The sequence below is a fragment of the Tamandua tetradactyla genome, chromosome 7 (genome assembly GCF_023851605.1).
Source record: "Tamandua tetradactyla isolate mTamTet1 chromosome 7, mTamTet1.pri, whole genome shotgun sequence".
NCBI lineage: Eukaryota > Metazoa > Chordata > Mammalia > Pilosa > Myrmecophagidae > Tamandua > Tamandua tetradactyla.
In genome coordinates, this window is record NC_135333.1 from 33052023 (window position 1) to 34205455 (window position 1153433).

At 38.9% G+C, this 1153433-nt stretch overlaps 9 protein-coding genes, 2 long non-coding RNA genes and 15 pseudogenes across 42 annotated transcripts in view; 12 read left to right on the plus strand and 14 right to left on the minus strand.

The window, feature by feature from the left end:
- Positions 1-9793: 9793 nt before the first annotated feature.
- Positions 9794-13071, minus strand: LOC143691014 (uncharacterized). The gene is made up of 2 exons (XR_013179309.1): positions 12727-13071; positions 9794-10043 (listed from the first exon to the last, which is right to left on the minus strand). It is a non-coding gene; the product is annotated as an uncharacterized LOC143691014 (long non-coding RNA).
- On the plus strand, positions 12800-57206 carry ADSL (adenylosuccinate lyase). 3 transcript variants are annotated; one of them, XM_077168917.1, is made up of 13 exons: positions 12800-13050; positions 15934-16137; positions 17805-17849; positions 18753-18832; positions 49635-49767; positions 50003-50049; positions 50617-50707; positions 51206-51275; positions 51411-51558; positions 52960-53050; positions 54770-54859; positions 55389-55565; positions 57000-57206. In XM_077168917.1, the coding sequence occupies exons 1-13, from the start codon at positions 12880-12882 to the stop codon at positions 57084-57086; spliced, it is 1434 nt and encodes a 477-aa protein (XP_077025032.1). In that variant the 5' UTR covers positions 12800-12879; the 3' UTR covers positions 57087-57206. The 3 variants fall into 3 exon arrangements, with proteins under 3 accessions (XP_077025032.1, XP_077025034.1, XP_077025031.1); XM_077168916.1 differs by having other exon boundaries at positions 12802-13050; positions 49635-49806; XM_077168919.1 differs by lacking the exons at positions 50003-50049; positions 50617-50707 and having other exon boundaries at positions 12801-13050; positions 49635-49806.
- On the minus strand, positions 20602-21096 carry LOC143689573 (polyadenylate-binding protein 2 pseudogene; annotated as a pseudogene).
- Positions 57207-66686: 9480 nt separating the features above from the next.
- Positions 66687-133915, plus strand: SGSM3 (small G protein signaling modulator 3). 4 transcript variants are annotated; one of them, XM_077168939.1, is made up of 22 exons: positions 66687-66826; positions 123335-123447; positions 123992-124077; positions 124841-124907; positions 126747-126967; positions 127051-127158; positions 127706-127849; positions 128087-128282; positions 128641-128786; positions 129175-129399; positions 129754-129808; positions 129963-130090; positions 130193-130348; positions 130612-130666; positions 131007-131056; positions 131230-131382; positions 131503-131573; positions 131686-131734; positions 131834-131919; positions 132830-132964; positions 133135-133195; positions 133416-133915. In XM_077168939.1, exons 2-22 carry the CDS (start codon positions 123441-123443, stop codon positions 133494-133496), a joined length of 2280 nt encoding a protein of 759 aa, XP_077025054.1. In that variant the 5' UTR covers positions 66687-66826; positions 123335-123440; the 3' UTR covers positions 133497-133915. The 4 variants fall into 4 exon arrangements, with proteins under 4 accessions (XP_077025054.1, XP_077025056.1, XP_077025055.1 ...); XM_077168941.1 differs by having other exon boundaries at positions 132842-132964; XM_077168940.1 differs by having other exon boundaries at positions 129969-130090.
- Positions 133916-134188: 273 nt separating this feature from the next.
- MRTFA (myocardin related transcription factor A) lies at positions 134189-482176 on the minus strand. 17 transcript variants are annotated; one of them, XM_077168927.1, is made up of 19 exons: positions 480338-480694; positions 401524-401707; positions 385304-385365; positions 336552-336612; positions 334796-334841; positions 332915-333176; positions 189504-189569; positions 166208-166263; positions 161654-161729; positions 160543-160704; positions 154418-154593; positions 153681-153830; positions 143516-143769; positions 143095-143266; positions 140862-141884; positions 140307-140402; positions 139738-139890; positions 139368-139428; positions 134189-135860 (listed from the first exon to the last, which is right to left on the minus strand). In XM_077168927.1, the coding sequence occupies exons 5-19, from the start codon at positions 334823-334825 to the stop codon at positions 135349-135351; spliced, it is 3249 nt and encodes a 1082-aa protein (XP_077025042.1). In that variant the 5' UTR covers positions 334826-334841; positions 336552-336612; positions 385304-385365; positions 401524-401707; positions 480338-480694; the 3' UTR covers positions 134189-135348. The 17 variants fall into 17 exon arrangements, with proteins under 17 accessions (XP_077025042.1, XP_077025041.1, XP_077025045.1 ...); XM_077168926.1 differs by lacking the exon at positions 480338-480694 and adding an exon at positions 477038-480141; XM_077168930.1 differs by lacking the exons at positions 401524-401707; positions 480338-480694 and adding an exon at positions 480991-481184.
- Positions 179126-179672, plus strand: LOC143691019 (calcium load-activated calcium channel pseudogene; annotated as a pseudogene).
- LOC143691018 (intraflagellar transport protein 52 homolog pseudogene) lies at positions 190362-191626 on the minus strand (annotated as a pseudogene).
- Positions 194289-195061, minus strand: LOC143691017 (large ribosomal subunit protein uL10 pseudogene; annotated as a pseudogene).
- On the minus strand, positions 195129-195524 carry LOC143689537 (small ribosomal subunit protein eS12 pseudogene; annotated as a pseudogene).
- Positions 317695-318356, plus strand: LOC143689541 (nuclear transcription factor Y subunit beta pseudogene; annotated as a pseudogene).
- Positions 342936-345722, minus strand: LOC143689574 (ubiquitin-conjugating enzyme E2 D3-like; annotated as a pseudogene).
- Positions 480157-486381, plus strand: LOC143691020 (small ubiquitin-related modifier 2 pseudogene; annotated as a pseudogene). The gene is made up of 2 exons (XR_013179310.1): positions 480157-481559; positions 485747-486381. The product of XR_013179310.1 is annotated as a small ubiquitin-related modifier 2 pseudogene (transcript).
- Positions 486382-547991: 61610 nt separating this feature from the next.
- Positions 547992-550510, plus strand: MCHR1 (melanin concentrating hormone receptor 1). The gene is made up of 2 exons (XM_077167846.1): positions 547992-548082; positions 549297-550510. The coding sequence occupies exons 1-2, from the start codon at positions 548007-548009 to the stop codon at positions 550274-550276; spliced, it is 1056 nt and encodes a 351-aa protein (XP_077023961.1). The 5' UTR covers positions 547992-548006; the 3' UTR covers positions 550277-550510.
- A 22303-nt stretch (positions 550511-572813) lies between these two features.
- Positions 572814-573587, plus strand: LOC143689576 (glyceraldehyde-3-phosphate dehydrogenase pseudogene; annotated as a pseudogene).
- A 23581-nt stretch (positions 573588-597168) lies between these two features.
- On the plus strand, positions 597169-611047 carry LOC143690410 (eukaryotic peptide chain release factor subunit 1 pseudogene; annotated as a pseudogene).
- Positions 611048-611787: 740 nt separating this feature from the next.
- On the minus strand, positions 611788-612981 carry LOC143690411 (actin-related protein 2/3 complex subunit 1A-like; annotated as a pseudogene).
- A 22180-nt stretch (positions 612982-635161) lies between these two features.
- On the minus strand, positions 635162-742214 carry SLC25A17 (solute carrier family 25 member 17). The gene is made up of 9 exons (XM_077168956.1): positions 741992-742214; positions 693397-693457; positions 691362-691428; positions 687659-687810; positions 660861-660977; positions 659025-659170; positions 658835-658930; positions 652873-652955; positions 635162-637539 (listed from the first exon to the last, which is right to left on the minus strand). Exons 1-9 carry the CDS (start codon positions 742043-742045, stop codon positions 637392-637394), a joined length of 924 nt encoding a protein of 307 aa, XP_077025071.1. The 5' UTR covers positions 742046-742214; the 3' UTR covers positions 635162-637391.
- Positions 733438-740937, minus strand: LOC143689545 (PSME3-interacting protein pseudogene; annotated as a pseudogene).
- A 3316-nt stretch (positions 742215-745530) lies between the features above and the next one.
- ST13 (ST13 Hsp70 interacting protein) lies at positions 745531-775283 on the minus strand. Of its 3 annotated transcripts, none has more exons than XM_077168953.1 (12): positions 774778-775283; positions 767221-767278; positions 765317-765392; positions 762312-762382; positions 758371-758437; positions 753406-753490; positions 753159-753269; positions 751439-751541; positions 750101-750217; positions 749120-749168; positions 747034-747146; positions 745531-746393 (listed from the first exon to the last, which is right to left on the minus strand). In XM_077168953.1, exons 2-12 carry the CDS (start codon positions 767275-767277, stop codon positions 746265-746267), a joined length of 978 nt encoding a protein of 325 aa, XP_077025068.1. In that variant the 5' UTR covers position 767278; positions 774778-775283; the 3' UTR covers positions 745531-746264. The 3 variants fall into 3 exon arrangements, with proteins under 3 accessions (XP_077025068.1, XP_077025067.1, XP_077025069.1); XM_077168952.1 differs by having other exon boundaries at positions 774714-775282; XM_077168954.1 differs by lacking the exons at positions 767221-767278; positions 774778-775283 and adding an exon at positions 766095-766116.
- A 15-nt stretch (positions 775284-775298) lies between these two features.
- XPNPEP3 (X-prolyl aminopeptidase 3) lies at positions 775299-945997 on the plus strand. 8 transcript variants are annotated; one of them, XM_077168950.1, is made up of 13 exons: positions 775300-775520; positions 775906-775980; positions 795371-795487; positions 796340-796485; positions 803043-803253; positions 846914-847321; positions 849584-849786; positions 885845-885907; positions 886744-886857; positions 908929-909014; positions 931448-931628; positions 932732-932852; positions 934277-945997. In XM_077168950.1, exons 6-13 carry the CDS (start codon positions 846970-846972, stop codon positions 934441-934443), a joined length of 1287 nt encoding a protein of 428 aa, XP_077025065.1. In that variant the 5' UTR covers positions 775300-775520; positions 775906-775980; positions 795371-795487; positions 796340-796485; positions 803043-803253; positions 846914-846969; the 3' UTR covers positions 934444-945997. The 8 variants fall into 8 exon arrangements, with proteins under 8 accessions (XP_077025060.1, XP_077025065.1, XP_077025064.1 ...); XM_077168949.1 differs by lacking the exon at positions 803043-803253; XM_077168951.1 differs by lacking the exon at positions 803043-803253 and having other exon boundaries at positions 796396-796485.
- Positions 780931-782508, minus strand: DNAJB7 (DnaJ heat shock protein family (Hsp40) member B7). The gene is given in 4 exon segments (XM_077168955.1): positions 780931-781392; positions 781394-781441; positions 781443-782106; positions 782108-782508. Coding segments are annotated over 4 exon segments (924 nt in total). The 5' UTR covers positions 782266-782508; the 3' UTR covers positions 780931-781338.
- Positions 863518-864022, plus strand: LOC143691022 (mitochondrial import inner membrane translocase subunit TIM14 pseudogene; annotated as a pseudogene).
- A 29383-nt stretch (positions 945998-975380) lies between the features above and the next one.
- On the plus strand, positions 975381-977746 carry LOC143689577 (immunoglobulin-binding protein 1 pseudogene; annotated as a pseudogene).
- A 13366-nt stretch (positions 977747-991112) lies between these two features.
- On the minus strand, positions 991113-992798 carry LOC143690412 (interferon alpha/beta receptor 1 pseudogene; annotated as a pseudogene).
- A 19775-nt stretch (positions 992799-1012573) lies between these two features.
- RBX1 (ring-box 1) lies at positions 1012574-1025552 on the plus strand. Its single transcript, XM_077168957.1, has 5 exons — positions 1012574-1012707; positions 1014556-1014634; positions 1019752-1019822; positions 1022496-1022581; positions 1025357-1025552. Exons 1-5 carry the CDS (start codon positions 1012630-1012632, stop codon positions 1025367-1025369), a joined length of 327 nt encoding a protein of 108 aa, XP_077025072.1. The 5' UTR covers positions 1012574-1012629; the 3' UTR covers positions 1025370-1025552.
- Positions 1025553-1146211: 120659 nt separating this feature from the next.
- The window catches only part of LOC143689578 (uncharacterized), a 13971-nt gene continuing 6749 nt past the window's right edge, over positions 1146212-1153433 (minus strand). The window contains exons 2-4 of the long non-coding RNA XR_013178838.1: positions 1152017-1152101; positions 1150485-1150569; positions 1146212-1146410 (exon numbers count right to left, since the gene is read on the minus strand). This is a non-coding gene — a long non-coding RNA (uncharacterized LOC143689578). The remainder of the gene's footprint in view (positions 1146411-1150484; positions 1150570-1152016; positions 1152102-1153433) is intronic.

The following is a 1153433-nucleotide window of genomic DNA, read 5'->3' on the forward strand; positions in this document are numbered from 1 at the left end:
TCTATGTCAAATTTGAACATCTTCCTGCTCTCTCCTTTTTAATTTTTCTTCTCTTTTAATTTTTTCTTTTTAAGAATTGAAGTGAACTTACTTTTAATTATAAGGAAGTTGTCTTGCTCTCTAGTGAAGAGGCCTGTTATCTGGCAGACAAGAAAGGATTTTCTTCCCTGTACTCTAGCCCTCAGCCGAATTTAACCTCTGGCTCCCCTTACGTTTGTTAAGCTGTACATAGCTAGGGAGCCGTGAGGTGGTTGACATGGGAAAGCCGACACCCTCCTCTTTACCCTGACAAGTCCTTTGTTGATCTGGCCTGTGGAAAATCACAGCGCCTGCATTGCTGTGGTCTAGGCATTATTTACAACCCACAGTATCAGAAGCCAGTGATTGTTCTGCCTATATTCAGTGTTTTCCACACAGCAATTTCTGTTGTTGGTGTTCACAGTACTGTAAAGAGTAATAAACTTGATCATAGTCTCCTCATGCTGGTGCAAGGCTGCACAGGCACAGTCTTATCAGGGTTCCAATCTGTTAGATTGCCTTTAAACAAACAAACAAAAATGAAATCCTGGCGTTAAACTGTCTAACACAAAACAATACCTCCAGGTACATTTTCCCCCCTACAGTATAAACCCTTAACTCTTCTCTTCCTTTTCGGACATCAGTGAGTTACCCATTTTAAAAATATGAACATGTAAATGGCAGGATAACTTTAAAAAAAAAATTTTTTTTTGCTGTGAAAGTAACCCTAAAATATGATGTTTTCCATTTTTTAAGCCATCAGAAGTTTCAGACCTTAAAGAAGAAAAAGCAGAGTAGGTAAGGGAGTAGATTTGTAATTGTGGAATATTTTTCTCTGTTCTCTCCCATACTCAGTGACAGCACACTGCTATATAAACCCTGTCTAGAATAGATGCCATCTGTTCCAGCTTTTAGTTCCACAGAGAGGCAAATGTCTGAATACATCTTTGACAGAAGATCCATCCCCTCCTGGGTCGAGAATTTTTCTACACAAAGCGTTGAGCTCTCAACCTCAAAAAATGACACATACCTTGAGTGATTGAGTAGTATCTAGTATAGAAAAAGTGTTTCAATTTGGTGTTTCAGTTTGGAGCTATAGAATTCATAGCCTTGCCACTTTGTCATGTTCTGAAAGGGAACCTGTCTAAGACATGCAAACAACCACCCTGAAAAGCATATGTATACTCAGGCCTTCCTCATATCCACAAGTCTTAAAGTTGACAGGAAGTAGGGGGAAATATGTTTAACAAATGCTGCTTGTCAGGATCCATCAGCTACTACTATCCTGGATTGGAGCTCACATAAGACAGGGTTGGGATGGATATTGAACAGCTGCTTCTTCACAAACAGTCCCCTCTCCTCCATCTTAAAAATAAACCCTGTATCTGTTAAGAAGCCTTTTTTAGTTTGAGCTCACTCATCTTGGTATAGTGACATCTTCCTTTGAGGGGAAGAAGCTTGTTTATAAGTGCATGCATATTATCTATCCAACTTCTGATTTATGTGCTGTCCTCTGAGGGATTTTATTCTGTTGTTCATTTGGAGGCCTCTTTTCTATCAGTCTCCTTCCTCTGATCCCCTCACGGGTTCTTCCTGTCCTTATATCCCTTCTGTGATGCTCCCAAAGGGCTTTGCTAATCTTTGCACTTCTTTCCTGGAACATGCCCCTACCACCATCTTTTGCACACACCAGTGACCAAAGTGTATGCAGTGATCTCACAGAAGACATCAAAAATGGTGCATGCGCCATGAATGTGCTCACATAGATAAATGCACAAGATTCTGCACCCTTGGCCTTAATCTCAGAATGACTTAGGTGCAGGAATACTTCTAACAGGTTTTAAAAAGACAAAACCCTTCTGGGAGGCAAAAAGAAAAAAGAAAAGCGGATACAGGAGTATAGCAGCTCAGCTGTGCCACTATTTGCTCATAACTTTGCATTCTATGCCCATCCTGCCCCACCCCTGCCTTGAGTAACCAAAAACAGCCAACATAAACAACCTGAGGAGAGGTTTCTGGACTATTTTATCTTTCTCCATTTAGATGGAGATATGAAATGCTGCTTTGGGTTCCATAAGCCTAGGGTATTATGTTTACATAGTAAAATACATCCTACCAAATCAGGAACAGTGAATAATGGGAATCACTTCAGTAGGAGTTGGTCACTGAGGTCCAACAAGAAAAGTGAGGTGACTTGAGGGTAAGGGTAGAGGAGGAGAGATCGAGAAGAACTGTTATAATTATTTGAGACACGTTGCCCTCCCTCCTTTCCTCCTCTGTTTGTTTCTCTTCTTGCCTCCCTGCCCTGCCTCCCACATCACCAACCCCTTTAAAACAGAAGGTGCAGAGACGGGCATCAAAAAGAGGCTGGAATTTTAAAAGGCAGCTTTCCAACTTTGCACACAAACAGATAACAGGAAGGTACAGCAAAAATCTTCTCATTGAAACACTGTCAGCAGAAACAAAACCTGTAAAAATGACTAAGTAGCTGCACATATTGATGTTCTCTGCGAGTTACCTATAAGTGTTTTGTTTTTCTTATACTTGAAATAGCTTTTACAATATTATTTTGGTGGCTTTCTTTTCTCTCTTCTGGTGAGCAGTGGAAATAGTTGATGAGATTTGAGGAAGCTTGGTGGGGGAGAAAAGGGAAGATACAGCATTGTCTCTTTTTTTTGGTTTTCTTTTTTTTTTTTTAATGTATAGATTTAATTGAACTCCCATATGTTGAAATTGCTCCTCATATTACTGGTTTTACATGGACACAGAAACTAGGCACTTTAGAGGTGCACTTGCATGGCAGGCTGGGCCCCCCTTTTCTATATTTTATTTTACTTTTTTAGTATAGTGGTACTTAAAATCACTGGTTCACTTAAAAAACAAACAAAATGTTAAACTCTACTAATGTACAAATAAGCTGAAAAGTTGCATTTTATGTGTATTTTTTTGCCATAGCAGGTACTGTATTTCTCATGCTGGATTTAAAAAAATGGAAAATCAAAAACAAACAAACAAAAAACCTAAAGGGTGGTGTTTTATTGGATTGTGACAGGTTGAGTTATAAGGAATTAAGTCGTCGTCATTTCATAAAAACTGAGAGATGATGTAATGCGTATATAAGAGTTTTCTGAAGGGTTTTTTTTTTTTTGGGCTTTTAAACAGCTTATTTTTGTTTTTGTTTAGTTTTTTATTTTATTTTATTTTGGAAAGATATGATTGTATTATGTGCAACTCAGTTGCTTACATTATAACTACAAAATATTTTTGGGTTCCTGGAAAAAAAAAAAGAAAAAAGACTAATAAATGTGTTTGGCTGCTAAGCATTTACTGTGTGGTTTCCTGCTTTATTCTGCCAATTTAATTTGCTTGGTTGTTGAAAGTTTATTTTCTTTATTACACTTCTCTCTGTTCCTACTCCACACATAAAAACTATCAGATTCAGCATCTGAATGTGGGCCTCAACTTCGTCTGCCTTGTCCTGTTATGTTTTTGTGGTTAGGGGTCAGGTTGGTGGGTTGGCTTGTGTCACTTGCTGCTTCCCACAGTGCTGACTATGGCCTTCCATAGGGAAGGGTTCAAGTTCTCTAAAAGAAATTGATGTTATCCTTTTATCTTTTGTGGTTATCCTTTTTAATCCTGACGTGCATTTGGAGTAAAAAGAGGAGAGAAGATGCATGCCCAGTGTGCAGCTGCTGAGTAAAGGGAAGGTAACCCCAGCAGCCATCTTTGTCTGGAAATCTCTCCAGCAGAACACTCTCCACCATGCTTGGTGCTGTGTTACTGCCAGAAGCATTGTAACCTTAACCTTCAGAGTATCCCCATCTAAACAGTTTCTTATTCATTGTTAAATGAATAAGATTTAACAGCATTGAGCATTTAAATAAACGCTAAAATAAGGACTTGGTAGACAGTCATGTGATCATGAAATGCCTCTAGAATGGCAAAGGTGAGGAATGGAATGAAACATTGTCTTATTTTCTAGATACAAACATTTTCTATCTTCTAAATACTTTGCATCTGACTTAATTCTAAGTGTTTTATAAAAGTGTTAAGCCTTAGGCACAAGGAAACAGATTCAGAATAATTTAATTAGGTAATAATAACTGACATTGATTGAATGCCTACTATAAGCTGGGCATTTCACTAAACATACCACATAATACTCACTCATTTGATTGAAACTTGTCTCAGTCACTGGTGAAACAATGTTAGTAACCCATATTGGATTCAAAAGCCTGTTCTGTTTTCATCATGTCAAAAGGCCCCTTCTGAAAAAACACCTGGATTTCTGAGAAAATCTAGGAAATGGTCTTAAGCAAGTATGTTGTACAGAGTGGTAGGCCGTATGCCATCCAAATCTTTTATCATAAAAGAAACAAACTGGAAAATGTTGGGTTAAGGAGAGAGTTTTAAATGTTCACTAACACCCTGAGTCCTAGCACAAGTGGGTGCTATTCTGAAGCATAGAGATCTTTCAAAGACTAGGAAGACCTTCACCAACGACTATTTTAAATGTTGGATATTTTAAAGATTCATAAATGGCAAAGGGGGAAGGCATTGTCCAATTAAAAGTAGTAATTGCCAAGGCTTTAGCATCTGACTCAGTCTTCACCTCTGTGTATCCTACTATCTAAGGGAACTTCAGTGTCCATGTGGGAAATCCATCCTAACACTCAGGCTTCTCACCTCATTCCTTTAGTCTACCTCAGCCACCCACCCCTTCGCTACAAATTGCTCCCTTCCAGAATCTCTAATTTCAGCATCCTTGACCATGCCCTCCTGTCCTCCCAAGTGGTTCACACTCCTCTTTAACTCTGCTTTGACCTCATCCATAGGAGGCTGACCTATTTACTTTCTTCCTCACTTCCCTCCTAATCCAGTTAGATTCTATGGCCCATAATTTAAACAGACTTGATCATACACATAAATTCCCTTGCCCCTTTGTTTTCTTGACACTATATGACAAAAGCTCCACTTTGGAAAAACCCCTGTTTTATATTTCCCACTAGCACCCAAAAGCAACTGTTCACTGCTGAAAGAATAGTCACCATAAGGCAAATATGGCAAATCCCATAAATTTACTCTATCCAACTACCAATTTGACCTTGACCCTGCCTACCAAGCTTACTTTGTTCCTCTAATGGGCTCATTCTCCCACTCTTCTTCAACAATTAGTTTTAAGTCCTTTCCCAATCTCAAACCTTCACCTGTCCCTCATTCTTAACTGTAGACTTTGCCCACTACTACACAGAAAAAAGTATAGAGGTATCAGAAAAGTTCCCTCAAATACCTGCTTCCATAAGCTTTATGTCTAAGCACACATATCCCTTTCATAGAGAAGTGTCCCACCTTCTAAAGCGGTTCCTCCTCCAGCACTTGGGGACTTATCCCTTCTTGCCACTTTAGATAACTTAAATTTTCCATTATCCGTTCTCACTTCACTTGTTCGTCTTGCCAATCAACATGCTTAAGTCCATCTCATGGCAAAACCATTCTGTGGTTCACATTCCACACATCCTAGCCCCTTCCTCTCCGGGTGCTACCCATTCTCTCCTCCCCATCCTCAGCCTCTTCCAATCTGGTTTCTGCCCTCCTCATCCTACCAAAAGCACCCTCAAAGTTCACTAATGATCTCCCTAATGCTCAGTGGACATAACATCATTTGTGTCTTGATACCACAAATCCTGGATTTCCTTCTATACTCTAACATACTCATCTATTTTCTTAGTCTCCTTTTTCCTCGGATTGATCTCTAAATTTTGGGAGTAGCCCTAGACTCGGTCCCGAATCTTCTATTTTTCTAGTTATGTTACTCCGCCTGGATGAATTCAACTAGCCCCATGTTTTTAAATACAATTGGTTCTCGTTATTTGTGGTAGTTAGGTTCTATAAAGTCACCAAGGACACTGAATGAGTGAATATTGAACTGCCGCTTCTAGGAAAAATACAGGGTTAGGTTCTGCAAGCTTCTGGTCACATTTTCATCAACCCATCAATATATAACTATGTTTTATGTGTGTTTCTGTTTAAAGACATCTTATTTAATATATGATATTGTTTCATTAACATTGAATTCATGAGAAAGAGCACCATAACTCCTGCCTGAACAAAGCTTATCTAACACACCAATTTTTCTCATAGGACATGTCACAGCCTTCTTGTGCTCAGGGACACTGAACAACAAGCACTATGCAAAATCACCAACAAAAGCACAAAAATGCAAAAGACGTGGTACTAAATATATTACGAAAAGAATACTTGTTCACAGTGTGGAAGCTGAAACATCCATTGTTTTGTTCAACCTCAGCTGGGAATGTGCACGTCAGGCAACTCAAATTTTTCACTGCGTTGCACTTGGCTGTGCATGACCACAAAAGCACCCCGAGTATTAACTTGCGGATTACAAAAAAATCTTAGCAAGTAAATGAATTTGCAAATACGGAATCCCCAGAGAATGATAATCAACTGTACAAAATGTATCCCCATCCTATCCAAATTATCTCTCCAATCCCAACCTCTCTTTAATCTCCTTATGTGTCTACTGCCCAGTTGCCTGTCTACTTGAAAAAATCTAATGGAAAAATCCCTCCACCCTCCTTGTCAAATCTCAGTTAATGGCACCACCATTCACCTAAATGTGTCAGTTTGAAACTATTATGTACCCCAGAAAAGCCATGTTCTTTAATCCTGAGTCAATATTATTGGGTGGGATCTTTTTTATTAAGTTGTTGTTTCCATGGAGATGTGACCCACCCAATTGTGGGTGGGATCTTTTGATTACATGGTTTCCCTGGAGACATGTCTCCACCCATTCAAGGTGGGTCTCTTACTGGAGTCTTTTAAGAGGGAACCATTTTGGAAAAAGCTTCAGAGCTGACACAGTGACATTTGGAGATGTGGAAAGAAAATGCCACCATGGGAGGCGTTTGGAATGAGAAGCCAGGAAAGAAAGACATCAGATATGTGCCTTCCCAGCTGATAGAGAAACCGCAAATGTAATGGGTCCTTTCCTGAGGCAAGGTGTCTTTATCTGGATGCCTTAGTTTGGGCATTTTTATCACCTTAGAACTGTAAATTTGTAACAATAAATTCCCTTTATAAAAGCCAACCCATTTCTGATATACTGTATTTCTGGCAGCGTTAACAAACTAAAACACTATTCAAACATAAAGCTTCCTCAGGTCGATTTTTTAGTCCATCAGGAAATCCTATCAGCTCTATACTATCCAGAAATAGTCTGCATCTCTTATATTTTACCAGCAACCCACATTAACTCAATTGCCTGAGGCTCCCACCTGCCAGAGCTTCCTGGTAACCAACAATCTTCCCCTTAACCCCAGACTATTCTCTACACAGAAGCCATGATTTGTTCACACCACTCCCCTCAAAGGTTTCTCCTTACACTTAAAATCCAAACCCCTTATTGTAGTCTGACTCCTGTGAGCTCAATTTTAAGCTAGCCCTGTTGGCTTTTCTGTTTCTTAATTACACCAAGCTCAAGTCCACCTCAGGGTAGTTAAACTTGTTTTGTCCCTGCCTGGAATGCTCTTTCTTAGCATTGTTATATGGTTTCTGATCGAATGTGAGGCTTTACTTGATTAGGCCACCAAAAATAGCTGTGAGCATTCCCATTCCCACCCAAAGCTGCACTCTATACTCTTGTTCTACTATATTTTCTTTGTAAAACTTGCTCTCTAAAATTCTTGTTAGTTTATTTCTTCATTATCTATCTCTGTCACCAGAATAAAAGACCAAAAAGGACAGAATGCTTTTCTGTGTTGTTCACCAATTCTAGGACCTAAAACCCCTATAGGTTTAATTACCTTCTATATGCTAATGAATCCTAATTTTACATTTCCAACTCCTTCTAATGAGCTTCAAACCTTATATATACTTGCCTACTGAACAGTTTTGAAACACTCAGATATCTTAGCATGGCAAACTCAATAAATCCCAAACAGAATTGAGTCCTACCTGCTTATGCCATCCCTTACCCCATGGTAAATGGCTTCCATCCAACAGTGGTCTAGAACCTAGAAGCATCTTTGACTCTGTCCCTTCCTTTAATACCTCCCATAGCTAGTCCATCACCAAGTTGGGCTGATTTTACCTCTTAAATTAATCCCTTGAGCCCATACCTTTTCTTCACCTCTACCATGTCCCCGTCCAAACTAAACCACTAGGTCTTAACCTAGAACACTGCATTAGTCCATCTGATTTCTCACTTGACATTCACTCTGGTTCCTCTGCCCCCAATCCATCCTACAGGTTATAGCCACAATGATGTTTTTCAAAACACAAATCTGATCAAATCATCCTCCAACCTAAAGCCCTTACTGACTTTCCATTGCCTAAGAAAAAAGCCCCAAATATCCTTATCACTTACAAGAAAATTCTTATGGTCGGCTTCCAACTACTTCTCCAAACTTAACTCTCTCCTCTCAGGTTTGTTCTTTCCACACCAATCTCATCAACCTCTTTAGTTCTTCAGTGGGCCTTCCTGTTCCCACTCAAATTCATTTCCCTGCCAACCACCCTGCTCCCCAGTTTAGATTGAATTTCATAGAGCCTTATTTCTTGCTTCAGGTAAGTTATCAAGTAGTTGATTTGATGATTTGGATTACCCGCCTTACTGTGCTAAAATCCAAGAGCACCAACCATTGAATTCCAGGGCCTAGTACAGTGCCAGGCACATAACAGGGACTGTTGTGGGATAAATGATCCTTACGGGTGCTGATGTTATGTGAAGAATTTGTTTAATAAAAGCAACCAGGTTAAAGAATGTGTGGTAGTTAGATTCAGGTGTCAACTTGGCCAGGTGAAGGTACCTAGTTCTGTTGCTGCAGATATAAGTCAATGGCATGTGAACTTCATCTGTTGCTGATTACATCTGCAGTCAGCTAGGAGTCGTGCCTGCTGCAATAAATGATGTTTTATTTAATTGGCTGGTGCTTAAATGAGAGCGCTTGATGTAGCACAGCCCAAGCAGCTCAGCATACCCCATCTCAGCACTCACAGCTCAGCCCAGGTCTTTGGAGATGCAGAAAGGAATCACCCCAAGGAAAGTTGTTGGAAACCAGAGGCTTGGAGAGAAGGCCAGCAGAGGTCACCCTGTGTCTTCCCACTAAGAAAGAACCTCAGTTGAAAGTTAGTTGCCTTTCCTCTGAAGAACTATATATTAACTAAATAAATCCCCTTTTATTGTAAGCCAATCCATCTCTGGTGTTTTGCATTCCGGCAGCTAGCAACCTAGAACAGAAAGTCTGAAATTAAAACAGGATAGCTATAAAAGAGAAAATAAAACTATCAGAAAACTCATTCATCAAATCAGAACACCAGAGAGATATAAAAGTAAGACTCCAGTTTAGAGATGTTGCTTTAGGTAACAAGAAGAGCCAGATGGAAGCATCCAGGTGGTCTTGGAAAACCAAGAACCAAGACTTTGGAGATCCCGCCTACTTGGAACGTCAACCTACAGATATAAAAGCAATTTCCAAGGACAAGAGAGGTAGGTTAAACTGTGGAAACTACCATCACTTACTCTTAAGGAGTCAGAAGAGAAAGGGTCATCAAAAGAAGACACAGAAAGAGCAGTCAGAAACAGTTAAGTTTTCAAAGCAGGAGGGAGGGAGATTTATTAAAAAAAAAAAAAAAAAGCTAAATATTTAAATAAGCCAGGAGAGATGAATGAAAAGAGAAAAGACCTTTTAAAAATTATTTCAAATAAGTAATTGTCTTATTTGCCGGGCCGCTATCACAAATACCACACAATGGGTTGTTTTAACGAGAATTTATTGTCCCATGCTTTTGAGGCTGAGAAGTCCAAAACCAAGGCTTCAGCTAGGTGATGCTTTCTCCCCAGTCTGAAGTGTTCTTTTGCTGACAGAGAGCACTCCTTGGCTTATATTTCTGCCTCCAGCCACATAGTGATGGTCTCTCTTTTCTTGCTTCTGTGATGTCCAGGTTCTCTTTATAAAGCCTCCTGTAATCTGGATTAAGGCACACCCTAGTTCAGTTGGCCAAACCTTAATTAAAAATAATAATTTCAAAGGTCTTATTTAAAATAGGTTCACACCCAAAGAGACAAAAGTTAAGATTAAGAGCGTGTGTTTTGGGGGGTACATAATTCAACCTACCTCAGTAATAAGTAAACACTCAGCATAGTGTTTTTAAATTATTTGGTTCAAAAATCAAAATGATAGAAAAATGTACATTGGAAAGCTTTGCTCCAGATCTGTCCTTTCTTCCTGCTTCCCCACGCCCAATTTATTAGCTTCTTGTGGGCCCTTTCAATATTTCCTTGTGCAAATACAGTCAAACAATAATATAGTATAATGAGAAAGGATCTTTTGATTTGTCTTTTAGAGGAGGTTAACGGTACTCAATGAGAGTGTGGTTTGGAGGAAGTGGAGAGGGCAGAAGTTGCTTCACAATGCTAGGGAGTGAAGTGGACATTTATTGAATCCTGAGCATTGGGTTAAGGAGACTGCATTTATTCTTGCTTTTGCTTCCACTGCACCCCTGGGGATCAGCAGCCATTTTACAGGTGAGAATACCCAAGTGCTGCACAATTAAGTAACTTGTCCAAGTCTCACAATGCACCTAATAAGTGGTAATGCCAAGGATGGTTGGTGAACAGGTAGCCAAAAAAAAAAAAAAAAAAAAAAAAGGACTCCATATTATGGAGATATCAGGGTAAATGAAAATGTTTCTATAGTAGAAGAGACCTATGCATTTAAAAATAAGGGAGGGAGAACTGGAGAGATTAAAGGTACAAGAAAAAAATAATTGAAGAACAAGGAAAAGATTAAGGACTAGGAATAGAAACTCCTGTTTTGAGAAGGAAAAGCAAAGTGAAGGAGAGACAGGATTGAGAACTAGAAGACTGAGGACACGGTTGAAGTTGCAGTAGTCACTCAGTATAAACCGAGAATAGTAAACATATCACAGTACATCAAAACAGAGACAGCCCTGATGCACTCTGCAAAGAGTGAGAAGTTGCAGTGAACAAATTCTTCATCTTTCCAGAATTTTGTCTGTCATCAATCCCAGAAACAATCCTCTGCAGCCCAAGAGAGGAGGTGGAAGTATACCTCAGTCAGGAGCCCAGATGGGCTTCTCTGATGGCAAAAGCATTCTGGAATTGTGGCTGCACTAAACTCTGCTAATTCTGGAGTCCAGGGGGAGATATGAAGATTCCATGGAATGATGACACTGAAGAGGTTTGAGAGAGATTTGGGGCAAGAGGAAATGCAGTGTCAGGATCTAACTTGTATTGTGGCGATTATAGGTCTTACTTCTTGTTAGACTAGACTCCTTTTGGCCAGAAATCCTTATTCACTCACTCATTCATGCATTCATTCAGTGAACATTTAACTGAGCATGCATACTATGGCAGATCCTGTGCTATGTGCAAGGGCAAGGGGTGAATAAGATAGGCATGGTCCCCATCACCACCTAGTTTGCTATCGGTGGGAAAGGCAAACAACATTGAACTCTGCTGACAGTTTTAAGAGAGGTCTAAGATACTAGCGGTCACATGGCACCTAAGAAGACCTAAGTTTGGGAGCCAGAAAACTACAGGGGTGTTCCACAGGTTTTTGAGTGAATCCATAAAGAAATGAAAAGGGTGGGGTGGGGTGGAAAGGTAACAGGAAAATAAGTTATAGTCAAAGAAGAGATTTTGAAGAGTTAAGCTCCAATCAGCAACTTCTCATGCCCCTAGAATATTATGATGAGCATAATACCTGTACTGTACCACAAAGGAGAGGGTGAGTTTGGCACTGTTCAGGAATACTTGTCTGGAGCCTACTGGCAGACATTTAAATCCTAGATCTCCTACACAGGCGATCTCAAGAAATTACTCGACCTGCCCAGGCCTGTATTTCATCATCTGCAAAATGAGGATGTGATGATAAAAAAACACTTTGTGCATTGTGCCAAGGGCTTTACTTGTATTACTTCATTTAATAATATCTGAACTCATAAATTTGTTACAATAATAAAATGAGATCACCTGGAACGTGTGTAAGTAACTCAGGACAATGACTGTTGGCGGTTTTATTATTGGCCAAACAGAGTTGAGAGTTGGGACTATCAGGGAGCATTTACTAGACTAGGAGGAAGGGAGAAACCAGAGAGGTATGCCAGGCTGGAGGAATGTCTTTACCGAGCCGCAGAAGCGTGACTCTGCACGGCGTGTGCTGAGAACTATATAGCATAATGACTAAGTGCAGATTTTGGAGTCGGGCTCCACAAACTAGCTGGGTGAGCTTCAGCGAGGCTCAGTTCCCCAGTCTGTCAGCGCTTGTTGGAATTCATTTTTACTGCAGTTTCGCGCAGGGGTACACTTGATGCTCAATGAGTGCAGTTTCCCTTGGGCGTCTACATTTCTTCCTAGAGCCGCTCTTGGTGCCAAGCAGACAGAAGTAGTAGTGGGCAACAATAACAATAAAATAACACATTTAAATAAATTTAAATTAATAAATGATTATTAAATAATTTCAAACACATGGAGGGCCTTCTACATGCACGAGGCATCCACCGCGTTTTAACTCGCTGAATCTTTAAAACAGCCTTGAGAGACAAGTACTGCTGGACCTTTTATCCGATTTAGCAGAACGGCTAAATGGTTTATTAAGCGCTAATCATTTTCTTGTAAAAGAAACGCATTAAAGCCTAGCAACTAGCCGCCGAAATTGCCCTCACCTTGTGTGCACCATAAGCGCGGAACTCTAGGGGGCGGGGCAAACGGGAGGAAGTCCCGCCCCAAATGGAGGAAGTGATACTCCTTCCCGACACCCAGGCTTCCGCTTCTGCAGTTGCTTCCTCTTGTCGGCCCCGCGGGGTGGTGCGTTCGTGATGGCGGCAGTAGGCGACTGTGGCGGACAGCAGGCAGCGGACGGATCCGACACCTACCGCTCGCCGCTTGCCTCTCGCTATGCCAGCCCAGAGATGTGCTTCCTGTTTAGCGACAGCTGCAAATTCCGGACTTGGCGGCAGCTCTGGCTGTGGCTGGCGGAAGCCGAGCAGGTAATGTAATGGGTCCCGGGGCCAAGGGGCGGGCCGGGGGAGGATCGCTGGGCGGGCCGGCACTAGCACGTGCCGGCCGTAGTCCGAGTGATGGCTTAGCCTCCCGAGAAGCAGCTGCCCCGCTATTTTCGGCCGGGTGTCCCCTTTCCCTAGGAACTGCAGCCCCGGGATGGCGAGAGCAGGATGGGCGGGAACCACCGCCTCTTGCCTTATGTTTTTAGTCAGGGAGTTAGCGACGCCTTGGCTGCAGCAGAAATGCCACCTGTCATTTCAGGGAATTCACCTTGGCCATTCGTGCAAAAGTATACTGCTAGCCACGGACATTGAGTGCTCTATAGTGTTATTGTGCTGATATCTTTACACGTCTTTTTATTTTTAATCCCTATGACGGCTTTGCAAACTGGTTGGTGTTTTCCCACGTTTTAGGGGGAAAAAACAAGCACGTTATTTGCCCAGGAACACACTACATGGAACTAGGATTTGAAACCTGCTTCAGTCCAGAGCCTGAGCGTTTAGACATTTCGTTAGTGACAGGACTGCAATCCGGATTTTCCAGACCATTGTTTCTGCCTCACTAAGCTGCACTTTGCCCCCGGAGGGGGAGTCAGGTTAAGGGTTAATTAGACAGGATGTGTTTTTCCTATAAGGGCTGTATATAAAGTGGTTTCAGAATAGCTTCCCAGAGATCTTCAGTGTGGTGAAAGAAACTGAACTTCGTGATCCAGACAGCTGTAATATTTCAGAGGAAAGTGCCATAATGGACAAGATGGAACCTTTCTCACAAATGACATGATAAAAGCTGAAGGAATCTGAGTACATGCTTAGGATCTTGGCATAGTGGGACTCACCAAACAGGAATATCCTAGATAACCCCCCTCCCTATCACTGTGCTTAAGAAAATCAAACGATAGAATAGTAGCAGGCGTTTATATACTGCCTTGTATGTACTGGGCACCATTTTAAGACTTTACGTGTATTAGCTCATTAATCCTCAGAACACCCCTGTATGGTGGATACTATTATCACTTGTATTTTACCTATTAGGGAATTGATGCAGAGAGAGATCTAGTAAATACTTGGCTCAGTTAAGAAAAGTAGTAGTAGAAGATGACATAATATAGTGAGTTGTGGATTATGAAATGTTTGCAGTTACCCTGGTTTGATACTCTCATTTCCATTCTGTAGATGAGCATAGTATTCTCAAAAAGACTTGGCCAAGATCACCATAGTTAGTAAATGGAATGTCGGGTCTCTGAATATGTTTTCTTTGTTCAGTCCAGTCTCCACATTGCCTGAAATGCATAAGTTGTGGTAACCTCGCCTGGGTTTGGATTTTCTAATTAATAAGGTTATCAAAATTGGAAGTTACATAATAATTTAGTAGTTAAAAGGAGAATGAGAGGTTAGAAGGAGTATAGAATATTAGGAGTGGGGAAAGTATACATTTTGAGAAGAGACATTACAGTGGAGGAGGAAGTAGTGTGGCCTGATTCTTTGCTTTGGGAGGAACTCCCTAAGCTGTCACCGGCTGACTGTACATGTCCAGGGCAGATCTGCCACATGAGGCTGCTGAGCACTTGAAATGTGGCTAGTGTGACTGAGAAAGTGAATTTTTACTTTTATTTAATTTTAATTAATCAACTTGAATTTAAATATCTGCATGTGGTTCATAGCTACCATATTAGAACTTTCAAGTCTAAGGAGCAAGATCCCCCTTTGGGAGTTTAAGTGAGACTTGAGCAAATTATCATTTACTGACATATTTATTCAATACTTTGGATCTTGGGTTCAGAGTTGTTTAGGCTGCCAGTTTTTTTATTTTTGTTTTCTTTTTTTGCCAGCCTAATTTTTCCAAAAAGGGTGAATGTAAGATCTGGATGTTTTTATTTTATCATTAGTGTATTCTGGAATTGCTTTTAGTTTTACACTGAGTTTGCCTTACATAATTTGTCCACAAAACTACATACAAACTTCCTGGTTACTCTTAGTAAATCCGTGTGGGTCAAATGTAAAACTATGGTGCGTGTCTCACACTTGGGCGCTCATGTGTCAAGCACTAATGAGTAAGCAATAAATAAAACAAAACTCTCCTGTCATGGAGTTTATATTCTAGAGGAAAATACCAGGCAGTAAACATGCAAAAATGTCATGTGATAAGTGCTGTAAATGAAGCCAGGCTAAAGAGATGCAGCATGACACAGAAGGGTGTTATTTTACATTGAAGTTGAGGACTTCTCTGATGAGATGACTTTTGAACTGAGAGACGAGTGTGTGGAGAGGTAAGCCAAGCAGGGATATAAGGGCAAATGGAACAGTGAAGATCAGGATTACATTGTATAAATTGGAGTTACTTGTATTAAAATGATTCATTAAAATACTAGTGGTCAGTGAGAGGGAGGGGTAAGGGGTATGGGATATATGAGTTTTTTGTTTTTATTTCTTTTTCTGGAGTGATGTAATTATTCTAAAAAATGATCATAGTGATAAATACACAACTTTGTGTTGACGTTGTGAGCCATTGATTGTACACCATGTGTGGACCGTGTGAAGATTTGCCAATAAAAATATTTTTAAAAAAAAGAACCGTGTTAGTGACAGTGTACATATCAGTGAGTATATTGAAACCATTGAATTATGAACTTTAAGTGGGTGTCTGATGTGCTATGTGAATTATTTCTCAATAAAGCTTTATATTTATTTTTTCTTAAAAAAAAAAAGAAAAGGATTCGTTAAGAAAGTCCTACCCCATTTACTCTTAGCTTTTTGGTAGCCTTAGATTTAAGGGTATAATTGTCAACATGAACCAATTTTTTATCACTGTCACTTTGATTCAAATAATTGTGATGCCTAAGCTTATTTGATTTTATTTTGCCTGTTCTGCAGACATTGGGTTTGCCTATTACAGATGAACAAATACAGGAGATGAAATCAAACCTGGACAACATCGACTTCAAGATGGCAGCTGATGAAGAGAAGCGGTTACGGCATGATGTGATGGCTCATGTGCACACATTTGGTCACTGCTGTCCAAAAGCTGCAGGCATTATTCATCTTGGTGCTACTTCCTGCTATGTTGGAGACAATACAGTATGAGCCCATATTATTTTGTTTCCGCTTAGGACTCAATCTTTTAAATTCATTTTTTATTTCTTTTTGCCCAGTTTTAGGAAGTGACTCCTTACATCTTTATTTTTCAGGGTTTCTTGGCTGACATACTCAGAAATTTTCTTCTTTCCAATCCAAACCAAAAGCACTTGGTGACCTCCATAATATAAGACCAGAAAATACTGCTTATGCATTGGTATACTGGACATTAACCAAGATCTTAAGCATTTTAGGAACTAAAGTAATTTTCCAAAGAGCTTTTTTTCCCAAAGTGCATTATAATTCTTTGCTGTGACTTTGGAAAAGATGGATTGCATTATAATAGTTAAATGAAGTTTTTAATTAGCAAAGGTGTCTTATAATCCAACATGTAAGGGTATCAGCAGGCATTTTCCTGAGGGTTTATTATGTGCCAGGCAGCATACGTATCTTATTTCATGTCTTCAAGACAACTGTAAGAGGTAGATGATATAATCTCCATTTTTAAACAGCTTTATTGAAGGATGATTTCCATATACTAAAACATACCCATTTTAAATGTACATGTCAATGAGTTTTAGTAAATTATGCAGAGTTATTCAGCATTCATCACACTCCAGTTTTAGAACTTTCGTGACTCCAAGAAGTTCTCTTTTACACAATTGCAGTCAGTCCCTGCTCCTGCCTCCAGCCTCAGACCTGCTTTCTGTCTCTGTAGTTGTGTCTTTTCTAGAAATTTCATATAAATGGAATCATAGACTATGAGGTCTTTTGTGTCTGGCTTTTTTTCCATTTCTGCAGATATGGAGACTTATGGAAAGGTTGAAGAACTTGCTTGAGGTCACACATCTGGGGAAAATACAAGCCTAGATCAAACAGCTCCACAGTTGGTGCTCTTAATTATAATGTATCTTTGGCGCCAGAATGCAGATTCCAGATAGATAACAAATTCAAGAAGGAGTCAGTATTTTCTAACCTGCCCCAAGTGCTTTTCAGTAGACATGGTACATATATAAAGGAATCACTGTGTAACTGGCAGGTCAGATAATGGAAAAAGTAACACCGTTTCACTTGGTGTATCCTTTTTTAAAAGTATTTAGCAGTTGGGGCTTGAAGTTACTGTCTCAAGTGTTGTAGTTACTGAAATGCTTATGACTCTTATCTCCCTTGGGCAGTTCAGTTTTCTCACTTTGATGTTTTGTGGCATGTCTTTCTTTGTTAACACTTATATATATGAATACGGAGGTAGAAAACTAACGGAATGTGCCAAATGGAAGGTTCCCAAAGGCTGTTCAACATTCCCCTCTGGGAATATATAAACCTTGTTGACCTGGACATCTGTGTAGTATTCAGGATGGGGGTTTCCCTTACCATTTTGAGTCATTTGAGATACCACGTAAATGGGTTTTTGAGTATAAAGATTTTTGTTCCATTATAGATGCCAGTAGTATTGCTGGGATCCCAGCAATATTTAGTTTTGTAGTTGGTGTGTTTTTAAAACAATAATGAGAAAAAAACAACTTCTATTAGTGTCTTCTGGCTTGCACAGGGGCTTACTAATGGTGAGAGACAGATAACTGGGAACCTGGTATGATGGTGGAAGAGAAGTTTGTGATTACATTGTTTGAACAAAGCTGTTTAATGAAAGACCATTCCTTTTTCTTCTGCAGGACCTGATTATTCTTAGAAATGCATGTGACCTGCTTTTGCCAAAGGTAAGAAGTAAGCAGAGCTTTCCTACCAGCCTTAGATTCCCTATAATGGAAGCTAGACATCAGTTAACACTCAGTGCAGTGTGATCCTGGACTGGATCTGATAATGGAGGAGAAAATGCCCAAAAGGACATTATTGGGACAATTGAAAAAAATGGAATATAGTCTACATGCTTCATATCAGTATTAAATTTCTTGATGACTGTTCTTAATGTGTTTACATAGTGAATAACCTTGTTCTTAGGAAATATGCATAGAGGTTTAGAGTATGATATATACAACCTGCTTTCAACTGTTTAGAAAATAAGTAAATAGATACATAGAATGATATAACAAATGTGGCAAAATGTTAAAAGTTGATAAATCTGGAAATCCAGGAAGGACAAATCGGAGTCCTCTGGTTTGTTTTATTTTTGCAACTCCCCTGTAAATTTGAAATTATTTCAAAATAAAAAGTTAAAGAAAAGTTAGTGCCTTGTAAATGTAAATGTATATCATCTTCTTAGGTGAATGAATCCTATATCTAATTTATAGAAATACTTGTCTCTTCTTGAGTTAAAACACTATATGTGAATGCTTTCTAAAGTATGGTCTTTTAAATGTGAAGCAAGTGTAACCAGAATCATATCTGTACTGTATGGGTAAGGATTATGATATAGTGTTGGCTTTCTGCATGAATTTGCCAGTAATCTTACAATCCTGCAGTAATAGTGACTTAATTTTCAATCATTGGTTGCTATAAACTCTTCAAGCACTTGAGGATAGAAAGAAGATGAAGAGATGTGGCCTCTGCCTCAATAAACTGGAAGTCTAAAATTATGTAAAATTGTCTAAATGTTTAGTTACTAGTTATATAATAAACTCAACCTGAATTCACCTCTTTCTACCACGTGTTTTTTTTTGTAGCTTGCCAGAGTGATCTCCCGGCTTGCCAACTTTGCCAAGGAACAAGCCGATCTTCCCACGTTAGGTTTCACACACTTCCAGTAAGTGATACGATTACTTCTTGGGAGTTGGAATTAATTATGTGCGCCTGGATTTTAGTATTCCTTCAGTTCTTTTCTCCTCTTCAGTAACCTTTGGAAGATGTGTTCCAAAATATAACTTAAGATGTTTTGGAAATATTCGTGAGGAATGAGCCCAATACATACCTTAAAAGCATTAGTAGTGGGAGAGTAAATCTAATAGTTCATTTGGGAAGTTTTGGGAAATAGATATCAAGAGCTTGAGAAGGCTTCATCCTTCTTGATTTGAGTAATTACATTCTTGAGAAAAGCCCATGGAAGTAATCCAGATGACAAGAAAAGCCTTGTGTGTAAAGAGCTTTGTTGTACTATATATGATAGTAAGTATCAGAAAGCTAAATGTCCAGCAAGAAGAGAATAATGTTCAGTATACCCACAGGTGGGAATGCTATGCAGCCATTAACATGATTCTTGTAAGACTCATAACTTGGAAATGTGCTTGTGTTAATATTATGAGGTTAAAGACAACATATAAATTGCATAAAAGATGGAAGAAGGTATGCCAGGGTGTGAAATATTGATGGCTCTGGTTTATGAGGGAATGGGGTCATTAAGGTTTTTTCCTACTTTCTGTATTTTTGATTTTTAAAATGTGTAAATATTTTTTATGATTCTCAAATAAACCCCACTTTTTTTTAAATTTTCAAAGTCAACTTTATTCATGACATATATTAAAACAAACAAACAAACCTCCCACCCTTTGGAAATGAGCTAAAAAAAAAAAAGAAACAAAATCTGCTTCCCACCTTACTGCTCCCACTTCCTCCCATTCCCTCCAATTAAAAGAGAGAAAAAGGCACAGGAAAAAAGCAAAACAAACAAAAAAACACCCAGACCCCCCAAAACAAGATAATACATTTCCCCAGGGGGGAGGGAAATTTACACTTGAGCCACTGGGAGCTAAACGGAGAACTTCTGGCTACAGAAACCTGTAAAGAAAGATACTCAAAACAGAAGAAGAAACACAAAAGGAAACAAAATAGACCACCAGACAATCTGGAGGGGCAGGGAGGCCAAAAAGAAAGGTAGGGTGGGTGGTAGACCTGACAGGACAGGAAGCTGGCAGAAGGAGACTGAGAAAGGGAGGGAGAAGGTAGAGGGAAGGTAACAAGCAGAACAGTTTGGTGTCCTTCCAGTGCCCTGGGTAAAAAAAAAAAAAAAAACCCTCCTACCTCCAATGCCCACATAGCCTTGAGCAGTCCCCAAGGGGGTGAAGTGGGACAGGAAAACATGGGGAGCAGCTTGTGCAGTTGAGACGTGTCCATGGAAAATCCCCAGAGTGAATGAGCAGCCCCTGCCCCACTCCCCAGGCCTTCCCCTATTCATCAAAGCAGGTCCCTCCTCAGCAGTTAGTTATGGGATTCTCCCCACTTCCGCAGTTTATCTTTTTTTTTTCTTAATATTTTTTTTTCCATCAAGGTCATCAGTTTTTCTTTTTTTTTAATTCTTTTTTTCCCCTTCATTCCTCTTTTTTTCCTCTCTTCTTTTTTTTTTAATTAGAAAAAAAAAGAAATTAACCCAACATTTAGAAATCATTCCATTCTACATATGCAATCAGTAATTCTTAATATCATCACATAGATGCATGATCATCATTTCTTAGTCTCTCTCTTCTAATACATGCTTTTTTTAGTAAGGGGAATACCATGATGTGGCTCTACCCCAGCCCCTGGGTACCCCAGACAGTCTGGGGTAGAGCCACATCATGGTATTCCCCTTACTAAAAAAAATTTGCCATAGACACGACCTCAGGGCCTGCTGTTGAAACCACTGTAGAACTGAGAATGGGAATAGTTGGTGATCCAGTCACTGTGGCAGGTTCTTGGGAAGGCCTGGTCTGTTGTGCTGATGGCTGGTGTGTTGCTTTGTTTTGGGATCACCTTGATTTGTCTTCCTCTAAAAATGGACTCATCTAAGGCCAGGGAGGTCCTCACTGACTCTTTATCCAAGAATTCTATATATACAAACCCTTTGGGATAGCCGCTGAATTTGTCACAAAGTACAGTAACACGGTTGACAGAACCACAGCCATGAAAGTGTGCTTCCAGCTCTTCTGCTGTTGCACCGTAGTCCACATTGCCAACATAAATGGAATGAGCATTAGCCTCCATTTTCTCCTCAATGGATGTGATCACTGGGCCAACATTGCCTGGAGGTAGACTCATATTCATCTACTTCTCTGCCTCGTTCTGCAGCTCCTTCAGCTTCTCAGCTTCTTTCTCCATCTCTTAGACATGAGCTTTGATCACTTCCAGCTCCGGGTCCTCAATGGCACCATCCCCTCGGACACCCTCTACCAATCCCAGCTCCTCCTCCTCCTGGCTGCTAGGTTCTCCTAAGGTAGGCCCAGGGCCTGTGGCAGCTCTTCGTCAGGCTTGGGCTCCAGGTTAACTTCCCAGGCTCCAGTTCCTCCGACTCCAGGCCATTCCCATAGTCCCCTGAGCCCCCCGGGGTCCCCTCCCTGGTCTCCCCAATGGCCCCAGGCACAAAACGTCACCGTGCCCTGGCCTGGAACCCCAACCACCTGCAGCCAGTGGTGCTGCTGCTGCCCATAAAACCCTTTTTTAAAGGCTGATGGTTTTCTTTTTCTTTTTTTTTAATTTTTATTAATAAAATCAATCAACATACAAACACGAGCATTCTTAACATATAAACCTTCCATACTTGGTGTGCAATCAATGGCTCAAAATATCATCACATAGTTGTATATTCATCACCATGATCATTTCCCAGAACACTTATATCACTCCAGAAAAAGAAATAAAAAGAAAAAACTCATACATCATTCCATACCCCTTACTCCTCTCTCTCATTGACCACTAACATTTCCCTCTACCCAATTTAACATTTGTTCCCCCTATTATTTATTTATTTTTAATCCACATTTTTTACTCATCTGTCCATACTGTAGATAAAAGGAGCCTCACAACAAGGTTTTCTCAATCACACAGTCACTTTGCAAAAGCTATTATCATTATATAATTAAAGAAATATGGCTACTGGAACACAGCTCTACAGTTTCAGGCACTTCCCTCTAGCCTCTCTAACACCTTAAACTAAAAAGGGGATATCTATATAATACGTAAGAATAACCTCCAGGATAATGTTTTGATGCTATTTGAAATCTCTCAGGCACTGACACTTTATTTTGTCTCATTTCTCTCTTCCCCCTTTCAGTCGAGAAGGTTTTCTCAATCCGTTGATGCTGAGTCCCAGCTCATTCTAGGATTTCTGTCCCACATTGTCAGGAAGGTTTACCCCCCTGGGAGTCATGTCCCATGTAGAGGGGGAGGACAGTGAGTTTGCTTGCCCTGTTGCCTGAGAGATAGGTCACATCTGAACAACAAAAGAGTTTCTCTTGGCGGTGTCTTGTAGGCCTAATTTTAAATAGAATAGGCTAAGCCTAACTTGCGGGGATGAATTTCATATGAACAAACCCCAAGATTGAGGAGTCACCCTATTAATTTTGTTGTCCTCACTGCTTGCGAGAATGTCAGACCCTTCTCCAAATGGGGACGTTGAATTTTCCCCTTTCTCGCCATTCCCCCAAGGGGACTTTGCAAGTACTTTTTTATTCACTGTTCAGATCACTCTGGGATTTATCAGGACATCACTCTGGACAAGCCTGTAATATCTAATGCCCTACTCAAGGTTCCGTGTACTTAAATGGTGTTCAGTAAATTGTCCATATAGTAGATACCACCTTTTTAGTTAAGGTGTATTGAAGAGGTTGGAGGGAAGTGTCTGAAAATGTAGAGCTGTGTACCAGTAGCCATGTTTCTTGAATATGATTGTATAATGATAAAGATTTCATAATGTAACTGTGTGATTGTGAAAACCTTGTGTTTGATGCTCCTTTTATCTATGGTATAGACAGATGAGTAAAACATATGGATTAAAAATAGATAAATAATAGGGAGGGACAAATGTTAAAATAAATTTAGTAGATGGAAATTCTAGTGATCATTGAACGGCAGGGGTAAGGGGTATAGTATGTATGAATTTTTTTCTTTTTTCTTTTAATTTCTTTTTCTGAATTGATGCAAATGTTCTAAGAAATGATCATGATGATGAATATGCAACTATGTGATGATATTGTGAGTTATTGATTATATACCAAGAATGTTATGATCATATGGTAAGAATGTTCATGTTTATATGTTGTTATGTTTAAAAAAGATTAAAAAATAAAAAAAAACATTGAAAAAGTGATCAGACTTCAATTAGAGGTATGAACGAAGCTGATCAGAGTAGGACTAAAGTAAATCAAACTAAATGGTAAAATATAATATTGACTGTATTTTAAAATTTTAATTTCGGTATGAGACCAAAGGAAGAGATGTTATTTAGTGCAAAATTTATATTTTCAGTAGCACACTATCTAATTTAACATGGATGATAAGTTTTTTCAAATACCATAATAACGTGGAACCATGAATAGGAAGTGAGAGCTTGTTGATTTATAAAGGTTGATGTGATAACCCAGTACATCCCAGAGTAAGCTGGGCAGAAGATTAAGAAGTATTTGCCAGGTCCCCTTGAGGGACTGGGAAAGAAAGTAGAAATATTAAATTTCCCCACCTGGAGAAAACCTGATATTCTCCCAAGCATTGGAGACTGCCAATTTGATGGGACAGGCCCTCAAACTTAGGGCTGCCCTTATGAAACTTATTCCTGCAAAGTAAAATCCAAAACAACTTATGATAATAACTGAGAGTCACCCCCAGGGAACCTCTTTTATTGCTTAGATATGGCCTCTCTCTCTAAGCCAACTCTGCAGGTAAACTGCCTCCCCCCTTATGTGGTACATGACTCCCAGGGGTGTATATCTCCCTGACAATGTGGGACATGACTCTGGGGGTGAGCTTGGCTCTGTCATCGTGGGAATGAGAAAGACTTCTTGACCAAAAATGGAAAGATAAATGAACAAAATAAAGTTTCAGTGGCTGAGAGATTTCAAAGAGAGTCAAGAGTCTTTCTGGATGTTATTTTTATGCACTATAGATGCTCGTTTTCAATTTTGGTGTACTCGAGTAGCTAGAGGGAAATACCTGACACTACTGAAGTGTAATCCAATAGCCTTGATTCTTCAAGATGATTGAAAAACTGTAGAACTTTTAAGGTGTGAACATGTGAATGTAAAAACCTTGTGACTGACACTTCCTATATCCAGTATATAAAAAGTCAAAAAAAAGAAAAATTGGTGGGGTTATGGAATGTTTGGGGTGTTCTTTTTTACTTTTATTTTTATTCTTATTTTTATTATTTTTGGAATAATGAAAATGTTCAAATATCTATTGTAATGATGAATGCACAGCTTTATGATGATACTGTGAACTGCTAATTATACTCTTTAATATTATATCTCAATTAAAAAATCATTGAAAGAAAAAATATCAATTTTGTATCAAATAAACATTTTTTGCTTTAGTCTCACACAGAAAATATGAATTACTGTCTATTTTCAACACCTGCAATATTGACATTCTTTTGTTCTTCCTCATGCAAAAACATTTTTTAGTTTGTACATTTAGTCACTATCATTGTACACTCTAGGCATTCCTAGATGATACCATCTCAGTCTTTATCATCTGTCTTTCCTTCTGGTTTCATTTGTGCCCCCAGCTCTCCTCCCTCTATCATTCTCACATTCAGCTTCACTGAGTGTATTAACATTATTGTGCTACAGTTAGGTAGTATTGTGCTCTCCATTTCTGAATCTTTACAATCAGTCCTGTTGCACAATCTATATCCCTTCAGCTCTAATTACCCGATATCTACCCTGTTTCTATCTCTGGTGGTCTCTTTTCTTAACTGAATTTCTCCAAGTTCATTCATTAATGTTAGTTCATATCAATGAGATCATACAGTATTTGTCATTTTCTTTCTCGCTAACCTCTCTCAGCATAGTGTCCTCAAGGTCCATTCATGTTGTTACATGCTTCATAACTTTATTCTGTCTTCCAGCTTCATAATCTCCCATCCACCACAGCTTGTTTAGCCACTGGTCTTTTGATGGACATTTGGGCTGTTTCCATCCCTAGGCAATTGTAAATAATGCTAGAAACATTGGTGTGCAAATGTCCGTTTGTGTCCTTGCCCTCATGTCCTCTGAGTAGATACCTAGCAATGGTATTGCCAGGTCATATGGCAATTCTATACTTAGCTTCCTGAGGAACCACCAAACTGCCTTCCACAGTGGTTGTACCATTTTACATTCCCACCAACAGTGGATAAGCATGACTCTTTCTCCATATCCTCTCCAGCACTTGTTATTTTCTGTTTTATTGGTAATGGCCATTCTGGTGGGGGTGAGGTGATATCTCATTGTGATTTTGATTTGCATTTCCCCAATAGCCAGTGTGGTAGTTAGATTCAGTTGTCAATGTGACCAGGTGAAGGCACCTAGTTTTGTTGCTACGGACATGAGCCAATGGTACATGAACCTCATCTGTTGCTCATTACATCTTCAGTCGGCTAGGAGGTGCGCCCGCTGCAATGAATGACATTTGACTTAATTGGCTGGTGGTTAAATAAGAGAGCGCAATGTAGCAAAGCCCAAGCAGCTCAGCATACCTCATCTCAGCACTCGCAGCACTCGCGGCCTTTGGAGATGCAGAAAGGAATCACCCCGGGGAAAGTTGTTGGAACCCAGAGGCCTGGAGAGAAGGCCAGCAGAGACCATCCTGTGCCTTCCTACATAAGAAAGAACCTCAGTTGAAAGTTAGCTACCTTTCCTCCGTAGAACTAACAAAATAAATCCCCTTTTATTAAAAGCCAATCTGTCTCTGGTGTGTTGCATTCCGGCAGCTGGCAAACTAGAACAGCCAGTGAAATTGAGATTCTTTTCATGTGCCTTTTAGCTATTTGTATTTCCTCTTCTGAGAAGTATCTTTTGCCCATTTTGTAATTGGGTCATTTGTCTTTTTGTTGTTGAGTTCAGCAATCTCTTTATATATTCTGGGTATGAGACCCTTATCTGATATGGCATTTCCAAATATTGTCTCTCATTGTGTAGGCTGTCTTTTTACTTTCTTGACAAAGTTCTTTGGTACACAAAAGTGCTTAATTTTGAGGAGTTCACAATTACATATTTCTCTCTTCAGTGCTCATGCTTTGGGTATAAGATCTAGGAAACCACCTCCTTTTACAAATTTTGTAAGTTATTTCCCTACATTTTCTTCTAAAAGTTTTATGGTCATAGATCTGGTGTTTAGGTCTTTGATCCATTTTGAGTTAGTTTTTGTTTCAGGTGTGAGATATGGATCCTTTTCATTCTTTTCCATGTAGATATCCAGTTCTCCAAGGACCATTTATTGAAGAGACTGTTCTGTCCAAGGTGAGTTGGCTTGACTGCCTTATCAAAGATCAGTTGTCCATAGATGAGAGAGTCTGAACATTCTGCTTGATTTCATTGGTCAGTATATCTATCTTTATCCCACTACCATGCTGTTTTGACCACTGTAGCTTTGTAATATCCTTAAAGTCAGGTACTGTGAGACTTCCAACTTCATTTTTCTTTCTCAGGATATTTTTAGCTATTCAGGGCACCCTGCCCTTCCAAATAAATTTGGTTGTTGGTTTTTCTGCTTCTGCAAAGTAAGTTTTGGGGTTTTTAATTGATTTTGCATTGAATCTATAAATCAGTTTAGGTAGAATTGACATTTTAACTGTATTTAGTCTTCCAATCCATGAACACAGTATGCCCTTCCATTTATTTAGGTCTTCTGTGATTTCTTTTAGCAATTTCTTGTAGTTTTCTTTTTATAGGTCTTTTGTATCCTTAGCTGTATTTATTCCTAAATATTTTATTCTTTTGGTTGCAATTGTAAATGGAATTATTTTTCTTGATTTCCCCCTCAGATTGCTCATTACTAGTGTATAGAAATGCTACAGATTTTTGAGTGTCGCTCTTGTAACCTGCCACTTTGCTATAGTCATTTACTAGCTTTAGTAGTTTTCCTGTGGATTTTTCGAGGTTTTTGACATATAACATCATATTATCTGCAAACAGTGAGAGTTTACTTCTTTCTTTCCAATTTTGATGCCTTGTATTTCTTTTTCTTGTCTAACTGCTTTGGCTAGAACGTCCAACACAATATTGAATAACTGGTGAGAGTGGACATCTTGTCTTGTTCCTGTTCTTAGGGGGAAAGTTTTCAGTTTTTCCCCATTGAGGATGATACTAGCTCTGGTATCATATATTCCCTTCATATATTTTCATATATTCCCTTCATCATGTTGAGGTCCTTTGAAGTGTTTGCAACAAGAAAGGATGTTGAATTTTGTCAGATGCCTTTTCTGCATCAGTCGAGTTGATCATGTGGTTATTCTGTTTTGATTTGTTGATGTGGTGTATTACATTTATTGATTTTCTTATGTTGAACCATCCTTGCAAACATGGGATGAATCCTACTTAGTCATGGTGTATAATTCTTTTAATGTGCTGCTGGATTCGATTTGCAGGAATTTTGTAGGGGATTTTTGCATCTATATTCATTAGAGAGATTGGCCCATAATTTTCTTTTCTTGCAGTATCTTTGTCTTGCTTTGGTATAAGGGTGATGTTGGCTTTATAGAATGAGTCAGGTAGCCTTCCCTCCTCTTCAAGGTTTTTGAAGAGTTTGAACAGGATTGCTACTAATTCTTCTTATGAGCAGGATTGCTACTAATTCTTCTTAGTACCAATGTTTGGGAGAATTCACATGTGAAGCCATCTGGTCCTGGACTTTTCTTTTTTGGAGCTTCTTAATGATTGATTCATTTCCTTTACTTGTGATTGGTTTGTTAAGGTCGTCTATTTCGTCTTGAGTCAATGTTGGTTGTTTATACCTTTCTAGGAGGTTCTCTTTCATCTATGTTGTCTTGTTTATTAGCATAAAGTTGTTCATAGTATCCTCTCATTACCTCCTTTATTTCTGGGGGGTTATTGGTTATGTCTCCTCTTCCATTTCTGATTTTATTTATTTGCATCCTCTCTCTTCTTTTTGTCAACCTTGCTAAGGATCCATCAATCTTACTGATTTTCTCATAGAACCAACTTACTTTGTGAGCCAGCATATGGTCTACCTTTGAGAATGATTTATGAGCACTTGAGAAAAAAGTGTAGCCTGCTGTTGTGGAGTGTAATGTTCTATAAATGTCTGTTAAGTCTAGTTCATTTATTGTATTATTCAGAGTCTCAGTTTCTTTATTGATCCTCTGTCCAGATGTTCTGTCCGTTGAGGAGAGTGGGGAATTGAAGTCTCCAACTATTTTAGTAGATGTGTCTATTTCTCTTTTCAGTGTTTTCGGTGTTTTCCTCCTGTAGTTTGGAGCACTCTGGCTCCATGCATAAATATTTATGATTGTTATGTCTTCTTGTTGAATTATTCCTTTTATTAATACATACTGTCCTTCTTTGTCTCTTTAATGGTTTTACATTTGAAGTCTAATTTGTTGGCTATTAGTATAGCTATGCCTGCTATTTTCTGATTGTTGTTTGCATGAAATATCTTTTCCTAACCTTTCACTTTCAACCTGTGTTTGTCCTTGGGTCTCAAATACGTTTCCTGTAGACGGCATGTATATGGGTTCTGTTTTTAATCCATTCTGCCAGTCTTGTCTTATGATTGGAGAATTTGATCCATTAACATTTAGTGTTATTACTGTAAGCACAGTACTTTCTTCTACCATTTTGTCTTTTGGATTTTATGTGTAATATCCAGCTTTTCTTCTTTTTGCCTTTACTGATAGTCTTCATTTCTACAATCTTTTCCACACTTCTCTCTCCTGTCTTTTCCTGTCTGCCTCTAGTGCTTCCTTTAATATTTCTTGCAGAGATGATCTCTTGCAAATTCTCTCAGTGATTTTTTTGTCTGAAAATGTTTTAATATCCCTTCATTTTTTAAGGACAGTTTTGCTGGATATAGAATTCTTGGTTGGCAGTTTTTCTCTTTTAATATCTTAAATATATTATACCACTGTCTTCATACCTCCATGGTTTCTGCTGCTAAATCTAGGCATAGTCTTTTTGGACCTCCCTTGTATGTGATGGATTGCTTTTCTCTTGCTACTTTCAAAATTCTCTCTTTCTCTTTGACATCTGACATTCAGATTAATAAGTGTCTTGGAGTACATCTAATTGGTTCTCTTCTGTTCGGGGTATGCTGTACTTCTTGGATCTGTAATTTTAAGTCTTTCATAAGAGTTGGGAAATTTTCAGATAAATTCCTCCATTACTTTTTCTCCTCCTTTTCCCTTCTCTTTTCTCCTTCTGGGACACCCACAACACCTTTATTTGTGCGCTTCATGTTTTTATTTAGTTCCCTGAGTCCCTGCTCATATTTTACCATTGTTTTCCCTGTATTTTCTTTTGCTTGTTGGATTTCAGATGTCCTGCTCTCCAGTTCACTAATCCATTCTTCTGCTTCTTGAAATCTAACATGGTAGGTTTCCGTTGTTTTTTTTCATCTCTTCTACTTTGCCTTTCATGCCCATAAGGTCTGTGATTTGTTTTTTCAGACTTCCAATTTTTCTTTTTGTTCATCCCTTGCCTTCTTTATATCCTCCCTCAATTCATTGATTTGATTTTTGATGAGGTTTTCCATATCTGTTCAAACATCCTGAATTAGTTGTTTCAATTCCTGTATATCATTTGAATTGTTGGTTTGTTCTTTTGACTGGGCCATATGTTCAGTTTTCCTAGTATGATTCGTTATTTTTTGCTGGGATCTAGACATTTAATATCCTTAATTAATTTATTCTGGAGATCGTTTTCACTTTTTTTTACCTAGGATTTCCTTGCTGGATGACTTTGTTGTCCAGCTGTTCTTAACTCAGTTCAACTTATTTTAGACTTCTAGCTTAGGGTTTGTTTAACAGATCAGAATTTTTCAGTTCTTGTTTTGTTGTTTCTTGCCCTGCCTTTATGGTGCCTTTTCTTCCCCCTTAGGAGGTTCTACTTGGGTATTATAGACCGCTGTCAGATTTTCCCAAACCATACTGATGTTCTCTTAGGAGGAAAGAGTCGCCTGTGTCAGTTTTCCTTGAGGGTGAGACCCAGCAGGTTCATAGAATTTTCTGTGAAGCCTCTAGACTCTGTTTTTTTCTTATCCTGCCCAGTATGTGACGCTCCCCTGCCTGCAGGTCCCACCAGCCTAAAGTGATGTGGTGCCTTTAACTCCAGCTGACTCCCTGCTGGGGGCATGGTTGAGACCGTGGGGAGGTTGTATACCGGCTTTGATTGCTTCAGTTTTCTAGACCCTGGGGTCTGAATTCCTTGGCGGAGGGATTCCACGTGAGCTGGGCCCCACCCCTCTCCTGGGAAAGGCACAGCCTCCAGACAAGCTCTCAGACAAAGCTTAATTCTACCCTTGTCTGGGGCGTTTGGAGCCTGGAGAAGGGGTTCTGGGTGTGATTGTAGCTGGTTCAGCTTGTCCAGGCTGGTGTACACTGTGTGTCTGGCTACTGATGTGGCCCCAGCAGCTGTTCTGTACTGTTTCCTGCTATTTACAAGCTGCTCTGGAGGACGAACTAAATACCATACTTCACAAAGCCTCCATCTTGGCTCCCCACTGGTTCTGTTTGTTGGCTGCTAGTGAAACGTTTTCATGTGATGTTGTTTGATTAGTGGTGTGCTATTATCTTCCTTATGGTTATATATTTTTAACTTTTTATTATGAAATAATTTCTAACCTGCAGGATAATTGCAGAAATAATTCAAACCCCATACAGAAAACTCCAGCATACCCATATCCCTCAGGTATACCAATTTTTTTTAGTACATGGGCCAAGAATCAAACCCTGGTCTCCTGCATGGCAGGCAAGAATTCTACCACTGAGCTACCCATGTACCCCTCAGATATACCAATTTTAACATTTTACCACATATGTAATATCACTATTTCTGTCTATATGTCCATTCATCTATCCATTGAACTGTTTATCAGCCTATTTTCTGAACATTTGAGTATATTGCATACAGCATGCTCCTTGAATACCTAATACTGCCATGTGCATTTCCTAAGAACAAGGATATTCACTTATGTAACCACCTAAAGTGCAATTATCAAGATCAAGAGAGTTCACATTGATATAAAGTTTATAGTCTGTATCCTATTTTTTCTTTTGTCTTTATAATGTTCTTTTGAGTCTTTTGTCCTCCCTTATCAAATCCTGTCCAGGATCATGTATTGCATTTAATTGCCATTGTCTTTATTGTGAGACATAACATATATACAAAGAAAAGAAAGAGAAAGCAATTTCCAAAGTACACGTCAATAAGTAATTACAGAACAGATTTCAGAGTTTATTATGGGTTACCGTTCTGCTGTTTTAGATCTTTTCTTTCTAGCTGCTCTAAAACACTAGAGACTAGAAGAAATATCAATATAGTGATTTAGCAGTTATATTCATTTTGTTAATCCTGTTTTCTCCTCCTTTGATCCTTCTCCAAATCTATAGGTTCTTTAGGCCATGCTCGTCTGACTTTTTTTTATGTTGAGAAGGGGTATTGACACTAAATAGGGAAATGTAACTAGTTGATAATCTTGGAGAGACTGTCCCCTATGTGTTTTGGGATTTATCTGGCCTAGGAAGCCTTTGGGAATTGTAGGTTCCAGGAGAGCAAACTTAGTACATGAAACTTTTAGAGAGTCTCAGATGTTCTTAAGAATCAACAGGATGTTGATTAGGGTTTATCAAACCATAGCAATCAGCATTATCTAACTGAAGCTTACGTAATAGTAGCCTCTAGAAGAGCCTTTTGACTATTTGATCTCTCTTAGCCACTGATGCCTGATTTTATTATACTTCTTTAACCCCTTTTGGTCAGGAAGGAGTTGGCAATCCCATGGTGCCAAGGCAGACTCATCCCCAGAAGTCACACCCCACGTTGTGAGGGAAGCTTTCATCCCTGACGTTGTGTCCTACCTGGTGGAAGTGGGTACTGATTTTCCTTGCAGAGTTTGGCTTAGAGAAAAATCACATCTGAGCAACAGAGAGGTTTCCTGGAAGGAACACGTAGGCCTTGTTTATAGGTAATCTTAGCTTCTCCCCTACAGAAATCAGTTTCTTAAAGTAAGCCTCAAAGGCTTGGCCTATTTTCTTGGGAGTCCCCAGTGTTTGAGAGAGAACTCGGCGTTTCCCAGATGGGAAAGTTTAATAGTTCCTTCCCTCCCCGCCCCTTCTGATCTCAAGAATCTCTGAATACTTTTTTGGGGGGCAGTTGGGAGGGTTGGTGCATGGTCTGGGAATTGAACCCAGGTCTGCTGCATGGAAGGTGAGCATTGTACCACTGAACCACCTCTGCACCCTCTACCAATTCTTTTTAATTATCAGCCTAGCAGAGTCTTAAATGTATCCCAGTGTTATATTAAGCTGTACAGAATTATAAACCCTCATTCCCATTCTGGAATCCAGGAGTTTGGGATGTTTAAATGAGCTATTCAGACAGGTTAATTTAGATTCTGTGTTACAGAAAATTTTAGGTTCCAGACTTAATAAACCTCTCTGCTTTAGTCTCATACAGTAAGTGAATGTCTAGAGTACATACACTCATCTTTTACCCTGTATTCTGATTCACAGAATATTATTATTCTGGCTTTGTTTTTATCTCTAATTGAGGCCTATCTCTTTTTCAGTTACTTTAACAATTATTGTAAGTAGCAGGGCTGACTTTCAAAGCTGCAGAACTTCAGCACTGAATTTTTTTTTTATTAATTAAAAAAATTAACAAAACATTTAGAAATCATTCCATTCTACATATATAATCAGTAATTCTTAATATCATCACATAGTTGCATATTCATCATTTCTTAGTACATTTGCATCGATTTAGAAAAAGAAATAAAAAGACAACGGAAAAAGAAATAAAATGATAATAGAGAAAAAAACTGTATGTACCATACTCCTTACCCCTTGCTTTCATTTACCACTATTTCAAATTGAATTTATTTTAACATTTGTTCCCCCTATTATTTATTTTTATTCCATATGTTCTACTCTTCTGTTGATATAGTAGCTAAAAGAAGCATCAGACATAAGGTTTTCACATTCACAGAGTCTCATTGTAAAAGCTATATCATTGTTCAATCATCATCAAGAAACATGGCTACTGGAACACAGCATTACGTTTTCAGGCAATTCTCTCCAGCCTCTCCACTACATCTTGAACAACAAGGTGATATCTACTTAATGCGTAAGAATAACCTCCAGGATAACCTCTCGACTCTGCCTGGAATCTCTCAGCCATTGACACTTTGCTTCATTTTACTCTTCCCCCTTTTGGTTGAGAAGGTTCTCTCAGTCTCTTGATGTTAATTCTCAGCTCATTCTAGGGTTTTTCTCAGTCCTTTGATGCTGAGTCTCAGCTCATTCCAGGATCTTTGTTCAGCACTGAATTTTAGGTATCACACAGTTACTCACAGTTCCAGGGAAATACCAGCTCATGCACATATAATCTCAGAACCTATAAATACATTTACAATTTCAGAATAAGTGTGGCTACTATAAGCACTTAACAATCTAGACTCCAATTTTCTGTTATGTATTTTCGGAAAGAGACTTTAGCATAGTCTTCTTTTGTCTCTGCCTTATTTTGCACAACACATTGTTCCCAAGGTTTGTTCAGTACATCGCATGCCTCTCAACATCCTTCCTTTTTATAGCTGCACCATATTCCTACATATAAACATATCACAATTTGCCATTCTACTTCTCAGTTACTGTACCCTTCAGCTCACTCCATCTTTGGGCATCATGGCTATTGTCCAAAATAAACAAACCATGTCTTACAGTATCCTCACTTAGTTGTATAGTCAGCAGTCCTCAGTTTTCATTAGTCCATAGAGACAAAGAACCAACAGAGACACTCTCACTAAATATCAAATCAAAACTACTCCTTATCACTATAATGAAAGTTCCTAGATTGTAAACTCTTCTAGCAGTCACATTTGTTTTGAAGTTGTAACTTATATCTCTAAATTCTGAGATACTGAGCTTTTTGTGTATAACCTGGTGGTTCTCTGAAACTTCATTGTTTATGTGGCACCTGAGACTCAGAGTTAGAGCACTAAAGCTATGAAAGTCAGCATTACCCCATTCAACAACTGTTTAAAAAGCTGAAAAAGGGATCAGATTTTGTCTAGAGATATGAATGAAACTGATTGGTTAGAACTAAGGTAAATCAGAATACTGGGTAAAGAATGATGTGGCCTATATTTTCAGACTTCAACCTCTGTGTGATATCAAAGGGAGAAATGTTTATTTGGTGAAAAATTTATATTTTGAGTAACTCATTATCTAATTTAACTGGTATGGCCAGTTTACTTGAACGTCATAATTACATGGAATCTGGAATAAGGTGTGAGATCAGTTTGTACAGGTTGGTGTGATGCCCCAATATATTCCAGAGTAATTTGGGTAGAGAATAAAAAAGTATTTCCAAAATCCCCTTGGGGGACTGGGGAGAAAGGAGGAAATATTCAACTTCCCCATCTGGGGAATTCCTGATATTCTCACAAGCAGCGGGGACAACAAATTCAATAGACTGTGCCCTCAATCTTGGGGCTTGCCCCAATGAAGCTTGTTCCCTCAAAGCAGGTAAGACTACTGATAATTATGCCTAAGAGTTACCTGCAGAGGACCTCTTTTGTTGCTCAGATGTACCCTCTCTCTCTCTAAACCAACTTGGCATGTGAACTCATTGCCCTCCCTTCTAAGTGGGGCATGACTCTTAGGGGTGTAAATCTCCCTGGCAGCTTGGGGCCTTACTCCCAGGCATGAGCTAGATGGGACCCAGCATCATGGGACTGCGAAGGCCTACTAGACCAAAAGGGGGAAGAGATAAATGAGACAAAATAAAGTTTCAGTGGCTGAGAGATTTTAAACAATCAGAAAGTTATCCTGGAGATTAGTCTTACGCATCATATAGGTATCCCTTTTTAGTTTATGGTGTGTCAGAGTGGCTAAAGGGAAGTACCTGAAACTGTTGAACTGTGTTCCAGTAAGCTTGATTCATGAAGAAGACTATAACTATACAGCTTTTACAATGCAACTGTGTGATTGTGAAAACTTTGTGTCTAATGCTCCTTTGATCCAGGGTATGGACAGATGAGTTAAAAAAAAAAATAAAACAGGGTAAGAAATAAATAATAGGGGGAGATAAAGGGTAAAAATTGAGTAGATTGAAGTACTATGGGTCATCTCCATCCATTGTGAATTGTGAACCCTGCTGCCATAAACACCAGTGTTCAAATGTCCGTTCGTGTCCCCACATTCAGTTCCTTGGGGTATATACTGAGCAACAGGGTTGCAGGATCATATGGCATCCCCACCCGTAGACTCTGGTGGAACCACCACACTGCCCTCCAAGGGGCTGCACCTCTCAGTTTCTGTACCAACAATGAATAGGAACATCTCTTTCTCTGCATTTTCTCTAGCACTTTTTTTTTTAATCTGTTCATTTTTAAACAGTTTTATTTGCACATCATATAATCCAACCTAAATAAATAGACATGCCTTCACCACCATAATCTATATGAAGACATTTCCTTTTCTTCCGTGAAGAATCTATACCCCTCTCCCATGCATCCGCAACCTGATGACATTTAGTTTGGTGTAATACCTTTGTTACATTCAGTGGAATCATATTAGAATGTTATTGTTGACTATAGACCCTAAATTGCATTGATTGTACTTATTCCTGTATAGAATCCATTTTCAGCACCTTGCACTGTTGACATTCATTTATTCTCCCTCATGCAAAAATATTTTTATATTTCTACATCTAATCACCATCATTGTCCACTGTAGGCATTCCTAAGTTATACTGTTTCAGTTGTATCCTCTTTCTTTCCTTCTGGTTTCATATGTGCCCCCAGCCCTTCTTCCTCAATCATACAAGTTCTAAAAATGATCATAGTGAAGAATGCACAACTATGTGATGATATTATAGCTGTTGATTGTATAATATGGTTGGACTATATGTGTGTGGATATTTCTCAGTGAAAATATTTAAAAATAAATAAATAGGAAGTTAAGAAAAAGAACTATCCCTTATCACTTGCCCCACCTCCATTTAGTTTCCCCTGCTAGTGCTATGGTACTATTGATGTCTTCCTGTTAGCTGTTGGCCATAGCATGCATTTTTAGTTTACCCCATATACCCCACTACAGTTGACTCTTTGTCCAATCTCAAACCTTTGAAATAGCTCATGCGACAACTTATTTATAATTGTAACTTTAATTAGTGGGTTGGGTTACATGGCACTATACACCCCCTTTCAATCATATTCACCTTCAACATGGTAATGATACTTATAACTCCACTGATTAGTTACCATCACTTATATCCGTTCTCTTGCATTTAGGGTAAACCTCACTGGGTAACCTTTCCCCCGTCTCAAACTTTTGTGTACCTCTAGGTCTGCTGTATTCTATAGTGTAACCTCTGATATTACCTTTACCAGAGTCATAATAGCAAAATCATGCAGTATCTGTCCTTTTGTGTCTGAATTACTTTACTCAGCTTTATATCCTCAAGGTTCATACACGTTGTCATATGCTTCAGGACCTCATTTTGTCTTACTGCTGCATAATATTCCATCCTGTGTATATGCCAAATTTTGTTTATCCATTCATCTGTTGATGGGCACTTGGATTGTTTCTACTTTTTGCGATTGTGAGTAAGACTGCTATGAACATCAGTGTGGAATTGTCTGTCCATGTCACTACACTCAACTCTTCTGGGTACATCCTAATATTGGTATTGCTAGGTTGTTTTGATTTGAAAGTGTTGTATACCCCAGAAAAGCAGTGTCCTTTAATCTGGAGTCAATAGCATAGAAACCCCTGTGATTAGATTATCTCCGCTGAGATGTGCTCGTGGGTGGTTGTGATCTTGTGATTAGATTAGCTCAAGGAGATGTGTGCCCACGTATAGGTGTGGCCTTTTGGTTAATGGAGATGTGACTACCTATTCAGGGTGGGTCTTGATTAGTTTACTGGAGTCCTTTAAAGGGGCAAACATTTTTAACAATCCTTAGATGCGGGCTCTTGGAAAACATTTGCTTCAGAGCTGTCAGAGCCAATATGAGACCCAGACATAGGAGATGCATGGCCCAGCACACATTGCCACTTGCCTTCTCATGAGATGCTAAGCAAGCCAGAACACAGAGTTGTGTCCCAAAGGAGCTAAGTAAAGGCCCACAGACACCAAGTGAGGAACCCCCATAGGAAACAGGCTGAAAGCAGCAGAACTCAGGAACAAGGGGTCAGCAGATTCCAACCACATGCCTTCCCAGCTGACAGGTGTTTCAGTTGGCATCAGCCTTTCTTGAGTTAAGGTAACTTCTTATTAGTGCCTTAGTTTGGACATTTTCTCTGCACTAGAACTGTAAACTTCTAACTTACTAAATTACCTTTTTAAAAGCCATTCCATTTCTGGTATATTGCTTTCCAGCAGCATTAGCAAACTAATACATGGGTCATAGGGAAACTCAATATTTAGCTTTCTGAGGAGTTGCCAAACTGTTTTCCATAGCAGCTGCAACATTATGTATTCCCACCTGTGCTGGTTTGAAAGGAAGTATGCCCCCTAGAAAGGCCATGTTTAATCAAAATATCATTTCATAAAGGTAGAATAATCTCTATTCAATACTGTATGTTTGAAACTGTAATCAGATCATCTCCTTGGATGATGTGATTTAGTCAAGAGTGGTTGTTAAACTGGATTAAGGGATGACATCTCTCCACCCATTTGGGTGGGTCTTGATTGGTTTGTTGGAGTCCTATGGAAGAGGAAATATTTTGTAGAATGAGAGATTCAGAGAGAGCAACACTACGAAGCAGAGAGTCCACCAGCCAGAGACCTTTGGAGATGAAGAAGGAAAATGCCTCCCGGGGAACTTCATGAAACCAGAAGCCAGGAGAGAAAGCTAGCAGATGACGCCATATTCGCCATGTGCCCTTCCAGCCAAGAGAGAAGCCCTGACTGTGTTCGCCATGTGCCTTTTCACTTGAGAGAGAAACCCTGAACTTCATTGGCCTTCTTGAACCAAGGTATCTTTCCCTGGATGCCTCAGATTGGACATTTCTATAGACTTGTTTTAATTGGGACATTTTCTTGGCCTTAGAACTGTAAACTAGCAGCTCATTAAATTCCCCTTTTTAAAAGCCATTCTGTTTTTGGTATATTGCATTCCGGAAGCTAGAAACTAGAACACCACCCAACAGTGAAAAAGTTTTCCAACTTCTCCACATCCTATCTAACATTTGTAGTTTTCTATTTCTTTAATAGCAGCCATTCTTATAGGTATGAGGTGCTATCTCATTGTGGTCTTGATTGCATTTCCTTTATAACTAATGAAAATTAGCTTCTCTTCATGTGCTTTTTTTTTTTTTTTTTTTTTTTTTTTTTTTATTTTTATTTTTTTTTTAAATTTTTTTATTAATCAAAAAAAAGAAAAGAAATTAACACAACATTTAGAAATCATTCCATTCTACAAATGCACTCAGTAATTCTTAGTATCATCACATAGATGTATGATCATCATTTCTTAGTACATTTGCATCGATTTAGGAAAAGAACTAGCAAAACAGCAGAAAAAAATATAGAATGTTAATATAGAGAAGAGAATTAAAATAATAATACTAATTATATATATATATATATATAAAGGAAAAAGAAAAAAAACAAAAACAAAAGATACAAACACACAAACAAACAAACAAAAAACCATATTTCAGGTGCAGCTTCATTCAGTGTTCCAACATAGTTACATTACACTTAGGTATTATTGTGCTGTCCATTTTTGAGTTTTTGTATCTAGTCCTGTTGCACAGTCTGTATCCCTTCAGCTCCAATTACCCATTATCTTACCCTGTTTCTAACTCCTGCTGGTCTCTGTTACCAATGATATATTCCAAGCTGATTCTCAAATGTCGGTTCACATCAGTGGGACCTTACAGTATTTGTCCTTTAGTTTTGGGCTAGACTCACTCAGCATAATGTTCTCTAGGTCCATCCATGTTATTACATGCTTCATAAGTTTAGTCTGTCTTAAAGCTGCATAATATTCCATCGTAGGTATACACCACAGTTTGTTTAGCCACTCATCTGTTGATGAACATTTTGGCTGTTTCCATCTCTTTGCAATTGTAGATAATGCTGCTATAAACACTGGTGTGCAAATGTCCGTCTGTGTCTTTGCCCTTAAGTCCCTTGAGTAGATACCTAGCAGTGGTATTGCTGGGTCGTAATCCATTCTGCCATTCTATGTCTTTTGATTGGGAAATTCAGTCCATTAACTTTTAGTATTATTACTGTTTGGATAATATTTTCCTCTACCATTTTGGCTTTTGTATTATATATATCATATCTGATTTTCCTTCTTTCTACACTTTACTCCATACCTCTCTTCTGTCTTTTCGTATCTGACTCTAGTGCTCCCTTTAGTATTTCTTGCAGAGCTGGTCTCTTGGTTACAAATTCTCTCAGTGACTTTTTGTCTATAAATGTTTTAATTTCTCCTTCATTTTTGAAGGACAATTTTGCTGGATATAGGAGTCTTGGTTGGCAGTTTTTCTCTTTTAGTAATTTAAATATATCATCCCACTGTCTTCTAGCTTCCATGGTTTCTGCTGAGAAATCTACACATAGTCTTATTGGGTTTCCCTTGTATGTGACAGATTGTTTTTCTCTTGCTGCTTTCAAGATCCTCTCTTTCTCTTTGACCTCTGACATTCTAACTAGTAAGTGTCTTGGAGAACGCCTATTTGGGTCTATTCTCTTTGGGGTGCGCTGCACTTCTTGGATCTGTAAATTTAGGTCTTTCATAAGAGTTGGGAAATTTTCAGTGATAATTTCTTCCATTAGTTGTTCTCCTCCTTTTCCCTTCTCTTCTCCTTCTGGGACACCCACAACACGTATATTTGTGCGCTTCATATTGTCATTCAGTTCCCTGATCCCCTGCTCAAGTTTTTCCATTCTTTTCCCTATAGTTTCTGTTTCTTTTTGGAATTCAGATGTTCCATCCTCCAGTTCACTAATTGTAGCTTCTGTCTCTTTAGATCTACCATTGTAGGTATCCATTGTTTTTTCCATTTTTTCTTCTTTGTCCTTCACTCCCATAAGTTCTGTGATTTGTTTTCTCAGATTTTCTATTTCTTCTTTTTGTTCAGCCCATGTCTTCTTCATGTCCTCCCTCAATTTATTGATTTGGTTTTTGAAGAATTTTTCCATTTCTGTTCGTATATTCAGCATTAGTTGTCTCAGCTCCTGTATCTCATTTGAACTATTGGTTTGTTCCTTTGACTGGGCCATATCTTCAATTTTCCGAGCGTCATCCATTATTTTCTGCTGGTGTCTGGGCATTTGATCAGATTTCCCTGGGTGTGGGACGTGGCTGGTTGAAAGGTTTTTCTGGGAAATCTCTGGGCTCTGTTTTTCTTTTCCTGCCCAGTAGGTGGCGCTCGTGGCACTCGTCTGTCTGCACGGCAGTCAGCCCGGGAAACCGCGCGTGGAGGCGGGGTCGCTGGCCGCCGTGGCTTGGGAGAGTGCCAGTCCTAATTGCCCAGCTGGCCCGAAACGCCAAGCGTGACGGGAGGGCCCCGCTATCCAACGTTCCCAGTCAGACCGGGGAGCCACGTGCGTGGAGGGGACCCCAGTCGCCAGCCGCCCCGGCCGGGAAAACGCGCGCCCCTCGGGTAGCTCACCGCAGCAGATTCTCCCTGCCCGTTCAGCTGTTCCAGAATGGGGTACGCTGTCTTTTTGGTCTCTGTCGTGACTCCGGGAGCTGTTTTGTATTGTTTCTGTTTCTTTAGTTGCTTTTCTGGAGGAGGAACTAAGACCCGCGCGTCTTACTAAGCCGCCATCTTCTCCGCTCTTCATGTGCTTTTTAGCCATTTGTATTTGCTCATGTATTTTTTCTTCAGAAAAGTGTCTATTCATATCCCACTTCTGTGGATTTGGGGTCCTTATTGAAGGTCAATTGTCCATAGATTTGGTGTACTATCTCTGCATGTTCAATCAATGCCATTGGTTTATACATCTATCTTTGTGCCAGTGCCATGCTTTTCTTACTACTGTGGCTTTATAGTAAGCTTTTCAGTTAGGGAGTGTTAGTCCTCCCACTTCACTCTTCTTTTTAGGAAATCTTTAGATACTGTTTCCCTTCCAATAAATGTGAAAACTAGGTTTTCCAGGTCTTCAAAGTAAGTTGTTGGAATTTTGATTGGTATTGCATTGAATCTGTAGATCAATTTGGGTAGAATTGACATCTTAACTACATTTAGCCTTCCTCTCCATGGTCAGGGGATGTGTTTCCACTGATTTAGGTCTTCTTTGGTTTCTTTTTGCAGCGTTATGTAGTTTTCTATGTACCTTTCCTTTACGTCCCTAGTTAAGTTTATCCCTAGATACTTGATTCTTTTAATCGCTATTTTGAATGGAACTTTTTTCCTGAATTGTCTCATTAGTTAGGCCAGTGCTTGTATATAGAAACATTACTGATTTTTGTATATCAATCTTACATTCCGCCACCTTACTGAATGTTTATTAACTTATGAAGCTTTGTTGTCGTTTTCTCAGGATTTTCCAAGTATAGTATCATGTCATCTGCAAATAATAAAAGTTTTGCTCCTTCCTTTCTGGTTTAGATGCCTTTTATTTCTTTCTCCTGCCTGATCGCTCTAGGTAGAACTTCTTGTACAATGTTGAACAATAGTGGTAGCAGAGGACATTAGTGGTGTAACAGGATGTTGAATTTTCTCGAATGCTTTTTCAACGTCAATCAAGATGATCCTGTGATTTTTCCCTTTCCATTTGTTATTACATTGATTGTATTACATTGATTGAGTTTATTGTTTTGAACCACTCTAGCATGACTGTCATAAACTCCATTATTTCTTTGAATATTTTTTCTGCCCCTTTGTTGTTCTCTTCTCCTTCTGGGACTCCTGTAGTGAGTATGTTGGTACACTTGATAGTGTTCTACAGGTTCCTCACATTCTGTTCACTTTTCTTCATTCTTTCTTCCTTCTCCTCAGACTGGATGATTTCAGTTGTCTTATGTTCAAGTTCACTGAATCTTTCTTCTGCCAGCTCCAGTCTGCTATTGAACCCCTCTTTGGAATTTGTAATTTACATTACAGTAGTCGTCAGCTCTTTTTGGTTCCTTTTCATAATTTCCATCTCTCCATTGATATTCTCTTTATGTTCATCTCTTGTTTTCCTGATTTCCTTTAGTTCTTCCTCCATGTTTTCCTTTAGTGCTGCGAAATGTTTAGATATTTTGTCTGATGTGTCTGTTTCAATATTTGGGGGCTGCTCAAAGCAGGTGCCATAAAATAGGTTGGCCTAAATGGGAATTTGTTCAAAGCTTAGAGTTTGAGGCCAGGAAATGTTCAAATTAAGGAATCAACAAGGTGATGCTTTCTCCCTGAAACTGGCTGCTGGCCATCCTTGTTTCCTCTGCCTCATGGCAAGGCACATTGCAGTGTCTTTCCGGATTTCATTGATTTCGGCTTCTTACTTCCTTGACTTTCTCTCTATATTCATTCCATGTATAAAAGACTCTAGAACCATAATTAAGACCCTTCTGATTGGTACAGTCACCTTTAGAAAATGCTTATGAGCAAACGGGCCTAGATTGTAAGCTTTTAGAGCAGACACATTAAATACAGAGTGCTGATTACTATTTCTGGATTTTGAGAGGCTGTTTTGTATATATAACCTGATATTTAGAGATAAGAATGAAGCCAAACAGGTTAGGGTTAAAGTAATTCAAAACATAGGGGTAAGGAACACAGTATCTATATTTTAGAACCACACAACTCTATGAAACCAATGGAAAAGAGGTTTATTTGATCTGGAACAGAAATTTTTTGTCGTGCGTAGTCTAATTCAACCTATCTGTATAGTTCATTTGAACAGCTGAAACACAGAAAACAAGAATGAGAAAGAGATCCTTTAATCCAGAGGTCCTTTAATCCTGTACAGAGTATCGTAATGCCTGGAAATATCTTAGAGTATATTAACCAGATAATAAAAAAGTATTGGCAAAATCCCCTGAGGGAGGAGAGAAAGACTATGGAATTATTAAACCTTACCATCAGGGAATCCCTTGATAATGTGTCAGACTTTAAGGGTACCCAAATCAATAGGCCATACCTCAATCATGAGGCTTACTCTTGTGAAGCTTATGTAGGTAGCATAGACGTGTAGACTACCTATAGGCATGCCTAAGACTTACTTCTGGAAGAACTCTATTGTTGCTCAGATGTGGCCTCTCTAAGCCAACTCTGCAAGTGAAATCATTGCCCTTCCCCTATGTGGGACGTGACAGGGGTGAAAGTCTCCCTGGTGACATGGGAGAGGACTCCCAGGGATGAATCCAGACCTGGCACCATGGGATCAACAATTACATCCTGACCAGATGGGGGAAAAGAAGTATAATTAATGAAGTATCAGTGGCAGAGAGAGTTCAAATAGAGTTGAGAGGCCACTCTGGAGGTTGCTCTTATGCAAGCTTCAGTTAGACCTTGATACCTATCATAACCTGCCAACCCCCATCCAGAACAATTCCAGCCAATCATAAAGAACACCTTGGGCAACTTAACAATTGTTTAAAAGCAAGGGTTCCAGGCACTAGAGAAACTTTCCAGAAACCTACAACCTCCAGATGGGTACCTGGTCCAGCTAAGTCCTGAAACCTAGCCCAGCCTCTCCAGAACATCATATAGTTCCATCTCCCTATCCCATATTAGTAACAGACCCTTCCAATATCAAAAATTTAGAATTGCCATAGCCCAAATACCTCTAAAGAGAGGGATGGAAAGATCAAAGGTGATGGTGGAGTTATACAGAGAAGATAGGACTTAATAAATGAATATGAATGCTGAATCATTAAATTGATAGCTCTTTTAGTCTCTCGTATTTTAGATAGAAGTAAAAACCTTTAAATTGTAACCCATGTTAAAGTTTGAAGTATATTCTTCAACTAATTGTGGTGCTCTGCTTGGAAATTTATAGCTTTTTTGTATATATGTTATTGTTTACAAAAAAAAAAAAGAAGGAAAAAAAGTCGATTGTGATGGTAAAAAAGATTTAAGTCCTCTAGCCTCCTATATTCTGGAGCAGCTAGAAGGAAAAATATGAGAGGATTGTATGGTAACCCATGACAAACTCTGGGATCTATCCTGTAACCACTTTTTGAAGAGTGCTTTGAAAAGTATTGCTTTTTTATTTCTTTGCTTTGTATATATGTTATACTATATAATAAAAAAAAGTTTACAAAAGAAAAAGACCTTTTGGATTGAGGTGAGTCATACCTTAACTGAAGTAGTTTCATCAAAAAATCCTACTTACAGTAGGTTCAGACAGGAGTAGACTAACTTTATAAACATGTTTTTGGGGAACATAAATTCCAAACTATCACAGTATCCCAGGTCTGAACCTCATTGTTGGTTTCTAATGTTTTGTCTCCTTCTGGGCCATCGCTTCCTCTTTCTATGTATTTTCTAATCTTTTCCTGAAACCTGGGCATTTAGATATTTTAATGTGTCATCACTGGACTTATGACTCCGAGGTTTCTGTTCCCTAAGCTTGTATCCAGCTAGTGTTATGACAGAGCTTTCCTTGAATGCCAAGAGCTAACAAAACAGGAAAAAAAAGAAAATACCTTTCACAGTTGCTGCAGATTTTTTAAAAATTATTTTTTATTGATATGTATTATATATTCACATACCATGTAGTCATCCAAAGTGTACAATCAGTGGTTCACAGTATCTTCATATAGCTGTGCATTTCATCACAAAGTCATTGCAGATTGCTCTACCTCAGAGTTTATCCATACCATGAGTTCAGGGAATAGCTCAAGGCCAAAGTATAGGAGCTACTGAGGTCCTTAACTGTGAATGTGCCTTGTTTTGGACATGTTCATGTGGCCCTAGGAATTTCCCTGTTTGCAAGAATATGAATGCCCCCATTTTCCTAGGAACACTTTTCTCACGGTTCTGGGCTCAACCAACAATCCCTTGCACGCCAAACAGATTGTGCCAGATATATATGCTCCCAGTGTGTACACAAGGTTTACTCTTTTCCCTCTAGAACCAGGCGTAGAGAAGCACACTGGGAGCACGTGCTAGCTCCACACCAAGTCAGTGAGAGGCCAACCTGAATACCAGGAGAACCTATTGCTCTCAAGTTGCCTGTTCTTGATTCCACACTTGCCCTGTTACTGCCATCCTTAAACTCTTTTCTGTATCATTAAGAAAGATGTTACTTCCATTTATTGATGATTATTCAAAACTGTGGGTGGCCTGCAATCCTGAAGCTTCTCATTCTATCATCTTGAACAGGGTCTTTGTCTCCTATAACTTCTGAAAGCCTATTTAGCTTAGTGTTCCTTTAAGTTAGGCCCTCCATTGAATGAAAATTGTTTATGTGAATCAACACTGTCATCATTCTTGATCATTGCAAATGTTTATTTCTTGCTGGCTTCCCTGCACACCTAATGTTGCTTATGTTGAGCTCCTCTTCCACTCCTGTATCTCCTGGAGAGAGTGCATGGAATGCAGCCATTCCAGTATTTGTTTGGGGGAAAGCCTGTTTAGTTGTGGTAACTGGCTGTCATAGTTAGTAGGCATTAGGAATTCAGGAGAAGATATTGGAGCTTAGGCATCACTTCAGTATGTCAGTCCATGCAGTTTTGTTCTAAAGAACAACTCTTTTGAGATAATACTTCATATGCTATATAAGGCAACCTTTACCATATATGATCTGGTGGTTTTTAGGATATTCAGAATTGTGTAGTCATTAGTCTAATTTCAGAACATTTCATCACCCTGAAAAGAAGCCCTATTACCCATTAGCAGTCACTCCCCATTTCCCCCAGTCCTCCCAGCCTATTACAACCTCTAATCTACTTTCTGCCTCCATGGATTTGATTGTTCTGGACATTTCTTATGAATTGTTTTGTAGAATGTATGATCATTTGTGACAGTCTTTCACTTGGCATAATGTTTATAAGCGTCATCCATGTTGTACTTCATCCCTTTTTGTGACTGAATAAATAATAAATAAACAATGAATATTCCATTGTAATGATTATTCCACATTGTATTTATCCTTTCATTGTTTGGGGGACATTTGGCATTTTCCACTTTGTGACTATTGATAATAACTTCTGTGACCAAGTCCATGCAAGTTTATTTCATTTCTTTGTACCAGTAATCTGCAGCAGTTAACTAAGAAAACTGTACTGTGAGTAATTTGCAGATATATTACCTTGTAATGTGCCTGCCAGACATTTGTAGTCTTGTTGCCAGTGTTGGGTTCCTAGGTTCTTGGCCATGCCACCAGAAAGAATTCAGAGGCACAGCTCGGATTGAGTAGGCAGAGAGAATGTTTATGAAGTATGTATGTGAGAAGGCATACAGGCACTCTCACAAGAAAAGAGAGGGGAGAGGCCACAGCACTGTGGGGTAGTCTGCTTTCATAGATTTCTGTTCCTTTTTTAATTTTTATTAACTATTGTACTACCCTCCTGTTCTAGTTTGCTAGCTGCCGGAATGCAACACACCAGAAATGGATTGGCTTTTAATAAAAGGGGATTTATTTTGTTGGTTCTTCAGAGGAAAGGCAGCTAACTTTCCACTGAGGTTCTTTCTTATGTGGAGGGCACAGAATGGTCTCTGCTGGTCTTCTTTCCAGGCCCCTGGGTTCCAACAACTTTCCCCGGGGTGACTTCTTTCTGCATCTCCAAAGGCCTGGGCTGATCTGCAAGTGCTGAGATGAGGAATGCCGAGCTGCTTAGCTGTGCTATGTTGCGATCTCTCATTTAAGCACCAGCCAATTAAGTCAAATGTCACTCATTGCAGCAGACAGACCTCCTAGCCGACAGCAGATGTAATTAGCAACAAATGAGGTTCACGTACCAATTGGCTTATGTCCGCAGCAACAAGATTAGGTATGCTCACCTGGCCAAGTTGACAACTGAATCTAACTAACACATGTCCACCTCATGTCAACTTGGCAAGTTCAGGCATCACCTTAAACAGGTGCAAAAACTTCTCTTCTTGCTGTGGGCCTGTGAATCTCAAAATAAGTTGTCTGATGCCAATATGCAAAGAAGGATAAACACTGGATCCATAGGGAGAAACTGGAAGGAAAACCTGCAGGCAAACACCATTGGATTTCAAAGTCTGAAAGTCATTTATTCTTCAGCTGTAGAAAGTGGCAATCCCACCCTTTCCGAGGGCCTATGCAGTGGCCCGCCTCTTTCCAAATCAACCTCGGGGAACATCGAGGAGACCACCTCTGGGTTCCACTCTCTCCAGGCATCAGGGCCACCCCTGGGCTCTGTGCCATTTCTGGCGCACACGCTCAACCTCTCCACATGGTGGCAGTCAGGCTCTCCCAGTCCCCCAAGGAGCGTTTTCCAAGGCCTGAGGCTGCACAACTCTTCCTCTGCAATGAGAGGGGAGACTGATCTTCGCCCTTCAGGGTAAACTCACTCTCTCCCTGTATATGGGTGGGTCCACTCTCCTGGCCGAGGTTTCTTGGCTTCAGACCCGAGCTTCCATGGTTCTCACTCTGCAAACTCCAATTTTTTCCCTTTTGTGTCCTCCTTTGTCAAGATTGGTAGTAGTTCCATTTACACCAACAGTCTCTTCAAACCCTCCAGGACTTCTCCATCATTCTCTTCACAGTTCCTCCAAAATCTTCCCTTTAGCCATCCAAAAACTGTTCCAACATATCTGGTATTTGCAAACCGCAGCAGCACCCCACTCTCCGGTACCAAATCTGTTCTAGTTTGCTAGCTGCCAGAATGCAACACACCAGAGACGGATTGGCTTTTAATAAAAGGGGATTTGTTTTGTTGGTTCTTCAGAGGAAAGACAGCTAACTTTCCACTGAGGTTCTTCCTTACGTGGAAGACACAGAATGGTCTCTGCTGGTCTTCTTTCCAGGCCCCTGGGTTCCAACAACTTTCCCAGGGGTGACTTCTTCCTGCATCTCCAAAGGCCTGGGCTGAGCTGCAAGTGCTGAGATGAGGAATGCCGAGCTGCTTAGCTGTGCTATGTTGCGATCTCTCATTTAAGCACCAGCCATTTAAGTCAAACGTCACTCATTACAGCAGACACGGCTCCTAGCCGACTGCAGATGTAATTAGCAACAGATGAGGTTCATGTACCATTGGTTTATGGCAAAGCAACAAGATTAGGTATGCTCACTTGGCCAAGTTGACAACTGAATCTAACTAACACACCTCCCCCTTTTCCTCCTTCCTTGATGATACTCATCCAGGTGGGATTGGTGGGCTCCAGGTACTGCTTATTGCTGTTCTCTAAGATATTTTCTTCTTGGGACCTTACCACTTCTTCGAATTTGCCCTTTGCTCATTTGCCAGCCACTGCCCTAATTCTGACCCTGCCTCAGTTGGGTGCCTTGTGTCACCGACTGTTAGTATTCATTACCCTAACTGGAAAAATTCTTTTGGGATTGGAATAGGTAATCTCTTAGAACTCAGAAATTATTGCAGTTTATACATAAGTATCTTTTACATTGAGAAACAAACCTGCAATGGATTTAGATTTTAGACTAAAAACTGGTGCTGCCTTGATCTCTGATAATGATTGTAAAGCCTTTATCGTGTGCCTTTGTGATTGTGAAAACCTCGTATTCCCTTTATCTGTTTTTTTTGTTTATTTTGCACGGGCAGGCACTGGGAATCATACCAGGGTCTCCAGCACAGCAGGCAGAGAACCATGGCCCACCCGCCCTTTTTCTGTTTTTACTTTAGAATTTTGTAATTACAAGGGCAAACCCCGTTAATGCTAATGGAGAAATTTGAGTCAGCTCAGAACTATTGATTTAGTTCTAGCACAGTTCCAGTAATTGTTTCTGTCTGTACTTGCTATTGAAATAACAATAACCCATCTCCCCTTCTTTCTGCTTATACTTGCTGTTGAAATGGTAGTGACTCAATTTCCCCTTGTTTGAATCCATAAAAACTTTGAATTCCTTAAACTCTAGGAGACAGATTTTTAAGGCAGATAGACCATCTGCTCTCAACAATAAATTCCTGGCAATAAACTCTTTCTCTCTTTGAAAAAACAAAAACCAACAGACAAAAGCTATTTGCTATCTTGTTAGAAAAGTGTGTCCTTTGGTTCTGTGTCTTTGGGGTTGTTCTCTACCACAAGCTGGTTTCTCACAAAGGCCTTTCTTAACTGTCAGTCTAAAGTAGCCACCTTCAGTCTTGTCATCCTTGTTATATTCTTTCATAGCTTTTATAATGTCAAGTTACTTTTAAAAAATTTTATTTGTTTACATTATAAGCTCCATTGAACAGAGGTAGCAACCTTGTTTGTTCACTGTTGTATTTACAATATTGAGAACTTACTAATTATTTGATAAATATTTATTATATGAATGTATAATGTATTTCTTGAATATATAATTAGTTCTTGCCGCAGTTTAGGGATATAGCTTTGAATACAATTATTGTCTATTAAATTATATTGCCTCCTGACAATGAAGAAACTACTGTGCCAGTAGTCTATCAGTTTTATAACCTTTAATTATCCATAAATAAAATTGAATCCCTTAACTGTCATTTGGCCAAACTTGTTTGTCTTCATTAGTTTTTCCAACCTTATTTTAATTGTTCCTCATCCCAGGGGAAATAGGTTATTATTAGAAGAAGCTATGAAGTTTTTATGAAGTCAGCCTTTGGCTTAAGACTTCTTTGTGTTTTTTGTGGGGGTTTGTTTTCAGGCCTGCTCAACTGACTACAGTTGGAAAGCGTTGCTGTCTTTGGATTCAAGATCTGTGCATGGATCTCCAGAATTTGAAGCGAGTCCGAGACAATCTGCGCTTCCGAGGAGTGAAAGGCACCACCGGCACTCAGGCGAGCTTCCTGCAGCTATTTGAGGGAGATGAGCAAAAGGTATTCTGAAAGCCACCTGTGTTACACACAGACTTCTGGCTTGGCTGGCCTCCAGGATAATAGGAGAGTTTGAGGGATGGGTGGGGTCTTCAGATTGAAAGGACAGAGGGCAGAGACCTGGGGAGGACAGTATGTTGAGATATTCTGCTATTAGATACAACTGGATTTCTATAGGGATATGTCTTTTCCTTCTAAGGTAGAGCATCTTGACAAGATGGTGACAGAAAAGGCAGGATTTAAGAGGTAGGTAAGTGGGAAAAGTGTTCGCCTCATCATTAAGTCAATGAGAATCCTGTGCTTGGTACACTTCTAGGTTTGACCTTAACTTTTTCTTCCATGGTTCATTCACCCATTTCCTTCCATCTCTGGCTTAGATTTTATTTTCTTTTGGTCTGTATTCTATTTTCTCATGATCTATAAGAACAAAAGAAAACTATTTCTGAGTTTTAAAACAGCCTTATCCATGTTGTTGCTATTTTGTGTCCTTTATTGAGGTTCCTCCAAAGGGTTAATCTTTAATTTGACCATTTTCATCGAGAGCCACAAGGGTCCACCATGTCTCTTTCCAGGCACAACCATTGAGCTGTACCAGACATGGGCACATTAGACCATGTTTTCTCCTCAGGTCACAATAGCTTTCTGGTTATTAGTGAAAAGGATGTTTGTCCCAAAATCAGTTTGTCAGTCAGGCCTCTGGGCTTAGTGTGACATAGCATACCAGTAAGACCAGGCGTTTTCTTAGGATCTGTTTTGGCCTGTTTCACAAAATAACATTTTAACATATCTTAACTTGTTCTTTTCTATTTCTAGGGCTTTCATCATCACAGGGCAGACCTATACACGAAAAGTGGATATTGAGGTGCTGTCTGTGCTGGCTAGCTTGGGGGCATCAGTACATAAGGTGAATGGTGGTAGCTTGGAATGGAGTGAGAGCTTTGGGTACCACAGAGAGACAAACAGATTAAAGTAGCCTCAGACTTTTACTTAATTGTGTTTCTTGGGACGTTTCAAATGTCTATTTTAATAATTTGTGGCCTATAGATGGAGCCTCTGTAATTAAGGTATGTTAAAGAGAAAGACTGGTATTAACATTCTTATTAAGGTTTCTCCAAGGGCTGCAATATGTCTGCCTTGTTCAGAGGTATATTAAAGTTAGTCTTGCCCTTGTCTTTCCGTGATGTCTTAAGTAGTGTTTCACTAAAACATTTCCACACTCCTTGAATTTGTCATCCTAGCTTTCCAGGAGCAGAGAGAGTCTGAGCTCCTGGGAAGAAATGCTGATCTTCAGCTCAGCAACCACACACTGAAGACTTCATGTCCTTCATCAGTATAGTCCCTGCTCCCAGATTCCTGCTTTCATAGACTGTAGGATCATTACTGTTTCCCTGCTTTCCCCCAGATTTGTACTGACATACGTCTCCTGGCAAATCTCAAGGAGATGGAGGAACCCTTTGAAAAACAACAGATTGGTGAGTGTGAGGTAGCAGTCTGGGAGCACCACAGAGATGCTGGGGAGACTTACAGATGAGTGTTAATAGCCTCCCCAGCAGCATGCTGTCCTCTGAAGTCTTTCTGCCTTTCTTCTTGTCCTTTTATATACGTAGGCTCAAGTGCAATGCCATATAAACGAAATCCCATGCGCTCAGAGCGCTGTTGCAGCCTCTCCCGTCACCTGATGACCCTTATCATGGACCCACTGCAGACAGCATCTCTGCAGTGGTTTGAACGCACACTGGATGATAGTGCCAACCGGTCAGTGGAACAGAGACATTACGTACAGCCAGTTGGAGAGAGGATAGGTCAAGAGCTTAGAAGTACAAGGATGTATTTAAGTATCTCTAAATTCCCGTCTTGTCCCAGGAGCCTGGAGTCTAGTGGGGAGGAAAGAACATGAAAGGGCAGTATGGTGTGATAAGTATGTACATGTACAGTTGAGCACAGGAGCATTTAGTGTTGGAAAAATAGGGGAAAGCTTTACACAAAGAAGGTGGTGCTTTAAGACTCAAGAAGTCAGACATTTCTTAAAACAATATCAGGAGCATGTATAAAAGCACAAAGGTGGGAGAGTGCCAAGTTTACGGAGTAAATAATAGTTGGTATATGCTGAGAAATGAAGTCAATATAAGGCAAGAGATGAGGCAGGATACCATCATGGGTAGAAGCCAATTTTTGAAGCGCTATGTTGGCTCTGGAAATGACTTTAGATATTATTCCTAAGACAGGTAGATGTCAGGTGTGGTCGTGTCTTGGTACAGTGACATCTTGATGAGTTATGAGATGGGTCAGAGGTTGTTTGTAACAACAAGGTGCCAACAGTTGCGTATGTGTTCCTACTTTGTATATATACTTATGAATCAAAGCAGAATCACATGACTCACATTTGCTTTCTTTGTACTGGACTTTCTTTCATGGAGAAGGAAGTATAAAGTTAGCTCTGTGTATAAGCCAGGGCTTAACTGTGAAAGTAAGTCAGGAAACCCCTTCAAAAGTCAGCCATTCGAATCTTTTTCAGCAAGGTGTGACCTTATCACATTTGCCTGGTAAAACATCCTAGCAACACTTAAAGAATTAATTGCAAGGGACATGGATCCAGTCAGACCAGGTTAGAGGCTAATTTTTTTTTTAACATTTTTATTGTGTAATATAACATATGTACAAAACAAAGAAAGAAAATAGCAATAGTTTTCAAAGCACTCTTCAATAAGTAGTTATGACAGATACCAGAGTTTGTCATGGGCTACCATAGCATCATCTTAGATTTTCCCTTCTAGCTGCTCTAGAACATTGGAGGCTAGAAGGAATTAGGTGATAGTGCTAGTGCCATTTAGTGAAGCTGGTTCTACTGAGAGAGTAAGAGCCAGTTTAAGGTGATAAGCAAGAGACAGGAAGAAAGTGGCTGAATTCGGTTTGGGTTTGATGTACCTATAGGTCAGCCAGGGAGAGCTCTCCATTGGTTATACAAGACTTAGTTAGGTAAGTGGGTCTGGGCTGGAGGTGATAAATTTGAGAGTCATCATGTTATTGATTTAGTTTATAGTCATAAGGTTGAAGAAAATTGTCTGAGGAGTATATATGGCCTGAGAAGTCAGAAGGACTCAGGACAACATGTCAGAACATACCTTATATAAACTGAATTGGCTGTTTGTTTTCTAGCCGTATTTGTTTGGCTGAGGCATTTCTCACTGCGGATACTATCTTGAATACGCTGCAGAACATTTCTGAAGGATTGGTGGTATACCCAAAAGTAAGACTTCAATAAAAGGAATACTAGGGAGGGTGTGGAATGTGGGAAGGAGTGTAATCTTTTCCTGCTGTATGTGAATATGTTGGGGGAGATGTGTTTTGTCTGATAAAAGTTCTGCTAACTAGAGCTTTTTCTTCAGGTCATAACGTAAGCTATAGGAAATTATCTCCAATGGAATTCATGGACATCTTAATAGAAAAGAGAAAAAGAAGTACTTCAAATTGGCCTAAACTATCCACTGGCATGAGTCAAGCTGTGTATGCCTAGGCAAAGTAGAAGGTTCCATTTGCCTGTTTCTATGTGGCAAATGGGTACATTTCCATTATACTTGGCTCTTGAGGTTGGACACTGAAATTGAAAAAACTTGAGGTTCTAGGAATCATTCTTATGAAGTAACTTTTTTAAAAGTTTTTTTTTTTTTAATCAAAATAATACTCTGGAATAACCCTGCCTTAGACCACAAGGGAAATCTCAGCAAATTTCTTACATTTTATATTATTAAAACTGTAGGTATTAAAAAGAAACAAACAAAAACTGTAGTTATTGACCATAGTTCAATGAAATTAGAAAGTTACAAAAGAATTGGAATGCCAGAAAAAACCTATATGCCCAGAAGTTAAAAAACCTATTTCTGAGCAATTGAGATAAGGGGAAGAAAGCAAACTAAAACCTCTGAAATAATTTGAATTAAATAAAAACAAAGTGCAAATAAAGATAAAGCAATATTTATAAATGTATTATATCATTAAATTCATTCGTTATAAAATATAAAAGTTAGAAAAAATGAATGAACTTAACCTTTTCACCTCAGGAAGCTAGACAAAACAAGAGAAACATGAAGTCAGTCATAAAAAGAAACAAATAATATATTTTCTAGAAATTACAAATTATTGACCACTTAGCAACAAATTGGTACTGATTAGCAACACCTAAAATGTCTCATTACAAAGCCAGATGAATTAGGAAATATTAGCAAGTATAATAAAAAATAAGAGAGGAATAGGAAACAACTTAAGGGGCATGAAAGAGAAGCACAGATGCAAACATGATTTTACAGTGGGCAGGCTGCTCTAATACTACAAGAATTAGCCAAATTGCACAGGGACCCAGGGGAGACCCGCTTCTTCCCAGTTCACAGATTCTTCCAGACACTGATGCTAAACCTGTAGAAAGGATGACAAAGTAAATATCCAACTACTTAGTTTAACTGTACTGATAACGGACGAAATTCAGTAAAGGGAACAACAGATTAGTGTATGCATATCCAAAAACATACTCAAACCTCTTGAGCACTCAGTCTCTAAATGTCTCTTATACCCTGATTATTATTCTGTAAAACAAACAACAAAAAACTTACCAAGCGTCTCCCTTGAATGTTGTCACACTGAAGTACCATCTTAAATGCAGTTTATTGTGTTTGGGACTAATCTTCTCATTATAGTGTGATTTCCATTACCAAAAGGCATGCCATTGCCAAGGGTGTGTGCATTTACGCCTTTGATAAAAGCTTGACTCTGCTTGGCTAAAAAAAAACAACTCTGGATTAATAAGAAAATTGAAATATATAATCTAGAATGAAATAACCCCATTATTCTACTTTTCTTTCCTCTTCATCTATTTTAGTATATTTCCCTCTTGTATGTTTAGTTTGACATAGTTCATATCCTGTTATTTGTTTGTCTTTTAACCTTGAAGCATCATTTTTGGTTTTTCTTTTAGGTAATTGAACGGCGCATCCAGCAAGAACTACCCTTCATGGCCACTGAGAACATCATCATGGCCATGGTAAAAGCTGGGGGTAGCCGCCAGGTTCGTAACCCCTCGTGCTTCTGGATAAATTGAGGGTATACCTTTAGCCCTTCTCTTTCCTCCTTCAAGAAGAATGGATGAAAGCAGGTGTTTATCACCTTTGGTCATGTTATTAGTATGCAGGTCCATAACCATATTGTGCCAGAGAACAGGCTTCTTTCTGGAGGCTGATTGTGGTGAACTTGGTTTATTGAAAGAGAATTACTTGTAGAGAAGGCCTGCTTACTGAGGGAATTAGGTTTGAACTTCTGTAAGTAGTGATGTGAAGTGAGCAGGAAACTGGAGTAGATGGGTCGTGAGGCTCTAGAGAGAGAAGGAGCCAGGGAGAAATTTCAGGTTTTGCCCTGAGATACGGTCAGAGAGCTGAGATCCAAATGGGATCAGACTTTGAGGGGAACCACCGCAACCTAGAGGGCTTTGTATACCAGCTATGTAGACAATACAGATGTGAAGTGTCTCATGACTTTTTAAAAACTTTTAAATGCCCTCTTTTGGTTATAAACTGACACACTTCACTGTCTCTTTCCAGGACTGCCATGAGAAAATTAGAGTACTTTCCCAGCAGGCAGCTGCTGTAGTCAAGCAGGAAGGGGGTGACAATGACCTTATAGCGCGTATCCAGGCTGATACCTACTTTAGTCCCATTCACTCCCAGTTGGACCAGCTACTGGATCCTTGTTCTTTCACCGGTCGTGCATTCCAGCAGGTAAGCATCTGTTAGAACACTTCTGTGGTGCTGAAATCTACCCCAAATGCCTTTATTTACACTGCTGAGCTGCAGAACCTGGAATATTTTGATGTTTCTACTTTATGGGAAGATATGGTGGAGTGGTGCTAGTTAGAGCTCAGGGCAGGTTGCTGGCTGAAATGTAAAGATGTGGCTGTTGAGTTGCCTTAAATATATTTCTCATTCTTGGACTTCTCTGAAATTTCTTTTGTTCTGAAGAGAACCTATGCAGTAAGATGGACAAAGATTGGGTTTTATTTTTAGATAGATCTGGGTTCAGTCCTGACTTTGGAACTTACTGGCTGACAGATGAAAAGCATCTCTCTCATTGTGTCCTTATGAGGGTCAAATGAAAGGCTAAGCTTAGTGGCTGTGGTGACAGGTGCTTGATGTGTGGTAGGTACTCAGTAAATGTTATTATTCTTCCTCTAGGCCTTTAGGAGAAGACCAGACAGGTTAACCAAGAAACTGATTACTGAGTACATACTGGGGGCTCAGTATGTCAGTATATGCTTGGGTACTGTGTTTATTTCTAGGGATTTAAAGATGAACACATAATTCTTGTCTTTTAAGAGCTCACACTTATGTGGTGAATAGATAAGGACAGTACCAAGCAGTAAATACATGTGGGAATTGAGGGAAGCACAACTTTTTTGGGAATCACAAAGGAGGAGACTTAACCCATTCAAGGCAGAGAGTAGTAGAATTTATGAAAGATTTCTTAGAATAGATGAAAACTGAGCTGAATTGTAAGGGTCAAGTAGGAGTTATTGTGGGAAGCTCAGGCTGAAGGGAAATGGCAAAGACATAGAAAGGAGAAACTACAATCAGGTGTGTGTTGTTCAAGTATAAATTGTCCCAGAAGTAGTTATATGATGCTAAAGAGAGACAGGAGTTTATCATGGATGGCCATTTGTATTCATATCATTGGTATTATGTAAAATGTGGATTTGAAAGATTTAAGACTGTAGCTAGGGAGACAAGTAAGGAGGTTACTGCATTTGTCCAAGTAAGATGATAGGACTTTGAGCTAAGGGAGTGATGGTAGATCTAGAAGAAGAGAGAGATTTAAGGAATATTTAGAAGGTTAATCATGTATGTTTTGGTCGAATGGAGATAGAAGGGGAAAAGAAAAAAGCTTGGATAATAAGGTGAAGAAGTTTAAACCAACTGAGAGACCACAGGCTACACTAGTTTGTGGGGAAGGTTGATGTATGTCTGTAGGCATGGCTGGTGGAGGTGCCAGTGTCTAGGGAAAGATTTCTGACAGGCATTGAGAAAAACTAAAGCTCAGTGGTGGGATAAAAGCTTTATCAAATTTTAAGTTTGCTATGATATAAACTGACATTGAAAAAAAATCAACTTATATATTGATATTTTATTTTGTCTTACATTTCCTCTCATCTTTGTCAGGTACAGAGATTCTTAGAAGAGGAAGTATATCCCCTGATAAAACCATATGAAAGTGTGATGAAGTTGAAAGCAGAGCTGTGTCTGTAGAGCCAGAAGACAATTAAACAAAAAATCGTGGTTGGTTTTATTAACTTTTATTGTATTTTAATAAAAAAATACTGTTGTTATAGTGTTTTCTTTTACTTCAAGATAAAGTCTTAACCTTAAGTTAATGTAGCATTTTTTCCTTTCCATGGTGCTCATATATATCTCAAGCTTTATAATAAAGTGCATTTTAGTTGTGCTCTGATTCTTAGAACAATACCTGCTTGCATAATAAATGTAGCTCATGGCTTGTTCTCTGTTATTTAAAGGCCCTTCTTCCCACTGCCCTTTAGAACTGGTCTGCACCCTGTTCATGAGTCACTGGCCCTGTTTTGATCAGGTAAACAAAGGCAGTTCTAGAGCTAGAATAAATTGAACCAGTTGTCAAAGAAGAGCCTTAACAGTCAGTCAACAATAAAAGAGAGAGAAACAGACCATCAGAGTAAACATATCAAGGTAATCAGATGTCTAGACAACAGCAAAAATTTATAAGTCATACTAACAAACAGGAAGATATGGCCCAGTCAAAAGAACAAACAAGTTGGAGGAGACACAGAATTTGAAACAATCAAAGATGTTCAAATGAATTATAAATCAATTCAAGGAGATGAAGGGAAATATGGCTGAAGAGATAAAGGATATTAAGAAGACACTGGGTAAACATAAAGAAGAATTTGAAAGTATGCAAAGCAAAATAGCTTATGGGAATGAAAGACATAGCGGATGAGATTAAAAATACACTAGAGGCATACAACAGCAGGTTTGAACAGGCAGATAGAGGATCACCAAATTAGAAGACAGGACATTCAAAATCTTACAAAGAGAGAAAAGAACGGAAAGATCTCAGAGAATTGAATGTACAAAGGGCAGGAATTCACATGTCATTGTTATCACAGAATGAGAAGAGAAAAGAAAGGGTTCAGAAAGAATATTTGAGGAAATAATGGCTGAAAATTTCCCAACTCTTATGAAAAATGTGAATGTACATGTCCAAGAAATACAACATGCTCCCAACAGAATGAATCCTTACATACCTAGTCAAAGACCCATACTAAATCAGAACATCCTATGTCAAAGATGAAGAGAGAATTCTGAAAGCAGCCAGAGAAAAGCAATTTATCATATACCAGGGAACTAATAAAACTGTGTCAATTTCTTATCAGAAACCATGGAGGCAAGAAGGAAGTGTTATGATATATTTTAAGATAGTGAAAGAGAAAAACTACCAGCCAAGAATTCTTGGCAAAACTGTCCTTCAGAAACGAGGGAGAGTTTAAAACATTCACCGATAAACAGAAACAGAGAGTTCGTGAATAGAAGACCTGCCCTACAAGAAATACAAAGAGATATCTGCTGGCTGAAAGGAAAAGACAGGAGAGCAAGTCTTGGAAGAGCGTGTAGAAATGAGATTATCATTAAGGGTAACTAAAAGGGTAAAAAGAGAGACAAAAATAAGATATGACATATAAAAACCAAAGTGTAAAATGGTTGAAGTAAATACTGCCTGTGTAGTTATAGCATTAAATGTTAATGAATTGAACTCAAAAGATACATTGGCAGAATGGATAAAAAGAGTGATCCATCTATATGTTGCCTATGAAAGACTTGACCTTAAACCCAAAGACACAAATAGATTGAAAGTAACAGTCTGGAAAAAGATATTCCATGCAAACAAGAACTGAAAAGGAACTGGGGTAGCTATACTAACATCAGAGAAAATAGACCTTAAATGCAGAGACCTTAAATAAGAGACAAAAAGACAAAAAACCTGAGGACATTATGTTGTGTGAAATCAGCCGGACACAAAAGAGCAAAAATGGTCTGATCTCACTAATATGAACTGATTATAATGAAAAAACTCATGGAGTTAATATCTAGAATATAAGTTATAAGAAGATAGAATGAAGGTAGTGAATGGGGAGCTAATGCTTAATTTGGGGAGAATTTTTAATAAGATGGATTGTAGATGTCTGGAAGTGGATATAGGTGATGATAGCACATTGTGAGTGTCATTACCAGCACTGAATTGTGCATGTGACTGTGGTAGAAAGAGGAAATGTAGGGTTGTGTTCACTAGAACAAAAGCTAGAGCATGAAACATGGGACTGTATAACATAATACCTGTTGTGGATGATGAATGTGGTTAATAGTACAAATATAAGAATGTTCTTCCATGAAATAGAATCAATGTATGTCACCATTACAAGATATTAATAATAGGCTGGTATATGGGGGGGAATCACCTAATGCATAGTACTGACTGTAGTTAACAGTAATTTTTCATTATTCTCTCATCAGTTGTTAACAGGTACCACATCAAGGCTAAGTGTCAATAATGGAGTTTAAGGGGCATCTGGTTTTTCTTTTTGGAGCAATGAAAATATTCTAAAATTGAATTAAAAAAAAAGAGAGAGTTCCTTCCAACCCTCTCCAAGCTAGTGTTTTGGATCTGCACTTTATTTTTTATTTTTTAATTTATTTATTAATTTAAAAAAAATTAAGAACAAACAAAAACATTAACGTATCATTCCATTCTGCATATATAATCAGTAATTCTCAATATCATCACATAGTTGCATATTCATCGTTTCTTAGAACATTTGCATCAATTCAGAAAAAGAAATAAAAAGACAACCGAGAAAGAAATAAAATGATAACAGAAAAAAAAAGATTATACATACCATACCCCTTACCCCTCGCTTTCATTTATCATTAGCATTTCAAGCTAAATTTATTTTAACATTTGTTCTCCCTATTTCTTATTTTTATTCCATATGTTCTATTCGTCTGTTGACATGGTAGATAAAAGCATCAGACCCAAGGTTTTCACAATCACAGTCACATTGTGAAAGCTATATCATTATTCAATCATCATCAAGAAACATGGCTACTGGAACACAGCTCTACATTTTCAGGCAGTTCACTCCAGCCTCTCCACTACATCTTGAATAACAAGGTGATATCTACTTAATGCGTAAGAGTAACCTCCAGGATAACCTCTCAACTCTGTTTGGAATCTCTCAGCCATTGACACTTTGTCTCATTTCACTCTTCCCCCTTTTGGTTGAGGTTTCCTCAATCCCTTGATGCTGAGTCTCAGCTCATTCTAGGGTTTTTCTCAATCCCTTGATGCTGAGTCTCAGCTCATTCCAGGATTTCTGTCCCACGTTGCCAGGAAGGTCCACACCCGTGGGAGTCATGTCCCATGTAGACAGGGGGAGGGTGGTGAGTTTGCTTGTTGTGTTGGCTAGAGAAAGAGGCCACATCTGAGCAACAAAAGAGGCTCTCTTGGGAGTGACTCTTAGGCCTAAATTTTAAGTAGAATTGGTCTATCCTTTGCAGGGTTAAGTTTCATATGAACAAACCCCAAGGCTCAGCCTATAGCTTTGGTTGTCCACACTGCTTGTGAGAATGTCAAGAATTCAACTTGGGGAAGTTGAATTTCTCCCCATTCTCACCATTCCCCGAAGGGGACTTTGCAAATACTTTTTTATTCAGTGTTCAAATCACTCTGGGATTCATCGGGGCATCACTCTGGACAAGCCAACAAAATCTCATGTCCTACCCAAGATTCCAAGTACTTATGGTATTCAATCAAGCTATCAGCATAAGTTACATTAGGAGATGCACTAGTCAAAATATAAATTTTGTACCAAATATTTTTTGCTTTAGTCTCACACATAAATTGAAATTTTAAAATATTAATTACCATCTATTTTCAGCACCCTGCAGTAATGACATTCCTTTGTTCTTCCTCATGGATCTGCACTTTATTTTGAAGATAGTTCAAAGAAATGACTATTCTTTATTCATCCTTGGGTCCTGACTCACCTTGCAACTTTGCACAGTGAGGTATCTGGCATTAATTGCCTCATCTGTAAAATGAAGGATGCAGACTTGACATTTATACCCTCATTCCAAAATGATATCCTTTGAGTTTGAAAATGAAAAGAGCAATTGGTTTACGGCTTCAAAAGGGAGAAAATGATAAATCCATAAGGAGGAATTCAGAGACAAAACAGATTAAGAACAGGTATTTTAGTCAATCGTGCCTTATAATATGGCTCCTCTTGAGCTGGGAACACCTGGAATTTTTATGGAAATGAAGAACTGACATCAGGACAACTCAGAAAACAAAACTTCTGATAGCCATGTTGGACAAGAAGGGCAGTCGTAGCTTAACTGAACACCCTAAGTATATGGAACCTTGAGTAGGGTATGAGATTTTGTTGGTTTGTCCAGAGTGATGCCCTGATAAATCCCAGAGTGATTTAAACAGTGAATAAAAAAGTATTTACAAGGCCCCTTTGGGGAATGGTGAGAAAAAGGGGAAAATTCAACTTCCCCAAGTGGAGAATTCTTGATATTCTCACAAGCAGTGCAGACAACCAGAGCTATAGGCTGAGCCCCCAATCTTGGGGTTTGTTCATATGAAACTTAACCCCACAAAGGATAGGTCAAGCCTACTTAAAATTAGGTGTAAGAGTCACCCCCAAGAGAACCTCTTTTGTTGCTCAGATGTGGCCTCTCTCTCTCTCCAGCCAACACAACAGGCAAATTCATGCCCTCCCTCTGTCTATGTGGGACATGACTCCCAGGGGTGTAAACCTCCCTGGCAACGTGGGACAGAAATCCTACAATGAGCTGGGACTCAGCATCAAGGGATTGAGAAAACCTTCTCTACCAAAAGGGGGAAGAATGAAATGAGACAAAATAAAGTGTCAATGGCTGAGAGATTCCCAACAGAGTCAAGAAGTTATCCTGGAGGTTATTCTTATGCATTAAATAAATATCACCTTGTTAGTCAAGATGTAATGGAGAGGCTGGGGGAAATGCCTGAAAATGTAGAGCTGTGTTCCAGTAGCCATGTTTCTTGAAGATTATTGTTTAATGACACAGCTTTCACAATGTGACTGTGTGATTGTGAAAACCTTGTGTCTGATGCTCCTTTTATCTACCTTATCAACAGACAAGTAAAACATATGGAATAAAAATAAATAATAGGGGGAACATGTTAAAATAAATTTAGACTGAAATGCTAGTGATCAATGAAAGGGAGGGGTAAGGGGTATGATATGTGTGAATTGTTTTCTGTTGTCTTTGGTTTCTTTTTCTGAATTGATTCAGGTGTTCTGGGAAATGATCACGATGAATGTGCAACTATGTGATGATGTGAATTACTGATTATGTAGAACGGAATGATCATAAGTTAGGAATGTTTGCATTTGTTACATTTTTTTAAAAAAAATTTTAATTAAAAAAAAGTAGGGCAGCCATTGAAAATGTACAGGAATTGATACATTGAAAGCATATTGTTTACCTAAAATATTGCAGGAAATGTAAAGACAAGTTTTGTTTATTAACATTCACTTATCTATTCTATGAAGAGAGTTCACTACTTAGAAAAATTTCTATGCCTGGAATATAATTTGTTCTCATATATTTTCAAGACAAACAGATCCTTTCGAGACCACAACCACCATTTAATAATCATTTGATGACTAAGATTTCTTTAGGAGAAAACAAAAACTTGGAAACAGGGGTAAAAGTTATCCTGTTTGCTTTTTGCAGGCCTAAAGAACTGACTGTGCTGGGGAGGGGAGTAAGAGGGAAAAGAATCTTATAATCTTAAAATTGTGTGGTTTTTCTTTTTTTAGTCGTCAATGTTTGGTTAGTTTACTTTCTTAAAAATTGTAATTGAGCATAGAATTTGAATAATTACATAAAGTAAGAGCGACTAGATATGAAGCAAACAAATTATAATTAAACATTTTTTAAATCTTAGGGTGAGTGGACTTTATTTGGGGCAAATATATAATTAATTACCTATGCCCATTTTAAGTATGAAAGTACCTAACAGTTTTTTCAACTAATTGTCACAACCAGACCAAGAAATGGACCTATTCATATATGGTTATCAAGATAGAAAATAGTGCATCAAGGCGTAAGTACCCTAAATGAAACTAACTAATATATAATTTGGTTCAGAATTAAAAAACAAACAAACAAAAACCTGGAAGGCTATATATCAAAATATTAAATGTCATTTGTTTTGGATAATGGATTTAAGGTAATTTTAATTTTCTTTATGCTTTTACATATGTTTTTAGTATTTACATAACTTTTTTCTTCAAATAAATTATTTCAGAATAGTTTTAGATTTACAGAAAAATTGCAAAGATGACAGAGTTCTCATATATACCATTTCCCCATTATTAACATCTTAAATTAGTATGGTATTTTTGTCACAAACCAATATTGCAGACTATTAACCAAAATCCATATTAGATTACTTAAGTTTTCGCCTAATGTCCTTTTCCTGTTCCAGGATCCCATCATGAACAAAAATTACATTTAGTATTTATAACATGCATAATTTTTTAAATATTGGAATTCATACTTATTACGAGATATGGTCTTTATCAGGTTTATAGTCTAATGGATGTAAATTTTAATTTATATATTTAACTAATTCTGAATGCACCTGGAAATCCAAGCAGAATGCCATTTCCTCCACTCTGGATCCAGTGTGACTTTATCCTGACCTCAGTTAGTGCTGTGTACAGAGCAACTGTTGGGTAGAAGCCAAGTTTCTGGAAAAGTGGTTTAAATGGGAATATGGATAATAATTTGCCATCACGGAAAGTTCAGACTGAAGAAATTGAGCTGGGATTCTGGCTAAAATCTCAAGATCAAAGCCCTACAGGTGACCAGATGATTTGTGGGTAATTTCATTTGATTGATTACTTCAACTAAAGGTCAAATGAGAAAAATATTATGGGTAAAAATAAATATGAGGCCCTCTTAACATTTCTCTTATAAAAAGGCCCTTTGAAAGCCTTAGAGAAGCCACATGTGATTCTGACCTTCTTACCTGACTCTCTACATCTGTGGCAGCCTTCCGGTTCAAGAACAAGGCAGAGATTGGTTCCTTAACATCCCCAGACCAAGAGAGAGTGCAAGGGGGGTCGGAAGCGGTCCTTAGGTGGACTGTGGACCCCTTGACAGTGTATTACTGGGAAACACCAGGCTCATTCATTGTGTTACTGGGTGGAGGGAGACTAGCCATGAAGGCTGTGTCAGGTCCATCCACTAATGGTACTTTCAAGGCTGTGGCTCTAGGGCACTGAGAAACAATCTATTAAAATTTAAAGCCATGGGAAAGTGTATTACTTCTCTCCTGGCTTTAAACGTTAATAGGGCACTGTCTTAAATTAAAAGGTAAATTAGAATAATGCCAGTTGTAAGAGTATAGGCCAAACATATTTAAATGTATAATGCAAACAAAAGATCTCAGAAGGATTCATTCCACTGTACCTTACATGGCTGAATTGCTTATTTCTTTTGAAAAAAAAAAAAAGACATGTTTTTAGAATTTACATTCAGAAAGCTTCATTTCTCTTATGACATCCTAAAGGAAACAAGTATTTACAAAATGTTTTTTTTTTTTTATTTCTGATCTAGGTTTCATGGTTTCACAAATATTTTTTAAGCACCATACTGTGTACTAGAAATATAGTGGTGAGCAAGACAGTGTTTGCCCTCCTGCTGCTTATGATGCCATGCAGGAAGCATACTATACAAAATGGTCAAAGTGTGGCTTCTTAATAGGTATGGCATATATTACTTAACATCTGGACACATGTAAAGTTCTTTAAACTGCATTGAGAAATGTAATTCTAAGAAATATATATGGCTTCCCTAGGCCTTTGGCTGGTGTAGCATCTGGTATTCATACGCCATCCTGATGCAGGTGCTACTCCTGCCTGCCTGGTGAATGGGTGAGTCACTTCTGTACACCTGGCTCTAGCCACCTCCAGTTGGTATGGATAGATTAAGAAGGGCCTTGAGTGCTGTCCTGGGAAGCTTTTAGGAATTGGACATCTCTCTCTCCCTTTCTTTTTCTGACTCATGGAGGTTGAACATGTATATATGTAAAACACAGAGCACTTGTGAATAAGCAAAGTTCATATAATGGTTGGTCAGTACACCATTCCTGTAAGCAGAAGTCCTTACTTTGTCTCCTGTGTGCCTGGTATTGATCTTTGACAAGTGTTCCAGGGGAGTGCCAGAGGAGGGCTGGAAGCTTTATTTGACAATAGCATTGACAAGCACTTAGTTCCCTATTATAAAATCTAGGAAAAAATGAAATTCTGATGGTTTATTGCAAATATATAAGGGGACTGCTTGTGATGAAATTAGCATTATTCAGCCTTTGGATTTTGACGACTCAGCTTACCTTACACCCTTCTCAAGAACGTGTATTTCCCATAAAGATGAATCTAAGAATAAGAGCCCCTTGCAAGTTTGAAGATGAGAGAAAAGGGTTATCACCACACTGAAAAGACTGAAATTCATTGCCCAAAGGAAGTTTTTGAAAGAATTAGAAAGAGGCAATATGGTGATTGGAAAGAAAACGTACTTGACCACATAAAATGTGCTCAAATTTCAGTTCTGCAGCTTACTAGCTCCTCTTGCATTGGCCAGGTCCTCTGTAAAATGGGAATTATAAAATTCACCAGGCTTTCAGCACAGGATTGTTGTGAATAACATGAAGGTGCTTTGTAAACTGCATCATACTGTGAAGTCCTTCCTGACTGAGACTTTTTTATGGTATTTTGTAGGATTTTTCTGTTGCTCCCTCTTCACTCACCCCTGGTCACCACCTTCTCTGAGCACAATTAAGAACCTATGTTTAGGTTAATAAGCAGCTCTAAAACTAAATTTACATCTATTCAGAGGGAAATGATATTTCTAGGAAAAAGATTCCTGTGATAATGTAACTGTAGGTGACCTTTCTAAAACATGACAAGCACGGTCTTTTTTTTTCAACATAATATATAAACACAAACATTCTTACCATATGATCATTCCATTCTTGATAAATAATAACTCACAATATCATTGTTTTATATTCATCATGATCATTTCTTAGGGCATTTACAAGCACGGTTTTTCAAGCTACTAGGATCTGGTTATGAAATTGTAGTGGGCTGGCTGCTTTCTACACCATTCATTTCTGTTATGTATAAACTTTTTCACAAATAGCAACCATTTTTCACAAAATTAATATGGTTAAGTGACAGGTGCAAGCTCTCGGACAACACCCACTGTTTAATGCTGTGCCCCTAGAAGACTGTCAATTTTTTGAGCATGGCCTCAAGCAATTTGTTGTCATTTGTGACTCCTTCCAAGGCTTGTGGATTGTATGCTGAAGATAAAAGGGCATCCCGTAAGCGCCCCAGATTGGTCTAGGACTGGCTCTTTATGCCCGTAAAGAATACACTTAAATATTTAGATAATGAAGATCCAGTAAGGGCAGCTCCATCTCATCCCGACCGTGCAGTGCACTCTACCGCGTTGTCATCCTGTCGCCCATATTGCCCAGAATTCCTCAGGATGCAGTGCATGCGGCAGACCGGGAGGCATGGTTAGGCTTGGAATGAGCTTGGCGGATCGCTTATGCTCCCTGGAAGACCCCAAACTAGCTCAGAAAGGGAGCGCCTGCGCCAGGTCTGAGGGCTCGCAGACCCCCGCCCAGGTCCTGACGCGTCGGAGCCGACTACAACCCCCGGAGTGCCTCGCGGCCGCCCCAGCCAAACCACGCCTGCGCAGGGACGCTGCTGTGCTCTGACGGCGCGAGCCGCGGAGCTGCGAGCCGGGTCGTGATGTGGTAGCCCGGCTTTGGCTCCGGTCGCGTGGCAGTGGGACTTCTCCTCCCGGCCATTCAGTCCGAGGGGCAGGTGAGTGCGAAGCGACAGATAGGTGGAGACTCGCTGGGGTCTGCGGGGCCCTGGCGCCCACACAGTTTCGTCCGCGGGGACAGTGCGGGCAGCTGTGAACAGACTGATTGACCCACGGCCGGCGGGCCGAAGGGGCCGCGGAGAAAAGGCGCACCCTCTCGGGCCGGGTTGGTCGGCCGTGGCGGACTTGCCTCAGACCACCTATAGGCTAGTGGCCCTGGTGTCGAGGTCCTCTGGGCGTCTGCCCAGAACCGGGGCCTGGGGCGGCTGCCTGCACCTAAGATCCCGGACATGACCTGTGGAGGGGCCAAGGAAGTCGGAAATGGCATTCCTTTGGCGCGGCGCCGCCAGGTGGTGGGCGCAATTGGCCGTAGGTGCCCGAGCCGGACGCCTTCCCCCCTCAGGCAGCTTGGGGCGATTTTACAGAAGCTGCGCCTAATGCTGGGGATTTTGAGGTGGGGATGGGGGTTGCGTCTGGGAAATATGATTTGTTAGGCACATTTACAACAGCATATTCTCAAGTTTTATTTGTGGCTTTACTTTTAGGATTGAGATTCAGATTCAGAACACAGTCTCAGATTTAGAGTGAGACTTGAAATACTCTGAACCAAATCTGTAACTAGAGATGGCTACCTGACATACCTGTGTTGGAGAGAAAAACTGATTCTATTTGACTTTTTTATTGAACTATATTATGTTGTTTCAACATCATTGGAGGAATTGAGGTATATATTAGCCAGCATCACCCAGTGTGGTTAGGGTTAGAATTTTTAAGTTACTCTCATACTTAACTCGCTGTTGCAGGCTGCTAAAAAGCATATAAAATTTGAAAAAAGAAAAAGTTTTTAAGTTACTTTTCAGTGATTGGATGACTAGCTTTTTTAAATATGAAAACCACATATGCTTTTTCAAAAATTATTGTGGTAATAGGTATGCAATCTAAAATTTCCCATTTTAAATACTTTCAAGTATATAATTCAGCATTAATTATATTGACAATGTTGTGTTGCCATCACCGCCATCTATTACCAAAACTTTTCCATCACCCCAAACAGAAACTCTGTACCCACTATGCATTAACTCCACATTTTCCATCCCTACCCTCACTTCTCTTACCTTGTAATCTTTCTTTCTATGAATTTACATATTCTGATTATTTCTTGTCTTTTTGTTTCTGACTTATTTTGCTCAACATGGTGTCTTGAAGGTTCATCTATGTTGTAGCATGTGTCAGAACTCCATTCTTTTTTTTTGGCTGAGTAATCTTCCATTGTATATATAAAACATGTTTTGTTTATCCACTCATCTGTTGATGGACACTTGTGTTGCTTACATCTTCTGGCTGTTGTGTGTAATGCTTAGATAAATACTGGTGTACAGATATTTAGTCCAAGTCCCTGTTTTCAGTTCTTTGAGGTGTATACCTAGAAGTGGAATTGCTGGGGTCATATAGTAATTCTGTGTTTTTCTTTCTGAGGAACTGCCAAATTGGCTGCACCATTGTACCTTCCTACCCCTACACTTACCTGCTTTTTTTTTTTTTTTAATTTCCCCCTTATTTATTTATTTTTTACATGGCAGGCACCGGGAAACGAACCCGGGTCCTCTGGCATGGCAGGCAAGCATTCTTGCCTGCTGAGCCCCCGTGGCCCTGTTTTTGTTTTTTTAATATATATATAGTCATTCTAGTGGCTGTGAGGTATCTTGTGGTGGTTTTGATTTGCATTTCCCTAATGGCTCTTGATTTTGAGCATCTTTTCTTGTATTTATTGACTCTTTATCATCTTTGGAGAAATACCAGTTCAGAGCTTTTGCTGATTTTAATTGAGCCGTTTGTCTTTATGTTGTTGAGTCAATATATGCTTTTATAAGGAAGAAAAGATGTTTTAAAGTTTCTTTTCATTGTCTAGATCACAATTTTCTAGTCTTGTGCTGCCAATGAAATTTGTTGTGGGTTCCTGGTTCTTTTTGTTATTTCTTTGTAGGATATTTACATGTGTCTTGGAATATTCTTTACTGTCCTTTCTTATTCTTTCTTGCTTAAGTTCAAGTTCCTAATAGAACTTTGAGTCACAAAAACTGAATTTTCAACTTTGACTTATTTACTTGTAGTGTTTGTGATTAAGTTTGTAGGCACTTATATTTCCTACTTGTTTCCTTTCTTGTCTTTCTGTATCTTCCACTTCTTCCTGAACTCTTAACACTCGAGTTTTATCTTCTTTCCTTTACATATTCATTTCCGTTCTCCAAGATTAATTTGTAATTGATGCTAAATAAAAGTTGATATGTTTCCTGTCTGTTTTTCCATAATCCTAAGTGAAGTAGCTTTTCTTCACTAATTACGGCATCAGTCTGGGCTTTATTCCTGTTCTTTGTACCCCTTTATAAGTATGGAGGTGTGTGATTTGGGGGAGAGGGATGAGGGACAGGAGATGTGTGCCAGTTTGAAAAGATTATGTACCCTAGTAAAGCCATGTTTTAATCCTTATTCCATCTCATGGAGGCAGCCTTTTCTTTTAATCCCTAGTCAGCACTACAGGTTGGAAACTTGGTTAGATTATCTACACAGAGATGTGGCTTGCCCAGTTGTGGTATTAACCTTGGGTTAGAGGGAGATGTGACTCCATCCATTCCAGGTGGGTCTTGATTAGTTTTACTGGACTCCTTTAAAAAAGGAAACAGTTTTGGAGAAAAGTTTGAGCGTGACAAGAGAGCCATGGGAGCCCAATGAGCTAGAGACCTTTGGAGATGAAGAAGGAAAATGCCCCCGAGGAGCTTCATGAAACAAGAAGCCTGGAGAGAACGCTAGTAGAGTTGTCATGTTCGCCATGTGCCTTTCAGTTGAGAGAGAAACTCTGAACTTTATCTGCTTTCTTGAGTGAAAGTAACCTCTTGTTGGTGCCTTAATTTGGACGTTTTTATAGGCTTGCTTTAATTGGGACGTTTTCATGGCCTTAGAACTATAAACTTGCAGCTTAATAAATTCCCCCTTTTACAAGTCATTCCCACTGTTTCTGGTATATTGCATTCCAGCAGCTAGCAAATTAGAACAAGGTCTTTCTGTTGAACAGATATGGGTAACAAGTGACTATAACCCATGACTAGAACATTAACTTTAAAAGGCTGTGAACAGGGCGAGTGATGGTGGCTCAGTGGCAGAGTTCTCACCTGCCATGCCGGAGACCCAGGTTCGATTCCTGGTGCCTGCCCATGCAAAAAATTAAAAAATAAATACGGCTGTGAGCAAAATCTGTTTAAAGTTAAATATAAAAGAGCATACTAATCTTGTGAATTGGGAAACTTGGAAGGTTGACAGAAAAGTAGGTGAACTGGGGTAGTAGTAGTAGCTCACAGAAATAAACCTGACAGTAGGATTAAATATTGAGAAAGGAACTCAGGAGATAATTGTCTCTTTTATTACATGGTCATTTTTGTGTGCCTGGAATGGAAGGCAAAAACACCTTTCTGGTTTAAAACTTAAAAAACATTCAGTGTATTTGTGTTTTTAGTTTTCTTTTATTAGCTCTCAATGAGGGTTTTGGCAGGAGCCCCAAATCTTTTACATTTGATGGCTTAACATCAGTTTTCATCTGCTTATTCTCCAGATTGGCTGTTACTCAGCTGGTGACATCAGTAATTTTCCACAGCAGCTTTTCCATGAGTTCGTGCAGACTGTCACAAGGAAATGGGAAAAGCACAAAGGGTGGTACACACACATGAACTAAAGATCCTGTTTCCGTTGCCATCATATATTAAGCATAGACTTAGACAGGGAATCTGGGCTGGAGCACAAGATTGATAGAAGCGGTTACCAGGCTTCTATATGCAGTAATAATCACTGATATAATTTTTGAGGATCTGCTCTTTGCCAAGTGCTACAGTTGTCACGACAATTTGGCAAGGTCTGTGTATTCTCATTCTTATTTTATATATGTGCAAATTGAGGCACAGAAGTTAAGTGATTTGCCTATGGACATAGCAACAGGCCAGAATTCAAAGTCAAGATTATCTGACTAAAATCGCTGCTCTTTTTACTGTGCTGTACTGCCATACCTATAGATATGTTCAAATCTTTCTCATTCTTAAAAAATATATAAAGCTTTCCTGTGATCATATATCCCCTTCAAATTAGCACTATTCCCCCCTTTTCCTTCCTATACTTGTCCTTAAAAAGCAGACTCTGCCCTTCTCTTCCATTTACTCCTCAGTTCTTTGCAGTTTCTACCCTCACTCTCTTGAAACTGCTCTCCTGAGCCCCCACTCAATTATTTATTAAATGCCTACTGTGTATACTATCTTCTAGACTTAGAAAGATAGGTAAGACATAGTTCTTGCCCTAAGGAACCTGGGGACTAATGAGGGAGAAATGGGTGTGTTTACCTGTCAGTGATATGCTAACTGCTGATACAACAATCTTTAGTTTTGAAAGTTGGAAGAGGACCATATCACTGTGAAGGTGACCCTGCACTGCAAACAGAGAAATCATAAATGGTTCCAGAGAGGGTTGTCAGGGCTGCACGATTAGCTGTCCACTTTGGAGGGAGAAACTATACCTCCCCGGTTAATGGCTGAAAGATGTAGTGCAAGCTTTAGAGTCTGATAGACCTGAGAAACTGATATTCAGTTTCTTCTTTATAAAATGGAGATCTTTATAATTCCTGAATGGAATGTAAATTCTAAGAAGGTACAGCCATTGTCTTGTTTGCCAGCTATATTTATTAGAGTTCTCTAGAGAAACAGAACCAGCAGGAGATAGCTGTAAATATGAGATTTCATAAAAGTGTTTCACGCAACTATGGGGATGCGCAAGTCCAAATTCCATAGGGCAGGCTGCTAGCTAGCAACTACAATGAAGGTAATTGATGAACTCTGCAGGAGAGGCAGGCTAGCTGAAGAAGAAATGAAAGTTCTCTCTTCTCCCTTAAAAGTCTTCAACTGATAAGATTCTCTCATTGCAAAAAACTGTTGATAATAGATATAATCAGCTATAGATGAAATCATTTGATGATTTAATAAACCAGCCTTCTGGTCTATTAACCAACCATGAAATGTCCTTGCAGTAATCATTAGGCCAGTGCTTGCTTGACCAGACAACTGGACCCCACCAGCTGGTCAAATTGACAGGAGAACCTAACCATCACATCATTCATCCCTGTCTCCTGGAACAATAAATATTTGCTGGATGAATACCTGACAGGATTGTTGTGTTCAAAACATGGTAAGTATTGTACCATCAGGTAGTAGCATACAACTGAAATAATGAGGCTGTTTTTTTTCACATGGCTTATGAACTGATTTTCAATACAGCACCATTGTTTAAATTATATGCATAATCGCTTTCCTTCTTGAAAATTTAGGCTCATTGCTTTATGGTTACAGTTCATAGAGACGAGAGAGACATTTACCCCTTTCCAGTAGACACTTCTAACACTGTGCGTCTCTTCTAGTTACATGCACATTTCTGCTTTTTCTAAATGTTTGTGTTGTAGATGTTGTGTTTGAGGTTTTCTCTTAGCCATGATGTGAGTTGTTTTGTGAAGTGAACTTCTTTGGAATGATTAATAGCTTTGTAAATAAGATTAACATCAGAAATGAGATGGAAAGCACCAATCCTACTATCAACAGTCTTATTCTTGGAAAGGGACTAATATCCAGTTAGGGCTCAGAGAATAAATTTTTTTCCTTAACAAAATTATGTAACTGGGCACAATGAACAGGAAGGTTCCAAGGCTTAGTGAGGTATAGAATTTAATTCGTCCTTCAGAGTAGCTAATAAATAGCCAGGAACAGTATAGAACAACTGCTGGGGCCACTTCATTGACCAGACACACAGCGTACACCAGTCTGGACAAGCTGGGCCAGCTGCAATTCTGCACAGAACTGTAAGTCCCCCAAACCACAGAGGCCGGTGCCCCTCTCCCATGGGCATGGCAGCCTGGTTCCCCAAGGAGAAAGGAAACAGACTTTACTAGCAGCAGGGGCTTAGCTCAACCACGCTGCACTTGAGGAGTTAATTAACAAATTCTGACTACTGAAAATAGGCCCCCAGCTCAGATAAACCTTGAATAAAACCTAAAGGTTACTCAGAGATTTTGCCCCAGCACAGAGGGGGCAGGGCTGATGGGGGGAAAAAAAAACAGAAGTTATTTTGATCAGTCAGTACAAAACACTTGAAAAGGGCTGGCCCCTAAAAAAAAGTGAGGCACAATGAACTTGGAGATACACAGAGCAGTGTACCAACTTAAGCTCTTAATTAACAAGCCTGATGAATGGACATCCTGCTCTGAAAAGGATTTTTTATTTTTATTTTTGCTTTGTTTGTACTATTTAACTGCTCATTACGTAGAAATGCAAGCCTTCTCAGGCTCCAACTGTCCCAGGCACAGGTGGAATTAAGCATGTCTGAGAGACAATGAGGCTGGTCTGGTGAAAGGAATTAATTCTCTAGAGGCTGTGCATTTCCCAGGATAGGGGTGGAGCGCAGCTCAGGTAGAATCCTTTCCTTAAGGAATTCAGACGCCAGAGACCAGAAAACTGAAGCAATTAAAGCCAGCCTACAGCCTTACCTCTGTCTGAGCCACACCCCCAGCTGGGAGAAACTGCTGAAGTTAAAGGCACCACAACACTTTATACTGACGGGAAACCTCAGGCAGACAAGCACCACATACTGGGGAGGATAGGAAAAGCACAGAGTCTAGAGGCTTCATAGGAAAGTCTGTTAATCTGCTGGGTCTCACCGTCAGGGAAAACTGGTGCAGATGACTCTTTCCTCCTGAGAAGAGGCTAGTCTGGTCTGGGAAAATCTGACTGGCATCTATTAAATCTAAGTAGACCCTCCTAAGGAAAATAATAATAATAATAAAGCTCCATATAGGCAGGGCAAAAAACAAGAAAACAAGAACTGAATAATTCTGATCCATTAAACAAAATCTATACTAGAGGTCTAGAATAAGCTGAATGGACTGTCAAAGAATAGATAGAGAATAAAGCCATCCAGCAAGAAAATCCTCGGTAAAAGAGTGAAAACAATCTCCAGAATAAACTAATTTAGGAAATCAAATGCCTCAATGCCAGCAAAAAAAATGAGTCATACTAGGAAAACTGAAGATATGGCCCAGTCAAAGGAACAAATCAACAACTCAAATGAGATACAGAAGTTGAAACAACTAATTCAGGATTTTCGAACGGACTTGGAAAATCTCATCAAAAATCAAATCACTGAGTTGAGAGAGGATATAAAGAAGGCAATGGGCAAACAAAAAGAAGAAATTGGAACAGAACCTATGGGAATGAAAGCACAGTAGAAGAGATGAAAAAACAATGGAAACCTACAATATTAGATTTGGAGAGGCAAAAGAAAGGATTGAGGAACTGGAGGATGGCACATCTGAAATCTGACAAGCAAAAGAAACTATAAGGAAAAGAATGGAGAAATATGAGCAGGGACTCAGGGAATTGGACAACAGTATGAAACACATGAATATGTGTGCCCTGGGTGTCCCAGAAGGAGAAGAGAAAGGAAAAGGAGGAGAAAAACTACTGGAGGAAATTATCACTGAAAATTTCCCAATTCTTATGAAAAACTTAAAATTACAGATCCAAGAAGTTCAGCGTACACCAAACACAATAGATCCAAATAGACATACTCCAAGACATTTACTGATCAGAATGTCAGACGTCAAAGAGAAAGAGAATTTTGAAAGCGGTAAGAGAAAAGCAATCCATCACATACAAGGGAAGCCCCAATAAGACTATGTGTAGATTTCTCAGCACAAACCATGGAGGCAAGAAGACAGTGGTATGAAATATTTAAGATCCTAAAAGAGAAAAACTGCCAACCAAGAATTCTATATCCAGCAAAATTTTTCCTTCAAAAAAATGAGGGGGAAATTAAAACATTTTCAGGCAAAAAATCACTGGGGGAATTAGTGACTAAGAGACTGCTCTGCAAGAAATACTAAAGGGAGCATTAGAGGCATATAGGAAAAGACAGGAGAGAGAAGTTTGGGGAAGAGTGTAGAAATGAAGACTATCATAAAGGTAAAAAGAAAAAAATTAATATGACATGTAAAATCCAAAAGGCAAAGTGGTAGAAGAAAGTACTGCCCTTCCAGTAATAACACTAAATGTTAATGGATTAAACTTCCCAATCAAAAGACATAGACTGGCAGAATGGATTTAAAAACCAGACCCATCTATATGTTGCCTATAGGAGATGCATTTTGGACCCAAGGATAAACATAGGTTGGAAATGAAAGGCTGGGAAAAGATATTCCATGCAAACAACAATTAGAAAAGAGCAGGAGTACCTATACTAATATCTGACAAATTAGGCTTCAAATGCAAAACAATTAAAAGAGACAAAGAAGGACACTATATATTAATAAAAGGAACAATTCAACAGGAAGACATAACAATCAAAAATATTTATTCACTGAGCCAGAATGCTCCAAAACAGATGAGGCAAACACTAAAAAGAGAAATAGACACATCTATGATAGTAGTTGGAGGCTTTAATTCCCTGCTGTCATCAGTGGATAGAACATCTAGACAGGGGATCAATGTAGAAACAGAGAATTTGAATAATACAATAAATGAAACAGATTTAACAGACATGTATAGAACATTACACCCACAACAGCAGGATACACCTTTTTCTCAAGTGCTCATAAGGATAGACCATATGCTGACTCACAAAGCAAGTCTCAATAAATTTAAAAAGACTGAAATCATACAAAACACTTGCTCAGCTCATAGAGGAATGATGTTGAACTCAATAACAGGCAAAGGCCAGAAAATTCACAAATATATGGAGGCTAAACAACATGCTCTTAAACAACCAGTGGGTCAAGGAATAAATTGCAAGAGAAATCAGTAAATATCTTGAGGCAAATGAAAATGAGAACATATCAAAATTTATGGGATGCTGCAAAGGTAGTCCTAACCTAAGAGGGAAGTTTATTGCCTTAAATGCCTATATCAAAAAAGAAGGAGCAAAAATTGAGGAATTAACTATTCACTTGGAAGAACTAGAGAAAGAGCAGGAAACTAACCCCAAAGCAAGAAAAAGGAAAGAAATAATGAAGATTAGAGCAGAAATAAATGAAATTGAAAACAGTCGAGAAAATCAACAAAACCAGAAGTTGGTTCTTTGAGAAAATCAATAAAATTGATGGACCCTTAGCAAGGTTGACAAAAAGAAAAAGGGAGAGGATGCAAAAAAATAAAATCAGAAATGGAAGAGGAGACGTAACCACTGCCCCTGCCAGAAATAAAGGAGGTAATGAGAGGATACTATGAACTACTTTAAGCTAATAAACTAGACAGCGTAGATGAAATGGACAACTTCCTGGAAAGGCATGAACAACCAATATTGATTCAAGAAGAAATAGACTACCTCGACAAACCAGTCACAAGCAAATAAATTGAATCAGTCATCAAGAAGCTCCCAAAAAAGATAAGTCCAGGACCAGATGGCTTCACATGTGAATTCTACCAATCATCCAAGAAAGAATTAGTACCAATCCTGCTCAAACTCTTCAAAAAAATTGAAGAGGAGGGAAGGTTACCTAACTCATTCTATGAAGCCAACATCTCCATCATACCAAAGCCAGACAAAGATACTATAAGAAAAGAAAATTATAGACCAATCTCTCTAATCAATATAGATGTAAAATCCTCAACAAAATTCTTTCAAATCGAATCCAGCAGGACATTATACACCATGACCAAGATGGATTCATCTCAGCTATGCAAGTATGGTTCAGCATAAGAAAATCAATTAATGTAATACACGATATCAACAAATCAAAGCAGAAAAACTACACTATCACCTTGATTGATGCAGAAAAGGCATTTGACAAAATTCAACATCCTTTCTTGATGAAAACACTTCAAAGGATAGGAATAGAAGGGAACTTCCTCAACATGATAAAGAGAATATATGAAGAACCCACAGGGAACATCATCCTCAATGGGGAAAGAGTGAAAGCTTTACCCCTGTGATCAGGAACAAGAAAAGGATGTCCACTGTTACCACTGTTATTCACCATTGTGTTGGAAGTTCTAGCCAGAGCAGTTAGAAAAGAAAAAGAAATACTAAAGGCCTCAAAATTGGAAAGGAAGAAGTAAAACTCTCACTGTTTGCAGATGATAGGATACTGTATGTTGAAAAACCTGAAAAATCCACAGCAAAACTACTGGAGCTAATAAGTGTGTACAGCAAAGTGGCAGGTTACAAGATCAACACTCAAAAATCTGTAATGTTTCTCTACGCTAGTAATGAACAATCTGAGAGGGAAATCAAGAAAAAAAAAATCCATTTGCAATTGCAGCCAAAAGAATAAAATATTTAAGAATAAATTTATTTAGGGATACAAAAGTCCTATACAAAGAAAACTGCAAGAAATTGCTCAAAGAAATCACAGAAGACCTAAATAAGTAGAAGGCCATACTGTGTTCATGGATTAGAAGACTAAGCATAGTTAAGATGTCAGTTCTACCTAAATTGATTTATAGATTCAATGCAATACCAATTAAAATCCCAAAAATTACTTTGCAGAAATAGAAAAAACAATAATCAAATTTATCTGGAAAGGCAGTGTGCTCTGAATAGCTAAAAATATCTTGAGAAAGAAAATGAAGTCAGACGTCTCACGCTACCTGACTTTAAGGCATATTGCGAAGCTACAGTGGTCAAAACAGCATAGTACTGGCATAAAGATAGATATACTGACCAATGGAATCAAATAGAGTTTTCAGATGTAGACTTTCTCGTCTGTAGACAATTGATCCTTGATAAGGCAATCAAGCCAACTCACCTGGGACAAAACAGTCTGTTCAGTAAATGGGTGCTTGGAGAACTGAATATCCACATGCAAAAGAATGAAAGAGGATCCACCTTGTACAAAAATAAACCCAAAATGAATCAAAGACCTAAACATTAGACCTAAACATAAGTTTTAGAAGAAAATGTAGAAAGTGTCTTCTAAAACTTGTAATATGAGGTGGTTTCCTGGATCTTATACCCACACCATGATCATTGAAGAAGAAAATAGATAAATTGGAACTCCTCAAAATTAAACACTTTTGTGCATCAAAGAACTTTGTCAAGAAAATAAAAAGCCTACAAAACTGGAGGCAATATTTGGAAACGCAATATCAGATAAGGGTTTAGTATCCAGAATATATAAAGAGATTGTTCAACTCAATAACAAAAAAACAGACAATCCAATTCAAAGTGGGCAAAAGTTGTGAACAAACACTTCTCAAAAGAGGAAATGCAGATGGCTAAAAGGCACATGAGAAGATGCTCAACTTCACTGGCTATTAGGGAAATGCAAATCAAAACCACAGTGAGATATCATCTCACACACCAGAATGGACTTTATCAATAAAACAGAAATTGACAAGTGCTGGAGAGGTTGTGGAGAAAGAGGCACACTTATCTACTGTTGGTGGGAATGTAAAACGGTACAACCTCTGTGGAAGGCAGTTTCGCAGTTCCTCAGGCAAAGCTAAGTATGGAATTGCCATATGATCCATCAGTACCGTTGCTAGGTATTCAGAGGACATGAGGGCAAGGACACAAACAGACATTTGTAGACCAGTGTTTATAGGAGTATCATTTACAATTCCCAAGAGATGAAAACAGCCCAAATGTCCGTCAACAGATAACTAGCTAAACAAACTGATATATACATACAATGAGCTATTACGCAGCTGTAGAACAATAAAGTCATAAAGCATGTAACAACGTGGATGGACCTTAGGGACATTATGCTGAGTGAAATTAGCCAGAAACAAAAGGACAAATACTGTATGGTCTCACTGATATGAATAAACATTAATGAGTGAACTAGGAGAATTTATTCTTATGCATTATATAGATATCCCCTTTTTTGTTTATGGTGTATTAGAGTGGCTAGAGGAAAGTACCTGAGACTGTAGAACTGTGTTCCAGTAGCCATTTTTCTTGAAGATTGTATAATGATATAACTTTCGCCATGGGACTGGTGGTTGTGAACACCTGTGCCTGATGCTCCTTTTATCTATGATATGGACAGATGAGTAAAAAATATGGATAAGAAATAAACAAATAATAGGCAGAACAAAGTTAAAATAAATTGATTAGATTGAAATACTAGTGGTCAGTGAAAGGGAGTGGTAAGGGGTATGGCATTTGGTATGAGTTTTCTCTTTTCTTTTTTTTGCTGGAGAGATGTAAATGTTCAAAAAAATGATCATGGTAATGAATACACAAAATATGTGATGATATTGTGAGCCATTGACTGTAATCATGACAAGAGTATATGTCAAGAATGTATGTTTTTTGTTGTTTATAATAAAAATATTAAAAAATTAAAAATTATATGACTATTCCCAGCCTTCTCTAGAGAACTCATTAACCTTCTAGCTAACATTCTGTGGGTGCATGAAGGAAAAATAAGAACTGGGGCAAAAGACTGCATGATCATTGAAAAAGGAGGAAACAGCTGTGCTTTAGGAGATATTAATCAAATGTTAACATAAATGGAAATAGAGAGGTTTGGAAGCATGAAAATCTATTAGGAGACTTTTACAGTGGTCTAGAAAACTGGCAGTGAGACTCTAGATTCAGGCAATGGAAATTAAAATGCTAGAGATATTTTAGAGATGAAATCAGTAGATTTTGCAACTTGTTAAATGTAGAAATGAGAGAAGTAGGAGCCAAAAATTGCTCTAAATCTGCATATCTTGGAAGATGAAATAGGAAAACACAAAAGAATAATCTTATACAGAATAAAAATTTATTCATTTGAGAAATGTAGATTTTGAAGTGTTATGGAATAGTCAAATGAAGCTATCCAACAAGGAGTTGGAAATATCAGGAGTGTTGTCATGATCAGAGGTTTAAAGATTTGTAGCTTATTCGTAGAGAATTGATGGCTAGATCAGCATTAGGGGTGGATTGATAGAAGACTGGTATAGGGAATGCCTTCTTTTGCAGGTCTGGAGAAAAAAGGGAGTCAGCAAATAGTAGTTAAATAGGAAAGTAAAACCGATTTGGTCAGAGTCCTCAAAGTCATAGAACAGTTTCAGAAATGGGGGTAAGTCAGCAGAGTCAAATGCTGCAGGTTAAGAGGATTCCATATGGTGATTAGGAAATCACTGGAGACATTAGAAAGATCAGTCTAGGTGCGAGAGAAGAAGCTGGGTGGAAACAGCTTACGAAGTGAATTGATTGATGAGGCATGAGTTCAGAATATCTCTACGTTTGAAAATTGTGGCAATTAGGCAAAGGAAAAAGAAAGAAAGGTGGCTTGAGTGGGTTCGGTGATAGTTGCTTTGTTATGGTTTGTTTTAATTAAGGACATGATCAATCTTAGTATATGTATTGGACATGAGCCAGGAGAGAGGAAAAGACTATGATGTACAAAGGAAGATGCTGTAACAATAAAGGAAATGGACTGAAGGTGCTTGAGGAGTTAACCTTGAACAAGAGGAAGTCCATTTCTTCCTTTCTGATACAGGCTAGAAAGAACGAGTGACAAGACTGGGAAATTTTGAAATGGAGAAAAAGGAGGTTGAAGGAGCTTAAGCCTATGACCCCAGCTTCATTAAGACTAGAGGCCAGATCATCAGCTGAGTGTGAGTGGCAGCAGAGAGCATTTGAGGGTCTGAAGAAATGTAGGAACGTTTTGAAATGTGTGACGGTTGATGAATGATGCAGATAAATAGCTTGTGACTTGTTTTCTGACATTTTCGAGGATGAAAATGGGCAGAGAAAGCAGCGGAGGAACTTAATGGGACTAGACAACACAAGAGGTTCAGTTTGTTCCTGGTTCATACAAAATAGTAATGTAATTCCTATATGTAGGAGTTAAGTTTATGGATCTGGTTATTTACATCAGCAGTATTGATTATGAAATATAGAACACTACAAAAGAATTTTAGGTTCTCTAATGGAAAGCAGGCATAACAAAAACAAAACAAAAAAACAGTGTGGTAAGCTGAACCCTTGAGTTTTGTACCAGTGAGAGGATAACCTCCTGGGACATTTCTCCTGGGATTTCTATTGGTTATGATTCTGATCTGAATATAATACAATTTTGCCTGTTCCTTTGTTTTTTCCCCCCAAGTTTTTGATTGTTTCATGTTGAAATAGAGAGAGTAGGAGACTTAGCTTTTCATCTTTCTCTACCACCTACTCCCTGTATGACTTGTAGTCTTTTAACCTCTTTGGGCCTGAGTATGTTTGCTTAAAAAAATTGAGAAGGAGAGGAACTCATACGATCCTTCTAACTCTGTTCTTCGTGATTTTCTGTTCTAACTGCTTTTTCCCTTGCATTCCAGTACTGTAGAAGTTTAATGATCTCTGAATAAACATGCAGATTCATTAGAGAGATTTGCTTGCTCTTGTGTTATGGGAATTCTTTCCTAATATATCAATTTAATTTTGAATTTTCACAAAAACTGGCATTTTAAAATAGCTTTTTAATATTATGCTTTTTATATTTTTTGTTTTTAAATTTGTCTTTAATTTTAAAATATACATAACATAAAAATCATTTTAAGGGGCTAATTTTTCTCCATTAAGTACATTGATAATACTGTGTAACTTGCACCACTATCTCTTTCCAGAGTATTTTCATCATCCTAAACCAAAATTTGTGCTAAGTTAGCAATAACTCCCCATTCCCCACTTCTGCCACCCCTGGTAACCACTATTCTGCTTTCTCTGTCTATGGATTTGCTTATTCTAAGTATTTCACCTAAGAGAAATTGTACATTATTTGTCCTTTGTGTCTGGCTTATTTCGTTCAACATATCTTCAAGGTTCATCCATGTTATGTCATATACCAGCACTTCAGTTTATGGCTAAATAATATTCCATTGTATGAATATATCATATTTTGTTTATCCATTCATCTATCATTGGATCCTTGGATTGCTTCCATCTTTCGACTGTTGAAAATGATGCTGTGATGATCATCACTGTACAAATATCTGTCCAAGCCCCTACTTTCTGTTCTCTGGGGTATATACTTAGGAGTGGAGTTGCCTGGTATTATGGTAATTATCTGTTTAATTTTCTGAAAATCACCGAACTGTTTTCCACAGTGCCTTCATCATTTTATATTCCCACTAACAAGGTACAAGGATTGCTATTTCTGTGCTGTATTATTTTTAACCCTGGTGGCCTCTCACTAGTTTTCATATCCCAAGCTGAGATATTTTGTTCCTTCACATGCACAATCAACTTTGTGATCTTGATCTTTCCTAGAAATTGTGCTGCAAAATTTATTAGTTGCACTAGTCAGTGTGGTATAGTAGAATTGCTTAGGAATCAGTCCTGACTCTGATATAAGCAAGATTCTTAATCTCTGTGAGCCCTTCTGAGATGTAAAAGATGCATGTGAGTGTACTTAGTGGTATGATTATTGCTCAGGAAATATTTTTTTTTCCTTTCATTCGTACCTTCCTTCTAATACCTTCATCTACTAACTGTCACAAAGTAAAATAGGATTGGCTTACCATACTTTAGGGTTATTGTGTAGGTATTTTCATTTCTTCCAATGAATAATTGCTTGTAATTATATAAATGATATGGCCAAATAAATGATTCAAAAGAATACAGTAATTTGTTGACCTCTGTTGTTTGATTATACAAAGAATAGGGACTTTCCTAGTTGTATTTATCATCTATTCTTTTTAAGTGTCCTAAGCTCCTGTATTTATATAAAACTTACTAAATTTCTGAGTGACCTTTTTTTGCCAGTCAGTTCTCAAGTAGTTTTATTTTACTCAAAAACTTTCTCCTGCTCTTTTTTTTAGAACTACCCTGAATGTTAAGTTGGAGTAAGCTAATCATTATGTTTCACTTTAACCCCCAAGGAGATTGTTGTTCCCACCCTTGGCGGTGGAAATGACAGAAGGTTCATGCAGTTCACTTGCTTTTGCTTTCCTTATCACTATCCAAGTACTGCCAGGCTGTAAATATTAGGGAAATGACCCTGGGAGGGACTCAGGTAAGCAAACAAACTACCACATGGATGATTAATTATTTTACATGCAGACCTAGAGTTGACTGAACATGTTTTAGAAGTCTGTATAGGAGAGCTTGAGTTTACTGGGGCAACTACCTAGGAAAGAAAAAACTGTACCTTGGCCTCCTGATTTCTAGGGTGAGGTTCCTGTTTTACTGATCTGTGGTTCCACAGTCTGTATTCCACCTTGCACCATTATGCCTAAATCTTGCCTAAAGGAACACTTTATCTTTGGTCACAAAGAAAATATTGACCCAGGAAGGGAAAGCAGTCCCAGCTATAAATTTGTGGTTGTAGGAGTGGAACTCCAGGTGGAGTATGATTATTGGAGAGTTATTTTGTCCTGTGATGCCAGTTTGGGGGAATCAGGCAATTGAGAAATTTGGATGATATAGTGGGTCTTTACCATATCTGGTGTCTTTGACACTAAGGAAAGTACATAGTACTGTGAATAGTAAGCATACTTCTAACAAAAACATCTAGGGCTACTGGAGTGGGGAGCCGCTTGTAAAAGTTTAATGGTATTAGCTGTCTTATCGCAGAGTTTGGTGGGGCCCAAGTTTTGAGAATTTCTTTATATGCTGCTAAATAATTGTGTCATTTAGCAGCATGCGCAGAGAGAAAGCAAGGAGTGCTCTAAGATCTGGAAAAAAAAGTTTGCTGTGGCTGGAACAGTGTGTTGAGATGTAAGTGAGGAAGGTGTTGAGATGAGGCTAGAATAGTTAGCAGGAGTTACTCTATTATGCAGGATCTGATAAACCATGTTATTAAGTTTGGACTTTTTCCTGAAGAAAAGAAGAGAGTTTTAAAGACAGGATGGAAAAGACCACTTATATTTTTAAGGACCTCTAGGGCTACAGGGTAGAGTATAGATTGTAGAGAGATGAGAGGAGCAGGACTGAAGGCAGAGATCCCAATTGACAGACTTATTATATCATGATGGTGAGAAATAATGGCAGCCCCATCTGAAAAGTAGCAACAGATTGAAGAGAAAAAGGAAGTTTTAAAAAGCATTTAGAAAAGGCCTGATTGTGGAGGGAATGGAAGTAGAGAGATGGAGAATCTGTTAAACATGATGTCCAAGTTCTGACTAGGAAGATTGGGTGGGTGACTGTAATGCCAGTTTTTTGAGATAGGCGTCATTAGAGGAGGGCCAGGTTTGTGAGGGAAGATGATGAGGTAACTTTGGGGTCGTGGTAAATTTGAAGTATCTGCAGGAGCTGCCTAGTGGGCAACTGGGTGGAACAGAGTAGTAGCGAGCATGCTCTTAAGAGTTCACAGACCTCAGTTTAAGTTCCAACTCCATCAGTTGACATATGGCTCAAGCCATATGTCAACTTTCTGATACATAGTTTTCTCAAACCTTATACATTCTACTACTTACACCGCTCTCATGCCCTTCCAAATAAGCATCTCCACTTGCCTGCTGAGCCAATTTCTACAAGCATGTACATTTCTTCTGAGATCTCAAATCAACATCACCAAAGGTAATGCTTCTTTTGCCTCATCCAAACCTATCTGCCAAGGTAGAAATCCCAGAGCATTCTTTGTTTCTTCCTTCTCTATCCCCTAAACCCATCTCTAAATCTGTTGTTTCTCCACCTATGGCATCTCTCCTAGTTGTCCTTCTATGTGAGACCAGTCAGAGGTTCGAAAGGGAAATACATCCTGAAGTTAGAAGTATGAGTCATCTGGCTATGGATGCTAATTGGAGCCATGAGAAAAATGAGAAGCTGAGGGAGAATACATAGAATTACAAAAGGGTCTGGAACAGAACTTTAAGACGTTTTAAGAACAAGCAGAGGAGGAACCTGGAAAGGTGACTTAGAAGGAGCAGCCAAAAAAGTAGGAGGAAAACCAAAGGATCATGATGCTTTAGAAACCACAGGAAGAGAGTGCTTCAAGGCGGAGGAAGTGGTTACAGCAGGAATTCCTATTAAGGGTTAAATATACTAAGAACTAAAATGTATTCATTGGATCAGATGCACATCAGCTGTGCTGAATTGACCCACTAGACAGACTAAGCATGTGGTAAGGGCACTAATAAAGCAGAGATTAAAAATATGTAAAGAGGGCGGGCCGCGGTGGCTCAGCGGGCAAAGTGCTTGCCTGCTATGCCGGAGGACCTCGGTTCGATTCCCGGCCCCAGCCCATGTAACAAAAAACGGAAAAACAAAATACAATAAAACAAGAAAATGTTTAAAAAAAAAAAAAAAAAAAATATGTAAAGAGAGAAAATCAAAAGAACTTAACATGGAGTATTTCGTAGAAACATTGCAATTAAAAAGGAGGGAGGATGCCCTCATCATTTTTGGTTGTTTTTGTTATTTTTAACTTTTTTCTTTGAAATACTTTCAACCTTACAAGGCAGATCGAAAAATACTACACACCCCATACGGAAAACTCCACCATACCCCTACCCACTCCTACCAGACACCCAGAACAACCAGTTTTATTATTTTGCCGTATCCTTCTATCTATAAATCCATCTATTTATCAATCCATTTTCTGTTAACTTGAGTATAGATTGTATGCATCTGTTCCTTGAATACTTAATACTGCCATGTACATTTCCTAAGACCAATGATATTCACTTATGTAACCACCATGTAGTTATCCTGTTCAAGACATTTAACACTGATATAAAACTCAGCTCTATATTCTTATTCTTTCATATGTCTCAATATGAACCATTTCTCCTCCTTTGTTAGAGCCCATCCAGCATCACATATTACACTTGTCATGTCTCTTTACTCTTTTCTTACTGTAGGAATATATATACAACATAATCTTTCCCATCTTGTCCACTCCCAAACTCATCATTCATTAATACATCATTCAGGTATTAATCACATTCACAGTGTTGCCTTACCTTCAGCATGTTCCATTTCTAAAATTTTCCGATCTCCCCAAACACAAATCCTATACTCATCATGCATTGACTACCCATTCTCCCTTTCAGAATTCTATCTTTATCTTTGGTGTTCCACAGTGTGATTACAATATGACACAGCATTGGGTCTATTTAGGTCTATCCTGTTTGGAGTTCATTGAGCTTAGGTATGTGTATTCATGCCTTTTGTTAAATTTGGAAAGTTTTCAGCCATTATTTCTTTGAATATTCTCTCTGCCCCTTTCTTTGTTTTCCTTCTGGGACACTCACAGTGCAGATACCAGTATGCTTGATGGTACCCTGCAGGTTCCTTGAGCTCTGTTCACTTTTCTTCATTCTTTTTTCTTTCTGCTCCTCAGACTGGATGATTTCAGTTGTCTTATCTTCATGTTCAATGATTCTTTCTTCTGCCAGCTCCAATCTGCTGAACCCTTCTAGGGAATTTTTAATCTCTGTTATTTTGGTCTTCAGCTCTATTTGGTTCCTATTCATAATTTCCACCTCTCTGTTGATATTCTCTTAGTGTTCATCTGTCTGTTAGGCACAGAGTCATTAAAGGATTCCATATGAGACAACGAGTTAAAGCTTAACAGGTTTATTGCTAGAGAGAAAGCAACAGAAAGGGGAGAGCAGGCAGGTGGGAGCCAGCGAAACCTGCCAGCAAAAGGAAAGGAAAAATGGCTCCAGCTCCCTTTCTGACAGCTTGTGGTTTTAAAGGAAAAAACACACCAAGTGGGGTGAGGGGTGATGTGCAGCTGCAGGCATTGCAGGGAGATATCAGGCTGGTGCAGATCATGATTTCATGCTCATGGTTATCTGGTCTGGCCTCTGGTGGGTGGGGCGTTAGCACGTTTGTGCTCATCTACTTTGCCAGCATGAGGAGCTGCTGAGGGAGAGAAACTGAAGGGTCCCCATGCCAGAGATTCCATTTTGTATGTCAAGTTTTATTTTCTGAGACCTGACACTCTCGTTTTCTTAATATCCTGTAGTTCTTTGTCCATGTTTTCCTTTAGCTTTTTGAGTGCACCATTTTTAAAAAGTCTTTGTTATGTCCCAAGTATGATTATCCTCAGTGCTGGCTTCTGATACTTTAAATATTTGCCTTCACCTCGGCCATCACTTCACCTTTCTTTGTATGTATACATACAAAAGATAATAATCTTTTGTTGAAACTTAGGAATTTGGATATTTTAATGTATTTTTTGCTGGAATTAAGATTCTTGAATCCAGCTAGAGTTATGAGAGAACTTTCCTTGATTGTCAAGTTCTAACATAAAAAAAGGGGGGAAAGAAAACATCTGTATTAGTTAGAGTTCTCTAGAGAAACAGAATCAACAGGGAACACTTGCAAATATAAAATTTATAAAAGTGTCTCATGTGACCACAGGAACGCAGAGTCCAAAATCCACAGGGCAAGCTGTGAAGCCGATGACTCCGATGGAGGGTCTGGATGAACTCTGCAGGAGAGGCTCACCAGCCGAAGCAGAAATGGGGCCTGTCTCCTCTGAGTCCTCCTTAAAAGGCTTCCCATGATTAGATTTAGCATCAGTATTGTAGAAGACACTCCCCTTTGGCTGATTACAAATGGAATCAGCTGTGGATGCAGCTGACGTGATCATGACCTAATCCTATGAAATGTCCTCATTGCAACAGACAGGCCAGTACTTGCCCAATCAGATAAACAGCTACCACAACTTGGCCAAGTCGACATGTGTCCCTAAACATGACAACATCTTTCCAAGTATTTGCAGATTTATTTGTGCAGTTGCTCTAGAACTTCAGGGTTGATCTATACAGTGATTTTAGAGAGTAGCTCCCGGTCACATGTCTTGTCTTGAGTTTATCTTGGGCTCTTGAATTCTCCCATTTACACAGATACAAATATCCCCTCTTCCCTAGGGACAGTTGCCTCACAGCCTTCTGTTGTATTGTCCTGGGCACTGTATTATATATATGTCTTACAGCAGTCCCTTGTCCCAGGCACACACAATTTGACTACTCTCCCACAGCATTCTGTAGAACTCTGAGCTGCCTTTTCCACAAAAAGCAAATTCTGGGATGGTGAGCCTGTGATGAGTATCCTGGTTCAGTGTTTCTCTTTTTGTTCCTTTTTAAAAACTCTATTTCCTTTTCAGGCTTCTCATATTGTTCATTCATTGTTTTCTTGATATTTAATTCTTACCATATTTTTATTTCCTTAAGGATAGTGAGGATTGTTTTCTAAAGTCTTTATCCCATATGTCCAAAATTTGGTCTTTTTTGCTGATGATTCCTGGATTTTTATCTTGTGCCTTTGGATGGACCATCATTTCCTTGTTTGTTTGTTTGTTTGTTTGTTTGTTTATCTTGAAATCTTTCATCACATATGGTGCATTTTAATATTTTAAAGGTTAACTCTGGGATTTAGTCCCTGAGCTGTCTGTTCTTTAAGTTTGTATCCTGCTAGTGTTATACAGAGATATTCTTGAGTGCCAGGAGCTAACAAAACAAACAAACAAATGCAAAAAAAAAAAACCCAAAAAGAAACCCACCTTTCATACTCTTTACAAATTTATTCTACATTGGTTGGTGTTCTCCTTTAGAATTTTGCCCGCCTATCAAGATCAGCCTGAGGTGAATGTGAGCTGCAGGGTCCTGTCTTGTCTTTTCTGAGCCTACATCTTGTCCTAAGCTTGTGCTTACTGTTGGCTTTAGGAATTCTTCCATTTATAGGAATTCAATACCTGCTCTAATCTCTATGAAATAGAGATTTCTCCCCCTCCCTCATGCTCTGTTGTATGATTTAAAGCAGGTAATCCTTTGCTTTGACTTAATTGTTTCTGCTATTGCTGTCTATAAGCTACTTCTGCCTGCAGGGCAACTTCTGGGAGGGTGAGCCAGAGATGAGTTTCCTTGGTGTCCATAGACTGCCACCTGATTGATTGGCATCAACATAGAGGTGCCGAAGTATGCACATAGGGATTACTGTGCTCACTCTGGAACAGGGCCAGGGGCCTACAAGAAGAACAAAGATTGGCTCCACCCATGCCGGGAAGGGGTTGTAGGAGGGGCCCATTTTTTTAAAGTTGTGTTTTCTTGATTAGGCTCTCACCCAGTTACTCCAACCCTTTAACTATTTTTCTGGGTTCTCAAGAAGATAACTCTGCTAGTTGTTGCTAGTTGTTCAGAGATTCTGTGGGGGAATGGCACCCCATTTTCCCTGTTTCAGCAAGCCTTTAAATGCTTTCTAGAGCTTTTAGAAAGATATTCCTGCCAGTTCTTCTGGTTGTTCAAAGCTTCTTTTGGGGTGAGGGGTAGAGGAAGGAGCCCTGAAGCTTCTCACTCCACCATCTTGAATAGGGCTCAAAATAATACACTATGATTATTTTGTGTTCTGTGACTCTCTAAAGGTCTTTAAATTTTTTAATGTCTCATTTTATTTGTTTGAATAAATAATACATTACCATGGTTCATAATTGAAAGGAACAGAGGGATTTTCAAAAAAATTTCCATGCCACCAGTTCCCCTCCCAAGTCGCATTCTGTATTTTATACGAAAAATTTTTTACTTTTCTGCACAAATGTTTACACATTCTACTCACCATTTTGTCCCTTGCAATAAATGGATATTTAGTTTTTCTACAATTTTGCTATCATAAACAGTGCTGTAGGAAATTACCTTGTATATGAATAATTTTGCTGATGTGTAGGATAAATTTCCAGAAATGGGAATTGCTGGGTTAAAGGATCTCTGAAGATTTATTTTGGTTTGTTTTCTTTTCTTTTTTCTTTTTTATTTATTTATTTTTTTACATGGGCTAGCACTGGGAATCAAACCCAGGTCTCTGGCATGGCAGGTGAGAACTCTGGCCCGCCCTAACTTTTTTTTTTTTTTAATTTTTCTAAATAAAAAATGACAAGAAAGAAACAAACATTCTTAATATATGATTATTCCGTTCTACATATATAATCAGTAATTCACATCATCACATAGTTGCATATTCATCATCATGATCATTTCTTAGAACATTTGCATCAGTTCAGAGAAAGAAATAAGAAGACAACAGAAAAAGAAAGAAAATGAAAACAAAAATAAAATAAAATAAAAAAATTATGCATACCATACCCCTTACCCCTCCCTTTCATTGATCACTAGTATGTCAAACTAAATTTATTTTAACATTTGTTCCCCCTATTATTTATTTTTATTCCATATATTCTACTCATCTGTTGACAAGGTAGATAAAAGGAGCATCAGACACAAGGTTTTCACAATCGCCCTAACTTTTTTTATTGTATAGTATAACAGATACACAAAGCAAAGAAATTAAAAAACAATAGTTTTCAAAGCACTCTTCAAAAAGTGGTTACAGGACAGATCCCAGTGTTTGTCCTCGGCTACCATATGATCCTCTTATATTTTTCCTTCTAGCTGTTCCAGAATACAGGAGGCTAGAGGGCTTAAATATTTTTTTATCATCACAGTCGACTTTTTCTCCTTCTTTTGTGTGGAAAAGTATCATATATACAAAAAAAACAATTTCAAAACACAGCACCACAATTAGTTGTAGAACATATTTCAGAGTTTGACATGGGTTACAATTTCACGATTTTAGGTTTTTACTTCTAGCTGCTCTAAAATACTGTAGACTAAAAGAGATAACAATTTAATGATTCAGCATTCATATTCATTTGTTAAATCCTATCTTCTCTGTATAACTCCAGCATCACCTTTGATCTTTCCATTCCTCTCTTTAGGGCTATAGCAATTCTAAATTTTTCATATTGGAAGAGTCTATCACTAATATGGGGTAGGGAGATGAAACTATCTGATGTTCTAGAGAGGCTGGGCTAGGTTTCAGGACTTATATGAATCAGAGACCTGTAGATTTCTGAAAAGTTACTCTAGTGCATGGAATCTTCTGTATTGCCTTAGGTGTTCTTTAGGATTGGCTGGAATGGTCCTGGTTGGGGTTTGGCCCCTTATGTTAGGTAGCAAGTTCTAACTGAACCTTGCATAATAACAACCTCCAGAGTAGCCTCTTGACTCTATTTGTACTCTCTCTGCCACTGATACTTTATTAATTATACTTCTTTACCCCCTTTTGGGGTATGCTTTTTGATTATTTGCTTAATATACTCTAGGATGTATCCAGGCATTACAATAATCTATTGTATTATTTCCAAATTATTACAAATTATTATTCTGTGCTCCATGTGTTTCAATTGTTCAAGTAAGCTATACAGATAGGTTGAATTAGATTTTGCACTACAGAAAATTTCAGTTCCAGACCAAATAAACCTTTCTTCCATTGGTCTCAAAGAGTATCTTTGGTTCTAAAATATAGGCACTGTCTTCTTTACCCTATGCTCTGAATTACTTTAACCCCATCCTGTTCGGCTTCATTCTTATCTCCAAATATCAGGTTATATATATAAAACAGTCTCTCAAAATCCAGAAATAATCCCCATTCCAGACTTAACATGTCTGCTCTAAGAGCTTACAGTCTAGGCCCCTGTTTTCTTTTCTTTTCTTTTTTTTTTTTTTAATTTAATTTTATTTTTTTACATGGGCAGGCATCAGGAATCGAACCCGGGTCCTCTGGCATGGCAGGCAAGCATTCTTGCATGCTGAGCCACCGTGGCCCGCCCCGTTTTCTTATAAGCATTTTCTAAAGGTGACCAAACAATTCTTGTTTTTTTGTTTCTGGCTTATTTTGTCTCATCAGATGTCCCACATATTCATTCACATTGTTGCATGCCTCATGACTTTGTTCCTTTTTGTGGCAGCACAACCTTCATTCGTAAGTATACTTATGAACCAGGGTACTTCTCCGTCAGTGCATCCTTCAGCCACCTGCATTCATCGGGCATCATGTAGAGAACCCAAAGTCCACAGTCCATCGTCATTCTCAATTTTAGATAATTTCATTGTTCCCAAGAGACAGAAAACCAATAAACACACCCTCACCAAATAGGAAATCTAAACCTCCTCTGAACTCTTGTCCCTCACCCTATTATTTACCTCTGCTGTTGCTGTGGTAGTGCTGAAGATTTCCTTTTGAACATAGCTCATAGCATGCAATGGCAGTTTTCCCTCTGTACCCTGGACTTAAACACTCTTTGTACAAGAATCATATCTTTGAAGTAATTCTTGTGAGAACTAATTCATATTTCTAGTGTTAATCAGTAGGACATGTAGGTCTCTACAACCTCTTTCAATCTTGTTCATCTTCAATATAGTAATATTGCTTATAGACCCACTAGAGAACCACTTTCACTCCTGTGTATTCCCTTACATTGGAATTCAACCTCATTAGCTAATGGTTCACCCATCTCTAGCTTCTATGTATCTCTAAGTCCCCTATATTCTGTATTATAAGCCTCTGATTATACCTTTATGCTGGTCATAAAAGTGGAATCATACAGTATCTATCCTTTTGGGTCTGGCTAATTTCACTCAGCATTATGTCCTCAAGGCTCATCCATCTTGTCATTACTTCAGGACATTTTGTTGAACTGCTGCTTAATATTCCATCATATGTATATAGCACATTTTGTTGATCCATTCATCTGTTGATGGGCACTTGGTTCGTTTCCATCTTTTGACGATTGTGAATAATGCTGCTATGAACATCTGTGTGCAAATGTCTGTTTGTGTCATTGCTTTCAGCCCTTCTGGGTATATGCCAAGTGGTGCTATTGCTGAGTCCTAGGGCAATCGATATTTATTTTCCTAAGGCACTTCCAAACAGTCTTCCATAGTGGCTGCAACATTATACATTCCCACCAGCAGTGCATAAGTATTCCAATTTCTCCAAATCCTCTCCAACATTTATAATTTCCTGTTTGTTTAATAGCAGCCGTTCTTATAGGTGTGAGGTGGTATCTCGTAGTCTTGATCTGCATGTCCCTTATAGCCAGTGAAAATCATGAAGCATCTCTCATATGTTTTTGAGCCACCTGTATTTGCTCTTCAGAAAAATGCCTATTCATATCTTTAGCCCATTTTATGACTGGGTTATTTGTTCTTTTGTTGTTGAGTTCTATGATTTCTCTGTATATACAGAAAATCAAACGTTTGTCTGATGTGGGATTTCCAAATATTTTCTTCCATTGGGTTGGCTTCCTCTTCACCTTTTTGACAAAGTCTTTTGAGATGCAGAAGCATTTGATTTTGAGGAGTTCCCATTTATCTATTTTTTCTTTTGTTGCTTGTGCTTTGGGTGTAAAGTTTAGGAAGCTATCTGATATTACTAGGTCTTGAAGATGTTTCCTTACAGTTTCTTTTAGAAGCTTTATGGTACTAGTTCTTATATTTAGGTGTTTGATCCACTTTGAGTTAATTTTTGTGTAGGGTGTAAAATAGGGGTCCTTTTTCATTGTCTTGATTATTGATATCCAGTTCTTCCATGCCCAATTATTGAAAAGATTATTTTGTCCCATTTCACAGGATTTGGGGCCCTTGTCAAAAATCAGATGACCATAGATTTGGTGGTCTATTTCTGCACTCATGATTTAATTCCATTGGTCGATGCTTCTATCTTTCTGCCAGTACTGTGCTGTTTTGACCCCTGTGGCTGTATAATAGGTTTTAAAGTCAAGGATTGTTAATCCTCCCACTTTGTTCTTCTTTTTTTAGGATGCTTTTAGCTATTCAGGGTCTCTTTTCCTTCCAGATGAATTTGATAGTTAGCTTTTCCATATCTTCAAAGTAGGTTGTTCAAATTTTGATTAGTACTATGTTGAATCTGTAGGTCAATTTAGGTAGAATTGACATCTTAACTATATTTAGCTTTCCTATCCATGAGCAGGGATTGTCTTTCCACCTATTAAGATCTCCTTTGATTTCTTTTAGCAATGTTATGTAGTTTTCTGTGTACAGTCTTTTATGTCCATAGTTAAGTTTGTTCCTAAATACCTGATTCTTTTAGTTGCTATTTTTTTAAACATAACAAATACAACCACAAACATTCTTACCATATGATCATTCCATTCTTGATATATAATCAGTAACTCACAATATCATCACATAGTTGTATATTCATTACCATGATCATTTCTTAGAACATTTGCATCAATTTAGATAAAGAAATAAAAAGAAAAAAAACTTGTACATACCATACCCCTTACCCCTTCCTCTCACTGACAGCTAGTGTTTCCATCTAACCGATATATTTTAGCCTTTGTTTCCCCTATTTTTTTCTATACGCCTTCCACTTCCTTTCATTGATCAGTAGCATTTCAATCTACTAAATTTATTTTAACATTTGTTCCCCCTATTATTTATTTTTAATCCATACGTTTTACTCATCTGTCCATACTGTAGATAAAAGGAGCATCAGACACAAGGTTTTCACAGTCACGCAGTCACATTGCAAAAGCTATATCATAATACAATCATCTTCAAGAAACATGGCTACTGGAACACAGTGATATGGTTTATTACATTAATTGATTTTCTTATGTTGAACATCCTTGCATACCTGGGATGAATCCTACTTTGTCATGGTGTATAATTCTTTTAATGTGGTGCTGGATTCTATTTGCAAGAGTTTTTTTGATTATTTTTGCATCTATATTCATTAGAGAGATTTGTCTTTAAAATTTTTTATTAATTTTTAAAAAAATATAATAAAAACATTCTTAACATGTGATCATTCCATTCTACATATATAATCAGTAATTCACAGTGTCATCACATAGTTACATATTCGTCATCATGATCATTTCTTAGAACATTTGCATCAATTCAGAAAAAAGAAATAAAAAGACAACAGAAAAAATTCATACATGCCATACCCCTTACCCCTCCTTTTCATTGACCACTAGCATTTCAGTCTACTAAAATTTATGTTAACATTTGTTTACCCTATTATTTATTTTTATTCTGCATGTTTTACTCGTTTGTTGATAAGGTAGATAAAAGGAGCATCAGACACAAGGTTTTCACAATTACACAGTCACTTTGTGAAAGCCATATCATTATACAATCAGCTTCAAGAAACATGGCTACTGGAACACAGCTCTACATTTTCAGGCAGTTCCCTCCAGCCTCTCCATTACATCTTGACTAACAAGGTGATATCTGTTTAATGTGTAAGAATAACCTCCAGGATAACCTCTTGACTCGGTTTGGAATCTCTCAGCCATTGACACTTATTTTGTCTCATTTCACTCTTCCCCCTTTTGGTTGAGTGATGCCGAGTCTCAGTTCATTCTAGGATTACTGTCCCACTTTGCCAGAAAAGTCTATAACCCTGGGAGTCATGTCCCACGTAGACAGGGGGAGGGCAGTGAGTTTGCTTGTTGTGTTGGCCAGAGAGAGAGGCCATATCTGAACAACAAAAGAGGTTCTCTTGGGGGTGACTCTTAGGCCTAATTTTAAGTAGCTTGCCCTATCTTTGTGGGGTTAAGTTTCATATGAACAAACCCCAAGATTGGGGGCTCAGCCTGTTGCTTTGGTTGTCCCCACTGCTTGTGAGAATATCAAGAATTTCCACTTGGGAAAGTTAAATTATCCCCCTTTCTCACCATTCCCCTAAGGGAACTTTGCAAATACTTTTTTACTCACTGTTCAAATCACTGTGGGATTTATTGGGGGCCTCAGTGTATTCATTAGAGAGATTTTTTAATTGCTATTTTGAATGGAATTTTTTCCTTAACTGACTCCTCAGCTAGATTATTGCTTGTGTATAGAAATGTAACTGATTTTTGCACATTAATTTTATATCCCGCCTCCTTGCTGATTTTGTTTATTAGCTCAAATAACTTTGCTGTGGATTTCTCAGGATCTTCCAAGTATAGTATCATATCATCTGCAAATCATGAGAGTTTTACTTCTTCCTTTCCAATTTGGATGACTTTTATTTCTAGCTAGAGCCTGATTGCTCTAGCTAGAACTTCTAGCACAATGTTGGATAGTAGTGGTGACAGTGGGTTTCCTTGTCTTTTACCTGATCTTAGGGGGAAAGCTTTCAGTCTCTCTCCATTGAGTATGACGATGCTGGCTATCGGTTTTTCATATGTTCCTTTTATCATATTGAAATAGTTACCTTTGATTCCTGTCTTTGGAATGTTTTGATCAGAAAAGAATGCTGAATTTTGTCAAGTGCTTTTTCAGCATCAATTGAGATGATCATGTGATTTTTCCCTTTCGATTTGTTAATGTGCTGTATTACAGTAATTGATTTTCTTGTGTTGAACCATCCTTGCATTCCTGGTATAAACCCCACTTGATCATGGTGTATAATTCTTTTTAATGTGTTGTTGGATTTAATTTGCTAATATTTTGATGAGAATTTTTACATCTGTGTTCATTAGGGAGATTGGCCTGTAGTTTTCCTTTCTTATAGCATCTTTACCTAGTTTTGGTATTAAAATTGTATTAGCTTCATAAAATGAGTTAGCTAGAGTTCCTTTTTCCTCAATTTTTTGGAAAAGTTTGAGCAGAATTGGTGTTAGTTCCTTTTGGAATGTTTGATAAAATTTCCCTGTGAAGCCACCTGGCCCTGGGCTTTTCTTTGTAGGAAGATTTTGATGACTGATTGAATCTCTTTACTTGTGATTGGTTTGTTGAGATCTTCTATTTCTTCCTGAGTCAGTGTAGCTTGTTTGTGTGTTTCCAGGAATTTGTCCATTTCATCTGAGTTGTCTTGTTTGTTGGCATATGCTTGTTCATAGTATACTCTTATGATTTCTTTTATTTCTTCAGGGTCTGTGATACACCCCTTCTCATTTCTGATTTTGTTTATTTGCATCCTCTCTCTGTTTTTCTTTGTTAGTCTTGCTAGGGGCTCATCGATTTTATTGATTTTTGTCAAAGAACCAACTTTTGGTTTTATTGACTCTTTTTATTTGTCTTTTGTTCTCCCACTCATTTATCTCTGCTTTAATCTTTGTTATTTTCTTCTGTTTGCTTTGGGGTTAGTTTGCTGTTCTTCTTCAAGTTCTTCCAGGTGAGCTGTTAAGTCCTCAATATTTACTCTTTCTTATTTTTTAATATAGGCATTTAGGGCCTTTGTCACATCCCATAAGTTCTGATAAGTTGTATTCTCATTTTTATTCATCTCCAGATAGCTACTGATTTCTCTAGCATTTTCTTCTTTGACCCACTGGTTGTTTAAGAGTGTGTTATTTAATCCCCATATATTTGTGAATGTTCTCGTTCTTTGGTGGTTTTTGAGATCCAGCTTTATCTTTTTATTGTGATCAGAGAAAGTGCTTTGAATAATTTCAGTGTTTTTAAATTTATAAGACCTGTTTTGTGTCCCAGCATATGCTGTATCCTGGAGACTGTTCCATGAACACTAGAGAAGAATTTATATCCTTGTGCTTTGGAGTGCAGTGACCTATATATGTCTGTCAAGTCCAATTCATTTATCAAGTTATCTAATGCCTGTATTTCCTTGTTGGTCTTCTGTTTGGTTGTTCTATCTGTAGAGGAGAGTAGTGTATTGACGTCTTATACTATTATTGTTGAAATACCTACCACTCCATTCAGTTTTGCCAATGTCTGTCTCATGTACTTTGGAGCTCCTTGATTGGGACCATAAACATTTATGATTGTTATAACCTCTTGGTGAATTGGCCCTTTAATTGGTATATAGAGTCCTTCTTTGTCTCTTTTGATGTCTTTACATTTAAAGTCCTTTTTGACCAATATTAATAGAACTTCTCCTGCTTTCTTTTGGTTACAACTTGTGTGGAAAATCTTTTTCCATCCTTTCCCTTTCAATCTATTTGTATCCTTTTATCTAAGATGAGTCTCTTGTAAGCAGCATATAGCTGAATTATATTTCTTAATCCATTCTGCCAGTCTGCATCTTTTAATTGGTAAATTTAGTCCATTAACATTCAGAGTCATTACTGAGAAGGCATTTCTTGAATCCGCCATCTTATCTTTTTTATTTGTCACATCTACATATTCTTTTCCCTCTTACTCTTTTTATCCTTTAAGTTACCCTAGTTGGTATTCTTTGATTCTGTGTCCTTCTCCAGACCTCCTTCTCCTGTCTTTTTTTTTTTTCAACCAGCAGAACTCCCTTTAATATTTCTTGTAGGGCCAGTCTCTTGTTGACAGATTCTTTCAGCACTTGTTTGTCTGTGAAAACTTTAATCTCTCCCTCAGTTTTGAAGGACAACGTGGCTGGGTACAGAGTTCTTGGCTGTCAGTCTTTCTCTTTCAGAATCTTAAACATATCATACCACTGCCTTCTCACCTCCATGGTGCTAGTTGAGTAGTCTGAACTCAGTCTTATGTGTGGTTTCCTTTGTATGTAGTAGATTGTTTTTCTTTTTCCACTTTCAGGATTTTCTGCTTCCCTTCAACATTTGACAGACTGATTAGTACGTGTCTTGGGGAAGAACTATTTGGATTTATTCTGTTTGGAGTTCGTTGGGATTCTTTGTCTTGTGTATTTATGTCCTTTGTAAGGGTTGAGAAGTTTTCCCCTATTATATCCTCAACTACTCTTCCTAGCCCTTTATTCCTCTCTTCCTCTGGGACACCAATGATTCTTATATTTGCGTGCTTTGTTTTGTCTATCATTTCCCTGAGATCCAATTAAAATTTTTCTATCTTTTTTGCCATGTGCTGTTTTGAGTGTTTGAAGTCAGTTATCCTGCCCTCTGTGTTGCTTATTCTTTCTTCTGTCTCTTCAAATTTGGTGTTGGGTCCCTCTGGTATGTTTTTTATTTGGTCTGCAGAATCTTTAATCTCTGTGATATCTGCTGTTTTTCTGTTTATTCTTTCAAATTCCTCTTTATGCTCTTCTGCTGTTTTCTTGATACCCTTTATGTCATTTGCCATCCCACTTATTTTATTAAATAGAGTTTTATGCACATCTTTGAGTAGTTGGTCCAATGTCTGTATCTCCTCTGGTGTTTTAATTTGGTTGTTAGGCAGAGTTGTATCTGTCTGCATTGTGATATGCTTAATGATCTTCTGTTGTTGTCATCACATGTAAATATTTTGATTGATTTACTTTGGAAGTTGATTTCTTTCAGTCATCTAAGCCTTTGTGTTTGTGGGATGGATGAGCAGCAGGGAGCAGGGTACGGGGCGAGGCACAGCAGTGCAGTGATTCATTTCAGGGCAGGTATAAGCACAGTTTGGGGATGTTATGCTAGTGCTTGTGAACGTGGGTGTCCAGAGGCCAGGGAGGATGTAGCTGTGCAAGTGCACTAGTCCGGGGGGCGTAACCCTGTTGGGCAGTGGGTACCTTTGTGCGCATGTGTAGAGCTATGGCAGCAGGTCAGTGTTATGCCTTTGTGTGTTGTGGGCAGATGTGACCTGGCAGCACAGATCCAGCGCTTTCTCAGAGCTGATATTCTAGTTTGCTAGCTGCTGGAATGCAAAATACCAGAAACAGAATGGCTTTTAAAAGGAGGAATTTAATAACTTGCTAGTTTACAGTTCCAAGGCCGAGAAAATGTCCCAATTAAAACAAGTCTATAGAAATGTCCAATCAAAGGCATCCATCCAGGGAAGGATACCTTGGTTCAAGAAGACCAATGAAGTTCAGGGTTTCTCTCTCAAATGAGAAGGCACATGGCAAACACAGTCAGGGCTTCTCTCTCAGCTGGAAGGGCACATGGTGAACACGACATCATCTGCTAGCTTTCTCTTCTGGCTTCCGGTTTCATGAAGCTCCCCAGGAGGCGTTTTCCTTCTTCATCTCCAAAGGTCACTGGCTTGTGGACTTCTTTGTAGTGCTGCAGCATTCTCTACTCTCTCCGAATCTCCCATTCTCCAAAATGTTTCTTCTTTTATAGGGCTCCAGAAATTTCTCGAGACCCACCTGAATGGGTGGAAACATGTCACCTAATCCAGTTTAACAACCACTCTCAATTACATCACATCTTCAGGGAGATGATCTGATTACAGTTTCAAACATACAATACTGAATAGGGATTAGAAGAAGCGGCTGCCTTTACAAAATGGCATTAGGATTAAAACATGGCTTTGCTAAGGTCATACATCATTTAAAACCAGCGCAGGTGGGAAGCATGACTGAGGGCCATGTGCATGCACAGGTTTAGGACTGCTATAAACTGAAGTTCCCAGAGCTGAAGGATGGGGGCCCGTGCATATACGCAGGTCTAGGAGTGCTGTAAACTGATATGTAGAGCTCATTGAGGGCAGGGTGAGGCTGTGGAACACTATGGGCCAGGGGTGGTGTGTGGAGGTTAGCGCCCGTAGCCTTTATGCGCTGGCAACAGCATACAGGGAACAGGGAGGGGGAGGTAGTACTTGGGAGGGGTACAGGAGAGGTGGGTCAAGCTGCAGTTGGGGCGGGGTCTGGGGCAGGTATGGGGCCGGGGTGCTTGAAATTTGGGGAATGGGAGCAGGTGACGGGGTTTGGATTCGTGGGGTGTGGGGTGAGTCGCGGGTCACGGGGCTATACTGGTGAGGATAGCGTGTTCAAGGAACATGGCCTAGCTTACTTCTTAGTCCCCAGCTTCCAGTCCGTGTACTCCCATGGGCTCCATGCCTCCACGCCAGGGTCCAGCTTTCTGCTTCTCATTTCCTTGGCCTCTGCAACAGGGGCCGCCCTATGTCATGCAAAAGGCTCTCCCAAGTCAGTTGTACTTTTTTTTTTAACTTTTTTTATTGTGTAGTATAACATATATACAAAGCGAAGAAATAAAAAAGTAACAGTTTTCTAAGCACTCTTCAACAAGTAGTTGCAACAAGTAGTTATTCTTCAACAGGTAGCCCAGAGTTTGTCATGGGTTACCATGCGATCCTCTCATATTTTTTCTTCTAGCTGCTCCAGAATAAAAGAGGCTAGAGGGCTTAAATTTTTTTTTAGCATCACAATCGACTTTTTTTCCTTCTTTTTTTATTGTGAAAAGTAACATATATACATAAAAGTTATAAATTTCAAAGCACAGCACTGCAATTAGTTGTTGAACATATTTCAGGGTTTGACATGGGTTACAATTTTACAATTTTAGGTTTTTACTTCTAGGTGCTCTAAAATATTGGAGACTGAAAGAGATATCAGTTTAATGATTCAGCATTCATATTCATTTGTTAAATCTCTCTGTATAACACCACCATCACCTTTGATTTTTCCATTCCTCTCTTTAGGGGTGTTTGGTCTATGGCAATTCTAAATTTTTCATATTAGAAGGGTCTGTCACTAATATGGGGTAGGGAAATGGAACTATCTGATGTTCTGTAGAGGCTGGACTAGGTTTCAGAACTTACCTGGATCAGGGACCCATCTGGAGGTTGTGGATTTCTGGGAAGTTATTCTAGTGCATGGAACCTTTGTGGAATCTTATATATTGCCCTAAGTGTTCTTTAGGATTGGCTGGAATGGTCCTGGTTGGGGGTTGGCAGGTTATGATAGGTAGCAAAATCTAACTGAAGCTTGCATAAGAGCAACCTTGAGAGCAGCCTCTTGACTCTATTTGAACTCTCTCTGCTGCTGATACTTTATTAATTACACTTCTTTTCCCCGCTTTAGTCAGGATGGAATTGTTGATTCCATGGTGCCAGGTCTGGATTCATCCCTGGGGGTCATCTCCCACGTCACCAGGGAGGTTTTCACCCCTGGATGTCTTGTCCCATGTAGGGGGGAAGGCAATGATTTCACTTGCAGAGCTGAGCTTGGAGAGACTGAGGCCACATCTGAGCAAAAAAAGAGGTCCTCCAGAAGTATCTCTTAGGTACTGTAGGTACCTACCCTGTAGGTAGTCTAAACTTCTCTGCTACCTACATAAGCTTCACAAGAGTAAGCCTCATGATTGAGGGCATAGCCTATTGATTTGGCTGTCCCTAAAGTTTGACAGAGTATCAGGGGATTCCCTGATGGTAAGGTTTAACAGTTCCATATTCTTTCTCCCATCCCTCAGGGGACTTTGCCAATACAGTTGCACTCTTGAATCGCGGTCTGAGTCACTCTCCTATCCCTTCTCTAACTTTTCTGTGGAGCAGGACTGAACTCAATCTTCTCAATTTGGCCATCTTCCCAGAAGTCCAAATCTAAATGCCTTTTATTTCTTTCTCTTGCCTGATCATACTGAATGGGACCTGCAGTTCAATGTTGAATAGTAGTGGTGAGAGCAGACATCCTTGACTTGTTCCTGATCTTAGGGGAACAGCATTTGTTCTTTCATTAGTAAGTCTGATGTTAACTCTAAGTTTTTTGGTAAATGCCATTTGTTAGGTTAAGGAAGTTTCCTTCTAGTTCTAGTTTGCTGAGATACTTTATGAATGGATGTTGAATTTTGTCAAATACTTTTTCAGCATCTATTGAGATAATTATATGGTTTTTCTTCTTCTGTCTGTTGATATGCTGAATTATATTAATTGCTTTTTTTTTTTTTTTTTACATGGGCAGGCACCTGGAAACAAACCAGGGTCTCTGGCATGGCAGGTGAGAACTCTGCCACTGAGCCAATGTGGCCCGCCCCATTAATTGATTTTTGAATATTGAACAGTCCTGCATTCCCAGGATAAATCTCAGTTGCTTGTGATGTATTATCCTTTTTATGTATTATGGAATTTACTGGCATTTCATTGTTATATTCTCTCATTTTTCTTTTAATGTCTCTAGGGTCTCTAGTGATGTCTCACCTCTTTCATTCCTGATATTGATAATTTGTGTTTCTCTTTTTTTCCTCATCAGTTTGATCAGAGGTTTTTTTATTTTATTGATCTCAGAGACCCAGATTTTTATTTCATTGATTGTTCCCTATTGTTTTTCTGTTTTCCATATCATTGGTTTATGTTGATAGCTTTATTGTTTATTGTTTCCTTTCTTCTGCATCCTTTGGGTTAAATTCAGCAATACATTCAACAACTTAGATAATGGATAAATTCCTTGAAAGCACACAAACTACCAGAGGTCACTCAAGAAAACATAGCCTGAATAGTTCATATATATATTTAAACATTTATGTGTATATATGCATGCTTCCCTCACCAAAGAGGACTGACCTTGGTTCTCTGGGTCTCAAATTTAAAACCCTCAATAAAGGATTCATTAGTCTATTTTGGATTAAGTGATCATCCCTTTCTGATCAGATATGATAGTGGCTGTGGAGTAGTGTGATTGGCTCAGCTTAAGTCCATCCTCACTCAGAATCAATCAACAAGGCTCAGGGAGAGAAAGTCATATAAACAGCTACTCCAGAGCCATGTAGTTGGAAAGAGTGGGTAGAGGAAGCAGTTTCCAAAAGTATGTGGTGTGGTGGGGAGATTGCTTTTTTTTTTGAATCTCAGAAGAAGGGAAGATACGGGGTAGACAAAGTTATTTATTACTGTGATAGGAAATATGAATTTTATTAGTTACTTTATTTTTATCAGTTTCTGTTCGTTCATTGATCTAATTTATCTAACAAGTGTTTATTGAGAGACCTGTAAATACCAGGCATGCAGAGGTGAACAAGAGACAGTATAGCAGAATTGATTAAGAAAACAAAAAAAACTGGGGATAAAAATGCTATGATGAAATTGTTCATAGGCTATTATAGTAGCATAGAGATATACCTACCTCATCCAAGGGCAGAGAAGAATTACAAAGATGTATTCTTTATCTATGGGAGAGTGGTGGAACAAACCACTCCAAAACTTACTAGCTTAAAATAAGAATCATTTATTATCTCTCATGGTTTCTTTCGGTCCAAAGTTCAGTAGCAGATTCATTGGGAGATTTTGGCTCATGGAGAGGAGGTTCTCTCTCATGATGTTTCAGTCAGATGTTGCCTGGCTGTAATCATCTGGAAGATTGATCAGGGAAAGAGAATCTACGCCTAACATGGCTAATTCATGTGGCTTGCAAGTTGGTACTGGCAAGTTGGTTCCTTTCTGTGGGATTCCTTGAGTGTCCTTGTGACCTGGCAACTGACTTAACCCCAGAGCAAGTGATACAGGAGACCAAGGTCAAAGCTACAATGCTGTTTATGACCTATTATTGGAAGTTACACACTGTCACTCCAGCTCAATAGTATTGGTCACACAGGTTAGCCATGATTCAGTGTCAGAGTCTGTATTGCAGTTAAGGAGAAGGCCATTAGAAATAAAAGAATGGAGATACAGAATACAATGCATTAGGATAATATATGTAGGACAGTGTGAGTTTGAAGTAGATGTGGGGGTGGAGAGAAAGGAGTCCAAAGGGATGGGCAGGGGCTAGATCAGTTCGAACCTCATATTAGAAAATGTGGCCCTTATTCTAAAGATAATGGCAAGTCATTGGAAAGAGTCCAGTGGGAGATGCTGTGGTCAGATTTGCATTTAAGAAAGCAGGAAGCAGCTGGAAGTGGGAGTCTGGAGCTTAGAAGAAAAGTGTCACTAGAGTGAGGAGTCAAAAACATGTTGCTGTGGAAACTTTGGCAATGTATGAGATTGCCCAGGAAGAGCTCAGGATTAGAGGAGCAAGGGCAGAGGATGGAGCCCACGTACATTTCAGAGGTATGCAAAGGAAGAGAAGCCAAAGAGAAAAGCTGGGAAGAAAACCTGTATTTTTGTATCCTTATTTTGAAAAAAATTAGCCATATATTTTCCATAAAAATGGTTCATATTGAATTGAACATCATCTGCTTTTACTTTTTTAGCATCTATAGTATGAGCAGCTATAGTCTTATTCTAGACTTTCTTTGATTCTCCTCCTTTGCACTTCTTTCTCCCAGTTAGTTATCAGTAGCTTTCAGTGTGCTGTCATCTCACAAAGAAAAATATAGTCTTCAGTATCGAGGCCTCTCAGAATCTCAGAATACAGGTAGTGTCTCTTGTGTTGCTTACAGCTTTTATGTTCCCTAGCACAAAAAAAAAAAGAAAAGTAGAAAACCACCCATATCAGAAAACCTACTGTCTTAGTCAGGGTTCTCTAGAGAAACAGAACCAACTGGAGAGATCTGTAAATATGAGATTTATAAAGGTGTCTCAGGCAACTGTTCGGAATGGAAGTCCAAAATCCATAGGGCAGGCTTGTGAAGCTGGCGGCTCCAATGAAGGGTCTGGACAAACTCCACAGGAGAGGCTTGCTGGCTGAAGAAGCAGTGAAAGTCTGCCTTCTTCCCTACAAACCTTCAGCTTCCACTGATTGGATTATCTCATTGTGGGAGATAATCTGTCATTGATAGTTTCCTTGCTTCAGAATCACAAAAGGGGAGGGTGTTCTTATAGCTGCTATAATGTTATATCTGTGACTAATTAGAATAAAGTAATTTTTTTCCAAAAACAAAACAAAACAAAAAATTCCTTTTCAAAGTACCTCTACAAATCCTGTTTTTCTTAAGTATCTGCTTCTCGATATCCCTGTGACAAGGCAGGGCAGCCTCAGTGACATGGCTAACTCCTTGAGCTTCTGCCAACTCCCAGGTGGTGCCAGTTCCCAGATGTCTGCTTGCAGGAAGGTTTCCATAGTGACCAGAGGCAAGAAAAACCTGCCCATCCAGCCTAGCAATATCATATCCGGCTCCCATTAGGACTCAAGGGAGATGTGGCACATATATATATAATTTCAGAGCTGAATTTTGTAGTCTCTTTAAAATATATCCAGAATCTGAGAGGGGGCCAAGATGGCGGTTTAGCAATGTGTGCGTTTTAGTTCGTCCTCCAGAACAACTACTAAATAACCAGAAACAGTACACAACAGCTCCCAGAGCCACGACAGTGACTGGACACACAGCGTACCCCAGTCTGGACCAGCTGGACTGGCTGCGAGTCTCCAGAACCATGAGTTCCCCAGGCCACGGCGGCCGGTGCCCGGCGCCCCTCCCCCAGGGCGGCATCCTAGAGGGAAAGGAGGGACACTGTAACAGTAGCAGGGACTGAGTCCAACCAAACACCAATTGTGGCATTAATAAACAAATTCTGACTATTAAAAATAGGCCCCCAGCTCAGGCAAAACTGGTCAAGGCGGAGGTCGCTTATTGGGCTAACCAAAAAAGAGAAAAGGGGACGAAACGGAGGTTTTTGTGGCTGTTTCTACGGAGGCTTGGCTGCTTCTGGATTCAGCGGTGGGACTACTTGGGCTGCAACTGCCACAGGCATAGGCAGAAACAGACTGCTTTCAGGGCTGTCTCCTGCCTGTGCCTTCCCCAGGGGAGGGGTGAAGCCCAACTTAGGTGGAATCCCTCTCTCAAGGAATTCAGACCCCAGGGCTTGGCAATTTAAAGCCGTTAAACCCAGCCTACAACCTCTCCTCTGTCTCCACCACACTCTCAGCAGGGAGAGCCTTCCAAAGTTAAAGGAGCCACAACATCTTTTGCTGGTGAGACCCGCAGACAGACAAGTGCCACATACTGGGCAGGATAAGAAAAACAGAGCCCAGAGACTTCACAGGAAAGTCTTTCAACCTGCTGGGTCTCACCCTCAGGGAAAATTGACGCAGGTGACTCCTTTCCCCTGAGAGGAGGCCAGTTTAGTCCGGGAAAACCCGGCTGGAGTCTGTAATACCTATATAGACCCTCGTAAGGGTGGGGAGGGAAAAAGCACCTTGCAAGCAGGACAAGAAGCAAGAAAACAGGAACTGAAAACTTACCCTCTGTTAAACAAAACTTAAGTTAGAGGCCCAGAAAAAGTTGAACTGAAGGTCAAAGAACAGATAGACAACAAACTCATCTAGCAAGAAAACCCTAGGTAAGAGAAGTGAAAGCAATCTCCAGAATAAACTAATTAAAGTAATTAAATGTCTAGATGCCAGCAAAAAATAACAAATCACACCAGGAAAATTGAAGATATGGCCCATCTCAAAGGAACAAACCAATAGTTCAAATGAGATACAGGAGCTGAAACCATTAATTCAGAATATATGAACAGAAATGGAAAACCTCATCAAAAACCAAATCAATGAATTGAGGGAGGATATGAAGAAGGCAAGGAATGAACAAAAAGAAGAAATGGAAAGCCTGAAAAAACAAATCACAGAACTTATGGGAATGAAAGATACAGTAGAAGAGATGAAAAAAACAATGGAAACCTACAATGGTAGATCTCAAGAGACAGAGGTTAGAATTAGCCAACCCAAAGATGGAACATCTGAAATCCAAAAAGAAGCAGAAACTATAGGGAAAAGAATGGAAAAATATGAGCAGGGACTCAGGGAATTGAATGATAATATGAAGCGCACAAATATACATGTTGTGGGTGTCCTGGAAGGAGAAGAGAAGGGAAAAGAAGGAGAAAAACAAATGGAAGAAATTATCACTGAAAATTTCCCAACTCTTATGAAAGACCTAAAATTACAAATCCAAGAAATGCAGCACACCCCAAAGAGAACAGATCCATTTAGACGTTCTCCAAGAGATTTACTAGTCAGAATGTCAGAGGTCAAAGAGAAAGAGAGGATCTTGAAAGCAGTAAGAGAAAAGCAATCCATCACATACAAGGGAAACCCAATAAGACTGTGTGTAGATTTCTCAGCAGAAACCATGGAGGCGAGAAGACAGTGGGATGATATATTTAAATTACTAAAAGAGAAAAACTGCCTACCAAGAATTCTATACCCAGCAAAATTGTCCTTCAGAAATGAGGGAGAAATTAAAACATTTTCAGACAAAAAGTCACTGAGAATTTGTGACCAAGAGACCAACTCTGCAAGAAATACTAAAGGGAGCACTAGAGACAGATGCGAAAAGACAGAAGAGAGAGGTGTGGAGAAGAGTGTAGAAAGAAGGAAAATTAGATATGACATATAAAATACAAAAGGCAAAATGGTAGAGGAAAGTACTACCCAAACAGTAATAACACTAAATGTTAATGGATTGAACTCCCCAATCAAAAGACATAGACTGGCAGAATGGATTAAAAAACAGGATCTTTCTATATGCTGTCTACAGGAAACACATCTTAGACCCAAAGATAAACATAGGTTGAAAGTGAAAGGTTGGGAAAAGATGTTTCATGCAAATAACAACCAGAAAAGAGCAGGAGTAGTTATACTAATATCCAACAAATTGGACTTCAAATGTAAAACAGTTAAAAGAGACAAAGAAGGACACTATCTACTAATAAAAGGAACAATTCAACAAGAAGACATAACAATCATAAATATTTATGCACTGAACCAGAATGCCCCAAAATACGTGAGGCAAACACTGCAAACACTGAAAAAGGAAATAGACACATCTACCATAATAGTTGGAGACTTCAATTTCCCATTCTCATCAATGGACAGAACATCTAGACAGAAGATCAATAAAGAAACAGAGAATTTGAATATTACAATAAATGAGCTAGACTTAACAGACATTTATAGGACATTACACCCCACAACAGCAGGATACACCTTTTTCTCAAGTGCTCATGGATCATTCTCAAAGATAGACCATATGCTGGGTCACAAACCAAGTCTCAACAAATTTAAAAAGATTGAAATCATACACAACACTTTCTCAGATCATAAAGGAATGAAGTTGGAAATCAGTAATAGGCAGAGCGCCAGAAAATTCACAAATACGTGGAGGCTCAACAACACATTCTTAAACAACCAGTGGGTCAAGGAAGAAATTACAAGAGAAATCAGTAAATATCTTGAGGCAAATGAAAATGAAAACACAACATATCAAAACTTATGGGATGCAGCAAAGGCAGTGCTAAGAGGGGAATTTATTGCCCTAAATGCCTATATCAAAAAAGAAGAAAGGGCAAAAATTCGGGAATTTACTGTCCACTTGGAAGAACTGGAGAAAGAACAGCAAACTAACCCCAAAGCAAGCAACAGGAAAGAAATAACAAAGATTAGAGCAGAAATAAGTGAAATTGAGAACATGAAAGCAATTGAGAAAATCAATAAAACCAGAAGTTGGTTCTATGAGAAAATCAATAAGCTTGATGGCCCCTTAGCAAGATTGACAAAAAGAAGAAGAGAGAGGGCACAAATAAATAGGATCAGAAATGGAAGAGGAAACATAACCACTGACCTCACAGAAATAAAGGAGGTAATAACAGGATACTATGAACAACTTTATGCTAATAAATACAACAATGTAGATGAAATGGACAAGTTCCTAGAAAGGCATGAACAACCAACTTTGATTCAAGAAGAAATAGATGACCTCAACAAACCAATCAAAAGTAAAGAAATTGAATGTCATTCAAAAGCTTCCCAAAAAGAAAAGTCTAGGACCAGATGGCTTCACATATGAATTCTACCAAACATTCCAGAAAGAATTAGTACCAACCCTGCTCAAACTCTTCAAAAAAATTGAAGTGGAGGGAAAGCTACCTAATTCATTCTATGAAACCAACATCACCGTCATACCAAAACCAGGCAAAGATATTACAAAAAAAGAAAACTGCAGACCAATCTCTCTAATGAATATAGATGCAAAAATCCTCAACAAAATTCTAGCAAATCGAATCCAGCAACACATTGAAAGAATTATACATCATGACCAAGTAGGATTCATCCCAGGTATGCAAGGATGGTTCAACATAAGAAAATCAATTAATGTAATACACCATATCAACAAATCAAAGCAGAAAAATCACATGATCATCTGAATTGATGCAGAGAAGGCATTTGACAAGATTCAACATCCTTTCCTGTTGAAAGCACTTCAAAGGATAGGAATACAAGGGAACTTCCTTAAAATGATAAAGGGAATATATGAAAAACCCACAGCTAATATCATCCTCAATGGGGAAAATCTGAAAACTTTCCCCCTAAGATCAGGAACAAGACAAGGATGTCCACTATCACCACTGCTATTCAACATCGTGTTGGAAGTTCTAGCCAGAGCAATTAGGCAAAAAAAAGAAATACAAGGCATCAAAATTGGAAAGGAAGAAGTAAAACTATCACTGTTTGCAGATGATATGATACTATATGTCGAAAACCCTGAAAAATCCACAGCAAAATTACTAGAGCTAATAAACAAGTACAGCAAAGTGGCAGGTTACAAGATCAACGTTCAAAAATCTGTAGTGTTTCTATACACTAGTAATGAACAGTCTGAGGGGGAAATCAAGAAACGAATTCCATTTACAATTGCAACTAAAAGAATAACATACTTAGGAATAAATTTAAAGAGACAAAAGACCTATACAAAGAAAACTACAAGAAACTGTTAAAAGAAATCACAGAAGACCTAAATAGATGGAAGGGCATACCATGTTCATGGATTGGAAGACTAAATATAGTTAAGATGTCAATTCTACCTAAACTGATTTACAGATTCAGTGCAATACCAATCAAAATCCCAACAACTTATTTTTCAGAAATAGAAAAACCAATAAGCATATTTATCTGGAAGGGCAGGGTGCCCCGAATTGCTAAAAGTATTTTGAGGAAAATAAACGAAGCTGGAGGTCTCACACTGCCTACTTTAAGGCATATTATGAAGCCACAGTGGTCAAAACAGCATGGTACTAGCATAAAGATAGATATATTGACCAATGGAATCGAATAGAGTGTTCAGATATAGACCCTCTCATCTATGGACATTTGATCTTTGATAAGGCAGTCAAACCAACTCATCTGGGACAGAACAGTCTCTTCAATAAATGGTGCCTAGAGAACTGGATATCCATATGCAAAAGAATGAAAGAGGGCGCGCATTTCACACCCTATGCAAAAGTTAACTCAAAATGGATCAAAGATCTAAACATTAGGTCTAAGACCATAAAACAGTTAGAGGAAAATGTAGGGAGATATCTTATAAATCTTATAATTGGAGGAGGTTTTATGGATCTTACACCTAAAGCAAGAGCACTGAAGAAAGAAATAAATAAATGGGAGCTCCTCAAAATTAAACACTTTCGTGCATCAAAGAACGTCATCGAGTAAGTAAAAAGACAGCCTACACAGTGGGAAATAATATTTGGAAACAACATATCAGATAAAGGTCTAGTATCCAGAATTTATAAAGAGATTGTTCAACTCAACAACAAAAAGACAGCCAATCCAATTACAAAATGGGAAAAAGACTTGAACAGACACTTCTCAGAAGAGGAAATACAAGTGGCCAAAAGGCACATGAAGAGATGCTCAACATCCCTGGCCATTAGAGAAATACAAATCAAAACCACAATGAGATAATGAGATATCACCTCAAACCCACCAGAATGGCCATTATCAACAAAACAGAAAATGACAAGTGCTGGAGAGGATGTGGAGAAAGAGGCACACTTATTCACTGTTGGTGGGAATGTCAAATGGTGCAACCACTGTGGAAGGCAGTTTGGTGGTTCCTTAAAAAGCTAAATATAGAATTGCCATATGATCCAGCAATACCATTGCTAGGTATCTACTCAGAGGACTTAACGGCAAAGACACAAATGGACACTTGCACCCCAATATTTATAGCAGCATTATTTATAATTGCAAAGAGGTGAAAACAGCCAAAATGTCCATCAACAGACGAGTGGCTGAAGAAACTGTGGTATATACATACGATGGAATATTATGCAGCTTTAAGACAGAATAAACTTTTGAAGTATGTAACAACATGGATGGACCTTGAGAACATTATGCTGAGTGAGACTAGCCAAAAACTAAAGGACAAATACTGTATGGTCTCAATGATATGAACTGACATCAGTGAATAAACATGGAATATGTCGTTGGTAACAGAGACCATCAGGAGATAGAAATAGGGTAAGATATTGGGTAATTGGAGCTGAAGCGATACAGACTGTGCAACAAGACTGGATACAAAAACTCAGAAATGGACAGCACAATACTACCTAACTGTAATGTAGTTATGTTAAAACACTGAATGAAGCTGCATGTGAGAATGATAGAGGGAGGAGGGCTGGGGACATAAATGAAATCAGAAAGAAAGATGTTAAAGATCGAGATGGTACAATCTAGGAATGCCTAGAGTGTATAATAATAGTGTAATGTATAATGTACAAATTTTAAAAATGTTTTTGCATGAGGAAGAACAAAGGAATGTCATTGTTGCAGGGTGCTGAAAATAGATGATAATTAATACTTTAAAATGTCACCTTATGTGTGAGACTAAAGCAAAAAATGTTTGTTACCAAATTTATATTTTGACTAGAGCATTTCCTAATATAACTCATGTAGATAGTTTGATTGAATGTCATAAGTATTTGGAATCTCAGGTAGGACATGAGATTTTGTTGGTTTGTCCAGAGTGATGCCCCAATGAATCCCAGAGTGATTTGATCAGTGACTGGAAAAGTATTTGCAAGCCCCGTTCAGGGAATGGTGAGAGCGGTGAGAAATTCAACTTCCCCAAGTTGAATTCTTGATATTCTCACAAGCAATGTGGACAACCAAAGCTATAGGCTGAGCCCCCAGTCTTGGGGTTTGTTCACATGAAACTTAACCCCACAAAGGATAGGTCAAGTCTACTTAAAATTTAGGCCTAAGAGTCACCCCCAAGAGAGCCTCTTTTGTTGCTCAGATGTGGCCTCTCTCTCTAGCCAACATGACTAGCAGTCTCACCACCCTCCCCCTCTCTGCATGGGACATGACTCCCAGGGGTGTGGACCTTCCTGGCAACGTGGGACAGAGATCCTGGAATGAGCTGAGACTCAGCATCAAGGGACTGAGAAAAACCCTAGAATGAGCTGAGAATTAACATCAAGGGACTGAGAGAACCTTCTCGACCAAAGAGGGAAGAGTGAAATGAGACTAAATGTCAATGGCTGAGAGATTCCAGGCAGAGTCTAGAGGTTATCCTGGAGGTTATTCTTATGCATTAAGTAGATATCACCTTGTTGTTCAAGATGTAGTGGAGAGCCTGGAGGGAACTGCCTGAAAATGTAGAGCTGTGTTCCAGTAGCCGTGTTTCTTAATGATGATTGAACAATGATATAGCTTTCACAATGAGATTCTGTGAATGTGAAAACCTTGTGTCTGATGCTACTGTTATCTACTATATCAGCAGAAGAGTAGAACATATGGAATAAAAATAAATAATAGGGGGAACAAATATTAAATTTAGTTTGAAATTCTAGTGGTAAATGAAAGCGAGGGGTAAGGGGTATGGTATGTATAATCTTTTTTTTCTCTATTATCGTTTTATGTCTTTTTCTGTTGTCTTTTTATTTCTTTTTCTAAATCGATGCAAATGTTCTAAGAAATGATGAATATGCAACTATGTGATGATATTAAGAATTACTGATTGTATATGTAGAATGGAATGATATCTTAATGTTTTGTTTGTTAATTTTTTTAATTCATAAAAAAGTTTTAAAAAAAAACAAAAAATATATCCAGAATCTACCATTTCTCACTTTTACCACTGTACACCACTGTAGTGAAGCTAACATTATTTCTCACCTTGACTAATGCAAAAGCCTTTTGCCTACTTCCCTTCTTGGTCCCCTTCTGCCAGGCATTCTTTTCCAGACAGCAGCCAGAGAGATCTTTAAAACCTTATCAGATTAGCTTTCATCTCTGCTTAGAACCTTATGGTAATTTCCCAACTCAGGATAAAATCCATAGTCCCTACTGTGTAATAAGGCTCTCCATTACCTGGCCCCCAGCTGCTTTTCCAGTTTTATTTCCTTCCAATCATTGCCCATTAGCCCCCACCCTGACTCTGCCCCAGCCATACTGGCCTCCTTGCTGCTTCTTGAACCTGTAAAGAATATTCCTGACTTAAAAACTTCACACTTTTTGAACCTTCTTTCTAGAGTACTTTTCCCTCAGAAGCCATGTGATCTGATCCCTCACTTCCCTTTGGCCCTTGCTCACATGTCACCTTTTCCCCAAAGAGGTTTTCCTGACCCTTTAACAGAGTCTCTCTCTTCTGATACTCTCTATACCTTTACCTTGTTTTATTTTTCTCATAGTACTATACTTACTACATCTTGACATACACCTTGTTTTTTGGTAAAGTTTTTTTTGCCTTTTTTTAATTTACTTTTTATTGTGAAAAATAGCATATATACAAAAAAGCAATAAATTTCAATGCACACCAGAACAGTTAGTTGTAGAACAGATTTCACAATTTGGTTTGGGCTACAGTTCCACAATTTTAGGTTTTTCCTTCTAGCTGCTCCAAGACACAGGAGAACAAAAGAAATATCAATATAATGATTCATTCGTTAATGAGTATGATTATCTTCTCTGTTATAACTCCACCTTCTCCTTTGATCTTTCTCCCAATCTTTAGGGTATTTGGGCTATGCCTGTTTTAACTTTTTCATTTAGAAAGGACTTTGATAATATTGGATGGGGGATGGAAGTATTTGATGTTTTGAAGAAGCTGGCCTCTTTCGTAGAAGTTATCTGGCCTAAGAAGCCATCTGGAGGTTGTGGGTCTCTGGGAAGTACTCATAGTGCATGGCTCCTTTGTAGAATCTCAAATAAAGCCCTAGGTGTTCTTTAGGGTTGTCAGGAATGGTTTTGTTTGAGGTTTGACAAACCATAATAAATAGCAGTATCTAGCTGAAGCTTGCGTAAGAGTAACCTTCAGAGTAGCCTCTCAACTCTATTTGAACTCTCTCAGCCATTGATGCATTATTTGTTTCAATTCTTTTCCCCCTTTTCGTCAGGAAGGTATTGTCAATCCCAGGGTGCCAGGACCAGGCTCATGCCTGGCAGTCATATCCCATGTTGCCAGAGACTTTCACCCCTGGATGTCATGTCCTATGTAGGGGAGAGGGTAATGATTTAATTTGTAAAGTTGGCCTTAGAGAGAGAAAGGTCACATCTGAGCAACAAAAGAAGCCCTCTGGAAGTAACTCTTAGGCATAACTATAGGTAGGCTTAGCTTCTCCACTACATAAATAAACTTCACAAGAGCAAGCTTCAGGATCAAGGGCTTAACATGAGATTTTGTTGGTTTGTACAGAGTGATCTCCCGATGAATCCCAGAGTGATTTGATCAGTGACTGGAAAAGTATTTGCAAGCCCCCTTCGGGGAATGGTGAGAGTGGGGAGAAATTCAACTTCCCCAAGTTGAATTCTTGATATTCTCACAAGCAGTGTGGACAACCAAAGCTATAGGCTGAGCCCCCAGTCTTGGGGTTTGTTCACATGAAACTTAACCCCACAAAGGATAGGTCAAGTCTACTTAAAATTTAGGCCTAAGAGTCACCCCCAAGAGAGCCTCTTTTGTTGCTCAGATGTGGCCTCTCTCTCCAGCCAATAGATGAGCAGTCTCACCACCCTCCCCCTCTCTGCGTGGGACATGACTCCCAGGGGTGTGGACCTTCCTGGCAATGTGGGACAGAGATCCTGGAATGAGCTGAGACTCAGCATCAAAGGACTGAGAAAAACCCTAGAATGAGCTGAGAATTAACATCAAGAGACTGAGAGAATCTTCTCGACCAAAAGGGGGAAGAGTAAAATGAAGCAAAGTGTCAATGGCTGAGAGATTCCAGGCAGAGTCGAGAGGTTATCCTGGAGGTTATTCTTATGCATTAAGTAGATATCACCTTGTTGTTCAAGATGTAGTGGAGAGGCTGGAGGGAATTGCCTGAAAATGTAGTGCTGTGTTCCAGTAGCCATGTTTCTTGATGATGATTGAACAATGATATAGCTTTCACAATGAGACTCTGTGAATGTGAAAACCTTGTGTCTGATGCTTCTTTTAGCTACTATATCAACAGAAGAGTAGAACATATGGAATAAAAATAAATAATAGGGGAAACAAATGTTAAAATAAATTCAGTTTGAAATAGTGGTAAATGAAAGCGAGGGGTAAGGCGTATGGTACATATAGTTTTTTTTTTCTCTATTATCATTTTATTTCTTTTTCCGTTGTCTTTTTATTTCTTCTTCTAAACTGATGCAAATGTACTAAGAAATGATGAATATGCAACTATGTGATGATATTAAGAATTACTGATTATATATGTAGAATGGAATGATTTCTAAATGTTTTGTTTGTTAATTTTTTTTAATTAATAAAAAAAAAGATCAAGGACTTAGTCTATTGACTTGGACTTCTTATTGTTTAAGGCAGTATCAGGGGTTTCTCTGGTGGTGAAGTTTAATAATTCCATATTTTTTCTCCCATCCCTCAAGAGACTTTGCCAATACTTTTTTTTTTTAAACATGGGCAGGCACTGGGAACCAAACCCGGGTCTCTAGCATGGCAGGTGAAAACTCTGCCATTGAGCCACAATGGCCTGCTGCCAATCCTTTTTAATTGTCTGCTCAACATACTCTGGGATGTATCTGGGTGTTACATTAAGCCAACTAGAATTGCAAGCCCTCAGTTCCATTCTGGGCTCCATGTGTTTGGGTTGTTTAAATGATCTATCCAGACAGGTGGTTTTAGTTTGTAAAAGCTGCTGGAATGCAGTACACCTGAAATAGAATGGCTTTTAAAGGGGGGAGTTTATTAAGTTTAAGTTTACAGTTCTAAGGCCATGGAAATGTCCAAATTACAGCAAGGCTATAGAAACATCCAAAGTAAGGCATCAGGGAAAGATACCTTGGTTCAAGAAGACCAATAATGTTCAGGGTTTCTCTCTCAGCTGGTAAGGCACATGGAGACATCTGCTAGCTTTCTCTCCAGGCTTTTTCAATGGCTTCCCTGGGACTATGTCCATTCTGTTGGCTCTATCAGTTCTGATAGCTCTAAAGGTCTTCCCAAAATGGTTCTCTTTTTTATTTTTTTGACAGAATTTTTTTTCATTTATTTAGGTAACTGGAAACATGTTTATATTTAATAAATCCATATCAAGAGATCAAAGAATGATCCTTGATCTTTCCTTTTCATTTTTAAAAACAGCTTTATTGAGATCAATTTTCATAACATAATGTTCACCAACTTAAAAGGGACATTTCTATTCTTATCAGTTTATTTGTGGATTTTTGCAACTTTCATATTTTCAGAACTTTTTTTTAATTTTGTATTATCAAACCAAAACAACATACAAACATGAACATTGTTTACATATAAACAGTCTGTGTATGGTGTACAATTAGTGGCTCACAATATCATCACATAGTAGTATAGTCATCACCATGACCATAGTGAAAATGAGTAGTATATTCATTTTTTCTAACGTTTGCATCACTCCAGAAAAAGAAAAAAACTCACACATATGGTTCTCTCTTAAAAGGCCCAGTAAGCAGTCTACCTTGTAAGGGTGGAGACACATCTCCGTGGAAACCATCCAATCAGAGGTTATCACCCGCAATTGGGTGGGTCACATTTCCATGAAACAATAAAAAAGATCCTACCCAGTAGTACTGGATGAGGATTAAAGAACATGGCTTTTCTGGAGTACATAATCACTTCAAACTGGCACACAGGTTAAGTTAGACTATATGCTGCAGGGAATTTAGGTTTGGACAAAATAAACCTCTCTTTCTTTGGTCTTATACAGAGACAGGCTCCACCCTGTATTCTGATTTACCTTCGGCCCAACCCAATCTACTTCATTCTTATTTCTCATTGAAGCCTGGCTTGCTCTCTTTTTCAGTTTCTTTAATAGTTGTATGTGGCAATGCTGACTTTCAGACCTGTAGAACTCCTACGCTGAGTCCTAGGTATCGTACACATTCCCTGAGTTCCAGGGAAATAGAAGGTTAGACATATATAGTACAGCCTCTCAAAATCTAGAAATAACAATTACAGCTCCAGACCAAATGTAACTGCTGTAAGTGCTAGGCTCCAATTTGACCATACAATATTTGCTCTTTTGTTTGTGATTTATTTTGTGTCACAGATGTCCCACAGGTTCATTCACAATATTGCATGCATCATGACTTCATTCCTGTTCATACACCTATTTTTGTATTTATTGTCTGATTCCTGTTATAATGTAACAGCCAGGATTTTTTTTTTCTGTTTCACTGTTGCATCCCTGGCAGTTTGAACTGTGCCTGGCTCCCAGTGTTCAGTAATTATGTTGAATGAATGAATGAATGGGAAGTAGTAGCCTGAGGTCAAGGAAAGAAGTACTCCTTGACTGTTTTCTTACCAGGCTCCTTGAGTCCTCCCCCACCAGTCACAGCTCATTTATTCCACTACAAGCAATTCCTGCTTTCTTCACTCTCACTCTGCCAGTTCAGAAGAAACAACCAAATCACTAACTCTAGGGTCCTTGGCGATGAGAAGAAATCTTTTCTCATGATCTCAACTGGTATGAATTAAGTTGAATCATGGAATTGTTGTTGTAGGTTGTAATGGATGAATATTAGCAATTTCATATGGTTCAACATAACAGCTTTTAGTATATCTCAATGTAGGGGGTCCAGATATTAACAGTAACTTTCTAGAAATTAGTAGAACTGCTACTAAAGTTCGGATAATTATACTGAGTTCTTCCTTTATTGTCAGATAGTATGCATTATTTCATTTAATCCTCATAACCATTGACGATGTAGGTATTGTTTTTCATATTTTATGGATAAGAAACTGAGGTTCAAAGAAGTTAAGTAAAATTGTCCAATGTTATGACAAGCGGGGACTGACATAGCTGAGATTTGAATCCAGAACTGTCTACCTTGAGATGTCTTCACATCTAACCACTGTGTTGTCCCCCATTTTCCTTAAGGATGAGCCCTGAAGTCTGGTCTCTCCTGAGGCTGATGGGGATGACACACAGTCATTCAGCTGCAGTGATATGCCCTCCCAGGAGTCCAGGCCAGTGGCTGGCAAAGCAGAGCACTGGGTTATTACAGTTAGTCCGTATGATTGAGGCATGATAATATTTGTCTTTTTGTTCCTAACATTTCATTCAACATACAGTCCTTAAGGTTCATTCATTTACAGTGTGACTGTGTGATTTTGAAAACATTGTGTCTGATGCTCCTTTTATCCAGGGTATGGACTGATGGGTAAAAAAATAAATAATGGTGGTGGGGGGGACAAAGGGTAAAATAAATTGGGTAGATGGAAATACTAGTGGTCAGTGAGAGGGAGGGGTAAAGTGTATGGTGTATTGTATGAATTTTTTTTTTCTTTTTATATCTTTTTCTGGAGTGATGCAAATGTTCTAAAAAATGATCATGATGATGACTACGCAACTATGTGATGATATTGTGAGCAATTGATTGTACACCATGGATGGAATGTATGTTTGCCAAGATTTCTCAATAAAAATATTTAGAAAAGAAAAATAACCTATTCATATCTTTAGCCCACTTTATAATTGGGTTGTTTGTTCTTTTGTTGTTGTGTTTTATGATTTCTTTATGTATACAAGATATCAAACTTTTATCCGACATGTGATTCCCAAATATTTTCTCCCTTTGAATTGGCTGCCTCTTCCCCTTTTTGCTAAAGTCTTTTGAGGCATAGAAGCATTTGATTTTGAGGGGTTCCCATTTATCTATTTTTTCTTTTGTTGCTTGTGCTTTGGGTGTAAAGTTTAGGAAGCTACTTACTGTTACTAGGTCTTAAAGATATTTCCTTACATTTTCTTCTAGGATTATGTACTGGTTCTTATATTTCCGTGTTTGATCTGCTTTGAGTTAATTTTTGCATAGGGTATAAGGTAAGGGTCCTCTTTCATTCTTTTGAGTATTGATATCCAGTTCTCCCATGCCCATTCATTGGAAAGACTATTTTGTCTCAGTTCAAGTGGATTTGGGGAGCCTTGTTGAAGATCAGTTGACCATAGAGTTAGGGGTCTAACCGTAGATTTGGTGGCCTCCAATTGTTTTTTTAATCTCTTCTGTTGTGCCTTTCTTCCCATAAGTTCTGCGATTTGATTTATCAAACTTTTGAGTTCTTCTTTATGCTTGCCCAGTGTCCTCTCTATATCCTTCCTCACCTTATTGATTTGATTTTTGATGAGATGTTGCATGTCTGTTCAAATATCCTGAATTGGTTGTTTCAACTCCTGCATCTCCTTTGAAATATGCATTTGTTCCTTTGACTGGGCCATATCTTCAATTTTCCTAATATGACTTCTTATTTTCTACTGGTCTCTAGGCATTTGATTTCCTTAATTAGTTTATTCTGGAGATTTTTTTTCACTTTTTTTTACCTAGGATTTTCTTGCTGGATAGCTTTTTTTTTTAACCTAAGTTTTTCTTGCTGGACAGCTTTATTCCCTATCTGTTCTTTGACATTAGTTCAACTTATTCTAGACCTTCTGAATAGGTTCTGTTTAACTGATCAGAATTTTTCAGTTCTTGTTTTTTGTTTCTTGTCCTGCCTATGTGGAGCCTTTTTTTTTTTTTTGATGAGGGTATCTTCAGATTTTATAGACCACAGTCAGATTTTCCAGACCAGACAGGCCTACGTCTCAGGAGGAGAGAGTAGCCAGCATCAGTTTTCCCTGAGTATGAGACCCAGCAGGTTGTCAGACTATCCTATGAAGCCTCTAGACTCTGTGCTTTTCCTGTCCTGCCCAGCATGTGGCTCTTGTCCACCCCTGGCTTCACATCAGTGTAAAGTGATGTGGTGTCTTTAATTTCAGCAGACTCTCCCTGCTGGGGGTGTGGTTGAGACAGAGGCTGCAGTAGCAGGCAGGCTTTAATTGCTTCTATTTTCTAGCCCCTGGGGCCTGAATTCCCTGAAGGAGGACCTCCTCTTGAGCTGGGGCCCACCACCCCCCTTTCTTTTGGGGGGAAAGATGTACCATATAGGGGATTACCCCTTTCATTTGGCTAGTTACTTTGTCTCTTAGACATACCTTAGTTCTGCCCTTGCCTGGGCCAATGCTGGAGCCTAAGGGTGTTTGCAGTTCTATGTAATGCACTGTTAAGAGATTTTTTTTTTAATGTTGAGATTAAAAAAAAAAAAGCTAAAAAGCCTTTTCAAAGCGGACCCCTGCTCCCAAGGTCCACCAATCAAGACCTTGAGTTGGTATGTGGCTCTATGTAAATCCAGGCTACATGTGCCCCCACTTCTTGTGGTCTAGCCCTTTTCCAGTATTTTAAGCTGTCCAACTCAAAAAGCCTCTGGTTTTTTTTTGTTTTGTTTTCCATCAGCCCCGCCCAATCTCTGCATGGCAAAATCTCCTGGTTCCTTTAGTTCTTATCCTGGGTTTACTGTGCTTGGGGCCTGTTTTCAGTAGTTAGAATTTGATAATTAATTCCACAATTGGAGCTTGGTTGAGCTAAGCCCTTGCTACTAGTAAAGTCTGTTTCCTTTCCTCTCGAGCAACCAGCCTGCTATGCCTGTGGGGGTGGGACGCCAGCCTCCATAGCTTGGGGAACTTACAGTTCTGTGTGGGGTCTCAGCCGTTCCACCTATTCCAGACTAGTATATGCTGTGTGTCCAAATGTTCCTCCAGCATTTGTTCCATACAGTTCCTGGGTATATTTACTATTTGCTCTGGAGGATATACCTCACTACGCTGCCCCCCCTTTTTTTTTTAAAGCTGTTTACTTGTTTAATATTTAATTTTAAATCATATTAAACATTCACATACTTTCAAGTACTAAATCATTCTAGAATTCCTTGTCCCATTTCTTTTTCCCAAGGAAAACACTTTTCATCATTTCCTCCTCCTTTTTAATTTAATTTTTTTCCCAGAGAACTGCCACACATATTTCAGCTCCTGTAGTCTTGCCCTCTTTGCTTGAGTCCTGGGATCTCCACATTTGTTTCGTATTTGTATGGGTGAAGACTTCCTTAAGTTTAGGAATTTGATGCCAAATATTGGTCATAGTTTTCATTCCTTTTGTATTATTTTCTCATGAGTGTTCCTAGTTAACCTTTGTTTTTTTCTTTGCCTTAACTTTTGTTTCTCATAGTTTCTTATTTTAGATCTTGTATTGTCTCTTTTAAAAAATATTTTATTCCTGTAAAATATATATAAGATTTTCCATTTTAACCAATTTTGAGTATACAGTTAAGTGGCATTAATAGCTTGTGCAATTATCACCATCTATTTCCAAACCTTATGTCCATTTAGCAATAACTATGCACCTCCTCACCCCCTGTTCCCCAACCCACCTTGTTACCTCTAATCTGCATTTGGTTACTATGAATTTGCCTATTCTAGTTATTTCTTATGAACGGAATTATACAGTATTTGTCCTTTTGTGTCTGGGTTATTTCACTCAGCCTAATGATTTCCAGGCTCATCAATACTGAAGCATATATGAGAACTTTATTTCTTTTTAGGACTGAATAATATTCCATTACACATATGTACGACACTTTGTTTATCCGTTCATCTGTTGAGGGACGCTTGAGTTGTTTCCACCTTTTGGCTATTGTGAGTACTATTCCTGTGAGCATCTGTGTACAAATTTTTGTGTGAACATGTGTTTTCCCATCACTTCACTTTCACTTTCACATATGTGTGTGTGTGTGTGTGTGTGTATGTGTGAGTAAAATTGCTGAGTCATATGGTGACTCTATGTTTATATTTTTGAGGACCTGCCATATTGTTTTCCACAGTGATTATACCATTTTATATACCCACTAGCAATGTATAAGGGCTCCTGTTTCAGTTTGCTTATGCTGCTGGAATGTAATATTCCAGAAATGGATTGGCTTTTACAAAGGGGATTATTTATTTGGTCACAGATTTACAGTTCTAAGGCCATGAAAATGTCCAAATTAAGGCATCAACAAGAGGATACCTTCACTCAAGAAAGGCTGATCACGTCCAGAGTTTCTCTGTCACATGGGAAGGCACGTGGTGACATCTACTGTCCTCCTGCCTTGGCTTGTGGTTTTAAGCGGCTCTCTCGCATTCTGGCATCTCCTGGGGCATTTCGTTCTGCATCTTCAAATGTCTGTGTGTGTGTCAGCTCTGAGTTCTCTCATAAAGGGCTCTAGGAAAGGATTACGACCCACCTTGAATGGGTGGGGTCACAACTCATGGAAAACAACCTAAACAAGAGGTCCCACCCAGCTGTGGGTCTATCCTCACAAGATGGGATTAAAATACCTGGCTTTTCTGGGGTACATTACAGCTTCAAACCAGTATAGCTCCAATTTCTCAACTTCCTCACCAATACTCGTTATTGTCTGTGTTTTTTTTTTTTTTTAATATATATCATTCTAATGGATGTGAAGTAATATCTCTTGGTGGTTTTGATTTGCATATCCCTGGTGGCTAATGATGTTGAACATCTTTTCATGGGCTTATTGGCCATTTTTCTCTCTTCTTTGGAGAAATGTCTATTTAAATCTTTCGCCCATTTTTTAACTGAGTTTTTTGTGTATTGTTGTTTTTATTGTTGTCTTTCTTTTTTAAGAGGACAAAAAGGGGGAAAGCAAAGGTTTAAACAGTAACAGGAGAGATGTAAGTTAGATTGTAGTTTCTAACTTAGGTTCCCAGGTGGTAGAGCAGTCTGCTTGAGTGGCATTATTGAAGGAGTAAGTGGGAAATGTCAGTGGCAGTGTAAAGGAAGGTATTACTCAAGAAGCTGAGCCATGTTCTGAAGGCTTCCTGAAAGATTCTGGCTCAGGGAAATGAGATTTGGGGGATGACTTTTTGTTTATTTTTTAAAGAAACATTTTCCTGAGCCTGGGTCATCAGGAATTCTCTCTTTCCTTAATAAAATTGGACTGTGCAGGGCATTCCCCTTTGATTCACAAATCTGTAGAAAACATTAGTTTTGTAGTTTCTTCAGAATGTATCCTCTCTGAGAAATGTTCATTGTGACTGAACATTCTTTTAAGTGTGACTTTTCTCTGCCTTTGTGGAACAGTGGCCAGGGCTTCCCTCAGCACTGTTTCTGAGTCAGAAATCCAAATGCCTGGGGGGTAAGAGTCACAGTGGAGTTGGTAGAACGACTTCCAGGAGAGAGATGTTTTAGAATGACTTATCCCTTTGCTCTCCTAACAGGACAGATGTTTCCGGACCTGATGAAGCCCGAGGAGCCTTCCAGCTTTAAATACTAGGATAGTAAAGCTTCCAAGTCTGCAGACCACTTGCATTGTCTCTCAGCACAATGTCAGGTAGAGATAGGGGCTGGGATTCTTTGAAAGTAGGGTGTGAAGCTCTCCAGAGGCTGTGGGTGAGGAGGGGGACAGGGTGGTGCTTACCCAGGAGACCAGCCAGGTTGGATGGAGCCTGGCTTATTTGCTTGTCACATACCTCTGTTAGTCATATAGATTATCCAGATAAGAAAGGAGGAGAAAGGGGAAGAAACCTAACTTGGCTGCTTGGGAAACATTACTAAAACTTCCTTCTCAGCTCTCCAGTTCTCCTGAATCTCTGTCCTCTTCCCTCCTTCCAGCCTACAAATCCTCACTCTTAGGTAGAAGAAAAAGCATGAAGATGAAATTTGGTTATGTTTTATAACATGCTATTTTTTTCTTTTCCTTTCCCTAGAAATGTGTGCATTTCTAGGTGGTCCCTTCCATTCTCCCCTTCTGCCCACCCAGCCCGCTTTGGATGGCCCAGTCCCTTTAATGCTGAAACTCTTGGTGGGGAGAGTTTTGAATTTTACCTCTTTGTGCTGTTGATTGTTCTCTAGTTCCTGGTCCTCTTTGATTTTAGGAAACCACATTCCTTCTGCTGGAGGCCCCTTCTCAGCCCTGACTCCGAGCATATGGCCCCGGGAGATCCTGGCCAAGTGCACACAGGTATAGCAGAAGGCCCAGCCAGCGCCATCCTGCTGTGCTCCCCCCCCTGTAGTGATGAAGGGAACCCAGCCCAAAGCTGCAGGTTTCCTGGGAGCAGGTAGCATAGTCCAGAGATAGTGTCTTAGATCTGACTCCATGAACTAGAGCTGTTAGGCTGAAGGGAAAATATTATGGTGGTCCGAAATCCCTCTCAGAGGTACTTCTTTCTTGACAGTAGTGCCATCCCAACCACCCAGAGATGGCAAAGGTGGCTGGCCTTACTGTCCCAGGACTCTACCACTGCAACCTTTATTAACCCCCTGATTTATATTTAAAAAATCAGTTGAAGGGGACTTTAGCCTTATTTTCATTTTTAAAAGGAGAATGTAATCACATCAGATCCTTATAATTAAAATTTATTTTAGAATTTTATTGAGAAAAATAAATTATTCTAAAAACTATTTGATATAATCACTGCTCAGCTCCTCTCATCTATTTAACGCCTATTTTTATGTGTTCCCCACATTCAAGCACTGTGCCATGCTCAGCATCATGACATATTTATCTTGATTTTATTATCTTTGACTTGAGAAGAATGAGGAAAGTAATAGGAGAGTTCAGAGGAGAAAGTGATCCCATAGTGTTGAGAAGGCTTTGTGGAAGGGTACCCTTTGGTTCAGCAGGTAGAAATGTGGGTAGTGTGTTCCAGACCTATGCTGGGTGCAGCCTCACCATGGGCCCAGATGGGGAATAGACGATTCTGTTTTCCTAATCCTGGTTCTAGAGGGAAGAAGCAGAGATGCAGCTGGAATTCTGCTACGATGAGTTTGGTTTCCGCGTGGATAGGGAAGGTAAGATTGGAGCCTCTTACGTGTGAGCCTGCCCATCCCCTTTGGAGAGAGCTCCGGCTCCAGTGTGTGGTGCCTGATGCCTGCGTAACACAGTTTGTGGCCTCCGAGCTCTGAGGTTTCAACTGTTCCAGAATTCAGGACAGGGAACGTCTAAAGGCAAGACTATTACAAGTATATGAAGATCTTTGTTTTGTTTTTTGAGTTACATTTTATTGATGTTCACCTGATGATAAAATAATGATGTTCATTGTAGAGTTGTTGAAACATACAGAAAAGTATAACGATCAAAACAAAATTGGCCCATAATCCCATAGCCTGGAGATAACTGCTGACTTTTTAGTATATCCTTTCGTGGCTTTGTATGTGTTTATATACTTTTAATAACTAAGATTATATTGTCTGCATGTTTTTATTCTGCTCTTGTATCATTTAGCATTATACTATGAGCATTTTCTCATGTCAGTTAAGACTTCTTTAAAAGCATAATTTTCAATAGCTGCATAATACCCCATTAAAATAGATGTATCATGTTTTTATAACAGTTCTTCCGTAAGTGTAACTTTTTTGGCCATTTCCATTGCTTTCTACTATAAATAGAGGTATTGGCTCCCAGGTGGACTATTGGGAAAGCCATCTGCCCAGAACCCAGGATAATCTGTCCAAGGATATAACCATGCTTAGAACATTTTCATTGGCTGAAATTGGCATCTTCAGGTCACTCATATTTCTAGTTCTGACATAAAATTTCCTTGTTTTTCTTGCTTGCAGGCAAATACTTGGAGGTTAAAATCTGTGGCTGAGAGAGATACAGGAAATTTCTAATGTGGTAGAAATATTCTATATCTTGATGGGACAGTGGTTATGCATTTGTATACTTATTGATTCTCATTGAAGTGTACCCTTAAAGTTTGTGCATTTACTATATGCTAGTTCATTGAAGTTGGTATATTAAACACGAGGGCTGAAGACTTGGCTTTAGAATGAGTGAGGATGAGTTTCTGGGACTTCTGCACCCCGGGATTGCCGTGGGGCCACAAGAATATCTTGTCCTCGTTCACTCAACGTCAATCAAGAGGGCCACGTGGAGCTCCTCTTCCAGTGGGGAGGGGGCAGGCAGGAAATGGACAAGCAATATATGCTGTTAGGGGCAAGAAGAGTTACGAGAAAAATTAAGGGGAAATTAAGCGGGGAGGTGGAATTTTATATAAGGTAGTCAAGGAAGGCTTCTCTGAGGAGATGTTTGAACTGATACTGAGAAGGAAGCGAGGGAAGGAACATGTCTGTGGGATACGGGGAAGAGCAAGGACAGTGTCATTGGAGTGGAGGAGTCAAGAGAAAAAAGTAATAGAGATGGGCCAGGGAGAACAGCCTTTAAGGAGACAGGGGTGAAAAGAGGGAGGCCCAGGAGAAGGCCATTGCAGTCTTTCAGATGAGAGATAGTTTCTCAGTCTAGAGTAGAAATGAGAGATGGTAAGAGGTGACCACATTCTATCAGCCAGCAGCATCTGCTGATGGATTAGATGTGGGATGTATAAGGTAAAGAGGAGTCAAAGATGATTCCACAATTTAGGCCTCAGCATTTGGAGAAAGGAGATGTGCTGTTTCTGGAAAGCGGAACACTGCAATAGGAACCAGGTTTGGGGAGAAAATGAAGAGTTGAGTTTTACACTGTTAGATGGGCCACTGCAGCTCTCAAGTAAGCTGTTGGGAATTGAGTCTGATTTTAGGAAAAAGATCTGGGCTGTAGATATAAGTTTTAAGTCCCTTTTTAGAACAGACACGTTGCTGTTATAAAAAAAATAACAAATGAGAACATTTTCCTTCCTCTTCTGTTCCTAGCTTTCCCAGCAGGTGGGGCTGAGCCCAGTTCCAGTAAGCTGCCGAGCCTGGCTCTAGTGGATGATCCTCAGCAGAGACTGAAGTGGCAAGCCCACCTAGAGTTCACCCATAACCACGATGTGGGTGACCTCACCTGGGACAAGATTGCCGTCTCCCTGCCCCGTTCAGAAAAGCTCCGCTCCCTGGTGCTGGCTGGTATCCCACATAGCATGAGGCCACAGGTGAGGCGGCCAGTGGGACCCTGGGAGGGCAGACGGGATGTCATGGCGAGAGAGCAAGTGTCCCTGCTGGCTCCCTCCCACAGCTGTGGATGCGGCTCTCTGGGGCCCTGCAGAAGAAGAGGAATTCTGAGCTGTCCTACCGAGAAATTGTGAAGAACAGCTCCAATGATGAGACCATTACTGCCAAGCAGGTGAGGTTGGGGGTGCCCAGGCGGGAAGCCAGTGTGGGCCTGCTCTTGGGCTCCTGCCTCTCTTCGGCAGAGGTGGCCCTGAGCAACCCTTTCACCCCCACATCTCAGTCCCTCCTGGGTGCTCTGGAAGAATTGTGTAAAAGGCCACAGTGCTGTGAAAAGATGTGGAAGAGACAGGTGTTCTCAAACCTTGGGAGGCATTGGGGTCATTGGAGAGGATTTAAAATAGAAAAATCTTCCAGGCCTCATTCTCAAGATTCTCATTCAGTTGGTCTGGCGTGAGGTCCAGAAGTCTGTATTTTTTTCACAAGTTCCCCAGGTAAATCTGTTATCACCAGCTATACCCTAGCTGGGGGCTAATCCCAAAGGAGGATTTCTATAAGAAATCTCCATTTCTGGGAACGAAGCCTGCCTGAGGTGTGCCCACAGCAGTCTTCCAGCCTGCCTTTAGAGTGACTCAGGGTGTCAGCCGGGTCCAGAGGGGTGAGTATCTGTTCCTCAGACTCTTCAGCCGGGGATCACAGGGTCTTGTGGTGCTGGCTGGCAGATTGAGAAAGACCTGCTCCGCACCCTGCCCGGCAACGCCTGCTTTGCCAGTGCGGGCAGTATTGGAGTGCCCCGCCTGCGCAGGACTCTCCGCGCCCTGGCCTGGCTCTACCCGGAGATTGGCTACTGCCAGGGCACAGGCATGGTGAGTGCAGCCCCAGAGAGGACGGGGTCAGGGGTGGAAGTCCCCAAGGAAAGAAAGCCTGGGCCGAATGGGACTGGAAATCCAGCCAGGGCCCCTCTCACCCCTCCTGGAGGCAGGCCTGCTTTGACAATTTGTTCTCTTAGGCTGTCTTTTCTGAGTGGTCTTCCGAGGGGGGGGTGCTTTTTCTAGTTCACATGAAGACATGGTTAGAGGCCCCCTGTTTCCTGCCTTGGCCAGGTGGCCGCCTGCCTCCTGCTGTTCTTGGAGGAGGAGGATGCCTTCTGGATGATGTGTGCCATTGTTGAGGACCTGCTGCCTGCCTCCTACTTCAGCACCACCCTGCTGGGTGTCCAGACAGACCAGCGGGTCCTGCGCCACCTTATCGTCCAGTACCTGCCTCGGTTGGACAAGCTGCTCCAGGAGCATGACATCGGTAGGGGCCTGGCCCCCACTTTCTTCTCTGGAGTTATAGAGGCTTGAGACTCTGGTTGGATTCTAAAGACCTGGGGCCTCGGAACACATCCAGCAGTGAAAGGGGCAACTTGCTATCTTAGGAGGAAGAGAGGACATTCATTTGACTAAGGGCCACGTCATAGGCCCATGTGCATGCCCATGCAGAATGCACAATTTCTTTGTTGCATTTGGTTCTCTGATGTTCCCTGATGCCCTTATCTCTTCTGCTTGTTCCACTTGAGCAGACAAGGCCACTGGCTGCCTTTCAGGTGATATACCTGGGGGATGCCAGGCCGTCCCTGGCCCCAGCCACAGTAGCACCATCTGTATGTCTACAGAGCTGTCCCTGATCACACTGCATTGGTTCCTTACGGCTTTCGCCAGTGTGGTGCACATCAGGCTCCTGCTGCGCATCTGGGACCTGTTTTTCTACGAGGGCTCTCTGGTGCTGTTCCAGACCACGTTGGGCATGCTGCGCCTCAAGGTGCACACGGCAGCCTCCCACTGCTCCATCCCTGCAGCTTCCAAGGCTGTGGAACAGGAGCTCTGTGTGTCCAAGACACTGTCCCGGTGTGTCCCCTCTGGGCATGGAACCCTGGCGGCTAGGGGGTGGGGTGGGGGTGGTTTGCAGAGGACATTCTCCCTCCTCCTTCCACCTCTGCGTTAGTCCAGGCCTCCTCCCCAGGGTCCCCTGCATGGCGGGGGTGGGGGGATCCCCCTGGACCAGGGACTCCTTGTGCTCGGCTTGATTACCCGGGGAAGTAAGTTGCACTGTCCCTGTGCCCTCAGTGGCAGTGCTCAAGTGTCCAAGGATGGTGAAGGGGTCAACAAGTCACAGTCTCTCTCCCCCATCCTTGCCTTGCCTGGCTTAGGAGGAGGAGCTGATCCAGTCAGAGAACTCAGCCTCCATCTTCAACACACTGTCAGATATACCATCGCAGATGGAGGACGCGGAGCTGCTATTGGGGGAGGCTGTGCGGCTGGCCGGCTCCCTCACTGATGTGGCTGTGGAGACCCAGCGCCGCAAGCACCTAGCCTACCTCCTTGCAGACCAAGGCCAGCTCCTGGGGCCCAGCACCACCAGCGGCCTCTCTCAGGTGGATGCATGAGGGGGGCTTGAGAAGGCCCAAAGTGAGAGGCTGCAGGGGACAGATGGGCTTTTTCCTGTGCCACCAGCCCTCTGCCTCAAACAGATCACAGCTAAGGAGTCAGCCTACCCTCCATGGGCTAGGCACACTTCACGGCTCTTCAGGCCTCAGCTGGGGAGTGGGACAGATCCAGTTTTGAACCAACCCAACTTTCTGACCCTCAGGCCCTACCTCACAGGCTGAGTCACATGAGGCAGCATGAGTGCGGAGCCGACCTGGGGCTTGCAGACTCCAACTCAGCTTCCTCCTGTGGTTGCTGGGATCAGGCACCTGGGGCTCCTGCTGACCTCTTCCTGCCCGTAGGTTGTTCGACGCAGGACCCAGAGGAGGAAGTCCGGCCTCAGCTCCCTGCTCTTTGGTGAGGATTTGGTTGCAGGGCACTGGGGGCACAGATGTCCTTCCTTCTCACAGGATCCAACATCAACCTCTTAGTTCTGTTGGGGAGTGTGGGTGAGCAGAGGAGGGAGGGGCTTCAGGCAAGAGTGGTTGCTACAGCTCTGCTGGCCTCGTAGGGGTAGATGACCTGGAGGTGCTCAAGGCCAAGAACATCAAGCAGACAGAACTGGTGGCCGACCTCCGGGAAGCCATCTTGCGTGTGGCACACCACTTCCAGTGCACTGACCCCAAAAACTGTGGTGTGGTGAGTCACAGGTGTCCTGGGGTCCCTGTACTTTGTACATGCCAGGCTTCCCCATCCCAGCCCCACTCAACGGTGCTGAGGCTCCTCTGACCACTCTGGTAGGAGCTGACCCCAGACTACAGCATGGAGAGCCACCAGCGAGACCACGAGAACTATGTGGCATGCTCACGCAGCCACCGGCGCCGGGCCAAGGCATTGCTGGACTTTGAGCGACATGATGACGATGAGCTGGGCTTCCGCAAGAATGACATCATCACGGTTTGTGGGGATGACGCACAGTCACAGCTCCAGGGCTGTGGTCACTCAGAGGCAGACACAGAGCCTGGCAGCTCGGCTTAGCCTCCTGCTTCCCTGAGGCAGGAGAGGATACTTAATTCCCAGCCCCTGCCCAGAGCATCTGCTTCTGAAAAATGGGGGGATCTCAGCCTGGCTCAGTTGCTGAGGACAAAGGTGTATGAGAAGTGTTGGTCCAGGGAAACCATGGCAGCAGCCTTGTTACTGCCCTCTGCCCTTTTCTGCAGGTCATTTCTCAGAAGGATGAGCACTGCTGGGTGGGAGAGCTCAATGGCCTGAGAGGTGAGGCCTTCTCCTGGTCTGCATGGTAGGGTAGGGGACCTGAGCAGAAAAGACTTGGGTGCCTTGAGGATGGAGAGAGATGCAGCCTTGGCATCAATCCTGGCCTTTCTGCCTCTTCCCTTGCCTTGGCTAGTGGCCCCAGGCCCCTCACCCTCAGGACCTTTCCTACTAATCTGCCCAGAGAAGGAGCCTGTCCCACCACAGCCCACCAGCCTGTGACCTGCACAAAGCCCAAGCAAGTCCTCTGCTCCTCACCCCTGAAGCTGCAGGCAGGGCTGGGGGGAGCATCAGACAGGACTGTTGCACCAGCCACCCTCACAGGACCCTGCTTCTCCCACAGGCTGGTTTCCAGCCAAGTTTGTGGAAGTCTTGGATGAGCGGAGTAAAGAGGTAAGGGAGTGGGCAAGGCAGGCTGTTCTGGAGAATTTGCCCTATGCCCTCCTCATCAGGGCCTGTGTCCTGAGTGGATCCTGGCTTGTGGTAGTAGCTACAAGGTCGTGGGAAGGTGAGCTGGCTGCACGGGTCTGGTTGGAGCTTCTCAGACCATTCCCTGTCACCACCAGTACTCCATTGCGGGGGATGACTCTGTGACTGAGGGTGTCACGGACCTCGTGCGTGGGACCCTCTGCCCAGCCCTTAAGGCCCTGTTTGAACACGGACTGAAGAAGCCATCCTTGCTGGGGGGTGCCTGCCACCCCTGGCTGTTTATTGAGGAGGTAGGTCAGGGCTGGGACCCTTGTCCTCCATTGTCCCTTCTTCCCGGGCCTTGCAGACCTGCCCAAATCATGTGGCTCTGACTCAGTACCCACCCTGTCCCCAACACCGTCTCCCTACAGGCCGCCAGCCGGGAGGTTGAAAGAGACTTTGACTCAGTATATTCCCGCCTGGTCCTCTGTAAGACTTACAGGTAACCCGGGTGCCCTGGTGTTCCCTTGGCAGAGTTTGCTTGCCTTGGGGAGGGAACGGGCAGAGTCCAACCCAGGAAAGCAGCTGAAGCTTTGGTTTCCCCTGACCCCCAGATTGGATGAAGATGGTAAAGTCCTGACCCCAGAAGAACTGCTGTACCGGGTAAGTGGAGGCAATGGGCAGGACCTGCTTGGCCAGACCCTAGAGGCTTCTGGATTGGCAGGTGGAGGCACCTGAGTGATAGTCTCTGCCCCTCCCCAGGCTGTGCAGTCCGTGAATGTGACCCATGATGCAGCGCACGCACAGATGGATGTCAAGCTCCGCTCCCTTATCTGCGTGGGGCTCAAGTGAGTGTCTGCACCCTGGGTGCCAAGCCCAGTTGGTGGGGGCAGAAGGCACAGAGGATGCCCCTCAGGCTGGAAGGAAGGCTGCCTTCTGGGGGTCGTCCAATCTTCAGGGCTTAAGATTTCAATGGACAAAGCCCAAGAGGTGGCCAGAGCATTCCAACTGATGCCCAAAGAGGCACCCGCATAGCCTTTCCTCCAGGGCAAGACCAGGCCAGGTTTGGAGCCAGGGGAAGGTGCTCACGGGCAACTGTGAAGGGCATTTTAACAAGAGGACCAATGAAGGTGCTAAAAAGATAGGTGGCTGTGGCTGGCAACACTGAGGGAGCAGTGGGGACCTGCTGGGGTGGTGACAGGGTATGCAGGGGGACAGAGGATCCCAATGAGAACAGCTCGGGATACAGCAAGTAGGCCATCGGGGCAAGTGTGAGTGTCCATCCTGACTGAGAGGCACCCTGGGGAAGAGGCTGGCAGAGACAGGTACACAGACCAGGGAGGCCAGGACAGACCTAGGCCAGGACAGGGTGGAGGGCCCTGCGTCTCTAGGAGGCAGCAGTGGCCTTGGAAAGCATCATGTTTGGGAAGCAAAGAGGATAGAGCTCTAACAGGACTGAGACCCTCGGGCAACCAAGAGGACAGTGGGGAGGTTCAAAAGATCCAGGAGGGGTGTGGGAGCCATGGGAGATGGGGACCCTGGTGAGGTTGAGGGCGGGCATGTGGGTGGACACCCACCTGTGTGGTCCTCAGGCCCAAAGGAACAGTGGAGGGTCTTAAGAACCCTGGTCCTGCTCGAGCCAGGCCTTGTCTCTCGCGTGGAGGATGGTCAGGGAGTGGCTGAGGGGTGGGTTAGAGGTGTCAGCTGTGGACAGGTGGAGTAGGGCCCAGAGCCGTCCCTGCACCCTGCTCCTCCCAGCCCTGTCCTCAGTGAGCAGGTCCTGCACCTGTGGCTGGAGGTGCTGTGCTCCAGCCTGCCGACTGTGGAGAAGTGGTACCAGCCCTGGTCCTTCCTGCGCAGCCCTGGTTGGGTTCAGATCAAGTGTGAGCTCCGGTGAGAGCCTTTACACTGGGAGCAGTGGCCCATTCCCTGTGTCTTTAGCAACCCCATCCCACCCTACCCCACCTCCCCCTCCAGCCCTAGGGTCAGGGAAGTAGAGGGCGGGCAGGCAAGCCCCCCTGAAGGATGAGTGAAAACTTCACCTCCACCTTCCTCACTTCCAGAGTCCTCTGCTGCTTTGCCTTCAGCCTCTCCCAAGATTGGGAACTTCCTGCCAAGAGAGAGGTGAGTGTTTCTGTCACCTGCCTCCCCAAGGGAGTGGCAGTTGCCAGGCTGGGCTGGGTGTCTGTGCTGGCCAACCACCCAGGACAGTTTCCAGAGTTGGCCAAGACGGCCCAGGTAAGAACTGCTCTGGCCCTTGCTACCTTGGGCTCCCTTGCCATGCTTGCCCCTGGCTCCCTCCTTGGCCAAGGCCCGTGATAGTGAGGAGCTGTCCTATGCACAGGAGCAGAAGCAGCCCCTGAAGGAGGGTGTTCAGGACATGCTGGTGAAGCACCACCTTTTCAGCTGGGACATAGACGGGTGATAAGCTTCTTCCAGTGGCCCCCCGTGGTACCCAGGCCTCCCCCACCCCATCGGCTACCAAGGCAGGTCCCTGCAAGCAACAAGAGACACACTGTTCCAGCTGGTCACAGGCTTGTTCACCTCAAACTGTGGGGTCAAGGGAAGGAGACCCTGGGGAGCCCTGGACAGTGTTTGATTGGGAGATGCTCCCCTTTCCCCTGGGCACTGGAGAATAGTTGATGGGGGGCCATGGAGAGAAACAGAAGTTGGGGGTACCCAACTGACCTGTTCTCCTGAGTGCCTGGAGCCCCAACTACACTGTACCAACCAAAAACCTTGTGAAGAGCTACGTTGATTTTTGCTCAGGAATGGGGTGGGAAGTTAATGGAGGATATAGGCTCCTTGGCTTCTTTGGTTTGTAAATAAACTTTCAGAAAGCTGCTCCTGTCTTCTGTTAGCTCCAAGGCTGCGGAGCTTCTTGAATTGTCTAGAACTCATAGGCTCACCCTGAGCCTCAAGTTCTGCACCACTGTCCCCTCCCTTCCCCAGGGATGCCTGCCTGGATGTTTTCTGTGAACAGCATCAGTGGGGAGCTTGTAAGGGCAAGAGGAAGTGGAGTGCATGCCATGTCGGCCAGGTGCTAAGACTGATGAAAGGGCCCACCCACACTGCCCACTTCCTCTCATGGATTGACCAAGAAGGACTGAAACTAGCTGGTGTTTTTTTTTTATTTTAAAAACTTCACACAGCTTCCCCACCTCTGTCCCAGCCCTTGTTTGGCTGACTATCCTTAATCCCATCACTAAATCTCCTAGGTGTGACTGTGACAAGCCAGAGGGTGAGGCTGGCAGCCCCAGGACAGGAGGCAGCTAGAGCCTTTGTCTATCTCTCAGATCCCCAACCCCACAGCTCAGGGCCACTGGCCTATTGCTGGCTGCAGTGAGGCGACAGGATGGGAGGGGTGGTGAGCTTGTGGCAGGAACAGGGTCAGGAAGCACCTCTGCCCTTGTGGCACTGATAAGGAGCCAGGAAGCAGGACAGATGGGGTACAGGTCAAGGGAGTCTCCATGTCACGCACACGTGATGGGTGGGGCTGGAGAGCTGCGCAATGACTGGGCCCGGGCCCCATGGCTGGGACACCTGAATGCACTCCTCTGCGTCAAGGTGTGTCCAGGCCCTTCTGTGTGTGCAGAGTAGGGTGGGAAGGCGCTGGCATCTACCTTCCACCCTTCAAATACTATGTGTGTGTGTTTGTGTGTGTGTATATATATATATATGTATGTTGATACATAATATAGAAGTATGTACACCTGTACAGAAACTTTTTGCCATCAACCACTAAATGGTTATTACACTACACCAAGACAATAAAATGCCAGGAAGTCTGTGACCTTGGGGTTGACATGCCTTTTCTACAGAGACAGGGGAAAGGGAAAGGTACAAGTCCAGGTGAGTTTCTTCTCAAGGAAGGGGAGGAAGAGAAGGAAGGAAATAAACCCCTCTACCCACCTCAGCCCTGGGCCTCCTCTTCCTTAGCCAAACTGCAGCCAGAAGGTGGCATCTCAGACCTCACAAAAGGAGATCAGATTGAAATGTCTCCGTCCAGGGCCTTCCAACCCCGGGGGCAGGGCCCAGAACTGCTCCTTGAGGCGTCTCTCTACCTGTGTGACCTGAGCCAGGTGTAGGGACCCATCTGTTCCAGCCACCACTACCACCCCTATCACCCCGGGAAAAGGAAAAAGCAAGGACTGTGATTGTCAAGATTCACAGCCCCGTGGAGAGGCTGAATGAGGCAGAAGCCAGGCCAGCTACAGTTCCACAGCACCCCAACTTCTGGGCCTCCATTCACATCCCCCAGCTCTGAAGCTAGAGAGCTACAAGCAGGAGTCCCAGTGGAGCTGCAAGTCGTGGCCATCAAGGAAGTCTGTGGAGAAGAGGCTGGTGGCTGTGGCACTGAGAGGGGCCAGACTCAGCACCAGGCCACCTGACGATAGCTCCAGCCAGTCCATATTGTCCAGGTGGCCGTCAGCCAGGTCCAGTCCCATGCTGTTGCTGGGCTCCGGAGCAAAGTGCAATTCCGAGGTGTCCATGGGCGATGGGGGGTGGTCCAAGATGGCAGAGCTGCTCAGCATCTGGCTATGGAGGTCGTCGATGAGGGAAAGAGGCTCCGGACCCTCGTGCCCGCTGGTCAGCAGAGGCAGCCCCGTGCTGCTCTCCAGGAAGTCCTCCAGGCGCCCGGGTAGGGAAGGCGAGCCTGATGGAGGGGGGACAACCTGGGGGAGCTCTGTGGAGGATGAGGGCTGTGCAGCCAGGGGGGACCTGCAGGCTGCTGTAGGGGAGGTCTTCTCTTTCCCTGGCGAGGACTCCTTGAAGTCTGCTGAGATTTCTGCCCATCAGGAAAGTGAATGGGTGTCAGAAACTGGGCCCAGAGCTACCTGGCTTCCTGCCCCTCTAGGTCCTGGCCTCCCTTCTCTATCTACTCCCACCTCGGCTGGACATGCCTTTTCTACGGAGACCGCTGTCATCCAGGTGGCTGGCCAGGGAAGCCAGCCCGCCTGCCTGCCCTGGTGACAACCACATCCCTGCCAGCTCTCTGGGGCAAGCAGCAACGTAATTCCCTTTCTTTGCCATCCTTCCTTTAAATGCTGCAGCCTAAAGGTCCTCGCTCCCCCTTCTCACGACAAGCTTTGTTGCTCCCACAGTTCCAAGTACCATTTGGACACTAACTCCCAAAGCTCTAGTCCGCCTGAGACCCCCTGCCTTGTAGAAGCGCCCCACTCAGGGACAGGCCCAGCCATTCAGGTCCTACAAGTCATTGGATAAGAATTACTGACCTTAACAGTAACAAGTTAGAGTTTTGTTTTGTTTTTTCTATTAAGATAAAATCCACAAATTTAAGCTCTTCAAGGTGCCTCACATGCACTATCTTATTAAACCCTTAGGAGAGCCCCTGAGGGTCACACTGCTAATGAGCCCTTAACTGTCTCATCCTCACTGGCACCACAGGTGGGGCCAGCCCAAACGAGAATATGGTTTCCCTCTGACCTGCTCTTCCTGCTGTTCCCCAGAGGCCTCTGGCTCCCATCTGGCTGCAGAAGCAGGAGACCAGCTGTCTTTCCCAACTCCTTTATGACAACTGATCAGCAGGCCTCGCTGATCTCTCCCTGAAGCCTCAAGTCCGTCCATGTTTTTCCCCCATCATCTCCCCTGAGTTTAAGCTGCCACTTGGCTACAGTATCACAACAGCCACCCAATTTTCCACCTCACATCATGCTGCCTTCTCCCCCAATCTCTTCCCCCCAGCAGGCTCTGATCATTAATAAAGGCTGCCCACTGCTGTCCTCTTGCGAGCGAGTCCAGCCGCCACTCAGGCACAGTAAGGCTGCCAACTCATGCCAGCACTGGGGCTTCTTTTGATTCCTCAAATGTCCTGTCCATCTATCTGCCCCACGCCTCACCAGAATGTTGCTTCTGCCCAGACAGAACATTCCGAATCCCTTTCTTGACTGAATGCATTCACTGCTCGAGAACTTTCTTTCCTCCTACAGACCTGTCCTTAACACCCAAATCCAGAAGAGGTCCCATCCTATGAGAACCTGTGGCCCATTTTATTTCCTTTATCATAATAACTAATGCATCAAAAATATTTATTAAATGCCTACTATATGTCAGGTAGATCCTGGCCCAGAGATACAGTTAGGAACAAGAGTAGGAACAAGAGCTTTTGGGTTTTTAGAATAGCATGAGACAATGAAACCATCACAATGCATGTTACCCTGCAGCTGAGTCAAGTGCTACCATGGATAAGCCAGAGGCAGGAAATGGGGTGTGGTGCACAAAGGGCCTTTGAGGCAGTGTTAGAATTTTGCTTTTTTATCCTGAGAACAATGAAAACCCACTGGAAAGTTTTAAATAAGGAGGTGATATGGCAAGTGTTTTTAGGAAATCCCTAGAGCCTCAATGTGGAAAATGGTTGAAAGGACAAGAGAAATAGGGATGATAAGCGAGGAAGTCACTGCAGGCCCAGGAAGACAAGGAAGTTGACTGCTTCATCCAGAAGCTGCCCCCTGAGGACTCTTGCCCAGCCACCCTTGACAACCACAGCATCCAAGGGCTCTTGGGCCACGCATGCATGCTCATCCTGACCTGGGCTTCTGGGCTTCTTGTAACTACCTCACACTTTCTCTTCTCTTCCCCCACTCCCAACTCTGCCCGCCTCCAAATCACTCTTCCTACTGGGTTAGGCAATCAGTAGAGAACTCCCTCAGCTTCTCCCTACATCTGGCCAGTCTAGAACTGCACCCATACACTGCATCACCATGAGCCTACTGCACTGCTACCTGAAGCTGACCCCTCCATTCAGGCCTCTCAACTTACTCAGGGATCCATTTCCCCTATACCATTGATCTTTCACTCTTCTCCCATCAGCATGCAAACATACTGTTACTCTCCCCTTCTAGCAACAGCCCTCTTTGTTTGCTCCCCTTGGCAAGAAAAGCTCCCCAGAGAGGTCTCTACCTGCTGCCTCACTCGAGGCAATTCTCGAACAGGTTCTACCAGGTGCTCACCCCACACTCCACTGCAATATGCTGGTTAAGGTTGCCTTGGAGAGGTCCTTGTCCTCAGTTTACATGACAGCCTAACAGCAACCTCTGGCTTCCAACCGCCCGCTGACCACTCAGTCTCAGCTGCTTGGTTCTACCCCTCACCCCGTAGAACCTGTGAGGCCAGAGACTATCACCCTGTTCTGCTGCCCCTGCCTCACTCCCAGGACGACCTCCAGATGCCCATGACTCCCAAATTCACTTACACAACAACCACCCATGGGAATTATCTATTTGAAAGTCTCACCAACTTGTCTACAACAGTACTCACCACACCATGCTCCCACTCGCCTGTGAGTTAACCTTCACCCTGCTCACTCAGTTATCCCTGAGTGAGATAACTCACTCTGCCTCTTGCTCTATACCTAATCCACAAAGAAATTAAATTTGTGCTCTCTTCAAAATACTTGCTTGGCACCACTTCTACCATTACCTTCCTGGCCCAGTCCCCCTCACCTCCCTTCTGGATCACGATATTCACCTCCCAACTGGCCTCCCTGCATCCGCCCAGGCTCAGCTACAGTCTAGTCTTACGGCAGCCAGAACCATCCTTCTTGGAAAGACCAGGGCACATCTCTACTTGAGCTGTGCAGTGGTTCCTAAGTTACCCAGAATCAAGGCTCTCTCTTTACTAGAATCCACGAGGCCCTCATAGTCTGGCCCAGCTAGACTTTTTCCCTTCCCACTCTCCTCCCTCACTTGCTCCATTCCTCCGGCACACCAGACACATGCCTTCCCTGAGCTCTCTGCACTGGGCTTCCTGGGTACATACGGAGTTCAAACTCCCCTTTCCTTCATATCTCTGCTCAGTGAGGCTGACTAAGACGACTCCCCACCCTGGCCCCAGCCCCCACATGCCCAAAACACCCTTTCACTGCTTCATTTCTTTTAAGAACACTTACTACTTTCTAATACTATGTGATTTATTTATTTGTTATGGTTATTATCTCCCCACCCATGCTAGTCCACAAAGGCAAGGGACTCTATTTTTTTCTCCAGTACACCTCAAGAACCTAGAACAGTGCCTACCGCACAGTAGGTACTTGACCAAATGTCTGTTAAAGGAACACATCCTTCCTCTCCATGGCTCTTCTCACCCCTACCTTGGAGGTGGGGAATATTCCTTACGCATTTCTATATCCAAAGTGCTTAGCGCAAGGCCTGTCACTAATAAAGTGTCCGAATATAAATGGAACAAAAAAGACAAAAACAAATCAACCAACCCAGGGCTAGAGACAACCTATGAAAATAAGAGGTTGGGGAGGCAGCTGGGGGAATCTAAGGTTTACCTCCACTCTGAATAAGAATATCAAACAGGTCATCCATCTGCTGGCTTGACGAACCATTTTCCTGTGGGACAAAAGTAGACAAGATGAAAATCTGGGATGAGGTCCCCAGACCCAACTAGGGCCCAGACTCCGCTGCCCTGAGCTGGCAGCCAGACCACAGGGGCCAACTGGACCGTGTGCTCAATCTGCCACTGCACAGACTATGGGACTCCTGCTCCTCTAACAGCCCATTTCCCAAGGCCTTTTGACCCTAAAAGATTAGCTTCTGCCTGCCCCTACTCTTACAGCTGGGCTCTGGAGAGAGTATGGGGAGTGACAGCCCAGCAGCTGGGAGCAGTCATCTTTCCTGGCCAGCCCAATCCCTTATTACCTGCTGTTTGGGCTGCTGGTTCACGGCTTCCTCATAGCCAGGTGGCTCCTTCTTCAGCAGAGAAGTGGGGTTCCTAAAGAGGGGCTGCGGTGGGTGCTCTAGGTCCATCTGGGCTGGCGGGCCAGGCCATGGAGAGCCAGGCTGGGACAAGGACTGGATGGAGAGCAATGAGATGAGAGAAACAGTGGTGGGGGGCAAGGGAGAGAAGCAGGACAGGACCCACTCACACCCCCAAAACACTCCAGGAGAACAAGGAGGGAGGTGCCTACCTCTAGGTCAGGCCAGCTTTCCTAGCTACACTAGCTTTGGGGAGCTTTCATGGAAACCACTGGGAAAGAAGGGACACATACGGGGGAGGCTCTGACCTCTGCTATACATGGGGTGACTGGGATTTGGTACAAGCAGCACAGGGAAAAGGAAAGGTTTGGGTTGAGTAGCTCCTGCCCCAGCTGAGCTTTTACCTCTTGTCTCTGCCTGAGGCTCTCAGGTCCCTTGTCTCCCATACCAAGGTGTCTGGTTCCTGTCACTGTCCCCCCAACTCCCAAGCTTTAAAGGCCTGAGAGGCTCACCTTTGAACTGGGCTGAGTGGAAGATTTGGGTTGTGAGGGTGGCAACATCAGGGAGGCAGCTGTCGATGACACCTTGGTGGGAGACAGCTGGCCTCTCTGAGGAAAGGGAGAAGAAGAGAGCTGGCAGCATGCTCAGCCCAGCAGCCTCTCCCCAGCAGCCTGGGCTGAGTGCTGGGCCGTGGGCAGGGGCTGCCCAGGCCCTCACACAGGCCCTCCCCACTCCCATGGAGCAGAGGGAGTTGTGGCCCAGCCTGGGTACTACCCAGATGCAACAATGTTCTGAGAGCAATAGCTCCAGAGAGGTGGGCAAGTCCCTGGAGGCTCCACCTCATGGCTGTAGGGTCTTGGGGAGGTCTTTTAACTTTCCTACGTCTTTGTGTCCTCATTGGTAAAATATGCAATCCCCTCATTTCAGAAGGTTGAAGGCAAGACTGAATGAAGCAAACTTAAAATGCCTAGCACACAGGAACACTTGGTCAACAGGGGCTTTCATTAGTGGACATATCTTCATCCCTTCCTCCCATCCCTTGTGATCCCCACCCATACTCCATGTACCTGCTGTGGGCTCCTACTGGGCAGGCCAGAGCTGTCTGCATTATGATTGGTCACGGTGAGGATGAGGTGGGTCCCTGAGGAGTCAGTGATGAGGGTGGGAGGTATGACCCCCTTGATGAGGCCGGGGCCCTGTTGGCCCAGAAGCAGCGGGGGGGCAGGGGTGGGCTCAGGCTCAGGCAGCACAACTTCCTGCTTCACTACCACAGCCTGGGGCACTAGAGTTGGGGCAAGAGCTTCTGCATGGTTGGCAGCAGGGGCCGCTGGGCTGGGGCTGAAAGGGTGAGCAGAGCTCAGGGGCTGCTGGCTCAGCTGGCAACTGGAGAAGCTGTTCTCCTGCTTCACTGGGGTGCCAAGAGTGACTGGGGCTGGGCCTGGGCCAGGAGCCGACTGCTGGGCCCGCTTTTCCTGCTCCAGCTGCAGCCTGAGTCGTTCCACCAGCTGCTGCTTCTGCCGGAGCATTCGGGTCAGCTCTTCAATCTGCTTGTCCTTTTCCTGCAGCATCTGGTCCTTATCACACCCTTCCAGCTCTGCCCGCGCCCCAGGGCTTAGGCAACAGGACCCGACCTGGGCACCCTCCTCTTTTACAAGAATCTGCAGTGGCGAGGCCTGCAGGGTGAGCTGGGTCAGTGGTGATGTCACCATCTCACCAAAAGTGTCCCCAGGTGTTGAGTTCTCATCACCTGTGCTGAGCAGTGAGCGCTCTGAGGGGGTGGGAGATACAGGGGGGGTAGAGCCTGTGCTGCCAAATTTCACCATTCCATGGCTGGTTACTGTGGCTACCACCACCTCAGCTGGGGCCAGGCCTGCTGCTACCAGGGCTGGTCCCGTGTTTAGCCGAGCTGCTGGGAAGGCTACCACTACCTCACCAGCCTTAGGCAGGATGGAAGTAGCAGGAGGGGCCTTGGGGGTTGCTGGAGCAGGGCTGATTTGATCCTGGTAGGCACGTAGGCGCTCAATCAGGTCTGTCTTGGTGCCTGAGACGGGCAACGATCGTAACTTCAGCTCCTGCTTCAGCTCTGCCACCTGTAAGGGGGTCCAGAGTCAGGGCAGCAGGGAAACCTAGGGACAGCTGGACAAAGGGAACTGGGAACAAACAGGACAGTCTGGGGAGGACAGGAGGAGTCAGCATTTTGCATGTTAGGCTTCATCTGTACCAGGGTCACTGAGCACTTTAAATGTACCAACTCAGGTGGGCCACAGTGGCTCAGCAGGCAGAGTTCTCGCCTGCCATGCCGGAAGACCCAGCATTTCCCGGTGCCTGCCCAAGCAAAAAATAATAAATAAATAAATTCACCTGACCATCTCATGGGCTGGGGAGAAGCCCTGGCCACACAGGCCCAGCCTCCTTCTGTTCAAGCCTTATCATACTCAGACTCCTGGTTAAAATGGCTACTCCCAGCAACCAGCCAGCCCATCAGCTCCTCTCCCCTCCCAACAGCAGGGTCCATACCACAGTGGTCTCTCCCACCCCAGGCACAGCATCTAGTTGAGGTTCTGGAGCTGGAGGAAGAGCTGCTGCTCTTTTATAGATGAGAAACCTGAGCTTATGAGAGCTTCTAGTGAGCAGCAGAAGCTGGGATGTGAATCCAGGGCTGAAGGACTATGAAGCCTGGGCTCAGCTCCCCATGAGGGTCCATATTTCTGCTGGGACCGAGTTCATCACTCAGGCCATGGCCAGACCGGCTCAAGGAAAAACTCTCTATGGAGAATTTGGTCTGTTCCATTTTCTGATGAGGCAAGCCAAGTTAGCTGCCTCCGAGCCTCACCCCACTCATGGCCATAGCAAGTATGGCAGGCATGGAATGCCCAGGTGGGCATGAATTGGTAAAATAGAAACAGTGAGGTGTTGGAATGGGCCATACCAGGGTTTAAATCCTGGCTTGGCCATTGGTTAGGTCTGTGACCTCAAGCAAGCTACTCTACTTCTCAAGGCCTCAAGGAAGCTGGGGGTATGCACTGTCTGGCAAGCCGCAGGCCTGTACAGACTCTGGCTGATGGAGTTTGCGGTAATGCCTGCAACATCATGGCTCTTGTGGCTAAGCACACACCATGTGGGCTCAGAGCGCTTCCAAGGGAGTCCGTCTGATGGAGCCCTGCTCTTCATTATGGGCTATAGGTCCTGGGGTTTGTGACTTTCCCGGCTGAAAAATAAGGCTCCAAAAAAAGCCCCTGTGGAAGAAGCCAGATTGGTAGTAGCTCAAGCCTTCCAGTGGAAAGGGGGGTGGTTGCTGACCTTCATTTCATCCAGGTTGGCAGGCAGGGCTCCTGGCTTGCCAGTCATCAAGGCGCTATTCTGACGTGCCAGCCCACTGGGCCCAGGGGTGCCCGAGCTGGAGCTGCCATTGGTGGTGGAGAGGTTACGCGTCAGAGGAGCCCCGTTGCTTCCCAGAGCCTCACCTGTTGGTCTGAGAGGAAGAAAAGGCAGAGGAGAACTCCTCAAACATCCCCCTTGGCCTCTGCAGGCAACAGCCTGGGGCTACAGCACTGGGTACAGAGATGGGTGAGTGAGGGGCACCTAGGGACCACTCTTGTAGGACCAGACCAATGGGTCCTTAAAGGTCTAGGGTTCACCCACACCAGGCCTGGCATCTGCTTGCCAGAGGGAAGCTATGAGTGGGGCAGGGGATGGGCAATGCTGAGGTGAGAGCTCCTACTTTGGCGGAGCAGGCAGGATGGTCTGGTAGTTATAGTGCTGCTGCTGTTGCTGGTTGAGAATCTGGAGCTGGAGGAAGAGTTGCTGCTGCTGCAGGATCTTGGCATAGGATGAGTCCATGGGGGGCACCCCTTTGTCCTGCTTTTGGTCCGGTGGGATGTACTGATGATATTTGAGCTTCTTCACCTTTGGCTTTAGTTCCTTGGCTTTCTTGCTGCGCTGCGACTTCTCACTGGCAGATTTCGGTTGGCTTTGCTGAGGGCCCAGGGAGACAGAGCGCACCATCAAGGGCGGGGGCTCAGGTGCCTCTGCATAGGAGCAGGAGCCCTCCCACCATGCCCCAGGGGCCCTGAGAAAGCACCCATTGCCCACCTTGTCCACTGGACCATTCCCTGCTCAAAAAGCAGAGGCTCTTCAGTGCCCAGAAGTGTGCAGGGAGGGGTTAATGGTGACAGAGGAGGGCTGGGAATGGCTCTTATCTTAAAAGATCTTTCAGCTTGGAGGGAAAAAAATCACCTAAATGCACAGGCATCATTACGACCTTAGGCACAGTGTGAACACAATGAGGAGGTAAACACAGTTGGTTTATGAAGCACACACCATGCCAGACCAGGTGCTTTACCGAGAGTCATGCAAACATCTCCAGAATCCTGGCCAGGCAGGAGTCGTCATATCCTCGTGAAAAGGAGGGAACAAGCCCAGAGAAGTCACCTGCCCAAGGTCACACAGTGATCTGGAGTTAACCAGGTGAAGGAGCTGAGATTCAAACACAGGACTCCAAAAGCTCAGGTTCATGCACCACATGTGGCTTCAAAGACCCACTAGCTGGCACAACAGGGAAGGCTTCCTACTGGGCCTTGAAGGACAAAGAGGACTTGGACAGACTGGTAGGGCCCAAGAGGCCATGCCTGTGAGGCTGGTCCTTGGATCAGAGGAAGGGAGAGTTGAACAAGAAGAGAAGAGTTAGCCAAGGAGAGCCAGGGAAGGACCATGGAGAGCCTAGAAATTTCTGAGCAAGGAATGGTAAAGAAAAGGGTAGAGACTTGATGCAGGGTCTCAGTTTAGGTCTCAACCAGGAGGCACTGGGGACCAGGGAAGTTTTGGGCAGAGGTAACCAACTAGAAGAAGAATTAACAACATGAATATGTGGCAGGTGAGAAGTCTGGGGCTAATGGCTTCAAACTTTGGTAACTGTGAAGAGGGTGGCCCATTCATGGAAAGCAGGCAAGGTACTGGTTTTGCCAGGGAGTATGAGAACAGGGAGGAGAAAGGGCAGTTCTGTTGAGACTGTGGGGACAGAGAGTACAGACTGAGGGAGCAGATGGAACTGTAAAGGAAAGAGGAGGACAAGGCAGGACCTGAATAGGTAGGAGCCTGTCCCTTCCTCATTTAGAAAGAAGAAAAAGGGCTAGGGAAGAGTGGCTACAAAGTAGAGAGGGAACAGACAGGAGCTGAGAGAGGAGAGACCCCTGAGGGGAGGGAAAGGACCAAGGAATCAAACCCTGGGGGTGGAATCAGGGAGATTTAAGGAGTTGTTTCCATTCTCATACACACACTGCAAAGAAGCAGAGGCAGAAACAGGTGAAGAGGAAATGCAGACAACATGTATATGAACCATTCTTCTAAATGTGTGATGTACATAAGAAGGAAACAGTAGTGTGATGAAAGAATTTTGGGGGGCAATATTTGGCATCTATCTGTGGACAGTAAGAGACTACAGATGCAAGATGGTGACAACTAATGAGGCAACATCCAGGAGGAAGCAGAGCGCATGCAGAACACAGAAGAACCTGGGAAAGGAGGCAGCTGCTCACTGTTCCTTAGGGATGGGGGAGTGATAGAGTAAGGGGAGATGCAACGAAAAGATCCTGACCCAGAGCAGGAGGTGTTGATGGCCTTGGAGAGATGATGCAAGGTCATGGGCAGAAGAGAGACAATGGAGGGTGAGGGGTGATGGGGTGTGATGCCAAGATAAGGGGGCAGGTCACAGCCATTGCCATAGGAGAATATCAGGAAGTCCCACAAAATGAACAGGAGTGAAGACTGTGGGAAGATGGTGGATCTCCAGGAATCAATCCCTCACCAAAACATCTACTGAACTGGCAGCAACTGTCTGAATCAACCGTTTTCAAACTCTGGAGTCCAGTGAAACATGGTGCAGCATCGAGGGGAGAGCTGAAGGAAGAGGCTGGTAAATTGAGGTAAATACTGATGAGTTTCTTGGTGCAGTAGCTACCACCCTTTAATCCCCGGCCACCTGACAGTGCAGTGGGGTCTGCAGCTGAGCTCCTGGTACAGTTTGCTGGGGCCAAAGTGGGCTATAAGAACCTAGTCCTCCAAAAATCTGGGAGGGGAGTGTGATCTGATCACTGATCGCTGCTTTGAATCGGCTACTTCAGATCACTGGTGGGCTAGCAATGAGGGTGATCACTGTTCCAATTCCCCTCAGAGGAAAGCAGCAGAACAGTCTTAAAGAAGGCATATCTTCTTCCCCTTTCTCCCTTTTTTTCTTTACATTTCCATCTAATCAAAAATAGTTCTGAAAAGTCACATGTTGATGGCTCCAGCCCTCAACAACAATCACCACCACCAAAGCTTAGCAATCCCAGAGGAGTGACAGAACTTATTTCCAGAGTTTTAACAACATAAAACTCAGCATGTCCAGTTCTCAACAAAAAATTACAAAGCGCACAAAGAAGCGGGGAAGTATGGGTCCATTCACTGGAAAAAAGAATCTGTCAGACACCATACCTGAGGAAGTTCATACATTGGAATTACGAATCAAAGACTTTAACTGTCTTAAATATGTTCAAGGAGCTAAAGGAATCCATATACAAAGAACTAAAGGGAACTAGGACTATACTGTGAGGACAAAATAAAGAGAAGGAAATTATAAAAAAGAGACAAACACAAATTCTGGAGCTACAAAATATGGTAATTAAAATTAAGAACTCATCAGATGGATTCTGCAGCAGATTTGAACCAGGGGAAGAAAAGATCAGCAAACACGAAGACAACACAATTGATATTATGCAGTGCGAGGAGCAAAAGGAAAAAAAAAATGAAGAAAAATAAGCAGAGTCTGAAGGACTTGAAGGGCACCACCAAGGATATCAATATACACATCACTGGTCCCCAAAGGACAAGAGAGATAGAAAGGGGCAGATAAAGTAACTGAAGAAATAATGGCCCAAACCTTCCCAAATCTGATGAGACATGAATATAAATATCCAGGAAGCCCCACAAAAATCCAAGAAGGATAACTATAACATTATAACACCACAACACATTACAGTGAAACTCTCAAAAATCCAAACACAAAGAGGATTTTGAAAGCAGCAACAGAGAAGGACTCAATCATACAAAGAATTCCCCAAGAAAATTAACCGCAAATTTCTCATAAGAAACCATGTAGGCCAGAAGACAGTGGGATGGCATATTTAAAATCCTTAAAGAAAAAAATGGTCAACCAAGAATTCCATATCCAGCAAAATTATCTTTCAAAAATGAAGGAGAGGCAGGTTCCAGCAGCTCCAGCACCGGGAGGAGCGGCAGAGGCCAGCAGCCCAGCTTCGCAAAGGCTCTTGGTGCCCCACAGCTCACAGCACCCAGCACACTCCCGCTCTGCTGCCAAGATGCCCAAGAGGAAGGTTAGCTTGGCCAAAGGCATGGGGAAGGAGGAGCCCAAGAGGAGGTCAGTGAGACTGTCAGCTAATCCTGCTCCTGTGAAAGTGGAAACAAAGCCAAAAAAAGGCGGTGGGAAAGGATAAGTCTTCAGACAAAAAAATGCAAACTAAAGGGAAAGGGGAGCAAAGAGAAAACAAGCTGAAGTAGCTAACCAAGAAACTAAAGATTACCTGTAGAAAATGGAGAAACTAAAAATGAGGAGAGTCCAGTGTCTGATGAAGCAGGAAAGAAAGAAGCCAAGTCTGATTAATATCATATACCATGTCTTATCAGTGGTCCTTGTTTGTCCCTTCTTATACTATCCAGAGAAACATTTTTATCAACTATTTTGTAAATGCAAGCTTTTTAGTAGCTCTAGAAGAAAAATTTTTAGGGAGGAGATTGAAATCTCACCTCATCCCTTTTTTTAAAAGTGTACATGCTTTTTTTTTTAAGAGGGGAAATCATTTGCTGGTTGTTTATTTTTTTATACAACCAGAAAACAGTAGGATATTGACTTATGAGAGCCTTTGACTGTCTTGGATGTCAGCATAACACTCCATGGCGGGGGTGGGGGGATGGACATTTTTACACTCTATAATACAACATATACTAAATGAAGATTTGGAGTCACAGTCATGCATATAGTACATGTTGAACATTTTAAATTACTTCTGTTTCTGTGTTTTTTAGTAGAATTGTTTCTTAAAAGTGTTCCCTAATCTTGGCTCTCCCTGTCAGAACTGTGTGCACCTTATAACATCCTTGGTCATGGTAGTCCAGTTTGCCTAATAACTTCTTTATATGCTGGGAAAGATTGGCAATGCATGTGGTGTGTATGATATTAAATTGTGAACTAATGGGACTTAATGATGTAACAGCTTATCAACATTTGAAGATAGTGGTATACTTGATATCTTCATAGGGTAAACTTGCCTCCAAATTTTAAGCTGGAAAGTCACTGGAATAATTTTAGAAAAGAATTACAACTATATGGCTTTTTAGATTTTCGGTACATACACTAAGAATTGTGTACAAATGGTTTGTAGTGTCCATATGCTCATCCTCAGAACAACCAATAAAATCTCAATATGGAAGAAAAAAATGAAGGTGAAATTAAGACATTTACCAATAAATAAAAGCTGAAAGAGTTTATTACCAGAATACTTGCCCTACAAGAAATGCTAAAGGGAGCCCACCAAGAGAAAATTAGACAGTGTGTAACTCAAAGCTATATAAGAAGAAATAACACTGGCAAAGGTTAACTACATAGGTAAATATAAAATCATGTATTATTTTATTTTTGATTTGTAACTAGCCCCCTCCCACATCACTTAACAGACAAATATGTAAAATAACATTTAAAATCTATGTGAATGGGCATACAATATATAAAGATGCAATCTGAAATAATAACAATATAAAGGAGGAGCGACAGAGAAATATAGCAGTAGAGCATTTATATACTACCAAAACTAGGTTGGTACTAGCTGAACTATGTTGTTATTAGTTTAAGATGTTAATTGTAATTTAAAAAGTAACACTAAGAAATAACAAAAAAGTAGCAAAAAGGAAAGAAGAAGGGAATCAAGATGAGACAAAATACAAAACAAACTAAATAGAAAAGAAAGGCAGTAATAGAGTAAATAAGAAACAAAAAACATACAAGATATACAGAAAACAAATAGCTGAATGGCAGAAGTAAATCTTTTCTTCTCGGTCATAGGTTAATGTCAATGGAATAAACATCCCTATTTAAAGGCACAGATTGTAGGTTGGATGAAAAACCATGATCCTATATCTGCTGTCTGACACAAACACAATGAAAGTAAAAGAGTGAAAAAGATACTCCACACAAACGTTAATCAAAAGAGAGCTGTACACATTAAAAAAAGAAGTTAAAACAAACACAAAAAACAGTAAGAGGGCAATGAAATCTTCATACTCAAGCCTAAATAAATAAATAAATAAATAAGAGTTATAGTGGCTACATTTTTGTCAGATTAAAATAGAGTTTAAGTCAGAAAAGATTTGAGTCAAAGAAGGATATTATATATTGATAAAAGGTTCAATCCATGGAGAAGATATAATGATTGTAAACACATATGTACCTCAGAACCCCAAAATATATGAATCAAAAACAGAACTGAAGGTCAGGCCACAGTGGCTCAGCAGGCAAGAATGCTCACCTGCCATGCCAGAGGACCCGGGTTCAATTCCCGGTGCCTGCCCAAGTAAAAAAAAAAAACAGAACTGAAGGGAGAAATATATGTTTTACAATAATAGTTGGAGAATTAAATACTCCACTTTTCGATTACTGACAGAGCATCTAAATAGCTAGGAGAAAACTGGAAAATTTATAAACATGTGGGCATTCAACAATACACTATCAAACAACAAATGGGCCAAAGAAGAAATCACAAAAGAAATAAGGAAATATCTTGAAACAAAAGAAATTAAAAACACAACATACTAAAATTTATGGGATGCAGCGAAGGCATGCTCAGAGGGAAATTTATAGCTCTAAATGCCTACATTAAAAAAGAAGAAGGATCACAAATCAATAACCTAACTTCACATCTAAAGAAATGAGAACAAGAAGAGCAAACTAAACTAAAAATTAAAAGAAAGGAAATAAAAGATAAAAGCAGAGATAAATAAAATAGAGACTAGAAAAACAATAGAAAGAATCAACAAAACCAAAGTTGCTTTTTTCAAAAGAGCAATAAAACTGAAATTGCTAGCCAGACTGCGGGAGGGAGGGAGGGAAGAAAGGAAAGGAAAGGAAGGACGGAAGGAAGGAAGGGAGGGGGGGGGAGGGAGGGAGGGAGGGAGCGAGGGAGGGAAAGGGAGAGAGACAGAGACAGAGAGAGAAAGAGAGACAGAGAGAGAAAGAGAGATAGAGAGGGAAGGAAGGAGGGAGGGAGGGAGGGAGGGAGGGAGGGAGGAAGGAAGGAAGGAAGGAAGGAAAGAAAGAGAAAGAGGGCACCCAATCTAAAATCAGGAATGAAAGTGGGGACATTACTACTGAGTTTACAGAAATAAGAAGGATTATAAGAGGGTACTATGAACAATTAGATGCCAACAAATTAGAAAACTAGATGAAAGAGACAAATCCCTAGAAACATACCAATTACCTAGGCAGATTTAAGATGAAATAGAAAACTATCAACAGAATTATAACAATTAAAGAGAACAAAACAGTAATTAAACTCCAGACAAAGAAAAGTCCAGGATCAGATTAACATTTAACACTAACCCTTCTCAAACTCTTATAAAAAATAGAAGAGGAGAGATTACTTCCTAATTCATTTTATGAGTTTATAACAGCATAGCATTACCTTGATACCAAAGCCATATAAAGACAGCACAAGAAAAGACAATCATAGATCAATATCACTTATGAATACTGATGCAAGATTCCACAACAAAATACCAGCAAACCAAATTAACAGTATATTTAAAGGAGTACATACTATGACAAAGTCAGATTCATTTCAGGAATGCAAGCATAGGTCAACATAAGAAACTCAGTGAAATATACCACAGAGAGTGAAGAGGGAAAAACACACCTGATCATCTCAATTTATGAAAAATAAAAAAAAGGATTTAACAAAATCCAACATTCTTTCAAGAGAAAAACACTCCAAAAACAAGGAATAGAAGAGAATTTTCTCAACATAATAAAGGGCATTTATGAAAAACTAACAGCAAATATCATGCTCAGTGGCTAAAGACTGCAAACTCTCCCCCTAAGATGAGGAACAAGACAAGAATTGACACCCAGTGTCACCACTATTATTCAAGATTGCACTTCAAGTTCTAGTCAGAGCCACCAGGTGAGAAAAAGAAATAGAACACATCCAAATTGGAAAGGAAATAGTCAAATTATCCCTATTCACAGGTGATATGATCCCATACATAGAAAAACCCAAATAATCTACAAGAAAGCTACTAGAACTAATAGACAAGTTTAGCTCAAAGTTACAAATGTACAGAAGTTAGTTGGGCTTTCTATATGGCAGTAAAGAACAATCTGAAAAGGAAATTAAGAAAACAGGTCCATTTATAAGAGTACCTAAAAGAATAAAATACCTAGGAATAAATTTAACCAAGGAGGTGAAAAACTTTTACGCTAAATACTACAAAAAAAAACAGTGCTGAAAGGAATTAAAGACCTGAACATAAGGAAAGACATCCCTTGTTCATGGATTAGAAGACTTAATAATCTTAAAATGTCAATACTGCCTAAAACAACCTACAAATTTAATGCAACTCCTATAAAAATTCAGCAGCCTTTTTTAAAGAAATGGAAAAGCTGATCCTCAAATTCACATGGAATTGTGAGAGTCCCTGAATAGCCAAAACAACCTTGACAAAGAACAAAATTGGATGATTCACACTTCTTGATTTCAAAACTTACTACACAGTGACAGTAATTAAAACAGTGTGGTACTGGTATAGAGATGGGCATACAGAAGAATGGAATAGAACTGAGAATCCTGAGATAAATCCACACATCTATTGCTGGCTAATTTTTGACAAGGGTGCCAAGCCCATTCAATGGGGAAAGTCTCTTCAACAAATGTGCTGGGAAAAATGGAAATCCACATGGCAAAAGAATGTAGACCCCTAGCTCTCATGAAACACAAAAATCAAGACCTAAATAAAAGAACTGAAACTATAAAACTCTTACCAGAAAACATCTTCAGAAAATATCTTCCAGCCCATGAATTTTTAGATTTTACACCAAAAGTACGAGCAACAAAAGAAAAAATAAAATGGGTTTTATCAAATTAAAAATTTGTGTATCAAAAGACATCATCCCAAAAAAAAGACATCATCCAGAAAAGTAAAAAGACAACCTATAGAATGGGAAAAAATATTTGGAAACCATATATCATGTATCTGATAAGGATTTAATATCCAGTATATATAAAGAACTCCTACTAGTCAACTACAAAAAGACAACAATTCAATTTAAAAAATGGGCCAAGGATATGAACAGCCATTTGTTCAAAGAAAATATTCAAATGGCCAATAAGTATGTGAAAAGGTGCTCAACATCATCAGCCATTAGGGAAATGCAAATTAAAGCCACAATCAAATACCAATTCACACCCATTGGAATGGCTATTATTTTTTAAAAATAACTGAAAATAAGTATGGTGAGTGTGTTGAGAAATGGGAACCCTTGTAAATTGTTGGTGAGAATGTAAACTGTTGCAGCCATTGTGGAAAATACTTTGGTGGTTCCTCAGAAAGTTAAATATAGAATTACCAAATGACCCAGCAATTTCACCCCTAGTATATACCCCGAAGAATCAATAGCAGGGACTTGGACAGATATTTGAACACCAATGTTCATGGTAGCGTTATTCACAATTGCCAAAAGATGGAAGCAACCCATCGACAGAAGAGTGGATAAGCAAAATGTGCTATATCCATACAATGGAATATTCAGCTATAAAAAGAAATGAAGTACTGGTATATGCTACAATATGGATGAAGCTGGAAGACATTATGTTGAGTGAAATACGCCAAGGACAAATACTGTTTGATTTCTCTTATATGAAGTACTCAGAATAAGCAAATTCACGGAGAAAGAAAGCAGAATAGAGGTTGGCAGGGATGGGGGGGTGGGGAGAATGGGGAGTTACAGCTTAATGAGTATAATGAAAATAGTCTATAAAGAGATAATGGTGAGTCACCCAGGACTGTCAATGTACTTAATGTCAAAGAATTTTAACCAAAATGGTTAAAATTATTTTTATGTTATGAATATCTTACCACAACTAAAAATAAATGTTATTAAAATAAGGAAAAATGAATAGGTAGCCCCTGAGCCATAGCAAGGGCTCAGTGGAAGTGAGAATGTGCATCTGAAGGGCTCCAGGCTGTGAGCTGTCAATCTCTCCTGAAACTCAAGGCAAGAGGAGAGGAACCCTGAATGGCCAGAAATTGCCAAGTCAGGCACAAAGTCTGGGTGGGGAAAAAGCCCAAGAAATAAGAAAGAACCCAGAGTAAAGGACAAGGAAGAAGCCCAGTGGGAGAGGGAGATGAACCTGATCAGCAGGGTCAGGAACACAGGCACGGGAGAGGCAGAAGCCCTGGGACTGAGGTCACAAAGCTCAGGACAGGTGGTTCCGTAGGGAAGGAAGGACCAAGGCATTAGCTCTTGGTGCTGCTGAGATGAACATCTGACATCTCTTTGCATGCTGGCAGCTGGCATGCCCAGTACAGTGTCCCCCATGCAGAGGCCCTGGTATTTTGTGGGATCAGAAAATGGTGGCTACAATGTCACTGCTTGTATTCCCTGGAGAAAAGGTGAACACAGGAAGAAATCCCCAGATCACCTTAGTGACTTCTGTTGGTCCCTGACCAGTGCAAGAAGATATGTCCCTCACCCCCTGCAGATGTCCCATCAATTAGAATGAATCACAGCAGGGCTTAGAGAGGCAAATGGAAGGAGAAAACCCAATCCCCTAGAAGAATAGTACCTTAATGAGCGTTGGGGTGGGTTTGGCGGTGGGGACAGTGGTTCCATTAGTGAGGCTGGGAGGCAGCAGATGTGGGGCAGGCAGAGGTGGCTGCTCAGTCAGAAACAGTGTTTCTCTGGAATCCGGGCCCATCGGGAGTTGAGATACAACCTGAGAGGGGAGAGGGGGAAGTAAAGACACCCTCCCTTTCCTGGTTGCTCTCACCTTGCCCTCCAAGGAAACAGGGATTCTGTATAGGACTTAGGGTGGCAGTCACCCCCTGGGATATTGTCTGTCAGAAAGGATAAATGATGGGCAGAGACCAGAGGGATGTAAGGGCACCCCAGGAAGGGAGAGGGAATGGAAAAGGAAGAGATAGAGGGGTGGGGAAAATATCGCTGAACTGAATGCATTCAAGCAAAGTAGGCTATTCTGAACGAATGGAAATGGGGCATTCAGAAAGATTGGTGAATCCAATTTCAAGGCAGCCTTAGCCAGCATCCCCTGTCCAGGATAGCCCAGGCTGGCTCCAACCTTCTGAAATGAAATAGGGGCCCAGTATCAGCATTCCCTCTCCCCACCCCACCAGGAATTCATGCCACCAGCTTCTGCACTCCTGGGGCAACACCTGCCCTGGCCTCCTTGTGCCAGGTAAGAGTCATCCACCAGGCCCAGAGAGACACCTTACTTCTAGGCAGACCCAGCAAGTCTAGGGACCTTGGGGAACAAAGGAAGCATCTGGAAGTGGGAAAGCTCACCTGAGTAGGGGACACAGAGGTGGCACTGGGCAGTGATTCACTGACTCGGACTTCCAGGGGTGATGGCACCGAGCCCTGGGATTCATGGCTGGCCGGCTGCTCTGGGGATAAGGCATCGCTGCTGTCCTCATCGAAGGAAGAGCTGTCCACTACTTTCGGATAATTCACCTGGCCCACTGAAACCCAAAGCCAGCATAAGACTCAACCTCTGGCTCCAAGGCATGGTGTAAGTGGGGAAGAAAGGCCTTGCTCACCAGCCAGAGGCTGTCCAAGCAAATTGCTTGCCCTGTAATTCCTGCACTCCAGGAAGGCAGAAAGGAAAGAGAGACCAGCAGCCAATGGGCTTTGTCTGTCAAAAGAGCTCTTAGAAAACTCATCATCAGGACCCAGAAACAAAAGCAAGAAAGTCCAATTGGGCCCTCCAAGTGCTCCCTTGGGCTTAAGGCAAAGCCTAATTTTAACCTGTTGCTTTCAACTCTTTACTGTGTTTAGTCTTCAAAGTCAACTTCCTCTTTCTCTCTATTCTGTTGTCTTGCTGGGAGATCCTGAGCTTCTTCCTCCATCTCATCTATTTCTCTGCTATTAAAGGTATTTTATTTTACTTCCATCCCATGGCTGCACAAAACTCTCCTCTTCTCACTGATGCTTATGGAGGCTGAGATGGGTCTCGGGGCTCTGATCCTGCTGAGACAGGAATTCTGAAGCTCAGACTAGTGGAACTCCTTCCCTTGCTGACTGCTGGAAATTCCCAAAGGCCAGAATTAGGCTAAGGATCCTGGGTCTGAAGCCCAAGATGAAGGGCATCCCAGAAAAGGGGGACTTGCCTGCATAGGTGAAATGTTTAAGTATGGCAACCTCCTTTTAAAGGTGAATAACTCCCAGAGCCCCAATATCTCAGCAGCAGAGGCCACAGGAAGAAAACACATCCTGTCAGCTGTAACTGCTCAGATCTAACCCACAGCCAAGCCCTGGGTGTGCATGGAAGTGCATGTTCTTCTGAGGCCAGATGGGGCCAGGCAGAGCTGGGAGGGAGAAGCAAGGAGAGGAGGGATGCTCTCTGGGATCCCAGTGAGGAAATCCCAGAAACCAGGAGGAAGGAAAGATGGGAATAGGGAGCATGGGGGAGGTCTGAAGAGGTAAGCAAGTAGGATATTTCAAAAGATTCATGTCACAACCACAGCTTCAGCACTGGCAGGGTAGCAGGTGGGGAAGGAAGGTTCTGAAGTGGCCTGCTTTCTTCAATAGGAGGAACTGATATAGTGGCGAAGGCAACAGAGGTGACCTGCTGGCCAAGACTGAGGAAATCTGCTCTGGTGGGAAGACCACAGATAAAGAACAAGAACCAGCCCATGGGAGCACAATCTGGATTTGTCCAGGCAGTAAATCTCCCAGCCCAGAAAGTTCTCTGCTGGGCCATGACCTGAGACTCTATACCCTTGGAACATGGAAAGATGCACTGGCTGGCTGCAGAGATGGAGCCAGGTGGCCCATCATTAGGCCTGCTCCTCTGTCTCTACAGCAAGGCTGTCAGCACACTCTCTCATCTGCACAGCAGGAGGCACACATGCAAGTGCACATATGGGGAAGGAGCTCACTGCTTCTCTCGATCTTTTACTCCCAGTGAGGGGATCTGTGATAGGAAAGCAATGCCCAGCACTTTACAAAGGCCACCCAGGATGTAGTAGCTGTAACTTCCATCCCACCTGGGATCATTCCAATCTGAGGGAGGTGCCGGCAATTCTGGAGAAGAACAAAGACCAGTACAGCTGGGTCACTACAGATTCTAGTTCTCTCTCTACTCTGTGCCAGGCTCATGCTGGGTGCATGCAGGGTATGAAGAAAAAAAGTCAGGGTGCCTGCCTTCCAGGAGTTAATGGCCCAATCACCTTAAGACATAGCCAATGTACTACTAGAGGGAAACACAGATGCTCAGGGAATACTTGGGAGAGGTGCAGAGAAGACTTCCTGGAGGAGAGGGGCTTGACATGGGTCTTAAAGATCAATCAGAGGTGGCCTGGAGAAAAAGGTGTGAGTGTGTATGTGTGTGTGTGTTTAAGTGGGTATGAGTGTGTGCTCTCTGTGTGGTATACAGGCATGCCAAGACTGTCCATTAGAGGAATGTGTTGGGAGGGCTGTGGGAGATAAGGCCTTCCCTAAAGCTCCATCTAATGCCTCTTCCCTTCGCAGCAGGCCTCAGAACTGACTCACCTTCTCTTTCCTCCCACTGTGCCATTTCCCTCTGTCTATACCCAGCTTTGTCTCTTTTTCTCCTGTGGAAGCTGAGACCTCCACCTTAGCCTCGTTTGATTTCCTACTCCTCCTTTGGTGCTGTCCTGTCATTGTCCCCATCTCCTCCCTTTACCTCTCCTCCCCCTCTCCCCTGACTCCCTCCTCTCAGCCCATAAACCAGCCACATTTCTCACAGTCTAAAAATCTTTCTTCAATCCAGCATCTCCCTCATTTCTTTCACCACTGAACTTGAACAAGTAAACATTTGCTGTTGCCACTTCTATACCTTCTACTTGTTCTTCAGAATACATGATCTGGCTTTTGCTGACAAGTGCCCCTTTCTCTCAAGTTCCCAGTGATTAGCTCACTGTCAAACTAAAGTACTTCCCATTCCTCAGGCAGGCTATACTCTGACAGCTTCCAGGCTGCTGCACATGCTCTTCCCTCTGTACCTTTTTCACTTGGAAAACTGTGATTCAACCTCCAGTTGACCCCAAACAAGTTACATCACCTGTGGTTTCTTCCTCACCCACCACTCCCATCACCATCCCTGAGAGAAATCCCTCTCTCTGCTGGGTTCCTATCACATTTTAAGTACATATCCATTATAGTCACTATCAAGTGGTCTGTAATTAACGCTACTGCTAACAGTAACAGAAGGCATTCCGTGAGAATCTCCCCAAGCACTAAGCATCATAATAGGCACTTTACACCCAATTCACTATTGCGTGTGATCCTAAAAACAGTTACATGAGGCAGATGACTCAGTCCCAAGCCTCAGGGCCCTGGCTCTCCTATTCCACAGCACTGTTTATATGCCAGTTTTCTCATATTAGACTGAAGTCTTTGAGAGCAGGAGTAGTATTTTATTAATCTTTGTAACTTCAGGACCTCAAATAGGGCCTGGCACACTGTCAACTCTTGGCAAATGCTCTTCAAATCACTGGCTGGCTGGAGAGTTAGTTCATAACTAATCTGGGCCCAAACATGGCCTGCAGCTACAGGCTGATGGGAATCTGATGAAGATCTGGGAAACACTGAGATGAAGAAGGGCAAGTGCCAGAGCAAATCAGCAAATGAGGATATCAGGATGTCCATGTGGGTTATAAGACCTTCTGTGCCAAAATGGGAAAAGGTTGTCAGGGCATGTCAGGCTCCAACACAGGGGCTGACCCCAGTGTTAACAATATAGAAGAGGCCCTTAGAAACCTCCAGTCTCCTCTGATCCAGGACTCAGGGCAGAACTCGGCATGCTTTGGAGGCCTGTTCCAGTGGTTCTTCTCTTATGCCCTGCCCAAAGATATAATTCATTATTACAAGAGGGAAAAGTGAAGTCTTCTCTTCTCTTCTCTAAAGGCACAGCCTCCTCCCTGAGAGCAGGAATGCATCTTCACGCCTGAAATAAGGTTTTAGACCCAATGCAGTGAAGGAGACATGTCTGTACCAAATTAATATCCAAATCTGAGTGAAGCATGTCCAAAAGCCTTAACAAGGCAAGCAATCTTGAGGCCTCCAACTAGGTGAATGAACCTTGACGATAGTAAGTTGAGTGAAATAAGACAGAAACGAAAAGATAAATATTATAATGCCTCACTAATATGGACTAACTATAACGTGCAAACTCTGAGAAGTGAATTCAAGAGCAAAGGTTATCAGGTGGAGGCCTACCATGAAAAGTCCTAGATTGTAAGCTCTTACACCAGTCAGATCTATTCCAGAGCTGTAACTGTTATTTCTAAATTCTGAGATGCTAAGATCTTTATGTATAACCTGGTCATTCCATGGAGCTTTGGGTTTTTGTGTCACACCTGAGACACAGAGCCAGAGCTCTACAGCTATGAAAGTCAGCATTACCTCATACAGCAACTATTAAAAACACTGAAACAGTGATTAGACTTCAATTAGAGATATGAATGAAGTTGATCTGGGTAGGACTAAAGGGTAAAGGATGATACTGACTGTATTTTAAATCTCCACCTTCTGTGTGAGACCAAAAGAAGGGATGTTTATTTGATAGAAAGTTTATATTTTCAGGAGCACACTATCTAATTTAACTTGTATGGTCAGCTTATTCAAACACCATAATTACATGGAACTATGAACATGGAGTAAGATCTTGTTGGTGTGATGCCCCAACACATCCCAGAGTAAGCTGGGCAGAAGATTAAAAAGTATTTGCAAAATCCCCTTGAGAAACTGGGGGAAAAGGTGGAAATATTCCCACCTGGGGAATACCTGATATTCTCGCACACATTGGGGACTGCCAATTTGATGGGCTAGGCCCTCGATCTTGGGGCTTGCCCTCTTGAAACTTATTTCTGCAAAGGAGAAGCTAAATCTATTTATGATTATGCCTAAGAGTCACCACCCTAGAGAACATCTTTTGTTGCTCAAATGTGGCCTCTCTTTCTAAGCCAACTCTGCAGGTGAACTGATTGCCCTTCCCCCTTTTGGGACATGACTCCCAGAGGTGTAAATCTCCCTGGCAATTTGGGACCTGACTCCCAGGGATGAGCTTGGCCCAGGCATCGTGGGAGTGAGAAAGCCTTCCTGAGCAAAAGGGAGAAGAGAAATGAAATTAAAGAAAGTTTCAATGCTGAGAGATTTCAAATAGAGTTGAGAGGTCTTTCTGGAAATTCTCCTTTGAGTATTTAGATATTTCTTTTCAGTTTTTGGTGTACTGAAGTAGATAGAGGGAAGTACTTGAAACTTTTGAACTGTAATCCAGTAGCCTTAATTCCTGAAGATGACTAACTAGAGCTTTTGAGGTGTGAATGTGTGAGTGTGAAAACCTTATGACTGACACTCCCTTTATCCAGTGTATGGACAGACGAATTAAAAAAAAAAAGGAAAAAAGAAACAAAAAGGGGTACGGGAGGGGTGGGGTGTTTTGGGTGTTCTTTTTTACTTCTATTTTTATCATTTTGGGTGTAATGAAAATATTCAAAATCTAATGATGAATGCACAACTTTAAGATGATATTGTGAACCACCGATTGTACATTTTGGGTGATTTTATCTCAAAAAAAAAAAAAACCACTGAAAAGCAACAACAAAAAAACAAACAAGGCAACTGAGGCCCTGGATCCTGGGCTCTGCCCAAGTCACACCTTGATGCTCCTCTCTTCTAGCTCCATATGGAGGCCCTTGAACTTCCTCAGAGGGAGTTTATTGCCTCACTCCACACACATAGCTAGCTCTCCTTACCCAGAAACTCTCTCCTCCTTCCCACCACATACACTTTAGCTAATTACTTCTTCTAAGGTCACGATGTGGTTGGGTTACCTTTCCTCCATGTACCTGGAGCACCCTGAGCTCCCTTCAGCCCAGCTTCTGCCTCTGCCATGCCATTGCCTGTGTACCCTCCTGTACCCCTCCTAGACAGGAGCTCCATAAGGACAAAGGATCTTGGTCTGTCCTGTGGGGCTGTGGTATTGGTATCTGCCACACTGTTTGGATCAATAAATGTTTGCTGAATGAAGTATCTGGTGAAAGTATCAAGCTCCAAGAAGGGATTTCATTGATAAAAAACACTGAGGTACAGAGTCTTAATTCCTGGCATCACCATCCCGACTCTGATATCTACCTACCCTGTGAGAGAGAAATAAGCCCTTGAATTTACAGAGGTGGACAGAGACCTCTCTATTATTTATTTAGTTCATTTTTTTGGTTTATTTTTGTACGGTGCTGATCCCCAAGGTAAGTGATACTATTTCAAGCTAATATTATGCGTCTATCAGGCCCTCCTTTTCTCTACCTTGTTCCCTTAAGGCTAAAAGCAGGGAGTCAAACAGCAAGAAGCCAAGAGCCCTGGCCAAATTTTACTTTGCTCACAGCTCTCCCTTCCCTCAGTGTTCCAGACTACAAGTCCACACAGGGTGGCCAGAGCCTGCTTACCAATGATGGCTTCCTTCAGGCTGGACTCCACAGGCAGGATATTCTTCTCTACCAGCTCCATGGGGCCAGGCCTCTGTGCGATCTTCTCATTGAGGTCATCAGCCAGCCTGGCTCTCTTCAGCTTCAGTTGCTTGGCCTGGAGGGAAGGCTCAGCCGAAGTTTCTGCTCATGAGAGAGAATGAGGTACAGGAGAGTGTATGAGTAATCCTGGTTCTGCCCTGGGAACTCCAGAATAACTCTCCTTTCTTTCTGAGAAGGAGCAGAGATCATCAGAATGGAAAGTACATCCTAAGTGGTGAAGGGTGGCCTGGCCTTAAGTTTCACAAGGACAAAAGAAGGGACCCCTACCTTGGGCAATATGTGGTCATTCATACCAGTGGTTATGAGGCCCAAACCAGCCAGAGGACTTCCTGGGGTGGAGCTACAGAGCTGAAAGAGCACCAGACGACAGACTGTTTCTGCTCTACCTTTAACTTGCTGTGTCACTGGGAGCAATTTCCCTCCTTGCTCAGGGTCTTAGTGTATGTATCTGCAAAGTGTGGGATTCAAACTAGGAAAGCTCTCTTACAGTCCCAACAGACTTCAAAATTAAACAGGCAAACAAAAATATATGGATTTATCCTGCTCTCAGGAGCCAAATGTGCAAAGAACTGTGTAGCTGGGACCAGAATTGTTATGTCTAGGGATGATCTTATTTATATAAACAGAGGTGATCAAAAATGCTGAGGCAATCACTGACTGATGACTGAATGAATGAATGTAAAAAGTAAGCAAGCAAATTTTCAAAACAGATTTTGGAGGAGAGGGAGGATCTACCCTGCAGAGAGAAAAGATTCCACCCACTCTGGATGTTGAGATCCAGAGTCACTGAATGGCACAGGAGAAGTTAAGACAACCCCTCAATGGAATGTGATTGGGCATCTTTGGGAATTCCCCAAAACCAGTGGAGACTACCACAGCACTGCTGCTTTACTGAGTTAAGACTCTGGCTATTCCCACTACCAATAGGAAAACAAGTGATAAGAAAGAGGAAGAAATGTGTGTGGTGCAGTAACAATAAAAACAGTAAGAATATGTGTTTAGATGAAGGAGCATTTCTAATCTAACTCACCTTCCAAAATGTGCATTCTGACCAGCTCTGATCTTTCTGGCCGGGAACGAATCTTTCGTTTAAGATAGTCCTCTGTCTATGGAAAAAACAAACCAAGAACCTCTCAAAACCAGGTTATAAGATTATTGCATGGATAGAACCACAAAAGCAGCCACAGCAGTAATGGCTGCTGTTGGTTACCTCTGCATGCCCCACTCCTATGATCTCAACTTGGTTACTGCAAGCTTTTGAAGGAAGAAGAATACTGGGGAGGCACAGCCTTGGAAGTATACATCAACTTTCAAGACCATTTGTCTCTCTCAGGCTGGATTAGTTATACCTATAAATCTATTACTCTTATTAACATGAAAGTAATATATGTTCATCAAAGACAATTTTTTTAATTAAAAAAAAAATTTTAATACCAAAAAACACCAAACGCAAACATTCTTAACTTTTGATCATTCCGTTCTACATATATAATCAGTAATTCACAATAACATGACATAGTTGCATATTCATCATCATGATCATTTCTTGGAACATTTGCATCTATTCAGAAAAAGAAATAAAAAGAAAACAGAAAAAAATTCATACATTCCATACCCCTTACCCCTCCCTTTCATTGATCACTAGCATTTCAAACTAAATTTATTTTAACAGTTGTTCCCCCTATTATTTATTTTTAAGCATTTTTAAATAATTAATTTATTCATTAATCCAAAAAAAATTTAACAAAAACATTCTTAAAATATGATCATTCCGTTCTACTATATAATCAGTAATTCACAATATCATCACATAGTTGCATATTCATCATCATGATCATTTCTTAGAACATTTGAATCAATTCAGAAAAAGAAATAAAAAGACAACTGAAAAAGAAATAAAATGAAAACAGAAAAAAAAAAGATTATACATACCATATCCCTTCTCCTTCCCTTTCATTAATCACTAGCATTTCAAACTAAATTTATTTGAACATATGTTCCCTCTATTAATTATTTTTATTCCATATGTTTTACTCGTCTGTTGATAAGATAGATAAAAGGAGCATAGACACAAGATTTTCACAATCACACAGTCACTTTGTGAAAGCTATATCATTATACAGTCATCTTTAAGAAACATGGCTACTGGAACACAGCTCTACATTTTCAGGCAGTTCCCTCCAGCCTCTCCATTACATCTTGACTAACAAGGTGATATCTATTTAATGCATAAGAATAACCTCCAGGATAACCTCTCGACTCTGTTTGGAATCTCTCAGCCATTGACACTTTATTTTGTTTCATTTTGCTCTTCCCCCTTTTGGTTGAGGTTTTCTCAATCCCTTGATGCTGAGTCTCAGCTCATTCTAGGGGTTTTCTCAATCCCTTGAGGCTGAGTCTCAGCTCATTCTAGGATTTCTGTACCATGTTGCCAGGAAGGTCCATACCCCTGGGAGTCATGTCCCACATAGACAGGGGGAGTATGGTGAGTTTGCTTGTTGTGTTGGCTGGAGAGAGAGGCCACATCTGAGCAACAAAAGAGGTTCTCTTGGGGGTGACTCTTTTTAGGCCTAATTTTAAGTAGGCTTGACCTATCCTTTGTGGGGTTAAGTTTCATATGAATAAACCCCAAGATTGGGGGCTCAGCCTATAGCTTTGGTTGTCCACACTGCTTGTGAGAATATCAAGAACTCAACTTGGGGAAGTTGAATTCTCCCCCTTTCTCACCATTTCCCGAAGGGGTCTTTGCAAATACTTTTTTTTTTTTTTTCCAAATACTTTTTTATTCAGTGTTCAAATCACTATGGGATTTATCAGGGCATCACTCTGGACAAACCAACAAAATCTCATGTCCTACTTAAGGTTCCATGTACTTACGGTGTTCATTTAAGCTGTCTACATAAGTTATAATAGGAAATGCACTAGTCAAAATATAAATTTTGTACCAAATAAATATTTTTTGCTTTAGTCTCACACATAAGTTAAAAATTTAAAATATTAATTACCATCTATTTTCAGCACCCTGCAGTAATGACATTCCTTTGTTCTTCCCCATGCAAAAACATTTTTTTAATTTTTACATTTAGTCACTATCATTATACACTCAAGGCATTCCTAGATTATACCCTCTCAGTCTTTATTGTCTTTCTGTCTGATTTCATTCATCAAAGACAATTTTGAAAAGTAGAAAGTAAAAAACAAAAAAATAGTTTTAATCATCATCCATTTACTATCTTGGGATATTTATTTCCAGTAATTTCTTCACGTGGATGATAAGTTTAACTTTGTAGAGTTATCACAGGGAATATAATTTTATATTACATTTTAAAAAATTACCATTGTATGATCTCATGAGCATTTTCGATTCATTTTGAATGGAAGCCAAATGTAATACTAATTTTGATACATGGTGTCATAACTTTAGTTCCTCAAAAATCTAATTTTTTTATTTCTCAAAATGAGATCTCATTTCTACATTTATTAGACTCCAGAACTAAACCCATCCCCACTGACCAAGGCTAAGGTTATACTGTATATCTGATGCCATATATCTGTCTAACTCCAGAACCTGTGCTCTTAATTTGAAAAATGCATTAATTTGAAAGTTCATTAGCATTTTTCAAACCACATGTCAAAGACCATTACTGTGTCAAGACGGAACAGGACAGAAGAGAAAAGAAAATATCAAAGCACAGTGTATATAATAAAGGTAAAGACTTGCAGTAGGAGAGCTCTCCAGTAGAAGGTTTAAAGCAGCTGTGGGCTCTGCGTCTAACACCCTAATCTGCCTGGTAATTGGCAAAACAGATGATGGGTACTGCATGTCTTCACAGACACCAGCAGGAGGCATATTTTTAAAGCCATCTGAAGGTCTAACTATCAGCTAACGCTATAGTAGTGATTAAGAAAACATCTGAAGTCCACAGATCAAGGTCTGAGTCCCAGCTCTGCCATTTACTAGCTAAAGATATTAGTTAACCTAGTTAATCAATCTTAGCTGCATCTATAAATGAGGACAAGAGGACCTAATTCATAAGAGCAGATGTGAAGATAAATAAGAAATGGATATAACAGCACATAGAAGTACTCAATAAAATAGTAGTTGTTCTGATTAGTTACAATTTACTCCCTGCCTACTTGAAAAGCAGTCAAGTAAATGGTTGAGGATCCACACAGGCAATGCTACTCCACCCCTCCCTCCAACCCTGTTGAATTTTCTAATACCCCCAGCAAACAAAAAAAGAGCAGTTTGTTACTGCTTTAGTTCCCAGTATCCATTACCTCATTCTTCCAACTCCTAAGAATTCAAGATTTTCTAAGGAATTTTTGTTTTTGTTTTTAAATAGAAGAAACAAAAGTCTTAGAGGCAAATATACTGAAGTCACTATAAGAGTTGTAGATCTTCAGGGAGCCACACCTACAGTCTTCCATTGGGTAGTTCTCTTCTCCTTGTCTTTTATGTAAAAGAAGTGAAGAAGGTGGGTGGGGGAAGCATATTCTGGTGACTTCCTCATCTCCTCCCATACCCACAGGAGAATATTCCCCAGCGACCCCTGGGAGAAATGAAACTGAGAGGAGGGAAAAGGCAGTAAGTAAGGTGCTGCAGCACAAAAACTGGGGTCTGAGTGTGAGGCTCAGGTTCTGCCTTCCAAAGAGCTCAAGTAAACGCTGAACTGCTCGGAGGTAAATGGAGACCAGTAAAGGGTTTTGCCCCTTGGAATGCTCTTACTGCAGAGGTATGGGCGGTGTAGATCTGGGTACAAAGGGACCTGTGGTAGGTAGATTCAGCTGTCAACTTGGCCAGGTGAAGGTGCCCAGTTACGTTTCTGTGGACATGAGCCAATGATACATGAACCTCATCTATTGCTCATTACATCTGCGGTCAGCTAGGAGGTGTGCCTGCTGGAATGAATGATGTTTGATTTAACTGGCTGGTGCTTAAATGAGAGAGATCAACGTAGCACAGCCCAAGCAGCTCAGCATACCTCATCTCAGCACTCGCAGCTCAGCCCAGGCCTTTGGAGATGCAGAAGAACACACCCCAGGGAAAGTTGTTGGATCCCAGATGCCTGGAGAGAAGGCCAGCACAGATCGCCTTCCCATGTAAGAAAGAAGCTCAGATGAAAGTTAGCTGTCTTTCCTCTGAAGAACTAATGAAATAAATTCCCTTTTATTAAAATCCAATCCGTCTCTGGTGTGTTGCATTCTGGTAGCTAGCAAACTAGAACAGGACCATTACGTAGCAACTCTCCCACAGCTGGTGCTTAATACCCAACATCTAAAAAAGGTCAAGTGGAATTAAAGATGGGAAATATTAGTGGTTTCCAAAGCAAGATTCAGGGAAAGAGGATCAAGTGATCATTCCATTCTCTAAAGGTCATCCTAAAGGAGAAAACTCATTCTGATCATATTCCATATGATCACCTGAGAGAGACCAAGGTAGGAATAGAAGCAGGAAAAGCAGAGCTTCCTATTTAGAATTGTGAGGTGAGAACTGACCCTAAGGTATGCTAGAATGAAAAGCAATAGAACCAACAATCCAATCAGCTCTGAAAATGCTCCCTGAAGAAGAAAGGTGTCTTACCCTGGCCCGCTCCAAGCTCCTTCTCTGCTCATGAAATGCAGCTGGACTTTTCAAAGCTGTTGAGAGAAAACCATAAAAGAATTACTTTTAGGTAAGTATCATGCTAGACATGTAGACATGCTACAATTTACAGTGGAGAAGACATCTTAAATTCAAGTTAATTTTAGAGTGCTATTAATATCAGCTGAAGTAAAGAAGGAAATGGCACCTGAGTATGTATCTTTATGGTTTAGTTGCCCTGTTGAAGCAGCTTGGGTTGCTTTATGATTCCTCAGTGGAAAAGTCACTGCCTAAGCTTAGGTTCAACAAAGTGCACCCATGAAATATAACTTGATTAAATACTCTGGACTTATTACTGGACTGTTAGCTGCACAATCCTCATCAGGCAACCCTCTGAATGTCTGCTGGGCCTCAAGTTACTCTCTGGGAGACTTAGACTTGAGGAGCAGCAGAGCACGTCAGAGGCACCAGAACACTTAAACTTCATTAGGAATCAAAAAGTGACCAAAATTGTCTTACTGGGGCAGCTAAACCAAAAAGATATAGATCCACTCAGGTGCCACTTCCTTCTTAATACTTCAACTGATATTGACAGTACTGAGTTTCATCTCCAAAGAATTTCTCAGCAATTCTATATTTGACCCTGGTGAACATCCACAAGCAGTAGCTGACAAGAAGGGCTCAATGAGCCCTGGTCAAAGGCTTGGCTCATTCCTGGGATACCACCACACAGACTACAGCTCTCAACAACAAACAATTCTGAGGTGGAGACCAAACCAAGATCCTCTACAAATGCTGCAGTATGAATAGAGGGTCTGTCTCCTTTTGTAAAAACTTGGCTACAGGGACAAATGACAATTTAGGCCACTCTGAGTATGAGAGGGGGTAAAGGCCTGACTCATTTCAAGTAGGAAACCATAGCAATAAGAGAAATTTACAAGACTGTGGTCAGTTTCACTTCTGCTGCCCTAGAATTTCAGAACAGCTGTGAAACTGTGTGCAGAGATAATTTTTGCTAGGCTGATGGCTGTGGTATGAGTGCAGGGGTAAAAGTAGCAAGATGCTAAAAGTAGTAGGAGCATAGATATGAACCTATCCTGCCTGGGCGTTTGTGCTTCCTCTTGCCCCTCGATGGAATGGGCCTCAACAACAGCAGTCCCAGAGGAAAACTCCAAATGTCCCATCAGTACTTTTTTTTTTTGAATAGATTATCTTATTATAAAAAAGAAACTTGAAGTTTTCAAAGCTCGGTTGAGAACCCATCCCATATTCTAACAGCAGGGGGAGTGCTATATTTAACAAAAATGAATAAAGGTCCCTCCCCCAACTGACCAGCTTCATGTTAGGGTAGTACTCAAGCTAATTTGGGGACATCTGGAGCATTTCTCATGGTTAAGCAGACATCCCCTGCATCTGCTTCTACTGTATAAGTTGGTTTCCAAAATTTTGGTTTCCAAATACCCTGAGATGCAGGAATCTATACTAGGTGTGATGAACATACAACCTTGGCTCTTGAAGAGCTCATCACATGGATGAGACTGTAAGTACAAAGAATAAAAGAGGAAATTTATAATGCCCACCCCATCCCAACTTTCTTTTCTGTTTTTTCTACACAGCACTCATCACCATCTGACATTCTTTACAGTTATACTTTATATTTTTCTTATTTATTTATTTATTGTCTGTAGTTATTTAAACTCCATCAGGGCACAAAATGGGTTTTTGTCTATTTCTTTCGCTTCTGACGATATTCCAAGTGTCCTGAGTGCCTACCACACAGCAGACTCTCAATAATAATTCATCAAATGAATTAACGAACATTCTGTAAGCAAAGGAGATACAAAATGTACATTAGTGACAGGAGAGCTAGAAAATTCTGTTGGAGAGTACTAAACTCTCATCTGAACAGCCAGAATTCTTGCTCTCATCTGAGTTCAAGACTTCATGAACGTTCTGGGTAGATAGCCAAGGGATTCGTGTTCTAGTATCAGAATAACTGATTATTACTGCAGTGACACAGGTGAGACTGATTTCTGGTTGTCATTTTCTTCTCTGCAGAGTGAGCCCACCTTCAAGGGCTCTTGTAAGAACCAAATGAGAGTGAAAGTGCTCTGAACCAGGAGGTACACTCACAGAGGCACTGAACTTATTGCCTATTGCCATCAAACACAATGACTGGATGGATCATGGGTTCCATTCCCAGCAGACCAGCTAGCCAATTCTGCACGCACAGCCACAAATTATCTGATCAATCCCTGGCTGGCTTGCTGCCTCAACAACTTACCTTGACTTCCCTAAGGGGTAAAGCACAAATTCAACTTCTGGAAAAGCAACTCAAAAGCACAGAATTTCTCGATGAAAGAGAAGTCCTCATATACAAAGGACGGTATGGTATTAATGGGGGTAAAGGATAGGTGAAATGGCTATAGCTCTAATTTATATGAATTCCTATTTGGTTCTACTGAATTAAGGAAATTTTCATGTAATAGGAAGGATGGAGCAATTAACATTTGTTGAGTGCCTACTCATGTGGCACTGTTCTAGACATTTTTAACATGTTAGCTAATTTATATTCCTAACTATTCTATGTGGTAGATAACATTCCATTTTACAGAGGACTGGCTCAGAAAGGTTATGCAAGTCTAATAAATGGCAGAATTAGGATTACAACCAAATTGTTTCACCCTCAAGTTAGAGGGCATTTCCCATGGATAAGCAGACATCCCCTGCACCTACTTCTACTGTATAAGCTGGTCTCTAAAATTTTGGTCTCCAACTTCCCCGAAATGCAGGAATCTGTACTCCTCTGGGTTGGTTTCTTAACTTAATAAAAAAAAAAAAAAGAGAGAGAGAGAAGTAGGGATCTATTGGGTAGGGAGGCAAAGTGGCTTCAATCACATATTGCTTAGATGCAGATTTGAGTCTAGGCAACAAGAAAAGATCAGCTTGAGCACAGTACTTAGTACAAACAGATATGAGGGACTAGCTCAAAAGAGGAGCTAAAATTTACTGCAGGCATCAACACGGAGCAACAGGAGCAGCAGCCTTTAGCACTGGTACCAGGAGATAAGCAGAAAGGGGAGGAGGCAGCCACAGGAATTCATTAGTTGGTCAGGGCCTGGTCAAGAGAACCAGAAATGAGGCCTACGAAAAGATCACAAGACTATAATTACCAATCCCAAAAGACTTTCATTTTATAACTCATAACAAGAACCTTTTAACTACCCATAAAGTAGGACTATTAATTCCTATTTTAAACACAGTGAAACAAACACAGGGTGAGATATAGTTTCTATCAGGTCAGTCATTGGGTGGGGAAATGGACTCAACCCAGGGGTTGAGTCCATTTAGTCATTTTAGTTCTGTCTTCCTTTCTCTTCCTTTGTCTAAGACTTTGACAACTGTGTCCATTTCTCCAAAGCCCTGAATGGCCCAACTCAGTGTGTGCTGCTCTTTCCCTGTTTTTAATCGTGTTCTCAGATAGCAGGTTCACTAATTTCAATTAATTGCAGATATCTAAGAGGAGGAGGAGTAACCACAGTCCCTCTTCCTTCAGGGTTCTGTCAGGACTTTTTGTTAGGCATTTCTCAGGTTCATGTGGGGAGAGTCTGAAACTGGGAAGCAAATGCTCTCAGAATACTTGGGATTTGAGAAGGGAGGGTATTCCTGTTGCATGTCTGGCTCAGCTAGGTTAAAACCACGACTGGGAATGGTAACCTAGAGAAGGATATGTGAGGGCATGGAAAGTAAGCCCCAGGCTTTCTGGATGTAGAAGCAAATGACAGTGTCGAATCAAAATTACCTCAGGTTTTCATGCTAAGAGGATAAGGTACAAGGAAACAGAACAAAGCAGAAAATAAGGTTAAAGTTTAGGTGTCTGCTAGTTGTACGGAAAAAAAAACCCCAAAGACTCAGAGTTAACTCATATATGTGTATCCTACTAGGAGCGCTGCATTTGCCTTGGCCCTCCCTTCTCCCTCAGTCTAGCCCTTGTTGCCTCTCTGGCTTGGCCAGAAGGAGCCAGGAATTACTCACTTGGAAATTTCATTTTTCCAGAAGTTCCTAAAAGGCAGTCTCTAGAAAGAAAAGCCCCCAAAGACAAATGCAAACACAAGAGCTGTGCATGTTATTTATGAGAATGTGCATTTTCAGTGTCAGAGGGCAGTTCTTAATTGTTTACTACTATCCTCTGGGAGTTGATTTTGTTGGAACACTTGTACTGCCTTGTGTGAACAAAGGAAGTGTTCAGCACATGTTGAAAAGGAAAAATAACCAAGCTCTCTACGGAAATCAAATGAACAGAAGTGGCTAAGAGGTGTGGCATTCCTCATTATAGTTTCAGTTTGAGATGTGAGCCCCACCCCTGGCTGCTTATAACCACTGTTTAATAATCTGTTCCCCTTCTCCATCACCCACTTTCCTTCTCCCTTTAGATGTTTGCTGCCTTAATTAAATGAGATTATTTGTGAATTGGAGAAATTTTTTCAAAAACCTGTTTCCATTTCCTTTTTTAAATTATACTGACATCTTGATCAGTGTGTGTCTGCAAGGTTTTATAGCTTACAGTGTAGGAGCCCCAGAATCAGAATGTCTTGCTTTAATCTTGCACTAAACAGCAAGTATGAGAACCCTTAGGCCATCATACCAGGGCTTTTCCCCACTAGCACTAGATTTGTTTAAACATGTGGGCATGTGAAAGTCTGCTTCTAGAATCCACAAAGCAGTTCTGGAAATGCATCTCGGTGGGAGAATGACAGCAGTTAACCATCAAGTTTTATTTCCTCATCATTATCATTAGGGAACATTTATTAGGTGTCTGGGTCAGAATATCACGTTATTAGATGCTGACCTAATCAAAAGATGGCTCCTATCCTTAAGAATATAATATGTCAGAAGAAACTCACCAACAATTCTACATTCAGAAAAATTCAGAGGAACAAAGTATAGTTAACAGAGCCAATGGAGTGTTACAGTCCAAGTAGCCCTGTGGCTACTTTTTCCACTATAGAAGCCCTGTGCCTTCTTTTTCCACTAGAGAAATAGGAGGCATACACATTGTGCATCAATGGGGTCACATTAATAAACTCATAAAACTAGAATATATCATCCATCCATCTATCCAGCTATTCAATATACAATGGTGAAATTCTATGCTAGTTACTGAGGGTTCGAGGAATACAGCCCTCAAAAAGGTCTGATAGGGGAAAAATACAAACAATTACAATATAAGACTGCAATACAACAGCAGAGATAATTTAAGGTGCTACAAAGGACAGAGGAAGTGAAATTCAGCCTGGGGGAAGTGTATGAATAGTCCAGGAAGATTTTCAAGAGGAAAAACCCAAATGGCCAAGACAAGGGTTTGGGGAAGTCATGCAAGGCTGAGCCAGAGCAAAAGCATGGGGCATGAAAGTGCAAGGCCAGTGAAAGGAACTCCAAGCAGCTTCATACGGTCAGACCAAAGAGTTCACATGAGGACTATGCAGCTGGAAAGGGAGGTAGGGCTCGGCCCACACAAAAAAACTGTAATGTGATATGAGAGAGACTTTTGCTTTCAAAAGGAAGTACAACTAAAAGACCTTGGGCATTATATATAAAACAAATGTATATGAACAGATTCTGAAAAGTGGTACAAAGAAGGTAGACTGGCAAGGGACCTCAGAACCCAAGAAACGACACGATGATGTGAGTTCCCTGGGTTTTCTTTTTGACTTATATATCCCAACCTTGATGCTAAAGAAGCTGGAAATCCAGAACCATCAAACGATAGAAATAATATTAGTAATAATAGTAACAATAACAAAGGGACCTAGAAAGACAAAACTTTTAGACAATAGCTGTTCTAACTCCAGACCAACACTACAGAACAAAATTCTGGCCCTGCCCCAGCCAGCAAAGGCCAAGTGAGGAACCTGGACTCCCACCTTCACAAGGCAGCAATGAGGCATCCCGATAGCCTAGTAGGGTGGGGTCAGAGGGCCAGGTAGGGAGCTGGGATTTTTATCCCCTCTAGTCAGTAACAAACCTCCACCCTCATGGTATCATTTGGAGACCTAGTAGGGAGCCATAACTCCCAGGCCTGTCCAGCAAGTGGGGAACCTGGACTTCTACTCCTACCTGGCAGTAACAAGGTGGTGTCCCTTTTCCTCTCCCAGAGGAATGTCAGAGAAGGCTATCCATAACAGAAGGCTTAAACATCCAGACCCTCAATCTATCCTGAGATCAATGTTAAGCCACCAAAGGATTTTAATCAGGGAGTGACATAATCAGAACTGCATAGAAGGCGTGAAAAGAATTATTTCTACCTTAATGTTTTATATTAAAAAAATAAAATGAGCAGAAGCATAACTAGTAATTGGCATGCATTCATTTTCATCCCCCTGTGCCTGTTCTCACATATCCCCCTTTTATGTCCTACTTAAAAAAAAAAAAAAACTTTAAACCTACAAAAACACTGAAAGAACAAGTGATGAACAGTCCTATATCAGTGATTCACCAGTTTTTTTAGCCATATTGGGTTTTTATCTCTCATAGTACACTTTTATTTTTTATTAATCACTTCAAAGTATCAAATATCATTCATGACAGTTCATGCCTAAATTTTCAGTATGCTTTCCTAAAAATAAGCCCATTCTCCTTCATAACTAATACATTTTTATCATACTTGAGAAAATTAACATTTATTCAGTAATATATGTAGTTTATAGCCCATATTTAAATGTCCTCAATTGTTCCCCCAAATGTTTTTATAGCTGTTTGGATTTTTATCCCCAATCCAGGATTCAGTCAACAGTCATGCACAGCACTTGCTTACTGCATTTGGTTGTTTCTTAAGTCTCTTTGTAAAAGTCCCCCTGCCTTGTTTCTTTTCTTTCTTTCTTTTTTTTTTTTTAACATGGGCAGGCACCGGGAATCGAACCCAGGTCTCCTGTACAGCAGGTGAGAACTCTGCATGCTGAGCTACCGTGGCCCGCCTCCTCTGCTTTGTTTCAAGTATCCACGCCATTTATCTTGCAGAATGTCCTATACTGTAATTGTCTATTGACTCATGATCACATTAAGGTTAAATATTTTTGGCAAGAAGGTGATGTACAAGTCTTAATACCAGAAGGCACAAAATAGGTTGTCCAACAGGTGAAAAGGTGACAGACACCAAATCTCTTCATTTCCGCCTTAAAGGTAACATTTCCACCTTTATCATTAATAAATTATCTGTGGGTTAACACTTTGAGGCCACGTGGCAACCTTGTTCCCCAACAACCATTAATCTAATGGTTTTAGCATGTACTTATGAGGCTTACATTAGGGACTACAAAATAGCAAGAACCACATTTTTACAAGATCACCCTAGAAGTGGTCAGTAGGTCATCGGTAAGAATAAAATGGAGTGGGGTGACTGTGTAAAATGGTCGTCCCATACAGGAAGAGTAAGTTTGGGACAGGGTGGGAGAGACTGTACAGTTTAGGGCATGCTGAATAGGAGTAGACAGTGAGACATCCAATCAAGAGATGGTCAGGTATGTATAACAGTGTGTGTGTGTCAATGTATACACACACACATCCTGAAGCCTCCTAATATGAAACATATGTGTACATAAGTATGTGTATATAATCAGGAGATAGGTCCTGTTAAAAATGACATCATTTAAGGATAATGCAATTTGATATGCACAGACAGAAGAAAATAATTCCAAGCCTGAATCTTAGAGAACTTTTACTGTCTAAAAGCTTTGTCTTTCTAGGTCCCTTTGTTATTGTTACTATTATTACTAATATTATTTCTATCGTTTGATGGTTCTGGATTTCCAGCTTCTTTAGCATCAAGGTTGGGATATATAAGTCAAAAAGAAAACCCAGGGAACTCACATCATCGTGTCGTTTCTTGGGTTCTGAGGTCCCTTGCCAGTCTACCTTCTTTGTACCACTTTTCAGAATCTGTTCATGTACATTCATTTTATATATAATGCCCAAGGTCTTTTAGTTGTACTTCCTTCTGAAAAATCTAGAGAGCACCCAGAGAAGGAAACTGAGGAGTGTCTCAGGGGCAGGAGGAGGACTGAAAAAGTATCAAGAAAAAAGGAGTAAGGAGAAACTTAAGTTAACTGGTGAGATTAGGCAAAATCAGCTTTCAAAGTTTCCAAAGGATTTCTTATACTTAGAACATTTATCATACTCAGCACTATTCCAGTGGAATGGCAGGGACAAAACCTAACTGTAATAGGTCAAGGTATAAATACAGGTGAGGAAATAGAATCAGATGTATGTGTCCCCTAAGAGATTAGATGTACTAACACTTTATTACTCATTCATTCTTAAATATTGAGACCTCATTCTAGGAGCTGGGATATCCAAGCTCTCCTGGGCTTACACTCTAGTCAAAGAAGACACTCACCACAACAAATAAACAGATAACATAACAGGGGGTAACAAATGCTAGGAAGAAACATGGGGCAATAGCGATTAATTGGGGTTGGAGCATTTGATACGGAGTGATTAGGGAAAGACTTTCTGATAAGGTGACCTGTGAGCAGAGACCTGAAGGAAGGGAGAGAGTGAGCCCTGCAGAAATCTAGAGAAGAGACTTTTGGCATGGAAAACAGCAAGTGCAAAGGCCCTGAGTAGGAACACACCTGAATGACTGAGAGACATCAAGGAGGCTAGTGTGGCAGAGAAAAGTAAACAAAGTGGGAGCAAATGTGGTGAGAAAGATAGCCACGCAGAGCCTAGCAAGACTTTGAATTTTACTCTTTTCTGAAGTGGTACTATAGGAAATGAAATGGGTGACAAAATAAAATAGGATGGTTTGATCCCAGGTTTCAGCACACACACCAAAAAAAAGGTAAGATTGTGCTAGTCAATCTTGCCATTGACAAAAAGGATTCAGAAAGTGACTTAAAAAGCTCTGCTTTTTCCTTGATGTTCCCTATCATTTGCACAGTGTGCTAAGAATCAGTACCTCTTATTTCTAAGATTTTACAGTTGATAACTTGCATGAGAACACATCCTAACCAACTGCAGAACAAAGAATGGATTCATTTATCTGATTCTAAAATTCCAATCTTTTTATTTATGGATATCCAGCATGCTCAAAAGAGGGAGGAGGAGAGTAAATAGCTCTCTGATCAGGTATCTTTTTTATTTTCTCTCAAAATGTGACAACTACAAAAAAGTAACAAACAGCAATTTTAATCTGATCTTTCACATCTTGCCTTCTCCTCCTGGCTATTTGTTAGAAATAAATGCTGCTTTGTCATTTTCTCTAATATTGGCAATGGGATAGAAGGGAGGACTTCAGATCCAACCTTAGCAAATGACAAGGGAGCACACATTCTCTTAATCCTTTTTCCTCTAGCCCTCTCTTGAAAAGGCTAACACAACAGGAAAGGGAGTTGTTATATAATCAAACTCCATCCAAAGTGGCCCCTTTTGCCACATCCCTTGGCCCTAGCACAAAAGTCTATCAGATAGTTCATTAACTCTAACAAAACCAACCACTGACACAGTACAAGGCCACAGCTGAGTCGGGCAAAGCAGGCTTTTCCTACCATTGAAGACAGAAGTCATAAGCTGCCTATACCCAATCACTTTATATACAGTATGTCTCTTAGAAATTTGCTATCAACTCCTGACAGCAACCTTTGTCGTGTAGACAAGGAGGTACTCTACTTCAGACCTCCTGGGGAGATGAGAATAACAATTTCTATGCCATCACTAAAAATGAAAAGGGCAAAGATGCCACCAGCCTTTGGCCCAGTGTTTCTCCAAATGTGGTTCAAGAACCATTTGCAAATCTCTCTGGAATGCAAGACTATAATACAAATTCCTGGACCTCAAGAAGTGTAATCTTTCATAAGCTCCTCAAGCAATTCTGGTGTCCCTAAAATTTGAAAACCACTGCTTCCCTAGTCCAAAACGCAGAAGAAAGGTGAGACTGTAGATAAGAAAGGATTTCATTTGTTCATTCTCTACTACCAGGGGCTAACTGTTTGAAAAGTATACTTAATAAGGACTTGATAAATTTTCCCAAACAGCCAAACTTAAACTTTCAACTCTGCTGGCTGTGAGAGTACCCATGAATTGCTGTGTTCTAATTTCCTAAGTATTTCTCAGGATCATTACTTCATACATGCAATGCATGTATTTCTGGAAGTCAAATCACTAGGGCTTTTGCCAATTTCTTACACAGTGGCTGGGTCTAATTCAGCTATGATGGAATCCATATCCCTCATGTTTGTATATGAGGCCTGGAAATCAAGCCCAACGAAACACAGCTATAGAAACATTGTCCTTGGTCTGAGCACACAGTGGGTGAGGAGCACAGAGGTTTACTGACTTCAGTAAAGGAAATGGGGAAGGTCCCTTACACACTGAGAGACAAGAGTAGAGGTTGGCTGTGTCACTGGTGTGGTAAGGTTGACCCTAGCACTAGGGAAATGAGTTTTATTAGGATTCCATACACAGGCAGAATTGAGGTTCCTAACCTAGCTCCTTTAGCAACTGGCAGCAATTTTGCTAAAGGGCTTAAAAAAATGGTGGGGTAACTCTCATCCCTAAGTTTCACCTCACCTAATCAGGAATGGGTCCTGGTCTGACACCATTTTCAATTCTCAAGTTTTTTCTAAGTTGACATTTTGGTGAAAGCACTGTAGGCTACCATTACAAAATTCCTGTAACCTTCAGGTATAAACATGAGATCTGGAGCCAGAAGATTGAGATTGGATTTACCTCTGTGTTTTACTGGCAGAAAGACCATAGGCAAGTGACATGAACACTCTGAGCCTCAGTAAAGGAAGCACAAAATGCAATGATACCAACTTCTGCTCTAAGTAACTGTCAGAACTAAAAAAAAATGAAAATGCTCTGCACATGATAGACACTAAGTTAAAATTGAGGCATTATTGTTTTAAATTTTTTGTGTGTACTACCCTCCTTCTGAGGGCAACAGCAGGTATGTTTTTAGCTGACATGCTAAATGCCTCAAAAAATCTTGCACCAAAGACGATCAACCAAAGACTTGTCTCAATAGCTCATGGTCAGGGACTGACCATGAAAATGAGAACCAGGCTAAGTTCATGTGAATCAAATAAAGAGCTTAGGTGGTAGGGTGTGGGGAAGGGATTACACATTCTGGGGCAAGCAAGTATCCAAAATAATAGTCATAAAACGTTCTTTATACACATCCTGTTTTGATATTCAGGGTTGTCACCACCCATTTCAGCACCTGGGCTGTCACCTCCACCCAAACCAGCAGGAAAGCCAACTACCATTATGCATGCAAAAACTGGAGACTCAAGGATGTTAAATATTTTCCTTCCCAGAAGTGCAAGCTGTTCAAGGGTCACCCACTCTTTACCCACTGATGGTGAAAGAGGTTCAAGGCTGGGAGAACATCTCAGAACACAATCTTGTAAAACATAAGCACCAATCAGTACAGTGAATTCCAAAAGGTTAAGATATTAGGGATCAAATGTGAACCTGGCTCGAAAAGCAATCCAGGCTTCTGTTTGACATCTATGGTAGCCATGGTTTATGCCTGGCTTTCACACTACAACCCAGTCCAAACCTCCAGACTGGTCAATTTTCATTCTGGTATACAATCATAGGTAAAGCATAAAATAATAATAAAAGAAAATCTGTGGTTTTGAAGCCCCATAATAAACACCCCACTAGGCTGTAGAATTTTAAATCACCACTCATTATCAGATGTCTATCGGGTTTTCTCTTGGATGTGCCATTCTTCAAGATTTCTATCATTTAGGTAAAATGTGCATCAAGAAAAGTGACTTTATAACTACTTCATTTTATTATTTTGAAAAGAAGTTGGCCTTGCATACCTCAGATACTCAATAACTAATTATTAAACAAAACTAACATCTCTTGATAACCTCCAATATACATTCTGTTTCTACACATGTGCTATTTCTAGATACTTCATATAAGTGAAATCATACAGTATTTGTCCTTTAAGTGTCTTGATTATTTCACTCAGCATAATGTTCTCAAGGCGCATCCATGGTGTAGCATGTCTCAAAACTTTACTCCTTCTTATGGCTAAATAGTATTCCACTGTATGGATATATCACATTTTATTTACCTATTCATCTTTCGATGAATACACGTTGTCTCCACCTTTTGGCTACTGCAAATAATGCTACTATGGATGTTGGTGTACAATTATCTGTCAGAGTCACTGTTTTCAATTCCTTTGGAAGGGAATGGCTGGGTCATATGGTAATTCCATATTTAACTTTCTGAAGACCCACTCTATTTCTTTCCAGATTGGCTGCACCATTTTACATTCCCACTGCTATTCTTTTTAAATACCAAATTATATCAAGAACTCCTATCAGAAAGATTGCTTTTTATGGTCTGTTAATAGAGTTCACTGTTGGATTTCTCTTAGGATTCAACAATAAAGAAACTCTGAACATGAACACACAACTCACTCTAGAGTACTATTTTAGGGTTTGTTAGAAACTGGCCAAGGAGGAGCTTTTGTAAGCAACAATACCAACACTGGTAACTGACCACCAGGGTAAAACACACCACTATGGCAAGAAGAGAGTTAAAAACCATTGACACATAATGCAATGTGACCATACATACAATGCCCGGGAGTGATGTGCCCAGCTAAGATAAAGAGAAGATTTCTGAGGCCATATGCCTAAACCAATTTTCTCTCAGCTTCAAATCTAGCGATCTGGCTAGCTGCATTTCTGGAACACATTTTATTATGGTGCTTACAAATGCCATTTAAACTGGGGATTCAACTGTAGTTAAAGTCACATTCTGAGTCTGTCAGAGTCAGGTTATTATTCAGAGGTCACTGAATCTAGGGAAGTCTTTTTTGCTTTCATTTCTATGACTCTAAGGTGCTTCCCCTCCTGGCAGGTGGAAGTGCAGGGAATAAGGTGCAAGATGAGTGCCATGTTCATGGACACTCTGCTCACTGTTCTAATCTCTATGTACAGAGTTCTGCTCACCAAGGGCATAACTGGGTCCTCATTTACATGACAGACAAGAGACTAAAAGAGGAAAAACAGAGTAAAAATCCGGAAAAGAAGAAATAAATAATAACAGAGTCAGCTGGTCTGCTGCATAAAAAGAAAATAGAAAGGCAAGAAGAGAACCTGAAGAATAACAAAAGAGATCTGTCAATGGTTCAAATGAAATCCATGTTTGCAACTGGTTTTTTGTTTTACTGTCCAAATGGGAATGTTCAAAACTATATTCGATGATAGAGTAGTGGCAAAGCTGCCCTTCACCTACATCCAAGGACTGTTCTCATCAGAACCTTCTGGGGGATGATACTACAGACTGTTCCTTCATCTTCCTGTATATTCTTTGTACTATGTCAATTAGAGAATATATCTACAAGATTCTTGGCCTTGCCCCTTCACAAGCTGCCACCAAGCAGGCAGGCAGATTTCTTGGCCCTCCACCTCCTCCTGGGAAGTTCTCCTGAAATCAAGCAGAACTCTTTAATCCTTGTCATTCTCTTCAGACACTCAAATCAGACTGGCAACTATTTTGTAGCAAGAGCCATAAGTAGCCTTAGCACTAGGGCCTCTGAAGCCAGAAGCCAGGAGAGTAAGCTAGCAGATGACGCCGTGTCTGCCACGTGCCCTTCCAGCTGAGAGAGAAGCCCTGACTGCATTCGCCATGTGCCTTTCCAGATGAGAGAGAAACCCTGAACTTCATCGGCCTTCTTGAACCAAGATATCTTTCCCCGGATGCCTTTGATTAGACATTTCTATAGACTTGTTTTGATTGGGACATTTTCTCGGCCTTAGATCTGTAAACTAGCAACTCATTAAATTTCCCTTTTGAGAAGCCATTCCGTTTCTGGTATATTGCATTCCAGCAGCTAGCAAACTAGAACAGATTTTGGTACCGAGAGTGGGGTGCTGCTGCTGCAGTTTGCAAATACCAAAGATGTTGGAAAGGCTTTTTAAATGGATAAGGGGAAGATTCTGGAAGAGTTGTGAGAAAGTTGATAGAGAAGGCCTAGAATGCTTTGGAGAGACTACTGGTAGGAATGTAAACTCTAAAGATACCTCTGATGAGGCATGTGTTATTGAAAACTGGAAGGAAAGTGAGCCTTGTTTTAAAATGGCAGATAATCTGGAAAAATTGACTAGTGGCTTTGGCTGGAAGGTAGATTTTAAAAGCCATGAACTTGGATATTTAGCAGAAGAGATTTCCAAATTAAGTGTTGAAAGAGCAGCCTGGTTTCTCCTCACAGCTTATAGTGAAATGCGAAAGGAAAGAGATAAGCTGAGAACTGAACTCTTGAGTAAAAAGAAACCAGAAATTGAGGTCCTGGAAAATTCTGGGCCTACAAAAAGGGAGACTCCAGAGTATAGTGCCCTGTGTGTGGATTAAACCAAATGTGGAGCCAACCAGTCATTTCAGAGAAAGTCAGGATCGGACATGGAGTTATCCAGGAAAGATTTGTGGAAACTCCTTATGTCTAATGGGCATGATCCAAGGCTACTGCATAGAAAGCCAACAAGAGTGCTGTGGGACCTGTATAAACAGAGCCGCTGCCAGTCTGGACTGAGGGGTTCAGAGAAGGGACACATTGGAGGAAAAATAACTTCAGAGGCAAAACCGTGGAGGCTGAGGTCTGAAGTCAAGAAGCCTCGGGCCAGGAGAGTGGACCCACCCAAGCCCGTGGAGAGGGTGAGTTTGCCCCAAAGGCAGAGAATGGGACTTCCACCTCGTTGCAGTGGAAGAGTCATGCCGCCTCAGGCCTTGGAGAAGGTGAAGCACATTCCTTGGGGTTTGGAGGGAGCCTGGCTGCCACCACATGGAGGGGTTGAGCGTGTGCCCCGGAGATGGCAGAGAGCCCGGGTGTGGTCCCAATGCTTGGAGAGGGTGGAGCCGAGAGAAAGGTGGTCTCCCCAATATTCCTCAAGGTTGCATTCAGAGAGAGGCAGGCGTAGGCATTTGGAAAGGGTGGGACTGTCACTTTCTAAAGCCCTAAGGATAAATGACTCTCAGACTTTGAAATTTAATGGACTTTGCCCTGCAGGTTTTTGAAACTGTACGGGTCCAGTGACCCCTGTGTTCCTTCCTCCTTATGGAAATGTGTATATGTATCCTACGAATGTTCCTCCTTTATATGTTGGTAGCAAATAACTTGTTAGGAGTTTTCAAAGGTCCAGAGCAAATGGAGAGAATTTTGCCTTAGGACAGACAATGCCTGTAACTGACTTGATGAGATTTTATACTGTCTCTAATTTTGTACTTCATTGTATTGCTGCTGAAAGGTTTAAGGTTTCTGATATTGTTATGAAATTAATGTATTTTTGCATATGGGAAAAACATGTCTTTTTTAGGGGTCAGAGGGTGGAATGTGCTGGTTTGAAAGGAAGCATGCCCCCTAAGAAAAGCCATGTTTTAATATAAATCCCATTTCATAAAGGTAGAATAATCTCTATTCAGTACTGTATGTTTGAAACTGTAATGAGATCATCTCCCTGATTGATGAGATTTAGTTAAGAATGGTTGTTAAACTGGATTAGGGGATGACATGTCTCCACCCGTTTGAGTGGGTCTTGATTAGTTTCTGAAGTCCTATAAAAGAGGAAACATTTTGGAGAATGAAAGACTCAGAGAGAGCAGAGAATGCTGTAGCACCACAAAGCAGAGAGTCCATGAGCCGGCAACCTTTGGAGATGAAGAGGGGAAACGCCTCCCGGGGAACTTCATGAAGCCGCAAGCCAGGAGAGTAAGCTAGCAGATGACGCCGTGTCTGCCATGTGCCCTTCCAGCTGAGAGAGAAGCCCTGACTGCATTTGCCATGTGCCTTTCCAGATGAGAAAGAAACCCTGAACTTCATCGGCCTTCTTGAACCAAGGTATCTTTCCCCGGATGCCTTTGATTGGACATTTCTATAGACTTGTTTTGATTGGGACATTTTCTCGGCCTTAGATCTGTAAACTAGCAACTCATTAAATTTCCCTTTTGAGAAGCCATTCCGTTTCTGGTATATTGCATTCCAGCAGCTAGCAAACTAGAACAGCCTCTTTATAGTTTTTTGAGTTATTTCTAAGCTTCTGGATATGATTATAATGAAAATGATACCCAAAAAACATAATAAGTTGGTTGATTAGATGAGTACAAGTGATGTTTATGTAATGAAAAAATGGCATCTTTCTTGTTTTGCTTACACAAATATTTTCTGTGGAACTGACTCTCAAAACAGTGCTATATGCCATGTATCATGAAAGCTGGCTATCCATGAGCATTTAGAGAAAATCTGGGGAAAAAATTAGTGTCTTGTAACTCTTAATCTGAGCTATTTGTTGTGTGTGTGTGTGTTTTACTGCCACACCAAAAATATGATTAGAGATTAATAAAGAGGCCAAACTTCAGCTACATCCTCTACAAGGAGAGATTTTATTTAGTTTTGCTTTATCATATTCATAGACACATTTTTAATAATCTGAACAAAGGGAAAACATTGGCCAGGAAAGGCTAAAATAAAGTTTTAATGCACTATACTTGCCTTATGCTCAAAATATGGAGGTATCTTAGAACAGGAATTAGAAGCCAAGAGTGGAAAGGAAAACAGTGACTCAGAAGAATACAAAAATGAGAGTCCTTAGCACTTTTCTTCAGCTCCTGTAATAGACGACTGCTTTTTTTTTTTTAACTATTGCATTTGTATAGGGCACTAGATCTCTCCTCGAGCCAAACTTTTACTTATATGTGGTTTAACTTGTGGAGCTTCCTTTAGACACAATGGCCTTCAGTTCCTCCCATGCTCCTTTATAAGGAAGACACACTTATGGAATTAGAAGTCCTATGTGACACAGTAACTCTAATAAATGTATACATAAAAAAAAAAAAGCATCACATTCCTGTGGTGAGTATATATCATCTCTTTAAGTGGGGGTGTCTGCTTCTTTAAAAAAAAAGGAAACTAGCTCTTTCACTTAAAGATATCTAACATAATATGAGAGTATCTGAAAGAAATGCAAGCCTGAGGTCACTGCAATCAGACTGGAGGAGTGGGCAAACTGCAAAGCTTAGAGGGAGAAGTCTTTTCTGAGATCCTACTGGAAAGGGTACATTTTTGACTGGATTTGACCAAACTTCTTTGCCTCACAGGGATAGCAGTTTGGAGCCTAGAACACAGAGCTTCTAGCAACTCCCTAATGGTAATGGAGTAAACAAGAGATGACCAAAGCTTAGAGAGCCAGCTTCTACCCCAGTCATTGCCCCCACTCAAACTCACTGATCTATGAAGCACCAATTGATATATAAGGTCCCTGACAATGTAGCAATACACTTAAAAACAAAATAAATGACACTTCCTAGAAACCTGCAAATTGTTATCTTAAATCCTAAAAGAAAGATTTAAAGATAGAAAGAAAGAGAGAAAGAGAGACAGGAAGAGAGAGAGAAAGAGGAAGGGGAAGCAGAAGGGAAAGGGGAAAGGAAAACAGAACGGGAAAGGGAAACGAAAAGGGGAAGATTCTCAAACCAGACACTCACCTGCTCTCTTATTTCCTGGGCAAGCTGCCCAGGAAAAAAAAAAGAAAGAAAGAAATGCACAGGTATTTCCAGTCCAGCCACTTGTTTTCTTTTAAGAGAGAGGTTAAAAAGGATGTTTCTTTTTAACATCCACTACCAAGGAGAAGGCAAGCTAATTAAATGATCACCCTGTTAACATCCAGTTAAAAGGGAAATGATATTAACACAGAGTACCAAGATGACTAGTGGTTATTTGATTTTAAAAATTTACAGTAATTGTTTTTATAATACATGGGTAAGGAGGAAAGTGAAAAACAGTTCCTGTTCCCAAACACCTGTTCTGACAGAACTCAACGATAAATGTATTAAAAGCTGCTTTCAGATACACAAGACAGTAGGTCCATGTTAATGTTCCCCTCATTATCTATATAAGAATTTATTCTTTATCTGTGAAATGAGAATACTACTGCCTACATTTCATAAGTACAAACAATACATCATTCCAGTGTGATCCCCACACTGACTCTGTGGGGTAAGTAAGACAGATTATTATCCTCATTTTATAGGAGTGAAAGTTGAGTTCGCAAGAGTTAACTGACTTGTCCAAAGCCCCTATTTTCTACCTGGCATAATAAGATCTAAAACAGTTTAATACAATAGTCACTAGCCACATGACTATTTAAATAAATTAAAAATTCAGTTCTTTACTCAAACTAGTCGTATCTCCAGTGCTCTTATACACATATGAGCATTTGAAGTGTTCACTAGCACAAATAGTTAGTGACTAGTGTTCTAGAACATTTCCATCATTGCAGAAAGGGCTATTGGACAGAGCTAGTATAGAAGCTCGTTCTTTTGAATTCATGGTAATTGGGGTGAAAAGATCCCATGCCATACCAGTATTTAATAAAGATGTCCAGATAGTGGCGATTTTAAATCAACTGCCCCTTCTCATTGCAAGAAACTCTGAGGTTTTAGAAAGTTGATTTATCATTTCAAGGGTTACCAAAACCAAAAATTAGTTTTAAAAGAGCTTTATCAAAATGGATTTGGTCCATATGTATCCAAGAAATAGAATCTTGAAGCCCAGTTTGTGCATTAGTTGTAGAGTAGTGTAAGTAATAATTCCTAAGTTACAGATAACAAAAACATTATTAAGAAGAATTTTACTTTCAGAGGAAAAGGGACCATATATAAATTCTGAGACTTACGGACATTAAATGACCTTTTGTCAGAATTAAGAAAGACCTTCTTTACGATACACAGGAGATTTTCAGTTAACATTGGGGACCATTAAAATGGGTTCTTAAATTAGCTCTGAATGCTGTAACTGCACCACACTTTCCCTGTGTATACCACTTAGTTAACCCCGACAGCTGAAGAATGACAAAGGGAGAATCAAACTGTAGAAATGAAGGGGTTGAGAATCAAGACATGGTAAGATTTATTAAATTAAAAATACAAGCTGCAGAAACCCATCAGATGAAGCTATTCTTTCCAGTTTCAATGTAAGATGCACAGAGCCTTCTATGAAGCAGTGAAAACTAGCAGGTAGATTTATTTGCTTTTCATTTAGCAACATGTGTAAGCACCTTTCAAGGGCCAGGTGGTCTGAGAGGCTTCTTAGAGCAACATTAAGCGGCAGCTCTCTGAGTTGTGCTGCCCTCATACCCTTGCACTCTCTTAACCATCCAACGGTACTGCACTGGCTGGATGCAGAGAAATGACACTTAAAACGAAAAAATAAGCTCATCTGAGAAAGCTGAGAATATGTAGGGCAATACTCATTATTTCATAACCTGTTTGCAAAGGTTCTAAGGGTTTTCTACTACTACACAGGAGAAAATAATGAATTGAGGCAGGATTAGGCACATGCTTTTACTCAGGAATTCTCCATGGCATAACAAAAGGCTGAGAAGGAGAAGGCTAACCAGGTCTTCTCTCACATCCAGAAATTTTACAAGACACTTTTTTTTCTCATTTGTCTGAAAAAGGAAGACTTCTATGGATTCCTCTAAAAGTCATTCTTTGCCACAGATCTCATTGCCAGAACATTTTTTAGATTTCCACCTTAACCTTAGGACCTTGCATACCTTTAAATATTAAAGAGAAAGGCTGTGAGGGAAGCTCTGAGAACAAAGTGTACCACACATGACCCATCTCTTCTGAGTCTTTGTCCTCAATACAGCAGTATTCCTGTTCTTAATCTTTGGATTTGAAGACCAGCTCCCTAGCTGTGCTATCTTCCCTTTCCCACTTTAATTTTCCCAAGATCTATGCAGAAATTCAGGCACAGTTAAAGAAAGCTCAGGGTCTGAAATATGCAATGCTTTGCTGTCTGGTACTTTGTATCTGGAAGACTTGAAGTGCTGCTAAATTTGATACATATGTTTACATGATGAGACTAAAGGATACTGGGAAATGATCCTGAACAATAGCACATCAGAAACCAATTTATATACTCCACAGTTCAGATGCCATGGACAGAGACTATCAAGAAGCAGGGAAAGAGGGATATAGGAAGTGAGGATGCCTTTAATCTCCTAACCTTTACAGAAAGGTCAGACCCCAACCTTGAGTGATATATAGAAACAGAATAATCCTGAAGGCAAGGGAGTCAATGAAATACATCAGGTCCTACAGATATGATATCAGAACTAAAAGCTGGTTCCTACATGGGACTTGTGTAAATGTTCTTAGAAATGAGGTGGGTGAGCTTTTTTTGTTCCGAAATCCAGAAAGATAAAAAAAAAAGTTGGGATGAGAAGAATTTGATAAAAGCTATAAACATAAAAGTGGTGAGGAAGAACACAGCCATGACCAGACTGTTGCTTTACCTGAGATTGATGAGCCCCTATCTCCTGAGTTGTACACTAAACTTAAATAAAAGGGTTCTTTATAGGAAATCCTCAGGCCAACAGGTGGCACTTCAAATCAGACGTTACATTTTCAAGTCTCCAAAACTCCAATAGTCAAACAACAATTTGGCGACCATTAATGATTCACCCAGCACTCTCATATTTTCTTTGAAAGACACAGAGTGAAGGACAAAGACTGGGGTTGGTAGAAGATGACAGGGTAAAATAGGATGTCAAAGAGGCAGAAGATGTTGGAGATTACATCAGGAGTTAGTGGATGCAGGGTGGTATGGGAAGGCAGATTTCTCACAGAGGAAGGGCTGACAAACAGAAAATGAGTCTTATCCTTGGGAACACAGGACCCAATCCATGTAACACCAGTATGAAAATGAGCAAGGAATTTCACACCTCAAACTAACCCGAGGCCTCAAAATTCTCTCTCATAATCTAAGAGTTTTCTACCTGATTCCTTCACCAGCTTAACAACAAGACTGAGCCTATAGGTGAACGTGGCTCTTGGGAGGTGGGAAGATGCAGTATTCACATAGCAGCAAGTCGTTCTATTCCTGTGGGAAAGTTAATTATTCTCACTAAAGATACAACCAAAAGTACATAATTAGCTATTCAGGAGGATTCAAGAATCTGGGTTCCTGACAGAATGGGGACTTTGTTTCAAATTCCACACCCAGAACTCCAATAGGCTTGCAACAGAGTGGTGTGCGTGTGTGTGTGCGCGCACACATGCACATCTCTCTCTCGTGTGCACACAAGTGTGCATACACATACAAGCACTCACATATCACAACTGGCTGTCTTCTTTCATTCATTCAGTGCCAGAAACTAGAACAGAAATATAAATAAGATACTTTCTCAAGGAGATCAAGGTCTACCTGGAAAGTCAAACATGTAAGCAGATAACTGCAAAAACTTAAGTATTTGTCTTAACAAGAGAGAGGGAGAAGAATGCAGGGCATTCACCCTCTGTATAGTTCTTAGACCCTAAACATATTCCAAATCCTTAGAATTAGCATTATGCTCCCGGAACCTGGGATCCACACTAATTGCTCTTTAGTTTTTATGTGGTAATTTTGGCTACTCACATAAGACCTATGTATCTTGAGGGCAGGTACTCTCTTACAGCATTTAGGTCTATTCTGGGCACAAAGTAGATGCTAAATACCTGATGTCCTTGGGTGAAAGGGATAAGAAGATGAGACACAGGGAAACTTGTTCCTCTAAAGAGATGTGTAGATCAGCAGATCTGGAGAATGCTCTATAAAGCACAGTTTGATCACATTACTGAGTCACTGCACAACCTATCTGTTATTTTAGGGATGGGGTGGGGTCCCTCATAGGAAGGCCACAGAAGGTGACAGTATAATGTAGATATATACTTCGATAGTGAATTATAGTAAACAAAAAGATGAATCTGAGACTTAAGCTCCAGGCATGATGCTCAGGACAGAGACAGACCTAAGACTCCTATTCTTCGCTCTGAAGTCCAAATTCTTGGAAATGGACCCACACTACCATGCCATAAATCCAATCCTATCCTCACTTGCTTAAAAGGCTTCAATGACTTCCCACTGTGCCTGAAATAAAGCCTATCTCCTCACCATGTGGCTGATAAGGCCCTCCTTCTGGTCCCTGTCCACTTTGCCAATCTTAACCTTCCCATCTCCCCGCAATCCCACGTCCCAGTCACAATGACCTCCTGATGTTTTTCAACCATGCCAAGCTCTTGTCTGCACTTAAGCCCTTTTACACTTGCTTTTCCCTCTTCCTGGACCCTTCTCCTGCCTTCTGAGTGGTTGACTCCTTTTTATCCTTTAGATTTCAGCTCAAATATTTTCCTCCTCAAAGAGGCTTTTCTTCACTATCTTATCCAAAGTGACTCCCATCCCATTTCTATAATATGTTAACAAACCAAACAGGTAATATACTTCATAGCACTTACTATCCTCTGAAATGTTCGCTTGCTTGTTTCCTTGTTTATTATCAGTTTTCTCTTCTACAATACAAACCTGAGAACAGGAACCAAATTTATCTTGCTATATCAACTGGCATATATTGGGCACTCAAATATTTTCAATGAATGAATGGAAATTAAGAAAGTATGATGGCAATAGGTCAGCAGGCATGAGTGAAGGTAAGAAGCATTAGTTCTCTCACTATGAAGCCAAACAGTTATCGTGTGGCCTATTGTTTTTAATTCATTAGGGTGTATCCAGGTGGTGATAATATACAGACAGAAAAGAATAAGGAAGGAGAGTCTATGCTCTCTGTTGATGACTGAAAAAAAGAAAGAAAGAAAGAAATGTCAAACGGAGCAAAACCTTGTCGGCTCTACTTCCACTTAGTTTAAATGCTGTTGGCTTTAAAAGCAAAATTTCTTACTTTCAACAGATTCTATGATTTGATCTCATATCTCCTTAAGTGATAGTTCTTCATATATTGAACCCAGATCTGGAATAACACCATAACAGACTCCATCCAAGCACACTTAAACATGTGCCAGTCTTATGGTATCTGAGGATCTGCCTCTATAATAAAATTATGATTGAGTTGTCAAGAACCTGAACATTAAGGGAAAATATATGCAAAAAGTGGGTTCTTCCTCATAATACACCACTTCAATATCTGCCTCTCCTATAAAGGGAAGTGTAAGAGGCATGGAAACCCTTTTAGAAGTATAATTCAAAAGGTGAGGCTGATTCAATGGCACCTTTAAAACTAATGCTGTTTGCCTTACTGGATTTGATCAACGAGGGCAGTTATTTTAACTATTTAGAGATTCAGAGTCCCTGAACTTAAAATAGCATGAGAAAGAAAAGTAGAAAATAAAATTTGTCATCTTTGTTTTATGTTTGATGCTTCCCAAGGCATACTGGGCACACACAATCATATCCTAAAAACAATTCTATAAATTGCTGGGAGAGATTGTCACTTACGCGGCATGATCCCTTGGCTGACCAGTTCTTCCCGAGTCCGGCGCTGCTGGAGCTTCAACTGCAGCACTGCACGGCATCAAAAAGAGAGGAGAGATCAAAAGTAAATCGACCATCCCACCACAAAAGACACATTTTCAAATGCAAAGAAGATCTCCACAAAGAATGGTGCGGTGTGAAAGAAGGGTCCCCTAAAGTTGTGACCGCCTGTAATTGCAGAAGTGGCCTGATAGAGCAGGGTTTCCGTATTCTGCTGTGGGCGGCGAGAGGAAGTTGCGAAGGTCTTGCACAGCGATAACAATCCACAAAGTACCAAAGTCTTGCTTCTTGCTCAAAGCCTCCTACAACACTGTGTCCTCTCCCTAAGACTTGAAAAAAAAAATCTTAACTCAAAGAAAATCAAAATGTGGGCCACGATCCAAGAGAAAAGGCTTTCTAGATGTTCTACACTTCCTTCCTGATAGCAAATGTTTACTACCTTAAGTAGAGTGAATGATAGAGCTAGTCATACAGATCAGGAAGTATTGGCTATTTGTAAAATCTTTTCTGTTGTACCTAAAAATTAAACCTGTTTTCACCAAGCAATGCAAGTCTCTAGATAAATAGTTTGCCATTAATATACCTCTTTTCATTCTCTTACTCCTTCACTTCGAGCCTTTTCATGTTGAGGTGAAACAACCAACCTAGATGAGTCAAAGCACATCCGGACAAGGGGAGGGTAAGGGGTGTTTCTCCTGTTTCCACTCCAGCAGCCCTACTTGATGAAACAACTTTATAGGGATTTTTTTTTAATTAAAAATCAATGATCTCAATACAAATGCCAACAAAACCTAAAGGGTGTTACAACTACACATCATGCAGAATGACAATGGCATGGTCTGCATTCAGGAGCTGAGAAAAATGTTTAAAGGACGTTTAAGAGGCTCCAACAGGCCAAGGAAAGTCCCCTATATAGTAAATCTTCAATTGTAGGGGCCTTGCTAACCACATCTGAGGGGAACTGGCATCTACTGGGAATTACACTATCCTAATACTTGCCTATTTTATGCACACGACAGTTTTTTTCTTTTTGAAGTTGAAAGAAAATAGTTCAATGAAAGACTGTTACATAAATTATAAAAATACAGATTTAGGGTAGTGTGACAGTGGCTCAGTAGCAGAATTCTCCCCTGCCATGATGGAAACCTGGGTTCGATTCCCAGTGCCTGCCCATGTTTTAAAAAAAAAAAAACGGATTTAATTTAAAAATGGAATTTATCTTACATTAAGGTTTTGAAAGTTAGAAATCTTATAACTAGGGACTACAGAAGATACAAAGACCTTCCACAGCTGATAAAGTAAACACTGTATAGACAATTTTGATAAAGAGCTGAGAAGTAATTAAAAAAACAGTTTACAAAAGAATCAGGAGGCAAAAAAATGCTTCAAGAGTCATAATATTCAGAAATTGCCCTGGAATGATATTTGACTTATGTCAACATCATGTTCCTGGTTCAATTTCTTGAACCCCACTACTTGGAAGAAGATGTGCTCAAGCATGTTTTGGCATCTTGTTGGTCCTTTGGTAGTTCACTGATCACTCCAAGAATGTTACCACTCTTCCTGACAGAGTCCTTTTCAGTATACTTATTGGTAATCTGAGCAAGTCATGCCTTCTCAGAGGAAAATGTCTCATCCAAGTCAAACAGCTCCAAAGGGGGAAATGGTAATTCCCTAAAACTAGAAGGAAAAACTATGGCTGAAATACTGGCAGTGGTGCCTCAAACTGAGGTTGAATGAGCTGAAGGGGTTCATGTTTCATGTTTACTTGTTCATGAGCCTTGATGGCCTTAGGGAGGGACGTATCCAGCTGGTAAAGGAACAGGTGAAGAGGGTAGTAAAGACACAGGGTCTCACTGCTTTCCTGGAGACACACGCGAAGCCACTGTGATAGGGTGGCTGTGTTGGTCAGAATCATGTAGTCAGAAATCTTGGGATCCTTAGCATGAATCTGGTTTAAATGGATATCTCCTGTTGTGAGCCACTGGAAAACAACATCCATGGCTTTGCTATTTTCTTCTTTATCCAAATATTGGTCACAGAACATGTGACAGAAGCCAAGCACTGCCAGCTTCCCACCTTTGGTTCCTAGAGTAATAGAAAACCAGAATGGCCAGTTAAGTGGAAAGCAGACAGAGCAGCCACTGCTGGTTTCATGACACTCAGTGTGGCACTGTTCAAAGAGGAAGGTTTATGTGGTAATCTTTTTCCATCTTTAAAATGAAATGAAATGAAAGTTCAATTATCTGAAAATTCCATCTTGTCCCTCCCAGCTGTTATTATCTCTCTGCTTATTGGAAATGTAACCAAGTTTCCCCAATCAAATAATAAAATTTACCCTGTTATTAGTATTATTTTGGGTATTGCTATAACTTGATTATAGGTATGTATTGTTTTATACATTGCATATTCCTCTCCTGCTACCTGCAATAATGTTCATAAGGAGGAAAAAAATAGATAGAAGCTGTAAACTCAGAATTATGGCAGTCGACCTATGCTTTTTTTTTTTTTGGTATGCTGTATGGCAGGGTCACATTTTGTTCTTTTTCCATATGAGTATCCCATTATTGTAGCACCAGTTGCTGAATTTTTTTATTAATTTTTGAAAAAAAATATTACAAGAAAGAAACACAAACATTTCCAACATATGCTCATTCCGTTCTACATATATAATCAGTAATTCACAATATCATCACATAGTTGCATATTCATCATCATGATCATTTCTTAGAACATTTCAATTGCTGAATTTTTTATCTGTTTTTGTTGGTTTGTTTGTTTGTTTGGGAACTTCACGGGTCGGGAATCGAACCTGGGTCTCCTACATGGCAGGTGAGAATTTTACCATTGAACCACCCTTGCACCCTGCTATATTTCATTTTATTTTGTAATTTATATGCTTGGCTGTGTGTGTATATATACATATACATAGATAGATAGTGATCCTTCTTTCAAGACTTCCAACTATAAAGAAATGGTTGTTTATATGAGTTTTCCCTTTCCTTGGTCTATCTTAACACCTTTTAATTCTAAGCACTTTCAGATCACAGGGATTATTCCTCTTAAACTAATTTAATAATCAGTAGACCATTAGAATCACCAGATCATTAGAATTATTTAATAACTAACTTTCCATAAATGCAAAAGTGCCCTATATTTTGTATTCACTGTGAAGGTACATAAGTCAGGAATATACTTCAGATGCCATTAATTTAATGCACATCCATTCTCACCAAGAAATATCTAAAATCAGCTCAAATGATTATTTTCATGGACAGATATAGACCAGGGAGACTCAAGAGAACAGGAATCTGACATAATCCCTCTATTGTATTGTATATCATAATTAGATTATCTCTCTACTCTGCAAGACAATAAAAACTAAACAAAAACAGCAATTTGTGCATAAACACCAGTCTTTATACTCACTGTGAATGAATTCCACACATTTTAACATATCATCTGCCTCTAAATTAGTCTGTGCAAGCAGCCTATATATAGATGAATGGACATCTCCCACTTGACTATAACAGAGGCGATCAATTAGCACAACTAGCTTATTGGGAAATGAAAGCCAGTAGTAAGTTTAATATATTTCTGCTCTGTAAGACCATGAAGCATGATGATGACATTCACAGTGTTAATGCCCAAGAACAGAACACATCAAACAACTGGGTCAATCCGGACTAAAAAAGGAAGAAAAAAAAAAGACATGAGGTATTCTCAAGCCCACTTCTGTGGTTCCCACTGGTTCTCAGTGTTGGATTTCACTGGAAAGGGAAAAGTACAGGTAAGTTGTTCCTACCTATCCGTTCACTGATTCCACCAAGGTTTCTAAAATACAGAGATAAAATATAAGAGTTCAGGGAAGTAGAAAAGAATAGGAAGAAAGTTCATGTAGAAATGACAGTATAGAGAAAGAGCAGAAATACTGCTTCTGCATCATCTTCCTCTGCTCACTAAGTACTCTCAAGGAAGATTCTCAGACTGCAGGAACATTCCATTATCTTAGCCCTAACTCAAAAAGACTGACAAGTATTTTTCTTAGTTCCTTAAATTTGGATATGTAAGTTTAAATCAAAACTAATCAATTTTCAAAATATTTACATTTTTAGAAAAGGGTCTAAAACACATTTAGTGACAATTAAGTGAAATAATCCTTGATGAGAACATATATGCTAAACAAAAAGTAAAATGCAATATTAGAAAAGTTCATGAGATTCTTATGCTTGAGGAGATCAAAAAGCATACAAGTCTCAAAAATGTTTCTTCTTTCCCCACTAATACATGTGGTTATAAGCGATGGAAGCTCTCATACTTTGAAGGAAGAAAGTGCTACTTGGAAACAATCAACTGAAACACTTGTCTGGTTGGAGTCAAGTTTGAAATAATCAGTTTTCATGAGAAATAAAACTGACCCTCACACTAAAATATTATATCAAAGGCCCAATGTTGATTTTAAAAAATGTTCATAATGTATGTTGGTTTTATTAATAATTTTTTTTAAAGGCCCAATGTACTAGAAAAGAAGTGATGTCATTTCTGGCATTCCTAACATAAAAGTAACACTGGAGGATATCCATGTTTTATTTTAATTAAACCTCATGGTGTTTTTGGTTGTTTTAAGAGAAGCTTTTATTTCTTTGTTTCACAAATAAAGCTGGCGAGTTGGCTGCTTTTTGGTGACCAGTAAGAGACCAAGTCCCATATCTTCATCCAACTCCTCCGACTTGTCCTTTTATTCAAACTTCAGTGGAGTTGTAGGAGCAGCAGCAACACTGCAGATGGATCAGCCAAGAAGACCTTTTCAGCAAGTGTACAGATGTAATCAGTCTCCATAGACAAAGCCCAGACTCACTTGTTTCCAATGATGATTGAATGAGGTACTTATGCAACTGTTGGGTAACCAATCTGCAGACATATGCTGCGGACAACGTCCAGGAAGCAAGAGTGCAGAGTTTCCTATGTGATGTAAAGTACTTCAGAGTTGCAGATATTGCCATTGTCTAACACCTTTTGGATAATCAACCCAATGGAGAAGGGGAAGATGTTCAGCAGTATGACTTCACTGGCTCCCACTTTATGCCCAGTCTTAATCAGCACCATGCCACTCAGGATCTTGATGGTGCCCCTGGAAATCTTTTGGGCCCCGGAGCAGTGTTCTGGGTGGGCATAGTGCCTTTGCATGGGATAATGGCACCAGCGACAGGAGTTGGCACCTTGTTGGCCAGCAGCATATCCCTGATCTCAGTGAATCCTCTGTGATGAGCACAAAGCCCAAATTACCCCAGATATGAGGCAAAAGTTTCTCTAGAACCAGGCTGTTTTCCAGATAGCCTAGTGCATCATGGTATTCTTGCCCATCAGTACCACAGCCATCCCCTGGAAGAAAATGTGGATCTGTGCATCTGCGTGGAACCCACAGTCCGCTCTCACAATGAAGCATTTGGATAATCATCCAAAATTTGGATGATTTTAAGGAAGAAGTTGGACTTTCAGGTCACTCTGTCTTCCCTGGGCATCACAGTGGTGTGTCAGGGCTCACCATGCAGGCTTTTTTTTCTTTTAAGAGTCAAGTTTTTTCTTTGTTCATTTCTTGTATTTGAAATATTGTTCAATGACATCTTTGGCCCGAAATTCTTTACCATAGTCCTTAACAACAATACAACTGCAGTCAACCACTTTATAGGGTTTCTATTCTCTATCAATTTTACAAAGGCCTACCCATTCCCCTAGCTTCTTATTGTCATCAACCTGAATTGGGTTGATCTGGTATTCAGTGCAAAGGGCCTCTACCAACTTGACATACATAGGTCCAGCACAGTGGATGTAAGCAAAGATGAGCTTGACACTTGTCTAAGGCTTTGGCAGCTTCGTGGATTCCACATGTTAGACCATTGTGGGTGAGGGCAGTCTTCAGCATCTCTCTTGTAAAGCAGTGTTAACATCCATTACACCTCCAGCAACAGTGCCTTTCGCTGCAACAGTGGTGGGTTATGGGTGGAGCCGAATCATGAGAGCACCCGAGCCTCAGCCTCTGCCTCTGCCTCCACACAACCCTGCAGCAGCAGGGAAAGACCGTGCAGGCTTTAATGATGATATTAGGACAACTGGCAAAAGGGAGCTAGCTGCATCGCAGTTTTTAAATAGTATAGAATAATGAGATTTTGAATTTATCTCCTTAAGAATCAACTGATCTTACTCTCAATAATGAGTAGATCAAAGCAGAAAATCAAGGATACAGAAAACCTGAACATTAGCCCTAGAAGACATTTATAAAACACTGCAGACTACTAGAGAAGAATACAGATTCTTCTCAAGTGTACAAACATTTTCCAGGACAGATCATATGGCAGGCCAAAATAAGTCTCAATAAATGTAAAGAATAATACAAAGTATGTTCTCTGACTACAATGGAAATAAATTAGAAATTATTAATAGAAGTAAATTTTGGAAATTCACCAACAGTAGAATTTTTTATTAATTTATTAAGCAGTTGTAAGTTTATAGAGAAATCATACAGAGTTCAAACACAGTTTTCCCTATTATCAACATTTTGCATTAGTATGGTAACTGTTACAATTCATGAACCAATATCATATTATTAACTATAATTCCTAGTTCATAGTAGAGTTCACTTTTTGCGTTACACAGTTCTACAGTAGATTTTTTACAATTTTTTTCCTGATAGCATATAAAACATAGTTTCCCATTTTAATCATTTCCAAGTATATATTTTATTGGCATTCATTATGTTCATAATATTGTGCTACCATCACCACTGTCCATTACCAAAACTTTTCTATCTCTCCAAAAACACAGAAACACTGTGCTAATCAAGCATTACATCCCATTTACCCAAGTCCACCACTGATAACCTATAATCTGATTTCTGACTCCATGAATATGCATATTCTAACTGTTTCCTATAATTGAGTTCATACAATATTTGACCTTTTGTGTCTGGTTTATTTCACCCTACATGATGTCTTCAAGGGTCATCCGTGTTGAAGCATGCATTAGACCTTCATTCTTTTTTTACAGGTGAATAATATTCCACTGTATGAACATACCACATTTTGTTTATTCATTCATCTGCTGATGGACTCTTAGGTTGCTTCCACCTTTAGGCAATTGTAAATAATGCTGATCTGAATTTCAGTGTGCAAATATCTATTCAAGTACCAGCTTTCAATTATTTTGGGTATAGACCTAGATGTGGAATTGCCAATCATATGATAGCTCTATGTTAAACTTTTTGAGGAACCATCAAACCTTTCCACATCTCATCTACATTTGCTAATAATATCATTTCTAATAATATCATTATTTTCTAATAATAGGGAAGTGGTATCTCATTATGGATTTAATTTGCTTTTCCCTAATGATTAATGATGTTGAGCATCTTTTCATGTGCTTATTAGCTATTTGTATACTTTCTTAAGTAAATGCCATTTCAAATACTTTACCCATTTTTTAAATTGAGTTTTTTGTCTTTATCTTGTTGAGTTGTAGAAGTTCTTTATATATTCTGCATATTAAACCTGTATCAGATATACGGTTTCTAACTCTTTTTCCCATCCTATAGGTTGTCTTCTTCCTTGTAAAGTCCTTTGATGCGCCACTGTTTTTTATTTTGATAGTCAAACTTATCTATTTTTCTTTTGTTGCTCTGTGCCTTTAGTGTAAAGTCTATGAATCCATTGCTTAACAGAAAGTTCTGAAGATATCCCTCGAGATTCTCTTCTAGGAATTTTATAGTACTAGCTCTTATATTTACGTCTTTGGTCCTTTTTTTTTTTTTTAATGCAAAGCTGTCCTCCTTTCCAGGTCTATCCAGTCAGAACGAGCCCAAGTTACTGTAAAATCCCAAATCAGGAGAGAATTGAGGGCAGGTTGGACAGGGTGGCGCTGTGTGGATGACACCAGCTCATTAGGTTTGCTTTAGGAAAACCCCCTGGTGCTTACGATGTGCCAGACCTTGTACAGAGTGCTTAGGATATAGGGATGGACACTGTGTAATGGGCCCCTGACCTCAGGGAGCCAACTCTCTGGTTGTGGGCAGGCAACCAGAACAGGGCACTAGTTCAATATCACACCATGTAAATCCCAGCACGCAGTTTTGCATCAGATACAGAAGTGGTCCAAAGGAGGGAGGATAAATGTCATTTTGGGGTGTTGGGAAGGGGTTGCAATTTCTGTGAGGAGAAACTGAGAGGTGGGATGGAGTTTTTCAGAAACTAATCCTATTATTATTTAGGATTAGTTTATTATCTTCTGTCAAATCTATACCCCCCAAAAAAGATGGGGGGGGAGAACACATGTATTATAATCTATAGGAACTTTTTGTCATGGAGGGTACAGTTGTGTTTTTTGGTTGTTGTTTTACTTATTAAATATTTTTATTGAGATATCTTTACGCACATACAGTCCATACATGGTGTACAATAGATGGCTCACATCATCATCACAGAGTTATATATTCATCACCATAATCATTTTTAGAACATTTGCATCACTTCAGAAAAAGGAATACTAAGAAAAACCCTATACGTCCCATATGCCCTACCCCTCCCTCTCAGTGACCACTAGTATTGCAATCTACTTAATATTTTCTTACTCCTTATCTATCACCCCCACTAATATTTATTTGTTTATGTCCTTAATTTTTTACTAATCTGTTTATACCTTAGATAAAGGGAGCACCAGCCACTAGGTTTTCAAAATCACAAAATCACACTGTAAAAGCTAAATAGTTATACAATCATCTTCAAGAGTCAAGGCTACTGGAATACAGTTCAACAGTTTCAGACACTTTTCTCTAGCTACTCCAATACACCACAAACTAAAAAGGGATATCTATATAATACATAAGAATAACCTCCAGGATTAACTCTCAACTCTGATTGAAATCTCTAAGCCACTGAAACTTTATTTTGTCTCATTTCTTCGCTTCCCCCTTTTGGTCAAGAAGGCTTTCTCAATCCCATGATGCCAGGTCCCAGCTCATCATGGGAGTCATGTCCCACACTGCCAGAGAGATTTACACCTCTGGGAATCATGTCCCATGGAGTAGGGGAGGGCAGTGAGCTCACCTGCCAGTTGGTTTAGAGAGAGAGGACACATCTGAATAACAAAAGAGGTTCTCTGGGGGTGACTCTCGAAGGCGTGCTTATTCTTGGCAGGAGTAAGTTTCATAGGGGCGAACCCCAAGATTGAGGGCTCAGCTTATTGATTTGGTTATCCCCATTGTTTGTGAGAATAACAGGAATTCTCCAAATGGGGAAGTTGAATATGTATTCCTTTCTTCTCATTCCCCGAAGGGGACATTGCAAATACTTTTCTATTCACTGCCAAAATTACTCTGGGACATGTCACGGCATTACACTAACCTGTACAAACCAACAGGATCTCATTCCCTTTTCAAGATTCCATGTAATTATAGTGTTCGAATAAACTGCTGAAGTCCATTTTGAGTTAACCCTTCCTTTTTTTTTTTAAAGAGTAAGCAGGCAGAAAATTTATTGAGGACACATATGAAAGGACATGCAGGCACTCTCACACAGATAGAGGTGAGAAAGATAAGAGGTAATAATCAACGTGGGGCTATATGCTTTTTTTTTTTAATTGTGTAATATAACATATATACAAAGCAAAGAAAGAAAAAAGCTATAGTTTTCAAAGTACTCTTCAACAAGTAATTACAGGACAGAACCCAGAGTCTGTCATGGGCTACCATACAATCATCTCAGATTTTTCCTTCTAGCTGCTCCAGAACATAGGAAGTAGAAGGAATATTTTTTTACCATCACAATTGACTTTTTAAAAATTTGTGTGAAAAATTATAAATTTCAAGGCACAGCACAACAATTAGTTGTAGAATGGATTTAAGAGTTTGGTATAAGTTACAATTCCACAATTTCAGGCCCTTATCTCTAGCTGCTCTAAGACAATGGAGACCAAAAGAAATAACAACTTAATGATTCAGCAATCATATTCATCTGTTAAACCCTACTTTCTCTGTATAAATATTCACCATCACCCTTGATTCCTCTATCCCACTCTTCATGGGTATCTGAGACATGACCATTTTGGAAGGGGCTGTCAATAATATGAGGTAGGGAGATGCAACCAGCCAATGCCCTGGAGAGGCTGGGCCCTCTAGGCTTCAGGATGATCTGGTCCAGAGACCCATCTGGAGGTTGTAGGTTTCTGGAAAGTTCCCTAGTACATGGAACCTTTGTAGAATCTTATATATTGCCCTAAGTGTTCTTTAAGATTAGCTGGAATGACTTTGGTTGGGGTTTGGAAAGACATGACAGGCAGCAATGTCTAGCTGAAGCTTGCTCAAGAGTGACCTCTAGAGTAGCCCCCCTATCCCCCACAACTCTCTAAGCCACTGACACTCTATTAGTTACACTTCTTTCCCCCCTTTTGGTCATTACAGTGCCAGGGCTGGACTCATCCCCAGGAGCCATCCCCCACACCACCAGGGAGACTTTCATCCCTGGATGTCATGTCCCATGTAGGGGTAGGAGGGGCAATGATATCAGCTGCAGAGCTGGGCTCAGAGAGAGTACAGCCATATATGAGCAACAAAAGAGGTCCTCCAAAAGCAACCCTCAGGCATACCCATAGGTTGGTTAAGCTTCTCTGCCACATACAGAAGCCTCACAAGAGCAAGTCTCAAGATCAAGGGCTTGGCCTATTGATTTGCGTGCCCCTAATGTCTGAAACAGCATCAGAGGAATCCTTCATGATAAAGTTTAAGAGCTCCATGTTTTTCCTCTCGTCCCTCAAGTGACCTTGCCAACAAGTTTCAATTAACTGTTTTATATATTCTAGGATGTATCCAGGCATTACATTTAAGCTATACAGGATTAAAGGCCTTCACTCTTATTCTGGGCTCCCTGTGTTTCAAATGAGCTATCCAGACAAGCTGAGTTAGATTATGTGCTACAGAAAATTAAGATTCCAGACAAACCTTTCTTCCTTTGGTCTCAAAGAGTAGGTACAGTTCTTAAATATGGACATCTTCCTTACCCCTGTGTTCTGAATTACCTTAGCCCTGACCTGATCGGCTTTGTTCTTATCACTAAATACCAGGGTTATACATATATAAAACAGTCTCCCAAAATCCAGAAATAATAATTACCACTCCAAACTAAATGTGTCTGCTATTAGAGCATAAAATCTAGGCCCCTGTTTTCTTAAAGCATTTTCTAAAGGATACCATACACTAATCATTCTTTCATTTCTGGCTTATTTTGCCTCACGAAATGTCCCACAGGATCAATCACATCATTGCACGCCTCACAACTTCGTTCCCATTTCATAGCAGTGTAATACTTGATCATATGTATACACCACTGTTCCCCAGTATACTTCTCAGTCAGTGCATCCTTCAGTCACCTGTATTCATTAGACATCATGTATGATGCCCAAAGTCCACAGTCCATCAACACTCTGAATTTTAGATAATTTTATTGTTCCCAAGAGAAAGATAACCACACCCTCACCAAATAGGAAATCTAAATCTCCCCCTTAACTCTTGTCCCTCCCCCATTATTTACCCCTGCAGTTGCTATGGTACTGCTGATGTTTTCCTGTTAAACACAGACCACAGCATGTAATAACAGTTTTCCCCCATACCCTGAACTTCAATACTCTTTGTATACCAATCATACCTTTGAAGTAGTTCTTCCAAGAACTTACTATTTCTAGTGTTAGTTAGTGGGACACAGAGGTCTATACAATTCCTTTCATCATGGTCACCTTCAACATGGTAATATTACTTATAATCCCACTAGAGAACTGCCTTCACTTCTATCTGTTCCCTTACATTTGACTTCAACCTCATTACCTCATTCTACTTCTTTGTATCTCTAAGTCCCCTATATTCTGTATTCTAAGCCTCTGATTTTACCTTTACCAAGGTCATAACAGTGGAGTCATACAGTATCTATCTTTTTATGTCTTGCTTATTTCACTCAGCATTATGTCAAGTCTCATTCATCTTGTCGTGGCCTTCAGGACGTCTTACTGCTATATAATATTCCATCTATGTAATACCACATTTTGTTGATCCACTTGTCTGTTGATGGGCATTTGGATTGTTGCCATCTTTTGGCGACTGAATAATGCTGCTATGAACATCAGTGTGCAAATGTCTGTTTGTTTCACTGCTTTCAGCTCTTCTGAGTATATACCAAGTATTGCTATTACTGAGTCATAGGGTACCTCAATATTTAGTTTCCTAACGACCCGCCAAATTGCCTTCCATCGTGGCTGCACCTTTATACATTCCCACCAGCAGTGCATAAGTATCTCAATTTCTCCACATCCTCTCCAACATTTATAGTTTCCTGTTTAATAGCAGCCATTCTTATAGATGTGAGGTGGTATCTCATTGTACTCTTGATCTGCATGTCCCTTATAGCCAATGAAAATAAGCATCTCTTCATGTGCTTTTGAGCCATCTGTATTTGCTCTTCAGAAAAGGTGCCTATTCACATCTTTAGCCCATTTTATAATCGGATTGTTTGTTCTTTTGTTGTTGAGTTCTATGATTTCATGTATACAGGATATCAAACCTTTGTCTGATGTGTGATTTCCAAATATTTTCTCCCATTGAGTTGGCTGCCTCTTCACCTTTTTGTCAGAGTCTTTTGAGGTGTAGAAGCATTTGATCTTGAAGAGTTCCCACTTATCTATTTTTTCTTCTGTTGCTTGTGCTTTGGGTGTTAAATTTAGGAAGCTACCTCCTATTACTAGGTCTTGAAGATGTTCCCCTACATTTTCATCTAGAAGCTTTATGGTACTAGTTCTTATATTTAGATGTTTGATCCACACTGAGTTAATTTTTGTACAGGGTGTAAGGTTAAGGGTGCCATTTCATTCCTTTGGCTACTGATAACCAGTTCTTCCATGCCCATTTATCGAAAAGACTATTTCAGTGGATTTGGGAGCCTTATCAAAAATCAGTTGACCATAGATTTGGTGGTCTATTTCTGCACTCTCAATTCGATTCCATTGGTCAATGCTTCTATCTTTGTGCCAGTACCATGCTGTTTAGACCACTGTGGCTTTACAATAAGTTTTAAAATCAGGAGGTGTTAACCCTTCCACTTTGTTCTTCTTTTTTTAGGATGCTTTTAGCTATTCGGGGTCTCTTTCCTTTACAGATGAATTTGGTAATTAGCTTTTCCAAGTTTTCAAAGTAGGTTGTTGGAATCTTGATTGGTACTGCATTGACTCTGTTGATCAATTTGGGTAGAACTGACATCTTAACTATATTTAGCCTTACTATCCATGAGCAGGGAATGTCTTTTCACCTATTTAGATCTTCTTTGATTTCTTTTAGCAATGTTATGTAGTTTTCTGTGTACAAGTCCTTTTTGTCCCTAGTTCAGTTCATTTCTAGGCATCTAATTCTATTATAGTTGCTATTTTGAATGGAATTTTTTCCTTAACTGACTCCTCAGTTAGGTCACTGCTTGTGCACAGAAATGACTGATTTTTGCGCATTAATTTTATATCCTACCACCTTGCTGATATTGTTTATTAGTTCAAGTAACTTTGCTGTACATTTCTCAGGATTTTTCAAGTATTGTATCATGTCATCTGTAAACAATGAAAATTTTACTTCTTCCTTTCCAATTTGAATGCCTTTTATTTCTTTGTCCTGCCTTACTGCTCTTCTCATTTCTGATGTAGTTTATTTGCATCCTCTCTCTCTCTTTTCTTCTTTGTCAGTCTTACTAGTGGACCATTAATTTTATTTATTTTCTCAAAAAACCAACTTTTGGTTTTATCGATTCTATTGTTCTGCCATTCATTTAGTTCTGCTTTAATCTTTGTTATTTCTCTTCTGTTTGGTTTGGAGTTAGTTTGCTGTTTTTTCTCAAGTTCCTCTAGGTGAACAATTAAGTCCATGAATTTTGCTCTTTCTTGTTTTTTAATATAGGCATTTAGGGCAATAAATTTCCATCTCATCACAGCTTTTGCCACATCCCATAAGTTCTGATGAACTGTGTTCTCATTTTCATTCATCTTCAGATAGCTACTAATTTTCTAGTAATTTCTTCCTTGACCCACTGGTTGCATTGTAAGTTAACTTTCGTATATGGTGTTGAGATAGGGGTCTACTTTCATTCTTTTGAATGTGGATATCAAGTTTCCCAAGCACCAGTTGCTGAAGATAATATTTTCTCCCCATTGAGTAGACTTGGTGCCCTTGTAAAAAATCATTTGGCTTAGATGTGATGAAATAGTAGAAATTGAACAACACACTAAAATAATCAATGATCGAAAAAAATAAGTATTTTGAACTTAATGTATCAGAATTCATGGAAAGCAGCTAAAGCAGTGCTTGGACAATCACAGATTTAAATGCTTATATAAGAATGATTTCCAGTCAACATTCTATGTCTTCAGCTTAAAAAGTTAGAAAAAGAGCAAACTAAACCCTTAACAAATACAAGAAAGGAAATAACAATGATTGAAGTGAAAAGCAATGATTTTGAAAACAAACAAAAAAGAAATCCAAACAGAGAAAAATCAATTGGACCCAAAGTTTATCATGAAAATTGATAAACTTTTAGCTAGACTGAAGAAGAAAAAGAGAAAACACAGATCACAAGGGTAAGAAATGTAAGAAAAGATATCAATGCCAACTCTATAGAAGTTACAAAGAACTGTAAGAGAATACTATAATCTATATGCCAACACGTTAAATATCTTAGATGAAACGGACTAACTACTATAAAGGCACAAATTTAAAAAACTGACTGAAGGAGAAATGGAAAATCTTATTAGACCAATAACAAGTAAAGAGGTTGAAACAGTAACTTAAAATCTTCCTACAAAGAAAAGCCCATGCCCAGATGACTTTATTGATGAATTTTACCAAATATTTAAGAGAATAATTAATTCCAATCCTTCTCAAACTCTTCCAGAAAATAGAGGAAGAGAGAAAATGTCAAACTTATTCTGTGAGGCAAGTATCACTATGTGATACCAAAAGCAAACAAAGACGTCACAAGAAAACTACAGACCAATATTTCTTATGAATACAGACTAAAAAGCCTCAACAAAATACTAGCAAACAGAAGCCAAGATGGGAACCATATCTTCTGAGTCCTTATCCTTGTACTCTTTTCCTCATTTCAGTCATTCTTAACCCTTGCTTCACAATAAAATCATCTGGGAAGCTTTTAATTGGTCTGGAATTGGGTGAAGGCATCAGTACTTTTTAAAAGCTTTGCCAGATCATTCTAATATAGCACCATATCAAGGACCATTGCCCCATTCAGTGCCACTTCAGCATAATTTAAACTCACTTTATATTGGGAAATCAAACATGCTCCATTCAGGGGTTTGATGCTAAATACAGATCATGTCAACTAAATGTAAAACAGATTTAATTTACCAATAAATAATAAGTAGTCCTCCTGATTATCCCAATTAACTGCATTGTCATCTCTTGATATTTATTAAACAAGAGTCAAAACTTTTGTTTTAGAGTTAAAAGGTTTATAACAGGAGAGAACTTTTATTTTCTAACGTACTTCTCTAAAAATTGTTATATACACTGAAGGTTTTTTAAGGGAAAAATGGCTTAAAAGATAAGCCAACAGAAAAATAAAATCTGGTATCTTCAAACAACTTCTGACAGTTTTCTATCTAAATCCTAATAATGCATATTTCGTTATTTCTTTCACAATTCAATAAGTTTCTCTCCATCTATGCATATAGTACATTAATATGTATTAACTTACTCTTTCAATCTGTTGAGAAATCAGAAATACAGAAAAAATTATAAACGTCATCTGTTTAATCCAAATATTGTCAAGGGTGAAGATAGAGAGATGAAACATCTTCTTGGTTTGGTAATCCTGGGCTATTTATATATCTAACCCGGGATTTTACAAAGGATAAACTTACGATGCTCTGTAACTAAGATCTTAAAATATGCAAAAAAAAAAAAAAAAAAAGTCTGTATTCTTTAATACTGATAAAATAGTAAAAAAAAAATATTCTGTGGTAGAAGCTTTGGATACATCATCTAATTCTAATGACAAGACTATGATGAAGGCACTACTATACTATTTTGTAAATGAGGAAACTGAGGTTTAGACAGATTAAACTACTTGTTCAAGGTCAAAAAATAAGTAAAAGATAGAACAGAAATCAAAATTCAGCTCTTTCTGAATCTAGAGCCTGAGCCCTTAACTACTATTATACATTGGTCTCTCTTTAATAAAATAAATAAAATAAAACAACACCAGCCCTCCATATTTTAAAATGACATATACTAATAGCACTATCAGTGTGGTGTGGCTGGAAATAAATGATTAGAACTCTATATACTTATTAATCAGGGGAAAACCCAAGAGATTTCTGTGAATAGTATTTGACATGCATAATATTCTAGACTCTGAAAAGGCTCCTGTAGAGATCCAGGGCCCAGGTTCCCTTCCATATTAAGCCACCTACAATGACTGGGACAGATATTAAAGGTCATCAGATCTCCTGGGGGTGGGGGTAGAGGAAGGTACAGATGTTATCATAAACAAAGCATTAAAACTCCCCTCCCTTGATCACTGTTGATTACAAACCTCCAAATCCCTGGGTCACAAGACCCTGATGAAACTGTTCTCACACCCTCATCCTAAACCCTTACAAGCCCTCGCATTTCCCCTGCCTTCTTTGCAGAGCATTAATTTCCATTTCCCAACCAGCTGCCATTGGGAAGAATCTTCTCCTTATTTGAAAGTCCCAACAGAATTCATGTCTAAATAGAATTCATATCTAACTCCGTGCCTGACATGTGCTTTGGTTTTCAGGCCCTCCAAGAGCAGGGTTGGAACAGCTCCTTATATTCAAACTCTAAAAAGAATACTCCTAACAGGATAACAGAGGTCAAATCCATGGGTCATTCAAAGGGGCTCCTCTGGGAGACAGGAGGAAATCTAGAAGAATGCAAAAGAACTTCACAGTCTTACTTTCCATCTGCCTCTCTATGCAGGAACTTCCACTCTGCAAACACAGAAAGTACCTGCTTCCTGGTACAATTTCTTTCCTGCATTGTGCCTGAGGTTCTCCCCTGGTACTAGGGAGATTCTTCATTCATCCATCCATCCATCCATCCATCCAATTAATAATACACCAGGACCATGCTAAGTAATAAAACAGTAAAATGAATAGGTTAAGGTCCCTGCCCTCATAGAGAATATGTTCTAATAGGGGATGTACAATAAATAAGTTGTATATATTTTAATTTCGAGCTGTATGTTATGTAGGGAAAAAAATGCAGTGGAATAAGAGGATAGAGAGAGCAAATGAATGGTAAATTTAGACAGAGTAGACAGGGAAGAAGAGACAGATGACACCTATTCATGGAAAGCCATGAAAAAAATCTGGAGGAAGTGTTTCAGGCAGCAGGAATAGCAAGTGCAAAGAAAGGACCAGAGGTGAGAAAAAAGGCTATGTCTTCGGTAGAAGGAAATTACGATATAAGAAATAAGGAATAAAATATTCTGAACTCATACTTTATGAAGTCCCTGGGCTATTAGATGTGCTACCTACAGTAACCTAATCTCAATAACTATTTGAGGTACATATTACCTCTATTTTAAAAATGAAGAAACTGAAGTTCAAAGAGATTCATGTCACCAAAGTCTTTTTCCTGAGTATCTGTAAGGCATTGCTCAAACAACTTCATCATATAAGATCTGAGTATAATGTGCACTCGCACCAGCACTTGAATGAGGTAAATTGGGAACAAGGTGGCATGAAAAATCCTTTCCAAAGTTAAAGGTACTAGGAACAGCATTTTCCTTGCCGCTTTAGTTCTGCACATTCATCCAGAAACTGTGGGCAGCCTAGAATCTCATTTACTAGTCCCTGCTAGTATTAATGGTGCTGACAATTTGCACTGAGCTTTGTTGAGGGGTGACAGGTGAGCAGTTTCAAACTTCAGAACAGGGTAGTCAATTCACAGAAAGGTGGAAGAAACAAAATAATTTTTTTCCTTAAAACTTAGAAATGGGTAAAAGGATAGTTCAGTGGTATAATTTTCGCCAGCCATATGGTTTGATTCCCAGCCCATGCACTCCACCCTCCCCACCCCCCACACACCCAAACCAAAAATCAACAAATGGTGCTGCAATAACGGGACAGTCACATTGATTAGAGTATTTTTTCCTTCTATTCGTTTTAATATGGACATAAATACTGGGATAAAATTTTCTATTAAAACTTTATTGCAAGTCCTCCTCATAGACTCTTTCTATTTAGCCTATTGATATTCTTGAAATTTTTAGTGTCTGTTAAAGACATTTCACTTGAGTAACATTAAAAAAATAATAATACAAATAAAATTCTGATTAAAATACAGTATTGTTGTTTTGGGTTTTTTTGTTTTTTGCTTTGTTTTCTTTTTGTTTGTTCTTTTAGGAGAAGGATTAGGACTAGAGAGGTGATCAGTGATTAGAATTTGGCCAAATAGGTTTTAAAAAAACATACACAATTAGAAAATTCTTCAAATGTCCATTAAAATCTAGTGTCCCTTTTAACTATAGTAGGATTCTCCCATTCCTCAACACTCAGGGTTAGTAAAGAACATCTCAATATTCAATGAATGTATAATTGTAGGGAGTTCATGTTATTATAAGAACTGCAACTTAGTATTTCCTGAAGTTTCTGTGGTTGAATTTGCAGGGGAACCATTTCATTACTACAGGCTTTGCATGAAATTTTACAAAACAAACCTGCATTAAGTCAAAGCAGAAATGAAATCAATGCTTCTCCTGGCCACTTCAGGTATGATTTCCATACATTTGTCCATCATAGAATCCTTTTTATTTAGCAATTTGGCTGTTTCAACACATAACATGGGTGGAGGGTACTCTCCAGCTCCAAAGCTAAAATGGAAATAGAATACAAAGTGATTGAATAGACAATACCAAAATTTTTAGAATAATTTTGAGTGATGCAGAGGTTATCACACCTATCAGCAAATGTTAATTTTAAAAATTTCCCTGATACTGGCTTGTACTTTTCCTTCTCTAGCATTTTCAAATTGTCCTAGTATTAATGTCCCTTCCTAAGAGGTCTCATCCTAGTTGTTGTAGAAAAATAAATTAGACTTGTTAGACAAACTGTGTGATACACAACAAGCAAGACCCCTTCTCTTCTAGCTCTTCTGCCTCTCCTGGGCACGAAAATAGCCAGAACTACAGGAACAGCTGGGGATCAGTAACCTGACAGAAATAGCTTAGGAGACTCCAATGATGTGTGAGTGTGGGCAGGAGAGCTTTAGTATCAGATTAAAAAGTTTAAAAGGGTGACCGAAAGGGGTGTGTGGGAGTAGGGGTGGTCAGTGAAATCTGTATGGATCTCAGCCAAACTTCCTTTATACAGTCAAGGGGATGCACTCAAGCAAACAAAAGGATAGGTGACTGCAGCTAACTAACCTAGCGCCATTCCAGCCCCCACCCCACCCCCGCCCCATTCTAGGATGCATGGCTTAACCAAATGTAAAACAGTGGGTCTGAATGAAGACAAGCTGGGAGTGGGAAGGGGAATTGTGGCACCTCAAAGGCTAATCCTGGGTCTTCCCAGTCTGGAGGGAGGAACTACTTAAAGGAGGTAAGTCAGTTCTGGGGCTGTGCTGACAGAAAAATGAACTCCAAAATAGGTCGGAGGTACAATGAATGAGAATACATGCCAATCTCTAAGTGGACTCAGGGACCAACTCAGTCCCAAGGGATCCTTTCAACTGGGGAAGACCAAATGCCAGATGAAATGCAAGTTCACAGGGCTGTTCTTGCCAGAGCACAACCATTCCTCCAATCCTCTGTAATCTGGCAAGCCTGTCAAAGTCAGTGCAGGAATGTGCCATCCGACTGGCCCACTGCCCAAGTACGTTCAGAAAATATCTGAAAGCCCCAGAGGAGTTTTATTCAAATCACTCCAGGGACTAGGCTTATATATCCTGATCTCTGCCTTTCAGTCTGGTTAGTCTGGTTACTACCAGAATCCTGGGGTACCCTCTCCAATCCCACACTTGTTACGTTGTCATTTAATATCATCAAGATCTCTCCCACAAAGACATTTTCTTTATAACATTCTTCAGGACTGAAGTTTCAGATCGTTCCCCACCTGCAAGCTTGAACAGGAAATTATTCGATTGAGATATGACTGCAACTCTCTCTGGCAATAGTGTTTTGTAACTGTGAGGTTGCATAAACTTTAGCTGAACTTTTTATTCAATACATCTAATGATTTACTAGAGAAGCTCCAGAACAATGGTTGAGCTCAACAAAAAGCAACCACTACACTACCCTTATATAGAATAGCTTCTTCTTTTCTAACCTATAAACCTGCAGGAAATACACTCACACATATTTTCAAACTATGCCAGTTTTGACTAGGTCATTGCATTTGAACCAGGTTTTCTATGAGTCCCAAAACCTCAAAATAATTGGCTCGTTCTGAATATTTTAAGTTAGTATTAAGAAGAGTAGAGGATATACAAAAATAAAACCACTTAGAGAAGAGACTAAAAAGAGTTTAAAAATTTTAGATTTGTCACATAGATTTCATTCTAAGGCTGTGTAACATCAAAGGACAGGTAAATGTTAACCAAATTATTGTGGCTATAATTACCTCGCAGTGGGTCTAGCCTAGAGGGGTGCAATTGTATCAACATATCACTCAAACCTTCAATGGAGTACAACCTTTATACAAAATTTAAAAATTAATGCCATCAATACTCATAATTAATCACTACATGCATGCCTTGGTACTAGGTAAAAAGGTGGGAATTTAGAAGGAAAATAACACTACACACTTACGTAAGATTTACAAACCTATTTCATTTGACCCTATGAGTTAGGATGGCAGAGGTTAAACCCACTAAACAATGAGGGAAACTGGTTTATCAAGCTAACAGCAACTTAGCCAATTTCATCACAGGCAAGATCAAACCGAGAACTTCAGTTTCTTGACTACCAGCTCAGCACTGGAGCACTAGCTGCAGACCACAAAAAGGCTTCCACCCTCAAGGAGTTTATCTGATACCTGATACAATGGTTCATGTTTCTCAGACGCATCAGGTTTCTTCCTAGTAAGAATCTCACCAATCTCCTGGTCCAATATCATATTCTGAATCTTATTCAAGACCATAGTGGGAAAAAGCTATTAATATCACTCAAAATTAACAGATATGAGTTTCTTTAATATGAGACTCTGAATAAACATGAATTTTATTTAGGATAAATAAAATTTATTTAGGATAGAGTGCTCAAAATTCATATACCACTTTGGGATAAACACCACATTTTATTTATGGGCATAATGCTGCCCTCTAGTGCCAGGAAGTACAGTAACCATCAACAATCTCAGAAGATGAACTTAAGCTAATGCCTTTTAGACACCTACTGTGAATAAAAACACTTTTATGGGCAGACTGGAGAAAAAAAAAAGGAAAGGTTAAACATATTACACACATACAATCATAAAAACTACATAAGCTCCTCAAGAAATTTATAAATATAATGGAGAAGATAAAGAAATGTAAAACAAATTATTGTACTCAAAGACAATGTTATAAGTGGTATAAGAATTTACAGACAATAAATTAAAAGAGGACCAAAAAATAAAAGGTTTAGATAAGCAGTATATAAGCCATCTTAAAAGGAAAGATAAGACTTCATAAGATGGATATGAACACCATGAGCCAAGGCCTGGAGGAAGGAAATGCTATAAGGTTAAAAATATAATGAGAGAGACTTCCAGGGAAGATGGCGAAGTATGGAGCGCCAGGACTCAGACCTTCCACCAAAAAAACTATTAAACAGGCAGGAACGATCTGAAATAACTATTTTGAAACCCCAGAGGCCAAAGAATCCTGTATAGCAACCAGGGGAGAGTAGAAGAAATAGGCAGATAAATTATGGTAAAGAACTATAAATTGCTCTCTTTCCACAGCAGCTACCAGCACGCATCCCCCACTCTTGTGGCTGGCTGGCACAGGGTTCAGTCTCTGGCTAGAGAATGGTGACAGAAAGGAACATAAAAATCTTCTTTCCCAAAAAGAGGGGTGGGCACAGCCAATCACTGACTGAGGCTTTTGATTTGCAAATTCAGATCTCTGGGTCCCAGCTCTGAGGGCAGCTAATGTTTCAACCCTACCAGGACAGAGGAAATTTAATGATGCTTCCTTAGGGCTGCAGGCGACAGTTAACTGAAGGGCTGCATTTGCTGGGCAGGCCAGGAAGCTCAGCTTTGGGAAACCACTAGAGAAGTTTAGGGTACCCTTTCAAATCCCTTCTGTGGGGCACTTTGGAGCCAGCCTGCATCCTCTTCATGGGTCCCTGACCCTGATTTGGCTGGGAAAGACTGACTTGGGAAAGTCCTTTCTAAGGTGAAGCTCCTCCAAGAATTTGCCCTCCAGGAAATGCAACATGAGACAATGAAAGGAGTGTTAAAAACTAAATAGACAGACAGCCTGGGACAAAGGCCTATCAAGATCAAATACCGAGGAGAGGGAAATCTGTCACTGGGAAACAGAGGGCACAACCAACTTCTGTAAACAGGGGGACTCCAAAACAACTAACACAGAAAACCCCAGAACAAGACAGAGGCCCAGAAAGACAGAGAAAACCCTGAACACTGCACTCACCTAGGGAAGACTTTCTTGATAGGAGGGCTGATGCCCACAATAAAAACTATCTTATCACTAACTGGATACAAAACCAAGAAACAGACATCCTGGGAGTAAATCCCAAAGTTAATACTTTAAAACATTAAAATGTATTCCATGCAACAAAGTACCGCAAGACAAAGAAAAAGGAAATAATGCCCATTCAAAGGAGATGAAAAAAATACAGAAAATACCAACAAAGAAGACAAGAATGTAAACATACTGTACAAAACCTTGAAAAACTACCTGAAAAATGCTTACGAAGAAGACTGAATGTAAAAACTCAGAAATGGACAGCACAATACTACCTAACTGTAATACAATTATGTTAAAACGCTGAATGTGAGAATGAAAGAGGGAGGAGGGCTGGGGGCACAAATGAAATCAGAAATAAAGATAGACGATAAAGATTGAGATGGCATAATCTAGGATTGCCTAGAGTGTATAATGATAGTGACTAAATGTACAATTTTTAAAAATGCTTTTGCATGAGGAAGAACAAAGGAATGTCATTACTGCAGGGTGCTGAAAATAGATGGTAATTAATATTTTAAAATTTCAACTTATGTGTGAGACTAAAGCAAAAATGTTTATTTGGTACAAAATTTATATTTTGACTAGTGCATTTCCTAGTATAACTTATGTAGATAGCTTGACTGAACAACATAAGTACATGGAACCTTAGGTAGGACATGAGATTTTGTTGGTTTGTCCAGAGTGATGCCCCAATGAATCCCAGAGTGATTTCATCAGTGAGTGGAAAAGTATTTGCAAAGTCCCCTTTGGGGAATGGTGAGAACAGGGGAAAATTCAACTTTCCCAAGTTGAATTCTTGATATTCTCACAAGCAGTGTGGACAACCAAAGCTATAGGCTGAGCCCCCAGTCTTGGGGTTTGTTCATATGAAACTTAACCCCACAAAGGATAGATCAAACCTACTTAAAATTAGGCCTAAGAGTCACCCCCAAGAGAGCCTCTTTTGTTGCTCAGATGTGGCCTCTCTCTCCAGCCAACACAACAAGCAAACTCACCATACTCCCCCTGTCTACGCGGGACATGACTCCCAGGGGTGTGGACCTTCCTGGCAACGTGAGACAGAAATCCTAGAATGAGCTGAGACTCAGCTTCAAGGGATTGAGAAAACCTTCTCAACCAAAAGGGGGAAGAGTGAAATGAGACAAAGTGTCAATGGCTGAGAGATTCCAAACAGAGCCCAGAGGTTATCCTGGAGGTTATTCTTATGCATTAAATAGATATCACCTTGTTAGTCAAGATGTAATGGAGAGGCTGGAGGGAACTGCCTGAAAATGTAGAGCTGTGTTCCAGTAGTCATGTTTCTTGAAGATGATTGTATAATGATATAGCTTTCACAACTTGACTATGTGATTGTGAAAACCTTGTGTCTGACGATCCTTTTATCCATCTTATCAACAGACAAGTAAAACATATGGAATAAAAATAAATAAGGGGTACAAATGTTCAAATAAATTTAGTTTGAAATGTTAGTGATCAATGAAAGGGAGGGATAAGGGGTATGGTATGTATAACCTTTTTTTTCTGTTTTCATTTTGTTTCTTTTTCTCTTGTCTTTTTATTTCTTTTTCTGAATTGATTCAAATGTTCTAAGAAATGATCATGATGATGAATATGCAACTATGTGAAGATATTGTGAATTACTGATTATATAGTAGAACGGAATGATCATATTTTAAGAATGTTTTTGCTTGTTGTTAAATTTTTTTAGATTAATAAATAAATTAATTAAAAATGCTTAAAAAATAAATAATGGGGGAACAAATCTGTTCTAGTTTGCTAGCTGCCAGAATGTAACACACCAGAGACAGACTGGCTTTTAATAAAAGGGGATTTATTTTGTTGGTTCTTCAGAGGAAAGGCAGCTAACTTTCCACTGAGGTTCTTTCTTACGAGGAAGGCACAGGATGGTCTCTGCTGGTCTTCTCTCCAGGCCCCTGGGTTCCAACAACTTTCCCCGGGTTGCATCTCCAAAGGCTTGGGCTGAACTGCAAGTGCTGAGATGAGGAATGCCGAGCTGCTTAGGCTGTGCTACATTGCATTCTCTCATTTAAGCACCAGCCAATTAAGTCAAACGTCACTCATTGCAGCAGACACGCCTCCTAGCTGACTGCAGATGTAATTGACAACAGATGAGGTTCACATACCATTGGCTCATGTACGCAGCAACAAGACTAGGTATGCTCACCTGGCCAAGTTGACAACTGAATCTAATTAACACAAAATGTTAAAATAAATTTAGTTTGAAATGCTAGTGATCAATGAAAGGGAGGGGTAAGGGGTATGGAATATATGAATTTTTTGTTTTCTTTTTATTTCTTTTTCTGAATAGATGCAAATATTCCAAGAAATGATCATGATGATGAATGTGCAACTATATCATGTTATTGTGAATTACTGAATATATATGTAGAACGGAATGATTAAAAGTTAAGAATGTTTGTGTTTCTTTCCTGTAATTTTTTTTTTAATTTTAAAATTAATTTAAAAAATTAAAAAAAAATGCTTACGGAGGTGAAGGAAAATGAAGAGAAAGAACTAAAAGATATCAGGAAAACAATGAACAAACAATAACAAGATCAGAGTCTAAATAAGGAGATAGAAATTTTTAAATGGAACCAAACCCAACTAGTAGAGTTGAAAACCACAATAATGCTGAAATGAAAAAAGGGGGATTCAAGAACAGATGAGAACTGAGAGAAGAAAGAATCAGTGAATTTGAAAACAAGACACGTGAAATGAGTCAGGCTAAGGAGCTGAAAGAAAAAAGAAACATTAAAAGAAATATGTTTCTTAGACACTTAGACACTTGCTCTTTTGAAACTTATGTATGTAGCGGAGAAGCTTAGCCTACCTATAGGCATGCCTAAGAGCTACTTCTGGAGGACCTCTTTTATTGCTCAGATGCAGCCTCACTCTTTCTAAGCCCAACTCTGCAAGTGAAATCACTGCCCTCTCCCCTACATGGGACATGACATCCAGGGATGAAAGTCTCCCTGGCAGCATGGGAGATAGATGACTCTCAGGGATCAGTCTGGTCCCAGCACCTTGGGATCAACAATGCCATCCTGACCAAAAGTGGGGAAGGAAGTGTAACAAATAAGAAATCAGTGGCTGAGAGAGTTCAAATAGAGTTGAAAGCCTACTCTGGAGGTCACTCTTAAAGTGACCTTTAAGAGTCTTAAAGTTCGGTTAGACATTGCTACCTATCATAACTTGCCAAATCCGAACCAAAACCACTCCTGTCAATCCTAAAGAACACCTAGGGCAATATATAAGATTCTACAAAGTTTCCATTTTGTAGAGGGGCCAGCCTCTCCAAAACATCAGCTAATCTATTCCCCTATCCCACATTATCAACAGCCCCTTTCAACATGAAAAAGTTAGAGTGGGCACAGATCAAATACCCCAGAAAGATCAAAGATGATGGCGGAATTATAGAGAAGGTAGGGTTTAACAAATGAGTATGATTGCTGAATCATTTTATTGCTATTTCTTTTAGTATCCATTACCTTGGAGCAGCTAGAAGTAAAAACCTAAAATAGTGAAATTGTAACCCATATCAAGCTCTGAAATAGGTTCTACAACTAATTGCTGTGCCGTGCTTTGAAATTTATTGTTTTGTATATATGGTTTTTTTTCACCAAAAAAGAAAAAAAAGTCAATTGTGATGATAAAAAATATATTTCTTCTAGCCTCCAATGTTCTGGAGCATCTAGAAGGAAAAATCTGACATGGAGGAATGGTAGCCCATGACAAACTCCAGGATCTGTTCTGTAACTACTTGCTGAAGAGTGCTTTGAAAATTATTGCTTCTTTTCTTTCTTTGCTTTGTATATATGTTACATAATTTTAAAAAAGTTAATAATGAGGAACAAAAAAACACAACAACCTAAGACAGCTATGGAACACCATCAAGCACACCGATATGCACATTATGGGGAGTTCGAGAAAGAGGGAAAAGGGCAGAAGGAATAGCCAAAGAAACAATGACTGAGAATGTCCTCATGAAGAAAAATATACCCTGTCATATATTCATTATACTATCAAATGCAAAGGACAAGGAGAAAGTTCTGAAAGCTGCAAGAGAAAAGCAGCATGTATATATAAGGGAGTCCAGTTAGACTGAGTTCCAATTCCTTGCCTGGAGGCAAGAAGGCGGTAGGCTGAAACACTTAAAGTGTTAAAGGAAAACTGCCAGCCAATTTTATACCTGGCAAGACTCTCTTTCAAAAATAAGGGAGAGAGAAAGATATTTTCAGATAAAAGCTGAGGGAGTTCAATACCACTACACTGACCCTACAAGCAATGCTAAAGAGGGTATTTTAGACTAAAAGGAAAGGACAGTAGATAGTGGTTCAAAGCAGCAAAAATAAAGGCCTGCAGTAAAAGTAACCATTTAAGTAATTATGAATGCCAAGTATTATTGTATCGTATTGTTTGGTATATAACATGACTTCTTTTTTCCAACAGATGCTAAATGGAAATGTATAAAAAGTAATGATAAATCTAGGCATTTGGACATAAAATATACAAAAATATAAGTGGTAACATGTGCAAAAAAAATGGTGGGGGTAGTGAGGGGTACAGGAAAAGTATGTGTTCATGCTATTGAAGTTAATATAAAACCAAATATGACTGTTATATATTTAGGTTGTTAAGTTTTAACCCCATGGTGACCACTAGGAAAATAGATTAAAAAAATTTTTTTTCAGAGAACAATGAGAAAGCATTCAATATGGTTTTAAAAAAAATCAAAATATACAAATATGAATTAATGGAAGTGAGGAACAAAAAGGATGTAAGACTTATAGAGGGTAAATAGCAAAATGGCAGAAGGAGTCCTATTTCTCCATAGTGACTTTAAATGTAAATGGATTAAACTCTCCAGTCTAAAGAAAGGGCTTGGCAGAATGGATAAAAAAGCATGACCCAACAGGCTATCTGTAAGAGACTAACCTTAAAGTCAAAGACACAAGTAGGTTGAGGGTGAAAGGATGGGAAAAAGTATACCATGCAAGTAGCAACAAAAGAGAGCTGGGATAGCTATACTTAGATAAGTAAAAAACAGTTATGAGGAACAAAGATGGTCATTATATACTGATAAAGGGGACAATTCATTAGGAAGTTGTAAGAACTATAAATAAATATGCAGCTAACTACAGAGTGCCAAGATACATGAAACAAATACTGACAAATTTGAAGGAAGAAAATGACTGTTCTACATCAATAGGAAACTTTAACACATCATTCTCAATAATGGATAGAACAGTTAGTCAAAAGACCAATAAGGAAGTACAGGACGTGAACGATACACTAAACCAACTAGAACTAACAGGCAAATATAGAACACTGCCTCTAGCCAAAATAGAATGCACATTCTTCCTGAGGGTACAATGATCATTCTCCATGAAAGACCAAATGTTGGGTCACAAAACAAGTATCAACAGATTCAAAAATATTGAAATCCTCAATGTATCTTCTCTGACCACAATGGAATGAAGCTAGAAATAAACAACAGGAGAAAAGGAAAATTCAGGAATATGTGGAAATTAACTAACTTTTAAACAACCAATAGGTTAAAGAGAAATGGAATTAAGAATTTCTTGAGGTGAATTAAAATGAAAATACAACATATCAAAACTGAACAGGACGCGGTGAAAGCAATGCTGAAAGCAAAATTTATAGCTCTAAATGCTGACATTAAAAAAGAAGAAAGATTTCAAATCAGAGACCTAAAAAAACCAGAAGAACCAGAAAAGGAAGAGCAAACTAAATCCAAAGTGAAAAGAAGGAAGGAAATAAAGACCGAAGCAGAGATAAATGAAAAAGAGAACAACAGAGAATCAACAAAACCAGAAGCTGGTTCTTTGAAAAGATCAATAAAACTGACAAACCTTTAGCTAGACCGACAAAGCAAAAAGCAGATACAAATAACGAAAGGGAGACATTACAGGAAATAAAAAGGACTATAAGAAGATACTCTGAACTATATGCCAATAGATAACTTAGACAAAACAGACAAATTTTTAGAAATACTTCTACCTACCTTGACTCAAAAAGAAATAGATTTCAACAAACCAATTGCTAGCGTTCTAGTTTGCAATACACCATATCTGGAACAGGGGGAATATAATAAGTTAAAAGTTTACAATTCTAAGCCTATAAAAATGTCTAACTAAGGCAGCTAGGGAAAGATATCTTAATTCAAGGAAGGCCTATAGGTCAGGAACACCTCTGTCGGTTGGGTGATCACATGGCTGGCATTTGCTGGTTCCTTGCTCCTGGGCTCCAATGCCTTAAGCCACTGTTCCTGCCGGGTTTCACTTTGTTTCTCCAGGGCTGGCTTGCATTCCTGGCTTCCCTTGTCTCTCTCCAGGTTCTGGCTTGCTTAACATTTCACGGCAACATCTGCTGGGCTCCAAGCATCTCCAAACATCCATGTCTCTGTTCTCCAAATGTTGGTATCTTCGTCAGCTCTGGGCTCTGTCAGCTCTGAGGAATGTGTCGTTTCTGCCTCTCTCTAAAATATTTCTTCTATTAAAGGATTCCAGCAAACTAATCAAGACCTACCTGGAATGGGTGGAGTCACATATCCATCTATTCAAAGGCCACACCCACAACTGGGAGCGTCGCATCTGTGGAGATAATCTAATCAGGTTTCCAACCTATGGTACTGAATCAGGATTAAAAGAAATGATTGCTCCCCCAAGACTGGATCAGGATTAAACTATGGTTTTCTGGACTAAATGATAGCTCCAAACAAGCACAACTAGTAAAGAGAGCTTGAACCAGTAATTAAAACCTCCCAACAAAGAAACGCCCAGGACCAGATGGTTTCACAAGGAAATTCTACCAAACATTCCAAGAAGACAACTTCAACCCTGTTCAAACTCTTCCAAAAAACTGCAGAGGAGAGAGTATGACCTAATCTCATTCTATGAGGCCAATCCTTCATACCAAAGCTGGATAAAAATATCACAAGAAAGGAAAATTATAGATCAATATCTCTTATGAATATAGATGCAGAAGTCCTCAACAAAATACTCACAAACCAAAACCACACAGCATATTAAAAGAATGATATACCATGATCAAGTAGTATTTATCCCTGATACGCAAGACTGGTTTAACATAACATAGTCAATTAATATAATACAACATATTAATAAAATAAAGGGGAAAATACCATATGATCATCTCCATTGGTGCAGAAAAAACATTTGACAAAATATACACACTTTGATAAAACACTAGGAATAGAAGGAAATTTCCTCAACATAATAAAGGGCATATATGAGAAGCCCAGAGTAAACATACTACTTAATGGTGAAATACTGAAAGTTTTTCCTCTGAGATCAGGAAAAGACAAGGATGCCCACTGTCACCACTGCTATTCAACACAGCACTAGAAATTCTTCACAGAGCAACTAGGCAAGAAAAAGAAACAAAAAATAACCAAATTGGAAAGGAAGAAGTAAAACTTTCCCTATTTGCAGGTGATATGATCCTAAATATAGAAAATCCTGAAAATCTACAACAAAGCTCTTAGAGCTAATAAATGAATTAGGCAAAGTGGTGGGAAACAAGATCAACACTAAAAAAATGAGGAATGTTTCTATACATAAGCAATGAACAATCAGAAGAAGAAATCAAGAAAAAAATTTCACTCACAATAGCAACTAAAAGAATCAAATGTCTAAGGACCAAATTTAACCAAGAATGAAAAGGATTTGTACATAAACAGCTACAAAACACTGCTAAAAGGAATAAAACAAGACCTAAATAAATGGAAAGACATTTACATGGATTAGATAACTAGATATTATTAAGAAATCAATTCTACCCTAAGTGACTGACAGATTCAGTATACTCCCAACCAAAATTCCAACAGCCTTCTCTGCAGACATGGAAAAGTCAATCACCAAATTTATATGGAAAGCAAAGGGATCCTGAATAGCCAAAACAATCTTGAGAAAGAAGAACAAAGTTGGAGGATTCACACATTCCAATTTTAAAACTTATTACAAAGCCACAGTAACCAAAACAGCACAGTTCTGGCAGAAAGATAGACATACAGACTAATGGAATCAAACTGAGAATTGAGAAATAACCCATCTCATCTCCGGTCAATTGAGAACTCAGCAATCAGCACTTACATTTATGGCCAACTGACTTCTTTTTTTTTTGGACAAAACAACATACAAACATTCCATACATGGTGTACAATCAATGGCTCACAATATCATCACATAGTAGTATATTCATCACCATGATAATTTTATAGAACACTTACATCATTCCAGAAAAAGAAAAAGAAAAAAGAAAAAACACATACATACCATACCCCTTACGGCGCCCACTCATTGACCACTAGTATTGCCATCTACCCAATATAGTTTAATCTTTGTTCCCCCTATTATTTATTTTTTATTCATATTTTTTACTCATCTGTCTATACCCTAGATAAAGGGAATATCAGACACAAGGTTTTCACAATTACAGTCACATTGTAAACGTTACATCTTTATACAATTATCTTCAAGAAACAAGGCTACTGGAGAATAGCTCTACAGTTTCAGGTACTTTGCTTTAGCCACTTAAATACACCACAAACTGAAAAGGGATGTCTATACAATGCATAAGAATAACCTCCAGCACCTCCTTTAAGAACCAATCTTTTGGACTTCCTGGAAGATGGCGGCTTAGTAAGACGTGCGGATCTTAGTTTCTTCTCCAGGACACCTACTAGGGGAGTAGAAATGATACAGGAAGCGCCCAAAGCCACAACAGAGATAAAAAAGACAGCGTACCCCATCCTGGAATGGCTGGCTGGCTGAGAGAAGCAGCTCGGGTGAGATCGCCGAGGCGCGCGGGCCTTACCGGGCGGGGCGGGAAGCGGCCGGAGTTACTCCCTTCCCCCTTCCCGGGCCGGCTGGGAGAATTGGAGAGGTGGTCCCCTGAAACAAAGACGGCTGGCGCCCACACCACGCGCAGCCCCCGGACCAACTGAGAGAATTGGATCGGAAACCCCCAGGCCGCGGAGAACGGTGACGGGTGGGGGAGGCCCCTTCCAAACCTGTGACTCCCGGGGAACGTGCACTCTCTCGGGCGGGCCGCTGCCGCTGGCGCCCTCCCGCCACGCTTGTTGCCCAGGGCCGACTAGGAAATTCGGACGGGCTCTTTCCCTGGCTGCGGCGACCAGCAACCCTCCCTGTGTTCGGACCGCGGGCCGGCTCAAGCCGCTTCGGCTAGCGAACCCCCAGGACGGCGAGAGTTTTCCAAAGTTTAAGGTCCCACAGCACCTTTTACTGGTGGGACCCGCAGACAAACGTGTGCCACGAGCGCCACCTACTGGGCAGGATAAGAAAAAACAGAACCCAGAGATTTCACACAAAAATCTTCCAAACTTTTGGATCCAATACCCAGGGAAATCTGTCTAAATGCGCAGACGCCAACAGAAGATAACGGATCACGCTCAAATAATTGAAAATATGGCCCAGTCAAAGCAACAAACCAATAGTTCAAATGAGATACAGGAGCTGAGACAACTAATGCTAAATATACGAACAGAAATGGAAAACCTCTTCAAAAACGAAATCGATAAATTGAGGGAGGACATGAAGAAGACATGGGCTGAACATAAAGAAGAAATAGAAAAACTGAAAAAGCAAATCACAGAACTTATGGAAGTGAAGGACAAAGTAGAAAAGATAGAAAAAACAATGGATACCTACAATGATAGATTCAAAGAGACAGAAGATAGAATTAGTGATTTGGAGGATGGAACATCTGAATTCCAAAAAGAAACAGAAACTATCGGGAAAAGAATGGAAAAATTTGAACAGGGTATCAGGGAAATCAAGGACAATATGAACCGCACAAATATACGTGTTGTGGGTGTCCCAGAAGGAGAAGAGAAGGGAAAAGGAGGAGAAAAACTAATGGAAGAAATTTTCACTGAAAATTTCCCAACTCTTATGAAAGACCTAAAATTACAGATCCAAGAAGTGCAGCGCACCCCAAAGAGATTAGACCCAAATAGGCGTTCTCCAAGACACTTACTAGTTAGAATGTCAGAGGTCAAAGAGAAAGAGAGGATCTTGAAAGCAGCAAGAGAAAAACAATCCATCACATACAAGGGAAACCCAATAAGACTATGTGTAGATTTCTCAGCAGAAACCATGGAGGCTAGAAGACAGTGGGATGATATATTTAAATTACTAAAAGAGAAAAACTGCCAACCAAGACTCCTATATCCAGCAAAATTGTCCTTCAAAAATGAGGGAGAAATTAGAACATTCTCAGACAAAAAGTCACTGAGAGAATTTGTGACCAAGAGACCAGCTCTGCAAGAAATACTAAAGGGAGCACTAGAGTCAGAACCAAAAAGACAGAAGAGAGAGGTATGGAGAAGAGTGTAGAAAGAAGGAAAGTCAGATATGATATATATATAATACAAAAGGCAAAATGGCAGAGGAAAATATTATCCAAACAGTAATAACTCTAAATGTTAATGGACTGAATTCCCCAATCAAAAGACATAGATTAGCAGAATGGATTAAAAAACAGGATCCTTCTATATGCTGTCTACAGGAAACACATCTTAGACCCAAAGATAAACATAGGTTGAAAGTGAAAGGTTGGGAAAAGATATTTCATGCAAATAACAACCAGAAAATAGCAGAAGTGGCTATACTAATATCCAACAAGTTAGACTTCAAATGTAAAACAGTTAAAAGAGACAAAGAAGGACACTATATACTAATAAAAGGAACAATTAAACAAGAAGACATAACAATCATAAATATTTATGCACCGAACCAGAATGCCCCAAAATACGTGAGGAATACACTGCAAACACTGAAAAAGAAAATAGACACAAATACCATAATAGTTGGAGACTTCAATTCCCCACTCTCATCAATGGACAGAACATCTAGACAGAGGATCAATAAAGAAATAGAGAATCTGAATATTACTATAAATGAGCTAGACTTAACAGACATTTATAGGACATTACATCCCACAAGAGCAGGATACACCTTTTTCTCAAGTGCTCATGGATCATTCTCAAAGATAGACCATATGCTGGGTCACAAAGCAAGTCTTAACAAATTTAAAAAGATTGAAATCATACACAACACTTTCTCGGATCATAAAGGAATGAAGTTGGAAATCAATAATAGGCAGAATGCCAGAAAATTCACAAATACCTGGAGGCTCAACAACACACTCTTAAACAACGAGTGGGTCAAGGAAGAAATTGCAAGAGAAATTAGTAAATACCTCGAGGCAAATGAAAATGAAAACACAACATATCAAAACTTATGGGATGCAGCAAAGGCAGTGCTAAGAGGGAAATTTATTGCCCTAAATGCCTATATCAGAAAAGAAGAAAAGGCAAAAATGCAGGAATTAACTGTTCAATTGGAAGAACTGGAGAAAGAACAGCAAACTAATCCCAAAGCAAGCAAAAGGAAAGAAATAACAAAGATCAGAGCAGAAATAAATGAAATTGAAAATATGAAAACAGTAGAGAAAATCAATAAGACCAGAAGTTGGTTCTATGAGAAAATCAATAAGATTGATGGGCCCTTAGCAAGATTGACAAAAAGAAGAAGAGAGAGGATGCAAATAAATAAGATCAGAAATGGAAGAGGAGACATAACTACTGACCTCACAGAAATAAAGGAGGTAATAACAGGATACTATGAACAACTTTACGCTAATAAATACAACAATTTAGAGGAAATGGACGGGTTCCTGGAAAGACATGAACAACCAACTTTGACTCAAGAAGACATAGATGACCTCAACAAACCAATCACAAGTAAAGAAATTGAATTAGTCATTCAAAAGCTTCCTAAAAAGAAAAGTCCAGGACCAGATGGCTTCACATGTGAATTCTACCAAACGTTCCAGAAAGAATTAGTACCAATTCTCTTCAAACTCTTCAAAAAAATCGAAGTGGAGGGAAAACTACCTAATTCATTCTATGAAGCCAACATCACCCTCATACCAAAACCAGGCAAAGATATTACAAAAAAAGAAAACTACAGACCAATCTCTCTAATGAATACAGATGCAAAAATCCTCAATAAAATTCTAGCAAATCGTATCCAACAACACATTAAAAGAATTATACATCATGACCAAGTAGGATTCATCCCAGGTATGCAAGGATGGTTCAACATAAGAAAATCAATTAATGTAATACACCATATCAACAAATCAAAGCAGAAGAATCACATGATCATCTCAATTGATGCAGAGAAGGCATTCGACAAGATTCAACATACTTTCCTGTTGAAAACACTTCAAAAGATAGGAATACAAGGGAACTTCCTTAAAATGATAGAGGGAATATATGAAAAACCCACAGCTAATATCATCCTCAATGGGGAAAAATTGAAAACTTTCCCCCTAAGATCAGGAACAAGACAAGGATGTCCACTATCACCACTATTATTCAACATTGTGTTGGAGGTTTTAGCCAGAGCAATTAGACAAGAAAAAGAAATACAAGGCATCAAAATTGGAAAGGAAGAAGTAAAACTATCACTGTTTGCAGACGATATGATACTATACGTCGAAAACCCGGAAAAATCCACAACAAAACTACTAGAGCGAATAAATGAGTACAGCAAAGTAGCAGGTTACAAGATCAACATTCAAAAATCTGTAGCATTTCTATACACTAGTAATGAACAAGCTGAGGGGGAAATCAAGAAACGAATCCCATTTACAATTGCAACTAAAAGAATAAAATACCTAGGAATAAATTTAACTAAAGAGACAAAAAACCTATATAAAGAAAACTACAAAAAACTGCTAAAAGAAATCACAGAAGACCTAAATAGATGGAAGGGCATACCGTGTTCATGGATTGGAAGACTAAATATAGTTAAGATGTCAATCCTACCTAAATTGATTTACAGATTCAATGCAATACCAATCAAAATCCCAACAACTTATTTTTCAGAAATAGAAAAACCAATAAGCAAATTTATCTGGAAGGGCAGGGTGCCCCGAATTGCTAAAAACATCTTGAGGAAAAAAAACGAAGCTGGAGGTCTCGCGCTGCCTGACTTTAAGGCATATTATGAAGCCACAGTGGTCAAAACAGCATGGTATTGGCATAAAGATAGATATATCGACCAATGGAATCGAATAGAGTGCTCAGATATAGACCCTCTCATCTATGGACATTTGATCTTTGATAAGGCAGTCAAGCCAACTCACCTGGGACAGAGCAGTCTCTTCAATAAATGGTGCCTAGAGAACTGGATATCTATATGCAAAAGAATGAAAGAAGACCCATCTCTCACACCCTATACAAAAGTTAACTCAAAATGGATCAAAGATCTAAACATTAGGTCTAAGACCATAAAACAGTTAGAGGAAAATGTTGGGAGATATCTTATGGATCTTACAACTGGAGGCGGTTTTATGGATCTTAAACCTAAAGCAAGAGCACTGAAGAAGGAAATAAATAAATGGGAACTCCTCAAAATTAAACACTTTTGTGCATCAAAGAACTTCATCAAGAAAGTAGAAAGACAGCCTACACAATGGGAGACAATATTTGGAAATGATATATCAGATAAAGGTCTAGTATCCAGAATTTATAAAGAGATTGTTCATCTCAACAACAAAAAGACAGCCAACCCAATTACAAAATGGGAAAAAGACTTGAACAGACACCTCTCAGAAGAGGAAATACGATGGCCAAGAGGCACATGAAGAGATGCTCAATGTCCCTGGCCATTAGAGAAATGCAAATCAAAACCACAATGAGATATCATCTCACACCCACCAGAATGGCCATTATCAACAAAACAGATAATGACAAGTGCTGGAGAGGATGCGGAGAAAGAGGCACACTTATCCACTGTTGGTGGGAATGTCAAACGGTGCAACCACTGTGGAAGGCAGTTTGGCGGTTCCTCAAAAAGCTGAATATAGAACTGCCATACGACCCAGCAATACCATTGCTAGGTATCTACTCAAAGGACTTAAGGGCAAAGACACAAACGGACATTTGCACACCAATGTTTATAGCAGCATTATTTACAATTGCAAAGAGATGGAAACAGCCAAAATCTCCATCAACAGAAGAGTGGCTAAACAAACTGTGGTATATACATACGATGGAATATTATGCAGCTTTAAGACAAGATAAACTTATGAACCATGTAATAACATGGATGGACCTAGAGAATATTATGCTGAGTGAATCCAGCCAAAAACTAAAGGACAAATACTGTATGGTCCCACTGATGTGAACGGACATTCGAGAATAAACTTGAAATATGTCATTGGTAACAGAGTTCAGCAGGAGTTAGAAACAGGGTAAGACAATGGGTAATTGAAGCTGAAGGGATACAGACTGTGCAACAGGACTAGATACAAAAACTCAAAAATGGACAGCACAATAATACCTAATTGTAAAGTAATCATGTTAAAACACTGAATGAAGCTGCATCTGAAAAAAAAAAAAAAAAAAAAAAAGAATAACCTCCAGGATAACCTCTTGACTCTGTTTGAAATCTCTCAGTCACTGACAATTATTTTGTTTCATTGTTCTCTTCCCCCTTTCGGTCAGGAAGGTTTTCTCAATCCCTTGATGCTGAGTCCCAGCTCATTCCAGGATTTCTGTTCCATGTTGCAGGGAGGTTAACACTCTTGGGAGTCATGTCCCACGTAGAGATGGGGAGGGCAGTGAGTTCATTTGCCATATTGGCTGAGAGAGAGGCCACATTTGAGCAACAAAAGAAGTTCTCTGGGGGGGGGGGGGTGATTCTTAGGCCTAATTTTAAGTAGGCTTAGTCTATCCTTTGTGGGGAGAAGTTTCATATGAACAAACCCCAAGATCGAGGGCCAAACAACCCAATTAAAAATGGACAAAAGATGTGAACAGCATCTCTCCAAAGAAGATATACAAATGGCCAAAAAGCATATTAAAAGATGCTCAAAGAAGATGTGTAACATCATTTGCCATCAGGGAAATGCAAATCAAAACCACAATGAGATAACATTTCATACTCATTAGAACAGCTGATACTAAAAATATAAAAACAGAAAATAACAAATGTTGGAGAGTATGAAGAAAAATAAAGACACTCAATCATTGGTAGTGGTGATATAAAAATGATGTAGCTGCTATGGAGAAAATCTGGCAGTTCCTCAGAAAGCTAACTATAGAACTACCATGATCCAGCAATCCCACTACTAGGTATATACCCCTAAGAACTGAAAGCAGTTACTCAAACAGATAATTGCACACCCATGCTCACAGTGGCATTATTCACAATTGCCAAAAGATGGAAGCAACCCAAGTGTTCATCAACCAATGAATGGATAAATAAAATATGGTATATACACACACTGCATATTATTCAGCCATAAAAAGGAATGAAGTCCTGATACATGCAACAACATGGAGGAACCCTGAAGATATTAGGTTGAGTGAAATAAGTTACACATAAAAGGACCAATATTGTATGATCTCACAATAGAACAAGCAAACTCATAGAGTCAGAATTTAGAATATAGGTTATCAGGAAATGAGGGGGCCATTGTGTGCATGTGGGGGGTATGCAGATAGAGAATAGGAAGTTAAGGCTTAAAATGTACAGGGTTCCTATTTGGAACCATGGAAATGTTTTGGTGATGATGCATGATGGTCATGGTAGCGCAACATTGTTGTGGTAGTTAGATTCAGTTGTCAACTTGGCCAGGTGATGGTACCTAGTTCTGTTGCTGTGGACATGAGCCAGTGGTACGTGGACCTCATCTGTTGCTCATTACATCTGCAGTCATCTAAGAGGTGGGCCTGCTGTAATGAATGATGCTTTATTTAACTGGCTGGTGCTTAAATGAGAGAGTTCAACGTAACATAGCCCAAGCAGCTCAGCATACCTCATCTCAGCACTCATAGCTCAGCCCAGGTCTTTGGACATACAGAAAGAAATCACCCGAGGGAAAGTTGTTGGAACCCAGAGGCCTGGAGAGAAGGCCAGCAGAGATCACCCTGTGCCTTCCACGTAAGAAAGAACCTCAGTTGAAAGTTAGCTGCTTTTCCTCTGAGGAACTAACGAAATAGATCCCCTTTTATTAAAAGCCAATCCATCTCTGGTGTGTTACATTCTGGCAGCTAGCAAACTAGAACAATTGTGAACGCAATTAACAGCACTGAAATATATGTCTGAATATAATTAAAAGGGAGACATGTTCATATATATATGCTAACAGAATAAAAAATTTTTTGAAAAATCTACAGAACTATACTATACAAACAGTGAACCCTAAGTTAAACCTTGGACTTTAATTAATAGTACAATTATAAAAGTATGCTATCATCAATTGTAAGAAATGTTACATACAAATATAAGGTGCTGGTGGTGGGATGGTATAAAGGAATTTGTATTTTATATGATTGTTCTATAAAACCACAACTTCTCTAATAAAAAGAAATCAATTGGCAAAAAAGGAAAGAAATGAAAATGTAATCAATATTTTCCAATTTTTTAAAGTTTGTGAAAGGGAGTATAAGGGAGCTGGAGAGGTTAGTTAAGGTCAGACTGTGAAGGGACTAGAACTGTGTGCAATACAGCAGCCATTAGCCACACATGTTACTTAAATTTAAATTCATTAAAGTTAAATAAAACCAAAAATTCACTTAGTCACTCTAACCACATTTAAAGTCTCGGTAGCCACATGTGGCTAGCAGCTACCATACTGAACAATGAAGATCAAGAACATTATCATCACAAAGAGTTCTACGGACAGCACTGTACTTTATGGTTGTATAAAACCATAAAACACCAATCTCCCCTCTTACAAAATGAAGATCTTATCCTTGCCAAAGTCTTTTAATACAGAAAACTGCAGGTCCTAATACCATAAGAGATAAATTTAAAAACTGGTCCTTATTGATACTCTGAGACATTTCCAACTGTCAACTAAAATAATGATAAAAAAGTATCATACGTGGCCTCCTATAATCCTAAACAATTAGCTCCAAAAAAATGTGTACCAGCTTTTAGAATCTTTTTCTTTTCTTTATTAGGAAAAAGACAGCAATAAGAAAGCAATGAAAGAAGGAAAAGATTATAACAATAAGACATAAAACTAAGAAGAGTTATTTCCACTGGGTATCTTTGGTTGGGTACTTCAAAGAACAACTATACTTGTCCCTTAAACACCCACTTCAGCCCAAAAGGTGTAACATTAGACATTCTTCATATTTAAACATATAATGCACAATCTATTTTTTTGTTGCAGTTTACAAAATGATGGCACTTTAAAAAAAAAAGCATGTATATATATTTATAGAAAAAGGAATTTGAGTCCTCTCAAGACCCAAGCAGACCAAAAAAAAAAAAAAAAAAAAAAAATCTAAATACAAGGTTCTAAAGAGCCAGGAAAATGTACAATCAACCGCCTGGAAGTAGCTGACTAAAATTACAATCCTGATCCTACTTATAAGAAGTTCATATTTCCATTTCCTACAGGCTTCTGTACTTAAAGCAAAGATATTCTTAAATAATCACACTGGGAATCTGAAACATTCAACCTTGGTATTACAAAAAAGTCAAAAGTAACAGCCCAGAGCTTTAAATCATGTGCCATATTATCTCCTCCTCTCAGATCATCTTTTCCCTAAAGCTGCCATATTTTTTCTTTCACAGTAGTCAGAATATTTCTAGAAAGTCAAAGAAAAATCAACTGTCTCTCAACCAGTTTTTAAAACTTCTTTTTTGCAAACTGGATACTGATAACCATTCATCTACTCTTCAGAGGATTCATTCATTACCTGCTCCAAATGCTATGACTGTCCTGTCAAATGATAGTAAACTCTTAAAAAAACTCAAAAATTCAAGAAATATCTTTAAAGTTTTAGAAAAGGAATATTTACATAATATCAAAGATCACATTTTAATTTTGATCATGGATAATGTGAAGATTCATTCACATTTGATAGAATTTGGTCCTAACCCCATTTTTCCTCATAACCCAAAAATCTTCTGAAAGAATCTTCTTCAAATTTAAAACTGACCTTTCCTGCAGAATTCAAATCCACATCCAAAGAATAATTTTTTTTTCAGCATTTCAAAATACAAACAAGGGCTGTTCCACGAAGGAAAACTCCTTTATGGGTATTAACCTAACAGTTTCTGATATCTTTCATACATACCTGCATGTAATTCTAATGTAATTCTATAATTCCTAAAACATTGGTAAGGCTAGTCCAAAGTGTTCACCTTAACCAAAACTAACATGCAATATAATTAAAAGGAATTCAAATGTTATTTTATTTTTAGTTATGGTATCTTAATGTTATGAGACCTTAAAGGTATCTATCTACTTTCATTATTTCACAGATAGAAGAAACTGAGGTCACTAATAGCTCCCTATCTATCTGCAAAGTACCTATGGCCAGAATATGTCTTATTGATAAAATACTGCATTTGATCTCAATGAAGAGGAAGAATCTCACCTTATTAAAATGAAAGTTGTTTCTTCCTTCACAAACTAGGCTTGGCTATATGAGCTCCACATGGGAGGAGAGGAAAAAAGAGAAACAAACTGGCCACTGTCCTGTCAAGTAATGAAATACACACTACATTAGTATGCTTGCTTATCTATCTGTTGTGCACTTAACAAGCTTTACTATAAACCCTGGGAAAGGAAATAAGCCACCCAAAGTCAAAGCTTGGATGGCTACAGAGACATAGGAAGGCAATAAAAGACAGCAGCAAGTTTAAGAGGAAACAAAATCATGCAAATCCCAAAGGGATAAATATGCCAACCTTCCCACAAACTGTGATAAGGGGTCAGGCATACTGCGGAGGAGCTGTCCTTTCCTAGCTTCAGGACAATCCATGAGAGTGGCAGAATCCTGCAGGTGGGCTGATGAATCTTGGTCTCCTTCAGCATGCTGAAGGAGAATGTGAGACTTGCAAAGCCAATGTTACAATAAACCAATCTTCCTTCCCTCACTCCTAAAAGAAGCCATTTATTACCTGCTGATGATCTACTTAGCACTGCTCTTTAGGTTAAAGTGGGCACTTCATTTCCGAGGTGCAAAGGGTTGTGAGAACAGCTAGATCCCAAATGTATTTGGGAAATGGGGCATTAAAAAAAGTGACAGCAGAAGGTCAGAATCGTATCTCCTGGCAAAACATTTCTTCCTGTCAGCACTGGGCCTCGACTCAGACACCTCCCTTTTCTACCCAATGCCAAAAAGCAGGACTGGGATGATTTCAATGTGTAGAGCTGGAAGAGAACAGGGTTCCCTTAGAGAAAATACGCATAACAACCAACAAACCTCATTCACTCAAAATAGTAAACAGCTGGTTTGTCAGGTCAGAACCAAAAGGCTTCTGCCTGACAAGTAGTACCACATGACTAGGTTCCCTCTTCTCTTCTTTCCTCCCTTCTTGTGCAAAACCTGCACCAAAGTGGAATGAGAAGTTATCTCACAGTTCTATTTTATTTTATTTGACACTTACTGATGAAAGATACTAAATGGAGGGAGGGACCAACTGAAAAACTCAGGAAGAATTTACTTTGAAATGAGCCATATCAGAGTCCCTAAAGGGGTAACCTAAACTTAATAATTGACAAATTTGCTCAATAAATAAACAATGAGTGACAGAAACTTCTTAGAGATTTGCAAGCACCTGCTGATAAAATCTCTAAAAAAAGATATAGCTCAGTAGATATCTGACCTCTCAGAAAGAAAACAAAGGCTCTTAAAATGCTAGCCAATGTCAAAGACAATGTACTGCACAACAGTGGCAGCCCACCAAAATTTTTAGATTCATATCGTTATGCCAACCTCAATTCACTTTACCATTTGATGTACTAATGAGATATCATAGCCCAGTCACTCAAATCACAGGGTATACAATCAAGACAGCTACACCAACAGACTGAACTGAAAAACCTACTCAGGTGATTACGTAAATAGCTGCCACCAACAGCACTCACTGGCATTTCCATCTAAAGGTACGGGTTGGAAAGGAACCCTGCTTAGCAGTGCAGTCAAAAGCTAGAATATGTCACCATATTATTCTCTCCACAAGGTTCCTCAGCATTTGAAAGTTGAGCAAGATATACAGAATAGAGGCATGAAGGTGAGCAAAACTAGGTGAGCAAACCGTTTCAGTAGAAAAATAAATGAAGTGTAACAAATAGGTAAAGTTTAAGGATTAAAAGTGCATCACTATCATCTGACATGGCCTTTCCTCACAGGGCTAACCAAGAGACTTTGAGAGTAGAGCTGCTCATTCTTGTCCATTTACCTTATAGTGTAAAATGGAAAGGAAGGAAAAGAAAAATTTTAAAGACAAAAAAAGTCTTTAGCCAGAAATTTAAACTTAAGCACTACCTTTCTAACAAAAGCCCACATAGAGAAAATTATTTGGCCAGTATCAGAATACAAATACCACCAATAAATTTGCTGGCAAGAATGAGGAGCAATTAGAAGTATTTTATTTTACTGGGGAGAACTCAAATTGCTACTACTACTTTGGAAAACAGTTCGGCAGTTTCTTATAAAGTTAAACTTACTCTACAACCTAACAATTTCACTCCTGAGTATTTACCGAACAGAAGTGAAAACATATGTCCGTATAAAGCTCTGTGCATGGCCTAGTCACAGCAGCATTATTTGTAATTGTCAAATACTAGGGTGTTTTGAAGGACATTTTTATTCCGTGTGAATGGCATAAAAATTATAACATATCCATACAATGGAATACTATTCAACAATAAAAAAAATACTATTACAGGCAACCACATGGATGAACCTCAAAAATATTATGCTAAGTGAAAGAAGTCAGATATAAAAGGTTAAACACTGTATGACTGTATTTATATGAGAATCAGAAAAAAAGGCAAAATTATAGGAGTAGAAATCAGATCAGTGGTTACCAGGCTAAGAGTGGGGGGGGGGGGGGGTCCTAACTACAAAGACCAGCAAGGGAACTTTTGGGGATGAGAGAAACTATCCTACATATCTTTTACTATTTTTTTAACTTTTAAAATTGTATAATGTAACATATATACAAAGAAAAGAAAGAAAAAAGTAATAGTTTCAAAGCATTCTTCAACAATTGTTACAGGACAGATCCCAGACTTTGTCATCATCTCAGATTTTTCCTTCTAGCTGCTCCAGAACATAGGAGGCTAGAAGGACTATATATATATTTTTTAATCACTTCTCTTTTTTATGTAAAATAACATATATACAAAAAAAAAACAATACATTTCAAAGCATATTGCAGCAATTAGTTGTAGAACAGATTTCAAAGTTTGGTATGGGTTCCAATTCCAGTTTTACCTTTTTACTTTTAGCTGCTCTAAGATACTGGAGACTAAAAGAAATATCAAAATAATGGTTCAGCAATCATTTTTTAACCCTACTTCATCTGTTTAACTTCACCATCACCTTTGATCTTTCTTCCACTCTTTAGGGGTATTTGGGCTATACCCATTCTAACTTTTTCATGTTGGAAGGGCTGTCAATAATACGAGATAGGGAGATGGAACTAGCTGATGTTCTTCTGTAGCCCCTCTAGGTTTCAGGACTTATCTGGTCTAGAGACCTATTTGGAGGTTGCAGGAGAGAAAACATCCTATATATCTTTATTGTGGTAGTTTACTACTTAACAAACTCATCAAATTATACCTCCCAAAAGGGTGAATGTTACTATATGTAAATCATTCCTCTATGTTTTAATAAAGCAGATTATAAATTATAATTCATAATAGAATTAGATTGCCTGGGTTTAAATCTTGGCTCTCCCTCTATCTGTGTGACCTCAAGATACTTAACCTCTTTCTACCTCCACTCCTCATCTGTGAAGTACAGATAATAATAGCATTTACCTCATAGGGTTGCTGCAAGTAATAAATAAGTTAATGCATGTAAAAATACAGTGAGTGTTTTATAAGCATTCAATAAATGTGAGCTGTTATCATTACACAATTATGTAACCCACATATGTATATGTCTCATGTGCACAGGAAAGAGTAGAATGATGGACACTATCTGAGTGGTGGAACAGGTATCTTATTTTCTCCCTTTCATGTGTATTTTCTATATTAAACAATACCATTATAATAAGTAAAACTTTTTCTCATAAAAACAATGAAAGAAAGGACGCTGGACGGGGAGTCAGGAGTCCTGAGTTTTAGCTTTGCTGCTAACTACTCAGCTGTATAATCTCAGAGGAGTCACCTTCATCTCTAAAAAGCAGGGGGTAGAACAGATAGGGTTTCCTCCATCTCTAAAATGGAACGCTTGCTAAGATTTATGGTCTGACCAGGCAATCTACAACCTTTACTTTGTTTCAGTTTTCTTTCAATATTTATTCTGCCTACCATGTGCCAGATATTGCACACACTGACAGATGAAACAAATTTGCCCTCATGGAGTTAACAATATAGGCTATTCAAAGAAACAGAAACAAACACTTATCCAATTATAAATATCCTCCAATAGGAATGCAGAGGAGGGGTATCTAATGGGTTTGGCAGAGTAAGAAAGGACCCCAGGAAAAGATGACACTCGATAGTCCTAAATGATGATTAAAATAATAATAATAATAATAAAGTCAAACCAGAAAAGAAAGGAAACAAAAGGAGAGGAATATAAAAAAGCAAAAGTAAGGACAAAGAGAAAGAGAAATAGAGAAAAGCCATTTTGAAAGCAGTGTGGAAATAAAGAGGGACAAGACCAGCACAGGGAAGCTGGGGAGGAAGAAGGATGATGAGCATTTAGACTGTTGATAAACTCTAGATATCATAAAGGGCAGTAAATGTTTTATTCTTACTCAAGTCTATATATGCCATTAATAAACCAGATAAGTATAAGTTAAAGATGTATTTTACTTTATTTACAAATATACCATACATTTAAAAAAATTTTACCAACAGAAATGTCAGTTCACTTGCATTTTCCATGGCTAATTGCAGACATTGTTGATTCAAAAAATATTTATTCTAGGAGCTGGAAATAGAGCAATAGTATGGTCTCTCCAAAGAACTTCTTAATATTCAAGACTGAGGGAGAAGGGAGACCAACATTAAACAAATGAACAACCAAAACAACCAAGAATACCAGATCGCTTTTTCTTCTGCCCAAGATCTATCAAACTCTTCCACCCCTTCAAAAGCAGTACATGAGGCAGTATGGTACAGCCACTGAGAGCCTAGGACCTGGGAGTCAAACAGACCTTTATTCAAATTCTGGCTCTACCACATACCACTTTGGGCCAGTTCCTTCTCTCTCTTAGCTTTCATTTCCTCAATTGAAAAATGGGGATAATATCATCAGATCCATGTAGCTGTAGGGTGAATTTGCTAAGACTGATAATCAGTGGGTTAGGTATAGAGAAAATGCTCAGCAAATTGTTTTATTATTAATTTCTACCTTTATGACAGCCCAAGATCTCCCACTATAGAGACAAAAATATTTTACAGATAGAAAATAGAGCAAGGCATAAAAAAAAAACATGTTTAATTTTACAAAATTCACACTTTAATGAATTCACAACAGTTTTCTTGTAAAGTTGTCACGCTTGGAACTAACATTCCTTTAGGATTTCTCAAACTGTTAGCCTCTGCCTATATTACATGACCTAGTAAATTAAATAGAAACCTTCAACCAAAATAGGGAGCCAAGCAATCTCTCCCAGGATTCCTTGTTCTGGCTTTCTGACGAGCAATGAGTCATTTAAAGAGCAGAAACAACGCAGAGTACTGATAAGGAGTCTGAACACAAATTGGGGAGCAGAGTTGCCAGAGCATACTATGGACCAATGAGTTACTAAAAGCAGAACTTTTTGAAATAGAAAAACCAAAATGGAAAGAGAGCTTTCTAATTGGCTGTGCCTTTGAGTTACCACATCTTCTAGGAGAAAGTAAGTTATAGCCATTGGTATGTTTCTCAAGTAAAAAATGAAAAGACCTTGCCTCCCTATAATCACACACTCAAAAGGTTTTTAACTATCCTTTTAAAATATACATTTCTGGGGGATACAAGGGTAGTTCAGTGGTAGAATTCTTGCCTGCCATGCAGGAGACCTAGATTTGATTTCCAGCCCATGCACTTCCCAAACAAAGAAACCAACAAAAACAAACAAAAAATTCAACAAATGGTACTGCAATAACAGGATACTCACATGGAAAAAGAATGAAATGTGACCCCACCATAGAGCATAAAATATATAAATATATCTATATCTACCTATCTATCTATCTATCTATATATATACATATTTCTTATAAATAGCTTCAAAAACAATAGTGGGTAAAGATTTTGAAGCCCATCTATAAACACAAAAACAAATGTCTTCTTTGTGACCTTAGACCTTAAAGACCAAACTGATTTTACTTACTTTCTCCCATAAATTGCCCTATGTACACAGGTGTGTTTACACTTCAGCCCAAACAGAAGAATGTAAGAAGCAGAGGAGAAACTGGACAGGATTTTCAAGTGCAGTCTATACTTTTTTTATACTGGAGTAAAGTAAAAGCCTAGGTCTATAAACAAAAAAATATACCATACTTTTATATTACTTTCTCTTATTGTGGTATACAATCTCCTTTACAAAGATGGTCCTCTATAGATTAATGATCATGCTTCCAGGGAACCCCAAGATCTTCTGTTGTTTTCTCCAGAACCATAAAGGACAACTTTTATCATCCTTTTCCACTACTCGCCATCTCCCACACACTCTCATCAATGCACAGGGAAGCCAGCAGCTGGTGAAGATTCTGAACAACTTGAGTGGCCCTGCTCTGCTCAGATCTACTTAAAGATCTCCAAGCTTTGTACTGTCAATTAGTAAGTAAAGCCCAAAGAAACCACAAAGGCTGGTTCTTCCTTTCAGGTGCAGTAGAGCTGAGCTAACAAATCTAGAAATGTGTTCAATTCTGCTTTACCATAAGTGTTTGTGACAGCGCCATAATTCTACCATTTGTTTCTTTTCAGTGGGTTAGATCATCACAAGCCAATCAAGCTTTCCACATTATGAATTGGCAACACAGAATTGCGTTGTCCAGGGGAAAACTATCAGATGATGTCAAACTACATTTTCTATAGACTCTCTCATTACTTTATTGTCTTTAATTCTTGAAATGCTATTCCTTACAACTTTCAAATTTGAAAGCAGACAGAGGATCTCCTTCACAAGACCATCCATCTCCTTTCATTTAACTCCTGGGAAGCAAGGGCACTGCCTGTTAATTCTTCTGCAAACCCATACATTGTCTCTAAAAATCAGGGTCTTCCATAACTTTTCATGGTTATATGTGTTGCTTCACAGACATCAAGCCACTAGTTCACTCTCCTCCAATCTGAGGAGAGTACAGATGGGAGAGCCATTTAACTAAACAGTATCTGCAATCTGAGAATGTGAAAGAACCTTTAGGCCTTAAAAAAGGTGAGTTTACTAAGTCCCCCAAATGGTAGCATACTCAGAGTCCATGCCAGTTTGGAACATTTCATAATTTTAAAGAGTACAATGTCTTTCATTACACATCTTAATCTGAGATTCTGGTATATTTCAACAGCAAAATTCTTTACCGCTACTGTACTGCAAAGTAGGCATCAGCATTTCCTAGGATACTTAAAAGATAATTATCTAAAGCTGCATGAGCCAATGGAGAAGGTGAAAATAAATCAACTCACAAGCTTTAAATGTAAATGGTGAAGTTTAAAAAGTTCAAAATTGGATTGAGGTGATGGGCTTTCTCTATAAAGGTTTATTATTTGAAGAAAACAAATATGTTACTTTTTGAAAATTAAATTTTAAAATTCAAAACTGACCACTTAATTTGTAGTTGAAAAAATTTTCATAGCTCTTAAATTCTCAGATAATCTCAATGTAAATGTTGCATTTGGTAAGAATGTAGGCCATGGCTAGTTCTAAACATGTCAATACATCAAACTTTCCATTATTTCCTAACTTTTCTAATTAATAAAACCAGGTAAATGGTGAGGAAAAATTTATAATTCCACTAACCCTTCTATTTTAATGAAAAAACAATAGAGAACTGAAAATTATTTTGCTAAATCCAGATTATATTTAAACCCTCAAATTCAAACAATCAAAATGAAAAGGGGAGGTGCCACATGCTAGGAGAGACTTTCTGAGCCAGGCCTGGGCTTCTGAAATAGCTTTCGCGGTGGATATTTATAGATTTTGCCTCTCTGGTATCCATTCTTCTTTGTTCTGTTCACAATATGTTAGATTTCCTTTGGGAAACCACCCTACCTCCAATCTCAGATCATGTGGTTTTGTGATGGTTCATGTGACCCACACTTAGGTGAACAAAGCCCTGAATTTCCCTAGCCACACTGCTTAGTGGGCACATGAATCAGACCTCCCCTAGCACTTAGCAAGATGCTGTCTCTACGGGCACAGTGATTAGCTTAGAGATGAGCATTCAAGCTCAAATTAATTCTGGGATTTGGAAAGGTACATCCAAGACATATTTTCTGCTAGAATTATGAGTACTACGCACGCGAAAGAAAGCCTATCTCCCTTTTGATTTGGCACTCTTCTGCTAAGGTACATTTAATAATGTATCTTCATTACCTAGCCTAACAGGCACTGCTTTAACTTGGCTGGCTCAAGCATATGGCTTAGCAACACGAGGTCAGTTGGGTGTGAAAACAAATAGAACTTGGATGGGATGGGCTCGGTGTTCATGGCCTGCTTGGGAAAAGGCAATTGTGCTGTCTGGAAATACTGCCCTGTTATTAATTTTAAAATTTGGAGTAAGATAAATATGGAGGTTGGAGACATAAAAGTATTCCAGAGACATCATTCTGGGAGATCTGGGTATACTATAAAAGAGAAGAGACACTGCAGTGAAGGGTCAGGCGAGTTTCCCTTGGTCCACTCTTTCCTGGACATTCTTGAAGGTAAGTCAGGCAGGCAAAAGCCATGCAGCTGGGCCACCAGAGTCCACTCTGAAGAACAAAAATGCTAAGCCCCATCCTGTACATATTCACTCATGAAGTAAGACAGTTCTGAGCCTGTCCAATGAGCCTATTTGTAGATTCAGCTAGAGAAAAAAGAAGGAATCAAGACAGAGACCAAAGGTGCAGTATACTCTCTAGAGCTGAGGCAGGGTTGCATGCATTGGCTTGGAAACCAACCTACACCTGTATTTAAGTCCCAGCTCTATCACCAACTGGTTGCACGACCTTAAGTAAGAATTTTAAATTGCGTATGCCTAAGTCTTTTGAATCTTCTCACTCTGCCTGAGTCCTCTCCACAAAATATTTTTTTTTCCTCAAAAGTTAATTAGGAGGATCAAATGAGGAAATAGTGTAAAATGCTTAGCACAGTGTCAGGCACAGAATAAATACTCAGTAAGTGCTACCTTTTATCCTAAATAAGCTGGATGCACCATTTCCTATACAGAGCTAGTGCTCCCCATCTTTGGGCCTTTATTTATTCCATTATCTCCTCTAATCCTTCCCTACTGAATTTCTACCCATCCATTAAGGTCTAATTCAAAACTTACCATTTTCCTGAAGACTTCCTCTCACCTAGATGGAATCTTTCCTTTAGCTATAGTAAGAGAAAGAAACCACATATAGGGCAGTAGTTCTCAAGTCTGACTGCATATTAGGACCACTTGGAAATCTATTTAAAATATTGTTGCCTGGAAATTAAAAAAAGTAATAAAAAATCACAAGGGGAGCTAGAGCAAAGCACTCAAATAAGTGAGAACCTAGATTTGATCAAACAGAATCCTTAACTTAAGAATCTCAAAGACAGTCATCTCTTTTTAAAATTATGAAACATTCCAAATTGAAATAGACTCTCTGAGTATAATGTATCTTTTAAGAAACTCAGTCCTGCCACCTATTCATTTCATCATCTTGAAAACCTGGTTTGAAATTTACCTATTCTAAGGATCTATCCTGATTAACCTCAAAAAACTCTGGTCATTCCACCTGCTATGTTTTCAACATAAAACTTCCACTCATTTTGTAGCATATCGACTACTGCTATCTCCAACTAAATGCTAAAATCTTTGAAGAAAGAATTAGCATCTTGTTTCTTATTTATTCTGCCACATCATCTAAGCAGGGCTCTACCCAACAGATACTAAACAGACATCATTAGATTCTTACAGAACTAGCCCACTGTCTTCAAACAGCAGACAATTACGAAACACTGAACCCTTGGTAATGTTATTTATGGTCATAGCCAGATTCTAGACAAAGGGAAATGGCAAGAGATTAAACTCAGTCACTAGAACTGATAACGCCTAGACTGTGATGGCCTATGTTTATGTCAAAATAAAAAATTATCTGTGAGTTTTATCCATGCTATTTCACAGTGCATCTAATCAAGAGATTGAATGGTTTCATAACCAAAGGTTTTGTATCCTAACTTCAGTACCCAGCAGTTAGGAGCTAGGCTTCCAGACCAAATTTTACTTAACTCCCATTAGAGTTAAATGAGATTAATTTAATTACAGTGCCTAATATTAGGGAGGCAGTTGATACATTGTAGCCATTATTACTGTTAAAATTATCCAAAATATAAATTACACTAATACTTTAATCCTCACAGTAACGCAGTAGTTCTCAAATCAGCAATTTTGATCCTCCAGAAGGCATCTGTCAATATCTAGAGATACTTTTTGCTTATTACAATTCTCGGATTGCTATTGGTATCTAGAGGGTAGAGGCTAGGGATACTGCTAAACACCATTTAATGCACAGGACAGTACCCTCACAACAAAGAATTACCCGGACCAAAATGTCAAACTATTTTCTTAAGAAACCATGTATTACTCCCAGTTTGCTGTCATAGTATTTCAACTGATTTTTTTAAAGCAATTTTTTTTTATTAGAGACTTTACAAGTTTACAGAGAATTATACACAAAATAGAGGACTGTCATATACCAACCTATTATTAACACCATGCTGTTAACTGTTGTGGAATATTTGTAACAACTGATGGGACCACATGTTTATAATTATAGTATTATATATAGTTCACGATTTAACTTAGACTATGTAGTGCAATTCCATGTTTTTGGAATTTTTTATTCCATTACCATATCTACATTCTATCATTTCTCCTTTTCTTTTAATTGTGAAAAATAACATATATACAAAAAAGCAATAAATTTCAAAGCACAGTGCAACAATTAGTTGTAGAACAGATTTCAAAGTTTCGTTGGGTTACAATTCCACAATTTTAGGTTTTTACTTCTAGCTGCTCCAAGACACTAGAGATTAAAAGAAATATCAGTATAATAATTCACAATCATACTCATTTGTTAAATCCTATCTTCTCTGTATAAACTCCACCTTCTCCCTTGATTTTTCTCACAATCTTCAGGGTGATTTCGGCTATGCCCATTCTAACTTTTTAATTTTGGAAAGAAGGGGCTGTCAATAATATGGGATAGGGAGATGGAACTAGCTGACGTTCTTGAGAGGCTGGCCACTCTGGTTTCAGAACTTATTCTGAACCTAAGAACCCATCCAGAGGTTGTAGGTTCTGGAAAGTAATCATAATGCATGGAACCTGTTTTAATTTGCTAAAGCTGCCAGAATGCAACACACCAGAGATGGCTTTTAATAAGGTGATTTATTTAGTTAAAAAAAATTTATAGTTCTTTAGAGGCAAGGTAGCTAGCTTTCATCTGAGTTTCTCTTTCAATGGGAAGACACAGGTAACGTCTGCTGCATCTCCAAACGGTTGGGATGAGCTGCAAGTGGTGAGATGAGGCAGGCTGAGCTGCTTGGGCTATGCTGTGTTGCACTCCCTTCTGACCTCTCTTTTAAGCCTCCAGCTAATTAAATTAAACACCACTCCTGGAAGGCACTCCCCTTAGCTTACCACAAATGTAATCAGCCATAAATGAATTTCACATGCTGGTGATTTACATCCACAGCACCAAAACAATGGGGCATTATCATCTGGCCAAGGTGACACCTAAACCTAACTATCAGAGAGCCTTTGTAAAATTTGAGATAAAGCCCTAGGTGCTCTTTAGGTTTGGAATGAACCATTTTGATTGGGTTTGCCAAACCATGATAGCAGAGCAATGTTTAACTGAAGATTGTGTAAAAGTGACCTTCAGAGTAACCTGTGGAGTCTATCTGAATTCTCTCAGCCACTGATACCATATTTGCTACACTTCTTTTCCCCCTTTTGCTTAGAACGGCATCACTAATTCCACAGTGCCAGGGTGAGACATATCCATAGGAGTAAGATCCCATGGTGGCAGAGAGACTTTCACCCCTGGATGTCACGTTCCACGTAGCGGGGAGGGTAATGATTTCGCTGGTAGAGTTGGGCTTAGAGAGAGAGGGGCCACATCCGAGCAACAAAAGAGGTCCTCTGTAGCTCTTAGGCATAACTATAGGTAGGCTAAGCTTCTCAGCTACATAAACAAGCTTCACAAGAGCAAGTCTCAAGATAAAGGGTGTTCTGGTTTGCTAGCTGCTGGAATACAATATACCTGAAACTGAATGGCTTTTTAAAAAGGGAATTTAATAAGTTACAAGTTTATAGTACTAAGGCCATGAAAATCCCCAAATTAAAGCAAGTCTACAAAAATGTCCAAACCAAGGCACCATTCAAGTGGTTACCTTCACTCAAGAAAGGTTGATGAGTTTAGCATCTCTCTCAACTGCAAAGGCATGTGGCGAACCTAGCAACAGTCTGCTAGCTTTCTCTCCTGGCTTCTTGCTTCATGAAGCTCCCCCAGGGGCGTTTTCCTTCTTCATCTCCAAAGGTCTCTGGCTGGTGGACTTTTGGCCTCATGGTTCTGCAGTTCTCTCCTCGTTCTCAAAAGAACTCTCTCCAAAATGTCTCCTCTTTTATAGGCTTCCAGTAAACGAATGAAGACCCATGTAGAATGGGTGGGGACATGTCTCCAACTAATCAAGTTTAATACCCACAACTGATTGAGTCATATCTCCATGGAGATAACCTAAACAAGTTTCCAATCTATAGGACTGAATAGGGATTAGAAGAAACCTTTGCTCCCACAAGATTAGGATTAAAAAACATGGCTTTTCTAGGGTACAAAAATCCTTTCAAACCAGCACAAAGCACTTAGCGTATCAACTTGGAAGTCCCTAATGTTTGAGACAATATCAGGGGTTCCCCCAGTGCTAAAGTTTAATAGTTACATATTTTTTCTCCCATCCCTCAAGGGGCTTTGCCAATACTTTTTGATTATCTGCTTAACATACTCTGGGATGTATCCGGGCATTACATTAAGTTATACAGAATTACAGGCCCTCATTCTCATTCTGGGTTCCCTGTGTTTAGGTTGTCTAAATGAGCTATCTAGACAGGTTGAGTCAGATTATGTGCTACAGAAAATTTAGGCTCTGGACAAAATAAACCTTTCTTCCTCTGGTCTTATAGAGTAGGTGAAGTTCTAAAATACAGACGATGTCTTCCTTACCCCTGTATTCTGAATTACCTTAATCTCGACCTGACTGGCTTTGTTCTTATATCTAATTGAAGCTTGATCTGTTTTTCAATTTCTTTAACCTGTGTTGTATGTGACAATGCTGATCTTTAGAACTGCAGAACTCCTACTCTGAGTCACACAGATACCAAAATTTCCAGGGAAATATCAGGGTATACATAGGATACAAGGGATTTTTTATTTTCTTTTGAAACTTTTTCCCCCCATCTTTCAAATATTCTGTAGCATATATGAATGTCTCTGATTATCAGGTTAAAAAAAAGGCATAAAATAAATTCAAATTTAAAAGTGAAACCACATTTAAATATATATCAACAGTGCTGAGGTTGAGCCACTCTGCAATAACACAATAGGGTAGGTACTATTTCTTCAGAAGAAACTGAGGTTCAGAGAAGTAACTGGCCTAAGGTTGTACATCCAGCAGATGGCAGAGTTAGGATGTGAACTATGCAGGCCTGAAAGGATTATATACCCTAGAAAAGCCATGTTTTAATCCTGACCCATCTTGTGGAGGCAGCTGTTTCTTTTAATTCCTATTCAGCACTGTAGGTTGGAAACTTGATTAGATTATCTCCACAGAGATGATTAGAGGGAGATGTGACTTCACCCATCCCAGATGAGTCTTGATTAGTTTGTGGGAATCCTTTTAAAAAGGAAACATTTTGGAAAAAGCTTTGAAGTCTCAAGAGCCACAAGACCCCATGCAGCCAGAGACCTTTGGAGATGAAGAAGGAAAATGCGCGCCACCCCCCACCAGGGCCGAGGAGTTTCATGAAACAAGAAGCCTGTAGAGAAAGCTAGGAGATGTTGCCATGATGGCTCTCTCAGTTGAGGGAGAAACCATGAACTTTACTGGCCTTTCTTGAGTGAAGGTAACCTCTTGCTGGTGCCTTAATCTGGACATTGTCATAGCCTTGCCTTAATTTGGACAATTTCACAGCATGAGAACTGTAAACGTGCAGCTTAGCAAAATCACGTTTTTAAAAGTTGTTCCATTTCTGGTATATTGCATTCCTGCAGCTTGCAAACTAGAACATGGACCTAGCAGTCTAGCTCCAGAGATAATCTTAATGTCACAAGTAAAAAAAGACAAAATTTAACCATAATTTTCTCTGTACAGTCTTTTCATTCTCTCCCTCTCTTCCTACATTCCAGGCTTATTTGGGAAAATGGATCATCTGTTCATTCATTCATTTGAAACTCCATCATGCATGTACCCACATGCTTCTACTTTTTTCTTCTATTGAGAAATCTTCACACGCATATATTTTATACATGGTGTACAATCGATGGCTCACAATATCATCACATAGTTGTATATTCATTACCATGATTGTTTTTTAGAACATTTGAATCACTCTAGCAAACGTAATAAAAAGAAAAAAATGTATACATACCATACCCCTTATCCCGCCCTTTCAAGGACCACTAGTGTTTCCATCTACCCAATTTATTTTACCTTTGTCTTCCCTATCATTTATTTATTTATTTATTTATTATCCTTTTTTTTTTTTTTTTAAAGAGGGAGGAAGGGAAGGAAAGACAGAGAGAAGGAAGGAAGGATGGAAGGAAGGAAGGGAGGAAGAAAGGGAAACATCTTTAAACATTTTCTTGTTTTATTGTATTTTGTTTTGTTTGTTACATGGGCTGGGGCCGGGAATCGAACCGAGGTCCTCCGGCATAGCAGGCAAGCACTTTGCCCGCTGAGCCACCGCGGCCCGCCCAATTATCCATATTTTTTTTTTACTCTTCTGTCCATACTCTGGATAAGGAGCATCAGACAAAAGGTTTTCATAATCACCCAGTCACACTGTACATGTTATACCTTTATACAACTGTCTTCAAGAATCTAGGCTACTGGAACACAGCTCAACAGTTTCAGGTACTTCCCTCTAGCCACTCCAATACACCAGAAACTAAAAAGGGATATCTATATAATGCATAAGAATAACCTCCAGGATAACTTCTCAACTCTGAAACTCTCAGCCACTGGAACTTAATTTTGTCTCATTTCTTTCCTCCCCTTTTTGGTCAAGAAGGTTTTCTCAATGTCTTGATGCTGGGTCCCAGCTTACCCTGGGCTTTCTGTCCCACATTGCCAGGGACATTTACACCCCTGGGAGTCATGTTACATGTAGAAGGAAGGCAGTGAGTTTACCTGCCATGTTGGCTTAGAGAGAGAAGCCACATTTGAGCAACAAAAAAGATTCTCTAGGGGTGACTCTTAGGCCTAATTTTAAGTAGGCTTAGCCTATCCTTTGTAGGAATAAGTTTCATAGAGACAAACCCCAAGATTGGGAGCTCAGCCTATTAATTTGGTCGTCCCCACTGCTTGCAAGAATATCAGAAATTCTCCAAATAGGGAAATTGAATATTTCCTCTTTTCTCCCCATTCCTCCAAGAGGACTTTACAAATAATTTTTTTTTCACTACCCAAATCACTCTGGGATTATTGGGGCATCACACTAACCCAGACAAACCAATAAAATCTCACGCCCTATAAAAGATTCCACATACTACGGTTTTCAACTAAACTGACCAAACAAGTTAAAATAGGGAATGCATTACCCAAAATATAGTTTGCACCAAACAAACACCTCTCCCTTTAACATCTCTATGTTTTTACTGAGCATCTATTCAATGAAGAATCATTCAAGGTAAAAACAACATGGGCCTGATTTCTAAATTTGTGGTATATATATTCCTCATAATACTCCACCATCACCAGTCCTTGAATAGGTGATCATGCTCCCACTTCTACCTGGAAAGCTTTTCCCCTAGAACTTAGCTCAGCTCACTCCTTCCTGTCATTCAGGTCTCTGCTCAAATGTTACCTTCTCAGAAAGGCCGTCCCATCATCCTTTCTAAATTAGCTACAGGCTCTACTTATAACCCTTCAATGATTTTCCTTTGCTTTCAGGATAAAAGACCAAACTCCTAACATGGAAATGCACTGAGAAACCAAAGAATTCATATGTCTCACCTCATTGCAATATCATGAACCAAATCCACAATATCTCTGAAGTATGCCTGTGTTCAGTTGAGAAAACTGAGGCACAGAGAAGTTAAGTAACTGTTGAAGGGCAACTAATTAATGGCAAAGACAGAATGTAAATCCAAGCAGTCTGGCTCCAGACCCCTCAACTCAATTCCATCATTCATGTTTATATCTCTCTTTCTTAGGACCTTGCAATCCTCTGTAGCCTCTACCTCCTACAAGAATATAAATTTCTTGAGTTTCAGAATAATGCCTTCTATTTCTTAGGAATTCCCAGAGTACCTACCATAGTGTTAAGTATTTAATCAGTACATAACAAATACAAGTTAATTAAAGAAGTATCGCATCAGCCATACATATTATCAACCTTCATTTTTGATGCTAACAATAGAGTCATTACACAGAAAGAAAACAAGGGTGGATGAGTCCAACTATCTTTCAGAGTGGGCAAAAATGCTTGTATTTGTATAAGTACTGGGTAATGTTTCCAATTTTCTAGGAAGTCACAAAATTTCCACAAATGGTCTAACTGCAAAATTCCTCCCATATTAAGGTCCAGTGCTTTCTCAGTTTATCATCCTATACTGGCAAACAAGTATACAATTCGTCCTCCTCAGTTACACAAAGATAAAAAAAATTATGAGAGGTAGTTATACTCTAAACATATACTGACTCACACCTTTCCCTAATAAGGTAATCACTATTTGGGCACAAAAGATCATCTCTTAAAACTCTCATGGGCAAATATCTTGTTCATGCCAACTAAAACGCTTTTGTAAATAGATTATAATGACAATATCAATAAGAACTTGAAAGGCTGATTTGCCAAAGAAAATCGCTGTGATGACCTACCCTTAGGATAATACAGATTTGATGAAATGCCAGATTCTTTCCATGGCCCACAGAGATATGCCTCACTTATGGCTATTTTCCCTAAAAGATAGTTTCTAAACTCCTAAAACTCTTTCTGGTTAGCTTCCCTTTCTTATCCAGCTAGCCAAGATCTCTCATAACATACCACAAAATGGAAAAGCTACATTTCTCAGCCTGAAACCTGGTTGTTTATACCTGGTAGAAGTTATAGCTGTCTCCCAGACAGAATTCAATATGCCTAAGCAGATTTATCTCAGAAAACTCATACTTTTAGTAACCTACTAGGTAACAGTTTTACTACTAAAAAATTTCCCAACATCTTCCTGTTTTTTGCAGGTCTTGCTGAATCCCCCCCCCCCCACCTCCATAAAGCGGAATTTGAGTAAAAACACTGCCAGCTTCAAATTCCCTTAGGCAAATTTCCAGCTCTAGTGCAAGGCCATGAGGTTAAACATTTCTCAATGACGCAGGCTCCCCTAGAGGGAGGAACAAGGCAAAAAAAAAAAAAAAAACACACAACTTAATCCTCCCGGTGCCGTAAATCAAGACAGTGGCCAAGACCTAAAAAAAAAAAAACCAGTGAAATTAAACCATATACTGTTTGCTCTGCCAAGGCCCCCTGTGGGAGTATAGAACCAGGAAGAGAGCTGTAAGATGGGAAAACAGGAAAAAACAGGCAAACCAGAAGTTTTATCAGACTGAAAGATAAATGTCTAGATCATTAAAACGTTGTCTGCTTCCAGATACTGTATAAGTTATTATAGCTAGAGCAACTAAAGTAAAGTGACTAAATTGGTGGTTATGGGATAAAGAAATGAAATCACACATGAAACATCAATATTTAATATTAAAACAGTGGAAGGCTAGTAAAATTAAAGCAAAGTACATTTAATCAACTTCTTGGGGAAAGAGCAGAAGACAGAGAGAATGCAGACTCATCTGAGAGGTTGGTAGGGTTCTTTGGGTACCTGCAGATAGACAGCAGTGGAAGATCCTGAATAGGATAAATGCAACAGAAGAAAATGAAATAAAATTGGAATTGTTCCCAAGGAACTGACTTACAAATCATAAAACCTTAGAGTTAGAAAGGACCTAATGCTTACAAGATAATGCTAATGATGAAAAATATTTTTATCCTTATACAATGCTTCACTTCTTAAAATGCTTTTATTCATTTAGTCCCTTTTGGGTGGGCAACAGTGGCTCAGTGGCAGAATTCTTTCTTATTTCTTTTCTTTTCTTTTTTTAATTAATTTTTAAATACCAAAAAACACCAAACAAACACAAACATTCTTAACTTTTGATCATTCTCTTCTGCATATATAATCAGTAATTCACAATATCATCACATGGTTACATATTCATCATCATGATCATTTCTTAGAACATTTGCATCTATTCAGAAAAAGAAATGAAAAGAAAACAGAAAAAAAATTCATACATACCATACCCCTTACAGCTCCCTTTCACTGATCACTAGCATTTCAATCTAAATTTATTTTAACACTTGTTCCCCCTATTATTTATTTTTTAATTAATTTAAAAAAATTTTTTTTAATACCAAAAATCACCAAATGCAAATATTCTAACTTTTGATCATTCCGTTCTACACATATAATCAGTAATTAAAAATATCATCACATAGCTGCATATTCATCATCATGTTCCTTTCTTGGAACATTTGTATCTATTCTGAAAAAGAAATAAAAAGAAAACAGAAAAAAATTCATACATACATACCCCCCACCCCTCCCCCTCACCGATCACCAGCATTTCGATCTAAATTTATTTTAACATTTGTTCCCCCTATTATTCATCTTTATTCAGTATGTTTTACTCGTCTGTTGATAAGATAGATAAAAGGAGCATCAGACACAAGGTTTTCACAATCACACAGTCACACTGTGAAAGCTGTATCATTATACAATCATCTTCAAGAAACACAGCTCCTGGTACACAGCTCTACATTTTCAGGCAATTCCCTCCAGCCTCTCTATCACATCTTGACTAACAAGGTGATATCTATTTAATGCATAAGAATAACCTCCAGATAACTCTCAGCCATTGACACTTTATTTTGTCTCATTTTACTCTTCCCCCTTTTGGTCAAGAAGGTTTTCTCAATCTCTTGATGCCGAGTCTCTGCTCATTCTAGGATTTTTGTCCCACGTTGCCAGGAAGGTCCACACCCCTGGGAGTCATGTAGACAGGGGGAGGGTGGTGAGTTTGCCTGTTGTGTTGGCTGGAGAGAGAGGCCACATCTGAGCAACAAAAGAGGCTCTCTTGGGGGTGACTCTTAGGCCTAATTTTAAGTAGGCTTGATCTATCCTTTGTGGGATTAAGTTTCATATGAACAAACCGAAAGATTGGGGGCTGAGCCTACAGCTTTGGTTGTCCACACTGCTTGTGAGAACATCAAGAACTCAACTTGGGGAAGGTGAATTTTCCCCCTTTCTCACCATTCCCCAAGAGGGACTTTGCAAATACTTTTTTATTCTCAGCGGCAAAGTTCTTTCCTGCTGTGCTGGAGATCCCTGTGCCTGCACCCACACACGCAAATAAACCTAAGTAATCATTTAGTCCTTTTAAAACAATTATGACATACCTGCTGTGTGCCAGGAACTGGAGATTCAGAAATAAGACACCACCCCTACTTTTCAAGGAACTTACTGTCTAATTATGAGGCCTGCTAAGAGCAGTATTACAATTACAATCACTCTATGGAGGCAAGTACCAAGTTTAAGGAGACTATAAGAGAAGGAATACCTAAGTTTGTCTAGAAAATGCAAAGGTAGTATGCATCTACAAGGAGGAAGCCCTTGAACTGAGACTTGAAGAAGAAGTACAATTTACCCAGCTGCCAAGCAAAGAGAGGAATGGTCAAGGCAGGGGAAAGATTATATGCAAAGGAAGAACATATGCAAAGAACAGAGTCTTCTGGAAACAAAAAGCTGTTCAGCATTGCTGGAGGGTGTAAGGTTGAAAGTAACAGAGCAGTTAGAAGCCAGAAGACATTTTAAGTTTTATTTCATAGGAAAGTGGGTGTCACTGAAGAACTCCAAGCAGGAGAATGAAATTAGAACCAAATGTTGGAAAAATTATCTTGGTAGCTGTATGAAGGACAGATTAGAAGAGGCTCAGGCAGGCCTAGTGAAGGCACAATGAGAAATAACGAGTCTGATACAGGGCAGTTAGACAAACGATCAGATGTCAGAGGCAAGGAAGAATCTACAGAACTTAGAGATCACATAAATGGGGGAGTAAAGGAAAGAAGGAATTGAAAGTGACTTCTAATTTTCTGGTTTGGGTAATTGGTACCAACTGAGATAATGCAAGCTTGAGGGTAGTTGTGGTAAATAGTGATGTCAGCTTTAAATACGTAAGAGTCTGAAGTACATGTGAGTCATGTAGAAAGAAGTCCAGAAGGGAAGAATCTGGAGAAATTTAATCTAGAGATCAGGAAATAAGTTGTGGCTAGAGATTTACACATCGAAATCATTGAATAAGTGGTAGTTGAAGTTACAGTTGGGATGAGATTATTAGGGGAAGTGTGTAAACTGAGAAGAAAAGAGGGTCAAGGACTAACTTTGGGAAATACTGGCAATTGAAGGACAGGCAGAGGAAAAGAATGCTGCAAAGGATAATGAATAGCGGTCAGAGAGGTAAGATGCTGGAGAAAGAATGGTGCTTACAGCATATGTCTATAATTTAGCTGTCTAGCATCTGAATACCTTTTCTATTTGGGGGAAATTTCAAGATGGGTGGCAGGCCCCTTTTCTACTACAGAAGCTGAATTAGAATACACTGGCCCTCTCTCAGCCCTGGCTTCTAGCTTACAGAGATATATAATCTAAATTTCAGCTGAACATTTTCTCCCAACTTGGACTTTGAATATTGAAAAAAATGGATACTATAATCAGAAATTATTCGTGACTTCATGGCAAGTTTCTACTGGGGGCAGTGCCAACAACAGCAACTATTAACTGGAGGACAGGCCAGCAACAGTACCTCCAGTGAGTTACGAGCCCTAAGCAGACAGCTCCCATGACATGGTATTCACTATGTCATGCCTTGCTCAGTTTCTGTTAATTTCCTGAACTTCATTATTCAACTTTCTTATTAAGGCTGTGTGCTATCCAATATTTTTTAAACAAGTTTATTTTATGCTTGGGTTAGCCAGAGTTGGTTTACATAAAGAACCCTGAGTGGTAGAGAATGAGGAGAAAGCATCAAACATAGTCAATGGCAAGAAAAATATATTAAGATTAGGATGAAAATGGGCCCACTGAATAGGGTGACTAGTAGGTCACTGGTGATCTTGGTAAACATGTCCATATGTGTTATCTTGGTCCATTTGTTTAACAAATGTTCTTGTTAACAATTCATGGTAGATATGGATCAGTTAATGTTTACAAATTACATTGAAGATGCACATTCCTAAGTGATGGTGTTATGGGTATGAGTTTCTTGGCTTTTCAGGATGTCATCCTGAAAAGGAAGATAAAGCAGGTGCTATTTATTTTAAGGTTGAGAAACTGAGGCAAAAAGAGAAATTAAGAGGTTTGCTTAAGGTCACACAGTTTTTTGCTTTTTTTTATCCAAGGTTGCTATCAAGATGGAGTTAATTTACAGATTCTCATTAAAAGAGACAGATGTAAGTCGTTTATACTAATTCTTATATCACATGTCAACTGACTTTGATGATGACCACATGTGGTTCCCAATCCTGGTTTTCCAGCTGCTACAATCTTGGTAATATAAAGTGGATTTGAACAAAATCCTTGTAGTCAACCATCAAGAAACATATCTTAAGAGGTTCCTTGCATCACATTTCCATCATTAATTCAGGATGCCTTTGTCACTACTTAAAGAACACATCATCAAGTACAAGAGACTCCTCAAGTGGAAGAAGGAAGAACCACTGTGGGAATGAAAGAAGATGATTATTTCTCATCATCATTCCTTTGGGATATGTCACAGCCAGGAAGGGAGAAATTGGAAAAAGCAGCTTTCATAAACTGCCAAATCCATGCCCTAATCCCAAGGGATAATTAGCCAATGAGGTTTTGTGGAGTTGATGTAATGTTGGTAGAAGCTAATGTTTTATGGTTAAACATGTTGTCTCTTAATATTTAGCTACAGGGCTAAAAAGGATGACATCCTGAAAAGCCAAGAAACTCATACCCATAACACCACCACTTAGGAATGTGCATCTTCAATGTAATTTGTAAACATTAACTGATCCATATCTACCATGAATTGTTAACAAGAACATTTGTTAAACAAATTTTCTAGTTCTTATTTTATATAACTTTCACCAGGAAAGGAAATTTCTAAGCATCTCTAAAGAACAGAGACAATTTAGAAAATTTAAAGTAAAAAAGAAAGAAATTAGGAAAAAGGAACTTTTCCAAGGAATAATTTCTTTGTGGCATTTTAATTCCACTACACACACCAAGTTTAAAGCTGTCGGATACCCTTCTAAAAACAAATTTTGAAGCTTAGTATACTAAGCCAAAGGATTTCAGGAGTATCACACATTGCACAAAAAGTGTCAACCTTAACCTTAGAAATATTCTAAGATGTAGGACTTAAGAATCAGTGGGCAGGGAGAAGAATAAAGACACTAACACTCTTGGTTTGAGCTTAAATTATTAACTTCAAAATGAACACAATGTTTCAATAAAAACTGATAAGACCTTTGACAGATATGCCACAATGATCACCGAAAGCCTGACACAAAACTAAAACATCAAAAAGAAAAAAATCCTTACTCAATAAGCTAAAATATATAGTGCTTCCAAATATGTGCCAGCTCCTTACTTAGAAAAAGAGACAATTTTGGTTCAACCCTAGGCACTATGTATACATATATTTGGGGGGGGGCGGTGCATGGGCAGGCCCTGGGAATTTAACATGGGTCTCCGGCATGGCAGGCTAGAACTCTGATACTGAGCCACCGTGGCCTACGCTCTCTATATTTTTTTAAAACATTTTAATACACATTTATACCAGCATGCTAAATTTTGCTTAGTTTCAAATATGCAGTGCTGATTTTGGCCATGAGTGGTAGAGTTATGCTGTGATTCAAAATAGTATCCTTTCTAATCCTCATGACCAGATATGAAAACCCACTGTTAAAAAAAAACAGGGACACTTCTAGGTAAAGGTGACAGCTTGTATAAAGGCTTTCCAAAAAGGGTGAAATATGGACTAGAGGTCATTCCTATGCAAAAAGAGGTCTAGGACAAGAGAGTTTAATATAGGTGTTCTGAAAGAACAAAAAGTTAAAGGATTTCTCCCTCTTTGTTTTTAACAATTATGCCATAGTTTCTGCAGTGGAAAGCTAGTCAGGAAGGAAAGGGGGCAAAAAAAGACAGGTAGGTAGGCTATGTTCTGGAAGAATGGAACAAAGAAATCTAGACATGTTGGGAAAGTTTGTCAAGACTACCATATAATCATATTGGGATAAAAGGATTTGAAGCATGCATGGAAGACAATATAGTATAGTGGTCAAGAATATGGATGCTAAAGTCAGAAAACCTGGGTTAATCTTAGTTCTACGACTTACCAGGTGTGTGGCACCAGAAATATTCCTTATCCACTTTGTCCCTCAATTTCCTCATGTGTAAAATGGGATAAAAAGAGTATTTATCTTGATCAGTTGATGTAAGGATTAAATGAGTTAATATTTGTAAAGAACTTGGAATACTGTTTGGTGCATGGTAAATACTAGTTAACTGTTAGGTACTTTTTGTTTTTAACATTTCTTATTTATTTTTATATTTTTGCTGGAATTCTTACCAAATTCATACTTATTCTAAAGCCATTCTCTTATGTTTTGAGGGTATTTTTTTTCTTATTTTCCTATTTTGTTTCTACCAGATTTTAATAAAATTTGTTTTAAATATATAAGGCTTTCTCAGCTATGTTTAAGGGAAATAAATTACAGAGATTTATCCACTTTGGGGCAGAATTTTTAGGCATATTAAGGTCAAAAAATAAGGGAAGGGTTAAAAAACCTAAGGAGAAAACTGAGGGGCCACCTACAGAGCTGGTCCTCTCACCTAGACATTACCTTTTAGAACTTTAGCCCCATTTCCTGACAAAGAGATCAGGGTTTGGGAGACAGGTGATGGGGATGGGAAAGTCATTCACATATTGATTTTGTTTTTTAGCATTAGCATTAGCTAAAAAACAGCCTACTTTCTTCCAGAGTCATTTTGACGCCAACCTCCTGGTGCCCAAATTAGGTCAGGGTATTATAAAGTGAAAGTGAAAGGCAAATACCCTGATTTGTTACACCCAATGGCACACTTTTCTGTTGTACATAAAGAAAAAAGGCAATAAAAGCTAAGAGAATGTTCCATAAATTTTTTTAAAACTTAGAACATCACACCCACTCAGAGGTTTTGGAAAGCACAGCAAACAAAACTATACTAGCTCAAAGGCATAAGAGCATAAACTGACTGAAATTCATCAATCCAGTTTCTACTTTGTAAAAACAGAAGGAAAAGTAAAACAGAAAATAGTAATTAATGTAAGTCAGAGTCCCTACATTAAGTTTTGAAATAGTTTTGAACCTTATATTAATAATAGATACAGTTTTAATCTAAAGGTCATTTATGTTGAAAACAATTAGAGATAATTCTATGGGTTTTTTGTTTGTTTGTTTAATTTATATACAATAAACTTCACCTGTTCTAACTGTATAGTTCTATAAGCTTTAACAAAATATATAGCTGAGTGGTAATTTTTATTTCTGGATTTTGAGAGGATATTTTATATATGTATATAAAAAACCCTGGTATTTACAGGTTTTCAGAGGTTATTTAGAGGTTATGTATGTATAACCTGGTATTTAGAGGTCATCGGAGCTGATCAGGTTGGGACTAAGGTAATTCAGAACACAGGGGTAAGGAAGACATTGTCTGTAGTTTAGAACCGTACCTATTCTTTGAGACCAAAGGAAGAAGGTTTATTTTGTCCACAACCTAAGTTTTCTATAGCATATAATCTAACTCAACCTGTCTGGATAGCTCATTTGAACAACAGAAACACAGGGAGCCCAGAATAAGAATGAGGGCCTTTAATCCTGTATAGCTTAATGTAATGCCTGGATACATCCAAGATTATATTAAACAGATAATCAAAAAGTGTTGACGAAGTCCCTTGAAGGATGGGAGAAACAATATGGAACTCTTAAACTTTACCATCAGGGAATCTCCTGATTCTGTGTCAAACAGTAGGGACACCCTAATCAATAGGCCAAGCCTTTGATCTTAAGGCTTGCTCTTGTAAAGCTTATGTATATAGCAGAGAAGCTTAGCCTACCTAAGAGTTACTTCTGGAGGACCTCTTCTGTTGCTCAGATATGGCTTCACTCTCTCTAAGCTCAACTCTGCAAGTGAAATCATTACCCTCCCCTCTATGTGGGACATGACATCCAGGGTTGAAAGTCTCCCTGGCACCACGGGAGATGACTTCCAGGGAGGAGTCCAGCCCTGGCACCATGGGATCAACAATGCCAACCTGAATAAAAGGGAGGAAAGAAGTGTAACTAATAAAGTATCAGTGATGAGAGAGTTCAAATAGAGTCGAGAGGCTACTCTGGAGGTCACTCTAATGCAAGCTTCACTTAGACATTGCTACCTATCATAACTTGCCAAACCCCAATCAAAACCATTCCAGCCAATCCTAAAGAACATCTAGGGCAAAATACAAGATTCTACGCACTAGGGTAACTTTCCAGAAACCTAAAACCTCCTGATGGATCCCTGGACCAGATAAGTCCTCAAACCTAAAGGACCCAGCCTCTTCAAAGCATCATCTGGTTCCATCTCCCTACCCCATATTATCGACAGCCCTTTCCAACATGAAAAAGTTAGAATGCCATAGCCCAAATACCCCTAAACAATGGGACAGAGAGACCAAAGGTGATGGTGGAGTTTTACAGAGAAGGTAGGGTAATGAATATGATTACTGAGTCATTAAATTGATATTTCTTTTAGTCTCCAGCATTTTAGAGCAGGTAGAAGTAAAAACCTGAAATTGTGGCATTACAACCCATACCAAACTCTGAGATCTGTTCTACAATTAATTGTGGTGTGCTTTGAAATGTATTGCTTTTTTGTATATATGTTATTTTTCAGGAAAAAAAAGTCTATTATGTTGATAAAAAAATATTTATTCCTTCCAGCCTCCTATATTCTGGAGCAGCTAGAAGGAAAAATCTGAGAGGGTGGTATGGTATGGTAGCCCATGATAAATTCTAGGATCTGTCCTGTAACTACCTGTTGAAGAGTTCTGTGAAAACTATTGCTTTTCTCTTTCTTTGTTTTGTATATGTTATATTACACAATAAAAAAAAATTTAAAGGATAATCAAGACACACATTTTCATGGGCTAAAATCTCTAACGCCTCTTTGTGGCCAAATTTCTCCTTCCACTCCTGTCCCCAGGCAATGACTGATTTGGTGCCACTCTAGAGCCTGTATTTTTTTCTCACAATTTTTTTAATTGAAAAATAACTCACATACCATACAATTCTCCCTTTCAAAGTGTAAAATTCAGTTGTGCAGCTACCACCACTATCTAATACCAGGACATTTTCATCAACCTTAAGTGAAATATAGCATTGGCATTTTTCCCTCCCTTCAGCCCTTGGCAACCACTAAACTACTTTTGTCTCTATGAACTTGGCTAGTTCGATAGTTCCATAAATGGAATCATATGATATGTAACTTTTTCTGTCTGCTTCTTTCACTTAGAGTAATGTTTTCAGGGTTCAACCATATTGGAACATGTATCATTTCTTCATTCCTTTTAATGGCTAAATAATATCCCATGGAATGGATATACTACATTTTGCTTATATATTCATCAAATGATGGACATTTGGGTTGTTTCTACTTTTGACTATTAATGAATAATGCTGCCATGAACAAGTTTTGGGGTGGATATAAGTTTTCAATTTTCTTAGATATATACTTAGGAGTACATCCTGCTGGGTCATCTTATAACTATATTTTACTTTTTAAAAACTGCCAAATTGTCTGCCTTTTTAAAAAAATTAAGCTTTTTAATTTGAGAATTATAAATTCACATGCACTTTAAAAAACAATTCAGTTTCTCCAAATCACATCTTGCAAAACTATAGTACAATATTACAACTAGGATATTGACATTGATACAGTAAAGACACAGAACATTTCCATCACCACAACGAGCCCACATGTTCATTTTTTTTTAACACGGGCAGGCACTAGGAATCAAACCTGGGTCGCCTGCATGGCAGGCAAGAACTCTGCCAGTGAGCCATCGTGGCCTGCCCTCACATGTTCATCTTTTATATTATAATTACTTCCCTTTGGCCCCATTCTTAATCCATAACCCCCACTAATCTGTGAATTTCTATAATTTTCTCATTTTAAGAATGTTATATAAATGAAATCATACAGAATATAAGCTTTGGGGAATGGCTTTGTTCAGGCAGTATAACAATCTGGAGACTCATCCAGGTTATAATGTGTATCAACAGTTTCTTCTTTTTGAATGGTAAGTAGTTTCCAAAGCCTGAATTTTTAAAAATAGCATATAAATGGTACTATTCAGTATACCATTCAGGTTTCTTGCATTCAGCATGTTTTTGAAATTCTACCATTTTGTTGAGCACATCAGTAATATTTTCCTTTTTTATTGCTACCACTTTATGGAAGTATCACCATTTATCCATTTACCTGTTGCTAGACATTGGGGTTGTTTTCAGATTGGGGTCTGTCAGTGTCAGATTCATGTGTCAACTTGGCCAAGTGGTGGTGCCCGTCTGTCTAGTTGGGCAAGTGCTGGCCTATCTGTTGCTACAGGGACATTTCATGGACTTAAATCATGATTACGTTGACTGCATCCACAGCTGATTGCATTTGTAATCAGGGAAGGGAAATGCCTTCTGCAATGAGTGATGCTTAATCTCATCACTGGAAGGCTTTTAAGGAGGATTCAGAAGAGAGAGTCTCTCTTCCTGTTTCACCCAGTGAGCCTCTCCTGTGGAGTTCATCCAGACCCTTCATCAGTGTCATCAGCTTCACAGCCTGCCCTATGGATTTTGGACTCTTCCATTCCTATGGTTATCCAGCCAGCCTCTCCTGAGAGTTCGTTGAGGAACTTCATTGGAGTTACCAGCTTGCAGCCTGCCCTACAGGCCTTGGACTCTATGTTCCCGTGGTTACGTGAGACACCTATAAATTTTATATCTACAGATATTTCCTGCTGATTCTGTTTCTCTACAGAACACTAATACAGGGCCCTTGCCCAACCAGACAAACAGGCACCACCACCTGGCCAAAATGACACATGAATCTGACAATGACAGACCCCAATCTGAAAACAACCCCAATGTCTTTACTCCTTAAGAATAAAGAATCACATTGGATTTGACATCAACTTAACTTTACCAACATACATGAACTACTTTCCTAAAACTCCCCCACCTTTTTGTTGTACTTGCACAAATTATATCTTTATATATACAGCATGTCACAACCATAGATTTATTATTACTTTTTATGCACTTGCATTTTAGAAGCTATAAGAGGTAAGAAGTGAGTTATGTACCAAAAAGTACAATAGCACTGGCATCTATATTTTGCTGCTTTGATCCACAGTCCAGTGTCCTTTGTATGACTTAAACAGGTATTCCTTTGCCCTAGGCCACAGTGACTCAACTGTTTCTTACACTACCTTAAGCTTTTCACAAGCTGCTTCTGCCTGTAGGGCAAGTTCTGGGAGGACTAGTCAAAGATGAATTTCCTGGTTCATTCTTTCAGGATGTCACCCAGTTGACTAGTACCAATATACATGCACCCCTACAAGAGTTACCCTTCTCCCTCTGGATCAGGGCCAGGGACCCAGAATGGGCACACAGGCTAGCTTCATGCCATGCCAGGGAAAACTGGGGTGGGACCACCATGGGCGCCAGAAGCTTCACCTACCATTTTTAAAGCTGTATTTTTTTTTTTTTTTTTTTTGGCACTCATTTGGTTGCTGTAACCTTTTAACTGTTTTCTGGAGTTTGAGGAAGATAAATCTGCTGGTTTGGGCTGGCTGCGAAAAGATTCTATAGGGAGGCGGGGCCAAGATGGCGGCTTAGTAAGGTACGTGCATCTTAGTTCCTCCTCCAGAGCAACTACTAGGTGAACAGAAACAGTGCAGAACAGCTCCCGGGGCCACGGCAGGGAATAGACACACAGCGTACCCCAGTCTGGACTGGCTAGTCTGACTGCGAGACTCGGCTGTGGTGAGATCCCCGAGCGGCACGCGATTTCCCGAGCAGCGGCAGCTGTGGCGGCCGGAGCTCCTCCCTCCCTCCTTCCCGGGCCGGCTGAGAGTCTCGGAGAGGCAAGTTTCCCAAGCGGCAGCGGTTGGTGCCCCTCTTTTGCGGGCGACTTCCTGGACCGGCCAAAAGTCTCAGATCAGAGGGCTACCCAAGCCGCGGTAGCCCTCCCCCGCAGGCGGCTTCCTTGTCCAGTGGCGAATTCCCCAGGCGGCAGCGGCCGGTGACCGACGCCCATCCCCAACGGGCGACTTCCTGATCCGGTGGCGAATTCCCCGGGCCCGCTGTGCCCGGCGACTGACACCCCTCCAGGGAGAGGAGGGAATTTCCGACAGTGGCAGGGGCTGGGTCCAACCAAACACCAACAGGGGAATTAATACAGGAGCCACAGGATCCCCTCAAGCCGCGGTGGCTGGCGCCCCCACCACACGCGGCCTCCCGAACCAACGGAGAGAATTGGATCGGAAATCCCCAGGCTACGGAGATCGGTGACCAGGGGGATCCCTTCCAAACACATGAGACAAACGTGTGCCACGAGCGCCACCTACTGGGCAGGATAAGAAAAACAGAACCCAGAGATTTCACAGAAAAATCTTACAACCTTGTTGGGTCCGACACCCAGGGAAATCTGACTAAATCGCCAACCGCCAGCAGCAGAAGATAACGGTCCACGCTCAGAAGATTGAGAATATGGCCCAGTCAAAGGAACAAACCAATAGTTCAAATGAGATACAAGAGCTGAGACAACTAATGCTGAATATACGAACAGAAATGGAAAACCTCTTCAAAAATGAAATCGATAAATTGAGGGAGGACATGAAGAAGACATGGGCTGAACAAAAAGAAGAAAATAGAAAAACTGAAAAAACAAATCACAAAACTTATGGAAGTGAAGGATAAAGTAGAAAAGATGGAAAAAACAATGGATACCTACAATGATAGATTTAAAGAGACAGAAGATAGAATTAGTGATTTGGAGGATGGAACATCTGAATTCCAAAAAGAAACAGAAACTATCGGGAAAAGAATGGAAAAATTTGAACAGGGTATCAGGGAACTCAAGGACAATATGAACCGCACAAATACACGTGTTGTGGGTGTCCCAGAAGAAGAAGAGAAGGGAAAAGGAGGAGAAAAACTAATGGAAGAAATTATCACTGAAAATTTCCCAACTCTTATGAAAGACCTAAAATTACAGATCCAAGAAGTGCAGCACACCCCAAAGAGATTAGACCCAAATAGGCGTTCTCCAAGACACTTACTAGTTAGAATGTCAGAGGTCAAAGAGAAAGAGAGGCTCTTGAAATTAGCGAGAGAGAAGCAATCCATCACATACAAGGGAAACCCAATAAGACTATGTGTAGATTTCTCAGCAGAAACCATGGAAGCTAGAAGACAGTGGGATGATATATTTAAGTTACTAAAAGAGAAAAACTGCCAGCCAAGACTCCTATATCCAGCAAAATTGTCCTTCAAAAATGAGGGAGAAATTAAAACATTCTCAGACAAAAAGTCACTGAGTGAATTTGTGACCAAGAGACTAGCTCTGCAAGAAATACTAAAGGAAGCACTAGAGTCAGATACAAAAAGACAGAAGAGAGAGGCATGGAGAAAAGTGTAGAAAGAAGGAAAGTCAGATATGATATATATAATACAAAAGGCAAAATGATAGAGGAAAATATTATCCAAACAGTAATAACTCTAAATGTTAATGGACTGAATTCCCCAATCAAAAGACATAGACTGGCAGAATGGATTAAAAAACAGGATCCTTCTATATGCTGTCTACAGGAAACACATCTTAGACCCAAAGATAAACATAGGTTGAAAGTGAAAGGTTGGGAAAAGATATTTCATGCAAATAACAACCAGAAAAGAGCAGGAGTGGCTATACTAATATCCAACAAATTAGATTTCAAATGTAAAACAGTTAAAAGAGACAAAGAAGGACACTATATACTATTAGAAGGAACAATTAAGCAAGAAGACATAACAATCATAAATATTTACGCACCGAACCAGAATGCCCCAAAATACGTGAGGAATACACTGCAAACACTGAAAAGGGAAATAGACTCATATACCATAATAGTTGGAGACGTCAATTCACCACTCTCATCAATGGACAGAACATCTAGACAGAGGATCAATAAAGAAATAGAGAACCTGAATATTACTATAAATGAGCTAGACTTAACAGACATTTATAGGACATTACATCCCACAACAGCAGGATACACCTTTTTCTCAAGTGCTCATGGATCATTCTCAAAGATAGACCATATGCTGGGTCACAAAGCAAGTCTTAACAAATTTAAAAAGATTGGAATCATACACAACACTTTCTCAGATCATAAAGGAATAAAGCTGGAAATCAATAATAGGCGGAGTGCCAGAAAATTCACAAATACGTGGAGGCTCAACAACACACTCTTAAACAACAAGTGGGTCAAAGAAGAAATTGCTAGAGAAATTAGCAAATACCTCGAGGCGAATGAAAATGAAAACACAACATATCAAAACTTATGGGATGCAGCAAAGGCAGTGCTAAGAGGGAAATTTATTGCCCTAAATGCCTATATCAGAAAAGAAGAAAAGGCAAAAATGCAGGAACTAACTGTCCACTTGGAAGAACTGGAGAAAGAACAGCAAACAAATCCCAAAGCAAGAAAAAGGAAAGAAATCACAAAGATTAGAGCAGAAATAAATGAAATTGAAAACATGAAAACAATAGAGAAAATCAATAAGGCCAGAAGTTGGTTCTATGAGAAAATCAATAAGATTGATGGGCCCTTAGCAAGACTGACAAAAAGAAGAAGAGAGAGGATGCAAATAAATAAGATCAGAAATGGAAGAGGAGACATAACTACTGACCTCACAGAAATAAAGGAGGTAATAACAGGATACTATGAACAACTTTACGCTAATAAATACAACAATTTAGAGGAAATGGACAGGTTCCTGGAAAGACATGAACAACCAACTTTGACGCAAGAAGACATAGATGACCTCAACAAACCAATCACAAGTAAAGAAACTGAATTAGTCATTCAAAAGCTTCCTAAAAAGAAAAGTCCAGGACCAGACGGCTTCACATGTGAATTCTATCAAACATTCCAGAAAGAATTAGTACCAACTCTCCTCAAACTCTTCAAAAAAATCGAAGTGGAGGGAAAACTACCTAATTCATTCTATGAAGCCAACATCACCCTCATACCAAAACCAGGCAAAGATATTACAAAAAAAGAAAACTACAGGCCAATCTCTCTAATGAATATAGACGAAAAATCCTCAGTAAAATTCTAGCAAATCGTATCCAACAACACATTAAAAGAATTATACATCATGACCAAGGAGGATTCATCCCAGGTATACAAGGATGGTTCAACATAAGAAAATCAATTAATGTAATACAGCATATCAACAAATCAAAGCAGAAAAATCACATGATCATCTCAATTGATGCAGAGAAGGCATTCGACAAGATTCAACATCCTTTCCTGTTGAAAACACTTCAAAAGATAGGAATACAAGGGAACTTCCTTAAAATGATAGAGGGAATATATGAAAAACCCACAGTTAATATCATCCTCAATGGGGAAAAATTGAAAACTTTCCCCCTAAGATCAGGAACAAGGCAAGGATGTCCACTATCACCACTATTATTCACCATTGTGTTGGGAGGTTCTAGCCAGAGCAATTAGACAAGAAAAAGAAATACAAGGCATCAAAATTGGAAAGGAAGAAGTAAAACTATCACTGTTTGCAGACGATATGATACTATATGTCGAAAACCCAGAAAAATCCACAACAAAACTACTAGAGCTAATAAATGAGTACAGCAAAGTAGCAGGTTACAAGATCAACATTCAAAAATCTGTAGCATTTCTATACACTAGTAATGAACAAGCGGAGGGGGAAATCAAGAAACGAATCCCATTTACAATTGCAACTAAAAGAATAAAATACCTAGGAATAAATTTAACTAAAGAGACAAAAAACCTATATAAAGAAAACTACAAAAAACTGTTAAAAGAAATCACAGAAGACCTAAATAGATGGAAGGGCATACCGTGTTCACGGATTGGAAGACTAAATATAGTTAAGATGTCAATCCTACCTAAATTGATTTACAGATTCAATGCAATACCAATCAAAATCCCAACAACTTATTTTTCAGAAACAGAAAAACCAATAAGCAAATGTATCTGGAAGGGCAGGGTGCCCCGAATTGCTAAAAACATCTTGAGGAAAAAAAACGAAGCTGGAGGTCTTGCACTGCCTGACTTTAAGGCATATTATGAAGCCACAGTGGTCAAAACAGCATGGTATTGGCATAAAGATAGATGTATCGACCAATGGAATCGAATAGAGTGCTCAGATATAGACCCTCTCATCTATGGACATTTGATCTTTGATAAGGCAGTCAAGCCAACTCACCTGGGACAGAACAGTCTCTTCAATAAATGGTGCCTAGAGAACTGGATATCCATATGCAAAAGAATGAAAGAAGACCCATATCTCACACCCTACACAAAAGTTAACTCAAAATGGATCAAAGATCTAAACATTAGGTCTAAGACCATAAAACAGTTAGAGGAAAATGTAGGGAGATATCTTATGAATCTTACAATTGGAGGCAGTTTTATGGACCTTAAACCTAAAGCAAGAGCACTGAAGAAGGAAATAAATAAATGGAAACTCCTCAAAATTAAACACTTTTGCACATCAAAGAACTTCATCAAGAAAGTAGAAAGACAGCCTACACAATGGGAGACAATATTTGGAAACAACATATCAGATAAAGGTCTAGTATCCAGAATTTATAAAGAGATTGTTCAACTCAACAACAAAAAGACAGCCAACCCAATTAGAAAATGGGAAAAAGACTTGAACAGACACCTCTCAGAAGAGGAAATACAAATGGCCAAAAGGCACATGAAGAGATGCTCAATGTCCCTGGCCATTAGAGAAATGCAAATCAAAACCACAATGAGATATCATCTCACACCCACCAGAATGGCCATTATCAACAAGACAGAAAATGACAAGTGCTGGAGAGGATGCAGAGAAAGAGGCACACTTATCCACTGTTGGTGGGAATGTCAAATGGTGCAACCACTGTGGAAGGCAGTTTGGCAGTTCCTCAAAAAGCTGAATATAGAATTGCCATACGACCCAGCAATACCATTGCTGGGAATCTACTCAAAGGAATTAAGGGCAAAAACTCAAACGGACATTTGCACACCAATGTTTATAGCAGCGTTATTTACAATTGTAAAGAGATGGAAACAGCCAAAATGTCCATCAACAGACGAGTGGCTAAACAAACTGTGGTATATACATACGATGGAATATTATGCAGCTTTAAGACAGGATAAACTTATGAAGCATGTAATAGCATGGATGAACCTAGAGAATATTATGCTGAGTGAGTCCAGCCAAAAACTAAAGGACAAATACTGTATGGTCCCAATGATGTGAATCGACATTCGAGAATAAACTTGGAATATGTCATTGGTAACAGAGTTCACCAGGAGTTAGAAACAGGGTAAGATAATGGGTAATTGGAGCTGATGGGATACAGACTGTGCAACAGGACTAGATACAAAAACTCAAAAATGGACAGCACAATAATACCTAATTGTAAAGTAATCATGTTAAAACACTGAATGAAGCTGCATCCGAGCTATAGGTTTTTGTTTTGTTTTGTTTTGTTTTTACTATTATTACTTTTATTTTTTTTCTCTGTATTAACATTCTATATCTTTTTCGGTTGTGTTGCTAGTTCTTCTAAACCGATGCAAATGTACTAAGAAACGATGATCATGCATCTATGTGATGATGTTAAGAATTACTGATTGCATATGAGAATGGTATGATTTCTAAATGTTGGGTTAATTTCTTTTTTTCCGTTAATTAATAAAAAAAAAAAAAAGATTCTATAGGGGAATGTCACCCTGGAGCATCTAACACTGCCATCTTGGCTGACTGTAAGCTTACACATACTCTGTTAGCTTTTACATAATTAATTTCTAGTGAATGTGGGGTATAGTGTGAGGTAAGGGTTAATGTTCATGTATCTGCATACAGCCAGCCATTTCTTCCAAGCATTCTTAATTGAAAAGACTTTCCTTTCCTGATTTATAAACTTTTATTTAAGCCAGGAATAGAAAGGAAAAAATAAATAAACAAAACACCATACTACTAAAATCTCATAAACACTGTCAAGAGACAATCCTGCTATTTCATAAATATTTTCAGAAAAAAAAATCCCCATACCTTTCTTCCGACTCCTGTCCCCTTCCATTTTAGTGAACACTGGACTTTAACAAGTTCCACTGGCTCATGGAAGAAACGGTTTTATTTCCAGTCTATAGGTAAATATCTTTTTTTCTGAAGCTAAAATATGAATTCACACAGGAGGGAAAGAAGAGAGTGGGTCCCACCATTTTCTCAAGATGTTTTGTGTTGGTGTATATACATTTACACATGTATATACACGTAATGTATACACACTTACAGGTGTATATACACATATACATGTTGCACATATATATGTAAATGTTATATATACACTTTTAATTGTTCATTATGGTTTCAACTCAACATCAACAGAAGCAATTAACAATAAATGGCCTTCAGTAACACGAGAAGGGTGTAGCACAGGGGTTAGAAATAGCAGCGCTTTGATAATCAGGATACGGGGAATCCAAGCTTTGTGATCCTCCGTAAGATCACTTAACATTGTTTGTTCTCACTTTGTTCTTTGTAAAATGAAGGCTTTCCATCAGATTCTTTCTAAGATCTCTTTCCATTTAAACCCTCTAGAAAGCAAAAAAAAGGGAGGGACCTATTTATTCTTTCATCTAAAAGTCAAGAAAACAGCCAGTTACATACATGTAAATGTCAAATTGTAAACACATCAAATGCAGAGCACTGTACTAGGAAGCAGGTTTTTCTTTGTTTCCTAATTTTATCCAATGTTTCCACACACTAATTAGATCTAATACTTACAACCACTGTATTCTTATCCCGACTCTAATTTTGGAGCAGTGCCACTACAACCCCACCAACAAATGATCTTTATTTCACCTTTTACCTAAAAAATAAGTCAATAAACATAAAATCAGTTGAGCAGTACTTCTCAACTCTAATAAACATATGAACCACCTGAGGATCTTCTGGATCTGCAGGCTTGGGGTAGAGTCTGAGATTCTACATTCCTAAAATGCTCTCAGATAATATAGATGCTACTGATCCTTGGAATATACTTAAAGTATTTAAGGTGCTAAAATACTGAGGTCATAATATCCCTTTGGGTAGTTAACTAATGTTAACACCTTGGTATCAATATCCTACACAATTGAATATTTTATAAACTAGTCTTAAGGCACTGATTTAAGAAATACACTCTAATTCTCAAGAGAAAATACTAAGATGCTCATTCAGAAAATTAAGGTTAATTTAATTAACACTCTAATTCTTCAAAATAATTGTTCAAGGTCCTATGAACAAGGAAAGATGAAGCAATATGTTAGCTTTTTGATAGAGAAGATGGATGGTTAAGATTTTCACACATCCTAGAATAAAAATAAATATTATGAAATGTGCTTTCAAATAATTATAACACTTTATACTAACGCCACCATTTAATGCATAAGATAACTCACATTATTCTTACTCGTTAAAACCAAAAAATAACAGTGCCTAAAAAGTTTTTAGCATAAAAACTCCTAAAAGGTTCAGCAAATTGAGTAAGTTAGTATGCACAAGATGGATCTCAGTTCTGCCAAGAACGTGGCCTAAAACAAACACTACAAAGATACATTTCAATAAATCTTAGAAAATAGAAACAAAAGCAAAAATGTGAAAAGGATTTAACTAGATTGGCCAAATGGAACCGCTTAATGGGATAGAGTGCCTTCATATGATGCACTGTTAGGTAGTAGAGTACATTGATTGCAGAAGTTCAAATCGACAGTTCTAGCTCCTAATCCATGACACTACAAATCCAGCTATTTTATCCCTGTTTTATCCATGCCTACATACACATGAACTATTTATTATGGATTTTATTTTAATACAAAAGAAATACATGTTTGCCATTTAAACTCATAAAGATACGGGACAACCCAAAGGAAGAAAAAAATATTCCCTATAAAATTCCACTACCCAAAGCCAACCATCAATATTCTAGTGCATATAGTAACAGCCATTTTCTAGGATTACATGGATGAATGGTAAACATTTTTCCACATCTTTAAATAATCTTATGACATTACAATTTAATCATATAAATGTACCATGAGTTATTTAACCAATCTCCTACTGAGACACTTAGTTTGTTCCCAGTTTTTTTTTACTATTATAAATAACGCTTTATGAACGTATGTGTGTGTGTTATCTTTTATAGCTTCCTTAGAACAAATTCCCAGAAATATTTCAAGGCTCAAGAAGAAATATGTCTCAAATATTTTATCATGGTTGCCAAGTGTCAAGAGGGTTGTGGCAAGTTGTCAGAATAACCAGAAAGAAATGAAAACTATCCACATGTAACAATATACAAAATCACAACAATAATCATAAGATTATTTAAAGATGTGGAAAAATGTTTACCATTCATCCATGTAATCCTAGAAAATGGCTGTTACTATATGCACTAGAATATTGATGGGTGGCTTTGGGTAGTGGAATTTTATAGGGAATATTTTTTTCTTCCTTTGGGTTGTCCCGTATCTTTATGAGTTACAACTACAACGTATCTTTATGAGTTACAAAAACAACTACAATGTTAAAAAAGAAAACATAAAGCATTTACTATGTGCCAGGAACTGTTACAAGCATTTTACATAAACTCATGTAATATAACAACTTCATGAGATTGTATTACTCTTAATTTACATTACAAGTAATAGGTATAGAGAGGTTAAGTAACTTGTCTAAAGCCATGCAGGTAGCTCCTAGCAGAACTAGGAAACCTGAGTTCCAAAGGCCATGCTCTTATTCACCACACCTGAGTTCTCAAACCTGTTGGTGTCAGGACTCTATAACCTCTTATAGTTACAGTTATCTTTTCCACACCATGGGAGTTGGGGACATGGTGCCCCCGCGATCTGGAAAATCTCTGTAAAAATTTTTGACCCTCCCTTCTACCATGGAAATCTTTGTCAGGGGTTTTCTTCCATAGTCTCTATGATCCTCTCCATTGAGTAGCGTGTGTAATGTGCCTTAAATGTCTGTATTGCCCCCGGCAAGAGGCTGAATGAGAGGCATTGTGTTAGGCAGTAAGGAGATGACCTTTAACACCTTCAGTATGGAAATCATGGGATTCTGGGTGGCTGCAGGCATTGTCCAGAAGCAATAACACCTTAAAGGGAAATCCCTTGCTGGCACGGTATTTTCTAACCTCCAGTACAAAACACTGATGGTAACAGTCAAGGAACAGTCCTTTGGTCATCCATGCTTTCTTACTGAACATCCAGAAGACAGGCATCTGGTACTTCTTCTTTCCTTTCAAATCTCGAGGGTTAGCAGCTTTATATATCAGGGCTATCCTTATTATGAACCCTACGACATTGGCACAAAAGAGCAGGGTTACCCTATCCCTTGCAGCTTTAAAATCTGGGATCTGTTTCTCTTCTTGGCTGATGCATGTCCTCTGAGGAATTTTTTTTTTTTCCAGTATAGGGGAGTTTCATCAGCACTAAGTATCTGTTCCATTTTTCAGCCGTTCTCTCCAAACAGTTTTTCTTCAGGGTTTCGGGAAAACTCCCTAGTTGCCTCTTGATAGTCAGACACTGTCTCTCCTGTTACTTTACAATGAGCAAGCTAAACCTCTTTTAAATTTTTCAAACCAGCCTTTGCAGGCCTGAAAATCTATAGGGAGAGAACCTTCACCTTCATTTTCCTTTAGGGAATCATATAAGTACTTTTTCTCGCATGATGCCAGAATCTTCTGGAATGCCTTTAAAAAAAAAAAAATAAGCAGGCACCGCGAATTGAACCTAGGTCGCCAGCATGGCAGCAAGAACTCTGCCACTGAGCCACCATGGCCTACCCTGGAATGTGTTTTTTATAACAATCCTGCACCCAAAAGAATGCTGTACTTTCTATGCAAGACAGATGCAGATCTCATGGTTTATACAAATGTTTTGCAGTTGTTGGTGTAGCTTCAGCCTTCATGGGTCACCTGTGGCTTCCGCAAAACTCCCCCCAAATTCCCATTTAATTTCTTATGCCAACCCACGATATATTGAAACTGCAATGGGGGTAGTTGCAATGCGGAAGAGATAACTGTACTGTGGATTTCAAACAGCTTCAATTTATGTGTTTTATCATCAAAATTTATCATGAGAAATTAAAACAAAATTGTAAATATTTATTGATTCTTTAAATAATAGTGATAAATCCATTAACATAAATAGCATATTTTTATGAAAAATAACTATTCTCCAAAACAAAAACAATAGTAAAAGGTATGGAACAGTTTTACCTGTTTTGCAAATGTCTCTAATGTATGATTTAATAATAAAAGCTGAATTTTCCTAATGTATGATTTAATAATAAAAGCTAAATTTTCCTATCTGATTCTATATCCAATCTGTTGCATTATGACACAGCCTATAGCCTCTAGAAAACTTAACTATATAGTCATGAGAGAACAAAAGTAAATAAGGTAAATAACATCTTAGTATAATTATAAAAAGTTTTGATCTCTCACCCACTGAAAGAGTGTCAGTATGCCCAGACCATACTTTGAAAATCACTGCACTATACGATACTGTCTCTCCAGTTAATGCCTGCTACACAAAATAATTAAAAGGCATGTTTCTAAGGAAACATGTTTGCTTAAAATATTTTTTGGTAAATCATTTACTCTAGAATTATTATTATGTGTTTACTACATGTCAGGTCCCATCACTGGCACTGGGATATAGCAGAAATTAAAAGAGAAAAAAAAATCCTCCACTTTGAGTCGCTTATATTCTAGTAGGGACAGATAGTAATAAATCAATCACTTATTATGCCAGATGAGTAGTAAAGAGAAATCTAAAAGCAGGGGACAGGCTAGGGAATGATGGGTAGTTGTGGTTTTTAAAAATAGGGTAGCCAGATAAGGTCTGAGTGGCATTTAAACAAAGATTTGAAAGGTATGAGGGAGCAAGCCATGAGGCTATACAGAGAAGAGGATTCTAGGTAGCTGGAATAACAAATGCAAAAGCCCTGAAATACGAGTTCCTAAAGTGTTCAGAGACAGCAAGGAAGCCAATATGACTGGAGTAGAATAAGGCAGGGGAGGAAGGAGTAAGAGATGAGATCAGAGTTATGGGGCTGAGGATGGGGTCATATCATGTAGAATGTAGGGTCTTGTCAGGGCACTGTACTAGGCTGAATTATGTATCCTGGAAAAAGACATGATCTTAAGATAATCTTAAGACATTCTTGTGGGTAGGAACCCACTGTAAACAGGACCTTTTGAAGATGTTAACTTTAAAGTGTGGCCCAACTGAATGAAAATGGACCTTCATCCTACCATTGGAGGTTTATGAAGAGAAAGCCACATGAAGGAACAGAAGTTGGAAGTCAAGGGAACACAGAAGAGAACAGAAAAGACACCTCCTTGTGCACTGTCATGTAATGGAAAGGCCAAGGACCCAAAGATTCTTGAATCCAAGGAGCCTAGAATTGCTGGCAGCCAGCCAATAAATTCTCATTGTTTAAGGCAACTCATTTTGTGGTATTTGTCATCACAGCCAGTAAACTAACTAAGACAGGCATTTAAGAATTTTGGCTTTTTTAAAATTGAGAACCACTGGCAGGTTCTGAGTGAGGAGGAATATGATATGAATTTCATTTTAAATGGATCAACTATCAACAACAGACTTTACGGTGGCAAGAGCAAAAGCAGGAAGACCAATTATTTTGACTGCAGTAATTTCCAGGTAGAAGATAATGGTAGCATACATCAGGGTGATAGCAAAGAGGTGGCGATGAGATATAAAATAAATATGTATAAACATGTCTATACACACACACACATGTGGGATGAGGCAGGAGTGAGACCATAATTGGGGGATATTCTGTAAGTTTATTCACTGTAAGTGCTGATGTTTTATAGTAATCTCTCCTACTTTTGTTCCTTGATCTATCCTTTTGGTTAGGTCAACAATAGAAGATGAACTAAATAATGGTTTTGGTAATAGGCTATGCAATGAAGAAGAAACCTCTTTGTATATTTTGTATAGGCAGTAACTACTAGTTGCACATTAGTATTCTAGAATATAGCTACAGTCCAGTTATTTAAGCCCAACTAACTACACTAACTTGACTCCAAAGACCCATGCAGGCATGGTCTCTCTATGTGAACTGTTATTTTGATACTATTTCAAGGCTGGAGATGATATCTCTAACCCTAGCCAGTAATCCTGCAAATACCACTGCTCACAAGACGGAATAGGTAAGCATGGTGACTGGGCTAAACTCAATTTCCACTACTGGACGATCACTTCAAAGTTCATGCCCTGCTGATAGTGAGTCAGCACTTAATCTTTGTACCAATTTTTAAATGGTAAGTATATTAAATATATGCAAAATTAGAAAAGCCCTACCTTTTTCAGGCTCATGTATAGAGCCATTAAAGGCCCATGTGTAAATTCAAAGAGAAGCTAGATTTAATGATTAAACATGCTAATTTATTAAACTGAAAAAGTGAATTCAAAAATTGAACACACACATGGCCCCTCCCCCTTATACTCAGTTATACAATAGAAAATATTTAAGATATTTTCATGAAGCGCAAAAAAAAAAAAAAAAATCCAAGTATGGGTTTACTATATTCCAGGGAAAGCCCTAAATATGAGTTACAAAACTTGCATTTTAGCTTTGCAGTCCTCATTTATAAATTCAGTTTCACATGAATAAAATGGTGCAAATATCTTTTCTAAATCCTTTTTAAGAGTTTCTATAGGGACATGAGTGAGATAAGAGTATTTTACAAATGATGTGCCACTATACATGACTTATCCTTACAAAACTACTTGGGAATAAGATATGGTAACTAAGCTTAGTGAGATCAATGTATATTGCTCAAAACACTGAGTGAACTGATTATGAAAACTAAAATCTTAAAGTTGAAGCCACATTACTTACTGCATTGAGTCTTTTCTTAGAGTTGTTCCACGAATTAACAAGATGCCATGAGACTATTCCAAGAGGCCCCACCCCAATCAAGATAGAGTGAGACGGTACAGCTTATGGTCTCCCCAGAGAATCTTTGAACAACCAGCAAGAACCGGCAGAAACATCCTTCTCAAAGGTCCAGAAGAAAGTTAAATAGGTAAGTGTGAAGTCAAGAAAAAGGCTATATAAAAGTAGTGGGTTCTAGAGGTACCCTGGCTGGTCTCTCCTGCACCTCTCAACAGATTATGTGCAGCCAGCCCACACACCAAGTGTGAGCTCCTGGTCCCAATCCTGGAAGGAGCAGAGTAACCTTTATGCACATACTGGGAACATGGCTGCCTGGCCCAATCTATTGGATGGTGGCCTGGGGTACTCACTGTCCCAGAACTTGCTTGGCATGTAGAAGGCAATTCACAGAGCTCTCCTACAGAATATTATGGGAAAGCAGTTAGTGCCTGCCTGGGACAGTGAAGAAACTGTTTCTTAGGAAAGAGGGGACATTTGTGTCCATGTAAATAGGGAAGTCCTAGGGCCACAGGTGCATGCACAGGAAGCATAAGTGAGGTCTGCAACTTTGGCCTGGAGCTATTCTCTAACCACACTGTATGAATGAGCTCAGAGAGAGAGTGCTCCTACAGACCAATCTGCAAAGGTGGAAAAAGGTGTTTTCTTTTTTCCTCCTTTTTTTTTCCTTGGTAAGTTCCTGGCAATCAAGAAAAGCTCTGTTATAACATGAGCTGGATAGAAACTTAAGGAACATACATGCCTGAGTTTAAATTCCAACAATAATGTATCAAAGTATTCAAATCTCCAGGTTTTAAGAGAAGACTACAAAACATACAAAGAAGAAGGAAATGAAGGCCCAGAGAAGAATATTAAAGCATTACAAACCATCAACAAGAAGAACCAGCCCTGGAACATATTAGACAAAGACTTCTCTTTAAATGATCATAAATTATGCCCAAGGAGCTAAAGGAAAACATGGACAAATAACTAAAGGAAATGAAGAAAATGACTGATACACACAAACAGAGTATCAAATAGAAATTATGAAAAGGAAGGAAACAGAGCTGAAGACACACTAACAGAAATTTAAAATTCCTAGAAGAATTTGACAGCAGATTGGAGCTGGCAGAAGAATTAGTGAACCTGAAATAAAGACAAATGGAATCATCCAGTTTGAGAAGCAGAAAGAAGAAGAATAAAAGGAAGCAGAGTGAACAGAGGTCAAGAAACCTGTGGGACACTGTCAAGCATACCACTATACACATCATGGGAATCCCAGAAAAAGAAGAGATAAAGGGGTAGAGAGAATATTAAAAGAAGCAATGGCGGCAAATTTCCAAATTTAACAAAAGACATAAACGTACATATCCAAGATGCTCCACAAACTCCAAAAAGGATAAATCCAAACAGACCCAGGCCATTCCATGTTATAACCAAACTGTTAAATGCCAAAAATAAAGAAAGAATTCTGAAACCCATAAAAGAGAAGCAGTATGTCATATACAAGGAGCCTCAATAAGAACAAGGGCCAATTTCTCAATAGAATCCATGAAAGCAAGATGGCAATTGGATGACATACTTATTAAGTGCTGAATGCAAAGCACTGTCAACTAAGAATTCTATATCTGCAAAACTGTCTTTCAAAAGACGACTGCTTCATGATACAGCTTTTACAATGTAACTGTGATTGTGAAAACCTTGTGTCTGATGTTCCCATTATCTAGGGTATGGACAGGTAAGCTAAAAATATGGATTAAAAAATTAAACAAATACTAAGGGGAACAAAGATTAAAATAAATTGGTAAATGGAAATACTGATGGTCAATGAAAGGAGGGGTAAAGGGTACAGTATGTAAGAGGTTTCTCTTTTTTCTTTTTATTTCTTTTTCTGGAGTGATACAAATGTTCTAAAAACCAATCTTGGTGATAAATATGCAATTATGTGATGATATTGTGGGCCATTGATTGTATACCATGTATGGAATGTTTATACGTTAAGGATATTTGTGTTCATATGTTGTTTTATCAAATAAAAATATATTTTTTTAAATCTGTCTTTCAAAAATGAGGGAGGGGGCAGGCAATGGTGGCTCAGTGGCAGAGTTTTAGCCTGCCATGCCAGAGACCCAGGTTCAATGTCCAGTGCCTGCCCATTCAGAAAAAAAAGAGGAAGGAATTAAGACATTGTGAGCGAAGCAAAAGCTGAGGGAGTCAACCACCAGTAGACAGGCCCTACAAGAGATGCTAAAGGGAGTTGAAAGGGAAGGACACTAGACAATAGATCACAGATTAAAGCTGCATGAAGAAATAAGGGTCTTCACTAAGGGTACCTAAACAGTACTATTGTATTTTTGTTTTGTAACTTTACTTTTTACTTCCTACAGGATCTTAAAGGCAAAGGCAAATGTATAAAATATAATGATAAATCAGTGATTTGGGACTCATACCATATAAGCATGTAATTTGGAATGAATACTGCATACAGGCAGGGAGATGGAAGAGTATAAGAACATAGTTTGCATTTACCTTTGTAGTTAAGTTGACAAATGAGGGTGTTATAGACTTAGGATGTTAAATTTAAGCCCCACGGCAACTACAAAGAAAATATCAGAGAATACATAAGGTCACAAAGACAGAAATCAGAGTACAGGTAGCCAGGGGCAGAGGAGGAGGGGGAATGGGCAAGATACAGGGCTCCTGTTCGGGGAGATGGGAAAGTCTGAGTAACAGAAGGTGGTGACAGTATTGCAACCATGTAAACATGAGTAATTTCACTGAATGGTATGCTTCATAATGGTTGAGAAAGGAAAGTTAATGCTGTACATACGTACCCATAATTTAACAAAATAAGCAACAAAAAAGAGACAATAACAATTAAATGCAACACATGATCCTGGAAAGGATCGAATAAGAAAGAAGAAAATGCCCAAATAGGTGTAGGGAACATACAGAACTGCTGGAACATACACTATAAGGTTCATATGAATGTTAAAATTCTTGAACCTGATCATTGCACTTGAGACGGTTACATAAGTGAATATCCTTATTCTTAGGAAATGTATATGCCCATATTAAGTGTTCAAGAAGCACAATGTAGAGTCCAAGATGGCGGCTTAGTGAGGTATGGACTGTAGTTTGTCCTCTAGAGCAGCTAGTAAATACCCAGAAACAGTATAGGACAACTGCTGGATCCACAACAGTGAAAGGACACAGAGCATACACCAGTCTGGACATGCTGGATCAGCTGCAATCCCACTCAGAACTGTGAGTTCCCCAAGCCATGGAAGCCATCAACCCTCCTCAACTGGCTGGTCCCCAGAGGGGAAAGAAAAGAGACTTTACTAACAACAAGGGGCTAAGCTCAACCAAGCTCCAACTGTAGAATTGATTAACAAATTCTGATTACTAAAAATAGGCCTCCAGCTCAGCTAAATCTTGAATAAAAGCTAAAGTTACTAGTTTCTGCCCCTGTGCAGAGGGTGCAGGGCTGACCAGGGGGCATGGGACAGACAAAAACAAAGCAAAACAAAACAGGTTTTTTGGATTGGACAGCACAAAATACTTGAAAAACTCTGGAACCTAAAAAAAAAAAAAAAAAAAAGAGGAACACATAGGACCAGTAGATACATAGAGCAACATACCAAATTAAGCTCTTGATTAACAAACCTGAGGAACGGGGGTCCTGCTCTGAAATTTATTATTTTTTTATTTTTTATTTTTTTAATTTTATTAATTAAAAAACATTACAAGAAACAAACATTCCATACACTCAGCAATTCGCAATATCATCACATAGTTGCATATTCATCATCATGATCATTTCCCAGAACATTAGCATCAATTCAGAAAAAAAAATAAAAAGACAACAGAAAAATATAACAAACAGGAAAAAAAAAATTTTACAGCCCATACCCCTTACTGATCCCTTTCATTGATCACTAGCATTTCAAACTAAATCTATTTTAACAATTGTTCCCCCTATTATTTATTTTTATTCCATATGTTCCTCTCATCTGCTGACAAGGTAGATAAAAGGAGCATCAGACACAAGGTTTTCAGAATCACACAGTCACATTGTGAAAGCTATATCATTATTCAATCATCATCAAGAAACATGGCTACTGGAACACAACTCTACATTTTCAGGCAGTTCCCTCCAGCCTCTCCATTACATCTTCGATAACAAGGTGATATCTACTTAATGCATAAGAATAACCTCCAGAATAACCTCTTGACTCTGTTTAGAATCTCTCAGCCATTGACACTTTGTCTGATTTCACTCTTCCCCCTTTTAGTCGAGAAGGTTTTCTCAATCCCTTAATGCTGGGTCTCAGCTCATTCTAAAGTTTTTCTCAATACCTTGATGCTGAATCTCAGCTCATTCTGGAATTTCTGTCCCACGCTGCCAGGAAGATCCACACCCCTGGTAGTTATGTCCCACGTAGACAGGGGGAGGGTGGTGAGTTTGCTTGTTGTGTTGGCTGAAGAGAGAGGCCACATCTGAGCAACAAAAGAGGTTCTCTTGGGGGTGACTCTTAGGCTTAATTTTAAGTAGGCTTAACCCCTGTGGGGTTAAGTTTCATATGAACAAACCCCAAGACTGGGGGCTCAGCCTATAGCTTTGGTTGCCCACACTGCTTGTGAGAATATCAAGAATTCAACTTGGGGAAGTTGAGTTTTCCCCCGTTCTCACCATTCCCCAAAGGGGACTTTGCAAATACTTTTCCACTCACTGATCAAATCACTCTGGGATTCATCAGGGCATCACCTGGACAAACCAACAAAATCTCATGTCCTATACAAAGTTCCATGTACTTAAGGTGTTTAATCAACTATCTACACGAGTTATATTAGGAGATGCACTAGTCAAAGTATAGATTTGTATCAAATAAAGATTTTTTGCTTTAGTCTCACACATTAGTTGAAATTTTAAAATATTAAGTACCATCTATTTTCAGCACACTGCAGTAATGGCATTCTTTTGTTCATCCTCATGCAAAAACATTTTTTAAATGTGTACATTTAGTCACTATCATTATACACTCTAAGCATTCCTAGATTACACCATCTCAATCTTTATTGTCTATCTTTCTTTGTGATTTCATTTATGTCCCAGTCCTCCTCCCTCTATCATTCTCATATGCAGTTTCATTCAGTGTTTTAACATAATTGTATTTCAGTTAGGTAGTATTGTGCTGTCCATTTCTGAGTTTTTATATTCAATCCTGTTGCACAATCTGTATCCCTTCAGCTCCAATTACCCAATATCTTACCCTATTTCTATCTCCTGACGGTCTCTGTTACCAAGGAAATATTCCAAGTTTATTCACTAATGTCAGTTCATATCAGTGAGACCATACAGTATTTGTCCTTTTGTTTCTGGCTAATTACACTCAGCATAATGTCCTTAAGGTCCATTCATGTTGTTACATACTTCATAACTTTATTCTGTCTTACAGCTGCATAATATTCCATCTTATGTAAATGTCACAGTTTGTTTAGCCAACTGTCTGTTGATGGACATTTTGGCTGTTTCCATCTCTTGGTAATTGTTAATAATGCTGCTATAAACATTGGTGTGTAAATGTCCATTTGTGTCCTTGGCCTCGTGTCCTTTGAGGAGAGACAGCATATAGATGGGTCCTGTTTTTTAATCCATTCTGCCAGACTATGTCTTTTGATTGGGGAATTTAATCCATTAACATTCAGTGTTATTACTGCATGGGTAGTACTTTCTTATACTATTTTGCCTTTTGGATTTTATATGTCATATCTAATTTTCCTTCTTTTCACCTTTACTCATAGTCTTCCTTTCTACACTCTTCTCCACACCTCTCTCTTCTGTCTTCATATCTGTCTCTAGTGTTCCCTTTAGTATTTCTTGCAGAGCTGGTCTCTTGGTCACAAATTTCTCAGTGATTTTTTGTCTGAAAATGTTTTAATTTCTCCCTCATTTTTGAAGGACAATTTTGCTGGATACAGAATTCTCGGTTGGCAGTTTTTCTCTTTTAATAATTTAAATATATTATCCCACTGTCTTCTCGCCTCCATGGTTTCTGCTGAGAGATCTGCACATAGTCTTATTGGGCTTCCCTTGTATGTGATGGATTGCTTTTCTCTTGCTGCTTTCAAGATCCTCTCTTTCTCTTTGACCTCTGACATTCTGATTATTAAATGTCTTGGAGTATGCCTATTTGGATCTATTCTCTTTGGGGTACGCTGCACTTCTTGGATCTGTAATTTTAAGTCTTTCATAAGAGTTGGGAAATTTTCAGTGATAATTTCCCCCATTAGTTTTTCTCCTCCTTTTCCCTTCTCTTCTACTTCTGGGACACCCACAACATGTATATTCATGCGCTTCATATTGTCTTTCAATTCCCTGAGTCCCTGCTTACATTTTTCCATTTTTTTCCCTATAGTTTCTGTTTCTTGTCGGATTTCAGATGTTCCGCCCTCCAGTTCAGAAATCCTATGTTCTGTCTCTTGAAAACTACCATTGTAGGTTTCCATTGTTTTTTTCATCTCTTCTACTGTGTCTTTCATTCTCATAAGTTCTGTGATTTGTTTTTTCAGACTTTCAGTTTCTTCTTTTTGTTCTTTTCTTGCTTGCCTTTTTTATATCCTCCCTCAATTCATTGATTTGGTTTTTGATCAGGTTTTCCATGTCTGTTCGTACATTCTGAATTAATTGTTTCAGCTCCTGTATGTCATTTGAATTGTTGGTTTGTTCCTTTGACTGGGCCATATCTTCAATTTTCCTAGTGTGATTTGTTATTTTTTCCAGGTGTCTAGGCATTTAATTACCTTAATTAGTTTATTCTGGAGATTGCTTTCACTTCTTTTATCCAGGGTTTTCTTGCTGGATGAATTTGTTGTCTATCTGTTCTTTGACATTCAATTCAGCTTTATCTGGACCTTTAGCTTAAGTTCTGTTTAACAGAGGAGAATTTTTCAGTTCTTGTTTTCTTGTTTCTTGCCCTGCTTGTGTTGTGCCTTTCCCCGACACACACTTAGGAGGGTCTACTTAGATATTATAGACCCCAGCCAGATTTTCCCAGACCAAACTGGCCTCCTATCAGGAGGAAAGAGTCACCTGTGTCGGTTTTCCCTGAGGGTGAGACCCAGAAGGTTGAAAGACTTTCCTGTGAAGTCTCTGGACTCTGTTTTTCTTATCCTGCACAGTATATGGCGTTTGTCTGACTGCAGATCCCACCAGCATAAGATGATGCGGTACCTTTAACTTTGGCAGACTCTCCCTGCTGGGGGCGGAGTCAGAGGAGAGGTTGTAGGCTGGTTTTAATGGCTTCAAATTACCAAGTCCTGGTTTCTGAATTCCTTGATGGAGGGATTCCACCTGGGTGGGGCTTCACCCCTCCCCTGGGGAAGGCACAGGCTCCAGATAAGCCCCCAAAAGAGCTCACTTCTGCCTATGGCTGGGGCAGTTGCAGCCTGAAAATCCTGCCACTGTATCCAGAGGCAGTCAAGCCTTTGTAGATACACAGCCACAAAAACCTCTGTTTCCTTCTCCCCCCCCCCCCCTTTTACTGTCAGTCCTGCCCCCTTGGCGCAGGGGCAAAAATGAACAACCTCTGCTTTGATCAGGTTCACCTAAGCTGGGGGCCTATTTTTAGTAGTCAGAATTTGTTAATTAGTTCCACAATTGGCGTTTGATTGTGCCCAATTCCTGATGCTGGTAAAGTCCTTTCCTTTCCCCTCTGGGAAGCGGCCTGTGGGGGAGGGGCACTGCAGCTTTGGGAACTCACGGTTCTGAGGGGTGCTCGCAGCCAGTCCAGCTGGTCCAGACTGGGGTACACTGTGTGTCCGGTCACTATCGTGGCTCCGGGAGCTGTTCTGTACTGTTTCTGGTTATTTAGTAGTTGTTCTGGAGGACGAACTAAAGTGCACTCATTGTTAAGCCGCCATCTTGACCCGGAAGTCCCTTTATTATTTTTTTTTTAACAACTGCCCCAAGCAAGGGCAGAATTAAGTTTGTGTGAGAGGCAAAGAGGGTGCCAGGTGAAGCGAGTTAATCCCCTGGAGGCTGTGCCTTCCCCAGGAGAGGTGTGGGGCCCAACTCAGGTGGAATCCCTCCCTCAAGGAATTCTGACCCCAGAGGCTGTAAAACTAAAGCAATTAAAGCCAGCCTACAACCTCTCCTCTGTTTCAACCACACCCCCAGCAGGGACAGTCTGCTGAAGTTAAAGACACCGCATCACTTTAACCTGGTGGGAACCCCAGGCAGAAGAGAGCCACATACTGGGAAGGAAAGGGAAAACAGAGTCTAGAGGCTTCATAGGAAAGTCTGTCAACCTGCTGGGTCTCAACCTCAGGGAAATCTGATACAGATGACTCTTTTCTCTTGAGAGGAGGTCAGTATGTTCTGGGAAAATCTGACTGGAGTCTATAATACCTAAGTAGACGCTCCTAAAGGAGGGAAGAAAAAAGGCACCATACAGGCACAGCAAGAAACAAGAAAACAACAACTGAAAAATTCTGATCCATTAAAACAAAACAAAACCTATGCCAGAGGTCTAGAATAAGCTGAAGTGAATGTCAAAGAACAGATAGAAAACAAAGCCATCCAGCAAGAAAATCCTAGGTAAAAGAGTGAAAACAATCTCCAGAATAAACTAATTAAGGAAACTAAACGCCTAGACACCAGCAAAAAATAACTAATCATACTACAAAAATTGAAGATATGGCCTAGTCAAAGGAACAAATCAGCAATTCAAATGAGATACAGGAGTTGAAACAATTAATTCAGGATGTTCAAACAGACATGGAAAATCTCATCAAAAATCAAATCAATGAATTGAGGGAGGATATAAAGAAGGCAAGGGATGAACAAAAAGAAGAAATTAAATGCTGAAAAAACAAATCACAGAACTTATGGGAATGAAAGGCATGGTAGAAGAGACAAAAAAACAATGGAAAACTACAATTAGATTTCATGAGGCAGAAGAAAGGATTAATGAACGGGAGGATGGGACATATGAAATCCAACAAGCAAAACAAAAGATAGGGAAAAGAATGGAAAAATATGAGCAGGGACTCAAGGAATTGAATGACAACATGAAGCACATGAATATATATGTTTATATCACTGTAAATTTCCCAACTCTTATGAAAACCTTAAAATTACAGTTCCAAGAAGTGCAGTGTACCCCAAACAAAGAAGATCCAAACAGACATACTCCAAGACACTTACTAGTAAGAATGTCAGACATCAAAGAGAAAGAGAGAATTTTGAAAGCAGCAGGAGAAAGCCAATCCATCATATACAAGGGAAGCCCAATAAGACTATGCATAGATTTCTCAACAGAAACCATGGAGGCGAGAAGACAGTGGAATGATATATTTAAGATTCTAAAAGAGAAGAGCTGCCAACCAAGAATTCTATATCCGGCAAAATTGTCCTTCAAAAATAACGGGGATGAGAACTTCCAGGAAGATGGCCAAATAGACTAGCTCAAGCTTAGCCCTGCTCCTCAGAAAAGTTAGAGAAGGGACAGAAGGGTGACTGAGGTGGTGATTTGGGTGTGTAGCTGACCTGGGAGAGCCTTCTGTATCACATGTGGCAAGCCCTGGTTGCTGAGGCTGAGGAACTGAGAGGCAGAAAGCTGGAGCCTGGGGCAGAGGTGTGGAGCCATGAAGCCTGCCGGAGTACACAGAGGGAGCCCAGGACTAGGAAGTAAGCCAGGCCATGTCCCTCGGGTGTGCTACACTCACCAGCGCAGCCCTGTGAACAGGGACTCACCCCACACAGAACGCAACTGAGTCCTAGGCGCCCCCACCCCACCAGCCCCAGTGCACATACCTGCCTCACTCCCCCACCCCAAGTGCAGTCCAACCCACCTCTCCTGTACCCCTTCTGAGCACTACTTCCCAGTCCCTCTTCCCTGCAGACTATGGCCAACGTATAAAGGCTGCAGGCACTAACCTCCATACCTAGGCTACCACTGTCCACCCCCCACCCCCATCCCAGCCCCTGCCCATACTGTTGCACAGCCTCACTCTGCCCAGCCTGAGCATGGGCCCACAATTACGTCATTCAGCTCCGTAATTACGTTACACTTTACAGCAGTCCTAGAACCACACATGTACATGGCCCTCAGCTACCCTTCCCAGCTCTGAGAAAGGGCTGACCTGCACAGCCGGGTCACATCTGCCCCCAATCCAGAAAGGCATAATGCCGACCAGCTGCCACAGCTCTGCCCGCATGTGCACACAGGGCCCCATACCTTAGACTAGCACACAACAGAGTTACACCCCCTAGACTTGTACACCTGAACAGCTATATCCTCCCTGGCTGATGGGCGCCCATGTTCACAAGCATCAGCATAACATACCATACCTGAGCCTATACCTGCCCTGAAACAAATCACTGCACTGAATGCCCACCCCGTGCCCTGCTCCCTGCTATACAACCATCCCATAAGTGCAAGGACCACAAGGACTTAGACTACTGAAAGGAATCAACTCCCAAAGTAAATCAATCAAGATATTTACATGCCACAAAGACAGCAGATCACTAAGTATATCACAATGCAGACAGATGTAGCCCTGCCTAATGACCAAATTAAAAAACCAGAGGAGAAACAGATGCTGGACCAAGTAATCAAAGATGTTCATACAACTCTACTTAATAAAATAAGTGGGATACTGTCATGGTCAGGTTCATGTGTCAACTTGGCCAGGTGGTTACCTGTTTGTCTGGTTGGGCAAATGCTGGCCTGTCTTTTGCTATAAGGACATTTCATAGAATTAAATAAAGAGCACATTGGCTACATTCACAGCTGATTTCATTTGTAATCAGCCAAGGGGAGTGTCTTCTTTAATGAGTGATGCTTAATCTAATCACTGGAAGCCTTTTAAGGAGGATTCAGAAGAGACAGGTTCTCTTCCTGCTTCAACCCACAAGTTTCTCCTGTGGAGTTAATCCAGACCCTGCATCAGAACTGTCAGCTTCACAGCCTGCCCTACAGATTTTGGACTCTACATTCCCATGGTTATGTGAGACACTTTTATACATTTTATAATTACGAATATTTCCTGTTGATTCCGTTTCTCTAGAGAACCCTAACTAATACAGATAGCAAATGACATAAAGGAGATCAATAAGCGAGCAGAAAAGTATAAAGAGGAATTTGAAAGAATGAACAGAAAAAGAGCGGATATCAAAGAGATTAAAGACTCTGTTGACCAAATAAAAAACCATACGAGAGGTATACAACACCAGATTTGAAGAGACAGAAGAAAGAATAAGTGATAACAGAGGACAGGATAATTGAAGTCGAAGACTCAGAAAAGCAAATGGCAAAAAAAGATGGAAAACATTGAATGGGAATTCAGGGAAATGACAGCCAAAACAAAGTGCAAAAATGTAAGACTCACTGGTATCCCAGAAGGAAGAGAGGAGTAAAGGGCTAGGAAGAGTAGTTGAGGGAAAACTTTCCAACTCTCATGAACTACATAAATATGAAATGCAAAGAAGCCAAAAAAAACTCCAAACAGAATAAATTCAAATAGGCCTTCCCCAAGGTACATACTAATCACTCTGTCAAATGTTGAAGAAAAGCACAAAATCCTGAAAGTGGCAAGAGAAAAACAATCTACTACATGCAAGGGAAATCAAATAAGATTGAATCCAGACTACTCAAATGTCACCTGGGAGGAGGGAAGGCAGTGGTATGATATATTCAAGATCCAGAAAGACAAAGACTTCCAGTCAAGAATTCTGTACCCAGCCAAATTGTTCTTCAAAACTGAGGGAGAGACTGAAGTTTTCACAGACAAACAAGTTCTGAAAGATTTGTCAACAAGAGATCGGCCCTTCAAGAAATACTAAAAGGAATTCTGCCAGCTGTAAGAAAGACAAGAGATGGAGGTCTGGAGGAGGGTACAGAATTGAAGATTACCACTAAGGGTAATGTAAAGAATACAAAGAGAAAGAGGGAAAAGAATATATAGATCTGACAAATAAAAAAGATAAGATGGTGGAATCAAGAAACACATTTTCAGTAATAACTTTGAATGTTAAAGGACTAAACATATGAATTAAAAGATACAGATTTGGGGCGGGCCGCGGTGGCTTAGCGGGCAAGAGTGCTTGCCTGCTATGCCGGAGGACCTCGGTTCGATTCCCGGCCCCAGCCCATGTAAAAAACAAACAAACAAACAAAATATAATAAAACAAGAAAATGTTTAGAGATGTTTCCCTTTCTTCCTCCCTTCCTTCCTTCTATCCTTCCTTCCTTCTCTGTCTTTCCTTCCCTTCCTCCCTCTCTTTAAAAAAAAAAAAGATACAGATTGGCACAATGGATGAAGAAACATAATCCAGCTATAAACTGCTTAAAAGAGACTCTTCATAGACAAAAGGATACAAATCGATTGAAAGTGAAAGGATGGAAAAAGATTTCCCATGCAAACTGCAACCAAAAGAAAGCAGGAGCACCCATACTAATATCGGACAAAATAGACTTTAAATGTAAAGACATTATAAGAGACAAAGAAGGACACTATAATACTAATTTAAAGGACCAATACAACAAGAAGATATAACAATCATAAATGTATATGCTCCCAATCAATGAGATCCAAAGTACATGAGAGAGACATTGGCAAAACTGAAGGGAATGACAGATGTTTCAACAATAATACTAGGAGACTTCAATACACCACTCTTCTCTATAGATTGAACAACAAGACAGAAGATCAACAAGGAAACAGAGAAGTTAAATAACTTGATAAATGAATTAGACCTATCAGACATATATAGGTCACTGCACCCCAAAGAACAAGGTTATACATTCTTCTCTAGTGCTCATGGAACATTCTCCAGGATAGATCATATGCTGGGACACAAAACAGGTCTTTATCGATACACAAATACTGAAATTATATAAAGTACTTTCTCTGATCACAATGGGATGAAGCTGGATCTCAATAACCACCAAAGCACAAGAACATTCACAAATACATGGAGATTAAATAACACACTCTTAAACAACAAGTGGGTCAAAGAAGAAATTGCTAGAGAAATCAATAGCTACCTGGAGATGAATAAAAATGAGAATACAACTTTTCAGAACTTATGGGATGGGGCAAAGGCTTTGCTGAGAGAGAAATTTATTGCCCTAAATGCCTATATTAAAAAACAAGAAAGAGCAAAAACTGAGGACTTAACAGCAAACCTGGAGGAATTTGAGAAAGTACAGCAAACTAACTCCAAGGCAAATAGGAGAAGAGAAATAACAAAGATTAAAGCAGAGATAATGAATGGGAAAACAAAAGAACAAGAGAAAGAATCTATAAAACCAGAAGTTGGTTCTTTGAGAAGATCAATAAAATTGATGAGCCACTAGCAAGACTGACAAAGAAAAAAAAGAGAAAGGATGCAAAAAAACAAAATCAGAAATGAGAAGGGGTGCATTACTACATACCCTGAAGAAATAAAATAAATCATAAGAGGTTGCTGTGAACAACTATACGCCAACAAACTAGACTAAACTTAGATGACATGAACAAATTCCTGGAGATATACAAACAAGTTACACTGACTCAGGAAGAAATAGAAGATCTCAACAAACCAATCACAAGTAAAGGGATTTGGTCAGTCATCTAAAATCTTCCTACACAGAAAAGCCCAGGAACAGATGGCTTCACAAGGGAATTTTATCAAACATTCCACAAAGAACACCAATCCTGCTCAAACTTCTCCCAAAAATTGAAGAAAAAGGAATCCTACCTAACTGATTCTATGAAGCTAACATCATTTTAATACCAAAACAGGTAAAGATGCTATAAGAAAGGAAAACTACAGGCCAATCTCTCTAATGAATATAAATGCAAAAATTCTCACTAAAACATTGGCAAATAGAATCTGTTCTAGTTTGTTAGCTGCTGGAATGCAATGTACCAGAAACAGAATGGCTTCTAAAGGGGGAATTTAATAAGTTGCTAATTTACAGTTCTAAGGCCAAGAAAATGTCCCAGTTAAAGCAAGTCTATAGAAATGTCCAATCTAAGGCATCCAGGGAAGGATACAATGGGCCAAGAAGGCTGATGAAGTTCAGGGTTTCTTTCTCAAGTGGAAGGGCAATGGCGAACACAGTAAGAGTTTCTCTCTCATCTGGAAAGGCACATGGTGAATATGGTCAGGGTTACTCTCTCATCTGGAAGGGCACACGGTAAGCATGGCATCATCTGCTAGCTTCTTCTCCTGGCTTCCTGTTTCATGAAGCTCTCCAGGAGGCATTTTCCTTCTTCATCTCCAAAGGCCACTGGCTGGTGGAATCTGCTTTTCATGGCTATGTCATTCTGCTCTGCTCTCTCTGAACTCTTTCATTCTCCAAAATGTTTTCTCTTTTTTAGGACTCCAGAAACTTACCAAGACCCACCCAAATGGATGGAGGCATGTCATCACCTAATCCAGCTTAACAACCACTCTTGATTAAATCACATCTCCAGGGAAATGCTCTGATTACAGTTTCAAACATACAGCATTGAATAGGGATTATTCTGCCTTTACGAAATGGGATTTAGATTAAAACATGGCTTTTCTAAGGGACATACATCCCTTCAAACCCACAACACACTAAAAGAACTATACTCCATGACCAAGTGGGGTTTATATCAGGAATGCAAGCATGGCTCAACACAAGACAAATAATTAACATAATACACCACACTGACAAATTGAAAGGGAAAAATCACATGACCATCTGATTGATGGTGAAAAAGCATTCGACAAAATTCAGCATCCTTTTCTGATAAAAACACTACAAAAGATAGGAATCAAAGGTAACTACTTCAATATGATAAAGAGAATATATGACAAACCAATAGCCATCATCATACTCAATGGAATGAGGCTGAAAGCTTTTCCCTTAAAATCACGTACAAGACAATGCTGCCCACTGTCACCACTATTATTCAACATTGTACCAGATGTACCAGCTACAGTACAATCAGACAGTACAAAGAAATAAAAGGCATTCAAATTGGAAAGGAAGAAGCAAAACTATCATTATTTGCAGATGATATAATCCTATATTTGGAAGACCCTGAGAAATCTATAGCAAAGTTACTTGAGCTGATAAATTCAGCAAGGTGGCAGGATATACAAATAATGTGCAAAAAATGTTAACATTTCTACATACAAGCAATGACCTACCTGAGGAGTCAGTTAAGGAAAAAATTCCATTCAAAATGGCAACTAAAAGAATCAAATACTAAGGAATGAACTTAACTAGGGATGTAAAGGACTTGTACACAGGAAACCACATAACATAGCTAAAAGAAATTAAAGGAGATCTAAATAGGTGGAAAGACATTCCCTGCTCATGGACTGGAAGGCTAAATAGAGTTAAGATGTCAATTCTCCCCAAATTGATCTACAGATTCAACATAGTACCAATCAAAATTCCAACAACCTACTTTGAAGATTTTGAAAGGCTAATTACAAACTCACCTGGAAGGGAAAGAGACTCCAAACAGCTAAAAGTATCCTTAAAAAGAAGAACAAAGTGGGAGGATTACCACTCACTGACTTTAAAACCTATTATAAAGCCACAGTGGTCAAAACAGCATGGTACTAGCACAAACACAGAAGCACTGACCTATGAAATCAAATAAGGAGTGCAGAAATAGACCACAAATCCATGGTCACATGATGTTTGACAAGGCCCCCAAATCCTCTGAACTGGGACAAAATAGTCTATTCAATAATGGGGCATGGAAGAACTGAATATTACAGCCAAGAGAGAGGACCTTTATCTTACACCCTACACAAAAATCAACTCAAAGTGGATCAAGCATCCAAATGTAAGAACTAGCACCATAAAGCTTCTAGAAGAAAATGTAGGAAAACATCTTCAAGACCTAGTAATAGCAGGGAGCTTCCTAAATTTTACACATAAAGCACAAGCAACAAAAGAAATAATAGATAAATGGGAACTCCTCAAAATCAAATGCTTCTGCACCTCAAAAGACTTTCTCAAAACAGTGAAGAGGCAGCCAACTCAATGGTAGAAAATATTTGGAAATCCCACATCAGATAAAGATTTCATTTTCTGTATATACAAAGAAATCATACAACTCAACAACAAAAGAACAAACAACCCAGTTATAAAATGGGCTAAAGATAAGAATAGGCATTTTTCTGAAAAGCAAATACAGATGGCTCAAAAGCACATGAAGAAATGCTCATTTCCACTGACTATAAGGGAAATGCAGATCAAGACTACAATTAGATACCACCTCACATCTGTAAGAATGGCTGCTAATAAATAAACAGGAAACTGTAAATGTTGGAAAGGATGTGAAGAAACTGGAAAACTTACACACTGCTGGTGGGAATGTACAATGGTGCAGCCACTATTGAGTACTGAGACTTTTGGCGGTGCCTTATGAAACTAAATATTGAGTTGCTCTGTAACCTAGTAATAGCACTACTTGGTATATACCAGAAGAGCTGAAAGCAACGACACAAACAGACATTTGCACACCGATGTTCATAGCAGCACTATTCATAATCGCCAAAAGATGGAAAAAACCAAATGCACATCGACAGACGAGTGGATCAACAAAATGTGGTATATATATATATGATGAGATATTATGCAGCAGTAAGAAAAACAATGTACTGAAGCACATAACAAGATGGATGAGCCTTAAGGACATAATGCTGAGCGAAATTAGCCAGACATAAAAAGATAGATACTGTATGATTCCACTTTTATGACCAGCATAAAGGTATAATCAGAGTATTATAATACAGAATATAGGGGACTTAGAGATACACAGAAACTAGAGATGGGTGAACCGTTAGCTAATGAGGTTGAACTCCAATGAAGGGGAATGGATAGAAGTGAAGGTGATTCTCCAGTGGGTCTATAAGTAATATTACCATATGGAAGATTCATCATATTGAAGATGAACAAGATTGAAAGGGGTTGCATTGACCAACGTGTCCCACTGATTCATACTAGAAATATGAATTAGTTCTCCTAAGAATTACTTCAAAAATATGACTCCTGTATAAAGAGTGTTTAAGTCCAGGGTACAAGGCGGAAACTGCTATTGCATGCTATAAGCTATGTTCAAAAGGAAACCATCAGCACTATCACAGCAATAACAGAGGTAAATAATGGGGCAAGGGACTCCTCTTTAAGAGGAGTTTTGATTTCCTATTTGGCCAGGGTGATTTTATTGGTTTTCTTTCTGTAGATAACAATGAAATCATCTAAAATTGAGAATGTTGTTGGATTGTGGACCTTTGGGCCCTCTACATGATGCCCAATGAATGCAGGTGGCTGAAGGATGCACTGACAGAGAATTAGATTGGCGAACAATGGTGTATACTTATGAATGAAGGTTATGCTACCACAAAAAGGAACAAAGTCGTGAGGCATACAACAATGTGAATGAACATATGGGACATTTGGTGAGACAAAATAAGCCAGAAACAAAAGACAAAGAATGGTATAGTCACCTTCAGAAAATGCTTATAAGAAAACAGGGGCCTAGACTGTAAGCTTTTAGAGCAGACACAGTAAGTCCAGAGTGGTGATTAATATCTCTGGATTTTGAAAGGCTGATATTTAGAGAGAAGAACAAAGCCAAACAGGTTGGGGTTAAAGTAATTCAGAACAGAGGGGTAAAGAAGACAGTGCCTACATTTTAGAACAACACATAATCTTTGAGACCAATGGAAGAAAGGTTATTTAATGTGGAACTGAAATTTTCTGTAGGGCATAATCTAATTCAACATATCTGTATAACTCATTAGAACAACTGAAACACAGGGAGCACAGAATAGGAAAGAGACCTTTTAATTCTGCATGGATTATTGTAATGCCTGGAACATCCTAGAGTATATCAAGCAGAAAATCAAAAAAGTATTGGCAAAGTTCCCTGAGGGAGTGGAGAAAGAACATGGAACTATTAGACCTAACCATGAGAGATGCTATTTCAGTGGCTAGAATGCCTGCCTTCCATGCAGGAGACCCAGGTTTGATTCTTGGACCATGCATGCACAAAAAAAATAATAATAATAAAGAAAGAAAGAAAGAAAACCTTACCATCAGGGAATCCCTTACCATCAGGGAATCCCCTGATACTGTGTTAAAAATATGAACTGACATTAGTGAATAAACTTGGAATATTTTGTTGGTAACAGAAACCATCAGGAGATAGAAAGAAGGAAAGATACTGGGTAACTGGAGTTGAAGGGATACAGATTATGCAATAGGACTGAATATAAAAACTCAGAAATGGACAGTACAACACTACCTAACTGAAATACAATTATGTTAAAACACTGAATGAAGCTGCATATGAGAATGACAGAGGGAGAAGGGCTGGGGGCATAAATGAAATCAGAAAGAAAGATAGATGATAAAGATTGAGATGTTATTATCTAGGAATACCTAGACTGTATAATGATAGTGACTAAATGTACAAATTTTAAAAATGTTTGTGCATGAGGAAGAACAAAGGAATGTCATTACTGCAGGGTGCTGAAAATAGATGGTAATTAATATTTTAAAATTTCAACTTACGTGTGAGACTAAAGCAAAAAATATTTATTTGGTACAAAATTTATATTTTGACTAATGCATCTCCTAATATAACTTATGTTGATAGCTTGATTGAACACCATAAGTACTTGGAATCTTGGGTAGGACATGAGATTTTGTTGGTTTGTCCAGAGTAATGCCCCGATGAATCCCAGAGTGATTTGATCAGTGAGTGGAAAAGTATTTCCAAAGTCCCCTTTGGGGAATGGTGAGAACAGGGAGAAATTCAACTTCTCCAAGTTGAATTCTTGATATTCTCACAAGCAGTGTGGACAACCAAAGCTATAGGCTAAGCCCCCAGTCTTGGGGGTTTTTCATATGAAACTTAACCCCACAAACAATAGGTCAAGCCTACTTAAAATTTAGGCCTAAGAGTCACCCTCAAGAGAACCTCTTTTGTTGCTCAGATGTGGTCTCTCTCTCCAGCCAACACAAAAAGCAAACTCATCCCCCTCCCCCTGTCTACGTGGGACATGACGCCCAGGGGTGTGGACCTTCCTGGCAATGTGGGACAGAAATTCCAGAATGAGTTGAGACTTAGCATCAAGGGATTGAGAAAACCTTCTCAACCAAAAGCGGGGAGAGTGAAATGAGACAAAGTGTCAATGGCTGAGAGATTCCAAACAGAGTCGAGAGGTTATCCTGGAGGTTGCTCTTACACATTAAGTAGATATCACCTTGTTATTCAAGATGTAGTGGAGAGGCTAGAGGGAACTGCCTGAAAATGCAGAGCTGTGTTCCAGTAGTCATGTTTCTTGATGATGACTGAATAATGATATAGCTTTCACAATGTGACTGTGTGATTGTGAAAACCTTGTGTCTGATGCTCCTTTTATCTACCATGTCAACAGATGAGTAGAACATATGGAATAAAAATAAGTAATAGGGAGAACAAATGTTAAAATAAATTTAGTTTGAAATGCTAGTGATAAATGAAAGCGAGGGGTAAGGGGTATGACATGTACACTCTTAATTTCTGTTATCATTTTATTTCTTTTTCTGTTGTCTTTTTATTTCTTTTTCTGAATTGATGCAAATGTTCTAGAAATGATGAATATGTAACTATGTGATGATATTGAGAATTACTGAATATATATGTAGAACGGAATTATATGTTAATGTTTTTGTTTGTTCTTACTTTTTTTAAATTAATAAATAAATTTAAAAAAAAAAAAGAAAGAAAACCTTACCATCAGGGAATCCCCTGATACTGTGTCAAACTTTAGGGACACCCAAATCAGTAGGCCATGCCCTCAATTATGAGGTTTACTCTTGTGAAGCATATGTAGGCAGCAGAGAAACTTAGACTACCTATAATAAGCATGCCAAAGAGTTACTTCTGGAGAACCTCTGTGGTTACTCACATGTGGCCTCAGTCTCTCTAAGCCCAACCCTGCAAGTGAAATCATTGCCCTCCCCTCTACATGGCACATGACATCCAGGGGTGAAAGTTTCCCTGGCAACATAGGAGATAACTCCCAGGGATGAATCCAGACCTGGTACCATGGGATCAACAATTCTGTCTGGACCAAAAGGGGGAAAAGATGTGTAATTAATAAAATATTAGTGGCAAAGGGAAGTCAAATAGAGTTGAGAGGCTACTCTAGAGGTTGATCTTACACAACATACAGTTAGGTCTTGCAACCTATCATAACCTGCCAACTCCCAACCAGGACCATTCCAGCCAATCCTAAAGAACACCTAGGGCAATATAGAAGACTCCACAAGGGTTCCACACACTAGAGTAATTTTCCAGAAACTTACAGCCTCCAGATGGGTCCCTGGTCCAGATAAGTCCTGAAATCTATCCCAGCCTCTCTAGAACATCAGATAGCTCCATCTCCCTACCTCATATTAGTGACAGACCTTTACAATATGAAAAAGTTAGAATGGCCATAGCCCAAACAACCCTAACGAGAGATATGAAAAGATCAAAGGTGATGGTGTAGTTACACATGGAAGAATGGATTTAACAAATGAATATGAATGCTGAATCATTAAATTGATATCTCTTTTAGTCTCCAGAATTTTAGAGCAGCTAGAAGTAAAAACCTGAAATTGTGAAACAGTATCCAATGTCAAAGTCTGAAATATGTTCTGCAATTAATTGTGGTGCTGTGCTTTGAAATTTATAACTTTATTGTATATATGTTATTTTTCACAAAAAAAGAAGAAGAAAAGTCGATTGTGATGACAAAAAAATATTTAAGCCCTCTAGGCTCCTATATCCTGGAGTAGCTAAAAGGAAAAATCTGAGAGGATCATATAGGAGCCCATGACAAACTCTAGGGTCTTTCCTTTATCTACTTGTTGAAGAGTGCTTTGAAAACTATGGCTTTTTTATTTCTTTTGCTTTGTATATATGCTATACTATACAATAAAAAAAGTAAAAAAAAAAAAAAAAATGAGGGAGAAATTAAAATATTTTCAGACAAAAAAAAATGCTGAGAGAATTTCTAACCACAAGACCGACTCTGCAAGAAATACTAAAGGGAGCAACAGAAGAGACAGGAAAAGACAGCAGAGAGAGGTGTGGAGAAGAGTGTAGAAATGAAGACTATCAGTAAAGGTAAAAAGAGGAAAAATTAGATATGACATATAAAATCCAAAATGCAAAATGGTACAAGTACTGCTCTACTAAATAACACTAAATGTAAATGGATTAAACTCCCCAATCAAAAGACAAAGACAGGCAGAATGGATTAAAAAACAGGACCCATCTATATGCTGTCTACAGGAGATGCATTTGAGACCCAAGGACAAAGATAGGTTAAAAGTGAAAGGTTGGGAAAAGATATTTCAGGCAAACAACAATCAGAAAATAACAGGAGTAGTTATACTAATATTCAAAAGTTAGACTTAAAATGTAAAACAATTAAACAAGACAAAGAAGGACACTATGTATTAATAAAAGGAACAATTCAACAAGAAGACATAACACTCATAAATATTTAAGCACGGATTCAGAGTGCTCCAAAATACAGGAGACAAACACTGAAAAGAGACATAGACACATCTACCATAATAGTTGGAGACTTAAATTCCCCGCTTTCATCAAAGGGCAACACATCTAGACAGAGAATCAATAAAGAAACGAGAATTTGAATAATATAATAAATGAACTAGACTTAAGAGATATTTATAGAACATTACATTCCACAATAGCAAGATACAAATTTTTCTCAAGTGCTCATAGACCATTCTCAAGGATACCCATATGTTGGGTCACAAAGCAAGTCTCAATAAATTAGAAAGATTAAAATCATACAAAACACTTTCTCAGATCATAAAGGAATGAAATTGGAAATCAAAAACAGGGAGAGGGCTAGAATATTCACAAATATATGGAGGCTCAACAACACACTCTAAAACAACCAGTGGGTAAAGGAGGAAATTACAAAAGAAATCAGAAAAATATCTTGAGGCAAATGAAAATGAGAACACAACATATCAAAATTGATGAGATGCAGCAAATGGAGTGCTAAGAGGGAAATTTATTGCCCTAAATGCCTATATCTAAAAAGAAGAAAGAGCAAAAATAAAGGAATTAACTGTTCACTTGGAAGAACTAGAGAAAGAACAGAAAACTAACTCCAAAGCAAGCAAAACGAAAGAAAAAACGAAGATTAGAGCAGAAATAAATGAAACTGAGAACATGAAAACAATTAAGAAAACCAACAAAACTAGAAGTAGGTTCTATGAGAAAATCAATAAAATTGATGGACCCTTATTAAGGAAGCTTTAGTTAGACATTGCTACCCATCATAATCTGCCAACCCCCAACCAGGACCATTCTAGCCAATCCTAAAAACACTTGGGGCAATATATACAATTTCATAAGGGTTCCAGGCACTAGAGTAAATCTCCAGAAACCTACAACCTCCTATGGGTCCCTGGTCCAGATAAGTCCTGAAACCTATCCCAGCCTCTCCAGAACATCAGATAGTTCCATCTCTCTACATCATATTAGTGACAGACCCTTCCAATATGAAAATTTTAGAATGGCCATTGTCCAAACATCCATAAAGTGAGGTATGGAAAGATCAAAGGTGATGGTGGAGTTATACAGAGAAAATAGAATTTAACAAATGAATATGAATGCTGAATCATTAAATTGATACCTCTTTTAGTCTCCAGTATTTTAGAGCAGCTAGAAATAAAACCTAAAATTTTGGAATTGTAACCATGTCAAATTCTGAAATATGTTCCGCAACTAAGTGTGATGCTGTGCTTACAAATTCATTGCTTTTTTGTATATATGTTATTTTTCACAAAAAAAGAAGGGAAAAAAGGTGATTGTGATGATAAAAAAAAAAAAACTGATGGACCCTTAGCAAGGTTGACAAAAAAGAAGAGGATGCAAATAAATAAAATCAGAAATAGAAGATGAGACATAACCAATGACCCCACAGAAATAAAGGAGGTAATAAGAGGATACTAGGAACAACTTTATGCTAATGAACTAGATAATATAGATGAAATGGACAACTTCCTAGAAAGGCATAAACAACCAACATTCACTTGAGAAGAAATAGATGACCTCAACAAACTAATCACAAGTAATGAAACTGAATCAGTCATTAAGAAGCTCCCAAAAAAGAGAAGTCCAGGACCAGATAGCTTCCCATGCAAATTCTACCAAACATTCAAGAAAGAATGAGCACCAATCCTGCTCAAACTCTTCAAAAAAAATTGAAGAGGAGGGAAGATTACCTAACTCATTCTATGAAGCCAACATCACCCTCATACCAAAGCCAGACAAATAAACTAGAAGAAAAGAAAATTACAGGCCAATCTCTCCAATGAATATAGATGCAAAAATTCTCAACGAAATTCTTGCAAATTGAATCCAGAAGCACATTAAAAGAATTATAATCCATGACCAATATGGATCCATCCAAGAATCCAAGATATGCAAGGATGATTCAACATAAAAAAAATCAATTAATGTAATACATCAACCATATCAACAAATCAAGGCAGAAAAACCACAATCACCTTGATTGAGGCAGAAAAGGCATCTGACAAAATTCAACATCATTTCTTGTTGAAAACACTTCAAAGGATAGGAATAGAACAGAACTTCCTCAATATGATAAATGGAATATATGAAAAATCCACAGTTAACATCATCTTCAATGGAGAAAGACTGAAAGCTTTCCCTCTAAGATTAGGAATAAGCCAAGGTTGTCCACTTCACCATTGTTATTCAAGAATGTGTTGGAAGTTCTAGCCAGAGCAACTAGACAAGAAAAAGAAACACAAGGCATCAAGATTGGAAAGGAAGAAATAAAACTCTCACTGTCTGCAGATGATAGACTATATGTTGAGAACACCAAAAAATCCACAGCAAAACTACTAGAGCTAAAAAATGAGTGCACAAAGTGGCAGGTTACAAGATCAACACTCAAAAATCTGTAGTGCTTCTATACACTAGTAATGAGCAATCTGAGGAGAAATCAAGAAAAAAATCCACTGCAACCAACAGAATAAAATATTTAGGAATAAATTTAACTAAGGATACAAAAGACCCATACAAAGAAAACTACAAGAAACTGCTAAAAGCAATCACAGAAGACCTAAATAAATGGAAGGGCATACCGTCTTCATGGATTGGAAGAGTAAATACAGTCAAGATGTCAATTCTACCTAAACTGATTTATATATTCAATGCAATACCAATTAAAATCCCCAAAACTTACTTGGCAGAAATAGAAAAACCAATAATTAAATTCACCTGGAAGTGCACAGTGCCCCAAATAGTGAAAAAAATTCTGACAAAGAGAAATGCAGTCAGAGCTGTCACACTACCTGACTTAAAAGCATATTATGAAGTTATAGCAGTCAAAACAGCATGGTAATGGCATAAAAATAGATATATTGACCAATGGAATCGAATAGAATAATCAAATACAGACCTTCTCATCTATGGACAATTGATCTTTCAAGCCAACTCACCTGGAACATAACAGTCTCTTCAATAGATGGTGTTTGGAAAACTGGATATCCACATGCAAAAGAATGAAAGAGGATTCATATCTCACACCTCATACAAAAATTAACGCAACATGGATCAGTGACCTAAACATTAGATCTAAGACCATAAAAATTTTACAAGGAAATGTAGGGAAATATCTTATAAAATTTGTAATAGGAGGCAATTATCTAGATATTTCACCAAAAGCACAAGCATTGAAGAAAGAAATAGATAAATGGGAACTCCTCAAAATGAAACACTTTGTGTACCAAAGAACTTTGTCAAGAATGTAAAAAGGCAGCCTATAGAAGGGAGGCAATATTTGGAAATGACATATCAGATAAGGGTCTAATATCCAGAATATATAAAGAGATTGTTCAGCTCAACAACAAAAAGACAAACAATCCAATTACAAAATGGGCAAAAGACATGAACAGACACTTCTCAGAAGAGGAAATATAAATGGCTAAAAGGCACATGAAAAGATGCTCAACTTCCCTAGCTATTAGGGAAATGCAAATCAAAACCAAAATGAGATAACATTTTACACCCACAAGAATGCACATTATCAATAAAATAGAAAATACAAATGCTGGAGAGGATGTGGAAAAACAGGCACTTATACCACTGTTGGTGGGAATGTAAAATGGTACAACCACTGTGGAAGGCAGTTTGGCGGTTTCTCAGGAAGCTAAGTATAGAATTGCCATATGATCCAGCAATACCATTGCTAGGTATCTATTCAGAGGACATGAGGGCAAGTACACAAATGGACATTTGCACACCAATATTTATAGCAGCACTATTTACCATTACCATTAGACGGAAACAGCTCAAATGTCCATCAGCAGACAAGTGGCTAAACGAGCTGTGGAATATACATAACAATGGAAAATTATGCAGCTTTAAGATGGAATAAAGTCATGAAACAAGTAACAATGTGGATGGACCTTGAGGACATTATGCTGAGTGAAATTATCCAGTGGAAACAAAAGGACAAATACTGTATGGTCTCACTAATATGAACTAATGTTAATAAATGAACTTGGAGAATTTCAGTTAAGAACAGAGGCCATCGGGAGATAGAAATAGGGTAGATTTTGGGTAACTGGAGCTGAAGGGATACAGAGTGTAACACAATAATGTAAGTACACGGAATGAAGCTGAACATGAAAGGGATAGATGGAGGAGGGCTGGGGGCACATATGAAACCAGAAGGAAAGACAGCCAATAAAAGACTGAGATAGTATAATCTAGGAATGCCTAGAATGTACAATGATAGTGACTAAATGTACAAATAAAAAAGTATTTTTGCATGCAGAAGAACAAAGTAATGCCAATATTTCAGGGTGTTAAAAACAGATGGTCATTCATATTTTAAAACTTCAAATTCTGTGAGACTAAAGCAATAAATGTTTATTTGGTACAAAATTTATATTGTAACTAGTGCATTTCCTAATATAACTTATATAGACAGGTTAAATGAACACCATAAGTACATGGAATCTTGAATAGGGCGTGAGATTTTTGTAGGTTTGTCCAGAGAGATGCCCCGATAAATACAAGAGTGATCTCAACAGTGAATAAAGAAGTATTTGCAAAGTTCCCTTGGGGGAATGGCAAGAAAGGGGGAAAATTCAACTTTCCCATTTGGAGAATTCCTGATATTCTCGCAAGCAGTGAGGACAACCAAATCAACAGGCCAAACCTTCAGTCTTGGGGGTCTGTTCATATGAAATGTATCCCCACAAAGGATAGGCTAAGCTTACTTAAAATTAGGCTTAAGAGTCACCCCAGAGACCATCTTTTGTTACTCAGATGTGGCCTATCTCTCTCTCAGCCAACATGGCAAGTAAACTCACTGCCCTCCCCTTCTCTACTGGGGACATGACTCCCAGGGGTGTAAACCTCCCTGGCAACGTGGGACAGAAATCCTACAATGAGCTGGGACTCAGCATCAAGGGATTGAGAAAAACTTCTCGACTGAAAGGGGGAAGAAAGAAATGAGACAAAATGAAGCGTCAGTGGCTGAGAGACTTCAGAGTTGAGAGGTTTTCCTGGAGATTATTCTTATGCATTATATAGATATCCCCTTCTTAGTTTAAGGTGTATTAGAGAGACTAGAGAGAAGTACCTGAAACTGTAGAGTTGTGTTTCAGTAGCCATATTTCTTGAAGATGATGTATAATGATACAGCTTTCGCAATGTGCTTGTGTGATTGTGAAAACCGTGTGTCTCATGCTCCTTTTATGGTATGGGCAGATGAGTAAAACATATGGGTTAAAAATAAATAAATAATAGGGGGAACAAATGTTAAAATAAATTGAGTCGACTGAAATACCAGTGATCAATGAAAGGGAGCGGTAAAGGGTATAGGAAGAAAAAAATAGGAGGAACAAAGGTTAAAATAAATTGGGTAGATGGAAATACTAGTGGTCAATGAGGGAGGGGTAAGAACTATGATGTGTACGTGTTTTTTCTTTTTTGTTTTTATTTCTTTTTCTGGAGTGATGCAAATGTTCTAAGAAATGATGCTGATGATGAATATATAACTATGTGATGATACTGTGATATTATGAGTACTGATTATATACCAAGAATGGAATATTCATATAAGAATGTTCGTGTTTGTATGTTGTTATGTTTTGTCAATAAAAATTTTTAAAAAAAGCATAATGTATTTAAGCTACATTCCAATGTTCAGAAAATGATTGACAGATGGGTGGAGAGACTCTAAGATTAATGGATAGATAGAATGATATGACAAATGTGGGCAAATGTTAAAGTTTGTGGACCTAAATATATGGTGAGATAGGGATATGTTGGAGATCTCTACATGAGATTTGTATTATTTTTGTAACTGTCCTGTAAGTTTGAAAGTATTTCCAAAACAACAACAACAACAAAAAAAAACATATTCTGAGAGGTAGTGAGGAGGTGACAACTTGGATCCCAATATTTTCTGGCCTATTCATGCCCCTCCACTTCTTTTGACATGATCTAAGCCATAAAGGACAGACAAATGCAAAGCCGGTTAAAAAAAAAAATCTAAATACTGACAGGATTCCCTATCAGTAAATTCTTATGAATGTTTAGAATCAAGCTCTCATTTTTTACCAAATACAGTTTTCTGTTTCCAATAATGCAAAGCTATGGTACACGCATATAACAGTCGTTTATGGAGCATACATTCTTCCACTGTTTGAGGATGTCACTTTCAGCTGCTGGGAACACAATCAGTCTTCTACTGAGCCAACATTCCAGCTTGGTATGTCTTAAAACAATGGTCTCTAAACTTTCGCCCCTATGTACCATTTGTTTTGTTTTGTTTTCCTTCCTATAGGCCCTATATTATATAGAGAGATTCTTTATGTATCATTTAAGTATTAATTACTTCATTTCCCATCTCAAAGAAAAAAATAATCCTATATATATATTATTTTTAATCAGGGTTTTTGCTCAGCATGATGATCATGATTGTTAAAATGTAAAGAAATACTGGCATTCAAATTTGGTCTGTTATAATTTCTCTGAAGCATTTTAAAAACTGAAAATATCCTAAGGCCTCTGGGTTAAAAACTAGCATTGAGAGAAGACAATGTCTAAAAACTCAGCCCCTAAGACATTTAATAAATGTGTTCTAATGAAGAGGACGATTAAAATATAAATGATAACTCAATATCATTTTCAAAATGTACTTTAAAGTCCTAGAAACAAGTTAATGCAACCATTATACTTAGATTTTTTTGAGCAACAGAATTATTAAGTATGAGGAACTTGCAGGGCTGAACTAAGGCCCTGAGATTGTGATCTAATACAAAGAACTTCGAAACAGAAAAATCTGTATTCAAATCCCAGTTCCACCAATTCATTACTTACTGTGTGACCCTGGGTACAGTTATTCAATTTCTCCATTTGTAAAACAGGAATAATATGTAAACAGAACTGCTGTTAGGATCAAATGAGAAAACGTATGGGGAAGTGCCTAGCACACACTAATGCTAAAGAGACCTTTTAGGGAGCATTTACCTTGTTAAATACCATGCCATATGTTTTACATATGTTTTTGTTTGAATAGGATTCAAAACATTTTAGTTGCTTTTACCAATGACAAAACAGCATCTCTCTCTATATATATATACATATATATGTAAAATATAGACCAACTATAAAGTGATATATGTATCAGGCATGTAAAAAGTCACCACAGAGCATGGTTCCCCCCCCCATACTACTCTTTGCTTCTAGAAGAGCAATTCTCTCTCTGTGTTGTGAAGTTTAATATAATATGGTTGAAAAAGTAGTGCTTAAAGAAAGAAATCTGAATTGAAACATACGTTCCATTTCTTACTGTGCAACCTAAGCCTCTCCAAGCCTGTTTCGTCTTTTATAAAACGTAAAGATAAAGATACCGCAGAGTTGCTGTGAAAATTAAATGAGATAATATACATAAAAACACTTAAACATTACGCCCCATTTAAACTTTTCACTGAATATATTTGTTCTATGTATTGCCATGTATTCCTTTCTTCTAGACCTCTGTACTTAGCCTGCCGCTGCCACCCCCTTTACTTTGTTTGCTGTGATGCCCCTGAGTCCTTACACATGAGCTCCAGCCTGATGCTGCACTTTAGCTTGATGAGGGCAAGGCAGAGAAAGCTGTTTGTTGTTGTTATGGTAAAGTGGGTATTTTTTGTCCTTGTTATTTTAAAAAATATATATTTTTTAGAATGCATGCAGTAACATGATCTAACTCAACTGTCTGGATAGCTCATTTGAACAACTGAAACACAGGGAGCCAAGAATAAGAATCAGGGCCTTTAATCCTAGAATATATTAAGCAGATAATCAAAAAGTATTGGCAAAGTCCCTTGAGGGATGGGGAAAAAATATGGAACTATTAAACTTTACCATCAGGGAATTCCCTGATACTATGTCAAACATTATGGACACCCAAATCAATAGGTCAAGTCCTTGATCTTGAGGCTTACTCTTGTGAAGCTTACGTAGGTATCGGAGAAGCTTAGCCTACCTATAGGTATGCCTAAGAGTTACTAAGACAGTTAATCATGTTCTTCCGTTGCTCAGATGTGGCCTCTCTCTCTCTCTCTAAGCCCAACTCTTCAAGTTAAATCACTGTCCTCCCCCCTACATGGGACATGACATCCAGGGGTGAAAGTCTCCCTTGCGCCGTGGAAGATGACTCCCAGGGATAAATCCGGCCCTGGAACCATAGGATCAACAATTCCATCCTGACCAAAAGGGGAAAAAGAAGTGTAACTCATGAAGTATCAGCGGCTGAGAGAGCTCAAATAGAGTCAAGAGGCTACTGTGGAGGTCAATCTTATGCAAGCTTCTGTTAGACATCGCTACCTATCATAACTTGCCAAACACCAACCAAAACCATCCCAGCCAATCCTAAAGCAACATGTAAGATCCTACAAAGGTTCTATACACTAGGGAAACATTCCAGAAACTTACAACCTCCAGGTGGGTCCCTGGACCAGATAAGTCCTCAAACCTAGAGGGCCCAGCCTCTCCAGAGCATCAGCTAGTTCCATCTCCCTACCCCATATTATCAACAGCGACATGAGAGAGTTCAACATGAGAGAGTTAGAATGGCCATAGTCCAAATAACTCTCAAGAGTGGGACAGAAAGATCAAAGGTGATGGTAGAGTTATACAGAGAACATAGGGTTTAACAAACGAATATGACAGGTGAATCATGTTAAACTGATATTTCTTTTAATCTCCAGTATTTTAGAGCAGCTAGAAGTAAAACCCTAAAACTGCGGAAATGTAACCCAGACAAAATCTGAAATCTGTTCTATGACTAATTGTTGTGCTGTGCTTTGAAATGTATTGCTTTTTTGTATATATGCTATGTTTTCACAAAAAAAGTCAATTGTAATGATAAAAAAATTTACACAGTAAGCATAAAAATGAAATTCTAAAAAATATAAGACTGTATGAGACTCATCTTTATTTAGTTTGGCACTGTTTTAATAAAGTTAAAACTGTGGTTCTTGGACTTGACAGCTTGCCTCATGTGAAAGGAAACAAAAGGAGGGGAAAAGATGGAGACAAATGAATCCAAAATTTCTTTGATCTGGGTCCTAACTCTAAGGGGACCCCAGATAAATCTATGAGTCAGAGAAAGGGCAGTAAGAGGTAATCCAGAATATGGATGACAACAGCTGTCTGCCTGCCTACCTGTCTTCTGAGATCATCATGACAGTATGAGCTATCACCTAAGCCAGAGAAAACAGAGCAAGATGGAGATACACCAGAGAATTACAGGGCTCTAGTGTTCTGACCACACTTGCCAAGAGGCAGGATATGGATACTCAGGAGTTTTTAATCTCCATTTCTTGAGATGTGAGTCAGTCTGAATAGTGACAAAAAACCTGCAGTGGAAAAAAAACAAGGAAAACCAAGATCTCTGGGGAAAATTATAAATACTCTTCTATCAGAGTTCTCTGATGGTTTCTTTGTAAGTATAGCATAGCAGAAACAGCACTGGAATGGGAGCAAGGAAATGAGTTCTATCTCTGCCATTAATTAATTATGTGATTTCAGGAAATGCTCTCAATAGGCTAATTTTCTTATTTTAAAAAATGGAATCAGGACAAGACAATACCTAAGGTTTCCATCAAGCTCTAAAATCCTTTTCATGTAAATTCATAATATTTTTTTTTCAATACCCACATTAATATTTAGGAAATCTTAGAGATAAAAAGTAGATAATGCTAAAGGTTCTGGAGTCTTTTACCAGCTACACAGACCTCTGAACTAAACAACGTAAACCCAAACAGGTAGTCTTCCATTTAAAACTTAACATACTGGGAAGGCCATGGTGGCTCCCGCAGGAAGAGTTCTCGTCTGCCATGCCCGAGACCCGGGTTCGATTCCCAGTGCCTGCCCATGCAAAAATAAATTAAATTTAAATTTAAAAAAAGTTAACATACTACCTAAAAGAGGCAAAATTTATCTGTCCACAGTCTGCCCCTTAGCCCTGCCATCCTTCCTTCAACCTGATTTTTATTGACTTATCACTGCCCTCTCTATAACTCATACTATTCCAAAATATTCAGTTTCAAGGCAAACTGTAATGAACAGGGAACTAGAAGTTACAGAAATATAGAGGAATTAAGCATATAAACATCAAGGATGAAAGAGTAAATGGATTGAGAAGAAATTTTAAAATTACTTTTTAAATACGTAAAATGTATGTGATACAAAACATTAAAGATTCAAAAGGTATACAACTGAAAACAAACAAAAGTTTCCTGGGGGGTAAATAAAAAAAGAACCCTTAGAGGAATTCACTGTTTGGATTATGCTCTATTTCTTAGATTGGATAGCTTGTCCATGGGTTTGTATTACATCTTACACATACTAAGAAACGTTAAAGAGAACTCAGTTGTTCTGCAGAACAAAAAGTTTTCCACCCCAGTCCCCCAATTCTCTATCTCCATTCTCAGAGGCAGCCCCTGCTTCTTATGGTCCTTTCAGAGACACCTATACATAGACAGGTATGTCTGTTGTAAGCATATGCGTGCACACACACACACAACACAGAGAAAGCAAACAAACAGTACCTCATCAAGATCAGGTGCATGTCATAAAACCAAAAGATACCTAGTGAACTGCCTCAATCCTTTCCTTAGAGGTGAACTCAGCCCCACTGTTGTATGTAGAGTTACAATGGCTGGAAGCAGGGACAGTCCTGACTGGTCAAAGCCTTACATACTGAAACATATTAGCTATAAAGAGCTAGCATTCTTCAGTTCTACAATAGAGTCAATGCTGTGGACATATGTTTTCTTTAGTCTCAGCTTCAGAAATCCCATAATGCCCATCTTAGATTATTCATTTTCTAATCATAATGATCCAAATTGGTTTCTATAATAGGGACTGCAGCTTTAATTCTCTAATAATAGCTTGATCAGAACACTTAGATTTAGCAATACACCATTCAGGCAAACAGACAGGACTACGGCACAGCCTGGGATTTGGAAGAATTTCAGCTTTGAAAATCATGCTTTCAACTGAACCTGCTTTGGACAAGGACTAGCTAAAACAGAGGATGGTAATTAGAAGATTTGTTTCTTAATGTGAAGTGTTCCCAAAATGCTTCAATAAAACCTTGATTCCAAAGCCTGTGTATTTGTAGAAGAAGGCCAAATTAAATTTCTTCATTTGTTCAAAAAATACTGAATGTCTACCATGTGCCAAGTACAATGTCAGGAGCCAATATACAGATGAATATATTGCCCATGAGAAACCAATAATCTAATCAAAACGATAATGTACAGAGTAAAGGTGATGCTTAGAGGAATAGAAAAGAAGAAGGGTTGATTCTACCTAGAGAGACTTCACAGAACGGCAGTATCTGAACTGGACCTCAGTTAGGAGGACAAAGGTCTTCATGTACAAGTTTACATCACTATGATCTTCAAACACTAAATGAAAACTGTTAAATAATAAATACATACTGTCTCTGGTACTCTGCTATAGTATTTAGTATCCCAAAGTCCAATTTAGGATAAAGACTGCATCCTGAATTTTGTCTAGAGAAGTTTAGTTACTTTAAATTCTAAGTGATAGTTTCACCTCTCAAGTTTATATTCATGGGTAGTATCACAGGAAGGCTCAAATATTTTATTGCTAGAAAATCTATGGCTCCTATAGATAAAGTCTAGATGTCTGGACTTCTCAGAAAGATTGACTGGTTTTTGGTTTACTGAGGGTTTCATAACATGCTTTTTCATTTCCTTTCATATACGATTGCATTATATTACTATATAGCTGTCAAATTATGGCTATAGACCACAGTAACGACACAGTAATTTTAAAGTAACTAAACTTCTCTAGTAACAATTTTATAAACGACACATTATTATAAAAGTTTTTAATATTTAGAAATAACAGACACTGGAGGAATCAGTTTGCTATTAACCCTTCCTACACCCAATTTCTTTTATTTTATGTAAATAAGTAAAAGAAAAAAAGAAATCCACATATGTGCTATTCTGTGCAAGCAATTCATTCATATCCCATATCCAACACCCCTGTTCAAGCTCATCTATATTTGTCTTATGTACTAGTATCTTTTAAAAGTTTTATGAAGTAGCTTGCCCAACAGATGGGTAACTAGCCCTGCCCAACAACATATGTCATAGCAAAAAGGGCTTCCAAGCAAGACTAGAAAAAAATTAAATGAATCCCTTTCCCTTTAAAGAGCTGGGAACACAAGACACTGCCCCCACTCCCACCCCCTTAGGGGGGAACAAACAACATTTTAACTTTTATTACTGAACTAGATGTTACTATAAGTAACAAGGTGATCAAAAAAGGGAGTAAGATTCAAATGCCAAAGTGTACCCCTCAAGAAAAAATAAGCATTTGTCCACATACAGTAAAGAACTAGAACACAGACAGGAAAAAAAAGATTTCAGTTAATTTAACTGGGAGCTACTTTATCCAAAGATATATGGGAAACTCTTAGATAAGAACACTATATTGGTGGGAGACCCCGGTTTGATTCCTAGACCATGCACTGCACCCCACCATCCCACCTCATACCATATCAAAAAACAAAAAGACAAAACACAATCTTGTTTAGAACATAAAGCTCAACAATCTCTGGGAGGAAAAGAAAAGGAAACTTGGAACACAAAGGATATATGAACAGAAAAATTCAACTAATAAATGCCTCATTATAGGTATATTTGTAAAACCAGAAAGAGCAGAGTGGTAGTGGTATCTTTCCTCCTTGACCCTTCCCTGTCCATAAGGGTTAACCTGATACCATCTGAGCCTGCCTTCAACTGAGGATATCTGTGTCTTTCAACATACTATCTAAGAGCTCCCCAAGAAGAACAGTGAGACCAATGCTGCCAGAGACAGTATCTTTCAGAATCAAGGAATCTTACTCTCCTTTTAGTGAAAACGAGTAGATGGGAAGGGGTCCCCAAATACCACTTGTCTGAATCTTCAGATATGCTCTGGAACAAGAAACACTACAGATTACATTTTAGCAGAAGTCTAAAAATAACAAAAGAACATTCTCTATTTTTAGATATCTGATTTATAAGTTTAAAACACTAGAAGTAAAAGAATCCATTAAAAATATATAATAGGCATAAAAGATGCTTTAAAAGACATTCTGAATTAAGAAAACTGTTTTTAGAGATAGAATTTCAAAAATCCTGTATTCTTTCTGTTTATTACCTCCTTGCTCAAACTTCTCATTCTCTAAAGTTTAGGGTACTAGTCCTATATGTTATCAAGTACATTTCCACAAACCAAAAGATGCTACATAAAGGTTATACACAAAAGGGAAAAAACTAAAGAAAAAATTTTATGTTTAATCCCTATCTATCTTCTTCCCCATCACTGTCCAATCCTAGCACACATATGCCCAACTTTTTTTAAAAGCCTCGAGCAAATAGGATTTGTAGGAAATACGGGAATTACCTGACTGTATAGCCATCATTAACATCTCAGGTTCCAGCAGAGTCATGACAAATTGTTCTCAGAAACAACAGACACAAACGTAATGAAGAAATTCAGTCACAGAAAAAAGATGTCTTCAGAAGCTACCAAAATCCTTCATAATTTTAATCTCATATGCCTTATGTTCAAATCAACCTGTGAGAACTCACTCCCCTCCTCAGTGCCGTTACCAATTTATCCACCTTTCAGGCAAGTTGAGATGGCACAGAGCTGAATTACTGTGGACAGGAATCCAAAAAGTGCTCAAGTCAAGACAGATGAAGTGTGGTTAGAACAGAGTGAGCTCCTCCCCTTGCTTTTCCTCTCTAGGAGGAGGGGAGAGACCTAAAGCAAGAGACTTTCAGTGAACAGATCAACTGCTTTTTTCTATTTCTTTTTTGAAAAGAAGAGGTTTTGTTCAAAACTTTACTATAAGGGACTCTGCTGCCAATGCCAATGTACAAGGCAATGCAGCATAATTAAATTAAACACTCTCCAAGCAACTCATGAAAGAAACAGCCTGATAACTGACTCATTAATGAGAGGTGGGGATGGATACACACATATGTAAATATATATATTTACTTGTATGTACACAAGTAAATATGTATGCTAAGTTTTCTGAAAAAAGCTTCAATAGCTTTTTCACTTGTGATATTTAAAGATAATTGGCAAAGGAAATTGAATATTTAACAACAGAAGATAACTATTTCTCCACCCCCTCTCCAATTAAAATATCTATTTCGAAAGGTCATCTGAATACATTCTAGAGCTGTAATCTATCTTTCAGATCTGCCAGTCCCCTAAAGCAGCCTCTTATTTAAGCCTATGTTTAACATGTGATCCATGAATAGTCAGTTTATCACTATTATTTGACTTTTCTAAAATGCTTTATGATCATGCTGGATGTATGTAACACAGAGGAAGACTATGCCAATTGATAAGAATTTTCCTTTCCTGATAAAGGGATTTCAATTCTTTTTCCACGAATACAGAACAGGATCTTCTAAATAAGAATGAACATGGGCATTTTATCTTCCACTGCAAAAACAAAACAAAAACAAAAACAACTTAAGTCCTTTCAAATTATAGCAATTTTTCATTTATCTAGAATCGAAAGCTCATTCATTTTCTTCACAGTAATTTATCATAATACACTCATAATAATGATATTAAGATGTCTTTTTGCATATTTGACTGACTTTTAAGTAACTGAATCCATGCATGGTATGTCTGACTAAAATTTCTCAATCTTTCTGATTATGTAGCAGCCTATATATATATATATTTTTTTTTTGCATGGGCAGGTACCGGGAATTGAATCTGGACTCTCCGGCATGGCAGGCAAGAAGCAGCCTGTATCCTGAAAGCCTACTGCTGCAAACTCAGTCCAGCAAATGCCTTACTGCTTACATATTCAAACAAATGATAAATGAAAGCATTAAGAGACCTTAAAAGAGAAAACGGTCTCAGAATGATTGAGGGCAATATTCTGTTATTAGAAAAGAGAAAGCAATGCAGGTATGGGGTGGGGAAGATTCTGTAGAATCTTAGAGGGAAGAAAATTTTCCTTTCTTTCTTACTCCAAGAACATGATGTTTAAGAGGAAAGCAAGAAAAAAGCTCTATATAGAACTGTGGGAATGACTCAACAGCCAAACAGAGTGGCAGCCAGTGTGTGCTAAATGCTGCTCTGGGAAGACATGACTGTATCCAATAGCATTCTCACAGGCTCTTTCTGGTCACCAAGCTGACAAGCAGTCTTACGAAAAATGGGTAAACTTAAATTTTCAGTCAACAGGATAGTCTGGCAGAAGTTAGCAACAGAAAAGCATCCCTAAAAAGTTGAATCATTCCTTTGTTTCTATGTGGGCTGTACAATTTGCTGTGTTTTTACAAATGAAACAAGTTCTCACATTTCTGGTCTAACAGGGAAATAATACAAATTTTAAGATTCCTGCACAGAAGACTAGAGGAAGGGCAAAGGGCTATTTCCCTCTTGCTAAAACTCCTCTCTTTACTGTAGAACAGTGTTTAAAAATCCACGAGTCAGTATTCCAGCCCCTCAACAGATACAGGCATATGGTAATAGCTACAATAATATATTACATTTCAACTGCTTTAACTTTTTCAGCACAATCTTATTTCTACCATCTCATTTACATTTTAGGACAAAAAGAGCTAAAGAAAAGAAAAACAGTTTTACAACAAATCTAAAAAAGTAATCTTTACCAAAAAACAAAAAAGGTAACAACAAGCAACATAACCTTTGTCTACTGTTGAGATTTTGCACTTTTTTTAAAGAGTACCAACACAGCCTTAGTTTTGAAAGTTTGAATTCCTATGATAGCTTCAGTTCTACTCCCACCCACCCACAAATACTCCAAAGGCATTTAATGTTCATAATCAAGAGCAACCAGACAAGTTTTATCCTAGCTGGCCTTTCTACTAGACTTATTGTAGTTGTCATAATCTTCAACCTGACTACTTCCTAGATTTTCTAAACTGCTCTTTTCTATCTCTCTGACCATTCCGTTCAGAATTCTCAGTGGCTCCTTTTTCTTTGCCCTTCTCAGGGGCACTCAAACTCTTCCAGGGCAATCTCATCTTTTAACTATCACCTAAATACTAACCCATATCTAGTTCTGACCAGCAGATGCCAGCCACGTGCCTTCCCAGCTGAGAGAGGTGTCCCAGATGCCAACAGCCTTTCTTCAAAGTCAAGATATCTTTTTCTGGGTGCCTTAATTTGGACATATTCATGGCCTTAGAACTGTGCATTTACTAATAAATCCCCTTTGTAAAATCCAATTCATTTCTGGTATACTGCATTCCTGCTGCATTAGCAAACCAAAACACTTCTTAACTGTGCATCCTGTCACATCCTTTGATAAAAATCAAAACCATCCTTATGACCAATTGACTCTGACTTATCCTTCAAAACTGAGTTTAGACACTGTCTTCCCCAGAAAGCCTTTCCTGTGATCCTGTCACTCTTCATACCCTCCACAGATATGCTAAATACCTGCCATTTAGGCTCCCCCAGCACACCTGTGCCTGTCTCTACTCTTGCTCTTTGTTACACAGTTTAATGTCTCTGCATTCCCAGATCTAGAACAGTGGTAAAATAAATGTATGCCAAACAGAATGAAAAGCCCAACTTACCACAGAAAATTCATAGAGTATGGGAAAGTTTATAACAACAAAAGAATCACTACCTTCCTAGAAAGGACAGGTCCTGTTAAAATATTCATTACAATACATGAAAGATGTTATTATTTCAAAAACGACACAAGGAAGACTAAAATATCTACAACACTGAGAGACAGGGTTAACATAAATAAGGACATCCACAATAACATTCTCAGGAATATTAAGTATTAATGAAAAGAAAATTCATTTCATTTTCCTGGGGAATTAATAAAAGAAACCAGAGAAACAGAGACCCTAGCTAACCTAGAAAATACTCACTTCTTTGACAATCTAAAACTGTGAACCTCGGTGGCTCAGCAGGCAGAGTTCTTGCCTGCCATGTCAGAGACTCGAGTTCGATTCCTGATGCCTGCCCATGAGAAAAAAAAAAAGAAAGGAAAAAACAAAACTTTGAACCTCACTAAAAATTGATATTAATTTGTATGAAGGTACTATATAGACAGTTATACACAGAACTAATAAACGCCTTTCTACAATTTCTGTGGGATTCAGAACAAGGCAATGTGTCCATTTCTGATTTGGGTTCTCATAAGTATATTCATGATTTTACTGAGGTTCAGTTCTACAAAATCTACAAAAATCTAATAATCATCTCAAAATTTCACAGGCTCCCCCAGATGCCCAGTTTTAGGGCAAATGAAAGCTACTCAAAAGATAACCCAGCACCCAAGCAAATCACTACAGGCCCTGGGCAGCCTCCATTTCCTGTGACCCCAATCTTCTACTGACAAAGAACTGAGTCAAGACCTACAAACCTGGAACAAGCACATATTTCTATAGGTATGCTATTCCTTGGCCTCAGGAAAGATAAAAGCTACATTTTCAGCTAGCTTTCCAAGGTAGAATAAGTGTTAAGGGCTATCATGACCATAAATGTGAACAGCCAACTCATTCATTGGTATGTATAAAATATTGTTATTATGCAGAGTAATACCAATGGGGGCAAAAAGAGACAAAGATGAATCAGACAATGTACCTGCCCTCCAGAACCTTATACTGAAGTAGAGCAGAAAATCTGTAATCAACAATTGAAGAACTTTTAAAAAGACAAAATGAAGTTCTAAAGGCGCATACAAACAATGAGCTAAACAAATGTAAGGAAGAAGCAATTCACTTAGTTATAATGCTTAACAAGGCCTACAAGGGCCTGGTGATCTAGCCTCCACCTACCTATTTATTTCATAACAATTTCACCCCCTCCACTGACATTCTACTATTCTTTAAGCTCTTCTGTGCTGGGTTTTTCCCACTAATCTTAACCTTTGTTCCTTCCCCCAAGCCTTCACATGCACTCTTCCCTCTTTCCTTCCTTTGGCCAACTACTCCTTAGGCTTTAGCCTTAACGCTGAGCTTAAATGTCACTTCCTCAGAGGTCTTTCCCGATTAATTCAGCCACCTCAATTAGCACCCTCTCTATTAGATCTGTTGTTGTTATAACATGTTGAGATTTCTTTTTCCAAAGCACTCACTACTGAATTGGCTTGAATAACTATTTGTTTAATGCTTCTCTTTCACTAACTATAAGGTTCCCTGACAACCAGAATCTTACCTGTCTTGTTCATCACTGTCTCTCCAATACTTAGCACAGAACTGGTGCTGAATAGTCACTGAATAAATTTTTCAATGTTAAAAAGGTCAAATCCTTTAAGCCAATATTTCCTTTCCTAAGGAAATAATCCAAAAATGCAGAAAAAGATTTTTAAATGTTCATAAAAGTATTAGAATAAGGATAAAAAACTGAAAGGGATTCAAATGTCCAGCCAGGGGAATTTAAATAATTGATGGCACAAATGAACTGTTACATACACATTAAAAATGCTACTTATGAAAATGTTTCAAAGACATGGGAAAAATCTATAACTACAATGCTAAATGAGAAATGCAGGAAACAAAATCGGGCCTATAATATTATCTTGTTACTTTAAATACATACATTTGTGAAAATATTGCCAAGAAAATACACCATACACTAACAACGATTCTCTCTGGAAGATAGGATCACTGGGAGTTTTCTTGGAGCTGGGATTCAGCAGTTAAAAGTCCAGCCCCACAAGAGATACAAGCATACGGTAATAGCAACAATAATATATCACATTTCAATTGTGATATGTTCAAGTCTGATATGTTTGTTCTCCAGAAACTTAGCTCAATTTTTGATGAATAAGTGTGAATGGGAAATTGATTACTCTACTGAGATGAAGTAAACTATGAAATCCTCTAAGTCACATTATAAAAAGAGTTATTTTTACATACTTAAGACAGGCATTTTCACATTGGTTGGAACACCTAATCTAGAAAATTCTTGACAAACAGGCTTCCTGAGGAACATAAGTAACAACTCTCATTCCTTTTCCCAAGAAAACATTGTATTGCCCACTCAAAATTTTACTTCTCCCAGCAATTAGTACCTCCTGTTCAACACTAAGCATGAAAGAATATAGTGCGTTCCCTTACAGGAAAAAAAAAATGCATTATCTGCCTGTACTTTCACAGACTGCACATATGGAAAACAAATGAGTACTTCTTACGTCTTACACAGAGGAGGAGAATGAACGGTGAACAAGTATGTTCTTTTCATTCTATCCTCTTCTGCTGACATCTATTTTCATAATTCTTCCCATCCCAACCAGGATCCCAAATAAGAGATAAAAACTGTATCTATTGCTTCTTTCAGAAAAATATTGGGCATCAGCCTAGCAAAGTTAGAAAATGAAAATTTTGGAAAAGATAACATTTGTAAGACATTAAAATACATGAGGTCTCTAAAAACAAAACTAACTATAAGGTTCCCTGACAACCAGAATCTTATCTGGTTTAAAATGTTTAAGACCACAGCCTAGAAAAGTATAAAACCTCACTGCAAAAAGATCTAAATAAATGGACAGACAAACCATGTTTATAGCACAATATTCTAAAGAGATCTATTTTCTCCATACTGGTTTATAAATTTAATACGGTAATAGCATATTAAATCCCAACCAAAACTCTATAGTGATTTAAAAATTCAAATGGAAATGCAAAGGACCAAAAATAGGCAACATAAACATTCTTAAAAAAAGAACAGGGTGGGTGGACTTATTTCTCACATATAACAGGGCTTATTATAGTTATTGTAATTAAGACTGTGAGACACTGGTACAGGCATAGACAAATAGACAAATGGAACTGAAGAATGAACTCAGAAACACACCCACATGTAGATAAGCCCTTGATATTTGAAAGACGTAGCTCTGCTGATCAGTGGGGAAAGATTCTTTTAAATATATGGGAATCTATTTGGACAAAAAAATAAAATTGGATCCTACCTTACCTAGCACACAAAAAAGTTTCAGAAATGTAAGACACACAGCATATTATTTTTTTGTTTTGTTTTGTTTTTTTTGTTTTGTTTTTTATTAATTAAAAAAAGAATTAACAAAACAATTAGAAATCATTCCAATCTACATGTACAATCAGTAATTCTTAATAACATCACATAGTTGCATATTCATCATTTCTTAGCACATTTGCATCGATTTAGAAAAAGAAATAAAAAGACAACAGAATAAGAATTAAAACAATAATAGAAAGAAAAAAAAAACAAAAAACAAAAACAAAAAACCTATACCTCACAACAGCATATTATTTTAAGATTCATAAGCCAATAAAATTAAATTTAGAAATTATTAATCAAAAAATACCATAAAGAGAACGAGGGGAAAAAAAAACAGAGTGGAAAAACATACCTGCAACATGTTTAAGCAACCATAAAGTAGTATTCAGAATGTATAAAGAACACCTATTATTCAACCAAAAAAAGTAACATTATAACAGCAAAGTAGGCAAAAGGCATGATTAGGCATTTCACTAAAGAAGAAAGCCAAATGGTCAATAAATAATAAGAACAGTAAAATGAAATCAAGAAGATAAAACACATTTATATAACGAGCAGAGTGGGGGACATTTTAAAAAGTCTGAACAGTTCCATGTGTTGGAAAGGATATGGAGCAGTGGGAACTTTCATACACTGTTGGAGGAAGTATAAACAGGTACAACCACTTTGGAAAACAGCTTAGCATTACTTAATAATTTTATGAAAGTTGAAGATATACATATCCTATGACCCAACACATCTATTCCTAGGTATATACTCATATACACATGCACCAAGAAACTTGAGGAATATTTATGGCAACACTGAAATGCCCCAAACCTGGATACAACCCAAATACGCATCAACAAAATGGATTTTTTAAAATTACAGAATAACTTATCCATGGAACCATCCTCTATACAGCAATGAAAACAGATGAACTAAAGGTATATACAATAAGAATATCACATACCATTGAGCAAAAGAAGACAAAAAATACAGAATCATTCTAGTTATATAAACTCCAACTAAATTATATATTTTTAGGAATGAATGTAGATAATTGGTAAAACTACACTGAAATGATTTGATTTCAAAAAGTCAAAGAATAGTGATTATTCCTGAGAAGATGATTTGATCAGGGAGAGCAAATGGAAGGCTGTCTAAGGACTGGCAGTGAGTGATTCTTGAGCTGGATGGCAGTTATACAATTCTTTGCTTTATGGGTATTCTATAAACTGTGATATGATTCATGCTTTCTTGGGTATGTTTGTCATTATGCCCCACCCCAAAGAAAGGACCTGAATGGTAAAATATACTTCACCAATCTACTTACTATCAAGGGGGCAGTGAATAGTATAAGACCAGTCTCAGATTTACAGAGCTAATTTCAAATATTTTGTCCCATTGACCTTAAGTACATTCACATTTATTGGATCATGATCAATCCGCAGTATAGAGATAAGAGTTCCTACAGGTGTAGATATAAGCAACCTTTTTTGTGTGATGCTCCAAGTCTTTATTTATTCAGTCAGTGGGTTGGGAAAGGCATTTTCTCAGTAAGACCCCCTTCTAAAATGCACAAATTCAACTCATACAAAGTTCTCATCAACTTTAATACCCAAGTAAGAATTTTTACACTAGAAAAAAAGAAGTGCAGGATAGCTACCTTGGAGATGCCTGGGAAGGAGGCCTAGGCAGGAAAAGGAAAGGTATATTTCACCACTTTCAAAACTTCTGCATGGTATTCAGTATCTATCTATGATCTCCTCCTCCCCCAAATCATCTCTCATTAACAGTACACTAGTTTCAAATTTAGTTCGTAGGACCTAAAACAGAAAAAAAAAAAAAAAGAATTTACTATTGATTGCCTCTGGTAAATATTTGCTGAATCCTAATTTCCATAGTAGTCACAGTAGTGAAAAGTAGAAGAATCGTAGGAAGGTACAAATGACTATTTGAAAATAAATTTTCAAATTTCAAAGTACAAAATAAAGTCAAGGATATAATCCCCACAATGCAAGCTTCCTCTTAGAAACTTTATGAAACTGTCATTCATTAATTCATTTAACTTTAATCTGGAATGCCTTCTTAGTAATGCACTTCATGTAATTACTACCCACCATGTCTGAAATCTGCAATTCCCAAACTTCAAAGCATTATATCTCTTAGAATATAAGCAAGTACCTCACTTACAAACAGACTGTATTTCAAAAGTTCATTTGTAATTTGATCTTTCGGAACCGGGAATGTATTTTCCCATAGAAGCCATCATGAATTATGGCAAAATTCCAAGGCTTGCCCACAAAAGTCTATGAGAAAACTGACACGCAATATATTTGCAATGAGAAATAGAAGCATATGTTATTTCCCAGGAGCTCCAGAAAATCAGCCTGAAGCATCCTCAGCCAGTTTTGAAACACATTCACATTTAAAATTGCTATCATATTAGTAGGAAGAAGGAGTAGATACGCAAGTAAAAGACTGTCAAAGAACTCTGTGCCATTATAGGAAGAGGAGGCAAGAATGAAACAAATTCTCCATCACAGTACTTTCGTATGTGTGCCAGAATTCCTTTGAGCTGGAAACAATGGGGATTGGGGATAGATTATTAGAGAGAAGGCTTTTCCAGCTTCTCCAAGATCAAGCTAGAGGTCAATTTTATCATCTGGAATTCAGTGCTCAGTCTAGAAAACGACAGAAGAGTAATACTTTTTAAAATACACCAGCATCTTCTGTCCAATCTAACAGCTGATTGGAGACAGAAACCAACCAGGGCTGCAAAGGAAGTTGAAATTTAGCAAACACCAGACATCTGTTTAGAGAGGGGTTCCTAAGCACCAATGACAACATGTTCTGACTGTATTTCATGATCATGAAATCAGTTCAATAACAGATGCTTCTCAACTAGGAATTTTCGTAGACTATATTGGAGGAAGCTTATGATAATACTGAAGACAGCATGAATGATCATGAAGAAACAAATGGTTCAAGAGAAAGTTTCAGAGAACAAGACATATATTTTCCAATTGCAAATACAGTAAAGATAATGAAAAAATGCCATATCCCAAGGAGGAAAAATTGCAAAAGATGCCAAAGAATGTGTTCCTTAACACTTTCCAAGTGGTTGGTTAATCAGCTACAAAACATATGAATCAAGTGAAAGATGCCATCAAGAGAAACAGAAGACAATCACTGGAGAGGATATTCTCTTTGTCAAGTCTACCTTAAACTTTGACAGTGATATATAACCTATGAAATTATACCATCAGAAATTCAAGGAGGCTATGAAAGGAGAGAAAGGAAGTGGTAGAATGGTCACAGCCAAAGATAAGTTTACAGAGGAGACATTCACTAACCAGTAACCAACTAGTTTAATAATTGAAGATGGTCACCAACAAAATGTTATAGTTTATACAACATTATAACAACAAATTACTGGCGTTCAACAAATTCTGTTTTCAAAATCTGAAGAAATGACGGAATGGGGCATGCAGAGAAGCAAGAGAGGCAATAATGGAACAGAGACATTAGAAGAAAATGACTGGTAGAAAGATGTCTCTCTACAAATTAAATAGCTATAATTTAGCTTCCAGATGGCTTGACTAATTGAGGTGTTAATTCTGGTGTGAAAATCTTTTTTATGAATGATTTTAAAGAAAAATTTGGATTTTAAAGGTATTAAAATATTTTTGGGGTGGGCCACAGTGGCTCAGCAGGCAGAGTGCTCGCCTGCCATGCCAGAGGACCTGGGTTTGATTCCCGGTGCCTGCCCGTGCAAAAAAAAAAAAAAAATTTGTTTTGATTAAGTTTGTTGCTCTAATAATGCCATGCAATGTATATTACATGGCATGTGTATTAACTCCTGTAATGCCATGCATTGTGTATTATTAATTATTATTGTTAGAGATTTGTACACAGTTTCTTATTTTCATATTGAATCATATTACTTTTGTAATCCAAGGAAACACTGGATTAATTCATGATGCTTGCCCCTTTAATAAAATATAAGGGTAGAGTTCATTTTGAAAAAAAATGTATACCTTTTAACTTCTTTACCAACTTTTTCTAATTAAATAATAAATAATTCTTATTTTTCCTAAGACTTAGGTTAACCAAAGTCACCTCCTCCTCTTTAGGGCTCCAATTTGTTCTGTTTGGGAAACAAAGATGTCAAGACTTTGACTACCTACTGCCTCAATAAGGATCCTTGCCAACCCACTGAATTTCTATACAATATATTCTTATAAATGAAACAGATTTGAGAAGTAAATTTTTCCCTCGACTCTCTTAACCCACAGTATATCTGCCTATAAAAAAAGCATCTCCTCTAGCTCCAGAATTTATTGTCTTTCTGAATTCCATACTTTCTAATTATAAATGAGAACTTGAAATTAGCAAACAATTATGACTATTGAATCAAACAGATGTTTTTTTTTTACTTTCTAGAATATTGTAGAACAGCCAAAAATTAATACCTAAATTTAATGAAACTCCCAGAAATAGGCCCAGCCCTTGTTCTTGCTATTGTAATGGTAACCACTCCACCTTTCCTTGTTTGAATCCTTTAAAAAACCCTGAACTCCTTAGAGTAGGAGAGACAGAATTTTTAGGCTGAAAGTCCACCCTATTTCCTGCTTCACCCTTAGCAACAGACTCTCCCTTTGAAACCCTAATTTGAGCACATCAGGCAGAGAAACCCCCCAATTTTGTTCTGTAACATAATTTCACAACCTTCTCAGAATTTTCCACTTTTACTCCTGCAAATGACTAAAGACGACCTCATGTAAAATGTAAAATGTAAAAATGATTTTACCAGTACAATCAGCTCAGCTTCTTTCCCCTTTTGGCAAGGCAAAACACCATTAAGATATTCAAATAGATGATCCAGTTATGTCCAGGTTAAGCCCTGCATCTAGTCACTAACAACAATACCTCTGGCCAGATACTCAGCTGATGCCTTCTGGATGGAATAAAAAAGAAAACAAGCAAAACAGTTCACTACGAAAAAAGGTATTCTGCAAGTTTCTAGTTTTCTTAACAATTTACCCCCTGTAATAAAATAGAAACTGACTTATTTACTTTACTGATTTTTGCTAAGCAATTAGTGTGTCCTGTCACTGGCATACAATCCACCATGTAAGGTATTTTCTGCAGTCAAGAAATTTCTTATAGATTATTTCCTTATTCAGTCCTTTTACCCTTCAATACCATTCAGATAGATACTGATCTTTTATCATTGCTTTCCTTTCTCATTTTGAACACAATTTCATTTCCCTTGGTTTCTTTTCACCTGTGAAAAGATAGTTATGTTGTACATATCATCATTTCAGTCCATATTCCCTTAAAAGTGTGATCACAATTACGGAACTATTTTAGCAAGTTAAGAGGTTAGCTGAGAGACAAGGCAACCTAAAGGAGATGGTCTAGACGAGAAGTTTTCAACTTATGCTCCTTCAAGAGCTGCCCGTAAGATGCCAGATAAGTGGGGCTCTGGGGCACTAGCTTACCCTACCCATTTCAGTTTAATTCAACCAGAACAGCGACTTTAAACACTCAGCTTGTATATAAAATTCCAAATTTATAAAGAGTTCTTCAACTTAACTAGCTAAAACTACAGTAGTTCTCATTGACTGAACCACTCCATAAATCTTTTTATCTATAAAGGGAAGGACTCAGAAAGTCTTTCTTAAAAATAATCTAAACCCTGAATTAAATAAATGGTTTCTTCCTGTCCAATGACTGAATCAACAATCATTTTCTTCTCTCACTGTTTAAATCTAAGGAATCAATGTCTCAGTGACTTACTTGTTCTAGTTTCATCATTCACTTAACAAATATTTCTCAAATATTTTTAAGATCTTTCCACACAGTTTCCTAGATCTTACACCCAAAGCACGAGCAGTGAAGAAAGAAATAGATAAATGGAAACTCCTCAAAATTAAACATTTTTGTGCATCAGAGAACTTTGTCAAGAAAGTAAAAAGGCAGCCTACACAATGGGAGACAATATTTGGAAATGACATATCAGATAAGGGTTAGTAGCCACAATATATAAAGAGATTGTACAACTCATCAACAAAAAGACAAACAACCCAACTACAAAATGGGCAAAAGACATTAACAGACACTTCTTAAAAGAGGAAATACAAATGGCTAAAAGGCACATGAAAAGATGTTCAACTTCCCTGGCTATTAGGGAAATGCAAATCAAAACCACAATGTGATATAATCTCACACCCACCAGAATGGCCATTATCAATAAAATAGAAAACAACAAGTCCTGGAGAGGATGTGGAGAAAGAGGCACACTTATTCGTTGTTGGTGGGAATGTAAAATGGTACAACCACTGTGGAAAGCAGTCTGGCGGTTCCTCAGAAAGCTAAGTATAGAACTGCCATATGATACAGCAACATCACTGCTAGGTATCTATTCAGAAGACATGAGGACAAGGACACAAATGTATATTTGCACAATGTTTACAGCAGCATCCAATGTTTATAGCAGCATTATTTACAACTGCCAAGAGATGGAAAAAGCTGAAATGTCCATCAACAGGTGAGTGGCTAAACAAGATGTAGTATATACATACGATGGAATATTACACAGCTGTAAGACAGAATAAAGTCACGAAGCATGTAACAATGTGGATGGACCTTGAGGATATTATGCTGAGTGACATCAGATAGAAACAAAAGGACAAAAACTGTATGGTCTCACTGATATGAGCTAACATTAATAACAGTACTTAGAGAATTTCAGTTAAGAACAGAGATCATCAGGAGATTGAAACAGGATAGAGACTGAATAATTGGAGCTGAAGGGATGCAGATTGTACAACAGGACTGATTGTAAATACTCAGAAATGGATAGTACCATACTACCTGACTGTAGCACAATAAGGTAAGTACACTGAATGAAGGTGAATGTGAAAATGATAGAGGGAGAAGAGCTGGGGGCACATATGAAACCAGAAGGAAAGATAGACAATAAAGATTGAGATGGTATAATCTAAGAATGCCTAGAATATACAATGATAGTGACTAAATATAAAAATTTAATGATGTTTTTGCATGAGGAAGAACAAAAGAATGTCAATATTGCGGGGTGTTGAAAATAGATGGTCAATCATATTTTAAAACTTCGAGTTCTCTGTGAAACTAAAGCAAGAAATGTTAATTTGGTACAAAATTTATATTTTCACTAGGGCATCTCCTAATTTAACTTATATGGAGAGTTTAATTGAACACCATAAGTACATGGAACCTTGAATAGGGCATGAGATTTTGTAGGTTTGTCCAGGTTAGTGTGATGCCCTGAAAAATCCCAGAGTAATTTGAACAGTGAATAAAGAAGTATTTGCAAAGTTCCCCTGGGGGAATGGCGAGAAGGGGAAAATTCAATCTCCCCATTTAGAGAATTCTTGATATTCTCACAAGCAGTGGGGACAACCAAACCAACAGGCTGAGCCCTCAATCTTCGGGTTGTTCATATGAAAATTATCCCCACAAAGGATAGGTTAAGCCTACTTAAAATTAGGCCTAAGAGTCACCTCCCAGAGAACCTCTTTTGTTGCTCAAATGTGTTCTCTCTCTCTCAGCCAAAATGGCAAGCAAACTCACTGCCCTCCCCCTCACTACATGGTAAGGGGTGTAGAAAGAAAAAAAATAGGGGGAACAAAGATTAAAATATATTGGGTAGATGGAAATGCTAGTGGTCAATGAGAGAGGGATAAGCGTTATAGTATGTATGAGTTTTCTCTTTTTATTTCTTTTTCTGGAGTGATGCAAATGTTCTAAGAAATGATCATGGTGATGAATATACAACTATGTGATGATATTGTGAGCCACTGATGGTACAACAAGTATGGAATGTCAATGTTAAAAATGTTTGTGTTTGTAGGTTGTTTTGTCAATAAAAATATTAAAAAAAAAAAAGTTTCACATCAGCATTATTCATAACAGCCCGAAATTAAAAACAAACCAAACATTCATCATCAGTAAAATGGACAAATAAACTACAATATATTCATCCAATGGACTTATTATATAGTAATTAAGATAAACTGCAGCCACACACAACTCAACATCAATAAATTGCACAAATACCACAAAGGAAGCCAGAAATAGAAAATATAGAGTATGTATTAGTTAGGGTTCTCCAGAGAAACAGAAAATATTCATAAATATGCAATTTATAAAAGTGTCTCACGTAACTGTGGGAACACAGAGTCCAAAATCTGTAGGGAAGGCTTTGAAGCTGACGATTCCGAGGGAAGGTCTGGACCAACTCCACAGGACAGGCTCGCTGGCCAAAGCAGGAAGAGAGCCTGTCTCTTCTGAATCCTCCTTAAGAGGCTTCCAGTGATTAGATTAAGCATCACTCATTAAAGAAGATATTCCCCTTGGCTAATTACAAATGGAATCAGCTGTGGATGTAGCCAATATGATCATGACTTAATTCTACGAAATGTCCTTATAGGAAAAGATAGGCCAGCACTTGTCCAACCAGACAAACAGGTACCGTACCATCACTTGGCCAAGTTGACACATGAACCTGACCATGACATACAGTATAATTCCATTTACATAAACTTTAAAATCAAGCAAATCCAACCCATGATGTTAGAAGCCAGAATGGTAGTTTCCTTTGGGTGGGAAAGAGAAAATACTGATTAGAAAGAAGCACAACAGGGGCTTCAGGATGTTGGACATGTTTTATTTCTTCACTAAGCGGTAGTTACACACAGGTGTATTCACTTTGGGATAATTCACTATTTCTTCACTAAGCGGTAGTTACACACAGGTGTATTCACTTTGGGATATTCACTTAAAATCTGTTTCTTTTTCTGTATATATGTTATACTTTTAATAAAAGGAACTGCACTGGTATCTGTAATTTAATTTCAAACGCATCCAAAAAGTAAAATGGATTGATGGATAGACAGATGAATAGAGGAACAGGTATATTACAAAGCAAGTATTATAGGAGGTTAATGGTTCACTGTAATTTTACATTTTCTGAATAAGTGTGAAAAAAAAATACCAACAGGTTTTTATGCAGAACTTGACAACTTGATTTTAAAACCACAGAAAATTCAAAGAGCGAAATGGCCAAGACAGCTCTGAAGAGTGAAAAGGCAAGTAGGGACATGACCCAACAAAGAGTAAGATGAGGTAGTGTAAGCACAGAGATGGACAGGAACCAGTGAAAAAGAATAGAGAGTTTAACAACTAACTTATGAACACACACAAACAGAAGAGGGTTGGCATGTGCAGTAGAGAAAAGTAGGACTATTCAATGAATGGTGATGAGACAATTGACCACCAGGGGAAAAAAAAGTAAGATTATCCCTACCTTATAACATACAAAAAATTAACTTGAAGTAGATTTAATATCAACAAGAAAGGCAAAATGTAAAAACTCTAAAAAGAAAATATAGGTTAGCTCTTTATTAAAAATGGTTTTTATTGTGAAATATATATACCAAAAAAAGCAATAATTTTTAAAGTATGTTTTAACAAGTAGTTACAGAACAGATTTCAAAGTTTGGTATAAATTATGATGCCACAATTTTAGGTTTTTCCTTCTAGCTGCTCAAAAAGACTTACAGATAAAAAAATAATAATACCATTATAATAAGTGATTCAGCAGTCATACGCATTTCTTAATCCTATTTTCTTGGTTATAACTCCTTCTCCTTTGAACCTACTCCCAATCTATAGGGGTCCTTGGGCTTTGCCCATACTTATTTTTTCATGTTGAAAATGGGTGTCAAAATGTAGTACAGGAGGTGGGGGACTGGTGCAATAGTGGCTCAGTAGCAGAATTCTCGCCTGCCATGCCAGAAACCTGGGTTCAATTCCCGGTGCCTATCCATGCAAAAAAAAAGTAGTACAGGGGGACGGAATTAGTTGATATTCTTAGAGAAATGGCTCCTCTGGGTTTCAGAACTTATCTGGCCTAGGAATACTCTAGATGTTATAGGTTTCAGGAAAGTAAACAGTACATGAAACTTCTGTAGTATCTCAGTTCAAGGCCTAGGTTTTCTTTGGAGTTAACAGGAATGATGTTAGTTGGGGAATGGCCATCCATGGCAATCAGCAACATCTAGCTGAAGCTTATATAAGAGCAGCCTCCAAAGTAGCCTCTCGACTTCATTTGGAATCTCCTAGCCACTGATACCTTACTTTGCTATATTTCTTCTCCATTTTTTAGTCTGAAAGGCATTGTCAATCTCACAGTGCCAGGGCCAGGTTCAACCCTGAAAGTCATGTGAGCTGTTATCAGGGAGACTTTCACCCCTGAACATCATGTCCCATGCAGGAGGTAGGGTAATGATTTTCCTTGCAGAGTTGGGCTTAGAGAGAGAGAGGCCACATCTGAGCAATCAAAGAGGTTTCCTGGAAGCAACTTTTAAACATAATTATAGGTAGTCTTAACTTCTCTACTACAGAAATAAGTTTTGTAAGGTCAAGTTTCAAAATCAAGGGCTTGGCCTATTTTCTTGGGAGTCCCTAATGCTTGAGAGAGTACAAGGGGTTTCCCAGATGGGAAAATTTAATATTTCCATATTTGTTCTCCAGGCCTCAACAGACTCTACCAGTACTTAACTGTGAGCCCACTGTGTTCTGGGATGTCTTTGGGTATTACATTAAGCTTTACAGAATCACAAGGCCTCATTTCCCATTCTGGGATCCATGTGTTTAGGCTGTTTAAATGAGCTATCCAGACAGGCTGATTTAAATTGTGTGTTACAAAAAAATTTGGGTTCTAGACACAATAAACCTTTCTACATTTGGTCTCATACAGTAGGTAAAGCTCTAGAGTACATACACAATCATTTCCCTTGTATTCTGATTTGCCTTACTTCTAAGCAAATAAGCTTCATTTTTATCTCTAACTGAAGCCTGATCTCTCCTTTGGTTACTTTACCATCTTACTGTGTATACACCAATGCTGACTCCTAGAGCTGCAGAATTCTAGCTCAGAATCTTAGGTGTCACATAAGTACTCAAAGTTTCAGGGAAACACCAGCTTATACACATATTGCTCAGTGTCTCAGAATCTTAGAAATACACTTTGGATTAAGTATAGCTGCTATAAAAGATTTATAGTCTAGGCTTCAATATTTTTATAACTATTTTCTAAAAGAGATCATAGCATATTAGCTTTTTTTTGTTTCTGGCTTATTTTGCACAATACATTGTTCCCAAGGTTGTTTTGCTGCCATACATATATATATACATGTATGTATGTATGTGTGTATCACAGTTCGCCTCTTGGATTCTCAATCATTGTACCCTTCAACCCCCTCCATTCACTGGGCATCATGGATAATATTCAAAATAAACAAACAATGTCATCTGGTTGTATAATCAGCAGCACTCTCACTGTTAGGCAATTTTCAATGGTCCAAAGAAACAAAGAACTGATAAACACAGCCTCACCAAATATCAAATCAAAACCTGCCCTAATCTCTTGTTCTTTCCCCTCAATTATATACCCCTGATATTGCTGTGATACTGTTGCTGTCTTCCCGTTAACTACAGGCCATAGCATACAATATTAGTTTTCCCCCATACCACTCTATTATTGACTCTTGTAGAAGACCAAACCTTTGAAGGAGTTCATATGAGAACTTATCTATAATTGCAGAGTTAATCGATGGGATATGTGGCATTATATATTCCCTTTCAATCATATTCACCATCAATATGGTAACGTTACTTATAACCCCACTAATTAGCTACCATCACTACTACCTGTTCACTTACAAGTAAGTTTAATCTCATTGGGTAACCTTTCCTACGTCTCTAGCTTCTGTGTACCTCTAGGTCCCCTGTATTTCACAGTGTAAAGCACTGAGATTACTTTCACCAGAGTCATAACACCGAAATCTTACAGTGTCTATCCTTTTGTGTCTGGCTTCCTTTGTTTAAGAAGCTTCCTCCTTTTTACTAGGTCTTGAAGATGCTGCCCTGCATTTTTTTCTAGGAGTTTTATGGTACTGGCTCTTTTATTTAGGTCTTTGATCCATGTTGAATTAATTTTTATATAGCATGTAAGTGAGAAGTCCTCTTTCATTCTTTTGGCTACTGATACCCAGTTCTTCTAGGCCCATTTACTGAAAATTCTATTCTGTCTCCATTCGGTGGATTTGGGTGCTTTGTTGAAGATCAACTGACCATTTGGTGGTCTATCTCCATACTCTCGATTTCATACCATTGGTCAATACTTCTATCTTTATGCCAGTACTATGCTGTTTTGATCACTGTGGCTATATAGTAACTTTTAAAAATCAGGAAGTGCTAGTCTCCCACTTCACTCTTCCTTTTTAGGATATCTTTAGCTATTTGGGGTCTTTCCTTCCAAATAAATTTGATAACTATCTTTTCCAAGTCTTCAAAGTTGGACATTGGCATTCTGATTAGTATTACACTGAATCTGTAGATCAATTTGGGTAGAATGACATCATAATGACATTCAAACTTCCTTTTCATGAGCATGGAATGTCTTTCCATCTATGGAAAATCTTTGATTTCGTTTAGAATATTTTGTAGTCTTCTATGTATGAGTCCTTGACATCCTTGGTTAAGCTTATTCCTAGATTCTTGATTCTTTGGGTTGTTATTTTGAATGGAACTTTTTCCTTAATTGTCTCCTCAGTTAGGTCATTTCTTGTGTATAGAAACATTACTGATTTTTGTACACAAATCTTGTATTCCGCCACATTGCTGAATTTGTTTATTAGCTCAAGTAGCTTTGTCATAGATTTCTCAGGGTTTCCAAGTTTAGCATCAGGCCATCTGTAAATAATGTAAGTTTTATTTTTTCCTTTCTTATATTTCTTTTATTTCTTTCTCCTGCCTAATTGCTCTAGCTAGGACTTCTAGCACAATGTTGAGTAATAGTGGTGATAATGGGCATCCTTGTTTCATTCCCAATCTTAGGGGGAATGCTTTCAATCTCTCACCAGTAAGTATGATGCTGGATATGGGTTTTTCAAATATGCCCTTTACAATACCCAGGAAGTTACCTTCGATTCCTATTTTTTCAAGTATTTTTATCAGAAAAGAATGTTTAATTTTGTCAAATGCTTTTTCAGCACCAATCGAGATTATCATGTGATTTTCCTTTTCAATCTTTATTGTGCTATATTACACATTTTCTTATCTTGAAACATCTTTGCATTTCTAGTATAAACACTTGGTCATGATGTATACTTCTTTTATTGTTTTTTTTTAAACTTTTTTTTTTTTACATGGGCAGGCACCGGAAATCAAACCCAGGTCACCAGCATGGCAGGCAAGAACTCTGCCTGCTGAGCCACCGTGGCCTGCTCTGTATACTTCTTTTATTGTGTCGTTGGGTTCAATTTGCTAGTATTCTGTTGAGAATTTTTGTATCTATGGTCATTAGGACGACTGGCTTATAGTTTTCTTTTCTTGTAGCGTCTTCATCCAGTTTGGACATACAGTGATGTTAGCTTCATAAAATGAGTTAGGTAGAGTTCCTTTTTCCTCAATTTTTTGGAAAAGTTTGAGCTGATTGGTTTTGGGAAAGTTTGATAAAATTCCCTGTGAAGCCGTTTGGCCCTGGCCTTTTCTTTATAGGAAGTTTTTTTGATGACTGAATCTCCTTACTTGTAATTGGTTTACTGAGATCTTGTATTTCTACTTGAGTCAGTATAGGTGGTTCATGTGTTTTTGGCATATAGTAGTTATTCATAGAATTCTCTCATCATTTTTTAAATATTTCTTTAGGATCCGTGGTAATGACCCTCCTCTCATTTCTGATTTTGTTTGTTTGCATCCTCTATCTTTTTTACTTTGTCAGCCAAGCTAGGAATCCATTGATTTTTTAATTGATTTTCTCAAATAACCACCTTTTGATTTGTTGATTCTTTCTATTGTTTCTTTTTCCTCCAGCTCATTTATTTCTGCTTAATCATTGTTATTTCTCTTTATTCTATCTGCTTTGGGGTTAGTTTGCTATATACTGTCTCTAATTTCTCCAGATGAGCAGTGAAGCCCTCAATTTTTGCTCCTTCTTATAAGCATTCGGGGCAATAAATTTCCCTCTCAGCACTACCTTTGCTGAATTTCATAATATTTGATATGTTTTATTCTCATATTCATTTATCTCCAGATATTTACCGATTTCCCTAGCAGTTTCTCCTCTGACCCACTTAAATAAGAGTGTGTTGTTTAATTTCCATGTATCTGTGAAAGTTCTGATTCTTTGGTGATTACTAATTTCCAGCTTCATTCAGTTGTGGTCAGAGAAAGTACCTCAGATCATTTCAAACTCATGAAACATATAAAGACCTGTTTTGTGCCCCAGCACATGATCTATCCTGGAGAATGCTACATCAGCAATGGAGAAAAATGTACATCCTATTGTTTGGGGATATAACTATCTATATATGTCTATTAGGTCTAATTCATTTATCACATTAAGTTTTCTATTTCCTTGGTTATCCTCTGTCTGGTTGTTCTATCTATAAAGGAGAGAGGTATATTGAAGTCTCCCACTATTACTGCTGAAATGTCTATTGCTCCCTTCAGATTTTCTCTTCTATTTTATTTTATTCTTCTCAGGTTTTCCGGTGTTTGCCTCATGTGCTTTGGAGCAACTTGATTAGAAGCATAGACATTTATGATGGTTATTTCTTTCGTTGAACTGGCCCTTTAATTAAAATGTGGTGCTCTTCTTTGTCTCTTATGACATCTATACATTTAAAGTCTATTTTATCTGATATTAGTATAGCTACTCCTGCTTTCTTTTGGTTACAGCTTGCCTAGAAAATTTCTCCATCCTTTCATTTTCAATCTGTTTGTGTCCTTGGGCCAGAGATGTAAACAGTATATAGATGAACTATATTTTTTAATCTATTCTGCCAATTTGTATCTTTTAATTGGTCAATTTAGACCATTGACATTCAAAGTTATTACTGTAAACTACCATCTTATCCTTTAATTTTTATTTCTCAGATCTATATACTTTTTTTTCTCTCTCTCTTTTTATCCTTTGAATTACCATTACTGGTACTTTTCAATTCTGTACCCTCCTCCAGACCTCCCTCCTCTGTCTTTTTATTTTTACCAACCAACATAACTTCTTTTAGTATTTCTTGTAGGGCAGATCTCTTGTTGGCTAATTCTCTCAGTCTTTGTTCATCTTGAAGATTTTAATCTCTCCCTCAATCTTAAAGGACAACTTAGCTGGCAAAGAATTCTTAGAGGAAGGCTTTCTTATTCAGGATAGTAAATATATCATACCTCCTGTTGAGGTATGATATATTCTTTCTTGCCTACATGGTGCCTGTTGAGTAGTCTGAACTCAGTCTTATGTGGTTTCCCCTGTATCCAGTAGATCACTTCTCCCATGCAGCTTTCAGGACTTTGTGCTTCTCTTCAATATTTGACAGTCTAATTAGTATGTGTATTGGAGTAGGCCAATTTGAATTCTATTTGAAGTTCATTGTGCCTCTTTGATTTACATATTTATATCATTTACAAGTGTTGGAAATTTTCTCCAACTATCTCTTCAACTAACTTTCCTAGTCCTTTACATTCTCTTTTCATTCTGGGAAACTGATGATTTTTATACTTGTGTGCCTTTTGTTATCCATCATTTCCCTGAGATCCAGTTTCATTTCTTCCATCTTTCTTGCCATCTGTTCTTCTGTGTGCTTTAGTTCAGGTATTCTGTCTTCTAGTTTGCTTATTCTTTCTGCCACCTCTTCAAATCTGTTGTTGTATGTCTCTAGTATATTTTTTATTAGGTATACTATATCTTTCATCTCTGTGAGATCTGCTATATTTCTATTTAATATTTCAAATTCTTCTTTATGCTCTTATAGCATCTTCTTGACATTCTTTACTTCTTTATAAATATCCTTGAGTAGTTGTTCCATATTCTGTGTTTCCTCAGGTTTTTTCATTTGGTCATTTAGCTGGGCCATACCTGCCTCAATCTTCTCTTGTTTTGGATCTTCTGTTGAGTCTGGGGCATTTGACTATCTTGATAAGGTTGTTTTGAAAGTTGCCTTCCTTTCTTCCTTTACTTATCTTAAATTTTGTATTTACTTGAGTTTGCATTGAAGGTTCCTGTTCTAGTTTGCTAGCTGCCAGAATGCAACATAACAGAAACGCAATGGCTTTTAATAAGGGGAATTTAATAAGTCGCAAGTTAACAGTTTTTAGATTAAGCAGCAGGACAACCAACTGTCACACAGGAGACCTGGTTTCAACTTCTGGCCAATGCACCAAAGAAATAAAAAAAAGAGAGAGAGAAAGAAAAAAATTACTTGAGGATCTATTAAAAACTAGAGAAAAGAGTGCACAAATTGCACTGTGGTAGAAAGCTCACCTGTCACATGGGAGACCTGGGTTCAACTCCTGGCCCATGTACCAGAGGGGAAAAAAAGAGATGGTAGCATGCAGCTTAGCCAGCTTCCTCAGCTCCATCTGTACATGCCCAAAATTCCTGGGGCTCCATGGGTAAAGGGGAATAGGACTGGAAACCCACGAGCCTCCCTTGCTAGCTGCTGTCAGGTGAACTCTGCTCTGCATACTCCCCTCCTTCAGGGGAGGGGAGGTACCCCCAGTCTCCTCCAAAACCAAGCATCCATGGCAACGCACCTTAGGGTTGGGGAGCAGCACCATGCACCAACCCAACAGTCCACGTACACAGGAGAAGTAACATCTGCCACCCTCCAGGCTCCCCATGGGAAACCCTGGTCATGGGCTGCAAGGGAAGACCTCTCAAGCATACTGCAAGAGCTGGCCAGAGTGGAGGAACAAACTGCTCCCTCGGGACCTGCACCCCCACTGTGTGCCTCCTGCCTCCACTGGGCTCATGGTTGAGGACACACACCCTTCCCTCTCCATTCCAGTCTTTCCATTTCAACTGCAGTCCCAGGCGTTTATTTTTTTATTATTATTATTTTTAACCCTATTCTTGCTGTTCCATGGAGCTTCAGTGAAGTCAGCACACCATACTTGGCCATCTTCCTGTTCTCTACAACATGATTTTATCTACATATACAGAAGACCTAAAAATTCAGACTAGAACTCTAGCAAACACACTGTATGGCCTTGGACCAGGTGTGTAGCCATTTTGAGCCTCAGTTTTCTCTTTGTTTGGGGATGCTCATCTATGTAGCTGTCCTGCTGGCAGCTACCACCCAAAATCAACTAAGCCCCTCACCAAGTGGTAGAAGTCACAGGTTATCTTTTTTATAATCCACAGGGAAAATAAAAATTTAGCAATAAACACAAGTTGCAGAAGAACACAAAAGAATATAATTCTCTCTCTCTCTGTGTTCTCCATACACATACATGCACAAGATTAAAACACAAGAAATGATATTATATATTGCTTAGGAGTATATACATATGCAGTAAAACATGCAGAAATATTTGCCAATGAGATAACCAAATTTAAGGTAGTAGCTAACTCTGATGAAAAAGATGGGAAGGCATTCGTGCCTGGAGAGTACACGAGCTAAGTGGTACTTAAGTACATGGGTATTTGTTACATTATTCTTTGTACCTTTTTAATCTTAAATATTTCATAACAAATTTCTTTTATTTAAAAACTTTTGAGGTAAGAGTGCACAGTTTGTAAATGGTACTAAAAGTAGCTTAATAAACTAGATCAAAGACAAGGAATGGGGGAATGATAAGTGAAAAAGTTAAAAAAAAAAATCAGAAACAGATCAGTTTCTGTAAAACCTTATGAAACACATCAAGAAATTTATTAATTTTTAATGTTTCTGCTTTTATCCCATAGGGCAGTCACTGAAAAATATTAAGCTAAAGGGTTCTGAAAGATTACTTTGACAAAATAAGATGGAGTAAGTTCCCCGATGGCAGAGACTTGACTGTCATTTAATCCCTAATTTTAACACAATTTATAATACACTGATGCTCAATAAACATTTGTTGAATTTATGAATTCATGGAAGAGGTAGGGAGGGGAAAGGACACAGATACAGGAAGATAAATTAGAGACACGAAATAAAGTGGGGCTCTACTACATTATAAATGTAAACACCCTGTACAAATCAGGCGATGCAATAATTCCATACCCACTCACCATTCTTCCGTTCACTGAGTGGAGGCAAATTGGGACTCCTGCCGGGATGTAGGCCTATGGTCAGCTCGGGCTGCAGGGAGAGCTCCTGCAACTCATTGGCAACGGCTTCACTCTGGGGGCTGGGGGCTGCAGACAAGGATACCAACACTGGCTCATCATCATTTTCGCCAGCCCCTCCTCCGTCCAGCCCATTCACAGCAATGACGGAAGGGGGCAGGCACACCACACTGGAGAAATCCACTTTGGCTTTCGTGACAGCAACCTGAAAATGGAAGGAGAAACAAAAGTTCAGATTTCACCAAAAAGAAACTATTCCACTGAGTATGTGTTGAATACTGATATTATAAAAATTAAAAGCAAACTACCATTACCCATAAAAGCTCTTTGTAAAGTAAGCCACCATCATTATTACATTAATAAAAGCTCCAGAATGCATGAGACTTCAAGTTAGGTACCAACCTCAACTAGATCACACAAGGAAGATAACATACCACTGAAATAAAAGCAGACATATATAATGGGATAAAAGGATATGGCAGTCAAGAGAAACAGGTATGAAATAAATGTTCCCTTTCAACATTGAAAAATAACATTAACAGTTAATGAGCATCCACAAAGTACTAAAATACACTATACCAACATAATCCAGGAGAGTAAAGTTCTTTAAGAAAACAATCCCCAAACAATTCATAAAGAAATAAGATGTCTGTCTGATGATGGCTAGTAGTCTAAATATTTTAATCCACATGAATATTTAATTATAGTACCCAGGAATGGGATATAAAAACAAAACATCTGAAAATGAGAAACTTTAAGGTCTTCTAAGACATCAAAGAATACATATAACATGAAGGTCTCTTTAACAACATGGGAATTAACAGTTAAGCGAATTAAGAACTTATTCATTCACGATGAATGATTTTTATGAAGCCTTTAAAATGTGGAAAATGTTTATTCTAAAGTTAAGTTTAAAAAAAAGTAAGATTTTTAAACTGCATACTCATATGTAGAAATATTATACAGAGAAAAAAGACTATAAGGAAGTATAGGCCTATGAAAATTTCTTCATATTTTCTCGTAGCTCCCAAATTTCCTCTACCAAAAATAAAATAAAATAGAAATACCACTTGCATTGCTTTTATAAAAAAGTTTCATTTTTGATCTAGAAAAGGGACCTGGGAGTTTCCTGCAGAGTTCAGGGAAGATTTTAGTTTAATGTGCTTCATATGAAGAAGACAACAAAATATTTGAAAGCCATGAGAAAAGTCAATGAAAACTAAAAAGATCATCACAATCTACCTTCATGTAAAGCTACAATATACTCAAACCTGACTGAAGTTCTGGTTGACATACTTATAAAACATAAACTAGATTGGAAAAGATCTGGATAAGAGCAATTAAGAAAATGGGAGGTGACATTAAGAATTAAAAATAATACAGATATTAACAAGGATTCTCTATTCCAAAAAGACTGGAAGAAGACTTAAGTGAAGTAAATTTAAAAGAAAAAAAAAAAAGGAAATTTTAGGAATTCAGCAATTTAGGAGGCAGTATGGACACACATTAAGAAAAAGATTTCTTTTAAGGGTTTGAACAATTTTAGGAATTATAATTCAGCAAACAGCTAAAAAAAAAAAAAAAAAACACCCAAAACATAACTAGCCTTCAAATATCGTTTTCTGTCTTGCCTACGATTTACGATCATGTAAGTCATGTGCGTGTATTTGGGAACACATCAATTGACCTATTGTATTAATCCATCTAGCTCAGTATTCTTTTGCCATCAACCTCAGAAAGCTCTACTTGGCTTTCCTTACCAGCAGACTTTTCAAACTAAAAATACTTGAATTTCATGAAATTCAAGGGCCCCTGGTGACTCACCCTTCTCAGGACAGCAGTCCTCAGTGCCATTCTTCTACCCAAATCCCTACAGGGATAATGGTAAAGGGATATGCATTTAAAAAAATAAAGCAAACAAACAAACAAACAAAAACTCTTTCCTAAATGAAAGGAGAAGAAAGATGGTATCAAAAGTTCAGTTCTAGGACCCAGGAAAAGTATTTTCACATACAGTAACAGGTTTTCAATACAGTTAAGTCATTATGAATTATATGAGTTCACACCTCTAGAAACAATTTTAACTGTGACAACCATGTATGAATTAGCTAGAACCTGCAAACAGTATTTGCACATAATATGTACTCATATATGTGTTGACTGAACAAAGAGAAAAACAAATGAAAAATACATAAATATAACCTGGGGACTACAATAAGCAAGTCTTAAGGAAAATATGATATCAAGGAGGGTTCCAGGAAAGTCAAAGACAAGAATCAGCAAACCTCACTTCATTTAAGTACTACATATAAAAAGTTTCATGTAAAAAGTTCTTAAACAGCAAAACCCCATTACTTCAGATTAATTAATCGATACAATTTACAGTGGGATTAAGTAGAATTTTATACTACTTGGGGTGGGAGTCAAGGATGAATAAAAGCCTGCCAAGCAATTTTACAGTGTTTACGTGATTAAGAAAAAAAATTAAAATACTGCCTCATAACATACAACTCTTTACATGATTAAAAAGGAGACCAAAAATTGAATGTTACTACATAACTGAATATTTCACACTTAATTTTTTTCATTAAAAATGGTCTGGAGCAAAACCTCTGCTTAAAAAATAATTTACTAGGTTATCCCTTTCACTGAACTTGAAAAAAATAACATGATATATATCTTTTAAACTGTTCTTTAATTTACTTTTTACTAATTCAGAACAACCTTCCTCTTATTACTTCAAGTTAGTTAATTACACTGGGATTCAGAGATTTGCTATTCACATTTTTCCAGTTCCCAAGAGATACCAAAGATCCAAAACATAATATTCTGATTTTTCTAATGAGGCATGAATTTAAACTTCAGGCATCTGTGTGGAGGAGTGAATTGTATAAACCAAATTTGGACATATTATTATTAGTCTTGTTCCACATTCAAGGGATGTAGAACCACTACAATTAAGATCTCTCCAAGATGTTAGGTCAGTTAAGGTGTGGCCCAACTCAATCAGGTTGGACTTTAATCCAGATGACTGGAATCCTTTATAGACAAAGTGAGAGAGAGAGAGAGAGAGAGAGAGAGAGAGTGTGTGAGAGAGAGAGAGAGAGTGTGAGAGAGAGAGAGAGAGAGAGAGTGTGTGTGTGTGTGTGTGTGTGTGAGAGAGAGAGAGAGAGAGAGAGAGAGAGCACAGCCAGAAACGGTAAGTCAGGGGACCTGAAAGAGATCGAAGAAGACAAAAACCAAGGAATGAGCATTATCGGCAGTCAGCCCCAGAATGCCATTCTTTGGGGGGAAAAGCACTGTCTTGCTGACGCCTCAATTGTGGACTTCTCTTAGGCTCAAAACAGTGAGCCAATAAATTCTTATCGTTTCAGCCTGCTCACTATCTGGTATTTGTTTTAGCAGCTGGGAAACTAAAATAGTCTGTGATTCTATTATGCATTTAGTGCACATAAGCAGTACTTCTGGAAAATAGTTATTGTAAAAAATGGCTCCCAAAATAAAGCCAACCCATCTCTAGCAGTAGGTATGAAGATAAAATGAAGAAGTTTAAGAAAGTGATATTTCTTATAATACTTACCTTTTTTAAAAGAATAAAGAAGATATATCAAATTCTGTAGTGATTTAGGTCATGACTGCACCTGCCAGTGTTCAGAATGCAAGGACAAAATTTGAAGAGAATTTGAAAAATTATTTTAGTGAGTGTTTCATTTAGAATTTAAATACTTTAGTAGTTGATCAAAGTCTGAATTTATAGGATTATTAAGGGCTTGAAGAAATTACATAAAGTTTCATTATTATTATATCTGCTATGGTGATACATAATCAGTGATCTTTGATGTTACTATTGCAATTATTTTGGGGCATCATGAACCTTGCAATAGAAGTTGACAAACTAAATTGACAAATAAATGTGTGTGTTCTGACTGCTCCACCAACTGGACGTTCCCCATGACTCTCCCTCTACCTGGGCCTCCCTATTCCCTGACACTCAACAATATTAAAATTAGGCCATTAATAACCCTACAATGGATTCTAAGTGTTCAGTGAAAGAAAGAGTCACACATCTCTCACTTGAAATCAAAAGCTAGAAATGATTAAGCTTAGTGAGGAAGGCATGTCAACATGCTTATTGGCATCTTACACACCAACAGTTAGCCAAGTTGTGAATGCAAAGGAAAACTTCTTGAAGGAAATTAAAAGCACTACTCCAGTGAAAATGAAATAGCCTTATTGCTGATACAGAAAAAGTTTTAGTGATCTGGATAGAAAATCAAACTAGCCACAACATTCCCTTAAGCCAAAGTCTAATCCAGAGCAAGGACCTAACTCTCTTCAGTTCTCTGAGGCTAAAAGAGGTAAGGAAGCTGAAGAAAAAAGGTTGAAGCTAGCAGACATTGGTTCAAGAGGGTTAAGGAAAAGATGCCATCTCTGTAACATAAAAGTGCTGATGTAGAAGCTGCTCCAAGATATTCAGAAGATCTAGCTAAGATAATTGATGAAGGTGGCTACACTAAACAACAGATTTTCAGTGTAAACAAAACAGCTTTATATTGGAAGAAGACACCATCTAGCACTTTCAAAGCTAGAGAGGAGAAGTTAATGCCTGACTTCCAAGTTTCAAAGGACAGGCTGAATCTCTTATTAGGAGGTAATGCAGCTGATGACTTTAAGGTGAAGACAATGCTCATTTACCATTCTGAAAACCCTAGGGCTCTTAAGAATTACTCTAAATCCATACTACCTGTGTTCTATAAACAGAACAACAAGGCCTGGATGAAAGTACATCTGCTTACAACAAATTTACTGAATATCTTAAGCCCACTGTTGAGATTTACTGCTCAGAAAAAAAGATTCCTCTCAAAATACTACTGCTCTTTGACAACGCACCTGTTCATCTACAAGCTCTGACAGGGATGTACAAGATTAATGTTGTTTTCGTGCCTGCTAACACAACAGCCATTCTGCAGCCCATGGATCAAGAAGTAATTTCAACTTTCAAGTCTCATTATTTGAGGACACGCATTTCATAAGACTAATAGCTACCACAGATAGTGATTCCTATAATGATCTGGGGAAAGTAAATTGAAAACTCTCTGGAAAGAATTCACCATTCTAGATACCATGAAGAACATTCATGATTCATGGAAGAAGGACAAAATATCAACAATAACAAGAGTTTGGAAGAAGTTGATTCTAACTCTCACAGATGATTTTTAGGGGTTCAAAACTATAGTAGAGGAACTAACTGCAGACATGCTGGAATTAGAAGAGAACTGGAATTAGAAGTGAAACCTGAAGATGGGACTGAATTGCTGTAATCTCATGATAAAACTTTAACAGATGAGGAGTTGCTTCTTATGGATGAGCAAAGAAGAGTGGTTTCTTGAGATGAAATCTACTTCTGGTGAAGATGCTGTGAACATTATTGTAATGGCATCAAAGGATTTACCATATTACATAAACTTAGTTGATAAAGCAACAATAGGGTTTTAAAGGACTGACTCTAATTTTGAAAGAAGTTCTGCTGTGGGTAATATACCATCAGAGAACATCGAAAAGAACAGTCATTCAATGCAGTAAACTTCCTTGTTGTTGTTTTAAGAAATTGTCACAGCTGACCCAATCTTCAGCAACCACCACCCAGATCAGTTAGCAACCATCAGAATGGAGGCAAGAACCTTCACCAGCAAAAATATCACAACTTGCTGAAGGATCAGATGATGGTCAGCATTTTTGGCAATAAAGTGCTGTTAATTAAAGTATGTGCATTTTTTAAAGACATAAGCTTATTACATACTTAATAGCTACAGTACAATGTAAATATAACCTTTAAATGCACTGAAAAACAAAAAAATTTGTGTGACTCACTTTATTGCAATATTTGCTTCATTGCAGTGATCTGAAATTGAACCCACATGTGACCAAAGTATGCCATACTCTGTATTAATTTTGAAACAGCCCATAGGAGAAAGTCTCAGTAAACTATGACAATCCAGAGAATAACATCAAAAAATGATGAGCTATAGCCATAATGGATTAAATCCTCTCTACTAATTCCTGAACACCCCTAATATATTACTTTCTGTTAAATTTGCATGAAAAAATTCTTATAGATAATATTGTTTATCTCAGATTATGTCATATAATTTGGCAAAATTAAAATGTTTCCAGGGAGTGCAAGGGTAGCTCAGTGGTAGAAATCTTGTTTGTCTGTCATGCAGGAGACCCCAGTTTGATTCTTGGCCTGTGCACATCCCCACTCCAAAAAAAAAATTTTTTTTAAATCAACAAATGGTACTGTAATAACAGGATAGTCATATGGAAAAAGAATAAAATATGACCCCCACAATACAGCACAAACACACAAAATGTTTCCTTATATCTTTCCTTATATCTGAAACAATAAACTTTCAGAAATGTTCTAATGGTAAAAGTAATTTTTAAAACCAAAAGAAAAAAAACTCATATTTTAGTGTTGTGAATTCACAATTCTACAGTCCATGATCAAACATTCTTTTTCATCAAAGGATTACCAACTCCGATTTCTTAACTGCTGATTCACATATGATAGGTTAGCCAGGATAAAAACATCATGGGGGCAGGGTCATCACCCACGATTCATCTGCATCCTTTCTCTTGCTAGCCTAATTCTACCTCATCTTTTCTCCAACCCACTACCCTTCCGACAAGCCTTCTGCTGGTATAGAGCAAGATATTTAACTAGAAGCAACAGTACAAAATGTGTTAGAGAAAAGGAAAAGCTCAGACAGCTGATAACTCTAATAAGTACACATTAGCAGGATTCTTTTTTATGCTCCATGACAAAAAGTTGGTTTCACACAAACAGTATGGTTCTTCTGAAAATGGTATGATTCCTGTGAATCTTTGTTTTTCCCGCTTCAATTAATGAGTTTTCTTTTAGCTGTTTTCTTTTAGCTGAAGACCGATTTTCACTTTTCTTTCCTTCCTTCTTTTATTTATTAAGTCAGAGAAGCTGTGGGTTTACACAGAATAATTATGCATAAAATACAAGATCCCTATATACCACCCTATTATTAACACCTTGCATTGTGGGGAACATCTGTTACAACTGATGAAAGCCCTTTTTCCTAACTGTAATATTAAACTACAGTCCATGGTTTGCAGTAGGGTACATTGTCTGTATTGTATAGTCCTATGACTTTAAGAATTTTTTCTAGTAACATGTAAACAACCTAAAATTTCCCCTTTTAACCACATTCAAATACATTATTCAGTGCTGTTAAATTACGTTCACAATGTTGTACTACCATCACCACCATCCATTACCAGAACCTTTCTATCATTCCAAATTGAAACTCAATATTTAAGCTTTATTTCCCTAATCCCTACCCCAAACATGGCCCCTGAATCTAGAACTTTTATTCGAGATTCTGGCTCTATTAAGTTGGCTTATTCTCATTATTTCATATCAGAGAGATCATACTATATTTGTCTTTTTGTGTCTAGCTTATTTCACTCAATGTAACATCTTCAAGGTTCATCCATATTGTCTCATGTATCAGACTTCTTTCCTTTTTACAGCTGAATAATAGTGCATTGTATATTTATACCACATTCTGTTTATCCATTTATCAGTTGATAGAAATTGAGCTGCTACCATCTCTCGACAATTGTGAATAAAAGCAATTGACATGAGTGTGCAAATATCTGTCCAGAGCTAGACTTTTAGAAGACTGTAAAGCTTCTGTCGAGAAAGAAGTCCAACTACCATGCTAGAGAAAACATAAGAAGAGGTCCCAACCAAGTTTATACAGAAAGGACAAGAGATCCAGCTGAATCCAAACTTCCACATATCCTCACCAAGGTGCAGGGCATATAAGCAAAGCCCTCTTTGACCTTTCAGACAAGTTCAGGAACTTGCTGAATACTACCAGTTAACACTATGTGGACCTAAGTTAATACCATGTGGAGTAGAAAAACTGCCAAGCTGGGCCCTGCCCAAATTCCTCATCCACAAAATTGTGAGATATATAAATGGCATCACACTTCTCAACAACAACATTGGAAACTAAAAGGCAGTGAGTCCAGATTTCAGCAAGAGGACAAGGGGTTCCAGGGGGGAAAAGAACATAACAAATTACATTTATAAAGAAATTTTAAAAGTTTTAAGTGAGGCAATTATCAGCTCTAGGAAAAAAAAACGTACAAGATATGAAAAAGAGGAAAAATAATATATTTGTCTAAGCAGTGAATAATATTTTCATATTCATAATAATGTTAACACTGAATATGGAGTATGAAATTGTAATTTGAACTCAATGGGAGAATGACAGAAAAGGAGTAATAACAGAATGGAAAACTTTTCTACTACAATAGGCAGTCAACAGAAAACATCTAAAATTGTTGAATCAAGAAACTATAGTATACAAACATTTAGAAACATGGAGGTGAATACCAAAATAAACTTTCTCTACTTGTGACTGCTTAGAATTGTCTCCCTTTCTTAACCTTACCCCTTCTTCCTATTATCCATTCTCTCCCAAGAGTCTTGGATTCCACAAAATCTCAGACTTGCTTCTATCATTGCTTACTTTTATTACTATTATAATGTATGAATCCCTCCACTAGAACGTAAGTTCACTGAGGAAAAGGAATGTCCTCCACTCTCTTTTCATCTCAAATACCTATTTATAGAATTTGACACAGAATAGAAATTCAATAAATACTTGTTGATTTATTTATTATCAACTTCACAGCAACTACATCATAAATATAATCAAAGTCAGTACAGATACAGAAAAAAGAGGGCAAAGGGTTCTCACAGGTAGCTCTCTATGTTTAAATAGAAATACACAGAAGTATCACAAAGGGCTTCCTGAGAGAAGTTACATTAATCTTTGAGAATAGCTTTTAAAAATGAATAGAACTCACTCATATTTTATTCTTTCTTTTTTCATTCATTCTTTTGATAAATATTGAATGCCTAGTTTATGCCAAGCACTATTATAGGTTTTGGGGTATTACAGTGAACAAAACAAAATTCCTGCTCTTCGACAGCTTAAATCCTGTCAGGAGACAGAACAGCATGAACAAAACCATGGATGTCAGAAAGTACAGGGTATGCTCCAAAAGGGAAATACCATTCGGCACATCACATGGTTCAAGTACAGAAGTTACATGAAATATACCTGGAATAGCAAGCTGAGTCTAGCTTGCAGGGAACCTTAAACTCTAGGAAGTAGGGAGTGGCATGATCAAATAATGCTTTGGAGAACTTAAGCTGGTAGTGGAGTATATGCTGGATTGGAAAGGAAGAACATCACATGGGGAAGAAAGTTACAAAACTACATCATTAGGCAAAGTATAAAGTGTTGAGATCCTGAACTAGGGTAATTAAGGTAGAAAGAATTTAACTGCCCCATAACCTAGAAATAGTATCTGGCATACACCAGGAACTCAACTTTGCTGAGTTAATGCTGAATGAATGAGACAGGATTTACATGAGATGGGATATGTTTGTGTTTGGTTGTGGGGGATGGGGAGGTGGTTAGAAATGACTCCAATGTTTAAGTCAAAGTGACTACAAAAATGATGATTCCACCAAAAGAAACAGGGATAAAACAGGAGAAGGAATTTTATGTGTAGAGATGATAAATCTGATTTTGGATGTCAGGACCAAGCCAAAAGCCACCCAATCCCATTTCAGTCTCTGTTAAGTACATTACACAAATTAAATTAAATTAGGTAATTAGGCAAATTAAGGTAGAATGACAAAAAGAGAATACAAGAATATGAAGAAAATGACAGAAAAAAGTAGAATATGAGAAAGAAGTAGAGGAATAGATATAAGGGAATGATAAATTGCTATCAAACCTGACTCAGTTGATAATGCAGGAATTCCTAGTCTCAGATTGCCTGCTTTGGATCTTAGAACAACCCTCTGACTCCTAAAATAATCATATACAGCTCAGTATCCAGTTACATATCAGCACTTTCTACTAACTATTTTAGAAGAAGCTCAATAAAGCTGTAACTTTATAATGCTGAGGGGCAACCAGCTGTCTCCAAAGTTAAAAGACATAAGTAAGCCCAATGGCTTATGTAAAGGGATATGAACTCACCAGCTGGAACCAGCCACAAATAAAATCAGAATAAAAAGTAAAATATGTATTTTATCCCCAGGCCCAACCCGTTTTCACATGACTATCTCTCTACACCACTACTCTCACAAGCCCTGTCAGTTATTCATAGCTTATAGCATTATCAAATGGTGTAGGGTACACATGGGAACATTCCCCTTAACTGAGCAACACAAACTGCTCAGTCTTTCAGTCTTAAGTCACCTAAGATTACCTCTGGTGTGGATATGATTTTCATTAATTCAATCAACATGTGTATCAGGCACTGGGAATGCAACAGAATATATCCCTGTTTTCATGAAGCTTACATTATAGTGGCAAAGACATATAAAAATAGAAGTTTAAAAACATATATAACAAAATAATTTCAGGTAATTTTAAGTGTTATGTGCCTAGGGGCAGGGTGGTCAATTTAGAATAAGATAGGTCTCAATGAAGAGGTGATGACTGAGCTAAAATTTCAATAATAGGCAACATCTGAGCAGTTATTATGTATAAGGCACTTTATGTGTATGTATGCAATCTTCACAACGTTAAGAGGTATTTATATATATACATATATACTTTTTTTCTAAGTTGGGGAAACTGTAGCACCAAGAAGTTAAATAACTTGTCCACAGTCACATGATCTGTTAGTGGCAGAGCTGGGATTTTACCCTGGACAAGTGGGCTTCAGAGCCCATGCCCTTACCCACTACAAAATCTAAATGCCTTAATGTGACAAGCAGCAGCCAGCACGTAGAAGAAACAACGTGTGCAAGTTCAAACACCATGAGGTAGGAATGAGCTTGGCAAATTCAAGGAACTGAAAGATCAGCGTGGCCAGAGAGCAGAGAGGAAGGTAGAGAAGAATACTCAAAGAACAACTGGATGCCACTGGGAAGTTTTAAGTAGTAGAATATTATGACCTGAGATTTGTTGTTAAACTATCACTTTGGCAGCTGTTAAGGGATCAGATTGTAAAGGGGCTTGTTCACTTTAGCCTGCTGCCTGACTTTGAATTTGGTATAATTTACTATTCTGCATGGACCTAAAGTAACAATACTGCTGTTTTGGAAAAAAGTTGTATGTGCCCTGTATCTTAATACATAATATCACTAAGGTTAGTGACATGACTGTGAGCAAGTCACTCTATACAATAAAAACTACTACTATCCATCCTATTATCTTGAAGGGTCTTATGGTAAATTATTCTGAACAGTATAGACAATTTAAGTACAAAATAGTATTTTGTTGTAAACATTGCAAACAGAACTTTGACAATTGTCCTTAAATCCCTCCCTTAGGAAGAAAAGGCTCCTTGAAATTTAGAGCATATATGTATATATATATATATTGTTTTTTTTTGTTTATGCAACTTTATTGAAGAAAAATAAATCAATTACTAGCAGAGCTATTAATTGGTCACTCAGCCATTGACAACTTGCATCATTTATTCAGTGCTATATCAAAAAGTGTATTGGAAGATGGATTAACTAATAGTGCCAAGCTTCCTAACAATTTAAATGAAAATTACAAACTGTTTGAGAGGCTACTTTAGAATACAAAGGGTATTTGACTTCCAATTTTCATTCTCTGTAGAACAAGAATAGGTAATTTCTTTATTGACATGCATAAAATACATCACATTTTCTGTTCTGCTGATGCTATAAATTCAATACCAATTCTCCAGTCACTTTATACTCTCCAATCATGAGTATAAAGTATGTCATGTATCCTCAAATTTCTAACAGTGGAAGGCTTAAAAAGAATGGATGCTGCTATAAAGTAATGCTGTTTCCTTTGATGTGGCAATTGAACATCCATCTCCCTCCCCTTCAGATGACTCCTTCAGCATGTTAGAGAAGTGTGGAATGGTTATAGTCTCATAACCAAGTTATAGTGAAGACATTGGCCACATAATACACATGCTCCACATTTTTAAAATCTCTGGGTCTTGTCAATTGTTCTCTTGTGACTACTTTACAGTTTCCAAAAGCAGTTATTGTCCAAAGCTAGAAGAACTTAATTTGTCTTCTCAGATGAGCATGTGAATGAACAGAGGGAGGTAAACAAAAAATCAAATTTAAAAAGATGACATTTGACAGGGGAGCAACCAGATAAGAAAATCAAAACAGGAACAGTAATTTAAAGTTTATTCCAGCTACAATGTAGGTTATTCTGACTTTAAGGTAGCATCACATGGCATACTTCTGAGTCCATTCCTGAGATATTCTGTTGTACTTATCTCTGTCTGTTTTATAGATCCATGCAATCTCTGGCACTAGGGGGTCATTTAGGTTCAGATCACAGAGCAGTGATCAAATGGACAAAAAAACTTTAGAAACAGTTAAAGCAGGAGACCACTATGATCTTAGAATATCAAGACAAATGCTGCCATTACTGTTAATATTTGGATGAAAATTCTTATTGTAAATGCAACTTAGATGGTTTGAAGGGGTAGTCTGCAGGAAAATCAATTGTCAAAAAGAATACACTGCCTTGATATGAGTTGTCATTATGTCACATAATTGTGGCTTACCAATGAAACATATCATCACCAACTGGGCCTGAAAACATTGTACTGGGGGGGGGGGGGGGTCATGGGCCAAATCACTAAGTTCCTTATTAATCTATTTCAGTGCCATAGTCTGTGCTTTTTGTCTGGCTCTGCACTATCTTGGTGTGTACTCAAATATCTGGCCAAAGCTCTTGATTATCAGGGCAGCAGGGAAGGAGTATATCTTCATCTCACATCAGTTCTGCCAGACACCGACACAGATGAGCCAGGGCCTCCTTCCTGCATGGCAGCTGGTGCCTCCCTGGCCTTACAAGGCTCGTGCACATAACAGAGCCACAAGATGTCCACTTTCATAGGTTCCCTTTTAAAAAAGACTTTTCATTTCTGGTATATCACATACTAAAACAGGCTCTGACAGGAGAACTTGCCATCAGTGAGGAAGACACTCCTATTTTCTAGAGAAGAAAATGAGGGACTTTCTCAAGTCATGCAGCTAGAGGGGCAGCACTGGGACTCAAACACCACATCCTCTTTCTAGAATTTGAGCTGCTAATAACCACCCCCATTGACACTAAGCAAACAAATCAGGAAATGCAGTGGGCCCAGCCTCACTCTGCTGGGAGGAGCCCCCATCTGGGCTGCTGAGCACATCATCTTTTTTTTTTTAATATAACAACAAATAAACACAAATATTCTTAACATATGATCATTCCGTTCTACATATGTAATCAGTTATTCACAATATCATCACATAGTTGCATATTCATCATCATGATCATTTCTTAGAACATTTGCCTAAATCAGAAAAAAGAAATAAAAAGACAACAGAAAAAAATTCATATATTCCATACCCCTTACCCCTCCCTTTCATTGATCACTAGCATTTCAATCTACTAAATTTATTTTAACATTTGTTCTCCCTATTATTTACTTTTATTCCATATGTTTTACCCATCTGTTGATAAGGTAGATAAAAGGAGCCTCAGACACAAGGTTTTCACAATCACATAGTTACATTGTGAAAGCTATATCATTATACAATCATCTTCAAGAAACATGGCTACTGGAACACATTTTCAGGCAGTTCCCTCCAGCCTCTCCATTACATCTTGACTAACAAGGTGATATCTATTTAATGCATAAGAATAACCTCCAGGATAACCTCTCAACATGGTTTGGAATCTCTCAGCCACTGACACTTTATTTTGTTTCATTTTGCTCTTCCTCCTTTTGGTCAAGAAGGTTTTCTCAATCCCACGATGTTGAGTTCCAGCTCAATCTAAGATTTCTGTCCCACATTGTCAGGAAGGTCCGTACCCCTGGGAGTCATGTCCCATGTAGACAGGGGGAGGGTGGTGAGTTTGCTTGTTATGTTGGCTGGAGAGAGAGAGGCCACATCTGAGCAACAAAAGAGGTTCTCTTGGGGGTGACTCTGAGGCCTAATTTTAAGTAGGCTTGACCTATCGTTTGTGGGGTTAAGTTTCATATGAGCAACCCCCAAGATTGGGGACTCAGCCAATTGCTTTGATTTTCCCCACTGCTTGTGAGAATATCAAGAATTCTCCACTTAGGGGAAGTTGAATTTTCCCCCTTTCTCACCATTCTCACATTTCTCACCATTCAATACTTTTTTACCCACTGTTCAAATCACTCTGGGATTTACTAAGGCATCACTCTGGACAAACCTTACAAAATCTTATGCCCTACTCAAGGTTCCATGTATTTATGGTGTTCACTTAAGCTGTCCACATAAGTTATATTAGGAACTGCACTAGTCAAAATATAAATTTTGTACCAAATAAACATTTTTTGCTTTAGTCTCACACATAAGTTAAAATTTTAAAATATTAATTACCATCTATTTTCAACACTGTGCAGTAATGACATTCCTTCGTTTTTCCTCATGCAAAAACATTTTTTAATTTGTACATTTAGTCACTATCATTATACACTCCAGACATTCCTAGATAATACCATCTCAGTCTTTATTGTCTATCTTTCTTTCTGATTTCATTTGGAGCACTATTTTTGGCAAGATGACTTTAATACATTCCTTGAATTATATTCATGTTTCCAAACACTACAGGTATGCTTTTCTTATGATTCCCAAACCCTCTGTAATGGTGTTCGAATGTGTTATAATTTTTAAATGTGAAAATCTTTTTGTCTCTTAGAGATTTCTTCTTCGGATATTTAGAGATCCACAGGTCACACATAAAAGACCTAAATTTAAATATCATCTGAATACATTTTGTGTACTTACCTACACAAATTACGTAATTCACTGAGACAATTTCCAAGGTAAGAATTCTTCAGAAATTTTCCATTCTTACACTGAAACCCTATATTCCAACACACGCAGATGAGGCGGAGGACAGAACTAAGGAAACACTGAAGAAAGATGGGGCCTAGGCAACCTGAAATGCTGTCTGGCCATGGTACAGAAAATCTGCCATCATGGTCCTGCCCAGATATGAATAATATGAGAAAGACAAGTTATTTTTTAACATATTAACTATGGAATGAAAAACTTGTTGAGACAAACCTCACCCTGGATGAAGACAGGCAGCAGTTGGGGGGAAAGGAAAACATTTACAATATTGTGCTTTGTTTCCACACTACAAAGGAGCATTTAAAGAGAAGCCCAAATTCCCAGCACCAGAAGCCTCATATCATCAGGATTCCCAATGAGCTCACTCTCCACATCTCAAGAAAATGCTCCCACTTTGCAAAAGAAACCATGAGTATTTTTTAAATTTCTTGATCAAATATTTTTAAATAATGTGAATGAAGTATCTTGTCATCAAAAAAAAGAAAAGAAAAAAGAGAAACTGTCACCATTTTTGGGGAACATTAGAATACAGCAACACACACTCAGAGAAAAGTGTTTATTCAAAACTGTAGAGCTCCTGTGGGTCAACAAGAACAGGTTAGGCCTATAGCTCCTAAGTACCTATTAGGATTCTGAGGACAATGCCAACAGTGATGACAGCACTGCAGCATTCAGAGCTAAAACACTGAGGTAATGACTAACATGTTCATGAATTACTCTTCTGATTACACTTTAACTGTAAAAGCTAGCTCGTTAATTAAACTAATCCACTCTGGTGAGATCAGTTCCCATATAAAAGCATAGGCTCTTCCAGTTACCCTCATGGAATACTGAGCAGAGCTTGTGCTTAAAAATGCAGTTTAAGTTTCTCAAGGTCATTAAACCCTTCAATCAAGCTAGAACTTCTGGAACACAATGAACTTTGACAATTTATATAAAAACAGCTACTAAAGTCATGGCTTATTATTTTTTTCCTTCTGAGAGTCCTGTGCTTCAAATAGTATTTTTCTGAGCTAATTAATATTTCTGAAAAGGTGCTGAGAATTTCTGATGAAGTAAGATGTAATGAACATAGTAAATACAATTTCAACTATATTTAAAACTTTAAAATAGAGTGATATGGGAGCAGAGGCAAAGGCATCCATTTCCCAAACAAGGCAAATAACAACAAATTGTTCTCCAAAGCACTGCAGGAGTTTCCACATTTAATTACATCCAAGAGCAATTACCACAGCATTTATAAAATGCTAGAACACAGCGGCAGCAGTCAGGGGTTGGTGCTTTGCATTTTGAAGGTATTTGTGAAGGCAATAAGTATGGTGTGGACAGCAAGGAAACAAAAGGTAAAAAGCATACCAGCATGAAAATCTTCAAATATCTTATTTGATACTGAAGATATTAAAATGGAATGCATATATTAAAATGGAAAAATACTAAATGAATCAAGGAGAAAAGACACTGATGATCCATATCTAAAAGAACAGAACCACATAAATCTAAGAACTCAAAAACCTTAGTTGTCATGAAGAAAACAATACAATAGGAAAAGATTATGAACATTTTTAAAGACCAGAAATCAACAATTAGCAGGAAATAAAAGAACTGTATGAGGCTGCTACCCAATATCTATTCTCCCTTCTTCCATAGTATTCTAGTTTGCAAGTTGCTGTAACACAACATACCAGAAACGGAACAGCTTTTAGGAAGGGAAATTTATTAAGTTGCTAGTTTACAGCTGTAAGGCTGTAAAAATGTCCAGATTAAAGCAAAGCTATACAGATATGTCCATGCTACAGCATCTAGGGAAAGATACCTTGGTTCAAGAAAACCAATGACATTCAGGGTTTCTATCTCAACTGGAAAGACACATGGGGACCACAGCAACGTCTGCTACCTTTCTCTCCAAGCTTCTTATTTCATGAAGCTCCCCTGGGGGCATTTTCTTTTGATCTCCAAAGTGCTCTGGCTCTGTGGGCTCTCAAGCTTTTCCCAAAATGGTTCCCTCTTCAAGAGCTCCAGTAAGCAACCGCACCTTCAATGAATGGAGACACATCTCCATGGAACCCATCTAATGAAAAGTTACCACTCATAATTTGGTGGGTCACATCTCCATGGATAATCAAAAAGCTCCCACCCAGCAATATTGAATGAGGATTAAAAGAGAAGGCTTTTCTGGGGTACACCACAGATTCAAACTGGCACACACAGAAACAGAATATCTTAGTTAGCTAAGGGCATGCCAGAATAGAGATTATAATTCCCTGCCTCCCTTATAGCTAGGTGCACTCTTATGATTGAATTCAGGCCAATGTGCTACAAGTAAAATTATTAGGTGTGATTTCCAGGAAATATTCTTAAAGGAATTGGGCACATTCCTGTTTGGACCCTCCTCCTTCCTGCTGGCTGAAGGTAGATAAGATTGGCTGTACTATAAGGGGTCATCAGAGACTATGAATAATAAATCACATGTTGAGAATGGCAGGGCAACAAAATAGAAAGAAACTGATTCCCTAACACTATGGAACACCACCAGCCCTATGTTACCTATCTCTGGACTTCTTTTACATGAGTAAGGAAAAAATTATTATGTTTGACGCATCATGATAGTTTAATTTTACCTTTGTTTGGTCACAAATGGTGGCACTTAATCCAAATACACAATTTGGTACCAAAATGTTGAGTTCAATCTCTTCATGAGAAAGCACTGGCTTAAAGGTAAAGTGGTAGGTGAAGACTGAAAAGCTGGTTGTCTTTGTTATGCAACTGGTTAAACCACTGCCTTACCATCTTGAAAGGCTATATAGCTTAAAGGGAAATAGCAGAAAAGATTCAGGTTGTTTATATGTTGAGTGCTTCTTGCAACTTTCAGCAACATTATACTAGTGAAGTAAACTCAGACTAGAGCTAGCCAATCAATAAGCAGAAATATAAGGAAATACATCTCTACCATAGAAGATACTCTGTCTGTGGCTTATAACCTAAATTGACTTAGAAGTCTCTTACTTTGGAGACATATAAAGCTGAAAGAGTAAACTCCTTAGACAAAAGCAGCAGAAGAGTTTTTAAAAGGCAGTACATTTTTTTCCCTTTTGCATCTCATTTTTCACATTTATATGTCCATTTTCCATTTGGGAGCCAAAAATAGTTTGTAAAAGTCATAAATAGACAGCTCCAACCTCAACAAGTAAAACATAAAAACTAAAGCAATCCCAAAGAGTGGGAGAACTATATTTCCAAAGTTATAACAACTTAATGCTAAGAACGTCAAGTTCTCAACAAAACATTACAAAACACACAAAGAAACAGGCAAGTATGACTCATTCATAAGAAAGGAAAAAAAACATTTTTAAGAAATCATCCTTGAGAGAGCTTATACATTGAAACAATTACAGACTTCAAATCAACTGTCTTAAATAAGATCAACAAGCTAAAGGAATCTACATACTAAGAATTAAATGAAATTAAGAAAAAAAACTGTACGAACAAAATACAGAGACAAAAAAAGTAACCAAACAGAATTTTTACAGCTGTAAAGTACAGTAGTTTAAATGAAAAACTCACTAATGGGAATTAACAGCAGGCTTGAGCAGGTAGAAGAAAGGATCAGCAACACTGAAGACAAAACAATAGAAACTATTCACTGTGAGGAACATAAGGGGGAAAAATGAAGAACAAGGAACAAAGTCTGAGGGACCTGTTGGAACACCATCAAGCATACCAACATACACATTATTACAGTCCCAGAAGGACAAGAGAGAAAGGGGTAAAGAGAGTATTTGAAGAAATAAGAGCTGAAAACTTCTGAAATCTGGTGAAATAGAGACATATAGGAAGCTCAACAAACTCCAAGAAAGACAGACTCTATGAAAAATAAACCAAGACACAATATAACAAAATTGCCAAAATCAAAAATCTAACACAGACTTTCAAAAACAACAGCAAAGAGCAACCTGTCGCATAAAAATCCCTAATATGACTAACAGAAGATTTCTCATCAAAAAACACGTGAGGCCAGAAGACGTGGGATAATATATTCCAAGTTCTTAAAGAAACAAATTCTCAACCAAGGATTCCATACCCAGCAAAATTATCCTTAAAAAACATGGAGTGATTTCCCCACAGAAGCTTCAAACAATGAGCAAGAATTGACAGAAACATCTTCCTCAAAAATCCAGAAAAGATACAGGACTGCAAGAAGAGGGTGACCACCAAATCCAGAGAAAGGCTATTAAATGAGGCAGCAGCTCATGCTGCTCTGGCTGGAGATGGTGCTGGACCCCTCCCCAACCTCTTACCTGTTTGGCACAGAAACAGCACACACTCTCAGTATGGATATCCCTGGTCCTTGTTCCATAAAACACAGAGAAACTTTTGTGCACATACCAGGATAGGAGAATGTATGTGTGGCCCAATCTGTCTGGTTTTGGCTTGAGAGACCAGCTGACCCAGAACTTGCTCTGCATGTAAGAGAGCTCATGGAACTCTCTTATAGAACACTGAGGGACAGTAGTCAAATCGTGCTGCCTGGGGAAAGGGATTGCCAGCTGTACAGTACAGGGCCCAGGAATGAAATCAATTTGTTTCCTAGGGAAGAGGAGACATTTGTATTCATATAAATGGCTATATTTGTAGCCACACATTTAAATAGTTATATGTTACATATGTGAACATCTGGCTATAAATGCACAATATCTTCAACAAAAAGTTGTGTGATATTGTGTGTTTATAGGTTCAAGTTCACATCGAAGCCAAGATCACGTGAAGAAAGGATCAGGTAGGCCCTTCTGCTTTGGTCTGGAGCTTTTTTTCTAAACTCCTTATATGGACCACCTGAAAGACAGCACTCATACAGATCTGCAAAGAACACAAAAGGTGTTCTCTCTCTCTCTCTCTTCCCCCCCCCCCCGCTTTTTTTTAATTGTTTTTGGCTACCTACTGGTATTGAAGGAAAGCTCTCTCATAACTGTAGCTGGATACAAACTTATGAAACAGACATGTAAAAGTCTAAATTCCACCTATAACTTATTAAAATAACAACATATCCAGGTTTCAACAAAAGATTGCAAAACATATAAAGAAATAGGAAGCAATGTACCAAGCAAATGAGAAAATTGAAGCAACAGAAACTATCAATGAGGAAGACAAGAAGACCTGGGACCTAACAGAGACTTAAAAAAAAAAAGTTCCTAATTATTCTTGGAGATGAAAGAAAACAGGACAACAGTAAAATGATAAATGAACACAAACAAAATATTAATAAAGAGATGGAAATCATGACAAGGAAATAAACAGAGCTGAAGACCACAGTATCAGAAATTTTTAAATTCCCTACAGGGTTTAACATCAGATGTGAGTTGGGAGAAGAACCAATCAGTGAACTTGAAGATAAGACAACCGACATCATTCAGTATGAGGGGCAGAAGAAAGAAAAAGTAAAGAAAAGTGAACAGAGCCTGAGGAACCTATGAGACACAATCAAGTGTACCAAAATACATGCATTATGTGAGTCCCAGAAGAAGAATAAAGAGAAAAAAGGGTCAGAGAGAATATTCAAAGAAATAATGACTGATACTTCTCAAATTTAATGGAAGACACATACATACACACCCAAGATGCTCAACAAACGCCAAATAAGATAAACCCAAACAGACCCATGCTGCATATATAGTCAAAGATATCATCTAAAGACAGGGAATTCTGAAAGCTGCAGCAACATGTCACATAGAAGGGAGCCTCAAAAGGATTAAGTTTCATCATCAAAACCATGGAGTCAAGAAACACATGGAAAGACATATTTAAAATGCTGAAAACAAAAAACTGCTAACCAAGAGTTCTGTATTGTAACAAAACGGTCTTCCTAAACAAAATGAGGGAGAGATTAATATACACGTAGATAAACAAAAGCTGGGGGATGGGGGGTGGGCAGGGAAGGCAGTGAGTAGGACGGAAGATGAGGAGGTCACTGAGAGCTGGGAGGAGGTGGCAGACAGCAGGGAAATCCAAATCTCCCCCCAAAATGTCCATTGTGATTCAGGACAATAGCTTTCCCACAAGGGCTCCCTCCACAGAGCCACATTATTAAAAGGACCACCAGCAACAGTGTGGTCAGCAGCCCCAACTCCACCAGCAGGCCAGCCCTTCCAGTCAAATCCCTAGCCAGCAGGAGGCAGAGTATACTGAAGCCCAGAAGTAGATCCTCGGCAGTGCCAACCTCAAGGGGGAACAGGAGAAACCCATCCTCAAGAGGCCAACCAGGATCTCCCAACCCAAGGACAGCAGACAACCCAATAATATGATCAGACAGCCCCCGCATCCTGATGGGTCACAAGACTTCAAACAGCTCAAATAAATATAGAAAAGAAAAGATGCTGCCGCTGCTGCCATCAATTCCTTTTGGGTCTTCTGCCATGGCTCACACTACCATGGCAGACAGCTGGACTTGAGCAGAGGGAACAATCCAACTTACTTGCACTGTGATCCCCCTTGCTCTGACCACCATGCTTGAACCCCATGCACTGTGACCTCACCCTTTCCCCCTCTTCCCACTGTGATTGGCATGTCAACAAGGGTTGTCGCAAGTCAATGGAAAAGGAAAAGGTAGAGGTTGGGGGGATCCACAAAGGACTGAGTAGAGAGTCAAACAGTGCCACTTGAGGTAAAGACAATATCAGCAATAAAAGCTTATCATGCTCATTAATTTGGGATTTCAAAACACAAATGAGAACCCCACCCCCAAGTGCACGCCTTCATCACTTAAAAAGCAAGCTCCATTTGAAAATATTCCTCTTTTTTTTTCCGATTTTTGTTTGTTTATTCAAATATTTGATTTGCAATAAAAAGTACATGGGAGGGGGTTTAACAGTTTAATGAATTTTTAATTGAGAAACAAGAGCTTGGTAGTCTACTTAAAAATATTTCTAGGAAATATACTAGAAACATTAACCAATAAGATTTGGGCGAGCTTAGATTCTTCTGTATTCCTACTGCCACCCAAAAAAGGGGCAGGGCTCTGCAGTGCCCAGAACAGGTAAACACCCCATGCCTATACCTCTCGCAGCCCCCAGCTAAGTTCCAGTGCATCTTGGCCCTGCCTAGAGACTGAGCTAGCTCTATAGGTTCTGAGAGCCTGAGGAGAGCATCAGCTCCAGTTCTGGTATTTTGGAAGATAGAGAAAGTGAGCAGTCATTTCCCTCTTGTACACTCAGGAGTTCTCTAGCAATCAGGCTTGCTACTTCTAGAAGGCAGCATAGTGTCAGAGCATGAAACACCTGGGCTAAGAAGTAAAAGTTGCAAGACTTGTTCAGTACTTTGCTGTCAGGATAAGGAAAACCAGAAGTCAGTCTGACTCCAGAACTCTTTAAGCCTTCTGCCTAGTGTGGTCAGAAGTTGGAAGGATCTTCATAGTCCAGCAAGGCTTAAACTCTCACAGGTCTGTAGTGTTTCATCCCTGTTGATGGTACCAGCTTGGTAACTGTACCTGGTACATTTCTTTTTTGAAATCAAACCTTGGGAGCAAACCATTACGAGTAATAAAGTTGGGGATAGAAAAAAAAAGTTGAGGGAGTTTATCACCACCACATGGGCACTACAAGAGATGCTAAAAGGAGTTCTGCAGGTTGAAAGGAAAGGACAATATAGACTAGATCAAAGCCCCATGAAGAAATTAAGATCTTTGGTAAGGGTAATGAATAGAATAAACATAAATGCAGCCTCAGCACATACTGGCTCCTTCGGCTACAGGTCAGCTCCTCAATGCACTCTCCTCGGAAATGCTCACAGCATGGTAGAGCCTGGTGCCACTGCTGCTACCTGCTCTGCCACCACTCCACAACAACCACTGCTGCCCCTTGTTCTGCAGCCACCGCCACCACCCATTTTGCCGCTGCCTTGTGACCAGCTATATGATTAGGACACAATCTTCAATTCCTCAGTTCTGTGGTGTTCTTGGTCACACATTTATGGAGTTTCTGAAGGACAGGGGAGATTTCTGCCAAACACAGTACAACCTCTATGCATACAAGTGAACTGTAGAAACTCATTACTACTCCAAGACACCCTCATAAGAGTGGTTAACCTGGACACAGAAGTGTTGAATTGAAATCTGCAGAGCATTTTACAAGAGTTCTGACCTGGATGGGGTAAATCTCAGTGCACTACTTTATAATGCCTCAGTATTACTGGTTGAAGAATCACTACTTCTTGTTAGAAGGTTCATTTCATTTCCTATTACTCTCAACTCAAAGCACTGAGAATTTCAAGTGCATTATATTGAAGTTGACTTCAGTTTCTTTACAACATTCCTGTATTCAATTTTTTAAATTCTTTCATAACCCTATTGAGTGTTTTTTAACTAAATTAATAACATGGCTCAAATGAACTGCCTAGCTCCTGTGGAAATCACATACAAGAATATGAGAGTTCTTATTACACACAATCCAATCAACGTAGCCTTAGGCAAATCTGTAGAGAAACTAAGTAGTATGGAGTTAGCACAACAGCGAGAGTACGTGAAATGACTTATGATGTGGCTCTTGGGGAGAAAGAAGGCATCCATGTTCTTGATTATCCTTTCTATGATGGTGTACCACCATCCAATCAGATTGTTTACGACTGGTTAAAAATTAAGTTTCATGAAGAACCTGGTGGCTGCATTACTGTGTTTGCAGGTCTTGGGAGAGCTCTAGTGCTTGTTGCCCTAGCACTAATTGAAGATGGAATGAAATATGAAGATGCAGTACAGTTCTTATGATAAAAGCTGCATGGAGCTTTTAGAAGCAAGTAACTTTTGTATTTGGAGAAGTACCATCCTAAGAAGTGGCGGCACTTAAAAGACGTCAATGGTCAGAGAAACAACTGTTGCATTCAATAAAACTGGATTCCCTGATGCTATTGCCTAGGAAGTTGAACTTGAGAGAGGAAGGACTTAAATTGAATAAGTCCAACACAGCTTCCACGGGAGCAAGGAAAAGCAATTTTACCATGCTACAAATTTGACAGAATTGCAACCTCTATATTTGGGTTACAATCAGCCTGTTTGGATACTAAGCAAAAGATTTCTTGCTGGTGAGCATTTAAAATGGGCTTACCATTTCTAACAGTTGACCTTTCCAGAACTCATGCAGTATTGAGTAATAAGTCCTCTTTTAAATCTCTTCTCATGCCAGAACATCATAAATATATTATATTATAATAAAATATATTATAATTTAGAAAGATTATAAGATATAAATATCTTATAATCTGGAAAGACTAGGTGCCAAAATACTCAGCACAGTACTTGCATATTTTTAGTATCATACAGAACTTAAAATCCCAAGAACTATGAACACTCTAGATCTTACGTGGTTTATTCCTTCAGTCATTTCAAATATTGAAAGTAGGGCCTATGTGGTTATTTGCTGTTTACTTTATGTTTATATTTCCCACATTGATACCAGTATATATCAGGTTTGCAAAGCCAGGGAATTTTGTTAGATTTTTTCCCAAGTCTTCTTATGGTGATAATTTAATGTCTATAACTCATTTTGTGATGTTAGAGAAAATCTCCATTTTGAAAATCAACACTGTACAGAAGCACATGTCTTTAATGTTTCCAGACAATAAAACCTTACAGCTAATTTAACGTTTGTTGTTTGGGGTACAACTTAATTGGGAAGGCCTGACAAATGAATAGTAGGGGTCTATTATATATTTTTAGTGAAATATTGTTTTGTCTTGTACAGAACATGTAGAATATGCTTTTTAATTTAGTAAAAATTTTTTAAAGTAGAAATGCTTTGTTAGGGTAGCTACAATAATTCTTAATCAAAATTTCTGAAATTCTTGTAATTTTTTTCCATATCTATTGGAAGTTGTTTACCAACTATTATTTTTGTTCAAAGTGTGATTTTTTTTTGCCTTTTTTCCCCAACCAATCTTGCAAAAAAAAAAAAGTAGGTTTCTGCTGATTCAGCAGACATTTGATATTTTATATGCCTTTTGAGCTGTGTAACTTAATATTTGGATACTTGATCATTTGTTTATTATGTAATTGAGAAATGGTGATGTGTATTAATCTTAGTTCAACCATATATTTATACTGTCTTGGAATGTGCCCCTATAGTTAGGTGGGAGAAATAATTTGTCAGTGTTCACCAGCTTGTAAAAACTTAGTACAGGGTAATGCAACAGAGGCTCAGTGGCAGAATTTCAACTTGCTATGCCAGAGACCCAGGTTCAATTCCTGGTGCCTGCCCATGTTAAAAAAAAACCGTGCAAAAGCTTAAACATCCAAATAAATAATGAAATGCAAAAAAAAAAAATATATATATATATATACACACACACACATATATATAATATATATATGCAAGCACTGTTGTATTTTTTATTTATAACCCTACTTTTTACTTCCTGTAAGATTTAAAAAGGAAATCCATAAAATATAATGACAAATGACTGGTTTTGGACTCATAATCTATAAGCATGTAATCTGTGAAAGGAACTACATAAAGCAGGGGATGATAGAGGGTTATAGGAACACAGTTTTTGTAAACTACTGAACTTAAACTAGTATCAAAACAAATGAGACTATTACAAAAGTTAGGGTGTTAAATTTAAGGCCCACTGTTACTGCAAAGTAAATATTGAAGCATATGCAAGCTCACAGAGACAGAAATTAGATTACAGGAGTGGAGTGGAGGGGGAATGGGGGAGTTATTACAAAAAGGATGTAGGGTTTCTGTTTGGGAAGATGGAAAGTATTAGTTATGATAGGTGGTGAGGGTACTGCAACAAGTAAATATTATTAAACCCACTGAATGGTATGCCTAAGAATGGATAAGGTATGAAACTATACGGTGTATATGTTCCCAAAGGAAATAAATGAAAGTAAAATTAAGACATTTACAGAAAAATAAAAGCTCAAATGGTTCATTAACAGAAGACCTGCCCTATAAGAAATGCTAAAGGGAATCCTTTACTATGAAATAAAAGAACACTAGAGAATAACTCAAAAGCAAAACAAGAAATAAACAACACTGGTAAAGGGAACTACATTAAGTAAATATAAATACTGTGCATTTGGTTCATAACTGCCCCTCCCATATGACTTAAAAGGCAACTGTGTAAAATAATTATATTAACGGGCATATTAAGTATAAAGACATCATCTGAGATAATATAAAGGAGGAGGGACAGAGATATATACCCATAGAGAGTTTGTGTACTACTAAAACTAGCTTGGTACTAGTTGGATGAGATTATTAGTTTAAGATATTAACTGAATATAACAAAGGTAACCACTAAGAAAATAGCTTAAAAAGAAAAGAGAAAAGGAAAGAAGAAGGAAATTAAATAGTATACTACAAAAAAGCAACAAAATACAAACATAGAAAAAGGCCACAACGGAGTAATTGAGAGGGAAAAACCACACAAGACATACAGAAAATAGCTACATGGCAAAAATAAATCATTCCCTCTCAGTTGTTATTTTAATCGTCAGTGAATGAAATTGCCCTGTTAAAAGAGATTGGCCAACAGAACAAAAAGCATGATTCATCTATACAGTCTACAAAAGACTCATTTTACATTCAAACAGAGAAGTTGAAAGTAAAAGTTGGAAAAAGATATTTCATGGAAACAGTAACCAAAACAGTGTAAGAGTAGCTATATTATTGTCATGCAAACTAGATTTGAGTACAATAAGATTATAAAAGGCAAAGAAGGATATTATATATTGATAAAAGTTTCAATCCAACAAGAAGACATGACTATAAACATATGCATCTCACAACAGAGTTCCAAAACATATAAAGCAAAAATTGAGAGAACCAAAGGAAGAAATAGCTCTACAATAATAGTTTGTAATAGCTTACAATCACCAAGATGGCACTTTCATTAACTGCTAGAATACCAAGACAGAAGATCAAAAAGGAAATAGAGAACTTGAACAAAATTATTAATGAATTATACTTTATGGACATGTATAGAACACTCCATCCAACAATAACAGAATACACATTATTTTCAAGTGTACATGGAACATCTTCTAGGATAGACCGTATGTTAGACCACAAATCAAATCTTAGTAAATTTTAAAGTATTGAAATTATACAAAGTACCTTCTTGAACAAGAAGAGAATAAAGCTAGAAATCAATAGCAGAAGGAAAATTTACAAATTTGTAGAAATCGAAAAATACTCATAAATAAGCAATGGGTCAAAGAAGAAATCACAAGGAAAATTAAGAAATACTTAAGACAAAAGAAAAGAAAACACAACATATCAAAATTTATGGACGACAGCAAAGGGAGTACTCAGAAGGAAATTTATCACTTTAAATACATACATTAAAAAAGAAGATCACAAATCAATAACTTAACTTCATACTTAAAGAAACTAGAATAAGAGGAACAAACTAAACCCAAAGTCCTTAGAAAGAAGGAAACAAGATTAAAACAGAGATAAATAAAATACAGACCAGAAAAACAGAGACAATCAACAAAACAAAATGCTGGGTTTTTTTAAAGATCAATAAAATTGACAAACTCTTAGACAGACTGACAAGAAAAAGAGAGAGGACTTAAATAACTAAAATCAGGAACAAAAGTGGGGATATTACTACTGACCCTACTGAAATAAAAAGAATTATATGAGAGTACTATGAGCAATTACATGTCAACAAATTCAAAATGGTAATTGAAACAGACAAGTTCCTATGAACATACAAATTAGCTAATCGGATGCAAGAAGAAATAGAAAATCTCAACAGGTCCAAAACAAGGAAGGAGGTGGGAGTAATAAAAGCCCTTCCAATAAGAAAAGTCCAGGTATGGATACTTTCATGACTAACTTTTATCCAACATTAAATAAGATTTAACACCAAACTTCTCAAACTCTTCCAAAAAGGAAGAGGAAGAACACTTCCTAACTCATTCTATACGAAGAGAAAATTATAGAACAATATAAATGTTAAAATTCTTAACAAAGTATAAACCAAATCCAAAAATGTATTTAAAAGGTCATACACCGGCGGGCCGCGGTGGCTCAGCGGGCAAAGTGCTTGCCTGCTATGCCGGAGGACCTCGGTTCGATTCCCGGCCCCAGCCCATGTAACAAAAACGGAGAAACAGAATACAATAAAACAAGAAAATGTTTAAAAATGTTTCCCTTTCTTCCTTCCTTCCTTCCTTCTCTCTGTCTTTCCTTTAAAAAAAAAAAAAAAAAAAAAAAAAAAAAGGTCATACACCATTACAAGTGAGACTTATTCCAGAATGTATGAATTGTTCAACATAAGAAAATCAATGTAATACACCAGATTAATAGAAGGGGGTAAACAAACAAATGATCATCTCAATTGATACAGAAAAGGCATTTGACAAAATCCAACATTCTTTCATGATAAAAACACTAAGAAAATAAGGTATAAAACAGAACTTTCTCAACATGACAAAGAGCACTTATGAAAAACTCATAGCAAATATCATAGTCAATGAAGAAAGTAAGAAAGCTTACCTCCTAAGTACCAGAAATAGACAAGGAAACCTCCTCACACCACTATTATACAACATGTACTGAAAGTTCTAGCCAGAGAAATAATGCTAGAGAAAGAACTAAGCTATCCAAATTGGTAAGAAAGAACTCAAATATCCCTATTCATGGATGACATGATCAATTATAAAGAAAATCCCAAAGAATCCACAAAAAAATACTAGAACTAATAAACAAATTCAGCAAAGTTGCAGGGTATGAGATAAACATGCAAAAAGTTCAACTGGGTTTCTATACACCAGTAATAAACAATCTGAAAAGGAAATCAAGACTACAATTCCATTTATAATAGTAACTAAAAGGGTAAAATATCTATGAATACATTTGTTTTTTAGTTTTTTGTTTTTGCACTGGACAGGCACTGGGTATCAAACCCTGGTCTCTAACATGGCAGGAAAGAACTCTTGCCTGCTGAGTCACCGTGGCCCACCTAGGAATAAATTTTAATGAAGGAGATCAAAGCCTCATAAACTGAACATTTCAAAACAATTCTGAAAGATATCAAAGAAGACCTAAATAAAAAGAAAGCCATTCTGTGTTATGGAGTGGAAGGCCTAATATTAAGATGTCAATACTGCTTAAAGCAATCTACAAATTCAATGCAATCACCATAAAAAAACGCAGTACCTCTTTTTACATAATGGAAAAGCTGATCTTCAAATTCGTAGGGAATTATAAGGGGTCCCAAACAGCCAAAATAATCTTGAAGAACAACAACAAAGTTAGAAAACTCACAGTTCCTGACTTCAAAGCTTACTACAAAGCTACAGTAATTAGGACAGTATAAAATCTGGCATAAGAACCAACACACAGAATAAGGGAATAAAATTTAGAATCCAGAGATAAATTCACAAATCTGTGGACAGGTGATTGTCAACAAGATCAACAAATCTATTCAATGGAGAAAGAATAGTCTCTTATACAAATGGTGCTAGGACAACAGGTACTAACATTCAAAAGCTGGATACCCAAAGAGACTCAAGAGGCTATTCTGGAAGACACTCTTACACAAGTTTCAGTTAGACACTGCTACCTATCATAGCTTGCCAAACCCAAACAAAATCATTCTTGCCAATCCTAAAGAACACCGAGGGCATTATATAAGATTCTACAAAGGTTCCCTACACTAGGGTAACTTCCCAGAAACCTACAACCTCCAGATAGATTTCTGGACCAGGTAAATTTTGAAATGCAGAGCAGCCAGCCTCTCCAGAACATCAACTAGTTCCATCCCCCATACTCTATATTATCACTAACACCTTGCAACATGAAAAAGTTACAGTGGGCCTAGCCCAAATAACCCTAATGAGTGAAAGACCAAAGGTGATGCTGGAGTTATACAAAGATGGTAGGGTTTAACAAATGAGTATGATTGCTGAATCACCATATTCAATATTTCTTTTAGTCTCCAGTATCTTAGAGCAGCTAGAAGTAAAAACCTGAAATTGTGGAATTGTAACCCATACCAAACTCTGAAATCTGTTCTACAACTAATTGTTGCAATGTGCTTCAAAATTGCTTTTTTGTATGTTATTTTCCACACAAAAAAGAAAAAAGTCAACTTTGATAATGCACTGCTATATGATGTTACTGTAAACCACTGATTCTACCCTTTGGATGATTACATGGTATATGAATATATAATATATATCAATAAAAAACAAAACCTCTGGAAAAGAAAAACTAGATACCTACCTCACATCATATACAAAAATTAACTCGAAATGTATCAAAGGTATAAATAGAGGCGCTAAAAGTATAAAGCTCTTAGAAGAAAATATACTGTACATCTTCATAACCTTTGATTAGGCATCCGTTTGTTAGCTATGACACGTATATCACAAGAAACCAAAGAAAAAAAATAAATCCAATGTCAATGAAATTGAAAATGTTTGTGTAAAGAATACTATGAATGGAAGGAAATGCGTAAAAATTACATACATGATACGGGTCTAATATATCCAGAATATATAAAGAATTCTTACAACTGAACAATAAAAAGACAAATAACCAATGTGAAAAACAGGCCAAGGATTTCAATATATACTTCTCCAAAGAAAATAATTAAGTGACCAATAAATACATGAAAAGATGCTCAAACCCCCAACCAGGACCATTCCTGCCAATCCTAAAAAACACCTAGGGCAATATATAAGACTCCACAAGGGTTCCATGCACTAGAGTAACTTTCCAGAAACCTACAACCCCCACATGGGACCCTGGTTCAGATAAGTCCTGAAACCTAGCCCAGCCTCTCCAGAACATCAGATAGTTACATTTCCCTACCCCATATTAGTGACAGACCCTTCCAATATCAAAAATTTAGAATGTCCATGGCCCAAACACCCCTAAAGAGAGTGATGGAAAGATCAAAGGTGATGGTGGAGTTATGCAGAGAAGACAGGATTTATCAAATGAATATGAATGCTGAATCATTAAATTGATATCTCTATTAGTCACCAGTATTTTAGAACAACTAAGTAAAAACCTAAAATTGTGGAATTGTAAGCCATGTCAAACTCTTACATATGTTCTACAACTGATTGTGGTACAGCCCTTTGAAATGTATAGCTTTTTTTGTATATATGTTATTTTTCACAAAGAAAGAAGGAAAAAAGTCGATTGTGATGATAAAAAAATATTTAAGCCTACTAGCCTCCTATATCCAGGGGCAGCTAGAAGGAAAAATATGAGAGGATCATATGGCAGCCCATGACCAAGTCTGGGATCTGTTCTATAACTACTTGCTGAAAAGTGCTTTAAAAACTATTGCTTTTTTATTTTTTGCTTTGTATATATGTTATACTACACAACAAAAAATGTTAAACATTAAAAAAAAAGATGCTCAACATTATTATCACAAGGGAATACAAATCAAAACCACAGTGAGATACCACTTCAAACTCAGAGTATAGGAATAATAAAAATAAATAAACAAACAAACAGAAAATTACAGGTGTTGACAAGAAGTTGGTGGCAAAGTAAATTGGTGCAGCAGCTGTGGAAAACACATTGGTACTTCCACAAAAGTCAATCATAGAATTATCATATGATGAAGCAATTCCAATTCGAGGTATATGACTCAGAGAATTGGAAACACATCCACATGAAACCTGCCACACAAACGCATTGTTCTTTATAGTCAAAAACTAGAAATAATTTGAATGTTAAATGTGGCATATCGAGAATCAAGATGGCGGCTTAGCAATGTGCACGATTTCGTTCATCCTTCAGAACAACTACTAAATGATCAGAAACAGTACAGAACAGCTCCTGGGGTCACATCAGTAACAGGACACACAGCATACCCCAGCCTGGACCAGCTGTGAGCCCACCCAGAACCGTGAGTTGCCGAAGCCGTGGCAACCGGCGCCCCTCCCACACAGGCTGCTTCGCAGAGTGGAAAGGAAAGGGATTTTACCAGCAACAGGGACTGAGCCAATGAAACGCCAACTGTGGAATTAATTAACAAATTTTGACTACTAAAAACAGGTGCCCAGATCAGGTTAACCTGGTCAAAGCAAAGGTCGCTCATTTCTTGCGAGGCGCCAAGGGGGCAGTACTGACAGAAAAAGTGAAATAAAAAAAAAAATGAAAAAAAGAAAACAAGTTTTTGTGGCTGTGTTTCTACAAAGGCTTGACTGCCTTTGGATAAAGCGGCAGGGCTTGTCAGCCTGCAACTGCCCCAGGCATAGGTAGAAACAAGCTCGTGTGAGGGCTTGTCCAGATCCTGTGCCTTTCCCAGGAGAGGGGTGAAGCCCAAATAAACTGTAATCCCTTCCTCAAGGAATTCAGACACCAGGGCTTGGTAATTTGAAGCCATTAAAACCAGCCTACAACCTCTCCTCTGTCTCCACCACGCCCCCAGCAGGGAGAGTCTGCCAAAGTTAAAGGTACAGCATCATCTTATGCTGGTGGGATCTGCAGGCAGACAAACATCACATACTGGGCAGGATAAGAAAAAAAGAGAACAGAGACTTCACAGGCAAGTCTTTCAACCTGCTGGGTCTCACCCTCAAGGAAAACTGATGCAGGTGACTCTTTCCTCCTGATAAAAGGCCAGTTTGTCTGGGAAAATCTGGCTGGGGTCTATAATACCTAAGTAGACCCTCCTAAGAGTGGGGGAGAAAGGGCACCATACATGCAGGGAAACAAGAAAACACGAACTAAAAAATTCTCCTCTGTTAAACAAAACCTAAGCAAGATGTCCAGAAAAGAGCTGAACTGAATGTCAAAGAACAGAGAGACAACAAATTCATCCAGCCAGAAAACCCTAGGTAAAAGAAGTAAAAGCAATCTCCAGAAAAAACTAATTAAGGTAATTAAATGCCTAGATGCCAGCAAAAAATAACAGATCACACTAGGAAAACTGAAGATACGGCCCAGTCAAAGGGACAAACACACAATTCAAATGAGATACAGGAGGTGAAACAATTAATTCAGAATATACAGACATGGAAAACCTCATCAAGAGCCAAATCAATGAATTAACGGAAGATATAAATAAGGTAAGGAATGAACAAAGAGAAGAAATCGAAAGCCTGAAAAACAAATCACAGAACTTATGGGAATGAAAGGCACAGTAGAAAGATGAAAAAAACAACAGAAACCTAAAATGGTAGATTTTGAGAGGCAGAAGATAGGATTAGAGAACTGGAGGACAGAACACCTGAAATCTGACAAGAAAAAGAAAATATAGGGAAAATATGGAAAAATATGAGCAGGGACTCAGGGAATCGAATGACAAAATGAAGCACACGAATATACGTGTTGTGGGTGTCCCAGAAGGAGAAGAGAAGGGAAAAGGAGGAGAAAAACTAATGGAGGAAATTATCACTGAAAATTTCCCAACTCTTATGAAAGATTTAAAATTACAGATCCAAGAAGTGCAGCATACCCCAAAGAGAATAGATCCAAATAGACATATTCCAAGACATTTACTAATCAGAATGTCAGAGGTCAAAGAGAAAGAGAGAATTTTGAAAGCAGCATGAGAAAAGCAATCCATCACATACAAGGGAAGCCCAAAAAGACTATGCATAGATTTCTCAGCAGAAACCATGGAGGTGAGAAGACAGGGGATGATATATTTAAATTATTAAAAGAGAAAACCTGCCAACCAAGAATTCTATATCCAGCAAAATTGTCCATCAAAAATGAGATAGAGGGCGGGCCGCGGTGGCTCAGCGGGCAAGAGTGCTTGCCTGCCATGCCGGAGGACCTCGGTTCGATTCCCGGCCCCAGCCCATGTAAAAAACAAACAAACAAACAAAATATAATAAAACAAGAAAATGTTTAAAGATGTTTCCCTTTCTTCCTCCCTTCCTTCCTTCCATCCTTCCTTCCTTCTCTCTGTCTTTCCTTCCCTTCCTCCCTCTCTTTAAAAAAAAAAAAAAAATGAGATAGAGACTTCCAGGTCAAGATGGCGGCTTAACAACGTGGGCATTTTAGTTTGTCCTCCAGAACAACTACTAAATAAACAGAAACACTAAAGAACAGCGCCTGGGACCACATCAGTGACCAGACACACAGTGTACCCCATTCTGGACCAGCTGGACCAGCTGCGAGCACCCCCCAGAACCGTGAGTTCCCAAAGCTGCGGCGGCCAGTGCCCCTCCCCCACAGGCCGCTTCCCAGAGGGGAAAGGAAAGGACTTTACCAGTAGCAGGGATTGGGCACAATAAAACGCCAATTGTGGAACTAATTAACAAATTCTGACTACTAAAAATAGGCCCCCAGCTTAGGTGAACCTGATCAAAGCGGAGGTTGCTCATTTTTGTCCCTGCATCAAGGGGGCAGGACTGACAGAAAAAGGGGGGGGAAAAAGAAGGAAACAGAGGTTTTTGTGGCTGTGTATCTACAAAGGCTTGAATGCCTCTGGATAGAGTGGCAGGACTTTTCAGGCTGTAACTGCCCAGCCATAGGCAGAAGTGAGCTCTTTTGGGGCTTGTCTGGAGCCTGTGCCTTCCCCAGGGGAGGGGTGAAGCCCAACTCAGGTGGAATCCCTCCATCAAGGAATTCAGACCCCAGGGTTTGGTAATTTGAAGCCATTAAAACAAGCCCACAACCTTTCCTCTGTCTCCACCACGCCCCCAGCAGGGAGAGTCTGCCAAAGTTAAAGGTACCGCATCATCTTATGCTGGTGGGACCTGCAGTCAGACAAGTGCCACACACAGGGCAGGATAAGAGAAACAGAGTCCAGAGACTTCACAGGAAAGTCTTTCAACCTTCTTGGTCTCACCCTCAGGGAAAACCGATGTAGGTGACTCTTTCCTCCTGATAGGAGACGAGTTCGGTCTGGGAAAATCTGGCTGGGGTCTATAATATCTAAGTAGACCCTTCTAAGTGTGTGTGGGGGGGGAAGGCACCACACAAGCAGGGCAAGAAACAAGAAAACAAGAACTGAAATTTTCTCCTCTGTTAAACAGAACTTAAGCTAAAGGTCCAGATAAAGCTGAACTGAATGTCAAAGAACAGAGAGACAACAAATTCATCCAGCAAGAAAACCTTAGATAAAAGAAGTGAAAGCAATCTCCAGAATAAACTAATTAAAGTAATTAAATGCCTAGATGCCTGGAAAAAATAACAAATCACACTAGGAAAATTGAAGATATGGCCCAGTCAAAGGAACAAACCAACAATTCAAATGACATACAGGAGCTGAAACAATTAATTCAGAATGTATGAACAGGCATGGAAAACCTCATCAAAAACCAAATCAATGAATTGAGGGAGGATATAAAGAAGGCAAGGAAAGAACAAAAAGAAGAAACTGAAAGTCTAAAAAGCAAATCACAGAACTTATGGGAATGAAAGACACAGTAGAAGAGATGAAAAAAAAACAATGGCACCTTCAATGGTAGTTTTCGAGAGACAGAACATAGGATTTCTGAACTGGAGGACGGAACATCTGAAATCCGACAAGAAACAGAAACTATAGGGAAAAAAATGGAAAAATATGAGCAGGGACTCGGGGAATTGAAAGACAATATGAAGCACATGAATATACGTGTTGTGGGTGTCCCAGAAGGAGAAGAGAAGGGAAATGGAGGAGAAAAACTAATGGAGGAAATTATCACTGAAAATTTCCCAACTCTTATGAAAGATTTAAAATTACAGATCCAAGAAGTGCAGCATACCCCACAGAGAATAGATCCAAATAGATATACTCCAAGACATTTAATAATCAGAATGTCAGAGGTCGAAGGGAAAGAGAGGATCTTGAAAGCAGGAAGAGAAAAGCAATCCATCACATAGAAGAGAAGCCCAATAAGTCTATGCACAGATCTCTCAGCAGAAACTATGGAGGCAAGAAGACAGTGGGATAATATATTTAAATTATTAAAAGAGAAAAACTGCCAACCAAGAATTCTATATCCAGCAAAATTGTCCTTCAAAAATGAGGGAGAAATTAAAACATTTTCAGACAAAAAATCACTGAGAGAATTTGTGACCAAGAGACCAGCTCTGCAAGAAATACTAAAGGGAACACTAGAGACAGATATGAAGACAGAAGAGAGAGGTGTGAAGAAGAGTGTAGAAAGGAAGACTATGAGTAAAGGTAAAAAGAAGGAAAATTAGATATGACATATAAAATCCAGAAGGCAAAATAGTAGAAGAAAGTACTTCCCATGCAGTAATAACACTGAGTGTTAATGGATTAAACTCTCCAATCAAAAGACACAGTGTGGTAGAATGGATTAAAAAACAGGACCCATCTATATGCTGTCTCTCCTCAAAGGACACGAGGCCAAGGACACAAATGGACATTTACACACCAATGTTTATAGCAGCATTATTAACAATTACCAAGAGATGGAAACAGCCAAAATGTCCATCAACAGACAGTTGACTAAACAAACTGTGACATTTACATAAGATGGAATATTATGCAGCTGTAAGACAGAATAAAGTTATGAAGTATGTAACAACATGAATGGACCTTAAGGACATTATGCTGAGTGTAATTAGCCAGAAACAAAAGGACAAATACTGTATGGTCTCACTGATATGAACTGACATTAGTGAATAAACTTGGAATATTTCCTTGGTAACAGAGACCATCAGGAGATAGAAATAGGGTGAGATATTGGGTAACTGGAGCTGAAGGGATACAGATTGTGCAACAGGACTGAATATAAAAACTCAGGAATGGACAGCACAATACTACCTAACTGTAATGTAATTATGATAAAACACTGAATGAAGCTGCATGTGAGCATGATAGAGGGAGGGGGCTTGGGGCATAAATGAAATCACAAAGAAAGACAGACGATAAAGACTGAGATGGTATAATCAAGGAATGCCTAGAGTGTATAATGATAGTGACTAAACGTACAAATTTAAAAAATCTTTTTGCATGAGGAAGAACAAGCAAATGTCATTACTGTAGGGTGCTGAAAATAGATGGTAGTTAATATTTTAAAATTTCAACTTATGTGCAAGACTAAAGCAAAAAATGTTTATTTGGTACAAAATTTATATTTTGACTAGTACATTTCCTAATATCACGCACGTAGATAGCTTGGTTGAACACCATAAGTACATGGAACCTTGGGTAGGACATGAGATCTTGTTGGTTTGTCCAGAGTGATGCCTCAATGAATCACAGAGTGATTTGATCAGTGAGTGGAAAAGTATTCACAAAGCCCCCTTTGGGGAATGGTGACAATGGGGGAAAATTCAACCTCCCCAAGTTGAATTCTTGATATTCTCACAAGCAGCGTGGACAACCAAAGCTACAGGCTGAGCCCTCAGTCTTGGGGTTTGTTCATATGAAACTTAACCTCACAAAGGATGGGTCAAGTCTACTTAAAATTTAGGCCTAAGGGTCACCCACCTCTCTATGTGGGACATGACTCCCAGAGGTGTGGACCTTCCTGGCAACGGGGGACAGAGATCCTGGAATGAGCTGAGACTCAGCATCAAGGGACTGAGAAAAACCCTAGAATGAGCTGAGAATTAACATCAAGGGATTGAGAGAACCTTCTCAACCAAAAGGGGAAGAGTGAAATGAGACTGTCAATGGCTGACAGATTCCAAACAGAGTCGAGCGGTTATCTTTGAGGTTATTCTTACGCATTAAGTAGATATCACCTTGTTGTTCAAGATGTAGTAGAGAGTGTTGTTCCCACTAGAGGGAACCGCCTGAAAATGTAGAGCTGTGTTCCAGTGCCATGTTTCTTGATGATGATTGAACAATGATATAGCTTTCACAATGAGACTCTGTGAATGTGAAAACCTTGTGATTGATGCTCCTTTTATCTACTATATCAACAGAAGAGGAGAAAATATGGAATAAAAATAAATAATAGGGGGAACAAATGTTAAAATAAATTTAGTTTGAAATGCTAGTGGTAAATGAAAGCGAGGGGTAAGGAGTATGGTATGTATAATCTTTTTTTTCTCTGCTATCGTTTTCTTTTTCTGTTATCTTTTTATTTCTTTTTCTAAATCGATGCAAATTTTCTAAGAAATGATGAATATGCAACTATGTGATGATATTAAGAATTACTGATTATATATATAGAATGGAATGATATGTTAATGTTTTGTTTGTTAATTTTAATTAATAAAAAAAAATTCTGTGCCGTTAATACAGGTCTCAACTCCTAGCGAATTTCAAGAGAAATGAATATATACATTAATTTCAAGAGAAATGAAAATATACATCCACTCAAAAACTTGTACATGAATGTTCACAGCAGCATTATTCAATTAATGAATGGATAAACAAAGTACGTTATGTCAGTGTAATAAACCAGTAACAAAAGAGCACATAACATATGATTCCATTTACATGACATGTCCAGAGCAGGCAAATTTCCAAGTTTCAACAAGAGATTACAAACATACAAAGCACAAGCGAGTGATGGTCCAGGCAGAGAATACTGAAGCATTAGAAACCATCATAGAGGAGGAAAAGACATGTAGTAAACCAGATAAACTTTTAAAAAATGATCCTAAATATGCGCAAAAAGCTAAAGGTAAACATGGACAAAGAACTAAAGGAGAGGCGGGGCAAGATGACGGCACAGTGAGGTGTGGAATTTCCCCAAGGGAAGCTAGTTAATAGCCAGGAACAGCTATTGGGGAGACATCAGTAACCAGAAACACCTCATACACCAGTCTGCTGGTAAGGTCAGAAATATACTTTCACTGTCCTACCTCAGGGGTATATCAACTCTCCAGCCCTATGTCATAATCTTGTCCTCAGGAAACTTGATCAATTCTCCCTCCCACAAGACATCATGCTGGTCCATTATATTGATGATATCATGTTGATTGGACCTAGTGAGCAAGAAGTAGCAACTACTCTAGACTTACTGGTAAGGCATTTGCATGTCAGAGGACGGGAGATAAATCCAACAAAAATACAGGGGCCTTCCACCTCAGTAAAATTTCTAGGCGTCCAGTGGTGTGGGGCATGTCAAGATATCCCTTCTAAGGTGAAGGATAAGTTGCTTCATCTGGACCTTCCTATGACCAAGAAATGGCACAATGCTTAGTTGGTCTTCTTGGATTTTGACAACAATATATTCCTCATTTGGGTGTGCTACTCCGGCCCATTTATCGAGTGACCAAAAAAGGTGCTAATTTTGAGTGGGGACCTGAACAAGAGGAGGCTCTGCGACAGGTCCAAGCTGCTGTAGAAGCTGCTCTGCCACTTGGGCCGTATGATCCAGCAGATCTAATGGTGCTGGAAATGTTAGTGGCAAATAGAGATGCTGTCTGGAGCCTTTGGCAGGCCCCTATAGGAGAATCACAACGCAGACCCTTAGGATTTTGGAGCAAAGCCTTACCATCTGCTGCAGACAACTACTCTCCTTTTGCGAAACAACTTTTGGCCTGCTACTGGGCCTTAGTAGAGACTGAACGCTTAACCATGAGCCACCAAGTTACCATGAGACCTGAGTTGCCTATCATGAGCTTGGTGTTATCTGAACCACCAAGCCATAAAGTTGGGAATGTGCAGCAGCACTCTTTTGTAAAATGGAAATGGTATATACGAGATAGAGCCAGAGCAGGTTATGAAAGCATAAGTAAGTTACATGAAGAAGTGGCCCAAATGCCCATGGTCTCCATTCCTGCCACATTACCTTCCCTTTCCCAGACCAGAGCTATGGCCTCTTCAAGAATTCCTTACAGTGAATTCACTGAGGAAGAGAAAACTTGGGCCTTGTTTACAGATGGTTCAGCACAATATGCAGGTACCACTCGAAAGTGGACAGCTGCGGCACTACAACCCTTTCTGGGGTGTCCTTGAAGGACAGTGATGAGGTGAAATCCTCCCACTGGGCAGAACTTCGAGGAGTGCACCTGGTTGTTCATTTTGCTTGGAAGGAAAACTGGCCAGAGGTGTGTTTGTATACTGACTCATGGGCTGTTGCTAATGGTTTGGCTGGATGGTCAGGGACTTGGAAACACCATAATTGGAAAATTGGTGACAGAGAGGTCTGGGAAGAAGTATATGGATAGACCTTTCTGAGTGGGCTAAAAACACGAAGATATCTGTGTCCCATGTGAATGCACACCAGAGGGTGACTTCAGCAGAGGAAAATTTTAATAATCAAGTGCATAAGATGACCCGTTCTTTGGATACCAGTCAGCCCCTTTCCCCAGCAACTCCTGTCCTTGCCCAATGGGCTCATGAACAAAGTAAAGTGGTCAAGTGGTAGGGATGGAGGTTATGCACAGGCTTAGCGACATGGACTTCCACTCACCAAGGCTGACTTGGCTGCAGCCACTGCTGAGTGCCCAATCTGCCAGTAGTAGAGACCCACACTCAGACCCCAATATGGCACTATTCCCCAAGGTGACCAGCCAGCTACGTGGTGGCAGGTTGATTACACTGGACCCCTCCCTTCATGGAAGGGGCAATGATTTGTTCTGACTGGAACAGACACATACTCTGGATATGGGTTTGCTTTCCCTGCATGCAATGCTTCTGCCAAAACTACCATCCGTGGGCTTACAGAATGCCTTAGCCACCGTCATGGTATTCCACATAGCACTGCTTCGGATCAAGGAACACACTTCACAGCAAATGAAATGCGGGAATGGGCACATGCTCATGGAATTCTCTGGTCTTATCGTGCTCCCCATCATCCAGAAGCAGCTGGATTGATAGAACGGTGGAATGGCCTTTTGAAAACTCAATTATGGTGCCAACTAGGTGACAATACCTTGAAAGGCTGGGGTAATATGCTCCAGGAAGCTGTATATGCTCTGAATCAACGTCCACTGTATGGTGCTATTTCTCCCACAGCCAGGATCCATCGGTCCAGGAACCAAGGGGTGGTGTTCTAGTTTGCTAGCTACCAGAATGCAATATACCAGAAACGGAACAGCTTTTAAAAGGGAGAATTTAATGAGTTGCTAGTTTACAGTTCTAAGGCCAAGAAACTGTCCCAATTAAAATAAGTCTCTAGAAATGTCCAATCAAAGGCATCCAGGGAAAGATACCTTGGTTCAAGAAGGCCGATGAAGTTCAGGGTCTCTCTCTGAAGTGAGAAGGCACGTGGTGACCACAGTCAGGGCTTCTCTCTCAGCTGGAAGGGCACATGGTGAACACGGCGTCATCATCTGCTAGTTTTCCCTCCTGGCTTCTGATTTCATGAAGCTCCCAGGGAGGCGTTTTCTTTCTTCATCTCCAAAGGACTGGCTGATAGACTCTCTGCTTCGTGGTTCTGCAGTATTCTCTGCTCTCTTTGAATCTCTCATTCTCCAAAATATTTCCTCTTTTATAGGACTCCAGTACACCAATCAAGACCCACCCAAATGGGTGCAGACATTATCGTCCCTTAATCCAGTTTAACAACCACTCTTGACTAAATCACATCTCCACGGAGATGATCTCATTACAGTTTCAAACATACAGTATTGAATAGAGATTATTCTACCTTTATGAAATCAATTTATATTAAAACATGGCTTTTCTTAGGGGGCACACTTCCTTTCAAACCAGCACAGGTGGAAATGGGAGTGGTACCACTCACTATGACCCCTAGTGATCCACTAGGAAAATTTTTGCTACCTGTCCCTACAACCCTGAGCTCTGCTGTTCTATAGGTTTTAGTTCCAAAACGGGGAGTGCTTCCTCCAGGAGAAACAACAATGATTCCACTGAACTAGAAGTTAAGACTGCCACCTAGTCACTCTGCGCTGCTTATGCCACTGGATCAACAAGCCAAGAAGGGGATTACTTTATTGTCTGGTGTGACTGACCCTAACTATCAGGAGGAAGTAAGACTACAATTACATAATGGAGGTAAAGAAGAGTTTTCTTGGAATATAGGTAGTTTTAGTACTACCATACCCTGTGATTAAAATCAATGGAAAATTGCAACAACCCAATCCAGGCAGGACTACCAATGGCTCTGAAATTTCAGGAATGACGGTTTGGGTCACCCCACCAGGCAAAGAACCACGGCCAGCTGAACTGCTTGCTGAGGGTAAAAGGAACATGGAATGGGTAGTGGAAGAAGGTAGTGATAAAATGAACTTCGACCATGTGATCAGTTAGAGAAACGAGGACTGTAATGCTGTTTTGTTCATGTTATACTATTTAAGTGGTAAGATATCAAGTTTAAGAATGAATGTTGCCCGAGGATTTGCAACCTATTTTGGAGAGATTTAATGTGTTTCCAGTTATATGCAGGACAGTCGAGTATTGTTAGGCAAAAGAAAAAATGAGTGTTTTATTGTTTTTATTTGGAAATTAGGTATGGTTTAAAGTAATATATATATAGCTGCCAAGTTGACAAGGGGTAGACTGTCATCGTCAGGTTCATGTGTCAACTTGGCAAAGTTGTTGTACCTGTTTGTCAGGTTGGGCAAGTGCTGGCCTGTCTGTTGCAATGAGGACATTTCATAGAATTAGATCATGATAATGTCAGTTGCATCCACAGCTGATTCCACTGGTAACCAGTCAGAGGGGAGTGTCTTCTGCAATGAGTGATGCTTAATCTAATCACGGGAAGCCTTTTAAGGAGGATTCAGAAGAGGCAGGCTCTATTCCTGCTTTGGCTGGCAGGCCTCTCCTGTGGAGTTCATCCAGACCCTCCACTGGAGTCGTCGGCTTCACAGCCTCACCTGTGGATTTTGTACTCTGCATTACCGCGGTCACGTGAGACACTTTTATAAATTTTATATTTGCGAGTGTTCTCTGTTGATTCTGTTTCTCTAGGGAATCCTAATACAGCATCTCTTATGAAGGACAAAAAATTTCAGATCCAAGAATCACAGCATATCCCAAACAGAACAGATCCAAATAGACCAACTCCAAAACACTTACTAACCAGACTGTCAGATGTCAGAGACAAAGAATTCTGAAAGAAGCAAGAGAAAAGGAATCCATCACATACAAGAGAGGCTCAATAAGATATGTACAGATTTCTCAGCAGAAACCACGGAGGTGAGAAGGCAGTGGTATGATATATTTAAGATTCTGAAAGAGAAAAACTGCCATCCAGTAATTCTGTACCCAGCAAAACTATCCTTTCAAAACAAGAGAGAGTTTAACATATTTTTAGACAGTCACCATGAGAGTTTGTGACTAAGAGATTGGCTCTACAAGAAATACTAAAGGTAACACTACAGGCAGATAGGAAAAGAATTAAAGGAAAATGACCAATTCAGTAGAGAGGTGGAAATTAAGAAAAGGAATGAAACAGAGCTGAAGACCATCGTAACAGAAATTTTTAAATTCCCTAGAGGGGTTCAACAGCAAACTGAAGCCGGCAGAAGGACAAATCAGTGACCTTGAAGATAAAACAACTGAAATCATCCAGTCTGAGGAACAGAAACATGAATGAAGTGAACAGAGCCTGAGGGACCGATGGGACACCATGAAGCATACCAATATACACATTGTGATAGGCCTAGAAGGAGAAAGATAAATGGGCAGAAAGAATATTTAAGAAATAATGGCTGACAGCTTTCCAAGCTTTGAAGATGTAAATATATGCAACCAAGATCCTCAATGAACTCCAAACAGCACAAACCGAAATAGACCCACACCATGCCATGTTATAATCAAACTGTCAAATGCCAAAAATAGAGAATTCTGAGAGCCACATGAGCGAAGCAACACATCACATACAAAAGAGCTTCAATAAGATTAAATGCCCATTTCTCACTGGAAACCACTGAAGCAAGAAGGAAGTGGGAATACACATTTAAAGTATTGAAAGCAACAACTGTCAACCAAGAATTCTGAATCGCTTCAAAACTGTTTTTCAAAAATGGGATGGGGGCTTAAGAAATTCCCAGATAAAAAAAAGCTGAGGGACTTCATCACCACTAGACCAGCCCTACAAAATATGCTAAAGGGAGTTCTGAAGTTCAAAGGAATTGAATGAATGACAGAAGTCATTTAAAGACATAAAGATCTCGCAAAAAGGTAATAGCATGGTGTTATGTTCAGGTTCATTTCAACTTGGCCAGGTGATCGTGCCTGGTCATCTGGCTGGGCAAGCACTGATCTGTCTGTTGCTATGAGGACATTTCATGATCACGTTGACTGCATCCACAGCTGACTGCATTTATAATCAGCTAAGGGGAGTGTCTTCCACAATGAGTGACACTTAACCTAATCACTGGAAGGCTTTTAAGGAGGACTCAGAAGAAACAGTCTCTCTTCCTGCTTCAGCTGGTGAACCTCTCTAGAGTTCATCCTGGCTCTTCATGAGAGTCATCAGCTTCAGAGCCTGCCCTACAGATTTTGGACTCTTCCATTCCTACAGTTGTCCAGCCAACTTCTCCTGCGAGTTCACTTAGGAACTTCATTGGAGCTACCAGCTTGCAGCCTGCCCTACAGACCTTAGATCCTTACATTCCCATGGTTGCCCAGCCAGCCTCTCCTGAGAGTTCACTGTGGACCTTCATCAGTTACCAGCTTGCAGCCTGGCCTACAGACCTTGGCTCTACATTCCCAAGGTTATGTGAGACACTTTTAAAATTCTGTATCTACAGATATCTCCTACTGATTCTATTTCTCTAGAGAACCCTAGCTAATACACACAGGTAAATATAAACACCAATGCTACTATACCTTCATTTGTAACTCCACTTTTTTTACTTGCTACAGGATCAAAAAGGTAAATACATATGATATAATGATAAATCAATGGTTTGGGACTCATTATGTATAAATATGCAATCTGTGGTAAGAACTATATAAAGGTGAGTTGTCGGAGGAGAACAGGACACTGTTTATGTACGGAACTGAAGTTAAGTTGGTATCCAAGCAAACAAGGTTATTATAGGTTCTGAAATGTATAAGTTAAGCCCCATGGTAACCACAAAGAAAATATCAGAAAAAAACGCATAGAGACAGAACATAAAGTACAGCTTCCCATGGGCAGGGGATAGCGGCAATTGGAAGTTAATGCAAAGTAGGCATAGTGTTTTGGTTTGGGATGAATGAAGTGTTACAGTAATGGATGGTGGTGAGGATAATGCAACACTATGAATGTGATTAATTTCACAGTATGCTTGTGGCGAAGGGTAGGGGAATGGATCAGTAGAATTATGTTATATACGTGTGTTTTAGTTTGTTAAAGTTACAAGAATGCAATATGCCAGAAATTCCTTCTAAAAAGGGAATTTATTAAGTTGCAAATTTACAGTTCTAAGGTTATAGAAATGTCCAAACTAAGGCATCCAGAGAAAGATACCTTAACTCCAAAGAAAGGGTCAATGACATTTGGGGTGTCTCTCTCAGCTGGGAAAGCACATGGTGACATCTGCTAGATTTCTCGACTGGCTTCTCCTCCAAAGATGTTCCTGGGGGGGCGTTTTCCTTCCGCCATCTCCAAAGGTCTCTGGCTGTGTGGTCTCACAAGCTTTTACCGAAATGGTTCCCTCTTAAAGGGCTCCACCTTGAATGGGCAGAGATGCACCTCCATGGAAACCACCTAACCAAAAAGTACCACATACAGTTGGGTGGGTCACTCTCCATGGAAACAATCAAAAAGATCCCATCCAGCAACATCGATAAAGGGTTAAAGAACATGGCTTTTCTGAAGTACACAACCGTTTTAAAGCAGCACAATATGTTTCTACAATTAAAAACAAGAGAATTAAAAAAACAAACTGTAAGAAGAATGACAATTAAATGCAATATATGATATCTAAAAATGGAGCCAAAGGGGCTCATTACTGGGAAATAAAATATTAAATATAGACTGTAAGCTTTATATCAATGTTTAATTTCTTGAACTTAATAACTGTATTTAAGGTTACTGCACAAGTGAACATCTTTGTAGAAAATGTACATGGAAGTATTATGTGTTTAAGGAGTATGTTGTATGTAACCTACTCTTAAATGTTCAGAAAATATAAAGAATGATACAGCAAAGGTGGCAAAATATTAAAACTGGGGGATCTGGGTATCTGGGGAGGTGAGTTGATATTGGAGTTATCTATGTGGGGTTTGTTTTATATTGCAATTGTTCTGTAAATGTGAAATTATTTGAAAACAAAAAGCTAAAAAAAAAGGCAAATAACTATGTGACAACAGCAAGTATACAGACTGCTCTTTCATAACCTGTCTGAGAAGAGAAACAGAACATTTTGGTGCCAGGAAGAGACTTCTCCAATTCTAAACTCCACCAACTGACTAACCCATACCCTCTCATCATTGAAATGGCTTGTGAATTTGGGGAGAAAGTTAATCCTGGCTTTAGAGATTACATACTATTCATAACCTATTTAGTAGTTCTAACTAAAATGTTAAAGCTTACATTACGGAAAGAAATTAAGAGCCTAGATATATACATAAACAATTAAAATAACAAGTTAAATTCTACTATAAATAAAGAACAAAGTCAGCAGCTACATAACTCTCACAGGCAGGAACAAAGTTATTCAAATACCAATTGTGATGGATTTAAAACATATTCACAAATTCTCTGATACTCTTCTCTTCAAAAGGTGGAGACTAATTCCTCTCCCCTTCAGTGTGTGCTCTACTTGGTGATTCTCTTTTGAAAACTATTAGAATGCAGAAGTGACAATATGTGACTTAAGAGACAAAAGGCACTGTGACTTTTTCCATATTCTCTCAGGTAAGTTGCTCTGAGGGAAACTAGCTGCCATGTCATGACAACACTCAAGATATCCTATGGAGAAGTCTACGTCATAAAGGACTGAGGCCACCAGCTGACAGCCTGGGTGGAACAGAGGACCCCTACAAACACCCATGTTAATGCACCATCTTGGAAGTGGATTCTCTAGCCCCAGTTAAGCCTTGAGATGACTGCAGCCCCAGGTAACATCATGAGTGGAACCACATGAAAGACACTAAGTCAGAATCACTCAGCTAAGCTGCTCCCAAATTCCTGACCCACAAAAACTGTACGAGATAATAAGTGTCTATTGTTGTGTTAAGCTAAGTTTTAGGACAATGTACTATGCAGAAATAAATAAACCGATAAAAGCTCAGATGTACTAGAATATTCATTTATCTTATTTACAACACATCTAAATACTTATATACTGATGCACTTCTACCTCTCTGCCTCAGGAACCCTCCTGGTGCTGCTCCTTGTGGCCTAATGTAAGCATGCTGAGCCCTGTCAAAGGAACTGAGATACTATACTGGCCTTAATCCTATCACAAAACTGAAGCTGGTGCTGTGGATACAGCAGCACAGAAGGAAAAACCTACAGTCAGAAAGCACTACATTAGAAACATTAAGAGAGGTGCAAAAATGCTTAAGTTCATGGAAGGGGAAGAAGCGCATGACACCTGAGTAAGGTGTACTAATAAGAAGAATTCACTGCAATTTGTAGTGTGTGGAGCAGCAGTATGAAGCCATGAGAGCATCCAATTCAGCCCCCATTCTCAACCACTCAACTCTGCAGTTAAAGAGATGCAAATCAGCCCAAGTAAACAGGCAAATAAAGGAGCATGACAGTTCAATAAAACTTTATTTATGTATGTATCATTTGAATATCTATCAATAAAAGTATCTGTTCTAGTTTGCTAGCTGCCGGAATGCAACACAACAGAAATGGATTGGCTTTTAATAAAAGGGGATTTATTCTGTTAGTTCTTCAGAGGAAAGGCAGCTAACTTTCATCTGAAGTTCTTTCTTACATGGGAAGGCTCGGGGTAATCTCTGCTGGCTTTCTCTCCAGGCCTCTGAGTTCCAACAACTTTCCCCAGGGTGATTCCTTTCTGCATCTCAAAGGCCTGGGCTGAGCTGCGAGACCTGAGATGAGGTATGCTGAGCTGCTTGCACTGTGCTACTTGGCGCTCTCTCATTTAAGCACCAGCTAATTAAGTCAAACATCATTCATTGCAGCAGGCATGCCTCCTAGCCGACTGCAGATGTAATGAGCAACAGATGAGGTTCACGTACCATTGGCTCATGTCCACAGCAACAAAACTAGGTGTCTTCACCTGGCCAAGTTGACAACTGAATCTAACTACCACAATATTTAAAAAAAAAAAAGAAGAAGAAGAAGAACTCAGAAGTGGGTAAGGGTCATCTGGTATGGTTGTAAAAATTGCACCTTGCACACAGGCTTGAAATCTAATCCAAGCTTTGCTCCCCAAGCCAAATACCTAAATTTTCACACATCAAAAAATGGGCTAGTAAAGCAAGGGAGGGACTGGGGGAGAGAGAAGAAAGGCTCTGCCCTCTGCCCGGTGGGGTGGGTTTGCTGTCAGGACTTTTGTTTTAAAAGCTACTGATCCTATGAAAGAACAAGCCATGGCAGCTCAGGATCACTGTGTCGGGATCTGTGTTTAATCCTTTCAAACTACATTCTTCTCTGGAAGAAAAGATTGGAATAACTGGTTCATTTTTCAACTTCTCTTTACTGGTCTCTGTTTCCAAATATCAATGGCATCATGCCAAAAAAAATTCCACAATTTCTCTCAGTTAAATGCTGCCTTCTCGCCAACTCAGCAGGTGAACTTGCTGCCCTTCCCCCTACATGGGACATGATTTCCAGGGGTGTAAATCTTCCTGGCAACATAGAACAGAACTCCCAGTGTGAACCAGGATCCAGTATCAAGGAATTCAGAAAGCCTTCTTGACCAAAAGGGGGAAGAGAGAAATGAGCCTATAAAATAAAGTTTCAAAGTCTGAGAGATTTCAAACAGAGTCAAGAGACTATCCTGGAGGTTATTCTCATGCATTATATAGATAACTCTTTTTAGTTTGTGGTATATTGGAGTGGCTAGAGGGAAATCCCTGAAACTGTTGAGCTGTGTTCCAGTAGCCTTGATTCTTGAAGAAGACTGCATAACTATATAGCTTTTCCAATGTGACTGTGTGATTGTGAAAACTTTGTCACTGACGCTTCCTTTATGGACAGATGAGTAAAAAATAAGGACAATAATAAATAGATAATAGAGGGGGATAAGGGGTAAAAAAAATGTTGGGTAGATTGCAATACCAGTGGTCAATGAGAGGAAGGGGTAAGGAGTATTGGATGTATGGGTTTTTTTTGTTTGCTTTTTTTTTTTCTTTTTCCGGAGTGATGCAAATGTTCTATATGATCTCGGTGATGAATAAACAACTATGTGATGATATTGTGAGCCACTGATTGTATACCATGTATGGCCCGTATATGGGTAAAGATTTGTCAATAAACACATTTTCTTAAGAAACTTTATTTACTGACACTGAAAAGAAAAATATGTATGTACAGAGCAGAATTTCCCAAGCTAGCAAATATCTAATCTGTATGCATGAAGAGAAATAACTAGAGAATTGATTCCCTCTATAAATAAATAATTAAATAACAAATTATGTGAACAGGAAAGCCAAGAATAAGAGTTTTTATTAAAAAGCCTAAAATAGAGTCTTTCAAGGAGAAAAAAATAACTTTGAATCACAAACTAAATACTTTCTTTTTGAAAAGTCAAATTTTAAAAAGTGACAAGAGAATGGCACAAAAATGACAAAACAGAGATGTATCTGACCAGGCAATAGATAGTAAAACAGAAACAAGAGGGGGAAAGAATAAAGTGGAGTAGGTAGAGTGGTGCAAAACTTTATAGAAGAGAGAAGATTAAGTTTGATGCAGAAGTTAACTAGATTTGTAGATGACTTTAAAGGAGGCTGAAAAGTGGTGCTTACAAGGGATCTTTTTGGATGTTGGAAATGTAATGCTGGATTGCAGTGACAGCTGCAAAATTTTGCAAATTTAAGAATCACTGACATATATTTCAATCAGGTGAAATTTACAGTATGTAAATTACACTCCAATAAAGCTGTTTTTAAAAGTGGCACCTGTTCACAGAAGCAAGAAGGAAAAGTTGTAAGGTTTCTCTGCTATACTACGGAAAGAAGGTAGCCAAAAGGAAAAGTACAAAAAAATTCATTCAAAGACAGGAAAATAACATGGAAAATTCTCACAGATTAAGAAATAATGTGTCCATTTCAGCTCTTGAAAGGACAGGATTGTGTCTCCAAGTAACTCTCTTTAAGACTTTCACTAAGACCACAATGAAATCTTACTATTTAAGTGCAGAAAGACAATTGACTTAGAAACCTTAAATGTGAAATAAGGAAAAGGAACATTTCACCTTAATCTCTTATCACTTAAGAGACAGTTTAATAATTTATTCTGATACCACAATTACTGCATATGCCTGAGAGGTGTAGAAATGTTGCCAGCAACAAGGCAAGAATCTCAAGAGACATTTAAAAGCAGAATATCAACTCTATGATTTTGTTTTAAAAGAATTTATGGTAATTTCTTTACAAGTATGATGACAAAAGTCATTTCGCCTAGACAGTCAAAACATCAGAATGGGGAAATTTGGGGTATTTTTGGAGATTAATTTGCACTGGTTCAGGGACTTTTGTAGGAGTTTTCACAAACAGCAGTACTATATTTTACATACCCTAGTTGCAACTACAATCAGAGATCAAGCAAAATCATTCCTATGAACAACCAAACAACCACAATTCATATTTGTTTTGAGCTCTGAAAATATTAACCTACTCTGACCACCCCTGCAACAAACTTCAGCAAACCCTGAGTCAAGAGTCTCAACTTCCCAAATCAGCTTAGGTGTCTCTAATTTCAGAGCTGCTAGTCTCCTCCTTGCCTTTGGCTAAATCAGTAGAAAGCCCAGAAAACAAAAACAAAAACAAAAACAAAATACTAACTCATGTAGGCACTTTCTCCTTCCTATTCCTACTTCTAAAATACAGAAGAATATTTTAGTAGACACAAGTGAAATAACATATCAATATATAATTCTATTTCCTCCGAATGTCCACAATAAAGGACAAAACAGTTTAAGATAGTGATATTCATAACACTATACACCTAGACTTGAAAAACGGCAATCAGTAAGTTTTGTATATCTGATAAAAGAACAAATGTGAAAGTTCTCAGTACTATGCCTAACTCTTAGTAGACATTCACTAAATGTTACTTCCTTTCTTTTCTTTTCTTTAATTCTTTTACTATTTCTATGAAGTAGTTCCTGTTATTATTACCCCAATATCAAATCAAGACAATAGAAAAAAGATCTGACCAACCAGATCAGACCCTGAAAATTCAGGTGACCAGATGATGACGAAGACATTCATTTGCAGAAGTTAAACTTTAGTTTACCCTTTCCTTCTCCCTTCCTAGGCAGCGCTGTTAATTCTAAGGACCATACTTCATCTGTTACGGAAGTGGGTTAACTGTTTTCCCTTGTGAAAATGTATTAAAAGTTCCTGTTCTTTGTGACTAAGAAAGCAAGACCCATGCTCAAGGACCCATGCTGCACCTGCACTCCTAGGTGCAGGTGCAGCAGAAACACAAATACTGACATCAACCCATTAGCCCCTTGTACAACTTCACAGCATTCCTGAGGGTGGGGGAAAAGCATGTTGTCATTGTTGCTTGGCTATCATGTTCACTCTCCAAGTAATCCAACTCTTCTGTACCAGTGAGAAATGGGGTCTCCACAAACCTAAGATCATGGAAAACTAAAACTACATGAACTAGCACTAGCTCTTGCTTTGACAGGATATGCTCTGAAAGAAATAGCTTTGCAGACTTGAGTGAAGTCTGTAGCCCTACTTCTGGGGGATCTGATACAAAAAGCATACATGAGCCAAAGCCATATCTGGTTTACTTATATTCAGGCTCCAGAGCTTAAGATAGGAGCACCAAGCATGCTGTGTCAAACCAAACTCTAGTGGTTACGGAGTGACAAATCCTGTCATCATAGCAAAATTTATAATTGTCAGTGACAGCCTGACTACTGTCAGGACGGTCCTTTGTTGTATTTAGTCTTCCAGCTATTCTGTCTAGATTCACACAGCCTTCTGAATTTAGAGTGGATCAGAATGAGGTGCTCTTTCATTATCCCCAGTTCAACTTATATGATACTTCTAACACAAGAACTTGGTTTCTCTAAGGATGAATTCAGATACTGAATCAGGTATATACATACATATGTGTATATATATTTTCATGGTTCTATTCCATGACCACCAGAATTTAAACAATCATTTTTCACCACTATTTGACCACTATTACCTGCTAAATTGGTTGTGCTATTTCTTGGCACTCAATATATTCTAATAAGGTATTAGATCTAGTCCTAAACATTGGATAAACAAACCTTGGTGACAGACTCATCATGGACAATGATGAGTAAGACCCCAAAAGATAATGTTTTATAATCAAATCTGATCCATTCTAGTTCAACAGAACTGAAAATACTAAAAGGAGGCAGGATGGGCCACAGTGGTTCAGCAGGCAGAGCTCTTACTTGCCATGCCGGAGACCCGGGTTCAATTGTCTGTGCCTGCCCATGCAAAAAAAAAAAAAAAAAAAAAGGAGGCAGAAAAGAGTAAATGAACCTGCGACCTACCTTGTTTACAATTCCCACAGTGAGATGAAATTCAATTCCATGCCAACCATACCCTCTGATCACTAAAACACAAACAGAAAAATAAAAGTTCATGCAATATAAGAAAAATATATAAGCAGTTTTTCCATTCCAATTACTAAAAGACATTAGATTTCAAAGGTAAGAGGCTGTTTCTTATCCCCTTTCTATCCTATTCACACCCACAACAGTGGCTGAACTGTCACTGGCCAAAGGACCATATAGATGGAGTTAAATAATAGCTAACACTAACTGGGCACTTCCTATGTACTAGGCATAAGTGCTTAAATGTGTTTATTAATTTAATCCTCAACAATTCTAAGAGATAGGTACTCATATTAATTTATTTTACATCAAAATAACTGAAAAGTGTACCTCTGAAAATTTTCTTATTGCTGTTAAAATACCTTTTAAATAAATCAGGCAATCTCAATCATACATATGGGCTGTCTCAATGGTTTATACCTATAAATATTCCCTATTCATCCATCACTATATATTTCTTGAGTCAACACAATGTGCTGAGTACTATATCAAGTCCTGGAGGGGACTCAGTCTGCTCTTTCAGAGTCGGGAAGATCAGATAAAACTACAGTAAATGGTTCAAGTAATGAAGTGCCATTTTTGGAAGTACAGCCACTATGTACAATCATTGAGTAAAAAATCACTATGATGAGTTTCCCGTCAACAAAGATGGCAGCATAAGATGCTCCAGGATGTCAGTCTCCCACAGAACAAACAGAAAAAGCGAACGAACAGACCACTCTCCTCAAAACCCTGTAAAACAGTTAAAGCACTGCAGTAACTGGGTAAGGATCAAATCAAGAAAAGGCAGCTTAAAAACAGAAGAAGCTTGTGTTTCTTGCTAACCCTTCTCCATCCATGCCACAGCACAGTAGGGAGTTGGCCTGAGTTCCCACTGTGACTCCCTAATCCTATTCCAGCAGAAACAGAATAACCCCTATTTATATGTGGGGGTGACTGTATGGCCCTGGTGGCAGTCTGAAGGGGTGAACTACGAAACTACTCAAGCTCATTCTTCCAGAACATGCCCAACAGGCAGATACAGCTCCTGGACAGCTAAAGCTGCATAAGAAGCAATTAAGCTTACCCTGTCCTTTGCAAGAATAAGTTTCACAGGGGCAAACCTCAAGATCCAGGGCTTTGCCTACTGATTTGGTCGTTCCCCTACTTGCGACAATATCAGGAATTGCCCAGAGGGGGAAGTTTAATATTTCCTCCTTTCTCCCCAGTCCAGGAAGGGAATTATGCAAATACATTTACTTAAAATTAGGCGTAAAAGTCACATCATTTGTTGCTCAGATGTGGCCTCTCTCTCTCTCTAAGCCAACCCAGCAGGTAAACTCACTGCCCTCCCCCCGAGCATGGGATATAATTCCCAGGCATGTAACTCTTCCTGGCAACATGAGACAGAAATTCCAAGATGAGGCAGGACTCAGCATCAAGGGACTGAGAAAGTCTCTTGACCAAAAGGGGGAGGAACAAAATGAGACAAAATAAAGTTTCAGTGGCTGAGAGATTTCAAACAGAGTTGAGAGGTTATCCTGGAGGTAATTCTTATGCATTATATAGAAATCTCTTTTTAGTTTATGGTGTATTAGAGTGGGTAGAAGGAAGTACCTGAAACCACTGAGCTGTGTTCCAGTAGCCTTGATTCTTGAAGATGGATGTACAGAGATACAACTTTTACAGTGTGATTGTGAGACTGTGAAAACTTTGTGTCTGATGCTCCTTTTTATCCAGGATATGGTCAGATGAGTAAAAAATATGGATAAAAAAATAAATAATGGGGGATAAAGGGTAAAACAAATTGGGTAGATGGAAATACTAGTGATCAATGAGAGGGAGGGGTAAGGGGTATGGTATGTATGACTTTTTCCTTTTATTTCTTTTTCTGGAGTGATGCAGAGGTTCTAAAAATGAACATGATGATGAATACACAACTATGTGATGATACTATGAGCCACTGATTGTACACCACATATGGAATGTATGTGTGTGAAGATTTTGCAATAAAAATATTTTTTAAAATAATAACAAAGAAGCAATTAAGGCCAAAGGGGCTGGGGCAAAGGATTACTTGCTTTAAATCATACAAAAGAGCATCCAGGAGGGGGAGAAACCCATTTCATAGAGAGTAGAGGTGACATTCAAATTTGTGTAAACATGGAAATCCATAAGGCCACAACCAAGCGCAAGCCCAAGACAAAACTCAGGCTCATAAAAGACACTGAGTACCCTGCACTTCACTCTCATTTCAGGCTGATCTTCTTAAAAGGAGATCTAAACTCTGAAGGAAAGCACCAGCCAAGACATAAAGCTAATTTGCCAAAAACGTGAAAGGTGTTTTTTAGATTGCTTTGTCTATTTTTGTTAGCCCCTGACACTAAGAGAACTCTGTGTCATAACACTAGCTAGATACAAACTTAAGGAACAGAAGGAAAAGACAGTTCAGGGACTAAATTCCAGAATTCACATTTTAAAATTTTACAATGTACCGTGTGCAACAAAAGATTACTAGACAAAGAAATAAGAAACAATGGCCCATCCAAAACAAGATAAAAATTCATCAACAAGGACAACCAGACTTTGGAAATACCAGACACAGACTTTAAAGAAATGATTCCCAATATGCTCAAGGAGAAAAAGGAAAAGGCACAGAAAGAACTGAAGAAAACAATGAGTGAATGTATTAGTTAGGGTTCTCTAGAGAAATAGAATGAACAGGGAACATTTGCAAATATAAAATTTATAAAAATGTCTCACGTGACCGCAGGAACGCAAAGTCCAAAATCCACAGGGCAGGCTGTGAAGCCAACGACTCTGATGGATGGTCTGGATGAACTCCATAGGAGAGGCTCACCAGCCAAAGCAGGAATGGAACCTGTCTCCTCTGAGTCCTCCTTAAAAGGCTTCCCATGATTAGATTAAGCATCACTTATTGTAGAAGACACTCCCCTTTGGCTGATTACAAATGGAATCAGCTGTGGATGCAGCTGACATGATCATGATCTAATCCTATGAAATGTCCTCATTGCAACAGACAGGCCAGTACTTGCCCAATCAGATAAACAGGTACCACAACTTGGCCAAGTTGGCACATGTCCCTAACCATGACAGTGAACAATGTAAGAATGTCAATAAAGAGAAAATTTAAAAAGGAATCAAACAGAAACACAGGAGTTGAAAACCACAATACCTGAAATGAAAAATTCCCTATAGGTTTTCAACAGCAGGTTGAAGCTGGCAGATAAAGAATTAGTAAACCTGAAGACAAGAAAACTGAAATGATTCAGATGGGGTAAAAGAAAGAAAAAATAAGTTTTAAAAAACAAAGACTAAGAGATCTGTGGGACACTATCAAACATACCAACATATGAATTATGGTAAAATCAGAAGGAAGAGAAAGAAAGGAACAGAAGGAATATTAAAAGAAATAACGGGAAAAAATTCTCATTTAATGCAAGACATGAATATGCTCATTGAAAAAGCCCAACAAACTCCAAACAGGATAAGGTAGGAGAAAACCATGCCTAGAGAAACAGTCTGTTATGGTCAGATTCATGTGTCAACTTGGCCAGGTGGTAGTGCCCGTTTGTATGGTTGAGCAAGTGCTGGCCTGTCGGTCACTATGAAGACATTTCATGGACTTAAATCATGATTACATCGATTGCATTCCACAACTGACTACATTTGTAATCAGTCAAGGACAGTGTCTTCTGAAATGAGTGGTGCTTAATCTAATCACTGGAAGGCTTTGAAGGAAGATTCAGAAGAGAGTTTCTCTTCCTGCTTCACCCAGTGAGCCTCTCCTGTGGAGTTCATACGGACCCTTCATCAGGGTCATCAGCTTCACAGCCTGCCCTACAGATTTTGGACTCCTCCATTCCTCTTATTGTCCTGCCAGCGTCTCCTGAGAGTTTGTTGAGGAACTTCATTGGAGTTAGCAGCTTATGGTCTGCCCTACAGACCTTGGACTCTATATTCCCATGGTTAGGTAAGACACTTTTATAAATTTAATATCTACAGATATTTCCTGCTGATTCTAGAGAATCCTAGCTAATACACTGTCGAATGCCAAGGACAAGGAGAGAGTTCTGAAAGCTGCAAGAGAAAAGTAATATGTTATATACAAGAGAGTCCCAACAGAATTAATTATGAATTTTTCATCAGAAACCACAGAGACAAGAATGCAAAGGGGTGAAATATTTAAAGGCTAAAAGGAAACAACTGCCATCCAAAAATTTTACATCCAGCCACTCTTTTTCAAAAATGAGGGAGAGATTAAGGCATTCCCTCATTTGTTATGCTTATTAAGATAAATAAAAACTGAGGGAGTTGGTCACCACTAGACCTGTCCTACAATCAATGCTACAGGGAGTTCTACAAAGTGAAAGAAAAGGATACTAGACAGTGGGTCAAAGCAGGATAAAGAAAAAAGACCTCTGATAAAGGTAACCATATGGACAATTATAAATACCAATACTACTATATTACATTTGGTATGCAACCCCACTTTTTAATTCTTATAGGTTCTAAAATGCAAATGCAAAAAAAAAAACAAGATAAATGTATGGTATTGAACATTCAATGTACAAAGATATAATCTGCAGCAAGTATAATGAAAAGGTGGAGGAGCTAAAAGGTATAGAAACGGCTTATATGTATACTATTGATGTTAAGCTGACATCAAAGCAAACATAACTGTTACAGATTTACAATGCTAAAGTTTAGACCCATGGTAGCCACAAAAGAAAACACATGAAAAACACATGCAGAAAGAAATGGGAAGGACTCATAAAGAAATCAAATAAGTAAAAAACTAGGTATTAATGGAAGAAATGATGAGCAAAAAAGTATAAGACTGAATAGCAAAATGGTAGAAGAAAGGCCTATATTATCAGGATTTACTTTAATATTAAATTTCCCAATCAAAATCAAGAGATTGGTAGAATGGATAAAAAAGCATGACCCTACTATTTTATACTGCAGTATAAAGGAGACTTATCTAAACTCAGAATCACAACTAAAATTAAAGCAAAGGGATGGAAAAAAATACATACCATACAAATAGTAACCAAAAGAGAGATGGGGTAGTTATATTAATATCAGATAAAACAATTATAAATCAAAAACTGTTATAAGGGACAAAGAAAGCCACTATATCCTTATAAAGGGGTCAATTCAACAAGAAGCCATAACAACTATAAATATACCTAACTACAGAACATATGAACCTAACATTGACAGATATGAAGCTACAAATAGATGATTCTACATTAATAGCAGACTTCAATATGCCACTTTCAATAATGGATACGACATCTAGAGAGGAGATCAATAAGGAAATAGAAGACCTGAACAATATTATACATCCAACAGACCTAACCCACATATATAGAACACGTCAACCAACAGCAGCAGAATACGCAAATTAGTCTCTAGTGCACGTGGATCATTCTCCAGATAGTTCATATGCTACATTTCAAAACAATTTTCAATAAATTAAAAATATTGAAACCATATCATGTATCTTTCCAACCACAAAGGAATAAAGCTAAAAATCAAACCAGAGGGAGAACTGGAAAATTTATAAATATATGGAAATTAAGCACACATTCTTAAACAACCAATGGGTCACCAAAGAAATTACAACAGAAACTAGGAAATATCTTGAGGCAGATTAACAATGAAAACACAACATACCATAACTTATTGGATATGTAGCAGAGGCAGTACTGAGAGGGAAATTTATACCTCTAAACTGTTTATATTAAAAAAAGAAAAATCTCAAATCAGAGATCTAGCCTCACAACTGTAGGATCTAGGAAAAGAAAAGCAAACTTAAACCCAAAGACAGCAAAAAGAAGAAAATATCAAAGTTTAGAGAGGAAGTAAATAGAATAAAGAATAAAAAAACAATACAGGGAATCAACAAAACCAAAACCTGGGTCCCTGAAACAATCAATAAAATCAATCTGAAAAAGAAAACAGAGAGAGGATGCAAATTATTAAAATCAGAAAGTAAAAGGGGAACATTACCACTGACCCCATACAAATAAAAAGGATTATTAGAGCATACTTGGAACAACCATAGGACAATTAGATAATCTAGATGAAAAGGACAAATTCCTAGAAATAAACTACCTACACTCACTCAAGAAGAAAGAGACTATCTCAAAAGATCATTAACAAATAAAGAGATTGAATCAATCATCAAAAGCCTCCCAACAAAGAAAACCCAAGGATCAGATGGCTTCAGAGATGAATCTTACCAAACATTCCAAGAATTAACACCAAATTGATGAAACTCTTCCAAAAAAATAAATAAATAAAATTTAAAAACTGAAGAGGAGAGAACACTCCCTAACTTATTCTATGAGGCCAACATCACTCTCATGCCGAAGCCAGATAAAGATATCACAAGAAAATAAACCTACCAACATCCCTTATGAATACAGATGCAAAAATATACAGTTAGATACTCGTAAACCAAATGCAACATGCATTAAAAGAATTATACATCATGATCAAGTGGGATTTATTCCAGGTATGCAAAGATGCTTCAAACATAAGAAAATCAATTATGTAAAATATAATACATTAAATAGAAGAAAGGGGGGAAAAAACATGATCATTTCAACTGACAAAGAAAAGAAATTTGGCAAAATCGAGAATCCTTCCGTAATTAAAAAAAACCATAGCACAGCCATTTCTCCATGCATAAGAAGGACATTCATGTTAAAGAGAATAACTATCATGCCTTCCGGTGCTTTGGCGAAACCTTAGATGTGAGGCCTTTTGGCCAAACACTGTGATTTCATATTGTTGGAATATGTGTTGTGTCCCTGGAGGTTGCAGTTCTCTAAAAGTTTGCTGTGGCTGAACCAAGAAAGAAAGCATATGCAGATTTCTACAGAAACTATGATTCCATGAAAGATTTTAAGGAGATCAGGAAGGCTGTTTTTTCAGAGTGCAAACTGATTTTGGAATGTAAACACCTTCTTTGGATCTATGCCCCTGAATAATGAAACTTGACTGTGGGTTATGGAAATTTCTCTTCATAAATAACAAGTATTTTTAAAACACCTAGAAAACACGGAACAGCAGAAAATTTCCTCAACATTACAAAGAGAAATTCACAGTTAACATCATACTCAAAGGTGAAAGGCTGAAAGCTTTCCCTCTAAGATCTGGAACAAGAAACGGTTGCCCACTGTCACCAATGCTATTCAACCTTGTACTGGAAATTCTAGCTAGAGCAATTGGGGAAAAAAAAAAAAAAGAATTAAAAGGTATCCAAAAAGGAAAGTAAGAAGTAAAACTTTTCCCAGCTGCAGATGATTTGATCTTATATCCAGAAAATCCTTTTTTTGCTTTTTTTTTAACTTTTTTAACAGTAGTACAGTATAACATATATACAAAGCAAAGAAATAAAAAAGCAATAGTTTTCAAAGCACTCTTCAAAAAGTGGTTACAGGATAGATCCCAGAGTTTGTCATGGGCTACCTACCATACGATCTTCTCATATTTTTCCTTCTAGCTGCTCCAGAATATAGGAGGCTAGAGGGCTTAAACACTTCATCATCACAATCGACTTCTTTTTTCCTTCTTTTCTTGTGAACAATAACATATATGAAAAAAAGCTATAAATTTCCAAGCACAGCACCACAATTAGTTGTAGAACATATTTCAGACTTTGACACAGGTCACAATTCCACAATTTTAGGTTTTTACTTTTAGCTGCTCTAAAATACTGGAGACTAAAAGACATATCAATTTAATGATTCAGCAGTCATATTCGTTTGTTAAACCCTATTTTCCATGTATAACTCCACCATCACCTTTTATCTTTCCATCCCTCTCTTTGGGGTTGTCTGAACTATGGCAATTCTAAATTTTTGATATTGGAAGGGCCTGTCACTAATATGGTGTAAGGAGATGGAACTATCTGATGTTCTGGAGAGGCTGGGCTAGGTTTCAGGGCTTATCTGGAACAGGGAACCATCTGGATGTTGTAGGTTTCTGGAAAGGTACTGGAAACTTCTGGAATCTTATATATTGCCCTAGGTGTTCTTTAGGATTGGCTGGAATGGTCCTGGTTGGGGGCTGGCAGGTTATGATAGGCAACAAGGTCTACCTGAAGCTTGCATAAGAGCAACTTCCAGAGTAGACTGTCAACTGTATTTTAACTCTCTCTGACATGGATACTTTATTAATTACACTTCTTTTCCCCCTTTTGGTTAGGATGGAACTGTTGATTCTACAGTGCCAGGTCTGGATTCATCCCTGGGAGTCCTCTCCCATGTTACAAGGGAGACTTTCACCCCTGGATGTTATGTCCCACATAGGGGGAGGGCAATGATTTCATGTGCAGAGTTGGGCTTAGAGAGACTGAGGACACATCTGAGCAACAAAAGAGGTCCTCAAGAAGTAACTCTTAGGCATGGCCTATAGGTAGTCTAAACTTCTATGCTACCTACATAAGCTTTACAAGAGTAAGCCTCATGATTGAGGGCATGGCCTATTGATTTGGTTATCCTTAGAGTTTGACACAGTATCAAGGGATTCCCTGGTGCTAAGGTTTAATATTTCCATATTCTTTCTCCCTCCCTCAGGGGACTCTGCCAATACTTTTTGATTATCTGGTTAATATACTCTAGGATGTTTCCAAACCTTACAAAAATCTATTAGGATTAAAGGACCTCTTTCTTATTTTTTGCTTCCTGTGTTTCAGTGGTTCAAATAAACTATACAGATAGGTTGAATTAGATTGTGCACTACAGAAAATTTCAGTTCTAGATCAAATAAACTTTTCTTTCATTGGCCTCAAAGAGTATGTGTGGTTCTAAAATATAGATACCGTCTTCCTTACCCCTATGTTCTGCATTACTTTAACCCCAACCTATTTGGCTTCATTCTTATCTCTAAATATTAGGTTATATATGTAAAACAGCCTCTCAAAATCCAGAAATAATAATCACCACTCTGCACTTAATGTGTCTGCTCTGAAAACTTACAACCTAGGCCCCTGTTTTCTTATAAGTATTTTATAAGATGCCCATTTTGTTTCAGGTTTAGTTTGTCTCATCAAATGTCCCACATGTTCATTCACATCATTGCCTGCCTCACGACTTTGTTCCTTTGTATAGCAGTAAAACCATCATTCATAAATATACACCATCGTTGGCCACTCTACTTCTTTGACAGTGCATCCTTCAGCCACCTGCATTCATCAGGCATCATGTAGAGGGCCCAACATCCACAGTCCACCAACATCCTCAATTTTAGATATTTTCATTGTTTCCAAGAGAAAGAAAACCAATAAACACATCCTCACCAAACAGGAAATCTAAACCTTCTCTTAACTCTTGTCCCTCACCCCATTATTTACCTCTGCTGTTGCTGTGGTAGTGCTGATGATTTCCTTTCGAATATAGCTCATAGCATGCAATAGCAGTTTCCCCCATACCCTGGATTTAAATACTCTTTATACAAGAATCACATCTTTTATTGTGAATTACTGATTATATATGTAGAATGGAATGATCAAAAGTCACGAATGTTTGTGTTTGCTTGCTGTTTTTTGGTATTCTTAAAAAAATAAATTGCTACAAAAAATCATATATTTGTAGTAATTCTTATGAGAACTCATTCATATTTCTAGTGTGAGTCAGTGGGACAAGTCGATCTATACAACCCCTTTTAATCTTGTTCAACTTCAATATGGTAATATTACTTATAGACCCTCTAGAGAATCATCTTCGCTCCTATCTGTTCCCTTACATTGGAGTTCAACTTCATTAGCTAATGGTTCACCAATCTTTAGCTTCTATGTATCTCTACTTCTATGTATCTCTAAGTCTCCTATATTCTGTATTGTAAGTCTCTGATTATGCCTTCATGCTGGTCATAAAAGTAGAATTATACAGTTATCTGTCCTTTTGTATCTGGCTCATTTCGCTCAGCATCATGTCCTCAAGGCTCATCCATCTTGTCATGTGCTTCAAGACATCACTTTGTCTTACTGCTGCATAATGTTTCATCATAAGCATATACCACATTTTGTTGATCCACTCGTCTGTTGATGGGCATTTGGTTTGTTTCCATCTCTTGGCAACTGAGAATAATGCTGAATATCAGTGTGCAAATGTTTGTTTGTGTCATTGCTTTCAGCTTTTCTGGGTATATATTAAATAGTGCTATTGTTGGGTCATAGGGCAACTCGATATTTAGTTTCCTACGGCACTACCAAACAGCCCTCCATAGTGGCTACACCATTATATATTCCCACCAACAATGCGTAAGTGTTTCAGTTTCTCCACATCCACTCCAACATTTATAGTTTCCTGTTTGTTTAATAGCAGCCATCCTTATAGGTGTGAGGTGGTATCTCACTGTAGTCTTCATCTGCATTTCCTTTATAGCCAATGAAAATGAGCATCTCTTGATGCTTTTGGACCATCTGTATTTGCTCTTCAGAAAAATGCCTATTCATATCTTTGGTCCATTTTATAACTGGGTTGTCTGTTCTTTTGTTCTTGAGTTGTATGATTTCTTTGTATATACAGGAAATCAAACCTTTGATATGTGATTTCCAAATATTTTCTCCCATTGAGTTGGCTGCCTCTTCACCTTTATTGACAAAGTCTTTTGAGGCACAGAAGTATTTGATTTTGAAGAGTTCCCATTTATCTATTTTTTCTTTTGTTGCTTGTGCTTTGGGTGTAAAGTTTAGGAAGCTACTTGCTATTACTAGGTCTCGAAGATGTTTCCCTACATTTTCTTCTAGAAGCTTTATGGTGCTAATTCTTGTAGTTATGTGTTTGATCCACTTAGAGTTATTTTTTGTGTAGGGTCCACTTTCATTCTCCTGGCTATTGATATCCAGTTCTTCCATGCCCAATTATTGCAAAGACTATTTTGTCCCAGTTCAGAGGATTTGGGGGTCTTGTCAAAAATCAGTTGACCAGAGATTTGGTGGTCTATTTCTGTATTCTCGATTCGATTCCATTGGTCAATACTTCTGCCTTTGTGCCAGTACCATGCTGTTTTGACCACTGTGGCTTTATAATGGGTTTTAAAGTCAGGGAGTGTTACCCCTCCCACTTTGTTCTTCTTTTTTAGGATGCTTTTAGCTATTCAGGGTCTCTTTCTCACCCAGATGAATTTGGCAGTTAGTTTTTTCAAATCTTCAAAGTAGGTTGTTGGAATTTTGATTGGGACTGTGTTGAATCTGTAGATCAATTCGGGGAGAACTGACATCTTAACCATATTTAGCCTTCCTATCCATTAGCAAGGAATATCTTTCCACCTATTTAAATCTCCTTTGATTTCTTCTAGCAATGCTATATAGTGTTATGTGCACAAAAGTCCTTTATGTTCCTAGTTAAGCTCGTTTCTAAGTATTTGATTCTTTCAGTTGCTATTTTGAATGGAATTTTTTCTTAACTGACTCCTCAGCTACGTCATTGCTTGTTTATAGAAATGGTACCAATTTTTACACATTTTTATATCCCACCACCTTGCTGAATTTGTTTATTAGCTCAAGTAACTTTAATGTAGATTTCTCATGATCTTCCTAGTATCACATCATCTGCAAATAATAAGAGTTTTACTTCTTCCTTTCCAATTTGGATGCCTTTTATTTCTCTGTCCTGGCTGATTGCTCTAGCTAGAACTCCTAGCACAATGTTGATAGTGGTGACAGTGGGCATCCTTTTCTTGTACCTGATCTTAGGGGGAAGGCTTTCAGTCTCTCTCCATTGAGTATAATGCTGGCTATCAGCTTTTCATATATTCCCTTTATCATACTGAGGTGGTTACCTTTGATTCCTATCTTTGGAGCGTTTTCATCAGAAAAGGACGCTGAATTTTGTCATATGCTTTTTCAGCATGAATCAAGATAATCACACATTTTTCCCTTTGGATTTGTTAATATTCTGTATTACATTAATTGATTTTCTTGTGTTGAACCATCCTTGCATTCCTGGTAAAAAAAAAAAACCCCACTTGGTCACAGCGTAAAATTCTTTTAATGTGCTGTTGGATTCAATTTGCTAATATTTCATTGAGAATTTTTGAATCTATGTTCATTAGGGAGACTGGCTTGTAGTTTTCCTTTCTTAAGGCATTTTTACCCAGCTTTGATATTAAAATGATATTAGCTTCATAAAATAAGTTAGGTAGAGTTCCTTTTTCCTCAATTTTTGGGAAAAGTTTGAACAGGATTAGTGTTAGTTATTTCTAGAATGCTTGATAAAATTCCCCTGTAAAGACAACAGGTCCTGGGTTTTCTTTGTAGGAAGATTTTTGATGACTGATTGAATCTCTTTACTTGTGACTGTTTTTTTGAGGTCTTCTATTTTTTCCTAAGTCAGTATAGCTTGTTTGTGTGTCTCCAGGAATTTGCCCATTTCATCTAAGTTGTCTAGTTTGTTGGCGTATAGTTATTCATAGCATCCTCTAATGATTTCTTTTATAAACACATGAATAGATGCTCAACATCATTAGCCATTAGGGATATGCAAATCAAAATCATAGGGAGATATTATTTCACACTTACCAGAATGGTTACTAGAAAATAAAATAAATAGATAATAGGTATTGGAGAGAACGTAGAGATTTCCCACCACTATTGGTGGATATGTAAAATGGTACTGATGTTGTGGAAGATAATTTAATGGCTTCTCAAAAAGTTATGTATAGACTTACCAGATGATCCAGCCATCTCACTTCTAGCTACATACCCAAAAAAAATGAAAGCAGGGACTCAAACAATATTTGCACACTATTATTCATAAAAGCATTATTCACAATTTGTAAAACATGGAAGCAACCCATGTATCCATCAACCAATAAATGGATAAAGAAAATGTGCTGTATACATAAATGGAATATTAATCAGCCATAAAAGGGAAAGAAGTTTTGATATAAGCAACAACATGGATGAACCTTGAAGACATCCTATTGAGTAAAATAAGCCAGATACAAAAGGATGTAATATGGTCTCACTGATATAAAATAATTCGGAATAAACAAATTCATGGAGTCAGAAACTAGAATACAGGTTACCTGGGGCCCAGGCGGAGGTAGGAAAGGGGGAATTAATGCTTAATTGGGACAGAATTTCTTTTTGGGGTGATGAAAATTTTGGTAATGAATGGTGGTGATGAAACCACATAACATTCGGGAATGTAAGTGACACCACTGAATCGTTTCATTGAATGTGATTAAAAATCGAAATTTTAGGTTGCATATATGTTACTAAAAGTAAAATTAAATATATATATAGAATTGTAAAACACAGTGAACTCTAATGTAAACTATGGACTATAATTAATAGCACAATGATAATAATATTCTTTCATCAACTGTAACAAGGTTCCACACTAAAGCAAAGAGTTCCCAGAGTTAATAAGATGGGGGTTATATGAGAACTCTGTATTTTCTGCATTATTTTCTTTAAACCTACAACTTCTCTTACCAAAAAAAACATGTATTTAAGAAATCAATAAGCTTTGAAAAAAGGGGAGAAGGTCTTCACATATGAGGTGCCCTAAAACCAGACCTTTAAAAACAGGTTAGGTGCAGTGCAATGTGGCTCAGTGGCAGAATTCTTGCCAGCCACACCAGAGACCCAGGTTCAATTCCTGGAGCCTGCTCATAACAAAAAAAAAAAAAAAAAAAAAAAAACAGTTAGATTGACAAAAGCAGAAGAAAGACTCTCCAGACAAGGAAAACAGTACAAAAGTATGGTGGCAGGAATGGACACAAGTTATCTGCGCTCCTTCATAATGCAGTCCTATGCAGTCTCACTAGTCTTTGCTCCAGCCACTGATTCCCATTTTCACCCTGTTAGTTACATCAACCTTCCTACTTCCCAGACATACAATCTTTGATGGCTGCGTGTGTTTACACATATTTCTCCCATTGCCTGGAATGTTCGTCCCTCCGTTCCACAGGTAAGTAATGCTAACAAGTTTTGGCACAGTAGGCATTTAATAAAATGCAGCAATTTTTGTAATGATTTTTATTATTACTTAAGGCCCAACTGAAATATCCTTTCTCTAAAACCTTTTAAAATTCCCCAGTGTTAATCTACCCATTTCTCCTGTATTCTCCCATAGCATTTTGTCCATTTCTCCATAAACAGCACTTAAAACATTTTATTGTATCCAGGTGTTCTTCTCTTTCTCTCTTACTTCTCTGAGCAGGAACCATCTTTCATTCAACTCTGTATCCCCTAGAACCTAGCACAGTGTCTGGCACCTAGCACATTATATACTTACTTGCTGATACAAGGTCAACGCTAGACTAATACTAGAATTATTTTTAAAAGCCAGCTCCTATAATACATTTAGTTTAGTCACTTTGTCAAAATCTGACTTACATTTTCATGAATATCTGTTCTATAATAACACCAAGAGCTCATTTACAAAAAGTCTAAATTTCTTGTGGAGTCACTAAAAACTTCCAATGGACTAAAAGCCACAGTAGTTTTTGTCTGACAACAGAACTAGGCCCTCATCCATACAACTGAGACATGATAAATTAATTTAACTGATAATTTAGGTATTTTAGCTAATGGCCTTTCTCACTTACATGATGCCACAGCTTTGTTTTAGATTACCTAAATGTATTTATATTGGTTTAGTCATGGATAGCAGAGGTTACAATAATAAAGTCCAATAATAAATCCTAGATTATTTATAGAAACTTTCCATACGGCAGGAGTTTAAGAAGTAAAACAGCAGCCTTTTTCCCTGCTGAAAGCAAAGGATAGCAGAATGCCAAAGGAGCAAACCTTCTCCTGACTCTTCTCTTGGCACTTCTTAAGGCAGAAGAAGAAATATGCAGGTTGCAAGTAAGATCCTAAACTGAAAATTTCAGTCATCCAGGGCAACAGGCATTTTGAATGTCTCTCCTATTAAAGATTGAAGTTTTAATTTTATACATGTCCATCTTCATTTAAAACACAATTTGCAGCTTGGAACTTAAAAAAAAAAAAAAAGTCCTAATGAGCTATTTCATCCACGTATTGAGTCAGCCAGGTTTGAACATGCTGTGCTTAAAATACTCTCTAGATTGCTATGCAAAGGTATGAGCTCAATCCTTTATTCTTTAGAAAAGGAATTTAGGGGAAAGTGACTAAAATAATACTATTTCAACAGAAACCATAGCAGAAGTCAACTCCTAAATAGTTATGAGTTACTTTTAAAAATAACTGAATAGAAGTAATAAGATACAATGGCATATTTCTTGCATTAATTTCAAGATGAAATCCTGACATTTAGTTCAAAGCTGTTCAAGGACATATTTTGAAAGTGGTTTCTACATGAGATCACATTATACAAAGGTTGTTTTAGTCATCCATTGACTAAGGCTCTTTAGAATCCAAGTCTAACTCACTTTATATTGAAAGAATCTATTTTTATATGAATGGTATTACAAGAAAAGTTATTTCATTCTTCTATCAGCTTTAGGAAAAAAATGCTATTAGAACTTGGAATCACTAAATTTTTATAGCTAGAACCTTAGAAGCTAACGTATCCAATCCCTTTATTTCAGCTGGGGAACCTGAACACAATCACTTGATAACAGAAAAACTAGACCAGAATCTGATTACTAGTCCAATGTACTTATTCTTCTACATACCATTAAACATACCACTCCATTAAGACAGAAAATCGTTCGGAAACTACAACAGAAGCAAAGTTTAAATGCCTATACCTACTTCCTAACTGGTAAGAATTTGAAAAGTAGATGTGTGTACCCTCAAAATTTAGAAATGTAATCCCTTAAACACTTGGGCAGTAGAAAATTACAGCAGTTATTTTCAATGCTTTTGGCTCAAAACATGCTAAAATAGAATCTCTGCTTGTAAGAAAATTAAGTTTAGCTTTCACACAAAATGGCGCAAGAAAGGGCTGCAGAATAACTCAGTCTGCAGGCAGGGAAGGGGCGCGCCTCTGACTAAGCCTAGAACTGGAGCCAGACAAGTAGAAACAAGTTTAAATAAAAAAAAAAGTCTGGGTCACTGAAATGTAAAACGTAATTGAAAGCAGGAAACTTCCTCAGGAAATCTGAATTAGACTATTCAGATAGGCTGTAACTTCTGGAGTATTCAATCAGCGGAGAAACAGGAGAGGGTCTATGTGCTAAACTTAAGATATAAATACCTGTGGCATTCTATTGTTTGGCGCGTCCAACCACCATTTTTCAGATGGGTGCCCATTCTTGCAGGATCGTGAATAAATTCTTTTCTTCCCCACAATCGGGTGAGTGTTTATTCTCTTTCAAGCACAGTGTTCTTTCTAACAATTTGGGGGCTCGTCTGGTATCCAAGACTTCAGAGGAGAACCCCTGGGGAGGACAAAGGGAAGGCACGCCCCGCTGATTAAGTGGTCTCAGACACCACCATTGGGGGCCCACCTCCAGCAGCCAAAAGGACCCAAGACTGGATGCTTAAATCTACTGGCTGTGAAGAAGAAACTGAGGATATCTGCTTCACATGACCAGGCAACTCTGTGCACAGACCAAGGTAAGAAAAAGGCTATTAAGTATCACCTTCGTGGTCGGGATGAACTCTGATGAGGCTGTTGGTAAGCAAGTGTGGAGCTCCAATCAGCAGTTCCCTTTTCCCACGAGGGAAAGGGCTAGAGTCAGACGAAGTGAAGCCATTTTCCTTAAATGCGTCCCTTCCCTGTCCCTCCCAGTCCCGAATGGCAATGACTTTTTTTTATACAGATGCTGCAACACTCTCACTGTCCTTCTATGTAGTAGTTTCAGGTTGTGCCCATTAGCCAGTCCCATGGGTTTTATTAGGTCCTTGCCCAGCAAATTACTCCTAGCTTCTGGAATGTATAGCAGGTGGCTTATAATTTGGTTATCTTTCCAATAGAGATCAGCAGGTTTGAAAATGAGGGCTTTATACCTTTTCCCTTTTACCCCTGCCTCTCTCCAAATACAACCTTGGGGCATACTGGGGAGACCACCTTTATCTCAGCTCCACCCTCTCCAAGCAATGGGGCTGCACCCAGGTTCTCTGCCTTCGGGGCACATGCTCAACCCATCCATGTGGTGGCAGCCACACCCCAAGGAATGTGCTTCACCCTCTCCAAGGCCTGAGGTGGCATGACTCTTCCCCTGCAACGGGGTGGAAGGCCCATCCTCTGCCTTCGGGGCAAACTCACCCTCTCCACGGGCTTGAGTGGGTCCACTCTCCTAGCCTGAGACTTCTTAACTTCAGACCTCAGCCTCCATGGTTCTGCCTCTGAGGTTATTTTTCCTCCAATGCGTCCCTTCTCTGTCCCTCTCAGTCTTGACTGGCAGTGGTTCTCTTTATACAGATCCCGCAACACTCTCGTTGGCTTTCTATGCAGTAGCCTTGGATTATGCCCATCACGACATAAGGAGTTTCCACAAATCCTTTTGCGATAACTCCATTCCCAATCCTGGCTTTCTCTGAAAGGGCTGACTGGTTCCACATTTGGTCAAGTCCTCATGTGGAACACTATTCTCTGGGGCTCCCTTCTAGGAAGCCCAGAATTCTCCAGAACATCAACTTCTGGTTTCTTTGTACCCAAGAGTTCAGTTCTCAGCTCATCTCTTTCCTTTCACATTTCACTATAAACTGCAAGGGGAAACCAGGCTGCACTTTCCACATTTAATTTGGAGATCTCTTCTTCTAAATATCCAAGTTCATGGCTTTTAAAATCTGCCTCCAGCCAAAGCCACTAGTCAATTTTGCCAGATTATGTGCTATTTTAAAACAAGGATTGCCTTCCTTCCAGTCTGCAATAGCACATGCCTCATTTCTGTCTACAGTCTGATCAGAGGTATCCTTAGAGTCCATGTTTCTACCACCAGTCTCTTCAAAGTATTCTAGGCCTTCTCTATCGGGCGTCTCACAACTCCTCCAGATTCTTCCCCTTATCCATCTAAAAAGCCATTCCAACATGTTTGGTATTTGCAAACCGCAGCAGCACCCCACTCTCCAGTACCAAAATCTGTTCTAGTTTGCTAGATGTCAGAATGCAATATACCAGGAACAGAATGGCTTTTAAAAATGGGAATTTAATAAGTTGCTAGTTTACAGTTCTAAGGCCGAGAAAATGTCCCAATTAAAACAAGTCTACAGAAATGTCCAATCTAAGACATTCAGGGAAAGATACCTTGGTTCAATAAGGCCGATGAAGTTCAGGGTTTCTCTCTCTCTTCTGGACAGGCATGTGGCAAACATGGCATCATCTGCTAGCTTTCTCTCCTGGCTTCCTTTCATAAAGCTCCCCGGGAGGCATTTTCCATCTTCATTTCAAAGGTCACTGGCTGGTGGACTCTCTGCTTCTCATGCCTTCATCATTCTCTGCTCTCTCAGAATCTCTCTCATTCTCCAAAATGTTTCCTCTTTTATAGGACTCCATTAAACTAATCAATACTCACTCAAATGGGTGGAGACACGTCTCCACCTAATTCACTTTAACAACCACTCTTGATTGAGTCACATCTCCAGGGAGATGATCTAATTACAAGATTTAAACATACAGTACTGAATAGGGATTAGAACAAACGGCTTGCCTTTACAAAATGGGATTAGGATTAAAACATGCCTTTTCTAGGGTACATAACTCTTTTCAAACCAGCTCACCCTCATTTGTGTGACTTAACTGAAACACATTACCTGAATGAGCAGGTGAAATCCATGCAAGTCAGGTGACTATGTAACCAACTTGCACAAGATAGGGGTCACAGATTCTGGCTTGGCAGAATCTCTCTTTGACAAACACATTCTGGGAAACAGCAATGATGAGAGCTAAGCTTTATGCTGTCTTCCCCAGAGTCATGAGGTGACTTCTGTGGTCACCATGGCAGTGCATGCATGTTGGATTTACCCTCTACCTTTTCTATAAGTTGTATCAACACCCACTAGGTTCTTTCATTTGTACCATTCCTTCAAATAAAGTAATTTAGTATCCCCCCCCCAAAAAAAAGAGTTCCCAATTAAATTAATGAACTATGGTTTTTAAGTGATAAATGTCAACAGAATATGGTTATACACATCCTCAAACAAAATACCTATGGAAAAAATCTTAATCTCACTCTGAATTCTGTTTACTCTTTCTTCCACATCCAAAGAGAGAACATTAAATGGACCCCTTGGAGCAATACAGGAGTTTTAAATGCCAGTCCACGTAGCCCACTCAAAATACTAATGCTGGGTGGAAAAGAGACATATCACAGGGTCTCAAAAGGTAAGTCAAGAGAAACCAGTGTATTCTAGAGGTCTACAACCTCCTATAGAAGAAACTAGAAATTTGTAAGGAACAAAACACTCTGTAGAGTGGGTATTTGCAAAGGATGGGCAATAAACTTCAGCAAAGCTTCCATAACTGGAATCCTAGGAGAAGGAATCCAAATATCTATCAGTATTCTAAAGAAAGGGGACCTTTAGACCTCAAACCTGATTTAAACACATCTGTAATTAGTCTTTAGTAAATAGATACATTCCAGTTTTCTCAAGCAGAATAAAATGAGCATTTTATTATTCCTGGCTTTTTCCTATACTTTTTCTTATTTTTCAAAACAGTTAATATATAACTATGATTTTTAAAAAATCAAACAGTACAACAAAGTATATAGTATAAAACAGATCTCTTTTCCATCCTAGTCACTAAGTACCTCTCCCCAGAAACTATTTCAAGCATCTTGATATAAACATTTTCTTGATAACTCGCTCACCCTGTTAACAGGTGTGCTGCAGGAGTTGAATAACTAAGCTGCCCTTCCAGAGACAGTACATCTGTTCTATCACCAGAGTCTAAGAACCTGTGCAAGAGGCCTGATTTCACTGCCGTTTACTCATCCCCTCCCTAATTATATTCCCACTCACACACATACATAGCAACATCTAAAGGAGATGTCTATGGCTTCCAAGCCACATTTAAAGGTGTTCTTGTGACAATGGTCCATTTCCATCTCATACAGAACATCTTCATCTTTTGGCTGTTTTCCATTATTGTCTTCACTGAGTGCACCACTGCCACTTCAAATCTTGTCCAAAACAGCTACCACTGTACTCCACCCAGGTTTCTCTGCTTTTCCTACATATCCTTTCACTTATGCTTTTTTGTCTTCTCAAAATATGCTAGTCTATTTATTACTCAGACTTCACTGGTTTAATTAACACCCCTTCAACTTCTGGTGTAGGAACCAACTACACACAACATTTTTTGGCATTTTAACCCTACTCAGGAATTATCAACAGTGCTTACAAGTTCTTTCTTGACTAGCTAAAGCATTTTCATTTCTTTTTCTTTGTTTTGAATTCAGTGCTCTTTTGGATACTTGAAGATGACAAAAAGTTGGCCTCTGGATAACCAAAGTTTTACTACAGGCGTTTTCATGGCTACGTTCACCTGAATTTAAAGAGAGCTTACAGGTAAATAAGTACATCAAGCTTCTTACTTTCCAAGAAGAGCACTACAAAGATGACAGAATTAAAATCACTCTTATTTGTAACCCACAATCAATTGTTATGCAATTGTCAGTGAAGACATAATATGGCTACAAAGAAAAAGTGTGGGCTCTGGAGTCAAATCTGAATTTTAATCTCAATTCCTATGCTTATTAGATATATGACCTTGAATTAAATTACTTAGCTTCTCTGAATCTCAATGTCTTTATCTACAACTTGAGGATAATATGACCTGTCTTGTTGAGTGACCATGAAGAGATATTATCAGTGATATACTCAAATACACAAACTGCTTTGTTTAATACTGGCTCTAGGTACTTCAAAAACATTAATTTAAGCAAAACAATGTTCAACAGCTCACAATTCATTCATTCATTAATTCAACAATTATTTAGTGAGGGCCTACCATGTACCAGGCACTGTGGTTAAGACATATCAGTGATCCAGAAACATATAGATACCTGCTTTCAAGGAGCTCCTAGTGGGAGAAGACAGATAATAAAGTTATAAGCATAATAATTAAATTATATAGACAGCAAGAAAGTTGGGATGATTGAATCAGAGTGAGCAAGGAGAATGTAGTAGAAGATGAGCTTAGAAAGCTACAATACGGCTTTATGGGTTTTTACTCAGAGTGGAAAGGAAAGACACTGCAGGGTGACATGATCTGACTTATACACTGAAGGAGTGACATGATCTGATTTACATACTGAAATAATTGTTTGGGCTACAGTGCTGAAAATAAAGGAAAAGGTAGAAGATGGAAGACCAATTAGGATGTGCTATAACAATCCAGGCAAGCGAGAATCATGGCTCAAACCAGGGTAGCAGCTGAAGAAATTGTGAGAAATGGTTAATTTGGATATATTCTGAAGGCAGGTCCAATACATTTTCCTGTTGGGGTGGATGTGAGATATGAGAAAAAGGGAAGATTCGAAAGTTGTTGGCCAAAGAAAGTGGAAGAGCAGAACTGCCATCAAGTAAGATAGGGAAAACTGCTGGTGGAAAAAGGGTTAGAGCAAGCAAATGAGTAGTATACTTTTGATTTTACACATGTTAAATTTTGAGACAGTTGGCTATTTCCTAGGTAGACAGAATCAGGTAGATGAAATAATGTTTTCACACTTCAATTCTATACTTGTAACAGATGATAAACTACAGATTTAATTTGGACTAAACACTACAGTTTCATAACAAATTAATGTTTAATTTCAGCAATTACCATAAAAATGATCAAAAAAATTACTCAGAACACAGTCTGAACACCCAGTGACTGGCCACATCTTTTAAATCTTGAAGATCAAGATTGAAATCCAGTCCACCCCACAGTGTTGATTTCAAGCCCCAAAGCAGCAGATAAAATAAATAGGGATCAAATCTCAGTTAAATAAGAAAGAACAATAAAACAGAATGAATTCCTGGCATCTGTCACCAACACTGAATTCTTCATCCTGACAGCAACTGGAGGATCCCAGTGATCTTAACAACAATCAACTTCACTTGACATACTCCTTTTGTTGCAAGCACAAATTTTTCTTTCTGTTCCTTGGAAGATGCCAAAAGAAAATGACATACAGAGCCTAAGAATAAACAAACAGAGCATTTAGGAAGAGGAACAATACTGAGAAAGAGCCCATACAGGACTACCACTATTCCCGCATTCTGGGCCAAGGCCACCAGAGAAATGGCAAAATCACACCATCTCAAGGTTGGAAAAGGATCATTATGTGTCAACAAATATTTACTAAGATGCTAAGGATACACAGATGATTATGACAAAATTCCTATTCAAGGCAATGTGAGCTAAGTATTTTGATAGAGGAATTAAGTGCTACAGTTATATAGAGGAGGTAACAGAAGAGAGGCTTTTCAAAATATTGCTGAGAATTAGCTTGCAATCACCACATCCATCATTCCCTACCAATCCTACCTACAGAAGACTCATGTAGCAATTCAGGCTCAGGAGAAAGCAGGGTTCCAGTTCCAGCAGAGCTGGGACTTATTGCCTCTTAGGATCAGAGTCCTGTTCTCATATGTGGTTAGTTAAAAGAAGTTAAAGGTGGTTTTGAAGACATGTCTACACCCCCATGTCTTCTCCACACACACACACAAAAAAACTGGTATCACGAGAAAGCACTGTATTCAACCATTTACTAGTATTATTCTCCAAAATTTTTAAGTACCTAATCCTTTATAATATTTGCCTAAAGAAAATAGTGCCCTCTCTTCCCATCTTAAAGGAAATTTTACTTAACCAATAGGCTATTTACTGAGAGATCAAGGTTACAATTTAACTTCCAAAATAATACTAACCATAAACCCTTCTAATGCCATGTGACTTTTCCTCTGGTCCCAATTCTAAACCTTCTACCTCCCAAGGCTTACTGTCTTTCTAATTTTAACATTTTCGGCACCATTATTTCTCATCTTGCTGCTAACTATGACTCTCAGAAATTCACCCACAAGTAACTACGAAAATTTACTCTATCAATCCACACACGATATTTCATTTTCATTTTCCAGACAAATCTTAAAAAAGGTCTGCAATGCAAAACATCAAAAAGTGTCATTTGTCTTTACGTATTTCCAAAGGGAAAAATTTCTCTGACATAAGAGATTTTACTTATCAGTCACCCCTCTCTATCAAATAGAAACACAACTGACCATGAAAATATATTATAGCAAACTGTTGCTATTTCAATAATTACAAAAGATTATTTACTTTCACCTCCCCCCCTATGTGGGACATGACATCCAGGGGTAAAAGTCTCCCTGGTGCCATAGGAGATGACTCCCAGGGATGAGCCTGGCCCTTTCACTGTGGGATCAACAATGCCATCCTGACCAAAAGGGAGAGAAAAAGTGTAACAAATAAGGTATCAGAGGCCTTAGCTCTCTCAAGAGTTCAATAGAATCTAGAAGCTACTCTGGAGGTCACTCTTATGTAAGCTTCAGTTAGATACTGCTATCTGCTATAGCTTGCCAAACCCCAACCAAAACAATTCCTGCCAATCCTAAAAAATACCTAGTGTGTTATAAAAGATTCTATAAAGGTTCCATGAATTAGGGTAACTTTAGAAACCTACAACCTCTAGATGGGTCCCTGGACCACATAAGTCCTGAAATGCAGAGGGGCCAGCCTCTCCAGAACATCAACTAGTTCCATCCCCCAACCCATATTACAGACAGCCCCTTCCAACATGAAAAGGTTAGAGAGAGCATAACCCAAATACCCCTAGAGTGGAGAAAAGGTCAAAGGTGTTGGTGGAGTTATACAGAGAATAGGATTTAACAAACAAGTATGAATGCAGAATTATTATACTGATATTTCTTTTAGTCTCCGGTTTGTTAGTGCACCTAGAAGTAAAAACTAAAATTGTAGAATTGTAACCCATACCAAACTCTGAAATCCACTCTATAACTAATTGTGATATGTTTTGAAATTTATTGCTTTTTTGAATGTTATTTTTTAAAAAAGAAAAAATAGTAATATTTATAAAAAAAAAAAAAAGAAAAGAACAGTGAGATACCAGTTCACACATACCTGAATTGCTAGAATCCCAAAGTCAGATAATAACAAATGTTAGTGAGTATGGAGAGAAATCAGAACCCTCATACACTGCTGGTAGGAAGTTAAAATAGCAGCTGCCATGGAAAAATCTGGCAGTTCCTCACAAGGTTAAACATATGACACAGCAAAGCTACTCTTAGGTATCGACCCAAGATAAATGAAAATATATGCTCTAACAAAAAACTTATACATGAATATTCATAGCAGCATATTCATAATAGCTAGAAGGTGGAAACAATCTAAATGTGCCTCAACTGATTAATGGATAAAGAAAACGTGGGATAACCATTCAAAGGGATATTATTTGGCCATAAAAGGGAATGAAATACTGATACACGCAACAGCATGGATGAACCTTCAAAAGATTATGCTAAATAGAAGCCAGTCACAAAACACTACATATTATATGATTCCATTTCTATGAAATATTCAGAGTCGGCAAATAGAGAGAGAAAAAAAAAATACAGAGCTACCCAAAGGTTGCTTAGAACTGAGAGGGTAGGATAATGACCAGGGTGATGACTAAAAGTGCAGGTTGTTTGTTTTGTTTTGTTTGTTTTATTTTGCTACATCCTTTTATTTCTAAGAAAACATAATAGAAGTCTTAGAAAACATAATTTTAATGTCTTTATCACATTCCACTACATGGACGTATTATTTATCATTTAACAACCTCTACTGTCAACTTTGTATTTTTCTCCTATTTTATAACATTGTAATAAATAGTTTGTTACAAATGTCTTCACCTTCCTGATTATTTTTAGAAGAGAAATCTGGAGGATGTAAGGTATAAACAGCCTGACGCTTTTGATACACAGTGCCAAATTGTTTTTTAGAAAGGCCATGTCAAAATTTACACCCGTAGCAAGTAGGAGAATTCTACAACAGCATACCATCACAAGCATTAAAATTTATACGTACATATACATATTCACACACATATATACATACATATGCACATTTAGTAGACAAAAAACAGTATCTCATTGTTTTAATTTGCATTTCTTTCTCACCAATTAGACAATGTTTTTCATGCTGATTAACATTTTTTATGTCCTTAACCAATTTCTATGGGGTCTTATACTAATTTCTAATGAGTTTTTTAAATATGTATTTCCTATTCTTTCTTACAAAGTTTTTCTCATTTTTTGTTTCCCCTCTTAATTTTGCTTATCATATTTTTAATGTACCAAAGCACTTAAAAATGTTTATAAAGTCCAAATCTGTTTATCCTTTTCTGTATTTCTTCCACTACATTAATCTTCAGAAAGTTCAACAATCAAATAATTATACAGCTAAATTTTGCTTTTGTTGTACTTTTTCAACATGTTATTATTTTTCTACTTTTTTTATTGTATAATATAACATATATACAAAGCAAAGAAAGAAAAAAGCCACTTTTCAAAGCACTCTTCAACAAGTAGTTATAGGACAGATCCTAGAGTTTGTCATGGACTACCAAATCATCTCAAGATTTTTCCTTCTAGCTGCTCTAGAACACTGGAGGTGTTATTCTTCTAGAAAGAATAAATATTTTTCATCACTGCAGTCAAATTTTTTTCTGTTTCTGAAAAATAAAACACACACAGAAAAGCAATATATTTCAAAGCACAGTACAACAATTAGTTGTAGAACATATTTCAGAGTTTGGTATGGGTTACAATTCCACAATTTTAGGTTTTTACTTCTAGCTACTCTAAGATACTGGAGACTAACAGAAATACCAATGTAATGATTCAGCAATCATACTCATTTGTTAAACCCTACCTTCTCTGTATAACTCCACCACTTTGATCTTTCTATCCCACTCTTGAGGGGTATTTGGTTTATGCTCATTCTAATTTTTTCATGTTGGAAGGAGCTGTCAAATAACATGGGGTAGGGATATGGAACTAGCTGATGTTCTGGCGAAGCTGGCCCCTCTAGGTTTCAGAACTTATGTGGTCCAGGGACCCATCTGGAGGCTGTAGGTTTCTGGAAAGTTACCTGAGCGCATGGTGCAGGGTTTCTTTTTGAGGTGAGGAAAATGTTTTAAAATCAATTGTGGTGATGTTTGCACAACTCTACGAGTATACTACAAATAACTGAATTGTACATTTTAAATGAATGAATTGTATCATAAGTGAAGTATATCTCCAAAAACTTGTTAGAAAATAAAATAACTTTTTGAATGGCAAAAAAAAAAAAGATTAAATGCTTTCAATAGTGAGTAAAGCCCTAGGAGTGGCATAGCATGTGGAAATTTACCAGTTGGCATCAACAATTAGATTCAAGAATACAAACGGAATTTTTAAATCAGTTTTTTCCAAGAGTTAACTAGTTCTTAAATTGATTATGCCTCCCTGAAGTATTTACAGATGAAATATTATAATGTCTGGGATTTGTTTCTTAAAAATGGGAGGGGGAGTGAGTAAGATTACACAAGACTGGCTCTATATTGGTAATTACTGAAGCAGGGTGATATGCTGTTAGTAGTTGTGCTGGTTTGAAAGGAAGCATGTCCCCTAAGAAAAGCCATGTTTTAATATAAATCCCATTTCATAAAGGTAGAATAATCCCTATTCAATACTGTATATTTGAAACTGTAATGAGATCATCTCCCTGGTTGATGTGATTTAGTCAAGAGTGGTTGTTAAACTGGATTAGGGGATGACATGTCTCCACCCATTTGAGTGGGTCTTGATTGGTTTACTGGAGTCCTATAAAAGAGGAAACATTTTGGAGAAAGAGATTCAGAGAGAGCAGAGAATGCTGCAGCACCACGAAGCAGAGAGTCTACCAGCCAGTGACCTTTGGAGATGAAGAAGGAAAACACCTCCCGGGGAGCTTCATAAAATAGGAAGCCAGGAGAGAAAGCTAGCAGATGACGCCATATTCTCCATGTGCCCTTCCAGCCGAGAGAGAAGCCCTGACTGTGTTCGCCATGTGCCATCTCACTTGAGAGAGAAACCCTGAACTTCATCGGCCTTCTTGAACCAAGGTATCTTTTCCTGGATGCCTTTGATTTGACATTTCTATAGACTTGTTTTAATTGGGACATTTTCTCGGCCTTAGAACTGTAAACTAGCAACTCATTAAATTCCCCTTGTTAAAAGCCGTTCTGTTTCTGGTATATTGCATTCCAGCAGCTAGCAAACTAGAACAGTAGTGGTTCATTATATTAGTCTATTTTTATATATATTTGAAATTTTCCATAATAAAGATGTTGAAATTCTTTTCTAACATCATTATTTGGTGAACCTGAAAAACAGAACAAGGTGATCCTAAGGACCAATGAGCTCCATAATCTACCAGGGTAAAAATTGTAATTTCTTAGGCTATATCTAAATTCTAACATTATTCTTCACTGAACAAATATTTATTAAGGGGCTACCACAGACCAGACATCAAGCTAGGCATTGAAGATACAATGATAAACTAAATTTTCTCTCCCTGAGGTGATCAAATGGGGGATCTGGTGTCATGGTGTCATAGTTGTAGAAACAACAGAGAAGGCTTTGACCAAATACAACTTTGACCAACAAGAAAAGCTTCCCAAAGGAGGCAGCATCTCAAATTCTTGAAGATCCAATTCAAAGAATTAATCATTTCCATTTTGGCCTATATTGATCTTTTTCATTTTACAGATTGTCAGCTCAGCAATACCTGTCTCTTTATGAATTAAAGTGCCCTCTTCTTTAAAAGCAAAAATTAGCAAATTGTTATTCACTCAATAAATATCCATTAAATAGTTACCATGTGCCAGCATGTACTAGATAAAAAGGATAGCTAAAACACTGACTCTGCCCTTATGGGCTTTGTAAATTACAGATATAGGAAGACAAAAACAAAAACAAAAAAAAATAGTAAGCAAACCATCAAGCAGACAAACTAACTGCAAATTTCTCTACGTTATAAAGGAAACAAAAATGGGACTCTGTGGATGAGAAGTATCTACTTTTCAGATACAGTGATGAGGAAAGTTAAAAGAATTGAAGAAAGACCACTGAATGATACCGTAACTGACTTAAAGGGAAAACAATGCTAGAGGAGGTGGCATGTAAGCACCTTGCAGGTCACTGAAAGAAATGTAGATTTTATTCTAAGTATAATGGGAAACCATTGGAGGTGAACGTTTTCAGCAGAGAAGTAACATGATTCAGTTCATGTTTTTTAAATCATTCTTGCCATTTGAGAGAGAATGGTTTGAAAGAGAATAATAACTTCTACAAAGAGGAATTTTAGCTGACTAAAACCAAAACCAAAATACAAAATTTACTTTGGCCACTGAAAATCATTTCTGCATTCCATTATCAATACAGCATCTTAGACTGCCCTAATTCTTAGTTCAAGCTTCACCTGCAGTTTCGGGGGGGGGTTGTTTGTTTATTTGTTTGTTTTAAATGCTTGCAACCATGACCTGTGAGAAGGTCTCTAGGAACTGAAACAAGCCCAGATGCCCAGGGGTTAGCATTCCTTTCATTCTCCATCTGCCAAAGTCAGATTAATTTTCATTTACTAATCTCCTATTCCACAATCAACTTCTTGACTAAAAGGAAGGGAGATGGGGACTTCCTTGAGTGTTTCAGTCAAGAATAAACTTTACTGAACATCTGATAAGGAATTTGATTACATAGCTTCTCTTCCCACTGCCAACTATGCTCCAGGTGGAACTCCATTACGGAGTTAATTCTAATTTTCCTGTCCAAATTTGCCAGATCTCAGAAAGCTGCCTAAAGCAAACTCATTTACTTCAGTCAAAAGAAAATTTCCTCATTCCAAAGTCTAAACAAGAATAAATTTCTAGAGCATAAGTAACTGATAAGGAAAGAAAAATAAATTTCATTGTCAATCTCTAAGGTATGTAGCAAAACAAATTTTATATTGGCACTAACAAACTAAATCATGGTCAAAGAGATTTTATTCAGTTATTTGAAAAACAGAATGGAAGAACTGGAAGCAGTACCAACATCAGCTGAACATCCATGAGCTTCACACACAGTAATTCACTTAATCTTGTCAGCATCCCTATAAGACTATCCCTATTTACTGATGAGGACACTAAGGCTCAGAGGGTTTTATACCAGCTCAAAATCACATAACTATTAAGCAGCTCCCATTATCTATACTCTTTCCATTAAACAGATGTTGAAACAGAGCTAAATTACAGAAACCCTTCCACACAAGGGAATAATAAAGTTATATAACTTTTTTCCATCTGGAAGGCCTAACCATCAGTTACAATATTTTTCAATGAGGGAAGGTGTTTATGATTCCTACTTGGTCAAGGGAGACACCTATACCACCAGAAAGCAGCTCTGGGGAGATAAGGAAGTTTGGTAGCAAAAGCTATTAAGGTTAAGTTATTTGCTCTCAATAAACCAAAGGAGCTCACTCCTCTTTGAAGGCAGCATCTATCTCCTTGAGGCTAGCAGAAATGACTCCCTAACAAAAGCTGTAGAGACTTACGCAAAGACAATTCCCAAGTTCATGAGTGTCTGAAGTGAGCAACAGGTAAAAACAGCTATATGTCAACAAATATTATCGAATAAGATAGGATACATGAAAGCACCAAACAGTGCTTACTATAAATAGGCACTCAAGAAAAACTAGTTTCTTCCATGATGCCCCAAGTTATTTGTACAAAAATAAATAAATAAATGAACTGAGTGCAGCCATAATATCTTACTTATTTGGGCAAAGAGGTAAAAGGCTCCTTCTCCCAAGCCCAGACAGATTGAGCTTGCACACCTTATCCCACATTTGCTAAGAAAAACAGTGACACAACCAGCCACACCTCAAAAGTCACAAGTCTTTTTGGAGGTCATTTTATTTCCTCCATCCATTTGCATCACAGCAAATAGATAGTAAAGTATCTTGAAAGCATGATTCCCCAAAAGCTAAACACTGAACAATTGAACAAAATCACCAAGGTATCACTGCAATCTGACAATCTGCATTACAGTCTACATACCACCATCTCTATGATCACTTAGACAATCTGCATTACAGTCTACATACCACCATCTCTATGATCACTTCCAGTTCTTCCATTCTGTTTTTCAATTTAATATGCTAAATTGTGAATGAGATGAGTTCACAATTTAGCATATTAAATCAACTATCTCAATGACTTAACTTTTGAAATGGAATGATCTTTTTAAAAAAAAAAAATTACATTAATTCTATTGTTTAGATGCTTCTGAGATTTAGACTTCTGGGATTAACAATTCCTACTGTAATGCAAGATGCAATAGTATGAAGTGGTAATGATTGCTAGAGTTAATATGCTGACAACCATAAGGATCAAAAGAAAATCACAGATGGACCCCTGGTGTCACTTAATGTTCTCATTTTACAGACGAAGAAACTCAGACCCAGAGAGGTTAGGCAACTTGCTTGATGTTATATTACATACTACTGTTAAAATTGGGATTTTAAAACCCCAAGCCTACTAATGCTCCATTGGTCAGTAGATTTCTCTCTAATAATAACCGCCATTTATCGCAATTACACTGTGCCATGTCCTTTACTGATGATTTTACATATATGATCTCAATTTAATCCTCATCACAACTCTATGGAGGAGGCATTATCAAACCCATTTTACAAATGAAGGAACCAAAACTTAGAGAATTCAAATAATTTCCTACAACTACTGGGTAACAACATCAGGATTCAAAACTAGGTCTGAGAGACTTCTGGTATTAACAATTCCTACTGTAATTTAAGATGCAATAGTATGAAATGGTAATGATTGCTGCAGTGAATACGCCAAAACCCTTGGTCTTAAACACTACAATACGCTTCATTACTTTCCATTAATTCACTCATTAATCAAATACTTGCTAAGCAAGTACAACATGTCAGGTACTATCCAAGCCCTGGGGATAGTAGTGGTAAAGAAAATAGATAAAGACCCTGCTCTCACAAAGTTTATACTAACAACTATAATCACTTCATTGGAAATCATTAACAGGCAGAGGGCCAGAAAATTCACAAATACATGCAGGCTCAATACCACACTCTATTTTTTTAATTTATTAATTAAAAAATAATTAACAAATGAACTAAAACATCAACATATATAATCAGCAATTCACAATATCATCACTTAGTTGCATCATTTCTTAGAACATTCGTATCAATTCAGAAAAAGAAATAAAAAGACAACAGAAAAAGAAATAAAATGAAAACAGAAAAAAAAAGATTATATATACCATACCCCTTTCATTAGCATTTCATACTAAGTTTATTTTAACATTTGTTCCCCCTATTATTTATTTTCATTCCATGTGTTCTACTCATCTGTTGACAAGGTAGATAAAAGAAGCATCAGACACAAGGTTTTCACAATGGCACAGTCACATTGTGAAAGCTATATCATTATTCAATCATCATCAAGAAACATGGCTACTGGAACACAGCTCTGCATTCTCAGGCAGTTCCCTCCAGCCTCTCCATTACATCTTGAATAACAAGATGATATCTACTTGATGCCTAAGAATAACCTCCAGGATAACCTCTGGACTCTGTTTGGAATCTCTCAGCCATTGACACTTTGTCTCATTTCACTCTTCCCCCTTTTGGTCGAGAAGGTTTTCTCTATCCCTTGATGCTGAATCTCAGCTCATTCTAGGGTTTTTCTCAATCCACTGATGCTGAGTCTCAGCTCATTCTAGGATTTCTGTCCCACATAGCCAGGAAGGTCCACACCCCTGGGAGTGATGTCCCACAAAGACAGGGGAGGGTGGTGAGATTGCTTGCTGTGTTGGCTGGAGAGAGAGGCCACATCTGAGCAACAAAAGAGGCTCTCTTGGGGTTGACTCTTAGGCCTAAATTTTAAGTAGACTTGACCTATCCTTTGTGGGGTTAAGTTTCATATGAACGAATCCCAAGACTGGGGACCCAGCCTATAGCTTTGGTTGTCCATACTGCTTGTGAGAATATCAAGAATTCAACTTGGGGAAGCTGAATTTCTCCCCGTTCTCACCATTCCCTGAAGGGAGCTTTGCAAACACTTTTCCACTCACTGATCGAATCACTCTGGGATTCATCGGGGCATCACTCTGGACAAACCAACAAAATCTCATGTCCTACCTGAGATTCCAAGTACTAAGGTGTTCAATCAAACTATCTACATAAGTTATATTAGGAAATGCACTAGTCAAAATATAAATTTTGTACCAAATAAACATTTTTTGCTTTAGTCTCACACATAAGGTGAGATTTTAAAATATTAATTACCATCTATTTTCAGCACCCTGCACTAATGACATTCCTTTGTTCTTCCTCATGCAAAAACATTTTTTAAACGTGTACATTTAGTCACTATTATTATACACCCTAGTCATTCCTAGATTATACCACCTCAATCTTTAACATCTATCTTTTTTTCTGATTTCATTTATGCCCCCAGCCCTCCTCCCTCTATCATTCTCACATGCAGCTTCATTCAGTGTTTTAACATAATTGAGTTACAGTTAGGTAGTATCATGCTGTCCATTTCTGAGTTTTTATATTGAGTTCTGTTGCGCAATATATATCCCTTCAGCTCCAATTACAAAATATCTTACCCTATTTCTATCTCCTGGTGGTCTCTGATACCAACGAAATGTTCCAAGTATATTCACTAATATCAGTTCATATCAGTGAGACCATACAGTATTTGTCCTTCTGTTTTTGGCTAATCTCACTCAGCATAATGTCTTCAAGGTCCATCCATGTTGTTACATACTTCAAAACTTTATTCTGTCTTACAGCTGCATAATATTGCATTGTATGTATATACCATAGTTTGTTTAGCCACTCATCTGTTGATGGACATTTTGGCTGTTTGTATCTCTTTGCAGTTGTAAATAATGCTGCTATAAACATTGGTGCAAATGACTGTTTGTGTCTTTGCCCTTATGTCCTTTGAGTAGATACCTAGCAATGGTATTGCCAGGTCATATGGCAATTCTATATTCAGTTTTTTGAGGAACTGCCAAACTGTCTTCCACAGCGGTTGTACCATTTGACATTCCCACCAACAGTGGATAAGTATGCCTCTTTCTTCACTTCCTCTCCAGCACTTGTCATTTTCTGTTTTGTTGATAATGGCCATTCTGGTGGGTGTGAGATGATATCTCATTGCAGTTTTGATTTGCATTTCTCTAATGGCCAGGGAAGTTGAGCATCTCTTCATGTGCCTTTTGGCCATCTGTATTTCCTCTTCTGAGAAGTGTCTGTTCAAGTCTTTTTCCCATTTTGTAATTGGATTGGCTGTCTTTTTGTTGTTGAGGAGAACAATCTCTTTATAAATTCTGGATACTAGACCTTTATCTGATATGTCATTTCCAAATATTGTCTCCGATTGTGTAGGCTGTCTTTTTACTTTCTTGATGAAGTTCTTTGATGTGCAAAAGTGTTTAATTTTGAGGAGTTCCCATCTCTTTCTTTCTTCAGTACTCTTGCTTTAGGTGTAAGGTCTATAAAACCACCTCCAAGAATAAGATTTATAAGATATTTCCCTACATTTTCTTCTAAATGTTTTATGGTCTTAGACCTAATGTTTAGGTCTTTGATCCATTTTGAGTTAAGTTTTCTATAGGGTGTGAGATATGGGTCCTCTTTCATTCTTTTGCATATGGATATCCAGTTCTCTAGGTACCATTTATTGAAGAGACCCAGGTAAGTTGGCTTGACTGCCTTGATTGCCTTATCAAAGATCAATTGTCGATAGATGAGAGGGTCTATATCTGAACACTCTATTCAATTCCATTGGTCAATATATCTATCTTTATGCCAGTACCATGCTGTTTTGACCACGGTAGTTTCATAATATTCCTTAAAGTCAGGCAGCGTGAGACCTCCGATACTTTTATTTTTTTTTCCTCAGGATACTTTTAGCTATTCGGGAAACCTTGCCATTCCAGATAAACTTGCTTATTGATCTTTCTATTTCTGAAAAGTAAGTTGTTGGGATTTTGATTGGTATTGCATTGAATCTGTAAATCAATTTAGGTAGGATTGACATCTTAACTATATTTTAGTCTTTCAATCCATGAACATGGTATACCCTTCCATCTATTTAGGTCTTCTGTGATTTCTTTTAACAATTTCATGTAGTTTTCTTTGTATAGGTCTTTTTTCTCTTTAGTTAAATTTATTCCTAAATATTTTATTCTTTTGGTTGCAATTGTAAATGGAATTCGTTTCTTGATTTCCCCCTCAGATTGTTCATTACTAGTGTATAGAAACACTACAGATTTTTGAGTGTTGATCTTCTACCCTGACACTTTGCTGTACTCGTTTATTAGCTCTAGTAGTTTTGCTGTGGGTTTTTCAGGGTTTTCGACATACAGTATCATACCATCTGCAAACAGTGACAGTTTTACTTCTTCCTTTCCAGTTTTGATGCCTTGTATTTCTTTTTCTTGCCGAACTACTCTGGCTAGAACTTCCAACACAATGTTGAATAACAGTGGGGATAGTGGACATCCTTGTCTTGTTCCTGATCTTAGGGGGAAAGTTTTTGGTTTTTCCCCATTGAGGATGATATTAGCTGTGCGTTTTTCATATGTTCCCTTTATCATTTAAGGAAGTTCCCTTGTATTCCTGTCCTTTGAAGTGTTTTCAACAGGAAAGGATGTTGAATCTTGTCAAATGCCTTTTCTGTAGCAACTGAGATGATCATGTGGTTTTTCTGCTTTGATTTGTTGATATGGTGTATTACACTAATTGATTTTCTTATGTTGAACCATGCTTGCATACCTGGGATGAATCCTACTTGGTCGTGATGTATAATTCTTTTAGTGTATTCCTGGATTCAATTTCCTAGAATTTTGTTGAGGATTTTTGCATCTATATTCATTAGAGAGATTGTCTGTAGTTTTCTTTTTTGTAATATCTTTGTCTGGCTTTGGTATGAGGGTGATCTTGGTTTCGTACAATGAATTAGGTAGCTTTCCCTCCTGTTCAATTTTTTTGAAGAGTTTGAGCAGGAATGGTACTAATTCTTTCTGGAATGTTTGGTAGAATTCATATGTGAAGCCATCTGGTCCTGGACTTTTCTTTTTGGGGGGCTTCTTAATGACTGATTCAATTTCTTTATTTATGATTGGTTTGTTGAGGTGGTCTATTTCATCTCGAGTCAGAGTTGGTTGTTCATGCCTTTCTAGGAAGTTGTCCCTTTCATCTACATTATTGTATTTATTAGCATAAAGTTGTTCGTAGTATCCTGTCATTACTTCCTTTATTTCTGTGGGGTCAGTGGTTATATCTTCTCTTCCATTTCTGATCTTATTTATTTGCATCCTCTCTCTTCTTTTTGTCAGTCTTGCTAAGGGTCCATCACCCTTATTGATTTTCTCATAGAACCAGCTTCTGATTTTATTGATTTTCTCAGTTGTTTTCATGTTCTCAATTTCATTTATTTCTGCTCTAATCATTGTTATTTCTTTCCTTTTGCTTGCTTTGGGGTTAGTTTGCTGTTCTTTCTCTAGTTATTCCAAGTGGACAGTTAATTCCTTGATTTTTGCCCTTCCTTCTATTTTGATATAGGCATTTAGGGCAATAAATTTCCCTCTTAGCACTGCCTTTGCTGCGTCCCATAAGTTTTGATATATTGTGTTTTCATTTTCACTTGCCTTGAGATATTTACTGATTTCTCTTGTAATTTCTTCCTTGACCCACTGGTTGTTTAAGAATGTGTTGTTGAGCCTCCACATATTTGTGAATTTTCTGGCACTCTGCCTATTATTGATTTCCAACTTCATTCCTTTATGATCTGAGAAAGTGTTTTGTATGATTTCAACCTTTTTAAATTTACTGAGACTTGCTTTGTGACCCAGCATATTGTCTATCCTCACAAATGATCCATGAGCACTTGAGAAAAGGTGTATCCTGCTGTTGTGGGTGTAATGTTCTATAAATGTCTGTTAAGTCTAGATCATTTATCGTATTACTCAACTTCTCTGTTTCTCTATTGATCCTCTCTCTAGATGTTGTCCATTGATGAGAATGGAGAATTGAAGTCTCCAACTATTATGGTAGATGTGTATATTCCTCTTTTCAGTGTTTTCAGTGTTTGCCACATGCATTTTGGAGCATTCTGGTTCAGTGCATAAATATTTATGATTGTTATGTCTTCATGCTGAATTGTTCCTTTTATTAATACATAGTGTCCTTCTTTGCCTCTTTTAACTGTTTTACATTTGAAGTCTAATTTGTTGGACATTAGTATAGCTACTCCTACTCTTTTCTGATTGTTATTTGCATGAAATATCTTTTCCCAACCTTTCACTTTCAACCTTTGTTTATCCTTGGGTCTAAGATGTGTTTCCTGTAGACAGCATATAGATGGGTCCTGTTTTTTAATCCATTCTGCCAGTCTATGTCTTTTGATTGGGGTAACACTAAATCCATCGACATTTAGTGTTATTACTGTACAGGTAGAACTTCTTCTACCATTTTGCTTTTGGGATTTTATATGTCATATCTAATTTTTCTTCTTTTTACCTTTACTTTTATAGTCTTCCTTTCTACACTCTTCTCCATACCTGTCTCTTTTGTCTTTTCGTATCTGTCTCTAGTGCTCCCTTTAGTATTTCTTGCAGAGCTGGTATCTTGGTCACAAATTGTCTCAGTCATTTTTTGTCTGAGAATGTTTTAAATTCTCCCTCATTTTTGAAGGACAATTTTGCTGGGTATAGAATTCTTGGTTGGCAGTTTTTCTTTTTTAGTAATTTAAATATATCATCCCACTGTCTTCTCGCCTCCATGATTTCTGCTGAGAAATCTACGCATAGTCTTATTGGGTTTCCTTGTATGTGATGGATTGCTTTTCTGTTGCTCCTTTCAAGATTCTCTATTTCTCACCTTGCGTCTGATGCTCCTTTTATCTACCTTGTCAACAGACGAGTAGAACATATGGAATAAAAGTAAATAATGGGGGGGGGGGAAGATTCTCTCTTTCTCTTTGACCTCTGACATTCTGATTAGTAAGTGTCTTGGAGTATGTCTATTTGGATCTATTCTCTTTGGGGTACGCTGCACTTCTTGGATCTGTAATTTTAAGTCTTTCATAAGAGTTGGGAAATTTTCAGGATAATTTCCTCCATTAGTTTTTCTCCTCCTTTTCCCTTCTCTTCTCCTTTGGGACACACACAAGTATATTTGTACGCTTCACATTCTCATTCAATTCCCTGAGTCCCTGCTCATATTTTTGCATTTTTTTCCCTATAGTTTCTGTTTCTTGTCAGATTTCAGATATTCCATCCTCTAGTTCACAAATCCTACTTTCTGCCTCTCGAAATAAAATTTTAGGTTTCCATTGTTTTTTTCATCTCTTCTATTGTGCCTTTCATGCCCATAAGTTCTGTGATTTGTTTTTTCAGACTTTCCATTTCTTCTTTTTGTTCATTCTTTGCCTTATTTATATCTTCCGTTAATTCATTGATTTGGTTTTTGATGAGATTCTCCATGTCTGTTTGTATATTCTGAATTAATTGTTTCAGCTCTTGTATCTCATTTGAATTGTTGGTTTGTTCCTTTGATTGGGTCATATCTTCAATTTTCCTGGTATAATTTGTGGTTTCTTGCAGGTTTCTAGACATTTAATTACCTTAACTAGTTTATTCTGGAGATTGCTTTCACTTCTTTTATCTAGGGTTTTCTTGCTGGATGGATTTGCTGTCTATTTGTTCTTTGACATTCAGTTCAGCTTATTCAGGACCTCTAGCTTAGGTTTTGTTTAACAAAGGAAAATTTTTCAGTTCTTGTTTTCTTGTTTCTTGCCCTGCTTGTATGGTGCCTTTTTCCCTCCACCCTTAGGAGGATCTACTTAGGAATTATAGACCATAGCCGGATTTTCCCAGGCCAAACTGGCCTCCTATCAGGAGGAAAGAGTCACCTACATCAGTTTTCCCTGAGGGTAAGACCCAGCAGGTTGAAAGACTTTCCTGCGAAGTCTCTGGACTCTGTTTTTCTTATCCTGCCCAGTATGTGGCGCTTGTCTGACTGCAGGTCCCACCAGCATAAGATGATGCGGTACCTTTAACTTTGGCAGACTCTTCCTGCTGGGGGCGTGGTGGAGACAGAGGAGAGGTTGTAGACTGGTTTTAATGGCTTCAAATTACCAAGCCCTGGTGTCTGAATTCCTTGAGGGAGGGATTTCACTTGAGTTGGGCTTCACCCATCCCCCGGGGAAGGCACAGGTTCCAGACAAGCCCTCAAACGAGCTTCTTTCTGCCTATGCCTGGGGCAGCTGCAGCCTGAGAAATCCTGCTGCTGAATCCAAAGGCAGTCAAGACTTTGTAGAAACACAGCCACAAAAACCTGTTTCCTTTTTTTTTCTTTTTTTTTACAGCCCTGCCCCCTTGGCTCCAGGGCAAACATGAGCAACCTCTGCTTTGACCAGGTTCACCTGAGCTGGGGGCCTATGTTTAGTATTCAGAATTTGTTAATTAATGCCACAATTGGTGTTTGGGTGGGCTCAGCCCCTGCAGCTGGTAAAGTCTCTTTCCTTTCCCTCTGGGAAGCACCTGTCGGGGAGGGGCACCAGCCGCCGCAGCTTGGAGAACTCATGGATCTGGGGAGGCTTGCAGCCGGTCCAGCTGGTCCAGTGTATACACACTGGTAAACGCTGTGTGTCCAGCCACTGACATGGCCCCCGGAGCTGTTCTGTACTGTTTCTGGTTATTTAGTAGTTGTTCTGGAAGATGAACTAAAACGCACACATTGCTAAGCCACCATCTTGGCCTGGAACCAATAACACACTCTTAAACAACCAGTGGGTAAAGGAAGAAATTACAAGAGAAATCACTAAATATCTTGAGGCAAATGAAAATGAAAACACAACATTTCAGAACTTATGGGATGAAGCACAGGCAATGCTAAGAGGGAAATTTATTGTCTTAAATGACTATCAAAAAAGAAGAAAGAGCAAAAACTGAGGAGTTAACAGCTTCCTTAGAATTAAGAGAAAGAACAGCAAACTAACCCCAAAGCAAGCAAAAGGAAAGAAATAATGAACATAAGAGCAAAAATGACTGAAATTGAGAACATGAAAAGAATCAAGAAAATCAACAAAACCAGAAGTTGGTTCATCGAGAAAATTTAAAAAACTGATGTGGACCCTTAGCAAGGTTGACAAAAAGGAGAGAGGATGCAAATAAAATGAGAAAGAGAAGAGGAGACATAATCACTGACCCCACAGAAATAAAGGGGGTACTGAGAGGGTACTATGACCAACTTTATGTAATAAACTAGAAAACGTAGATGAAAGGGACAACTTCCTAGAAAGGCATGAACAACCAACATTGACTACAGAATAGAAGACATCAACAAACAAATCAGAAGTAAAGAAACTGAATCACTCATTGAGAGGTTCCCAAAACAGAAAAGTCCAAGACCAGATGGCTTCACATGTGAATTCTACCAGTCAAGTAAGAATTTATACCAATCCTGCACAAACTCTCTAAAAAAACTTAAGAGTAGGGAAGGCTACCTAACTCATTCTATGAACTCAGCATCACTCTCATACCAAAGCCAGTATGGTTTTACAAGATATTACAAGAAAAGAAAATAACAGACTAATCTCTCTAATGAATATAGATGCAAAAATTCTCATCAAAATTCTTACAAATTGGGAGGCTAGAGTGGTTCAGTGGCAGAGTTCTCACCTGCCATGACAGAGACCTGGGTTCGATTCCGGATGCCTGCCCATGAAAACAAAAGAAAACAAACAAAATTCTTGCAAATCAAATCCAGCAACATATTAAAAGAATTATACCTGATGACCAAGATGGATTCATCCCAGGTATGCAAGGATAGCTAAACATAAGAAAATCAATTAATGCAATACACATATCAAGAAATCAAAGCAGAAAAAACACATGATCATCTCGACTGATGCAGAAAAGGCATTTGACAAAATTCAACATTCTTTCTTGTTGAAAATACTTCAAAGGATAGGAATAGAAGGAAACTTCCTTGACATGATAAAGGGAATATATGAAAAACGCACAGCTAACATCATCCTCAAGGGGAAAAGACTGAAAGCTTTCCCCTAAGATCAGGAACAAGACAAGGAAGTTCACTGTCACCACTGTTACTCAACATTGTGTTGGAAGTTCTAGCCAGAGTAATTAGACAAAAAAAAAGAATCACAAGGCATCAAAATTGGAAAGGAAGAAATAAAACTCTCACTGTTTGCAGATGATATGATACTATATGTCAAAAACTCTGAAAAATCCACAGCAAAACTACTACAGCTAAAAAATGAGTACAGTAAAGTGGCAGGTTAGAACATCAACACTCAAAATCTGTAATGTTTCTATACACTAGTAATGAGCAAACTGAGGGGGAAATAAAAAAAAAAATCCATTTACAATTGTAACCAACAGAATAAAATCTTTAGGAATAAATTTAATAGGATACAAAAGACCTAAACAAAGAAAACTACAAGAAATTGCTAAAAGAAACCACAGTAGACCTAAATTAACAGAAGGGCACACTGTGTTCACAGATTGGAAGGCTAAATAAAGTTGTCAATTCTACCTAAATTGATTTATAAATTCAATGCAATACCAATTAAAATCTCAAAAACTTACTTGCAGAAATGGAAATACCAATAAACAAATTCACCTGGAAGGGCAGGGTGCCCCGAATAGCTAAAAATATCTTGAGAAAGAAAAATTAAGGCAGAGGTCTCACAGTACCTGACATTAAGGCATATTACAAAGCTACAGTGGTCAAAACAGCATGGTACTGGTACACAGATAGATATACTGACCAACAGAATTGAATGAAGTATTCAAGATACAGATGCGCCTCTTATCTATGGACAATTGATCTTTCAAGCCAATTCACCTGGGACAGAACAGTTTCTTCACTAAATGGAAAACTGGATATCCACATGCAAAAGAATGAAAGAGGATCCATATAGCACACCCTATACAAAAATTACCTCAAAATGGATCAAAAGACATTAAAGTTAAGACCATAAAACTTTTAGAAGAAAATGTAGGGAAATATCTTATGAAACTTGTTATACAAATGGCCAAAAGGCACATGAAAAGATGCTCAACTTCCCAGGCTATTAGGGAAATTCAAATCAAAACCAAAATGAGATAACATCTCACACCCACCAGACTGGCCATTATCAATAAAACAGAAAACGACAAGTGCTGGAAATTATGGAGAAAAAGAGGCACACTTACTCACTCTTGATGGGAAAGTAAAATGTTACAATCACTGTGGAAGGTACTCTGGCAGTTCCTCAGAAAGCTAAGAATATAATTCTGATATGATCCAGCAATACTATAGCTAGCTAGCTATTCAGAGAACATGAGGGCAAGGACACAAATGGACGTTTGCACACCAATGTTTATAGCAGCATTATTAACACTTGCCAAGTGATGGTGTATTAGTTAGGGTTCTCTAGAGAAACAGAATCAACAGGAAACACTCGCAAATATAAAATTTATAAAAGTGTCTCACATAACCATGGGAATGCAGAGTCCAAAATGCACAGTGTAGGCTGTGAAGCTGATGGTTCCAACGGAGGGTGTGGACAAACTCCACAGGACAGGCTCGCCGGCCAAAGGAAGAAGAGAGCCTGTCTCTTCTCAATCCTTCTTAAAAGGCTTCCAGTGATTATGAGCACCACTCATTGTGGAAAACACTCCCCTTGACTGATTACAAATGGAATCAGCTGTGGATGCAGCTGACATGATCATGATTTAATTCTATGAAATGTCCTCATAGCAACAGACAGACCAGCACAGGCTCAACCAAACAAACAGGTACCACCACTTCACCAAGTTGACACATGAACCTGACCTTGACAGTCCACCCCTTATCAACTTGGCAGCTATACATATCACCTTAAACCATACGTAATTTCTAAATAAAACACATATTTTTCTTTCACCTAACAAAACTCAACTGTCCTGCATATAACTAGAAACACGGTAACTCCAGAAAAGGGTGCAAGTCCTTCGTTAAAATTCATTCTGAAACATGATGTCTTACAACTTAAATAGTATAACAGGAACACAACAGCATGACACTCCTCATTTCTGAAACTGATCACATGGTCGTAGTTCATATTTATCACTGCCTTCTTCCACTACCCATTCCATATTCCCTTTCCCCTCAGCAAGCACTTCAGCTGGCCATGGTTCTTTGCCTAGTGGGGTGACCCAACCTTCATTCCTGAAATTTCAGAGCCATTGGTAGTCCTGCCTGGATTGGGTTGTTGCAATTTTCCATTGATTTTAATCACAGGGCATGGGAGTACTAAAATATGCCCTAGGGGAACTCCTATATTCCAAGAAAACACTTCTTTACCTCCATTGTGTAGTTGCAGTCCTACTTCCCCCTGGTAGTCAGGGTAAATCACCCCAGAAAGTAATGTAATCCCCTTCTTGGCCTGTTGATCCAGAGGCATAAGTAGCCCAAAGTGACCAGGTGGCAGTCTTAACTTCCAGTTCAGTGGAATCATTGTTGTTTCTCCTGGAGGAAGCACTCCCCGTTTTGGCACTAAAACCTGTAGACCAGCAGAGCTCAGGGTCGCAGGGACAGGAAGCAAAAATTTTGGGGATGACTAGGGATAATAGTGAGTGGTACCACTCCCATTTCCACCGCTTGCTTCCTGGACCCATGGATCCTGGCTACGGGAGAAACAGCACCACACACCGGACGCTGATTCAGAGCATATACAGCTTCCTGGAGAACATTACTTCAGCCTTTCAAGGTATTGCCACCTAGTTGGCACCATAATTGAGTTATTAAAAGGCCATTCCACCGTTCTATCAATCCAACTGCTTCTGGATGATGGAGAACATGGAAAGACCAGAGAATTTCATGAGCATGTGCCCATCCCACACTTCATTTGCTGTGAAATGTGTTCCTTGATCAGAAGCAATGCTGTGTGGAATACCACGACAATGGATAAGGCATTCTGTAAGCCCACAGATGGTAGTTTTGGCAGAAGCATTGTGTGCAGGGAAAGCAAACCCATATCCAGAGTATGTGTCTATTCCAGTCAGAACAAATCATTGCCCCTTCCATGAAGGGAGGGGTCCAATGTAATCAACCTGCCACCATGCAACTGGCTGGTCACCTTGGGGAATGGTGCCATACTGGGGTCTGAGTGTGGGTCTCTACTGCTGGCAGATTGGGCACTCAGGAGTGGCTGCAGCCAAGTCACCCTTGGTGAGGGGAAGTCCATGTTGATGAGCCCATGCATAACTTCCATCCCTACCACCATGACCACTTTGTCCATGAGCCCATTGGGCAAGGACAGGAGTTGCTGGGGAAAGGGGCTGACTGGTATCCAAAGAACGGGTCATCTTATCCACTTGATTATTAAAACCTTCCTCTGCTGATGCCACCCTCTGCTGTGCATTCACATGGGACACAAATTCTTCATGTTTTTAGCCCACTCAGAAAGTTCTATCCACATACCTCTTCCCCAGACCTCTCTGTCACCAATTTTCCAATTATGGTGTTTCCAAGTCCCTGACCATCCAGCCAAACCATCAGCAACAGCCCACGAGTCAGTATACAAACACACCTCTGGCCAGTTCTCCTTCCAAGCAAAATGAACAACCAGGTCCACTGCTCGAAGTTCTGCCCACTGGGAGGATTTCCCCTCATCACTGTCCTTCAAGGACACCCCAGAAAGGGGTTGTAGTGCTACAGCTGTGCACTTTCGGGTGGTACCTGCATATCATGCTGAATGATCTGTAAACCAAGCCCAAGTGTTCTCTTCCTCAGTCAATTCACTGTAAGGAACTCCCCAAGAGGCCATAGCTCTAGTCTGAGAAAGAGAAGGTAATGTAGCAGGAATGGACACCATGGGCATTTGGGCCACTTTCTCATGTAACTTACTTGTGCCTTCAGGACCTGCTCTGGCCCTATCATATATACCATTTCCATTTTACAATACAGTCCTGCTGCACACACCCAACTTTATGACTTATGGGTCAGACAACACCCAGCTTATGATAGGCAACTCAGGTCTAATGGTTAACTTGCTGGCCCATGGTTAAGCGTTCATTCTCTACTAAGGCCCAGTAGCAGGCCAAAAGCTGTTTCTCAAAAGGAGAGTAGTTATCTGTAGCAGATGGTAAGGCTTTGCTCCAAACTCCTAAGGGTCTGCGTTGTGATTCTCCTACAGGGGCCTGCCAAAGGCTCCAGACAGCATCTCTGTTTGCCATTGACACTTCCAACACCACTGGATCTGCTGGATCATACGGCCCAAGTGGCAGAGCAGCTTGTACAGCAACCTGGACCTGTCGCAGAGCCTCCTCTTGTTCAGGTCCCCACTCAAAATTAGCACCTTTTCTGGTCACTTGATAAATGGGCCAGAGTAGCACACCCAAATGAGGAATATGTTGTTGCCAAAATCCAAAGAGACCAACTAGGTGTTGTGCCTCTTTTTTGGTCATAGGAGGGGCCAGATGAAGCAACGTATCCTTTACCTTAGAAGGGATATCTCGACATGCCCCATACCACTGGACACCTAGAAATTTCACTGAGGTGGAAGGCCCCTGTATTTTTGCTGGATTTGTCTCCCATCCTCTGACACGCAAATGCCTTACCAATAAGTCTAGAGTCATTGCTACTTCTTGCTCACTAGGTCCAATCAACATGATATCATCAATATAATGGACCAGTGTGATGTCCTGTGGGAGGGAGAAAAGATCAAGGTCCCTGTGGACAACATTATGACATAGGGCTGAAGAGTTGATATATCCCTAAGGTAGGACAGTGAAAGTATATTGCTGATCTTGCCAACAGAAAGCAAACTGTTTCTGGTGGTCCTTCCTAAGAGCTATTGAGAAAAAAGCATTTGCCAGATCTATAGCTGCATACCAGATACAGGAGATGTACCGAGTTGCTCAAGCAACGATACATCTGGAACAGCAGCTGCAATTGGAGTTACCACCTGGTTGAGCTTATGATAACCCAAGACCCACCTGTTTTCTGCACAGGCCAAAAAGGAGAGCTGAATGGGGATGTGATTGGAATCATCACCCCTGCATCCTTCAAGTCCTTAAGAGTGGCAGTCATCTCTGCAATCCTTCCAAGAATCCAGTATTGCTTCTGATTTACTATTCTGCCAGGTAAGGCCAGTTCCAGCGGCTTCCACTTGGCCTTTCCCACCATAATAGCCCTCACTGCATGAGTTTGACAGCCAGTGTGGGGATTCTGCCAGTTGCTCAGTATGTCTATTCCAATTATACATTCTGGAACTGGGGAAATAACTATGGAATGGGTCCGCGGGCCCACGGGACCCACTGTGAGACGGACCTGAGCTAAAATTCCACTGATCACCTGGTCTCCATAAGCCCCTACTCTGACTGGTGGACCAGAGTGATGTTTTGAGTACCCTGCAATTAATGTCACTTCTGAACCAGTGTCTAATAATCCCCGAAATATGTGATCATTTCCTTTTCCCCAATGCACAGTTACCCTGGTAAAAGGCCTTCGGTCTCTTTGGGGAAGGCTTGGAGGAAGATTAAGAGTATAAATTTGTAGCAGTGTAATAGGGTTCTCCCCAAAGGGACGTGGCCTCCCCTTCAATCAAGGGGCTCTGGGTCTGTAAACTGTCTCAAGTCTGGAAATCAATTAAGGGGCTGTGACTCTGTGTTTCTGTAATTCAGGTTAGACTTATGTTCACTTGACCTAGAACTCTTTTGTCTATACAGATCAAACAAGAATTTAGCAGATTGCCCTTCTACTGTATTTCTAGGTACCCCATGATTTACTAGCCAATGCCATAAATCTCTGCAAGTCAGATTATTTTGACTCCTGCTTTGAGTTTGCTGTCTTTTATAATAGCCACCTCTACTCTGCCTTTGGTGATTAAGTGCTGCCACCTGGCTTCTGCCAACTCGGGATCCTGTCATTCCCATAGTGTTTAAGGATTCCAGCTCAGTGACAGCAGTTCCCACAGTAATATCTGACTTACAGAGAAGTGCAACGACAAAGCTCTTCAGGGATGAATGACGGTGCTAGTCTCACAAATTTATTTCTGTGTTCTGGTAAAAGGTACATCGTCCGGACATTCCTGGGGTGTAACAGCAGGCCTTGCATGATAAATCCACTCTAAGCCTCTAGATCCCCTCATCCGCATTATACCAGGGCAGTTCTGGCATTTCAACCTCAGGTAATGTCGGCTACCTTTTGATCCATGTTTCAACCAACCATCCAAACAAACTGTTAATACCTTTTCTAACCCCTTGAGCTATAACATTGAATGCAGAATCTCTGCTTAGTCGACCTATATCAATAAATTCAGCCTGATCCAGCCTTACATTCCTCCCACCATTATCCCACACCCTTAAAATCCATTGCCACACATATTCCCCTGATTTCTGTCTATATAAACTGAAAAACTCACACAGTTCTTTTGGAGTATAACGTACCTCCTCATGTGTGATACTTTGTACCTCACCTTTAGGGGCCTGTTGGGACTTTAGTTATAGGTCTGGAAGAAATGAGAGGTGGTGTGGGTGGGTCATGAAAAGAATTAGAAATATTTTCTAAGTCATTTGCTTCAGGGCCTTCATTTGCAGTTTCATCTGGTGAAACAGGATTAATCACTCTAGGGCTAATCCCTTCAGGAGGAGGTTGGGTGGCCAACTCCTCAAGGCAGGCTGGAGGTGGGGTGGCTGTCCTCAAGGAAGACTATTACAGGGTTATCTACAGAAGACTCAGCATGACCTAGGATTTCAACCTCACCCCCAACATCATTATCAATCCATATTCAGGGTCCCACTCCATTCCAATCAATGCTCTCCCTTTAACGGCAGACAACATTCAACACTGAGATTTCAGTTTACTCTAACAATAAGATTCTGAGTCTGATTTTCAGAGATCTCAAGTCTACAGCTACAGGAAATAAGATTTTTCTTCAGGATACTCACAGAAACTTCTACATCTGTCAGACGGCACTTAAGCTTCTCATTTGAAGCCTTAAGTCCATCCCTTTCACTCCTTAATGTAGCCAGTGTATCTACCAACAACCAGCCAACATCTCTATACCTCTTATTTCCACAAAACTCCATAAAGGTGTCAAAAACATTATCCCCCAGAGCCTGGCTTCGTACAAGCAAAGCATTAGAAGAATCGAATGGTGATATTTTGACTATCCCTTTTGCCAACTCACTCCACGGATTGGAAGTGTCATTCTGATCATGGGAATCAGAGTCCTTACAGCCTTTGAGTCCAGTCAGAGTAGAAAACCATTCCTAAAAACCCATTTTTAAGATTCTGTTTCTTAAGAACCACTCCTGGTACCAAATTGTATTAGTTAGGGCTCTCGAGAGAAACAGAATCAACAGGAAACACTTGCAAATATAAAATTTATAAAAGTATCTCACATAACCACGGGAATGCAGAGTCCAAAATGTGCAGGGTAGGCTGTGAAGCTGACGATGCCAATGGAGGGTAATGGAGGGTCTGGATGAACCAGAGGAGAGGCTCACTGGCCAAAGGAAGAACAGAGTCTGTCTCTCCTCAATCCTCCTTAAAAGGCTTCTAATGATTACACTGAGCATCACTCACTGCAGAAGACACTCCCCTTGGCTGATTACAAATGGAATCAGCTGTGGATATAGCTGAAGTGATCATGATTTAATTCTATGAAATGTTCTCATTACAACAGACAGGCCAGTACTTTCCCAACCAAACAGGTACCATCACATGGCCAAGTTGACACATGAACTTCACCATGACAGATGGAAACAGCCCAAATGTCCATCAACAGATAAATGGCTAAACAAGTTGTGGTTTATACATATGATGGAATATTACACAGCTGTAAGACAGAATAAAGTTATGAAGCATGGGGTGGGCCACGGTGGCTCAGCAGGTAAGAATGTTTGCCTGCCATGCCCAAGGACCCAGGTTCAATTCCCGGTGCCTGCCCATGTTAAAAAAAGAAAAAAAAAAGTTATGAAGCATGTAAAAATGTGGATGGACCTTGAGGACATTATGCTGAGTGACATTAGACAGAAACTAAAGGAAAAATACTGTATGGTCTCACTGATATGAACTAACATTAATGAGTGAACTTCGAGAATCTCAGTTAAGAACACGGGTGATCAGGAGATAGAAATAGGGTAGAGATTGGGTAATTGGAGCTGAAGGGATACAGGGTGTGGAACAGAACTGATCATAAAAATTCAGAAATGGATAGCATAATACTACCTGACTGTAGCACAATAACATAAGTATACTGAATGAAGCTGAATGTGAGAATGACAGAGGGAGGAGGGCTAGGGGCACATATGAAACCAGAAGGAAAGACAGATGATAAAGACTGAGATGTTATAATCTAGGAACGCCTAGAGTGTACAACAACAGTGACTAAATGTAAAAATTTTTAAATGTTTTTGCATGAGGAAGAACAAAGGAATGTCAATATTGCAGAGCATTGAACATTGATGGTTATTCATTTTTTAAAACTTCAAGTTCTGTGTGAGACTAAAGCAAGAAATGTTTATTTGGTACAAAATTTACATTTTGACTAGCGTATTTCCTATGGAGAGTTTAATTATACACCGTAAGTAAATGGAACCTTGAATACAGCATGAGATTTTGTAGGTTTGTCCACGTTAGTGTGATGCTCTGATAAATCCCAGAGTGATTGGAACAGTGAATAAAGAAGTATTTGTAAAGTCCCCTTGGGGGAATGGCAAGAAAGGGGGAAAATTCAACTTCCCCATTTGGGGAATAATTTCTGATATTCTTGCAAGCAGTGGGGACAACCAAATCAACAAGCCCTCTATCATGGAGTTTCTTCATATGAAACTTATTCCCGCAAAGGACAGGCTAAGCCCACCTAAAATTAGGACTAAGAGTCATCCCCAGAGAACCTCTTTTGTTGCTCAGATGTGGCCTCTCTCTCTCTCTCTCTCAGCCAACCTGGCAAGCAAACTCACCCCCCGACCCCTCTCTACATGGGACATGAATCCCAGGGGTGTAAACCTTCCTAGCAATGTGGGACAGAAATCCTAGAATGAGCTGGGATTTAGCATCAAGGGATGGAGAAAATCTTCTCGACCGAAAGGGAGAAGAGAAAAATGAAACAAAATAAAGTGTCTGTGGATGAGAGATTTCAAACAGAGTCAAGAAGTTATCCTGGAGGTTATTCTTATGCATTATATAAATATCCCCTTTATAGTTTAAGGTGTATTAGAGAGGCTAGAGGCAAGTGCCTGAAACTGTAGAGCTGTGTTCCAGTACCCACATTTCTTGAAGATGATTGTATAATGATACACCTTTCACAATGTGAGTGTGTGATTGTGAAAACCTTGTGTCTGATGCTCCTTTTATCTTGATATGGCCAGATGAGTAAAAATATAGGTAAAAAAAATAAATAATAGGAGAACAAATGTTAAAATAAATTGAGTAGACTGAAATACTAATGATCAATGAAAGGAAGAGGTAAAGGATATACAATAAAAATAAGGGAAACAAAGGTTAAAATATATTGGCTAGATGGAAATACTAGTGGTCAACAAGAGGGGAGGAGAAGGGGTACGGAATGCACCTTTTTTCTTTTTATTTCTTTTTCTGGAGTGATGCAAATGTTCTAAGAAATGATCATGGTCATGAATATACAACCATGTGATGATACTGTGAGCCACTGAATGTACACCAAGTATGGAATGTTAATATGTTAAGAATGTTTGTGTTTGTATGTTGGCTTGTCAATTAAAATATTAAAAAACATAATAAAGACTTCAGATATGACGGATAAATGTTACAAAAAAATAGTTACATGATAACTATACAGAAAATACGTTACTACGCTATCAATCATATTTGAAAACACTTTAAAAAGTACAGGAGTGAGAAAGCTGGAGCCTGGTGCAGAGGCTTGGAACCTGCGGGAGAGCACGGACAGGAGCTGGGGACTAGGAAGTAAGCCAGGCCACGTTCCTTTTGCATGCTACCCTCACCAACGCAGCCCGGAGACCAACAACTCACCCCACATTCCACTCACCCAAATGCCGTCACCCATTCCCATTCCCCACCCTCAAGACGCCCCCAACCCCACCAGCTCCCAGTGCATGTACCTGCCCCTCACCCCCACCCCAAGTGCAGCCCAACCCACCTCTCCTGCACACCTCCCGAGCACTACCTCCCCCTCCCTGTTCCCTGCAGGCTGCTGCCAGAGCATAAATGTTGCAAGGACTAACCTCCATACACAGGCTATCTGCCCCCAGCCCATAGTGTCACACAGCCTTCCCCCTTCCCCCTCCACGAGCTCTGCCCATCAGTTTACAGCACTCCTAGGCCCACACATGCACACAGGTCCCCAATCACGTCATTCAGCTCTGGGACCCACACTTTACAGCAATCCTAGAACCACGCATGCACACGGCCCTCAGCCATACTTTCCATCTGAAAAAGTGCTTACCTGCACAACCAGGTCACATTTGCACCGAATCCACAAAGGCATAACGCCAACCTGCTGCCACAGCTCTACACACGTGCACAAAGGGCCCCATGCCTTAGACCAGCACACACCAGGGTTACACAGCCCAGTCTGCACAGCTATGTCCTCCCTGGCCACTGAGCGCCTACGTTCACAAGCATCAGCATAACATCCCCAAACTACACCTATACCTGCCCTGAAACAAATCACCTCAGTGAGTGCCCCACCCCATACCCTGCTCCTGCTGTACAACCATCCCACAAACACAAGGTCTAAGACTACTAAAAGAAATCAACGGTCAAAGTAAATCAATCAAGATATTTACAATGCAAGAAGCCAGCAGAAGATTACTATGCATATCACAATGCAGACAGATATAGCCCAGTCTAATGACCAAATTAAAACACCAGAAGAGACACAGACGTTGGACCAACTAATCAAAGATTTGCATACAACTCTACTTAATAAAATAAGTGGGATAGCAAATGACATAGAGGAGATCGAGAGGACAGGAGATGAGCATAAAGAGGAATTTGAAAGAACAGAAAAATAACAGATATAACGAGATTAAACAATCTGATGACCAAATAAAAAACATACTAGAGGCACACAACACCAGATTTGAGGAGACAGAAGAAAGAATAAGTGATATAGAGGACAGGATAACCGACTTCGAAGACTCAAAACAGCAAATGGCAAAAAAGATGGAAAAAAATTGAATTGGACCTCAGGGAAATGATAGACAAAACAAAGCACACAAATATAAGAATCACTGGTGTCCCAGAAGGAGAACAGAGGAGTAAAGGGCTAAGAGGAGTACTTGAGGATATAATAAGGGAAAATTTCCCAACCCTCATGAAGGACATAAATCTGCAAGTCAAAGACCCAATGAACTCCAAACAGAATAAATTTTAGGTCTTCCCCAAGGCACATACTAAACAGTTTCTCAAATGTTGAAGAAAAGCAGAAAATCCTGAAAGCGGCAAGAGAAAAACAATCTACCACATACAAGGGAAACTACCTAAGACTGAGTTCAGACTACTCAATTAGCACCCTAGAGGAGAGAAGGCAGTGGTGTGATATATTCAAGATCCTGAAAGAGAAAGATTTCCAGCCAAGAATTCTGAACCCAGCCAAACTGTCCTCCAAAACTGACAGAGATTAAAGTTTTCACAGATGAACAATTCCTGAAAGAATCTGTCAACAAGGGACCGGCCCTACAAAAAATACTACAAGGAGTTCTGCCAGCTGAAAAAAAAAAAAAGACAGGAGAGGGAGGTCTGGAGGACAGCACAGAACTGAAGAGTAACACTAAGAGTAATTTAAAGAATACAAAGAGAAAGAGGGAAAAGAATGTATAGATCTGACAAATAAAAAAAGATAAGACGGTTGAATCAAGAAACACTTTTTCAGTAATAATGTTGAATGTTAATGGACAAAACTTACCAATTAAAAGATACAGATTGGCATAATGATTAAGAGCATAATCCAGCTCTATGCTGCTTACAAGAGACTCACCTTGGACACAAGGATACAAATAGGCTGAAAGTGAAAGGATGGAAAAAGATTTTTCACACAAGCTGTAACCAAAAGAAAGCAAAAACAGCTATACTAATATCGAGCAAAATATACTTTAAATGTAAAGACATAATAAGAGACAAAGATGGACAATATATGCTAATTAAAGGGTCAATTCACCAAGAAGATATAACAATCATAAATGCTTATGCTCCCAATCAAGAAGCTCCAAAGTACATGAGACAGACATTGGCAAAACTGAAAGGAGCGACAGATGTTTCAACAATAAAGTAGGAGGCTTCAATACACCACTCTTCTCTATAGAGAGAACAACCAGAGAGAAGATCAACAAGGAAATAGAGATGTTAAATAACTAGATACATGAATTAGACCTGACAGACATATACAGAACATTGCACCCCAAAGCACAAGGATATACAACCTTCTCTAGTGCTCATGGCTGGGCCACAAAACAGGTCTTTATAAATTTAAAAACACTGAAATTATTCAAAGCAGTTTTCTTCAAAGTTGGTTCTTTGAGAAAATCAATACAATTGATGGGCCACTAACAAGACTGACAATGAAACAGACAGGATGTAAATAAAGAAAATCAGAAATGAAAAGGGGTGTGTTACCACAGACCTTAAAGAAATAAATCACAAGAGGATACTATGAACAACTACACGTCAACAAACTAGACAACTTAGATGAAATTGACAAAATCCTGGAGACAAACAAGCTAGCAACACTGACTCAGAAGAAACAGAAGACCTCAAGAAACCAGTCACAAGTAAAGAGATTCAATCAGCCATCAAAAATCTTCCTACAAAGAAAAGCCCAGGAACAGATGGCTACACAGGGGAATTTTATCAAACATTCCAAAAAGAACTAACACCAATCCTGCTCAAACTTTCCCCAAAAAATGAGGAAAAAGGAACTCTAGCTAACTCATTTTATGAAGCTAATATCATTTTAATACCAAAACTGGGTAAAGATGCTATAGGAAAGGAAAACTATAGGACAATCTCCCTAATGAACATAGATGCAAAATTTTCAATAAAATATTAGCAAATCAAATCCAACAACACACTAAAAGAATTATACACCATGAACAAGTTGGGTTTATACCAGATTGCAAGCATGGTTCAACGCAAGAAAATCTATTAATATAATCCAGCACATTAACAAATCAAAAGGGAAAAATCACATGATCATCTCAACTGATGCTGAAAAAAACATTCAACAAAATTCAGCATCCTTTTCTGGTAAAAATGCTCCAAAAGATAGGAATCAAAGGTAACTACCTCAATATGATAAAGGGCATATATGAAAAACTAATACCAAGCATCATACTCAATGGAGAGAGACTGAAAGCTTTCCCCCTAAGATCAGGAACAATACAAGGATGCCCATTGTCACCACTATTATTCAACATTGTGCTAGAAGTTCCAGCTAGAGCAATCAGGAAGAACAAAAAAGTAGAAGCCATCCAAATAAGAAAGGAAGAAGTAAAACTCTCATTATTTGCAGATGATATGATACTTGGAAGAGCCTGAGAAATCTACACCAAAGTTACTTAAGCTAATAATAAACAAATTCATCAAGGTGGCATGTGCCAGTTTGAAAGGATGTATGTACCCTAGGAAAAGCCATGTTTTCATCGTAATTCCATTTTGTAAAGGCAGCTCTTTCTTCTAATCCCTATTCAGTACTGTATGTTAGAAACTGTAATTAGATCATCTCTCTGGAGATGTGAATCAATCAAGAGTGGTGGTTAAGCGTGTCTCCACTCATTTGAGTGGGTCTTGATTAGTTTACTGGAATCCTATAAAAGAGGAAACATTTTGGAGAATGAGAGAGTTCTGAGAGAGGAGAGAAGGACGTAGCCATGAGAAGCAGAGAGTCCACCAGCCAGTGACCTCTGGAGATGAAGAAGGAAAATACCTCCCAGGGAGCTTCATGAAACAGGAAGCTAGGAGAGAAAGCTAGCAGATGATGCTGTGTTTGCCTCATGCCTTTCCACTTGAGAGAGAAACCCTGACTGTGCTCACCATGTGCCTTCTCACTTGAGAGAGAAACCCTGAACTTCATCGGCCTTCCTGAACCAAGGTAACTTTCCCTGGATGCCTTTGACTGGATATTTCTATACATTTGTTTAATTGGGACATTTTCTCAGCCTTAGAACTGTAAACTAGCAATTTATTAAATTCCCCTTTTTAAAGGCCATTCCATTTCTGGTATATTGCATTTCGGCAGACAGCAAACTAGAACAGATTTTGGTACCTGAAGAGTGGAGTGCTGCAGTTTGCAAATACTAAACACGCTGGAATGGATTTTTAAATGGATAAGGGGAAAGTTTGGAGTAGTTGTGAGGAGCTTGATAGAGAAGGCCTAGAATGCTATGAAGAGACTGTTGGCAGAAATGTGGACTCTAAAGATACTGCTGATAAGGCCTTCGACAAAAATGAGACACATGTTAATGCAGCTGTAAGGAAGGCGATCCTGTAAAGGCATATACATACGATGGCCTTTAAAAAGGGGAATTTAATAAATTGCTAGTTTACAGTTCTAAGGCTGAGAAAATGTCCCAATTAAACAAATGTATAGAAATATCCAGTCAAAGGCATCCAGGGAAAGATACCTTGGTTCAGGAAGGCTGATGAAGATATTTTAAAATTATCTGTTTTAAAATAACAGATAATTTGGTAACATTGACTAGTGGCTTGGGCTGGAAGGCAGATTTTAAAAGCCATGAACTTGGATATTTAGCAGAAGAGATTTCCAAATTAAATGTGGAAAGTGTAGCCTAGTTTCTCCTAACAGCTTATAGTGAAATGTGACAAAGAGATAAACTGAAAACTGAACTCTTGGGTACAAAGAAACCAGAAACTGAAGTTCTGGAGAATTCTGGGCTTCCAGAAAGGAGCCCCCAGAGACAGTGTGCCACATGAGGACTTGGCCAAATGTGGAATCACTCAGCCATTTCAGAGAAAGCCGAGATTGGACCTGGAGTTATCCAGAAAGGATTTGTGGAAACTCCTTATGTCTGATGGCCACGATCTGAGGCTACTGTATAGAAAGCCAAAGAGAATGTTACAGGATCTGTATAAAGAGAACCACTGCCAGTTGGGACTGAGAGGGACAGAGAAGGGACATGCTGGAGAAAAAATGACTTAAGAGGCAAAACCATGGAGACCAGGTCTAAAGTCAAGAAGCCTCGGGCCAGGAGAGTGGATCCAACCAAGCCCGTGGAGAGGGTAAGTTTGCCCCAAAGGCAGAGGATGGGCCTTCTACCCCATTGCAGGGGAAGAATCATGCCCCCTCAGGCCTTAGAGAGGGTGAAGCACATTCCTTAGGGTTTGGGGAGAGCCTGACTGCCACCACATGGATGGGTTGAGCGTATGCCCCAGAGATGGCAGAGAGCCTGGGTGCAGCCCTGATGCTTGGAGAGGTGGAGCTGAGAAAATGATGGTCTCCTCAAAGTCCCCCAAGGTTGCATTCGGAGAAAAGCAGGACTCTGCATAGGCCCTTGAAAATGGTGGGACTGCCACTTTCTAAAGCCCCGAAGATAAGTGACTCCCAGACTTTGAAATCTAATGGACTTTGCCCTGCAGGTTTTCAAAACTGTATAGGTCCGGTGACCCTATGTTCCTTCCCCCCTATGGAAATGGGTATATGTATCCTATGGCTGTTGCTCCTTTGTATGTTGGCAGCAAATAACTTGTTCTGAGTTTCAAAGGTCCAGAGCCAGAAGATAATTTTGCCTTAGAACACATCACACCTGTAACTAACTCTGATAGGAGTTTGTACTGTTTCTAACTTTGTATTTCATTCATATTGCTACTGAAATGGTTTAAGGATTTCTGAAATTGTGATAGAATGAATGTATTTTGTATATGGGAAAAACACGTTTTTTTTGGGGGGGGGGGGGGTCCAGAGAGTAGAATGTGCCAGTTTGAAAGAATGTATATACTCTAGAAAAGCCACATTTTAATCCTAATCCCATTTTGTAAAGGCAGTTGTTTCTTCTAATCCCTATTTAGTACTGTATGCTTGAAACTGTAATTAGATCATCTCCCTGGAGATGTGAATCAATCAAGAGTGGTTGCTAAACTGGATTAGGTGAGACGTGTCTCCACCCACTCAAGTGGGTTACGGGAATCCTATAAACAAGGAAACATTCTGGAGAATGAGAGAGATTCTGAGATGGCAGAGAATGACGTAGCCATGAGAAGCAGAGAGTCCAACAGTCAGTAACCTTTGGAGATGAAGAAGAAAAATGCCACGTGGGGAGCTTCATGAAACAGGAAGCCAGGAAAGAAAGCTAGCAGATGATGCTGTGTTTGCCTCATGCCTTTCCACTTGAGAGAGAAACCCTGACTGTGTTCACCATGTGCCTTCTCACTTGAGAGAGAAACCCTGAACATCATCGGCCTTCTTGAACCAAGGTATCTTTCCCTGGATGCCTCTGATTGGTCATTTCTATAGCCTTGTTTAATTGGGGACATTTTCTCGGCCATAGAACTGTAAATTAGCAATTTATTAAATTCCCCTTTTTAAAAGCCATTCCATTTCTGATGTACTGCATTCCGGCAGCTAGCAAACTAGAACAGGCAGGATATAAAATTAATGTGCAAAAATCAGTAACATTTCTATACACAACCAATGACCTAGCTGAGGAGTCAGTTAAGGAAAAAATTCCATTCAAAATAGCAACTAAAAGAATCAAATGGACTTCCTGGAAGATGGCGGCTTAGTAAGACGCGCGGATCTTAGTTTCTTCTCCAGGACACCTACTAGGGGAGTAGAAACGATACAGAAAGCGCCCAAAGCCACAACAGAGATAAAAAAGACAGCGTACCCCATCCTGGAACGGCTGGCTGGCTGAGAGAAGCAGCTCGGGTGAGATCGCCGAGGCGCGCGGGCCTTACCGGGCGGGGTGGCAAGCGGCCGGAGTTACTCCCTTCCCCCTTCCCGGGCCGGCTGGGAGAATTGGAGAGGTGGTCCCCTGAAACCAAGGCGACTGGCGCCCACACCACGCGCAGCCCCCGGACCAACTGAGAGAATTGGATCGGAAACCCCCAGGCCGCGGAGAACGGTGACCCCGTGACTCCCGGGGAACGTGCACTCTCTCAGGCGGGCCGCTGCCGCTGGCGCCCTCCCGCCACGCTTGTTGCCCAGGGCCAACTAGGAAATTCGGACGGGCTCTTTCCCTGGCTGCGGCGACCAGCAACCCTCCCTGCGTTCGGACACCCTCCCTGCGTTCGGACCGCGGGCCGGCTCAAGCCGCTTCGGCTAGCGAACCCCCAGGACGGCGAGAGTTTTCCAAAGTTTAAGGTCCCACAGCACCTTTTACTGGTGGGACCCGCAGACAAACGTGTGCCACGAGCGCCACCTACTGGGCAGGATAAGAAAAACAGAACCCAGAGATTTCACAGAAAAATATTACAACCTTGCTGGGTCCAACACCAAGAGAAATCTGAATAAATGCCCAGACGCCAGCAGCAGAAGATAACTGTCCACGCTCAAAAGATTGAGAATATGGCTCAGTCAAAGGAACAAACCAATAGCTCAAATGAGACACAAGAGCTGAGACAATTAATGCTGAATATACGAACAGAAATGGAAAACCTCTTCAAAAATGAAATCGATAAATTGAGGGAGGACATGAAGAGGACATGGGCTGAACATAAAGAAGAAATAGAAAAACTGAAAAAACAAATCGCAGAACTTATGGAAGTGAAGGATAAAGTAGCAAACATAGAAAAAATAATGGATAGCTACAATGATAGATTTAAAGAGACAGAAGATAGAATTAGTGATTTGGAGGATGGAACATCTGAATTCCAAAAAGAAACAGAAACTATAGGGAAAAGAATGGAAAAATTTGAACAGGGTATCAGGGAACTCAAGGACAATATGAACCGCACAAATATACGTGTTGTGGGTGTCCCAGAAGGAGAAGAGAAGGGAAAAGGAGGAGAAAAACTAATGGAAGAAATTATCACTGAAAATTTCCCAACTCTTATGAAAGACCTAAAATTACAGATCCAAGAACTGCAGCACACCCCAAAGAGATTAGACCCAAATAGGCATTCTCCAAGACACTTACTAGTTAGAATGTCAGAGGTCAAAGAGAAAGAGAAGCTCTTGAAAGCAGCAAGAGAAAAACAATCCATTACATACAAGGGAAACCCAATAAGACTTTGTGTAGATTTCTCAGCAGAAACCATGGAAGCTAGAAGACAGTGGGATGATATATTTAAAATACTAAAAGAGAAAAACTGCCAACCAAGACTCCTATATCCAGCAAAATTATCCTTCAAAACTGAGGGAGAAATTAAAACATTCTCAGACAAAAAGTCACTGAAAGAATTTGTGACCAAGAGACCAGCTCTGCAAGAAATACTAAAGGGACCACTAGAGTCAGAACCAAAAAGACAGAAGAGAGAAGTATGGAGAAGAGTGTAGAAAGAAGGAAAATCAGATATGATATATATAATACAAAAGGCAAAATGTTAGAGGAAAATATTATCCAAACAGTAATAACACTAAATGTCAATGGACTGAATTCCCCAATCAAAAGACATAGATTGGCAGAATGGATTAAAAAACAGGATCCTTCTATATGCTGTCTACAGGAAACACATCTTAGACCCAAAGATAAACATAGGTTGAAAGTGAAAGGTTGGGAAAAGATATTTCATGCAAATAACAACCAGAAAAGAGCAGGAGTGGCTATACTAATATCCAACAAATTAGACTTCAAATGTAAAACAGTTAAAAGAGACAAAGAAGGACACTATATATTAATAAAAGGAACAATTAAACAAGAAGACATAACAATCATAAATATTTACGCACCGAATCAGAATGCCCCAAAATACGTGAGGAATATACTGCAAACACTGAAAAGGGAAATAGACTCATATACCATAATAGTTGGAGACTTCAACTCACCACTCTCATCAAGGGACAGAACATCTAGACAGAGGATCAACAAAGAAATAGAGAATCTGAATATTACTATAAATGAACTAGACTTAATAGACATTTATAGGACATTACATCCCACAACAGCAGGATACACCTTTTTCTCAAGTGCTCATGGATCATTCTCAAAGATAGACCATATGCTGGGTCACAAAGCAAGTCTTAACAAATTTAAAAAGATTGAAATCTTACACAACACTTTCTCGGACCATAAAGGAATGATGTTGGAAATCAATAATAGGCAGAGTGCCAGAAAATTCACAAATACGTGGAGGCTCAACAACACACTCCTAAACAACGACTGGGTCAAAGAAGAAATTGCAAGAGAAATTAGCAAATACCTCGAGGCGAATGAAAATGAAAACACAACATATCAAAACTTATGGGACGCAGCAAAGGCAGTGCTAAGAGGGAAATTTATTGCTCTAAATGCCTATATCAGAAAAGAAGAAAAGGCAAAAATTCAGGAATTAACTATCCATTTGGAAGAACTGGAGAAAGAACAGCAAGCTAACCCCAAAGCAAGCAAAAGGAAAGAAATAACAAAGATTAGAGCACAAATAAATGAAATTGAAAACATGAAAACAATAGAGAAAATCAATAAGGCCAGAAGTTGGTTCTATGAGAAAATCAATAAGATTGATGGGCCCTTAGCAAGATTGACAAAAAGAAGAAGAGAGAGGATGCAAATAAATAAGATCAGAAATGGGAGAGGAGACATAACTACTGACCTCACAGAAATAAAGGAGGTAATAACAGGATACTATGAACAACTTTACGCTAATAAATACAACAATTTAGAGGAAATGGACGGGTTCCTGGAAAGACATGAACAACCAACTTTGACTCAAGAAGACATAGATGACCTCAACAAACCAATCACAAGTAAAGAAATTGAATTAGTCATTCAAAAGCTTCCTAAAAAGAAAAGTCCAGGACCAGATGGCTTCACATGTGAATTCTACCAAACGTTCCAGAAAGAATTAGTACCAATTCTCTTCAAACTCTTCAAAAAAATCGAAGTGGAGGGAAAACTACCTAATTCATTCTATGAAGCCAACATCACCCTCATACCAAAACCAGGCAAAGATATTACAAAAAAAGAAAACTACAGACCAATCTCTCTAATGAATACAGATGCAAAAATCCTCAATAAAATTCTAGCAAATCGTATCCAACAACACATTAAAAGAATTATACATCATGACCAAGTAGGATTCATCCCAGGTATGCAAGGATGGTTCAACATAAGAAAATCAATTAATGTAATACACCATATCAACAAATCAAAGCAGAAAAATCACATGATCATCTCAATTGATGCAGAGAAGGCATTTGACAAGATTCAACATCCTTTCCTGCTGAAAACACTTCAAAAGATAGGAATACAAGGGAACTTCCTTAAAATGATAGAGGGAATATATGAAAAACCCACAGCTAATATCATCCTCAATGGGGAAAAATTGAAAACTTTCCCCCTAAGATCAGGAACAAGACAAGGATGTCCACTATCACCACTATTATTCAACATTGTGTTGGAGGTTCTAGCCAGAGCAATTAGACAAGAAAAAGAAATACAAGGCATCAAAATTGGAAAGGAAGAAGTAAAACTATCATTGTTTGCAGACGATATGATACTATACGTCGAAACCCCAGAAAAATCCACAACAAAACTACTAGAGCTAATAAATGAGTACAGCAAAGTAGCAGGTTACAAGATCAACATTCAAAAATCTGTAGCATTTCTATACACTAGTAATGAACAAGCTGAGGGGGGAATCAAGAAACGAATCCCATTTACAATTGCAACTAAAAGAATAAAATACCTAGGAATAAATTTAACTAAAGAGACAAAAAACCTATATAAAGAAAACTACAAAAAACTGCTAAAAGAAATCACAGAAGACCTAAATAGATGGAAGCGCATACCGTGTTCATGGATTGGAAGACTAAATATAGTTAAGATGTCAATCCTACCTAAATTGATTTACAGATTCAATGCAATACCAATCAAAATCCCAACAACTTATTTTTCAGAAATAGAAAAACCAATAAGCAAATTTATCTGGAAGGGCAGGGTGCCCCGAATTACTAAAAACATCTTGAGGAAAAAAAACGAAGCTGGAGGTCTCGCGCTGCCTGACTTTAAGGCATATTATGAAGCCACAGTGGTCAAAACAGCATGGTATTGGCATAAAGATAGATATATCGACCAATGGAATCGAATAGAGTGCTCAGATATAGACCCTCTCATCTATGGACATTTGATCTTTGATAAGGCAGTCAAGCCAACTCACCTGGGACAGAGCAGTCTCTTCAATAAATGGTGCCTAGAGAACTGGATATCCATATGCAAAAGAATGAAAGAAGACCCATCTCTCACACCCTATACAAAAGTTAACTCAAAATGGATCAAAGATCTAAACATTAGGTCTAAGACCATAAAACAGTTAGAGGAAAATGTTGGGAGATATCTTATGGATCTTACGTCCAGATGGGTCCCTGGCCCAGATAAGTCCCGAAACCTAGCCCAACCTCTAGAAAACATCAGATAGTTCCATCTCCCATATTATTGATAGACCCTTCCAATATGAAAAATTTAGAACTGCCATAGCCCAAACACCCTAAAGAGAGGGATGGAAAGATAAAATGTGTTGGTGGCATTATACAGAGAAGATAAGATTTAATAAATGTATATGAATGCTCAATCATTAAATTGGTATCTCTTTTAGTCTCCAGTATCTTAGAGCAGCTAGAAGTAAAAACCTAAAATTGTGAATTGTAACCCATATCAAACTTTGAAATATGTTCTACAACTAATTGTGGTGCTGTGCTTTGAAATTTTTAGCTTTTTTGTATACATGTTATTTTTCAAAAAAAAAAAAAAAGAAGTCAATTGTGATGATAAAAAATTATTTAAGCCCTCTAGTCTCATATATTCTGGAGCAGCTAGAAGGAAAAATATGAGAGGATTGTTTGGTAGCCCATGGAAAACTCTGAGATCTGTCCTGAAACTACTTGTTGAAGAGTGCTTTGAAAGCTATTGCTTTTTTATTTATTCGCTTTGTATATATATTATACTATACAATAAAAAATGTTAAAAAAAAAAGTACAGGACTATATAAAAGTATTATTATTGTTATTCACAAAAACTAGCTACAATTAGGACTATAAAGACTGCAGGTAAAGGTCAGTTTCAAAAGAAAGGAGGAGCCAGGATTGGTAGAGAGATGTGTAGGGTGAGCAATGTGCCTTCACAAGTCAAGTATTCTCTCTAAATTGTCAGGTCCTGTCTAGCTTTGGCAACAAAATCTATAAAGGGAAAAATGACTTTCAGATCCCATGGTTTTAGGATGGGAGTCTCACACATTTATACTAAGCATTTCCATAAATCTTCCATATAGTAATACTAAATCACAAAGTATAACCCTCCCTGTAGGCAGGAATAGAAGAAATTAATGCATTTTCTAGAACAGTTTCCAAACACCAATTATTCATACTTGTACATGCGTGCATCACACACACACACACACACACACACACACACACATACACGATTATCGACGAGATGATGAACAGGGCAAACATTTGCGCAAGTAAAATTTAATCTTTGATACTAAAAATTACTAAACAATTCTGAACCCATTCAAAGACAACAAGTATTTGAAAATTTGCCATATTCTGAAAAGCAGATAAACTCTTGTCTCTTCCTTTAATATGATATTAATTCTAGCTTGGGTATAAGTAGAAAATGTTCTAATCAGAGAAACCTGTCAATGAAGATAAACAGATCATTCCAACTTAAGATAGACTATCAAGATTACACACAGGCAATTTAAACATCAGCTTTTTGCCTTGTTCCCAAATCCCTGCTAAATTTCTCAAAGTCACAGAGGCAAATGCTACTGTACAGGCCATTAAGCTCTCTTACTGGACTCAGATTGCTGCTGTGGAACTGTCTCCTCTTAAATTTCTGAGCTATTATCAGTTAGAAGCAACTCTTAATGTCCTTGGCTCCTTTTTCAGGGGAATATGCCAAGAAAAGGTAGGAGAAAAAAGTCCTAGGTGCACACAGTTATCTAAAGCACTGTACTTTTTATCTTTATGGACTCTGAACTTACATGTTATTCAGGTTCACAATAGGATGTACTGTCAATCTTCTTCATTTTTATTATTAAGCACTTGGTACAGCTCTTACGCTGGATACATAGGAGAGAAAATAATATCAGTCAGGTACAACTTACTACCTCAATAAATTATGAGACTGATAAGAAGAGAAGGTCTTGTGGAAAAAAAGAAAATGGAGGCAAAAAAAGAAATTACATGGGAGTGGTAAAGAGAGGGAAGAGTTTGAAAACAAGAATAAGTAGGAATAACTCATTTGCATTAAGGAGAATTGCTTTCTAAAAGAGATAAGTCTCAGGCTAACTTTAAAAATGGGAAAAGAGATACTTTGGGGAATGGGAGGAAGAAGGCTGTTCTAAGTCAGGGCAGCCTGACCAAAGTCAGGAAAGTAACAACTAACAGCACAAAATGATAAGCAGTGCTTTATAGAAATTGATTGAAAAATCAGTTGCTTGGTGACCTACAGAAATCTGCATTAGCCATAATCAAATTTAATAACAACAACATACAGCTACAGACTAAATATAAGATCAAGAAGTAGTTGCAGCAACCAAATTAAATCAGTTCACTCATCCTCATATACTCCAACTAGAAAGCAAGAAAAAGAACCTGCCATTTCTATAGTGGTACAGAATGATACTCTGAAATGTTTTGCTTCCTCCCATCTGAGAAGTTATTATGCACAGTGTCTCGTAAGTCTAAATTATTTTTCCCAGACCCAGAGTGTAAACACACACACACACACACAAAAAAAACAGCTGAAATAGATTTTAAGCAACAAGAACTTACCTAGCAATTCCTTTCATAAGTCAAATATAAAGTTCATTCATAGAATCAACTTATGTTTGTGTTAATTCCTCATCTTATGTAGCCTGGATTTTGCACATGGTAAATGTGCAATAACTATATGAATGAATGAATGAATGAATGATCTCATTTCTACTCAAGAGACTACTGCCAAGAGAAGTCAAACAAAACTTAATTGACTGGAGCTACAAAACTGCAAGAGGACGAAAGATGGGATATTTTCTTCCTATTAAGCTACAAGAAGGCACATTATTCATCCAGTCAACAAAAATTTGAGGACCTATTATGGGTCAGGCTCTCCTATAGTAAATGCATGTGTCGGGGGAGGCAAGATCAGCTGTTAGAACTAGAACCTGTCTGATCTCAACCAAATTTAGCAAGCATAAATCCTTCTAGTCAGTCTACAGAGTGTTAACCTGCACAGTATTTTTTACAATCAACTTTGAGATATAATTTATATTTTTAAAAACTGTACACATTTTAAGAATACAGTTCAATGCATTTTGACAAATGGACACATTCACTTAACCACCACCTACAATCAAGATATAAAAAATTTCCATCAACTCTCATGTTCTTATATAATTTTCCATTCCCAGCCTCAGGCAACCAGTGATCTAATGTCTATTACTAAAGATTGGTTTTGCCTATTTAGAACTTCATATAAATGGAATTATACATTACATTCTCCTTAGTGTTTCACTTCTTTCACTCAACATGTTTTTGAGATTCATTCATGTGTTGCATGTATCAATACTTCATTCCTTGAATGGAAGTGGCCTAAGGGTACATCAACTGAGGAATAGAAGGGGGAACTGTGGTATATTTGTACAAAGGACTACTGAGTGGCTGCAAGAATGAACGAAGTGGTGAGGCGTTCTAGTTTGCTAACTGCTGGAATGCAATATACCAAAAAAGGAATGGTTTTTAAAAAGGCTTTTTAAATGGCATTTAAAGTTGCAAGTTAACAGTTTTTAGGCCATGGAAATGTCCCAATTAAAGCAAGTCTATAGAAATGTCCAATCTAAGGCATCCAGGGAAAGATATTTTGATTCAAGAAGGCCCATGAAGTTCAGGCTTTCTTTCTCAAGTGGAAAGGCACATGGCAAACATGGTCAGAGCTTCTCTCTCATGTGGAAAGGCACATGGCAAACAGAGTCAGGGTTTCTCTCTTGGCTGAGAGGGCGCATGGCGAACATGGCGTCATCTCCTAGCTTCTTCTTCAGCTCCCCGGGAGGCATTTTCCTTCTTCATCTCCATCAAGTCGCTCGCTGGTGGACTCTCTGCTTTGAGGTGCTGTGGCGTTCTCTCCTCTCTCAGATTCTCTACCATTCTCCAAAATGTTTTCCTCTTTTATAGGATTCCAGTAAACTAATTAAGACCCACTCAAATGGGTGGAGACACGTCTCAACCTAATCCAGCTTAACAACCACTCTTGATTGAGTCACATCTCCAGGGAGATGATCTAATTACAGATTCAAACATACAGTACCGAACAGGGATTGGAAGAAACAGTTTCTTTTACAAAATGGAATTAGTATTAAAACACAGCTTTCAAACCAGCACATGAGGCATGCAACTCACCACTTAAGGAGAGTATGTTGAATCAAATGTCAGAAACAAAAGACAAATATCATCATGCCTCACTCATGGACTAACTATAATATAACCAACTCAGAGAATTGAAGTCAAGAGCATGGGTTATGAGGTTGAGGTCTAAATTGTCAAGGTTCCTAAATTGTAAGCTCTTACAGCAGTCACATCTATTCTGGAGTTGTAACTGTTATTTCTAAATTCTGAGATGCTGAGTTATTTGTATATAACCTGGTTGTTCCCTGGAACTTTGGGTATTTGTGTGACACCTGAGACTCAGAGCTAGACCTCTGAAGCTATGAATGTCAGCATTACTCCATTATAGCAACTGGTAAAAAAGTTGAAAAAGTGTTCAGACTTAAACTAGAGATAAGAATGATACTGATCTGGATAGGACTAAGGTAACTCAGAATACAAGGTAAAGGATGATATCATCTATATTTTAAAATTTCAACTCACGATGATATTGTGACCCATTGATCATACACCATGTATGGCCTGTATGTGTGTGAAGATTTGTCCTTAAAATTATTTTTTAAAAAAAAGACTTCAACTCTTGCGTGAGAGCAAAAGAAGAGATGTATATTTGGTGCAAAATTTATATTTTGGTAGTGCATTATCTAATTTAATTTGTACGATCACAGTTTATTCAAGCACCATAATTACATGGAAACTTGAATGGGGAGTGAAATCTTGTTGGATTGTGGTACCCCAATATATCCCAGAATAATTTAGGCAGAGAATAAAAAGTATTTCCAAAGTCCCCTTGGGGGCCTGGGGAGAAAGGAGGAAATACCAGACTTCCCTACCTGGGGAATTCCTGATATTCTCGCAAGCAGTGGGGACAACCAATTCAATAGGCTGAGCCCCTGATCTTGGGGCTTGCCCTATGAAACTTATTCCTGCAAAGGAGAAGCTAAGCCTACTTATAATTGGGCCTACGAGTAATCCCTCAGAGAACCTCTTTTGTTGCTCGGATGTGCCCTCTCTCTCTCTCTAAGTCAATTCAGTAAGTGAACTCACTGCCCTCCCCACCACGTACAACTTGACTCCAGGGGTGTAAATCTCCCAGCAATGTGGGACAGGATTCCCAGGGATGTGCAAGACCCAGCATCATGGAATTTAGAAAGCCTTCTTGACCAAAAGAGGGAAGAGAGAAATGAGACAAAGTTTCAGTGGCTGAGAGATTTCAAACAGAGTCGAGAGGTTATCCGAGAGGTTATTCTTATGCATTATGTAGATATCCCTTTTAGTTTATAGTGTATAGGAATAGCTAGAGGGAAGTACCTGAAACTGTGGAACTGTATTCCAATAGCCTTGATTCCTGCAGACGATTGTGTAAAGTAGTCTTTACAATGTGACTGTGTGATTGTGAAAAACTTGTGGCTGAAACTCCTTTTATCCAGGGTATGGACAGATGAGTAAAAAAGGAAGGACAAAAAAATAAATAAATAATAGTGGGTGTCATAGGGGTAAAAAAAATAAATTGGGTAGACAGCTATACTAGTGGTCAATGAGAGGGAGGGTTATGGTGTATGTTATGTCAGAGTTTCTTCTTTTACATTTTTATTTCTTTTTCTGGAGTGATGCAAACATTCTAAAAAACGAACATGATAATGAATACACAACTATGTGATGATACTGTGAGTCATCAACTGTACACCATGTATAGAAGGTATGTGTGCAAAGATGTCTCAACAAAAAAAATTAACTGCAAAAAAAATGATCATGGTGATGAATATACAAATATGTAACAATACTGTGAGCCTCTGATTACATTCTTTGGATGGGCTGTACGGTGTGTGAAGACGTCTCAATAAAAATATTTTTTAAACAAACCTAAAATAAATAATTTCTTTTCCCCCTCTACATAGTAACCTATTGTTTGTTTATCTACATTTTGTCTACCCTTACTAGCTGATGATGGGAATCTTGGTTGTTTCTTCCTTCTGGGCTATTATGAATAAAGCTACTATAAACATTCATATAGTCCATCTACGAATATATGGTTTCATTTTTCTTGATTAAAAATTACCTAGGAGTAATCACTAGGTTGCATGGAAAGTGTATGCTCAACTTCATAAGAAACTGTCAAATTGTTTTCTAAGCAGTTGTACCATTTTATAAACCCATCAGCAACATAGGCAAGTCCCAGTTTTTCCATAGATTCATCAATTCTTGGAATTGTCCACCTTTTTAATCTGAGCGATTCTAGTTGGTATGTAGTTAGTATCTCATTCTGGATTTAATCTGCATTTCCCTGATGGCTAGTCATGTCAAACATTTTTTTTTTATATGCTTTTGGACAGTCATATATTTTCTTTGTGAAATGTCTACTCGAGTCTTTTGCTCATTTTTTAAATGAGTCATTTGTCATATTATTGAATTTTAAAGGTTTTTACATATTTTGTATATAAGTCTTTTCTCAGATGTTATGAATAATTTCTCCCAGTGTGTGATTTATCTTTTCATTTACATACAATGTCTTTTGGTGAGCAGAAAGTTTTAATTTTGATAAGGTTCAATTTATCAATTTTTCATTCATGATTAGTACTTTTTGTTTCCTAAAAGATCTTTGCCTACCTAACCTAAGGTCATAAAGATTTTCTAAAGCTTTTATAGTTTTAGTTTATGTTTAAGTTTATCACCCATTTCAAATTAATTTTGGTGTACAGTATGAGACAGGAATTGAGAATCATTACTCTGCATACAAATATCCAGGTGTCCCAGCAATATTTGTCAAAAAAAAAAAATTTCCTTTCCCTCGCTGAATTACATTTGAGCCTTTGCTGAAAATCAATTGGTCATATATGTATGAGTCTATTTTTGGACTTTCTATTCTCTTCCAATTATCTATATGCCTTTTTACACCAATCCCAAACTATCTTCATTATTATAGCTTTATAATAAGTCTTGAAATCAGGTAATATAATTCCTCCATCCTTTTCTAACTTTCATTGGCTATTCTAGGTCCTCTGCTTTTCCACATAAATTTTAGATACTACAAAAACAGTATGCTGGCATTTTGATTGAGAATGCACTGAATTAGATTATTTGGGAGAGATGAGACAGCTTAACAATATTGGATCTTACAATCCATGAAAATGGTATATCTCACCATTTATTTAGGTCTTCTTTAATTTCTCTCAGCAAACTTTTATGGTTTGCAATATAAAGGTCTTATGCATCTTTCATTAAAATTACTCCTAAGTATATTTTCTTTATTACATTAGTTGCAAATATTTTAAAATCAAGAAATATCACATATTTTAAAAATCCAGATTTCTGGCCTCTCTTGGAAAATAAAACAGAAGATCAGGATTCTGGGCCTGTATTTCCACATGCCAACAATATGCTAGAACTAAAAAAAGGCTATCCCCTTTAGGCAGGGCACATACTCTCCAATTTTGCCAAAGTGCCCTACCACTCCCTTATTAAAATCCCTTATCTACCCAGTTTCATTCAAGTTACCTGTTTGGACCCTATGGGCAGTAAAAGATTTGGGGAAAGAAGGAGTGTGGTATGATTAGATGTAAATTTTAAAACTCTGGCTTCAGTGTGGAACACTGATTGGTATTGGAGGGAATAATGTAAACAGGGAAATCAGTTACAATTCTCTTGAAGTGATCTTTGAAAAAGCATGGCTGGGTTACTCAGTGATTTTATGGAAGAACGGTAAGTTCACAAATGAGGCGATATTTACAGAGTGATAGCAACAGAAATTGATGATGAGATGGATATGAAGAGGGAGAGGAAGATGGCAAGGATGACACTTCAAATTTCTGGCTTATGCAACCAAGTAGACAGAAGAAGAACTTAGAGAAATGGGAAACACTGGAGTGGGAACAAATCTGGCAATAGGAAATGAGGATTAAGAGTTCTGTTTGGAATGTAAATTTGAGATGTCTGTAAGCCATCCAAGTGGAAATGGCAAAGTGGCTAGAGTTCACATAAGATCCAGGGTGGTGACACATATTTGGGAATCAGTGGCAAATAAGTGATATTTAAAGCTATGGGACCAAATGAGGTCTCCTTCAAAGAGAGACAAAAAGGTTTGAGGCTGAACCCTGAGAAAATCTCACACTCAGAGGCCAAGATGAAGAACAGCCAGTAAAAGAGACTGAGAGGGAAAAGAGGGAGAGGGAGACAGACAGACAAACAGAATGTGTGTCTGACAGACTGACAAATAGAGCTGGAAAAAATGGGCATGATATTAGAAGGAGAACCAGAAGAACAGTGTCATGGAAACCAAGAGTATAAAAAGATTCAAGAAAAAATTGATCAACTATATCAAATGCCACTTGCAAGGTAAAATAAGAAGAAAAATGCTCATTCCTTCATTCATTAATTCATTCAACAAATATTTATTAAGCACTACTATATGCCAAGTACTATACATGCTGAGGATTGAGCAATTAATAAAGTACCTACTCTTATATATTCTATCATCTAGTAGGAGGAAACAGAAAACAAATAAATATATGCCAAACATTGAGAAACCCCATGGAGAAAAGCAAAGTAACATAAGGGAAATAAGGAATGCCAGCAACTGGGTTTAAGGTTAGTCTTTTTTATATGGTGGTCAAGAAACGTTTTCTTATAAGGAAAATGCCTAAGCAAAAATCTAGAAAAAAGTGAGGAAATAAACTATGGGGAAAGGGTATTTCAGGTAGAGGGAATAGCAAACACGAAAAACTGGCATGACCCAGGAACAACAAAGAAGCCAGTGGAATTAGAGCAAAGTAAGCAAGGAGGATAGTGGTAGATCAGGAAATTGACTCTGGCTATTATGTAGAAAAGAGACCATAGGAAGTCAAGGGAGGAAGTGGGGAGTCCAGTTCAGAGAAAGCTACTGCAATAATCCAGGCATAAAGATGGTATGCCATTAAGTTTTATGTACTATCTTAACTAGGCTATAGTCACCAGTTAGGTGTGATTTAACATTCATAAACTGTTGACTTTACATAAAAGAGATTATCCTAGATAATCTGGGTAAGTCTGGAGCAATCAGTTGCAAGGCCTGAACAGCAAAACTGAAATTTCCCAGAAGAAATTCCATTTGTGGCCAGCAGTTCAGTTCACACAGAGTTACTGCCTGCCATTCTTGATGTCCTATTCTACAAATTTCAGGTTTTCCTAGTCAGCCCCATGATCACATGAGCCAATTCCTTTTAATAAATCCCCTTATAACTCCTACATATTCTGTTACTTAGGTCAAACTCTGTCTGATACAGATTTTGGTACCATATAAGCAAGGGGAGCCTGTAACAAACATGTGAAAACGGTTTTGAAATTGGATAATGGATGGAGGCTGGAATAACTTTTGAGACGCATGATAGAAAAGCCTAGATTGCCTTTACAAGACTGTCGGTATATGAGGAGATTTGAAGCTGCCAGAAAAGTATGTTCTTAAAGATAATTCATCCCTGGGGGTTTAAACCCACTGTAAGTAGGACCTTTTCTTTTTTTTAATTTTGTATCGATTCATATTATATATTTACATATGACGTAATCATCCAAAGTGTACAATCAACGGATCACAATATCATATAGCTGTGCATTTATTATCACAATCACCTTTATTTTCTGTGAAAAATAACATATATAAAAAAACAACAGTAAGCTTCAAAGCACATCACAACAATTAGTGTATTAGTTAGGGTTCTCTAGAGAAACAGAATCAACAGGGAACACTTGCAAATATAAAATTTATAAAAGTGTCTCACGTGACCGCAGGAACGCAGAGTCCAAAATCCACAGGGCAGGCTGCAAAGCCGACGACTCCGATGGATGGCCTGGATGAACTCCACAGGAGAGGCTCACCAGCCAAAGCAGGAATGGAACCTGTCTCCTCTGAGTCCTCCTTAAAAGGCTTCCCATGATTAGATTTAGCATCACTAATTGCAGAAGACACTCCCCTTTGGCTGATTACAAATGGAATCAGCTGTGGATGCAGCTGACGTGATCATGACCTAATCCTATGAAATGTCCTCATTGCAACAGACAGGCCAGCGCTTGCCCAATCAGATAAACAGGTACCAGAACTTGGCCAAGTTGACACATGTCCCTAACCATGACAGTCCACCCCTTGTCAACTTGGCACCTATATATATATATCACCTTAAACCATACTTAATTTCCAAATGAAAACAAATAAGCACACGTTTTTTGTTTTTTTTTTTACCTGACAATACTCAACTGTCCTGCATATAACTGGAAACACATTAAATCTCTCCAGAATAGGGTGCAAATCCTTGGGCAACATTCATTCTTAAACTTGGTATCTTACAACTTAAATAGTATAACATGAACAAAACAGCATTACAGTCCTCGTTTCTGTAACTGATCACGTGGTCGAAGTTCATATTCATCACTACCTTCTTCCACTACCCATTCCATGTTCCCTTTAACCTCAGCAAGCACTTCAGCTGGCTATGGTTCTTTGCCTGGTGGGGTGACCCAAACCTTCATTCCTGAAGTTTCAGAGCCATTAGTAGTCCTGCCTGGATTGCGTTGTTGCAGTTTTCCATTGATTTTAATCACACGGCATGGTAGTACTAATAGACGCCCTAGGGGATCTCCTATATTCCAAGAAAACTCTTCTTTACCTCCATTATGTAGTTGCAGTCCTACTTCCTTCTGATAGTCAGGGTCAATTACCCCAGACAATAATGTAATCCCCTTCTTGGCTTGTTGATCCAGAGGCTTAAGTAGCCCAAAGTGACCAGGTGGCAATCTTAAAACTTCCAGTTCAGTGGTATCACTGTTGTTTCTCCTGAAGGAAGTACACCCCGTTTTGGAATTAAAACCTGTAGACCAACAGAACTCAGGGTAGTAGGGACAGGAAGCAAAAATTTTCCTAGCGGATCACTAGGGGTAATAGTGAGTGGTACCACACCCATTTCCACCCCTTGGTTCCTGGACCCATGGATCCTGGCTATGGGAGAAACAGCACCATACACCAGACGCTGATTCAGAGCATACACAACTTCCTGGAGAACATTACCTCAGCCTTTCAAGTTTTTGCCACCTAGTTGGCATCGTAATAGAGTTTTCAAAAGGCCATTCCACCGTTCTATCAATCCAGCTGCTTCTGGATGATGGGGAATATGGTAAGACCAGAGAATTCCATGAGCATGTGCCCATTCCCACACTTCATTTGCTGTGAACTGTGTTCCTTGATCCGAAGCAATGCTATGTGGAATACCATGACGATGGATAAGGCATTCTGTAAGCCCACGGATGGTAGTTTTGGCAGAAGCATTGTGTGCAGGGAAACCAAACCCATATCCAGAGTATGTGTCTATTCCAGTTAGAACAAATCACTGCCTCTTCCACGAAGCGAGTGGTCCAATGTAATCAACCTGCCACCATGTAGCTGGCTGGTCACCTCGGGGAATGGTGCCATATCGGGGGCTGAGTATGGGTCTCTGCTGCTGGCAGCTTGGACACTCAGCAGTGGCTGTAGCCAGGTCAGCCTTGGTGAATGGAAGTTCATGTTGCTGAGCCCATGCATAACCTCCAACCCTACCACCATGACCACTTTGTTCATGAGCCCATTGGGCAATGACAGGAGTTGCTGGGGAAAGAGGCTGACTGGTATCCAAAGAACGGGTCATCTTATCCACTTGATTATTAAAATCTTCCTCTGCTGAAGTCACCCTCTGGTGTGCATTCACAAGGGACACAAATATCTTCATGTTTTTAGCCCACTCAGAAAGGTCTATCCACATACTTCTTCCCCAGACCTCTCTGTCACCAATTTTCCAATTATGGTGTTTCCAAGTCCCTGACCATCCAGCCAAACCATTAGCAACAGCCCATGAGTCAGTATACAAACACACCTCTGGCCAGTTTTCCTTCCAAGCAAAATGAACAACCAGGTGCACTGCTCGAAGTTCTGCCCGCTGGGAGGATTTCCCCTCATCACTGTCCTTCAAGAACACCCCAGAAAGGGGTTGTAATGCTGCAGCTGTCCACTTTCAGGTGGTACCTGCATATTGTGCTGAACCTTCTGTAAACAAGGCCCGAGTGTTCTCTTCCTCAGTCAATTCACTGTAAGGAACTCCCCAAGAGGCCACAGCTCTAGTCTGGGAAAGAGAAGGTAATGTGGCAGCAGGAGTGGAAACTATGGGCATTTGTGCCACTTCTCCATGTAACTTACTTGTGCCTTCAGGACCTGCTCTGGCTCTATCTCGTATGTACCATTTCCATTTTACAATAGAGGGCTGCTATGCACGCCCAACTTTATGGCTTGGTGGGTCAGACAACACCCAACTCATGATAGGCAACTCAGGTCTCATGGTTAACTTGGTGGCCCGTGGTTAAGCGGTCAGTCTCTACTAAGGGCCAGTAGCAGGCCAAAAGCTGTTTCTCAAAAGGAGAGTAGTTATCTGCAGCAGATGGTAAGGCTTTGCTCCAAAATCCTAAGGGTCTGCGTTGTGATTCTCCTACAGGGGCCTGCCAAAGGCTCCAGACAGCATCTCTATTTGCCACCGAAACTTCCAGCACCATTGGATCTGCTGGATCATATGGCCCAAGTGGCAGAGCAGCTTGTACAGCAGCCTGGACCTGTCGCAGAGCCTCCTCTTGTTCAGGTCCCCACTCAAAAGTAGCAGCTTTTCTGGTCACTCGATAAGTGGGCCAGAGCAGCACACCCAAATAAGGAATATGTTGTCGCCAAAATCCAAAAAGACCAACTAGGTGTTGTGCCTCTTTTTTGGTTGCGGGAGGGGCCAGATGCAGCAACTTATCCTTCACCTTAGAAGGGATATCTCGACATGCCCCACACCACTGGACACCTAGAAATTTTACTGAGGTGGAAGGCCCCTGTATTTTTGTTGGATTTATCTCTCATCCTCTGACATGCAAATGCCTTAGCAGTAAATCTAGAGTAGTTGCTACTTCTTGCTCACTAGGTCCAATCAACATGATATCATCAATATAATGGACCAGTGTGATGTCTTGTGGGAGGCAGAAACGATCAAGGTCTCTGTGAACAAGATTATGACATAGGGCTAGAGAGTTGATATACCCTTGAGGTAGGACAGTGAAAGTATATTGCTGACCTTGCCAGCTGAAAGCAAACTGTTTCTGGTGGTACTCACTAATAGCTACTGAGAAAAAAGCATTTGCCAGATCAATAGCTGCATACCAGGTACCAGGGGATGTACTGATTTGCTCAAGCAATGATACTACATCTGGAACAGCAGCTGCAATTGGAGTTACCACCTGGTTGAGTTTACTATAATCCACTGTCATTCTCCAAGACCCATCTGTTTTCTGCACAGGCCATATAGGAGAGTTGAACGGGGATGTGGTGGGAATCACCACCCCTGCATCTTTCAAGTCCTTAAGAATGGCAGTAATCTCTGCAATCCCTCCAGGAATACGGTATTGCTTCTGATTTACTATTTTGCTTGGTAGGGGCAGTTCTAGTGGCTTTCACTTGGCCTTTCCCACCATAATAGCCCTCACTGCACGAGTTAGAGAACCAGCGTGGGGATTATGCCAGTTGCTCAGTATGTCTATGCCAATTATACATTCCCGAACTGGGGAAATAACTACAGAATGGGTCCGGGGGCCCACTGGACCCACTGTGAGATGGACCTGAGCTAAAACTCCATTGATCACCTGACCTCCATAAGCCCCCACACTGACTGGTGGTCCAGAGTGACGTTTTGGGTCCCCTGGAATTAATGTCACTTCTGAACCAGTGTCTAATAATCCCCGAAATACGTGATCATTTCTTTCTCCCCACTGCACAGTTACCCTGGTAAAAGGCCGTCAGTCTCCTTGGGGAAGACTTAGAGGAAGATCAACAGTATAAATTTGTGGCAGTGTAATAGGTTTCTCACCCAAAGGGACCTGGCCTCCCCTTCATTCAAGGGGCTCAGGGTCTGTAAACTGTTTCAAGTCTGGAAATTGATTAAGAGGCCATGATTCTGTGTTTTTGTAATTCAGGTTAGACTTCTGTTCCCTTGCCCTGGGACTCTTTCGTTTACACAGCTCCAACAAGAATTCAGTAGACTGCCCTTCTATTGTATTTCTAGGTACCCCATGATTTACTAGCCAATGCCACAAATCTCTGCGTGTAATATAATTTTGATGCCTCCTTTGAGTTTGCTGTCTATTATAATAGCCGCGCCTACCCTGTCTTTGGTGATTAAGTGCTGCCACCTGGCTTCTGCCAACTAGGGATCCTGTCATCCCCATTGTGTTTAAGGATTCCAGCTCAGTGACAGCAGTTCCCACAGTAATATTTGACCTACAGAGAAGTGCAACCACAGAGCTCTTTAGGGATGATGGTGCTAGTCTCACAAATTTATTTCTCACTGTTCTGCTAAAAGGTGCATCCTTTGGACATTCCTGCTGTGTAAGAGCAGGCTTTGCATGATAAATCCACTCTAACATTCCAATCTCTCTAAGCCTCTGGATCCCCTCATCTACATTATACCAGGGCAGTTCTGGCATTTCAACCTCAGGTAATGTTGGCCACCTTTTGATCCATGTTTCAACCAACCACCCAAACAAGCTGTTAACACCTTTTCTAACTGCTCTAGCTATAACATTGAATGCAGAATCTCTGCTTAGTGGGCCCATATCAATAAATTCAGCCTGATCCAGCCTTATATTCCTCCCACCATTATCCCACACCCTTAAAATCCATTGCCACACATATTCCCCTGATTTCTGTCTATATAAATTGGAAAACTCACACAGTTCTTTTGGAGTATAACGTACCTCCTCATGTGTGATACTTTGTACCTCACCTTTAGGGGCCTGTTGGGACTTTAGTCTAGTTATAGGTCTAGAAGAAATGAGGGGTGGTGGGGGTGGGTCATGAAAAGAATTAGAAATATCTTTCAAGTCATTTGCTTCAAGGCCTTCATTTGCAGTTTCATCTGGTGAAACAGGATTAATCACTCTAGGGCTAATCCCTTCAGGAGGAGGTTGGGTGGCCAATTCCTCAAGGCAGGCTGGAGGTGGGGCGGCTATGTCCTCAGGGAAGACTATTACAGGGTTATCTAGAAAAGACTCAGCATGGCCTAGGGTTTCAACCTTGCCTCCAACATCATTATCAATCCATATGTCACCATCCCATTTTTCAGGGTCCCACTCCTTTCCAATCAATGCCCTCACTTTAACAGCAGACACCATGCAAGACTGAGATTTCAGTTTACATTATAAAGTTGCTACTCTAACAATAAGATTCTGAGTCTGATTTTCACAGATCTCAAGTCTACATCTACAGGAAATAAGATTTTCCTTCAGGATACTCATAGAAACGTCTACACCTTTCAGACGGCGCTTAAGCTTCTCATTTGAAGTCTTAAGCCCAACCCTTTCACCCCTTAATGTAGACAGTGTATCTAACAACAACCAACCAACATTTCTATAACTCTTGTTTCTACAAAACTCTGTAAAAGTGTCAAAAACATTATCCCCCAGAGTCTGGCTTCGTACAAGCGAAGCATTAGGAGAACCGAATGATGATATTTTGACTATCTCCTTTGCCAACTCACTCCATGGATTGGCAGTGTCATTCTGATTACAGGAGTCAGAGTCCTTAGTGTCTCTGAGTCCAGTCAGAGTAGAAAACCATTCATAAAAACCCATTTTTAAGATTCTGTTTCTTAAGGACCACTCCTGGTACCAAGATGTATTAGTTAGGGTTCTCTAGAGAAACAGAATCAACAGGGAACACTTGCAAATATAAAATTTATAAAAGTGTCTCACGTGACCGCAGGAACGCAGAGTCCAAAATCCACAGGGCAGGCTGCAAAGCCGACAACTCCGATGGATGGCCTGGATGAACTCCACAGGAGAGGCTCACCAGCCAAAGCAGGAATGGAACCTGTCTCCTCTGAGTCCTCCTTAAAAGGCCTTCGGTGATTAGATTTAGCATCACTAATTGCAGAAGACACTCCCCATTGGCTGATTACAAATGGAATCAGCTGTGGATGCAGCTGACGTGATCATGACCTAATCCTATGAAATGTCCTCATTGCAACAAACAGGCCAGCACCTGCCCAATCAGATAAACAGGTATCACAACTTGGCCAAGTAGACACGGGTCCCTAACCATGACAATTAGTTATAGAAAAGATTTCAGAGTTTGGTATGGGTTACAATTTCACAATTTTATGTTTCTACTTTTAGCTGCTCTAAGATACTGGAGACCAAAAGAAGTATTGATAAGATATTTCAGCAGTCATACTCATTTGTTCAACCCTACCTTCTCTGTATAACTCCACCATCATCTTTGATCTTTTTCCCACTCTTCAGGGGTATTTGGGCTATGCCCATTCTAGCTTTTTCATGTTGGAAGGGGCTATCGATAATATGGGATAGGGGGATGGAACCAGTTGATGTTCTGGAGAGGCTGGCCCCTCTGCATTTCAGGACTTATCTGGTCCAGAGACACCTGGAGGTTCTAGGTTTCTGGGAAGCTACTCTAGTGTATTGAACCTTTGTAGAATCTTACATAATGCCCTAAGTGTTCTTTAGGATTGGCAGGAATGGTTTTGGTTGGAGTTTGGCAAGTTATGGTAGGCTGCAATGTCTAACTGAAGCGTGTGTAAGAGTGACCTCCAGAGTAGCCTCCTGACTCTACTTGAACTCTCTGAGCTACCAATACCTTATTTGGTACACTTCTTTTCCCCCTTTTGGTCTGGATGTAAGTAGGACCTTTTGATGAAGCTACTTCAATTAAGGTGTGGCCCACCTCATTCAGGTTGATCTTAATCCTTTTACAGGAGTCCTTTACAAACAGAATAAATACATATATAGAGGGAAAAAAAAAAAAAAAGCCAGGGAAGCAAGAAGCTGAAATCAAGGAAACCCAGAACAGAAGAGAGAGAACAGCAGAAGCTACCACGTGCCTTTCCATGGGATAGAGGAGCCAAGGTTCACCAGCAGCTAGTCTTTGGGAGAAAAGCATAATTCATTTGACATTTTCTCAGCCTAAAACCGTAAGCTAATAAATTATCATTGTTCAAGCCAAACCATTTCATGGCATTTGCTTTAGCAGCCTAATACACTAAGAAAGTAGAAATATGGATATTAAACACTCTTCTGGGGCGAGCTAAGAAGGAAGTGAGGAACATGGTAAAGAAAGCCTGCACCATCTTAGAAAAATCTGTATAATCATCAACAGAAAGTTGGTAAAAATGTGAGCATTCAAGGCCCTTCTGGTGAAGTCTCAGAAGGAAATGGGAAGCATGTTACTGGAAACTGGAGGAGAGGTAATCCTTGTCATATAGCAACAGAAAACTTAGATGAATTGTGTCCTTTGGTTGTGTGGGAAGCAAACCTTAAAACCATTAATTTGGATATTTAGATAAGGCACTTCCAAGCTAAGTGTTGAACGTACGTACAGCCTGGTTTCTTCATGCTGTTTACGGCAAAATGTAAGCAGAAAGAGATAACTTGAGGGAAGAACTAATATACAAAAGAAACTAGAACTTGAGGATTTAGAAAATTCTCAGCCAATTTAGATTGTAAAAGATACTAAAATTATGAGATTCACTAAACTCAAACTACAAAGAGAAAGTCAAGGGTGTAACTGGACAATCTTTTGCTAGTGCTGAAGAGATTAGGAATGTAACCCACAGATTCATGGATCCCTTCAACTATCTAAAGCAGATGCCAGAAGTAAAGATGGGATTATCCAATAAAGCTCTGCAGAGGACCCTCTTGTCTACTCTAATGGCATGAATCCCCACACCCTACAGAAGAGATCCAAAAGATTTCTGAGAATCTTTTACCAGATAAAACACTGCCAGCTTGGACTGATAGGGACAGAAAGACAGTGAAACAAAGAAAAGTGGTCAGACTATCGTAATTCTATAGGCAGGGAATAGGCTAATAAAACTACTCAGCTGTAAACATGTACTTTCCTTCAAAAAAAAGGAAGGATAATTCCAAAGGCACAGCCTCAGGCCCATATGCTAGAGAGGATGGAGTCTCAAGCCACAGAGGATTACTTCCAGGTCTTGAAATCTAATGGCATTTTCCCTGCTGTATTTTTAAATTGCTTGGGACCAATGATGTCTTTTTTCCTTTCATTTTGTTCCTTTTAAAATGAGAATGTCTTTAAGTGCTATGCTATATCTGCCCTATCATCATGTTTTCGGAACAGATAACTTGTTTTATAGTTTCACAGATCCACAGAGAGGAATTTTGCCCCTGAATGGATGCCCCTGACTATATTAAGCTGAAAAGTGGCCTCCCAGATAACACCACCTATGTTAATTATGTAAATGAATATCCTTGTTTATAGCAAACGTACATGGAGGTATTATGTGTTCAAGGAGTATGATGTGTGCAAACTGCTCTCAAATTTTCATAACACAGAAAGACAGAAAGGAAGATGGTAAAGGTAACAAAATAGTAAAATTGATGGATCTGTGTATCTGGGAGGGTAGGATTGGAATTCTATGTATAGGGTTTGTATAATTTTTGCAACTGTCCTGTAAATTTGAAATTATTTCAAAATAAAAAGCTTTTAAAAATGACCGTTTAGACCTCCATTTGTTGCTCAGATATGGCCTCACTCTAAGTCCAACTCCGCATGTGAAATCATTGCCCCCCCCCACGTGGGACATGACATTCAGGGGTGAAAGTCTCCCTGGCGTTGTGAGAGGTAATTTCCAGGAATGAACCCAGCCCTGTCTCCATGGGATCAATAAGTTCCATCCTCATCAAAAGGGGGAAAAGAAGTGTAACTAATAAAGTATCAGTGGCAGAGAGAGTTCAAATAGTCAAGAGGCTACTCTGGAGGTTGCTCTTATGTAAGATTCAGTTAGACATTGCTACTTATCAAAACTCACCAAACCCCAACCAGGACCATTCAGACAATCCTAAAGAACACCCTGGGCGATATATAAGATTCCACAAGGGTTCCATTCACTAGTCTAACTTTCCAGAAACCTACAACCTTCAGATGGGTCCCTGGACCAGATAAATCCTGAAACCTAGAGTGCCCACGCTCTCCAGAACATCAGATAGTTCCATCTTCCTACCCCATATTAGTGACAGACCCCTCCAACATGAAAAAGTTAGAATGGCCATAGCCCAAACACCCCTAAAGAGAGGGACAGAAAGATCAAAGGTGATGGTGGAGTTATACAGAGAACAAAGGACTTAGCAAGTGAATATGATTGCCGAATCATTAAATTGATATCTCTTTTAGTCTCCAGTATCTTAGAGCAGCTAGAAGTCAACAACCTAAAATTATGGAATTGTAACTCATGTCAAACTCTGAAATATGTTCTACAACTAATTGTGATGCTGTGCTTTGAAATTTATTGCTTTTTTTTTGTATATATGCTATTTTTCACAAAAAAAGAAAAAAATCGATTGTGGAGATAAAAAATATGTAAACCTTCTAGCCTCCTATATTCTGGAGCAGCCAGAAGGAAAAATCTGAGATGATGGTATCGCAGCCCATGACAAACTCTGGGATCTGTCCTATAAGTACTTGCTGAAGAGCGCTTTGAAAGCTATTGTTTTTTATTTCTTTGCTTTGTATGTATGTTATACTATTCAATAAAAGTTTCACAAAAAAAAAAAATGACCCCTCAGTTGCACATGAACTCCTTTAAAGGTTTGCTTTTGTATAAAGAGTCAATAATAGAGGAGTATGGGGAAAACTAATATCGCATGCTATGGTCTAGAGTTAACAGGAAGACAGCAACAGTGCCACAGTAATACCAGGGGTAAATAACTGGAGGGGAGGGACGTGAGATAGGGGAGATTTTAATTTGATAATTTGTGAGGCTATTTTTATCACCTCTTTGCCTCTTTGGACCAATGAAAATTGTCTATAATTGAGAGTACTGCTAATTGTACAACCAAGTGAGGATCCAAGAAGGCATGGTTTCTGTATTTTGGGCATTATCCATGATGCCCAATGGACACAGGGGGCTGAAAGGTACAATAACTAAGAAGTCAAAAGGCAAACTGATATATATATGTATATATGAAGGAATACTGTGCAGCTACACGTGCCTGACATCATGAGGCACACAATGAACTGCATTAATCTTGGGGACAATGTGTTGTGCAAAATAAGCCAGAAACAAAAGAACAAATATGCTATGGTCTCTTTCAGAAAATTCTCATAAGAAAATTGGAGCCTAGGCTGTGAACTCTTATAGCAGCCATACTTAATCCAAAATTGTATTTCTAGATTCTAAGATGCTATGCTATATGTGTATGAGCTGGTATTTTCCTGGAACTTTGAATACCTCTGTGACACCTAAGATTAAGAGCAGGAGCTCTGCAGTTCTGAGAGTCACCACTGCTACATGCAATAACAGTTAAAGTAACTGAAAAAGAGATCAAGCTTCAATTAGAGATAAAAACGAAGCCAATCTGATTGAGGCTAAGGTAAATCAGAATACAGGGCAAAAGATGATAACAAATGTACTCTAAAGCTTCACCTACTGTATGAGATCAAAGGCAGAGAGGCTTACTGTGTCTAGAATCTAAATTTTCCATAATACAATCTAAATCAACCTGTCAACCCAACACATGGAGACCAGACCAAGAATGAGGCCTTATAATCCTGTATAGCTTAATGTAATATCCAGAGACATCCCAGACTATAGTGAGCTGATAATTAAAAAGTATTGCTACAGTCCCTTGAGGAGCTGGAGTAAAAATATGGAGTCGTTAAACTTTCCCAAATGGGAAACCCCTGGTGGCTCTCTCAAACCTCAGGGACTCCCAAGAAAACAGGCCACGCCCTTGATTTTGAAGCTTGCCCTTATGAAATTCATTTCTGCACTGGAGAAACCAGGACTACCTATAATTATGCCTAAGAGGTGCTTCCAGGAAGCCTCATTAGTTGCTCTCTAAGCCCAACTCTGGAAAGAATATAATGACACTCTCTCCAAGGGGAAACATGATATTAAGGGGTGAAAAGTCTCCCTGACAATATGGAACATGATATCCCCAGGGATGAGCCTGGCCCTAGCACCACGGGATCAATAAAGCCTTTGGACCAAAAGCGAGAAAAGAAAGGGAAGAAAAAAATAAACAAGATAGCAGTGGCTAGGAGAGTTCAAATGGAATCTAAAGACTATTCTGGAGGCTACTGTTATGCAAGCTTCAGCTAGAAGTGCTAATTGCTATGGTTTGTCAAACCCCAACCAACATCATGTCTGTCAACCTTAAAGAACACTTAGGGCTCTAACTGAGATTCTGTAAAGTTTTATGTACTAAGCTTACTTTCCTGAAACCCATTACCTCCAGAGGGTTCCTAGGCTAGATAAGCCCTGAAACCCATAGCGGCCAGCCTCTCCAAAAATATCAACTAATTTCATCCCCCTATCCTATATTATTGACACCCCTTTTCCATATGAAAAAATTAGAAAGGACATAGTCCAAACACCCTTATAGCACGGGAGAAGAATCAAAGGAGAAGGAGGATTTATAACTGAGAAAATAGGACTTAACAAATGAGTATGACTGCTGAATCACTATATTGATATTTCTTTTAGCCTCCAGTGTTTCAGAGAAGCTAGAAGGAAAATCTGAAACTGTGGAACGGTAACCCATTTCTCCGGTGCAGAAATGGATTTCATAAGGGCAAGCTTCAAAATCAAGGGCATGGCCTGTTTCCTTGGGAGTCCCTCTTTTTCAGTGTATGGTAACCCATACCAGATTACGAAATCTGTTCTGTAGCTGCTTGTTGGAGTGCACTTTGAAAATTATTTTTTTTTCTTTTGTATCTATCTTATATTTCACAATAAAAAAAACATTAAAAAATGACACACATACACCCCAAAAAATACTCACATCCTAATCCCTGGCACCTACAAATCTTTTCTTATATGGCAAAAAAAGGAGAGGGAAGATCTTTGCAGTTGTAAAATAAATTAAGGATCTTGAGATGGAAATATTATCCTAGATTAGCTAAATGTTTTGTACTCCAGAAAAGCCTGTGTTCTTTTAATCCATCCCTGTGGGTGCAGATCTACAACAGGTGGGACATTTTGCTTAGGGTATTTCCAGCCCATTCAAGATGGGGATTTCTTAATTTCCTTGCTGGAGTCTTTTCTGAGAGGATAAAATGCAGAAATATTTTGGAGAGCTCAGAAAACCTAACAGAGAAACTCCCAGCAACATTTTGAAGAGAAGAATCAGCAGGCATCGTCATATGACTTTCCACATGACAGAGGAACCCCAGATGCCAGCAGTCTTTCCTCCAAAAAGGTAACCTCTTGTTGATGCCGTAATCTGGGCATTTCCACAGTCTTAGAATTGTACTTCTAAATTAATAAACCCCCATTTCTGATATATTGAATTCCAGCAGCTTTAGCAAACCAAAACAGGCTCTAAACACATACCCTTATAAAAGAAAGAGAGATTTGACATAGAGAAGAAGAGGACATAGCGGAGAAGACGATGTGAAGATGGAGCAAAGAGAGATTTGAAGATGCTGACCCTGAAGACTGAAGTGATGTGGCCACAAGCCAGGGAAGGCCTCAGCCACAAGAGGCTGGAAGAGGCAAGAAAAAGTGTCTTCCTCTAGAGCCTCTGGAAGGAATGCAGCTGTCCTAACACCTTATAAATTTGACCCAGTAAAATTGACTGAGGACTTCTGACTTCCAAAACTCGAAGGGAATAATTATGTGTTGTTTAAAGCTACCAAATTTGTGGTACTTTGTTACAGCAGTCACAGGAAACTAAGAAAGATATCTTTGGCAAAGGTTATTATGGTGGAGGTGGAGAGAAGTGATTAGATTATGGCTGTATTTTTAAGGTAGAACCAACAGGATTTGCTTAGAGACTGTATATGAAGTGGGGGAAAAAGAGAAGATGACTCCAAGCTTCTTATGTGATTAACTACAAGAGTTATCATTTACTAACCTAGGGAAAATTCAATGACTCAGCAACATATAAGCCAGTGGTGACCTCACTAAAAACTGTTTTAGTGGAATTTGACCCTGGATACCAGATTATAGTAGTCCACAAGTACCACCTTCTTACAATTTATTTTGAACACTGCTTTCTTTCTGGTTGTTATTTATCTGACCATTTCCTTCCCCTTTACCTAACTCCAATCTTTACTAGATCAAAGTTCAATTAATAAGTTGATTTATTCTCAAAAGGACTGAGGGAAATATGTTCAGGACACTGTCCTCTAAGATAAGGACAACAGGGTCAAGAGACGGGATAGGTCACTCCTATTCATTCAACAAGTATTTATGCCATGCCAGGCACTGTGCTAGATACCGGGAATACAGCAGTGAAAAGACATACATGGTTCCTGGCCTCATGAAGCTTATGAGAAAACAAACAAAATAATTACACAATTATTTAGCTGTAATTTTCTCTAGTGCTATGAAAAAGAAACTTTGGGTACTATAAAAATTAACATGGGAACACGGCGCTACCTTTCGGGGCTTTTCTTTTACGGGCCAGGCTTCCGATAAGCAACCATGTCGAAAGGACCTGCGATTGGCATTGATCTTGGCACCACCTACTCCTGTGTGGGTGTCTTCCAGCATGGAAAAGTGGAGATCATTGCCAATGATCAGGGGGACCGAACAACTCCGAGCTATGTCGCTTTTACTGATACCGAACGATTGATCAGTGACGCCGCGAAGAATCAAGTTGCAATGAACCCCACAAACACGGTTTTTGATGCCAAACGTCTGATTGGACGTAGATTTGACGATGCTGTTGTGCAGTCTGATATGAAGCATTGGCCTTTTGTGGTGGTGAATGATGCAGGAAGGCCTAAGGTCCAAGTAGAATACAAGGGCGAGACCAAAAGTTTCTATCCAGAGGAAGTATCGTCTATGGTTCTCACAAAAATGAAGGAAGTTGCAGAAGCTTATCTTGGGAAGACTGTGACCAATGTTGTTGTCACGGTGCCAGCTTATTTTAATGACTCTCAGCGTCAGGCCACCAAAGATGCCGGTACCATTGCCGGCCTCTATGTACTCAGAATCATCAACGAACCAACTGCTGCTGCTATGGCTTATGGCTTAGACAAAAAGGTTGGTGCTGAAAGAAACGTGCTGATCTTTGATTTAGGAGGTGGCACTTTTGATGTGTCAATTCTCACCATTGAAGATGGAATTTTCGAGGTCAAATCAACAGCTGGAGACACCCACTTAGGTGGAGAAGACTTTGACAACCGAATGGTCAATCATTTTATTGCAGAGTTTAAGCGCAAACATAAGAAAGACATCAGTGAGAATAAAAGAGCTGTCCGCCGCCTCCGTACTGCCTGTGAAAGAGCTAAGTGTACCCTCTCTTCCAGCACCCAGGCCAGTATTGAGATTGATTCTCTGTATGAAGGAATCGACTTCTATACCTCTATAACCCGTGCCCGGTTTGAATGCTGACCTGTTCCGTGGCACTTTGGACCCTGTGGAGAAGGCCCTCAGGGATGCCAAGTTCGACAAGTCACAGATCCATGATATTGTCCTTGTGGGCAGTTCTACTCGCATTCCTAAAATTCAGAAACTTCTCCAGGATTTCTTCAATGGGAAAGAGCTAAACAAGAGCATAAACCCTGATGAGGCTGTTGCTTATGGTGCAGCTGTCCAGGCAGCCATCTTACCTGGAGACAAATCTGAAAATGTTAAAGATTTGCTGCTGTTGGATGTCACTCCTCTTTCCCTTGGCATTGAAACTGCTGGTGGAGTCATGACTGTCCTCATCAAGCGCAATACCACCATTCCCACGAAGCAGACACAGACCTTCACTACCTATTCTGACAACCAGCCTAGGTGTGCTCATTCAGGTTTATGAAGGTGAGCGTGCCATGACCAAGGATAACAATCTGCTTGGCAAGTTTGAACTCACTGGAATACCTCCTGCCCCCCGTGGTGTACCTCAGATTGAAGTCACTTTTGACATTGATGCCAATGGCATCCTCAATGTGTCTGCTGTAGATAAGAGCACAGGAAAAGAGAACAAGATAACCATCACAAATGACAAGGGTCGTTTGAGCAAAGAAGACATTGAACGCATGGTCCAGGAAGCTGAGAAGTACAAGGCTGAAGATGAGAAGCAGAGGGACAAGGTGTCTTCCAAGAATTCACTTGAATCTTATGCATTTAACATGAAGGCAACAGTTGAGGATGAGAAACTTCAAGGCAAGATCAATGATGAAGACAAACAGAAGATTCTTGACAAATGTAATGAAATCATCATTTGGCTTGATAAAAATCAGACTGCAGAGAAGGAAGAATTTGAACATCAGCAGAAGGAGCTGGAGAAGGTCTGCAACCCCATAATTACCAAGCTGTACCAAAGTGCAGGAGGCATGCCAGGAGGAATGCCTGGGGGCTTCCCTGGTGGTGGAGCACCTCCTTCTGGTGGTGCATCTTCTGGACTCACCATTGAAGAGGTCGATTAAATTCAATCGGCACACATACTTCAGCACTCTTCCACGATAAAAAATTGAAGGACCTAAATTTGCAGCACATTCTGTAGCAGTTCAGCTGCTATACAAAATTCCTGGGCATTCTTAATACTTGACTACGGAATATGTGCACAGGGAAAGGATGTAACATTGCACTTTATTAGTACTGTATTGTAAGTGGAAAATGCAATGTCTTAAATAAAACTATTTAAAATTGGCAAAAAAAAATTAACATGTATTTAATACATATTACATGCTAAATTATTTACACGTAACTTTATTTACTTAACACTATCCTATGAGGAAACAGACACTGAGAAAGATTAATTCCCTTGCCCAAGATCACAGAGCCAGTGAGTGACAGAGCCATGATTAAAAACAGGTACACTAGCCTTTCAGTAGGAACCACCACCTTGCATTAATTCGCCAAAATGTCAAACACAAAGGGGAAAGAAGAGAGGCACCTGCTATCTGTTTTCTAGATCTTTTAGAAAACATGTTCCTTTGGTCACATACATGCAAATCTACAAGAAAGGTGATATCACAGACATCAAGGGAATGGGCATATTTAAAAAGGAATGCACAACTGTAACCATGGCAAAACAAAAAGAGTCTGCAATGTTTGGGTGCACAGGTGGTTCAGTGGTAGAATGCTCACCTTCTATGAGGGAGACCCAGGTTCAATTCCTGGACCATGCACACACACACAAAAAAGTAAAAGAGTCTACAATATTAACCAGAATGTTGTTGGTATCGTAAAGAAACAAGTGAAGGGCAAGATTCTCGCCAAGAAAAATTATGTGCATATCTAGCACATTAAGCACTCTCAGAGCAATGCTTCCTGAAGGATGGAAAGGAAAATGATCAGAAAAACAAAAAGGAAGCCAAGGAGAAAGGTTCAACTGAAGTGCCTGCCTGCTCCACTCAGAGAAGCACACTTTGAGAGAACCAATGGAAAGGAGCTTGAGCTAGTGGAGCCTATTCTCTATGAATTCATGGCATAAGAGATGTAAGAAATAAAACTAAAATACTTATGGGCTGTAAAAAAAAAAAAGAAAGAAAGAAAGAAAAATTACCATAAGGATACTGTAAAAATGTGAAAGCCTCACAAGAGTTAGGGAGGGTCATCCAGGTAAAGTTTTGAGAATCCTTACTCTAGAAAGAACTTTCTAAGCTTTCTAAGCTCACTTGATGAAGGTGAATTTTGGGCAATGTTCAAAAATCCCTTAACACTCTCCAAATAGAACAAAAGGTTACACTATAATTAACTCAGTTTTATTTAGGCACCCAACAGGTTACTAGACATGTTGAAAATGAAATGTCATGAATAGCTTGTCCAAACAGTTCAGGTCATGTCCAGTTTTCATATATTCTGATTCTGCCAGGTTTACTTTCAAAATCAGGTTTCAGGTAAAAGTCAAAGAAGGGAGGAGAAATCATGCTATAGAGTGAACAATTTTAGGAAAATAATTAATAATTGTTTAACTCAGTGCATACAAAGACTAATGACAGAGATCACACAAATGAACCAACACAGCCTATAAACTTTTACTGGGTGGTAAAGGAAATTCTTAAAGGTATTTAATGTCAAATCACTAGCCTATGATCCGCCAGACTCTTTGTTCCCAGGTTCCATTCCAGGACAAAAACAAAAAATCTGTGCAGAAAGGCAATCTCAACAAGATGTGAAACGCTTCAGTTAAATCAATAAAATAGAACATAATACCAGAACATCATTGCCTTCAACGCCACCAACTTGAGGATATTCCCTGGAGTATTAGAATTAAAAAAGGTAGTCCTGAAAGGAAGCTTTAGTTCAAGTGATTCTTTTTCATGAAAAGTGATTATTCCATGTCCCAAGATGAAAAAGAAACCAACACTTACTCTTTTTTAATTTCTAAATTCTTGTTCCCCATCTCTGCCTCTTAAAGGAAAGGTAAGGCAACATATACATGGCAAACTCAAAACGACTACTCTAAATATATCATACCAACAAAATGTAAAATCAACAATAAAGCTGAAGCTTCAACCCGATAATACCACTATAATACCAAAATGCAACTTGATGTCCTAAAGTACAAAGAGAAGACAGCTTTCCAAATTTCTGTAAATTATGTGGTAGTGAAAATATGTACAAATTAACCACGATTAAGAGACCCTGGTGTCATTTACACCATTGAGTTAAAAAGACACTGAAACCCTAACAAAAAGTCTAAAAACTGGGGCATTATAGTATGTCCTTATTTAGTATTCATTGAATAATTTAAGATGTGAGGTCATCAATATTGTTTTCCATCTGAGAATAGCAACAAGATACATATAAGGAATTTTGAAAGAATACTGTGAGAACTCCAACACTTTATCACCACAAAAAATTCTTACCACAAGTAACATTTTCATCAACCTATGCAAATTAAACAGTAACAGACATTTACTGGAGACAAGTTAGGTATTCCATAAACATTATCAGAGAGAGCATGCACCTTTTAGTTCAAAGACAAACATGATTCAAATCTTTACTGTGATCTTCCTTAGTTCAGCTCTCCAAGCTTCTCTTTCCTCATATGTAAAGTGGTGCAACCCTACTTACCTTATGTAGTCTGGGTGGGGATTAATGAGGTAGCATGACTACCATAGGCATAGATGCCACTGTTACTTCTCTTTCCATTTCTCCACGATCTTAGAACAACCTCAGGCTGTATTAACTCCATAGTACAGATGAGAAAACAGCACAAGAATGTTAAGTAATGAGCCTACCATAACAGAGCTAGTAATTGTCAGTACCCAGATCTGCTGATGCCCTTAAACTTGACAGGTTACTTCACAGATTATTTTATTCTCTTATAGTATGGAATTTTTTCAATTTATACCTGTTATACTTTACATTTTAATACCAGAACAAAGATTTTTCAAAAAATCAAACGTGACATAATTTCTACTCACAAATTTTAGAGGTCAAAAACCTATAATTACTCCACCTATCTTCAACATAACATATAGAGGATACGCTCAGATTTCAGAATGAACCATCCAAATTACTCATAACAAGCTATCATTTACAAACAGAATGAGTTCTAAATGCATATTAGAGTGAGTGCGAAAACAAATGAATAAGACATTCAAAAGTAAAAATATGGTATCTGGAAAAAAGGAAAATAAATTTTCACAATATTCTTTATTCCAGGAGTCCACAGATCTTCTATTACTGCTACATGAGCCAATCTTAAATACAGGGAGAGAAGCTGGCCTGACCTCAGCCACTAAAGAGCCATGGAATCTCAAACCATTTAATTTGTCAGTGCCTCCCTTCAACTAAACAATAAGGGAGTAGTATGTGAGTCACTGAACCACAGAAGTTAAGGCAACTTAAACAATTAATTTCACACAATGCACCCTGGCAGATCACACAATTTCTAATTTAACGCCTACAGTGATATGGAATTCAATTATCTTCCTTCTTAATAGAAGTAACATTTAATATTTTTAAGAATCTGTACATTTTTAAGTAAATACATGTTTTTCTAATATACAAAGATCAGATTTGAGGTTTTAAAATGGCAGAAAGCTTAATCCAATTTTCTTTCATCCTAAGGTAAACCTCTTTACCAGGAAAATACATGATCAATGCCTCTGAAGAGTTTGTCCATCCCAAAGGGGTTTCAAACAATTTGTACTTTCAGTTTCTAAACTTACATATTCCAGATGTAGAAGCGTCTCATAATTTCACTTTCTGTGCCTAAGGCTTCCTTTGAATTCCAGCCAGGTTAAGATTAACCTTGTTCTTACATTCAGCCACAAAGTTTCTCATTCATACACTTTTACTATATATCCTAGGGTCCAAGTTCCACCTCTCAGCTCTTTTGGAGCACATGGACCTTTAAGAATTGCTTTTGGTTAAACCCTACAGATAGAGGACCCAGTATTTTAAAAAGAAGGATGACAAAAGGGCATGACTGATGCTTAATAGGCAGTTGTGCTTCTCCTAGGGTCTTGTTTTCATTGTTCAAAAGGTCAGAGTTCAGCTAAATAGAGCCACAGGTTCACTCTGCTTTGGGAAATAAAAATTATATATACCTAACTACTTAAACTGGAAAAACTGATATGGGAGCAGCAATATTTGACATTTAAATGTCTCTTTCTGATATTCATATCATTCTAATACTTCATTCATCAGACTCCAATCTTATTCAACCACATTAAATAACAACATTTATAATTTAAACAATAAATGTAAAGTTGTTCCAGAAAAGCTTTACATATTTTTGGAATAGGATCTGCCAGCCTCAAGGCAATATTATAAAGTGGGTACCACTATTATCCCCACTTTATAGTTAGGAAACTGAGTCACAAAGAAACTAAACAGTGGCAAGAATATCAAAGTCACACAAGTTAGCAAGCAGCAGAGCTAGGATTAAAACTACCTGAGTATTTATGATTTTAACTACTTATGACTCTACAGCTGCTCAACTATCAATCTGATAAGAAAACGTTCTCTTCAATATCAGAAAAATGAATCCACCCTCACTTTACACATAGGGATCAAATTTTTTTCCTTGGTGTCAATGCTGGCCAAGGCTACTTCAATCATGTAGCCCTAATTCAGTATCCACTTCCACACAGTAGCCTACCATGTGGGAGGCACACTGTAAATAAATGTGTGTAAATATCTGTTAAAAGAACTAAATCTTTACCAGTTTCCTCATCCTTCCAAAGGTAATCTTTCCCACCTGTCCTCCCCCACCCAACTTCCCTAGCACTCCCTATCTTCTTCCAACATTTATTTTCTACTTTACCACTGTGGTATATAGCCTCCAAGATGAATCCCGATGATCCTGACTTCCTGGTATTCACATCCTTATATAGTCCTTTTCCACAATGTATGACCAATAGAATACTGAAGTGATGGTATGTGACTTCTGTGGCTAGGTCATAAAGGACAATGCAGCTTGGTCCCTTCGATTACCTGCTCTGGGGGAAGCCATGTCATGAGGTCATCTGAATAGTCTTGTAGAGATGTCCACTTGGAGAGGAACTGAGGATCCCACCAAAAGCCTGTACCAACATGCCAGCCATGAGCGAGCCATTTTGTAAGAGGATCTGCCAGCCTCAATCAAGCCTTCAGGTGACTACAACCTCAGCTGACATATGAATGCTATCTCATGAGAGACCCTGAGCTGGAACTATGCAGCCAAGACACTCCCAAACTCCTAAGTCACAGAAACTCTCAGAGATAATAATAATGTTTATTGTTTTAAACACTAAGTTTTGGGGTAATTTGTTACACAGCAATAGAAAGCTAATGTATTTACACCTCAAATCTATAAGCTTGAGAGAAAGACTTTCCTTGTTTCTCAAAACTCCATTAAGACCTTAGACATAAACAGTACCGATATTTGTTGAATTGTATCAGTGGGCTATTAGCTTTATTCAATTCTCCTCTTCTCCGAAACATACCCATGTATAACCTACTTCCTATGCCTAGACTACCCACAATCCATCAATGTCCTCCCCTATTCTCTAAAAGACCTTCTGAAATATAACCTCCTGGCCAGTTTTTTCTCAATAGGAGATGATAATGTTCCTTATGTCAGTTGATTCCTATTACCAACCCTAGCATTTACACACATACACACACACACACACTCTCTCACTGTAAATATATATTTGCTCATGTTTCTCTTATATTCAAACACATTTACCGGGTATGTACTATGTCCCAAGAACTGTTCTTGAAACAAAAGAAACAAATATCCCTGCCCTTGCAGAGTATATGCTCTTGCCGTAGACTTCTTTCCAAATGTAATACACAAATCTTTGTTTAATATGAATTCAAATTTCTAATTTCTTCTTTGTAAAATTTAGTTATTCAAAATTACTTTTACTCTGTTCATCGTGTTTAACTGGCCATATGTTTCACAGCATGTCTTTGTACATTTAAATAAATATTTAAGCTGCAGACTCAAGAGAAGTTCATAACTTCTTAACAAACTGTAAAATATCTGTGTCAATGTCCTCAATTCTTGCTGAGCACTCCCACAGACCACACTTTTTAGCAAATACTATCACATTTATAAATAAACATAAAATAAATAAGCTCAGCTACTTCTGTTTGGAATGATCTTCCTCTCCTTCATCTAGCGAGTTAAGATTCAGCTCAAATACCATCTTCTCTTTGAAGCCCTCCCATGTTTTCAAAGGAAAAGCTCCCTTAACTCTCCCATACATTTCTGGGTTTGAACTGGAATTTATTTTACTTGTCTGCCCCTCCAACTAGATTGTGAGCTCCTCCTGAGAAACGGACATATCTCACCTTCATAAGCCAAGCTCTTCGAAAAACACCTGGCACATTTCAGAAATGGAACAACTTTGCTGAATAACTGAATGACTGAATGAATGAAATCATTACTTAAGTGGTACCTGTAATTACTACCAGGTGACCCAAACTTTATGGGTTTGCCCTTAATGAGCAGAGATCCTCTTTTATACTTCTTCTGAAACCCTCCCTCACAGCATTTGGCAGAGCACTGAAGATGTGGAAAGTTTTTATTATGGGATACATATTCCTCTTCCATCTCTCATGCTTTAACCCTAAATAAAAATGTATCCTAATAGATGTGAGGTATGGAAGCCTTTTTAAACAGGGGCTCTTCCAAACAGCTAGCAGCAAAAAACTGAAACAGACACTAGCGCTATACTACACAGTTTTTCTTCACATGTGTAGTTGAAGAAGGCAGTAATGGTTTGCTTCTTTCTAAATCACTTAATTAAACTGAATATCATAAAGCCCTTTGATTGCTAGTAAAAACGCAATGACATTAAGCAAAACTTAGCTTAATAACTTTCAGTCAAAGATTCCACACCCTGCAGTCATGGGGCTGTGAGCCAGCTGGCTTCGCACCTCACCCTGGGAGTTGGTTGCTTTTCATAAGTAAAATCTGGAGTTTTTAGGGGTCTTCTAGAATGAAAACACCTAAGTTTAACCTCTTATTGTGAATAAAGCTTGTAACAGGCTTTGACTTCATACAGAGTAATGATCTTTCAGTCCTTGAAAAGATCTCAAAAACTGGCAACTACAAAGACTTAAAAAAAACTGGTAACTATGTATTCCAAGCATCTTATGGGTTTGAAACTATGAAATAACATATAAAGCGTAGGCATAATTTTACTTAATGACGTATTTCACATTCGTGTATGCACACACTTCATGCCAAGCATAAGCTGGCAACCAGTCAACTGTCCACCAAACTGCCCTTTACTTATGCTACATTTAAAAAAAAAAGGGAGAAAACAGAAATCTAGACAAAGTCAAGCTGGGTCAGTGTTTAAATATACACTAAACAAACCAGCCATTCTCCACAACAAACATTTCTTGAGCCCTTACTTTGTGCTAGGTACTGTGCCAAATATTTTATGTGAATTATTTCATTTAATACCCACAAAAGCCCAAAGGGATATGTATTATTTTCCTCATCTAAATCAGACGAGGAAACCAAAGCTCAAATGACCTCCCCAAAAGACAGCTCTGGGAGCCTTATTCCAAAGCCTCAGCCTTGGCCACTATTGAGTTAGCAATGCTTTCTTAAGATAGAAGGGGGGAAGCAATCAAAAGCGTCCTGACAGGCACTTTCTTAAAGGGTAAAGCTCTTGGCAGCCAACTTTCAGATCTACACAGAGCCCTCTACGCTGGAGGACACTCAGGTTTCTTCACAAGCATCAACAAGTCCAGGTGCGCTTCCCTTGCCTGGGAATCCTGGGAATTGCACATGGATCCTGAGGGCTTGCACAAGATCCGGAGAAAATGCCCAGACACCCGGGGCCCACAGTCAAAACACACCCCGGGTGCATCGAGGGCGGGAACCCCGGCGCCTCGCGCACCAGGCGGCGCGCAGGTGCAAGCCCGGGTCCGGTGGGCCTGACTCAAGCGACCTCGGCCCGGAGGGGCGGGGCGTCGGCGGAAAGGAGGCTGGGGGCGCGAGGCCCTGCTCGCCCGATACCCCTAGGGGGATGCGCGGAGGGGTAGTGAAAAGAAAGGATGCTCGGGCGGGGCTGGGGCCGCGGTGGGGGAGGGGTCCCCTGCCCGGACTCTCACTCACCGCCTAGCTCTCTTCCCCCGCCGGGCTCCGCGGCTTTCCCAGCTCCCACTCTCACCGCTCACGTCTGCCCCACCGAGGCTTAAGGTCGAGCCAGGACACGCGGAGCCAGGAAGGAGTCGGCGCGAGCGGACGGCGTGTGGCGAGAGAGGCCGAGGAGGTGAGGAGGATGGAACGGTCGATCTCGCCACCGGGGCCGCCACAGACACGGCCACCACCGGCTCCTCTCAGCCTCGGAAGTTGCGGGCCCTCCCACCACACCCGACTCCCGCCTCCCGACTCCCCACTCCGCCTGTTGGAAGAGCGACAGCTTGCTCTGGCCAATCAGAGGCCTCGTCGGGGCCCAGAGCTGCCAGACTAAGGGTGGGCGGGGAGGGGAGAGGAACCCAGGAGGCTAGGAAGGAGGCGGGACTTCCTGTGACTGACGGCACGGCGCAGCCAATGGGCAGCGGGAAGATGACCTCATCGCCGAGAGAAATCTGAAAGTGGCTGAGCAGTGGCGTGGAGGTGGGAGGAGGTCGGCGACGAGTGGGAGGCGGGGCGCTGGGGCCTTAAAGAGGTCGCAGTTCATTGGTCACTGTCAAGAAAAGGGCGGCGGACCCGGCTGGACTTCACCAAGTTGCCAAGGGTCAATGCCGAGCCGCGAGGTCTCTTACCCCATTTATCCTTCCGACCCCATCCCGATCCTTCTCGGGAGTAGAAAGACTCTCGCCTGGGGCTCTTAAGTCGATTATTTCATAGTGACGCTTCCCAAAAAGAGAAACAATAAATTCCGCACTGGCCTGGAGCCCTGAATTCCCGTTATATCCCCCGCCCCACCGAGGCCTGCTGCCTTGTTTCTCTAAGTCAGTTTACCTGATGGTAAAAGGGAGGACATTGTCATCTGCCTACCCCTCCCTACCTGTCAAGATTGTCGTCATTTGCAGTGAAAGTGCCTGCGGTTGTGAGAAGAAACAGGACTGAATGAACCCAAAAGCTTGTGTGGCGACACTCCTGGAAGAGCCTCTGTAAAAGGGAGAACCGAATTAGATGACTCCCAACGACCTCAGATTTCTGAAATGCTGATGTCTTACTCTTTCTGGCATCCATTCGCAAAGCGAACGTGTGTGTGTCCTGCATTAAGCCCAGGGCCCACAAAATCAGCAAGACCTGGTCCATGTCTTCAACATGGAGAAAGAAAGCAGGCTAAATGGAGAGAGAAACAAAAAAAGTGAGGTCCATTGTGGTAAGGTTCCGTGGTAGAAGCAGGTTCTTTGCCTCATCTCCACCCGGGTCCCCAGCAATAGGGAAAGAACTCTAAATTGGTGGGGTGGAAAAGAAGAGGAAATGCAATCCCAAAGGCTATCTGGGGATGGGCTCACCTGGCAAGGTTGGAGGGAAGTGTAACAGTAACTAGAGGAAGAATGGAGCAGGTTCCAGAGGAGCAGTGCAAAGACACAAAGATTGACAATTCACTTTACATTCTAGAATACGCTGTTACTTTAATCTCCCGTTCTCCCTCACTGTTCTCCTCCAAGGGCCACAGATGACTTCCCATTGATGTAACTCATGGAGGAAGCGTGGAAGAGGATGCCTCACTCTCCAATAGCTGCAAGAACTGAAGTGACCCTGGGTGTTCTCAATTACTTGCCTTTAAGTCAGCCTCAAATTCACTAGCAGGGGCTAATCATAGAATCTTGGCGTTAGACAAGATCCATGGGATCCTTTAGTCACACACCTTCCTCCAAGGCAAGACTCCTTCCACAAAATCCCAGATAAAGTTCTTAATTCAACAAATGTTTCTTGGGTCCCCACCATGAGTAAGACACTGATGGGGTAAAAGAAACGAGATACAGTCACTGTCCTGGGGACACTTAAAACAGACTGGGGGAAGTAAAGGCTTCTATGAGGTAACAGGGATGAAGTATGATGACTAACACACAGGGTGCACAAGTGAGCCTCAGAGGAGAAAGCATTGCTTGTTGGAATTATTGGGGTGAGCTAGATACCCCCAAGACCAGACCGGGGTGGGACATTCCAGGTAGGGCCCACCTAGAGGCAGTGTTAGTGAAAAATCCAAGTAGATGAGAAGAAAGCACAGTGTATTTTCTTAGCATAGAAGGTGCAACATACACATTTACAGCAGGGGCACCACCTCAAGTCTCTCACACATGGCAAGCTCACCACCTTATAAAGACGGCTGTTCTTTTTTGTAAAATTTAAATTATATATATATATTCACACACACACCCCCCACACATGGGCAGGCTCCAAGATTCAAACCTGGGTCTCCAGCATGGCAGGCGGAAATTCTGCCACTGAGCCACTGTTGCACCACTCTGAATTGTTTATATATATTTTTTATGGATGATCTAATTTTTGATGCTAGATCCTAATGTTGTCCTCCAAAGTTTCCCAGAACATGTCTGATCCCACTTTGTTATGGCCAACGTTCCAAATATTTTAACATGGCAATCTTAAACTCTTTCCCACACACTCCTTCCATCCCCCCAAACCACAGGGAGAAAGTTCCTCTTTCTTGTGATCATTCTTCAGATGATAGTGCTCCCATATGCCTCACCATCCTAATTACTTTCTTGTGGACCTCCTTCCATTTATAGGGATCTATGGAAGACATCTGTTATTTTGATCTTCCTAATTTCCTCTGGAAAATCACTCCTCATTATTTTCTGGCCATATGGTTGCCATGGGGATGACTTCACCACTGAACTTTCCAAAGTTGAGCACATGGCCCAAGTTGAATACAAAGCTGTGATTGGTAGCAATCAGAGCTCTGCACTCCACCCCCATTTGTAATGACTGATTTAGGGAAAGCCATGTGATGTAAGACAGCCCAATCAGAATGAGTCCTGGGACTTTTGTTGGACTACTGAGAAGGAGAAGTTCTCTTTGAACTGGGGCTGCTGAACTGTACAGCTATACCACTGGAGTTAACATGGAGGTCCTTGGAGAGAGAATTTGCTCAAGAATAAAGCAAATTAAAAATATATATCAGAGCCCATATACAATTAAAGTCTTCATCAGGTGATGGCTCTGTCTGAGAACCTGAATCCGGCTATTTTCTGGTTTTTCAGTTTTATACATGTCAGGTCAGGTTCTGGAAAAACAGAGTCTGTCAGATCATGTGAACAGTAATTATTGAAGGGGGTCTCTTCAGGAAAAACCTGTAAAGGAGGGAATTAGGACAGGAAAAGGGGAAAAGTAGAGCAAGGCTATGGTCTTAGCACGGTCTCCTCTTGGCCTGATCCACAAGGGGAGAGCTCTTGGGCACAAACCACACCACAGAATTATCCCTTGAGGCAATGGGACAGCTTTTTGTACTCCACTATTAGTCAGCCAGTAGCCTTGGGCCATACTGGAGGTAAGGTACCCAAGGCCACTCCTGTCAGCTGAGGAAAATTATCTGGAATTGCAGGCAGCTGGGAGGCCTTAGCAGCCAACACTCGCAGCAGCTGGGGAACATGTGCACTGACCTATGAAGGGGATTTGGGAGGGGCACCATTGGAGACTACTGCTGCGGGTGGATGCATTCCCTTCTGACTTGGATTTCTGTTGCTTGCAAGCCAAATGTGACTTAATAAATACTGAGGTGTGATCTGACCACTGCAGAATATAGTGAGACAATGACCTTCCTTGACCTTGATCCTCATATCTCTTAGTACACTGTATGATTACATTAGCGAATTTACTGGCTGTGCTGACCCTGTCTCAAATTGACTTTTTTTTTTTTTATTAACGGAAAGAAAAAAAAAAAAGAAATTAACACAACATTTAGAAATCATACCGTTCTACATATGCACTCAGTAATTCTTAACATCATCACATAGATGCATGATCATTGTTTCTTAGTACATTTGCATCGGTTTAGAGGAACTAGCAACACAACAGAAAAAGATATAAAATGTTAATATAAAGAAAAGAAATAAAAGTAGTAATAATAGTAAAAAACAACAACAACAAACAAACCAACAAGCAAACAAAAACAAAAAAAACCCTATAGCTCAGATGCAGCTTCATTCAGTGTTTTAACATGATTACTTTACAAATTGACTTTTTAATAATCAGTCTTTTCTACTGCCTCCTCCTAGAACTTTTACTCCATAAACTGATTTGCTAAGGCAAATTCCTTCTTTATTGAACTTTAATTATTGTATTACTTTTAATATAAAAGTAAGTCTTAATTAGCAGCTAACTGGCATTTTCCCCATTTCTACCCTTTGCTACAACTTGCTGAAAACACTTGATTTGATTGTGTCACCTTCCAAACTGGCTACCACTTCCAGTTTAGTTGCTATTGCTAAAAGGGTCAAACCTAATAGCAGAAACCTTCAGAAAATTATTAGAAACTGATTTCCTTTCCTTCCAACCTGCTAACCCATACTGCAGAAAATCTTCTCTTCTGTTGTTCTCCTATCCCAGTCTCTTCTCCTGGGGAACTTTCTAAAAGTATTACCCAGGACTTACAATCAGCCCTGTCTTCAGCACACCCTACTCTTTCTTGATTCTTCTTTATTTTTTCGTTCAGGTTGGTTCCTCTGCCTAGAATGTGTTCTCTCTTCATCTATTTATATCCCAGCTCACATCCGAGTTCCTCCAGGAAGCACTCTGCCATTGTCCCATCCTACATAGATCTTTTCCTTCCCTGACAATCCATAGCTCCTATGTTGCCAAGCACAGGGCTAAGCTCTCTAAGTGCATCATTATTTTATCTTTGTGGTAATCCTACAAAGTATATGCTGTTATCCCGCTTTTTCAAATGAAGAAGCAGGCTTAGAGAAATTGATTAAATAATTTATCCATACTCATACAGCTAAAAATTAGGAAATCCAGGATACAGAGATTAAAATTAGAATTCTGAATTCAATTCAATAAACATTTGTCGGCTAAATGCAAGGAACCAGAAGAAATCTAAAAACATGATACATACAATCCTTTCCCATAATTAAGAACAGGGTCTGTAAGTGATTCTAATATGAACAGTGCTGTAAGAATGGTAGCAATTAAATAAGAGAAGGAAGAGCTCTCCTATAACAGGTGGGAAACCCAATAAGGCCTCTTTGGCAGGCAGGAATGAGGTGGGGCACTCCAATTTAAGAAACAGCATGAGTAATAACATGGAGGAAGGAAAATATATGATGTGTTTAAGCAAGGGAGTCGTCTGGTTTGTTTATGAGATAAGGCTTGAAAGTTTGCTTGAGGCCCCATTGTAAAAAAAAGCTCAACAAACTTCAAATATGATAAGTCCAGATCAATCCACACTCAGACATATAATTATATGATTATTTGATTATAATTTGATAATCAAATTATCAAATGCCAAAGATAAAGAATGAATTCTGAAAGTTTCTAGAGAGAAACAATGCATTCTGTACAAAGAACTCTCAGTAATACTAAATGCAAATTTCTCATCAGAAACCAGGGAAGGCAAGAAGGATATGGGATAACATATTTAAAGCGTTGAAAGAAATAATTGCCAGTCAAGAATGCTCTGTTGGGCTTCTTCTGCCACTTCTGCTGCTGTTTGTGTGCTCGTACGGTGTGGGCCTGGTACCTCTTTTGTGAAGCCGTAGCTGAGGAGACTCTGACTCGCACCATGGCTGACAAAAAACCCAAGGAAGGAGTCAAGACTGAGAATAATGATCATATTAATCTGAAGGTGGAGGGGCAGGATGGTTCTGTGGTGCAGTTTAAGATTAAGAGGCATACACCACTTAGTAAGCTAATGAAAGCCAATTGTGAACAACAGGTTTGTCAATGAGGCAGATCAGATTCCAATTTGCTGGGCAGCCAATCAATGAAATGGACACACCTTGCCAGTTGGACCTTGAAGATACAATTGACGTGTTCCAGCAGCAGACAGGAGGTGTCTGTTAAAAAGGGAGCCTGCTACTTTACTCCAGAACTCTGTTCCTACAGACCAAGAATACATTCTCAATTAGAAAAACTGCAATTTGGGTCCACCACATCCTGTCTACTACAGTATAGTTTTCTCTGATCTTTCATTTTACCCTTCTCTGTTCCTTTATTGTACATAAAGTAACTGGTGTATGTGCACAAACATATTGTTTTTTTTTTGTATTTACTAAATGTCCAATAGTATGTTTTAATCGCCATCAAATGGAGATGGATGGGGGAAAATATTAGTTCTGTGAAAATACCCCCTTTCTCCATTAGTGGCATGCTCATTCAACTCTTATCTTTATATTCCAGTAAGTTATTTGCTCTAACTGTTTTACAAAAACCAACAACGTAAAAAAATCCTGCACACCTTGTTCGATTGGAGAATTTTAATGTTTTTTATTTGTCATTGTAACACCAAGGACAACTGTATAACATTTTCGTACACAGCTATTACATGTAGGGCAATCTCTCTTTAAGAAGGGATAAATTACTCTAAAAGAAATGAATCCTAGATAGTCTTCCCTTCAAGTCAAGTGTCTTGTTGTTTAAATAAAATTCTAAAAAAAAAAAAAAAGAATGCTTTATCAGGTAAGATGGTTTTGCAAAGATGAAAGAGAAAAAAAATGAAGGAGAGATTAAACAGTTCCAGATAAACAAAAAGTGAGGGAATTCAATACCACTAGACCACCCTACAAGAAATGCTAAAGGGAATTCCTCAGGTTTAAAAGGGACACTAATGATAGATTGAAGCTGCATGAAGAAATAAATATCCTCAGTACAGGTAACAAGATGGGTAAATATAAATGTACTTTTGGTTTGTAACTCCACTTTTTAGTTCTTACAGGATGTAAAATGCATTATAAAGAAATAATAGGGCTGACCTCAGTGGGTCAGCAGGCAGAGTTCTCGCCTGCTGTGCTGGGGACCCGGGTTGGATTCTCAGTGTCTGCCCATGTGAAAAAAAAAAAAAAAGAAAAGAAAAAAATGATAAATCAATGGTTTTAGACTCACTATGTACTTTTGACAAGAACTAAATGAAGATGGGGTGCAGAGAGCTATAGGAACATAATTTGTATATATTATTGAAGGTAGATTGATATTGAACCAAATGAGATTATTTTAGATTTAGGCTGTTAAATTTAGGCAAAAAAATATTGGAAAAATCTACACAGAAGGAAATGAGAAGGGATTCTAAGGGCTCAGTACAAAAGATCAACTAATACAGGGTGGACAATGGTGGCTCAGTGGCAGAGTTCTTGCCTACTGTGCTGGTGCCTGCCCATGGGGGAAGGAAAAAAAAAGATCAACTAATAAGCAGTAAAGGAAGAATTAGAATTGAAAGACAAAAAGGAATAAACCTTTTTTTAAAAAGGAGCAAAATGGCAGAAGAAAGTTTTGCATTATTGATAGTTACTTTAAATGTAAATAGGTTAAACTCTCCCATCAAAAGGCAGAGGTTGGCAAAATGAATAAAAAAGCATGATTCAACTACATGTTGTTTTAGAAAAGACTCAGTTAAATTCAAAGAAATAAGTAGGTTGAAAGTGAAAGGATGGGGGGAAATATTTCATGTGTAGTAGATCATTATGTACCCCAGCTAAAACATGTTCTTAATTTTAATCTGCATTCCTGTGGGTGTGAACCCATTGTAAATAGGACTTCTTGAAGATGTTATTTTTAGTTAAGTACCTGAACCAGTACTGGCCTTTGTCTTTATTATTTAATTATAAGGGAATAGACAGAAGGGATGGCAGTTCACTAGTGGGTTTATAAGTAAGATTACCATATTAAAGGTGAACATGATTAAAAGGAGTTGTATAGACCTATATGTTCCACCAATTAACACTTCAAATATAAATAAGTTCTTCCATGAAAAAGAAATATAGCAGGGGTGACTATACTAATATTAGATAAAATAGACTCTAAGTCAAAAAAATTTTTAAAAGACGAAGAAGGGCACTAAATATTGATAAAAGGGTCAATTCTTCAAGAAGATGTAATGCCACAGCAATACCAAGGGCACCCAACTGTAGGGGAGGGGAGTGACAAGTGATAAGGGGTAGTTTTGATTTGGATAGTTGGTGACTGTGGGTTCTTTGTCATTAGGGGCCAATAAAAATTGTCTAAAATTGAGAGTGCTGCTGATTGTACAACCAAGTGAGGATACTATAAGACGTGGTTTGTTTATTTTGGACATTATCTGTGATGCCAAATAGATGGAGGGGGCCAAAGAGTACATTAACTGAGAAGCAGAAAACTGAATTGTGATACATTTATCATAAAAAGGAAGAGTGAAATCAGAAAGAAAGATAGACGACAAAGATTGAGATGGTATAATCTAGGATTGCCTCGAATGTATAATGACAGAGACTAAATGTACAAATTTAAAAAATCTTTTTGCATCAGGAAGAACAAAGGAATGTCATTACTGCAGGGTGCTGAAAATAGATGGTAATTAATGTTTTAAATTTTTAACTTATGTGTGAGACTAAAGCAAAAAATGTTGATTTGGTACAAAATTTATATTTTGACTAGTGCATTTCCTAATATAACTTATGTAGATAGCTTGGTTGAACAACGTAAGTACATGGAACCTTGGGTAAGATATGAGATTTTGTTGGTTTGTCCAGAGTGATGCCCCAATGAATCCCAGAGTGATTCATCAGTGAGCGGAAAAGTATTTGCAAAGTCCCCTTTGGGGAATGGTGAGAACGAGGGAAAATTCAACCTCCCCAAGTTGAATTCTTGATATTCTCACAAGCAGTGTGGACAACCAAAGCTATAGGCTGAGCCCCAAGTCTTGGGGTTTGTTCATATGAAACTTAACCCCACAAAGGATAGGTCAAGCCTACTTAAAATTAGGCCTAAGAGTCACCCCCAAGAGAACCTCTTTTGTTGCTCAGATGTGGCCTCTCTCCCAGCCAACACTACAAGCAAACTCACCACCCTCCCCCTGTCTACGTGGGACATGACTCCCAGGGATGTGGACCTTCCTGGCAACATGAGACAGAAATCCGAGAATGAACTCGGACTCAGCATCAAGGGATTGAGAAAAACCCTAGAATGAGCTGAGACCCAGCATCAAGGGATTGAGAAAATCCTCTTGACCAAGAAAGGGGGAAGAGTGAAATGAGACAAAGTATCAATGGCTGAGAGATTCCAAACAGAGTTGAGAGGTTATCCTGGAGGTTATTCTTATGCATTAAATAGATATCACCTTGTTAGTCAAGATGTGATAGAGAGGCTGGAGGGAACTGCCTGAAAATGTAGAGCATTGCAGTAGCCATGTTTCTTGATAATGATTGTATAATGGTGTAGCTTTCACAGTGTGACTGTGTGATTGTGAAAACCTTGTGTCTTATGCTCCTTTTATCTATCTTGTCAACAGATGAGTAGAACATATGGAATAAAAATAAATAATAGGGGGAGCAAATGTTCAAATAAATTTAGTTTGAAATGCTAGCAATCAATGAAAGGGAGGAGTAAGGGGTATGGTGTGTATGGTTTTTTTTTTCTGTTTTCGTTTTATTTTTCTGTTGTCTTTTTGTTTCTTTTTCTGAATTGATGCAAATATTCTAAGAAATAATCAGGATGATGAATCTGCAGCTATGTGATGATATTGTGAATTACTGGTTGTATATGTAGAGTGGAATGATCACATATTGGGAATGTTTGTGTTTCTTTCTGTAATTTTTTTTAACTAATAAAAAAATTTAAAAAAAGAGAAGGGCATCAAGAGGCACGCAGTGAACTGAATAAACCTTGGAGACAATATGTTGTGCAAAATAAGCCAGAAACGAAAGAACAGATACGCTAAGGTCTCTTTCAGAAAATACTTATAAGAAAATTGGAGTCTAGATTGTAAGCTCTTATAGCAGCCACACTTAGTGTGAAGTTATAAATGTATTTCTAGATGCTGAGAAGCTGAGCTATATGTGCATCAGCTGGTATTTCCTTGGAACTTTGAATAACTCTGTAACACCTAAGATCCAGAAATGGAGTGCTGCAGCCCTGAAAGTTAGCATAGCTATATATTATAACAGTTAAAGTAACCAAAAAAGAGATCACGCCTCAATTAGAGTTAAAAACGAAACCAATCTGGCTGGGACTAAGGTCAATCAGAACACCGGTAAAAGATGATAGTGTATATACTCCAGACATTCACCTACCATATGAGGCCAAAGTCAGAGAGGTTTATTACGTCTAGACCTAAATCTTTAGTAACACATAATCCAAATCAATCTGTCTGCATAGATCATTTAAACAACCCAAACTCCTGGAGTCCAGACTGGGAATGAGGCCTTGTAATTCTGTATAGTTTAATGTAATACAAAGATACATCTCAGACTATGGTGGGCTGATAATTAAAAAGTATTGGTAGAGTCCCTTGAAGGGACTCATTCTAATGTTTTGACAGAGCTTTCCTTGAATGCCAGGAGCTAACAACAACAACAGCAAAAATACAACCTTTCCCAGTCTTTGCAGATTGTCCTGTGCAAGTTCTCTCCTTCAGAGTTTATCTATACAGTGAGTTTAGAGACTAGCTCCAGGCCAAAGCCCAGGGGCCTTCCTGATGCTTTCTGCCTATGCATCTTGTCTTGAGCATAAATGTGTGGCTCTATGAATCCCCCCTTTCATCAAATATACTCTCTTCCCTAAGAAACAGTGCCCTCATGGTCCTAAGTACTGTACTGCATGTCCTACAGCCATCAAATCCCTTGCTCCAGGCAACCACAACTGGAGATTGCTGTCCCGCAGCATTTTGTAAGAGAGCTCTAACTACCTTCTATAGGCAGGGCAAATTCTGAGATGGTGAGCCTGCTGCAAGAATCCTGGTTCATTCCCTCAGGCTGCTGTCAGTCAGATTGTGCCAGATGTAATGCTCCCAGTATGTAAGTGATGGTTACTCTGCTCCCTCCCCACCCAGGACCAGGGACCCTCACTGGCAGCGAAGGCTGGCTCAGCCAATGATGGGGGTGGGAGGCTGTCCAGGGCACCACATGATCCTACTGCTTTTTTTTTTGGTCCAGGAATCGAACCCAGGTTTCCCACATGGAAGGCGAGCATTCTACCACTGAACCACCCATGCACCCTAGATCCTCCTGCTTTTAAGAGGCCTTTTTTTTCTTGATTTGTTGCTCATCTTGTTTCTGTAAGCTTTAAACTGCTTTCTGGAGCTTTGAGAAAGATGTTTCTGGCAGAGATGGTGCCCTGAAGCATCTCACCCTGCCATGTGGACCAGGGAAGGCCCCCTTTACACTTACTTATTGTAGACACCAAAGAGCTTTTGTAAATGTACGTCATAACCATCGATGTTTGTCATCTTAGAAATTAAAGCTGAGAAATCATTAAGATATTCATTAAATCATTTAAGATAATGTTAAACCTGTCCCATGCTAACACATTCTGAACTGTATTTTCCACACAAAAGAGTGATGAGTGGCATTGTTCGGTATTTTTGCAAACTTCTTTAATATGTGATTTAATAGAAGATCCTTATATCTGCTTCTGCTTTTGATCTATTATAATGTCACATATCATTTAGCCTCTGGGAAAGTTCACTGCACTCTGTATGAGAATAAGAGTAAAAATTCAAGTAGTTGTCTTAGTATTCTTATGAAAACAATTGGACTTTGCAGACCCCTGAAAAGATTCTTGGGGACTTCAGTCTTCCCCAGATGACACTTTGAGAATCCACAGGCTATAGTCATTCCCTTGCTTTCTATTATGGTTTTTGAAAGTCCTTGCTTTTTGCCACTTCAACACTAAAACTAATACATGCTTACTGTAAAAAAATATGTAGTGATACATAATCTTGAGAATGAAATTTCCTTCCTTTAATTCCCTCCCTCCCCATATAAACATTGTTAATAGTTTATTGATTTTCCCAGATACTATTTTCTATGTATTGTGCACAGTTTGTTTGTTTGTTTGGGGGGGGGAAGTGCATGTCTAGGAATCGAACCCGGGTCTCCTTCATGAAAGGCGAGCATTCTACCACTGAACCACCTGTGCACGCCTGCACAGTTTTATGAGTAGATGAAAAGAATAATGTTAAAAGTCATGTCTGTATTGTTTGAAAAAGATAAAGTTAAAAGTCCTGTTTGTTTTATTTGAAAAAGTTTGAGAATTGAGGTAGGAGAATGAACAATAGAACTAGTTGTGAGATCTTGGTTCTAACCCAGCCTCTGCCACTCTGGCCTTGGGCAAGGCTCTTACCTATTCTGCCTCAGTTTCCAAATTTTTGAGGTGAAGGGACTCTACTCTTAGGTGATCTCTAAAGGCTGTCCAGCTCCAAGTGCCAGTGCTGTACAGGAATTAGTTACCAATAGCAGATGATGTTTCTTTGGAAATGGATTCTTTTAAATTCTAAGTTGTGGTCAGCAATAGAACTCCTACACTGATTGTTAGAATTCAGTGGGGTTCAATATAATGAATTTATTTTTATGCTCTCTAGCAATATTATCGCACATTATGGTTATATTCTGGGTATTTTGTGTCTTCTAATTTTTAAAACAATTTTACTGTGAAAAAAGGCATAAATTTCAAAGTACATTTTAACAAATAGTTACAGAACAGATTTCAAAATTTTATATGGGTTACAGTTCCGCAGTTTCAGGTTTTTCCTTCTAGCTGCTCTAGGACACTGGAGACAAAAAAAAAATCAGTATAATGATTCAGTAGTCATACTCATTTGTTAAATCCTAACTTCTCTAACTCCTCCCTCTCCTTTTGAGCTTTCTCACAAGTTTACAGACATTTAGGTTATGCCCATTCTAACTTTTTCATTTTGAAAAGGGGTGTCAACAATATGGGAGATGAAACTGGTTGACACATCTTGGCATTTCAGGATTTATCTGGCCTAGGAACCATCTGAAAGTTTTAGGTTTCTGAAAAGTAAACTTAGCACGTGCAAATTTGTAGGATCTCAAATAGAGCCTGAGTGATCTATAGGGTTAACAGGAATGCTGTTGCTTGGGGTTTGGCAAACCATGTCAATTAGCAATATCTACTGAAGCTTGCAAAAGATAGTGTCCAAAATAGCCTATCGACTCTATCTGAACTCTCTTATCCACTGATACCTTATTTTGTTATATTTCTTTCCCCCCTTTTGGTCAGGAAGGCATTGTTGATCCCATGGTGCCAGGGCCAGGCTCATGTCTCACATTGCCAGGGAAACTCACACCCCTGGAGTTGTGTCCTTTGTAGGGGGGAGGGTAATGATTTTACTTGCAGAGTTGGGCTTAGAAAGCGAGAGGACATATCTGAGCAACAAAAGCTGTTCTCTGTTCTACAAAGGTCCCAGGCACTAGGGTAACTTTCCAGTAACCTACAACGTCCATATGGGTCCCTGGACCAGATTTTAAATCCTGAAACATGGAGGCGCCAGCCTCTCCAGAACATCAACTAGTTCCATCCCCCATCCCATATTATTGACAGCTCTTTCCGACATGAGAAAGTTAGAATGGACATAAATAACCCTGAAGAGTAAGGAGAAAGACCAAAGGAGATAGTGGAGTTATACAGGGTAGGTAGGGCTTGACAAATGAGTATGATTGCTGAATTATTACATTGATGTTTCTTTTAGTTTCCAGTGTCTTATAGCAGCTAGTAGTAAAAACCTAAAATTATGGAATTGTAACCCATATCAAACTCTGAAAAGAAAAACATGATCAGGGGTGCAAGGGTAGTTCAGTGGTAGAGTTCTTGCCTGTCCGTGCACTTCCCAAAAAACAAACCAACAAACAAAAAATTCAACAACTGGTGCTGCATAATAGGATACCCACATGGAAAAATAATGAAATGTGACCCAACCAGACAGCATACAAAAAATAAATTAATAAAAATTGTGATACCACCTCACATCCATTAGTATGGCTACAATTTTAAAAAGGGGGAAATAACAAGTGCTAGGAGAAATAGGAACCTTAGTTCCTTATTTGGTTGGAAGGTAAAATGATGCAGCTGCTTTGGAAAGCAGTTTGGCAGTTCTTCAGAAAGTTAAACATAGAAATATCATATTGCTTGGCAATTCCACTCCTAGGTAATTACCCCAAAGAATTGAAAACAGAGACTCAGACAGATATTTGTATACCAATGTTCATAGCAGCATTATTCACAATAGCCAAAAGGTGGAAACAACCCAGGGTCCATCAACAGATAAGTGGATAAACAAACTGTGGTATGTACACACAACAGGAAATTACTCATCCTTAAAAGGGAATGAAGGGCTGATACAAGCCACTACATGGATGACCCTAAAAGACATCATGTTGAGTGTAATAAGTCAGGCACAAAGGGACAGATACTGTATAATTCCACTTATATGAAATAGAATAAACAAATTCATAGCAATAGAAAGTAGAGTACAGCTTACACAGTGCAGAGAGGGGAAATGGGGAGTTAATGTGGAATATTATATGTTGTATATATATTCTCACATTTTAAAATCATATGTGTGTGTATATATATATATATATATATATATATATATAGAGAGAGAGAGAGAGAGAGAGAGAGAGAGAGAGAAATGAGAAAGAGAGTTGAATAGGTAAAAAAACACTATATAAAGCACAAAACAAAACAAAATAAAGTATCAAAAATCTGGGGGAAAAAAAGTCAACGCAAGGGAGGCATTGGGCTTTTGAACACTCAGTCCAAACCCTGTCTTAAGAAGATTTGCCTGATGGTTTGTCAGTTGTATTGGAAAAGGGAGACTGAATTGCAAAGATTAATTAGATTATTACTGCTGTTCACCCAGGAGGAAATAAGGATCTCTGAAGGTTGAGGACAGTGAGCTTGGATTATTTTATCCTGTATTCTGTAAATTCTTTCTCTGCTATTTCCTAAAGATCATAACATCTTTAAGAAGTGTCTATCATTTAAATATATATATATATATATATATATCCTCATAGCCTCTAAACCGCTAAGCACCCAGCAAATATTTTTGGAATTGACTCAAATGCATAAGCAGGATGATGAAAAACGCAGGTACTTCTTTTAAGTGGTTTTATAGAAACTCAGACCATACCTGGAATTGCCACCATCTGCAACGTTACTTGTTAATAAAACTAAGCTAGTTCTTATTCAGCATCTCCTATATATATCATCATCTCATTCAATTCTCCTAACAACGCTGTAAGGCAAGTGCTACTAGCATTTTCTCAATTTTACAGATAGGAAAAAAAAGAAAGCCATGCTAGGGACGGAGGGGTTTCCCAAGGCTTGTAGTGCTAAAACTGAGACAGTCCCAGGTAGACTCAGAAGGTCACAGTAATGAGATGTCTTGCACTGCATCGCACAAGCCAGGGTTCAAACACAAGTCTGATCGACTCGATTTTTATTTTGGCTTTTTGATCATTGCAACCAATATAAATGTCCTTCTTTGTGTCATTTTGAAGTAGAATCCAAACATACTCTTATACTGAATTTGGCTCATGTATTTGGAGCCGGAACTGGAGCGTATGTAGAGGTAGAGAACCGCAAAACAGGTAGGTTTTTGTCAGAGAGAAAAGTTCAGAGGAAGGGCCTTGCCGAAGGTCTGCCTTATGGGAGGGCTCCGCTTTATAAGCTGTTCTTTGGCGCCGCCTATTGGTAGGTAGCTGTAACTCCTCCTGGACTAGAGAACAGGCAATCCTGGGTACATGGTGAGAGGTGGAAGTGATCTAAAACTTCTTGTTGGAGAGCATAAGTATTTGTTTTAAAAATAATAACTGTCTCTCTCCAGCCAACACAACAAGCAAACTCACCACCCTCCCCCTGTCTACGTAGGACATGACTCCCAGGGGTGTGGACATTCCTGGCAACGTAGAACAGAAATCCTAGAATGAGCTGAGACTCAGCATCAAGGGATTGAGAAAACCTTCTCGACCAAAGGGGGAAGAGTGAAATGAGACAAAAAGTGTCAATGGCTGAGAGATTCCAAACAGAGTGAAGAGGTTATCCTGGAGGTTATTCTTATGCATTAAATAGATATCACCTTGTTAGTTAAGGTATAGTGGAGAGGCTGGAGAGAACTGCCTGAAAATGTAGAGCTTTGTTCCAGTAGCCATGTTTCTTGAAAATGATTGTAAAATGATATAGTTTTCACAATGTGATTATGTGATAGTGAAAACCTTGTGTCTGATGCTCCTTTTATCTACCTTCTCAACAGACAAGTACAATATATGGAATAAAAATGAGTAATGGGGGAACAGATGTTAAAATAAATTTAGATTGAAATGCTAGTGATCAATGAAAGGGAGGGGTAAGGGGTATGGTATGTATGAATTTTTTTCTGTTTTCTTTTTATTTCTTTTTCTGAATTGATGCAAATGTTCCAAGAAATGATCATGATGATGAATATGCAACTATGTGATGATATTGTGAATTACTGATTATATATGTCGAATAGAATGATCATAAGTTAAGAATGTTTGCGTTTGGTGTTTTTTGGTACTTTAAAAAACAATTTAAAATTAAAAAAAAAACTAGCAGAGATTTTTTTTTTTTTTAATTAAAGGTTACCAGGCTGACACAGTCTAGGGTGAGGCACATCGGGCACAAATTTAAGTGGATACCAAAAAAAAAACCTACGCTAATAAAGATAAATAACACTTTAATTCAATCTTTTAAAAAATCAAAATTAATGCAAAAATCCCTGGAAAGCAAAGTATCAAAACTTTAAATACAGATAAGACCTGATCTTGCATTAGCCCATCCCTGCCTCTCACATCACCTTAATCCAAGCCCTGCTGGGAGTCAGCCCTGGGCCTAGAGGCAAGAAATCAAGTCAAGGCTCATGAAGGCAGCGCCTCAAAAACTCGCTGTAGGAAAATGGAAGAGGCACTTCTCAGACTTCTCCATCCAAGAATCTTCATAGAAGATAGAATAATCTCATTGTTCTGCCAGTAGCCAGAAGGCCTGCAGCAACAGGAAATATCTTTACAGGTCTTGATGATGCACATTTTGTGCTTGACTTCATAATATATTCATTTTTTGTTTTATTCTGCTACTTTTTACTGGAAAGGCACATAAATCATAACTGTACAGCTCCAAGAACTTTCACAACCGAACACACACATTTAACCAACACCCAGATAAAAAATGGGAACCCCAGGACCCCAGAAGTCCTTCTCATGCCACCTTCCCATCGCTACCATCCAGGTCCCTCTATCTTTTTTTTAATGCAATTTTATTGATATATATTCACATACCCTATGATCATCCAAAGCGTATAATCAATGGTTCATAGTAACACAATATAGCTGTGCATTCATCACCACAATCAATTTTTTGAACATCTTCATTATTCAAAAAAAAATACATACAAGAATAAAAATAAAAATAAAAAAGAACACCCAATACATTGCATACTCCTTATCCTCCCTATTATTTATTTATTTTTCCCCTTATTCTTTCATTCATCTGTCCATACATTGGTTATTGGGAGTGTCAGCCACAAGGTCTTTCACAATCACACTGTAAAAGCTACATAATTATCCAAATGTCTTCAAGAATCAAGGCTACTAGAATATAATTCAATATTTTCAGGTATTTTCTTTTGGCTATTCTAATAAAGTAAAAAGAGATATCTATATAATACATAAGAATAACCTCCAGAATGACTTCTTGACTCTACCTGAAATCTCTCAGCCACTGAAACTTTATTTTGTTTCATTTCTCTTCCCTCTTTTGGTCAAGAAGGCTTTTTCACTCTCATGATGCCAGGGCCAGGCTCATCCCAGGAATCCTGTCCCACATTGCCAGGGAAACTTACACCCTTGGATGTCATGTCCCACATAGGGGGTGTTCATAGTTTGCTAGCTGCTGAAATGCAATATACCAGAAACAGAATGGCTTTTAAAAAGGGGAATTTAATAAGTGGCTAGTTTACACTTCTAAGGCTGAGAAGATGTCCCAATTAAAACAAGTCTATAGAAATGTCCAATCTAAGGTATCCAGGGAAAGATACCTAGATTCAAGAAGGCCGATGAAGTTCAGAGTTTCTCTCTCATCTGGAAGGGCATGTGACGAACACAGCATCATCTGCTAGCTTCCTCTCTTGCCTTCCTATTTCATGAAGCTCCCCAGGAGGCATTTTTCTTCTTCATCTCCAAAGAAGAAGTCCACACTGGCTCGTGGACTCTGCTTCTCGTGGCTGTGCTGTTCTTGACCTCCTTCTCTATGCAGAGAAGCATAGAACTCAGAGATTCTCTGTGAATCTCTCATCCTCCAAAATGTTTCCTCTTTTATAGGACTTCACAAACTAATCAAGACCCACCCAAATGGGTAACGACACACCTCTACCTAATCCAGTTTAACAACCACTCCTGATTAAATCACATCTCCAGGGAGATGATCTAATTATAGTATCAAACATACAGTACTGAATAGCGATTAGAAGAAACGGCTTCCTTTACAAAATGGGATTAGGATTAAAACATGGCTTTTCTAGGGTACATACATCATTTCAAACCATCACGGGGGGAAGGCCGCTCTCTCATCTAATGGCATAGATTATTTTAGTACTTCTGTTCTTTCTATAAATGGAATAAGGTAGTCTGAGGTTTTTTTTTTTTTTTTTTTTTGCTGGGTAGGCTTTTTTTATTGTTTCCATGGAGATGTGACCCACACAATTGTGGGTAGTAACTTTTTTTTTAAGAGGGGGAATTTATTAAGTTGCTAGTTTATAGTTCTAAGGCCATGAAAATGTCCCAATTAAAACAAGTCTATAAAAATGTCCAAATTAAGGCAGCAATGAGGTTACCTTCATTCAAGAAAAGCCAGTGAAGTTCAGGGTTTCTCTCTCAACCGGAAAGGCACATGGTGAACATGGCAGTGTCTGCTAGTTTTCTCTCCAGGCTTCTTTGTTTCATGAAGCTCCCCCAAGACGTTTTTCTTCATCTCTAAACATCTCTGGCTGTGTGAGCTCTCAGGGTTCTTGTTGCTCTCGTGGCTTTCTCATTGTTCTTTCTCTCTCCAAAATGCTTCCACTATTTTTTTAATTAAAAAAAAAATTTTAAATACCAAAAAACATGAAACAAACACAAACATTCTTAACTTTTGATCATTCCATTCTACATATATAATCAGTAATTCACAATATCATCACATAGTTGCATATTCATCATCATGATCATTTCTTGGAACATTTGCATCTATTCAGAAAAAAATAAAAAGAAAACAGAAAAATTTTCATACATACCATACCCCTTACCCCTCCCCTTCATTGATCAATAGCATTTCAATCTAAATTTATTTTAACATTTGTTCCCCCATTACTTATTTTTATTCCATATGTTTTACTCATCTGTTGAGAAGGTAGATAAAAGGAGCATCAGACACAAGGTTTTCACACAGTCACATTGTGAAAGCTATATCATTATACAATCGTCTTCAAGAAACATGGCTACTGGAACACAGCTCTACATTTTCAGGCAGTTCTCTCCAGCCTCTCCATTACATCTTGACTAACAAACTGATATCTGTTTAATACATAAGAATAACCTCCAGGATAACCTCTCCAGTCTGTTTGGAATCTCTCAGCCATTGACACTTTGTCTCATTTCACTCTTCCCCCTTTTGGTCGAGAAGGTTTTCTCAATCCCTTGATGCTGGGTCTCAGCTCATTCTAGGGGTTTTCTCAATCCCTTGAAGCTGAGTCTCAGCTCATTCTAGGATTTCTGTCCCACGTTGCCAGGAAGGTCCACACCCCTGGGAGTCACGTCTCACGTAGACAGGGGAAGGGTGGTGAGTTTGCTTGTTGTGTTGACTGGAGAGAGAGAGGCCATATCTGAGCAAAAAAAGAGGTTCTCCTGGGGGTGACTCTTAGGCCTAATTTTAAGTAGGCTTGACCTAACCTTTGTGGGGTTAAGTTTCATAGGAACAAACCCCAAGATTGTGGGCTCAGCCTATATAGCTTTGGTTGTCCTCACTGCTTGTGAGAATATCAAGAATTCAACTTGAGGAAGTTGAATTTTCCCCCTTTCTTACCATTCCCCAAAGGGGACGTTGCAAATACTTTTTTATTCACTGTTCAAATCACTCTGGGATTTATTGGGGCATCACTCTGGACAAACCAACAAAATCTCATGTCCTATTCTGAGTTCCATGTACTTATGGTGTTCACTTAGGCTGTCTACATAAGTTATATTAGAAAATGCACTAGTCAAAATATAAATTTTGTACCAAATCAACATTTTTTGCTTTAGTCTCACACATAAGTTAAAATTTTTAAATATTAATTACCATCTATTTTCAGCACCCTGCAGTAATGACATTCCTTTGTTCTTCCTCATGCAAAAAGATTTTTTAGATTTGTACATTTAGTCACTATTATTATACACTCTAGTCTGAGGTATTTTGAGTCTAGTCTGTTACTCAACACTATGTTTACTAGATTCATTCATATCTTTGTGTGTGGGGTATAATTTGTTTATTCTCATTGCATGAAATGAATATATCAAAATTAATTTATTCTGTTGAGGTATATTTGTGTGATTTTTAGTGTGGGGCTATTAAAAATACTGCTGGTATGAACATTCTTGTGCATGTCTTTTGGTTAACATATAAGCACCCATTTCTTTTGGATATAAAACTTGGAGTGGATTTGCTGGGTCATAGGGGAGACAAATTTTTAGCTCAGTGACTACTGCCAGTCAGTTTTCCAAAATAGTTGTACCAATTTATACTCCAGTGAGAGTTTCTGTTGCTTCATGTCCTTTTCCAGACTTGGTATTTTCTGCCCTTTTGCTTTTTATTCTGTCAAGTGAGCGTGAAAGGGTATTGCATTGCAGTTTAACTTGAAATTCCCTTGATGACTAATGAAGTTAAGAACTTTTTCATAATGTTTATTTGACATTTGGGTATCTTCTTCTTGACATGTCAGTTAAAGTCTTTTGTCATTTTTCTGTTGGGTTGACTATCTCTTCTTGCTTATTGATTTGTAGGAGTTTTTTTTAATTCCAGACTTGAGACTTTTTCAGATATATGTAGTGAGAATGTCTCATTCTACTCTGTGGATTATCTTTTTGCTTTTTAATAGTGTCTTTTGATTAATAGTGGCTCTTAATTTTTAATATAATTCATTCAATAATTTTTTCATGTATGATTAACATTTTTTGTTTTCTGTTTGTGAAACCTTTGCCTGTTCCAAGGTCATGGAAATGTTTTTCTACGTTTCATTCTAAAAGTTTTATTGTCTTCCTTTTAGTTTCAGATCTGTGATCCTTCTGGAAATGATTTTTGGTATAGTGTGAGGTAGGGGTCAGGATACGTTTTTTTCCATATGGAATCAAATTGACCCTACACTTTCACTTAAAATACCTTTATTTCCACTGTTCTGCAGTGTCACCTTCATCACAAGTCAGGGAGCCATGTATATGTGGTATCTACTTTTGTTTTCTTATGAAAATAATATTTTCAATTAATTCCTAGTTAAATTATGTGACTTTCCCTGAACTCTTTAAGCAAAAGTGATACTCCAGAAATGGTTATTTTTGAATGCTAATTGAGGTACATTATCTACATTACCTTATTCAATTTTCACTATATTTTGCATGAGGTAGGTATCAATATTTCAATTTTACAGATGAAAAAGTGAGGTTCACAGAAGTTATATTGAGACCATGCAGCTAATAAGCTCAGAACCCTTTATGCAGTGCTCTAGAAAACCATATAAATGTTTCCATTTTTGAGACAATCATAAGCCAATGTAACATGTTTATCTGTTTATAATCGATGAACATTTGGATTATTTCTAGCTTGAGGCTGTTATCTATAATACTATCATGAACATTTGGTTGGATACCTCAGAAGTGAGCTGTCTGTGTCATGTGGTAAGTATACCTTTAACTTTTAGAGAAACAGTTTTCCAACACTTAGTATCATCAGTCTTGTTGATTATAACCATTCTAGAGTGTGTAGTGATATCTTATTGTGGTTTTAATTTGCATTTCTGATGACTAACGATATGAGATCTTTTTATGTGCTTATTTGCCATTGACAAATCTTTCTTTAGTGTAAAGTGTCTGTTCAAACCTTTCATCCATTTTTAAAACTGGGTTGTCTTCTTATTGAATTATAAGAGCTATTTATATATTCTAGACGTAAGTCCTTTACTGGATATACAATTTGTAAATATCCCCCCCACCCTGTTCGTGCTTTGTCTTTCATCTTCTTAGTGGTGCTGTTTAGTTTGTAAAAGCTGCCAGAATGCAATATACCAGAAACAGAACGGCTTTTAAAAAGGGGAATTTGTTAAGTTGCAAGTTTACAGTTCTAAGATCATGAAAATATCCAAATTAAGAGATCGAGGGAAAGATAACCTTAACTCCAATGAAGTTCGGGGTTTCTCTCTCAGCTGGGAGGGCACATGACATCAGTTAGCCTTCTCTCCAGGCTTCTTCAACAGCTTCCCTGTGGTGTTTTTCTTCTTCATCTCCAGTGGTCTCTGGCTGGGTGGGCTCTGTTGGCTCTGTTGGCCCTGAAGTTTTTTCCAAAATGGCTCCCTTTTTAAGGGTCCCAGTAAGCAAACCCACCTAGAATGGATGGAGACACATCTAATCAAAAACTATTACCCACAGTTGGGTGGTTTACATCTCTATGGGAACAACAGAAAAGATTCCACCTGCAATATTGAATGATGCGTAAAGGACATGGCTTTTCTGGGGTGCACAATAGCTTCAAACTGGCACAGGTACCTTTTGAAGAACAAAGTTTTTAATTTTGGTGAAGTCCAATTTATCAATATTTTCTTTTATGGATAGTGCTTTTGATATAATATCTAAGAAATCATTGCCTAACACAAAGTCACAAAGATTTTCTCTTAGGTTTTCTTCTAGAAGCTTTATGGCTTTGGCTCCTACATTTAGATCTATGTTCATTTTGAGTTAATTTAGTGTTAATTTTTTGTGCATGGTGCGAGGTAAGGATCTAAGTCCATTTTCTTTTAATATCCAGTTGTTCCAGTCCATTTGTTGAAAAAAAAACATCCTTCCTCCATTGAGTTACCCTGAAACTTTGTACTAATCAATTGACCACAAATATGTGTGTTTATTTCTGGATTCTTTATTCTCTTCCTTTGATCTATATGTCTATTTTTATGCCAATACCACACTGTATTGATTACTGCAGCCTTATAATAAATTTTAAAGTCAGATAGTAAAAGTCCTCCAAATTCGTTCTTCTAAAAAAGAATATTTTTAAAAATGTATTTATATTCTGTCTTTTCTTAACTTTCTATAATAAAATGTAAGACATTAAAATGTTTTTATTGAAATAAATCGAGGACAATATTCTAGAGAAGAGCACACATTTAAATATGCAAAATTACTTTTGTAATGAGAGAAAAATGAGGTCATTATTTTAAAAGTAGATAATTTATGTATAGCTTTTTTTTTTTTTGGTTTGCTTCTTTGTTTGTTTTGTTTTGGGAAATGCATGGGCCAGTAATCAAACCCGGGTCTCCCATATGGCAGGTGAGAATTCTACCACTGAACTACCCTTGCATGCCCTATATAATCTTTTTATATAACCTTGGTCCACAGAGCATTATAAGCTTCTTAAAAGACTAAGTACAATAACATGGAAAAATAAGAACAGATGAAAAATAACATTCAGGGAAAATATAGTGCACATCAACGTCCAAGAGCCAGTCTAAAAGAGAATGAACTCAATGTTGAGGGGTTAGGCTGGTGCAGTTGTGCTCTGGACAGGTTGTGCCCCCTCCTCTTGCCGACACTACAGTACCAGGAAGTGGAGAAGAGAGGAGCTTCTCTGATGCTGAACATCAGGCCACTGGTTCCTTTGGCCCTGCAAACCCAGGCCTGGCTGTCTCAGTTTCAGAGCCTCCTCCCTTGACTTCCCTGACCCCATCCTTCTTCCCAGAGCCCCTTCCCTCCCAGCCTGACCTGCTTTCTGCATTCTGTCCCCCTCCTTATTTAGGGGCCTGAAGTGACTGCAGATTGGATTAGGCAGAGTTTGTGAGTATTGAGTAAGAGCTTGGACTTTATCTTGGGGCAATGGGGAGCCACTTTTGGATTTTAAGCAAAGTAGGTAACCTGAGAAGATGTGTGGTTTTTATATGTTCCTTTTTAAAAATTTTTCATTGTAAAACACGACACAAATACAGAAAAGCCCACAAACAATCATTGAATGTAATGAATTACTATTATATAGCAAAAACCCTTGAAACCACCTCTGAAGTGAAGAAATGGGGCTTTGTCACCTTCCCTGGTAGCCCTTCCATGCTTCCATCCCAGTTACAGCCCCTCTTCCCCAAAAATAATCACCAGGCTCATTTTTATTAGTATCATTTTCTTATGGTTTTTAAAAAATAGTTTAAACATGCAAAAATGCACATCTAGACAATATAGGTTAGTCTTGTTCATTTTTAAAAATGCATCTTTTAAAAAGTAGTTTGGAATAGTTGCAAAGTTATAGGACAGTTGCAAAAATAATACAAAAACCAACACAGAAGACTTCAATACGCCCCCTACTCACATACTCAGATTTGCCAACATTTAGTATTTTGCCATTAAATGTGTCTTTTAAATCTCTTACTCTATAAGTTCTCCCTCCACAGAGGAGGGTAAAATGGTTTACATGGTTGACTCCAAGTCTTTCATTTCCCCCCTGAAATATTTGTTCTAAGCCAATTTCAATAAGCCCCAAGGTCTCTTGCAGGGTTAAGGAATGTGTAAGTCACCCAGGCATCCCCTGGGGGGCTTTTGGGAAAGGTTTTCTTGTTCCTAAGAAAGAGAAAGAGGACCTTATTTGGATGTGATACCTGGAACTGCTGCAGCCATCTTATGACCATGAAGAAAACTAAACCTAAGATGACACTTATAATGAGAAATGCAGAGGGGAGCAATGGAAAAAAACCTGGCACCTCAGTGGCGTTATTGAATCCCCTGCTGCTGAATTTCCCATCATGTGGGATATTGCATTTCCTCACTGTTTGAGCCCCTTTGAATTTGTTGTTGTTGTTCTTGTTACTTGCAGCCAGAAGCATTCTTTCTTTTTAAATGAAATTTTAGTGAGATATACTTACATTACATATAATCATCTGAAGTATACAATCAGTGGCTCACAGTATCATCATATAGCTGTGCATTCATCACCACAATCAATTTTTGAACATTTTCATTACTCCAAAAAAAAAAAAAAACTGAAAAAGATCACCCAAAACATCCCATACCCCTTTCCCCCCATTATTTATTTATTTATTTTGTCCTTATTTTTTTTTTTAAATCATCTGTCCATACACTGATTAAAGGGAATGTCAGCCATGAGGTTTTCACAATCACATAGTCACACTGTAAAAGCAGCCAGAAGCATTCTAACTAATCTGGGCTGGAGAGCAGTGTCCCTACTGCCGTATGGACACATATCATGGTAAAGATGTATTTTGTCAGCCCAGTAAACCCTCTGAGGGAATAACTCATTCGTACTCCTTAGAAATCCTTCTCAGTCCAAGTGATGTGAGTGGGCTTGAGCCCTCCCCCGTGCCTCAGGGAAACCAGACAATCAAGTTCTGATCAGCCACAAACCCCACCCCTCTGGGGTACAATGAGAGTGCCCCCTGGGGATTTTTGCAGAGTCACTGGGAAAGATGCTGCCTCTTCGCCTCTAACTCAAAAAGTTATGAGAACAGCATAGGCTTGGCGCGCCCAGTGACTATTTTGCTGTCAAGGTGGCAAGAGAAATCTTGAGAATGAAGCTCATCAGTGACCAGCAGGACAAAGACTGGAGAGAGAAAGCGAAAGAGAACCAGACTCCTCGTGGCATTATTAAAATCTCCAGATGGAATATTTAGTCTGAAGTTGTAAGTGTATTTCTAGATTCAGAGACACTGAGCTATATGGGCATCAACTGGTATTTCCCTGGAACTGTGAGTAACTCTGTGACACCTGTAACCAAGAAATGGCGTTTTGCAGCCCTGAAAGTCAGCAACCTATATATAATAACAGTTAAAGTAATTGAAAAAGAGACTAGGCCTCAATTAGAGTTTAAAACAAAGCCAGTCTGGCTGGGTCTAAGGTAAATTAGAATGCGGGGTAAAAGCTGATAGTGTGTGTACTCTAGACCTTCAGCTACTGTATGAGACCAAAGGCAGAGAGATTTATTATGTCTAAATTTTCTGTAACATGCAATCAACTTGTCTGGATAGCTCATTAAACAGCCCAACTCCTGGACCCAGAATGGGAATGAGGCCTTCTAACTCTGTACTGCTTAATGTAATACCTGTATGCATCCCTGACTATGGTGGGCTGATAATTAGAAAATATTGGTAGAGACTCTTGAGGGCCCAAAATATTTATATATGTATATATTTAATAGTTTAACTATTAAACTTTCCCATCTGGCAACCCCCAGTTACCTTCTTTAATCATTGGGGATTCCCAAGAAAACAGGCCAAGCCGTTGTTTTGTTTTTTGGCATGGGCAAGTACAAGGAATCAAACCCGGGTCTCCAGCATGGGTTTTTTTTTTTTCTTTTCGCATAGGCAGGTGCTAGGAATCGAACCTGGGTCTCTGGCACGGCAGGCGAGAGCTCTGCCTGCTGAGCCACTGTGGCCTGCCCCAAGCTATTGATTTTGATGCTTGCCCTCATGAAACTTATTTTGTAGGGGAAAAGCTAAGACTACCTATAACGAGTCCTAAGAGTTGCTTCCAGGAAACTTCTTTTGTTACTCAGATGTGGGCTCTCCCTTTCTAAGCCCAACTCTGCATGGAAAATCGTTTTCCCCACCCCCACTCCACGTGGAACATGATATCCAGAGGTGAAAATCTCCCTGACAATGGGATATAACTCCCCGGGATGAGTCTGGCCTCGGCACTGTGCAACTGACAACACCTTCTGGACCAAAAGCTGGGAAAGAAGTAATAAAATAAGGCATCAGTGGCCAAGAGAGATCAAATGGAGTCAAGAGGCTATTCTGGAGACTGCTCTTATGCAAGCTTCAGTTAGATAATGCTAATTTGCCATGGCTGCTAAATCCCAACCAACATCACTCCTGTTGACTCTTAAGGACACCTAGGGCTCGAACTGGACTCTATAAAGGTTTCATGCACTAGGTTTGGCTTCCTGGAACATATAAATCTTGGAGGGTTTCTAGGTCTAATAAATTCTGAAACTCAGAGAGACCAGATTAATTGCATCCCTCTATCCTTTAGTGTGGACACCCCTTCTCAACATGAGAAGTCAGAATGGGCATTGCCCAGCCCTATAGATTAGGAAAGGGATCAGAAGAGAAGGAGGTGTAACAGAGAAAACAGGGTTTAACAAATGAGTATGACTGCTGAATCACCATGCTGATATTCTTTCTAGCCACCAGAGCAGTTAGAAGGAAAAACCTGAGATGGTGGAATGGTAGCCCGTGACAAACTCTGGGGTCCGTTCTGTAACTAGTTATTGAAGTATGCTTTGTAAATTACTACATTTTTCTTTCTTTGCTTTGTATATTTGCTATATTTTAAAACAACAACAAAAATGTTTTTTAAAAAAATCCCTGGATGGAGTCAGCCCTGAAGCCCTCAGCACTTTGGGGCAAGTTACAAAGTGGGTGGAAGGTAAGGCCTCCAGCAATTAGATGGAACTCTATTTGTACTCTTCCTGGTGGAACAGGTTATGTTGGTTTCTGTTCTAATCAAATTTCCACCTGACTAGAATACTATTCTGAAGTTATTATTTTTTTATTTGCCTGCATGAGGTGATCATTCTATGGGCTAGCTGGTTCTAAAGTGATTATTTTTTCTTGCCTGAATGGACAGAGATAATCCAATGCCCCCCTGAAGCTGAGTCTTAGAAAACCAGAGTGCAGAAAAAGCCAACCACAAAAATGCTGACTAGAGTTGTGCTACAGTGATTATATTATATTGTGTACCAACTCCCCATAGATGAACAAAATGTGCCTTGTGTAGGTGGTAATAAAACAGACACTTCATGAGAAACTCATACCAGCTAGAAGCAAGGTTACTGGGTGGAAAGACAGGCCTGGTTTCAAAGTCTGCCTCTGTCCTACTGGCCAGGTGATCTTAAGTAGTTTAGTGAGTGTTCCTGAGTTTCAGTCTTCTCATCTGTAAATTGGGGTTAAACCAGCCCATTGTAACTAAACCTCAGCCCCTTCCCCATCCCCAATGGGGCTCAGCTTTCTCCGAATTATGATGGGGAAATGGAAGTTCCCTCTCAGGTTACCTCCTGTGTCTTCCCTATCTTTGTATGTCCCCTCACTCCCAGCTCTGTGGGACCACCTGTACTTTGGCTGGGTCAGTACCTGAATCCTGGCTATATTTCCTTTCCACAAGCCAGAGGTTCCTTCTATCCTTTATTGCCTTGTATCTTTATTTCTCCTCATCCTTTACAGAAAGGTTGGCTGATTAGGAAAAAATTACAACAAAGAACTTAAAACTGTGGCCTAAACCTGATGGAAATGAGATGGAGAAACACTGTATTCAGTGGAATTCTTTTCAGGGAAAGCACTGTTTATTTGTTTAGAAAAGAATTCCTTGACAAACCCACATGGGTGAAGAAGTAGAGCCCCTGAGTGCCTGAGTACTTTAGGAATTCTCTTATTTGAGGAGGAGAAAAAAATTTCTGGAACACAGGGGAAGAAGATTCAGGGTCCTGGGTTCTGATCCTTTTGAATCTCCAATGATATGGCCACACAAGTGAGAAGATGAAGTGAGTGGATGCTTTGTGGAGCCAGGGGAAGGGGCTGGCTTTGCTTCCTGCATGTTTACCTCAACCTCCCAGGCACAGAGACCCCACGTGATGCCTGGGTTGATGGCTTTTGTTCCAAAGTACAAGGGGAAAGTGCCTCAGCAACAGAGTCTTCCTAAGAGGGCCCCCATCGAGTGCACCTCCGGGTCCTAATCTGCCTCCCATTCTCAGAGGCTGGTCCCCTCTCAAAAGGCCTGCTTTTCCACCTGCCCTGCAGCAAATTTCTACCCACCTTTTAGGAAACCCCATTCTCAGGAGATCCATGCCCCTTTCCTCCAGCAGCCTATTTTTCCAAGTCTGAGTTGGTACACAGAAGGTACTTGGTATTAGTTTGCTAAACTGCTGGAATGCAATATATCATACATTAACTCCATTACAATATGACTTAGCCTTAAAACATTTCAGTAACACTATGAATACAATATAAAGTAAAACAGGATAAAATACCATCAAAGTACCATCAAAAGTTACAGGCATGGTCTATCCTAAGGCAAAAATTCTCCTCTGCCTCTTGAGCTGTGAGACTCAGAACAAGTTATCTGCTGTCAATATGCAAAGAAGAGACAGTCATAGGATACATGTTTCGATTGCCATAGGGATGAATCGAAAAGTAAACCAGGGACACCGGACCAAAACACTTCCAAAAGTCTGAAGGGCAAATTCCATTGGATTTCAAAGTCTGGGAGTCATTTAACCTTAGGGCTTTAGAAAGCAGCAGTTCTATCCTTTCCAAGGGCCTATCGGTATAGGCCTTTATCTCTTTGCAAATGCTGAGGTGAATTGCAACACTGAGGTTCCTTGGGAGAACCGTGTTTTTCTCAGCTCCATGCTCTCCATACATTGGGGCAGCACCCTGGGATTTCTGCCATCTCCAGAGCACATGCTCAATCCCTCCAGAACAATGGGGTGGCAGTCAGGCTTCCCTCCAGCCCCCAGACCCCAGTTTATGTGTTCCACCCTCTCTGAGGCCTGAGGTGGCACAACTCTTCCTGAAAAATGAAGCAGAAAGTCTGCCTTATGCTTCTGAGGCAAACTAACCCCCTCCATGTATGTAGGTTGGTCTGCTCTCCTGGCCCCAGTTTTCCTGGCTCCAGACCTTAGCTTTCATTGTTCTGCTTCTGAAGTTATTTTTCCTTCGATTTGTCCATTTTCTGTCCCTTTTAGTCCAGATTGGCACTGGTTCCATTTATACAGATCCTGCAACACTCTTGTTAATTTTCTATGTAGTATGCAGTGATCATAACCATTGGACAATAGAACTTTCCACAAATCCTTTCTGGATAACTCCATTTCTAATCATGGCTTTTCCTGAAATGGCTGACTGTTTCTATGTTTGGTTAAATCCTCATGTGGGGCCCTATTCACTGGGATCCTACTTTCAGGAAACCCAGAATTTTCCAGACAATCAATTTCTATTTTCTCTGTACCCAAGAGTTCAGTTCCCCACTTACCTCTTTTCCTCTCACATTTTACTGAAGCTGCAAGGAGCAGCCACACTGCATTTTCCACATTTAGTTTGGAAATTTCTTCAGCTAAATATCCAAGTTCATCATTCTCAAATTCTACCTTCCTTCCACAAAGAATGCCTTCCTTCCAGTTGCAACAATGTATTCATCATTTCTGTCTAAAGCTTTATCATAAGTATCCTTAGAGTCCACATTTCTACCAATGGGCTTTTCAAAACATTTTAGACCTTCTCTATTAAGCTCCTCACAACTCTTCCAGAATTCACCTCTTATCCACTTAAAAAGCTGTTCCAACATGTTTGGTATTTGCAAACTGCAGCTGCACCCCGCTTCTCTGGTACCAAAATCTGTATTAGTTTGCTAAGCTGCTGGAATACATCATACCAAAAATGGAATGGCTTTTAAAAAGGGAATTTAATAAGTTGCCAGTATACAGTTCTTATGAAGTGAAAGTGTACAAACTAAGGCACCCATAGGAGGTTACCTTCACTCAAGAAAAGCTGATGCCATCTGGAACATTCTGTCAGCTCGGAAGGCACATGGCTGGTGTCCGCTGGTCCTTGTTTCCAGTTCATTGCTTCTACTTTCTGATGCCAGCAGTTTCCTCTCTAAGTATCTGTGGGCCTTCATTCAGTTCATGTGGGACACAACTCTGGGTTCAGGCTTGTTTAGCATCTCATGGGAAGGCACATGATGTCTGCAGGGCTCTGCTGGTATCTAGGTATCTTTCCTCTCTCTGTGGGCACTCCACGCATCTCCAAATATCCATGTCTCTGAAATAACTATTCTCCAAGTGTCTGCATCAGCTCTGAGGTTTCTTCAAAATGCTTCCCCTTTTTAAGGACTCCAGTAAATTAATTAAGACCCACTTTGAATGGATGGAGCCACATCTCCATCTGATCAAAAGGCCACATGCACAGTTGACTGTATCACATCTCCAAGGAGATGATCTAATAAAAAGTTCCTGCCCTACAGTATTGAATCAGGATTAAAAGAAATGGCTGACCCAATAGGATTGGATCAGGATTAACATATGGCTTTTGTAGGGTATAGAATAGCTTCAAACTGGCACAGTACTCAGTAAATATTTATTGACTATCTGAATGAGCCTTTGTAGTTGTCACCCTGTGGTATAGTCTAGGGGAGAAAAGGGGATTGGGACTCTTAAGTAAGAGCAGGAACCCTGCAAGGTCTTCCTGTGGCTTTCAGCTTTGGTTGTGAATTGCAGGTGTACTTTGTTTAGGGAATATCTGGAGCAAACACAGACATGCACATGCTGCTCCCATGAACAAAAGTTCTGTCTCAGCCCATAAGGAAGAAAAGGAATATATACTCTTAGCCTTAAAATTAGCAAGATGACCCTCTCTCCAAAAGACTTAGAATAAGTTCCCCTGCTTCATCTCTCCTCATCCCATGTAGTGCCTTTTAGGCCTTCAGAAAAAATAAAAAGGATCCAAGGTTGTGCCATAAACCCACAAAAAGCTTTGAGATCAGCTCCTATGAGGAAGATGGGAAGGGAACAGTGTTAGAACCTTCCAGGTAGACTGCTTTACAGGTTTGTTGAGAGAATTAACTGAGATTAGATAAAGCACCAGGGATAGTTCCCTGCCAGTAGCAGGGAAGGGCAGTAGCAGGGACCACTTGAGATCATAGTGGACTAGGAAATGCATACCAAGATGGCCCACTGAAGATGGCTTACATAGCCAGGCAAAATATTCAAAATGTCTTCTTAAAAGCATAAAAAGACCTAATAAGGAAGTGAGGAATTGCTGAGCCATGTCTGGATGGCACATAGTAACTGCTAGGTAAGTTTTTTTGTTTTTGTATTTTAATAAACTAGACTTCTAGGAAGATGGTGGAATAAGACAGACTGAGTTCACCACTGCTCTGTGGAACTAGAGAAGTGATGAAAAACTACCAGGACAGTAGTTCCAGGATATGAATGACCAGAGAGGACTTTGTACTGGTTTAAAAGGATGTATGTACCCTAGAAAGGCCATGTTTTAATCCTAATCCCATTTTGTAAAGGCAGCCGTTTCTTTTAACCTTATTCATACTGTATGTTTGAAACTGTAATTAGATCATCTCCCTGGAGATGTGACTTAATCAACAGTGGTTGTTAAGTTGGATTGGGTGGGTCTTGATTAGTTTATGGGAATCTTATAAAAGAGGAAACATTTTGGAGAAAGCAAGAGATTTGGAGAGAGCAGAGAATGCTGCAGCACTACGAAGCAGAGAGTCCACCACCCAGTGACCTTTGGAGATGAAGAAGGAAATTACCTCCTGGGGAGCTTCATGAAACAGGAAGCCAGGAAAGAAAGCTAGCAGATGATGCTGTGTTCGCCATGTGCCTCTCCAGATGATCTAGAAGCCCTGACTATGTTCGCCTTGTGCCTTCTTACTTGAGAAAAACCCTGAACTTCATCAGCCTTCTTGAACCAAAGTATCTTCCTCTGGATGCCTTTGATTGGACATTTCTATAGACTTATTTTAATTGTGACATTTTCTCAGCCTTAGAACTGTAAACTAGCAACTCGTTAAATTCCCCTTTTAAAAAGCCATTGCATTCCAGCAGCTAGCAAACTTGAACAGACTTCTACATTATGTAAGGAGGATTTGCATGAAGAAGCCAAAAAATTATGATTGAGAGGACAGGGTGACTTTGCTCAGTCATGACTGTACCTTGGGCATGCTGCAACATACAGACTGGAGTGGGTGCTGAAGGAACAATGTGCTCCCACACTCCCACCTCCATTATTAGCTTGAGAAGTCTTCCCTTTCAATACCACAGCTGGGAGCTCATGTGGGGACCTGGAAGACAGCAGACTTGGTATACTTATGAACAGAGACTTTGTAGAGCACAATGCCTACCTCCCACTGAGGTAGGCTACTGTGGGCACCTGGTTTTGGCAGAGACTTGGGGTGAGGAAGTGGGACATGAAAGCAAGCCATGCCATACTGCCAGGCACTCCTGGGCTGGCTGTGTGCAGGGATACTTGAAATATTCAGTCCCACAACCCATGGCAGCTTTCGGTGCACATAGAGACCTGCAGCCTTGACTGGTTTTGCACCTGGTTGGGTCCCAGCCAAGCTGGCTGACTTAGTTGGGGAAAGTTGAGCTGAGTGGAAGAGGTGGCCCAAGAGCACCATATGCTGAGAAACAAGGAAAGTGCAGTCTGACAAACTGCCATTCAGCCTAGCTTTGAATAGATCTTCAATTGGAGTTCCATCTCCTGCATGAGGTCCCAGCCTTGTTTTGGTGGAGAATTATTGACAAACCAAGTGCAAAAGAAGACCTTCAATGCAAACTCAAGCAACTAAAAATCTTAGATGAGTGAGGGAAATCAACTTTCAAAATAACGTTATTAAAATAGTCAAATGCCTTGAAGTCAGCTGAAAATCACAAAGCATATGAAGATGCAAGAAAATATGGCCAAGCCAAGTGACCAAACTAAAACACTAGACAAAGAATTTGGAACAACTTATCAAAGAAGTTCATAGAAATCTCCTAAATAAGTTCAGTGGGTTGAATAAAGATATAAAGGATATCGAGGAAGACAATAAAAGAGCTTAAAGAAGACTTTAGGTGCCTGCCCATGCAGAAGGAAAAAAAAGAAGACTTTAAATGCATAGGTATCATAAGTGACAAGGAAGCACACTACAGATCAATAAAAGGTACAATTCACCAAGAAGAAACAATGATCATAAATGTTTATGCACCTAATCAAGGAGCTCCAAATTACGTAAGGTAAACATTGACAAAGCTGAAGGAAGCAATAGATGCTTCAACAATAATAGTGGGAGACTTCAATATACCACTGTGTTCTACAGATAGAATAAACAGACAAAAGAGCAATAAGGAAATAGAGAACCTAAGCAATGTGATAAATGAATTAAATCTAACAGACATGTATAGATTTTTACACCCCAAAACACCAGGATATACATTCTTCTCCAGTGCTCATGGAACGTTTTCCAGGATAGATCATATGCTGGGGCACAAAACAGGTCTTAATAAATTTAATAGGATTTAAATTATCCAAAGCATTTTCTCCGACCATAATTGAATGAATCTGGAAATCAATAACCCCCAAAGACCCAGAACTTTCACAAATATATGGAGATTACATAACACACTTTAAACATTCAGTGAGTCAAAGAAGAAACCGCAAGAAAAATCAGCAAATATCTGGAAATGAATAAAAATGAGAATACAACATATCAGAACTTATGGAATATAGCAAAGAAAACAGTGTGAGAGGGAAATTTATTGTCCTAAATGCCTATATTAAAAAAGAAGAATGGGTAAAAAATTGAGGATTTAACTGCTCACTCATCTGGAGGAACTTAAGAAAGAACAGCAAACTAACCCCAAAGCAAATAGAATAAGAGAAATAACAAAGATTAAAGCAGAAATAAATGAACTGGAAAACAACAACAACAACAACAAAATTATAGAAAGAATAAATAAAACCAAAAGTTAGTTCTTTGAGAAATTCAATAAAATCGATGGACCCTTACCTAGGCTGAAAAAGAGAGGTGTCATTACCACAGACCCTGAAGAAATAAAAGAAAAAATCCTAAGAGGATATAATGAATAACTATAGGCCAACAAACTAGACAATTTATATGAAATGGAAAAATTTCTATAAACACACAAACAACCTACACTGACTTGAGAAGAAATAGAAGTTTGGTTACCTCAACAAACCAATTACAAGTAAAGAAATGCAACCAGCCATTTAACACTGTCCTAAAAGCCCAGGGGCAGACAGCTTCAAGGGGAATTTTTTTCCAAGTTTTTTTTTTTTAATTGACAAAACATAACAACATACAAACACGAACATTCTTAACATATTAACATTCTATTCTGGGTATATAATCAATGACTCACAATATCATCACATAGGTGTATTACCATCACATGGTAATCGTTACCATGATTATTTCTTAGAATATTTGCATCACTCCAGAAAAAGAAATAAAAAGAAAAAAGAAAAAGCTCAAACATACCATACCCCTTACCCCTCCCTCTCATTGACTGCTAGTATTTCCATCTATTTAATATATTTTAACCTTTGTTCCCCCTATTTTTTTCTATACCTCTTACCACTCTTTTTCATCGGTCACTGGTATTTCAAACTACTCAATTTATTTTAACATTTATTCCCCCTATTATTTATTTATTTTTAATCCATATGTTTTACTTATCTGTCCATACTGTAGATAAAAGTAGCATCAGACACAAAATTCTGACAATCACATAGTCACATTGCGAAAGCTGCATCATTATACAATCATCTTCAAGAAACATGGCTACTGGAACACAACTCTACAGTTTCAGGCACTTCCCTCTAGCCTCTCTAATACACTTTAAACTGAAAAGGGGATATCTGTATAATGCATAAGAATAACCTCCAGGATAACCTCTTAACTCTGAAATCTCTCTGCCACTGACACTTTATTTTGTCTCATTTCTCTCTTCCCCTTTTCAGTTGAGAAGGTTTTCTCAGTCACTTGAATCTGAGTCCCAGCTCATTTTAGGATTTCTGTCCCACATTGCCAGGGAGGTTTACACCCCTGGGAGTTATGCCTCATGTAGAGAGGGGGATGGCAGTGAGTTTGCTTGCCATGTTGGCTGAGAGAGAGAAAGAGAGGCCACATCTGAGCAACAAAAGAGGTTCTCTGGGGGTAACTCTTAGGCCTCATTTTAATTAGGCTTAGCCTACCCTTTGCAGGGATAAGTTTCATATGAACAAACCCCAAGATTGAGGGCTCTGCCTATTGATTTGGTTGCCCCCACTGCTTGTGAGAATATCAGGAATTCTCCAAGTGCAGAAGTTGAACTTTTCCTTTCCTTTCAATGTTTTACCAAACATTCCCCAAAAGTCAATGTTTTCCTGCTAAAACTCTTCCCAAAAATTGAGGGAAAAAGAACACTACTTAATGCATTTTATGAAGCTAACATCACTCTAATACTAAAATTGGACAAAAATACTACAAGAAAGGAAAACTAAAGGTCAATATCCCTAATGAATACAGATGAAAAATTCTCAATAAAATACTTGCAAATTGAATCCAACAGCACATTAAAAGAATTACACACCGTGATCAAGTGGGGTGTATTTCAGGCACACAAGGGTGGTTCAACACAAAAAAATCAGTCAATGTAATACAGCATATTTACAAGTCAGAAGGGAAAAAAAATCACATGATTATCTTAATTGATGCTGAAAAAGAATTCAATAAAATTCAGCATCCTTTTCTGATAAAAACACTTCAAAATGTAGGAATCAAAGGAAACTTCCTTAATATGATAAACAGCAGACAGCATCATACTCATTGGTGGAAGACTGAAAGCCTTTCTCCTGAGATTGGGAATGAGACAAGAAGGCCTTCTGTCACCACTATTACTCAGCATTGTGCTAGAAGTTCTAGCTAGAGCAATCAGGCATGAAAAAGAAATAAAACGCATCAAAATTGGAAAGGAAGAAATAAAATTTTCATTATTTGCAGATGGCATGATACCACACTTGGAAAATCCTGAGAAATCTATGCCAAAGTTACTTGAGCTCATAAACAAATTCAGTAAGGTGGCAGATTATAAAATTAATGTGCAAAAATCAGTAATATTTCTATACACAAGTAATGACCTAACTGCAGAGATAATTAAGAAAAAAATTCCATTCATAAGAACAACTAAAAGAATTAAGTATCTAGAAATAAACTTAACTGGGGAGGTAAAGGACCTATAGCCAGAAAACTACAAAACATTGCTAAAAGAAATCAAAACAGCCTAAATAGGTGAAAAGACATTCTGTGTCTATGGATAGGAAGGTTAAATGTCATTAAGATATCAATTTTACCCAAATTAATTTACAGATTCAATGCAATACCAGTCAAAATTCCAACAACCTATTTCGAAGATTTGGAAAAGCTAGTCATAAAATTTATTTGGGAGGGAAAGAGACCTTGAATAATAAAAAATATTCTAAAATAGAAGAATGAAGTGGGAAGACTCACCCTTCCTGATTTTAAAGTTTATTATAAAGCCACAATGGTCAAAACATCATGGTACTGGCACAAAGATAGACATATTGATTGATGGAATCAAATTGAGAGTTTGGAAATAGACCACCATTCTATGGTCAATTAATCTTTGATGAAGCCCCAAATCTACTGAACTGTGACAGCAGAATCTTTTCAATAAATGGGCCTGAGAGAATTGGACATCCACAGCCAAAGGAATGAAAGAAAATCCCTACCTCACATCCTATACAAAAATTAACTCAAAGTGGATCAAAGACTTAAATACAAGAGCCAGTACCATAAAGCTCCTAGAAGAAAATATAGGGAAACATCTTCAAGACCTAGAAATAGAAGGTAGCTTCTTAGACCTTACACTTAAAGCACAAGCAATGAAAGAAAAAAATTGATAAATGGGAACTCCTCAAACTCAAATGCTTCTGTGGCTCAATGTCTCTGTCAAAGAAGTGAAGAGGCAGCAAACTCAATGGGGAAAAATATTTGGAAATCATATATCTGATAAGGGTTTGATATCCAGTTTATCTGAAGAAATAATACAACTCTAAAACAAAAGAACAAACAACCCAATTATAAAACGGGCAAAAAGATATGAATAGACATTTTTCCAAAAAGCAAATTACAAATGGTTAAAAAGCAAATGAAAAGATGTTCTTCCTCATTAGCTATAAGGAAATGCAAATCAAAGCTACAGTGAGATATCACCTCATCTCTACAAGAATGACTGCCATTAAACAAAAAGAAAACTACAAATCTTGGGAAGGATGTGGAAAAATTGGGACGCTTGTTCATTTCTAGCAGGAATGTGTAATGGTGTAGCCATTGTGGAAGACACCTTGTTGATTCCCCAGAAAACTAAATATCAAGTGGTCCAATGACTCAATAATACCACCCACTACTCAGTATATACCCAGAAGATCTGAAAGCAATGTCACAAACAGACATTTGCACACTAATCTTGATAGCAGCATTATTCACAATTGCCAAAAGATGGAAACAGTCTAAATGTCCATCAACAGAAAAGTGAATATACAAAATGTGGTATATACATATAATAGAATATTATGTAGTAGTAAGATGAAATGAGGTCCTGAAGTATATGACAGCATGGATGGCTCTTGAGAACATAATGCTGCATGAAATAAGCCAGACACAAAATGATAGATACTGTATAATTTCACTAATATGAACCCCCTGGAAAATGTAAGTCAGAGTCTTTAAATATAGAATAAAGGGAGCCTAGAGACAGAGAGAAACTAGAGAAGGAGGAACGGTTACCTAACATGTATAGACTAGTTAACGAAATTGAACTTAAAAGTATGGGAATGGATAGAGGTGATGGTAGTTCATTAGTGGTTTATAAGTAGTACCATACTGAAGGTGAATATGATTGAAAGGGGTTGTTTAGAGCCATGTACCTCACCAAGTAGCACTACAAATATAAATAAGTTCTTGCATGAACTAATTCAAAGGTGTGACACTTGTACAAAGAGATAATAGTAGAGAGGTATATGGGAAAAACTATTTATTGTACGCTACAATCTATATTCAATAGGAATACATCACTAGTACCACAACAATACTAGGGGTAAATAATTGGGGAGGGGCAAGTGTTAAGGGGAGTTTTGGATTTTCTCTTTGGTGTGGTTATTTTTCTCTTTGGAGCAGTAAAAACTGTCTAAAATGGAGAGCGATGATGATTGGTACAACTAAATGAGGATACTGTGAAACATTGTTTATTTTGGATAGAATGTATTCTCTGTGAATACATCTGAACGAAATTTGCAGATTCAAAATAAATAAGTAGGGGACTTCCGGAGAAGATGGCGGCTTAGTAAGACGCGCGGGTCTTAGATCCTCCTCCAGAAAAGCAACTAAAGAAACAGAAACAATACGAAACAGCTCCCGGAGTCACGACAGAGACCAAAAAAGACAGCGTACCCCATTCTGGAACGGCTATACGGGTAGGGAGAATCCACTGCTGTGAGATACCCGAGGGGTGCACGTTTTCCCGGCTGGGGTGGCTGGCATCTGGGGTCCCCTCCACGCACGTGGCTCCCCGGTCTGACTGGGAACATTGGATAGCGGGGCCCTCCCGTCACGCTTGGCGTCTCGGGCCATCTGGGCAATTTGGACCAGCACTCCCCCAAGCCACGGCCAGCGACCCCCGCCTCCACGCGCGGTTTCCCGGGCCGACTGCCCCGCAGACAAACGACCGCCATGAGCGCCACCTACTGGACAGGAAAAGAAAAACAGAGCCCAGAGATTCCACAGAAAAACCTTTCAACCAGCTGGGTCCCACACCCAGGGAGATCTGATCAAATGCCCAGACACCAGCAGAAAATAATGGATGACGCTCGGAAAATTGAAGATATGGCCCAGTCAAAGGAACAAACCAATAGTTCAAATGAGATACAGGAGCTGAGACAACTAATGCTGAATATACGAACAGAAATGGAAAAACTCTTCAAAAACCAAATCAATAAATTGAGGGAGGACATGAAGAAGACATGGGCTGAACAAAAAGAAGAAATAGAAAATCTGGAAAAACAAATCACAGAACTTGTGGGAGTGAAGGACAAAGAAGAAAAAATGGAAAAAACAATGGATACCTACAATGGTAGATCTAAAGAGACAGAAGCTACAATTAGTGAACTGGAGGATGGAACAACTGAATTCCAAAAAGAAACAGAAACTATAGGGAAAAGAATGGAAAAACTGGAGCAGGGAATCAGGGAACTGAATGACAATATGAAGCGCACAAATATACGTGTTGTGGGTGTCCCAAAAGGAGAAGAGAAGGGAAAAGGAGGAGAAAAACTAATGGAAGAAATTATCACTGAAAATTTCCCAACTCTTATGAAAGACCTAAATATACAGATCCAAGAAGTGCAGCGCACCCCAAAGAGAATAGACCCAAATAGGCGTTCTCCAAGACATTTACTAGTTAGAATGTCAGAGGTCAAAGAGAAAGAGAGGATCTTGAAAGCAGCAAGAGAAAAACAATCTGTCACATACAAGGGAAACCCAATAAGACTATGTGTAGATTTCTCAGCAGAAACCATGGAAGCTAGAAGACAGTGGGATGATATATTTAAATCACTAAAAGAGAAAAACTGCCAACCAAGACTCCTATATCCAGCAAAATTGTCCTTCAAAAATGAAGGAGAAATTAAAACATTTATAGACAAAAAGTCACTGAGAGAATTTGTGACCAAGAGACCAGCTCTGCAAGAAATACTAAAGGGAGCACTAGAGTCAGATACGAAAAGACAGAAGAGAGAGGTATGGAGTAAAGTGTAGAAAGAAGGAAAATCAGATATGATATATATAATACAAAAGCCAAAATGGTAGAGGAAAATATTATCCAAACAGTAATAACACTAAAAGTTAATGGACTGAATTTCCCAATCAAAAGACATAGAATGGCAGAATGGATTACGACCCAGCAATACCACTGCTAGGTATCTACTCAAAGGACTTAAGGGCAAAGACACAGACGGACATTTGCACACCAGTGTTTATAGCAGCATTATCTACAACTTCAAAGAGATGGAAATAGCCAAAATGCCCATCAACAGACGAGTGGCTAAACAAACTGTGGCGTATACCTACGATGGAATATTATGCAGCTTTAAGACAGACTAAACTTATGAAGCATGTAATAACATAGATGGACCTAGAGAACATTATGCTGAGTGAGTCTAGCCAAAAACTAAAGGACAAATACTGTATGGTCCCACTGATGTGAACCGACATTCGAGAATCAGCTTGGACTATATCATTGGTAACAGAGACCAGCAGGAGTTAGAAACAGGGTAAGATAATGGGTAATTGGAGCTGAAGGGATACAGACTGTGCAACAGGACTAGATACAAAAACTCAAAAATGGACAGCACAATAATACCTAAGTGTAATGTAACTAGGTTGGAACACTGAATGAAGCTGCACCTGAAATATGGTTTTTTGTTTGTTTGTTTGTGTGTTTGTATCTTTTGTTTTTGTTTTTTTCTTTTTCCTTTTTATATATATATATTATTAGTATTATTATTTTAATTCTCTTCTCTATATTAACATTCTATATCTTTTTCTGCTGTTTTGCTAGTTCTTTTCCTAAATCGATGCAAATGTACTAAGAAATGATGATCATACATCTATGTGATGATACTAAGAATTATTGAGTGCATGTGTAGAATGGAATGATTTCTAAATGTTGTGTTAATTTCTTTTCTTTTTTTTGATTAATAAAAAAATTTTAAAAAAAATAAATAAGTAAACAGAAAGATTCAATGCTAGAGAATCATTATACTGATATTTCTTTTTAGTCTCCAGTGTCTTAGAGCAACTAGAAGAACATACTTGAAACTGTGGAACTGTAACCCATACCATACTTTGAAATTTGTTTTATAACTACTTGTGAAAATGTACTTTGAAATTTATTGCTTTTTTTGTAAATATGCTATACTTCACAATAAAAAACATTTAAATAAATAAATTAGTATGCCAGGCTCTGGGACTTTACTTATACTACCCCATTTGATCCTCAGAACATCTCTCCAAAGTTGATACTAAAGTTATCCTAATTTTACAGAGGAGTTTAAGTGATTTGCCCAGGGCCACACAGCCAGTAAATGGAAGAGGTAGGCTTTGAACCAAACAGCCCGACTCTGGAGTCTATGCGCTAAACCGCCATCCATGCTACCTCTTTATAAACTGCAGCTGTTGCTTTTACTATTAAGACAACTAGTGGGAAATTGTCTGTTGCCTTTTTTTTTTGAGAAGAGAAGAATTTATTTAGGATCTTGCAAGAGTGGGGGCGCAACTGAAATGTGGTTGGCTGGCACCTTGCATTACTTTTTTTTTTTGACTTTTTTTATTGTATAATATAACATGTATACAAAGCAAAGAAAAAAAGCAATAATTTTCAGAGCACTCTTCAAAAAGTAGTTACAGGACAGTTTGTCATGGGCTACTATATCATCATCTCAGATTTTTCCTTCTAGCTACTCCAGAACATAGGAGGCTAGAAGGAATAAATATTTTTTCATCATCACAATCGACTTTTTAAAAAAATTTTTGTGAAAAATAACATATATACAAAAAAGCAATACATTTCAAAGCATAGCACAACAATTAGTTGTAGAACAGATTTCAGAGTTTGGTATGGGTTACAGTTCCACAATTTTAGGTTTTTACTTCTAGCTGCTCTAAGGTACTGGAAACTAAAAGAAATAGCAACTTAATGATTCAGCAATCATATTCGTTTTTGAAACCCTATCTTCTCTGTATAACTCCACCATCACTTTTTTTTTATTTTGCGTGGGCAGGCGCCGGGAATCGAACCCAGGTCTCCGGCATGGCAGGCAGTAACTCTGACTGCTGAGCCACCGTGGCCTGCCCCTACTACCACTTTTGACCATTGCTTTTTCTTTTTTCCTTTCATGCTGTATGGTGGGGGTCACATTTCATTCTTTTCCCATGTGAGTATCCTTTTTTTTTGCAGCACCATTTGTTGAAGTTTTTGCTTGGTTTTCATTTGTTTGTTTGCTTGTTTGCTTGTTTTGGGGAAATGCATGGGGTCAGGAATTGAATCCTGGTCTCCCACATGGCAGGTGGGAATTCTACCACTGAACTACCCTCCCACCCCCGACCGTTGCTTTTTGTGTTAAAACATAACTATATAATCTCTACTGAGTCTCTACTGAAACCTGTTTTATTCAAAGATGCTTTAAAATGCTTAGAGGAGGAAAAACCTATAATCCAAGGCACAATCAACTGGTGCTAAACTATAGATGCACAGGTTTGGGAGAGGTGGGGATCCCTCTCTTGGACTGAGCTAGTGAAGTCAAACAGTTAGTGTGACAGCGAATATTACTGAAAGCCAGGAAGCCAGCGCAGTGTGACCACCTGCTTCTACCGCAGCTCAGCCAGCCTAGGCCAGTGTGCTAAGGAAGCAGGGCAGGGCAGGGCAGAGGTATCCCCAGTTCTCCACTCCCCAGTAAGAACCTGGACCCTCCCAGTGTGGGGACTGGCTATGATGTGATGGTTCAGTCTATGGTGTCCACTCACTCAGCCTGTGACCTTGAGCAAGGGACTTCCAAACACATTTGCACAATGGCAATGAGAATATATCCCAACGGTCATATGAGAAAGAAAACACACAGGACCATTGCTCTGTGACACAGTCTGAAATGGTCCTGGTTAAGTCACAAACCAGTCGGGGCAACTCTCATTGCTCTGAAATTCCTCTCATCTCTTTTGTGAGATTTCTCCATCTCTCCTGCCTTCAGTTGCGTGGCTTGGTGTTCAACAACTAGTTAATCTTTTTACCCGTATCTCAGGTACAAAACGTAACACAGCTTGTTCTACCTGTGAGTTATCTTCCCATCTTAGGCTCTTTGCAGACAATTTTGTTTCATTATGATACTGATCAAATGCAGGGTTCTCTGCCTGATGTATAGAACAGTCAATCTATGACACTGGGGTCTTAAAGAGAGAAAGGGCTGACTCAAGTTTCTTCATTAGTAAACATTAGGGGCTGTCTTTGTGATCATAAGACTCTAAAGTTGTAAAATAGGATAATGGGGTATAAATTGGGCCAGTCAGGGGGTTTTGGCAATCATAAGATAAAGGTTACATAGTTGCACAATTTTACTAAAGATCAAGGCAGCTGCGTTAGAGTCCAGTAATTTAACATATTTCCTTTTGGCTATTTTACCGTACATAAGAAAGTGAGGAAAGCATTTATAGAACGATTCAGTATCATAATTATTTGTTAGTTCTTAACTCTTAGTTACACTAATATCAAATTCACTGTTACTCAAGGTCTCTGCTTTTCTCTCTCTACAGTCCTTCTATCTGAATGCTGAATCACAACATGATCTTTTAAAATTCAATACATACAGTTCCAACAGTGGACTTGGCTGAAGTGAAGAGAATATGAACAGCGTATGTTCAAGTTCTCAAATTTGCAAACAGAGTGGTGGCTCTGTCAGGATGTTGCCATTGATCGTAAGACACACTCCAATATCAGAGATGCTAAAATGCAGGATAAAAGCTCTGTCTTAGAATTTATTAAATTCGGTAGTGAATACCTGTACTGATTAGTATTCTTTCTAATGAAGTGTCAGAAAACTCAACCCAGGCTGATTTAAGCAAAAAGGTTATATTGAGCCACAGAAGTCCAAAACTCCTGCAATTTCCAGCTTTGGGTATGGCTGCATTCAGGACTCCAGGATATAACCAGGACTCAGTTTCTGGACATTTCCCTCTCTCTGTCTCTCTCTCTGTCTCTGTCTCTCTCCTGCAAGGTTAGTTTCAGACTGGGTTTCACGTTGTAGCAAGCTGGAGCCAGCAGCTCTAGCCCCTATATCCTTTCAGGTTTCAAATCTACAAAAAAGTGTGAATATCTTTGAGGCAGTATGTTTAGCCTGAGTTCTGATGCCTGTTTTTGGCTCTGGTGGTAGCATTACTCAGTGACCACACCCCAGGGCTGACCCAGCCTGCTGGACGCTCAGGGCCTTCTGGTCCCCCGGAGGGAAAGGAGAATGTACAGCAGCAGTGATAGATGTGCCTCTCAAGGGGGGCTGTGGGAATCAGGTGAGCCTGGGAAGGCTGGCCCGCTGTGGGAATCAGGTGAGCCTCTCTCGGTGGTACTTTAAAAACTATTTTTATTGTGGCAATATATATGGAACATAACCTTTCCTGTGTTAACCCTTTCGGGAATACAGTTCGGTGGTGTTAATCACATTCACCTCGGGTACGTTTTATCCCCGTTGTTCCGGCTGCTGGAGAAGACCGCTCCTAAGAAGCGTCAGCTCCTTCTGAGTCAGCCGTGTGTGCGCAGCCTCCCTCCTGGGTGGGACGCCTTAGCCCTGACTGAGCCCCTACGTGAGCTGCATGCTGCCGGGGAAGTTAATAACCCTTTGAGGCCAGACCTTCCTCTGGTGATGGGGACAGGGGTGTTGCACCGTGCGTGGGCGGGAATGAATGAAAAAGAGTGGGACCGCCGGGGTCCCTAGAACGTCGATGAAGTTCAGATGTACTGGGAGAAAGAGTGAGGGCAAAGTTGGGAGCAGCGATTGGAAACGGCCGCCTGCTGAGGCGTCTGCAAACAGACTTATGCTGCTCGGTCCGGGGGGTGTGCTCACACCCTCACCCAGGGGTCCCGTCAGCCCCTGCCAGTGCTAGCCAGCCCGTTCCTTTAAGGCTCTCTTTACGCTCAGCCGATCTGTTTCTTTCAAACGGAAGGTTCAAGAAGCAGGGGGGTGGTGTGTGTGTGTGTGTGTGTGTGTGTGTGTGTGTGTGTGTGTGTAAGACTGGCCGGCTCCTCTTCCTGCCCTCCACACCCCTGGAAACACCTATCTCTTTGTTCTTTGGGGAGTTGGGGAGATACAGAGGAGGGAGACAGGGTTCGGAGAGGGAGTGCGGGGAGGGGAAAATAGGGGCAGAAAGGAAGGGGGCGGGACAGCGCAGAATCTTCTGCAGAGCTTCTGACAACCATTCAGGAACTGGAGGGACTGAATCCAACATTGAGCTTCTGCTGTGCCAGGCTGGGAACTAGGAGATGTGGACACAAAACTAAATTAAACCAGTCTCTGCCTTCAGGGAGCTCAGCGAATGAGACACTAACTACAATGGAATATAATAGTGCCTGAGGGGAAGGCTTCCAGCAGCACTGCCTGAGGCAGGGAGGGGTGCTGGGGAGAGATATACCTGTAATGGAGGCAGTGAAGCAGGCCAGTGAAGGAGAGCTGAGCCGGTGGTCTCTGGTCAAGTTCAGCCATGGCTTGACTCACTAGGGTGCGGGTACTGGGGTGTGGAGCATAAACCCCTCAGTAGGGTGGCTCTCCTGAGGCAAGAGGGCCGTCCCTTTCCATGTCCGTGTCAGTCTGAGTGTAAGCTGATGAGGGGTCATAACCTGCCTGCCAAGGAGACTTCTGTCAGCCAAGGGCAATTTTTCACCTAGAGGAGATAGCTGGGATGGGGGGGGGGGGAGGGACAAGGGCGGGATGGGGAGCGGGGGGGGGGGGGGGGGGGGGGCAGGCAGCTGTGAATCTGCAGGGCTAACATTCACAGCAGCTAGAGGATGAGTGTAGCAATCTGGGTGGGCACCAACAGCATCTGCTGCAATAAGTGCTAAGGTGGATGTTTGATGGAGGATAAGGTAAGGAACAGAAGGGAGGGAAGGGAGGGCAGGGAGGGCTTCCTGGAGGAGAAGGTCGTTCTGCTGCATCTTGAGGAATAGCTAAGAGGTGGCTAGCAAAAAAAAACAGTTTAAGGGATCAGTACATGCAAAAACCACTGAGTTGAAGGAGCCCACAGCCCCTTCTGGAAATGCTAGGATATTTGAATAAGGCACTGAACTTGAGGGGAAAATAAGGGAGTGGGAGTAGAAGCCTGGCAGGTGGGCCAACGCCAGATTACTAGGGGTCCCATATGCCATACTAAAGGATTTGGGATTAAAGTTCTTCTAAAAAGAACTGGATTATCATTCCACCCTACAGTACTTCCTGCAAACATTTATCTAATGTTATGGGACAAACCAGTTGGGTGAAATCAGGACCCAGATGTGGCAGAACTGAAGTCAAGGGGCCACCAGCAAGCAAATGGCCAAAGGGATGGCCTGGGAGTGGCTGGCTCTGAGGGCTGAAAACACAAAGATTGAGACCAACTGAAAGTTAAGTGGCTTTCTTCTATATATTTTGGAAGTTAGAAGAAAGTCTCATCACAAGGGAGCCCTGTGGGGAAGAGGCAGTAGAGAACTTGAAGCCAGAAAGCCGAAGCCCTGGGCTTGAGGACTGTTTCCACCGTACCAGCTGGATGGCCCTGTGGAAGTTCCCCAATGATGGAGAAGCCATAAAATATTGCCAACATGGCTGCCGTGGCTGATGCAAGGCAACACAAAATGGCCTAGCCCGCGACCAGCTTTCTTCCCGGAACTGGCGGTGGTTCGCACCAAAAGCGCTAACCTTAAATCTGCCTTCTGCCCTAGCAACAACGGTGACCAATCCCAGAAATCTGCCCTCCACGCTAGCAACAACGGTGACCAATCCCAGAAATCTGCCCTCCACCCTAGCAACAACGGCCACCAATCCCAGCCCAACACGTGTCCCTGCATGCTCCCAGCCTATATAAGCCTGTGCACTTCCTCAATAAAGCAGACGCCTTCCACTCACCCCTGAGGGTTGTCTCCTGAGTCGTGTGCTGTGTGTCTGTGTGACTGTGTGACTGACTCAGTACGGCCAATTACCCCGAGCCATCAGTTACCCAACACCCAATGCTAATCAAATCTGCCCTATGGGGTCAGCTGAGATAAGGCCTGTGTGCAAAAAGGTTGTACAAATGTTAGTTACTATAATTTTGCTTCAGAAAACAAAACTCACAGCAAGGAGAATCCCTGAGGTTGGCTCATTTTACTCTAGTTACCATTTGGCACTGAGCAGATTGCAGACTTACTGGATGACACAGCAAGTCAGCAACCGAGCCAAGGTGCAAACACTTCCAAGGTACTAATTCCAACACTGTCAGTGGAACCAGCCGGAACCCAACTTCACACTGCAGTCAGATGGTAGGGTGTTTTCAGGAAGTCCCTTTCAGAGAAGAGTCCTCAAAGTGGTTCCCAACGGACAGTCTCATGGTTGGTCCTCCAAGTGATTGGCAAGATGTAGTTGATAAGGTTCCCAGGAGGCAGGGCAAAAGGAGAGCAAGGAGTAGGAAGCAAATGTCTAGAGTTGGCCATTTGCCCTGAAGAGCAGAGAAAAGGACGTGCAGTTATTTCTATGTGCTTCCTATGTCCAAATGTCCCCACCCCATCCACTTTTTAAAAGTACAGATTTATTGAGAAATGGTTCTCATACCATACAAGTACACTATTTGAGGATCCAATATGGCATATTAGGGAGAGGCTTGGCTCATTTTTCTTCCAGATAAACAACTAGAGAACAGGCAGAATCTGTCTGGAGTAACAGTTCTGGAACTCTGACGATCAGGGGAAGTGCTGTGCAATGCCCAGGAAAGTGTGGGACAAAGAGACAGAGAAGCTGTAACCTTATTTGTTATACTTCTTTTTCCCCTTTTGGTCAGGTTGGCATTGTTGATTCCATGGTGTCAGGGCCAGACTCATCCCTGGAAGTCATCTCCCTTGGAAACACCATTTTACCTTCCCACCAACAATGTATAAAAGTTTCAATTTCTCCACATCTTTGCCAACACTTATATTTCCTTTCTTTTCCAATTAAAAAAAAAAGTTTTCTTTGTGTATATTTTTGTAAGCTACTTTCCTTTTTTTTTTTTTTTTACTTTTTATTTTGAAATACTTTCACACCTACATGGTAGTTGAAAATAATACAAACTCCTTACAGAGAACTCCACATACCACAATTCACCCTCAATACCCATATCTACCAATTTTAATATTTTGCCACCTTTGCCATTTCTTTCTTTTTCTTCCTTCCTTCCTTCCTTTCTTTCTCTCTTACTTTCTTTCTTTTTCTTTGTTTTTCTCTTCTTTCCTTCCTTCCTTTCTTTCTTTTTCTTATTAACCCCAAGAAAAAGATACTTATTTTTCTATTTTTATTATGATGCGTTCCTTATTAAAAACACAGAACTCAATTTTGTAATTAAAATAAAAACAAAACAACAATTAATTCTCTAGGATGAATGTGATGAAATAAAGATGACCATGTACAAATGAAAAAAGATGCCCCAGGGGCTAGGGACTGATTGGCAATGCAAAGCATGCAAGCATTCACTTCAGGGTGTCCCAGAAGGAAAAGAGAAGGGAAAAGGGGTAGAAGGAATATTTGAGGAAATAATGGCTGAGAACTTCCCAACTCTTAAGAAAGGCATTGATATCCATGTCCAAGAAATACAATGTACTCCAAACTGAATAAATCCAAATAGACTTACTCCAAGACACATAATAATAAGAATGTTAGTTAAAGGGAGAATTCTGAAAGCAGCAAGAGAAAAGAAATTCATTATACACAAGGGACACCCAATAAGAGTGCGGATTTCTCATCAGAAACCATGGAGGGGAGAAAGCATCAAGATACCGAAAGAGAAAAACTGCCAACCAAGAATTCTCTATCAAAACCGACTGCAAAAATGTCGGTTTTTTAAAAAGAAAGAACTGAAGAAGAAGCTGAAGGAGTTTGTGAACAAAAAAACTTGCCCTGCAAGAAATGCTAAAGGGAGCTGCAGGTTGAAAGGAAAGGACAGGAGAGAGAGTTTGGAGGAGAATGTAGAAATGAAGAGTAAAGAGTACCAGTAAAGGTAACCAGAAGGGTATAGACAGAAATAAAAATAATATACAACATATAAACCCAAAGGATAAAATGGTTGAAGTAAGTACTGTCATTACAGTAATAATACTGAATGTTAATGGATTAAACTCCTCAATCAAAAGATACACACTGGCAGAATGGATAAAAATATATGAGCCAACTATATGCTGTGTATAAGAGACTCACCTTAGATCCAAGGATACAGATAGGTTGAAAGTGAAAGGCTGGAGGCGTGGGCCCTGGAACCCAGAACTTAAACGTTCCCAGATGCCCACTGAGTTTGCAGCTTTGCACTGACATTTGATCAGCTGACAAACCAGAGTGTTCTCAAAATATCAAGTACAAAGTTCTTAAAAATATCTGCATTGCTATAGTAATGACTATGTTACTAAATATTTTCCTGATTTCAGGAAAATATGAAGATACAAATATTTTTACAATTAACATATGGAAATCTTAACCACCTAAAATGGATATCGAAGTTAGCTTATCCATAGGCAAATTAAATAAATATCTAAGTAATCATCGTAAAGCCTGTATGTACGATATGTTTCCTAAACCAATTTAAAATTAAAGCAAGGAAGGAAAAAAAATCTATAAATACAGATATCAGAGTTACTTGAATTCTAAATAGTAAACAGTACCTTAAATACCATTTGATTAACTATCAAAACAGTGTGTGTTCTCAAAATATCAAGTAAAAATTTATTACAAATATCAACTTTGCTATAGTAATGAGCTATATTACTAAATATTTTCAGATTTTTGATTTCAGGAATTTATTTTATCTAACATTGCTGTAACTGCCTATAGTTTTTTTTTTAACCATTTTTTATTTGCAAAATATAACATATATATACAAATGAAAGAAAGAGAAAAAGCAATAATTTTCAAAGCACACTTCAACAAGCAGCTACAGACCAGTTTCCAGAGTTTGTCATGGGATACCATACCCTCAACTCAGATTTTTCCTTCTAACTGCTCCAAAAACACTGGTGACTTTATCAGAGTCATAATAATGGAATTATACAGTATCTGTCCTTTTTTGTCTGACTTATTTCATTCAGCATTATGTCCTCAAGGTTCATCCATGTTTTTCATATGTTTTGGGGCATCATTTTATCTAAACCCTGCATAATATTCCATCTTATGTATATACCACATTTTGTTTATCCAGTCATTTGTTGATGGGCACCTGGATTGTTTCCATCTCTTGGCAATTATGAATAGTGCTGCTATGAATACCGGTGTGTAAATATCTGTTTGTGTCACTGCCCTTAACTCTTCTGGGTATATACCGAGTATTGGTATTATTGGGTCATAGGGCAACACAATATTTAATTTTCTGAGGAATCACCAAACTGATTTCCACAGTGGCTGAACCATTTTACATTCCCACCAACAGTGAATAAGTGTTCCAATTTCTCCGCATCCTCTCCAACATGTATAGTTTCCTATTTGTTTAATAGCAGCCATTCTTATAAGTGTGAGGTGATATCTCATTGTCGTCTTAATCTGCATTTCTCTTATAGCCGATGAAGATGAGCAGCTCTTCATGTGCTTTTTAGCCAGCAGTATTTGCTCTTCAGAAAAAAGCTTATTAATTTCTTTTGCCCATTTTATAAATGGGTTGTTTGTTCTTTTGTTGCTGAGCTGTATAATTTCCTTATGTACACAAGATATCAAGACCTTATCTGATATGTAGTTTCGAAATATTTTCTCCCATTGAGTTGGTTACCTCTTCACCTTTTAAACAAAGTCCTTTAAGGCACAGAAGCTCTTGATCTTAAGGAGTTCCCATTTGTCTATTTTTTCTTTCACACCTAATGCTTAGGTGTAAAGTTTAAGAAGTTATCTCCTAGTACTAGATCTTGAAGATGTTTCCTTATCTTTTTTTCAAGTAGTTTTATGGTACTGGCTCTTACACTTAGGCCTTTAATCCATTTTGAATTAATTTTTGTATAGGGTGTAAGGTAGGGGTTCTCTTTCATTCTTTTGGCTATTGAAATCCAGTTCTCCTGTGCCCATTTATTGAAAAGATTATTCAGTCCCAATTCAGTGGATTTGGGGGCCTTATCAAAGATCAAATGGCCATAAATTTGGTGGTCAATCTCTGCACTCTCAATTCCATTCCACTGGTCAGTCCTTCTGTCTTTGTGCCAGTACCATGCTGTTTTGACCACTGTGGCTTTACAGTAAGCTTTGAAGTCAGGAAATGATAGATCTTCCAGTTTGCTCTTCTTTTTTAGGATATCTTTAGCTATTCGAGGTCTCTTCCCCTTCCATACAAATTTGATAACCAGTTTTTCCAAGTCTTCAAAGTAGGTTTTTGAGATATTTATTGGTATTGCTTTGAATCTGTAGATAAGTTTGGGTAGAATTGACATCTTGATGATACTCTGCCTTCCTATCCATGGGTATGGAATATCTTTCCCTCTATTTAGGTCACCTTTTATTTCTATTAGCAATTTTTTTTGTAATTTTCTGTATTTAAGTTCTTGACATCCCTGGTTAGACTTATTCCTAGATACCTAATTCTTCTGGTTACTATTCTGAGTGGAATTTTTTACTTAGTTCTCACCTCAGATAGGTCATTGCTTGTGTATAGAAACATTACTGATTTTTGTACATTAATCTTGTATGTGCCACTTTGCTGAATTTGTTTATTAATTCAAGTAGTTTTACTGTACATTTCTTAGGATTTTCTAAGTATAAGATCATGCCATCTGCAAATAATGAAAGTTTTACTTCTCCCCTTCCTATTTGGATGGCTTTCATTTCTCTCTCTTGTCTAATTACTCCAGCTAGTACTTCTAATACAGTTTTGAATAATAGTGGTGACAATGGGCATCCTTGTCTCATCCCCAATCTCAAGGGAAATGCTTTCAATTTCTCACCATTAAGTATGATGCTGGCTATGGGTTTTTCATATATGCCCTTTATAATATTGAGAAAGTTTCCTTCAATGCCTAACTTTTGAAGTGCTTTTATCAGAAAAGATGCTGGATTTTGTCAAACGCTTTTTCAGCATCAATCGATATGATCATGTGATTTTTCCCTTTTGATTTGTTAATGTGCAGTATTATGTTGATTGATTTTCTTATGTTGAACCACCCTTGCATTCCTGGTATGAATCCCACTTGATCATGATGTATAATTCTTCTAATGTGGTGCTGGATACGACTTGCTGGTATTTTGTTAAGAATTTTCACATCTATGTGCATTAGGGAGATTGTTCTGTAGTTTTCTTGTATTGTCTTTACCAAATTTTGGTATTAGAGTGATGTTAGCTTCATAAAATGAGTTAGGTAGCTTTCTTTTCCTTCAATTATTTTGGAAGAGTTTGAGCAGGATTGGTGTCAGTTCTTTTTGAAAAGTTTGATAAAAGTCTTCTGTGAAGCCATCAGGGCCTGTGCTTTCTTTTGTGGGAAGATTTTTTTTTCTTTTTTTTTTTTTTACATGGGCAGGCACCGGGAATCAAACCCGGGTCCTCGGGCATAGCAGGCAAGCATTCTTACCTGCTGAGCCACCATGGCCCACCCTTTGTGGGAAGATTTTTGATGACTGATTGGGTCTCTTTACTTGTAATTGGTTTGTTGAGATTGTCTGTTTCTTCTTGAGTCAATATAGGAAATTCATGCATTTCTAGGAATTTGTCCATTTCATCTAAGTTATCTAGTTTATTGGCATATAGTTGTTCATAACAGTCTCTTAGGATTTTTTAAAATTTCTTTGTGATCTGGTAACAACCCGCCTCTCATTTCTGATTTTATTTATTTGTGTCCTCTCTCTTTTCTTCTCTGTTAGTCTAACTAGGGTACTATCAATTTTATTAATTTTCTTAAAGAACCAACTTTTAGTTGTGTTGATTCTTTCTATTGTTTTATTACCCTCCAGTTTGTTTATTTCTGCTTTAGTCTTTATTATTTCTATTCTTTTATTTGCTTTGGGGTTAGTTTGCTGTTCTTCTCTAAATTCTCCAGATGAGCAGTTAAATCCTCAAGTTTGTCTCATTCTTGTTTTTTTTTTTTTTTAAAGGAAAGACAGAGAGAAGGAAGGAAGGATAGAAGGAAGGAAGGAAGGAAGAAAGGGAAACATCTTTAAACATTTTCTTGTTTTTATTGTATTCTGTTTCTCCGTTTTTGTTACATGGGCTGGGGCCGGGAATCGAACCGAGGTCCTCCGGCATAGCAGGCAAGCACTTTGCCCGCTGAGCCACCGCGGCCCGCCCTCATTCTTGTTTTTTAATATAGGCATTTAAGGCAATAAATTTTCCTCTCAGCGTTGCCTTTGCCACATCCCATAAGTTTCAATATGTTGTATTCTCGTTATCATTCACCCCCAGATATTTACTGATTTCTCTAGCAATTTCTTCCTTTACCCACCGATTATTTAAGAGTGTGTTGTTTAATCTCCATATATTTGTAAAAACTCTGGTTCTTTGGTGATTATTAATTGCCAACTTTATTCCACTGTGATCAGAGAAAGTGCTTTGGATAATTTCAATCATATTACATTTATAGAGACTCAGTTTCTGTCCCAGTATATGATCTATCCTGGAGAACATTCCATGTGCCCTAGAAAAGAATGTGTATCCTGGTGTTTGGGGATGTAGTGATCTATATATGTCTGTTAAATCTAGTTCATTTGTCTTATTGTTTAGGTTCTCTATTTTCTTGTTGACCTTCTGTGTGATTGTTCTATCTATAGCACAGAGTGGTGTAATGAAATTTCCCACTATTACTGTTAATATGTCTATAGCTCCCTTCAGTTTTTCCAGTATGTGCCTCATGTACTTTGGAGCTCCTTGATTGGGAACATACACATTTATGATTGTTATTTCTTCCTGGTGAATTGTCCCTTTTATTAATATGCAGTGTCCTTCTTTGTCTCTTATGATGTCTTTACATTTAAGGTCTATTTTGTCTGATGTTAGTATAGTTACTCTTGTTTTCTTTCGGCTATAGCTTGCATAGAAGATCTTTTTCCATCCTTTCACTTTCAATCTAACTGTGTCCTTGAGTCTAAAATGTGTCTCTTGTAAACAGCATATAGGTGGATTATGTTTTTTGATCCATTCTGTCAGTCTGTGTATCTTCTAATTAGTGAGTTTTGTCCATTAACATTCAAAGTAATTACTGTAAAAGCAGTTCTTGATTCTACCATCTTGTCTTTTAGTTTTTATTTGTCAGATCTGTATATTATTTTCCTCCTCTCTCTCTTTTCCTTTAAATTACCTTTACTCATATTCTTCAATTCTATGCCCATCTCCATACCTCCAGCTGACAGGGCTCCCTTTAGTATTTCTTGTAGGACTGGTCTCTTGTTGACCAGTTCTCTCAATCTTTCTTTATCTTTGAAGATTTTAGTCTCTCCCTCAATTTTGAAGGATAACTTGGCTGGATAAAGAATTTTTGGTTGAAAGCCTTTCTCATCAGGATCTTAAAAATATTGTTCCACTGCCTTTGTGCTTCCATGGTGCCTGTTACGTAGTCTGAAGTCAGTCTTATATATTTTCCCTTGTATGTAGTAGATTGCTTTTCTTGTGCTGCTTTCAGGACTTCTGTTTCTCTTCAACTTCTGACAGAATGATTAGTGTGTGTCTTGGAGTGGCTTGTTTGGATTTATTCTATTTAGAGTTTGCTGGGCCTCTTTGATGTGCATATTCGTGTCTTTTATAAGGTTTGGGAAGTTTTCTCCAAGAATATCCTCAAATAACTTTCCCAACACTTTGCTCTTCACTTTTCCTCTGGGACATCGATAATTCTTACATTTTTGCACCTTTGTTGTCCATCATTTCCCTAAGATCCAGTTGTATTTTTTCCATCTTTCTTTCCACTTGTTTTTTGTGCACTCTAGTTCTTTTGTTCTATCTTCTAGCTCACTTGTTTTTCCTTCTGCTTCTTCGAATCTGCTATCATGTATCTTCAGTATATTTTTTATTTGATCTACAATATCTTTCATTTTTCTAAGATCTGCCATTTTTTATTTAACCTGCTGAATTCTTCTTTATGCTCTTCTAGTGTCTTCCTGATATCCTTTATTTCTTTATAAATATCCTTGAATAGTTGTTCCATATTCTGTATCCCCTCTGGAATTTTGATTTGGTTGTTTGGCTGGGCCATTTCTGCTTGGATATTCATGTGCTTTGTGACTTTCAGTTGAGTTCTGAGCATTTGATTATCTTGATATGGTTATTATGCAAGTTGATTTCCTTCATTCTTCTAAAGTTTTGTATTTCCTTAGTTTTTTGATGAATGTTTCTTTTTACACTTTGTCATTTATTCTCTGCCAAATCAAGGTCCAGATCTCATGTAGGGGATTCAATTCAACTTAATAATTCTTAATAGTGGAAGAATGGCTTACTACCATGCAGGAGACCTAAGATGAACTCCTAACACCCTGGGACCTGTAGCCCTGGACAATTTTTCCTCATCTTCTATCTTGTTTTGTGGAGCAGGAGTGAACTCACTTCACTCCGGTATGCTATCTTTGCCCTGTCAGCACTAAACATAATTTTCATATGTGTTGGAAAACCAAAACATTCATGTGATTCACTTTATTGTGATATTCACTTTATTACAGTGGTCTGGAACTGAACCTGCAATATCTCTAAAGTAGGTCTGTATTTTTACATTATGAGTCCAAAACCATTTATTTATCATTACATTTTATGCATTTGCTTTTCAGACCCTGTAGGAAGTAAAAAGTGAAATTAGAAAAAAAATTACAGTATTACTGGCATTTATATCTACCCATATCATTACCTTTACCTGAGATCCTTATTTTTTCCTGTGACTTTGAGCTGTTGTCTAGTGTCCTGTCCTTTCAATCTGAAGAATTCCTTGTAGCATCTCTTATAAGTCTGGTGTAGTGGTGACAAACTCCCTCAGCTTTTGTTTATCTGAGAATGTCTTAATATTCTCAATTCTGAAAGATGGTTTTGCAAAATATAGAATCATTGGTTGGCAAGGTTTTGCTTTTAACCCTTTAAATATTCCTTCCCACTGCCTTCTTGCCTCCATGGTTTCTGATAAGAAATTTTATTGAGGATTCCTAGTATGAGACATATTGCTTATTTGCTTGTGGCTTTCAGAATCCTCTCATTATTTGTGTCATTCAATACTTTGATTATAATATGGCATGGTGTGTCAGTTTGAAACTGTTGTGTACCCCAGAAAAGCCATGTTTTGTAATCCTGATTCAATATTGTTGGGTGGGATCTTTTTTATTAAGTTGTTTTCATGGAGCTGTGACCCATGCAATTATGGGTGGGACCTTTTGATTAGGTGGTTTCCATGAGATGTGTCTCCACCTATTCAAGGTGGGTTCCTTACTGGAGTCCTTTAATAAGGAACTATTTTTGGAAAAAGCTTCAGAGTCCACAGAGCCAGAGACCTTTGGAAATGCAGAAAGAAAAGCTGTTTGAAAGGAGGAAGCTTGTAGGGAAAGCTAGCAGATGTCACTATGTGTCTTCCCAACTGACAGAGAAACCCTGAACGTTATTGGCCCTTTCTTGAGTCAAGGTATCTTTATCTGGATGCTTTAGTTTGGACATTTTTATGCCTTAGAGCTGTAAATTTGTAACTTAATAAATTCCCTTTATAAAAGCCGATCTATTTCTCGTATATTGCATTCTGGCAGCTTTAGCAAACTAAAACACATGGTATGGGTCTATTAGGATTTATTCTATTTGGAGTTCATTGAGTATCTTGGATGTGAATATTCATGTCTTCTATTAATTTGAAAAGTTTTTGATCATTACTTCTTTGAATATGCCTTCTGCCCCTTCCTTCTCTTTTCTCCTTCTGGGACTCCCACAACACATATATTGATATGCTTGATGGTCTGTCACAGGTTCTTCAGGCTCTGTTCACTTTTCTCCATTTCTTTTTCTTTCTGCTCCTCAGATTGGATGATTTCAATTGTCTCATATTCAGGTTCACTGATTTCTTTTTTTCTGCCAGCTCCAATCCAATCTGCTGTTGGAACTGCCAAGGGAATTTTAATTTCTGTGGTCTTTATCTCTGTTGTGTTCCTTTCCAGTTCTATCACTCTATTGATATTCTCTTTGTATTCATTGATTGTTTTCCTTTAGTTATTTGTTCATATTTTCCTTTAGCTCTTTGAGCATATTTAGAACCATTAATAAAATCTTTGGTATGTCCTAGGTCTGAACCTCCTCACTTATGGTTTCTAATGCTTTATCATCTCCTTTGCCTGAGCCATCGTTTCCTATGTCTTTGTATGCCTTGTAACCTTTCTTGAAACCTGGACATTTTGATATTTTATTGTGTTATCACTGGCAGTTAGACTCTGAGGCATCTTTTCCTTAAGTTTATATTCAGCTAGTGTTATTGCAGAGCTCCCTTGAATGCCAGGAGCTAACATAGAAGGAAAAGGAGGAGAAGGAGCAGTAGTTGTAGTAGTAGTAGGAGGAGACAGAGGAGGAAGAATAAGGGAAAAAGAAAACACCTTCCCCAGTCTTTGTAAATTGGCCTGTGGGGAGTGTTTTCTTTCGGAGTTTATCCATACAATGAATTTAGAGGATAGCTCTGGGCTAAAGCATTGGTACCTCCCTGGTCCTTTCTGAGCATGTATTTTCTCTTGGGCAAGCACAGGAGACCATAGGAATTCCCCCATTTACACAGAATCAAATGCACCCTCTTCCCTACCAGAGTTTCCTCACTGCCTGGGCACTGCACTATATGGCCTAAAGCCAGCAATCCTTTGCCTCAAGTGACAGGACTTGATTGCTCTCCCATTGTTTCCACAGGAGATCTCTGTGAAATGCTTTCTACCCACAGGGCAAGTTCTGGGACAGTTCTGTCAGGCTACCATCCAGACAGATTGGGCCAGCTATACATGCTCCCAATATGCACACAAGGGTTATATTGTGTCCCTTCTGGAACTGGGAGTGTGGGCTAGCTGCACCCTGGGCCAGTTAGGAGTTGGGGGTGGGAGGCAGCCAGGACTCTACAAGATCCTACAACTTCTATGCAGCCTTTTTCTTGATTGGCATTCACCTTGTTACTGAAGTCCTTTAACTGTTTTTTGTTTTGTTTTGTTTCGTTTTTTAAAGTGTGTGTGTGGGGTTTATTTCTGCGCTCCCGGGCAGAACTCACCAAACCCAAGATGGAGGGAGGTGAGTGCACGCATGGACTTTGGCACAGGCAGCTTTTAAGGATGGAGGTCAGGTGACGTCCGGAAGGGGCAGTTCATTAGTTCCTGAAGTCAGGTTGGGAGGGGCGACACAGCCTCCGCAGCTCCAGTTGCAGTGCCCTTCCCTGTTCCCCTGAGCTAACATTCCAGCCTTTTTGTGATAATAGGGCGCCGAGATCTTTTTGGCTACTTCTTGTTGTAATGGGGCAGTGTGGGGTTATAGGGTGGAACCGTCATGGCCAGGGGAGTGGGGAGGCTGGCTGTAGGAATCTGGTGAGGAAGGCAGGTGATGATAATGATGCAGGAGGATTTGGTTGACTGCTACCCGGGATAGTTCCTTCATGCATCCCTGAAGGAAGTTGAGAAGGCAGGGAGCTGACTCGTTGATGTAATAGCAGCATTCCTCTTGGAGGAATATACAAGTTCCTCCATTTTTGGCTGTCAGCAGGTCCAAGGCCCATCGATTTTGAAGAGTTACCTGGGCTAGTGAGGTGAGTTGGTGTTGTAGAGAGGAGAGAGATTCTGATGTCGATTCCAGGGCTACCTGTAGTCGAGTCTCAAAGTTTTGAGAGGTTAAAATACCATGTCCCAGTGCCCCTCCTGCTGTGGCTGAGGCTGCGACTGAAGCAGTTAGGCTGATGCCTACTAGGATAGGAAGAAAGGCAGCCCTTTTTGAGCGAGGAGAGGGCAGTAGCCAGGTTAGTTCGGACTCCCCATAGAGGGTCAATTGAGGAACAATAGTTACCTGGAAGCATGGTCCTGGGGCAGTGGAGTTAAGGCACTTGGTGAGAGTTCCATTACACCAGAAATATTGTCCTTTGGGGGCATGGGTGGTGTTGTGGATAGTGACGTTAGTCTGGCACTTGCTATGAAGTTCTGTTTGAGGGTTTTTTATCCAATGTAGTGAGGCTCTTAATTTGGCAAGAAGATCTTGCCCCATTAGCAGGCTGGGGCAAGAAGGCATTACTAAGAAACAGTGTGTAATGGGGTACCCTTCTATTAAACATGTAAGCGGTCCAGTAGTTAAGGGGTATGAAGGACGACCGTCTATGCCCATAACGGAGTTGGGAAGGAAGGAGTTGACCTGAGGGGAGGACAGAAAAGGTAGCCCCTGTGTCCACTAAAAAGGAGGTGGACTTACCCGCTACCTCGATTGTTACCCTGGGCTTGACAAGGGTGACTGGGGTCGCTGAGGCCGGGCGTCGTCAGTCGTCGGTGGCCAGGCCCAGGACTGCTAGCCGTGGGTTAGGGGTTGGAAGGACGGCCCCTCCACAGCTGGGCACCGAGGGGCAGTCACTTTTCCAGTGTCCCTTTGTACCACAGAGAGGGCTTGGTCCCTTGGGTGGTCAAGGATTGGGGCACTGGCAGGACCGATGTCCTTCGAGGCCACATTTGAAGCACTTTCCTGGTGGTGGATTAGTTGTAGCCGGCTTCTTCTCGGTTGAAGTGAGCAGCAGAGCCGCAATCAGGGATTGGGTTTGTAAATTCGCCTTTCAGGGGTTCCAGGATTCCTTTTCTGCCCTCTCCAGTTCATCACGAGTATTAAAAATTTTAAAGGCCGTGTTTACCACTTTAACTGTTTTCTGGAGCTTTGAGAAAGATGTTTCTGCCAGTTCTTGCTGGTTGTTCAAAGCTTCTGTGGGGGATGTGTCCTGAAGCTTCCCACTCCATCATTCCAATGAGCTGGCAGTAAGTTTTTATTCTTTTTAAGAAGAATATATAAAGTTGCGTAAACAACCAAACAAACCAACAAATAAATAAATCTTCTAGAAGGAAGAGTAAGGCTCTTTGTTCCTGCCCACCTTCTCCTGGGAGATTGATTTATTGAGAAGGCGAGAGGGGATAAGACTGCCAGTGGCTAAATGGGAACAATCTCCTCATCCCTCTAACATTTATTCCATCAGCATGTAAGTATAATTTTATAATCCTTTCATTTCACTTTCCTCTTCATATAGCTCTTTACCTCTCCTTCAGAGACAAACCTTTTAAAAAATGTGTCTTCATTTCCTCTTTCTACTTCTTACAACCCACTCACTCCCCAACCCACTGCAGTCTGGCTCCCACTTGAACTTATCCAATTCACTGCTTTTGCCAGGTCACCAATAATAGCTGTGTTACTAAATTTAAAGAATATTTTTAGTTTTATGGTCATTCAGCTCTCAGCCTCCTTTAATATAGTGGACCCTGCCTTCTTGAGACTCTCCTCATTAGGCTTCAAACATCTCCATTGGTTTTCCTCCTACCCCAATAGTTCTTCCTTCTCCAACTACTTTGCTGATGTCTCCTCCTCCACCCAACCTTTAAATATCAGGCTTGCTCTTTCTCTCCAGCCTCCCTCTCTGTGTTCTAGATAAGCTACTCTCCAGCTGACACCATATCTTTAAAAAAGAACTCTGAATCCATCTCTTAAAGCCTATTCCTTCCCTAGACTTTCCAACTCAGTAAAGAGTCCTCTCATTCACCCAGTAATTAAAGCCAGAAAACTGCCTGATTCCTGCCTTTCCATTAGTACTGGACAAAGGTGGTGGATTCTCGGCCCAATGCACTCAGGTCTCAATTCCTGAAACCCTGGGGTTTCAAAGAGGGAAAAAATTTATTGCTAAGCATGAAATAGGAGATGAGATGACCTAATGGGCAAGAAATCTGTCTCCCAAACTGCAGTAATTCTGATAATTTTCAGTATTTAAAGATGGGCAGGTTTTAGGATAATGATCATAATGTTTCCAGTTGATGTGATTAGAGATGATCTAATTATTGAGCATGCACAGATTGATTACATGCTTAGCCATAGAACATATGTAAGAAAATGGGAGCCTTAATATGATGATGGGCATGATTTTTAGTATTATAATAAGGTCACTTAGAGGTTAAAGTCTAAGCTACAGCACATATCAGGCAAGCCTATTTTTGTTAGAGCCAGCTTCGGTTATCAAGATAATTTTGGAATTGGGGTGGTTAGTTCTGGGTTGACCCAAGACCCTTCATTAATAAACATCTTTAGTGATCACAAGATTCCAAAGTCACAAAATCAGATAAAACGGATACAAATGAGGGTCAGCACAAGGTTTTTACAAATCACAAGGGCACAAGATAAAGGTTATTCATCATCAAAGATAAAGGCAACTAGATGTCAATTTGACAATTTCAGGTGTTTCCTTCTTGCTATTTACATTTAGAAAATAAAGAAATATCTATATAATGATTTAATAATCATTATCATTTGTTAATGCCTAATTTCTCAGTTACACCATCATATATAGAATCCATCAGCATCTTGTTGGTTCTGCTCCAAACCATATTTTGATCTCTCCATGCACCAGCCACACTGGTCTCTTTCCCTCTTCCTTGAGTGTATACTAAAACCTTACATGCCTCAGGACCTTTGCACTTGCTATTCCCTCTCCCTGGAAATCTCTGCTCTCCTCCAACCCCTCATGACTGGCTCTTCCACATAACTTCCAGTCTCAACTCAAATGCTTCCTCTTATATTAGTCATTTGCCCCTTCAGATGAGGTTTCCACCCTTATCCCCTGCTCTGGGCCCCAGGAGGCTGACCTTTAAATTCTGTATCAACAGGCAGAAGATCAGAAAGTGAGGTCAGGTTATTTCTTCCTCTGGCTCTCTCCCTGCCAGGTGGCTGCTGATTGGCTGCATTCTTAAGAGAAGGTCAAAGCTCCTAAGACAGCCCCATGTTTAATACAACTACTCTTTCTGGGTTCTATAACTGGTCCCTTCCTCTTAAGAGTAGCAGTGGCCCCCTGACATTGCTCGCCCCAGGATACTGCTTGTTTTTACTTACCTGTGTCCAAACTTTGGTAAGTAGTTCCTTTTAATAAAGAATTTAATAATTCTCATTCTTTCTCAATAAGAGTTTGCTCTTTCTTTCTGAAAACATAACTGAGTCAATCAATAAGGAGACTTTCCGCTGATAGCAAATACCAAAACCCTCTGTCTTTAATCTGTGTCATCAGTTAAGGGAACATATCTCAGTGTATCAGGGTTCTGGCTTACCTCTCAGTTATTTCTCTTGGTCCTGCCTCCCCCAGGATGCTGGCTTCTTCCTCAGGCAGTAGCAAATTGGCTGCAACTGTTTCAGGCATCACATCCCGGCACAACATTGTCCAGAAGATATAAGGGAGATAACTTCTTCCTGTATGTTCCCTGAAAGAACAAGGACATCTTGCCAAACCTTCCCCACCCTAATAGTTCTTCCTTCTACAATCACTGGCTGAAATGGGTCACACACTGCCTTAGTCTGGGATTCCCAGAAAAAAAGTCAGAGACAAAGGGTATGTGTGGATATTTTGCTGGGAAATGTGATCCTAAGGATCAGGAATGAAGATAAGAGGAATAAAACATGAAAGCAGGAAGCAATGATATAAGGATTTTGAGTTGGCCATCACTACTAGTGAATGTTCTAGCCTATGGGACCACTGAAAAGCCATATGAAATGTGTCTCAAGGACCACACATTCTGGGGGACAAAGGTGAAATCATTTATCCATTGGCTTCTGTACTGCCTGTTCCCTTTCCCCTCCATTGATCAAAGGTTTACCTTAAGGGTTGTAAACTCTTCCTGCTCTTTTGAGTTGCTCATGCTTGGGTATTTGATGGGTTCCCAAGTTCTAAGTTGAGATAACATCAGAGAAGGCCCAGGGCAGGGGGTAAAAGGCACACAGTGCAGGTGCAAGAAACAGCACCTTCTGGTCACACCTGGCTAGTGACTGTGCAGGGCTGATTGCTGCAACAATGGATGGAATAAGAGATAGATGCACCAGGAGGTGCACATGGAGTGTCCAGTAAAAAAAAATGCTCATCCCTAAAACAATTACTGTTGAGGGGAATGAGAATACTGTGATACATTTAAATCACTCTTTCGTAGTGGAATGGATATTGAGAATACCACCTGAACATCTCTTCAAAGAGCGCATCCTTAACTCCCCTGTCTAGAGGACTCCTCTAACCCCAGTGACTCACTTCACCCTATTCATTTCCATCGTGACATGTACCACAATCGACAATCAGCTTGTGGCTGGATTTATGGATTGACTTGGTCAAGATTTATTCTTCCCCACAGAAAAGACTAGAAAGCTAAAATCTGCCCTTCCCAGTTTTTATTGCTGCTAGGTCATGATTTAAATTCCTCCAATTAGGTGTGGTCATTTTGCTAGTACAGATGACGAAAGGGGTGGCGTAGTCCTGGAACCACGATTTTTCGAGCACTTAAAATCTCTTCATAATTAAGCCACCTGCACTTTTCTGGACTGAACCCTGAACAGGACACTCTGTTTTACTTACTGACTTGCTTGTTCTTATTTGTTTCTCCCCACTTCAGTTAAGCTCCTTGATACCAAGCACGTGTTTGTTTTTCTTTACTGCACCCACAGTGCTTGTTACATAGTAGGTATAATAAGGATTGGATGGATGGATTGATGGATGGATGGATGAAGGGAGGAAGACTAGGGCAAGAGAAAAGGAGGAAATAGTGGGCAATAAGGCTCATTTTCCCATCCTGTAAACACTGGAGTGTCCTAGGGCACAGTCTTCACAGTGACTCTCTTCTCTATTCACACTCACTCCCTAGGTGACCTCATCCAGTCTCACCTGTTAAAATCAGTATCCCCAGGTGTGATGTCTTCACTGAAGCTCTGACTCTTTTATCCAACTACCACTGAATATCTCCACTTGGATGTTAGCAGGCATCATAAATGTAACACATCCAAAAAGGAATTCCTAATTTCTTCTCCAAGAGAAATGGCAGTAAATGGCAACTCCATTCTTGCAGTTGCTTCAGCCAAAAACGTTGGAGTCATCCCTGACACCTCTATCTCTCACACATTCTTCCTCCAATTCTTCAGCAAATCCTCTGGACTCTACATTATATATAGAAACCCACCATTTGTCTCTGCCTCCACCTTCTTGATATAATACACCACCATCTTTCATCTGGATTATGCAATATGCTTCCACATCAATGTCTTCAGTGCCCCTTGGCCTGCCTCTGGCTTCAGCTCCAACAGCAGACAGTTGTGCATGAATTCAAGAGTGTGCTTCCTGTCTGTCTGCTTTCTGTACTAGATTTCCCCAATGCTGTGGGCACCCTCTTGGCACGAGCACAGTCCAGAACCAGAATGTAGGCTTATGCCCCAGGGGGGAAATCCTCAACCACAGGCGAAAGGAGCCAGCAGATAAGTGCTCTACCTCCTATCCCTCTGGTGGATAATTCCGAGAGACTCTCTGATGCTTCCCAAGAGATCTCAGAAAAAATTAGCCCCTTTGCCCATAGCTGCAAGTAAGCAATGTCTCCTTATACCAGCTAACCCTTCGTCCCTGTACTGGTTTAAAACTGTCATGTACCCCAGAAAAGCCATGTTCTTTAATCTTGATTCAATATATTTTGGTGGCATCTTTTTGATTAAGTTGTTTCCATGGAGATACAACCCATCCAATTGTGGGTGAGGCCTTTTGATTAGGCAGTTTCCATGGACATATGTCTCTACCCAAGGTGGTTTGCTTACTGGAGTCCTTTAAGAGGGAGCCATTTTTAGTAAAACTTCAGAGCTGACACAGACAGAGACATTTGAAAATGCAGAAAGAAGACATCCCCGGGGAAGCTGTTTGAAATCAGGAGCCAAAGGACCAGCAGAAGCAAGCCACATGCCTTCTCCAATTGGCCTTGCTTGAGTCAAGGTATTGTTTTCTGGATGACTTACTTTGGGCATTTTATGGCCTTAGAACTGTAAATTTGTAACTTAATAAATTCCCTTTATAAAAGCCAACCCAGGGTGGGCCACAGTGGCTCAGTGGCAGAGTTCTCGCTTGCTATGCCAGAGGACCCAAGTTTGATTCTTGGTGCCTGTCCATGTGAAAAAAAAAAAAAAAAGCCAACCCAGGTGGGCTACAGTGGCTCAGTGGCAGAGTTCTCACTTGCCATGCCAGAGACCCAGATTCGATACCTGGTGCATGCCCACATAGAAAAAAAAAAAAAAGAAAGAAAGAATTAAAAAAAAAGCCAAAAAATAATAATAATAATTAAAAAGAAGTCAATCCATTTCTGGTATATTGCATTTCTGGCAGCATTAATACACTAAAACAATCCTTGACTCACTAACTCTGTTCATCACTCCTGCCCCTTAGAATAACATCCCATACAAACTACCATACACACAAATCCTTGTCTCAGACTGCTTCCAGGGGAACCCAAACTAAGAACATCAATTCCAGGAGTGGTTCTAGAAACAGACCTTCAAGTAGAGAATCTGGAATGTATCAAATACCAGCCAGAAGTCAACAAGGACCCTCTGTTAGTGGTAAATAGGATGCTGAACTCCATTGGCCTGACATGCTGTATCATAATAATAGCTAAGACCCTTACCTTTGGTTGACTGAGATGAGGCTCAAGTGGAAGTTGAAGCAATGAACTATGCAACAGTTCTTAGCATGGGAGCTATGGTAATTATAAGGACTGTGGAATTGCTGGCTTTTGTTAACCTGTTTGGAAACCCTGAAGAAATAAAATGGCAGGCTCAGGTGGCCACTTATCAATTCAGGATACATAATGAAAACCAGAAGTCCTCCAAAGCAGCAATTAAAGAGACCTTTTTTTTCTGCAGCCACAGAAAAGAATTGTGCTGAAAATAAGACCCAGCATTTAATTGTAAGGGTGGCAGAGTTGTAAAGGAGCCTGGATGTGCAGCCTTAACAGGTCACTGATGCTGAAGTGAAGGCTCTGATAGAAAAGTATGGGATTGCCTGCAATGCTCTTCTTTAAGATATTTTGCAAAATATCCTTTGTCTTCTTGCCTGTTCTTGCCACCCCAGTGTCTATTCAATGGACCCATGTTAAATTTTTCATTGCATTTATTAACAATATTATAAATTGTCTTTTTTTTTCATATACATTCTGTCTCCCTTCCCAACTTGAATGTAAGCTCCGTGAGAAGAGGGACAGACTTTATTGTTTTATTTACTTGCAGAACTTAGAACAGAGTTTGGCAAGTAGTAAGTGCTCAATAAATATTTGTTAGATGAAACAAGCAAATGAATAAGATGAAGCACATAGGGATCAGACTGCGGATACACTGAATGCTGGCAGGGATGTGGGGGCAGCTTTTGACTATGAGGGGCAGTGGAGGCCTGCAGCAGGAGGTTAGGGCAGAGAATTTTCCACAATGCTTCTGCCCTCTAAGGCTGTACCTGGTTGCCGATCTCTTTGGGGGGTTATAACCTAGATATTTGTTGCAAAGAGTTCCAGCCAAATCTCAAGGGCTTCCAAGCATTAAAAAAATAAACTTCTGTAAGCATAGTCCATGCTTATCCTGTGCAGAAGGGAGTTTGTTTCTTTCTGACCCCCGAAGCCCTGACCATTGCCAGAATGGAGTGACCTGAGTCACTGCTGAGTGTTATTTGAGGGCTTAGTGGCCAGCTACTCCTCAGTGTCTGAAGGACACTGACAGCTAGCAAGGAGATGAGAGTCCATCTGGGCACTAGAAGGGCTAAGGGTGGCCTTGACCATGCACAAGGAGCAGGCATGCTGCAGGCCAAGCCATTGCTTTCAGTTCTCTGTGAATGTCACTCCTGACCTGCCCCATGGCCCAGCCCCGGTACCTGGGTTAGAGGCTAGACCAAGCTTGTTCCCTCCTCCAAAAGGAAGCATACCCTTTTGCCTTCCCAGAGACAGTGATCTGCACGTAAAGGAAATAGCTGCCCTTGTGAGCACATAAGACAGCCCCAAGAACCAGTGGACAGAAAGGCCCCACCCTGATGGAGTTCCCTGAGCTTGTCCCCTCCCCACTTCCCCCGTCCCTGGGCTCTGCAGGCAGTCAGAAGTGGGAGCTGCAGCTTGGTACTGAAGAGGTTAATGAGCATCTGCCTCCGAATGTTAATATGTCTAGGTGATGTCAGTGTGAGCCGCCGAGGAGGGAGTGGGGAGCAGTGGGGCTTGGAGGCGGCAGAGGCTGCGAGGCTGCCAGGCTGCGAGGAAGACCCCTTTCCGGACTGCGGGGCTTGCGCTCCAGGACAAGGCAGGCGGGCGCTGGAGGCTGCCGCAGCCTGCGTGGGTGGACGGGAGCTCAACTCCTGCGAGCAGGCGACGGCCGCCGGCAGGATGGACCTGGAAGCCTCGCTACTGCCCGCTGGCCCCAATGCCAGCAACACCTCTGCCGATAATCTCACCTCCGGTGGTGAGTTAGAGGATTGTCCTCCCTCCTCTGGGTGGGGGTAGGGAAACTTTATTACAGTTCTTGGAGGCAAGATCTGCAGTCTGCCTTGCTGGGAGGGGAAGGGGAGAAGGGACCTGGGACAGGCAGGTGCAGAGGGTGCACCAGAAGAGAAAGGGGCAAAGACACGTTCCTGAGTGGCAAGGGAGGCACGGGAAGACTCGCTGATGAGTTCCAAATATGCACTGCAGGAAAAAAAAAAATCCAGGCTGTAAAAGCAAGCAAGAAAAGCTGGATGATATGTGGAGAGACAGCTGGAGGCTCATTCATTCGCTGTTAACCTGGTGTTTTCACTCATACTATGGCAATGGGGTCTAAAACATCCTTACTGCTGCCAGGAGAGGTGATGGGAAGGGAAGTCTTCAGAGCTGTGAGTGGATTAACTTTTCTGGTGAATTAACCTACCTGACATTTCCAGAACTGAGATGCTCTGGGATTCTAGCTTTGCAGGAGAAGGGGAAGAAAGGAAGAAAATAGGAAAGGATTGTGTGGAGAAAATTCTCTGTTGGCTGGGCTGGCACACACATCTTCAGTCTCTGCTCCCAGACTCGGGAAGCCCAAGCACAGAAGATAGCAACCAAGGAAATCCCTGATAGGAAGCCGAGATCTGGGAGGGCTGTGGGCCTGATTGGACACAGGTGGGCAAAAGCCTTTACATCACAGTCACCCACAGAGATGCCCAGGAATCAGTATACAGCCTCTAACCAGCAATTTCTAAAATGAGATGATCAGGTATGCAAATAGGAAAAACAACAACAACAAAAAAACCCACCTTCATATCCTTTTGGTTATTTTGATGAGGTTTCCTGGAGCAGCCCAGGGGCTCACAGAGTCATTTTCTGCAAATAACTGTGGTTCTTGACTCTGATTTCTAAGAAAATGTAGGAAGCAAAGGACTCGGTCTTTTAACAAACAGGTGGTGAGGGAATCGGGTAGGATCAACCACAGAAACGAAGGAGGGTATAGGGACAAGATCAGCAACAGTGTATGGGGAATGGGGGTGGGGGTGGGGCAGAATACGAGGAGAGAAGGATTCCAGATGAATAGTGGGCCTTGTGCTGAAACAGAAGGGAAGATGCAGAAGTAAATGTGAGCATAGCTGGAGGCCAAGCCAGTGTGTATCTACCTTTAGAGCTGAGTCCATGTCAAATGTCCGACACTTGCTCCCTCTGTCCCAGGGTCACCGTCTCGCAGAGGGAGTGTTTCCTACATCAACATCATCATGCCTTCAGTATTCGGCACCATCTGCCTCCTGGGCATCATCGGGAACTCCACGGTCATCTTTGCAGTGGTGAAGAAGTCAAAGCTCCATTGGTGCAGCAATGTCCCTGACATCTTCATCATCAACCTCTCGGTGGTAGACCTCCTCTTCCTCCTAGGCATGCCCTTCATGATCCACCAGCTGATGGGCAATGGCGTCTGGCACTTTGGAGAGACGATGTGTACTCTCATCACTGCCATGGATGCCAACAGTCAGTTCACCAGCACCTACATACTGACCGCGATGGCCATCGACCGCTACCTGGCCACTGTTCATCCCATATCTTCCACCAAGTTCCGGAAGCCTTCTGTTGCCACTTTGGTGATCTGCCTCCTCTGGGCCCTCTCTTTCATCAGCATCACCCCCGTGTGGCTCTATGCCAGGCTCATCCCCTTCCCGGGGGGCACAGTGGGATGTGGCATCCGCCTGCCCAACCCGGACACTGACCTCTACTGGTTCACCCTGTATCAGTTCTTCCTAGCCTTTGCCCTGCCCTTTGTGGTCATCACAGCTGCATACGTTAGGATCCTGCAGCGCATGACATCCTCAGTAGCCCCTGCCTCTCAACGCAGCATCCGGCTGCGGACAAAGAGGGTGACCCGCACGGCCATCGCCATCTGCCTGGTCTTCTTTGTGTGCTGGGCGCCCTATTATGTGCTACAGCTGACCCAGCTGTCCATCAGCCGCCCGACCCTCACCTTTGTCTATCTGTACAATGCGGCCATCAGTTTGGGCTATGCCAACAGCTGCCTCAACCCCTTTGTGTACATTGTGCTCTGTGAGACCTTCCGCAAGCGCCTGGTCCTGTCAGTAAAGCCTGCAGCCCAGGGGCAACTTCGTGCCGTCAGCAATGCTCAGACAGCTGAGGAGGAGAGGACAGAAAGCAAAGGCACCTGACACTTCTCTTGCCACCTTGGGTACTTCTGATTCAGGACACCACGGCCAACCATGGGGAGAGATGATGAGAAAAACCCAAGACCCCTCTGGGAGGCTGCAGGGAGACTGGGTGATGAGGGGTTGTTGCATTCCTAAATACATTCCACAGATCCCACAAATTACTGGGGAGGTGAGGAGCCAGGTTTGGGGGCTTCCAACATCAGAAATCCCCTTGGGGGAGCAGAATGAGACCTTTCAATGGAATGGAAACTGAGCAAGGAGAAAATGTTGGTTTGAAAGTTGAGACCTACATCTGTTCATTTCCAATTGCCTTTTTTCCAAGAGAAATATTGGAACGCTCCTGTCTGGGTTTATTTAAAATCAGGCAAGGTAGGGTATAAGCTGCTAGGGCCATCCTGCACAGGGCCCAGGAAGGGATGTCCTGAATGCTCTTTCCCATCTCTCTTTGTATGATGGAAGGCAGCCTTTCTCCCAAGCTGGTGGGATGAAGAAAAATGAAGCATGCAATCTTTCTGTGTTCCAGCGTCCTGTGTTGATTTTCTTTTATCTTTAGGGGGATGCATGTTTATTTTGGGGGGTAGGGCTCTGAGCCCACAGGAATAAAAGCCCAATTTACTAGAAGATCCCCTTAATGAGAATGACAAGCATACCTGGGGTTGGTGGTCTTGAAACTAAGAAAAATGGGAGTAAGGGGGAGGGCAGCTTTTGCAGCTGCAGGAACCATCTCTTTATGGGGCACATTCATTCCCTTCCAGGTCCACAGTGGGCGCCATCAATGTTTGGCACGTTCAGGCATCCTCTTTTCGCTCTAACCTTTCCTCTCCAAAATAAAAATCAAAACGAATAAAGGAAAATCTCTACCTACATCAGTCTGGATGCCCCTGTATAATTGCTTGCATTTGGGGATGTGGCTGGGGATGGCAGAAAAGGATAAGAGGGGTCACTTGGTTGTGGAATTTAGACTTTGGTTCAGGCTGGTTTTAGGAAGCAAGAAGCAGGGGATCTGTTTGTTCAACCCCACAGGGAGGATTCAGTGACACAAACAGAATTATTGTGAATTCATTGTGATTTATTGTGATTTCAGTTCTGCTGCTGGGCTTGTTCTCAGGACTCAGCTTTTTGTCTTCTCCTGCTCATTGTCACCAGTGCTGACCCCTCGAGCCCCAAGTCCCACCCCCACCTCCTCTCTGAGTCACCAGCCATAGGACTGGCTTTCCAGGCGGCCTGAGCCTCTCTGCTTGCTGCTGCCAAGATCTGGTGTGGGCCCTTTTGAGCAGGAAGATACAAACAGGGCCGCTGGGAGGCAGCCAGGACTGCTGCTTCTCGGCTCCTTCACTGAGCTGCAAAGTCCTGTGTGTACCGCTCAGAAGACGTTAATGAGATTGTGGGAGCAAATGTGAGCCGCATTTGCTTGTCAAACCAGGGAAATGCCCTTAACAAGGGCGCTTCAACACAGCCTGTTCCCCTTCTTGCTGCAGAGATGCAGCAGGTAGCCGGTTTAGCTTTTGGTCCTGGGGAGCTCTTTTTATCATTATCAGTAGCATTACTTCATGGTCCACATTCTACTCAACCCAGTACGAGCTGTTTAAAGAAGCCGATAGTTACTTTCTTTACTCCCTTTCAGTAGGGTCTCTAGCTGCTGTAGATAAGCTCAAAACCTATTTTAGATGCACATCCAACAAATGATTCTTGGGGGAGCCTTGAGAGAAATTCAAAAAGTAGCTCCAACCTCTAATCCTCTAGTTCAGTGAAAGGAGGTTCCCTGCATCTGGTGTGCCTACTGAAAAGCTTCCCTGAGTGTCTACTGCCCCCATCCCCACTCCTTATACCCAGCCCCTAAGGAGGAATCTTGGAGAGGAAATGCAAGTGACTTAGTCCTAACAGCTTTCATGAGTGGCCACACACCCAGCCGAAGGGCCCAGCAGCTCCTGGGAAAGGGACATCCCTTACCCTGGATGTCAATGCCATATTGAAGCGACTGATATTGAAGCAAAGTAAGTTGAGACAGGAAAGTGAATGGGTGATAATGTAAACAGAACAAGAGAGGACTAGGGGAGAGATGGAGAATTCAGGGAGAATGACCGATGGAGAGGAGAAAGGGGCTAGGGAGGGATAAAAAGGGAAGATTACTGTAGAGGTGGGGGGCACTTAGCCAACATATCTTCCCCCAGCCTGATCCAGCAGCAACCTGGACACACTTGAATTGCCATTGGATATGAATACGCACATATAGAGGTGAGTGTGGGCTGCTGGGGGGACCATCTTTCTGCCACTGTTACTGGGAAAGGTGGCTTGGGGGTAGGACTGGCTGGTGGGTCTGAGAAACCACAGAAGTCAAGAATGCAATTTTCCTTTCCTTCTCATTCATCCCAGGAGTGTGCAAAGCCAGAACTGTAGCCAACGGCAAGGGGCCACTGTGAGATGCAATGGCAAGGGGCCACTGAGTTCAAGAAAGGGGTGAAGACCGTGCAATTCCCCAACTGAGGGATTTAGGGCCTCAGGGATTAGATAAACCAAAGTTGCAAGTGAACTTTAAACATATTTACACTCTGTAAATAAATGATAAGAGCACAAAATAAAGGGACTGCCATTGATATTTTACTCAATTCAAATTAGAAATAATTGGTTCCATAAGCCTTGTTACTATGGAAAAAAGAAACACCTAGGCTTTCCCTCACCTGCAATTTCACTGAGATACTTGTCATTTTTTTCACTGTGCTGAGTGCCCCAGCTCAGGTCTAACTCACAGAGGAAACTTGAGGAAGAACTTACCAGATGGTCAGAAATGGATGGACAAGCCACTCAATTATTCACAATGATGTCTCCTCCATTAGTGGCATATGGTGGCAATCTTAGGCTATATGGAAGGGCAATGCCCTTTATTAAATAAAAAAACAAACAACAACAAAAAATCAGTGAAAGAGCAACTTCTATCTTGGGAAAGGCATTGTTGTGCCAGACACTGCTAATAAGTACTATATTTATTAACACTTTGTTGGTTGATAACTCTTTATCCTCATTTTACAGATGAGTAAATTGTGTCTTAGAGATGTTAAATGACTCACCCAAGGTCACAGAGGTAGTGGACAAGGTCACCTGGCATTGCTTCCAAGTGCACCTGCTGTATCAGCTCCCCTCAGATCACATCCTTACCTTCAAATAGGCCCCAGCCTCACCCCAACAGCCCTTCTCTTGGTCACACCCTAAGTCTCATATTTCCCTGCCTTTGTCTCACATCCGGGCCTGAAGTCCCCTTTCTCCTCTTCTCTCCATGGTAGAAATCTCACTTGCCCTCCAATGCCCACCTCAGTTTTCTTTCTCATCTGTGGAGGACGTGGGCCTTCCCAGAGAGAATTAATCACCGCCTCTTCTGGGTTCCCAGAGCTCCTGTCCAAACTCCAGTAGCTCACTGACCACCTTACCCTCTGCTGTTATGCTTCTGCCCCTTCCACTGGAGTCTGAGCCATTCCTGGCGGGAATCAAGCTTAGTCATGCTTGATTTCTCTGTCACTTGAGCGCTAAGCTCAAGCAATATGTCCCAAATAAATGCACCACCCACAGCAGACATCACTGCCTCATGGGATTGGAAGGCACTGTAGTGGTTTTCTAGTCCTGCCTAAGGTGAACAAAATTGTCCAGGAGGTTCTGGACAAGGACCACTCATGAACTGCCCAGAGGAAATCAGGTTTTTGTCCCTCCGCTATTTCTTTCTCCAGGGTTTCTCCTTCTGGATCTCTCTGTTCTTTGAAACACTGTCCCCATCTGTCACTGGCAGTGCAAAACAGGTAAATCCTGGACTTGTGGCTATAACACTTATTGCCCTATGGCCTTGGCAAATGACTTCCTCTTTCTCTGAGCCTATTTCCTCATCTGTAATATGGGCATAAGAATATCTACATCATGGGGTTGTTGGGAGGATTAAATGAGATGTTGTAAGTGCACCCTGAGTGCTCCCCAGGGTCACCTTTACCTCTAATACTCATATAAACCAACTTAAGCCTTCACCCTGGGTGCCTACAGAGGGCCAGTGCCTTTTCAAGTTTTGCTCTGGGTGGTTGAAGGCAGGTTCTATGTGTCATCTGTTGCCTCTGGCTCAGATCACCACTGTCCTGCTTGTCACTGCCTGTCCAAGTTGCTCCAACTTCTGCAGTTGGCTTTATCCCAAGGCTGTGCTAGCTTAAGGCTGATGGTTGGGTGCAGGGATTCTCAGAACAGGCAAGGGGAGGAGGTGTGAGCCAAGAATGGGCAAGGACAGGAGTTGGCTAGCAGGCCTCATGGTTCCTGCAGTCCATTTGTCCTACCTGGTCACAGGGAGGCCATTCCTGGCCTCCCGTTGCAGCCTTGGACACAGGACCAGAATCCCCTTTCCCTTATTCTTTCTCCCCAGTTCTAGGGCCTTCAAATCTCCTTTCTTCTGGCCAGCTTACAGAAAACCCACAATTCAATGTAAAAGGCAAATTTGTACATGCAAGGAAAACCCCCTCTTACTCTATTATGCACAACAATAAATTCCTCCTGTTTTAATCTCCATCATTGGGGAAAGAGGCGAAGAGACATTTTATCTTTGTAACTCCTCTCCAAAACCACAAAACACTCCTCAAACAAAAGTGTTAGTACTTTTTCTAAATGAAATTCTGTCTACTATCCCTAGGAACAGAGGTCAAACTTTGGCTACATCTGACCCACAGAAATATTTTCTTTTCGGCTTGCATATTATAAAAAAATTTGTGAATCCGTTGCCAATTTTTAAATTAGTAGATTACTTAAAAATCTGCATGCTCAGTTTTCTTGAAATATCAGATGTGGCTACCAGAATTGCTACCCTATATACTAACAATCTGGTGGGCTCATGAGACTGCCCCTTAGACAGGTGTGTGAGTCCTAATTGGCCACAGTTCCCACTCTTTCTTCTTGATTCTCTGACTCAGCTTTACTTATTTTAGTCATTTGCCTGGACTCTACAAGGATTTGATTTTGTAGCCTTCAATGATCTAGGATTTTATCCCAAATCCAGGAGAAACCATTAAAAGGTTTTAAGCATGTGATATGATTATATTTGATTTTAAAATTGTAACTCTGGATCTTATATAGGGAATAGATTGGAAAGGGGTAGAAAATAAAAGCAAGGAGACAAGATGACAGTCTACAACAGTTGTCTGGGCAAGAAGTGCTATTGGTCTGGATTAGGATGATGGTAGAGGAAATGGAAAGAGGTGGGCATAAGTGAAATGAGCTGATGACATGACAACTGGGAGATGGAGACTGTGTTAATGGAAATGGGGAGCCTGAAGGAGAAACAGATTTGTAGAAGATCAAAAGTTTAGTTTGGGGCTTGTTTAAATTTGAGATGCTGAAGTATACCATTTGTTTTAATTTGTAAGCTGCCAGAATGCAATATACTAGAATGGAACAGTTTTTAAAAAGGGAATTTATTAACTTGCAAGTTTGCAGTTCTAAGGCTATGAAAATGTCCAAATTAAGGTGCCAACCAGAGGTTATCTTTCACTCAAGAAAAGCTGATGGTGTCTGGAACACATCTGTCAGCTGGGAAGTCAAATGGCTGGTGTCTGCTGGGGTCTTTGGGTTCTGGACCCCTCTCTCAGATGGGAAGGCACTTGGTGACGTCTGCTAGCTTTCTATCCTCATTTCATAAGGCTTCCCCGAGAATGCCTTCCTTCCACACCTCCAAAGGTCTCTGGCTGCGTGGGCTCTGTTGGTTCCACCCAGCAATATTGAATGAGGATTAAAGAACATGGCTTTTCTGGGGCACAGAATAGCTTCAGACCAGTACACCACTGATTCCAGAAGAGCCAGGTTGGAGATATAAATTTGGGAGTCGGTGGACTATGGATGTTTGAGGTGGCCTAGGAAGAGAATGAGTGCAGAGGCACATGAGAAGACGGCCTGGGCCTTGGGAAACACCATCATGCAGAGATTGAGCAGAGGAGAAACTGCCAGCAAAGGAAAGGCCAGAGAGTAAGAAGGAAAACTTCAAAGTGTGGTGCCGCAGAAGTAAGGAAGGAAAATGGCTCGAGGAAGAGAAAGTGTTTGACTGGACCAAAGCTGCTTAGAAGGTCAGGTTGATGAAGCATGGAATACAGAAGGGTCCACTGGGTTTAGGATCATGACAGTCACTGGAAACCACAGTTGGTTGGGGCTGAGGAGTGGTTGCTCCTTTCAGGGGAAACAAATGCTTCCTATTTTGCCACAATCTTCCCAGCATTCCCTACTGTTACATTTGGCCCATGTCATTCATTTACTGCCTGTCTGGCTCCTGTAGGCATGTATACTTGTGATCCCTGTCCTAGAGCAACAAGTACTATTTTGCTGCATGATTTTAAAAGGGTGATATTTCTTCCTGCTGAACATGGAAAGTACTTAATGCTATACATAGCACTTGATAAATGTTAGTTGTTAATTTTATTCCTTTTCTGTGTCTTACCCTCTGTTAACCTCAATGGGATGCTCTGGAATCTTTTCCTTTTCTAATTGATTGAAAATGACTTAACAGCACTCTCCTTGCCCTGAGGTTTCCTCCACCTGCTTTAACCTCTCCTTCCCTGTGCCTACTTGCATCCTACATACCCTTGTATTCCACTCAGTTCCCTGCGTCTCCATGAAGTCTTCTGCCTTAGTTTGCCAGGTTGTATGACAAATATCACACGATAAGTTGGCTTAACAACAGGAATTTATTGGCTCATGGTTTTGAGGTTAGGAGACGTTCAAAAGCAAGATACTAGGAAGGCTTGCTTTCTGTCTGAAGACTGCAGCATTCTGATGCTGGCTGCCGGCAATCCTTGGGGTTCTATGGCTTGTATCTCTGTCTCCTGGGTTCGTGGCAATATCTTCTATGTTCTCTTCTGGGTTCTGGCTGACTTTCAGCTTCTGGCTTCTTCCTGTGGCTTTCTCTGACTTCTGGCTTCCAAATTTTTTCCTTTATAAAGCCTCTAACAGTATGGATTAAGATCCACCCTCATTCAGTTGGGCTGCTCCTTACTTAAAAATAATATCTTCAAGAGGTCCTATGTTCAATGGGTTCACACCCACAAGAATGCAGATTAAGATTAAGAACATGTTGAAATTCAATTCAATTTATCACACCCTAGCCTAAAATGAATTCACCATTATCTGAACCCTATAGTACTTTCTACTATGCCATTATTAAATGATTATAGTTTTAATCTTGTACTCTCACGCAACTTTTATTTATTTTATTTTTCATGTATTTGTTCTTATTTCTCTTCAACTAGATCAGAAACTTATGATTAGGGAGATATATTTATTCATATCACAATAGCTTTTACATATTGCCTTGCATGAAGTAGATCTTTTTTTTATTGTGATATATTATATATTCACATACCATATAATCATCCAAAGTGTACAATCAGTGGTTCACAGTATCTTCATCTAGCTGTCTGTTCATCATCACAATAGATTTTTTAACATTTTCATTACTCCAAAAATAAATAAATAAAAATAAGAATAAAAATTAAAATAAAAGTAAAAAAAGAACACCCAAAACATACCAATACTCCATCCCCCTCATTGTTTATTTATTTGTTGTATTTTTTTTTCCACACTGTATGGTGTGGTTCATATTTCATTCTTTTTCCCTGTGTCTATCCTGTTATTGTAGCATCATTTGTTGAATTTTTTTTGTTTTGGAGGGGGAAGTGCAGGAGCCAGGAATCAAACCTGGGTCGTCTTCCGCATGGCAAGTGAGAATTTTACTAATGAACTACCCTTGCATCCTGTTTTTTGTCTTTTTAAAAAATTTACTCATCTGTCCATATATTGGATAAAGGTAGTGTCAGTCACAAGGTTTTCACACCTTAAAATTTCTATAGTTATTCAATCATCTTCAAGAATCAAGGCTATTGGATTACAGTTCAACAGTTTCAGGTATTTCCCTCTAGCTACTCCAATACACAAAAAACCAAAAAGGGATATCTATATATTATATACAAGAATAACCTCCAAATCACCTTTTGACTCTATCTGGAATCTCTCAGCCACTGAAACTTTATTTTGTTTCATATCTCTCCCCTCTTTTGGTCAAGAAGGCTTTCTTACTCCCATGTTGCCAGGACCAGGCTCATCCCTGAGAGTCATGTCCCATGTTGCCAGGGAGATTTACACCCCCGAGTTGTGTCCCATGTAGTGGGAAGGGCAGAGGGCTCACTTGCCAAGTTGACTGAGAGAGAGAGGCCACATCTGAGCAACAGAAGAAGTTCTCTGGGGGTGACTCTTAGGCACAATCATAAGTAGGCTTAGCTTCTCCTTTGTAGGAATAAGTTACATAAGGGCAAGCCCAAAGATCGAGGACCTGGCCCATCAAATTGACAGTCCCCAATGTTTGCGAGAATATCAGGTCTTTCCCAGGTGGAGAAATTTAATATTTCCACCTTTTCCACCTGTCCCTCAAGGGGACTTTGCAAATATTCTTTTAATCTTCCGCCCAGAGTACTCTGAGATGTATCGGAGCATCACAACAACCTGTACAAACCAACAATAGCTCACTTCTTATTCAATGTTCCTTGCAGTTATGGCATTCAAATAAGCTGACCATACAAGTTAAATTAGATAGTGTGCTACTGAAAATATAAATTTTGCACCAAATAAACATCTCTTCCATTGGTCTCACAGAGAAGATGAAGTTTTAAAATACAGTCAATAACATCCTTTACCCTTTAGTCTGATTTAACTTAGTCCTACCCAGATCAGCTTCATTCCTACCTCTAATTGAAGCCTGATATCTTTTTCAGTGTTTTTTAACAGTTGCTGTATGGGATGATGCTGCAGAACTCTCGAGCTCTGAGTCTCAGGTGTCACACAAATACCCGAAGTTCCAGGGAACAACCAGGTATGTACAAAGAATGTAAATTCTCCGCCTCTCAGAATTTAGAAACAACACCTACAACTCCAGAATAGATGTGACTGCTATAAGAGTTTATAATCTAGGTACCTTTACAGTAGACCTCCAGCTGGTAACCTATGCTCTTGAATTCAATTCTCAGTTTACACATTATAGTTAGTCTATATTAGTGAGGTGCTTTAATATTTGTCTTTTTGTTACTGGCTTATTTCATTCGACACACTGTCCTCAAGGTTCATTCGCCTAGTTGCATGCCTCACAACTACATTCCTTCTTGCAGCCACTCAATAATCCATTGTATGTATACACCACAGTTCTCCCTTCCATTCCTCAGTCAATGTACCCTTAGGCCACCTCCATCCATTACAAATCATAAATGCTGCTGGCATAAACACCAGTGTGCAAATGTCCATTCCTATCTCAGTTCCTGCAAGTATACATCTAACTATGGGGTTGCAGGATCATATGGCAACCCTAACCCTAGCCTCCTGTGGAGTCACCACACTGCCCTCCAAAGGAATGGCACCACTCTACTTCCCTAGCAACAGTGAATAGATACATCTCTTTCTTCACATTTTCTCCAGTACTTGTATCTCTGTCCATTTTTAAACAGTTTTATTCATACATCATACAATCCAACCTAGGTAAAAAAAAAAATCAGTGGTTCCCAGTATAATCACATAGCCATGCCTTCACCACCACAATATATATGAGGACATTTCCATTTCTTCCCCCAAAGAATTCCTTAACTGCCCCCCTGTGTCCCCTCCCCCTCACCCCTTACTGACATTTAGCTTTGGCATATTGCCTTTGTTACATTCCATAGAAGCATTTAAAAATATATTGTTAACCCAGTTTGCATTAATTGTATTCCATCCCCCATACCATCCCATTTTCAATACCTTTCAATTATGTTTTTCCTCATGCAGAAACATTCTTATATTTGCACATTTAAGTACCATCATTGTTCTCTCTAGGCATTGTTAAGTTATACCTTCTCAGTCTTTCTTCTCTATCTTTTCTTCTGGTGTCATACATGCACCCCAGCCATTCTCCCTCAACCATACTCACAATCAGCTTCATTCAGTGTACTTACAATATTGTTCTACCATCAGATAGTATTGTGCTATCCATTTCTGAATCTTTACAATCGGTCCTGTTGAACATTCTATACTCCTTCAACATCAAATACCCAATCTCTACCCTCTTTCTATCTCTTGATAACCTCAATAGTAGAGCTTAATAAATAATGGTTGAATCATAACTTGATCACTTATTGTTTTATTTGCTAAGTCCATCTCTTTGTTCTAGAAACTTCAAACTCCCTCCAACCTGCCCTTCTCCATCTGTGTGGTTCAATGGGAGCATTTATGTCTCTACCAAGGATATCTCCAGCCCCCACATCCATTTACTTCTCTCTAACATCCAGAGAGGAACATACAGAGGGTGTCTTGCCAAGTTCGTGGCAGAGAGCTGCAGCTGTGGCCAATATTCATCAAGCCCTTGCCATGTGTTAGTGATGATTCAAAACACTGTACAAATAGTTTTGTATGAACTCATTAAACCCCCAACATGATCCCTACAAGGATGGCAATATCATCCCATTTTACATATGAGGAAACCGAGGCAGACCTCTCTTTTGTTCTGAAATCTAGACTGCTCACACTCAAAGCTCTCTATTCTTCCCTTGCCATTGAATCCCCACATACCCTCCTCCTGGTCACCTCTACAGCACATGCTGTTTCCTACCTTTATGCCTGTCATCATTCTGTTCCCCTTACCTAGGAACACTTTTTTCCCTTTTATGCCCAAATAACTCTTACTTAATTTTTAAGACTCAGTTCAGGCAGCACCTGTGTTAATTTGGAGACTGTATATATCCCAGAAAGGACCATCTTCTTTTAATCCACTCCTGAGGGTTTAGACCTATTTGGGTGGGACATTTTGATTGGGTTATTTCTTTTAATTTGTATTAATAAAACAAATCAATATACAATATGAACATTCTTTTTTCATCATACAGTTGTATATTCATCATCATGATCATTTCTTAGAACATTTGCATCAATTCAGAAAAAGAAATGAAAAGAAAACAGAGAAAAAAATCATACATACCATACCCTTTACCCCTCCCTTTCATTGATCACTTTCATTTAGCAGATTATTCAATCTGCTAAATTTATTTTAACATTTATTCCCCCTATTATTTATTTATTTTTAAGCTATATGTTTTACTCATCTGTCCATAAAATAGATAAAAGAATCATTCGACACAGGGTTTTCACAATCACACAGTCACGTCGCGAAAGCTACATCATTATACTTGATTGGGTTCTTTCCGTTGAGATGTGACTTACTTTGTAGCAGTGGAAAACTCCGAACGACACCCAAGAAAGCACTGCAGCTTCTGAGAAGTGGACAAAACTTTCATTGCCAGCAGTCTCAGAGGACACTCATCCAAAGTCTGAGCCCCCAATATTCTTTGTTTCCAGATTATTTAGGCTAATAAGCAAGGCAGGAGTTACTATGGGAACAGGTGGTAAACAGTGGAAAGGTACGGAATTTCTTTTTTTTTGAGATGGGACATGCGCAGAGGTCCCCTGTCCTGCCAACGTGACCAAAAGCAGGGTCTGCAGACGTGACAAGGGGCAAGCAGATGCCACCGACTTTTGTTTTACTTCCTGCTTTCTACATACTGTAGGAGTACATAATTTCATACATAAGTTCATAAAGTGATATGTACAAATGCACAAAATAACACACATAATTCGTAGAGTTATACAGTAATAATACTGAGGTTAAACTTATGAACTACCTCAACTTCATTCACTTCATTCAACGTGGGTCTTGATCTTCCTACTAGAGTCCTTTATTAAGAGGATAAAGGACACACAGAAAACGCAAGAGAAAGACAAGGAGACATTCACAGAAGCTGAGAGGGAGGCCACTGAAGCCAGAAGCTGGAAGCAATTAAACCCAGGAGAGAAGAACCAACAGATGTTGCCACGTGCCTTGCTATCTGACATAGGAGCCCAAGCTCTCACCAGTAACCAGTCTTCAGAGAAGGTATCATTCTGTTGATGCCTTAATTTGGACATTTTCACAGTCTTAGAATTGTAAACTTGCAAGTTAATAAATCTGCATTGTTAAAAGCCAGTCCATTTTTGGTATATTGCATTTCATCAGCTTTAGCAAACCACAACTTCACCTCTTCCAGGAAGCCCTCCTTGAACAGCCACCTCCCTTCAAAGTGGGGGTAACAGATATCATCTCTCCACTGTACTACAGTAATAATGCCTTGAGTTTTCCTCTAAAATGGTACTCACAATATTTTGTTGGATTATTTGTACTCCCCATAGCCTCTGTGCTCTGGAAAGTCATGGAACCTACAGCCCAACATTGGCCTGATACATATAAGTACAGAGTACAGGTGGAAATAGCAGTTATTATTGAATCCATATTGTCACAGTTAATGCCATGAGTGGATAATGATTCCTCCTATGCCAGACTCATGGAAACTTGGGGAAGTCAGAGCCCCATAGAACTTCAATTAAAGAAGCTAAACAACATGCAATTACTGGGCTAAAAGTGGTAGGGTAAGATGGCCAGTAACAAATGTTGAGGATGTGAAGAAACTGCAACCCACATACATTGCTGGTGGGAATGTAAATGGTGTAGATACTATGGAAAACAGTCTGGTAGTTCCTCAAAAATGTTAAACATACAGTTAGCATAATAGCCAGCAATGGGTCATATGGCCCTAGGTATATACCTAAGAGAATTGAAAACATATGTCCACACAAAAACTTGTACACAAATGTTCATAGCAGCATTTTCCATAATCTAAAAAAGTGGAAACAACCCAAATATCCATCAAGTGATGAGTGGATAAACAATATGTGGTAAAGCCATACAGGGAATATTATTCAGCTGTAGAAAGAGTGATGTTCTGATACATGCCATCGCACAGATGAACTTTGAAAACATTCTGCCAAGTGAAAGGGGACAGTCACAAAAGATCACGTATTGTATAATTCCATTTCCATGACATGTCCAGAATAGGCAAATTCATAGAAAGAGAAAGCAATTTAGTGGTTGCCAGGAGCTGGGGGGAGGGAAGAATGAGGAGTGACTACTAATGAATATGGAGTTTCTATTTGAGGTGATAAAAATATTCTAGAATTAGATAGTGCTGATGGCTGTACAACTTCTGTGAATATGCAAACCACTGAATTGTACACATTTTTAAAAATTTGCCATTGTGGCAACATATATAATGAAAAAGTTACCATTTTAACTATTTTTAAGTGTACAATTCAGTGGTATTAATTACCTTCACAATGTTGTGCTATTATCACCATCATCCATTATGAAAACTTTTTCATCACCCAAAACAGAAATTCTGTACCCATTAAGCAATATCTACCAATTCCTCCCTCCATCCAACCCCTGATAACCTCAAACCTACTTTCCATATACATGAATTTGCTTATTCTAGAATCTAAGGGTAGCCATATCTTCCAGTTTTGGCCAACATGACCTAAGCAGAAGACTGCTACAGGGACTTCTGGAAAAGGTTTTGCTTTCCTGATAAAGGAGAATAGATGACGTTGGGTGCGACTCTTTAGGCTCTTCCTCCTTTCTCCTTGCCTTTGAACAGAGATGCATTGCTTAGAACTGCAGCCACTACTTTGGGACCATGAAGGGACAAGTAAGAGAATGCAAACCAATGTACTAAGGTTGGTGGGTAGGAAGACAGAAAGAATATGGGTTCCCTAGGCATCCTTGATTTCCTGAAACAACACCACCCTCCAGGCTTCTGGTTATGCAAGAAAAATAAATCCTTATTTGTTTAAACAATTGTTCTGTTCTTTGCAACCCTGTGATACAAAATTAGTAAGTATGCTAATTTGTTTGGCTGGTGTACAGTTAAGTTATCTTTTTCTTCCTTTGTTCCATGAGATAAACTCTCAGAAATTAAATTAAATCAAATGAAATCAATTTGTTTGATGGGCATTTGTTTTCATCTTCCTATCATCCATTACTCCCATCTCCCTTCCTGACAATATCCTGAACTTCCAACATTGTGTTTTAGGAGGTATTGACTTCATCCTCAGTTCCAGGGATGGGTCCCAACTGGCTTTAACCAAATACTGTATTCCATCTCCCTAGCCACAATAATTTATTCAGGATGTGAGAGTAAATACTGGGATGTAAGAAGTATTAGCCAGAACTTCTGGGAAGGAAAGTCTTTATTCTTCTTTGTTAGGAGCTACTGTAGATTCTCTCATTTCCCCTAGACTTGTCCAAGGAAACATACAGCAATATGAGCTTTGGCAGCCACTTTGGGATTACTAAACTAAGCCTTCCTGAAAATGAAGTCAGATCAGAAGAATCAGAGCTAAAAGAGAGAGTGTGAAAATCAGGTGGCATTATTTGTGTCTTGATCAAGCTACATCTGAAGTTACAGCTACTCCCTGAATGTTTACTTATATGACCCAATAATCCCATATATTTTAAAAACCGTTTGAGTCATTGCTTTTTTTTTTTTTTAACTTGAGACCTAGGAAGCTCTAACTGATAACAAAGATATGGACATTTTTAAGATTAGGTTGGTATTTGGATGAGAGGATTTTTTTTTTTTCTATGAATAACAGAAACCCAATTGCAACTGATTTGAGCAAAAAGGGAAATGTACAGGGCTAGATCTGGATTTAGACACATCTGGACCCAAGGACTCAAACTATGCCATCAGGACAAATTCTCCCTTTCTCTCAGTCTCACACCCTCTCTCTCTCCTCCCTCCTCTCCAACAGAGAGGAAGAGTGTGTGGCTCACTCTTTCTTTCTGCTGGCTTCCTTCCCATGGGGATGTGCTCCACATGGCAGCAAAGATGGCTACCTGTACATGTAAGCTTACCTGGTCCTTATGGGTAGCAGCTCTAGGATTGATGGTTTAATCTTGCCATTTTCCCCCAATATCTTTCTCAAACCATAAAAAATCCTTTGTTTGATCCTGCGTGAGTTACATTCTTCCCACTTCCACCCAACCAAGTACCAGGACCAGGGAAATGGGACATACTTAGTGGTTAGCATAAATCACATTTTCACTCTTGTGGGGCCATTTGATCGGCAACTCCATCAGGTTTGAGGGTTGGGTGGGGCATGGGGTGTATTCCTATGAGGGAAAGACAATTTACATTACCTGAAGTATAGGGAGGGAAGATGGGCAGACAAAAACAATAGATGACCTACCAAGTAGGATCTAAAAAATTAGAGATGGTAGTATAGGAAGAGGGTGGTAAGGATCATGGAATGGGCAAAGCAGCAAGTGAAGGATCAAGGTAGATTTAAGGGACAACAATGATAGCAACTGGTTGCTGTTGAGGATTCTGCACAGAAAAAAAAAAACTTTAACCTTTCTTGGCTTGAGAATCTGACAAAAACTCTGGACTCTCCCCTCCTCCCAAATGTTCATTTGCTTATGCACATCAAATATTGCAAAATCCTTTGGAGGATTTATAAACTCCTCCTAGAAGACAGAAGAATCCCATGGGGATGTGGACATAGCTAAATATGGAAAAACAGCAAATTCAGGTATAAGATTGGAAATATATAGATTGCAGAGTGAATGCTTGTGTGTGCCAGGCACTCTGCCAGTGTCAGAGCAGAAAGAGGCAGAGCCCCTGCCCTTGTGGAGCTTCCAACCCTAGAGGAAAGCAAAATATTCATCAGATAATCATATACATCAATGTCAAATTACAACTGTGATGGATGTTACAAAGAAGAAAGAGAGAAAAATGCCATGAGAGAGAGTTAGATCTGCTCAGGTAGATCAGAGAAGGCTTTGCTAAAGAAGTGACATTTTACCAAGATCTGAAGATGAGGAGTTAATGGGCAAGGTAGGGGGAGAACTTTCTGGCAGAGGAAATTTCCCATGCAAGAACCTGTAAGAGGGATGGGGCATGGGGAGAGCACATAAGTTCAAGGGAATGCTGCTGGATGCCTTGATAAAGATGAATCAGCTTGATAGAGTATATATTGTGGTCTTCCTGGGGTCTGTTTTGCAATGTGTAAGAAGAAAGTCATCTGGTTGCAACTATGTGGCTGTAACTAATGCATGCACAAGGGGAAAACTGGACACTTTGGTTCCTGGACATTCTGCTCTCTACATCTTGGTCTCTCCTGGATTTTGCTAGGGAAAAAAAAAAGTTGAAAACCCAATGTAGGCTCCATCATCAAACAAAACTCTGACTTGTCAGACAAATGGTTTGTAACACAAACCAACCTGCCATCACTCAATTGCCTGGTGCTTCCTTAGGCCAGTTCACCCTTCCCTGCTACTAATCGCCTCTGTTGATTGTCTCAGTCTCATCTGATAAGCTGCTGCAAGCTCACTAGGAACCTAGAATATAGCTGGTCTGTGGTGCTGGTGTTCCCCTCTCAAATGCAGTTTCTGCCCAGGCTCAGTCTGGCTGCTTGCCAATGAATGTCGCAAGCAAGCTTCATTTTTCCTGGGGGCCTCCACAACTCTCTTTCCTTCCTTGGGAAATGGAGTTAAGGGGGCAAACTCATAAATTAGGAAAATATCTTTCAAAAGGACATAGAGAAGAGAATGCTAAATGCTGAGGCACCTTTAAGGTCAAGTACGTGAGACAGATGAACCTAGGACAAGATCTCCTCATTCCCAGGGTAGCTCAGCTCACACAAAAGCACCTTGACTTCCAGGTCTGATGTCCTGATTGCTCGGGCTGTAAGTCTAGTTAACTGTGAGGTTGGCACTAAGGGACCTTGCTTCTCTGTCTCTCTTCTCCAGTATTTTCCATCTGTACTCTACTGACTCTTTCTCTTCAGTCTTTTAAACTTGCCTAATGAAAAATGGACTGCTTCAAATACCTATCAATAAGGCAGGAGTTAAATAGATTATGGTAAAAAACAGAAAGCAGATTACAGGTTACCAGGTATTGGAGGGAAGAAGAATGGGGAGTTATTGCTTAACGGGTAGAGAGTTTCTGTTTGGGGTAATGAAACTTTTGGTAATGGATAGTGGTGATAATAACACTTTATTGTGAATGTAATTAATTGTACATACAAAAGTGATTAAAATGGGAAATTTTGTGTTATATATATGTGTGTAATGTCTAGGTTCTGGTGACAACTTGGCCAAGTGATGATGCCTAGTTGGTTGGTCAGGCAAGCACTGGCCTGATTGTTGCTGCAAGGATATTTCATGGCTGGTTGATAAACTGGAAGGCTGGTGTATTACATCATCAGTCAGCTGATTGCATCTGTGGCTGATCACATCTATGATTAACAAAGCCACATCTCATACCAGTGAGATAATCCAATCAGTCAAAGACTTTTTAAGGAGGAAGAGAGACTTTTTGGCTGCTTCTTCAGCCAGCAAGCCTCACCTGTGAGTTGTCCAGACCCTTCATTGGAGCCACCAATTTCATAGCCTGCCTTGTGGATTTTGGACTATTCCATTCCACAGTTGCATGAGACTCCTTTATATATCTCATATTTATAGATATTACCTGTTGGTTCTGTTTCTCTAGAGAACCCTGATGATTACAATATATTACTACATGACAAAAAGAAAAAGACTAAACTAAAACCACAAACACACAAAAAAAGCAACGAAGTACTGATACATGCTAAAACATATACATGCTATAAAAATAGATGAACCTCAAAACATTATGCTAAGTGAAAGAAGCCAGACACAAAGACCACATATTGTATCATTCTGGTTATTTGAAATTGTACCATCTTTTCTATTTTGTGTCATTCAAGATACAGCATTCTAGTGGGAGCAAGTGATTGGCCAAACCTAGGAAGCCTGACCATGCCCTGTCTGCTCATGGCAGGGAGAAAGACTGGCCAAGGATCCCCACTCTTTTGATTTCATAAAGGGGGATTCCCCACCAAGACTTGCAATGAAAGGGTGTCCAGAGGTTGAGCAGCCAAAAAAAAAACAGTAAGTCCCTTCTACCCCCTACCTTTGACTTTGACTTCCACTGCTCCTTTACAACTGTGCTAACAAAAGTCACTGTCACTGCCTTCCATTCCGCTGTTCCCTTTCTCCTTGACTACTCAGTCAACCACTCCTTCTCTTTACTGGTGCCCCAATCTCCCTTCTTGACCTCCAGATTAATATAGAATCCATGTACATGAAATCTCTACCATCCCTAACTCAATATGGTAGAAGTCATATTTTCATTGTTTACCCGCAACCCCCCCTCCACATCCCTAACTCATTATCCAAACCACCATCCCTAATTCTTTCCAAGGCATTCTGCCCCTTGTGCTTTCTCATCTGCTGTAATCTGTTCCACTGTAAAGTCCTGTTAAGCTTGTCAAGCCTTATGTAAAATTATTTCATAAGTTCTTCTTTCCATCTGATTTCCGGAATCAGAGACACCTGGCTTTATAGGCTAGCATAGTCAATAACTTGCTCTGCAAACTTGGACAAGTCACTTAGCCTCTCTGAGCTTCTTTATCTATAATGGAGGTAAGAATACATTCCTTTCAAGGTTGACATGAGAATTAAATAAAGTGGCACATAATAGATGCCCAATTAGTTAATTTTATTCTATCACTTGGTAATATCCTGGGTTAAGCCTTCATTATCATAATGAGCCCTCTTCATTATTACAGAAACTTCCCCAAAGACTCCAAGTTTTCTAGTCTCTTTCTCCAATCCAGTCCATCATAAACACCAACACTGAGAAATCTTCCTAAAATATGGCTTTCTTCTTGCCACTTTTCCGATCATGTAATATTCCTTTCCAACTTACATTAATTAAATCAGACTATTCTAGGCCCCAAATTCTGCAATAATACGGCCTCTTTCATCCCAGTATGATTCTATTGTGTCCCAAAGATTTTTTGACATAATTTCAAATGTATAGGATAATTGCAAAAATAATACAAAATCAATACAGAGAACTTCGATGTACCCCTACTCAGGGATTAGCAGACACTATGCCTAGTCCCTGTGCCAAGGAGTGTTGTTTGGCTAGAGTATCTTACCCACAGGAGCAGAGAGGGATGGGAAACTACAGTTAAGCCATCTGAGGCCCTACTGATTTTATCACATCTTAAGGCAGCATTTTATATTGAATCTTATTTTTAGGCCTTACACCATAGTTTGGCTTTAAGAAAGGTCTTGCTTGAAAAACTGCTAATGGAAAAACTCCTACATCAACATACACATGATTGAAAGGACAGGATTCACAGATTCTTGGAATTTAGGGGCAGGAAGGAACCTTAAACCCTGCCCAGTCATCAACACATGGAATGGGGAGAATATCTGTTGATGGATATCCATGTGGTTTTCTCTTTCATGCTTCCTGTTGTGTAACCTACCTCCTCGTCTGCCAGAGGCATCTGTTTGAGAGAGGATTAAGATTGTTGGGAATGCAAAGAAATAGAAGAAGTCAAAGTACAGCTCTGGATATCCAAAAAAATTTTCCTGAGTCTAAAGCAAGGTAATAGCTTTGAAAGCCAGACTTTGCCAAGAGAGAAAGGATTTTCTAAACAACGTTAGCACTTGTTAACATATCAAGAACCAGACTTGGTGGACCAGGTCACCGAATCTTGTTATATGCCTAAAGTGGAAGTAGATGGGGCCTGAGGATGACCTTGAGGAAGGAAAGGGACACAGGTAGTTCTATATGGATGTCGTAATGTCCTCTATTCATGTCAAAGCCTGGGGATGAGGGAGGACATGTTAGAAAGGTTGACCGGAGAGCTAAAAGTGTAGGATCCTTGGCCCTCTTGCCTGTTTGGAACGCTAGAAGTAACCCTACATTGGGCTAATACTATGTCCAGCAAAGAGGCAAAAGTACAATATTGAGGGAGGACAATGGTTAGATGAGTGAGCCTAGGCAGTGACCTCTTGGCTCCGCATGGTTGCAGGGGTCCTGAAGTTCCTCTGGGATCCAGCAAGGGACTTTTAGAGTACAAGATCAGGAGAAAGAGATTGCTGTATGTGAGGACTTCATGACTGGGACATGATTCTGGCAGTGGGTGTCAGTGGAGCTTGCAGTAGAGACCTGCAGGGAACCTTGTGGATGCCAAATTCTTCTTTCCCTGGCCACCATCAGCATTGAAAACAACAGCAAGAGGGAGAGGATATTTAAAAGACAGTATTTGCCTTCTTGAACCAAGGTATCTTTCTCTGGATGCTTTAGATTGGACCTTTCATGGCCTTAGAACTGTAAACTTGCAACTTAATAAATTCCCCTTTTTAAAAAGCCAAAAAAAAAAAGAGACAGTATTTGCCCTACAGAGACTGATCAGACAAGAGAGACTATTTAAACTGGAATTGTAGTTCCATGAATTGGCAAGTTAGGGTTCCTTTCTACTTCTCCCAGCGGGGCAGAGGCTCAGATCAGATCAGTGATAGGAAATACAGAGAAAACATTACTCCTTGCATTTTTCTTTGTGTGTTAATCTATAATCCTGCTACACATGTCATTGTCACCCAGGCAGTGCCACAAAGCCTGGGAACCATCAAGCACCCAAAAAAACTTTTCTGAGGTCTGGCTGGAGGCAGGGGTGGGCATGTAGGAAATGGTTATCTGGAGGCCTAAATGAGGAGAGCAAATGTGTGGGACTAGATTGTCTTGGGAATGGCTTCAAGAATGGTTGCCTCTGGGATGGGATGTAGAAGAATCAAATGCAAGGATACAAATCTGAACTGTTATATACCTTGGAGACCAGAGGAAGAATCTTTATACAGCAGTACCCAGGTTTAGAAGCTGCTGGGTGGAGACCTAAGCTGTTTTGAGTTTAATAAAAAAAAAAAAAGAAAAAAGTCACATCATGGGATCCTTCTCTTCAGCTCACTTAATCCTTCCTCCAGGCCTTGAAGTTCTGATGTGAGGTTGAGGTTTAGACAAGGCCAAGGAGTCCACAGCTAGTATGGATTTGAACCTGGTTTTCTCTCCCTCCGCATCCATGCTTTCCCCACTGTAGCCCACTGCCTGATTAAAGGAGTGAGATGGGAGTTCCAGGGAGGAGGGTGCCAGGCCCTGGTAGGTCAAGTCCCTGTAGCTCTCTGCTTATAGGGAGACCATCTGGCTGCCATCATTTTGAAGAGAGGGTCCCTCCCCTGCCTAATTTACTATTTAGAAGCCCATGCATTTCCATATATATCCGAGTTATCTTATAGAGGGAGGTAGCAGAAAAAAAGAATGACCTTGAGAGCCATGCTGATTTGATTTCCCATTCCTATGCTGAGATCTTGGGCAAGCCACTAAATCTTGCTGAGTAGTAGATTTCATTTTTATAAAAATGCAGATTAAAATTCTCAACTTGGCTAATAAAATTATTTGAGAAGGGAACGTAAATTACGTTCCTAGTATAGTGACTGATGCAGGGAACATATGGAAAAATTTTATTCTGTTCATCCATCTGTTCCTTTCTTCCAACTTTCTTTTAATCAGCATTTTCAGAGTCAAATGCCCTGGAGGAAGCAGAGCAAAGTGGCCTAGCACCCTGAACTGGTTTAAGAGACCTGCTCAAGCAAGTTTACCAGACCTTGACTTTTGGTGTCTTTAAAAAACACTTGGCTCACCTGGATATCAGTGCAGTCTATTATATCAGGTCTTTTAGGTAAAATATCCTGCTTCTTTCCACAGTGGGATGGGGTCCAGCCACAGTCAGAAAATGTACACTGATCTCTGTAAAAGAATGCCAAACTCTTTCTTCCTTAAGTAATGTTGAGGGGAAAAGAGCTCCTGCTAGGTGCAGAAGAAAGAAGAAAACCTGCTCTTGGCGGCAGGGGAATCAGGTTGCCACAGCGACAAACTCCTTCCCAAGTCTACTCATAATATGGCTTTTGAATTGGACTTCCTCCCGTGTATACTTCCAGCAGCTTTGATTTTCCCATCTCACCACCAGCTCATCTCCCCGTCCTTCTTCAGGGAAAATCACCGCAGAAGGGAGGCACTGAACACTCCTTTCAAGTCCGGGTCTCACTTGTCCCTGGCATGGTACAATGTTTACTTGTTGTCTTACATTGGGAAGAAGCTAATCATTGTGGTGGGGAAATGAGCCCTCTCATCGTCTGTTGGAGGAAGAGAAGATGGTACAACTTCTTGGAGGAGCAATCTAATAACGTGTCAAAACAGAAGTGCATCCCTCTGACCCCACAGTTCTGGGGATTTAACCCAGTGATCCTCTGGCACTGCAGCATTGTTCAGAATAACAAAAAACTGGAAACAATCTACTTAACACAGATAGAAGACTGGTAATTACCAGTGATGGCCACTGTGTAATCCTATGCAGCTGGAGGAATAATGAGCTAAATCTGATGTTCTCAGAAAGATGTACTGTTCAGTTAAAAAAAAAAAAGGCAGAATAGAATTAATACTGATAGCATTTTCTTATTCGAGTCTTTGTAAGGGCTGTACAATTTTGGAGGGAGACAAAAGAAGTTGCTATCAGTGGTGACCCTTGGGTTTGGGGGGAGGTGAAGATTTCATCCCCTCCTGGGAAAGTTTTCATTTTTTTTTTTATACTTACATCCATTACTTTTAGAATTTAAAAAAGCTGATTTTTAAAAGATAAGATTGGCTACCTCTGTTCCTCCCCACTTAACAGACAGCCTCATCTTTTCATGTAGTGCCAGCCACAGCTCTGAGGTACAATGGTGAAGGTCAGAATAAATGAATTTGGCCGCATTGGGCACCTGGTCACCAGGGCTGCTGCAAACTCTGACAAAGTGCAGGTTTTTGCCATCAACGACCCCTTCATTGACTACATGGTCTACATGTTCCGGTATGATTCCACCCATAGCAAGTTCAAAGCACCGTCAAGGTTGAGAATGGGAAGCTGGTCATCAATGGGAATCCCATTACCATATTCCAGGAGCGTGATCCCACCAAGATCAAATAGGGTGATGCTGCTGCTGCATATGTTGTGCAGTCCACTTTGGTGTCTTCACAACCATGGAGAAGGCTTGGCTCACTTGAAGGGTGGCCCCCAAAGAGCCATCATCTCTGTCCCTCTGGTCATTGCGCCCCATGTTTGTGATGGGCATGAACCATGAGAAATGTGCCAACTCCCTCAAGATCATCAGCAATGCTTCCTGCACCACCAACTGCCTGCTTCCCCGGTCAAGGTCATCCATGACAACTTTGGCATCGTGGAGGGACTCATGACCACCGTTCACACCATCACTGCTACCCAGGAGACTGTGGATGACCCCTCAGGGAAAATGTGGCATGACGGCTGTGAGGCTGCCCAGAATATTATCCCTGCATCTACCTGCAGTGCCAAGGCAGTGGGCAAGATCATCCCAAAATTGAATGGGAAGTTCACTGGCATAGCTTTCTGTGTCTCCACCCACAATATGTCCATTGAGGATTTGACCTGCTGACTGGATAAAGTGGTCAAGTACAATGACATCAAGAAGGTGGTGAAGCAGGTGTGAGAGGGTCCCCCAAAGAGCATCCTGGGCTACACTGAGGACCAGATATCTCCTGCAACTTCAACAGTGACACCCACTCTTCCACTTTCGATGCTGGGACTAGCATTGCCCTCAACAACCACTTTGTTAAGCTCATTTCCTGGTATGATGATGAATCTAGCTATAGCAACAGGTGGTGGACATTATGGTCTACATGGGATCCAAGGAGTAAGAGCCCCCGGACCACCAGTTGCAGTGACAGCATGAGAGGAGAAGAGGCTGTCAGTTGCTGGGGAGTGCTGGCCCCAACTTGATCCCTCAGTACTGAGAATTGCCCATCCTCCACAGCTTCCATCCCAGAAGCTATAAAGAAGGGGAGGGGCTGAGAGCCCTATCTTGTCATGTACAATCAATAAAGTACGCCCAGCCAAAAAAAAAAAGATGAGATTGATATGCATGATCTATAGAAAGTAGGCATTAATTGAACAAATACTGGGTATTAGCCTATTGTGAACAAGGCACAATGCTAGGTTTTGTGGCTACAGTGGAGTGCAAGACAGGATGGTCCCTACCTTCATGGAGCTCACATTCTTATGGGGGAGACAGTCATTAAGCAGGTAAACAAAAAATATGCAATACCTATAGCTGGTGATAAGAGCTCTGAAGGCCAGACATAGGTTCTGGGATAGAGAATAGCTGATGAAGGCCCACTTTACACATGGTGGTCATTTCTTCACCCATCTCTGAGGAGGTGACATATAAGCTGAGACCTGAAAAGGAATCATCCAGGGGAAGAAAGAGGAAAGAGCATTCCAGGCACAGGAACAGTAATTGCAAAGACCCAGATGCTGGAGAAGCACTTGACCTGTTCTGGACACTGGGAGAAATTCAGTGAAGCTGGAGAGTAGAGCAGGAAAGGGAGGGTGGGCGGGAAGCATGGTGAGGAGACTGGGGTATATGCAATGGGAAGGCACCGCAGGGTTCTAAGCAGGAGAGTGACAGGATCTGATTTGTATTTTTAAAAGATCGCCCTGGCTGCTATGGGAGAATGGGTTGGGGGTGGGGGGCAAGAGTGGAAGCAAAGAGACAAGATAATGACATCTTTATTAGCTTCCTACTGAATAACATTGACAAGGATTTTGGTTTTAGACAAGGTTGGAAAATTGCAGGTAATTATTGAAGGAGGTTAGAAGATTACACTTTAAAAACACACAAAATAGGTTACACTTGTTATCTTAGCTGAGGGTAGGGGGGAGGGTAGTTGCTGCCAGCTCTTTTCAAACTTTAACAGGACTCTAAGTCAGTGGGATCTTGTTAAAATTCAGATTCTGATTTAGCAGGTCTAGGGCGAGGCCAGGGATTCCGAACTTCTAACATATTCCCAGGTGATGCCAGAACTGTTGTACAAGAACCAGTTTGTTTGTTTTTTAATTGTGGTGACATATATAAAACAGAAAATTCTCCATTTTAACCATTTTCAAGCATGTACTTCAGTAGCATTAATTACATGCACAATGTTGTGCTACCATCACCACCATCCATTACTCAAAATTTTTATTACCTCAAACTGAAACTACAAACCCATCGAGCAATAACCCCTCCTTTACCTGGCCCCTGGTAACCTGTAGTCTATTTTCTGTCTCTATGAACTTGCTTATTTTATGTATTTCATGTAAGTGAGCTCATACGATATTTGACCTTTTGTGTCTGGCTTATTTCACTCAACATGATGTCTCCAAGGTTCATCCATGTATCTGAATTTTCATGAAAAGATGCTCAAAATTATTAGCCACAAGGGAAAGGCAAATACAAACCACAGTGAGATACCATTTCACAGCCACTAGGATGGCTAATATTTTAAAAAAAAGAAAAGAAAATTACGATCTTGGAGAGAATGTGGAGAAACAGGCACAGCAAATTCATTATTGGCAGGAATGTAAAATGGTGCGGTCATTATGGAAGACAGTTTGGTGGTTCCTCAGAAAGTTAAATTTAAAGTTACCATATGATATGGCAATCCAGGTATATACCCAAAAGAATTGAAAATAGGGACTCGAACACATATTTGTACACTGATGTTCATAGTGGTTTTACTCACAATTGCCAAAAGATGGGAAGTAAGCCAAGTGTCCATCAATCTATGACTGGATAAACAAAATGTGGCATATATACGCAATGGAATATTATTCAGCTATAAAAAGGAATGAAATCTGCTATAGGCAACAACATAGATGAAACTTGAAGAGAACAGGTTGAGTGAAATAAGCCTGAAATGGACAAATATTGTATGATCTCACCAATATGAAATAATTAGAATAAGCAAATTCACTGAGTCAGAAGCTAGAATACAGGTTACTAAAATATAGGGCCAGGGTGGGGGTAGGGTATGGGGAATTAAGACTCAAACTGTAGAGTCTCTCTTTGGGGTAATGGAAAAGTTTTGTACGGGATGGTGATGATGGTAGCACAAAATTGTGAACATAATTAACAGCACTGAATTATATTTTTGAATGTGGTTAAAAGGGAAACTTCTAGTTTTTACACAGTTAGTAGAATAAAAACTTTAAAAATGTCTATAGGACCATATAACACACTTAGTGAACTTTAGAGTAAACCATGAACTATAGCTAATAGTATAATTATAAAAATGTTCTTTTATCAATTGCAGCAAATGTATCACACTATTGCAATATATTAATAATATGGTAGTATATGGAATTCTATATTTTTAAACTTTTTTTATTAATTAAAAAAATTAACAAAACATTAAGATATCATTCCATTCTACATATACAATCAGTAATTCTTAATATCACATAGTTGCATATTCATCATTTCTTAGAACATTTGCATCGATTTAGAAAAAGAAATAAAAAGACAACAGAAAAAGAAATAAAACGATAATAGAGAAAAAAAAGATTATACATACCATACCTCTTACCCCTCGCTTTCATTTACCACTAGCATTTCAAACTAAATTTATTTTAACATTTGTTCCCCTATTATTTATTTTTATTCCATATGTTCTACCCTTCTGTTGATATAGTAGCTAAAAGGAGCATCAGACACAAGGTTTTCACACTCACAGAGTCTCATTGTGAAAGCTATATCATTGTTCAATCATCATCAAGAAACATGGTTACTGGAACACAGCTCCACATTTTCAGGCAGTTCCCTCCAGTCTCTCCACTACATCTTGAACAACAAGGTGATATCTACTTAATGCATAAGAGTAACCTTCAGGATAACCTCTCGACTCTGTTTGGAATCTCTCAGCCATTGACACTTAGTCTCATTTCACTCTTCCCCCTTTGGTCGAGAAGGGAACTCTATATTTTATGCTTGATTTTTCTGTAAACCTATAACTTCTCTAAACAAAAATTTTAAAATTCCATTATATATATATATCCCACATTTTGTTTATCCATTCATCTCCTGATGGGCACTTGGGTTTTTTCCACCTTTTGGCTATTGTGAATAATGCTGCAATACATATTAGTGTTCAAGTATCTGTCACAAACCACATTTTGAATAGTAGTATTATGGCGGACTTTCTTTTCAGTTTCAAATTCCTATTTTTAAAGCTGGAAAAAAAAAGGATACCGGGCGGGCCGCGGTGGCTCAGCGGGCAAAGTGCTTGCCTGCTATGCTGGAGGACCTCGGTTCGATTCCCGGCCCCAGCCCATGTAACAAAAACGGAGAAACAGAATACAATAAAAAAAACAAGAAAATGTTTAAAGATGTTTCCCTTTCTTCCTTCCTTCCTTCCTTCTATCCTTCCTTCCTTCCTTCCTTCTATCCTTCCTTCCTTCTCTCTGTCTTTCCTTTAAAAAAAAAAAAAAAAAAAAAAAGGATACCAATTACAAAGATCTTTTTAAAGGGTTCCCAAAGCATCCTGCTTGAGACACGAGCAGAAAAGAACAGATTAGCAAGTGACATCTCATGTTCTGGCCAGGCCACCCAGAGGAAAGGTTGGTGATCACTCAGTCATAGGTTCAGAGTGCTGGGGGAACAGAGTGGCTCCAGCCCCAAATTAAGAAGAAACAATCTTTAAAGAAACACTAAGCAATTATTATATACCAAGAACTATGTTAAGTGCTGATAATATGGGAATGAAGAATCTGCTAGCAGACCTGCTGGGAAGACAAGGATATAAAAAGAAAATTATAAGCCAAACGCAAGTGCTTCAATGGAGGTAGGTGCCTGGGTAGTACCAAGTGCCAAGAAGAGCACTCAACCTGGGAATGGGAGGGTGGGAGCTGCCAGAGAATCAGCCTTTCTGGGACATGAGAGCTCATCTCCCAGTCCAGGCCAGGAAACCAGTGCAGTGCCTCAGATACCAGTGACAAGAATTTACCTCTGGGAAGTGCCTCCTAGTTGCCAGGCACTGCATGAAGCTCTGCTTAAGGACACAGACTCTTGGACCAGATTACTTGGTTTCAAATCCCAGTTCTGTCACTAACTAGCTTTGTGAACTTGAACAAATTGCTCAACCTTTTTGAACTTCTCTGTAAAATGGGGGCTAATAATATCCTTTAAAGATATCATAAGGATTAAATGAGTTATTATATGGAAAGCACCTAGAATGATGACTGGCACTAGCTATTATTATTTACACAATAATAGTGTTATTTCACAACTCCGTAAGCTCAGCAATAGTAAATGCCCATTTTGCAGGTAAAGACACTAAGGATCTGAAAGGTCACACTCAGCTCTGAAAAAGACTTTTGACAGATTTCATCTCCCTGCTCAGCCCCAGGGAGAGAGCAACACTCTATTCTTTGCAGAGTCCTGAATCCCATTTTCCATAGCACTGCTCAGGCAATGCCCTAGGTATCCCATGCTCACCTCAGGCTCTGCAAATAGTCTCCTTCCTCCCTTCATCTGATTTAAAACAGTGCCCAGGGCAAGAGCTAGAGGCCACTGAGCAGGATTCAAGTGTGTTGAACCCTCAGACTGCCATGGCCCTAGCTGTTCACTCATCCAAGGTCTTTGAGGCAGATAAACCACAAATCTGAAACTTCAGCCAGCAGGGGCCATATGAAAATAAAATTGTTACAACCACTATCTGCACAGCAGCCTCGTGCAAGATGAAAGGGTTCCTGAGATGAGAAAGCAGGTTTCCTTCATCTATTTTACTTAATCCTGCTGGTTGCATGCAAATTGCTTTCTCACATTGCAGTAAAAGAACACTGGTGGGTGGGTGAAGGCGAGTTGGCTCTCAGCAGAGTAAATGGCATGAGAGTGGCTGCAATTACAGGACCCAAGAGCCTGGTAGCTCTGCTCGGTGGGGTGCCATTGCCAAGAATTCTCCCCTCTTGCTTCCCCTCCTGCTTCCCCTCCTCTGCCCCTGTTTCAGGCAAAGGTTTTGCAGAGTGTGAGAATCCAGGTCAGACTTTCTTCTCAGCTTTTCTCTGGGGCATAGTTGGGTGCCCTTCCTTTTCAGGAGTGCTGGAAGCATTTTGATGGACTAGACAGTCTCCTGGAGCAACCAGAAAGTGAGGCTTCTCAGCTAAGAGGTAGCTGAAGAGGGGCTGCTAGGAGACCCTACACAGGGCTGTGGGGGGAGGGAGGGTGAGAGAAGGAAGAGCTGGTGCATTACTCTAAATAGGTCACGGATTAGAGAGGTCAAGTCTGCATGTGGGTACCTGATTCAATTTGTATTTTATTTATGGGTAGTTGGATACATTTATGTATGGATGTGTTTATTTGTATCTCACTTCATAACACAGAGAACTGGAGATGGCTTACAAAAATGTGTGCAATGTCAAGGAGATAAAACAAATTTAGCTTTGGGAATTGAAGGGACTATAAAGGGAGGGGAAAATAATAATGAAACCAAAAGTTAGAGTAGCATCCATAAATATGTAAAAAGTAGTCCTGTACAGTTGCTAAAATGGCCCATAAATTTGGCTCTGAGATCACTAGTGTCCAAAGCAAAAAGTGAACTATAATCAAATATATGAGCCTCAGTGTCTAAAAGATGAAAGAAAAATGGAAATTCTCAGGAGACTCACCACTTTACCTTAGTACTGAAACTTGGGAGGAATCCCACGGATCTACCTAAATATGACCTGAAGATATGTTGGGCAACAGATACCTTCAATGGTACTCTGACAACACATATAACAACCAGTTCTCATAAATGCCCCTCAGTAGGAGCCACAGCACTGAAATTTCACTCAAGAGTAATCCTAATATTCATTCCTATACCACTTGTAAAAGCAAAAATTGGGAATGGCCTAAATGTTCAGCAAACGCATTATGGTAAAGCATCCAAAGGAGTACCACACAGCCATTAAAAAGGAAAGGGAGCTTTTTTCCTGCCACACCCCCCTGCCCCACCCCCATAGGTGCTATCTGGTTGAGAGGAGCATGACCATCCTCTTCTGCCGATGGCATGTGCTCATCCATGGATACTGGTGTACTCCAAAGAGGGGGGATTGTCTACTTTGCCTGCTGTGTTCAAGGCTCCCATTCTACAAGACATTGTAAATTTTGTTCATACCAATTTGCAAATAAACAACTAGCAGTGTTGTCAGTGGGCTAGCAGATCAGAAGAGTGCTGAGTCTTGGAGCACTGGCAGAGCTGTGGTTGGGACTGTCAGAGGTGGAGGCAGCAGAAATCACCAATCTGGCCAGGGTGCTTTTGGAAATATGTGTTGTGGAGGCCACAAGTTTGCACTAACCAAAACATGGTTCCCTTGGCACCAGAGTGAACACAACACAGAAACAATATGCCATCTGCTCTACCCTGGCTGCCTTGGCCTTACCAGCACCAGTCATCAAACTGAGGAAGTTCCTGAACTTCCTTTGATGATTGGAAATAAAGTTGAACGCTACAAGAAGATCAAGAATCTTCTTAAGAAACTTAAGGCATGGGATGATATAAAAAAGGTCTATGCCATTTGGTGAATGACAGCTGGCAAGGGCAAAATGAAGAACTGTCATTGCATCCAGGGCAGGAACAGCAGTATCAGGAAGGGCTTCAGAAACATCTCTGGAATTACTCTGCTTAAGGCAAACAAACTGAACATTTTGAAACATGTTCCTGGTGGGTATGTGGGACATTTCTGCATTTGGCCCAAAAGTGCTCTCTGCAAGTTAGATGATCTGTATGACCCTTTGTGCAAACCTGCCTCCCTCAAGAGTAACTACAAACTTCCTATGCATAAGATGATGAATACAGAACTTCACAGAATCTTGAAGAGCTCAGAGATCCAAAGAGCCCTCCCAGCACTCTGTAAGAAGATTCACTGCCAAGTCCTGAAGAAGAACCCACTGAAAAACTTGAGAATCATGTTGAAACTGAGCCCATAAGTAAAGACTATGAGCCAAAATACCAGGCTAGGAATCATAATTAGGTAACCATATGGAACAATCTCCAAAATATATTGGGAAGTGAAAAAGCTAGGGGCGGAACAATGTAACAGGCTACTATTTGTGAAAAATGAAAAAAAGAGTTTATACACTTAAATGCTTGAATACATCCTAGTCCATTTCTGGAAGGACTCATAAGAAACAGGTAACAATGGAGATTGTTCCATATACTTACCTAAATTGCTTCCCCCCTCACACCTTTTTTCTCACTGCCTCTTTGATCTGTTCTTTATTCAAAATAAGCTGTCCAAAATGATTTGACTTTTATAGAATAAATAATTTTTAGCAGCAGGCGTCTTTTCTTCTGTGGTAGGTTTCTTTTCTGCTGTTTTTTTTTCAGCTGCTGGTTTCTTGGTAACCATAGCTTTACTATTCCACCAAAGACTTCTTTTACTTCTGAACACCTACAGCCTTCTTTCTTCCCCACCAAAAAGGTTTCCCCCTTCTCATCTGATCTGGCCTTTAGTGTTGCTGTTGCTTTATCCACTTGAGTTTGTTCTCTGTAGGGACACTGGCGGGCAGATAATCTACCCTGCTGATTGAGATCCATCACCTTTCTCATCAACTGGAAAGTTCAGAAACTTTCCCTATTTCTCTATATCTCTGGCCTTTACCCTTGCTGAGGTCTTTGGGGTTTGAGAAATGTGCTTCCAAATCCTAAGCCTACAATGATTCTTTAAAAGACATCTTTGATCTGGGGCAAAGATTCAATAAACATGGGCTGAGAGATTGATTTTGTCTTGCCCTACTTGTCTCAATTTTTCTAGCTGTTGCTCGGGAAGACAAAAGGTGGAGCTGGGCTGGGGGCAAATGCTGTAGGCAGAAGGTGAGTATCCTATGCCAGTATGGGTGCCATGAAAGGTTCTTCATGCACACACACACACACACACACACATATACATACCCTACATACACACTACATACTACATACATCCTCATATACACCATATACACATAGGTACCACATCCCACATACATTACCCTGCCAAACATATTATACACACATATTCCCTCACCTACCACATACACATACAGAAGATACCTACCATATACACACACATATCCACATACATCCCCACTACACATATCACACATATATATAGATATATTCTCCTACAAACCACACACATATATCATACCCACACACCACATGTGTACACATCACATATATCATACAAATACCACACAGATACAACTGCACATCCTACACATACATCAAATATATTACATACAAATTAGTAACAAACACAGATACCAACTGCAATCATATACCACATATTTCACACACCATATATTACACACTACACATTCCCACACCAAATGTACCGCACACACAGATACCCCACACAGATATATACCATATATACCATACGGATACTTACATCACACACATACACTTATATCACACACACACACAGACACACACATGTCCTATACCGGGAGTGGGCTCATTCAGGCCTGGGCTGGTGTACAGATTGAGAACAGGAGTACTCCTGCATGATCTGTTTAAACACAAATAAAACTTTGTCAATTTTCTACTTGTTCTCACTCCCCGCCCCCACCATGGCCTTGTTCAAAAACTATTGTGAAATGAATTGATAATAAATGTATGGTTCTAGGAACTCCAGGAAAGCTTGCTCTTTTCCACTCCTACCTTCACCTCTGCTGAGATCTAAAATTCTTCCATGGGAAGCTAGCTTAATTTTCCAGCTTAATATTCTAATGATATCTGTAAAATGAAATTCCCTTGAGGGAGAGTAACACCAGACTTTTATCAGTCCCGAGTGTCTGGGAATGAATGCGAGAGGGAAGGAGCTTGGCTTCTAGTTCTAGCTGTTCACTGACCACGTAATCAGGTAATGGGAGATAAAGGCAAGGGTGAGGGCGGTGTGGGGAGGGGATGGAGGGAGAAAGTACAAAGTCCTACAGGGTGAAGAGAGGACAAGCACACAGGGCACCGGAAGGGGTGTGTGAGAAGGTGGACCACAGGGGAGCAGCGAGGGACTTTGCTAGCATTTCATGGTTTTGTCTAGGGCCAGCCCTGTTATTCCATCGTTAGCGAAATGAGAGCAGAAATTGGCTGGCTCCCCAGATTGTGGAGGCTGCAGATGAAATGGGGGAGATCAGATGAATAAGCAGAGACAAAAGGTCCCAGATCAATCCTGAAGAAAGCTGCTCTGCTCCATGGTAGAGCTGAAGAGGGACGAGCCTGGCTTGGAATAACAGTTGGACTCTGTACAGTCCCTCTAAACCAGTCTCCCCAAGGTAATTTCCTGTGCTGTGGACAGAACATCTCTTCCCGTATATTCTCCCACTGCACACCCATCATGCAGGCTTCTAATAAAGGAAGAGCTCAGCTCTTCATTTTATTTATCCGTGATGGTAGGTTGTTTTGGTTGGTTTTGTTTTTGAGGAATTGTGATGGAGAAGGAGGGCATCACATCATTCCAGAAGGTTGGTAATGTACTTCAAACACCCTGGAACCTCATGACTGAATAAGAAAATGTACACTCATTAATTGATCCAAATATTTTTTTAAAAATTTTATCTCGATTTTTAGGTCAAATTTCCTTTTAAATAATGAGTTTCAGAGGAGGAAGAAGTCAAAAGCTTGGAATATTGATCATTAAACTATGAGGAATTCTGACAGCACTACCTTTTTTTCCTACCCCCCTTATTCCTCCACAGTCACACAAGAAAAAGAAGAGAACTTGGACTATCATTTAGTTAGCTCTTTATTTCCCCCACCTCCCATCCTCTACCTTCAGTGGATAAATATATTGTAGACAAGGAAATAGCCATTGCCCTGTTTGGTGACTAAGATGGCCAGGCCAGTATGGGGCAGAGCCAGGATTCCTTTCATTGCCATAGTCCCAGCCTTAGCAGACACCGCTTTAGTAGGGCAGTGTACCCATCCTCCAGCTGCTGTGTTAGGACTTACTCTTGCACTCTCCTCTACAGAATGGCTTTGGACTGAGGATATGCAACAGCTCAGCACCTTCCCTCTGGGGGAACCACTTCTGTGAGGCAATCTATACTCCATAGGATCAGACTGAGGCTAAATTTCTCTTGAAAATACATCTTTCCTCAGCTTCTACCCTTGCCCTTTCCTGCTTCCTTCACACTCTTACACATTTTTCCTGAGAGACCTCCCTCAATAAATCTCTTTTATACAAGGATCCTCATCTCAGGTTCTGCTTCTATGGATCCTGACTTATGACACCCTCATCTACTTTCTTTCTTTATAAAACATGGAATTTTAAAAGAGGAAAAGAAACAAAATAAACTTTCAGTGGCTAAGAGATTTCAAATAGAGCTGAGAGGTCATTCTGGAGGTTACCCTTATGCAAGCTTCAACCAGATAGTGCAAATTGCCAGTGTGTCAAGTTTCAACCAACAGTATTCCTGAAAACAATAAAGAATACCTCGGACTCTATCTAAGACTCTATGAAAGGTTTACTTAGTAAGTTTATTTTTTCAGAAACTTAAAGCCTCCAGATTGTTCCTATGTCAGATAAGCCCAGAAACCCAAAGGTACCAGTCTCTCCAAGAACATCAATCAGGTTCATTTCTGCACCCCATAAGGTTGATACCCCTTTCCAACATGAAGAGGTTAAATGCTCATTGCCTAGGTATCCCTGAAGATTGAGTGAAAGATCAAATGGCAGGGAGGAGGTATAACTGAGAAATTAAGATATAGCTAATGGTTATGACTACTGAAACATTACATGGATTTTTTTTTAGTTGCTAGTGTATTGGAATAGCCAGAAGGAAATATCTGAAATTGTTGAGCTATAATTCAGTAGCCTTGATCTTTGATAATGATTGTATAACTATATAGCTTTCATCTTGTGATTGTATGACTGTAAAAACCTTGTGACTGACCCTCTTGATCCAGCAAATGAGTAGATTAGTAATAAAATAAAGGCATGCATGAAAAAAATAATAGGTTGGGAATATGGGGAAAAAATACCTTTACATGAACTATGGACAACAGTTATAGTACTACTTTAATAATCTTCCATCAATTGTAACAAATGCAACTACTGTTAAAAAATAGAATTATAAAAAAATGTGTTTAACATCAATTATTACAAATTTTCCACACCAATGCAATTGTTGGTGGTGGGGTGGTGTATGGGAAATCCTATATTTTATGCATAATTGTTCTGAAAACCCACACTTTTCTAATAAAAAATCATAGGGTTTAAAGGATCCCTGAAGGCAGAAATTTGGCTCTTGCCCATTTTAGTTTTATCACCACCACCTTGAAAGCTCTCTAACAAGTGTTCACCCCATCCCCACAATGACTATAGACAGGCATCACATCACATGCATGGGAGGGGAGAGAGGGGCCATTTGAGAGTGGATGCTCTGACTTAAGCCTTCAAAATGACTGCAGGGTGATGCCAATGGATCAGCCAGACCACAGTTTTTGAATTCCATTTCTTTCATTTTTCGCTGTGGAATGCCATAAACCATTTGACCTCTCTCTGCTCCAAGAACACTAGGCTGATAGGGCTGAAGAAGATGGAGTGAGGTCATATATGTACTTGGTGCCTGGAAGTAGATGCTCAACAAATGGCAGCTTCCTCTCCCCGTAGTGATCCTGCACCCAGCAATATTCTCTTGGGTTCCCAAAGGCTAGCATTACTTCCAACCCTCCCACCCTACCAGACAGCCTCTGAACCGTTTGCTCTGTAGGAGAGCTCAGATCTTCCCTAAAGATCTATTTTGCATCAATAAAAGAGCACTGGAGTCTTTCAGAAAGTTCAGCTTAAGAGCTCATTATTTCAGCATCACTGCTTGTGATTATTCTATCAGCAATAAGAGTATTCAGAATATATTGTGAGGAACAACCTGGGTGAACATGCATAAAAGGCTCAACACAGAGCCCTTTCTTTCTAACAATGACTTTGCACTATGCACAAATCAATCTTCCCAAAGCAATTTCCTGCTGCCCACACAGAGCTGTCTTGCTTCTTCTCACACCTCTGCTGCTGCACTCCCCCTTCACCCTGGGCCCTAACAAAGGGGCCCATATCCAGCATTTCTCTTAATTGATGAGAGATTAAGCTCCTTTTGCTGACATATCCTGACATTTGTCTGCCTTATCTATGGCAGAGCAGCATCAACCTGAAATTGCCAGATGTTTATTTCCGGAATAATCAGTTCTCTTCTTGATATAAATCTCAAAGACTATATTGATTTTATTCATTGTAGAATGTATGTAGGTCATTTTAATAGAAAACTGCTGTCCCCGCCCTACCCCCACACCAGCTCATCAAAACAAAGGTAATGAAAAAACCAACTTGAATTTTGGGGTTTTCTGCGCCCTCACCTCACTGAAACTCTTCTCCGTCATGGCTTCTCAAACTTTAATGTGCAAACAATTTACTTGGGATTTTGTTAAATGCAGATTAAGATTCTGTAGGTTTTGCTGAGGCCTGAGATTCTGCATTCCTAAGAAGACCCCATGTAATGCTGAAGTTGCTGGTTCAGACCATACTTTGCACAGCAATGCTTATGTGGTCCCTCTCAAGGTTGATAGATATGCCAGTGCTATGACATGATTAAGGTTGGCCCTGAGTGCTAGAGGAGCAAGAGGGAGAGGGTACCTAACTGCTTTACGGGAGAGAAGAGACCTCACAGGAATGTCTGCATGATCTGCGTTTTTAGAAAGATCACTCTGGATAAGGGATGCTGTGTGAAGAATTGAAGGGAGGGCCCAGCTGAAGGCAGAGGCCACTCGGAGGCTCTTGGACAAATCAAAACATGAAAGGCCTCAAGTAGAATAGAGGAAGTAGGGCTGTCATAGTGGCATACTCAGTGAAAAACAGAATCTGAAAACATTCTTTGCAAATGTTGATTTATAAATGTGTTGATATTCATCTAAAAGCCATTTGTTCAGGAATCAGTATATGCTAATTCCCACTATGTGCAGGCTCTATGTTAAGTGTCACAGATAATTGTGGCACAAGGGAATTAAAATATGCAAAGCTCCAAATAATATCTTCTTTACTATTACATCTAAGGGTAAAAGGGCAAAAGACAGAGCTGAGGGGGAAAACCAATTCTCAGTAATTACACTAATAAATAGCCTCAGGGGTTTTGAACTATACTGATGAAGAGAGGAATCAACTGAGTCAGCACTACCCACTGCCTTATCAGCACTACCACTGACCTGGATGAGGTTTCAATTATGAAAGCTACAAGCCAGTCTCTTAGAGAGCACACCACACCACACCACACAGTAGTCTCCCTAAAAAGGCCACAGTAGCCATATGAGACGTAGATCTTTGTCTAAATGGAGATGTTTTCCCATGGAACTTATAATAAATAAAGTGACACTCAAGAGTGTGAACATGCCAGAATGCAACAAAATAAAATTAATGAGTTAGCTTCCTTCAGGTGGAAATAAACAGGATGGGCCATTATGAGAACAGATAGGAAATACTAAGCCTGACCCAGCAATTCTCTGTTCCATATGATATATCTTGAGTGATTGGACATGGCATGCTCTAAGAGGCACATGCAGGAGATACTCGGGAACAAACCAAAAAAATACCCCTTTCATACCTTTCACATGGGGACTCGAGCCACAGGTTTATGTCACTCTATCCAATAATAATGCAATATACATACAGTGCCTTTTAATTTATAATACAACATCTTGCATATTACTGAATGTCATCTAATCCTCTAACATCCTTCTTGAGATTTATATAAACATCCACTCCCATTTACTGAGGAGAAAACTAAGTTTCAAAGATGTGATGTGATTCTCCAAAAGCCACCTAGACAGTGAAGGAACTAAGGAAGAAACTATAACCTGCATCCAGGACCTTAAGTCCAGCAAGCCTTCTACTATACTCAAGTGATGATTTAAAAAATAATTTATTTTTCTGTCTGAATCTCTGGGAGAGCAACTTAGATGAAATTTGCTTAAAGCAAAGTTCACGGAAATGACTTGGAGATCATACAAACTGGTACCTCTGAGCCCTAGTAAAGCTCAATGGGAATCAGGCTCAAGAGGAATCAGGCTTTGGTATTGTAAGGAAAAAAATAATGATCTGCTAAGTTTATGAGAGGCCTTTTTTTTTCTGGATCAATTTCCTTTCCTTCAGAATTAAATTAAGTTCTAATATTTATACAAAAGCAATGTATTTTTTTCTAAAATAAAGGACCCCATCTAAAGTTAAAATGTTCTTAAATTTCAGTAGAGGCATATAAAATAAAAATATTACCGTCCCCCAACCTACACCAGTAGGTCCATTGTCAAGAAAAATAGTCAACACTGACTACAGCACTCAAGCTGTGCCAGGCATTGTTCTAAGTACTCTGCATATGTCAATTCATTTATTCCTCCTCTAAATCCTGTGAGGATAGTACTATTATCACCTCCAATTTACAGATGGGAAAACTAAGGTAAAGTTGCTTGCCCAAGGTCACATAGCTAGTAAGCGGTGGAGCTGAGATCAGAACCCGGGCAGTGTTGGTGCCAGGCTCTGCTCTTAAATATCAGAAATGACTTGGAATCTTCTCCCCACCTCCCTACCCCCCGCCACTGGCTCCTGTTAATGGAAGAAATTTCTGATTTTTGAGATGTGGAGATCTCTAGCATTCACTGGGCTTCATTAACAATGGGGCGGGCCAGTGAAAATTAAGTTTACAGAACCTTGTCATAATATGGGGAACTAGGTATAATCTGATGTAGGGGGCTAAAAAAGGATGCAAGATTGCATATTGCAGTATGATATACAACTATAATTATGTAAATATCAATCATAATTTTACAGTCACATTTATCTAAACATATACAAAAATGAGAAGTCCACTAAATATTAACAATGATTGTGTTGGGGTGATAGAACACTGAGTGACTTTTTTCTCCATTTATTTATTTACATTTCTCCACATTTTCTTTAATGAGGAAATTTTTTAAAAGGGGTATGTTTTGGTTTGGTAAAGTTGCAATATACCTATATAACAGAAATGGAATGGCTTTTAAAAAGGGAATTTATTAAGTTGCAAATTTATAGTTCTAAGGCCATAGAAATGTCCAAACTAAGGCACCTCTCAAGATATGCTGACTCAAGAAAGGCGGTAACTCTGGATCATCTCTGTCAGCTGGGAAGGCACATGGTGACGTTTGCTAACTTTCTCTCCCAGCTTCTTCAAATGGCTTCTCTGCGGGCGTTTTCCTTCTCCAAAGGTCTCTGGCTCTGTCAGCTCTGAAGCTTTTTCCAAAATGGTTCCCTCTTAAAGGACTCCAGTTAACAACCTTAACTTGAATGGATGGAGACACATCTCCATGGAAACCATCTAATCAAAAGTCATCACCCACCAATTGGGTGGGTTGCATCTCCATGGAAACAACTTAATAAAAAAGACCCCACCTAACAGTACTGAATGAGAATTAAAGAACATGGCTTTTCTGGGGTATGCAACAGTTTCAAACCAGTACAGTATATTAAATTTTAAATCATGTCACATTTGGAAATAATTTAGGCAAAACTTGCCTAGTGGTTAAAGAGTATGAACTAGAAAATCTCTGAGTTCTAGTAGCAGTAAAATGGAGTGATTCTAGAACTTGGCATTAAATTTGTGGGATAAACTTTGGAAGAAAGCATAATAAGGAGGTATGAGGGTTGAACTCAGTCTTGATTCTCATTCTCCACCACTTTCTACCCCCTTTAATTCTGAGAATATTCAAAATTGTTTAATCATCCAGTGATGATATGGTTGTCACAATGGCATAGCCTGGTGTTATGAAGACTGCAATCCTGTGTGAGCCTGGGAAGCCCAGTCTTCTCTCTTTGCTCAGAGTTACACATGCTGAGATAGAATGGTTTCAAACAAGTCACTGACAGAGCCCATCTCTGACTTTTCTGGCTGAATCCAAAGTTTTCATTTTCATCATTTTGCTGTTTGGTTCTCCCCATCTGAGGGGAGCCAGTGGGAAGGGAAGAGAAAGCACAAAGGACATTGCCTATGCTTGGCAACGGATCCAATTCTGTCAATAATACCTCCAGGTGGTACACAAGTGTTTCCGTTAAAACCTCTGGCAACTGATGCCATTTATTTCCCAAAGAAGCTACTTGTTCAGTGTGGAGACAGGCTTAAAGTCAAGGACATTATCATTTTTAACCAAAACTTAGAGCCTTCCTGTTGAAATATGCAGTGAAACACAGGATGTAGATTGGTCTCTGTTCTCATGGAGTGTACAATTTAGCGGCACTGATAATAATACATGAAGAAATAACAGTAAGATTTATAGATACTAATTTTTAAGTACATATAAATAAACAGTATTGTATTGCTGGTTATCTTCCAAAATAAATTGTGAGCTTGGGGGGCAACAATTGCTTTGTAATTTTTAATGCATCCCTCTGTAGCTCCACAAGGAGCTATGTATGTTATATAGCCTTGAATGCTCCATATTTGGCAATCATTTTTGTACTAGAAATTATATGTCATCCCTAAATCTATAGCCTTGTTTCCTACTTAGTTAGCAGGTATCTCTAACTTGAGAGAGGAAAGGGTTTTCACCGAAGATAATACTATAAGCATGGTACAGCTGCAGGTTCAAGCAACAGAGAAGCAAAGAATAGAGAAGCAGGGAGGGCTTTGGGTTTACCCTCCAGGTAGGTCAGCAAGTCTCTTCTATTTACTAATTTGAGATCTACAGGCCTCTGAGATAGCTTGGGATTTGCTTTTTTTTAAAAAAAAAAAAAGCCCTCCAGGTGATTCTGGTTTAGAGAATGAACAGCTCTAGGCAATAGTTCTTAACTGCCAGTGATTCTGCCTCCAACCCCACCTTACTCATCCCAACCCACCACCACCTCTGGAGACATTTGACAATGTATGGAGATATTTGTGATTGCCACGACTGGGGGTTGTTATTGGTATGTAGTGGGTAGAGGCCAGATTTACAACTAAACACCTTACAATGCACTGGGAAGTACCCCCAAAACAAAGAATTACCCAGTCCAAAATGTCAATAGTGCTTCTGCTGACAAAACCCTGCTCTAGGGAGTGGAGAACCATTGGAGTGAGCAGTAGTATTCACTTAAAAAATATCTTAGTGTGTCTTGGTAAACTAAACAAAATCTTGCACTCAATAAGGAATACTAGAAGAAAGAGACCATGAACAGATAAACAAAAAATATATACAATAAAATATCAAGTAGTGATAATATATAATATATAATAAAATATCAAGTAGTGATACAGAAATAAAAAGGTGGTCAAAATGGGATATGTTATATATATATATATTTATATATGTTTATATATATATATAAAACAGGCTAAGGGAATAGAGACTAGCTGGTGCTATTTTAGATAAGGTAGTCAGGGAAAGCTGGGAAGGGACCATACATGACCAGTATCTGAGTGATGCAAGAGCACAGGGAAAAGCTTGAGAGGGAATAGCAAGTGCAAAGAGTGTAAGTTAGGAATGTGCTTGAGTCTAAAGAATGTCACTAGGGTTGAGTGTGTATAGATGGGTGGTGGTGGTGGGTTGTAAGGGGGTGGATGAGGTTGGACAGGTAGTCATTGATCAAATCATGAAAGCCTCAGGTGCCATGGAAAGGGGTCTGGATTTTATTCCAGCTTTGTTGGAAGCTGCTGTAGGAAAGAAAATAGATGAGAGAGAGGATCTGATTTACATTTAAATGGATCATTCTTGTTTCAACGCGTGTAGAAACAGGGAGATCAGTTAAGAAGCTACTGTTTTCTTTTAGGAGTTTTATAATTTTGGTTATATTTAGGTCTTTGATATATTGAGTTAATTTTTGTACAGGGTGTGAAGTAGGGGTCTACCTTCATTCTTTTGCAAATGAATAGCCATAATAATTTTATTTTATTAATTTTATTTATGATATAGTAATACCTCATTCCTGACAGTGGTTCACCAGAAGAGTGGAGAACCAAGAAAATAAAAAGGCATCTAAGTAGCCACATGAGGTACTGGAAAGTCTATACACTTTGTTCATGGGAGAAATTTTCCTACATTTATTTACTCTTATTTTATAAAAAAGTTTGAAAAACTTTGGTTCTCCAGCAGCCTGATCATTAGCAAATGAGAAGTTCAATGTTAGAAGAGAATGCTCCCAGAGACAGGTATATTAAGGTCAGAACAGGTGTCAACAGCTAGAGATAGGACAACCTTATTTGTAAAAAAAAAGACACAGAAATGCAAAACTCATAGTGCTTGGAGTGATTCTATGAAGGGGCAAACTATCGAATAATCTCCCAAAAGCAGCGGCACATGATCAGAAAGCTAGGACAGTGATATTCTGAACAAAATGGTTAAAACAAAACAAAACAATAAAGTAAAACAGTTTAGTGCATAAAGCAGTGTTGCAAATGATGTTAGAAAAACAGTGTGTTACTGTATTTTTCACATATTCTGGAGGATGACTAAAAGGGCCCTAGTACAGTGTAGGTGCTCAATCTAGATAACTGACTGTAAGCAAACAAACATTGGAAGGCATCTACGAAGAACCCAGAGTGAAGAACAAACTTAATGGTGAAAGACCAGATGCTTTCCCTCTAAATCAGGAACAAGATGAGACTGTCCATTCTTAACTGCTATTCAACATTGTAATGGAGGTTTTAGCAGGGCATTTACATAAGAAAAAAAAAAGAAGGCAACCCAATTGTAAAGGAAGAAGTAAAAGCTCCTCTATTTGCAAATGACATGATTTTGTATATAGAAAATCCTAAGAAATACACTAAAAAAGTATTAAAACTAATAAATGATTCAGCAAGTGTGCAGGATACAAGATTAATATACAAAATTAATTGTATTTCTCTATACATGCAATGAACAATTTGGAAATGAAATTAGGAAACAATTCTATTTATCACAGCATTAACAAATAAAATACTTAGGAATAAATGCAACAAAAAATGCAAAACTTTATACACTAAAAACTAAAAAACATTGTTGAAAGAAATCAAAGACCTAAATACATGGGAAACATCTCATGTTCATGGTTAAGATGACAATATTCCCCAAATTGATCTACAGATTTAATGCAATCCCTATCAGAATCCCAAGCTAGCTTCTTCGCAGAAATTGACAAGATAATTCTAAAATTCACATGGAATTGCAAAGGACCTAGGATAGCCAAAGCAATCTTGAAAAAGAACAAAGTTATAGGAGTTACACTTTCTAATTTCAAAACTTATTACAGTGTAAGGGTAGAAAATAAACTCAAAAGAGTGTGGTATTGTCATAAGTTTAGATGTATATAGATCAATGGAATAGAAGTGGGAGTCCAGAGATAAGCTCATGTGTTTATGGTTAAGTGATTTTTGACAAAGGTGTCGAGACCATTCAATGGGAAAAGAACTGTCTCTTTAACAAATGATGTTGGGACAACTGAATAGTGACATGCAAATAATGAAATTGGACCCTTACTTCATATCACATATAAAATTTAAGCCAAGTGGATCAAAGACCTAAACGTAAGAGTTAAAACTATAAAACACTTAGAAGAAAACATGAGGGTAAATTTTCATAACCTTGAATTTAGCAATGGATTCTTAGATATGACCCCCAAAGCACGAGTAACAAAAGAAAAAAATAGATAAGTTGGAATTCATCAAGATAAAAAATTTATTAGCTTCAAAGGACAGTATCAAGACAATGAAAAAGACAACTCACAGAATGGGAGAAAATATTTGCAAATCATTTATCTGATAAGAATTTATATCCAGAACATATAAAGAGTTCTTACAACTCAGTCACAAAAAGATACGCAATCCAATTGAGAAATGGGTAAAGGACCTGAAAAAGTATTTCTTCAAAGAAGATATACAATAAGAAGATATACAATTTGCTAAAAGCTCATGCAAAGATGTTTGATATCATTAGTCACCAGGGAAATGCAAATCAAAATCACAATGTGATACCACTTCTGGTATATATGATACCATATATGATATGAAGGTGATAGTCAAGAATTCACATGATACGTTTTAGCAAGGATGTGAAGAAATAGGAGCCCTCATAGATTGCCAGTAAGAATGTAAAATGGAGCAGCCACTTTGGAAAATGGTGTGGCAACTACACAAAATGTTAAACATAGATTATTATTTGACTAGGCAATTCAACCCCTGAGTATCTATCCAAGAGAAATGAAAACATACGTCCACAATAAAAATTTGTACATAAATGAATGTATAAAGAAAGTGAGGTTTATCCATACAATGGAATATTAATTGGCCATAAAAAGAAATGAAGTGCTAATCCATAAAACATGGATGAACCTTGAAAACAGTGAGCTGAGTAAAAGAAGCTAGTCACAAATGACCACATTATATGATTCTAATTATATGAAATGCCCAGAACAGGAAAATCTATAGATCAAAAGCAGATAAGTGGTTGCTTGGGGCTAGGGTGGGGGTAAGGGAATAAAGGGCAAAAGCTAAAGTACAGTGTTTCTTTTTGAGGTGTAGAAAATGTTCTAAAATTGACTGTGATAATAGCTGCACATATCTGTGAGTATATTAAAAACCAATGAAGTACCCATTTCATATTGATGAATTATATGGTATGTGAATTATACCTCAGGAAAGCTGTTAAAAAAGCTGCGGCCCCACCTTGATTAAGATGGCAGAATAAAATCTTCAGGACTCCATCTCCCCACAGCTTTGAACAAACAGCAAGAATGGGCAAAAACCCAGCTTTCTCAAAATTCTAGAAATCAAGGAACTGCGGTAACAAAGTGAGTGCTGACTCAAAAAATAGGCTACACAAAAGGGGAAGGATCTCTTGGCATCCTGGCTGGCCCCTCCACCACCCCACATCAGCTCAGCATGGCGCTGGCCCATATTCCCCATGCATATTCCTAGTCCTGGTTCCAGAGGGAGCAGACTACAACGTTGTGCATATCCTGGGAGCATAAATGTCTGGCTCAATCTGTCTGGTGGTGTTCTGGGGGGATGTGCCATCCCAGAACTTGCCCCGTGTATAAAATGCAGCTCGCAGAGCTCTCTTACAGAACGCTGTGAGAGAGTAGTCAACTCAGGCTGCGGGGGGCAGAGGATTGCTGGCTGAAGGGCATACAATAGTGTCGGGACAGTGAGGAATCAATTTATTAGCAAGGAGGGAACATTCACTACTGTGTAAATGGGGGAATTCCTAGGGTCACACATATGCCCAAAATAAGACATGCATAGGAAGGAACAGACCTGGGACATTCCAGACAAAGACTTTGAAAAAAAAAGAAAGGTCCTAAATATGCTCAAAGAGCTAAAGGAAAACTTGGACAAAGAACTAAAGGAAATCAGGTAAATGATTAATGAATACAAGAGAATATCAATATAGAGATGGAATTTATGAAAGGAACCAAACAGAGCTGAAGACCACAGTAACGGAAATTAAAACTTTCTTAGAGGAGTTCATAGCAGATTGGAGCTGGCAGAAGAAAGACTCAGAGAACTTGAATATAAGACTATTTAAATCACCCAGTCTGAGAAGCAGAAAGAAGAAAAGTGAACAGAGCCTGAAGAACCTGTAAGACACCATTAAGCATACCAATATATAAATTTGGGAGTTCCAGAAGGGACAGAAAGAGAGAAAGGGGCAGAGAGAATAGTCAAAGAAATAATGGCTGAAAACTCCCCAAATTTAACAGAATACATGAATATACAAATCCAAGATGCTCAATGAACTATAAATAAGATAACCCCAAACAGACCTACAATGCACCATCATCTTACAGTTATATTGTTGAATACCAATAGAGATTTCTGAAAGCCAGAAGAGTGGAGCAACATGCCATGTACAAGGGACCCTCAATAAAATTAAGTATCAATATCTCATCAGAGACCATGGTGGCAACAAGGCAGTGGGATAACATATTTAAAGTGCTCAGAACAAAAAATTGCCAACCAAGAATTCTACATCCAGCAAAACTGTCTTTCAAAATTGAGGGAGAGAGTAAGACATTCCCAGATAAATAAAAGCTGAGTAGAACAGCTAGAAGGGAAAATCTGAGATGATGGTAAAGTAGCCCATGACAAACTCTGGGATCTGTTCTGTAACTACTTGATGAAGAGTGCTTTAAAAACTATTGCTTTTTTCTTTCTTTGCTTTGTATATATGTTATATCACACAATTTAAAAAGTTAAAAAAAAAAAACCTAGTTTGATTAATATCAACTTGGTTTGATGTTATAAAAACACTGCTCCTATAATACACATACCCTTCCCCTTTTATACATCGGTGCCCATTTACATAGATTTATATATATTTTTTGTATTTGCCTTTTAAATCACATAGATAAAAAGGAATTACAAAACAAAAATACAACAATACTGGCTTCTATATTAACCTATGTAGTTACCTTAGCCAGTGTTCTTTATTTCTTGTTATGGCTGCCATTTACTATCTAGTGTCCTTTCCTTTCAGCCTGATGGATTCCCATTAGGACTCCTTCTATCATTCCTTATAAATCAGGTCTATGGGTAATGAATTCTCTCAACTCTTGTTTATCTGAAAATGACCCAAATTTTGTCTGTCATGGTTTGAAACTGGATGGACTCCAGAAAAAGCTAATCTGTTACTGTGGGTGTAAACCTGTTGTAGTTGGGACTTTTGATTAGGTTACTTCAATTAGGGCTTGGCCCAGGGTGAGTCTTACTCCTCTTCCTGGAGTCCTTTATAAATGTGAGGAATACTGAGAGAGAGAGGAGATTAAGCCACAGAAGCCAGAAGCTATGTCTTGTGACAAAGGAGCCTGGATTTACTGGCAGCTGGTCTTTGGGGAGAAAGCATTGCCTGGGCATTTTCACAGCCTCAGAACTGTAAGCTTGTAAATTAATTCATCTCTATTGCAATAGCCAACCCATTTCTGGAACAGTTCAGCTTACTAAAACATTCTTCTTTAGGATTTCTTTATATAGTTTGGATATTAAACCCTTATCAGATAAAAAAAATTCTTCTTTATTCTTGAAGGATAATTTTGCTTTTAAGATAGTTCTTATTGTGCGTGACTGTTTTTAACCATGCATAGAAAAATATTTAAAAGAAATATACCAAAGCATTAACAGGGAAAAAAAAAAAAGCTGAGGGAGTTCATCACCACGAGGCTTAGCCTACGACAGATGCTAAGAGTAATTCTGTAGGTTGAAAGGAAATGACAATCTAAAATAGATAGAAGCCACATGAAGAAATAAAGATCTCGTGAGGGTCATGACATGGGTAAATATAAATGACAACAGTATTTTTGGTTTGTAACTCCACTTTTTACTTCCTATAGGATCTAAAAGGCAAATGCATAAAATGTAATGATAAGTCAAAGGTTTTGGACTCATAATGTATAAATTTGTGACATAATTTATACATTATACATTATAAAGGCATAATTTGTGACAAGAATTATATCAAGGTGAGGGAATGGAGGGTTGTAACATAGTTTGTACATATGCTATTGAAGTTAAGTTGGTATCAAAGCAAGAAAGACTGTTATAGGTATAGAATGCTACATTTAAGCCTCATGGTAACTACAAAGAAAATATTAAGAATACGCCAGCTCATAGAAATAGAAATTAGAGTATAGGTTGTTGGGGTGGAGAGTAGGGGGTACGTGGAGTTAATTCATAATGGGCATAGAATTTCTGATTGGGGAGATGGGAAAATTTTATTAATGAAAGGTGGTAAGGGTACAGCAATATTATGAATATAATTAATCCCTTTGAATGGCATACTTGGAAATGGTTGAGTTGTGAAAGTCTGTGTTATATGTATGTTCCCACAATTAAAAAAGAAAAGAAAAGAGCAACCGAAGAGATCATGATAATAAAATGTAATGCATGATGCTCTAGCAGTGGAGGACAAAAGGCTTAAAGGGACATTTTGGGGATACATGAAAAAACTAGGGATACAGACCATTAGCAGATGAATTTGGAACTGCATCTAACATTAAGTCATGAGTAAATCGCCTTTCAGACCTGGGAGCCATTACATCTGCACAACAAAGACTCAAACTTTATAACAAAGTACCTCTAAATGGTCTGGTTGTTTACTGTGAAACAACTGTAACAGAAGAAGGAAAGGAAAAGAAAGTCAACATTGATTTTGAGCCTTTCAAACCAATTAATACATCATTGTATTTGTGTGACAACAAATTCCATATGGAGGCTCTTATAGCACTACTTTCAGAAGATAGCAAGTTTGGCTTCATTGTAATAAATGTGGTGCCGTTTTTGGTACACTCCAAGAAAACACAAGAGAAGTCCTGCACAAATTCGCTGTGCAGAAACACAGTAGAAGAGGTCAGTCTGCCTTGTGTTTTGCCTGTTTAAGAATGGAAAACGACATAACTATGTTCGGAAAGTAGCTCAGACTGCTATGCAGCTGTCTATTTCTGGGGACAAAGTGAATGTGGCTGGTCTTGTTCTAGCTGGATTAGCTGACTTTAAAACTGAACTGAGTTGAAATTTAAATTTCAACTTAAAACTGAACTTTTCTTTTTAATTTAATTTATTTTGCATTGTCAAACCAAAACATCATACAAACATGAACATTCTTAATATACAAGCATTCCATGTATGGTATTACAATCAATGGCTCACAATATCATCACATAGTAGTATATTCATCACCATGATCATTTTTTGGAATATTTGCATCACTCCAGAAAAAGAAAAAAAAAAAGAAAAAAGAAATAACTCACACATACCATACCCCTTACCCCTCCCTCTCACTGATCACTGTATATCCATCTATTCAATAGATTTTAATCTGTTCCCCCCATTTTCTTCTATACCATTACCACTCCCTTTCATTGTTCACTAGTATTTCAATCTACTCAATTTATTTTAACATTTGTTTCCCCTATTATTTATTTTTAACCCATATTTTTAATTCATCTGTCAGTATCATAGATAAAAGGAGCATCAGACAAGGTTTTCACAATCACATAGTCAAATTGCGAAAGCTGTATCATTATACATTCATCTTCAAGAAACTGGAACACAGCTCTACAGTTTCAGGCACTTCCTTCTAGTGTCTCTAATACACCTTAAACTAAAAAGTAGATATCTATAAAATGCGTAGGAATAACCTCCAGGATAACCTCTTGACTCTGTTGAGATCTCTTAGTCATTGACACTTTCTTTTGTCTCATTTCTCTCTTCCCCCCTTTCAGTTGAGAAGATTTTCTCAGTTCCTTGATGCTGAATCCCAGCTCATTCTAGAATTTCTGTCCCACATTGCTAGGGAGGTTTATACCCCTGGGAGTCATGTTCCACATACAGGGGGACAGTAGTGAGTTTGCTTGCCATGTTGGCTAAGAGAGAGAGAGGCCACATCTGAGTAACAGAAGAGGTTCTCTTGGGGGTGATTCTTAGGCCTAATTTTAAGTAGGCTTAGTCTATCCTTTGTGGGGATAAGTTTCATATGAACAAACCCCAAGATTGAGGGTTCAGCCTATTGATTTGGTTGTCCTCACTGCTTGTGAGAATATCAGGAATACTCCAAGTGGGGAAGTTGAATTTTCCCTCTTTCTTGTCATTACCCCAAGGGGACTTTGTAAATACTTTTTTATTCACTGTAAAATCACTCTGGGATTTATCAAGGCATCACTCTGGACAAGCCTACAAAATTTTATGCCCTATTCAAGTTTCCATGTACTTATGGTGTTCAATTAAACTGTCCATATAAGTTATATTGGGAAATATACTAGTCAAAATATAAATTTTGTACCAAATACACATTTTTTTCTTTAGTCTCACACATAAGTTAAAGTTTTAAAATATGAATTGCTATCCATTTTAAACACCCCGCAATACTGACATTTCTTTGTTCTTCCTCATGCAAAAACATTTTTTAATTTGTACATTTAATCACTATCATTGTACACTCTAGGCATTCCTAGATTATACCATCTCAGTCTTTATAGTCTATCTTTCCTTCTGTTTTCATATGTGCCCCCAGCCCTCCTCCCTCTATCATTCTCACATTCAGCTTCATTCAGTGTACCAACATTATTGTGTTTTTACAATTAGGTAGTATTGTGCTATCCATTTCTGAATTTTTACAATCAGTCCTGTTGCACAATCTGTATCCTTTCAGCTCCTATTACCCAAAATCTCCCCTATTTCTCTTTTTTTAAATTTTTAAAATTAATTTTAAATTAGAAATACGACAACAAAGAAACACAAACATTCTTAATATATAATCATTCCGTTCTACATATATGATCAGTAATTCACAATATCATCACATAGTTGCATATTTATCATCATGATCATTTCTTAGAACATTTGCATCAATTCAGAAAAAGAAATAAAAGATAACATAAAAAGAAATAAAAAGAAAACAGAAAAAAAAATTATACATACCATACCCCTTACCCCTCCCTTTCATTGATCACTAGCATTTTGTTTTTTATTTATTTTTTATTTTTTTATTAACGGAAAGAAAAAAAAAGAAATTAACACAACATTTAGAAATCATAACATTCTACATATGCACTCAGTAATTCTTAACATCATCACATAGATGCATGATCATCGTTTCTTAGTACATTTGCATCGGTTTAGAGGAACTAGCAACACAACAGAAAAAGATATAAAATGTTAATATAAAGAAAAGAAATAAAAGTAGTAATAATAGTAAAAAACAACAACAACAAACAAACAAACAAACAAGCAAACAAAAACAGAAAAAACCCTATAGCTCAGATGCAGCTTCATTCAGTGTTTTAACATGATTACTTTATAATTAGGTATTATTGTGCTGTCCATTTTTGAGTTTTCGTATCTAGTCCTGTTGCACAGTCTGTATCCCTTCAGCTTCAATTACCCATTGTCTTACCCTGTTTCTAACTCCTGCTGAACTCTGTTACCAATGACATATTTCAAGTTTATTCTCGAATGTCCGTTCACATCAGTGGGACCATACAATATTTGTCCTTTAGTTTTTGGCTGGATTCACTCAGCATAATATTCTCTAGGTCCATCCATGTTATTACATGGTTCATAAGTTTATCTTGTCTTAAAGCTGCATAATATTCCATCGTATGTATATACCACAGTTTGTTTAGCCATTCTTCTGTTGATGGACATTTTGGCTGTTTCCATCTCTTTGCAATTGTAAATAACGCTGCTATAAACATTGGTGTGCAAATGTCCGTTTGTGCCTTTGCCCTTAAGTCCTTTGAGTAGATACCTAGCAATGGTATTGCTGGGTCGTATGGCAATTCTATATTCAGCTTTTTGAGGAACCGCCAAACTGCCTTCCACAGTGGTTGCACCATTTGACATTCCCACCAACAGTGGATAAGTGTGCCTCTTTCTCCGCATCCTCTCCAGCACTTGTCATTTTCTGTTTTGTTGATAATGGCCATTCTGGTGGGTGTGAGATGATATCTCATTGTGGTTTTGATTTGCATTTCTCTAATGGCCAGGGACATTGAGCATCTCTTCATGTGCCTCTTGGCCATCCGTATTTCTTCTTCTGGTAGGTGTCTGTTCAAGTCTTTTTCCCATTTTGTAATTGGGTTGGCTGTCTTTTTGTTGTTGAGTTGAACAATCTCTTTATAAATTCTGGATACTAGACCTTTATCTGATATGTCGTTTCCAAGTATTGTCTCCCATTGTGTAGGCTGTCTTTCTACTTTCTTGATGAAGTTCTTTGATGCACAAAAGTGTTTAATTTTGAGGAGCTCCCATTTATTTATTTCTTTCTTCAGTGCTCTTGCTTTAGGTTTAAGGTCCATAAAACCGCCTCCAGTTGTAAGATTCGTAAGATATCTCCCTACATTTTTCTTTAACTGTTTTATGGTCTTAGACCTAATGTTTAGATCTTTGATCCATTTTGAGTTAATTTTTGTATAAGGTGTGAGATACGGGTCTTCTTTCATTCTTTTACTTATGGATATCCAGTTCTCTAGGCACCATTTATTGAAGAGACTGTTCTGTCCCAGGTGAGTTGGCTTGACTGCCTTATCAAAGATCAAATGTCCATAGATGAGAGGGTCTATATCTGAGCACTCTATTCGATTCCATTGGTCGATATATCTATCTTTATGCCAATACCATGCTGTTTTGACCACTGTGGCTTCATAATATGCCTTAAAGTCCGGCATCGCTAGACCTCCAGCTTCGTTTTTTTTCCTCAAGATGTTTTTAGCAATTCGGGGCAACCTGCCCTTCCAGATAAATTTGCTTATTGGTTTTTCTAATTCTGAAAAATAAGTTGTTGGGATTTTGATTGGTATTGCATTGAATCTGTAGATGAGTTTAGGTAGGATTGACATCTTAATTATATTTAGTCTTCCAATCCATGAACACGGTATGCCCTTCCATCTATTTAGGTCTTCTGTGATTTCTTTTAACAGTTTTTTGTAGTTTTCTTTATATAGGTTTTTTGTCTCTTTAGTTAAATTTATTCCTAGGTATTTTATTCTTTTAGTTGCGATTGTAAATGGGATTCGTTTCTTGATTTCCGCCTCAGCTTGTTCATTACTAGTGTATAGAAAAGCTACAGATTTTTGAATGTTGATCTTGTAGCCTGCTACTTTGCTGTACTCATTTATTAGCTCTAGTAATTTTGTTGCGGATTTTTCTGGTTTTTCTACGTATAGTATCATATCGTCTGCAAACAGTGATAGTTTTACTTCTTCCTTTCCAATTTTGATGCCTTGTATTTCTTTTTCTTGCCTAATTGCTCTGGCTAGAACTTCCAACACAATGTTGAATAATAGTGGTGATAGTGGACATCCTTGTCTTGTTCCTGATCTTAGGGGGAAAGTTTTCAATTTTTCCCCATTGAGGATGATATTAGCTGTGGGTTTTTCATATATTCCCTCTATCATTTTAAGGAAGTTCCCTTGTATTCCTATCCTTTGAAATGTTTTCAACAGGAAAGGATGTTGAATCTTGTCAAATGCCTTCTCTGCATCAATTGAGATGATCATGTGATTTTTCTGCTTTGATTTGTTGATATGGTGTATTACATTAATTGATTTTCTTATGTTGAACCATCCTTGCATACCTGGGATGAATCCTACTTGGTCATGATGCATAATTCTTTTAATGTGTTGTTGGATACGATTTGCTCGAATTTTATTGAGGATTTTTGCATCTGTATTCATTAGAGAGATTGGTCTGTAGTTTTCTTTTTTTGTAATATCTTTGCCTGGTTTTGGTATGAGGGTGATGTTGGCTTCATAGAATGAATTAGGTAGTTTTCCCTCCACTTCGATTATGTTGAACAGTTTGAGGAGAGTAGGTACTAATTCTTTCTGGAATGTTTGATAGAATTCACATGTGAAGCCGTCTGGTCCTGGACTTTCCTTTTTAGGGAGCTTTTGAATAACTAATTCAATCTCTTTACTTGTGATTGGTTTGTTGAGGTCATCTATTTCTTCTTGAGTCAAAGTTGGTTGTTCATGTCTTTCCAGGAACCTGTCCATTTAATCTAAATTGTTGTATTTATTAGCGTAAAGTTGTTCATAGTATCCTGTTATTACCTCCTTTATTTCTGTGAGTCCAGTAGTTATGTCTCCTCTTCCATTTCTAATCTTATTTATTTGCATCCTCTCTCTTCTTCTTTTTGTCAATCTTGCTAAGGGCCCATCAATCTTGTTGATTTTCTCATAGAACCAACTTCTGGTCTTATTGATTTTCTCTATTGTTTTCATGTTTTCAATTTCATTTATTTCTGCTCTAATCTTTGTTATTTCTTTCCTTTTGCTTGCTTTGGGATTAGTTTGCTGTTCTTTCTCCAGTTCTTCCAAGTGGACAGTTAATTCCTGCATTTTTGCCTTTTCTTCTTTTCTGATAAAGGCATTTAGGGCAATAAATCTCCCTCTTAGCACTGCCTTTGCTGCGTCCCATAAGTTTTGATATGTTGTGTCTTCATTTTCATTTGCCTCTAGGTATTTACTAATTTCTCTTGCAATTTCTTCTTTGACCCACTTGTTGTTTAAGAGTGTGTTGTTGAGCCTCCATGTATTTATGAATTTTCTGGCACTCCGCCTATTATTGATTTCCAACTTCATTCCTTTATGATCCGAGAAAGTGTTGTGTATGATTTCAATCTTTTTAAATTTGTTAAGACTTGCTTTGTGACCCAGCATATGGTCTATCTTTGAGAATGATCCATGAGCACTTGAAAAAAAGGTGTATCCTGCTGTTGTGGGATGTAATGTCCTATAAATGTCTGTTAAGTCAAGCTCATTTATAGTAATATTCAGGTTCTCTATTTCTTTATTGATCCTCTGTCTAGATGTTCTGTCCATTGATGAGAGTGGTGAATTGAAGTCTCCAACTATTATGGTATATGTGTCTATTTCCCTTTTCAGTGTTTGCAGTGTATTCCTCACGTATTTTGGGGCATTCTGGTTCGGTGCGTAAATATTTATGATTGTTATGTCTTCTTGCTTAATTGTTCCTTCTAATAGTATATAGTGTCCTTCTTTGTCTCTTTTAACTGTTTTACATTTGAAGTCTAACTTGTTGGATATTAGTATAGCCACTCCTGCTCTTTTCTGGTTGTTATTTGCATGAAATATCTTTTCCCAACCTTTCACTTTCAACCTATATTTATCTTTGGGTCTAAGATGTGTTTCCTGTAGACAGCATATAGAAGGATCCTGTTTTTTAATCCATTCTGCCAGTCTATGTCTTTTGATTGGGGAATTCAGTCCATTAACATTTAGAGTTATTACTGTTTGGATAATATTTTCCTCTACCATTTTGCCTTTTGTATTATATATATCATATCTGACTTTCCTTCTTTCTACACTTTTCTCCATGCCTCTCTCTTCTGTCTTTTTGTATCTGACTCTAGTGCTTCCTTTAGTATTTCTTGCAGAGCTGGTCTCTTGGTCACAAATTCTCTCAGTGACTTTTTGTCTGAGAATGCTTTAATTTCTCCCTCATTTTTGAAGGACAATTTTGCTGGATATAGGAGTCTTGGCTGGCAGTTTTTCTCTTTTAGTAACTTAAATATATCATCCCACTGTCTTCTAGCTTCCATGGTTTCTGCTGAGAAATCTACACATAGTCTTATTGGGTTTCCCTTGTATGTGATGGATTGCTTCTCTCTCGCTGCTTTCAAGATCCTCTCTTTCTCTTTGACCTCTGACATTCTAACTAGTAAGTGTCTTGGGGAACGCCTATTTGTGTCTAATCTCTTTGGGGTGCACTGCACTTCTTGGATCTGTAATTTTAGGTCTTTCATAAGAGTTGGGAAATTTTCAGTGATAATTTCTTCCATTAGTTTTTCTCCTCCTTTTCCCTTCTCTTCTCCTTCTGGGATACCCACTACACGTATATTTGTACGGTTCACATTGTCCTTGAGTTCCCTGATTCCGTGTTCAAATTTTTCCATTCTTTTCCGGATAGTTTCTGTTTCTTTTTGGAATTCAGATGTTCCATCCTCCAAATCACTAATTCTATCTTCTGTCTCTTTAAATCTGTCATTGTAGGTATCCATTGTTTTTTCCATCTTTTCTACTTTATCTTTCACTTCCATAAGTTCTGTGATTTGTTTTTTCAGTTTTTCTATTTCTTCTTTATGTTCAGCCCATGTCTTCTTCATGTCCTCCCTCAATTTATCGATTTCGTTTTTGAAGAGGTTTTCCATTTCTGTTCGTATATTCAGCATTAGTTGTTTCAGTTCCTGTATCTCATTTGAACTATTGGTTTGTTCATTTGACTGGGCCATATGTTCAATTTTCTGAGCGTGATCCGTTATCTTCTGCTGGCGTCTGGGCATTTAGTCAGATTTCCCTGGGTGTTCGACCCCACAGGTTGAAAGATTTTTCTGTGCAATCTCTGGGTTCTGTTTTTTCTTATCCTGCCCAGTAGGTGGCGCTCGTGGCACACGTTTGTCTACGGGTTCTACCAGTGAAAGTTGCTGTGGGTCCTTTAACTCTGGAAAATTCTCGCCGTAGGGGAGGTTCGGCAGCCGAAGCGTCTTGGAAGAGTGCCAGCCGGCCTGGGGTTCCGAATGCGTGGAGGTCACCGGCCGCCGCAGCATGGGAGAGCGTCCGGCCAAATTAGCTAGTCGACCCGGGGCGCCAAGCGTGGCGGGAGGGCGCCAGCTGTCGCAGCCCGGGAGAGTGCACTGTTCCCAGCTGGACGGGGGAGTCACGTGTTTGGAAGGGATCCCCCGGTCACTGTTCTCCGCAGTCTGGGGATTTCCGACCCAACTCTCTCAGTTGGTCCGGGGGGCCTCGCGTGGTGGGGGCACCAGCCGCCGCGGCCTAAGGGGACCACCTGTCCAATTCTACCAGCTGGCCTGGGAAGGTGGAAGGGAGGGACTCCGGCCGCTTGCCGTCCCACCCAGGAAAGCCCGTGCCCCTTGGTGATCTCACCGGAGCTGGTTCTCGCAGATAGTCAGCCGTTCCAGGATGGGGTACACCGTCCCTTTGATCTCCCTCGTGGCTCCGGGAGCTGCTCTGTATTATCTCCACTCCCCCAGTAGCTGTTCTGGAGGAGGAAAGGTGAGGGTGGCAAGGCTGTCGAGGCTGGTGGCAGCGGGGAGAGGAGGGCAGGCGGGTCCGCTGCTGCGGGGCGTGGGCGCCGCGTGGCGGGCCGGCGGACAAAAGAGGGGAGAGGAGGGCGGGCCGATCACTAGCATTTTGAACTAAATTTATTTTAACATTCTTCCCCTTATTTTTAATTTTATTCCATATATTCTACTCATCTGTTGACAAGGTAGAAAAAAGGAGCATCAGACAGAAGGTTTTCGCAATCACACAGTCACATTGTGAAAGCTGTATCATTGTTCAATCATCATCAAGAAACATGGCTACTAGAACACAGCTCTACATTTTCAGGCAGTTCCCTCCAGCCTCTCCATTACATCTTGAATAACAAGGTGATATCTACTTAATGCATAAGAATAACCTCCAGGATAGCCTCTCGACTCTGTTTGGAATCTCTCAGCCATTGACACTTTGTCTCCTTTTACTCTTCCCCCTTTTGGTCAAGAAGGTTTTCTCAATCCCTTGATGCTAAGTCTCAGTTCATTCTAGGGTTTTTCTCAATCCCTTCATGCTGGATTTCTGTCCCACGTTGCCAGGAAGGTCCACACTCCTGGGAGTCATGTCCCACATAGACAGGGGGAGGGTGGTGAGTTTGCTTGTTGTATTGGCTGGAGAGAGAGGCCACATCTGAGCAACAAAAGAGACTCTCTTGGGGGTGACTCTTAGGCCTAATTTTAAGTAGGCTTGACCTATCCTTTGTTGGGTTAAGTTTCATATGAACAACCCCCAAGACTGGGGGCTCAGCCTATAGCTTTGGTTGTCCACATTGCTTGTGAGAATATCAAAAATTCAGCTTGGGGAAGTTGAATTTCTCCCCCATTCTCACAATTCCCCAAAGGGGACTTTGAAAATACTTTTCCACTCACTGATCATATCACTCTGGGATTCATTGGGGCATCACTCTGACAAACCAACAAAATCTCATGTCCTACTCAAGGTTCCATGTACTTATGTTGTTCAACCAACTGTCTACATAAGTTATATTAGGACATGCACTAGTCAAAATATAAATTTTGTACCAAATAAACATTTTTTGCTTTAGTCTCACACCTAAGTTGAAATTTTAAAATATTAATTACCATCAATTTTCAGCACCCTGCAGTAATGATATTCCTTTGTTCTTCCTCATGCAAAAATATTTTAAAAATTTGCACATTTAGTCACTATCATTATACATTCGAGGCATTCCTAGATTATACCATCTCAATCTTTATCGTCTATTTTTCTTTGTGATTTCATTTATGCCTCCAGCCCTGTTCCCTCTATCATTCTCACATTCAGCTTCATTCAGTGCTTTATCATAATTGTATTACAGTGAGGTAGTATTGTGCCGTCCATTTCTGAGTTTTTATATTCAGTCCTGTTGCACTATCTGTATCCCTTCAGCTCCAATTACCCAATATCTTACCCTATTTCTATCTCCTGATGGTCTCTGTCACCAGCGAAATATTCCAAGTTTGTTCACTAATGTCAGTTCATATCAGTGAGACCATACAGTATTTGTCCTTTTGTTTTTGGCAAATCTCACTGAGCATAACATCCTTAAGGTCCATCCATGTTGTTACATACTTCATAACTTTATTCTGTCTTACAGCTGCATAATATTCCATCATATGTATATGCCACAGTTTGTTTAGCCACTGTTTCTATCTCTTGATGGCCTCTGTTCTTAAAAGTTCATTCATTAATGCTAGTTCATATCAGTGAGATCATACAGTATTTGTCCTTTTGTTTCTGGCTAATCTCACTCAGCATAATGTCCTTAAATTTCATCCATGTTGTTACATACTTCATAACTTCATTCTGTCTTACAGCTGCATAATATTCCATCGTGTGTATATACCACAGCTTATTTAGCCACTCCTCTGTTGATGGACATTTAGGCTGTTTCCCTTTCTTGGCAATTGTAAGTACTGCTGCTATAAAGGTTGGTGTGAAAATGTCCATTTTTGTCCTTGCCTTCATGTCCTCTGAGTAGATACCTAGCGATAGTATTGCCAGGTCATATGGCAATTCTATACTTAGCTTCCTGAGGAATTGCCAAACTGCCTTCCACAGTGGTCGCACCATTTGACATTCCCACCAACAGTGGATAAGTGTGCCTCTTTCTCCACATCCTCTCCAGCACTTGTCATTTTCTGTTTTATTGATAATGGCCATTCTGGTGGGTGTTGAGATGATATCTCATTGTGGTTTTGATTTGCATTTCCTTAATAGCCAAGGAAGTTAAGCATCTTTTCATGTGCCTTTTAGACATTTGTATTTCCTCTTCTGAGAAGTGTCTGTTCATTTCTTTTGCCCATTTTGTAATTGGATTGTCTGTCTTTTTGTTGAGTTGAACAATCTCTTTATAGATTCTGGATACTAGACGCTTATCTGATATGTCATTTCCAAATATTGTCTCCCATTATGCAGACTGTCTTTTTACTTTCTTGACGAAGTTCTCTGATGTACAAAAGTGTTTAATTCTGAGGAGTTCCCATTTATCTATTTCTTTCTTCAATGCTCGTACTTTGTGTGTAAGATCTAGGAAACCACCTCCTATTATAAGATTTATAAGATATTTCCCTACATTTTCTTGTAACAGTTCTTTGGTCTTAGATCTAAGTTTAGGTCTTTGAAACACTTTGAGTTAATATTTGTTTAGGGTGTGAGATATGGATCCTCTTTCATTCTTTTGCATGTGGATATCCAGGTCTCCAGCCACCATTTATTGAAGAGACTGTTCTGTCCCAGGTGAGTTGGCTTGACTGCCTTATCAAAAATCATAGTTAGTTCATAGATGAGAAAGTCTATATCTGAACACTCTATTCGATTCCATTGGTCAGTATATCTATCTTTATACCATTACCATGCTGTTTTGGCCATTGCAGCTTTGTAGTATGAGACCTCCAATTTCATTTTTCTTTCTCAGAATATTTTTAGCTATTTGGGGCACCCTGCCCTTCCAGATAAATTTGGTTATTGGTTTTACTGTTTCTGAAAAGTAAGCTTTTGGGATTTTAATTGGTATTGCATTGCATCTATAAGTCAATTTAGGTAGACTTTACATCTTAACTATACTTAGTCTTCCAATCCATGAACGTGGTTTGTCTTTCCATTTATTTAGGTCTTCTGTGATTTCTTTTAGCAATTTCTTGTAGTTTTCTTTGAATCCTTAAATTTATCCCTAAATATTTTATTCTTTTGGTTGCAATTATAAATGGAATTTTTTTCTTGATTTCCTCCTCAGATTGCTCATTGCTAGCATAAAGAAACACTATAGATTTGGAGTGTTGTACTCATTTATTAGCTCTCATAGTTTTGCTATGGAATTTTTTTGGTTTTTGACATACAGTATAATATCATCTGCAAACAGTGAGAATTTTACTTCTTCCTTTCCAATTTTGATGCCTGTGTTTCTTTTCTTGTCTAATTGTTCTGGCTAGAACTTCCAACACATGTTGAATAACAATGGTGACAGTGAACATCTTGCCTTGTTCCTGATCTTAGGGGGAAAGTTTTCAGTTTTTCCCCATTGAGGATGATATTGACTGTGGGTTTTCATATATTCCCTTCATCATGTTGAGGAAGTTCCCATCTATTTCCATTCCTTGAATTGTTTTCAACAAGGAAGGATGTTGAATTTTGTCAAATGCCTTTTCTGCATCAATCGAGATAATCATGTGGTTTTTCTGCTTTGATTTTGGATATGGTGTATTACATTAATTGATTTTCTTATGTTGAACCATCCTTGCATAGCTACAATGAATCCTACTTGGTCGTGGTGTATAATTCTTTTAATGTGCTGCTGGAATCAATTTGTAAGAATTTTGTTGAGGATTTTTGCATCTATATTTATTAGAGAGATTGACCTGTAATTTTCTTTTCTTGCAGTATCTTTGCCTGGCTTTGGTATGAGGGTGATAAAAACTGAACTTTTAAATTGAAGTAAGTCAATCTGATATGTCTGATCAGAGGTTGCAATCAAAAGTTTTTAAATTAGTTGATATCTCCTATGGTGTGAAGCCGGATTCAATCTAGATACTAAGTTATCTACTAAAGTTCTCTTCAATTTGAAGTTTATTCAAGAGAAGAAATTTATAGGAGATATTTTGATGAAATCAGCCAGGACATGGGTAAGTACTACTTTGGAGTTGAAGATATGCTACAGGCTTTGGAAATGAGAGCTATAGAGATTCTAACAATCTGTGAAAATCTGGATATAATGAGATACGTTCTTCATTGCCAAGGCACAGAAGAGGAGAAAATTCTCTATCTAACTCCAGAACAAGAGAAGGATAAATCTCATTTCACAAAGAGACAGGACAAGAACATGAGCTGAATGGTTTGCTAAAAACTATAAAAAATTTGGTGCTACACTGGAAATTGTCACAGATAAATCACAAGAAGGATCCCAATTTGTGAAATAATTTGGTGGAACTGGAGGTATCTTGTGGTACTGAGTAGATTTCCAGGAAATGGAATACCAAGGAGGAGACGACCTCGACCTTGATGACTACTAGGTAGTCACTTGGGTCTGATAAAATGTGCTTCATTGTCCAGCATCTAATCCAAGGAGCATATCCATGGTGAAATCCAAAAGATCCCCCTGCCTTACAATTGGATCATTTCCAGGACTTAATCCATGAGCACTGAATAGTGAAAAGAAAACTGAAACAAAACTAGACCCAACCCTACACTTTGGTTTGTCATGATATCAGTGTAGTAGCCTACAACTAAATTTCTAAATGCCATTTCAGACTAATTTGAAAAAGAATCCCAGTTTTTACTTTACATGATGGTGAAATTGGTTGCTCCTGTGTTTTATGGGGGAAAAATGATTTTTTAACCTTCATACATAGAAGCAAAAATATTTTAACCTTCATAAGTTAACAGAAGTGAGATCATAAAAAAATAATAAAAGCAGCATCCCCAAGGATAAGCTCATTAAAAAATGGCAATATACACACAGACACACACACATACCACCTGAAAATGGCTGCTTAGCTTATTTCTAAAACACAATTTACATACTCCCCCCCCACTTCCTTTAAGTTAGTATAACAATTTTCCATAATAAACTAATTAAATAGAAATTCTGGTCAAGAATGGAATGAAACAGCAAAAACAAAAACAAAACAATTAGTTACCGCTACTTTTAGAAAATCAACATGTTCACCAATTATATTCAAACAAAAATACAAACGATATTTGCATACTATGTGCTCAGTGTTTCTTGGCAGCTGGCTTCCCTTTCTATCACGCAAACAGCAGAGCTGTGGTCAGTCACAGTTCATCATGGGATCCTGGAGGTTCACTCAGTTTCACATTATTTGAAGGCCCGGAATAGAAGACTCTAAAGTCCTGAAATCCCCAACTGTCATGGTTCCCTCAATGCCAGTAGTGCAAAATTTGTGAGAGTCTTGCTTGTCCACCTCCATATAGACACTTGAGTGATGCTATTCTGGTGTAGAGTCTCCAAGGCTGTATTGTGGTCCTTGGTTGTAGCCCTTTTGTTCATGCTGAGGAAGTGTTCCATGACCGATATGTTGTGCTGGATGCTCTGTTTTGGGAGGTCTAGTTTGGATACAAAGGTCAAGCAGTCACAGCCATCGTAGTTAAAAAGCATTGGGTAGCAGTCGTGGCCAGCAGCTACAATGCTATTCTCAGAGATAAATGATACACTTTGGAGTGGTAGGAACTCCAATTTCAAGGTTGAAACCTGCACTTTTTTCTTCAAATTTTTATTGATAAAACAACATACAAACATGAACATTCCCCAATATATGAACATTCCATACTCAGTGCACAATCTGTACACTTTCTGAGGCATTGGCAACAGACACTGTGCTGTCATGGCTGACCCAGACGAGGTGGCTCCCACTGGTAAAGAAGCTGATCCTGTGGACCCAGCCACCAATGCCACTGCCACCAAACTTTGATATCAGGTGACCAAAATGCATCTTGTTGCCCCGTGACGTATTGGCTGGCTTTTTATCCACTTCTTTAATGTAGGCAGAGAACACGTTGCATTTGAAGTCACAGGATCCTGCTGCCAGTAAAACATTACTGTGATGCCAATCCAAGCTGAGGATTGTGGAATGTATAGGCTTTTTTAAAGTGCTGGCATATCCAACCAGTCATTTTCAGACTTTAAGTAACAAACAGAAATGAGTCATGCTCCACTTCCCACAGCAAATTTGTTCTCTAATGAGAACACTTTACAAAAGTGGCTTCATGATTGATTCTCAGGATTAGTGGGGTTGGCTTCCAGATACTATTTTTCTGATCCAGACATAAGCATTGCAAGCTGCCCCACAAGTGACAATACGGTTGCTCTTAGGGGCCCATTCAATACCTGTAATGTGTCCATTGTGCTCCTTGAATTCATGAGCTTTCACCCACTGACTCCTATTTTTCTTATAGATGTGGACTTCATAGATATTGGGATTAAGGGCAATTTGGGCATGATCCCTGTTCTGGGCAAGACAGGTGATTGGCTTTAGTAAAAACTGATGCAGACATTATTCTTGGTTTTCAAAGGGAAGAAAGCTGGGGCCAGGGCAATCTGGATGGCCGAGAAGGGGATAATTCATGGGCTCTGGTCAGTCAACATGAACAGGCTCTGGTGGGCATGGGCAGAGACCCTGCTTAACTTACTTAATTTTTTTATATGGGTAGGCACCATGAATTGAACCCGAGTCTTCAGCATGGCAGGTGAGAACTCTGCCTGCCAAGCCACTGTGGGCCACCCTTAACTTACTTTTGATTTCAACTGATCATGCCTGAATTCAGTTCTGAACCAGGTGGATTTTGCAGAAAATGATACATACTGATGCAGATGGGGAAAGGGCACAAAATTCATAAGTGGAAGCAGAATCATGGCATTGTGTAGAGAAACCATGTGCTGGACCTAGAACAGTCACAGAGGCCTTATTATTTTATGGCTTCATTTTAGTTTGCTAAAGCAGCTGGAACGCAATACACCAGAGATGGATTGGCTTTTATAAGGGGGATTTGTTTAGTTACAAATTTACAGTTCCTCAGAGGAAAGGCAGCTGGCTTGCCTCTGGGTTTCTCTGTCATATGGGAAGGCACATGGAGATGTCTGCTGGCTTTTTCTCCTGGCTTCTGGGTTCAAATGGTTTTCCCTGAAGCATTTCCCTTCTGCATCTCCAAACGTCTGGGTCTGTGTTGGCTCTGAGCACTGAACTGTGCTGAGCTGCTTCTCTCTCTTCTGACTTCTCTTTTTAAGCCTCCAGGTAATCAAATTAAAAGGTCACTCATTGGGGAAGGCATTCCCCTTAGACGACTGCAGATGTAATCAGCCATAGATGAAATTCATATGCTGATGATTTAAGTTCACAGCAACAGAACAACTGGGCACCATCACCCAGTCAAGTTGACATCTGAACCTAACTACTATAGCCTCCCAACAATTTGGTGGAAACACATTTTAGAATTCAGTACAGGACATGAACAACACAATCAGCATCTCAGATAAAGGAGATACTGTCTGAGAGCTGGCAAATCCACTCCAAAAATACAATTTATGTTTGAGCAGAAGAAACAGCAGTATATTAGCCATGAAATCAAATAAAAAGACCCAGAGCTGAGAGAAAAGCCTCTATTATAATCAATAAAATGTTTAAATATACAATTTAATATAATATATAATTCCCACAGTTGGTGATACTATACTACATTCTAGCAGTTTTTCTACCTGTGCATGTTTTGGTGATCTCCTACCTTCCTCACTTAGCACGTGTATGTTAGACTAAAATGTCCCCTAGTTCTTTTTTTTTTTTTTCATGGGCAGGCACTAGGAATTGAACCCAGGTGTTCTAGTTTGCTAGCTGCCAGAATGCAAAATACCAGAAACAGAATGGCTTTTAAAAAGGGGAATTTAATAAGTTGCCAGTTTACAGTTCTAAGGCTGAGAAAACATCCCAATTACAACAAGTCTATAGAAATGTCCAATCTAAGGCATCCAGGGAAAGATACCTTGGTTCAACAAGGTCAATGAAGTTAAGGGTTTTTCTCTCAAGTGAGAAGGCACATGGCGAACACAGTCACAGTTTCTTTTTCATCTGGAAAGGCACATGGTGAACACTGTGAGGGTTCCTCTTTCTTCTGGAAGGGCACCTGGCAGACATGGCATCATCTGCTAGCTTCTTCTCCTGGCTTCTGGTTTCATGAAGCTCCCTGGGAGGCATTTTCCTTCTTCATTTCTGAAGGTTGCTGGCTGGTGGACTCTCTGCTTCTTGTGGCTATGTCATTATGCTCTGCTCTGCTCTCTCTGAATCTCTTTCATTCTCCAAAATGTTCCCTCTATTATAGGACCCCCAAAACTAATCAAGACCCACCCAAATGGGTGGAGACATGTCATCAGCTAATCCAGTTTAACAAACACTCTTGATTACATCGCATTTCCGGGGAGATGCTCTAATTACAAACATATAGCATTGAATAGGGACTATTCTGCCTTTATGAAATGGGATTAAAACATGGCTTTTCTAGGGGATATACATCCTTTCAAACTAGCACACCGGGTCTCTGGCATGGCAGGCGAGAACTCTGCCACTGAGCCACCATGGCCTGCCCCCGTAGTTTGTTCTTTATAGCATTTATCTGAAACCTAAAATCATCTAACTCATGTAAATATTGTCTGTCTCCTTCTTTTGGGACAGCAGGGACCTTGTCTCTTTTGTTCACAATTGTATCCCTATTCTATTGCTTAGCACAGTGACTGGCAGATGGTGGGTACTCAAAAATTATTTTTTTATTTCTTGATTAGAAGAGCATCTTTAGTATAAGTCAACATACTTATTAAGCACCATTATTAAGTCTCACTATTTCAGGCACTGGATATACAAAAATGAAACCTACATCTATACTCCAGGAACAGAAGAGATAAACCAATAAATGATAACATAATGTGACAGGGACTATACCAGCATTACTGTTTTAATTACTTAGTACCTTTTTACTTACAAGCTCGTAAGCTGATTCGTATATATATTTTTATCTCCCTTCTGCTCATACACATCCTGATCTTTATGCAGTTCAGGGTGGGGTGAAAGTCCACTACGATAGGTAATTTAATGTGGTGAAATTAATAAAGTATTAAATTTAGGAAGCCATTTTCTTACTTTTTGTCAAAATATAAATTATCATAGTGATTAAAACACTAGGTACTCTGATCTGGTCTAGGAAAACCCCAAATCAACATCAACTATCTTCTCACCCTCACCCCCCAATATTTATTCACTGGACAAATATGTACAGAGTACACATAGCAAGGGACAAAACTTGTGACCACCCCCTCCTCCCCTTGCTGCAATGGTTGAAACTTCTGACCCTTCCCCTCCCCTTCCCCTTGCCCTAACTCATGACTCCCTTGTCAAACGTTCTTCAAGGCAAAAAATAAGGAGCAAACAGGTCAGAACAGACACAGTGAGAAGGAAGCAGAAAGGTACCCTCTCCTCCTGGTGTCACTTACCCTTTAAAACACAGCTCCCATAACAAAAAGCCGGAGCCACTTTTCTTTCCTCTCACTGGCTCCCAACTGCCTGCTCTCTCCTTGCTTTCTTTCCCTTCAATAAACCTGATAAACTTTAACTCGCTGTCCTGCATGGATTCCTTAACAACTCATACCTAACATAATGGAGCTGATATCTGGGAATGGAGACTAGACTGAGGTTTAAGTTTCCAGCCCCTTAGGGCTATGGGAACCTCCAAGTCACTCCGTTTCCTGAACCAGCATGGCCACTCAGGTTTCCACGACTTAATGGCTTAAGCCTACAGGCTCAGACCATCTCAACGTGCTGCCAGCTCACACCCAAAGCATTTAAACATCTACAACTAATTTGGCCCTACCTCGAGCTCCCCAACCCACTTTTTTCACTTCATATCACCACCTGGGAAAACATTTTCTTCAGTCTCTTGAAGAAAATGTTCCCTTACCCTTTCCAACACCTCCCCTTACAATAAACCACTTCTATACCTCAGCTCCCTGTGTGGTTATGAGTGTTGGGCCGAAACCAGTTATGTCCTTCCTCTTCCCATTATAGCTGGAGCATCCCTCTTTTCACTTCGCCACTCCATTCACCCAACACTGGTCCTCTTCTATATAAGGTAAGACTGAGGAATTTCTGTGGGGTTTACTGAGATGCTTTGATGGGATAATTCAACAAGGTCCAAGGTGCTTTGGGCTTAGGTGTACATGACACAGAGGTTCTGTTTGGGCCCCAGGGGCCTCACAGTCTCTCTCTTAAATCTAAGTGCTTAGTTGGAACCTCCCAAATGAGCATATCTAGTTCTCTTTAGGTATCACTGCTCCATTCTTAGTCCTGGTAGATTTTGGGTATGCCCGGAAACCATTTGGTGACTCACTCTCTCTCTCTTTCTGATGAACAGTTGTGGGGATGCCTGCCTCTGCTCCTCAGAGACCCAGCATACGGCCCTGAACTGTGACCCCAAAGACTATTCCCACTGATCATTCTCACTCTTTCCTATTTCCTCATCCTTTCCTTCCTCATAATGGGGTTGTTCCAATTTATTCCCCCTAAAGACACCCCCCTGGGCTGCCTACACCTCAAAGATATAAATCTATGGGGCAACATTAAACTTTGCTTTACTCTACAGTGGCCTGACCCCAGTACCTTCTGGACAACCAGAATCATTGACCAGAAATGGTACTTCAAAAAAAATTTTTTTTATTATTAATTAAAAAAAATTAACAACATACAAACAAAACAATAAGATATCATTCCATTCTACATGTATAATCAGTAATTCTTAATATCATCACATAGTTGCATATTCATCATTTCTTAGAACATTTGCATCGATTTAGAAAAAGAAATAAAAAGACAACAGAAAAAGAAATAAAACGATAATAGAGAAAAAAAGTTATACATACCAACCCCCTTACCCCTCGCTTTCATTTACCACTAGCATTTCAAACTAAATTTATTTTAACATTTGTTCCCCCTATTATTTATTTTTATTCCATATGTTCTACTCTTTTGTTGATATGGTAGATAAAAGGAGCATCAGACATAATGTTTTCACGTTCACAGAGTCACATTGTGAAAGCTATATCATTGTTCAATCATCATCAAGAAACATGGCTACTGGAACACAGCTCTACATTTTCAGGCAGTTCCCTCCAGCCTCTCCACTACATCTTGAACAACAAGGTGATATCTACTTAATGCATAAGAATAACCTTCAGGATAACCTCTCGACTCTGTTTGGAATCTCTCAGCCATTGACACTTAGTCTCATTTCACTCTTCCCCCTTTGGTCGAGAAGGTTCTCTCAATCCCTTGATGTTAATTCTCAGCTCATTCTAGGGGTTTTCTCAGTTCCTTGATGCTGAGTCTCAGCTCATTCCAGGATCTCTGTCCCATGTTGCCAGGAAGGTCCACACCCCTGGGAGTCATGTCCCACGTAGAGAGGGGGAGGGTGGTGAGATTGCTCATCATGTTGGCTGGAGGGAGAGGCCACATCTGAGCAACAAAAGAGGCTCTCTTGGGGGTGACTCTTAGGCCTAAATTTTAAGTAGACTTGACCCATCCTTTGTGGGGTTAAGTTTCATATGAACAAACCCCAAGACTGGGGGCTCAGCCTGTAGCTTTGGTTGGCCACACTGCTTGTGAGAATATCAAGAACAGAAACGGTACTTTTGATCTTAAAATTCTTATTGGCTTTGGTAACTTCCTGCAGCAATCTGCACAGTGGGAAGAGGTACCCTATGCCCAAGCCTTCTGGACGCTCTGTGCTAAACCCTCGCTTTGTTCTCTAACTACCTATCAAATCCTCCTCCTCAATCAGAAACTGAATCTTCCACTCTGAAACCTTCCACCTCTTCCCCTTCTTCTTTTCCTCTCACCGACTCCTTCGACCCAGCTGACCATCCTCCTCATGACCCCTCCAAACCTCTGCCCCTCTCCCACCTTTTCCTACCTCCTCCCAACCCTTCCCCTCCCCCCCAGCCTTCTGCTCCTCCCCACCCCTCCTCCTCCCCACACCCTTTTCCTGCCTCACACCTTGATCACGTGGACCAGTTCCCTTCCCCACATCCTCAATTACTTTGCCCCTCCCTCTAATACCTATACTCCCACTTCCTCATCCTCAACTGCCTCCTCCTCCGCCAGAATTTTTCCCCTTAGGGAAGTAGCAGGACGTGAAGGCACTGCCAGAGTTCACATTCCTTATTCACTCTCCAATCTTTCACAGATCAAACAATGTTTAGGTTCCTTTTCTACTGACCCTACTTGATACCATAAAGAATTTAAACATCTAATTCAAATCTATGATCTCACCTACCAGGATGTGGTTGTAATTCTTACTTCCTCTACCACCCTGGCAAAAAAAAAAAAACAACCAAAGAACAAAAACGCATTTGGGCGGCAGCTACCCCTCACACCAACCAACTTTTTGCTACTAACCCTCAATCTCACAGGGCTCTGCTGCGGTTCCCCCATCACTTCCCAATTGGAATTACCAACCTAATTCTCCTAAATTACTCAAAGTATGCCACTTCTTCACATGTCTCTTAAAAGGGATGAGAAAAGCAGGAGTTAAGGCAGTCTCGAATACACTACTCTAGATCCTGCTTCACCTGAAGGGCGTCTTTTCCTACATACATAGTTCATTACAAAATTAGCTCCAGACATTCGGAAAAAACTCCAAAAACTAGAACAAGAACCCCAAACACCACAGGATGAACTCATCCGGGTTGCTTTCCATATTTTCGACAATAGGTAGGAGGAAAGGGAAACCAAAAAATCAACTCAGGAAAAACTCATTTGACAGGAGAACAAAGATGCTCGCTATTTATTATTGGCCATGCTCTGCGAGGATCCACCCATGCCCAGTGAGATGGAACAAAACCTGGAGCTAAGCCACCTCCAGGTCCTTGTTTCTGCCATGGCCAGAAGAGACAATGGGCCAAAACTTGCCCTAATCCCCAGCCATCTCTGGGGACTGGCCCTCTCTGCCATAAAACAGGACACTGGAAAGCTGACTGTCCTTTGGCCTCGCACCGCGGGAATAGACAGCCATCCTTAACAAGCAGCCACTCCTCAGGATCTAAAATCTCAGACCTCCTCAGCCTAGCCACTGAAGACTGATGGTGAAGACTGATGGGGCCCGGGCTCCTCAGGCCCAACTCTTCCCATCTCCACAACTGAACCCAGGGTAACGATCCTCATGGCAGGTAAGCCAATCTCTTTTGTAGTTAACACAGGAGCCACATTTTCAGTCTTACCTGAAGGGGCCTCTAACCATTCCCTTATGTTTTCAGTTTAAATCAATGGAAAAAGCACTTGCCCACTACAAACCTCATCCATAGCCTGTACTCTTCAAAACACTTCTGTTTTCCACTCATTCTTAATAGCGTATGCCTACCCAGTCCCCCTCTTAGGACAAAACATTTTAACTAAACTAAATGCAGAGCTCACACTTCCTTTACTTTCAGAGCTAAGCCTCACATCACCTGCAGTACTACTACTTACTCTCAACCCAATCCCAACCTTAAATTCTTGAAAAAAATTGCAAAATTACTATTTCAAAAATGATTCACTAATGTGTCATAAATATTTAACATTATTCTGACAAGTTTGAGTTTAATGGTCACTGTACATAATGAGATGCTTGCTTAGAAACTTAACTATAAAGGATATAAAGGATATGATATTGTTAAAAGGAAAAAGAAAGGATAGCTTTGTCTTAAAATAAAGTAAATGGTTGCTATAGAATTTGGAAAAAGCAGACAAAACTGAATAGATATAGTAAATCATAAAATGCTTATGGTAAGGAAAATTATGGTCAAAGTTGGGAAAATCTGATAGGTCTATCTAAAAAATGCTTTAAAGCTTTAGTGTCAAATAATATAAAATTTAGTTTTCAAATTTCTATTTCAAAATTAAAATTTACTTTTCTCTCTGTTAAAATAAAGATTTTTAATTATTTTATTTTATTAAAATCTATTTTAATAAAAGAACACCTAGGATCTTATGTCTATATCTTATGGACCCAAAGTCCAGGGAGCTTATCTGTTCTTATTTTAGGGAACATTCTGCACAAAGTTTATTGAAAACACCCCTCCCAACTTCCTTGAGACTAGTCACACACACAACAATATCTGCTGCCAGGTCATGAACACTGCCTTCAGTAATTCATGTCCTTGGCCTGGCCTGATTCTGACCTTTCAGAAAGCAGACCCCTTATTACAACATTCTCCACCATCTGTCATGCATTCCTACATCTCCCCCCTTTTTGTTTTTGCATGGAGAAAGTTGGACATTGGCAGAAGCAATAGTTGTGAACGCAGACAAAGGAGCAGAGGGGCAAGTCATGAGTGTTTGGATTCTGATTAAAAAAAAAAAGAAAAAAAAGAACACCTAGGGCAGTATATTAGATTCCACAAGGGTTCTATGCACTAGATTAACTTTCCAGAAACATACAACCTCCAGATGGGCCCCTGGTCCATATAAGTCCTGAAACCTAGAGGGCCCAGCCTCTCCAAAACATCAGATAGTTCCATCTCCCTATCCCATATTAATGACAGACCCTTCCAATATGAAAAAGTTAGAATGGCCATAGCCCAAACACCCCTAAAGAGAGGGCTGGAAAGATCAAAGGTGATGGTGGAGTTATGAAGTGAAGATAGGATTTAACAAATGAATATGAATGCTGAATAATTAAATTGATATCTCTTTTAGTCTCCAGTATCTTAGAGCAGCAAGAAGTAAAAACCTAAAATTGTGGAATTGTAACCCATGTCAATCTCTGAAATATGTTCTACAACTAATTGTGGTGCTGTGTGTTGAAATTTATTGCTTTTTTTGTATATATGTTATTTTTCACAAAAAAAGAAGGAAAAAAGTCAATTGTGATGATAAAAAAATATTTAAGCCTTCTAGCCTTCTATATTCTGGAGCAGCTAGAAGGAAAAATTTGAGAGGATCGTATGGTAGCCCATGACAAACTTTGGGATCTGTCCTGTAAGTACTTGTTAAAGAGTAGTTTGAAAATTATTCCTTTTTTATTTCTTTGCTCTGTGTATACATTATATTATACAATAAAAAAGTGTACTAACTGGACAGTAATCTATACTTTTGCCTATCTGTCACCCAAAATTTCAATAGTCCCCATTAACTAATCCTTTCCCATTTCCCTAAACATAAACCTAAAACCAAAACATAACATTTTTCTTCTACCTCTGCTAGCCACTCGAGGTGTCCTAACAGGGGTAGACACAAAAGTTGGTAGTCTAATCACATCACAAATGCTTTTGAATTTGTTTGGCTGCAAAAACGCAGTGCAAACCCTTCCTAGTTTGAAATATCATCGTGGCTCCCTTATCTACTTTCCCTTATAAGGCCTCTTATCATTTTATTAATATTTCTCACCTTAGCAAACTCCTAAATTAATTTCTATGCTGCACAATTACCTCGGTTCATAACATGTTATTTTAAGCTCTTTTAGGAACACCTTAGACTACCGAAAACTCACAAAACAAGAACTGAATGACTTGGCTCCTGACCACTGCTGCATTGGAGATCCTACTCCCACCACCAAAAGCCCCTAACACCACCCCCATCCAGCAAGAAGTAACCAAGAAGGACATGTGGTGCTGCACCTTCCTCCTTTAAATCTAGCCTAAATCATCCCAAGTATATATATTAATCAAAAGGTGGGAATGACAGTCCACAAGGGACGAATACCACATCATTTATAATAGCAAAAAATCAGAAAGAACCTAGAAGTCCATCAAAGGAAGTCTAATTGAATAAATGATACATTCCATGGTACAGTGCAATTCTAGGCAGCAACTAAAATTATGACATATATTTACTCAGATTAAATGTTTGAAATGAAAACATAAAAATAGGCATAGTTTGATCCCATTTTTGTAAACAAACTATAAATATATCTGTATGTATACATTTAAACAGTCTGAAAATAGATCTACTGCAATATAAGCAATGATCTTTAAAATATAAGCAGTGATTATTCTATATTTTATGAAATCTTTATGACTTTATATTATCTTTTTACAGAAAAAAGTCTAAAGCTTATAAATTTTAAACCAAAAATAGAAATATAGACACCTTCAAGTAGTGGGAGACAGTCAAAGATCATTGGATAGAATGTCAAGAGGTCTGAATTGTTCTTTTAGACTCCCAGTCCTCTGCTGTGTGACCTGAGCCATATGTATGTTTCAATTTCTCCATTTGTATATGTTCTAGTTTGCTAGATGCCGGAATGCAACACACCAGAGATGGATTGGCTTTTAATAAAAGGGGATTTATTTTGTTGGTTCTTCAGAGGAAAGGCAGCTAACTTTCCACTGAGGCTCTTTCTTACGTGGAAGGCACAAGGATGGTCTCTGCTGGCCTTCTCTCCAGGCCCCTGGGTTCCAACATCTTTCCCCAGGGTGACTTCTTTCTGCATCTCCAAAGGCCTGGGCTGAGCTGCAAGTGGTGAGATGAGGAATGCCAAGCTGCTTAGGCTGTGATACATTGCGTTCTCACATTTAAGCACCAGCCAATTAAGTCAAACGTCACTCATTGCAGCAGATATGCCTCCTAGCCGACTGCAGATGTAATTAGCAACAGATGAGGTTCACGTACCGTTCGTTGGCTTATTTCCGCAGCAACAAGACTAGGTATGCTCACCTGGCCAAGTTGACAACTGAATCTAACTAACACAGTATACTATAAAAGTATTTAAAATAAATCTCACAATAGAGAAAAAAGAATGAGTATGTTGGGAAAAAATATTATAAGCACTATATCTATAAAACAGTTGCAAATTAAATAAATAAAGACGACTTTCTTATTTTAAAATTCCCTTTCACAATTTTTAATATGTTGACAGGATTTTAAGCACTGTATCTATTAACTAGTTGTAAATTAAATAAAGAGGACTTTCTCATTTTTACATTCCACTTACCCCAAGTCTTCACTGTTTTATAATTTTTAATACACTGACAGGATTTTAGCTTGTTTTGAACTATTTTTCCAGTAAACATCTGATCAAGATAAAATGCAAGTCTAGACTTTGACAAAAACAGTAATTCACAGTAAATCTACACTGCTCTTGTTGGACAATGGTCATAGAGATAGGATTAAACAATTCTAATGTAAAGTTTAACTTTAAAAGTATTCTTAAAATTAGATTTTCAATTCTTAAGAATACAGGGGCCCTATCTTCTTTCTTTATATCCAAGTCTAATTGTAGACAAAATTGTTAAGTAGGTGTTGTGGGTTCTTGATCACTTCTCCTCCCTTGCTGCAGGCTCTCAGTGGTGGTGCTTCTTACTCTCCCTCTCCCCTAACATTTGTTCAACCCGCTGGTCTAGGTTGGAAAGGTTTTGGATTTAATCCAAACGAATATACCAATAGTTAAAGTATCATCCTCTCACATCCTCTTTCTACTCTGCAAGTGCTATTTTCTCTGTCAGAAAAGAAGGCCTGCTATCCACTACTTGGGAGTTCCTAGCTCAAGTGCCACCTTCTGTAAGAGGCCTTCTGACCATAGCTCAGGACAGTTTCTTATGCTCCCAAAGCAACACCTGAACATTTACATTACAGTTCTCATTAGAAATCATCGGTGTAGAATTCTAAGTCATTTTTGCCTCTCTGAACAATGAGCTACATGAGGGCAGAGACTGTTACTCAGGTATATAGCCTTAGCTATTGGCATAGTGCTTGGTTATGGTAGGTAATCAAAAATAATTTCTTAAATAAAGAAACAGAACGTTATTTTCCTGAACAGGAATTTGCAATTTAATAAGACCTTCCATATGACACATACACAGGGAACCACCTACTTGGCTTGTCATCCACTTTGCCAATGCGTTCTACAGAAACAAAAGCAAAAGAAGAATAAGTTACATGGAAGAATGATATAAACTGTAAGGTAGATATTTTTGGTGACTCAAATTAATGCCAAGAAATAATCAATCTTTAAAGTTTAAAAAAATCAACTAATTAGCAAAATAAATCATACTTCAAAAAAGTGTGAACAAATTAATCTATGGAAAAGAAATCTGAACTGGTAATCAACAACCAAGAAAATGCCAGAGTGCAAGAATTCTAAAAGCATGTAAACATTTAACTAGCAGACAGATTAATTTCACTGGACAAAGGTCAGCACTGTCTTGAGCTGAAAACAATTCAACAACTGGGTACTACTGTGAGCGAGGTACTACATGATGAAGACCTATTTCCTGCCCATAAAGAACTCAGTGTCTAGGGATGACACTGATAGACCGCTGCAATTCAAAATATAATGTGATAGGCACAATGATAGAGATATGTACATTATGTACACATTATGGGGTGGATAGAGCAAGGTTCTAGAGAGGGGCAGGTAGAGCTGATGCTTGATCTGAGCAAGAATTCGCAGAAGTAGGAGATTCTTGACAGATTAAAAAGCATAAGCAAAGGCACTGAGGCAAGAAACCACACATTAATAGAGCCACTGGGGTAGAGGCCTCAAGCTTCCCTTGAGTTTAATGGCATCACAAAGGAGCATAGACGGTTCACTGCAGAAGCAATCACACATCTTCAATAATACATCATTCTAGGTATGCATTGGCTTAGATGGCTTACTTCTAAGGAAATCTGAAGGGGGCAGTATAGAAAGTTTTGGAGTCAGTCTCAATTTTGAATCCTGACCACCATTCCAGGTGTATGATCTTGGACAAATTATTCTTTAAGGCTCAGCTACTTCATCTGTTAATGGGAATGAACCCCCATACATTCAGAATTATTACAAGGCTATCAAGCCATATGTAAAGCAATTGTGCCTGACACTTAATGCATGGAAGTTCCTTTACCCATTCTCATTCTCAATGACTAATTCTAAACCAAGTTTTCCTTCCCTTTTCACATCATTACAGGTTGGGCCCCATTTGCTGGGTTCTTCACTTCACTGTCCAGTCTATTTATCTGTCATATTTTCTTTGTTATCTCTTTTTGGAATGCTATTAGGCTCTGGTGCCTTTTTCCTTCCTTCCCCTGATCCCCATATCCATCTCCTGATTTCATTTGTACCGTGTCTTTAAATTGTAATTTTCTTTCTTTTCTTTATTCACCTGGCTCCTGGAAAAGTTTTTTTCTTGCCCACTGAGTTCCACTGAACATAAATTTTGGGCCACCAGTATAAATGCTAACCCAAGACCCTTTCATTTACATAGTGGTTAAAACACTGCTTTTTCTCAATTAGCCATATTTGCTGCATCCTACAAATAAGCCTTCATATATGATTGGAATTCTGGTCACATTCAACAGTACCAGGTTCAGAAGGATGGCTCTCCTTAGATGAGTGGCATTTGACTCCATGAAGTCACTAGTCTTAGCTTTCTCAGGGGACCAAGGTGAATCATCAGCTCAACTGGAAATTTTCTGCTATTTAATTGTTTGTATTTTGCTGATTAAGTTAAATGTTTGGGGGAACTTGGTTTGAAACACTGAATAAAACATAAAATTACTGGATTTGGCTTCTCTCCTGAGGAGATATACCAAAAGGCTGCCAGAAAAAGTAAAAGTTTACAATAAAAATAAATGGAAAGAGGGAAAGCTGCCCTGAAGTAAAACTAGGTTGATTTTCTTGGTTCAAAAGCATTTATTTACCACATACTTATGTCATATACTCTGCCAGATGCTTTCATATGCATTCTTACTTAATCCTCAGAATAGTTTTGTGATGTAATCATTTCTATTTAACAGATGAGACACTGGGACTCAGAAAGGTTAAGAAACTTGTCTGGTCATGAGGCGATTAAACAAGAGTGAAAATGTGAATCCAGGTTTGGCTCAAAATTCAGAGCACTTTCCACTAAACACAGTTACATCTATTAAAACAACCATATCCCTAAGCAATAAGAATGTAATAATAATAGTTGTTACTTAACATTTATATAGCTCTTTTTTTCATGCAGTGTGCATGTGTTCTAGTTTGCTAGCTGCTGGAATGCAACACACCAGAGACAGACTGGCTTTTAATAAAAGGGGATTTCTTTTGTTAGTTCTTCAGAGGAAAGGCAGCTAACTTTCAACTGAGGTTCTTTCTTACTTGGGAAGGCACAGGGTGATCTCTGCTGGCCTTCTCTCCAGGCCTCTGGGTTCCAACAACTTTCCCCAGGGTACAGATTTCTTTCTGTATCTTCATGAACCATTGGCTCATGTCCACAGCAACATAACTAGGTGCCTTCACCTGGCCAAGTTGACAACTGAATCTAACTACCACATGTCCACCTCTTGTCAACCTGGCAACTACACGCATCACCTTAAACAATATTAAGGTGTAAAAATTCTCTTCTGGCTGTGGACCTGTGAATCTCAAAACAAGTTATCTGGTGCCAATATGCAAAGGAGGGACAGTCACAGGATCCATAGGGAGAAACTGGAAGGAAAACCTGCAGGGCAAACACCATTGGATTTCAAAGTCTTAAAGACATTTATCCCTCAGCTTTAGAAAGTGGCAGTCCCACCCTTTCCAAGGGCCTATACAGTGGCCTGCCTCTTTCTAAATCAACCTTGGGGAGCACTGAGGAGACCACTCTTTTCTCGGCTCCACTCTCTCCAGGTATCGGGGCCACCCCTGGGCTCTCTGCCATTTCCGGGGCACACACTCAATTTCTCCATGTGGTGGCAGCCAGGCTCTCCCCAGTCCCCAAGGAGCGTGCTATACCTTTCCCAAGGCCTGAGACTGCACAACTCTTCCACTGCAATGAGATGGGAGACTCATCCTCTGCCCTCAGGGCAAACTCATCCTCTCCATGTATATGGGTGGGTCCACTCTCCTGGCCGAAGTTTCTTGGCTTCAGACCTGAGTTTCCATGGTTCTCACTCTGAAAACTCCAATTTGTCCCTTTATGCCCGCCTTTGTCCAGATTGGCAATAGTTCTGTTTACACCAACAGTATCCTCAAGCATTCCAGGACTTCTCCATCATTCTCTTCACAATTCCTCCAAAATCTTCCCCTTAGCCATCCAAAAAAAACATTCCAACATATCTGGTTTTTGCAAACTGCAGCAGATCCCACTTCTCAGGTACCAAAATCTGTTCTAGTTTGCTAGTTGCTGGACTGCAACACAACAGAGACGGATTGGCTTTTTTATTTTTTTTTATTTTTTTATTAATGGAAAGAAAAAAAAAAGAAATTAACACAACATTTAGAAATGATACCATTCTACATATGCACTCAGTAATTCTTAACATCATCACATAGATGCATGATCATTGTTTCTTAGTACATTTGCATCGGTTTAGAGGAACTAGCAACACAACAGAAAAAGATATAAAATGTTAATATAAAGAAAAGAAATAAAAGTAGTAATAATAGTAAAAAACAACAACAACAAACAAACCAACAAGCAAACAAAAACAAAAAAACCCCTATAGCTCAGATGCAGCTTCATTCAGTATTTTAACATGATTACTTTACAATTAGGTATTATTGTGCTGTCCATTTTTGAGTTTTTGTATCTAGTCCTGTTGCACACTCTGTATCCCTTCAGCTTCAATTACTCATTGTCTTACCCTGTTTCTAACTCCTGCTGAACTCTGTTACCAATGACATATTTCAAGTTTATTCTCGAATGTCCGTTCACATCAGTGGGACCATACAGTATTTGTCCTTTAGTTTTTGGCTGGATTCACTCAGCATAATATTCTCTAGGTCCATCCATGTTATTACATGGTTCATAAGTTTATCTTGTCTTAAAGCTGCATAATATTCCATCGTATGTATATACCACAGTTTGTTTAGCCACTCTTCTGTTGATGGAGATTTTGGCTGTTTCCATCTCTTTGCAATTGTAAATAACGCTGCTATAAACATTGGTGTGCAAATGTCCGTTTGTGTCTTTGCCCTTAAGTCCTTTGAGTAGATACCTAGCAATGGTATTGCTGGGTCGTATGGCAATTCTATATTCAGCTTTTTGAGGAACCGCCAAACTGCCTTCCACAGTGGTTGCACCCTTTGACATTCCCACCAACAGTGGATAAGTGTGCCTCTTTCTCCGCATCCTCTCCAGCACTTGTCATTTTCTGTTTTGTTGATAATGGCCATTCTGGTGGGTGTGAGATGATATCTCATTGTGGTTTTGATTTGCATTTCTCTAATGGCCAGGGACATTGAGCATCTCTTCATGTGCCTCTTGGCCATCCGTATTTCTTCTTCTGGTAGGTGTCTAAGTCTTTTTCCCATTTTGTAATTGGGTTGGCTGTCTTTTTGTTGTTGAGTTGAACAATCTCTTTATAAATTCTGGATACTAGACCTTTATCTGATATGTCGTTTCCAAATATTGTCTCCCATTGTGTAGGCTGTCTTTCTACTTTCTTGATGAAGTTCTTTGATGCACAAAAGTATTTAATTTTGAGGAGCTCCCATTTATTTATTTCCTTCTTCAGTGTTCTTGCTTTAGGTTTAAGGTCCATAAAACCACCTCCAGTTGTAAGATCCATAAGATATCTCCCAACATTTTCCTCTAACTGTTTTATGGTCTTAGACCTAATGTTTAGATCTTTGATCCATTTTGAGTTAATTTTTGTATAGGGTGTGAGAGATGGGTCTTCTTTCATTCTTTTGCATATGGATATCCAGTTCTCTAGGCACCATTTATTGAAGAGACTGTTCTGTCCCAGGTGAGTTGGCTTGACTGCCTTATCAAAGATCAAATGTCCATAGATGAGAGGGTCTATATCTGAGCACTCTATTCGATTCCATTGGTCGATATATCTATCTTTATGCCAATACCATGCTGTTTTGACCACTGTGGCTTCATAATATGCCTTAAAGTCAGGCAGTGCGAGACCTCCAGCTTCGTTTTTTTTTCCTCAAGATGTTTTTAGCAATTCGGGGCAACCTGCCCTTCCAGATAAATTTGCTTATTGGTTTTTCTAATTCTGAAAAATAAGTTGTTGGGATTTTGATTGGTATTGCATTGAATCTGTAAATCAATTTAGGTAGGATTGACATCTTGACTATATTTAGTCTTCCAATCCATGAACACGGTATGCCCTTCCATCTATTTAGGTCTTCTGTGATTTCTTTTAACAGTTTTTTGTAGTTTTCTTTATATAGGTTTTTTGTCTCTTTGGTTAAATTTATTCCTAGGTATTTTATTCTTTTAGTTGCAATTGTAAATGGGATTCGTTTCTTGATTTCTGCCTCAGCTTGTTCATTACTAGTGTATAGAAAAGCTACAGATTTTTGAATGTTGATCTTGTAGCCTGCTACTTTGCTGTACTCATTTATTAGCTCTAGTAATTTTGTTGTGGATTTTTCTGGGTTTTCTACATATAGTATCATATCGTCTGCAAACAATGATAGTTTTACTTCTTCCTTTCCTATTTTGATGCCTTGTATTTCTTTTTCTTGCCTAATTGCTCTGGCTAGAACTTCCAACACAATGTTGAATAATAGTGGTGATAGTGGACATCCTTGTCTTGTTCCTGATCTTAGGGGGAAAGTTTTCAATTTTTCCCCATTGAGGATGATATTAGCTGTGGGTTTTTCATATATTCCCTCTATCATTTTAAGGAAGTTCCCTTGTATTCCTATCTTTTGAAGTGTTTTCAGCAGGAAAGGATGTTGAATCTTGTCAAATGCCTTCTCTGCATCAATTGAGATGATCATGTGATTTTTCTGCTTTGATTTGTTGATATGGTGTATTACATTAATTGATTTTCTTATGTTGAACCATCCTTGCATACCTGGGATGAATCCTACTTGGTCATGATGCATAATTCTTTTAATGTGTTGTTGGATACGATTTGCTCGAATTTTATTGAGGATTTTTGCATCTGTATTCATTAGAGAGATTGGTCTGTAGTTTTCTTTTTTTGTAATATCTTTGCCTGGTTTTGGTATGAGGGTGATGTTGGCTTCATAGAATGAATTAGGTAGTTTTCCCTCCACTTCGATTATGTTGAACAGTTTGAGGAGAGTAGGTACTAATTCTTTCTGGAATGTTTGATAGAATTCACATGTGAAGCCGTCTGGTCCTGGACTTTCCTTTTTAGGGAGCTTTTGAATAACTAATTCAATCTCTTTACTTGTGATTGGTTTGTTGAGGTCATCTATTTCTTCTTGAGTCAAAGTTGGTTGTTCATGTCTTTCCAGGAACCTGTCCATTTAATCTAAATTGTTGTATTTATTAGCGTAAAGTTGTTCATAGTATCCTGTTATTACCTCCTTTATTTCTGTGAGTCCAGTAGTTATGTCTCCTCTTCCATTTCTAATCTTATTTATTTGCATCCTCTCTCTTCTTCTTTTTGTCAATCTTGCTAAGGGCCCATCAATCTTGTTGATTTTCTCATAGAACCAACTTCTGGTCTTATTGATTTTCTCTATTGTTTTCATGTTTTCAATTTCATTTATTTCTGCTCTAATCTTTGTTATTTCTTTCCTTTTGCTTGCTTTGGGATTAGTTTGCTGTTCTTTCTCCAGTTCTTCCAAGTGGACAGTTAATTCCTGCATTTTTGCCTTTTCTTCTTTTCTGATAAAGGCATTTAGGGCAATAAATCTCCCTCTTAGCACTGCCTTTGCTGCGTCCCATAAGTTTTGATATGTTGTGTCTTCATTTTCATTTGCCTCTAGGTATTTACTAATTTCTCTTGCAATTTCTTCTTTGACCCACTTGTTGTTTAAGAGTGTGTTGTTGAGCCTCCATGTATTTATGAATTTTCTGGCACTCCGCCTATTATTGATTTCCAACTTCATTCCTTTATGATCCGAGAAAGTGTTGTGTATGATTTCAATCTTTTTAAATTTGTTAAGACTTGCTTTGTGACCCAGCATATGGTCTATCTTTGAGAATGATCCATGAGCACTTGAAAAAAAGGTGTATCCTGCTGTTGTGGGATGTAATGTCCTATAAATGTCTGTTAAGTCAAGCTCATTTATAGTAATATTCAGGTTCTCTATTTCTTTATTGATCCTCTGTCTAGATGTTCTGTCCATTGATGAGAGTGGTGAATTGAAGTCTCCAACTATTATGGTATATGTGTCTATTTCCCTTTTCAGTGTTTGCAGTGTATTCCTCACGTATTTTGGGGCATTCTGGTTCGGTGCGTAAATATTTATGATTGTTATGTCTTCTTGCTTAATTGTTCCTTCTAATAGTATATAGTGTCCTTCTTTGTCTCTTTTAACTGTTTTACATTTGAAGTCTAACTTGTTGGATATTAGTATAGCCACTCCTGCTCTTTTCTGGTTGTTATTTGCATGAAATATCTTTTCCCAACCTTTCACTTTCAACCTATATTTATCTTTGGGTCTAAGATGTGTTTCCTGTAGACAGCATATAGAAGGATCCTGTTTTTTAATCCATTCTGCCAGTCTATGTCTTTTAATTGGGGAATTCAGTCCATTAACATTTAGAGTTATTACTGTTTGGATAATATTTTCCTCTACCATTTTGCCTTTTGTATTATATATATCATATCTGACTTTCCTTCTTTCTACACTTTTCTCCATGTCTCTCTCTTCTGTCTTTTCGGTTCTGACTCTAGTGCTTCCTTTAGTATTTCTTGCAGAGCTGGTCTCTTGGTCACAAATTCTCTTAGTGACTTTTTGTCTGAGAATGTTTTAATTTCTCCCTCATTTTTGAAGGACAATTTTGCTGGATATAGGAGTCTTGGCTGGCAGTTTTTCTCTTTTAGTAATTTAAATATATCATCCCACTGTCTTCTAGCCTCCATGGTTTCTGCTGAGAAATCTACACATAGTCTTATTGGGTTTCCCTTGTATGTGACGGATTGTTTTTCTCTCGCTGTTTTCAAGATCCTCTCTTTCTCTTTGACCTCTGACATTCTAACTAGTAAGTGTCTTGGGGAACGCCTATTTGTGTCTAATCTCTTTGGGGTGCGCTGCACTTCTTGGATCTGTAATTTTAGGTCTTTCATAAGAGTTGGGAAATTTTCAGTGATAATTTCTTCCATTAGTTTTTCTCCTCCTTTTCCCTTCTCTTCTCCTTCTGGGATACCCACTACACGTATATTTGTACGGTTCACATTGTCCTTGAGTTCCCTGATACCTTGTTCAAGTTTTTCCATTCTTTTCCGGATAGTTTCTGTTTCTTTTTGGAATTCAGATGTTTCATCCTCCAAATCACTAATTCTGTCTTCTGTTTCTTTAAATCTGTCGTTGTAGGTATCCATTGTTTTTTCCATCTTTTCTACTTTATCTTTCACTTCCATAAGTTCTGTGATTTGTTTTTTCAGTTTTTCTATTTCTTCTTTATGTTCAGCCCATGTCTTCTTCATGTCCTCCCTCAATTTATCGATTTCGTTTTTGAAGAGGTTTTCCATTTCTGTTCGTATATTCAGCATTAGTTGTTTCAGCTCCTGTATCTCGTTTGAACTATTGGTTTCTTCGTTTGACTGGGCCATATGTTCAATTTTCTGAGCGTGATCCGTTATCTTCTGCTGGCGTCTGGGCATTTAGTCAGATTTCCCTGGGTGTTCGACCCCACAGGTTGAAAGATTTTTCTGTGCAATCTCTGGGTTCTGTTTTTCTTATCCTGCCCAGTAGGTGGCGCTCGTGGCACACGTTTGTCTACGGGTTCCACCAGTTAAAGTTGCTGTGGGTCCTTTAACTCTGGAAAATTCTCGCCGTAGGGGAGGTTTGGCAGCCGAAGCGTCTTGGAAGAATGCCAGCCGGCCTGGGGTTCCGAATGCGGGGATGGTCACTGGCCACCGCAGCACGGGAGAGCGTCTGGCCGAATTAGCTAGTCGGCCCGGGGCACCAAGCGTGGCGGGAGGGCGCCAGCTGTCGCAGCCCGGGAGAGTGCACTATTCCCAGCTGACGGGGGAGTCACGTGTTTGGAAGGGATCCCCCGGTCACTGTTCTCCGCAGTCTGGGGATTTCCGACCCAACTATCTCTGTTGTTCCGGGGGGCCTCGTGTGGTGGGGGCACCAGCCGCCGCGGCCTAAGGGGACCGCCTGTCCAATTCTACCAGCTGGCCTGGGAAGGTGGAAGGGAGGGACTCCGGTCGCTTGCCGTCCCACCCAGGAAAGCCGGTGCCCCTTGGTGATCTCACCGGAGCTAGTTCTCCCAGATAGTCAGCCATTCCAGGATGGGGTTCGCCGTCCCTTTGATCTCCCTCGTGGCTCCGGGAGCTGCTCTGTATTATCTCCACTCCCCCAGTAGCTGTTCTGGAGGAGGAAAGGTGAGGGCGGCAAGGCTGTAGAGGCTGGTAGTGGAGGAGCCGGTGAAGGCGGGGGAAGAGGGCACCGTGGTGGGTGGAGAGCGGCCGGAGCAGGAGGGGGAGGAGGAGGGCGGGCGGGTCGGCTGCTGCGGGGCGTGGGCGCGGCGCGGCGGGCCGGCAGAGAAAGAGAGGGGAGAAGGAGGGCGGGCGGGTCGGCTGCTGCGGGGCGTGGGCGCTGCGGGGCGTGGGCGCCGCGCGGCCGGCCGGCGGAGAAAGAGAGGGGAGAAGGAGGGCGGGCGGGTCGGCTGCTGCGGGGCGTGGGCGCTGCGGGGCGTGGGCGCCGCGCGGCCGGCCGGCGGAGAAAGAGAGGGGAGAAGGAGGGCGGGCGGGTCGGCTACGGATTGGCTTTTAATAAAAGGGGATTTCTTTTGTTAGTTCTTCAGAGGAAAGGCAGCTAACTTTCAACTGAGGTTCTTTCTTACGTGGGAAGGCACAGGGTAATCTCTGCTGGTCTTCTCTCCAGGCCTCTGGGTTCCAACAACTTTCCCCGGGATTTCTTTCTACATCTCCAAAGGCCTGGGCTGGGCTGAGCTGTGAGTGCTGAGATGAGGTATGCTGAGCTGCTTGGGCTGTGCTATGTTGAACTCTCTATTTAAGCACCAGCCAATTAAGTCAAACATCATTCATTGTAGCAGGCACGCCTCCTAGCTGGCTGCAGATGTAACCAGTAGCAGATGAGGTTCACATACCCTTGGCTCATGTCCACAGCAACAGAATGAGGTGCCTTCACCTGGCCAAGTTGACAACTGAATCTAACTACCACAGCATGCTACTTAGGAATTGATGTAAAAAATCTAATTTAGTGCTCACAATTGCCATATAAGGTAAGTTTATCAACGTCTTCATTTCACAGTTGAGGAAACTTGAGTTTTATAGAAGTTCAGTAGTTGCTCTGTTCCACAGCTAATAAGGAATAGGGCCAGAGTTTAAGCCTAGGTCTAATTCTAGAACTCATTGCAAGAAATTCCACCTAGTCCTGGCCTCAACCAAGCAAGTCATTTGATAATCCTTTTCTCAATTTCCTTGTTAATTAAACAGGGGTGTTGTTACTTGCCCTCACTATTTCACAGAGCTACTGGAATTATAAAATGAGAAAGTATATAAGCTTTAAGAAGGGAAATTGCTATATAAATCTAGGACACTGTCACAAGTTTCACTGAGATCTTCCCTATTTCATAATCCCCATAAAGGGACTTAGCTAATATCATTAGCTTTCAAAAATCTTCGAAGTGAGTAGTTAGTATTATTATCTCCACTTATCAAAAAGTTGAAGCACAAAGAAATGACATAATTTGCTAGTTGATGGCAGAGCTGGGAATAAAACCCAAGATTTCTAACTCCCACTGTTTATGTTCTTATGATAAATCCTATTTCTGCACTTCAAGCTTAATTGCAAATTAGACAAGGGTAATATTATTTAAGTGTCCACATCAAAAAACAAATTACATACTCGTAGAAATTAAATTTTTTATTGCAGTGACACTAAGATAATCTCTAAGGTTCTTAATCTTCACATTCTAGTATAAATGCACAGAAAATCAGAAAAGCTTTCCATTGCCCTAGTATGGACTTTAGCTCTTTAGTTTTTGCAAACAACTTATTATTAATCAAACAACTTATTATTAAAATTGGCCGAGGCTTCACCTAGTTCAGCCAGTGAATCTATAAGGTTTCATAAGGAACATAAAATCTTAATATTAAATTGTACCCTCATAAAATCAGATAAGCATCAAACATATCCTCACATCATAAAAACTTAATATATCTATACAATTTGACTTGGATATATTTCTAACATACCAACCAACAATACCCTGAGCTCAAAATTCAAGTTCCAAAGCAAAGGCATAACCAAAACAACAAAAGTACACATGGCACCTTTATGATCATTCTTCTCTTATAAACAAATCAAAATAATAGCTTTGCTGCTTCCCACCCACGCCTTGCCATAGACACACAAAAACCTTAAAGTAAAATAAAAAGCAGTATCGGGACCAATTCTTTGTCTTCAATTCTCTGGCTTTTTAGAGGATACAAGTTCAGTGTTTGGTCTGGTTCCTGGATTACTAGCTTTTCTTCATTCTTGTTTTTGAAACACCACAATGATCTTTCAATTATCACTAGCTTGAGAATAATTATTTTGAAATTACCACATGGACCAAAGAGTAGAAATAAGGGAAGGAATTTACATTCTCAAAACTGAACTAAATACTGTAGTTCATAGATTCATTATTACTGACTGACTGAATTACAGACTTATAAATGAAGAATCCGTCATTTTGTTACAAGGACATAAATTAGGTCATAGGAACCTAAAACTTTGTTATACTAATGTGACACAGAAGTTGCTTCTAAGATGTCTTGCCTTGCCTGAGATGTATAAATTCACCCCTGGCTACATAATAAAAGTCCTACCACCTTGACAATGTGCTATGAGGTGAAAGTAAATGACACTCTACATAGGACTTCTGTTTTTTTCAGAGGTTGTTTTTATACATTAGTCAAATTTTCCTTCGAGAAAAATCTTTGTCTTGGTTTCCCTAATTGAAAACAATTACATCTGCTGGTCCAGAGTATCTCAGGTGTGTTGCTCTTTAATGTGAATATGAAGCACCTGGGGATCTTGTTAAACTGCAGACTATATTTTGGAAGGTAGCAGTGGAGACTGGGAGAGAGTTATGACCAACAAGCTCCCAGGTGATGTCAACCTACTGCTTGACAGACCACACTTTGAGTACCAGGACTCTAAAGAATGCTTCCAAATAGGAATAACCTCAATCAGATGTTTATTACCCAAACATACAGCCTTCAGAAGAATTTATAAAGGGAGATAAAACTCTAGAACCTAAACAATGTATCTGCTTCCACCCCCTTTTTTGGGTGATTTTTACCATCTGGTTGCAAGCCCACTGTATTATCTTAATAAAGAGCAACTTTCAAGGATTTTTTTTTGAGTTGATAATTTATTATGGTTTGAACAGGTCTTGTATGGACACAAACCCCTCTCATCCTCAAGACTTTTGTAATAAAAGAGTTGATTGAAAATAAATTATCTCAAAAATATGTCAAAGACTAATCAGTAAGTGAAATTTATAAGAAATTTGTAAGAAAATCATTGGGATTATTAATTTTCATTTCCTCCACAAAAGCCCATGTATAAAGAAGATACCTCTCCTTAAATAGGAGAAAAAAGCCCAACAAACATAATCATGCTCATAACATAGTTAATATAAATTATTTTTAGTGAGAAAAATTTCAAGATTAAGATATACAGGTAAAGTGTTTGAAGAGGAATATATGCTATTATATTCATCCTAGAACTGAGAGAGGGTTTAGGGAAAGAGAACAGCTGGTAAATTTAAGAAAGATTACACATGAGAGTAGCAGTCTACCAATAAACCCTTACAAACTTTCATTTTCAGGTTTTTAATAATGGTTTCTTTTCATATGACTCTTAGTTCAACCTCCCTCCAAAAATCTAACCAACCATTATAAAAATTAAGTTGGCAATAGGTCCAACTGAGCATACTCCATGTTTACCCTTAGATATTTTTCAAGCTGATTAAGGTAAAATTCATGGTGGAAGGAGCAAGAGCAAGAGGAGAATTATTTCTTATCACTCAGCTCCCTTTCAGGAGGAAACCCCATCTTGAGAATATTCCCATTGTTTTCCAGTTGGTGTCTCAGTGCTTGAGTGCACTCTTCAGCCTCATAACCTTGAAGGTAGCAGCTGTCAGTTTCTCATAAACAAGGAACATGAGAGCAGCAGTGAGGACTGTCTGCAGAAGTTTGGCTTCAAGGCCTTTGTAGAGTCCCATTATTCCAAAACGCCTAAAAGGAAAAAGATGAGATTTGAAAAAATGGAAGGTTTATTTTACAAAAGTCAACTACTACACGAAAGAAAGATGCTACTTTGACAGCCATGCTATCAAAGTTTGTTCTTAGGATTAAAACAAGCAATGGAAGTACAGGCATACTTCATTTTATTGTGCTTCACTTTACTGCACTTCACAGACATGCACTTTTGACAAAATGAAGGTTTCTGGCAAGAGCAAGTCTTTCAGCACCATTTTTCCAACAGCATGTACTCACACTCTGTAAATACATAATTAAGGTATGTATACTGTTTGTTTTCTTTTTGGAAATGGCAGACACCAGGATATACATTGTTTTTTTAAAACATAATGCTACTGCATACTTAATAGACTACAGTATAGTGTAAACATAACTTTTATATGTACTGGGAAACAAAAAATTATTTTGATATTTGCTTTATTATAGTGGTCCAAAACTGACCCCATGAAACACGTATGCCTGTTGTAGGTTTCAACCCAGTCTTCTGTTGTCAAAGTACTTCTTATCTTTAAAGATATTTTTGGAACTACCAAATGTTTAGTATTCATGAGCTGCCAATACTATTTTGTCTTTATAGTAACCATTGATTAGTGTAATGCTGACAGTATCCCTTTGATAGGATGCTGATCCTAAAACATCCTTAAAATCACCATAATGCCAAAATCCAAGATCCAACAAAAAGTTATAAAGCTTTACTTCAACATTCTCCTCTCCCAACTCAATTATCTCAACTTAGTCCCTAAATGGGAGAAAGGCTGCTAATTAGTTTAGATCATTTTAGCCTCAACAGAACCAGAGAAAGTAAAAGAAATGAAAAGCTATCAGATTCTCAATCTTCCTATATAGTTGATCCTTTAACTCAGTAGGTCTCAAATTTTAGCATGCATTGGAATCACCTGCAAAGCTTATTAAAACTGGTTGTTGGATCCCATCCCCAAAGTTTGTTTCAGTAAGTCTGGAGTGTGGCTTGAGACTGCATTGCTAATAAGCTCCAGGTAATGATGATGACAGTCTGGGGACCATCCCTCAAGAGCTACTGTGCTAACCTTAGAGAAGGATGTTTTAGCTGGAACCAGGAGTTTACAGTAAATGATCTCTCCAAAGCTACTTGTTGAGAGTGAATTGAGCTCACATCTTATTTCATCAACAACTCCAGGGCTACATATAGCACACAGATTGAGATGTTCAAGTTAATCTGGTTCTTCATTCAAAAGTTATTACTACAATTTTATATATTTGCTTAAAATATATATGTATAAAAAACCTATTACTTGGGGCAACTTAATAAATAGGAATGAAAAGTCTGACTCATGAATTTCAAGTTCAGTGACTGACATGTAGTATCTCTTGACCTAAGAAACAAAGTTAAACTTCGTGTTTCTCAAGGTAAGGTCCACCCTTATCAAAATCACCAGCGTTTGTTTAGGAATGTAGATAGTCAGGCCCCACCCCAGAGGGGAGGTATGAATCTCCATTTTAACAAGCACCTCAGGTAATTCTTAACCACACAAAAGTTTTGAGAGGCCTGGAATGGTATAAGGTACTTCCCAATATGGCAAGCACGACAGGTGGGAATTAAAATTATAATAGAAAATTCAATTTCTCAATTGCACTGAACACACTTAAGTACTCAACAGTCACATATTGCTAATGACAATCTTACTAGACAGTGCAGATATTTCCAGCATCGTAGAAAGTTCTAATGGACAGAATGGTCTTCATTCATCAGTAAATAGCCTACTGAGGACCTGAATTTGAACACCTGGATCTGCTTTTCCCTGTCTGGTATTGGGTAAGTCACTTTCTTTTTTAAAATCTGTTTCCTGATCTGAAAAATGAAATATAATCACCCTTTTGCACCTATAATCACAAGTTTGCATGAAAACCAAACAAGATAAAAGATGTGAAAACATATGGGGTTGGAAAACTATATAACCCTATAGATCTTTATTTGACAGTACCCTCTTAACTTTCTTGTTAACTACTTCTTTCCTAACTCTCACACTGCTAGAAGAAACAGAAAGTGGTATCACTTTTTTGGGGTCAATTTGGCAATGTATCAGAAGTTCATATGCTTAACCTCCTTAACCAGACAATTCCACTTCAAGGAATTTTCTCTATAATTATATTTGTTCAGGTGTACAAAGGTAAATTTATGGGCTGTTTGTCTAGCAATGTTTGTAAAGGCAAAAGCCTGGAAATAACCTAAATATTCATCAACAGGTGAACTGGTGAAGAAATTATGGTATTTTATAAAACAGAAAAGTAGGCAAAGAATAAGGTTTTATTCTTATTCTTTACTGTACAAAAAATAAGGTAAATCTCTAGATACTAATGTGAAGAGATATTTGTGATATTAAAAAAGGCAAGTAGCAGAACAGTCGTACCATATGATTGCATGTGTATAAAAATGAATGTGAAATATGTTTTATATATTATTCTTCAAATATCTACACTTAACTGTTAACTTCAATTTGCTGAATTGAAGTTATACTTATATAACTTATATATACACCCATGAAATGATCACCATATTCAAGATAGTGAACATATCCATCACCCTCAAAAGTTTCTTCAGGTCCCTTTGGAATCATTCTCTCACCCTGCCTACCCCAGGTGACCAATGATCTGATTTTTGATATCACAGTTTAGTCTGCATTTTCTGAATTTTATATAAATGGAATCATGCGGTATGAACTCTTTTTAGTCTGGCTTCTTTCATTCAGCATAATTATTTTGAGATTGTTCCATGTTGTTTCATGTATTAATAACTCCTTAACTTGTGTATCTATTCACCTTACAATGGACATTTGGGTTGTTTTCAGCTTTGACTGTTAGAAATAAAGCTGCTGGGTACATGGGTGGTTCGGTGGTAGAATGCTTGCCTTTCATGTGTGAGACCCAAGTTTGATTCCCGGACCATGCACCCTCCCCTCCACCAAAAAAAAGAGAAATAAAGCTACTATTAACCTTGTGTACAACAGACATATGTTTTCAAATATCTTGGGTAAATACTTGCAGTGGAATGGCTGGGTCTCATGGTAGGTGTATGTTTAACTTTCTAAGGAAGGTCAAACTATTTTCTAAAGTTTATATCCCCACTAGCAGTGTAGGAAAGTTCTGGTTGCTTTGCATCCTCACCATCCCATGGTAAGGCCCAGTATGTATTTTTTACTTTATACTCTTTGTCTTTGATTTGATTTTTTATTCCCAGCACATTCTACTTTTATAATAAATTTATTTTGAAAGTACTTAGTATCCAGGCACAATAATAAAGTTGTAGAAGCTTTTGCTTCAAAGGAGAGCCCTGCCTTATTTGACTTCCCTAAGTATCAGCTTCTTCAAGTAAAACATGGATATCACAACAGTACCGTGTTATGCCACTATTGTTAGGATTGAGATTACCCACATTAAGTTTCTTGCTCAATGCCTGGTACACAGTAAACACTGAAAAGCATTGGTTATTCTTAACATCCGTCTACTCTTTTTTTTTTTTTTCATTTTTTTTACTGTAAAAACTTAACATACAAACATATATTCTTGACATAAAAACACTCCATACATGGTGTAGAATCAATAGCTCACAATATCATCACACAGTTGTGTATTTATCACCATAATCATTTTTTGAACATTTGCATCACTCCAACAAAAGAACTAAAAACAAAAAAGAAAAAACCCATACGTATCTTACCCCGCATCCCTTCCTTTCATTGACCACTAGTGTTTCTATCTACCCAATTTATTTTACCCTTTGTCCCCCCATTATTTATTTATAACCATATTTTTTTACTCATTTGTCCATAATCTGGATATAAGGAGCATCAGACACCAAGTTCTTACAATCACATGGTCACATTATAAATGTTGTATCTATATACAATTGCCTTCAAGAATCTAGGCTACTGGAACACAGCTCAACAGTTTGAACATAGCTCAAGTTTCAGGTACCCCTCTAGCCACTCCAATACACCATAAACTAAAACGGGATATCTATATAGTGAATAAGAATAACTTCCAGGATAAACTGTTTGAAATCTCTCAGCCACTGAAACTTTACTTTATCTCATTTCTCTCTTTCTCCTTGTGGTCAAGAAGGCTCTCTGGATCTCTCTTTTTTTTTTTTTTTAACTTTTTTTATTAATTAAAAAAATTAACAATAAAACATTAAGAGATCATTCCATTCTACATATACAATCAGTAATTCTTAATATCATCACATAGTTGCATATTCATCATTTCTTAGAACATTTGCATCAATTTAGAAAAAGAAATAAAAAGACAACAGAAAAAGAAATAAAACAATAACAGAGAAAAACAAGATTATACATACCATACCCCTTACCCCTCGCTTTCATTTACCACTAGCATTTCAAACTAAATTTATTTTAACATTTGTTCCCCCTATTATTTATTTTTATTCCATATGTTCTACTCTTCTGCTGATATAGTAGCTAAAAGGAGCATCAGACACAAGGTTTTCACATTCGCAGAGTCTCATTGTGAAAGCTATATCATTGTTCAATCATCATCAAGAAACATGGCTACTGGAACACAGCTCTACATTTTCAGGCAGTTCCCTCCAGCCTCTCCACTACATCTTGAACAACAAGGTGATATCTACTTAATGCATAAGAATAACCTCCAGGATAACCTCTTAACTCTGTTTGGAATCTCTCAGCCATTGACACTTAGTCTCATTTCACTCTTCCCCCTTTGGTCGAGAAGGTTCTCTCAATCCCTTGATGTTAATTCTCAGCTCATTCTAGGGTTTTTCTCAGTCCCTTGATGCTGAGTCTCAGCTCATTCCAGGATCTCTGTCCCACGTTGCCAGGAAGGTCCACACCCCTGGAAGTCATGTCCCACGCAGAGAGGGGGAGGGTGGTGAGACTGCTCGTTGTGTTGGCTGGAGAGAGAGGCCACATCTGAGCAACAAAAGAGGCTCTCCTGGTGGTGACTCTTAGGCCTAAATTTTAAGTAGACTTGACATATCCTTTGTGGGGTTAAGTTTCATGTGAACAAACCCCAAGCCTGGGGGCTCAGCCTATAGCTTTGGTTGTCCACACTGCTTGTGAGAATATCAAGAATTCAACTTGGGGAAGTTGAATTTCTCCTCACTCTCACCATTCCCCGAAGGGGGCTTGCAAATACTTTTCCAGTCACTGATCAAATCACTCTGGGATTCATCGGGGCATCACTCTGGACAAACCAACAAAATCTCATGTTCTACCTGAGATTCCAAGTACTTATGACATTCAATTAAACTATCTACATGAGTTATATTAGGAAATGCTCTAGTCAAAATATAAATTTTGTAACAAATAAACATTTTTTGCTTTAGTCTCACACATAAGGTGACATTTTAAAGTATTAATTATCATCTATTTTCAGCACCCTGCAATAATGACATTCCTTTGTTCTTCCTCAGGCAAAAACATTTCTTAAATTTGTACATTGTACATTTCACTATTATTATACCCTCTAGGCATTCCTAGATTATACCATCTTGATCTTTACCATCTATCTTTCTTTCTGATTTCATTTATGTCCCCAGCCCTCCTCCCTCTATCATTCTCACATGCAGGTTCATTCAGTGTTTTAACATAATTACATTACTGTTAGGTAGTATTGTGCTGTCCATATCTGAGATTTTATATTCAGTCCTGTTGCACAATCTGTATCCCTTCAGCTCCAATCACCCAATATCTCATCCTATTTCTATCTCCTGATGGTCTCTGTTACCAAGGAAATATTCTAAGTTTATTCACTAACGTCAGTTCATGTCAGTGAGACCATACAGTATTTGTCCTTTTGTTTCTGGCTACTCACACTCAGCATAATGTCCTTAAGGTCCATTCATGTTGTTACATACTTCATAACTTTATTCTGTCTTACAGCTGCATAATATTCCATCTTATGTAAATGTCACAGTTTGTTTAGTCAACTGTCTGTTGATGGACATTTTGGCTGTTTCCATCACTTGGTAATTGTTAATAATGCTGCTATAAACATGTAAGTGTCCATTTGTGTCCTTGGCCTCGTGACCTTTGAGTAGAGACAGCATATACATGGGTCCTGTTTTTTAACCCATTCTGCCAGACTATGTCTTTTTTTTTTTATTATTAATTTTTTTTTTCAGACTATGTCTTTTGATTGGAGTGTTTACTCCATTAACATTCAGTGTTATTACTGTATGGGTAGTACTTTCTTCTACTATTTTGCCTTCTGGATTTTATATGTCATATCTAATTTTCCTTCCTTTTACCTTTACTCATAGTCTTCCTTTCTACACTCTTCTCCACACCTCTCTCTTCTGTCTTCGTATCTGTCTCTAGTGTTCCCTTTAGTATTTCTTGCAGAGCTGGTCTCTTGGTCACTAATTCTCTCAGTGATTTTTTGTCTGAAAATGTTTTAATTTCTCCCTCATTTTTGAAGGACAATTTTGCTGGATATAGAATTCTTGGTTGGCAGTTTTTCTCTTTTAATAATTTAAATATATTATCCCACTGTCTTCTCGCCTCCATGTTTTCTGCTGAGAGATCTGCGCATAGTCTTATTGGGCTTCCCTTGTATGTGATGGATTGCTTTTCTCTTGCTGCTTTCAAGGTCCTCTCTTTCTCTTTGACCTTGGACATTCTGATTATTAAATGTCTTGGAGTATGTCTATTTGGATCTGTTCTCTTTGGGGTACGCTGCATTTCTTGGATCTGTAATTTTAAGTCTTTCATAAGAGTTGGGAAATTTTCAGTGATAATTTCCTCCATTAGTTTTTCTCCTCCTTTTCCCTTCTCTTCTCCTTCTGGGACACCCACAACACGTATATTCATGCGCTTCATATTGTCTTTCAATTCCCTGAGTCCCTGCTCATATTTTTCCATTTTTTTCCCTATAGTTTCTGTTTCTTGTTGGATTTCAGATGTTCTGTTCTCCGGTTCATTAATCCTATGTTCTGCCTCTCGAAATCTACCATTGTAGGTTTCCATTGTTTTTTTCATCTCTTCTACTGTGTCTTTCATTCCCATAAGTTCTGTGATTTTTTTCAGACTTTCAGTTTCTTCTTTTTGTTCCTTCCTTGCCTTTTTTATATCCTCCCTCAATTCATTGATTTGGTTTTTGATGAGGTTTTCCATGTCTGTTCGTATATTCTGAATTAGTTGTTTCAGCTCCTGTATGTCATTTGAATTGTTGGTTTGTTCCTTTGACTGGGCCATATCTTCAATTTCCTTAGTGTGATTTGTTATTTTTTGCTGGCATCTAGGCATTTAATTACCTTAATTAGTTTATTCTGGAGATTGCTTTCACTTCTTTTATCTAGGGTTTTGTTGCTGGATGAATTTGTTGTCTATCTGTTCTTTGACATTCTGTTCAGCTTTATCTGAACCTTTAGCTTAAGTTTTGTTTAACAGAGGAGAATTTTTCAGTTCTTGTTTTCTTGTTTCTTTCCCTGCTTGTGTGGTACCTTTCCCTCACACTCACTTAGGAGGGTCTGCTTGGATATTATAGACCCCAGCCAGATTTTCCCAGACCAAGCTGGCTTCCTATCAGGAGAAAAGAGTCACCTGCTTCGGTTTTCCCTGAGCATGAGACCCAGCAGGTTTAAAGACTTTCCTGTGAAGTCTTTGGACTCTGTTTTTCTTATCCTGCCCAGTATGTGGCGCTTGTCTGGCTGCAGGTCCCACCAGCATAAGATGATGTGGTACATTTAACTTTGGCTGGGGGCGTGGTGGAGACAGAGGAGAGGTTGTAGGCTGGTTTTAATGGCTTCAAATTACCAAGCCCTGGTGTCTGAATTCCTTGATGGAGGGATTCCACGTGGGTGGGACTGCACCCCTCCCCTGGGGAAGGCACAGGCTCCAGATAAGCCCCCAAAATAGCTCACTTCTGCCTATGCCTGGGGCAGTTGCAGCCTGAAAAGTCCTGCCGCTGTATGCAGAGGCAGTCAAGCCTTTATAGATACACAGCCACAAAAACCTGTTTCCTTCTTGTTTTCCCCCCTTTTTCTGTCAGTCCTGCCCCCTTGGTGCCGGGGCAAAAATGAGCAACCTCTGCTTTGATCGGGTTCACCTAAGCTGGGGGTCTATTTTTAGTAGTCAGAATTTGTTAATTAGTTCTACAATTGGCATTTGATTGTGCCCAGTCACTGCTGCTGGTAAAGTCCTTTTCCTTCCCCTCTGGGAAGCGGTCTGTGGGGGAGGGGCGCTGGCCGCCGCAGCTTTGGGAACTCACGGTTTTGGGGGGTGCTCGTAGCCAGTCCAGCTGGTCCAGACTGGGGTACGCTGTGTGTCTGGTCACTGACATGGCCCCAGGAGCTGTTCTGTACTGTTTCTGGTTATTTAGCAGTTGTTCTGGAGGATGAACTAAAACGCACACGTTGTTAAGCCGCCATCTTCTCTCTGGATCTCTTGATGCCAGGTCTTGGCTTACCCCAGGCTTTATGTCCCACTTTGCCAAAAAGATTTATACCCCTGGGAGTCATGTCCTATGTTGGGGGGAAGGCAGTGAGTTCACATGCTGGGTTGGTTTAGAGAAAGAGGCCACATCTGAACAATAAAAGAGGTTCTCTGGGGGTGACTCAGGCCTAATTTTTAGTAGGCTTAGCCTGTTCTTTGCAGGAACAAGTTTCATGGGGGCAAACCCCAAGACTGAGGGCTTAGCCTTTTGATTTGGTTGTCCCCACTGCTTGAGAGAGTATCAGGAATTCTCCAAATGGGAAGACTGAATTTTCCCCCTTTCTTGCCATTCCTCCAAGGGGACTTTGCAAATACTTCTTTATTTATTATTCAGATCACTCTGGGATTTATTGGGGCATAACACTAACCTGGAAAAACCTACAAATCTTGGGCCCTATTCAAGGTTCCATGTACTTCTGGTGTTCAATTAAATTGTCCATACATGTTAAATTAGGAAATGCACTAGTGAAACTACAAATGTTGTACCAAATAAACATTTCTTGCTTTAGTCTCACTCAGAAGTTGAAGTTTTAAAATATAAATGACCATCTAATTTCAACACCTTGCAATATTGACATTCCCTTGTTCTTCCTCATGCAAAAACATTTTTTAATTTGCACATTTAGTCACTATCATTGTACACTCTAGGCATTCCTAGATTATACCATCTCAGTCTTTATCGTCTATCTTTCCTTCTGGCTTCATATGTGCCCCCAGCCCTCCTCCCTCTACAGTCTCACATTCAGCTTCATTCAGTGTACTTACATTATTGTGCTACAACCAGGAAGTACTGTGCTATCCATTTCTGAATTTTTAAATAGTCTGGTTGCACATTCTGTGTCCCTTCAGATCCAATTACCCAATCTTTATCCTATTTCTATGTCTTGATAACTTCTGTTCTTAACTGAAATTCTCCAAGTTCACTCATTAATCTTAGTTCATATCAGTGAGACCATACAGTATTTGTCCTTTTGTTTCTAGCCACTCAGCATAATGTCCTCACAGTCCATTCACATTGTTACATGCTTCATGACTTTTATCTGTTTTATAGCTGTGTAATATAGGTATATACCACAGCTTGCTTAGCCTCTCGTCTACTGATAGCCATTTGGGCTGTTTCCATCTCTTGGAAACTGTAAATAATGCTCCTATAAACACTGGTGTGCAAATGTCCATTTGTGTCTTTGCCTTTATGCCCTCTGACTAGATATCTAGCAGTGGTACTGCAGATCATGAGACAATTCTATATTTAGCTTCCTGAGGAACTGCCAAATTGCCTTCCACAATGGTTGTACCATTTTAGATTCCTACCAACAGTGGATAAGTGTGCCTCTTTCTCCACATCCTCTCCAGCACTTGTCGTTTTCTGTTTTATTGATAATGGCCATTCTGGTGGGTGTGAGATGATATCTCATTTGTGGTTTTGATTTGCATTTCCGTAATAGCCAGGGAAGTTGAGCATCTTTTCATGTGCCTTTTAGCCACTTGTATTTCCTCTTCTGAGAAGTGTCTGTTCATATCTTTTGCCCATTTTGTAATTGGGTTGTCTGTCTTTTTCTTGTTGAGTTGAACAATCTCCTTATATATTCTGGATACTAGACCATTATCTGATATGCCATTTCCAAATATTGCCTCCCACTGTGTAGACTGCCTTTCAATTTTCTTGGCAAAGTTCTTTGATGCACAAAAGTGTTTAATTTTGAGGTGTTCCCATTTATCTATTTCTTTCTTCAATGACATGCTTTGGGTGTAAGATCTAGGAAACTGTCTCCTATTACAAGTATTATAAGATATTTCCCTACATTTTCTTTTAAAAGTTTTATGGTCTTAGCTCTAATGTTTAGGTCTGGGATCCATTTTGAGTTCATTTTTGTACAGGGTGTGAGAAAAGATCCTTTTTCATTTTTTTTGCATGTGGATATACAGTTCTTTAGGCACCATTTATTGAAGAGACTGTTCTGTCCCAGGTGAGTTGGTGTTTGCCTTATCAAAGATCAGTTGTCCATAGATGAGAGGGTCTACATCTGAACACTCTATTCAATTCCATTAGTCAGTATTTGTATCTTTATGCCATTACCATGCTGTTTTGACCACTGTAGATTTGTAATATGCCTTAAAGTCAGGTAGTGTGAGACCTCTGACTTCATTTTTCTTTCTCAGGATATTTTTAGCTATTTGGGGCACCCTGCTTTTCCAGATAAATATAGTTATTGTTTTCCTATTTCTGCAAAGTAAGTTTTTGGAATTTTAATTGGTATTGCATTGAATCTATAAATCAATTTAGGTAAAACTGACATGTTAACGATATTTAGTCTTCCAATCCATGAACACAGTATGCCCTTCCATTTATTTAGGTCTTCTATGATTTCTTTTAGCAATTTCCTGTAGTTTCTTTGTATAGGTCTTTTGTATCCTTAGTTAAGTTTATTCCTAAATATTTTATTCTTTTGGTTGCGAGTGGAATTTTTTTCTTGATTTCCCCCTCAGATTGCTCATTATTAGTGTATAGAAACATTACAGATTTTTGAGTATTGCTCTTGTAATTGCTGTATTCATTTATTAGCTTTAATAGTTTTGCTATGGATTTTTCAGGGTTTTCGACAGATAGTATCATATCATCCGCAAACAGTGAGAGTTTTACTTCTTCCTTTCCAATTTTGATGCCTTATATTTCTTTTTCTTGTCTAATTGCTCTTCTAAAACTTCCAATACAATGTCAAATAACAATGATTGACAGTAGACATCCTTGTCTTGTTCCTGATCTTAGGGGGAAAGCTTTCAGTCCTTCCTCATTAAGGATGATGTTAGCTGTAGGTTTTTCATATATTCTCTTTATCTTTTTTTTTTTTTACAAATACCAAAAAAATTTATTTTTAATTACTGATATAATATGCTTATTTCTACCATTCTTCTATTTATTTTGTTTCTCCATCTGTTCTTTTTTTTCCATTCTACATAATCAGTATTTCACAGTATCATCACATAGTTGTATATTCATCACCATGATCATTTCTTAGCACATTTGTATCAATTTAGAAAAAGAATAAAAAGAAAACAGAAAAGAATTCATACATACCATACCCCTTACCCCTCCCTTTCATTGATCACTAGCATTTCGATCTACTAAAATTATTTTAACATTTGTTCCCATTATTTATTTATTTTTAATCCATATATTTTACTCATTTGTCCATAAGGTAGATAAAGAACCATCAGACACGCAAGGTTTTCACAATCACACAGTCACATTGTGAAAGCTGTATCATTATGCAATCATCTTCAAGAAACATGGTTACTGGAACACAGCTCTACATTTTCAGGTAGTTCCCTCCAGTCTCTCCATTACACCTTAACTGAAAAGGTGGTATCTATTTAATGTGTAAGAATAACCTCCAGGATAAACTCTTGACTCTGTTTGGAATCTCTCAGCCACTGACACTTTATTTTGTCTCATTTCTGTCTTCTTCCTTTTGGTCGAGAAGGTTTTCTCAGTCCGTTGATGTTGAGTCCCAGCTCATTCTAAGATTTCTGTCCCACATTGCCAGGAAGGTCCACACCCCTGGGAGTCATGTCCCACGTAGACAGGGGGAGGGTGGTGAGTATGCTTGTTGTGTTGGCTGGAGAGAGAGGCCACATCTGAGCAACAAAAGAGGTTCGCTTGGGGGTGACTCTTAGACCTAATTATAAGTAGGCTTGACTTATCCCTTGTGGGGTTAACTTTTCACTTTCAACCTATGTTTGTCCTTGGGTCTCAAATGTGTCTCCTGTAGACAGCATATAGATGGGTCCTGTTTTTTTTTTTTTTTTTTTTTTTTTTTTGCATGGGCAGGCACCAGGAATCGAATCCAGGTCTTTGGCATGGCAGGTGAAAACGCTGCCTGCTGAGCCACTGTGGCCCACCTGGGTCCTGCTTTTTAATCATGCTGCCAGTCTGTGTCTTTTGATTGGGAAGTTTAACACATTAACATTTAGTGTTATTACTGGAAGGGCAGTACTTTCTTCTACTATTTTGCATTTTTGGATTTTGTATGTCACATAGAATTTTTTTCTATTTTTACCCTTACAGATAGTTTTCATTTCTACACTCTTCTCCACACCTCTCTCCTGTCTTTTCCTATCTGTCTCTAGTGCTCCCTTTAGCATTTCTTGCAGAGCTGGTCTCTAGGTCACAAATTCTCTCAGTGATTTTTTTCGTCTGAAAGTGTTTTAATTTCCCCTTCATTTTTGAAGGACAATTTTGCTGGATATAGAATTCTTGGTTGGCAGTTTTTCTCTTTTAGAATCTTAAATATATCATACTTACTGTCTTCTTGCCTACATGGTTTCTGCTGAGAAATCTATGCATAGTCTTATTGTACTTTCCTTGTATGTGATGGATTGCTTTTCTCTCGCTGCTTTCAAAATTCTCTCTTTATCTATGACATATGACATTCTGATTAGTAAGTGTCTTGAAGTATGTCTACTTGGATCTTCTATGTTTGGGGTACACTGCAGTTCTTGGATCTGTAATTTTAAGTCTTTCATAAGAGTTGGGAAATTGACAGTGATCACTTCCTCCATTAGTCTTTCTCCTCCTTTTCCCTTCTTTTTTCCTCTAGGACACCCACAACATGTATATGTGTGTGCTTCATGTTGTCATTCAATTCCCTGAGTCCCTGCTCATATTTTTCCATTCTTTTCCCTATTTTTTTTTTTATTTGTTGGATGTCAGACGTCCTATCCTCCAATTCACTAATCCTTTCTTCTGCCTCCTGAAATCTAACATTGTAGGTTTCCATTGTTTTTTCATCTCTTCTGTTGTGCCTTTCATTCCCATAAGTTCAGTGATTTGTTTTTCAGACTTTCAATTTCTTCTTTTTGTTCATTTCTTGTCTTATTTAAATCCTCCCTCAATTCGATGATTTGATTTTTGATGAGATTTTCCATGCCTGTTTGAACATCCTGAATTAGTTGTTTCAACTCCTGTATCTCATTTGAATTGGTTTGTTCCTTTGACTGGGCCATATCTTCAGTTTTCCCTAGTAAAACTCATTATATTTTGCTGGCATCTAGGCATTTAATTAGTTTATTCTGGAGATTGTTTTCATACTTTTACCTAGGTTTTCTTGCTGGGTGGCTTTGTTCTCTTGTTCTTTGACATTCAGTTCAGTTTATTCTAGACCTCTAGCATAAGTTTTGTTTAATGGATCAGAATTTTTCAGTTCTTGTTTTTTTATATTTTGCCCTGCCTGTACAGAGCCTATTTTTTTTTTTTTTTTTTTTTTTTTTACCTTAGTAGGGTCTACTTAGATATTATAGACCCCAGTCAGATATTCCCAGACCAGACTGGCCTCCTCTCAGGAGGAAAGAGTCACCTGTATCAGTTTTCCCTGAGGGTGAGACCCAGCAGGTTGACAGACTTTCATAAGAAGCCTCAAGAGTCTGTGCTTTTCCTGTCCTGCCTAGTATGTGGTGCTTCTCTGCCTGCGGGTCTCACCAGCATAAAGTGATGTAGTACCTTTAACTTCAGCAGACTCTCCCTGCTGGGGGCGTGGTTGAGAAGCGGAGAGGTTGTAGGCTGGCTATAATTGCTTCAATTTTCCAGTCCCTATGGTCTGAATTCCTTGAGGGAGGGATTCCACCTGAGCTGGGTCCCACTCATCTCCTGGGGAAGGCACAGCCTCCAGGGGATTAACTTCTTTCATCTGACCAGCCTCTTTGTCTCTCAGACAAGCTTAATTCCACTCTTGCCTGGGCAGGGAGAGCCTGAAAATCCTTACAGTTGTATCTAATGAGCAAATGAGCAGGTAAACAGAAGAAAGACAGCAAAAAAAAAAAAAAAAAAAAAAAAAAAATCCTTTTCAGAGCAGGACCCCCATTCCTCAGGCTTGTTAATCAAGAGCTTAAGTTGGTACTTTGCTCTATATATCTCCAGATCCTATGTGCCCCACCATTTTTTAAGGGTCCAAACCTTTTCAAGTATTTTGTACTGTCCAATCCAAAAAACCTCTGTGTGTCCCATCCCCTACCCCCACTCCCACCCCACCACAGCCCTGCCCTTCCTGTGTCAGGGCAAAAAATAGTAACTTTAAGTCTTATTTGAGGTTTATCTGAGCTGATGGCCTATTTCAGTAGTCAGAATTTGTTAAAATAATCCCACAATTGGAGCTTGTTGAGCTCAGTCCCTGCTGCTAATAAAGCCTCTTTCCTTTCCCCTCTGGGAAACAGCCTGTGGGGAGGGGCACCGGCCTTTGTGGCTTGAGGGACTCACAGTTATGGGTGGGATCACACCTGGTTCAGCTTGTTGAGATTGGTGTACACTGTGTGTCTGCCCACTGATGTAGCCTCAGCAGTTGTTCTGTACTGTTCCTGGCTATTTACTATCTGCTCTTCAGGATGAACTAAATTCCACACTTCACTAAGCCACCAACTTGGATCTGAATCACATCCTCCTACTCTTAACATCATCAATTATTCCTTGTACTGTCCCCCTCCTTCCACCACAACCGTAACTACTCTATAACATCTGTTTATTCCTATCTATATCCTATGAGAATCAAATGATGTATCATTGATGGAAATTTCTCTATACTATATTATAGGTCTCTATGTTATAAGAGGGTTCCCTTTCTACAGGAGTTCTGTATATTTGTAACTAACAAAGAATAAGGATGTGAACTTTTCCATAGTTTCCTATGTTGACAAAATGTTGTCATATTGCACCAAGTTCCTAAAACAAGAAATGTCTGATTAGAGCATGTTTTTTATTTTCTATGCTGCCACTGCCAAAGTAGTACAGCAAGATGAGAAAATCCAACCATTCCCTGGCAGAGACGGCTGCTGAAAGAGAGGACAGAATATGAAGAATTTACAAGCTCACCTTACTCGTTGGTGAAGAAGATAGAGAACATTCCGAAGACTTCCCAATGTTCTGTTTTCTGGGTTTAGTCTGTGACGTCCAAACTGGGGAGAAAGGTTAAAAAAAACAGAAATAATTCTTGTTTATTGATGTTTTCTTTACGTTAATTTCTACCTGGACAGGAAATTATGTTGGAATAGTGTTGAACAACATATAATAATAAAAAATCCAATTAGCACCCTAGATTTTATTAATCCTCTCTTTTCCAATGAAGCAAGCATGAAAATTTTTATTTTACATAGAACTATGCAGAAAATTCTACCAAATAAAAAAATCATACGCAGGATGATGACTTAGTAATGATGGAGTTTAATTTTAAGAAGATATTTAAAACACTCAGTAACTAGGACCTCTGTAGTCAAAGCTCTTCATATAACATGTTCAAATTTAAAAAGTACTAAAATAGTTTCATTTGGGTGCTACTGAATTCCTTTATATTAAGTACCAATTGAAAAATAATACATTAATAATACTTTTGACAGAAAATAATTTTTCTGAACTGAAATATCCTCACTACTATCCCCAATTCATTTATCTAGCAATAACTCCCATGAATTTTCCCTTCAAAGTAGACCTTGATCCTGTCCATGATTTGTTTCTTCTCCCCACTGGCACCACCCTAGTCTAAGCTACTATCACTCTCACCTACATTACACAAACAGCCTCCTATCTGATTGCCTCCTTTTCTCTTAGCCTTCTTCTGACTGATTTGCCACATCAACAGCCACAGTAATACTTTCAGATTCCAAAGAAGATCATATTATTTTCCCTCCACAAAGTCCTCCAAAGACTCTCCACTTCAGTGACAATAATATCTAGAATCCTTACCTCCAGCCTCCTTCCATACTGTGACAACCTCATCCTGAGCCACTCTCCAAACACAGTGGCCTCCTTTCAGTTTTTAGAATTTACCATGTTCTTAATACATGTAAATACTTTACCTAGAATGAGCTTTCCTCCACTTTTTGCATAGCTGGATCCTTATCTTCCTCTATGTCTTGATTTATATATGCTGTCCCTGAGAAGCCCTTCACCAATTATCCTATCTAAGAAGATCACAGAATACTGTTCACTGTCTTTGTAGCTCTTTCCTCAACTTTCATTACATGCTTATTTTCTTTGTTTACTTGTTCTGTGTTTCCTCCACTAATTTTTTGAGTTCAGGCATTATAACTGTTTAATTCCCCATTGTGAACTGAGTTCCTAACATAGAGTGGGTACTTAATAAAAATTCGACTGAATACGTCAAGATGGCGGCTTAACAACGTGCGTGTTTTAGTTCATCCTCCAGAACAACTACTAAATAACCAGAAACAGTACAGAACAGCTCCTGGGGCCACGTCAGTGACCAGACACACAGCGTACCCCAGTCTGAACCAGCTGGACCCGCTGCGAGCACACCGCCCCCAACCGTGAGTTCCCAAAGCTGTAGCAGCCAGTGCCCCTCCCCCACAGGCTGCTTTCCAGAGGGGAAAGGAAAGGACTTTACCAGCAGCAGGGACTGGGCACAATCAAACACCAATTGTGGAACTAATTAACTAATTCTGACTACTAAAAATAGGCCCCCAGCTTAGGTGAACCTGATCAAAGCAGAGGTTCCTCATTTTTGCCCCGGCACCAAGGGGGCAGGACTGATAGGAAAAGGGGGGGAAAAAAAAAGAAGGAAACAGAGGTTTTTGTGGCTGTGTATTTATAAAGGCTTGACTGCCTCTGGATACAGCGGCAGGACTTTTCAGGCTGCAACTGCCCCAGACATAGGCAGAAGTGAACTCTTTTGGGGGCTTGTCTGGAGCCTGTGCCTTCCCCAGTGGAGGGGTGAAGCCCAACTCAGGTGGAATCCCTCCATCAAGGAATTCAGAAACCAGGGCTTGGTAATTTGAAGGCATTAAAACCAGCCTACAACCTCTCCTCTGTCTCCACCACGCCCCCAGCAGGGTGAGTCTGCCAAAGTTAAAGGTACTGCATCATCTTATGCTGGTGGGACCTGCAGTCAGACAAGCACCACATACTGGGCAGGATAAGAAAAACAGAGTCCAGAGACTTCACAGGAAAGTCTTTCACAACCTGCTGGGTCTCACCCTAGGGGAAAACCAACGCAGGTGACTCTTCTCCTGATAGGAAGCCAGTTTGGTCTGGGAAAATCTGGCTGGGGTCTATAATATCCAAGCAGACCCTCCTAAGTGAGTGTGGGGGAAAGGTACCACACAAGCAGGGCAAGAAACAAGAAAACAAGAACTGAAAAATTCTCCTCTGTTAAACAAAACTTAAGCTAAAGGTTCAGATAAAGCTGAACAGAATGTCAAAGAACAGATAGACAACAAATTCATCCAGCAACAAAACCCTAGATAAAAGAAGTGAAAGCAATCTCCAGAATAAACTAATTAAGGTAATTAAATGCCTAGATGCCAGCAAAAAATAACAAATCACACTAAGGAAATTGAAGATATGGCCCAGTCAAAGGAACAAACCAACAATTCAAATGACATACAGGAGCTGAAACAACTAATTCAGAATATACGAACAGACATGGAAAACCTCATCAAAAACCAAATCAATGAATTGAGGGAGGATATAAAAAAGGCAAGGAAGGAACAAAAAGAAGAAACTGAAAGTCTGAAAAAAATCACAGAACTTATGGGAATGAAAGACACAGTAGAAGAGATGAAAAAAACAATGGAAACCTACAATGGTAGATTTCGAGAGGCAGAACATAGGATTAATGAACCGGAGAACAGAACATCTGAAATCCAACAAGAAACAGAAACTATAGGGAAAAAAATGGAAAAATATGAGCAGGGACTCAGGGAATTGAAAGACAATATGAAGCGCATGAATATACGTGTTGTGGGTGTCCCAGAAGGAGAAGAGAAGGGAAAAGGAGGAGAAAAACTAATGGAGGAAATTATCACTGAAAATTTCCCAACTCTTATGAAAGACTTAAAATTACAGATCCAAGAAATGCAGCGTACCCCAAAGAGAACAGATCCAAATAGACATACTCCAAGACATTTAATAATCAGAAAGTCCAAGGTCAAAGAGAAAGAGAGGATCTTGAAAGCAGCAAGAGAAAAGCAATCCATCACATACAAGGGAAGCCCAATAAGACTATGCGCAGATCTCTCAGCAGAAAACATGGAGGCGAGAAGACAGTGGGATAGTATATTTAAATTATTAAAAGAGAAAAACTGCCAACCAAGAATTCTATATCCAGCAAAATTGTCCTTCAAAAATGAGGGAGAAATTAAAACATTTTCAGACAAAAAATCACTGAGAGAATTAGTGACCAAGAGACCAGCTCTGCAAGAAATACTAAAGGGAACACTAGAGACAGATACGAAGACAGGAAAATTAGATATGACATATAAAATCCAGAAGGCAAAATAGCAGAAGAAAGTACTACCCATGCAGTAATAACACTGAATGTTAATGGATTAAACTCTCCAGTCAAAAGACATAGTCTGGCAAAATGGATTAAAAAACAGGACCCATCTATATGCTGTCTCTACTCAAAGGACATGAGGCCAAAGACACAAATGGAGATTTTACACATCAATGTTTATAGCAGCATTATTAACAATTACCAAGAGATGGAAACGGCCATAATGTCCATCAATAGACAGCTGACTAAACAATCTGTGACATTTACATAAGATGGAATATTATGCAGCTGTAAGACTGAATAAAGTTATGAAGTATGTAACAACATGAATGGACCTTAAGGACATTATGCTGAGTGTGATTAGCCAGGAACAAAAGGACAAATACGGTATGGTCTCACTGATATGAACTGACATTAGTGAATAAACTTGGAATATTTCCTTGGTAACAGAGACCATCAGGAGATAGAAATAGGGTGAGATATTGGGTAATTGGAGCTGAAGGGATACAGATTGTGCAACAGGACTGAATATAAAAACTCAGAAATGGACAGCACAATACTACCTAACTGTAATGTAATTATGTTAAAACACTGAATGAAGCTGCATGTGAGAATGATAGAGGGAGGAGGGCTGGGGACATAAATGAAATCAGAAAGAAAGATAGATGGTAAAGATCAAGATGGTATAATCTAGGAATGCCTAGCATGTATAATAATAGTGAAATGTACAATGTACAAATTTTAAAAATGTTTTTGCATGAGGAAGAACAAAGGAATGTCATTATTGCAGGGTGCTGAAAATAGATGATAATTAATACTTTAAAATGTCACCTTATGTGTGAGACTAAAGCAAAAAATGTTTATTTGTTACAAAATTTATATTTTGACTAGAGCATTTCCTAATATAACTCATGCAGATAGTTTGACTGAATGTCATAAGTACTTGGAATCTCAGGTAGGACATGAGATTTTGTTAGTTTGTCCAAAGTGATGCCCCGATGAATCCCAGAGTGATTTGATCAGTGACTAGAAAAGTGTTTTCAAGCCCCCTTTGGGGAATGGTGAGAGTGGGGAGAAATTCAACTTCCTCAAGTTGAATTCCTGATATTCTCACAAGCAGTGTAGACAACCAAAGCTATAGGCTGAGCCCCCAGTCTTGGGGGTTGTTCATATGAAACTTAAGCCCACAAAGGATATGTCAAGTCTACTTAAAATTTAGGCCTAAGAATCACCCCCAAGAGAGCCTCTTTTGTTGCTCAGATGTGGCTCTCTCTCCAGCCAACACAATGAGCAGTCTCACCACCCTCCCCTTCTCTGCGTGGGACATGACCCCCAGGGTTGTGGACCTTCCTGGCAACGTGGGACAGAGATCCTGGAATGAGCTGAGACTCAGCAACAAGGGACTGAGAAAAACCCTAGAATGAGCTGAGAATTAACATCAAGGGATTGAGAGAACCTTCTCGACCAAAGGGGGAAGAGTGAAATGAGACTAAGTGTCAATGGCTGAGAGATTCCAAACAGAGTTGAGAGGTTATCCTGGAGGTTATTCTTATGCATTAAGTAGATATCACCTTGTTGTTCAAGATGTAGCAGAGAGGCTGGAGGGAACTGCCTGAAAATGTAGAGCTGTGTTCCAGTAGCCATGTTTCTTGATGATGATTGAACAATGATATAGCTTTCACAATGAGACTCTGTGAATGTGAAAACCTTTGTGTCTGATGCTCCTTTTAGCTACTATATCAACAGAAGAGTAGAACATATGGAATAAAAATAAATAATAGGGGGAACAAGTGTTAAAATAAATTTAGTTTGAAATGCTAGTGGTAAATGAAAGCGAGGGGTAAGGGGTATGGTATGTATAATCTTTTTTTCTCTGTTATTGTTTTATTTCTTTTTCTGTTGTCTTTTTATTTCTTTTTCTAAATTGATGCAAATGTTCTAAGAAATGATGAATATGCAACTATGTGATGATATTAAGAATTACTGATTGTATATGTAGAATGGAATGATATCTTAATGTTTTGTTTGTTAATTTTTTTAATTAATAAAACAGTTAAAAAACAAAAACAAAAAAACAAACAAACAAAAAATTTGACTGAATAAATTACTGAATGAGTGAAAAAAAAGAAATTTGGAAGTGCTTCACAGAAGCTAAATCATTAGTTCTCCTGAGTGAACTAAAGAAATTAATCTCTGATTTTGTAAATGATAATCTGTCTTAGGGTACCAAACAAATCAAACTGAATGAGAAGGAAACAAATTTATGCTTTAAGAATCTACTTCCACATTTGGACTTTTCTGCAACACTATGTTACCTAATAAATTACAAATTCAAACTTCTTCCAAACCTAATAAGAAACAAACTAATATGCAGCCTGGTTAGCGGAACATCAAACAAATAGAAAATGGATGAGGAATATTCTGGCCTACTAACTGATTACTTTATTGCTTCATTAACATCTGAGAGGAGTTGGGGCTTTTAAACAGAGACCATACATTTTAGAATGTTATTTGACCAAATGCAGAGATAATCCCAGTACTTACCCTCAGAACTGACTGTACTGTCTGCATGGGATAGGTGGCTGTGGTGGCAATTCCTTTGGCTATTGCACCAATGATGAACACATCCAAAGAAGAAAGCTGGAAAGCAAAGAAAAAGAGAAGCATATCAATTCTAAGAACAAGAAGGTATCAGAGATGATTATTTTGCTGCTTTTTCAAAATTGGGGCTTACTTTCATATGCTTCTTTAAAAGTTGCCGTTTAAAACCTTCATAGAACATGAACTGGATTGCAGGATTGAAGACCAATAGCAAGGAGGGAAATGTCCCATTCCACAAAGCCAAGATACCTTCATCTCGAATTATCTGGTGAAAAGCATCTAAACAAGAAATCAGTGACTTTCAAAAAGTATGATACAATTCCCCAATTAGAAAAGACAACATGAATTTTGTTGAAATGTACTCAGAACACAAATCATATTGGTTTTATCAAGATTTTCTTCTTGCAATGATATTTTAGGGACAAGTTCACAGGTTATTACTTTTTTGGAAATACAGACTGACAGTCACCAAATTATTGAGACCAAATTCAATTCTGAAAATGTGCGGTTAGAATGTCAAGATTTCCTAAGTAATCACCATTGCTGCCAGGAATTCTGTATTAAGGAGAAATGTGACTGATAGCCCAGGTGTTTCACAGTAAAGTCCATACAACAAAAGGCAGGATAGCTCCAAGAAGTCCGTTATAAAGGATTTGACCTATAAGAAAACTGCTCTCATTTCTATTGGTTATCTCTTTATTGCTTAATAAACCAAATACAGAAATGTGGGAAAGGAAAACTTGGCACCACACTACTATTAAAAAGCAGCATAAAGACATCAGATATTAATCTGGTATCTAACCAAAGACAACTCTAGGAAAAATGTATAGTAGATTGTTCTTTGAAAATACTCCCTCCCTACAATGGGAAGGCAGTTTGGTGGTTTCTCAGGAAGCTAAGTATAGAAATGCCATATGATCCAGCAGTACCATTGCTAGGTATATATTCAGAGGACATGAGGGCAAGGACACAAATGGACATTTGCACACCAATGTTATAGCAGCATTATTTACAATTGCCAAGAGATGGAAATAGCCCAAATGTCCATCAAAGGACGAATAATGAAGCAAGCTGTGATACGTGCCTACGATGGAATATTATGCAGCTGTAAGACAGAATAAAGGCATGAAGCATGTAACACATGGATGGACCTTGAGGACATTATGCTGAGTGAGTTTAGTCATAAACAAAAGGACAAATACTGTATGACTTCACAAATATGAACTAACATTAATGAATGAACTTGGAGAATATCAGTTAAGAACAGAGGTCATCAGGAGATAGAAATAGGGTAAAGATTGGGTAATTGGATCTGAAGGGATACAGATTGTGCAACAGGACTGATGGTAAAAATTCAGAAATGGATAGCACAATACTACCTGGTTGTAGCACAATAATGTATGTTCACTGAATGAAGCTGAATGTGAGAATGATAGAGGCAGGAAGGCTGGGGGCACATATGAAACCAGAAGGAAAGATAAATTATAAAGACTGAGATGGTATAATCTAGGAATGCCTAGAGTGTACAATGACAGTGACTAAATGTACAAATTAAAAAATGTTTTTGCATGAGGGAAAAAAAATACCGCCTCCCTCTCCTTTTACTTCATGGAAGCAGTATCTTTTTCTGTCCCTTGTCTTTGGGCTTGGCCATATGATGTGCTTTGGCCTATAAGATGCTGGCAGACAAGAAGCAAATATGGGCTTGAAATATGCTTGCATGATTTGGATGTATCCTCTAGTGCTCACCATGAAGAGGATCCAGAAAGAGGATAAGAGATAGATGGAGCACAGACTCACAGGCTGGAGTCAGCCTAGATTAGTCAGTCCACTGACATGTTAGATAAATAAATGCGCAATGTTTTATGCTTTGAGACTTGACTATCTGTTATGCATTACCATGGCAACAGATCTCAGATACAAAGAAAAAGAAAATTTTTAAATAGGAATTTACTGAAGAGACACTTACCCATAATACCTTTGTAGTTGGTTGGTACAATCTCTTCATTCCTAAATTTTGCTCCTTGCAGCTTCAGTCTGGTGTTTACCACCCAGAGTGGAGTTGTTAGCAATACATTCACTACTCCTTTAAAAAGAAAAGGAGAGACAAAGGGAAAGCAAAATATGTTTTAAGCTTTGTTGCTTCATATCAAAATTTTCACATACTAATGTTCCATTTATACCTTTGCCACCAATCCATTAAGGGACCTAAGACAGGATGTTTCTTTGTGTCAAGATACCACACAAGCCACTACTATTAGAAGCAATTCAGAAGCCTTGCTAATAGCAAAATGGCTGCTAACAGCATCTCTGGATATGAAAAGAGTAGTGAATTTTCTCATTTGTATAATAGGAGATAATCTGCCATTTTATATAGCATCCAAAGAAGCAACTTTTATATAATTTTAATACAATTTAAAAATAAAACAGTTTTAAAGAGGGAAATTAGTTTATTGAGCACATGCAAAGTCCATGACAATATCAGATAAAAATACACAAACCCCAAGTCACATGTAAGTGGCTCATATGGTTTTAAGTGAGTAAGTGTAAGAAAATGGTGAAATTTCATAAGTGTTTCAGTAGGGACAAGAAGCTCACAGAAGAGTTCCTCATGACTTAAGGAATTAGGATTTGCAGGCAGAAGCAGCAGTTATGAATTATCACAAAACACCTGAAAGAACTTTATAAGCAGCATGATCCTTACAAATTTAAGGATGGGGATCTTGATTCCCCAAGGTTGCCTCAGAGTGGAACAATTCAACGAGTCAGGTGCTTCTTTTTTGAAACCACACTGATCCCAATTTAATATCATCATGAGATATTAAAATATTTCTCAACAGTTCTGAAATGATTAAAAGAAATACCAGACAGGGTTTTAACAAAGTACCTGATACACAGTATATACTTTATAAATATTTTTAAAATAAATAATTGAACAAATGAAAGAATGAACAAACTCAACAAACAAGCACAAGTCAAGCTGTCTGGCTCGAGCCAAACTCTGAAGAACCAGAAGGCACAATTCTTAGGAAGAGAATCTTTTACTAAAACTCAAATACCACGTGGAGGAAAAATGTTTTGATGTACACGTTTTTGCATCAAGACTATCAAAAGACTATCAAAACATACTATGTAGAAAACACAGCCTAACAAAGGATAAACTTGATGGAACAGCCATGAGATTAAAAGTAAGATATTACCAGAATTTATAAAGAGATTGTTCAACTCAACAACAAAAAGACAGCCAACCCAATTACAAAATGGGAAAAAGACTTGAACAGACACCTCTCAGAAGAGGAAATACAAATGGCCAAAAGGCACATGAAGAGATGCTCAATGTCCCTGGCCATTAGAGAAATGCAAATCAAAACCACAATGAGATATCATCTCACACCCACCAGAATGGCCATTATCAACAAAACAGAAAATGACAAGTGCTGGAGAGGATGCGGTGAAAGAGGCACACTTATCCACTGTTGGTGGGAATGTCAAATGGTGCAACCACTGTGGAAGGCAGTTTGGCGGTTCCTCAAAAAGCTGAATATAGAATTGCCATACGACCCAGCAATACCATTGCTGGGAATCTACTCAAAGGAATTAAGGGCAAAAACTCAAACGGACATTTGCACACCAATGTTTATAGCAGCGTTATTTACAATTGCAAAGAGATGGAAACAGCCAAAATGTCCATCAACAGACGAGTGGCTAAACAAACTGTGGTATATACATACGATGAAATATTATGCAGCTTTAAGACAGGATAAACTTATGAAGCATGTAATAACATGGATGGACCTAGAGAACATTATGCTGAGTGAGTCTAGCCAAAAACTAAAAGACAAATACTGTATGGTCCCAATGATGTGAATCGACATTCGAGAATAAACTTGGAATATGTCATTGATAACAGAGTCCAGCAGGAGTTAGAAACAGGGTAAGATAATAGGTAATTGGAGCTGAAGGGATACAGACTATGCAACAGGACTAGATACAAAAACTCAAAAATGGACAGCACAATAATACCTAATTGTAAAGTAATCATGTTAAAACACTGAATGAAGCTGCATCCGAGCTATAGGTTTTTGTTTTGTTTTGTTTTTACTATTATTTCTTTTATTTTTCTCTCTATATTAACATTCTATATCTTTTTCGGTTGTGTTGCTAGTTCTTCTAAACCGATGCAAATGTACTAAGAAACGATGATCATGCATCTATGTGATGATGTTAAGAATTACTGATTGCATATATAGAATGGTATGATTTCTAAATGTTGGGTTAATTTCTTTTTTTCTGTTAATTAATAAAAAAAAAGTTAAAAAAAAGTTAAGATATTATGCTACTTATCACTTATGATATTATGAGAACACCTATCTCGAAATAAAAAAAATCAAATAATTTTATGATTGTTTCTTATATTTTTATTGATTCACACATCACCAAGGAGTCACTTTAGTTATGACACAGTGTTTCATGCACTGTCACTTGAGGTACTGATCATAATCTGAAAAGTTCCTACTCAGACACTCTTGCTAGTCTCATTTATAAAAACAGCCAGTGCCTAAGAAGCCAGAAAGAAGAATATCAATACATGCCTGTTGTTCAGATTTTAGAATGTATTCCTATTCAGTGTAATGTGCACATTATTTAATAGAGAAAAATCAGATATAACGTGATCCTGAGCAGTCTACTGCATTTTTTAAGAAGAAAAAGAAGAGAGGAGAGCACGAATCAGAGTATAAGCTTCCATGCATAATATCAAAGGGCCATTATATATATACATTTCTAAAAAAATGAAATGGGGTGCCTGATAAATTATTAAACAAAAAAAAAACTTTTAACAGTTAATGCAACAAGATTAAGACTTAACCATTATTTAAAACTCTCTTTTCATATATACATTATTAACAAGCTGAAAGACTAAGAGGATTATAAGGACAACCTCAAGCACAAAAATGTACTATACCTGAAGAGGATTGTGGGAAGATGACAGAATAGGAAGTGCCAGAAATCAGTTCCTCCACCTAAACAACTATTTAAACTGACAGAAAATGTCTGAATAACTATTTTGAAATTCTGGAGTGTAGTGGAACACTGTGCAGTATACAGGGAAGAGATGGAGGAAGAAGCTCGTAAATTGTGGTAAATGGAGCAGTGGCTACTATCCTCCACCCCTTAACTTCATGATAGGCAGCAGTGGGGGCTGAAGTCTCAGCTCCTAATGCAGCTTGCTGGTGTAGAATGGGCTACAAGGACACAGTACTCCAAAATCTGGGGAAGTGTGATTTGATCACTGATCACTATCTGATCAGATACTTCAGATTGCTGGGTGGGCTGCTAGGTGGGCCAGCTCTGAGGGTGGCCACTGTTTCAACCTTATCAGGGAAAAGTGGCAGAGGAGGCTTAAAGGGGTAGTACCTATTTATTTATCCTCTTCTTTCCATTCCTCATGGAGCAAAAATAGTTTAGAAAAGTCATAAATTGATGGCTCCAGCCCTCAACAACAACAGCAACATAAAACCCTAGAAATCCCAGAGGAGAGGGAGAACTAGATTGCCAGAGTAGTAATAACATAATACTCAGAATGTCCAGCTCTCAACAAAAGACTGGAAAACACAAATAAACAGGAAGGTATGGATCATTTACGGGAAGAAAAGAATTGATCAGAAATCATCCCTGAAGAAGCTCCTATATTGGAACTATTAGTCAAAAGCTTAAAATAAACTGTCAAATATGTTCAATGAGCTAAAGAAATACATATACCAGAGCCAAAGGAAATACAGAAGATACTGTCTGAACAAAATAAAGAGATATAAATTATAAAAAAGAACCCAAAATAAATTTTGGAGATGCAAAAAACAGTAATTTAAATTAAAACCTCATTTGACAGATCCAACAGCAGATTTGAACAGGCATATGAAAGGACCAACAAACTTGAAGACAAGACAACTGAAATTATTCAGTGTGAGGAGCAGAAGGGAAAAAAAAATGAACAGAGTCTGAGGTACCTGTGGAACACTATCAAGTGTACCAACTAAAACTTCCCAAATTTGATGAACGATATGAATATATACACCCAGGAATCTCAGTGAACTCCAAGCAGGATAACCATAAGATATCTGTACCAAGATACACTAGAGTGAAATTGTAAACATCCAAAGACAGAGAGGATTTTGAAATCAGCAAGAGAGAAGCAACTTGTCACTAGGGATCCCCATAAGGTTAACAGAAAATTCCTCATCAGAAACCATGGAGGCCAAAATACAAAGGGATGGCATATTTAAAGTCCTTAAGAAAAATATTGTCAACCAAGAATCCTATATCCAGCAAAATTATCTTTCGAAAACAAAGGAGAAATGAACATACGTCAAGACCAACAAAGCTGAAAGAGTTCATTACCAGTGGAGGATCTGCCCTACAAGAAATGTTAAAGAGACCATTTCAGGCTGAAACAAAAGGACACTAGACTATAACTCAAGGCCATATGAAGAAATAAAGAACACTGGTAAAGGTGAGTACACAGGTAAATATAAAATCCTCTATTAATGTACTTTTGGTTTGTAAATGCTTTGTCCCCCTCACATATGACTTCCAACCAAATGTGTAAAATAACATTTAAAATCTATGTTAATAAGCATATAATGTTTAAAGATGTAATTTGAGACAACAATAATACAAAGGGGGAAGGGATGGAGATATTTAGAAGTAGAGACTTTGTATACTACTGAAACTAGGTTGGTACTATTCAAACTAGGTTATCAGTTTAATGTTCATTGTAATTAGAAAGGTAACCACTAAGAAAATAAATAAAATTATAGAGAAAAAGAAAGAACATGGGAGTCATTACAGTACACTATAAAGAACAATTAAATACAAAAAAGGCAGTAATAAAATAATTGAGAAACTAAAAACACATGACATACTGAAAACAAATGGCTGAATGGCAAAAGTGAATCCTTTCTTCTGAGATATTACTTAGATATTAGATATTATTAGATATTAGATGTTAAATGCCAATGAATTAACCTCCTTATTAAAAGTCAGAGATTGGGAGATTGGAAGAAAAAGTATGATCCAGCTATGCTGTCTATAAGAGACTTACTTTAGGTACAAAGAAACTCATTTTTAGATTGAAAGTAAAAGGGTACAAAAAAGCTACTCCACGCAAGTAAGTAATCAAAAGAGAACTAGACTAGCTATATTATTCTCAGACAAAACTGACTGTAAGTCAAAAGATGACTATAAGAAACAGAAAAGGATATTACATATTGATGGAAAGCTTCAGTTCAGCATGAATATATGATTATAAACATAAGCACCTTACAACAGTGCCCCCAAATATATGAATAAAAACCAGACAGAACTGAAGTGAGAAATAGATAGCGCTACAATAATAGACAGAGACACCATTTTCAATATTTGATAGAACATCAAATCAGAAGATCAATAAAGAAACAGAGAACTTGAAGAACACTATTAACCAATTAGACCTAATGGACATTGCGGTTTGGGCCAACCGCTAAACTATCGGGGACCCTCTACTCCTCAGCTTCTCACTGCTTGCTAGACGACACTGCCGCACGCAGAAAAGGGGCTTGAGCCGGGGGTCTGGGTCCAAGGGGCGCGCGCAGGAGACCTCGCTGCGGGTCTAAAGGACTGGAGGCCGAGTCAATTAAGGCATGAAGCGAGGTAGCTTTATTGTTGGTAGACGCTTATGCCAGGGCCGCCAGAAGCTAAAGACCACGAGGCTTGATGAGCCCTGGATTATATACAGTTTGAGGAGAGGCGGAGTTAGGGTGTGGCCTCCAGGGGAGGGTAGCCAATCACACAGGGAGGACGGATGAGTGACTGTGACCATAGAGCATGAAGAAGTCTAAATTTGGTACCTCCCTTTTTACTGATGATAAAAACTGGAGAATTGTAAGGACTACGTGATGGCTCTATGTGTCCTGCGACTAATTGCTCTTGCACTAGTCGCTCTAATATTGTTAACTTGTGGGATGGAAGCGGCCACTGCTCCACCCAGATAGGCTCCTCTGTGTCCCATTGAAGAGGAGTGGGTGCTGGAGGTGTAACGCGAGCAGTGGCGCAAACTATTGGGGGGGCTGCGAGGTAGTATCGGTCCCTACATCTGCGGGGATGGCTCGCCCCCAGAGGGCCTGGCCGACAGTGGTTGAGAAACATTCTTGAGGGGGCTGCGTGGTAATATATGCCCCTGAGGCTGCTAGAATGTCTCGCCCCCATAAGATCTGGACAGTGGTGTTTAGAAACAATGGCCTGAAGACACCTCGGTGGCCTTCTTCATCCTCCCATGTAAGGGGAATGGCGGCTCTCGCCGAGGGGGCAGAGCCCGTGGCACCGATTACTGCGGGCCCTGAGGTAGTTGGGCACAGATTCTTCCATTTTGCAGGAAGGCATGAAATTTCTGCTCCCGAGTCCACCGTACCTAGAAGCCAATCGGCTCCGATTTTTAGTTTACGGGTGGGTTTGTTCGGGGTTATAGGAATGGTCCACATTATGCTTTGGGGGTGTTCCTGCTGACACCCCGGGTCTCTTGGGGACGGGGCTGAGACCTGCCCCTTTGGAAGTTTAAAGGTGGGTTAGGTGCGTGGCAATTGCGTGCCCAGTGATAGCCATTGTTACACTTTGGGCAAGGGGTTTTGGGCTTTTGCTCTTGCCAGCATTTTCCTTCCGGTGGCTTGGCCCCCGTGTCTCTCGGGTCAGGTTGCTTAGGACACTCCCGAGCAAAATGTCCAGACTCACCGCACCAGTAACATTCATTAGTAGCTCTAAGTGCGAGTGCTAGGGAGTCAGCAAGATCTCTTGCGGAAGGGTTAATGTTGGAACAAGCAAGTACCCAATCAGAGATGGACTTCTCTCTAACGCCTGCCAGCGCTTGTCTGAAGATGGGACGGGCTCCCTCAAATATGAGTTCCTTAGCCAGTGCATTTTGCCCCTGATAATCGTGTATTTTGTTTTTGCAAGCCGCTTGTACCCTAGAGACAAAGGAGGTGAAATCCTCGTCTGTTTTCTGAATTAACTTGGTAATTTGTTCTGGTCTGGAGGCTGAACAATTACGGAAGGCCCGCATGGCTACTTCTCGTAACTGAACCCAAAACCCATACGGGGCAGTGGTATAGACCACTGGGTCGAAGTACCGACCGCTCCCGAGGAAAGACTCGAGAGGGATGCCGAGGCCCGGGGGCCCTCCTGGGTAATCTATTTGTCGAGCAGCCCGCTCGGCCTCTGAGTTGAAGTGCGCCTTCCAACCAACATACTGGCCTGGGGTGAGGATAGCTCTGGCTAGAGTTTTCCAATCGTGAGGTGTATTAAGCTGCGTGGACATTTCCTCTAGCAGGTGGGTCGCGTATGGACTCGCAAACCCGTCTTCCTTGACCGCTTTGCGCAGTTGCTTGATTGCCTCTGCACTGTGAGGATACCAAGCAAGTGGGCACTGCTGCGTCGGCTGGAGATTCATAGGGAAGCATCCAACCATGGGTGGCGGGAGGGGCCGCTGGGGCTCAGTAGGCCATGCCGCTGCAGCGGACTGAACAGGTGGGCTACCAGGCCAGACTGGGCTGGCGGCCGTGGCCCCAGGGTCACAAAATGATGGACGGGTCTCACAAAAAGGCGGAGGAGGGGCATAAGATGGCGGACCAGGCTCCTCCCCTGTGAGAGGAGGGGTCGAGGGAGTGTCGTTCCGCTTTTTTAACTCCGGAGGAGGCGGAAGCGGGTTGGGAGGGAGTGAGTTACGAGATGGCTCCTGGCCACTCCCTTTCGGGAGGGTGGGGTAGAGGTTCTTCCTGTGGCTTTGCTCTTTACTCGAGGAAGAAGCCGGAAGGCCGCCATTTGTATCCCTCGGGGGATCTACCTCTAGCCGATTATTAAGCTGATCGAGCAGCGACTCGGCGACCGAGTCTGACTCAGAATCGGAGCCGTCAGCCTCCATGGCCCTCACTCGGGCCGGGCGGCCGTCTGTCGGTGGCGAGGAGCCCTGAAGGCAGGAGCGAATGGCAAGGAGAGTGGGGAGCAACCCCGGAGGGAAACGCTTACCCTCGTGCTCCATTTTGTCCATTACTCTCGCAATTAGCTGATCGTAAGTGTCTATACTCCACAGGTGGCAAGTCACTAGCCACAGGTTAAAAGGAAGCAGGAGATCCCAATAAACCTGCAGCTGCTCAACAGAGACTTTACAATTATGAGCGTCTAAAAGCGCCGCTAGGGCACGGACCTGTGGTGCCTGCTGCCGAGTAATTCTGCTACCCATGTTCACCAAAATTTAGGGAGACAACTAGCCACTCCGATCAGGGCCTAGGACTTCCTTGGGAGTTTATTTGGGTGGCTAGTGCCGAGGGCGCTTACCTTGGACGAGGTCCTAGGGTGCCGTGGGAGTTCGCCGGGTGAGGAGAGAGGGGTCCCTGTTCGGGTGCCACCTGCGGTTTGGGCCCAACCGCTAAGCTATCGGGGACCCTCTACTCCTCAGCTTCTCACTGCTTGCTAGACGACGCTGCCGCACGCAGAAAAGGGGCTCGAGCCGGGGGTCTGGGTCCAAGGGGCGCGCGCAGGAGACCTCGCTGCGGGTCTAAAGGACTGGAGGCCGAGCCAATTAAGGCATGAAGCGAGGTAGCTTTATTGTTGGTAGACGCTTATGCCAGGGCCACCAGAAGCTAAAGACCACGAGGCTTGACGAGCCCTGGATTATATACAGTTTGAGGAGAGGCGGAGTTAGGGCGTGGCCTCCAGGGGAGGGTAGCCAATCACACAGGGAGGACGGATGAGTGACTGTGACCATAGAGATGCTGTTCCTGAGTGTACCCGTAGCAGAGGATGTTGGGTAGGTGGAGGACTAAGAAGAAGGCCAATAGGGTTAGAGAGACAAGGCTGCATCATCACTAGTCGCCGGTGAGGCTTGTAATTCAGAGGTCTAGAAGAACCGGACGTGCCAAAATGGCGAGGGAGGGAGAGAAAGAGACTAAGCCACCAGGCCAAGAATAAAATTATGCCACAGGACATATATAGAACACTATACCCCAAAACAGAAGAATACACGTTCTTTTCAAGTACACATGGAACATTTCCATGGCCAAAGAACTGTAAATTCTAAGTTAATAAATCCCCATTGTAAAAGCCAACCCTTTCTGTTATATTGCACTGTGGCAGTGTTAGCAAACCAAAACTTATGGGAGGGAGTGAAGGCAGTGCTCATAGGGAAATTTATAGCTCTAAATGCCTACATTAAAACAAGGAAGAATGATCACAATCAATAACCTAACTTCTGACGTAAAGAAACTAGAAGAGCAAACTGAACCCAAAGTTAGTAGAAAGGAGGAAATAATAAAGATTGGAGCAGGAGATAAAGAAATACAGAATAGAAAAGCAAAAGTTAGAGAAGCAACACAACCAAATTTTTGTTTTCTGAGAAAAGCAGTAAAACAGACAAACCTTTAGCCAGAATGACAAAGAAAAACGAGAGAGGACACAAATAACTAAAATCAGGAATGACAGCAGGGACATTACTCCTGACCTTACAGAAATAAAAAGGATTATAAGACATACCATGAGCAATTCTATGCCAACAAATGAGAAAACCTGGATGAAATGGAAAAATTTCTTGAAATACACAAATGACCTAATTGGATGCAAGAAGATAAAGATAATCTCAACAGACCTATTACAAGTAGAGTGATTGAATCAGTAACTAAAAACCTCCCAACAAAGAAAAGTCCAGGACCACATGGCTTCACTGCTAAATTCTACCAAATATTTAAAGATTTAACACCAATCCTTCTCAAACTCTTATAAAAACAGAGGAGGAGGGAATACTTCCTAATTCATTTTACAAAGCAAGCATTACTTTGATAAAGATAGCACAAGAAAAGAAAATCACAGGCCAACATCTCCATGAATACAGATGCAAAAATCCTCAACAATATACTGGCAAACCAAATCCGACAATATATTAAAAGCATTATACAGAACGACTGGGTAGGATTTATTCCAGGAATGCAAGGGTGGATCAACATAAGGCAATCAATCAATGTAATATCCCATGTTTTTAGAATAGAATAGAATAGAATGAAGGAAAAAAAAAAACATGATCATCTCAACTGACATGGAAAGACAATTGACACAATCCAGTACTATTTCATGATGAAGACATTTAGAAAACCAGGAAGAGAATAGAATACCGTCAATATGATAAAGGTTTCTTAAAAAAAATACAACGCAAACATCATTCTCAGTGGTGAAAGACTGAAAGTTTTCCCTCTAAGATCAGGAAGAAGACATGGCCACCACTGTTATTCAACATTGTACTGTAAGTTCTAGCTAGAATAGGGTAAGAGAAAAAAAAAGGATCTAAATTGGAAAGAAAGAAGTAAAATTCTCCTACTTGCAGATGTCATGATCTTGTATGTAGGAAATCCTAATGAATTTATAAGAAAGCTACTAGAACTAATACATGAATTCAGCAAAGCTGCAGAATTCAATATAAATACACAGAAGTCAGTTGTATTTCTATACTCCAGTAATCTCAAAAGGAAATCAAGAAAAAAATTACATTTACAATAGCACGTAAACAAACCTAAAGTAAATTTAAACAAGTACACTGAAAAATCTAAAACATTGCTGAAATAAATTAAAGACCTAAATAAATGGAAAGACATCCCCTGCTCATGGATTGGAAAGTTTAATATTGTTAAAATGTCAATACAGTCTAAAGTTATCGGCACATTCAATACAATCCCTAAGAAAATTCCAGCAGCCTTTTTTTTTTTTGCAGAAATGGAAAAGCTGAATGTCACATCCACACAGAACTGCAAGGGACCTTAAATAGCCAAAACAATCTTGAAAAGAAGTATAAGGTTGGAGGAGTCACACTTCCTGATTTCAAAACTTATGAAAAAGCTACGGTAATTAAAACAGTGTGGTTAACTGGCACAGTGATTGACAAATAGCCCAAGAGAACAGAATTGAGAGTCTAGAGATAAATCCCCACATTATGGCTGACTGATTTTCAACAAGTGCCAAGTCCATGCAATACGGAAAGAATAGACTCTTCAAGAAATGGTGCAAGGAGAAATGGAAATCCACATGCAAAATAATGAATTCTGACCTCTACCTCTCCTCACATACAAAAATTAATGCAAAATGGATACAAGACCTAAATATAAGAGCTAACACTATAAAACTCTTACTAGAAAATATAGGGAAATATCTCAGAATCTTATAGAAGGCAATGAATTTTTCGATTTTTACACCAAAAGCATGAGAAACAAAAGAAAAAAAATTAATGAACTTCATCAAAATTAAAAAATTGTGTGCATCAAAGGACATTATCAAGAAAATGAAAAGATAATATATAGTACAGGAGAAAATATTTGGAAACCACATATCTATAAGTGTTTAATAACCAGACTATATAAAGAACTCTTATAACTCAACAATAAAAAGAGAACCAACTCAATTTAAAAATTGGCCAAATATAATCTAGGAATGCCCAGAGTGTACAATGATAGTGACTAAACATACGAATTAAAAAATGTTTTTGTATGAGGAAGAAGAAAGGAATGTCAATATTGCAGGGTGTTGAAAATAGATGGTAATTCATATTTTGAAATTTTTTCGTGTGAGACTAAAGCAAAAAATGTTTATTTGGTACAAGGTTTATATTTTGACTAGTGCATTTCCTAATATAACTTATATGGACAGTTACTGAACACCATAAGTACACGGAACCTTGAATATGGCATGAGATTTTATAGGTTTATCCAAAGTGATGCCCTGATAAATCCCAGAGTGATTTGAACAGTGAATAAAAAAGTATTTGCAAAGTCCTCTTGGGAGAAGGGCAAGAAAAGGGAAAAATCCAACTTCCCCATTAGGAGAATTCCTGGTATTCTTGCAAGCAGTGGGGACGACCAAATCAATAGGCTGAGCCCTCAAACTTGGGGTTTGTTCATACGAAACTTACTCCTGCAAAGGATAGACTAAGCCTACTTAAAATTAGGCTTAAGAGTTAACCCCAGAAAACCTCTTCTGTAGCTCAGATGTGGCTCATCTCAGCCAACACGGCAAGCAAACTCACCACTAAGTGGGAAATGACTCCCAGGGGTATAAACCTCCCTGGCAACGTGGGACAGAAGTCCTAGAATGAGCTGGGACTCAGCATCAAGGGATTGAGAAAACTTTCTTGACCAAAAGGGGGAAGAGATTTTCTTGTGCCAAACCATCCTTGCATTTCTGGTATAAACCCCACTTGGGCATGGTGTATAATTCTTTTAATGTGCAGTTGGATTCGATTTGCTAATATTTTATTGATAATTCTGCATTTATGTTCATTAGGGTGATTGGCCTATGGTTTCCATTTCTTAGAGCATCTTTACTTAGTTTTGGTATTAAGATGATATTAGTTTCATAAAATGAGTTAGGTAGAGTTTCTCTTTCCTCAATTTTTTGGAAAAGTTTGAGCAGGATTGGTGTTAGTTCTTTTTGGATTGTATGATAAAATTCCCCTGTGCAGCCATCTGGCCCTGAGCTTTTCTTTGTAGGAAGATTTTTGCTGATTGATTGAATACTTGTGATTGGTTTGTTGAAATCTTCTATTTCTTCCTGAGTCAGTGGAGCTTGTTTGTGTGTCTTCAGGACTTTGTCCATTTCATCTAAGTTGTCTAGTATTCTCTTATGATTTCTTTTATTTCTTCAGGGTCTGTGATAACGCACCCCTTCTCTTTTCTGATTTTGTTTATTTGCATTCTCTCTCTTTTTTTCACTGTCAGTCTTGGTAGTGGCCCATCAATTTTATTGATTTTCTTAAAGAACCAACTTCTGGGTTTATTTATTCTTTCTGTTGTTCTTTTGTTCTCCCATTCACTTATCTCTGCTTTAATCTTTGTTATTTCTCGTCTTCTATTTGCTTTGGGGTTAGTTTGCTGTTTTTTCTCAAGTTCCTCCAGGTGTGCTAAGTCCTCAATTTTTGCTCTTTCTTGTTTTTTAATATAGGCATTTAGGGCAAATAATTTCCCTCTCAGCACAGCCTTTGCCACATCCCATAAGTTCTGATAAGTTTTATTCTCATTTTCATTCGTCTCCAGATAGCTACTTATTTTTCTAGCATTTTTTTCTTTGACCCACTGGTTGTTTAAGAGTGTGTTATTTAATCTCCATATATTTGTGTATGTTCTCGTTCTTTGGTGGTTGAGATCCAGCTTCATCCCATTGTGATCAGAGAAAGTGCCTTGAATAATTTCAATGCTTTTAAATTTATAAAGACCTGCTTTGTGTCCCAGCACATGATCTATCCTGGAGAATGTTCCATGAGCACTAGAGAAGAATGTATATCCTTGTGCTTTGGGGTGCAATGTCCTAATATGTCTGTTAGGTCTAATTCATTTATCAAGTTATTTAACTTCTCTATTTCCTTGTTGATCTTCTGTCTGGTTTGTTCTATCTATAGAGGAGAGTGGTGTATTGAAGTCTTGTACTATTATTGTTGAAATACCTATTGCTCCATTCAGTTGTGCCAATGTCTGTCTCATGTACATTGAAGCTCCTTGATTGGGAGCATAAACATTTATGATTGCTATATCTTCTTGGTGAACCGACCCTTTAATTACTATATTAGTGTCCTTTTTTGTCTCTTATGATGTCGTTACATTTAAAGTCTGTTTTGTCTGATATTAGTAGAGCTACTCCTGCTTTCTTCTGGTTATAACTTCCATGGAAAATCTTTTTCCATCTGTTCACTTTCAATCTATTTGTATCCTTGTATCTAAGATGAGTCTCTTGTAAGCAGCATAAACCGGATTATGTTTCTTAATCCATTCTGCTAATCTGTATCTTTTAATTGGTAAATTTAGTCTAACATTCAAAGCTATTACTGAAAAGGCATTTCTTGAGTCCACCATCTTATCTTTTCTATTTTATCTGTCAGATCTATATATTCTTTTTGCTGTTTTTCTTTGTATTCTTTAAATTACCCTTAGTTGTACACTTCAATTCCATGCCCTCCTCCAGACCTTCCTCTCCTGTGTTTTTTTTTTTTTTTCAGCTGCCAGAACTCCTTTTAGTGTTTCTTGTAGGGCCAGTCTCTTGTTGATAAATTTTTTCAGGACTTCTCTGTGTGTGAAATCTTTAATTTCTCCCTTCTGTTTGAAGGACAGTTTGGCTGGGTACAGAATTCTTGGCTGGAAGTTTTTCTTTTTCAGGATTTTGAATATATCATGCCACTGCCTTTTTGCATCCACAGTGCTAGTTGAGTAGTCTGGACTCAGTCTTATTTGGTTTCCCTCATATGTAGTAGATTGTTTTTCTCTTACTGCTTTCAGGATTTTCTGCTTCTCTTCAACATTTGACAGGATGATTATTATGTGTCTTTGGGAAGGCCTATTTGGATTTATTCTGTTTGGAGTTCATTGGGCTTCTTTGACCTATATATTTATGTCCTTTATGAGGATTGGGAAGTTTTCCTCCATTATATTCTCAACTACTCTTCCTAGCCATTCACTTCTCTCTTCTCCTTCTGAGACACCAATGATTCTTAGTTTTGCACGTTTTGTTTTGTCTATCATTTCCCTGAGATCCAATTCAATTTCTTCCATCTTTTTTGCCAGTTGCTGTTTTGAGTCTCCGAAGTCAGTTATCCTGCCCTCCATATCACTTATTCTTTCTTCTGTCTCTTCAAATCTGGCTTTGTGTGCCTCTAGTATGATTTTTATTTGGTCAACAGAATCTTTAATCTCTGTGATATCCACTACTTTTCTATTTATTCTTTCAAATCCCTCTTTATGCTCTTCTACTGTCTTCTTGATCTCTTTTATGTCATTTGCCATCCTACTTATTTTATTAAGAAGTTGTATGCACATCTTTAATTAGTTGGCCCACGTCTGTCTCCTCTGGTGTTTTAATTTGGTCATCAAGCAGGGCAATATTTGTCTGCATTGTGATATGCTTAGTGATTGGCTGTCTTCGTGGCAAAGACACAACTGATTTACTTTGGGAGTTGATTTCTTTCAGTAGTCTAAGGCCTTGTGTTTGTGGGATGGATGTACAGCAGGGAGGAGGGTAAGAGGTAGGGCACTCAGTGCAGTGATTCGTTTCAGAGTAGGTACAGGCACAGGTTGGGGATATTACGCTGATACTTGAACGTGGGCCCCCAGTGGCCAGGGAAGATGTAGCTGTGCGGGTGCACCAATCTGGAGGGTATAACACTGGTGTGCACTGGTCTAAGGCATGAAGCTCTTTGTCTGCATGAGTAGAGCTGTGGCAGCAGATCGGCATTATGCCTTCATAGACTGGGGGCAGATGTGACCTGGCTGTGCAGGTTAGCACTTTCTTAGAGCTGGGAAGTGTGGCTGAGGGCCATGCGCATGCACAGTTCTAGGACTGCTGTAAACTGAGGTTCCTAGAGCTGAATGATGTGATTGGGGCCTATGTGCATGTGTGGGTCTAGGAGTGCCATAAACTGATGCACAGAGCCGTGGGGGGGGGGGGGTGCAGGGTAAGGCTGTGCGACAGTATGGGCTGAGGGGACGGGGGTAGCCTGGGAATGGAGGTTAGTGCCTGCAGCCTTTATATGCTCACAATAGACTGCAAGGAACAGGGTGGGGAAGGTAGTGCTCAGGAGGGGTGCAGGACAGTTGGGATGGGCTGTACGTGGGGTGGGGGTGTGGGGCAGATACTTGCACTGGGGGCTGGTGGGGTGGGGGTGCCTGAAGCATTGGTAATGTGAGCGGGTGACAGGGTTAGGGGGCGTGGGGTGTGGGCTGAGTCGCTGGTTGTTCTAGTTCGCTAGCTGCCAGAATGCAATATACCAGAAATGGAATGGCTTTTACAAAGGGGAATTTAATAAGTTGCTAGTTTACAGTTCTAAGGCTGAGAAAATGTCCCAGTTAAAACAAGTCTATAGAAATGTCCAATCAAAGGCATCCAGGGAAAGATACCTTGGTTCAAGAAGGCTGATGAAGTTCAGGGTTTCTCTCTCAAGTGAGAAGGCACATGGCGAATACAGTCAGGGCTTCTCTTTCTCAGCTGGAAGGGCACATGGCAAACACAGCATCATCTGCTAGCTTTCTCTCATGGCTTCCGGTTTTGTGAAGACCCCCGCGAGGCGTTTTCCTTCTTCATCTCCAAAGGTCGCTGGCTAGTGGGCTCTCTGCTTCTCGTGGCTATGTCGTTCTTCTCTGGCTCTCTCTGAATCTCCTTCATTCTCCAAAATGTTTCTTCTTTTATAGGACTCCAGAAAAACTCTCAAAACCCACCCATATGGGTGGAGACATGTCATCATCTAATCCAGCTTAACAACCACTCTTGATTAAGTCACATCTCTGTGATCTGATTACAGTTTCAAACATACAGTATTGAATAGGAATTATACCATCTTCATGAAATGGGATTTTGATTAAAACATGGCTTTTCAAGGGGACATACATCCTTTCAAACCAACACACAGGGGATGGGTTGATTTGCTCAAGCAATGACACCACATCTGGAATAGTAACTGCAATTGGAGTTAACCTGGTTAAGTTCACAAGAATCCATTTCATCCTCCAGGACCCATCTGTTTTCTGTACAGGCCAAATGGGAGAGTTAATGGGGATGTGGGGGGAATCATCATCCTTGTATCCTTGAAGTCTTAAGACTGTCACTAATTTTTGCAGTCCCTCTAGGAATCTGGAATTGCTTCTGATTTACCGAGTAGGTTGATCCCAAAAATGCATCCTGTAAGTGGGGAAGTAATTACAGAATGGGTCTGGGGACCCACTGGACCCACTGTGAGATGGACCTCAGCTAAAACTCCATTGATCAACTGTTCTAGTTTGCTAGGCACTGGAACACAACATACCAGAAATGGAATGGCTCCCAAAAAGGGGAATTTAATGAGTTGCTAGTTTACAGTTCTAAGGTTGAGAAAATGTCCCAATTAACACATCTATAGAAATGTCCAATCACAGGCATCCAGGAAAAGATACTTTGGTTCAAGAAGGCTGATGAAGTTCAGGGTTTCTCTCTCAAGCAAGAAGGCACATGTTGAACACAGAGTTTCTCTCTCATATGCAAAGGCACGTGGTGAACGCGGTCAGGAAGGGCACATGGCAAACATGGCATCATCTGCTAGCTTCTTCTCTCATCTGGAAGGGCACATGGCAAACATGGCATCATCTGCTAGCTTCTCCTCGCTTCCTGTTTCATGAAGCTCCCTGGGAGGTATTTTCCTTCCTCATCTCCAAAGATTGCTGACTGGTGGACTTTGGCTTCTCATGGCTATGTCATTCTGCTCTGCTCTCTCGGAATCTCCCATTCTCCAAAACGTTTCCTCTTTTATAGGAGTCCAACAAACCAATCAAGACCCACCCAAATGGGTGGAGACATGTCATCACCTAATTCAGTTTAACAACCACTCTTGACTAAATCACATCATCCAGGAAGATGATATGATTACAGTTTCAAACATACAGTATTGAATAGGGATTATTCTACCTTTATGAAATGGGATTTTGATTAAAACATGGCTTTTCTAGGAGGCATACTTCCTTTCAAACCAGCACATTACCTGACCTCCAAAAGTCCCTACTTAAACTGGTAGACCAGAGTGACATTTTGGGTCTCCTGGAATTAATGTCATTTTTAAGCCAGTGTCTAGTAATCCATGAAATATATGATAATTCCCTTTTTTCCACTGCACAATTATCCTGGTAAAAGGCCGTAGGTCTCCTTGGGAAAGGTTGGGAGGAAGGTTAACTATGTAAATTTTTGGCAGTGTAACAAGTCTTTCCCTGACTATACGTGGTCTTCCCCTCATTTAGGAGTCTCTGGGTCTGTTAACTGTCTCAAACCTGGGAATTGATTAAGGGGCTGTGACTCTGTTTTTGTAATCCATGTTACACTTCTGTTCATTTGACCTCGAACTTTTCTGCTTATACAGTTGAAGCAAGACTTCAGTAGACTGCCCATCTATTTTACTTCTAGGTATTCCATGATCTACTAGCCAATACCATAAGTCTTTGTGAGTCAGATTATTTTGACTGCTGTTTTGAATCTGCTGTCCATTATGGTAGCCACACCCACCTTGTATATGGTGATTAACTATTGCCACATGGCTTCTGACAACTTGGGATCTAGCCATTCCATTGTGTTTAAGGCTTCCAGCTCAGGGAAAGCAGTTCCCACAGTAATATCAGACCTGCAGAAAAGAGTGACTGATTACAGAGCTCTTCAGGGATGATGGAAGTAGTGTGACAAATTTATTCCTTAAAGTCCTGGTAAAAGATGTATTCCTGGACATTCCTGGGGTGTGTCTGAGCAGGTCTTCCATGATAAATACACTCTAACATTCCAATCTCTCTAAGCCTTTGGATCCCTCATCTACATTATTCCAGGGTAGTTCTGGCATTTCGACCTCAGGTAATATGAGCCACCTTTTTATCCATGTTTCAGCCAACCATGCAAACAAACTGTTAATGCCCTTTCTAACCCCTCAAGCTACAACACTGAACACAGACTCTCTGTTTAGTGGGCTGAAATCAATAAATTAAGCCTGATCCAACTTGCTGTTCCTTCCACCATTAACCCACCCCTTAATATCCATTCCCATACATTGTCCCCTGATTTCTATCTATATAAATTGGAAAACTCATGCAATTCTTTTGGAATATAGTTTACTTCCTCATAGGTCCCACTTCATACCTCACCTTTCAGGGCCTATTAGGACTTTAGTCTAGTTATAGGTCCTGAAGAAAAGAGGGGTGGTGGGAGTGGGTCATAAAAAGAAATAGAAGTGACTTTCAAGCCAATTACCTCAGGTCATTCTGTTGCAGTTTCATCTGGTGACAAAGGCTTATTTGCTCCAGACAGAGGAATGAGGACTGTTGTCCCAGGGGAGGTTTCTGATGAGAAATCCTCTGTTAATCTTATTGAGGATCTTTTGTATGTGATAAGTTGCTTGTCTCTTGCTGCTTTCTAAACTCCCTCTTTGTCTTTGGATTTTGACAATTTTACTATCATGTTTCTTGGTTTAGATCTCTTTAAGTCTATCTTACATGGAGTTTTTTTTTCTTTTGAGCTTCCTGGATGTGTGTAGTGATATCTTTCATCAAATTTGGGAAATATTTGACCACTATTTCTTTAAATACTTCTCTGCCACTTTCTCTTGTCCTTCTGTGACTGCAGTGATGTGTATGTTGGCACACTGATTGTGTCCCATTCATTCCTCAGGCTCTGCTCATTCTCCATTCTTCTTCCTTTCTTCTCTTCACACTGGGTAATTTCAGCAGTCTTTTCTTCAAGTTTGCAGATTCTTTCATCTGCCTGCTCAAATCTGCTGCCAAATGCCTCTAGTGAATTTTCACTTCAGTTATTGTGCTTTTGAGTTCCAGAATATATTTGATTTCTTTTTATATTTTCTATCTCTATTTTGTTCAGAGAATGCTTTGTCTAATTTCTCTTAGTTCTTTTTCAATGGTTTCATTTAGCTCAGTGAACATATTAAAGGCAGCTGATTTAACATGTTTTACTAATAGTTCCAAGCTTCCTCAGAGTTGGAAAAAAAAATCTTTTTTTCCCAAGAATCGGCCACACACATTCTTGTTTCTTGATATGTTTTATAATTTTTTATTGAGACATGGACATTCTGAATACTATGTTATTGTAACTCTAGAAATCTATTTTTCCCTCTTGGGATTGCTGGGTTTTACCTTTTAAGTGATGGAATGATCAGCTTGTTGTTTTTCCAAATTATTTTTGCTACCAAATAGGGAAAGGAGAGAAAAGAAAGAAAAAGAAAGAAAGAAAAGCCATTGTCTCTGGAAGATGCTTCTGCCACTTCTGCCTGAGTGGGGTTGAATCAATTGATGCTCTCCCTGCTGGCCTTCCAGCAATCAAAAGCAGCTGATCAAAAGCTGTGATCAGCAATCAGACCATAGGCCTTCCATATTCGGAGGAGTAAGTCCACGTTGTCTACCCCGGTAGCATCAAGCCACAGCAAGAATATAGGATGCAGTCCCCATAGCTGCCTGCTATACTGTTGAGGATGGGAGGTGGTAGCTCTTATAGGGAAGATGAAATTCAGTAATATTTACCATAGTTTATCAGACTCTTCTCCAGTTCTCCCATGGATGCTGCAAGTATTCCACTAGACTCCAGAGTTTCAAAATAATTGATTAATTTCCTGAAAGTTTAATAGCTGTTTTGGTGGAGGGACTGATTCTTGGAGCTTCCTATTCTGCCATCTTCCTATAACCCTGTATTTCCAATTTTTTTTCAAGAGAACAAATTTCAAACTTGAGTTCTTTGAATTGTGACAATGTTTAAAAACTGCTCTCTGGAAGTCACTTGGATGGGACACTTGGACAGGACTGTGGAAAGCGGCTCAGTGAGAATGACATTAGAGGCAGGGGATTAGAACAGAGCTGTATTCCAGGTGAGAGATGATGAAGCTTGATTTTACACAGTGCCTATGGCTATGGAGAAGAGGAATGAATTCAAGATATTTAGGAGACATACTGATGGTTCTTGATGGTCAAGCAGAAGTGGAGGATCTGAGAGTATAAAGAGCCTATGATGACTCTCAGATTACTATCTTTAATTATTTACCTACAAGTATGCATTCATTTCCTCAGAGAATGAAATCCTGTGTATTTGTTATATTCTGTATGTGAAAGTTGGTCCAAGTAAAAGTTAACTAGATCAAAATCAACCTAGGAGTAACATGAGAGTATTAAGCAGAAGAAAGGCTCAGAGTTCAAACTGAACAACAGAAAGATGGGCCTCAACATGGGTGACCATGAATATTAATTGTCTGGTGTGCCGGTCTCTAGCTGTTATGAACCCCAGAAAAGCCATGTCCTTTAATCCTGATTCAATATTATAGGGTGGAACTCTTTGGTTAGATTGTTTCCATGGAGACTGATCCACAGAATCATGGGTGTAATGTTTTCATTAAATGGAGATGTGACTATGCCCATTCAAGGTAGGTCTTGATCAATTTACTGGAGTCTTTTAAAAGGGGAAACATTTTGGAAAAGAACTTCAGAGCCAACGGGAGACCCAGACATTTGGATATGCAGAAAGAAAATGCCTCCAGGGAAGCTGTTTGAAACCAGAAACCAAAAAACCAGCAGACACCAGCCATGTGCCTTCCCAGCTGACAGGTGTTCTAGATCCATCAGCCTTTCTTTTTTATTTTTCTTTCTTTCTTTTTTTTTACATATTTTTTATTTAAGAAAACACACAATACACTTAGAACCACCAAAAATGGACTTCTTAGTCAGCTCAACCATAGGTATGGTTAAACAAAATATCCATATAATCATTGTAAAGCCTGTGTTTGTGCAGTAAGTTTCAAAAACCAATTGGAAATTAAGGCAATGACGACAAAAATCTATATACTTGGATAGCAAAATTTTTAAATTTTAAATAATAAACACTAACTTAGATACAATTTGATCAGCTGTCAAAACTGAATGTTCTCAAAATATCAAGTAGAAAGTTCTTACAAATATCTGCACTGCTACAGTAATGACCTATGTTATTAAATACATTTCTTATTTCAGGAAAATATGAAGATAGAAATATTTTATAATATCTCAGTTAGCTTAATCACAGGCATATTATCTAATAATCATCATAAAGCCTGTTTGCACAATATGTTTCACAAACCAATTTAAAATTAAAGCAAGGTAAAAGTTATTTATTTTTCTGACTTAAAACATGCAGAAATGCTTAGTTAAATACCATCTACACAATAATATTTAATTGGTTAAATATTCTGATTTTATTTTCCTGAAGGAAAAATGTGTGTGTGTGTGTATAGGATATTATTTCAGCATTATTCCTTTATTGTTACCATGCCTCGCTGGTAGAGAAGAATTTAATAGGGATTCTAAGGCTTTAGCTATTTCTTGCATACTTTGTGCTAATCTTTTAGCAACCTGACCAATTTTACTAGCAGAATTATTAAAGTAAACTTTGGATTGTTGGTTTTTATAAGTTAACCACAAAGGAAATGGTAATGCCACCAACTTTGTTAAGATGCAGTGTGGTCGCACACAAATTCCACCCTTTTAAATGAAGGACATACCCAGCAAAGACCCACGCTCGTACTTTGGCAGTATTTCACCTTCATGCTTGGATAACTTTACCAATAGGCCATTATAGTGGGTGACAACATTTCTTCATAATTCAGAAGACAATGAAGAGGAGTTTCATATTTACTGAGTTCTGGAATTCTGCTTCTACAACTTCCACAGCACACACACATGGTCACCACTTCCACTTATTATAAGAGAATGTTTTAGTGAAGAATAAACAAAGTTCTCTAAAAAGGAAGTGGATTAAGATGTTGTTTAAGTAACTCATTTCATTACAGATACTTATAATACAGTGATCATGGAGAATGTGAATAATCAATTAACAATAATACTGGAAAATAATATAATAAAATATATAATCCTAGTTCTCCTCAAATGGTATATGTACATCCTTTATATGCAAATATATTTATTTAATAGAACTATCTTCTTTTACTAATAAGAAGCAATATAACATAAGACTGTCCCTGATTTCACTTTCAAATAACACATAAACATGAATGTATATTTATTATACATGCATACATATATGATTTGTATGTTGGTTCTTTCTCTTTTGTTCTAGTTTAATTTGATTTGTTGTCTTTATACTTCAGAAATGTTAGGTCAACATATATAAAACTATGCCATATTATTATTTTTATTTGTCTATATTGTTATGAAAGCTAAGATTTCCTTTCTTGTAGATGTAGTAACTTTATCATTTTCTATTCCTTCCCTCTCTTCCTTAATTTAATGAAGAATAATTTAAAACATTATCTATATTGTGTCTTAATTTGTACTGTTTTATAGTAGAATGATTGCTCTTCTTTCAAATTTCAGTGGTATGATTGATGTAACCTAAAATACGTAAATAGTTATATGGTAACTAATAACATGTCTTGCTGGCTAATACAGTAACTTTGTCATAGCAGAAGTCTGATACCTTGTTATAAACATATTAATGAAATAAAAAAAAATTAAAGCAAGGAAGAGAAAAAATCTATAAAGATATCAGTCCTGGTTTGAAAGGATGTATGTCCCTTAGAAAAGCCATGTTTTAATCAAAATCCCATTTCATAAAGGTAGAATAATTCTATTCAATACTGTATGTCTGAAACTGTAATCAGATCATATCCCTGGATGGTGTGATTTAGTCAAGAGTGGTTGTTAAATTGGATTAGATGACAACATGTCTCTAGTCATTCGGGTGGGTCTTGCTTAGTTTCTGAAGTCCTATAAAAGAGAAAACATTTTGGAGAATAAGAGATTCAGAGAGAGCAGAGAATGCTGCAGCACCATGAAGCAGACAGTCCACAAGCCAGTGACCTTTGGAGATGAAGAAGGAAAACGCCTCCCAGGGAGCTTCATGAAACAGGAAGCCAGGAGAGAAAGCTAGCAGATGATGCCATGTTCGCCATGTGCCCTTCCACCTGAGACAGAAGCCCTGACTGTGTTCACCATGTGCCTTCTCACTTGAGAGAGAAATGCTGAACTTCATTGGCCTTCTTGAACCAAGGGATCTTTCCCTGGATGTCTCTGATTGGACATTTCCATAGACCTGTTTTAACTGGGACATTTTCTCAGCCTTAGAACTGTAAACTAGCAACTTATTAAATTCCCCTTTGTAAAAGCCATTCTGTTTCTGGTATATTTCATTCCAGCAGCTAGCAAACTAGAAAAATATCAGAGTTATTTGAATTCTAAATATTAAACTGTATCTTAAATACCATTTGATTAGCTATCAAAACTGTGCATTCTCAAAATATCAAGTAAAAAGTTATTACAAATATTAACTTTGCTACAGTAGTGAGCTATTACTAAATATTTTCAAATTTTTTATTTCAAGAATTTATTTTATCTAACATTACTGTAACTGCATATAGTATTTTTAACCTGTGTTTTTAAAATTTTTTGGCATAGGCAGGCTCTGGGAATCGAACCCCGGTCTCTGGCACAGCAGGAGAGAATTCTGCCACTGAGCTACTGGTGCACCATCCTTAGCCATTTTTTAGTTATAAAATAAAACATATACATGCAAGGAAAAGAAAGAAAAAAAGCAATAATTTTCAAAGCACATTTCAACAAGCAGCCACAGAACAGTTCCCAGAATTTGTCATGGGCTACCATGCCCTCAACTCAGATTTTTCCTTCTAGCTGCTCCAAAATACTTGGCAGCTTTATCTGAGTCATAATAATAGAATCATACAGTATCTGTTCTTTTGTGTCTGACTTACTTCACTCAGCATTATGTCCTCAAAGTTCATCCATGCTGTCATATGTTTCAGGACATCATTTTGTCTAAATGCTGTATAATATTCCATCTTATGTATATACTATTTTGTTTATCCACTCATCTGTTGATGAGCACCTGGACTGTTTCCATCTCTTGGCAATTGTGAATAGTGCTGCTATGAACATCGGTGTGCAAATGTCTGTTTGTCTCACTACCCTCAACTTTTTTGGGTATATACAGAGTATTGGAATTGCTGGGTCATAGGGCAGCTCAATATTTAGTTTTCTGAGGAATCACCAAACTGATTTCCACAGTGGCTGAATCATTTTATATTCCCACCAACAATCAATAAGTGTTCCAATTTCTCCTCATCCTCTCCAACATTTATAGGTTTGTTTAATAGCAGCTCTATCAGCCTTTCTTGAGTCAAAATGTCTTTCCCTAGAGAAGTTGGGACATTTTTAGGTTCTTAGAACTATAAACTTATAATAAATCAATAACGTAACGTATGTAAAGTTTGTAATGTAAGCAAATCAATACATCTGGCAACTGTTTTCCAATCCAACCATTTTAATTTCAAATGTATATTTACATAATTCACTTGTGTGGCCACCAAATCAGTATTGTTTTTCAAAGAACATATGAAAAAGTGGTTATGCCCCAAAAGAAAAACACTCAGGGTGTAATATTTAAATCAATTAATTTGGTTAAAGACTGAAATGGACAAACACAAAGAATTATAGGAAAGATATTCAATTTCTTTTCATCTCTCTAATAAGGCCCTAATTATTTAAATGGACAAATAAATTCTTCATTTGACAAATATTTATTAAACACCTACTACATGCTAGACACTGTTCAAGGCATTGGGAATATAGTATTGAGGATAACACACACACACAGATACATACACGTGTGTACATTATCTATTTATATATGCATTCATACAAACACACACACATACACATATGATACCTATTTTCATGTAGCTCTCATTCCACTATGTGGAAACAGACAATAACTAAATATTTACAACGTCAGGCTAATAACTCTTTAGCACTTCTGAAGTCTAAACTCTTAGATGACAGGAATTCAAAGCCCTTCAAAGTTGACTCATACTCATTTCTCCAACTTTATCATTCATGTTCCGATACTAAGCTCACTCATTAACTAAATCAGAGAACTCATTTTTCTAAACATGGTCCCACATTTTCATAATTCTCTACCATTCACTTCAAATGGAAAATGTCCCCTACCTACCCATAAATGCTACTGATCCTAGAAGGTCCACTTCAAGAGGCACTGCTTTCTACAAGAAGGTGGCATTGCAGATTGACACTTTTGAGCCACAAGTGACAGCCTTCCTCTTATGAACTGCTAAAGCATTAAGAATTCTCATGTTCATGCCGGTTTGAAACTATTATGTACCCCAGGAAAAGCCATGTTCTTTTAATCTTAATCCAATCTTGTGGGAGCAGATTTATTGTAGGGTGGGATCTTTTGATTAGGTTGTTTCCATGGATATGTGACCTACCCAACTGTGGGCATGATCTCTAGATTAGATTGTTTCCACGGAATTGTAACCAACCCAATTGTGGGTGTGACTTTTGATAAGATGGAGATGTGATATCGCCCATTCAAGGTGGATCTTAATTAGTTTACTGGAGTCTTTTTAGAGAGGATCATATTAGAGAAAGCTCAGACACAGATGTTTCAAGATGCTTGGAGAGCCGACATAGAAAGCCACTGGAATCAGAAGCTAGAAGCAATGTAATCCAGGAACAAAGGACCAGGAAATGCCAGCCACATGCCTTCCCCTCTTACACACAAAGGCTTTCTTCAGAGTCAAGGAATTTTTCTCTGGATATCTTAATTTGGACTTCGTAGCCTTAAAACTGTAAACTTGTAACTTAACAAATCCTGTTTGTAAAAGCTAATCCATTCCTGATATATTGTATTCTGGCAGATCTAGCAAATCAAAACAACTGTGCTGAGCACTAAAGTACATCTCTCACACTTGACAAATCTTTTCCCATTCAGACCCATTTATGGTCTTGTGACCTATGCTACACTTGGTTTAATGTTCTGGTATTATCATCTTGAAATCCTTAATCAATTTTGAACAAGGGACCCTGCATTTTCATTTTGCACCACAAATTATGTAGTCAGTCCTGTTCACATATCTCATTTGAACCTCAGTCAAAAAAAAATCATGTAAAGCAAGTGGGAAAGGTATTATAGTCCTCATTTTTTTTTTTAGAAATCTTAACTTCCATAAATTCTGAATATAGGTTATTTAACAGGGATAGCTAATCTTCCACCCAGTATTAACAAGATAAAAATAAGCAAAGTCAGAAAACCAACTATATTCTTTGAAATATTATGTTGTGATTAAATAATTTCTTAGATCTATGAACCATAAGGTAGACATTAAAATATAAAAACGCTTTTATACCCATAAAACTTTGTTACCTGCAACAAATCCAACTACCAGATCCTTTCCAGTAGTAGAGCGTTGACCTTTAACCCAGACTGCTTTGAGGCTATTAAAAGTGTAGAAATAGACAAAATTGGAGCAGCAGAGACTGGAGATTACTGGAAACCACCCTCGATATGGTGCCAGACTAGGGGAAAAACACAATAAGCAAAACAAAGGTCATGGACAAAAGCATTAGAAATGGGCAGAGTAATTCCTAGGAAATAGGGAAGACTGACCTCACTCACATATTTTCATGGTTCTGTCCTACACTATACTGGACTGCAAATTGTACAAATACGTTACATTTTCAAGCATGCCCAAATCAAGAAATCTTTTCTAGCACTAATGAAATCAAATAAATTTAAGGACTGATTTTACTGATCACCTCCCATTTTCCTTTTGTAACACTACTATGTAAAACTGAAGGCAATTTTCCCTTGGCTGTTAATATAGGAAGATTAATGTTTTATTATAGGGAAAAAATATTTAACATGAAGTAACTGTAGAAAATAAATAAGGGCAAAAAAAAAAAAAAAGGTAGATGGGACATGTTATAAGGAATCAGGCTGAAGGGGCTCCCACTAACCAAACGTGGAACAATATGAGTGCCAAAATAATTAAGTAGATTAATCAATTATAAATCACAGAAGAATAGGAATTTCTAAGTCCACACCAAAAATAAATAGGTTAATAAATAAATGGGGGGAAAGGGAAAGCTGTTGCTGATAGTATTAGGCCAAGATTAGTAAATGTGGAATGTATGTTGGAGTTGGAAAATCATCATTTTGCAACTTCATGATACATTTAGGGGAAATTTTAGTAGGGAGCAGAATATTTGCATTGTGTTAATATATCTCCCAAAAGACTACCCATCATTCCAGGGGAGAAAAAAACTAATTATTTAATGGCTAAATGAGATCTAAGAACTCATAATTAACCATTGAAGGGCAAGTAGATAATATGTGACTCCAGATATGATATTCTAAGAAAGATACAGTATCACCTATGCATTATTCTGGCCAAAATATAACCACAATCTAGTCATGTAGAAACATGAAGCAAACTTAAGGAATGTTCTATTTTAAAAAAGGGGGGGAGGCTGTATTCTTAAAAAAAAGTCAGGGTCACAGGAGCTTTGACATATGTAACTTAACTTCAAATAATTCAGAAATTAAAATGGGGAAAAAATGTAGGTGAATCTGGATGAAGTGCATATTGGTGTTCTTTAAAATATCTTTATTTTTGCAACTTTTTGTAAATTTGAAATTATTTCTAAGTAAAAAGTTTTTTAAAAAAGGAAATACCTAATCTGTATGACTATATCTGATAGCCATGAGCTAAACAACTATTACCTTCTCCAGTTTAATAAACATAAAGCAAAACACTGGTTTTATGGAAGATTTTACAATCAAGAATCAAAATGTATATATGTGATTTTTCACAAAATAAGAAGGAAAAAAAGTCAATTGTGCCATGCCAGAGACCTGGGTTTGATTTCCCGTGACTGCCCATGCAAAAAAAAAAATAAGTCAATTGTGATGACAAAAAAATATTTAAGCCCTCTGGCCTCCTATATTCTGGAGCAGCTAGAAGGAAAAATATGAGACGATTGTATGGTAGCCCATGACAAACTGTGGGATCTGTCCTGTAACTACTTGTTGATGAGTGCTTGGAAAACTATTGCTTTTTTATTTTTTTGCTTTGCATATATGTTATACTATACAATTTAAAAAGTTAAAAATAAAAATAAAAGATCCAATCCCTGCAATGTATTTCAGTAATGATTGTACTTATTCTGAAAATAATTGCAGAAAGTAAATGAAATAGACTTTCAAAAAAAAAAAAAATCCTAGGACCATGTTCCTCAAAGAGAGGTCACACCAATTTTGTCAGAATCACCTCACATTTAGAGAATTAGAAATGTTGGTGATAAGGTCCAAGAAATAGAAATAGATCCTCAGTTGATTAAAGTTTGAGATTTGATATATTTCAGAGGGTTTCAGAATTTATAAATGAAAGGAGAAGATTGCAGGATTGGCAAGGTATGGTAGAGGCAATTACAAGTCTGGTTCCCCAGCCCTGCCTAAGGAAAACTTTAAAGACCATTGTCTTAATCCAAGAAAAGAAAGAAGAGACCAGGTAGACCAGCAGAAAAAATTTTTTTTTAAGTTTTTGATGTGTTTCTATATAACATCATAAAAATAAATAGCTATCCTTTTTGTATTGACCTAGCAGTGAATGGCAAATGCATATTCTTCATTCTCAGAGACCAAAACACTTTAAGTGGTAAAGAAATCATCTGTGAGCTTTAACTGTAAAACTATGTCTATTTGACTAGAGATATGAATGAAGCTGATCTGGATAGGACTAAGGTATATCAGGGTACAGGCTAAAGAATGATATCGTCTATATCTTAAAACTTCAACTTCTGTGTGAGACTAAAAGGAGAGATGTTTATTTGGTGCAAAATTTATATTTTGAGTAGCGCATTATGTAATTTAATCTGTATGGTCAAATTAGTTGAACACCTTAACTACATGGAATCTTGATTAGGGTGTGAGATCTTGTTTGTTTGTCCAGGTTAGTATGTTGCCCCGCTATTCCCAGTGTAATTTGCACAGTAAATAAAGAAATATTTGCAAAGAACCCTTGGGTTAACGGGGAGAGAGGAGGAAATATTCAACTTCCCTATTTGGAGAATCTCTGATATTCTTGCAAGCCGTGGGGACAACCAAATCAATAGGCCAAGCCCTCGGTCTTACAGTTCACCCCTAAAAACCTATTCCTGCCAGAATTAAGTAGGCTCAGATGCAGCCTCTCTCTCTAAGCCAACTCAGTAGGTGAAGTTACTGCCCTCCCTTCTACATGGGCCATATCTCCCAGGGGGTGTAAATCTCCCTAGCAATGTAGGACAAAAATTCCAGGATGAGCTGGTACCTGGCATCAAGGGATTGAGAAAGACTTCTTGAGCAGAAGGGCAAAGAGAGAAATAAGACAAATAAAGTTTCAGTGACTCAGAGATTTCAGAGTCGAGAGGTTATCCTGGAGGTAATCTTACCCATTATATAGATATCCCTTTTTAGTTTATGATGTATTAGCGTGGATGGAGGGAAGTACCTGAAACTGTTGAGCTGTGTTCCAGTAGCCTTGATTCTTGAAGATGATTGTATACAAATATAACTTTTATCATATGACTGTATGATTGTGAAAACCTTGTGTCTGATGCTCCTTTTATGCAGGGTATGGAAAGATGAGTAAAAAAAATATGGATAACAATAAATAAATAATAAGGGGGACAAAGGGTAAAATAAATTGGGTAGATGGAAATACTAATGGTCAATGAGAGGAAGGGGTATGGTTTTTTTCTTTTTATTTCTTTTTTTTGAGTGAAACAAATGTTCTGAAACATGATGATGGTGATGAATACACAACTATGTGATGATCTCATGAGCCATTGATTGTACACCATGTATGGCATGCTGAATATTTCTCAATAAAAACATTAAAAAAAAAAAAGAATCAAAATGGCCAACCACAGATCTTTAAGAAACTTAAAACAATTAGATACTTACAATTCAGGCAGCTACAAATGCATAATGGTATAAGACTATGAGAAAGATAGGAATGTGTTGTAGGCACAGTGAATCTCCTAAAGAGCTGTCTACTGTAATAAAGATTAAATGAGGCAGTACTCACAGGCCTTCTTCTTTAATGATCTCCAGGAGCACCATGTGTGTAGTTTTGGACTTTCTTTTCTCATCAACTACAAAAGCAGAGTACACATTTTCACTAAATCCTTTGAGGATTGTTATTTTCAGCATCATCAAGTTTTACTGAAATGCCATTTACCTCACTTGAGCAATTTCACCCTATTCTTCAAGTCCTTAGTTTATCTTAAAACTTAATTATTCTCCTATGTGATCATGAGGTAGCTTCCCAACTGCAGATTCTTTGGGTTTCATTTGCTATTCATGAACCATAAAGCATTTTAATTCAATTTCTAATTTGCAAAGTAAAAAATGTGATAGGATAATTTTCTTTTTGGTATTTCATAAAGCTTTCTTATTTTTTTCAAAATAATAAATATATTTCCTTTTTATATCTTAATACCTTATATTGTAGAAAAGAAATAAATTACAATCTTCCTTTTACATATCAGGCTTCAGGCACAAAAGCTGGATAGGACGCATGCTGGTTGGCAGCAAAGCTGGCATTAAAACTCAAATTTCCTAAATTTTAGACTTGTATTCTGTCTTCTAATAAAAAAATAAATGGTCTCAAAGGGATGAAAACTCTGCTTTTCATAGCATTCTTACTAACAACAAAAGCCACTTCAAGTAGTTGAAAATTTCCCACCCCACTTGTAGAACATTTTGAGAATATAAAAATGTAGAAACTAATTTCCTAAGAATTGAAATTGGCACTACTATTGCTTATGGGATGGCTACAGAAGGCAATCTGGCAATACCATAAAAATTACAAGCACATTTATCCTTGTCAAAGTGACATATGAACAAGGTATTCTTACATCATTATAAGTAATGGCAAGAGAAGTAGAAACAATGCAAGAATCTACTATAAGGTAAGGGTAAACAAGTTATGAGCATCCACAAAGAAAGGATGGGGAAGCCCCTAATGTACAATTGGAAGGCATTTAAAATACCCTGTCAACTGTAAAATGAACAGTACAGAACAGTGTGTAAAATATGTTTTATGAGTAAGAGAGGGAGAAAATTGAGAATATATATTCTTTTTTGCTTGTAATTCCATTAAGAAACTATGCAAGGCTATTCAAGAAACTAATAAAAACAATACCTACAGAGGAGAGGAAAAGGAGCATATAAGAGTGAGACTTTTCACTCTACTGTATACCTTTTTTTATGTATTTCAGTTTCGAATCATGTGAAAGCACTACCTATTCAAAAGATTTTTAATTAATTAAAAATAGAAGGCATAAAAGTTTCTGCTTTTGTTTTTTAGATAACAGCAAACATTGAGAGCACTTATTATGGGTCAGACAATGAATGCTTAGGGAAGCCAAAGGACAAACAAATGAGGTACTTTGCCAAACTTTTTTTTAAAAATTGTGGCAAAATATATATAGCACAAAGTTTTCCATTTTAACCATTTTTAAGTGTACAATTCAGTGGAATAAATTATATTAACAATGTGCATGAAGGGTTTTAACATAAAACTTATTCAAAGGTAGTCTAACTTATCTTTTCATGTAAATTCTGACATAGGTATAAAGAAGTTGAAAAATACTGAGGCAAAAACAAGCAAGAATTAGAGACAACTGCACAGTCTTATAAAGCTAAAGAAGCAAATTAGGACTGCATACCCAGATTAGCAATGACAATGGGCATTTGGCCCCACAATGTTTCCTATTTTCTTTTTTTTCTGGAGAAAATCGCCCTCTGCTTTCACTAATAACTCTCTAATTTGTGCCCCCAAAGTCATAAGTCTCATTAAAAAGAACCGTAATGATTCAAAATTATTAATGCAGGCTCATTCAGTTTCTTTCAGATTATAAAATGGATAATGCTATGATTCATCCATGAATGTTTCACTATTAATTAGGAAATAGCAATGATGACCAATATTTTAATGTCAGTAAAAATGGATGACAGTGGATCTCTAAAGAAACAGAATACCCTTATGTTAATTTATAACTTAATAGAGAAATAAGTTTACCTGATACCAAATGGTTATTACAGAAATAAATACTTACCCTGAAGTCGAAGTCTAGCCGTATCCAAAGGAAAAAATACTGTCATTGCTGTTACACTTCCCTGAAAATGTAAAAAAGCTTTTAGCCATCACCATATCACAAAAATAAGAGGTCACAACTTTTTAATGAACAAAAATCCTTTATTATCAATGTGTCAAATCAGACTTTCAGTGAGCAATACATACAATATTTTAAACTATTGGAATTATTATTGCTCAAACTTCTATAGTTATGTACTTAAACAGAAGTATTTAAATTTCCAGAAGAAATATCTTTCTATCCACTTAATACTGAAAAAGAAAATCTAGCAGATGACAAATTTAGGTGTCTGCAAGCTATGACAAATGTCAAAGATAGCAGGTAAATGGATTTTCAACTTTTACAGGTCAGCTGCTGCCACCATATTCACTCATAACCTCAAGAACTAAAATATCCAGTAATCAGAATCAGATACACATTTCTATCCCCAGTGCTTAACCACTATATTCACACCAAAGTGAAAGCTTGTAAAAATCAGATTGTTTAAAATAGAGTTGTTGGTCTGTTTCTAGGGACAATCTCTTTATTAAAAATTCTATAAAAATTTCATCTAAAGTAACACAATGACAAACAAAAATTATTAGGGGAAAAAAAAGCAAACAACAAATCTCTCTACTCATAAGACCCATGACAGATAAAAATCACAAACACATATTTTGGAATGAAATCAACACAAAACCTTCAGTTTAATTTATAGTTCTCAACCCAGATACAGGCTTATTGTTGTATATTGTCAGGCATAAGATCAAGTTTTAGGCTATTAAGCTAATAATATTTTAAAATGATAACAATGAGAAATTAGGTCAATTTTAAAGACGAGTATAAAAAGTCGCTAGACCTCTTAGATATTGAAATAGGTCAGCCCGGCTGACAAGGGAGAACACTGTATAATAATGTTAATATTTTTCAAAACTCAAATTAAATGTTACCTTCTCCTGATTCATCACGTTACAATGAATTGTTCATTTCTCTATGCTCCTATAGCACTTGTCTTTCTCTTACAGCATTACAGTGAACATTCCTGTGAACTCTTAATTCTTCTGCAAAATTGTTAGAATATTCACCCTGTATCTTTACACATCACAGATTTTCAATTAAATGTTTATTAAATTAACTCTTTCAGTTATTAATGCTCTTTTGGCGATTCCTACATAGATACTATTTTCAAATAAGGACTAGGTAATATTCAAAGTTGCAAGGCACACTGGACCATAAGACTTTATGGTCTACAAATCCTTCCAGCATCCTCGCTCATGGTGATTGTAGGTAACTTCCAAGAAAAATCGGGATTGGAAAGCTGGAGAAAGCTTAGGGTTGGGGCATTCATTTCCCTTCGGATGGTACAACATCTATACATGGTATCACAAAGACCATCTCCTGGAAGAAAAGTCCTGCTTAGAAGCTACTTTTTTGTTAACAGGGTCACCTCCAATCCTCTGATCTGCCAGCTTTAAAGCAACACCTGAAGATTTCTAACTTAGAAAACTCTGCCCTACCTACTTCAAAGTCCTAAAGTGAAACACATCTTACACCAAGATAAAGAGAATAGTCTGCCCAATGTATCCATTGCTTATTCCCTCCTAAGGACTATCATTTAAAATTCAAAATTAGTAAAATGAAATACAGTTTTAAAATTTATTAGTATTGGAAAGACTGAATTAAGATGCTAAATTGAAAACCCATTATCGCCTCTTCCCTTCTCCCATCCCTAATAACAGGAGAAAAACAAAAAGGGGTCCAACTGATAGAACAGGAATTAAAAGAAAGAAGAACAGGCTGTTCTGAAAGAAGAAACCTCGGATCAAATGCACAGAAGACAAGTGTCATGGTCAGACTAATGTCCCCTTAGAGATATCTATGTCCTAATCCCTGGAACTTGTGAATATGTCATATTACATGGCAAAGGGGAATTAAGTTTGCAGATTGAATTAAGGTTGCTAATAAACTGGCCTTGAAATAGGGAAATGAGCCTAGATTATTTGGGTGAGACTAATATAATGACAAAACTATCTCACTCCCTATTCAAGGTTCCATGTAGTTATGGTGTTTGAATAAGGTGACCATGTAAGTTAAATTAGTGTGCTATTCAAAATATAAATGTTGCACCAAATAAACATTTCTTCCTCTTCTCACACAGAAGATGAAGTTTAAAATACAATCAATATCATCTTTTATCCTTTAGCCTGATTTACCTTAGTCCTACCCAGATCAGACACATTTATGTCTTTAAGTGAAGTGTGATCTCTGTGCAGCTTTTGAAACCATTGCTGTATGGGATAATGCTGACTTTCATAGCTGCAGAACGCTAGCTCTGAGTCTTGTGTTACACAAAAATCCGAAATTCCAGGGAATGACCAAGTTATGCACAAAGAGCTCGGCATCTCAGAATTTAGAAGAAACTTACAACTCTGGAATAGAAGTGACTGCTTTAAGAGTTTACAATCTAGGAATCTATAGTACCCTATCACCTGATAACCTATGCTCTCGAATTCAATTATTAGAGTGTGCACTTTATAGTTAGCTCATTTTAGTCAGGAGTTACAATATTTGTCTTTTGGTTTCTGGCTTATTTCACACAACAGACTGTCCTCAAGGTTCATTTACCTAGTTGCATGCCTCACAACTACACTCCTTCTTGAAGCCGCTCACTAGTCTGTTGTATGTATACACCACAGTTCTCCCTTCCATTCTTCCATCGATGTACCCTTAGGCAACCTCCTAATCCACAGCAAAATGCTAACACTGGCACCATAAAAATCAGTGTGGAAATGTCCATTCCTTTGCTCTCCTCTCAGTTCTTTCAATTATATACCTAGCTAAGGGGTTGCAGGATAATAGGGCAACCCCAGTCTTACATTGCCCTCAAGAGGAACGGTAACACTCTACTTCCCTAGGAAGAGTGAACAGATACGTCTCTCTCTCCACATTTGCTCCAGCATCTGTATCTCTCTGTTCATTTTTAAACACTTTGATTCACACATTATACAATCCAACCTAAGTAAAAAAGCAATGGTTCCCAGTATAATCACTTAGCTATACCTTCATCACAATTTACCTGATGACATTTCCATTCCTTCCGCAAAGAATCCCACACTACTCCCCCATATCCCCTACTTACTGACATTTAGCTTTGGCACATTGCCTTTTGTTACATTCCATGGAAGCATACTATAGTATTATTGTTAACTATAGACCCTACTTTGCACTGATTGTATTTTTCCCATATGTCATCCCATTTCCAACTCCAGGGGTGACTCTTAGGCATAATTATCAGTAGGTTCAGCCTGTCCTTTGCAAGAATCAGCTTCAAGAGGAAATACAAATGGCCAAAAGGCACATGAAAAGATGCTCAACTTCCCTATTAGGGAAACGCAAATCAAAACCAAAATGAAATATCATCTCATACCCACCAGAATGGCCATTAACAATTAAACCGAAAACAACCTGGAGAGGATGTGGAAAAAGAGGCACACTTATCCACTGCTGGTGGGAATGTCAAATAGTACAACCGCTGTGGGAGGCAGTTTGGCAGTTCTTCAGGAAGCTAAGTACAGAATTGCCATATGACCCGGCAATACCATTGCTAGGTATCTACTCAGAGGACATGAGGGTAAGGACACAAATGGACATTTGCACACCAATATTTATAGCAGCATTATTTACAATTGCCAAGAGATGGAAACAGCCTAAATTCCATCAAGGGAACAGTGGCTAAACAAGATGTGGTATATACAAATGATGGAATATTATGCAGCTGTAAGACAGAATAAAGTTATGAAGTATGTAACATGTATGAACCTTAAGGACATTATGCTGAGTGAGATTACCCAGAAATAAAAGGACAAATACTGTATGGTCTCACTGATATGAACTGACATTAGTGAATAAACTTGGAAAATTTCAGGTGGTAAAAGAGACCATCAGGAGATACAAATAGGGTAGATGTGTAACTGGAGCTGAAGAGATACAGGTTGTGCAACAGGACTGATAGTAAAAGTTCAGAAATGGATAACACAATGCTACCTAACTGTAATACAATAATGTTAGAACACTGAATGAAGCTGAATGTGGGAATGATAGAGGGAGGAGGCCTGGGGGCACAAATGAAATCACAGGAAAGATAAACACTAAAGACTGAGATGGTATAATCTGGGAATACCTAGAGCGTATAATGATAGTGAGTAAATGTACAAGTTTAAAAGTGTTTTTACATGAGGAAGAACAAATGAATGTCAATATTGCATGGTGTTGAAAATAGACGGTGTGTTAGTTAGGGTTCTCTAGAAAAACAGAGTCAATGCAGAAGACTCACAAATATAAAATTTATAAAAGTGTCTCACGTGACCGCAGGAATGCAGAGTCCAAAAACTGCAGAGTAGGCTGTGAAGCCAACGATTCCAATGGAGGGTCTGGATGAACTCCACAGGAAAGGCTCACAGCCTAAATAGGAAGAGCCTGTCTCTTCTGAATCCTCCTTATAAGGCTTTTAGTGATTAGACTAAGCATCACTCATTGCAGAAGACACGCCCCTTTGGCTGATTACTAATGGAATCAGCTGTGGAGGACATGATCATGATTTAATTCTGTGAAATGTCCTCATTGCAACAGACAATGTCATCAACAGCTGACATGATCATGATTTAATTCTGTGAAATGTCCTCATTGCAACAGACAAGCCAGCACTTGCCCAACCACCATTTGGCCAAATTGACACATGAACCTGAGCATGACAGTCCACCCCTTGTCAACTTGGCAATTATACATACCACCTTAAACCATACGTAATTTCTAAATAAAAAACACATTTTTTTCCTGTAACCTAAAAATACTCAACTGTCCTGCATATAACTGGAAACACATTAAATCTCGCCAGAATAGGGTGCAAATCCTCGGGTAATATTCCTTCTTAAACTTGATATCTTACAACTTAAATAGTACATAACATGAACAAAACAGCATTACAGTCCTCGTTTCTGTAATTGATCATGTGGGTGAAGTTCATATTTATCACTACCCATTCCACATTCCCTTTACCCTCAGCAAGCACTTCAGCTGGGAATGGTTCTTTGCCTGGTGGGGTGACTCAAGCCTTCATTCCTGAAGTTTCAGAGTCATTGGTAGTCCTGCCTGGATTGGTTTGTTGCAGTTTTCCATTGATTTTAATCACACGGCATGGTAGCACTAAGAGACGCCCTAGAGGATCTCCTATATTCCAGGAAAATTCTTCTTTACCTCCATTATGTAGTTGCAGTCCTACTTCCTCCTGATAGTCAGGGTGAATTACCCCGGACAATAATGTAATCCCCTTCTTGGCTTGTTGATCCAGTGGCATAAGTAGCCCAAAGTGACCAGGTGGCAGTCTTAACTTCCAGTTCAGTGGAATCATTGTTGTTTCTCTTGGAGGAAGCACTCCTCATTTTGGAACTAAAACCTGTAGACCAGCAGAGCTCAGGGTCGCAGGGACAGGAAGCAAAAATTTTCCTTGGGGATCACTAGGGATAATAGTGAGTGGTACCACTCCCATTTCCACCACTTGGTTCCTGGACCCATGGATCCTGGCTACAGGAGAAACAGTACCATACAGTGGACGCTGATTCAGAGCATATACACCTTCCTGGAGAACATTACCCCAGCCATTCAAGGTATTGCCACCTAGTTGGCAACTTAATTGAGTTTTCAAAAGGCCATTCCACCGTTCTATCAATCCAGCTGCTTCTGGATAATGGGGAACATGGAAAGACCAGAGAATTCCATGAGCATGTGCCCATTTCCGCACTTTATTTGCTGTGAAGTGTGTTCCTTGATTCGAAGCAATGCTATGTGGAATACCATGATGATGGATAAGGCATTCTGTAAGCCCACGGATGGTAGTTTTGGCAGGAGCATTGCGTGCAGGGAAAGCAAACCCATATTCAGAGTATGTGTCTATTCCAGTTAGAACAAATCGCTGCCCCTTCCATAAAGGGAGTGGTCCAATGTAATCAACCTGTTACCGTGTAGCTGGCTGGTCACCTCGGGGAATGGTGCCATATCGGGGGCTGAGTATGGGTCTCTGCTGCTGGCAGCTTGGGCACTCAGCAGTGGCTGTAGCCAGGTCAGCCTTGGTGAATGGAAGTCCATGTTGCTGAGCCCATGCATAACCTCCATCCCTACCACCATGACCACTTTGTTCATGAGCCCATTGGGCAAGGACAGGAGTTGCTGGGGAAAGAGGCTGACTGGTATTCACGGAACGGGTCATCTTATCCACTTGATCATTAAAATCTTCCTCTGCTGAAGTCACCCTCTGGTGTGCATTCACATGGGACACAAATATCTTCATGTTTTTAGCCTACTCAGAAACGTCTCTCCACATGCTTCTTCCCCAGACCTCTTTGTCACCAATTTTCCAATTATGGTCTTTCCAAGTTCCTGACCATCCAGCCAAACCATTAGCAACAGCCCATGAGTCAGTATACAAACGCACCTCTGGTCAGTTTTCCTTCCAAGCAAAATGAACAACCAGGTGTACTGCTTGAAGTTCTGCCCACTGGGAGGATTTCCCCTCACCATTGTCCTTCAAGGACACCCCAGAAAGGGGTTGTAATGCTGCAGCTGTCCACTTGCAGGTGGAATCTGCATATGGTGCTGAACCATCTGTAAACCAGGCCCAAGTTTTCTCTTCCTCAGTCAATTCACTGTAAGGAACTCCCCAAGAGGCCATAGCTCTGGTCTGGGAAAGAGAATGTAATGTGGCAGGAGTGGAAACCATGGGCGTTTGTGCCACTTCTTCATGTAACTTACTTGTGCCTTCAGGACCTGCTCTGGCTCTATCTCGTATATACCATTTCCATTCTACAAAAGAGTCCTGCTATAGATGCCCAACTTTATAGCTTGGTGGGTCAGACAACGCCCAGCTCATGATAGGGGACTCAGGTCTCATGGTAACTTGGTGGCCCATGGTTAAGCATTCAGTCTCTACTAAGGCCCAGTAGCAGGCCAAAAGCTGTTTCTCAAAAGGAGAGTAGTTATCTGCAGCAGATGGTAAGGCTTTGCTCCAAAATCCTAAGGGTCTGCATTGTGATTCTCCTATAGGGACCTGCCAAAGGCTCCAGAGAGCATCTCTATTTGCCACTGACACTTCCAGCACCATTTGATCTGCTGGATCATACGGCCCAAGTGGCAGAGCAGCTTGTACAGCAGCCTGGACCTGTTGCAGAGCCTCCTCTTGTTTAGGTCCCCACTCAAAATTAGTAGCTTTTCTAGTCACTCGATAAATGGGCCAGAGTAGCACACCCAAATGAGGAACATGTTGTTGCCAAAATCCAAAGAGACCAACTAGGCGTTGTGCCTCACTTTTGGTTGTAGGAGGGGCCAGATGAAGCAACTTATCTTTCACCTCAAAAGGGATATCTCGACATCCTGATATGGCACCATTCCCCGAGGTGACCAGCCAGCTACATGGTAGCAGGTTGATTACATTGGACCACTCCCTTCATGGAAGGGGCAGCGATTTATTCTAACTGGAATAGACACATACTCTGGATATGGGTTTGCCTTCCCTGCACGCAATGCTTTCCCCACACCACTGGACACCTAGAAATTTCACTGAGGTGGAAGGCCCCTGTATTTTTGTTAGATTTATCTCCCATCCTCTGACATGCAAATGCCTTACCAGTAAATCTAGAGTTGTTGCTACTTCTTGCTCACTAGGTCCAATCAACATATCATCAATATAATGGACCAGTGTGATGTCTCGTGGGAGGGAGAAATGATCAAGGTCCCTGAGGACAAGATTATGACATAGGGCTGGAGAGTTGATATACCCCTGAGGTAGGACAGTAAAAGTATATTGCTGACCTTGCCAGTTGAAAGCAAACTGTTTCTGCTGGTCCTTACTAATAGCTATTGAGAAAAAAGCATTTGCCAGATCAATAGCTCCATACCAGGTACCAGGGGATGTATTGATTTGCTCAAGCAATGATACCACATCTGGAACAGCAGGTGCAATTGGAGTTACCACCTGGTTGAGCTTACAATAATCCACTGTAATCTTCCAAGGCCCATCTGTTTTCTGCACAGGCCAAATAGGAGAGTTGAATGGGGATGTGGTGCGAATCACCACCCCTGCATCCTTCAAGTCCTTAAGAGTGGCAGTAATCTCTGCAATCCCTCCAGAAATCCAGTATTGCTTCTGATTTACTATTTTGCACTATAGGGGCAGTTCTAGTGGCTTCCACTTAGCCTTTCCTACCATAATAGCCCTCACTGCACGAGTTAGAGAGCCAATGTGGGGATTCTGCCAGTTGCTCAGTATGTCTATTCCAATTATACATTCTGGAATTGGGGAAATAACTACAGAATGGGTCCAGGGACCGACTGGACCTATTTTGAGATGGACCTGAGCTAAAGCTCCATTGATCACCTGGTCCCCATAAGCCCCACTCTGACTGGTGGTCCAGAGTGATGTGTTGGGTCGCTTGGAATTAGTGTCACTTCTGAACCAGTGTCTAATAATCCCCAAAATATGTGATTATTTCCTTTTCCCCAGTACACAGTTACCCTGGTAAAAGGCCGTTGGTCTCCTTGGGGAAGGCTTGGAGGAAGATTAACAGTATAAATCTGTGGCAGTGTAACAGGGTTCTCCCCCAAAGGGACCTGGCCTCTCCTTCATTCAAGGGGCTCTGGGTCTGTAAACTGTTTCAAGTCTGGAAATTGATTAAGGGGCCGTGACTCTGTGTTTTTGTAATTCAGGTTAGACTTCTATTCTCTTGACATAGAACTCTTTTGTTTATACAGCTTGAACAAGAATTTAGTAGACTGCCCTTCTATTGTATTTCTAGGTACCCCATGATTTACTAGCCAATGCCACAAATCTCTGCGTGTCATATAATTTTGATGCCTGCTTTGAGTTTGCTGTCCATTATAATAGCCACGTCTACCCTGTCTTTGGCGATTAAGTGTTGTCACCTGGCTTCTGCCAACTTGGGATCCTGTCATCCCCACTGTGTTTAAGGATTCCAGCTCAGTGACAGTAGTTCCTACAGTAATATCTGACCTACAGAGAAGTGTAACCACAGAGCTCTTTAGGGATGATGGTGCAAGTCTCACAAATTTATTCCTCACTGTTCTGGTAAAAGGTGCATCCTCCGGATATTCCTGGGGTGTAAGAGCAGGCTTTGCATGATAAATCCACTCTAACATTCCAATCTCTCTAAGCCTCTGGATCCCCTCATCTATATTATACCAGGAAGTTCTGGCATTTCAACCTCAGGTAATGTCGGCCACCTTTTGATCCATGTTTCAACCAACCACCCAAACAAGCTGTTAACACCTTTTCTAACTGCTCGAGCTATAACATTGAATGCAGAATCTCTGCTTAGTGGGCCCATATCAATAAATTCAGCCTGATCCAGCCTTATATTCCTCCCACCATTATCCCACACCCTTAAAATCCATTGCCACACATATTCCCCTGATTTCTGTCTATATAAATTGGAAAACTCACACAGTTTTGGAGTATAACGTACCTCCTCATGTGTGATACTTTGTACCTCACCTTTAGGGGCCTGTTGGGACTTTAGTCTAGTTATAGGTCTGGAAGAAATGAGCGGTGGGGGGGGGGGGTGGTTCATGAAAAGAATCAGAAATATCTTCCAAGCCATTTGCTTCAGGGCCTTCATTTGCAGTTTCATCTGGTGAAACAGGATTAATCACTCTAGGGCTAATCCCGTTAGGAGTAGGTTGGGTGGCCAACTCCTCAAGGCAGGCTGGAGGTGGGGCGGTTATGTCCTCAGGGCAATCTATTACAGGGTTATCTAGAGAAGACTCAGCATGATCTAGGGTTTCAACCTCACTCCTGACATCATTATCAACCCATATGTCACCATCCCATTTTTCAGGGTCCCACTCCTTTCCAATCAATGCCCTCATTTTAATGGCAGACACCATGCAAGACTGAGATTTCAGTTTACGTTGTAAAGTTGCTACTCTAACAATAAGATTCTGAGTCTGATTTTCAGAGATCTCAAGTCTATGGCTACAGGAAATAAGATCTTCCTTCAGGATACTCACAGAAACGTCTACATCTTTCAGACAGCACTTAAACTTCTCATTTGAAGCCTTAAGCCCATCCTTTTCACCCCTTAATGTAGCCAGTGTATCTAACAACAACCAACCAACATCTCTACACCTCTCATTTCTACAAAACTCTGTAAAGGTGTCAAAAACATTTTCCCCCAGAGCCTGGCTTCATATAAGCGAAGCATTAGGAGAATCAAATGGTGATATTTTGACTATCTCTTTTGCCAACTCACTCCATGGATTGGGACTGTCATTCTGATTACAGGAATCAGAGTCCTTAGTGTCTATTAGTTCAGTCAGAGTAGAAATCCATTCATAAAAACCCATTTTTAAGATTCTGTTTCTTAAGAACCACTCCTGGTACCAAGATGTAATATTAGGGTTCTCTAGAGAAACAGAATCAACAGGGAACACTCGCAAATATAAAATTTATAAAAGTGTCTCACATGACCGTGGGAACAGATTCCAAAATCCGCAGAGCAGGCTGTGAAGCCAACGATTCCGATGGAGGGTCTGGATGAACTCCACAGGAGAGGCTCACCAGCTGAAGCAGGAAGAGCCTGTCTCTTCTGAATCCTCCTTATAAGGCTTTCAGTGATTAGATTAAGCATTACTCATTGCAGAAGACACACCCCTTTGGCTGATTACAAATGGAATCACCTGTGGATGCAGCTGACATGATCATGATTTAATTCTATGAAATGTCCTCATCGCAACAGACAAGCCAGCACTTGCCCAACCACCATTTGGCCAAATTGACACATGAACCTGACCAGGACAGATGGTAATTTATGTTTAAAAACTAACTTATGTGTGAGACCAAAGCAAAAATGTTTATTTGGTACAAAGTTTATATTTTGACTAATGCATTTCCTAATATAACTTATGTGGATAGCTTAATTAAACACCATAGTACATGGAACCTTGAGTAGGGCATGAGATTTTGTAGGTCTGTCCAGAGTAAATCCCAGAATGATTTGAATAATGAATAAAAAAGTATTTGCAGGGTGATGCAATGGTGGCTCAGTGGTAGAATTCTCATCTGCCAGGCCAGAGACCTGGGTTCGATTTCCAATGCCTGCCCATGTTAAAAAAAAAAAGTATTAGCAAAGTTCACTTGTGGGAATGATGAGAAAGGGGGAAAATTCAACTTCTCTAAGTGGAGAATCCTTGATATTCTCACAAGCAGTGGGGACAACCAAAGCAATAGGCTGAGCCCTCAATCTTGGGGTTTGTTCATAGGACAGGCTAAACCTACTTAAAATTAGGCCTAAGAGTCACCCCCAAGAGAACCTCTTTTGTTGCTCAGATGCGGCCCATCTCTCTTAGCCAAAATGACAAGCAAACTCTACATGGGACATGACTCCTGGTGTGTGGACCTTCCTGGCAACGTGGGACAGAAATCCTAGAATGAGCTGGCACTCAGCATCAAGGAATTGAGAAAACCTTCTTAACCAAAAGAGGGAAGAGAGAAATGAGAGAAAATAAAGTGTCAATGGCTGAGAGATTCCAAACAGAGTTGAGAGTATATCCTGAAGGTTATTCTTACACATGATATAGATATCATCTATTTAGTTAAGGTGCAATGGAGGCTGGAGGGAACTGCCTGAAAATGTAGAGCTGTGTTCCAGTAGCCATGTTTCTTGAAGATGATTGCATAATGATATAGCTTTTGCAATGTGACTGTGTGATTGTGAAAACCTTGTGTCTGATGCTCCTTTATCTACCTTATCGACAGATGCGTAAAATATATGAATTAAAAATAAGCAACAGGGGGAACAAATGTTAAAATAAATTTAGAAATGCTAGTAATCAATGAAAGGGAGGGGTAAAGGGTATGGTATGTATGAATATTTTTCTGTTTTCTTTTTATTTCTTTTTCTGAATTGATACAAATGTTCTAAGAAATGATCATGATGAATATACAACTATGTGATGATATTATGAGTTACTGATTATATATGTAGAATGGGATGATCATACGGTAAGAATGTTTGTGTTTGCATGGTGGTATGTTCAATAAAAAAAAAAAAAAAAAAGAATAAGCTTAAAAAAGGTGAGCCCCAAGACTGAGGGTTCTTGCAAATGTTGAAAAAAAATGATCATGGTGATGAATACACAACTATGTGATGATTTTGTGAGCCGCTGATTGTACAGCATGGATAGCATGCTTGTATGCCAAGAATGTTTATATGCTTGTTTGTTAAGGTTTGACAATAAAAATATTAAAAAAAAAAAATAGATTGAGGGTTCAGCCTATAGAACTGCTTATCCCCACTGCATGTGAGAATATAAAGAACTTCTCAGATGGGGAAGTTGAATATTTCCTTCTTTTTCTCTAGTCCCCCAAAGGGACTTTGCAGTACTGTTTTATTCTCTACCTATATTACTCTGGGTTATATAGGGACATCACACTAAACTGTACAAACCAGTAAAATCTTGTTGCAGTCTTTCAGCAACCCTGCGGAATGAAACACACAGACACATGAGACATACGAGACAGACAAGATGACTGCAGCCCCGAAGAACTTCAGCTGCTTTATTTTATATCCTTTCTCATAGCTCTTTTGCTGACCAAGCCTGCTTTTCAGGATATTACTCCCTACATACAAGAGATAGCTAAAAAGACCTTGGGGCTTAAGAAAAAACAAGCATTCTGTTCCTCTCAGACTGTCCTCCAAGTAAGCAGATAACAGTCTCCACAGTTTACTGCCAAGGCCATTCTGAAGCCAGTCACTCCCAATAAATTCCGCAGGTTTTCTATTAACCCTTGGCTCGTACAAATCTCATACCCTATTCAAGAGTCCGTGTAATTACAGTGTTCAAGTAAACTGACCATACAACTTAAATTGAATAATGTGCTACCCAAAATATGAATTTTGCACCAAACAAACATCTCTCCTTTTATAACCTGTGTTCTTATTAATGTCAGTTCATATTGGTGAGATCATACAGTATTTGTCCTTTTGTTTAGGCTAATTTCACTCAGCATAACGTCCTCAAAGTTCATCAACCTTGTTAGGTGCTTCATGACTTTATTCTGTCTTACAACTGTGTAATACTCCATCGTATGTGTAAACCATAATTTGTCCAGCTACTCTCCAGTTGATGGGCATTGGGCTGTTTCCATCTCTTGGCAATTGTGAATAATACAGGTATAGATATCGGTGTGAAAATGTCTATTCCTTCCGTACCTCCAAATGTATACCTAGTAATGGATTGCTGGATCATACAGCAATTCTATATTTAGCTTCCTGAAGAACCACCAAGCTGCCTTCCAGAGCGACTGCACAACTCTACATTCTAACCAACAGTGAATAACTGTGCCTCTTTCTCTACATCTTCTTTAGCACTTGGAGTTTTCTGTTTTTGTTTTTTTTAAATGGTCATTCCTGTAAGTGTTAAGTGGATATCTTGTGGGAAAATGGCTGACGGTCAGAATATTTCCATAATGCAGACAAAGGTGCAGACCTTGGAACATGAGGTTCTGCCAGGGTAGAACACTGTCCTGGAGAACGCATGATTGTTTGCAGAAGGAAACCTTTGAAGCTTGTATGGCATGCCTGAGAATAATGTTGATGTGGCAGTTTGGGCAAAAAACAACTTACTAACAACCTTGAAAGATATTTTCTGTTTTGAAGGTTCTCAATAAATACGATGAGGAACTCAGGGTCAAGGCTTCGGTCCTTTGAGACTTTGAGTCCCCTGCTCTCAACATTTTTTTTTCTTTTGCATGGGCAGCATGCTGGTTTGAAAGAATGTATGTCCCCTAGATAAGCCATGTTTTAATCAAAATCCTATTTCATAAAGGCAAAATAATCCCTATTCAATACTGTATGTTTGGCTCTGTAATTAGATCATCTCCCTGGAGATGTAACCCAATCAAGAGTGGTTAAGCTGGATTAGGTGATGACATGTCTCCGCCCATTTGGGTGGGTCTTGATAAGTTTCTGGAGTCCTATAAAAGAAGAAACAATTTGGAGAATGAAGGAGATTCAGAGAGCAGAGCAGTATGATATTGCCACGAGAAGCAGAGCCCACCAGCCAGCGACCTTTGGAGATGAAGAAGGAACATGTCTCCTGGGGAGCTTCATGAAACAGGAAGCCAGGAGAAGAAGCTAGCAGATGATGCAATGCTTGCCATGTCCCCTTCCAGATGAGAGAGGAACCCTGACCTTGCTCACTATGTGTGCCTTTCCAGATGAGAGAGAAACCCTGACTGTGTTGGCCATGTGCCTTCTCACTTGAGAAAGAAACCCTGAACTTCATCGGCCTTCTTGAACCAAAGTATCTTAGATTGGACATTTCTATAGACTTGTTTTAATTCAGATATTTTCTCGGCCTTAGAGCTGTAAACTAGCAACTTATTAAATTCCCTTTTTAAAAGTCATTCCATTTCTGGTATATTGCATTCTTCAGCTAGCAAACTAGAACAGGCAGGCACTGGGAAACCCCTGCTCTCATCTTAGAAGATTCTTCTGTGTGAGTGTCTTTATTTTTCAGATTTGCGATGTCTTCCTCAGCTCCTTGTGCTGAGCTGGTCTCAGCAATATCTCACTGTGGTTTTGACTTGCATTTCCTCAATAGCAAATGAGGTTGGGCATCTTTTCATATGTGTTTGAGCCATTTATATTTCCACTTCTGAAAAATTTCTCTCCGTGTCTTTTGCCCATTTTTTAATTAGGTTGTTTGTCTTTTTGTTGTTGAGTTGTAGAATCTCTTTATATATACTGTATCTTAAACCCTTATATGATATTGGGGTTTCCAAATATTGTCTCCCATTGTATAGATTGCCTTTTAACCTTTTTGACAAAGTTCTTTGATGTACAAAAGTGTTTAATTTGAAGGAATTCCCATTTATCTACTTCTTTTTTCTTTGTTTGCATTTTGGATGTAAGGTCTAGGAAACTATCTCCTATCACAAGAGCTCTAAAATATTACATTTTCTTCTAAAAGTTTTATGATCTTAGCTCTAATGTTTAGGTCTCTGATCTATTTTGAGTTTTATAAAAGGTGTGAGATATGGGCCCTCTTTCTTGCTTTTGGATGTAGATATCCAGTTCTCCAACACCATTTACTGAATAGCCTGCTCAGTCCCAGCTGAACTGACTTGACTGCCTTATCAAAGATCAACTATCCACTCTTTTGTGGCTCAGATGTGGTCTTACTCTCTCTAAGCCCAACTCTGCAAGTGAAATCATTGCCATCACCCCTATGTGGGACATGACATCCAGGGGTGAAAGTCTCCCTGGCAGCAGGGGAGAGGACTCCCAAGGATGAGTCTAGCCCTGCACCATGGGATCAACAATGCCATCCTAACCCAAACAGGGAAAAGCAGTATAACAAATAAGTTATCAGGGGCTAACAGAGTTCAAAAAGAGTTGAGAGGCTCTGGAGATCACTCTTACACAAGCATCAGTTAGATGTTGCTAACTACCATAACCTACCAACCCCCAACCAAAACCATTCTAGCCAATCCTAAGGAACACCCAGGGCAATATATAAGATTCTACAAAGGTTCCACGCACTAGGGTAACTTTCCAAAAACCTACAATCTCCAGACGGCTTCCTGGACCAGAAGAGTCCTGAAACCTAGAGGGGCCAGCCTCTCCAGAACATCAGCTAGTCCCATCTCTCTACCCCATATTACTGACAGCCCCTTCCAACATGAAAAAGTTAGCATGGGAACAGCCCAAATACCCCTAAAGAGTGGGGCAGAAAGATCAAAGGTGATAGTAGAGTGATACAGAGAAGGTAGGGTTTAACAAACAAGTATGACTGCTGAATCATTATACTGATATTTCTTTTAGTCTCCAGTATCTTAGAGCAGCTAGAAGTAAACAACTCAAATTGTGGAATTATAACCCATACCAAACTCTGAAATCTATTCTACAACTAATTGCTGTGCTGTGCTTCGAAATTTATTGCTTTTTTCTATATATGTTATTTTTCACAAAAACAGAAAAAGAGTTGATTGTGATGATAAAAAAATATTTATTCTTTAGTCTAGTCTCCAATTTTCTGGAACGGTTAGAAGGAAAAATCTGACATGATACTATAGTATTCAAACTTGAATCTGTCCTGTAACTACTTATTGAAGAGTGCTTTGAAAACTATTGTTTTTTCTTCTTTGCTTTGTATATATGTTATATCATACTATTAAAAACTTTAAAAAATAAACAAACAAAAAGATCAACTCCAGCACATGTGCATACCCACGTCCTGCCCCCACTGGCACCCATATACCTGGTGTGCCAATCTCTTGACCCCTGCACCCCATCAACCCCCTATCGCACTTTGCATGCATGTCCCCTGGGGCCTGACCCCCAAGCTCTGTGCAAGCACTCAACCTTGCATCCCGGAGACTCCCACTCCCTGCCCACACAGGCACTCAACCCCGCCTCAAACCCCAGAGCTCTGCAGATGCACATACCATATCAGAATTTATGGGATGCAATGAAGGTAGTGCTGAGAGTGAAATTTATTGCCCTAAATGCCTATATTAAAAAGGAACAAAGAACTCTAGATAAGTATTAGGAAAAAAAAAAAAAAAGGAACAAAGAGCAAAGACTGAGGACATAACTGTTTGCCTGGAGCAACTTGAGAAAGAAAAACAAACTAACCCCAAAGCAAACAGAAGAAGAGAAATAGCAAAGATTAAAGCAGAGTTACGTAAATGGGAGAACAAAAGAACAACAGAAAGAATCAATAAAACCAAAAGTTGGTTCTTTGGGAAAAACAATAAAATTGATGGATTCCCCTAGTTAAGGCTGACAAAGAAAAAAAGAGAGAAGATGCAAAAAACAAAATCAGAAATGAGAGAGGGGTCATTACAATGGAGCCCAAAGAAATAAAAAAAACAAAAGCAGATACTATGAACAACTATACGCCAACTGTCATGGTCAGTTCATGTGTCAACTTGGTCAAATGGTGGTTCCTGTTTGTCTGGTTGGGCAAGCGCTGGCCTGTCTGTTGCGATGAGGACATTTCATAGAATTAAATCATGAGCATGTCAGCTGCATCCGCAGCTGATTCTATTTGTAATCAGCCAAGGGGAGTGTCTTCTGCAATAAGTGATGCTTAATCTAATCACTGGAAGGCTTTTAAGGAGGATTCAGAAGAGACAGGCTCTCTTCCTGCTTTGGCTGGCAAGCCTCTGCTGTAGAGTTCGTCCAGAACCTCCTTCGCAATCGTCAGCTTCACAGTTTGTCCTGCGGATTTTGGACTCTGCATTCCCATGGTTATGTGAGACACTTTTATAAATTTTATATTTGTGAGTGTTTCCTGTTGATTCTGTTTCTCTGGAGAACCCTAACTAATACACCAACAAACACCTTAGAAATACATGAACAAGCTACACTGACTCAAGAAAAAATAGAAGAGCTCAACCAACTAATCACAAAAGTGATTCAATCAGTCACCAAAAATATTCTGACAAAGAAAAGCCCAGGGCCAGATGGTTTCACAGGGGAATTTTATCAAACAATTCAAAAAGAACTGACACCAATCCTCCTCAAACTTTTCCAAAAAGTTAAGGAAAAAGGGACACTACCTAACTCATTTTATGAAGCTAACATCACTTCAATACCAAAACCAGGCAAAGATGCTACAAGAAATTAAAACTATAGGCCAATCTCCCTGATGAACATAGATGTAAAAACTCTCAACAGTTCCGTTAATTAAAAAAATTAAAAAAAAAAAAAAAAAAAGAGAAGGGGTAATTGGAGCTGAAGGGATACAGACTGTACAACGTGACTGGATATAAAAACTCAGAAATGGACAGCACAATCCTACCTAATTGTAATGCAATTATGTTAAAACACTGAATGAAGCTGCATGTGAGGTATAGGTTTTTTTTTTCTTTCTATTATCGTTTTAATTCTTATTCTGTTGTCTTTTTATTTCTTTTTCTAAATCGATGCAAATGTACTAAGAAATGATGAATATGCAACTATGTGACGTTATTAGAATTACTGATTGTACATGTAAAAAAAAAAAAAACAAAACTCTCAACAGAATACTAGCAAATCAAATCCAACAACAATGTACCATGACCAAGTGGGGTTTATATCTGGAATGCAAGGATAGTTCAATAAAAGAAAATCAATTAATGTAATACAGCCATCAACAAATCAAAAGGGAAAAATCACATGATCATCTTGACTGATGCTGAAAAAACATTCAACAAAATTCAATATCCTTTTCTGATAAAAAAAAAAACTTCAAAACATAAGAATCATTTGATTCCCAGTGCCTGCCCAAGCAAAACAAACAAACAAACAAACGAATGAACAAAAATCATAAGAATCAAAGGTAACTTCCTCAACATGATAAAGGGCATATATGACAAACCCATAGCCAGCATCATACTGAATGGTAAGAAATTGGAAGCTTTCCCCCAAGATTGGAAATAAGGCAAGGATCCCCTCTGTCACAACTATTATTCAACATTGTACTAGAACTTCTACCTAGAGCATTCAGGGAGGATAAAGAAATAATAGGCATCCAAACTGGAGAGGAAGAACTACAACTTTCATTATTTGCAGAAAACATGATACTATACTTAGAAAATCCTGAGAAACCTACAATAAAGTTACTTGAGCTAATAAACAAATTCAGCAAGGTGGTGGGATATAAAATTAATGTGCAAAATACTAACATTTCTATACACAAGCAATGACCTAATTGAGGAGCAGTTAAGGAAAAAATTCCATTCCAAATAGCAACTAAAAAAATCAAGTATCTAGGAATGAACTTAAAGGACCTGTACACAGAAAACTACATAACATTGCTAAAGGAAGTGAAAGATCTAAATAGGTGGAAAGGCATTCCCTGCTCATGGATAGGAAGATTAAATGTAGTAAAGGTGTCAATTCTACCCAAATTGATCTGCAGATTCGATGCAGTACCAATAAAAATTTCACAACCTATTGTGAAGACTTGGAAAAGGTAGTTACCAAATTCATTTGGAAGGGAAAGAGACCCCAAATAACTAAAAATATCCTAAAAAAGAAGAATGAAGTGGGAGAATTAACACTTCCTCATTTCAAAGCTTAGTATAAAGCCACAGTGGTCAAAACAGCATGGTCCTGACACAATGATAGAAGTACTGACAAGTGGAATCAAATCAAGAGTGAGAAACAGACCACCAAATCTATGGTCAACTATCTTTGACAAGGTCCCCAAATCCACTGAACTGGGACAAAATAGTCTTTTCAGTAAATGGATATGGGAGAAGTGGATATCAATAGCCAAAAGAATGAAAGAGGACCCTTACCTTATATCCTATGCAAAAATTAATTCAAAGTGGATCAAACACCTAAATATAAGACCCAGTACCATAAAATTCCTAGAAGAAAATGTAGGGAAGCATCTTCAAGATCTAGTAATAAGAGGTAGCTTTCTAAACTACACCCAAACAAAAGCAGTGAGAGAAAAAACAGGTAAATGGGAACTCACCAAAATCAAATGCTTCTGTGCCTAAAGACACGACGAAAAGGTAAAGAGGCAGCCAACTCAATCAGAAAATTTTTGGAAATCATGTTTCAGATAAAGGTTTGATATCCTGTATACATAAAGAAATCATATAACTCAACAACAAAAGAATAAACAACACAATTTTAAAATGGGCTAAAGATATGAATAGGCATTTTTCCAAGAGCAAATACAAATGGCTAAAAAGCACATGAAGAGATGCTCATTTCCATCAGCTATAGGGAAAATGCAGGTCAAGACTACAATAAAATATCACCTTATACTTATAAGAATGGCTGCTATTAAATAGGCAACTACAAATGTTGGAGAGGATATGGAGAAACTGGGACACTTATGCACTGCTGGTGGGAATGTATAAAGGTACAGCCACTATAGAAGACAATCTGGCGGTTCCTCAGGAAACTAAATATCGAGTTGCCCTATGACCTGGCAATACCACTACACATTATATACCCAGAAAAGCTGAGCGCAGTGACACAGACATCTGCACAGCAACACTCATAGCAGCATTATTCACAATTGCCAAAAGATGAAAACAATCCAGGTGCCTATCAACAGATGAGTGGATTAACAAACTGTGGTATATACATACGATGAAATATTATGTAGCAGTAAGGTGAAATGACGTCCTGAAGCACCTGACAAGACGGATGAACCTTGAGGACATAATGCTGGGTGAAATAAGCTAGACAGAAAAGGATAGATACTGTATGATTTCATTTTTATGACCATGGTAAGAATAAAGTCAGAGGTTTATAATACAGAATATAGGGGACATAGAGGTTTACAGAAGCTAGAGATGGGTGAATGGTTAACTAATGAGGTTGAACGTAACTGTAAGGGAAAAGATAGAGGTGAAGGCAGTTAATTAATGGTTTATAAGTAATACTGCCATATTGAAGGTGAACATAATTGAAAGGAGTTTGTACAGACCTATGTGACCCACCAATTAACATTACAAATATAAATAAGTTTTTCATGAACTACTCCCAAGGTATGAATCCTGGATAAAGAGTGTATAATTCTGGGGCATGGGGAAAAACTGCTATTGCATGCTATGGGATTTGCTTAACAGGAAAACATCAACAGTACCACAGCAACACCAGTGGTAAATAACAGGCAAAGCAACAAGAGTTAAGGGGAGTTTTAGATTTTCTATTTAGTGACGGTGTGTTTATCAGTTAGCTTTCTATTGGGACCAATGAAATTGTCTAAAATTGAGAGTGTTGCTGGACTTTTTTTTTTTTTTTTTTTTTAAAGATTTCAAAGTACTCTTCAACAGGCAGTTACAGAACAGATCCCATAGTTTGTCATGGGCTACTATACAATCCTCTCATATTTTTCCTTCTAGCTGCTCCAGAATATAGGAGGCTAGAGGGCTTAGTTTTTTGTTTTTTTTTTTATCATCACAACTGACTTTTTTTCCTTATTTTTGGTAAAAAAAAATAACATATATACAAAAAAGCTACACATTTCAAAGCACAGCACCACAATTAGTTGTAGAACATATTTCAGACTTTGACATGGGTTATAATTTCACAAATTTAGGTGTTTACTTCTAGCTGCTCTAAAATACTGGAAACTAAAAGAGATATAAATTTAAGGATTCAGCATTCATATTCATTTGTTAAATCCTATCTGCGATATATAACTCCACCAACAACTTTGATCTTTCCATTCCTCTCTTTAGGGGTATTTGGCTATGGCAATTCTAAGTTTCTAATATTGGAAGAGTCTGTCACTAATACGGGGTAGGGAGATGGAACTAGGTGATGTTCTGGAGAGGCTGGGCTAGGTTTCAGGACTTATCTGGACCAGGGACCCATCTGGAGGTTGTAGTTTTCTGGAAAGTTACTCTAGTACCTGTGACCCTTGTGGAATCTTTTATATTGCCCTAGGTGTTCTTTAGGATTGGCTGGAATGGTCCTGGTTGGGGGTTGGCAGGTTATGACAGGTAGCAAGGTCTACCTGCAGCTTGCGTAAGAGCAACCTCCAGAGTAGCCTCTCGACTCTATTTGAAGTTTCTCTGCCACTGATACTTCATTAATTATACTTCTTTTCCCCCTTTTGGTTAGGATGGAATTGTTGATCTCACGATGCCAGGTCTGGATTCATCCCTGGGAGTCATCTCCCACATCGTTAGGGAGACTCGCACCCCTGGATGTCAAATCCCACTTAGGGGAGTAGGGCAATGATTTCACTTGCAGAGCTGAACTTAGGGAGAGTGAGGCCACATCTGAGCAACAACAGAGATCCTCCAGAAGTAACTCTTAGGCATGCCTTTAGGTAGCATGGATTATTTTTAACAAAATATTTTAATTGATAAAACTTAACATACAAACATACAATATTCTTAACCTACAAATATTCCATACATGGTGTACTACCAATGACTCACAAAATCATCACAAAGTTGTGTATCATCACCATGATCATTTTTTTAAATATTTGCAGTTGATGGACTATTGACTTTGGACATCAGACATGATACCCAATGGATGGGCCGAAGAATACGCTAATCCAGACATAGAATGGCAAACAGTGGTACATACATATGATTGAATATTGTGCTGCTACAAAGGAACAAGGTTCTGAGGCATGCAACACTGTGCATGAACCTGTGGGTCAATTTATGAGGCAAAATAAGCCAGAAATAAAAGAGCAAATATTGTATGATCTCATTTAGAAATCACAGTTATAAGAAAAGTAGGTCCTAGATTATAATAAGCTCTTATAGCAATCATATTTACTCCTGAGCAGTAATTGTTATTTCTAGATTTTTTTTTATTAATTAAAAAAAATTAACTAACACAACATTTAGAAATCATTCCATTCTACATATGCAATCAGTAATTCTTAATATCATCACACAGATGGATGATCATCATTTCTCAGTACATATGCATCGATTTAGAAAAAGAAATAGCAAGACAACAGAAAAAGAAATAAAATGATAATATAGAGAAAAAATAAAAATAAAAATAAAAAATACAAAAATATATAAGAAAAAAACAACTATAGCTCAGATGCAGCTTCATTCAGTGTTTTAACATAATTACATTACAATTAGGTAGTATTGTGCTGTCCATTTTTTTTTTTTTTTTTTAGAAATCAGACCATTCTACATATGCAATCAGTAATTCTTAACATCATCACATAGATGCATGATCATCGTTTCTTAGTGCATTTGCTTCGGTTTAGAAGAGCTAGCAATATAACCGAAAAAGATATAGAATGTTAATATAGAGAAAAAAAATAAAAGTAATAATAGTAAGGACAAAACAAAACAAAACAAAACAAAAACCTATAGCTCGGATGCAGCTTCATTCATTGTTTTAACATGATTACTTTACAATTAGGTATTATTGTGCTGTCCATTTTTGAGTTTTTGTATCTACTCCTACTGCACAGTCTGTATTCCATCAGCTCCAATTACCCATTATCTTACCCTGTTTCTAACTCCTGCTGAACTCTGTTACCAATGACATATTCCAAGTTTATTCTCGAGTGCCGATTCACATCATTGGGACCATACAGTATTTGTCTTTTAGTTTTTGGCTAGACTCACTCAGCATAATGTTCTCTAGGTCCATCCATGTAATTACATGCTTCATAAGTTTATCCTGCCTTAAAGCTGCATAATATTCCATCGTATGTATATACCACAGTTTGTTTAGCCACTCGTCTGTTGATGGACATTTTGGCTGTTTCCATCTCTTTGCAATTGTAAATAACGCTGCTATAAACATTGGTGTGCAAATGTCCGTTTGAGTTTTTGCCCTTAATTCCTTTGAGTAGATTCCCAGCAATGGTATTGCTGGGTCGTATGGCAATTCTATATTCAGCTTTTTGAGGAACCGCCAAACTGCCTTCCACAGTGGTTGCACCATTTGACATTCCCACCAACAGTGGATAAGTGTGCCTCTTTCACCGCATCCTCTCCAGCACTTGTCATTTTCTGTTTTGTTGATAATGGCCATTCTGGTGGGTGTGAGATGATATCTCATTGTGGTTTTGATTTGCATTTCTCTAATGGCCAGGGACATTGAGCATCTCTTCATGTGCCTTTTGGCCATTTGTATTTCCTCTTCTGAGAGGTGTCTGTTCAAGTCTTTTTCCCATTTTGTAATTGGGTTGGCTGTCTTTTTGTTGTTGAGTTGAACAATCTCATTATAAATTTTGGATACTAGACCTTTATCTGATATGTCGTTTCCAAATATTGATTCCCATTGTGTAGGCTGTCTTTCTACTTTCTTGATGAAGTTCTTTGATGCACAAAAGTGTTTAATTTTGAGGAGTTCCCATTTATTTATTTCCTTCTTCAGTGCTCTTGCTTTAGGTTTAAGGTCCATAAAACTGCCTCCAATTGTAAGATTCATAAGATATCTCCCTACATTTTCCTCTAACTGTTTTATGGTCTTAGACCTAATGTTTAGATCTTTGATCCATTTTGAGTTAACTTTTGTGTAGGGTGTGAGATATGGGTCTTCTTTCATTCTTTTGCATATGGATATCCAGTTCTCTAGGCACCATTTGTTGAAGAGACTGTTCTGTCCCAGGTGAGTTGGCTTGACTGCCTTATCAAAGATCAAATGTTCACAGATGAGAGGGTCTATATCTGAGCACTCTATTCGATTCCATTGGTCGATATATCTATCTTTATGCCAATACCATGCTGTTTTGACCACTGTGGCTTCATAATATGCCTTAAAGTCCGGCATCGCTAGACCTCCAGCTTCGTTTTTTTTCCTCAAGATGTTTTTAGCAATTCAGGGCACCCTGCCCTTCCAGATAAATTTGCTTATTGGTTTTTCTATTTCTGAAAAATAAGTTGTTGGGATTTTGATTGGTATTGCATTGAATCTGTAAATCAATTTAGGTAGGATTGACATCTTAACTATATTTAGTCTTCCAATCCATGAACACGGTATGCCCTTCCATCTATTTAGGTCTTCTGTGATTTCTTTTAACAGTTTTTTGTAGTTTTCTTTATATAGGTTTTTTGTCTCTTTAGTTAAATTTATTCCTAGGTATTTTATTCTTTTAGTTGCAACTGTAAATGGGATTCGTTTCTTGATTTTCACCTCCGCTTGTTCACTGCTAGTGTATAGAAATGCTACAGATTTTTGAATGTTGATCTTGTAACCTGCTACTTTGCTGTACTCATTTATTAGCTCTAGTAGTTTTGTTGTGGATTTTTCTGGGTTTTTGACGTATAGTATCATATCGTCTGCAAACAGTGATAGTTTTACTTCTTCCTTTCCTATTTTGATGCCTTGTATTTCTTTTTCTTGTCTAATTGCTCTGGCTAGAACCTCCAACACAATGTTGAATAATAGTGGTGATAGTGGACATCCTTTCTTGTTCCTGATCTTAGGGGGAAAGTTTTCAATTTTTCCCCATTGAGGATGATATTAGCTGTGGGTTTTTCATATATTCCCTCTATCATTTTAAGGAAGTTCCCTTGTATTCCTATCCTTTGAAGTGTTTTCAACAGGAAAGGATGTTGAATCTTGTCAAATGCCTTCTCTGCATCAATTGAGATGATCATGTGATTTTTCTGCTTTGATTTGTTGATATGGTGTATTACATTAATTGATTTTCTTATGTTGAACCATCCTTGCATACCTGGGATGAATCCTACTTGGTCATAATGTATAATTCTTTTAATGTGTTGTTGGATACGATTTGCTAGAATTTTATTGAGGATTTTTGCATCTATATTCATTAGAGAGATTGGCCTGTAGTTTTCTTTTTTTGTAATATCTTTGCCTGGTTTTGGTATGAGGGTGATGTTGGCTTCATAGAATGAATTAGGTAGTTTTCCCTCCGCTTCGATTTTTTTGAAGAGTTTGAGGAGAGTTGGTACTAATTCTTTCTGGAATGTTTGATACAATTCACATGTGAAGCCGTCTGGTCCTGGACTTTTCTTTTTAGGAAGCTTTTGAATGACTAATTCAATTTCTTTACTTGTGATTGGTTTGTTGAGGTCATCTATGTCTTCTTGAGTCAAAGTTGGTTGTTCATGTCTTTCCAGGAACCCGTTCATTTCCTCTAAATTGTTGTATTTATTAGCGTAAAGTTGTTCATAGTATCCTGTTATTACCTCCTTTATTTCTGTGAGGTCAGTAGTTATGTCTCCTCTTCCATTTCTGATCTTATTTATTTGCATCCTCTCTCTTCTTCTTTTTGTCAATCTTGCTAAGGGCCCATCAATCTATTGATTTTCTCATAGAACCAACTGCTGGCCTTATTGATTTTCTCTATTGTTTTCATGTTTTCAATTTCATTTATTTCTGCTCTAATCTTTGTTATTTCTTTCCTTTTGCTTGCTTTGGGATTAGTTTGCTGTTCTTTCTCCAGTTCTTCCAAGTGGACAGTTAATTCCTGCATTTTTGCCTTTTCTTCTTTTCTGATATAGGCATTTAGGGCAATAAATTTCCCTCTTAGCACTGCCTTTGCTGCGTCCCATAAGTTTTGATATGTTGTGTTTTCATTTTCATTCGCCTCGAGGTATTTGCTAATTTCTCTAGCAATTTCTTCTTTGACCCACTCATTGTTTAGGAGTGTGTTGTTGAGCCTCCATGTATTTGTGAATTTTCTGGCACTCCGCCTATTATTGATTTCCAACTTCATTCCTTTATGATCCGAGAAAGTGTTGTGTATGATTTCAATCTTTTTAAATTTGTTAAGACTTGCTTTGTGACCCAGCATATGGTCTATCTTTGAGAATGATCCATGAGCACTTGAGAAAAAGGTGTATCCTGCTGTTGTGGGATGTAATGTCCTATAAATGTCTGTTAAGTCTAGCTCATTTATAGTAATATTCAGATTCTCTATTTCTTTATTGATCCTCTGTCTAGATGTTCTGTCCATTGATGAGAGTGGTGAATTGAAGTCTCGAACTATTATGGTATATGTGTCTATTTCCCTTTTCAGTGTTTGCAGTGTATTCCTCACGAATTTTGGGGCATTCTGGTTCGGTGCGTAAATATTTATGATTGTTATGTCTTCTTGTTGAATTGTTCCTTTTATTAGTAGATAGTGTCCTTCTTTGTCTCTTTTAACTGGTTTACATTTGAAGTCTAATTTGTTGGATATTAGTGTAGCCACTCCTGCTCTTTTCTGGTTGTTATTTGCATGAAATATCTTTTCCCAACCTTTCACTTTCAACCTATGTTTATCTTTGGGTCTAAGATGTGTTTCCTGTAGACAGCATATAGAAGGATCCTGTTTTTTAATCCATTCTGCCAGTCTATGTCTTTTGATTGGGAAATTCAGTCCATTAACATTTAGTGTTATTACTGTTTGGATAATATTTTCCTCTATCATTTTGCCTTTTGTATTATAGATATCATATCTGATTTTCCTTCTTTCTACACTCTTCTCCATACCTCTCTCTTCTGTCTTTTCGTATCTGACTCTAGTGCTCCCTTTAGTATTTCTTGCAGAGCTGGTCTCTTGGTCACAAATTCTCTCAGTGACTTTTTGTCTGAGAATGTTTTAATTTCTCCCTCATTTTTGAAGGATAATTTTGCTGGATATAAGAGTCTTGCTTGGCAGTTTTTCTCTTTTAGTAATTTAAATATATCATCCCACTGTCTTCTAGCTTCCATGGTTTCTGCTGAGAAATCTACACATAGTCTTATCGGGTTTCCCTTGTATGTGATGGATTGTTTTTCTCTTGCTGCTTTCAAGATCCTCTCTTTCTCTTTGACCTCTGACATTCTAACTAGTAAGTGTCTTGGAGAACGCCTATTTGGGTCTAATCTCTTTGGTGTGCTGCACTTCTTGGATCTGCAACTTTAGGTCTTTCATAAGAGTTGGGAAATTTTCCGTGATAATTTCTTCCATTAGTTTTTCTCCTCCTTTTCCCTTCTCTTCTCCTTCTGGGACACCCACAACACGTATATTTGTGCGGTTCATATTGTCCTTGAATTCCCTGATACTCTGTTCAAATTTTTCCATTCTTTTCCCGATATTTTCTGTTTCTTTTTGGAATTCAGATGTTCCATCCTCCAGTTCACTAATTCTATCTTCTGTCTCTTTAAATCTATCATTGTAGGTATCCATTGTTTTTTCCATCTTTTCTACTTTATCCTTCACTTCCATAAGTTCTGTGATTTGTTTTTTCAGTTTTTCTGTTTCTTCTTTATGTTCAGCCCATGTCCTCTTCATGTCCTCCCTCAATTTATCGATTTCATTTTTGAAGAGGTTTTCCATTTCTGTTCGTATATTCAGCATTAGTTGTCTCAGCTCTTGTATCTCATTTCAACTATTGGTTTGTTCCTTTGACTGGGCCATATTCTCAATCTTCTGAGCGTGGACAGTTATCTTCTGCTGCTGGCGTCTGGGCATTTAGTCAGATTTCCCTGGGTGCCGGACCCAACAAGGTTGTAAGATTTTTCTGTGAAATCTCTTGGTTCTGTTTTTCTTATCCTGCCCAGTAGGTGGCGCTTGTGGCACACGTCTGTCTGCGGGTCCCACCAGTAAAAGGTGCTGTGGGTCCTTTAACTTTGGAAAACTCTCGCCGTCCAGGAGGTTCGCTAGCCGAAGCGGCTTGGAAGAGTGCCAGCCGGCCCGGGGTCTGAATGCGGGGAGGGTCGCTGGCCGCCGCAGCCCGGGAAAGCACCCGTCCGAATTTCCTAGTCGGCCCAGGGCGCCAAGCTTGGCGGGAGGGCGCCAGCCGCAGCGGCCTGCCCGGGAAAGTACACGTTCCCGGGGAGTCACGGGTTTGGAAGGGCACCCCCCGTCGCCGTTCTCCGCGGCCTGGGGATTTCCGATCCAATTCTCTCAGTTGGTCCGGGGGGCCGTGCGTGGAGTGGGCGCCAGCCGCCGCGGTTTGAGGGGACCGCCTGTCCAATTCTCCCAGCCGGCCTGGGAAGGGGGAAGGGAGTGACTCCGGCCGCTTGCCGCTCCGCCCGGTGAAGCCTGCGCCCCTCGGTGATCTCACCAGAGCGGGTTCTCTCAGCCAGCCAGCCATTCCAGGATGGGGTACACTGTCTTTTTTATCTCTGTCGTGGCTTTGGGAGCTGTTCTGTATCGTTTCTACTCCCCTAGTAGCTGTCCTGGAGGAGAAACTAAGATCCGTGCGTCTTACTAAGCCGCCATCTTCTCCGGAAGTCCCCTATTTCTAGATTTTGAGAGCTATGCTACATATGTATAACCTGATATTTAAGGATAAGAACGAAGCCAATCAGGTGGGGACTAAAGTAATTCAGATCATAGTGATAAGGAAGACACTGTATTTTAGAGGTTCATGTACTCTATGAAAACAAAGGAAGAAAGGTTTATTTTGTCCAGAATGTAAATTTTCTGCAGCACATAATCTAACTCAACCTGTCTGGATATATTGATTTTTTGTTTAGTCTCCAGTATCTTGGAGCAGTTAATAGTAAAAACCTAAAATTGTGGAATTGTAACCCACACTAAACTCTGAAATCTGTTCTACAACTTATTGTTGCAGTGTGCTTTGAAATTTTTTGCTTTTTTGTATATATGTTATTTTTCACAAAAAAAGAAAAAAAAAGTCAGTTGTGATGACAAATGCACAGCTATATGATGATACTGTGAACCACTGATTGTATACTTTGGATGATTACATGGTATGTGAATACGTATCAATAAAATTGCATTAATATTAAAAAAAATAACAATGGTCCGTAGATGAGAGGAACTATTTCTGAACACTCTGTTTGATATCACTGGTCAGTGTATCATCTTAATGCCAGTACCATACTGTTTTAACCACTGTAGGTTTGTAATACCTAACTTTAAAGTTAGGTAGTGTGGCCTCCCACTTCATTCTTCATTGTGAAGATATTTTCAGCTACTTGGGTACCATGCCTTTCATGATAAATTCGATTATTGGTTTATCTATTTCTGCAAAGTAAGTTGTTGGGATTTTAATTAGTATTGCATTGAATCTGTAAATCAATTTGGGTAGAATTCACACCTTAACTATATTTAGTCTTTAAATCCATGAACACAGTATACCCTTCCATTATTTAGGTCTTCCTTGATTTCTTTTAATGGTTTCTTGTAGTTTTCTGTGTAAAGGTCTTTGCGGCCTTGGTTAAATTTATTCCTAAATATTTTTTGTTTTGGTTGCTATTGATATAAATGGAATATTTTTTCCTGATTTCTTCATCAGATTGCTCATTAGTAGTATATAGAAATACTACTGGTTTTGGGGTGTGTTGATCTTGTACTCTGCCACTTTGTTGTACTCATTTATTAGCTCTAGTAGCATTGCTGTAGATTTTTCTGGATTTTTGACATATAGCATCATGTCATCTGCAAACAGTGAAAGGTTTATTTCTTCTTTTCCAATGTAGATGCCTTTTTTTTTAAATGTTTTTTTATTAATCAAAAAAAAGAAAAGAAATTAACACAACATTTAGAAATCATTCCATTCTACACATGCACTCAGTAATTCTTAGTATCATCACATAGATGTATGATCATCATTTCTTAGTACATTTACATCGATTTAGGAAAAGAACTAGCAAAACAGGAGAAAAAGATATAGAATGTTAATATAGAGAAGAGAATTAAAATAATAATACTAATAAAAAATATATATATATAAAAAAAGGAAAAAGAAAAAAACAAAAACAAAAGTTAAAAACAAACAAACAAACAAAAAACTATATTTCAGGTGTAGCTTCATTCAGTGTTCCAACATTGTTACATTACACTTAGGTATTATTGTGCTGTCCATTTTTGAGTTTTTGTATCTAGTCCTGTTGCACAGTCTGTATCCCTTCAGCTCCAATTACCCATTATCTTACCCTGTTTCTAACTCCTGCTGGTCTCTGTTACCAATGATATATTCCAAGCTGATTCTCGAATGTCGGTTCACATCAGTGGGACCATACAGTATTTGTCCTTTAGTTTTTGGCTAGACTCATTCAACATAATGTTCTCTAAGTCCATCCACGTTATTACATGCTTCATAAGTTTAGTCTTTCTTAAAGCTGCATAATATTCCATCGTAGGTATACGCCACAGTTCGTTTAGCCACTCGTCTGTTGATGGACATTTTGGCTGTTTCCATCTCTTTGCAATTGTAGATAATGCTGCTATAAACATTGGTGTGCAAATGTCTGTCTGTGTCTTTGCCCTTAAGTCCTTTGAGTAGATACCTAGTAGTGGTATTGCTGGGTCGTAATCCATTCTGCCATTCTATGTCTTTTGATTGGGAAATTCAGTCCATTAACTTTTAGTGTTATTACTGTTTGGATAATATTTTCCTCTAACATTTTGCCTTTTGTATTATAGATATCATATCTGATTTTCCTTCTTTCTACACTCTTCTCCATACCTCTCTCTTCTGTCTTTTCGTATCTGACTCTAGTGCTCCCTTTAGTATTTCTTGCAGAGCTGGTCTCTTGGTCACAAATTCTCTCAGTGACTTTTTGTCTGAGAATGTTTTAATTTCTCCCTCATTTTTGAAGGACAGTTTTGCTGGATATAGAAGTCTTGGTTGGCAGTTTTTCTCTTTTAGTAATTTAAGTATATCATCCCACTGTCTTCTAGCTTCCATGGTTTCTGCTGAGAAATCTACACATAGTCTTATTGGGTTTCCCTTGTATGTGACAGATCGTTTTTCTCTTGCTGCTTTCAAGATCCTCTCTTTCTCTTTGACCTCTGACATTCTAACTAGTAAGTGTCTTGGAGAATACCTATTTGGGTCTATTCTCTTTGGGGTACGCTGCACTTCTTGGATCTGTAAATTTAGGTCTTTCATAAGAGTTGGGAAATTTTCCGTGATAATTTCTTCCATTAGTTTTTCTCCTCCTTTTCCCTTCTCTTCTCCTTCTGGGACCCCCACAACACGTATATTTGTGCGCTTCATATTGTCATTCAGTTCCCTGATCCCCTGCTCAAGTTTTTCCATTCTTTTCCCTATAGTTTCTGTTTCTTTTTGGAATTCAGATGTTCCATCCTCCAGTTCACTAATTGTAGCTTCTGTCTCTTTAGATCTACCATTGTAGGTATCCATTGTTTTTTCCATTTTTTCTTCTTTGTCCTTCACTCCCATAAGTTCTGTGATTTGTTTTTTCAGATTTTCTATTTCTTCTTTTTCTTCAGCCCATGTCTTCTTCATGTCCTCCCTCAATTTATTGATTTGGTTTTTGAAGAGGTTTTCCATTTCTGTTCGTATATTCAGCATTAGTTGTCTCAGCTCCTGTATCTCATTTGAACTACTGGTTTGTTCCTTTGACTGGGCCATATCTTCAATTTTCCGAGCTTCATCCATTATTTTCTGCTGGTGTCGGGGCATTTGATCAGATTTCCCTGGGTGTGGGACCCGGCTGGTTGAAAGGTTTTCCTGTGAAATCTCTGGGCTCTGTTTTTCTTTTCCTGCCCAGTAGGTGGCGCTCGTCTGTCTGCGGGTCCCACCAGTAAAAGATGTTGTGGCTCCTTTAATTTGCCAATCCGAATCTCGCAGTCGGCCCGGGAAACCGCGCGTGGAGGGGAGGTCACCGGCTGCCACAGCTTGGGGGAGTGCCGGTCCAAATTGCCCAGCTGGCCCGAGACGCCAAGCGTGGCGGGAGGGCCCCGCTATCCAACGCTCCCAGTCAGACCGGGGAGCCACGTGCGTGGAGGGGACCCCAGTCGCCAGCCGCCCCGGCTGGGAAAACGCGCGCCCCTCGGGTATCTCACCGCAGCGGATTCTCCCTGCCCGTTCAGCCGTTCCAGAATGGGGTACCCTGTCTTTTTGGTCTCTGTCGTGGCTCCGGGAGCTGTTTCGTATTGTTTCTGTTTCTTTAGTTGCTTTTCTGGAGGAGGAACTAAGACCTGTGCGTCTTACTAAGCCGCCATCTTCTCCGGAAGTCCCCTGTAGATGCCTTTTGTTCCTTTTTTTCTTGACTAACTGCTCTAGCTAGAACTTTCAGCACAATATTGAGTAACACTGGTAATGGACATCCTTCTCTTATTCCTGATCTCATAAGGAAAACTTTCAATCTTTCCCAATTGAGGATGATATTAGCTGAGGGTTTTTCATATATTCTCTTTATCATGTTGAGAAGTTCCATCTATTCCTACACTGTGACATGTTTTCATCAAGAAGAATGTTGAATTTAGTCAAATGTTTTTTCTGCCTCAGTTGAGATGATTATGTGGTTTTTCTGCTTTGATTTATTGATATGGCATATTACATTAATTATTTTGTGTTGAAGCAGCCTTGCATATTTGGAATAAATTCCACTTGGTTATGTTGCATAATTATTCTTATGTGCTCCTGGATTCAATTTGCAAGAATTTTGTTGAGGATTTTTACAACTATATTTATTAAAGAGATTGGTCTGTGATTTTCTTTTCTTGTAGTATCTTTGGTATTAGGGTGATGTTGGCTTCATAGAATGAGTTAGGTAGCTTTCCTTCTTCTTCAATTTTCTGGAAGAGTGTGAGCAGGACTGATTAATTCTTTCTTGAATGCTAAGTAGAATTCACAGGTGAAGCCATCTGGTCCTGTTCTTTTTTGGGAGCTTCTTGTTAACTGATTCAATCTCTTTAGTTGTGATTGGTTTTTTGAGGTCATCTATTTCATCTAAAGTCAATATTATTGTTCATGCTTTTCTAGGAAGGTGTCCACTATGTCTACACTGTTTATTAGCATATAGTTGCTCAGAGTATCCTCTCATTATCTCCTTTATTTCTGTGAGAACAGGAGTCATGTCCACTCTCCCATTCCTTATTTTATTTATTAGCATCCTCTCTCTCCCTTTTTTGTCAGCCTAGCTAAAGGTCCATCACTTTCATTGATTTTGCACAGAACCAAGTTCAATTTTCATTGATTCAATTGTTTTCATGTCCTCAGTTACATATACTTCTGCTCTAATCTTCATTATTTCTTGCATTCTGTTTGCTTGGGGTTAGTTTTCTGTTTTCTCTAGTTCCTCCAAATGAACAGTTAATTCCTCAATTTTTGCACTTTACTCTTCTTCTTAACTTTTTTTCATTGTATAATATAACATATATACAAAGCAAAGAAATAAAAAAGCAATAGTTTTCAAAACATTCATCAACAAGTGGTTACAGGACAGATTCCAGAGTTTATCATGGGCTACCATATGATCCTCTCATATTTTTCATTCTAGCTGCTCCAGAATATAGGAGACTAGAGGGCTTATATACTTTATCATCGCAATCAAATTTTCTCTTTTTCGTGAACAAAAACATATATACAAAAAGGCTATACATTTCAAAACACAGAAATGAATTACTTTAACCCCAACCTATTCTGTTTCATTCTTATCTCTAAATATCAAGTTTTATATATATACATACAACTTCCTTTCAAAATCCAGAAATAATCATCACCACTCCGGAGTTAATGTGTCTGCTCTAAAAGCTTACAATCTAGACTCCTGTTTTCTTATAAGCATTTTCTAGACGTGACCATACCATTGTTTTTTTTTTTTTAATATAGGCATTTGAGGCAATACACATTTCCCTCTCAGGACCACCTTTGCTGCATCCCATATGTTTGTGTTTTCATTTTCATTGCCTCAAAATATCTACTTATTTTCTCCCTTAACCCACTTGTTGTTTAAGAGTGTGATGTTTAAACCCCACATATTTGTGAATTGTCCAGCCTTCACCTCTTATTGATTTCCAACTTCATTCCATTATGATCCAACAAAGTGTTTTGTATAATTTCAGTCTTTGAAAATTTACTGAGACTTGCTTTGTAACCCAACATGTTTCTATCCTGAAGAATGATCCATGAGCACTTGACAAAAATGTGTATTCTGCCATTGTGGGGTGTAATGTTCTGTAAATGTCTTTTAAGTCTAGTTCATTTATCATATTATTCAAAATCTCTGTTTCCTTATTGATCCTCTGTGTCGATGTTCTATCGTTGATGACAGCAGTGAATGGAAATTTCCAACTATTATTGTAGAGGTGTTTGCTTCTCCTTTCGGTGTTGCCAGTTTGTCCCTGTTATTTTAGGACATTCTGGTTTGGTGCATAAATATTTATGATTGTTATATTTTCTTGATGAATTGTTCCTTTTATTAATACATACTGATCTTTTTTTGTGTCTTTCAATTGTTTTACATTTGAAGTCTAATTTGCCGGATATTAGTATACCTACCCTCCCTGTTTTCTGGCAGCTGTTTGCATGAAATATTTTTTCCAGCCTTTTACTGTCAATCTGTTTTGGTCCTTGGGTCTAAAGTGAGTCTCTTGTAGACAGCATATAGATGGGTCCTGTTTTTTAATCCATTCTGCCAGTCTGTGTCTTTTAATTGGGTAGTGTAATGCATTACAATTTAATGTTATTACTGTACTTTCCTCTACCATTTTGTCTTTAGGATTTTATATGTCATAACTTATTTTTTTTCTTTTTATCCTTACTAATATTGTTCATTTTTATACTTTTCTCCAGACCTCTCTCTCCTGCCTTTTCCTATCTGCCTGTAGTGCTCCATTTAGTATTTCTTGTAGAGCCAATCCCTTAGTCATAAACTCTCAGTGATTGTTCATCTGAAAATATTCTAAACTCTCCCTCATTTTTTTTAAATTTTGAAAAACATAACATACAAACACAAACATTCTTACTCACAATATCATCACATAGCTGTATATTCATCACCATGATCATTTTTTAGAACATTTGCATCACTCCAGAAAAATAAAAAAAAGAAAAAAACCTCATACATACCCATACCCCTGACCCCTCCCTCTCATTGTTAGTATTTCCATCTACCCAATATATTTTAGCCTTTGTTTCCCCTATTTTTTTCCTATAACCCTTACCACTTCCTTTCATTGATCACCAGCATTTCAATCTACTAAATTTACTTTAACATTCATTCCCCCATATTTATTTATTTTTAATCCATATAGTTTTACTCATCTGTCCATAGCAAAGATAAAAGGAGCATCAGACACAAGGTTTTCACAATCATACAGTCACACTGCAAAAGCTATATGATTATACAATCATCTTCAAGAAACATGGCTACTGGAACACAGCTCTATATTTTCAGGCACTTCCCTCCAGCCTCTCCAATATACCTTAACTAAAAAGGTGGTATCTATATAATGTGTAAGAATAACCTCCAGGATAACCTTTTGACTCTGTTTGAAATCTCTCAGCCATTTTTGACATCTGACAATCTGAGTAGGGCTTTGGAGTAAGTCTATGCAGATCTATTCTGTTGGGGGTATGCTACACTTCTTGGATCTGTAATTTTACATCTTTCCTAAGAGAGGGAAAATTTTCAGTGATTATCTCCTCCATGCTTCTTCCTGCCCCTTTTCCCTTCTCTTCTTTTGGGACACCCACAACATATACATTTGTGCGCTTCCTGTTGTCATTTAATTCTCTGAGACCCTGCTCATATTTTTCCGCTCTTTTCCTTATCTGTTCGCGTGTAGGATCTCAGAGGTCCTACCCTCTCGTTCACTAATCCTTTTTTTTTTTTTGTCTTTTCAAATATACTGCTGTAAGTCTCCAGCAAGAGATATTTTTCATCTCTTCTATTGTGCCTTTAATTCCCATAAGTTCTGCCACTTGTTTATTCAAGCTTTCGGGTTCTTCTTTACGGTAACCCAATGTCTTCTTTATATCTTCCCTCAACTTGTTTTGATTTTACACTTCATTTAGCATGTTTGATTGAACATTAGTTAGTTGTTTCAACTCCTGTATCTCATTTAAAGTGTTATTTGTTCCCTGGGGCCATATCTTTGCTTTTCCTATTATGACTCATAATTTTTTGTTCATGTCTCAGAATCTGATTTCCTTGCTTAGTTTATCCTGGAGGTTGTTTTGGCATTTTTACGTAGGATTTTCTCTCTGGCTAGCTTTATTGTCTATTTGTTTTTTGTCCTTCAATTCAACTTGCTCTAAACCTCTAGTATCGCTATTTAACTGTTCAGAATTTTTCAGTTTTTGTTTTTCTAGTTCAAGTCCCGCCTAAATGGAACTTTTTTTTTTCCTTAAGGATGATCTCTTTAGAGATTATCATCCCATCAGATTTTCCTAGACAAGACAGACCCAGGTCTCAGGAGGAGGGTGTAATCACTATCAAGTTTTACTGGTGATGAGACCCAGCATGTGCTCAGAGATTCCTGTGAAGCCTCTAGACTCTGTGATTTGCCTATCCTTCCCAGCAGGTGGTGCCTGTCAGCGTACAGCTCTTCACCAGCATAAAGTCACGCAGTTCCTTTAATTCTAAGCAGCCCCTGTAGCTACCAGGAGCATAGTTGAGACGGAGACTAACATGCAGGTTTAGGGCTTAGATCTTGGGGTCTGAATTCTTTGACTGAGAGCAGCCACTTGAGATGGGCCTTACTTGCCCCTCCCCCCTTTCCTGGGGAAGATAAGCTCTTTAGGGAATTATCTCCTTCACCTGTCTTGTTACTGTGTCTCTCAGACCTATCTTAACTCTGTCCTTGCCTGGATCAGGGCTGACAACTGAAAATGCCTGAAGCTTTCCCTAAGGAGCTATTTTGAATAGTTAAAAAAAAAAAAAAAAAGAAAGAAATCCCTTTTCAGAGCCAGTCTCTAGCCCCCAAGGTCTGCCTGTCAAGAGCTGGAGTTGGTATCTGGCTCTATGTGCCTTGGGGTACAGCCCCTTTCCAGTTTTCTGAGCTGGGCAGACTCCAAAAGTCTGGGCTTTTTTTTTTTTTTTTTTCACCCATTACTCCCACCTCCTGTCTCCCAGGATTCCTTTCCTGTCTGCTATGGGTTTACTTGTGCTTGGAGCTTGTATTCAGCAGTCCGAATTTGTAATTTAAACTGCAATTGGAGCTTGGCTGGGATACCCTCCCTTGCTGCCAGCAGAGACCTATTCTTTTTCCGACAGGGAGATATTTCCAAATGAGCCTGCCATGCCAATGGGGGAGGGACCCCAGTCTCTGGATTTGGGAGCTTTACTTAACTGTGGTGTGATCTTGGCCTTCCACCCATTCCAGGCTGTTGTACGATAAATGTCCGGTCATGGATGTTCCCCAAACAAATATTCCAAATGGTTCCTGGCTATTTACTAGCTAAATCCCTCACCTCCCTATGCCAAATTCCTGCCCTGCCTTTCATACACAGACTTTTTTCTAGACTGTTAGTAAACATAAGTTTAAATATGATAGTTAAAAATTTAAGGATGAGGGAGTGCATGGGTAATCAGTGGTAGAATTCTCCCCTGCCATGGGGAAGACCTGGGTTTGATTCCTGGCCCATGCACTACAAAATCAACACAAAAACAAAAACATCTAATTCTGTGAGAATTGGATATTCACATGGAAAAGAATGAAATGTGATCCCCACTGCATAACATACAAAAATAAATAAAATCTTTAACTCCAGGTACATATGTATAGAATGTTCTTATATATGCATAACAGTCATGATTTTACCTTTTTTTTTTAATAGTCGTAATAGCTTTGGATCTCTGAAGGTGTCTTGGAGATCCCCAGACCACCTTTAGAGAGCCTCTATTTTGTTTTGTTTTTTTAATAGTGTTCCATTGAATGACTATATTACAGTTTCTCTTTTTTATTATAGATGGACACCTAGGTTACAATTGTTGGTTACAATTTTCAGCTTTTATGAGGTGCACTGTTATGAACATTTTTGCATATGTTTTTTAGTAAATATATGTATTTCTGCTGTGTAAACTTAGGAATGGGATTGCTGGGTCATTAAGGTAAGTATGTGTTCAGCTCAAGTATATATTGCCAGTTTTCTAAAACAATACCACTTTATCATGCCTACCTAGAGTCTATGAGAGTTATGGTAAATGATGTTATGACCAGAGGTCATAAACCTCCCCTGGACATTCTTTTGGATCCTCAGATTCCTCATCATCATTTGGTATTATGAGTTTTTTTTAGATTTAGCCATTCTGTTGGGTACTGAGGAATACCATATAGCTGATTTTTATTCACATATCTCTGGGGTTTGGATTTTAATGGTCTTAATAGACAGAAAAAATGAAGGACCACCATCCCTTCCATAAAGTTAAGACCTTCTTGAAATAGTATAGACTTAATGACATTATAGATTAGGAAAAAATGTGTCTATAGGGAAAGGGGGGAGGACTAGTTTTGTTTCATTTTTTCCAAAGTTTAGATTCTTAAACTAGATCCTTAATTTAAAACAAAAACAAAGACAAAACAAATATTTGCCGGCACAGAAGAGGTCTGAAAAGAGATGGAAGATTTCTTGTCACCAGTTCCTTCTCTATCAATGTATACTAGTTCGACTGGATGGAGGGAGGAGAGGGAAAAGACAAGAGTAAAGAAAACTTCGTGACGAAAGATGAGTGTTAAGTGACAAACCCAGAGATGAGGTTTATAATTTTTACTTAGTCACACAACATCAAAAATTGGTAGTTTTGGAGGAGGGCTCCATTTCATCACTGGGGCAGTTTCTTGCCCTGCATGCTCCACAGTGCAGTGTAAACAAACGATAACTGCCCTTAACTTATTTGTGCTGTTGGGAAAGAGAAAACAGAAAAAAGTAAGAAAGCAGTAAAACCCAAATCTGTATTTATCTGGCCAGGCTATTTTTAGTAGAATTTCTGGTGGGCATCCCATGTCTGTGGCAGACAGATTTGGTTTAATGTACTGGGATGGAAAAAGACACGAAACACATACCTAAGCCACAGTTTTTACATTGGGTTAGAAATTTCATGGTTGTGCTGGTTTGAAAGGGAGTATACCCCCTAAGAAAAGCCATGTTTTAATATAAATCCCATTTCATAAAGGCAGAATAATCTCTATTCAATGCACTGTGTGTTTGAAACTGTAATGAGATCATCTCCCTGAATGATGTGATTAGGTAAGAATGGTTGTTAAACTGGATTAGGGGATGATATGTCTCCCTCCACCCATTTGAGTGGGTCTTGATTAGTTTCTGAAGTCCTATAAAAGAGGAAACATTTTGGATAAAGAGATTCAGAGAGCAGAGCAGAATGACATAGCCACGAGAAGCAGAGAGTCCACCAGCCAGTGACCTTTGGAGATGAAGAGAGAAAACGCCTCGTGGGGAGCTTCATGAAACAGGAAGCCAGGAGAGAAAGCAAGCAGATGACGCTGTATTCGCCATGTGTCCTTCCAGCTGAGAGATAAGCCCTGACTGTGTTCGCCACATGCCTTCCACTTGAGAGAGAAATCCTGGACTTCATCGGCCTTCTCGAACCAAGGTATCTTTCCCTGGATGCCTTTGATTTGACATTTCTATAGACTTGTTTTAATTGGGACATTTTCTCGGCCTTAGAACGTAAACTAGCAACTCATTAAATTTCCCTTGTTAAAAGCCATTCTGTTTCTGGTATATTGCATTCTGGCAGCTGGCAAACTAGAACAATGGTATACACAGAAAAGTAACAAAGCAGTTTTATTTGCAGGAGGTAATGCTCATAGGCAGAATGAACTGTCAACCCATTCTTTGGCAGGAACTCCTGTTATAAAACAAAGGCACTAGGTGGCCTTGAGGAAGGGTTTGTTTTGGAAGATGGAGGAGATAATCTTTCCAGGTTGCCTTCTCTGCCAGAGCTGAACTCAGAGTCACTGGCCAGCTTGGCAGGATGCCAACGCAGACTGCAGTGGAGGGACAATGGATGGAAACATACAGGATAGAGCTTCTTGACTTTTCTCATCTGGGCCAGGGTCTGGTCTTAGTCTTTTTACCCAGTTGTCACTCTGAGCTCTTATGCTTTGCAGCTCTTGCCAACAGCTTTGCCTATAAGAAGTTGGTTTCTATGGGTTTCATAGCCAGTTTCTTTACTACTTTCTTCTTGTTTTCTGGAGAAATTCCAACCTTGTTGAGATTACATCTTTATACTTTCAGTTCTTTTTGCTCTTTTTTTGTTTCTTTTTTATTAGTTTCTGCTGCAAAGAAATTTCACCAAGGAAGTTAGTCTCATCTTCAACTAAGCCTATTACCACATTTCTGAATTTGAACTGCTTGGCCTCCTGCTCTTGCTGCTTCCAATCTTTCTGTTCCTGTAAACTTTCACATAGATACCAAGGGTCATAAAACTCCTCCTCTGAACATTCTTCTGAATTCTCAGGTTTTCAACTCTTTCCCATTTTTCTTGCCTCCTTTTTTGTGCCATTCATCTAGTTCTGCCTCAGAAACAAACTTTTTTTAATGCAATTTTATTGAGATATATTCACATACCATAGAATCATGTAAAGTATACAACTGATGGCTCACAGTACTGTCATATAGTTATGCTTCCACCACCACAATCAATTTTAGAACATTTTCATTAATCAAAAAAAAATGAAAATGAACACCCCAAAACATCCCATTTCCAGGGCTCTCCGGCATCGAGCTTAATAAACTATTTGGCTGTACACACTGACTACTCCTTGAATTCTTTCCTGTGACTGAGTAACCCAGCAGCAGCCAACCCATCTGAAGCCAAATGACCCCCACCTGAATGAGACGTCTACAGAGAAGGTTAGAACCAAATGACCCCTACCTGAGTGAGTCATCTATGGAGAAAGGTGAAGCTAACCGACCCACCCAAATGTACTACCTACCACCAGGTACTGCCCTAGAGAGAAGGGGGACAGAAGTGAAGCAAATCAATATAAGCTGATGGTCCCAATATTAGGGGCTTCTCGCCCTTCATCTTTCTTTATTTGCAAGAATGCCCACATTCTCCTTTCTCTGCATATGTACTTACTTACCTACTTGCTCTAAAATAAAAAAATAAAAAAAAATCAAGTATCATGCTTTGTAAATACAAAACAGTGTTTTAGTTGGCTTAACAACTTTAACAACCAAGTCACCAAATTTGTCCATTTCCAAATGCTAATTCACCCTTGAAGGATGAAAAACAGAAGAATGCAATGTCAGTTCCAAAGTCAATTTCCAGAGTCCAGAAATGGTTGAGTCACAGAAATACTATTGAATCAGTGTAAACCATCTCCTGATGGGAGTATATGGCACTACTGGGCAGAAAGATTAAAAAAAACTAAACTAAACTAAAAAACTAAGGGACATGCTCAGTGGTTGATTCTGAGTTAATGACATTCCAAAGATTGAAAGCCACTTACGAGGACTTTATTACACTAAATCTCACACATATACATAAAAAATACACAAGTTAAACAAAAAAGACCTAAAAGATAGCACACCTAAGTGTCTAATGGAAAGAGCATGGATTCTGGGAAAAAACAAACTTTGGTTCAGGTCCCAGCTACAGTTTATAATGTGTAGCAAATGACTTCAACTATCCATGCCTCAGTTTTTCATTTGTAAAATTAGGTTGATATCTGAATGTCAAGTTTGAGTGAGAAGAGAGAATTAAATTATGGAAAGCACTTAGCACTGTGCCAGGCATACAGCTGGCACTCAAGAAATACTTAGCACTGTGCCAGGCATACAGCTGGCACTCAAGAAATGTTGGTTATTAAATAACCTTCTTATAACAGCTTTTATTTCTAGGATTCAATGTTAACCAAGAGCCCTAAATTAGTAATGGTTACTAAGGTTCCTTCCAAATGAGTAATCATTCCTTAGCAAATAGTAAAGAACAACAGCTCTTTCTGAAGGAGCCTCAAGGAAAAGGAGGCATAATAGGGTAAAATACTACAAAGTAGAATCAAATAAGAATGGAAAAACTGCCCATAGACTAAATCATTAGGAAGTCAGTGAAGACCTTTGGAAGAGCAGTTATAGTGGTCAAAGCACAGGGAGGAGGAGAGACAGTCAAGTATATTCTTTAAAGAAACAGCATAAAAGGAAGGAGAAAGAGCAGTAGCTCAGCCCACACAGATATAGTTTATGATGGGACAGGATGAAGGGAAGTAGACAATGGAGTAAAGTTAAAGCTAAAGGAAAGAGTTAAAAATTAATGAGGCAAAGGCCCAGAAAATAAATGGAGGAAAGGGGAGGTAAGGATCAAAAATGAAGACTAGTGCCTCTGTTTCTCCTCTGAGATCAGGAGAACGTAGGGAGTATGGGCCCAAGCGTAGTCTATTTTGAAACTGGAAAAAATGAAAAAGCGAGAAAGCTCATCCGAAGTCACCTCTATTTTACCTAGACAGTAAACTGTGAGATCATCTGCTAAAAGTGGAGGGAATGGGTACAACTGGTGATATCAGAAAAGAAAAATTTCAATTCTATTGAATTTAAAAAGCTCAGTATGAATGTTCTATTTACAAGAATATACCCCAAAAAGAAATGAACTCTTATGATCTTCCTACAACATTCCAGGCATTGTGTTAGGTGGTCCACAAATGTTGCCACATTTATTTCTAATGTGAACCTAGTAAATAAGGAGCTACTGTTCCTGTTTACAGTTCAAAATATTCAGGTTCTGAAAGAAAAGATAAATTATCTGTGATGACACTAATACTTAGGTTTTACTCAAACTCTTTTTCAGCTATCACAACATATTTTCTTCTTAAAAAAATAAAAATCATTCAAGACTGTAATTTCATTTATCCTTTTTCTGACTCAGGCATAAAGAAGCATAAGAAAGTTACAAAAATAATTCCAAAAATATTTCATAAGAACAGTTAAGATTAAAGAGAACTGAACTTAGAAGTTTTATTAAGAAATCAAGATATATTTTGGATGGTTGGTAGTGAGGCAATGAAGCCCTATAGAATAAAAGCTATATAATAATTCAGTCCTAATTTATTGGAAGCCTAAATGAAATAAAACAGAAATCTAGGAATGGGGAGTAAAGACAATTCAATAAAGATTTAATGTCTAATAACTTCCTTTTAAGGTTTCTAATCCAAAGGAACATAATACCCTCAGATGTATGCAAAAATTTCTACAGTAATTGTATGAGAATCTGAGCAACTAGATTAAAACTCTGGGTGTGAACAAGCCAGTTGTGGAAATGAAAACCTTTAAAAAGAAATGAACATCTAAACTGTTGTTAGAACGGTGGTTTAAATTTCTCCTGAAAGAGTTAGTGGCCATGAGCTTCCAATTTGGTCATACTACGTGTCCTCTTAATATTTACTATTTTTTGATTATCTTAGGCCATTCAGAGCCTAGTTTTGAATTAAACAATAGAATGGGAAGAATGGACAAAAAGTATGGCGAAGAATACACAAAGGGAGGCAGTCAGACATAGTTGCATATGAAAAGAGTAGCAGAGGGGAGACTTAGGTTCCAGACCCAAGCCAACAACCAACTAAAAGTCACTTAACACCTGTGTGTTCCTATTTTTCTCTCTGAATATGCAAATAAAGTTAGTTGTCTAAGAGCCTCATAATAACCCATGAGGTAAGCACTATTATTATTATTCCCACTTTACAGATGAGGAAAGTGAGGCAAAGAGAGGCTGAGAGATGTGCCCAAAGTCACACAGATGGTTAGTGGCAGAGCTGGGATTTGAATTCTGGTTCCCGAGTGCACACACTTAAATACAAAGCTTACATACGAAGTTGTTAGTAGATGTGAAAGGGGCTGAGAGATTAAGGACTTCTAAGTGCTAGATATTATTACACTTAACACTACATTAACTAACTTAAGATGCACAGAAAATCAGAAAACGTAGTCATTGACAGTGATTAGTAGCTTTCATTTACTTGGTCCCTATTATATGCTACAGAGTATAAAAGCTGCTTTACTTTATTTTATTAATATTCAAAACAACCCTGGAAGGTTATTGATATTTTAAAAATGAGAATGAGAGTTAACTGAACTGAATCTGGAAATACAGGGGTTTTTTTCCTGCTCTGTTGACTCAATGGATGACATTAGGAAAGTCAATGAAGCAACCTGAGTTTCTTTATAATGGGGTTGTAGGAGGCCACAATAACATTTACAAAGCACTAAATGTTTAAAATACTGAAGAGCTAGAAACAATATAAATGTCCATAAATAAATTAGGTAATACTCATACATGGATTATGATATATTAAAAACAATTTTTTTAAAGACTTTTAAAAGACATGATGTAGTGTATATCTGAAGTTTTTGGCTATCGAGACCCATTCCTTTATCCTAAATTTTCCTCTGGGGAATAATCTGTTCCCATTCTGTACAGTCTTGGTGTCTACCTTCCATTACAAGAGATGAAGAGGTCCTCGAAGTTTCATAAGCTAAAAAGGCCCTGAAGGTTCCTTCTGCCAGACCGTTCTTTTACCACCTGTTGCAGTAAAAGGGTAGGCACATGACCTTAAGCACTGCTGATAGAGACTCTCCCTGGACTTTGAATCTTGAGCAGAATACTGTATGGGCAGAATAAACAGAGAAAGAATTCACTTATTCCAGTGGTGGTGCCTAACAGACTATCCAGTGATTGCTTCAGAAATCTTTTTGGAGCCAGCTGTTTCCAGTCTACTCCAAGTTCTTCAGCCTCTCCACTGATCTGGGGAGTTCTTCAGAGTCTTTCAATAAACTTCCCCTTTGTTTAAATTATCCAGTCTGTGTTTTTAGCCTGTAACTAAAGAATCCTAACTGATACACATAGGAAAATGCTTTATATCTCAAATAAAAAACAAACAGCATATGAAACTCTTTGATACCAGCTATATAAATATGTATATATATTTGTAAATGCTTTATTTGTTTATAAATACAGAGAGAATACAGAATGAGGAAGATATGACCACATCTGATAAACTCAAACTTCTTTGCAAAGCATATGAGACTCTCCAACCTCTCCTCTATTCCTCTCCCACCCTTTATACCTATGTTGAACTATTTTAAGTTCCCTGAATGCTGATTCACACACACATTAGGGGCTCTGAAAATAAGACTGGTCCTTAACATGTCAACCCTGGGAGATCTTCCCATTACCTTCAAAGGTGCAACTCACTAATTCCTGCTTGGTGCCACCAAGAGCTTCTTGAGGACAGGGACTATGTCATCAAATTTTATATCCAGAAGGCCTCACACAGTGCATCAGCAAGTTCCTCTACTTGGTTTCTACTTCTAAAAGGCAGGGACTGGGTCTGTAGGGTAAAAACCCACTGTAGTGCTAAATTCATCAGCTATGAAATCAGACATCTGGGCCTAGTTTTCTCTGTTGATACCAGCTGGAGAAAAATGCTCAGAATGAGCCTTCTAACAGTGCTGAAGGTAGGTGTTCTGTGCCCTGAGTCACAAAGCTAAGATAGTGGGGGTGGGAGGATAAAGGAGGACTCGCTCATATTTCACATGATCAGACTATTTTAATAGTAAGCAAGTGTTTAATGACATGTAATTCTTTTAAAACATGAATTATGCTGATAAGAAAAACCAAAAGATTTTAAATAAACAATAAAGGAAAAAAGAAGACTCCCGAAAGTTACGAATTATGAGCATTACAATTCCAAAGTCTGTTTCAGTTTCTAAACCACTCTATGCAACTCCAACAAACTGTACATTTCAAATTCTAGATAAAGAAAAGCCCTTTTATACCATGTACATTTCTACAAATGAAATCTAACTTACAAAGGTAATTTAATAAGAACCAAAAATATAAAATTATTAAATTAAAATTCTGAGAATCTTTATATATGAGGCTATTAATATATCCTATAATAGTCATCAATTGGAGATACAGTATTCTCCTGAAATAGTGTAATTCTCATTTTGAGACTCTCAAGAAGATTATAGTCAATTATTCCAAGGTATGCCCCAAACACTCAAAATACTAATTTGTCTATTTTAATTTTTAACCAGTGTGGGTATATACATACAAAACCCCAGAAAAGGAAGTGAATAAGGAAATAAGAAATGTTAACTCAAAAAGGTTGTAAATCAACATCTTATACAATGATCCAACAATCCTTTGGGTAGAAGCAAATATTCTAGGCACTCTTGAGTTTAAACCAAGGTCACACTGCTGGCAGGAGGCACAGCCAGGTTTCTAACCCAGGCTGCCTGGTTCAAAGTCAGGTACTCTTAACCACTATGCTGAGCTGACTCTCCATAATCATCTCTAAAATTTGGTTGACTGCCATGCTTAGGATATGTAATTAAACACCAGTCATTACCATTAACACTAATGCCATTTCTCTCATTAGCAGCATTTTTTTGGGTAGTGAATTTTTTTCCTCTGGTAGCTACCAAAACAAAGTAGGACCCATGTTGTGTGATATAACCTCAATAAAGAGGTTTGCAAAAAGATTTTGAGAATCACTCTTCAATGTGATAGTTCAAAGGAATAACAAAGCAATTTCTCATTCAGTTAGGTATGTGCTAGGAACAGTACTGCCTGGAGAGAAAGAGAAAAAAAATTATTCTTAAGAGCTAACATAGCTTATAGAAGAAAGAAAAACTAGAGCAAATTCAGGTTGCATCACTTCAAGCAGAGCTTTAACAGAGAAAATAGGTGACAAGAACCAGGAGAGAAAAAAATAGAAAAGTCCTTGTAGATTATCATATCACGAAAGTGATTGATTCATTTAGTAAAACCTGAAGAGCCTTTAATAGGCATGAAGTCTCTGAGATGGGAACTTGCACAAAACGTGCTCTAGGCTGGGTATTTAAACAAGGGATACCTCTGTCCCCAGTCACTTTGTATGGCAGGGGTCAGAACACTATGGCCTGCAGACCTGTTTTGGCAAATAGCAATTTTTTTTGCCCACTTGTTCACGTGTTTGTTGCGTAAGGCTGCTCTTCACACTACCATGGCAGCATTGAGTGGCTATGACAGAGCCCTTAGCCACAGTAAAAAATGTTTACCCTCTAGCCCTTTACAAAAAGTTTGCCAACCTCTCTTTTTTTCACAGCACTTACTATCTAAAATTATTTTTTTGTTTTACTCATTTATCGTTTGACTCTCTCACTAGAATGCAAACTTTATGAAGAAAAAGTTCTCCATATTCCTAGCATCTGAACAATGTGTGACACACAGAAAGTAGTTAATAATGGTATTCAATTAATGAATGACATGAACAGGAGGAAAAGAGGACACTCATTCCTTATCTTCTCTTTTTCTCTTAGACACACTCTAATCACCCTACCATTCCACCAAAACTGGTGTTCTCAAGGTCACTAATGACCTCCATATGGTGTTAAAGCCTCACACGATTTGGTCCCTTGAAACTTAGCTGCTTCCCTTGTTTAAATACCCAACATAGAGCACCTTTTGTGCAAGCTCCCATCTCAGAGACTTCATGCCTATTAAAGGCTCTTCAGGTTTTACTAAATCAATCAATCACTTTCGTGAACTATCATGTCATTTAATTCTCACGACCCTGTGAGGTAGGTATCATTACTTCCCACTTTATAGACTAGGTAAACTGAGGTTTACAGGCCACCTAGCTAGCAAATAATGGAACCCAAATCAGTCTACACAAAACAGAATTTTCAACGAAGTTTATGGGTGTCAAAAGGATAGAACTTAGTGAAGTTCCTCTTAAGTCAGAGTGATTCCAAGTGCTAAAGGTGTGGGTTGACATCTACTGAAAGATATGAGATATATGATAAGAGAACCAGAATAGGTTACTCAAGCCAAGAATGGAAAGTTTCTAAGAAAAGGGAGGGGTGTGTTGACCGTGTCAAAAAGAAGGGAGACATCTGAAAGCCCAAGAACCAAATGCCTACCTTATAGTAAACCACACCTATAGGTAGATTTAAAAACAAACAAAAAAAAAACTATCTTCCTTTTCTAGAGATATTATACTAGGCACTGTCACTTGCCTGTGCTGTCCGTGAAAAGAGATTTAGCTAAGTACTTGATTAAGCAACACAGCTTCACACCCAGAATTCTCCTCTCACAGTGAGGTAAAGTTTGTGTGCACTGGAGGTGGGGTAGCGGGATGAATGGTCTTAAAACTTTAGGAGGTAAAGAAAACATTAATTATCTTCTTCCCGACTCCCCTCTGGGTATCTGTGACCCCGGTTGTCCATATCCCAGAAACCCTCAGAGGCCAGAAACGGTGGCCAGGGACGGTGGGAAAGTTTCAGCCCGCATACCAAACATATTAGCAACTTTCCCGTTCCATAATCACGACAGGAGACCCCACAGGTTCTCCCTCCCATCCCCAATCCATATATTACAGGATTGGCCCCAGAGAAGCCCCACACCCGCGACGGCTAGGGCGTGTGACCCCGCCTCACCACGGCTCCGGCAACAGCGTGGACCAGGTTTTCGTAGGACAGCACGGAGGCCATTGGAACAGCTCCTGACGTGAACCTAAGCACACTTTTCCCACAAGCGCGGCCGGCAGTGTGAGGAAAGAATCAGAGTCCGAGAGTGGGTGTCACAAACTCCGCCCTCAGGCCCAACCCCCTCCACCGGGGCAACTACTTCCGGGTTATAGGATACGCCGCGCCTTCCGACTACCGGCGAGAGTCACTGGAGGGGCGGGAGAAGCGGGTACGGCGGGCCTGGAAACGCTCTTGGAGCTGATTGGCCCCCGGGACTCGTGCGGGGTTAGCGCGAGCCCTTCAGCAGTGCTGGCGGGGACCTGACCCTATCTCGCCGCGCTGTGGAACGAGAAAGCGGATACCCGGGCTCCTAGAGTTGACGGGAGTTTCCACGCTTTTCCCGGACCTGGCCAGTCAAGCTTCACACTTCCTAAGGAGTTGTGGTACACTTGAGATCTCAGAAATGCTAGATGGCCTCCTTTCCACACTTCCCTCTGACATGTGGGAACTTACAAGATAAGATCCCAATTTTATTACCTGTGACCTAACTTATCTTTCCTATCTCTATTTTGAACCAAGAGGAATGTTGGTTGGGGAGAGTTCTTGTGCAAAACCCTGGGGTGCAAGAGCAAAAGAGCCTAAGTGTGAGCCCAAAATGATCAGCTGCTGGGGAAGAGGCTCATATTAGAAAGCAACAAGTCATTTAACTTTTCTTCGTGAAATGTTAAAACCAACAACCCCAGTTACTGTGAGAGTTACAGAAAATAATTTACATAAATGTACTTTACTGAATGGGAAAAAATCTTTCCCACGTTGTAAAGTGAACTAAAATACATAGTGAAGCCACGAATTCTAACCCAGGTCGTATTGAGACACACCAGTGTATACTACATTTTATACGACACACTAGTGTATACTACATTTCGCGATGTTCTTCATGGACTCTTTCATCACATCTTTCCTGGGGCACGGAACTCTTTGCCAAAGGTTCAGTACCAGCAAGTCCACTTTACTAATACCCTTAGTGACAATCCTTGAGTGCGTAATATTTGCCAGGTTCAATGAATGTTTTATTCCCATTATCACATCTAATCCTCTCTCAAGGGCCCTAATAATGTTCACATGGCCATGTTCCGAAAATTTGGAATAACTTTTTTTTTTTTTAACATGGGCAGGCACCGGGAACCTGGGTCTCCAGCAGGGCAGGCAAGAACTCTGCCACTGAGACACCATTGCCCGCCCCTCCCACCTTTTTAAAAATTTGCATAACATTTTAACCACCACTGTTAAGATCTCTTCCCACTTTAACTTACGGATGCTGTTGCAGTGAACACGGGGCAAAGGAAAGATGAGTTGGGGATACTGAGTTGGGTTTAGTGGTATACTATTTACACATATGATTAAAGTTATTGCTGGGTGTCCAGGTGGAAGAATGGCATCCTGGAATACTCCCACCACACCCTACATCACTCTTTGTACCGGAATGTAGACAGAAGCTGGTCAACTGTAAGCAGAAAACTAAATTCTCATTAAGTCAAACTGTAAGCTTAGGAAAGACAGTGGATCATGCGGGATACACAAACTCACCACATGATTACTTCTTTCAATGATGATTGCACACAACAGGATTTATCAGAATTCCTATTTTGTAGGGCATCTGCTATCCTGTAGCAGACATGTACATCTGTATAAATTCTTACTTTTGGGGTGGGATCACTATCAGAAAACATTTTGTTCAACTATTTAAAGATGAACTATCTCTTCTACTGAAAACATGGCAAAGTCATTGTCATACAATGTAACGAAAAATAGCAGCAAAAACTGTAGGAACTAGAAGTACTAGTTATTAAATGGAATTGTGATATTTCATATTTCATCAAAATCTAAACTATTCACTTCCTGTTTCTAAACTTATACCTAATTTAGTATTCATACTTATATATCTTTTCGTTAAAATTGGCCCTCAATATATAACATGAGGACCAAAACAAACCTTGGTCTATCCAGATAATCAATACATAAAAGAACATTAACAGCATTTTGTATACATCCATGTCACAGGTGCAAAACGAATTAAAGCACTGTTAGCAAAGAAAATTACATTTCTGGTTTAGAAATAATTTTCAATGAATATGATACATTTTGTATTCGAGGAACTTAAAAGTCTAAAAGCACAGGATACATTTTCAGGATATTAAGTTTTACTGTTACCCATTTATGGCAATATTTGCAATGTTAGAAAGTAATAGGTAATGCATAATTAAGTAACCCAAATAAATAATCCAGAAGCTATGGTCTTCTAGAGTTATTTACATATTGCAATGGAAATTCTGAGCAAGGAGAACACACATTGAACACTGGCCAGTACAAAAGCAGGTTTATATGCTGAATATTTCTGAAGGGCTTAAAAAGCACGCTCAAGCAGCATACAGCATTTCTGTTTTGTGTAAAAACAAAGGGTAAGATCTGTCCAAGGGGATTTAGTTACTAATAAGTAAAGAACAATGTCATAATAATGTGGCACTTCAGCAGCGATTCATAGGTAATGGTATGCCCCAACTCATCTGCTCTTCAAATATCTATGTGCTTGGAGCCACAGCTTCCTAAGTACCCTGCATTATTTAAAATAGTTAATAATTATCATTTATTTTGAAAGATTAAAAAGAGAACTAGAACAAAAAATAAGCTATTTCACAAATGTACTCCATAGAATTTACTTCACTGCTCTTACTATTCTGATTATTCAAGTGAAATGAAGAGGGTATCATCCCTTCAAGTAAATTTTAAATACCAGCATTTTATATGGGAAGACAGGTAGAAACCTACAATTTCCACTTATTCTTGAAAATAAGGATTTATGTACAAAAGAAAAGAATTTATCATTTTTCCTCATAGAGAGGAGAAAATATTAGAGGAGGAGGTATGGTTGCACTATTTGAGGAGTTGAATAGGAGAAAAACAAATCCTTCTCAGTGCCAAGAATTCCACAAGGAAGAGTAATCACGTATTTCATCTATTTTATAATTCATACTGGATTAAGTTAGGTTCCCCATTTATGCATATTTATGCATTCAAACCTCATATACTTGAATATACAAAGATAAGTAATACAAGAAGGATAAAACTCCAATAGCAATAGGGAATTGCTAAGCATAAAACCAAATCCCTCCTTGCCAACATCTTTTGATGACACAAGATTACATGAAAGTGGAAATCCAATGTATTAAATACACTATTTCTTAGCCAAGTAAGAAACCACAGCTGTTATAGGTATTACCCTAATTGCCATATGTATCATATTAAATTAAGCCCAGCATTAAATATGCTTTGTACAATTATGCTGTGAATGATGGTAGCAGTAATGATGTCAGTGAAAAAGATCCACAGTCCAAGAGTAATAAGGGGAAAGAATGTGAAAAACAAGGAGAAAGCAGGCATAGAGCTGGTCATCTTCTGACTAGGAGAGGTAATTTTAAACCCAAGAACATAAAAAGAAAAGTACTCCCATATTTTCCCTGTATGGAAATAATATGAAACATTTATTTTATATATTGGACAAGAACAAAACTAAGTAATCCAACTCTCCTGCAGCATTACAAAAATCACCCTTCACCACAGTGTAAGATTTAAATGCAACCTGCACAAAGGCTCATGTTACATAAAAAGTAATGATCGCTGACCCCCAAGTACTGCCAGTTCCTACCCATGTCCTGTTGCGGTACTGGTGGTCCTAACAGTTTTACTGTCGAAATAAATCATTTTTTTAAAATAAAGCATTTGAAAGTACAAGTCAAAATGCCTCTGTAACCATATCTCCAATTCCAACTTTATCTATTTAAATGAGCTGTATTTGCCCCGCACAAAACTAGAGCAATAAATCTTCCGTATGTAAGTATCCTCCTTACCCAACCAACTCAAGGAAAATCAAAATGATTAGTAAAGAAAAATGCAGGACTTAATACACCCTTTTAATCTGTTTTAAATATTTTCAAGTGCTTAACACTTCAAAAAGTGTTAAAGTTTGTGATTCCTAATAGGAAAATACCATCCAAATGAATACCCTAATGGCAAACCACTGTAAAATATGTCAGCTGCATTTGGGACAAAGGGGTAGGGATGATCTTCAAAACACCCCAGGTTTCTCAATGAGAAGGTCAGAGGTACACTGGTTTGTATTATTGCGACATCCATTAAGTGATTTAGGTTGCTTTTCCTTCAGCAGGCTTTATTTGTCAAAAGGGCATTATGCTTGACCTCCAAATTTGGCTGACAATTTACTGATGAGATTCATAACCTTTGGGTTGCTCTGATATTTTGACATATTTGCTGGGTTCTGGGCCACATCCTGGAAAGCCACCATAACTTCTGGATCCTGAAAGAAAGGTTTTTTTTTAAATTAGTATTGAAGGAGTGTCCTATCGGGTAAACAATTTTTCAAAATCCTACCTCTTTACTTAGACCCATATAATTTTCGCATTGCCAAGTTAACTGGGATTTGGACTTGTGATTAACAAAGCGTACCCTGAAGTACATTTTGAAACGTTTCAAAGAGAATGTTTTTTACCATCATTTCAATTCTTTAAAATATTATTAATGTGCACTTTAAAGCCAAGCTCAATTAAATTACTTGATCTATCTAATCAAAAAAGCATATATGGGTGGGGGACTCAGTGGCTAAGCAGGCAGAGTTCTCGCCCGCCATGCTGGAGACCTGGGTTTGTTTCCTGGTGACTGCTCACGCAAAAAATATAATAATAAAAATTAAAAAAAGCATATACAATTCTTATACAAAGAAAAGGACACTGGACATGATAACTGACAACTATTTCTGAGTATTACCTATGAATCAATTTTTAAGAACTTAAGCCACTCAATCTGAAAAAAAAAATTTTCATAGCTGCATGACTATTTGGTAAATCAACAAAAAATGTGTAAAGAGTAACTGCCTCCACACAATTATGAAAGAAACATCTTAATGATATAAAGTCCAACACTGTTCTTCCATGTCTTACCTGCATGGCTGCAAGAACCTCTGGATCACTAAGAATTTCATTGAGTCCAGGCATTCCTGCCATTCCAGGCATGCCACCTCCCATTCCAGGCATCCCTCCCCCAGGAAAGCCACCTGTGAGAATAAATGAAATAACTGTAAAGACATGAACTTGAACTCCCATGTAGTCTAGTCTACTATTTCTTTCAGGTTAAGAATAGCATACATACACACTTGCAAAAAACAAGGGTGCCGCTAAACACAAAGCAGTCTCAAAATTCTGTATGTATACAACAGCACGATTTGTAAGTTCTAATTTCCTCTAAAAGTAAGGCAATACATCAGATTTTGCTACCTTTTAGATTTCTTTTTCCAAACAATCGAACTGCTGAAAAAGAAAACTAATCATATCTTAAAAACAAACAGAAAACTAACAGTTCCTTAAGATTATAAAATTGAAAAATTTTTGGTCATCCTCTTGTCATTCTTTGTTTCAATTTAAAGTTAATTTATAATAAAGTTTAAGTTTTTTAGGTTCTACATACATACACACATACTATCTTCCAGGAGAGTAGTTATTTTTTCAAAAACTAACTGAAGTGCCTGTCACAAAAAAACCCTGTGGATTCTAGATCTCCACACTCAAGAGATCAAAATCTCTGCAACCGACTTTCAACAAGTACTCTTGGTAATTTTGCTTTTGAAAATAATGCTCTAGCAAAAAAGGATTTTACTCCATCAGTATATCGCTAAAATACGAAGTCAAATTACTTTTTGCTCTTCTGTCTCTTCACTATCCATGAACTCTTTTATGTTCACTGGAGATATTCTGAAATCAAAATTATGCTAGTTTAGGGACTTACTAAAGGGAAAAACAGGTAACATTAATGAATCCTACAGATGAAGTAAAGCGATCATGAAAGTAAAAGTACAAGAAAGTCATTTCTACCTGGCTCAATAATTCAAACATGGCCTTAAACAACTATCAATCATAGACTAGGACAACTAAAGGAGCCCCTACACACCTTCTAGACACTTTTCTGCCCTTACAAAGGCTTTGAAAATCTGGCTCCTACCTATAAAAAAATTACCAGCCCAAGGCATAATCTGCTTATCAAATCTAAAAAATAAAACCCATGTAAAAATTTATCTCTAGTACTAGTATACACTAGCAGTCATTTTCTAAAATACCTGATACAAGATATATAAGATTATTTTTTAGGCAGGAAGTAAATTATGAGCTAAAATTTATTTTTCTGCTTTGCCATCAAACAGAAAGTCATTCCAAGTATTTGTTCTTTCATTTTTCTAAACAATGAGAATTTCAACTGCTGGGCTTTTATGACCTTTCAGAACAAAGGCTACATTTTCTACCTTCTGGCTATATAACTAAAGTTTCAAAGTTCCAGCTAGTGGCATATAAGCATAAGTGGTGTTTAGCTGCCTCTACAAATATTTATTAAAAGAAAGAAAGCTACCATTAAACAGCTGGACTCAAATGATTTCCTACCAGAATTATGAATTTTTCTTTCATGTCTTGTGGTCTTTACATCAATTTCACACTGAATCACTCAGGAAGCATTCAATAATTTTTCTGAGTTCCTTTTTGACTTTACTACCTGTATCTTTGGACTCTAGTATCATTCAAGAATACTGCTTTATCTTGCTAACAATTTTCTTCACTGACATTTGCAAGAAAGGGAAGAAAGAGTGTACATTATTTCCGTACAGGGCCCAAAACACTCTTTTATGCTTAGTAATGCCATACAGTGCTTCTAAGTATCTTCATGATATCAATATTTAGAACAAAATTCCATTACAGCAATTTAGAAGTACTTAGATTAAATCATAAATAACTACTGATAGTCTTTTAATATAAACTATAATGCTTAGGCCTCAATACATGTTAGCTATTAAAGAAACATAAATTATGGGGGGTGGGGTCTGTGTTCCTACCAGCATATAATGAAAATGAACCTTTCTAGAGGTTAACACTTTAAAAACTTCTCAGTATTCTAGGAACTATGGAACTAAATATGATATATATATTTTAACCTCCAAATCAGAATATATCAAGTAATAACAGTTTAATTTTTCTTTAAAAATACCTGGAAAAGAGCCATACTGAGCTCCTGATTGTCGTCTGGCTTCTTCCTCCTTTAATATAAAAAACAAATAAATAATGTAATAGGGAAAACAGTCTGCTGTCCACCCCTATAACCGTGCAAAATCATAAAAAAATTGCAGACTAAGCTAGTTAGAGAACTGACAAGAATGACAGGTTTCAAATGGCAATACTGGACAACCCCTACCCCATTCCCCCAAAAATAAAACTTTCAAATGGATTCTCATTAAACTCCTAGGAAAAATTCTAAGCATAGAAACAACAGTAAAGCTGTAAATGAATGTATGATTTTTCCTTGTTTCTAAATTTTTCTATAATAGGATCTCATACTTAAAAACAAAAAATAGCTAAAATCAATTCTAAATATCTATGAATCCACTGGTTGACAGGAAGAATAATGAACTTAAATCAGGGCAAGCAAGCTCAAGAAAATATAGAACAATATTGCTAAGTTTTAATCATTTGACTGGCAAATCTGATTTTGGAAGGACACACAAACGCTTTGAAAGGTGTAAGCTGTTGACATATAAGCTCTACTTAAGAATTTAAAGACTTTTTTTCTCTCTATTAACGTTTTCTTTTTCTGTTGTCTTTCTATTTCTTTTTCTAAAATTGATGCAAATGTACTAAGAAATGATGAATATGCATCTATGTGATGATATTAAGAATTACTGATTGTATATGTAGAATGGAATGATTTCTAAATGTTGTGTTAGTTAATTTTTTAAATTAATAATAATAATAAAAAAGAATTTAAAGACTAAAATTAACCCCACAAGTTAAAGATAATGAAAGAAATGAAGCTCCCCACCCCCATTATAGGATAATGATACTTAAAAGTAGTATCATCATCCTATAGAACTACAGATACACCATTAAGTAAAGGAGCCAGGAATTAGAATGCTATCCTAACAACTCTATACCACTGTATTTTCCCTTCATAGCATAGCTACAGAAATTTTACCCTCTGAACTCTCTCATGTTCTTCTCGAGCCTTCTTAACTCTTTCTATTCTTTCTTTGATCTCTCGCTCCTCACGTTTTCGTTCATACTTTCTCCGATGTTCTGCAATTTTCTGGGCCTAGGCAAAAAAGTGAGAAAAGTCTCTCTTAAAGTTGAATAAGGCCAACACAAATTAACATTTTTATTAGGTCACTTTTCTTTGCAGAGAGAATAATGACAGATTTACTTTAGAGAAAGAGACCTGGCATTAGTCTTCAACAAGACCGATCTCAATTCCTTAAACAACTAACTAGCTCAAGAACGACAAGATTTCAAATTGCAAGACAATTCTTGCCTAAAAGTTTCTAACAGCTGCATTAGACTTCAGAAGTTAAGCTGAGTTCAGTAAGAAAGCATATCATTAGTGTAGCCTGCTGCGCCATAGAATGAGCATACATATACCAGGTATTTGCAACAGACTAACTACACTTAAATTTTCTCATTCATTAGATCGGATGGGGGATATCTAGTCGCACAGAACTGCTATGAAAGAAAATACATGCATATGTACCAGATACTAATACATCATCACTGCTGAATACTTAGAAGCTATTATTTATTCAGAAAAGATAAAGACAAATGATTTGGTATTCAATCACAACTTCAGTTTGTTCACGATTACTTAAGACCCTCATGTTCTAGAATAAAGATCTCACACAACCTTGCTGAGTTAGCCCTGTTAAGAGAGGCAAAAAAGAAAATCAAATAAATACTCATATGGTAGGTAGGTTCAATTTAATAAACTATCCACTATCTTAAAAAGCTTTGGGAATAAATTCTGGGTAGTTTGTTTACAAAGATGATTTACCATGTAAATGCATTATAATTATTTTAATTAACAATTTTAGAGGGAAGTCATCTTCAAACAAAATATTTAGCTTTTGGAATCAATATTATCACTTTAAAAGGTTCAAACAACTTTTACAAGGCCCTCCTGCTTTATAAGTGGTTGTATACAAAAAATACATGGCAGAATAGACTCATTCTTAGGTCCCATTTTATAGACTTTCTAGTTTTTTTGTTTTTTTTTTTTGCTATACAACTGATGCCTCCTCTTTCCATTCAGAATTTTCTGATTATAATTCCATAGTAAGCCTGCAACCAAAGTAATACAGCTTGCTATAATAAAGCATGAGACACAAATGCCTAATGAGACTTCTGATCTGAACACAATGCTTCAGTGATTACAGACCACATATATGTTTGTTTCTCTGTATGTTTTTGCATTGCTTTCAGGGGCTAAGCACTAGGGATGTGGACTATTACTACAGTGACTTTCCCTTCTCTACTTTTAACATACCCTCGGTTGAACTTCTTTCAGCATTGCACTAGCATCTTCATCATAATCCAGTTTACAAGCAAGGGCAAGATCATGAGCTGCCTCTTCCCAGTGGCCCAGAAGTCTGTAACAGATTTAAACTCACTTAAGAGCTTTTTACACACATTCACCTATGTGGTATGGTATACGCAAATAAGACTTCTCCGGGTACAACTTTTTGCTCGTTTTGACTCCTTACACATATTCAAAATAAAATTAATGAGAAAGAATGTGGGAAAAAAGTGAACAAACACCTGAATACAAACAGAATTTTTAAAAAAGAGGCTAAAACGTGTATCACATTGATAACATAAACCACAAAGAAATAAAACTAATTCAAGTAGCTCTTAAAACAGTACTATTAGGTGCACGGTGGTTCAGTGGTAGAATGCTCACCTTCCATGTGAGAGACCTGGGTTTAAATCCCAGACTATGCACACCCCCATACTCCCCAAAACAAACAGTACTATCACTGTCCAGTGGGATTTAAGGATAAGAAGAACTGTAAAACATTTTAAACCACATATATTAGTAAGTGTACTGCTTTTAAATTATCATAATTCTGAAATTATTTTATCCATATTGTAGGGGAACAGGATTAAGTATCTGTATTACTAGGGACAAATATTTTCACTGTAGGAGAAAAATTTCAATAATTAAAAAAAGGAAAAGGAAAACATCATTAAATTGGAAATAGTATAAATTTATCATTTCATGAGGTTTTTAAAAAAATCATGACTTCAAAATGTTTTTTTCCAGCTTTGCCCACTGAAATGATACAAGTAATATAATATCCCCAAAGCAATGAACTAAGCTAGTACCCAAATCTTGTTCTTAAATATCATCCCCACTAAAATGAACCGTGATTTATTTCTTGGAGAAATGGTTTATTTCATGTCTGAGACAAGCAAAGTACAAGGCAGGCCAGTGCTATTTTGTATCAAAAGCCAAAGTCAAAGAAATGATCAAAGACCAATGGAGTCTAAAAAGGATTAACAGCAAGGCATGGATCTTTCCTATTCCTACATATCACTGACAGACGTCATTCTGATTTTTTACCCCTCTATTTTTGATCATTATCTTACTAATAACTAGAACTATCTTTTGGAGTAGAGAAACAGTTGTCTCAAGATTATTCATCTTCATTTCCCCCCCACCTTTGAGGTATAACACCTGTTCAATCCATGAAGATGCTATTATTGGACATTTTACCCCAAAGCACAACTAGTCATGTGTATAACATTAAGTTTTGCCCCCCTTGAATGATTACTAATTTGGGTTAAATTTGTTTCCTTATTTTCCCCTTTAATAATTTTCCAGGTGACCTTGTAGTGACTAAAGTTGCTTCAGGCCTAGCATATTCCTTCTATAACACTGGTTGCTCAATGTTAAGTTAAAAGGGAAAGTACAAAAATAAGAGAAATTTTGTAAGGACAGACTTATAAGGCCACTTTCTCTCTTTTTCAGAGATAATTTTGAGAAAAATCCTTACCTAAATGTTACCAGTGACTTCCTTTCAATGATAGGAGTAAGAGGGATTTTTATTTTCTGGTTTTGTTCCTTACTGTATTCTCAATTCTTAATACTGGGCCCAAATTACTTTGAAATTAAATCTTTAGATAAGTTGTTTTACCAGACAATATTAAAACACTACATTTAAATTTGAGAAAGGATTCTGAAAATGACTATGTTCCATTATTACCTGTGCGCTTTCCCTCGCCACTTATAAGGCTGAGCCGAATCAGGATTTATTTCAATGGCTCTGTCACAGTCTCGGATGGCAGCATTTGGCTTCTGTAATTTGATGAAGACACTAAAAAATTAAGTGTGATATTAATTAAAATATTAATTTCAAACAATAAAACCTTGTGATTTCCACAGAAACAATTCTATTTGGTGAATGAGCTAAAATTATGACTAAAGGATGCTTTTTTATTTAGAGTTCTCACCTGGCCCTCTTGGCATAGAGAATGGCTAAGCGAGGATTCAGCTTAATGGCATCTGTGAATAAGTCGATGGCTTTCTGCAGCTCACCTAAAGTAAAACAAAAGTTTTAAGAAATACCTGGAGGATTAAAAAAAAGAAGAAGAAGAAGAAGAAGAAGAAAGTGGTCATCTCTTACCTGATATTATCTTAACATTCAGATTAATATTTTATTTCTTTTAGCTTGGTACAAAAAAGACTCGTATCTAAATTAATACATAAAACCAGCTCTTCAAAGCAAATCTTTACCACAACTATATTATAAAATCACTCACGAAGGAGATAACTTTGGGCACATAATCCTCTAAAACAAAAAGATCAGTACTACATTCTTATAACTCACTGAGTCTGAAAATTAGAAATCCCATAAAGACACTAAACTACATTTTAAATTCATTTAATTATATTCCATTCTCATAGCTTCTTTGTAAAAATAGTTTCATACGTTGTCTAAACAAATTTGTTTAACACATACTAGAGAAATAGAATGGTTCTTTGTGTAGTCTAAACCAATTCGTGGCCAAAGGAAATTTGGGGAGCAAAGAAAAAGGCAAAAATGTTCAGTCATATTAGTTATTACTACAGATATCTATTACAAGCTATTATACTTGGACATGGACCTGCCATGTTCAAAACTGAACCCTTAATTCCTACCTCATCTCCAGAGCTTTTCCCCATCCCTATCTTCCCAACTGAGGGGCTCCTCCATTCACCTGGTTCAGGGTCCAGCAAACATTTTTTGTAATGGATCATATAACTGTTTTAGCCTTTACAGACCAGTGTGCCATAACTGATCAACTGTGCGATTGCAATGTGAAAGCAGTCATACAATACTTTAAATGAACAGGTGCAGTGTATTCTATCGAACTACAAAAACAGGTGGCTGTATCCTTCAACCGCTGACCTAATTCAAGTCCAAAATCTTAAGAATCATTCTTGACCCCACAATCTAAAATCTAAATTCTTTTAGTTCTACGTTTAACATGACAGATACACATTCAACATCTATATCTCACTTATTACCCTAGTTCTGCAATTTCAAAACTGTGTGACAAGGAACCTCAGAACAGTTTAAATTTTCAAGGTAAACACAGTGTACTTGACATCTCCCTGTCACCACAAAAACTGCTGGTTCAAGACAGCCCACAATTTCAATACTTGATCACTACATTCCTTTTGATGACACCTTTGCAAAATTAGGTTTTTTGGTGATGGCTACGATAAAGAGCAAGAGTTGCACAAAAGTTGATATGGGACAGGAAAAGGGGGGGAGTGTACAATCTGACTTCAAGAATTGAGGAGCTATTCAAGGCCAATAAAAACACACAGACTGTTAGAAAGTAAACTTGATTATTCAAGAATGAAATTTACTTTATAAATTAAACCATTAGGACCATTTTTTTTTTTTTTGACATGAGGAGTATGCGAAAAAATGGAGATACTCAAGGCGTTGAAAACAGAGAAGCTTGGGAGCCTCTGCCCAAATCCAAGCCACCTGGACCTACAGCGTGAGACTTGACTTCTTGCTTCACCTTTGTGGGGCCAAGCAAATAGGCCTCTTAGATCATTTGTGGGAAGCATAACAGATTAAGGACCCCAGTTCCTGAATTCAAGACCACATGTGTTAAGGGCTGCTCCCAGCTAATGACTAAGTACAGAAGGATTCTAAAAGCAGGCCACTTCTTGTGAAACGTCCAACTCCTTTAACTGAGGGACTCTGGCTTGCTGAAACCTTCTCAGAAACACACCATAGTCTAAGACTTTTTCTATCCTAACTTCCTTTCATCTTTTCTACAAAGGGTCAGACCTCCATTTTCGGCTGTCTCCACAGACTCCTCTGATTCCCTCCCCACCGTTTTCCCTTGCAAGGCTTTTCCTAATAAATCTTTAACACATCTAATCCTATTTTCCTTCTACTACTTCTTTACTTGCCCCTATAATTTAATCTACATAGAAAACAATCCTTTTCAAAAGTAAATCTTATGTCACTGGAGTAAATTCTCTTAATCAAAAAATCCTTCAGTGGCTTCCTATCAATCCTGATGAAATCCAGAGCCCTTAGCATTGTCTACGACACAGACTCCCCTAATTCCCTCCCCACCGTTCTCCCTTGTAAGGCTTTTCCTAATAAAACTTTAGCACATTCTAATGTTTTGGCTTCTATTATTTCTTTACTTGCCTCTATAATCTAATCTACATAGAAAAATAATCCCTTTCAAAAGTAAATCTCATCTCATTGAAAATTCTCTTAATAAGAAAATCCCTCACTGGCTTTCTACCGTCCTGATAAAATCCAAAGCCCTTAGCATTGTCTATAAAATCCTAATTTTGCTTCCTAATCAACACCCTTCCCACCATCTTCTATTCTCAAGACACCTCTTTGACCTCAGTTCTACCACTCTAGATGTCTTTCACATACCTCACTCCGGTCACCCTGGCCTCTATGGAACACAGTAAACCTGCAATAATTATTTGCTAAATAAATCTATCACACTGAAAAAAAATAGTAGTAAAATTGCTACTAATAATGTGATAGCTGGAAACAAAATCTTGTTATGTGCCAGGTATTATAGCAGACATATGTCACATCTTCACTTATTCCTCACTATTCTATTAGGGAAGTATCGTTATCCCTATTTTACAAAGAAAGAAAGAGACTAAGAGAGTAATTCTCTCAAGTTTACTAACTAACACCAGATATTTTGGTTTCAGAGTCCAGCCTTTAACTATATTCCTACTTCTCCAGTCAAATGTGCCTCCACCAACCCTAGGTTGCGCTTGAACCCACAACCACAGGTGTACAGTGCTAGTGTTTTATGAATTAAGGTAGATTATAATTTGCACTTATTCTAAAATTAGAACTCAGTTAAATTTATGTACACATAGAGCTTGGAAAATAATACAGAAAAACAACATGATTTATTAGGTGATGGATACATTCTTATTTTCTTAAATATTGCTAAGGCTATAAGAAAATGAATTTTAAAAATACAAAACACATGCCAGCTTGAGTGACTCAAATAATAAAAGAGGTATAGTATGATACAGCAAGATTCTGGTTAAGTCATATTCCCTTTAAGCCCTCCGGTTTTCAATCTGTTCAAATGAGGGGGTTTTAATGAAATAATACATGTCAAAACATTATAAAACTGCTGTAAGTCACACTCCCTTTATGTCTTCTGGTTTTCAATCTGTTCAGATGAGGGGGTTTTAATGAAATAATGCATGTCAAAACATTATGAAACTGCCAGGCATGTAAATGGCACTAAATTAATGCTGGATGAATAGAAATCTTAGGAACTAGGAAACTAAGAAAAGATCCGTGTGGAAAAGAAACAGTCAGAAAAGGCTTCTTGGGATGAGCACTGGTTGGGATCAACTGATGGGTCTGAATTAAAAGTTGACATTAAGTAAATAGCTTCACAGAGAAGCAATAGAGCACAAGTAAGGGAACATTCTAGGACTGTGAAAATATGGCTGAAATGGAAGGTTAATGTTCTAAAAGGAGAAAAAAGAAAGGCTGGAAGAATAAACTATAGGGTCAGATTCTAGCAGGTCTGCAACGTTATAATGAAAAAGATCGGGCGGGCCACGGTGGCTCAGCAGGCAAGAATGCTTGCCTGCCATGCCAGAGGACCTGGGTTCGATTCCCAGTGCCTGTTCATGTTAAAAAAAAAAAAAAGATCTTCAAAATATATGCAAAGTTAGTCTCAAGTCACAGGAAAGGAAATAACATAATAAAAAGCAGTTTAAAGTAAGAAACAAGGGACAATGAACAGAAAGCAACAGAGGAAAGACATTCCAAGAAGGCAACTATTAAAAGGCAACTGCACCAGTATAAACATGTGGATGAGGATCTAAATGAAGGGATTATAAAAGAAAAAACTATTATATTTGCCAGCTTGCAGTGTCATGGTCAGGTTCATGTGTCAACTTGGCCAAATGGTGGCTGGGCAAGTGCTGGCTTGTCTGTTGCAATGAGGACATCTCATAGAATTAAATCATGATCCTGTCAGCTGCATCCACAGCTGATTCCATTTGTAAACAGCCACAGGGGCATGTCTTCTGCAATAAGTGATGCTTAATCTAATCACTGAAAGCTTTATAAGGAGGATTCAGAAGAGACAGGCTCTTCCTGTTTTGGGTGGTGAGCCTACCCTGTGGAGTTCGTCCAGACCCTCCCATCGGAATCGTCAGCCTCACAGCCTACTCTGCGGATTTTGGACTCAGCGTTCCCATGGTCACGTGAGACACTTTTATAAATTTTATATTTGCGAGTGTTCCCTGTTGATTCTGTTTCTCTAGAGAACCCTAATACACTCAGCAATGCTGAACTCATAAAGTAAAACAAAAATTAAGTCATCTTCTAAGTCTAAAAAGTCCAAATGCACAGATTATATGGCACCATGTACTCAACTAATAGCATCATTACACACAACCCACAGTTATGAAGGGGCTTGCAGGAAAAGTTAGATACTAGTCACAGTATCCAAGTTTATAAATTGTTTTTAAACCTGATCAAACACTATACTTAATATCTGCACCCTGCCATTCTAACAAGATTTTTTAAAGAAAATCTAGCATGCAGGGACTAGAACAAGAATGTTATGCCTATGAACATCATTCTGTCAAGGGTGTTACTGTGCAAAAAATTGAAGGCTGCTTTTCTAATACTTCTGTCTTTGAAAGCTTGAAACATTTTAAGTCTTCTCTCATCAGACAAACATCATGATCTGTCCATGCCCTGAGGCAAGGCAGTTGGTAATACCTGCGTTTCAATTGCTTTAAGAATGGGGAATGGGTGGGTGGCAAATACACTCCAATACGACACAAAATACTTGAGTTTGCTCCCACTCTCCCACTATTTAAGTTACTGGAGTAGAGAAGAGAATATTTAGATTATAAAGCAAAGAAGAAAAAAAATCACTCACCATCATTTAGGGCATCAATGGCAGCCACTTTTTTATCATTTGCCTGATCCATCATCTCCTCAGTTATCTAAGGGGAAAGTTAAGGTTAACTTAGAAGTAGCAGAGAAAGCAAAGAGAAGGAAGCAATTTGGACTTTTGGAAGGACGGATAGTCAAAGTGCTCACTTTCATTCATTGTTCTCTAGTCTCCAAGAACAAGAGGATAATCATAATTTATTAGTAAGAAATTACATGCAGTGAACTTTAATCTTTTATACCAATTAATAATTCTCACACCCTTACACTCTCCTTTAGACATGGCCTTGTTTTCTCTCCATTCCAATCAAAGTAGGATGTTTTGTCCTAGTCTTACCATCACCTTTCTAGATACTCGTAATACTAAAATCCAAATTCTTCACAAAGAGGTAAAACTAGTTCTTTAGAGACTTGAACACTCAGAAGAGAAAGGAATCATTCCTGCCTTCCCAAAAACATCTACTAAGCACCCATACTAGATGAATGCAGTAGAAGATGCTGACAGTACACAGATTAATAAGAACAAAACTTACAGTAAACATCTTATGTAAAATGCAAAGTTCACAAACATTTTAACATTAAGGAAAAAAACGACTCATCACCACTACTGCTCAAAATATTATTGAGAGTATTCAACTTCCCCATGTGGAGAATACCCGATATTCTTGCAAGCAGTGGGGACAACAACCAAAGCAATAAGCCAAGCCCTCAATCTTGGGGTTTCTTTCCATGAAACTTAACCCCAGCAAAGGATAGGCTGGGCCTACTTAAAATTAGGTCTAAGAGTTACCCCCAGAGAACCTCTTTTGTTGTTCAGATGTGGCCTCTTCTCTCAGCCAACACGGCAAGCAAACTCACTGCCCTCCCCCTCTCTACATGCAACATGACTCCTAGGAGTGTAAACCTCCCTGGCAATGTGGGACAGAAATCCTAGAATGAGCTGGGACTCAGCATCAAGGGATTGAGAAAACCTTCTCGATTGAAAGGGGGAAGAGAGAAATGAGACAAAATAAAGTGTCAGTGGCTGAGATTTCAAACAGAGCCGAGAGGTTATCTTGGAGGTTATTCTTATGTATTATACAGATACTCCTTTTTTAGCTTATGGTGTATTAGAGTGCCTAGAGGGAATTGCCTGAAACCGCAGAGCTGTGTTCTAGTAGTCCTGTTTCTTGAAGATGGCTGCATAACGATACAGCTTTTACAATGTGACTGTGTGATTGTGAAAACCTCATGTCTGATGCTCCTTTTATCAAGGGTATGGACAGATGAGTAAAAAATGTGAATAAGGGCAGGCCATGGTGGCTCAGCAGGCAGAGTTCTCGCCTGCCATGCCAGAGACCCCGGTTTGATTCCCAGTGCCTGCCCATGCAAAAAAAAAAAACCCAAAAAAAAGTGGAAAAAAAACTACAAATAATAGGAGAGACAAAAGTTAAAATAAATTGGGTAGATGGAAATATTATTGGTCAATGAGTGGGAGGGGTAAGGGGTATGGTATGTACGAATTTTTCCTTTTTTTTTTTTTAAATTTCTTTCTCTGGAGTGATGTAAATGTTCTAAAAAATGATTATGGTGATAAATACACAGCTATGATGATATTGTGAGCCACTGACCATACATACTGTATGGAGTAAGACTTAACAATAAAAATATTAAAAAAAAAAAAAAGCTCAACCATATTAAGAGTTCAGGGAAATGCAAATTAAAAACCACAAAGGCATACATTTTCACACAATTAGGTAAAAAATATATCTTACAATATCAACTGATGGTGAAGACACAAAACAACCACTTTTTTTAACTGTTTTTATTAATTAAAAAAGATTAACAAACAAAACATTAAGATATCACTCCATTCTACATATACAATCAGTAATTCTTAATATCATCACATAGTTGCATATTCATCATTTCTTAGAACATTTGCATCGATTTAGAAAAAAATAAAAAGACAACAGAAAAAGAAATGAAACGATAATAGAGAAAAAAAGATTATACATACATACCCATTACCCCTCACTTTCATTTACCACTAGCATTTTAAACTAAATTTATTTTAACATTTGTTCCCCCTATTATTTATTTTTATTACATATGTTCTACTCTTCTGTTGATATAGTAGCTAAAAGGAGCATCAGACACAAGGTTTTCACAATGACACAGTCACACTGTGAAAGCTGTATCATTATTCAATCATCATCAAGAAACATGGCTACTGGAACACAGCTCTACATTTTCAGGCAGTTCCCTCCAGCCTCTCCGCTACATCTTAAACAACAAGGTGATATCTACTTAATGCATAAGAATAACCTCCAGGATAACCTCTCGACTCTGTTTGGAATCTCTCAGCCATTGACACTTAAGGACCACTTTTAAACTGCTGTTGCTATAGTACAGCGTTTCTCATCCTTTTTTCCCAGTTATCAACCCCTTAAGGAGCCTTTCTAAAATTCCCCCCCTAATTCCTACCACCCTCTACCCCCTATTCAGATGTGTGTGAAAGACTACAGTAGTATCTGAATTTTTCAACCTCATGCCCAAGAACCAACTTTTTTACTTTTAAAGGCATACTGACACTGCTGTGACTCAATTATTTTACAAACCAATTTGGCATTAGATACCCTATTAACAGGCAATTTCACTTATAGGTATACACTTAAGGTGAATTATCAGTCTAAAGAGCAATTAAATCAATGCAAATTGAAATAGCAGGTAAAACAAAATAAAGATTTTAGAGATTGTTAGAGTATGGTGAAAAACAACATGGTCATTTTCACAAACAAAAATAAAATAAATAGCAGTAAAGTAAAATGTTTTCCCCTAGATGCCTTCAGACAGAGAAGGATTTAAGACAGAGACAGCTTGTTTTGGATTTAATACAGGGATATCTTATTTTATTGTACATTGCAGTTACTGTATTTTTTACAAATTGAAGGTTTGTGGCAAGGTCAAGCAAGTCTAGCAACACCATTTTTCTAAAACATGTGTTCACTCTGTTTCTGTGTCACATTTTAATTCAGGTCTGTACATTGCTTTTTTAACACATAATGCTATTGCATCCTTAACAGACTACAGTATTGTGTAGACGTAACTTTTATAAGTACGGAGAAACAAAAAAATTTGCATGATTTGCTTTACTGTGGAAGTCTTGAACAGAACCCACAATACCTGAGCCTATATATGCTTTTCCTAGGAGAATCATGTTTTAAAATCACTGCAACAGAAATCTACAACTTCTAAATGTGTTCCTGGACCGGATAAGTCCTGAAACCTGGAGGGGCCAGCCTCTCCATAACATAGCTAGTTTCATCTCCCTATGCTATATTATTGACAGCCCCCTCCAACATGAAAAACTTAGCATGGGCATAGCCCAAATACCCCTAAAGAGTAGGAGAAAGACCAGTGATGATGGCGGAGTGATACAGAGAAGGTAGGGTTTAACAAATGAGTATGACTGCTGAATCATTACATTGATATTCCTTTAGTCTCCAGTATCTTAAAGCAGCTAGAAGTAAAAACCTAAAATGGTGGAATTATAAGCCATACCAAACTCTGAAATCTGTTCTACAACTAATCATTGCGCTGTGCTTTGAGAAATGTATTGCTGTTTTGTATATATGTTATTTTTCACAAAAAAAGAAAAAAAAAGGCATTTGTGATAATAAAAAAAATATTTATTCCTTCTAGCCTCCAATGTTCTGGAGCAGCTAGAAGGAAAAATCTGAGATGATAGTGTCATAGCTCATGACAAACTCTGGGATCTGCCCTGTAACCACTTGTTAAAGACTGCTTTGATAACTATTCCTTTTTTCTTCCTTTGCTTTATATATATTATACTATACAACAAAAAAAGTTAAAAAAAAAAATCACTGCAACAGGTCAGGTCTTCATATTCCTTACAAAAAGCAAAAAATAAGTCACTGAACTTACCTCTACAGCTTCGTCTCCCATTTCTTGAGGTGCATCAGTGTCTGGTTCAATAACACCTTCATTGTCAATCTCTGGCAAGTCAAGAAAATGACAATAAGATCTACAATTCACAAAACCATAGCCACTAACCACATACATAAGGATATTTAAATCTTAAAATGTGCCTGGTACAACCAATTAACTGAATTTTTATTTAATTTCAATTCAATTGCTGAATATAAAGCATTTTGGAAAACAATTTGGCATGTCTTATTAACAGGCGATTCCACTTATAGGGATTATTAAATATTTCCCCATTAAACACAACTTTATTGTTTTATAAGACTACACTTTACTCACACCTTATGAGATGTTTATCATTGTACTGTAGTGTCAATGTTGGTGCAGGCATGGAATAAAACATAAGCAACATCACTGATCTAGCCAGTGTCAATGAATTGATTCAGTGCAAATAATCTGTTCAGTGTACCAGAACACAGTAATGTATTTTTAAAAAATATTATATACATATAGCACAAGTTATAATAATACTTTGATGTAAATTGTAAGAAAATATTTTAATAATAGTATAAATCATTTTTCTGGTTTAAAAAAATTAGTATGAACAGATTTTAAAACAAAGATATTCTACTAATGCAAAACTCAATTTCTACTACCAAAAAAACCAATAGAGACTGAAAAGAGGTATGTTGCAAATTTCATGATGAGTGGCAAGTGTAATTTGCTGTAACAGAGCAAAAGTAAAAAACCTGCTTTTTATATAACAAAGTTTCAAACAGTGGAAAATATTGAGACATTTTAAACCAATATATAGTAAATCTGATAAGAAGTTCTGTCTTAACAGTTAAAAAGGAAATAATGAAATCATAACTAGCAACCTGAAATCAGAATTTAATGCTCAACAAAAAATTTTCTAAGCAATTTTTAACATGAACTGAGACTACAGTTTCATCCAACCATAAAATGTATGAAATGTACACAAAAAAGAACACCATTTTTAGATGGAGAGTTGGTAAAATAAATTTTGAGACCAAAAAAAGTTATTTTACAAAAAGTCAAAGATTTTCAATTATACCCCCAAACAATTATCTACAGACTACAATAATTTTCTCACAATATCAAAAATCAATTGATTCAATACCAAGTACTTTTTTTTTTTTTTTTCGCATGGGCAGGCACCAGGAATTGAACCCGGGTCTCCAGCATGGCAGGCAAGAACTTTGCCAGCTGAGCCACCATGTCCCGCCCTCCCAAGTACTTTTCTTTAGCTTTTAGATGAGTTGTGCAACATGAGAGTGCCCATTCACTCTCAGACTTGCTAGATGTGAAAAAAAGTGGTTTCTATCACCAAAAGACGCTCTAGGTATGTCAGTTCAAAAGTTCATTTTTATTGGACTATGATGGCGGCTCAGTGGCAGAATTCTTGCCTGCCATACTGGAGACCCAGGTCCGATTCCCTGGTGCCTGTCTATGCAAAAAAAAAAAAAAGAACAAACCAAAACAAAAAACCAATTCATATTTAATACAATTTTTAAATAAGACAATGACATTTATCTTAGTTTTATTTCACTGTTTATGATATATACTAAAAACATATGTAACCAGTTTTCTGAAGCAGACTCTGAAAAGGGTCATGGATACAGTAGTTAAAAATCATCCATGACGCAAATAGTATAAACCACTGCCAATTTACGGAATTGCTGAAACAATCTGAAGGTAATACATTTAATGACCTTGTGGTTCTTTGCTAATGTTCATTTGCAAATGCTAAGTTGTGGAAGAATTAGCCATAAAGCAAACTTTTGTTTAACTCCCATTCAAGATTTTCTTAGGGGATAAAAATACATATGTGTCAAACTGTCAATAACCAAAAATAAAAAATGGCAGTGTGATTTACATTTTCTCACCAATATCACACAAAATATAACCAAGTTAATTTTGAAGCTCCAAGGAAAGGAAAAGGTAACTTATAAAACCTAGCTAAACCAATATAAGAATTTCTGATGAAATTGAAACTTTTCATAATACAAATAGAATCATTTTAAACATTTATCTAACATAAGCCAATATACAGATTTTAACTGATTGGCAGCATTACGTAAATTACAAGAATATCTAAAGAGTATTTTAATATAGATAAATTTTCAGAGCTGCAATTTATCTTTGAATTTGATGTAATAATACTGACTTGACAGAAGAGTAAACGAGTTTATTAAACTCGTACAGACAAGTTTTTGAAACTGGTATGCTATGGATTCAAAGTCAAATCTATTCTAAAATGATGAACCAGTCTGTATCAAGGTGGATATAAATACTAAAGGAAAAAAAATTTTGGTACTTCATTTACTGGAAAACTTTTAAGTATGTTTAGACTAAATTAGGTGCGCATCCCTACTTTTCACCTACAAATATCATGCAATATAAATAAAGGTCAAGAATTTCCAAGAAAAACCCAACACCCAACGTGAGAAGTGCTATTTGTATAAAGTACAAACACACTGGATTTTCAGGACTTCAGTATGAAAAAAGAAGGAAAATACCTCAACCATTTTTTTTGGTATGCTGTATATAGCAGGGTCACATTTCATTATTTTTCCATGTGAGTTTCCCATTATTGCAGCACCATTTGTTGAATATTGTTTTTCGTTTGTTTTGCTTGCTTGTTTTTTCAGGAAGTGTACTGGCCAGGAACGGAACCTGGGTTGGGTCTCCTGTATGGCAGGTGAGAATTCTACTACTCAACTACACTTGCACCCTCCTCAACCATTTTTTAAATACTGATTACATGTTGAAATATTTTTGATATATTGATTTAAATAAAACATTATTATTCAAATTAGTTTCACTGACTTATTTAAACTTTTTAAACATGGCTACTAGAAATACTAAATTTCATATGAGGCTCACACTATATTTCTATTAGCACTGGTTTATCAATTTAATAAAAATCAATACAGGACTATATCATAAGGTATCAAATACAAACTACCATACCATCCCCTCACCTAGATCACTTTCCTCACTTGATGGTTCTTCTGTTTTTACGGTTTCCTCTGTCTTCTTACTATCTGTTTTTTCTTCCTAACAAAGGGAAGACAACAATGATATCATTATTTAATAACCCACCCAAAACATTCACCAAATTTATGTAAAAACTATTCAAATACTTTATTTCTCAGTTGTTTTGTTTTGGTAAACTACCTTTAATTTTTTTGTTTTTGTTTCTTTTAAGTATAGATCCAGTTCCTCATCCAAAACTTCTGTACTATGTGTTTAAGAATTTAAAAATTTTTTGCATTTTAAAAGGCTTAATACAACGCTTAGACCAATAACATGGAACTCTCTCATCAGGTTCTGCAGTACGCAACTCTCCAAAATCAAGCACCTTAGTTTGTCTGCAATATAAAGTTTGAATATTCACAATTAAATGAGATAAAGACTATAGATAGCCTATCAGTTTAATTATGTTTTGCTGCCAAATGAGTTTACTAAAAATCTTTATATTTTCAAGGGTTTTTGAGTTGTAGAATTGACTGTGGAACTGTAATACACCAACAATGAAAATTCAAATTAAAAGTACACATGATGGGCAGGCCACAGTGGCTCAGCAGCAGAATTCTCGCCTGCCATGCTGGAGACTCGGGTTCATTACATGGGGCCTGCCCATGTCAAAAAATATATACATGATAAAGAGCAATTTCCTTAAACCTATAAATAACCAGTGGGGTTTCCTATATCCTATTCTAGATATTCTCTACAAATATAAAACAATGCTGCACTTACTTTCATTTAACAATGCCATATTATCGTGAAACATACATCATTATCAGCCCACCTCGATCTATTCATTCAACTACATTAGTGTATCATAAATACTAGTTACTAGTTCTAGTTATTTAGGTTGCTTCCCCTTTGTTTCCTAAAAAAAAAAAAAAAAAGGAATCAGTCTCACCTTCTTAAAAAATATTTGCTGACACACTACCACATATGTACAAGTGCTAGATGCTTTAGGATATACTAAGAATGAGCCCAGTCATAATTCTAAATGAGATTACAATTTTTTTTGGCAGAGATACAGATTATATATAATTTTGTTTTCACAAAGGTCACATGGTAAAAGATCTTATTCATGGCTCCAGAAACTACCCAACTCTAATAAATGACTCATCTAAAAGGATAATAACTTGTTGGGCTTTTGCTTAATTCTTCTCATTTCAGTTGTTTATAGATAAAACTTCTATTTTCAAATCCAAACAAATAAACCACGTTTAGCACTGTAAATAATAAAGTAGCAAGTTTTCTTATGAATTTAAGACTAATGTGAAAATTTGAGAGAGAAAACCTTTTAAATGTGCAGGTAGAAATGGGAGAATTTTGAAGGAAGTATTCTCAAGTGTACACTTCCCCCTCAATTTCAAACTTCAGCTACCGGTAGACTCCTCTGCTCTTACACAACTGTTTGGCAAATTGGCTAAAATAACACCATCAATCATACTTAGAAATATCTCTCAGGTGGTAGGGGGAAAAAACTTGAGATTACTAATCTTGGCTATCTGTTTATTTATATAGCAAACAATAAGATACCTATATGGCATAAGGCACTGTGTAAGTGCCAAAGATACAATGATGAAGATGAAACGTGTATCATCACAAAGCCTGGGACGTATAGGTCATGCATATAACATAAATAAAACGTTTATTTTTAAAGAGTTAACATCCAACTCAAAATTCTCAGTTTTAAATCAGATTTGAGAGATCTGGTCTCCAAATGGAAATTTTACAAAGATCTTATTTCCAAGTGATTTTGGGCAAATCAGGGAAAGTAATTTGAAAATAGCAGTTAAAAAATACTCCTTAGAATCCTTATAGTACTTTATCACTAAATACACAAATGAAATTCGTACCTTACCTTGATATTTTCTTCTACTTTAGCTTTATGAGTAGCAGGTGGTATTTTACCACCCATGCTTAAGAAAGAGGAGAAAAAAATTGTTTAGAAAAGTAAAATTCACAAAGTTAAACAACATATATGTCCTTTAAAAAGTTAGGACATTCAGACGGCTATTCAAAACAATTCAATTAATTTGAATGCTTTGGTATTGATTACTTTTCTTTCCCAAATTTATTTTTAATGTATTCATTAGTGAAAATCTAACCCCCTCCTTGCCTCAATGAGCCAAAATAAACATAATTATATACTTTCCCTGTGTTTATTCCTAGAGGAATAGAGGTAGAGAACCCAGCATATACAATTATTTGTACAAGGTTTTAGTTTAGAATTCAGTAGGTATATTCAAATCCAAAACTTGAAAATTTGATACTGTTTAAATAGTTTTATTAAAAAATTCAAAATGTTTACTTTTCCTCTGACTGGGTAGGATTTTTTGGAGCTCACATTGGGTTCCAAGGTTATGATTGGGAACCTACAAGGATTTTTCTTGCTTATATTTACATGCCCCTAACGAATGGGTTTCCGCCTCCTGTCCTCTAAATTTTGTCCATTAGTACCTCTTCCTAGCTTGCTTTCCTAAATTTCCAAGGCCAACATCATGAATTATGAGCAAATAAATAGTTCAGGAAGAACTACTCCTGTATGATCCATTTGGTACAAATGTGTAATCTGTATCTCAATATGCCCCTTTTCATGTATTTACTGGCCATGTGAAAACTTTTTTGTGTGAAGTTCAACGCTCATCCAATTTTCTATTACCGTTGCCTATCTTACTTGTAGGCATTCTTTGTATATTCCACAAATCAGCCCTTGTCAGTTTTATGTGTTGCAAATATCATCTCCCACTTGGGTGGTAGATTTCTAAAAACAACAATGTGCACACTTTCCCCACTGTTTATTTTTCCTTAGGAAACTTCCGTTTTCTTAGTAACCTAAGGAAAACGGCTCCATATGCAAAACAAAAAAAAAGAATAAGTATTACACAATAAAAAATACTTAATTTGCGATTTAGCAAGGTTAAACATTTTTTTTAAAGAGCAAGCAGGCAAAAAAATTTATTGAAACATGTGAGAGAAAATGGGTTGGGGCCTTGTAAAAAAGAAAGGCTAGAGGCCAGCAAAGCTCAATTTTAATGACAGGAAACAGTACAACTACAAAAATTCTTTAAAATTTTGTTCTACAGCAAACAAACAAAAACACTTTTCCAACAGAGGCGCAGTAATCAAATACTAGTTCTCTGCAATTAAATTTTAATGAAGACACAGAGTTTCTTTTTTGGGGGTTGTGTGCTGGTTTGAAAGGATGTATGGACCCTAGAAAAGCCATGTTTTAATCAAACTCCCATTTCGTAAAGGCAGAATAATCCCTATTCAATACTGCATGTTTGAAACTGTAATCAGATCATCTCCCTGGAGATGCAATTGAATCAAGAGTGGTTGTTAAACTGGATTAGGTGATGACATGTCTCCACCCATTTGGGTGGGTCTTGATAAGTTTCTGAAGTCCTATAAAAGAGGAAACATTTTGGAGAATGAAAGAGATTCAGAGAGAGCAGAGCAGAAGGGCACAGTCACAAGAAGCAGAGTCTGCGAGCCAGTGACCTTTGGAGATGAAGAAGGAAAATGCCTCCCTGGGAGCTTCACGAAACAGGAAGTCAGGAGAAGTTAGCAGATGATGTCGTGTTCGCCATGTGCCCTTCCAGATGAGAGAGGAATCCTAACCTTGTTCACCATGTGCCTTTCCAAGATGACAGAGAAACTCTGAACTTCACTGGCCTTCTTGAATCAAGGTATCTTTCACCATGTGCCTTTCCAAGATGACAAGAGAAACTCTGAACTTACTGGCCTTTTTGAATCAAGGTTATCTTTACCTGGATGCCTTAGATTGGACATTTCTATAGACTTGTTTTAAATAGGATATCTTCTCAGCCTTAGAACTGTAAACTAGCAACTTATTAAATTCCCTTTTTAAAAAGCCATTCCACTTCTGGTATATTGTATTCCAGCAGCTAGCAAACTAGAACAGGGTGCATGGTCCAGGAATCAAACCTGGGTCTCCCGCATGGAAGGCGAGCATTCTACCACTAAACCACCTGTGCATCCAAAATAGGGTTTCTTGGGCAGTTCTTCTGAGTTTCAAAATGTAGCATCCAGGCATATATTTATGGTAACATATGAACTCAGTCATAACAGTCTAATGTTAAAACCCTGGGAGTGATAGTCCTGCAAAAATTTATTAAATTGAATTTCTTCCTCAGGAAAGACCAGACAAATTCACATTGAGAGATTCTACAAAATTAATGTCTTGTCAAAGTGAGGAAAGTCAGGAAAAGACTGAAGAATTGTTTCAGAATGTAGGAGACCAAGACACAGGACAACTAAATGCAACATGTAATTCTTAGGACTAGAAAGTATTAATGCATCAATATTAATTTACTGAGTTTAATGGTTGTATTGTGGACCCTGTCCCTGAACATAGAAAATATACACAATAGCATTTGATGAGGTTGAGGGTACAATGTCAGCAGCTTACTCTCCAACAGTTCAGGGAAAAAATTTCTTTACAATTTTTTTGTTTGCTAGAATTTCAAGAAACAAGAAAATTTTGAAACTTGGAGGAAAAACACAAGAGGGTTTATTCATAAGCTACATTTAGAGTTTCTCCAATGCTAGTAACTACAGGAAGTTAACACAGATTTATCGATAATGGAAATTTCAATTAATGCTTCCAAGATTTAGAAAAAGTTAAGCTTCTTGTCAAAAATTGCAACGGGCAGAGTTTTCGCCTGCCATGCTGGAGACCTGGGTTTGATTCCCAGTGCCTGCCCATGCCAAAAAAAAAAAGCAACATGAACTTTGCCAATATTGGCTTTTATGTCATATAATGAAGCAGAGCTGGTGCAGAGACCTCCTGGCAATGGGATCACACAGGACTTCTTAATTTAATAAATGTACAATCTGCTTTGTCTTACATATTTACCCACGCACATGGACAGAAAACTGGGTGCTATATTCTAAATTTACTGAGGGTAGAAATGCATCCTGTTCACTCCACTTGAAGTATTTATTGAAAAGTCACATGCCAGGTACTGTGTTGGGCAATAGGATACAGAGAAAATCCCTTTGGTCTAAAATAAATTCCCATAAAGTAAAATGATTAAAAAATAAAGTAGATAATGATGTTAAATGGGAGAAGATAGTCAGACAAAGCTTTTCCCTCCAGAAAGAAAAAAACAACCCCCCCAAATATATTTGTAGTCTCCCTGATCCCCACTATTTGATCAAAGATTTTTTTTTCATATTTCTCTAATTTAAAAGTTGCTAAACTAATAAATTCTCCCATCAAATGAATTTTAAGCTATGAACAATGGCAACAGTTACAGCAAATAAGCAAATGGACTGTTCTTTAACCTCTAAGTCTAGATAACTACGACTAATTTAGTAAGGAACTCTGAGATGATTTCAATTTAAGAAACCCTACTAGTAAGATTGGGCCCAGGAACTGTGGTGTAAAATAAGATCAAATATTGTGCTGCTACAAAAGGAATGAAGTCGTGAGGCATGCAATGTTGTCAATGAACTTGTGAAAACATTATGTGATACAAAATAAGCCAGAAAAAAAAAGAGCAAATGTTGTATGGTCTCACTTAGAAAATATTTAGAAAAAAACTGGGGTCTAGACTGTAAGCTCTTATAGCAGTCATTTTTCGTCTCAAGTGGTAACTGTTATTTTCTAGATTTTGAGAAGCTGTACTATAAATGTATAACCTGGCATTTCCCTGAAACTTTGGGTACCTGTGTGACACCTAAGACTCAGAAAAGGAGTTCTGCAGTTCGGAAGGTCAGCATTGCCACATACAACTGTTTAAAAAAAAAGAAGAAAAAAAAGATCAGGCTTCAATTAGAGACAAAAACAAAGCCGATCACATTGAGATTAAGATAATTCTTAATACAGGGGTAAGGAAGACAGTGTCTATATTTCAGAACTTCACATATTCTATGAGACCAAAGAAGAGAGATTTATTGTGTCCAAAATCTAAATTTTTCATAACACATAATCTAACTCAATCTGTTTGGCTATAACATTTATTTATTTATTTTTATTTTTATTTATTTATTATCTTTTTTTACATGGGCAGGCACCGGGAATCTAACCCGGCTTGGCAGGCAAGCATTCTTACCTGCTGAGCCACCGTGGCCCGCCCGGATAGAACATTTAAACAATTCAAACACAGGGAGCCCAGAATAAGAATGAGAGCTTTTAATCCTGTAAAACTTAATGTAATGTCTGAATAAATCCCAGAGTATTTTAAGCAGATAAAAAAATATGAGCAAAGTCCCTTGAGGGATGGAAGAAAAATTGTGGAACTATTAAACTTCACGACCAGAGAAACACCTTTGATACTGTCTCAAACATTAGGGATTACCAAGTCAATAGGCTAAGCCCTTGATCCTGAGACTTGCTTTTATGAACCTTAATTGTGTAGTGGAGGAGCTTATATTTATGCCTAACAATTACTTCCAGGGGATCTCATTTGTTGATCAGATGTGGCCTCTCCTTCTCTAAGCCCAACTCTGCAAGTGAAATCATTACCCTCCCCCCTATGCAGGACACAACCTCCAAGGGTGAAAGTTCCCCTGGCAACGTTGGAGATGACTCCTAGGGATGAGCCTGGCCTTAGGACCATGGAACAACAATGTTTTCCTAATCAAAAGGGGGAAAAGAATTTTAACAAATAATGTAGCAGTGGCTGAGAGAGTTCAAATAATTGTAAAGGCTTCTTCGGAGGCTACTGAAGTGAGCTAGACATTGCCACTATTCATGATTTACCAAACCCCAATCAAAACCATTCCTAAAGAACACCTAGGGCTCTAGATCATACAAAGGGTCCATGTACTACGATTACTTTCTAGAAACCTACAACCTCCAGATGGGTTCCTAAATCCTGTAACTCGGGGGGCCAGAACATCAACTAGTTCCATTCCCCATCCCATTTTAACAACAACTCTTTCCAAAATGAAAAAGTTAGAATGGGCACAGCTCAAACACCCCTAAAGACTGGAAGAAAGATCAAAAGATAAAGTAGAGTTATAACAGAGAAAATAGTATTTAACAAATGAGTACGAATGCTGAATCATTATACTGATATTTCTTTTAGTCTCCAGTATCTTGGAGCAGCTAGAAGTAAAAGCCTAAAACTGGGGAACTGTAACCCATACCAGACTCTGAATTCCATAATTGTTGCAGTGAGCTTTGAAATTTATTACTTTTTTGTATATGCTGTTTTCCACAATAAAAAAAAACAAAAAAAGATTGGGCCTAGGAATATTCTTGGACCAAATTTCTCCACACTGAACCCAATCAGCTAGTATCTTGGACTGCCTTAAGAAGACAGTAATGAAGGCAGAGAAAGGAGTTGATATCACCGCAAGCAAAGGCCAAGGGACAATTCTTATGTAAATTTAAATTTAGAATGAAAGAGATAGCAAAAGCTTTCATGTCAATATCTCAACAGTTATAATTAAGCCCCCTATCTATGCCAAAAGATGCTTCACCTCAGACTTAAATGTAGGAAGCTGCAGGACAACTATAAATGGAACCAGAAAAAATATTAGAATTATCGGACAAATACTAAAATAAAATAAGTGGTTATTCTTTTTTTGAAATAGTGTCTGACATTTTCTAGAGCTTAACCAGGAATTCTCTACATAGCCATAATAAGTCCAGCACAATTTACGTGGTAATTAGACTCCTTTTAACTTTTCTTTCATACTCTTCCTCTTTGGTAAGAACAAAACAAACAAAACACTATATCCACTCAGTATAACGTTCACTCTTAGTGCCAGCTATTTCTTCCTGTGGTCACCCTCTACTTTACCTGGAATTTTAGGAGCTTTCCTCTGATGAGTAGATAGAAGAGGATAAAAGCATACAACTAACTGAGTGAGCCTTCTGGATTATCAAGCTATTCAACAGAGAAAGCCACTGAAATCTCGGCTGCAATTTCTACTCTTGAAATGTATCTCCCAAAGCAAAAGGCAGTTAATACCACTAGCAAAAGCCAAAGTCATGTAATTCCAAACCCTAAAAAAATTCAGACTTTGGTAAAATTCAGTTTCCGTAACAGGAACTTGTAAGTTTTTCTGTTGAGAAGCAAACTGGGTTGATTGTTAACACTATAAATTGACTAATTTTAATACAGTAATTATTAACCATAAGTGTCCTCAAAGTTTTTTTTTTCAGGGAATCGAACCCGGGTCTCTAGCGTGGCAGGCGAGAAATCAGTCACTTAGCCACCGTTGCACCGTCCAGAATTTTACATACATAACACGAGCAAAAATCTTACAGAAACGAGAAAATTGGTGAGGGGGAAAAAAAAAAAAGACTGAACCTTCAAAGCAAAAACAAATTATACCAGCCATACAATGCTGGTTGTTACTAACTTAAGTTTCTTCGTTGTAACAAATTTGTTGGCAGGAATACTCTAAAATATTTGGTTATCATGCTTTCATCTTCCCCTATAAAAATATTACTAAAATATCCACGTCAATGCTTAGAACAACACCTCTTAGAATTCACAATGCTTTGCATTCTCGCTGTTGACCACCAGTAAGCAATCTCTTTAACATTCCCACCAGCAGTAGTGGTTACTGTTAGAACTTCTCTTCGGAAAAGATTTCTCTTTCGCCTTTTCTCTTCCCCGCCCCTCTAACGTGTAGAATGCTTATCTCTATTACACAGTAAATACCAAAATGAATTTTTGTACTTATTTATCTGTATCCCTAAACAGACTATACTTATAGTACTTGCCCAGCACTTGGCACAGTGCCTGTTGAATTAATTCCGTGCACGTAGTGAGAAACTCAAGAGTTAAAAAAATAACAAGAATGGATCCTAGAAGCATGGCGGCTCTTGCAAAACCACTTTCTGAATCTCTAAGTGTTCGGAATATCACTGTCACCAACAGAGATTGCCAAAATAATTGACGCAGTTAGGACCGCTGTAAATATAAGAATCATCCGATCAAATGTAGTTATTATAAGAATATATTAGTCTATTAGATGATAAATTACTATTGTTATTATAACAGTATTTAAAGGGATGGTGCTTAAAAGAGCTGCTATGCGTCAATGCGACCTAACCTGGACACCAGACAGAGGAGAACACATACCACGCCAAAGATCCGGTTTGCGGTGCTCACCCCTCTCCCCGCATGTCAGTCTCCAAGTCACCTGCACCCCTCCTTCCCCGCCCCTGTACTATTCAAGGCTTCTGATCTTCCATTAGTCCCTGGGAGACGCCTCTCTTTTCTGGGCAGGGAGCGAGCCACAAAGAGACCCCGACCTCGCTTCGCCCTCACAGCCGCGCTCCCCTCTCCTCAGCCCAGCTGCGGCCCGCCTCCCTCTTCCCACCCCCTGCCCACTCCCAACGGTCCTCAGGCCCGGCCTCACCTCTCCACCCACTCCCTCAGGAAGCGCATTTCCTCGGTGTGCAGAACGCTCGGATCCTGCTTACACATTTTTACGAAGGCCCGAAGCTCGCTCACTTTGCCGGGATCCATGGTTCGGAAGCAGCAGGAAGCAAAGGGCGCGGCCGAGAAAGCTGCGGTCTAATTCCAGGCCGGAGTGCTAGCTCAAGAGTGACCGCGTAGAAGGGGGCGGCTTCCTCGAGGCAGAACAAACTAGAACCCCCTTGGCCGCTGGCTCCGCCCACCCAACGGTCTCGTGACCCCGGGCCCTTGGCCCGCTCATTCCTACTCCCGCCACCTCTGCTTCTGCGCACTAGCAAGAACCTTCTAGAAGTCTGGCTGTTCGTGCCGTTGCCTGCCTCTTTACGTACGCGTTCTTATAGTCTTAGCTCGGAACCAATTCCCTGGATGAATCAACCTACTACATGGGCGCTTCCCAGGTGGCGGGAGATATCAACCTTTCCAAGGAACCATTTAGAATCGGCTATTCTGTAAATGTGCGCACTAAGTAGAGCATGACGCAACTACCTCCGCCAGCCCCAGCTGAAGTCGCAGCCCTACGTGTGACGTCAGCATTCGGCGCCGCCGTGGGAGGAAAGCCCGGTCAGTGGCGCAGGCCGGATGGGGAGGGGCTGTTGGCCCGGTTTCCTGGCGACGCGGCTCTGGTGGCGGCAGCTTCAGCCACCGTTTTCCTCCTTCTCTTCCTGACGCGTGAGCGAGGCCATCATGCCTTGGCTGATGTCAACTCCCAGGCTGGCTCCCGCCGTAACAAGTGCCCGCGGCGTCTCAGGTTAGCCTCTCTTCCCACAGTGTTCTCTCCGGGGTTTGCTCTCTGTGGAACCTGAGGCACCCCAGAGGGATCCCGGTTGGTTTCAGGAGAACCTTAGTTCGGCGGCCCCTCCTGCTGCTGGGTTCTCTGCTCCCAAACCGTGGACTTCTTTACCTCCTGCGCCTGGAAAAGGGTGGGCCCTGTGTTCTGTCATTGAGGTATTTGGGGGAGCTGAAATGACTGCAGCGAGACATTTGTGTGCTATTCCTCAAAAGGGCTGTCTTCAAAGTTACTCGGTCTCAGAAGCTGTCAGCTACTGCACTTCTTTAGGTAACATAGTCTCTGTAAATCAAGTAGTTCTTTTTCTGTTAGGTCAATTTAAAATCTTATTTTCATGTTTTCAAAGAGTTGATATGAGAGCCGGCGCCAGAATATACAAAAGAAAAGCATGTTACACTCTGAGCAGTTCCTCTCAGAAGAGGTAATGTTTAAAAATACTCCCGGGGGTTTCTGTTTTTGAAAGCGTGTTTTTAAAAGGAAGATGAGGAAGCCGAAGAAGAAGGGAACCTATTTTTTAGAGTATACTCTTGCGAATAATTAATCTGATGAATTTAGAGCTTGATCAGTGAAAACTGTCTGATCTGCCTAGCTGCTGGATCTGTTATTGCGTCATGTTTCAGTTTTCTTAGCCGATTTGTGAATAATCTGTAAACCAGGGCATGTTGCATTTGACATTAAAGCTATGTCTCTTATGTTATTATACTTTACTTCGTTGTAAGTAGAATAATTACCTCAAGACCTGTCCTTACTGTAAAAAAAAATAATTGTCCCGTGTACAGAACTTGCTCTTCAGTTCTAGTAGTAAAGGTACTGAAAGCTATCATTCTCCAAGGGAGTAGGTGAAAAGTTAGATGGGCAATTGATAAATCTTAATCACAGCCTATGATATATGAACTGGGACCATCCTTGTGACTTTGGATTTCTTGAGACTGAAAATCAGGATGTAGGGCTAGATTCTGGTTTATACCCTTCAAAATATTTTTATGCTTCAGTTTCCTCAGTGGAATAGGTAAATTTAACCTGTTTACATCATAAAATATTTGTTGGCTTTTTAGTCAAATGAAGGAATGGTCTTGGATTTTCACAAGTCCAGTAAGCCAGGGTTGATATCCACATTTTACTTATGAAGAACTGAAACTAATGGAGAATCAAAAGTACAAGTTCCTAATTTTAGATTGCCTCTACTCCTTTTTTTTTATGCTGTTAGATCTCACCCTGGCTTAGTGAGTCCTTTTGGAACCTATTATTCATTGTGTGGGGCATAAAAAATTAAGTAACTTTTGAGTTAGTCATTGTGAATGAGTCTCCACTTCCCTGGAGTAACTCAGGGTCTAGTCAAGATGGTAGATAAGCAACAGATAAATGACAGTATAGCAAAGTGCTCTAATAGAATTTAACCCAGGTGACATGATAGGTCAGGAAAGGAAGTAATAGGTTGTCAATATCCTGTTATTCTGGGATTGAATTAAGTTTTAGAATTTGGAAATTTTACTGATCAAAGTAATCATCAGTAGAACTTCAAATGTCTGTGGTGCTCCTGGTCACCTTTCTTTGTAGAAAGGCTCTGGGTACACAGAGAAATGAATACCATAGAAAACTTTCTCTGTGAAAGTCATGCATTCCTGAAGTGAAAATGTTTTGACCAGGTAAAGGTTAAGAGCAAGATTTTATTAACTGTAATATGCAACATTAGCTTTATAAGTTATAAGAACAAGCAAAATAAGTACTAATAAAATGAAAGTAAGTTATATTTTAAAAGATGAACTAATTTAAGATAATTATAAATCTAGGATGGGGAAGGGAAATATTGAAAATACTAAGGAAAAGTAAGTAGAAGATAAATTTTTTAATGCCTGTGTGCAAGTAATAATTCATTCAACACACATTGAGCACCAAATAGAAGCATTGAGCATAAAAATTCTCTACCTGCAGTGGAAAAACAGATACGTGGAGAAATAATTGTAATATGATATACCAGGCCTACTCATAGAGGTACAGTGTTATGGAGAAGAAAGAAGTAATAGATTAGTTCCTAGGAAATAGGAAGAGTTAAAGAGGAACTGTGGGCATGCCTTCAAATATTAGAAGGGATTGACTTCAAAGAAGACATTCACCAAGCAAACTAGAGGAAAAGAGCCATTGAGGCAGGGCAACATATGCAGAGGCACAAGCACTGAAACATGGTGGCATTGCAGTCATTTGATGTGACTGGAGGAGCTTTTTTGAAATATGTTCCTGAGCTTGATAGATGTTATATCAAAAGGTTTTATGCTCAAATGAGTATAAAGAATTGTGTAAAATAGTGCCAGTAATAGACAAATTCTAAGTCTCTCAGAGGGAGATGTGTCTGGCAGTAATTTGGCAAAATATATTTGAATGTGGAGCCCTTGTTATGAGGTGAGTTTTAAACTGGTATCCCTTGTAACACATTTTTGAAAAAGCTGGGCTAGAGAATAGAGTATGTAAGAAGACATGATAAAAAATCATGTAGAGAAGAAAGCTGGTGGCTGAGTCATGGAAGGCCTTGTGTAATATGTTACTGTGTAATATGTTTTTCTTCTAATCTTGGGAAACCATTGAAAAAATTTAAGCTTACTGAGTGAGATGATCAACTCTAAATCTTAGTTATACTCTGATAAGAGTAGAAAGTTGAAATGGGAGAGCATGTCAGTTGCATTCTTGAGTTCTCTGACAGTGTTTTTGGAAAACTATTTTTTTTCAATTTTGAATAATATCACATACCTGATGACAGATAAACTCTACTAAATGTCATTTTATGTTCATGTTTAAAATACCCTAAGCTAAATGGTTTTATTTTCTAAAAATAAGCTTTAAAGCTGATTATCCCTAGTCCCTCTTGTAGAATAAATGACCATTCCTCCACACCCACCTCCCCACCTGCCCACCCACCTGCCAACAAAACAAAAACTCACACTTTTCTATAGCAATAATTTAAAAATTGTAGATGTTATTTTTTCTGACTTGTTGCATTGCTAAATAGAATTGAACTAAAGTTCACTGAAGATTATTGTGTTTTAGTGCTGTTAGATTATCCCTTTCATATGCAATGAAATTTACAGTAATTACATTGCTAAGAGATAAAAGATTAAAAGAATATGATCAGTAGGTTTTTTTAGCTAGAAAGGAATTTGATGACAAGGAGCATGCAGGATGCAAGTCAATGCAGAAATTTTATTTCAGTGCATCCCTAATAAATCTAGGCATCTCAAATGTAGTGTGTCCAAAATTTCAGTACTCCAGGACTGTTTCAGTTAATGACAACTCCATTCCTCCAGTTACTAAAGCCCCAAACCTTGTCATCCTTGACTCCTCTCTTTATCATACCCAATATCCAGTCTGCCAGTAAATCCTTTGTTCCTACCTTTAGAATATATCCAGAATTTAATGACTCTTCACCACCCCCACCTCCCAGTACCCTGGACCAAGCTACCATAATCTCTGGTCTAGATTGTGGCACTAGCCTCAATATCTTCTTTGCTTACTTTGAGTTTGTTTTCAAGAACAGCAAACAGAGTGGTCCTGTTTAAGTGTAAGTTAGATTATATGACTCCTTTGCTCAAAACCCTCAGTGACTTCCTACTTCACAGTAACAGCTAAAATCTATACTGTGATCTAGCAGTCTCTGCCTAATCTGACCTATTACCTCTTTGACTTCATCTACTTGTTCTCTTACTCTGCCAAACTATCCTCAGTGTTCCTCAGTCATACTTTGCATAGCCTGCCTTAGGGACATTGTACTTGTTTTCTCTGCCTGGAATTCTCTTCCACCAGATAAATCATACGGCTAACTCCTTCACTTCCTTTAGTTCTTTACTCAAATGTAACCATCATTTTCCCTGTCTATTTTAGATAAATTTCAACCCTCCCTCCCCAAAACTTCATAACCCCTTCCCCTGCTTTATTTTTGACTTAACTTCAGACTATATTCTGCTAAATATACCTGTTTAGCATATCTTTGTCCTGTTTGTAAGCTCTATGAGGGCTAAGCTTTTTGCTGATTTGTTCATTAACTGTATGCAGAGCACCTAGAACACTGGTGAATAGCAGGTGCTCAAAAACTATTGTTGGATTAATTGCTGAATAAAAATTAAAGGTTGAGAAACAATATATTTTGAAAACAAAATAATTACAGGAAGCTAAGAAATGTGTTGAAACCAAAATAAGTTGGTTTACATTAAACAGATGTATGCAGACATTTAGCTGAAACTACTTGCTCAATACCTGGTAGTTAAATAACTCATCTATTTTTCTCCCAACATACCTCTTCAATTATAATGGCTAACAGTGTTTTACAGTAAGGGATTTGTATCTTCTTTGTGCATCTCAAAATAGAAAATTTCATCCCAAACAAAATCATTCCTGTCAATCCTAAAGAACACTAGGGCTTTATATAAGATTATACAAAGGTTCCATGTACTAGGGTAACTTTCCAGAAACCTACAACCTCCAGCTGGGTCCCTGGACCAGACAGTCTTGAAACCTACAGGGCCCAGCCTCTCAAGAACATCAATTAGTGCCATCCCGCATCCATGTTATCGACAGCCCCTTCCAATGTGAAAAAGTTAGAAGGGGCATAGTCCAAATACCCCTAAAGAGTGGGAGAAAGATCAAAGATGATGGAGTTACACACAGAAGTTAGGGTTTAACAAATGAATATGATTGCTGAATCATTATATTGTATTTCTTTAGGCTCCAGTACCTTAGAGCAACTAGAAGTAAAAACCTAAAATTGTGAAATTGTAACCCGTACCAAACTCTGAAATCTGAATTGTAACTGTACCAAATTAATTGTTCTGATGTACTTTGAAATTTATTGCTTTTTTGTATATGTTATTTTCCACATGAAATTTATTGCTTTTTTGTATATATGTTATTTTCACATGAAATTTATTGCTTTTTTGTATATATGTTATTTTCCACAAAAAAAGAAATGGAGGAATATAACAGAGAAGATAGGATTTAACAAATGAATATGACTGCTGAATCATTATATTGATATTTCTTTTGCTCTCCACTATCTTGGAACAGCTAGAAGAAAAAATGAAAAATCATGGAACTGTAACCCATATCAAACTTTTAAAAAATGTTCTATAACTACTTGTTAAAATGTACTTGGAAATTTAATTCTTTTTTGTAGATAAGTTATATTTCACAATAAAAAAAGTTTAAAAAAAAAAAAGGAAAATTTCCTATCTGAAGTGATTCACTGATGGCCTACCACATATGTATGATATTTGCAATTATGTCTGGCTATTTTTAACTTAAAATACTTCATATTTCAGTTTTTAATTTATAATCTTTAATTTATGTATTGAATGCTCTGCCTCCATTGGAAAAAAGTCATTTCGTATATTATTATATAATCTGAACCTGTGTATTTTCATACGTTTTTTACCTCCTAGTGCTACCAGTAGTTTAGGTGTTGATATAGTGATTTATTAAAAAGGAATGAAATCGTTCTTAAACTCTACTAAAGAAAAATTCTATAATATGCAAATATTTAGCTCAAACCAAAAAACAAAGTAAAAAATCTTTGTTGTTTTCCAGATTCTTAACGTCACCATTACCACAAACTAATCTTTTTCTGACAACCTAATCCAAACAACTAGTATCCAAATGATAACAATCCTGCTAAAAATGTTAAAATATAATCTTAGTATAGTATTAAACACATATTATCTACAATGCCCTGATTAACAAAATGCACAAAGAGTCATGTTCAATTGTTATATGAACATAGTGTGTCTGGAAAGTCAATTTAGTGATTCCTCTTGGTTGGCTTCTTTTTATGCCCCTCTTTATGCTTCTTTTTTTTTTTTTCTCTTATTACCTTCTTTGAATCCTCCTGAGAAAATGGAGGGGATCCCTGTCACTGGTGACTCAAGGTATACTTTGCTCATCATTGTCCACAAAACTATACTGAGATATGTGTTTGGAACTATAGGGATTTGGAGAATAATTGTTGAATGATTATATTCTCCAGCTGCATTCTTCTGCAAAGCCCTCGTGATCTGCCAGACCATTTATGAGCAAGGATGTCAGCACACAATCATCTTTAGCTTCTTCACTTTCTTGGATATTTTCAATAACTCTCTTTGTATTGATATTTCTGCCATTAACTATTTTACCTGAAGTTGTAACAAATATGTAATTGCCCATCCCATTATCGTCAAATGCCATGGAATAGAATGAACCAAGGCCCTCCTGCTCCAGTGAACCGTGTGAAGTATATGCTGTATCGTATGAAGAAAATCTGTTCTCAAAAGGTGGATATTCACTGAAGGTAGAGAAAATCCATTCTGAACCTCTGCTTCTGCTTCCATAGAAGCACTTTGGGTTATTTAAAAATTCTCCAAAAAAGTCAAATGAAAATCGGTCCCTTTCACCAAAAATTTCTTTAAAGAAATCATCTGGCTTACAGAATGTGAAGCCATACTCAAAAGGGTTATCAAAATGTCTTCCACTTCCACCCTTTAATCCTTCTTTGCCATATTTATCATAAATGTTGCGTTTTTCATTTGGTAATATATGCCTCAGCTACTTCTTTGAATCTTCTCTCTGCTTCTTATTTATTTTCTGGATTTTTATCAGGGTGCCACTTCAGGGCCACTTTAAGACAAGCCTTTTTAATGTCCTCAGATGAAGCATATCTCTATACTCCTAGAACTTAATGATAATCTACCATGTTTCAACAGATCATTGAATAGAGGTGTGCTGGGTAGTGAGGACTGTGGTTTCTTCTCAGCTGGTGAAGGTGGTAGTCAGTGACTGCAAAGAGGCACTTTTACATTGCAGACAATGTCAGTACCTTGAGCCACTGCTAGGAGATAGAATACTGATTATGTGGCAAGCACGGTTGCAAGTTTATGTCATAGCTGCATTATGGTGTCATTCTGGGCTTGAGAAAGGAACTGGACCTTCTAATAGAGCTAGTCCAGAGTCATACCAGACTCTGAACTATTTCCCTGATATTTCTCTGGGAAGTGTCAGACAATGCCTCAAAAAACAATGAGGGGCGGGCCACGGTGGCTCAGTAGGTAAGAATGCTTGCCTGCCAAGCCCGAGGACCAGGGTTCGATTACTAGTGCCTGCCCATGTTAAAAAAAAAAACAAAACAATGGGACCTGTTGGTATTGGCCCCAACATGCATTTTGTTATCACCTGCCCTCTAGGTTATTAGACCTTGATTGCCTTACCTCTTGTTATTCCATGTTTTGATTTGGGGAAATGTGAATATTAATGGACTATGGGGAAAAAATACTCAGGCAGTTAAAATTTGTGCATTTCAGTTAAGAGACTGACAGTTCAATAGGAGATACAAAAAGTAATTCATTTAAAGTAAAGGCCATGATGGAGGGACCTGGATACTGAGCAATCATGCTAACCCAGATTGAGGTGTCAGGGAAAGTTTCTGGAGGAAGTAGTCTAATATGTAAGCTTTCTGCATGTCTGTAGTGAATCATTTGAGATGTTGCTATCTTTATCCATCTAAAATTTACCACTGTACAACATGTAGTTAAAGGTTTTGACAATTGTGCATTTATGTATTCAGTATATAATTACTGAATGCCTACTTTTTGTCGAGCACAATTTAAGGCACTGGCAATGATAGTGTTGAACAAAATAAACAAGGTGCCACTTTTCATTGTGCATGCATTGACAGAGGAAAACAAATAATAGGTAAATTAAAAAGTTCTAAATGATGAGGTGCATGCTTCAAAAAATAGAAAGGAGTAATGTGACAGAGGGAGGGGACTACTTTAGATTGGTTTCACGAGGCCTCTGAGAAGGTGACATTAGAGCGGAGACCTAAATGACTAAGAGTCAGCCATGTAATAATCCATATGTAGCTACTACCCATATGTGACTATATTAAATTGAATTAAATGTTCAAGTCTTCAATCACATTAGTCACATTTCAAGGTCTTATGATCGCATATGGCTAGTTGTATCATGTTGCCCAACATACTTATAGAACATGTCCATCATTACACAAAGTTCTGTCAGACACACTGATCTGAGAGAGTTGTCATAAGCAGCAGCAAATGCAAAGATCCTTGGGCAGAAAGTAAACTGTTCATTGAAGGTTCAGAAAAAACTGTGGCTTGAGCATATTCAGTGAAATTAAGAGTGGTAGGAAATGAAAAGAGGTGGATGGATGGAGAATCATGTAGGGCCTTGTGGGATATAAATTTAGCATTTAATATTTTGAATAGCTTTAATGAGGTATTATTGACATATTTAAGTGTAACATTCGATCAGTTTTGACACATTTATATACCTATGAAAGCATCACCACAGTCAAGATAGTGAGCATCGTTCATCACCTCACACTTTCCCCACCTGTTTCCTACCTCTTTACATATGGCTGACTCTTACTTATTTAGGTCTCAGCTCTAATGTCACCTCCTCAGAGGTGAAACCAATCTTAAGTAGCCCCCTCTCTCTATCACATTACTCTTTTATTTTTTTGAAGCACGTACCACATCATTTCAAACTTTAAATGTGTTTAATATTTGTTTACTCTCTTCTATCCTACTCTCTCCATCTCATCTCCAAAGAAGCACCAATCTGTTTTCTGTTACTAAAGATTAGTTTTTATTTTCTGGAGTTTTATACAAGTGGAATCATACAGTATGTGTGTTTCCTCTAAAGTGTGTAGGGAAGAATCTGTTCGTTCCTCTCTCTTGGCTTCTGGCAGCAGCTTGCCAGCAATCCATGTTGTTTGCCATGCTGTCTGTTTCCAAATTTCTTTTATAAGGGCCCATCCTACTCCAATATGACCTCATTTTAATTTGCTTAATTCCATCTGTAATGACCCTATTTTAAGATAAGGTCATATTCTGAGGTACTGAGGATTAGGACTTCCAACATATCTTTTGGAGCCATAATTTAATCCACAAGAACATACTAATTGTCAAGATGGAATTCTTAAAACTCAGTTAATTTCATTCTCTCCAGTGTGTGTGGTTACATGTATACATTTGTGTTTTTTTTTTAACTTTTTTATTAATTAAAAAAGAATTAACAAACAAAACATTAAGATATCATTCCATCCTACATATACAATCAGTAATTCTTAATATCATCACATAGTTGCATATTCATCATTTCTTAGAACATTTGCATCGATTTAGAAAAAGAAATAGAAAGGCAACAAAAAGAAATAAAACGATAACAGAGAAAAAAAAGATTATACATACCATACCCCTTACCCCTTGCTTTCATTTACCACTAGCATTTCAAACTAAATTTATTTTAACATTTGTTCCCCCTATTATTTATTTTTATTCCATATGTTCTACTCTTCTGTTGATATAGTAGCTAAAAGGAGCATCAGACACAAGGTTTTCACATTCACAGAGTCTCATTGTGAAAGCTATATCATTGTTCAATCATCATCAAGAAACATGGCTACTGGAACACAGCTCTACATTTTCAGGCAGTTCCCTCCAGCCTCTCCACTACACCTTGAACAACAAGGTGATATCTACTTAATGCATAAGAATAACCTCCAGGATAACCTCTCAACTCTGTTTAGAATCTCTCAGCCATTGACACTTAGTCTCATTTCACTCTTCCCCCTTTGGTCGAGAAGGTTCTCTCAATCCCTTGATGTTAATTCTCAGCTCATTCTAGGGTTTTTCTCAGTCCCTTGGTGCTGAGTCTCAGCTCATTCCAGGATCTCTGTCCCACGTTGCCAGGAAGGTCCACATCCCTGGGAGTCATGTCCCACGCAGAGAGGGGGAGGGTGGTGAGACTGCTCGTCATGTTAGCTGGAGGGAGAGTCCACATCTGAGCAAAAAAAGAGGCTCTCTTGGGGGTGATTCTTAGGCCTAAATTTTAAGTAGACTTGACCTATCCTTTGTGGGGTTAAGTTTCATGTGAACAAACCCCAAGACTGGGGGCTCAGCCTATAGCTTTGGTTGTCTACACTGCTTGTGAGAATATCAGGAATTCAACTTGAGGAAGTTGAATTTCTCCCCACTCTCACCATTCCCCGAAGGGGACTTGCAAATACTTTTCCAGTCACTGATCAAATCACTCTGGGATTCATCGGGGCACCACTCTGGACAAACCAACAAAATCTCATGTCCTACCTGAGATTCCAAGTACTTATGACATTCAATGAAACTATCTACATGAGTTATATTAGGAAATGCTCTAGTCAAAATATAAATTTTGTAACAAACATTTTTTGCTTTAGTCTCACACATAGAGAAATGTTAATTTTTAAGGGTGTTATCACACCCTTAAAAATTTATTGTGGTTATGTTAAAAAGGAAGAACCTTATCTTCTAGACATACACTGCAATAGTTACAAATGAAGCAATATGATGTTGGATTAGTCTCAAAACAATAGAGGTGGCATGGATTAGGTGAGAGGATGAATGGGGGTTTGAGTGAAAGAAGACTGGCCATAAATTGATAATTATTGAGGTGGGATGATGTGTACATGGGAATTGATTTTACTGCTCTATCTACTTATGTATGTGTCTGAAAGTCACTAACAAAAAGGTGGGTTTTTTCTAAAGATGAGATAAGCGTAGAGAAAAATGAAGGAAATAAGTAAGCACTCTGGAAAGCAATCTAAGACAAAGAGTTAAAGAGCACGGCATAGTAGAAACAGTGCTAGATCCAGTTCTAGTCTTAATTTAACTATTTATGTGATCTTGGCAGGCTATGCCATTCCTCTAATTTCTTCACATGTGAAATAAAGCAGTTATATTAGGTAAGTGGCTTTCAAATTATTTTGACCAATGTCCACAGCAAGAAATATATTTTACACAGTGACCTAGTATACACAGACTTGTATATTCATAAAATGTTATAATTTTTTAAAAATACTGTCTTTTAATGACTAATGTACTGATCTTTTTTCTCCTCTATTTCACTAAAAAAAAAAAATGGTTTGTCTCAATGCAGTAAAAAGATTTTATGAATGTAGTGGGTTGAATGGTGGCCCCCCCCAAAGAATATTACAGCCTTATCTCTGGAACCTGTGAATATGACCTTATTTGAAAAAAAGTCTTTGCAGGAGGAGTTAAGGCTCTTGAGTTAAGGAGATCATACTGGATTATTTGAGTGGGCCCTAAATTCAATGCCAGTGTCCTTATAAGAGAAAGGAAGAGGAGATCTGGGGCAGACAGAAGAGGAACAGGCAATGTGACCAGAAAGGCAGAGATTCAAGTGATGTTGCAATAAGCCAAGGAACACTACAGCCACCAGAAGCTGAAAAGGCAAAGAAAGGATTATTTCCTAGGGCTTTCAGAGGAGTTGTTGCCCTGCTGACACCTTGATTTTGGATTTCTGGTCTCCAGAACTGTAAATTAGTTTCTATTGTTTTAAGCTGTCAAGTTTGTAGTAATTTGTTATAGCAGCCTCAGGAAACTAATACAATGACCTACTAAGATTACAACCTAGAGTTTGAAAAACACTGCACTAAAAGTCTATGTCTCTGTATTGAGATCAGTTCCAGTTCAAGAGAACAATGATCTTAATAATGTTTAAGAGTATAAAGTGATTCTGAGATCAAAACATCTGAGAAACACTGGTTTAACAAGATGGGGTCAAAACTTTTTTTTTTTCCTTAAATAACTCCCCTTGCCCACTCAAACATCAGATACCCTATTTCTTTCTTGCAAACACTGACAGTGGTGATCTAAGTGAAAACACACATTCTTTGGCCCATTTAAATTTTTAGTTATGTGATACTTGACATTTATGTTGAAAGTAAAAAGAAAGCACAGGGAAGAGATGACAGGTTTTCTATGTACAGGAATGTGCTGGTAGAATGACTGGGATAGAGAAGTATGAAGAAAAAGATTAAAATGAGAAGTTTAGCAGAACCACCCCAGATTTTTTTTTCTTTTTTTTTTTTTTACCTATAATCAAACTCTTGTCCTAAATAAAGTTCATAAAACACAGGATGCAGATATATTTTTCCTTATTAGAACAAATAGAGGCATGCTATATATTCAGTGCTTTCAGATCACAATTGGTCAATACTGATGATAATGGCCATGATGTTGACAGCTAACATTTATCCAGTCATCATAATCCCCAAAGTATTCTAAGCATCCTATATGTATTAACCACTTTAAACCTCATAACTGTGGGAATACGTACTATTTTTAATTTTTAAATAGTTTTTGAACTGATAATACATTCATGTGGATAAAAACTTGAGAGAAACAAAAAGAGTTTAGAGGGCAAAGCCTTCTTTACACACCCGCCCCAAGCTAACCTGTTTCTTTTCCTCAAGGAAGCCACTATCATCATTCTTTTTACTCCATCTAAAAGTAAATCTATTAATATCCCCTTCTTCAAACATATAGTATCATTCTATTTTTTTACTGATTCAATAAAAAAAAGAAATTAACACAACATTTAGAAATCATTCCATTCTACATATGCAATCAGTAATTCTTAATATCATCACATAGATGTATGATCATCATTTCTTAGTACATTTGCATCGATTTAGGAAAAGAACTAGCAAAACAACAGAAAAAGATATAGAATGTTAATATAGAGAAAAAATAATAATAAATATATATAAAAAAAAGGAAAAAGAAAAAAAACAAAAGACACAAACAAACAAAAAACTATAGCTCAGATGCAGCTTCATTCAGTGTTTTAACATAATTACATTACAATTAGGTATTATTGTGCTGTCCATTTTTGAGTTTTTGTATCTAGTCCTGTTGCACAGTCTGTATCCCTTCAGCTCCAATTACCCATTATCTTACCCTGTTTCTAACTCCTGCTGGTCTCTGTTGCCAATGACATATTCCAAGTTTATTCTCGAATGTCAGTTCACATCAGTGGGACCATACAGTATTTGTCCTTTAGTTTTTGGCTAGACTCACTCAGCATAATGTTCTCTAGGTCCATCCATGTTATTACATGCTTCATAAGTTTATCCTGTCTTAAAGCTGCATAATATTCCATCGTTTGTATATACCACAGTTTGTTTAGCCACTTGTCTGTTGATGGACATTTTGGCTGTTTCCATCTCTTTGCAATTGTAAATAATGCTGCTATAAACATTGGTGTGCAAATGTCCGTTTGTGTCTTTGCCCTTAAGTCCTTTGAGTAGATACCTAGCAATGGTATTGCTGGGTCGTATGGCAATTCTATATTCAGTTTTTTGAGGAACCGCCAAACTGCCTTCCACAGTGGTTGCACCATTTGACATTCCCACCAACAGTGGATAAGTGTGCCTCTTTCTCCGCATCCTCTCCAGCACTTGTCATTTTCTGTTTTGTTGATAATGGCCATTCTGGTGGGTGTGAGATGATATCTCATTGTGGTTTTGATCTGCATTTCTCTAATGGCCAGGGACATTGAGCATCTCTTCATGTGCCTTTTGGCCATTTGTATTTCCTCTTCTGGAAGGTGTCTGTTCAAGTCTTTTTCCCATTTTGTAATTGGGTTGGCTGTCTTTTTGTTGTTGAGCTGAACAATCTCTTTATAAATTCTGGATACAGACCTTTATCTGATATGTCGTTTCCAAATATTGTCTCCCATTGTATAGGCTGTCTTTCTACTTTCTTGATGAAGTTCTTTGATGCACAAAAGTGTTTAATTTTGAGGAGTTCCCATTTATTTCTTTCTTTCTTCAGTGCTCTTGCTTTAGGTTTAAGGTCCATAAAACCGCCTCCAATTGTAAGCTTCCTAAGATATCTCCCTACATTTTCCTCTAACTGTTTTATGGTCTTAGACCTAATGTTTAGATCTTTGATCCATTTTGAGTTAACTTTTGTATAGGGTGTGAGATATACGGGTCCTCTTTCATTCTTTTGCATATGGATATCCAGTTCTCTAGGCACCATTTATTGAAGAGACTGTTCTGTCCCAGGTGAGCTGGCTTGACTGCCTTATCAAAGATCAAATGTCCATAGATGAGAGGATCTATATCTGAGCACTCTATTCGATTCCATTGGTAGATATATCTATCTTTATGCCAATACCATGCTGTTTTGACCACTGTGGCTTCATAATATGCCTTAAAGTCTGGCAGCGTGAGACCTCCAGCTTCGTTTTTTTTTTTTTTTTAAAGGAAAGACAGAGAGAAGGAAGGAAGGATAGAAGGAAGGAAGGAAGGAAGAAAGGGAAACATTTTTAAACATTTTCTTGTTTTATTGTATTCTGTTTCTCCGTTTTTTGTTACATGGGCTGGGGCCGGGAATCGAACCGAGGTCCTCCGGCATAGCAGGCAAGCACTTTGCCCGCTGAGCCACCGCGGCCCGCCCACCAGCTTCGTTTTTTTTCCTCAAGATACTTTTAGCAATTCGGGGCACCCTGCCCTTCCAGGTAAATTTGCTTGTTGGTTTTTCTATTTCTGAAAAATAAGTTGTTGGGATTTTGATTGGTATTGCATTGAATCTGTAAATCAATTTAGGTAGGATTGACATCTTAACTATATTTAGTCTTCCAATCCATGAACACAGTATGCCCTTCCATCTATTTAGGTCTTCTGTGATTTCTTTTAGCAGTTTTTTGTAGTTTTCTTTATATAGGTTTTTTGTCTGTTTAGTTAAATTTATTCCTAGGCATTTTATTCTTTTAGTTGCAACTGTAAATGGGATTCGTTTCTCGATTTCCCCCTCAGCTTGTTCATTGCTCGTGTATAGAAATGCTACAGATTTTTGAATGTTGATCTTGTAACCTGCTACTTTGCTGTACTCATTTATTAGCTCTAGTAGTTTTGTTGTGGATTTTTCCAGGTTTTCGATGTATAGTATCATATCGTCTGCAAACAGTGATAGTTTTACTTCTTCCTTTCCAATTTTGATGCCTTGTATTTCTTTTTCTTGTCTAATTGCTCTGGCTAGAACCTCCACACGATGTTGAATAATAGTGGTGATAATGGACATCCTTGTCTTGTTCCTGATCTTAGGGGGAAAGTTTTCAATTTTTCCCCATTGAGGATGATATTAGCTGTGAGTTTTTCATATATTCCCTCTATCATTTTAAGGAAGTTCCCTTGTATTCCTATCTTTTGAAATGTTTTCAACAGGAAAGGATGTTGAATTTTGTCAAATGCCTTCTCTGCATCAATTGAGATGATCATGTGATTTTTCTGTTTTGATTTGTTGATATGGTGTATTACATTAATTGATTTTCTTATGTTGAACCATCCTTGCATACCTGGGATGAATCCTACTTGGTCATGATGTATAATTCTTTTGATGTGTTATTGGATTCGATTTGCTAGAATTTTATTGAGGATTTTTGCATCTATATTCATTAGAGAGATTGGTCTGTAGTTTTCTTTTTTTGTAATATCTTTGCCTGGTTTTGGTATGAGGGTGATGTTGGCTTCATAGAATGAATTAGGTAGCTTTCCCTCCACTTCAATTTTTTTGAAGAGTTTGAGGAGAGTTGGTACTAATTCTTCCTGGAATGTTTGATAGAATTCACATGTGAAGCCGTCTGGTCCTGGACTTTTCTTTTTAGGAAGCTTTTGAATGACTGATTCAATTTCTTTACTTGTGATTGGTTTGTTGAGGTCATCTATGTCTTCTTGAGTCAAAGTTGATTGTTCATGCCTTTCCAGGAACCTGTCCATTTCATCTTAATTGTTGCATTTATTAGCGTAAAGTTGTTCATAGTATCCTGTTATTACTTCCTTTATTTCTGTGAGGTCAGTGGTTATGTCTCCTCTTCCATTTCTGATCTTATTTATTTGCATCCTCTCTCTTCTTTTTGTCAATCTTGCTAAGGGCCCATCAGTCTTATTGATTTTCTCATAGAACCAACTTCTGGTCTTATTGATTTTCTCTATTGTTTTCATGTTTTCAATTTCATTTATTTCTGCTCTGATCTTTGTTATTTCTTTCCTTTTGCTTGCTTTGGGGTTAGTTTGCTGTTCTTTCTCCAGTTCTTCCAAGTGGACAGTTAGTTCCTGAATTTTTCCTTTTCTTCTTTTCTGATATAGGCATTTAGGGCAATAAATTTCCCTCTTAGCACTGCCTTTGCTGCGTCCCATAGGTTTTGATATGTTGTGTTTTCGTTTTCATTTGCTTGAGATATTTACTAATTTCTCTTGCAATTTCTTCCTTGACCCACTCATTGTTTAATAGTGTGTTGTTGAGCCTCCACGTATTTGTGAATTTTCTGGCACTCCGCCTATTATTGATTTCCAACTTCATTCCTTTATGATCCGAGAAAGTGTTGTGTATGATTTCAATCTTTTTAAATTTGTTAAGACTTGCTTTGTGACCCAGCATATGGTCTATCTTTGAGAATGATCCATGAGCACTTGAGAAAAAGGTGTATCCTGCTGTTTGGGATGTAATGTCCTATAAATGTCTGTTAAGTGAAGCTCATTTATTGTAATATTCAAAGTTTCTATTTCTTTATTGATCCTCTGTCTAGATGTTCTGTCCATTGATGAGAGTGGTGAATTGAAGTCTCCAACTATTATGGTATATGTGTCTATTTCCCTTTTCAGTGTTTGCAGTGTATTCCTCATGTATTTTGGGGCATTCTGGTTCGGTGCATAAATATTTATGATTGTTATGTCTTCTTGTTGAATTGTTCCTTTTATTAGTAGATAGTGTCCTTCTTTGTCTCTTTTAACTGGTTTACATTTGAAGTCTAATTTGTTGGATATTAGTATAGCTACTCCCGCTCTTTTCTGGATGTTATTTGCATGAAATATCTCTTCCCAACCTTTTCACTTTCAACCTATGTTTATCTTTGGGTCTAAGATGTGTTTGCTGTAGACAGCATATAGAAGGATCCTGTTTTTTAATCCATTCTGCCAGTCTATGTCTTTTGATTGGGGAATTCAGTCCATTAACATTTAGTGTTATTACTGTTTGGATAATATTTTCCTCTACCATTTTGCCTTTTGTATTATAGATATCATATCTGATTTTCCTTCTTTCTACACTCTTCTCCATACCTCTCTCTTCTGTCTTTTTGTATCTGACTCTAGTGCTCCCTTTAGTATTTCTTGCAGAGCTGGTCTCTTGGTCACAAATTCTCTCAGTGACTTTTTGTGTGAGAATGTTTTAATTTCTCCCTCATTTTTGAAGGACAATTTTGCTGGATATAGAAGTCTTGGTTGGCAGTTTTTCTCTTTTAGTAATTTAAATATATCATCCCACTGTGTTCTAGCTTCCATGATTTCTGCTGAGAAATCTACACATAGTCTTATTGGGTTTCCCTTGTATGTGATGGATTGTTTTTCTCTTGCTGCTTTCAAGATCCTCTCTTTCTCTTTGACCTCTGACATTCTAACTAGTAAGTGTCTTGGAGAACGCCTATTTGGGTCTGTTCTCTTTGGGGTGCACTGCACTTCTTGGATCTGTAATTTTAGGTCTTTCATAAGAGTTGGGAAATTTTCAGTGATAATTTCTTCCATTAGTTTTTCTCCTCCTTTTCCCTTCTCTTCTCCTTCTGGGACACCCATAACACATATATTTGTGCGCTTCATATTATCATTCAGTTCCATGATCCCCTGCTCAAATTTTTCCATTCTTTTCCCTATAGTTTCTGTTTCTTTTTGGAATTCAGATGTTCCATCCTCCAGTTTACTAATTCTAGCTTCTGTCTCTTTCAATCTACCATTGTAGGTATCCATTTTTTTCCCCTCTTTTCTACTTTGTCCTTCACTCCCATAAGTTCTGTGATTTGTTTTTTCAGATTTTCTATTTCCTCTTTTTGTTCAGCCCATGTCTTCTTCATGTCCTCCCTCAATTTATTGATTTGGTTTTTGAAGAGGTTTTCCATTTCTGTTCGTATATTCAGCATTAGTTGTCTCAGCTCCTGTATCTCATTTGAACTATTGGTTTGTTCCTTTGACTGGGCCATATCTTCAATTTTCCTTGCGTGATCCGTTATTTTCTGCTGGCGTCTGGGCATTTAATCAGATTTCCCTGGGTGTGGGATCCTGCAGGTTGAAAGATTTTTCTGTGAAATCTCTGGGCTCTGTTTTTCTTATCCTTCCCAGTAGGTGGCGCTCGTTGCGCTCGTCTGTCTACGGGTCCCACCAGTAAAAGATGCTGTGGCTCCTTTAACTTTGGAAAACTCTCGCTGTGGGGGAGGGTCGCCAGCCACAGCGGCTTGGGGGAGTACCGATCCGAATCTCCCAACCCGCCCGGGAATCCGCGCATGGGGGGAGGGCGCCGGCCGCCGCGGCTTGGGGGAGTGCCGATCCGAATCTCCCAGCTGGCCCGGGAATCTGCGCGTGGAGAGGGTCGCCGGCCTCCACGGCTTGGGGGAGTGCCGGTCCAAATCTCCCAGCCTGCCCGGGACGCCAAGCGTGGTGGGGGGGGCGCCCGCCGCTGCGGCTTGAGGGAGTGCCTATCCAACGTTCCCAGCCGGACTGGAAAGCCACGTGTGTGGAAGGGACCCCGATCGCCGGTCTCCGCGGCTTGGGGGACCTCCGATCCATTTCTCCCAGCCGGTCCTGGGGGCCGCACTTGGGGAGGGGGGCACTAGCCGCCGTGGCTTGAGGAGACCGCCTGTCCAATTCTCCCAGCCGGCCCCGGAAGCAGGGAGGGAGGGACTCTGGCTGCCAGCCGCCCCGGCCCGGGGAAGCGCACGCCCCTCGGTGATCTCACCGCAGCAGATTCTCCCTGCTGGTTCAGCCGTTCCAGAATGGGGCATGCTGTCTTTTTGGTGTCTGTCGTGGCTCCGGGAGCTGTTCTGTACCGTTTCTACTTCTTTAGTAGCTGTTCTGGAGGAGGAACTACGACCCGCGCGTCTTACTAAGCCACCATCTTCTCCAGAACCTCCAGTATCATTCTATTTTTAACATATACACTATTAAAATATTTCCCATTTTATAGACAAGAAAAAAGATGCACAAAAAGGTTAAGTTACTTTACAAAAGCAAGAGCTACTAAGTGATAGAACTTGGATATGAACAACAATCTATTTCTAGAGCGCATAACCACTACATTACATGGTGTCCACTACCATTTCAATTGCAAATAATTAAATATAAGAAGTTAATCAACTGTCTCTCTTTTTTAATGCTCAGACAAAATAATAATAGCATACCCAAGCCTTCTATTTTGGACCCATCTCACAGCATTTTATTAATCTTTCTGTTCTCAAAAATCTTGTGTATAAATCCACCACTGCATTTTCAATTTCATATTGATTTTATCCCATCTGTTTAATCTCAGCTATTTTATCTGATCTCCACTAGACTGTTCATTCTCCGAGGACCAGGATAAATAGTCGTGTCTTCTTGTATGTTTCCCAGCATGTGCTCCAATCATACGCTTAAGAAATCTTTGCTGCATGAATACTAATAATGGTAACATTTACTGTGTGCTAACTATGATTAAGCATTTTTATATGATATTTTATCTCACGCTAGCATTCTAGGATTAAATAATTTAGCTTATGTGCTTTTTCTCATTCTTAATGTATTCTTAATAAAAATGTTAATTTCCTTATCCTGAATTTTAGGACACAGCTTCTCGCTACGTTAGTTAAAGCCTTCCAGGCCTCTCCCCTGCTTCTGATTGTTCCCGTCCTTCTATTCATATAGCTCGTTATTTATGCTTTAATTATATGTTTATAGACCTCTGTTACAGCAAACTAAAGTCTTTAAGGGTAAAGATATCTCATTTCTGTTTTTTCTAGGACCGGTACAAGCTCTGGCACAAAGGAAGGTCCCATAAATATTGAGGGAAAGAAGGAAGACAATACTAGTTTGCTTTTTCTAAAACATCCTGCTAGCAATGGTTATATGTATGTATAATTTGGAGACTTTCTAGATATATTGTTCCATTTCATTTTCTTTATTTTTCCTTCAGGGTGCATATCATGTTCACAGCGGATGTATTCCCTCCAGTCCATCCCAGAAAGGAGGATTCCAAACCGATACTTAGGCCAGCCTAGTCCCTTTACACATCCACACCTCCTTAGACCAGGTAAGACCTTTTAACCATAATAACTGTTCTTGCTTTACTTAGAACAGTGCTGTCCAATAGAGTTTTTTGCAGTGATGGATATGTTCTAAATCTGTGCTGTCAAATATAGTAATCAGTAGCCAATTATGGCTAGGACAACTGAGGGACTGAATTTTTAATTTTACTGCATTTTAATTTAAATAGCTATATATGGCTAGTGGTACTGATTTGGACAGCATAGGTACAGCACATCATCATATAAATTGTACAATAATCAGAATAATTAATAAAAAGTATATATTGCAGGGTATTTTTAAAGTTCCATTCCTTTCTCAGACATAGTTTCTAGAGCTGTGTTCTGTTAACTCTTGTGGTGAACTACTGTGTTAATAGCATTTTGGAAAATGTGGTTTTCTTGAAGGTGTTAAATACTCATTTCAAGGTTTTGTTTAACAAAAATGTTTCTGTGTAGGTTTTGCTAGTTTTTCAGATATGATTGTCAAAGATTGAAATATCCCAATTGACAAAGGTGATAGAAAAAATTGACAAAGATTTATATCACTAGTTGTTTTTTATGCTGTAAGATCCCAGTCTTCCTGTTAGTTATCTCTGTTCCTCACTTTAATACCTAAAGATTAAAAAAAATAAAAAGGCAGCTGGAGTAATTCATGATGGGGAATGAAAATAGCCCCAAAGAGGTAGGTAGGGAAAAACCAGATGCTTTGAAGAGAAAGCAGTAAGGTTTTGAAGGAAAATTAATTATTGCTTCTACCATGGGAACTTAAATCTGTAATTAGTATGTTAGCATATAAATTAAAACAATAATGTAAATGGCCTTTAGAAATATGTTACTCTTTCACTATCTCCACTCAGTGAATGATACCAGTGTGTCTCTCAGTGAGGGCTTGCTTTTGCTGATTCTTCATCAGATTGGAATTCCTGCTGGAAAGTTGGCTGAGACTCAGAAAATGCAGCTCACCACTGAAACACAAGAAATCAGAGTTTTTCAAAGCTGTAAGGTAAGATTAATAGCAATCAGGTTGGTGTTAAGTATTTCCGTACCTTATGAACCTACTTGCACCCTCAGTTTAAAAAAAAAAATCAGGGTGCTTGGTTGGTGAAGTGGTGTGCCGCCTTCCATTGCAAAAGACCTTGGTTTGATTCCCAGACCATGCATCTCCCCCCACCAAAAAAATCAGCAAAAGTGGAATTTGCATTAAGGTTTTCCAGCTTTGAAAATTATTGATTTCTTGTGGTGAGATACTTTTACACAGTGAGCTGCATTTTCTAGGCCTTGAACCTAATAATCATACTGTTAAGATAATGGACAGTGTATCAAGATGTTTGTTAAGTACATTATGTGCATGTTAACTATTAAAAAATGAATGTAAATAAATACTCACATGCATTTATTTATTTATACATGCATATATATTTTATGTGTATATATATTTCTGTGTATTTTCATATATTCATATCAGCTATGGGATAAAAGAGGTGCCTGTCCTAATTTTTAGTCTCCTGAACATAGGGTTTTGCATGTGAGGACCAGTGAGAAGGGAAAGAAATAGAATTTTGAAGCAGAACCATCAGTATTTTGAACTTTAGAGAATCACCAGGTATTTGTAATGGAGGAAAACGTATAGATATCCCAAAAATAGTAATATCTATTTCTCTATGTAGAGATGCAAAACTTGTGAAAATTTAAATGATTATGTGAAGGAAAAGAAAAATTAAGGGCATACGTTTTTTAAAAAAGTCTCTTTTACAGAGCCGAAGTCAGTTTGTTCATTTAGTATAAAGTTGTGTCATCTGTCATTTGGTTTAATCCAAAATTCTTCATGTTAACTTGAGAAGAGGCATCAGTATTTACATCCACAGTTCCCCAATATTTGTAGTAGTTAAAACATTTGGGAAACATTCAAACCCTTTCCTAATTATAGCACAAGCTCTATTTTTATTGTAGAAAATTATAGAGTACAGATAAGCTTATTTTTTTAGAATACTCACACTCAGAGAAAACCGCTGTTGAGATTTAGATATATATATTCTTTTAGATATAATTTCATATGTGTGTATGTGTGTTTCTTTCAGAATAATAGAGTAACAATACAAACTATTTGTTTAGTTATTTCCTTAAATAAATTCTTAGTAGTGAACCCAGTGATTCAGCTACTTCTGAATATGGGGAGATGTTTCCCCAGGATTTCTCATTGCCATTCCTTCCCAAGTTCCTAAACTAAAGCATTGGTAGGTTGAAAATATTGTGGGAGATAAAGGAATTCTCTTCTGGCTATGCTACTGCCACTTTACCTAGAACAGTAGAAGCAGACTGACTCCCCATGTTCTCCTTGTGATTTTCAAATCTTAACATTTCCTTAAAGAAATCTGAACTTTGTAGACTATTCAACTTTTCGTGACATTACCTTCCTTGTGCTGAGGACAATGTCTAAAGAAATGAAAACATGTTAGTTCAATCTCCTGGATCATAAATATGCCTTCCAGTTGTCACCCAGAACTATAAAATTATTCCAGATAGGAAGGCAAGTGATATTCTGAGGTGGATGTTGTGTTATGAACTCTGAATCTACTTTTTAGAAAAACTGTACAATAAAGAAATTTACATAATTTCTTGACATCCCACAAGAGTAATGCTGTCATACTTTGTTAGAACAGCAATGTGTTTAGCTCAAAAGAACAACAGAAAATTAAAAGAAAATGGGAAGAATCAGTGAGATATATTCATGCATTGTTTCCCGAAACATTTTATTCCTAAGCAAAGTTAATTTTCAAATACATGATATAATTCGAGTGATACATTTAAAAAGGGACTTCTCACCCCCAGATCTGTTGTCATTGATCTTCATCAAGGCCCCCGAATCCACTGAACTGGGACAAAATAGTCTTTTTCAATAAATGTGGCTAGGAGAACTGGATATCTATAGCCAAATAATGAAAGAGGACCCCTACCTTACATCCTATACCAAAAATGAACTCAAAGTGAATCAAACGTAAATATAAGAGCCAGGTATAAAATTTCTAGAAGAAAATGTGGGAAAACATCTTCAAGAATTAGTAATAGACTTTATACCCAAGCACAATAAAGAAAAAAATAGATAAATGGAAACTCTCAAAATCAAATGTTTCTGTGCCTCAAAGGACTTTGTCAAAAAGGTGAAGAGACAGCCAGCTCAATGGAAAAAATATTTGGAAACACATGCTTTGGTTTGTTAATGCTGCCGGAATGCAATATACCCAAAATAGAACGGCTTTTAAAAGAGAATTTATTAAGTTACAAGTTAACATTTCTAAGGCTATAGAAATGTCCAAACTAAGGCATCCAGGGAAAGATACCTTGACTCAAGAAAGGCCATCTGGAAGGCATATGGCTACTGTCGGCTTGTCCACCCTAAACAATAGGTCTGACTCCACAAGATTGGATCAGGATTAAAACATGGCTTTTCTGGGGTGCATAATAATTTCACACCAGCATCATAAGGAAAACTTATAGAAGACATAAATATGCAAATCAAAGAAGCCCAGTGAACACGAAATAGAATAAATCCAAATAGGATTCCAAGACAGATACTGATCAGCCTGTCAAATATTGAAGAGAAGCAGAAAGTCCTAAAGTCAGCAAGAGAAAAACAATTCACTATATACAAGGGAAGCCACATAATACTGAGTTCGAACTACACAGCAGGCACCATGGAGGCAAGAAGGCAGTGATATGATACATTTAAGATCCTGAACGAGAAAGACCTTTAGTCAAGAATTGTTTATCCAGCCAAGTTGTCTTTTAAAATTGAAGGGAGATTAAAATCTTCTCAAACAAATCAAGGCTAAGAGAATTTGTCAACGAGAGTGCAGATAGGAAAAGAGACAGGAGAAGGAGCTGTGGAGGGGGGCACAGAAAGGGTTACTTAAAGGATAAAAGAGAGAAAGGGAAAAGAATATATAGATCTGACAAAAACTAAAGGATAAAATGGTTCACTCAGGAACTACTCTTAAACTAATAACTTTGAACATTAACAGACAAAACTCAATAATTAAAAGATACACATTGGCCGGATAGATTAAAAAACATGACCCATCTATATGCTGCTTATAAGAGATTCATCTTACACCTAAGGGTACAAATAGATTGAAAGTGAGAGATGGAAAAAGATCTACGAAAGTTGTAACCAAAAGAAAGCAGGAGTAGCTAAACTAATATCAGATAAAAGACTCTAAATGTAAAGTGTCATAAGAGACAAAGAAGGACACTACGCATTTGTGCTGGTTTGCAACTGTTGTATACCCCAGAAAAACCATGTTCTTTATTCCTGATTAATATTTTAGGAAGTTTTTTCCATGGAGAGGTGACTCACCCACTTGTGGGTGGAACCTTCTGATTATGTAGTTTCCTTGGAAATGTATCTCCACCCATTCAAGGTGGGTCTTAATTGCTTACTGCAGTCCTTCAGCAGGAAACCATTTGGAAAAAGTCTCAGAGGCAACACAGAGAGAGATATTTAGAGATGCACAAAGGACAACACCCCTGGGGAAGCTGTTTGACACTAGAAGCCAGAGGACCGATAGATGCAAGCCACGTACCTTCCCAAACTAGCCTTTCTTGAGTCAAGATATCTTCCTCTGAATGCCTTAATTTGGCATTTTTTGGCCTTAGAACTGTAAGTTGTAACTTAATAAATTCCTTTCATCAAAGTCAACCCATTTCTGATATTGCATTTCTGCACATTAACAAACTAAAACGTTATTAATAAAAGGGACAGTTCATCAAGAAGAATAACAGACATAAATGTAGATGCTCCAAATCAAGGTATTTATTCCATCCTTTCAGAGAGGAAAGGAAGAAGTATAACTTTCATTATTTGCAGATGACATGTTCCTGTACTCACAGAAAACCCTGAGAAATCTATGACAAAGCTACTTGAGCTAATAAACAATTCAGTAAAGGGGGACATTCAAGATCAATGTACAAAATCAGTTATGTTTCTATACACAAGCAATGACTTATCTGAGGAGACAGTTAAGGGAAAAATTCCATTCAGTACAATGACCAAAAGAATCAGGTATCCAGGATAAACCTAACCAGGGATGTCAAGGACTTATACTCGGAAAAATACAGATAATTGCTAAAAGAAAGAAAAAATGGCTTAAATAGATGAAAATACCTTCCATGCTCATGGATAGGAAGGTTGAGTGTTGTTAAGATGTCAGTTCTACCCAAATTGATATACAGATTTAATGTAATACCAATCAAATCCTGACAGCCTACATGGAAGACTTGGAAAAGGTGGTTATCAAATTTATTTGGAAGGGAAAAAGACCCTAAAGAGTTAAAGAGACTCTAAAAAGAAGAGTGAACTGGGAGGACTAACACTTCCTGACTTGAAAGTTTACTATCAAGCCAAAGTGGTTAAAACAGCATGGTATTGACACAGAAATAGAAGTATCAGCTATTGGAATCAAATTGAGAATGTGGAGCTAGACCACCAAATCTGTGGAAAATTGATCTTCAATAGGTTCTTAAATCCACTAAGCTAAGGCAGAATAGTCTTGTCAATAAGTGTTCATGGGGTAGTTGGATATTGTGCTAGTTTGAAAATACTGTGTACCCCAGAAAAGCCATGTTTTAATCCTGATCCAGTCTAGTGGAAGAAGCACTTTCTTTTAATGCTGGATTCAGCACTGCAGGCTGGAAACTTGATTAGATTATCTCCATGGAGGTGTGGCGCACCCAATTTTGTGTGGATGTGACCTTTGATTAGGAGGACATGTGACTCTACCATTCCAACTGGGTCTTGATTAGTTACTGGAACCCTTTAAAATAGGAGACATTTTAGAGAAAGCCAGAAATGACAGAGCTGACAGAAACTTCAGAGCAGAGTTGACACAGATGCTGACACTTGGAGAACAGAGACATAGATGTTTGGAGATATTAGGAGCCCAGCAGACATCACCCTGAGATGTTAAGCAAGCCAGAACGCGGAGAGTGCCAAAGGAAGCCAAAAGATGAAAGCCAGCCCCAGAGAAGCAAAGTGAGAAACTTCCACAGGAACAAAGGCTGAAAGCACGGAGCCCAGGAGCAAGGGACCAGCAAATGCCAGCCACATGATTAACCAGCTGACAGAGCTGTTCCTGACCCATCAGCCTACCTTGAATTAAGATATCTTTCCCTGGATGCCTTAGTTTGGACATGATAGTAAGCTTAGAACTGTAAATTTGTAACTTATTAAATTCCCATTTTTAAAAGTCATTCCAGTACTGGTATATCACATTCCAGCAGGTTGTAAACTAATACATATATGTATAACTAAAAGAATGAAAGATGACACCTACCTTACCCTTATACAAAAATTAATTCCGAATGGATTAAAGACCTAAATGTAAGAGCCAATACCATAAAACTTCTAGAAAAAAAATGCAGGGAAATGCATTTACCTAGTAATAGTAGGTAGCTTCTTAAACTTTAAACCTAAAGTATAAGGAAAGAAAGAAAAACAGATTGACAGGAACTCCTTATGGTCAAGAGCTTCTGTGTCTCAAAGACTGTCAAAAGAGTGAAGAGGCAGCCAACTCAATGGGAAAAAATATTTGGAAACCACATATTGGATAAAGGTTTTTATATTCTGTGTACATAAGGAAATTATACAGAACAAGAACAAACAAGCCAATTATAAAATGGGCACAGGATTTGAATAGACACTTTTCTGAAGAGCAAACACAAATGGCTAAAAAGCAGGTGAAGTTATGCTCATTTTCTTTAGCTGTAAGAAATGAGATATCACCTCACACCTATAAGAATGATTGCTATTAAACCAACAGAAAGCTATAAATGTTGCAGAGGATGTGGAGAAATTGGAACCCTTCGTCGCTGTTGCTGGGAATATATAAGGATGCAGCCACTGTGGAAAACAGATTGGTGATTCTTCAGAAAACTAAATACTGAGGTGCCCTATGATCCAACAAAACCAATACTCAGTATATGCCCAGAAGAGCTGAAAGCAGTGACACGAACATTTGCACACCGATGTTCATAGCGGCATTACTTACAATTGCTAAAATATGGAAACATTCCAAGAGCTCATGAACCGATGAGTGAATAAACAAAATGTGTCCCATACAATGGGATATTATGCAACTTTAAGAAGAAATGAGGTCCTGAACCATATGGTAACATGGATGAAACTTGAGGACCAAATGCTGAGTGAAATAAACTAGACATAAAAGGATAGATACTGTATGATTTTGCTGTTCTGACTCTATTGATATAGATAAACTTAGATTGAAAGAAGTTATGTAGAGTCATATATCCCACTGATTAGCTCTACAATTATAAATATGTTTTTGCATGACCTACTTCAAAGGTTTGATCTTGTACAAAGAATCAACAATAGACGGGCATGGGGGATAACTAATATTGTATGCTATGGCCTGTAATTATCAGAAAGACATTAACAGTAACACAGCAAAATCAGGGGCTAATAATTGGGGTAGAGGAACAAGAGATAAGTGGGAGTTAAGATTTGATATTTGGTGAGGCTTTATTTATTGGTTCTTGTCTATTTAGACTAATGAAAACTGACTAGAATTGAAAGAGCTGATGATTGTGCAACAAACTGAGGACACTGTGAGATACAGATTGTTTACTTTGGACAATGTCCATGATGCCCAATAGATGGAGAAGGCCAAAGGACACATGACTGTGAAGCAGAATGGCGAAGGTGATGCATACATATGATGGAATATTGTGTGACTGTAAAAAGATTTGGAGTCATAAGGTACGCAGCAGTGTGAGTGAACATTTAGGGCATTGTGCTATACAAAATAAGCTAGAAACAAAAGAACAAATGTAGTATGGTCTCTTTTAGAAAATTCTTATAAGAAAACTGGAGCCTAGCTTGTAAGCTCCCATAGCTGTAACAGTTCGTCTGGCGTTATAAATGTATTTCTAGATTCTCAGATTCTGTGCCATATGTGTATAGGCTGTTTTTCACTGAAGCACTGGATACTTCTATGACACCTAATACTCAGAGCTGAAATTCTGCACCTATGACTATTAGTTTTGTTGGATCATAGGGCACCTTAATATTTAGTTTTCTGAAGAATCACCAACCTGTTTTCCACAGTGACTGCATCCTTATACATTCCCAGCAACAGCGATTGAGGGTTCCAGTTTCTCCACATCTTCTGTGTTTGAGAGAACCACTTGGTACTCTCTCAAACATAAGAGACTCCAGAGAAAATAAGCAAAGCCATTGATTTTTTTTCTTTAATATTTTTATTGAGAAATCTTCATACATAGACAGTTCATCCAACATAATACAATCAGTGACTCGCAGTATCGTCACATGATTGTGTATTCATCAACATGATCATTTTTAAGAACCATTTGCATCACTCCAGAGAAAGAAATAAAAAGAAAAAACTCCTACATCCCTTACCCCTTCCTGTCAGTGACCACTAATATTTCAATCTACTCAATTTTTTACCCTTTATCCCCCCTCTTATTATTTATTTATTATCCTTATTTTTTACTCTTCTTTCCATACCATGGATAAAAGGATCAAGGCTACTGGGCCATAGTTCAGCAGTTTCAGGTACTTCCCTCTAGCCACTTCAACACACAATAAACTAAAAAAGGGTTATCTGTATAATCCATAAGAATAACCTCCAGTATAACCTCTCAACTCTTTGAAATCTCTCAGAAATCTCTTTATTTTTTCTCATTCTCTCTTCCTCCTTTTGGTCAAGAAAGCTTTCTTAATCGCATGATGCCAGGTCCTGGCTCATCCGAGTTCTGTCCCATGTTGCCATTATAGTTAGTCCATTTTAGTGAGACATAATAATATGTGTCTTTTTGTTTCTGCCACTTCATTCAACACATTGTCCTACATGTTCATTCATTCATGCCTATAACTTCATTCCTTCTTGTGGCTGCTCAGTAGTCCATTGTATGTGTACACCAAAGTTCCCCCCTTCTTCCCTCAGTCGTTATACCCTTAGGCCACTTCCTCTAAGCATACTGCCATCATAAATACCAGTGTGCAAATGTCCATTGGTATGTCCACTATCAGTTCCTCCAGGTATATACCTAGTGATGGGGTTGCAGGATCATATGGCAACCCCACCCTTAGTCTGCTGTGGAACCACCATGCTGCCTTCCACAGGGGTACACCTCTCAGCTTCCCTAGCACAGTGAATAGGTAGGTACATCTTTCTCTGCATTTTCTCTAGTACTTGTTTCTCTGTGTTCATTTTTAAGCTGTTATTCGCACATCATACAAGCCAGTCTAAGTAAATAGACATGCCTTCATCACCATAATCTATATGAAGACATTTCCTTTTCTTCCACAAAAAATCCATACCCCTTCCCCATAACCCCTGCTTGTTGATATTTAGTTTTGGCATAATGCCTTTGTTACATTCAGTGAAAGCATATTAAAATGTTTCTGTTGACTACTGCCCCTAGCTTACATTGATTGTACTTTTCCCTGTCCCATTTTCAACTTCTGGCAGTGTTGACATTCATTTGTTCTCCCTCATGCAAAAATAGGTTTTTTTCTTACAATTTTATTGAGATATATTTACATATCATACATACAGACATCCAAACTATACAATCACTGGCTCACAGTATTATCACACAGTTGTGCATACATCCACATGGTCAATTTTAGCACATTTTCATTACTCCAGAAAAGAAATAAGAATGAAAAATAAAACTCATATTCTAGTTTGCTAGCTGCTGGAATGCAACATGCCAGGAATGGAATGACTTTTAAAAAGGGAAATTTAATAAGTTGGTAGTTTACAGTTCTAAGGCTGAGAAAATGTCCCAATTAAAACAAGTCTATAGAAATGTCCAATCTAAGGCATCCAGGAAAAGATACCTTGATTCAAGAAGGCCGATGAAGTTTAGAGTTTCTCTCTCAAGTGAGAAAGCACATGGCAAACACAGTCAGAGCTTCTCTCTCAGCTGGAAGGGCACATGGCGAGCATGGCGTCATCTGCTAGTTTTTTCTCCTGGCTTCCGGTTTCATGAAGCTCCCCGGGAGGCATTTTCCTTCTTCATCTCCAAAGGTCACTGGCTCGTGGACTCTCTGCTTCATGGTGCTGCAGCATTCTCTGCTCCCTCTGAATCTCCCATTCTCCAAAAGGATTCCTCTTTTATAGGATTCCAATAAACTAACCAAGACCCACCCAAATGGGTGGAGACATATTGTCACCTAATCCAATTTAACAACCACTCTTGACTAAATCACATCATTCAGGGAGATGATCTGATTACAGTTTCAAACATATAGTATTGAATAGGGATTATTCTACTTTTATGAAATGGGGTTTGATTAAAACATGGTTTTTCTAGGGGACATACATCTTTTCAAACCAGCACAATTCAAACCTTCACATACACTTTAATCCACCCTATTTTTTACTAACTTTTTTTGTGTGTGTGTATTGTAACATACACACAAAGCTAGGAAAGGGAAAACCAATAGTTTTCAAAGCACTCTTTAATAAATAGTTACAGGACAGATCCCAGAGTTTATCATGGGCTACCATACCGTTATCTCAGATTTTTCCTTGTCGCTGCTCCAGAACATTGGAGGCCAAAAAGAATGAATATTGTCCTATCATCACAATCAACTTTTTTGTGAAAAATAAAATATACAAAAAAGCAACAAATTTCAAAGCACATCACAACAATTAGTTGTAGAACAGATTTCAGAGTCTGGTATGGGTTACAATTCCACAATTTTAGGTTTTACTTCAACCTGCTCTAAGATACTAGAGACTGAAAGAAATATCAGTATAATGATTCACTAGTCATACTCATTTATTAAATTCTGCCTTCTCTGTATAACTCTACCATCACCTTTGATCTTTCTCTCCCACTCTTTAGGCTATGCCCATTCTATCTTTTTCATGTTGGAAGGGGCTATCAATAATATGGGGTAGGGAGATGGAACTAGCTGATGTTCTTGAGAGGCTGGCCCCTCTAGGTTTCAGGACTTACCTGGACCAGGGATCCATCTGGAGATTGTAGGTTTCTGAAAAGTTACGCTAGTGCATAGAACCTCTGTAGAATCTTATGTATTGCCCTGGGTTCTTTATGATTGGCAAGAATGGTTTTGGTTGGGGTTTGGCAGGTTATGTATGATAGGTAACAATTTCTAACTAAAGCTTACGTAAGGGTGACCTACAGAGTAGCTTCTTGACTCTATTTGAACTCTCTCAGCCACTGATTCCTTATTTGTTACACTTCTTTTCCTCCTTTTTGTCAGGATAATATTGTTGATCCCATGGTGCTGGTGCCAGACTCATCCCTGGGAGTCATCGCCCACCTCACCAGGGAGACTTTCACCCCTGGATATCATGTCCCATGTAGGGGGGAGGGCAATGATTTGGCAGAATCGGGGTCAGAGAGAGTGAGGCCACATCTGAGCAGCAAAAGAGGTCCTCCAGAAGTAACTGTTAGGCATACCTGTAGCTTTTTTTTTTACTTGTACATTTAATCACCATCGTCCTCTCTGAGCATTCCTAAGTTATACCATCTCAGTGTTTATCCTCTGTCTTTCCTTCTGTTTTCATACCTGCTTCCAGCCCTTCACCCTCAACCATATTCACATTCACTTTCATTCCGTGTACTTTTATTATTGTAATACCATCAGATAATATCATGCTACCCATTTCTGAATTTTTATAGTCTGTCCTGTTGCACAGTCTGTATCCCTTCAGGTCCATTTACTCAATCTCTGCCATCTTTCTATCTCCTGATAACCTGTGTTCTTAACTTTAACTCTCAGTCATTAATATTAGTTCTTATTAGAGAGACCAAAAAGTATTTGTCCTTTGTTTCTGGCTAATTTCACTCAGCTTAATGTCCTCAAGGTTCCTCCACATCATTACATGCTTTATGACTTTATTCTGTCTTACAGCTGCATAACATTCCATTGTATATACCACAGCTTGCTTACCCACTTGTCAGTAGATGAACATTGGGATCTTGGCAGCCATAAATAATGCTGCTATAAACCATCGTTGTGCAAATATCTGTTTGTATTTTTGCCTTCAGTTCCTCTGAATATATACCTAGTAATGAGATTGCTGGATCATATGGCAGTTCTATACTGAGCCTGAGCAACCACCAAACTGCCTTCCAGAGTAGTTATACCATTTTACATTCCCACCAACAGTGGATAAGTATGCCTCTTTCTCCACATCCTCTCCAGCACTTGTCGTTTTCTGGTGTTTTTTTTTTGTTTTTTTTTTTTTGATAAGGCCATTCTAGTGGATGTCAGATGATATATCATTGTGTTTTGATTTGCCTATCTCTAATAGCCAGTGAAATACAAAATACGCCTTTTAGCCATTTGTATTTCCACTTCTGAAAAGGATCTGTTCATTGCTTTTGCCCATTTTTTAATTGTGTTGTCTTTTTTTTTTGTTAAGTTGAAGAATCTCTTTATATATTCGGGATGCTAAATCGTTATCTGATATGTGGTTTCTAAATATTGTCTCCCATTACATAGGCTGCCATTTTACTTTCCTGACAAAGTTATTTAAATCACTAAAATATATAATTTTGAAGGAATCCCATTCATCTTTCCTTTGTCATTGCTTGTGCTTTGGGTGTAAGGTCTAGGAAACCACCTCCTATTACAGGATTTATAAAATATTACCCTATATTTTCTTCTAAAAATTTTATCGTCTTAATACTAATGTTTAGATCTTTGATCCATTTTGAGTTAATATTTGTATAGGATTGAGAAAGGGGTCCTCTCATTCTTTTGCATATGGACATCCAGTTCTCCAAACGCCATTTATTGAAGAGGTTTCAGTGACCCAGGTGGGTTGGCTTGACTGCCTCATCAAAGATCAATTGTCCATAGATGAGAGGGTCTGTTTCTGAACACTTTACAAGTACACTGGTCAGTATATCTTTATGGCAATACCATGCTGTTTTGAGCACTGTAGCTTTGAAATATGTTTTAAAGTCAGGCAGTGTGAGACCTCCCACTTCATTGTTATTTCTCAAGATATTTTTAGCTATTTGGGGCACCCTGCCCTTACAAATGAATTTGGTTATTGTTTTTTCTATTTCTGCAGAGTAATTTGTTGGGATTTTCATTGGTATTGCGTGAACCTATAAATCAATTTGGATACAGTTGACATTTTAACTATATTTAATCTTCAAATCCATGAACATGGTATTCCCTTCCATTATTTAGGTCTTCCATGAGTTCTTTTATCAATTTCTTGTAGTTTTCTGTGTGTAGGTCTTTTGTATCTTTAGTTGAATTTATTCCTAAATATTTTATTCTTTTGGTTGCTATTGTATATGGAATTTTTTTCTTGACTTCCTTCTTAGTTACTCATCACTACTGTATAGAAACATTACTGACTTTTGGGTGTTGAGCTTGTACCCTGCCACTTTGTTGTACTCATTTATTAGCTTTGTTAGCTTTGTTGTAGATTTTTCTGAATTTTCGACATATTGTATAATGTCATCTGCAAACAGATGTTCTACTTCTTTCTTTCCAATTTGGGTGCCTTTTATTTATTTTTCTTGTCTAATTGCTCTGGCTAGAACTTCCAGCACAATGTTGAATAACAGTGGTGACAGGGCAGGCCCTTGATTTTGAGGACTGTTTGTACAAAACTTATTTCTGTAGCGGAGAAACTAAGACTTTATAATTATTCCTAAGCTTTGCTTCCAGGAAACCTCTTTTGTTGCTCAAATGTGGCCTCTCTCTGTAAGCTAAACTCTGCAAGGGAAATCATTATCCTCCCCACTATGTGGGACAGGACATGCAGGGGGTGATAGTGTCCGTGAAAGCATGGGACATTATTCCCAGGTATGCACCTGGTCCTGACGCTGTGGGATCAACAGTGCCTTCCTGAGTCAAAGGAAGAAAAGAAATGTAACAAAATTAAGGTATCACTGGCTAAGAGACTTTTCAGCTGAGAGTCTGTTCTGAAAGCTACTCTTAGGCAAGCTTCGGGCAGATATTGTTAACTGCCATGGTTTGCAAACCCCAAAAGAACACCTAGGGCTCTACCTGAAACTCTAAAAAGGTTTCATGCACTGTTTGCTTTCCTGAAACTAATAACCTTCAGAGACTTCCTAGAACAGATGTGTCCTGAAATCCAGAGGTGCCAGCCTCTTAACTAATTCCATCCCCCTATTTTATATTTTCAATACCACTTTTCAACATGAAAAACTTAGAATGAGCCTATCCCACAGACCTATATAGATTCAGAGCAGGATCAAAGAAGAAGCAGAACTTGTAATAGAGAGGGTAGGATTTAACAGACGAATATGACTGCCAAATTACTATATTGATGTTTCTTTTGGCCTCCGGTGTTTTGGAACAGCTAGTTTGCTAACTCATACCAAACTTTGAAATCAGTTCTGTAGCTACGTGTTAAAATGAAAATTGTTGCTCCTTTTTTATTATTTCTTACTTTTTGTATATATTTCACAATTAAAAAAAATTTTTTTTCAAGCGAAGTTGGACAATTTAAAGGTTATTATAAAGTCACAGTGGTCAAAACAGCATGGTACTTGCACAAAAATAGACATATTGACCAATGGAAGCAAATTGAGAGTGTAGAGATAGACCACCAAACCTCTGGTCAATTGATCTTTGACAAGGCCCCCAAATCCACTGAGCTGGGATAGAATAGTCTTCAATCATTGGCCCTTCCTAACACCCTGTTCTAGTTTCCAAGCTGCCTGAATGCAATATACCAGAAACAGAACGGCTTTTAAAAGGGGGAATTTATTAACTTGCAAGTTTACAGTCTTAAGGCCATGAAAAATGTCCAGATTAAAGCAGGGCTATGGAAATGTCCAGTCTAAGACATCCAGGTAAAGATACCTTGGTTCAAGAAGGTGATGACATTCGGGGTTTCTCTCTCAACTGGAAAGGCACATGGCGAGCATGGCAACATCTGCTAGCTTTCTCTCCAGGCTTCTTCTTTTATGAAGCTCCCCAGGGGGAATTTTCCTTCTTCATATCCAAAGGTCTTTGGCTGTGTGGGCTCTAAAACTTTTTCCAAAATAGTTGCCTTTTAAAGGGCTCCAGTAAGCAACCCCACCTTGAATGGGTGGAGACACACCTCCATGGAAACCATCTAAACAAAAGTTACCTCCCACAGTTAGAACACTGAATGAAGCTAATTGTGAGAATGATGGAGGAGGCCTGGGGGCACAAATGAAATCAGAAGGAAAGATAGATGATAAAGACTGAGATAGTATAATCCTAGGAATGCCTAGAGTGTATAATGATAGTGACTAAATGTACAAATTTAAAAATGTTTTTGCATGAGGAAGAACAAAGGACTGTCAGTATTGCAGGGTGTTGAAAATAGATGATAATTAATATTTTAAAACTTTAGCTTATGTGTGAGATGAAAGCAAAACATGTTGGACTATTGCATTTCCTAATATAACTTATGTGGACATCTTAATTGAGCACCATAAGTACATGGAACCTTGAGTAGGGCGTGAGATTTTTTAGGTTTGTCCAGAGTGATGCCCCAATAAATCCCAGAGTGATTTGAACAATGAATAAAAAAGTATTTGCAAAGCCCCCTTGGGGGAATGGTGAGTAAGAGGGAAAACTCAGCTTCCCCAAGTGGAGAATTCTTGATATTCTCACAAGCAGTGGGGACCAAAGCAATAGGCGGAGCCCTCAATCTGGTGGTTTGTTCACATGAAACTTAACCCCACAAAGGATGGGTTAAGCCTACTTAAAATTAGGCCTAAGAGTCACCCCCAAGAGAACCTCTTTTGTTGCTCAGATGTGGCCTCTCTCAGCCAACACGACAAGCAAACTCACCACCCTCCCCCTCTCTACATGGGATATGACTCCCAGGGGTATGGACCTTCCTGGCAACGTGGGACAGAAATCCTAGAATGAGCTGGGACTCAGTATCAAGGGATTGAGAAAACCTTCTCAACCAAAAGGGGGAAGAGCAAAATGAGACAAAATAAAGTGTCAATGGCTGAAAGATTCCAAACAGAGTTGAGAGGCTATCCTGGAGGTTATTCTTACACATTATATAGATATCACCTTTGTAGTTAAGGTATATTGGAGCGGCTGGAGGGAAGTGCCTGAAAATGTAGAGGTGTGTTCCAATAGCCATGTTTCTTGAAAATGATTGTATAATGATATAGCTTTTGCACTGTGGCTGTGTGATTGTGAAAGCCTTGTGTCTGTCTGATGCTCCTTTTATCTACCTTTTCAACTGATGAGTAAAATATACTGATTAAAAATAAATAATAGGGGGAACAAATGTTAAAATAAATTTAGTAGATTGAAATGCTAATGATCAATGAAAGGAAGGGGTAAGGGGTATGGCATGTATGAATTTTTTAGTAGATTGAAATGCTAGTGATCAATGAAAGGAAGGGGTAAGGGATATGGTATGTATGAATTTTTTTCTGTTTTCTCCAATATACCTTAACTACAAAGGTGATATCTATATAATTCTTTTTCTTTTTCTAAATTGATGCAAATGTTCTAAGAAATGATCATGATGATGAATATACCAAAAAAAAGTTTTAACCACCCACAATTGAGTGGGTCACATCTTCATGGATAATCAGAAAGCTTCCACCCAGCAATATTGAATGAGGATTAAAGGACCTGGCTTTTCTGGGGTACACCACAGATTAAAACCTGCACAAACCCTGTGTTAAGTTTGCTGGGGGTACACCACAGATTAAAACCTGCACAGGGCGGGCCGCGGTGGCTCAGCGGGCAAAGTGCTTGCCTGCTATGCCGGAGGACCTCGGTTCGATTCCCGGCCCCAGCCCATGTAACGAAAACGGAGAAACAAAATACAATAAAACAAGAAAATGTTTAAAAGATGTTTCCCTTTCTTCCTCTCTTCCTTCCTTTCTTCTCTCTGTCTTTCCTTTAAAAAAAAAAAAAAAAAAAAAAAAAAAAAAAAAAACCTGCACAAACCCTGTGTTAAGTTTGCTAGCTGCCAGAATGCGATATACCAGAACTGGAATGGCTTTTACAAAAGGAGAATTTATGAAGTTACAAGTTAGCAGTTCTAAGGAAGGGAAAGTGTCCAAATTAAGGCACCAACAAGTGGTTACTTTTACTCAAGAAAGACTGATACTGTCCGGAGTAGCTCTGTCAACTAGGAAGTCAGGCAGCTGGTTTCTGCTGCTCCCTTGCTCCTGGGCTCTGTTGCTTTCTGTCTCTGTCTGTGTGGAGGTTCCTCACTTTGATTCTCTGGGGCTGGCTTTCATCTCTTAGCTTCCCTTGGCTCTCTCCACGTTCTGGCTTGTTTAGCATCTCATGGTGATGTCTGCTGGGCTCCAAGCATCTCTAGACATCTGTGTCTCTGTGTTAGCTGTGTTCTGAAGTTTCTCTCAGCTCTGAGGCTTCTCTCGTTTCTGACTCTCTCCAAAATGCTTCCTTTTTTAAAGGATTTCAGTAAACGAATCAAGACTCACCTGGAATGGGTGGGTCACATCTCTGTGGAGAAAACCTAATCAAAAGATTCCAATCTACAGTATTGAATCAGGATTAAAAGAAAGGCTGCTCCTATAAAATTGGATCCAGATTAAAACATAGCTTTTCTGCGGTACATAATACTTTCAAACTGACACACACCCTTTACAAAATTTCATTCAAAATGAATCAAGGACCTAAAAATAAGAGATAGTACCATAAAAGTCTGAAACAAAAATATAGGGAAACCTCTTCCAAACTTAGTAATAGGAAATAGCCTCTGAAACTTTACACCTAAAGCACAAGCAATGAAAGAAAAATAAGTGAAATGAAAGATAAATGGGAACTCCTCAAAATTAAAAGCTCTGTGTCTCAAAGAACTTTGTCAAAAAGATGAAGAGGCAGTCAACTCAGTGGGAGAAAATATTTCAAAACCGCATAGCAAACAAAGGTTTGATATCCTGTGTACATAAAGAGATTATACAGAACAAGAACAAACAAGCTGGTGCCAAGATGGCGGCTTAGCAAGGTGTGGGATTTAGTCCGTCCTCCAGAGCAGCTACTAAATAGACAGGACAAGTACAGAACAACTACTGGGGCCACGTCAGTGACTGGACATACAACGTGTCCCAGTCTGGACCAGCTGGACCCACTGCGAGCCCCTGCAGAACTGTGAGTGCCCCAAGCCCTGGCGGCCCGCCCCCCTCCCCCACAGGCTGCTTTCCAGAGGGGAAAGGAAAGGGACTTTACTAGCAGCAGGGACTGAGTGCAGCTAAGCTCCAATTATGAAATTAATTCACAAATTCTGACTACTGAAAATAGGCCCCCAGCTCAGCTGAACCTCGTCAAAGTGGAGGTTGCTGATTTTTGCCCCAGAGCTAAGGGGGCAGGGCTGACGGAAAAAGAAAAAAAGAAACAGGTTTTTTGGATTGAATATCTGTGACTCAAAGATAGCACATAATACTTGAAAGGGTCTGGGTCCTGAAGGCAAGGAGGGGGCACATAGGATCTGAAGGTACACAAAGCAACATACCTACTTATGCTCTTGATTGGTAAACCCGAGGAACAGGGGTCCTGTTCTGAGAAGGATTTTTCTCTCTTTTTTGTGGCTGTTTCTACAAAGGCTTGACTACCTTTGAATACAGCAGCAGGGCTTCTCAGGCTGCAGCTGCCCCAGACATAGGGAGAAACAAGCTTGTTTGACAACTTGTCTGGAGCCTGTGCCTTCACCAGGAGAGGAGTGGGACCCAGCTCAAGTGGATCCCCTCCCTCAAGGAGTTCAGACCCCAGGGTTTGGAAAATTGAAGCAATTAAAGCCAGCCTACAACCTCTCCTCTGTCTCCACCACGTCCCCAGCAGGAAGAGTCTGCTGAAGTTATAGGTACCACATAACCTTATGCTGGTGGGACCTGCAGGCAGAAAAGTGCCACATACTGGGCAGGATAGGAAAAACACAGAGTCCAGAGACTTCATAGGAAAGTCTTTAAATCTGCTGGGTCTTACCCTCAGGGAAAACTGATGCAGGTGATATTTTGCTCCTGACAGGAGGCCAGTTTGGTCTGGGAAAATCTGGCTGGGGTCTATAATACCTAGGTAGACCCTCCTAAGGGTGGGGGGAAAGGGGCACCATTCAGGCAGGGCAAGAAATAAAACAAGAACTGAAAAATTCTGCTCTGTTAAACAAAACCTAAGCTAATGGTCCAGAATAATCTGAATTGAATGTCAGAGAATAGATAGACAACAAAGTCATTCAGCAAGAAAATCCTAGGTAAAAGAAGTGAAAACAATCTCCAGAATAAACTAATTAAGGTAATTAAATGCCTAGACGCCAGCAAAAAAAACAAATCACACTAGGAAAATTGAAGATATGGCCCAGTCAAAGGAACAAACCAACAATTCAAATGAGATACAGGAGTTGAAACAATTAATTCAGAATGTTTGAACAAACATGGAAAACCTCATCAAAAAATCAAATCAGATAATTGAGGGAAGATATAAAGAAGGCAAGGAATGAAGAGAAAGAAATTGAAAGTCTGAAAAATGAATCACAGAACTTATGGGAATGAAGGGCACAGTAGGAGAGATGAAAAAAACAATGGAAACCTACAATGTCAGATTTCAAGAGGCAGAAGATAGGATTAGTGAACTGGAGGGCGGAACATCTGAAATCTGACAAGCAAAAGAAAATATAAGGAAAAGAATGGAAAAATAGGAGCAGGGACTCAGGGAATTGAATTACAAGATGAAGTGCGTGAATATACCTGTTGTGGGTGTCCCAGAAGGAGAGGAGAAGGGAAAAGGAGGAGAAAAACTAAATTTCCCAACTGTTATGAAAGACTTAAAATTACAGATCCAAGAAGTGCAGCATACCCCAAACAGAATAGATCCAAACAGACGTACTTCAAGACACTTACTAATCAGAATGTCAGATGTCAGAGAACAAACAAGCCATTTATAAATGGGCAAAGGATATGAATATTTTTCCAAAGAGCAAATACGAATGGTTAAAAAGCGCATGAAGTGATACTCATTTTCATTAGCTATAAGGAAAATGCACATCACTTCTACAATGAGATATCACCTCACATCTATAAGAATTGCTGCTATTAAACAGAAAACTATAAATGTTGGAGAGGATGTGAAGAAATTGGAACACTTATTCATTGCTGATGGGAATGTTTAATGGTACAGCTGCTGTGGAAGACAGTTTGGCAGTTCCTCAGAAAACTTAATATTGAGCTTGCCTATGACCTGGCAGTATCACTGCTTGATATATACCCAGAAGAGCTGAAAGCAGTGAAATAAACAGACATTTGCACACTGATATTTATAACTGCACTATTTACAATTGCAAAAGGATAGAAACAATGCAAGTGCCCATCAATGGACGAATGAATAAATGTAACATATATATATATATATATATATATATATATATATATATATAATGGAATATTATGCAGCAGTAAGACAAAATGGGCTTCTGAAGCATATGACAACATGGATGAACCTTGAGGACATAAAGCTGAGTGAAATAAGCCCAGACAGAAGAGGGTAGATATTGTATGATTTTGCTATTATGGCTCTGGTATAGGTAAACTCAGAGGCTTACAATGTAGAATTTAGGGGATCTAGAGATACACAGAAGCTAGAGATGGGTGAATGGTTACCTAATGAGGTTGAACTTAAATGTAAGGGAATGAATAGTAGTGATTGTAGTTCATTAGTGGACTTACAAATAACATTGCCATATTGAACGTGACTTTGATTGAAAAAGGTTTTATAAAGTCATGTGCCACAGCAATTGATTCTACAATTTAAATAAGTTCTTGCATGAACTACTTCAAAGGTTTGATCTTGTACAATGAGTCAACAATAAAGGGGTATGGAGAGGATACTAATATTGCATGCTATGGCCTGTGTTTAACAGGAAGATATCAACAGTCCCACAGCAATACCAGGTGTAAATAATTGGGGTTGAGGAACAAGTGATAAGGGAAGGTTTAGATTTGATATTTGGTCAGGCTGTGTTTACCAAGGTTCTTTGTCTCTTTATACCAATAAAATTGAGAGCGCTGATGATGATACAACTAAACAAGGACACTGCAAGACATTGATTGTTTATCTTGGACATTATCCATGATGCCCAGTAGATGGAGGGGGCCGAGGTTTACAATGACTAAGAAGCAGAATGGCAAACTGTGATGTATACACATGATGGAATATTGTGTGGCTACAAAGTGGAAGGAAGTTGTGAGGCACATAGCAAAGTGAGTGAACCTTGGTGACATTGTGTTTTGTGAAATAAACCAGAAATAAAAGAACTAATATGGTATGGTTTGGGGTATCTAGGTGACACCTGAGACTTGGAGCTGGAGTTCTGCAGCTTTGCAAGTCAGCAATTCCATATAAAACAATTGTTAAAGTAACCAAAAAAGAGGCCAGGCTTCAATTAGAGATAAAAAATGTCAATTTAGCTGGGACTAATACTGATTAGAATTCAGGGCAAAGGATGATAGTGAATGTATTCTACAGCTTCACCTAAGGTATGAGGCCAGAGGCAGAGAGGTTTATTGTGTCTAGATGCTAAATCTCCTGTAACATGCAGCCTAAATCAACCTGCCTGAGTAGCTCATTTAAATAACCCAAATATATGGAGCCCAGAATGAGAACAAGACCTTGTAATTGTGTATATCTTAGTGTAATGCCTGGATACATCCTAGACTATGGTGGGCTGATAATTAAAAAGTATTGGTAGAAGACAAAAATAAAATGAAAACAAAGAAAAAAAAGTATTGGTAGAGTCCCTTGAGGTACTGGAGAAAAAAATATGGAACTACTGAACTTTCCCACCAGGGATAACCCCTGGTACTCTATCAAACATTAAGGACTCCCAGGAAAATAAGCCAAACCCTTGATTTTGAGGCTTGTCCTTATGAAATTATTTTTGTAGCAGAGAAGCTATGAATACCTATAATTATGCCTAAGAGTTGCTTCCAGGAGATATATTTTGTTTGCTCAAATTTGGCCTCTTTCTCTCTAAGCCTAGCTCTGCAATTAAAATCATTACCTACCCTCGATGTGGGTCCTGCCATCCAGAGATAAAAGTTTCCCTGGCACACCATGGGATTGGCAGGGCCTTCCTGACCAAAAGTGGGAAAAGAAATGTACCACCTATCAATTTTTAAGAGAGTTCAAATAGAGTAGAGAGACTATTCTGGAGGTTACTCTTATGCAAGCTTCAGCTAGATATTGCTAATTGCCATGGTATGCCAAGCCCCAACCAACAGTACTCCTGTAAACCCTAAAGAATACCCTGGGCTCTATCTGAGTCTCTATAAAAGTTTCACTCACTAAGCTTATTTTTCAGCAATCTATAACCTCCAAATGATTTCTAGGGCAGATAAGCCCTGGAACCCAGGTTTCCCAAGAGCATCATCCAGTTGCATCCCCCTACACCATACTGTCGACACCCCTTTTTAACATGAAGAAATTAGAATGGCCATTTCCGAAATATCCCTAAAGAGAGGGAGAAGAATATAAGGAAAAGTAGGGGTTGTATCAGAGAAGATAGGATTTAACAAATGGGTATGATTACTGAATTATTATATTGATACTTCTTTTTAGATTTCCAGTATCTTAGAGCAGCTAGAGGAAAACACCTGAAATGGTGGAACTGTAGCCTATACCCTACTTTGAAATTTATTGCTTTTTTGTACAAATGTTATATTTCATGATAAAAAAATGTTAAAAATTTTTAAAGTGGGCCGGGCCAGAATTGTCAGAGGATTGGGCTAGCCAGAATGCCTTGACATATCCCGGGCCACTTTTTCGTCTTCTTTCAATTATTGTATTGAACACATTCATTGGGAGATCATCAGGATACAACTGTGTGGCTCACAGTTTGAGGGAATGCTTTTACCCTTAATATCTTGTTTCAATAATTAAGTATAATGGCAGATAATGTAGTTATTATCAAGTATAATTAAAATGATGAAAATACTGGTCAAGTCGATTATAGAAAGTAATTTCTGAATCTTCTTCTCTTTAAAGTTTCCAAATCAGTTAGCTACTTGTTGTTCAGTGATAGTTTAGGTGTACTTTCTGCCTTGAAGAAGGGATGCATTAAAAAAAAATAGTTGTTAAATATCTAAAAGATAAAGTTACTTATTTCGGTAGGGAAGGTTTTTATATTATTTTAAAAATTGAAATATTTTGTCTAAAAAATGACAGAAAATTGAAAGTGGTTTAAATCTGCCCAGACCATTGGATGGGCTTTGCAAGATATATTTACCAGGGTTCCATAGACTAGCTGAATCAGAACCTCAAGGGTGAGCTTAGACCATGTTGAAAAAGTTCCCCAGGTGTTTCTGATGTAGACCACTGGCCTAATGGCTACTAATTTAGCTGTGTACCTGAGATACTTAATGATTTATGGGGCAAGCCAGATTTGTTGCCGTAGGCTCCATTTTGAAGACAAGAGCATCAAGATAGTCTGTGTCCTCCCTGTGCCTTTCTGATGTTGCCATCCCCAAATAGTCCTTAAATTCATTCATATCTTTATAATCATCACTGCCATCAAATATTTGCTGAATGATGGCTTTACATTTATCTAGTCATTTCAAAACACTTTGTATGTGACTGTGTGATTGTGAAAACCTTGTGTCTGATGCTCCTTTTATCTACCTTGACAACAAAGGAGTAGAACATATGGAATAAAAATAAATAATAGGGGAAACAAATGCTAAAATAAATTTAGCTTAAATGCTAGTGATCAATGAAAGCAAGGGGTAAGGGGTATGGTAGGTATAATCTTTTTTTTTTTTCTTTCCTGTGTTCATTTTATTTCTTTTTCTGAATTAATGCAAATGTTCTAAGAAATGATGAATATGCAACTAAGTGATGATATTGTGAATTACTGATTATGTATGTTGTTTTATTTTGTTTCTTTATTTTTTTAATTAATAAATAAATTTTTTTTTAAAAAGGTAAAAAAAAAAAACACTTTGTCGATTATACCTGATAGACATCATAGACTAAAAAGTTTTGTATTCTAGATTTAAATATAAGGCCAACTTTTTCCATACAACTCACCATGAGCTCTACTTGTTCTCATAAAGCAATGTATTTTCTTTTCTCACCCCTTGTATACTTACATTTTTTTTAAATCAGCTATATATTCATGATGATTTTATAGTTTCCTCTTGTCTTCATCTTCTGAATTAAATTTTAATGCAGAATAAAAACTATAGCCTTCAAGTATATAAGCTTATACGTAAATAAACATATATTTAAGCTATATATTAAATGTGTGATGCATGTTGAAAATTATTACCTTCACCTTACATGGGACATGACATTCAGGGGTGAAAGTCTTGTTTGCCAGCATTGAACATGACTCCCAGAGATGAGCCTGTCCCTGGCACCGTGGGACCAACAATGCCTTCCTGACCAAAAGGGGGGAAAGAAGAGAGTTCAAATAGAGTTGAGAGGCTATTGTGGAAGTCACTTTTTCTTTTTTTGTGCTATATGGTGGGGGTCACATTTCATTCTTTTTTGCATGTAAGCATTCCCTTATTACAGCACCATTGTGCTGAATTTTTGTTTGTTTTTGTTTGTTTGTTTCTTTGGGAAGTTCATGGGCTGGAAATCGAACCTGGGTCTCCCACATTACAGGTGAGAATTCTACCACTGAACTACCCTTGCATCCCCCTTGGAAGCCACTTTTGAATGCAAGCTTCAGCTTGACATTGCTGATTACCGTGGTTTACCAAACCCCAACCAAAACCATTCCTGTTAACCTTAAAGAACACTAGGGCTCTATCTGAGATTCTACGAAAGTTTCACAAGTTAAGATTACTTTCCAAAACCTACAACCTCCAGATAGGTTCCTAGGGCAGATAAGTCCTGAAACCCAGAGGGGCCAGCCTCTCCAAGAACATACTAGTCCCATTCCTCTGTGAAAAGGAGCTTGAAATTGCTGAGGCTGCTTAAACAAATACCATGGGAAAACAGCCAGATCAAGGAATTATCAAGACAATGCTTTCTTCCCAAAGACCAGCTGCTGGTGATCCTTGGCTCCTCTGTCCCATGTAAAACATATTGCAGTATCTGCTGGTCTCTTCTTCCTCTTCTGGATTTCTTTGAGTTCAGCTTCTTATTTCCGTGGATTTATCTATCTCTGTGTCTGAATTTCATTCTCTTATAAAGAACTCCAATAATAGGATTAAGATCCCATCCCAATTGAAATAGAGCACACCTCATTAAAAGGTCCTCTTTAATAAAGATTGAGATGGTATAATCTAGGAATGCCTAGAGTGTATAATGATAGTGAGTAAATCTACAAATTTTAAAAATGTTTTTGCATGAGGAAGAACAAAGGTGTGTCATTACTGCAGGGTGCTGAAAATAGATGGTAATTAATATTTTAAAATTTCAATTTATGTGCGAGATTAAAGCAAAAAATGTTTATTTGGTACAAAATTTATGTTTTGACCAGTGCAGTTCCTAATATAACTTATGTAGATAGCTTGGTTGAACACCATGAGTACATGGAACCTTGGGTAGGACATGAGATTTTGTTGGTTTGTCCAGAGTGATGCCCCGATGAATCCCAGACTGATTTGATCAGTGAGTGGAAAAGTATTTGCGAAGTCCCCCTCGGGAAATGGTGAGAACGGGGGAAAATTCAACCTCCCCAAGTTGAATTCTTGATATTCTCACAAGAGTGTGGACAACCAAACCTATGGGCTGAGCCCCCAGTCTTGGGGTTTGTTCATATGAAACTTAACCCCACAGAGGATAGGTCGAGTCTACCTAGGATTCAAGCCTAAGAGTCACCCCCAGGAGAGCCTCTTTTGTTGCTCGGATGTGGCCTCTCTCTCCTGCCAACACAACAAGCAAACTCACCACCCTCCTCCTGTCTGCGTGGGATATGACTCCCAGGGGTGTGGATCTTCCTGGCAACGTGGGACAGAAATCCCAGAATGAGCTGAGATTCAGCATCAAGGGATTGAGAGAACCTTCTCAACCAAAAGGGGGAAGAGGGAAATGAGACAAAATGTCAATGGCTGAGAGATTCCAGAGTGGAGAGGTTTTCCTGGAGGTTATTCTTGTGAATTAAGTAGATATCACCTTGTTATCCAAGATGTAATGGAGAGGCTGGAGGGAACTGCCTGAAAATGTAGAGCTGTGTTCCAATAGCCATGTTTCTTGATGATGATTGTATAATGATACAGCTTCCACAGTGTGACTCTGTGATTGTGAAAACCTTGTGTCTGATGCTCCTTTTATCTACCTTGTCAACAGACGAGTAGAACATATGGAATATGAATTAATAATAGGGGGAACAAATGTTAAAATAAATATAGTTTGAAATGCTAGTGATCAATGAAAGGGTGGGTAAGGGGTATGGTATGTATATATTTTTTTCTCTGTTTTCGTTTTATTTCTTTTTCTATTGTCTTTTTATTTCTTTCTCTGAATTGATGCAAATGTTCTAAGAAATGATCATGATGATGAATATGCAACTATGTGATGATATTGTGAATTACTGATTATATATGTAGAACGGAATGAGCACATGTTAAGAACGTTTGTGTTAAAAAAAAAGAATGTTTCTTTCTTGTCATATTTTTTGTAAAAATTTAAAAATTAATAAAAAAAATTTTAAAAAGGTCCTCTTTACAATGGGTTCACACCCGCATGAATGAATTAAATTTAAAGACATGTTATTTATTAATTTAAAAGAGGTGAAGGGTGACAGGCAACAGCGGCTCAGTAGCTCAGTGGCACAGTTCTTGCCTGCTGTGCTGGAGACCCGGGTTTGATTCCTGGAGCCTGCCCATGTTAAAAAAAAGAAAAGAAGAAAAACAAAAAGTGAAAGGAATAACATCTATTATGCTGGCCACAAAATATTTGTCAATAAGACATTTATAAACCATGGTGTATTAGTTAGGGTTCTCTAGAGAAACAGAATCAACAGGGAACACTTGCAAATGTAAAATTTATAAAAGTGTCTCACGTGACCACAGGAACGCAGAGTTCAAAATGCACAGGGCAGGCTATGAAGCTGATGACTCCGATGGAGGGTCTAGGCTCACCAGCTGAAGCAGGAATGGGATCTGTCTACTCTGAATGCTCCTTAAAAGGCTCCCCGTGATTAGATTAAGTATCACTCATTGTAGAAAACACCCCCCTTTGTCAGATTACAAATGGAATCAGCTGTGGATGCAGCTGATGTGATCATGATCTAGTTCTATGGAATGTCCTCATTGCAACAGACAGGCCAGCACTTGCCCAACCAGATAAACAGGTACCACAACTTGGCCAAGTTGACACATGTCCCTGACCATGACACTTGGGATACAGCTTAAATCTCCAGTATGGCATACTGAAAAGATCTGTATATGGGAGCCAGAAGACTGATTTTTAATACTACCTTTCCCATTTAATAGCAGTCTAACTCAGAGCAAGTCACTCAGTTGCCTTTGTTCCATTTTTACTAGTCTATGTGAATGATAATGATATTTGCTTCATAATGCTTTTGAAGAGGTTATGTGAATTAAGGGAAAAGATAAAGACTAATACCTGTAATTATAAATATAAGTTAAATTCATTAAAATCTTTAAGATATCTTAGAAGAGTTCAACAACTCTTGTTGCTGAAAAGAGTTCAGCAACTCTTTTCAGTTGCTAAACTCTTTTTTTAGATTGCTAAAAAAAGGTAATTAAAGGGTGCATGGGTGGTTCAGTGGTAGAATGCTTGCCTTCCGTGTGGGAGACCCGGGTTGGTTCCTGGACCATGCACCCAAAAAATTAAAAATTAAAAAATTAATTAAACCCATGTATATTATGAAAATAAGTAAATAAATGTTTCACAATAAAAAGTAAATGACTTGTCCATTTCTCTCTTGAACCTTTGTGCACATTTCTCTTGCACACTGAGAAATTGTCTGAAATAAAGGTTGACAAGAATCAGGAACCTTCTATAGAACTGAATAATAAAAAAACCCTGAATGGTGAGTTGAGATTCATTCATGTTGTTGTGTGAGAAAGCCAAGAACTTTCAGGTTTCTGTGTAAATAATTATTTTGACCATCGTAGTGGCAGAATTCTGGTTATCCATGCTAATTGTACTTTTCCCAGATTTTACCTGACTTTGGATTACCAGGATGACTATTTCTTCTAGTCAATTCTTTATTGTGTTAATATTTATAGCTAATACTAACATAACACTTTTGTGCTGAGTTACTTTATTCACTTACTTTATCCTTTTGATAATTTGATGCAATGGGTGCTATTATTATCTCATTTTATAGATGAGACTGTAGCACAGAGAGGTCTAGTTACTTTCCTAGAGCCACACAGTAAGTTACTAAGACGGGATTCCAACTCATGAAAGTCCAACTCAGAGTCTACAATCTTAACCACAAAACAATGCATAATATCTATGCCGATGAATATTCTCTGGGAATACAAAAGCCTCTCCTCCTCATACTTTTCTTGATAAGAAGAAATCCAACTGAGAGAAATCTTGTATAAAAGTTATCTCATGTTCAGAGAGTGGTATCCTTTTTTGAGATAAAATTTACATACAGTGACAGGCAATTCAGTGAGTTTTGACAAAGGCATATGCCAGTTTAACCCAAACCTCAGTCCAGATTGTGAAAATTTCTGTCACCCCAGAAAGTTCCCTTGTATCCCCTCCTGTCAATCCTCACCTCCATAGACAACCACTGCTCTGGTTTCTATCACCATTGAGTGTTTTGCCTGTTCTTGAACTTCATATAAATAGAACTTCATATACAGGGTACATACTGTATGTACCCTTTCTGTCTGGCTTGTTTTGCTTAATATATGCAAGTAAAATCTATTCAAAGTGCTTTTTAAAAATTTATTTGGTCACTTCATTTTTTTCAGGGAGGTCTATGTTTCCTTTATAAAGGAAACACTTCTTAATTTATCCTGTCCATTCTCCAATTATTTTCCTAACAGATCAGTTTATGAACTACTCCCTTATATACAACAAAAACTATATAATTTTAAACAGAATTATTTTTAAGGACTGCTTCAAAATCAGATCATATAAAATCCTAATCTAGTTGATTTTAAGGGAATAATTAAAATACATACCTAGATTGTAGCAAGACCTGCATCTTTTCATCAATTTCCAATCTTCACACAACTTTCCTCTCTGGATTTTCTGCTTGGCTGATAAAATATGAAGAACATTTTCTTCTTCTCTTGAGAAACCCGATTCTAAATGTTTCTAAAGAACTTTACTTCTTGGCTGCAGAATCTCAGGGTTGATTGTGAGAATTTTGTCTCATGATTGCAGAGTCCAACTTGTGACTTCTAGTGTTTTGACTGGTTAAGTAAGCTTGTTAGAATAGCCCCCCTTCCTAAATTGATTACACATTATAAAATACTGTTTGTTTCTCAATACTTCACAATTTGACAAAGTTGCCAGGCTGTTCATTCACATACAGTTTATCAGAAGAAATTCAGGCCAGAGCAACTATAATGATTATGTCTGTGACCAAAGACCATGACAACTGTCAACTTCTAGGGTTAAAGTTCATTGTTTTATTACATCTTTATTTTCCTCCTTAAAATGAAAACAAATCTTTTTGCCTTGAATAATATGTCTGTTGTGACTGAGAGTTTTTTGTCACTTTGAGATTTTAGAAGTTGAGAAACATTTAGTTAATAATCATTTCATAATGTTGAAAGTTTCATAGACTTGGGAAAATATACTCAGTGTTTTCAAGTATTTATCGTATAGTCATTTGCATGAAACTGGATTCAGCAAAGAGAGGAATGCTTTGAAGGTTATAAAAATGATTTTCCAGTCCTGCTTTAATTTCTAAATAATTACGTATCTTTTTACAGAAGTTATTTTCTGACATATATATATATGTACACACACGTATAACATACATACACATATGTGGTAATGTTACTAATTAAATGAGAGGTAAATCATGGAAAAAGTCATTAAAATCATGAATTTCCTCATTTTCCACAATGTTTCCTAAAAATCTCAAAATGAGTTGATTTTTTTATTTCATGGACTGTGGTTTTGAGATAACTAGTAGCCAAAACTGAGGAATAAACAGAGGTCAGATAATCCATCAATTATAACCAGCTTCTGCTTAAAAGAGTATTAGTGCTTAGGTAAACTGGGAAATCTATAGCAGACTAATATGAATAATTATCAGGGAAAGAGATAGCTAAACTGTTCCTCAACTCTGGTGCAAAGTTCAGTATTCTGACCAAGAGCCTAGGAACTTTTAGCCAACTTAATCCCAAGAGAAATGTAATGTGACTGGTGCTTTACTAATACAAACTGCCCTATAAGACCCTCTCTTATTTGTTTTTATTTCTTGCCAACTTCATCAGTATAAATGTAAATTTTTTTCTGTTGTTAATAACTATTAGCATTTTAATAATGCAATGCAAACTACAGAATTTACTGGAAAGATAAGTTATGCATAGGTAAAACAATTTGATATTTCCAAGGCAATCATGAACAACTGAGTGCAAGAGCTGAACGTAAATAATAAGAAAATTCAAAGGTTTTGACCCAGCAATTTCTCTCTGAGAGGTAAAACGGTACAGCCCCTGTGGAAAACAGTTTGTTTCCTCCAAAAGTTTATAGGATTACACATTATCCAGCTATTTCACTCCTAGGTATATACCCAAAAGAATTGAAAGCAGGAACTTGGAAAGATATCTGTACACCAGTGTTCACTGCAATATTATTCACAGTAGCCAAAACATAGAAGCAACCCAACTGTTCATGAGTAGATCAATGGATAAAATATGTTACAATAATACATTGGAATATTCAGCTGTAAAAGAAATTGCTGGTACATGCTACAACATGGATGGACTATGAAGACATCATGTTGAGTGAACTAAGCTAGACACAAAAAGAAATAGATATTTTTTTATTTCTCTTCTGTGAAATATTAGGATGAACAAATTCATAGAGACATAAAGCAGAATAGTTGTTTATCAGAGGTAGTGAGGGTTGAGAGTTATTGCTAAATGAGTATGATTTTTGGTTTGGGTTGATGAAAATAGGCTGGAAATAGTGAAATTTACACAGTATTGTTGTTGTACTTAATGTCAAACATTGTCCACTAAAGTGATTAAAATAGTTTTTATGTTATGTATGTTTTACTACTACTAAAAATAAATTAATGGATTATTTTTAAAAATGAGGGTTAGACAAAAATTCAACAAATGTTGCTGCAATAAGGGGATACTCACATGGAAAAAAATAAAATGTGACCCCCCTCCATACAGCATACAAAGAAAAAAAAAATGAGGGTTAAATTTTAAAAATCTGGATAATCAAAAGCTGAGGGAGTTCATCACCACTAGACCAGCCCTAGAAGAGAGGCTGAAGAATGTTCTGCAAGTTGAGAGAAAAGGACAATAGAGAATAGGTTGAAGCTGCATGAAGAAATAAACATCTTTGGTGAGGGTAATTACATGGGTAAATATAAATGTCAGTACTATTGTATTTTTGGTTTGTATTTCCACTACTTCCTACAGGATTTAAAAAGTAGATGCAATGATAAATCAGTGGTTTGGGATTCATAATGTATAAACGTGATTTATCAAAAGAACTACATTAATGTAGGGGTATAGGTTAAAACATAGTTTGTGTATACTAATGAAGTTAGGTAGTTATCAAAACAAGATTGTTAAAGATTTAGCTTATTAAATTTAAGTCCCGTGGTAACTACAAAGAAAATACCAGAATATGCAAGCTCATAGAGACTGAAATTACAGTAAAGATTTCCAGGGGCAAGGGGCAAAGGGAAAGAGAGTTAATGAAAAATGTGTATAGGGTCCCTATTTGAGGAATTGGGTTAGTTTTGGTAATGGAAGATGTTGAGGAAACCACAACATTGAAAATGTGATAAATCCCCTGGGTATGGTTTCCAGTGGTTGAAGTGGGAAAGTTTATATTGGTTATATGTTCCCACAATTTAAAAAAAAGGAAGAAAGAGAAACTAAAGAAACAATGAGAAAAGCAGTACATGATTGTAGATGAGCTCAAACAGGGAAAGAGAAAGCTTTAAAAGGCATTATTGATGTAAATGAAAAAATCAGAAAATAGACTGTAAGCTTTGTATCATTGTTAAATTTCTTGAACTTAATGACTTAATAAAATGAATATCCTTGTTCTTCAGAAATGTATATGGTGCTAATAATTGCTCAAGGAGCATGATATATATGACTTAAATTCAAGTGTTCAGAAATTGGATTGATAAATAGCCACAGAGATAGATGAATTGATAGAATGATAGAATGGTACAACAAATGGGCAAAATTGATGGATCTGATATCTGCTGATATAGGGATACATTGTAAGTCTCTTTATGGAGTTTGCTTTATTTTTATAATCATCCTATAAGTTTAAAAGTATTTCAAGACAGAACTTTAAAATTAAATAGCTATTTTAAAAATGTAGGCCTAAGAGTTTCAATTTGATCTAATGGGCAACAAAGAGCCATTTTAGGTTATGAGTATGGAAAGGAGTTTCCATAGATTCCTGGAATGGGCTTTCCATGGATTCTGTTTTTAGTCCTCTTTCTCTCTTTATTTGGGGTTTTAGTTATAAAGGTATATACTCATTTCAGCAAAACTCAAACAATATCAAGAGCATATGAAATGAAAAATTTCGCTCTTCTCTAATCTTACTCTCTGTAGATCACCACAATAAAATGTATGATTCTTCTCTTAATTTTTTTCTATTTCTCTCCTGGATTTGTTGTTTGTTTATTTTTACACAAAAGGTTTCTCCTGTTATCCATCTTCTTCCATAACTTACTTTTTTTCTTTTATTGAAGAAGTTGTGGTTTTACAGAATAATCATTCATAAAATATAGCTTTCCCATATACCACTCCACCACTACCACCTTGCATTGTCTGAAACAGTTGTTACAATTGATGGATAACACATTTTTATAATTGTACTATTAATTAAAATCCATGGTTCAGCTTAGGATTCACTGTGTATTATAGTTCCATGGATTTTTTTAAAAATTTTATTCTGTTAACATGTACACAATTTAACATTTCCCCCTTTTAATCACATTCAGGTATTTTTTTCAGTGCTGTTAATTGAATTCACAATGTACTACCATTAGCACCATGCATTATCAATACATTTCTATCATTCCAAGTAGGAAACCTGTGCATTTTAAGCCTTAAGTTCCCATTTCCTATCCCTTGTCCTCTGGTAACCTATATTCTCAATTCTGACTCTAGAAATTTGCTTATCTAATCATTTCAAATTAGTGAAATTATACAATATTTGTCCTTTTGTGTCTGGCTTATTTCACCAACATGATGTCTTCAAGGCTCATCCGTGTTGTCGCATGTATCAGGACTTTGTTCTTTTTTACAGCTGAATAATATTCTATTGTGTGTATATGCCACATTTTATTTATCCGTTCATTGGTTGATGGACACTTGGGTTGCTTCCATCTTTTGGCAATTGTGAATGAGGCTGCTATGAACATTGTGTACAAGTATCTGTTCCAACTCCTGCTTTCAATTGTTTGGGGTATATACAGAATACTGGGTTTGCCAGGTCATAGGGTAGTTCTGTATTTAACTTTCTGAGGAACTGCCAAACTGTTTTCTGCAGTGGCTGCACCATTTTAATATTGCCACCAACAATGAATGAGTGTTCCCTGTTTTTCCACACCCCCTCCAACACTTGTTTTTTCCTTTTTTTTTAAATAGCAGCCATTCTAATAGATATGAAATGGTATCTCATTGTGGGTTTGATTTGCATTTCCTTGATGGCTATGATGTTGAGCATCTTTTCTTGTGCTTTCTGGGCATTTGTATATCTTTTTTGGAGAGATGTCTATTCAGAAAGTGTTTTGCCTGCTTTTTCATTGGATTGTTTGTCTTTCTGTTGTTAGGTTGAAGGATTTCTTTATATATACCTGCATATTAATCCTTTACTGGATAATGTATTCCAAATATTTTCTCCCTTTGTGTAGGTTGTCTTTTACTTTCATGGTAAAGTCCTTTGAGAAAAGAATATTTTGTTTTGATGAGGTCCATTTATATACTTTATCTTCCATTGCTTGTCCTTTGGGTGTGGCTTTGTAATAAGTTTTAAGATCGGAAAGTGTGACTCCTCCAACTTCATTCTTCATTTTCAAGAAGACATTATTCACAAGATGGCAGCTTCGTAAGGTGCGTGCGTCTTAGTTCCTCCTCCAAAGCAACTACTAGGTGAACTGAAACAGTGCAGAACAGCTCCCGGGGCCACGACAGGGAATGGACACACAGCGTACCCCAGTCTGGACTGGCTAGTCTGACTGCGAGACTCGGGCTGCGGTGAGATCCCCGAGAGGCACACGATTTCCCGAGCAGCGGCACCTGTGGCGGCTGGAGCTCCTCCCTCCCTCCTTCCCGGGCCGGCTGAGAGTCTCGGAGAGGCAAGTTTCCCAAGCTGAGGCGGCCGGCGCCCCTCTTTTGCGGGCGGCTTCCTGGTCCGGCTATGAGTCTCGGATCAGAGGGCTACCCAAGCCGCGGTGACCCTCCCCCGCGGGCGGCTTCCTGGTCCGGTGGGGAATTCCACAGGCTGCTGCGGCCGGTGACTGACGCCCCTCCCCCACGGGCGACTTCCTGGTCCGGTGGCGAATTCCCCGGGACCGCTGCAGCCGGCGACCAGCCACAGGGTCCCCTCAAGCCGCGGTGGCTGACGCCACCACCACGTGCGGCCCCCCGAACCAACGGAGAGAATTGGATCGGAAATCCCCAGGCCGCGGAGATCGGTGACCGGGGGGATCCCTTCCAAACACGTGGGACAAACGTGTGCCACGAGCGCCACCTACTGGGCAGGATAAGAAAAACAGAACCAAGAGATTTCACAGAAAAATCTTTCAACCTTGTTGGGTCCGACGCCCAGGGAAATCTGACTAAATGCCCAGACGCCAGCAGCAGAAGATAACGGTCCACGCTCAGAAGATTGAGAATATGGCCCAGTCAAAGGAACAAACCAGTAGTTCAAATGAGATACAAGAGCTGAGACAACTAATGCTGAATATACGAACAGAAATGGAAAACCTCTTCAAAAATGAAATCGATAAATTGAGGGAGGACATGAAGAAGACATGGGCTAAACATAAAGAAGAAACAGCCTGGAAGATGGCGGCTTAGTAAGACGCGCGGATCTTAGTTTCTTCTCCAGGACACCTACTAGGGGAGTAGAAACGATACAGAAAGCGCCCAAAGCCACAACAGAGATAAAAAAGACAGCGTACCCCATCCTGGAACGGCTGGCTGGCTGAGAGAAGCAGCTCGGGTGAGATCGCCGAGGCGCGCGGGCCTTACCGGGCGGGGTGGCAAGCGGCCGGAGTTACTCCCTTCCCCCTTCCCGGGCCAGCTGGGAGAATTGGAGAGGTGGTCCCCTGAAACCAAGGCGACTGGCGCCCACACCACGCGCAGCCCCCCGGACCAACTGAGAGAATTGGATCGGAAACCCCCAGGCCGCGGAGAACGGTGACCCCGTGACTCCCGGGGAACGTGCACTCTCTCGGGCGGGCCGCTGCCGCTGGCGCCCTCCCACCACGCTTGTTGCCCAGGGCCAACTAGGAAATTCGGACGGGCTCTTTCCCTGGCTGCGGCGACCAGCAACCCTCCCTGCGTTCGGACACCCTCCCTGCGTTCGGACCCCGGGCCGGCTCAAGCCGCTTCGGCTAGCGAACCCCCAGGACAGCGAGAGTTTTCCAAAGTTTAAGGTCCCACAGCACCTTTTACTGGTGGGACCCGCAGACAAACGTGTGCCACGAGCGCCACCTACTGGGCAGGATAAGAAAAACAGAACCCAGAGATTTCACAGAAAAATATTACAACCTTGCTGGGTCCAACACCAAGAGAAATCTGAATAAATGCCCAGACGCCAGCAGCAGAAGATAACTGTCCACGCTCAAAAGATTGAGAATATGGCTCAGTCAAAGGAACAAACCAATAGCTCAAATGAGACACAAGAGCTGAGACAACTAATGCTGAATATACGAACAGAAATGGAAAACCTCTTCAAAAATGAAATCGATAAATTGAGGGAGGACATGAAGAGGACATGGGCTGAACATAAAGAAGAAATAGAAAAACTGAAAAAACAAATCGCAGAACTTATGGAAGTGAAGGATAAAGTAGCAAACATAGAAAAAATAATGGATAGCTACAATGATAGATTTAAAGAGACAGAAGATAGAATTAGTGATTTGGAGGATGGAACATCTGAATTCCAAAAAGAAACAGAAACTATAGGGGAAAGAATGGAAAAATTTGAACAGGGTATCAGGGAACTCAAGGACAATAAGAACCGCACAAATATACGTGTTGTGGGTGTCCCAGAAGGAGAAGAGAAGGGAAAAGGAGGAGAAAAACTAATGGAAGAAATTATCACTGAAAATTTCCCAACTCTTATGAAAGACCTAAAATTACAGATCCAAGAAGTGCAGCGCACCCCAAAGAGATTAGACCCAAATAGGCGTTCTCCAAGACACTTACTAGTTAGAATGTCAGAGGTCAAAGAGAAAGAGAAGATCTTGAAAGCAGCAAGAGAAAAACAATCCATTACATACAAGGGAAACCCAATAAGACTATGTGTAGATTTCTCAGCAGAAACCATGGAGGCTAGAAGACAGTGGGATGATATATTTAAAATACTAAAAGAGAAAAACTGCCAATCAAGACTCCTATATCCAGCAAAATTATCCTTCAAAAATGAGGGAGAAATTAAAACATTCTCAGACAAAAAGTTACTGAGAGAATTTGTGACCAAGAGACCAGCTCTGCAAGAAATACTAAAGGGAGCACTAGAGTCAGAACCGAAAAGACAGAAGAGAGAGATATGGAAAAGAGTGTAGAAAGAAGGAAAATCAGATATGATATATATAATACAAAAGGCAAAATGTTAGAGGAAAATATTATCCAAACAGTAATAACACTAAATGTCAATGGACTGAATTCCCCAATCAAAAGACATAGATTGGCAGAATGGATTAAAAAACAGGATCCTTCGATATGCTGTCTACAGGAAACACATCTTAGACCCAAAGATAAACATAGGTTGAAAGTGAAAGGTTGGGAAAAGATATTTCATGCAAATAACAACCAGAAAAGAGCATGACTGGCTATACTAATATCCAACAAATTAGACTTCAAATGTAAAACAGTTAAAAGAGACAAAGAAGGACACTATATACTAATAAAAGGAACAATTAAACAAGAAGACATAACAATCATAAATATTTACGCACCGAATCAGAATGCCCCAAAATACGTGAGGAATATACTGCAAACACTGAAAAGGGAAATAGACTCATATACCATAATAGTTGGAGACTTCAACTCACCACTCTCATCAAGGGACAGAACATCTAGACAGAGGATCAACAAAGAAATAGAGAATCTGAATATTACTATAAATGAACTAGACTTAATAGACATTTATAGGACATTACATCCCACAACAGCAGGATACACCTTTTTCTCAAGTGCTCATGGATCATTCTCAAAGATAGACCATATGCTGGGTCACAAAGCAAGTCTTAACAAATTTAAAAAGATTGAAATCTTACACAACACTTTCTCGGACCATAAAGGAATGATGTTGGAAATCAATAATAGGCAGAGTGCCAGAAAATTCACAAATACGTGGAGGCTCAACAACACACTCCTAAACAACGACTCGGTCAAAGAAGAAATTGCAAGAGAAATTAGCAAATACCTCGAGGCGAATGAAAATGAAAACACAACATATCAAAACTTATGGGACGCAGCAAAGGCAGTGCTAAGAGGGAAATTTATTGCTCTAAATGCCTATATCAGAAAAGAAGAAAAGGCAAAAATTCAGGAATTAACTATCCATTTGGAAGAACTGGAGAAAGAACAGCAAGCTAACCCCAAAGCAAGCAAAAGGAAAGAAATAACAAAGATTAGAGCACAAATAAATGAAATTGAAAACATGAAAACAATAGAGAAAATCAATAAGGCCAGAAGTTGGTTCTATGAGAAAATCAATAAGATTGATGGGCCCTTAGCAAGACTGACAAAAAGAAGAAGAGAGAGGATGCAAATAAATAAGATCAGAAATGGAAGAGGAGACATAACTACTGACCTCACAGAAATAAAGGAGGTAATAACAGGATACTATGAACAACTTTACGCTAATAAATACAACAATTTAGAGGAAATGGACGGGTTCCTGGAAAGACATGAACAACCAACTTTGACTCAAGAAGACATAGATGACCTCAACAAACCAATCACAAGTAAAGAAATTGAATTAGTCATTCAAAAGCTTCCTAAAAAGAAAAGTCCAGGACCAGATGGCTTCACATGTGAATTCTACCAAACGTTCCAGAAAGAATTAGTACCAATTCTCTTCAAACTCTTCAAAAAAATCGAAGTGGAGGGAAAACTACCTAATTCATTCTATGAAGCCAACATCACCCTCATACCAAAACCAGGCAAAGATATTACAAAAAAAGAAAACTACAGACCAATCTCTCTAATGAATACAGATGCAAAAATCCTCAATAAAATTCTAGCAAATCGTATCCAACAACACATTAAAAGAATTATACATCATGACCAAGTAGGATTCATCCCAGGTATGCAAGGATGGTTCAACATAAGAAAATCAATTAATGTAATACACCATATCAACAAATCAAAGCAGAAAAATCACATGATCATCTCAATTGATGCAGAGAAGGCATTCGACAAGATTCAACATCCTTTCCTGTTGAAAACACTTCAATGGATAGGAATACAAAGGAACTTCCTTAAAATGATAGAGGGAATATATGAAAAACCCACAGCTAATATCATCCTCAATGGGGAGAAATTGAAAACTTTCCCCCTAAGATCAGGAACAAGACAAGGATGTCCACTATCACCACTATTATTCAACATTGTGTTGGAGGTTCTAGCCAGAGCAATTAGACAAGAAAAAGAAATACAAGGCATCAAAATTGGAAAGGAAGAAGTAAAACTATCACTGTTTGCAGACGATATGATACTATACGTCGAAAACCCGGAAAAATCCACAACAAAACTACTAGAGCTAATAAATGAGTACAGCAAAGTAGCAGGTTACAAGATCAACATTCAAAAATCTGTAGCATTTCTATACACTAGTAATGAACAAGCGGAGGGGGAAATCAAGAAACGAATCCCATTTACAATTGCAACTAAAAGAATAAAATACCTAGGAATAAATTTAACTAAAGAGACAAAAAACCTATATAAAGAAAACTACAAGAAACTGCTAAAAGAAATCACAGAAGACCTAAATAGATGGAAGGGCATACCGTGTTCATGGATTGGAAGACTAAATATAGTTAAGATGTCCATCCTACCTAAATTGATTTACAGATTCAATGCAATACCAATCAAAATCCCAACAACTTATTTTTCAGAAATAGAAAAACCAGTAAGCAAATTTATCTGGAAGGGCAGGGTGCCCCGAATTGCTAAAAACATCTTGAGGGAAAAAAACGAAGCTGGAGGTCTCGCGCTGCCTGACTTTAAGGCATATTATGAAGCCACAGTGGTCAAAACAGCATGGTATTGGCATAAAGATAGATATATCGACCAATGGAATCGAATAGAGTGCTCAGATATAGACCCTCTCATCTATGGACATTTGATCTTTGATAAGGCAGTCAAGCCAACTCACCTGGGACAGAGCAGTCTCTTCAATAAATGGTGCCTAGAGAACTGGATATCCATATGCAAAAGAATGAAAGAAGACCCCTCTCTCACACCCTATACAAAAGTTAACTCAAAATGGATCAAAGATCTAAACATTAGGTCTAAGACCATAAAACAGTTAGAGGAAAATGTTGGGAGATATCTTAGGAAGCTTACAACTGGAGGCGGTTTTATGGACCTTAAACCTAAAGCAAGAGCACTGAAGAAGGAAATAAATAAATGGGAACTCCTCAAAATTAAACACTTTTGTGCATCAAAGAACTTCATCAAGAAAGTAGAAAGACAGCCTTCACAATGGGAGACAATATTTGGAAATGATATATCAGATAAAGGTCTAGTATCCAGAATTTATAAAGAGATTGTTCATCTCAACAACAAAAAGACAGCCAACCCAATTACAAAATGGGAAAAAGACTTGAACAGACACCTCTCAGAAGAGGAAATACGGATGGCCAAGAGGCACATGAAGAGATGCTCAATGTCCCTGGCCATTAGAGAAATGCAAATCAAAACCACAATGAGATATCATCTCACACCCACCAGAATGGCCATTATCAACAAAACAGAAAATGACAAGTGCTGGAGAGGATGCGGAGAAAGAGGCACACTTATCCACTGTTGGTGGGAATGTCAAAGGGTGCAACCACTGTGGAAGGCAGTTTGGCGGTTCCTCAAAAAGCTGAATATAGAATTGCCATACGACCCAGCAATACCATTGCTAGGTATCTACTCAAAGGACTTAAGGGCAAAGACACAAACGGACATTTGCACACCAATGTTTATAGCAGCATTATTTACAATTGCAAAGAGATGGAAACAGCCAAAATCTCCATCAACAGAAGAGTGGCTAAACAAACTGTGGTATATACATACGATGGAATATTATGCAGCTTTAAGACAAGATAAACTTATGAAGCATGTAATAACATGGATGGACCTAGAGAATATTATGCTGAGTGAATCCAGCCAAAAACTAAAGGACAAATACTGTATGGTCCCACTGATGTGAACGGACATTCGAGAATAAACTTGAAATATGTCATCGGTAACAGAGTTCAGCAGGAGTTAGAAACAGGGTAAGACAATGGGTAATTGAAGCTGAAGGGATACAGACTGTGCAACAGGACTAGATACAAAAACTCAAAAATGGACAGCACAATAATACCTAATTGTAAAGTAATCATCTTAAAACACTGAATGAAGCTGCATGTGAGCTATAGGTTTTTGTTTTGTTTTGTTTTGTTTTGTTTTGATTTTACTATTATTACTTTTATTTTTTTCTCTATATTAACATTCTATATCTTTTTCGGTTATGTTGCTAGTTCTTCTAAACCAATGCAAATGTACTAAGAAATGATGATCATGCATCTATGTGATGATGTTAAGAATTAATGATTGCATGTGTAGAATGGTATGATCTCTAAATGTTGGGTTAATTTCTTTTTTTCTGTTAATTAAAAAAAAAAAAAAAAGAGAAGGGATAATTGGAGATGAAGGGATACAGACTGTACAACGGGACTGGATATAAAAACTCAGAAATGGACAGCACAATACTACCCAATTGTAATGCAATTATGTTAAAACACTGAATGAAGCTGCATGTGAGGTATAGGTTTTTTGTTTTTGTTTTTTTTGTTTTTTTCTTTCTATTATTGTTTTAATTCTTATTCTGTTGTCTTTTTATTTCTTTTTCTAAATCGATGCAAATGTACTAAGAAATGATGAATATGCAACTATGTGATGTTATTAAGAATTACTGATTGTACATGTAGATTGGAATGATTTCTAATTGTTTTGTTAATTCTTTTTTTAATTAATAAAAAAAAAAAAAGAAGAAACAGAAAAACTGAAAAAACAAATCACAGAACTTATGGAAGTGAAGGATAAAGTAGAAAAGATGGAAAAAACAATGGATACCTACAATGATAGATTTAAAGAGACAGAAGATAGAATTAGTGATTTGGAGGATGGAACATCTGAATTCCAAAAAGAAACAGAAACTATAGGGAAAAGAATGGAAAAATTTGAACAGGGTATCAGGGAACTCAAGAACAATATGAACCGCACAAATATACGTGTTGTGGGTGTCCCAGAAGGAGAAGAGAAGGGAAAAGGAGGAGAAAAACTAATGGAAGAAATTATCACTGAAAATTTCCCAACTCTTAGGAAAGACCTAAAATTACAGATCCAAGAAGTGTAGCGCACCCCAAAGAGATTAGACCCAAATAGGCGTTCTCCAAGACACTTACTAGTTAGAATGTCGGAGGTCAAAGAGAAAGAGAGGATCTTGAAAGCAGCAAGAGAAAAACAATCCATCACATACAAGGGAAACCCAATAAGACTATGTGTAGATTTCTCAGCAGAAACCATGGAAGCTAGAAGACAGTGGGATGATATATTTAAATTACTAAAAGAGAAAAACTGCCAAGCAAGACTCTTATATCCAGCAAAATTATCCTTCAAAAATGAGGGAGAAATTAAAACATTCTCAGACAAAAAGTCACTGAGAGAATTTGTGACCAAGAGACCAGCTCTGCAAGAAATTCTAAAGGGAGCACTAGAGTCAGATACAAAAAGACAGAAGAGAGAGGTATGGAGAAGAGTGTAGAAAGAAGGAAAATCAGATATGATATATATAATACAAAAGGCAAAATAGTAGAGGAAAATATTATCCAAACAGTAATAACACTAAATGTTAATGGACTGAATTCCCCAATCAAAAGACATAGATTGGCAGAATGGATTAAAAAACAGGATCCTTCTATATGCTGTCTACAGGAAACACATCTTAGACCCAAAGATAAACATAGGTTGAAAGTGAAAGGTTGGGAAAAGATATTTCATGCAAATAACAACCAGAAAATAGCAAGAGTGGCTATACTAATATCCAACAAGTTAGACTTCAAATGTAAAACAGTTAAAAGAGACAAAGAAGGACACTATCTACTAATAAAAGGAACAATTAAACAAGAAGACATAACAATCATAAATATTTATGCACCGAACCAGAATGCCCCAAAATACGTGAGGAATACACTGCAAACACTGAAAAGGGAAATAGACACATATACCATAATAGTTGGAGACTTCAATTCACCACTCTCATCAATGGACAGAACATCTAGACAGAGGATCAATAAAGAAATAGAGAATCTGAATATTACTATAAAGGAGCTAGACTTAACAGACATTTATAGGACATTACATCCCACAACAGCAGGATACACCTTTTTCTCAAGTGCTCACGGATCATTCTCAAAGATAGACCATATGCTGGGTCACAAAGCAAGTCTTAACAAATTTAAAAAGCTTGAAATCATACACAACACTTTCTCGGATCATAAAGGAATGAAGTTGGAAATCAATAATAGGCGGAATGCCAGAAAATTCACAAATACGTGGAGGCTCAACAACACACTCCTAAACAACGAGTGGGTCAAAGAAGAAATTGCTAGAGAAATTAGCAAATACCTCGAGGCGAATGAAAACGAAAACACAGCATATCAAAACTTATGGGACGCAGCAAAGGCAGTGCTAAGAGGGAAATTTATTGCCCTAAATGCCTATATCAGAAAAGAAGAAAAGGCAAAAATGCAGGAATTAACTGTCGACTTGGAAGAACTGGAGAAAGAAGAGCAAACTAATCCCAAAGCAAGCAAAAGGAAAGAAATAACAAAGATTAGAGCAGAAATAAATGAAATTGAAAACATGAAAACAATAGAGAAAATCAATAAGGCCAGAAGTTGGTTCTATGAGAAAATCAATAAGATTGACGGGCCCTTAGCAAGATTGACAAAAAGAAGAAGAGAGAGGATGCAAATAAATAAGATCAGAAATGGAAGAGGAGACATAACTACTGACCTCACAGAAATAAAGGAGGTAATAACAGGATACTATGAACAACTTTACGCTAATAAATACAACAATTTAGATGAAATGGACGGGTTCCTGGAAAGACATGAACAACCAACTTTGACTCAAGAAGACATAGATGACCTCAACAAACCAGTCACAAGTAAAGAAATTGAATCAGTCATTCAAAAGCTTCCTAAAAAGAAAAGTCCAGGACCAGACGGCTTCACATGTGAATTGTATCAAACATTCCAGAAAGAATTAGTACCAACTCTCCTCAAACTCTTCAAAAAAATCAAAGCGGAGGGAAAACTACCTAATTCATTCTATGAAGCCAACATCACCCTCATACCAAAACCAGGCAAAGATATTACAAAAAAAGAAAACTACAGACCAATCTCTCTAATGAATATAGATGCAAAAATCCTCAATAAAATTCTAGCAAATCGTATCCAACAACACATTAAAAGAATTATACATTATGACCAAGTAGGATTCATCCCAGGTATGCAAGGATGGTTCAACATAAGAAAATCAATTAATGTAATACACCGTATCAACAAATCAAAGCAGAAAAATCACATGATCATCACAATTGATGCAGAGAAGGCATTTGACAAGAGTCAACATCCTTTCCTGTTGAAAACACTTCAATGGATAGGAATACAAAGGAACTTCCTTAAAATGATAGAGGGAATATATGAAAAACCCACAGCTAATATCATCCTCAATGGGGAAAAATTGAAAACTTTCCCCCTAAGGTCAGGAACAAGACAAGGATGTCCACTATCACCACTATTATTCAATATTGTATTGGAGGTTCTAGCCAGAGCAATTAGACAAGAAAAAGAAATACAAGGCATCAAAATTGGAAAGGAAGAAGTAAAACTATCACTGTTTGCAGACGATATGATACTATACGTCGAAAACCCGGAAAAATCCACAACAAAACTACTAGAGCTAATAAATGAGTACAGCAAAGTAGCAGGTTACAAGATCAACATTCAAAAATCTGTAGCATTTCTATACACTAGCAATGAACAAGCGGAGGGGGAAATCAAGAAACGAATCCCATTTACAATTGCAACTAAAAGAATAAAATACCTAGGAATAAATTTAACTAAAGAGACAAAAAACCTATATAAAGAAAACTACAAAAAACTGTTAAAAGAAATCACAGAAGACCTAAATAGATGGAAGGGCATATCGTGTTCATGGATTGGAAGACTAAATATAGTTAAGATGTCCATCCTACCTAAATTGATTTACAGATTCAATGCAATACCAGTCAAAATCCCAACAACTTATTTTTCAGAAATAGAAAAACCAATAAGCAAATTTATCTGGAAGGGCAGGGTGCCCTGAATTGCTAAAAACATCTTGAGGAAAAAAAAACGAAGCTGGAGGTCTTGCACTGCCTGACTTTAAGGCATATTATGAAGCCACAGTTGGTCAAAACAGCATGGTACTGGCATAAAGATAGATATATCGACCAATGGAATCGAGTAGAGTGCTCAGATATAGACCCTCTCATCTATGGACATTTGATCTTTGATAAGGCAGTCAAGCCAACTCACCTGGGACAGAGCAGTCTCCTCAATAAATAGTGCCTAGAGAACTGGATATCCATATGCAAAGGAATGAAAGAAGACCCATATCTCACACCCTACACAAAAGTTAACTCAAAATGGATCAAAGATCTAAACATTAGGTCTAAGAACATAAAACAGTTAGAGGAAAATGTAGGGAGATATCTTAGGAAGCTTACAATTGGAGGCGGTTTTATGGACCTTAAACCTAAAGCAAGAGCATTGAAGAAGGAAATAAATAAATGGGAGCTCCTCAAAATTAAACACTTTTGTGCATCAAAGAACTTCATCAAGAAAGTAGAAAGACAGCCTACACAATGGGAGACAATATTTGGAAACGATATATCAGATAAAGGTCTAGTATCCAGAATTTATAAAGAGATTGTTCATCTCAACAACAAAAAGACAGCCAACCCAATTACAAAATGGGAAAAAGACTTGAATAGACACCTCTCAGAGGAGGAAATACAAATGGCCAAAAGGCACATGAAGAGATGCTCAATGTCCCTGGCCATTAGAGAAATGCAAATCAAAACCACAATGAGATATCATCTCACACCCACCAGAATGGCCATTATCAACAAAACAGAAAATGACAAGTGCTGGAGAGGATGCGGTGAAAGAGGCACACTTATCCACTGTTGATGGGAATGTCAAATGGTGCAACCACTGTGGAAGGCAGTTTGGCGGTTCCTCAAAAAGCTGAATATAGAATTGCCATACGACCCAGCAATACCATTGCTGGGAATCTACTCAAAGGAATTAAGGGCAAAAACTCAAACGGACATTTGCACACCAATGTTTATAGCAGCGTTATTTACAATTGCAAAGAGATGGAAACAGCCAAAATGTCCATCAACAGACGAGTGGCTAAACAAACTGTGGTATATACATACGATGGAATATTATGCAGCTTTAAGACAGGATAAACTTATGAAGCATGTAATAACATGGATGGACCTAGAGAACATTATGCTGAGTGAGTCTAGCCAAAAACTAAAAGACAAATACTGTATGGTCCCAATGATGTGAATCGACATTCGAGAATAAACTTGAAATATGTCATTGGTAACAGAGTTCAGCAGGAGTTAGAAACAGGGTAAGATAATGGGTAATTGGAATTGATGGGATACAGACTGTGCAAGAGGACTAGATACAAAAGCTCAAAAATGGACAGCACAATAATACCTAATTGTAAAGTAATCATGTTAAAACACTGAATGAATTGCGTCCGAGCTATAGGTTTTTGTTTTGTTTTGTTTTGTTTGTTTTGTTCTTACTATTATTACTTTTATTTTTTTCTCTATATTAACATTCTATATCTTTTTCGGTTCTGTTGCCAGTTCTTCTAAACCGATGCAAATGTACTGAGAAACGATGATCATGCATCTATGTGATGATGTTAAGAATTACTGATTGCATATGTAGAATGGTATGATTTCTAAATGTTGGGTTAATTTCTTTTTTTCCGTTAATTAATAAAAAAAAAAATAGACATCATTCAGGGCCCCTTACCTTTCCATATAGATTTGATGATAGGCTTTTCCATTTCTTCAAAGAAGGTTTTTGGAATTTTGATTGGGATTCCATTGAATCTGTATGTTGCTTTGGGTAGCATTAATATTTAATGATATTTATAATATTTGATCTTCCAATCCATGAACACAGAATACTCCTCCCTTAATTTAGGTCCTCTTTTATTTCATTTAGCAATGTTTGTAGTTTTCTGTGTACAAAGCCTTTACATCCTTGAGGATTTATTCCTAGGTAGTTGATTGTTTTAGTTGCTGTTGTGAGTGGAATTTTTTTCTTGATTTCTTGTTCCAGTTGTTCATTGCTTGTGTATAAGAACACTACTGATTGTGGTGTTGCTCTTGTATCCTGCCACTTTGCTGAATTCATTTATTAGTTATAAGAGCTCTGTTGTAGATTTTTCAGGATTTTCTGCATATAGGATCATATCATCTGCAAATAGTGGAAGTTTTACTTCTTTCCAATCTGGATGCCTTTTATTTCTTTTTCTTGCCTAATTTCTCCAATATAATATTGAATAACAGTGGTGACAGTGGGCATCCTTGTCTTTTTCCTGATCTCAGAGGGAAAGCTTACTTTCACCAGTAAGTAGGATGTTAGCTTTGGGCCTTTCATATGCCCTTTATCATGTTGAGAAGATTCCTTCTATTACTAATACTCTAAATGTTTTTATCCAGAAAGGGTGCTGGATTTTTATCTAAATGCCTTTTGTACATCAGTTGAGATGATCATTGATCATGTTGGGTTTTTTCCCCCCTGTATTCTGTTAAGGTGGTGTATTACATTAATAGTGATTTTCTTATGTTAAACCAACCTTGCATACCAAGGGTAAATCCCACTTGATCATTGTATATAATTCTTTTAATATGCTGTCTGGGTCAATTTGCTGGTATTTTGTTGTGGCTTTTTGCGTCTATATTCATAATAGATAATGCTCTTTAACTTTCTTTTGTTGTGGTATCTTTTTTTGGCTTTCAGAAGAGTGGTGTTGGCCTCATAGATTGGAATAGGTGTGTACCCTCCACTTTAATTTTTTTGAAAGAGTTTGTACAGGATTGGAGTTAAGTCATCTTGGAATGTTTGGTAGAATTCCCCTGTGAAACCATCTGGTCCTAAGTTTTTCTTTGATGGAAGGTTTTTTATTATTAATTCAGTCTCATTACTAATAGCTAGTTTGTTGAGATCTGTTTCTTCTTGAGTCAATATAGGTGGTTTGTGGGTTTCTAAGAATTTGTCCATTTCATGTAGGTTATCTAGTGTATTGACATACAGTTGTTCATAGTATCCTTTTATAGTCCTTTTTATTTCAGCATGGTTGATAGTAACGCCCCCCTTTTCATTTCTGATTTTTGCAATGTGTATCCACTCTTTTTTTTTTTCTTTGTCAGGCTAGTTAAACAGTTTGTCAATTTTGTTCATCTTTTCAAAGAACCAACTATTGGTTTTGTTGATTCTCTCTACTGCTTTTTGTTTTGTTTTGCTTTCTATTCTATTTATCTATTATCACCACTCCTCTCTTTGTTATTTCCTTCCTGCTTGCTTTGGGTTAAGTTTCTTGTTCTTTTTCTAGTTCTTCCAGTTAGGTCTCTGATTCGAAGTCTTTTTTAATAGAAGCATTTAAAGCTATAAATTTTCCTCTCAGCACTGCCTTTGCTGCATCCTATAATTTTGCATATGTTGTATTTTCATTTTTGTTCACATCAAGAAATTTCCTAATTTCATTTCTAATTTCCTCTCTAACCCATTGGTTGTTTAAGAGAAGAAAGTTTCCTTCTATTCCTAGTGTTCCAAGTGTGAATTTCCACATATTTGTGAATTTTCCCTTTCACCCTTTATTGATTTTTAGCTTCATTCCTTGGTGGTTGGAGAATATACATTGTATGATTTCAGTATTTTTAAATTTATTGACACTTGTTTTGCAATCCAGCCTAATGTCTTCCTGGAGAATGAGCCATGTACGCTCAAGATGTAACTTACCTTTTTATACAGCTGTATTTCGTGGCTAGCTTTCCATATTTGCATAGGAAACTGTTCTCCTTTTCACGGCCAATAGTAGTTTTCAAACAATGTCTGAGTTCTTTATCTGGAGTAATTAATTTAGTGAAATAATTTACGGATGAAGAAACTGAGCTCAGTGGTTAAGTAACTTGCCCAAGGTTATACTACTAGTAATTGGATAAGCATTAGTAGCATCCAATATATAAATCAAGTTCACTGAAGATAAAATTCAGTTCAAAAAGCCATAAATAAGCAGATTACAGCACAGTATGTTCAGTATAATTACCTTACTTCTTTTAAAGCTTTTAAAATAAATATACAAAAATAGAAAAAATCCTGTAAAAATGAATAGTACGTTAAAACCAGTTATTTTTTAGTTAGTACGATTACAATGAATTCTACTTTCTGGTTTATTTCTATTTTTCTACCTTTTCTATAGGAATATTCTACTCTGACAATAATAGTCTTATCATGTGCTTGCAGCTAAACTGATAGAAAAGTGTAAACCATCCTTAACTCCAGGCTGCTGAATAGTATTTATTGTGGAATAATCATAGATGTACAATTTAAGGAGTAAACAGAAAAACTAACATACCTCTAACTCAGCTCAAAATTTTTCAGCACTCAATAAAAGTTTTTATTATTTTTTAGAGAGGCAGTCAGGTAAACTCTGATTCCAGTTCTACCACTTATTGGCTGTGTTTCAATGAGAAATATATTTAATCTCTCTGTGCCTCAGTATCTTCTTCTATTAAATGAGATTTTATTAATTATCTATTGCTGTGTAGCAAATTACCCCAAAACTTAGCAGCTGAAGACAGTGACTATTTATTAACTCATACAGTTTCTAAGGTCCAGGAATCTGGAAGTAGGTTAGCTGGATGGTTTCTGACTCTGGATCTCTCATGAGATTTCAGTCAAACTGTTGGCTGAAGTGGCTGTCATCTGAAGGCTTGACTAGGGCTGGAGGATCTTCTCCCAAGATGGCTTATATGGCTGTTGACGAGAGGCCCAGTTCCTCATCATTTGGGCATCTCCATATAGCTGTTCACGATTCAACAATTGGCTTCGTCTAAAGTAAGTGATCAAAGAGAAAGAGAACAGATTTCCAAGACAGAAGCTACAGTGTCTTATAACCTCACCTTGAAAATGACATATCAGTATTTTTTATATTGAATGTGGCTGACCAACCCCAGTACAGTATGGGAAAGTACTATTCAAGGGTATAAATACCAGGAGCTGGTGTCCATGGGCACTGTCTTGGACACTGGCAACCACAAGCAGCAAAGACTAACTCACATCAGAGAGTCATTTGTAAAGATTAAATGAGTTGAAACATATACATAATTTAGAGCAGCATCTAACACGTAGTAAGCATTCAAAAAGCTTTAGTACTTTTTATAACTAATGCTAAGTATAGGCTGAGGGATACAACCTTTTGTGAATGGTGTCTCCCTACATATCTGTATTTCTGTGTCTATAAATACACATACTCAGGGGCAGATGCATGATATGTATATCATAGGGAATTTTTTTCACAACTCTTTTTGGTGGGGAGAGGGGAGGATTGGTTGAGTGCATGGACTGGGTCTCCTTCATGGCAGGTGAAAATTCTACCACTGAACTACCCGTGCACCCCAAGGTGTACAAATTTTGTGATTCTTTTTGTAGGTCTTTTGGTTTGGAACCTAAATTAAAAACAGTCATCATTTCAGTTTCATAAGGGAAGTATTGACTATTCATCACTGTGCTAGCACCAGGCAGTCTGCTAGGTACAAAGATTCAGAATTCACACGTGACACTTCATAAACAGCAGATCTTAATCTGTGTATTTCAGGACCCTATGGGTGGCTTTAGAAGAATCTGAGTCTCTTATAATTGTATTTAAATATTTGTGTTAAAAAAAAATTTTTTTATGTGGCTTCATGCAGTTTACTGAATGGAATTTATCCATACCTTTCAAAAGATTATCTAGAGAACCATGTTTCACCTAATTTGATTCCAAGAAATAGATGATATTAGTAGGATGTTTGGGAGATAGGAAAATGGCCCTGACACTCAAGGAGCTTGTGTATACCCACCTCAGTGATAATACAAGGTAGAGTGTGACGAGTTCTGTTAGAAAGGTGTTATGCATTGGAATTCAGAAAGAGAAATTTATTCCAGCTTTTGCAATTGGGGAACGCTTTTTGGCCTTAAACTCTATTATTTTAAAAACTATATATCATTTAACAAATATTTATCAAATGCCCACTATATTCCAGGTCTTGGAAATATATAATATTTAACAAATAGAGAAAAATCTATGTCCTTGTGGAGCTTACATTCTTTTGGAGAAATAATACACAGAGAATGTGACCCTTCTTTCCACCTTATATATTGAATCTTCAGAGCAATTTTGATTATATATTGAACAATGCTTTCCACATAGTAATGTTGGATGAGTATTTGATTGAATTAGTACAAGAATGAACCAAGATGGAAGAGATCTTAAGGGGTCAACCTCAGACAGGACCACATTTGACTATGATTTCTTCCACAGTTTTGTAATTGACAGAGAATTTGAAACTTGGATCTTAATTCTGTACGTGCTGTGAGGAAATTTGGCATAAATTGAAGAATTTATTATGTATCTCCATCTAGTATTGAGTTAACTTAAGTACTTTGGCGCTATAGAAATGCAAGGCATCACTGTTTTTTTGTCATTTCTAGGGGAGGTGACACCAGGGCTATCCCAGGTAGAATATGCACTTCGCAGACACAAACTGATGTCTCTAATTCAAAAGCAAGCACAAGGACAGAGTGGGACAGACCAGACAGTGGTCCTGCTGTCCAACCCTACATACTACATGAGCAACGATATCCCCTACACTTTCCACCAAGACAACAACTTTCTGTACCTGTGTGGATTCCAAGAGCCTGATAGCATTCTTGTCCTCCAAAGCATCCCTGGCAAGCAGTTACCATCACACAAGACCATACTGTTTGTGCCTCGGAGAGATCCTAGTCGAGAACTTTGGGATGGCCCACGATCTGGCACAGATGGAGCAATTGCTCTAACTGGAGTGGATGAAGCCTATACATTGGAGGAATTTCAACATCTAGTACCAAAATTGAAAGGTAACAATTGAGAGCAAAAGTCACATCACAGTCCAGAGTGAGGTTAAGACCTTCCTTGCCTTCACCTTCAAATTCCTGTTTAGATAAAGTTCTGTTTCCTAAAATGATTATCATGTTGTGGGAAGGAACATAAATCTTCTCCAGAAGATTGGGCTACTTTATAGATTACATTTATTCATTTGATAAATCTTCACTAGATTATTCCTTTTTTTAATGAATAATTTGAAATCTGAGAGAATTTCTTTTTCACATGGAGAACAGGCATGGGCCACTCTTCAAGATTACTGACCAGTTTGTTGACCCTTGACCACTACTACTTATGTTTGACCACTCTCCAAAAGGAAGCAGTATTCTCAAAGAGTGAACCATGGATCGCTAGTGTCAGCATAACCTGGGAACATACTAGAAATGCAAAATCTGCAGCCTTTGTCCCTTCTACCTACCAAATCAGAATCTGCATTTTAACAAGATTCTCAGGTAATTCTTATGCACGTTAAGGTTTGAGAAGCCCTGCTCTAGATTTTCTGAGTTAATGTATAACAAACAAATCATCCCTTTAGTTGAGTTCTTACCCCCTCAAAATCAATACTTTACCTACGTTTATTCTGATGAAATTACAATCACTTAGAATATTTGCGGATTCTACTTTTGGAACTTTCTTTAGAACTTATACCACATTATAAACCATCCTTAGTAATTATTGTAAATCTTCAGCTCTGGGAGTGTTTTATAAAGATATATAAAACACTGCCCTATATATAAAAATTTAATATAGGGCAGTGCAGTGATGGCTCAGAAGCAGAATTTTCGCCTGCCATACCAGAGACTCAGGTTTGATTCTCGAGCCTGCCCATGCCCCCCCCCAAAAAGATTAGTATATATATTTTCAGGGGCAGGGATCAAGGTGTTATATTTTTTGAAACATCCAGAAATCACCAAGAAACAAATTTGGTAAATGAGATAAATGATCAAGTTGGAAAATACTGATTTTAGACCAAAATAATGTATACTTGTAAAGTTTTAGTTTCATTTTCTTGTGTGGCTTTTTACCACCTGTGAAGGCAGTTTCTACCGAGTTTCTAAAACTCAGTTTCTAAAAGAGAATTACAAAAATGTTTCCAACATTGGTGGGGTATGTTGTTTTCCTACAAAGTCTCCTTTGAAAGAAAACACTCATTTGAATGTATAAGTTCTAATATGGTTTTTTAAATTCTTTCCATTACTTTATAGAAATATTTTCTATTTTATGGTGATAATTACCCAGCTTAACTAGTGGAACTTTCTTACATCTTCCAAGTGCATATAAATGTGCAATACAGAATCATTTTTTGGGTACCTTTTTGATTTCTTGAATTCGTTGCTGGCTGTCATGTTTGGCAGTCTAAATTTCATTAAGCTGGTTAAAGTTAAAAGTAAAAAGTGAGTTAAAAATCTTACTTAAAATGTGTTCCTCAGAAGCACTTCTCATCTGCAGGTATTCTTAATGTTAGTATACTAGATAAAAGCATTAGGCAAAAGTAAAGATAAATGAAATTGTATTTATTTAAAAGTAAAAAAACTAAGTTGGGTTATGATTTCATACACTAAGTAGAGATAGTAAAGACTGTTTATCTACTAAAAGTAAGATTAGTGTTTCCCTTGTAATAAACCACTTTATAAAATAACCTTTTTTTTTTTTTTTTTTTTTTGCATGGGCAGGCACCAGGAATCAAACCCGGGTCTCCTGCATGGCAGGCAAGAACTCTGCCTGCTGAGCCACCGTGGCCCACCCAAAATGACTTACTTTCTAATGAAAATATTTAGATCATTTGCAAGTCATGGTGGCTCAGCAGGCAGAGTTCCCACTTGTCATGCCGGAGACCCAGGTTCGGTTCCTGGTACCTGCCCATGCAAAAAAAAAATGTGTGTATATATATATATATATATATATATTTTTTTTTTTTTTAGGTCATTGTATCTCTAATGAATAGCCAATTCAAGTTTTCAGGATTTTTTCCCTCACCACTGTCCTAACTTCTTTTTAGTCTTATAAACCATAAAACTTTCCAGACTTAGATTCTTAGGAATGTTGCCCATGACCTACTTTGAGGAAATCTTCAATGACTTCATCCCTGAGCCAGTTTGTGCTCAGTCTATTAGAGTTGTAACCTATATGAGTTTTGTGGTTGTGACTCTTGTTCAAGCCATTATGATAGTATGGTATTTCTTATTGTTGCTGTTAGTTTTTGTCTTAAATGTATTTTTTCGGCTTCTCATTTTAAGCTGAGACAAATACTGTTTGGTATGACTGGATGAGACCTTCTCATGCACAGCTTCACTGTGACTACATGAAGTCTCTAACTGAGGCCAAAGCCAGGAGCAAGAACAAGGTTCAGGCTGTTCAGCAGCTGGTACAACGCCTCCGGCTAATCAAATCTCCTGCAGAGATTGAGCGAATGCAGATTGCTGGGAAGCTGACATCACAGGTATGGCTCTCATTGAAATATTTTTTCCAGATTAAAAAACATAAGCTCTTAGGGTTCAGTGGACACTTTGAGGTCATATACCCAATGTAGTAATCATCTTGCAAATAGGTAAACACCTAACTTCTATGTACCTGTTTAACCGCCTGTCTGGAGACTTGCTCAGCAGCTTGCAAGGCATAGTAAATCTGCCTTCTTGTATTTTTTACCCATCTTTCTTGGCTTTTTCTTCCTGAAACAATATTTCTTTCCCTACAATAATACTACACTAATAAGAAACAGATTTTGGAAGCTCATAGGAGCCAAAATAACAATGTTTACAAATCTACGGTTTATTACAGGGTGCAATCTAAGAGTACAGTATAACAATAGCATTAAAATGGGCGGGCCACGGTGACTCAGCAGGCAAGAACGCTTGCCTGGAATGCCAGAGGACCCGGGTTCGATTCCTGGCGCCTGCCCATGTATAAAAAAAAAAAAAAAAAAAACAGAAAACAAAAACAATAGCATTAAAGTAAGGATATGCATCACAGCCAGCGGTCCAGAGAAACCAGGATTAGGCTCCTATTGTACACCTTCAGTAAGGGCGAGGGCAAGATGTATCTTCTCTCACAGATTGGAACCACTGTTACATGCATAGAACACTCAGAACTAGGGAGCTTGGAATAGAATCTTGGCTAGGGATTTTTATATTTTGCTTGTCATATAGGCATATTTCTGCTATATAACAGCAAAGCCTTCTGGAGGTCTCAACCAGACCAAGTACAAACCATTGATCTCATTGTTATCAGTACTGCCAATCTGATACAAATGGCCCCAAAACACCTCTGAGCAGTGGTTACAAAGTGACACTATTAATCAGTATGTTTTATGCCTTGATAAGGATCTGTGCACTAACTTGAACAAAAAAAGCTTCACAGAATAACCCACCTCCTTGGCCTATTGTCAAGGCTTTTTTCTGATAAAACAATAATCCCTAGTTTGACAGGAGTTACTTGCTTTACAGTATCATATAATCAGATATATAATCAAAATGCACACACAGAATCCAAACAGTTAGAATAACCTGTTAGTGGTTATATGGATTTAAACAGACAACTGAACCATCCAATTATAGTTCCTCATGTTTTTGTACTAACTGTACAGCTCTTTTTCCTCCTGGATCTACAATTTTCTGCATCTACTGAATTATTAAATACCATAATTAACATATCATTAATAAAGTCTAAATTTTCATTTAGTCAATTTCATTAAGTCAGTTATCCTCCATAGGGATAATATCTTGAGAGGCTTTAATTCAGACTGTCAGTATATTTTATCATCCTAAGTTTTATTAGCTTCTACAACATTAACTTTACCTGCAACTCATATATTACAGCACATTGATAGTACCATGTAGTAGTCTAGGTACATGGTTACAGTTTAAATTGGACAAAATTGTGGTGTAATTATTTTGTCCCTCTCAACACAGCCTACCTTTTTCATATACTATGTATTATTTCTCATTGGAATATAGATCAGAAGCCATCTCTTTTATTTCAGAATTCAAAGCATCTTGAGAGCGTAGCCAAATCCGTTATCTCAGTTTACATGGTTTAACAGATACTGGTTCCCAGTGAAAGGAGTCCTACAACAGAACCTATTTATCTACCATGAAAAACACTCTAATCCTGTTTAAAATTTTTCTAATAACTGCAAAGTTGCACTTATAGCAAAAGAATGGTTAGCACTCAGTCTCAGTGCTAAAGCTATTAAAGAGCACCTCAATAATTTGCATTCTCCAGTTAAAATTATCTGTGGACTGGGGGCCTATAAGTCTGGCCTATGATTCTCTGGCCTCGAAGTCACCATAAGTCATAAACTGGGTTTCTACAGTGAGAATACCTGGCCACTGGACCTGGGATGCCTTGGACTTAGTTTGAATCAAGAGATCTAATAACCCAGTTTATGTTAACATGCAAACTTGTTTCCATTGCTAGGTTTGGGCATGTTGTCTTTGTGTGTACTGTAATTGTATCAGTGCCTTGTCATTTCATGCAGCTTCCTGCCTTTGTCCTTAATTCCTGCAATAGGATGCCTTCAGGCCACCCTATTCATGTTAGTAGGTTTTTTTCATTGATGTCTCTTCTGTCAAAAGCAAATCTACCTGACCAAAATTACTCCTAGCTCAGCTCCTAATTTCCCTGAGTTTTCTTATTCTAAGCCCATGTGTTGTTGCCATTGAGGTGTAACTGCTTTAGTACAATTGGGAGATAAAAATTTATGAATTTTATCTTTTTGCTATTGAATCACCCAGGCTTAGGTCATGTGAGTAATAGTCACTTCTAAATAGACTTTGGTTTGAATGTGCCATAGCACTCCATGTAACTACCATGTCAAATTTCTGCCTTTTCATTTCAGGAATGTAGGCCCACCAAGTTATAACCAATCCTTTTCCTTTGTCTGTGATTCCAGTATTCCAGGTGTCCCTTGACCTCCTTATGGGGCTAGTCACCCAAAGTAAAGGGCAAATAGCTAATTTTACAGTTAATATTATTATGACAGATGGGACATGCAGTAGATAATATTCTGTCATCATATTCTCATTCCATTTTTTAAACCTCTGTCAACACAGTAGATGGCTACATAATGTTCGTTTAGATTATTAATAATCAGTGGTGTTTTTCAAATTCAACCAACTAAATATTCCCACAGGTACTTTCCAAACGTGGATCCTCTATACATCTTGTGAGAGGAGAACCCAAAGACCTAGCCACATTTGTATTGTTCTAGTCATAGACAGAAGTCCCATCGTGCATCTATTTCAAAAACATACATCATTCCTGGAAATGTATTAGGTTGGTTGTTGTCTAGCTCTAGCCCCAAGGAGCATCAGAGTCAAAGCTAAAAGAGGATAGTCTCTTGCTTAAGCATCTCTTGAGGCTATAAAATTATATTAGATTTTTCCTTTTATGTTATCCATTTATTGACTCCCTTCCCCTCAACAATAATCTTGCCTTTTTTCCCTGTATTATTTATTTCAATCTAAACTTTTCCCCCTTGGTAGGATTTTCTAATTCATCTACCAAGCTAGTCCACTTCCAATCATAGAGGAAAATTGAAATAATACAATTATTAACAATTTCGGTGGTGGCCAACCATATGTATCATTGTTCAGGCCATTGGTACACGGGCTGAGTTCCTCCATGTCCACTCATTTCATAGACCCTGGTTTCCATTTCAAAAAATCAAACTAGGCATTAATTTTTTTTTAATACTTTTATTGACAATATTCACACACATACATTCCATACATGGTGTACAATCAGTGGCTCACAATATCATCACATAGTTGTGTATTCATCACCATGATCATTTTTTAGAACATTTGCATCACTCTAGAAAAATAAAGAAAAAGAAAAAGCTCACACATACTGTATTAGTTAGGATTCTCTAGAGAAATAGAATCAACAGGAAATATTCATAAATATGAAATTTATAGAAGTGTCTTACGTGACCGTGGGAACGTAGCATCCAAAATCTGTAGGGTAGACTGAAGCTGACGATTCTGACGGAGGGTCTGGACGAATTCCACAGGAGAGGCTTGCCAGCCGAAGCAGAAAGAGAACCTGTGTCTTCTGAATCCTCCTTAAAAGGCTTCCAGTGATTAGATTAAGCATCACTCATTAAAGAAGACATTCCCCTTGGCTGATTACGATGGAATCAGCTGTGGATGTAGCTAACATGATCATGATTTAATTCTGTGAAATGTCCTCATAGCAAAAGACAAACTAGCACTTGCCCAACCAGACAAAGAGGTACTACCACCTGGCCAAGTTGACACATGAACCTGACCATGACACATGCTATACCATACCCCTTACCCCTCCCTCTCTTTGACCACTAGTATTTCAATCTACCCAATTTATTTTACCCTTTATCCCCCCTATTATTTATTTAATTTTTATCCATATTTTTTACTCATCTATTCATATCCTGGATAAAAGAAGCATCAGACATAAGATTTTTGCAATTACACAGTCACATTGTAAAAGTTGTATCTTTATTACAGTTGTCTTCAAGAATCAAGGCTACTGGAACACAGCTCAGCAATTTCAGGTACTTCCCTATAGCCACTCCAGTACACCATAAACTAAAAAAGGATATCCATATAATGCATAAGAATAACCTCCAGAATAACATCTTAACTCTGTTTGAAATCTCTCAGCCACTGAAACTTTGTTTTGTCTCATTTCTCTCTTCCATCTTTTGGTCAAGAGGGCTTTTTCAGTCCGTTGATGCTAGGTCATGCTTCATCCTGGTAGTTCTGTCCCGCATTGTCAAGGAGATTTACACTCCTGGGAGTCATGTCCCACGTAGGGGGGAGGGTAGTGAGTTCACCTGCCAAGTTGGCTTAGAGAAAAAGGCCACGTCTGAGCAACCAAAGAGCTTCTCCAGGGGTGACACTTAGGCCTCATTTTAAATAGGCTTAGCCCGTCCTTTGCAGGAATAAGTTTCATAGGGGCAAACCCCAAGATCAAGGGGTCAGCCTATCGATTAGGTTGTCCCCACTGCTTGCAAGAATATCAGAAATTCTCCAAATGGGAAAGTTGAATATGTGTTCCTTTCTTTCCAGTTCCCCAAGGGGACTTTGCAAATACTTCTTTATTTGCTGCCCAAATAGGCCATTAACCTTTTATTCCAGTCACCTTCAAACCCTGACATAGGATTTCTTTGGTGAGCATCATTATGCCCTACTTTGGTTTACCCTCAGAATTTCCATAGAGCTTTCCAAAAAGCAGTGCCCTGCATGGGGTAAGGGGTGAGGATGCCTTTTATCGTCCAGTTATTTATAACTCATTTGTCAACCCATTGCAAATCCATTGGCAACAGCGCAAGAATCGGGATTTACCCAAATAGTGCAGCTTGTATTTGTGTCCAGCTGTTCTGTCATGGTAAGGCATGCAGTTTGTATTTCAGCCCAGTGGGCTGACTTGTTTTTACCTTCTTCATGGGATTTTACCTTCTACTAGCTCAGAGCTGCTTCTTTCCATATTCTGCCTTGGCCTTCAGTTCTGGAACTACCAACATTTACCTGTTATCCTCAGAGAATTGTTCTAAAGGAAGGATCTGAGGAAGTAAAAGGCCACTTGCTTATGAATACACTCTGTTCTACAGATGCTCTGTTAGCATGCTCTTTTATTCCATTTCCATTTTATGGTGGCAGTTGTTTGACTATTGTCCTTCTTCTTGGAATACTTTTCAACATGATAATGATGTTTTTTCAGTCTTAATATAATCTTATATCTTTTAGTTCTTGAGGGTTTCAATAACAGGTCAGTAACTGTATTTCAGAGTACAAATACTGGAGAGCAGTGTCTGGTAATTTTTTAGCCCCAGAATCCAGATGGTCTGAGTGCAGGTGGCTGACACTTAGAATCTTTTCAACAATAGGCTCTTAGGCTCCTAATGGGATGGCTTGTACTACAGCCTTCTGGAATTGTAAGAAGGCTTTCTGTTGTTCAGGCCCCTCAGTTTAACTGATTTTTAATAATTGGGGCCAGTGGTATCCCTAACTGAGGAATACGATTTTTCTAAGATCCAAATAGACTCACTTTTTTTTTTTTTTTTAAAGTCTGAGGCACAATGACTAACATTTTATTCCTGGTGGTCTGTGGTATGTCATGAATTTCTCTAGCACGTGTCATCACCCCATATTTCATAGTCTGTATCAGATACTGGATTTTCGCAAGGCACATCAGTCGTATGATTTATGATCTTAGTAAAGTTGCTTTTTAGCTTGATCTACAGTTTTGAGAAAATCTTAATATCATCAATAGTGAATATTGTCCACTTGTATTAGATTTAGATATCGCCTGACCAGATTGTGACGGTATGCAGGAGAGTTCAAATATTCTTGAGATAATAAAATAATTGTATATTGGAAACCGTTCTACATGAATGCAAATTGTCATAGCCTCTCCTGGGTGATTGACAATGAGAAAAATGCATTAGCCAGAAAAATACAGATTGCCAGTCACCTTTAACTTGTGTTAGTTGAATAGTCTAGACCATATCAGGGACTGCTGAGGCTCGTGGGGGTACAGTTTTATTGAGTCTCCTATAATCTGCTGTTAGTCTCCTGATCTATCAGCCTTCCTCATTGACCACACTGGGCTATTTACAGTAAATTTGTGAGTACTCATGTACCTACATCTAACATTTCCTTATGTAGGGTAGTAATTTCTTATTGCCCTCCAGATACCCATATTATTCCAAATTTACATTTGTTGGCTTAAGTAATTCTGAAGGTTCCCAGTTTGCATGTCCAATGATTACTGGATAAAGGGAATATCTACAACTTATTCTATTTTTCATTTTATAGATAAGAGGAGGAATTTTCCATTCAAACCAGCATATCCATCTCAATGATACATTCAGACGTCCACCATGGTACACAACTTTTTACCATACATTCTTTTTTTTTCTTTTTTGGGCACATGGTGAATATTTTTAAAAAGCGTTTTTTTTTTTTACATTAGAGCAGTTACCCATTCAGACCAGCATATCCATCTCAATCATACATTCAGACGTCCACCATGGTACACAACTTTTTACCATACATTCTAACTTTTTTTTTCTTTTTTGGGCATATGGTGAATATTTTTAAAAAGCATTTTTTTTACATTAGAGCAGTTATAGATTTACAGAAAAATCATGTAAAAAGTACATAGTTCCCATATATAACACCCCCCACACACACACATTCATGCAAGCAGTTTTCCCTATTATTAACATTTTGCATTAGTGTGGTGCCTTTGTTATAAATTATGAAACAAAATTCTTATAATTACATCTTAACTGTAGTCCATAGTTTGCCTTAGGGTTCATTCTTTGTGTTGTACAGTTCTCTGGTTTTGTTTTGTAGTTTTATTCTGGTAACATAATACCACAAAAAAATTTCCCATGTATTCGCTCTCAATAACACAGTTCAGTGGTTTTAATGACATTCACAATGTTATGACACCATCACCACCATCCATTACCAAAACTTTTCCATTGTCCAAACAGAAACTCTTTACCAATGAGGGATTTACTCTAGTCCTGCCCCTGGGAACCTATATTCTAGTTTCTAGTTATAAATTTTCATATTCTGATTATTTCATATTTATGAGATCATATGATATTTGTCTTTTGTGTCTGACTTATTTTACTCCTTCAGCATTCATCCATGTTGTAGCATGTATCAGAATTTCATTCCTTTTTACAGCTGAATAATATTCCATTGTATGTATATACTGCATTTAATTTATCCATTCATCTATTGATGAACACTCCAGGTTTTTCCACCTTTTGACAGTTGTGAATAATGCTGCTATGAACATTGGTATGCAAATATCAGTTCACGGCCCTCCTTTCAATTCTTTTGGATATTTACTGTTCTAGTTTGCTAGCTGCCGGAATGCAACACACCAGAGACGGATTGGCTTTTAATAAAAGGGGATATATTTTGTTAGTTCTTCAGAGGAAAGGCAGGTAACTTTCATCTGAGGTTCTTTCTTATGTGGGAAGGCTCAGGGTAATCTCTGCTGGCCTTCTCTCCAGGCCTCTGGGTTCCAACAACTTTCCCTGGGGTGATTCCTTTCTGCATCTCCAAAGGCCTGGGCTAAGCTGCGAGTGCTGAGATGAGGTATGCCGAGCTGCTTGGGCTGTGCTACATTGCGCTCTCTCATTTAAGCACCAGCCAATTAAGTCAAAGGTCATTCATTGCAGCAGGCCTAGCCTACTGCAGATGTAAGGAGCAACAGATGAAGTTCACCTACCATTGGCTCATGTCTGCAGCAACAAAATTAGATGCCTTCACCTGGCCAAGCTGACAACTGAATCTAACTACCACATTTACCTAGAAGTAGGATTTCAGGATTATTTGATAATTCTATACTCAATATTCTGAGGAAATGTCGAACTGTTTTCCACAGTGGCTGTGGGCCATTTTACATTGCCACCAACAATGTATGAGGGTTCTTATTTCTCCACATCGTCTCAAAAATTGATATTTTCCATTCTTTTCAAAACAGTCTTTGTAGTGGATGTGAGGTAATATCTCATTGTGGTTTTGATTTGCATTTCCCTAGCAGTTAGTGATGTTGAGCAACTTTTCATGTGATTTTTGGCCATTTGTATATCCTTTTTGTAGAAATGTCCACTCAAGTCTTTAGCCCATTTTTTAATTGGATTATCCTTTTTTGTAGTTCTTTATGTATTCTGGCTATTATACCCTTAATGCATATATGGTTTCCAAATATTTTCTTCCATTCCATATGTTGTGTTTTTACTTTCTTGATGAAGTTCTTTGATACCCTAAAGTTTTAAATTTTGATGAAGTCCCATTTATCTATTTTTTTGTTTGTTCATGCTAAAGTCTAAGAAACCATTGTCTAACACAAGGTCCTAAAGATGTTTCCCTATGTTTTCTTCTAGGAGTTTTTATAGTTTTGGTTCCTATATTTGATCTATGTTGAGTCAATTTTTGTATATGTTGTGAGGTAGAAGTCTACCTTAATTCTTTTGCATGTGTCTATTCAGTTTTTCCAGCAACATTTGTTGAAGAGACTATATTTTGCCATTGGACATGGAACCCTTGTCAACAATCAGTTGGCGAACCTGACTCCCAGGGATTATCCTGACCCTAGCACCTTTGGATTGACAATGCCTTCCTGACCAAAAAGGGGGGAAAATATAACAAAATAAGGTATCAGTAGCTACGAGAGCTAAAATAGAGTCTAGAGGCATTCTGAAGGCTAGTCTTATGCAAGTTTCAGCTAGATATTGCTAATTGCCAAGGTTTGCCAAACTTCACCCAACATCATTCCTGTTAACCCCAGTGAACACCCAGAGCTCTTATCTGAGATCCTACAAAAGTCGTATACACTAAGTTTACTTTTCAGAAACCTAAAAACTTCATATGGTTCCTAAGGCAGATAAGCCCTGAAACCCAGAGGTGCCAGTCTCTCCAAGAACATCAGCCAGTTCCATCCCTGTAACCCATATTGTCAACACCTCTTTTCAACATGAAAAAAATTAGAATGCGCATAACCCAAATATCCCTAAAAACTGGGAGAAAGATCAAAGGAGAAGAAAGAGTTATTGTAGAAGAAGAATTAAACAAGTATGTGTGACTGCTGAATCATTATATTGATGTTTCTTTTTTTAGTCTCCAGTGTCTAGAAGCAGCTAGAAGGAAGAACCTGAAATTATGGAACTTTAACCCATATCAAACTTTGAAATCTGTTCTATAAGTAATTGTTAAAATTTACTTTGAAGTTTATTGCTTTTGTGTGTGTGTGTGTGTGTGTGTGTGTGTGTGTGTGTGTGTATAATATTTCACAGTAAAAAATGTTTTAAAAAATCAGTTGGCCATAAATATGAGGGTTTATTTCTGAACTCTCAGTTTGATTCCATTGATCTATGTTTGTCCTTGTGCCAGTACATTCTGTTTTTGTTTTTTCTGTATGAAAAATATACACAAAAAGCAATATGTTTCAAAACATCATAACTATTAATTGTAGAACAGATTTCAAAGTTTGGTATGTGTAACAGTTCCACTATTTTAGGTTTTTACTTCTAGCTGCTCTAAGATACTGGAGACTAAAAGAAATATCAATACAATGATTCCGCAATCATGCTCATTTGTTATACCCTATCTTCTCTGTGTAACTCCACCATCTCCTTTGATCTTTCTCTCATTCTTTAGGGTTATTTGGGCTATGCCCATTCTAACTTTTTCATGTTGGGAGGGACTGTCGATAATATGGGAAAGGGGGATGGAACTAATTGATGTTCTGGAGAGGCTGGCCTCTCTGCATTTCAGGACTTATCTGGTCCAGGGACCCATCTAGAGGTTATAGGTTTCTAGAAAGTTACCCTAGTACATGAGACCTTTGTAGAATCTTGTATATTGCCCTAGATGTTCTTTAGGATTGGTAGGAATGGTTTTAGTTGGGGTCCATGCTGTTTTGATTACTATAACTTTGTAATAAGTTTTAAAATCAAGTGTGCATCCTCCAACTTTGTTCTTCCTTTCTGAGATGGTTTTGGCTTTTTGGCTATTCAGAACCACTTCCATATGAATTTTATGATTGGCTTTTCTATTTCTGCAAAGAATGCTCTTGGAATTTTGATTGGTATTTTGTTGAATTTGTGTATCACTTTGGTTTGAATTGACTTTTAGTAGTATTTAGTCTTCTAATCCATGAGCACAGAATATTCTTTTATTTATTTATATCTTCTTAAATTTCTTTCAGCCATGTTTTGTAGTTTTCCATACATAAGTCCAGCACATCATGGGTTAAATTTATTCCATGATATTTGATTCTTTTAGTTGTTCTGTAAATGGATTTTTTTTTTCTTGATTTTGTAGTGGGTTGGAGCTCCGTACCTCAGAAAAGCATGCTATTAAACTTAATCCATTCCTGTGTTTCTGAACATTTGTAAATAGGAACTTTTGATGAGATTACTTCAGTTAGGGTGTGGCCCAACTAACTCAGGATGAGTCTTTGTCCCAAGACCTCTTAGTCCTATACAGAAGGCCTTGTAGGGAAAGACACACAGAGAAAATTTCAGGGAGCATACAGAAGCTGAGAGTCAATAGGACCCAGAATAGAATGGAGAAGCAGGAGATGCTGCTGTATACATTGACAGAAAACCCAGGTCACCAGCATCCAGCCCCAGAACACCACAGTCTTTTGGGAGAAAGCATCACCTTGATGACACCTTGATTTTGGACTTCTGGCCTCAAAACTGTGAATCAGTAAATTTCTCTTGTTTAAGCCAACCCATTGCATGGCATTTGCAACTAGAAAACAAAAACATTTTCCTCTTTAGAGTGTTGATTACTGCTATGTAGAAAACCCATTGATTGTTGCATATTGATCTTGTACCCTGCCATTTTGCTGAATGTTTATTAATTCTAGTCACTTTGTTGTGGGTTTTTTCAGGATTTTCTCTAGATAGTCTATATTATCTGCAATAGGGAAAATTTTACTTCTTCCTTTCTAATCTGGATGACTTTTATTTATTTTTCTTGCCTAATTGCTCTGGCTAGAACTTCTGCTATAATGTTGAATAACAGTAATGTCAGTGGACGTCCTTTTCTTGTTCCTAATCTTAGGGGGAAAGCTTTCACGCCTTCACCATTGAAAATTATGTTTGCTCTGGGTTTTTCATAGAATGAAAAAATTCCAGTCTATTCCTGGTTTTCTGAGTGTTTTTATCATGAAAATATTTTGGATTTTGTCACGTGTCTTTTCTGCCTCAATTGAGATGATCATGAAGGAGTTTTTCATTTTCTTTATTCTAGTGAGTACCTAGGATAAAGGTATACACTTGATCATGATGTATAATTCTTTTAATGTACTGTTGGTTTGAGTTAAGGATTTTTGCACCTATATTCATAAGAGAAATTGGTCTGTAAGTTTCTTTTTTTTTAGTATCTTTGTTTGGCTTTGGTATTAGAATAATGTTGGCCTCATAGAATGAGTTAGGCAGTGGTTCTTTCTCTTCAACTTTTTGAACGTTTAGGCAGGATTAGTCTTAGTTCTTCTTGGAATATTTGGTTAAAAACACCAGTTAAAGCCATCTGCTTCTGGGTTTTTCATAGCTGGTACAGTGATTCAGTCTCTTTACTTGTTAGAGTTCTGTGAAGATCTTCTATTTCTTCATGAGTCAGTATCTGTAGTTTGTTTCTAGGATTTTGTCCATTTCATCTGTTATCTAATTTGTTGCTGTGCAGTTGTTCTTAGGTCCACTATAATCCTTTTAATTTCTGTAGGGTTGTAGTAATGTCATCCTTTCATTTCTCATTTTTAGTTATTTGTGTCCTCTCCCTTTTTTCTTTGTCTAGCTATTCCAGCTGTCCTTTGATTTCTGTTTGCATGGTATATTTTTTCCCTAGCCTTCTACTTCAACCTATTTGTGTCTTTGAATTTAAGGTGAGCCTCTTGTAAATAACATATAGTTGGGTCATGCTTTTTTATCCATTCTAAACCACTACTGATGATGCAGGGCTTTCTTCTGCCATTTTTCGATTTGTTCTTTGTAACTCCCATATCTTTTCTGTCCTTCAAGTCTACCATTTTGCCTACTTACATATATGGTTGATTTTTCTTAACGAACCATTTTGAGACCCTTCTTATTTCCTTCTTTGTATAATTTTCAGATATTTTCTTTGCAGTTACCATGGGGCTTGAATTTAAACATCTTAAATCTATAATAATAATTTAACTTGATACTAACTTAACTTCAATAATATACCCAAACTATATTCTTCTATCCCTCCGTCCCCTGTCCTTTTTTGTAGTACTTGTAATAAATTATATTTTTATGCATTATATGTCCAAAACCATAGACTGATCATTACTTTTCATGCATTTACATTTTGGAACCTATAAAAAAAAGAAAGAAAAAAGTGTGGAATTACAGGCAAAAAATACAGTAGTACTGGTGTTTATAACCATGTGGTTACCTTTATCAAAGGTCTTTATTTCTGTATGCTTCTTCAAACTACTGTCTCAATCTGAAGTACACTGCTCATGGCTGGTCTTGTGATGAACTTTCTCAACTTTTGTTTATCTGGGTTATGCCCCAATCTCTTCCTCATTTCTGAAAGACAGTCTTGTCGAATATAAAATTTTAGTTGCAATTATTTCCTTTCAGCATCTTAAATATTTCATCCCATCCCTTATTGTCTCCATGGTTTCAGATGTGAAATTGGCATTTAATCTTAATTGGGTTCTTTGGTAAATGACATGTTGCTTCTGTCTTGCGGCTTTCAAAATTTTCTCTTTATCCTTGGCATTTGACAGCTCAACTACTGTGTATCTGGACATAGTCTCTTCAAGTTTATCCTGCTTGGAGTTCATTGTGCTTTTTAAATGTGTACATTCATGTCTATTAAATTTGCAGAGTTTTCTGCCATTATTTATTTGAATATCCCTTCTTTCCCTTCCTTCTGGGATTCCCATAATGTCTGTATTGATATACTTGATGGTGCCCCACAGATGTTTTAGGCTTTGTGTACACTTTTTTTTTTTTTTTCTGTTACTCAGCCTGTATAATTTTAATGGTCTTAAATTTGAGTTCACTGGTTCTTTTTTCTACCAGCTCCAGTCTGCTGTTTAAACTGTTTTTAAAAAATTTCATTTTAATTATTATTAAATAATTCTGTTTACTGAATTCTGAATTCTGAATTCTGTTTGGTTTATAGTCATAATTTATGTCACTTTTTTTGAGATTTTCAGTTTGTTTATTTTGTTTTCCTGTTATCATCTATTAGTTTTTCCACTAGTTTTGATCACTTTAAAAATCATTTTGGTATGTCTAAACCATATTCTTTGTTAAAGGTTTTTGAAGTTTTATCTTATTCCTGTGGATAGGTCATAATTTTCTGTTACTTTGTCTCTTCATCTTTTCTTGCACACAGTGTGTTTTAATAATTTAATGTCTTAACTCTGGAATTTAGTCCCTGTACTATATGTTCCTTAAACGTGTATAGAGTGTTTTTAAATTGCATTTTCAATTTTGGCAATTGACCTGTTACTTCAACCATCAAAATTTTTTCTGGAGGTCTGAGGAAGGTGGCTGTTCTAGTTTGCTAGCTGCTGGAATGTAAAATATCAGACATGAAATGGCTTTTAAAAAGGGGAATTTAATAAGTTGCTAGTTTATAGTTCTAAGGCTGAGAAAATGTCTCAATTAAAACAAGTTTAGGGCGCGCTTTGTGGCGGCCGAGGATTTCGCGGTCCTCTGACAAAGGCGCGAGTTTGTGGCCGCTGCTGCGGGCTGTGATGAGTAAGCTCCCGCTGGAGGTAGGGGAGCCCGGGCCGGAGCCATGGCAAGTACAGTAGTAGCAGTTGGACTGACCATTGCAGCTGCAGGATTTGCAGGCCGTTATGTTTTGCAAGCCATGAAGCATATGGAGCCTCAAGTAAAACAAGTTTTTCAAAGTCTTCCAAAATCTGCCTTCAGTGGCAGCTATTACAGAGGTGGGTTTGAACCCAAAATGACAAAACGGGAAGCAGCATTAATACTAGGTGTAAGCCCAACTGCCAATAAAGGAAAAATAAGAGATGCTCATCGACATATTATGCTCTTAAATCACCCGGACAAGGGAGGATCTCCTTATTTAGCAGCCAAAATCAATGAAGCTAAGGATTTACTAGAAGGTCAAGCTAAAAAATAAAGTAAATGATGAAAATTTTAAGTTGTTAGTTTATGTATATGATTACCAACTTTTTATAATAAAATGTCTCAAAGCTGTTTTTAAGAGAAAAAAAAAGTTTATAGAAATGCCAATCAAGGCATCCAAGAAAAGATACCTTGGTTCAAGAAGGCCGATGAAGTTCAGGGTTTCTCTCTCAAGTGAGAAGGCACATGGTAAACACAGTCAGGGCTTCTCTCTCAGCTGGAAGAGCACATGGCAGACATGGCTAGCTTTCTCTCCTGACTTCCAGTTTCATGAAGCTCCCTGGGAGGCGTTTTCCTTTTTTCATGTCTAAAGGTCGCTGGTTCTTAGTCTCTCTGCTTCGTGGTGCTGCAGCATTCTCTGCTCTCTCCTAATCTCCTTCATTCTCCAAAATGTTTTTTTCTTTTATGGGACTCCAGAAACTTATCAAGACCCACCTGAATGGGTAGAGACATGTCATCATCTAATCCAGCTTAACAACCACTCTTGACCAAATCACATCTCCAGGGACATGATCTGATTACCGTTTCAAACATACAGTATTGAATAGGGATTATTCTGCCTTTATGAAATGGGATTTAGATTAAAACATGGCTTTTCCAAGGTCCATATATCCTTTCAAACCAGCACAGTGGCTCACCATTTTCTGCCTATTGTTTAAAAGATTCTTAGCAGGAGAGACAAATTCAAAAAATAAAGAAAAAAATTCTTTGGGGAGAGGGAATCTAGGAGTGTTGTATGCTACCATTTGATTGAGTCACATTCCAGCTTTTAACCAAACTAATTTTATACCTTTCACAGTAGCATCCCCATCTCCTCCTGAATTAATTCTGTCATCCCTAAAGAGGCTTATCAGCAGGCCTAGACAGTAGTATACACTGTACTCCTCCTGTATCCAGTAGACCTAAATGAGGTTCTCTCCACCCCAAGACCGTTTCACCAACATTTATTAAAAGGCCTTGAATCTCTTTAAGGAGTTTGGCTGAAGAGACCCTAGCCTTCATATCAGGCTACTTCTCCTGTTGGAGGTTGAATCATGTCCCCCGTAAAAGGCAAGTTCAGTCCCCAACCCCTGGTCTTGTGGGTGTGAACCCATTTGTAAATAGGGCCTTTGAAAATGTTATTAATTAAGGTGTGCCCAAACTGAATGAAGGTATGCATTATTCCAATATGACTGAAGTTCTTATGAGCAAAGGAAATTAGACATGGAAAGGAAAACAAACCACTGAAATAAGCCAGAAGTAGAAAGGAGACGATATCACCATATGTGTTGCCATGTGACAGAAAAGCCAAGGACCAAGGATTATCTGCACCCAGCCCCTGATGCCACAGTCTTCTAGGAGAAAGCGACACTTTGCTGATGCCTCAATTTTAGACATTTCCTGGCTTCAAAACCATGAGCCAGTAAATTCCTACTGTTTAAGCTAACCCACTGTATGTATTTGTTTTAGCAGCCAGGAAACTAAGATACCATATTAATATTTGAAGCAAATATTTTAGCATTTAATGATGCCACATTTTTCTAAAATTCCTCATAAAATTTGAGTGTGTAGCCTTGGGATTTTTATATCCCAAGTGTTTGAGGAGAGGCAGTTGTGGGTTGTTCATTTTTCTTACTTGATTTCCTTTTTTTTGTAAAGTCCTAAACATTTTTTTTTACTTTTTTTATTTATATGAGGAAGTTTGAGCAAAAGGTCTGAAAATACCTCTTTTACATTCTCCTGAGGCCTAACATTAATGTCACATATGAAGCTCATGCTTATGGTTACCTTTTATCATGGTGTCAGCCTTAACTAGGTGAAGGGCATTCTGTGAGGGAGCTCATTTCTTTCATCATCTAGCCAAACCAATACTGGGCATCCATAGACCTTCTGCAGCTTCAGTAGGCACTAATAATTTATATGACAAAGAGGATCTCTGAATATGTGTATTGAATCTCTCACTTAATTCATTCTGGTAAAAATTAGATGTTTCCATGTGAACTAATGTGAGCCCAGGCATTTCCCTACATTCAGCAGTGTTCAAAGCCAGAGACACTGCTTCTTTATCAAAAATTCTCAGGAGCCATTTTAACAAGGGTTTATCTGGGTATTTCCTGTAATAATCTACAAAATTACTCATTTATTTGCTCTTCATTGTCACTTGCCCTACTTGAGTTATCTTTGTTGTAGTGTTTCTCTGTAGTTTGGCTGACTCATCAAAAATTATAGTGGCCCAAATTCCTTAGGATGGAGCTCTGTTTACCATGCAGTGAGGACAAAGTTTAACTGAAGGATAAAAACTACCTCACAACTCCAAAGCAATAATTATAAAACAACACTCTTTACTTTTGCATGGGCAGGCCCCAGGAAACGAACCTGGGTCACCACCATGACAGGTGAGAATTCTGCCACTGAACCACCATGGCCTGCCCTAAAGCAACATTCTTAATCAGTATGTTTCATTATTTGACCAGGAGCAGTGCCAAGAAGGAACTTTAGCAACATAGCTCAGAGTAATTCCAGGCCTGCTGGAATTAACCTTCGCAGCATAATGGCACAGAAAAATTTGAAGACTGCTTTTCTGTTATTACCTAAGGTCTTCAAGAAGTAAAACATTCTTGTTTTCCTTAACAATTACTCATATGCTTATTTTCATTAATTTTCATACCACTCTGTCATGTTTAGGTTCTAGTGTCATCTTGGCCAAATGATTATGCCCAGTTGTATGGTCAGGCAAGCACTGGCCTGACTGTTTCTCCAAGGATGTTTCATGGCTGATTGACTAAATCATCAACCGTTTGATTGCATCTGTGGCTGATTACATTGGGGATCGACTAGGGCACACCTACCACTATAAAGATAATCCAATCAGTTGAAGACTTTTTAAGGAAGAAGACTCTCACTGCTTCTTCAGCCAGCAAACCTCTCCTGTATAGTTCATCCAGGCCCATCATTGGAGCCACCAGCCTCACAGCCTGACCCCCACAGATTTTACACTCTTCCAGTCGCACAGTTTTGTGAGACAGCTTTATGAATCTCATGTATAGATCTCTCCTGTTGGTTCTGTTTCTCTAGAGAACCTTGACTAACACAGCTTGTTACCGGGAATGGTTCTTAAGAAACAGAATCTAAAAATTGGGTTTTTACAATTGGTTTTTTCTCTGACTAGACTTAGAGGCACTAATGACTGTTACCAGTAATCAAGATAGTATTTACAGTCCATGAGGTGAGTTGGCAAAAGAGATACACAAAATATCACCATTAGATTCTACTAATTGTATGCTTACACGAGGCAAGGCTCTGGGTGATAATGTTTTTGACACCTTTAAAGAGTTTTGTGAAAAAAGAGGTATAATGATGATGGCTGGTTGTTGTTAGATACAGTGATAAGGGAAAGGATGAGCTGAAGGCTTCAAATTCGAAAATTCAACACTGTATGAATAATATAAAAGTTTCGATGGGTACCCTGAAAGAAAATCTTATTTAATGTGGTCGCAGACTTGAGATCTCTGAAAACCAGACACAAAGCCTCATTGTGTGAGTAGCAGATTTACAGCATAAACTAAAATCTCAACCTTGCAGTGTGTGTACTGTCAAAGTAAGGGCTTTGTTTGGAAAAGAATGGGATCCTGAAATGTGGGATGGTGATCTATGGCTTGATAATGATGGTGATGGGGAGATGGGAATTTGCAGAGCTTTTCTAGATAGACCTGTAATGGAGGAAAGAGCTTCCCAACCTCCAGCTTGCCTTGAGGAAACAGCTTCCTGGCCTCCAGTCTGCCATCCAATCTCCTCCTAAGGAGATGAACCCTTCACTACCTGATAACCCTATAGCCACTTCCTATAGGTGGCTATATCCTTCAGAAAAAGCCCTCACTCCTCTGTCTGGAGCAACTAATCCTGTTTCACCAGATGAAAGTGCAGTGGGATGCCCTGAGATAATTGGCTTGAAAGACACTTCTTTTTCTTTTCATGACCCACCCCCACTACCTCTCTTTTCTTCAAGATCTGTAACTAAAGTCCCAACAGGCTCCAAAAGGTGAGGTACAAAGTGTGACCCATGAGGAGGTATGCTATACTCCAAAAGAATTGCATGAGTTTTCCAATCTATATAGACAGAAATCAGGGGAATATGTGTGGGAATGAATATTAATGGTGTGGGATAATTGTGAAAGGAATATAAAGTTGGATCAAGCTGAGTTTCTTGATATGGGCCCACTAAGCAGAGATTCTGCATTCAGTGTTGTAGCTCACAAGGTTAAAAAGGGCATTAATAGTTTGTTTGGATGGTTGGCTGAAACATGGATTCATAGGTGTGCAACATTACCTGAGATTGAAATGCCAGAACTGCCCTGGTATAAAATAGATGAGGAGATCCAGAGGCTTAGAGAGATGGGAATGTTAGAGTGTATTTATCATGGAAGACCTGCTCACATACCCCAGGAATGTCCAGATGGCACATCTTTCACCAGAACCTTGAGAAATAAATTTGTAAGACTAGCTCTGTCATTCCTGAAGAGCTCTGCACTTGCCCTTCTCTGTAGGTCAGATATTACTGTGGGAACTGCTGTCACTTGAGCTGGAATCCTTGGCAGAAACCATGTGGCAACAGTAATCACCATAGACAAGGTGGGTGTGGCCACCATAATGGACAGCTGACTCAAAGCAGCAGTCAAAATAATCTGACTTGGCAAACACTTTTGACATTGGCTAGTAGATCATGGGGTACCTAGAAGTAAAATAGGTGGGCAGTGTACTGAATTCTTGTGTTAGCTATAAAAGCAGAAGAATTCTAGGTCAAGTGAACAGAAGTCTAGCTTGAATTACAAAAACAGGAAGTCACAGCTCCTTAATCAATTCTCAGACTTGAGGCAATTTACAGACCCAGAGCCCCTCAAAAGAGAGGAGGGTGGGTATCCTTGGGGAATGATCCTTTTACACTGCCCCACATTTACACTGTTAACCATCCTCCCATCCTTCCTCAAGGAGACCTATGGCCTTTTACTAGGGTGACTGCGCACTGTAGAAAAGGAAATGATCAGGTATTTCGGGGATTATTAGACACTGAAAGTGACGGTAATTCCAGGAGACCCAAAATGTCACTCTAGTCCACCAGTCAGAGTAGGGACTTATGAAGATCAGGTGATTGGTGGAGTTTAGCTCAGGTCTGTCTCACAGTGGGTCCAGGACCCATTTGATCATCATTTCCCCAATTCCAGAATGCATTGAATATTTGGATTTGAATCCAAATACTCAGCAACTGGCAGAATCCCTACATTGGTTCTCTGACTTGTGGAGTGATGGCCATGATGGTAGGAAAGGCAAGTGGAAGTCACTAGAACTGCCCCTGTCTAGCAAAATAGTGAATCAGAAGCAATACCGTATTCCTGGAGGAATTGCAGAGATTAGTGCCACGCTTAAGGACATGCAGGATGCAGAGATGGATACCCACCACATCCCCATTCAACTCACCTATTTGGCCCATGCAGAAAACAGATGGTACTTGGAAAATGACAGTGGGTTCTCGTAAACTTAACCAGGTGGTGCCACCAATTGCAGCTGCTGTCCCAGATGTAGTATCATTGCTTGAGCAAATGAACACATTACCTGGAACCTGTTATGCAGCTGTTGATCTGGCAAATAATTTTTTCTCAATGGCTGTCAGTAGGGACCACCAGAAGCAGTTTGCATTCAGCTGGCAGGGCCAGCAGTATACCTTTGCTGTCCTACCTCAGGGATATATCAACTCTCTAGCCCTATGTCACATTCTTGTCCACAGGGACCTTGATCATTTCTCTCTCCCACAAGACATCCTACTGGTCCATTATGTTGATGATATCATGCTGGTTGGACCTTATGAGCAAGAAATAGCAAGTACTCTAGACTTACTGTTAAGGCATTTGCATGTCAGAGAATGGGAGATAAATCCAACAAAAATACATGGGTCTTCCACCTCAGTGAAATTTCTAGGTGTCCAGTGGTGTGGGGCATGTTGAGATATCCATTCTAAGGTTAAGGATAAGCTGTTGCATCTGGCCCCCTCCCATGACCAAGACACAATGCCTAGTTGGCCTCTTTGGATTTTGGAGACAACATATTCCTTTGGGTTTGCTACCCTGGCCTGTTTACTGAGTGACCAGAAAAGCTGCTAGTTTTAAATGGGGACCAGAACAAGAGGAGGGTCAATGACAGGTCCATGCTGCTGTGCAAGCTGCTCTGCCACTGGTGCCATATGATCTAGCCGATCCAATGGTGCTGGAAATGTCAGTAGCAAATAGGAATTCTTTCTAGAGCCTTTGGCAAGCCCCTACAGGAGAATCACAACACAGGCCCTTAGGATTTTGAAGCAAAGCCTTACCATCTTCTGCAGATAACAACTCTCCTCCTTTTGAGAAACAGCTTTTAATCTGCTACTGGGCCTTAGAAGAGACTGAACACTTAACCATGGGCCACCAAGTTACCACGAAAACTGAGTTACCTCTCATCAACTGGGTGTTGTCTGACCCAGCAAGCCATAAAGTTGGGTGTGCACAGCAGCATTCCATCGTAAAAGGGAAATGGTATGTTAGAGATAGGGCTTGAGTAGGTCCTGAAGTCACAAATAAGTTCATGAGGAAGTGGTCCAAATGCCCATGGCCCCCACTCCTGCCACATTACCTTCTCTTTCCCAGACCAGAGCTATGGCCTCTTGGGGAGTTCCTTACAGTCAGTTGACTGAGAAAGAGAAAATTAGGCCTGGTTTATGATGGTTCTGCACAAAATGCAGGGAACATCCAGAAGTGGACAGCTGAAGCACGACAACCACATTCTGGGATGTCCTTAAAGAACATCCCCTGTGGGTAGAACTTTAAGCAATTCACCTGGTTGTTCATTTTGCATGGAAGGAGAACTGGCCAGAGGTATGTTTGTATACTGACTCATGGACTGTTACTAATGGTTTGGCTGAATGGCCAGGGACTTGGAAGGAGCATGATTGGAAAATTGGTGACAAAGAGGTCTGGGGAGAGGTATGTGGATAGTCCTTTCTGAGTAGGCAAAGAACTTGAAAATATTTGCATCCCGTGTGAATGCTCAGCAGAAGATGACTTCAGCAGAGAAAGTTTTAATAATCAAGTGGATAAGATGACCCATCCTGTGGATACAAATCATCCTCTTTCCTCAGCCACTCCTGCAATTGACCAGTAGGCTCATGAACAATGTGGACATGGTGGTAAGGGATGAAGGTTATGCATGGGCATGGCAACATGGACTTCCACTCAGCAAGGCCGACCTGGCTAGCCACTGCTGAGTGCCCAATCTGCCAGCATCAGAGACTCACACTCAGTCCCTAGTATGACACCATTCCCTGAGATCAACCTACTGCTACCTGGTGACAGGTTGATTACATTGGACCACTTCCATCATGGAAGGGGCAGCGATTTGTTCTAACTGGAACAGCACATATTCTGCATATGGGTTTGTATTCCCTGCACAATCTACCATCCATGGACTTACAGAATACCTTATCCACCATCCTGTTATTATACACAGCATTGCTTCTGATCAAGGAACCCACTTCACAGCAAATGAAGTGCGAGAATGGGCACATGCTTATGGAATTCTGTAGTCTTACCATGTTCCCCGTCATCCAGAGACAGCTAGATTGATAGAACGGTGGAATGGCCTTTGGATGACCCAATTACAGTGCCAATTAGGTGGCAGTACCTTGCAGGGCTGGGACAATGTTCTCTAGGAGCTGTGTATGCTCTGAATCAATGTCCATTCTATGATGCTGTTTCACCCATAGCCAGGATTCACGGGTCTGGGAATCAAAGGGTGTAATTGGGAATGGCACCAATCACTATCACCCCTAGTGATCCACTAGGAAAATTTTTGCTTCCTGTCCTTGAAACCTTAAGCTCTGCTGGTTTACAGGTCCTAGTTCCAAAAGGAGGGGTTCTCCTTCCAGGAGACAAAACAGTGTTTCCATTGAACTAGAAATTAAATCTGCCACCTAGCCACTTTGGGCTCATGCCGCAGAATCAATAGGCACAAAAGGGAATTACAATTCTGTCTGGTGTGATTGATCCTGACTATCAAGGGGAAATAGGAGTGCCAACTACACAATGGAGGTAAAGAAGAGTTTTCCTGGAATACAAGAGATCCTATAGGGCATCTCTTACTGTTACTATGTTCTGTGAATAAAGTCATTGGAAAAGTGCAGCAACCCAATCCTGGAAGGACTACCATTGACCCAGAAACTTCAGGAATGAAGGTCTAGGTGACCCCACCTGGCAAAGAACCATGACAAGTTGAAGGGCTTGCTGAGGGTAAAGGAAACATGGAATGGGTAGAAGATGGTAGTGATAAATATGAACTACGACCACATAACCAGTTAGAGAACTGAGAACTGTGACTGTATGAATATTTCTTCCGTTTTGTTATGAGTATGTTACAGTTGTACATAAGTAAATATCTTGTTTTCCTCTTATGTGACATTATATTGTTCATGTTATAGTATTTAAATCATAGAATAGGAATTTTAAAGATTGTATGTTACATAAGCACTTGCACTCTATTCTGAAGTAATACAGTGCGTTTCCAGTTGTACACAGGACAGTTAAGTATTATTAGGCGAAACGTATGTCTGTTACTGTGTTCTATTTGGAAATTAAGTGTGTTTCAAGGTGATCTGTATAGCTACCAAGCTGACAAGGGATGGACTGATGGCTAGGTTCTGGTGTCAACTTGGCCAAGTGATTATGCCCAGTTGTCTGGTCAGGAAGCACTGGCCTGACTATTGCTGGAAAGATCTTTCGTGGCTGGCGGATTAAATCATTTAGTCACGGGCTGATTACATCTGAGATCAACTAAGACATGCCTACCACAAGTAGATAATCCAGTCAGTTGAAGGCTTTTAAGAAAGAAGAGAGACTCTTTTACTGCTTCTTTGTCCTGCAAGCCTCTCCTGTGGAGTTCATCTAGACCCTTCATTGGTGCTGCCAGCCTCACAGCCTGCCCTACGGATTTTGGGTTTTTCCAGTCCCACAGTTGTGTGAGACACCTTTATAAATCTCATATTCACAGATATCTCGTGTTCTGTTTCTCTAAAGAACTGTAACACACTGACTTGTGTATCTTTTCTGGTTTATCAATGTCTTTATTCAAGTACAATGTCTGGAGTTCACCACTGTGCTCTAACATAGCCAGACTGACAGAGAGTACAGTGATAGAGCCCTTGGTTTACTTTGAAGTACTGTCATAGAGAGGCAGGGTTACCTTAGCTTTTCTTCACTAGATCTCTGATAATATGGGTTCTTATTGATGTTGTGGTCTGCTAAAACAGCCTTATCTTCTTCACCTAAGTTGCTGAAACGCCAGGCTTCCCTCCTTTCATCCTTATATAATTCCTATTTTGAATTTAAATGCAAAGCTTTGGTCTGTTTTTTTTTTTCTGTTGCTATATCATCTTGTTGATTTTAATCATCATTTCAGTTAGTACAGATCTTTCTTAATCCTGATCTGTCAGTCAGCATATTACCTATCCATTTGAGGTTTGTACTAATTGCAAACATGATAAGCATACCTTTCTTCCTTCAAATTAATGATTTTTAAGACAAGAAAGAAAATAATCCAAGAACATATCTGTAGAACTATATTAAGGGCGCCCTCTAGATTTACATCAGCCAATAATCAGATGTCCTTTGAATCAGGTGTAGAATCAGTTATAAATTCACCTAGTGGTATCCTGATCCATACTCTTTTCACTTGTCCATACTGATATCATGAGAGATTATTATAAGTGCTGCACTAAATTTCCAAAGTGTTAGGCCTGTGGCATCCTTTTACCTACCAGTCAAATAATGACATGACACAAAGAAATGGAGATTGGCCTTGTTTTTTTTTGTGAACAACTTCTAGCTGCCAATGATTGCATTGTTTAAGGTTCCCAAATCTGATCCTGAAATGAGTGTGTGTACAAAAACAGCTTCTGTTTCAGTTTGCTAAAGCTACCAGAATACAATATATGGAAATGGATTGGTTTTTACAATGGGAGTTATTAAGTTACAATGTACAGTTTTTAGACCTTGAAAATGTCCAAACTAAAGCATCAGTAGGAGGATATCGTCTCTGAAGAAAGGCCACTGACATCTGGGACGCCTCTGTTACGTGAGAAGGCACATGGGTGGCATCTACTGGTCCTTCTTTCCAGGTCCCATTGTTTTCATCCTCTGGCTTCAGTGGCACCCTCAGCTCCTCTGGGGGCTTTTTCTCTCTGAACTCTTAGCATCTCTAGTGTTTCTCTCTTAGCATCTCTGGGGTTCTTCTCTAAGCTCTCTCTGTGTTTTTCTGCTTCTTATCCTCTCAGAAAGGACTCCAGTAAAGGATTAAAACCCACCTTGAACTGGGTAGGTCACATCTCAATTGAAATAACCTAATCAAAAGACCCACCCACAATAGGTCTCCACTTACAGGAATGGATTAAAAGAGCATGGCCTTTTCTGGGGTACATAACACCTTCAAATAAACATCTTCCTTAAAAATAATAGTGCTACCATCAATGCAGACTTCCAGGCCAAGATGGCGGCATAGTAATGTGCACATTTTAGTTCATCCTCCAGAACAACTACTAAATAACCAGAAACAGTACAGAACAGCTCCTGGGGCCACGTCTGTGACCGGACACACAGTGTACCCCAGTCTGGACCAGCTAGACCAGCTGCGGGCCCCCCCAGAACCGTGAGTTCCCCAAGCCATGGCAGCTGGCGCCCCTCTCCCCGCCACAGACTGCCTCCCAGAGGGGAAAGGAAAGAGACTTTACTGGCAGCAGGGCTAAGCCCAACCAAATGCCAATTGTGGAATTAATTAATAAATTCTGACAATTAAAAATAGGCCCCAGATGAGGTGAACCTGGTCAAGGCAGAGGTCGCTCATTTTTGCCTCAGCACCAAGGGGGCAGGGCTGACGGAAAAAGAAAAAAAAAAAGGAAATAGAGGTTTTTGTGACTGTGTTTCTACAAAGGCTTGACTGCCTTTGGATACAGCAGCAGGGCTTCTCAGGCTCCACCTGCCCAAGGCATAGGCAGAAACAAGCTCGTTTGAGGGCTTCTCTGAAGCCTGTACCTTCCCCAGGGGAGGGGTGAAGCCCAACTCAGGGGGATTCCCTCCCTGAAGGAATTCAGACACCAGGACTTGGTAATTTGAAGCCATTAAAACCAGCCTGCAACCTCTCTTCTGTCTCCACCACGCCCCCAGCAGGGAAAGTCTGCCAAAGTTAAAGGTACCACATCATCTTATGCTGGTGGGACCTGCAGGCAGGCAAGCACCACACACAGGGCAGGATAAGAAAAACAGAGTCCAGAGACTTCACAGGAAAGTCTTTCAACCTGCTGGGTCTCACCCTCAGAGAAAACCAACCCAGGTGACTCTTTCCTCCTGATAGGAAGCCAGTTTGGTCTGGGAAAATCTGGCTGGGATCTATAATACCTAAATAGACCCTCCTAAGTGTGGGTGGGAAAAGGCACCATACAAGCAGGGCAAGAAACAAGAAAACAAGAACTGAAAAATTCTCCTCTGTTAAACAAAACTTAAGCTAGAGGTCCAGATAAAGCTGAACTGAATGTCAAAGAACAGATAGACAACAAATTCATCCAGCAAGAAAACCCTAGGTAAAAGAAGTGAAAGCAATCTCCAGAATAGACTAATGAAGGTAATTAAATGCCTAGACACCAGCAAAAAATAACAAATCACACAGGGAAAATTGAAGATATGGCCCAGTCAAAGGAACAAACCAACAATTCAAATGACATACAGGAGCTGAAACAATTAATTCACAATATACAAACAGACATGGAAAACCTCATCAAAAACCAAATCAATGAATTGAGGGAGGATATAAAGAAGGCAAGGAACGAACAAAAAGAAGAAACTGAAAGTCTGAAAAAACAAATCACAGAACTTATGGGAATGAAAGGCACAGTAAAAGAGATGAAGAAAACAATGGAAACCTACAATGGTAGATTTCGAGAGACAGAACATAGGATTAGTGAACTGGAGGACGGAACATCTGAAATCCAGCAAGAATAATAGTACTAATACTACCTAATTTTGGCACAATAAAATTAGTACACTGAATGAAGCTGAATGTGAGAATGATAGAGGAAGGAGTGCTGGGGGCACAAATGAAACCAGAAGGAAAGATAGACAATAAAGACTGAGATGGTATAATCTAGGAATGCCTAGAGTGTACAATGATAGTGACTAACTATACAAATTAAAAATTTTTTTGCCTGAGGAAGAACAAAGGAATGCCAGTACTACAGGGTGTTGAAAATAGATGGTAATTAATATTTAAAAATTTTAACTTATATGTGAGATGAAAGCAAAAATGTTTATTTGGTACAAAATTTATAGTTTGACTAGGGCAGTTCCTAATATAACTTATGTGGACAGCTTAATTGAACACCATAAGTATGTGGAACCTTGAATAGGGCATAAGATTTTGTAGGTTTGTCCAGAGTGATGCCCCAATAAATCCTAGAGTGATTTGAACAGTGGGTAAAAAAAAGTATTTGCAAAGTCCCCTTGGGGGAATGGTGAGGAAGGGGGAAAATTCAACTTTCCGAAGTGAAAAATTCTTGATATTCTCACAAGCACCGGGGACAACCAAAGCAATAGGCTGAGCCCCCAATCTTGGGGTTTGTTCACATGAAACTTAACCCCACAAAGGATAGGTTAAGCCTACTTAAAATTAGGCCTAGGAGTCACCCCCAAGAGAACCTCTTTTGTTGCTCAGATGTGGCATCTCTCTCCCAGCCGAGACAACAAACAAACTCACTGTTCTCCCCGTCTCTACGTGGGACATGACTCCCAGGGGTGTGGACCTTCCTGGCAATGTGGGATAGAAATCCTAGAATGAGCTGGGACTCAGCATCAAGGGATTGAGAAAACTTTCTCTACCAAAAGGGAGAAGAGAGAAATGAGACAAAGTGTCATTGCCTGAGAGATTCCAAACAGAGTCGAAAGGTTATCCTGGAGGTTATTCTTACATATTAAATATATATCACCTTGTTAGTTAAGATGTAATGGAGAGGCTGAAGGGACCTGCCTGAAAATGTAGAGCTGTGTTCCAGAGGTCATGTTTCTTGATGATGATTGTATAATGATACAGCTTTCACAATGTGACTGTGTGATTGTGAAAACCTTGTGTCTGATGCCCCTTGTATCTACCTTATCGACAGACGAGTAAAACATATGGAATAAAAATAAGTAATAGATGGAACAAATGTTAAAATAAATTTAGTAGATTGAAATGCTAGTTTAGTGACCAATGAAAGAGGTATGGTATGTATGAATTTTTTTCTGTTGTCTTTTTATTTCATTTTCTGAATTGATGCAAATTTTCTAAGAAATGATCATGATGATGAATATGCAGCTATGTAATGATATTGTAAATTACTGCTTATGTAGAACAGAATGATCATATGTTAAAAATGTTTGTGTTATATTTTAAAAAAGCTAAAAAATTAATGAAAACTAATTAAAAATGTTTTTGCATGAGGAAGAACAAAGGAATGTCAATATTGCACAGTGTTGAAAATAGATGGTAACTCATATTTTAAAATTTTAACTTTGGAGTGAAACTAAAGCAAAAAATGTTCATTTGGTACAAAATTTTTATTTTGACTAGTGCATTTTCTAATATAACTTATGTAGATAGCTTGATTGAACACCATAAGTACATGGAACCTTGGGTAGGACATGAGATTTTGTTGGTTTGTCCAGAGTGATGCCCCAATGAATCCCAGAGTGATTTGATCAGTGAGTGGAAAAGTATTTGCAAAGTCCCCTTTGGGGAATGGTGAGAACGGGGGAAAATTCAACCTCCCCAAGTTGAATTCTTGATATTCTCACAAGCAGTGTGGACAACCAAAACTATAGACTGAGCCCCCAGTCTTGGGGGTTGTTCATATGAAACTTAACCCCACAAAGGATAGGTCAAGCCTACTTAAAATTAGGCCTAAGAGTCACCCCCAAGAGAAGCTCTTTTGTTGCTCAGATGTGGCCTCTCTCTCCAGCCAACACAACAAGCAAACTCACCACCCTCCCCCATCTATGTGGGACATGACTCCCAGGAGTGTGGACTTTCCTGGCAACGTGGGACAGAAATCCCAGAATGAGCTGAGACTCAGCATCAAGGGATTGAGAAAAACTCTAGAATGAGCTGAGACCCAGCATCAAGGGATTGAGAAAACCTTCTTGACCAAAAGGGGGAAGAGTGAAATGAGACAAAGGGTCAATGGCTGAGAGATTCCAGAGTCGGAGGTTATCCTGGAGGTTATTCTTACGCATTAAGTAGATATCACCTTGTTATCCAAGATGTAATGGAGAGGCTGGAGGGAACTGCCTGAAAATGTAGAGCTGTGTTCCAATAGCCATGTTTCTTGATGATGATTGTATAATGATATAGCTTTCATAATGTGACTGTGTGATTGTGAAAACATTGTGTCCAATGCTCCTTTTATCTACCTTGTCAACAGACGAGCAGAACATATAGATAAAGAATAAATAATAGGGGGAACAAATGTTAAAATAAATTTAGTTTGAAATGCTAGTGATCAATGAAAGAGCGTGTTAAGAGGTATGATATGTATAATTTTTTTTCTTTCTGTTTTCATTTTATTTCTTTTTCTGTTGTCTTTATTTCTTTTTCTGAATTGATGCAAATGTTCTAAGAAATGATCATGATGACTTATATGCAACTTATGTGATGATATTGTGAATTACTGATTATATATGTAGAACAGAATAAGCATATATTAAGAATGTTTGTGTTTAATTTGTGTAATTTTTTTTAATTAATAAAAAAATTTTAATGTTTATTTGGTACAAAATTTGTATTTTGACTAGTGCATTTCCTAATATAAGTTATATGGACAGTTTAACTGAATACCTACCATAAGTATATAGAACCTTGAATAGAGCATGAGATTTTGTAGGTTTGTCCAGAATGATGCCCTAATAAATCCCAGAGTGATTTGAGCAGTGAATTGAAAAATATTTGCAGTCCCCTTGGGAGAACGGCGAGAAATGGGGAAAATTCAACTTCCCCATTTGGAGAATTCTTGATATTCTTGCAAGCAGTGGGGACAACCAAATCAATAAGCCGAGCCCTCAGTCTTGGGGGTTTTCATATGAAACTTATCCCCACAAAGGATAGACTAAGCCTACTTAAAATTAGGCCTAAGAGTCTCCCCAAGAGAACCTCTATTGTTGCTCAGATGTGGCCTCTCTCTCAGCCAACATGGCAAGTGAACTCACTGCCTTCCCCCTCCTTACATGGGGCATGACTCCCAGGGGTGTAAAGCTTTCTGGCAACATGGGACAGAAATCCTTGAATGAGCGGGAACTCGGTATAAAGGGATTGAGAAAACCTTCTCAGCCGAAAGGGGGAAGAGAGAAATGAGGCAAAATAAAGTGTCAGTGGCTGAGAGATCTCAAACAGAGTCGAGAGGTTATCCTCGAGTTTTTTCTTATGCGTTATATAGATATCCCCTTTTTAATTTAAGGCATATTAGGCTAGAGGGAAGTGTCTGAAACTATAGAGCTGTGTTCCAATAGCCATGTTTCTTGAAGATGATTGTATGTGTGATTTTGTGATTTTGTAATCTGATTGTGTGATTGTGAATACCGTGTCTGATGCTCCTTTTATCTATGGACAGTTGGGTAAATAAATAAATAATAGGGGGAACAAATGTTAAAATTAAAAATATATATATTGGGTAGATGGAAATACTAGTGGTAAATGAGATAGGGGTAAAGGATATGGTATATATGAGGTTTTTTATTTTTTCTTTTTCTGGAATGATGCAAATGTTCTCAAAATGGTCATGGTGATGAATATACCGCTGTTTGATGACATTGTGAGCCATTGATTGTATACCAAGTATGGAATGTTTGTATGTTAATAATGTATGTGCTTGCATGTTGTTTTATCAATAAAAATTGTTTTTTAAAAAAAGAATAATAGTGCTATATAAAATATAAAACTAATGTTTTCCTTCCTGTAAGATGCAAGCCAAATGTAATTTGTGCTAAAGTGATCATGACGATTCGGTTTTGTTACACTCTGATTTGCTTTAAAATGAGTAAGGGACAGCATGTTATTTCTATTAAAGCTGAGTAAATTATTGGCAGTTCATAGAATATGATGACAGAGGGAAAAGTCAGAGGAAGGAGAGTCTTTCTCCAGTTCAGATTCTTCTTTAGGCTGTATTCATATTCTGCCTTCTGGACACCTGTACCTGAGTTTCCCTTAGTCACCTAAACTTGGGTTCTTCTCCCTACCACATCTGACTTTCCTTCTGTATTCTTTTTCATGGTTAATATTATCAACATATACCCAGCTACTTTAGGTAGAAATATGGATATTATCCCAGACAATTGCTTTTCCCCATACTCTGAATCTAACTAGTCGCCTAGGGAGATACAATAGTGAAGTGGAAAACCCACACTGACCTGGGTTTTTAAAGGCCAGGCAATATCATTTTGGCCATGTTACTAAATGTAACGAGAGCCCTAGTTTGCATAGCCTTAAAATGAGGCTTAAAATGAGATAGTAGGTATCTCATAGACTTTTGTGGGAAGAATATTATGATAATAATATCTTAATATTATCATGAAATAATGAGCATAAAGTGCCTAGTATAGAAGAGCACCTAGTCCTCCTGAACCTTCTTATTTTTTCAGTACAGTCTTGATCTCATTCTACCCTAGCCAGAGTGATCTTCATAAATAAGACTTGTCCCTGTCCCACTTAAAGGTCTTTGGTAGGTGCCTATTGTTTTTATGATTAAATGTAGAATGGCTCATGCAAGGCCTTGATCTGGTCCCTCTCTACTTTCCCAGCTTCATCTCTTCGTGCTCCTCCACATAGGCTTAACACTCAACCAAAATCACCTCTGACTAAGAATCACCCCCAAGAGAGCCTCTCTTGTTGCTCAGATGTGGCCTCTCTCTCCAGCCAACACAACAAGCAGTCTCACCACCCTACCCCTCTCTACGTGGGACATGACTACCAGGGGTATGGACCTTCCTGGCAACGTGGGACAGAGATCTTGGAATGAACAGAGACTCAGGATCAAGGGATTGAGAAAAACCCTAGAATGATCTGAGACTTAGCATCAAGGGATTGAGAAAAGCTTCTTGACCAAAAGGGGGAAGAGGGAAATGAGACAAAGTGTCAATGGCTGAGAGATTCCAAACAGAGTCAAGAGGTTATCCTGGAGGTTATTCTTATGCATCAAGTAGATATCATCTTGTTATTCAAGATGTAATGGAGAGGCTGGAGGGAACTGCCTGAAAATGTAGAGCTGTGTTCCAGTAGCCATGTTTCTTGAGGATGATTGAATAATGATACAGCTGTCACAGTGTGACTGTGATTGTGAAAACCGTGTGTCTGATGCTCCTTTTATCTACCTTGTCAACAAAGGAGTAGAACATATGAAATAAAAATAAATAATAGGGGGAACAAATGCTAAAATAAATTTAATTTAAATGCTAATGATCAATGAAAGCAAGGGGTAAGGGGTATGGTAGGTATAATCTTTTTTTTTTCTTTCCTGTGTTCATTTTATTTCTTTTTCTATTGTCTTTTTGTTTCTTTTTCTGAATTAATGCAAATGTTCTAAGAAATGATGAATATGCAACTAAGTGATGATATTGTGAATTACTGATTATGTATGTTGTTTTGTTTATTTTTTAATTAATAAATAACTTTTTTAAAAATCACCTCTGAGATAGGTCTCAAAGAGAGTCTCATGCTGTCCCTCTGCATGGAGTGCCCTTCACCTCTTTTTCAAGTAGCATGGTCTCTACTCTTGCATCACACACACACACACAGAGCACAGATCTTTATGAAACTTCCTGAAATGCTTTTTCTCCCCACAGCCCCTTCTTTCCGCTATTTATTGTCCATTTGTGATATGTTCTTATTGCACAGAGTGAAATGCAAAGCAAAGCCATTTTATATTTTTCAGGAATTAAAATAAAAACAAATATCACTTAGTAAAGTAGAAGTTGAGAAATACTAATCATAAAATCTGTTCCTTGAACTTTACAGGAAGAATATCAAGCACTTAGTAATGATAAATGGCATTTAACTATGTGCTACGTATATCTAGAATCATCTTTGAAGAAAATAACTTATAGAAGGCACATTCAATACCAAAAGAAGTAAAGCAAGATCAGGCATTTGGCCGCCTAAGAAAGCAAGAGAAACTGCCACCCTGTGTGGTCTGCAGGGTAGTATAAAAGGGTCATAACTTGACAGTTTCTCTATGCCATTCAGTCAAAGAATGGCAAAGAAATCTCCCTTTTTTTTATTATTAATTTAAAAAATTAACTAATACAACATTTAGAAATCATTCCATTCTACATATACAATCAGTAATTCTTAATATCATCACATAGATGCATATTCATCGTTTCTTAGTACATTTGCATCAATTTAGAAAAAGAAATAGAAAGACAACAGAAAAAGAAATAAAACAATTATAGAGAGAAAAAAAGAAAAAAAAACTATACCTCAGATGCAGCTTCATTCAGTGTTTTAACCTAATTAATTACAATTAGGTAGTATTGTGCTGTCCATTTCTGAGTTTTTGTATCCAGTCTTGTTGCACAGTCTGTATCCCTTCAGCTCCAATTACCCATTATCTTACCCTATTTCTATCTCCTGATGGTCTCTGTTACCAATGACATATTCCAAGTTTGTTCTTTAATGTCAGTTCACATCACTGGGACCATACAGTATTTGTCCTTTAGTTTTTGGCTAGTCTCACTCAGCATAATGTTCTCTAGGTCCATCCATGTTATTACATGCTTCATAAGTTTATTCTGTCTTAAAGCTGCATAATATTCCATCGTATGTATATACCACAGTTTGTTTAGCCACTCTTCTGTTGATAGACATTTTGGCTGTTTCCATCTCTTTGCAATTGTAAATAATGCTGCTATAAACATTGGTGTGCAAATGTCCGTTTGTGTCTTTGCCCTTAAGTCCTCTGAGTAGATACCTAGCAATGGTATTGCTGGGTCGTATGGCAATTCTATATTCAGCTTATTGAGGAACCCCCAAACTTCCTTCCACAGTGGTTGCACCATTTGACATTCCCACCAACAGTGAATAAGTGTGCCTCTTTCTCCACTTCCTCTCCAGCACTTGTCATTTTCTGTTTTGTTGATAATGGCCATTCTGGTGGGTGTGAGATGATATCTCATTGTGGTTTTGATTTGCATTTCTCTAATGGCCAGGGACATTGAGCATCTCTTCATGTGCCTTTTGGCCATTTGTAATTCCTCTTCTGAGAGGTGTCTGTTCAAGTCTTTTTCCCATTTTGTAATTGGGTTGGCTGTCTTTTTGTTGTTGAGTTGAACAGTCTCTTTATAAATTCTGGATACTAGACCTTTATCTGATATGTCGTTTCCAAATATTGTCTCCCATTGTGTAGGCTGTCTTTCTACTTTCTTGATGAAGTTCTTTGATGCACAAAAGTGTTTAATTTTGAGGAGCTCCCATTTATTTATTTCCTTCTTCAGTGCTCTTGCTTTAGGTTTAAGGTCCATAAAACCACCTCCAATTGTAAGCTTCCTAAGATATCTCCCTACATTTTCCTCTAACTGTTTTATGGTCTTAGACCTAATGTTTAGACCTTTGATCCATTTTGAGTTAACTTTTGTATAGGGTGTGAGATACCGGTCCTCTTTCATTCTTTTGCATATGGATATCCAGTTCTCTAGGCACCATTTATTGAAGAGACTGTTCTGTCCCAGGTGAATTGGCTTGACTGCCTTATCAGAGATCAAATGTCCATAGATGACAGGGTCTATATCTGAGCACTCTATTCGATTCCATTGGTCGATATATCTATCTTTATGCCAGTACCATGCTGTTTTGACCACTGTGGCTTCATAATATGCCTTAAAGTCAGGCAGCGTGAGACCTCCAGCTTTGTTTTTTTTCCTCAAGATACTTTTAGCAATTCGGGGCACCCTGCCCTTCCAGATAAATTTGCTTATTGGTTTTTCTATTTCTGAAAAATAAGTTGTTGGGATTTTGATTGGTATTGCATTGAATCTGTAAATCAATTTAGGTAGAATTGACATCTTAACTATATTTAGTCTTCCAGTCCATGAACACGGTATGCCCTTCCATCTATTTAGGTCTTCTGTGATTTCTTTTAACAGTTTTTTGTAGTTTTCTTTGTATAGGTCTTTTGTCTCTTTAGTTAAATTTATTCCTAAGTATTTTATTCTTTTAGTTGCAATTGTAAATGGAATTCGTTTCTTGATTTCCCCCTCAGCTTGTTCATTGAGAAATCTCCCTTTTGAACAAATGAGCCTCACTAGAGCTACCACATTTTTCCTTAAGTCTCATACTAAAAATGTAGTGCTAACTAGTTGTTTATCCACATTTGTATGTACATATATATGATGTATCCTTTATTTTAACTGCTCATTCATTCAGTTGATATTTATTGAGTACTTACTATGTGCAAGGCACAGTTTTAGGTTCTGAAGATACAGTGGTAAGTACAACATACTGTCCCTGTTTACACTTAATCAGCATTCTAGTTGGGGAAAAACAGTAAGCAAATAAGCATATTCTGTATTGTTGGCAAGGATTAAATGTTGTGAAGAAAAAGCAATGGAAGGAAATAAAATATAATGGGAGGTACTAGTTTAGATAGGGTGGTCTGGAAAGTCCTCTGTAAGGAGGAAACACTTGAGGAAAGATTGGAATGAAGAGAAGGGAGTAAGCCACACAGATGTAACTACTACCACCACCACAGTTGCTTTTATTCTTTTTGTCCTTTGGGCTTTATTATGATATCATTACCTTATATTGAGAAATGCTCTTAAAACATTCCTACAAATGTTGTATTTGCCCAGGTCATGGTTGTTACAGCTTGAGAGACATTCCTTTCTCACATAACCATATCCCTGTACAACTGATTTGGTCTATTACCACAAACACTGGAAAGAATGTAGCTGATAGAGTTTCCTCTTTATGCATTGGCTGCTAGAATACTTGGATATAAATTTGTAGTTCACTCATAGGAGTTGTGAAAATCATTATGTTAGGCATTATTTACGTTATTTTCAGTTCCACTTGTCCCAAGACTTGCTTTTCTTTAGCTCTACCTTTTATTTTTGCAATCTTATTTTATGTATCTGTGTAAGCAAATCACATCCTTTTTAGAACAGGGCAGAATGGTGAGTTATGAACATACATGTTTATTAAAAATAGAAATCACACAGACATATGGTGTGGCTATCCCAGAGAAACACTTATGATACATATACTATAGACCAGTGGTTCTGAACATGGAACAATTTTTCATTTGGCAGTTTCTGGAGACGTTTTCTCTTGTCACGCCTGTGGTGTGCTTCTGGCATCCTGCATTGTGTCACTTAGCCCCTAACAAAACATTTTCTTACCCAAAATGTCTGTAGTGCCAAGGTTGAGAAACCCTGCTGTAAACTGAACTGTTCAGCCCATAATTTCATGCATTGCAGGGTAATAAGAGGATTTTGATATGTAAATAATGACTTTGTTCCCACATAGTTTATTCTAGCAATCAGTGTATATTCTGAGTGGAAAGGCTAGCTGCTGTTGTAAATCTGTCATCAGTCAAATATTCCTGAATGCAATATGCTTTCCCTTTGGAAATCTGTATTATGCTCACTGAGATACAACTTCAGGTCCAGAAAATTGGGAGATATGGTACTTTTATTTGAACTCCAGTATTTTGGATGTCTGAACAAACAACATAGTGAAAATGAAATTGTGTTCTTTTCATCCTCCTTTCTCTTTGCAGGCTTTAGTAGAGACCATGTTTGCCAGTAAAGCCCCTGTAGATGAAGCCTTTCTTTATGCTAAGGTGAGTTTTAGATGGTTTGAAAGAATTTGTTGAAGGGAAACCATTTTACTCATAGAAGTGAAAAAGATTTCAGCTGGAGAATATTTGGTTTCTAAATGTCATTGGTAATTTATTAGAGGAGTTTAAAACATGCAGTACCATAGGAAGAAATTTATAAAGTAGACAGGTGAAGGAGAAAATCCACAAATGTGAGAAGAGAAGAATGATACTGTTCAGGTAAATGTAAAGTCTGAGGTAGAGCTTTGGGGTCGTGGCAGATACTTATCAGTGTCCAGCTCCATTCTAGGATGTATTGAAATTAGTGGAATTTCCATTTGCCTACCACCCTTTTTCATTTTTCCAGAGCATTTTGGCTGGTGGTTATTTGAAAGATTGAATTCAGTTAACTTAGAGCTGTTGTTAAAAATGTAAGCCATTTCCCAGTGATTCTCTAAATAAGAATAAAAAAACAGTAACCTATGTGATTGTGTCTCTGTACTCAGAACTGATCTTAGGTTTCTGTATCCTCTTCTGGACTAAACATTTGAAACATCGTAAGAAACTTAGAGTACCCAGGAGAAAAGAACTGATTTAGTAATAAGGTTGAATAATAGGACTGGTGAGAGAAAAAGAATAAACAGAATATATAGCATGGAGTATAGCACATGGGGTAAGAATAAAAGAAATGGAGTGAAATTACAGAATGAAAGGTTTTGTTTGTGTATGAGTAGTAGTTTTCCAGTAGTGACTTAAGATGAGCTCTGGTGTTGAGACGTGGACTAATGGAGAAAGCTTGAGCTGGGACAGTCCTACACAAATCCTTTCTTCCAGTCATACCTTGCTATTATTTTTTACAGTTTGAATTTGAATGCCGGGCCCGTGGTGCAGACATCTTGGCCTACCCCCCTGTGGTTGCTGGTGGTAACCGGTCAAACACTTTACACTATGTGAAGAATAATCAACTCATCAAGGTACACAAAATACCCTTCAGTGCTACTTCTGTTTGACCCTAATAGAAAACTCACTGACTTCATGATCCCCTCACCTCCAGCTTTTATAGAATGTCAACAACAACTTTATTATTTGTAAATTGTTTTACAGACATTATGTTTTAGGATCCTCACATTAGCATGGAGGCATAAGAACAACTATTGACATCCTTGTTTAGAAGATGAGGAAAATAAACTTAGAAAAATTAAGCAATTCATTCATTAGTGCAACACCAAGGTTTAGAGCTAAGTATTGTTCTCTAAAGCTGTTACTCATTTCACTTTTTAATGCTCCTTTTCTAAGGACTTGTGGGGACAGTGAGCCAAGCGTATTTTGGGGACAGAAGGATTTTAAGAATGCCTTAATGAGTTTTGAGGGAATTTATCCGTTATGATTTTCTTTGTCCATGTAATGACAAATAGAGAACTGAGTAGTCTTTTAAACCCATTTTTTCTTTATTATTTTAATATTCAGTAATTCAAAAGAATAAATATAGCAAATATGTAAATTATACTTGTTCTAGTTTGCTAGCTGCTGGAATGAAACACACCACAGACGGATTGGCTTTTGATAAAAGGGGATTTATTTTGTTAGTTCTTCAGAGAAAAGGCAGCTCACTTTCCACTGACGTTGTTTCTTGAGTGGGAAGGCACAGGATGCTCTCTGCTGGTCTTCTCTCCAGGCCTCTAGGTTCCAACAACTTTCCCTGGGGTGATTTCTCTCTGCATCTCCAAAGGCCTGGGCTGCGCTGCGAGTGCTGAGATGAGGTATGCTGAGCTGCTTGGGCTATGCTACCTTGAGCTCTCTCATTTAAGCACCAGCCAATTAAGTCAAATGTTGTTCATTACAGCAGGCACACCTCCTAGCCGATTGCAGATGTAATGAGCAACAGATGAGGTTCACTTACCATTGGCTCATGTCCGCAGCAGCAGAACTAGGTGCCTTCACCTGGCCAAGGTGACAACTGAATCCAACTACCACAATACTGCATAATTTTTTAAATGAATATCAATGAACCAACCACTCAACTTAAGAACTAGAACATTACCAATACATTGTACCTACTTATGTTCCCTTCTGCTGTTCCATCCCACTGCCTTCCTCCCAAAGGTGACTAGTATTCTAAATTTTGTGTTTTTCATCCGCTTGTTTTCATTTCGATAATTTTATCAAAACATGATTCCCCAAATACCTAGTTGTGCTTGTTTTTTTAATTATATAAAAATGGTAAGTGCTATATATATTTTGGGGCAATTTAACTTTTTTTGCTCATAAATACTGATTTTTTCACTACGCACGTGTTATTTGTTTACACTCCCATCAACTGTGTCTACTTCTGTTGACGGTATCCTTCCCATCACCTGCCATTGTCAGATTTCTAGTGATACTGAGCATCTTTTCTTATCTTTGACACTATTAAAGTCTCATCTTGCTGATATATCGTTTAAGTTATTCCAATCTGTGCTCATAAGTGAAATTGGCCCATAATGTTCTTTCTCATACTGTTTTTTTTTCTGGTTTTCATATTAACATTAAATTTAAGCTCATAAATGAATAGTCTCTTATTTTACTATTGTAGAATGATTTCAGTGATTGGTTCTTGAAAAGCTGGTAGAGTATACCACTGATGGGGCCTGATATTTTCCTTTTGGAAAGACTGAACTACTACATCAATTTCTTTAATATATTGAGACTTTATGCTTCTTTTCTTATCATATAAAATATAACTTACCTATCAGAAAACTATTTAAAACATAAAAGAATGGTTTAATGGGTAATTTGAAAGTGCACATCCATGTAACCATTACCCAGATCAAGAAAGAACAAGTTTCAGCAAATTAGCAACAGGCCAAATCCAGCCTGCTACATGTGTTTGTAAATAAAGTTTTATTGTAACACAGTTCTTCCTGTTCATTTATATAATGTTTATTACTACTTTCCTGCTACAGTGCCAGAGTTAAGTAATTGCAACAGAGTCCATATAGCCTACAAAGTCGAAAATATTTACGACCAAGCTCTTTAGAAAAAAGTTTATGACCCCTGAAGTAGAACATTACAACACCACCCCCCAAAAAACTAAAGTTTTTCTCACTATGTATTCCTTCCCAGTGATAACTATTTCTCCCCCAGCTAAGATAACCACACTCCTGACTTTGGTGGTAATTGTTTCTTTGTTTTTATTTTACGACTAATACATAATATAGTTTAATATGTTCTGGTTTTGCTTGTTTTTGAACTTCATATATTTGAAATCATGTTGTGTCTGTCTTCTTTCATGCAACAGTATATTGTGGCATGCAGCTGTCGTTTGTTCACTTTAATTGCTATAGTGTACAGTAGCAGTTAAAGTGTGGTCTGTGAGATTAATGTATTTTCATAAGCATATTAAGATATATTTGCCCTTTTCATTCACAAGTATATAGTGGACTATCCCAGAGTCTACTTGATACTGATATCATAACTGATTGAATGCAGAAGCAGATATGAAAATCTAGCTGTCTTAGATTAAGCTAGACATAAAGAGGTTTGCAAAAATGTAAGACTGCCTCTTTTGTAACTAAAGTTTTTATTTAGAAAAATGTAGTTATTTTTCACAAGTGTTACGTGTGATAAAGGGGTTTATTATTTTTGAAAGAATAAATATAAATTTTTCTCACTTCTAATTTTTTTTCACTTTTAATTTTTTAATGCAATAAATATACATGGGTATAACCCACAAAGTATTTGAGTCCTCAGTAATTTTTTAAGAAATGAAAGGATCCTGAGACCAGAAGATTTGAAAATAGTTGCTTTAGACCACTCACCTTTACAAATATACAATTTACTTTTTCTCTTCTCTTAATATACGTTCATGTTGTTTCCAGTTTTTTACTGTGATGAACAGTGTTCTGTGATAATTCTTGTACATTTTTCCTGGTATATAAGTTGCCAATTTTGTCTAGGGACATCTAATAATGAAATTACTAGGTCATAGCATATGCATACTTGCAACTTTAATAAATAATCCCAAACATATCTCTTTCACTTTGCTAATACTGCCAGAATGCAATATATCAGAAATGGATTGGCTCTTAACAAAGGGGATTTATTAAGTTGCAAGTTGCAATTCTAAGGCTGCGAAAATGTCCAGATTAAGGCACCCACTAGAGGATACCACCTTGAATGGGTAGGGACACATCTCCATCTAATCAAAAGGTCACATTCACAATTGGAGGAGTCACATTTCCATGGAAACAATCTAATCCAGAGGTCCCACCCTACAGTATTGGATTGGGGTTAAAAGAATTTGGCTACAAAGTAGAACTTTGTTTACAGTGTGGCCTTAATTCCCTGAGGTCCTGCTGACACTTGCTCATGGAAATACCATTTCTGGAGCTTTGTTGAATATGTCCTTTTTAGTAGAATCACTGAATATCTACATGATGATAGGCAGTTCTGAGAACTCTCAGTTATCAAATGCTTAGCTCCTTTACATCCCAATAATAAGCTAAAAGCTGCCATTCAAAGAGGGCATGGTATTTAGTGGCCTCTTTGGATAATTTTCATGTCTAAAACACAAGGGCCAGTACATTGCAGTAGCACTTTATTGCCATAGACTCCTATCTCTCTAGGTAGGAGTCACTGAGACCTGTAGTTTCATAGGAATGACAATCTAGTTGCAGTTTAGAGTCTGCTGTTGTGCACATCCATATGTGGCCACCTTGTGGGTGACCTTAACTAGATAGTCTAAAAGAATGCCTAGATGTGGCACATGGTTTCTCTAGTAGCCAAACATGCCTTTCAGCTGTTGGGACTGTAGTGGATGCTGCCAATGATAAAGAATTCTGTTTAACTTTGTTTAGTATGATCCTCTAATATCTTAGCTCTGGTGGTTTAAAGGTGTTTGTGTCCAAGGAAAACACGTCCTTAAATGTAATCCATTCCTCTGGTGTAAACCCATTTTAAGTAGCATCTTTTGATAAGGCTACTTCAGTTAAGGTGTGACCTACCTCAGTTTGAATAGTTTTTAATCCTCTTACAGCAGTCCTTTACAAGACAATGAAATTCACAGAAAGAAAGAAAGCCATAGGAGGAAGAAGTAGATACTGATAAAATCTGAAAGAGGAGGGAGAGACCAACAAATGCCATCTTGCCTGGCCATGTGGCAGAGGAGCCAAGGATCCCCAGCAGCTGGTCTTCATGAAGAAAGCAAGTCCTTGATGATGCCTTGATTTGGATATTTTCTTAGACCCTGACCATAATCAAAGTTCCTTCGTGCAAGCCTAACCATTTCATTTTAAATGCTTTAAGTAGCCTAGGACACTGAAACACCAGCACAAATGGCCTTTAAAAATTGCTTCTGTGGAGCAGTCCTTGGACCTTCTTATCAGGGATGATTGTCCAATCTGTAGGTGTTATATTATCTAATAAAGACCATATGCAGGAAAAAAGAAAAAAACATGGCTTTTGTGGGGTACACAACAGTCTCAAACCAGCACAATATCCAAAGTGATTATATCAGTTTATGCTTCCTTTATTTCTTCCTGAAACAGTTTGATAAATTATACTTTTCTACCACTTTGTCTATTTTGTCTGTTCTAAAAATTACTCATAATACTATCTTTTAATTTACATATTTATAATATATACTTTTTTTACATTCTTGATATATTTATTATTACCTTTTCTCTTTTCTTCTACTAAATCCGATTAGACAGTTTCTTTAAAAAGTAAACATATGAGTCAGAGGTGCCAAGATGGTGGCTTAGCAAGGGGCGCAATTTAGTTCGTCCTCCAGAACAGCTACCAAATAACTAGGAACAGTACAGACCAGCTCCTGGGACCACGTCAGTGACCAGACACACAGCGTACCCCAGTCTGGACAGGTTGTGAGCCCCCCACCAGAACCGTGAGTTCCCCAAGCCGTGGCGGCCGGTGCCCCCCCCCTACAGACTGTCTCCCAGAGGGGAAAGGAAAGGGATTTTACCAGCAGCAGGGGCTGAGCACAGCCAAATGCCAATTGTGGAATTAATTAACAAATTCTGACTACTAAAAATAGGCCCCCAGCTAAGGTGAACTTGGTCAAAGCAGAGGTTGCTCATTTTTGCCCCAGCACCAAGGGGGGCAGGGCTGACAGAAAAAGGAAAAAAAAAAGAAACAGGTTTTTGTGACTGTGTTTCTACAAAGTCTTGACTGCCTTTGGATACAGTGTCAGGACTTCTCAGGCTGCAACTGCCCCAGGTATAGGCAGAAACAAGCTCGTTTGAGGGCTTGTCTGGAGCCTGTGCCTTCCCCAGGGGAGGGGTGAAGCCCAACTCAGGTGGAATCCCTCCCTGAAGGAATTCAGACACCAGAGCTTGGTAATTTGAAGCCATTAAAACCAGCCTACACCCTCTCCTCTGTCTCCACCACGTCCCCAGCAGGGAGAGCCTGCCGAAGTTAAAGGTACCACATCATCTTATGCTGGTGGGACTTGCAGGCAGACAAGTGCCTCATACTGGGCAGGATAAGAAAAAGAGAGTCCAGAGATTTCACAGGAAAGTATTTCAACCTGCTGGTCTTACCCTCAGGGAAAACTGACACAGGTGACTCTTTCCTCCTGACAGGAGGCCAGTTTGGTTTCAGAAAACTCTACTGGGGTCTATAATACCTAAGTAGACCCTCCTAAGAGGGGAGGGGAGGAAGGCACATATAGACAGGGCAAGAAACAAGAACTGAAAAATTCTCCTCTGTTAAACAAAACCTAAGCTAGAGGTCCAGAATAAGCTGAACTGAATGTGAAAGAACAGACAACAAATTCATCCAGCAAGATAAAAAAACAGTAAAAATAATCTCCAGAATAAACTAATTAAGGTAATTAAATGCCTAGATGCCAGCAAAAAATAACAAATCACACTAGGAAAATTGAACATACGGCCCAGTCAAAGGAACAAACCAACAATTCAAATGAGATACAGGAGTTGAAACAGTTCAGAATATACGAACAGACATGGAAAACCTCATCAAAAATCAAATCAATGAATTGAGGGAGGATATAAAGAAGGCAAGGAATGAACAAAAGAGAAGAAATTGAAAGTCTGAAGAAACAAATCACAGAACTTATGGGAGTGAAAGGCACAGTGGAAGAGATGAAAAAAACAATGGAAACCTACAATGTTAGATTTCAAGAGGCAGAAGATAGGATTAGTGAGCTGGAGGACAGAACATCTGAAATCTGACAAGCAAAAGAAAATATAGGGGAAAAATGGAAAAATATGAGCAGGGACTCAGGGAATTGAATGACAATATGAATTGCATGAATATATGTGTTGTAGGTGTCCCAGAAGGAGACGAGCAGGGAAAAGGAGGAGAAAAACTAATGGAGAAAATTATCACTGGAAATTTCCTAACTGTTATGAAAGACTCAAAATTACAGATCCAAGAAGTGCAGCGTACCCCAAAGAGAATAGATCCAGATAGATGTACTCCAAGACACTTACTAATCAGAATGTCAGAGGTCAAAGAGAAAGAGAGAATCTTGAAAGCATCAAGAGAAAAGCAATCCATCACATACAAGGGAAGCCCAATAAACCCAACTCCTTTTCCCTTCTCTTCTCCTTCTGGGATACCCACAATGCGTAGATTTCTCAGCAGACACCATGGAGGCAAGAAGACAGTGGGATGAAATATTTAAATTACTAAAAGAGAAAAATTGCCAACCAAGAATTCTATATCCAGCAAAATTGTCCTTCAAAAATGAGGGAGAAATTAAAACATTTTCAGACAAAAAATCACTGAGAGAATTTGTGACCAAGAGACCAGTTCTGCAAGAAATACTAAAGGGAGCACTAGAGAAAAATACGAAAAGTCAGAAGAGTGTAGAAATGAAGACTATGAGTAAAGGTAAAAAGAAGAAAATTAGATATGATGTATAAAATCCAAAAGGCAAAACGGTAGAAGAAAGTACTACCCATACAGTAATATATGCTGTCTACAGGAAACACATCTTAGACCCAAGGATAAACATAGGTTGAAAATGAAAGGTTGGGAAAAGATATTTCATGCAAATAACAATCAGAAAAGAGCAGGATCCAACAAATTAGACTTCAAATGTAAAACAGTTAAAAAAGACAAAGAAGGGGCAGGCCATGGTGGCTCAGCAGGCAGAGTTCTCGCCTGCGATGCCAGAGACCCAGGTTTGATTCCTGGTGCCTGCCCATGCCAAAAAATAAGAGATAAATAAATTAATAAGACAAAAGAAGGATACTATGTATTAATAAAAGGAACAATTCAGCAAGAAGACATAACAATCATAAATATTTATGCACTGAGCCAGAATGCTCCAGAATACATGTGGCAAACACTGAAAAGAGAAATAGACACATCTACCATAATAGTTGGAGACTTCAATTCCCCACTCTCATCAATGGACAGAACATCTAGACAGAGGATCAATAAAGAAACAGAGAATTTGAGTAATACAATAAATGAGCTAGACTTAACAGACATTTATAGAACATTGCACCCCACAACAGCAGGATACCCTTTTTCTCAAGTGCTCATGGATCATTCTCAAGGATAGACCATATGCTGGGTCTCAAAATCCAAGTGATTTGATCAGGGAATAAAAAGTATTTGCAAAGTGAGAACAGGGGAAAATTCAACTTCCCCAAGTTGGATTCTTGATATTTTCACAAGCAGCGTGGGCAAAGCTATAGGCTGAGCTCCAGTCTTGGGGTTTATTCATATGAAACTTAAAACCACAAAAGATAGGTCAAGCCCACTTAAAATTAGGCCTAAGAGTCACCCCCCAGGAGAACCTCTTTTGTTGCTCAGATGTGGCCTTTCTCTCCTGCTAACACAACAAGCAAACTCACCACCCTCCCCCGTCTACGTGGGACATGACTCCCAGGGGTGTGGACCTTCCTGGCAACGTGGGATAGAAATCCTAGAATGAGCTGAGACTCAGCATCAGGGGATTGAGGAGACCTTCTAGACCAAAAGGGGGAAGAGTGAAATGAGACAAAATAAAGTGTCAATGGCTGAGAGATTCCAAACAGAGTTGAGAGGTTATCCTGGAGGTTATTCTTACGCATTAAATAGATATCACCTTGTTATTCAAGATGTAATGGAGAGGCTGGAGGGAACTGCCTGAAAATGTAGAGTTGTGTTCCAGTAGCCATGTTTCTTGAAGATGATTGTATAATGATATAGCATTCACAGTGTGACTGTGTGATTGTGAAAACCTTGTGTTTGATGCTCCTTTTATCTACCTTGTCAACAGATGAATAGAACATATGGAATAAGAATAAATAATAGGGGGAACAAATGTTAAAATAAATTTAGTTTGAAATGCTAGTGATTAATGAAAGGGATGGGTAAGGGGTATGGTATGTATAAACTTTTTTTTCTGTTTTCATTTTATTTCTTTTTCTGAATAGATGCAAATATTCCAAGAAATGATCATAATGATGAATATGAAATTATGTGGTGATGTTGTGAGTTACTGATTATATGTAGAATGGAATGATCAAAATAGGAATGTTTGCATTTATTTGGGGTTTTTTGGTATTTAAAAAAATAAATAAGTAAACATATACATGCCCTATGAACCAACAATTCCCTTTATATGTATAAAGCAATTCCCTTTATAGATATATAACCAAGAGAAATTAAAACATCTGCCCATAAGGAGCTTTTTACAAGAATGTTCATAGCAATATTGCTCATAATAGGTGTCTAATAACAGAAGATTGAATAAACAAAATGTGGTATGGTATATTCATGAAATAAAAAGGAACAAGCTGCTAAACCTTCAACAATGTAGATGATCTCAAACATGCTTAGTGAAGTCACACACCAAAAATTTATGTACTGTATGATTATATTTATATGAAGTCCTAAATAGGCAAAAGTAATCTATGATGGTAGAAATCAGATCATTAGTTATTTCTGATTGGGAGTTTGGAAATGGACATGAGAGTGTGAGGGCTACATGGGTGTATGCATTTGAAGAAAGTGAGTTATTGTCACATACTTAAGATTTGTGTACTTCACTGTATTTAAGTTGCACCTCAAAAGTATTACCGATTTTTATACCAGAAACCTAGGTTCAATTCCTGGAGCCTGCCCATGCAAAAATAAATAAATAAATAAAATTATTGATTTAAAAAAATTTTTACCAGAGGTTTATTGATTTTCATTACTCCTTTATGGCCAACTTTTCACATCATTAATCTTTTTTTTTTTTTAACTTTTTTATTATATAGTATAACATATATACAAAAGACATAAACAAGCAATAATTTTCAAAGCATTCTTCAACAAGTGGTTACAGTACAGATCCCAGAGGTTGTCATGGGCTACCATATGATTCTCTATTTTTCCTTCTAGCTGCTCCAGAGTATAGGAGGCTAGAGGCCTTAAATACTTTTTTATCATCACAGTCGACTTTTTTTCCTTCTTTTTTTGTGACCAATAACATATATACAAAAAAGCCATAAATTTCAAAGCACAGCACCACAATTAGTTGTAGAACATATTTCTGCCTTTGACATGGGTTACAATTTCACAATTTTAGGTTTTTACTTTTAAAATAATGTTCTGAATCACTTTAACCCCAACCTGTTTGGCTTTGTTCTTTAAAATAATGTTCTGAATCACTTTAACCCCAACCTGTTTGGCTTTGTTCTTATCTCTAAATATTAGGTTATATATATTAAACAGCCTCTCAAAATCTAGAAATAATAATCATCACTCTGGACTTAATGTATCTGCTCTAACAGCTTAAGAGAGATATCAGTTTAATGATTCAGCATGCATATTCATATGCTAAGTCCTGTCTTCTATGTATAATTCCACCATCATCTTTGATCTTTCCATACTTTCTTTGGGGTTCTTTGGGCTATGGCAGTTCTAACCTTTTGATATTGGAAGAGTCTGTCATTAATATGGGGTAGGAAGATGGAACTAGCTGATGTTCTGGAGAGGTTGGGTTAGGTTTCAAGACTTATCTGGACCAGGGACCCATCTGGAGGTTGTCGGTTTCTGGAAAGCTACTCTAGTGCCTGGAACCCTTGTGGAATCTTATATATTGCCCTAGGTGTTCTTTAGCATTGCCTGGAATGGTCCTAGTTGGGGGTTGGCAGGTATGATGGGTAGCAAAATCTACCTGAAGCTTGCATAAGAGCAACCTTCCGAGTAGCCTCTTGATGCTATTTGAACTCTCTCAACCACTGGCACTTTATTAATTACACTTCTTTTCCCACTTTTGGTCAGAATGTGATTGTTGATCCCACGGTGCCAGGTCTGGATTCATCCCTGGGAGTCATCTCCCACATCTTCAGGGAGGCTTTCACCCCTGGATATCATGTCCCACGTAGCGGGGAGGGCAATGATTTCACTAGCAGAGTTGGGCTTAGAGAAACCAAGGCCACATCTGAGCAAAAGTAACTCTTAGGCTAGCCTATAGGTAGTCTAAGCTTCTCCGCTACCTACATAAGCTTCACAAGAGTAAGCCTCGTGATTGAAGGCATGGCCTATTGATTTGGGTATCCCTAAAGTTTGACACAGTGTCAGGGGATTGCCTGATGGTAAAGTTTAATAGTTCCATATTCTTTCTCCCCTCCCTCGGGATTTTGCCGATACTTTTTGATTATCTGCTCAATATACTCTAGGATGTTTCCAGGCAGTACAATAATCTATACAGGATTAAAGGACCTCTTCTTATTCTGTGCTCCCTGTGTTTCAGTTGTTCAACGATCTATGCAGATGGGTTGAATTAGATTACGCACTACAGAAAATTTGAGTTCCAGACCAAATGAACCTTTCTTTCATTGGTCTCAAAGAGTATGTGTAGTTCTAAAATATAGACACTGTCTTCCTTACCTCTATGTTCTGAATTACTTTAACCCCAACCTGTTTGGCTTTGTTCTTATCTGTAAATAATCAGGTTATATATATATAAAACAACCTCTCAAAATCCAGAAATAATAATCACCACTCTGGACTTAATGTGTCTGATCTAAAAGCTTATGATCTAGGCCCCTGTTTTCTTATGAGCATTTTCTTAAGGTGACCAAACCATTGTTGATTTTTTGTTTCTGGCTTATTTTGTCTCACCAAATATCCCACATGTTCATTCACATCATTGCATGCCTCACGACATTCTTCCTTCTTGTAGCAGCACAACCTTCGTTTATAAGTATGCACCATTGTTTGCCAATCTATTTCTCCATCAGTGCATCCTTCAGCCACCTGCATTCATCAGGCATCATGTAGAGGGCCCAAAGTCCACAGTCCATCAACGTTCTCAACTTTAGATAATTTCATTGTTCCTAAGAGACAGAAAAACCAACAAACACACCCTCAACAAATAGGAAATCTAAACCTCCTCTTAACTCTTGTTCCTCACCCCATTATTTATCTCTGCTGTTGCTGTGATAGTGCTGATGGTTTCCTTTTGAACATAGCTCATAGCATGCAATAGCAGTTTTCCCCCTGTACCCTGGACTTAAACACTCTCTGTATAAGAATCATATCTTTGATACTCTCACAAGCAGTGGGGACAACCAAAGCAGTAGGCTGTGCCCCCAATCTTGGAGTTTGTTCATATGAACTTAACCCCGCAAAGGATAGGCTAAGCCTACTTAAAATTAGGCCTAAGAGTCAGCCCCAAGAGAACCTCTTTTGTTGCTCAGATTTGGCCTCTCTCTCTCAGCCAACATGACAAGCAAGCTCACCACCTTTCCCCTCTCTACGTGGGACATGAATCCCAGGGGTGTGGACCTTCTTGGCAACGTGGGACAGAAATCCTACAATGAGCTGGGACTTAGCACCAAGGGATTGAGTAAACCTTCTCAACCAGAAGGGGAAAGAGAGAAGTGAGACAAAATAAAGTATCAATGGCTGAGAAATTCCAAAGTCAAGAGGTTATCCTGGAAGTTATTCTTACGCATTGAATAGATAGCACCTTTTTAGTTAAGGCATAACAGAGAGGCTGGAGGGAACTGCCCAAAAATGTAGAGCTGTTGTGTGTTCCAGTAGCCATGTTTCTTGAAGATGATTGTATAATGATATAGCTTTCTCAGTGTGACTGTGTGATTGTGAAAACCTTGTGTCTGATGCTGTTTTTATCTACCTTATGGACAGATGAGTAAAACATATGGATTAAAAATAAATATATAATAAGGGGAACAAATGTTAAAATAAATTTAGTAGATTGAAATGCTAGTGATGAGTGAAAGGGAGGGTTAAGGGGTAGGGTATGTATGAAATTTTTTTCTGTTTTCTTTTTATTTCATTTTCTGAATTGATGCAAATGTTCTAAGAAATGATCATGATGAATATACAAGTATGTGATAAAATAAGAATGTTCACATTTTATGTTAATTGTTTTATTAATAAAAATTTTAAAAAGATAAAAGGAATAAAACAAAAAAAATCTTTGAAGTATTTCTTACGAGAACTCATTTTTATTTCTAGTGTCAGTCAGTGGGACACACAGGTCTACATACAACCCCTTTCAATCTTGTTCATCTTCAATATGGTAATTTTACTTATAGACCCACTAAAGAATCACCTTCACTCCTATCCATTCCCTTACACTGAAGTTCAACCTCATTAGCTAATGGTTCACCCATCTCTAGCTTCTATGTATCTCTAAGTCCCCTATATTCTGTATTATAATCCTCTGTTACACCTTTATGCTGGTCATAAAAGTGGAATCATACAGTATCTGTCCTTTTGTCTCTGGCTAATTTCACTCAACATTATGGCCTCAAGGCTCATCCATCTTGTCATGTGCTTCAGGACGTCATTTTGTCTTACTGCTGCATAATATTCCATCGTATGTATATACCACAATTTGTTGATCCACTCATCTGTCGATGGACATTTGGTTTGTTTCTGTCATTTGGCAATTGTGAATAATGTTACTGTGAATATTGGTGTGCAAATGTCTTTTGGGTCATTGCTTTCAGCTCTTCTGGGTATATACCAAGTAGTGCTATTGCTGGGTCATAGGGCAACTCAATATTTAGTTTCCTTAGGAACCGCCAAACAGTCTTCCGCAGTGGCTACACCATTATACATTCCCACCAGCAGTGTCCCAGTTTCTCCACATCCTCTCCAACATTTACAGCTTCCTGCTTGTTTCATAGCAGCCATTCTTATAGGTGTGAGGTGGTATCTCATTGTAATCTTGATCTGCATTTCCCTTATAACCAGTGAAAATGAGCATCTTTTCATGTGCTTTTGAGTCATCTGTATTTGATCTTCTGAAAAATGTCTATTCATATCTTTAGACCATTTTATAATTGGGTTATTTGTTCTTTTTTTGTTGAGTTGCATGATTTCTTTGTATATACAGGAAATCAAACCTTTGTCCGATATATAATTTCCAAATATTTTCTGCCATTGAGTTGGCTGCCTCTTCACCTTTTTGACAGAGTCTTTTGAGGTGCAGAAGCATTTGATTTTGAGGAGTTTCCATTTATCTATTTTTTTTCTTTTGTTGCTTGTGCTTTGGGTGTAAAGTTTAGGAAGCTACCTCCTGTCACTGGGTCTTGAAGATGTTTCCCTATATTTTCTTCTAGAAGCGTTATGGTGCTGTTTCTTATATTTAGGTGTTTGATCCACTTTGAGTTAATTTTTGTGTAGGGTATAAGACAGGGGTCTTCTTTCATTCTCTTGGCTATTAATATCCAGTTCTTCCATGTCCAATTATTGAAAGGACTATTTTGTCCCAGTTCAGAGGATTTGGGGGCCTTGTCAAAAATCAATTGACCATAGATTTATTGGTCTATTTCTGCACTCTCGATTCGATTCAGTTTGTCAGTGGTTCTGTCTTTGTGCCAGTACCATGCTATTTTGACCACTGTGGCTTTATAATAGGCTTTAAAGTCAGGGAGTGTTAATCCTTCCACTTCATTCTTCTTTTTTAGGATGCTTTTAGCTGTTCTGGGTCTCTTTCCCTACCAGATGAATTTGGTAGTTAGTTTTTCCATATCTTCAAAGTAGGTTGTTTGAATTTTGATTGGTACTGTGTTGAATCTATAGATCAATTTGGGGAGAATTGACATCTTAACTATATTTAGCTTCCTGTCCGTGAGCAGGGAATGTCTTTCCACTTGTTTCATCTCCTTTGATTTCTTTTAGTCATGTTATGTCGTTTCCTGTGTACAAGTCCTTTATGTCCCTAGTTAAGTTCATTCCTAAGTATTTTTGATTCTTTTAGTTGCTATTTTGAATGAAATTTTTTCCTTAACTGACTCCTCAGCTAGGTCATTGCTTGTGTATAGAAATGTTACTGATTTTTGCATGTTAATTTTATATTCCACCACCTTGCTGAATTTGTTTATTAGCTCAAGTAACTTTGCTGTAGATTTCTCAGGATCTTCCAATATAGTATCATATCATCTGCAAATAATGAGTTTTACTCCTTTCCAATTTGGATACCTTTTATTTCTTTGTTCTGCCTGATTGCTCTAGCTAGAGCTTCTAGCATGATGTTGGATAATAGTGGTGATAGTGGGCATCCTTGTCTTGTATCTGATCTTAGGGGGAGGGCTTTCAGTCTCTCTCCGTTGAGTATAATGCTGGCTGTCAGCTTTTCATATATTCCCTTTATCATATTGAGGTAGTTACCTTTGATTCCTATTTTTTGGAGTGTTTTTTATCAGAAAAGGATGCTGAATTTTGTCGAACTCTTTTTCAGCATCAGTCAAGATGATCATGTGATTTTTCTCTTTCAATTTGTTTATGTGCTGTATTACATTAATTGATTGTCTTGTGCCAAACCATCCTTGCATTCCTGGTATAAACCCCACTTGGTCATGGTGTATAATTCTTTTAATTTGCAGTTGGATTCGATTTGCTAATATTTTATTGATAATTTTTGCATCTATGTTCATTAGGGTGATTGGCCTGTAGTTTCCATTTCTTATAGCATCTTTACCCAGTTTTGGTATTAAGATGATGTTAGCTTCATAAAATGAGTTAGGTAGAGTTTCTCTTTCCTCAATTTTTTTGAAAAGTTTGAGCATTATTGGTGTTAGTTCTTTTGGAATGTTTGATAAAATTCCCCTGTGAAGGGCGGGCCGCGGTGGCTCAGCGGGCAAAGTGCTTGCCTGCTATGCCGGAGGACCTCGGTTCGATTCCCGGCCCCAGCCCATGTAACAAAAACGGAGAAACAGAATACAATAAAAACAAGAAAATGTTTAAAGATGTTTCCCTTTCTTCCTTCCTTCCTTCCTTCTATCCTTCCTTCCTTCTCTCTGTCTTTCCTTTAAAAAAAAAAAAAAAAAAAAAAAAAAAAAAAAAAAAAAAAATTCCCCTGTGAAGCCATCTGGCCCTGGGCTTTTCTTTGTAGGAAGACTTTTGATGACTCATTGAATCTCTTTACTTGTGATTGGTTTGTTGAGATCTTCTATTTCTTCCTGAGTCAGTGTAACTTGTTTTTGTGTCTCCAGGAATTTGTCCATTTCATCTAAGTTGTCTAGATTTTTGGTGTATAGTTGTTCATAGTATCCTCTTATGATTTCTTTTATTTCTTCATGGTCTGTCGTAACACATCCCTTCTCATTTCTAATTTTGTTTATTTGCATCCTCTCTTTTTTTCTTTGTCAGTCTTGCTAGTGGCCCATCAATTTTATTAATTTTCTCAAATTACCAACTTTTGATATTATTGATTCTTTCTGTTGTTCTCCCATTCATTTATCTCTGCTTTAATCTTTGTTATTTCTCTTCTCTTTGCTCTGGGGTTAGTTTGCTGCTCTTTCTCAAGTTCCTCCACGTTTGGGTTAAGTCCTTGACTTTTGATCTTTCTTGTCTTTTAATATAGGCATTTAGGGCAATAAATTTCCCTCTCAGCACAACCTTTGCCATATCACATAAGTTCTGATAAGTTGTATTCTCATTTTCATTCATCTCCAGATAGCTACTGATTTCTCTAGCAATTTCTTCTTTGACTCACTGGTTGCTTAAGAGTGTGTTATTTAATCTCCATATATTTGTGAGTGTTCTTGTTCTTTGATGGTTATTAATATCCAGCTTCATCCCATTGTTATCAGAGAAAGTGCTTTGAATAATTTCAGTATTTTTAAATATATAAAGACCTGTTTAATGTCCCAGCATATGATCTATCCTGGAGAATGTTCCATGAACACTAGAGAAGAATATATAACCTTGTGCTTTGGGTTACAATGACCTATATATGTCTGTTAGGTCTAATTCATTTATTAAGTTATTTAACTTCTCTGTTTCCTTGTTGATCTTCTGTTTGGTTGTTCTGTCTATAGAGGAGAGTGGTGTATTGAAGTCTTGTACTATTATTGTTGAAACACCTATCACTCCATTCAGTTTTACCAGTGTCTATCTCATGTACTTTGGAGCTCCTTGATTGGGAGCATAAACATTTAGGACTGTTATATCTTCTTGGTGAATTGACCCTTTACTTAGCATATAGTGTCCTTCTTTGTCTCTTATGATGTCTTTACATTTAAACTCTATTTTGTCCGATATTAATATAGATACTTCTGTTTCCTTTGGGTTACAACTTGCGTGGAAAATCTTTTTCCATCCTTTCACTTTCAATCTATTTTTATCCTTGTGTCTAAAATCAGTCTCTTGTAGGCAGCATAGATCTGGATTATGGTTTTTAATCCATTCTGCCAATCTTTATCTTTTAATTGGTATGTTTAGTCCATTAACATTCAAAGTTATTACTGAAAATGCATTTCTTGATTCCATCATCTTATCTTTTTAATTTTATTTGTCACATCTGTATATTCTTTTCCCTCTTTCTCTTTGTATTCTTTAGATTATCCTTAGTGGTGCTCTTCAATTCTGTGCCCTTCTCCAGACCTCCCTCTCCTGTCTTTTTTTTCAGCTGGCAAAACTTTTAGTATTTCTTTTAGGACTGGTCTCTTGTTGACAAATTCTTTCAGTATTTCTTTGTCTGTGAAAACTTTAATCTCCCCCTCAATTTTGAAGGACAATTTGGCTGGGTACAGAGTTCTTGGATGGAAGTCTTTCTCTTTAAGGATCTTGAATATATTATACCGTTGCTTTCTTGCCTCCAGGTTGCTATTGAGTAGTCTGAATTCAGTCTTATTTCATTTTGCTTATATGTAGTAGATTGTTTTTCTCTTGTTGCTTTCAGGATTTTCTGCTTCTCTTCAACATTTAGCAGACTAGTTAGTATGTGCCTTGGGGAAGACCTATTTGGATTTATTCTGTTTGGAGGTCTTTGGGCTTCTTTAACTTGTATATTTATGTCCTTTATGAGGGTTGGGAAGTTTTTCCCCATTATATCCTCAGCTACTCTTCCTAGCCCTTTACTCCTCCCTTCTCCTTCTGGAACACCAATGATTCTTGAATTTGTGCACTTTGTTTTGTTTACATTAATCTTATTTGATGTTTTATGTTTATATTCATCCTATTGTTCTTTTTCTAGCTTCTTAATTTGAATGCTTACCTGTTTTACTGCATTAATTTTCATCCTTTTTTCCTTTTTTTTTATAAACTATAAACTCTAATACCTTATTTCTTGTTCAAGATTATGACCAAATGGTTTATTGCTTTTACTGTTTCTGTATGTGTAGACGCAAACACACAAGACCTGTATTTATAAAACCTTTAACTCCTTCATTAGGTTTGAGTAGGAGCTTCTTGATGTGAAAGTTCCATGGACGAAAAGGAGCAAAGGACCAAATTGCATTCCATTTACTCACCCTTACCGTTCATTGGTGGGATGTGATAGAGACATAATGCAAAAACATTTGTTTCATTACTGGCTTTCAAATCAGCTATGGCTAAAAACACACCACAGCCCTGATGCTTTCTCATCCCTAGACCATTCTTCTTTTCTAATACAAATATTTAAGGATAAGTTTCTTTCATTATATCCTCAAGTTTTTTAAGTTGTGAAATGTATCATACATTAAGAATAATGAATATAATGTACACTTTTTAAAAATAATAATAAAATTAACACCCATGTATCTACATCAAGGGTAAAAAGATTACTAGTACCTTGGAAGGACCCCGGGTGATCCCAATGCTATCTTCTCTCTTACCTCCAATTTATAACTACTGCTTTCATTTTTGTTTTAATCATTCTCTTGATTTCCTTTATACTTTTCCCACCAGTGTGCCTACTCTTGAAGAGTTATTGTTTGATCTTTAAAAACTGAGGAATAAACACAAACTTTTAGCTTTAGACAGAGAGAGCAGTATTGTCACTATTAGGAGAAATAGAGAGAGGCTTGAGAGAAATTAAGTTGAGAACTTCTACATCATATCTGACTTTAGTTATCTTTGAGTTGACAAGAAAGGGCCCTTTCTGGGGAAGACAATGGGGACATTCATGAACAAGCCCTCAGTAATGCAGGGTACTGTTGAAACATCTGAAAGAGCTCTACAGTGGATCAGGTACTAGGCCACTGGTAAAATAATGAGAGCAGGCTGCCCTGTTTTCTGCTTCCAAGTTTTCCACAACTACATCTAACTATCAGGAGTAAGTCAAAGCAGATCCCTTCTGACAGGGTTTGTTTAGGTTTATCTGCATGCTCATCATTTCTTCTTACATCTTGGATGTCCTTTCTAGAATCACCTTCCTTCCACCTGAAGAACCTTCTTTAGATGAAGATCTGTTGCTGATAAACTCTTTCAATTTTTGTTTAGCCAGAAATATTTTTATTCCATTCTTCTTCTTGAAAGATGGCTGTGCCAAGAAAACAGTAATAGATTGGCAGTTATTTTTAGTCATCGATTGGACTATGTTATTCCTCTTCTAGTTTTCAGTGTTGCTGATTTAAAAAAAAAAAAACAGAACATTTTCCTCATGAGGAATCGCTTTGTTTCGGAGAATTTTTTTTAATAAATGAAAAATTGCTGCTTAACCATTTTTAAGTGTACACTTTAGTGGCATTAATTAAATTTACAGTGTTGTGCTCACATCACAACCGTTCATTACCATATTGTTTCCATCACCCAAAACAGAAAGTCTGTACCCATTAAACTCTCCATTCCTTCTCTCTCCAGCCCCCCTGGTAATCTCTAATCTACTTTCTGTCTCTATGTATTTTTCTTGTTTTAGATATATCTTTTAAGTGGAATTATGCAATATTTTTCCTTTTGTGATGCTTTGTATACTTTTAAGATTTTCTTTGATATTCATTTCATTGTGATAGGTCTAAGCACAAGTTTATTTTTATTTACCCTAATTATATTTTCTGCTTCCTGAATCTGTGGGTTCGTGTCTTTCTTCAGCTCTAGAAAATTCTAAGACATTTTCTCGTCAGATATTATCCCTTCTAACTTCTCTCTATTCAGTCCTTTAAAGACTTCAATTAGATGTATGTTATACCTTCTCATTCTGTCCTCCATAAGCTAACTTCTCATTCATATTTATTTACCTTTGCCTGGCCTCTCTCTGTTACATTCTAGGCAATGTGTTTCAGGAAACTAAGTTTCTCTTCAGCTATCTAATCTGATACTTACACTATAGAATGAGTGTTTTATTTCAGCAGTTGTTTTTCATTTCATTTTGTTTCCTTGGTGTCAGATCTGCATAGTTATTCCACTTATCTCTTACTACTTGCTCATCTTTGTTATTCCACTCTTTACCCCTTTAAACATTTCACACATAGCTATGTTGTATCTGGTAATTACCTCATCTGAATTCCCTGGAAGATGTAAATTTGGTATTTGTTGTTCTGCTAACTCTTACTCACAGTGACTTGCCTCCTTGTGTGCTTGGTGACCTTTGGTGGTGAGCTCATATTTGCTTGATGTTATGTTTTGAAAATCATGTAGAATTAGATGGGAAATTTTCTCCAAAGATTATTTTGCATATGCTTTTGCCAGGAGCCAGGTGCAGCCTAATGATCTAGGACCATTTTATCCTCTATCTTGGCTTAATGCAATAGTCTCAGCTTCAATTTCCCCACTTTGTTGGAAGTCCTCAGGATGACACCTTTTCCCATATACTATTAACACTTACCTTGTCATTACCCTCGGCTCTTGATTCAGTTTTGCGTTAATCTTTTTTTCAAGACAGAAACAGTCCTTAAGATATCTATATTATGTGAGTCAACATTTCATAAAATAATGTTTTTATCCTGTTTTCTAGCAGGAAATTTAGTCCATCAAATTGCCGGAAACAAAAACTCCACCTCCATTCTTCAAAGTCGCCATTATTAAATATGCTTTTTTTCTTCACCCTTGAGAGTAGTAGTCAGAGATTGAATAAATACGTACTCAAATCCCTATGGCCAAATTTTATGCTTATTTAGATATGAACAAGAATCTGTCTCTGTCTTCAAGAGCATAAATAGGTCATTTCAATATAATATAACAACTATTAACATGGAAATATATCCATTTTCTTCTTTTCCCATGTGTATTACTGATGCGAGAGTAGAAAGGGAAGTGATATTCCAAAATTAAACGATTATGGGTAATTGTGTTTGAACAATTTATATAGGATTGCAATTTATATAGGATTTTTTAATTAATAGGATATAAAAATTAAGATTTATAATGTGCTAAAGTTTACACCTAGTAGTTTAAATCCAATCAGTCTAGTTCCAAAGCCCTTGCATTTAACCACCATGTAATATCACCATTCTTTTTTTCTTTTTTAACCATGTTAAGTGGACAATTCTTTGACTTTAAGTGCATTGACAATACTGTGTAATTTTCATCATTACCTGTTTCTGTGCTATTTTCATCATACCAAACCAAAACCCTTATTTGTTTAACAGTAACTTCCTATTCCTCTTCCCCACACCCATGGTAATAACTATTCTGCTTTCTTTTTGTATGAATTTGCTTATTCCAAGTACTTCATATAAGAGAAATTATACAATATTTGTCCTTTTGTGTCTGTCTTATTTCACTCAATATGTTGTCTTGAAGGTTCACTGATGTTGTAGCAGTTACCAGTATGTCACTTCTTTTTGTGGCTGAATTATGTATTTGTTTTTATGGTTATACCACGTTTTGTTTATCCATTCATCTGTTGATGGACAAAATGTTTCCATCTTTTGGCTATTGTGCATAATGGTGCAATAAACATTGATGTACAAATATCTATCAGAATCCCTGCTTTCAGTTTTTTTGGTATATCTAGGAGCAGACTTTCCAGGTGATATGATAATTCTAGTTTAATAGGTTTCTGAGGAACCACCAAGCTGTCTTCCACAGCAGTTGCACCATTTTACATTTCTACCAGCAATAAATGGGTGTTGCTATTTCTCTACATTCTCTCCAACACTTGTAATTTTCAGTTTTTTTAATGATTGCCATTCTAGTGGGTGCACCATGGTATTTCATTGTGGTTTTGATTTGCATTTCCCTAAAGGCTAACGAAGTTGAGCATCTTTTCATGTGCTTTTTGTTCTATTGTATATCTTCTTGGATAAATGTCTACTGAGTCTTTTACCCATATTTTGTGTTTTATTGTTGAGTTGTAGTATCTCTTTATACATGTTATATATTATATATATACATGTTATATATATATCCTATTGGATATGTGGTTTCCAAATGTTTTTCCCCATTCTGTAGCTTAACTTTTCACTTTGCTGATGTAGTACATTTTCTCTAATTTTTATTTTAGTGTATAATCTAAAAAGCCATTGCCTTCTATCAGGTCTTGAAAGTGTTTTCCTTCTGTTGCTCAGTGGGTGAAAGTCACTGATATTTACCACAAACCAGCTCCTTCCTCCAGATCTTTCCTGAATGCTGCATAGTGTTCTATTAGACTCCAAAGTTTAAAAAATAGTTGATTCAGACAGTTCCTGCCAGTTCAGTAGTTATTTTGGTGGAAGGATTGATTACTAGAACATCCTATTAGGCCATCTTCCCACAATTCTTCCCACAATACCACCTTTCTTGAGCCAAGGTGAATTTATTTGAAAGGTTTAAATGTTCTTTCTTGTGGATAGAAACCAAAGAAGATTAGGCTCCTTTATATTAGAGTTTTTTTTTTTTTAATAAAATGGAAAGTACAAAGAAATTAGGTTAGAAGAAGAAACTATTTAAAATCTTGAGGTCACCCACTTTAACTTATCTTCCTTTTGTTCCAGGATGGGGAAATGGTGCTACTGGATGGAGGTTGTGAGTCTTCCTGTTATGTGAGTGACATCACCCGTACCTGGCCTGTCAATGGCAGGTAGGACTTCTAAAGAGTAACATGTCCCACCACTTCTTAGGAGTATGGGAGTTGGAAAGTAGGTATATTGGGGATAAACTACTAAATAAATACACAGGTTCCCTCTACATCAGGTTAACAGCCTTTGCAAAGTCCCTGATTGTTTTTCTAAGACTGTTTTATTCATCATATCACACGATCATGCACCTCGAAACACCCAGTTAACACACACAGACATGCATACATTTTTTTTTTAAGTTAATTTGGAGATTTTTTTTTCCGATTACAAAGTAATATTTGAGTTATGGTAGAGGATTGATAAACTCTGCTGCTTAGTTTATTCTCCAAATTTTATTTGGTATCCATGAGAAGCTGAGTTTGCCATTTAAATCCAGCCAAGTTAACAAAACTCACACTTCGGAAGACAGAATCTGTAGTCACTACATCTCATTCATAGTCTCTGGTATTCAATTAAAAAATCTTTAGATATGAGAAAACAGGAATATATGAGCCATTATTAGAAAAAAACACAGTCAAGAGAAATCTACCCTAAAACACTCCTGATGTTCCAGTTAATTGGTAAGGACTTTAAATCAGCTATTAAAGATATGTTCAAGGAATTCAAAGATTTAAGCATAATGAATGACTAGATGGAGAACTTTAGTGAGAAATTGAAACTATAAAAGAATAAGGCATTCTGGAAATACAGCTGCAGCAGCATGGATTTTCAATTTCCCCAAAACTGCCAAATAAAAATTGAGCAACTAGATAGCTATGGTAGTTAGGTTCAGGTGTCAGCTTGGCCAGGTGAAGGTGCCTAGTTCTGTTGCTGCGGACATGAGCCAATGGCATGTGATGCTCATCTGTCGCTGATTACATCTGCAGTCAGCTAGGAGGCATGCCTGCTGCAATGAATGATATGTGATTTAATTGGCTGGATGGTTAAATGAGAGAGCTCAATGTAGCACAGCCCAAGCAGCTTAGCGTACCTTATCTCAGCACTCAGCTCACTCTAGGCCTTTGGGGATACAGAAAGGAATCACCCCAGGGAAAGTTATTGGAACCCAGAGGCCTGGAGAGAAGGCCAGCAGAGATCACCCTGTGCCATCCCATGTAAGAGAGAACCTCAGTTAAAAGTTAGCTGCCTTTTCTCTGAAGAACTATAAGTTTTTAACTAAATAAATCTCCTTTTATTAAAAGCCAATCCATCTCTGGTGGTTTGCATTCTGGCAGCTAGCAAGCTAGAACAATAGCAAAACAAAAAACTAGGTGATATAGTATCACCACAACCCTTAAAATACAAAAAGGGCAGACTATGAACACCCACAAGGCCTGCATGGTGTCAGTGACTGTGGTAGGAGGAAGGAAGTAACAGGGTGGGGAGGGCCATCTGACAAACCTAAGGACAGGTGAATACCAAAATAATCAAAAGGTATTCACTGGAATGGATACTGGACTAGTTTGAGAATGGAAGCTGAAAATGGAAAAGATTTGCCATTGCAGTGGCCCCCTGTAAAAAGGTTTGGAAGGGCTGGGCTCCCTTCTAGTACTGGTCCCTATACTGAAGAGTAATTGCTGGAATTAGAATAAAAATTGAGCAAATTAAGGACAAGAGAAAAAGGAAGAAGAAAAGATCAAAGTGGAGATGAGGAACACAGCCAGGAAAGCTCTTAAAACAAGTCATTTTTTTTTGGCTGAGAATTTTTATTTTTATTGGTCTAAAGCAGTTAATGCTTTAGATGTTACTTTAAGTGTCCCAGACAGGATTTAAAAAATTAAATGTTTCTAAATTACAAATTTAGCTCCTTTAGGAGTCTCAGAAAAGAAACAGAAGAAAACAATCCCCCTCCCAAAATAAGTATGACAAATATCTTGAAGAAACTCCAGTGTTTCATGCAACGATAGCCAAGATGTAAAAAGCCACCCAGATTCACACATTTCTACACAAATCATAAAAAAAAAAAAGATACTCCAACCATGGGATCAACAATTCCATCCTGACCAAAAGGGGGAAAAGAAGTGTAACAAAGTATCAGTGGCTGAGAGAGTTCAAATAGAGTTAAGAGGCTCCTCTGGAGGTCACTCTCACGCAAGCTTCAGTTAGACATCGCTACCTATCATAACTTGCCAGACCCCAACCAAAACCATTACAGCCAATCCTGAAGAACACCTAGGGCAACATAAGAGCTTTTGCAGAGGTTCCATGCACTAGGGTAGCTTTCCAGAGGCCTGCAACCTCCAGCTGGGTCCCTGGACCAAATGGGTCCTGGGACCTAGAGGGCCCAGCCTCTCCAGGACATCGGTTAGTTCCGTCTCCCTACCCCATATTATTGACAGCCCCTTCTTAGAATGGGCATAGCCCAAATAATCTTAAAGAGTGTCATAGCAAGATCAAAGGTGATGGTGAAGTTATACAGAGAAGATATGGTTGAACAAACAAGTAGGATTGCTGAATCATTAAATTGTATTTCTTTCGGTTTCTTGGTGTCTTGGAGCAGCTAGAGGTAAAAACCTAGAATTATGGAATTATAACCTATGCCTGGCTCTGAAATATGTTTTACAACTAATTGTTGTGCTGTGCTCTGAAATTTGTTGCTCTTTTGTATATATGTTATTTCTCACAAAAAAGAAAAAGAGGTTGATTATGATGATAAAAAAGTATTCTTCTAGCCTCCTATATTTTGGAGCAGCTAGAAGGAAAATTCTGAGATGATGGTATGGTGGCCCATGACAGTCTCTGGAATCTGTCCTGTAACTCTACTTGTTGAGTGCTTTGAAAACTATTGCTTTTTTCTTTCTTTGCTTTGTATATATGTTATATTATACAATAAACAAAGTTAAAATAAAAAAAGGTATGCCATACTCCATCATCAGTCTCTACAACCAAATGCATTTAGGAATCTACACCTACATTAAATTACTTTATGTTATGTACATTTATTACCCACCCATCCCTGTTTTTAATAATTTCTTATATAACACCTTAATTCAAACCCAAAAAAGGTGTAAGACTAACTTGAGGGGGGCAAGACAATTACTTTAGTCAGTTAAAATGTTGTTTATTTACATTTTAAGCTGTTTAATAAAACAAATATCTTCTCCATTTAACACTTTGCTTTCTAACTATACAGTAAATTGAATTGTAGAGAGTACACCTCAATCTTCAGACTATCTTCTTTGGATGGAATTAAGATGTAACTGGATAATTTTAAGATAGAAATTGGTCTGATGACAGCAGATATATTACATCACCATATTTTTTAACACTACAGAAAAGCAGTGCAAGAGGGAGGTCTGTAAGATTTAAAATCTTTCCTAAATCCTACCTCATTTTAAAGATCAGGAAAACTAATTTCAAATAAAAAATGAGCAATATTGGGCGGGCCACAGTGGCTCAGCAGGTAAGAATGCTTGCCTGCCAAGCCCGAGGACCCGGGTTCGATTTCCGGTGCCTGTCCATGTTAAAAAAAAAAAAGAGCAATAGAAGAGTGTCAAGGTTAAATCTCATAAAACGTTACAAGCAAAAAAGACAATAAGGGGCAAGCAAGAATGCTTGCCTGCCATGCCAGAGGACCCGGGTTTGATTCCCGGTGCCTGCCCATGTTAAAAAAAAAAAAAAAGACAATAAGGAGCAGAATAACATCCCCACAGATTAAAAAAAAAAAAAAGAATGTCAGAAAGACATGGGTAGAAAGTATATCAAAACAGTGACCTACAATTTTAAAATGAGCTAAGAAAAAAAAAAGTTTTAATGATTCAAGACATGAAAGACCAACAAACAAATCAGAATTAGAAAATCTCACAAATTAAATGATTAAACCCAGGAAAGATTTAGAAATAAATCTAATTATTTTCAGAAATTAAGAAAGAAATGAAAAATACACAGTAGCAATTAAACACAATAGATGAAATCTTACAACACAGAAAAAGAAGAAAACTTAAAAAAAAGAATTTTTTAATTAGAATATGTAGATAATAGGAGGCCCTGAAGAAGAAAATCAAAGCAATGCAACAAAAAAAAACAAATACTGAAATCTGTAATTCAATTAAAAATTTCCCAAAACAAAAATGATTTGAAACTGCCTTTGAAAGAGCACATCATACACCAGCATATCAACAAGAACAGGCAACACCAAGATATATTCCAATAAAATTCTGAACCTAAAAGAAAAAGAAGAATTTCTTTGGGAATCTAGGGAAAAAGAGCATATAATTAGTAAGGGAAAGAAATTTTGATTATCATCAGAAGAAAATAGAGTAACGTATTGAAGATTCTCAAGGAACAAAAATGTGAACTAAAGATTGTATTTGCCACAAAACTGATTTTCAAGTATAAAGAGCACAAACAAATTATAAATGTGTAAGAACTCATTTTTCCATGAGCTCTTCATGAGCATCAACTAGAGCTGTGCTGTCCAGTATGTTAGCAACTAGTCACATGTGGCTGTTTAAGTTAATTAAAATTGAATCAAATACAAAATTTTGTTCTTTGGTTATACTAGCCACATTTCAAGTGCACAATAGTTACATGTAGCTAATGGTTACGATTTGGAAAATGCAGGTAAAGGACACTTCCATCATCACAGAACGTTTTATTGGACAGTGCCATATAGAGAATAAGCTTCAGGTGAACAAAATTACTAAAGATACATTGATCTAAGAGCTAGTGGTGAGCATTTAAAACATAGTTAATTATAGAATTAAGACTACCTGAGTGTTAGGAGGAAGATAGTAGTATATAATGGCGGTATATACTCTGATAATATAAAATAGTACAACTGTTTTTAATAATGGAGGAGAATTGGAGAAGTATATGCAAAAAAATTTTTTTCAGTGATCGTATTGGCTGTAGTACTTGTAATTTTATTCTGAGGATATTGTGTGTGTGGTATGGAATTTTAAAATGAGTAATTATGAGATATTTTAATTCTGTTATCCCTGTGTCCTAAAGATCCAAGATTCATGGTATGAAGGAAAAAAGATAAATAAAATAGTGAGGGGTTAAATGAAACTTTTTTTTTTTATTAATTAAAAAAAATGAACTAACACAACATTAGAAATCAATCCATTCTACATATGCAATCAGTAATTCTTAATATCATCACATAGGTGTATGGTCATCATTTCTCAGTACATATGCATCGATTTAGAGAAAGAAATAGCATGACAACAGAAAAAGAAATAAAGTGATAACACAGAGAAAACACAAATAAAAATAAAAAGTACAAAAATATATAAGAGAAAGAAAAAAAAAACAAAAAAAAACTATAGATCAGATGCAGCTTCATTCAGCGTTCCAACATAATTACATTACAATTAGGCAGTATTGTGCTGACCATTTTTTTTTTTTTTTTTTTAGACATCATACCATTCTACATATGCAATCAGTAATTCTTAACATCATCACATAGATGCATGATCATCGTTTCTTAGTACATTTGCATCGGTTTAGAAGAACGAGCAGTATAACAGAAAAAAATATAGAATGTTAATATAGAGAAAAAAAATAAAAGTAATAATAATAAGAACAAAACAAACAAAACAAGAACCTATCGCTCGGATGCAGCTTCGTTCAGTATTTTAACATGATTACTTTACAATTAGGTATTATTGTGCTGTCCATTTTTGAGTTTTTGTATCTAGTCCTATTGCACAGTCTGTATTCCATCAGCTCCAATTACCCATTATCTTACCCTGTTTCTAACTCCTGCTGAACTCTGTTACCAATGACATATTCCAAGTTTATTCTCGAGTGTCGATTCACATCATTGGGACCATACAGTATTTGTCTTTTAGTTTTTGGCTAGACTCACTCAGCATAATGTTCTCTAGGTCCATCCATGTTATTACATGCTTCATAAGTTTATCCTGCCTTAAAGCTGCATAATATTCCATCGTATGTATATACCACAGTTTGTTTAGCCACTCGTCTGTTGATGGACATTTTGGCTGTTTCCATCTCTTTGCAATTGTAAATAACGCTGCTATAAACATTGGTGTGCAAATGTCTATTTGAGTTTTTGCCCTTAATTCCTTTGAGTAGATTCCCAGCAATGGTATTGCTGGGTCGTATGGCAATTCTATATTCAGCTTTCTGAGGAACCGCCAAACTGCTTGCCACAGTGGTTGCACCATTTGGCATTCCCACCAACAGTGGATAAGTGTGCCTCTTTCACCGCATCCTCTCCAGCACTTGTCATTTTCTGTTTTGTTGATAATGGCCATTCTGGTGGGTGTGAGATGATATCTCATTGTGGTTTTGATTTGCATTTCTCTAATGGCCAGGGACATTGAGCATCTCTTCATGTGTCTTTTGGCCATTTGTATTTCCTCCTCTGAGAGGTGTCTATTCAAGTCTTTTTCCCATTTTGTAATTGGGTTGGCTATCTTTTTGTTGTTGAGTTGAACAATCTCATTATAAATTCTGGATACTAGACCTTTATCTGATATGTCGTTTCCAAATATTGATTCCCATTGTGTAGGCTGTCTTTCTACTTTCTTGATGAAGTTCTTTGATGCACAAAAGTGTTTAATTTTGAGGAGTTCCCATTTATTTATTTCCTTCTTCAGTGCTCTTGCTTTAGGTGTAAGGTCCATAAAACCGCCTCCAATTGTAAGATTCATAAGATATCTCCCTACATTTTCCTCTAACTGTTCTATGGTTAAATGAAACTTTTTAAATCTCAGATTTGAAGTGAAAGTATCAGTGTAAACTCATGACATTTTTTTCTCCTTCTATGTATATTTTTCCTTCCCCTAGCTCTGTCTACTGAAAAGCCTGGAAATAATGACCAAGTTAGTAGTAATAAGCATCCCTGGTGCCCAGATTATATTCTTGAAATACAATTTCTAGAAGAAATGAGAGCTTCTCAAAGAATTGGCTGACTCCAAGTCTGGGTTAGGAAATTTACAAAATGAGCTTGGTACATCTTATAATACCACATACCAAGAAAATTATTAAAGGCTTAAATTATTAAAGTCGTGTCAAAAAGACTCAAGAAGCAACTTGAAGAGGTTCCATAGAGCAAAGATGGGACAATTTAAGCTTTAATAATGATAATAATTGTGCTGGATTTAAACCCATCAAATTTAAATTAAATCCATAGTTCAGTGGTATTTTTAAAAGAAAAAATATTCACCTTTTTCTGAGGATGATGGAAACAATTCATTATATTGAAAGTTGGTGAATAGAAGAATAGTATATCTTACCTTTATTATTTGAAAACTGTACAATTGGGTAACCAAATTAATGAGGGGATGTATCTTTTAAAAATCTTCCAAGAATGTATGAAAAAGAAATTATAGAATTAGGAATGTGCCATTTTGCAATCCCCACAAATGAATAGATATAAGCACCAAACTTTAGAGGCTACTAAGATCACAAAAAGACATCACGTGCTTCTATAATTTTGCGAAGTACTACTTAAGCCCGTACTAAAGGAATTGAACCTGAGTCGTCTCATGCAGTCTCTTGATCCAGCTGTCGATTTATATGAAATAAAAAAGCAGAGGAACATATTTAACTGCCCAAGGATATGCAATTAGCAAAATCCAGACTGGTAAACTCTGTCCAACCGCCTGGATTCTTTTATCTTTTTAGAGCAGTTTACAGAAAAGTCATGCAAATAGGAGAGAGTTCCTGTATACTTCACCCCACGCACAGGTTTTGCCACTATTAACAATTTGCATTAGGATAGTACATTTGTCACAGTTGCTTAAACAATATTATTATAATTGTACTATTAGCCATAGTCTATAGTTTACATAAGGTTGTTCACTTTTTGTGTTATGAGGTTTTGTGGGTTTTTGTTTTTGCTTTTAGTCTGGTAACATACAACATACAATTTACCATTTTGTCAACTTTCTATTACACAATTCAATGATATTAATTACATTCACAGTGTTGAGCTACCATCACCATTGCCAAAGCATTTTCATCACTCTAAAGAGAAATTCTGTCCCCATTAAGTATTAACTCCCCATTCCCTACCCCGTCCCTAATAACCTGTTTTCTAGTTTCTAACTTTGTGAATTATCTTATTCTAATTATTTCATATAAGTGAATTTATTAAATATTTGTCCTTTTGTGTCTGACTTACTTTACAAGAGGTTTTCAAGGTCCATCCATGCTGTAGCGTACATTATAACTTCATTCCCTTTTATTCCCAAATAATATTCCATTTTTTGTTTATCTCTTTATCTGTTGATGGACACTTGGGTTGTTTTCACTTTTTGGCTATTGTGAATAGCTGAAAATTCCAATGTGTTACCTCTTCTCCCTTTGAAACATACTTTTCCCCTACAGAATGCCCTGTTGTATGTTTTAAAACTGAGGATCAATCCTTTGTCCTAGGCCACTTCAACTTAATTGTTTCTTATTTTAGTTGTCTGCAAGCTGATTCTGACTGCAGGGCAAGTTCTGGGAGGGTGAACCAAAGAAGAGTTTCCTTTCTTTCAGCCTTATAGATTGACGCCAATATATGTGCACTCCAGTATGCACATAGGGATTACTCTGTTTCCTTTTCAACAGAGCCAGGAGCCCACACTCAGCGCAAGCCAGCTCCACAACATGCCCAGGAAGAAGGGAGAGAGGCCAGAAAGGACAACAGGAGCTTCTACCTTTTTTAAGCTGCATTTTCTTGATTCAGTGCTCACCATTACTGCAATCTTTTTACTGTTTTTCTGGACCTCTGAGAAATATGGCTGTAGCAGTTTTTGCTAATTTTTCAAAGATTCTGTGGAGAAGGGGAACCCTGGAGCATCTTATGCAAATGTCTTGGTCAACCAGAAGACCCAACCTAGAATCTTATAATGAAATGAAAAAGGATGAAGGAAGAACCTGTTGCCTAAAAGAGATTTAAAAGATTTATCAAACACATTTAAAATGAGCAGGAAGAAAATTGTCTTGAAATTCATATTTGCTTGATTAAAATATTTTTTAAAAAACAAGGAATGCCAACATGGAAGCACCCTTCAATGTTGAAAGGAGCTGTCAGTAAACAGAGTGGTATGGGGTCCCATGGAAATCCACCTCCACGCTTTCCCCAAGCACCTGGCAGCCTGTGTGACTGAGGCTATTGGGTATGGCACGTCTGCAGGCCTCTATGGCCCCAAGTGGCTGCCTGAGGAAGGACCTCTGCACCCAAGAGTTTGAGGCCCTGTAGACTTGCTTTTCCATCAAGACCAAGAAGAACCTGAAGGGAGACTATTAGGAAGAACCCTGAGGCACTGAATTTAGCAACAGTTTGCTGCCCATCAATTCAAAGCCTGGTTTAGGTATATGGATGGAACAGGGTGGTAAACACCAGAATTTCTTAGAATTAAAAAGAACACAGGATGCCAACTCATTCTGAGCTGTGCAGGTGGTGTCCCGGAGTCAGGGTGGGGAATCGTAACCAGCTGCAGGCATCCTCATTTCCTTCTGGAGAAGAGGAATGGATCATTCAGAGCCAGTATTTTCCAACTTCCCAGAGGTTATCTGAAGTTTATTGAAAGCTGGGAAGAATGTGCTCAAAGGAAAACCTGGGAAGAAGCAGCTCTTCACCTGAAAAATGTTCATTTTGCCTTGGTTATGAATTCTTTCATTGAGAAAGAGAATTACCATTATATTACTATATTAATGAAAGGAGAGGTGGATTTAACTCATGACTGAGCACCAAAGAATGTAGAGCCTGAAAAAAAAAAGAAAATTGGGAGTGGGTTCTTTGGGATGAATTTCTTCCACTGGATCAGTTTTTCTGTGCACTATGTCATTTAAAGGAAAAAGGTTATGATCCTTTTAAAGAAGATTTGGATCATCTGGTAGAATACAAAGGAAATCACCTCTAGGTGGACAAAAGGATTCTTTAATTTGAAAAAAAAAAGACAAAATAAAGTCCAAGTTTGGGAATTCAAAACCATAAGTAATTCAGAGCATCTCCATTTTACCTAAAAAGTTCCATTGGATTGCCACTTTACTTACAGTCTCTTTTAATATACTCAGCTTCCTTTCGACCAGTGTATGTGAAAATTTTTCTAGGATATATCATTGAATTGTGTTACAGCCACAGAATATGTGATAAATGGTGATGTTGAGTTTTCTGCTTTCCGTATTTATGTAAAATGTCTATCTGCAGTTTGTCATTACTAGCCTGCTTGGAGTAGGGAGTAACAGAATTTGTCTTAGCTTTCAGTTCAAGTAGAGGTTATAATTCAAATGCTAACATACTGTCCCTGTACACTTGAAAAGGGTACACTTGAAAAGGGAGAATTTTTCTAACCCCTGGCAATCATTAATCTTATCACCACCCCTATAATTTCATTATTTCAAAAATGTTATATAAATGGAATCATACAATAGGTAATCTTTTGAGATTGGCTTTTTTGGCTTTTTTCGCTTAGTATCATTTTCTTGAGATCCACCCAAGTTGTTGAATGTGATATTAGTTTTTTCTGTCTTTTTTTATTGCTGAATAATATTCCATGGAATAGATGTACCACCATTTGTTTGATTTATCCTGTCCATTGATTTTCCCCTTCTTTTTTATTTAGTAAAAATTCTGATGATATATTGTGACACTCTGAGTGAGAGTGAAGAGAAAGGACAGGCCAATAGGGTATACTCCCCAGGTTTCTTGTTTAGAGCCAAAACCAAGAGCAGTGGAACAAATCACCTTCAATCTATAATCTACCATAAACAGGCCATGTTATTTTGGATTCTCAGTCTCTCTGAGATCATGTCCTTATGTGTATAATGAAGAGATTAGAATAGAACAGCAGTTCTCAAAGAAGGATCTGGGGTCCATGAGATCCTTTTAGGACATACTCAAAAATTAATTTTATACACTACCACACCCACCAGGAACCCATTTAGAACCCACCCCACCACCAACCACCACCACCAAAAAAAAAAAGAAAAAAATTATTTCAGTACTGAACTAGTTTGCCATTTTCATTCTCAGTGTTTCATGGATGTACAGAGGAGTTTTCCATAAGCTGCATGATGTGTAATATCATAATAGACTGAATGTAAAAGCAGATGAGAGTCCAGCTTTCTTCCGTGAAACCAGAAATTAAAAGAGATTTGCAAAAATTTAGAAGTCCCACTCTTCTCACTAATTTTTTTCGATTGGAAAATATAGTTATTTTTTATAGAGTTTGTTATTTTTGTTAGCAGCGAATGGTATTGTTGTTATAAATGAATTAATTAAAAATATTCTTAACATTAAAAAAAAAACACAGGGAGCATTAAGTTGTTGCATGTTTGGGCATATTGTTTCTTAATGGGGTGAGCCATGGGCAGAATAGGAACACATTTTCCAGCACTGTGCACATAAGGATTTGGGTAAGGATAAAATGTAATTGAACTAAAAAGACTACATTAAATCACACACGCGCTAAAACCACACAAGGAATGAGGAGTAACTGCTAATACATTCTTTTTGGGGTGATGAAAATGTTTTAGAATTAGAGGATGATGATATTTACACAACTTTGTGAATATACTAAAACCCACTGAACTGTACACTTGAAAAGGGAGAATTTTTCTAACCCCTGGCAATCATTAATCTTATCACCACCCCTATAATTTCATTATTTCAAAAATGTTATATAAATGGAATCATACAATAGGTAATCTTTTGAGATTGGCTTTTTTGGCTTTTTTCGCTTAGTATCATTTTCTTGAGATCCACCCAAGTTGTTGAATGTGATATTAGTTTTTTCTGTCTTTTTTTATTGCTGAATAATATTCCATGGAATAGATGTACCACCATTTGTTTGATTACACACTGACTGAAGGACATTTGGGTTGTTTCCACTTTTTTATTATTATGAGTAGAGCTGCTGGAAACATTTGTGTATGAGTTTTTGTGTGAACATAAATTTTCTTTTCTCTGAGATAAATAAGAGTACAATTTCTGAGTTGTAAGATAAGTGCATGTTTAGTTTTAAAATAAACTCAAACTTAGAAAAAGGGAAAATTTTATATTTGAATTGTATCAGTAAAAATGATAAATATACATACACATAAAACACATACACAAAAGACAAACACAACACAAACCATGAACCTTGAGTTAGCCATGGACTAAGGTTAGTAGTACAGTTATCAAAATGTGCTTTCATGGAGAGCCAAGATGGTGGCTTAGTGAGGAGTGGGATTTAGTTCATCCTCCAGAGCAGCTAGTAAATAGCCAGGAACAGTACAAACAACTGCTAGGGCCACATCAGTGACTGGACACACAGTGTACCCCAATCTGGACAAGCTGGACCAGCTGTGAGCCCACCCAGAACCATGAGTTCCCCAAGCCACGGGCTACTTTCCAGAGGGGATACTAGCAGCAGGGGCTGAGTGCAACCAAGCTCCAATTGTGGAATTAATTAACAAATTCTGATTACTAAAAATGGGCCCCCAGCTCAGCTGAACCTCAAATAAAAGCTGAGGTTGCTGGGTTTTGCCCTGCTGCAGAAGGGGCAGGGCTAATGGAAAATAAACAAACAAACAAAAAAAACCCAGAGGATTTTTGGACCAGACAGCACAAAATCTTGAAAGGGTCTGGGCCCTGAAGGAAAGGAAGGGGGTACATAGCACCTGGAGATACACCTAGCAACGTACCAACTTAAGCACTTGACTGGCAAACCCGAGGAACAGGGGTCCTGCTCTGAAAAGGATTATTTTTTTCTTTTCTTTTTCGTGGCTATGTTTCTATGGCTCGACTGCTCTTTGGATACAACTGCAGGGCTTCTCAGGCTCCAACTGTCCTGGGCATGGGCAGAATTAAGATTCTTTGAGAGTTTTTCTGGAGGCTGTGCTTTCCCCAGGAGATGTGTGGGGCCCAGCTCAGGTGGAATCCCTCCCTCAAGGAATTCAGACCCAAGGGTCTGGAAAACTGAAGTGATTAAAACCAACCTACAACCTCTTCAGGGTCTCTACCACACCCCCAGCAGGGAGGGTCTGCTGAAGCTAAAGGTCCCACATCACCTTATGCTGGTAGGACCGGCAGGCAGACAAGTGCCACATCTGGGGCAGGATTGGAAAAACAGAATCCAGAGACTTCTTTCAACCTGCTGGGTCTCACTCTCAGGAAAAACTGACGCAAGTGACTCTTTCCTACTGAGAGGAGGCCAGTTTGATCTGGGAAAATCTGACTGAGGTCTATAATACCTAAGGAGACCCTCCTAAGGGGGGGGGGGGGCGGGCAGCGGAAAGGCACCATACAGGTAGGGCAAGAAACAAGAAAACAAGAACTGCAAACTCTGATCTGTTAAACAAAACCTAAGCTAGAGGTATAGAAGAAGCTGAACTGAAAATCAAAGAACAGATAGACAACAAAGTCATCCAGCAAGAAAATCCTAGGTTAAAATACTGAAAACAATCTCCAGAATAAGCTAATTAAGGAAATAAATGCCTAGACACCAGAAAAAAATCATGACTCATACTAGAAAATTGAAGATATGGCCCAGTCAAAGGAACAAGCCAACAATTCAAATGAGATACAGGAGTTGAAACAATTAATTCAGAATGTTCTAAAAGACATGGAAAACCTCATCAAAAATCAAATAAATGAATTGGAGGATATAAAGAAGGCAAGGAACAAACAAAAAGAAGAAATCGAAAGTCTGGAAAAACAAGTCACAGAATTTATGGGAATGAAAGGCACAGTAGAAGAGATGAAAAACACAATGAAAACCTGCATGTTAGATTTCAAGACGTAGAAGAAAGAATTACTGAGCTGCAGGATAGAACATCTGAAATCTAACAAGCAAAAGGAGAATATAGGTAAAAGAATGGAAAAATATGAGCAGGGACTCAGGGAATTGAATAACAACATGAAGCACACTAATATGTGAGTTGTGGGTGTCCCAGAAGGAGAAGAGAAGGGAAAAGGAGGAGAAAAACTGATGGAGGAAATTATCACTGAAAATTTCCCAACCGTTATGAAAGACTTAAAATTACAGATCCAAGAAGTGCAGCATACCCCAAACAGAATAGATTCAAGTAAACATACTCCAAGACATTTACTAATCAGAATGTCAGATGTCAAAAAAGAAAGAGAGCATCTTGAAAGCAGAAAGGAAAAAAAAATCCATCACATACAAGGGAAGCCCAAAAAGAGTGTATTAGCATAGAATTCTCAGCAGAAACCATGGAGGTGAAAAGACAGTGGTATGATATGTTTAACATACTAAAATAGAAAAACTGCCAACCAAGAATTCTATATACAGCAAAACTGTCCTTCAAAAATGAGGGGGAAGTTAAAACATTCTCAGACAAAAATCACTGAGAGAATTTGTGACCGAGAGACTGGCTCTGCAAGAAATACAAAAGAGCACCAGAGACAGGAAAAGACAGGAGAAAGAGGTGTGGAGAAGAGTGTAGAAATGAAGACCATCAGTAAAGATAAAACGAAGAAAAAATTAGATATGACATATAAAATCCACAAGACAAAATGGTAGAAGAAAGTACTGCCCTTAGAGTAATAACTCTCTAAATGTTAATGGGTTAAACTCCCCAGTCAAAAGACAAAAACTGGCAGAATGGATTGAAAAACAGAACCTGTCTATATGCTGTCTACAGAAGGTGCATCTTAGACCCAAGGATAAGCATAGGTTGAAAGTGAAAGGTTGGGAAAAGATATTTCATGCGAACAACAATCAGAAAAGAGCAGGAGTAGCTATACTTATATCCAACAAATTAGTCTTCAAATGTAAAACAACTAAAAGAGAAAAGAAAGGACACTATGTTTAAATAAAAGGAACAATTCAGCAAGAAAACATAACAATCATAAATATTTATGCACCGAGCCAGAATGATCCAAAATACATGGGACAAACACTGCAAAGAGAAATAGACAAATCTACCATAATAGTTGGGGACTTCAATTCTCCACTCTTATCAATGGACAGAACATCTAGACAGAGGGTCAATAAGGAAACAGAGAATTTCAATTAAAAAAAAAAAGCTAGACTTAGCAGACATTTATAGAACATTACACCCCACAAGAGCAGGATACACCTTTTCCTGAAGTGCTCATGGATCATTTTCAAGGATGGACCATTTGCTGGGTCACAAAGCAGGTCTCAATAAATTTAAAAAGATTGAAATCATACAAAAACACTTTCTCAAATCATAAAGGAATGAAGCTGGAAATCAATAATAGGCAGAGGGCCAGAAAATTCACAAATATATGAAAGCTCAACAACACACTCTTAAACAACAAGTGGGTCAAGGAAGAAATTACAAGAGAAGTCAAATTTATCTGGAGGGCAAGGTGCCCCAAATAGCTAAAAAAGAGAAAGAAAATGAAGTCAGAGGTCTCACACTAAGTGACTTTAAGCCATATTACGAAGGTAAAGTCATCAAAATAGCATGATACGGGCATAAAGATAGATATCCTGACCAGTGGAATCTAATAGAGTGTTCAGTTATAGACCCTCTCATCTATGGACAATTGATCTTTGATAAGGTAGTCAAGCCAACTCACCTGGGACAAAACAGTCTCTTCAATAAATGGTACTTAGAGAACTGGATATCCACACGCAAAAGAATGAAAAAGGATCCATATCTCATACCCTATACAAAAATTAAGTCAAAGTGATCAAAGATCTAAACATGAGATCTAAGACCATAAAACTTTTAGAAGAAAATGTAGGGAAATATAACTCTTATTATAGGAGGTGGTTTCTTAGATCTTACACCCAAAGTGTGAGCATTGAAGAAAGAAATTAATAAATGGGAACTCCTCAAATTTAAACACTTTTGTGCATCAAAGAACTTTGCCAAGAAAGTAAAAAGACAGCCTACACAATGGGAGACAATATTTGGAAATGATATATCAGATAAGGTTCTAGTATCCAGAAATAAAAAGAGATTGTTCAACTCAACAACAAAAAGACAAACAACCCATTACAAAATGGGCAAAAGACATGGACAGACATTTCTCATAAGAGGAAATATGAATGGCCAAAAGGCACATGAAAAGATGCTCAACTTTCCTGGCTATTAGGGAAATGCAGATCAAAACCACAATGAGATATCATCCCATACCCACCACAATGGCCATTATCAATAAAATAGAAAATGAGAAGTGCTGCAGAAGATGTGGAGAAAGAGGTGGGAATGTAAAATGGTACAGCTGCTGTGGACAGCAGTTTGGCGGTTCCTCAGGAAGCTGAATATAGAATTACCATATGATCTGGCAATACCATTTCTGAGTATCTACTCAGAGGACATGAGGGCAAAGACACAAACAGACATTTTCACACCAATGTTTATAGCAGCATTATTTGCAATTGCCAAGAGATGGAAACAGCCCAAATATCCGTCAACAGACAAGTGGCTAAACAAGCTGTGGTATATACATATGATGAAATATTATGCAGCTGTAAGACAGAATAAAGTTATGAAGTATGTAACAACATAGATAGACCTTGAGAACATTATAATGAGTGAGATTAACCAGAAACAAAAGGACAAATACTGTATGCTCTCACTGATATGAACTAACATTAGTGAATGAATTTGGAGAATTTCAGCTAAGAACAGAGACCATCAGGAGATAGAAATAGGGTAGATATTAGGTAATTGGACCTGAAGGATACAGATTATGCAAAGGACTGATTGTAAAAATTCAGAGATGGATAGCACAATACTACCTAACTGTAGTGCAATAATGTTAGTATACTGAATGAAACTGAATATTAGAATGATAGAAGGAAGAGGGCTGGGGCCACAAATGAAATCAGAAGGAAAGATAGACAATAAAGGCTGAGATGGTATAATCTAGGAATGCCTAGAGTGTACAATGATAGTGACTAAATGTACAAATTAAAAAATGTTTTTGCATGAGGAAGAACAAAGGAATGTCAATATTGCAGGGTGTTCAAAATAGATGGTAATTCATATTTTAAAAAATAGATGGTAATCCATTATCTACTAAAGCAAATAATGTTTATTTAGTACAAAATTTATGATTTTACTAGTGCATTTCCTAGTATAACTTATGTGGACAGTTTAATTGCACACCATAAGTTGTGCAACCTTGAGTAGGGCATGAGATTTTGTAGGTTTGTCTAGAGTGATGCTCCGATAAATCCCAGAGTGATTTGAACACTGAATAAAAAAGTATTTACTAAGTCCCTTTGGAGGAATGATGAGAAAGGGGGAAAATTCAACTTCGCCTTGAGGAGAATTCTTGATATTCTCACAAGCATATCATTTGGCTGTGGGGACAACCAAAGCAATAGGCTGAGCCCTCAATCTTGGGGTTTGTTCATATGAAACTTATCCCCACAGTGAATAGGCTAAGTCTACTTAAAGTTAGGCCTAAGAGTCATCCTCAGAGAACCTCTTTTGTTGCTCAAATGTGGCCTCTCTCTCTCTCAGCTCACATGACAAGCAACTCACTGCCCTCCCCCTTTCTACATGGGACATAATTCCCAGGGTTGTAAACCTTCCTGGCAACATAGGACAGAAATCCTAGAATGAGCTGGGACTCAGCATCAAGGGATTGAGAAAACCTGACCAAAAGGGGGACGAGCGGAATGAGACTGTGGTAGTTAGATTCACTTGTCAATTTGGCCAGGTGAAGGTTCCTAGTTCTGTTGCTGTGGACATGAGCCAATGGTACGTGAACCTCATCTGCTGCTCATTACATCTGCAATCAGCTAAGAGAGGTGCCTGCTGTAATGAATGATGTTTGATTTAATTGGCTGGTGCTTAAATGAGAGCTCAACGTAGCACAGCCCAAGCTGCTCAGCATACCTTATCTCAGCAATCACAGCTCAGCTCAGGCCTTTGAAGATGCAGAAAGAAATCACCCTGTGGAAAGTTGTTGGAACCCAGAGGCCAGCAGAGATCACCCTGTGCCTTCCCACTTAAGAAAGAACCTCAATTGAAAGTCACCTGCCTTTCCTCTGAAGAACTAACGAAATAAATCCCCTTTTATTAAAAGCCAATCCGTCTCTGGTGTGTTGCATTCTGCCAGCTAACAAACTAGAATAGAGACAAAATAAAATGTCAATGGCTGAGAGATTTCAGAATCGAGAGATTATCCTGGAGGTTATTCTTCCACATTATATACATATCACCTTTTTTAGTTAAGGTATATTGGAGAGGCTGGAGGGAAGTGCCAGAAAATGTACAGCTGTGTTCCAGTAGCCATGTTTCTTGAAGATGATTGTATAATGACAAAACTTTCGCAGTGTGACTATGTGATTGTGAAAACCTTGTGTCTGATGCTCCTTTTATCTACAGTATGGACAGATGAGTAAAACATACGAATAAAAAATAAATGAATGATGAGGGAACAAATGTTAAAATAAATTTAGTAGATTGAAATGCTAGTGATCCATGAAAGGATGTGGTAAGGGTTATAGAAAAAAAAATAGGGGAAACAGGCTAAAATATATTGGGTAGATGGAAATACTAGCAGTCAATGAGAGGGAGGAGTAAGGGGTATCGTATGTATGAGGTTTTTTTCTTTTTCTGGAGTGATGCAAATGCTCTAAGAAATTATCATGGTGATGAATATACAACTATGTGATGATATTGTGAGTTATTGATTATATATCAAGAATGGAATGATCATATGGTAAGGATGCTCATATTTGTATGTTGTTATGTTTTAAAAAATTTTTTAATTAATTAAGAAAAAAAAGTGCTTTCATCACTCAAAACAAATGTACCAAAGTAGTGCATGGTCTTAATAATAATGTAGTGTATAAAAACCCTGTTATTTTCTACATGATTTTTCTGTAAGCCCACAACTTCTCTAATTAAAAAGTAAATAAACCCACAAGGAAATGGTTACTATAAGAGTTAGGATAATCGTTATTTATTGAAGAGGATTGTAATTGTAATGGGATACATAGAATGGGTTTCTACAGTAGTTCATCAAGTTCTATTTTTTACCTGGTTAGTGTGCACCTTACAATAATTTCATAAGATCCATATTTGATTTGTCTTTCTGTATTTTTGTTTTCTTTTACAATTAAAAGATTTTTTAAAAAGAGAGCTAAGTTTTTCTAAATATGAAAAGTACAACTCGAGTACAAAATTCATTAGATGGACTTAATAGCAGATTAGAAAGAACAGAGGATTCAGTGTCGGATAGTAGAAATTATCCAATCTGAAGAACAGAAACATATTATAGAAAATTGAACAAAGACTTTGAGACTCATGAGACATTTTCAGGCAGTCTAATGCACATCTAATTGGAGTCCCAGAAGTTGAGAAGAGAGAAAATGGGGCAGAAAAAAACATTTGAAGAAGTAATGACCAAAAATTTGACAATTTTGGTGAAAAACAATTTATGTATCCCAATGAGAGTAAATACAAAGATACTACACCTAGGTACATCTTAGTCAAACTGCTGAATTCTCGAGGAAAAATCTTGAAAGCAACCAAAGTAAAGCAATGCATTAAATAGAGAGGAATAATATGAAACAGAAACAGTGGATGCCAGAAGGCAGTGGAAGGATATCTGTAAAGTCAACCTAGGATTCTATATCTAGAGAAAGAACCATTCTTAAGTGATGGCAAAGTAAAGGCATTTTCTGATAAACAAAAATGGAGTATATTTGTTGCTAGCAGAACTACACAAACTATATAACATAGAGAAATGAATAGATATTTCATATTCATGGGTTGGAAGACTAAATATTGTTAAAATATCCTTTCTCCCCAAATTCATAAATAGACTCAATATAATCCCAAGCATAATACTAGCAGACTTTTTTTTTTTCTTTTTTTTTTTTGCTCCTGAGGTCTACAGGGTATCAAGAAGGAATCTCGGTTGGGCTTCTACAGCCCCAACCCTGGATGGAGACCATACTTCTGAGAAGTTAGAAGGTCTTTCAGCATAGTTATCACCTGCCCAGGTTGTAGAACCAAGCACACTTCTTTTGTAGAAATTGACAAATTGATTTCTAATATTTGTGTGAAAATGCAAAGGACCTAGAATAACAAAAATAATCTTGACAAAGCTGAAGGATTTAAACTACTTTGTAGATTTATTATAAATATAAAACTCCAGTAATCAAGACAGCATGGTACTGGCATAACAATAAATAAATATATCAATGAAATTGAATAGAGATTCCGGAAACAGACTCATATAGTCAATTGCTTTTAGACAAAGGTGCCAAAGCCTTATGGGGCAAGGAACATTTTTTCAACAAGTTTTGGAACATTGGATGAAAGAGGAAACCTCAGCCCTCGTATCAATTCTGCTTATCAAAAGCACTGTTGAAGAAAATAAATAGGGAAGTCAAAGACTGACTAGGAAAAACTTTTTGTTAAATATAGTATCTCACCAAAAAAAGTCTTGAACATAAAGGTGCATATACAAAAGCCTAAGACATGCTTGAAAAGTATCCATCATCATTAATCATTGGGAAAATGCAAATTAAGCCTCAATGAGTTACCACTACACATCCACTAGAATGGCTAAAATTAAAAAGACTAACTATCCTGAGTCCTGAGTATTAGTAAGAATGGAGTGCAACTAGAAGTCTCATACATTGCCCATTGTAATGTAAAATGCTGCAAGTACTTTGAGGAAAATATTGTCAGTTTTTAATGAAGTTAAACTCATCCCAGCTCTTTGACCCAGCAACTCCACTTCTAGGTATTTATCGGAGAAAAATAAAAACATATGTCCAGAAAAAAGATTTGACAAGAAATGTTCATGGCAGCTTTAATCAAAGTAACCAAAAACTGGAAACAAACTGAATGTTCAACAGAAGAATGAACGCAAAAATAGTGATCTATTTATACAATGGAATGCCATTTACTAATAAAAATAAACAAACCACTGATTAAGGCAACACCATGTATTAATTGCATAGATATGCTTAGTGAAGGAAGCCAGACACAAAAGAGTACATTTTGTATAATTCCATTTATATTATGTTCTAGAATAGGCAAAACCAAAGTGAAAATAATCAGAGCAGCCTCTGAAGGTGGAAGTATTGATTGGAAAGAGACATGAGGAAACTTTCTGAGGAGATAGAAAAATTCTATATCAGTATAGAGATATGGATTATATAGGTACATCCATTTGTCACAATTGTACAGCTCAGTTTTATATATTTCAGTGCATGTATTTTTACATTTAAAAACTGTAAAAGGTAATTATTTAATAACATCGGGGTAGGGTGGAAGGTGAATACATTTATAGACAACAAAAGCATAACAATGTTGATGGTTGAACCTGAAAAATGGGTACATAGGTGTCCATTATACTATTACATTATATTGTCATGTTTAACCATTCCTCTATTAGGGGACATTTAGGTTATATCTAATATTTTGTAATTATAAAAAATATTACAGGTTTTTTAAATTTCATGTGTTTTCTGAGGATGGATGCTTAGAGCAGAGTTATAAGCTCAAATTATGACATCGTTAAGGCCTTTGATGTAATAGGCTGCATTAATTTAATTTACACTTCCATCAACAATATATGAAAATACATATCATATATCACCTTAGCTCCCTTTTTTCTCATTTTCCCCCAAGATTGCTAAAGAAATTAGTATGCTAATTATAACCTAGATGCTATTAAGTTACTAGTAGCTAAGGTATTGACTAGTTTGTCCTTAGCATCTGCTTTGCCTATTTGAAATGAATTTCTAGGTGTTATAGTTTGGAAAGCTGCCGGAATGCAATATACCAGAAATGGAACAGCTTTGAAAAAGGTAATTTATGAAGTAGCAAGTTTACAGTTCTAAGGCCATAGGAATGTCCAAACTAAGGCATCCAGAGAAAGATACCTTAACTCCAGAGAAAGGTTCTGATGAAGGTCAGGGTTTCTCTCTCAGCTGGGAAGGTACATGTGATGGCTGCTAGCTTTCTCTACTGGATTCTTCAAATGGCTTTCCCTGGTGTGTTTTCTTTCTGCATCTACAAAGGCTGTGTGAGCTCTCAAGCTTTTTCCAAAATGGTTCCCTCTTAAAGGGTTCCAGTAAGCAACCCCACCCTGATGGGTGGCAACACATCTCCATGGAAACCATCTCATCAACAAAAGCTACCACCCACAGTTGGGTGGGTCACATCTCAATAGAAACAATAAAAAATATCCCATCCAGCAATATTGAATGAGGATTAAAGAACATGGCTTTTCTGGGGTATGCAACAGTTTCAAACCGACACACTAGCCTTTTTGTGTTTTGTGTATTTTTAAGATGTTGGCCTGCTCTGTCAGGGATGAGAAAGGATCAGTGGTGAGCCTGGTCTCCGTCTATGGCTGCATTCATGACTGCTGCATTTTCTAGCCTCCCCTCATGTGTCTACCAACTATTAGAAGGGGAAATTGGTTGCTCTTGCAGTTTAGCATGTAGGGCGCAATTAAGATCCTGTCAGTGCTGATATGTCAGTGCTCATTAAGTATCAACAATGCCCTCATCATCATCTTGGGGCTTTTCTTATCAGATTATTCCAAATTCAGTTTCTTTGGTTTTCCTGTCCCTAGGTTCACTGCACCTCAGGCAGAACTTTATGAAAATGTTCTTGAGATCCAGAGAGCTTGTCTGACCCTCTGCTTCCCTGGGTCAAGCTTGGAGAACATCTATACTATGATGCTGACACTGGTAGGACAGAAGCTTAAAGAGTTGGGGATCCTGAAGAACATTAAGGGAAATAATGCCTTCAAGGTACTTCACTTTTCTTGACCCCAGTTCCCAAGAACACCTAACATACTACTCTGGTTTTATCCTATATAAAACTAAAAAGATTAGGAGTGGTCTTTGTGTCTTTTCATCTTTCAGAGACTGAGATTCAGAGCTCACTCAGGAGGTTCTTAGATTTGATCATTTTAATGATCTAAATCAAGCCTAGCTGTATTAAAACAAAGGGAGTCAGTACTTATTTCTGCCAGAAGATGGCAGCACATTCTAGTTCATTGCATACTGTATAACTAGCTCAGCGTTCAGAAAACATAAATGAAATCTAAGTGGAAAAGGACACAGAAAAGGAGAGGTTAACTCTTAATACTTTTGTGGTGATTCTAAAAAGAAAGAGGTTGAAGAGGAGGATGTTTGTTGTCTAAGGGACATTGTTGAAATTTTAACTGTATGCCAAAGGGCTACATCTTTGATGAATTTTATTGCACTCAACATGTAATGGTGTTCAGAAAAAAATAGAAAACTTTAGCTTTAAAGAAAAATACCAGATTGCCACACCAGACAGACCATTAGCCTCTACCACTTTCAAGTTTTGCTGCCAGGGCCTCTTTTATCAATAAAAGGTATAAATTCCCCTCTGCTCAGGCTAACAAAGCTTTAATTAACTGATAGAAATATCTAACCTGGCAAATGCCCAATCATTGCTGTTATTTAATATCTCATATTTACTCCATAAACCACACTGTGAGATGCTTGGGGTCTCCAGAGTAGGCTTCCTGAGAGGAATCTGTGGACATTGAATGAGAACTACTCTAGCATATTCATCTTCCCCATACCCCCAAAAAAGAATTTCACTTGCCATTGTCAGAACTGGAGTTGCCCAAATCAGCATGTGTGTAGTATATTAAGTAGTAGGAATGGAAATGCAGATTAATTAGAATGTCATTGTCAATATTGCATGCAAGACTTGGCAGGTTATCAGGTGTCTTGAGCATTATTAACCCAAGGATAGGTTAAACTTAAGTGGCAGTACCATGGAGGAAGTATTAACATATCTCACTGAGTTATACACACCCAGCTTACCCCCTAAGGGGTCATTGCTCTAATAGCACTGTGGTAATTATCTTTTTCAGTTTGCTCGAAAATACTGCCCTCATCATGTTGGCCATTATCTTGGGATGGATGTCCATGATACTCCAGATATTCCCCGTTCCCTCCCTTTACAGCCTGGTATGGTAATCACCATTGAGCCAGGTAAGAGGATGTTTTAGCAGCATTTGACCCCTTGTGACATATAATGATAATGTTTACAAAGGTGAACATTGTTTATTTTTACCTATGCCAGCTTAATTAGAAGAGACCAAAAAAAAAAAGGAATCTTTCCAGTGTAGTTTATTTTAGATTTATCTTTAGCTTTCTTATTTAACATCACACAATTTCGTTAATTAACAGAATACTTTCTATAATATATTAAGAAATAAATCTTTTTTAAACTCTGCCTTTGCCAGGGCCAATTTATATTTGTCTTCCACTTGATGGTAGCTTGGCAGTTCAGTGTTTTTTTGCAGAGAGAGACACTCAGACTCCGTATTCTCAGCTGCAACACTTTCTGTCTCCAAATGAACTGCCCAGGATTATCCCACTTCTAGTATCCAAATCCTTTCTCATAAGCTTCAGAGACAGTTGACAATCAAATAAGTCACCTGACTTGGATGACACTAAGTGGTGACAGTGGTGGCCACAGTGGCGTGTGAAGATTGATGTTAGAAGAGATGATTTTTAAAACAAGGATGCTGTTTTTATCATGAAAACAGATCTCAATCTTACATTTCAAGTATTTTCATCTGTAAATTGTATAAATGATAGATGGGAATCACCTTTAAACCACGCTTTGAATCCAGTCAGTGTTACCATCCATGTTCTCAGATACCATTTATCACATCTAGCTGGCATATGGGTGTTTCTTTAGACTTTGACTACCTTTTCCTTCGCTGATCTTTTACTTATTATCACAGAACTTTATATATGAGTGTGATGGAGGAAGTTATACTCCACCTGGTGTCTCTCTGCCTTCATAATTAGACAGGGTGCCTTGGGCTCTTAGATTTTTCCATATGTCCATTAAAGTCTGCCTATTTCTCTTTCATTTTATGTTGTGTACATCATTTATAACTTAAGAGAAAAAATCTTTTTAATGACTATTTCTACAGCTTCTAGTTGTTCAGGCTAATTGTCTCTAAAGTGTTTCTTTTACTGCATCTTAAAATACCTTTTATCTTTTTCCTAATACCTGTATACATAATACCCTTTTCCCTAGGCAGACGAAGGATGCAGGTACATAATATGCTTGTAAACGAAGTAATTTTGGTGGCCTTCTGCTTGAGCTGCTACAGTATGAAAGAATCATGATCAACATTGTCGTAGTTATATGGAGCCTGTATTTAATATATAAAATATTCTAATCATGATAGCTGACATGTATTGACCATTATGTATCAGACACTTTTGTATGTTTATCTCACGTAATCCTCATAATTGTATTAGGTAGGTATTATTTATCAATAATGTATTAGGTAGGTACTATTAATATCCTAGTTTTACAGATTAGGGAATTGCTTGTTCCAAATCACTCATCTACTGTCATTGATGAGCAATATGTCTCTTTTTCTGCTTCTCAGGCATTTATATTCCAGAGGATGACAGGGATGCCCCAGAGAAGTTTCGTGGTCTTGGTGTACGAATTGAGGATGATGTAGTGGTAACTCAGGACTCACCTCTCATCCTTTCTTCAGATTGTCCCAAAGAAATAAGTGACATTGAACGGATCTGCAGCAAGATCTCTTGACCTTCATTGCAGCCCACATGCATCTCAGGTTCCTAAAGAGGGGTATATGTTGGCATCCATGCACATGTGCTTTCTGAGTACACATTTATACATGTCTTCTTTTTGGCAATGCAGTGGCTGTTTGGATGTATGTAATTGTGTATGTTTTGTTTTTTGTTTTGTTTTAAGTAGATAGAATTTTGGAAAATTGCCTTTTTAAATGTATGTTGTTGTAGTTTTAATAACGTTAATTGTGTAGAATTAATGACCTGGGCAAGTTTAATTTTTAAATGTAAAGAAAACTCTTGGTTACATATGTCCATGCATTCTAATTAACATATTTAAGGGTGCAGATCTTCCCTCTCTCTAAGTCCCTCTGTCTTACACTTTGCTGCCATCCACCTAATATCGTAAGATCTTTGTGTTATGCTTATATTTTAAGCTAAGTATCAGGGTTTTTGCCTACCTTAAAAGCTACCCATCAGTGGGTATGGGCAACTAATGCACCTGCCAAAACTCCTTCTACCTATTGCAGATCATTTATGTCTACTGGAACCACAGAAGCCCTCATGAGCACTAATGTCCTGCAGTCCTACCATTCAGCCACAGTCCAGATTCCAGCAACTCTAACTATCAAAAAAAAACTGTTTTGAGCCTTTCTTGCCATTTGGTTGTCTTGGGCCTAGAACGTGTTTAAATTCTAAACAGATCCTGATGGGGTAGGAAAAGGAAGAGGAAGAGGAAGCAAAATGTATTTTGCATCCACTAGAGATCCAGACCTCTATCTGTTTTTTCTCAATTTAAAGATGACTCCTTTCCCAGACAGCCGTTCTTTATAGGTTTTTAACACACTGACTCTCATAGGACACCTTTGATGCTGCACTGGCCAAGGGGTATATCCTCGAATTAGCCTTTCAAGTCAGAGTAGTGGTATCAAGATTTCAGAGGGATACCCCTCTTTGTCAATCTTGTGATTTCCTCTGGCACAGATTAAAAACAAAATATGGAATCCACCAAATAATTGTGAATATCCTGTAATCCTTTTTCTGTCTCTGGTTTTAGTGCTGAAAGGGCAGTGGCAGGGAGTCATATTTCCCAAAAACAGTATTAGATGCATTTATACAACAACTCACTCTAGAAGGTGAACATGGCTAGATTAACTTTCAGCTGATTTCTTCAGGGGCTTCTGTCATAGAGGGAAGCTTTAAGAACCAGTGTGTTTACTTCCTGTAAACCTGAGCATGAGCTAAAGACTTACAAAACATGTCGATTGATAGGGAATAATTTTGTTGTTTGTTTTTTTGTTTAATATTTGTATTCGGAAAGGACAAGCTAAGGGATTAGCACTCCCTCCTGTTCTAGAAGTTTGCCCACCTTATCAGGAAAACTCAAGATATAGAGCCAAAAGCAGATAGAAAATGATTTAATCAAGAGATAAAGTTAATGTTATAAACCAAAGTGATACAATTGGTATCCTGACAGTGTTCATCCGTGAATGCTTGGCTTTCATAACCTTATCTAAGGAGCTGTGGGAATGGACGCTGCACAACTGGAGTTATCATCCCCTGTACCTTTGCTGTCCATCTCCCACTAGCTTCTCAGTCCCGTGCTAACTTGCTAAAAGAAGAAGAATGGAAACAAATTCTCACACTTGTACCCTCACTCCCTGGGCCTCTCTGACCCCAACAACCCTTTTCTTGGTTTGAGTTTCCTTTGTTCTTTACAATCCCAGAAGTCAGCAATTTCTTTTTCTTTCTATAAATCATTTTCTGTGGTCCTCAACTTTCTAGCCAAATACCTAAGTAGCTTTTACATATAGACATGAAATAGATTTCTTCTGGTTAGGGATATAAGATTCCAGTCAAGGAATCTTATATGACTGTGGCTCAGTGGCAGAATTCTTGCCTGCCGTGCTGAAGACCCGGGTTCAATTCCTAGTTTATGCTCATGTAAAAAAAGAAAAGAAAAAGATAAAAGGTTCCAGTCAAGTTCTGCAGAAGTTGCTGGTAGTAGTTACAGTAGCTATAGTGGAAATCTTTGGTTGATTTTTAGTCACTGACTTAGGTATGAGTCCCAGTTTAAGTGTTTGAATCAGACTATCTGAACGTTTAAGAGATAACACGATGACCATTTCATAACACTGTTTTGGGGGCTGCCTGATTATACTCATGATTTGTTCAGTAGATAATTATGCACAGTTGGAATTTCATTCATTCCTGGCAAATCCACAGTCCTACCCCACATTTTACACAAGTCTAAGTGTAAAAAATATTCCATATATATACACCTGGCTCTTCTAATGAATACCTTAATAAATTTTAAAAAATCTTCAAATATTACCTCTAGAATCTTTTCCCCTTAAACTAGGGTTGAAAAGATGTGGTTAGGTCATGTCACCAAAATGGAGGAAATATATCTATATAGCCTCTGCTCTATGTGTTTACACATTTATTTCAGGAACTGATATTTTTCCCCACACTCTGGAAACTGGGACTATTTTTTATTTGAAACACAGCAGTAGAAATACAAGAGTAAGTACTCTCCTCTACCCATAGGCACAATTAGGAAGATGCTTTTAATGGTGATTTAAAGTCCTCTATATGCATCCTTCTTTAGAATATTATTTTCTCATTAATTTTTATAAAGTCAAAAAGGGAAACCCTCACTCACCATGGACATTCTGTTTTAATTGAGATTAAGGTCCATGAAACTAGTTAAATCCCCATATAAAGACATTGTAATTCAAATAGAAAAATTGAACTTTGTATTTTTCCAAATCTACGTAACCACACTCTCTTTGGCCTTTGTGATAATATAAAAATTGCAGATATGAAGCATGAGTACTGCCTCTCATCTCTCTTGTGCCCATGTCAGAAATTCCACCCAGTTAAAACATAGGGAGCTATTCTCCCAATCCAGCTATGACCTCAGATTCCTTTTTTTAGGGGGGTGGGGGCATGGTCCAGGAATCGAACCCAGGTCTTCCACGTGGAAGGCAAGCATTCCTCCACAGAACCACCCATACACCCAGATTCCTTTATAACACAGTTCGTTTCTGAGTTGGAATTTGAGTTAAAACCCATCTGCCATCCCTCACCTAGTATATGATAGATGATAATATAATTTATTTGTGCGTGTTTGTTAGAAGCTAAGTAATGGTGGTAGCATAATGGACCCTGCTTGAATGGGGTTTTGAGGGGGTGGATAATTCTTGTTTATTTTAGTTTCCTGAGATTGGATCTGTATCTTCTAACTTAAAGTGAATAGAGTATGTGCCTAGACTAATTTCTTTAGGCTGAAGTGTTTAATGCTCTTAGAGTAATTTAAAGGTGAGTACATCATTAAACCCTAACATCAGAGCAGAATTCCGTTGCCTTGAAACACCTGACTTCTTCTAGCTGCTCATCTTATCTCTGTTTATAACTGAGGAGCCTTGGTTACAGCCATATTATTCAGATCAAGGTTCCAACTAAAATCAAGGTCTTTTGAGGTGTGTTTCATAAAGACCTTAGAAAGCTGCAATCTTTGCTAGCATTTCTAAATGGTTTATGATATGTGCAATTATGTAGGTTCATTTTTTGACAAAATGCTGTTACTTTTTAAGGCTTTACCCAGTGAGAATAGATAGGTCATTCCCCAGCAAGGGAAAGCATTTATTACTGTTATTTTTTAAATAAACTATATAACAATATACGTGTGTGTGTGTATGTATGTATGTTTTAGAATCATTAGTAAACTTGAAATGATCTTATCAGTTGTAGCAAGAAAAAAAATGATGGACTTAATATAAACACAGCCTGTTAAAAGGTTGACCCCCCACAAAACTGACCCATAGGTGTCTAGCTATCCCCTGCACATTATAGCCATGGGATTTCATAAAGGCTGGGGAAATAGGATCAATTTGCAAAATTATATGAATATGTTGACTTTTTCATTAAGCCATATAAAGGATCATAAATGTAGCCATTTTTCCCTATTAGAAATCCTCTTTAAAGTCTGAGGTTCTCTCTAGGGCAATTTTTCACATCCCAGCACATGTGAAAAAATAGTTTTTGTATGGCACAATTGGAATAAACTTGAGAGGATTTAAGGATATGTACATGAGACTTAGAGAAAAAAATGCATAACATGCCATCTTTGTATAATTACAATAAGAAAAGGAAAATGTACATAATTTTAGAGAAATTTTAAATTTCTGTGACACTTAAGTTTAAATGTTAATGAAAGAAGGGAGCTTCCTTCTGGGAGAATCGATTTTTTAATATCAAATTGAAACTTGTACAGCAATTCCTAATCCAGACTTTTTAGTAATGGAGTCCTGAAATTCTTAAGGACTATATACAAGAAACAAGTTTGCACAAGTGAGTGATCAGTCACCTGTAAATATGATAAACAAAATGTGATATATCCATACATTGAATATTATTTAGCCATATAATGGAATGAATTATTATTAATGTGTGCTACAGCATAGTTGAAAGGTGAACCTTGAAAACATTATGCTAGATGAAAGATACCAGACACAAAGAGGCCACATGTATGATTCCACTTATATGAAATGCTCAGAATAGGCAATTCCATACAGATAGAAGGTGGATTACTGGTTGTCAGAATCTGTGGGTAGAGAGAAATGGAGAGTGACTACTAATGGAAATGGGCTTTTGGAGGTTGATGAAAATGTTTGAAATTATATTGTAATGGTTGCACAATTCTGTGAATATACCAAAAAACCCTGAATTGGACACCTAAAGGATGAATTTTATGGTATGTGAATGATATCATTAAAAATTAATTGAGGCAGTGCGACGGTGGCTCAACGGGCAGAATTCTCACCTGCCATGCCAGAGACCCAGGTTCAATTCCTGGTGCCTGCCCATGCAAAAAAATTGAAAATTTTACAATTGAAGTTAAAATAAATTTTAAAAAATCTAACAGTCTTTCACTAACGAGTGTAATGTATCATTTCTTATAATGCCAATGAATTTCTAATTCAACTGAAATCTTTTATACCAAATATTTCAAAATAACTAAGCTATGTATTGTTAAAACAGTCACACTGGGGCGGGCCACCTGCCATGCCAGAGACCTGGGTTTGATTCCTGGTGTCTGCCCAAGTAAAAAAAAAAAAAAAGTCCCACTGTCGATAGCTTGAATTCCATTTAGAGGGCACATCATTGACAAAGGTCAGAAAGCAGAGAACTAGGTTGTCTGGCTGCACCAGCACAGAGCCTTGGCCCAGTGCTCCTGCCCCCACAACACCCACAGCCCAGCAGTACTTTAGTTATCTAGAATGCCAACTGCTCTAGCATCCTCATGGCTTCCTTGTCTTTGATGAGCAACAGTGCATTCTACAATTGCTGCTGAAGTAGATGACCAGATGGTAGGGTCCCTCCTTGGCCATGTTCCCCAGAGTCCAGGGCTCCTTGTGATTCCTGACAGGTATGGAAGGTTCTGGCTGCTCTAGGTTCCATCGAAAGGGCCTTTCTGAGGACCAAGGGGATCAAACCTCCCAGTACACCAATTTCAAGGCACACCAGTTAGATATTTAGTTTAGGATCATAGATCTAGAATTACATTGCCTAGAATTTACCCTGGACATAAAAATCTGAAAGTATGTAAATATTAATCTAAATTTCTACCAGTTTTTAAACCCCAGTGGTTCTGGGTAGTTTCTGTTAAATACGTTCTTTTCCTAGGAAAAACAAAATATGGTGGAAGCCCATGTGATTTGTCAAATTTTTAAATAAAAATACTCATCTTGAAAAATGTTATCAAGTATTTCATTGGTCAGTGTTCAGTTATTCTCCTCTGCATTTTATGGAGATTAGGGTCTCTAATAACTATAACCAACCCTTCATTGGTTGTAAATGTGGGCAGTGGAGTCTGTTATACTTGAGTGATTCTGCTTACAATAGGGGTCACTATGCATAGTAAATTGCAATTGCTATTTTATAAAGTGATGATAACATGCACCGACCACTAGTAGAAGCCTGAAAGAGTATGCGCTTGTCAAAAAAAAAAAAGTTTTCATTTACTAAATGGTCAGCATGTTTTTACACAAAGTTCAAGATAAACATAACTCAATTAGACCCATTTTAGTCCTCCTTGCTTTCCACAATCTGCATTTTAAAAACAACTATATTAGTATGTGGATAATAGGAAGAGGAGGGTTAAAGGCAGGTTGAGGCTGGAAGTATATAAGTAATTAAAATGAAAATTAATAAAATGCTAAATAGTTTCACCAAATAACAGGAGTTAGTAAAAACTCATGGTCCCCCATGATAATTATGTCACAAGTATCATTTACATTTCTGGGTGCCTATTTTTAAAAGATGTGTTCAGGTGAATGTTACCAGGAAATAGTGGTATAAAAAAAATGGTTGAAAGAGCAGAGGCTATTTCAATGGAGAAGAGAAAAGTAAGGGAAAGCATGATGTCTGGCTCCAAATATTTGAAAGCCTGTCATGTGCAACATTTTACTTTATGTAGCTCTATTAGGTAGAACCAATACAGGTAGGTGGAAGTAGCACTCTCATAGAATCAGAATTTTAGAGGTAGAAGGGTGGTTAATGATTTTGTCCGCCTCCTTACAGATGAGTCTACAAAGATGGAGTAACTTGCCCAAGATCATGCAGCTGGTTAGTGTAGTCAGTTTGCAAACAGCTTTCCTAGCTCCAATATCAGGGTGCTTTTCATGATAGCAGGCTGATTCCCACAGTCTACTCCATATTGTTTCCACTCACTTCCAAGATTTTAGCCCCTTTATCCACCTTAAGATGTGCTATATATGTTCCCCTCTGTTTTCAAAGTGACTTCCCTTACCTTTACTCCCTTAGAGGTCTACAGGGCTGCTTCAATTCCTCTGTCTCAATGAATCAACCCTATTCTGCCTGTGCTCTCAATAATGTTTATCTTTCCTGCCCCCAAAGACCATTTCCTCAGCCTAATTTGCAAACAGATTTCACTTGCTATGGTGGTTTAGAACTATGTGCTCTAGAAAAACTTGTTTCTAATCCATTTCTATGGGTGTGAACCCTTGTCAATAGGACCTATTGATGAGGTTACCTCAGTTAAAGTGTGGCCAAACTGAATTAGGATGTGTCTTAATCCTATTACTGAAGGCATTATAGGGAAAGCCACAGAGAGAGTCTCAAGGAGCTGCCAGAAGCTGAAAGTCAATGGAACTTGGAAGAAAAGGAGAATCAGGAGAGGTTGCCATGTGCATTGCCATGTGACAAAAAAGCAAGGACCGAAGATCACCAGCAGCCAGCCCCAGAACACCACAGTCTTATGAGAGAAAGCATCACCTTGCTGACAACTTGATTTTGAACTTCTAGCTTTCAAACTGGAAGCCAGTAAGTTCCTGTTGTTTAAGATAACCCATTGCACAGTATTTGCTTTACCAACCAGAAAACTGAAACATTTAATTTCTCTACCCTCAATACTATTTTTTTCTTTATTAAAAAAAAAATTGTGGTTTTACAGAACAACACCCATGCATGAAATCCAGATATTCTCATACAATACCCCACCACCTACACCTTGCATTAGTGTGGAAAATTGGTTAAAAATTGATGGATGAAGAAATGATCATGATGATGAATATGCAACTATGTGATGATATTGTGAATTACTGATTATATAGGTAGAACGGAATGATCAAAAGAGGAATGTTTGCATTTGTTATGTGTTTTTTGGTATTTAAAAAAATAAAATTAAAAAATTTTTAAATAAATAAATTGATAGATGGCATGTTTTTATAATTGTATTATTAATTAAAGTCCATGGATTTATTTAGAGTATGCTGTTTGTGTATTGTAATTCCATGGATATTTTTTAAATTTTTATTCTGTTAACATGTACACTATCTAACATTTCCCCTTTTAATCACATTCAGATATATCTTGCAGTACTCTTAATTGTATTCACAATTTGTGCTACCATCACCACCATCCATTATCAAAACATTTCCATCATTCCAAATTGGAACTCTGTACAATTTAACTTCCCATTCCCTGTCCCCACTCCATCCCTTGGTAACCTACATTCTAGATTCTGACTTTATGAATTTGCTTATTCTAATAGTTTCAAATTAGTGACGTCATACAATATTTGTCCTTTTCTGTCTAGGCTATTTCACTCAATACGATGTCTCTAAGGTTCATCGATGTTGTCACATATGTAAGGACTTCATTCCTTCTTATGGCTGAATGACACTCCATTGTGTGTGTGTGTGTGTGTGTGTGTGTGTGTGTGTGTGTGTGTGTATATATATATATATACCATATTTTATTTATTCATGCATTAGTTGGTAGACACTCAGGTTGCTTCCATCTTATGGCAACTGTGAGTAATGCTGCTATGAATACTGGTATGCAAATAATCTGAGTTCCTCCTTTCAATTCGTTTGCATATATACTGAGTACTGGGATTACCAAGTCATGTGGTAGTTCTGTCCTTAGCTTACTGAGGAACTGCCAAACTATCTTCCACAGCAGCTGCACCATTGTACATTGCTGCCTGCAATGAATGAGTGTTCCTATTTCTCCACATCCTCTCAAACATTTATTTCCCCTTTTTTTGAATAGCAGCCATTCTGGTGGGTGTGAAATGGTATCTCATGGTTTTGATTTGCATTTCCCTAATGGCTAATGATATTGAGCATCTTTTCATGTGCTTTCTAGGCATTAGTAAATCTTCTTTGGAAACCTATTGAAGTCTTTTGTCCATTTTTTAAATTGGGTTGTCTTTTTGTTGTTAAGTTGAAGGATTTCTTTATATATTCTGGGTATAAAATCTTTATCAGATATGTGGTTTTAAAGTATTTTCTCCCATTTTGTAGGTTGTTGTTTTACTTTCATGATAAAGTCCGTTAAGGTGGTAAGGCATGCAACTAGGTGAATGAACCTTGAGGACAGTATGTTGAATGAAATTTTAGAAAACACAAGACAAATATTACCATGCCTCACTCATATGGACCAACCGTAATAAACAAATTCAGAGAATTGAAGTCGAGAGCATGGGTTATCAAGTTGGGGCCTATTGTAAGGGGTCCTAGATTTTACGCTCTTACAGCAGTCACATCTATTCTTGAATTGTAACTGTTATTTCTAAATTCTGAGATACTGAGCTATCTGAGCATAACCTGGTCATTCCCTAAAACTTCAGGTATGTATGTGACACCTGAGACTCTGAGTTAGTGCACTGAAGCAATGAAAATCTGGATTACCCCATACAGCAACTGTTCAAAAAGTTGAAAAAGTGGTCAGACTTCTATTAGAGATATGGATGAAGCTGATCCGGATAAGACTAAGGTAAATCAGAATACAGGGTAAAGGAAGATATGGTCCATGTTTTAAAACTCAAAATTTTGTGAAACCAAAGAAAGAGATGTTTATTTGGAGCAAAATTTCTATTTGGGGTAGCACATTATCTAATTTGACTTGTATGGTCCGTTTATTTGAATGCAATAATTACATAATATATTTATTAGGGCGTGAGATCTTTGGTTTGTATAGTTTAGTGTGGTGCCCTGATATATCCCAGAGTAATTTGGGCATAGAAAAAAAAAAAAAAATACTTGCTAAGTCTCCTTTGGGGGGCTGGAAAGAAAGGAGGAAATGTTAAATTTCCCCATCTGGGGAATTCCTGATATTCTCAAAAGCAGTGGGGACAAACAATTCTATAGACTGAGCCTTCAATCTTGGGTTTCGCCCCTATGAAACTTATTCCTGTAAAGAAGAAGCTAAGCCTACTTATAATTATTCCTAAGAGTCACCCTATGAGAACCTCTTTTGTTTCTCAAATGTGGCCCCTCTTGCTAAAGCCAACTTGGCAAATGAACTCTCTGCCCTCCCCTCTACATGGGACATGACTCCCAGGAGTGTAAAATCTCTCTGGCAACATGGGACAGGACTCCTGGGATGACCCAGGACCCAGCATCATGGGATTGCAAAAGCCTTCTTGACCAAAAGCAATTAGAGAGAAATGAGACAAAGTTTCAGTGGCTGAGAGTTCTCAAACAGACTCAAGAGGTTATCTGGAAGGTTATTCCTACACATTACATAGATATCCCTTTTTAGTTTGTGGTGTATTGGAGTGTCTAGAGGGAAGTACCTGCTACTGTTGATTATATTCCAGTAGCCTCGATTCTTGAAGACGATTGTGTAACTATATAGCTTTCACAATGTGAACTTGTGATTATGAAACCTTTATGTCTGATCCTCCTTTTACCCAGGGTATGGACAGATGAGTAAAAAAATAAGGATAATAAGTAATTGGGGAAGGTGGATAAAGGGTAAAAAAAAAAATATTTATAGATTAAAATACTATTGGTCAATAAGAGGGAGTGGTAAACAGTATGAATGTGTGAGTTTTTTTCTTTTTCCTTTTTATTTCTTTTACTGGAGTGTTGCAAATGTCCTAAAAATGATCATGGTGATGAATACTCAACTATGTAATGATGTTGTGAGCCATTGATTGTATACTTTGGGTGGACTGTATGTATGTGAAGATATCTCAATAAAAACATTTTTTTTAAAGTACTTTGTAACCAAATCAAATCAATAGGCTGAGCCCTTGATCTTGGGGTTTGCCCCTATGAAACTTATTCCTGCAAAGGATAGGCTAAGCGTACTTAAAATTATGCCTACGAGTAACCTCCAGAGAACCTCTTTTGTTTCTCAGATAGGGCCTCTCTCTTTAAGCCAACTTGGCAGGTTGACTTAAACTCACTACCTTCCCCGCTATAAGGAACATGACACCCAGGGGTGTAAATCTCCCTGGCAGTGTGGGACAGAACTGCCAGTAAGAGCCGGGACTCAGCATCATGGGATTCAGAAAGCCTTGAACAAAGTGGGGAAGAGAGAAATTAGAGAAAATACAGTTTCAGTGGCTGAGAGAACTCAGAGTCGAGGGGTTATCCTGGAGGTTATTCTTATCCATTATAGAGATAACCCTTTTTAGTTTATGGTGTATATGGTGAATTCCTTTTTTAGTTATGAAGAGGAGTACCTGAAAGTGTTGAGCTGTGTTCCAATAGCCTTGATTCTTGAAGACAATTGTATAACTATATAGCTTTCACAATGTGACTGTGTGATCGTGGAAACCTTGTGTCTGATGCTCCTTTTATCCAGGGTATGGACAAATGAGTAGAAAAATATGGATTAAGACTGAATGGATAATAGGAGGGATAAGGGGTAAAATGAACTGGGTCGATAGAAATACTAGTAGTCAATGAGAGGGAGTGGTAATGGGTATGGATGTATGAGTGTTTTCTTTAGTTCTTTTTCTAGAGTGATGCAAATGTTCTATAAATGATCATGGTCATGAATACACAACTTTGTGAAAATATTGTGAGCCATTGATGTATACCATGTGTGGACTGATGTATGGGAAGATTTGTCAATAAAAATATCTAAAAAGAAAAAGCCCTTTGAGGTGCAACAGTTATTCATTTTGATGAGGTCCCATTTACCTATTTTTTTCTTTTATTGCTTGTGTTTTGGGTGTAAAGTCTGAGAAAACATTGTCTAACACAAGATCCTGAAGATGCTTCCCTACATTTCCTTACTGGGAGTTTGCTAGCTCTAGTTCTTATATTTAGGATGTTGATCCACTTTGTATATGGTGTGAGGTAGGGGTCCTCCTTTTTGTTTTGCAAATGGAGATCCATTTTTCCCAGCACCCTTTGTTTAAGAGTATTCTTTCTTTCCCAAATGAGAGGTCTTTGCCACCTTTTCAAAAATTAATTGGCCAAAAGAAAAAAATAATAAAAAATAAAAATTAATTGAGCATACCACACCCACCCCAGCCCATACAGTTATGCAACTCTGCCCTGCCCCCCCAGCTCTGTGCATGTGTACATCATTTTTACACATCTGCCCCCCAGACCTGCTCACAGGGACAGCCCCACCACACACTCCCATCCAGGCCACAACTGCCCACAGCCCACATAGGCATAACCCCACCCCACTGCCCCTGACCTCTGCACACATGCACACCAGGGCCCTGCCCCCCAGGCCCACGCATGTGCACATCAACATCCTACCCACTGGGCCCTCACACATCCATGCACACATCAGCATCTTGACTTCTGCACTCCACTGCCCCTGCCCCTGCCCCACATGTGTGCACACCATTGCCCCACCCCCAGCACAAGTGCTCTGCTCCCACATCTGGCAGGTGCTCACGTGCACATCTGTGCTACAAAGCCCCCACCCTGCACATGCATGCACCACACCACAACTGCATCTGTACACTTGTGCAAGGGCACCACCCACCTGACATCACCTGCCCCGACCCATGTCCCACAACCTGTACTCTGCCCCTGCACACTCAGGCATCTGCATCCCAGCCCCCCTGGACCTCTCCCGCTGTACAAGGACACACCAGTGTCCTGCACTTCTTGTGTCCTGACCTCTTTGCCACTGTTCCAGTTTGCTAGCTGCAGGAATGCAATATACCAGAAGCAGAATGGCTTTTAAAAAGGGAATTTAATAAGTTGCTACTTTACAGTTCTAAGGCTGAGAAAATGTCCCAATTAAACAAGTCTGTAGAAATGTCCAATCACAGGCATCCAGGGAAAGATACCTTGATTCAAGAAGGCCGGTGAAGTTCAGGGCTTTTCTCTCAGCTGGAAGAGCACATGGTGAACATGGTGTCATCTGCTAGCTTTCTCTCCTGGCTTCTGGTTTCACGAAGTTCCCCAGGAAGCGTTTTCCTTCTTCATCTCCAAAGGTCGCTAGCTCATGGACTCTCTGCTTCGTGGCGCTGCAGCATTTTCTCTGCTCTCTCCAAATGTCCTTCATTCTCCAAAATGTTTCCTTTTATAGGACTCCAGAAACCTATCAAAACCCACCCAAATGGGGTGAAACATGTCATCACCTAATCCAGCTTAACAACCACTCTTGATTAAATCACATCTCCAAGGAGATGATCTGATTACAGTTTCAAACATACAGTATTGAATAGGATTATTCTATCTCTATGAAATGGGATTTTGATTAAAACATGGCTTTTTCTAGGGGACATATATCCTTTCAAACCAGCACAGCCCCATATCACACACCCTGATACCCGTGACACTCATGCTCCAAGTGCCCACCCACATTCTGCCTGCGCACCAGCCCCCATACTTTTGCACAGCCCCTCATCCGCCTCCTGCCAATTCTATCTCTGTATCCCCCATGCCACATCCTGATACGCCCTCCAAGGCCTACCTGAACTGCACCCTATCCCTACAGTCCCTGCACTGCAGCTCTACAACCTTGAGCCTCACCACATGCACATAGAAGCAGCGTAGCATCCCAACCTGTGCCTATACCTGCACCACAAACTGTCACCACACTGTTGTGCCCTGCCCCACACCCTGCATCCTGCTCCACACCCATTCCACAAATACAAACTTTAGACCACTGAAGGAAATAAACTTCCAAAGTAACCCAACCAATGCATTTACATGCCTCTAAGGCAACAGAAGATCACTAAGAATATCAAGATACAGACAGATATAGTCCAATCTAATGACCAAATTAAAGCACAAGGAGACAAAGACTTGGGAACAACTAATCAAAGATGTTCATATAACTCTACTAAATAAAATCAGTAGAACGGCTGATGACATAAAGGAAATCAAGAAGACACTAGAGGAGCATAAAGAGGAATTTGAAAGAATAAATAGAAAAATAGCAGATATTACTAGAGACACACAAAAGCAGAATTGAAGAGGCAGAAGAAAGAATATGCAAACGAGAAGATAGCACAACTGATTTTGAACACACAAAAGAGCAATTAACAAAGAAGATGGAAAAATTTGAGTTGGATCACAGGAAAGTGATTGACAAAATAAAGCACACAAATATAAGAATTGTCAGTGTCCCAGAAGAAGAAGAGAAGAATAAACGTCTAGGAAGATTAGTTGAGGATATAATGGGGCAAAATTTCCCAGCCCTTATAAAAGGCATAAATATACAAATCAAAGAAGGCCAATGAACTCAAAATAAAATAAATCCACATAGGCCTAATTAGTTTGTCAAATGTTGAAGAGAAGCAGAAAATCCTGAAAGCAGCAAGAGAAAATCTACAGACTAGGGAAACCACATATGAATGAGTCTGGACTACTTAACTGGCACTATGGAGTTGAGAAGGCAATGCTATGATACATTTTAGATCCTAAAAGAGACTTCAAGTGAAAATTCTGTATCCAGACAAAATGTACTTCAAAAGTGAAGGAGAGATTAAAATTTTTCATAAACCAACAAATGCTGAGAGAATTTGTCAGCAAGAGACCAGCCCTACAAGAAATACTAAAGGGGGCCACAGTGGCCCAGCAGGCAAGAATGCTTGCCTGCCATGCCAGAGGACCCGGGTTCGATTCCTGGTGCCTGCCGTATAAAAAAAAATAAAAATAAAAACAAATAAAGGGAATGACCCCTGGAAAAAAAAAAAAAAAGAAATACTAAAGGGAGTTCTGCTGGCTAAAAGAAAAGACAGGGGAGGGAAGTCTGGAGGAGGGCACAGAATTGAAGAGTACCAGAAAGGGTAACTTAAAGGATAAAAAGAGAAAGAGAGAAAACTATATATAAACTTTACAAATAAAATCCAAAGCATAAGATGGTGGATTCAAGAAGTGTCTTTGTTAAAGGAACAAACTTACTAATTAAAAGAATGGATTAAGCAATATAATCTAGCTATATGCTGCTTAAAAGAGACTCATCTTAGACACAAGGATACAAATAGATTGAAAGTGAAAGGACGGGAAAAGATGTTCCGCACAAGCTGTAACCAAAAGAAAGCGGGAGTAGCGATACTAATATCAGACAAAACAGACTTTAAAATGTAAAGACATCATAAGAGACAAAGAAGGACACTATATATTAATAAAAGGAAAAATTCACCATGAAGAAATAGCAATCATAAATGTATATGCTCCCAATCAAGGAGCTCCAAAGTACGTGAGACAAACATTGGCAAGACCGAAGGGAGTGATTGACATTTCAATAATAATAGTAGGAGACTTCAATACACCACTCTCCTCTATAGATAGAACAGCCAGATAGAGGACCAACAAGGAAACAGAGAATTTAAACAATTTAATAATTGTATTAGACCTAACAGACATATATAGGTCATTACACCCCAAAACACCAGGATATACATTCTTCTCTAGTGCTCATGGAACATTCTACAGGATAGATCAAATGCTGTGGCACAAAACAGGTTTTTATAAATTTCAAAATGTTGAATTATTCAGAACACTTTCTCTGAGCACAATGGAATGAAGCTGGAAATCAATAACCACCAAACAATGAGAACTTTCACAAATATATGGAGATTAAATAACACACTCTTAAACAACCAGTGGGTCAAAGAGAAACTGCTAGAGAAATCAGAAGTTAACTGGATATGAATGAGAACAAGGATACAATATTATCAGAACTTATGGGATGTGGCAAAGGCTGTGCTGAGAGGGAAATTTATTGCCCTAAATGCCTATATCAAAAAAGAAGAAAGATAAAAAAATCAAGGACTTAACTGCTCACCTGGGGGAACAAGAGAAAGAACAGCAAACTAAACCCAAAGCAAATAGAAGAAAAGAAATAACAAAGATTAAAGGAGAGTTAAATGAATGGGAGAACAAAAGAACAATAGAAAGAATCATTAAAACCAAAAGTTGATTCTTTGAGAAAATCAATAAAATTGATGGACCACTAGCAAGGCTGACAAAGAAAAAAAGAGAAAGGATACAAATAAATAATCAGAAATGAGAGGGGGGTCTTTACCACAGACGCTGAAGAAATTTTTTTAAATCATAAGAGGATGCTATGAACATCTATATACCAACAATCTAGATAACTTAGATGAAATGGACAAATTCCTGGGAACACATGAACAAGCTATACTGACTCAAGAAGAAATAGATCTCAGCAAACCAATCACAAGTAAAGAGATTAATTCAGTCATCAAAAATCTTCCCACAAAGAAAAGCTCAGGGCCAGATGGCTTCACAGGGGAATTTTATCAAATATTCCTAAAAGAACTAACACCAATCCTCCTCAGACTTTTCCAAAACATTGAGGAGAAAGGGACACTACCTAACTCATTTTATGAAGCTAAAATCACTTTAATACCAAAATCTGGTAAAAATGCTACAAGAAAGGAAAACTACAGGCCAATCTCCTTGATAAACATAGATGCAAAAATTCCCAACAAAATACTAGCAAATCAAATCCAACAACACATTTAAAAAGCCATGACCAAGTGGGGCTTATACCAGGAATGCAAGGATGGTTCAACACAAGAAAATCAGTTAATGTAATATAACACATTAACAAATTGAAAAGGAAAAATCACATAATCATCTTGATGCTGAAAAAGTATTCAACAAAATTCAATATCCTTTTCTGATAAAAAAAAAAGACTTCAAAACATAGGAATCAAAGGTAAATTCCTCAATATGATAAAGGGCATATATGACAAACCCATAACTAGCATCATACTCAATAGTGAGAAATTGAAAGCTTTCCCCCTAAGATTGGAAATGAGGCAAGGATTCCCTCTGTCACCATTATTATCCAACATTGTACTAGAACTTCTGGCTAGAGCAAGCAGGCAGGATAAAGAAATAAAAGGCATCCAAATTGGAAAGGAAGAAATAAAACTTTCATTATTTGCAGATGGCATGATACTATACTTGGAAAATCCTGAGAATTCTACAACAAAGTTACTTGAGCTAATAAATTCAGCAAGGTGGCAGGATATAAAATTCATGTGCAAAACTCAGTAATGTTATACACAAGCAATGACATAACTGAGAAGTCAATTAAGGAAAAAATTTTATTGGCAATAGCAACTAAAAGAAATGACTATCTAGGAATGTACTTAACTAGGGACGTAAAGGGCTTGTACACAGAAAACTAGATGACATTGCTAAAAGAAATCAAAGAGCATCTAAATTGGTGGAAAGACATTCCCTGCTCATGGATAGGAAGGTTAATGTAGTTAAGATGTCAATTCTACCCAAACTGACGTACAGATTCAACACAGTACCAATCAAAATTCCAACAACCTACTTTGAAGATTTGGAAAAGCTAGTTACCCAATTCATCTGGAAGGGAAAGAGACCTCGAATAGCTTAAAGCATCCTAAAAGAAGAAGTGGGAAGATTAACACTTTCTAATTTAAAAACTTATTGTAATGCTACAGTGGTCAAAAGAGCAAGGTACTGGCAGAAGGATAGAAGTATTGACCAATTGAATCAAATTGAGAGTGCAGAAATAGACCACTGAATTATGGTCAACTGATCTGTGACAAGGCCCCCAAATCCACTGAAATGGGATAAAATAGTCTTCAATAAATGGGCACAGGAGAACTGGATATCAATAGCCAAAAGAATGAAAGAGTACCTTTACCTTACACGCTATACAAAAATTAACTCAAAGTGGATCAAAGACCTAAATATAAGAACCAGTACCATAAAACTCCTAGAAGAAAATATAGGAAAAGATCCTCAAGACCTGGCAATAAGAGGCAGCTTACTAAACTTTACAGCCAAAGCACAAGGAACAAAAGGAAAAAATAGATAAATGGGGACTCCTCAAAACCAAATGCTTTTGTGCCTCAAAGACATTGTCAAAAAGGTGAAGAGGCAGCCAACATAATGGGAGAAAATATTTCAAAATCACATATCAGATAAAGGTTTGATATTCTTTATTCATAAAGAAATCATACAAATCAACAACAAAAGAACAAACAATCCAATTATAAAATGGGTTAAAGATAAGACTAGGCCTTTTTCTGAAGATGCTAAAAAGTACATGAAGAGACTGGGACAATTAAGCACTGCTGATGGGAATGTATAATGGCATAGCTGCTATGGAAAACAGTTTGGCAGTTTCTTAGGAAACTAAATATCCAGTTACCCTATGACCTGACAATACCTCTACTTGTTATATACCAGAAGATCTGAAAGCAGTGACACAAACAGATGTTTGCACACCAACGTTCATAGCAGCATTATTCACAATCACCCAAAAATGGAAATAATCAAGTGCCCATCAACAGATGAGTGGATTTACAAAATGTGGCAAATATTTACGATGGAATATTATGCAGCAATAAGACAAAATGATGTCCTGAAGCACATGAAAAAGATGGGTGAGCCTTGAGGACATAAAGTTGAGTGAAATAAGCCAGACACAAAAGGATAGATATTGTATGATTCTACTTTTATGACCATGGTAAAGGTAAAATCAGAGGCTTATAATTTAGAATATAGGGGACCTAGAGATACATGGAAGCTAGAGATGGGTGAACAGTTAGCTAATTAGGTTGAACTTAAATGTAAGGTACTAGATAGAAGTGAAGGCAGTTCACTAGTGAGTCTGCAAGTAATTATACCATATTGACGGTGGATGTGATTGAAAGGGGTTGTATAGATCCATGTGTCCCACCAATTAATACTACAAATATAAATAAGTTCTTGCATGAACTATTGCAAAAGTATGACTGTTGTACAAAGAGTGTATAAGTTCAGGGTATAGAGGGAAAACTGCTACTATATGTTATGGACTATGTTTTATAGTTAAACATCAACAGTACTACAGCAACACCAGGGGTAAATAATGGGGGGAGAGACAAGAGTTAGGGGAGGTTTGGATTTTCTATTTGGTGGAGGTGTATTTATTGGTTATCTGTCTCTTGGGAACAGTGAAATTATCTAAAATGAGAGTGTTGATGGACTGTTGACTTAGGATATTATACATGATGCTCAGTGAATGGAGGTGGCTGAAGAATGCACTGACTGAGAAGTAGATTGGCGAACGATGGTGTATGCTTATGATTGAATATTGTGCTACTACAGAAAGGAATGAAGTTATGAAGCATGCAACATTGTAAATGAACCTGTGGGACATTTGTTGAGGCAAAATTAGTGAGAAACAAAAGTGCAAATATTGCATGGTCTCATTGAGAAAATACTTATAAGAAAACTGGGATCTAGACTGTAAACTCTTATAGCAGTCACATTTAGTCCAGAGTGGTAAATATTTCTGGACTTTGAGAGGCTGTTTTATATATGTATACCTGGTATTTAGAGATAAAGGAGGTAAGAAGTGGAGTTACATAACAGACAATACTATAATACTGGCATTTATAATTACCTAAATGGTTACCTTGACTGCAGGTCTTTATTTCTTTATGCCACGTTGAACCACTGTCTAGTGTCCTTTCCTTTCAGGCTGAAGAACTCCCTTAAGCATTGTTTATAGGACAGATCTAGTAGTGGTGAACTCCCTCAGCTTTTGTTTATCTGAGAATGTCTTAATCTCACCCTCATTTTTGAAATAAAATCTCATCAGATATAAAATTTTGTCTGGCAGTTGTCTCTGAGCACTTTAAGTATTTCAACCCACTGCCTTTTTGCCTCCAAAGTTTGTGGTAAGAAATTGGAACTCAATCTAATTGGGACTCCCTTGTACAAAACAGGTTGATTTTCTCTTGCAACTTTCAGAACTTTCTCCTTGTCCTTTGCATTAGATATATCTGATCAATTTATGAGAGGGTGTTATTTTCTTCATGTTTATCCTGTTTGGTGTTCTTCGGGGTTCTTGGATGTGCAAATTTACCTCTTTTGCTAAATTTGGGAAGTCCTCTGTTTTTATTTCTTTGAATATTCCTTCTGCCCCTTTCTCTCTTTCTTCTTCTTCTTAGAGTCCCATAATGCATATATTTGTGTGCTTGATAGTATTCCAGAGGTATCTTAGGCTATTTTCACTTTCAATAATTATTTTTTTCTTTCTGCTCCCCAGCCTAACTCATTTCAAGAGTCTTGTCTTCAAATTCACTGATTCTTCTGCTCTTGAAACCTTTTTGGGCATTTTTTTTTCACTTATTGTGGTCTTCAACTCCAGTAGTTCTATTTGGCTCCTTTCTAAAATTTCTGTCTCTTTACCAAGACTCTCATTTGCTTATTCATTGATTTCCTGATATCCTTTATTAATTTCTCTGTATTTTCCTTTATCTTCTTGAGCATTTTTAAGATTATTGTTTAAAGGCTTTGGTCAGTGTTTCCACATTCTCATCTTCTTCCTTGCTGTTTTCTGTTTTTTAATCCTTTTCCTTTGGATAGAACATTATTTCTATTTCTTTGTCTTATACTCTTTTCTTGCATGCTGTATATTTTAATATTTTAAACCACTAACTCTGTGATTTATTCCTGAGATATCTATTTCTTGACTTTGTAACCAGCTGGTGATAAGACAGATTTTCTTGAGCTTCTGCCCTCCGATCAGGTAGGTCTGCCCAAGACAAGTGCAGCATACAGGGTTTTCCCTGTCTTTCTGGACCTCTATCTTGTCCTGGGCTTTTTCTTGTTAGTTGTTTTGGAGTTCCCCTGTTTACAAAATTTTGGTTGTCATCTGTTTCCCAGAAGACAGACCTCCCTCTTCTGGGTGTATGAAGCCAGCAGGCCTTTGCCCCAGACTGCCCAACTCTGTAGTTTAACATATCTTTCATCATCTCAAGCTGCTTTTTTCCTGGAAGCCAAATTCTGGGAGGAAGGGCACACCAGAGAGAACTCTTCCAAGACCATCTTTCCCAGCCCAAACAGGGCCAGGTATCCCTGAAAAGGGTGCAGACCAGCTCCAAAGTCTCCTGGGGAGAGGATCAGGAAAGATACAAATTGCTTCTCCAATGGCTCCCTGCAGCTGAGCTTTCCTGACCTGCCCAGCAAATGTAGCCCTTCAACTATCTGCCCTTTGCAACCCTGAGGAAGCAGTGTCTTTAAGTTTTCACAGCTACCACCAGGATAAGGGTTGAAAAAACGGCTGCCATGGCCTCCAGTCAGGGCTGCCTGAAATAATGGACACCTTCTGAGTCAAGCCTCCAACAATCCAAATTTGCTAATCAAAAATCATTATCAGTGATCAGCAGGACCCACCCCTCTTCTTGACTAAGAGGATTTTTATGCCCCTTTCTGTCACTAGCAAGCTAGTTGGACCCCAGGAAAGCCTGCTTTGAGAGTGGGGGATGGGCATCTGTAGCCACCATGCAGAGAGAGCAATTTACTGTTCTTAACGGTAATTTATCAGCCTTTCCTCCCACTCTTCCCCAGATGCTGTACAATGTTTTTCTGGACTCTAGAGTTTCAAAATAGTAGTTCCAGATAGTTCCTTCCAGTTTAATAGTTATTTTGGTAGAAGGGCTCAGTCCTGGACACCTTACTACCATCGTCCCACAATCTTCCTCTATGCTATGTTATTACCTTTTTTTTTTTTTTTTTTTTTTTTTGCATGAGCAGGCACCAGGAATCGAACCTCTCTCTCAGCCAACATGGCAAGCAAACTCACTGCTCTCCCCCTGTACTTGGAATATGACTCCCAGGGGTGTAAACCTCCCTGGCAACGTGGAACAGAAAGTGGCAGTATATAAGATCAACATGCAAAAATGAGTAGTGTTTCTATATACTAGTAATGAGTAATCTGAGGAGAAAATCAAGAAAAAAAATCCAGAAATATACTCTCAGTTGGGGAGAGCCAAGATGGTGGCTTAGCAAGGTGTGGGATTTAGTTCGTCCTCCAGAGCAGTTAATAAATAGCCAGGAACAGTACAGAACAACTGCTGAGGCAACGCCAGTGACCAGACACACAGCGCACCCCAGTCTAGACCAGCTGGACCGGCTGCGAGCCCACCCAGAACCATAAGTTCACCAAGCCACGGTGGCCAGCGTCCCTCCCCCATAGGCTGCTTCCCAGAGGGGAAAGGAAAGAGACTTTACTAGTAGCAGGGGCTGAGCACAACCAAACACCAATTGTGGGATTAATTAACAAATTCTGACAACTAAAAATAGGTCCCCAGCTTAGCTGAACCTTGAGTAAAAGTGGAGGTCGCTGGTTTTTGCCCTGGTGCAGAGGGGGCAGGGCTAACAGAAAAAGAAAAAAGAAGAAAAAAAACCAGGCTTTTTTGGGATCTGAAAAGGTCTGGGCCCTTCAGGAAAGGAGGGGGCACATAAGACCTGGAGATAAACAGAGCACTGTACCAACAACTAAGCTCTTGATTGGCAAACCTGAGGAACATGGTCCTGCTCTGAAAAGGATTTTTCTTTTTCTCTTTTGTGGCTGTGTTCTTATGGATTGATTACTTTTTGGATACAGCTGCAAGGCTTCTCGTGCTCCACTGCCCAGGCATAGGCAGAAACAGGCTTGTTTGAGAGCTTATCCAGATAAGGGATAATAAGCTTATCCAGATAAGGGCCCCAGGAGAGGGGTGGGGCCCATCTCAGGTGGAATCCCACCCTCAAGGAATTCAGACCTCAGGGTGTGGAAAAGGGAAGTAAAGCCAGCCTACAACCTCTCCTCTGTCTCCACCATGCCCCCAGCAGGGAGAGTCAGCTGAAGTTAAAGGTACCACATCATTTTATGCTGATAGGACCTGCAGGCAGAAAAGTGCCACATATTGGGCAGGATAGGAAAAATGCAGAGTCCAGAGACTTCATAGGAAAGCCTTTTAATCTGCTGAGTCTCACTCTCAGGAAAAACTGACACAGATGGTTCTTTCCACCTGAGAGGAGACCAGTTTGATCTGCGAAAATCTGACTGGGGTCTAGAATACCTAAGGAGACCCTCCTAAGGGGTGGGGGAAAGGCGCAACATAGGCAGGGTAAGAAACAAAAAAATGAGAACTGAAAAATTCTGACCTGTTAAACAAAACCTAAGCTAGAGGACTAGAATAAGCTGAGCTGAATGTCAAAGAACAGATAGACAACAAAATCATCCAGCAAGAAAATCCTAGGGAAAAAAAAACGTGAAAACAATCTCCAGAATAAACTAAGGTAATTAAATCCCTGGACGCTAGCAAAAAATAAGAAATCACACTAGGAAAATTGAAGAAATACCCCCCCCCAAAAAAAAGAAATGGTCCAGTCAAAGGAACACACCAACAATTCAAAACAGATACAGGAGTTGAAACAATTAGTTCAGAATGTTCGAACAGACATGGAAACCTCATCAAAAATCAAATCAGTGAATTGAGGGAGGATATAAAGAAGACAAGGAATGAACAAAAAGAAAAACTGAAAGTCTGAAAAAACAAATCACAGAACTTATGGGAATGAAAGGCACAATAGAAGAGATGATAAAATCAATGGAAACCTACAATGTCAGATTTCAAGAGGCAGAAGATAGAATTAGTGAACTAGAGGATGGGACATCTGCAATCTGACAAGTGAAAGAAAATATAGGAGAAAAAATGGGAAAATACAAGCAAGGACTCAGGGAGTTGAATGACAAGATGAAGCGCACAAATATACATGTTGTGGGTGTCCCAGAAGGAGAAGAGAAGGAAAAAGGAGGAGAAAAACTGATGGAGGAAATTATCACTGAAAATTTCCCAACTCTTATGAAAGACTTAAAATTACAGACCCAAGAAGTGCAGCATACCCCAAAGAGAACAGATCCAAATAGACATACTTCAAGACACTTACTAATCAGAATGTCAGATGTCAAAGAGAAAGAGAGAATCTTGAAAGCAGCAAGGAAAAAACAATCCATCACATACAAGGGAAGCCCAATACGACTATGCATAGATTTCTCAGCAGAAACCAAGGAGGTGAGAAGATAGTGGGACAATATATTTAAGATATTGTTCTAGATTGCCAGCTGCCAGAATGCAACACACCAGAGATGGATTGACTTTTAATAAAAGGGGATTTATTTCATTAGTTCTTCAGAGGAAAGGCAGCTAACTTTCATCTGAGGTTCTTTCTTACGTGGGAAGGCTCAGGGTAATATCTGCTGGCCTTCTCTCCAGGCCTCTGGGTTCCAACAACTTTCCCCATGGTGATTCCTTTCTGCATCTCCAAAGGCCTGGGGTGAGCTGTGAGTGTTGAGGTGAGGTATGCCGAGCTGCTTGGGCTGTGCTACGTTGTACTCTCTCATTTAAGCACCAACCAATTAAGTCAAACGTCATTCATTGCAGCAGGCATGCCTCCTAGCCGACTGCAGATGTAATGAGCAACAGATGAGGTTCAGGTATCATTGGCTCATGTCTGCAGCAACAAAACTAGGTGCCTTCACCTGGCCAAGTTGACAACTGAATCTAACTACCACATGTCCACCCCTTGTCAACTTGGCAACTACACACATCACCTTAAATAATATTAAGGTGCAAAAAATTCTCTTCTGGCTGTGGACCTGTGAATCTCAAAACAAGTTGTCTGGTGCCAATATACAAAGGAGGGACAGTCACAAGATCCATAGGGAAGAACTGGAAGGAAAACTTGCAGGGCAAACACCACTGGATTTCAAAGTCTGAAAGTCATTTATCCTTCAGCTTTAGAAAGTCACCGTCCCCCCCTTTCCAAGGGCCTATGCAATGACCTGCCTCTTTCCAAATCAACCTCGGGGAACATTGAGGAGACCACCTTTTTCTCGACTCCACTCTCTCCAAGTATCAGGGCCACCCCTGGGCTCTCTGCCATTTCCGGGGCACTTGCTCAACCCCACCATGTGGTGGCAGCTAGGCTCTCCCCAGTCTCCCAAGGAGTGTGCTATACCTTCTCCAAGGCCTGAGGCTGCATGACCTGGCAAAGTTGACAACTGAATCTAATTAGCACAGATACTAAATGAGAAAAACTGCCATACAAGAATTCTATATCCAGCAAAATCGTCCTTCAAAAATATGAGGGGGAAATTAAAACATTTGAAGACAAAAATTCGTTGAGAGAATTTGTGGCCAAGAGACCAGCTCTGCAAGAAATACTAGAGGGAGTACTAGAGACATATAAGAAAAGACAGGAGAGAGAGGTGTGGAGAAGAGTATAAAAATGAAGACTATCAGTAAAGGTAAAAAGAAGAAAAATGAGATGAGACATATAAAATCCAAAAGGCAAAATGGTAGAAGAAAATACTGCCCATACAGTAATAACACTAAATGTTAATGGCTTAAACTCCCCAATTAAAAGACATAGACTGGCAGATTGGATTAAAAACAGGACCCATCTATATGCTGTCTACAGGAAACGCAATTTCGAACCAAGGATAAACATAAGTTGAAAGTGAAAGGTTGGAAAAAGATATTCCATGCCAATAACAACCAGAAAAGAGCAGGAGTAGCTATACTCATATCCAACAAATAAGACTTCAAATATAAAACAATTAAAAGAGAACAAGAAGGACACTATGTATTAATAAAAGGAACAATTCAACAAGAAGACATAACAATCATAAATATATGCACCGAGGCAGAATGCTCCAAAATACATGGGGCAAACACTGCAAAGAGAAATAGACGCATCTACCATAATAGTTGGAGACTTTAATTCCCCACTCTCATCAATGGACAGAACATCTAGACAGATGATCAATAAAGAAACAGAGAATTTGAACAATACAATAAATCAGCTAGACTTAACAGACATTTATAGAACAGTACAACCCACAACATCAGGATACACCTTTTTCTCAGGTACTCATGGATCATTCTCAATGATAGACCATATGCTGGATCACAAAGCAAGTCTTAATAAATTTAAAAAGATTGAAATCATACAAAACACTTTCTTAGATCATAAAGGAGTGATGCTGGAAATCAATAACAGGCAGAGTGCCAGAAAATTCACAAATGTATGGAAGCTCAACAACACACTCTTAAACAACCAGTGGGTCAAGGAAGAAATTACAAGAGAAATCAGTAAATATCTCGAGGTAAATGGAAATGAAAACACAACATATCAAAATTTATGGGATTTTGACTATTTTGGTTATTTGTTTTTTTCCTTACCCTATCATTAATGTACATAAATGTTTTTATAATATTTTTTGTGGGGTTTTATTTGGATTATTTGGTTTGCATCTCTACACATTACAAGAGATTTTCTAGTTGGTGTCATCAGCAACATGTTTTTAAAATAGGATATATGGGTCACAGTGGATTCTGCAATATTCTCAGAAAATTCAAAATATCTTTGAAATCACTTGCAAACATGGCAGGCTTTGAATATTTAAATGCAAAGGAAAATAATTCCATATGTATCTAAAAATGATGAATGCACACTGAAAAAAATTATTGTGGTTGAGGACAAAATTTGAAATATATTATTCATATTTCTTGGAAACTGAAGGTAAAAATTCATGTCCATCAAATATAAAAAATGTGTGTATTAAATATTGCTTCATTTCCTATCCATAAAAAAAAATTTATGGGATGCAGCAAAGGCAGTGCTAAGAGGGAAATTTATTGCCCTAAATGCCTATATCAAAAAAGAAGAAAGGGCAAAAATCAAGGCATTAACTGTCCACTTGGAAGAACTAGAGAAAGAACAGCAAACTAACCCCAAAGCGAGCAAAAGGAAAGAAATAATGAAGATTAGAGCAGAAATAAATGAAATTGAGAGCATGCAAACAATCAAGAAAATCAGCAAAACCAGAAGTTGGTTCTATGAGAAAATCAGTAAGATTGATGGAGCCTTAGTGAGGTTGACAAAAAGAAGAAGAGAGAGGATGTGAATAAATAAAATGAGAAATGGAACAGGAGACATAACCACTGACCCCACAGAAATAAAGGAAGTAATGAGAGGATACTATGAACAACTTTATGCTAATAAATTCAACAATGTAGATGAAATGGACAACTTCCTAGAAAGGCATGAACAACCAACATTAATTCGAGAAGAAATAGATGACCTCAACAGACCAATCACAAGTTTAAAAATTGAATCAGTCATTAAGAAGCTCCCCAAAATGAAAAGTCCAGGATCACATGGCTTCACATGTGAATTCTACCAAACATTCAGTAAAGTATTGGTACCAATTCTGCTTAAACTCTTCAAAAAAATTAAAGAGGAGGGAAAGCTACATAACTCATTTTACAAAGCCAACATCACCCTCATACCAAAACCAGACCAAGAAACTACAAGTAAAGAAAACAACAGACCAATTTCTCTAATGAATATAGATGCAAAAATCCTCAACAAAATTCTTGCAAATCGAATCCAGCAGCACATTAAAAAACCATACACCATGACCAAGTAGGATTCATCCCAGGTATGCAAGGATGGTTCAACATAAAAAAATCAATTAATGTAATATACCATATTAATAAATCAATGCAGAAAAACCACATGATCATCTCGATTGATGCAGAAAAGGCATTTGACAAAATTCAAATCCTTTCTTGTTGAAAACACTTCAAAGGCTAGGAATAGAAGGCAACTTTCTCAACATAATGAAGGGCATATATGAAAAACCCACAGCTAACATCATCCTCAATGAGGAAAAACTGAAAACTTTCCCCCAAAGATCAGGAACAAGACAAGGATGTCCACTATCACCACTGTTATTCAACATTGTGTTGGAAGTTCTAGCCAGAGCAATTCGACAAGAAAAAGAAATGTAAGGTGTCAAAATTGGAAAGGAAGCAGAAAAACTCTCACTGTTCACAGATGATATGATACTATATGTAGAAAATCTTGAAAAATCCACAGCAAAACTACTAGAGCTAATAAATGAGTACAGCAAAGTGGTAGATTACAAGATCAACACTCAAAAGTTGGTAGTGTTTCTATACACTAGTAATGAACAATACGAGGGGGAACCAAGAAAAAATTCCATTTACAATTGCAACCAAAAGAATAAAATATTTAGGAATAAACTTAATTAAAGATGCAAAAGACCTATACAAAGAAAACTACAAGAAATTGTCAAAAGAAATCACAGAAGACCTAATTAAATGGAAAGGCATACCATGTTCATGGATTGGAAGACTAAATATAATTAAGATGTCAATTCTACCTAAACTGATTTACAGATTCAATGCAATACCAATTAAAATCCCAAAAATTTACTTCTCAGATATAGAAAAACCAATAACCAAATTTATCTGGAGGAGCATAGTGCCCCAAATAGCTAAAAATATCCTGAGAACAAAGAATGAAGTCGGAGGCTCACGCTACCTGACTTTAAGGCATATTATGAAGCTACAGTGGTCAAAACAGCATGATACTGGCATAAAGATAGATATACTGACCAATGGAATAGAATAGAATGTTCAGATACAGATGCTCTCATCTATGGACAATTGATCTTTGATAAGGCAGTCAAGCCAACTCACCTGGGACAGAACAATCTCTTCAATAAATGGTGCCTAGAGAACTGGATATCCGCATCCAAAAGAATGAAAGAGGATCCATATCTCACACCCTATACAAAAATTAATTCAAAATGGATCAAAGACCTAAACATTAGATCTAAGACTATAAAACTTTTAGAAGAAAATGCAGGGAAATAGCTTATCAATCTTAAAATACGAGGCAGTTTCCTAGACCTTACACCCAAAGCACAGGCATTGAAGAAAGAAAGAAAGAAATGGGTACCCCCAAAATTAAACACTTTTGTGCATTAAAGATCTTTGTCAGGAAAGTAAAAAGACAGCCTACACAATGGGAGACAATATTTTGAAATGATATATCAGATAAAGGTCTAGTATCCAGAATATATAAGGAGATTGTTCAACACAACAACAAAAAGACAGACAACTCAATTACAAAATGGGCAAAAGACATGATCAGACACTTCTCAGAAAAGGAAAATACAAATGGCCAAAGGCACATGAAAAGATGCTCAACTTCCCTGGCTATTAGGGAAATTCGAATCAAAACCACAATGAGATATCATCTCACACCTACCAGAATGGCCATTATCAATAAAACAGAAAACGACAAGTGCTGGATAGGATATGGAGAAAGAGACACACTTATCCACTGTTGGTGGGAATGTCAAAAGGTACAACTGTGGAAGACAGTGTGGCAGGTCCTCAGGAAGCTAAGTATAGAATTGCCATATGATCCAGCAACACCATTGCTAGGTATCTACTCAGAGGACATGAGGGCAAGGAAACAAATGGACATTTGCACACCAATGTTTATAGCAGCATTATTTATAATTGTGAAGGGATGGAAACAGCCAAAATGTCCATCAGCAGACGAGTGGCTAAGCAAGCTGTGGTATATACATATGGTGGAATATTATGCAGCTGTAAACAAGAATAAAGTCCTGAAGCATGTAACAACATGGATGGACCTTAAAGACATTATGCTCAGTGAGATTAGCCAGAAACAAAAGGACAAATACTGTATGGTCTCACTGATATGAACTGACATTAGTGAATAAACTTGGAGAATTTCAGTTGGTAACAGAGACCATCAAGAGATAGAAATAAGGTAGATATTGGGTAATTGGAGCTGAAGGGATACAGATTGTGCAACAGGACTGATTTTAAAAATTCAGAAATGGATAGCACAATACTACCTAACTGTAATACAATAATGTTAGAACACTGAATGAAGCTGAATGTGAGAATGATAGAGGGAGGAGGCCTGGGGGCACAAATGAAATCAGAAGGAAAGGTAGACAATAAAGACTGAGATGGTATAGCGTAGGAATGCCTAGAGTATATAATGATAGTGACTAAATGTGCAAATTTTAAAATGTTTCTGCATGAGGAAGATCAAAGGAATGTCAATAATGCAGGTGCTGAAAATAGATGGTAGTTAAAAATTTTTAACTTTAACATGTGAGACGAGCAAAAAATGTTTATTTGGTACAAAATTTATATTTTGACTAGTATATTTCCTAATATAACTTATGTGGACAGCTTAATCGAACACCATAGTACTTAGAACCTTGCATAGGGCATGAGATTTTGTAGGTTTGTCCAGAGTGATGCCCAGATAAATTCCAGAGTGATTTGAACTGTGAATAGGGAAGTATTTGCAGAGTCCCCTAGGGGGAATGGTAAGAAAGGGGAAAATTCAACTTCCCCAAGTGGAGTATTCTTGATACTTTCACAAACAGTGGACACAGCCAAAGCAATAGGCCAAGCCTCCAATCTTGGGGTTTGTTCATATGAAACTTAATCCCGCAAAGGATAGGCTATGCCTACTTAAAATTAGGCCTAAGAGTCACCCCTAAGAGAACCTCTTCTGTTGCTCAGATATGGCCTCTCTCTCGGCCAACACAGCAAGCAAACTCACTGCCCTCCCCCTCTCAACAGAGGACATAACTCCCAGGGGTGTGGACCTTCCTGGCAACATGGGACAGAAACCCTAGAATGAGCTGGAACTCAGCATCAAGGGACTGAGAAAATCTTCTTGACCAAAAGGGGAAAGAGTGAAATGAGACAAAATAAGATGTCAGTGGTTGAGAGATTCCAGAGTTGAGAGGTTATCCTGGAGGTTATACTTCTGCATGAAATAGATATCACCTATTTAGCTAAGGTGTAATGGAGAGTCTGAAGGGAACTGTCTGAAAATGTGGAGCTGTGCTCTTGTGGCCATGTTTCTTGAAGATAATTGTATGATGATATGGCTGTCGCAGTGTGACTGTGTGGTTGTGAGAGCTTTGTGTCTGATGCTCCTTTTGTCTACCTTATCGATGGACAAGTAAAACATATGGATTAAAAATAAATAATAGGGGAAACAAATGTTAAAATAAATTTAGTAGATTGAAATGCTGGTGATTGGTGAAGGGGAGGGGTAATGGGTATGGTATGTATGATTTTCTTTCTGTTGTCTTTTTATTTCTTTTTCTGAATTGATTCAAATGTTCTAAGAAATGATCATGATGATGAATATGCAACTATGTGATGATATTGTGAATTACTGATTATATACATAGAATGAATGATCATATGTTAAGAATGTTTGTGTTTCTTTGTTGTCATATTTTTTATTTTAAAAATTAATTAAAAATTAAAAAAAAGAAAAAAATTCCATTCACAATAGCAACTAAAAGAATCAGCATGTAGGAATAAATTTAAACAAGGATATAAAGGAGTTGTACACAGAAAACTAAAAAACTAAAAAATATTGCTAAAAGTAATCAAAGATCTAATAAACAGAAGGGTAGATGTTGTTAATGGATTTAAAGACTGAATATCATGAACATGTCAATTATAGAAATAATGTAGTGTACAGGAACAATGCATTAAGAAGAAAGATACTATTTTCTCTAAACTACTGTAATCTTAAATTGGAGACTAATTCTTTTGAGCCTACTTACCCCAGAGATTAAATAACACACACTTAAACAACCAGTGGGTCAAAGAAGAAATTGCTAGAGAAATTGGAAGCTGTCTGGAGACTAATGAAAATGGGAATACAACATGTTAGAATTTATGGGATGTGGCAAAGGCTGTGCTGAGAGGGAAATTTATTGCCCTAAATGCCTATATTAAAAAAGCAAGGGACTTCCTGGAAGATGGCGGCTTAGTAAGACGCGCGGATCTTAGTTTCTTCTCCAGGACACCTACTAGGGGAGTAGAAATGATACAGAAAGCGCCCAAAGCCACAACAGAGATAAAAAAGACAGCGTACCCCATCCTGGAACGGCTGGCTGGCTGAGAGAAGCAGCTCGGGTGAGATCGCCGAGGCGCGCGGGCCTTACCGGGCGGGGTGGCAAGCGGCCGGAGTTACTCCCCTCCCCCTTCCCGGGCCGGCTGGGAGAATTGGAGAGGTGGTCCCCTGAAACCAAGGCGACTGGCGCCCACACCACGCGCAGCCCCCGGACCAACTGAGAGAATTGGATCGGAAACCCCCAGGCCGCGGAGAACAGTGACGGGCGGGGGAGGCCCCTTCCAAACCCGTGACTCCCGGGGAACGTGCACTCTCTCGGGCGGGCCGCTGCCGCTGGCGCCCTCCCGCCACGCTTGTTGCCCAGGGCCGACTAGGAAATTCGGACGGGCTCTTTCCCTGGCTGCGGCGACCAGCAACCCTCCCTGCGTTCGGACCCTGGGCCGGCTCAAGCCGCTTCGGCTAGCGAACCCCCAGGACGACGAGAGTTTTCCAAAGTTTAAGGTCCCACAGCACCTTTTACTGGTGGGACCCGCAGACAAACGTGTGCCACGAGCGCCACCTACTGGGCAGGATAAGAAAAACAGAACCCAGAGATTTCACAGAAAAATATTACAACCTTGCTGGGTCCAACACCAAGAGAAATCTGAATAAATGCCCAGACGCCAGCAGCAGAAGATAACTGTCCACGCTCAAAAGATTGAGAATATGGCTCAGTCAAAGGAACAAACCAATAGCTCAAATGAGACACAAGAGCTGAGACAACTAATGCTGAATATACGAACAGAAATGGAAAACCTCTTCAAAAATGAAATCGATAAATTGAGGGAGGACATGAAGAGGACATGGGCTGAACATAAAGAAGAAATAGAAAAACTGAAAAAACAAATCGCAGAACTTATGGAAGTGAAGGATAAAGTAGCAAACATAGAAAAAATAATGGATAGCTACAATGATAGATTTAAAGAGACAGAAGATAGAATTAGTGATTTGGAGGATGGAACATCTGAATTCCAAAAAGAAACAGAAACTATAGGGGAAAGAATGGAAAAATTTGAATAGGGTATCAGGGAACTCAAGGACAATAAGAACCGCACAAATATACGTGTTGTGGGTGTCCCAGAAGGAGAAGAGAAGGGAAAAGGAGGAGAAAAACTAATGGAAGAAATTATCACTGAAAATTTCCCAACTCTTATGAAAGACCTAAAATTACAGATCCAAGAAGTGCAGCGCACCCCAAAGAGATTAGACCCAAATAGGCGTTCTCCAAGACACTTACTAGTTAGAATGTCAGAGGTCAAAGAGAAAGAGAAGATCTTGAAAGCAGCAAGAGAAAAACAATCCATTACATACAAGGGAAACCCAATAAGACTATGTGTAGATTTCTCAGCAGAAACCATGGAGGCTAGAAGACAGTGGGATGATATATTTAAAATACTAAAAGAGAAAAACTGCTAACCAAGACTCCTATATCCAGCAAAATTATCCTTCAAAAATGAGGGAGAAATTAAAACATTCTCAGACAAAAAGTCACTGAGAGAATTTGTGACCAAGAGACCAGCTCTGCAAGAAATACTAAAGGGAGCACTAGAGTCAGAACCGAAAAGACAGAAGAGAGAGATATGGAAAAGAGTGTAGAAAGAAGGAAAATCAGATATGATATATATAATACAAAAGGCAAAATGTTAGAGGAAAATATTATCCAAACAGTAATAACACTAAATGTCAATGGACTGAATTCCCCAATCAAAAGACATAGATTGGCAGAATGGATTAAAAAACAGGATCCTTCTATATGCTGTCTACAGGAAACACATCTTAGACCCAAAGATAAACATAGGTTGAAAGTGAAAGGTTGGGAAAAGATATTTCATGCAAATAACAACCAGAAAAGAGCAGGAGTGGCTATACTAATATCCAACAAATTAGACTTCAAATGTAAAACAGTTAAAAGAGACAAAGAAGGACACTATATACTAATAAAAGGAACAATTAAACAAGAAGACATAACAATCATAAATATTTACGCACCGAATCAGAATGCCCCAAAATACGTGAGGAATATACTGCAAACACTGAAAAGGGAAATAGACTCATATACCATAATAGTTGGAGACTTCAACTCACCACTCTCATCAATGGACAGAACATCTAGACAGAGGATCAACAAAGAAATAGAGAATCTGAATATTACTATAAATGAACTAGACTTAATAGACATTTATAGGACATTACATCCCACAACAGCAGGATACACCTTTTTCTCAAGTGCTCATGGATCATTCTCAAAGATAGACCATATGCTGGGTCACAAAGCAAGTCTTAACAAATTTAAAAAGATTGAAATCTTACACAACACTTTCTCGGACCATAAAGGAATGATGTTGGAAATCAATAATAGGCAGAGTGCCAGAAAATTCACAAATACGTGGAGGCTCAACAACACACTCCTAAACAACGACTCGGTCAAAGAAGAAATTGCAAGAGAAATTAGCAAATACCTCGAGGCGAATGAAAATGAAAACACAACATATCAAAACTTATGGGACGCAGCAAAGGCAGTGCTAAGAGGGAAATTTATTGCTCTAAATGCCTATATCAGAAAAGAAGAAAAGGCAAAAATTCAGGAATTAACTATCCATTTGGAAGAACTGGAGAAAGAACAGCAAGCTAACCCCAAAGCAAGCAAAAGGAAAGAAATAACAAAGATTAGAGCACAAATAAATGAAATTGAAAACATGAAAACAATAGAGAAAATCAATAAGGCCAGAAGTTGGTTCTATGAGAAAATCAATAAGATTGATGGGCCCTTAGCAAGACTGACAAAAAGAAGAAGAGAGAGGATGCAAATAAATAAGATCAGAAATGGAAGAGGAGACATAACTACTGACCTCACAGAAATAAAGGAGGTAATAACAGGATACTATGAACAACTTTACGCTAATAAATACAACAATTTAGAGGAAATGGACGGGTTCCTGGAAAGACATGAACAACCAACTTTGACTCAAGAAGACATAGATGACCTCAACAAACCAATCACAAGTAAAGAAATTGAATTAGTCATTCAAAAGCTTCCTAAAAAGAAAAGTCCAGGACCAGATGGCTTCACATGTGAATTCTACCAAACGTTCCAGAAAGAATTAGTACCAATTCTCTTCAAACTCTTCAAAAAAATCGAAGTGGAGGGAAAACTACCTAATTCATTCTATGAAGCCAACATCACCCTCATACCAAAACCAGGCAAAGATATTACAAAAAAAGAAAACTACAGACCAATCTCTCTAATGAATACAGATGCAAAAATCCTCAATAAAATTCTAGCAAATCGTATCCAACAACACATTAAAAGAATTATACATCATGACCAAGTAGGATTCATCCCAGGTATGCAAGGATGGTTCAACATAAGAAAATCAATTAATGTAATACACCATATCAACAAATCAAAGCAGAAAAATCACATGATCATCTCAATTGATGCAGAGAAGGCATTCGACAAGATTCAACATCCTTTCCTGTTGAAAACACTTCAAAAGATAGGAGTACAAGGGAACTTCCTTAAAATGATAGAGGGAATATATGAAAAACCCACAGCTAATATCATCCTCAATGGGGAAAAATTGAAAACTTTCCCCCTAAGATCAGGAACAAGACAAGGATGTCCACTATCACCACTATTATTCAACATTGTGTTGGAGGTTCTAGCCAGAACAATTAGACAAGAAAAAGAAATACAAGGCATCAAAATTGGAAAGGAAGAAGTAAAACTATCACTGTTTGCAGACGATATGATACTATACGTCGAAAACCCGGAAAAATCCACAACAAAACTACTAGAGCTAATAAATGAGTACAGCAAAGTAGCAGGTTACAAGATCAACATTCAAAAATCTGTAGCATTTCTATACACTAGTAATGAACAAGCTGAGGGGGAAATCAAGAAACGAATCCCATTTACAATTGCAACTAAAAGAATAAAATACCTAGGAATAAATTTAACTAAAGAGACAAAAAACCTATATAAAGAAAACTACAAAAAACTACTAAAAGAAATCACAGAAGACCTAAATAGATGGAAGGGCATACCGTGTTCATGGATTGGAAGACTAAATATAGTTAAGATGTCAATCCTACCTAAATTGATTTACAGATTCAATGCAATACCAATCAAAATCCCAACAACTTATTTTTCAGAAATAGAAAAACCAATAAGCAAATTTATCTGGAAGGGCAGGGTGCCCCGAATTGCTAAAAACATCTTGAGGAAAAAAAACGAAGCTGGAGGTCTCGCGCTGCCTGACTTTAAGGCATATTATGAAGCCACAGTGGTCAAAACAGCATGGTATTGGCATAAAGATAGATATATCGACCAATGGAATCAAATAGAGTGCTCAGATATAGACCCTCTCATCTATGGACATTTGATCTTTGATAAGGCAGTCAAGCCAACTCACCTGGGACAGAGCAGTCTCTTCAATAAATGGTGCCTAGAGAACTGGATATCCATATGCAAAAGAATGAAAGAAGACCCATCTCTCACACCCTATACAAAAGTTAACTCAAAATGGATCAAAGATCTAAACATTAGGTCTAAGACCATAAAACAGATAGAGGAAAATGTTGGGAGATATCTTATGGATCTTACAACTGGAGGCGGTTTTATGGACCTTAAACCTAAAGCAAGAGCACTGAAGAAGGAAATAAATAAATGGGAACTCCTCAAAATTAAACACTTTTGTGCATCAAAGAACTTCATCAAGAAAGTAGAAAGACGCACAATGGGAAACAATATTTGGAAATGATATATCAGATAAAGGTCTAGTATCCAGAATTTATAAGGAGATTGTTCATCTCAACAACAAAAAGACAGCCAACCCAATTACAAAATGGGAAAAAGACTTGAACAGACACCTATCAGAAGAGGAAATACAAATGGCCAAAAGGCACATGAAGAGATGCTCAATGTCCCTGGCCATTAGAGAAATGCAAATCAAAACCACAATGAGATATCATCTCACACCCACCAGAATGGCCATTATCAACAAAACAGAAAATGACAAGTGCTGGAGAGGATGCAGAGAAAGAGGCACACTTATCCACTGTTGGTGGGAATGTCAAATGGTGCAACCACTGTGGAAGGCAGTTTGGCGGTTCCTCAAAAAGCTGAATATAGAATTGCCATACGACCCAGCAATACCATTGCTGGGAATATATTCAAAGGACTTAAGGGCAAAGACACAAACGGACATTTGCACACCAATGTTTATAGCAGCGTTATTTACAATTGCAAAGAGATGGAAACAGCCGAAATCTCCATCAACAGAAGAGTGGCTAAACAAACTGTGGTATATACATACGATGGAATACTATGCAGCTTTAAGACAGGATAAACTTATGAAGCATGTAATAACATGGATGGACCTAGAGAACATTATGCTGAGTGAGTCTAGCCAAAAACTAAAGGACAAATACTGTATGGTCCCACTGATGTGAACAGACATTCGAGAATAAATTTGGAATATGTCCTTGATAACAGAGTCCAGCAGGAGGTAGAAACAGGGTAAGATAATGGCCAATTGGAGTTGAAGGGATACAGACGGTGTAACAGGACTAGATACAAAAACTCAAAAAATGGACAGCACAATAATACCTAATCGTAAAGTAATCATGTTAAAACACTGAATGAAGCTGCATCTGAGCTATAGGTTTTTGTTTTGTTTTGTTTTGATTTTACTATTATTACTTTTATTTTTTTCTCTATATTAACATTCTATATCTTTTTCGGTTATGTTGCTAGTTCTTCTAAACCAATGCATATGTACTAAGAAATGATGATCATGCATCTATGTGATGATGTTAAGAATTAATGATTGCATATGTAGAATGGTATGATCTCTAAATGTTGGGTTAATTTCTTTTTTTCCGTTAATTAAAAAAAAGAGAGAGAAGGGATAATTGGAGATGAAGGGATACAGATTGTACAACGGGACTGGATATAAAAACTCAGAAATGGACAGCACAATACTACCCAATTGTAATGCAATTATGTTAAAACACTGAATGAAGCTGCATGTGAGGTATAGGTTTTTTGTTTTTGTTTTTTTTTTTTCTTTCTATTATTGTTTTAATTCTTATTCTGTTGTCTTTTTATTTCTTTTTCTAAATCGATGCAAATGTACTAAGAAATGATGAATATGCAACTATGTGATGTTATTAAGAATTACTGATTGTACATGTAGATTGGAATGATTTCTAATTGTTTTGTTAATTCTTTTTTTAATTAATAAAAAAAAAAAAGAGAGAGATGGGAAAAAAAAAAAAAAGATTCCATATACTTAAGGTGTTCAACTAAACTTACCATACAAGTTATTAGGAAATGCACTACCCAAAGTATAAATTTTGCACCAAATAAACATCTCTCCCTTTAGTCTCACCCAGAGGTTGAGGTTGTACCCAGTCTTCTAGTATACCTTAGTCCTATCCAGATTAGCTTCATTCGTATCACTAGTTGAACTCTAATCCCTTTTCCAACTTTCTAAACAGTTCCTGTATGGGGTACTGCTCACTTTCAGAGCTTCAGAGCTCTAACGCTGACTCTCAGGTGTTACGTAAGTACCCAAAGTTTCTGGGAAAAGCCATGTTATATACAAATAGCTAAATATCCCAGAATTTAGAATTTACAGTTACATCTCATAAATATATGAAACTGCCGTAAGAGCTTACTATCTAGGTCCCTTTACAATAAGTGCAACCTGATAACCCGTGCTCTTGACTTTAGTTCACCGAATTTTTTTATTATAGTTAGTTCATATGAATATTTGTCTTTTTTTCCTGAAGAATGGCTTTTTTAAAGGGGGAATTTAGTAATTTGTAAGTTTACAGTTTTAAGGCTGTGAAAATGTCCAAATTAATGCAAAGCTATAGAAATGTCCAATCTAAGGCATCCAGGGAAAGATATCTTGGTTCAAGAAAGCTGATGATGTTCAGGGTTTCTCTCTCAACTGGAAAGGCACATGATGAACATGGCAACATCTGCTAGCTTTCTCTCCAGGCTTCTTGTTTCATGAAGCTCCCCCAGGGGTGTTTTCCTTCTTCATCTCGAAGGTCTCTGGCTGCGTGGGCACTCATGGTTCTCATGGCTTTTCCATGGCTCTCTCATCATTCTGAAGCTTTCTCCAAAATGTTCCCTCTTTTAAAAGATTCCTGCAAACTAATCAAGATGCACCTGGAATTTGTGGAGTCACATGTCCATCTGATCAAGGTTAATACCCACAATTGGGTGAATCACATCTCCATGGAGATAATTTAATCAAAATATTCCAATCTGCATTATTGAATAGGGATTAAAAGAAATGGTCACTCCCACAAGATTGGATCATGATTAAAGCACGGCTTTTCTAGAGTACATAATCCTTTCAAACCAGCACCTCCTCCTATCCTTTAGTGTGGATATCCCTTCTCAATGAAAAAGTCAGAACAGGCATTCCCCAAAGATCTTTATAAATTTGGAGAAGGATCAAAGGAGAAGGAAGAGGTCTTAACAGAGAAAATGGGACTTAAAAAATGAGCATGGCTGCTGAATTGCTATACTAATATTCCTTCTAGCTTCCAGTGTTTTGGAGCAGCTAGAAGGAAAAAATCTGAGACGATGGATTGGTGTTCCATGACGAATTCTGGGATCTGTTCTCTAAGTACTTATTGAAGTGTGCTTTGAAAAGTATTGCTTTTTTTTTCTTTGCTTTGTATGTATGTTTATCATATGATTTTAAAAGTTAAAAAAAAAAAACAAAACAAAACTAGTTGAGCGTACCTGATTTTCAGATCCTAGCACCCAGATCTTAATTTCTAAAACCCTTCTCCATAAAAGGAATTTCTCCATGGAGAAATGGCTGATTCTAGAGATGGGGTAGGAAAATGCAAGATGAATCTGGAGACTTTTTATTATGTGTTTATATTCAATAAAAAGCTTACTTAACACTAAATTTTATAGAGTATTTAGTGATACAACAAAATGTTCATAGTTTAACGTTCATGCAAAAAGTTACCAATTTTGGAAAGAACAGTAAATAGAATGTAAAAGCATATTAAAGGCAGTTTTGGAAGGGATGCAAAAATTGTTTAATATTCAGCAAATTTTTATCTCTAACATGTAATAGGTCAAAACAAGGTAGATAATTGATAGATGCTGGAAAGATATTTGAAAAGATGCAATATTCAGTCCTGAGTTTTTAACCCTATAAGAAATTAATAATAAGATAAGTAGAAGCCTTATCATGATCAAGACTGTGTTACTTAAATCATTAGTCAACATCATCCTTGATGCTGAAGCCTAGAGATGATCTAGTTAAAATCAGGGGCAATCAGGATGGTCCATTAACTTCAAAATAATTTAACATTGCTCTGGAATTTCAGACCAATACAAAATCGACATTATTTGTAGATAATTTGTCTACTAGAAAATCTAGGGTCATTTATAGTAATATTTCTTGTTTTATTGTGAAAAATAGCATATATACTAAAAAGCAATACATTTCAAAGCACACAACAGCAATGAGTTATAGAACAAATTTCAGAGTTTGATATGGATTACAGTACCAGAATTTTAGTTTTTTCCTTCTGGCTGCTCCAAGACACTGGAGACTAAAAGAAATGTCAATGTAATGATTCAGGAGTCATACTCATTTGTTAAATCCTATCTTCTCTTTTATAACTCCACCTTTTCCTTTGTTTTTTTAAAATTATTTATTTTTTATTGATATATATATTATATATTCACATACCATGTAACCATTCAACATGTACAATCAGAGGTTCACAATATCATCATATAGCTGAGCATTTATCATCATAATTGATTTTTTTTCTCTTTGTGAAAGATAACATATATACAAAAAGGCAATACATTTCAAAACGCATTGCAACAATTAGTTGAAGGACTGACTTCAGAGTTTGGTATGGATTTCAGTTCCACAATTTTAGGTTTTTACTTCTAGCTGCTCTAAAATACTGGAGACTAAAAGAAATATCAATATTATGATTCAGCAATCATACTTATTTGTTAAACCCTACCTTCTCTGTAACACTCCAGCATCACCTATGATCTTTCTCCTACTCTTTAGGGGTATTTAAGCTATGGCCATTCTAACTTTTTCATATTGGAATGAGCTGTTGATAATATGGGAAAGTGGGATGAAACTAGTTGATGTTCTGGAGAGACTGGCCCCTCTGCATTTCAGGACTTATCTGGTCTGGTGACCCACCTTGGAGCATCTTATAATTTCAGAAAGAAAAGATGTGCCCCACAAGAAAGGAAAAAAATAAACAATGATGGGTATATGTTAAAGGAACATGAGTGCTATTAAATAACTAAAACTGGAACAATTCAAGCAACAAAATAGAGTAGTAATGGTTCATAACCTAAAATATAAAATAAACGTCCATGAATCTATACTGATATAAGTGAAAGAATTAATAAATAAATGTGGGAGAAGAGACAAATCTCCCATGCAGAAGTCCAAATAATCTACTCAAGGAGGTAGGTCATAACTCCACACCCTTTCAGTGTGGGCTGCACATGGAAACTTCTTTCCTAAAAATTAAGTATGGAAGAGGGTGGAGGAGTAACTTTCCAGTGGAGAAAAAAAAAGAGAGAAACAGGCAGGACAACATCAACAATGGTAAGTCATGTTGATAGAGGTATATCCTTGGCATGATGTGATGGGATTGGCACTTTCTTTCTGTAGTATTCCTCCCCCAAAACCCATGCCTCAGGTCTAATCATGAGAAAAATATTTGACAGACCTCAATGGAGAGACAATCTACAAAAAGATGTACCTGACCAGTACTCCTCAACATTTGTCAAAGTCATCAAAAACAAGGAAAGTTTAAGAAACTGTAACAGTGAAGATGAATCTAAATGTAATGTGCTATCCTGGATAGAGTCTGGAACAGAAAAAGGACCTGTGGGAAAAACTAAGGAAATCTGAAAAATAGTTTGGACTTTAGTTAATTATAATGTATCAACACTAGCTCATCAATTGTGAAAAATGTATTACACTAATGTAAGATGTTAACCATGGGGAAACTGGAGTTTATGAACACTCTCTGTACTACCTTCACAATTTTCTGAGAATTGATTTTTAAAAAGTTTACTTTAAAAAGGAAAAACAGAAACAAGTTCCTCCCTTCCCCAAGATGGCAGCAGCAGAGACTGAGTTACTGCTGCCGCACCTCCCTGAGCTACTGGAAACCAGCAAGTAGCTTCTGGAGGAAGTGGAAGTAGCGACTGAACCACTGGTTCCTGGATAGTCCAGGATAAGGTGTTCAAGGGTCTGAATCTCCTTGAGAAGGCTGCCGAAATGATATCACAGCTGGACTTGTTCAGCCAAAATGAAGACCTGGAAGAGATTGCTTCCACCGACCTGCGGTACCTGATGGTGCCAGCCTTTCAAGGAGCTCTCACCATGAAACAAGCCACCAAGTGTCTAGATCATTTGCAGCAGGCTCGAGAACACGTCCTAAACTACTTAACTCAGTGTCATTACTATCATGTGGCAGAATTTGAGCTGCCCAAAATCAAGAACAACTGCTGAAAATAACCATGCAAGCTCCTCCATGGCTTATCCTAACCTTGTTGCTATGGCATCTCAAAGACAGGCTAAGATACAGAAAAACAAGCAGAAGAAGGAGGTGGAGCTTAGGTCATCTACACTGAAATCTTCTGTGGAAAGTGGTGAAGCAGATGATGAGCATGTTCGGGAATATTATTGCCTTCATCTTCAGAGGTGGGTTGGTATCAACTTGGAAGAGATTGAGAGTATTGATCAGGAAATAAAAATCCTAAGAGAAAAAGATTCCTCAAAAGAGGCATCAACTTCTCGCTCCTCTCTTCAGGACAGGCCTCCAATGAAACCCTTCATTCTCACATGGGACATGGCCCAAGCCAAGGTGTTTGGAGCTGGTTATCCAAGTCTGGCAACCATGACAGTGAATGACTGGTATGGTCAGTGTCGGAAATATGGAGCATTACCAGATCAGGGAATAGCCACAATAACACCAGCAGAGTTCAAAAAGGCAACTCAACAGCAGGAAGATCAGGAGCAAAAGGAGGAAGACACCAATGAGAAAACACTACATAGAGCCCGAGAATGGGATGACTTGAAGGATACCCATCCTAGGGGTTATGGCAACCAACAGAACATGGGTTAATCCTCCCACAACAAGACAGGACTAGAGATAGCTCACATCTTCCCCTTCAAGGAAAGCTGTACCATTCATCCCCTCCCTGGGCTCCTGCTTCAGTTGTGTACAATGAAGGCAAAGGCGCTTCATCTTGCTCTGTGTTCAATAAAGTGTCAAACAATTAAGTGTGTATTTGTACCCTCGATGATGTGCCAACGATCTTCTTTCAGCATTATCCACATCATGATAAATTCTAATTTCTTAACTGTAAAGAAAAGAGCATGGAAGTGGCTTGGTATAATCAATGGCTGTATGAATCCTCTTTATAAAATAACAAAGTCCCTAGTGAAGTCCCCAACCCAATCATGATGACAAAGTAAGACTTCAGGGCTCTGTCCTCCCACAGAAACTTTGATCAACTAGCAAGAACTGGCAGAAACATCTTTCCCAAGCTCTAGAAAACAGTTAAAGGGTTACAGTAAGAGGGAAGTACCCAATCAAGAAAATGGCCACTTAAAAGTATAGGATCTCCTGGTTCCCTAACTGGCCCCTGTGACACCTTTCATCAGTTTGGCAAGGAGCTGACCCATGCTCCCAGGGTGAATCCCTGGTCTCTTTTCCAGAGGGAGCAGAGTAATCCTTATGCATATTTTGAGAGCATATATGTCTGACTCAGTCTTCCTGGTGGTGGCTTGAGGGATTCATTGTCCCAGAACTTGACTTGTGTGTAGATGGTGGCACACAGAGCTCTCCTACAGAACGCTGTGGGAGGGCCATCAAGTTATGGCTGGCTGTAGGACATACAAGGCAGTGGCCAGGACCATGAGGAAATTGTTTCCTAAGGAAGAGGGGACATTCGTATTCATGGAAATAAGGGAGCTCCTAGGGCTTCATGTGCATGCCCAAGATGATGCATGCACAGAAAGGACCAGGAAGACTCCTATGCTTTGGCCTAGAGGCATTCTCCAATGCACTATATGGATAAGCTCTGAAACAAAGCACTCACAGAGGTCAGTCTGCAAAGATTGAGAAAGGTATATTTTCCGTTTTTTTCTTTGCTATCTCAGCATTCAAGGAAGGATCTCTCATAACACCAGCTGGACACAGACTTGAGGATCAGATGCCTCAGAGTCCAGTGATATGCATTTAAATGTCAAAATATCCAGGTTTATAACAAACAGCTAAAAAACACAAACAGGAAACAATGACCCAGGCAAAGAAAATCAGCATTAGAAACTATCAGTGAGGAGGACCAGACCTGGGGTATACCAGACAAAGACTTAAAAAATGGTCCTAAGAAAGCTCAAAAAACTCAAAGAAAACATGGACAAAGAACTAAAGGAAATCAGGAAAACAATAGATGAACACAGAGAGACCATCAGTAGATATGGAAATTATGAAAAAGAATGAAACAGAGCTGAAGACCACAGTAACAGAAACTAAATATTGCCTAGAGGTGTTCAACAGCAAATTAGAGCTGGCAGAAGAAAGAATCAGTGAACTTGAAGATAAGACAATTAAAATCATTCAGTCTGAAAAGCAGAAGGAAAGAATGAAAAGTGAATAGAGCCTAAGGAACCTGTAGGACACCATCAAGCATACCAATATATGAATTGTGGGAGTCCCAGAAGGAGAAGAAAGAGGAGCAGAGAGAATATTCAAGAAAATAATGGCTGAAAATTTCCCCAGTTTAACAAAATACATGAATATACTCATCCAAAACCCCAACAAACTCCAAGCAGAATAAATCCAAATAGACCCACATGGGTGACATAATCAAACTGTTGAGTTCCAGACAAAGAATTCTGAAAGCTGCAAGAGAGATGCAACATGTCACATATAGGAGATCCTCAATAAGATTAAGAGGCATTTTCTCCTAGGAAATCATGGAAGCAAAAAGGCAGTGGGAAGAAATATTTTGAAAATACTGAAAGCAAAAAATTGCTAACCAAGATTCTTTATCAGGCAAAACTGTCTTTCAGAAATGAGGGAAGAATTATGAAATCCCCAGATAAACAATAGCAGAGGGAGTTTGTCACCACTAGAGCAGCCCTACAACAAATGCTAAATGGAGTTCTGTGGGTTGAACGGAACGGACACTAGACAGTTGACTGAAGCCACATGAAGACATAAAGATCTCTGGTAAAGATAATGACATGGGTCAATATAAATACCAATATTATTATATTTTTTATTTTGTAACTCCACTTTTTACTTTTGACAATATCTAAAAGGCAAATGCATAAAATGTAATGGTAAATCAATGATTTGGAACTCATAATGTATAAACATGTAATTTGTGACAAGAATGACATAAAGGTGGGGGGAATGGAGGGGTATAGGAACATAGTGTGTATGTATACTATTGAAGTTGGTATCAAAACAAACAAGATTGTTATAGATTTAGGATGTTAAATTTAAGCCCCATGGTAACCTCCAAAAAAACATAAGAGAATATGCAAATTCCTAGAAACAGAAATTATATTACAGGTTACCAGGGGCAGGTAGCAAGGGGAATGAGGAATTAATGCAAAATCAGTAGTGGTTTTCTGTTTGGAGTGAAGGGAAAGATCTAGTAATGGATGATAGTGAGGGTTATGCAACATTGTTATGTGATTAATCTCTGTGAATGATGTGTTTGGGGGAGCGGCTTGAGTTGAAAAGATTTATGTTGGATGTATTCCCACAATTAAAAAAAAAGAAACGGGGTGCAAGGGTACCTCAGTGGTAGAATTCTCGCCTGCTTTGTGGGAGACTCGGGTTCGATTCCTGGTCCATACACTTCCCCAAAAACAAACAAACAAACAAAAATTCAACAAATGGTGTTGCAGTAATGGGATACTCACATGGAAAAATAATGAAATGTGACCTCGCCATACAGCATACCAAAAAAAAAAAAAAGGAAAGAAAGAAACTAAAGAGATAGTGACAATTAAATGCAATACATGTTCCTGGATGGTATGAGAAAAAGGCCAAAGGGGCATTACTGGGACATAAGAAAAACATGGAATATAGATTGTAAGCTTCATATGAATGTTAAATTTCTTGAATTTGATAACTGCACTTAAGGTGATTACATAAATGAACATCCTTGTTCATAGGAAATATACGTGGTTTGTAGGAAATGTACATAAATCCTTATGTATTTAAGGATTATGAGGTGGGAAATCTGCTCTCAAATGTTCCAAAAATAGAGAGCAGACGAAAGATAGAATGATATGGCAAAGTTGGCAAAATCTGGGGGAGTTGGGAGCATGTTGGAGTTCTCTGTATGGGGTTTGTATTATTTCTGCAACTGTCTTGTAAGCTTGGAAGTATTGCAAAATAAGATTTTAAAATGATAAAAATAAATACACAGAAACAAAAATGAAAAAAGGGTTAGACAGATATTTCACAAAAGATCAGCTATCCATAAAAGGATGTTGCAATAAAAGAAAAGTGTGACAAAAAAAAAACCCATGATATATGAAAAACAAAGGACAAATAGCCGAAATAAGTACTGCCTTTTCAGTAATAACCTAGAATGTTAATGGATTAAACTCCCCAATAAAAAGACACAGAATGGCAGAATGAATTTTTTAAAAAAACAAGCAAACATGATCCAACTATATGTTGTTTACAAGAGACTTGCCTTAGATCCAAAGACACAAGTCAGTTGAAAATGAAAGAATGGAAAAAGATATTCTATGGAAATAGTAACCAAAACCGAGCTGCAGTAGATATATTGAAATTAGAAAAAAAAAAAAAGACTTGAAATGCAAAACTGTTATGAGACAAAGAAGAACACTACCTATTAATAAAAGGGGCAATCCACCTGGAAGAAATAACAATCATTAATATTTATGCAGCTAATCACAGCCCACCAAAATACATGGAGCAGGCACTGGGCAAACTGAAGGGAGATATAGACAGCCCTACAATAATAGTTGGAGACTTCAATAGATAGAACCACTCTCATCAATTGATAGGTCATCTAGACAGAAGACCAATAAGGAAACAGAATTGGAATAAATGATAAGTTAACTAGACCTAACAGCATATGCAAACATTGCAACTCAAAACAATAGTGTGTACATTCTTCTCAAGTGCACATGGATCGTTCTCCAGGATAGATGACATGTTGGGTCACAAAATAAGTCTCAAAAATGTAAAAATATTGAAATTAAAGCATTATGTCTGACTATAATGGAATGAAAGTGGAAATCAACAATAGGCAGGAACTGGAAAATCCACAAATATATGCAAGTTAAATAACATACTCTTAAACAATCAGTGGGTCAAAGAAGAAATTGCCAGGGAATTCAGTAAATATCTGGAGGTGAATGAAAAAGAGATCACAGTGTATCAAAACTTATGGAATGTAGCAAAGGCAGTGCTGAGAGGGAAATGTATCCTAAATGCTTACATTATAAAAGAAGAAAGAGCTGAAATTAAAGACATAACTACACACCTGGAGAAATTAGAAAAAGAGCAATAAGGGGGGAAACCATACGATCATCTTAATTGATGCAGAAAAGGCATTTGAAAAATATGGCACCACTTTTTGATAAAAACACTTAGAAAACAAGGAATAGAAGGAAACTTCCTTAACATGCGAAAGAGCATATCTGAAAAACTCACGGCCAAGATCATACTCAATGGCGAAAAACTGAAAGCTTTGCCTCTAAGATCTGGAACAAGACAAGGATGCCTGCTATTACCACTGTTATTCAGCATTATGCTGGAAGTTCTAGCAAGATAACTTAGGCAAGAAAAAGAAAGAAAGTGTATCCAAATTGGAAAGAAAATTAAAATTTTTACTATTTGCAGGTAACATGAGCCTGTATGTAGAAAGTCCTGAAAAATCTATAACTGTGCTACGGGAGCTAATAAACAAATTCAGCAAAGAGGGCAGGGTTCAAGATGAATACACAAAAATCAGTAGTGTTTCTATTCACTACTAATGAGCAATCTGAGAAGGAAGTCAAGAAAAAAATCCTTTTACAATGAAAACTAAAAGAATCACATATCTAGGAATAAATTTAAGGAAGAATATAAAAGACAACACAGCAAACTACAAAATATTGCTTAAAGAAGTAAAAGACGTAAACAAATGGAAGAAGGGTTCTATGTTCATGGATTAGAAAACTAAATAGTATTAAGATGTCAATTCTACCTGAAATGATTTACAGATTCAGTGCTATCCCAATCAAAATTCCAATAGCCTACTTTGCAGAAATGGGAAACCCAATCATCAAATTTGGAAGGGAAAAATAGTAAAAAAATCTTGAAAAATAAGAAAGAAGTTTTATCCTTATTTCACACTTCCTGACTTTAAAGCATAATATAAAGCTGCAGTGGTCAAAATAGCCTGGCATTCAGCGGTACAACGGTGGCTCAGTGGCAGAATTTTCACCTGCCATGCCAGAGACCTGGGTTCAGCCACAAGGACAGATATATTGACCAACAGAATCAAATTTGAGTTCAGAAATAGGCCTTCATATCTATAGACAATTGGATTTTTTTATATGCTGTGTGGTGGGGATCACATTTCATTCTTTTTCCATGTGAATGTTCCTTTATTGCAGCACCATTTGTTGAATTTTTTTTTGGTGGGGGAGTGCATGAGCTGGAATCGAACCAAGTCTCCCACATGGCAGTTAAGAATTCTGCCACTGAACTACCCTTGCAGCCCCTAGACAATTGAATTTCAAAAGCTGTTTTATTGAGCTATATTCACACACCATACAATCCATCCAGAGTATACAATCAATAGCTCACAGTATAATCACCGAGTTTTGTATTCATCACCACAGCCAATTTTCATTACGTCAGAAAGAAAAAGCCCATACCTGTTATCCCCACCTACTATTGATACTTAACATTGATGTGGTACATTTCTTACAGTTGATGAAAGAATATTAAAACATTACAGTAACAATAGGTCAAAGTTTACATTAGTTGGTTTTTCTCCCATATATCACTCTATTATCAACTCCTTGTAATTTTGACGTGCATTTGTTCTAGTTCATTAAAGAACATTCTTATATTTATACTATTAACCATAATCATCAACCACAACAGGGTTCACTGTGTTATACAGTCCTATGTTTTGTCCTCCACTTTCCTTCTAGTGGCATACATGATCTTCAACTTCCCCTTTCAACCACAATCACATGCATAAGGCAGTACTGTTAAGCACACCCACTATAATGTGCCACCATAACCACCATCCATTTCCAAATCTTTACAACCTACATAGAAATTCTATATAAATTAAGCATCAACTTCCCATTCTCTAACTCCAAAACTATGCCCTAATAACCTGTATTATAGATTATAACTCTGTGAATACACTTATTATAATTCATTCATATCAGCGAGATCATACAATGTTTGTTATTTGTGTCTGGCTTATTTCATTCAGCATGTCCTTAAGGTTCATCTGTGTTGTCACATGCATCAAGATTTTATTCCTTTTAATGGCTGAATATTCCATTCTGTGTATATACCACATGTTTATCCATTTATTTCTTGATTGACACTGGGTTGCTTCCATCTTTTGGCAATTGCAAGTAATAAAGTCAAAGAAACCCCTGCCTACCACAAGATCTTGAAGATGCTTTCCTATATTTTTTTCTAGGAGCTTATATGGTCCTGTCTCTTGTATTTGGCCACAACCCATTTTGAGTTAATTTTTGTATAGTTTGAGAAAGGGGTCTTCTTTCATTCTTTTGCATATGAATATCCAGCTCACCCAGCACCATTTAATGGACCTGGAAGCCTTGACAAACATCAATTGACCAAGGGTGCATGGGTGGTTCAGTGGTAGAATGCTCACCTTACATTTGGAAAAGCAATTCTTCCAATGGTTCAATTCTCAGACCATGAATCTAAAAAAAAAATTCAATTGACCTTATAGCTGAGAGTCTATTTCTGAACTCTCAATTGGTTCCATTGATCAATATGTCTATCTTTATGCCAATATCATGCTGTTTTGTCCACTGTAGCTTTATAATATGCCTTAATGTCAGAAAGTGTGAGTCCTCCAACTTTCTTCTTCTTTTTCAAGAGGCTTTTGGTTATTCAGCACAAAAGATAGGCTAAGCCTACTTAAAATTAGGCCTAAGTGTCACCCCCAGAGAACCTCTTTTGTTGCTCAGATGAGGCCTCTCTCTCTCTCAGCCAGCACAACAAGCAAACTCACTTTCCTCCCCCTCTCTATGTGGGACATGATTTCCAGGGGGTGTAAACCTTCCCGGCAATGTGGGACAGAAATCCTAGAATGAGCTGGGACTCAGCATCAAGGGATTCAGAAACACTTCTCGACCGAAAGGGGGAAGAGAGAAATGATATAAAATAAAGTGTCAGTGGCTGAGAGATTTCAAACAGAGTCAAGAGGTTATCCCAGAGTTTATTCTTATGCATTATATAGATAACAACTTTTTAGTTATGGTATATTGGAGAGGCTGGAGGGAAGTGCCTGAAAATGTAGAACTTTGTTCCAGTAGCCATGTTTCTTAAAGATGATTGTATAATGATATAGCTTTCACAATGTGACTGTGTAATTGTGAAAACCTTGTATCTGATGCTCCTTTTATCTATGATATGGACAGATGAGTAAAACATATGGATTAAAAATAAATAGTATGAGGAACAAATGTTAAAATAAATTTGGTAGATTTAAATGCTAGAGATCAATGAAAGGAACTGGCAAGGGATATAGAAAAAAATAGGGAAAACAAAGGCTGAAATATATTGGGTAGATGGAAATACTAGCAGTCAATGAGAGGGAGGTGTAAGGGGTATGATATGTATGAGTTTTTTTCTTTTTTCTTTTTATTTCTTTTGCTGAATTGATGTATATGTTCTAAGAAATGATCATGATGATAATGAATAAACAACTATGTGATGATATTGTGAGTATATGATGATATTGATTGTATACCAAGAATGAAATGATCATATGGTAAGAATGTTCATGTTTTATGTTATGTTTTAAAAAAATTTTTTTTAATTAAAAATAAAATAAAATAAGGTCAACACAAGTAGTATAAGGGGAAAAAAAGATGTTTTGACTATTCAGGATCCCTTACCATTCCAATTAAATTGGGTAATTGGCTTTTCCACTTCTTCAAGGTAAGCTATTGGAATTTTTATTGGAATTGCATTGAATTTATAAGTCACTTTGGGTATAACTGGCACCTTAATGATATTTAATCTTCAAATCGATGAACACAGAATGTCTTTCCAATTATTTAGGTCTCTTAAAAATTCCTTTTAGCAATGTTTTGTACTTTTCAGTATATAAGTCCTTTAAGTCCTTGGTTAAATTTGCTCCTAGATATTTTATTTTTAGTTGCTAATTTAAATGGATTTTTTTCTAGATTTCCTCCTCAGATTGCTCATTGCTAATCTACAGCAACACCCTAATATTTATAGTCAACTGATCTGATTTGGCTGTCAAGTCCACTCAATTGAAAAAGAATAGTCCCTTCAACAAATGGGGCTGGGAAAGCTGGATATCCATATGCAAAAGAATGAAAGAGGATCTATATCTCACATCTTATGCAAAAGTTAACTCAAATTGGTTCAAAGACCTAAATATATGGCCAAGACCATAAAAATCCTAGAATAAAATGTAAGGATGCATCTTCAGGATCTTGTGTTAGGTAATGGTTTCTTAGACTTTATACCCATAGCACAAGCAATGAAAGAAAAAAAATGAAACTTCCTCAAAATTGAACACTTTCATGCATCAAAGGACTTTATCATGAAAGCGGAAAGTTGATCTACTCAAAGGGTGAAAATATTTGGAATCACCTCTCTGATAAGGGTATAATGTCCAGAATATAGTAAGAAATCCTAAACTAAGCAATAAAAAGGCAAACAACCAGTTTAAAAATGGGCAAAAGGATGAAGTAGGGGTCCTCTTTCATTCTTTTGGATATGTATATCCATTTCTCTCAGCACCATTTGTTGAAGGGACTATTCTGTTCCAGTTGGGTGAATTTGGCAGCCTAAATATCAGTTGTCCATAAATTTAAGAGTCTATTTTTGAACCTCAATTTAATTTCATAGGTCAGTATAGCTATCTTTATACCAGTACCATGTTGTTTTGACCACTAAAGCTTTGTAATATGTCTTAAAGTCAGGCACTGTGATCTTCCAACTTCGTTCTTCATTTTCAAGATTTCTTTTAGCTATTTGGGACCCTTCCCTTCAAAAAAAAAGATGATAATTGGCTTTTCTAATTTTGCAAAGTAGGCTGTTGGAATTTTAATTGACATTGCATTGAATCTGTAGTTTTCTAATCCATGAACATGGAATGTCCTTCCATTTATTTGTATCTTCTTTCATTTCTTTAAGCAATATTTTGCAGTCTTCTGTGTACAATTATTTACATCCTTGGTTAAATTTATTCCTAAATATGTGAGTATTTTAGTTGCTATACTGTGAATGATTTTTTTTTTTGCATGGGCAGGCACTGGGAATCAAACCCAGGTCTCCAGCATGGCAGGCGAGAACTTTGCCTGCTGAGCCACTGTGGCCAACCCTTTGTTGCTATACTGAATGTAATTTTTTCTTGATTTCCTCCTCAAATTGCTCATTACTAGTGTATAGAATCAATATGGATTTTTTACATGTAGATCCTGTATCCCACCACTTTGCTGAATTTATTTATTAGCCATAATAGCTTAGTTGTAGGTTTTTTAAGGCTCTCTATATATAGGATCATATTATCTGCAAATAATTAAACATACAAACAACCTACACTGACTATAGATGAAGTAGAGGTTTTCAGCAGACCAGTTAGAAGATATTGAATCAGTCTTCTAGAACGTCCCAAATTCAATTCTCAGAATGCTCATTATAATTAGTTTATCAGTGAGACCGTACAATATTTGTCCTTTTGTTTCTGGCTTATCTTACTTAATGTAATGATTTCAAGGATCTTTCACCTAGCTACATGCCGCACAACTTCATTCCTTCCTTCAGCCACTCAATATTTCATAGTATGTACACACCACAGTTGAATTCAAGAGCCTAGGTCCAGTATGCCCAAAGTATGGTCTTCTTTGCTTGATGGTTTCTGGATTTTTATCTTGCTTCTTTCAATGGGTCCTCATTTCCTGTTTCTTTGTTTGTTTTATAATCTTTGCTGAACACTGTACATTTTAATATTTTAATGTGTTAACTAATAGTTAGTTCCTGGTCTTACTTTTCTTTAGGTTTGTATCCTGGTAGCAATATGACAGATTTCCCATAAGTGCTAGGAGCTAGCAAAATCAAGCCAATACAGAAAATACCTTTCAATCTTTGAAAATTGGTTCTGCTTGGCTGTGTTCTCCTTCAGATTTTAGCCCTTCTATCAAGAAGTTCAGTCAAAGTTGAATGTGAAGTACAAAGCCCTACTCCATTTTTCTGAGCCAGCATCTTGTCCTGGGATTGCGCTTGCTTGTGGCCTTACATATCTGACATTTACAGAAATTTGAGTGCCACATCTACTCCTTATGAAAAAGGCTTTCTTCCCCTCAGGTGCTCTATTTTATGACTTAAAGCAGATAATCCTTTGCCCCACACTGCTTTGACTTAATTTTCTTTTATACTGCTTAAGCTACCTGAAAGCTGCTTCTACAGGCAGGACAAATTCCAGGAGGGCAAGCCTTAGGTGAGTTTCCTATTTCAGTCTTTCAGGCTACCACCCAATTTTTTGTCACTGACATGCAAGCACCCCAATTTGTGCACAGGAGTAACTCTGCTCCTGCAGGAACAGGGCCAGGTACCCACAATGGGAGAACAAGTTGGCTCCATACTGTACCAGGAGTTGGTGGAGGGGCTAACAAAGGCACTGTGAGATTCTACTGCTTCTAAAGCTGTGTTTTCTTTATTCAGCACTTGCCCAGTTACTGTGATTTTCTTTCTTTCTTCTTTTCTTTCTTTCTTCCCTTCCTTCCTTCCTTCTTTCCTTCCTTCCTTTCCTCCTTCCTTCTTTCCTTCAGGAAGATGACTCTGTCAGTTTTTCTAATTGTTCAAAGGGAATGACACACCAGAGTATCGTATGTTGGTCAACCAGAACTTCTATATTAACTTTATGGAAATGACTATTTTAACTCAACATGATTCCCTAGATATTCATCCAGGTTGTTGAATGTATCAATAGTTCATTCCATTTTATTGTTGAATAGTACTCCTCGGTACTGCTATATCATGTTTGTTTGACTGTTTACCCATTGAAGAACTTATCTGGAGTGTTCCCAGTTTCTATTTAGTATGAATACAGCTGCTATAAACATTTGTGTACAGTTTTGCATGAAAAGAAGCCTTCAATTCTCTGGGATAAATGTCCAGGAGTGAAATTGTTGGGTTGTATGGTAGTTGCATGTTTCCTTTTTTTTTTTTGAAGGCTCAGTGTTTATATAAAATTGTTTATAACAGTTAAGGTTTAAGACAAAAATACAAACAAAAGATATAAGTTGACTGCATAAAAACTTTGAAAACAGGGTTATGTCCTTCCACAGCCAATAAAATATACAAACATAGAAATACTGCACTTGATTCCAGTTAAATTTCATTCATTCAATAATTATTTTCTGCAACTTCTACAGGCAAAGCATTGCACAAAGTCCCTTCTTTCACACCGCTTATGTTCTAGTAGGGGGAAGACAAAGACCAAACCAGACAAAATAAATAGAGAACATAACAGGTAGTCAGAGGCTATGGGGAAATGGGGAGAAAGGAAGCTTCTCTGTACACCCCCAATTTCATAAGCACATCCTGGGACTGGTTGAAGGTCCTAGCTTTGGAAAAGATACAAACTCTAAATCAGATTTTTAAATTACTTTTATAGGTTGCAAATTCTGGTCAGACTCTAAAGTTTATAGTGCTGAGCAGCATTTAAAATATTCTAATTAGAATCTACACTGTGACTACTCTGTGGCCACACCAATGAAATAAAGCCCATATCACACCTGTGTGTGTGTGTATGTTTATATCAATATAACTACTTATGACTCTAATGATATAAGCCTTCCAAATCAAGTCTTAGGTTATATTCAGCCTTTCCAAGAACCATTGATATTGTGATTCTGAAGCAGTTTACTGAGTCCTCAGTGCATGGTATTTTCAAATAAACTATTTTTCAGAAAAAGTACATAAAGGGTAAGCACATACTGCTTAAGCAACATGTAGAACTTAATGAAGAATAGAATGAAGCTGCCTTCATGTCTAGAAAACAAGGAGAGTCAATAAATAAATCTGTATTTTGCTACTATTGCTCTCGTGTACTTGTTTGCTGAAACAGATGGTCTTAGAAATTGAAAACATACATCCCCACAAGTTAGGGATCTAGCAATTTCACTGGTGTCTTTCGGTTGTAATATCTGTCAGGGGCATTGCTTCTTTTGTCCAACTTAAGGAAGTTTTTTACTGTAGGAAATCTAGGGCCTGAAACACTGCATAGGACCATTCCATTGGCACAGTCTGAAAGCCGAAGGTGGCAGTGGGTCATGACATATTCCTAATTACTTTAAGGCAAATTCTGTAGGTGACAGGGTTTTTATAAATCCGAGGCCAGGCCAGAAGATCTTCTCTAAACCAAAGGCCTCTGGTCAGAAATGTGAGAGTAAGAGTGCTCCAGTTCACTCTGGGGATTCTCCAGCAGATAATTCTCTCTCCTAGGAGACCCTTGAGCCTCCTTGATGGTCCATTATTCTCTGCTAGAATTATTAGAAAGCTGGGACTACAGGTCCAGGAGACCACGTGGCATGACTTGCTGTCTTACGTGCGTGCTGGGATGTTTTTAGTGTAACTGCCCTCTCTAGGGCAGCTGATTTCAAACTTTTCTTCCACCAGGACCAACCTGTGACCTCAGCAGAAACTAGAAGCAAGACCAGCCTCAGGTTACACACACTTGCCAGCATGTTCTCTGTGTCTGCACTGGCCCCTTCAACAACTGGAGTTGAGAATTTTTGCCCTAGACACCACCATAATTCTCAAGACTTCCTTTTTAATAAGAAATTTACAAATAATCCCAAGTATCAAGTAATTTAAAAATAAGCTATGGTGCCCTTGGAAAGCATTATATAATTTTTAAAAATAGGTTTTTCTTTCTAGTTATATTTTCCCCCTCACATTGATATTAAATACGTTGCACTTTCTTGAGTACATACAGGATGAACAAAAGGGATACCTGAACAAAGCTAGGCAGTACAGAGAAGAAGTTAGTCTGGTATTAAAAATGACACATGTAAGCCATAAAAACAAAAAAACATCCCATAGTATGTGAATAATTAAGAACTGATATATACATATTTTTCCTGCTGAAGTATTCTACTTTTTACTCTATTTTATCATGAGCATGTTCTGGTCCCATGTCTTCTTGCAAACATTATGACTAACCTCTCTACGCTCCTATATTTTAAAAAATAGTAATAGCTTTCCTAATTAGATAGTTACTCATTTATTTCCCATTAACTTTAGTGACTGCAAATTCTAACCAGAAGCTGCTGTTCTACTCTTACTAATTAGGATATTGTAATGCATAGTAAAAGCATACCTAGCTTTAATACTAAACCATGAAGGAGTAGGTAACTGTGAGGCAGGACCACATGGTTCTTGGGATTAATAGATAAAGGCTTGGAGAGCTTTTAAGGATCATTTTTCAGGCATCTAGGGCTGTTTTCTAGGGTAAACCAATTTTCAGAAAACCAAGTGATGAAGGTATCCAAACTTCCCTAAATAAATTTCCTAAGGGCCTACCTCATGTCAAAGAAAAGAATGAATTTCTCAGTATCTCCCCCAAAATAATGAAATATAATACTGGGAACGGCGACTAAAGAGATGACACACATGGTAGGAACACATGATAGCATTAGCTGACAGGGACTTAAATATCCTCCTTTGCCACAAAACACAGCCAGCACCATGATACTTACACATCAGGGTTAACAGGAGTGCCCCTCAACTTATTTCATCAAAGGTAGGTCTAACTACAGGTCTTTCAAGACTTTATGAATGGCAATGAAGGTAGAAACCTTTCTCTAAATAACCTGTAATTTCATTTTAAAATTGTAGTTTGCTAATATTTTAAGGACCTATGATATGAAGAATTCTCTTTACAGTTACTGAGAGGAGCAAGGAGCTCAGGCTCCCACAGCAAAATTCTCACCGATCTGCCTGATACTTAGAGTTCATTTCTGGTCACGTGATCTCTTTGTAGAAGATCTTCACCTGCGTTACCTTCACTATTTTCATCTTCCTTAGAGTAGTTTCCTGAGTCTTGACTAGTCTTGGAATTGTATTTTTTGTGGTCTTCATCAATTTGAGGAGTCTTTTCTACTGTATCAATAATGCTTGTGTTTTAAATTATAAAACATTTTTGGTTTGTTCCTCAGAAGTGGAAAGGAGTAGATTCTTTAGTGGATTTTCAGACAAAAACTCATTTACACTGCAAGGAGGTGTACATGATGGAAAGAACACATATTTGATACATTTCAAGAGGCTCTTCACAGCATAAATGACAAACGGGAAGGAAAATAATGCAACACAAATTTCAATTATAATCCAGGTTATGGAGGTATTTCCTTGTTTTGTTTTCTCACACACAACATCACTAAAAACACTGCTTTTATCCCATTTTTCAAGTTCAACCAGTGCTCTGGCTTTGACATAATACACAGCCAGTGGCTGAAAGTTAGGAAAAGTAAAATCAGTTTTATCCTCTCAGCAGTTGATGTGTTCTCCAAAAAAAAACAATTTCATAAATTGTTGGGTAATTCTGGTTCACAGACTTGTTTTCTGACTCTTATGGACCACTGGGATAGATATGTAGGGAACTGTTAATGGATTTCACGTTGATGACTGGAGGTAGTATGACAGCTAGTTTATCAGTATCAAACTTTTTCTCTTCAAATCAAAGAGATGTGTTATTCCCATTAGATGCTTGTACATGGAGGAAGTAAATTCCTTTTGGGAAACTATCCCGGGGAAAGTCACAGTGGGTAGTTTTGGCATTTTTACCTTCAGGTATTTGTTTCCATTTATTTGAATGGTTCCCAAAAAAAATTTTTAAATAAGCTTGAAGCCACTGAACTTGAAAGGTCATATTTTCATATGAGGAATCCCATTTAAGAACACAGCTCTGATTTTCAACATCAACTTTCTACATTTTCCAGTGGAGGCAATTTATTTTCAACTGTGGTATTTATGCAGTACACTGGACTATACAAACTGTCTTTTTTCTGCAAGCGTAGTCGTCTTTAACTTTAAAAGAATAAGCAGTCTCTGGTGAGAGTTTATAAATCTTATCTCTGGAATAAACGGGTGCAATCCTTTTTTCTACACCTGAAAATTTTTTCCAGAAAAGCAAGTTGTAAATGAACTTTGACTTATCCATAGCCAGCAAGACATTATCTTCTGTTCCAGGAGAGGAGATGGTAATTATTATTGCCTTATCTTCAGCTTCTAAATGTACTTCTGGAGGACCAACCTGAGCTTTTAGAAATGTTATAAATGGGTCAACCTCATGCCATGGAGAAGTACTGTTTCCCTTTCCTGCTTTTATATGCAATTTAATTTCTTGATAAACTTTTGGCTTGGCAGAAGAAAAGATGCATTTGGTACTAGTAATATATTGACACCCAGGCAATTTTATCCAATTATTCATCCCAGATATTTGATAATCTGCTGAAAAAGTCACATTCCTGATAGACTCATTGCTTCCGTTTCACTTCAGGATAAAGCTGTCATCTATGATAGAGACCTCTACATTCTGGGGAGATTTTAGATTTTTTCCTCCTGCAGCCACGAGCAACGCCCACGGCACCTTAACTACCACCATGAGGGCCGTGGGGCCCAAAAGGGTAACCATCGTCCGCGGATCAAGGCCAACCCTGAGGGTCACATCCTCAGCCTCCTTGGGCAGTCGCTGGGAGCCCACATGTTTACATTTTAAAGAAACTGCCAAACTGTTTCCAAAGTGGCTGTATCATTTGCCATCCCCACTCACAGTGTATGATTGATCCAGTTTCTTTACATCCTTGCCAACGTTTGTTGTTGCCACTATTTTTTTATTTTTTATTTTAGCCATTCTGATAGGTGTTGTTTCAATTTTCATTCTCTAACAGCTAATGATATTGAACAATTTTTCATGTGCTTATTCACTATCTGTATATCTTCTTCATTAAAGTATCTTTTCATGTCTTTTGCTTGTTTTCTAATTTGTTTTGTTTTTTATCATTGGGTTTTAAGAGTTCTTTAAGTAGTCTCAAAGACTACTAGTCTTTTGTTGGATATACCATTTGGAAATCTTTCTCCCACTCTGTAGCTTGTCTTTTCATCCTCTTCATAAGGTCTTTCAAAGATCAAAAAAGTTTTTAATTTTGATGAAGTCCAATTTATCAGTTGTTCCTTTGATGGATAGTGCTTTTCATGTCAAGCCAAAGAACTCATTGCGTTGTCTTAGACCCCAAAGATATTCTCTGATGTTTAATTCTGAAAATTTCATAATTTTACATGTAAATGCATGATCCTTTTTTTTTTTTTTGGTATGTTGTATGGCAGGGTCACATTTAATTATTTTTCCAAGTGAGTATCCCATTATTGCAGCACCATTTGTTGAATTTTTGTTTGTTTGTTTGTTGTTTGTTTTGCTTATTTGTTTGTTTTGGGGGGATGTGCATGGATTGGGAATTGAACATGGGTCTCCCACATGGCGGGCGAGAATTTTACCACTGAACTACCCTTGTACACCCACATGATCTATTTTGAGTTTAATTTTGTATAAGGTATGAGACTTGGGTCATTGTTCTTTTTTTGCCTATGGATGTCCAATTACTCTAGCATCATTTGTTTAAAAGGCTATCTTTCCTCTATTTCATTGCTTTTGGACCCTTGTCAAAAATCTTTTGGGCTCTCCCTGGCACCATGGGATTAACAACACCTTCCTGACCAAAAGGGTGTAAAGAAATGTAACAAAATAAGGTATCTGTGCCAGTTTAAGCCTATTGTTTACCAAGAAAAGTCATGTTTTAATTCTGATCTAATCTTGTGGGGCAACCATTTCTTTTGTTCCTGATTCAATATTGTAGAGTAGATACTTTTGATCAGATTATCTCCACGGAGGCGTGGTATGCCAATTGTGGTTGTGACCTTTTTGTTAGATGGAGATGTGACTACACCCATTCAATGTGGGCCTTGATTAGTTTACTGGGGTCTTTTAAAAGAGGAAACATTTTGGAGGGAACTTAGAACTGACACAGATGCCTATGGTTGGAGAACAGAGCCAACAGTGTCAACATGAGTTCTAGACATGTGGAAATGCAGAACCCAGCAGACATCACCATGTGTCTTCCCATGAGATGCTGAGCGAGCCAGAACCCACAGTTGTGTTCCAGTGGAGCTAGGTGATGGCCCACAAATGCCTAGAGAGGAAACCACAAGAAACAGAGGCTGAAAGTAACAAAGCCCAGAAACAAGGGACCAGCAGATACCAGCCCCGTGCCTTCCCAGAGGTGTTCAGAAGATGTTCCAGAAGGCATCAGCCTTGTTGATGCCTTAGTTTGGACATTTTTCTCAGCTCTACACTAGAACTGTAAACTCATAACTTATTAAATTCCCTTTTTAAAAGCCATTCCATTTCTAGTATATTGCTTTCCAGCAGCATTAGAAAATTAATACAGTATCAATGGCTAAGAGAAGTCAAATAGAGTCAAGGGCTATTCCAGAAACTACTCTTACACTAGCATCAGCTAGATATTGCTATTTACCAGGATTTGCCAAACTACAACCAAAACCATTCCTCTCAACCCTAAAGAACACCTAGGGCTTTATCTGAGAGTCTACAAAAGTTTCACACACTAAAATAACTTTCTAGAAACCTGCAACCTCCAGATGGGTTCCTAGGCCAGATAAGTACTGAAATCCAGAGAAGCCAGCCTCTCCAAGAATATCAACTAGTTCCAGACCCCTATTCTGTATTATCGACAGCCCTTTCAAACATGAAAAGGTTAGAATGAGCATAGCCCAAGTACCCCTGAAGATTGGGAGAAGCACCAAAGAAGAAGGAGGTATTTTAATAGAGAAGATAGGATTTAAAAATGAGTATGACTGCTGAATCATTATATTGATATTTCTTTCAGTCTCCAGTGTGTTGGAGCAGTTAGAAGGAGAAGTGTAAAGTTGTGGAACTGTAACCTATGCCAGACTCTGTACTATAACTACTTGTTACAATGTACTTTGAAATTTACTGCTTGCTTTTTTTAATATATGTTATATTGCACAATAAAAAAATGTTTTAAAAAATCAGTTGAGCATATTTGTGTGGGTCTATTTCTGGACCCTCTGTTCTGTTCCACTGATCTTTGTGTCTATTTCTCCACCAAAACCACACAGTCTTGATTATGTAACTGTATAATGTCTTTAAACCAGAAGAGTAATTCTTCCCACATTGTTCCTTTTCAAAATTGTTTTAACTATTCTATTTCCTTTGCATTCCTGTATACATTCTAGTATGATCTTGTCTATATTTACCAAAAGTTTTGCTGGGTTTTTTATAGGAATTGCATTATATCTGTATCAATTTGATGAGAACTGACATCTTTATTTTGAATCTTCCAATCCATGTGTATAGTATGTCTTTCTATTCATTTAATAGTTTCCAACGGCATTGTGAAGTTTCCAATGTACAAGTTCAGTATATGTTTTATAGATTTATACCTAAATATTTGACTTTTTGAATGATTTTTAAATGGTATTGTGTTTTAAATTTTGGTGTCTGTGTATTCATTGCAAGTATCTAAAAACACAATGATTTTTGCGTATTTACCTTGTATCTTGTTGATACTTTGCTGAACTCGCTCATTAGTTCTAGGAATACTTTTTGTAGATACATCAAGATTTTATACATATTCATGCCATAAAAATGGGACAGTTTTATTTATTTCCAGTCTGTATACCTTTTGTTCCTAGAAATTCCAGTAGTATATTGAATGAAAGTCATAAGAGAAGACATTCTTGCCTTATTCCTAATCTTGGAGGGAAAGTATGCAGTGTTTCACTATTAGATATAATGATACCTGTAGATTTTTTTGTAGATGTTCTTTATCAAGTTAAGGAAGTTCCCCTCTATTCTTATTTTTCTGAGAATTTTTATCATGAATGGGTGTTGAGTTTTGTCAGATGTTTTTTATGCATCTATTGATAGTATTATGTGATTTTCCTTCTTGAGTCTTTTAATCCCTTATCCCTGGAATAAACTCTACTTGGTCATGATGTAAAATTACTTTTATATATTGCTGAATTCTATTTGCTAGTATTTTTTTAAAGATATTCATTCACATATAAATTCATGAGGGATATTGGTTTGTAGATTTTTTTAAGGTCTTAGTTTGATATTTTTATCAAAGTAACTAACTTAATGAAATAAATTGGAAAGTGTGTTTTTATTTTCTGTGATAGAATGTGTAGAATGGATGTTAATTTTTCTTTCCACTTGGTAGAATTCTCCAGTGAAATCATATAAGCTTGGAGATTTCTTTGGGTGGGATTAAATTATAAATTCAATTCCCTAATCTAGTTCATATTAAGTGAGTTGTGGTACTTTGTGTTTTTCAAGGAAGTGGTCCATTTTGTCTAAGTTGTCAAAGTTACGTATTAGAGTTGTTTGTAGTGTTGCTTTATGAGCCTTTTGATGTCATCAAGGTCTGTAGTGATATCCCCTGGATCATTTCTGGTATTAGTAGTTTGCATCTTCTATCTTTGCTAGTCTTGCTACATGTTTATCAATTTTGTTGACCTTTCAAAAAACCATCTCCTTGTTTCATTGCTTTTCTATTTTTAATTACATTTAAGCTCTTATTTTTATTATTTCTTTCCTTCTGTTGTTCAGTTTTATTTTGTCCTTCTTTTTTTAATTTCTTAGGGTGGGAACTTAAATTATTGATCTGTGAATTTTTCCTCTTTTTCTACTATGCATTTAATACTAAAAATAACCTGTGCTGGTTTGAAAGGAAGTATGCCCCCTAAGAAAAGCCATGTTTTAATATAAATCTCATTTCTTAAAGGTAGAATAATCCCTATTCAATACTGTATATTTGAAACTGTAATGAGATCATCTCCCTGGTTGATGTGATTTAGTTAAGAATGGTTGTTAAACTGGATTAGGGCATGACATGTCTCCACCCATTTGAGTGGGTCTTGATTAGTTTCTGAAGTCCTATAAAAGAGGAAACATTTTGGAGATTCAGAGAGATTCAGAGAGAGCAGAGAATGCTGCAGCATCACGAAGCAGAGAGTCCACCAGCCAGTGACCTTTGGAGATGAAGGAAAATGCCTCCCGAGGAGCTTCATGAAATAGGAAGCCAGGAGAGAAAGCTAGCAGATGACACCGTATTCACCATGTGCCCTTCCAGCTGAGAGAGAAGCCCTGACTGTGTTCGCCACGTGCCTTCTCACTTGAGAGAGAAACCCTGAACTTCATCGGCCTTCTTGAACCAAGGTATCTTTCCCTAGATGCCTTTGATTGGACATTTCTTTAGACATGTTTTAATTGGGACATTTTCTTGGCCTTAGAACTGTAAACTTGCAACTCATTTAATTCTCCCTTTTAAAAGCCATTCCGTTTCTGGTATATTGCATTCCAGCAGCTAGCAAACTAGAACATAACCCTTTTGGCCCTGCCCTCCCACTAAGTGGGACATGACTCCCAGCAACAGAACTCATCCCTGGCAATGTGGGACAGAACCCCTGGGATGAGCCAGGATCCAGCATCATGGGATTGAAGAAACCTTCTTCACCAAGAGGGAGAAGAGAGAAATGAGACAAAATAAAGTTTCAGTGACTGAGAGATTTCAAATGGAGTCGAGAGTTACCCTGGACATTATTCTTATGCATTATATAGAAACCCCTTTTTAGTTTATGGTGTATTGGAGTGGCTGGAGAAAAGTACCTGAAACTGTTGAGCTGTGTTCCAATAGCGTTGATTCCTGAAAAAGACTATAAAACTATATAGCGTTTACAGTGTGACTACGTGATTGTGACAGTCGTGTCTCTGATGCTCTTTTTATCCAGAGTATGGACAGATGAGCAAACATGCATGGATAAAAAATAAATAAATGATAGGGTATATATTGGGTAAATGGAAATTTTAGTGGTCAGTGAGAGGGAGGGGAAGGGGTATGGGATGTACAAGTTTTTCCTTTTTTCTTTTTATTTATTTTTCTGGAGTGATGCAAATGTTCTAAAAAATGATCATGGTGATTGTTCTAGTTTGCTAGCTGCTGGACTGCAATATACCAGAAACGGAATGGCTTTTAAAACGGGGAATTTAATGAGTTGCTAGTTTACAGTTCTAAGGTGGAGAAAATGTCCCAATTAAAACAAGTCTATAGAAATGTCCAATCTAAGGCATCCATCCAGGGAAAGATACCTTGGTTCAAGAAAGCCGATGAAATTCAGGGTTTCTCTCTCAATGAGAAGGCACATGGCGAACACAGTCAAGGCTTCTCTCTCAGCTGGAAGGGCACATGGCGAGCACGTGCCATCATCTGCTGGCTTTTTCTCTCCTGGCTTCTGGTTTCATGAAGCTCCCCGGGAGGCATTTTCCTTCTTCATCTCCAAAGGCTGCTGGCTGGTGGTCTCTCTGCTTCGTGGTGTTGCAACGTTCTCTGCTCTCTGAATCTCCCATTCTCCAAAACGTTTCCTCTTTTCTAAGTTATCCTCCAATAAACTAATCAAGACCCACCCAAATGGGTGGAGACATGTCATCACCTAATCCAGTTTAACAACCACTCTTGACTAAATCACATCATCCAGGGAGATGATCTGATTACAGTTTCAAACATACAGTATTGAATAGGGATTATTCTACCTTTATGAAATGGGATTTTGATTAAAACATGGCTTTTCTAGGGGGCATACATCCTTTCAAACCAGCACAGTGATGAATACACAACTACGTGATGATATTGTGAGTCATTGATTGTATACTATGTATGGACTGTATGTGTGCAAAGTGTGTCAATAAAAACATATATTTTTAATTTCCCTTTCAGGACTGTTTTAGCTGTATCCCACAAATTTTGATATATTATGTTTTCATTCTCATTCAGTTCATTCGGTTTATTGGCCCTGAGGATTCATCTTTGACCCATGAATTTTTTAGAAGTGTGTTGTTTAGCTTCTAAGTGTTTAGAGAATTTCCTGTTAGCTTTCTGTTACTGACTTTTAGATTGATTCCATTTGTGAGAATACTCTTTATGATTTCAATTCTTTTAAACTTGTTGAAATTTGTTTATGGCTCAGAGTATGGTTTGTCTTAGTGTATGTTCCATGACACTTGAAAAATAGCATCTGTTCTGCCACTGTTAGGTGGAGTGTTCAAAATGTCATTAAATTCTATTGTTTGATGATGTCAAGTTCTTCTATAGCTTTGCTGATTTTCTGTCAAGTTGTTATATCAATTATTGAAGAAAGACTGAACTCTCCAACTATAATTGTGGATTTGACTAATTTCTACTTTCAGGTCTATCATTTTGGTTTCACATATTTCGAAGCTTTATTTTAGGCCACATACATTCATAATTATTATGTCTACCTGTTGTATTATTGACCATTTTATCATTATGCAATGTCTCTTTTTTATTTCTCATAATACTCCATTATCTTATGTCTTTTGTCTATATTAATATAGTCACTCCTGCTTTCCTTTTATCAATGTTTTCATGATATATTATTTTATTTGCAACCTGCCTAAATTGTGATTTTTGAAGTGAATTTCTTGTAGACAACATATAGTTAGGTCATGTTTTTAACCCACACTGCCAATCTCTGCTTTGAATTGTGTATTTAGAACATTTACATTTAATGCAATTATTGATATGTTGAAGTCTTACATCTGTCATTTTATCTTTTATTTTTTTATATTTGTTTTTGTTTCTCTGCTTTTCTTTTCCTGCCTTTCTGTGGGTGAACATTTTTTAGAATTTTATTTTGACTTATCTGTAGTGTTTTCTTACTAAGTCACTTTGTGTATCTTCTTTTTAGTAGTTGCTGTAGGTATTACATATCATAATGCAGAACAGTCTACTGATACATCCTTTTACCAGTTTGAGTGAAATATAGAAATCTTACCTCCCTTTATGTTATTTTACTGTTCTCAGTTTATAATATAATTCTCTCAAATATTACCTCTACATATATTTAGAATGACTTCAGACTATGCTACATTTTTGCTTCAAATGTCAAATATAATTCAGAAAACTCAGAAGGAGAGAGAAGGTTTATTGCATTCACAAATAATTTTTTAATGAATTTTAAAAAAATTTTAAACAAAAAACACAAACATTCTTACCATATGATCATTCCATTCTGCATATATTATCAATAATTCACAATATCATCACATAGTTGTATATTCATCATCACGATCATTTCTTAGAACACTTGCATCAATTCAGAAAAAGAAATAAAAAGAAAGAGAAAAAAATTCATACATACCATACCTCTTAACCCTCCCTTTCATTGATCACTAACATTTCAATCTACTAAATTTATTTTAACATTTGTTCCCCCTATTATTTCTTTTTCTTATTTTTTATTTTTATTTTTTTTGCATGGGCAGGCACTGGGAATTAAATCCAGGTCTCCGGCATGGCAGGTGAGAACTCTGACTACTGAGCCACCCTGACCCACCCCTATTATTTGTTTTTAATCAGTATATTTTACACATCAGTTGAAAAGGTAGATAAAAGGAGCATCAGACACAAGGTTTTCACAATCACACAGTCACATTGTGAAAACTGTATCATTATACAATCATCTTCAAGAAACATGGCTACTGGAACACAGCTCTACATTTTCAGGCAGTTCCCTCCAGCCTCTCCATTACACCTTAACTAAAGAGGTGATATCTATTTAATGTGTAAGAATAACCTCCAGGATAATTTCTCAACTCTGTTTGGAATCTCTCAGCCATTGACACTTTATTTTGTCTCATTTCACTCTTCCCCCTTTTGATCAAGAAGGTTTTCTCAATCCCTTGGTGCTGAGTCCCAGCTCATTCCAGGATTTCTGTCCCACGTTGCCAGGAAGGTCCACACCCCTGGGAGTCATGTCCCACGTAGACAGGGGGAGGGTGGTGAGTTTGCTTGTCATGGTGGCTGAGAGAGAGAGAGAGGCCACATTGAGCAACAAAAGAGGTTCTCCTGGGGTTGATTCTTAGGCCTAATTTTAAGTAGGCTTAGCCTATCCTTTGTGGGGTAAAGTTTCATATGAACAAACCCCAAAACTGGGGGCTCCATCTATTGCTTTGGTTGTCCCCACTGCTTGTGAAAATATCAAGAATTCTCCACTTAGGGAAGTTGAATTTTCCCCCTTTTTCACCATTCCCCCAAGGGGACTTTGTGAATACTTTTTTATTCAATGTTCAAATCACTCTGGGATTTATCAGGGCATCACTCTGGACAAACTTACAAAATCTCATGCCCTATCCAAGGTTCCATGTACTTATGGTGTTCAATTAAGCTGTCCACATAAATTATATTAGGAGCTGCACTAGTCAAAATATAAATTTTGTACCAAATAAACATTTTTTGCTTTAGTCTCAGATATATGATAAAGACTGAGATGATACAATCTAGGAATGCCTAGAGTGTCTAATGATAGTGACTAAATGTGTTTACAAATAATTTTGCTTACCATATTCTTTCTCCCTTCTTGATTTTCCAATTTCCTCCTTTTGTTTCCTTTATATTTAGGATTTTTCTTTAGTTATTTTTTTTAAGGTAGGCTTACTGGCAACAAATTCTTTTAGTTTTCCTTTATCTGAGAATATCTTGATTTCTCTTTCCTTTCTTTTTCTTCCCAATAAGGAAAACAGACAAAGAAAATTAAATGAAAAAAAAAATAATGCCCAGAGATAAGGAGATTCCTTTATAATGAATATTTTCACTGAGCGTAGGGTTTTAGATTGACAGCTTTTTTTCTTCCAGAATTTAAAAACATTATGTCACTTTTTTCCTGGCCTCCAAGGTTTCTGATGGGAAATCCACAGTCGTTTGAACTGTTTTTCCCCCATAGTAAGGTGTAGTTTTTCTCTGGCTGCTTTTAAGATTTTTTTCTTTGTCTTTAGTTTTCAGAAGTCTAATTGTGATGTATTTTGGCATGGATTTCTTCACATTTAACCTGCTTGGTGTTCACTCAGTTTCTTGAATATTTTGGAGGTTCACTCAGCTTGTTGAATCTTGCCAACTTTGGGAAGTTTTCAGCCATTATTTATTTAAGTACCCTTTCAGCTAAGCCCTTTTTTCTCCTCTCCTTCCCAGATCCTGATGACACAGATTTTAGATCTATTATTATATTGTACCCCACAGATCTGTGAGGCTGTTTCTTGTTTGTTTGTTGTTGTTGTTTTCCAGTCTGCTTTCTCTGTGTTGGTCAGATTGGGTAATTTCTTTATTCTATCTTCAAGTTCAGTGATTCTTTCCTTTTTCCCTTCCATTCTGTTGGTGAGAACAACGTCTAAGCTTTTTATTTGTTATTATATTTTTCAATCTTAAAATTTCTATTTGTTTCTTCTTTATATCACCTATTTATTTGTTGAGACTCTTTTTTCCCCATTTGTTTCAAGCACATGTATAAATACTCATTACAACATTTTTATCATAGCTTCTTTAAAATCTTTGTTAGATGATTTTAACATCTCTGTCATCTCAACAAAAGCATCTACTGATTGTCTTTTTTTCATTTCATTTGACCTATCATGGTTTTTGTAGGTTGAGTAATTTTCTATTGAAATGTGGACATTGTAATATTAAGTTATGAGATTCTGCATCTTATTTAAACTTTGTTTAACTGACTTTCTATGACATTGCACCAGAAGTTGAAGGTAGAGACTCCAACTTCAGTACTAGAAGAAGGAAATAGAAGTCCAGGTTCCCCACTTGGACTCCACTGACCCCAAGAATGTGGGTGCTTCTTGCTACTACAGGGTGGAGATGGGAATTCCAGCTTCCCATGTGGTTTTTCCTATGGTAGGGGAGGCTTCATTAGCACTGGGTGATGATGCAAGTCCTAACTTTCTACTAGGTCTCCTCTGATACCACTCCAGTAGGAAATAGAAGGTACACCTTGTCACTGCTTGCTGAAGATGTAAGTCTCTGCTCCCTGCATAGTCCTGACCATGGAGTGGGAGAGCTCATTACCAGCCAGAGGGATGAAAGTCCCAGCTTCCTACTTGGCCTTCTCCTATAGTACACCAGCTGGGAGGTTGGGGAGAATAGTTACAGTCCTGTAAGTGTGGGCATCTAGGCTCCCCATTCAGGCTTTCCTGGTTAGGGTGGGGGTGGAGTAATTTTTTTTTTTATTGGACAGGGTAGAGTAATTACTATCTAAAAGATCTCTGTTTGTTAAGCTGCTCCTTTCCTAGTCCTTTTGTGAGAGAGAGCAGGACTTTGTTGGAGATTTTTCTTCTTGTCTGCGCCAATTGACATTTCTAGGTTGCTAACTCCTTCAGCTCCAAGTCTGGGATATGTGAGGCAAAAAGAAATGCCTTGGTAAGGGAAGATGAGTGATAATGGGTAGTTTTGACTTGATGTTTGGTGATATTGTGTTTGTCAGTTCTTTCTCACTATGGACCAATGAAAATTGTCTAAAATTGAGAGTGCCGCTTATTGTACAACCAAATGAGAATATTGTAAGACACGGTTTGTTTATTTTGGACATTATCCATGATGCCCAATAGATGGGGGGAACTGAAGGGTACAGTGACTAAGAAGCAGAATGGATAACTGTGATACATTTATATGATGGAATATGGTGCAGCTACAAAATGGAAGGATGTCGAGAGGCACACATGAACTGAATAAACCTTGGGTACAATATGTTGTGCAAAATAAGCCAGAAACAAAAGAACAAATACACTAAGGTCTTTTTTCAGAAAATACTTATAAGAAAATTGAGGCCTAAATTGTAAGCCCTTATAGCAGCCACCTTAGGCCGAAGTTGTAAGGGTATTTCTAGATTCTGAGACACTGCACTATATGTGTATCAGTTGGTATTTCCCTGGAATTTTGGGTGACTCTGTAATACCTAGATCCCAGATATGGACTGTTAAACCCAACCAATAGCAGTCTTATTAACTCTTAAGAACACCTAGGGCTCAACTGAGACTGTATAAAAGTTTCATGCACTAAGTTTGCTTTCCCAGAACTTATAATTTCCAGAGAGTTCCTAGGCCAGACAAATCCTGAAACCTAGAGGGACCAGCCTCTCCAAGATTATCAATTAATTATATCCCCCTATCCTTTAGTGTGGATACCCTTCCTGACATGAAAAACTCAGATAGGGCATTCCCGAAAGATCCCTATAGATTTGGAAAAGGATCGAAGGAGAAGGAGGAGGTATAACAGAGAAATCAGGATTGAACAAATGAGTATGACTGCTGAATCACTATATTGATATTTCTTCTAGTCTCCAGCATTTTGGAACAGCTAGAAGGAAAAATCTGATAGCTGAATGGTAACCCATAACAACTCTGAAATCTGTTCTGTAACTACTTGTTGAAGTGTACTTTGAAAATTATTTCTTTTTCTTTCTTTTCTTTGTATAGATGCTTTATTTCACAATTAAAAAAAAAAAAGCATTTCCTCAGGTCCTAAGGTCCCTAGCTGATATGCTGCCTTCTCTCCACTTTCCAAGCTTCCTATGTTTGTTTTATATATTACATTAGCTAAACTAGAGGGAAAAGTACATCTATTCCATCTTCCAAAAATGGAAGTCCTTCTTAGCACTTTTTAAAAGGCATATCTGACTATGTGATTCTCTGGTTAAAAATCAATCATCTATAGTGACTAAAGGTAGAAATTTAAAAAATGTTTTTGCATGAGGAAGAACAAAGGAATGTCATTACTGCAGGGTGCTGAAAATAGATGGTAATTAATATTTTAAAATTTTAACTTATGTGTGAGACTAAAGCAAAAAATGTTTATTTGGTACAAAATTTATATTTTGACTAGTGCAGCTCCTAATATAACTTACGTAGTTGTTTAATTACATGAAATTTTGTTGGTTTGTCCAGAGTGATGCCCTGATAAATCCCAGAGTGATTTGAACAGTGAATAAAAAAGTATTTGCAAAGTCCCCTTCGGGGAATGGTGAGAAAGGGGGAAAATTCAACTTCCCCAAGTTGAATTCTTGATATTCTCACAAGCAGTGTGGACAACCAAAGCTAAAGGCTGAACCCCCAATCTTGGGGTTTGTTCATATGAAACTTAATCCCACAAAGGATAGGTCAAGCCTACTTAAAATTAGGCCTAAGAGTCACCCCAAGAGAACCTCTTTTGTTTCTCAGATGTGGCCTCTCCCTCCAGCCAACACACAAGCAAACTCACCACCCTCCCCCTGTCTGCGTGGGACATGACTCCCAGGGGTGTGGACCTTCCTGGCAACATGGGACAGAAATCCTAGAATGAGCTGAGACTCAGCATCAGGGGATTGAGAAAAACTTCTTGATCAAAAGGGGGAAGAGTGAAATGAGACAAAATAAGGTGTCAATGGCTGAGAGATTCCAGAGCCTAGAGGTTATCCTGGAGATTATTCTTATGCATTAAGTAGATATCACCTTGTTAGTCAAGATGTAGTGGAGAGGCTGGAGGGAACTGCCTGAAAATGTAGAGCTGTGTCCCAGTAGCCATGTTTCTTGAAGATGATTGTATAATGATATAGTTTTCACAATGTGACTGAGTGATTGTGAAAACCTTGTGTCTGATGCTTCTTTTATCTACCTTATCAACAGATGAGTAAAACATATGGAATAAAGATGAATAATAGGGGGAACAAATGTTAAAATAAATTTAGATTGAAATGCTGGTGACTGATAAGGGGGAGGGGTAAGGGGTATGGTATGTATGAATTTTTTTCTGTTTTCTTCTTATTTCTTCTTCTGAATAGGTGCAAATGTTCCAAGAAATGATCATGATGATGAATATGCAACTATGTGATGATATGTGAATTACTGATTATATATGTAGAACAGAATGATCAAAAGTTAGGAATGTTTGCGTTTGTTTGGTATTTTTTTTAAAATTTTGAAAATTAAAATAAATAAATCAATAATCAATCATCTATAAGCTAACTAAGATATCCATGTTAGGTGGTTAAGATTTCCATATGTTAATTGTAAAAATATTTGCATCTTCATATTTTCCTGAAATAAGGAAAATATTTAGTAACATAGGTCATTGCTATAGCAATGCAGAGATTCGTAAGAATGTACTCTTGATATTTTGAGAACATTCACAGTTTTAACAGCTGATTAAATGGTATCTAACTGAGTTTTTAATATTTAGAACTTAAGAATTTTGCCATCTGAATATGTAGATTTTTTTCCTTGTTGCCTTAATTTTAAGTTGGTTTATGAAACTTACTGTCCAAACACAGGTTTTACAATAATTTTATGGATACTTTATTTAAATATGCCTATGTTTAAGCTAACTGAGATATCCATTGTTGGTGGTTCTAAGTATATTGTTTGTTTTCTTAAATTAAAAATATATAAAAATAAAAATAAAAAAGAGAACACTAAAAAAAAAGTCAATCATCTGTCAATGATTTCTCATCACTAAAGTTAAGATTAAAATCTTTTCCATGACTTTATTAAGTGGTCTTGTATGGCCTGGTTCCTGCCAGTGATAGATGTTTAGCAACCAGAGGAACCCTGATTTTCAGATTTACATTGTGTAAATATTTTTGTGTGTGTGGCCACTTTCAAGCCACCAAGAGAATGCTGTTAAATATGGAATTAGGAAGAAATGTTAATGACTGACTCTTATGTGCCACTGCAGCCTCATTTTATGGCGCTCTCTATCTTTCTCTTTATCCACCAGCCATTCCAGACTTCTTTAAGAAAGCACTAGGCATTTGAATTTTTATTTTGAATACTGAAATTGTTCTAGAGATAGATAATAGTGAAGGTCACACAACATTGTCTATGTACCTCCCACAGAACTGTATACTTTAAAATGGTCAAAATTATTTTATGTATATTTTACAATTAAAAAAAGACTGCACTAGGCACTCTCCAGCCTCCAGTCCCTTCTGCATGCTCTTTCCTCTGCCTGAATGCCACCTTCCTCTCCCACCTTCAGTGCTGGGTATGTGCTGGAGCATGCTTGCATTGGCTCACAGTGATTGTTAGATTTTCAGGAATTTTGCAAGCTGGTTATTAAATGCTACAAATCTGGCTTTTTTTTTTTCAGAACTATTTTTTAAACATTTACTAGCATTCCACTGCATCCACTCTCCTTGCCTGGCTCATCCTTCAATCGCAAGCCATTTCCTCTGGGAGGATTCTCTCCCACTACCAGATTCTGCTAAATTCCGTTGCTTTCTTCTTTAAAGCATCCTGTACTTCCCTTAAAATTCATTGGAATTATCACTAAGTTTAATGATGAAAGAGGCATTTTGCAAGTAAATATTTAAAATAACTGGTGCTTTTTAATCTATATCATCAGGGCATAGTTGACACTCAGTAGGTGATATACATATTTTTTTTTAATGTTTCTTGAATGGATAGATGAAAGAAATTTAAGAATTAAAGTAAAATTATAACCTATTGCATTGTAAACAATGAAATTATGAAGAAAGATAGGAATCTGTATGGAGTCTGCAAAAAGTTTTCCTACATGTATGCAGTAAAATCTAATAGACAGACTGTTATAGCCAATCCCCACAGAAAGCAAATCTCTAAAGGAGAGATCAGAACATGACATTTTCATAGCTTAACCGACTTGCCCCTAAGAGCATCCATCTCCCTACTGTTGCTTTACTCAGTGGGGGACAAAGCTTCAGATGTTACTGCTTCCTCTCTTGCATCTCTATAATACTTTTTCCACAAAGCCTTACAAATTCACAAACTTAAATACGATTGTCACTGTCAGTTCCATACTTTTCAATCCATTCTAATAACATTTGTATCAAAATCTCTGCCTGATTTGGCCACTGCAAACTCTCTGATATCTCTTACCACTCTTGCCTTGTCCAATAAGCTCCAAACGTATTCTTTCAGTGCACACTGAGCACCTACAATTTCTCAGACACTGTACCAGCAGCTTAAGTTACCAGTAAACAAAACAACCCCAAATCCCCACCCTTCATGAGGACACACAATAAACAATAAACCTAATAAATGAGTAAATTACAAAGTAAGTTAGGAGGTGCATGTATCAAATAAAGAAAGAGAGAGACAAGGTGGAAAGAAAAGAAAGAAGGGATGGAGGGAAGTAGGGAGGGAGGATGGAAGGGAAGAGGAAAGGGAGGGAAGAAAAAGAAAGACAGAAGAAGGGAAGAGTAAAATGAATGGGGAAGCAGACACACAGGGGCTGTAAGGACTTCTGCTTTTCTTCTGAATGAAATGGGGAGCCACTGGGGAATTTTTGGAAAACAATGATACAGCCTGACTAACACTATGTAGAGATCTAAACGCTGCTGAGAGTAAAGGTAGTGGTATAAGGAAGAAACAGGAAACTAGCTAGGGTAGCAATTCAGGCTCAGCGTGGCTTCCATCAGCAGAGTCAAACAGAAGATGATGAGAAGCATCAGATCCTGGGTAAGTTTTGAAGGTAGAGTCAAGAGAATTTCTGAATTAAACGAATGTGGTGTGTAAGAAAATATTTGGAAATCATATATCTGATAAGGGTTTAATATCCAGAATATATAAAGAACTTCTGTGACTCAAAGAAAAGACAAACAACCCAGTTTTAAAGTGGGCAAAGAACTTGAATGGCCATTTCTCCATAGAAAATATACAAGTGACCAATAAGTCAATGAAAAGATCCTCAACATCATCAGCTATTAGAGAAACGAGAAATCAGAACCACAGTGAGATACCTCCTCACATCCCCTAGGATGGTTATTATTTCTTTTTTATTATTTTTGTTTTTGTTTTCTTTTTTCTATTGTTTATTTTTAGGATGGCTATTATTTTTAAAATGCAAAGTAACAAGTGCTGGCAAGGATGTAAAGAAACTGGAATACTTGCACATTGCTGGTGAGAATGTGAAAAGTTTCTGCCGCTTTGGAAAAGTGTGGCAGTTTCTCAAAAGTTTAAACATAAAACTACCATATGTCCTGGCAATCCCACTTCTGTGTGTATACCCAAAGGAACTAAAAGTAGGGAGTCAAGCAAATAATTTTATACCAACGTCCATAGCAGCATTATTCACAACACCCAAAAGATGGAAACAACCCGTGTCATCAACAGATCAATGACCAAAATGCAGTATATCCATACAATGGAATATTATTCAGAAAAAAAATATGAAGCTCCAATATACACTACAATACCGATGAACCTTGAAAATATCATTCCAAGTGAAAAATGCCAGGCACAAAAGGACAAATATTGCAGGATTCGACTTCTATAAAGTACCTAGAATAAACAAACTCAGAGACAGAAAGTAGATTAGAGGTTTCCAGGAGTCAAGGGGAGGGGCTGAGGGGAAGCTCTTAATCGGTATAGAGTTTCTGTTTGGAGTGGTACAAATCTTGGTAATGGACAGTGATAGAGGTAGCAAACTGTGAATGTAATTAATGCCACTGAATGATATACCTGAAAATAATTAAAATGCAAAATGTTACTTTATGAATGTCACCACAATTAAAAAAAAAAAAAAGCCATAGGAAGGAGTCATCCAAGGGTGTAAATGTAGGTGGAGAAGTAGACAAAAGACCTGGGGCCATTTGCCAACAAAGGAGACTGAGATGATGTGACCTGCAGGGTAAGAGGAAAAGAAGGGTGCGTGGAGTCTTAGATATTTTAGAAGGGGTGTGTGGGGTCTTACAAGTCTTAGAACACAGCCTTCTATTTCTGTAATAAGCCTAGCCTACTTCTGCCTTAAGGTCTTTGCACTTACTTGCTCCTCCCACAGACCCTAGCAGGTGCCTCATTACTGAGGCCTCAGCTGAAATGTCACCTCCTCAGAGAGGCCTTTCCTGATCACCCGATTTAATGTTGCCTCCCCCACCCTCGTCTCATTACCTTGATTCATTCCCTTCATAACACTTATCACTATCTGAGATTTTCTGATACATTTAGCTGTGGACTTACATGTGATTTCCCTTCTAGGAGGGGCCTTGACTGACTCAGTCACTGTCTCTCCTGTTTATAATGGGGCCTGGTATGTAATAAGTATTCAATACATTTGTTAAATGATGGATAAATATGCCTCAATACATTAATTTACATAGGTTGCTATTATTTCCATAGGATCCTATAGGTACACAGTAAATTAGACAGCAGAAAAGTTTAACATGGTATCATTAACAAAATTGGGCTAAGAAGAACTTTGTAGGGTTCCTAAGATACTTTACAATCTCACCCAATTTTTCACTTTTCAAGTCTGGTAAAAGACGTGATAGTGTTTTCACAGGCTTGTGGTTCTTGTTAATGACCAAGGCAAGGAAACAAATCACAGTTCTTCCAATTTAGCAATGGAGTCAAACAACACACACTATTGCTCTCCAATTTCCTCTTAATGCAATTTTATTGAGATATATTCATACACCATACACTCCTTCCAGAGCATACAATCAATGAATCAATGGCTCACAGTATCATTTTAGAACATTTTCATTGCTCCAAAAAAAAAAAGAAAAGAAAACACAAAACGTCTTATACCCTTTATCCCCCATCATTGACCCATAGCATCGGTGTGGTACATTTGTTACTATTCATGAACGAATATTAAGTGCTGTTAACTATAGTCTATAATTTACAATACTGCATTTTCCCCATATACCCCTCTATTATTTTGTTCTTCTGTTGTGAAATATAACATATATACAAAAAAGCAATAAATTTCAAAGCATAACACAACAATTAGTTATAGAACAGATTTCAGGGTTTGGTATGGGTTACAGTTCCACTGCAGGTTTTTCCTTCTAACTACTCCAAGACACTGGAGACTGAAAGAAATATCAATATAATGATTCAGCGGTCATACTCGTTTCTTAAATCCTAACTTCTCTACTATAACTCCACCTTCTCCTTTGATCTTTCTCCAAATTTTTAGGGGTATCTAGGCTATTACCATTTTAACTTTTTCATGTTGGAAAGGGCTATTGATAATATTGGATAGGTGTATGGAACTAGTTAATGTTCTGAAGACACTGGCCCCTCTGGGTTTCAGGACTTATCTGGCCTAGGAACCATCTAGAGGTTGTAGGTTTCTGGAAAGTAATCACAGTGCATGGAATCTTTGTAGACTCTCAGATACAGCCCTAGGTATTCTTTAGGATTGGCAGGAATGTTTTTGATTGGGGTTTGACAAACCATGGTAAATAGCAGTATCTAGCTGAAGCTTACCTAAGAGTAGCCTCCAGAATAGCCTCTGGACTGTATTCCATCTCTCTCAGCCACTGATACCTCATTTCGTTACACTTCTTTCCCCCATTTTGGCCAGGGTGGCATTGTCAATCTCAGGGTGCCAGGGCCAGGCTCATCCCTGGGAGTCATCTTACACATTGCCAAGCAGACTTTTGCCCCTGGATGTCATGTCCCATATAGTGGGAAGGTTATCTCCAATTTCCTTTTGAGAGAAAACATTTCAAATAAACTATTACAAGATTTAAGAGTGATTAGCTGATTCATATCTTTGCAAGATCAGATGTAAAAGAGGGCCCAACCTAGAACCAGAATGTGACAGGTGCAGGTGCTTTGGATGGGAAGGAATGACCAGTAAGGATAAATGGCAGAATGCTCGACAGAAATTTTAAGTACGGCGATCCCAGATAGGTCAGCGTAACTATAGCGCAGGGAGCTCAACCGTGACAAGAAACGAGGGAGAAGGGCCCTATGTTTAGATGAAATGGTGAATGTGTACTCAAGTGAGTACACATTGAGTGTGTACTCAAGTGGGGAATGTGTACTCAAGTGAGTTCACTGAAATCGTGGACCTTAAGCAGAGGCCATCGAGAACCATCTAGCATTACAAAGCAGGCTGGAGATGATTATCACCCAGGCTTCTGACCCTCCTCCACCTATTTCTGGCGGGGGGGGGGGGGGCAGCGGAGGGGGGTGAAGCGCGGAAGGAAAATGCCAGCTCACTCTGGCCTTGAGGAGAAGGCTCAGGCATTTCTTCCCTCCTCTTCGAATCCCTGAGCCTTTTCCGAATTGAAATCAGGAAACCAAACGGTGCTTGGGCCGGGGTTTGCCCATCCTCAGGCCTCCCAAGGTGGCTGCACCTCCGGCCTAGCTCGGACGCGGGTCAGGATCTACCAAAGGGCAGTGTGGGGAGCCGAAGACGGCGAGCGGTCCACCGGCACAGGGAGCGGAGGCTGGGCAGAGCCTGGGCCGCACGTCGCGGCCAAGGGAGAGGAAGAAGCCGCCGCCCCAGCAGAGGGAGCGTGGAAGCCCGCAGAAGGCGACTAGCGCGGGTCTCCTCCAAGGTTTCCTCCGGCTCGCTCACAGCGCCTCGGCCCCGCCCGGCCCCGCCCCAGCCGCCCAGGCCACCGCCTCCTCCCTAGCCGACGCAAGGGGGAACCTGCTCCAGCGCCTTTAAGAGGCGTGTTCACGTGCTCCGCCCCATCTGCCCCTCGCGCGCCAGTCAGTGGTGGGGTGCGGGAGGAGGTGCTTGGGGGAGGGGAGGATGGGGGCGGGCGGCGCTGCGCAGGCGCAGTGGCCAGGCGACGGAGCGTGAGTTTCCAAAATGGCGGCAGCGATGGACGTGGATACCCCGAGCGGCACTAACAGCGGCGCGGGCAAGAAACGCTTTGAAGTGAAAAAGGTTGGGTCTCGCCAGCTGCTTCCTCAAGGAAGCTAGACAGGCGCGGACTTGGCTGGCAGGCCCGAGGGTGACCGAGGCGCGAAGAAAAGGGCTTCATTTCAGGGCGTTCCTGGGACCGGGTACCCCCGAAAGGAAGCCGGAGGGTGGGTCTTAGGGTTGATCGGCGTGTCTGCGACCCACTGTCAGTGAAACTATTGGTTTCGCTCTTAGGCTGAGGGTCCAATCACTGAGGTGTTTATTGAACTACTCCGGCTTGCGACTTGGTCGCGGGAGCCAAGCGCCTGAGCTGTCACTGGAGTGGTTGAGGGGTGGGGGAAGTAGAGAGTGGGGTGGGTGGATGGGGGAGTCGGAGCTACTGCAGTGAGTGGAGGATGGGACAGTGCGGCGAAAGCCGAGAACCTGAGGTCCTACCGCAATGGAGGTTTCTGTAGAGCTGGGCTTACGATCTCCTTACCCCGCCCCTTTTTGAAGCTTTGCGGTCCCACTGACTGAGGGATCCCGACGTTGTCCTCGCCTAAGCAAGGCCTCTCTGCCCCATCTCTGGCCTTCACCCCCACCAAGTTAGAGTCTCATTTCTTATGCTTGGCTCTTTTGATTTGTTACGCATCCGTCTCAGTCTTGTGGTTCTCCGTCATGTCCAGAAGCCACCCCCTATTCCCCCCAAAAGCATATGAAGCCCAAACCTCGTAGCGTTTAGGAAGGGTTGAGTACGAGTTGCGAATGGCCTGTTAGAAGTGGGAAAGCAAAAATGTTGAACGTGTCTTTGCATGAAATCCCTTTTAGTGGTTTGCCAACAGCTTGGGAGAAAAGTGTGGATTTCCACCTAAGATGAAATAAATCTATTCAAAATGAGGATTTTCAAATAAGGAAGCTGTTATTCCTGGAATATCTGGCTAAACACTAAAAATATTCTCCTAGTGCTTTTTTGCGTCTCGTTATGGGCACTTCATGCCCAGTTACAGCCAGCAGCCATATTGAAGATAGTAGTAGACTTTTTTCCTCCAAATTGAAGCTGTGGGGTAAAAAGTGCTGAAGAAGTTGCTAGACACTGAGATTTGGCTTGCAGGAGATGAGGGGGTGGGAGTGGTGCCAAATTAGTGGATGAAAAAGGCCTTGGGAGTATTTATAGTTGCAGAAGCAGAGGTTGAAATACTTAGATACTGGGTTTAGATAAATTCTTAGTGGAATTATCTCAGTCATATGTAGAAGTGGGCATATAAAACTTGAGAACATTTGTTTGAGAGTAGGAACTAAAAGTTCAGTGAATTCTAGAGTTTGTTATGGAGCGATGCTGTAAGAAATAAGTGGTAACATTGTTCTGTGTACTAATACTGTTGGTATTTACCCACTTCAATCCAAGATTACCCATTTTATGCTCCGGTCATCATCTTAGTTCATTCTCTTCCTAGCTTTCACCTCCCCACTCATGCTTCCAAAGCTGCCTTTAAGAGCAGAATTTATCTATGCAGACTGATCTCTTGTGCATCTGCCTGGGGAACCTGCACAGTGATGCAAGTTTGTGCTTATTAAGACTAAAACAAGCCCTTAAAAATTATTCCTGATTGCTGACATTGAAGTGGCTGACTAAATATTTTTAGGTCTGGGAAAAAATTAAATTAAAAGATGATACATTAATTTCATGTGCTTAACATTTTGGAGAATGGACGAGATTGTATGTAGCCTATTGTTGTCCTCTGGTGTAATAAGAGTAGTGTAATATCCAGAAACTCTTGTTTGGTGGTCCATGTGGCCAAAGAAGATGTTAACTCCAGCTGCAGTACGAAATTCTAATGTGTGTGTAATATGTTACAAGGGAAGTGCATTGTTCCCCCTTTTCTCTCTTTGCAGTGGAATGCGGTAGCCCTCTGGGCCTGGGACATTGTGGTTGATAACTGTGCCATCTGCAGGAACCACATTATGGATCTTTGTAAGTAATTGGAGGAGCATGGGAGCAAGTTGAGAAGGTTGCAAGGATTGTTGCTATCCTGATGTGATCAGTTTTCTTCTTCAGGAAAGATATAAAACATAGTGCTTGGGGTCTTCTGCACCTGGTCTCTTGGTGTGTTTGAAACAGAATAGTTTTTGGATTGTCTTGAAGACATACCCAGTTCTTAAAATAAATCAACTTGCTCTAAAGAGAGCAAGGCCACGTTTAGAATGAATTGTGGACACAGGGGCACTGTAGATTCTTTCTCTTTATATTTCCTATCTCCTACCCAGACTCAAAGGCAGAAGTAGTAAAAGGAAGAAAATAAACTTTGAACTAAAATATTCTGTCCAAGCTAGTTTTTGCTGGGTGAGATGTGTAAAGAAAAGAAGCTGAAGAAGTAAGGATTTGCAACTTTAGCCCCATACCTAGTAAAAAAGACATCACTACCAACATCTAAATAGGCAATTAAATTCACTAAAGAAATTTGATTTAAATCTCTATATATTTATTACATAAGGTGATCAAAACATAGTGAATCTGATTGTAGCTGTTAACTGACTAATTTAGTATCCTTGTAGTAATGGGAGGGAGAAGATTGATTACACTGAAACAATTGAGGTTACTTTTTCATCCACATACTAAATTGGTTTGCTAATGAAATCAGAAATCAGGCAAAGAAACTTCAAGGTTCTAGAATTGAAATTGTGTTTTGTTTTGTTTTGGCATAGGCAGGGTCGGGGAATTGAAACCAGGTCTCCCACATGGCAGGCAAGAAAAGGGTACTTACTTTTGAGATGGTTCACCTGCCTCTTCAGCCTCACCTTGAGCCACTCTGCTACTCACTGTAATAGTTCTCTTGTCTTTCCATTCCTGAAGTCTCCATGCTCTTTATTAGTGTCCTTGCATAGCATCTTCCTTCTGTCTGGAATATTCTCTCCCTCTTCAATCTCCTACCTTTGTCTAACCAGGACTGCCCAATATAAATGTGAACCACAAGAACAAAAGCATACATAACTTTAAAATTTCTAGTACCCATATTAATAAACTAAAAAGAAATAGTTGAAAATAATTTTAATAATTACTTTAAAACACAGTATCCAAAATACTTTTATTTCAACATAAGATGTTTAAAAATATGGATATTTCACTTTTTGTTTTAAACCAAGTCTTTGAAATTCAGTGTGTATTTTATACTTACAGCTATCTCAGTTCAAACGAGCCACATTTCAAGTGCTCAGTGGCCACATGTGGCTCATGGCTACTGTATTGGACAAATGCAGGACTAAGCCAAGGTCGGTCTTCACATCTCACAATGAACTTGTTTAAATACACACATACACAAACACAGGTTATTTCCCTGTTATATATTGCCAGGACATCCTCTATTTTCCTTTGGTAACAATCATCTATTTTAGTTGGTTTTCTGTCATGTCTGTGTTGTTTTCTGCCATATCCACAGCATCTAAGATAATGTCTAGTACATAGTAGATTCTCAATAAATGTTGCTGAATGAATAGTTAAAAGGCAAATAGAGGAATAGTCTGTGACCACTGCAACTTGGAAAACAAATCTGTATGTTATGTTGAAAGCAATCAAGGGCATGTGTTGGTGTTTTATTGCTCTTGGTTTCTGTGGGCTTGACCACATTTGCCTTTTCACATTACAGGCAAAGCAAATCAGCATCTACCATGACATTTCATATGGATAGAAGATACCCATCATAAAAAAACATATGCACAGTTTTAAATGTGTTTGGGTGGAGCCTTTGATTATGTGCTTGCCAATTTCTGTGCCGTGCACAGGAGTCGTACCCAGAGAAAATTTCATTTTTGTGGGGTTCCTTTCTTAAAATATTTACTGAATTTCTGTAAACTTGACTTTTTTTTTGGGGGGGGGCCTCTATATTTAAGTCATTGTGTATCTCTTTGGATACCAGAGAATGTAGTTCTTGGGAGGACTAGCAAAAGACAAAAGCTATCTGTATTCTTTCTTTTCTTAAGAGTAAGTTGAATGCTTGAGGTATCAATGTAGGCCTTCAGGTAGATACCTATTTTATCACAGAAGAGGCAGAATATTGAAATTCTACAAGAAAAAATCAGGGAAGTGTTTTCTTAAGTTACATCTTCTATTCAGTCCGTAAATACTTACATGTTGGACATTCTCCTAGGCACCAGGAAAAAAAATGTCTGAGATCAAGTCTTAACCCTTAAGAACGTACCAATTTTTTATTATAGACACTAATAAGTTTGGTTGCTGGTACTAGGTTTGCATTCCTTTTAAAAATAAATGGAGAAGGAAAAATATGAGAGGATCGTATGGTAGCCCATGACAAATTCTGTGATCTACTTATAACTACTTTTTGAAGAGTGTTTTGAAAACTATTGCTTTTTTATTTCTTTACTTTGTATATATGTTATACTATACAATAAAGAACATTTTTAAAAAGAGAAGGAAAAGCAAGACAAAATTCACATTAAACTTCATATGACTATGGAGAAATAAATAAATAAATGGTTTATGACTTTTGTGAAGAGTCTTTTATTAAAGATGAGAATAATTTTGATTTAGCCATTGGTCATTTCTAATAAATTCTGGTCTGGCATTGAATGAATAATTATATACCTTGCCTTAAGTAAATAAAAGTGGTTATAGCTTTTCCCCAGTCAGACTCTTCCAGAAGCATTTTTGGTCTAAAGATTTCCCTTTCTGAGTCCATATTGATAATACAGGTCCTACTGTAGCTTCACATTATTTTACATTGCCCTATTTCTTGGTTGTTCCTAAAGAGACTTGAAATACACAATCTGCTAGGTATTATTTTCTCCCTTACCTCTGGTAATCTTATTCCAGATAAAAGAGGCATGTGAAGTGCTTGGACCCAGAGTCTGCCCTTAAGAAGCAAGTCCCCCTAAAACCACATACCCGTCAGTGTTTTGAAAGTGTGAGATCTGTCCACTTCTAAGAAGAGCCCATTGCTTCCTTAACAGTCCTTTGGTGGTAATGCTCTTGTATTGAAGTTTAAAAGACCCCAAGCTTTACAAGTCACATGAAATTAGATTCTGCCTTTGCAGGGGTTTGACAGAAACTCTTTATGCACTGCTTTTGTTTGTCTACTTCAAGTTGTCAGTGAACAGTTCCTTCCCCTATTTTAAGCTAACTAGATTCAACTCTCACTTTCTGCACCAAAAGCTCAGAAACATTTTCTATTTGAGCACATTTTATATTCATATTTAATCATTCTTTATGTCATCTTTTCTTACCTGGCATTCTAGATGCAGTCTTGTTCCTATATATTTTAGTTGCTGGTTAAGAATAAATATATTTACCTCCCAGTCTCTCTACTTTTAGTTCTACTTTTAGAACTGAGAGCCTACTATGCACCTGGCATAGAATGAAAATGTTCCTGCTCTACAAGAGCTTTAGGGCGGGGACGGGGTGGGGGACAGGGTGGGAGGTAAGGTGTGTAAAGAGACAGCAATAATGTTATTTGATAAATACTATAAAAAATAAGTACTATGAGCACCTAAAGGAGAGGAAAACAGCTTAGCTTTGGGGAGTCAGGAAAATCTTTGCCCAAAAAGTAAGGATTTAAACTGGGTCTTGAAGGGTGGGGAGGGATTTAGAGTAATGGAAGGAGGTGGGTATTCTGGATATAGTATAAAGGTATACAGGAAAGAAAAGACCACATCCCGAAGGGGCCAGGAGGGAAAGGAAGACCCAAAACACATTTAAACATGATCATGAGCTCTGAAACAGTTTTGTTTTTTACTTGAGAAATAATAAAAATTGTATCTCTTATTTAGCTAATTTTATAATACATAGTTCTCATGATAGAAGATCAAACTAGGACATTAGATGTTATTTTCTATGCCATTGTTTTGAATATGGTAGTGTATTCACAGCCCTAGTAAGTTCTTAAATATACTGCATTAGAAACTACGTTCTCTGCTCTTGTCAGTGGCAAACCCAGTGATTTTCTGTTGTGAATCTGGATAGCAAAGGCAACTTCTGTGCTTTCAGACCCTTTGTATTTATTATTTCTGAAGGATGAATAAAATCTTATGGGGTATCTCGTCCCCTAAGACTAAATATACCCATTAACATCTCAGCATCATTTTTTTTTTTTTACAGTTTTACTGTTTTCCACCTGTGGTAGTCTGAAGTAATTGTCTCCTATTAAATAAACTTTCCTGAAGCATTTTATTCTTAAAAAGGGAGACTCCATTTAGTTCCCACCTTCAGAGAAAGCAAATTATATATTAATAATCCTGTTCTTTGACTGTCTATTCCCAGTACAGCTTTACTCATCAGATCTCTGTCTCAATCAGATTTTTATTCCATTTAAATTTCCTTCTCTTCCCCCTCTGTGAAATTGATATATGGCTACATCTGCAGTAATTTACTCTATTCATCAGACAGAATCAGTTCAGGACAGTTAACGTCACAAAGTGGTGGGCTCCAAATCTCTAACCCATTGACCTAAAAAGCTTTCTAGGTTTGATGATGTTTTAAGGAATTTTGAGTGTTGATGCCTTTAGACAGACCATAATTTCCAGTTTACCACAGGCCTCTTCATTCCCTGTTGCTTTGTACCTTACCCAGTTTAGAGTTTCCTGCTCAGACCTCTTCACTGACTGGAGCTTGTTACCCAGCTAGGTTTTCATTTAGGCAAGCCTGGATTTATTTGTAAGGGCCTAAGAAGAAGCATTCACCAAGAATAGAGAAAAGATGCCAATTCTCAGAACAGTAAGAGTTATTTGGTGGCTTTCAGAATTCACTGTTTATCAAATGAGGAATCACTTATATTTTAACAAGTGAGGTTATGATCAGAATTAAAAAGTGCCTTTTCTATTTGTTATTCTACTTTTAAATAGGAATAGGATCTTGTTGCAAAGCATACTGTTAGGTCACGGAGCTACCTTCTCTATTCTGCCTTTTTCACGTTCATTAAAATTTGATTATTATTAAACATTAACTAATTTTTTGTTCAGGTTTGCTCCCTCTTCCTTGCCCCTCCCCACAAAATCATATAATTGTACAGAATTTGTGGCTGCTATAGATTGAAAGATTGCTGCTCCTGAGGTCTAACGATCTTGTTGGTCTTGTTCCCACAGGCATAGAATGTCAAGCTAACCAGGCCTCAGCTACATCGGAGGAGTGTACCGTTGCATGGGGAGTCTGCAATGTAAGGAAACATCCTTACCTATTAACATGGCTTGTTACCATATTACCACTTTTTGTGCCATGCCTGTTTTGAAAATAAGTAGGAAAAAAAATAACTAGCCCACCTTTCTCCTTCCAAAAGGTATACAAATATTTTAAAAAGATTTTAAATCATAGTACTATATACCTGTTATAGGGTAAAAAATATTAGTTATTGCAAGGGGGCACTTGCGTCTTAGCTACAATGTGAACCCACTCTTTTTAGTGACATTGGGAATTCATCTTTGGGAAAAGCCTGTGGCACATCTTTGAAGCATTCTCCTGTTGGTGGAAATCTTTATTTTCTGAACAGATATTTTTCTTTTTAAAGACTTGCAGAACTAAGTTTGATGACTAAGTTGAATTCTCATGTCTGTGTGTGTTTATTATGGCAAATGTAACAAGTTAGATGTCTTTGTTTTTGTTTTTTAAAATGGCTCATGCCAGAAATGTTTTCTGCAACATCGTTAAAATGAGTGTATGGCCTTCCTGGGTGTGACAGCTGTGAAGGATAACAAACGTTGAATATATTATTTCTAGCATGTGTTAAAGATTCAGCCTTATAGCTGTAAAGTCATATCACATGAGCTAAAATTGTCTTGCTCTGGGCTTCCTATGCCGTGGGAACAGAGGACCACAGCTTTCAACATGGCGCAGGGTTAAGAGGCTCTGAAATCAGACCCCCATTTTCTGTGTCTGTAGCTTACTTGTTTCCCAACAAAGTATTTATCATGTATAAGCCTGGGTTCCCTCATGTATTGGGCCCTTTACCCTCCCTGGCATATGTATTTCAAACGTGTACAAAGAGGCTGGTTTCTTTAAGTGGTAGGGAAAGTTATTTAGTCTTGCCTAAGGATAGACTAACCCAGTTGCCACAGAGCCTCCAAAAAGGAGAGCTGGCCTGGTGTGGCAGAAGCCTTCGAACTAACCCCGGGTTGTAGTTTTGGATCTTCTGCTAACCAGCTCCATGAACTAGGCAAGTCACTTTACTTCTAGGTTTCAGTTTCCTGTCTGTAAAATGAAGATAATAATAATATCTGTCATGCTTACCAAGCAGGGTTGCTGTGAGGCTCAAATGAGGTAATATATGTTAACATCTTCTATAAACTATAAAGCACTATTTGAGACTGTTAGAAGTACCCATTAATGTATCTTGGATTAATAAAAGGAAGAGAGTTAATTAGGAAGTGCTCAGGGATCCTGTCTCCTACCCTGCAGCCTCATCTACAGTCCCGCTTTTCCTCTACATTGGCTGTCTTTGAGGTTGTTGAGGTCCTGTACGGACCCTAAAAGGACCCTGTACGGCTGCAAAGTGCTGAAGGAATGAGGTTGAAGGTGGAGGAGGGTGTCTGGAATACCCTCAGGTGAGCCTGGGGACGAGAGTACATGCCCATGGCAGAGGGATTATGGTTAGCATCTGTATGCCATTAACCTGTTCCAAAAAGAACTGCATGTACGTTCCCTTTCCTGAAATTTGAAATCCGACATTTATCTCTTGTCAGTTACCAGTATCCTTGGTGTTCTTGCCTCTCAACTTCCTCTCTAGATTGTGAAATGGACCCTTTGATGCTCTTTGCTTGCGGGCAGCAGTTTGTCCCTCTTAATACTTCCTTTCACCTCAATTTTTTTCTCACTCCTTTTTTTTCCTTTATGATAGTTAATATTCACTGAGAACTTAAAAAGTCTAGGAAATTTACATATATTAATTCATTTAATCTTCACAACAACCTTATGAAGAAGTGTTATTTATCAATATTTTGAGGTGAGTATACTGATGTTGAATATATCAGCCCTCTAATTTATAATTCACTGAAACTGTAGAGTGAGCTATCTGAATCATGTTGAAGCTAGTCAGAGTTCTATAGGAACACATACATGAATCTTGCTAGAACAAAATTCTTTGTAGTATGACTCTCATTGTATGGTGGGGCCATGTCAGATATCTTCTGTGATTTATTATTCTTAAAGAAATAATAATAAGTTTTTATTATTAAAGAACACTGAAGAAAATTATTATAACATTGTGGTCTTACCTCATGGAGCACACACGTTCGATCTCACTCTTTTTTGAAACAAAGTCCCTTGCCCATTAAAAGGGTTTAATGATTATTCCGCTCTTGTAATATCAATATGTCAGGGAGAAAATTTAAAATTAACTTCCTTTGAACAGAGTTGAGCTGGATATGGGGGAGACTGGGAAAGTGTCTCAGCTCCGGGTGGTTAGCAGTGGCAGCACACTACTAAGGGCTGAGGAGAAGCCTCTACTCCTGGGGCTCCCTTTCTCAAAGAAGGGAGTAAAGAGTAGGGGACCAAAACTGGGGAAATCTGAAATCTGCATGTGATCAAGGACCTCCTTTCCCAAGAGGCTAAGAACCTCGTTCCATCGTTATAGTGAAGGAGAGCACTCACTGCAAGAACATACTCCCATGCTTCTTATATAATTCCTACCTTTGGTAGTAATAACTTTAACAGACATCTCATTGGAAATACACATATACCTAGCTGAAGTGTAATCTTCAGTTGAAACTTTTTTGCCTCTCATTGCTTGTTTTCTCCCATTGTTTTTCTCCAGGCCATATATGTGAGACATTTGTCAGTAGATAATTGAGCCTATTTATTTGTTTTTAATAAAATATGTTTTTATCTTTTCTCTCAGCATGCTTTTCACTTCCACTGCATCTCTCGCTGGCTCAAAACACGGCAGGTGTGTCCATTGGACAACAGAGAGTGGGAATTTCAAAAGTAGGTGTCTCTGGTCTTTTTGATGTTATACGGTTGGGTTTTGTGGTCAATGCCAATCTTTTACTTACTTCAGCTGGGTGGGTATATACTCTTATAAGATAAAGACATGAACTTGCCTTGTTTTTTTAAGTTATCTTTTGGTTAATCAAAATAAGACTCACCTGTGAAGAGGGTTCACAAGGGATTAGTCAACATTAGAGGCTTGTAGCCTAGGGTTTTTCAACCTTCTGGGGTCTGAAAGTAGAAACTATGGGAATCTGCAAGCTATAAATATTTCCAAAATCAAACCCATAAATAATAAGGCTCCAAGGACTAACTGAATTTCAGGTTTATTGCTTTGGGCTATAATTGTATCCAACTATCATGTTTCATTGGCTGAATAATTCTGATATAGTATCTATGGATATCTTTGATTACATCTTTTGTTATTTTGCAAATACAACATGACATGGTAAATTTTTTTTAATCCAGATGTTCAAAAAATTAGTTTCCCACCTTAGAGCCCTACTCCCATTCCCCAGAGATAGCCATCAATGACAGCTTCTTGATAGCTTTTCTATGCACTTAAACATATATGAATATATTTATTTTTTCTTTTTTCCTTAATAACATAAATATGAACATCCTATGTACTTAAAAACCTTGCTTTTCTGTGTACTGATACATTGGGGGGATTTCCCATATCTGTATATATTGAACTGCCTCTTTCTAATGGTTGCAGAGCATTTCTTTATGCAAATGTAGTATAATTTTTTTTTTAAGTTTTATTGTAATGTATATGTAAAACTCAAAATTTCCTGTTCAGATGTACTGTAATTTATTTAATCAGTCCCTTTTTATGGGTTTCCATTTTTTTGTTATTGAGGACAATATAGAGGTGAACACTCTTTCCCATGAATCTTTGTATATATTGGTAAGTGTATTTATAGCAGTAATTCCTCCGAGAGGAATTTCTGGGTAAATAGTGTGTACTTTTTTATTTTTGATAAATATTGTCAGATTTTCCTTTTCCAAGAAGATGTACTAATCCACACCCCCTTGAGAAGTGAAGCAGAATGCCTTTTTCCTTGTTTCCTGCCAGAATAATATTACCAACTTTCCATCTTTCCCAGTCTGATAGAGAAAACTAGTATTTCATTGTTTGGATGTGCATTTTTAAATTTGGGGTGAGATTGGGCAACTTTTCATACTCTTTTATGCCTCATATTCTGTCAGTGCATGTCATGCCCTTCTCTTTATTTTTTTGTAGAATTATTATTCATTCTCTTGATTAAATTTTATGGGAAGGATTCTTATTTACCTGAGTCTTTATTAATAGGATATTCTTAACTTTTAAAACATGAAAAATAATGTTTTTTAATTGTGAAATCCCTTATTGCTATAGCTTTATTTTGCTTTTAGTCTTTCTTTTGGTGAAGAATTTTGGATGACTTATCAAAGCATGTTCATTTTTTTAAGAAATTTGCCAAATATTAAGTTTTTAACTCTGTTCATCAGAGTGTTTGCTAAGTACTGTGTAAGCTTAAAAAATATTTGAGCAGCCTTTCCCTGTCCTTGAGAAGCTTACACTCTGATTGAAACCATGATAGTATAATTCAAGTCAAGGCGGAAGCACTTTTCTAAGTTCTCAAGAAGACTTTATAATTGGCTGTGCCTGAAAGCAGGCCCAAGTTTCCATGTTTAGACCAAAACTGTCTCCTGTTGTCCATTGTATAACGCCCAGGGCTAAACTCTTAAGAATTAGTAAGTGTGAAGAATTCCTCATATTGGGCTTTGACGTTGCCACTTTATCTAACTAGTGACTTTCCAAGGCCGTGATTATCAGTGTATTGGGAAAACAAATTCATGAGGGACAAATTATACATCTTTAATCTGATAGAAAACTGGGTTCTTCTTCAGGCCTGCTAAAACACACCAGAGCTCGAACCTGTGGAATTTGGCACAACCAAGTTTTATTAAGACAGCATTTAAGTAGATTCCTTATTGAGAAGTACTTAAAGGATCTAATTTATGCCATAAGCCTTTAGGATAATTGAAACAGTGAGTCAAAGTTCCATTGCCCTGGATTCTGTCTACATAGCAGATTATTTTAATCAGAGGCTTACTATTCAGAAACAACCAGGCCAAAAAATTAAGAAAATAGTGAAGATCTTTGTCGAGAAATACATTTATATGTGGAAGTAATTGTCTGGCTTTCTTTATTTATATGATCTTGTTAGGGCCAAATTTTGACTTCTGGGAAAACCACAAAATACTTCACGTACATGCCTACTTTCTCCAAAGTTCTTTGTGTAGTGTTGGATGTAGTCAGGGCTATAATTGGAGTTGGTGATAGATTTGAAATTAAAGACAATTCAGTAACATTATTTCAGTATCTGCCTTACTTCTCAACTTGCCTGAGTGCTGGAAATGTGTCCAAGCAGCTGTGTGGGGCCGGTGGGTGGAGTTCCCTTTCTCCATCGCAAGCTCTGACTTGTGCCTCTCCCCTCCCCTAATGCCATGCACTGCCTGTCTGATAACTGGGAAGAGAGTCTAGGGGGTATGGCCAAGTCACAGGAAAGGGCTGGGTAGGTAAGAAATGGTACGAAGATGGTGAAATGAGAGGAAGTCAGAGGGAAGAGGCAGAGACCAGTGTTGTCACCCAGACTTGGAGCATACTTGTCACTTAGATGTTTTCAAAATTCTAACTAAATTTGCTCATATGTTTAGCAGGTTTTATAGTCTCAAATAGGAAATTGCAATGGAATTAATAAAAGGATTTACTTTGTCTTTCAGGTATGGGCACTAGAAAAAGAAAATTCTCCCAGCAGACTCAACTGTTTTGTTATTCATTTAATGACTTACCCTCCTGTTACTTAATTATATAAATTAGATAGAACCATGTCTTTTCTGCCTTGTCTTTTCACTTTGCTGTTCATGTAGTCATAAATATTATATTCCATGTCAAATAAAATCCAGTTGGATTCTAAAACAGATGCTGTCTCTTGTATATGAAAAAAAGTGACCATAAATAAAAGGTTCCCTCTTCTGAAGCTGGAAAACCAGCTTTTGAAAGTGAAACGTTTGTTCATTAGAGCCAGAACAGAGTTGGTTTTGTGAGTATATCACTTAGCTACAAGGAATCCAAGCATGAGGGTGAATGGTTTGCTGATACCTGGAAAGGCCCAGTGAGTGGGAGAATGTGAGATTGAGACATAAAACCCACCTGGATTCACAACGTGGTATAGAAGGCCATCCTGGGCAGGTCACCTCATGGTTGTGAGTTTTCCTCTTCTATAAAAGAGGCTCATCAGGGCTAAATGACATTGTGTGGGCACACGTGGAGGTTTTCTGAAAGGGAAAACCATTATACAAAAATTAATTTTGTGCGTGACATTTGTCTGTGTTTTGTTTTCTTTGTTTTACCCAAAGATAATGACCTTTAATGTTCTGAAATATGTCTTGCTAGTCCTTCATACTAACACATTATATAAGAACACTCAGATGGTTATGTCTTTGAAATTTTATATTTTTTTATTGTGGTAACATGTATACCACATAACATTTCCCATTTTAACCACCTTCAAATGTACAGTTCAGCGGCAATAATTTAATTCACAAAACTCTGCTACTTTCACCACCATCCATTACCAAAAATTTTCCATTGCCCCAGTGTGTAATGACATTTTACTTTCTCAGTTTAGAAAAATAAACTTTTAAGAGATTTTAATATATAATCTTTGCTGGCAAAGAATAATTTATGGATTCAAGTTGGAAAATGGTGTTACTTAAAATTGAATTAGCTGATGCATTCAAGTTTCCTTCACCACCATCACCCCTCTTTGCAATTTGTTTAAATGCTTTGAGCATGGAAAGAATAACCAATTATGATACAAATTCAGTGTCTGATACTAATTCAATATGAGGTTCTTAACTGGAAAGCAGGCAAGTTTAGTACACTGGTTCTCAAAGTGTGGCCCAGTGATTCCTGGGAGTATCAAACCATTTCAGGGGGTTCATGAGGTTTTCCCTTTTCCAACTATATATGTGTGAGGCCAGGTTTTCTTTATATGCTGCAACTAAGACGTCTCACAACAGATTGAATGCAGAAGCAGATAAGAGAATCCAGCTGTCTTCTATCAGACAAGATTTGCGAAAATGTGAAACAATGCCACCTTTTCTAATTTTTTGGTTTGAAAATCTTACATGTGTTAACATGTACTGTCTTTTTGAAATTCAGTTTAAAATTATATCATACTTAAGTTATTTTTCTTTTATACCACTCAGCTATAACTTTTCCACAAAGATCTCCATTTCTTCCTTGATGCTGTTTTCTGTAAGCAATGCCAAGCTGCTGTCTGTATTTGGAAGGTTGTATATGACAGACACCTGTGTCCTCCTAGCTATGCCCTGGGCCAGTCCCCTGGACTTTGTGTCTCCAGGGAGGGTGGTGGACACAGGGTGGGCACAGCGAAGCCCTGCACATGGCCATGCAAGGCTGCACTGATGTAACAGGCCCCAGGCACAAGAACAGCCAGTACACCAGCCGCATGGCAAGGGAGTGGATGGACAAACTGCACCCACAGCCTCACACTGAAGTTATACAGGTACATGCCCCCACCGCTACCCCCAGCCATCCTTCCAAGTGCCCAGTTCATGACACCTCTGATCCCGGTGGGTTTTTGTTCTTCATAATTACTAATTCTTAATAATTATTTTTAAGAATTTCTCAGTTTTTATTTCCAATTGATAATAATCCACATAAATTAAGACTTTTGGGGTCCTCAATAAGTTTTTAGATCATAGAGGTTCCAAGACAAAAAAGTTTGAGGACCTCTAGCTTGTAAGAACTTTGCATAATTTGCGGGGTGGGGAGGTGGTACATGGTCCAGGAATCAAACCCAGGTCTCCCACAGGGAAGGGAAGCATTCTACCACTGAACCACCCATGCACCCTAGCTTGTAAGAACTTTGGAGCCTAAGATAGAACCCACCTCCCCCATTTACTATCTACCCCACAGTACTTGGTATGTACCAAGAGCTCAAATGGAGGTGGCTGCAGATGCTGCTGTTTTCCTTGTAGGACTACGCCCTCTGCAGAAATTCTCTCTTTTCAAGCCCTTTCAAGTGGTCACTCAAGCTGTGTGAATATGTTCAATAACAAAGAATGGGCTGCTTTCGCCCAAGCTAACACGTTTCTGGAGAGTTCTGCCTAGGTATTAATCTGTAGAGTACAGAAATCCAGCTTCTGTTTAGCCTAAAAGAAATGTATTAAACCCAGCTATGTCATATAATAAGGAAAGGGCTTCAGATACAGCTGGATTGGTCAAGAATAAATGGAACCAATGAATCAAGATTTCTGTGACTCTTACAGCCTCTGTACCAAAGACTAACTTCATGCACGAGTCGGAAATCCAGGCTGCAGAAGCCTCCTCTGGCACCGCTTCTCCCACAGTTTGTGCCTCAGAAAAGTCACTAGACTAGCTTCAAGTTCTGAATGCAAAACTCCCAGCCAGTTCACGTGCCCATCACTGGACCAGCTGTATGTTTATGTAGGAAAGTAGCAGCTGCCTGAAGAACCTCATAGTCAGAATGGAAGGTGGAAGTTCCCAGAAGGACAGGAGCTGTGTGGGGCAGACAGAACAAGAGGTGTCTACCACAACTTGCTAGAAAGATTATTTTATTTATTTTTTTAACACTGGCCAAAGTGTCTTGTAACATATATCCAATTATTCTCATGTTGCTGGTGGACATAAATCTTCCTTCCCAAGAGATAGCTCTTCAAGTATTCAGAGATAACCAATGTGTCTCCTTCCCTTCCCAGTATTCTCCAAACAAAATTATCTGAGTCCCACAACAGTTTCTCACCAGCTGATTTCTCATCATCCTAGTTGTACTCCTCAAATCTTTCCAGTTAGTGTATTCTGAAGATTTGAAACCCAGAACTGAAAATTGCACTTCACATGCAGGGAAAGTTGGGGGTGATTACCTCTTCAGACTGGGGGCCATTCTTTAACTGAAAACATTCAGACCACTGCTCCTCAAACTTTTGGTGAACATGCAAATCACCTGGGGGTCTTATTAAAATGCAGATTCTGACTCTGTCAGGGGTGGGACCTGAGATTCTGCATTTCTGTGAGACTCTCAGGTGATGGTGATGCTGCTGGTCCACTGCCCACGCTACCCACATCATTGTGGTTTACTTGCAGTCAACTAAATCTCTACTTCGTTTTCTCAGAGTGGTGATTAAACTACCATCTCCCTTCTATATTCTTGGGCAACTGATTTTTTAACCTAGCTGCAGAATTTTTTAATGTCATCTGTTCAATTTCCTCTTTCTAGTATAGGGATTTTTTTTTTTTACCCTAAATTTAGCTTTGACTCTTGATCCAAAAGTCACTAATGGATTATATACTGCCTACTGTATGTTATGCTTTAGGAACAAGGAGCTGAGTTAAACAAAATCCTTTACCTCAAGAAACTTAGCAAGGGAGATTGCTAAAATGATGAAATGAATATATGGTCTAAGTTAATTCTGGAGAGATTGAGTGCCTACATCTGGGCTTGATCAATAAGAGCCCATTTTCTCTTAATTTTCCACTTCAGACAATACCTGTTTCCTGCAGGATCTCCTCTTCCTCAGTCTATTCCTGAAGGTTCCTGTACAATTTGAAACTGTTGTGTACCCAAGAAAAGCCACATTTTAAAATCCTGATTCAATATTGTTGGGTGGGGTCTTTTTTATTAAGTTGTTTCCGTGGAGATGTGACCCAACTAATTGTGGGTAGGACTTCTTGATTAAGTGATTTCCATAGATATGTGTCTCCACCCATTCAAGGTGGGGTTGCTTACTAGAGTCCTTTAAGAGGGAACCATTTTGGAAAAAGATTCAGAGCTGACACAGCTAGAGACTTTTGGAGATGCAGGAAGGAAACACCCCCCAGAGAAGACTTTTGAAGAAGCTGAAAGCTAGTAGACATCCATCGTGTGCCTTCCCAGTTGATACAGAAACCATGAATTCCATTGGCCTTTCTTGAAGCAAGATATCTTTTACTGGTTGCCTTAGTTTAGACATTTTTATAGCCTTAGAACTGTAAACTTGCAACTTAATAAATTCCCCCCTTTAAAAGCCATTCTATTTCTGGTATAATGCATTCCAGCAGCTTCAATAAGCTAAAATAGTTCTATTCTCAGGGTTCTTTTCTGCCTGAGAAATTTCATCCATAATCACAGAGGTGTGCTGAGCCCCAGATCAGCTCCAGAGAGCTAGTTGTATTCCTTCCTTCCCAAATCCATGCAATAACCTCATGCTGGCAGCTTAAAATTGGCCACAGTGGGTATATTTATACCACAGAGATTGGGAAATGTTACAAATCAGAGCTTCTTTTTCCTGGGCAGCCCATAGTTAGGCATTCATTTATCAGGACACCACTGCATGGTTACCACCTTTAGAACAATGACACCCAAATGTGCCTGCTGTCTTTCTCTGGCACTTCCTTAGACACTTCAGACTCAGCGGGTCAAAAAATGACTGACCTACTTAACAGAATTGGAACCTTGGACCCATTTGGATGGGTCGTGAGAGTTTTTCTGGAGTCCTATCAAAGAGGAAACATTTTGGAGAATGAAGGAGATTCAGAGAGAGCCAGAGAAAAACGACATAGCCACAAGAAGCAGAGAGCCCACTAGCCAGCGACTTCATTTGGAGATGAAGAAGGAAAATGCCTCCCGGGGATCTTCACGAAACCGGAAGCCATAAGAGAAAGCTAGCAGATGATGCTGTGTTCACCATGTGCCCTTCCAGCTGAGAGAGAGAAGGCCTGACTGTATTCTCCATGTGCCTTCTCACTTGAGAGAGAAACCCTGAACTTCATCAGTCTCCTGGAACCAAGATCTCTTTCCCTGGATGCCTTAGATTGGACATTTCTATAGACTTGCTTTAATTGGAATATATTCATTGCCTTAGAACTGTAAACTAGCAACTTAATTTCCCATTTAAAAGCCGTTCTGTTTCTGGTATATTGCATTCTGGCAGCTAGCAAACTAGAACAACCTCAATAAAAAGAAAATGGCATCATCATTTTCCCAAAACCACATATCCTCTTGGATCACCTTGCTGTATTCATAACATTGCTATTGATCCAATTCTTGAAGCCAAAAGACATTCAAAGCATGTTAGATATTCTCCTCTCCTTCATCCCTCATCCAGTGCATCCTTAAACTCTCTTCAGTCTACTGTTGTATTCTCACTTAAATCTGTCCCCACCTCTTCATTCCCTCTGCCACTGAAAGAACCCAGGCCCTCTTCATTTCTCTCCAAAACTACTGAGTGGCCTCTGATGGGTTATTTTGTCATTAGTCTCCTGGCTACAACCCATCTTTCACCATGCTACCCAAGTGGGTCTTTTATTTTACTTGAGCCCCTTACAATGTTTGGAAAATTCTGCATCTTGATGGAAGCTGAGTTCATTTCCCATCATTGATTTTGAACACACCTAATACTGGCTTTTCTGATCTCCCTTGCAGCTGGAGCAAGGTGGCTTACCCAATCTCCAGTGATCAGAGACAACTGCCACTACCTTCTGCCATGGCTGTGGGCAGAATCCAGATGGTAAAACAGGTTGTGACTTTCAGTGTCAACAACCAACACCTCCCCAGACTAGTTTTGTGGCATATTTTTGGCTGTGGCCACAGCTGCTACCCATTGTCTAAGCCTGATTCTCCCCCATCCTTATCGCTGCTGTGAGCTCTCCAACATCCTCTTAGTATCCACTCTGCTATAAAAATTCTCATTTCTTGTCATTATTCCCACCTGTCCCTCCCAGTAGGCCTGCACCTAAAAAGCCCTTTTGATTACAGTGTCATTTGACATTTTGTGCTCATCCTTTCCTTTTTTGTTTCATTTTTTGTTTGCTGTATGGCAGGGGTCACATTTCATTCTTTTTCCATGTGAGTACCCCATTATTGCATCACCATTTGTTGAATTTTTTTGTTTGTTTTTGGTGGTTTCTTTGTTTGTTTGGGAAGTGCATGGGCTGGGAATCAAACCCGGGTCTCCTGCCTGGCAGACGAGAATTCTGCTACTGAACTACCCTCACACCCCCTGCTTTCCTTTGTTTTTGTTTCATGTTTTGATCAGGTTATTTTGAAACCGTAACTCACTGGGCAGTTGATTGCCTGTGTAGTTATCAAGTTTCTCTAGTTAGCTCTTCGTTTCTCCCTATTTAGTCCTATGTTCAAGGTACTGTTGGAATATCTCTTGGTGAGCCTCTTGCCCATTTGAGGCCACTGCCCAGCCCTCTAAGCTAGTATGACACCCCATGGCAAGCAGAGTCTTGCACAGCCTGTAACAGCCCAGAGTATCCCTGGGGAGGGAAATTGCAGCAAGCAAACTGATGACAGAATGACCAGTCAAGAGAGAACTCAATAGTTTTGGAGAGAAATGAAGAGGCCCTCACGTTCAGCTCCTGTTTACGGGCTCACACCTATCCCTCTGACCGTAGCCCAGCACTACCTTGTTGCTTCAGCTGCGCTTGTTGGATCCTGGTTATATCTTCCAAGGTACATCTCTTGCCTAGTCCAGTCAGACTCCCTCGTCCCCCACCTCAGTGTGGTCTGAGAGACACTGATCCTCCCCCAGACTCCTCTAAATAGAAGCTAGGCACCCATCCTCATTCAGGTCGCTGTCATGGAGGCTTGCTCTTTTCTCTGAACTTTTTGAAATCTTCCCCAAAGCAAGGGCATATTTCTAAGCCCTGAAACAGCACAACCACTTTCTCCAAAGCTTCCCACTTCTTCTACTTTACCCAACCAGCTCTTTCTTGTTTATCAAAAGCAACTTCAGAGTAGCTAATTTTCAGGCTAATTGTGTCTGCATTTTGCATTCTAAGACATGAAGCTATCCATTACATAAGAGGAAAACCTATCAGATCCTACACTTACAGGAGAATTGCTCTTTTCTCAGATGCCCTGATTATTAAATATTCTATTTTCTGCCATACTAACTCTTCTTTATGTAACTGTAGCCTCTGTATTGCTTAAAGATGTTGCCCTCTAGTCAAAGAGGCTGGAAACCTCAAAGTCATTTTTAATGCCACCTTCTGCCTCAACCCCATTGTCCATGTTACCACCAAGTCCTATCCATTCTACTTTGATTTTCATCACTAAAATCCACCCTCTCCTCTCTGCCTCCACTGTTTAGGTCTTTATCATCACCTGGATTATTGATAATCTTTTATCACCTGCAAGATTTAGGATCCCTGATAATAGTATAAAAAAATCATTGAGAAGGCCCAGCTCAAGTTTCTGGCCATTCAGCAAGCTCATGTTTCCCAAACCTTCTAAGAGTTCTCAAGCTGTTATCTTCTCAAAAGACTGCAAAAGGCAGCCATTCTTTCAAAGTTCTTGGGGAATGTGGCACACACAATGGAAGAAGAAATGTCACACCTGCCAGCTGTTTCCTTTTCTATTCCACTTAAGAGTAAATCCCATAGGATTTCAGAAAGTCTTAAAAATTGAAACAATTGCAAAAGATGTATAGCGATGTAGAAACAAACATCTAACATCAATCAAATGGCATAACTAAATCATAATGATTTAATCAATAGGGTGGTATACTGCTTTAAATACTTGTGAAAACTAACAAAAATTTAGAAAATTATTTATTATATGATGCTAAGAGAAAACAGAATTATTACTGGCACTGTGATTGCAATAATGTGAAAAATATGTAACATGCAAAAATGAAATTGCAGTTGGGAGATTAAATTATGGGTCATTTATACTTACACTTTATTTATTCGTGCTATATTTTCTCTTGCATTTAAAATACGAAAAAAATAATCCCTCCAAGAAGCCATACTGCCTAAAGTCTCTGGAAGGCTCCATTTGTCAAGATCAATGACTCAACCTGTTGAAGGTTTATCCTCACAATTTAGCACTTCCTTAGTGCTCTCACACAATCTGATCTAATTGCTGCTTCTATCAGATCTTTGCTTTTGAACAAAGTCCATTGCTGGGCTCCTGTCACCAGCTCATCTCAGTGACACCTGAGATTGTATTTAGGTCCTTGTGTCAAATTGTCAGCTGCATTCTCTTCATTACCCACATGTTGTGCGTCGCAATAAAGCTGTAAAGCTCTGGAGAACTTTCTCCTTGCTTTGTCCCAGTTTCCAGGGGTCTCCCTGGCTGTCATTTTTCTTACTTCATTATACCCTCTGTCTTCCCTAGCATCCAGCGTTGTCTGTGTTTTTTCTCATTCCCACTTAGATAACTCTCTAAGGCCTTCTTGATCCTGTCTTCTCCCATGAGGGGTCAGACAAGTTTAACTTGAAATCGTGACTACTACCAACCCACATGGTGACTCCGAACAAGTTTCTTAACTTGAGTTCCTTATCTGCAAAATAGGGGTAAGAATAAAAATGATGTGCCTAGGGACTACACCCAAAACTGAATGTACCAGTTTGAAAGGATGTATGTTTTAATCCTAATCCCATTTTGTAAAGGCAGTCGTTTCTTCTAATCCTTATTCTGTACTGCATGTTTGAAACTTTAATTAGATCATCTCCCTGGAGATGTGACTCAATCAAGACTGGTTGCTAAACTGGATTAGGTGGAAATGTGTCTCCACCCTTTCCAGGTGGGTTTTGATTACTTTACTGGAATCCTATAAAAGAGGAAACATTTTGGAGAAAAGAGGAAATTCTGAGACAGCAGAATGACATAGCCACAAAAAGCAGAAAGTCCACAAGTCAGCGACCTTTGGAGATGAAGAAGAAAAATGCCTCCTGGGATGCTTCATGAAACAGGAAGCCAGGAGAGAAAGCCAACAGATGACACCATGTTTGCCATATGCCTTTCCAGATGAACAAGAAACCCTGACTGTGTTCACCATGTGCCCTTCCACTTGAGAGAGAAACCCTGAACTTCATCAGCCTTCTTGAACCAAGGTATCTCTCCCTGGATACCTTAGATTGGACATTTCTATAGACTTGTTTTAATTGGAATATTTTCTCAGCCTTAGAACTGTAAACTAGCGACTTATTAAATTCCCTTTTTTAAAAGCCATTCCATTTCTGGTATATTGCATTCCAGCAGCTAGCAAACTAGGACACTGAAACAAAAAGAAAATTAGATTGCCTGATGAAATTGAAATAGAACAGATCCAATCTGGGATTTCTGATTGGCAGAAGGAAGTGGATCCCTGGCAAACAAGACTGGACTGTGAAGAGATTGAGGGTGTTAATATATCCAAACAAATAACACGTTGGTTTCTAAGGGGATAAGTTTTGGAAACTCAAATTTAGAGCATCCTTGAGGTAAAAATGGGCAATGCCCGCTCCAGTTCACTGCAGAGGGGAGGCAGCCTTGGTCAATAGACTTTAACTATTATAATGTCCATTGGCAAAGCTAAACCCAGTTTGGAGATCTTAGCTTGATAGCTTTAAATATTTGCACCCTCTAACAAACTTTATAAAACATTTGTCAAAAGTAGTAATCCCCAACTTCATAACTCTCCCCTGCCTTCCGATTTTATTTACATAAAATTGAACCAGCCGACACATCCCCAGGTGCACTGGCCCCTGCTTCCTCTCTGACCTCATCTAAAAATGTCACTGCCTCCTGTGTTCACAGAGCTCCAGCAACACTGGACTAAATCATCACCCATGGCCTTGGCCTGCAGCAGCCCCCACATATCCAGGTGGCCTCTTTAAGTTTCAGAACTCATCTACAACGTTCCTGCTACTCTGTTGTAAATGGTCACTCAGTTCACTCTTATCGCCCACTTTATTCTCTGCCTAGCGCTCAACACAGTGTAAGTTATCTCAGTCAATATAAGGTATTCCGTTGAAGGTGCATGTATTCAGTCACTTATGTCATTACTTATTTGCTGTCTCCCTGCTCTTCTGGTTCTGAAGGTCTGGAACAGCAGCAACAGTTTTGGTCCTGCTCATCTCTGTATTGATTGAGTAAATGAATGAAGGGATGAATAAAAATGAGTTGTCCTTGCTTTTCTTTTGACCACACTGTATTAGTCAGGGTTCTCTAGAGAAACAGAATCAGCAGGAGATATCCGCAGATACAAAATTTATAAAATTGTCTCGTGTAACCATGGGAATGTGGAGTCCAAGGTCTGTAGGGCAGACTGCAAGCAGGCAACTCCGGTGAAGGTCCTCAATGAACTCTCAGGAGAGGCTGACTGGACAACCGTGGGAATGGAAGAGTCCAAAATCCGTAGGGCAGGCTGTGAAGCTGGCAGCTCCAATGAAGGTTCTGGACAAACTCCACAGGAAAGGCTCACTGGCTGAAGCAGGAAGAGTGACTGTCTCTTCTGAGCACTCCTTAAAAGCTTTCTGGTGATTGGATTAAGCATCACTCATTGCAGAAGACACTACCCTTAGCTGATTACAAACTCAATCAGCTGTGGATGCAGCTGATGTAATCATGATTTAAGTCCATGAAATATCCTCATTGCAACAGATAGGCCAGTGCTTGCCTAACTAGACAACCCGGCACCACCATCTGGCCAAGTTGACACATGAACCTGACCATGACACATGCCTACCAGGATTTGGTTGTCCAATGAAGAAGATTATTAAACTGATTGGGTAGATATGAGTATTTTTTTCTGATTCTGTAATGTTGTGGTCCTTTTAAATTTATCTAGGTTTTCTTTTTTTTTGTATGCTGTATGGTAGGGTCACATTTCACTATTTTTCCATGTGAGTATCCCATTATTGAAGCACTATTTGTTGAATTTTTGTTTGTTTTTCGAGAAGTGCATGGACCAGGAATCAAACCCTCCATCCCTCTGTTTTTGTTTTTTTAGGGTGTACCTTATTGTTGGTATGTGAAAGGGTAAGACACTTAGCCCTGCCCCTTCTTCAGGGGTCTGGGATGGAAGATGTGGAAGATGAGTGAATCTGTGTTGGGGGGGATCAAGTTAGAGCCTGGACTCCCCCATAGCTGACAGCCTCTCTTCCTCTCTTGTTGTTGCTGCGGTTGGTGGTCCAGGGACTCTTACTCCATGGATGCCATGTAGACCATAATGTCCACCACCCTGTTGCTCTAGCCAAATTCATTGTCATGCCAGGAAATGAGCTTGACAAAGGGGTCATTGAGGTCAATGCCAGCTCCAGCATCAAAAATGGAAGAATAGGAGGTGTTGGGTAGCTGATGGCTGGGGGTAAGGGGCCGTACTGAGTCAGTCACACAGACACAGAGCACACAGCACACGACTCAGGAGACAACCCTCAGGGGTGAGTGGAAGGCATCCGCTTTATTGAGGAAGTGCACAGGCTTATATAGGCTGGGAGCATGCAGGGACATGTGTTGGGCTGGGATTGGTCACCGTTGTTGCTAGGGCGGAGGGCAGATTTCTGGGATTGGTCACCATTGTTTCTGGGTGGAGGGCAGATTTAGGTTAGCGCTTTTGGCGCGAACCATCGCCAGTTCCAGGAAGAAAGCCGGTCGAGGGTTAGGCCATTTTGTGTTGCCTTTGCATCAGTCACGGCAGCCATGCTGGCAAAAAATTATAACATCTCCATCAATTCCTCCCTTTTTGTTTTTTAACTTTCTGGGTAACTGTGCCTGTCTTAGGTTGCCTCCTCCGGAGGTCTTACCCGTCATTGGCTGCCTGCTGATCACCACACGGGAGGGCTGAGATGCGCAGTTTAGGCTGGCTAGTATGGAGACCGTGGAGATGCAGGCGATGCTACTTTATGACAAAGCAAAGCCCAGACAACAGGAGTGCACGCGGGAGGGGGTAGGCCGGAGGGTGTTTGGTGGCGCATGTTTCAGCCTGCACTAAAAATCTTCAATCTTCTGCTCCCAAGATTCTGCGTCTGTAAGGAATCTCAAGCAAACAATTTAGAGGGAATTGAGGTAGCAGACCTTTAATCTAGGGGGGTTGTCACACTTTGGTTACAGCATCATCGCACATAGAGCCAGGGGAAGGAATAGGTTGATATTGCTGCATAAGCACCATAAGGTGGAGAGCATTAACTCGTGCTTTAATGAAAGCTAGGAGGTGCTTAATTACACATGTGCCTATAGATATTAGGAGAAGGATGATGACAAGGGGGCCCAGAATAGAAGAGATTAGGGTGGTTAGCCATGGGGATTTATAGAATAATTGTTGGTACCAGGTTTCTTGGGCGTCCTGCTCACGCTTGGGAATCGCAAGTCCTTCCAAGTTTGGTCATGGACTCCTTAATTACACCTAAATGATCAGTGTAGAAACAACATTCCTCGCCTAAGGTGGCACAGAGCCCCCCTTGCTTGAGGAAAAGCAGGTCTAAGCCTCTCCTGTTTTGGAGAACGACTTCTGATATGGACGTAAGGGATTTTTCGAGGTGGGTGATGGAGCTTTCAATGCGGGTTAGGTCCTCGTCTACCACAGCTCTTAAGCTGGAGAGGCCCTGCTGTTGGAGGGTGATGGAGGCGATGCCTGCGCCTAGGCCAGCTACGCCGAAAAGAGAGGCAAGAGTAATGGCTGTGATGAGTTCTCTTTTTTCTCTTAGCGTGTCTGGAAGCCGCGCGTCCCAGTATTGATACAGGTCCTCTTCTTTATGGAAGAGGACATGGAGCAGCACAGTCACTAAGACACAAACTTCTCCTGTCTCCGTGAGGGCCTTTTTCTCTATACACGGGGTAAGCCCTGTGGAAGAGCACAGCCATTTTGCCCCTACTGGGGGAATATGATATTTACCGTGTGACGGAGAGGACGATTGAGCACAGACCGTATTCAGGGAGGCAGAGACGTTGCCAATGCAATGCCCAGAGTGAAGAACGGATTGCATGGTGAGACCAATTTTTTTCTTAGTCCGAGGACATTGGGAGGGACTGTCCTCGTCGGAAGTAGTAAACAAGGCATTAATAGCTATGGCATCATAATAAGGGGGCTGGGCAGCGACACACAGCCACCAGCTGCGAGTAAGGTTAGGAAAGGAGGAGTTCAATGAAAGGAAGGCTGCGTGGAGCATTGGCCAGAGTGGGATGGGGGGGGCAGAGGAGGAGCTTGTTTTGTTTGAGGGCGATAGTGTTGAGATGGGAAGGGGATCGGGAGAAGGAACAGCCTGAAGCGGGGGTATGAGTACTCTGTTGGGCTCAATGGCAGATGTCTGCTGCATTGCTTCCTTTTTTATTACGATAAGACCCCCTGGGTCGACCCCATCCAAATAATATCTGAAGCCCCATGTTCGGCCGATCAGCCAAGAGGGATCAGTAGGGAGCTGTACGGTAAGGTTCAGTTTTTCACAGTTTGATTTATTGTATACATGATTGATGGCGTGGTCGCGGGGTTTGCATCCAAAAGGGGCCCATGTTAGAGTTAGGTAACGATCAGTGGAGGGAGGTTTCCAAATAGTGGCTAGTGTTTCACACCCCCAATATGCTCAGTAGTATTGGTTGGGAGCGTTGCAATACCGTTTTCCAGGGTTTGAGGACGGGCACATGTAGTATTGGGCTTTGTTAAGGCATGATGTGCCCTCTGGAAACAGAACTAGATCACAGGCATAAACAACGAAGGAGGGGCGGCCTGCTGTAACCTGGGTCTGCACGATTTTGGAATCTTCCCGTCCTACTAAGCTCCATTTCCACGGCTGGTGGGTGTTGGAAGGAAAGGGTGTATATTGGAGGGAGGCATCGGGGAGAAGCAGAAGCAAGAACGAGAGGAGAGAGAATGGTGAGAAGGGTGAAAAAGACATTTGCGGTTCATGTTGATGCAGGGTTTGTGGGACATCGTCCATTAGACACGGCGGGCTTGATCAGCTGACTAGGGATCCACAGGGGCTGGTCTGCGTTTTCTGGAAAGACACAAGCAAAACCTCGCCCTTGGGTTAAGAGTGGGTGTGGACCCTTCCACGCGTTTTTGAGTGGGTCCCTCCACGTAACCAGAGGGACAGGTGTAGGCGCCTCCCGAAGGCCAGCCCAGTGCTTTACCGCAGGTGAGCACCGGTGAGCGTCAAAGGTCAGAAAGTTTAAGGTGACGAGGGCCTTGTTGAGACAATCTCGGGGGCACCCAGCCGGGAATTGCTCCTTCAGTTTCTTTATTTGCTGTTTAAGTGTATGATGTGTGCGCTCAACTATGGCTTGTCCCTGGGGGTTGTAGGGAAGGCCAGTTTTGTGAGTTATGTGCCAATCAGCGCAAAACTGCTGGAAAGCCTTTGATGAGTAACAAGGCCCATTGTCTGTTTTTATAGCCCATGGTACCTCCATAGTATTGAATACCTGGAGGCAGGTGGAGATGACATGTTTTGCCTTTTTCCCAGAGAGAGCGGAAGCATGGACAAATTTGGAGTATGCGTCCACAATGACATGAAGATACTTGAACCTACCAAAGCCAGGGAAGTGTGTAACGTCCATTTGCCAGATGGCATTAGGTCATAAGCCACGTGGATTTACTCCCTGTGGTTGTAGCGGGCCTACTGGAAGAAGGGGTCCACACTGAGCGCAGGTACGTGTGAGGTGTTTGCACTGTTGCGCAGAAAGTGAGGGGAAAATTTGCTGAAGGGATTGTGCCGACATGTGAAATTTAGCATGGAGTACACGGGCCTGGTCAATGTCGGAGCTCAAGACATGGACCGTGAGCGCAGAATCCGTGGCAGCGTTACCCTCAGCAAGGGGTCCGGGGAGCTCAGTGTGTGACCTAATGTGCTGGATGAACCAGGGAAACGCACGGTTTTCCAGGAGGTCTCTCGTGGCAATAAGCATGTCGTCTTGGAGAGACATCTTGTTTTTAAGAACCGCATGCGGCAGTGCCCTGATAGTTTGGGCTGCAAGGAGGAACTGTGGTATATACATACAATGAACGACTGAGCAGCCACAAGAAGGAATGATGTTGTGAGGCATGCAACTAGGTGAATGAACCTTGAGGACTGCATGTTGAATGAAATGTCAGAAACAAAAGACAAATATTATCATGCCTAACTCAAATGGACTAACTATAATATAAAAATTCAATGAACTAAAGTTGAGAGCATGAGTTACCAGGTTGGAGCTTACTGAAAAGGGTCCTAGATTCTAAGCTCTTGCAGCAGTCACATATATTCAGGAGGTGTAACTACTAATTCTAAATTCTGAGATACTGAGCTGTTTGTATATGACATGGTCTTTCCCAGAAACTTCGGGTATTTGTGACACCTGAGACTCAAGAGTTAAAGTTCTGAAACTATGAAAGTCAGCAGTACCCCATATAGGAACTGTTTAGAAAGTTGAAAAAGTGATCAGACATCAAGTAGAGATATGAATGAAGCTGATACGGATAGGACTAAGGTATATCAGAAGACTGAGTAAAGGATGATATCATCCATATTTTAAAACTTCAACTTTGGTATAAGGCTAAAGAGAGAGATGTTTATTGGGTGCAAAATTTATATTTTGGGTAGTGCATTACCTAATTTAACATGTATGGTCAGTTTAGTTGAACACCATAAGTAAATGGAACCTTGAATAGAGCAAGAGATTTTGTTGGTTTGTCCAGGTTAGTATGATACCCTGATAAATTCCAGAATGATTTAAGCAGTGAATAAAGAAGTATTTGCAAAATCCCCTTGGGGGGAATAGGGAGAAAGGAGGAAACATTCAACTTCTCCATTTGGAGAATTTCTAATAGTCTTGCAAGCAGTGAGAACAACCAAATTAACAGGCCGAGCCCTTGGTCTTAGGGTTCATCCCTATGAAACTTACTCCTGCAAAGGATAGGCTAAATCTGCTTAAAATTAGTCCTAATAATCACCCTAAGTATTCTTTTGGGTTAGTAAGCATGATGCTGGTTGGGGTTTGGCAAATGTGGCCATTAGCAATAACTAGCTGAAGCTTGCATTAGAGTAGCCTCCAGCCACTGATATCTTGTTCTGTTACCTTTCTTTTCCCCTTTTGGTCCAGAAGGCATTATCAATACCACAGTGTCAGGGCCAGACTCATCCCTGGGAGTCATGTTCCATGTTGCAGGGAGACTCTCACCCCTGAATGTCATTCCTACATAGAGGGGGAGGATAATGCAGAGTGGGGCTTGCTAAGTTGGGTTTATAGAGAGAGGCCACATCTGAGCAACTAAAGAGGTTTCCTGAAAACTCTTTGGCATAACTATAGGTAGGATTGGCTTTTCCACTACAGAAGTAAGTTTCATAAGGGCAAACCTCAAAATCAAGGATTTGTCCTATTTTCTTGGGAGTTTCTAATGTTTAAGAGAACATTAAACCAGGAGTTTTCCAGATGGGGAAGTTTAATAGTTCCATATTTTTTCTCCAGTCCCTCAAGAGACTCTACCAATACATTTTCATTATCAGACCACCATAGTCTGTTATGTATCCAGGTATTACATTATGCCATACAGAATTACAAGGCCTCATTCCCATTCTGGGTTCCCTGAGTTTTGGGTTGTTTAAATGACCTATACATTGCAAAGTCCCCTTGGGGCATGTCTTAGTTTGCAAGCTGTTGGAATGCAATATTCCTAAAACAGAACAGCTTTTTAAAAGGGGAATTTATTAAGTTGCTAGTTTATAGTTCTAAGGCCATGAAAATGTTCAAATTAAAGCAAGGCTATAAAAATGTCCATTCTAAGGCATCCAAGGAAAGACCCCTTTGTTCAAGGCCAGTGATGTTCAGGGTTTTTCTCTCAGCTGGAAAAGCACATGGCAAGATCTGCTAGCTTTCTTTTCAATGGCTTCCCCAGGGCGCTGTCATTCTGGTGGCTCTGTTGGTTCTGGTGGCTGTTTGGCTCTAAAGCTTTTTTCAAAATGATTCCCTTTTAGAGGGCTCCAGTAAGCAACCCCACCTTGAATGGGTGGAGACACATCTCCATGGAAACCATCTAATCAAAATTTACCACCCACATTTGAGTGAGTCATAACTCCACGGAAACAATTTAAAAACCTCCCACCCAACAATAACAAATGAGGATTAAATAACTTGGCTTTTCTGGGGTACACAACAGATTCAAACTGGTACATTCCACCCTTTGGACCCCAAAAAGACATGTTCTTTCCAAATGCAAAATACATTCATCCCCCCTGGTGACGTGGAGGTGACTCCCAGGGATGAATCTGGCCCTGGCACCATGAGATCAACAATTCCATCCTGACCAAAAGGGGGAAAAGAAGTATAACTAATAAAGTATCAGTGGCAGAGAGAGCTACTCTGGAGGTCGCTCTTGCAAGCTTCTATTAGGCCTTGCTGCCTATCATAACTTTCCAAATCCCAACCAGAACCATTCCAGCCAATCCTAAAGAGCACTTAGGGCAATGTCTAAGATTCTACAAGGGTTCCATGCACTAGAGCAACTTTCCAGAAATCTACAACCTCCAATGGGTCCCTGGACCAGATGAGTCCTGAAATCTAGAGGGCCCAGCCTCTTAAGAGCATCTGATAGTTCCATCCCCCTACTCCATATTAGTGACAGACCCTTCCAACATGAAAAAGTTAGAATGGCCATAGCCCAGACACCCCTAAAGAAAGGGAGGAAAAAATTTAAGGTGATGATGGAGTTACACAGAGAAGATAGGATTTAACAAGTGAGTATGAATGCTGAATCATTAAATTGATACCTCTTTTAGTCTTCAGTATCTTAGAGCAGCTAGAAGCAAAACCCTAAAATTGTGGAATTGTAACCCTTGTCAAACACTGAAATATGTTCTACAACTAATTGTGGTGCAGTGCTTTGAAATTTACTCCTGCAAAGGATAGGATAAGCCTACTTAAAATTATGCCTAAGAGTCATCCCCAGAGAACTTCCTTTGTTGCTCAGATGTGGCCTCTCTCTCTAAGCCAACTCATCAGGTGAACTCACTGCCCTCCCCCTTACATGAGACATGACTCCCAGGAGTGCAAATCTCTCTAACAACATGGGATAGAACTTCCGGGATGAACTGGGAACTGACATCATGGGATTGAGAAAGCCTTCTTGACCAAAAGGGGGAAGAAAGAAATGAAACCAAAAAAAGTCTCAGTGGCTGAAAGATTTCAGATTCAAGAGGTTATCCTGGAGATTATTCTTAAGCATTACATACATATATAATATGTTGGAGTGGCTAGAGGGAAGTACCTGAAACTGTTGGACTGTGTTCCACTAGCCTTGATTCTTGAAGTTGATTGCATAATGATTCAACTTTTATGATGTGACTGTGATTATGAAAACCTTGTGTCTCTTGCTTCTTTTTATCCAGGGTATGGTTGAGTATAAAAATATGGATAAAAGATATATAAATAATAGGGGGATAAAGGGTAAAATTAATTGGGTAGATTGAAACACTAGTGGTCAATGAGAGGAGGGGTAAGGGGTATGGGATGCATGAGTTTTTTTCTCTTTATTTTTTTTCTGGAGTCATGCAAATGTTCTAAAAATGATCATGGTGATGAAAACACAACTATGTGATGATATTGTGAACATGGATTGTACACCATGTATTGACTGTATGTGTGTGAAGATTTCTCAGTAAAAATATTTTTTTTAATGAGCTGTACAGACAGGCTGATCTAGATTATGTGTTACAGACAATTTAAGCTCCAGACACAATAAACTACTCTACCTTTGGTCTCATACAGTAGGGGAAGCTATGGAGTACACGCGGTATCATCTTTCACCCTGTATTCTGATTTACCTTAGTCCCAACCAGATCAGCTTCATTTTAATCTCTAATTGAAGCCTGAGCTTTTTTTTTTAATTTAGCTGTTATTGTGTATAGCTATGGTGACTCTCAGAACTTCAGAACTCCAGCTCTGAATCTTAGGTGTTGCAGAGTTACTCAAAGTTCCAGGGAAATACCAGCTGATACACATATAGCTCAGTGTCTCAGAATCTAGAAATACACTTACAACTTCAGAATAAGTATGGCTGCTATTAGACTTTACAATCTAGGCTCCAATTTTCTTATAAGTAGTTTCTGAAAGAGACCATAAAGCACATTTGTTCTTTTGTTTCTTGCTTATTTTGCACAACACATTGGCCCCAAGGTTCATTCAGTTCATTGTGTGCCTCTTGACGTCCTTCCTTTTGAAGCCGCACAATATTCCATCATATATGGAAGCTTTTTGGCTTCTCAGTCACTGTACTCTTTGGCTCCCTCCATTCATTGGTGAGCCCCTCTTTTTTTTTTTTTGAGACCCTCATTTTTTTAAAAACTTTTTTTTATTAATTAAAAAAATTAACAAACAAAACATTTAGATATCATTCCATTCTACATATACAATCAGTAATTCTTAATATCATCACATAGTTGCATATTCATCACTTTTTAGTACATTTGCATCGATTTAGAAAAAGAAATAAAAAGGCAACAGAAAAAGAAATAAAATGATAATAGGGAAAAAAAAAAGACTATACATACCATACCCCTTACCCCTCGCTTTCATTTACCACTATTTCAAACTGAATTTATTTTAACATTTGTTCCCCCTATTATTTATTTTTACTCCATATGTTCTACTCTTCTGTTGATATAGTAGCTAAAAGGAGCATCAGACATAAGGTTTTCACATTCACAGAGTCTCATTGTGAAAGCTGTATCATTGTTCAATCATCATCAAGAAACATGGCTACTGGAACACAGCACTACATTTTCAGGCAATTCCCTCCAGCCTCTCCACTACATCTTGAACAACAAGGTGATATCTACTTAATGCATAAGAATAACCTCCAGGATAATGAGCCCCTCATTTTTAAAAAACTTTTTTATTGTATAATATAACATATGCAAAGCAAAGAAAAAAAAAAAGCAATAGTTTTCAAAGCACTCTGCAACAGATAGTTACAGGACAGATCCCAGTCTGTCATGAGCTACCATACCGTCCTCTCAGATTTTTCCTTCTAGCTGCTCCAGAACATAGGATACTAGAAGGAGTAAATATTTTATCATCACAATCAACTTTTTTATTTTTTGTGAAAAATAACATATATACTGAAAAGCAATAAATTGCAAAGCACAGCACAACAATTAGTTGAATAACAGATTTCAGAGTTTGGTATGGGTTAAAATTCCACAATTTTAAATTTTTACTTCTAGTTGCTCTAAGATACTGAAGACTAAGAAATCTCAACTTAATGACTCAGCAATCATATTCGTTTGTTAAACCTAACCTTCTCATATAACTCCACTATCATCTTTGATCTTCCTCCCACTCTTTAGGGGTATTTGGGCTATGCATATTCTAAATTGTTCACGTTGGGAGGACCTGTCAGTTAATGGGGTAGGGAGATGGAACTAGCTGATGTTCTGGAGAGGCTGGGTCCTGTAGGCTTCAGGACTTATCTGGTCCAGGGACCCATCTGGGAGTTTTAGGTTTCTGGAAAGTTACCCCAGTGCATGGAACCTTCGTAGAATCTTATATATTGCCCTAGGTGTTCTTTAGGATTGGCTGGAATGGTTTTGGTTGGGGGTTGGCAAGTTACAATAGGTAGCGATGTCCAAGTGAAGCTTGCATAAGAGTGATCTGCAGAGTAGCCTCTCAACTCTATTTGAACTCTCCCTGCCACTGATACTTTATTTGTTCCATTTATTTTCCCCCTTTTGGTCAGGATGGAATTGTTGATCCTATGGTGCCAGGGCTGGACTCATCCCTGGGGGTCATCTCCTATACCTCTAGGGAGACTTTCATCCCTGGATGTCATGTCCCACATAGGGGGGAAGGCAATGATTTCACTTGCAGAGTTGGGCTTAGAGAGCGTGAGTGAGCTCCCCCCTTTTTTTTGGCATGGGCAGGCTCTGGGAATCAAACCCAGGTCTCTGATATAGCAGTCTAGAATTCTGCCACTGAGCCAATTGTACCACCCACAAGCAGTACCTTTCTAAAAAGAGGATATTACCTCTCTTGCAAGTTGTCATGAAAATGAGAGCTAATGCATGTGAAGCACCTGGCACAGAGTCCAACACAGAGTAAATGCTTCACAAAGGGTAGCTGTTCTTGAAGTAGAAGCTTCAAAGTGAAGGACCAGAGACTCATTCAGGTTCCCTCAGTTGCATTGGGAAATCCTTCTCCTTGGCACCATCCAGCCTTGGGGAGACCAGAAAGTTGTTCAGGAGGCAAGAGGCCCTCATCATTTGCGCCACAGAAGCACCCACTGCTATTCAAGAACTAAAGCAGATTCCCTGTTTCTGCTTCTCTCTTCTTCTAATGCTACTGTCTTGGTATGTACTTCCCCCAAAGATGACCCTGAGATAAGGATTTGGGAATTTATTTTGGAGGAGATTCCAGGAAGCATGCTGAGGGAGAAGGAAAGTGAGACAGGGAAGTGAGAAAAGCCAATGCATGGGTTACTCTGTGGGCACCCGGGACTCCGTCCTATTTGGGGCCAGCTGAGCGACCATGCAGAACTGTGGCCTGAGCCACAGGAATTGTCCACTGATCCCATGACCCTGGAGTATTCCTGGGCTGCCCTGCACAAAGGGCTAAGCGAGCTCTCACAGTTCCAGAGAAAATGCTCTGACTGAGAAGCAGAGAGATGAGGGCATGAGAGATAGAAAGCTGTATGAGGACAGGTAACAGTCTCCTGAAACTGCAGCTGAGCCCAGAAAGACCTAAGCAGTGGGGGTCAGGGCACAGACAGCTTCTGTGACAACCACCTCCAACCCCTGTCCCTGGTCCTCTAGACTTCTGCATACTCGAAGCTTCTACTGCACTGGACTTTTACTTTTGACTTGAGTCCCTATGCTTCTCTGGGTTTCTTGGTCACTCTACTGCCCGAATCTCTGCATAAGCCTCCAACGTCACCTGCCTGTGACAGTAGCTTGGGTGACTAGTTGAGTCACCTCCTTGGTTGGGCAAGGGCCTTGGCACTTGCCCAGCTCACAGGACACTGGCCTCTGGAGAAGGCTGCCTTTGCCACAGGCGCTGACCCCCCTTCATCTGCCTTTCTCAGAGCCCATGAAATAAAGCACCACTTGTGATAAGATCTGCTTCTGACTGCTTCCTTCAGAGGGGACTAAGGTGTGACAGTCAAGGTCAATTGCCCAACTGTAGAGCACTATTACTCCCCTCTCCAAATGAGGGCCTTGGAACTCAGAGTGTTTAAGAGGTTGCCTAAGGACACATGGTTAAAGGCAAGCTGAGACTTGAATGCAGATTCCTGAGGCCAGAGCTTACACTCTTTCCAATTATCACTTTACCTCTCATACAAGGATCAAAATCTCGAAGTGGTCAAGGGTTCTGAAAGTCTTCGTCTTGGGGGGTTTTCTCACAATGAAGAGGAGTTGCACAGGGATGCTCAGAATTTTAGGGGCCTGGGCTCCTGGATGGCCTGGTGCTCTCAGCAGAGCACAAGGATCAAGGAATGTACTGAACCTACAATAAATAAACCTATTCCTTCTGTGCAAAGTCAAATACCATCTTTTATGAAATCACCAGCTGAAGCGAGTGATAGTGGGCACCAAAGATTTCAGGAAAAAAAGATATATGGGAGAAAAACATTAGGTTGGGAGGAATTCTGTTCATTATGTTAAATATTCCTGAAAATTGGGGGAAAGCCACTTGTACCAGTCGGAGTCCTGGTGGCAAAGAGCAGAAACAAACTGACAAACTTGTGCAGGAAAGGGATTTATGAGTAAGCTCTCACATGGCTCCCAGAACGGCAGGAGCAGCTTAGAAAACAGGTCGGCATCAAGAGGGGCAAGCCACAGGAGCAGTCAGCTAGCAATGCCCCCCGTGAGCACTCATCACATCTGTGAGACCAGCTGCCCTTGGGACACACACTGCCCACTCCTGGGCTCCTAGACCACCCTTGGGCCAGCCCAGCCTGGGTCACATGCCCATGTGGCAGCCCTGGGCGGGAGAGTATGATGTTTAATCCGTGTCAGCTTCTGCGATGGGCAGTGTGGGCTTGAAGTAATCCCACAAATTGGAAGGGTGTTGGGAGGCTGGGCAGCCAAAATTACAAAGATTTTCTGCATCGCTCTTACTCAGCTTCAACTCTCAGCACTGCCAGTCTCCTCTTTCTTGCCAGAGAGATTCAAACCTGTCCCATCTTTAAAACACCCTCACTCAAGCGACTTCCTGCTATAGCTCATCTTTCTCTGCAGCCCTTCGGAAGCCAGGTTTCTGGAAAGAACTGTCCACACTCAAGGAACCCACTTCCTCACGGCGCTTCCCCAGAGACTGCCGACTCTTTCCCACCACCCCATGGAAACAGGTCACCAGGAACTTCTGGATGAGAAAAATACTGCTTTCTGTCTCTCTCTGCTGCACCGGGTGAAATTCTCCACTCTCTTGTCATCTGCCCTATTTCTTTTTTAACTGTTGCCATGTTTTATACAGTATGACAGGGATGGATTCCAATTTTATGGGGCCTGAAGTTTATACGTTTGGGGAAAACCTCTTTAAGGTAAAATAATACAAAATTACACATAGAAATCGCTAGAGTCTTTCCCTGGTTCTTGGAAGCAGGTGATAGAGTGAGAAGCCCAGCAGCTTAAGCTTCGTTAGCTCCACTGTGAATCCTCCCTGAGAAAAGACATTCCAGAGTAGGTATCCATTCCCCATCAATGGACATGATAGATTTGTCAGGGTTTTGCAGTTAACAGAAGTGCTGCAAAGAACATTCATTTACGAATAAGCATAAATACCTCCAGGATTGCCAGAAAGAACTGGAATTACCACATTGTAGGGCATGAGCCTTTTCATTCTTATTCGATCGTGCACTGCTGAACTGTCTTCCAGATAATCATACTCCAACCAGTAGTTGTAGAGGGAGTTTCCTCACATCCTTACTAGCTTTGTATATTAATAATTTTTTCATTTTTTGCAAAGTTGACAGGGACAGTATAAAGGCATCTCAGCGTTGTTTTAATTTGTACTTTTCTAATTTCTGAGGACATTGAACACCTTTTCATACCTTTACTAGAAATTTGGTACCCCTTTTTCTGCAAATCATCTTTACATATCAGTTGCCCAATTTTCTGTAGGATTGTTTATCATTTTCCTATTTCTTTTGGTGTTCTTTATATTTTTCATTATTAACCTGTTATAATGACTATATATATATACACATATAACCTATTATATAAAAGGTGATGGTTTTCTCTCAACCCACCACATACATTTTAACTTTGATTCTGGTATCTGCTCTAACATCTGTGATACAAAGCTCTCCAGGTTCTCATCCTGTTTCTCTGGTCGAGTATCTCTCTCCACTCTCTGCCTCTTCTCTCCCAGCTTCCCCATTTCATAAATGGAACCACACCCATAAATTTGCTCAAGCAAGGATCATGGACTTCAAGTGCCCCCAGCCTTGTGGGCTCCTAGTGAGGGTAAGGGTGGGTGCTCCAGGTCTAGTTTATTCCCCTTTTCAGAGACATCTGATGAATGCCATGGAGACAGAATGTTTTTGCCCTTGCAGAAAAACACTTGCCCATTATTATACTAAGAATCATAGGAGATCTTTACTGCCCTGCCCAAGTGCTGGTACCAACTAAAAGAGAAAATATTCATCAATACGTTTTGTTTTGTTTCGTTTTTCCTGCTCATCCTTCCTTATCCTCCTAATTCAGCCAGAAGATTGCCTTGGGGAAAATTAGAACTGTTCCATCAAGAATGCATAAAAATAAAGGCTCCTACAGCAGTCACATATATTTATGCATTCTAACTGTTAATTCTAAATTTTGAGATACTGGGCTGTTTTAAAATGGTTGTTCCCCAAAACTTCAGGTATTTATGTGATACCTGAGACTCAGAGTTAGAGCTCTGAAGCTATGAGAATCAGCAGTTCCCCATACAGTAACTGTTTAAAAAGTTGAAAAAATGATCAGGCATTAAATAGAGATATGACTGAAGCTGATCTGGATAGGACTAAGGTATATCAGAAGACTGGGTAAAGGATGATATCGTCCATATTTTAAATTTTCAACTTCTGTGTGAGACTAAAGGGAGAGATGTTTATTTGGTGCAAAATTGATATTTCGGATGTTTCCTAATTTAATTTGTATAGTCAGTTTAAGTACCTAGAAGTTGAATAGGGCATGAGATTTTGTTGGTTTGTCCAGGTTAGTGTGATGCCCTGATAAATCCCAGAGTAATTTGGACAGTAAATAAAGTATTTGCAAAGTCCCCTTGGGGGAATGGGGAGAAAGGGGGAAATATTCAACTTCCTTATTTGGAGACTTTCTGATTTTCTCCCAAACAGTGGGGACAACCAAATCAATAGGCTGAGTCCTCAATCTTGGGGTTCATCCCTATGAAACTTATTCCTGCAAAGGACAGGCTAAGCCTACTTAAAATTAGCCCTAAAAGTCATCCCCCGGATATCCTCTCTTGTTGCTCAGATGTGGTCTCTGTCTCTCTAAGCCGACAGGGCGAGTGAACTCACTGCCCTCCTCCCTCTCTGTGGGACATGATTCCCAGGGGTGTAAACCTCCCTGGCAACGTGGAACAGAAATCCTGGAATGAGCTGGCATCAAGGGATTGAGAAAACCTTCTCAACCAAAAGGGGAAAAAGGGAGAGAAATGAGACAAAATAAAGTTTCAGTGGCTGAGAGATTTCAAACAGAGTTGAGAGGTTATCCTGGAGGCTCTTTTCTTTTTAGTTTCTAGTGTATTGGAGTGGCTAGAGGGAAGTACCTAAAACTGTAGAGTTGTGTTCCAGTAGCCTTGTTTCTTGAAGATGTTTGTAGAATGATTTAGGCTTTACAATGTAACCGTATGATTGTGAAACAATGTGTCTGATGCTCCTTTTTATCTAAGGTATGAACAGATAAGTAAAAACCATGAATAGAAAATAAACAAATCATGGGGTAACAAAGGTTAAAATGAATTGGGTAGATGGAAATACTAGTGGTCAATGAGAAGGAGGGGTAAGGGGTAAGGTATGTATGAGTTTTTTCTCTTCTCTTTTTATTTCTTTTGCTGAAGTGATGCAAATGTTCAAAAAAAATTATCATGGTGATGAATATACAACTATGTAATGATATTGTGTACCACTGATTGCACACCATGAATGAATGTCTGTATGTCAAGAGCATTTGTATGTTAAGTTTTTTCAATAAAAATATTAAGAAAAAAAAGAAACCCTACAATCCAACAACAAAAAGACAAACTATCCAATTAAACAATGGACAAAAGACTTGAATAGACCATTCTCCAAAGAAGATATACAAATGGCCAAAAAGCACATGAAAAATGCTCATCATTAGCCAATAAGGAAAAGCAAATCAAAACCACAGTGAGATACCATTTTGTACCTCCTAGAAGGGCTACCATTTAAAAAACTGAGAATTGCAAATGTCAGAGGGGATATAGAAAAATATTTATTCATCATTGTGGGAATGTAAATAGTGCAGACACTGTGGAAGACAGTTTGGCAGTTAGTTCCTCAGAGAGCTAAGTACTGAAATACCATATGAACCTGTAATCCCACTTCTTAGAATATACCTAAAAGAATTGAAAGCAGGGACTCAAACAGATATTTACACATTGATGTCCTTAGTGACTTTACTCACAATTGCCAAAAGATGGAAGCAATTTAAATGTCTATGGATGGAAAAACAAAATGTAATAAATACATACAATGGGATATTATGCAGCCATTAAAAGGAATGAAGTCCTAGTATGTATGACAACATGGATGCACCTTGAAGATGTCATATTGACTGAAATAAGCCAGACACAAAAGGGTAAATATTATATGATCTCCCTGATATGAAATTATTAGAATAAACAAATTCGTAGAGTCAGAAGCAAGAGGATAGGTTACTATGGGTGAGGGTGGGGACAGGGAATGGAGAGTTAATGCTGAAATTGTACGGAATTTCTCTTTGGGTTGATGGAAAAGTTTTGGTAATAAATAGTGGTAACAGTAGGTCAGCATTGTGATCACAATTAACAATACTGAATTATATATTTGAATGTGGTCAAAAGGGGAAATTTTAGGTTGTTATTAAATTAAAAAAATAAAAAACATATACCTGTATAACACAAACAGGAGACCCTAATGTAAACCATAGACTGTAGTTGATACTGCAGTTATTATAATATTCTTTCATTAATTATAACAACTGTACCATACTAATGCAAGGTGCTAATAAGGGGGGAGGTGGTACATAGGACCTCTGCGTGCCAGTTTGAAAGGATTTATGTACCCTAGAAAAGCCATGTTTTAATCCTAATCAATCTTGTGAGAGCAACAGTTTCTTCTAATCCCTATTCAGCACTATAGGTTGGAAACTTGATTAGGTTATCTCCAGGGAGATATGACTCAATCACTTGTGGGTATTAAACTTGATAAGATGGAGACATGACTCCACCCATTCTACGTGGGTCTTGAAGTTAACTGGAATCCTATAAAAGGGGAGACATTTCGGAGACAGTCCCTTTCTTCTTTTTAATTTGTAATTAAATCATTTCTTTATTCACAGGGAGGCGAAAACCAAGAGTATGTTGACCTCGTTCTCCAAAATTGGAAGAAAAAGGCATCCTACCTCTTGAATTTCCCAAGTCCTTGGAGGATTTAATGGTGCCTGCTGAGCATATAATGAATGTTATTGCTATTTATGAGGTCCTGCGGAACTTTGGCACTGTTTTAAGATTATCTCCTTTTCGCTTTGAGGATTTTTGTGCAGCTCTGGTAAGCCAAGAGCAGTGCATACTTATGGCAGAGATGCACGTTGTACTTTTGAAAGCAGTTTTGCATGAGGAAGACACTCTAAATACTACCTTAGGACATGGTGATCTGAAAGATCGTCTTAATTTCACTCTGTATTTCGCAGATGGGATGACATGGCCAGAGGTTCTGTGGGGGCACTGGGAGAGTGACGAGGAATGCCATTACGTTCTTCCTTACCGAGAAGCAGAGGACTAGCCTTGTGGACCAGTAGATAACAAAAGCAAAGTCCTTCAGTTTTTAGTCGGCCAGTGTCTTATGGCAAATATTGCTCGTGAGGAATTGATGTCTGAAGGGGTAATCCAGTATGATGACCGTTGTAGGGTTTGTCACAAACTTGGGGATTGCTTTGCTGTGAGCCACGTTCAGCAGTGTACCATCTGGAATGTGTGAAACCACCTCTTGAGGAGGTACCAGAGGATGAGTGGCAGTGCGAAGTCTGGGTAGCACATAAGGTGCCTGGTGTGACTGACTGCGTTGCTGAAATCCAAAAAAATAAACCATGTATTCGACATGAACCTATTGGATATGACAGAAGCAGGAGGAAATACTGGTTCTTAAACCAAAGACTCATAATGTAAGTAAATCCAGTCTTCATTTTTGTATACATTTAAGGTAAGCCAATTTTCTTCATGATTAATATAAAAGAATGACTGCCTCTGATGTGTAGGAGTCACACAGCGAAATAATTTTCAACTTGAAGGAATATGTGCATTAAAGCAGATTTTAAAATTATAAAGAAGAGTGTGTGAAAAGCAAAATGCAAACCATTGTATTCAATGCCTGGAAGAGGAAATAGTTCATTACTACTTGGAAGGCCACTGTGTTTCCTTACCCACTTACATTATCCTACCACCCATCTTGAGGTAATTACTGCCCTAACTTTGGTGGTAGGATTTCCCTTGCTTTTCCTTTTATTTGTATGTAAAGAGAGTCCCTTTTTGAGAACGAGGAGAGTGCAGCAGAACCAGACAAATGATGAGAAAACCACAGAGCCCACCGGCCAGTGGCCTTTGGAGAGGAGGAGGTAGAACGCCCCTGGGGGAGCTTCATGAAGCAAGAAGCCGGGAAAGAATTCTAGCCAGCAGACCACGCGGTGTTCGCCAGGTGCCTTCCCAGTTGAGAGAGAAACGCTGAACTCACTGGCCTTTCTTGAGTGAAGGTAACTCTTGATGGTGCCTTGGTTTGGACAGTTTTATAGACTTACTTTAATTGGGACATCTTCATGGTCAGAACTGTAAACCTGCAACTTATTACATTCCCCTCTTTAAAAAATCATTCTGTTTCAAGTACATTGCACTTCTGGAGCTAGCAATCTAGAATACTCTGTATTTTTGTGCATGATTTGTTCTGTAAACCTGTAACTTCTCTAATGAAAAAAAATTACACTGAAAATCAGTTAGGAGGTGGAAGAAGGCGGACTTTTAGCCACACCTTCCATAGAATCCATATTCTATACTGTAGTGGAGAGATAGAAAATCATTAGACAAATATGTAAATATAAATATGTCCGTGAGGACTGATTCAGATGGAGCAAACAAAGCAGAGTAAGGAGCTAGAGTATACAGAAGGATTATTTAAGGCAGGACGCTCAGGGAGGGCCTCTCTGATGAGGTGGCAACTGCAGCAGAGCCCTGAATGCAGCAAAGGAACAGCACTCTAAGCAAGGGCCCTGAGGGGGCAGACATGAGTTTCATGGGTTGGGAATCGAATCCGGATCTCTCGCATGGCTGGCAAGCATTCTACCATTGCTAATCCTCCATATTTTAACTGGTCAGATCCCCTTTCCCATCCTCACATCCTTCCTTACCGCTGAACACCTGACTGTGGCTGGAGAAATGCCCTTAACCATGCTGAAAGTTCTCACCTTGAGATGATGACACAAAATTCAAGTGGGGCCTCGGAGCTCCTCAGCAAGGCAACCACCTTTCTCAGTTCTATATTCTCTCCCCGCCCTCCTAGAGGTAGAGAAGTAATCAGTACAGAATACACTCTCCTTCTTGGTGACAATTTCTTTAGCAGTTTATCTGGATAGAGTGGGGAGGGCAAGGGGAAATACTGTCCATCCACTCTGCTGTGGGAAGAGCTGGGGCAGAAAGCCAAAGCTTTTCATTGCAGAGGCCCAGTTTGTGTGTGTGTGTGTGTGTGTGTGTGTGTGTGTGTGTGTGTGTGTTTTGCATGGGCAGGCACCGGAAATCCAACCTGGGTATCCGGCATGGCAGGTGAGAATTCTGCCACTGAGCCACCGTCGCACTGCCCAGGGGCCCAGCTTTAAGATTAGAAAGGCAAACCTTAATGGGAAAGGACATGCTATGTATCCATTAGTAACGGATTGGAAGAACAGACAACAGATTCAACACTTCACCTGAGAGTGGGAGGAGGAGACTACATCTGGGGCTAGGGGAGGAGAGAGAGAGAATGGGGAGAAGTTTACTAGAAACTCTCTGACCTAGGAGACAGCAGGAGTCAGAATCCTCCTCCGGTGCCACACTCCACGAGGGAGCTAAGCCAACTCCTGGAGACCATCAAATATCCACCACTTCAATGAGTATTGTGTCACTTTCACCTGTCTCCTGTTTTAAGGAAGACTATAAGATGAGCTCTCAGGCGCAGCTGCCTGCAATACCACCTGTTGATTGCCCAGCTGGACTTGTTCTCCTGCCATGAAGCCTTGCTCGGCCCATCCAGACTATCCCGTGTGAACAAGGACACGGCCAACAGCCCATGGCACAGGTGAGCATTTCCCCAGAGGGAAGGTCTCGGACACCTAGGGGGCTCATGGATTAGGGGAAGCCCCCAGCATTTGTTCTCAGCTGGAGCTATCCAGAACCAGCTTGAATTGATTCTCCTTTGTGGAGAAAGTGGTGACACCCACTGCCGCCACCCTAGCTTTTAAGAATCATGGTCTTCAGGGAGAGCGCAGTGGGGAGGAAAGTCACCAGCCCTTTTTCTTTCTTTCCCTACAGGGCATGGGGTAGGGAAGGTTTCCAAGTGCTCTCTGAACAGAATATTCCTAAATTCATCATTTATTTCTGTCCTTATTGCCACAGTTCATCCTGTTTCCGAGATTGCTGCCGTGGCTTGCTGGCTATTCTCCTTGGTTGGCTTAATCTCTGCCACTTTGGTTCCCCAATTCTAAATCTCAACCCTAATTTTGTCACTCCTTTGCTTTAGATCAGGGGTTTCTAGGGATCTGGAAGCATCAGCCTGTGGACAAATCCAGCTCACTGTCTCTTTCCGTATGGTCTGCAAGCTAAGAATGCTTTGTTTTTGGAAAAAAAAAATCAAAAGAAGCATAGTATTTCATGGCATGTGCAACTTACATGAAATTAAAATGTCAGTGTCCATAAATAAAGTTTGATTGAAACACAGTCACACTCATTTGTTTATGTATTATCTATGGCTGTTTGGGTGCTGCAATGGCAGGGTTGAATAGTTGCAACAGAGACATATGGCTATAAAGCCTAAAAGATTTACTATATGGACCTTCGCAAAAAAGTTTGCTGACCTCTGCTTTAGGTCATTCACTGGCTCCCCATGGCTCCCAGAATAAAATGTAAACAATAAACTCTTCTGTCTGACTGTTAATGTCCTTCAAAATCTGCCTCCCATTTCTCCTTCAAAACATTGAACTGCTAACAGTTACACAGCTGCTGGAATTCCTCCCACTTCTTTTTTTTTTTCGGGTGCATGGTCCAGGAATCGAACCCGGGTCTCCCGCATGGAAGGCGACCGTTCTAATCCTCCCACTTTTTAACATGCTCTTGGTCCTCTTTTCTGCTTGGCCAACTTCTACTGTTCCTTCCAGGCTCTGCACTCATTTCACCTCCTCCAAGGAATCCTCTCTGACCCTCTCCAGGCTGAATTAAATTCTCTCCCATGGATACCCACAGACCCCTCTATCACATCCTAACCCAGGGGAGGTCTACAGGAGGTTAGCTGCTGGGGAGAAACCAAATAGGCTAAAGACTTAGAAGTGTCCATTCAGTTTGGCAATAAGGAAATTGTTGGTGGCCTTGCAAAAGTAGTTTCAGAGGAATTTGGGATAAGAAGCAAGTTGCTTTGGGGAGCCAGTGGTATATAAGGAAACAGAGGCCACCAGTGCTTTAAGGTAATCAGTACTTAAAAGGGAAAGAGAGAGCTACGTTAGTTGCTACAAAAGAATAGGAATTGAGGAAGGGAGACAGACACCTGATGATTTGATCAAGGATCGAAGGAGAAGGAGGAGGTGTAACAGAGAAAATGGGATTTAACAAATGAGCATGGCTGCTGAATCAGTATATTAATATTCCTTGTAGCCTCCAGTGTTTTGGAGCAGCTAGAATGAAAAAATCTGATGGTAAAATGGTAGGCCATGACAAACTCTAGGATCTGTTCTGTACTACTTGTTGAAGTGTGCTTTGAAAATTATTGCTTTTTTCTTTCTTTGCTTTGTATAGATTTTTTTTTTTTTTTGCACGGGCAGGCACTGGGAAATGAACCCGAGTCTCTGGCATGGCAAGTGAGAATACTACCTGCTGAGCCACCATCACACTGCCCTGTATAGATATTTTACAATAGAAAAAGGTTAAAAAAATTAAGCCAATATTAAAAAATCCAGATGTTTCACACAAAGATTCAAATTTCTAGCCCCTCTTTTATTTATTATTGAGATATAATTCACATCCACAAATTAAACCATTTTGAAAATGCATACAATTCGGTGGGTTTTAGTATATTCACAAGGGTTTGAAATCATCATCATTATCTAATTCTAGAACATTTGCATCATCCCAAAAAGAAATCCCTTACCCATTAGGAGCCACTCTCCAGTCCTTCCTTCCCTTTAGCCCCTGGCAACCACTAACCTACTTTCAAGTTTTTCTCTTTCTCTTTGTCTTTTGACAGTTTGACTATAATGTGTCTTGGTATAAATCTTTTTTAAGTATATCCTGTTTGGAGTTCATCAGAACCTCATCTTTTTTCCAGCTGAATAATATTCAACTGTATGTATATACCACATATTGTTGATCCATTCATCTGTTGATGGACACTTGGGTTGCTTCCATCTTTTGGCAATTGTGAATAATGTTACCTGGACATGTATGTGCAAATATTTATTTGAGTCCTTACTTTCAATTTTTCTGGGTATATACCTAGAAGTAGGATTACAGGGTCATATGGATAGTCTATACTTAATTCCTGAGGAACCTCCAAACTGTCTTCCACAGTGGCTGCACCACTTTACATTCCCACCCACAATGAATGAGTGTTCCTATTTCTCCACATCCTCTCCAACACTTGTTATTTTCCATTTTTTAAATGATAGCCATTCTAGTAGGTACAGAATGGTATCTCATTGTGATTTTGATTTGCATTTTCCTAATGACTAATGATGAGCATTTTTCATGAGCTTTTTTGGTCATCTCTGTATCTTCTTTGGAGAAATTTCTATTCAAGTCTTTTGCTCATTTTTTTTTAATTGTGTAGTTTGTCGTTCTGTTTTTGAGTTGTAGGATTTCTTTATATTTTCTGGATATTTAACCCTCATCAGATATGTGGTTTCTGAATATTGCTTCCATTCTGTAGTTTGTCTTTTTACTTTCATAATGAAGTCTTTTGATACACCAGAGTTTTAAATTTTGATGAAGTCACATTTATCTATTTTTTTCTTATTTTGTTCATGTTTTTAGTGTAGCCTGAGAAACCATTACCTAAAACAAGTCATGAAGATGCTTCCCTCTGTTTTCTTCTAGGAGTTGTATAGTTTTAGTTCTTATATTTAGATCTCAATACACTTTGAGTTAACTTTTTTATATGGTGTATGGGCCACCTTCATTCTTTTGCATATAGATACACAGGTTTCCCAGCACTATTTGTTGAAGAGACAGTTCTTTCCCAATTTGGTTGTGGCATCCTTGTCAAAAATCTACTGGCCATGGAGTGAGTATTTGTTCCTTAACACTCAATTCTATTCCAATGGTCTCTATGACTGTTGTGCCAAAGCCAGGCTGTTCTGATTACTATAACTTGGTAAATTTTTTTTTAAGTTTTATTCACACACCACACAATCCATCCAAAGTGTACAATCAATGGCTCTTGGTATAATCATAGAGTTGTGTATTCATCACCACAATCAATTTGAGAACATTCTCATTGCTCTAAAAAAAACCCACACCACTTGCACCCACCCTAACCCCATTACTGACACTTAGCATTGGTTACAATTATTACAGTTGATGCAGGAATATTACAATGTTACTGTTCACTATAATCTATACTTTGCATTAGTTCTATTTTTCCCCTGTATATCACCCTATTATTAACATCTTGTAATAGTGACATATATTTGTTCTAGTTCATGTAAAAACATTCTTGTATTTGTGCAATTAACCACAGTCATCATTCATAACAGGGTTCACTGTTATACAGTCCCATGTTTCATCCCCTAGCTTCTTCTAGTGGCACACATGACCCCAAATGTCCCTCTTCAATCACAATCACACCCATAAATCAGTGCTGCCAGTTACCCTCAGGATAGTGAGCTACCATCTTCTCCAATTACCTCCAAACATCAACAATCATCCTTATTAAAAATTCTGTGCAAATTAACCATCAGTTCCCTATTCTCTACCCTCTTTCCATTTCCTGGTAACCTATATTCTAGTTTTACCTCCAAGAATTTGCTCATTATAATTAGTTCATAACAGTAAGACAATCTAGTATTTGTCCTTCTGTTTCTGACTTATTTCACTCAACATAATGTCCTCAAGTTTCATCCATGTGGCTGCATGCATCAGGACCTCATTCTTTTTACAACTGAATACTATTCCTTTGTATGAATATACCGCATTTTGTTTATCTGTTCTTCAGCTGATGGACACATGGGTTGCTTCCATCTTTCGGCAATTGTCAATAATGCCACTATGAGCATCAGTGTGCAAATGTCTGCTTATGCCCCTGCTTTCAGATCTTCTGGGTATGTATCTAGTAGTAGGATTGGCAAATCATATGGCAGTTCCAAATTTAGCTTCCTGAGGAACTGCCATACTGTCTTCAACAGTGGCTATACCATTTTACATTTCTACCAGCAGAGAATAAGTTTTCCTATTCTCTACATCCTCTCCAATACTTGTAGTTTTCTGATTATTTAATAGTGACCATTCTAGTAGGTGTGAAATCATGTACCATTGTGGTTTTGTTTGCATTTCCCTAATAGCTAGTGATGTTGAAGCATCTTTTTATGTGCTTTTTAGTCATTCATATTTCCCCTTTGGAAAAGTGTCTATTCTGGTCTTCTACCTATTTTTAAATTGGTTTGTTTGTCTTTTTATTGTTGAGTTATAAGACTCCTTTATAAATTCTGAATATCAAATCCTTATGAGATTGTGGCTTCCAAATATTTTCCCCCATTGAGTAGACTGCCCTTTCACCTTTTTGACAAAAGTAAAAAGTTAAAAGCATGGAAGTGTCCAATTTTGATACAAAATTTATCTTTTTTTACATTTATTGCTTGTGCTTTCGGTATAAAGTCTAAGAAATCACCACCTAACACAAGATCTTGAAGATGCCTCCCTTCATTTTATCCTAGGAGTTTTGGCTAGAAGAATCATTTTGGCTCTTATATTTAGGTCTTTGATTCATTTTGAGTTAATTTTTGTTCTCTTAGCATCATTTGTGGAAGAGATTGTTCTGTTCCAGTTGAGTGGACTTGGCAGCCTTATCAAAAATCAAGAGATGTGGGGGTCTATTTCTGAACTCTCAATTCAGTTCCATTGATCAATATATCTATCTTTATGCCAGTCCCATGCTGTTTTGACCACTATTGCATTGTAATATGCTTTAAAGCCAGGCATGTGAGTCCTCCCACTTCGTTTTTCTTTCTCAAGATTTTTTTTGATATTCGGGGCCCCTTACCCTTCCAAATAAATTTGATGATTGACTTTTCCATTTATGCAACGAAGGCTGTTGGGAATTTTATTGGAATTGCATTGAATCTTATAAATTATTTTTGGATAGTTGGCAACTTAACAATATTTAGTCTCCCAATCCATGAACATGGAATATTCTTCCATTTATTTAGGTCTGCTTTGTTTCTTTTTTTTAATGATATTTTTTAGTTTCCCATGTAGAAGTATTTTACATCCTTGGTTAAATTTATTCCTAGATATTTGGTTGTTTTAGTTGCTATTGTAAATATCATTTTTTTCTTGATTTTTATCTTCAATTGTTCATTACTGTATATAGAAACACTACTGATTTTTCTTTTCAGCTTTTTTTTTGCATGGGCTGGCACCCGGAATCGAACCTGGGTCTCGGCATGGCAGGCGAGAAGTCTGCCTGCTAAGCCACCGTGGCGCACCCAAAACACTACTGATTTTTGTGTTGATATTTATGAAGGTGTGCTAGATTTTGTCAAATGCTTTTTTCTGTATCAAATTTTATGATCTATGTGTTTTTTCCCTTTCATTCTGTTAGCATGGTATATTACATTGATTTTCTAATGTTTAATCACCTGGGATAAATCCCACTTGATCGTGGTGTTGGTTTTGGTTTGCTAGGATTTTGTTGAGGATTTTTGCATCTATTTTCATAAGGGAATTTGATCTGTGATTTTCTTTTCTTGTGGTACCTTTACCTGGCTTTGGTATTAAGACAATGATGGCCTCATAGAATGAGTTAGACTGTGTTCCCTCCTCTTTAGTTTTGGGAAGAATTTGAATGGGACTGATGTTAATATTTCTTGGAATGCTTTATAAAACTCTCCAGTGAAGCCATGCAGTTCTGGGCTTTTCTTTGTTGTGAATTTTTTTTTTTTACTAATTAAATCCGTTTTTTTGTTCCCAGCCTGTTGAGATCTCCTATTTCTTTTTGATTCAGTATAGGTAGTTTGGTGTCTAGGAATTTGTCCAATATATATATATATATATATATATCTAGGTTATCTAATTTGCTGGTATACAGTTGTTCATGGTTTCCTCTTATAATTTTTTTTGTTTCTGTGAGGTTGGTATTAATATTCCCCTTTCATTTCTGACTTTAGTTATTTGTGTCAACTCTCTTTTTTTTTTTTTCAGTCTAGCTAAATGTTTGTCAATATTATTGATGTTTTCAAATAACCAACTTTGGTTTCATTGATTCTTCTTTTTTTTAATTCTCTTTTTCATTTATCTCTGCTCTAATCTTTTGTTATTTCCTTCCTTCCCCTCATTTTTGGTTTAGTTTTCTCTTATTTTTCTAGATCCTCCAGGTGTGAGGTTAGACTCTAAGGGATCTTTCATCCTCTTTAATGTAAGCATTTAGAACGATAAATTTCCCTCTCAGCATTGAGTTTGCTGCATCCCACAAGTTTTGGTATGTTTTATTTTCATTGTTATTTGCTTCAAGATATTTCCTAATTCCAATTGTGATTTATTCTTTGACCCATTGGTTGTTTAAGAGTGTGTTGTTTCATTTCCATATGTTTGTGAATTTTCCGGTTATCCCTCTATTATTGATTTTTAACTTCATCCTAATGTGGTTGGAGAAGATATATTCCATGATTTCAATATTTTTTATTTATTGAAACTTCTTTTGTGATTTAACATATGGTCTATCATAGAGGAAAATTTGTGTTCTGTTGCTGTTGGGTGAAGTGCTCTGTATCTGCCTTTTAGGTCTGGTTGTTTAGAGCACCATTTAAGCCTTCTATTACCCTAGTGATATTCTGTCTAGATATCCTCTTTGCTATTGAAAGTAGCATATTAACGTTTCCTACTGTTAACGTAGACTTGTATATTTCTCCCTTCAAATCTGTCAACACTTCCTTCATATGTTTTGGGCCTCTGTCATTAGGTACATAAGTATTTATAGTTCTTATGTCTTCTTGTTGAACTGACCCCTTTATCAGAATACAGTAATAATTTTTGTCCCTCCTAATAGCTTCTGACTAAAAGTCTATTTTGACCATATTAGTATAGCTGCCCGAGCTCTCTTTTGGTTACTGTTTGCATGGTATATATATTTTTACATCCTTTCGCTTTCTGCTTACTTGTGTCTTTGAATTTAAGGTGAGTCTCTTGTAAACAGCATATAGTTACATTGTGTATTTTATCCATTCTGCCAATCTCTGCTTTTTGACTGAAGAGTTCAATCCATTTACATTTAAGGTAACTATACTGATAATGCAGGACTTTCTTCTGCCATTTTGCTATTTACATATTTTCTTTGTGTTACCATGGGGCTTAAATTTAACATCCTAAGACTTGAGGCAGAATCCTCACCATCTCCAAGAATTGGGGTGGCAGCAGTCTCCCTGAACAATGGGGCACAAGGCCCGCCCCCTCCAAATGTTGGGACAGACTTGCCCTTTCCATACATAAGGGGGCCCCACCTTATTGGTCTCTTCAGTCCAGACCTCAGCTTGTATGGTTCTGCCCTTGAAGTCATTCCTCTTTCAGTTTGTCCCTTCTCTGTCCTTTTCAATCCAGCATGACAGTGGTTCCACTCATACATATTTCACAAAAAAAACTTGTTGGCTTTGCATGTAGCTCACAGGGATCCAAACCATCAGACAGGAGGACTTTCCGTAGATCCTTCCTGCATAACTGCATTTCCAGTCCTGACTTCCACTGAAATGGCTGACTGGATCCATGTTCAGTTAAACCCTCACATGGAGTCCTATTCTCTGATGATTTGCTTTCTGGAAGCTCAAGGTGATTTGACAGAGCCACTTCTGGCCCTAGACTCAGACTACAGTATCTGGATAGGCTCAAAATTAAAAAATAAAAAAAAATCAATTTCTGGTTTCTTTGTCCCTATGAGATCATGTCTCAACTTATCCTTTTCCTCTCACATTTTACTATAAGAAGCAAGGAAAAGCCAGGCTGCACCTTATGCACTTAGCTTGGATAGCTCCTCAGCTAAATATCCAAGTTCATTGTTTTCAAATTCAACCTTCTATCTGACATCAGAACTCAATTTTGATTGTATCAAGGTTTCTGACGCTTTTAATCAAGGATCACCTTTCTTCCAGCTCCCAATAACATATTCCTCATTTCCTCCAAGTCCTCATTGGCAGCATCTTTAGCATCCATATTTCTATCAACAGGCTTGAAAGTAACCTAGGCTTTTTTTCTATCAAGCACCTCTCAACGCTTCTAGCCTCTACCCATTACCCATTACCTCTACCCATTTTCAAATTTTGTTGTGTTTGCAATAGCAGTAACTCCAATCTCCTGGTACCAAAATCTATTTTAGTTTTCTAGGCTGCTCAAGCAAACATCATGTAACGGGTTGTCTTAAACAATGAGAGTTGATTAGCTCACAGTTTTGAGGCTAAGAGAAAGTCCAACTCAAGATGTCATCAAGGTGATGCTTTCTTCCTGGGGACTGGCATTCTGGAGTTGGCTGCCAGTGATCCTTATTCCTTGGCTCCTCCATCACATGGCAGCCTCTCCTGGCCTCTCAGTTCTCTTCTGGGTTCCATTGAATTTTGGCTTCTTGCTTTCCATGGCTTTCTTTCTCCCTCTGTCTATCTGGATTACATTCTGCCTATAAGACTCCAGTAGTGGTAGGTCCTATGGACTCATCCTGATAGGCTTGGCTCGCACCTTAACTGAAGCAACCTCATCAAAGGCACCTACCCACACCCACAGGAATGGATTAAGTTTAAAAACATGCTTTTCTTGGTTACATGCAGCTCAAAACCACCACAAGCATAGTCCAGATGATTTTTTTAAAAAAGGTCTTTTTGTCTAGTATGTCCAAAGACTGGTATTCTTTGTTAATGGTTTCTGAATTTTTATCTTATTTCTCTGGGTCTGCCATCATTTCCTGATTCCTTGTTTGTCTTGTAATCTTTTGTCACACACTGTGCATTTTAATATTTTAAAGTTTTAATTCTGGTATTTAGACTCTGAGCTGTCTGTCCTCAATTTATATTTAGCTAGTAAAATGACAGAGATTTCCTTGAGTGCTGGGAACTGACACAAGCAAACAAACCAATGCAGGAAATACCTGTCACAGTCTTTGTAAATTTGGTCTGCTTTCTGGTGTTAAACTTCAGAGTTTAACTATCCTATGATGAAGATCAGCCCAAGGCTAATTTGAAATGGAAGGTCAGCCTTTCAAATTCAGGCTTTCAAGTTGCCACCTGAAAGATTGGCAGGGACATACAGAAATCACACTATATACAGAAAGGTCATTCTCCTTCCTCCAGAACAGGGCCAGGGACCCATAATGGGAGCACAGGCTTACACCCGGCTGGGGAGAGCATGGGGGAGGGATGACAAAGGTGCCACAAACTTCTACCATATTTAAAGCTGCATTTTCTTGATTTGGCCCTCACCACACTACTGCAACCTTTAACTGATTTCCAGAGTTTCGAGGAAGATGGCTTTGCCAGTTTTTGCTAATTGTTTAAAGATGGCACCCTGGAGCTATATTAAGCCGCCATTTTGGTTGACCAGCTCGCCTTCCTCTTGTTGTGGTTTTAATTTAAGTGAAGTTGAGCATCTTTTAATATATTTCAAAGGCATTCTAATTTCCTTTCTGTGAGCTTTGTTCATATCCCATGACTATTTTTCTACAGAGTTTTAGTTTTTTGCACTTTGATTCATAGGACTTCTTTTTGTGCTATAGAACTTTGTCATATGTATTGCAAGTAACATTGTTCAGTTTGTTGTCTTTTGACTTTGTTATTTTTTCCATGGGAAATTAAAAATTTTTTGTGTGGTCAAAGTTGATGACTTCTGAGTTTTGAGTCATGGTTAAGCAAGCCCATCTCACTGCAAGATAATAATTTCTTTAACTTGCTACTTTTATGGCTTCATACTTTAGATTTATATCTTTGAGCCATTTGAAGCTTATTTTAGAATTAGAGATATAGAAAGATACAAATGTACTTGTTTCCAGATGGCTACTCAATATTCCGAGAATGTTTTATTTCATAATCCATTGTTTTCTCTGTGGATTTGGGTTTGTTTCTGGCCATTTTATTTATTGATCTGTCTATTCATGTTCTCCTCCCCCAAAGCATTTTTATTATAATAGTTTTATTACATGTTTAATATATTTTCTGTTTCTTTTGCCAAGCTCACATTAAAGTTATAAATTAATTGAGACAGAATTGACATGTTTATAATATTGAATGTTTCTTTCTAAGGGAAGGTTTATCTGTTGTATCATTTCTTTTTCTTTTTTTTAGTGTTTCCCCCCATCCTCCACCCCTTTAGCTGCCACTTTTATTAGTTTCTCCTGCATCTTTCCTATGTTTCTTTATGCAAATGCAAGGAAGTATCAATGTATACTTTTATTTCCCTCCATTTCTTACACAAAGCTAGCATAGTTTATAATCTATTCTACTTCTTGCTTTCTTTACTAAATAATATATCCTGGAGCTCTTTCCATTAACTGCACAAGGAGTTTTCTTATTCTGTTATGTAGCTGCAAAGTATTCCATTAGTAAATGGCCTATGTTATAGGTTTGTATCCTATAGATGAGTATTTATTATTTTTAAAAGCAGTTTTATTCTTATACCAAAAGTCCATCTACTGTGTGTAATCAGTGCCTCTCACTATAATCACTGTGTTGTGCTTTCATCACCACAATCAATTTTAGAACATTTTCATCGATCCTACAAGAAAAAAACCCATACCCTTTATACCACCGTATTATTGACACTTAGCATTGATCTGATACCTTTGTTACAATTGATGGAAGAATATTACAATATTACTGTTAACTGTAGTCCATAGTCTGCATTAGGTGTATTTTACCAATATAATACCCTTATACCAACATCTTATAATAGCGATGCACATTTGCTCTAGTTCACGTAAGAACATTCCTTTATTTCTACTATTAACCCCTAATCAATCACCCACAACCGAGTTCACTTATTATATAGTCCCATGTTTCATCCTCTAGCTTTCCTTCTAGTGGCATACATGACCCTAAACTTCCCCTTTCAACCACAATCACACACATGATTCAGCGTGATTAATTATACTCCCAGTAATGTACTACCATCACCTCTAAACCACTTCCAAACTTGATTCAACTTTATTAAAAATACTGCACACATTACACATCAGCTCCCCACTCTCTGCCCTCTTCCTGTCTTCTTATAACTTATATTCTAGATATTAACTCAATGAATTTGTGCATTATATTTAGTTCATTATAGTAAGACCATACCATATTTGTCCTTTTCTGTCTGGCTTCTTTCACTCACCATAATGTCCTCAATTTCATCCATATTGTCACAGGCATCAGGACTTCCTTTCTTTTTACAGCTGAATAATATTCCATCATAGGTATATAACCACATTTTGTTTATCTATTCATCAGCTGATGGACACTTGGATTGCTCCCATTTTTTGACAATTGTGAATAATGCCACTATGAATGTTGGTTGGCATGCAGTTGTCTGTTCACATCCCTGCTTTCAGGTTTTCTGAGTATATATCTAGTAGCAGGATTGCCAAATCTTTGGCAGTTCTATATTCAGCTTTCTGAGGAATAGCCACACCATCTTCAACATCAGCTGGACCATTTTACACTCCCACTAGCAGTGAATAAGTGCTCCAATTTCTCCACATCCTCTCCAATACTTGTAGTTTTCTGTTTATTTAATAGCGGCCATTCTAGGGTAGCTGTGAAATAGTTTATCATAGTGGTTTTGATTTGCATTTCCCTAATCTAGTGATGTTGAAGCATCTTTTCATGTGCTTTTTAGCCATTCATATTTCCTGTTTGGAAAAGTGTTTATTCAGGTCTTTTGCCTATTTTTAATTGGGTTGTTTTTCTTTTTATTGTTGAGTTGTAGGATTTCTTTATATATTCTGTATATCAAACCCTTAATCAGATATGTGGTTTCTAAATATTTTCTCCCATGGTATAGAATTCCTTTCCACCTTTTTGAATGAAGTCCTTTGAAGCATAAAAGCATTCAATTTTGATACAGTCCCTTTTATCTGTTTTTCATTCATTGCTTGCGCTTTGGGTGCAAGGCCTAAGAAACCACCACCTAACACAGATCTTGAAGATGCTTCCCTACATTTTCTTCTAGGAGTTTTATGGTTCTGGCTCTTATTTTAGGTCTTTAATCCATTTTGAGTTAATTTTGTATAAGGGGTGAGAAAGGAGTCCTCTTTTATTCTTTTGGATATGGATATCCAGTTCTTGATGAAGAGACTGGTCTGTCTCACTTGAGTGGACGGGTCAGCCCTATCAAAGATCAATTGACCATAAATGTGCAGGTCTATTTCTGAACTCTCAATTCCATTGATTCCATATATTTATCTTTGTGCCAGTACCATGCTAGTTTGACCACTAAAGCTTTGTAATATGCTTTAAAGTCAGGTATCATGAGTCCTCCAACTTTTTTTTTTTCTTTTTCAAGATGTTTTTGGCTATTCAGGGCTCTTTATCCTTCCAGATAAATTGGAAATTGGCTTTTTCATTTCTTCAAAATAGGCTGTTGGAGTTTTGATGGGGACAGTGTTGATTCTGTAAATCTATTTGGGTAGAATTCACATCTTAATGATATTTAGCTTTCCAGTCCATGAACACAGAATGTTCTTCCACTTATTTAGGGCTTCTTTGATTACTTGTAGCAATATTTCATAATTTTCTGAACACAGGTTCTTTATATTCTGGGTTAAATTTATTCTTAGATATTTTATTATTTTAGATGATATTGTAAATGGATTTTTTTTCTTGATTTCCTCCTCAGACTGCTACTGAGAAACACTATTGATTTTTGCGTGTTGATCTTGTATCCTCCTACTTTTCTGAACACATTTATTAGTTCTAGTAGTTTTTGTTGTAAATTTTTTTGGATTTTCTATATATAGGATCATGTTATCTGCCAACAGTGAAAGTTTCACTTCTTCCTTTCCAACTTGGATGCCTTTTATTTCTGTTTTTCTTGACTCACTACTCTGTCTAGGACTTCTAGTACAATGTTGAATAACAGCAGTGTCAGTGGACATCCTTGCCTTGTTCCAGATCTTAGAGGGAAAGCTTTCTGTCTCTCACTGCAGGTACGATGTTAGCTGTGGGTTTTTCACACATGTCCTTTACCATGTTGAGGAAGTTTCCTTCTATTCCTACCTTTTTGAAGTGTTTTTATCAAGAAAGGATTCTGGATTTTGTCAAATGTTTTTTCTGCATCAATTGATATGATCATATGGTTTTTCCCCTTCAATTTGTTAATATGGTATTTTACATTAATTGATTTTCTTGTGTTGAATCACCCTTGCATACCTGGAATGAAACCCATTTGATCAATGTGTATGTGAATACTTATTATTTCTCATCTTTTGCTATTACATTTCATTCTGTAGGGAACAGTCTTGTACCCAACTCATTTTGTGTGTTCACACTAGACTCAATCCCTCCCTGTGGCTTTAGCACTGGCTCTCTGGCCCCTGCCTGCCCAGGTTCACATGGCTCCTCCCTCACCTCCTTTCCTCTCCAAGAAGCCTGTCCTGAGTACCCAGTATTCCCAGTCTCTCTTATCCTGCTCTAGTTTTTGTTACAGCGATCATCACCTTCTAAACGACTATATAATTTACTTATTTACTATGTTTCCCACCACTAATTTTCCTTTTCTGTCTAATTTGTTCACCCATTTATATTCCTAGAATCCAGAAAAGCATCTTATGGTGAATGAGTAGACATTCAGAAATAATTACTGAATGAATAAATGAATATTCAAATTTATCGGTGACATAAATCCCCAGAAGTGGGATTGCTGGCTCAAAGGGTAAATCACCCATTATGTATATATATAAATACATATATGTATATATTTGTTGTATGCTGTATGATGGGGTCACATTTCATTTTTTTTTCCATGTGAGTATCCCGTTATTGAAACACAATTTGTTGCATTTTTGTTTGTTTATTTTTTGTTTGCTTGCTTGTTTGTTTGTTTTGGGAACTGCATGGGCCAGGAATCGAACCTGGGTCTCCTGCATGGCAGGCGAGAATTCTACCACTGAACTACCTTTGCGCCCCCTATATTTTCTTTTCTTTCCTTCTTTTCTTTTCCTTTTTTTTTTTTCTTTTTTTTGCATGGGCACCGGGAATCGAACCTGGGTCTCGGCCATGGCAGGCGAGAACTCTGCTAAGCCACTGTGGACCGCCCCATATTGATTTTCGTATATCAAATTTGTAACTAGTCACCTTACTGAATTATTTTTGTGTTATATTTTTCTCATTGAATCTGTTAAGTTTTCTAGGATATAATTGTATCATATCACCTTAAATAACAATTACACCTTCTCGTTTCAATTTTTTTTTTTTTTTTTTTAGAGAGAGGGAGGAAGGGAAGGAAAGACAGAGAAGGAAGGAAGGATGGAAGGAAGGAAGAAAGGGAAACATCTTTAAACATTTTCTTGTTTTTATTATATTTTGTTTATTTGTTTGTTTTTTACATGGGCTGGGGCCGGGAATCGAACCGGGGTCCTCCGGCACGGCAGGCAAGCACTCTTGCCCGCTGAGCCACCGCGGCCCGCCCTCGTTTCAATTTTTTATACTTCTTTTGTTTTGTTTATTTAATTTCATTGGCAAATGCCCTCAGAACAATTTAAAAAGTGATGATAATGAATATCCTTATTTTGTTCTAACTTTAGTGGGAATTCTTCTAACATTTCATCCTTTTAGATGATGCTGACATTTTGGTTTGACCAATATCTATTATTCTATTCCTCTTGTTAAGGAATTTTCTTTTTTAAATCAGACAGGGATTTTTAATTTTATCAAATATCTTTTCCGTCTTTATGAAAAATCATGCATTTTTTTCTCCTATGACTTTTCAATATGGTAAATAATATTAACATTACATTACATGATATTTGGTCTATTTATAATTTAATTGTCTTGAAGGATCAATTTATAAATTTATGGTTTCTGAGAAAACCATCCACTTAGTTGAGGGATTCTCATTTATTTGCATAATAATCACAGATCTTTTAGCATTCTTTATGTCTGTGCTTATGTCCTCATTCTCATTTCCTATTTAGTTTGTAGTAGTCTTAAGAAAGCTACTTCAAAAAGTCCAAAACCTATAAGCTTGTACAAGCTAGCAAAATGTTGTTTCTGACTTTGAACTAGAATGTATCAACATTGCAGCAATGGGGGTTTTCTCCTGAAACCCTGATGGTAGCTCTATAATTGCTGATGTGTCACGATGAGGTTACAATTTAGTTAGCATGTAAAGGCAGATGTCCTCCAGTAGACGTCATTTTTTAAAACAGGGATCTATCGTGAAGGCGATGGTGGCTGGGCAAACAAAGGGGTCCTTGGTCTTTAATAATACTACATTTTTAAAGGTATCTTAGAAAATTCCTCATTTTACCTCTTCGTCACTTTGCATTAACACCTTGTCAGTTTGGATAGAAAAGCCTTAACTAGTTGAGCAAGGTAAGGGTTCACTGTTTTTGTCCTGGTTTGCCTGCAGCTGTTATTTCTAAAAGTTCAGTTACCATGGCAATCATGTGAGTGTCCCAAAGCTTCTGTTAACTTGGACAGGGTGAATTTCGATTGGGAGTGGGGGACAGGGAGGAGGTGGTAAGGTGGAAAGGCACTGGAGATACAGATGTGAACAAGGCAGATAAGGGCTGGGGAATTACAGATATTAAGAGTCAGGTAGACCTATATTCAACTCCCACTCCTGTCTCTTATTTGCTGAGTGCTGCTGGCAAGGTCACTAAACCTCTCTGAATCTGGACTGCAAAACAGAGTAACTAATGATTGTTTTGCAGGATGGTTGGGACAATGTAAGTGAGGCCTGTGGACATACAGTAGATGCTATACCGATGCTAACCCCTTTGTCCTAATCCCAGTTCAGCCATTTACTGTCTGTATGACTTTGGAGAAGGTATTTGCATTCTGGAGGTTCTGTTTCTCGCAGATGATCTCTATACCCTTCCAGCACTGGTGACCTTGGACCTTGAAGGGTTAAATGTGGCTGCTCGGAGAAGCCAGGTCAGCTGCCCATTCTTCTTTCGTCACAACCTGCAGAGACCCAGAAGTTCAGGTTACCTGTGATGACAGCACCCCCCAGCCACAGGTTTTCCAGGGCAAGGCTGATTTCAGATGTGAATGCTGTGCTCGTCAAACCAGATTTCCTGGTTTGGGGTTTGGGAAATCCTGTTGACCTAAACTGACCTCACAGGGACTGGCACCTTTGCTCCTCTGAGCTGTTCTTCTTCCGTGACGCTGCAGAGCCTGCAAGTTGCCCACCATCCACGGGCTGACAGACCACAGGAGAGCAGCCCATGGAGCCTGGCAGACATTCTTCAGAGTTTTCAACCTGTCAAACTGGGAGAAGAATCCCTGCCCTACCTTCCTCGCTGGCCAGCGTGAGCCAATGTGAGGGTGAAGGGAAAATAGACATGGTGGCAGTAATTACTCCCAAAGTTACAGCAAAAGCCCAATCTCCTGTATTCCATCTCTGCCCTTAGACACCTCCACGTGGACATCTAATGGTCATCCAAAACCGAGCTCCTGAGCTCCCTCCCCAAACCTGTTTCACATGCATCTCAGTTGATGGTGATAAATTCATACAGAGAAAATCCTGGGGACCCTCAGGGCTAAAAATAAACCCATACCCTACTTCTTCTTTGAGCTCCTTCTAGAGTTTCATTTTGCTATCTTTTGAAATTTGAAATTCCCACCAAAGTGGCTGACTTGGCCAATCAAGCCCCTAGTTCATTATACTGGACCCAATACAAAACAAAGCCCAGTGGCCCTAAACCAGATGGCCAAATCCCTTCCTAATCAATAGGAGCCAAGCCAACCTCCTCTATATGGCTCTAAAAAATCATTTGCCATCCCTAGAACATGGAGGCTACTTTCGTTTCTACATGTGGTTAGATTTCCTTGCTGCAGCAAACCTTTTGGTGTCCTAAATAAAAACGCAGTGATCTGCAAACTCGACTCTGATTTGTCTTTTGACACCCGTGGAGGGGTCCCTCTGAGGCTGCGGGTTCTGGCACTGACCAGGCAAGGTGGGTCAGTCATCTTGGACCTGCTGTTCCACGGCTGAGACGCCGCATCCCCGAGGTGAACTCTCCCTCTGTCTGAGCTCCACGATTTGCATGGAATTCAGCTGCCTTTCATTCCAGACTTCAGTTTAGGTACCTTTGATTGTGATGCTACCCTCTCAGATCCCCCATTCGGTACTACGTCATTCCTCCCTCCTGCTTTCTAATTTTCTGGACCTTCCTTTTTCTGCCCCTAAATCTGCTTCCGTTCCCATCTACACATCTGTCCGGTCCTTCCACGCCCCCAGGGACTTGGTTGAGATCAGAAATTTCCAAGTGTCTGAATTGTAAAGCTCAGGCCCTGAGATACCTGGTACATAAATAACATTTCAACTGACCACAGCACAATGGTCTCTTCTTACTCTACATTTCCCTCGACCCTACCTGCTAAAACTGCTTCTTATTTGTACTCACACTATGGATCTGCTGCCTGTAACTCTGTGCATAGTTGAGTCTGATAAAGGACAATCTGTCTTTGCAATGGCCACTTCGGGGAATTTTTCATTATGAAAAAAGTATGCACTTAAGAGGCACCTTAGAAAAGGAAGGATGTAAAACCTTCCAGAAAAAAAAGGGGGGGGGGACCATTCTTTGGTAAGTGGAGGCCACTACAAGACAATCTGTAACCACAGTAGCCTCACTTAAAGATTCATTAGCAAAAGAAAAGGCCAAAACAGAACAAAGGAAAATGAACTCCAAACTGAACCTCTATCTCCCCCAGCTTTCCTTTACGCAGCCCTTCCCCCATATCTGCCCAAACCAGTTTCTCCTTCAGAACTTCTACATCTTTTTTTATCCTCTACCTTTTCCTCCTGATCCCCTGAGGGGAAATGATTTCGTCCAGGCACCTTTAAAGAGCAAACCTTCTATGGAACCAAGAACAGAATTTAAACTTATCATGAAAAGATTTCCCTAAACCCACAGAAAAACCAGAACTAATTTGTAGAGGAATTTAGAATTCTACCAGGAATATACAATGCTGTGTTGTTGTCTTTTTTTTTTCACCAGATTTATACCAATTGGTTCATATGTTAGTTAGTCTGGGAGATGCTAAGTGTTGAATGGGAAAGTCTAGAGCATGAGCTACACAACCTGTCACATCATGCTAGACCAGATAACACAAAAAGAGCGAGGCAAATAGGCAAATCCTTATTACAAGCCATCCCTGAAACACTCCCTGTTAAAACTGATGGGATGCTTACCCAATCTTGTAAACAGAAAAAGAATGAAATCATCCCAGGTTGCCAGGGCAGTTTAGAAAATACTTTCCGGCAATACTCTGGAATTAAGGAAAGTATGGATATAATCCCTGCTCTATCCTCACTTTGTTAATGGAATTTACTAGAGATGTGGGGATTTAATAAGGAAGCAAAAGACTGAGTAGGAAATAACTCCCCTTTCTTAACTTCAACACTTGGCAGGACGCTTTGAAAGGGCAGAGAACAAAAATGAGATTCTACTAAACAAAAACTCACGGCTTGGCAAATAAAGCAATTAAAAGCCCCGCTGCTGGAGAAGGACTGGGGGCACATATGACACCAGAAGGAAAGATAGAGGATAAAGACTGAGACGGTATCGCTTAGGAATGCCTACAGTGGACAATGATGGTGATTAAATGTGTAAATAAAAAAAGTTTCTGCATGAGAGAGAACAAGTGAATGTCAGCATTGCAAGGTGTTGAAAATGGATGGTATACAGGAAAAAAATGCAACCAATCCAAGCTAGGGTCTACAGTTAACACTGTAAAATGCTTCCACTGAATGTAACAAAAGCGTTATGCCAAAACTAAATGCCAACAAGCAGGGGATATGGGGAGTGATATGGGATTTTTTGAGAAAGGAAAGGAAATGTAGAAATTCATATAGATTGTGGTGGCAAAGACATGGTTATGTGAGTATACCAGGAACCACTGATTTTTTACTTAGGTTGGATTGTATGATGTGCAAATAAAATTGTTTAAAAATGAACAGAGAGAAACAAGTGCTAGAGAAAATGCAGAGAAAGAGATGTATCAATTTTCTGTTGGTACGGAATCTGAGAGGTGCGGCCCCTTGGAGGGCAGTGTGATGGATCCACAGGACGCTGGGGGTGGGGTGGCCAGATGACCCTGCAACCCCATTGCTCAGTATATGCCCAGAGGAACTGAGTGTGGGGACACGAATGGACACTTGCACACAGGTGTTTTATGGGCGGCAGTGTTCAAATTTACAATGGATATTGGTGGCCTAAGGGTACAACGATGAAGGAATGGAAGGGGGGACTGTGATGTATACATACAATGGACCACTGAGCAGCCGCAAGAAGGAATGAAGTTGTGAGTTATGCAACTAGGCGAATGAACCTTAAGGACTGTATATTGAAAGAAACAGAAAGACCAATATTATCATGCCTCACTTATATGGACTAACTACAATGTACAACAACAATATACAACTACAATATAAAAACGAGATGAATTGAAGTTGAGAGCATGGGTTATCAGGTTGGGCCTTTTGTAAAGGGTCCTAGATTGTAAGCTCTTGCGGCAGTCACATCTATACGGGAGGTGTAACTGTTAATTCTAAATTCTGAGGTACTGAGCTGTTTGTGTATAAACTGGCCGTTCCCAGAAACTTCGGGTATTTATATGACACCAGAGACTCAGAGTTAGAGCTCTGAAGCTATGAGAGTCAGCAGTACCCCGTACAGAAACTGATTAAAAAGTTGAAAAAGTGATCAGACTTCAAGTAGAGAATGAATGAAGCTGATCTGGATAGGACTGGGGTAGATCAGAATACAGAGCAAAGGATGATATGGTCCATATTTTTAAACTTCAACGTCTCTGTGAGACCAAAGGGAGAGATGTTTATTTGGCACAAAATTTACATTTTGGGTAGTACATTACCTAATTTAACTTGTATGGTCAGTTAAGTTGAACACCATAAGATATGAAATCTTGAATAGGGTGTGAGATCTTGCTTGTTTGTGCACATTAGTGTGATGGCCAGATATATCCCAGGGTGATTTGGACAATGAATAAAAAAGTATTTGCGAAGTTCCCTTGGGGAACTGAGGAGAAAGGAGGAAATATTCAACTTCCCCATTCGGAGAATGTCTGATATTCTTGCAAGCAGTGGGGACAACCAAATCAATTGGCTGAGCCCTTTATCTTGGGGTTCCACTCCTATGAAACTTATTCCTACAAAGGATAGGCTAAGCCTACTTATAATTATGCCTAATAATCACCCCCAGAGAACGACTTTCGTTGCTCAGATGTGGTGTCTCTCTCTCTCTCTAAGCCAACTCAGCAGGTCAACTCACTGCCCTCCCCTCTACGTGGGACATGACTTCCAGGGGTGTAAATCTCCCTGGCAACATGGGACAGAACTTCCAGGATTCGCTGGGACCTGGCATCAAAGGATTGAGAAAGCCTTCCTGACCAAAATGGGAAACAGAGAAATGAGACAAAATTAAGTTTCAGTGGCTGAGAGGTTTCAAATGGAGCTGAGAGGCTATCTTGGAGGTTATTCTTAAGCATTATATAGATATCCCTTTTTAGTTTATGGTATATTGGAGTGGCTAGAAGGAAGTACCTGAATCTGTTGAGCTGTGTTCCATTAACCTTGATTCTTGAAGATGATTGTATAATGATATAACTTTTACAATGTGGACTGTGTGATTGTGAAAACCTTGTGTCTGATGCTCCTTTTATCCAGGGTATGCACAGATAAGTAAAAAAAATTTATGGATAAAAAATAAATAAATAATGGGGGGATAAGGGGTAAAATAAATTGGGTAGATTGAAATACTAGTGGTCAATGAGAGGGAGGGTTAAGGGGTATGGGATGTATGAATTTTTTCTTTTTTCTTTTTATTTCTTTTTCTGGAGTGATGCAAATGTTTCTCAAGATGATCATGGTGATGAAAACACAACTATGTGATGATATTGTGAGCCACTGATTGTATACCATATATAGACTATGTGTGTGAAGATTTGTCAACAAAAATATTTTTTTAAAAGCCCCTCTGCCACATCCCGTCAATAATTGTAATAAAGACATATGAAGGTATTGCAAACAAAGGAGACATTGGATAAAAAGAATGTCCCACCCTTCAGAAGAGAAGGGAATGATGTCAATCAGATTTCCCAACACACCAATCTTAATGGAGCTCCATGGGAAAATGTGGCCTCTTCCCCCCAATTTGACTAAATGAAAAAGGAGTACTCACATTACAATTAATGAGATAAAAAACACTTTCTTAATTGATACACGAGCCACACTCCCAACTCTTAATCCTGTTACATTTCCACACTTCTTCCTCAGAGTGACCAAACTGTTAATGTAGTAAGAATTTCAAACAACTCACAGATTAACTCTTTGTCTCACCATTGAATGTAACTTTAGGACCCTTACAAGATACCCATCCATTTCTTCTCTGTGACAGCATACCAATGAACCATTCAGATAGAGATGTAGTAAACAAATTATGTTGCAAAGTAGAATGCAAGTCAGAGGGACTATTCCTTGAAATTCCAGAGAACTCTGATTCACTATCATTTAATAGCTGATCACTCTAGTTTGGTCGGGCAGTTCCCTACACAAGCTCTACCCAAAATGCCGCAATGAGTCCTAGAGGCCTTATGGCCGAAGAGTCAACTGATATGGATAAAATACTTGGAGCTGAGCCTGTAAAGGTCCAGACAGAGCTGACCAAAACTTTATCAAAGTTGCCTCAATAGTCCCTTAATCAGAAACCAAAGAAGAATGTAAGACCGATAATAAAGTTTTCATCAAAAGAGGACTCCTTTTGCCCTTGTAACACTCCCATACTCCCAGTTAAGACACCAGGAGGAAACCTAGCTGAATGTCTAGCTTTTCTTGGTAAGACTTCACATAATGGGGCCCTCCTGCCTCACAGACCTCCCCACTCCCTTACTTCTGTGCTGCCTCCTGTTCCCTCTACAAGCCAACCTCTTCTTCACTGGCCTCTGTACTTTGCCTTCCCTCTGTCTAGAGCACTGTCCGTCCCCTCCCAGGTATTCTTTCTCATCATCTTCCCTGACTTCCCTTTCTAAAGTAGGAGACTCCTTGTTATTCTCTTTTTACCTTTGTGTCCTGTTTCTTTCCTTTTCAGCACTTTTCACAATCAGTAATTTTTTTCTGTTTATGTGCTTATGTGGTTTTGTTAGCAAGAGATGACATTGGAGTAGGAAATTGGGACTAGATGGTGGTGGTGAAAGGCCTGTAATTCCATGGTAAATCCTGGGGCTTTATGTTGATAAATGAACCAATTCATTAGTTCTATCAACATTGTCAAAAGTAAGTGACTCGAGACTTGGTGTCATGAACTGGAATTCTGGGGACCTGGGTTCTAGGTCCAATTCTGCCACTTAACAGACTCAGTTTCTTCACCAATGAAACGATGAATCATTCTTCACCAATGAAATGATTGCACTTGATTTTTTTAAACTTTTTTTTATTGTGTAATATAACATATATATAAAGCAAAGAAAGAAAAAAGTAATAGTTTTCAAACTACTCTTCAACAAGCAGTTAGAGGGGGACAGATCCCAGAGTTTGTCATGGGCTACCATACCATCATCTCAGATTTTTCCTTCTAGCTCCTCCAGAATATAGAAGGCTAGAAGGAATAAAGATTTTTTTATCCTCACAGTTGATTTTTTTTGTGTGTGAAAAATAGCATATATAGAAAAAAAAGCAATCAATTTCAAAGCACAGCACAACAATTAGTTGTAGAACAGATTTCAGAATTCAGTATGGGTTACAATTCCACAATTTTAGGTTTTTACTCCAAGACACTGGAGACTAAAAGAAATATCAATATAATGATTCAGCACCCATATTCGTTTATTAAGCCCTAGCTTCTCCGTATAACTCCACCATCACCTTCGTTCTTTCTATCCCACACATTAGGGGTATTTGGGCTGTGGATTGCACTTGATTTTTAAAGTTCAGCCAAATACTAACATTCTATTTTCTTCTCCTTTATTCTCTTAGACAACCTCGGACACAAAGCATAATAGGAAGTAATTCATTTTGGGAAAGGTGGGTGGGATATATTAAGGACAGTGGTGGACTTAAGTTACAAACTGTCCTTTAATAAGGGGAAAAATATCCACCCACTTGAATCACATCATCCACCGTGGCTGGATTCATAGGCCAGATGGGTGACTGCAGGAAATTGTCCCCAAACCCTCTAGTGAAATGTAGATGGCTCCCCTGGTGGAGCAATCCCAGAGAACCAATGCCAGTCACTTACATTTGGAGAGCTCCAGGCTAATGGGACATGGAATAGAAGTTGTGAAGGGAAATGTTCCCCCCAAATCTGTTCTGTCCAACACTGCAACCCCTAGCCACATGTAGCCACTGAGCATTTGAAATGTGATTGGTTTAAACTGAGGTGTGCTGAAAAATATAAAATACATACTGGATTTTTTTGTGTGAAAAAATGAATTTAAAATATCATTAAATAATTTTCTATTGGTTATATGTTAAAATAGCAATATTTTAGATCTGAGTTAAATAAAATGCATTCTTACAATTAAAAAAAAGAAAGAAACCAGGAGGATGAGGTTATAGGTTTGTTTAAGATTCTAAGGATTAAAAACAAAACAGTAATCCCAAGATTTCCAGTAGTTCCTCATCCAAAAACTATTTTGTTTTCTGTCCCCTTGGGTTTCACCTACTTTACTATAATAGATCTGTGCTCAGCAAGTCCCTCTTGATCCTGAGAATCAGAACCTATTTCCCTTTACCTGGGAAGATCAATAATATATGTGGACTACCATGCTTCCAGGATTACTGAAGCTCCCTCTTATTTTTCTCAAGTTCTCTATCAGGATCTCTGAGACTGAAACTTCCCGCAAGAGTTTACTTTAATCCAATATGTGGATGACCTACTAATTTATTCTAAAACTATGAAGGCTTATGAAGAAGATTCCCTTTAAGTACTAAAGGCATTGGCCAAAAAGGGACATAAAGCATCAAGGGTAAACTACAATTTTGTCAAGGGACTGTACATGATTTAGGTCATTGTCCATCTCAGAAGGGGAAAAAGGCACCATTCTAAACTTCCCTAGGCCAATCACAAAGACAGTTTAGGGAATTCTTAGGGTGAGGTGGCTATTGTTGGCAATGGATAGCTAATTTCTCAGTGGTAGCAGCCCTACTCCATGACCTTACTAAAACTAGTATTCTGGAACCCCACCCCAGGTCTGATGATACAGGAAAGGCATTTATCCAACTGAAGACAGGTCTATCGCAGCCACCTTCTCTGGGACTTCCAAATTATAAGAATTTCTTCCATTTTGTACATGAAAGAAATGGACATACTCTGGGAATCCTAACTCAGAAGCACGGAGACAGACAGAGACCTATCTTATTGTAGCCTAAACCTTGATCCAGCTGCCAAGGCCTAGCCACCTTGTCTCAGAGCTTCACTACCACTCCTAAATTGGTTGCGATTTCTTGTCTCTCTCCTACATCTAATGGTCGCCCATGCAGTATAAACTCTTCTTCTAAACACCCAGCATTTTTCTGCTAGCAACCTGACCTCATATGAAATCCTTTGAGGACACCTTTCCAAAGAACTATCCACTGACATAATTCCCTCAATCCAGCCATGTTCCTTCTGCTCCCTGAGGAAGACAAGACCTATGACTGCTTGTCCCTTGTTCATGAACTTTCTTAGGATAGATCTCAAAGACATTCCTCTTTAAAATCCAGATCAGATTCTTTTCATAGAAGGATTCTACCTTAAGAGTGAAAACAATAACTATCAGGGGAACTATGCAATAACTATTTCCCAGGAACCTCTTGAATATAAACCCTTCTTTCCTGAGGTTAAGTCAGCCCAAATGACTGAATTGATAGTTTTGACCAGAGCTTGTAAATTGGCAGACTCTCAGACAGTGAACATTTATACAGACAGTCGTTATGTTTTTGGTGTAGTCCATGACTTTGGCATGCTTTGGAAGCAAATGGAATTGTTGGCATCTGCAGAAGCTCTAATAAAAAAACATCTCCTAGTGAATGACCTCCATGAGGTTCTACAATACCCAAGAAATGCAGCCATTATAAAAATAGAAGCTCACTCGAGGAGAGACACTAAGGAGCAAAAGGAAACGCTTTGGCTGATCTTTACGCTAAATGGGCAGCACAAACAACAATGCCAGGTTTATGATTTTGAAACCTGTAGACAAGACTAAGGAGAATTTTCAAGGGTCCCTGAGAGCAATTCAACAATCAGCTTCTGAAATTGAGAAACAAAATAGGCTCAGAGCCGGATGTTCCTTTCCCTCTGATGAGCTCTGGTGGTTCCAGGATAGCCTGGTTGCACCTCAGTCCCTAAAATGGCCCATAGCCAAGAACTTATGTGAATACATCCACCATCACAAAACTGCAAATGTGGGTACAAGGTCAAATACCTCAACCAGCAGGGCCCTTTGAATGTCTTCAAATGGTCTTTATACAATTACTGCTTTTTATGGAATATGAATATATCACACGTCTATTCTGTAGATGGATAGAAGCTTTTCCTTGTCATAAAACGACTACCTTCACTGTAGCTAAAACGTTATTAGACTTTGCTTTCCCCACCTAGGAAATTTCTGTTATTCTCTCAAGCGATAGAGGTACCCATTTCAGTGGAACTGTAATCAAGGAAATTTGTCAGGTTTTATCCATCAACTAAAAGCTTCATTGTCCCTGGCATCCTCAATTGTCAGGAAAGAACAAATGGTGTCTTAAGACTTAAATTAGCTAAATTATCCAAATCTCTTTCTCTGCCTTGGCCTAAGATTCTTCCCTTAGCTTTGAAGGCCAAAGTTGAAATCTAGTCCCTCAGAAAAACATCAATTGTCCCCCCTTGAAATCATAATGGAAAAACCCAGGAGGATAATTATTTCCCTTGCAATTCCAGACCCCAATAAACTATAATCTAAAATTGTTAATTATTGTAAGGGTCTAATTGCATATAATCAGTTCCACCATTCACAGAACCAAGCTGCCTTTTCCGAGATTCTTCTACAGTGGACTCTACTTGACCTTCAACTTAGAGAGTTGGCATCCTGGAAGAGACACCAATGAAAGACTGCTCTATAGCCTAGATGGAAAGGACTTTATCAAGTCTTATGACCACGACTATAGCAGTAAAACTATAGGGAATTGACCCCTGGTCCATATGTCACAAATAATGCATACTCCAAGCTCTTGGGAGGCCACTTCTATTTTGGACCTCAGGCTAAAATTGTCACAAAGACTACAAAAGTAGTCAGCATCTGATGTAAACAGCTTCTGTCCAAGATATTGGATCTAGCAGATGAAGCCCAAGGTCCCTGCCTAGATTTCCTTATCTTATTCCCTGTCTCTTTCTTTCTAAACATTCTGTTAGTTATTTTATACCCTACCTTCATCATGATTTTCTTTTTGCCCTATTCTGCCTTGTGAATTCTTACCTTAAACACAATTCCTTTGTCCTTTGAGCATACCATTTAGCAAATAAAACCAATCAGAGTAACTACTGGGTCTGTGCCCACCCCCCACTTGGAACCCACAGGTATTCCTCTAATAATCGTCCCTCTTATGCTTGTGAACTTAGCCCAGACAGGAAACATCAGATATATCCAATCAGATAGGTCTTTTTACAATCCCTTGGGCTGTGCCTTAAGAATCCCTAAGACTAGGATTACAATTTGACCTCTTTAACCCAAGGAACATGCTGTTTTATTAGAAATCAGACAGATAACATGACCACCTTGTAGGGCATAGTAAATATTCAGTTTCTGTATGGTAAGACTCCTTTTACTTTCATAAGACAGGAGTATACTGTAGGGGCCAAATCCCCTTTAGAACCACCATTTTTCTCCAAGCACCCGCAGGTTGTAATAACATAAGAACTTTTCCCACTCAAGGCACAAATGCGCTAAAGGGTCAGGCAAAGGAAATGGTTAGTTAAATGGGGCCAAGATATCAGATGACAATGAAGATGATGATGGTTATGATCCTCCTTTTGGAGTTTATACCCAATTAGCTCTACAAGCCATTCCTTAAAGGTAGCAGACACTCTAAGGCTCTTCGTGGACATTACTTTATATGTGGACAAAAGGTATCCAAAGTATCACCCATAAATTGAGTTGGTTCCTGTTATATAACTCTTTCCCAAATGGCTGTAATTTTATGAAAGGGAAAATTTGAAAACATGAGGGCTCTTGTTTCTCTTCCCATACCATAAAACTCATGAAGAGACTATTGCCAGACTAGAGACAGCTCTAAGTGACTCAAAGACCCATTAACCCAGTCTATACTCACTGGATGTTCTGTTTTTGATATGTTCTCTTGCCACTGGGGCAGCTGTCTCCTGTGTTGGAGATATAATATTACATAATATTGGAAAAAGTAGCTTTAGAGTTAGAAAAATCTGTCTCCCAATCACTTACTAGCTGATGAGGAATCAGAGCTTTGTAAAATGACACTATTAAAATAAATTGGCATTAAATAGATACTTCTTTTAGTCTCCAGGATCTTGGAGCAGCTAGAAGTAAAAACCCAAAATTGTGGAATTGTAACCCATACCAAACTCTGAAATCTGTTCTACAACTAATTGTTGTGCTATGCTTTGAAATTTATTGCTTATTTCTATACATGTTATTTTTCATAAAAAAGAAAAACGTCAACTGCAATGATAAAAAATATTTATTCCTTCTAGCCTCCTATATTCTGGAGCAGCTAGAAGGTAAAATCTGGGAGGATGGTATGGTAGCCCATGACAAACTCTGAGATCTGTCCGTGACTACTTGTTGAACTGCTTTGAAAACTACTGTTTTTTTCTTTCTTTGCTTTGTATATATGTTATACTAAACAATTAAAAAAAGGTTAAAACTGTTTTTGATTGGCATGAGACTATCTTCTGGCTTCCCAAGGAGGTGTGTGGGCACTAGTGGGTACCCAGTGCCGTGTATTCGTAAATGACAGTAAAAAGGAAGTTTACCAAGAGGTAACAGAAGCTCATGCTAGAGAAGCATCCAAATCAGCTTACACGCCTCCCAGATGTGATTGGTCTGAGTCTCTTTTTGGTTGGCTTCTAGGGTCCTAGGGACCTTGGCTTAGATGTCCTAATAGGTACTGGTTATCTTCTTAATCATAATATTTAGAATATCCCTCATTTGTTGTTTTGTCTCTAGACTCTTAAATGCTACTACACTGCCACTCGCTTGACAAATGATACAACTGAGGATACAGAGCCGTTACAAATGGGATGACAAAAATTTTGAACTTCATCTAACAGGTAAAATCAATGATGAAACATGAAAGACTTTTAGTGATTAATGAGAGACTAACAACATCTTTGGTCAGATCCTCATAACCGAGGGTGTGGCCAAAGGGGGGAAATTGATGAATTTATATAAAGTCCTGGGGACCACTCAGAGCCCCAAAAGACCTGTGCTCTACTTCTTCTTTGAGCTTCCTCTTGAATTTCATTTTATCTTCTTTTGAAATTTGAAATCCCCATCAAGGCAGCTGATCCAGACAACCAAGCAAGCCCCATTACAATTGGATGGACCCAAATCAAAATAAAACCCACTTGCCCTAAATCTTCCCCTATAGTATGGACAAACCCCTGTCCAATTAATAAGAGTCAAGCTACCTTCCTTTGTATGGCTATAAAAAAATCATTTGCCATCCTGAGAAGGTTGAAGCTACTTCCATTTTTACACGTGATCAGGCTTCCTTGGTGGAGCAAAACTTTTAGTGTCCTGAATAAAATGTTGTAATCTGCAAACTGGACTTCAATTTGTATTTTGACAGTGGCAACTCCATCCTTGCATTTGCTCAGGCTCAAAACCCTACAGTCATCCTGGATTTCTATTCTCCTCTCACACCCCACATTCCAGTCCTTAGAAACTCAAGCTGGAACTCAAAATATATCCCAAATCTGATCACTTCCCACCACCACCACTGCTACTGCTTGTGCCCCAGCTCCAGGATTACTGTCTTTTACAGCTTTTACTCAACCTGGAAGCCAAGTTTATTCTTTGAAACTGTAAATCAGATCATATTGTTCCTCTGCTTAAAACCCTGCAGTAGCTCTTTTTTTTTTTTCCACAATGGCCTGTGATGCCCGCACTGGAGCTGGCCACCTCCTATCTCCTCTCCTACCACTCTCCTTCCAGCTCCTTCCTCTGTAGCCACCTGTGGGCAGATTTCACCGGGAGAACTTTGCACCAGCCTGCTCCTTCCTTGAGGATTCCCTCAAGATACCGGCACATCTCTTTGACTCATCTCCAGTTTTTGCTTACATGCCACCTTCTCAATAAGACTGACTGGCCTATTTTAAATTACAATCCAACCTACTCCCTTGCACTCCTCATCCATCCTGCTCGACTTTATTTTTCCCATAACACCTTTCACCTTCTGATACGATTTAAATGATTCATTTGTTATGATTACTTTGATTGCATCTTTTCCCCCGTCTGGATATAACCTCCATAAGAATAAGGACCTCTGTGTTTGGTTCAGTGAACTGTCTGGCCCAAGTGCCTAGAAAGTACTTGGCACGCTGCATAGGCATTTGGTAAATTATTTGTTGAATTAGCAAACGATACTATTAATAAAAGTGATCATTTACCAAAGCTGTTTTGCAACACGGGCCATACAAACATTCCATGTAAATCTCATAAACAAAGTGGAATTTGTAGTTCCCATTTTTTAGCTGAGAAACCTGAGATTATAAAGTTTGGGTGACTTGCCCAAATTCGCACTACTGGTGAATGGCAGAGAAAGGATTTGAATCCAGGTCTGAGTAACTCTGAACCTCTTGCTTTTTCCTGTTGGGCCCTGGGGTCACCCCAGCTATATTTAACTTAGGCCTTACAAATGTGTGAAAATAGTATGTCACACATTCTGCTACTTGTTCCTTCATTCTTTCCTTCATTTGTTCAACAATTATGTCCTGAGCCTCTTTCCCCTTCACTACTGCCGAAATGTCAGGCATGTACTGGGTCCTGGGGACCCACGTAAATGTCCTTCGTGTACAGCGTCTGGAGGTCAGGACCTGGGCAACAAGTGTCCCCGTGGGCCTTGTAAACTGGCCACGTGGCCCCCTCTCCCCAGCCACTATTCATTGGCCCCACCAAACCCAACGGAGGCCCTCGTTTAGAGCAGAAATAAAGCAGCTCCCCATGGTACTGGGTCTCCCCTCCCACCCGCAGCCCCAGGCTGAGTGAGGCTGACAGGGCACGCCCTCCTGCACGGTGCACCGCACCAGGTAAGCGAGCCTCAAGGAGGGAGGCCGTGGGTGTGGGCGCAGGCCCAGCAGAGGTCGAGAGGCGGGAAGATTAGGAGGAAGTGTGGGCGAGGGATAGCTGCTGGGCTTGAGCAATCGCGATTACTAAATGGGGAAGGCACCGCCCCCGGGCCCCGCCCAGGCCTTCCTCTCCCTTCTCTCCACCCCAGACTCTGACGGCAAAGCCCAGTGGTGGGGGAAGAAGGAGCCTTCCTTCCAGCAACCTCTCCCCACTGTGCCCTGAGCCCCAGCCTTCCTCCTCGCTGCCTGCGGAGCTTCATCCCTCTCTCCTTCCCCCCACCCCCCACCTCGCCTTAGGCCCTCCCTCGCCTCGCCTGTCTCTCCTAATTCTGCCTCCCAAGGAAGGGGGAGACTAACAAACAGGGTAACTAATCACCAACAGCTTTGGAGCCTTGTTTTTTTTTCAGCCCCCAGGGAGCTGCTATTTGCTTTAGGGTTTGATTAAAATACACATGCCCTCAGCCATGCACTCGGTGTTGCTTTTCTTTAATGTATTCCTTTAGTCAACATACATTTATTAAGGGCCTCCCTGTGCCAACCCCCCTGCCGGGTGCTGGGGGCCTGGAGGAGTTCTAAAAGCTCCTTCTCTGCTGGAGAAGCTATGAAAGCAGACCGTAAACCATACTGCAGCAGCCACAGAAGAAGCCCAGAGGCTATGGAGAACCAGCCTGGGAGGGCCTGTGTATTGCTTTCTTAATGCTGTTGGAATGCAATATACCAGAAATGGGTTGGCCTTTATAAAGGGAATTCATTGAGTTGCAAGTTTACAATTCCAAGTCTATAAAGATGTCCAAACTAAAGCATCCAAGAAAAGATAACTTGACTCAAGAAAAGCTGATGGGTCTAGAACATCTCTGTCAGCTGGAAAGGCAAGTGCCTGGCATCTGCTGATCCTTTGGCTTCTCATTTCAAACAGCTTCTCCGGAGGCATTTTCTTTCTGCATCTTCAAATGTCTGGGTCTCAGTTGGCTCTGAAGCTTTTTCCAAAATGGTTCCCTCGTAAAGGACTCTAGTAAGTGGCCACACCTTGAATGGGTGGAGATCCCTCTCCATGGAAACCACTTAATCAGAAAGATCCTACCCAACAATATTGAATGATGATTAAAGAACTTGGCTTTTCTGGGGAACACAATGGTTTCAAGCCATCATATTTCACCCTCTGGATCCCAAGAAGGAGACAGGTTCTTTCCATATAAAAATACATTCATTCCATTACAATATCACAAAGCCTTAAACCATTTCAGTAACAGTACAAATACAATACAAAGTCAAATAGTACAAAATGTCATCAAAGTCAACTCCAGGCATGGTTGGTCCTAAGGCAAAATTCCCCTCTGGCTCTGGACCTGTAAAGTTCAGAAGAAGTTAACTGCTGGCCACATACAAAGTAGGGACAAAGTCATAGGAAAAATGTTTCCATTTCCATAGGGAGAAATTGGAAAGAACAGAGGGGTCACCAGATCCAAACAATTTCCAAAATCATGCAGAGCAAACTCCATTAGATCTCAAAGTCTGAGAGTCATTTATCCTCAGGGCTTTAGAAAGTCCCACCCTTTCCAAGAACTTATGCAGAAGTCCTGTTCTCTGAAACTTTAGAGGACATTGGGGAGACCACTTTTTTCTCGGCCCCAACCTCTCCAAACATTGGGGCAGCTCCAGGTTCTCTACCATCTCCAGGGTACATGCTCAACCACCTCAGGATGATGGGGCAGCAGCAAGGCTTTCCCCAATCCCCAAGGAATGTGCTCCACCCTCTCCAAGGTCTGAGGCACCAAACCCTTTCCTGAACATCAAGGTGGAAAACCCACCCTCTGCCTCTGGGGCAAACTCACCCTCTCCAAGTGCATGGGTGTGTCCACTCTCCTGGCCAGAGGTTTCTTGGCTTCAGACCTTAGCTTCCATGGTTCTATCTTTGAAATTATTTTCCATCAATTTGTCCTTTTCTGTCCCTTTTAGTCCAAACTGGCAGTGATTCTGTTTATACAGGTCCCACGACACTCTTGTTGGTTTTCTATGCAGTATACTGGGATCATACCCATCAGACGATAGGACTTTCCAAAATCCTTTCTGGATAACTCCATCTCAAATCCACACTTGTGCTGTAATGGCTGACTGCTTCCATATTTGATTACATCCTTACATTGTGTACTATTCTTTGGGGTCTCCCTTTCTGGAAGCCCAGACTTTTCCTAGACCCTCAATTTCTGGTTTCTTTGTACCCAAGAGTTCAGTTCTGAGCTTATCTCTTTCCTTTCACATTTCATTGTAAGCTGCAAGGAGAAACCAGGCTGCACTTTCTCCACTTAGTTTGGAAATCTCTCCCACCAAGTATTCTGAATCATCACCTTTAACTTCCAACTTGCAACCAACAATACTACTCAATTTGGCCAAATTCTCTGCCACCTTAAAACAAGGATCTCCTTCCCTCCAGTTTGCAATAACATATGCATCATTTCTGTCTAAGGCCTTTTCAGAGATATCTTCACATTTCTACCAACAGTCTCTTCAAAGCATTTTAGTCTTCTCTATCAAGAGCCTCACAACTCTTCCAGAATCTTCCCCTTATCTATTTAAAAAGCTGTTTCAACGTGTTTGATATTTACAAACCATACCAGCACCCCACTTCTCTGGTACCAAAATCTGTATTGGTTTGTTAATGCTGCCAGAATGCAATATACCAGAAATGGGTTGGTCTATTTTTCTTTTTTTGCATGGGCAGGCACCAGGAATTGAACCTGGGCCTCTGGCATGGCAGGCGAGAACTCTGCCTGCTGAGCCATCATGGCCCACCCTTGGTTGGCTTTTATAAAGGAAATTTATTAAGTTACAAGTTTACAGTTCTGTGGCTATAAAAATTTCTGAACTAAGGCATCCAGGGAAAGACACCTTACTCAAGAAAGGCCAATGGGTCTGGAACACCTCTGTCAGCTAGGAAGTGGCTGGCATCTGCTGGTCCTTTGGCTTCTCATTTCAAGCAGCTTCCCCAGGGGCATTTTCCTTCTGCATTTTCAAATGTCTAGGTCTTGTGTTGACTCTGTTGGCTCTGAAGCTTTTTCCAAAATAACTCCCTCTTAAAGGACTCTGGTAAGTGACCCACCTTGAATGGATGGAGACACATCTCCATGGAAACCACCTAATCAAAAAGTCCCACCCACAACTGATTGGGTCACATTTCCATGGAAACAACTTAATCAAAAAGTTCCCACCCAACAATATTGAATGAGGATTTAAGAACATTCTGGGGCACACAACAATTTCAAACTGGCACAGTTGGGAAGACTGCCCAGTGGAAGATGTGGATGATAATCAAAGGAGACACCCCAGGGTCTGAAGGGGAGTTCATTAGTACATGGGAAATGGCAATGAGGGGTTGGGTCCCCTGGAGATGGACTCTGTAGGTGTTCTCTGCCTGGTATCAAGTCCAAGTCTCCCAGAAAGAAGGCATAGGCAGTGGAGGGAGGATCTCAGTGTTGAAACTGTACAACCAGGAGATAGACTTAGTTTTAGACAGGACCAAACTGAGGCCATAAGAGACGGAGTTTTGCTCACTCTCCTAGACCATGGGTTGCCTTGGAAGCAGGAAACCGGCCTCAACACCACATCTGCAGCACCTGGAGCATAAATGCCTTTAAAAAAATTATCCTGTGGTCCAAAATTTATTGATAGGGTAATATAGAAACAAATTGCTAAAGGATTATATTGTATGATCCAAACTTTGTAAAACAGATAGGTACATACCAATATATTTTTTAAAAGATTGACTTATAGACTACAAAATGTTAATAGTTGTTAGCTCTAAGCTATAGATTGCAAATGATTTTTAAAACCTTTCTATTATGGAGAATTTTTTTTGTATACCAATAAATTAGACAAAAGGGCATGCATCAGACAGTCCCAGTAACCATCAACCCATCCCCAGCCACATATCCTTTACCCTCCCTAGTGGTACATCACGAAGAAGCAAATCCCAGGCCTTGTACTGTTTCTTCCCTAGATATTTCAGTGTACACCTCTAAATACAAACTCCATCTAAAATAAAAGGTCTTTAAATATATGTAGAAACATAATCACGATAACATAACAACCAAAAAGGTATTCAGTGATTCCTTAATATCATCAAATAGCCAGTCAGCATTCAAATTTCCAATTGTCTCATAAATGACCCAGATGTTTCCATTTTATAATTTTTTTTGGTAAATTCAGAATAAAGGTAAGGACCACACTGTGCAATTAGTTGATAATGTCAGTTAGGTCTCTCCTTTTTTTTGGCATGGGTAGGCTCCAGGAATCGAACACAGGCTTACCCTGTCACCAGCACAGCAGGCGAGAATTCTGTCACGGAGCCACTGTTGCCCCACCCAACTCTTTTTATCTAGTATTTCCCCTTCTGACTTTTTTTATTTTCTTCAAAAACACATCATTGTTTGCATCATATCCCACAGTGAATTTTGCTGATTGCATCCCATCGTAGAGGTTAACATTCCCCTGTCTTTTGTATTTCCTATACATTGATGGTTTTATCTAGGGCCTGATCACAGTAAGGTCAGAGTGATTTTTTGTTTGGTTGTTTTTTTACTGTTGGTCTCCTTTTATATTCTAGGTAATCTTTTCAAAAATTTTACTAAAAAGAAACTTTTAAAATTAGAGCAATTATAGGTTTACGTAGAAACATATTACATATTTCATGTAGAAAATGCAGCGTTCCCATATACCTCCTCCCCCCCATTATTAACATCTTGTATTAGTGTGGTACATTTGTTATAATTCATGCAAGAACATTTCTGTAATTGTACTGTTAACTATAGTCCATTGTTTACAGTAGGGTTCATTTTTGACAAGACTAATTCATAGGAGGTGTTATGTGAGCTCATTAGGAGGCATATAACATCTGTCTCTCTTTGTGTGATGTTAGCAGTCAGTATTGTTCAATGCTTAAATCCCTTAGTTCTTGAGGGGTTGCAAGATGAAGATATTCTAATTTAATCATTCCTCCTTTTTTGTTAGCTGAAATACTTCTATAAAAGAGAAACTTTCCTCAACATCTATTTGATTCTTCTGAGGTACAGATCATAAAGTCAGAGCAGGATGAATGCTTCCTTCTTGCTTTTATGTAACAATCTTTAAAATAACAAATTGGCTCCCAAGCACTCACCAATGGTGACAAATTACGTTGCTGTTTTTTTTAATGATTACTTTTAGTGTTACTGGAAACTTATGGTTTTTAAACATTTGATGTACCTTAATCCATTACATTTTGTATTCTTATTGATGCTAAGATTTTGGTCTGTGGAAGTCTCTTGCAATTGACTCCTGAGTCCTTTGGACACAACCCTAAGATCCTTTGATAGCTTCTTTGCTAACTGATCTTTCAAGATGTTCCAGATTACCCAGACCTGGAATCGGCTATTTCTTTAAGAATCCTGGTTCCCTTTCGTGGGAAAAGTTGCAAAAATAGTTCAGAGAGTTCCCTTATGTTCTTTCACTCACCTTCCCCTACTGTTGTCATAACCACTGTACCATTATCAAAACAAAGACAGCATCATTTATAAAATAGTCTTGATTAAACCACAGACTTAATTCGAATTTCACCGGTTTTTCCATTGCCATGTATTTTTTTTCCTGTTTTAGGATCCAATCCAAGATCTCAGATCGAATTTGGTTGTCATGTCTCCTCAGTCTCTTCTGAGACTCAGTTCCTTAGTCTTTCCTTATCTTTCATAACCTTGATGCATTTGAAGAATCCCGGTCAGCTGTTTCGTAGCACGTCCTTCAACATAGGTTTGCATGATGTTTCCTCATGACTAGATTGAGGTTATTTCTTTTGGGGAAGAGAAACACAATGATGATGACCCTCTCATCTCAGTATACTCTGGGTGTGTGTGTGTGTGTGTGTGTGTGTGTGTGTGTGTGTGTGACATTGATATGTCTTATTCCTGGTGTTAAATCACTTGGTTAAGATAGTGTCTGCCAGATTTCTTCACTGGCAGAAATAACAGAAATAACTTCAAAGTTATTTCTCCCTTTGTAGGTAATAAATATCTGTGGGGAGATATTTTGAGACTATGCAAATATCTTGTTTCTCCTCAAATTTTGGCCCTCTAATTTTATCATCTATTGGTAGACCTCACATACGATAGTTATTACTGTGTGTTCTAAAGGTGATCTTCTATTTCCCGTATGCCTTTAGCATTTATTCATTGGAACTCTTCTGCAAGAAAGAGCTGGCTCTTCCCCCCAACCCATTTATTTATTTAATCAGTCACTCATTTATTTCAGTATGAACTCATGGATATTTATTTTATCCTATAGAGTTGTTACCCTGCGCTGTTGCTAGTAAACTAGGCTTTAATAAATGTTTCTGGAAGAAAGGAAGGCAAGCAGGGAAGGAGAAAGAAGAGAGACGATTGGAAGTGGCACTCATCTCTCATTTTCATTTAGATTTAATAAATCGTTATCAGAATGCCCTGTTAAGGTCAGGCCCGGTGTCCAGGCCCATACACGTGCTGGTGGGAGTGACCTTACCATGTTGTAAGTCTGATTGGGTTGGAGGGCACCCCATTGTCCTGGGAGACCCCCATGGGCTGTCTCTGTCCTCAGGCTCCATCTGGCCAGGGTAGGCTCAGGGATTGCTCGTTCCTTTAAGTCAGATCCTGTCCCTCCTGACCCTAAAACCCAACCAAGTGTCCCCAACTCACTCAAAGCCAAAGTCTTCGCAGTGATTTCAGGACCTACATACTCTGAGGCCCCCTTCTGGCCTCCCTGTGCCCTTTCTGCTCCTCTCTCACTCAGCTCTGCTCACACTGGCTCCACTCTGTCCTGACGCAGAGTTTTTGCACCGGCCTAGACTGTCCTTCACCTAGATATTTCCATGGCTCCCCAGGCCCTCTCCTCCTTCAGGTCTTAAATGTCACCCTTCTCAGTGACAACTTCCTCGACCTCCCTGCCCAGAATGGCCACCTGTCCTACCACCCTGACCATCCCCTTCTCTCCAGGGCATTATATATATTTTTTCTTATTTTTTCCAATTTGTTTATCACTTTCTGTCTTCTTCCACTGGAATGAAGCTCCAGAAAGAGAGGCTCCTCTAGAACAGTGTGTGGAGGGAGATTATTACAACAGTGTGAAAACCCAGAGCAGGTGGGCAAAGAGGCCTGCTCAGAGGAGACAGCCTCTGGGTCCAGGACTAAATGTTGCCTGGGTGTTAGCATGGAAGTCTGTATCAGGGCGAGTGGGGTCTTTAAGGAAACAGGACACTCAAGGGTGATTGCTGACAGCTGGAATATGAACTAACTCAATCCCTTAACCACAGTCTATGTGCAAACTCTGGAGATGCTCGCAAGGAGGTGACAAACAGAACTACCATCCCTTGCACTCACTGAGGAGATGATGGACCAGTCAAAGGAGTGAATGTCTAATTCCACCCGGTGGTAATAGAGAGAGACAGAGAAGAACACTACAAGAGGTGAGGGGTCAGGGAAGGCCGCTCGGATGGCAATAACCTTGAAGGCAAATGGGGGGAAGGAAGGAGAGTGTGGCTTGGGAATAAGCTATCTGGGCCAAAGGAATACTCTCACACTGGCCTTCAGGTGAGAAAAGTGAGGCACCAAAAGCCAGAAAGAGAAAGGAAAGAGGATCAGATTTTGCTGACGAACTTGGAATTTGGTCTTTATCTCCAAGATAAGGAGTCATTGAAGGGTTTTTGTTTGTTTTAATACATAGACGTTGAAGGGTTTTAAACCTAGATATGACACAATGGGATCCCATCTCTTTTCTGAAGAAGCCGAGACTCCACCCAACAGTGTCTAGTTCTGAGCTTCTTTTCAATGATCTCTTTTCCTTAGGCAAGTTACATTTTCTCTAATTCTTGGTTATCGATTAACCTGGCATGGATAGGGGGACCCCAAAGCTCACAACCTTTCCGATGCATTCCATCTCTCACCCTTCCTCCAGGTCCATGTCTCCTTCTTTGCACTTGTAATTTATAATTATGTGGGTATTTACTTGCTTGTAATGCCTGCTATGTATGTGGATTATTTATTTCCATTCCTTCCATTCCTTTCCAAAATAGTTTCCCATGAGAACGGTAATGATACCTAACATTACTGAGCAATTACTATGTGATGAGCTTTGTTCTGAATACTTTAAAACTCATTTAAGCCTCACAACTACCTTGTTCGTTTTTTTTTAATCCCCATTTTATGAGTGAAAAACCTGAGACCTTTATTTAGTATGGGCTCATAATCCATAGGCTATCTTGCAAACTTTTCCTATTCAATTAGTTTTAGAAATCCCTTCTGGTAGGTCTCTCTAGACATAGTTCGCTTTTCACTGTGATTGTAAGATTCCAAGGGAGTACCAGACTTTTGTTAAGCTTTTTACCTCTACCTTTCAATTATCCCTAGTGTAGTTACTTGACATTCTTAAGCTTTATTCCATTATATATTAATCTTCCAATTTACTTTGTAAAAACAACTGTCCTTCTTTCCAAGTTTCTGGGGAGGGACTGGGGGTCCTTTAGTGTAACCTCAGGTACCCCCAAATGGATTGGGGAGAAGGGGCAAAGGAGATATGAGGGAGCCTTCTCCAATTCCTTCAGCAGCCAAAGAAAACTTCCCATATTGCAAATCTGACCTTTCTCTTGGGTTTAAAAGTGTTCAAATGATTAAAAGACCATCTCACAGAGCCCTTTCTTTTTAGGAAGGAGGACAAGGCTGGAGCATGCCATCAGGTCAAAGGGCTACGCCGTGATGGGGTAGCCAGGTTAGAACACGAACAGGTTTTTCTGGAGACTTGGTTCTTCACTGCTCTCTCCACTGCACACGAAGATTCCGCACTCATCACCTCTAAGCCGATGCATGCGACAGGACTGTGGCGCCCTGCTGATGAGCCCTTGAGCCTCTTCTCTCATGTCTCCATCACCTGACGCGATCTTTCCCCAGTGACCCTAGTCCTTGTTAGCATTTCAGAGTCACCTGAACTCTCCACATCTTTCTACTCAGTACTACTGGGTTTGGGGTCAGGTTTGTTTTGCTTCTCGTTGAGTCCCCAGCTCCTAGCACAGCCTCCAACTAGCAACAAAGATTGAAGAGGTACTTGTCTAGGAGACGGATGCTGGTAGAGGGAGAAGAGTGGGGAAGCTATTGCAGTTGTCAAGGGGAAAACAAAAGAGTTCTGTGAATGCTGGGTCAGTGGTGGTGGTGGCGGGTGGTGGTAGAAACAAGGCCAGACGGAAGAGGATTTACAGAAGTAGAATTTAGATGTTTTTAATGGGCGGAAAAATACGCGATGGCTGGTCCACATTCTATTTGTCCCAAAGTGGTCACCAGCAGTGGCATGGTGTTTCTGGAGGCACTAAAGGTTTCTGCATGGGAGAGGAATTATGCTTTTGGGTAAGCTTCTGAGCACGGGGAATTTAGGAAATTGCTTCAGCCTGAAGGAAAGAGGGGCCTAAGTCTGGCCTGGAGAGGGGTGAGTCTGGAGGGACTCTCACTCTTGTGTCCTCCCGCTTTGCCTGGCCCTCTGTTCAGCTCCTTGGAAGCCCAGCAGGGGCAGCCACTTTGGTGATGTCTGAACCTCTTACGCCCTCACAAGCAGGGCAGATATTCTGCTGACAAAAATTACAGTTGCAGGGATAGGGTTGTTGCCATGGTAACAAGGTTGCTCTCTCAAGTTCACTCAGGCTCTGCTTCTAAATAAAGCTGGGAGGAGAAGGCCAGCTGACCATAGGGTGGCCCGTGGGCCCTCTAGGCCAGGGACCCTAGAAAAGGGCCTGCCCGTGTATCCTAAATGCCAACCATAGTGGAGTCAGATGCCCTTTTGGTCAAATTCCTGCTCTGACACTTAAGAGCTTTCTGACTTCACAAGTTAACTGAATTTCTCAGTGCTGCATATTCCTTGTAAAATGGGTATGTGAGGATTTGATGAGATTATACGAAGAAAACCCTCAGCACACGCCTGGCACGTGGTAAATGCTAGTTAATATTAAATCACCTTGGTCTTCCCTTTGTCCTGTGCAGAAAAGTTTGGAGGGAAATCCAGAGGCATCTGCATGCAGTAAATCCACAGTGAGGTGTGGGCCTTAGGGTTTTCTGGGACAGTCAAAAAGACCTGCCTGAAAGGATGGCGGGAACAAGGGCTTCAAGTGGCCCCATCTGGCAAGACCAGGGGCTTCCTGGACCCTGATGCAGTGAGTTTCCACCCTGAACCTACCTCCACCCCCCACCCCTGGTCTTCTCTGATGTTGGGTGGGCTTACAGCCAGATTCTGATTATCTGCTTGAGATTTATCTTAGAAACTCATGGCACTCCAAGGGATAAGCTGGCCCAACCTGCACTCCCCTCTTCCACTTATTCTTTCATTCACTCACTTCCTCATTCAACATAGGCTGTACTGGATGTTAGAAAGCCAGAGCACAATAAGCCGGTCCTGCCCTCGAGCTCAGAGCCCTTGTAGAGGACCCAAAAGAACAAACAGTTCCAGCTGTGACAAGCGCTCCAGGAGGAAAGGGGTGGCAGGTGTGGGCAGTGGGCACCCCATGAGGAAGGCACAGCTGTGGCAAGGCAAGGACGTGAGAACTGTTAGATGTTGCATCTTAAAGTCGCCGTCAGGGTGTGGCTGGAAAAAAAGAGGCTAAAATAAGGCTCCAGGCTTTGTAAGCCTCTGGAAGGAGTGTGGATTTCATTCAGAGGGCAAGGGTGAAAACCCCTCAGGGAGCTTAAAGAGGGAGGAGACTTGATGAGATTTGCTTTCTTGAGGAAGATGCGGAGTAGGGACACTTGAAAGGGAAAGTTGCAAGCTGCCTCAATAGCAGCTTAGGCCCCAGGTGCTGACTCCACAGCCCCTGGATGCGGGTGGGGTGGGGGTGGGGAAGCTGGGCACCCCAGCTGCTAGTGGGGTCGTGTGTACCTAGCAGGGTGGGGCGGGAAACCGGTAGCCTCTGGAATAAGACCGATGTGGGGGTTCAGCCTTAACTTCCTGAGCGTCCCTTTTACCTCGCTGGTCCCTCTGTAGATGAGGCGTGTGAATTCAGTACCCAGCCCAGCACAGACTCTCAGTAGATGGTAGCTGGGAATATTTATTAGTTCGATATGGCTTTCTCAGGAGCAGAGAAAGGGGAGAGAATAGGTTTTATCCTTTCACTCAATGTACAGCCTTGTTGCTTCCCCACAGCTGGGGGACAGGGCCCCGAAAGGACCAACTCAGCTTGGTGTTGAAATTGATCGAGGGATGGTTAAGGGTGGCAGGCACCAAGCACTACAGGTTGTAGGAAATTTGGGGAGACAGGGCATTTCCTTGGGAGCTACACATAATTCAGAGGTTTCATGGGGAAAAAGAAAAAAAAGGCTCTTTCAGTACATTGGAAGGTCAGGGTCTGGCTTCTCAGTGACACTGAGTAGCTCATTTTGGAGGAGCACCAATGTGTTCAGGCCACCCGGCCTTTTATAACCTAAGTCAGGGCGAGATACATGACCTGGAGCAGGACAGGGCCCTGGGCAGGCTGCCTTCCAGCATCTTCCAGGGCCCACTGACTGACGCACCTGGCCAGAAGGAAGGTGTTGGCTCCTTTGTTGGCTTCTCCAGGTGGGGGCTGCTGCCCTCATTTCTGCAGCCTCCACCCACCAGGCCTGGTGCCAGAGCGTCAAACTCCAGACCCGAGGAAGGAATGAAAACCAGTGTGACTGGGTTGATCCCACGTTGAAGTGCATTGTGGCGCATTTGCTAGCTTTGTGTGTCCATTTCCCCCACAAGTGCCTCCTCAGGCCGAGGGACCTGCACTTTCTTTTGCTAAGCACCCCCATAACACAAAGTGGTTGGAAGGAATAAATGACTTAACCGACCCGCCTGGGTCTCCAGCATCCAGTCTCCTGCTTTGCGGAGATTCCTCACAGCCACTTTCAAGCCGGGGCGCCCAGCACCCAGCCGAAGGGATGGGGCAGGGTCGCAGGCTCCCCGCACTCACCCACCACTCACTTCTGTCCCCTTTGCCATCCAGGCAGGCCCCGACGGTCACACCTGTCTCCAGACGGTGACCTGGCCGGAGTCCGGACACCAGCGCCATTTCTGGAGGCGGTGCCCAAGGCCCCAGCCGAGTCGCGGCGCGGAAAGGGACGCTGCCACAGCCCGCCTCGGGACGCGATGGTTTTTACATGAAGAAAAGCCTTTTCCTAGGGATACTGGGGTTTCAGTCCGCCGAGGATCCGGGGCTGGAGCGGGGCCCTGAACAGGGAAGTGGAAAGGGAAAATAAAACCGAAGTGGTTTTCGTTCCCCCCAGATCGAGGGCCACCAAGGTCACCGGGCCCCGGGGCCGGGGCGGGGAAGTGGAGGTGGGGTGCGTGGGTGGGGAATGTCCCGAGACCCCGCAGCTCTCGCACCCGGCTCGGGCCCCGCCAGCGCCCAGACAACTTCCGCGGAGTGGGAAAGGCCGCCCCGCCCCGCCCCGCCCCGCCCCGCCCCGCCCCGCCCCGCGCATCCCCTCGGGGTCCCGGACGCGCTTCCCCGACAATGGCTCGGCCTCCCAGCCCTGGGGCAGGTGGGCGACCCACCCGAGGCCTGCGCCTGGGGCCCACCTAGGACCTTCGCGGCCCCGGCGGTCGCCGTCCTGCCCTGCCCCCTCCCCACCGCACCCCATCACACCCCCCGCGGGCGGCGGATCACGTGGGGGGCGGGGGCGGGGGCCCGCCTGCGCTCCCTCGCCGTTTCCCGGAGCCGGGATTGGGTGCCCGCCGCGCTCCAGGCGCTCAGCCGGAGCCGCAGCCAAGCAGGGAGCAGAGGCTAGAAAAACCACGCGGTTGTTGCCCTCGCCGAGCTCAGGAATTTATGGCTCTCAGGGCCGCACTAGTAGATGTTAATAACAGCGAGCCCTCTCTAAACTGTCACTGCTGCAGACCAAGGCACTAGGTCTGATCTTAAGCGCGTAACAGTTTCGGTTCATACAACCGGTGACAGAGGAGTCGCAAATCTCAGGTTTTCTTTTACATTTGAAACCTAAACAAAAAAGTCGTGGTGGTATCATGAAACCCCCATGTGCGCGCGTCATCGGCTTCAGTGACCATCGTGTTTTGTCTACCCGAACCCACTTCTCCAGTATAATTTTGAAGCAGCTCCCAGGCATGAGGTTATATTTCAGCATGTGCCCGGGAAACCATCACTGGGTTTTGATGAAAGCCAAAGTTGTTTGTTTAGAAAACTTTTCTTTTTAAAGCTGGATAGATAAAAATGTTAACTTAAGGGGGATGAAAGAAGTGGAATGACTGAAGGGATCTCTGAAAACTGTGGCCAGGAGATACCAGGTGGCCCAGGTGAGAGCTGATGGTTACCTGCAGCAGGATGGAGGCGGCGGAAATGGTGGAAAGAGGGGTGATTCAGGGAGTTGGAGATAGAAGTGACAGAACTTGCTGATGGATTGAACAGGGGTCTCGAGGGAGAGACAGACAGCAACGTTGACTGGTAGGTCACTATTTGACAACTGGGTGGATGGTGGTGCTCTCAACTGCATTGGGGAAGCCCTGGAAAGGAGCAGACATGGGAGAAAGGGGGAATCCAAAAAGGATCTGCCATGTTGAATCTGAGATTGGGCATCTCCAGGTGGATATCTAAAAGGAAACTCATGGGGCTGGAGTTGGTATAGATAGTGGCCAGTGAAACTGGAGGGAAACCAAGAGAGTGTGGTCTCCCAGAAGTCCAGGGAAGAAAGTGTTCCAGGAAAGAAGGAGGGACCCACTGTGTGAAATGTCACTGAAAGGTCAAGGAAGAAGAGGGCAGAAAAGTGACCACTGGATTTAGTAACATGGATGCCCTTGGTGACTTTGACAAGAGCAGTTTTGAAGGAGTGAAGGAGCTGGAAGCCAAACCAGAGAAAGCTACAGAACAAGGCTGAAGGAATGAATGGGGATGAGGGGCTGATAGATGAGTCTCTCAAGAAATTTTGATGTGAAGGGAAACCAGAGAGGTGAGGCCAAAGAGGGCGTGAGATAGAGGCAAATTAAAAGAAACAAACAAATACAACTTAAAATGCAGAAAATTTAAAGCTTATGGAAAAGTGGACACAGCAATGTAATAAACCTACACCCGTCACCCAGCTTCAATGATTATCAACATACTGCCAATATCAACCAAATGCCTGCCTCGTTATTTTAAAGCAAATTCCAGAATTCATTCTATTTCCATAATAATATACTTCAATATGGATCTTTGAGCTAAGGATTCAATCTTTAATAGTCACAGATTTTGTTGTTGTTGTTTTTTAATATAACCATGATACAACATCACACCTATAATAATTAACAATAATTCTTTAATATCATTTAATACTCAGTCACCTGTGTTCATCTTTTCCTTATTGTGCCATAAATGTCCTTTTAAAATTTGTTTGTTACAATCAGGCCCATCTATTGCTTTTGGTTGATATGTCTCTGAAACCCCTTTTAATCTATAATATTTCCTCTTCCTCTTTTAAATTTTTTTTTTTTTTGAAGCCAGATAATTTGTCCTTAAGAATTCCCTGCATTCTAGATTTCACAGGTGGCAGCCTTGTGATGTTACTGTGACCCTCCTGTTGCATCACACAGCCTCTGGTTTTCTCGCTTTGGGGCCGATCAGTGGGTTCAGGTGTGGCCATCCTGATTCTAACATTAGAAAGTTCCCCATCAGCATTTCAACCTCAGTCAAGAGTTCTCTTGAAAAACAATGCTGAAGAGGAATCATCCCAAGAGGCGGAACTTGGAGCAGAGTAATTGTCCACATAACCTAGACTTAGAGATGGCCTGCAATTGGACTTTGGACAGTAGCTAAAAGACTCCAAAGAATGGGACTGAAAGAGGGGAAAAGGTGTGTAGATGGACCTCTCAGAATAGGCACAGAGTGTGAGGACATTTGTGTTCCATATGAATGCCCTCCAAAGGTCATTTACTGCAGAGGAGGCTTGCAATAATCGAGTGGACAAAATGGCATATTCTGTGGATGTCAGTCTGTCTCTTTGCCCAGCCCATGCTGGTGCTAGTTCAGTGACTCTGTGTGGCTGGTATGGACCTTTGCATGGACCAAACAACGAGGCCTTCCCCTCGCCAAGACTGACCTGGCTACTGCCATTCCTGAGTGTCTAACGTGCCAACTCAGACTCCATACCCCCAGGGGGACCAGCCAACCCATCTGGTCATAGGTTGTCCTGGATTTCTTCCATCAAGGAAGGGGCAGAAATTTGTCCTCACTAGAATGAATATGCATTTTTGGATAGGATTTGCCTTCCCTGCCAGTGTCACCACCCATGGACTTCTGGACTGTCTTAGACATTTTCACCGCATTCCACACAAAACAGTGCTTTTGGTCATGGAAGTAATTTCATAGCAAAAGAACTGCCGCAAGGAGCATGAATACCTAGAATTCACTACTATTGACATGTACCCCATTACCCAAAAGCAGCTGGCCAAAATAGAGTCTCTTATGATGCCAGTTGGGAAAATACACCTTGGAAAGACGGAGTCTTTCTTACTCGACAGTATGATTTGAACCAGTGGTTAGTGTAAAAGCTGTTTTTGAAGGACTGAAAATAGGAGTAGCTCCTCTCACACTACTACACTTACTAACTCTTTAATTCATTTTCATAACTTTGAGCTCTGCTGGGAGGGCTTTGGTTCCCGAAGGAGGAATATTTCCACGAGGGGACACATCCTCAGCTCCACTGGACATTTGGTGTTTCTGAATTAGTAAAGAAAGAGGTTACTCTATTGGCTGGGATGATTGATCTAAATTACCAGATTGGACTGTTGCTCTAAAATGGGTGTGGCAAAGGCTGTCTGGTATCCAGGGGATTCTGTGTGGTACCTCTTAGTATTTCCGAGCCCAATGGTAAAAGTTAATGGAAAATCAAAGCAGCACACCACACCACCACCACCCCCCCAAAGGCAGGATCACTAAGCATTCAGACTCTTGAGAAACAAAGTTTTGAGTCACTCTACCAGGTAAAGAACCCTTTCCTGCAGAAGTCCTGGCTGAAGGAAAAGGAAATATAGAGTCAGTAGCAGAAGAAGGAATTTATAAATATTAATATATTAACCATGGCCCTGTGAGTAGTTAGACCAGATACAGAGGGTTGGAGCAATTACGCAGCTCAGCTGTGGCTTTTAGAGATCATTCTAACATCTATCAGTACACCAGTTTCAAGGTGATATGGTAGAATCGGTGTCAAGTTCATCAAAGCTCTTTAGGATTATACTGTGATAGGAAGCAGAAGAGTTAATTCAGCCCTGGGATAAGATGGTGAATGTGGTGGGCTGTTCATCACAGGTGAATGCAATCTGCTTGGAGCCTCTTTCTTGGTAGGGATTGAAAAAAATGGTTTTGCCAGATATATAGCTGCATCCCAAGTGCCAGAGGTTGTGTTGTTCTATACAAGTAACGATACTACATCTGGCACAGTAGCTGTGATTAGAGCTACCACTTGGTTGAGTTATGATAAAACACTGTCATCTGCCATGATCACAAGTGTTGTACTCATAAATTAAATAGGATACTAACCTCTACCATTCCATGTGACTGCAGGATTGCTTCTGATTAATATATCTGCAGGGAAAGAGCTCAAACAGCTTCCTATCATAGCCTTTCCTATCATAGTGATTCTTACTCTCTAAGTCAGGGAATTTGTGGGTTCTGCTGGCTGAAGAGTATATCCATTCTGATTGGGCATTCAGAAATGACCATAGGACCAGGATATTATCACCAAACTTGGGTCAGGCCTTCATTTCTCACCAGCTTTCATATGTCCTCATTCAAGCAAATGTCACTTCAGACCTGTATCCAACAGCCCTCAAAAGATTTGAGTATTCCTTTCTTCTGCAGTGTATAATTACTCCAGTAAAAAGCAAAAAGTTGGGAACGCTACTGTCTGTACCTGCTGTGGCATTGCAGAGTCCTTCCTCAAGAAGAATTGGCCTTGCCTTCATTGGGTGGGTTCTGGTGTAAGAACCAGCTCATGTCTGCCAAGTAGATGAGAGATTGAGGTTTTCCAATTCAATGGCTGTCATAAGGCATCTGCTGCAGATCTCTATATTACAGGCCACTGCCTGCCATTCCAGTTTTGTCCCCAGCCAGTAGTTATGTCTGCCTTCCCTCTGATGATTATGCACCCCACCGCCTGGCCTCTGCTCTCTCAGAATCCTACCTTCCACAGAGCTATAGAGTCCAGGTTGCATATTTTATGTAAACCCTGGCCCACAGAAGAGAGCTATTGCTGAGTTTCTCAACAGTGTTGACCCTTTGTTGGTTTATTTTGTATTGCTTTAGTGTAGGCAGGATTCTCCAGGGGTCATAGTCAGCTGGTAGGTTCTCTGGTTTTACATAATAAATCTGTTCTAACATGCTCACCGATCTTAGCTTTTTGACCTCTTCCTCAGTACTCTGCCAAAGCAAGTCTAGTAGATCCACTTAATTTACTGTAGGCTCTCATTGTTTTCAACCCTCCAGGGACTATCCCAGGGGGGTATTAAAACTAGCTCCAGGAGCGCTTGCCAGTTTGTTTCATCCTGAGTTGTGAGAGAGGTCCCCCATATCATAAAGTCTCCTCATTCAAACTTTATAATCCACCCTCCCTGATTCTTCTTCCCAGTGGTACATATTCACAAAGTCCTGAAGTGCTTTTGGTGAGACTTGACCCTAGTTTTTGGTCTAGGAGGCTCTTTTTTTTGGGGGGGGGGGGCATGGGCAGGCACCAGGAATCGAACCCGGGTCTCCGGCATGGCAGGCGAGAATGCTGCCAGCTGCCACCAAGCCACCGCGGCCCGCCCGGTCTAGAAGTCTTGAGGGCAGGCAAGGGCCAATCTCAAAGAGGACAAGCATCATCATCGAAGACATCTGCCTCTGATGAGGTCTGCGCATGGTCTCCAGGTAATGGGAGGCTGCTTTCCTCTACAGAAGGGGAGGGGACAAGTTCTCAACCTTCTCCCAGGAGGTTGAGGTGAATCTGGGAATTCAAGGTCCCCAGCTGCATCTATTCAAATGTCCCATCTGGGTCTCAGAGTTCCATTCATTCCCTAAGAGGCGTTGTAGGATTGTGAATTCAGCCTCCCTTGTAACAACCATTCCACTCTTATAATACCATCCTCAGCACTGGTTTCAGCACTGTCTGTGCTCTGGCTGCAGGAGCTGAGGGTCTTTTTAAATGCTCCCTGGGGGCTTTCTGGCTTTAGGGGGCGGAGGGGTGTAAAGTCCAGGAATCAATCCTGGGTCTCCCGCAAGAAAGGCAAGCATTCTACCACTACACTGCTCATGCACCCACTTTATAGCGTTTGTATGATGCTCTTTGTTGATAGTTGGCTGGTGAGCCTATTAAAGCTTGGATACTTATTCACTAATTCCCACCTCCCATCATCGGGGGCCGTTAGCGTGTGGCACATCCGTACTGTCCCATATTCAGGCTGAGCATGTTCCTGTGGCCAGAGGACGTCCTTTCGGCAGAATTCGGTGCTTTTGGTAGAAACTCTTGGTGAGTACAGGAACCGTGAATGCTGCTAGGAAATGAGAGGGGTGACGACGGGGTTTGTCACAAGCGCTTCCTATGAAGTCCTCCAAGCTTGGCCCCTCCTCCAAGCTCCAAGTGCTGTAGCCCAGTCTCTTTCTTTCGTTCTCCCAGTCCTAGGAGTGGAGGCTGCTTCCTGCACTTACTATCTCTGTTAACTCATTGTTCCAGTTTTACCTTTTTAGTCCTCCAGTACCTGTTTAATCAATTTTCACCATTAATTTCTGCCTGTTAAAAACACTAATTGAGTTTTGGTTTCCTGCCTGAAAATGAATAAAGAAATTCATGAATGGAGAAGCAGGTCAGTATGAGTAAAAAGGGGAAGAGCACAAAAAGAGAAGGTAGGCAGGGCCACACCAACCTTGAGAAATAAATGAGAAAATATTTGGGAAACACCAAAGCCAGTCCTTGGCTGTGCCTGGCAGCCTCCTGCTGATGCAGGTTCCCTTCTCGTCCTTTCTCTGCTCCATCTTCAACTCCATTCAGCAAACATTATACTGAAGGGTGAAGTCCAGTCCCTGGGCTTAGAATGGGCCATGCAGGGATGCATCTGTCCTCCGTCTCTAGATAACTTGCATCCTTCTGTGAACTTTGGGACTGGCTTAAACCTTTGTGGGTATAGATTTTAAGAATCTTGCTGTACTCTCTGTTCCATAAGCTGTCTTGTGACCTCAGACATACCTCTGGGCCTTTGCATGTGAGATTCCTTTGCTGGGAATACTGTTCCTCCTGATGCTTCCTCCTGTCATAACAAACTCCTGATCTTCTCTCAAGACCTGGATGAATGGATCTCGTCTTTCCCTGACTTCCCTAAGCAGGATGGTGGCTGCTGCTTTGGAATGAATCCACATAAGCATGCATACATCTATTATGGCCTATATTACAACTCTTATTTTCATCTGTGTTTCTCTATCTGATGTGTGACCTCCTTTGGGGTCTCATTCATCTCTGTACTTTCATTCAGTCATTCAACAAATCTTTTTTTGAGTGCCTGCCTGTCTCAGGCGTGGGAGCGACTCTGTCTGTTGAAGGAATTGGATGAATTGAAGAGGATGGTACCCTGGATGGATGCTGTGTTGCTAGGTTACAAACTAGTGATGGAGAGGAGGGGGTGGACTACTGTTGTGTGAGCTGAGAGTAAGCAGCTACACATTTTACTGCAGAATCAGGGAATATTTGTGGGTGGAAGCTGCACACTTCGGTACTGACTATGTGTGTGGTGGGGGTGAGCTCTCTGCTTTCTGACAGTGATTTCATTGTGTAGGGGGAGCAAGGACTGCGTGAGGAGAGGAGGAGGGAGTGTTAGACTCTTTCCAGCATAGAAGAGCAGTTTGAAAAATCCCTAAGAGGTTATCTTTCCTTCGTCTTGCAAATTGAGAATCACTGAATTAAAAGCTCTCTAAATAAGAGTAATAAGGGCACTGTAGAAAACATTTTGGCAGTGCCTCAGAAAGTTAAACATAGAATTACCATATGATCCAGCAATTCTACTTCTAGGTACTATTCCAAAAAGCTTGAAGCAGGAATGCAGATATTTATACACCAAGGTTCTCAGTAGCATTATTTACAATAGCCCAAAAGTGGAAGCAACCTAAGTGTCCATCAACACAGGAATGGATAAACACAATGAGATATAGCCATACAATAGATATTACTTGGCTGTAAAAAGAAAGGATTTGCTGGGACATGCTACAACATGGATGTACCTTGAAGACATCATACTGATGGGATAAGCCAGACACAAAAGGACAAATATTGTATAATTTCTCTTACATGAAATACTTAGAATAAGCAAGTTCATGGGGACAGAAAGCAGAATCATGGTTACTGGGGGTGGTGGGAGAGGGGAATGGAGGGCTGTTGCTTAGTGAGTATGAGTTTTGGTTCAGGATGCTGAAAACAGCCTGGAAATAGAAAGTGGTGAAAGTTACACTGTATTGTCAATATATGTAATGTCAAAGACCTGTCCCCTTAAAATGGTTAAAATTATCTTTATGTTAGGTATATTTTACCACAATTAAAAAGAAATACTTTAAGAAAAATGTATTCTTAACTTTTAGTCTTTAAAAAAAATTTTGTTGTATATATAACATATGTACATATATATGTAACATATATAACATAACATTGCCATTTTAATCATTTTAAGTGTACAATTCAGTGGCATTCATTCCACTTGCAATGTTGTGCTACCATCACCCTCCCCAATTACCAAAACTTTTCATCACCCTAAACAGAAGCTCCATTGATTCAGTTTTGTTTTTTTGGTCTTCATTTTATTTTTTAACCTTTTTTTTATTGTATAGTATAACATATATACAAAACAAAGCAATAAAAAAGCAATAGTTTTCAAAGCACTCCTCAAAAAGTGATTAGAGGATAGATCCCAGAGTTTGTCATGGGCTACCATACAATCCTGTCATATTTTTCCGTCTAGCTGCTCCAGAATATAGGAGGCTGTTGATTTAGTTTTGAAAGTGCTTACCAATAAAGTCTGTATTAAATGAAACCCCTTTTCAGCAAGTATGGTGATTATAATTTTCCATCAATAATTTTAAATCATGGGGGAAAATTCCACCGAATGGAGATGAATTTAGTAGGTTGTAAAGTACAGTGCATATAATATTTGTGTATGTCTGTTTGTACCCTTTCTAGTCACTATTACCTTTGCCATTTCATTTCCTCCTATTTCCCACTGCAAACATTTTAATTATGATGATTGAATATTTATAAATATTTAAGGATATTTATTTGACATCAAAATAAGGTGCAATTTACAACATCAATGTAAGAATTTAATTTTTTAAATAGAAGGGATTTGAAGGGTTTTGCTAATCAGAAATTATAAGGCAATAGAAGCAACTGAAAGCTAACAATTAGAGAACAGCTAATTACATGAAAGTATATACACTATCTTGACAGAATGCTAAGCAGCCATTACAAATGAGAATCAAGAAGACCACGTTGTAACATGAAAAAACACTCCTGCCATGTTATGTGAAAAAGCAGAACTAGAAATTTCATGTACCCCACAATTGTTTAGCACAATGCCCAGCACCCAGGAACTACTCAATAAATGGTAGATACTATAATTCATTAGTTGCAGCAATGTAAAAATATGTGTGCCTATGGAAAAGACCATCAAAGGACCACACAGAAATTAAGATTGCCCAAAAATTACTGTGGTTTTTGTGCTACTGGGATATGATTTTCGGTTACATATATATATATTTTTGTTATATATATATATATATTAGCATGGGCAGGCTCCGGGAATCAAATAGGGGTCTCCGGTATGGCAGGTGAGAATTCTGCCACTGAGCCACAATTGCATCACCCTTTTTGGTTATATATATATTTTTTGTTGTTGTTGTTGTTATATTTTTAAAATTAAAATTTGATGATGCAAAACCAACAACCTAATACAAAAATGGAATAGAAAAATGGAAAAAACTATGAGCAGACAGTTCTTATAAGTGAATATACAAATGAGTAAAATAAATTAGAAAAAATATCAGTATCAGTCATCATAAGAGAAAGGAAAGTTATTACCCTGCTATATCATTTTAAGTCTATGAATTTGGTAAAATCCAAAGATTTTGATAACACTCTGCGTTGCAATATCTAGGAAGCAGGCAGTCTCGTACATTGCTTATGAGAGGGTAACATGGTACAATCTGTAGCTAGCAATTTGGCAACATTTACTAATATTTAAAATGAATGGGTCACAGACTCTAATTCTGTTTCTAGAAATTTATCCAATGAACTACTTACGCTTCTGTTAAAAAAAAAAATGAAAAGAAAAGGTATCTATACTGCAGCAGTGATGTAAGAGCAAATGATTGTAGAGAATTTAAATGTCTACTAGTAGATTTGTTTAGTCCTTACAAAGGAAAATTCTGTAGCCTTCAAAAAGGGAGGGGCAGGGACTACGTGTATTAAATTGAGGTCTTCCATGTGTGTTATAAAATAATAGGAACAAGGTGGAGAAGAGTGTGTACAGTATGTTCTCCTTTGTGCTACTAAGAAAATATGTTTATTCTGTATAGAATTTCTCTGCAAGGATTTACAGAAGCTCTAAGGCGGCACCTGGGGCCCAGGAGGGGCTGGAAGGGGGGTGGGGGAAGGAGTAGTTCAGGAGCAAGGGAAGGAGGTATCCTATATGCCTTCCTCGTACCTCTTGAATTTTGTATTTTTTGAACCTATTACTTATTTTAAAAACCAACTAAATAAAATCACAACCTAAAGAGCTGGAAAAATGTGATCACCATTTAAAAAAAATTAAGTGAAACCATGATCCTGTAAAAGATTTCTTAACTGAGCCATGTGGATGTCACCTGGTCAGGTGGAATGGAAGCCCGGAGAGTTGGAATGTCAAGCCTGGTTCAGCCTCTGACTCATGGGTGACCCTGGCCAGTTTCTTTGTCTGAGTCTTCATTTCTTCAGCAATAAAAGCAGTGGGATTGGACTAGGTTATCTTTAAAGTCACTTTCACCTGTAAATTCCTTTGAAAATATTCTAAATTGTTTACAAAAAAAAAAATCTTGCGCAAACATTTTTTAAAGTAAACTTTTTTTTCTCGAAGTTTAACACACAGCAAAGTCCAAAAATCCTAACTTGGTGAAAGAAGCGAACACACCTATGTAAACCAGGCTTAGATGGGAGGTAACCCACCGCCCCCAGCCCGGCCAGCACCTTCCACGCCCCAGCCCCAGGGCAACCATTATTTTCAGGACCCCATGGATGAGTTTTGCCAAAGACAATTAAAAAACAGATCGCCCTAAAACCGTTTTAATGACCGCTGTTTTCTCCCCAGTCTTTGTGGGGAGGTTGGCGTTGCAAACATACAGTTTACATTCCTGAGTGTCTCCACCCCCTGTCGATTTTTGGCAGTTATACATCTAATGGCACAACCGTCATCAACATTGTTTTCCTTCCCACTGCCTCTTATGATGTTAAAGGGAAAATGCCATCACAGGCATTTCTAGACACATCGCACAGGAGCACAGACTAACCTACCGACGAACTGCCTGGAATCCACGCTCATCAGATAAGAGAAAAATCCAGCGCTGTCTCCCGGTGTTTCTGCAGCTAGCGCAGCCCGCGGGCCTGTTTCCGATTCCTCTCGGCTGCGCTCCCCCTCGCCTTTGCGTGGTGCCTGGAAGCCTGTTGGATGTCGCTGGCCAGGGGGCGGGCGCGGGCGCCCAGCCTGGGCTCCGAGCTCTAGTGGGATCTGCGGGATTAGCAGGCTTCCTGCTCGCCGCCAGGCAGAGCCAAGATGGATGCGAGAGGCTGCAGGCGAGGCCGGCGCGGGGCGGCCCCCTGTGTGCCAACTAGTGAGTTTTTTTTAAATTTATTTTATTTAGTAAATGTACCAACGTTCAAACACAAACATTCTTATCATATGATCATTCTGTTCTACAGATATAATCAGTAATTCACAATATCATCACACACCAACTAGTGACTTTTATTTCACACTCTCTCGCTCGCAGTTTCCAACGTGGCCTGTACGTCCCGGTGTCCAATTCTTATTTCTTCCGTAGTGCAGCATCTAAAGGCCTCTGGTTATTTAAGGATGTGTTTGCCCAGCAAGTATGCAGACGCATGCACAGAGGCACCCCAAGGCTGAAATAGAACGGGGTAGGGGTGGTCCTGAGCGCCCTACCCCCACCCCCACCCCGGGCTGCTAGGGGCAGCCGCTGGCCATGCTGACCGCCAGTGATTTATGATCCAGCTGGTGGCCGTGAACCCTGCAGCTGCTCAAGGTTAAGCGGATCCTGTGTGAGGGACTCAAAGTCAGGGGATGGCCCTGGTACAGTTGTTCCCTGCCTGGGCCCAGGGGTGATCGCGTTGCCAGCATACACACACACCCCGCTCCAGCCAAGGCCCAAAGCTCGGCTGTCAGTGTGAATTCTCTGGGTGGAAGGGGCTGCCAGGCCAGCCTGAACTGAGGGGCTGTTGACAAGTCCCCACCCTGCAGAAGCCCAGTCCTGAGCCCAGACCTGAGCTTTTTCCCATTGCCCCTGGTACCACTAATTGTCACATAAACGGGGTCATGCTTCAGTGCAAGCGCTAAGAGAGGAAGGGGACATCAAGATCTTTATGAAACCCTTATCGTGTGCCAGGTTCTGTACCCAATGCTTCACCTGCATTTTCTCGTCTAACTCCCATGACAAGCCAGTGTTCCCCTTTTACAGGCGAGAAAACTGAGCTTCACAGAGATTACAAAAAGTGACCAAGAACATACAGCTAGCTGCCTCTTTCTGGAGCCGGAATGCTTAACAACTGAAGTGCTTACTGCATGCCTGGCAGTTTGCATAGGCTATAGTATAAAATGTTCCCCCAAATCCTAAAAGGTTAGCGAAAGTGGCACCATTTGGGAATTCAGGAAGCAAACTCCCTGACTTTCCTAAGGTCAGTTAGGATTGCCTTGGTTTTCTAAACAGCAATCTTTTTTCCTACTCGTTCAGCCTAATTACACCCTCTGCTGGGAGGCGTTAGCAGGGCCCATTGTTCATTCTTTGCCAAAGGTGCCGGAGAGCCTGAGATTGGCCCTGCTTCCTGCCCGCACCTTCCTGCCCCTGCCGGTACCTCCCAGTCCTCTCAGCTGCGTTGGACACAATTGTCCCCGCCTCCTCCTTGAAAACACTGAACAGACCACTTTCCTGGCTTTGCTTGCCCTGTCGACTGCTCGGATTCAGTCTCCATGTCCCACTTTTTCTCCCCCCAGTGTGAGAGGGCCTTATGACTTTATCCTGGACCCTCTTATTCCAAGGGCTAAGCACCCTTTCTAGAGTGAGCTCTATGACCCAATAATTTTCAAATTATTTCTCCCACCCCAGCCTTTCCTCAAAAAACATTCACATTCAAAAGACAATTTTATTGAGCTAAAATGCACATGCTACACCCATTTAATGTGTTTAATCCAAGGTTTCTAAATAGATTCACAGGTTTGTGTAGCCATCAATGCTATTTGATTTTAGAACATTTCATCCCCCACCCCTCCAAAAATCCTTACCCTTAGCAGTAACTCCCCTTTGTGTATGGTGTGAGGTAGGGGTCTAACTCCATTTTTTTTCTCCATGCAGATGTCCAATTGTCCCAGCACCTGGAAAGAAAGACTATTCTTTCCCTCAGTTAAATTAAACTTCCCTCATTTAATGGTCTTGACATACTTGTTAAAAATTAGTTGTTAATTTCTGGACTCTCATTTCTATTCCCTTCAACTTTCCTTATACCAGTACCACCCTCTTGATAGCTGTACCTTTGTAGTAAGTTTGGAAATTGGGAAGTATGAGTCCCCAACTTTGTTATTTTTCAAGATTTGGGAACTCTTCCGGGTTCTTGCTGAAGCTGTATGTCCCCCGGAAAGGCATGTTCTTAAATTTAACCCATTCTTGTGGGTGTGAACCCATTGTAAGTAGGATTTTTTATGAGTCTACTTCAGTAAAGGTGTGACCCACCTCATTCAGGATGGGACTTAATCCTTTCACTGGAGACCTTTATAAATGGGATGAATCCAGAGAGAGGGAGAGGGAAAGAGAGAAGGAGAGGGAGAGAGAAAGGGAGGGAGGGAGGGAAGAGTGGGGGGAAGGGAAGGAGGAGAGATAGAGAGAGCACCATGGAGGCAAGAAGCTGAAAGCAACAAAACCTAGAAGAGAAGGGAGAGCTCAGTAGATGCCATGTGCCTTGCTATGTGACAGAGGACCCAAGGATCACCGGCAGCTGTCTTTGGTAAGAAAGTATTGCCTTTATGATGCCTTGGTTTGGATGTTCTCACAGCCTCAAACTGTAACTATACACTCCCATTGTTAAACGCCAATGCTTTTTCATGCTATCTGCTCTGAGCAGCCTATCAAACTAAAACGCTTGTATTTCCACTTAAATTTTAAGGTCAGTTTGGCAATTTCTGCAAAAAAAATGTTGCTGGGATTTTAATTAGGGTTATGTTAATTCTGCAGGTCCATTTGGGGAATAGTGCCATTTTAACAGTATTAACGCTTTGGATCTATTAACATGGGCTATCTTCACATTTAATTTAGTTCTTTAATTTTTAATAATGTTTTGTAATTAGGTGTACAAATTTTTTTTTTATTAATTAACGGAAAAAAAAAAGAAATTAACCCAACATTTAGAAATCATACCACATATGCAATCAGTAATTCTTAACATCATCACATAGTTGCATGATCATCGTTTCTTAGTACATTTGCATCGGTTTAGAAGAACTAGCGACACACCAGACAAAGATATAGAATGTTAATATAGAGAAAAGAAATAAAAGTAATAATAATAATTAAAAAACAAACAAACAAACAAAAAAAGAAAAACAAAAACAAACAAACAAACAAAACCTATAGCTCAGATGCAGCTTCATTCAGTGTTTTAACATGATTACTTTACAATTAGGTATTATTGTGATGTCCATTTTTGAGTTTTTGTATCTAGTCCTGTTGCACAGTCTGTATCCCTTCAGCTCCAATTACCCATTATCTTACCCTGTTTCTAACTCCTGCTGGACTCTGTTACCAATGACATATTCCAAGTTTATTCTCGAATGTCTGTTCACATCAGTGGGACCATACAGTATTTGTCCTTTAGTTTTTGGCTAGACTCACTCAGCATAATGTTCTCTAGGTCCATCCATGCTATTACATGCTTCATAAGTTTATTCTGTCTTAAAGCTGCATAATATTCCATCGCATGTATATACCACAGTTTGTTTAGCCACTCTTCTGTTGATGGACATTTTGGCTGTTTCCATCTCTTTGCAATTGTAAATAACGCTGCTATAAACATTGGTGTGCAAATGTCTGTTTGTGTCTTTGCCCTTAAGTCCTTTGAGTAGATACCCAGCAATGGTATTGCTGGGTCGTATGGCAATTCTATATTCAACTTTTTGAGGAACCGCCAAACTGCCTTCCACAGTGGTTGCACCATTTGACATTCCCACCAACAGTGGATAAGTGTGCCTTTTTCTCCGCATCCTCTCCAGCACTTGTCATTTTCTGTTTTGTTGATAATGGCCATTCTGGTGGGTGTGAGATGATATCTCATTGTGGTTTTGATTTGCATTTCTCTAATGGCCAGGGACATTGAGCATCTCTTCATGTGCCTTTTGACCATTTGTATTTCCTCTTCTGGTAGGTGTCTGTTCAAGTCTTTTTCCCATTTTGTAATTGGGTTGGCTGTCTTTTTGTTGTTGAGTTGAACAAACTCTTTATAAATTCTGGATACTAGACCTTTATCTGATATGTCATTTCCAAATATTATCTCCCATAGGTGTACAAATTTTATATATCTTTCATTAAGTTATACCTAAGTACTTTTTATACTACTATAAGTGGTTTTGCTTTCATAGTTTCTTTTTCAGAATGTTCATTGCTAGCATATAGAAATACAATTGATTTTTATATATTGATCTTGTATCCTGCAACCTTGTTGAACTAATTTATAATTTCTAATAGTTTTTTAAGTGGATTCTTTAATTCTTGTACATGACCATGTCATTTGCAGATATAGTTTTACTTCTGTCTTTTAATCTGGATGCCCTTTTTTTTTTTTTAACAACTTTTCTTTTTATTCACCAGTATGTGTTACCACCATTTTAAGCAGAACAGGATTTGTGCACTACTTTTTGGGCCTAAATACCCTTAGTTAGAATCTCCAGTAGAATGCTAAATAGAAGTGACAAGAACAGACATCCTTATCTTGTTCCTGATATTAGGGGGACAGCATTCAGTCTTTTTCACCATTAAATGTGATGTTCAGTGTGGCTATTTCATAGGCTCCTTTTATCAGGTTGTGCAAGTTCTTTTCTGTATTAGTCAGGTTCTCCATGGAAACAAAACCAACAGGAGATATATGTAAATATTATGAGATTTATTATAGGAATTGACTCACACGACCATGGGAATTGGCAAGTGAGAATTTCATAGGGCTGGCCACAAAATGGGAACTCTGATGAAGGTTTTATGACTTCTCCAGGAAAAGCTGACTGACTGAAATAGATAAAGAAATTCTTCTTTCGGACTGCTGAAATCATCAGTTCTCTGGTCAGGTCTTCAAATGGTTGGTTCAGACTTCTCTCATTGATGAAAATACTCTCCTTAATTCTAGATGTAATCAGCCATAGATGCAATCAACTGGCGAATGATTTAAATCCATGAAATATCTTCACAGCAACAATCAGGCCGGTACTTGCTCAGTCAAACAACTGGACACAATAACCTAGCCAAATTGACACATGAACTTAACAATCACAGTCTACCCCTTAAAAACTTGGCACTTATGTACTTTTCCTTAAACTTTACCTAATATCTGAAAAAAAAAATGTAACAGTCAGACTTTCACTTAACATAATTCTGTCCTGCATCCAATAGGAAACACACTAACACTTTTTCTAGAAGAGAATGCAAATCTTTGGGTAATATTTACTTCTGAACTTGATATCCAGTAACTTAAATGTAATGACATTGTTAATGCAATTTATTATATTATAAGGGGATAAGATAGGGAAGAAAACAAAGATATTTGCTTTATGAATATATGCAAACATAATAAAACAAGGAAGAAATACTCAATTTACAGTCCTTGTTTCTGTAATTGGTCATGTGGTTGTAGCTCATATTTACAACTACCTTCTTGCACTACCCATTCCATATTTCATTTACCCTCAGCTGATCATGGTTCTTCACCTGGTGGGGTGACCTGCACCTTCATTCCTGAAGATTCTAGGCCATTAATAGTCTTAACTGGAGTGGGTTGTTGCAGTTTTCCAGTGACTTTAATCACAGGGCATGGTAGTACTAAAAGACACCCTAGGAGATCTCCTGTATTCCAATCAAAATCTTCTTTACCTCCATTGTGTGGTAGCAGTCCTATTTCCCCTGGATAATTAGGATCAATCACCCCAGCTAGTAAAACAACTCCCTTCTTTGCCTGTTGATTCAGAGCCATGAGGAGCCCAAAGTAGCCAAGTGGCAGTTTTAACTTCCTGTTCAATGGAATCATTGTTATGTCTCCTGGTGGAATCACCTTCCTCTTAGTACTAAGACCTGTAGACCAGCAGGGATACAAGTTGCTGGACAGGAAAAAATTTTTTTCTATTGGATCACTAAGATTAATAGTGAATGGTGCCACTCTCATTTTTACCCTATTGATTCTTGGGCCCATGAATCCTCATTATGGGAGAAACAGTACCACAGAGGATTCTGATTTAGAGCATATGCAGCCTCCTGGAGAACATTGTCCCAGTCCTGCAAAATATTATCACCCAGTTGGCACCAGAATTGAATCTCCAAAAAGCCATTTACCATTCTATCAATCCAGCTGCTTCAGAATGATGATAACAGAAGTTAAAATGTGAGCATGTGCCCATTCCTGCACTTCATTTGCTGTAAAGTAGGTTCCTTGATTAGAAGCAATGCTGTGTGGAATTCTATCATGGTGGGTAAGGCATTCTGTAAGTACATGGATGGCAGTTTTAGCAGAAACATTGCTTGCAGGGAAGGCAAATCCATATCTGGAAAATGTTTATTCCAGTAAGAACAAAACACTGTTCTTTCCATGATGAAAGTAGTCCAATGTAATCAACCTGACACCAGGGAGCAAGCTAATCACCTCAGGGAATTGTGCCATATTAGGGACTGAGTGTTGGTCTCTGTTGCTGGCAGAGTGGGCACTCAGCAGTGGCTGTAGCCAGATCAACCTTGGAAGTACATGTTGTTGAGCCCATGTATAACCTCTATCTCTACTGCCATACCATTGTCCATGAGCCCACTGGACAATGACAACAGTGGCTGTGGAAAGAAGCCAACTGCTATCCACAGAATGGGTCATCTTACCCATTATTAAAATCTTGTTTTAGTTTCCTGGCTGCTAAAGCAAATACCTTACAGTGGGTTGGTTTAAACAATGGGGATTTATTGGCTCACAGTTTTGAGGCTAGGAGAAGTCCAAAGTCAAGGCATCACCAAGGCAATGCTTTCTCCTAGAAGACTGTAGTGTTCTAGGACTGACTGCCAATGATCCTTTCTCCTTGGCTTTTCTGTCACATGGCAATGCACATGGTAGCCTCTCCTGGCTTCTCAATTCCATTGACTTCCAGCTTTTGGCTGTTTCTTGTGGCTTTCTCCCTTTCTGTGACCTTCCCTATAAGGCTTTGCGTGATAGATTAAGACCTTTCCTGATTTGGCTGGTCCACACAAAAAGTGTTATAACAGTTCATACAGGAATGGATTAAAATTTAAAAACATGCTTTTGGGTGCTGCATAGCACCAAACCACCACAATCCTCCTCTGCTGAAGTCACCCTCTTGTGAACATTCACAATAGAAACAAATGTCTTCATCATTTTTGCGCATTCAGAAAGATCTATCCACATACCTTTTCCCTGATCTCTTTGTCACCAATTTTCCAATCATGTTTCTTCCAAGTCCCTGACCATCCATCCAAACCATTGGCCACAATCCATGAATCAGTAGACAAAGGCACCTCTAGCCAGTTCTCTTTCCAAGAAAAATGAATAACCAGGTATATCGTTTGAAGTTCTGTCCACTAAGAGGATTTCCCTTCATCACTGTCCTTCAGGGATATTCCAGAAAGTGACAGTAGTGCTGCCAGCTGTCTTCTTTTAGGTGGTACCTGTATATTATAAAGAACCATCTATAAACCAGGCCAAAGTTTTCTCTTCCTCAGTTAACTGATCATAGAGGACTCCCCAAAAAGTTAAAGCTGGGAGCTAGGAAAGAGAAGGTAATGTGGCAAGAGTGGAGGCCATGGGCATTTGGGCCACTTCTTCATATAATTTACTTGTGCTTTCAGGTCCTGCTTGAGTCCTATCTCTAATATACTGTTTCCATTTGATGATGGAGTGCTGCTGTGCATACCCAACTTTATGGCACGGTGGGTCAAACAACACCCAGTTTGGGGTAGGAAACTCAGGCTCATGGAAATTTAGTGGCCCATGGTGAAGCTTTCAGTCTCTAGTAAGGTTCACTAGCAGACCAAAAGCTGTTTCTCGAAAGGAGAGGTAATTAACTGCAGAGGATAGCAGGGCTTTGCTCAAATCCTAGGGGTCTATGCTATGATCAACCTATAGGACCCACCCAAAGCCCCAAACAACATCTCTACTTGACACTAAAACTTCCAGCACCTTTGGATCTGCTTAGTCATAAGGCCCAAGGGGCAGAGCAGCTTGCATAGCAGCCTGGACCTTTTGTAGAGCCTCCTCTTCTGGTCCCTCCTCAAAACTGAAAATTTTAAAGCCACCTGGTAAATGGGCTGCAGTAGCACACCCAAATGAGGAACATGTTGCCTCCAAAATCCAAAGAGGTCAACTAGGTATTGTGCCTCGTTTTTGGTTATAAGAGGGGCTACATGTAGAAGTTTATCCTTCACTTTGAAGGGATATTGTGGCATGCCCCACAACCACTAGAGAAATGCCTAGAGATTTCACTGAGGTGGAAGGCCCCTGAATTCTTATTGGGTTTATCACTCATCCTCACATGCAAAAGCCTTATCAGTAAGTCTAGAGTAGTTGATACTTCTTGCTTATTAGGTCCAGTCAGCATAATGCCATCAATATAATGTACAAATGTGATGTCTTGTGGAAGGGAAAGGTGACCAAGTTCCCTTCAGACTAGATTATGACTTAGGGCTAGAGTGTTGATATACTCTTGAGGTAGGACAGTGAAAGTATATTGCTGGCCTTGCCAGCTAACAGCAAACTGTTTCTGGTGGTCCTTACTGACAGTTATTGAAAAAAAAGCATTTTTCCAGATCAGTAGCTGCATAACAGGTGCCTGGGATATACTGATTTGCTCAAGCAATGATATCATATTTGGAACAGCAGCTACAATTGAAGTTACCATCTGGTTAAGTGTACAATAATCTACTGTCATCTTCCAAGATCCATCTCTTTTCTGCACAGGCCAAATAAGAGAGTTGAATGTACATGTGGTGGGACTCACCACCCCTACATCCTTTAAGTAATTGATGTGGCATTAATTTCTGTTATCTCTCCAGGAAAGCAGTATTTTGATTTACTATTTTGCTAGGTAGAGACACTTGTAGTGGCTTTCACTTGGCCTTTTCTTCCATAATAATGCTCACTCCACAAGTCAGGGAACCAGTGTGAGGATTTTTCCAGTTGCTGAGTGTATTTATTCCAATTATGCATTCTAGAAATGGGGAAACAATCACAGAATGGGTCTGGAGACTCATTGGGCCCACTGTGAGACAGACCTGAGCTAAAACTCCTTTGGTCACCTGACCTCCAGAAGCCCCTACTCTGACTGGTGGACTATATTGATATTTTGGGTCTTCTGGAATAACTGTCAGTTCAGAGAAGGGTCTAACAATCCCCTAAATGGCTAATTATTCCTTTTCTCAATTTACAGCCACCCTGGTAAAAGGCCATAGGTCTTCATGGAGAAGACTGGGAGAAAGATTAATAGCATAAATTTTTGGCAGTGTAGCAAGGTCCTTCCACAAGTGGACCCAACCTTCCCTTCATTCTGGGGGTTCTAGGTCTGTAACTGTCTTGAATCTGAGAATTGATTGAGGGACTGTGACTCTCTTTTTGTGATTCAAGTTAGAAGTTTGTTCACTGAACCTAGAATTCTTGTGCTTACACAAATCAAGCAAGTATTTAGTAGACTGACCATCTATAGTTATCCTGCCACATCATGAGGGTTTAGTGTATGGCACCCCCATGATCTGGAAAATTTGTATAAAATTTGTTTTCAGGGTTTCAGGAAACTCCCTAGTTGCCTCTTGTTTGGCAGATGCTGCCTCTCCCATTACTTTTACATTGTATAGGCTAACTGTTTTTGTTTGTTTGTTTGTTTTAATTTCTAAACCAGGCTTTGCTGGCCTGAAATATCCATAAGGTAGACCTTCCACCTTCATTTTCCTTTAGTTTTCTCATATGATGCCAGAGTCTACCACAATGACTTTTTAATAAAAATCCTGCACCCAAAAGAATGTTTCATTTTCTACAAGATGCAGATCAAGTGGTTTGTGCAAATAATTTTCAATTGTTGGTGCAGCTGTGGCAATGGCTTTGAAGAAGCCTTATGTTCGGCTCATTAATGCAATAATGGTGGCTTCCACAAAACTCCTCCCCCCCCAATTCTTAATTTCTTATGCTGACCTGCTATACCTCAAAACCACAATGGGTGGAGGGATAACAATATCTTATGTTTTATACCCCATGATCAACTAGCCAACAACAACTTTATGGTCTTTCCACCATTACCCCATACCCTTACTATCCATTCCCACATATAGTCATTTGATTTCTGTCTTTATAAGTAGGAAAAATCACGCAGTTCTTTCAGAGTGCAGAGCACCTCCTTATGGGTTACACTCTGTACCTCACCTTTTGGGGACTGTTAGGACTTCTAACAGGAAGTTAGTTATAGGTTGGGAAGAGAAGAAGGGTGGTGGTGTTGGGTCATGAGAGGAATTGGCAGTGTCTTACAAGCCAACTACCTCAGGGCATTCCATTAGAGTTTGGTCTGGTGAAACAGGGTTAATCTCTTCAAAGGGAGATGTGAGGGCTGTTTCCTCAGGGGAAGGAGAGGTTAATCAGGCACAGTATGGTTAATCTCTTTAGGTGGATGTTGGATGGCAGATTCCTTAGAGCAGACTATTTTAGGTTTATCTGGCAAAGACTCAGCAGAATCTAGGGTTTCAATGTTCCCATCATCATTACCAACCCATATGTCCCATTCCAATTTTTAGGAGCCCGTTCTTTCCCCATCAATGACCTACCTCACTTTAACAGCTAACACCCTGCAAGTTTAGGAATTCAATTTATATTGTAATTCAGCCACTCACACAGTGAGACTCTGGGCCTTGTTTCAGCAGTCTTTTTGCTGACAGAGGGTCTTGCCCCAATGCTGATGACTGCTGACTGATCAAGGTGGTGATTGTTGATGGTGGTGGTGCCTGTGGCAATTTCTTAAAATAAAATAACAATAAAATTTGCCACTTCAATTGACTCTTCCTTTCAATGGACTCTTCCTGACAGTAGAACATCTTTTGAAATTGGAGTCAATCCTCTAAAACCGTATCGCTGCTTGATCAACTAAGTTTATGTAATATGCTAATTATTTTGCTGTCATTTCTACAAAGTTTACAACATCTTCACCAAGAGTAGATTCCATCTCAAGAAATCACTTTTCTTTGCTCATCTATAAGAAGCAACTCCTCATCCATTAAAGTTTTATCATGAGATTGCAGCAATTCAGTCACATCTTTAGGTTTCACTTGTAATTCTTGCTATTTCCACCACATTTCAGTTGCTTCCTCCCCTGAAGTCAGGAATCCTTCAAAGTCATCCATGAGGGTCGGAATCAACTTCTTCCAAACTCCTATAAATGTTGATATTTTGAACTACTCCCATGAATCATGAATGCTCTTCATGGTATCTAGAATGGTGAATATTTTCTGGAAGGTTTTCAATTAACTCTGTCCAGATCCACTAGAGGAATCACTATCTATGCCAGCTATAGTTTTATAAAATGTTTTTCTTAAATAATAAGGCTTGAAAGTTGAAATTACTCCTTGATCTATGGACTGCAGAATGGATGTTGTGTTAGCAGACATGAAAACAACATTAAACTTGTACATCTCCATCGGTGGTCTTGTGTGACCAGTTGCGTTGTCAATGAGCTGTAATATTTTGACAGGCATCTTTTTTTCTAAGCAGTAGAAGGTCTCAATAGTGGGCTTAAAATATTCAGCAAACCATGTTATAAACAGATGTGCTTTCATCCAGGCTTTGTTGTTCCATTTATTGAGCATGGGGGGAGTAGACTTATCGTAATTCTCAAGGGCCCTAGGGTTTTCAGAATATTAAATGAGCACTGGTTTAAACTTAAAGTGACCAGCTGCATTAGCCTCTAACAAGAGAATTCACCTGTCCTTTGAAGCCAGGCATTGACTTCTCCTCTCTAGCTATGAAAGCCCTAGATGGCATCTTTTTCCAATATAAAGCTGTTTAATCTACACTGAAAATCTGTTGTTTAGTGTAGCCACCTTCACAATCATCTTAAACTAGATCTTCTGGATAACTTGTTGCAGTGTCTACATCAGCACTTGCTGTTTCACCTTGCACTTTTATGTTATGGAGATGGCTTCTTTCCTTAGACTTAAATGAATCAACCTCTGCTAGCTTCAAACTTTCCTTCTGCAATTTCCTCACCTCTCTCAGCGTTCAGATAATTGCAGGGAGTTAGGTTTTGGCTTAAGAGAATATTGTGTCTGGTTTGATCCTCTATCCAGACCACTAAAACTTCCCCCATATTAGCAATAAGTCTTTTTTGCTTTCTTGTGTTCATTGAAGAAGCACTTCTAATTTCCTTCAAGAACTTTTCCTTTGCAGTCACAACTTGGCCAGTTGTCTGGTGCAAGAGGCCTTGCTTTTGGCCTACTTCAGCTTTTGCTATGCCTTCCTCAAAAATACTTAGAGGACACTGTAGGGTTATTACCTGGCCTAATTTCAATATTGTTGTGTTTCAGGAGATAGGAAGGCCCCAAGGAGAGGGAGAGAGATAGGGAATGACCAGTTGGTAGAGCAGTGAGAACACACATTTCTCAATTTAACTCACCATCTTACACGTATACGGTTCATTGTTTTGTTCCTCAAAACAATTACAATAGTAACATTAAAGATCACAGATCATCATAACAGATATAATAATGAAAAAGTTTGATGTATTGCAAGAATTGCCAAATGTGACACAGAGACACAAAGTAAGCACATGATATAAAAATGGCACTGATAGATTTGATCCATGGAGCATTGCCACAAACCTTCAATTTGTAAAAACAAACAAAGAAACACTGTATCCAAGAAACACAATACAGCAAAGTGCAATGAAAAATGTATGCCTGCATACTATCAGAGAGAGCCTTGCCTTTTATAACCATTTTGCGTAGCAGTGTCCAATGGTGATGTTTTGTATATCTCTAATGACAATTTATGCCATCAACTATCAGTGCCATCTTGATCATTGGAAATAGTCATTAGTGGCTTTTAAACTAACCAGATTAGGGAACCAATTCCCAAATGCCAGAAGCAACTCTGAAATTTCACCTGTAAGATTCTATTTTCCAAGAACCATTCTTGGTTGCAAATTCTTTATTAGTCAGTGCTCTCCAGGGAAACAACTGACAGAATTGATATATTTACAAATGTATATATATATATATATATACATATATATATAATGTTATGGGATTTATTATAGGAATTGGCAAGTCAGCATTCTATAAGGAATTCATTGGGAACTCTGATGAAGATTTTGATGAATTCCCCAGGACATGCTGGGTGACTAACAAAGATATAGAAATTCTTCTTTCTGACTGCTAAAATCATCAGTTCTCCATTTAAGACTTTCAGCTGATTGGATGAGCCTTCTGTCATTGCTGAAGGCAATCTCCTTTGATTGTGGATGCAATCATTCACAGATGTAATCAATTGGCTAATGATTTAAATCCATGAATTATCCTATCAGTAACAATCAGACCAGTGCTTGCTTGACTAAACAACTGGACACCATAATTTGTGCAAGTTGACAAATAAACTTAACTATCATACCTTCTACTCCTAGTTTGTTGAGTGTTTTGTTGTTTTTTTTTTTTTTTTTGTCATGAAAGTGGATAGGGTTTTGTCTCATGCTTTTTTCTACATCTTTTGAGATGATTATGTGTTTTTTTGTCCTTTATTCTATCATTATATTGTATTACCTTAATTCATTTTCAGATGTTAAACCATCTTTGCATTCTGTGGATAAATTCCATTTGGTCATGGTGTATTATTCCTTTTATAAATTACTGGATTCCATTTCCTTGTATTTTGTTGAAGATTTTTGCATCTAGATTAATAAGGGATTGCTTCAATTTGCTTATGCTGCCAGAATGCAGTCTAACAGAAATGGATTGACTTTTACAAGGGGGATTTATTAGGTTACAAATTTACAGTTCCTAGGCCATAAAAATGTCCAAATTAAGGCATCCAGGGAAAAATACCTTGACTCTGAAGAAAGGCCAGCAGGATCTGGAACATTTCTGTCAGCTGACAAGGCACTTGGCTGGCATCTACTGGTCCTTATTCCAGTTCCTTGGTTTCAGCCTCTGATTCCAGGGCTTTCTCTCTCAGAGTCTGTAGATCCTCACTTAGCTTCTCCAGGGAAAACTCTGACTTCATCTCTTAGTTTAGTATTTCCAAATGTCTTTATCCTGGTTTCATCTTTCTGCTCTCTTTGTTGGCTCTGAGCTCACTCTACGTTTTCTGCCTTTTATTCTCTTCATCCTGGGCTCTAGTAAAAGGATTAAGACCCACCTTGAATTTGATAGGTCACATCTCCATGGAAACAATTTAATCAAAAGTCCCACCCAATAATAGGTCTGCTCCCACAAAATTGGATTAGAAGAACATGGCTTTTCTGGGGCACATGACAGCTTCAGACCAGAAGAAGGATATTGGTCCATAGTTATCTTTTCCTCCGATGTCTTTGCCTGGCTTTGGTATCAGGATAATACCTCACAGAATGAGTTGTTCACTCCTCTTCTATTCTTTGGAAGAATTTGTGAAAGATTGATATTAATTCTTCTCAAATGTTTAGTATTAATTCTTCTCAGATTTTGGTGAAATAATCTGAACCATAGCTTTCCTTTGTGGGAAATTTTTTAGTTACTAATTTGATCCCTTTACTTGTTGTAGGTCTATGCAGATTTTCAATTTCTTTTTGAGTCAGTTTTTGTAATTTGTGTTTTTCTAGGAATTTGTCCATTTCATCTAAGTTAACTAATTTGTTGGCATATGATTGTTCATAGTATTCCCTTATAACAATTTTTAAAAATATTTTTATTTATAAAAGCAAACATATACTTAGAACCACCAAAAATGGATATCTTAGTTAGCTTATCCATAGGAATATTTAAATAAACTATCCAAATAATCATTATAAAACCTGTGTTTGCACAGTAAGTTTCATAAGCCAGTTTAAAATTAAGGCAACAATAAAAAAATCTACAAATTCAGACAACAGTTTTTAAATGCTAAATATTAAATGCTAACTTAAATACCATTTGATCAGCTGTCAAAACTGTGAATATTCTCAAAGTATCAAGTAGAAAATTATTACAGATATCAATGTTGCTATAGTAATGACCTATGTTACTAAACATTTTCCTGATTTCAGGAAAATATAAAGCTACAAATATTTTACAATTAACATATTGAAAATCTTAACCACCTAAAATGGATATCTTAGTTAGCTTACCCATAGGCATATTTAAATAATATATCTAAATAATAATTGTAAAGGCTGTTTGTACAATATGTTTCCTAAACCAATTTAAAATCAAAACAAGGTAGGAGAAAATCTACAGATAAAGCTATCAGTTTCCTAAATTCTAAATATTAAACACTATCTTAAATACCATTTTATTAACTATCAAAACTTTATGCTCTCAAAATATGAAGTAGAAAGTTATTCCAAATATCAACTTTGCTATAGTAGTGACCTATGTTACTAAACATTTTCAAATTTTTATCTCAGGAATTTATTTTACCTAATATTACTATAGCTGCCTATAGTTTTGTTTTTGTTTTCACCATTTTGTTGTTGTTGTTGTTATAAAATATAACATATATATACAAAGCAGAGAAAGAAAAAAGCAATAGTTTTCAAAGCACATTTCAACAAGCAGCTACAAAACAGGTCCCAGGGAAGTTTACCATTCCCTCACCTCATATTTTTCCTTCTTTCTGCTCCAAAACAGTGGAGGCCTTACCAGAGTCTTAGTAATGAAATCATACAGTGTCTGTCCTTTTGTATTTCACTTATTTCACTCAGCATTATGTCCTCTAGGTTTATCCATATTGTCATATGTTTTGGGACATCATTTCATCCAACTGCTGCATAATATTCCATGGTATGTATATACCACAAGTTTTTAATGTTTTTTTATGGCAAAATATATGAAAAAAGCAATAAATTTCCAAGTACATTTTAACAAGTAGTTATAGAGCAGATTTTAAAGTTATAGAGCATGATTTTTCATTTTTTCTCTAGCTGCTTCAAGACACTGGAGATCAACAGAAATATCAGTATAATGATTCAGCAGTCATATTCATTTGTTAAATCCTATCTTCTCTGTTACACTCCTTCTCTTTAAATAACATGTATACATAAAAGCAAGAAATTTCAAAGTACATCACAACAATTAGTTGTAAAACAGATTTCAGAGTTTGGCATGGATTACAATTTGACAGTTTTAGGTTTTTATTTTATATATACCACATTTTGTTGATCCGTTTGTTGATGGGCACCTGGATTGTTTCCATCTCTTGGCAATTGTGACTAGTGCCTCTATGAATATCAGTGTGAAAATGTGTGTTCATGTTATTGTCCTCAACTCTTCTGGGTATATACGGAGTAGTGGTATTGCCAGATCATAGGACAACTCAATATTTAGTTTTCTGAGGAATTGCCAAGCTGACTTTCCAATTTCTCTATATCCTCTCCAACATTTGCTGTTTCCTGTTTGTTGAATAACAGCCATTTTTCTTCTTTTTTTTTCCAACTTTTTAATTGTATAATATGACATATATATACAAAGCAAAGAAAGAAAAACAGCAGTTTTCAAAGGACTGTTCAACAAGTAGTTACAGGACAGATCCCAGAATTCATCATGAGCTACCATACCATCATCCCAGATTTTTTCTTCTAGCTGCCAGAGAACACTGGAGACTAGAACAAGCAAATGTTTTTGTTTTTTTTTTTATCATCACAATTGACTTTTTTTTCTTTTCTGTGAAAAATAATATAGATACAAGAAAGCAATACATTTCAAAGCACAGTAAAACAATTAGTTATACAGCAGATGTCAGAGTTTGGTTTGGGTTACAATTCCACAATTTAAAGTTTTTACTTCTAGCTGCTCTATGATACTGGAGACTAAAAGGAATATCAGTATAATGATTCAGCAATCATATTGGTTTGTTAGCTTCTTTGTATAACTCTGCTATCACCTTTGATCTTCTTCCCACTCTTTAGGGGTATTTGGACTATGCCTATTCTAATTTTTTCATGTTGGAAGAGACTGTCAATAATATGGGGTAGGGAGATGGAATTAGTTGATGTTCTGGAGAGACTGGCCCCTCTGGGTTTCAGGACTTTTCTGGCCCAGGGACCCATCTGGAGGTTTTAGGTTTCTAGAAAGTTACTCTAGTGCATGGAAACTTTGTGGAATCTTATATATTGCCCTAGGTGTTCTTCAGGATTGGCTGGAATAGTTTTGTTTGGGGTTTGGCAAGTTATGATAGGTAGCAGTGTCTAACTGAAGCTTGTGAAAGAATGACCTCCATTTCACTCTATTTGAACTCTGCCAGCCACTGATACCTTATTTTTACACTTCTTTTCCTCCTTTTGGTCAGGATGGCATTGTTGATTCCACGGTGCCTAATAGCAGCCACTCGTATAGGTGTGAGATGATATCTCATTGTTGTCTTAATTTGCATTTCTCTTTTAACCAATGAAGATGAGCAGCTCTTCATGTGCTTTTTAGCCACCTGTATTTGCTCTTCAGAAAAGTGTCTATTCATATTCTCTGCCCATTTTATAATTGGGTTATTCTTTTGTTGTTGAGCTGTATAATTCCTTTATGTGCACAGGATATCAAGCCTTTATCTGATATGTGGTTTCCAAATATTTTCTCCCATTGAGTTGGGTGCCTCTTCACCTTTTAAACAAACTCTTTTGAAGCACAAAAGCTCTTGATCCTGAGGCGTTCCCATTTGTCTAGTTTTTCTTTCACTACTTGTGCTTTAGGTGTAAAGTTTAAGATGCTACCTCCTATTACAAGATCTTGAAAATGTTTCCCTGCATTTTCTTCTACAAGTTTTATGGTACTGGCACAAAGATAGAAGGATTGACGAATAAAATAGAGCTGAGAGTGCAGAGATTGACCACAAAATTTATGGACATTTGATCTTCGATAAGGTCCCCTAATCCACTGGAATTGGGTCAGAATAGTGTTTTTGATAAACGGGCACAGGAGAACTGGATTTCAATAGCCAAAAAACAAGAGAGGACTTCTACCTTACATCTTATGCAAAAATTAATTCAAAATGGATTAAAGACCTAAATGTAAGAACTTTATAATCATTTTTATTTCTATAAGCTTGGTCAATAATATCCTTTCTTTTATTCCTGAATTTAGTAATTTGAGTCTTCTCTCTTTTTCTCAGCTAGTTTAGCTAAACGTTTGTCAATTTTGTTGATCTTTTCAAATAACCACCCTTTGGTTTTTTCACTTTTCTCTATTGTTTTTCTGTTCTCTATTTAATTTATTTCCATTCTATTGGAAATTTATTATTTCATTACTTCTTCTTGCTTTAAGTTGAGTTTGCTCTTCTTTTTCTTATTTCTTAAATTGGAAGGTTAGGTTATGGATTTGAAATCTTTTTAAGTATAAGCATTTACAGAAATAAATTTCCCTCTGAGCACTGCAATAGCTACATCCCATAAATTTTGGTCCTTGACATTTGAGAGGCAATGTTGCATAGGAATTAAGTTTATCAACCCCGAAACTCACACTACCTGGGTTGGAATTCAGCTTTGCCACTTGTTAGCTATGCGGACTTAGTTAAATGACTTAACTTCTATCCTTCAATTTTTTCATTTGCAAAGTGGATATGATAATAATAATAATAAATATCTCATGAATTGTTCTCATGATCATATATATATATATATATATATATATATAGTAAGCACTCAATAAATTTAGTTAATATTATTTATTCAGTGAATATTTATTGACTCCCTAATTTGTCACAGGTTCTGTTTTAGGCATTGTGGAGACAGAATGTAAATAAGGGTAGAATACTGCCCTCCTGGAACTTATGTCCCAATTGAAAAAAAAAGATAGGGAAAAGTACTCTACTGAGAATTAAAATAGGGTGATGCGCCAGAGATTGAGCTGAGGGGATTCTTTAGGTTGGGGGGCGGACAGGGAAGGCCATATTTAAGCATCTGTCAGGAACAGAGCCCAGCAAGCTGAGGGAAAAAGCTCATGCAGAGGTTCCAAGGCAAAAATAAGCCTTGAGACTCTTCAGAAAGGCTGGTATGGCTGGAGACAGTAACAAGGGGAGGCTGATATATGGGAAAGTCAGAGGGAAGGCGGGGCAGATCAAAAGCACTTTGTAAGTCAGGTGGGAACTTAAATGTTATTCTAAGTGTCAGGGGAAACCATTGGGATGTTTTTGTTTGTTTGTTTTTCTCCCCTTTGACTTTGCAAATACTTTTTTACTCTCTGCCCAAATTACTCTGGGCTCTATTGGGGCATCCATCACACTAATCTGTACAAACCAACAAGATCTCACGCCCTATTCAAGATTCCATGTATTTATGGTGTTTGAACAAACTGACCATACAAATTACATTTGATGAAGCACTACCCAAAATATAAATTTTGCACCAAATAAACATCTCTTTCTTTGGTTTCCCACAGAAGCTGAAGTTTTAAAATATGGATCATATCATCCTTTCCCCTATATTCTGATTTACCTTAGTCCTATCCAGATCAGCTTCATTCATATCTCTAGTAGAAGTCTGATCACTTTAACAGTTCCTGAATGGGGTAATGCTGACTTTCATAGCTTCAGAGCTCTAACTCTGAGTCCTACGTATCACATAATACCCGAAGTTTCAGGGAACAACAAGGTTATACACAAAATAGCTCAGTATCTCAGAATTTAGAAATAATTACAACTCCAGAATAGATGAGACTGTTGTAAGAGTTTCCAATCTAGGACTTTTTACATAAGCCCCAGTCTGTAACCCATGCTCTCGACTTCAGTTCTCTGAGTTTGTATATTATAGTTAATCCATATGCGTGAAGCGTGATAACATTTGTCTTTTCATTTCTGACATTTCATTCAACATACTGTCCTCAAGTTTCATTCACCTAGTTGCATGCCTCACAATTTCATTCCTTCTTGCAGCCACTCAGTAGTCCGTTGTATGTATACACCATAGATCCCCCTTCCATTCCTCAGTCATTGTACCCTTAGGCCACCTCCATCCATTGCCAACCCCGAACACCAGTGTGCAAATATTCATTTGTGTCCCCACCCTCAGATTCTCCAGGTATATACCTAGCAACAGGGTTGCAGAATCATATGGCAACCCTACCCCAGCCTCCTGTGGAACCACTGCACAACCCTCCAAGGGCTGCACCTCTCAGTGTCTCTACTGACAGTGAATAGGTACATCTCTCCACATTTTCTCCAGCACTTGTTTCTCTCTGTTCATTCTTAAGTAGCTTTATTCACACATTATACAGTCCAACCTAAGTAAAAAATCAGTTTTGGTTTCTAGTATATTCACATAACCATGAGTTTGTCATCACAATCAGTATGAAGACATTTCCTTTTCTTCCTCAAAAAATCCCATACCACTCCCCTGTATCCCCTGCTTGTTGACATTTAGTTTTGGCATAATGCCTTTGTTACATTCAGTGGAAGCATATTACAGTGTTACTATTGACTATAGACCCTAGCTTGCATTGATTGTATTTTTTTCTGTATAACACCCCATTTTCAACACCTTTAATGTTGACATTCATTTGTTCTCTCTTATGCAAAAACTTTTAATGTTTGTACATTTAATTACCATTATTGTCCACTCTAGGTATTCCTAAATTATACTGTCTGTCTTTACCCTCTATCTTTCCTTCTGGTTTCATATGTGCCTCTAGCCCTTCTCCCTCAATCATACTCACATTCAGCTTCATTCAGTGTACTTATATTATTGTGCTACAGTCGGATAGTATTGTGCTATCCATTTCTGAATTTATACAATCAGTTCTGTTGCACATTCTATACTCCTCTAGCATCAAATGCCCAATCTCTACCCTCGTCCTATCTCCTGATAACCTGTATCCTTAACTTTAACTCTCAAAGTTCACTCATTGATGCTAGTTTGTATTGATGAGGACATACAGTATTTGTCCTTTTGTTTCTGGCTAATTTCACTCAGCATATTGTCCTCAAGGTTCATCCATGTTGTTCTATGCTTCATGATTTTATTCTGTCTTACAGCTGCATAATAGTCCATTGTTGTATATGCCACAGCTTGTTTAGCCACTAGTCCATTGATGGACACTTGGGCTGTTTCTATCTCTTGGCAATCATAAATAAAACTGTTATAAACATCAGTATGAAAATTCCATTTGTGTCTTTGCTTTTGGTTCCTCTGAATATATACCTAGCAATGGATTTGCTGGATCATATGGCAATTCTATACTTAGCTTCCTAAGGAACCATCAAACTGCCTTTCAGAGTGGTTGTATCATTTTACTTTCCCACAAATAGTGGATAAGTGTGCCTCTTTCTCCACATCCTCTCTAGCACTTGTCGTTTTCTATTTTTCTCTTTTTTTTATAATGGCCATTCTAGTGCATGTGAGATGATATCTTACTGTGGTTTTAATTCGCATTTCCCTAATAGCCGGTGAGTTGAGTATATTTTCATGTGCTTTTTAGCTATTTCTATTTCTTCTTTTAAAAATTGTCTATTTATGTCTTTTGCCCATTTTTAAATTGGGTTATTTGTCTTTTTTTTGTTGAGTTGTTGAATCTCTTTATATATTCTGGATATTAAACCCTTATCTGATATGTGGTTTCCAAATATTGTCTCCCATTGCATCGGCTACCTTTTCCCCTTCATTGAAGTGTTTTGAGCAGAGGAGTAACATTTTTTAAAAGATTACCTTGAGGCATGAGTAGAGAATATTTGATGATGGAACAGGAGGAGAAGCAGTGGGCCCAGCCAGCGGGCCTTGGCAATGGTCCTATTGTGAGAGGTGTTAGGGATTTGAATGAGGGTGGCAGAGGTGGAGATGAGGGAAAGTGGTTAGAATTGGTGTATGTTCTGGAGGTAAAGGCGAGAGGACTAAGGGATGAACCTGTGTGCATTTGAGGAGGAGTAGAAATGAACCAATGATAAATCCTAGACTTCTGCCTTGAGCACCTGGGTAAGTGGTGCTGCCATTGACTTAGCTGTGGCAAGCTAAGGGGGTGGGGGGAAGGTGGGAGTTGGAGGTCGTGGAGATTATTTATATTTTGGCCTTCCAAACTTTGGGATGTCTGTTGGATATTCAAGAGGAAATGTCAGGAAGGCAATTGGATGCACCCATCTGGAGTCCACCAAGAGCTGAGGGTTTGAGAGTTAAATGCTGGAGTTGTTGGATTTAATACCCTGGTCTTGGATGAGGCCAGTGTTTAGACTTGAGCAGAGGAGGAGGAGCCGGTCAGGAGAGGACCCAGCCAAGGAGAGTGGGAAGGAGAGGTCCTGAGATGGTGGGAGTAAGGGGTTGCAAGGAGGGTGAGAGAAAAAAAAGAGCCAGGAGGGGAAAGTGTTTTAAGCAGTTGTAAGTATGGTAACTGAGCTGACTGCTGTTGAGAAGTCGGCGTTCCCCATGGCAGCCTGAAGGGCATCCGTGATTGTTCTAGTTTGCTAGCTGCCGGAATGCAATACACCAGAAACAGAATGGCTTTTAAAAAGGGGAATTTAATAAGTTGCTAGTTTACAGTTCAAAGACCAAGAAAATGTCCCAATTACAAAAAAAGATATCTTGGTTCAAGAAGGGCAATGAAGTTTGGGGTTTCTCTCTAGTGAGAAGGCACATGGCGAACACAGTCACAGTTTCTCTCTTGGCTGGAAGGGCACATGGTGAATACGGTTAGGGTTCCTCTGTCAGCTGAAAGAGCACATGGCGAACATGGCATAATCTGCTAGCTTTTCCTGGCTGGCTGTTTCATGAAGCTCCCCGGGAGGCGTTTTCCTTCTTCATCTCCAAAGTTTGCTGGCTGGTGGACTCTGCTTCTTGCGGCTGTGTCATTCTGCTCTGCTCTCTCTGAATCTCGTTCTTTCTTCAAAATGTTTCCTCTTTTATAGGACTCCAGAAACTAATCAAGACCCACCCAAATGAGTGGAGACATGCCTCTACCTAATCCAGTTTAACAACCACTCTTGATTAAATCACATCTCCAAGGAGATGATCTAATTACAGTTTCAAACATACAATACTGAATAAGGATTAGAAGAAATGGCTGCCTTTACAAAATGGGATTAGAATTAAAACATGGCTTTTCTAGGATACATACATCATTTCAAACCAGTACAGTGATCTAAACTGCAGTTTTGGTTGAGTGGTGGGGACAGAAACCCAGGTGATGTGAGTTGAGCACCTCACATATGCCTGGCATGTGGACATGAATTCTTTTGGACTGATGGTAAATGAATGAATGAATGAATGATGTTGCAAATGACCAGGGAGCATGGCAGGTGGGAATAGTCCTGGAACCTTCCTCTGGAAGCCTCATTTCTAATTCTAACTCTGAACAAATCTCCCCACTTTTGGGGACCTCTGGTGTGCTGGTTTGAAATGATGTATGTACCCTAGAAAAGCCATTTTGTAAAGGCAACTGTTTTCTTCTAATCCCTATTCAGTTCTGTATGTTTGAAACTGTAATCAGATCATCTCCCTGGAGATGTGATTTAATCAAGAGTGGTTGTTAAGCTGGGTTAAGTGGAGGCATGTCTCCATCCATTTGGATGGGTTTTGATTAGTTTACTAGAATCCTACAAAAGACGGGACATTTTGGAGAATGAGAGATTCAGAGAGCGCAGAACAGAATGATATAACCACAAGAAGCAGAGTCCACCAGCCAGCAACCTTTGGAGATGAAGAAGAAACTGCCTCCTGGGGAGCTTCATGAAATGGGGAGCCAGGAGAGAAAGCTAATGGATGATGCCGTGTTCGCCATGTGTCCTTCCAGCTGAGATAGAAGTCCTGACTGTGTTTGCCATGTGCCTTCTCACTTAAGAGAGAAACCCTGAACTTCATCGACCTTCTTGAACCAACGTATCTTTCTCTGGATGACTTTGATTGGACATTTCTATAGACTTGTTTTAACTGGGACATTTTCTCGGCCTTAGAACCATAAACTAGCAACTTAATAAATTCATCTTTTTACAGGTTTTTTAAAAATTATTTTATTATTTTTTTTAAATACCAAAAAACAAACGCAAACATTCCTGTTTTGATCATTCCATTCTGCATATATAATCAGTAATTCTCAGTATGATCACATAGTTGCATATTCATCATCATGATCATTTCTTGGAACATTTGCATCTATTCAGAAAAAGAAATAAAATGAAAACAGAAAAAAAATGTATACACACCATACTGCTTACCCCTCCCTTTCACTGATCACTAGCATTTCAAACTAAATTTATTTTAACATTTGTTCCCCCTATTATTTATTTTTACTCCATATGTTCTAGTCATCTGTTGACAAGGTAGATAAAAGGAGCATCAGACACAAGGTTTTCACAATCACACCGTCACATTGTGAAAGCTATATCATTGTTCAATCATCATCAAGAAACATGGCTATTGGAACACAGCTCGATATTTTCAGGCAGTTCCCTCTAGCCTCTCCATTACATCTTGAATAACAAGATAATATAATATCTACTTAATGCATAAGAATAACCTCCAGGATAACCTCTCCACTCTGTTTGGAATCTCTCAGCCATTGACACTTTGTCTCATTTCACTCTTCCCCCTTTTGGTGGAGAAAGTTTTCTCAATCCTTTGATGCTGAGTCTCAGCTCATTCCAGGATCTCTGTCCCACGTTGCCAGGAAGGTCCACACCCCTGGGAGTCATGTCCCACGTAGACAGGGGGAGGGTGGTGAGTTTGCTTGTTGTGTTGGCTGGAGAGATAGGCCACATCTGAGCAACAAAAGAGGTTCTCTTGGGGGTGACTCTTAGGCCTAAATTTTAAGTAGACTTGACCCATCATTTGTGGAGTTAAGTTTCATATGAACAAACCCCAAGACTGGGGGCTCAGTCTATAGCTTTGGTTGTCCACACTGCTTGTGAGAATATCAAGAATTCAACTGGGAGAAGTTGAATTTCTCCCCGTTCTCACCATTCCCCGAAGGGGACTTTGGCTACATTACTTTTTAATTGGAAATATGTTATTAAAGATCTTTTTAATGCCTATTAAGAACCCACAGGTCCATCTCTGCCACCAGGTCCTCCCTGCCTTTTCCCTCCTTCCTTTTGATTCAAGAGTCTCTTTTCATACTTAAAAAGAGAGGAAAATAAATTTTTTTTCTGTTTTCATTTTATTTCTTTTTCTGAATTGAAGCAAATGTTCCAAGAAATGATCATGGTGATGAATATGCAACTATGTGATGATATTGTGAATTACTGATTATATATGTAGAACGGAATGATCAAAATAGGAATGTTTGCGTTTATTTGGTGTTTTTTTGGTATTTAAAACATAAAATAAAATTTTAAAAAGGAAAATAACTAGTGTGGGAGAAGATGCAGAGAATTTGGAACACTGGTGCATTGTTCATGGGAATGTAAAATAGTGCAGCCACATAGAAAGCAATATGGTAGCTCTTGAAGAAGTTAAATATAGGATTACTATTTGACATTGCAATTCTACTTCTAGGTATATACCCAAAGAGAGAAAACAGGGTGACAGACAAACAGACACTTGTGTACCAATGTTTATGGCAGCATTGTTCATGGTAGCCAGGAGCCAGGGGTGACACAAGTGAGTGGATGAACAGACTGGTACCCTCCCATGATGGAATATTTGGCCGTGAGAAAAAGTGAGGTTATGGGACATGATGCAGGGTGGAGGAAACTGGAAAACATTATATTCAGTGAAAAAGCAAGACACATAAGGTCAAAAATTGTGCTATCATTTATAAGAGATGACTAGAAATTGCAAATTCACAGAGATAAAGGTTCCAGGGGAAGGGAGGATAGGCAAGTGGTGAAGGGGGAGTATTGCTTGTAGACAAAACAAAAAAATCAATTCATTAGAAATCATCATGATCAGGTTTTAAAAATATGATAATGGCTTCACTACACCACTTGGTGAAGCAGGGATGGATACTCTTACACCTTAGATTACCTACATCACCTCCTTGACCAGCAGCAACTGCCAGGAACAGAAAACAAAAAAGACAATTGGTAGATGCTTTGCATGTGTCTTTCTCATCTCTTTCCTCAAACTTCTGCCTGGACTGCAGATACTGCCTTGGCGCCTGAGCATGAGAGCCAGTCACTGGCAACGGAGGATGCACCAGGAAATTTGGAATAGCCTGGGCCACGAAGTTTGTGGAACAGAGCTTCCAGCCTTGCCCAGAGCTCCAGCATGCCTCAGAGCACAGGAGAAATAAATTGCTACCTTGTTAAAGGCACTGGGCTTGTGTGTGTGTGTGTTTGTGTGCTTTCTGTTCTCAGATGAGCATAACTAAACTGATACAGAATTTGACACATGAAAAGTGGAGTGTTGCAAGTCCCAAAGCTACGATATCTAACATGGGTTTAGTGCAGGAGCTCAGGCAGCAGGTGATTACAACACAGATACCGCAGGCTGGAACGCTGTTAGTCTTTGTTTGCAGAAGCAAACCCACCGCTTGCAAGATTTTTTTTTGACTGCTGACAGTAAGAAATGGTTCTCATTGTTACTCAGTTCACACACAGCTATGTATACAACTGAATTAAAAATTTCATAAAACTTAGTATATGTGAGGTCCTCTCATATTTTCTATCCTGTTTCATCTTTTTTCTAAAAAAAAAAAAAAAATCTATGGATTGTGGCCCATGGGACTGCACGATACACTAGGAATCATGAGCATAATTTGACAACAGCCACCAGCAGGCTTTGGAAGGCAAGCTCCAAGCAGGGCCAAGTATTGGGGAAATGGTAGGGAAAGTTCAGTCTTGGTGTGTATTGGCTGTTTTGTGCTGCTTTCAAGAAAGTCCTGTGACAGAGTGGGACTCTGGCTGATGAACCCCAGTCTGTGGCAGGCATAGAAAAGAATATACTCTGCCAAGGGTCTACATTCCTAATTGTCCAAGAGTTCCATAATGTAGATAATTTCAGGGTTGCAAACAGTCTTTTAAGCAGTTAAAAAGCAGTGGCTTGAGAGCAGAAACCTTAGCAAGAGATAAGACTAACTTTCCGCCTAAGGCTAAGAACCTATTTCAGAGGGACTCAAGGTGGCTGAATGTAGAACCCATCTGTAAAAGACCAAAGTATCCGGCTTAAAAATTGAGGTTATTTATTGGTCATAAGCAGAAATGAAGTCCTGAAACATGGTGCATCACAGCAAACTTTGAAAACACTACGCCGAGTGAAATAAGCAGGGCACATAAGGGCAGATACTGTATGATTCAATTATATGAAATACCTAGACAGAGCAAATTCATAGGGAAAGAAAGTAGGCTAGAGGTAACCAGGGGCTGGAGGGAGGGCAGAAGGGAGAGCTGTGGCTTGATGGATATAGAGTGCAAATTTCAGGATTTTTAATTTATATATATGTATTTTATTTATTTATGAAACATACCACATACAGACATAAACATTCTTACCATATGATCATTCCATTCTTGTTATATAATCAATAACTCACAATATTATCACATAGTTGTATATTCATCATCATGATCACTTCTTAGAACATTTGCATCAATTCAGAAAAAGAAATAAAAAGAAAACAGAAAAAAATTCATACATACCATACCCCTTACCCCTCCCTCTCATTAATCACTAGCATTTCAATCTATTTAATTTATTTTAACGTTTGTTCCCTCTACTATTCATTTATTTTTAATCCATGGGTTTTACTCGTCTGTCAATAAGGTAGATAAAAGGAGCATCAGACACAAGGTTTTCACAATCACGCAGTCACATTGCGAAAGCTGTATCATTATACAATCATCTTCAAGAAACATGGCTACTGGAACACAGCTCTACATTTTCAGGCAGTTCCCTCCAGCTTCTCCATTACACCTTAACTAAACAGGTGATATCTATTTGATGCATAAGAATAATCTCCAGGATAACCTTTCGACTCTGTTTGGAATCTCTCAGCCATTGACACTTCATTTTGTCTCATTTCACTCTTCCCCCTTTCGGTCGAGAAGGTTTTCTCAATCCCTTGATGCGGAGTCTCAGCTCATTCTAGGATTTCTGTTCCATGTTGCCAGGAAGGTCCATACCCCTGGGAGTCATGTCTCACGTAGAGAGAATTTTAGGATTTTAAAAATAAAATTAACTTAAAGACAAATCAGCACATAAAAATAAATTAAAATGTTACCCCGCTTCTCTCACATCCACCCAAAATAAGGAGGTTAAATGAGTTCATAATGTCCCTTTTATTAAAAAAAAGTTATTTCAATGTGATCTTTTGCTACGGTCATCTGCATATGAAGCAAATAGAATGGAAGTCTGGCAAGCATTTGAAGGAATTATATTACCAAAAACATCAGAAGCCTGGTCTGAAAATATCTGTGACTGGTTAACCCTGAACCATGCCTGGGCTCGCAAATCCGTACCAGCAGGAAGCAGGCTATGAAAACCGGCAGCTCCAAAAGGCCATGTCTCCAATGCCTACCTCTCCTGTGACCTTAGGGGACAACGGAAAAGGAACAACCCCACAGAGGGCAGAGCTTGGGACTGACAGGTAGGGACACCCAAGAACTAATTCTACTGCCAGAGAAGGGACTCTTCCCTATTCCTGCACAGAGGACTCTATTAATTGCTTTGGACCAGCATCTGCTGCTTGATTACTATCCTTTTGTTTTCAGTATGGATATATTTATTGTGATGGTCTTGCTCCTGTTCCACCATTGTATATTTAATATGCGTACATAAGAGAGGAGACAGTTTGTCTTTTGGTTTCTACATTGCACCTACATCTGAACCTAATGCATAATTGTGGATTTTGAAGGTGTGGACTTGGAGCTGGACACAGGGGGACCTTGAGGTTTGTCTGCTGGGGAGCATCTGAGTGTGCTTCATGTGTGGAAAGAAGTGCGACTATATAGTTTATCATCCAAACTAGGACACTTTAAAATATTTTACTTTTAATATTCTTTATTCATGTGTTAATATAAGTATGCATGTGTATTTATTTATTTTTTGCATGGGCAGGCACCGGGAATCGAACCCAGATCTCTGGCATGGCAGGTAAGAACTCTGCCTACTGAGCCACCGAGGCCTGCCCGGTGTATTTATTTTTTTATAGCATTATATGCTGGTTTGAAAGGATGTGTGTCCCCTAGAAAAGCCATGTGTTAATCAAAATACCATTTTGTAAAGGCAGAATAATCCCTATTCAATACTGTATGTTTGAATCTGTATTTAGATCATCTCCCTGGAGATGTAACCTAATCAAGAGTGGTTTGTTAAACTGGATTAGGGGAGATGTGTCTCCACCCATTTGGGTGGGTCTTGATTAGTTTACTGGATTCCTATAAAAGAGGAAACATTTTGGAGAATGAGAGATTCGGAGAGAACAGAGAATGACATAGCCGCGAGAAGCAAAGTCTACCAGCCAGCGAACTTTGGGGATGAAGAAGGAAAATGCCTCCTGGGGAACTTCATGAAACAGGAAGCCAGGAGAGAAAGCTAGCGGATGACACCCTGTTTGCCATGTGCTCTTCCAGATGAGAGAGGAACCCTGAACCTGTTCGCCATGTGCCTTCTCACTTGAGAGAGAAACCCTGAACGTCATTGGCCTTCTTGAACGAAGGTATCTTTCTCTGTATGACTTTGATTGGACATTTCTATAGACTTGTTTTAATTGGGACATTTTCTCGGCCTTAGAACTATAAACTAGCAACTTATTAAATTTCCCTTTTAAAAAGCCATTCCATTCCTGGTATATTGCATTCCGGCAGCTAGCAAACTAGAACACATTATTTGGGTAAAATTGACACTTAATAAATTGCACATATTTAAAGTATGCAAATTGATACCTTTACAAATATTATTTATTTATATTTTATTTGAGAACTTTCAGGTTTATACAAAAACCATGCATAAAATAGAGTTCCCATACACAACCCTATGATTAGCACATTGCATTGGTGTGGTACATTTGCTACAATTCATGAAAGAACATTTTTATAATTGTATTATTAACTATGGCCCATCATTTACAATAGGTTTCACTATTTGTGTTGTACAGAGCTATGGGTTTTTTTTTTTTAGCAACATACTAAAACCTAAAATTTCCCCTTTCAAACACATTCAAATATATAATTCAGTGCTGTTAATTACATTCACAATGTTGTGCCACCATCACCACCACCCATTACTAAAAGATTATGATCAACCCAAATATAGACGCTGTACATTTCACACATTAACTCCCTATTCTCTATACCCACCTCGGACCCAGATAACCTATATTTTAAATTCTGACTCCATAATTTTGCATATTTTAGTTATTTCCTATCAGTGAGATCATTCTCTATTTGTCCCTTTGCATCTGGCTTCTTTCACTCAGCATGATGTTTCCAAGTTTCATCCACACTGTCACATGTTTCAGAACATTCCATTTTATGGCTGAATGATATTCCACTGTATGCAAATGCCACATTTTATTTATCAACAATCGGTGGATGTACACTTGGGTTGAATCCATATTTTGGAAATTGTGAATAATGCTAATATGAACATTGGTGTACATATATGTCTTTGAATTTCTCCTTTCAAATCTTTTGGGTATATGCTTAGAAGTAGAATTGCCAGGTTATATGTAATTCCATACTTAACTTTCCAAGAAACCACCAAACTATCCTCCACAGTGGCTGCACCATTTTACATTTCCACAAAAAAGGAATGAGTATTCCTATTTCTCTATATCCCTCCCAAAGCTTATAATTTTCCGTTTTTTAATAGCAGCCATTCCAATGGTTGTGAAATGGTATCTCATTGTGGTTTTTTTAAATAAAGCAGTTTTTCTGAGATATATTCACACATATACAATTCAGCCAAAGTGTACAATCAATGGCTTTTAGTTTATCCCAGAGTTGTGCATTCATCACCATGATCAATTTTAGAACATTTTCATTACTCTAAAAAGAAAAAAAACCCTTCTCCTTATCAGTCATGTCTCAATCTCTATCTTTTCCCAGCCCTGCATAACTATTAATCTATTTCTGTCTCTATAGATTTATCTACATTTACATTTCATAAATGTAATCATACAATATGTAGTACTTTGTGTCTGGTTTCTTTCACTTAGAATAATGGTTTTTAAAATTATTATTATTATTATTATTAACATGGGCAGGCACCAGGAATCGAACCCGGGTCCTGTGGCATGGCAGGCGAGCATCCTTGCCTGCTGAGCCACCATGGCCCACCCATTATTATTTTTTTAATGAGAGAAGTTGTAGGTTTACAGGAAAGGCATGTAAAAAACACAATGTTCCCCCCTATTGTTGACACTTTGTATTAGTGTGGTACCTTTGTTACAACTGATGAAAGAATATTAAAATAGTACTATTAACCATTGTCCATAGTTTACATTAGGTATATTTTTCCCACATACCATCCTATTATTAACACCTTGCATAAGTGTTGTACATCTGTTATAATTCATGAAAGAACATTCTTATACTTGTACTATAACCCCAGTGCATGTCAACGACAGGCTTACTGTAATGCACAGTCACATGTTTCATCTCCTAACTTTCAATCTAGTAACATCTACGATCCCAAACTTCCCCTTTCAACCACATTGATGTACATAATTCAGGGCTGTTAATTACACTCACAATAATGTGCTATTATCACCACCATCCATTTCCAAACCTTTACAATCAACCTAAATAGAAATTCTGTACAAATAAAGCATCAGCTTCTCATTCTCTACCCCGAATCTATGCCCCAGTAACTTATATTCTAGATTTTAACTTGATGAGTTTGCTTATTATAATTAATTCATATCAGTGAGATCATACAATATTTGTCCTTTTGTGCCTTGTTTATTTCACATTCTCCAGGTTCAGCCATGTTACCTCAGGACTTCATTCCTTTTTATTCCTTTCATTCCTTTTTCTGATATACATTCCATCACATGTACATAACACATTTTGTTTATCTATTCATTGGTTTATGGACACTTGGGTTGCTCCCATTTTTTGGCAATTGTGAATAATGCTGCTATGAACATTGATGTGCAAATATCCATTTGAGTCCCTGCTTTCAATTCTTTTGGGTATATACCTACTAGTAGGATTCCTGGGTCATATGATAATTCTGTACTTAGCTTTCTAAGGAACTGCCAAGCTGTCTTCCACAGTGCTGCATCATTTTACATTCCAACTAGCAATGAATGAGTCTTCCTATTTCTCTACATCCTCTCCCACACTTGTAATTTTTTTTAATAGTAATCATTCTATAGGTGTGAAATGATATCTCATAGTGATTTTGTTTTGCATTTCTCTAATAGCATCTTGTCACGTGCTTTTTAGGATATTTATATATCTTCATCAGAGAAATGTCTATTCAAGTCTTTTGTCCATTTAAAATTGGTTTGTTTGTCTTTTTGTTGTCGAGTTGAAGGATTGCTTTTTGTATTCTGATATTAAACCCTTATTGGATATGTGGTTTCCAAATATTTTCTCACCGTTGTGTAGGATATCATTTTACTTTCATGATAAAGTCCTTTGAGGCACAAAGTTTTAAACTTTTGTAAGGTCCATTTATCTATTTTTGTTGTTGTGCTTGTCCTTTTTTTATCACATAGTTGCATATTAATCATCATGATAATTTCTTGGAACATTTGGATCAATTCAGAAAAAGAAATAAAAAGACAACAGAAAAAAATTCATACATACCATCCCCCTTGCCCCTCCCCTTCATTGATCACTAGCATTTCAATCTAAATTTATTTTAACGTTTGTTCCCCCATTATTTATTTTTATTCCATATGTTTTACTCATCTGTTGACAAGGTAGATAAAAGGAGCATCAGACACAAGGTTTTCACAATCACACATCTCACTGTGAAAGCTATATCATTATACAATCATCTTCAAGAAACATGGCTACTGGAACACAGCTCCACATTTTCAGGCAGTTCCCTCCAGCCTCTCCATTACACTTTGACCAACAAGGTAATATCTATTCAATGCGTAAGAATAACCTCCAGGATAACCTCTCGACTCTGTTTGGAATCTCTCAGTCATTGACACTTTATTTTGTCTCATGTCACTCTTCCCCCTCCTGGTCCAGAAGGTTTTCTCAATCCCTTGATGCTGAGTCTCAGCTCATTCTAGGGTTTTTCTCAATTCCTTGATGCTGAGTCTCTGTGCTTGTCCTTTGATTGTCCTTTGGCATATATACTTATCCATGAAACCATCACCGCAATCAACAGAATGAACATATCCATTAATGCTCACCATAGTGTCCCATGTTCCTTTGTAATCCGCCTCTTCTTCTTGTACCCCCCTTCCCAGGCAACCGCTGCTCTAACTCTATCTCCAGAATTTTATACGAATGGAATCATACAGTCTATATACTCTTTTGTCTAGCTTCTTGCACTCGACATAATTATTTCGAGATTCATCTAAGTTTTACGGGACTAACAGATAATTCTTTTTTATTGTCAAATAGTTTGCCATCATATGAATGTGCCTCCATTTGTCCATTTATCTGTTGATGTGCATTTCGTTTTTTTCCCCCCAATTTTTGGCTATTACACACAGAGCAGCTACGAACCTTCAGTATTTGTAAGGCCCTATGCTTCCCTTTCTCTTAGGTAAGTACCTCAAACTTTTTTCTTCACTTCTGAGAGAGAAAAATCATGCTGTTAGTAAGTATGTAGACTAAGTGCAAACTGCAACTATCTCAGACAAACTGGAATGTGAGGCCATCTTTTGTATACATAGATATAATGGTGAGATGTGGCAGAGAAAATAAGTTATTTCCCAATATACGTTCTCCACTTCTGTTCACATGACCACTCAGAATAAAACCCAGATTTTCCCAGGCTGCCTTGCAGCAAGGTGTCACCACGTAGCTAAATTCTGGCCAACGGAATAAAATGGTCCAAGCTGCTTCTGGAAAGGATTTTTACAGGGAGGGGCATGCCTCCTTCTCTTCTTTTCTCCTCCTGCTGGCTGAAATGTGATGGCTGCTAGATCTTGGAGCATAAGGTAACTTGGGAAAGGAAGATGTGCGAGGCCAAACAAAGAGACAGAAGGAGCTAGGGTCCTTTTGATATCTGCTGGAGTCCCGGATACCAGCCCTGGAACACTTTTAACTTGAGGAAGAAATAAATTCTTGGTTCATTTCTTTTAGGGTTTGGTAGTCCTAATTCTTACTGGTTGTCTTGGTCATTAATACTCAGGCTGACTTTCTCCACACCCTTGTTTTTAGGGTTGTTCTGTGGGAGCTCCTGTGCCATGACAGCCAGGGAAGCATAGGCTCCTGGTTCCCTCCCACCTCCAGGGCCTTGGGCTCTCACTCTGCTGCCTCTTCCTACTACTTCTTCACCATTATTTATTCAGTCTCCTTTTCCGAGACCCAGGCTCTCTTCCTCGTGCCATCTCCAGTCTCTCTGTCACACCCATTGAGAACTTGGACAGCTGGCTCCATGCAGGACAGGCAGTGCCAGCCCGCGGGCCAGAGAGCTGATGGTGTTACTGACTGACCATGGGGACCAGTCTGAACTCTCATCATCTTCCTGAGAATCTCAGCACCTTTGAAACCTTCATCTCTAATACCCCCTGTTCTAGTTTGCTAGCTGCCAGAATGCAACACACCAGAGATGGATTGGCTTTTTTTTTCTTAATTAAAAAAAAAATTACAGAAAGAAACACAAACATTCCCAATATGTGATCATTCCATTCTACATATATAACCAGTAATTCACAATATCATCACATAGCTGCAGATTCATCATCCTTTCTTAGAACATCATGATCATTTCTTAGAACATTTGTATCAATTCAGAAAAAGAAACAAAAAGACAACAGAAAAATAAAACGAAAACAGAAGAAAAAACCATACACACCATACCCCTTACTCCTCCCTTTCATTGATCACTAGCATTTCAAACTAAATTTATTTTAACATTTGTTCCCCCTATTATTTATTTTTATTCCATATGTTCTACTCATCTGTTGACAAGGTAGATAAAAGGAGCATCAGACACAAGGTTTTCACAATCACACAGTCACATTGTGAAAGCTATATCATTATACAATCATCATGAAGAAACACGGCTACTGGAACACAGCTCTACATTTTCAGGCAGTTCCCTCCAGGCTCTCTATTTCCTCTTAGATAACACGGTGATACCTACTTAAAGCATAAGAATAACTTCCGGGATAACCTCTTGACTCTGTTTGGAATCTCTCAGCCATTGACACTTTCTCTCATTTCACTCTTCCCCCTTTTGGTGGAGAAGGTTTTCTCAATCCCTTGATGCTGAGTCTCAGCTCATTGCAGGATCTGTCCCACGTTGTGAGGAAAGTCCACACCCCTGGGAGTCATGTCCCATGTAGACAGGGGGAGCGTGGTGAGTTTGCTTGTTGTGTGGCTTGACTTTTAATAAAAGGGAATTTATTTCATTAGATCTTCAGAGGAAAGGCAGCTAACTTTCAACTGAGGTTCTTTCTTACACGGGAAGGCACAGGGTGATCTCTGCTGGCCTTCTCTCCAGGCCCCTGGGTTCCAACAACTTTCCCTGGGGTGATTTCTTTCTGCATCTCCAAAGTCCTGGGCTGAGCTGTGAGTGCTGAGATGAGGTATGCTGAGCTGCTTGGGATGTGCTACGTTGAGCTCTCTCATTTAAGCACCAGCCAATTAAATCAAACATCATTCATTACAGCAGGCACACCACTTAGCCAAATGCAGATGTAATGAGCAACAGATGAGGTTCACGTACCATTGGCTTATGGCCACAGCAACAGAACTAGGTACCTTCACCTGACCAAGCTGACAACTGAATCGAACTATCACACCCCCTGTGGTTTTCCCACTCCTCTGCCTTGCAGAAGGATTCAGCCTCGATATTCCTTTACCCTGAAACTTTCTCTCTGCCCCACTTTAATAATGCTATCTTTCCTATGAGGCTTGGACACCAAGTTCAATCTCTTGAACTATTTTTTTATCTTATCAGCATCATCAGCATCTTGGACCCCTTCTGTGCTCCCAGTCCCATCCTTCCTGCCTCCGCTGGGGCAGGTATTAGCAAACCATTTCTGTAAAGGGCAAGGCAGTAAATATTTTCAGTTTTGCTGGCCTTTCTTTCCTTGTAGAGAGAAAGCAGCCATAGGTAAACCAATGGGTGTGGTTATGTTCCAATAAAATTTTATTTACAAAACTGAGCAGCTGGCCAGATGTGGCACACTTTTTGCCAACTCCTGCTCTAGGGCATTGAGCTCCAAGCCCCTCCAAGGGTCCTCCTGGATTTTTTATTTCTTCCTCTATGTCAATATTTTGTCTGCATTATACAATTACTTCCAAGTTTTTGCCCTTTAGTGGGAAAACAGCTGAAACGGGAGAGAGGATGAGTCAATGGTGAGAAAACACAGAACAGTATTGAATTTAAAGTAGAGGGCAGGAGACTAGAATAGATTACATGAACATACATCAAGGGTGGATACTTAAAATTGTCATATCTAAAGCATTAAAATAATAAGAAACCAGTTCTTTTCCCAATTGAAATAATTTCTAGGACATGCTAAGAGTACCTGGACCATTAAGGATTAAGTTTGACCAAAATGGAAAATCCAAAAACAACAGTAGCTAGTAGACAGTTTTTCTTCCTCTAAATAAAAGTCCAGGGATACATAGTCTTTGGGGAGAATGGCCATCTACAACATCAGAGACCCTAACTTCTTTTATCCCTTTTTGCTTTGACATTATTTGTACCCTCCATTTTCATGATCACTTCCTGGTACAAGATGGCTGCTTGAATTCCAGCCATCACTTCTGTTTTCTAGCCAACAGGCAGAAGGGAGAGGTAAAGTGGTGGGCAGAGTCCCCTATGGTAGGCAGCTTCCATGATGGCCCCCAGTGAGCACCACCTCCTCATATTTACATGCTTGTGTAACCCCTTTCCAAGTGTTGCCTGGACTTACTGATTAGCTTCTAATGAATAATACAGAACTGATAGGCTGTGACTTCAAGATTATTTCTTAAAGACTCTGGTTTTTGTCTGGGGTGCTTCCCCTCACTTTCTTTTGAACTGCCTGCAATGGAGGAGTCTGGCTGCCATGGTGTGAGGCAGCCCTCTGCAGAGGCCTGTGTGAATGAGCTTGAGAATGGGTCTTTTGAGACCTGCCAATAGCCATGTGACTGAGCCCAGAAGCAGACCCTCTCCCAGTGGAGTCTCAGATAACTGCAGCCCTCGCTGATGCCTTGATGGCATCCTCATGGGGAAGAGCCACTCAGCTAAGTTGCTCCAGGGTTCCTAACCAAAAGAAACTGGGAGAAACGAGCATTTGTCGTTTCACAGCCACTGAGTTTTGGGTGATTTTTAATGCAGCAATAGATAACAAAAACACTCTTCTTTAAGGATATTTCCTTGACCACCCCTTCACAAAGCACACCTACCTCTGATTGGTTAAAACTTAGTCCATGGTTACAACCAGTTGTAAGTGATTCTGGGATTCCTTTTATGTAGGTGCAGGGGGCATAAATGACCAACTGAAAATTGAGTGTTATACAGGGGAAAGGGGGATTGGGGACAACCAGACTAATAACAGTGACCAGAGGAATGGCTTGGGATAATTAGCTTTGGCCTGAGTTCTGGAACTCATCACTGGCAAAAGGAATGAGTTTATCATATTGATTTAAGCTAAACTGGAGCTGGGGATGGACACAGATTCCCAAGATTCCTGTGGGTTGCCCAGTGAAGGAGCAAATCCTGAACAAAACTGAGGCTCAGGCAGGAAGGGGGGTCATTAAGAAACTAAAACAGTGTTCAGTACCAGAAAGTGGGGTGCTGCTATTACAAATGTCTACAAATGTAGAAATAATTTTGGAATTGGGTAGTAGGTAGAGACTAGAACAATTTTGAGTTGCTCATGAAAAAAGCTACATTGCTTTGAAGAGACTGTTGGTGGAAATATGGATGTTAAAGTTTCTTCCAATGAGGCCTTAGAAAGAAATGATGAATGTGTTATTGGAAACTGGAAGAAACGTGATGCTTGCTATAAAGTGGCAGAGAATTTCATAACATTATGTTCTGATGTTGTACTGAAAGTTGGAGCTTTTAAGTGATGAACCTGGGTATATAGCTGAGGAGATTTCAAATCTAAGTATGGAAAGTGCAGCCTGGGTTCTCCTTGGTGCTTAGAGTAAAATGCAAGAAGAAAGGGATAAGTTGAGAACTGAACTCTTAAGCACAAAGAAACTAGAAATTGATTGTTTGGAAAATTCTGAGCCTATCCACATAGTATGTTCTGAGACAAGGGCAAGAAGTGGCTTTATCAGGGACCTCCTTGAGCTTTGGGGAAGTGAGTCTGAAGAGAACAGGGGTCCATGTAGAGTTTAGTGCTAATGAGGGTGTGGCTGAACAGGGACCCAGTCAACCATTTCGGTGGAAGTCAGGATTGGACGCACAGGAAGGATCTTTGGAAAAACCTTCTATCTGATGGTTTGGACCCATGGGAACTGCATGGAAAGCTGACAAAGTTTTTGCAGAATTTGTATGAGCAGAACCACTGACAGCCTGACCTAAAGGGGACAGAGAAGGGAGATACTGAACAAAGAATAACTTCAAGGGCAGAACCATAGAAACTAAAGTCTACACTGAAAAGATCTCCTTGGACAAGAGAGTAGAACCACCCTCATGTGTGGAAAGGGCAGGTTCATCCCTTCATTTGGAAGGGGTGGGCCTTGTGCCCCATTATTCAGGGACAGTGCCACCACTCCAATGCCTGGGGTTGCCGTCTGGATGCTCAGAGAAGATAGGGCCTGCATCACAGAGTTTGGGGGGAGAGCATGGCTACTTCCCAAGTACTTAGAAGGGGTGGAATTGCCATCAGGCCTGGGGGACAAAACATGGATCCATATATTACCCTCGGACCTTGAAATCTAATGGAGTTTTCCCTACTGGGTTTTGGAATTGTTTGGGACCCATGACCCTTGTTTTTCTTCCAATTTCATCCTTCTAGAATGGGAATGTCTATTCTTTGCCTGTCCCTCCACTGTATATTGGAAGCAGGTAACTTGTTTTCTAGGTTTCACATGTCCACAGACAGAGGGGAATGGTGCCCCAGGACAGACTGCACCCATACTGATTTTGATGAGACTTTGTACTTAGCATTGTTGCTGAAGTGATTAACATTTTGAGATGTTGTGACAGAATGAATGTATTTTGCATGTAGGAAGAACATGTTTTTTGGGGGTTCCAGAGGGTTGGTCGTGGTGGATTGACTTGTTGTGCTGGTTTGAAAGGAAGTATGCCCCCTAAGAAAAGCCATGTTTTGATATAAATCCCATTTCTTAAAGGTAGAATACTCCCTATTCAATACTGTATATTTGAAACTGTAATGAGATCATCTCCTTAGGTGATGTGATTTAGTCAAGAATGGTTGTTTAACTGGATTAGGGGACGACATGTCTCCACCTATTTGAGTGGGTTTTGATTGGTTTATTGGAGTCCTATAAAAGAGGAAACATTTTGGAGATTCAGAGAGATTCAGAGAGAGCAGAGAATGCTGCAGCACCACGAAACAGAGAGTCTACCAACCAGTGACCGTTGGAGATGAAGAAGGAAGATGCCTCCCGGGGAGCTTCATGAAATAGGAAGCAAGGAGAGAAAGCTAGCAGATGATGCCGTGTTCACCATGTGCCCTTCCAGCTGAGAGAGAAGCCCTGACTGTGTTCGCCATGTTCCTTCTCACTTGAGAGAGAAACCCTGAACTTCATTGGCCTTCTTGAACCAAGGTATCTTTCCCTAGATGCCTTTGATTGGACATTTCTTTAGACTTGTTTTAACTGGGACATTTTCTTGGCTTTAGAACTGTAAACTAGCAACTCATTAAATTCCCCTTTTTAAAAGCCATTCCATTTCTGGTATATTGCATTCCAGCAGCTAGCAAACTAGAACACTTGTGTACCCCAGTTTGAACATGTTCTTGGTCTGCATTCTGGTTGGTATAAATAAGATCTCTTCAAGGTGTTACTTCAATTAGGGTGTGTCTTTAATCTGATTACTGGAGTCCTTTATAAGCAGAGGGAATGTGAGATGGAGAGAGAAGCCCTGGCAGCAGCCAGAAGCTGGAATTCAATAGAAGCCAGAATTAAATCCAGTAGAGACTGTCATGCATTGCTATGTGACAGAAAAACCAAGAACCAAGGACTGCCAGCAACCAACCCAAAACTTCACAGTCTTCTGAAAGAAAGCATCACCTTGGCGATGACTCAATTTTGGACTTCTCTTAACCTCAAAACCGTGAGCTATTAAATTCACATTGTTCAAGCCAACCCATTGTATGGTATTGGTTTTAACAGCTAGAAAATTAAAACTGGCTTTGAGGTTGTTTGTTACATAGCATAACATAGAGAAAGCTGAGTAGCGTACACACCTTATTTTACATCGTTATCTTTCCTACCTGGATCACTGCATGTTGTTTAGTTATTCTCTTTGCTTACGATCTGGCTCCCTTCTGCCCATCTTCTACACTGTAGCCTAGGGGTCTTTCAATGGGAAAATCAGATCATATTACTTCCCTCTTTACTTCCAAAATCTCACTACTATTTTCAGGATAAAATTCAAACTCTTTGTTTTATTACACCAGCCTTTCAGGCTCTTATCCACATCTCCAGCTTCATCTTTTTCCCTTCCCCACACATGCACCCATTGCCCCAGTCTCACCGAGCCTCCTGCAGTTACTAAATATGTCATTTTAAGTTCATGATGCCTTCACACATGCTCCCTCTGCCTTCAGTGCTTTGCCCTTTACTAGGCTGGATGTCACTTACTCTTTCTTCTAGACTTATCTTCAGCCACTATTACCATTGTTAGATTTAGATCTCTTCTCCTTCCTCTGTGTGCCCCATTCCTCCATAGCATGTTTCTCCAATCCCATTCTATTCCTGGTCCTGAAGTTCCATGAGGTCAAGGGCAGGGTCTAGTTTGTCTGTGTGTTCCCTGGGCTTGGTGATTCCTGGCACAAAGAGTTTGGTGATGCTTGGAGGATGACTGAATGAAAGTAAGAATATGTATATTGAATGCTTTGCCAACTGTTTCTCCAAATCAGTCCATTTTCCATATTGCTACCAGAGTTATCTTCTTATAAATGAGATTTTATTACATGACTTCCCTGCTAATTAACCTCTATTGGCTCCTACTTATTTTGTCACAGTCAACTCTCATTATTTGCATTAGTTATGTTCTATCAATTTGCCACAAAGAGTGAACTAGTAAATTCTGAAGTATTGTTCCCAGGGGAATTCAGGGTTAGTTTCCTGAGAGCCTCTAGTAGCAAAATTTTCCTTAGCTGTTCAATACATAACCTTGTCTTATGTGTATTTCTGTCTAAAGACAGCTTGTTTAATGTGTACTGATGATTCATTAACATTGAAATTACAGCTATCAGCACTATAACTCATGGCTGAAGGAAGCTTATCTATCACATGTAATTTTCCATAAGGTAGATCACAGCCGTTTTACACTTATAAACACTAGCCAGCACTTCAGCATTATGCTTGGGGGGCTTTTTAAACAGTGAAATCACCAGCAAAATGCACAAAAATTCTGAAAATATGGCACTAAATCTACCTAGAAAGGGACACTGCTTTATGGTGATGGTGTGAGAGCTGAAAAAAGAAGGCAGAGTGTTGCCTTTTTTGACCTCAGCTGGAAATGTATTTAAAAAGCGACTCAAATTTTCCCCCACTCTGTGCATTTCCTCAAATAACGATAAAGGTACCGCAAGGATTGATTTGGGGGTTACAAATAACGTTTGGTGAGTAGGAAAATTTGGAAGTATGGAATCCCCAAATAATGATGATTACCTTTGTAATCTGGTTTCATCCACTCCTTTGACCTCGGGTTCTATTTATATGCTGGTAATGCCCAAATGACAGTTTCCTGCCCATAACTTTCTCCTGTTACATATTTATAATTGCCTGTTGTGCTTACCTACTTGCAGATCTTTGCAGGGACCTCAAACTCAAATACTCAAGTGCTGTTTTCCTTCTCAAACCTTCTTCCTTTCTTGTTTCCTCTGAAATAAAAAAAAAAAAAGCATTAATTACTGAGTTGCCCATAGCTGAAATCTGGAAGTCACCTTTAAGTGTTGATTTAAGAGCATGCACTTGACAATCAGGCGAATGGCTTCAAGTGCTGGTTCTGCCACTTATGAGCTATATGACCTGAAGCAAGTTCTTTGACCTCCTAAGACTTTTTAAAATCTGTAGATCCTTATCCAGGCACTCACTCCCTGGATTGCTGTAAGGCTTCAATGATAGGGTACATGCCATGTCCTGGGCAGATACTGCCACATCATAAATCCTTTCAAAATAATAGCTTTTATTATGATGATGCCTCTCTCTACCTCATGCTGTCATCCATTCACCAAGTCTGTTGATTCTATGTTTTTTTTTAATATCTCTTGAATCTGCCCTATACTTTACATTCCCAGTGCCACCTTCCTAATCCAGCTTCCCATGCCGTTTTGCATATATATATATAAATTTTTTTAATTGAGAAATATCCACACATGTACAGTCCAACCATATTACACAATCAATGGCTCACAGTATTATCACATAGTTGTGTATTCTTCACCATGATCATTTTTAGGACATTTGCATCACACCAGAAAAAGAAATAAAAAGAAAAAAAAAAGAATTCATATGTCCCTCTCATTGACCCGCAGTATTTCAATCTACCCAATTTTTACTCTTTATCTTCCTCTATTATTTATTTATTTATCATCCTTATTTTATTTTTTTTTTTACTTATCTGTCCATACTCTGGACAAAAGGAGCATCAGTCACAAGGTTTTCACAATCACACAGTCACACTGTGAAAGCTATATATTTATACAGTCTTCAAGAATCAAGGCTAGGGTGGGCCATGGTGGCTGAGCAGGCAGAGTTCTCACCTGCCATGCTGGAGACCTGGGTTTGACTCCTGGTGCCTGCCCATAAAAAAATAAAAAATCAAGGCTACTGCAAAACACCTCAACAGTTTAAGGTACTTTCCTCTAGCCAATACACCATAAACTAAAAGGGGATACCTATATAATGCACAAGAATAATTTTCAACTCTGTTTGAAACCTCTCAGCTACTGACACTTACTTTTGTTCCCTTTCTTTTCCACATTTTGCTTAAGAAATCATTATCAATACCACAATGCCAGGGCTAAAGGCTCATGCCTGGGAGTCCTGTCCTGTGTTGTCAGGGAGATTTACACCCCTGGGAGTCATGTTCCATGTAGTGGGAGGTAGGACAATGAGTTTACCTGCCAAGTTGACTGAGAGACAGAGGTCACATCTGAGCAACAAAAGAGGTTCTCTGGGGGTGACTCTTAGGCATAATTATCAGTAGGCTC

What these genes read in the sequence shown, in the direction of transcription:
- MRTFA (XM_077168920.1), bottom strand. Translation starts at nt 482,131, where the DNA reads ATGGTGGGGACCCAAGAAACATTTGTTGAATTAAGAACTTTATCTGGG. An exon ending in AATGACGACAATCTTGACAG is followed by an intron (nt 385,366 to 481,235) that starts GTAGGGAGGGGT and finishes TTTGTGTTTTAG; the next exon opens with TGATCAGAGGGTATGGTTGG. An exon ending in CCACCCCAACGCTCATTAAG is followed by an intron (nt 143,770 to 153,680) that starts GTACTATTCTTC and finishes CTGGGCCCTCAG; the next exon opens with CAAAGCCAACCGAAATCTGC.
- MCHR1 (XM_077167846.1), top strand. Translation starts at nt 548,007, where the DNA reads ATGGACCTGGAAGCCTCGCTACTGCCCGCTGGCCCCAATGCCAGCAAC. An exon ending in CGATAATCTCACCTCCGGTG is followed by an intron (nt 548,083 to 549,296) that starts GTGAGTTAGAGG and finishes CCTCTGTCCCAG; the next exon opens with GGTCACCGTCTCGCAGAGGG.
- XPNPEP3 (XM_077168943.1), top strand. Translation starts at nt 775,457, where the DNA reads ATGCCTTGGCTGATGTCAACTCCCAGGCTGGCTCCCGCCGTAACAAGT. An exon ending in ACCTGGCCTGTCAATGGCAG is followed by an intron (nt 909,015 to 931,447) that starts GTAGGACTTCTA and finishes TCCTGTCCCTAG; the next exon opens with GTTCACTGCACCTCAGGCAG. An exon ending in GGTAATCACCATTGAGCCAG is followed by an intron (nt 932,853 to 934,276) that starts GTAAGAGGATGT and finishes TCTGCTTCTCAG; the next exon opens with GCATTTATATTCCAGAGGAT.
- SGSM3 (XM_077168939.1), top strand. An exon ending in ACTGCCAGGGCACAGGCATG is followed by an intron (nt 127,850 to 128,086) that starts GTGAGTGCAGCC and finishes TGCCTTGGCCAG; the next exon opens with GTGGCCGCCTGCCTCCTGCT. An exon ending in CCACCAGCGGCCTCTCTCAG is followed by an intron (nt 129,400 to 129,753) that starts GTGGATGCATGA and finishes TCCTGCCCGTAG; the next exon opens with GTTGTTCGACGCAGGACCCA.
- RBX1 (XM_077168957.1), top strand. Translation starts at nt 1,012,630, where the DNA reads ATGGCGGCAGCGATGGACGTGGATACCCCGAGCGGCACTAACAGCGGC. An exon ending in AACGCTTTGAAGTGAAAAAG is followed by an intron (nt 1,012,708 to 1,014,555) that starts GTTGGGTCTCGC and finishes CTCTCTTTGCAG; the next exon opens with TGGAATGCGGTAGCCCTCTG. An exon ending in GAACCACATTATGGATCTTT is followed by an intron (nt 1,014,635 to 1,019,751) that starts GTAAGTAATTGG and finishes TTGTTCCCACAG; the next exon opens with GCATAGAATGTCAAGCTAAC.
- ST13 (XM_077168952.1), bottom strand. Translation starts at nt 774,823, where the DNA reads ATGGATCCCGGCAAAGTGAGCGAGCTTCGGGCCTTCGTAAAAATGTGT. An exon ending in CTGAGGGAGTGGGTGGAGAG is followed by an intron (nt 767,279 to 774,713) that starts GTGAGGCCGGGC and finishes CTCTTTCTTAAG; the next exon opens with CATGGGTGGTAAAATACCAC. An exon ending in CTCTATGCCAAGAGGGCCAG is followed by an intron (nt 753,270 to 753,405) that starts GTGAGAACTCTA and finishes TTAATTTTTTAG; the next exon opens with TGTCTTCATCAAATTACAGA.
- SLC25A17 (XM_077168956.1), bottom strand. Translation starts at nt 742,045, where the DNA reads ATGGCCTCCGTGCTGTCCTACGAAAACCTGGTCCACGCTGTTGCCGGA. An exon ending in CAGTACAGTCAGTTCTGAGG is followed by an intron (nt 652,956 to 658,834) that starts GTAAGTACTGGG and finishes CTTTCTCCCCAG; the next exon opens with TTTGGACGTCACAGACTAAA. An exon ending in CTTCTTCACCAACGAGTAAG is followed by an intron (nt 637,540 to 652,872) that starts GTGAGCTTGTAA and finishes TTTTCCTTTTAG; the next exon opens with GCGTTTTGGAATAATGGGAC.
- ADSL (XM_077168916.1), top strand. Translation starts at nt 12,880, where the DNA reads ATGGCGGCAGTAGGCGACTGTGGCGGACAGCAGGCAGCGGACGGATCC. An exon ending in TTGAGGGAGATGAGCAAAAG is followed by an intron (nt 49,807 to 50,002) that starts GTATTCTGAAAG and finishes TTTCCTTCTAAG; the next exon opens with GTAGAGCATCTTGACAAGAT. An exon ending in CTTTGAAAAACAACAGATTG is followed by an intron (nt 51,276 to 51,410) that starts GTGAGTGTGAGG and finishes TTATATACGTAG; the next exon opens with GCTCAAGTGCAATGCCATAT.